Genomic DNA, 1100225 nt, shown 5'->3' with positions numbered 1-1100225 from the left:
TATAAATATATATACATATGTGTGTGTGTATGTGTATGGTATACTGTAGCATATAAGGCTGAAACGATCGATCAGTCCTTTTATTGTTACAGTTAAAGCACCGTTTTTCCACGAATACGCTTTCCAACAGTGCACACACCCAGTGAATCGAGTCCTTTTCCGTGTGCACCTAAGTACACAGCAATATACCCCCTAGGCGAATAAAATGTCTCAGGAAGCAGCCAAGAAAACCCGGAATCACAAGACCAATCTCAAATAAAACAATGAAATTATTTATTTATTTATTTTTTACTCTCAGTTTTATCAAAAGTTTACTGTAAAAACTATTTTTCAGAGTATTTACGAGATTAAGACAAATAAAATTTTTTTATGGATTTAAAACATAAGGGTTGTAAATATATAAGTTAATTTTGATGTTTTTTTAAAAATTTCTACCCATTTTCAGACAAAAACATTTTTTATATAAAAGCGCGGCGGGATATTTATTTTGAAATTTTTTTTCATGAAAAAATGTCTGCTATCCCGGATGACCTGATGCGGGTTCAATTTTTTTAATAGAAACTGATATTTTAAGGCTCGAAAAATGCGTCGGTTGAGGATTATCTGGTAAATATATGAAAATTAAATAATAATTTTTTCTGGATTGACAATAAAATTTTTTCTAGTGAAACTTAAATTTGAAGAATTAATGACATGATAAATAAAGTTTAGTAATGAAAGTAAATAACGAATTAATTTTATAGCAGATGGTATGACTCACAAAACAAAGTCATTAATGTGATAATCTGTGCGATAACAATGAACGCGTTGAGTTATAATAAAAGGAATAACATCAATAAAGGGATCATTACCAGAAAACTAGATGTCGTTTGTAATAGAGGATAATAATCATTATCTATCTCCATACTTTAGTCTACTATATGACTATGTGTTAATTCTCTATCACAAAAACACTCATTAAATTTTTTAAACACTTTGTACCTTTGATAAAAAATAATTTAACTGGCACAGTAATAAATTTTTTAAAACCCCGCGAAAATTTGAAACTTGAATAAATAAGCGCCAAAATTTTTAGATACCAATTATTTGAAATTCAAATTATAATTTTTTACAGGCCAACAATTTTTCACTTCTCATGAAGAAGAAATAAATTATTGAATCAATAAAAAAGTATGAACCCAAAGCCTCATACATAATGTAATAGTAGTAAATATCTGAAAATAGTTATAATTATAATTAATATTAAAAGTAAAATAATTCGAAAAAATCCCGGTTATGATCATTAAATACCATGAGAAGGGTATTTTAAAATGATCTCGATAAAAAAACGTCTCTAAATTAAAGGTCTCGTAGGCTTTCTCATCCGTACTGTATAATTACATATATGTTTTTATGGCATATTAAAATATAATTATCTAACCGATGGAAAAAAATAAAAATTAAGTAACGAGTATGTATGTATGTATATATATAAATAGATAGATGTATCAGGAATGGAAGCAAAGAAACTGGACGGGATGTAGGTTTTCTATCCTCTCTTTGGTAGATGATAGAAATAAAGTTGAATCGGGTGGCGGATGTAGACGGAGGAAAAACTCCCGGTTGGTTGACCAGCCGAAAGCTATTCTATCATCCATACGAGAGTATAGAATCCCCGTGCTCCGAGCATTTACTCTGTAGAAGATGAAGAAAGAGAGAAACTGGCAGGTGTCCACGAGGTTACTGGTCCGATGCTCGCTCACTAGACTGAGAATTGCTACAGACTTCTTGCTTCTTTTTCTTACCCTCTATTTCTTAACACGTTACATTCCGATAGATCACTATAGTATCATAATAAACCGAAATACTTAACTCGGGTTCCCTTGTTTTGGGATTAATCAAAATTTATTGAGGATCAAGTCTCTGAGCGGGATAAAAAAAATTAAATAGCGAAGTAAGGGATAAAAAAATAAAAAGTAAACCAGGAAAAAATGCAGTTGGTGGTGACGAGAGAGGAGAAAAAGAGAATGAGAAGAGTTGCACAGAGCGAAATATATAAAAAAGGAGTATAAGAAAAACACAAAGTTTCTTTTCTCTTTGCTCTCAACAGGACAAAGGACAGTAAATCCGGGTCGTACTTTTCCATCTGGAATTCCGGAGTAAGAGGGTTGCAGGGTAACGGAGGCGAGCTAGACGCGGGCACATAGAATGTACACTTGGAAAACCATTACAGGAAAAGTGTTTCGCACTGCTCAATCTCAACGTTTTCTCTTCCATTCCCATTCTATTTTACTTTTCTCTTTCAACTCTTTTATATATACCCATACCCATACCCATTGCCAGCACTTACAAATACATTTGAAATATTTGCAAACCCTAAACAATAAAATTTACTAATAAAAATATACTATTATTATTATGATTCCTGTGGTTATTATTGTATTATATTTTTATCGCTTACTAAACCAGCTCAGGGTTCATGCGGTTTTTATTTACGCGATTAGAATGAATATCTTTGACATCAATACGGGGTGAAAGGTGTGAAACCCAACACTTACTCTTTACCCGCAAAGTATCAGATTTCATACCTTTCATCCTGTACACGCACGTCATAAAGAATTTTTTACCCTTTTGAACACGATCATATTCGGCTTTTTAAATTTCCCGCGATGAAAATCGACAATTTAAATTTCGAAAAATTCTGTTTTTATTTTCAACCCGATTTTCAAAACTCCTTTTCATCAGATGTCGAGCTTCGAGCCTCTAATAAGCGATGACTATTGTCAGTGATGTCCGTGCGCGTAAATATATGTGCGCAAAAGTGAGGCTATAATTTAAACACACGAGGCAATTAATAAATATACGAAAAATATTCATATGAACGAGCAACTAAAACAGAGAAAATGAAGCGTGTAATGTAAAATTGAGTATATTTATTCAAATCTCACGTTTCAACACGAAAATATTGATGTATTATTCGGTTAAAAAAATTTCAATAGATACAATGCCGTGTTGTACCACAAATTTCCGATTCTCCATCACCCATCATTCCCCAAAAAATAACTACACTCACAGACACTTCCATACATCCATACGTGGATACGTCTATTATATCTTGCTTCAATTCTTTATTTACTCATATATTATATACATATATATATACATATACATATATGCATCCCGGACGCATGCCCGACTTTTTGTTCTCGCGTACTTACGCCCGAGATTTCAATGCATCTGAAAAGTGTGTACTGAATAGCTACACACGATTTTCTACATACCCAACACATATATAGATATATATAAATATATTTTTGTACATATATGTCCATAAAGACCATTATGCAGAGAGTATACGGCGCCATAGAAACCTGAATAAAATTGCCGCACGATCGACCACGGGTCTTCTTATTTACTCCTCCGTACAATTCTTTTTCTTTCTATTCCTTTACACACACACACACACATATATATGTGTATATATATATATATTTCTTTGCCTAACGCTAGTGGGAATACCGTGACACCTGGTATCACTCGGGGAAACAGCTTGCATGGGCGTACAAAAAAAATAAAATAAAATATAAAAAAAAAAAAAAAAGAAATCTCAAGTCAAACTTTAAAAACTTGGGAAGCTGCGCTATGAGAGTTTCTCGCTAGGGAGGAATACAAAGTCTTATATTGCCGTATATGTTATACAAAAGAAATGTAATTCACGATCACGATATTGATTGAAAAATACCCTTTCAATTCCATTACACATATATATGTGTTTATATTTTATATTTATATATATGAATGTTGCCGGACAGAAAATAAAATAAAGCGCGTGGTAAATTTAAAAAAAAGAAGGCTGTCAAAAATTTTCGGGTTCTTTTTATTTTAAAAAATCTAAAGGTGGAGTTAACTTTTTATGTTGTTTTCCACATGAAAAACGACTTGACCCTCGGCGGCAGCGACGGCGGCGGCGTTACACTGTAGGCGAGTTGTTTATTGATGAAAGAAAGTTACGGGGATATATTATGGGTGGAGATGGAGAAGAAGGACAAGGAGAGAAAGAATTAGAAGAGTGTGGAGTGAATAGAGTATAAAAGCAAAGTAAAAGCAAAGGTGGACGAGGAAAGCGAGGTTAGGGGGAGGCTCGCGAAGTGTGGACTTGCTATAGTGGAAGCTTGAAACACGCAAGGCGTGATGCTTGGTTGTATACAAGCGCCAGGTGCGTTTTAGCTTCGCTAAATACACCAACGTACCTGCTTCTACCGGTTTCCCAACTATTTAATACATATATATGTCTATTATATACATATATGTATATGTATATGAATATCAGACGCTTTATTCCTCATTGAAACGACAAGCCGAACTTCCTTTGCTTTCATTCACAGACTCAGTGTCATCGGTTGGAAAAAAACTTCTCACTAAAAGCGACTTGGAAAAATCGTTCTCACTATTTCGGATAAAATATGGAGGTGAAACTTCATTAGATTCCTTGGAGGAACAAAAAAAAATTTTTTTTTTTTTTAATGACGGTGGACGGGTTTCGATCGAGGGACCTTAGGGTTGAAGCTACCGCTGAGCGATTCAATCTAAATTGGGCTGTAGGCTATAATTCAAGTAAAAATTAAGTAAAAAAAATGTAAATAACTCTGTCAGGTATTTAACGGTAGTTTAAATAGAAGAGAGAGCTGTGAAAATAAATTTAAAAAAATAAATGAAGTAAACACGCGTGTAAGTATCCTCATAAGTCACGGATGAGCTAAAGACTGACCTTACATTACATGGCAAATATACACCCACGTACTAATTTAAAACCGTACTCACTAAATCCTCTAATTGCTCTTGGGCGCAATAGTTATAGTCCGTAAGAGAGATGGGAGAAAGCGAGCAAAGCTATTCGTACATTTCATTTGCCGGTGAGAATGTTCTCTGTTTTTTGTTTTTTGGGCATTTCGGTTAAGTACCGAAACATTTGCTGGCTGACTTTTTAAAGTTGGCGAGTAATTTGACCGCCGGAAACGAGGTTTCTTAAGATGTTTACACTGTAAAGTCTCGCGAGAATTATTTCCGATTTGCTATTTATTTTATTTTTCGTATATTGACTCGGAAAACAAATTTGGAGAATATTACTATCGTGAACAGAATATATAAATAATATATCTTTAAATAACTTTAGTATATAACATGCCTACATCCTGATGATTTATTTATCCCCGAAAACGGTGTTAAGCGGTGTTAAAAAAAAAATAGTTTTATTTTTCAAGTATCAGTTGAATTGTATTTCAAGTACCTACAAAAAAAAAAAATTTTATTGTTTCAAAAATTAATGATACGGCAGATTTACCAATTAATAGAGAAATCAAAAGAATATTTTTCCGCAATCACATGTCAATGTTATTGCAGAAAGTATGGAAAAAATTGTATAATTCAAGTCTCTTTGCAAACTAAATCAGCAAAAAAATTAAATAAAATCATCAATTTATCATTTTTAAAACAGTTGTTACCTCATGAAAAATATCAGAGTTAAAGTAAGAGACCCAGTATCCAATCAGGGAACTAGTACCCGATCACTCATGTATTTGTATATCTATTAGGGTGGGTTGAAAAAAGACTTTTTTTTTGTTTTTCTTAGCATGGGGGTAGAATTTATACCTTATAAAAAAAAAAATTTTTTTACTCAACATTTTGAGGTGGCCCACTCGTTTTTAAAATAAATAATTGATTAAACGGGGTAGTTCCAACGAAAAAAATTTTTTTTTGTCCAAAATCGTGGAAAACATCTAATAATTGTCGAATGTGATTTTTTTTACTTCACTTTCATTTTAATTCAAAAGAAAATGCTTTTCATTTTTGGATTTTTTACTTAAATTACAAAAATAATAGGAAAAAATTTTTTTCAACTTCTGATTTTCAATTAGCTTTCAAGGGGACACCCTACAGATTCTAGAGCACCATGTAATTTTTTTCGTTGGGACTACCCCGTTTGATCAATTATTTATTTTCAAAACGAGTGGGCCACCTCAAAATGTTGAGTAAAAAAACTTTTTTTTTCTTGAAAAATTTTTTTTTATGAAGTACAAATTCTACCCCCATGCTAAGAAAAACAAAAAAAAATTTTTTTTCAACCCACCCAAATATCTATATTTGCTAAATTTTACTAAATATATCTATACAAAGACATGGAGTGATCGAGTGGTCCCCTGATCGGGTACTAGGTCTTTTACCTTAAACTAAAAACAATAATAATATTTTTCCTACACGCAGATAATTCTTGAGTAAAAATTACCTCTAAAGTTTGGTGCTGTAAGGATATGTAGCCAGGAACTAAATTTTTACTGTTGTTAGTAGAAATTGCACTTCATTTACACACTATCGACTAGCATATTTTACGATATGCATAAGAAAAATTTATGTACTTGAAGATTAAAACGTTTTTCGCATAAGGAAAAAAAATTGGAAAGTAAAAAATTTACTGGATGACGAGATTTTTGAAATGTTTCGTATATAGATGTCGATATGTCAGCCATAAATCTTAGGCCACCCCCAGCCTCCGGAATTATACCCCTTAAGCAGTCAAATTACCTAAATTTTTTTAATTTTCGTTTCATGAAAAACTTTTCGATCTTCAAGTACATAAAAATTTTGATATTTTCCATGTCCTCACAGTATCATATTTTTTGGGTAATTTTCACTAAAAATTTCTCTGCGTGTACATATTTAATTTGATGATCAATCAAAAATTTCAGCAATTTATGAAAAGTCAGTTGAACAAAAGTGAAATTGCTTATTTGTAAATAATAAAATTGTTTTTCTCAATGAACGATACCTCAGTAATTTTACCAAAATATTATTTTTTTTTTTTCTGTTTTGTTGATCTTAAAACACTTATAGTCATGCCCTTATACTCCGATCGAGTTAATTTACTCCTTATGTAAACCGTTTTAACACCCGTTGGATAACACGGCTAAGTCGCACCGCTACACCGGTGCGTTAATTTTACCACCGCTTTTTTTAGTGTATACGGAAGAATTGATAAAGTTTCAATAGTTTATTATTTTTTTGTACAATTGTAAGATCAACAATAGCCTTGATTTTTTTAAAATAGATTTTAGTTTGTGGAAAATTTAATAGGCGCAGTAGAAAAAATACTTTTCAATGATGTCTCTTATTTTTTTTTTTTTTTTTTTTTATTATACTATTTTTAAAAATTGGCTTTTATTATATGTATTGTTATTATATTACATTGTGAAGATGAGACAACTTGCCAACCACTAAAATTTTAAATCATTTTATTTCCAATGACCTTTTGGTGAGTTCTAAGAAAAAATATAATTCTTGTTTGCCCGAAAAAGGAACGAAAATAGATATAATAATAATAATAATAAAAAGTCACAAGTCACTGGTGTATAGGTAAAAATGTTGTGTATCGTAGGGATCAGATGCCTTATGTACCTCTGAATGACAAAATGTCTGTTGGGTTTTCTTACGATGGCATGCGACAACAGTGCACATAATACTCAGACAATTTGTTTGGCATTGAAAACATTTGATATATTATTGTAGAGGGGCTTGTTACTTAAGCTAAATCGAATGGAACGGACATGCATCGATTTCAAATATTTAATTTTACTGATGATTCTTTAATTTTTATATTGATCTATTTGCCGAAATATATATATCCTCATTTTATAATTTATTACGCTTTTAGGAAGATCGAAAAATTTTTAACAAATAAATCTGATCCATAAAACTTGACATCCATTAAAAAGTATATTTATTAATGTCAAAAAATAGATCAATCAAATATTGATATATAAAAAAAATATTTGTGAACTTATCAGTCAAAATTATCGATCTTTAAATTTATTTATTAGTTTGGAATTCGATTTATCGATTAATTATTTTATTTATTGATCGATGATCCAAATTATCGATTAAAAATTACAGTAATCGATTTATATTGCAATTTATTGATTTGTGATTTAAAATATCGATTTATAATTTAAATTCTTCATTAAAAATTCAATTTATCGATTCAGAGTTCAAAATATCGATTTATTATTTAAATTTTTCATTCAAAATTCAATTGATCGATTCATACTTCAAAACATCGATTTGTGATTTAAAATATCGATGGATCGTTCGATTTATCGATTAATTAATTAATTTATTGATCCATGATCCAAATTATCAATTAAAAATTAAAGTAATCGATTTATGTTGCAATTTATTGATTTGTGATTCAAAATATCGATTTATAATTTAAAATCTTCATTCAAAATTCAATTTATCGATTCATACTTCAAAATATCGATTTATGATAAAAAATATCGATGGATAGTTTGATTTATCGATTAATTAATTAATTTATTGATCCATGATCCATATTATGAATTAAAAATTAATGTAATCGATTTATATTACAATTTATTGATTTGTGATTCAAATTGTGATTTGAAAAATTACTTTATCGATTCACGGTTAAAGATATCGATTTATGATTCAAATTCTTCATTCAAAATTCAATTTATCGATTCATAGATCATAGTATCGATTTATGTTTCTAAATCCCGATTTATGATTTAAAATATCGATTAATAAATTACTAAAATAAATAATTACAATAAATCAAATAAATTTTTAACAATAATTCAAATTAGAATCGATAAATCGATTCAATGTGGATCAGAAACCGATTTGGTTATCATTCAAAATATCTTCTCAACTTAAATTCCATTAATTAGCGAAATCGATTCCATTTTGATTTACGAGCTTCGATAATTCGATTGAAACTTCACTATCTATAATATATTTACAGCAGCTTTGATTCGCTACATCCAAATACGGAATTTATCAATCACAAGAAAATTACATTTCATACACACAAAAGAAACCTTTTTTTTAATCCTCTTAAGTTTATTATCACAAATCAAATGTAAAAATCGTTAATACGATTAATATTAAAACGTCATAATAAGATTATAAAAAAGTAATATAATAAGTATATAATCAACTGATAGCTTTTGAAAGAGATTGAAATCAGTAAGGCGCATCGTATAGAGCGTTTATTACACTTCTCAGGTATATATATTACAGAAGTAGATGCATTTGCACTTTTGCGCCTTTTTATACTCAACCCGGGATATAACAAAGCAAATGGGAGTTCCTTTGTGCAGTTCTAAGTACTGTACATATATACCTGTACCTATAAGTCTGCTATAAGCTCACTTATCTAACATGGTTCCTTGCACGTAATTCCAATTATCCACTCTACATCTTATCTCGTAAATAAGGTATGTACATATATATATTTACCCAAATAATAAAGGATAATAAAATAAAAAAATTCTCTCTGGCAGTCACATTGTGACAGAAGTCGTGTTTAAATGGACTTATTTTCACACCAGTGCGATGTTAAAAGGAACTCAGACTTTTCTGGCGATGTTACTTAGCGGTATTAAACCGGTGTACATAAGGAGTAAATTAACTGCAATCGAATACACGAAAAAAAAAAAATTGTTGCTGCAAAAGGAATAGGTCCTGTAGCATAAGTTTGCTGCTGCAACAGGAAAGTCCTGAAGCAGCCACAGGAATAATCCTGTTGTTATCTTCTGAATTCTGCGGGTGTTCCTGTTGCAGCTATACACAGAAAAAAAAGTTATCTTGACTCAAGAAAATATTTTTGAAGACAAACGTTTTCGGGAACCAAGTCAAGATTTTCTTGAGCCAAGAGAATTTGTCGGTTAAAAAAAATTCATCTTGATCGGAGAAGGTTTCTACTTTATCTGAGAAAATTTCGGTCTCCAAAAAAATTTTTTGAATCAAGAATATTTACCTTCAGTCGAGAATTTTTTTTTCTGTGCAGGTCCATGTCCTGTTGCAGCAACAGTTCTTTTTTTTCGTGTATGAGGGTGTAAATATAAGTGCTTTATAATCAACAAAATTTTTTGTTTGTATTTGAAATAGAATTCGACTTTTGATCCTTGAAAAATAAAACTACTTTTTTTAACACCACAAAAATTTTTAACACTGCTACCGGTGTTATTTTAACATCAGAATACCGTGGACTTACACCGGTTTGTTTTTAAAGTACAGAGCAATTTTGAAATTTTTGATTTTCATGACATCGCTTAAAATTTTTGTGGCAAAAAACTTTCAAGTCGTTTCATGAAAAAGTTATAAAGAAAAAATTTTTGAAATTCGGAATTTTAGTTTTAATTTTTGTAAACTGCGACCGGTTACGCTCATTGAACTTGATCATTATGGCAAAATTTTGTGAAAGTTGTGTCGTGAGCACAAATGCGATAGTTAAATTTGTATGAAATAAAAAAAAGTAACAATGATAATAATAATAATAGATTAAATAAGTTTATATTCCGGAAGACAACGTATGAAGCAGTAAAGTATACGTAATGATGAACGAAAATCCATTGGATTGTAACATAATATTATAAAAGGAGGATATCGGTTTTGGAGAGCAGTACTACAGTATAGAGTTGAATCTATACTTTATAGTAAACTTCAGCATCCTCCTGGCTATAACTCAGAGACAAAACTTTGATAGACACGAAATTGTGGGGTAAAGTTCTCCAGCTCGATCTCAATGGGAATCTCGAACGAACCCGAATAACACGAGGATGGGATGGGATAGAATAGTAGGAGTAAGAGTGGAATAGACTAGAGTAGAGAGGATAATCGAAGCAAGTTTGATTTATCCCTGCAGCATTAGTCATCCAGTTTATACGGCTTATCCGATCTCAACTTCTTGGAAATTAGACAACAACCGACGCTTAAATTCTAAGAGAAAATACTCATCGTATTTTAATTGGGATTTTATAATTAAAACGTCTTATCAAACTTGTTTTTTGTACTTTTATTCAAATTAATGTAATTTACATTCTGTGCAACACCAATAAAAAATGTCTATATATATTTATAAATATATCTTATATAAAATTTATCCACTAAATTGTTCCAACGACCGGATTATTCGGACGGATTAACAATCCGTTCCATTTTACTTTTTACCTCATTTTAATTTTATTCTTCTTTAAATTCATTATGCGATGAAAAGAATTCGAGTTACATCTTTCACTTGGTCTTCGCTATTCATTTCTTCTCCAACTTGCTCCTGATTTTTCATATAAATCTCTCTATATATATAAAGATTTTCCGATCCCCTCGTACTCTTCAACTTATTTCAATGTGGGTTGAAGCAATCTCTCAACGAGTGCAATTATCACGTTTACTGTATACATAGAACCGGGAAAAAAGTAATTTCCGAAGCATAATTACTTACCAATACACACCGCGAATAAAAAAAGTATATAAAAAATATAAAAATTCCATTAAATGTCAAATAATTTTAGCGTTCTTGGATTGTTAATTAAAAAATTATAAATTCAATCAGTAAAACAATGAGGTCGCAAGGGATCACACCTTTTTATGCACACCCGGCTGAGGTGTGATTGGATTTTTTTATTAACAAAACCCTTTTTCAACTCAACCAGAATTTATTTATTAAATATTTATGAGGTTATAATTATCTTAGCTGATGTATAGATTGTAGAAATAAAAGCGAGGTGTGCAAAGGTATGGGTGTGCATCGCGTGTGTGTGGTGTGCATCAATGTATATGTATATGAAGGTAAACGAGGGTGTGGCTGATGTGTTGAAGGGTTAGATGACCGTGGCAGACAGATCTTGTTGGCTCTTGTTAGCTCTTGTGGTCTGCCGCACAACGTAAAACTGCCACTCACCATGTCATTCAAAATCTTATGGCCCAATATTCTCATTATTCTGATACGTCGATTAATTATAAATTTATATTATTAATTATATGTTGATTTTTTCGATATTATTTTTAGCAGATTGTTAATTAAATGGTGGATTTGATGTTAAATATTGTGATAGGTTTATTCGAGTATTTATAGCCGGTGAGTGAAGTGTATTAGCCCAGAGTAATTCATTTAGTTATTGCGCGAGATGCGCAACTGAAGCTTTCCTCACGTCATACATATTCAAAATAATCGATGCCTGTATATGCTAAAAGCTGAGTTTATTCAAACGTGAATCTCAACGATACTGACAGTAAAGTTGATTTCCAGAGCCAATCGTTTGGTTATCTATCGATAACAAAAATTTAAAAAAAAAAAATAACATTTTCCGATATATAAACGACTCAAATTATTATTATTGTCATTATAATTATTATTATTGATGTTACTGTTGTTATTATTTACGACAACAGAGTAATTATTGCAAAACGCTGCTATATCAGTAAACGAATACGAACAAAAAAGTATGCAATAGTTAAATAAACTAGGTTAAATTAAAAATAATAAAAGTAAAATAGAAAACGAACATCCAATATGTGATAATAACATAAAAGAAAGTAAAATGACGATTTTTATATATAATATTTAATGTGTTGGTATAAAAATTTTAAATTTCATGTATTTTATCACAACAAATGTTACTTTATTTTAAAAACAATAATAAAAAGTTTATGATTAAATTTATTATTTTATATTTATAAACAAAGTATTGCTTTTATACTCAAATTTGTAAATAATCGATAAAATGGATGAATTTATATACTGTAAAAAATCACCGGGGTAAGTCCAAGCGGTGTAAGTGTTAAAATTATCGGTGTTAAATTTACCCCCGAAAGAGGTGTGAAAATAACGCCGTCACCGGTGTAAATATTTTGTACCGGTGTTAAAATAACGCCGCCACCGGTGTAAATATTTTAGACCGGTGTTAAAATAACGCCGCCGCCGGTGTAGATATTCTTTACCGGTGTTAAAATATTTTACTTAGTGAATATTTTTACTTAGTCGATCACTATACTTGTTAATAAATGATATTTTTTATTAATTTTCATAAAGAACTGACAATTTTTGTGTTTTATAATCTTTAAAGTTAATACTCCAAGCGGACGCAATTTACCCCGCTTTTACACCGCCCGATGAAAAAAAATTTTATACAATTGTATAAAATTATATACAAAAAATAGCCCAATCCAATTGTATACAACTGTATAAAAATTGTATACAATTCTATACAAAATGTATACAAGTCTATATAATTATATACAATTTTATACAAATTGTATACTTTTCTATGTAATTATATACAATTCTATATAATCGCAATATATAGAATTGTATATAATTATATAGAATTGGACACTGTAAAAAAAACGGTGTTAAAAATGGACTCGTTTTAACTCCGCCCAGTGTAAAAATGAAATTACACCAGCGTAGGAGGAGTAATACACCGGTGTTAAAAATACCGGTGTAAAAGCGGAGTAAAACCGGTGTAAAAGCCGGGTCACAGGTGTAAAAGCGGAGTAATGCCGGTGTAAAAGCGGGGTAAATTGCGTCCGCTTGGAGTATTAACTTTAAAGATTATAAAACACAAAAAATGTCAGTTCTTTAAGAAAATTAATAAAAATATCATTTATTAACAAGTATAGTGATCGAATAAGTGAAAATATTCACAAAGTATAATATTTTAACACCGGTAAAAAATATCTACACCGGTGGCGGCGTTATTTTAACACCGGTCTAGAATATTTACACCGGTGGCGGCGTTATTTTCACACCGCTTTCGGGGGTAAATTTAACACCGATAATTTTAACACCTACACCGCTTGGAATTACCCCGGTGATTTTTTACAGTGTATACAATTCCTATACAAATTGTATACAATCGGATCGGGCCATTTTTTCTATCCAATTTATACATAGTCGATATATAATTATATATAGTCTATATATAATTTTATGAAATCTTTTTTTATCGAGCGGTTACCCCGCTTTAACACCGGTATTTTTAACACCGGTGTATTACTCCTCCTACACCGGTGTTATTTTATTTTAACACCGGGCGGAGTTAAAACGAGTCTATTTTTAACACCGCTCTTTATACAGTGTATAATACGAGTGGTAAAAAGTGATTTTTGTTTGAAAAAATGTATAAGTGACTGACGGATTTTAAGAACTCTGAAGTACGTGGTTCGAATCCCGGTCGCGGTATTTTTAAAATCAAAGAAAAACTTTTTTTTTAATAAATTAATTTTATGTAAATTAAAGAAATAAAAATAAAAAATTTAATTTGCAAAAATAATTTTAAACTTTGTGATAAAATAAATTAAAGAAGCACCGATAAATTTTTTATTGAAGACGAATTTTAACGTAAAACTTTTATGTTTTTTTCCTCAATTTCCTGAGTGTATTAAAAAAACGTTTTCTCATTTACGTTTTATTTTTTTTAATCTAAAAACTGGATCAAAGGGCAGTATATTTAATTAAAGATTTTTTTAAAAAAACAATTCTTTTACAAGCAATATTTCCCATCGATAAAATTTAACGTACGTAATTTCAATTTTTCGTATAAATTTTTATTGGTTATCGCCAGTATCAATAACAGCCGCATAAATTACTTATATAATTTCTGTATTGGTTATCATGGAGTTTGAAGTAAAGTGGACATAGATTTTGGGTTCCGATCATCCTGACAACCTTTGGGTCGTTGATATCGCGATGATCCGCGTGCACATTCACAAACCGACATATAAATATTCATCTTGCGTTTAGTAGAGAAACGTGAGCCACGTAATACTAACGATGGAAACTTGCACTGGGACAATATAATGACAAGCAACATAATAAACATGGAGTATAGTCTGGGAATTTGGCAAACTTCCAAAAGCGTCGTCGTCCTCCTCATCCTCATCCTCATCCTCGTTCTCCAGCTTGTGCTCTGCTCTGCTACTTCAACTTCCACTTCCACTTCCACCACTACTTCAACTATTGCCGCTAGAAATGCTATTCTGGCTCTCATTCTATATATGTTTAGTGTCATTTGTACGTAGCATACGTCTCACAACTGTCACCTACAATAACGTATTATGTGCACAGCGATTATAAACTTTCTGATAACTCATTCATCTCTTCAATGTTGTTTTAATCTTTATAATACATATATAAATATAATTATCATTACAAATTTGTATACATAAGTTTATTAGCTTTCAATATGTACGATCTTCACGTATAAAATTTAAACTGATGCGTCACATATTGAGAAATAATGTATTGCGATGAAAAAACGTGAGGTGAGTTCGATATAATATTTCAAAGGTGGAATTATTATGCTGCTTTTTTTTCATTTTATAAGACGAAGTGGAGGGAAAGTCATTTTTTTTCTTCATTCTACGAGTGTCCCCATTCGTGTCAGTAACCCCTTTTTCCCTACGTGATCAATCCTATGAACGACTAGACCCCCGGAGGGTCATACGACCGAAATATTATACTCGGTAGTCGAACGTCAGCGAAATGGCAAACTTGGTCGAGTGTACGAATTGTCGGTGAACTTTGAACCGTCTATAACGCGCTTAAATCTCCACTTTTATACTACTGTTATATTCCGTCGATTATATATATGTATATATAAGCACGCTATTTTATATGACAAATAACTTTCGCAAATTGTTACGAATGTTAAAATACTGAGGTAATTTTAATTCAAGTGAATATTCTTCAGATTCAAGATTTTCAAGTGTGAGATAGTAATAGTAGTTTATATATAGAGTGCGAACGTCTCATACGGAATTAGTCTAGATATATAGATTAGTTTCTGTCCACAGGAAAAATTCTTGATTCAAAAAAGTTTTTTGGAAACCGCAATTTTTTGGATAAAGTAGAAATCTCCAGTGATCAAAACAAATTTTCTTGGCTCAAGACAACGTTTTCTTCCGTGTAAGAAATACTCGAGTAATTGATGCATCTGTTGGATGTTTGGAGGCCACGGGGGTGTGGTCACGTTTTTTGGAAAAACCCTAGCACTCAAAATTGAAGGGAAAAAATGTTTTATCTTAACATCGAGCCTTGGGTCTAGATTTTCTATCGAATTTCTCAGACGACGATCCTGACCAAAATTAAGATGCCTGTCAGATGAGTGAGGACCTCGGGGGTATCGACAAGTCTTTTGGAAGAACTCTAGCACAAAAGTGAAGGAAAAAAATTTTTTATCTCAAAAACGAGCCCTGGCTCTAGATTTTCTATAGATTTTCTATCGAATTTCTTAGACGACGATCCTGACCAAAATGAAGGTATCCGTTGAATGTTTGGAGACCCCGGGGCAATCGACAAGTATTTTGAATTTTTTTCGCGAGAAAGTTTCATAGAAAACAATGAATGTTCATATTGTTGACATTTTTTCCCAAAACAGACATAGTTATGGGTTACCTTCGATGTCAACAATCACACGGTGTCCATAATCCGAAACGTTCCGTATCTCCGAGATACGAACCTCAAGAAGAAAATTTTTTTGTTATACTTTTTAATTCTTGATAATAGAAATATGTACACGGAAAGAAAATTATGGCAGCGGTTCCCATAATTTTGTGAAATTTTTTCCTATACCATAATAGGAATTATGACCATAAATTATGGGAGCGGTTCCTATAATTATAGGAATGTTTCCCATAATTGTAGGAATAGTTCCAATAATTATGGGAATGATACCCATAACACTATAGGAATGGTTCCTATAATTTATAGGAATACTTTCTATAATATTATGGGAATCATTCCTATAATTTATAGGAACCATTCCCATAAATTATAGGAACCATTCCCATAATATTATGGGAATGGTTCCTATAATAGTATGGGAACTATTCCCATAATGCAATTGGAATGGTTCCTATACCATTATAGGAATCATTCCCATAATATTATGGGAATAGTTCCCATACTATTATAGGAACCATTCCCATAATATTATGGGAATGGTTCCCATATTATCATGAAAAAATTAATTTAAAAAAGTGCGGTAATCACTTCTACAATACACAGAAATATTATTAAACATAAAAACAAAAATTCAACATTGAAAAAAAAAATCGTATTTGGCAAAAAAACATTAAAATTTTTAACAAGAATTTTTTGTCAGCACAAAACATTCAAGAAAATTCAAATTTTGGGAAATTTCTACACTATTGTGCAAAAAAAAAAATTTAATGATATTATAGGGATGGTTCCCATAACATTATGGGAATAGTTCCCATAATATTATAGGAATAGTTCCTATACCAATATGGGAACCATTCCCATAATAGTATGGGAATGATTCCCATACCATTATGGGAATGGTTCCCATAATGATGTGGGAATCATTCCCATAATATTATGGGAGTGGTTCCCATAATGGTATAGGAACCATTCCCATATCATTATGGGAACCATTCCCATAATGGTATGGGAACTATTCTCATACTATTATGGGGATGGTTCCCGTAATATATGGGAACCATCCCTATAGTAGTATAGGTACTATTCCCATACCATTATGGGAACCATTCCCATAATGCATAGGAAAACTTCCCATAATTTTCTTTCCATGTAGTGACTTTTTTAGCCTGTTTTTATTTTTATTTTCAATTTTCTTAACGGAGAATTAAACGTTGAACACTTTTTCATTGAAAAATGTCAATAAAAATTTTTTTATCACCGAGTCAATATTTCCACATTACGATAAAAAATTGCAAACAAAATTTAATTGATATTACTACACATAAGCCAAACAAAAATCACTCTGCGTGCAGTAAAAAAGTAAAATTGAACTATCGTTAATAAATAAAATTTTTATTTAAGTCGAATAAAAAAAAAGTTCGTCGACTTTGAACAATAAAATAAAATACAAATATTTATTCCAATTCCAAGAGAAAAAAAGCTAATATTAAATTGCCGACACAAATATTTAATTTAAATATTTATATAATTTGAGCGGAGGATCTCGGGTGTATAATTGCCAAACTTGTCTGCTGGCAGGTGCATATTGAGTATAAAAAAAGGTAAAATAAAAAGGATGAAAACGTGAGGTGATAGTTTGGATTGGAATCGACTAGCAATTTTCTCAATACACGGGTAGTTATCAGTATGCAAGACCTAAAGTAAAAGCGATCCATCAGCCTCTGCTCGGTTTGCCAGAGAAGAGACATCGAATCTTTCTCAATCGTTTAACTTGCTCACTTTTAATTTTATTTTTATTATTTCACGTCTCTCAAACTTAACCACCAATTTCCGTATCCCATATAATTGGACGTGTTCAATCACTTTTTAAAATTTTCGATCTAAAGAACTGAGGGAACCCCGGAAAAAAAAACGATTCAACAAAATGAAGAGAATTTCCCGTTCAAAGTGAAAACAATTCTATAAAATATGGTGTTCGTAAAAAATATCGATAATAGAAAATAAGAGTCTGCAGCAGAGTAGAGCATAGTAGGAGTAACGAATAAAAAAAAAATTGAGTTGAGTTGAGTTGAGTTGAGTTGAGTTGAGGAAGGAAGGAAACTCTAGTAGAGAAGATCGAGTCTATTTCGCGGGACAATTTTCGTTTTATAGGCAACGTCGATTTGAAGTGAAAGAGATAAAAATATGTGAAAGAAAGAGAGAGAAAGTGGTGTCCGGGTCAATTTGAATCAATAGGCAAAAGGTCCGGTTGTGGCTCGGAAACTCCACTCTCTCGCTAGCCAGCTGTGCACGTTTTGGATAATGCATGCCGGCCGTGCGTTTTCCCGTAGTCGAGTCCAACGTCGGTGAATTGAATAAAAAGCCAACCAGAGCTATATACGTATATATAGTGTGTACTAGTGAGCTCCATCCACATTTACCCATCCTTTTTTTTTATTTCACCGTGGCCCGTTTAACCTCCCGAGAATCCCCGCGTGTAACCTAGCAAACGCCGTTTTGAACCCCTGCCTAAAAACCCCTTTAACCTCTACCCGTTCCCATTCACCCGACGTCAAACCCCCGTTCTATATACAGCTATCCGATCAACTAAAATTTCCAATTGCACCGTGAATGCACAAATCTAATGCTCAATCCCATTATTAATATCTCTCTCAAAATAGTAATTATTATTATTTCAAAGCTCATCATGCGTAAAGACAATTACTGTGAGTAAGTGGAACCGGAATCAATGGAAAATAAATACTATTGATTTATGTTTACTGTAAAAAAAAAAACTTTAATTGATAAATAAAGATGGAGTGTTAATTGTTTGATGAGATTTAAATTTTGACTTAATTTTATTATCTCAAGTAAAGAGACGAGATGCTGAAGGAAAAGTTTTGAGTGATGTACTAAAAGGCTGTCGACTGGAGACTGGAGAAACATGTAAGTGTAATGGAACTATGAAAGTTTAAGTGTAAGGATGAATGCTGAGAAAGAGTAGAGGGTGGAAAGATGGGGAGGAAAAGGGGGAAAATGAAAATAAAATGTGCCCACGTGATTGTTGAAGATGTTGGAGATGTTGGGTGTGATAGTATTGAGTCTACATAGAGTGTAAAGTGTAGGGTTACTGCAGTATATAATGGGGCGTGAGAGCTTCGACAGTAGAGGGAAATGTAGAGGCAAATGCCGATCTATTGGCGGCGATTAGGGACGGGAAAATCGGTAGGACGATTTCCATGCTCCCTAGCGAGTGAGCTCCAGAGCCGGCCCAATAGGCGCATCGCGGCGTCATTATCGCCGGTATTTGCCACGGATTCCTAGTCGACTCATGAATATTCGATTTTGAATTCGTATACGCGGCACTGATTCGCGGTGGACAATATGACGAGAAAATTCACGAGGGAATAAGACGAGGCAGTGTGTGCTAAAGTCACTATACTAGTTTGACAAACTCAATAAAATCATATATCCATTAATATTTAGTTTGGGTTGCAGACAAAGGGTTAATTTTTAAATTTGAAACTTTTCAATTTCAAAAATTTTATGACACTGGTTAGAAGACAATTAACAATTTTCGGATTTTTTTTTTCAACAAATCGATGACAAAAATAAAACTAAAAATCTGCGTGTAGAAAATTGAAAAAACTATTGGCGCGATTTTTGAAAATATTTTTTTTTATAATTTATCGTTTCTAAAAAAATAAAAAAATTATTAGACGTCACATAACTTCAGTATCGTAATTTTATTGAAAAATTTTTTGTCTGCGATCTATTGAAGACATTAAATATTCAACATTAATTAATTAATTAGTCTAGACTCGAACCTGGATTTTAATAATGTAATCAAGGTAAAATTTTACTGAACACAGAAAACATTTTTTCAGACTCAACTTGTTGAATTTAAACATTTATTGCATTTCTTATTAATCCATTAAATTATTAAATATTAATTAGCCGACTTATGGATTTTTTTTTATAAAAAATTTACCGCGGTCTGCATTCGGACCGTGACCTCTTTTCAAGAGACCCCAAGTTAATTGCTGTCCATCTTATAGCAATTATTAAATATATATAAGAATTCAAAGGAGATATTTTGGAACAGGTCAATTTAAATAATTCGCTTCGACAGATTCGCGTCTTACTAAAAACTGCACGCGGTTAAACTCGAGCGGGGAAGTCAGTGAGTCACTCGTTCAAATATTAAAGCTGACGTAATCCCAGCGTAATGTTGTTCAAATAAAAAAAATAATTATTATTACAGCCTGATTATTCTGCATATGAACAAAAGTATAAAACAATAAAACAAAACAAATAATTGTGATGATAAGTAAAATAACAAAAAAAAATTAGCAATGAGCACAATGTTAAAGGTATGATTACCCAGAAAATGTGCGCATAAATTAAACAATGGAGCAAGACAAAACAATTTCACCAGACGTGTTGATTGTTTCTATCAAAGACAGACAAAGGAATAGTATTTAATATTTTATTTTTAAATTTCAAAAACGGCAAAAGTGCTACTGCGCTGTAATGAACTACGCGGCAATGAATTTTTCTGCACTCGTTCGAAGTGCTGACGTCTTTAGACATCTGGCGCCCACGCACCCTGTTAAAAAAATTTTAACAATGCGTTGAAGAGTACTTTAATTTAAAACCGTAACCTGCTCAATTTTTTTTTTGTGGACCTCCCGAGTCGAAATGTTAGACGTAAGTTGAACGTTCTTAACGTTTTAAACGTAAAGTGAACGTTTTTAACGTTTTGAAAGTAAATTGAACGATTTTTTGGTATTTTGGTTCATCAAAAATTGTTAATTTCATGAGTTATGATTTTAGTTTAATGATAACATTTATTAATTTATTTCAATATTTGTAATCACAATTTTCATAACCTTGATATCATAATATATGAACAGGTATAAATATATAGTGCTAAAGATAGAAGTATGAAACTGAAAACAATTTTTTTTCAAAATACGAATTTTTTATTTAAGAGCCAGAAAGACGGACGACAAAATTTTACGGAATTGACGTAATTGTAAAGGAGTACAAAATCGATGAAAAAAATTTTTTGGAATGCTTATGTTTTCTTATTGTAAGTCTAAATAGGTTTTAGTTACGTTTTCGATTTATGATACTCCAATCTACGTTTTAAATAAGTTGAAAGCTGTCAAATTGAGTTTTTAATGTCCAAAACGTTCAATTTACGTTTAAAACGTTAAAAACTTTCAATTTACGTTTAAAACGTTAAGAACATTCAATTTACGTCTAATATTTTGACTTGGGTTATTGCCTTTAAATGAATTCCAAATTATCTATTGAAACTAAAGTAACTAATATAAATCCAATAAGCTGATAAAAAAAATTTTTACGTGACTTTAGATGAGTTAGTTTGCATCTCACACCACGAAATTGGGTATGTCGGGGTCCGACTCTACACAATTTTGATTTTTTGTAGATCTTTTGGTCTCAAAAAAATTCAATTATCCATTAAACCGGAAATAAGTGAAATAAATTAAATTACCAGATGAAAAAAAAATATTCACGTGACTTTAGACGAGCTACAGAATCTCACAAAATTACACCGTTTTTTTTTACACCATAGGCTTTCAGGCATTCGCGATCTTTATTTTTCGTAGCCGTCTTATGAATGTATGAAACCCAGCAGTTCGTGCGTGAGTACACTGTCACCTATATATACATATATTTATGTGTGAAAAAGCCGGAGTTTCCTAAGGGACAACGCTTTGTATGTTGCCTGCACAAAAGTAAACTTTGGGGCTGAACAACTCGGTATATATTCCATCCACTCTTTTCCTTTCGTGCCTCGTCTTCTATTCCTCCTATATTATATACTTTTCCTCGTAAAAGGGGAAGAGAAAAGAGTAAAGGGAAACGAGACTTACAGCCCCCGGCGCTCTCTAAAGCTCGTGTGTGGCGGTTGATCGCCTCCTTTGGCTCTGTATCTGACTCTACCTCTGAGACATTGAGACAGAAAATACCCCTGCAGACACTAGACTACCCTCTCGTTCGTATAGCTACATCTTCAAGACAGACGATGTTTTCGATACGTGAGGTAACTACTAAAATAACCTAAAGATCAAGTGAAACGAATGTTACTTTGCACCAAGTAGTGTGACGCGACTTGAGAAAATCAAGTAAAAATCGTCTACGGAGGAAAATGTTTATCGAGTTTTACTAAAAAATAAAACTTTAAAATAACAAATTTATGTTTTTTAGTTTAAACATTTTAAATTCAATCATTGATACATACTGAATTTCATTTAGTCTAGACTGGGGCAGAACGGACCCCCTCAAAAGTGATAAAATAATTTTCTTTTCGTCATTTTTACGAGTTTGACATATTTACGAAATTTCAAAACGGCAAGAGCTTCCCGGGGCATGACGGACCCCCTTAAAAATTAAAAAAAAATTTTTTTTTTTTCATTATCTAGATTTGATGTAATTTAGTTTTTAAAATTTTCTTTAATAAAAATATTTTGTGGTAAAAATTAAAATTACAAAAATGATATTTTAGAAAAAGTTCACCTGTCAGAGGGTAAAAATTTATTTTCTCATATAAATTGAGATAAATCATCAATAATTTATTCAATAAAGGTAAAATTACAAACTGCAGTAGGGGAGGGTGGGGCAAAGCGGCCCCCCTGAAATTTTGATCGAAAAAAAATTTTTTTTTTTTTCGACTAATTACTATACATCCGATATGTTTGCGCATTTTTACCCCTACGCATGACATTTGGGGCAAAATGGACAAGCCCAAAATTTTGAAAACGTGATTTTTTCATATTTTTATCGTCAAATTAAAAAAAAATGATTATAATTCCCCATTTCTAGCCGTACGCATAACACCTGGGGCATAATGGACCAGCCGAAACTTCCGAAAAAATTATTTTTTCATATTTTTCGGCCGTTTCTCTATGTAAGAGGCAAATTTGATCACTAAAAATATATAAAAATAAAATTTTTTTTTTTAGTCGATAAATTTTTGAAATAAAGTAAAACTATAAAATTGTTTTTTTTTTTTATTAAATAACAATTAGTAATTAAGGTAATCGAGAGTGAACGATTTATTACACCTTAAAAAATTTTTTTCGAGTAATATAAAACCGAAAATAGTTGTCAAGAGAAAGATATACATCCTTAATGATGAAAACAATTTAAAAACGAAAAAAAAATTTTTTATCATTTTTTGGAGGGGGGCCGCTCTGCCCCTCAAAAAAAAATTTTTTTTTTAGAATTTTGGCAAAATGTCCATTAATTTGTTCGAAGTAGGACAAAAATGATCTTATGGTTGAAAGCCACAAAAAGTAATAATTGGCTTAGGGGGGCCTCTGCCCCACCCTCCCCTATGTAAAATTTTTGTTTTTTTTTACCATTTTATAAATGATCCTGAAGTTAGCGGACAATTAGTTATTTTCGGATTTTTTTTCACCAAATCAATTACAAAAAAACAAAAACTAAAAATATGCACTTGTAGAAAATTTAAAAAACTACAGGTGTAATGTTTTCAAATATTTTTTTTGTTGCAATTTATTGTTTAAAAAAAAATCAAAAAATTATTAGACGTCGGCTAACATAAATATCATTTTTATAAAGGGAGTCCGTCGTGCCCCGAAAAAAATTGTTTTTTCTTAAATTATGGCAAAATTATGATGAACTGATTAGAGATTGATCAAAAAAACTTGTACTCGGTGCTCAAAAGCCACCAAAAATAAATATCAACTTAAAGGCCGTCGTGCCCTGATCTTCCCTATATATATTCTGTTAGTTACAAAGAAGTAATAAAAATTACGAATTTATTATCCAGCAGAATTATAAATTTATGATTAAAAGATATTTTCCAAATTCTTTGACTAAGAATATAAAATAAAATAATTGAATTGCTGTTTAAAAATGAATAGAACAAAGTGATTAAGAGGAAGTTGGTTATTAAAATAATAAAGTAAACTTTTAATAATTCAGCATTTATTAAATTAAAAGAAGCTACAGTGTAGATATACATTAATCAAGAACAAAAGTCAAGACCCGTGGCTATTTCACAAAACTTTCAAAGGTAAATTGATACTTTTGTTTTCTCTCCCAGTCTAGTTATCCCTCTTGCTCCCGATCTCACAAGCTTTTGCTCCTGTTCTTCTTCTTCTTCTTCTCTTATTATTATACTTAAACTTGTTCTTGTTCTTCGTTTGCGTTTCAACGAGTATAGTAAGACAATTTCCGATTCTATCCACGTGTACCCTAGTTGGTCTTTGGTCTCTTTGATGTTGAATTCGCAACAGTATCATCACTCATGAACAATTCCTGAATTCATTTAAAACTACCTTTGCTTCTCCTACTTATATAAAAAATTAAACATAATATAAAACATATATAGACATATATATGTATGCCAAATAAATTAGTTTTATATAGAGTTTGAAAGGTTGATTATTTTTATTTCATTTCATTTTATTTCGGTCTCGTTTGCCTACGACTAGTGGCAGTAACTCTCGCCGGGCAAACCCAGTCCTATATTCCGTCAAGTAGAGTAGGAGAAGCTTTCCTTTCACAGACGTTAATTCACTGGTATATTTACTCTTGAAATATGCCGCTGATTTTCAAAGTTCGAGTGGGTAAATTTTCTAGCCAAGTGTATTCCGTGGTTTCTCTTTTACTTTTAACCAAACCACTCACTCACTCACTCACTCATTTCCTCACTAACTCAACTATTTGTACCATCAATTCGAAATTTTATTTATTCATTTATTTTTTCCTTGCCTCTGATGCTTATAGAAAACGAAAAAAAAAAAAAGTAAAAATTACTCGGCAGTACATTTAACGAGACCTGATAAATTCACTAAAATAAAAAAGGAGCTACAAAATAAACCGTACAAAGTAATAGCGAAAGACTAAATGAAAAAACTTTTTTTCGACATAATTATTGGATTATTATTATTTTCACATCGTAATTTACAGTCTTAATTACTATCCCGGTAATTATGTTACACCTTATCCACCAGTTACAAAGTTATTTTCTCAACATTAAACAAATAATTAAACTTTTTAACACTTTACATCGCCGGCAGTAAGCGGGAGCGCAGTACTTTTACTTCGCTGGAATGAGGAATATCAAATATACATTTATAATAAAAATAATAATATATAAGTTAGTAGAATATTATTATTTAATATTCATAAGGTCGATTGGAGACAAACTTTTGGCTCTGTTAAATGCTCAGCACAAATACTTGATGAAGACTGAGCTTGGGATTGTTAATTACCGATAAGAAAAAGGTCCGTCTACTTGTTTAGGTTCTTGTTTCTGAGATAGAGTGTAGGGCGGAGGAAAGATAGCTGACCCCAAACTTAGTACTGATAACTTCACTAATGGGTAATGTTGTTCGACATACGGTAGTTTGAAGATACTTGAGAAACACTGTCAATCATGTGGATCTTGGTTAAAGTCTTCTTATCTTGTCAAGCGGATCGGTGGCAACTGGGGAAACTACAAAGTCCTGGCCGGCAATCATCCTGGAGCGAGCAGCTCAGCAACACGAGGGCGTGTTATACATCGTAGAGTTAAGTCCGTTTGGGGCGTTTTGGTGAAAGACCCGGCCGACATCAAACCTACGAGTTAGGTTATGATCTAGGATACCCAAGTTTCACCGGATATCACGTCATGCCAGTCCCCCGACCGACGGTATCCAGGAACCCGCGGTCTTGTGGTCAGGGTATAGCCGTCATCCTCACCCTCGACCCGCTGGCTTGTTCTAACTAGCCGGATGCTGCTTTTCCAACTACAACTCCAATCCTCTCTGTTCATCTTTGTGCTTCTAACACCTGCTTCTATCCTCGGTTCTGCTGGTGATTCTTGCCAGCACTTACACTAGGACTCTAGGGCTCTAGAGTGTTTAGAATCGGGACGAGGAAACACTAGTGTCGTAGTCACAGGATTTGATCTAGTTTACGGAAATCATTCTGCCTCACTTTCACTAATTCTCTTCTCTGTTCTTCTATGCGCTTCTATTTCCCTTTTTGGGGTAAATTCAAACCCCATCAGTACATATTACATATAGTAGTAGTTGTAGTAGCAGTAGTAGTAGTATGTGACGGGTGTATGTTCGATCGTTACTAACGTGACATACCTCCCCAACGTCACGAGAGAGTATTGAGGTAGTTGAGAGTTACAACGTACAATCGAATTCCGAACATCAGTTATCTCTCGTGAATTTCAGGCTACCGTTTTAACGTTCCATTTGTCCGTTCTCTACTTCTCTGATTCATTATACCGAAATTAGATTTCGCTCATTAATTAGCTTGTTATTTATAGTTATTGATGTTATTTAATGGATATTACCGGAAGTTTGTTCCAGTTGTTGCTGCATTATCATTCCTACTGGCTTTTTCATTAGCTATCTGTTTTGCTAAAATAAACTTAATCAAAATATTATAATGCGCAATTTAATTTTATCGGGCTCGAAACATTTTAGATAACGAAGCGTCCAAACAGGAAATTAATTAAAGACGCTTCAGATGAATTTTTCTTAGCCGAGTTGCGGTAATTAGATTATCAGGTTCTCGTTCAGACGTGATACTATTCATCTCTAATCTTTGATTTTAGCCATTGGATCGGAGATCGACGAACTTTTTTACTTTTTCGGGTCGGATTTTTTCGCACAGAGCTTAAAAATCAATCAGTCCTCCCGACGGATTTGAGATATATATGGCCCCGGCTGGTGCGGTCCGGTAAGCTTTTATCTCTCTCCATTTATCTAAACGGTTTTGTTTGCATCGCGTTACGGATAATTGCCGAACCGGAACTTTCTATAGGTATCTCCTTTCCGACATCGACGACGAGTTACGGTAATCTGGATTTTACAGTACGCGCACCCATCAAAAAGTCTATTTCAATTAATTTAAATGTTCTTAGAAATAACTAGATTGTTAGATAAATAGATTTATTCATTTCAATGTATTCACATCCACTCACACACTCATACATTTATATATATATTTTAGGATAGCATCCATTGCCCTCATTTAAAAAAATAAATGATTTTTTTTTGAAACTCTTTCAATAATAAAATGAATATTTTCCAGGTAAAAATGATGAATTTAAAAAATGAAAATAATTGTCACCGTATAAATATATATGCATATATATTATTAAATTCAATATCAGCCACAAAAGGAAAGTAGAATAAAGGAAATTTAATAAAAATTTGATATGAGAAAAAAATAATAATAATAATAATGAAAAATAAAAAATGACATAACAAACAGGATAAATTTATTTTGTCAGAGATATCTATTTGTCTTTCAGTTTCACAATGAATTTACAAGTGATGTTACAAAATGGAAAAACTTCAGCAAACTTTTTTTATTTTTTATTCCAGGCATAAAAGCTTTTTTCTGACAATAGTGATAAAATTGTAGAACAGATATACATTCTCATATATTTTCACGTGTACAAATATACATATATGTGTACAGAAGATAGGTACATATAGATTTATCTATATATATGTGTACACATAAAGAGAAATGGTTAGTACTGGTTTGGTCTCTGTCGCTAAGTGTATTTTCAACGCAACGACAGGACGACGGGGACCTGAAATGGATACCGAAATGAACTTGTTCCCAAAAGCTCTTTCTCTCTTGTTCATTCATTCATTCATTCATTCTAACGAACCAAGGTACACATCCCATCGGGATTTCCGACCGAATATTACACGTGTGATTTCTCTGTCCCCGAGCTATTCGTTACAAAAGTGCGTAATCGAAAACCATCAGCCGGGTTAATTGAAATATTTTTCATGTTAAACAAATCCCCCTAATACTTTCAGATTATTTATATTTTTAAATAATTTATAAACTATAAATCATAACAATAAATCATAAAATAATACTAAGCTCAATAATTTTAAAAATATAAACGCTAAAGAAAAATTTTAAAAAACTTTTGAATTTATTCGTGCATCATTCACTTGGACAACAATAGCTTGCCACCCCGCAGCAATTTCTCTTTTACTTTCTTTACTTATTCGCGACCTACTTCCTACTATCAAAGAACCATTTTCAAACCAACCCTCGAAAAAACCCCACTCATCAGCCTTGTAAGCCATCACACAGCTTCTCTATTTAACCAACTTACTAAATATAATAACAATAGTCATACTAAAGAACATGCCAGCCTTTTATTCACTTTTCGGTCACTTACATCCAGCCACTGAATTTATATAAATAAATTCCTGCTCCTTAAACTGAATTGTTCTGCAGGACTAACGATACCTCTATTTTTTCGGCTAGAACACAATCACCCAACAAATAAACTTGCCTGTAATAAAATTAGCCCAACTAGTTTACTAAGTTGTCCGAGGTTTATGGACACAGTTGATTAAGCACGTGATCATGGAATACATTTTTTTACGGACCAGAATTTAAATAGAAGCAAATTAATTAACGTCCTTAATTTTATGAATAATTAAAAGGCTTATAAACTTAAGTCTACTCTACAAAGTCACTACTCCGGTTCTTTCAAAACGGATTTTCGAGTCTTTTGATGGTGACCGACAGGTGGAGCCACGGATATAAACACTAATTGCTACGAAAAATAACCGGGCAGGGAAACTGACCAATAGAAGAAATGGATAAAAATTAAAGTCAAGTTGAATTCTTGAGTCAGTAAGCTGTTAAGAAGCTTTGGAAGTTGAAAGCCCAGTTTGGAGGCAACTAGTGCAGGAGAATTATCAACTCGTGTATCATTAGACCGAAACAGAATTTGAATTAAGTCCTTTCGGGCTTAGTAACAAATAGTTTTTCATCAAAATATTTGCAGCAAAGTTTCAAATTTCTGAGAAATGAACATGAAAGTAGAATTTGGCCATTATTTGATCAATTATTACTCTATTTCATTGAATTTCATCATCACCAGCCGGTATTTTGGCTGCCAAATAGTCGAACAAATCAAACTCGCCAGATATTTTCCGCAAAATCTCCCCCAATAGTTGATTATAATTAAATTTTATAAATAATTAAATTCTTTGTGAAACTATTACGGGAAAATGAGATCAATGATGAAAGAAAAAAAAACCAATACACGAAAATAGACGTCTAGACCACGGATACTCTGTTCCAATCTGACTCCATTGCCTAACGCAATTGTCTGAGACGTCTTACAGAGCAATCTCAGCAGCGCAACCTATTTTATTATTTTCTAGCTCGAGTCCCCAAAGTCGTCGACTTGCTCGTCTGATTCCTATTTTCTATTAATGTAACTGCACAATGTCTTTTTATAAAATTATTCCCACGACAACTCGAACGTCCAGCAACAATGGAACTTTTTTATATCCTTATCTATTGTAACGACAAAATACGGTAACCCCATTTGTCGATAAAATTAACGAGCACGTCAATCCACCTATATATCTTTATCTTTAATTCTCTATCTCTATTTATATTTCTATCTCTACCTCTACCAATGGAATACCAGTGGCAGAATCATTATCTAGCTTTGTATCTGGACAAACATTAAACAAGGACAAAGCGTAGTAAACTTGGCGCTGGTTTTGAATGCTAACAAATGCGCATAACTGCTAACGTGAATCCTCATGTTTATGCATACATATATATACATATATACAACACATACTCGTATCGGAGTTTATATGCGCACGAATGAATGCATTCGACACCAATTAACAACATTATTCAATCTTTATATTTTTAGTTAGAAGTGAAAAAAAAGAGAATTTAAAAATGCAGACAGAAGCGAGCGCGAAAATTCAGATGTACATAGCAGTCAGAGCGAAATATTTTAAGTAAACTCTTGTTGAAAGCAATTTTAGCATGTGTTACATCTGTATCCAGCTGAAAAGCAACCAAGTAAACCAGGGAGAGACAAACTAAAATACGGTAGACGAGACACCAAGGTATTGTGTCTTCTGGTGTGCGTTAAAAATTCATCAAGCTAGAAAACGAACGAGGTGACGCAATCGGAAACTTTACTAGTCTCGACTCGAATTCAATGCATATCCATGAGATACCTTTTATATATAACAAAATGGAAACACGGAAATGGCATTGTATATACGGAATACATCAAATAAATAATAATAATGATGATAAAAAAGGAATAAAGTAAAAATGGCAAGCCTGCCATTGATATGGACGTAAAAAATATAAAAAATATGAGAAATTGTAGAACAGCTCCAAGTCTCAGAGGTAGCACATTTCTTAACAGGTCAAACAACTTTTTCCTGGCGATTGAACCAACTGGACTATCTATCCAAAAGTTTTATTTATAAATCAAAAAAACCCGACGTGATTCTGTTGGCGCCCGACTTTTTTTTTCGAATCAAATATATACAACTCAACAAAATAAAATTATGAGTGTTTTGTTTTCTGATTTTCCTTAAAATTTTACGGTAGTAAACATATTTTTTTTTTTTATACTATAGGGGAGAGGAGGCAGGGCGGTCTTTTTAAACCCTTGATACTTATTTTCACTTCATTACGCTGCGTCCATTAAAATTGAAAAATCGAAAATTAGGGGCAAAGTGGGCCCTCCAAAAAATTTCGGATTTGATATTTTTTATTCTTTACACGTGTGATATTTGCAAATAACTAAAACAATTGTATTTTAATAATATAAAAGTCATTTTAATAGTCTGCTACGATATAACTTTAAAACGTAACTTTGTGTCCGCTATATTTTTAAAATATCGAAATATGAGCATGTTGCATCATATTATAATAATCTACGATGGCAAACTTTGAAATTAAGGCGGGAGTTTTTTCTTTGTTGTCTAGTTTATAAAATATTGTATTTGAATAAAAAACAACTGCTTTCAAACAATTTTTGTGTGCTAGAGCCTCGTTTCCGAAGAGGTGATGTCCGTCGTGATTATTTAATATTACCAAACTGTCACAGCATGAAGTATGATAAATCATTTTTAATGAGCGCAATTGGAATATGGAATGAGTTACCTAGTACTTGTACGCAAAAGTCCACATTCAATGAATTTAGGAAAGCGTGTTATGATTATTTCTTGAATAAGATGATTAATTAATTAATAACGAATGAAATGAAATGATTATATTAGAATAAAAAACAAAAAATTATTGTTATACATTTATAACATTCATATATTGTTGTACATGTATAATTTAAATATATTATTAAACTTTTGTATTAATATCGTTTGTTTAACCACTATATATACTATTATATAAAATTATGTATTTTGGATGGCCGCAAGGAGTTACGACTCCATGGCTAATTAAATAAATAAATAATAATAATAATAATAATAATAATAAACGTAATTTTATTGTCTTTAACTTTCTTAATAAATTATATTTAATGAACAGTTTGGGTGGTCTATTTTAGCCCTCATTATATAAGAAATTTCTGTAAGCTTATTTATCCGTCCAAATTTATTGGCGCATAAAAATTTTTGAGGGGTCCACTTTGCCCCCATATTTTTTAAAGTTTTGAAAATTTTGAAAGGGCCTACTTTGCCCCCAAACACCCACTTAGTCCCCTCCTCGCTTAATAAAAAAAAGTTGATTATTAGTGAAGAAAAAAAATTCAAATTTTGAAACAGAAAAAACCGCGAAAAATAAAAAATATTCTCCAGTGCTCGCAGTCAAACAAAAGATAAATAGAGTTTATTAAAACCCACATATTCCCATTATTTCCTAACCGTCTGGGTTATTTCCCAACGATATACATATAAATTGAGCGCAAATGTTGCGATTTTAAAATATTTGCATAGTATTGTTTAAGATATATTTCATCCACGATAGTGTAAACACACATAATATTTCTTCGACAATTTATTATGGATAAGAAAATAAGTATAGTACAAATATTTAACCACAAGGGAATTTTGTCAGAGAAAATAGTAAGAATAGAGAAAAATATCCCCCTTATATCTCCGTGGCAGAGCTAGCTAGTACTTAGACGCACCAGAGATAACGTAATTTCCGTACAATTCCCTAGAGTCTATTTCAGTTCGTACAAGGGGCCACAATATATCTACACACCCATACATTCATCCATTAATACGCACACATATACATATTCCTACAAAGTCTGCACTTGACTCGCGCATTGTACATCTCACATAATACGCGAACGTTCATTTGAACGTAACACAAAAATTATTTAATTAAAATCGCAAAATGCATAATAAGACGATTATGTAATTAAAAGAAAAAAACCCAACCGCTAATTGAAACAAAATATCCAGTTAATTAAACGTCTGCGTACGGAATAAAATTTACCATATTCTGTGAATTAACATCAAGTTACATATTCACCTTTACTGTTGCATTAACCGGACACAAAATGTCGTGATACATGTACCGTGTACATATATAAATGCATTGTCCAGCAGCTACACTAGGAGCGTTGATCTCTACTCGTTTCCACATGTCCCCGAGCTCATGCCCAGGATAATCGGATCTGTCGATGCGTTACTGGGCAAATGACTTTGGTACGTTCCCGAATCCACTTCACCAGCTAGCCACCCACTAGCGCACCCACTCACACATTCACATATCTACCCATATATCCATCGAACATATATGCCGACCCGGTGAATCATTATTCGACGCGTTATATACGCAGAAACTCGATTCGCGTGTCGGCTGTCGTCATTTCCAACCAGAAATCCAACTGAGTAAAACCCTTTTATCACACTATTCATCCATCTATCCCCTATATCCACCAATCCACCTCTCTGCCTTCCCAATCCACCCGCATATATATATTTAAATATATATATATATATGTACATTTACATATTTACATAGATAAATACGTATACACATTAAATTACATTTAGCATATCAGTACAAATGCTAGACTAGTTGAATTTGTAATTAAGGAAATGGCTATAAATTGAAAACAACCACAAATTATGGGTTAAATATATTTTAAAGCTAATTTATAATCTTTATATGTCGGCATTATGAACACGCATTTTTTAAATTTCGTTTATTATTATTCGTATTAATTACAAGTCCGTGGGGTAAAAACGAGAGAAATAATATGAGGGAGAGTTGTCACGCTACCTGTGTCTCTCTAATAAATAAAAATAATCATATATAATACTATTTTCAGAAAATATACATACATTAATAACTATATCTGTTTTGAAAATAAATAATAAAAAATTTCTTTTCTCCCTCAACTTTAAAGCCGCAAGATCCATTAATTTTTTCCATCTATAATTGAACTTACGGTAAAAAAAGCTGCCAATTCATCTAAAGAGCTGTTTAAATTTGATAAAAAAAAATAATAAATACAGTGACAGCTCTCCCTTTACCCTACTGCAAAATTTATATTATAAATACAGAGAGATAGCGGTGGCGTATGGATTGTGTGTATTATCAACGGACTATAGATTGATATTCCTTGCAGGATGATTCACCAGCTAAATCCCATATATGAAAATCCCCCGTATCCATACGGTAATGGTGTTGGCGATAGTGGTGTGTGGTGTATTTCACTTCAAAGTCGCCACTATTGGATTTAAACTCATTGGCCTGACACTCGGATGAAAACACAAGCTGCGGACAGAGTCGAGGTTTGCGTTTGACGAACAGACCGTGGCACGTTGGCCTAGAATGGATTTGCGTTCATTTTCGACGACTGACTATGGTCTTTTTGGTATATATATATATATATATCTACAAACATATATATATGTAGTTATAGATGTAAATGTCCACATATGCACGTACATAGTCAAATATACGAGGGGACTACGCTCTATGTAGCACTCACCCAGACTACCTCCCTTTTCCCCGACATTATATTTCATCGTAGCTCATCCACTACACGCTCACCAGTCACCGAGATAGGAATGAGAGTACACGGTAGCACAGGGATCGATACTTTATCTTGTTACACCGGGTAACATCAAAGAGGACAGCATCAACTTTTATTAGCTGATAATTATTAAAATGAAACTGATGGAAAATTTATATATATACATATATAGATATATATCTGGGCCGTTATAAGGAGCGCCCTTAAAGTCTGTAGTATGACTTCCAATAGGATTATCTGTACGCGCGGCTTTCATCCTGGCTTTTATTCACCTACTTTATTTTACAAAGCTATACCTTTGGGCATTCTCCTTTTTCTTTTATCCAATTTAAAATTTCTTTTTTTTTTTTATTACTATTATTACTTAACTTTATTTTTTTATAATAACCTCATCTCATTTTAAAACTAGAGCAACATTTTACTGAAGATAAAATATACTTTGAGATACAGCAGTTACCGAATCGCCGTCAGGACATTTTACACCTGGTGAATTCCCAAGTTTACGAATAAGAGAGCATGAAAATTTTACGGTGTACAACGTCAGTTAGAATTATCACTTGCCTAACACGAGTTGTAGTTAAAAGAGAACCAGAGACACTGAGAAATTCAGATAAAGAGACGGAGACGGAGACACCCGGAGTTGTCGTCTTTCTGCGCTAAACCAAATTATCTATTATTTATGCTACCCAGGATCCTATTAATTAATATTTTAATTACCATATCCCTCTGCTGGGGAAATTGGCACCTAATTCTAAATTTCATTAATTATATAACGTCACTCTATTTTATTTTCGCTGGTAAATTTGAAAAATTACCACTGTAAAAAATTTAAATAAAACAAGTGGGTAACTTGTTAATAAACTGAATTAATTATCTTTTCAAATTGAATTTAATGACGATAATCGATTAACTTGTCAATAAGTTATGTCTGCAGGTATAACCGGTGATTTACATTTTAATTAAAATCCATAAAAAATTTTACCGCTTTTACATTCTCAAGTGATGCTGCATTTTGAGGTTCATTCTCGATTGTTTCCTCTCTTATTACTCCGACTATTTATAAAACTTTTTCATGAATCATATCCATTATACAGATACTCCAAAATAATTGGATAATGTTAACCAATTAAATTCCATTTATTAAAACCCAATAAAACAATTAACTACTTCGCTCAAATGGAGATGCTTATTTTTAGATTTCATCTCATATATACATATATATCATGTACTATCAAGATAGGCATTGAAAAAAATTCTCAACAGAGGGAAAAAAAATTTTTTTATCTTCCATTGTTCTCTTGGACCAAATGTTCTCACAATTCATAAAATTTTACTAAGCATTCAATTGAATTTGTCTTGACAAGCACATAAAATATTAGCTAATCAATAAAATCCGTGAAGCGTAAAAAAAAATGTTTTTTTGTCAATTGTCAATTGTCAAGCAATCATCAAAGTGGAACTTCCCTCGACTCGATTCCTGCTCCCCTTTCTGACTAAATATCATAGCTGGCTGAGTTAATAATTTTATTAAATACAAAGCCATGTTCGTCATCAAGTTTCGTGATCCGACAGAAAAAGTGAGCAAATACATCAAGTATCAAAGTAATCTAAAAAAAAAAAAATTCACCCAGAAAAGGGTTTTAATTTTACGAGAATAATCCAACGGTATCAGAAAACCAGACGTCGAAAAGCTGTACGGGACGATAATCGCAGCAGGAACCTTTGCAGCGGCAGCAGCCACCGTTAGATAGGAAAGGGATTAGGAGGGTCTACTCTGGTGCTGAGAAAACCGGGTCGGTCAAGCCGGCATGAAATACGAAGCTTCGGAAGAGATCATTGGTGTGATAGAGTAGAGTTGCCGAGGCACATAATTACCAATTGCTTCTGATTGGCATGATCATCTTGCTTGTAATCCACCTACACGTCTACCCGCTAAATACATATATATCACCCGTCTACATCGACATCCTTATCCGCATCCATGCCCACATCTACATCCACACCCAAACGAAACTAAGAAACTAAAATTGGATAAGTCCTCGTGTATCAGCAGATCCAAGTCCAAGTCAGATGCAATTATTTGTGAGCTCTGTAATAAGTAACAAACCATAAAATCCAATCCTATATTTAGGACCGGACTACAATAACTGAAATGATATAGAACAACCATTGATTGGAAACAATAATATAGGCAGTGACCTGACGTGAGAAACAACAGATGTGTTGGGTAATTGAATAAATAGCAATAGTATATGTATATTCTATATATATATCGATGTAATATGTATATAGCGGTATAAGGGAAACTGCTAAACTTGAAAGCTATGTGTAGACATTAATTTAGGTCCAAAGGTGTTGCTACCAGCAACAGTTCAAGCGAGAGGTACAACCTGATATTATTGGGTGACAGCAATCGTGGTAATTACTGTCGTCCTCGATCGATCAAGACCTCTTTACCCTATTCCCGGTTTCACTTCTCTCCTCTCTCCCTCTCTCCCTCGCGCTACTTGTCCCTCGCTCTACATAAACTACTAGCCCCATTCCCTTACTACCTTACAACCACCCTGCCTTCATCACTACCACTATAATCTATATACAACTATATAACTATATAACTACATAACTATTCATCATCTCAAAAGGTACTAGTAACCAGCAAACACCCACTTCTCAACAAGTATTTCAATGTGCTTTGGACTTAAATTACAGTGCGCTTCATTTCATCGCTCGGAAACTTTTAGTTTGTTGGTTTGGTTAGTACATGTACTCGGTAAATTAAAAGGAAATTCAATATATTTGTTACAATACTATTTATACTGAACGAAATAATATATAACGCGGTATTAATTATATGTAAGGGGAAAAAATGGCAGCCGAGAGGGAACAGATTAATGAAAAAATGTTTTTAATATTCTGATCACATAAATCAGTTTGAATTTTTATTTACGGAAAATTTTTGAAATGTAATGAAGACTTTTTTCAATGTAATTTTTGTTTACGGAAATCATCAAAGTCATTTTCATTGAAAGTTATTGAGAAAAGAAGCAATTGAAGAAAAAATTTTGATTACTTAACTTCCATAAATTAGTAGAAATTTTTATTAATGGAAAATTTTGAAAATATAATCAAAACTTATTTCAATCTAATTTTTGTTTACGGAAATCATCAAAGTCATTTTCATTGAAAGTTATTGAGAAAAGAAGCAATTGAAGGAAAAATTTTGATTACTCAACTTTCATAAATAAGCAAAAATTTTTATTAATGGAAAAGTTTGAAAATGTAATCAAAACTTATTTAAATGTAATTTTTGTTTACGGAAATCATCAAAATCATTTTCATTAAAAGTTATTGAGAAAAGAAGCAATTGAAGGAAAAATTTTGATTACTCAACTTCCATAAATTAGTAGAAATTTTTATTAATAGAAAATTTTGAAAATGTAATCAAAACTTATTTAAATGTAATTTTTGTTTACGGAAATCATCAAAGTCATTATCATTAAAAGTTATTGAAAAAAGAAGCAATTGAAGTAAAATTTTGATTACTCAACTTCCATAAATAAGCAGAAATTTTTATTAATGAAGAATTTTGAAAATGTAATCAAAACTTATTTAAATGTAATTTTTGTTTACGGAAATCATCGAAGTCATTATCATTAAAAGTTATTGAGAAAAGAAGCAATTGAAGTAAAATTTTGATTACTCAACTTCCATAAATAAGCAGAAATTTTTATTAATGAAGAATTTTGAAAATGTAATCAAAACTTATTTCAAGGTAATTTTTATTTACAGAAACCATCCAAGGCATTTTCATTAAAAGTTATTGAAGAAAGAAGCAGTTGAAGTAAAAATTTTGAATCCTGGTAAAATCAGTAAAATTTATAAAACAAAAACTAAGAAATTGAAAAGTCCTAAAATTGAGAGATGGAAAAATTTTACGAAAATCGTCTTACGAAAACGAAAAATTGTTAAACTTCTAGGGATTAAGTCCGGAAATTAAAACGAAACAATTATTTTAGAGTAAAAATGGAAGTTTTTAAAAACTTTTTTCACTAGATAAATTTTCTAAACAAGACACTTTTGCATTATAAAGGCATTAATTCCATCGTTGGGTACTTTGGAGGTCGGAAAGCCTTTATTGTCCTAAGAGTACTCGCACGAGCTTGTCAAGGTGTTATTCCACCTTGTATGCATACACTATTTTGTCTAAATGGATGCCTGTTGACAAGAGGAAGCGCTGCTAAGTCTAGAGTCTTTGATGATGTAGTCAAGTTTCGAGTAGGAGATTTGTCTTTTTTTCTTCACAAAAAAACTTCAATATAATCTCGCTATTTTATATAATGAATTCCCGGCAACTCTTATGCGAATTCGCAACCACTAAAATAATTATGAATCTAAAGTTAGTCGAGGTCTAATAACTTTTTGATTTTCTTCAAACCGATAAATTAAAAAAAAAAAATATTTTGAAAAATTGCATCTATAGATTTTTTAATTTTCTACACGTGCATTTTTTTAGTTTTTTTTTTTTTTGCAATTGATCCTTGAAAAAAAAAATCCGAAAATTTTAAATTGTCTGCTAACTTCAGTTGAGAGTGAATGTAGCGGACAAAAAAAATTAAAATTATAAATAAATAGACTAAATAATTAAAAAAATAAAATTTTAAAAAATGCACTTATTAATTTCAAAATTTTCTAAATGCGCATTTTTTTTAAATTTAATTTTATTAATTATTTACTCTATTTATTAATAAGTTAAAATTTGTCTGTCTGCTACATTCACTCTCATAACTTCAGGATCACAAAATAATAGTGTAATTGAAAAAATAAAACTAATAACAAAACAAAACAAAAATAACATTTATAATAATAACAAAAATAAATAAAAGAAGTAGAAAAACGTCTGCAAGTCATCCACGTTATTCAAGTGCTCTCATGTCTACCATTCTCGCGTCTAAAGTGCATGAAAACTTTTTTTACTTGAGGATATAAGTTCTCGCTTGAGATGTTGAAGCGGACTTTTCAAAAGGACAAAGATAAAAATACATATATATATACATATATACATGAATGTATGAAGGTACAAGTAAAGCTTCTAAATAAAAAATAGAAGGGGAAAGTTCCCTATACTCTTTCTACCCTATCTTTTTCAAACTCTCCCCATTTAAACCCACCTCCAACAGCAAATTCATGCAAAGTTGAACTTGATATAAGTTATGTAGTAGCACGAGTGACGACATCCGGAATTGGGTATATCGAGATGTCTAGACGTTGGCGTTAAAAAAAATGTAAATATAAATACACTATTTTTACAACATTTTATAACTTATATATTTCTTACATCATCCTGATGGAGATGACTTTCCAGACAACCTGGAAAACATTTTTGACAGACGAAAACTTTCCTAACCAGATTCCCAGTCATTTTAAAAAAAAATAATCCGAAAAACTTTAAATAAAACTCATCCAAAATAATAAAAAATAAAATAACTCAGGCATTTATTAAATTTACTCACCAAACAGTTGATCTAGTTCGTCAATCCTCCGAGATTTAATCCAGTTCATGTTATTTTAACTTATTTACTTGTTTTTCGTATCCGACACTAAATAAAACTTTTATCACCACAAACTCACAACAACTTTTATAATTAACTGTTACTTCACAAAATAATAACTAAAAACTACGACCTACTTTTTATATATTTTAGTTCATCATCATAATTAATTATAAGCAAACACATAAATAAATAAATAACCGACTCGGGGATTTTAATGTTAAATTACCTGATATATATACGCGACTATTTGATAACAGTAAATCACTAATTAGTGTGTTTATTTGACGTTGATGATACAAGTCAACACTCGGGTGGCTTTGAATTACAAAGCTGGATATCAATCATCAGTAACTTTAGACTCAATAACATTTACCTCATTTTTCTTCGCTATATTATTCAATTAATATGACTGTTAATATTATTACGAGCAACCTGCGGTCATTACGTGACTACCCGAGTACTACTGCCAAATTTATTGAATATTTGAATTTTACTGTTTGTTAAAATCTAGACTAACATTTACTATGGAATTTTTTGTTTATTTTTATTATCTTTGACATTTGAGAAGAGAAAATTTCAATACTGTAAAAAATTTGGGGAGTGAATGGAGATCGAATCCGGAGTGAATGCAGAACGGGTGACTATTTATTTATTTAATTCTCTCGAAGTGAAATTTACTCCGGAGGGGAATTTATTCGTGATCCTAAAGTTAGAAGACAATTGAAAGTTTTTGGATTTTTTTTAACGAATAAATTACAGAAACTGGAAATGATACTGAAGTTAGCAGACATCTAATTATTTTTGGATTTTATTTTAGGCGGTAAATTTGAAAAGAAAAAAATTTGAAAAAATTGCACCTGTAGTTTTTTTTTAAATTTTCTACATGTGCATATTTTTGGTTTTTATTTTTTTTGTAATTGATTTGTTGAAAAAAAAATCCGAAAATTTTGAATTGTCTGCTAACTTCAGGATCATAAACTGGAAAAATAAAAAATATGCACACGTAAAAAATTTAAAAAACTACAGGTGCAATTTTTTGAAAAATTTTTTTTTTGTAATTTATCGTTTCCAAAATAATTGAAAAATTATTAGATGGCTAACTTCAGTATCATAGTTTATTTTTATATTGAAATTCAGGATCGGAGTGAATGCGGGTTGAGATAAAATTCAAATCACTCTAATGAAAAGACAAATTCCTTATTTACTCCGTACGTAGAGTGATTAGTAATAAAGACTCCGGAACTCCGAGAAACGGAGTGAATTCGGATTAAAATAATATCCGCATTATGATCCTGAAGTTAACAGACAATTGACAATTTTCGGATTTTTTTTCCAACAAATCAATGACATAAATATAAAATATAAAAATATGTACTTGCAGAAAGTTTAAAAAACTACAGGTGCAATTTTTTCAAATATTTTTTTTTTAATAATTTATCGTTTGAAAAAAAAATCAAAAAACTGTTAGACCTCGACTAATTTCAGTATCATATCCATGATCATCAAGTCAACAATTTTCGGATTTTTTTCCAACAAATCAATGACATAAATATAAAATATAAAAATATGTACTTGCAGAAAGTTTAAAAAACTACAGGTGCAATTTTTTCAAATATTTTTTTTTTAATAATTTATCGTTTGAAAAAAAAATCAAAAAACTATTAGACCTCGACTAATTTCAGTATCATATCCAAGATCATCAAGTCAACAATTTTCGGATTTTTTTCCAACAAATCAATGACATAAATATAAAATATAAAAATATGTACTTGCAGAAAATTAAAAAAACTACAGGCGCAATTTTTTCAAATATTTTTTTTTTATACTTTATCGTTTGAAAAAAAAATCAAAAAATTATTAGACTTCGGCTAACTTCAGTATCATATCCGCATTTACTCCCTATTTTTTACAGTGCATTGATTCGCAAATTGATTGATTTTGAATCACGGGATCTTTAAAAAAAAGTCTACACGTAGAAAATGTAAAAAAACTAAAGGTGCAATTTTTTCAAATATTTTTTTACGATTTTTTGTTTAAAAAAAAACTAAGAAATTACTGGACGTCGGTTAACTTCAGTATCATTTAATGATTTAATTTTTTTTTTAATCAATTAATAAAATTATACTACGATTATGACAAATAAAAGCCATTGCACATTTGTTAAAAATGGGGGGGGGGCTGTCTGAGGTTGCCCTTAATAATATAGATAATTAATACTACTGACCTTTTGAATTAATTATATAATAATATCGACAAAGATCTAAATCATAAAATAGTAGTAATATTTGACTAGCCTACTTTTTTATCACCAACGTCAACCCACTTGTTGCAACAAATACTAAACCTGAATTAATTGTTAATTAAATAATCAAAGTTTAATTAAAAGTACACTCTGACCAGAACATTACTAGAGTTCCGTAGTAATTTATATTAAAGCTTCTAGCACTTTTTAAAATGAATTTAAAACACGAGTAAATAAATAAATATAATTAGTTTTGTATTAATTAAGTAATTAAAACTTTATCACTCACTATTTTACATTAATTAATTAATTAAAATATTTTTAAACACTTTCGCGTCAGTACTGTTAGCGTCCATTTACTCATTTGTTTTTTTAATTATCGATTTATCGAATGACCGCTTTTTCAAAATTTTTATCGATTGTATTTTTATTTAAATATTTAATTGATACTTTTATTTAATTAGTTAATAATTTTATCAATCAATTAATTATTATTTTTAATTATTAATTTACTATTAATTTTAATGACCTAATGAGTTATTTTAATTGTAATTTTAATTATAAAATTATTTTTAAAAAGCTCCGGTCGTTTTAAGTTTGAGCGGGAGGTGGCGCGATCTGGCGGCTAAAATTTGAAATTCAAATCAGCTGACCCGGCGTTTATTGTTATTATTCTGTTAGTAAATAACCAAAATAAATGAAAGATGAACACAATAATAAGAAAATATATGCAATATATATTTATTATCATATATTTAAATCAAGTTAATTATATATATTGTGATTCAATTGTCGCAGTTGATTTCACCGTCGAGGGAAATGGATTTCATAGGTTTTGTATTTATATTTTATAATTAATATATTTATTATCTAATATAATATAACATAATATAAGCAAATAGTTGAGGTATTGATCTTCGGTTTCTATTGGATTATACTACTTAATTTTATTATTATTGCTTTGTCTTCATTTAATTTATTAGCTCAGTAGTTTTGCTTGGAATCTCAAAGTTATAATTAATGGAGGATAATAAATAAAATAACTTGACATATTAGTAAATCTTCTATATAGATAATAATAATAAATTATATATTTTTATAAATATCTCATATATTTAGCCAATAAATTTTTTTAAATCATTTATTTATTTATCATCTTATTTTTTAATAAAACTTTTAGTCCGACTAAAAATTTTCATCTCCATTAATATTAAATTTTATTTTTTTTTTTTTAAATAATTACCAGAATAATTTATGATGTCATCAGAAAAATTTATAAAAAATATCCACAAGAAAAATTTTGAAAATTCTCCACATGCATTTTTTAAAATTATTGCCGCCATTTATTTTAAATAAATAATTCTTTGACTGTCTGCTACTTCCAGCATAATAATTTACTATTTTTAAATTTAAATAAATTACAAAATCCTGATAAAATTATAAATTATTCAAAATTTAAATTTAATTGAATTATAAAAAAACTAAATAATTATTAATTATGTTCCAGGACAATAAATTATGAAGTATCAGCTGAAAAATACATAAATTATGACTGTCACGTCGCATTACACCTAGAACTGCCACCAGTTTTATACGTCAATATTAATGAACTCGCTGATCTTCAGCGATTTACCAGCGTAATTATTTAAATGTTTCTCTTTGTAATCAAATAATTACACATACACCAAAATTTATCCATATAAATAAATATTTACAGATGAGAGCATGTGCAGTTGGTGAAACAAACGTCGAGTTGTTTGCCGAAGAAGCTCAACCACAAGCAGTAACAATATGTACTCCTTTAAATTTTGATAAGACGACGTTGAATCTCACAATTCATCAGCGTTATCAACGTGCTAAGGAAAAAGAAGACTACGCAAGTGTTATTTTACCTCAACCAAAACTTTTACTCGGTTGTAAAAAACGTATTAAAGAATATCAAGTTTCTTTGATTGATTTATGCGACTCATGTGTTGGCTTCGCTACCAAATGGCGGGAAATTCCTTATCAAACTGTAAGCAATTAAATAAATATAGAAAATAAATAATATACTCAACAGTTTATTTATTTTTTACAGGAAACCAAAGACTACATGTGGATCATGCCAATAGGAGAATTAACTCACCGTTCATACGTAACTTACATAACTTTATTTACAAGCGTAGTCGGCACTCTGATTATATTCAAAGCACTCTGGTCATTAAATTCACCCGATCACTTAAAAGACGATTGAGGTAAATAATTTATTTATTTAAAATTAATTACACGTAACTAGTAAATATTTACAATAAAAACATTGAAAAAAAATAAAATTGGTGACGATGCAGAAGGAAATTGATGGAAAAATTTATTTGAGATCATTATGAGTATTTTCAGAGTACGGCGGCTTAGTAGTAATAATATCTTTGTCGTTGTCTTTCTTGATAGATTCATAAGGCATCGGTTCTTCTTGAATTTTATAACTTTCACGTGCTGTTGAGTTTTCGAGCTTGGGTTTTATTCCATCGTTCCACGGCTGTACTGAGGCTTTGCCAAAAAATACAAATGCTAAATTACCAACTATATAAATACCTGCTGATAGTATATATACTTTTCTCCATTGAGTTATGTCAGTCTGAAAAATAAATATTTTATAATTAAATTTATATAAAATATGACTAAATATTAGGGTGTTTTTAAAAAAAAAAATTTTCTCGGAAGCTTGAAGTCAAATTTACATTAAATTTTTAGAACTTTTTACTTTTCTGGCGAAACTATCAGACTTATCACAAAATGCCATAGAATATTTTTTGTAGATAATTTTATTCTCTACAAATTATCTCTGATAAAATTTTTCAAAATTCCGCATTGTTTTCTAGTTATTTCCATTTTAATATCAAGTTCTTTAAAAAACTAGTTTTCTGATCGATTTTTTAAGAGCTTGCCATTAAAATGGAAATAACTAGAAAACAATGGGGAATTTTGAAAAACTTTATCAGAGATAATTTGTAGGGAATAAAATTATCTACAAAAAAGATTCTATGTCATTTTGCGATAAGTCTGATAGTTTCGCTGGAAAAGTAAAAAGATCTTGAAATTTACTATAGATTTGACTTCCAGCTCCAATAACTTTTGAACAGAAAAATTTATCAAAAAATGATAAGAGACTTTTTTTGTAGAGAATTCAATTCCCTACAAAATACATTTGCAGATTTTTCCTACGACACATCGTTAGCTTGTAAAAATCAGAAGCCGCAAAAAAAATTTTTTTCTATGTTAATCTTACGGAAATATTTTTTTTTTTTTAAATACCCTTATAAATATAAAATATATACATACTGGGTCAGAAACAATGACACCGTAAATAAGTGGCGCCATAATACCGCAGATATTAGCAGCAGCATTAGTGATACCCATAAGAGTACCAGCAAAATTAGGGCTCAGATCCATGTGATTCATCTGATGTCCGCTGAATACCGCGACATTAAAAGCCACCGACATAATAAGAACACCAACGGCAACATTCCGATGCTCGCTGGTAATAAAACTCAGTCCGATGAGCGCGAGTGCCGGTATACATTCTCCAATAGTATTTGCTATTTTTCTTATTGATTCTAATGACGTGTAGCCGCCTTTAACCAACTTGTCAGCCGTAAAACTTATCGGAAATCCAAGCAACCAGGCCGCTAAATACGGCAGCGCTGATACTATTCCATTCTGTTGATAGAAGAAATAAATAAGTGATATTATTTAATTATCCAAACATATCACGTATATTTTTCCGGTTAATCTTGACCCTTATCTTTGAGACGTAAGGTCAATATTGTATTTTACCTAGAGAATATTAATTGTCATTTATTTAAAGCCTTACTGATCGATACTTGTCATGATGAACAAGACCTTGCGCGGACAATATACGATTAGGTTGTTTCTAATCAAGTGTCATCGATTATTCATTATCATTACCTTGGTACCGATTTCATTGACGAATAGTAAATCTGCTATCGATAAATAAAACTTACGAATACGAATTAATTTATTTTAAATTTGAATAAAAAATAAATTTTTCTATACGGTAGTGTAGAGTTTTATAGTAATTGAGTATTGGAATTTAAATTTATATATATGTATATATTAGACTGTGCCCATACGAAAATTACATTGACTGTGATATAAAAAAAATCGAGTGCCAAGTTGGGCCTTTCAACTCAATTACTAAACGCGCGCTCGCTTAAATAATTTCCCATTTAAATAACCCGGGAAAAATTTTCTTTTTAAACGAAATTTTATAACTCGACGGATCAAAAAATTGAAACGGCCATAACTTATTTTTGTAGAGAATTTAATGCTCGACAAAAAAGGTCTCTTATAATTTTTTGAAAAATCTAAGCGTTCAAAATTACTTTGTTCCAAAAATTTCAGTTTTTTCCCAAGTAACTAATTTGTAAAATCTGTAGTTTTTGAACTTTGAGATTAAAAAGTTATTAAATAAGAAATTTTGATTGCAAAAAAAATGATCCACAAGAAATTTCCTCTGAAATTTTGCGATAAAACTGACAGTTTTGCTGTACAAGTAAAAAAGCGCGAAATTTACTATAGCTATGAATTCCAGCTCAAATAACTTTTGAACTGTTAGATTTATCAAAAAATTATAAGACACCTTTTTTGTCGAGCATTTAATTCTCTACAAAAATATGTTATAGCCGTTTGAATTTATTGATCCGTTGGGTTATAAAATTTCAGTTAAAAAGAAAATTTTCCCTAATATTTAAATGGGAAACCATTTAAACGAGCCTGCGTTTTGTAACTGAGTTGAAAGTCCCAATTTGGAACCCAATTTTTTTATGTTACATTCACTGTAATTTTTATGTGGGACCGAAAAAAAATATCGATTTTCTTTGGCACAGTCTAATATATATATGATGTTTTATAGATTAGAACCTCTTGTATTTTGTAGCCCATTGCGCTGTTCATGTAAGCCGGTGTCTTGGTTAAGAGCATCCAGAAGCCCCATGCCTGGGAGCACTGCGCAATTAAAAGTGCCCAAACGGGTATCGATGTAAAAATGGCAGTCCAAGGTGTCTTTAGTGGCTGCAACAAGACAATTTATATCACAACTCAATAATAACTTCACTGTAAATAAATAAATTACTTATTTATTCAGTTAATTAGTCAGTTAATTAGTCGGTTGGTTACCTCAGTAGTCTCCGTAACTCCAAGACTGATTTCAATATACTCTTTTTCATCCAACGGTATGCCGCGATGATCCGCTGGCGACTCTTTGCCGAGGAAGTAATAAGTTATGGACCAGAGAGTCGCAATACCGCCCCAGATGTAAAAACTACCGGGCCAGCCGATTGATGAACCAGAGATGACGCCACAACTTAGTAATGCGATCACGTTACCCAGCCATCCACCCGAATACGTGCAGCTTCCTTTAATTTATTTCATTATCAATCAATGTCATCCTCGTCGTCTTCACTCATCAGTTAATTATTTATTCATTAATACATTAATTCATATGTCGGAGGTACATCAGAGTGGGGAAAAATACTGTAGGGAGAGTTGCGCTCGAGTATAAATTTATAAATAATTATTTAAATAGCCGATGATTCTGATCGCCGACGTCTAATAATTTTTGGATTCTCCTCAAACGGATGAATTATGAAAAAAAAAATATTTTAAAAAATTGCACCTGTAGATTTTTTAATTTTCTACACGTGCATTTTTTTAGTTTTTATTTTTTTGTAATTGATTTGTTGAAAAAAAAATCAGAAAATTTTAAATTGTCTGCTAACTTTAGGATCTGCCATTACGGCCTCGTGTTGGTTTTGCTGTCAAATCACCAAAGGAATTTTAAAATTCTGCGTTCAGGGAGGAATTGATACTTGAGAAATCTGGGATTTACATTTCGCTGGGAGAGAAAAGTCATTGATTCAAAAATCGGCCCCAGAAAGCCCGCGAACCGTAAAAAATTTTGAATTTTAAATGAAAGCGACGACTTTGTACTTACCAGCTCTTCCTCTTTCATCAACAGGCACCCATTTAGACAAAATAGTATGCATGCAAGGTGGAATTACACCTTGACACGCGCCGGTTAGTACCCTGAGAACAATAACGGCCTCCCAGCCTCCATAAGTTGCCGCCAAAGGAATTAACGCCGTGACGACGCCGCATATACCCACGGCGAAGCACAAAAATTTGTGCGCTCCAAACCTTTGGGCCAGTTCTCCTCCAGGTATGTGCGTTATCACATACCCCCAGAAGAAGGAGCTCAGTATCGTGTTCTGCACACTATCGCTCCAATCAAACTCCTCGAAATTAGGATTCGCCGAGTCCCGTTTGACCATCGCTACCAAAGAAATAGACAACGCGACTCTCACAGCGTAACAGCAAAAAAATCCCAGTGTCAGAAGCAGGACCTGGATGTGACGGCATCCTATCGATGCTGCAAATAATTTATTTTAAATAAAATAAAATTTAAATTTATAAATCCGCGGAATTCAAGGACAGATTCCTCTATTATTTATTTATTTATTTGATTGTTTACTTTATTTATTGATATAACTTAAAATATGTAAGAATGTAGACAGTTTACAATGTGCGCGAGTATTCGTCAATACGTGTCAAGAATAATTATCTTGTGTAATGTCTGCATTCTTAACATATCAATGCTGTAATATTTAAAAAACTTTTTTTATTTTAATTCAACATTTTATTTATCTAATAATTACATCAAATTTATGACACTTAGCAGCAGCTTATCACTTAATATATATACTATATATACAATCATAGATTAATTTTCAATCACCGATTACAAGATTATTTTTCTCAAGTGTTTTTTTTATACTTCAGCTCAATTATTAAATTAAACCCCAATTGCTTAAATAAATAAATAAATAAATAAAATCAATTACCTTTGGGTGGATTGGGAGGAACTCTCATATTTTCCGCCCTTGAAATCCTCCGGGTCGACAGCCGGGAAGACATTTTTACTTTTTATTTGTTTACTCAATAAACAAAAAAAAAAAATCACTGCGAGCATCCACTCGGTCTTTAAAAATATTATTTTGTCCTCTTTCTTCTTCTTCTTCTTTTTCTTCCTGTACGCCGTGATTTTCTTATACTTCAAATGTTAACGTTAAGATTAACGCATTTACTTTGAACAAAAATGATCGCATCAACGAGGTTTTATGGCGTTCTATATGTACGAAAAGTTCCCCACTACTTCGCGGATTGCGTGGATATTTTCAAGGTGCACTAACGTCGGTTTATATATATGCATTCATACGTGGAACATATATATATATGTTTTTAAACTCACAATCTCAACTATTCACATCAATCACCCGAGACATTCTGCTAAAGATTTCCTTACATCAAATCCTTATATATTATAAGGCAAATTTTTTTTATCACGTTACCTCTTTATTAATTTTTTATGATAAATTAATTACTTATCTTTTGGTACCGAGGACAATCACATGAGATACCACGTGCTCATTTGTATTGACATTTTTTAAATTATCGATCAATCGTATCAATTATTTTCCTTATATTTTAGTAGATAAACTCTTAAATATTTTAATAATATTTATATTTTATAAAATATTTTTTTTTACATAATAAATATATACTATATATATATATTTTAATCTTAAAAATAATTCTTCTTAAAACTTGGAGTATTTTTATCTAAAATTTAAAAAAAATCTGGTATTTTTAATTTAAATATTTTTCGAATAAAAAAATTTTATTTTTTAAAAAATTCTGATTAGGGGTGTGCGAATAATTCGAACTTACGAATTATTCGTTCCGAATCGAATATTAATATCGAAACTCGAATTGAATAATTCAAAAATTCGAATTTTTTCCGAATTATTCACGAATTATTATATTATTCGCAAATTTTCGAGTATTTTGAATTCAGAGTTTGTTATGTTCGATATTCAAATATGAAATTAACAATTAATATAAATTTTATTTAAACCATGAAATATAGTTACACGAATAGAAAAATTAGTATGAAAATTTACTAAAAATTTTTGTTCAAACGGTAATTAGTAATTATAAAAACCAAAATGAATTGAAAAGATCTCTTGCCAATATTAGTATCTAGATTTTTTATGTTACTGACAGGGCCTGCCCTGTTATGACAAAACAACGTATATCGAGATACGCTGTTTTGTCGTAACAAAGCTAAAAAGGTTTATTTAGTGTCACTTAATAATAGGGTATCATCAAAATTTTACTAATTTAATTAATTATAATTAAATTCGAAGTTTTCTCGAAATTTCGAGGGTGTAGGGGTCAAACTGACCTCGAATTCGGATTCAGCGGACCAAAATACGTACCCGTGGGTAGGTCCGGTCAAATGCACATTCTACTTAATTTTTTTTGTGTGCCGGTGTTATGCCAATAATATTCATCAAATGTGCGTACAAAAGAAATGAAAAAAAACGTATCTTTTTTGCATTGGAAATTTAATTCTTCGAGTGACTGCGGTTTGTCATAACAATTTCATCTATTTATCAAAATAAGCATTAGTTTCTTACGATACAAAAAACGTATCTCGAGTTACAACGTTTTGTCATAACAGGGTTTCGCACTTTTCTCTCTATTACACCCAAGTCTACGAACAGTACTATCTTTGTTGCACTTGTACAGTAAATGGAAACTTCGGCCGAGTTTTTCTCTTAAACAGACGAATATTATGAACCAATTAAAGCGCACTTCGCTAGATTAGACAGCAATGCATCAAAGTGCGGTCTGTGTTTTGTATTGAGAGATTTTGTTTCTGAAAAAAATCCAGCCGAAAATATCTGATAATCCCTGATAACACAAATTAATTTTTCTGTTAAATTGTACTCAAATTCTGTTAAAACTTTGAACGCTATTTTCTCGAAACTATAATTTTTGAGATACGTCGTTTTGTCATGACAGGGCCGAGGGATGAACATACATTGAAATTGAGCAATTGTTTTCTCCGGGTAATTGATTTTTAATCAAAAAGTATATTATTCATAAGTAGAATATTTTACTATACGATGTAATGGAATTCAAATTTGAAACAATAGAAAATCTAGAGATATTTCGATAATTTGCGTATTGTTCGAATTACTCGATTCGAATTTCGAATCGAATATTAATATTTGATTCGAACGATATTCGCACACCCCTAATTCTGATCTAACTCAGTAGTGTCATTAATAAAATAAAAACAATAATTATAAAGTAAATAAAAATATAAATAATAATTATTTTTATTAAAAATAAATAATCACAGTCACTTGAACTGAAAATCGTTAAAATAACTGCATATATTATTATATATATATATCCACTTATCTACTCAACGTTATTGGGAATAGATTTGTCCATTTTTATTTCCATAATTCGGATCATCCCATTCTTGTATTTCGCCTTTGCCAAATAGTACGAATATTAAATTACCAATAAAATATATCGCCGCTGATATATAAAATACTGTGTGCCACTGAAGTATGTCGCTCTGTAACAGAAAAAATTAAGCTATCAAATTATCAGTTTAATAACAAATTAGTATAAAAAAATTAATTACTTCGTTTGTAACAATCAGACCGACGATAATCGGAGCGAGAATCGCGACTACAGAAGCCAAGCAATTGGTAATCGACATGAGAACTCCAGCGAAATTAGGACTCAGGTCAATATGATTTATTTGGAACCCACAGAGTGTTCCGACATTGAGGCCTACTGCAAAAATAAGAATAGCCACTGATAGAGTTGTGTGACCTTCTGGAACAAATGCTAGTCCCAGTAGAGCCAGTCCAGGACCCCAGTGTCCAACACTGTTGCTTATTTTTCTAGCCAGCCCTCGTGAAAGTCCTTTCTTCTGGCTCCAGTCGCTCAGCCAACTTACAGGAATCGTCAGAAGTAACATCGCAATATACGGCAGCGCTGATATCAAACCGTTCTGAAAATTTATTCATTTTTTGATCACTTAATGAGTTCATTATCCTGGCACGTGGCCCACTTGGGACAACAGCCAACAAGGAAAAAAAAAATTGAGCTGATTGTCAAGCGAGTGATATTTTTTCTTACGTCTTTGAAGTTAAATTTTAGTACGCTCGCCATATAAGTTGGCAATTGTGTCAGCAGCATCCAGTAACCCCAGTTTTGTCCGCAATGAGCAACTGCCAGCGCCCAAAATGGGACAGAAGTTAATATACTTATCCAAGGTGTCTTAATACTTGTCTGTAAAATATAAATAATTATAAGCGACGTGATAACCTGAAGGTGATCAATTCTTTATCATTTTTGGACGCAAAATTTAAGTTAATGATATTAATTATTGTTTTATCACTGCACCTTTTCAGAGACATCTTCTTGAGACTGTCCTAGACCACCTTCAATGAAGTTTTTTTCTACGCTGCTTATTCTTAAACGACAGCACACTTTGCTGTCCGATTGTGTCAATAGAATCGGCGAATCGTAACCGAAGATGAAAAATACAGACGACCAAATAATTGCAGCTGCACCGAAGAAGTAGAAGACACTTCGCCACCCGACGTACTCGATCAAAACTCCGGATATCGGATAAGATATCGCAGTGCCAAATTGTGCGCCCGCGTATGTAATACTGCCTGATTAAAATTATTAATTAGTATCAATACATAAAATTAACTTATGGGCTTAGGCGTTTAGTTTTGATAACTAAAAAAAATTATTGTTTTAAACTTTTGAGAAATTACGAGACATCAATAATTAAGGGGGATAGCCACTGAAATTTCAAAAAAAAAAATTTTTTTTTTTTTATTAAATCAAAGTTTGGGTTCAAAAATATGTATCTAGAGTTTTATATGAAAATTCCGAATATTTTTAAAGTTATAGTCATTTTTTTGTCAGCACATCAACTGACCGTTGCATCGACTAAAAACTTTGAAGGCGTTTTTCTCGAAACTACTTTTTTTGAACTGGTGGCATCTGTAATTTTCATAAATATCAACCGATTCGCAACTTTTTTTTTTTCGTATTCGTCTATTCAGTAGCTAAAGTTGCACGTAGGGGATTTTGAAAATTTTGATTTTTAAGATTTTTTAGGGCTGTTTGAATCCAAAAAAATGAGAAAAAAAAACGAAAAAATTTTTAATATGTCGCCATTTTTTTTCAAATCCAAATTTTCAAAATCCCCTACGTGGAACGATAACCACATGCATACAGATTACAGCGCCGTTTGGTTTTTTTGTTTCTGATAACCCGTTTTTGAGTTAGAGATGACACCGTGGTGGGGGAAATTTTTTTGGTGCTCCACAAAAATGCTTATAACTTTGCAACAACATGATATTTTTAAATAAAAATTTGGGAGAATTATCTTCAATGTATACTTTATAAAACAAAAAAAAAACGATCCCCAAATTCCTTTATTATTCCAGTCAAAAAAATTCCCGAAAATCACCTATTTTGTCGATCCTCACAGTGGCTATCCCCCTTAATTAATTGGCAATAAGTGTGACCGTGGAAAGTCAATTTTTTTGGCGGGAGTTTACTCTAAATTGTGAGGTAAATTTTATAAAATAATGATCTCCATGTAGATAAATAAATTACCCAATCGGCTTCTTTCACTGGGTGGTACCCATTTAGATAAAAATGTATGTACACATGGAAGAAGGCAGGCTTGACTTAAACCCATAATAACTCTACAGGCACAAGTAGCGCCCCATCCACCTTGATCATTCGCTAATGGTACCAGCAAACTTAATAATCCATTTATCAACACACCCCATCCCAATACTTGCTTAGCACTCCATTCTCTTGCCAAATATCCTGATGGTATTTGCATTACTGTATACCCCCAAAAAAATGAACTCAACACAACTCCGGCGTGCTCTTGATCCACTCTGTTGTTCTAGAAAAAAAAAAATCCATCCGGCCATACCCGTAATGGAAAGGTAGTTCTTATTTGAATCAATTTAAAATGAAGTTCTGAAATCATTTATTTAACTTTGTCCGATTTATGGACAAAAGACCTACTAATTTCAAATTCGAAATTAATTGTTTTCAACGAATTGAATTTCATGGGACTAGCCAGGGTGTTAAAAATTGACTATACTTCGTTATTACTGCTTGCAACTTTTTTTTACATAAAAAGATGCAGGAGAAAAAAAAGAACGTCCCCTTTCTGGGTAAACCTCGTAACTACATTTTTTTCATAATTAAAATTATAAGTGAAAAACGTGATTTAGTACTGCTATTGCGTAAAAAAAGCTTCAAATTTTAATAATTATAACGGAATGTTCGAAAGACTTTTGAATTTTAATATTTCCATCAACGCACGTGTACGCGGAAAAAAATGATTGACAATAATTGTAGTTCAACTTCTAACTATTTATGTTATGTTCAATAACTAATCCCTGATTAAACAACTGAATTCGATCAAATTAAACAGAATTAAATCTTTAATTCTATTTAATTCAGATAAATTTTATTAATTCGGTACCTAACTTAAAAATAAATTCCGTCTAATTCGGCAGGAAAACCAGAATTTGTCCAAATTAAAACGAATTTAAATAATTCTATTCGGTTTAATTCTGATTAATTCGAAAATAATTCTCCAATTTCTGGTTCCGAATCCGAATTAAACTGAATCAAAACGAATTTGAAATTTTTAAATCGGTTTTATTCTGCTTAATTCAAATTCAAATTTTCAATTCAGTTGAATTCTGTTTTGCAGAATTCGACAGAATATAACAGAATTAAAATTTTTAATTCGGTCGAATTCAGGTGTTTAATTAGGGATGTCGTTTCAATCAGTAAAATTATGATTTTAATGTTTAAACTGCTTTAATTAACGGTTAATCGTTGAAATATACTGCTTGACTATTTAAAATTACTACTTAAACCTTAAAAAACTACAAGACACTTGTCAAAAAAATGCATCTGTTATTAATTTCTTACGTTCTACTCAGTAATATTTACTGAGATTCGGTCTAGGCGCGCTGTTGACGAGAATCTCAGTAACATTTACTAATATTTGTTTTCCGTGTGTCAGAATAGATGTTTTGACCGATTTCTGAAAAACTTATAATTCTGCAGTTACGAGATTTACCCAGAAAGGGGACGATATTCAAGATGTTTGAACGATTAATGCTACGATATTGATATCAACAATAAAAAATAAATGTACAGTCATTGAACATTACGAAATGCCCGGCAAAGTGAACTGCTAACAGCTATAAATTTGTATAAAAACTTTTGAACTTATGGCATTTTTCGGCAAAATAAAACATATTGCAGTAAAATTATAAAAGAAGTATACCTCGAAAATAATCATTTTTTTAAATGCAATCAAGCATTTGCACTTTGAAGAGAAACTTAATATTAAAAATCTTAGAGCATTTATCTGATTAATGTTATCATTAAAACTTTTCTGTTGATTATCAATTTTTTTCGTCTCGTTCCTCGTACTCATGCTCGTGTGTGACGAAAGAATAAATGATACGATTAATTTAATAAAACAATGTAATTATAATTATAAATATAAATACAAGTATCAATACTACTTATTAGTGATGATGATTAATGGAAAATTTATTGTCTCTTGACTTATTTTTAATTAAAATGATAAACTTACATTCCCTGAATCTTTCATAGCAACGATTGCTAATGACAGACACAGTCGATTGGTATAAGCGATTGTAATTCCAAAAAATAATAATAAACATTGCAAGTGTCTCGCTCCTAATCCTCCTTATTAAAAAAAAAAAATTAATTAATTAATTAATTATTTATAAACAAAAATTGAATTAATAAATTGATTATATTTTTATGAGTTATTATATAGATATAATAATCATATCGTAATGTAGTTAATGACATTGATTATCGACAATTGTTATTAAGTTTGACCTCAAGTGAGTGCAGTAATTACTGTGACAGTAACTCGCTGCATAAATATTTCTATTTATTTATTTTTTTTAATTTTATTTTAACTAATAAACGTTCGAAAGTAATTGACACTACAGGTGTAAATTATAACGATTGTCAGAAGTAGAGCACTTAAGATTTATACCTTTTTTATCAATATATATAAATTTTATGGAATATACGAATTTTTATTTAATAAATCAGTTATGGAAAAATAGATAATTTTTTTTTTAGTTTTCAAGAAACATAAGAACTGAGTAGTTATTAAATAAATACATATTTATATATATATAAAAATATTTATCATAAATATCATTTTTATACGAAATAATTGCGCAAGTCATATAAATGTCTATTAATAGTAATAAATAAATTATTTATGTTATTGGTTCATTTTTTAAATTTTTGAATAAAAAATATTTTACTCGTATATTTTTTTAAAATTGATAATAAATAATTATGAAATTTTTGACTAAAAAAATTCGAGAAACTCGCGAGAGAAATAGGGAAAGAACTAGTCAGCTTGAGACGCAGACCGAGGTCAGAAGTCAAGAGTAGGAGTAATCATTTAAAAATATTTAATATATACTCGAGTAGATTAGGGAATAGATTTACTTAATACTAGATTTAAGAAACAAAAAAATGATAGAGGGAATGTAAATTAATGTATGTACAAAATAGAAATGAGAATTAAACTGTAGACGAAAGTTGTACAGTAAATGGAAATGAAGAATTATTATTATTATAAAATTTATGGCTAATAATTAAATAATTAAGACGTTAATGAAAATCAAAAAAATATGAGAAAAAAAAATTACGCCGACTTTTGTATGTAAATTTAAATCATCAAAAATTTAAAAGAATTTTTAAAGCAAGCGAATTATATTGATTTGTAAATTAAATTAATTATACATGTATAATTTATGAAACAAGTTATTGACTTTCATTTAAACTGCGATTACAAATTTACAAATTACTTTCTATTTTTAATTTAATAAAAAAAAATATTTTTGTTTCCATTTAAATTTTTACTGCCGTTAAAAATTATTTAATAAACTTTTTTTTTAAATCAACTGTCATGTTTATTTTAATTCTCTTTCCTTAATACGAATATAAACAAATTTTGTATACAAATTTATTTTTAAATTAAAAGTTATCATATTTTCCCAATCTCAATTGCTTATTAATTTTTTTAAATAAATAATAATCAATGATACAAATTTTTAATTATTTATTTATTGCGTAACTCACATCAATATCTACTGATAAATAATCAATCTATTATCAATTATCATTTATTTTAAAAACATTTAAAAATTTTTGCGGGAAAATTTTCAAAATAATTTACCTGGTTTTTTTATTTTTTCTTCAATTCCCATATTTTTAATATTAGTACTCATTATTAATAATTACTAATTACTTAATCAACAATTACAATTACAATTAAAAACCGGTTTTCTTCTAATTGTATTAAAAATTTAAATAATTAACAAATTAATACTCAAATAATTTTACTTGCTGACATATTGTTTGGAAAAAAATTTTAATTAAACAAACACGCGAACCGGTTATTTGTAATAACAATAACAGTAAGCAAGTATTAAATTACATTATACATGGGTACATATATATGATTAACAATAAAAAATATGTTAAGTCCATAAGAGTACTTTATTAACTGCGATTTGAAACACTCGCAAGATTTTAAATGACGTTAAATTCTCCCTCCTCTGTCTTCTTAATCTCGATTGTTTATTAATTTTTTTTTTACGATTGACGCCGCAAAAAAAATCAATCGCGTTTACTTGAACGCACGGTAACAATTTATTTTCATTACAAAAATACTGTGTAAGTAAAGGAAAAAATGAACTTTATTATTTAACATTTTGTTAAATATTCAGGTAAATTTTACCGCCTTATCAACATTCCGCGCGTCTTTTTTAATTTATTTTTATTTTTTACATTCTGTGAATTTCCTACTCCTCACCTGGAATCTTTATCATTATTGCATATTGTTATATTTATGTATGAGGTATATGGATGTGTAATAAGGTAATTACAGGTGTATGAGTCTGTATAAAAATAGATGGCCAACCCAATATATGACTCCGTGGCGCAACGGTAGCGCGTCTGACTCCAGATCAGAAGGTTGCGTGTTCAAATCACGTCGGGGTCAATTAGTCTCAAATTTTTTTTTTTTTTTTTTTTTTTAATTACTTCCGTAACAATTATCTATAATTATGATCAATATGAATCTTATGCAATTACTTAATTTGAATAAAAATTATTTTTATATATTCAATGAAAATTTTAAAGAATTAATTCAAATTTTATCAATTTATTAATTTAATTTAAAATATATACACATATTCATATATTTATATATATTTTTAACCTATAGTATTATCAGATAACTATTTAAATAATTAAAAATATTTAAATTTTCAAAAAAATCAACGAGTGTGGATGTAGCAGACAGAGAAATATAAAATTACAAATAAATAGAGTAAATAATTTAAAAAATAATATTTTTAAAAAATGCACTTATTAATTTGAAAATTTTTTAAATGTGCATTTTTTTAAAATTTGATTTTATTAATTATTTACTCGATTTATTAATAATTTTAAATTTGTCTCATGCCTGCTACACTTACACCCATTAAAATAATATATTTTTTTTTAATAAAAATCTTATTTTGTATTTGAAATTTAAAAAATGTCTCAAAATCAATTGAAATTTCTAAAAATTTTTTTTTACTACAAAATTAAAAAAACTTATCAATTTATTTTATTTTTTTATTCTACAAAAAGTGATACTGAAGTCAGCAGACAATTGTCAATTTTCGAATTTTATTGTCAACCATTTAAAATTAAAAAAAAAAATAAACCAAAAAATGCACATGTAAAAAATTAAATAAACTATAAGTGCAATTTTTCAAATTTTTTTTTTTTTATAATCCAGTTTTTATAAAAATCCAAAAATTATTAGACGTCGGTTAACTTCAGTATCATCATACAAACTAGTCCTTATTTTTGCAGCGTTTGAATTTCGCGCGCTAACGCAAAACTTTCAAATATTTAATTTCTCAATTATTTCCCACAAAATACACAAATATTTTTATTCAAAAAAATTTCCTACTCAAAAATATTCCACCAGAAATTATTTTTTGTGTCAACAAGTAGAAATTTCATAAATTTACAAACTATAGTCATCTCGACAAAGACTTCGGTTCTTTCCGGCTCAAATTTTCCACCGCACAAAAATCCCAGTACTTAAACCGAATGTACACGAAGGAAGTGATTTATCGAACTCAGTATCACTCAGTATTTAAAGTGTTTGCCGGTTTTATTTCCTTAGTTGTTGAGTTAACTTTTGTTTAAAATATTTATTTATTTATTTTATTTAAATTCAAATAAAATGGCTAAAGAAAATGAAACCATTACTGTAAAAAAACGAAGAAAATCCATCAGTAGTAGTAACAATGGTAACAATACTACTACCAGTGCTGTTAAAGAAAATGATATGTACAAGGTTAGGTTTATTTATTTACATTCATTATTTATTTACTTATTCAATTATTTATTTACTCAAACAATTTCAGTATAAAAAAAAATTAACAATTAATATTCTAATTAATAGGCAATAATAACTTACGAAGAAGAGGAAGCGATTTCTCGATCTCCAGAGCAAGATTCGGAAAATTTTTTGTCAACTTGTGAGTCAATAAGAGATGCGATGAGTAAAATCTCAAAATTAAAAACTAGTAATGACTCTAGTGTAAGTAATTATTTATTTAATTTAAATTATTAAAGTATAAGTAAAATTTTCCAAGTCAGTTTATTATTTTTATTAATTATTTATTTATTTATTTAAATAAATACAGGCAAAGGAGGACATACATGAGCTGCAAGTACAGACCGCACTGTCATTCATCGAACTAAAAAAATTGAATCGTATGGAAAAATTCCGGACGAAATTCGCGCGGGATTCATTAGCAGAAGCCAAAAGTGGAGTCGACAGCCGGCACTTGCAGTTGCAAAATTTATTATATGAAGTGATGCATCTGAAGAAGGAAGTCATCAAGTGCTTCCAGTTCAAGTGAGTTTTTGAATAAAAAATTTTATTAATTGCCTATTAACTTTGTAAAATAATTACTAGGTCTAAGGACGAGCTGATAGAACTGGTCCCCGAAGAGGAATTTTATAAAGAAGCGCCAGAGAGTGTTTCCCAACCGGAGATAACGAAGGAGGATCCACACAAACTGCGTCTAGCTCGCCTGGAATGGGAGCTGACTCAACGGAAGCAGTTGGCGTCACTCTGCGACCAGTTGACGGAGAGCAAAAAGAGCGTCGCTGAAAGTATCGAGACCAAGCAGCAGCGACTGGACAACCTGGGCCCGCAATTGAGGTCAATACTCGAGGCAAGTAAACCTCTGCAAGACAGTTTGGGTCTTCCGCTGGACAAGATCCACAAAGAGCACCAGCGAGCTGGACTTTTGGCGTCTCCACTCTACGTCCTCTATGTAAAAGCGACAGCTTACCGCGATGCCTACGACTCGAGCTTATCTGTGAGCGTTGAAGGCGACGACGAGGACGCCAAGAGGATAAACAACAACGAGGGGACTCAAGAATCAGACTCTGATATCGAACAGCAGTCGGAGACCCCACCCGATGACATTCCAGTTCACAAAAAACGACACCACCGTCTCTCCCGCGAGGCCCGTGAGGAAGAAAAGAAGTCGAAAATCCTCCACAAGCATCCGCTTAATGTCAAAATCATCATCACCATCAACGGGGATACTAAAATGACTCTAGAGTTTTATTACCTGACGTTCCTAAAAGTTATTACCGTCGAGTCACGTCTGGACACCGTCGACAGCGACAGTCCGACAGCCCGCGACATGTTGAACTCGGAGTCGATTCTCCGCGAGCTCTATCCCCAAGACACCGGAGCCGAGAGTCCGAACCCTGCGAATACTTACCAGTTAAAACGCTACCATCTCGCGCCTTTTGGTTCCCTCGGTCTTGGGATCCCCTACAAGTGGGCCCAGAGAATGGCCGGGATAAATTTAATATCCGCTGACACGAACTCCGACCAACATATAACTCGCCAGCAGCTGGCGCAGAACAACGTCGAGAGTATTTTAAAAGAAATAAAACGCCGAGTGAAAGCACGTCTGGATCTTTGCACAGAAATCCGATTACTTGAAGCAGGGAACATTTCGCTGTCCGGTGACTCGACGGATTTGAATCCTCAGAAAATAGCGACTTGTCTGCACAAATTCGCGCCGATGTCCTGGAAAAATTACTCAGCTTGTCCAGATACTTTGAACATTTGTAAAAATAATTTAGTCTCCTCTTCCGATATTTATTACGAAGCCGTTCTGCGTCGCGGTAACCGTAAGTATTTAAATATAATTACTTACTAGTCAAGTACTCCAGCATTAATAATAATTATAATTATAATAATTGCAGATGAACTTATAGCGCACGTCGCAATAAAACCCGACTATCCAAAAGTATCAGCAGTTATAAGTATAAACATGAATCCGTCATTGGTAACGTCAGCAGACGTAATCCGCGACATCGAACGGGAGGTAAATGTGATGTGGGATCGCCCGCCAACGATTTCAAATCAACTGCAACGACTGAGGACCTGCTTTGACATTTACTTGGAGACAGAAAGTCTTGCGACGCGTGAAAAAATATTTTTCCATACCGTCAAAGGCAGAACACGTGCCCGTCCCTACAAATATTTGCATATTGGGGGTGGAATTTTCACCCAACGATAATTAAAACTTTAATTACTTTACGTATTTTATTTAAGTATCAAAATATATGTAAGATATTGAAGATTTTCATAATAAACTAATCATTCAATCAAGCAATTTAGCGGTTCCTCGTGTGACAGCACCAAAGTACGACCGTAAGTAACGTTTTAGTTTATTGTTTTCCGCCACTGCTTGGCTGTACTGCTTCTTGCGAATGAAGTTTTCGGCTTTCACGGTATTGAAGGCTCGCCAAAAGTTGTCCAGGAGCTGGTAGGGGCCGATCATCGAGTCGGTAACGATGCCAGAGTCTACAGAGACGTCGTCGGGTTCTTCAATCAAAGGCCCGTATTTGCTGGCCAAGGGCTCTAAGCTGGAGCACATGCTGACCAAAGTCGCCACGGAGTTGCTTTTCTCCTCCAGGGTTTTTAATTCCTCGATCACTTTCCCGCTGATGAGACTCAATCGCTTCAGCTGGATCTTGTCCACGGTCTGGTGGACTCCGATTTTGTCTCTGAGCTTCCAGACCCGGGCATTCAGCGTCTCCATCTTACCCTCCAAATCTTTGATGCTCTTGTTCCTGGTCTCGGTCAGTAAATTCTCTTGGTATTTTAAGTTATCGATTGTTGAAGTCAGAAAATTTTGGAGCTGCGGAAAACTGGCAGCTTCATTCTTGTGATTTTCGTCAAATTTTTTTAAATTTTCGTACTGCTTCCTACGATCTGCAGTTGCGTTTTGATAACTGGCGATAACTTTTTTGAATTTCGACCAGAGTTCGGTTATTTTGCTGCCGGTCGTACGTTTTATTTCTCCGATAGCTTCGGCTTTCTATAATTAATTAATTATCGATTATTATTCATTTTTTATCTTAATTAATCGGTCATTAGATTTAATTGATTATAAATTTTTGGTGATAAACAAAATTGACTTTTTTTAATTCTTATCAACAAAATTCCGAATTGATAAGACATTTTTTAGAATAAAGAATTTAAAAAAAACTTTAAAAAAAATGGGTTTTTACTAAACGACTCATTGTGATAAAATTAAGACAAGTGGATACTAATAATTTTTATCAATTGCCAAATATGCTGATAAGATTTTAATTAAAAAAAAAAAATCTCTGCCAAAATGGAAAATTTTTTAAAAACAATTTTTACCCTCCCAGAATTAATTTTTAAGTCAAATTTTCAGTGAAACCGTAGGTCCTAGAAAAAAATGTTTGAAACAAAAGTTGTAGGAAATTTAATTCCCTACAAAAAAGGTCCTGAGACTAATGACCGTATCTCTGATAATTAGAAAGTTATAGAGAAAATATACAATAGATCAATTAATTTAAGACTATGTTCAAATCTCTCTTCTTACTTCAACTCCCAATTACTCCCGAATAATTAGTCATACGTAAAAATGTCACGAGACCTTTTTTGTAGAGAATTTAATTATCTTCCAAATTGTTCCTATACATTTTAGTCATATCTTTAATAGTTGAGCTAGAATTTCAGCTTTTTCACATTAGCTTCCAAAATGAAATTTTTTTTATCACCAAATAGCTAAAAAAAAAAAAAAACTTACAGTAAATTCAACATTGTAAGTATTGATAGCATTTCTGGTTTTAGTTTCCATCAATCTCTCGTTGATAAAGCAATTTTCAGCGTAAATAATAGTCTCAAGATGTTTGCAGCTATCAATCAACTCCCCTTTGGCATCAGCCATTTCGTTGAGCTCCCCAACCTTAATCAGCATTACAGATTTTATATAATTTGCATGTAAGCCCTCGAGTCTCTTCCTATTACTATTAATCAATTTATCAATCATTTGCATATGTACTTCTTGCAGTCTGCGGTGATAAACATCAGCATTTTCCAACTCTTCGTAGAGTCTATTGATAACCGCGTTCTTGCTACGCAGCGTTTCATCGAAATTCTTCCAGAGGTACTCGACTTCGTCATACAACTCACGGCATTTGAACTGCCGTAACTTGAATCTCCATTGCTCGTTTATCTTTGCAGTGTTCAAACGAGAAAATGCTTCTTCACGCTTCAATTTGTTCTTCGTAAAACCCGCGATAAGTTGCTGCTTACGTCGCTTGGCTTCCAATTCAATTTCCGCGCGATGCTGCAGGTATCGGAGTCGCTCCTCTTCGCTCATCTTCGCCAGTTTTGATCCCTTACTTTTTTTCTTTGGTGGCATTTTTAGTTTTTATTATTTTATCTTATTTAATAAGAAGTTAAGTGTTCTCACTATTTAAAGCTCTACGTAAACTGATGGACTAAATGTTTGATCAATAATCTCAATAATTTTTTTTTTACCCCTAATACCAGATATTATGTATAATTTATTTTTATACAGAAAATTAAATCAACGATTTCAGATATTTAATAATAATAATAATAATAATAATAACAATAATGGTGGTAGTAGTAATAATAATAATAATAATAATAATGCAATGTAATGAGTTATTTATTTAGCATTTGCTACATAATTAATAACTTTATAGGACATAATTTAACTTTAATAATAATTAGTATATATTTTACATTAAAATTATTTTATTTAATGTAATTTTACTGAAATGACCAGGGTTTTTATTTTTTGTTAAGGAATCAAGGCTTTTCTGGTCCCGTTTATAGAATTTTTAGATTAAATTCATCGTATTAATAATTACATGTGGACTAACCCCTCTGTGTTAGTATGCACTGTAATAAATACATTTATCGAATAAATCAAATTTTGAATTTCCTATATTTTAAAACGGTTTCGCCCCGAATATACTTGCTGGGCTCATCAGTAAAGTTGATGCAAGTATATTGTACTTTAAACCGTATAAATCATGTTAAATTTGAAAATTTAAAACAAAAATTTTTATCTAAAAATTTAATTTAATCTAGAAAGTCTATAAACGGGACCAGAAAAGCCTTGATTCCTTAATAAAAAATTTAAATTATTGTTAATATGACATTTAAAATCTTTTAAAAGCTACAATTGTCTCTTGTCTTATTTGTATTGGTGGATCATTATACCACATGAATCCTATATATATAATAGACTTTTCAGCTGGTTTTGTTCATGTATGCTTAATTTCAATCATTTCATTGTTTCTTGTATAGTCGTTATGTTTGCTGTTTATACCCGATGAAAAAAGATTTTATACAATTATATATAGACTACATATAATTATATATAATTTTTTCGATCCAATTTTTATATATATATATATATAAATTGGGTAGAAAAAATGGCCCGATCCAATTGTATACAATTCTATATATTGCAATTATATAGAAGTGTATATAATTATATAGAATTGTATACAATTTTTATAAAATTGTATATAATTATATAGACTTGTATACATTTTGTATAGAATTGTATACAATTTTTATACAGTTGTATACAATTGGATCGGGCCATTTTTTGTATATAATTTTATACAATTGTATAAAATCTTTTATCATCGGGTAAGATCAATTTGATCTGATAGATATGACGGTGTTGAGTTATTAACCATTTTAGATACCATAATAATAATAATAATAACAACAATAATAACGATAGTAGTAGTAGTAGCAGTAATAATAATAATAATTATATTTATTTCATTAGCTTTCGCTATTTTATATCTTTTTACAATTTTTTCTATTATTTTACATAAACTTATGTTTATTTAACATTGTTTTTAATATATTGTTTTAGGAGTCTTTTATAAATATATAATTAAATATTTAGTAATATTAATTTTAATAATAACAATAATATTAATAATAGTAATATTAATAATAATAATAATAATAATAATAATAATAATAATTAATTCTTAATTGTAAATAATAAATATTATAAAGGATAAAAAAAAATATTTTAAAGACGAAATAGAATTAACAAATTTTTATTGCAAAAATCAAAATTATTATAAATATTTCAATCGCTTTCTTTAAAAAACTCGTATTAAATAATTATCATAAATAATACTTAACATGATGAACTGCCTAAACTGGCGGAATAAATAAAAAATTTCAGGTACATACCAATCGCTACTCAAAATTCTGCCTTTTTTATGTATTCATTTTAACACATCGTTATGTCAATTGAATATTTCTACCCTCTAATATCCAATAACGTTACAACTCCAGCTTTATGTACATTTTACTACGTATTATTAAAAGAGGAAATAATCAATTGAATATCATAAAAATTGGAACTAAAACTCAATTATTTATGAACATTCAGGTTCATAATTTAAAAAACGTTAATTATTAGGGTCATTTACTGAAATATAATTACCCAATTACTATTTGTGTACAAAATTTACACGAAGCAAGTACTTGGTTTTAATTTGAGCAGGATTATATACAACGTACTCATTGTGCGCTAGCGCTAACACGTTATAAAGATCTGCTCTTACGGGTTTTCCGTAAGGCACAAGAACATTATCTCGAGTAATAAAATAATCCTTGGGATCCGGAATATTTTTACCTCTTCCGAAGGTAGAGTGGAAGCCATAAGGCAGTTCGGTGATGTAATCAGCCTGGACTCTCTCGTACATGTTGCCTAGAGCGACTTCGCAAAGCAGCAGAAGTCCTGTTGGGTTGCTGTAAGTGGTGCTGCAGTAGTTAGCAGACTTCGAGACTACGTCAGCGAAGTAAATTCCCTTGCCGAACATGTAGCCCGAAGATGGGACTTCCGGTGGAGCGACACGGAGTCCATGAGCCAGGATACCAGCAAAATTAGTGGTACGGGAGCCGTGCCACAGGAGTCTTTTATTGTAGAACCCGGAAAATTGTCTGTATCTCTCGTCTTCGCCGCGACGACTGATAACGAAAATGTTCTCGATTTTTAATTCGAAGGAAGCGTGACAATGGGAGTGAGTATTCATTGCATAGCGTTGAATTATTTGGTATTCAAAGGAGTTAGGATCCAGAACATCGATATAAGTATTGAGCTTGAAGTAGCGATCGTCTATCGGATGCAGATTTATATTGACGTTGTCATACAATATCCGGTAAGAAATCGCCATCTCCATTAACGAGTTTAGCATCTCACATTTTTTCTGTACCGCTTCAATGGAGTCCAGAATCGGGGGACTGTTTAATCCAAATGAGTGAGGAACCAGAGTGTAAAATCGGTTTGATGCGTCGACCAGTAACGCCTGATCATTATTATTTCTGATTATGCTCATCACGTCACTGAGAACCTGATAGGCTTGCTGAATTTGGTTAGTAGACAATGCACCCAAAGGCATTCTGTCGATGTCTAGTTCGTACTCCAGCATCACCATCTTCATGTATTCAACATTAAAAATCAAAGCAACAAGATCTTTTACAGGAGGTTTCAATTGGCTTTGCACAGTCGACTGTATTCTGTTAATTTTAGTGTCATCAGTATCCTCAGTGTTTATCAAATAAAACATACCCGGACACTTGACAAATAAAGCAGAGTGATTACCCCAATCATTTCCCGTTTTTTTTAAATAATTTTTTTTAAAAAAATCAATACAGCTGTCTAGAGACATCGATCTCAGACTAGACCCTCCAATCGTCGTGCCAATTCTTCCCCAGCTAGTAAACAACCAAAATTTATTACCGTTGTCGTGCTCGAGTATCTGCATTTTATAGTAATCATTCTTGTTGTCCTCAATGTCCGTCAGGCCAAGCGTCACCGTGAACTTATCATTGTGCTGCTGATAAACATGGGCCACGTGGTCTAGCCCACTTTTGGGATCGACAGCTCCACCGCCTTTTATTTTCAGCGTTACTTTCCCCTTGCCATTTAGACTTGCCAAATAGCCAGCGCATCTAACACTTGGATCACTTCCCCATGGGCAAATGCTTCTCGCGACTATCAATTGAAACGGAGTGTCAGTGCAATGTTTCGCTTCATCAACAAAACCTTCGCCGACGACATTAACTCTCAGCCTCTGGGCGTCTCTTATCATCTGATTGGGCTTCGCAAGAGTCCAGACCGAGGTTACCACCGCAGCCACCTCCCTGGTTACTTTCGTAACAATTTTCCCGCCAAGTTTTACTATATTTCTTTTCAAAATGTCCTTATTGTTGAACGTTTTTCCACCAATCGCAAATAATAATCCTTTTAGCGGCTTGACTTGAGAATTCGCTTCAGCGCTGCCTTCTGCGTCGAGCGCCTCTGCTTCTTCCGTAACTGGGTCCGATGGAGCCGGTATGCGAATCATACGATCCTGGGTTCGGAACTCGTTGGAACAAAGGAATGGATACCGCTGCATCAGGTCATTGCTGATGATAAACTTTGTCCTCACGGGATAAACGCATACGTTCTTGCACTTGGTCCACGAGGTAAGATCTCCCATGCAGCGATACCCCACGCCTGATTCAAAGACGTAATTGAACCCCAAGCATTTGAAACAGATCGGCAGAGCTCCAAAAACCACTTGGTCGGCCACGGCTTCGATTATTTGTTGCCGAGATTTAGGAACGAGTTGGCCATTCGTACTCAACAGACGGACCAGGTCTTTTTTGCAGACATCTTGCAGCGCATCCATAACTTCAAACAATTCTTCATTCTGCCGCTTCATTGTTTCCTCGAGCTCATCAACTGAAGAGGTTTCTTCTTCCGCGGCATATTCTATCGGCGGCAGACATTCCAACATCAGGTCTCTGTGGTGGGACCAGAGCTTGTCAGAATAACCCGGCATGTCATCCCCTGCGGCAAAGAATCCAAGCTCAATGCGCTGTTTAAGGAAACAGTTAAAGTGATAGTGATGGGTACCGACAAACAGTCGATTTTCGTTTTGAAAAACATGCTTTGTTATACGTAAACTGTCTTTAAAAATTTGTATTCTACAATGCTTACATTTCACCCGATTCGATGGTGAATACTCTACTCTAAAATATTTTGGGGCACAGGGTCGACAATATTTAATTTTGCTACTGGTACCCGCCGCTTCTTCTTCAGGGTTTTCTTCTAAAAAAATTAATATTTGAAGAATGCGTCCAAAATTTTAAATAAAATTGAAGCTAAAGAATTTGACCGGATCAGTAATGGATTGAGGCTCGAAAAAATTTGACGAATTTCATTGAGTCAATGGTATAAACAAATTTAAGTATAGATTATCTAGCTAAAAATTCTGATTAGATATCGGCCAAAATTAGTAAAAGTCAAATAAATTCCCGGGAAAATATTCAAATATCATTTTTGGAGGAATAATTAAATTTTTAATGATTCAAATAAATTAATTATTTTTGATTGACTTGGAATATTTTTCTATTTAGTTATCGCGCTACTAATTCTAAAAGAGTGAATAATTTCTTTATTGCCAATCATTCTGTAGACTTATTTTGTATGTAAAATTTTTTTTCCAAATTTTCAACTTTAGAACAAGTCTACAATATGATTAGTAATTAAAAAAAAAAATATTCGCCCGCTTTCCAAATTTTCATGATCCTAAAGTCAGCAGTTAGCAATTTTTGAATTTTTTTTCAACTAAATAATGACAAAAAAAAAAATCTAAAAATATGCACATGTAGAAAAGTAAAAAAACTATAAGTGCAATTATTTGAAATATTTTTTTTTGTACTTTATCGTTTTGAAAAAAAATCAAAAAATTATTAAACGTCTGCTAAATTCAATATCATAAATTTTCAGCTTTAGAATAAGTCTACAATATAATTAGCAATTAAAAAAAAAATTATACGCGCTTTTGGTGTAAAAATTAGTGACTGAAATATAAATATGTCTTTTTGGAATTTTGCCGCGATATATATTTTATACATTAATTATATCTGATCGAATCGTAGTATTTTCCCGGGTTCAAATGAAATATTTTGAATGTTATATAAAAAATAATAAAAAAATTAATGGATGTGAATGTAGCAGACAGACAAATTCAAAATTATAAATAAAATTAGTCTGCAGTTGTGCGCGCATTACGGAAAAACTACTAGATAGATTTCAATTTAGTTTTCTAAGTTTTATTTCTTAGACATTTGGCCCTTATCTAAAAAAAAAATTATGGCGACACACGGAAAGAAAATTATGGCAGCGGTTCCCATAATTCTGTGAATTTTTTTCCTATACCATCATAGGAATTACGACCATAAATTATGGGAGCGGTTCCTATAATTATAGGAATGTTTCCCATAATTATAGGAATAGTTCCTATAATTATGGGAATGATACCCATAACACTATAGGAATGATTCCTATAATTATAGGAATGGTTCCTATAATTTATAGGAATACTTTCTATAATATTATGGGAATCATTCCTATAATAGTATGGGAACTATTCCCATAATATTATGGGAATGATTCCCATAATTCAATTGGAATGGTTCCTATACCATTATGGGAATCATTCCCATAATATTATGGGAATAGTTCCCATACTATTATAGGAACCATTCCCATAATATTATGGGAATGGTTCCTATATTATCATGAAAAAATTAATTTAAAGAAGTGTGGTAATCACTTCTACAATACACAGAAATATTATTAAACATAAAAACAAAAATTCAAACATTGAAAAAAAAAATCGTATTTGGCAAAAAAACATTAAAATTTTTAACAAGAATTTTTTGTCAGCACAAAACATTCAAGAAAATTCGAATTTTTGGAAATTTCTACACTATTGTGCAAAAAAAAAATTTTATGATATTATAGGGATGGTTCCCATAACATTATGGGAATAGTTCCCATAATATTATAGGAATAGTTCCTATACCAATATAGGAACCATTCCCATAATAGTATGGGAATGATTCCCATACCATTATGGGAATGGTTCCCATATCATTATGGGAACCATTCCCATAATGGTATGGGAACTATTCTTATACTATTATGGGGATGGTTCCCATAATATATGGGAACCATTCCTATAGTAGTATAGGTACTATTCCCATACCATTATGGGAACCATTCCCATAATGCATAGGAAAACTTCCCATAATTTTCTTTCCGTGCATCTTCATTTAATATAAAGTTATTACAAAACGCCCAGCGAAGCAAATGCGGGCGGGTAGCAGCTAGTTATTAATAAATAGAGTAAATAATTAAAAAAATTATATTTATAAAGAATGCACTTATTAATTTGATAATTTTTTAAATGCGCATTTTTTTAAAATTTAATTTTATTAATAATTTAAAATTTGTCTGATGTCTGATACATTCACTCATAATTTAAAAATAAATTTCTTACCAATTTTTTTCTTTAGATATTCTTGGTCTCTCCATCTGATATTCTCCGAGTTACTAATCTCTCCGATATTGTTTAATTTCGTATCAACAAAAAAACATTCTGGATGAAACCAACTCAAGGTAACTTTGTTAGTAAATGGCCGCTATCAAAAAAAATTTTAATCAATCAATAATCATAAAAACTGTTCGTATTTTTGAGCATCCACTGGCTCAAATTTAATAATCAGTGAAAACACGTGGCCATGATGCTTACCCAAACAAACAATAGCCTCAAAATAAAACAAAAAACAAAAACAATAATTACCTCAATATTTTTGACGAATCTCAAATCATTTTTTTTAATTTTCGATTGACACAGTCTGCAAACGGCGTTTCCAGATTTCGCGTACTCCACTCGGTACGTTTCTTTCTCAGCCATTTTTTTAATTTCTCGATGATAAATTCAAATTTATCATTAAAAAGTCAATATGATCATAAAGTATAAATTATTTTATACACAATCCAATAATAATAAGTTACACATAAAATAAATTCAACTTTAAATTAAAAACTCAAAAACTCGAGCCGCATTTTTGAATAATTTAGTCACAAAATAAAATAAAATAAAATAAATAAAACGTGAGCATGAAGCCCAAGTGTAATTATACTTAGAGTAACTATATTTTTGAAGAATATACCTGAGAAAATGAGTTGGGAATTTTGGACCAATCAAATTTAAGATTCCAAAAGTTTGTCACTTTTCTTTAGTTCCGGTTTTACTCACCAGTGGGTATTTTATTGGCAATTTAATTAATTTTGTTTAATTCTTAGAATAATTAAATTCAAAAATTAATTTAAATTACTTTTATACTTTTCTTTTATTTTTAGTAAATATTTTATTCTCTAAATTAATATTAAATGCAAGTTTAAGTTCGTAATGTACATTTCCGCTTGGAGAAAAAGTATCCAGTTTTAACTAGATTTTAATGACTTCAGGTACTTGGGTCAGTCTGAGGACATTTTTGAGGCCCAGGTGCAGTACAATTGAAAGGCAATTTGTTTTGCTTCAATATGAATAAATATATATATATTTATATACATTCATTTTCAAGATAAAGGAGGAAAGGTTAAGCCTCACTGTAAATTATAGTTGTAGAAGATAACTTAGCCAAGGATTTTATTTTTGGTAAAGAAAAGAGATATGCGATTCAAGTTTAAACTGAATATCATTATAATTCATTATACTGAAGTTAGCAGACGTCTAATAATTTGTGGATTTTTTTTAGACGATAAACTATAAAAAAAAATATTTGAAAAAATTGGACCTGTAGTTTTTTTAATTTTCTACATGTCTATATTTTTAGTTTTTTTTTTCTTCAAATTTAATTGTTCAAAAAAAAAATCCAAAAATTTTTGTCTGCTAGCTTCAGAATCATAAATTTTCATGATACTGAAGTTAGCCGACGTCTGATAATTTTTGAAATTTATCCAAAACGATAAATTATAAGAAAAAAAAATATGAAAAAATTGCACTTGTAGTTTTTTTAATTTTCTACATGTGCATATTTTTATTATTTCTTTTTTTTTTGTAATTTATGTAGAAAAAAAAACGATACTGAAGTTAGCAGACGTCTAATAATTTTTGGATTTTACTTTAGAGAGTAAATTACAAGAAAAAAAAAATTTGAAAAAATTGTACCTGTAGTTTTTTAAATTCTCTACATGTGCATATTTTTATTTTTGTTTTTTTTTTTTTTCTGATTGATTTGTTAAAAAAAAAAAATCCGAAAACTTTCAATGTCTCCTAACTTCATGGTCATAAATTCGGGAAGTTTCGAATTATTCTCAACTTTTCAAATTATTTGTCAATTCTAGAGTTATCCGAAAGTTTTTGAATTATTTGTAACTTTTAAAATCAAGAAAATTCTGATCAGCTTTGAAATCCTCTGACAAAAATTTGAATTATTGTAAAAAAATATTATAATTTTGAGTCGTTGAAAAAAAATTTTTGGAATCATTTGTAAATTTTCTAATAGTGATGTGGGGCAAGTGGGCGCAAACCCATTCATTTCGAACTGAAATGCACATTTATCCACTGCGCACACTTGTCCCACATGACCCCAATTAAAGAATTTATGAATCATTAAAAAATTTGAAGTTCGATAAAATCTAAATAAATAAATTTATTTTATAAAATGTTATAATTTATTGATCAAATATTTAAACAAAGACAATACATTGATATTTTGATTATTAAATTAATACTCAAGTACACAATTATATACTCAGTAAAATTATTAATACTACAGATTTAATAAGATAAATGTATTTAAGTTAGCAAACAGGGTCTAATGATTAAGAGGTAGATAAATAATCAATAGAAAAATAATTTCCAAACACTGAGTTGGTGTAAACATTGTAACGCGCATGATTTTTCTAATATTTGTACTTAAATTTCATACGAACGAGGTACTGAGCCTTGACTTGAGCAACATCATAGACAATATACTCGTTGTAGAGAAGTGAAGCAGCGCCAGGAACCTGTTGGTCGACAGGAGGACCGTAAGGAACTTCAACGCCATCAGGAGTCTTGTAGACTTGGTTGGGATCCGGACCAGTCTGACCTTTACCGAAGGTCGAGTGCTTTCCCTTCGGCAGTTTCTCGATGTAGTCGGCTTTGAGTCTCTCGTACATGTTACCCAGCGCGACTTCGCAGAGCAACAGGAGACCAGTGGAGTCCTGGCTGTTGGTGCAACAGTAGTTCGCAGACTTGGATACCATGTCAGCAAAGTAAATACCTTTACCGAACATGTAACCGGTGACGGGAGCTTCCGGTGGCGCGATACGAAGTCCTTGGGACAGGATACCTGCGTAGTTTGTGGTACGCGATCCGTGCCAGAGTAATTTTTTGTTCGGCAATTTCGCAAATGGTTTGTATCTTTTGTCCTCGCCCTTGCGCTTGACAACGAAGACATTCTCGATCTCCAACTCGTAGGAGGAGTGAGTCGCTGCGTGGGTGTTCTTGGTGTAAGTCTCGATCATCTTGTACTCATCGCTGTCCTTGTCCAGGACGTCGATATCGGTGTTGAGCTGGGCGTAGTGGGCATCCAGCGGGCTCTGGTTCTCATCAGTTTTAACACTCAGCAAGTTGTAGGCGATCTCCATATCGATCAGCGACTCCAGCATCTCGCACTTTGTCTTAATAATTTCCTCGGTATCCAGCAGCGGGGGGTCGCCGACTCCAAATGAATGAGGAACCAGAGTGTAGAATCTATTTGACGCGTCAATTATCAGCATGCGCTCAGCATTTCCTTTGGTAATCAATTGTTGCAGTTCCGTAAGAACTTGGTAAGCTTTCTCCAGCTGCTTCTTGGACAATTTACCCAGCGGCATTTTTTCAGTGTCGATTTCAAACTCCTTCATTACCTTCTTCATGATGTTGACGTCAAAAATGAGCCGTATCAGATCCTGGACGGGTTTCTTGAGCTTGCTCTCGATATTTGACTCCAGAGTTCCAACTTTAGAATCGTCGCTGTCCTCAGTGTCGATGGGATACATCAAGCGCGGATATTTAACAAACATGTCACGATTCTCCCAGTGATTACCAGACTTTTCATGATACAGTTCTTTGAACGTCGAGATGCAGTCTTCCAGAGCCATGGATTCGGTCTTGTGGCCTCCGATGGTGGTGCCAATGCGACCCCAGCTTCTGAACAACCAATACTTGTTTTGATGGTCATGTTTAAGTATCTGCAGTTTATAGTAACTGTTTTTCTTAGCCTGGATATCAGTGATACCCAAAGTCACAGTGAACTTTTCGTTCCCACGTTGAAAAACGTGGGCCACATCCTCGAGCTCACTGTCAGGATCGACAGCACCGCCGCCTTTGATCTTCAATTTGACTTTACCGCTGCCAGACTTCTCGTATATACTTTTAGCCCGCACAGAGGAGCTTGATTTAGCGAGAGAAGCAACGACACGAACACTGGGGTCGCCACCCCAACTGCAAATATTTTTTTTAATAATCAATGGGATCGGGGTGTCCTTGTAGTCTTTTGCCTCGTCAACAAAATCCTCAGAGACAACTTGAATGTCTAGTTTTTCGGCTTCCTCAATAACTTTACCGCCTTTTTCAATAGCAGCCTCGTTGGCAATCACCGCAGCAGTAGTGTCACTTACTTTGGTACCAACCGTACCACCAAGTGACATAATTTCTTTTTTCAAAGCCTCTTTGCTCTTCTCAGTTCTACCAGCAATCACGAACTGCATTCCCCTGAGCGGCATGGGACCGCGATTTACTTTGGGACCGTCAACTTGGTCTTCTTTCTTGACGGTTTCAACCGCAGCCGATGGTGCCGTTATCCGAACAATACGACGCTCAGGTTTACTTTTGTACGCCTTTAAAAAGTCATATTTTTCTTTAATGTCATCAGAAATAATAAATTTAGTGCGCTTTGGATCCACGACAATATTCTCGCACTTAGTCCACTCTGTTATGTTGCCCATGCATCGGTAGCCGATTCCAGACTTGAATCTGAACTGTCCCGAGCACTTGGTACAAGTCGGCAAGGCTCCAAAAACCAATTGATCGGCCAGCGAATCCCGGAGCCGAGACTCACCGTCCGGAACAAACTGATTGTTATGCTGGAGAATTTCAATCATATCTTTTTTCTTAACAACTTTCAGTTTGTCAATGGTGTCAAATAATTTTTTATTCTGCTTCTTCATGATCTTCTCCTCAGCGCTGTCGACCGGCTCTTCCTTAACTTTCTTAACCGCTGGAGCACCAGTTTCCTTTATGGCAGGCAGAGTCTTTTTCACCAGATCCTGGTCCTCTTTCTTCAGGGTCTTGAAGCCCGGCAAATTATTTCCCGCGACAAAGAACTCCAGCTCATTGCGAATTTGCGCGAAACATTCGAGGTGATGCCACCGATCAATCGACCCAAATTTGACAGCTTTCTCGCTGTCATAATCCTTCTTAGACACACGAATATTGTCTTTTATTATCGGGGTCTCACATCCAACACAAACTGATCGGTTGGATTTTGCGTATTCTATTTTAAAATCTTTAAGTGCTTCATTGTTCCCGCGCTTGCGACCTTTACCACTAGAACCAGCTGCTGGCTCAGATCCTCCTTCTAAATTAACCAGAAATAAAAATTAATTTTTAAATAAAATTTAACTGGAAATTGAAAATTTTTTTATCAATAAATTGATTATCTTACCAACTCTTTTTCTGACCATTTCCTGATCTTCCCATTTGATATTATCAAAATTAGCAATATCTCCAATTGTTTTGGGTTTCGTTTTAGCAAAAAAACAATCGGGATGAAACCAACTTGTCATGACACCATCGTGGAATGGACTCTGTGATAAATAAATTTAAATTTTACTCTCTATCAGACTAAAAAAAAATGATACTCAAGTTATGAGTGCGAATGTAGCAGACGAGACAATTTATAAATTTGAAATAAATATATAAATAAATATGACTGTGAATGGAGCAGAAATCAGACAAATTTAAAGTTATAAATAAGTTGAGTAAATAATTGATAAAAAAAATGCGAATTTAAAAAATTAAAAAATTAATAAGTGCATTTTTTAAAAATATTCTTTTTTTAATTCTTTACTCTATTTATTCATAATTTCGAATTCGTCCGACGTCTGCTACATTCACACTCATAAATAAATTAAAAAAATGCATACTTAGATAAATGCACGTATGGATATTGCATTTATCTAAGTATGCATTTTTTTATTTTTACTCTCCTTACATTTTATTCATTCATTTTAAAATTCAAACAATTACCGTCAGTTACTTTGACTCAATGAGTGAATATGTAGCAGATGTGAGACAAATTTTAAATTACAAATAAACGAATTAAAAAATTAAAAATATAAAAATAAAAAAAATGCACATACTGATTTTCAAATTCTACAAATGCGCTTTTTTTTCTTTTTTATATTTTTAATTTTTTAATTCATTTATTTGTAATTTAAAATTGTCAGCTACATTGACACTCATCTCAAGTTATCTGACGTTTCATAATTTTTGGATTTTTTTAGAAACGATAAATTATAAAAAAAAAAATATTTCAAAAAGTTGCACCTGTAGTTTTTTTAATTTTCTACACATCCATTTTTTTTTTTTTTTTTTTTTTTTTTTTTTTTTTTTGTAATTAATACTAGAAAAAAAAAACAGAAAATTTTTGAATGTCTTCTAACTTCAGGATCATAAAAAAAAAAATTTTTTTAAAATTTCATATGATCCTGAAATTAGCAGACCGTTAAAAATTTTTGAATTTTCGTTTTTCAATAAATCAACTGCAAAAAAATAATATAAAAATATGCACATGTAGAAAATTTAAAAAACTACAGGTGCAATTTTTTCAAATATTTTTAAAAAAATTTTTTTTCGTCTAAAAAAAAATCCAAAAATTATTAGACGTCTGCTAACTTCAGTATCATAAATTTCATTGCGTCCTTCAAAAATTCTCAGAACCAATAACCGGCTTCCGTGTTTGCAGCCGGCGTCAGATTGATAATCGGCAACAACACGTGACCGTTTGATAATAATAAATAAATTATTAAAAATAACCTAGAATAAAATACCTGGGAAATTTTGGCGAGTCTCAGATCATCTTTTCCAATATTTCCTTTGCAAGATTTACAACTGGCCCGTCCACTTTTTGCGTACTCGACTCTGAACGGCAATTGATCAGTCATTTTTCCAATTATTTATATAAATATATCAATTTAAATATAAACCGAACCAAAATATCAACAATATGTACCGCTCATTAATTGTTTAATTTTAATAAACACTTCTAGTAAAAAGTTTACTACGCTGGTAAATTATTTTGGCGTCTTCTGAAAATGTCGTTCTCTTTGTACTCGTATTCGTATTATGTTTTTCGTATTCACAAATTCCAAGACGTTATTTAACACAAAGGAATTCTCTCTCCCGAAATTACGCAGTTCATAATTTAGACCAATAAAATTCGAGTATTTCGATTATCAACTTTCTTTTATTTTTTCTTAACCTCAAATGACATTTGATAAAAAAAACTAAATAAATAGATAATTATTTTATTAATTACTCGTTTTTAATGATCAATTAATTATTTCAAAAATTTAAATTTTATTTATCTGTCAGTTAATTAAATATAATAATTAAATAAATCGTAAAAATGAAATTATTTAAATTCAAACCCGCGTCACTTCCCGCCAATTTCAATAATCAGCTGACTCGGCGTTTATGTTTTTTTTTTCATGTTTGTTTACATATTTATTGAAAAGTAAACAAGTATTTTATGAAAATCAAAAATAAAAATGTATAAAAATTGTTTTAGAGATGAAATAAGAGAAGAATTGTTTGAAGATTTCAAAAGAATAAGAAAAAAAAGTTTTGACGCAGAGGTAATTTATAAATTTATAAATTTATGATCTTAAAGTTAGCAGATAATTAACAATTTGCAAATTTTTTTTTTTTTCAAAAATTTAATTTAAAAAAAAAATTCAAATATTCACATGTAGAAAATTTTAAAAACTCGGTGCATTTTTTAAAAATTATCGTTTTTTAAAAAATTCAAAAATTATTAAACGCCCGCTAATTTTAGTATCATAATTATTTGAATATTTGAATTGTAGATTAAATTAAATGAATTGATAACTTGGTTGCGAACGACACCAAAAGTAACGACGATAAGAATAAACACACTGACAAGTAGCGCAGAAAAAATAATCAAAAATTTGATTAAAAAAAAAAATTTATCCATAACTCGGTACCCAAAATTACCAGAATTATTATCAGTAACCAAAGAATTGGACCTAGTGCAAACTGAAATTATTATTGGCCTAAAAGAAGCCGTCGTCGACGCAAGTTGCGGCGCTGCTGTGTTACGAGGAGCCCACGTTTTCGCTCCAGGAGTAATGGGACTTGTCTACGCGAATCTAGACGAGCAGATCAACGTCTTCGCAGACGTCACTGGCCAGTGCAAAAAAGGTCTGTCAAAAATTTACGATTGCCCTTCAAAAATATTCGTAGGCTGCGGACTGCTGAAGCAGACTCGCGGCGAAATTTTCCGTGACAACAGCAGCGGGGTTGCTATTTATTTAAAAAGAACAACATCCGGGTTACCGCAGCTCAGTAACGATGATCTAGAAGACGGTCTGCTGCAGAACCTGCCTTCAATCATTTGCTCCAGGATTCTAGACCCGCGTCCTGGAGACCTGGTGCTGGACATGTGCGCGGCACCCGGTAATAAAACGACTCATATTTCTGCTCTGATGAATAACGTCGCGGGATTGGTTGCTATCGACAAAATCCAATCGAAGGTCGATAAATTACGAGCTAATTGTCGCGCTGCTGGATCCAACGTAAAGATTTTTTGTTTCAATTCATTAAAAGCTGTCGATGACGCTGCTGATAAGACGAGAGGTTTTGATAAAATTCAGCCGCCGTTTGCTCGAGAAACTTTTGATAAAATTTTGCTGGACGGTCCTTGCAGTGCTCTGGGTCAACGACCTCAGCTATTCAATAAGATAACTGTCAAACAGTTGCGATCTTACGTTGCTTTACAACGTAAATTATTTAGCACAGTTTGTATTTATTTTTAATTTAATTACTCGTGATAATGACAATTATTCGCAATAATAAAATACTGGTCTTATTTCTTACACTAGGCTGTGGAGCTTTTGAAACCTGGTGGCACGTTGGTCTACTCCACATGCACGGTAACAGTCGCCGAGAACGAAGGAATAGTCGCTTGGGCGCTAAACAATTTTCCTTCTTTAAAATTATCTTCAGCGCGTAAGATTTATGAGTCATTTGACCTAGAAGATTTTCCTGGATCCGCTGGCTATGATGTAGACAATTTATCAAGTGAAGAAGCCAGTTATCTATTGCGATTCGGACCCGAGAGCGATACCATTGGATTTTTTATCGCGCTGTTCATAAAAAATCAAGAGGTTTCATAAAAAAAGTTTATGATTAAAAAATATAATTGCGGATGTTTTATCTTTATTCCTTTAAAAGATTGTCTACACGTAGCTTACTTATGAGTTATTATTTACGATTTATGATTACAAGAAAAGATAAAAATATTAATTATCTATAACATTCCATTGTTATAATTCAGATTTTGTAAGTATATATATTTTTTTTATTTTTTTAAATTTGATATCAAAGTCTGTCATTTAATTTCTTATTTACAATTTTAAAAATAAATTTTTTTTATTAAAGGAAGAGACCAAGTTCCCTGATCAGGTACCAGTTCCCTGATCAGGTACTGAGTCTTCCACTTTATCCACTAAATTGTACTAAATATAAATATACAAGTATATGGAGTGATCGGGTGCTAGTTCTCTGATTGGGTACTAGATCTTTTGACTTACAAGTATTTTTTTTTATCTAAGGTAGAGCTAGTACCTGATCAGGGAACTAGTACCCGATTACTTCAAGTACTTGTATATTTATATTTAGTAAAATTTAGTAGATAAAGTGACAGATCCAGTACCTGATCAGAGAATTAGTACCCGATCACTCAAATATATCTATGGAGTGATCGAGTACTAGTTCTTTGATCCGGTAGTGGTCTTTTACCATAAAATTTAAAATCCTAAAAATGAATGACAGACTTAAATTAAAACCAAACCCAATGTGGATTAATACTTGAAAATTTAAATTTATCAGGCTGACCGAGATGAGAGATACCAGGAAATGACTCAGACCATTGGAAAGGAGTTTTGTCATCATGGGACCAAGCTGGCCCAGATGTTGCTTGGAAATCAACAAACCCATTGCTATTAACCAGCGTTATTTTCGAGTCAATAACACCAATAGCAGTTGGTATCGTTTCAAGATCTCCGCGAAATGTCATGGTATCTATCGAAGTCGGTAAGTCTTTTTCGATAAATTTAAAATGTAAACTCGAATTAGATGATTGCAATAATAATTTCAAATATTCCTCGTGACTGACCCGCGAATAATTTTTACTGTTGTCTGAATTTGAATAATTACTTTCAATATCAATTAATTTTATTTCTTTTTCCAGATCATTTTTGATTGTTTTCACTGTAGATTCCATGTTCATCATGTGAATTTCTTTATTAATTAACAGCGAATTACCGTCGCTAAATAAATAACCCTTTTCTTTAATTATTTTAGTGAAATCAATAGCGTGAGTCATAAGTGGATGCTGCTCTACAACCCAAACTGATGAATCACCAGGACGTAAAATAACCCATTGCAATAACTGACGTGTGTTTTCTGATCCATCTCTGCGGGCGATCATTCGCGACCAAGATTGTACGTCCGTCGCTAACCAGTTTGCTGCCATTATTTTAGCCGCCGTCATAACGACGTTCTGAGAACAAAAAGAAAAAAAACAAATCAAGTACTGACTGATTAGAAATATTTACTACTAATTATAATTTTTCAATAATTAACTTACTGGTTTACTTGACTGAATGTTATTTTCAGATTTACTGTCTTCCAAATTATCATGAGATTCTGTTTTTATCGTCAGCGGAGTACCGGCAAGAATCATTAAATCTTTTGTGTCTTCTTTCAAAAGTCCGTAGTATTCATCTTGGGACGACAAAGCACCCGGATAAGATGACGTAACTATAGAACGTGTTGGTACGCGTTTTGAATTTTTTTCGCCGTTAATATGATAACCGAAAGTATATTTTTTCAACAGCCGTAACATTTTTCTGTACCTAGAAAAATTACTCCGTTAATAAATTATTCATTTATTTGCAGAATTAATTTTTAGTCCGGAAACGGTACCAGGGATCCACTGGTAGCATTGGCAGGAAGAAAATAAATGAGTATTTAATTTAATTTAATTAAGTGACTGAATCAATTTTTTTAAAACTTACGGTGCGGCGGTGTTGTGAACCAGCGCTAGAAGCGGTTCGACATCGGACTCTTGAGTTAAATTTTTGAAAAAAATTCCCCCTATGCCAGCGCGCTGCGAATCATGAAGCCCGAAGTTCGATAAATCTGAAACCATAGCCAGCCAAATAAAATCTTCGTCAGGTATTTCAACTTCCTGTTGATTCCTAGTGAGTTCGTAGTTCCAGCCCTCCTTCAACCCGTCCAGCTGAGCGTAAAAAAGTCGTACCATGTGCCAGAATGGGTCGTCAGCTCCCAGAAGCTTTGCGTGAGTCCTCGCGACTTGAGAATTTTCCCGAAGTTGCTGCCGGATCACGTCGCAAGTTTCTCTGCGGTCTCCAACGCAGACCGTGGCTATGGTATTGAACCAGTGGAGGTGAATTAGCAGCCAGGTCAGACTGCCTTCGAGTAACCCCGCAGCGAAAGCCTGGATCTCATCTGGATAATTCGGAGAGGTTTCGATTTCTAGGATCGACCAGCCGGTTTTGTGGGTCCGGTGTTTGAAATATGCCCGCGCTGTTCCCATGGGCAGTGATGTCAGATCGTTATTTTGACCCCAGAAATCCACACGGTATCCACTTTTACGATTGTAGACAACTCTTGCTGAATATATTCCATCATTCTCGACTCTGGACATACATTTTTAATAATTAATTATTTATCTATTGTAGGTGGGTTATTTAAACCAATTACCTTTTGCCAAATTCACTTAGAATTATGGCACCAACGCCGATTGTCGCAACGGTAGCGATAATGTAAGTGGAGATGCGGGTTTGAAGCCACGAGGCGCCGACAACTTTCAACATTTTCTCTGCTCATCTGTAAGCTACGTCGTTGATAATCTTCTTCCTTCTCTTCTTCCACCTATCCCGATATTTTTTTTCATCCGTATAAATTTGTGATTATTAATTGATCCTATTAAGGGACAATAATTAACTAAAAACGTTCTCAACCCATCGATTACAGATTTTTTTTAATTTGGGCGCGCCTGCTTTTTATTTTATTATGCGGGCCGTCTTCTTGATTTCTGTCTTACGAAAATTACCACTCAGTGTCTGAAAATATTTAAAAAAAAATTGAAGATTTAAATCTCGGTCTACGAAAACAGTTTATATTAAAGTGCGCATGACTTTCGTCTGTACCTTTGATTTAAAAAATTAGCATAATGTATTTTTAAAAATAATTAGATCTGCATAAAGAAAATTTAAAGTCAACAAGCTCAGGTCAATCATTTAAATAAAATTCCAGATGATTATATATCAGATATTCCATTTATACCCACGTTCGAACTTGTAAATTATTTTACATAAATTTTATTCCATAGAAAAAATTATTGAGTCTAATTCCCGCGGAAATTGTTTTTAAAAGTTTAAATTTTAAAATTAATTTTACCCGCCCGTTGAGTAAAACTAAAAACGTCTATATCTTTTTAAATATCGATCTCTCGATTATTTTACTAGAGACTTTTTTTGTAGAGAATTAAATTCTCTACAAATTACTTCCAATACTTTTTTTTGTAACTTCAATATTTGAAAAATTACAATCAGTGCTTTGAAAAAAAGCCATAGACTTTTTTTCTGCTATAAAAAAAATGTTGAAATAATTTTTTGAGCCTCGAAATTTATAAAATAAATTAAGAGCTCGACTTTAAATTCACTTTTGAGTAAAATAAAAAAACATTTTCCGCAACTAGAAAATTATCAAGCAAATTTCCAAGTTAGCCTTAAGCGAAATTAAAACCGCAATCAATCTTAATAAATTAATAGCAAGTTAGCAATCTTGTCTAGCAAGTAGTAGATGATAATATCTAAATAATTATCACTTAATTAATCATATTCTCAGGTAGGATCGAAGGCTCTTTACACATCGCATTAACTCGCGCCAATAATTTACGTAATAAAATGTAACAATATTCTTCAACGATTATATTTTCCATTACATTTAAAAAATTCCGTACCAGGAATGTTAAGATTCATTTGCATAAATAATATAAATAAAATAAATAATACCGCGTAATAGGTATCAATTTCAAAAATATATTTACACAAATGAATCTATTGTTTGCACTCATCATCATGACGTATCATCAAGTTAATCTATAAATATATTATTCTTGATTTTTTAAACTTTAATAATATTTATCATCTTGAAAGTCAAATTTTTTTTTTTTTAAATCGCGTAAAATATTTTATAAATAAATTTTTTTATTTCGTTAAAAATAGACTCAGAAAAACAAAAAAATTATTTACATTTTCATTGAAAAAAAATTGTCTATTTATAATTTAAATATATATATACATATATATGTATATATATAATATTAATTAATATATCAATGGCGTGTGTGAATGTAAAGAGCCACGCTATCAAAATGTGCCCAAAATAATTCAATAAAAAATTACCCGATTATAATTTTTTTCAAACGGTAAATTAATTAAATTTGTTTGTTTTTTTTTTTTAGAAATTACTGAGGGGTAAGAATGCAGAGGAAATGGAGCAATGAGTAATAAGTTATAAGTAATGAGTAATGAGTAATGAATAATGAGTACATATGTAAGTAAATATAAATAAATAAAATAAAAAATAATAAAATAACTTACAATAAAACGATAATATATTTTGCATCTGACAGGTAGCAACCAAGAGGATAGCATAGAGATTACATTACTTATTAAATTTATAAAATAGTACAAGTGCTGTGGACCAGTTGCTCCGACACTGAAGTCCACGCGATGGTTAAACGTTTTATTCTGTCTGATCTGGCTCGCTTGGGTGCCACGATAAACTAAACCCGCTCCGCTGCTAAAGCGATTCATCGCTGGTGGAAGTTTCTGGTGATGGAACAGTAACATAAAAACTTTACTTGTATTCGTATTTGTCGCGTATGTACACTAGAGAGAGACAGACGAGTAAAATATATGAATAGATATGTATATAGATAAATATATATATGTATATTATATGTTCATGAGTGAGTATTGAAGAGAGGGGATGTCAAATTTTAAGGAGGGGAACCCGAGTTTTAAACGCCAGCTCAGGTATTTAATTTTACCTGTTTCATATTCCAGTAAATACTCAAAATTTTTATGTTGAGTTTTATTTTAATTACAGGGATTCAGATGCAATTAATTCCCAAGTGATAATTTTTTTTGATCCCTTTAAATAATAAGAATTTTTTTTAATATTTTGTATATATTTAGTATTCTAATAATTTTACAGACGATATTTTAAAAATTTTATGGAGTAAAATAAAATTTATTTTGTACTCTAGTATTTACTATGATTATTTTACTTAAGTGGAAATCCCCTTAATATTTTCCTCGAAAATTAACAGATAAAGTTTTTAATTACAGAGAAAAATGACTAATTACGTAAGCGTTTATATTTTTTAAATAAATATCTGCAACAAAGTGACAGATAAATAATTATTTAAATAACTAAAATACAAAAGTTAAAAGCTTAAGGTCAAATTCTAAAACTGTCGATTAAATAATTTTGTAAAAAACATCCAGCTGTCTTAGAATTAATAAAACTCTTATCTCGTTATCTAAGTAATTAAAGACAATGATAAGAGTTATGTCGAAAAAATTTACCGCAGAGAAAGTTCGAGTTAATAAATTAAGTAATAAAAGAAGAAAAAAAAACTGAATAAAGCGATCAAAGTACTAGGAGTCAATTGGAATTAATCGAGGCTGATTCACTGTTGGACAACAAATTGATCGAATTGCTCGAAATTACTCCACACTTACAATGTATGAGAAACAAATAATTATTTTTTATGAAAGATCAATTATTTAGAAATATCCCAAGACGTAAAGGAATTTTTTTTTATTAATCCATTTTTTTTCATACAAATGACAGCATCCCCTTGATTATCTGGTGCGAGATCGACATTCTTCACGTCCCTCTTCTTTATACTAAATACCAAATGGAGTTGAGGAATTCAATATTATACGCCGTCATCTCGTGGTTCGCATACTTTTCTGTGCTCTACTTTCAGTCTATTGTCGAATGCTCACATTTTATTATTCTGTATAATAAATTTAATAAACAAATAAATTTATTAATGAAAAACAAATTTTTTATCAGCAATTTTATATACTTACTAAATATTTTCTAGCACTAATCATATTCTGACTTTATTAGTAAATTTTTTATAAATTTATCTATTGAATTTTATCACATGGCGCAACTTTTAAATGACGCGTTTATTGTCATAATAACGCTGGTATTTTTATTGGATTTTAAATTAATTTTGTCTGTAGTTTCTGTCAAATATTTTGTAGATTTTGGAAAATTGGTTTAGTAGTTTACAAATGGCGGCAATTTTAAATTTTTGAATAATTACTGATTATAAAGTTAAAGTTATGAATTTGAATTTCTTTTTGAGCAATTTAATTTAAAAAAAAAAAAAAACTAAAAATATGCACATGTAGGAAATTTAAAAAACTATAAGTTCAATTTTTTAAAATATTTTTTTTCTTAAATTATCGTTTTTAGAAAAATTCAACAATTATTAGACGTCAATTAATAATGATTCTGAAGTTAGCCGACAATTGAAAATTTTCGCATTTTTTTTTTCAACAAATAAATTACAAAAAAAAAAATCTAAAAATATGCACATGTAGAAAATTTAAAAAACTATAAGTACAATTTTTTCAAATATTTTTTTTTTTTTATTTATCGTTTCAAATAAATTTCAAAAATTATTAGACGTTGGCTAACTTGAGTATCGTAATTAATAGACAAAAATTTTTTGAAATTTTCTTGTGAAATTTTCCAATAATTTTTTTTTTCGTGTAATTTTTTAAATAAAAAAAATAAAATTTTATGACGTCTACTGTTTTTACTCTAATAATTTATTGCAGCTTAGATTTTATTTAAATCCCAAAATTAAATTCATAAATCGAAAGTAATTGCGAAAATTTTTGATTAAACGATAAATTGACACCATGAAATTAAATAATAAATAAATGTAATATTGATAAATGAAAGCGTAAGATTGCTTGTAAAAACAATAAGAAAGTTTTTAAAAACCAAAGGGAGAGTTTGCGCGTGCTCTCAAATTTCCGAGTGTGCGCTTTTCGTTTTGCGGCAATTTTATATCTTGGTCTGGGTCTAGAATCCCTCTGATGATTATGAAATAGTCCTGCCAAGTCTTTGGATCAGGATTAAGATCCTCAGTCTATAAAATATAAAAATTAAAAAATGAAACTAGTAATCGTGACATTAATTATTATCGGTCTGAATTCGGCTTACGGAAGTAAAGTCAATGAATTACCGATTCATTCAGTAGCTCTCGGGTCGCAAGCAACACTTTTCTGGAGGTATTTAAATACTTAATTACTTGAAGTAAATAAACTCATGTTCGTCTCAAGTAAGTGAAATTTTTTTTTTTTGAAATTAGAGTCGAGCCAACAAAGGAGGTCATACAATTTGAAATTCATTTTACTGCTGAAGAACGCGCGTGGTTTGCTGTAGGATTTTCAGACCGTGGAGAAATAACGCCTGCTGATTACTGCATTTTATGGAGTGATTGGCATCTTAAAGTTCACTTTCAAGTAATAAAAGTTCAAATAAATAATAAATCACATTGTTATCATATCTCTGTGATATTTATGTGAATAATATTTATAATAAACAATTTTACAATAACAAAAATTTTCCTTAATTTTAAAAGAAAACTTGCAGTTACAAATAAATTCAAATCAGTCATAACTATAATAAAATAACTTATTTATATACTTTTTATATATATCTTTAAATTTTCAAGTGATCAAAAGCCATAGAAATTAAAATTACAATCTATTTTATTTTTATTTTCCAAATGATTGATTTTTTTTTACCATAAGTCAATTAATTTTAAGGAAAATTAATTTTAAACCTGATAGTTATTTTGAAAATTCGAATTTTGTTTAAAAAATTTTTTTTTATACAATGAATTTTTAAATACTCGAAATTTCATAGCAAGACTTCAAATTATAAAAAATATCCCAGTGGTGGAAAATTTTTTTTTATCAGAATTAACCACAAATTGTCATGCAAAATTTTAATTGGTCGAGTTCCTCTGTGGAAAAATCCTTATTAATATAAAATTTATAAAATTTTCCTGACAATAATTTTTGAAAATCAGAAATGAAACCAAAAACTTTATGATACTGAAGTTAGCCGACGTCCAATAATTTTTGTATTTTTTTTTAAACAATAAATTATTAAAAAAAAATTATTTAAAAAATTACACCAATAGTTTATTCAATTTTCTACATGTGCATTTTTTTAGTTTTTTTTTTTTTTTTTTTTAATTTAACTTTGAAAAAAAAATCCGAAAATTGTCAACTGTCTGCTAACTTCAGGATCATAAATTATTTCTTAGGAATAAAAAAAGTTTCTTGGCGCATGAAAATTTTCCTTTTCAATCCATAGTGCAAAAAATTTCCAGACCAAGTAAAAATCTTTTTTTTGTGTATATATAATATTTATATTATGTTAGGATGCATGGTCAGACGATAAAGGAACAATCGAAGTCGATGACCACCAGGACTGCAAAGATTTTGTTTGGAAGCGATCGAATGTCGGGAACATGACGAAATTTTCATTTACTCGTAAATTTGACACATGCGACGATAGCGATTATATTATCGAGGCACGTACTATATATTTATATATTTATATCAAATTACTGATTAGTATTATACTTGCTGTTATATATTTATAGATATAGATGTAATATGTATATTGTTTGTAAAATACTGAACGTAACACCAAGACGGTCTGTTACAGAGAGGAACCACCCACATTGTTTGGTCTAAAGGTACCGGACCGCTTTCATCTCTTAACGGATTGAATGTCGTCAACAACGCAATCTCCTCGGGAATGTCACGGACTGAATTACTTCGTATGGTAGCTTATCAGCGGCCCAAATTCCCCCCAGACACTTGGAAGTACCAGTTGCTAGCCGACCATGTGAATGTCCCTGACGTAGAAACTACTTATTGGTGTCGGGTTGAGAAACTTCCCAAAGCTCTCAGGCAAAAGTTAGCGGTCAATTTTTTAAAAATAATTTTTTTTTAAATAAAAATATTGGTAATAATTATAAATAAATACGCAGGCATCATGTCCTGCAATTCGGACCAGTTATACAAAGTGGAAACGAACACTTAGTCCATCATATGGAAGTGTTTCATTGCGCTGGACCACCGAATTCTATTATCCCTTTCTACAATGGCCCTTGTGACGCTAAAGATCGTCCTCAGGCAACTCAGGTATTTTAAATAATGGACGCGGGAAGGGACAGTAGATTTTTAAATTGAATTATTTATTTATTTAGATCTGCAAAAAAGTACTGGCGGCATGGGCAATGGGCGCGGATGCGTTCATTTATCCAAAGGAAGCTGGTCTGTCAGTTGGCGGGGAACTTTTCAATCAGTACATAATGCTCGAGGTTCATTACAACAACCCGGAGCGCATTAAGGGGACAGTTGATTCCTCGGGAATTGAATTTTATCTCACGAAGACACTGAGGAAATATGACGCGGGTGTTATTGAACTTGGGCTTGAGTATACCGATAAAATGGCCATTCCCCCTCATCAAGTAATTTAATTATCAATTGAGCGCGTGGTTTTAAAATTGGATATGAAATTTTTTTGAACTGTCAGAAATTTCTTTGGCACATAAAATATTTTTAAATAGAGATTAATTTTAAAAAAATTGAAGATAAATAGAAATTTCTCTTCATACCCAGGTTTGAAATTTTGATTGGATTTTTTCAGTTTTCAAAGGAAATTAATTTGCGATAATTAAATCAGGAAAAAAAAATTTTTTTTAAATTACAATCATAAAAATTTATTTCTGATAAAATTCTCTGAAGTTTTTATTTTTTTCATGTCCGCTTTTAAAACTAAGCCTCAATAATTCTTCATAATTATCAATTGCCCTAAATAATTAATCAATTAGATCGTATTAATTAATAATTTAGGAATTATTTGAATTATCTGGACACTGTGTAACAGAATGTACTGGTATTGGATTACCACAAAACGGTATCTTTGTATTTGGATCACAGCTACATACTCATTTAACTGGGACAGCAGTACGTACACGTCATATACGTGACGGTAATGAATTATCACCGCTTAATTATGACAATCATTACTCAACACATTTTCAAGAGATAAGATTACTTCCTGAACCAGTACACATCTTACCGGTATGGTATCACCTAGAGATTAAAAAATTAATCTATTTATCATTCATCACATATATTCTATACATTTCATTACTCATATATTTGCACATATGTAAAATTATCCCAACAAGAGAGTGTACCTCGGGTAATTTCCATTTTTACTCCCACTCTGGGTCTGCTATGTACGAAATTTTCTCCCACCCTTCTTGCGCATGCGCAGATTTGAAATAATCTGTAGTGGGGGTGATCCGAAGTTCATTCTCTCTCCGGGACAAGTTCAGTCAGTTACTGAGCGATAAAAATAATAAAAAATTTATGATAATCCAGGGCGACTCGCTGATTACCACCTGCACTTACAATACCATGGAAAGAACCAACGTGACCCTCGGTGGATTTGCTATTTCTGATGAAATGTGCGTTAATTACATTCACTATTATCCTAACGCGAGATTAGAAGTTTGCAAAAGTGCAATTAGTGACGACGCTCTGCGCACATACTTCAGATATATGAGGGAATGGGAAAATCAGCAGACAGATTTTGATGCTGCTGTGTCTAGTAGCTATCAAAATATTGAGTGGACAAAAGTACGCGTTGCAGCTCTGCATGATCTCTATCAAGCCGCACCTCTGGGTAAATTAATTAATTGATTGATTTATTGGTAATTATTTATTCATTAAATGGAAAATTAATTGATTAATTAATTGATGCAGGAATGCAATGTAATGGCTCAGATGGATCACGTTTACCAGGACTTTGGAATAATGTTGCTGCTACTCAAGTTAAATTACCTCTTGCTCCGCCTGCTAGAGATTGTCAGTCTTTGGTTAATAATAATTACATTGATCTTGATGGTTTTATGTAAATTGATTTTCATTATTTTTAAAAATCGAGGCAGAGATTTTTAAAAGGACCCATAGCTTTTAGTTGATAATTTTTTTTCATTATTAATTTATTGGAATATTTGATTGCTGATGATGATAACGGTCAAGTAGATGCGCATTTTAAATTTTACTTGTTTTTTACTAAGTAATTATTCAGTATAATGTAGATATTGTTTTCTTAATTGCAAATTAATTATTTATATTAATTAAGAAGTATTAGTTTAGACTTTTATTAGACTTTAGGCGCAGCCTTCCATCTTACAGCAATAGATAATTTATATTATGATCTTTATATGAATTTGGAAGCCTTCAAAGTTAGTCCTTTAATTAGAGATGATATTTTGCCTACCATCTTACGGCAAAAAATGATTTAACGACTAGCTTTTAGTGGATTGTTAATTATTTAGATTAATTTGATGGCATACAGAATTAGTACTCCAGTTAAACCTTCAAGACCCCGTCCATCTTACGGCAAAAAATTCATCAAGTGGCTACTTTTCGATGAGTTGTTAATTATTCAGATTAATTCGATGGCATTCAAAATTAGTACTTCAGTTGGGCCTTCAAGATGCCGTCCATCTTACGGCAATGTATTAATTCTCTATCTCTCAGTAGATTATTAATTATTTAGATTAATTTGATGGCATACAAAATTAGTACTTCAGTTGACCTTCCAGATGCCGTCCATCTTACGGCAAGAAATTGAATTTAAAATAAAATATTTACATTAATTTGAAGGAATTTAAATCAGATGTTTAATTAGATCCTTAAAATTTCGTCCATCTTACGGCAATAAATTAATTCTCTATCTCTCAGTAGATTATTAATTATTTAGATTAATTTGATGGAATACGAAATTAGTACTTCAGTTGACCTTCCAGATGCCGCCCATCTTACGGCAAGAAATTGAATTTAAAATAAAATATTTCCATTAATTTGAAGGAATTTAAATCAGATGTTTAATTAGACCCTTAAAATTTCATCCATCTTACGGCAATAAATCAATTCTCTGACTATTTCTCAGTAGATTGTTAATTATTTAGGTTAATTTGATGGCATACAAAATTAGTACTTCAGTTGACCTTCCAGATGCCGTCCATTTTACGGCAATAAATAAATCACACTATTTTTTAATAAAAAAAATTATTTTTCAAAAGCTAGTGGTCCGTAGAAATTTGAAACATCAAACCCATTATTTATTTAACAATAAAAAAAATCTAATTAATAATAATAGTACTTTTATTGTGATGTTACGGATACAATAATAAATGACCGTGTACGTAAAAAAAAGTTACGATAATTAAAATATAAATTGAACAAAAATCAGTATATTTGATTACAGTAAATTTACAAAAGAAATATTATCATCCTGGCAGCTGGACTGTCATATTAATGTTAATAATATTAATATTAATAAGTAAAAGTATTATTTAGTTTTTTTTTTCTTCAGTATTCTCTTTATATTATTGTTCTTATCATCACTGATGACTCATAATTATCATTTATCATATCTGAAATACTATGTATAGTATATATAATACACATGTCCGTCGTGTGATGGACGGTTAACTTGCTCCACCAAAGCCTCTTATAATAATTTATAAATTTATAATTAACGTACATACATCCTGCTCATTAAATAAATAATTACCCCAAAAAGATTATCCTAAAATTAAACTCTCACAATTTTCTCTCTAATTTATTATGCTAATTACTTTAGTCATATAAGTCACAATGTGAATTTAATTTTTAAAAATTTTAATTTTAATTTGAAAAAAAAAATCTCAACATTTAATTTCAGGATAATCCGAAAAAATTTTCACAATTTGAATTTTAAATGTTTGGCACTACGTAATTTTTCGTCAAAATACTCATGAAACCCCGGTCTTTTAGTGTAAAAATATCAATTATATATATTTATATGTATAAATATATATCATAAAAAAATCCATACCATGGATTCTTATTTTTAAAAAAATCATTACAGTACTGGCTTATCAGTCTCTTATCATTAAATGAGTACGTTTATATTTATGCATTAAGCACTCGAGTAAACGCTGATATAATTTTTTATATATATTTATATTTATTTTTACATACAATAAATAATAAATATATATAAAAAACAAGCCTATGTTAAAGAAAAATATGTAGCATTCGCATGCTTGTCACTGGTCTCATTTTTTTCTTTTTTTTTTTCAAGTACACTTGACATTATTATTATTATTATTAGTTTTATTATTATATTATTGTTATTATATTATATATTTATAAAAAAAAAGATTATATTAAAATAGTGTATGAATGATTTAAAAATGATCGTGTTGATTTAAATATCGACTAGATTAAAGCGATTGATTGTTTTCCCGCGTAATAATATTATTTTGTTGTAGAAAATAATAGAGAATCCCAGCCTGTGCCATCACGTCAACGGTACCAGCAGCCAGTGGGTCACGACTCTTGGGATCATTCCGCGAGTTATTGGTACCGGGACGCAGTAATGTCGGTCCAAATACTGTCGCCAAATTGTGCAATGACATTTTGTTTTGTGTCTCATTTTTGTTTACCCGCTTCAAGTGCGCAAGCAGGAAATCAATCACCGCCTTGTTGACGGACGGCAAGTTTTCATAGACTCGGCGCAGCGCCGAGCCTCGGGCCAGGTCCCCGGTTTGAAAGGCCTCCAAAAATGACGGGTACAGTGCATCGGTAAATAAAGCTTCTGGCATTTCGCGCAGATAAAGTTTCAAGACTCCTGTTACTGAGTGGACATCAACCTGGAGATTTATAAAATATATAGATTATTATATTATTTTATTCATATATATATTTTTAAATTACTTGCCTCTTTTAAAAGTTGCTCAGCTTCATACGAATTACTTTCAAATGACTTCCGTAATTTAGTGACATCTGATGCTGAACCTGACACTCGATAAAGTCCGACTTCATTCATACCGCGACGTTCAACTTCTCTAACACAAGCTGTTATTATAAATGGAACATCACGTTTTTCTCGTCTGTAAAAATAATTGAATAATTAAATAAAAATAATTTACTTGAAAAAAAAAAAAAACTTACTTGCAAACTTGTTGAATTTTAGCACCAAAAAGCCCTTGAGGTTTTGCAGAAGGAACTCGTCTTAAAGTAACTTCAGAAGGGACGAATTTCAACCCGACGTCCAAACTAGTAGGTCCCAGATTGAGAGATCTTTCAATGGGATCTGATTGCAGCCAGGATCGACTTAAACGCTGGGTGCACTTGCCTCTGAGTACCGATCTGCCGGCGCACTCCTCGTACAGCAGAATCCTGAGATTCTGACTGCCCTCGAGTTCAACAACGAACGTCTCTCCCCAAGTTGGAGCCTGTCCACGCACGACGCGGCTCTTTGCGCGCTTGAAATAATGCCCGTAGCTGTCGACCTCCACGACGATGTACAAATCCCCAGGTCTGTCTAGTCCCGGAGGGGTGAGTCCTAGTAAAGTCAGATGTAAGTCACCCAGCAGGAGACTTTCATCGCGGCCGGAGCGCATCAAGTAACTTCCCATGTCGGTTTGCAGGTAAGTCCGACACGCGGTGACCCAGGCCTGGAGCTCGTACATAGACAGAGGCAAAGACCCCGGCGGTTGCCCTCCCTGCTGAAGCGCCTCCACTGCCTCGATCCACTGCGAGCGCTCGAACTCGCTGGATAAAAAGAAAGTGTAGCAGCTGCTTTGCGCGCGATGTTGATTTTTGTGCGAAACTCTTAGCAGTAAATTTGGTGACGCGAGGACTAATTGGGCTTCTAACTCAGCCAACTTTTTTCTATTCTTCTCCGAGCATCTGCCGAGACGATTTTTCTTCTCATCGTTACGCTCTTCCCACAGTATTTGATCTCTCACAGTACAAGCCTGCGATCTCAAGGCAACAACATTTGCTGGACTCGCTTCCCGCGGTTCCACACCATCTTCCATCACAATGGCCTCCGCTACAGGAACGTACCATTTTAATTCAAAGGTAAATTTATCTCTGCCCGAGGCCTTGTACTTGGCGCAAGCAATAACGTCATTGAATAAAAATAAGTGCCTTAATTTACGATGTCCATCAGCTAACTCGACAATGAACGAATTTTTAACCAGCCGTCTCTGCGCGCGATCATGACTCGGAAACATTGATTTTGTTTGAATAATATTAAATTCATCAAGAAAATGTCTCGTCATCGCCAGTGCTTCCGATAACGGAACATGATCCGCATGACTCGTGGGCGTATGCTTCAAGAGGTCATGCAGTACCAGCGCATTCTTTTGTACTCTAGCAACAGGTTTGTGCAGCAAATCTTCCAGCGACAATCCAGGACCTTTCGGGTTCCCGCGCAGTCTTATGTCACGCGTTATGTCGCCAAATTGTGCCGAATTTGTCGAGCATCTTCGTACCGTGTCAGTAGCGCGGGCATAATTGTGCAAAAATGCTCCATACAAATTAATATTACTCGCCATTGCTTTGAACTGTTCACCAATAGACGTTTTGGTGTCCCATTTATCGAGCTTGCCGCGCAACTCGTCCAGAAAATTCTGATGCAGAGCATGAAGTTCTGGTATTTTATAGAACATGGTACCGAACTCCTCCTCCGAAATAACCGGCTGGGAAGTTGTCAGAGTTGCTCGTATCGCTTTCATGTACTGCAGCATGACAGTGAGACACTCAACGTAAACAGTCTCGCTCTCGACAACTGAGTTAACGATACATTTAACCATAGAAACTCGGTCATCCTCATGGTCTTTGGGTTGCCTCCGCGGAGTCGTGGGTGTAGGAGACTCGAGGCTGCCTTCACTGAGGCTCAGAGGTTCTGCGTCGCTGCTTCCCGTCTCGTTATCGGTACTCAGAGCCCGCAGAAGTATCGCCGGCGCGGAATTTGCGGCTTCTTCGTCCTCGCTGTCAATCGCAACCCGGTGCTGTATGAAGTAATCGATGTTGACGTAATTACTGCGGTTACCCGGCGAGTCTGGCAATGAAGGAGGTCTTCTAGCACTGCGGTCATTGTTTATTATCGGAATCCGTGCGTCAATGTAAACATACTCTCCAGTTTGGTCCAGCGCCACCGAATCATAGTACGGCTCTTCCTCAGAAGCTTCTGCGTCACCGTCTTCAGCGTCGTCGCTGTTCTTGGTCACCTTATCATTTTCTTTAAACTCATCAGTGTTCTTGGTACTGCTGTCTTTCTTGCTGCTGCCAGTTACTTCAATCACAGTGACGTAATTACTCGGAATATCAGGATCGCTGTTTCTTCTTACAGCATCAGCTGTTTTTATCGGACTCTTTGGGATTTCGCTCTTGGGTCTGCGTGATGAATTCAGCGAGCAGCTCAACTCGGACACGCACTTGTCCTGGAGTTTACTGATGTCCTTGCGAACAGGCAGCGAAGGCGGTGTCTTAACAGGATTATCATCAGCAGATTCGCTTATTTTGTGACACCGTTTATTTTTTGTACCCGTGGGTGAAACATTTACAGATCCGGAGTTTGAATTGGCAGCTAACTTGCGGTGGTGCTCAACATCAGCAAGCAGCCTCTCTAAATACTCGACATAAAATTCTTCCTTCTCAAGTTCTTCTCTCAACGTCGCGACCTAATTGATCAATCATGTATTATTAATTATAAAACGATTAATAAATCAATACTTGACCCAGTATTTATAAAAATAATAATAATACCAGCAAATATTATAAAATATAAATACCTTTTGCTTGTGTTTTATTAAATTAGCACGAACGTCTTCTTCCCAGGCAGCGGGTAACGCACTGTCGGGAAATCTTTCGACCCAGACACGTTGAAAATCACCAAATACACTCATCTCTAATTGATAATCCTTAATTATGTTATTTAAAACAACAATCAGGTTGTGTACATCGCAACTTTCTACTTCTTTGTCTCTCAGTCCTCAATATCCTGGACCGAAACTTAAAACTGATGATTATTTATATTTTAAAAAATATATTTTAAAAAAACATTTCTCACTTTCCCTGTAAACACTCGTGCGTTATAAATATATATTTTAAAAATATTATTTCGTAATTTGAATTCTGAAAATTTGAATTAGTAATAAATATCGTAAGTATAAAAGTGATATATATTTTTTTATAGCAAAGGGCGGTTACACACTTGATTAGCTGGCTCTGCGGTACTTTAATTAAATTATCTTTAAACTTGCAAATGTCTTATCTTGTGGATGTCTCACTGTGTCCTATGTCCTGTGTCTGTCTGTGTCTGTGTTATAAAATAGTACGAGTACGAGCGCGGACATATACTGTAGGATGCAATAAACTGTCTAACCGCATGTATATGTATATGTAGATATATATGAATATATAAGTGGATATATCCAGGCGTTTAATGTAACACACAAAAGATAATATACAGGAAAAGAAAAGTTATTTTACTCTACTGACTTTACTCTACATGCTCTCTTTCTCTACATGAACACCACAGCACTAACAGATCAGAGATACACGAACGTACGTCGACTCCTAGCGCTGATGCGGCCATGGTTTCAATTAAATTTATTTTTATAAACGTAAATTTGGATTTTTTATGTGACAGTAAAGTTGGACAATTTTTTGAACTTTTGAAATCATAAATTTAAATGTTTGTAAAATTAAAACAAAAAAATGCATGTGTAGAAAATTTGAAATTCGGTAGATGCATTTTTTTAAATTTTATTATTTGAATTATTTGTTTTTTATGTGTAATTTGAAAATTGTGTCTGCTACTTTTACGTTCGTATTTTTTGTAATCATTATTATTTATTTTTTGAAAATATTTAAATACTTTATGAGTGTGAATGTAGAAGACGAGACAATTTATAAAATTTGAATAATGAAATTTTAAAAAACGCGCGTACTCATTTTCTTTATAAATACGATTTTTATTTTTGTTCCGCTTACATTTTGTTTATTTATTCAAAAATTTTTTAAATTCCCTTGTCAGTTGCATTTGCACTCATAATCACTTTAATTGCTATAGCCGTATTAAAGTTTTATTAATTAATTACAGTTGTTATTAATTAGAAGTTGAACGAAATTTTAGCCCACGAAATTTGAAAATTCGAATTATAAAATTGAGACGAAGATTTCTTTTTAAAAGTTGCTGTGAAAAAATGGATATTTTGGCTAAACTGTTACAGATATGACAAAAATGGTCATGATTAATTTTGTAGATAATTAAATTTTCTACAAAAAAGGTATGATTACATTTTTACGTACGACTAATTACTTCGGCGTAATTACAATTTAAAGTAAGAAACTAAATTTCAACATATTCTTAAATTAATTGATCTTTTGTTAATTTTTGCTGTAACTTTCAAATTATTAGAGATACGGACATAAGTCTCTGGACCTTTTTTGTAGGAAATTAAATTTCCTACAATTTTTGTTTCAAACATTTTTTTCTTAAACCCACAGTTTCACTAAAAACTAAATCAGAAAATAAATTCACTTTGTACTGACATTTAATTAATTAATTAAATTTAAATAATTAATCAACTAATATTAAATTTAATTATTTTAAAATAAAAAAGTGTCAGCTTTATACTCTGCTTATATTATAATTACTTATTACTCATTAAAATTGCTTACAATTAAATATTTTAATTAATTTTGCTGACTTGCTTTTTGTTTTTAATTCTATTGTTAATTTATTGTATGACAAATATATATAAATATATATAAATATTTTTATCACTCAATTTCTCTTCCAGCTGACGTATGATAAAAATAATTTAATATAATTATTATTACAAAGGTTTTAAAAACAATAAAAATCACGCGCATAACTTTGAATTATTGGCACGAGTTTTAAACTGACGTTTAAAAAATAAAACCAAAATTAAATTAAATTAATCGCATAATTTACAATTAAATAATTAAATTTATCTATCATTTGAAATTATAATATGAAAAATATATCAAATAAAATATATCGATAAATTTAAAAAAATAAAATCTACATTACCGACATAAAATATTTTTTGTTGCCGTAAAATGTATGATCGACTGATTCGATCAGCTGGTACTTGACTATAGTACATACAAATTTACAAGGACTAAAGGTATGTAAACTTATATATATTTATTAAACAACAAAATAACTTTAAAAAAATAAAATAACTCATAAATTATCAAGACCATCAATAATAATAACGAATTTATTCATAGGGGCCCGAGTTTCAATATTTCCAATACTTTAAATCAGTGGAAATAAAATAAAGGAGGGGGTAGACATTGCTGACCAAACTGTACACAATTTCGTAATTTAATATAATAATAATAGTAATTATATAGATAATAAAGAGCGTAAATACACAAAGAGCGATATGACATGACGATGAATTTGAAATGGATTAATGGCAGATTGTCAAGTTATCTTTACACACGATGACAACCTGCTGATGATGCTGATGATCGAGCTCCTTTAATGTCTTACTGCAAAGATGTCAAGAAAAAGCAATAATAAATTAGCAATTGTCTCAGAATTATCTGGACACATCGGCGCTGGTTCCAAGACTGGAATTCTCGCTTCACTCACAGCAATTAAAAATGATTCGAAAACATTCGAGTTATTTATTGCCGACGCTGGTCTAGACATCGTCATTAAATTACTCAAGTACCAAAGCTCAAAAGTACTTGACACTGCATTGAGTATTCTCGCAAATGCATTTCTTAAGGGCAGCGTCCGGGAACAGGTCAATATTTCATTTTATTTATTTTTTTATATATTTATTTATATATTTATTTACTTATAAATATGCACAGGTGCGGGAGTCGATGATTGCCAACAACGTGGTCTGGATAATAAAGAACCTGGGTCCTGGTCTGACTCTTCACTGCCGAGCATGCAGACTTATTGGCAATATGGCGGACTCTAAACGTCATACAAAAGCGCTTTGTAAAGCTGGAGTAATTCCAGCTCTCAATGGAATTATTTCTGACGCTAAAACAAATACTCCGACGTTGCTGATGGCCATACGAGCTATCAGGTAAGCAGGAGAGATCACCAGGATCAGTATTTGAACACCACATTTTTAAATAACTAACAAATTTACTGTTTTTTTCAGAAATATTTGGAGTATCAACGAGCAAAGTCATTCTGAAATTATAAATTTGAATATGATAAAGAGTATCACCGATATTTTGGTGACTTCAAAGTCTAAGCAGCAGGACACCAGTTCAAATAAATACAAAGATCTTATAGAAACGTGTCTGAAAGCTCTGAGGTCTTTTGCTGATACATCGAATCCAAAACCTGGTGAGCAAATGCGAGGAAAAGATTTACGCGGCTATCAATGCATCGTCGAGTTGTGTAAAACTAACAGCAGAATATCATTTCAATTGCTGTACAAACTCTGTCGCGTTGCCAATCACCGACCCGGGTTGGGCTCAGTCGGGGTCGTCGAATGTCTGATTGATTTTTTGAAGATTAAGAGAACGAATTCAACGGCCTCGTCATTTTCACGGGAAGTCATCGCGAGCTTCTGTTTACTCTCCCGGGAAGCAGTCAACAGACTGAGGATCCGCGATGAAGGTGGACTGGAATTGATGCTCAATTTACTAGCGGACATTGATAACGAAGCTTATCACCCGGCGTTGCTGCACGCGCTCACGCAGTTTGTTTTCGATGAGAACAGTATTTCTATAATGATTAAAAACGGGATCGTCCCGGTTCTGGTGGATCGTTTGAGACGCATGGCGCTGGACGTGCGGCTGGAAAGCAGCAGCAGCAGCTCTGCAGACAATACCAGTGACAGCGGGTCAACATCTAAGAAACGCAGCGCGCGATCGCCTCCACGTAAAAATAATTCAAGTGAAGTAAAGTACAATCGCATCAGCAGCGGAAGATTTAGTTTAGATTTTCCAAGTCAGTGGAGTCCTTGTAGTTCAACATCTTCGCCAACCAGCTCACCACCTCTACCTGATTATGAACACGACAATCCGACTGATGAAGACAACTACAGTCCAGTCTGCAGCGACACTGAAGACTGGAACGACGAAGACAATCAAACTAATCTGGAAGAAGCTGATTCTCTAAAGAGTTTCGCTTCCGTTGTCGGTAAAGACGAGATGGCCGACGTTGACGAAGACCAAGAAAATGATCTGGTGATGGAGACTCCTGAAGTGAATCTGTCCCACATGTGGACGCTGATCCTTCTGACCGAATTGACGCTATGGAATGATCCCATTGAAGGACTTGCCGACTCTGCAACGATCCAAGCGCTCACTGCCTACATGGAGACGTCGAAAAACTTCCGTGCGCCCTCGATACTAAACAGAATCATCAAGAATCATGTCTACTTTCTTCCATTACTCCTCCAGGGTTTCGTGTTCGAGGCGCAGCTGCTAGACAACTCCCAAGACTACTTGAAGATCCTCTGCAATATTGCCGAGTCCGGGGGAGCTTTTGGTGATGTCGCTGCTACTCTTCTCCGCGGTCGGGAAGCCGACAAGCATATCGTCGCAGTCTCGGTGCCGTTTCTTGTTAAATCCCGGGACAAACTTCGCCTGCTTCTCGATAACTACGGAGGACTGGAGCTGATATTCAAATTATTGACTGATCGCAAGCATCTGCTGAATGACAACGCCGTGCTGTCGATCTGTCAGCTGGCTAACGCACTTGGTATCGAACCCGAGACTATTGAGAAACGTTCATTTGCTGATAAGGACAACAGAGACAGCAGCGTACCCATGGATCAAGATGAAATCATTGTTAAAAATAACGTTACCTTTGAACTAGATGACGGCGGGACCGTTGACGCTTGTAGGCATTTACTGTGCATTAAATCCCAAGTTTTCTCGGCGATGCTTGACGGTAATTTTTATGAGGGCGGCAAGAAGAGAGTTAGATTACAAAATGTATCAAAAGATGGCTTTCTTATGTTATATTTAGCAGCAAGTGGTCACGTATTTAGCAATAATGATGATGATGATGATGAGAATAAATTTAAAATTGAAGCTCTACTGGACGCGGTCCTTCTCGCTGATCGTTTCCTGATGATAAATGAACTGGATAAATTGACAGAGACTTCATTGATGCGTATAAGTTACGGTAATTTAAATCGTGCTTGGAACTGGGCGCGTGATAATGACTGCGGTGAATTTAAAACCTACTGCGTAACAAATTTCTTAACTAAAAAATTATCACGGCAACACAGACTCAGTGCATTTAGTGATTTTATTGGGGATAAAAATTTTAATGAGTTTCTGGAAGACGTCAAAAAAATCGTTACATCACAATTATTGGATAGACATTAATATTGTTTTAATTGTAATTGTAATTTATATTACGATAATTAATCAACATTTATTTAATAAAATTGTAGAAAAAGTAATAAATTTATATCATTTGTTGATTGTATGTTAATTAACTGTAATTATTAATTATAATATTAAATTATGTTACTGAACTTTTTATATTGATCTAGTCTAGGTGTATACGGTATTAATTTTTTTTTTTTTGTATTTAACACAATGATAATTTCATTTTTATCAAATTGTATATTTTCTGTATTATAAATAATTATAATATTAAATACTTACAAATAAATATTTGAATTTTCATTTTAAATTTACAATTATTTAATTTATTAATTAATTAATAAGTTTTTTTTTACACTAATTACATATTTTATTATTTAAAAATTTGTAGGCTTCGTAACTTTGTCTTGATCCAGGAGCTCCGGGTTCTATTCCCGGTACCGGAAAATTTATTTGAATTTTTTTAATCCACAGTAATTACTTTTAAAATAAATCTGATATTAATATATGAAAAATATGATTTTTTGGCGCCAGAAAAATTTTTCAGAAATGAAAAAAAAAATTTTCTTAAGACTAAAAAAAATATAATTAATTTATGATCCTGAAGTTAGTAGACAATTAACAATTTTCAAATTTTTTTAAAACAATTGAATTTAAAAAAAATATGCACATGTAGAAAATTCAAAAAATTAGAGGTGCAATTTTTTAAAATATGTTTTTTCTTCAAATTTATCGTTTTTACAAAAATTCAAAAATTACTAAACTTCTGCTTTAGTATTAAATTAATTTTAAACCCTGATCCTCTGAGTTAATTGCAGTTTAATTGGTTCAGACGGCACCGATATCATGTGTAATTTTAGTTTTATATTTTCTTTGTTTAAACAATTTATTTTAAAATTTTTAACGAGCTAAAAACAATTAAAAATTTGAATTATTTTTAAAAATTAATTCTAATTATCAATAAATAAATAAATAAATTTATTACCTCACTCAGTGTCATGATCATTTGAGTTTCCGCGATTTTTCTACCGACACAACTTCTTACTCCCAACGCAAATGGAATAGTAGCAAATGGATTCAATAGATCATCATAACTTCCCTTCGTATTTCTGATCCACCTCTCCGGTAAAAATTCATTCGGTCTAGAAAAATTATTGGGATCCCTACCGCTCGAGTACAGAGACATGATTATCAATTCCTAGAATATAAAAACAATTGATTTAAATTATTTATTAATTACTAATTATCAATCTCAATAAATATTTACACCACGTGGGACCAAATGACCAGAAACCAAACAATCATCTGGTAGAATTCTCGTTAAAAATGGAGCAGTTGGATACAATCTCAGTGATTCTTTGATGATTCCTTTGATATAAGGATTTTTTATAGTTTCTTCTAACTCTAAATTACTAGAAATCTCAGCAAATTTATTCTGAACATCCTCATTACTTCCCAATAAAAATAATGCCCATTGAGTTGAAAACGCAGTCTGCAATTTTTTTAAATCAACAAACAAATTTCTCGATACTATTGATTTTAACATGACAATTAAAAATTTACAGTATCACCAGCAGCTAAAATAAGATCAGTGACTATTCTGGTAACATCTTGCTCAGACATTCCTTCATTGAGCATCAAGGAAAGCAGACCATCTCCCTGGTACTTGATCATCTTCGGCACCAAAGTGCCAACAAGTTCCAGTACTTCGTCGACAACTTGGACGAATCTTCTCCAAACAGGTAAATTAAATTTAACCACATACTTAACCGGCAGTAACGACAGTCTTGCAGTGAGTTCAAATATCTTGTGAAGATTCTCGGCTAGTTTATCAGACTCTCCATCAGCGATAGTATCTCTGTATTTATTCCAAGCAGATCCCAGCAAACTTGCCATCATAACTACAAGTTTTATTTTTAAAATTTAAAATAGTTGCTGTTTGTTATTTTTAAAACCAGAATACAATCAATACAAAGAAAACTCACCCTCAATAGACCATTTATATAAACGAGTTTCTAACTCAGGTATAACGCATCCGTTTTTTAATTTTTTACACTCTTCGGTCAACGTTACAGCAGCATCTTGACAGGAATTTATCACAATACTTTTAGCATCGTACGGTTGCAATAGTAATTTATTTATTATTCTTCGAAAATTCAGCCATTCTTCTCCATTCCTTATTGATTATATTAATAACTTTTATTAATTAATTCAAAATTTTAATATGATGATGAAAGTAAAAGACATCCGATAATTTTAGTGTTTTTTATTACCAAGTTAATTGTCATAAAACTTTTAAAAAATTATCCATAATTTTTATTCTACTATTTTATTTTTTTATTCAAAAATTTAAAAATTTGATAACTGTCAGCTCGCATTCACACTCATTATTATTCACTTGTACTCAAATTTTATTAAAACCCTTTTTCAAAAATAAAAATTATGGTGAAAGTAACAGATATGAGACAATTTATAAATTCAAAATAAATAAATAAATTAATGAAATTTAAAAAAATGTGCGTACTAATTTTCTAAATACGCATTTTTTAATTTTTACTCTACTGCTATTTGATTTTTTTATTCAAAAATTTAAAAATTTGACAATTGTCAGCTCGCATTTACACTCATTATTATTCACTTGTACTCAAATTTTATTAAAACCCTCTTTCAAAAATAAAAATGAGTGAAAGTAAAAGATAAGAGACAATTTATAAATTAAAAATAAATAAATTAATTAAAATAATGAAATTCAAAAAAATGCGCGTACTAATTTATCATTGATCTAAACACGCATTTTTAAATTTTTATTTTACTTCTACTTTGTTCGTCTATTCAAAAATTGAAAAATTGCCAATTGTCAGTCACACTCATATATTACACATACATTTTTTAAAATTATTCCCTGTCAGTATTTACTTTGTTTATTAAAAACAAATAAATTTTTTAATAACTACTGTCAGCATAATAATAAAATGATACTCCAATTAGCCACCCTCTAAAAATTTTTGAATTTTTTTTCAGTGATAAATTAAAAAAAAGAAAAATTGCACCTATAAGTTTTTAAATTTCATGTGCATATTTTGAGTTTCTTGAAATCGATGTTTTTTTTTTTAAATTCGAAATCTTTTGACTATCTGTCAGTTTTAGGATCATAAAAAAATTAATGAGTACTTACATAAAAAGTAAACCACGTGAACATTTTCTAAAATTATTATAAATAAGCCAGGCTTCAGGAAGGAAGTGCATGGGCATCGGTCCTTCATTTTTAAAAATTTTCCTGTAATCTTCTGGTGAATTTAAAAAAAATGCAGTTACCGGGCCAATGTGGTCTTTATAAATGGGACCTAGTTCTCGGTGTTTATTATCAACAATTTCATGTAATTTCATCGCTTTATCATAATTAACCAGTGATTTTATTGATTCAAATATTCCCGGTCTCGGACACTCGGGAATGGGTTTAGTATTTAAATATTTGTCACTTATGATATTGTTATTATTTGAATTTGAATTATTTTTTTTTTTTACAACCGCGTTATTAAATAGTTGCGCAAGTAGTTTGTTGTTATTATTTTTATTAAGAAACATTATTTGTTTAGTTTTAAATATTTTATTTAGTATATAATGTATCAGGAGAGTATGAGACGCAAGAAGATCAAGATTACGCTTTAAGGAGAACTCCGTTCTGTTGGAGTGAACGGTTTGAAGTTAACTTGTAGACTGACCGCGTTGATTCCCAGAGCTTTTAACAAAATCTACTCTCTTGATGGGTTTTAAAAAGATAAAAGAAAAAAATATAAAATGAGTGGTTGGAAAAAATATATATATAAAGTTACTTGTGAGATAAAGATGGAAGATATATCTTTTGTAGTTGAGAAGTGGTTTTAAATACTAAACTGGTCATGGCAATTTATACTTTATATTCATTTAATTAAATATACATATATATATAGATATATATTTTTTTTATTGGAAATAAATTTCTAGAAATATGAGCGCGAATGTAATATGAGTGTGACTGTAGCTGGCAATTATGAATTTTAAAAATTTTGAAAGAGTGAATTAAATAAAAATTGAATAAAATTTAAATAATGCGCATTTAGAGAATTTGAAAATGAGTTTGTGCATTTTTTTTATTTATATATTTTTAATTGTTTCATTTGATTATTTGTAATTTGAAATTTGTTTTATGTCTGCCACATTCATGAGTGTGAAAGTAGCAGACATCTGACAAATTTAAAATTATTAATAAATAAAGTAAATAATTAATAAAATTAAATTTTTGAAAAATGCGCATTTTAAAAAATTTTAAATCAATAAGTGCATTTTTTATAAATATTTTTTTTAAATTATTTACTCTATTTATTTGTAATTTTGAATTTGTCTGATGTCTGCTACATTCACACTCATGCCGCATTCACACTAATGTAATAGATATGAGACAGATTTTGAATTATAAATAAACGAATAAAAAAATTGCATGTACTGATTTTTAAATTTTACAAATGCGCATTTTTTTATTTTTATTCGAATTACGTTTTATTCGTTTATTTCAAAATAATAACTGACTAATGTCTGCTAGATTCGTAATCATGCTAGTAATTAATTTTAAAAAAAGTAATTGATGTAATTGCTTTTAATTTGATATTTTTTTTTAATTACGGCTATAAAAGTTTGTTTTTTATTGGTGGATTTTTTGTTTTTTATAAAAAAAAATTACGAAGAATTTTAATGGATTTTATAAAAAATTTAATTGAAAATTTTAAATTAATGACAGCGATAAGGAAGAAATTTAAAAATAATTTTTTAAAAATCTACTTTGCATTTTTGCTGTCAGATGGCAATTAAAAAAAAATTCTTTTTTAATTTTATAAAATTAAGTTTATTTACTTTTAATTGAAATTAAATTATCGCGGATGAGATTAAAAATTTAAAAATAAAGAAATTGATTTGTTTATTTTGCGGTAATTAAATAATTGGTCGAATCTGTAATTCAAAAAAAAATTTATTGAATAATAAAATGAGAGTGATTTAAATACATTGAAACAATTGTATATCAACTGCGTTGAATAATTTAGCATACATGTAATTTAATAAACTGTCTCGACAATTCTTTGTTACTTGTAAGTACAAACTCAAAATAAATTTATCATGTACATTGCGATTGTAAAAAACTTTTACGATTTTAAAATTCTATTTTAAAATTTTTATTATCTTTATTGTCGAGCCTTCATAATAATGACAGTTTGACCATCATTTGAATTACGTATGAAAATATATCAAAAAAATTCTATAACTAATTATACACATGAAGTATCGATAATTTAAACCCAAATTTAATTAACAATTTTAAAAATTTTTAAATGAATGCGTAGAAGTTCCATAGTCTGAGTCTATTAAAAGAAATTTTAATAGTTTTTCTTATCACTTATTCGATAAAAACTGATAAGAAACTAAAAAAAAAAAAGAGTATTTCAAAAATTACAAAAGTTTGACACGAAGAAATGAATCAAAAAGGGAAAGTAACTAATTTAAAAAAATGGCGGGACATTTAATTTTCAAACTTCTAAAATTACTATTTTAAAATATTCAAATTTCTTATTAAATCTACTTATTAAAATATGTCATCAATGAAAAAAAAAGTTTTCTGAAGCGATAAATAAATTTTTGCCAGCCAAAATATCACCCGGCCTGCATATTTGCCAAAATATGATCTGGCATCGATTAATTTAAAAATAAAAATTAATCTATTCAAAATTATAATAATAAAAACTTTTATACTTCACTGCTTATAGTTGCTGTGACTAATAGAGACATTATAGTAAACAAAAAATGTATTTCCAATTTATTATTGATAAAGAAACAATGGATGAAATATTAAATGACTAGTACACGTGACATCGTTATGATTGACAAATATATATATATATAACTGTATATAAATATATTACAACATACGAATACCTAAGTAACTAATGTATACATGTATTTCTATATATATACATGTATGTATATATTTATATACATATATATTTGCATATAAATTGTAGAATCATTCGAGTGTACAAACATCTTTTTTTTATTTGTTTTTTTCAAAACGCACATATATTTATAAATCTATATATAACATATATATGTATATTTAATTACACATATAAAAAAAATTTAATCAGTTATCAAAAAAAAAATTAATTTCAAATTTTTTTATCAGAAAAAAACTCGTAATCTAATAATTTATGAAATACTGGAGTGAATTAGTACTTTGTATGTATATATATGTGAGTATATGTGTATGTATGTGTATATATATAATATATATATCTATAATACATGTGTAGTGTGTATTTAGTTCCAGGTTTTCAATTTCGTTCATCAGTCCATCCGTTTTATCCTCTCCAGTTATTACTAGACAATATCCGCGATAAGTCAAATAAAAAAATCAATTACCTGTCAATTAATTAATAGAACATCTCCAATGAAACCTTTTATTATTTTTTAATTAACAATTTGTCATTATTAAATAATTGGTAAGTGAAAACATATTTTTTTGACAGTAAATAAATTTTTTTTACAGCAGCACAAATGTTGAGGTTATAAAAAATTTATAAAAGTATATGGAAGAAATTTAAAAAATTTATCAGCCGGTCAAGTTCGCCGGCATTGAAAGATATTTTGATGACTTGGTATCATTGTTATCACTATTATAATCATTATCACTAAATTATAAAATAGAGATAAAAGAAGTGGTTCATTTTTTGGTTAAAATTCAAACGTGATCTGGATCCAAAGGTGGTCTTGAGTAATTTAATTTTTTTCTAGAGCCTTCGGGAATTAGCCAGTGGATTTATGTCATAAATGAACAGTTCAAATATTTTATTTATTGTCAACAAGTGATTTTATTAAATAAACTGAGGATTCAAAATGATGGACACTGACTTGGACTCCTGTTTAGACGATTGGAAAGATCTTACCAAAGATTATAAAGAACTTGAGGTAATTAATTATTATTATTATTATTATTATTTTTAATTAGTTTATAGTTTTAAAATTTCCCCCGTCCCCAATTAAATTCTACTTATTAGTAGATTGTGATTATGATTGAAATCAAATTAAATTTTCAAAGAGCGGGAGAACCAGAAAAATTTTAAATTAATTATCATTAATTTTGAATCCAGTATTAACTTAATTAATAATTTAAATATTAATTTTTTTTTTTTTTTAATTAGTACCGTGACCTTAATTATTTTTCTCCCCAATTAAATTAAATTCTACATATGAGTAGATTGTGATAAAAATCCAATTAAATATTCAAAGAGCGGGAGACCAGAAAAATTTCAAATTTCATTAGAAATTAAAAATTAATTATCAGTAATTTTAAAATCGAGTACTGTCTTAATTAATTAATTAATTAATTAATTAATTAATTATTATTAATTGCAGGCATTAAATAGAGAATATATTGCAAAATTACAAGAAATATCAGATCTCCAGACGAAATGTCTAAATGGAATTTCTCATCAGAGGTATCGGATGGGTGTGATATCAAAATCTTTAAAACAATTGTACGTATTCTGTGTAAATTAATTTAATCTATCAATGAACTCGACTAATTATTTAATTTTTGTAGTTTAAAAGGCAGCGAAATTAGACAACGCGTTAAAAAAGAGATGCAGAAACGCGAAGAACAGTTACATGAAATGGAACAAACACTACCAAAGTCCAATGGTACTTACTTATCAATAATTCTTGGTAGTGTTAACGTTTCTATTTTGAATAAAAATGATAAGTAAGTTCGCTTTAGTAGATCATTTTAACTTTACTGATATTAATTATCACTATTTTATATATTTTTCTATTCCAGATTCAAATACAAAGACGAGTATGAAAAATTTAAACTTGTGCTGTCAGTTATTGGTTTTATTTTATCAGTCATTAATTTATTTACTAACATCAGGTAAATTTTATTTTATTTACTACTTTTTTATCTACTACAGTTCAATATCACTTCTATAATCTTATCTGATAATTCTTTGATTAAAAATCAAGATTAAGTTGGCATGCGACTGCTACTTTAGTCAAAATTAATCACAATTTGTTTTTTTTAATTAAACAGACGATTTATTTTACAAAATATTAATTTGCATCCATATTTGTATTCAAATAATTTTTTTAACTCCACTAAATTTTCAAAAAAAATTAATTTATGCTTCTGATAGATTCCTAACAAAGGCCACAAAAAATTTTTAATATCAAAGTCCATTTTTTAAAGTACAAACAATTATTTTTTGTCGCAAAAAAATTTGCACTACAATAGAATAATAATTTGAAGGCTGTCTTAAATATTTATACAGTAATTGCAGTAATAATTATTTATTTAAATTTACAGAACATTGGAACTGAGTTTTATGTTCCTGCTGGTCTGGTATTACTGCACATTAACGATACGTGAGAGCATTTTAAAAGTAAACGGATCGCGTATAAAAGGCTGGTGGCGTTTCCATCATTTTTTATCAACGGTAGTGTCAGGACTGTTGTTAGTTTGGCCAAACACCGGACCCTGGTACGCGTTCCGCGGGCAATTCATGTGGTTCAATGTTTACATAAGTAAGTACTTACCCATACAAACTTTCCGTAATTTATTACCGGTTTTATTTAATTTAAATACAATAAAAATAAAAAATAAACATTTGTTATTTATTCACAGGCTTCGTTCAATATTTACAATTCAGATATCAACACGGGGTACTCTATCGATTAAAAGCACTTGGAGAACGTCACAACATGGACATAACGATCGAGGGCTTCCACTCGTGGATGTGGCGCGGATTATCTTTTCTTCTTCCATTTTTATTCATAGGATATTTCTTTCAACTGTACAACGCCTACACACTTTACAGTCTCACGTCGCATCCCGAAGCTACATGGCACGTCTCCGTGCTGAGCTTCATGTTCTTCATTCTCTTTCTTGGCAACGCCATCACGACTATTCTTGTGATACCACAGAAATGGCAGGACCGTTTGACAAGTCGGTTGCCAAGTGTCTTTGCATTTAAATCCGACAGAAGAAAAAGTCTCGGTACCAAATCGCCAGCTGATGCAGTAACAGACAAAAGTCTCGGTACCAAATCACCAGATACGGAAGCGGAAAAACTAGAAAAATCTGAGGAAACTCAACTTACTGATAAAAAAATTGATTAATTAAATATGATCCTGAGTCAGTAGACGATTAATGATTTTTGAATTTTTTTTTCTACAAATTAATTAAAAAAAAATGCGCATATAAAAAAATTAAAAAACTATAAGTGCAATTTTAAAAAAAAATCCAAAAATTATTAAACGTCGGCTAATGTCAGTATCATTAATTAAGTAATTAAAGGAATCTAGTTTTTTTTTTTTTAATTAAATATACTCATTAAGGGCATTCTCAGACAGTGCCCCCCACTTTTTAAAAATATGCAATGACTTTCAACTGTCATAACCGTATTAAAATTTTATTAATTAATTAAAAAAAAATGAAAACCTTAATTGAAAAAAAAACAACGTAGTCGTAATTTCGTTGAGATATAGAATTTTAAAAAAATTACTTACATTTGATATCAATTGGGAACTAAACGAAATTTGTTTAATAAATTTTAGCCGCCAAAATTTAAAAATTCGAATTATAAAATTGACATGACGATTTTACTGAAATTTATTTAACGAATTTTGTTCAACTCCTAATTGATATCAAGTGTAAATATTTTTTTTTTTAAATCTATATATCGGCGAAATTACGACCACGTTGTCCTTTTTTCAATTAATGCTTTAAGTTTTTTTTAATTAATTGATGAAAATTTGATACGTTTATGACAGTTAAAAGTCATTAAAAATTTTTGACAAGTGGGGGGCACTGTCTGAGAATGGCCTTAATTAAAATAACTTTATTTAAAAAAGTTATTTTTATTTGTGACGGCACAAATTTAAATTTAAATCGTGACCACAAAGGGATTAATTTTAATAGCTAATTAATTTAATAATTTTTTCATTGATCATTAGTATAAATAATTATTTTCTAATACGTAAATAATTGCGTACCACTTTATAATACTGTAATTGTGATGTAATAGTTAATAATTAATTAGTAAACGGTGAATTTATTTATATAATACGAAGGATTATAAATCTCCTGTGGAGGTAATTCCGGATGGTGTCAAAAGTCAATAATTTTAATTAATTATTTAACTCAATAATACAGTCGCACATTTTCATTTATTTATTAATGATAAAACAACTTTTTTTTTTGTAATCGCACATTTGTGTAGTGTACGAATTTAAATAAATATAATAAATGAATTTAAATATTTACTTATTTATTTAAAAATAAAAAAACGCGGGCTTTTAATTACTTGCAACAGTTCAATAAATTTATTTATCATTACATTTATTTTTTATGAATAAATAGACGTTTAAACAAATACTGAAATAATAATTTTATCTATCAATATTTACATTAAATTAATAAACAATAAATAATTAATAATTAAGTTAAAAAATAAATTTATTATACAAATTATCTAGTAATCGGCAGCTAGTGATTTACTTTCATTAAGATAAAGCTTTTTTCGAGGTACTTTTAGTGCTCGTACTTTCAGTGCTTTTGTTATTTGTAGAATTTAAATTATTGGTACTAACTGGTGACGTAGAAATAACTTCAGGTTCTTTCATTAATACTTTTCCACTTTTTAACTGACTAGCTTCTAGTGATTTGACGTACGATAACAGAGATGTCCATCCTAAACTGCAAAAACTTACGTACACGACACGATTACGTTCGGGAATGAAGACGTAATTTATTGTCTGTAATATCGGCCATACAAATACTCCAATCTAAATACATATGTAATTTATTAACTACTTATTGATTAATTTAAATTTTTTAATTAAGAACTGGACCCTGATTAAAAACTCCGATTAGAAAATTCTAATCGGATTTAATACAAAAGTTCCGAATAAGTGTGAGTGTAGCAGACATCAGACAAATTGAAAATTATTAATAAATAAAGTAAATAATTAATGAAATTAAATTTTCAAAAAATGCTCATTTAAAAAATTTTGAAATTAATAAGTGCATTTTTTATAAACATTAATTTTTGAATTATTTACCCTATTTATTAATAATTTTAAATTCATCTGATGTCTGCTACATTCACACTCGTAAGTTTCAAATAAATCCGAGTGAAAGTTAATCAGAAATTAGAAAGTTCATCGGAAAAAAAAAATTATTATTTTCCGATTGAATCTGATTGATTTTCAATCAGATTTGATCGGAGTTTGTAATCAGGGATAAATAAAATAAAATTAAAATTCAAATTCAAATAAAATACTTTACCTTCCATGTAGGAAAAAATTTATTTTTGACTTCTTCGACACATTCAGAAATGGGTTTAAATTCTAATAAATTAATACCAAAAAAAAAACAGCAAATTGCTGCCGGACCATACGTCACTTGTTCAACCAGGGCCTGTAAAATAAACAAACAAAATAAATATAATTAAATAATTAAGTATCTTATCAAAGTGCAGCCTGTAGTCCCTACTACCCTGATACCGAAACTTGAGTAATTAAAATTATTAATCGAGTAATTTACCCAGTGGTTATTCGTAATTAATTACTAAGTACATATTAATGAGTAATAAATAATAAATAAAATACCTTAGTAATTGCAGACCTCAAGTTTGGTCTTGGCCATAAATAAGTGGCGATTTTAAGCCAAGCAAATAATGTAGGACCGACAAAAAATCCACCGTAAAGACTAAATCTCAGTGCATGTATGTAATCTAATTTTTCTTTACCCGATATTTTTTGTTGTAACAAACATGCCGTTGGCCAGATAACTGTATACGATGCCATACCTCGAACTATTGGATATCGGCGTGAAAATTCACCGATTCTTACAAATATTATCCTCATATTTATTTTTTTTATTTTTCCTCTGGCACTAGAATAAAAAAACATTCAATTCAAAATAAATTACTAATCGATAAAAATTAATAATCACGATTTTCATAACTCGCTGATAATTTTTCAGACATTTTAATTATTTATCACTAATTAAACAAAAGATAACTTTTTATTTATTGATAATTAAATTTTTGTTAAATAAATTTACAGATAAAATAATTATGATACTGAAAGTATCAGACATAAATATTTTTAAAAAATTTTTTTCTATGAGTATTTTATTTGTTAATTAAAAAAAAAATTCTAATGTCTGCTACTTTCAGTATAATAAATAATTAAAAATTTATGACAATAAAGTTAGCAGACATTTGACAAGATTTTGATTTTTTTAAACAAAAAAATAAATATTTTGAAAAATTGCACATATAGTTTATTAAATTTTCTACATGTGCATTTTTTTAGAAACATATTTTTTTTATTATTTATCTACTTTAAAAAATTTATTTAAATTTCAAATGTCTGCTAACTTTACTGACATTAAAAATATGATACTGAAGTTAGCAGGTCTAATAATTTTTGGATTTTTTTTTAGACGATAAAAAAATAAAAAAAAAATATTTGAAAAAATTGCACCTGTAGTTTTTTAAATTTTCTACATGTGCATATTTTTATATTATTTTTTTGCAGTTGATTTATTGAAAAACGAAAATTCAAAAATTTTTAAATGTCTGCTAACTTCAGGATCATTTAAAAATTTATATTTAGTCATATATTTTTTTTTTAAACAAAATCATTGATAGATAAATAGAAATATGACGTAATAATTTTGACATTTGACAATGAAAATTATACTTAGAATTTCATGAGTGCGAATGTAACTTACAAGTGGTAATTTTTTAAATTTTTGAATAAATAAATAAAATCAAAAATTTTAAAATGCGAATTTAGATCAATAAAAAATTGGTACGCGCATTTTTTAAATTAATTAATTAATTTATTTATTTAAAATTTATAAAATGTCTGATGCTCCGCTACATTCATACTCAGAATTTAAAACTTATAGACAAAATATTTAAATATTAATAATAATAAACATTTAAATAAATAACTTACAGTAATGTAATAATTAAATATTTAAGTACTAAATCTTGATCAGCTGATTGTCCCAGGTATTGTAAAGTACACGCGGTACTTTAATTGTTACATCAAACTGTCTTACGTTAATGACAACTGAATGTTTGAGTGACAACATTAAATTATAATAATTACACTCGTATTTAATTATCCAAAATTCATTATTTGAATTCAATTTATATATTTTTTCACTCACAATTATTTAACTGACATTGTACATTAGACATTTTGGCAACTTGGTTAATGCTTGACGTACTTTGAAGTACTCATTTCTTGATATATATGATTCACGAATAGAATTCAGTATATTGTCTATATCTATATAAATATATCATATACTTTTACCGTATTACGAAATTAAACTGTTTCACTCTCGTATTAAGTGGCCTTGAAAAATTAAATAAACTTTAAACTTCAATGATTTTTTCCTCCTCATATATTTATTTAATATATCTCTATATATATATTACGTAATTATCGCATGCGCATTTTAATAGATTCAAAAAAAACTAATTTTTCTAGTTGATAAAAATTCTTATTTTATTTGATATTCGCTTTTATTAAATATGACCCAATTATTGGCACGAAATTTAAAATTCTTTTTTTTTGTAATTGATAACGATAATTAGTAAATTATATATAAATTAATTTTGCTATTAATTAATGTGATAATTTTAAATAAAAGAAGTGAATAATTAATTTAAATTAAGTGTCATTGTGATCCTGAAGTTAATAGAGAATTAATAATTTCCGGATTTATTTTTCAACAAATTAATTAAAAAAAAAGAAATATGCACATTAGGGTGTTTCAGAAAAAACAAATTTTTTTTTGGTATTCAAAAGTTGAAAGTATACCTGAAAATAAAAATTTTGGTGCCAATCCGAGCTCTTAATAATAATATTAAGGTTTGCCTCAATCCATTTTTCTATTTTCCATTTAAATAACATAGGAAAAAAATTTTTTTTTTTTTAGAATTTTCTAGCTTATAGACCAACTCAAAGGATTTTTATGCGCAATGAAACTTTGTGTAGGAAATTGAACGCTCTACAAAAAAAGTCTCTTATCATTTTTTGATAAATCTTACTGTTCAAAAGTTATTTAAGTTTCAAATCAAATTTATAGTAAATTTTGAGATCTTTTCACTTTCTGGCGAAACTATCAGACTTATTACAAAATGTCATAGAAACTTTTTTGTAGGTAATTTTATTCCTTACAAATTATTACGAATAAAATTTTTCGAAAATCCGCATTGTCTTCAATTTACTTTCATTTCAATGTCAAGCTCTTAAAATTAATCTGAAATCTATTTTTTAAGAGCTTGACATTGAAATGAAAATAACTTGAAAACAACGCAGAATTTCGAAAAACTTTATTTTTAATAATTTGTAAGGAATAAAATTATCTACTAAAAAGTTCCTGTGATATTTTTTGATAAGACTGATAGTTTCGCCGGAAAAGTAAAAAAATCTCAAAATTTACTATAAATTTGACTTGAAGCTTAAATAACTTTTGAACAAATAGATTTATCAAAAAATTATAAGAGACTTTTTTTGTAGAGCGTTCAATTTCCTACAAAAACATTTGTTGTGCATGAAAATCCGTTGATTGGTTTATGAGCTGGAAAATTCTAAAAAAAAAAATTTTTTTTCCCGTGTTATTTAAATGGAAAATAGAAAAATGGATTGAGGTAAACCTTAATATCATTATTAAGAGCTCGGAATGGTACAAAAATTTTTATTTTTAGTTATACTTTCAATTTTTCGATACCATAAAAAAAAAAAATTGTTTTTTTTTAAACACCCTAATGCACATGTAGGAAATTCAAAAAATTACAGGTGCATTTTTTTCAAATATTTTTTTTTTTTATAATTTATCGTTTAAAAAAAAATCCTAAAATTATTAGACGTCGGCTAACTTCAGTATCATTCAATAATTGGGTCATTAAATTCATTATTTAAAATTTTAATTATTACATTTCTATATAAATATATATGTATATATTTGACACAATTATTATTATCACAATTTTAATAATTACGAGTTAATTTAAATAAAAAAAAATTATTTTTATAAACTTAAAAATTTAAATTCAAATTTAAAAATTAAAAATCAATTCTTTTATAAAATGGCTTTATTTATTCGTTATTAATATTAACGTATTTAAAAACATATACAGGTACATGTTTACAACAGAACAATCATTTACATTACAAAAAAAAATTTATATTCAACACTCTAATTAATAGAGTTCATTATAATTATAATTTTAGTTAAATTATTTTAAAGTACAAAACATTTATAATTTAGTTCTCGCTTCAAAAATAATTAATTATCAAATTCCAATAGAAATACAAAAAAATATTCAAACTTCCATTACTTTTTTTCGAAACAGTTTAAATTCAGTAACAATACAATAGATAACGAGCATTAAATTTAAATAATCAGGCCATTTACTAAAACTGATTGTTAATTTAATTAATAGATAATTAACTTTGTTGCTATAATCAAAAATAATAATAATAATAATAATTAATAATAACTAATAATTAATAATAATATTAATATTTAATAATAATGTTTTGGTGCGACCAAATATATTTGGACAGTGATTGAATATCAATCAGTGCACCCAAGTCGAGTTATTAATTATTACGATCTATAAATAATTATTTTACAATTATTTAGCAGCGATATCAAATAGATCAAGTATCCCTTCGTTTTCACTTAAATTAAAATGGTAATCTTTTTCACTTGGTGGCGGGCTTAAACTTAATAATGGTCCACAAACTATAAAAACAAACAATAATTATTAAAATATTTAAATGTATTTAGATGAATAATTATTATTTTTATTTATTTTACTTACAGTCTGAATAAAAGTCATCAAGTAAACTCGAGTCGGATGATTCTGATCGAAGCTCTGTAAAAAAAAAAAAAAAATTAATGAAAATTTTAAATATTTTAAAAGTGATACTGAAGTGAGCCGACGTCTAACTTTTGGATTTTTTTCAAAACGATAAATTATAAAAAAAAAAATATTTAAAAAAATTGCACGTATATTTTTTTCAATTTTCTACATGTGCATATTTTTAGTTTATTTTTCTTTGTAATTAATTTATAGAAAAAAAAGTTCATTGTCTGCTAACTTAAGGATGGGATTTAAAAATCATTAATTCAAAATAAAAATTTCGTATACTTGGAATGTATGTCAATGGGTAATTAAATGAATACATACTCGTACTGAGATCACTAAGTAATATTTTAGCTTCCAGTAATTCAGATTCTTCGCTCTCTTCATCTTCATCAGACGTTGGTTCTTTATCTCTGCTTTTGCTCAACCTAAGCCAAAAAATGAATAAGTTAACTACTGTTTAATAAAAATAATTGTTAATTAAAATGTACGGTAAAGACCAAACGAGTTGTCTAAACTTACGACAACCAGTCCCCAAAATAAAAACCATTTATTACTCTATGCTCATTTGCAGATTGTGAAAATATATTTCCAGTTCACAATGCGATAAGAGCAACAAAAAATTATATGATACTAAAGTTAGCCGTCTAAGAATTTTTCGATTTTTTTTTTCAAACAATTAATTATAAAAAAATAAATATTTGAAAAAATTGCACCTATAGTTTGTTAAATTTTCTATGTGTGCATATTTTTATTTTTTATTTTTTTGTAACTAATAAGAAATCCGAAAATTTTTAGTTGTCTGTTAACTTCAGAATTACAAAATAATGATCCTGAACTTAGCAGACAACAATTTGCGAATTATTTTTCAACGATTTAATATAAAAAAAAAAAAAAACTAAAAATATGCACATGTAGAAAATTGAAAAATCCACAGGTGCAATTTTTTTTTAATTTATCATTTTTAAAAAAATTCAAAAATTATTAGACGTCAGCTTCAGGATCATTCATAAAAAATAAATGAATAAAAAAAAAAAAATAATTTCAAGTACCTGGACAATCTTCTCTTTGGCTTGGGCTCATCTTTGTGATCACATTCAATTTTTTCTCTCTTCAGACCCTTGGACTCTTGTTGCAACCTCGCTTCCAGCATTTTGTTATCATAATTTTCCGCCAACATGGGCTGTATCATAAAAACTTTTATTTCACCAGCAGGACTTTTTAAAACCAACTCATAATTACTCTTATTACTATTTTTATCATCGTCTAATATTTTTTCCAAGTTCGGTACTTTTAGTACAGTCTCAGCTGGGGCTTTTATTATCAGTACACAGTCATCTGGATACTGTTCCTTAATGTCTTCATACGTCACGTAAGCATACTGACGGTTTTTAAAATCATTTTCAATATTTTTTATACTCTGTTGCATCCACTGCGTATGAGTATCCAGCAAATCCTCATGCTCTTCCAGTCTCCGCAACTCGTCTTTCAAATCGCCGAGTTTTTCTCCAGCTTCTTGAGTATTGCATCCAGGTCCTGCGCCCCTAGACCGCCCAAATAAATAATTTGAAAATTAATTACGTGCTAATTGATGTACTTATCAATTATAATCAGCAATAATTTATCATATTTGTTAACTTACTTCCACTGTATAGAATTTTTACTTTTTTTTTCTATCAGCCCGATACCTTCCAGGACATTTGTTATGTCATAGATCCTCCTTTTCTGTCGCACCTCCAGGATATCAGCGGCCTGAAAAATTTCATTATCAATTACAGTGATTTCGTTGTCATAAAAAATTAATTATTTTAATTATCGACTCGTGCAAATAATAAATAAACTGCGTATTAGAATTTAAATAACAAGATGATGACTAGGTTATGTAAAATATGAGTAAAAATAACAAAAAAACGGATAAAAAAAATTAATAAGATAATGAATTATGATAATTATTGTTGGTTATAAAGTGGGGGCAGGTGGAATTAAAAAATCAAAAACAAATGATGTTTATTTATTTTAAAATTCCCGCAAGGAAAAATAAATGGCGTGTAGAAGCCGCGGTGGGTTAACCTATCAAGCTTTGGTTTATAAACCAAGTGGTTTTGGGTAACCTAGATCAATAAAAATAAAAAAAGGTAAACTTACAACTTTGAGGTCCAGGACACCGTCCTTGGCTTTTTGAAGTAATGATACAAATCGTGTGGTTAATAAACCGAGAGATTTTTCAAATCTACTTTGCTGATTGTCTGCCATTATTTTATTATAATACACACGTATAACCGTTTGTCAAAATTTCAAAAGCACAATGATTATCTTCGAAATTGGCGCAACAGCTTGAACGCCATAGCGCGCCACATAAGCCACGTTTACAATTTTAATTGTTTTGTATTTTCAATGCTGGCGACTTTTTTCTTATAAATCCCGCCAATTTTTAAATTTTCTTAAAGTGCCATTTTAGTTTTTCATTTTTAGTAGAAGCAAAAAAAAAAAGTAAATCATAATTCAACTTTAAAAAATAACATGTAACACCACGTGGTGTTAAAATGAAATAACACTGGTGTAAGCGGTGTAATTTCGCGGTGTTAAACTGGTGTAAGAACCAAAATTCCACGGATAAAAAATAGAAAAAAAATGTATTACATATAAAAAAATATAAAAATTTATGACCCTGAAGTTAGCAGCCAATTAACAATTTTCGAATTTTGTTTTACAAAAAATTTGATTAAAAAAAAAAAAAAACTAAAAATATGCACATGTAGAAAATTAAAAAAACTACAAGTGCAATTTTTCAAAATATATTTTTTTTTTAAATTCATCATTTTTACAAAAATCCCAAAAATTATTAGATATCGATTAACATGATCCTGAAGATAGCAGACATTTAAAAATTTTTGAATTTTTGTTTATAACAAATCAATTGCAAAAAAAATAAACTGAAAATATGCACATGTAGAAAATGTAAAAAACTACAGGTGCAATTTTTACAAATATTTTTTTTTTATGGTTTATCGTGTAAAAGAAAAATCCAAAAATTATTAGACGTCTTCTAACTTCAGTAACATCGATTAACTTCAGTATCATAAAAATTTAATGAACATTATCTGGAGGAAATTTAAATTTTGAATACTTTTGAATCGCCCTTCTTATGGACATTTAACATTGCAAATCGTTTCGAATCGTTTCTTTTAATCAGGGCCCACTATTCCAATCACCAATAATTCAAGTAATTAATAAAACTACTGTTTAATTGTGATCAAGTAAGTAAAAACATTCTCAAAGTAAAATATTTTTAACACTGGGAAATTTTTTTGACATCAGTAAAGAATTTTTACGGCTACACCGCCACCTGGACTTACTCCTTATACGCCGTTAAGAATCGAAAATTTCCGATGATTCCCAACTGCGATTAAATCTCTAGTTTTGGAAAGACTTCATTTATAAGATATTTTACACATAAGACAACGAGTTAAACCCGAAGACAGGCTCGTGTTGACATAACGAAGGTAAGTAATTTTTTATAATATATATTTATATTAAAGTAACACAATTAACATTAATAAATCTTTTTTATGATTGTCCTGATAGATTTTTGAAAATATAATCACATACTGGCAACTTTGCATAAACTACGGCTAACCTAAATGTTATCTCTGTAATATTAATCATATATTAATTTTGTTCATTGGATGGCATTTCCAAATATTAAACCAAAATAATTAAAACGATAATCAGAATTTTATCAAAAGAAAGATAATTGTTTTTTTTTTTTACTGCATCAGCCAACGGCGAAATTCAATTCCCAGATCAAAACAGTATACAAAATTCATCAAAGAAGTAGGTAATTTTTTCAACAGAAAAAGATTTTTATCTGGGATAAAAGAATGAAATTTTTATGTCACAATTAACCTATATACGATTTTATCTCGGGAATTATAAAAATTATTGGAGTTCAAATATCTCATCACCTCATTAATTATTTTTTTTTACAGAAGTGTGCTATTCACGATGAGTGTTGATTCAATTAAGCCTGCAAATTATGTTAAATTTATTTGGCCAGTTAAATTTCTTACTGTTGCCAATGAACTTTATTCTGATCAATTTAAAATTGATAATCTTGAAAATGTTGTTTTTAGTATTGGTTTAAAATTTAATGTTCCATCAAACACCTCGATTTGTCTATGGGTAAAAAAATCCAATTCTGAAATAGCTCATGCTACTATTAATATATCATTTGGAAATACCAAATCAACAGTCGAAGTTCTTGATTGGAAAGACTATTGCCATTTTGAAAGTATAAAACTTACTGGTGAGACCGTTACACGAAGATTCACTGGGGACTGGCACGAAAATAATCATTTTCACGAAACCAACATTACGTGTGAAATATTCTGGAAAAGTATCATAAAAAATCCACCTCACAATAATTTATTCGACGAAATGAAAATTTTTTACAATTCTCAAGATTTCAGTGATGTAACGTTAGTTGTTGGTAAGGTCAAGATTCCATCCCACAAAGTTATATTATCTGCTCATAGTCCAGTTTTTTCAAGAATGCTGCAGTCGGAGATGCGAGAATCAAAAGAAAACATTATAAATATCAAGGATGTCGACGCTGAAATTATATTAGAAATGTTGCATTACTTTTATAAAGGAGAAACTAAAGCGAGTCACGATAGTGAAATAGCTTTAAAAATTCTTGAAGTCGCAGACATGTACCAAATTACAAAACTAAAAGATATTTGTGAAGGCACTTTGTTATCAAATATGACTGTTGATAATGTTTTATACATCTTAGGTGCTGCAGATGATCACAACGCTGTTGATTTACGTAGCAGTGCAATGAAATTTATCGTTTGTAACAGCAAGAAAGTTTTTGCAATCAGTAAATTTAAAGAATTTTTCTATGAAAATAAAAAGCCAGACTTAATGTTCGAGCTCATGCGTGCTGTTGGTGATAAATAATGTCTGGTCTTATCATTTTATTTTCTCTATTCTTATTATAAAAATTTAATATAACTATTGCTAAAAGTTGTTTCTTATTTCAAAAACTAATATATTATTGATAAAAATTAGTCATTTAAATATGCGAACATAAATTACTAAACAAAAATTATAAGAAAATATTTATAACTACATTACTTATGTAGTATTTAAATAATTAATATTTTTGTATGTTCCATAGAATAAAATTCTTTTATCTTAAAATTTACTAAGCTACCGTTAAATCAATTATTTAACAAAAAATATTTATTATACGGCAATAAGTACCCGATGAAAAAAGATTTTATACAATTATATATAGACTATATATAAATACCCTCGCGGAATTGCCATAACGGTATTTCGACGGTATTTGCCTAGTATTTTTTGGGTATAAGCATTATTACGGTATACCCACGGTATAAATGTGGTATATTTGTGAAATTTTATTACCGTATTAATACCGCAAATATATTGTGTTGATACCAAATTTATATAGGGACTATACCGTATTTATACTGTGTTCGAACCGTATTTACGCTCTCGCTATACTGTATTTATACGATGATTATGCTCCATTTATATGGTTTTTATGCTGTACTTAAACTTCGGTTGTACCGTATTTATACGGTTGCTATACCTCATTTAAACAGTGGTTACACGGTATTCATACAATGTTCGCACCGTATTTATACGATGTTTATGCCGCATAAATATGGTGGTTATGCCACTTTTATACGGTGATTATGCCGTCTTACTCTTAGAAGCTGAAAAATACTTTTCATATCTTTCAGTTTCATTAACAAGCAATCTTCAGATTCTATAACAGATACAATATGTTTTACTACTACTTGCATTCTTAAATGACTCATCTCTTCACTATGTTCTGCTTTCAATTGTTCAATAAAAAATTACAGTTCATTTTCACTTTAAAAAAAAAATGTCTTTCGTATTAAAAAATAAAAACTCTTGAAACTAGTAAAAATTTTTCAATTTAAACATAAAAATATGTTGACTTGAGGAAAAAAAATTTTGATTCAAGATCAAAATTTCAAGATAATTATTTACTTGGCGCAAGAAAATTTTGGTTTTCCGAATCGTTGAAACAAAATTTCTTGAATCAGGAGCTACCGTTAAATTAATTATTTGAAAATGCTCATAAATTATTTAAATTTAAAATCTACTTAAAGTATACTTTAGTCCTTTAGTACGCGCAGGCGGTGATCACTCCATGCTTTTACATGGAACCCAATTTTTGCAGCCAGCTCAGTTTTTCCATACCTAAATTCTTTCTCTAAATTTGACCAACTGAGACAAAATTGGGCCTAATGGTGGACTGACGTGATCACCGCCTGCCCCCACTCTGGATGTCCTATCTACTAAATATTCTCCCACTTTTCTTTGCACTTTACTGTGCAGTTTATAAATGTTTGGTATAGGGGGCAATTTCCAAGGTTCATTTTCATTCTCTTACTGGGACCTGAGACACGTGGGACCACAGTACATTAAGACATAGATCAAAAGGATCATTACTACAGAATCTGGCACGTGGCTTTATTGGTACGGTAGTAAATAAGGAAGAAAAAAGAAAACTAACGACATACTCGTGCTTACATAATAAAGGTAAGTAATTTTAAAAAATATATTTATATTTAAGTAACACAATTAACATCAATAAATCTTTTTCATTACTGTCCTTTTAACTTTTTGAAAATATATTTACATACTAGTAACTTTTCTCGAGTACACTACCGGCTAGCTTAAATAGTATCTCCATAATGTTTATCATACATATTATTTTTGTTAATTGAATATTCAACGAACTTGAACTGTTATAACATCTCAAAATTTTATCAATTATTTGAAAAAAATTAAACCACTAATTGAAAAAAGAAAAACGTGGTTGCAATTTCACTGAAATATAGATTTAAAAAAAAATTACAGTTAATATCAATCAGGAGTTAAACGAAATTTGTTAAATCAATTTCAGTAAAATCTTCATATCAATTTTATAATTCGAATTTAAAAATTTTTAACGCTGAAATTTTAGTCAACACGTTTTATTTAACTCCCCTAGTAACACGTGTTTGAGCAAGATTCTGGAGTAGGTATCTTGAGCAAGACCCCTAGCTGATGCTAGTGTCTTTTTCTACTTATGTGTCTTTCGCAAAATCTTGCATCAAGAAACCCATGTCAAGATTTGTCTATATCTTACTCATGGTATCGTATGCAATAATATTAAAGATATCTTGAACACGTGCAATGAAGCAGTGTCTGACGCATTTCTTGTACCAGTATTTTACAGCAGGTACTTACGCATGGCTTGCTCAATATCGGCAACATTGCAACTGCGTTGTCCTTTTTTAATTAAGGCTTTAATTATTTTTTAATTAATTATTAAAATTTTAGTAATAACAGTTAAAAGTCATTGAATATTTTATAAAAGTGGGGGGGGGGGCACTATTTAAATATACCCTTAAGTATTAAACTGAAATACAGTCGAAATCCATTAACTCAGACAATTAGTTACGGAGGAGTGGAAATTTCTTAGAATTTCCTAGTTAACGGATGGCCTTTCTCCTTTGTAAAGTTAAGTATGGCGCATGCGCTCTTACATATTCATAAATGATGAAAATATAAATATATAAGGAGGCATACAAATGTGTAGCATAGGGAAGAAGACAGCGTAACTCGTAGTGGGAGTCAAGATTGAGGGGAAGTTCTGAGTTAATGGAGTTCGACTGTAATTAAAACGCTGGTTTTTTTTTTATTGCATCAGCCAACAACCAAATTTAATTCCTAGATTAAGACAGTATAATATCCATCAAAGAAATAAGTTACTTTTTTAACAGATAAAGATTTTTATCTGGGATAAAAGAATAAGATTTCCTGTACTTCCATCACTAATTTAAATCCTCTATCTCGGGAATGACTAAAAATAATAATTAAAGTTTAAATATCTTAATAACAATTTTTTTTTTTTGTTACAGAAGTGGGATATTCACGATGAGTGTCAGCTCGATTCAATCTAAAAATTACGTTAAATTTAGTTGGCCAGTTTCATTTGTTGCTCAGTGTGATTTTGATCATTTTTCTGATCAATTTAAAATTCATAATCTTGAAAACGTTGCTTTTAATATTGGTTTCAAAGTTTATGGTGGACCTCGATCTTATTGTGCTAGTCTATGGGTAAGAAAAACTAATTCTGAAGAAGCTCATGCTGTTATTAATATGTCATTTGGGAAGATCCAATCAAAAATCGAAATTCATAATTGGAAAGAGATATGTTATGCAGGTGCGCTAGAAATTCCCAATAAGTCAATGAGACAAAAACTCTATTCAAAGTATGGCGAAAAGTATGATTTATACAAAACTACAATTACGTGTGAAATATTCTGGAAAAGCAACAAAGAAAATCCACCTCACAGTAATTTATTTGACAAAATGAAAAATTTTTACAATTCTCAAGATTTCAGTGACGTAACTCTAGTTGTTGGTGAAGTCAAGATTCCAGCACACAAAGTTATATTATCTGCTCATAGTCCAGTTTTTTCAAGAATGCTGCAGTCAGAGATGCGAGAATCAAAAGAAAACATTATAAATATCAAGGAAGTCGACGCTGAAATTATATTAGAAATGTTGCATTACTTTTATACAGGAGAAACTAAAGCGAGTCACGATAGTGAAACAGCTTTAAAGATGCTTGAAGTTGCAGACATGTATCAAACTACAGAACTAAGGGATATTTGTAAATTTACTTTGGTGTCAAAGATGTCTGTTGATAATGTCTTATACATTTTAGACGCTGCGGATGATCATAACGCTACTGATTTACGCAATAGTGCAATGAGCTTTATCGTTAGTAACAGCAAGAAAGTTTTTGCAACAAGTCAATTTAAAGAAATGTTCTATAAAAATAAAAAACCAGACTTAATGTTCGAACTCATGTGTGATGTTAGTGATAAAAAATGAATAATCATCATTTTATTTTAAATATTTTTAATATACACTTATCCAAAAAATTAAAGGAACAAAAAAATTTTATAAATTTTTTAGTGATTTTTGGAAGGCTGTATTTTCGTTAAAAATGATCGTATCAAAAAAAGCAAATTGAAGCTTGAAATCTCTAGTTTGAAGATCTTCCAGCAAAATATTTTTTCAAGCCATGGTTTTTGCGGAATCATAAGAAAAAGGTCGAGACAAAATTTTTCTAAATTTTTTGGTTTTGTTTCTAAGGTCTACGGGGCCGGGAAAAATTTAAGAAAAAAAGACAAATTTATGGCTCGCTTAGGAAATTTATTCAGCTACAATTTGCTTTTTTTTTGTTTCTCTGTACGTCAATTTGCTGCTGAGATATCAGCCTTCAAATAAAAAAGTATCCTTTTGTCTTTGATTATTGATATCTCAGCAAATAATGGCCGCATAGTAATTTGAAGGGCAGTTTGAGAAACTTGAATAAATTCCCTACAAGCTCCATTTTCGATTTTTTCAAAAAAAAAATTTTTTCATCCGTGATATCCATTTGAAAAACCCTTCAAAAATGGCCATTTTCTGGGTTTTTAGTCGACTCATCGCTACTCTGTAAATATTGAAAAAAAAAAATTAGTTGCCAGGTAATTTTACAGCTTAATGTACCCCCAAAAACCCTGGAAATTTTCAGATTGGTCCATTGAACCGTTTGTCCAGGCCGATTGCTCAAAGTTTTACAAAACAATTAAAGGAACAAGTTTTGCTCCTTAATTTGTGTAATCATTACCAAAATGAAAAAATCAATTTTTTTCGGATTTTCTTTCATTTTTGAGTTAGTTATTCAGTAAATGTAAGGTAAAGAGAAAAAATAAAAAAATTTCCGAAAAACGAAAAAAAAAAAAAAAAAAACTGAACAAAACGTGAAAAAAAAAAAAAAAGTAAAAAAATTCTTGATTTATCTCGTTTTTTAGATTTTTAAACTGCCTTTCAAATTACTATGCGGCCATTATTTGCTGAGATATCAATAATCAAAGACAAAATGATCCTTTTTTATTTGAAGGCTGATATCTCAGCAGCAAATTGACGTACAGAGAAACAAAAAAAAACAAATTGTAGCTGAATAAATTTTCTAAGCGAGCCATAAATTTGTTTTTTTTTCTTAAATTTTTCCCGGCCCTGTAGACCTTAAAAACAAAACCAAAAAATTTAGAAAAATTTTGTCTCGACCTTTTTCTTATGATTCCGCAAAAACCATGGCTTGAAAAAATATTTTGCTGGAAGATCTTCAAACTAGAGATTTCAAGCTTCAATTTGCTTTTTTTGATACGATCATTTTTAACGAAAATACAGCCTTCCAAAAATCACTAAAAAATTTATAAAATTTTTTTGTTCCTTTAATTTTTTGGATAAGTGTATTAAATATATTAAAATAAATTTTAATAAAAAAATTTCAATGGAGTTATCGCTAATAATTCAAATTTAATTTCAAAAACTAATATATTGTATAAATTATAAGAAAATATTTATAACTACACTACTTATGTAATATTTAAATAATTATTATTTTCTACTTTTGTATGCTCAATAAAATAAAATTATTGAATCATAAAATTATCTAATATTTATTGTGAGACCATATTAATATTATCTTCAATATAAAATCGTTAATAAAAAATAATATAAAGCATCTATATAGTAAATTTTTTATTCGACATCTGATAAAAAATATATTTTTTCTCTCTTTAAGACAATCTATAAGTCAGTTTGTCTTTTTCCGTTTTAGTTCCTTTTCTATATTCATTTATATAAAACGCGAAATATTTAATTATTTTATGATTTACAGTCGAATTCCATTAACACGGAACTTCCCTTCAATCTTGATCCCCATTACGAGTTTCGCTGTCTCCCACCCGATTCTATACGTTTTCTATGTGTCTGTATATATTTATATATGCATCATATATTCAGATGTAAGAGCACATGGGTATAGTTTACTTCCAAAGAGAAGTGGCATTCGATAAATCGAAATTTCCGCTTCTCCGTAGACTAACTTTTTATAGATTTCCTTAGACGGTGAGAAGTCCTGGTTTTCTACTGAATTTGTCGACAATTTTACAGCAAAATTTGGAAAGAAAAATTTGCGGTTAATTTTTCTTCAATTGAAAGATAACTTTTTTTACTAGAAAAAAAACCCTAATAAAAATTTTCTTGAATTTTTTGCCAAATGTCCGTCAACTTCAGGCTTTTCCGTTTTTGATAACAATTTTTCTACAACTTTTAAAGTGAATTTGCAGGATAGTTCTGGTAGTAAATTTACGTCAAATTGTATAGGAAGTTGTATTCAAATTGTCATCAAAAACGGAAATGGTCTTCACCACCATTTTTCTACAATCGGCATTTATGCGCATGCACTTCACAGCCAAGTAATGGGAGAAAAGATCATTCTTTTGCGGACTAAACCAGACTAAACTATATTTTTGAACGCAGCTATTGATTCTTGATCCTTTGCAATACAAGTGCATGTTAAAATTCTACAAACTAAAAAATTCACTGAGTGTCTCTTTCGAAGTATGTATTAAAAATTTTAATTCAAAACTTGATTATTATTATAGTCTTCTTGAGTAGCTTAAGTTTTCCAAAGTAACTTTATCCAGCATCAAAAGTAACATTTTTTGTAACTTAGGTTATTTGGATCACCCTCAGCCAATAACTTTTTTAAAAAAGAAATTTCATTCAAATATTATTTTTATATGAATAATTTTACTGTAATCGGTCGCAGTTTGGCTGTTTAATTATAACTGATTATAATATACTAATTTTAAAGATAAAAAAATGGATATCAAACCCGAAGAGTGGAATGTCAGCCATGAATGGAAAGCAGTTGTACCTTACGGAATTGACTGTTTGTATTCAAATCAATTTAAAATAAAACATATTGAAGACATTGTATTTACTATGGCTATGAAACTTAATGAGAAAAAGACTCATCTTGAAACCTGGGTAATAAAATCTACTGCGAAGACATTGAAAGCTACTGTTTGCTTGTCAGTGAAAGACAAATGTGAAAAGAAGAGCCAGATGGATGAGTGGAAAGAAAACTGCGTGTTCGAAGACTTCTTAGCATTTCCATCTCAACTTGTATCTCGACAAGTCCTCGATTCAAGTCGCGGAGCTAATTATTATGTCTATGACGTCACCATTAATTGCAAAATAATTCTGCACGACTATAAACCAGACTTTGTGCCTGATTTTTTCTATGAGAATCTTCTGCTATTTCGAAAGTCCAACGATCTCAGTGATGTGACTCTTATTGTTGGTGACGTCGAGATACCGGCTCACAAAGTCATTATCGCTGCTCACAGTCCTGTTTTCAAAGCAATGCTGTCATCTGATATGGAAGAGGCTAAAAAAGGAGTGATTGAAATAAAAGATCTAGAGGCGGATGTTGTAGTTGAGATGCTAAATTATTTTTACAAGGGAGAGACTAAAGCGAGTTTTGATACGGAGCTTGCACTGCAGATGATCGAAGTGGCAGATATTTATCAAATCATGAGGCTCAAGAACATCTGCGAGATGACTCTGTTGAAAAATATGTCCATTGATAATATCGTAGACATTATCGATGTGGCTGATGATCATAGTATTGAAAAATTACGTAAAGAGGCAATTAAATTTATGGTTAATGACAGTGAAAAAATTTTCGCGCTCAGTAAATTTGAAAAATTATTTTATCACAAACCTGAACTAATGTTTGAATTAATGAGTGCTGTTGGTAAAAAGATATAATTTTTTTCTACTTTCCATAAATATTTACTTCATCTTTTGTTAATTAAAGTTATTGTTGTATAAAAAATTGAACCTTCTCATTGTCTTAATTGAAATATCAAACAATTGTTAATTTCAAGTTAAACTCTGGTCTGATTGATTTTGTAAAAAAAAAAAAATACAACGAAACCTAAAACATAATTTCAAATAAATATATAATTTGGTCTTAAACTTTTTTGTTAATAGACACTTAGTGTCATGTATACTTACAATAAAATATTAACGTTCAAGCAGATAATTTTTTATAACAATTTTTTGTCTTAAAATAGAACCAATTATAAAATTTGTAGTTACTATTGGAATAGTTGCGTTTTTAGGCGAGTTTACTTTTTTTTTGTCGAGCTGCTCTCAAGTCATCATCGCAACTTACAATAAATGTATTTTTCTTCCAAATTTTTGGCGCGTTTATTAATGATGATCCACCAGCTGCTTCAATTAATTCTTAAATAATAAACAAATTGATAAATGATCTAATAAAATAAAATAAATTCTTAAGATTTAAATTCCTTACTTGTTAAATCAATTAATTTCGGCTTAACGTTGCGTGTAATGATAAAAGTGTAATCATTAAATATGGGCTCGGTCGCAGCTTTTATTAAGCTGTCATGTAAATTAAATTTATATTTTTCTTCAAAAGCTTGGTCTTTAATAATGTATGGCAATGGATTATCAATTTTTTTTTTTATTAATACTTCATTCTATCCACAGGATAGAAACGATGGGAATACCTCGTGCTATTCCACAGATGATGTTTATTTTTGTACAGATTTTATCTACAACTAAAATACTTGCAGTTGATGGATCAGATACTATTTTTCCTCCTGTATAAATAAAAATTAAATTATAAACATTCAAATTGATCTTAATCTAAAATATTTAAATTATTAGAAAAGCGCGTCGCCAAAAATTTGATGATTGAAACAAAATTAATAAAAGTTGTCAGTCAGTCATTTATAATTCGTCTTTTACTCTAATAGCGCAGTTTGCTTTAGCAATAGTTTACTTTACAAAAGTTTCCTTGAATTTTTCGTCAAGTGTTAGAACTTTTCCGTTTTTGACGACAATTTATATATCACTTGCTATACAATTTAACGTAAATTTACTACCCGAATTAGAATGCAAATTCACTTCAAATGTTGACTAGAAAAAATTTGTCGTCAATTTTCAGGCAAATTGCGGTCAATTTTCAGCTAAAGTGGCTATTAGGGTAGAGGATCAGATACTAGATTCTACCTTTCAATGCGCAATTATTTTTAAGTTTATGGTCTATTAAGTAAAAGTTTATAATTTTGAAATTCAAAATTGAACCGCCACATCAGTTATTAAAAAGAAAACAAAACTGTCTATTATCTGTGTGATGAAATTCAGATACACGTCAGTAGTTTGTACGTTCGATTCGATCGACTTTCAATATGTTGCAGATATGCAACAGAGCGAATTTAAGCTTTAAAAGAGACTCTTTTTCTATAAACAATAAAAAAATATAAATTACCGATGCTAGAAAGTGGTTTTTAATATTTTGCATAACTAATATCTATAAACATTATATTATAAACAGTACGACGTCTAGACCGAGAAGTACTCAGCTATTTTTAATATCATTAATAATCAATATATAAAATTTAACCTTTTCCAATGATACTAATTTCTTCGTCATCACTTAGTGTAATTACAGCCTACAAAATTATAAAATTAATAATTAATCGTACAGAAAACAAAGTAAAGAATTGACAGATTCTTCAGCATCATAAAAACAACTAGAAGTTATTAAAATTGAAATTCATCTCAATTCATATTTAAAACAAAAAAACATTTAGTGTTTACTTACTACATTTGAATCAGACTTTTTCTTTCTCGACTTTCTTGACATTTTAATTATTTTTATTTAAAACAAAAAACTTATTAACTGAGTTAATTATTTATGAAACAATATTCAATAATACCTTAGATAGAAAATCGTCTGAAATAATTATATTTTAATTTATTCCATAAAAAATAAAAAAATATTTTCATATGTCGATATATTAGGTATCAATAAATTTTTTATTCGACACAAAATAATACATATATGTTTTTTCTCTTTACAAGCAGCGAGTCAGTTCAAACTGTCTTTTGTTTTCTTCCACCATCTTCTATTCAGTTCTCCTCAATTCGTTTGTCGAACCACTAAAAAATAAGAAGATTTATTTATAACAAATACTTATATTTATATAAAAAAGGTAAAATAAAAAATAAAAACGATTGAATAAATTAAATTTGTCAAAGTAAAATAATTGATTCTTTGCTACAAACTAGTACGTGTTTCCATTGTCTACATTGTTATTCATCAAGCGTCTTTTGCTAAATCTCAGTAAGTTTTGTTTGTTTTTTCATTTAAATTCAAAACTTGATTGTTATAAGCCTAGAAACTTTCATGTTCTTTAAATTAGCAGACAATTAACAATTTTCGGATTTTTTTTCAACAATTTAATTTATAAAAAAATAGCAAATAAAAATATGCAATAAGTTTGAATGTAGCAGACATCAGACAAATTTAAAATTATTAATAAGTAGAGTAAATAATTAATAAAATTAAATTAAAAAAAAATGCGCAAAGTTTAAAAATTAGTAAGTGCATTTTTCATAAATATTATTTTTAAAATTATTTTCTCTATTTGTTCATAGTTTTCAATTTGTCTGATGTCTGCTACATTCACACTCATAAATATGCAGACGCAGAAAATTTTAGAAACTACAGATGCAATTTTCTGAAATATTTTTTTGTTTGAATTTATTGTTTTAAAAAAATCAAAAAATTATTAGACGTCGGTTAATTTCAGTATCATAAATTTTCATGATACTGAAATTAGCCGACGTCTAATAATTTTTTGATTTTTTCAAATTCGATAAATTATAAAATAAAAAAATTCAAAAAATTGCGCCCATAGTTCCTTTAATTTTCTATATGTGCATTTTTTTATTTTTAGTTTTTTTCTTCATTAAATTGATGAAAAAAATTCGAAAATTTTTAATTGCCTGCTAACTTTAGTGATATTATACTGCTTAAAATAATAAAATCTATACTTTTTACAATCTGGATTCAATTTTCAACAAACTCCAGTTGATTGTTCGCAAAAAAAATGTAAATATATTTTGATGACAATCAGCTCGGCAAATAATTCTTTAATTTTTTTAATTTGACTGTTCAATTATAATTATTTAGATTAAACCTTTTTTTAAAGATATAAAATGGATATTCAACCTGAAGAGTGTTGGAGTGTCAGCCATGAATGGAAAGCAGTTGTACTTTACGGAATTGACCGTTTGTATTCAAATCAATTTAAAATAAAAAATATTGAGGATATTGCATTTACTATTGGCATGAAGATGAATGAGCAAAAGACTCATTTTGAAGTATGGGTTCAGAAATCAAATGTGGAATTATTGAAAGCTTCTATTCATTTGTCGGTCAAAGATAAATGTGCAAAAACGAAAGTTGTTGATGAATGGAAAGACATTTGTTCGTTCAAAAACTTTTTATTATTTCCTTCCCAGGTCGTAGCTCGGCAAGCCTACGATTTTAATGGTCGAGCTCTTAGTCATAATGTTTACGATGTTACTATTAATTGTAAAATAGTTTTGCATGATTATATGCAAGCTCCGATGTTTGATAATTTGTATGAGGACCTTCAGCAGTTTCTTAAATCTCAAGAATTAAGCGACGTTACTCTAGTGGTTGGTGAAGTTGAAATACCAGCTCACAAAGTTGTCCTCGCTGCTCACAGCCCAGTTTTTAAAGCCATGTTATTGTCTGGTATGAAGGAAGCTAAACAAGGAGAGATAGAAATTAAAAATGTTGACGCTGACATTATCTCGGAAATGCTTGAATATTTTTACAAAGGAGAAACCAAAGCCAGCTTTGACACAGAAGTTGCATTGAAGATGATAGAACTAGCAGACATTTATCAAATTGAAAAGCTCAAGAATATCTGCCAGAATACTTTGCTGAACAATATGTCCATTGATAATATTTTCGACATCGTTGATGTTGCAGATGACCATAATATTGAAGAATTACGTGACCAAGCTATTAAATTTATGGTAAAATATAGCGACAGAGTTTTTGCATTGAAAAGATTTGAACAACTGTTTTATAAGAAATCAGAATTAATGTTCGAATTAATGACTGCTGTTGGTAAAAAAAAATAACTTTTTTAAATTTTGATATTCATAAATTTTCTTTTATTAATAAATAATTCAATTTCATTTTCTTATAAAAAATTATTCAAGAAATATAAAAAAAAATTTTTACTATGCATCAAAAATTTTATACTTTAAAAATTCAGTCGATAAATTATCGACGATCTCCATTTGCATTGACATATTTTTTTACAAAAAAAAAATACACTCTGTTTTTATTACAATCAACAATTTGTTTTTAAAAGTACAACATAAATAAATAAACAATCAAAAATTTAATTTATCTCCGTCTTTTACATTATTGTTATTTCACACTATCAATAATTAAGCGCCAATTAAATCTTATATATTTTAAAAAAATATATTTAACCAGCATCTGTCATTGTGAGGCTGAGTAAGTAAAATAATAAATAATTATAATTATAAATAAACAAATACATAAATTAATTATTTACAGATTCAACATCCAGTTTTTAATTATTATAATTATCAGTTCCTTCGAACTCTAAATAATATTTTTTTTTTTTTTCTACGTTTTACAAAAATGAGTATTGAATTCGAAGATGTAAATACAATACGTTACGAATGGAAAGCAACAGTATTCAAAGGAATCATCTGTTTATATTCAGATCAATTTACAATGAAAGGTATCAACAATAACATGTCATTCAATATATGTCTGATATTCGGAATATATAACCCAAATAAAATAGACGTGTCCATAAAAAAATCAAACATTGATCTTGTAAAAGCAACAGTACATCTATCGGTGCCAGATCAGTGCGAGCAGGTCCGGGAAATCGATGGTTGGAAGGACATTTGTTACTTCAAAGACTTCCTGACATTTCCTGGTCAATTAAATAAACGTCAAATGTACGATTCAGTTGCTGGTAATTCCTACGTCTACGACGTCAACATCGTCTGCAAAATAACTCTGCACAATTATATAAAAGATGTATCACCAAATAACTTTTACGACGAGCTTCAGCATTTTTACAAGTCAACAAACTTCAGTGACATCACTCTGATTGTCGGTGACACTGAAATTCCAGCTCATCGAGTTATTTTATCAGCAAATAGTCCAGTCTTTGCTACGATGCTTCTCTCGGATATGAAGCAGTCAAGACAAAATTTTATTAGTATAGACAAAATAGACATGGAAGTTACTCTGGAGATGTTGAATTTTTTTTACAAGGGTGTTACTAAAGCAAGTTTTGATACAGACTTTGCTCTTAAGATGTTGGAAGCTTCTGATATGTATCAGGCAAATAAATTAAAAAATATTTGCGAAATGACTTTATTAAGAAATATGACTGTTGAAAATATTTTAACAATTGTTGATATTGCTGATGATTATAACGCTTTGGAATTACGTAGAAATGCTATAAGATTTATTGTTAGTAACAGTGAAAAAGTATTTGGACTTAAAAAATTTGAAGAATTGTTTTACAGAAAGCCGCGATTGATGTTTGAGCTAATGTGTACTATTGGTAAAAAATAATTCATTATTATTTAATATATTTAATTAATTATATTAATTAATGTTGTATAAGAACAAATATAAATTTTTAATATCATTTTATTTAATAAAATATATAATTATATACTATTTAAAATAATCTATATTAAACAGGGGTTCGCACTTATCTCTCTGTTACACTCAAGTCCACGAACGATAGTATGTTTGCTGCACTTGTGCAGTAAATGGAAACTTTGGCCGAGTTTTTCGCTTAAACAAACAAATATTATCAAATTATTGAAGCGCACTTTGCTAGATTAGACAGTAGTGCATCGATGTACAGTCTGTATTTTGTATTTAGAGATTTTGTTTGTGAAAAAAACTCAGCCAAAAATATTTTAAATCCTTGTTAAGAGAATAAGAAAAATTTGGGTCCCGCCATATCTATATGATAGAATTAGTTAATGTTATTGAAATTAGTATCATTAGATAGGTCTTGACTTGAATTTGTGCCTATTTTTAATTGCCAAGTATTGAGATAAATAGATTTATCTATATCATTCGAATTACATTTAAATTACGCGGGAAAAAAGACGATCGTATTTATTTTCTTTAAATAACTTGATACTTTAATTATTCTGTCACTAAATATGACTGAATGTCACTGAATATGTAGATATATTATTTATATCACGTTATTTATTCCAAAATGATAGATTTTTATACTCCCTTTTGGTTTTAGGAAGCTGCTCAATGCAAAAAAGTGTGCGTAGAAAAAAAAAAGGATTAATTGACACAAAAAATCTTCACTCGCCTGAAGAAACTTTTTACTTACCCCAATAAATTTTTTGCATTGTGAATTGAAAACAAAAATTTATTTAGAATCAGAAAAAAATTACTTGGTACAAGGAATTATTTCTTGACCAAAAAAATATTTTCTCGCCCCAAGACAATTTTTGTATTTAATTTATAATGAGTGTGAATGTAGCAGACATCAGACAAATTTAAAATTATAAATAAATAGAGTAAATAATTAAGAAAATAATATTTACAAAAAACGCATGATCCTGAAGTTTTCAGAAAATTAAAAATTACCGGATTTTTTTTTTCAACAAATCGATTACAAAAAAAATAAAAAATAAAAATATGCACATGTAGGAAATTTCAAAAACTACAGGTGCAATTTTTTCAATTTTTTTTTTTTTTAATTTACCGCCTAAAAGAAAATCCAAAAATTATTAGACGTCGGCTGACTTCAGTATCATAAAAATGCACTTGTGAATTTTTAAATTTTTTAAACGCGCATTTTTTAAAAATTTTATTTTCTTAATTATTTACTCTATTTATTTATAATTTTAAATTTTTTTGATGTCTGCTACATTCACGCTCAAATTTATAATGCATAAAATTTTTTGGTGCAAATTAAAATTTTTTGCGGCAAGAAATGATTTTTTTCTGAGTATTTTATAAATTTAGTAGTGACTGCAGTTTGCGCGTTCATTATTGTTTAGATTTTATTGAATAATTTAAATTTACGCGCCAGTTTCTTCAAGGAGACATTTTTTTGAATGCGCTCGCGCAGTGTAACATACGCGGCAAACGTCAACATGACAGTTAATAATGTTTTAGCAGCAAGTAGTACATCTACTTTTAAACCAATGAATCGCTGGTAAATTACCGGGCCGCGGAACCTCTGTGAGAATGAGAATAAAAATTAATTGAGGAATCGGGTACTTGTTGGTCGTGTCCTTATTGGAATCGTACTGATAATAATTATAATTGTTTCTTATAATATTGCAGACATCAAGTTAAGAGTACACGTATATATGTTTGCTGATCATAGTATGTCATATTATATGTTGTGACGTGTATATTTTTTTAAAAATTACATCAAATAATAAGTTATAGAAGCATCCGTACGAAAAAATAGTTTGAATTATTAACTTAAATTTAGGTAATATTTGAATATATTATTTTTTAATAATAATAACCATCAAATGTCTTGTTAATTTTTAAAAAAATAAATTATCAATGAGGTTAGACAGATCTAACTGGATTTGTGAAGTAATTTCTTAAGCTTTATGATTATCATCAAAATTACTAATTATCATAATCATTTATATTTATTTAAACTTTGATAAGAACTATTTCATAATCATAAAATCATTTTTAAAAAATTTTCCATTCAAACTTGATAATTTTAAATACATGATTTCTACTACACTAATAATTTATAAAATAATTTATTTAAATATATTGTATTCATTTAATAAATAATTATTGTAATTAGGTATTATAAAATGATGCAAGATGAGGATCTTGGAGGTCCTGCTAAAAGGAATCCTGTTTTCCAAGCTGTCACGAGGATATCACAGGTTAATATTTTAATAATTTATATATTTATTAATTATTGTTATTAACTTAATGTTGCTTTGATAAATTAATGATTATTAATTTTTTTTTAAAGATTTATCAAGGTTACTTAGATCTTTGGACACCACATACAATATCCAGATGGATTTTTGCTGGATTTTTAGTTCTTGTATTTGTATTACGTATTCTTATAGTGCAGGTAATTAATATTAATAATAATAATAAGAATAAATGATATGAACCTGAAGATAGCAGATAATTAAAAATTTTTGGAGGTTTTTTTTCAACAAATCAATCAGAAAAAAAAACAAAAATAAAAATATGCACTTGTAGAGAATTCAAAAAACTACAGGTGCAATTTTTTCAAATTTTTTTTTTCTTATAATTTACCGTCTAAAATAAAATCCAAAAATTATTAGACGTCTGATAACTTCAGTATCATATAATGATCCTGAAGTTAGCAGACATTTAAAAATTTTTGAATTTTCGTATTTCAACAAATCAATTGCGAAAATATCAAATAAAAATATACACATGTAGAAAATTTGAACAACTACAGGTGCAATTTTTTCAAATATTTTTTTTTATAATTTACTGTCTAAAATAAAATCCAAAAATTACTAGACGTCGGCTAACTTCCGTATCATTATCATATAAATGATACTGGAATTAACCGACGTCTAATAATTTTTGGATTTTTTTTAGACAATAAATTATTTAAAAAAAAATATTTAAAAAAATTGCACCTGTAGTTTTTTGAATTCTCTACATGTGCATATTTTTATTTTTTATTTTTTTTGTAATTTATTTGTTGAAAAAAAAAATCCAAAAATTATTAGACGTCGGCTAACTTCATTATCATTAATAATAAATTTAATTAATCAATTAATGAATGTATTTGTTGGTGTCTAGGGATGGTATATTATCATCTATGCCTTGGGTATCTATCATCTTAATTTATTCATAGGATTCCTTACGCCGAAGAGTGATCCAGCGATGGATTACGACGGTAATTTATTTTATTTAAATTTAATTAAATTATTTTTAATGGAGACAGAATATATTTTATTTTATTTGTCTTTACTTCAGACGGAGAAGGTCCGGAATTGCCAACAAAAGCTAACGAAGAGTTCCGACCATTTATTAGACGACTACCGGAATTCAAATTCTGGCACTCAGTAACTAAATCGACTTTAGTAGCATTAAGTTGTACGATGTTTGAAGTCTTCAACATTCCCGTCTTCTGGCCAATATTAGTTATGTATTTCATTACGTTGTTCTGCATTACGATGAAACGACAAATCAAGGTATGGTTTTTATTTTTTAATTTATTAATTAAGACTATTCAAACAGTATCTACGTAAAGTTAATTAATTAGTCGTCAGTCTCTAGTTTTTACATGGATAAAAATGTTGGCTCGAAACCTACCAATTTTTATTATGCTGTCTACCAAACTTGAAACAGGAAGGGAAGCATCCAAAAAATTATTATGCTGTATCACAATCCTTGTTACGCGCGAGAAACTTATCGATAAGCTTCAATAACAATTACTTTCATACATTATAATAGTTGTGATCCTGCTATTTTGTGATACCTGTTTCAACTGGTAGACAGCATAATAAAAATTGCTAGTTTTCGAGCCAACATTTTCCTCCGTGTAGTCCCCTTTAAAAATTATTTTTCATATGTCACTAATTTCAAAAGAACTTGTATTTATATGCGTCCTTTTGACTTTAGTCACAAAGTTTAAAACAAAAAGGGCGTATGATTTTTTTATCGCTCATCATATTGTAGACTTATTCTAAAGCTGAAAATTTGAAAAAAAAAGTTGAAAGCCAAAAGGGCGTATAATTTAAGCTACGTACCCTTTTGGCTTTCAATTTTTAGCTATAAAATGAGTCTACAAAACGACTGGCAATAAAAAAAAGATACGCCCTTTTGGAATTTGTAACGCGATATATTTTTCTACGACCAGAAAATTGTAAACATGTGACAAAATTTTGTAACAATTAGGGCCAGTTTTTCAAACCGGGTTTATTTTTATCCAGATTTAAAATAATATTGCTAGTATATTTATATATTAATAATATATAGGTATATTAGCAATAATAACTTAAACCCGGATTAAAAATAAACTTAGTTTGAAAAACTGGAACTTAGTTTCATATTATGATTTTCTATAAATATAATTTTCAAGTTAATTTTGAATGTTTAAATTAAACATTTAGTAAAGTCCTCAGATTATTCGAAACTGATTTTCTCAGTATTATTTTTTCCGTCATTAAAATATCTGCATTTAATTTTATATAGAATCTTAAATAATTGAACTTTATTTTATTGCTCATAGACTCCCCAGTCCCCGATCTCAGCCCTAACTCCCAGTGCTTTTTAAAAAATTATTCAATATTAATTTTTATGCCACAGAAATTTGAAAAATTTTTATTATAAATTCTAAAGTAATTAAATTTTATTTTAATGCTCATAGGGTGAGAGCACCAGTACTCAGCCCCAAACCAGTAGCCAGCCACTTCATGTTAAATTATATCTATATATATTTTGAGTCAATGTTATAGTATATGACCGGCTGCCTACTGGTTAAGGGCTGAGTGCTGATGCTCTTACCCTAGTTATTGATAAAATATTTAAAAAAAAAATATAAAAACAAATTAATTTGTAGTAAAATAGCAGACGGCTCTCTTGGTTTTTTTTTTTTTTTATAAAAATAAAAAATTAATGTGTAAAAAAATTTGTGGGCGGGTTGGATACTAGTGGGTGAAAATTTTTTGATTAATTTGAAAAAATTATCAAGTTCTTTAGTAGTTTGTTTGTCGTTAAAGATTCGCAAATGTACACCGCATAAATCTGTCAAGCATTTCGTTTAAAGTTGACTAGAAGTTATTCAAAACTCATCTGTTAGACTCAATGGCTATTAATCATTTAGTAGTAAAGTTTTATGTAAAATTTACTTGGAAAGAACTCAGTCGTATGAATGATAAATCTTTTCTACGTACTTTTACTACTTAGTAAAGCTTTCATACTTAATGTAATGCCATTAATTCTTAATAAATTTGATTATTTTATAGATAATTATGGAAGTTTAAGTTTGAATAACTTGTTAATTTGAAAGATTACAAACTTTTTATACTTTAATCTTCAGTGATTCAATTTACGTGTTTTGATTCTATTTTTAAACTTGTTTTTAAAATTTACAAGATTTTTATTTTAGTTAAATATTTAATCAAGTAGAAGTCGTATTATTATTTATACTAATGATTAATTGTATAAACATTCATTTTATATTTATTTTGACGCCTTTAAAATCCTCTAATTAGTTTTATAACTATAATTATTAGCATTGTTTTAATTCATTGAAAACAACAAAATCGCAATTATTTCGTGACGTAAAGATTGTGTTTAAAATAGACAATTAGCAAGATAATTAGCAAGACCATCAGCAAGACAATTGTCTTGCTAATTATCTTGCTGATTGTCTTATTGACATATTTTTTTCACAACCTCAATCTCAACATTCATTTACGGCATTCGATATTTGAATATATCGCGTGCTTAAAGGTAAAAGGGCGGATATTTTTTTTTTATTGCCAATCGAGTAGTAGACACATTCTACGCTTAAAATTAAAAAAAAAATTGAAAGGTAAAAGGGCGTATGTCTTTAATTATACGCCCTTTTACTTTTAAGAATTCGAAATTTTGGTGATCTAAAGGTGAAAGGGCGTATCATTTTTTTTTCGGCCAGCTCACAAAAGAACATATTCGTGAATGGGTTCGATTCCCAGTTCGGGCTATCGATATTTTTCTCAATTTATCTATAAATTGTCTTATTGAGAAGGTTATTTGCATGTTGGCATGTTTAGGTTTCCACTACATTTAAATATAGTGGAAACCTAAACATGCAAACAAGCAAACTTGTCTTGTGAAGCTATTATTTAACATCTGGTATAAAAAATACAATTTTTTTTATGCGCCCTTTTACTTTTAAGTAATATTTTTCTTAAAGGTGAAAGGGCGTAAGTCTTCAGATACTCCCTTTCAGCTTTAGGATACCAACTTTTTTTTTTCACAGATTTTTACGTTTCAGACAATTTCAAACCGAATGGCAAAAAAAAATTTTTTATACGCCCTTTCACCACAAATCCCTATTAACCCTTAGCTATAAGCCCTTTTACCTTTAAGCACGCGATATCTTTTAATTTAATTCACGTGAATTTTCTCGCGATCGTAATTTTAATATAAAAAAATTTAGGGGAATTCTTTTCTTTTATTCTTATTGTTAAGCACAAACTTCCTTACCCTGCTAAAGATTTATAAATGTATATAAATAATAATAATTATAAATTTATTGCAGCATATGATAAAATATCGTTACTTGCCTTTTACTCATGGCAAACCAAAGTACCAAAATCACGATGGCAACACGAGGGTACCAGCTAAATGAATTTAGTTACTAGGCTTTTTTCAAATAATAATAATTAAAAAATTGTTAATTGAAGTGCGTAAGTGTGCGTATATAATAATAGAGTAAAAATTGATTTATAATTTAAATTAAATGATAAACTATATATAAAAAAAAAACAAGAAATTATTAATGGTAAAATCGCAGAATAAAGCTTGGGTTAAAAAATCTGAGCTGATAAATTTTAAATTAAATTATGATTTATATTTATGAGTATATATGAATATATTTAAGTGCGAGAGGTAATATTGATTTATTTAAAATAAAACAAACAGACGTATGATAATTAAATGAATAAATAAATAATAAATTAAAAATATATTTGTAATAATTAATACTTCAGATGCGCATGTATAAATGTCTTGTCTACGTTGGTAACATAAAACTTGTACAAAGAATCATAACAGTCTTGCACATCATCTTTTAAAAAATTATACATATTTATAACATATTATTAATAATTAACTAATTAAATATAATTATTATTAGACAACAAAATTTAAGTAAATAAAAAATTTCAAATAATTTAATTTTTTTTATTTCCTACTGCCGGGTTGTCCAATTAATTTATTTTTAATTTAAATATAATATCAGCTGCGATCGTTCGCTTGTTCATAAATACCGAGTACTGAGTGCCGAAATTGATTTAGTAATTAATTAAATTAAAATTTCAGGGGCAATAATTTAATTTATTAAACATTTTTTTTATTTTCGTTAAAAGATTTTTGTTTTTATATTTTATAATTTTTTTTTAATATCTCACAATAGTTATTAGTTGATAATAAATATTTCTTTAATATACATATACATTTACAATTATATATATTAGACTGATTCAAAAAAATCGACTATTTTTCTTTTAGAAAATTATACGGAAAATATTGTTCGAGATGATGAAAAAAAAATACTGTTCAAGTTTGAGCTCTTAGTATTGATATTAGCAACAGCCTCATCGCAGTTTTCGATTCCCCATTTAAATATGGGAAATTTTTTTTTTTAATTTGGAATTTTATCACTCAGCGAATCAGTGTATCAGAAAAATCAATAGACATTTTCGTTGGAAATTGAACGCTCTACAGAAAAGGTCTATTATTTTTTGATAAATTTAATTTTTCAAAAGTTGAATAACTTTTCAAGGTTAAAGTTCAATTTACAGTTAATTTAAGTATAATTTGACTTTTTCAGCGAAGCTATTAGACTTTTTTGTAGATAATTTAACTCTCTGTCCGTCGCGCTATGAGCGATTTTTATTAAAAGATTATTTAAAATGAAAATAAATGTCCTAGCCTTTTGAAATTCTACGAGTTCTTCTACTATACTTTTTAGTATCGAATAAATAAATGATAATTATTTTTCCGATATTTTAAATATTTAAAAAATAATTTTTTTTGTTAGAAAAACTGAGAAACGCGGCGATTTGCCGCTGACGCGAGTAAACTGAGGCGTTGAATTCGTTCGGATTTTCCGTGCAGTTTTTCTTTAATATTTTTATTTAATACAAAATTTTTATTTTAGAAAAAAAAATTTGCAATTGTCTAGTCGTATAAAGGTGTGGTTTTAGTTTTGAAAAATCATAGTTATGATACTTAGCAACATTGAAATATTAAATACATGACAGTGGAACACCGCGGCGCGACGAACGAAGGGTGACGAGACCGCGTGACGGACAGAGGATTTATTTCCTACAACTTATTTTTCATAAAATTTTCAAAATTCCTGAATGCTCTTTAAGTATTTGAATTTAAATTCCAATTTTTTCCAAGAAATCTTATTCTGGCCAATGTTAATTATTTTCTTTTAAATGCAAATAACTAAAGAACTTTCAAAAAGTCCTATAATATTTCACGAAAAGTCTCATTTTTTGCCGGAAAAGTTAAATGATACTAAAATTTGCTATGAATTGAACGTTGACTTGAATAACTTTTGAAAAATTAAATTTATCAAATAATAATAAGAGACTTTTTCTGTAGAGTGTTCAATTTCCAAAGAAAATGTCTATTGATTTTTCTGATACACTGATTCGCTGAGTGATAAAATTCCAAACTAAAAAAAAATGTTTCCCGTATTTAAATGGAGAATCAAAAATTACGATGAGGCGGTTGTTAATATCAATATTAAGAGCCCAAACTTTACCACTATTTTTTTCGTCGTCTCGAACGATATTTTCCGTATAATTAAAAAAAAAAAAAGAATAGTTAATTAATTTTTTCAGATGATCCTGAAGTTAGCAGACAATTAGTAATTTTTGGATTTTTTTTTCAACAAATTAATTACAAAAAAAAAAAAAATAAAAATATGCACTCCTAGCAAATTTAACAAACTACAGGTGCAATTTTTTCAAATATTTTTTTTTACAGTTTATCGTCTAAATAAAAATCAAAAATTTATTAGAAGTCGGCTAACTTCAGTATCATTTTTTTCAGTCATTTTATTTTTTTATACATGAAAATTTCAGGTACAATGATAGAGCCCATTGCCCTTATTTTATTTTAAACTTAAATCAAATACAATAGCTCGTATTTAAAATTTATAAATAATTTTAGTTATTTGTTTTTATATGATAGCGTGATTTATAATAATATTAAAAGACGGAAGACAATTTTCACATTGCGAGCGCGCGAATGAAAAAATATTTAAAATTTATATTTTTAAAAAATAATATTTTATAGATTATTTTTATTAGCGATGATGAAACTTAGTAATTCATAATAATGATATGAGTTATGAGTTATGAATTGTGATATATTTAACGACTTATCAAATAAAAGTTATGATTGAGTGTAATAACTGATCACTCATTAAGTTCTTCGGAGATAGTGGCTCGTGATCGATCGAGAAATGTTGTTGTCGAATTCATTCCAACGACAGTTGTGGTCGTTGTCTCACTCGCCGTTGATTCTCGTTTTTTGTATGGAACTGACGGCTGACAATAAAGCCTGAAATGGTACAAATAATAAAATTAAACTACAAGTTTAACTGAATTGCTCGATTGTGTGTTACTTAAACTCGACAGTTGGGTCACGATAATAAACGTTTATTTTTATTTTAATTGTTAGATATAAAAAAATTAAAAAAAAAAAAAAAACCTTATACTTTCGGTACGAGAACGTGGTGACCAATTATTATAATACTTTCTATCCATTCCTAAGTTCCTTGCAGCGCTCCATCGGGAAAAATGATGTCTCACTGTGTTTTGAACTTCTGTATTTAGAAAACAGTAAAAAAGTGCTACTGACAATCCCTAAAAGTTTATAAAAGATTTATTAATTTATATAAGTTGTCATTTTTATTAAATTAATTAAGAGTTTTAGTCTAGACACAACACAAAGTAATTACAAGTTTGTCAAAAATTTTTTACAATAAATCTGTTATTATAAAAGTCTACAAATTTTTATCTTCAAATGTCTTAACAATTTTTTATGAGTGACTTTCGATGATGACAATAATTTTTATTGAAAATAAAGTGTCAATTTGGCTTAGGGATAAAGGAAAGCCGAAGGCTATCGGTACTAATACATGCGCGCGCAGTTGTGTTATAACTTAATTTCTATGATAAAAAGTATTTATAATGTATAAAAAGATTTAATGTCAGACACCCGATGAACAAAGCATGAAAATGTATTCAATTTATACAATAATATACATTAAAATAAATATATCGAATACGAAACGCGTGAGTTTTCATGCAAAACATGAATTTTTGATTTAGAAATCCTGACGAATTACTTATTTTTAAATTATTAAGATAGAATCTCATCTAAAGGCTTGCATGACGGAGCAAAAATGAATTTAATCAAGTGACTTTGTAATTTTAGCTTTAAGTAATTTTGGCAAACGTAATAGAGAGATTTGCGTAAAAGTTCATGTAAGAGAATCCGAAAAAAAAAGGCTATTCGGCATCCGAAATGGAAGTAGATTTCTCACTTCAATCAAACCGATAATGATAGATGTGCCCATTGCAACGTTATTTAGAAAAAAATAATCCAGAAAACAGCATTTTTCATTCATTAGAAAATTTCAAATTGCCACCATTTTTAGAATGCTCAACCGATTCTTATAAATTTTTAAACTTGATCAAGATAATGAAAGAAAGTTGAAAAGGTGTTGACTATTCTAAACTTCAAAATATCACACAACATTACTTCTTCACATAAATCAACAGGTAACCACGAAGAGTTTTTTTTTGTTTTTCATTTTTTTTTATTTTTTAATAACAAATTAACCGCGATTTTTTGAGCTAAAATCGCGTTTTTCACTTCCAAGTGCTGCAAAAAATCGAAAAAAAAAAAAAAACTCTTCGTGGTTACCTCGAGAAATACATCAACTTTAAAATGCATATCAATTTTTTTTTTTCCGATGATCCGATAACGAGTTATGATGTTCACCGCAAAACGACTTTTTTTCGAGGCGCCTCCGGAGATTTAACGTCACCGGCTTATTAATCAATATTTTTCGTTAAAAATTGTTTCTGATATTCTTTAAAAGTTGTACAATAATATGTGATTAAGTTTATCGAAATTATATTATTCATCTCGCCGGGAAAAAATCACAAAAATATGCTTTTTTTTCGCCTTTCCTTCCCACTTTTTTTCTCGTTCGCACTCAATGGCCGGCGCAGCTGTCTTCGTTGCACTTGGACAATAAATGTAGGCTTTGTCAAAATTTATTCTCGCAATCGAACGAAAATTTTCGATTAATTAGACCGAAAATCGCTAGACTATGGAGTAATGCATCGAGCTTTGCTATGTGTCTGGTAATGAGTTATCATTTAGAAAAAAAACTGGGACAAAATAATTTGCGAACCCCTCTTAAGGCTTTTTAGATATTTTGGTCATGTGTTTTTTCCTCAGATAAAATAAAAGCTCTGAACGTAAAATAAAGAGCAAAGATCGATGCATTACACAATAATCTAGCAATCTCAGCTTTATTTTGCTTCGAAATTCCCAAATGGGAATTGTTTAGGGTAAGAACGTGGACAAAGTTTATATTCATTACATAAGCGCAATAAAGAAAGTACCATTTGTCCACTCAAGAGCGAACGAAAAAAAAGGAAAACTAACCTTCTTAAATGATATTTTCAAACTACAAAGCTTTTCTTTGCCCTTGAATTTGTGAAACAAATAAGAAGAAATGAATATGTAGATTATATTTTTTTTTTATCTTGCCAGTATCTATAAAAGTATGTTATGTTCTACTAGAGTTTTCTAATCTAGCCGTAAAAAAAAATTACAAATACTTTTACTGAAAATTAGAAAAGCTAAAGAAACCTAAAAGTGATCATAAGTCTGAGTTTTTAGAGTTTTATCGAGCTTTAAATTTTTAATACAAAATATGTCAAAATAATTGGATTATAAGCTTTGCAAAATTTTTTTTATTTTATCTTTCAATAAAACGGGAAAATCTTCAATAAAATTAAATAAGTTTTAAATAAAATTTATTGTATTGAGGCGTAAATTTTTTAAAAAATATTTATAGTAATAAAAATAGATTAAAAATAAGTTTTAAAAAAATGTTATTAGTTTTATAATCATGATTCTTTTAAAAGTCCATTTAAACTTTCAAACTGATTTTTTTTTCTCCGTGGGGTTATTTCTCATGAAGATATTAACGATTTTGTTTTTTTTTCTACAACAAAATGAGGTATATTATTTATACGTCGACTTATGACGATAAAAAAGAGTGTAAAGATAAAATTTTGTATAGAATATATATTACCGTACGATGAAAGGATTTTAAAAATAAAATATCATGTACGTTAGGGTGGTCCAAAAAAATCGACTATTTTTTTTTTTTGAGTCTCTTATGAAAATTTGTTGGTTCAAGATGTTTTAAGAAGCCTCTCCAAAAATCAGCTCGATAAAAAATTTTCAAGAGGTCGCTCACGAATTTTGAAAATATCAAAAATGATCGAAATTCGGATTTTTTCGTTGCAAATTTCTTCTTTCTCGTGGCAGCTATAGTTTAGATTTATGAAATCATGACTACGCTGAAAATTTGAGCCCAAAATTAAAATATTTAAACGGCGCTCAAGAATTTTGAATATTAACTGATAATATGTAACTAATACTTTGAAGTAGTTTTTGTATTTTTTTATAACTCAATTATTGTCATTTCACTCAAATATAACTTTTGTATAACCGAAAATATACAGGACAGTCTTAAACAATAAAATTAGGTAAGTTTTGAATAAGCAAAAAAACCTAAAAAATTGAATTAAAAAATAAAAAAGTATGTAAATAACTTATTATTTATATATCTCGGGTTGTATTTTTATTCATTATGATACAGATTGATGGTGAAAAAATTGAGAAGCTTTATTATTAATATTCAAGGGTCGCTCGAAAACATCCAAGAGACAGTACTCGAAAACATTAAAAATTCTTGAGCGACGTTTAAATATTTTAATTTTGGGCTGAAATTTTCAGCGTAGTCATGATTTCATAAATATAAACTATTGCTGCCACGAGAAAGAAGAAATTTGCAACAAAAAAATCCGAATTTCGATCATTTTTGATATTTTCAAAATTCGTGAGCGACCTCTTGAAAATTTTTTATCTAGCTGATTTTTGGAGAGGTTTCTTAAAACATGTTGAATCAACAAATTTTCATAAGAGACACTAAAAAAAAAATAGTCGGTTTTTTTGGGCCACCCTAATGTTCATTGAATTATCTTTGTCTGAGTGAAAATAAAACTGAATTGTTATCTCTAGACACAAACTTGATTATGAGTTTAAAAAAATTAAATCATTACCTGGGATGACAATAGAATAGCCCGAGCATAAGAAAAAATATTGGCAACTTCCCCTTCAGTTGGTCCAGCAATTACCAATACGTATGTCACTCCCAGAAGTGGAATGAGAACAAGCAGTGCTTTGCTTGCCTTTCTGTATTGCTGAGTCTCGACATTATTTGCCGAGCGTAGTTTTGTTATCAAAACCTGGTTTAAAATAAAATAAAGAGAATACAATGAAATAAAATAAAAACAAATAGCAAAGTCATTTGAAGAGAGAATGAAAGGAAAGTAAAGTATAAATAAAAAAAAATAGAAAGTAAATAAAATTATATAGTGGTATATTGAAAAAAAAACGAGTACCACAAAGTACTTTAATCTATAGTAAGTCTAGTATTGTAAAACTCAACTGACCCACATGATCATGAAAAGGAAGATAACATTTATTCCGAGGACCGTAATAGCCGGCGCCTGATAGAACCAGTCATAAGGATGATAAACCATCCAGGGACAATGCCGATACAGTGCTACGTTCTGTAAAGATTTAATCATAAGCTTTAAGCTTTTCATTTTCATCATTAGTACTTAATTAATTAATTAATGCTAGAATTTCATTGTTACACAGTAAAAAGTATTGGGCTTTTGTGTTACACAGAAAAAAAGGATTTCTCGGCGCAAATTATTTTTACTCGCCCAAGAAAATTTTTACTTGTCCCAATAAATTTTTTGCATTATAAATTAATAAACATATTCTTGGAACGATCGAGAGTTTTTTTGGGTACGAAAAGATTTATTGGGGCAAAATAGTATATTGCATATCTAGACCAGTAAAAAAGAAAGCCTCAGATCACATGTTTGTCAGCCTCGGCCAACAATTACATATGATCTGAGACTTTTCTTATTTTACTGGCCTAGGTGTAAAATATACTATTTTCGCTAAGGAAAAATGTGTATTTGTTTTTTTAGAAGAAATGAATGAATTCACTATTTGCAACTTCTATGAAATATTACGTGATTTTTAAAAAAAATCTTAACTAATAAAAAAATTGATAACTTTCAAAAATCAGTTTAATGTTAAATAATAATTGTTATCACTTTTGACAACTTCAAAATAATATAAAAATTTTATCCACCGTACAAAAATAAATTGTAAAAGTTAACATTATTTTTGGGTTGCTACTGAAATTTAAAAAGTGTTTAATTAACTTCTCCTATTACCCGACTTTCGTGTTGAAATTCGTGTGGACCGTTTCTAACACACAGATTATGTTTATTTTAACACAATATTTTTTACTCTGTACTATTGAGATACAGTCGACTACCCGTCAAAAGACTCTTTACCTGAATCAGCAGTTTCTGAGTCCGATAAGGACTTCCCCCATTCGACTTCTTTGAGTTACGTACCAGACAGCCCATTATAAACCTCCGTTAAATTGTCAAAATTATAAAACAAGACCCGGAAAAAATACACGAACTAATGATGAAGATTTACTATCTCTATTTCGCCCAGAATTTAGAACTACTGGAAAAACTGAGATAACGGCGGTGACAGAACGTAAATGTGACGTTTAAAATACATTAAAACTGGCTTATAACGGGTCCGAAGACAAAACTTAACGCATGATTAGAAGATTTAAATTAAAAAAAATTTCCCTACTTTCCTTAGACCAGATTTATGACGAGTATTCGACTGTTAATTATTTTATTTAAATTAACATACTTGATTACTACTTTCGACATTAACGACAGTTGATTTAGCAATACACCAGACAGCAATTACAAAGATTGGAGCACCTGGAAATATTGATTTAATCAGCTATAGGTGTAAAATTGTTATTATATCTCTAAGTAATTAACTTACCCCATCCTATGACAAGACAAAGACGGAGTTTAATATTATCACCAGTGAATGTTTTTACGACCAATAAATACAGATATAAACCTAGATAAATTAATTTTTTTTTTTTATTATATATTTGCATTTGAATCATTTTAATTAACTGTTTTATTAAAGTGTGTTGGGAAAGAAAAAAAAATAAAGTTTATCCGCGATAAAGTAGAGCGATGCTAATTTATTAGATTAAGATTAATGACATAAAAGTACTGTGTAGTTAATTTATTAGAATAGTATAGTAATTGTTAGGAGAGTGCGAATTAAATTCTTCATTTGAATAATTTGAAAAATTTACGCGAGTTAAAAACTTAAGTCTAAATTTAAACCGAATATTCGAATTCAAAAACTTACGAATAATTTGAATTTTAAAATTTTTAAATAATTTGAAAAATTTACGCGAGTTAAAAATTGAATAGTCTAAATTTAAACCGAATATTCAAATTAAAAAACTTAGGAATAATTTGAGTTAAAATTTTTAAATAATTCGAAAATTTACGCGAGTTAAAAATTTAACAGTTGAAATTTAAACCAAATATTCGAATTGAAAAACTTACGAATAATTTGAATTTTAAAAATTTTTGAATAATTCGAAAATTTACGCGAGTTAAAAATTTAATAGTCGAAATTTAAACCGAATATTCAAATTTAAAAACTTACGAATAATTTGAATTTTTAAATAATTCGAAAATTTACGCGAGTTAAAAGTTTAGGGTGTGTTCAGAAATACACTTTGGAGGTGAAAAATTACCTATCTAGGTGTGATTAGTACCTTTGTAATGTTAAATCGCACCTCTGGTTCGACCAGAGGATATTTCTAAACGCAGGAGTTAAATATTTTCTCTTCCAGAGTGTGTTTTTGAACACGCCCTTAATAGTCGAAATTTAAACCGAATATTCTAATTTAAAAACTTACGAATAATTTGAATTTTTAAATTTTTAAATAATTCGAAAATTTACGCGAGTTAAAAGTTAAAATTGTTCGATTCGAATATTAATTGATTTGTTACAATCGATTACCCGCACATTTCTTGTAATTATAAAAATTATCGTTGGTATTTTATTTTTTTTTTCTAAATTTACCTTCAACAAACATCCAGAAGAAATTTGTCAGATGAAAATAATTGAGCAGTGATATAAATATTATACAAGATGGAATATCTGACTGCATTGAAACCTGCATTACTGTGGTAAGGATCCATGTGAGGTCAGCAAGGATATACGTAAACATAAGATTCGTGTGAATATTATTCCTCAGACATCTGAGCTCTCTAAAATAAATAATAAAGTAAATAATAAATGTAAATAAAATGTATGTTGGTATGAATAAAATAAATAATAAAAATGAGACTTGAATTTATGAAATGAAATTTTTTACCGGCTTTTTTTATTTTATTTATAGAATTGAAGGCATTTGTAGAGGGTATCAATGTCAAAGGTGAGAGAATAAACGAATCGAAGAGTTTGCAGAAAATAACTTTTGATATATATATGTATATATATATGACGTAAATGGGAAAGAACAGGTGAAGTTACTCGCTGAGTATGAAACCGGAAAAGAAAATATTGTATATCAGCGGACAAACTTGTAGACACAACCTGGTTAGTGTTTACTTGGCTGGTTGCTTGCTAACTCTATCTCTTGTCACTCTAGAGCGAGAACTCAAGTCTATGTATGAATATATATATATATATATATATATATATATATATATATATATATACCGTATTCTATAGCATCAACCATACAGACGGAGAAAAATATATTAAGTGAGCTATCGAAGACCGTGTAATCATGATACTAAAAAAAGTAAATAATGATAATTACGTTAGGATTTATATCTCATGATTAAAAATCTTGTATTGAGAAAACGAAGAAGAAATTTTTGTAATAACCCGTTAATTACATTAATTAGTAGAAATAATTATTTGTAGAGGCGTTTGTTAATTGAGAAGACGAGGTATAGCCAATGGATCAATACTCAGATAAATATCAAAAAGCTTCGAGGTTGAATGTTAAATTTGAAATTATAATTATGTGGTCGAGTAGAAAGAGTATTTAATTAAAATTATCTTACTTGTAGTAAAGGAAAATGGCAACTGCGACAATGAGTGTTGATAGTGATAAAACATATCCTACAAAGTATAAAGTTGTTGTTATCTCAACGCTGGACTCAACGTCTGGTAATTTCAGCTCATGACAATGTGAGTAGTCGGTACGATTATCCCAAGTACCATTTGGCCAACACCATCGACTAGCATTTTCTGTAAGTATAAATAATAGATTATATACTCCAGATACTTGAATTTAAAAAAAAAAATTTTATTTTAAAGAAATTTTTAGCCAAGTAATTTTATTCTCAACATAAAACTTTTCAAGTGGATAATTTTATATAAACTTTTTATTGAAGAATTGAACGTACGATTACACACGAGAGTTGTAAATCAACTGTTGAATGCGACGTAATTGCGAGTAAAGATAATTTAAATTGTCAACTTGCTAATTGTTTTTAATAAATTTATTTTAAATTCCCGCCATAGTGAACAATTATTAAATTTATAATTACCCATGTTAATTATCTTGTGTATTTAATTATTTCTATGTCATTTATTTTTAGGAAAATATATTTTATAAAATAAAATATACGCCATTTTTTATTTTAGGGAGATTTTTAAAGCTGAAAATTCGTATGAAATTAAAAGTCCTTTGGAAACTAATACTCTGTAAACAATTTTCAGATTGAAGGCGAATTAAATCCAGAGTGAATTCGGAGTGAATACGAAGCAGATGACTGTGTATTGATTTCCTCTCTTCTTGGAGTAAAATTCACTCCGAAGGGGATTTTATTTTAATATTAAGACTCCGAATCAGAGTACATGCAGATTTAAATAAAATTCCGATCACTCCGAAATGACTCATCTGAAAAAATAAACTCCCTATTTACTCCGTATGTGGTGATTTTTTTTCAACCCCGGAACTCCGAGTGATGGAGTGAATTCGGATTTAAATAAAATCAAAATTCACTTCCGATTTCTTACAATGTAACGGGAAATATTTCCGATTCAAAATTTTTGAATTCAAATATTTAAATACACATGACACGTCTGTTTTCCATTTGATCGACAAGTAATATCGAATGTGTCGAAATGTCCTCTAAACGTCTAAACGGTACAGTAAATACGTATAATACAAAACACAATGCTGCTGAATAGAATATATATATATATATATATATATAGAGGTAAAGGGTGAGGGGGATAGTGATAAATAGGCTGGTGAGAATGACATCAGTAGTTGCATCTACTTCAATCAAACCAGGTAAACGCGTCGCCGTCGAAATGCATCGACAAATCGATAATCCAATCGTACATCCAATGCATTATGTTTCCGAATGTCTCGTTACAAATATTCAATATCACTTTTATATTAAATGTAAATAAACTGGCAGAACTTGTACTGTTTTATTTATGTAGTTCGCATTTAAAAGTACATTATTTTTATTTATTTATACTGAAAGATAAGTACCTTTTAGAAACATATATTTTCTCCACACAAAAAATTATGCTATTGAATATTTTAAACCTAATATATTTTTGGTGAAAAACTTTCAAGATTTCATTTAAAATCATCTTCTCAATCAAAGAAATCCGAGTTAATTTAAAAATATGCTGAGCTTTCTTAACTTCCCGCTAAGAAAATTGTAAATTTTCAAAAATTCGGGAAGTTATTGGTTTCGGTCCGATTTACGAAAATCGAATTTTCATCAGATGTCGACGTTTTGAGGTCCTAGGAAGCTATTCTGACTAATTTCAAGATGATGTCCGAGTGTATGTATGTATGTACGTAAGTACGTACGGTATGTAAATACCTGTATCTTTTGAACGGATGAACCGATTTTGAACTTTAAGGTGTCATTCGACGCGGCTTGTCAATATCTTGAAGCTGTGAGAAATTGAGCTTGATCGGTAGGGCTCGTTCAGAGATATTCCAAAAATACAATTTTTTCAAAAATGTTTTTTTTGGATAACTTTTAATGTGCTCGATGGATTGATTCCAAAATGGACTGGGCTCTAGAGCTTTATAAGCCGCGTCGAATGTAACCTCAACCATCAAAATCGGTTCATTCGTTCAAGAAAAACCGTTGTCGAAAGAATTAAAAAAAAAAATTATTTTTATTTTTTCTGAAATATCTTAAAAACGACTCGATAAATCAAATTTAAAATTTGATCAGCTTTAGAACTTGATGAAACGCGTCGATTGCCACCTCAACCGTCTCAATCGGTTTCTTCGTTTGAGAGATATCGTTGGAGAAAAAATGGTAAAAAACTATTTTTTTCGAAAAGAACGGCATACAAAAGTGTTTTCGAGCTCAAGGAGCTCGAAAAAAGCCGGAAGTTTTAGGGCTGGCCCGCAGGGTCAACCGATAGACAGATTTTTTTTTAAATGATGCAAATAAATTTCGATTTTCTCCTTCCAGAAAATAATTCTTCGTCTTCAAAATTAGTGCGTTAATTCAAATTACGAAATAATAAAAAAAAAAAATCAAAGTAACTGACCCAGCGGATCTGAGTTTAAAACTTTTTGCTGGCCGTCGGCACGTTCTGTTAATAATTTGTTGTCTCAAAACTTTTTTATTGTCAGAAAGTGTTATGAGTTAATGTAGTGGGTAAAAATTAATTTTATTTATTAACATGGGATACTTTAACTTTGCGGTTACCATCGGAATGGACGCGTTATTATTTTTTTTATTGATAAAAACTTTGTTATTTATTATTTTGAAATTATCATAAGAGAGTGAAATGAAAGAAAAAAAAAACAATTTATTTTTATAATAAATCATCGAGTTTTTTTTTGCTTTTTAGTTTCCGTTTTATTCGAGCGATAGCTGGGAAACTATTTGATAGATTGATTTTAAAAATTTCAAAATATTTAAATTTTTATAAACTTCTGCAATCGTAATGGGATTTATTCAAATCGTTTGATTTTTTGGGCAGATATTTGCAACTCGTATAGATTTTTTAAAAATAAACTGAAATAATTTAAAATTTAAAAAAGTTAACATCTGATAAAAGAAATTATTCATGAAAATAAAAGTTCATATATTTCCTCTGGTATAAAAATAAAATCTATCAAATAGAAAATATATAAAAATTTTTCAGTCAATGGAATATAATTTTTTAATGAAAAGTAAAAGTTGATTAACTTAAAAATTAAATTAAAATGAATCTTGAAAAAGAATATACTCTTTTAAAAATAATTTTATTAAATAATTGATTTATACTCGGACAAAAAATAATAAAATTAAACTACCACTCAAACAAAATTAAAAACATCAGTATCGTCTTCACTTGCTGTTACTCTTTAAAATTTTTAGTCTGTTAAATTTTTAAAAACAATACTAAAAAAAAACTTTTAAATGTCAGTTTTAATAGTGATACTGAAGAATAAATCGACTATTAGGTTTAATTAGAGAGAGAAAACTATCTGGGAGTAAAACTCTGTCGGGTAAAACGAAGTTAGCTTGTTTTACTGTCCTTTTAAACTTGTTAACGTCCATTCTCGTCTGGTACTAGTCTTGCCCCGACCTACTCGAAAAAATTTAATATTAAAAATACTAATTTATATTAAAAAAAAAATAATCATAATAAACTTACAAATTACTTACAGACAATAGTTATAAATTCGTCTCATTAAACTCATTAATTAAAAGTTATTACTTACTATCTAACACAAGTTAATTAAAAAAAAAAAAAACATAAAGATGTAAATACGATAAAAAAAATTACGTCACTGATAGCGAAGGCGAGGCTAATTAATGGTGATTACGATCATTATACATTTTGTAGAATCGATATGTCGGACTGTACGCACACTTGAATCACTCATATAATTTTAAACCCATAGTTTTAATTAAAAAAAAAAATCTATTTGAACTCTTTTTTACGCGGAATTGATAATTTTAATTTGAATAATTTATAATTGAATTTACTCGACCTTGTGATAGTTCCATAGCTGTGTAAACTTCAACAATTAAAGTGTCATACATTAAATTTATCACTTGTAGTATATATATTTATTAATGCACGGTCTTGTAATTATGGGAGATTACACAGTAGGTAAAATATATAAAGAGATAAACCTGAGCTTAGCTTTGCTTTCATACCTTTTTGTGGGCTATCAAAAGATGTGCATTCATGTAGTCTATGTATACACAGTTATATATTTGTATATATTTATATATACTATAAAACATATGCTTTATGGTATATATATATATATATATATATATATATATATATATATATATATATATATATATATATATATATATATATATATATATACTTACATGTATGCAGAGAGATCATATATATTATATTTTACTCGAGAGACCACTACAGCTGCGCTTATGAAATTGTGTGAATTATATATACATATATATATTCATTTTACAAATATATGGATGCCTGCAAATGGTGATAACGACATTCAATTAAATAATAAACGAAATATTTCACTTTTAATTATGATATTATTGTTTTTTTTTTAAATATTTAAATTGTAACTAGCAGCCGGTAGTCCGCACGTATGACTGCTCAAATATCGAAACTAAATATGTTAATTATCGAATAGATTACTCAGTTGTTGTATAAAAATTTTTTTTAAATTATTTTTACAATGTAAAAAATCGGGAGTGAATACGAATTTTATTTCAATCCATCATTCGGAGTTCCGGAGTTAAAAAAAAATCACTCCGCATGCGGGTGAATAAGGATTTTTTTATAGGCGGAGTGATTGTGGATTGGAATGTGTTCGTGTGTATTTTCGGGTGTGTGCGAGTGTGTTCGGGTGTGTGTGCGAATATGTGCGTGTGTGTGTGCGTATCGGTTGATCAGTACTGTAATACGCGAATTTTTATTTCGATTTTACTTAGAGGAGTTATATTTTATTAATAATATTTTTTAAACTCCCCTCCGGAGTGAAATTCACTCCGCAGGGATTAAATTAATAAAAAATTATTCACTCCGCGAAAACTCCCCTGCGGAGTGAATTTCACTCCGAGGGGGGTGAATAATTAAAAATTCATTCACTCTGCATTCACTCCGGATTTAATCCGCATTCACTCCGCGAATTTTTTACAGTGTATGTATTAGTAATTTTTTTTATAAAAAATATTTTCCGAAAATCCTCTTCAGAGTGAAATTCACTTCAAGGGAATTCAATAAATAAAAAATCATCCACTCCACGTTCACTCCGAAAATTTTTTACAGTGTATGGAGTGGGGGTCATATGAGTAATAAAAATTTTTGTTTTTGTTTTTATTATTATTATTTATTTTAATGGAAACGATAATTTAAATTTTCATTGTAATAAATTTTACTTGGGTTACAGATTTTTCTATTAAAGAATAAAATAGTTTATATAGTCCACATGCCGCGCGAGAAATTCAATCGAGTGTCTGTCATTCAAACTTTCAATTTAACACTTCAAAGCACGCAATATTATTTTTACATTTGATTCTCGTTCAATATTAAATTTTTTTTTTTTGTTTGCAGCTACAACTTGTATATTCCATTGGTTTTTTTTTGTTTGTTGAGGTTTCGCGACTAATCCGTTTAAAAAAGTTTGCTTTTATAATCTAATAGCGAGGAAAAATATTTATTTTAAAAACTTGTTCTGAATTATTGTTTTATATGTACATATATATTTGAATTTCATTTAAATGGTCAGCCGACAAATTAAGGTCAAAGGTAATTTCAATGAAAAAAATTCAAATATAATTTATCCGGGTATCTTTCAAAGAAATTGAATATTTTTTATATTCCATTAAAACTTTTCATACTTCGTAGTTTTAAAAAAATATAAAATATCTCTCGGGGCTTCTGTCCGTTTCATATTTTAATTCATACCTTTGTATAAAAAAATGTTTTTCAAAATATACATATTTTTTCTATCCGATCCATATATATAAATATATATTCATAAATATTTATATCGTATAAATTTTCTCCGAATCCGCTAGAATTCAAAATGTCATATCGCCGTAAAAATTCAATTAGTCAAAAAATTTAATAATTTCATAAAATAAAAAAAAATCCTTTGTAGGAGACCGTAAACAAAATTATTTGGTCATAAATTAATCCTTTGTCTTTGTGATAACTAATCTCTTTAAATTTTCATAAAAATAACAAAGAAAATTTACGAAAACTTAAAAACGATTCGGGGTGAATTTAAAAAACAAATAAGAAAAAAAACTCTTTATCGTTTATTGCATACTTTCAGCTACCGGTTATGTCGGCATAAAAAATAATAGGAGAGAAGAAAGAAAAAATTAGAAGAAAATAAAATAAGAAAAATATTTTAAAGGAAAAATTGCATAGCTCAAGAAGTTAAATTTAACCAAAGAAAAACCATTCTTTTTTGCATTACTAATTGAAAACGGATATTTTTTTGGGTTGAGTGAATATTTCTTGTGCCAAAAGGAATCCCTTTTTTTAGTGTATATACACGGAGAGAAATGGACAAAAAATCAACGAATGTTTATTATGCTGTCGACCAAAATTGAAACAGGAAATTGAGTTGCCAAAAACTTATTATTCTACACTACAAAAATTATTGTACACTTAACCCTGGTGGAAATTGTTCGGAGTTTCTCTGAAAAACTCTGATAAAGTCTTTAGAACTTTGAAAAAGTCATTAGAACTTTAGAACTGAGCTTTTCAGAGAAAATTCCAAAAAATTTCCACCAGGGAAAACTTATTAGAGTGATCTAGATTTCATTCAAATCTGCATTCGCTCATATTCGGAGTTTTAATATTAAAACAAACTCTTTTTAGGAGTGAATTTCACTTCGACCCGGAGTTTCAGTATTAATTTAAATTCCCCTTTGGAGTGAATTTCACTCCGAGGGAATTTAATAAATAAACAGTCATCCATTCCGCATTCACTCCGTTAATTTTTTAGTGTACACGGAGAACAATATATAGTAAATTTTACTAAAAAATATGAGAATAATTACTAAATTTGGATAGTAATCTTGAAACGCTTATGATTTATATGAAAAATCCATTAACAGATTGGCATATTTTACAAGTCGTTTAGTAAATTTTACTATCCCGTTTAGTAAATTTTACTACATTAGAATGGAAAAATATAAAATTAAATTTTTAATAGTTTTTCAACTTTTTATTATTATTGATTATTATTATTATTATTTCTGTCAACTGTATTGGTGTTGGTGTGGATTTTTTGTTGCTAAAAAATCATTTGATTCAACCGAGATTCGAACCTTGATCTCCCGCGCGCGAGACCTTTCATATGCCTGACAGTCCGATGTGTTCTTTGAACAAAAATTTCAGAAGTTGTAATACATCTTTATGTATGCTATCCCCAGCAACTTTTAATTTTATCATTACATAGTAGAATTTACTATACAGATAGTAAAAAATGTAATCGTCTTAGCAAAAAATACATTACGTATAGTAATTTTCAATATCTTATTATGTAATTATTACTAACTAGTAAATTTTACTAAACGTTTAGTAATAATTACAATATAGAATGTATTTTTTCATATCTGTTAGTAAATTTTACTATAGTATTGTAATTTTTACTATACTTTTTTCTCCGTGTAGTAATAGGGTATAAAAAATGTTTAGCGGCTCACAATAATATTTATAGTACAGCATAATAATTTTTTGGTGACTCAATTTCCTGTTCCAAGCTTAGCCGACAGCACAATAAAAATTCGTACATTTTTCAACTCTATTTTTCTCCATATGCATATATATTACATACTATTATCTTCGATAGTTATGGGACAGTGCATTTTAAAGCACGATAAGAAATCGTGTATTCGAGGATGATAAGGGTATATAAAAGATAAAAATAGTACATATATATGTATATAAAGTAAAGCATAGAGCTAGAGGTCGATTGAAGGTAAGGCGATACCAAAGAATTGCAATAATGCAATGTAAACTCTATATATAAAATTATACTAGAAAATAATGTTAAAATAAACTCATTAAAACTTGTGACGCGTGTACTTTTGTTCAATTTTAACTCGTTCACCCTCTCGATATTACATAAGTAATATAATTATATATATATATATATTTTAGAGGTGTAACTTTATCTGGGTCTTGGTAATATGCTGGAGATTGAATAGTAAATGAGATTATTTTTACTACGATAAACTGGGAGACGGTGTTTTTTAAGGTCACGAAGACAAAGCAAATGAGTGTTGTGGTATGGACTTATAAATTTTTAATTTATTTTATCATACTGCAACACTGTAATATTGACACTTTTTTTTTAAATGGAATTTAACTGAATTTAAATTTTGTTTATCTTGATATGCCGTGAATATAAATTTTATTTTTAAATATTTTGTCGATGCATTTAATTACGAGTTTCGATATATTTTTTTTTTTAATTAAAGTTCTATAAATAGTAAATTTAATTGGGTAAAAAAAATACACTAGTAATTTTTGTGGTAAAAAATAATAAGAGCTGAAGATTTTTAAAAATTATTTTATGGTTAGAAAAAAAATTAGAATATGTATGAATTTTTTTAAGTTAAAAATTAAAAGGGGAAAGATAAAATGTTTTTTCAAGCATAAAATAGTAAAACTAAAAAATAATAAGGGTAAAGTAGAGTATGACGAGTTCCGTAGAAGTATTGACTTTTTTAAAAAATTTTAACTTATATTCGTGTAGATTTTTTCCGGATAAAAAAAAACTAACGATGAAAATGATTTAATGAAATTGAAAAGTAGTAAAAAGTAACGATATCAAACTACCGTTAAATAATTTTTTATTTTATAATACTATTAATTAAAATGTTAATAAATATGACATTGAGGATTTTAAAAATAAATTATATTTTATATTAATCATTATCAGGAGAGTTATAGCTTACGAAAGAAATGATTAATGCTTTCAACTTCTTTATATTAATAAAAGTGATTAATGTCCTCTGTAGTTATTTTTTAAACCATGAGATAAGATAAGTAATTCGTTCGAAAATATTTCCTTATTAAATTTCGATGACGTGAATTTTTTTGCTATGAAAGTTAATTGACTTTGAAGATGATAAAAAAATTTTATCAATTTTGTCAATAACTTATAGAATGTTTTGACGCCTCAGATTTTTTCGATAAAAGAAGTACTTGGGAATACCCCGAATCTATTTGATTGAGAGATATCGTTTGATTAAATTTTTATCACGCTCTTTTGAGCATCACTTAATAAATAAAAAAAGTTTCAATGTTTTTCCGTAGAAATTTAAAAAGTTCAAGTTTTCAAGGCGATCGAAAATTTTTAATATTTTAAAACTTTTTGCTGCTCCATCTTACCCCTTTTAATATCTTATGATGAAATGGTATTTTAAAAATAGAATTTTAAAAACACACATGTCAGAACTTATGAAATAACTTTTAATTATTATTTTTAATTTTAAATAGATGTTTATTTTATTTTTTCTAATTTTGTCGCACTTAAGTTTTTTTTTTTTTTAATTACGGTTTATATTTTTAAATAATTTATTTATTAAATATTTAAGCGGAATTTTCGTCTGAAGAAATTATTTTTTTTATTATTCGTAAATTCTAATCAGATAAAAATTTTATAAGAAAATTTTTTTACCAATACATCGTAATGAAAAGTCCAGTATTGAATTTTCGGAATGTGTTAGGTCAGAAGATAACAAAATAATTCAATATAGTTGACAAAGTTTAGCTACAACATAAAAAAAATTCCAAGTTATTACTTTTCGAAAATAAAAATAAAGTTATCGATACTGAAATTCAAATAACAAAATAGTTACAATTGGATGGCATTGAAAGTATTGAATAAAAAATTATAGATTTTTTTTTGTACAAAAAATTTTTTTTAAAAAAACAATCAGCAATATGTAAATTAGGGTGGCCCAAAAAAACCGACTATATTTTTTTTTTGAGTCTCTTATGAAAATTTGTTGATTCAAGATGTTTTAAGAAGCCACTCCAAAAATCAGCTCGATAAAAAATTTTCAAGAGGTCGCTCACGAATTTTGAAAATATCAAAAATGATCGAGATTCGGATTTTTTCGTTGCAAATTTCTTCTTTCTCGTGGCAGCTATAGTTTATATTTATGAAATCATGACTACGCTGAAAATTTCAGCCCAAAATTCAAATATTTAAACGGCGCTTAAGAATTTTGAATATTAACTGATAATATGTATCTAATACTTTGAATTAGTTTTTGTATTTTTTTATAACTCAATTATTGTCATTTCACTCAAATATAACTTTTGCATAACCGAAAATATACAGGACAGTCTTAAACAATAAAATTAGGTAAGTTTGAATAAGCAAAAAACCTAAAAATTGAATTAAAAAATAAAAAAGTATGTAAATAACTTATTATTTATATATCTCGAGTTGTATTTTTATTCATTATGATACAAATTGATGGTGAAAAAACTGAGAAGCTTTATTATTAATATTCAAGGGTCGCTCGAAAACATTCAAGAGACAGTACTCGAAAACATTAAAAATTCTTGAGCGACGTTTAAATATTTTAATTTTGGGCTGAAATTTTCAGCGTAGTCATGATTTCATAAATATAAACTATAGCAGCCACGAGAAAGAAGAAATTTAGAACAAAAAAATCCGAATTTCGATCATTTTTGATATTTTCAAAATTCGTGAGCGACCTCTTGAAAATTTTTTATCGAGCTGGTTTTTGGAGAGGCTTCTTAAAACATCTTGAATCAACAAATTTTCATAAGAGGCACTAACAAAAATATAGTCGGTTTTTTTGGGCCACCCTAATGTAAATATTTACTATTGATTTAATAAGTTTTCAATAATAAAAAAGTTCAAATGTATTAAAAAATAATTGCGGAGTGAATAGAAAAAAAATTTGAATTTAAATCGTGAATAAAATTCCCCAAAGTAAACCATAAAAATCTATTTTACGATTTTCCGCGGTATAATAATACTCTATTGGATTTACTTTCTCTAAGTACCGACAAAGGATAAATTTAAAGGTGGATTATTGGAAATGAAAAATATAATAATATAATCCAAAAAGTTGTATGTATAGAAGAGACGTGTCATCTAACGAGGAGCTTCAATGATAAATGGATAGGATTTCATGGTAGCGAGAAAAAGTGACAATACCAGTAGTATCACCAGTACTTGAGAACAGGAAAAAAATGAATAAGAAAACGTATCATCTACAGCAGTCACAAATGGATCTCTGGGGATCTGCTGAAAGAACTTGTGTATTGCTACTAACAATCTCCTTTATTTTATGTCCCCTCTTTGCATTTTTACTTTCACATCTTTTCTACGGGTGTAAAATTAAATGCATTGGAAAAACTAGGTGAAGTAAAAAATATAAAAAATTTTTTTTTAACTTGAAATGACAATTCTAAACACGTCTAGTTGCCAATAAATCCTTGAGTGCTTAAGTATGATAAAAAAAAAATTTTAACTTCCTGATGATGAAAAACTTTTTTATACCAAAATCCTTCTCACGTGAAGCGTGAACTGGCATATACACTATACGGAATATGATAGGCCGCTCGAAAAGAAGGAAGTAACGCAAAAATGCCAACATATATATATATATATATATATATATATATATATATATATATTTATCTTTATTCACTATTTCTACTACTACATAAGGATTCAGGTCCCGTTTCACTAAGGGATTTCGAACCCCTTACTATCAAAACACTTCGCCAGTGATTTCTTACTTTTTTTTTTTTAACAAGATATTTTTCACATTTTTTTACCCAGATCGTTGATTTAATAAAGTTGTTCGATAACAATTCATAAAATAAGAGAATGGAAAATAAATAAAAATAAATCCCATGGCATCAAGAATAGGCGGTAAATTTACAAAAAATTTATCTGATATATATATTCAAATACTCGAGAAATCGGTGAAATTTATCACACTGTAAAAAATTTGCGAAGTGAAGCGGAGTGGATGATTTTTTATTTATTGAATTCCCTCGGAGTGAATTTCACTCGAAAGAGGAGTTTCGGAAAATATTAATGGTAAAAAAATACATAGTGAGCTTAGGACTTTGATATGTTGACATTTATATTGAGTGCGGAAATAATTACGAGCTCCCTTTCATACGGAGTAAGGAGAATTTTTTTTCAGGAGTGCTTTCGGAGTGATGTGGATTTTATTTCGATCCTCTGAAAATTTTTTACAAAATTAAAAAAATTCAATTGAAGCTCAATTCGTTTCAGTTCACTACCTATAGAATTTATAACTACGGCCCTTAATTAAAAAGTCGTCAAAGAAAGAATCCATAGAAATTTAATTTTTTTATCATTTCTGTAATAAATTTTCATTGTGATTCGTTAAAAATGTGGGCACTGTCGCGATAAATGCGAATTTTATTACATATACATACTTATATATATTTTTGAAATGATTTTTTATTTAGCTATTTGATTACTTAAGACATCGTATCAAAATTTTGAGCAAGTTTTACCATGAAGATAAATTCAATACACGGAAAAAAATAAACTTTAAAAATTAGTCTTTGAAATTATAACCCGAAACCCGGGTGTCAATATGGGGAATTTTAACATTCCAAATAATAGATTTTATAATACGTGTCGTCAATTTTTTAAGTATCAGTTGCGATTTTTAAAGTTCAAATAGTAATTTTTCTTGCATAGACAATAAATTTTTATACTTATCTTGTAATTATTCACGTTTTAATCATAAACAAAAAATTTCTATTTAGAGTGATAGTTTTTACTGATCACTTTATTATTATATTACTTGTCGTTCTCAATTTATGTTCATTTTTTTCCGTGGTTATTTTTTCATGAGCTCTACACAGAAAAAAAGAATTTCTTGGCACAAAAAAATTTTTACTTGACTTAAGAAATTTTTTGCATTATGAATTGAAAAAGAAAAAATTTTTGAGGCGAGAAAAAATTTCTTGGTGCAAAAAAATCATTTTTTCTGTGTAGTTAAAAAAAAATTTGTATGTATTTTTACACGAGCTGAAAGTTTTTAAATAATTGAATGCAGATGCATTCGATTGAGAAGTCTACAAGACTTTTATAAATAAACTCGTCTGATTCAATAGTTTTAATATATTCTTTAGTAAAAACTGAAAAAAGAGCAAGAAAATTAAATATGCATAAAAAAATTTATAAATTATTTATTTATATAAATATGGTAATTTTTACGCGTGTCTTGAGATGAATAATTTCTAGTGCAACTTTATTTGAATAATTTATTTATCAAAAAAGATCATTTTTCGCTTCTGAAAATTAAAAAATTTAATTTGTTTCGTCTCCGGCTCGTATTGATTTTAATTTAACTTTTATTGGCAGTAAATTTGTTAATATAAAATTGCAATCAAAAATTTAAAGCGCGTAATAAAAAGTACTTGAAAGAATTATAAAATCTGGTAGAGATATAAAAGTATATTTTATGTGTCTGCCAATTTTTTTTAGCTCAATCTTCTAAAGATAGAAATTACAGGTTGTTATTTGATACTCGGGGATTTTAAAATAAAAGGGAAATAAATAAAAAAATCAAAATATGAATAATAAAAAAAAAAAAATTGTTGAGAGAAAAATAAGTACTGACGATTGAAAAAGACTTTACGATCTAGTATCTTGAACCTTCAGAGGCATAAGAATCCAATTACGTTTTTCATTCTTCCATTTCTTCCGCGCGGCGGAAATAAATTACATAAAACGAATAAGAGAAAGTACATTAAAGCTCAAAGTCTTTTGTGAATATTTAAAAATCTCTATGACATTGTGACACAAGTAAAAATAAAAAAATATAAAACAACAAATTTAAAAAAAAGAACAAAGTTAATTAATTAAAAACTAATTGGATCGAATTCAATTTAAAAAAATAACTTACGTGAGCTGTCGTATCGGATGCCATACAGTTGATCAAAACACGGTAATTTAACATGTGTACCAGCAGGAGCTTTTGGCCAGCATAGCAATGAATCCCAGTCGACCGGACAAACATCTGTCGTTGGACTAGTACTGTCCTGGTGTTTAGCCTCTAAGCACTCGATCTCCTTACTGAATAACGAGTCATTGATCTCATTAATATGATTGAGGAGCTCGAGTACAACGTTCCCATCAAGTGGAGTCGTCGATGTCCCGTTTGTTATCAAAGCCTCTGCCATTCCCAATTCAAATTATTACCACTTGTGTATTCTACGTATCAATATTATCAAGTACAATAATAATTATTAATTAATTTTCTTATACAAATATAAATTATTTAAATAAAAGTAACCGTACATTGAATTGCTCGACTAAACGCGTGTTAATAGTCTGGTTGGCGCTTGCCAATAGACTGGCTCGCTTATGTTTCCGCTGGTGCTTTTATTTTCCTTTACTCCTAGAGCTCTTGCGCCGTCTCAATATCATCAAGTCCTTCATATAATAGCATATCCTGGTTATGGATATTTATTTTCATCAGAATCTAATCATCTTGACTAACTAAACAATCAAACTATTTTTTTTTTTTATCCATTAACAGACTGAGGTAATTGGTAATTGGGAATCAATAATCAGCAAAAGGTGATTGGTAGCTGAAAAATTTAAATTGACAGTTAGTAAATTTTTTTTTTTTTTTTTAGCAGCTGATAAAATGAAAGCAAATTTATCAGACGAGCCACGTGGTATCCAACGTGCTCGAAGCGGAAAAAAGGAAAATATTTAGGATCAAGTGATCAAGGGGTAAAGATACTTTTAAAAGTATGGGAAAGAAGGAATGAAAAGTGTGGGTGTGTGAGTAATAGTAGGGATTTTTATCGAGGATTTTAACAGCACGAGCGATGTAAAGGACGAGGAAAACGACGAGACTGTATCATTAATCTTACTCAGAATTGAGTATGTGAACACATGAGTCGTTAGTGGTTCTTTTAGGGTTTTTATGTATGAAGAGCAAGACCCTCTATTATTGTATAATCCATATTGATCCTTAACAAAAGCTTATGATCCTTATTCCCTTTATCCTATTGTACTTGGGTTAATTTGATCTATTGATCAATAATTGTGTTATATAATTTGCCATGGGAGATTTATTACCGGCACGTGATGGTATTAGATTATGGACAATTAAGTAAGAAGGTAAGTAAGTAACCTTGTAAGTAAAGGGTAAGATGATTGAGGTATATTTGGGATTACTGGTACAGTTTTTATTTTAGATACGGCGATTGTTCCTCAACTGACAACGGGGCATTGAGAGACTGACGTTTATGTAGAGTGATATGGATTTTCGTACATTACACCTGAAGCAATGTGTGCAAGAAATAACTAGGCATGCGCTTCTATCTCCTAACATTGTGTCAGAAAAACAACAGCTGTATTCTTGTGATCTGACACATTTATTCTTAGCTAATTGGACTTTTTACTTTTGCTTTGTGTTATAACGGAAACGCTGAGATCTCAAGCGTGATTGTCATTATGATAACGCTGACAGCTTTTTCTGTCTTTTTATCGTTAAATCTATGACCATGACCTCGCATATATGTTAAATATATAGATATTACAGGCAGCTTATGAGATTAGTTTATTTTTTATTATTTTAATTACAAGTGATGGTAACTAAAACAAAAGTTATCAGTCGTTCAAATCAAAATTTTTGTTTAATAACATAAACTAGGCATGTCTGATTTCAAATTGATTGGACGGAGGTCAAAAATCTCAGAATGATAATTATCAAAAAAATTGTTAGTTAACACGGAAAAAAGAGCAGTTGAAAAATTACACTGTAAAAAATTCGCGGAGTGAATGCGGATTAAATCCGGAGTGAATGCGGAGTGAATGAATTTTTAATTATTCACTCCCCTCGGAGTGAAATTCACTAAATTATTAATAAAATATAACTCTACATAATAAAATCGAAGTAAAAATTCGCTTATTACATTATTGATCACCTGATATGCACACACATACACACATACATATTTAGGCACACACGCGCACTCGCACACACACGCACGCACAGATTTGCACACACGCACACATTCGAACACACGTACACATTTGCACACACGCACACATTTGCACACACGAACACATTTTCACACACGCACACATTTGCACACACGCACAAATTTTCACACATGCACACATTTGCACACACGCACACAAACACCTGCACACACCCAAATACACACATACACACACACACACACACATTGTTTAGCAGTTTAATATAAATTTATTTAAGTATTAAAACTCCGGACCGGAGTGAATTGGGAGTGAAACAAAATCCGCGTCACTCCGCAATCACTCCGCTAAAAAAACTCCCAATTCACTCCGCATGCGGAGTGATTTTTTTTTAAACTCCGGAACTCCGAGTGGCGGAGTGAATCCGGAGTGAATTCGGATTTTATTTCACTCCCAATTCACTCCGGATTTTTTACAGTGTACAGTTTCTACAGTAAAAAAAGCTTTCGGGGCAAAAATCTTTAAATATTAAAGCTTAAACTGAAATTTTAGAAATTTTTCATAGTAATAAAATTAATACAATTTTAAGCAGCAAATTTTACAGTTTAAATCGACAATATCGAGTTTTAAACTGTAATATTTGTTATTTCTGTAAAATTTACTGATAAAAAATGTAATTTTTACAGTTTCAGACTCGGAGCGCTTTACTACTTTCCGAAACTGTAATTTTTCAACTGCTCTTTTTTCCGTGAAAACTATTTAAAAGTGTTAATCAACTCTTTACAGAATAGTATTAATGAAAAAAAATATAATTGTAAATGTAACATACGTTTTTACGGCTATTTACGTCTCTAAAGGTTCAATTTACGTTTTCAACGTTTACTATAAACGTTCAATCTACGACTTAAATTTCGACTTTAGTTACAATCCATCAAAAAATTATTTTTTGTTTTTATAGTAGGATTGAAACCTAACCCGGGCTCATCTAATGATAAATTGATTAGACAGAGGCCCGAACTTTTATAACGAAAAGTATCACTAATGGAAATTATTGAAACTAATTATTCCCGGATTTATATTAAGATTAAATACACAACCATATTACCAAAAAAATACTTTGGGCTTGAAAACAAAAAAATAACATAGTTCTAAGACCACCCCTATTTGAATAAGTCATAACAACACCGACAACATGGTGTCTATCGCATATAAGTATATGGTTCATGAACGCCAAATCAACAATAAAAGAAGGCAATTATTTTAAAATTCACGAATTTTTTCTAATTATTGAGTATTAATTTATAATACTACACTCAAAAGTGTTTATTAACTTTTACAAAATAGTATTGATAACGGAAAACTTTTTTTCTACCTTAGGTTTGAAATCCAAATTGTGCCCATTTAAAATATGAATTGATTGGACAGTGGCCCGAATTTACTAAATATAAAACCACGTGGTGAAAATTCTAACGGTTTCAAATTCTTGCCAACGTAGTACTGTTGACTAAAAATATTTTTCCGCCGTAGAAAAGCGGTGAGTCGCAGCCGACCCCCGTGTGGAAAATAGGTCATTACCTCAAAATCATGTAGAAGTAAAGCAATTGACTGATTTATTAATGTAACTTTATTATAAATTCAAGACATTACCAAACTTTTAATGAGACAATTATATGCACGCGCGAGTTAACCGCGTTATGGTCTGTGGTATAAATGATTTGCTCGATATTCTCGATAACGTGACTTGATTATAAATTCAAGACCAACCGAATACATCTCGACTATTTTGGAGTACATATTCAAAACTGAAACACTTAACGAAGTTAACCATCTGAATTAGAATTTATGAATTTTAAAATACGCGTGTGACAGCGGAAAGAATAAATGGGACCGGCCATCTAGTATCGCATGTCTGAACTATTAAAGTAAATTTTCATCATAACTCATGCGTCAAGATAATATTGCGATAAAAATATTCAAAAAATGATACGATAATTTTGAATTATTGAGAGTATCAATAAATTATTTAGCGGTATCAAATTTTAGGTATGCAATTAATAAAATATGACATATATTGAAATAAAAGATTTATTATGAGGAACAAAAGTTATGGAGTAGAAAAAATTGTTAAAGTATGGAGCAACGAGCGTGTGTTGATTTAGTGTCCCTATGAGATGATCAATTGATATATACCCACTGACGAGAAAAGATAAATTTTTATACCGATATAATATATATTTTATATTATATATAATAAATAATAAATATACGTTACAGCAACAAAAAGTCAATAGATGTTATTTCCTTCCAAATACAAAATCAATATTGGAAAATATAATTTTTTAATAAAATGCAGTTGGCTCGAATTCTTCATACAATATTCATAAATTTCATCTCTCTGTCCTTTTACTTAAACATTTTAAATAAATATATAAATTTTATTTTCTCTTCGCATATTGCGACGTCAATTTGTGTAAATTGCATTTAATATTTTTATTTATCACATTAAATATACATATTAGACTGATTCAAAAAAATCGACTAATTTTTTTTTTCTTCATTATATCGAAAATATTGTTGGAAATGACAAAAAAAAAATTCTGTGAAAGTTTGAGCTCTTAATATTAATATTAGCAGCTGCCGCATCGCAATTTTCTATTTCCCGTTTAAATAACATGGGAAAATTTATTTTTTAAGCTTTGGAATTTTGTAGCTCTCGGTGGAACCAATACTTTTAAATGTTCAAGACATATTCTTATGGGAAATTTGACGCTCTACAAAAAAGGTCTCTTATAATTTTTCGATATTTTTATTTCTTCAAAAGTTATTTGAAGCTGAAGTTAGATTGGCGATAAATTTTTACATTTTTTAAATTTTTTTTTGCAACCATCAACTTTATCCGAAAATTTCAGAGGACATTTTTTGTAGAGCATTTTATTTCCTACAACTTATCTCGGAGAAAATTTTCGATATTTCGCATAAGTCGTAAGTTATTCGCAATTAACTGAAAATTTAATATAATTAATTTTAAGCAACAAAATTGAGATTATTTAAGAAAATTTTCAGTTAATTGCAAATAACATACGATGTAAGTGAAATATCGAAAATTTTCTCTGAGATAAGTTGTAGGAAATAAAATGCTCTACAAAAAATGTCCTCTACAATTTTCCGATAAAGTTGATGGTTGCATCAAAAAATTTAAAAAGTGTAAAAATTTATCGTCAATCTAACTTCAGCTTCAAATAACTTTTGAAGAAATAAAAATATCGAAAAATTATAAGAGACCTTTTTTGTAGAGCGTCAAATTTCCCATAAGATCATGTCTTGAACATTCAAAAGTATTGATCCCACCGTGAGCTACAAAATTCCAAAGCTTAAAAAATAAATTTTCCCATGTTATTTAAATGGGAAATAGAAAATTGCGATGCGGCAGTTGTTTATATTAATATTAAGAGCTCAAACTTTCACAGTATTTTTTTTTTTCGTCATTTCTAACAATATTTTCGTTATAATGAAGGAAAAAAAAATTAGTCGATTTTTTTGAATCAGTCTAATACATATATGTATATTTATGTGTGATGATGTTATTTCCTCTTGTATCTTTATACTCATATGGTTTATAATGACAAGTAGTCAAATGACAAGTCATTAGCAGAGAAATACGAATACGCGAGATTATAATGGACACGAAATTATCAGTTGGACGTACGGACTAAACTAATGGAATACGAGAATCCTGTGCGGGCATTTTGCCAGAGATCACACTTTAGTACTCATGTTTTCACTCTACACTCGTTAGTATGTATTCCACCTACAAATATATTTAAAGAACAAAATAACGATGAAAAATAGCAGCACTTTGTTTTAGAGGCTTCGATCCATTTTCACATTTACTCGATGTAACAAACTCTTCAATAAAGAACTTTATGCCCTCGGGTTTTAAAAGCAAAAAAATTTACCATCATCTATTACATCAATACCCATATATATATGTCTATATATTTTATGGGAAAAAATAGCAATTATTTTCTCAAGAAAATCTTTAGTTAGAAAACTCCGAAGATTAACTTGAACTTTTTGCTTGGGTCCAAGTTAATTTTTTAAGAAAATAGAAAAATATTAATTTGTTATTTAAATACAAATATAATTTTAAAAATAACGACATTTAAATGCACGACAAGATATTAGAAGGAAAACTTGAATGAATTGAAAGAGGAATAGTTTGTTAATTTATTGGAGATCAGGGACCGATTGTTGAGGTTTAATTGGGTTCAGTTGAATATGAATTTATCAAGTTACAGATGAGATAGCAAATAGATCTGGCGAGGAGATAGTGAGCTATTAATCAAGAGTGTCTGACCAAAACAAAAGCCACTTCCCTTGGGCTAAACACTGAGCACTCGGATGTTATACTTAAATGGTACGTTTCCGTGACTGAACTGGCTGTTTAAATAAAAAGGATAAATACCTAAAGTTGTACCGTGCAATATCCAGTCTGATGTAGCAGCAAAAGATGCCTCGAGTGACTGAAACTTACTGAAGAATAAATCCGAATAATTTTTTTTTCTTTGTGGTAAATTACTACTACCGTTACTAAGAACGCTAATAAACTTTATCTTTACTAAATATTTACTTGACAACTTAGCATCGTAACAGTTATCTTATTATTTTCTTTTATTTTTATTACCTTGATTTTCATAATTACTTTATTTTATTTTTATCTTTGAACCAATTTTTTTTTTAATCTTTTTTTTATTTGATTTAAAATATTTGTTTGTTTATTTTCTAAGTTATTAATAACTCCCAATAAAAGCAGTAAATTTTTTTAAATTATTTAAAATCACATAAGAAATTTTTATTTATTTATTAACGCCCTCGGCAATTTTACAGTATAAATTATAAGTGTTAATGTTATGCTAAATTAAGAACAACATGATATCATAAGGATAAATATAAATTTTTGTACTCGGTAAAACTCAACCTGTCGGAGTCCAAATAGCAAAAATACTAAAAAAATAACAATAATATTGAAACGAATGTGAAGGAGTTCCTGTTCCCATCCTGAACCTGTTCCCATTCCCATTGAAGATCAATTTAATCAAGAGGAGGGTTACACTTATAATTTTATTTATTTTGATTCGCTAAATAGGAAAATGGAGTCATGTACATCAATTATTAGCTCAATTTGCGTTAGCCTACACGGAAAGAAAATTATGGGAAGTTTTGCTATGCATTATGGGAATGGTTCCCATAATGGTATGGGAATAGTACCTATACTACTATAGGGATGATTCCCATAATGGTATGGGAATCATTCCCATACTATTATGGGAATGGTTCCCATATTGGTATAGGAACTATTCCCATAATATTATGGGAACTATTCCCATAATTTTATGGGAACCATCCCTATAATATCATAAAATTTTTTTTTTGCACAATAGTGTAGAAATTTCCCAAAATTTAAATTTTCTTGAATGTTTTGTGCTGAAAAAAAATTCTTGTTAAAAATTTTAATTTTTTTTCTACGAAATACGATTTTTTTTTCAATGTTTGAATTTTTGTTTTTATGTTTAATAATATTTCTGTGTATTGTAGAAGTGATTACCACACTTCTTTAAATTAATTTTTTCATGATAATATAGGAACCATTCCCATAATATTATGGGAATGGTTCCTATAATATTATAGAAAGTATTCCTATAAATTATAGGAACCATTCCTATAGTGTTATGGGTATCATTCCCATAATTATAGGAACTATTCCTATAATTATGGGAAACATTCCTATAATTATAGGAACCGCTCCCATAATTTATGGTCGTAATTCCTATGATGGTATAGGAAAAAATTTCACAAAATTATGGGAACCGCTGCCATAATTTTCTTTCCGTGTACAGGGTTGTTTTTGAACTATGGTGTTTTTTTCCCTGTAGGGTGATAGATAGGGTGTGTTGGGACCATAGCGGAACGGAACCGAGATTGTAAATGATTTTAATTTCAATTAAGTCAGATTTTTCCAACACAACTTTTTATCGGGACGATAATTTTATTGAGAAGGGAGTAATGTAACGAATGTGAAACTGATCTTTTAAAATATTTGAATAACTATAAAACAAATGCCTTCTTCTCTTGTTTTATATAAGCGCAACTAGAGTCAGTCAGTCAGTCATAATTTGACAGCAGAACAGCATGCATCTGTATTCAATAAACTATATCTTTTACTATAATTCTTAGTGGGAAATAAGGACTCAGATTCTTATGGACTATTATTTATTTCATCGCCAACGTTTCGTTAATAATTCCTGACTCCTTCAGGGCTCAAAAATTTAAAATTACTCCACAATTGTCATCAATACAAATCTTAAAATGCCCCAACTGGCAGAACAATACATCCAGAATAAAATTTTGAAATGATCACTTTTGATCCTTTCCATTGTCACCCCATAGAGATCCAGCTCCTTAGCGTATTCATTTATAAATTTAAAAAAAATGAATGAAATAAATATAAACACGAACAATAATTAGATATACAACAATGATTTATTTATTTTAAATTGATTTGTTTTTCATGTCGAAAGAATAAAATATATATAATACACACAATTGCTTATAATTATTCACAAGAAATAAATTAGCCGCTAAATTTAAAAATAAAACATCAGGCAACGTCATATATATCAGTCTAAAACAATTATTGATTAATAATATACATATATATTATTATTTTTAATAATAAGTACATATCTTATAATAATAATAATTAAAATTACAATCAAATATTCAATCTAATCCACCATATATATATATACACAACATCAATATACATAAACAATAAAATATTTAACGTCGATTCGGTATCCTAACAAAAATATTATTACTCTTATCACATAAATACTTTATTACACTTAATAATTATTGATAATATATTTATTTATCGTTAATAATAAATATCCACATATATATTTGCTCATCAAAGTCTCAACAGAGGAGTCAGGTAACAATATTTTAACAATAATTCCCCCGTTTATACCGAAAAATAATTATCACTCTATTTAATATGTCATGTCAGATAAGATATTATATATTGTATATTATATTATATATGTATATATATTTATTTATTTAACATTAAGCTGATTCCGGAATACTTGTATGGCTGTATAAAAAATAAACTATGCACTGGGCAGACCGGAGACCGGAGAATGACAACATTGAGCTCGATTTAATTGTATAAATAATATATAATCATATATATAATATATATATATATAGATGTATATATATTTATCATTAAATATAATATTTATTATTTAATCACAATTACTTTCCGAAATGTTTGTTCCTTAAATTGTTCGTTACAACCTTGGACTAATCCGTTGATAAAATTAAATTTCTTGTTTTATCTTATTTATAATTATATTTTGTTCGTTTTTTTATTTTTTATTGTTTATGTAAGCAATAAAAATGATAATAAAGTCATAATCCGTAAGAAAATAATAAATTATCACTGCCGCGGCTCGAAAAAAGAGCGACAGCGAGCGAATCGTCAGAGTTTATCAGAAGCTGGTGGTCTGGTAAGAGGCGGCGATGATCTTCGAGATGCTGGACCGACACTTGTACTCCGTTCCAGTTGTTCTGATTTGTTTGGAATCATTGGTGATGATATGGTACGTTTCGCTGTCCTAAAAGAACTATTGAACGAGTATTATTGTTAATAAACTCACTGATAAATTAATCATTAATAAATAATTCGGTATGTCATTATTAATTATATATATTATAAAATAGTAGACCCAATACCCAATCAAAAATAGACATCTCGCTAATTAATTTTCGAGATAAAATACAGGAAATTAATTTCTGTCCAGTGTAAAAAAAAAATTTATCATTTAAGGGGGAAAGGTGTCTGATACAAAAAAAAAGAGGATATTGTGACTTTTTTTTTCAGAGTACCTTCGGTATTAAAATTTTGAAAATTTGTGGCATTATTAAGCAACATTCCAAGAATATTCTGCTAAATTTTCATAAAAAAATATTGAAAAATGAGCCAGTGGTAGAGGGGAGAGACGAGTCACTTTAAAAAAATAATCTCTATGCCGTAGGCAGGATAACTCATGACTGCCTCTTCTGAAATCAAAAAACCAAAAAGAGTTCTTTAGTACATAAGTTTATCTTGGATTTGAACGAAGGAATAAACAAAATATTCATTTTTTGATTTTTGGTGAAGAGGCAATCAAAAAATTCTGACTTTTACCAAAAATTGCTCCTTTTGTTTAATTAAAAAATGAGTAGTTATTGAAAAAAAAAAAAAATTCTTCGTTCAAATCCAAGATAAACTTATGTACTAAAGAAATCTTTTTGGTTTTTTTATTTCAGATGAGGCAGTCATGAGTTATCCTGCCGGCGGCATGAAGACTTATTTTTTTTAATGTGACTCGTCTCTCCCCTCTACCACTGGCTTATTTTTCAATATTTTTTTATGAAAATTTAGCAGAATATTCTTGGAATGATGCTTAATAATGTCACAAATTTTCAAAATTTTAATAAAAAAGGTACTCTGAAAAAAAATAATCACAGAAATATCCTCTTTTTTTTTGTTTCTCAGACCCCTATCCCCCTTAATAAATTGATTAAAATTTTTTATCTAGATTACAATATTTACAAAAAAATAAAATTACTCATTACTTTCATACAATTATGTATAAATAAATTTTTTTTTAAATGGACAAATTTTCGCTTCCGTGAAAAAAATTTCAATAGAATTTAAATATTCAAAATTTTGATGATTATGAGAAAAATAAAAATCCGACTTTTGATCATTTTTAAGCCGCAGATCTAATGAAATGATCGGGTATTGAGTCTTAATTTCTATTAATTAATCACTTTATACTTGAAAAAAAATAATTAAAGAATCATCATTGTGCAAAGAAGCAGCAGTGCAGCTTTCATAACTTTGTTAGACATAATTTATATATTAAATAATGTCAATAAAAGCTTCTTCGTCGTTAAAAGACTTTTTGTTGTTGTTGTTATTTTAAAAATGAATAATCATTGTTATTAAATAATTAAAAACACAAAGTAAAGCGGTAGACACTGAGATAATGATAAATGAAAGAGAAGTACGGAGTACGAATGATTTATAAGATAAATATTATATCTAGGACCATATAAAAAACAATTAAACTTTTGTTTTCAGTGTTTTATGTTTGGTGTATGGTGTGGCGGTGGTATTATATAAATATGAGTAGCTTATATTTGTCAACGGTGTTTTAAAAGCCAGGGAGATATCAAAATATTAAGCGCAAGCCAGAGTAAACGAAGAAGATACTGACAAAATATCCGAGGCGTCAAATACCCATCGGGCAATCGCATTCACATCTAGGAGTGTATGTATATTTTTTTTTATTTTTTTTTTATCATCGTGCAGGATCGTAACGATAATCGTGCAAGCAAGATTAACCGGCGGTAAATCATGATAAGCACTGTTAGCATGTCCATTACATTGTTTCTAACACACATATGGTACATTCAATCTAATTCCTAACACAATTTTTTTAAAATATATATTACAGAGGTCGTTAAAAATTAAATTTTCTCAGGCGCACCGTAAAAAGCTTCTTTTTGGTGAAAAAATACCTGGGTAATTTGGTTTTTTCTTTTTAAGTAAAAAGAACACGTGGCTCAGGACGATCAAAATTTATGATACTGAAGTTAGCAGACGTCCAATAATTTTTTGGATTTTTTTTTAGACGATAAAACATAAAAAAAAAATATTTGAAAAAATTGCACCTGTAGTTTTTTAAATTTTCTACATATGCATATTTTTATTTTATTTTTTTGCAATTGAATTGTCGAAAAACAAAAATTCAAAAATTTTTTAATGTCTGCTACCTCCCTCCAGGATCATCAAAATTTTTTGACACAATCGCGGTTTTTTTTAAATATCTCATGAAATATGCAGATTAAAGGAAAAAATCATAGGAACAGTTTTGTAGGAAATTGAATTCTTGACAAAAAAGGTCATATTCATTTTTTTTATAAAATGTGTATTTACGAAGATATTTACAAAAAACCTTTTTAGATCTTAGCAATTGAGCATTTAAAGAATTACGAATATTAAAAATAACATTTATTCTTAAATATAGACAACTTCGTAACTCGTAACATCTCAATCATTAATGCTCGTTATAGTTTCTATATACTTAGAAAAATGTTATTTTCAACATTTGTAATTCTCAAAACGCTCAATGCATATGATCTAAAAAAGTTTTTTGTAAATATCTTCGTAAATACACATTATATAAAAAAAATGAACATGACTTTTTTTGTCAAGAATTTAATTTCCTAAAAAATTGTCCCTATGATTTTTTCCTTTAATCTGCATATTTCATGAGATATTTAAAAAAAACCGCGATTGTATCGAAAAATTTTGATCATCCTGCGGCACGTGTTCTTTTTACTTAAAAAGAAAAAAACCAAATTCCCCCCGTATTTTTTCACTAAAAATAAACTTTTTATGGTGCGTCTAAAAAAATTTAATTTTTAACGACCCCCTAATATATATACATATATTTTTTTTTAGTCAATTTTGTTCAGCTTTTTTTTGGTAGACGCGCACGGGCATCTTTACCTTGCTCGCAAAATCATCGCGACCAATCGCCTCATTATTTGTTGGAACACATCATCATCTCATAAATATTGTCATCATCATCATCATCATCATCATCATCATCACCATCACCATCATGATCATCAGGAATCAAACGAATGGGAATTATTATTTCCGCACCAACGACTAGCTCTCAGTCGTATTCGTGCATAAATTCTGGATAATATCATTGCTGTCGATAAAATAATAATTCTGATTGTGGAATGTGATGTAGGTCGCTCTTGTCGTGAGCGATTATTAACATCGACTCGCGACATTGCAACAAATCTTCAGAGCAGGTACCTGTAACCCAATAATTTTTTAAACCTTATTCCTATCAATCAGCCGATATTTAATATAAAATATCTAAAGGGTAAGCTCGTGGTCGTAATCTTGCTAGAGCTAGTGAAGATGTGGTAGAAAAAGCCGCAGGAATTGGGCACAGGACACCTCAGGATTACTTTTACCGGTTTATTTAATTAAATAAATAAATATACATGTACATATATATTTATTATTTAAAATTTTAATTCTCGGTTTAAGTCTACCAGACTGCCAAGTGTGGGTGTCAGCTCTAGAAAGACATTTATCGGACAATTAGCGAGGGTTTAAGACTCATTGGTGTGTCGGAGTGATAAGTAGTTGACAGATGGTGATTAGGACGACGAGTGCTTGGGAAAACTTTAACTTTATTCATCAGATTATTATTATTAATTAAGATCAAGATCACTGGGTTTATAATTGAGCTAGAGAGAGACGGGGTACGAAAGAGAAAGATAAAAAGAAAAGAGAGAAATAGAGAAAGAGAAAGAGAGAGAGGTGAGAGATAATTACCAATGTAAGTGAGTAAATTGTAGGTAGATATAATTAGACGTGTGTTAGATGTGGGTAAGGTAGACTTTCCGCTTTAAGTACACGTTGTTGCGAGCTGGTGAGCTGACCGTTGTCTCCTTACTGGAAAAATAGAGCCGTGGCTCGTATTCGCACGCGTTTTACTGAAAAAATATTAACTACCTACGGCTACCGATATATTCTTTAAGTATCAAAATAATGTGAACCATTACTGATTAGCTGAAAGTAATCAATAAAATAAAAACAAGCGATAAATAACAACAGCACACCCGCGATTTATTAGTTCACATAATTTCGAAGTCGAATTTAAAATTACCAAGATTAACTCCCTATAAATTGTACGGTATAAATAATAAAAGGCTTACCTTCTTCGCCGCAAAGAGGAGTTTAAACCCGGGAGACCAAATTGCCCGCGTGGGATCACCATTCTCGCGTTACCCTGAGCAGGTCTTGATCCCCCGTAAGCCTGTAGTTGAGTTAAATGAGCGGCGTACCCTTCACTTAAGACAGTCGCCAGTGACTGATGTTTCTTGGACACTTTACCGACAATTACTATCTGACGCGGCTTAAGATTTACTGCCGTGTAAACGGCAATGTCTTTACTGCTACCGTACGCCTGGTGAATTATTACTCCGTGCTCTTGTATCAGATTGTTCAAGTACGCGGCTTTGTGACCCAGAGGATCTCGGGAGAGACCGTCCGCAAAGGAGACTAAACCGTGAGGAAAGTTGTGCTGCGATAACCAGGACACAACTTTCTGCTGCTGCATATCTGGTCGCGCTGTTATGTAGATTATGAGATACCCGAGCTCTTGCCAGTGTCTGTAAATAATTATACATATTAATATTTATTTAATTAATATAATTATTTTAAATATTTAATTACCTGACGACATCAACAGCACCAGCACGGACTTTGGGATCTCTTCCCGTGACGCTCATACTCGCGGTAAATGATCCGTCGATACTAAATACCACACACTCAGTATTCGGGGGTATTACAGCCATAAAAAAATCAACAGACGTATGATCGCCTCTGTAATTATTTTATTTAAATAATTATTTTAAAACTCACTACTCATTATTATTTTATTTAATTACCTCACAACCATTTTAATAGGATAGAGACCATAAGACAATGCTTTGTCATCAGGAATTCTGTAAGTGATTCGGCCATTTTTATCTGTTACTTCTGTTGATAGATATGTCCATTCTCCAGCGGGTGCATCTTTCATCACATGGATGTCAACTTTTTCACCTGACGACATAAATCATTAAATACGACACATAAATTATTTGCAGGCAGATTATTATTGATGATAAAAAACTAGAAGATTTGACTTCTGATCAATTGCTCACCAGTCAATGCGATAACGTCTATGGGACTGTACATAAATCGCGCGATCAATATTTGCGGAGCGCCTTCGCGAACAATTACGTCATTTGCTCGATGATTCGCGGCGACATTCTGAAAATATTATACAGGACATCGATTATTTTTCTTAGTACCTGTACTACTTATTCTGTATTTGTATTTCATTGCTAATTAATAAAGTTTACCTTAAGTTTAACAGAGGTTCGTTTTTTATTCCACTTTTCTCTCGGCTGACCTGGACGGAAACAAGCTAAATCTTTTTCTTCACCGCCGAGCATCGGCAAATCAAATCTACCGATTTGTCTTAATATGAAGGCAATAACGTCTGATGACTCCCAGTAACTTGCGTGGAATAAATGCGGTAATGCGTTTGTTGGAAAGTTTGCAAGACCTTCTGGGCAGTAGAGTGCGTAATCTATTCTTTTATTTCCCCACCACTTGTGTGTTACTGAAAGTTTATTAAGTATTAAATCCAAGGATCATTTATCATCTATCATCGGTATAAATCTCTGCGCACCATCGGTTAACTTTTTAAAAACTAATTACGAGTTTTATTTAAGACGGGATTTAAGTTATTTTTGTCAAAGCTTTTCTCGCAAACAAAAACTCTAGTAAAGTAAAATAGAGCTCGAGGCTTGATTCAATACTCAATAATTTTCCAATCTAGCTTTTTATTTATTTTTTTTTTTAATTTTTATTTGCTCAAGAGGATAAAGTTTTCATTTACTGTGAAAGTTCAACCTGAATAGTGAGTATTGTTCACTTGAGAGCGAAAGATAAAAAAGTGACAACTCGTCTTAATAAAATAAAAGCAAACCGCGCGAAAAATAATAATGAAAAAAATTACCGTCGTTTTAATAACTCGCGTTCTCAAACAATTAAAAAAATTTTAATTATTCAAAAGCTTTAAAATTAAATAATTACTAATTTATTACGTGAATTTTAAATTAAAATTGAATATCCGAAAATTTATAATTTAAAAAAAAGTCTAAGTATTCAAATTTTTTTTGTTCTCATGACTTTTAACATTTAAAGATTATTTTAAAAATTTAAATAAGTAGAAGCTTTAAAATGCACATATTTTTTTTTCTTTTTATCTTTTATTTGAGTACGTTGATAGCCAAAGTTATGGCCTTCGGGACAAGTAATTTTTTCAGATAAAAAATGATTGTAAAAGTTTTGTTGAAGGGTGCAGAAATGGTGAAATATAAATTTATTCAAAACTTACATGAAGAAACTGCTTGCAAAGGTACATTATCAATAAGACCTGACATAGTGCTTTGGATCGATATATCAGACATTCTTCTTAAATGGTGGAGTGGCGTGTTTGGAGCATTCAATCCATCAGTAAACAATTGTGGATTTGTTTGAATGGCTTCGACTGTTTAAATTGATGTATAAATATAAATATAATATATATTTATATTAGGGTAACCCAAAAAAACCGACTTTTTTTTGTTTTCGAGTCTCATATAGAAATTCGTTGATTCAATATACTTTTAGAACCCTCTTAAAAAATCAGCTCGATAAAAAATTTTTAAGAGGTCGCTCACAAATTTAAAAATTCAAAAAATGATTGAAATTCTGATTTTTTTTTCTTTCTTGTGGCAGCAGTAGTTTACATCAGTAAATTTTGGCCCAAAATTAAAATAATTAGTCGCTCAAGAATTTTGAATGTTTCCGAGTGCTGTCTTTTGGACATTTTCGAGCGATTTTTGAATATTAATATTAAGGGGGACCACTAGTGTGAAATTTTGAAAAATCAATTAATTTTTTTTGCATATTTCGATAATCTATACCTTCAAAAATAACATACTACAATTTCTAGTGCATACATTGTAAAAAATCACCGGGGTAAGTCCAATAACTCGCTGAATTTTTAATTTTTTGGTCCAAAAATTTAGTTTTGTATTCATTATATATCAACAAATATATCTTTAAAACATTAAAACATTCCATGCAGTAGTGGTCTCCCTTAAAGCATCTCAATTTTTTCACCTTCAATTTATATCATAATGAATAAAATTAGAACCCGAGACATAGAAAAAATTAGTCATTTACATACAAATTTTTTTTTTTTATTTATTCAATTTTTATGTTTTCTTTGTTATTCAAATTTTACTCAATTTTATTATTTATGACTGTCCAGTATACTTTCGGTTATGCAAAAGTTATATTTTAGTGAAATGATAATAATTGAGTTATAAAAAAATACAAAAATTAATTAAAAGTATTTGCTACCTATTATGAGTTGATATCAAAAATTTTTGAGCGACGTTAAAAAACCTATATTTTGAGCTAAAATTTTCAGTATCCCATCGATTTTACAGATAGAAAATATTTCTGCCACGAAAAAGAAAAAATTAAAAATAAAATCTGAATTTCAATCATTTTTGGAATTTTCGCTTTTCCCGAGCGACCCCTTGAAATTTTTTTATCGATCTGATTTTCAAAGAGGGTTCTTAAAGTATCTGAGACTAAAAAATTTTCATACGAGCGGTTTTTTTGAGTCACCCTAATATATATAGTAAAATACAATATATAAAACAATGATAGTAGATAAAAAAGTGTTATCTTTGAAACTTACGTAAATGATAAGGTTGTCCGTTGCCTAGTGGATATTTTTGATAGCGTGCGACGTTGACCGGAGGCAACTGTGAGAATCTCGCGGAAATAAGAGGCTCCAAGCGAGCGGCAACTGGATCAGTTGGATGAAATAGATTGTAGACTTGATTGACAAGTGGTCTTGATATCGCAGTACTTTTGTCATTGCTCGAAGATATTTTACGATAGGCAAGTACTAGCGCCAGCGGACTACCGAACATAAAGAATTCGCTTACTTCAAACTCAAGTTTACATTGTGACGAGTCGCTCGTTGATGAGGAACGTCTTCTTGGTAGAGGTGCGGTTAAATGTTTACCGTCTTCACAACTCCCGAGGCTATTATCACCGGTATTTTGATTGTCGTTTTCTAAAATACTATTTTCACTGTCATGACGGGATTGATACTGTACAGAGCGACATAGCGCGTCGTAAGTTAATATCGAACCAACAGAGTCACCTATGAAAGATATTTGACCCGCGAAACCGCGGCCTTCGTCAGACTTAATAAATTCGGCAAATACTTGGTTTGCGCCGGTTATTATTTTCGACACAGCGTCTTGATAGTCAGATGATGAGCAAGCTAACAGAGGAATTGATCCAATAGGAATAGTGTCATTGGTAACTTGGGGAGAGTCAACACAAGACGGCGATACATCAAAGCTGTAAGGACTTAAACTGGATAAAATACCAAGACCTTCAGTGCAAATTGACGGACATGAGACAAATCTTATGGCGATATGTCCAACGACACTGGGATAATGCTGACGCATGACAGATTCAAAGGCACCGCGGAATGTTGTGATGTCGGATTTTTTAGCGGACAAATCAACATTGGCGTCAAGGACACTGCCAGCGTGCATCACTATCAGCAAAACCGTTGTACGACAGGGCTGATGAGTTGGCGAGTGTTGCGGTGACGCTGGACATGACAGATCTATGCTTGCTGACGGCCGTATATGAATTCTTTTCCCGCTTCGTTCACTCGCGACACGCTGGAGATACGAGTGAGAAAATATACTGTCGTTTCGTTTGTTAGAAGACACTCCAGTTGAGGATGTTGGTGCCGTGGGTGACAGCGAGTCTTCTTTGTCATTTAAGAGGTCCAGCGAGCTCCACTTGGCCAGAGATGTATTGTCACCAAAGTCTTCTGTTAAAAATTTAAGTTGTCATTAGTCTTGTCTTATTTATAGTCCGCCCGCTTAAGAGTTTTAAGTAGAGTAGACTAACACATATTTTTTTTTATATGTCGTCGTAAAAAAAAACACATAAATTATTATCTGACCACTTAAGCGCATGCTCTCGTGCGATCTAATTGACCTACCTGTGCGTATCTCAGGTACAACAATCCCAGCGGCTGTGCAAGAGATAGAAGACATAAAAAAAATAAAAATAAACAAAGGAAACTATAGAGCAGGCAGCTAATAACAGAATCTTCTTGTGCTTTATCGATTAAAGAGGCTACTGAGAAGTTTAATAACAAAAAAAAATAATTGACGAGAAACGGCGGTTTATTTTTAAAGATCCGGTTTATTTTTTTTTTACCACGCAATTGTGCTGATAATTAATTCACTACATCAATCAATCATCGCTCATTAATCATGACATTGACGTAGACAGATATAGAGACATATAAATATACATTTATTTATTTGCCAGACAATGTCTGATGTCAGTTAAAGTAATAAAATTATATGATGTGGATGAAGAATAGACATATCGATCGGCACTACTCAACGCCCATGCTTTAGCTTTCACCAGTAACAATTAAATTTTAACTTAATTATAAATCACACGGTTGCTTACTTGCTTTTATTAAACTATAGAGCAAAGATAAAAAATATACGATACCTTGGCAATCAAAAAATTCATCCTCGCTTCCCGACTCAGATTCACGGACGATGCTCTCCATGCGCCAATTAGCAATTTGGATGTCGAAGCTTTTCGCGGAACTGGGTGAGTGCATTGAATGACTGCCGTGCTTCCAAACTTTTTTAGTTTCCGCTTTATCTTCGATCTTCAAGCTAAATTATTTCATTTAACAACAAACGAATTCATTAATTTAATTATATTTACACTGTAAAAAATTAGCGGAGTAAATCCGGAGTGAATTTAATCCCCTCCTCAAAAGAGTTGATTTTAACATTGAAACTGAACCGGAGTGAATGCGGATTTAAATGAAATCCACGTCACTCCGAAATCACTCATCTGAAAAAACCAACTCCTATTTACCCCGTATGCGGAGTGATTTTTTTTTAAACTCCGGAACTCCGAGTGAATTCGGATTGAATTAAAATTTGTAATCACTCCGAATCCACTCCTAATTTAAAAAAAAAATATTACCCGGGTGCTAAGACGGCAGTAGGAGAGTCTTCGGGACTTAAGTCGCCTTCAGAACTCCGAGCCGTATTGATGACAGGAATGTCCGAAGGTTTTCGAATGGACGGGGGACTTTGAGGGTCTTCATTTTTCTCAATGCTACCCAAAGTCGCAGCCAGTGTTTTAGCAACGTCTGTTGGATCCTGTGGAGTTGATACCGCTCCATTAGTATCATTGTGGTCATCCTCGTAGCCATCGACAGTCTCCCCACGTTCAGCGGCTTCAGCGGCAGCCATTTTTCGCTGTAATGCCAATTGTGTTTCTCTTTCTATTTCTCTTATGTCCTCCATTGTCAGTCCTATCCATTCATCCTGCCATGCCCACGCTTGACGATGCGCTCGTACCATAGTTTTCCGTAACGCTGTGATACAACAAAAAATTATCATTGTTATATAACAACACAACGACTGTCATTTATTTATATTGCTATTATCAAAAGCATTTATACTGACCCACATCGTGAATAAATTTCTCCAGCTTGGTCTGCATGCCCCAGTAACGGAACTCGACCTTACAAAGTTTGTAAGCGCACATCAGTGACTTCCCCGATGCCGTAGGTTGCGATTTTCCCTACAGATAAAATTATTTTGAATATAAATAATAATAAACAAAAGGTTCTTTGTGATAACAACAATAATTACTTTAACTTCTGCCCAATAATCTTCAAGCCACGACTCAGTGAGCGGTCCACGTCCGGTTTTCTCTGATACATACAGCGTCGGGTCTTCCTCTTTAACGTAATCCGCACCAATAAGCTGATCCTTAACCACATCAATAACATCGACAATTCGATTACGCAAATCACTACCAGACAATTTGAATACATTTTCTTGATGTCCGTTGTCAGGAAAATAATAAGTTTCTATTTCAACGGAAAATTTTTCAACAAATGGACACGTGTAACGAGTTTTTGTGTAGGGATAAGCATTCCAAGCTTCCTCCTGGGTCTGTAACGCTGTTTTAGGTAATAAACTCTTGAACCAACCAGGTAAATGACTTCCTACATGATAAATTTTATGAGTATACTGTCCGTTTCCTCCGGGTCCATCTTTGTACGGTTCATTAACTTTTATCTCGACTCCGCTACCAACGCCCTTGCTTTCTTCACGTGATTTTTTCTGAGTATTTACAATAAATAATTATTTTTTTTTCCTTAATATATTTATTTATAAATATTTATCACCACTTACTGCTATCATATAAAGCTGAGCGATTCGGTATTCCTCAACAGTAAGAGGAAGTGGTATCCTGTACTCCTTAATAAGCATGTTTCCTCGTTACTGTCGCTCCTTGTTATCAGTCTAGCATTTCTGCAACGAAAAATCCATTTAATATGAGAATAACAATAACAGATATATATATTCAGTGGTAATAAAAAATATAAAAGTAATAAAGAAGCGCATAAAGTGCATCAGCCGTGTCTGAACGAGTTTCCACAAGCGCTTCTTTATGCTAGATATTTTTTAAAACCTATTTACCTTGTCCTACAATTCAAGACTCAATTCAAAATTGACCTCGTAATAAAACTCACACAATTATTTTTTTATAAATTCATTGTTTGCTTATTTTTTAAATTTACTATCTTGTTTTAATTAAATAACTTTATAATTATTTTATTTTATGATTTTACTATTAGCACGCACTGGCGAATTTAAGCGGTTGACTAATTAGTGAACTGATGACTATCAGCGTGATAGTGGTTGTCGGTAATGATATTGATAGTGATAATGGTGATGATGATGATGATGATGAAGATTGATAGAAGGTAAATTAAATAAACCCGTTGTTGCCTGTCCGAGGACACCCTCGCGATTGCCGAGAAATCGCGCGCCCGATCATCCAGCTCGTGTCTCGTTATTTTTCGCTGCGCTTGCGCCTTTTTTTATTATTATTAATATTGTTGTTACTATTATTATTATAACCGTAAAAGCTCTTTGTCTGGTTCTTGTACTCTCACTCTATCACCCTGGGCGCTTATTCCAGTATGATGACAACGAGCAAATGCGCCGTAGACTGTGAAAAATATAAAAATAAATTGTTTTTTTTAAGGGTAAGTGGCAAATATGAATGGGGTGATAGTTTAGTATGCTGGTGAGAATTATAACGCGTTGAGATAAAAGTTGTTGACTTGGAATTTAATTTTTAAAATAATTATTTTCGACAATAATTACAATGTCACCGGTACGGGAAATTCTAGCTCTCCAGTTATGTTTCTTCTCTATTGATCGCAGGTTTCCAGACGCGCAGATGCACTATGTACTGTACACTTAAATGTGTACAGAGGAATACCAGAAAATATACGAGGATTTTTACTGGATACACCAAATTCCCAGGGGATACACTATTTATTATTTTCTTACATTTCTTAAATTATCTTTACGCTCTTTCTTCTCAACTTTACTCCGTAAATTTATTTCTATAAGATCCACCTCAAGACTCACTCCCAGATAAATTGTATACATATATTTTGAAAAGCCTGTAGAAGAAGAAAAAAAAAAGACCGAAGCTAAATAAATATTTCTATAATTAAATTTGAATATTTGATTATTGACACAGATTTTGATTTTAAATCTTCCGGTATTTTATTGACTAAAATTAATATGACAAAAATATATACATATATCCAATTAAAAATGTATGAATTTCCATGTAAATTAAAAATAATAAATTTTTTTACTCGCCAGTAATTTTTTTTTCTGATAAAAAAAAATAACGAGATGAATAAATTTGAAAAAATTTATTTCATGTCCAGTGAGATTTAAAAAATAAACTTTTTGCTTTTTTTAAAATACTGAAAAAAAAAAAAAAAATACGTTTAATAAATAAAAAAAAATGTTTTATAAATTATTGGAAAATTTTTTCGACGTTACGGTTTAATAAAAAAATTATTTATGAGCCATTTGAGCTTCTCTGCACCTTTTCTCTACGTCGTAATTAATTTTCGTCACTATCCCGACAATAATAACACCAGGTATACATATATATTTTAATAAAAAACAATAAAATTTTGCGCAGCGTTTGATAACTAAAAAAAAAAAGAAAATTCAATTTTCTGAAATTATTTATTTTTATAAACAATTAATAACCTGGAGTTTTCGCTGCATCATTATTTTTATCATCACAATTTAGTGGTTGAAAATATTTAGGAACAGAAAAACTTCCATCAGTACAAGGACTACGATTAATTTTTTTATCACAAGGTCTCTTTATATAATTTCTATCATAACATTTACTTCGATATTGTCCACAATAATTTGATGATAATTTTATTGCTCTCTGCATTATTTAAACGTCAGTTGTTTCCTACGTAATTCAATATTAAATTCTTGCCAATTTAATTTATTTGTTTTATTCAACAAAATAATTGAAATATTATTTTAATTGATTACGAGCAATTACGGCCATTCTCAGACAGTGTCCCCCCCCCCCTTTGTTTATTTAATTTCCAATGACTTTCAACTGTCATAAGCGTATCAAAATTTTATCAATTAATTAAAACAAAATTAAAGGTATTCTCAAGCGACCTCCCCCCCCCACTTCTTAGTAAATTCTGTGGAAATCTAATTATTGCATTTGTCTTCATGACGGAATTTTTGAAAAATTTTGCTACATCTGAAAATACATATGGTATTTTTTATTTTTTTTAAAATTTTTTTTTTTTATTTATTTATTTATTATTTTATAATACAAGAAATTTTTTGTATTATAAATTGAAAACAAAAATTTTCTTGAGACAAGAAAAAATTTCTCGGTTCAAAAAATTTTTTCTTGCTCTAAAAAAATTTATTCTCGCTCCAAGAAATTTGAAGTTTTCAATTTATAATTCAAAAGATTTCTTGAGGCAAGTAAAAATTTTTTTGGGACAAATAAAAATTTCTTGCACTAAGAAATTTTTTTTTCTGTGTACTAGTAATGTGAGCCGAAAATTGCGGCCACCCCAATTACCCCTTAAGTCATCTTCAAGCAGTCTAATTACATAAATTTTTTTCATTTTCGTTGCGCGAACAACGTTCCGATTTTCAGGTACATTATATATGTATATATTTATACGATAGAACGCGGCTTGTCTCGACGATGGCGTCCACAATTTTTAATTGATCTCGATGAAACTCAGTACACATTTTCTGTAGACTTCGAGATCAAGTTCGAAGATGAGCAAAATCGGTCAATTACTTTAGAAGTTACAGCATTTAAAAATTTTCAAAATGTCAAAAATTCATATTTTTACTGACTCTTTCTTCAATAACTTTTGAATGTGACAACTTATCGAATTTCTTGAAAATTCACCTCAAAGCTCTTTAAATAAGCTGTAATTTTCATGCCTATATATATGCCTAGACCAAAGAAATTACTTATCTTACTACTCATTAGATGAAAATTCGCTATTGCATTCGTTTTTGATGAACAAAAAAACTTTCTTGTGGCTTTCCCAATGCCTCCGACTCTGGCTATACACTTTTTACATATATATCTATTTGCACATATAGATATCATGAAATCTACTTCCACTTCGGCTGCCGAATGGCCTTTTTAAAACTTCGAAACGTCTTTCAACTGTCATAGCGGTATTTAAATTTTATTAATTAATGAAAAAAAATTAAAACCTTATTTTAAAAAAGGACAACTTTTTTTCAATTAAGTTTTTAATTTTTTTTTTTAATCAATTGATCAAATTTTGATACCCTATGACAATTGAGTCATTGAAAATTTTGAAAAAGTGGGGGCACTGTCTGAGTATGTCACTAATGATCTTGAAGCGTTAATTGAAAAAAGGACACCGTAGTTAAAATTTATCTGAGATAGGGAAGAGGTACCATTTGTGGCCACTCCTCCATTTTTGGACATTTAATCCTTTACTTTGATTAATGAAAAAGTGTAAAATAAAATTTTCATTTTAGTAGTGGGATAGAAGTATCTTTAAATATATTTTAAAAATTGATTATGTGATTGGGTCTTTTACAAATTATTTTATTTTAATTTTTCAAGTGTCCAAAACTGGCCCTAAAGTGACCAAAAACGGTACCTCTACCCTATAGATTTTAAAAAAAATTACTTACCGTTGACATCAATTGGGAGTTAAACGAAATTTGGAAAATAAATTTCAGTAAAATCATGTCAATTTTATAATTAGAAATTTCAAATTTTGTAGACTAAAATTTATTAGCAAATTTCGTTAAGCTCTTAATTGATAACAACCGTAAGTAATTTTTTTTTTCAAATCTACATCGACAAAATTTGAACTGCGTGTCCTTTTTTCAATTAAGATTCTAATTTTTTTAAATTAATTAATAACATTTTAATACGCTTATGAAAATTTAGTCATGGCATATTTTCAAAAAATGAGGGGCAGTCTAAGAATGCCCTTAAAAAATAAAAAAATTTTTTTTTTCAATTTTTATTTTGAATTTGCTTTTAAATCTCTCGATGTATGAATAGAAATAGTTTCAAATAAATATCCAATAGAGATACCTTCAAAGTGTTTCAAGGCTAGGATTACTTTGTATATATTTTTTATATATCTATAAAATTTATTGCAAAATGTAAATAGAAAAAAAAATGATAATTGAGTTCAGCTGATGGAGTTTTTATAAAAAAAAATATAAAAAATTCAGTATGAGATAAAAAGAGTGATGGGTTGCTGTATGTCAAAGTCTCGAAGATATCTTTCGTATAATGTGTGTGATAAAAAAGTAGTAAAGGGATGGGCTGGGATGGTATAGATAGAAAGTAAAGGGATAAAATTGTTGTAGAATAATAAGTGAAGGAAAGACGGATTCAAAGTATAAGTGGATGGATAGATGCGCGGCAACCTTTGACATTTCAAGTGGATGAGAGTGAGTAGATAGTTGATAGGTCGAACTTTTTTTTCTTTGGTATTTTGCATTAATACCTAAATGTTTATGAACCATTTCTCTCGGCAATATATATTATTATCCTGTATGACCTTTATGTTGTTTGATAAAAAAAATACCGACTGGCATTTAGCGGCTGTATTTTTTCTTTTCGATAAATAATTTTTAAAAAATTGTTTTGATGCTGAGTTTTAAATTTAAATATTAATTTTACTGGAACTTGAAGGTGGAGATAAATTTGTAGGTAAAAAAAAAAGTAGAAATAGAATAGAATTGAGTATTTTTTGATAAAAAAAATACCGACTGACATTTAGCGGCTGTATTATTTTTTTTCGATAAATAATTTTTAAAAAATTGTTTTGATGCTGAGTTTTAAATTTAAATATTAATTTTATTGGAACTCGAAGGTGGAGATAAATTTGTAGGTAAAAAAAAAAGTAGGAATAGAATAGAATTGAGTATTTTTTGATAAAAAAAAATACCGACTGACATTTAGCGGCTGTATTATTTTTTTTCGATAAATAATTTTTAAAAAATTGTTTTGATGCTGAGTTTTAAATTTAAATATTAATTTTACTGGAACTTGAAGGTGGAGATAAATTTGTAGGTAAAAAAAAAAGTAGAAATAGAATAGAATTGAGTATTTTTTGATAAAAAAAATACCGACTGACATTTAGCGGCTGTATGATTTTTTTGTCGATAAATAATTTTAAAAAAATTGTTTTGATGCTGAGTTTTAAATTGAAATATTAATTTTATTGGAACTCGAAGGTGGAGATAAATTTTTAGGTAAAAAAAAAAGTAGAAATAGAATAGAATTGAGTATTTTTTGATAAAAAAAATACCGACTGGCATTTAGCGGCTGTATGATTTTTTTGTCGATAAATAATTTTAAAAAAATTGTTTTGATGCTGAGTTTTAAATTGAAATATTAATTTTATTGGAACTCGAAGGTGGAGATAAATTTTTAGGTAAAAAAAAAAGTAGAAATAGAATAGAATTGAGTATTTTTTGATAAAAAAAATACCGACTGGCATTTAGCGGCTGTATGATTTTTTTGTCGATAAATAATTTTAAAAAAATTGTTTTGATGCTGAGTTTTAAATTAAAATATTAATTTTATTGGAACTTGAAGGTGGAGATAAATTTGTAGGTAACAAAAAAAAAGTAGAAATAGAATAGAATTGAGTAAAATAAAACGTGATGGAATGAGAGTTACAAATTTAATTTAAAATCAAGCGCTCGAACGAATCGATTTTGGCATTCGTCGCTTATATGACGTCACTTGGAGAGAGAGAGATGAAGGTTTTGACGTCAGAACTTTATTCTGAGGTAGGTATAGATCTATGGGAATTTTAAATGATTAAAAGGTGTCTTTATATCATTCACGTTTTTTTAAATTAATTAAAATGGCTTTTTTTTTGTAAACTTTTTCAATTTATTTAATTAGAGGAAACAATTATTTGTGATGATTTGAAATAATTAAAAATTTTTTGATGAGAAATAAATTTAAGATTTATAAATTTATCCAGTAGGATTATTAATTTTAAAAGTTTTATGATTATTTTATTTTAATTAAAAATTTTTAATCTCTTGAGTTAAAGGAAATAATTAGAAATTGATTTGAAAAATTTTTAATGAATTTTTTTTTAATAGGAGTAAAAATAATTTATTAAATTACACGAAGTAATAAATTAATTTTTGATGATTTTATAAAAAAATTTTAATTAAAAAAAAAAATAATTGGATTAGGAAAAAAAAAGTGCAAAGTCTGAAGAGGAAAAAAATGATTGTAAAATAATTTGCATAACAATTTAATATGTACTTGTCATATGATAAAATACTTAGCTTGTAATTTAAAACACGTGATACTAAATTTAAATATAGATCAGTAAAATAAACAATTCCATATATTTACAAACAAATAAAATAAAACCATTTAAAATTACACTGAAAATAACTCTAAGGTGAAAGGAAAATAAATAAAATTCTATCAAAAGTCACATACGGATGCGAGTGTCAAGGTCATTATTTTCGTTCAAATAAACCGGTCGGATGATAATTAAACAAGAGAGAAAAATGTATGATTACTAATTACTAATTAAAGTTTTATAATAATGAATTACCTGTCAAAACAAGTGTCTTACAAATATTGGCAAGCAAACGTGTGTTATTTGTCACCTGACAACCTCATGTTTGTATTTATTTATTTATCACAAGTTATAGATAAAAGTGTAAGTTTGTAATCAATTTATGTGTACGCACCCAATTAATAAATTTTAATTGACGTCTCATATATTTCCGCAAGTCTGCCTCGTTCGAATACGTAAGTAAGAGCGCGAATAATGTAATTTTTTAATTCAAAGTATTTAAAACTCATTAGATTTCAGAGAATCTCGAGGGGCGACGATGATTCTGCGACTGGAGACATGTGTGCACTGAGTTATATTCAAACGATACATTTATGACACTATGAATATATAGATATATATATTTTTTGGTATTTATCCTACTGTTGATATACAATCAGCTGCAGGTATTCATACCGTACCCGGTTACAAGCGTGTCTTGCAGATCTCTACCATTATCACTCTACCAACATACAACTCTCTCAAATAGATTTCTATGCGAAAATATCAATACTAAATATATTTATGTTGCAAAATAATTCTATGTAAAATTATCTCTATGTAAACTTATTCTATTAAGTATAAATATATGCGAAAATAATTCATGTCCAAAATATCTCTATATTATATATCTCTATGAAAATTAAGTCTCTACAAAATTTACTATAATATGACAGAATTATGTGTTAACATATTTATATTATGGAATTTCTCCATAACTATACAACTCTCCTTAATATTTCTCTATTCTGCATATCTCTATGACACAAAAATTCTATGAAAAAATTTTTCTATTTAAAAATTTTTCTATGTTGACAAAAGTCAGTTTCATAAGATCTCTCAGCAAAAAAAAAACTAAGTTTTACGAATGATTTTGTGTCTTACCACCAGCAATCGCGTGGCGCTACCATAAAAACAATAATAATGATAATGATTTAAGTAATTATAATTTTTTTTTTTAAATGTCATTAAATTTGAAATTATAATAAAATATTGACAAAGTCAGGATTAAAATGAAATTATAATAAAATACTGACAAAGTCAGGATTCAAATTTAATGACATTTAAAAAGAAAAAATTATAATTACTTAAATCATTATCATTATTATTGTTTTGTTGTTGGAATTTTATGGTAGCGCCACGCGATTGCTGGTGGTAAGACACAAAATCATTCGTAAAACTTAGTTTTTTTTTTGCTGAGAGATCTTATGAAACTGACTTTTGTCAACATAGAAAAATTTTTAAATAGAAAAATTTTTTCATAGAATTTTTGTGTCATAGAGATATGCAGAATAGAGAAATATTAAGGAGAGTTGTATAGTTATGGAGAAATTCCATAATATAAATATGTTAACACATAATTCTGTCATATTATAGTAAATTTTGTAGAGACTTAATTTTCATAGAGATATATAATATAGAGATATTTTGGACATGAATTATTTTCGCATATATTTATACTTAATAGAATAAGTTTACATAGAGATAATTTTACATAGAATTATTTTGCAACATAAATATATTTAGTATTGATATTTTCGCATAGAAATCTATTTAATAGAGTTGTATGTTGGTAGAGTGATAATGGTAGAGATCTGCAAGACACGCTTGTAACCGGGTACGGTATGAATACCTGCAGCTGATTGTAAATATATGCTATATGTGATGAATATATAGATATATTTAATATATTTGTTCGCGGCTCTCGTGTTTCAGAATTAACAGTAACGGGCATCTGTAGCAAGTTTTTGTGAATTTAAAAATTAGCGGGAATTTTAAATTGGTTAAATAGTTGTATTCTGTCTGTGTGAAAACAATATGTAAAAACGATATGTTAAGGGGGATAGCCACTGTGAGGATCGAAAAAATAGGTGATTTTCGGGAATTTTTTTGACTGGAATAATAAAAGAATATGGGGATCGGTTTTTTTTGTTTTATAAAGTATACATTGAAGATAATTCTCCTAAATTTTTATTAAAAAATATCATGTTGTTACAAAGTTATGAGCATTTTTGTGGAGCACCAAAAAAATTTCCCCCACCACGGTGTCATCTCTAACTCAAAAACGGATTATCAGAAACAAAAAAACCAAACGGCGTTGTAATCTGTATGCATGTGGTTATCGTTCCACGTAGGGGATTTTGAAAATTTGGATTTGAAAAAAAATGGCGACATATTAAAAATTTTTTCGTTTTTTTTTCTCATTTTTTTGGATTCAAACAGCCCTAAAAAATCTTAAAAATCAAAATTTTCAAAATCCCCTACGTGCAACTTTAGCTACTGAATAGACGAATACGAGAAAAAAAAGTTGCGAATCGGTTGATATTTATGAAAATTACAGATGCCACCAGTTCAAAAAAAGTTGTTTCGAGAAAAACGCGTTTAAAGTTTTTAGTCGATGCAACGGTCAGTTGATGCGCTGTCAAAAAAATGACTATAACTTGAAAAATATTCGGAATTTTCATATAAAACTCTAGATACATATTTTTGAACATATAAACTTTGATTTAATAAAAAAAAAAATTTTTGTTTTTTGAAATTTCACACTATCCCCCTTAATTAATTAATTTTAATTAAAGTAAAACAATAAAATATAAATTTTATGAAATAATTTTTATTAAATGACATTTAAATTTTTAAAATATTTATAATGAACAATATTTTGTGCATATTTTTGAGCCACATTGAGCAGTTCGATACATATGTGCAATAAACAATATATGAATGAATAATAAATATTTGCAGTTGAAAATAATTTAATAAAATTATAAAAATTAATTTAATTGACAAAATAATAAATATTAATCAGAAAATTATTTTTCAGTTGGTTTATAATTTAAATATTTACACGACAACTGCAATAAATATTAAATATAATTAGGCAAGCAGTAATTATTATTTACATAAATACATTTCTCTCATTTTTAAAAGTTTTTAAATTCGCAATTATTTAAATTTTAAATCGTAAGTAAAAATAGTCATTGGACTCTACACTTAAAGCGATCTACGCTTATAATTTTCATTATTTTATTTAATGGACAGTCTTCAAAGTGGAGAAATGAAATTAATAATTAAATATTTAAATAAATATATTAATTATTATAATGATTAATTATTTGAAACTAAATCAATAGAAGCTACTGAGGAAGACACTTGTATAGGAAGTTATTTTATAGTTTAAAATTCCTGTACAAAAATATACTCTAAAAAATTCAACAAATTTTTTTTCATATAACCGGCAAGCAGAAGTAATTATAATTATTATTAGTTTATTGAGTATTGTCTCTAGCTAAAATGTCTCAGCATCATCACACTGGGCAGTGTCATGTCCAAACACTGGAAATAAACAATAAATATTTATCAGATAAATTATCTAGTAATGAAGGGGGGAAAAGGGTCTGAGATACAAAAAAAAGTGGATATTTTTGTAATTTTTTTTCAGAGTACTTTCGTTATTAAAATTCTTAAAATTGATTCTCAAGAAATCTTTTTGGTTTTTTGATTTCAGATGAAGTAGTCATGAGTTATCCTGCCGGCGGCATGAAGACTTATTTTTTTTAAGGTGACTCGTCTCTCCCCACTACCACTGGCTTATTTTTCAATATTTTTTTATGAAAATTTATCAGAATATTCTTGGGATGATGCTTAATAATGTCACAAATTTTCAAAATTTTAATAAAGAAGGTACTCTGAAAAAAAATAATCACAGAAATATCCTCTTTTTTTTGTTTCTCAAAACCCCTTTCCCCCTTACGGGAATTTTCTGATAGTGCCCCCCCCCCCACTTTTTAAGAATATTTAAAAACTTTCAACTCTCATAATCATATTAAAATTTCATTAATTAATAAAAAAAAACTAAAACCTTAATCGAAAAAAAAGACAACGTAGTCGCAATTTCGCCGAGATATAAAATTTAAAAAAAATTACTTACAGCTGTTATTAATTAGGAGTTAAACAAAATTCGTTAAATAAATTTTAGCCTACAAAATTTGAAAATTCGAATTGTAAAATTGACATGAAGATTTTACTGAAATTTGAAATTGATAAAATTTCGATACGCTTATGACAGTTGAAAGTCATTGAAAACTAATCGTGGCTCGGTTTCTAATCGTGACATACAAGACAAATTTTTAAATCAATTTAAGTTCGAGATAAAATTTCTTTATAGAATGTCATGCGAAATTTTGAAAGGGTCAGAAACTGAGCCACAGCTTACTTATTTTTAAAAAATAAATAAAAACTTACTCTCGCAATTTTCACAGTAAGGCCTTTCGACGGAAACTTTCTTAGAGGATTTTTTGGCAGTTTGTTCAACTTCAAAGTCTTGCGATTGTTTAGGACAATCTTCAGTTTCATGAAGATCAAATTGGTCACAAATATCACAGAACATCCTGGGTGTGGCTGTTTTTTTATCAATAGTAAGTTTGCTGTAGTCATCGGCTTCATTTGCCGGTATGCCCATCTCGAGGACCTCTATTTTGCACAGCAATTTTTCATTTTTCTTCTGCATGTCCACAATTACAGAGTTCAAAAAATCGATCTGTCCTTTGTAAGTTTCATTGTCTTCGATCAGCTGCGTTAAATTAACGTCATTATCATTATTCCCATTATTTTTCTTAACGTCATTCGTAACGATAGTTTGACGTGATGAATTTATTTCCGTTAAATTTTTATTATTTTCCATCTTAGTCTTCAACTCTTCTAATGTGTGACTTAATTTAGCTGACAGCTGTTTATTTTCTTTGTCCAGTACGTTGTGATTTTCTCTCAACATTTCCGAGTCCTTTTTAACTTTTATCAACTCATCTGACAGACTCTGAGTACGTTTTACTATTTCGTTTTCATTATTTGCTACGAGATCAGTAAGCGTTTGAATTTTCATCCCCGCATCCTTAAGATCTTTTTCCAAAGATACTTTGGCAGTCTGAAGATTTTTATTTTCCACTTTTACGGCGTCAATTTCCAATCGTTTAACTTCTAATTCATGATCCTTAGTCTTATCTCCGTTAATTAATTGATCTTTGTCTTTTTTCATTCCATCAATCTGCTTCTGCAAACTAGCAACTAGATTATCACGATTATTAAGCTCGTCTTTGACACTCGCGACGACTGTTTCCAGCTCTTGATTCTTACTTTTCACCATATTTATTTCTTTACCCGATTCTCCGAGCTCCAGTTCCAACTGCTTCAGTTTCTGATCAAAAGAAGCCTTTGAGTCTCGTAAAGATTGCAGCTGCTCGTTCTTCAAACTCTCAACCAAACTGTCACGCTCTCCAAGATCTTTCAATTTAACTTCCAACTCTTTTTTAAAAACTTCGCGCTCACTCTCGATCACTTTAACTTTTTCCTCCAACGCCGCCTTGTCTTTCGCAGCATCTTCGATGCTCTTCAAGTACCGATTCTTCTCCTCCTGCCATTCAACTCCAGTGTCTTTAATTCCCATCAACTCAACCTTCAACTTTTCATACTCTGCGCCCTTATCGGCAGTCAAAGATTCCAGTTCTTTTATCTTACCTTCAAGTTCTTTAGCATAACTCTTAGACTCACTTAATTTATCTTTCCATTCCCCTGCCGATTGGTTCATCACCTCGATAGACTTTTTAAGATCTTTATTACTCGATTCCAAGTGCGCGATCTGTTCCTTCATTGTCGTAACCTCCAGCGAGGCTTCAGATTGAGCACTAGCATAATTCGAATTAGCTAAAGCCAATTGAGTAAGACTGTCATTGTACTTGGCATTAAGATCCTGGACTACCAAACTAGCTTCCTCTTTCTCCTTCTTCAGATCATTGATCTTGATCTCCAAACTCTTGACCAGACTCTCTTTTTCTCCAGCCAAAGTTTCCAAACGAGACTTAGACTCTTTCTCTGCCTCTAACTTCTGCTTAAGATCTTCGAAAGATCTCTCGCTCGCAGATTTTTCGCTCAATAATTTTTCTTTACTCTCTTGCAAATTTTTACTCTCTTCCAACAAACTTTTAAGCTTCAGTTCCAATTCATCCGCATGCTTTTGCGAATCTCGAAGCTTTTCTTCACTCGAAGACGACAATGACGAGTACTTGTCACTTAAACTAGATAAATTATCCTCAGTAATTTTCAATTTTTTATTCAAATCTTCAATTGTCTGCTGCTTTTCTTTACTTTCTTCCACCAAAGCTTCTCTAATCTTTTCAACTTCACCCAGTTCTACTTCTTTAACCTTCAGCGCACTAATTTCTGCATTCAATTCCTCTTTGGACTTTACCTGAGCATCCAACTGATCCTTGAGCTCACCAGATTCAGCTCTCAATTGTTCAACGACTTGATTGACAGCCTTAAGCTCTTCTTCAGCACGATTTAATTTAGCTTCCGATGAAGTTGACAAGTTCTCTAGTTCAAACACTCGCTCGCGCAGTTGGTCCAGTTCCTTTTCCTTCAGTCTCAGATCTTCATTGTACTTGATCAGCTGATCAGAAGAATCAGCAGACGTACTGATGACACTAGATATTTCAGCCTCGAGTTTGCCCTTCTGTTCAATTAATTGCGATATTTTTTCTTCAGAGTGCGATAGCTTTTGATTAAATTCCGCGATATTGACTTCATACATTCTGAGCTCACTTTCCAAATTTGTTTTAGTTTGCTCAGACAAAGTGATTGCATCCTTCAACTCCGAGGTTTTTTCCAACAGACTATTGATCTCTTCATCCTTGCTAGCCAACAAAGATTTCAATTCCTTGATTTCATGCTCCAGGTTACTAATTCTCGTAGACTTTTGGGACATATCAGCATTTATTTCCGTGATAAATCGTGTTTTTTCTTCCAGCTTACTTTCAAAACTCTCTACCAATTGTTTTATTTCCGCATCCTTTGATTTCTGGAGCTCCACTAGCTCAGCCTCCTTTACTTTCAAATCTTCATTGAGCTTTTCCAATTGAGCTGAATAGGCAGTAGAAGTTTTCTGAAGACTTGCCAGAGATTCTTCAAGTTTATGTTTTTCTTCAATAATTATTTTATTTTCATTTCCAGAATTCATTTGCAAATTTTCTATTTTTATTTTCAACTCATTATTCATCTCCTCCGCAATCTTGAGCTTCTTACTCATCTCTTCTAGCTGTTCGAGAGCTTTTTTCAACTCCGTATCCTTGTTTTGAGCAAGTGATTCCTGATCTTTAAGATCCTGAGCAAGTTTTTCGAGCTGCAATAAATTTTCTTGGTACTTGAGCTTCAACTCATCAATCTGCTGATCCTTAGTCACCAATTGTTCATTCAAATTTTTAGATAATTTATTTATCTGCTCTTGATTTTCCGCCCTAAGCTGACCCAGCGCAGTCTTCTGATCCTCTGCATGTCGAACAGTTTCATCCTCCAACTCTTTAGTCTTTAATTCAACAAGTCTATCCTTATCTTCAATAACTTTTTCATACTTTGCTATGATAGAATCCCGTTCCTGCTTGTCCTCTTCAATAATTTTATCAATTTGACATTTCAATTTTTCAATCTCCTGTTTCATTACTTCACTATCATGTTCCCTTTCCTTGGTAATTTTATCCAAAAGTTTTGTCTTCTCCTCCAAACTCTGCTTAATTTCTTGATAAATTTTCTGATCACCAATTTCTTGATCTTTCTTGCCAACATTTTCTTCCTCTTGCCTACTCAATTTAACTTCCAGGTCATTTATCTTTTCTTCATGTTCTTTTATCAAGTCGTTTCTCTCAAGTATCTGTTTCTCTAGAGTTATTTTAGCTTCCTCCAGACACCAATTACGGTTCTGCAATTCTATTAAACAAATTAACAATAAACGATAAGAATAAAAAAATTCAAAAGCTATTAATAAATAAGTAATTACCGATAAATTCCGTCGTTTCATTCCGTAACTTTACCAACTCTTGTTCAGCTTCAAGTAGACGTGCATGTTCTTTCTCAAGTTGTATCACTCGTTCTCGTTCTTTAGTTAATTGACTCTCCAACTCATTTATTTTACTCTCATTATAAGTGTTAATTACCTAAATTAATTTATATGAAGTTATTTTATGAAATATCAGCATCATACATTCATTGTTAATCCACATTAAAACAAACAAAAAATTAGACAAATAAAATAAATGTTAATAAATTTAAATTGTTAACAAAACATTTAAATTAATTATCACACATTTTTATATTAATATAATTAATAAAATAATTTTAAATTTAATTTTTAAGCCTCTAATTAAATGTCTTAAGAATATTACCGTCTACTTTTGTCAGAAAAATTAAGAAATTTAAATATTTAAAACTTGATCTAAAATAAACTTTTTGCAAAAACATTTAATTGAAATTGTTAGTAGATGTTAGTAATAAATTATTTAATTTTTTTTTAGCTTTATAAATAATTTTACAATTTTACGACCAATAATTTATTTAACAATAGACTGATCTGATTTTTTTTTATTTAAATTAAAATTATTTTTTGACAGCTGCTTAAAAATGTTTTACAGGGTAGGAGAGAGGGTAAAATGGGCTGCCAAAAAAAACAAATTTTCAGTGATAAATTTATGTACTAAAGAAATATTTTTGGTTTTTTGATTTCAGATGAGACAGTCAGGAGCCTACGGCATGGAGACTTTTTTTTTAAAGTGACTCGTCTCTCCCCTCTACCACTGGCTTATTTTTCAATATTTTTTTATGAAAATTTAGCAGAATATTCTTGAAATGATGCTTAATAATGTCACTAATTTTAAGGGGGATAGCTACTGTGAAATTTCAAAAAACAAAAATTTTTTTTTTTTATTAAATCAAAGTTTATATGTTCAAAAATATGTATCTAGAGTTTTAAATGAAAATTCCGAATATTTTTAAAGTTATAGTCATTTTTTTGACAGCACATCAACTGACCGTTGCATCGACTAAAAACTTTAAACGCGTTTTTCTCGAAACTACTTTTTTTGAACTGGTGGCATCTGTAATTTTCATAAATATCAACCGATTCGCAACTTTTTTTTTTTCGTATTCGTCTATTCAGTAGCTAAAGTTGCGCGTAGGGGATTTTGAAAATTTTGATTTTTAAGATTTTTTAGGGCTGTTTGAATCCAAAAAAATGAGAAAAAATTTTTAATATGTCGCCATTTTTTTTCAAATCGAAATTTTCAAAATCCCCTACGTGGAACGATAATCACATGCATACAGATTACAACGCCGTTTGGTTTTTTTGTTTCTGATAATCCGTTTTTGAGTTAGAGATGACACCGTGGTGGGGGAAATTTTTTTGGTGCTCCACAAAAATGCTCATAACTTTGTAACAACATGATATTTTTCAATAAAAATTTAGGAGAATTATCTTCAATGTATACTTTATAAAACAAAAAAAAACCGATCCCCATATTCTTTTATTATTCCAGTCAAAAAAATTCCCGAAAATCACCTATTTTTTCGATCCTCACAGTGGCTATCCCCCTTAAGAAGTTTAATTACGAAGGTACTCTGAAAAAAAAAATCACAAAAAAATCCTTTTTTTTTTTTTGTATCTCAGACCCTTTCCTCCTTTTACTGTAATTTGTATTACTGTGGAATAAATTATTGGTCGTACAAGACGAAATATTTGAACAAAATTATTAATAATAAATAAATATTGTTATCTAAAAAAGTGCAAGCGGTGCAAAACAGATCTTACTTGATAAGTAAAAAAAAAAACATCTACGTATGAAAAAATTACTTACTCCTTCTTCAGCTCTCTCTTTCTGAAAAGTTAACAAAAAAAAATGATAGAATGTGTGGTGTATCGTTAGCAAAAGCTTGGATCTGTTGATGATTCTTAACATGAAATTAAAAATTTTAAATTCATTCCATCACCAGAATATAAAGCTTTGTAATAAAATAATTACTAAGATAATAAAAGATAATAAAAATATTTCCATTTAAATTGAAAAAATAACCACCTGAATATCTTCTTTATTAACAGATTCTTCTTCAAAGCGAAACAATAAATCTTCACTTTTCTGTTTCTCTTCCTCCAGCTGCGCAAACAGTTGACTTTTTTCTTCCAATAATTTTTCTAGCGCCGACTGCGCCTCCAAAACCGCCTTCTCCATATCTTCCCGATACTAGCGATATAAAATATTTAAAAAAAAAATAACAATAATTCAAGGTTACTTTTATAAATAATTTAATCTCAATGAGTTATTAAAATAAACTAAAACTACCTTATCATATTCTTTTTGTAGCTTAACTATTTTTTGCTCAGCATCATCAGCTTGAGTAGCAGCTTTAGTAATACGTTCGCGTTCAAGATCTCTTTCTTTTCTCAACATATCTATTTCCTGCTGCTTCTCCTTCAACATCTCCTGTAAATTTATCATTTCTTTCAAGGCCATTCCCAATAAATCATTCATAATAAAAATATATAAATACTTAAATATAAATTAAACCTGTCTAAAGTCTACCATTCAAGCTTTTACTCATTTATTTATTTATTTATTTATTTATTTATTTACAAATAATAATAATTATTATTTATTGTAATTACACAAGGAAACAGGAGTAATATCTTTATTTAAATATACAGACTAATAAAATAAATTAATAACAAAAAAAATCAACAACTTTATTACAAGCAATTTGTACAAACAATTAATAACTAATTAAATCGCTTAGATCTACATGCCTACGGTACTTAAGTACTTAAAATAAAACAAATTAATAATAAAAATAAGTTACAAACAATAAATAAATAAAATTGTTAATTAGTTAATTAGTTATTCTCACCTGCAATGAGCTTCGGGCAGGTGCTGAAGTACGTAAGCCTGTTTTCTGTAATATCAAATGTTAGAAAAAAATACTTTGGCCATGCAAACTAAGTACATGCATATTAATACTAATATCACGGTTTTAAATTTTTAAAAATCAAAAACCATTTTTTAAAAAAATTTTCGATCGTAAAGCACTCCCTAATGCTTCGCATTATGAGTCGTGCAATATTAAATAACATTTACAAACGTCATACGTTGATGTAAATTTTCAAAATAAATTTTTAAAACAAGGATCACTCGGGAGTCGCGAATCTTACCCTCGTAGCTCCGCGGGTCGCGGTACTTGCTGTTGTACTCGCAAAGCTCGATAAAGAAGTCAATGATTCTCTGGAAGATGTTTTGCGTAACGAGGAATTAAGTGCAGCTCCAGTGGGTTTGTGGACCACGCAAATAGATGGTCGTTTACTTGACGGTGATCTTGATACTTTGTGTGCAGGCGCAAAGAGTCCATGCATTGGACGACATTCAAAGTACCTGATTTATTATTATTATTTATTTATTAAATTATTTATTTAAAGGGGCTAGGGGTGTGCGAATCGGGTTCGAATCGAATAATTCGAATTTCAAATTATTCGAAAAGTTATTTTCGAATTATTCGTAAATTTTAGAATTATCTAAAAGTTTTTTAATTATTTGTAGCATTTAAAATTACAAGATTCGAATCGAGAAAAATCTGGTCAACTTTCAAGTATTCAATTTTTATTTAATGGAGAGTTTAGTTTTTAAAATAAGCAAGTGTTATAATTCTACTCACAACATCTCTACTCAAGAGAAGTAGCTACAACTCTACTCACTCACAATTCTACTCACAGTTTTTTTTACTCAGGTTTAACTCTACTCAGTTATATCTTTACTCATTTATTTTAGCCTATCAATAAAATAGCAATTCTTTGTGAGTAGAGTTGTCATTGAGTTTAATTGAAGTTGAGTAAAGTTCGTAAAGATATAACTGAGTAGAGTTAAACCTGAGTAAAAAAAACTGTGAGTAGAGTTGAGGCTGAGTGAAGTTGTTTTCCCTTGAGTAGAGATGTGAGTAGAATTGTAACACTGCCAGCAAAAATAATTTATTCGTAGATTCGTGTCTAAGCTCTATTTACCCCTGACAAAAATTTGAATTATTCGAAACACTATTAGAATTTTAAGGCTCGGCACTTAATGAGATCTCGGATTTAAGATTTCTAATTGTATATTAATTAATTATAATTGTAGCAATTTTTGAAGCTTCCGACAAAAAGCAAAAGACGAACTTCCTCGTCGTTTGAGTCCCATAAATATTAAAAAAAAAATTTGTAATTATTCGTTAATTTTCTAATAGTTCAATTGGACTCGATACAAATAATTCGTAAGTTCCAACTATTCGCACACCTCTAAAAAGAAATTTATTTAAATAAAATCAGGTTATTATAGAAGACCTTTTATCAGCAACAGAACCATCATTTTTACCAACAGGATCATCCAATTCAACTCCACACCATTCGCCATTCGCGAATTCAGTCTCACCCATAAATCTCAGTACTCCTGTTTTACTTCCTTGGCTTGACGATACGATAACACGGTCTCCAATTTTTAAATCACGTGGTGATACGGATGACAAACTTGTCATTGAGGCATCTACATTAAATTTTATATTCTCATATATTATATATTTATTAATTACACATAATTATTTATTTTTTTCTTTAATGATTCATTCAAATAATTTTTATTAGTAACAAAAAAAAATAAAAAAAAAACAAAGCATTCTAATAAAGGCAGGATAAGTGATAGGGTAAACTAGATCTAGATCTACAAAAAAAATCTAAAAGCTGTGCAGAATGTAGTGGTCCTATGGACGACGGTAATAGTAGCGGTCCTTACTTAGTGACGGTGAAATAGATTTATTAAGACGGCTGTCAGGACTCGCAGGACTTTTAATTCTTGATGATGAGAATGATGTATCAGAAAGTGGAAAACGTGTAAGACGAGTCAAACGTGAAAATATTCCGTGCTTAGGTGCGCATTGAAAATAACGCGCTCCTGCTACTGACCCATCATTTTTTCCTAAAAGAATAATAAAACATTTTAAAATAAATAAATAAATTATTTATTTGTAATTTATTAAATTACCGATGGGATCATCCAGGACAACACCAGCCCATTCTCCAGGAGCAAACTGTGTCTCGCCAATGTAAGCAATTGATCCAGGTTTCGATCCTCCGACCCATACTCGGTCTCCAATAATAAAACTGTCAGTATCTTCAGTCAACACGACACTGGTATCTAAATAAAATTATTTTATTTTATTAAAATGTTATGATAATAATTATTTTAAATGATTAATGAAACTGCTTTTGGAGTTTACATAACAATAAAATAAAATCCATGCGGCCTACCTGATCCACGACGTAGTGCATCAGATCTACGGATTGGATTTTCATAGATCGGCTCCATTGAATCTATCATGCAAACAGGACAACAAAAGGTACTGAAAGCTCTTTTATTAAATATTAAGCAAACCAACAAAGTATTCAGATAAATTAACAGCAAAATTATTAAAGAATATTTTTTATTTTATTTAGAGGCGGGGGTTTAATTCAAAGTTTAAAATTAACTCTCTTTAGATCGTCGTAGTGTTAAATGAAGCGAAGTAACATATTATTTCCTTGATAATTATATTATCGATGATCGTACTACCGGAAGTTAATACAATCGGTTTTGGTCTTATGATCTTGCTCACATTGTTACATAAATATGACGTGTTTATATATTTGTTTATTTTTTTAGGAACAGTAGTCAAGACGCAGTTATTATTTTTTAAATTTAATTTTTATGAATGACTAATGTTTTATTTAATGAGGATTTCTGTGTGTGATATTTAATAATCTCAGTATCTGGTGTAATAATCTTAACATTTTTAGCGTGGGTGACAACATTTATGACATGAGTATTTATATATCATTATGAGATCGAGATCGGCTGGTTGATTCGTAATTATATTAATGAATATTCGTATGTGGGTGTGGTTTTAATCTCATGTTTATGTATTGTAAATACAAATGCTGTGTTATAATTTACGTGGGTAGAACCTTGTGTTGTGTGTGTCTACAACAAGATGGAAAGCTGATTAAATGGGTATTACTTTAACAAAGAATTCCTTGTTACTCGAGTTAACGGAAATTGTTTCACTTTATTTTATTTTATTTTACTTTAGTTTTTTACCGGTCGCTTTTACTTTAACTTGTCGTTTTATTTAATTATTTTTATTCATTACTTTTTTAAATGATTAATTATGACTGAGATTTAAACTAGATTATTTATTATGAGTGTAAATGTAGCAGACATCAGACAAATTTAAAATTATAAATAAATAAAGTAAATATTTTAAAAAATAACATTTCGAAAAAATGCACTTATTAATTTCAAAATTTTTCAAATGCGCATTTTTTGAACTTTATTTTATTTATTTTTTACCCTATTTATTTATAATTTTAAATTTCTCTGATGTCCGCTGCATTCACACTCATTTATTTTAATTTCTGTAATCAAATGAAAATTTTCATTTAAAAATTGCTGTTTATTTAATTCAATTTTTGTTGCGGACTTTTACTTGGCATTTAAATAAATTGTAGATTTATTATTTTTATTTAGAATTAATTATGATTAAGTAAATAGTGAGATAAGAACTAGACAATTTATGCAAATATATCACAGTATATAAATTTTATTGAAAAGTTATAATTCAATGAAATTAATTAAATGATTAATTTAAAAAATTTTAATTAAATTATTGAGCTCAAAGATAATTTAATTGAATGAAATAATTGATTTTATTTAATTAATAATTTAAAAATTCTTCAAAATAATTAATAATCAATAAACTTTTTGCAAAGTAAATAAAATAAAATTGAAGGAAAATTTATAACAAAAATTAAAAATTGCGGGTAAATTTAAAAAAAAAATCAATGAGTATTTTGTTAAAAATTTAAAAAAACACATATGTCCAAAAATAATTTAAAATGTCCTTGTAATTTATTTATTTGTCATGTTTTGTATATAATACAACTCGTTTCAATGGTGAATGCCATTTATGGGAGGCGCGGGTTCACCGAGAATTCTTATAATTTTTAAAATCTTGCGAAATAATGTATTACGTCAACCTAGAATAATCATTATCATTATCCACGTACAGTGTAAAGTAAACCACAAATTACTTAGTGTGTCTAATTGCTATAAATAACGCTTTAGTACACGAATTTACCCGTTTAGATATTTTTTACCGAGGATAATTAACAACCTCATTAACATAAATTAACCATTAATTACATAAATTAAACGTATTTGTAAACGCAATGATTATTCTTACACCTAAATTCTTACAATCATCTAATAAATTTAACATTATCGAACTTGTCATGTACTTGTCATCTGTCAGATATTTAAATACATATTTATTTCATAAACAAATAAATTTTATTTACTTTTACTATAGAGTATTTATTTAAAGGCAATAACAATTAATGACATCTCGCGTATAATTTATTTTATTTTTTTATAGTAAGTACGAAGGTTTCACGATTTCACTTAAATAAAAACTAATAAGGTATGATACGTTTTCTAAATGGTGATTTATATGTTTTGTTATATTAATTCATTATATTTATAATAATTTTTATTAACGATACTGTAGTTAGCGGACAATTAAAACTTTTGGATTTTTTTTTGAACAATTAAATTTTAAGAAAAAAAAAACTAAAAATATGCACATGTAGAAAATTTAAAAGACTACAAGTGCAATTTTTTTAAATATTTTTTTTTTTCATAATTTATCGTTTTTTAGAAAATATAAAAATTATTAGACGTCGGCTAATTTCAGTATCGACATCTAATAATTTTTTGATTGTTTTTTTCAAAACGGTAAATAATAAAAAAAAATATTTAAAAAAATTGCACCTATAGTTTTTTAAATTTTCTACATATGCATCTTTTTAGTTTTCTTTTTGCAATCGATTTTTTGAAAAAGAAAACTGAAAATTGCTTACTGTCTTGTAACTTCAAGATCATTATTATTATTTATATTAAATTTTTTTTTCGTAATAAGAATTAAAAAAATTTTTTTTTACACGTGATTTTGTATTTTGAATTTTGAATAAATTATTTTTAAAATAATCTATTATTAACACACAAAAATTTAGTAATTAAACTTTTTTAAATTATTTCTAATTGACGCGCAAAAATTTAAAAACAAATTTCTATTTGACACTAGTAAAATTTTGAACAAAAAAAAATTATTTTGTATATCGTATAAAAAATTATTGATAATAAAGTTAAAAAAAAAAAAGAAAATTTTACATCCCGTATCACGGAGTTAAAAAATATTTACCAGCAAATGTGATGACAGATAAATGAAATTTTTAAAGATTATAAACTTTAGTTAAACAATAAATATACCGGTAAGCAAAAACTTGTTTCTCACAGTAGGTAGGCGTGTTATCAGTAACTCAGACAAGATCCTAATGTTAAGTAAGACCAAGAAGCCTGGCTTCCGAACGAGAACAAGGGTCCAGCTTGATGGTGGCTAAGACACTCCAAAGACCAGAGTCTTCTCACAAACTCGTAGCAAAGTAGGGGTAATTCCTTATACAGAATATACGCGTAATCATTATTATATACTTACCCATATTGTGTCACAGTCTCTCTTAATGTCCTGACTTAAAGACACTTGGAGACTTGAGTCATCGGTTCTCATCATACTCCGACATGTCAACGTGTGGATTTATTTATAAAACACTTAAATTTTAGTGTCTATGCTAATTGATTTTGAGTTTTTAATCACGACCAGGCTTCATATCATAACATTTGCTGTTTTTTTCATACATTACATACATTCAGCACATACTGCTAATAATAATAATAATAATAATAAAAATAGTAAAAACGTCAGTAATAAAAGACTAGGACCAGGACTAGGACTAGGACTAAGACAAGTGATTAATTGTGCAGTGTACTCACTCATTGATGATCTTGGTGATGGAGATGGTGGTACTGCTGGTTTAGGTGGTACTGTACAACACGGCCGACCGATTTTAGACGGCTGTCTTAGACCAGATGCTTTTTCCGACATTATTCTATTTTTTTCTACAGATTATTTTATTTAATTAATACTTTTTACACTTTTTTTTGGACACTTTACACTGCTATGGACAACAAACACCACTGATCAAGGTTATGAGATAAAATATCATCTCATATTATTATTTTACTTATATATTATTAGATAGAATTACCTTGAAATTTAGTAAAATGAAATATGTTACGTGAAAATGCAAAAAAAAATTATAGTATTCAAGATGTTTTTTTTTTTTAACTCAATGTCAGCAAATGGAAAATTTGAAATGATAATTATATGTAATTTTAATTACATAAATTTTGAAATAAAGATTAATTTTTAAATTAAGGTTACGTCGTATTGTTGATTATTTAAATCGCTCACCGTTTTTTTTATTTATTATTTTTTTTTTTAAATTATAAATAATAAAAGTCTGGGAAAATTTGAATTTTTTTAACAAGCTGTCACTTTCAAATCAAGGCACAGGTTTGTGATAAAATATTATTTAATGTTAAATTAACATTTGAAATTTTTATAATTATAAATGAGATAATTATAATAACAATACATTGGGAAATATGTATATAATATATATGAGGAAAAAAAAAAAATATAAGCTGCTGTACCACGAAAGTTTTAGGAAAAATTTATTGTTGTTTGGAAACAGGTGGCGGTGGATTAAATTTTCAAATTTTCTGGTGATGGTAAAATAGATTTCTTAGTCATTGAATAAAAAAAAAACAACAATGGCCACAGTGAGCATGGAAAGTTGACACTGTGTAATAAAAACAAAAATTTATGCAAAATAAATTAAAAGTTTAAAATATTTTAATTTTTCTTCGAAACAGTAAATCAAAATTTTTTAAAAATATTTATACCGTACAAAAATTTAAGTAACTGGACGTAAGTGTTGATGTCTGTTGGATGTCATAAAAAATTACAAGACGTTAAACAATCAGGAAAATTAATAATTTTTTGTTTAAATTTATTTATCACCCTTAAAGTTTGAGGTGATGTCCAATAAATGATGGCAAGAGCGTCAATGTCAGCACAAGATCCAGTATCATCATACATGGATGGTGTTAATGTAAAAATAGCTGAAGCGTATAAACCACCTAGGAAAGTCACTCTTCCAGCAGCTTACAATAATAAATTTCCTGACATCGATCGTTATAATTACGATTTCAGCCTAGAGAAATCTATTTTGGAGAAGGTATCACTCATTTATCTACTTGTAGTTCTTTTAATAATAAATGTTGATGCAGCATTATGACAAACCGCTCCAGAACATCTCCATTGTATTTCTGTACCTAAAATATGTCTATCGTAAAACAAAACTATCCTTGAATTGGTTCCTCCAAAACATCTTTACCAAAAACAATTCCTCTCAAGCTCAAATTGACTTACCAGATATTTTCGACAGAGTTTTTTTCGGAAACAAAATCTCTAAATACAAAATACAGATCGGAAATTGATGCAGTACTGTCTAACCTAGCGAAATTCGCTTTAATTGTTTGATAATATTCGTGTGTTTAAGAGGAAAACTCGGCTAAAGTTTCCATTTACGGCACAAGTGCAACAAAGATGGTGGTAACACGACATTATCTCTCTGGACAAAATCTCTCTATGACAAAATTTCTAAAATTATTTTTATCAGTCCAATCCCTGATGGCCATACTATCACTTCAAAAATTTGACGTTCAGTGATTTTGATTAACTTCACAGTAAGTTTACGTCAAGTTCTATATACACATAAAATGTGAAAAAAATCCTGAGTACGATTCCAGTCATAAATGTGGAAATCATTATAATTACATAGATTATAAGATCTCGTTTATAGAGATCGTGTTCAACAGATTTTGTCCTGGGGAGATTTCGTCTGAGAGATCATGGTGGAACCAAGATGGTACCATTCGTGGACTTGAGTGTTATAGAGTGAAAAGTGCAAACCCCTTTTCTAATTAGAAAATCATCGGTAACCCAAAAAACTAGTTAACAAGGAAATTAACAGGTCTACCGTGCTTAGGAAAAGGGCAGTAACTTCACTTACTGCTTTTTTATTTAACTCGTGTTGAATTTAAATTGGTAAGACAGAAAGGCAGTAAGTGAACTTACTGCTCTTTTCCTAAGCCCGTCAGAGGTTCTCTCAGTAACCGATGAATTAGCTGACAATTATGGATAACAATGACATTATTTCGGATAGTCTTGTCATTGAATAGAAGTTATGGAGTAGAGTTTGAGCTTGAGAAGTGTTCTGGGTAAAGATGTTTTGAAGGAATTAATTCAAGGATAGTTTTGTTTACAATCGATATATTTTAGGTACAGACGTGGTCATTAATGCCTGGTACACTAAAGTATAGCAGTGCTACGTTTAGTGTACCAGGTATTAATGACCACACCTGTAGAGAAATACAATGGAGCTGCCTGTGCAAAGAGAGGTTCTGAAGCGACTTGTCACCATGCCGTTGATGCTAATTTATAATTACTGATAAATAGTTGGAGGAATGGCGGAAAGTAAGAAAAGAAAACAACGAAGCGCGTAAGCAGCGTATGGAGGAAAGGAAGAAACGCGAACAAGAAGAAGAAGATTTAAGTAAAAGCAATTCATCTTCATCACCAGATGCACTTCCACTGCCAGTTAAAGTTGCTCCTGCACCTAAAACGACAATACTTACACCCCAGCCGCTGTCACCACCGGGTGATCTCCATGATATTGATCTTAATGTCAAGTCAAATGGGCTAGATTACGCGGATTTTGATAATGACACGTCTAGTCCGTTTGATAACATGGAATTAAAAACAATAAATGATATGGAAGAGCTTGCACAAGTATTTCATTTTATTTAATTATTATTTATTAATTAATTTTATTTGTTATTTAATATTTATTATTTATTAAAAGGTTTTGCAACCATCGCAGTGGGCACCGCCAGCGAGGATTGAAAATATACTTAAAGAATTAACTTTAGAAAATAAAATAAATGAAAGTGATAATGATGATAAAGATACGGGTGTTGTAAATAAAATAGATGATCGGAATGATAATAATAATCATGTTGAATCTAAGCGCCGGAATATTTCAATAATTGTTGAAGAACTTCAGCGTGAACTAGAGCGCCCACATATGGAAGTAAGCATTTTATTTAAATTTAAAAAAAAAATCATTTAAAAAATTTTTAGCGTCAAAGTTTAAAATTTAAGACAACTCGGGGTTTTTATTTATGATACTGAAGTTAATCGACGTTTGTTAGTTTTTGGATTTTTTTATTTGAAAAATTGCACCTATAGTTTTTTTAATTTTCTACATGTGCATATTTTTATATTTTTGTTATTGATTTGTTGAAAAAAAAATTCGAAAAATTTTTAACTGTCTGTTAACTTGATCATTTTTATTTCAAATTAAAGACTATAAATCACTGGTCGATTTTTTTTACTTTTTCTAAATGAGTTAAAAAGGTTTAATTTTTTTAATTTAAAAATGTCAACTTTAAATTTACGTTCATCGCGAATTTTATTTCATAAAAGTTTTTAGTTAATTAAATATATAGAGAACTGGATGTAAAAGAAAGATTGATTAGAAGGTAGACAAATAAATAATTGATGGTTGAATGATAGTTTGAAAGCAAGAAGCATTTTTATTATTATTTATTTGTAATTAAAAATATAAATTGTAATTATTGCTTTATATTTAAAAATAAATTATCAGTAATTAAAAACAAAATTTTCAGAACTGGAAACCGTGGCCAGATCTAGAGAGCCCGGAGTGTATATCCAACACAAACACCAAAGATTTGTGCAGCAATACAGAAGAATCAATGAAAATAACGAACGTACTGGAGAGTTTGTCGTCGGAGGAGGATAAAAAATTAGCTAAACATTTAAGCGACATGGGATTTCCTCTGTCGCGTGCTGCTCGGGCGATTGGTGATCTAGGTGGTAAGGATAATAAGAAAGTTGTTGAATATTTATTAGCCGTCCAATGGTTAGAGGAATTAGGATTACCCGGTGATGATGCTGAGAAAGCGCTGGCGCTTAATGATTATGATCAAGAGAGAGCCAAAAAGTATCACGATAACTTGTGTACTCTCAAAGATCTTGGATTTTCTGAGGACGAGGCTTCTAAAGCTCTGCTCAAGTTTGATACTGACCGCGATAAAGCTCTAGACTATTTGTGTGCGTAGCTATTTATTATAATTATATTTTTATTCAAACAATTAAACGGTCTAAAGTCATTATATTTGTGCATTAGCACTGATTTTAAAATTAAACAGCTTTGATGCTACTCTAACTTGTCTACAGACATTAAACACGGTCATATTGTACGAGACCAATTAATGCTAATTGCGATATTTAGTATTTTTAATCATTTAATTAAATAATAAATTAATTAATAGACGTCTGTTTAATTATTAATTGAGTAGTTACTAAAGGCTGATTAATTGCTTTAAATTTGTACATTCACCGACAATCTTTATAAATAAATATATATATAATATATATATAAATATAAATAATTAATCGATCAATTAATAAATAAACTTATATAATATTTCATATTTATTTATAATTTTCTAAAAAATAATTTATCACGTTTTCTTTGGTTTCTTTTTTTTTTTTTTATATTGCGGAAAAATTTAACCGTCGTAATAATCCCAGGACAGTGTTTCTATTCCGTGTGATGGAAAATCAAAACTACTGGCACAGCTGTTGGAAAAAATATTGATAATTTTATTTTTTATTCAGTATTTTTTTTCTTTACTTAAGGGGGAAAGGTGTCTGATACAAAAAAAAAAGGATATTTTTGTGATTTTTTTTTCAGAGTACCTTCGTTATTAAAATTTTGAAAATTCGTGACATTATTAAGCATCATTCCAAGAATATTCTGTTAAATTTTTATAAAAAAATATTGAAAAATAAGCCAGTGGTAGAGGGGAGAGACGAGTCACTTTAAAAAAATAGTCTCTATGCCGTAGGCAGGATAACTCATGACTGTCTCATTTGAAATCAAAAAACCAAACAGATTTCTTTAGTACATAAGTTTATCTCGGATTTGAACGAAGGAATAAACAAAATATTCATTTTTTAATTTTTGGTAAAAGGGCAATCAAAAAATTCTGATTTTTACTAAAAATTGCTCTTTTTGTTTAATTAAAAAATAAGTAGTTATTGAAAAAAAAAATAATTCTTCGTTCAAATCCAAGATAAACTTATGTACTAAAGAAATCTTTTTGGTTTTTTAATTTCAGATGAGGCAGTCATGAGTTATCCTGCCTACGGCATGGAGAATTTTTTTAAAGGTGACTCGTCTCTCCCCTCTACCACTGGCTTATTTTTCAATATTTTTTTATGAAAATTTAGCAGAATATTCTTGCAATGATGCTTAATAATGTCACAAATTTTCAAAATTTTAAAAACGAAGGTACTCTGAAAAAAAAAATTGCTCTTTTTTTTTCTCAGATCTCTTTCCCTCCCTAATACTTACTTTTGGGAGCAGAATAGTGTGATGACTAGAAAAACACACTCTTCGCTTTTCCCGACGACAATCCAGGCCTCGGTGAAAATTGGCTCTCGACAATGGCTGTTTAAACAAATGCTTATGGGGCCATTTGATAGTAAATTATAAAAAATATCGTGTTTTAATGTGTAGTATTTGTCAAAGAAATCATCTTCTCTGAAACAATTTATATTTATTAATTAATGGCGGTAACTGCGGGTTTAAATTTAAAAATTCAAATAAAAAGACATTTATTTTCAAGCTTTGAAATTTATACTACCGTTTTATTATATTATTATTTTTTAGTCCCGTCAAAAAATAAAAATTTTCAAAGTAAAAATTCGCAAGACTAGAAAAAAAAATATTATAAATAAATTAAATTAATACATACTTATTTTTATATAAATTCCGTAACGACAATTCCCATAAAGACACCGGTATTTTAATATCTTCTCCAAACACCTGGAACAGTTGCCTTGGTAACTCAATAATATCTTTTTTGTCCTCTTTGATTCCACATAAATTAACTAACAGTTTTATATTTTTGCTAGCACTCATCACTAGTCTACACCTGCAACAAATATTTTATTAATCATCCAAACACAACACGTTTAATTAATTAATTAATTAATTAATTAATTAATTTATTTATTTAGTAAAATAAAACTCACTCATTTATCAGACAATTTTTTCCATCTTCCCAACCGAGTTCCAGTAGTTGGCACAAAATCGAATACGACAAATAATTAACGTTCGGATTACAGTCGAAATAAATGTTTACTGGTGATATAAATGAATTCAAAGGTAAATATCTCAATCTATAAATTAATTATTATTTCCATTAAAACTACACACATCACTGAATAATTAATTAACTAATTACCTGTTTGATTTAATGGAAATAGTTGTAAGTGAGCAAGCGAGTGTAAGACGATTTGGTATTTCTTCTAAATAATTATTATCAACAATTAATTTATCTAGTTTTTTTAATGACCCCAACCATTCTGGTAAAGTTATTAAATTATTTCGTGCTAATGACAAAATTTCCAAGCACTCAAGTTTTAATAATTCTAAAAAAAATAAAAAAAGTAAATAAAAAATTGATAAAAATTAATTAGTAAAGTTTATTAATATTTACCAATAGGTAATTGATTTAAATAATTATCATCTAATAATAATTGTCGTAAATTAGATAAATTTTGAATACTATTTGGTAGTAACTCGATATTATTATCACACAAATCGATAACTAATAATTGTTTCATCTGACATAACTCTTCAGGAAATATATTTAATTTATTACCAGATAAATATAAGTTTGTTATATTATTAAAATCACAAATCCATGGAGGTAAACACGTCAATTTATTTTCTTTTAAATATATCTCCCGTACATCGTGACCGTAATTTTTAAACACCTGAGGTAATTCATTAAACCCGCGGTAATTCCAGTGTAGGATTTTTTTATTTTTTATTTCTTCAATTAATTCCTCCATGCTTATACTTAAATTTATATTTATTTATTTATTTGTTAACTAATAATTTAAAGAAATAGTAAATACATTATGTGCAATTATTGAATTGCATGTAGACTACTGGCGTTTCTAGGGCTTACTTCAATCTATTCCTGCATCAAAATATAAAAACTAGGTCATTACCTACTTACCTATATATATTTACTTATATCAATACTTTGTTTTTGTCATTCTTAACCAAACAAATACATTTTATGATATTAAATATTTATAATTATTGATTATTATTTTTTTTATTTTACAATTTAATAAATAATTTCTTTAAAAATATATATACAGTTGTAAATATGAAAATTTTTTTTCACATAAATTTTAATTTCAAATTTAAATAATTAATATAAATTAATACTTACTTTGATATTTAATTATCATTGCAAACATAAATTTATTAATCGTAATTTTAATTATTAAACTTTTGAATTAATTTTTATTTTAAATCAAAGTCGGAGTAAAAAATTTACATATTTGAAAAATTTTAACTGTAGATTGTTAATATAAATTAATAATTACTTTGATATTTAATTATCATTGCAAACATAAATTTATTAATCGTAATTTTAATTATTAAACTTTTGAATTAATTTTTTTTTTAAATCAAAGTCGGGGTACAAAATTTACTTATTTGAAAAATTTTAACTGTAAATTATTAATATAAATTAATACTTACTTTGATATTTAATTATTATTGCAAACATAAATTTATTTATCAGAATTTTAACTATTAAATTTTCAAAATAATTTTTTTTTAAAATCAGCCAGCGAAATAATTTACTAGTTTAAAAAAAAATTGATTTAGAGTTTTTTAAAAAAAGTTATATAAATAAATAATGAACTCTGTTGAAAAAAATTAATTTTTTATTAATTTTTCAAGTTTATAATTTTTATTTACAATAAAATAAATTAATTAGTGCTAATTAAATAATAATAATTATAAATTTTATACGCTTTTCATTTAAATAATTATTTAAACATAAAAATGATGAAATTTAAAAAAAATGAATAATTTGAAATTCAAATAAATCAAAAGTAACTTAAAAATCCCGCCAATTTTTAAATTTACAAAAAATATTTAAATAAAAAATTTAAAAAATTTAAAATGAAATCATAGCATTAATTATTTATTTAAAAAAATTCAAAAATTCAAAAACAAGGAAAAAAAAAAATAATAAAAGTGATGTAAGATAAAAATATCAGATGGCAGCAGGATCGTTTGCTCGGACGAGGAAACGATGACGACGTATCAATGGTTAATGGCTGCTGCCCAGCACAGCACTGAAACCAGCAACTAAATTCATATGAAGAATAAAATCCATGATTAATGATGCAATCAATTGTATAAAACTTATGAAAACATGATTATCTAACAATAAAAGCACTAAAACAAGACTATACAACCGCGTATTAGTACGGTATTATTTAAAAACGTGTGTTTCTTGGACAACGTATAAGAAATCATCTACGAACGTATAACCGTTCACAATCATCAATCACCATTGGATACTGGCCCGATGCGAGTAATCATCAACCACGGGACCTTATCACTGGATAAATATTGCACGTAAGTCTCTTGTTCATTATTTTCATAAATTTACCTACAGTTTAATTACAGTTTTCAAATTTTTATATTTTTTATTTAAATACCATCGGGCTACTCCCTTTTTATGTCCTATACCTCCACCATTCAGCAATGGCGGCTCTCATTTCTCCCGAACCGTAAAAATCCATCCTATATATTTTTTTTTTAAACCTTATTTTCTTGACATCCTCAGCAATTGTTGGTTAGTTTTTTTTAAATTTACCAGTGTCCCAGTTTTTATTCAAATCCTTGATTTATTTATTTTATATCATTATTATTATTTAATATACCGCACTGTCGGTCTCTGTGTGCAATGTATGTGTATTAGCTACTGTAAGTAATTGTATACGTGTAAATATATATATATATATAAATACATACATGTGTATACGGGTACTGATAGCTGATATTAATTTAGTAGTCAGTCTTGATGTTTTATAAAATAATTTATTATTTTATTTAAAAAATAAAAAAGTGATTAAAATAATAATAATTTTTTTTTGAATGAATTTGTTACAGTAGGTGACATGCCTAGCAGTCGCGACATTGAACGCGCCGATCGTAATGGAAGATTTAAATCACGTCGACGTGACAGTGTTGGTAGTGATATAAATCGTCATAGTTTTGATAATAATGAAAAGAGACATCGTAGACACGGAAAAAGTGGCAGGAGTTCTGGTAAAAAAAAGAAAAAACGTTCGCGAGACAAATCTTTAGACGGCGGAGTTCCGCGAATCGCTTCATCGGTTGTTAAGCCGCTTGTTGAGTACTCGGATGTAAGTAGTGAAGATTTATCGGGCCCGGAAGCTGGTGAAATACAATCGGAAGAGAGTCGTGGTGGTAACAGTTACACGGACGGTGAATTGGGTGAACGTTTGTTGAGAGCCCGGTACTATGGTAACAGCCCAAAACGACCGGTTGGAGGCGGACCTGGAGCTGGAGCTGGTGATCTCAGGGCATCTCCGATCAGCATGTCCCCATCGCCCCCGATGCATCGCCATCAGAGACATTACTCGCCGGTTGAAGAACCTCAGCAGCAGGTTGTACACGAGTCCCCGGAATATCCGGAGGAAACGCGTCGGTACTCGAGGAGAAAAGAGAAGAAGCATAGACGGGAGAAGAAGAAAAAAATAAGTCTTAGTCCTAGTAGCTCGAGTACCTCGAAGAAGAGGAAGAGAAAGTCGAAACGTGCGTCAAGGAGTCTCAGTCCTGAGATTATTGACGAGAGGGATCATGTTATTATTGAGGAGAGTCCGGTACATGATAAAATAATGGAAAAGTGGCCGGAGTCACCGCCTTTGCCTTTGAAAGACGACACATCACCAATATCACCCGCGACACCTGTTAAATATTCACCTCATCAGCAGAGGTCGCCCAGTGATATGGATCTTGAGTCACCCCAACGTGATGAACACAACGTAACACCTCCGACGATGATCATGTCCAGACGAACTGAGTCTCCTCACACTCCGCTGCTGCCACCGCGGCCTATTTCCCCGGAGAAGGCTTACTCGAAGCACATGAGTCCTGAGATAATTAAAACAAGTCCTAATATACATCGTATTCATCACAGTGACAGTCCACCGGCGACGAGCAGCGTTCGTAGACGACACAGTCCCAGTCCTGCGTCGAGACGACGGGAGCACAGTCCGCCGAGAAGACGAGAATTCAGTCCAAGTCCTGTATTACACAGGATGCGACACTCTCCTAGTCCACGACGCCGTGAATTTAGTCCCAGTCCTACTGGACATCGTCGCGGTCGCGATCCCAGGTCCTCGGGGTCACCTGCAAGCAAACGGAGGAGGCGCGAAGACATGATGAGACATCGGCATCATGAGCGCGAGCGTAAGGAGAAGAGGAAGACGAGAGTAATGAGAAGTCCTATGAGTCGCGGGTTGCCTCAGACGATGTCACGTTCCCGATCACGCAGTCCCGGTAGGTGGAGAAAATTATCACGGTCACGGTCTAGGTCAAGGCGACGTAGTCGTACTCCGAAGAGGTCTCGCTCGCCGGGAAAATTGCAGCGTTCGGTGAGAAAACGGTCAAAGAGTCCTCGCAACAGAATACCCTCGCCTACGCAGCATCGCACACGCGCCAGAAGTCCCATGAGTCTGAAGGCCATAAATTTACGCAGTCAGGCAAAAATTAATGAAACGACTTTATTTGCTGAGATGGTAAAAGACAGAAATATCAAGGAATTGGCTTACAAGAAGTATCAGGCAGCTAAAGAGAAGGAGGTAAACAGCCAGGACGACGTCCAGATTATTGAAGGAACTGACGAGAAAGACGGCAGCAGCACGTCCTTCGACAGCAAAACTACAGACAAGTCCAACGGACGCCCGGATTCTAAATCTGTTGAAGTTGTTGATATTCCTGTGCCGATTCCCGGATCCGCTGAGGCCACCACCGAAGCTCTGACTCCTCCACTTCCTAATCCACCAGCTTCGGCACTTCAGGCTCCTCCGACTAGTGTACATAACTCACCCCTGCCACCCAATAATGGTCCTTTGTTACCAGTTAACAATGCCGTTAATCCTCCAGCTAAAACTCCACCTCCTCCTCCGCCTCCACCACAACCAGAGTCAACTCACCCTGGCCAAGCCCAAGTACCCACGACAGTACCTGTTATTACTGGAAATTCACTAGCAACTCCAGTAGCAAGTCACGCTGTTGGATCTCCAGCAGTCACGTCATTGTCATTGACTCCGACTCCGACTCTGACACCAACGATATCATCATCAGCATCAACATTACCACTGACACCAACAAATGCCATTTCAAAATTCAATACTCCCAATAATTTAGTTCCAATTAAATCAATAGATCCTCCAAAGACGCCGTTCATTCAATTTAAAACAGCAAAGTTATCAAAACTTCCTTTACCACCAGGTATAAATCAAAACGATTTAGAGAGCATCGATTCTCCGCCAAGTAGATCACCAAGTCCTCAAAGATCTTCTGTAAAAGTTGGCGCCACTCCGACAAAACCGGGGGTCAAGAAAAGTATAACGGAGCTGCCGATGCCGCCTGTTGTCCAGGGCACTGATGACTACAGCGGCGAGGACGATCCTAATGCGACGCCACCACGAGGTACACTGGACCGCGTTGCACCCAAGCCAAAGCTCAAGCGACCTAAAATACTGAAGAAGAGAAATTCTCGTAACTGTCATGTGCCAATGTCTGCTTCGGGCGGGAAAGACTGGGGCGAGCGGTGCGTTGACGTCTTCGAAGTTATTGCACAAATTGGTGAGGGTACTTATGGCCAGGTCTACAAGGCACAGGACAAACGCGCGGGGGTTCTTGTTGCGCTGAAAAAGGTCAGGCTGGAAAATGAAAAAGAAGGATTTCCAATAACTGCTGTCAGGGAAATTAAAATCCTGAGACAGCTTAATCATAAAAATATTGTCAACCTCAGGGAAATAGTCACGGACAAACAAGACGCTAAAGATTTTAGAAAAGACAAGGGATCATTTTATTTGGTCTTCGAGTACATGGACCACGACCTGATGGGTCTGCTGGAGTCGGGAATGGTTGATTTCAACGAAATGAACAACGCCAGTATAATGAAGCAGCTGCTAGATGGACTAAATTATTGCCATGGGAAAAATTTTCTGCACCGTGACATCAAGTGCTCCAACATCTTGATGAATAATCGGTATGTATTTTTTTTACGCGCTGAGCAGGTGATTTAAATCTTTCTAAATAAAATTTAAATTTTTAGCGGGGAAGTTAAATTAGCAGACTTCGGTCTAGCTCGACTTTACAACGCAGAAGATCGTCAGCGACCGTACACAAATAAAGTGATAACTCTGTGGTACAGACCACCCGAATTACTTCTTGGCGAAGAACGATATGGTCCCGCTATCGATGTCTGGAGTTGTGGTTGCATACTCGGTGAATTGTTCTGGAAGAAACCACTTTTCAAGGTAAAAATTTAACCCCAGTTTAAATTTTTCATTCAAAATTTTTCTGTTACCACCAAAAATAAAATTATCATTATAGGCAAACATGGAAGTGATGCAACTAGAAATGATTTCCCGTGTTTGCGGTACACCGACACCAGCAGTATGGCCTTCTGTGATAAAACTTCCACTGTGGCATACTCTTAAAGTAAAAAAGACCCACCGTCGGCGATTGAGAGAAGACTTTTCGTTTATGCCCTCGACGGCACTAGATCTCTTAGACAAAATGCTAGAGTTGGATCCAGAAAAACGTATCACTGCTGCTGATGCACTTAAAAGTGCCTGGTTAAAGAATGTTGAACCAGAGTGGTATGTTATTATTTTATATATATTTTATATTTAATATATATTATTATTATTATTATTATTAAATGATTTATTTTAAATAAATTAGTATGCCTATTCCTGAGCTGCCTAAATGGCAAGACTGTCATGAACTTTGGAGTAAAAGACGACGTCGGCAGCTACAAGAACAAGAGAATGCGGGGTAAGTTATCGTATCTGCCATTTATATATTTAATATAAATGGCTATTGTTAATTACATGTAAATTATAATGCCAAGATTTTTAATTATTATTATTATTATTATTATTATTTAATAAAGGGTGAGTATATTAAATATATCAATGACATATATTATTGTTTACAATAAATATACTCACCCATTAGCTTACTTGGGTTGTGTTGTTATTAAATTTTAATTTTACTTGGCATTTATTTTTTTTTTTAAATTACGATAAATTTTTTTTTGCGTTTAGATTTAATATAAATTTGATTTGATTTGATTTGATTAGTTAAGTAATTAACTTTAGTTAATTAAAATAAACAAAAAAAATAAAATTGATCTATGAAACAGGAACAAATAAAATAATGACAAAGTTCTATATTTAAAGTGTATATTTAAATAATGATATTATTTGTAATGTATATTTACATAGACAATAGTTAGGATTACTATTAATTGTAATAAATATATAAGTTGATATAAAAAAAGTATTTAAATAAAAGTGTAAATATTGGATGGAAAAAAAAGATGTTTATAACTTTTAAAATGTAAAAGTGTAATTGAGATTTACACTTAATATTTAAGGCCTCATAAATATGTAAATAAGGGACAATATTGTTTGATATATGTAGAATTTATAAATATTAAGTATATTAATAAGAGATTTAAAAGAACTTGTGTAATCAAGTTAATTAATAAACCAATATTTATGTTATTGTAATTAAAATTGTTAATTATTGTTTTAGAAAAATTTAACATAATTATTGGGACCTACGCTGATTATTTTGCTAATTTGTAATGTGAGATTTAAATAAAATTATTTGCTCTCATTATAACTTAACAATAAAAGCGTACGGATTAAAGTTACTGTAAAAAAAATTATATATATTTATTTATGTTTATTGTTTTTATTATTATAAGTTTTATTTATTTTGGTTGAGTTTAAGTTTGTTTTATATTTTTTGTTTCTTGTATAGCTTAAATTGAAGCCATTGAGACACAAGTGTGCAAGAGTTTGCTGGATAAATTCCATTATCACCTGGATATAATCTTCATCAGTCCAATTAGCGCCTCCATCAATATAAATTCATAAATATATATATACATAAATATGTGTATATATATAAATAAAATTGGATCGTGTAATTATTTTTAAGTACGTGATATACTTTTTTTTGTCTCCACAAATATAATAATTATATCTATTAATTAATTAGTCATATATATATTAGGGTGGTCGTTAAAAATTCAATTTTCTCAGACGCACGATCAAAAGCTTCTTTTCAGTTGAAAAATACCTGGGGAATTTCGTTTTTTCTTTTTAAGTCAAAAGAACACGTGGCTCAGGACGATCAAAATTTTTCGATGCAATCGCGGTTTTTTTTAAATATCTCATGAAATATGCAGATTAAAGGAAAAAATCATAGGAACAATTTTGTAGGGAATTAAATTCTTGACAAAAAAGGTCACATTCATTTTTTTTATAAAATGTGTATTTACGAAGATATTTACAAAAAACTTTTTTAGATCTTAGCAGTTGAGCATTTTAAGGATTACGAATGTTAAAAATAACATTTTTCTAATGTATATAGAAACTATAACGAGTATTAATGATTGATATGTTATGAGTTACGAAGTTGTCTCTATTTAAGAAAAAAAGTCATTTTTAACATTCGTAATTCTCTAAATGCTCAATTGCTAGGATCTAAAAAAGTTTTTTGTAAATATCTTCGTAAATACACATTTTATAAAAAAAATGATCATGACCTTTTTTGTCAAGAATTTAATTTCCTACAAAATTGTTCCTATGATTTTTTCCTTTAATCTGCATATTTCACGAGATATTTAAAAAAAACCGCGATTGTATCAAAAAATTTTGATGATCCTGAAGTTAGCAGACATTAAAAAATTTTTGAATTTTTGTTTTTCGACAATTCAATTGCAGAAAAATAAAATAAAAATATGCACATGTAGAAAATTTTAAAAACTACAGGTGCAATTTTTTCAAATATTTTTTTTTTATGTTTTATTGTCTAAAAAAAAATCCAAAAATTATTAGACGTCTGCTAACTTCAGTATCATAAATTTTGATCGTCCTGAGCCACGTGTTCTTTTTACTTAAAAAGAAAAAACCAAATCACCCACGTATTTTTTCACTGAAAAGAAGCTTTTTATGGTGCGTCCGAGAAAATTTAATTTTTAACAACCACCCTGATATACATACATATATATATATATATATATATATTTTTAAATTAAAAATTAATACATGCATTACCTTTTCCACTCCATTTTTTTCCTAATCGAAAGATTAAACGAAAAAGGAATGAGGAAATAATAAATTTTGAAAAAAGAAAAAATTGATAAGAAAAAAATGTAAATAAACATATAAATATATAAGTTAAATTTGTGCCGCTGAAGATTAAATGGATATGGGAAGTATAAATAATTAATTAAGCGTTTTTTATTGTTATTATGTATTATTATTATTATCAATAATAAATAAATCAATAATAAATGATAAAATAATACACGTATTTATTTTAATTGTGGACGATAAAAAAAAAGTAAATCATTGCTTAATTAATATAATTATGAAATATTAAATAAAGCTTTGGTGTTTTATTTATATATATGTAAAAGCAAACAATATGTTTCAGGAAATAAAATATGTATATATATTTTGGCTTTAATGGAACATATTTAATAAAATATGTAAATAGGTAATTAGTTTATTTTGTTTTATTATTTTTTTCTTTTTCTTTTTCTCTAAATTTTTTATAACAACAATAACATTAATTGTAAAGGATTGTAAAGAATTTAATTATAAGGAATAAAATAAATAAATAATTAAAGATATTAACGAAATTAGAGTTAATTAATTATTAATGGGTATTATAAATATTAATGGTTACAGATCATCAAAAAGACTTAAGTTAGAGGCGGGATACAATTCGCAGTCAAATTTAGAAGGTTTATTCGAGAGTTCTTTTGCTGTCTCGCCGTCTTATTACTACAGTCCAGCCAAGCGAACTGGTTCTGGTGCTGGACCAGGGGTCAAAGATAATTTAAATCATGACATGGAAGATAGTCTTGCCAGGAAATTGAATTCCCTAGCTGGTGCTCTAGGTCAAGGCAAACCCATTCGTGTTGATGACTTGATGTCTCTCCGCGTCGACAATCAGGTAAATTTAAAACAATTATATTTATATATTTTTTTTCCATGAATTTATCATGCCCTCAATTGATTCCAACTCAGCAACTCTTAAATTTATCACTAAATAAAAAATACTGATGATTTGCAGAGTGATCCGAAAGCTGTACAACTGGTATCAGAATTACATACAGAATTACGTCTGGTAGCAAATGCACGACCAACTGGTCAACTAGAAGCACACTTGCCACTACTGATTCCTCCTGCAGGTAAATTATTTATTTTATTTTACTATTCAGTATCTTACTAATATTTAAATTTAAATTTAAATTCAAATTCAAATAGAAATCCATTCAAATCAAAAAGGTAATTTTGATGCCCATGCAGTTTACGCTGGAGATGATGCTGTAAGTTTAGGGCGATGGTCACAGCTTGCAACTGCTGGTATTAAGACAGCATTGTCTGCTCTTATGTCACGCTACGCTATGGATAATTATAAATCCCCGGTGACGAGCATCCAGCATTCGGGTAAATTGACTGGAGCCTCACAGTCACAGGCTATTTTTCCGCCACCCTCTTCGTCTACGCAATCTGCATTTGGTTCTTAATATTATTTTTGACATATATATTTTTACGGTTATTACGTCACATATTAATTATTGTCTATGGAAAAAATATAAGACATTTATAACGCGAATTTTAATATTTTATTTATCTAGTACTTGAATTATTTAATTACAATCCAATAATTTTTAATAAACCAACTTTGTAATATAATATAAATACTTATATTAATAAATAAAATTGTAAATATATATCTATAAGTATGAGATATTTTTATTTCGACTAAGATTTATAATAAATAAATTATTTAAAATAATTATTGTTTGTTTTTAAATGTTTTTAATTACCTGGACTTGGAGTTGTGTTTATTTTACTCTTGTGTGCGCAAGAGGTTAAAAATGTTGGTACGAGTAATGAGTTTTTATAAATTTTTATGTTGGTAATTCATATATTTGTAAATTTATTCAAAATGGAGGCTCGTTGTTTAGTTTATTTTTTTTTTATTTACAAACAGGTGAAGAAATTGAGTTCAAGTAAATATTTATTTGATTAATGAAATTTAAAATAAATAATTTAAAATAAAGAGCTTGTTAGTGAATTTAATTAAATAAGAATGATAATTATTTATACTTATGGACGTATGGAAGATTTTTGGTTATAATTTTTTAACACAAGATCTGAAGGTTTTTAAACAATGAATAATAATTTAAATTATTTAAATAAACGTCAAGCGATTTTGAAAGCTGGTACTGATGTCGAAGAAGCTTTGAAAGTTATTTTGAATACATTTAAAGGTTAGTTTATATATTTTATTATGATCTGGCAAAATTAACTATACTAAAGATAATGATACTGAAATTATTTATGATACTGAAGTTAGCAGACGTCTAATAATTTTTGGATTTTTTTTCAGACGATAAACCATAAAAAAAAAATTGCACCTGTAGTTTTTAAAATTTTCTACATGTGCATATTTTTATTTTATTTTTTTACAATTGATTTGTTGAAATACGAAAATTCAAAAATTTTTAAATGTCTGCTAACTTCAGGATCATAATTATTTGACGTCTGATAATTTTTGGATTTATTTAAAAACGACAGATTTTTTAAAAAATTCTACTCAGTTTTTTCCATTTTCTACATGTGCATATTTTTAGTTTTTTTTATGAATGTAAATGTAGCAGACATGTGGGAATTTATAGATTTTGAATAAATAAATAAATTAAAATAGTGAAATTTAAAAAAATGCGCGCACTGATTTTGCAATTATCTGACTACGTATTTTGAAATTTTTATTTTACTTCCTTTTCTTTCATTTATTCAAAAATTTCCAATTACCTGCTAGATTCACTCTCATTTTTTTTGTCATTCATTTAGTGATTGTTCACTTCCGGTTCATCTAAAAATATTTTAAAAAATTCCACTCATAGTTTTTTCCATTTTCTACATGTGCATATTTTTAGTTTTTTTTTTTTTTTTAATTAAATCGTTGAAAAAAAAATCCAAAATTGTTAATTGTCTGCTAACTTTGATCATTAAAAATAGCTGATGATTTTTTAGTCCAAAAAAATACTCTAGTAAAACTTGATAATTATTTTCCCAACAGGTTTTCAAGATGATTATTTGTCACTACTAGAAGATCATCAACAAATGAAATTAACTCTACAAAAATTACAAGAAGATAAAAAAAATATATGTGGCCATGATAATAAAAAAGCTGATGCTCCAGTTAATTTATTAAGCAATAATAATAAATCATTTATAAATGATTTCACTATCGATTCCGATTCACCGGGAGTTGTTGAAAATACTCAATTAGAATCTCGCTCTAAAATAAAATTAAAACTTTTGGACAAAAAAAAATTAAATGGTAAAGTAAAAAGTCCAGTTAAAATTAAGAGTCCTGTTAAAAGTAATAGAAGTCCCAGTAAAAGTGGAGTCAAGGAAAATAGAATACCAGAGTTGACTATAAATCGTATTACTTCTGTACAACAAAAATTATCCGACTCTAAAGTTGGTAAACTAGGACTTAGTAAGACTGATGTACAAATAAGTTTGACACCTTCTGGGAAAATTTCACGTCAAAGTAAGTTGGTGTTGACGCAGCCTAAACGTAAATTGTTACTGACTAATCCAGATGAATCTCATAATAATAATAATAATGACAGTACTAATTATAGTAAATCAATAATAAATCCAGATGATTTGAATTTTGATACAACGTTGTTTGAAATTCCTTTCACGCAGGAAAAAACTCCTGAAAAAAAATCACTGGAGCATCGAGAGGAAGAAAAAATAGTAGCAAAAAATTACAATCCTTTTAAAAATCAATCGACTCCTAAAATAAATAATGCGAGTGACAGAAATAAAACCGCCCGAGTGGATGAGTCTCAGTCGCTCATCAGGTCGGTTAATAAAAAATCAGTGGAGAGAAAATCTCAGAGTGAAATCGCGACTTGCATCACTCAGGACTTAAACCAGACTGATAATATAAATGAATCGGATTTTTTTTCTCTTGATAATAACGTTGACTTTGAGTCCCAGGACTTGGACTCGATTAATTTGTCACCTGATGAAACTTATTGCGATGACGCAGAGTCTATTTTGAAAAGAAAAAAGGCTGTTAGTGATAATAGAGATGATGCGGGTACTAGTGGAATTAAAAGAAAGTTTGAGGCTATTGCTGGTCCGTCAAATGTTGATAATAAAATAAATAATAATAATATTAGTAATAAACTAACGCCAGATGAGTTGAAAGAATTGGAAGTCGTTAATATTAGCGACTGGGACACTGATACTTCGAGTGATAAATGGCCAAGTACTCCACTGAAAAAACGTGTTCCTGTTGATAGTTTTGATCGGTAAATTTATTATTATATATTTTATAATATATATTATTAAGAGAATAAGGAAAATTTTTTCCGGCCATATCTATATAATAGAATCAGTTAATGTTTTATTAAATGTGGTATCGTCAAAAAGGTATTTTGAATTTGTGCTTTTTCATGGTTTCAACTCTTTTTTATTGACAAGTATTGAGATAAATACATTTATCTATATCATTTGAATTACATTTAAATTACGCGGGAAAAAAGACGATCTTGTTTATTTTCTTTAAATAAATTAATAGTTTAATTATTCGGTCACTGAATATGACTAAATACACACAACTATTATATATATAATTAAGGGGATACGCTACCGGACCTCTTTCTCACATTCAGAAAAATAAACGGGACTATCTTTGTTGCACTCGTAGAGTAAATGAGAATTTTAAAACAATTTTTCTTGGAGACGAATTAGAATTTTTGAAAAAAATTTCCAAAAAGTTTCCAGTGTTTGCCCGTGAATTAAATTTAATTGAAAATCGGTTACCGTTACCCCTTAAGAGAAAATAAAAAAATTTAGTCTATGCCGTGTCTTCTATGATAATAAAAATTAAAAAAATTTAATTTGGTATCAGTGAAAAACAATATAGTAGACGACTAATAAAATAAATGTGACCGTGTAGATTTTTTTTAAAGAATCCCATGATTATACAATCATCGAAATCAATAAGTTTGCGAGTTAATGATAGGATTTTTCTCATTAAATTTAAATGATAAGAGAAATAAACAAAAGATTCTAGAGTTGATTTTCGAGTAAAGATTTTAGTAAACAGTTAAATTCAAATAAAATTTTATAAATTTGCTAGTAACACTCGGGCAGTCACGTAGTGGCTGACGTTGCTCGTTAAGTATTTTAAATAAACAAATCATTATTTTTATTTTTAGAATACCAGAGAAGAAAAAAACCAGCCCACAAAATGCTTACAAAGGTGACGTAGTTCGTAAGAAAGACGAGCGAGCTAAATTACGAGGCTGGGATTGTTCTGATTGCGAAAAGGTATCACTGATAATTTGATTAATTTAATTACTAATAAATTTATTCATTTATTTATTTATTTACTAAGTAATTAAATTTTTTTCAGTATTATAATACCATAGGATTGAGTGAAAAAGAAAAAAGAGAACGTAAAAATCAATGCTCACGTCACAGATCAAAATTTAATGAACGATATTATACACCACCTGGTTTTTGGGATCCAGTTTTCCCTGACACCATCGACTCGAGTCAAGAAAACAATTGATTATTATTTATTTTAATTATTTAAATTGTTGTAAATATGTAATTGTAAAGATATTAAAATTATTTTTTCATAAATAAATGGTTATATATAAAGAATAGACTGATTCAAAAAAATCGACTAATTTTTCTTTTCTTCATTATATCGAAAATATTGTTGGAAATGACGAAAAAAAAAATGCTGTGAAAGTTTGAGCTCTTAATATTAACAACTGCCGCATCGCAATTTTCTATTTCCCGTTTAAATAACATGGGAAAATTTATTTTTTAAGCTTTGGAATTTTGTAGCTCTCGGTGGGATCAATACTTTTGAATGTTCAAGACATATTCTTATGGGAAATTTGACGCTGTACAAAAAAGGTCTCTTATAATTTTTTGATATTTTTATTTCTTCAAAAGTTATTCAAAGTTAAAGTTAGATTGACGATAAATTTTTACATTTTTTAAATTTTTTGACGCAACCATCAACTTTATCCGAAAATTTCAGAGGACATTTTTTGTAGAGCTTTTTATTTCCTACAACTTATCTCCGAGAAAATTTTCGATATTTCTCATAAGTCGTAAGTTATTTGCAATTAACTGAAAATTTAATATAATTAATTTTAAGCAACAAAATTTAGATTATTTAAGAAAATTTTCAGTTAATTGCAAATAACTTACGACTTATGACAAATATCGAAAATTTTCTTGGAGATAAGTTGTAGGAAATAAAATGCTCTACAAAAAATGTCCTCTACAATTTTCCGACAAAGTTTATGGTTGCATCAAAAAATGAAAAAAATGTGAAAATTTATCGTCAATCTAATTTTAACTTCGAATTACTTTTGAAGAAATAAAAATATCGAAAAATTATAAGAGACCTTTTTTGTAGAGCGTCAAATTTCCCATAAGAATATGTCTTGAACATTCAAAAGTATTGGTCCCACCGTAAGCTACAAAATTCCAAAGCTTAAAAAATAAATTTTCCCATGTTATTTAAACGGGAAATAGAAAATCGTGATGCGGCAATTGTTAATATTAATAATAAGAGCTCAAACTTTCACAATATTTTTTTTCGTCATTTCCAACAATATTTTCAATATAATGAAGAAAAGAAAAATTAGTCGATTTTTTTGAATCAGTCTAATAAAAAATATACTAAATAAATGTATATTAATTTTTATCAGATAAAAATCGCGTACCTTAAATGAGGAAACGACGGTCTTTACACTTCTTGATTCCGAGAAAGCTTTAATTAAATTAAATTAAGTGTCAATAATTAGTATCCTCTCAATAATTAAGTCTGTTATTTTAATTATTCATCATTAAATAATTTAATTAGTAAATATAAAAGGGAGGGGATGACGATTAGATATTTTGCGCGCTGTATTAAATTTGAATGAAATTTAAATGATAGCAAGTAATATTTGAAAATTCAGTCGATAAAATAGATTTGAAGAGGATAAAAAAAGGTGACGTAAAAACGTGAGATTTAGTCGTTAAATAAAAATAATATAAATAAATATAAAGTATATAAATAATGGAATTAATAAAACATTCGTGGAAAAAATATTTATTTTTATATAATTCACAGTTGAATCCATTAATAAAACAGCGGTAAGTTTGTTGGAGTGAGTATATAACCTAGATAAACAAAATAATTCATTATTGATGATGAAATAAAATAATTTAATAATATTTATAGAGCAAACAATATAAATCTTCATAAAGCATTTATATCAAGGAATACAAGTTCATTAACAAATAAAAATGACAAGTCGATGGAAGATGATGTCATATTTAATGCGATAGGTGTAACTGATGAATTGTCTTCGTTCATTGGACTTGCACGTGAGTTTGCTTGCGAAACAACAGTTCAACATCCTTATGTTGATAAATTAAAGCGAGTGCAGATGATATTATTTGATATTAATAATGCAATTACCAAGATACAAAAATCAAATAAAATTAACTCTTTTAAAATAAAACATACCCAAGATCTGGAAGAATGGATCACTGAGTATGCTAATCAGTTACCGCCACCAGAAGATTATATTATACCGGTAATTATTTTATTGTTGTAATTCATTTATTTTAGCGCGCGAATTATGGGAAATTTTAATTGTTTACTTATAAACATGATACGGAAGTTATCAGACAATCAACAATTTTTAGATTTTGTTTTTCACTAAATGAAATACAAAAAAAAAACTAAAACCAAAAATATGCATGATCCTGAAGTTAGCAGACATTTAAAAATTTTTGAACTTTCGTATTTCAACAAATCAATTGTAAAAAATAAAATAAAAATATGCACATGTAGAAAAATGAAAAAACTACAGGCGCAATTTTTTAAAATATTTTTTTTTTATGTTTTATCATCTAAAAAAAGTCCAAAAGTTATTAGACGTCTGCTAACTTCAGTATCATAAAATATGCACATGTAGAAAATTGAGAAAAATCTAGGTGGAATTTTTTAGAATATTTTTTTCAAAATATTTATAGTTTTAAAAAAAATCTAAAAATTATTTTAAAAAAGATCTGGAAGTTAATAAACAATCAACAATTTTTTGATTTTTTTTTCATTAAATGAATTACAAAAAAAAAAGCTAGAAATAAGCACATGTAGAAAATTGAAAAAACTCGAGGTGGAATTTTTAAAAATATTTTTTTTTGAATAATTATGAGTGTGAATGAAACTGACAAGTGGTAATTTTTAACATTTTGAAATTAATAAATAAAATGCAAGAAGAATAAAATTTTAAAAATGCGGATTCAGACTAATAAAAAATTAGTACGTGAATTTTTTTTAATTTCATTATTTTAATTTATTTAAAATTTATAAATTGTCTCATGTCTACTACATTGACACTCATTAATAAGGCAGTGTTACAATTCTACTCACAACATCTCTACTCAAGGGAAGTAGTTACAGCTCTATTCACTCACAACTTTACTCAGCCTCAACTCTACTCACAGTTTTTTTTTACTCAGGTTTAAATCTACTCAGCGACAACTTCCCTCAGCTACAACTCTACTCACAAAGAATTGCTATCTTATCGATAGGCTAAAATACGTGAGTAGAGTCGTAGCTGAGTCCAGTTGAAGCTGAGTAGAGTTAAGCCTCAGTAAAAAAAACTGTGAGTAGAGTTGAAGCTGAGTAAAGTTGTGAGTGAGTAGAGCTGTAGCCCTTCCCTTGAGTAGAGATGTTGTGAGTGGAATTGAAACACTGCCATTAATAATTTATCGTTTAAAAAAATTCAAAAATCATCAGACGTTGGCTGACTTCAGTATCATTTATAAACTAGTATGTATATTTTAATAAAATAATATTTTAATTTATCGTTTTATTTATCTAGGGAGGTGGAAAAGCATCAGCGTCTCTTCACGTAGCGCGAACAATATGTAAACGTGCTGAAAGAAGTATAACGCCACTAGTTTATAAAGGATTTTTAGACAAAGAAGCTCAAAATTATTTAAATCGTCTCTCGGAATTTTTATTCACCGTATCACGTATCGCTGCTAAATGTGATCAACGCACCGAGAGTATTTATATACCTCCCGCCGAAGCTTAAAACAAATAAAAAATATAAAATTACCAATTAAGTCTTTATATTTATTTCTATTATTTTTTTTTATCCACTTTAATCTACACTAGTGTCAGACGCTCGAGATTAAAAGACTAGGTGTTTTATCAATCATACCGTCAATTATGAATCATAAACCAATTAAATGTATCATTAATTCTATTGATTAAGTTTATAAAATTAATTATAAATAAATGTATTTATTAATTAGTGTCAATAATTTATCATAATTATAAATGAGTAGTAAACTAATCAAGATTCTGTAGAAAATATTTATTATTTAAATCAAATACAAATCTCTTCGTCAGACATTCAGTACTCAATCCAACTTTTTATCCCCTTCAGTGACTTCTTTGAGATCCAGCAGCTCGACGGTACCCGCGCTCTTGGCCTCAGATCTCACCAGCTTGTCAATCTCTCGGTACTGACCAGGATCAATAAGACACGTCAAGTTCAAGCTCCCGCCTTCCCATCCCTCGTTCTCGACTTCGCTCATCAGCGGGCCCATTTTCTCCCTCAGTTTCTTTGCGTTCTTACTGTGAATTATAACGCGTACTCGCATTCGCGAGCGTTCCAAAGGCAAGACTTCCTTAAGCTTTGGAATTAACTCCAGCGCTTGCTGCTTTGAGTTATGGTTCGGATTTACTGAAAAATGAACATCTTTCATCGCCTTCTCAATCATCGAAACCGGGTACGGGCGTTTGGTATCAGGATTTACACACTTGTCGGTAATTATCGTAGCAATGTCTTTGAAACTTGAGTCCAATGCTGAATGACGTTCTTTATCAGACACTTGAAGTTCTCCTTTAGATAAAATTTCTTTGCAAATCTCTGTCTGATTGTCGTTACCAAATGCTGCAATCAAATCTTCTTTCTTTGCAACTTGACCTTTTGAGACATTTGAAAATACTGTATGTGTCTGTAAAACTTCATCAATATCTTTTTCTCTAGAATAAATAAAATAATTTTACCAATAATTACTGATAACAAGGTGTCAAGTATCTGCTACCATTTAATGATCATGAAAAAAAATAAAAAAAAAAATTATTTGCAGCAAATTACGTGATACTGATGTTAGCCGACGTTTAATAATTTTGAATTTTTTTTAAAACGATAAAGTACAAAAAAAAGTATTTTAAAAAATTGCACCTGTAGTTTTTTGAATTTTCTACATGTGCATATTTTTATTTTTTTTTTTTTTGCAATTGATTTGTTGAAAAAAAAAATCCAAAAATTATTAGACGTCAGCTAACTTCAGTTTCGTTAAATTACCAGACAATTAACAATTTTTAGATTTTTTTTAAACAAATCAATTACAAAAAAAAAAAAAACTAAATATATGTACATGTAGAAAATTTTAAAAATTACGTGCAATTTTTTTTTTATAATTTATCGTTTAAAAAAAAATCCAAAAATTATTATGATCCTGAAGTTAGCAGACATTTAAAAATTTTTGAATTTTCGTTTTTCAATAAATCAACTGCAAAAAAATAATATAAAAATATGCACATGTAGAAAATTTAGAAAACTACAGGTGCAATTTTTTCAAATATTTTTTTTTTAATTTTTCATCGTCTAAAAAAAAATCCAAAAATTATTAGACGTCTGCTAACTTCAGTATCATAAATTATTAGACGTCAGCTAACTTCAGTTTCGTTAAATTACCAGACAATAAACAATTTTTGAATTTTTTTTAAGCAAATCAATTGCAAAAAAAAAAAAACTAAAAATATGTACCTGTAGAAAATTTTAAAAATTACGTGCAATTTTTTCAAATAATTTTTTTTTTATAATTTATCGTTTAAAAAAAATCCACAAATTATTAAACGTCGGCTAACTTCAGTATCATAAAATTTATTTCTGTAAATTTTAATAATTTGGTGTAGTTGTGATTGAATTTAAATATTTGTTGACATAAAATGTGACGGTAGAATTGATCAGTAGTACTTATTTATGTCTCCGTCATAAATGCGTGGTTATTAAATAAAATAAATAAAACTTACAAATTATTACGCCATGAAATGACTTTATTTCTGTAACAAGCGATTTCAAAACGCTTGCCAGTTTTTTTCATTCTAACAACGGCGACATTTGTTAATCTTATTTGATTTGTCGGTGTGAAAATTTTCGACATGACGATGGAAAATACCGTGAATTAATTAATTAATTATTTCAAGTGCAGGCTGCAGTTTATTTGAATTAATTATTCAATAAATAAATTTTAATTAGTTTATATTTACTTTTGCTGGTACGTATTATTGGTTAGCACGTTTTAGTAAAAACAATTTATCAATTTACTACGTAATGCGCAGTTTGAATATCCTTTTAATTTTTCTGCGCATCTCTAGCGGGAGAATTTTAAAAATAGTTAGCGCGCATGCGCGCCATCTGTCAGCTGGCGGACTCTGACGAGAGAATTGAAAGCTACGGATCCAATGAAAGATGGACGTTGGAGACGTGATGCCGTTTGACGTCCGCGAAATATGATAGTTTTATTAGTCCTGACGTTTAAATTATCCTGACGTAAGTTAATTTTAGTGCGAGAAATAATCGCGCTTAAAATAAATCCTGATTACTGTCAAAGTGGATAATAAAGTTATGGCTTTGGTGACAGTGCAACGCTCGCCGAGTGTCTCCAGCTCGCCCCAGAGCTCTGTAAGTTTAAATATTTATTAAATAATAAATTTAACATCCCATTATTATTTAAAACCCAACTTCCGGTTCCTTGACAGACAATAGTCTCCTATTTAAATAATTAAATTTTTAAAAATAACCGGGAGCTTTAAATCTCACCAGTGTTTTGACAAAGGATGCCAACTTGTTTCGCGCTCAGGTTTTATTCGAAACAAAGGCCTATTCCTTTTCTGGTTTTATTGATTTTTTTAATCGACTTGTTGACAGTGACTTGCTATTAATTATAATTATTATTACTATAGATTTAATAACTCGTGATATTAATTTTAAATAATTATTAACAACCGGCCGGTCCAAAGGCGCCATCAGGAATGTCATGACTTTTTTTTTTTTATAAACCGACGCCCCAAACAAAAATCCTTTTATTTTTATTATTATTTTTACTTTTAAATTTAAATTCGCGGAAAAGGGAGATTCTAATATTGGAACTCTGCGAGTATATATTTATAAAATATATATATTTAAATCAGTTAAATAAATATATTTTATAAATAAAATATAATAAATATTGATAACTTGGCGAGCATAAATAATTATTAATGCCAAGTATCATTAAAATTAATTTTTAAAAAATGAAATAAAAATAAATATGTCTCATTATACAAATAATGAGAAATTTTATTTAAATTAATTTAAATAATAAAACTGTTCAATGTCTGTTATTTGAAAACGCATGTTGTTTTTTTTACAAATGACGTAATTATTGTTTGGCGTTGTCTCAAGTTAAATCTACAAGACAATTTCTAGTATGTAACACTCGTTTGTACACATTAAACATATGAGTACGTTAAAATTGCGCACGAGCATAGTAAACTTTTTTCTCTTTGTCTTTTTTTAATTCTTATTGTTCTTGTTCTTGTTTTTTAAATCAGTTTGCGCTCAACGCTATTGGATCTATCGAGGATACAAATTTATTATAATTACATCTGTGTTTAATTAATGAAAAATTCGCTACGTAAAAAATCGAGTGATGTTTTGTGATAATGAAAAAAAAAAAAAATTTTAGTGACAGAAATTTTTTTTTTTTATAAAAAATGTTTATTAGTTTTTATTTGAATTTAAATTGTCATGTGAAGACAATGATTTTATTGAGAAATAATTATGTGATGGTTTATCTTTTACCGAGTCCAGATGTTTCATGTTTACATTCTTGTCATCATCTAAATAATTATAATAATAATTATGATGTAGGGTGTCGACGGGCACGTCGGTCCCATACGATCCAACTGAGATACAGTTTGGAGATAAATGTAAAATAATTTTTTAATATTTATTATTTTTAGTGTTACTAATTAATGATTGAGAGCTGATTGAATCCAGGTTGATTTAAAATTGTCTTTGACCTAGTAGGATATTTATAATCCGTTCAATCGTCGTAACTTTTTGACCTACTTATATATATATATATATATATATATATATATATTTTATTAAATGTTTGGTTTTTTTTTGTTCTTAAAGGATTCTGGAGCTGGAGCGCCGACTGATGAAGAGGATGCTCGTGGTTGTAAAAGGTGAGATTTTTTTTTTTTATAGAAATTTAATGATTGTAAGAAGTAAATTTTAATTTTTTAAGGGGGATAGCCACTGTGAGGATCGAAAAAATAGGTGATTTTCGGGAATTTTTTTGACTGGAATAATAAAAGAATTTGGGGATCGGTTTTTTTTATGTTATAAAGTATACATTGAAGATAATTCTCCTAAATTTTCATTAAAAAATATCATGTTGTTACAAAGTTATAAGCATTTTTGTGGAGCACCAAAAAAATTTCCCCCACCACGGTGTCATCTTTAACTCAAAAACGGATTATTAGAAAGAAAAAAAACAAACGGCGTTGTAATCTGTATGCATGTGGTTATCGTTCCACGTAGGAGATTTTGAAAATTTGGATTTGAAAAAAAATGGCGACATATTAAAAATTTTTTCGTTTTTTTTTCTCATTTTTTTGGATTCAAACAGCCCTAAAAATCTTAAAAATCAAAATTTTTAAAATCTCCTACGTGCAACTTTAGCTACTGAATAGACGAATACGAAAAAAAAAAAAGTTGCGAATCGGTTGATATTTATGCAAATTACAGATGCCACCAGTTCAAAAAAAGTAGTTTCGAGAAAAACGCGTTTAAAGTTTTTAGTCGATGCAACGGTCAGTTGATGTGCTGTCAAAAAAATGACTATAACTTGAAAAATATTCGGAATTTTCATATAAAACTCTAGATACATATTTTTGAACATATACACTTTAATTTAATAAAAAAAAAAAATTTTTTTTTTTTGAAATTTCACAGTGGCTATCCCCCTTAAATGACTTTTTAAAATATTTAAAAATGGCGCGTTTTTTTTTTTAATTGCAATTTATAAAAAAATTGTAATTGTTTTAACCCTGATTAAACAACTGAATACGACTGAATTAAAAATTTTAATTCTGTTATATTCTGCCGAATTCTGCAAAACGGAATTCAACTGAATTTAAAATTTGAATTTGAATTTGAATTAAACAGAAAAAACCCGATTTAAAAATTTCAAATTCGTTTCAATTCAGTTTAATTCAGATTCAGAACCAGAAATTGGAGAATTATTTTCGAATTAATCAGAATTAAACCGAATAGAATTATTTAAATTCGTTTTAATTTTGACAAATTCTGGTTTTCCTGCCGAATTAGACAGAATTCATTTTTAAGTTAGGTACCGAATTAACAGAATTTATCTGAATTAAATAGAATTAAAAATTTAATTCTGTTTAATTCGATCGAATTCAGTTGTTTAATCAGGGAACTTATCATTCAAATAAAAAAGAAATTTAAACATTTACTTGGATATATATCTATCGCGAGTATGCCCAAAAGGGTGAGGAATTGGCCTCCGGTCGGCGGAGGTGGACTTAGGTCTCGTTACATTAATTATCTATATCTATAAAATGATGTCTTTTTTTGAACGCATCAATTAAAAACTACTGAATATTTTGACATGAAATTTACCCCACAAAATTATTCGTATTTCAAAAGTTTTTAGTGATATGTTATATGTCTGCTACATTCACTCGTAAAAAAATTATTAAGTGAATTGTAATTAATTTCCGCTTTGCAAATAATTGCTGTATAAATATTTATTCTTTTAAATTAAAAATATTTAACTCTAGAATTTACGAAAATAATTTTTTAAAAATAATATTAATTGTTATTTTAAACTTGAAATATTTTCTTCCATTTCTTTGTTAATTTCAATTTTTTTTTTTTTTCAAAAATACATTGAAACAACTAGTATAATAAAATAAATTGATCTGCAGATTCAAAGAGAAAGTATCTATTAATGTTGATAACTTAAAAAAGTAGCAGTTAAAATAAATAATTTTATCATTATTGTAATTTAAAATCAGTAAAGAAATAGTCATTATATTTGTCGATTTAAATCTTTTAAATAATCACTCGAATCAAAGATGCATGAATAAATTATTTTATTAAATAACCCAATGTAGCTTTCTATTCTCTATAATTTATAAAAAACTCTAAATATTTATAAATAATAATGAGTAATTACAAGGTAAGCAAACTAAAAAAAAAAAATCTTACTTGTAATGGATCATTATCTATCGACAAGGCTAAAATTATTAAAAATATCTGATAATGATAGTGCTATTTAATTAGCGTCGTGTCTTGATGATGATTCACTCACATCAATGTCTCCTTTTAATGCCTGATTATACTCTCAAACGTCAATCGTTTTGTACGTCACGGTATACCTTCTTAAACTACCGCATAATATCTTAAAAATTAACTCTTTAAACTCGCTAATAAGTGCTACGAGAAAACTCTAGTGCAAAAAGTATTAAAAGTAAGTTATGTCCACACCGGATTTTTTAAAACTCGACAAAAGCGAAAGTCCAATTACTCGGTTATTATAATAGTCATTACCGTACACTTCTTATCTCCTCACCATTTAATACTTTTTAACTTTACCTCTTATATACATCGGATTTTTAAATACCCGATTTATTTTATTTTTAAAAAGCCATTGAACTCCCGCTAAACATTTTATCCAAATTCGCGAAACCGTTATCTTTTTAATCTTTTACCCACTTCCTCATTCTTTTTCGGTCTTGTTATTATTATTTTTTTTTTTTGACTCATCGGTCATCAGTTTCCTTGTACTCAAATACCGGCTCACTGATTTAAAGGTCAATTACCCCAATAATAATAACAATAACAATTAGAATAACAGTGACCTGGTCAATAATTATCACTGGTATCTTATGTTTTACAAGCTCTCATATATAAATATATTTTTTAAGGGGGGTTGTACAGTTGTTTGTATTATAGTATTGTATATTCATATATATATTCATATATATATTTGTATGTAGTCTTACAGACCGACTGGCTGGTTGGTTAAAACTTCTCCCTCCATTTTATACAATACAACTTTAGATCTGGGTATACCAGTTCTTCGTCTTTAGCCTTTTCCCTTCGTCATCAGTCGCCTTGCAACGTTCGCCTTGTTCACATATATTGTTATTTATATTTATTTAATCTTAAAAAAAAAATATACAATAATTACTCCAATTATTTCAATTTCACTTTCAACTGCCAGTGATTTCATTAAAAATAAAAATAATTAGCACATTATGTGATTATTTGAAAATATTTTTAGTGAAGTTGTCAGATTTGAAAAAAATACGTGCTCCATTTAAAGTGTTTTGTATATTTATCAAATAAATATTCTTGGATGGATAAAAAGAGCTACTGGATCTTAAGTAATTACGCGTGTTGATGTTAAAATAGTTAAAAGTTATCTGTTGATAGTGATGCAACGTAAAAAAAATGCTTGCATTGAAATTAAATATTTTATGTTTATCGTTACTATGGATGTTATCAGTTAATTGAAATTGGATCAAATGGTTTTTCAAAACATCATGAGGAATCCCGGATTCCTCTTTGAACACGCAAGACATGGATACATTCAATATATTAGGTAATCGTTTTTTTTTATCAATAAACAAATATTTTTATTCATTATTTACTTTATGTAATTATGTTGCAATTTTATAAACGAGTTTCATAAAATTATTGCAGTGTTAATTTAAATTATACATTTTTTTTAAGCGAACAGGTTTAAAAATTTAATTATTTATTTTTAAAATCAAAGGTTGCTGATTTTAATTTTTGTGTCAGTGATAAATAAAATTTTTTTTTAAACGAGTGTGAGTGTAGCAGACAGCGAATTTGAAATTATAAATAAATAGAGTAAATAATTAAAAAAAAAATATTTACAAAAAATCCTCTTATTAATTTCAAAATTTTTTAAATGCGCGTTTTTTTTTAATTTTATTTTATTAATTTTTTACTCTATTAATAATTTTAAATTTGTCTGATGTCCGCTACTATAATACTGAAGTTAGCTGACGTCTTATAATTTTTGTTTTTTTTTTTTAAACAATAAATCATTTAAAAAAATTGCACTTGTAGTTTTTTTAGTTTTCTACATGTGCATTTTTTTAGATTTTTTTTTTGTAATTGATTTGTTGAAAAAAAAATCTGAAAATTTTTAATTGTATGCTAACTTCAAGATCATGCTCCATTCACACTCATTCTTATAAGTTACTGTGTTTAATTATAAAAAAAAATAAAAGAGTCAGGGTTACCAACATATTTACATTTTATTTGCATATTTAACATGAAAAAGGGGTTAGGAAAATATCTAATTGAGTTGGCTACCCTTTTTTATGGTAATATGGCGGCTTTTAGTAGAGAAATAGCTTAGGGATAGTTTTTTAAAATTTAATTTTGTTTGTGCATTTGAATTGAAAAGGGATTTGAGTTAAATTTTAATTATCTTGGTCTTTTTTTAATGCTAATGCGCTGATTTTTACTGAAGAAATGGATCAAGAAGAATTTTTAATAGAATTTATTTATGGATTTAGATTGCGAGAGAGCGTTTTATTGAAATGAGTTTATAAAAAATTGAAGTAATAAAATAAATTATAGAGAAAATAGATAAAAAAAAATTTGAATGAATAAAAAAAAGGAATTATTGTAAAAAAAAAGATATTGGTTATTCTGAAATCACAAACTACTTTCGCTATGACCTTCTACGGTTGGGTAAACCTCTAGTGTAATATAAAGCATATCCGTTTGAGGATCTTTGAATTTAACGATTCTGTCTATATATATGTATATATATAAATGTATACATTATTGTCCCAAAGTTAGGGATTCTGAATGTCAGGCAATAAGATTCCGAGTAGATTTCGCCTGGACCCTTGCGAAATTGTTGACTATCTCAGTCCGAAAGGCAGCCGCCGAAATTTCGGTCTATTTAATTTTTATTAAGAATATCAACTCCCAGACAATGGGAGTAAAAAAAAATATTTTGTTCTTTTGGCGGTGATTTAACCCTAATTTTTCTCAACTTTCTCTGGAGTCTGATCCCTTATTCATTGGAGCCACGTGCCTGTGACAGTATCTTAGTCTGGTTTTACGAGAGATCGACATTAAGGGAAGGTCGTAGCCTTGTTTCCTTTGTTCCTCCGCATAGGAACGCACAGTATAATATAACACGGGAGAAAGAGACGTGGGGCAAAAGCAAGATTAGAGAGATGAAGTGTAGACCTTGAGCTCAATTTTCCCTTGAGAATAGTCTGCTAATTTTCAAGAGAATGCCATCTATCCATTACACATTTTTTTATTTTTAAAATATATAATAATAACAACTGGCTTTTTATACTCATTCGTTAGTTTCTTTTTCCTCTCTTCATTAGTTACAAATTATGAATTTTTATAGCTCACTGAGTACTCAGCACTTGTCAGTGTAAATGCAGCTGGATTTTTAACCATTTAAATTTATTTAGCATTTGAAAATTATAAAAGAGGGACTAATATCTCCATGGTTAAGAATCCAGCTGTATATAATTTTAACAACCATACAGATTCCTACCATACGTTTTTTTAGCTTTTAAATTCACAGCTCGAGATATCTTTTAAACTTGTTTTGTACCTTCTTCTATATACACATATATATACCATATAGTATATATATATTAACCTGGACAATTTTTTTTTATTATATTTTTATAGGTACAAGTATAAGAAACGAGTCTCAATACACACGTGAGTGGTTGTGTTGGAGAAATAACCGGACATGGTTGCTTGGATACAGAAGCCATAACATCAGAACTATTATACTGAGTTTTATGATCTGCACTAGAGTCGAAAATTTATATACATGTGCATTTACATTTAATATTTATCGGTATTTTTCACTGCAGTCGAATTCACCCAAAAAAGCTTTCACTTTTTAGGATAAATCTGAAAAAAAAATAGAGAGTTGTTTCGCACATCGGAATTGCAAACCATTAATTTAACTCAGGGGTTTATTTATTCCCTGACAGAGATCTATTGGATCAAGAGACAACGTTTAGGGTGTAGAAAAGCGTTACAGAGTTGAGGGTGTTCGCTTGAGAAAGGGTAGTTTTAGTTGTACGATCGATATGTCTGGTTTGTTCTTTATCTCTTTATTTTTTATTATTTTCTTTTATACAAGTTATTCATGGCTGATGGTGATTGCAAGAGATTGTCTGGGTATCGGGTCCAAGAGATTGCACAATCGCATTAGCGATTGCTCGTCAAGGCGAAAGGATGCATAAACCATACGTAGAACATCGAGTTGCTTTAGAAATAATTTTATCATTTTTTTTTGTATACTAAATCCGTATGGTGGAACTTGAAACGTCAGGATTCCTATTTAATCCGTGCGAATGCATAATGAAGCGGCTTTAAAAGAGCAAGGGGATACTTCAAGATCGATAGTGCTTGTTGTCTTTTCCGTACTTGCACTCTTACTAGGGTGCTCGTTAAGAATTAAATTTCCCAGACGCGACATAAAAAGCTTCTTTTAGTGAGGAAATACGTGGGGAATTTGGTTTTTTATTTTTAAGTAAAAAAAACACGTGGCTCAGGATGATCAATTCATTTTTCGATACAATCGCGGTTTTTTTTAAATATCTCATGAAATATGCAGATTAAAGGAAAAAGTCATAGGAACAATTTTGTAGGGAATTGAATTCTTGACAAAAAAGGTCTTACTCATTTTTTTTATAAAATGTGTATTTACGAAGATATTTTAAAAAAACTTTTTTAGAAATGGAGAATTGAGCGTTTTGAGGATTTCAAATATTGAAAATAAAATTTTTCTAAGTATATAGAAACTATAAAAAGCACTAATGGTGTTACGAGCTACGAAGTTGTCTCTATTTAAGATAAAACGTTATTTTTAACATTCGTAATTCTTAAAATCCTCAATTGCTAAGATCTAAAAAAGTTTTTTATAAATATCTTCGTAAATACACATTTTATAAAAAAACTGAACATGACCTTTTTTGTCAAGAATTTAATTTCCTACAAAATTGTTCCTATGATTTTTTCCTTTAATCTGCATATTTCATGAGATATTTAAAAAAAACCGCGATTGTATCGGAAAATGAACTTTGATCGTCCTGAGGCACGTGTTTTTTTCACTTATAAAGAAAAAACTGAATTCCCCACGTCTACCCTAACTCTTCCTTACTCATTTATACGTCGATCTGCCTGTATATGTCTTTGTTCGTGACATTTTATTAATAAATATCTTGGTTTTACCATTTATAAACACTGCGATAACTTAACAATAGAAGCTTATCACTAAACACGTGCGTTTTAATGAAAACTTTTATTGTTTTGTTGATTTACTGATTGATAACATGCACAAGTTTGCGAAATCATAATTAAGTTTTAAAGTTTTTATAAACTTTTCTTCTGTTAATCTGCAGAAATCTGATAAAATCTAAAATATGCAATAAATTCTACTAAGATTTTTTCTTTTTGAGACGAGGCTTTGTGATAAATGTCATTTAAATATACAATTGGTTATTGTATTTTATAATTTATTTGTTATTTTATTTGACACTGTTGTAGTTTAAGCGAGTGTTATTTCGCGGGAAAAGGCGCAGCGTTGGTCCTGCCACCAAATGAACGAGCCAGACCATCACGGCGGGTATCCGCAGCAGGATGTGATATACAACAGCATCTGCAGTCCATGTTTTACCTGCTCAGACCCGAGGAGACCTTAAAAATGGTGAGTAAATCCAACAGCACAATATATATTTACTGAGATAACTATTTTTACAGTTACCTTTAAAAATACATACGGGTTTTGTTGTCCGTTCGAGTGTAACAATATAATATAATTGTTATTATTAATTTTAAATTTTAATTAGTTTTTATTATCTATTAGATGAGATAATCGTAGGTATTACATATTTAATTAGGTTTATACAATAACTAGTTAAACGTCATAATTGTTTCACACGAGTAGCGTAATAACAATGAATCATTTATCTAAGCGTGAACAAAAAGTTGTTATTATAAGTTTTCTCGGTTACTTTACAGTACCGAGTGCGCGATTTGTTATCAAAGAGTTTGGCTTACTTTCTTTGCTATCAGATAATGAATTTATTGGGAATCAGTTAGCAGTAACTGGTGTTTTTGGACCTCCGTGTGATTGGAAGGAGTTAACGACACTCCACAAATATCTGTACAATCAATTGAAAGAAAAACATGGAATACCGTGGAAACTTTGTACTTTTGATTTTAGTCGGCAGAAAGAAATTTTGAAAAATTATTTCAATGGAAAGTTAATTTATGTCGCCAGTCCGGTGGCTAAAACGAATTTATTACAAATAATTGGAGATTCTTATGCAGAACGCATTACTTGTTTGACTGATTTTGGGTTTCGTCAGAGTGAAATTTTGGGAACTGATTGCCCTTATCATGAAAACCCGGAAAATAATATTTGTGCTTATGATTATGCTAAAAAAATGTATCAATGGGTTATTGAACGTGATGTATTTCAAAATTTAGATATGCTATTACCGCATGAAAAAAATTATAAACTTCCGTTACCTAGAAACCAAAAAGAATGGTTAATTTCTGATGGCATAATTAACAAGTTTAATGCAGTTTAAAATTAGTACTTTGATACTTATGTCGATATATTAAATGTATAACCTGGTTGACAAATGATTTAATTACTGCTGTGTGATAATTGACACAGACAGACCGACAAAAGAAATTTTTTTTTTATGTATTAAAGGGTTTGCACTTTTCTCTTTATTATACTCAAGTCTATGAACGGTATTATCTTTGTTGCACTTGCGCAGTAAATGGAAACTTTGGCCGAGTTTTTCTCTTAAACAAACAAATATTATCAAACAATAAAAAGGCATATATTAGGGTGATCCAAAAAATAACAAACTTTTTTTTTTTCTCAGAAACAGGTTTAAAAGTTTCATTTAGATAAAAAAAGACGCCTGTGAAAATTAGAGCTCTTAATATTGACATTAAGAGGTTCCTCATCGCACTTTTCTATTTTCCATAAGAATAACATGGAAAAAATTTTTTTTACGTCTCCTGATTTTTATAAGTATCTAACGATGCGTCATAGGAATAATTGGCAGGCATATTTTTGTAGGGCATTGAATGCTCTACAAAAAAAGATTCTTATCATTTTTTGAGGAATCTATTTGTTCAAAAGTTATTCGAGGTTGAAGTCGAATTCATATTAAATTTCGAGATTTTCGTACCTTTCCGGCGAAACTATCAGACCTATTACAAAATATCATTGGACCTTTTTTGTAGACAATTTTATTCCTTAGAAGTTATTTCTAACAAAGTTTTTTCGAATTCCGCATTGTTTTCTAGTTATTTTTATTTTAATGTCATGCTCATAAAAAAATAGTCTTCTGATCGATTTTTATTATTATTATTATTATGAAATTTATTTTTGCGCCTCTCTATATATATTTATTATTTTGTATTTATTGTAAGGCCCTTAGAGAGCTAAGGCTTCAGGGCCTAAAAATTTTAATAAATAAAATAAAATAAATAATTTCTTTGGCCCAGGCATATATGTAGGGATGAAAATTAAAGCTTATTTAAAGAGCTTTCATAAACATTGGATAGAAAATCGATAAGTTGTTACATTCCAAAGTTATTGAAGAAAAAATCTGTAAAAATATGAATTTTTGACATTTTTTAAATTTTGAAATACTATAGCTTCTAAACTAATTGACCGATTTTGCTCATTTTCGAACTGAACCTATCTCTTTAGCTAAAGAATATGTATACGAACTTTCATTACGGTCGGTGTAGAATTATGGACCCTATCGTAGGAGAATGGCGCGTTAATTCATGTATATTTATATAAATTTTTTAACCAATGGCATTTTTGGAACCTTCTCGACTAAATTAGATAGAAAATGTTAAAATTTTTGTAAAGTTGCGTCATGAGGACAAATACAATAGTAGATTCTTATAAAATCTACTAATTACAGCGCACTTTGTTACACTACACAGTAGTGCATTAATTGTGCACTCTGTAGTTTGTATTTACAAATAGTGTTTCCGAAAAACTCAGCCGACAATATCTGATAACCTCCTGTTGAGAAAATTTTTTGAAATTACTGCAACGTTTATTAGAAGATAGAATAATAGCCAATAAAAATGGACGTAATAATAGATTTTAGTGGGTACTTTATTCCAGATAATAAATTTACAATAAAAGAATTCAGTGTAATGAGTTTACAGCGTGTTGGATTTAGTACACCATCTTACGTCAGCGGGGTCTTTAAATCACCATTTAACTGGAATGAATTACCGGAACAGTATAAAATAAGTTATTTTATCGAGTCACAGGATTTCGGAATCGCTTGGGATCAGGGCAATCTGGATTACGACATCCACCTTGCGCAGCTAAAAGAGCTGTTAGAAAATGCGACACACATATATGTAAAGGATCCGAAAATAAAGTATCTATTGGAAACACAGTTCAGGCACCTGTACTCCGCCGGTTGCGAAATTTCGCCTCTTTGCGACTTTGGTTACATCCACGAATTCGTATCAAAAACAGAGTGTGTTTATCACGCAAATCCTAGTCAGCATGTATGTGTGCTAGATAATGTTAAACAAATGACTAGTTGGTTTATCACAAATGAGACGGCAAATAAATTGCCTTGTTGTGCGAAAAGGAAATACAGTGAAAAAGACTTATTAAATTCAAATAAACATTTGAAAGTAGACAATTAATTATTTATGACCTTCACTGCTTATTTATACAGAATATTATAAAAAAAAGTTGCAATTATTTACGCATGTAAATGTATATAATATAACTAAACATTTATCTTTCACATAGACCGTAAAGTTTTGTCAAGAGAACAATTGAAAACTTATTCACTGTCAGATAATTATTTTGTTGTTACAATGACTAAAGGTGTTGCGTAATGATAAATGAATTGTTGGTATTCAACAGACTATTATTAATATTATATTTCATATTTTTCTTATATTATTATCATTTGATCAAATAAAAAATTTTAATTACAATTTTTTTTTTTTGATCCTTACAATGAACGATTTGTCTTTTATTTGATTTATTGATTAAATAGTTGAATATTAAGTGTAATGAAAAGTTGTTGGTAGTTGATAGTCGGCGGTTTATGTTTGCGCAAGATAACTGTTTACAGTTGTATGTTATATGTATCGAGGCTAAGAGTTTGATCAAAAAAGAAATAAAAATTATACGGCAAAACAAGTAAAGGTTGTTACAATAATTGCTAAATATAGTAACTGTAATAATAACTAAGGATTGTTATGAAATTTAATAAAAACAGAATAAGAATATAGAAGGACCATACGAGAATTCAAAAACACAATGTCGGCAGTTACGAGTTTATTGTGTAACTAGAGACTTGGTGGTTTGCGGGAAAAAATCTTATCCTATCAAATAACGATGGCCTGTTATTTTCTTATAACAAACAACTCGTTTTACTTATAAACAATAAATTATACAACAATTTTGAGGCCTTGATTAATGGAATTTTTAGTACCTCTTATTATCTGAAAATTTAAACCTTTCGAATTTCATTAAATTTTTTTTCAGTTTTCTTGGCAACGAATGTGGAAATTAGATACAAGTACACGGGTAAATTATTCTTGTTTGAAATGCTATGGTGTCATAGTAAAGCCGGATTATGTTGGCCACCTGACGAAAATTGAAATAAATATTGCAAAAATTATTATGGTCTAGTGATACAAAATGACTGTCATTTTTATGTAGTCAGATCGTGAGCAATTGACTGACAATTGACGTCAAAAGTAATTGGATCAACTTTTCGGTCAATTTTTTTATAAAATAATTTTCTGAGCAAAATCAAAGTGGCGCAAAAACTGCCATTAAATTAAAAAAATGATCGTTGGCCAATTTTTCGTGGGTCAATTGACGTCAGTTGTCATGAACCTGAAGATCGTAACGTTTTTCGTTCAACGAAAATGAAAACAATTTATGTAATTTCATTACACACAGAGAAATTTTAAGTAAAAATCACCCGAAAAGTTTGATACTGTCAGATCATGGGGTAAATATCTAAATTTCTTCCATGCATATTGTAAAATATATTGCTCGTAGCATGTAAATGAAGTGCAATTTCTAATAACAAGATGGTAAAAATTCAGTTACTAGCTAGATGTTCTTACAGTACTAAACTTTATGGGTAATTTTTACTCAAAAAGTTTGCGCGAGTACTTAAAGGTGACTTAAGGCAGTATTCTACTTTGAAGGTGCGAAAAAAAAGCTATTTTGTATGAATTTTTAATAAGATTATGAATAAAGATATACATGTAGGGTTTGTTAGGCTTAATAAATACGCTATTGAAATATATTAACAAAAATTTTATTCTATATTTTATAAATTTTAAACATACAAAAACATTCGATTACAACGTCTCGATTTGTAGGTGAGTCTGCGCTTGGTGTTGAAATTCAAAAAATGAACAATCTGAAACAGAAAATTTTTGAATTTTTAGATTCAATATATCTCCAACAACCGGCTGAAATAGGATTTTTGATGTGCATGCAAAAATAACAAAATGGCGACGAATAAAGACAAAAATAAATGAAACAGGCAATTTAAGTTCGGAAAATTGCTTGACTTGGGCATGTTGAGAGTAATGCACTACTTCAAACGCTTTGCGTTATGAGGCGTGCAATAAAGCAATTATTTATTTTTTTTTTGTTTTTCCTCGCCAGTTTGTTATTTTTGCATGTACATCAAAAATTCTTAAGGGGTAATGGGGATGGCTGAAATTTTTCGGCTGACAAACTAGCGTCTATGCGAAATATTTCCGAAACCTAGATGCAGTAGATTTTTTACTTTTCATTTTGTTTTTTTATTTTCGTTCGACGAAAAACGCTCCGATCTTCAGGTACATCAATTGTCCGACAATTTCTCTGCTTTACATCACTACACGGAGAGAAATTTATGGTAACCGTTCCTAGTACGTTTATGAAATATCATCCCATACCGTTATGGTAATGATTACTTGGAATTATGGGATATAGGCCCATACTTTCTGGGAAAAGTTCCCATAAGTATGGGAATAATTCCCATAATTATGGTAACAATTCCCATATCGCATGTGAAATAATTATAGTAATGATTACCATAATATTATGGTCATCGTTCCCATAATATTACAGTAATCGTTACTATAATATATGGTAATGGTTCCCATATGTTATGGTAACCATTACCATAACATATGGTAACCATTACCACAATATTATGGTAACCATTACCATATATTATGGGAACCATTAGCACAATATTATGGTAATGGTTACCATATATTATGGTAACCATCACCATAATATATGGTAACCATTACCATACTATCATGGTAACCATTACCATAATGGTATGGTAACGGTTACTATAACCGACATTTCAATAAAACCGGTTACCATACATTATGGGAACCATTCCCATAATTTATTGTAATCGGTACCATAAATTTCTCTCCGTGTACTATGGCCATAGTAATTTTCGCAATATTTATTCCAATTTCCATCAGGTGGCCACCATGGTCCAGCTTTTGCCATAGTACTATAGCATTTCAAAGAAGAATAATTTCTCCGTGTATATAAATGAATTTGAATAGAAATATGATTGAGAATTGGTTTCACTTGGCGACTTTTCTAGTGTAAGTCGACTCATGGTTTTACTTTCATGGCATTAGTTCGGTTTCTTATATTAGACGATGTGCATAGTTCTGTGACAGGATTATGCTGCGACGACACTTTCACAATAACGGCTAAGGATAACGGTTACAAATATTTAGTTTCTATCATTCAGTATTTAAAATGTGTCGTCTGTTTTTTATGACAGGTGTCAAAGAGAAAATAATTAGCGATGCGTACAGTTATGGTAAAACTAAATAAATATAATTTTCGTTATAAGTTACAATAATGGTAATGATATTCTGACAGATTCACTTTCATTTAAAATAACTGGGATTACATTTAAGTACTTTCACAAGTATCTATAAATAACGTGCTTCTAAATCTTCTCATACAAGTGAATATAATCCTGGATGCTGCTGCTGGTATAGAGTAACATTTGTCGTATCGTGATGTCTATTGCACGTGCAGATATCGGTTAGAGACTGTGGCCTCGTTTTTAAACTCTACAGGTACAACATTCTACTTAAACTTCAACTAAAACTCAAACTCTACCACAGATACCTTTATAAATCTTTACATACATCTATATATATACATATATAGATAGATATTAAACCACAAATTCCTCTTTGCCCTTCCATTCCAATCTCTCGTGTTGAGGATAGTCCTCGGTTCTCGCGATCGATACTCGATATTATTTCATGACATTTAGCTGTTTTATGTGCAACATCAACCCACTGGCACAACTACTATACCATCACAACAACAACAACAATAACAACAACACTACATATTATTATACCTATTGAGAGATATAATATCTCAAGTTGCCGTTTGCTCCAGGCTTAGCTGTAAACTAGCCTCAAATTAAATATGGAAATGGGGTCATACTATTCGCTAGTTTATTAGCCCGACATCAATAAGAGCACTAACAATAATTACAATAATTATTATAAAATAAAACCGGATAATTAGTTTCTCTGTAAAACGATAAATATATAAAAGCATAAATAAAAATAAATGTAAGATTATTTAAAAAGAGGCGTCGACTGGTTCAGGTTCAGGTACCATAAACTTTTTGTCTCAGGTTGATCTCGGATGTTTTCTTATTGGCGAACGCCCGGTTGGACCGGTTGGCCTCAGTCGAACGTTGGACTCATCCAGCAAACTCCTGGCTCCTAGATTGCGTACACGGGCGCTCCCTTCTATCTTTTCTCACATGTATAATGTAATATATATACCTATGTATATATGTCTACGTCCTTATTGCACTCATCGACTAGTCATGTCTTGAGTTAGTTCGTTCGCCATTTGACGCAACTCATCCGCGACTATAAAATGGCTCTTTAAACATGTGGCTTTCCGTGTTAATCAACCGAAGCGGAGTGTGCGTAACGCGGCTGCGCTACCACGCGGACTCCACTCATCCAGGTTGCATTAGTGTCTTAAGGGGACGTCCATATGGGTAGCAAACTCAAGGTATAACTTGTAACTGAGTTTATAAGTGTAAGTGTATTGGTACCGGTTATAACTTAAGAGGCATATCAGGCATGTTGCCTTTACTTTGCTGCATCTGCAAAAGCCCGGTGAGTCGATAGACCGTCAAGTGAGCGACCAGAGTACCAACCAACACAACTATCCAATCCAATACAATGTACATATACACACAAGTCGCGAATAACCAGCGAGCAAAAGAGCGAACGAGTCAAGAGGAACGACCGTCTGGAGATGTTATCATCCTCCAGACTAACCAACCAGTTGCAGAATGCATATACACACTGGTGGTGTTGTTGTTGTTGTTATTGTTGGTGGTGTTGGTGATGGTGGTGTTGTACTCCAGGTATAAGCGTAAAAGTTAACCACCAGTGGTGTAGACTGGCAAGTCATGATCGTGTTACCTCGAGATAAATATTTCTATCAAGAGAGATGTTACCTTAGCAAGCCTCTTGACATCAATTGTAACTGGCTGGTTGACTGGTCACTGATTTTTCAGCTCATTTTATTCAGAGAAAGACACGTGGGTGTGTTCGCGGAAACACTTCCGTGGTATATGTCTATAACCAATCTAACAGACGATACATACGTTTATGTTTATATTTATATGTATATATGTGTGATATTATTATGTAGGCGTAACCTCAATGATCTGACGGAAAATAGGTTTTAAGTTAAATACACACGGCTTTAACAAGTATAGCGTGTGTGGAAATTATTAAATGCATCACAGGTTCAAAAGAGATCATACGATGTACTTCAATGCACATCTATATTTATTCATAAGCTTTTATCACGTTTTGCTTTGTTACTTTTTTTATTTTAACAACGAGTTATGATGGGAAGTAGGTTCCTTTGTATTTATCTTTGTCTTTCATTACTTTTTCCCGTCTTTGTAGGATAGGATATAGTCCACTATTTTTATCTGAATAAATTTAAGTATATTAATATGATATTTTAATATTTTAGTCAAATTGTGGGCGATCACTTTCTTTACTGTGTAGGCGTTTTGATACATCATTTTATTATAATTTATCATGTATTAAATATTAAACTCTGTCTATTTTTTTAAAATTATTTATTGGTTCCAATAAATGAGAAAGTTTTAGTATTAAATATATTAATAATAATTACAATTATTATATATTTTTGTAGACCGAGTAAAATCCTAACGCATTATAATAATTATTTAGTAGGAGTATGTGTGTTAATTAGTTATTTAATAAGCTCAAGTGCTCAAAGGTTACGAGGACGTTAGAGAATCATTGCCACGTTCTGCTTTACTAATTACTATAACTTATTCATGATATTAATTATTGTAATAAGTTGATTCATTAATGGATTTTATTCCTGTTTCGAATAAGTCCCCAGAAATTGGGAACGCAAAGAATACAAGTCATCCAATAGATTGTCGGATTGGTTTGATAAGAAAATTGAATTTTATCTACTTTTTGTGCCATGCGAAATTTTGAGGACTAAAAATATTTTTAATTAAAAAAATAGTGTCTTATTTTGTCTCTCTCTACACAGTTAGAAATTTTGTGTTAAATTAGCTAAACTCATTGCGTTTGTGTTGATGTTTAACACAAATTTTATGTTAAATAATTGAACACAAAATTTTTTATTTTGACAGAAAATTTTTTTAAATTTAACAGACTTTTCGGATTAAAATTAACTAATAAATATAAGCACATAACTAAACCAACTCAAGTATATGGATGTAATGTTAGTACACCTCATGTCAATTTAGCGAACAATTAGTTCGATTTTCAGTGATTTTTCTAAAAAACGGAGCTACGAATTATCCTCCCGTAAAATGAGAATAAAAAAATCATTGAACCTGATCATGAAAATATTCAAGTTATCTACGATTATATTTAATTGTAAATCAATTAAAATCCAAGTTTCCTTGCAGTCAATGCTGCTGCAATGCTTTGCTTGGTTATAATAATGAAGAAACGCGCGGGAGTGTTTCGCTAAACAACACAAATTTTGTGTTCATTTTCGAATAACACAATAAATGTGTGTTCATTACAGTTTTTCTAATCATTTAACATAAAAAAATCACTCAAAGTAAAATAACACATGTACCTGAAGATCGGAACGTTATTCTCGAAACGAAAATCAAAAAACAAAATGACAAGTAAGAAGTCTACTGGATCTAGAGTTTTGAAATGTTTCGTACACGCGCTAGTATGTCAGCCGAAAATTGCAGGCCACCCCCAACTACCCCTTAAGCAGTCAAATTACATAAATTTTTCATTTTCGTTGCGCGAAAAACGTTCCGATCTTCAGGTACATAATAACACAAACGGTTTATGTTCAATTAATAGATTTCTGAGTTGAAAATCAACACAAGAAATTGAACCAAATCATTTTTTAACACAAGTACACAAAATTTCTAACTGTGGAGTTGAATTACATTTTAAGAGATTTTTTTTTCGAATACTGCGAGATTTTCTGAAGAACCATTTTTAGAAACGGATTGAAATTTTCGAACTAGTAAAATTTCATTAGATAAATGACAACATTCTATTTGATGATCTAGAGTTTGATTCGTGAAAACGGTTAATTCGATCGTCTCATTCTGTTAAAGATCTAAAATGTAAAGTAATTTTTTCATATCAACTGGTCATTAATTATGAGGCAGAAGTCGTTTGACCAGATATAGAATTTATGATTAACGGTCTGCTGACTGTAAATATTTAATGAAAAATAAATAAAAAACCTTTGGGGTCTCGTGAGATCTTATGATAAAATGTAAATAGTCAAAGAATACAATTATTATTTTATTATTTGCTGTAAGAAGGTTCAAGTAATTGTCGCGTCTGGGGCATTAATTCATTCATTGACATTGTGATGTTATTTAAGTCGGGTTATTATTATATATATGACATTAATAGTAATATATACATATGTTCATATTATGGATTGGGAAGCCAAACTGAGGGTCTTTTAACTCGTTGCATTAATTATCTCTATTAATACATCTTTGGATAATTATATCCGTTAAAGGAAACACGAGTAGCATACGCCTTTATTAATTATTTTATAAAAGGAGTTTACTCGTCTCCTTAACCCGCTGCCATTTATGGTATCAGATGTACACTCTCCCATACTTTATTACTTTAACACTGTAAGTTATGATGAGTAGTTGTTTTTGCGTAACTTTATTCATAATATTTGTTGAAATTGAAAGCATCTTACGGCATATATATTATATATATGTACTAAATGTACAATTATAGTTACAGTTATGAGTTATAATCCTTAACGTAACTTTCAATGCGGAACTAGGAAATTAAATACATGTGTACGTGCCTATAGATATAAATAATTCTCAAAAGATAGATTTATTTTATGGTCGATTAATGTATATGTTTAGTCATGATCATGAAATTTTTCTTGAGAAAATAAAATTAGATAAAAAAGTTAACAAATCAGGAAATCCTGTACGAGTCTAATGAAAGTGAAATATTAAATATAACGAGCAAATATATACATCCTGTCACTTTTTATAATGATGATTATATATTATTAAGTAATTTTTAAGTTGTTGTTGTTGTTGTTATTATGTTATTTTTTATTACACATGAAAATGTGATTAAATCGTAACTACTTTCTGTAAATTACCGAGCGTCTCATTATAAATTATAATTTAATTCGATGTTTTTATTTTATTTTTATATGAAATAAATATGAAAGACAGTTGACCCGGGACAAATCAAAAACTTCCTGTTGTTTTCAAGCTCAGGGAGCTCGAAAATTTTATTACTTGTGAATTTTCGAGCTCAAAAAACTGCTAGGCCGTCAAAACATACACGACACTGAAAAAAAATCATTTTTGTTCGACGATATTTTTGGAACGAATCAACCGATTTGAACTTTTTTGGCGGCAATCGAAAGAGCTCACCAAGACTTAGAACTTAATGAATTTTGAGATAAATTGGGCAAAGGACAATACAATGAACAAAAAATATTAATATTGTGTGGTTATCCCTAGCAGAAAAAAAGTTACGGGCTACTCTTCATAGAGAAAACTCTAAAATCAAGTGGGTTACAAACGTACCTGAGGATCGGAAAATGAAAAAAATTCACGTAATTTGACTGCTTGAGGTAACGAGAGATAATTGAGGGTGTCTGCAATTTTCGGCTGACATACAAGCATCTGTGCGAAGCATTTTGGAAATCTAGATCCAGTAGATATTTTACTTTTCACTTCGTTTTTTTATTTTCGTTCCGCAAAAAACGTTCCGATCTTCAGGTACTTGGTTACAAGTGTATTATTTTAACACATTAAATGTGTTCTATGTTTAAGGCCATAAACAAAACTATAGTTTTTTGTAGTCACTTAAAACACGTTTCACGGTGTGTTAAAAGTCTATAGATTGCTTATGGCGTTTCAATGTTATTCGGCAAGTGTGTTAATTTCGACTACACTTGATTTTAGAGTGTATCTTCATTTATCCTGATTTATCTTCATTTATCTTCATACGGGTCTGGACTCGAAAAATAAATTTTTCTCGGGACTTTGTAGGGTTTTTCCTACTAGAGGACATCATAATAAACAAAAATCGGTCTGTCAGTTGACCCTGCGGGCCAGCCCCAAAACTTCCCGCTGTTTTCGAGCTCAGCGAGCTCGAAAACATTATTGTGAATATATTTTCGAGCTCTTCGAGCTCGCAAATACTTTTGTATGCCATTGTTTTGTAAAAAACCATTTTTTAGCATTTCTTTCTTCCACGATATCTCGCGAACGAATTAACCGATTTTGATGGTTGAGGTGGAAAACGACGCGTTTTATCAAGTTCTAAAGCTGGTCGAATTTTGAAATTGATTTATTCAGCCGTTTTTGAGAAATTTCAAAAAAACCAAGGAAAAAATTTTTTTTGAATTCTTTCGTCAACGGTTTCTCTTGAACGAATGAACCGATTTTGATGGTTGAGGTGGCATTCGACGCGGCTTATAGAGTTTTAGAGCTGATTAGATTTTGGAATCAATCCATCGAGCAAATTGGAAGTTATCCAAATAAAACATTTTTGAAAAAATTTTATTTTTGAAATATCTCTGAACGCACCCTACCGATTAAGTTCAAATTTTTACGGCCTCAAGACATTAACAAGCCGCGTCGAATGACACCTCAACGATCAAAATCGGTTCATCCGTTCAAGAGTTATGAATATTTACATACATACATACGTACGTACGTACACACATACATACACTCGGACATCATCGTGAAATTAGTCAGGATAGCTTCCTAGAACCTCAAAACGTCCAAATTTGATAGAATTTCGGTTTTTGCAAATCGGACCGAAACCAATAACTTCCCGAATTTTTGAAAATTTTCAATTTTCTTAGCGGGAAGTTAAAAAACGTTCGTATTGTGATGGGTTATTTCCTACAGGGAAAAATTACGGGCTACTCTTCATAAAATTACATAGACAGCGGCATCTCCACCCATCTACACCATCTGCATATGGGTCTGAATTCAAAAAATTAATTTTTCTCAGGACTTTTTTGATTTCTTCCGATCTTCCCGTCGTTGATTACGAAAAAAATTAAATTCTTTCTAGAGTTTTCGTATATTTTTCTTCTAAAGAACATCATAAAGAACAAAAAAACTTTGATATTGTATGGAGTTATATCCAACAGGAGTAAATCTACATATATAAGAATTCCGATACCAATGAGAAGGTTGATAACCAGCGGCATTAAAATAAAAATTTAAAAAAAAATAAAGTTCACTATATTTAACAAAACAAAACTAGTTTTGAAAACACGATAGTTCCGTTTAATAGATGATAAATATTTCCATTAAAATGCAAGCTGTGTAGTCTTATTGAAACCCTATTTATCTATAATTATTGACATGTTCAAGGTATATTATTTAGATAATAATAAAATTACATGATAGATGTTGTATTTAAAATGATGTGTAAATTATTCATCGTTTTGCAGGCCGTGAAGCTGGAGTCCGTGCATCCGGGAAGAACACGTTACTTGGTAGTTGTGTCCTGCAATGGTCGACAGGATGCTGAAGAGAGTTGTCTGCTCGGTATCGACTGTCATGCTAGAGCAACTGTCGGTCTCGTTCTCCGGGTACTGGCTGACACCGCAATAACCCTCGATGGTGACGGGTTTGTATTTTTTACTATTTTAATCTTATACTTAATGCTTATTTTCTCCAGTTACACTATATTACACAACGCAACATCTTACTATCATTATCAAATAAAATTACCATAAATAAACAATTTAATAATCGGGCATCAAATACCAGAGTCCATTCAGTTTACATACTCACATTAAATAATAATAATTAATAATAATCATAGTAATTTTAGTGTAATAATTAAAGGCACATCCGATCCTCATCAAAACTTAATTTATTGGTAATATTTCGCTGGTTCCGAGTACCAGCCTTCACACCAATAAAAATTATACAGTAGTTAAAATTAAGTAAATTTTTTAAAAAACTCAAAATTAATTGTTCTGATAGTACCGTCACTTATAATCCGAAGACAAAATATCTGCGACAAAATATCCGAAGACATTTTATCCGATAGACAAAATATCTTATAATATAAATACTTTTCATATAAATAGTACGGTACCCTTTTATCAGAAATGTTTAATATATTTGCACATAAAATTTGAGTGTGTGATATTAAAAATAGATCAACAGATATGCTTGAAATCGTACTGTGCCCTTTTTTCACAGATTTTGGGTGGGTTTAATTTGGGAATAGGTCAACACATATGTTTGGAATGGTACAGTACCCGTTTATCGAAAACCATTAATTATTTTTTCACTTGAAATATATTTTTCTGAATAAGATTTATCGACAGGATATTTTGTCACGGATTTTTTGTCTCTTGAATATTTAGTCCGGGAATATTTTGTCGCGGAAATTTTATGCGCGGATTACAAGTCGTGCTACCGTTCTGATACGAACATCGAAACTTAAAGTTTTAGTGTCTACACCCAACCGAAACAAACTAATTTCAGTCCAATGCCGCGAATGAATATTAGCAAACAAGTAAATTGTGAATACCTTCAGTCAACGGGCAGAAACAAACGTTTCGTCCCTTGGGAAGAAATAAATAATGTTTCTGCCCACTGACTGAAGGCTTCCGCAATTTAAACTCTGATACTTGTCATTTGTTTGATAGTAATTTCAGACCGTTCGTTTTATGTACGTAAATGACAGTTCTGACTTTATAATTAAGTTTTATAAACATTACTGTCAATAATAAATTGCATTTATAGTTTCTGCTTAATTATAAATTGCAAATGACAATTTAATAGTTGATCACACCATTGGTCGAAAATTAACTTGTTTCTGACTGGCTGCTGACCTGAAACTTTAAGTTTCAGTGCAGGTAATCATGAAAAATTTTGTATGTTCCTGACTACGGGTAATGTCAGCCAACTTCACCCTGGTCTGAAATCGTTTTGTTTCATTCCTTGTCACACAATGTACTATTTAAGGCAATTCTGAGACAGTCCTCCCACTTTTTAAAAATATTCGATGACTTCAATTGTCATGACCGTATTAAAATTTTGATAGTTAATTCCAAAAAAGTTGAAGCATTAATTGAAAAAAAGGACAACGCAGTCACAATTTCACCGAGGCATAGATTTTTAAAAAAATTATTTATAGTTTTAATCAATTAGGAGTTAAACGAAATTTTGAAAATAAATTTCAGTAAAATCTTCACTTCAAAATTTTAATTTTGAAAGTCAAATTTGTGAAGCTAAAATTTATTTACCAAATTTCGTTTAACTCCCAATTGATAAAACAACTGTGAGTAATTTTTTAAAAAATCTATATTTCGGCGAAATTTACATTTTTTCAATTAATGCTTTAATTGTTTCGAATTTAATTAATAAAATTTGAATACTGTTACGACAGTTCAAGGTAATTGAATATTTTTGAAAAGTGGCGGGCACTGTCTGAGAATGCCCTTAAACATCATATTTTGTCTGTAAAGAATTTATATTAAATTAAGTTATGAAACTAAATAGTAAAGATATATCTTTACATATAGTTTATATTTAATTGTACAAAATTTTTTATTTTTTACTTTTGTCTTTTTAAAAATTAATTTATAATTTTTATATGCTACAAGTTTTGACAAGGATCGGATTTGTCTCTAATTGCACTATTATAAAATTATGAGTACCGATCAAAACGAACATAAAAGTTTAGCCGGCATATATATTTGTAAACTATTAATAATAATGAAAATAACATAAATAAATATAAAATATCAGAGAAAGAGATAGTAACAGATGTGCATACATAATAAATAATCCAGAGTCTTATAAGCAATGATGGCACATCGAGAGTAAAGAAAATGAATGCGCCGGTCACTTTGCGTTCCGCTCGATGTCAACGAACCCCAGGACGCTCCGTTTCTTTATTCCATTCTTCATCTACCCAACCGTCATGCAGTCATGCTCTCTACTATGTAATGCATCTCTTCTTACATTACACGCATCTATTAATGTGTAAATTACCTTTACATATGCCGTCCACATTTTAAATTATCACTTACTAAATAAAACAAAATTCATTTACTATTTTTTTAAAAATAACATCAACTCTACTAATTATTCAAATTAATTTTATCCGGCTGTGAAAGTTCAACTATCAAGTTTTCAATATAATTTTATTTAGCTCACATATATACATACACAGACATATAATAGACATATATCACAAGCAAAGCGTAATATTCATTGCAAGTTGCTGACTAGACTCATAACACACGTGACCCCCGCGGTGTACCGCGTAATACATACTCTGGTACTCTATACTCGGTCTCTATATCATATCAGTTTGTATGGAGATAGAGAGAGAAAAAAAGAGGAGTTTATGTAACTAGTATGTGTGTGTGTGTGTGTGTGTGCGAGTTTGTAATTAGCTGCATAGTATGTAAGTCGATGCAGCAGCAACGGATGCCGTCGTAACTCAATGCAGCCTAGAATATATGCGACTATACCTTCAATTCAAACTCAGCATAATGCATAATATATTACGTTATATATTATTATATATCCGTTATTTTAAATTCAGGTTCGTGTTATTCCATGGCCCGCATGAAAATACCAGATATGATAAATATATATGGAAAAATATATAATCAATATGGGACCATATAAGTGGCCAAGGATATATATTTTCTTATATATAATATAGTAATTTTTAATATAATTAATTATATACGTAAGTTTATGAGTTAATACATGTATTATATATATTTATAATCATATATGTAAACTTATAAGTTAGCACATATATGTATTACATATATTGATAATCATATATGTAAATTTGTAAGCTAGCACACACATATATATATATATATATATATATATATATATATATATATATATATATATATATTCTGAACACAATTTTTGAATCTTATAACAAAGAGAGAAAGACAGAAAAGAATATATTTTATTTATTCTTACATATATGGGAGACTTATATGGTTCTATATATACAAAAATTTATAAAGTTAAATACATGGTACATATATCGTGCCATATAATGATTAATTATATATGTATTCTTATTTGTTTCCATGTATAAATAACGTTTATTTTTGAATATATTAAAATTATAAGTTTTCAAATATATAAATAATATATTAAAGTTATACGGAAATATATGAAATCGTAAGAGAAAACATATATAGAAATATAATAAAATCGGCCAAAATCTATATATAGTTGTATATAAGATTTCATGTACTGTCATATATATTTATATCTGTAACATATTTTTTAATATATGATTTTTTTATCATGTATGATATTTTCATGCGGGTATTTAATATTGTCCTCAAATCAGGGAAAAATTGCGGTCTTAAATTAAAATACTCGGAGAGAAATCTCGATTTATTGATCGATGCAATCAGGAAACGTTACTTAATCGATAATAAAATGTCGGTTAATGGATTTTTATAATGTTAGACGGCTAACTAATGGTTAATTATCTTTATATGATGTTATTATTATTATTATTATTATTATTATACAATTACTGATGGATTGATCTGTCGATCGATCGATCGAATGAGTTGGGTATTTATCTGGCGGTTAATTTATGTAGAATTAGTTGTTACTGGAGATAAATAAAAATAAAACGCCTACATGGATCACTGGTTCTCATTTCCGGTTTTACTTTCTTACACTTCCAGGGGCTTCAGCGTAAGCGTATGTGGTTGTCAGCACATCTTTAAACCTGTGTCTGTTCAAGCGATGTGGTAAGTCACAATAAGTTTTACTTAAATTTCTTTTAAACTTTGATATATAAATAAACTTCCATCATCCTTCATCTCGTAATCACGAGAATCTCCCGGAAGTGTTATACACAACAACAACGTTCGTAGAATATGAGCGTGGGTTTACTTCCTTGAGAATTTACCATCGATAAAATACAACGAAATTGCCTGGAAAATATTTTATATTTCAAACATTTTCTAACTGAAAATTTTTTATTGATTTTATTTTTTTTTATAAACGGAAACTGGATTTTAAAAAAATTAAAATTATGTTATTATTTTTATGAGTCGTAAAAATGTCTCATATGAGCTCCTGCTTACTCTATTATTATTTAAAACAGTAATTTTAATTTTATTTTTTCTACGTATGCAATTTGTAGACTTAATTCATGTACAATTAGCTTTAGGACACTAATATCTGGTTTTATTGATGAATTTTTATTTAAATCCTTGGCCTTTTTATTTAAAGGCCAATGTAATTTAAACTCCATTTATTTTGATATTCAAATAAAAAATTAATTTTTAATGCTTTCGATTGGTCTCCGCGCAGTTCAACCTCAAATATATAATTGATCCATTTCATTTTTTTTTCTAACGATAATTATTTTCAATACGTCTCAATATAAAAAAATTATTGAAATTATTATTTTCATAATTAAAATGGATTTTTTTTTTATTGAAAAAAAATTGCCGCCCGCTGGGTTCGATCCGTGATCCTTTTGTATATGAGCCAGAGCTCAAGAATAAAACTCAATGAACTCAAGAATAAAACAAATAAAATAAAAGTTTGAAAAGTTTAAATTTATTGCAGTGAATTAAAATTTTTTTTATATATTTAAATGGGGGAGGGGGCAAAACGGGTTACTTAAGGAAATACTAAATTTTCGAAGACTCAATTACGCAAAATTTTTTTTTTTTTTTTTTTAATTTTAGATGTTGAAAAAAAAAATAATTTTAATTTTTGGGGGCAAAATGGGGTATCCCTTAAAAAAGATGAAAAAAAATTTCTGGATATTAAACAAATATGATCCAGAAGTTAGCAGACAATCAACAATTTTTGGATTTTTTTTTCACCAAATCAATTGCAAAAAAAAAAACTAAAAAAATGCATATGTAGAAAATAAAAAAATCTACAAGTGCAATTTTTCAAAATAATTTTTTTTTTATAATTTATCATTTTTTTTAAATTCCAAAAATTATTTGACGTTTGCTAACTTCAGTATCATAAATAAATTTGATTAAATTAAATTTTTTTGTAAATTATTTATACCAAAAAAAAATTACATTTTAAATATTGGATGCAAAGGAAAAAAAAACTTAATAGTTTTTATCATAAAACAAAAGTCATTTACATTTTTCCACTAATACTCGATATTTAAAAAAAAAAAAAAATTGTTTATTAATAAAATTTTGGGAGTACTCCGTTTTGCCCCCTCCCCCCATTCCCTATATATTTTTACTACAGTATAATTTTAGTAAATGTTAATAAATAATCGATGGCCGTTATATTAGTCGGTAGTATTTTTGGAGTAGTAGATAGGTAACGATAGGTCCGATGACGACCGCCACTAACTTGGCATCACCACGTGGCTTTCGAAGTCTAAGTATCGGGGAGGGGGGATGACAGCGTACACTAACCAACGCCCGCGCCATTTATGGGCGCGATAACGTTCGCGGGCCAATTCTACAATAAAACGTCCATCCCAAGGTACAAGCCAATTGTCCATTATTTTAAGTACACTGTTAAATTGCCGAGTGCAGAGGGTCAGACGAGGTCAAAGTTAATTACCACTTAATTGTTCCTACACTATAATTAAATTTCTGATTGCTATTTTTAAAGAGGCCATTTAATATTTAAAAATAATAACAATCTACCCAATCTAAATGAAAGCCAAGAGACAGTTGGAAAAAAATGTTTAAGTTTTAGTTTTATTTTTATACTTGAAGAGAATATAAATGATTACTTTGGTAGCCAAAGAAACTAGAGCGAGTGTGTAAAGGTGAAAGAAAGAAGCAGGGGAAAAGTTGAAAAGATAAAAAAAAAATAATAAATAAAAATGAGGAAAGAGGAAAGAGGAAAGAAAAGAATAAATATGGCAAAGATTTAGTACAAATGTATATACGGGCAGTGGGTCAGCCGGTTGTTGAGTATGTTCCATTCACCAGACAGTTGCCCTGAGACATTACGGCGACTACGACAACGTCCATAAGTACAAGGGAATGGAATATAAGAAGTAAATATATATAAAGAGAACCCACGCGAGTTGCGAGTAACGTTGATGCTCGATCGAAAGTCCCGTCCTGTAACTAAACGTCAAAGGAGGTTACGTGGGTATAGAAAAATATTTTAAAAAAACACCACAAGAAGCAACCGGGCGACTATACTATAAGACTACCAACGAGTTAACTCACTAACTATTTTGCGTTATTTTACTTTATCCGGGTCACTACTTAAAGAATCGAGGCCTGATTATTTTTTTATTTCGCTCGATTTGGGTTTTAGAACCGGTACTGAGTTGGGATTGGCCCTGAATACTCTCTAAATATGAATTAGTGATTTTTCACTAATTTTAAGTGAATATTCACTAATTGTCAATGCTACAATCGTACCACGCAGAATTAGTGAATATTCACTAAATGAATATGTGAATATCAGAATTCACTGATTTGATAAGTGAATATGAGAATCCACTAAATTGAAAAGTGAATATGAAAATCCACTGATTTCATCGGTGAAAAAAATATTATATTGCGAAAAAAAATATAAGACACTCGTAATTAGATCCGAAATGTGATTAATGTATTAGAATCATTACTTAGAGGAAGTATACATGATTTTGATTGATGAAAAAATCCCGGTGACTGCTGGGCTCGAACCTGCATCCTTCCGATTCAAAGTCTTTGATGCCATCCACTGCGCTGACCTACGCATGTGATTGCGTGAGTGTAAATAGTATATTCGTTATGATGCCAAACAATAACCGATGAAGAAATAAAAAATCCGTGATGTTATGATTGACGTACTCTTCATATAAATATATTATTGTTCTGTACTTTTATTTTTTTTTATTTTGAAAGTTTTTTATTAAAATTTTTAAAAATAGTATCATAGTCATTAATTATATTTATATCTAGTAAAATATTTAATTATTTGCTAGTTAAAGTTACTAGTGAAATTGTGAAATTCATAAATTAAGAAGTGAATAACAGTTTCACTTGTAGAAATTATGAAAATATCGCTAGTTCAGTAGTGAAAATCACTAATTTGCTAGTGAAAATTATAGTACTAAATTTATTGGTGAGAATTCACTAATTTGTTATTTAAATACACTGATTATGAAGTGAATACTGCTTCACTAACGTAATTAATGAAATTTCCACTAATTCATGTTTAGAGAGTAAGAAATAGAAAATAGGAGTCTCCATTTTTCTGTACAAATAATTATTAATTTCAAGCTGATTTGGGTTCGAATCTCACCGGTACTGACGATTTTCGCAGGCCTAGCAAGCAGGTTTCAGCTCTCGGAACAAAGTCGTTTTCTGTTCAGACCGTTATTTTGTGTACGTGAATATACTGAAGACTGTTATCTTGCTGGAGAACGAGAGAGTAATATTAAGTTTAAAAATATATAATCTCGATGAGTTTCACGGTGTCTTTGAAGTTGTTTAACTGCAGATGACATATTGTATTCGTAATAACAAACTTGATAAATCATAAGCTGTTGCAATTTATTTGCGAACAAATAAATATTAAGAGTTTATTACCCTTGTAAATTTGTATAAAATATGTGGCCGTCGTTCTTTCAAGTTCAATTTTATTTTTATATTTTATAATTCCAAACGAACCAGCGATTTATTTCGTACACAGAAAAAAAGTAACTGTTGTGAAAACAATATTTTTTTGAGTGATAAATCGATATAAATTATTACATTAATTTCATATATAACGAAAAATCATTTTTTTGACAGAAGGAAATCAAAATTTATTTACACTACTCCAAGAAAAAAATAAAAAATCTTGGGTTCCTTTGATTAAGAAAATAATTTTGAATGAAATCGTCAAATTTTTGCACCAAAAATATATTGGACTGAAAATTTTTAATAGCATAGTTTCTTTTGGTGACAATGATCCGAAAATATTTTTTTTCTCAGTGTATTTTACTCGAAACGCGTCCGTACATTTAATCTGTACAACTGAACATAAATATTAAAGTAAATCGAGCTTAAACTGTATCGGATTCGTTTAAATTTTTTAAACTTGAGCTGTGAATAGAATTAAAAGTGAGCGTGACGGTAAAATTTTTTTAGCTGTAGCACACCCGTGAGGTTTTGCGTTAATAGCAAGTAAACTTATAACTTGGATTATGTATTTATATTAAATGAAACATAGAAACAGGTGCAAAATAAAACGCCCGACACCTACATCATCCCACGAGTAAATTACCGAGTAGCCAATACTATATATGGATCCTCCGTCACTCTTGGTATTGAAGTTTATTAAATAAATTACAAGCTCAACTATTCACTATACCCGTTTCACAAATTTACCTGAAGAACGAAAATAAAAAACCAAAATGAAAAGTAAAAAATCTACTGGATCTAGAATTCTGAAATATTTTACATCGGTGCTAGGATGTCAGCCGAAAATTGTAGGCCACCAACTACCTCTGCAGTCACCTCTAAGCAGTCAAATAACACAAATTTTTCTCATTTTCGTTGCGCGAAAAATGTTACGATCTTCAAGTATATTTTCACGATCGTAATTTTGTAAACCTCGAGCGCGAAATAAAAGCGCTGAGGGTATTTTATGAACGGTTCTTTTTTTCGACTATTTTACTCAAAAAAATATTTCTACACTCTTTTAATTACGTCCATTAAATGTCCAAAAATGAAGCAGTGGCCATAAATGGAACCTCTACCCTATTTCCTGCGCCTGCGCGAATATATTTCTACAGATAAAATTTTGTTAATACGATTTGTAACTTCGATTTCTATAAATTCAATTTTTATAAAATTCCGTTGATGCGTTTTGATTTTATTATAAAAACTCATGAGTTAATCTCTATTTTCCATAAATTTAAAAATAGCAAAACTTTGAGATCGTTTTTCTCAAAACCGAGTGGTAAATTTTAATCGAAATAAAGTTATATTATTTGTGGGTAATGAGTTAAAAATAAACCAAGAGAAATCCCGTTAAACTTTTTCAACCCGTGTGGAAAAACCATATACTGTCGATAATATATAAAAAAATATATGGTAAATAACTGAACATATATGGCGGCAAAATTATTAATATTGATTAATATATGATTTAAAACTCCGGACCGGAGTGAATTGGGAGTGAAATAAAATCCGCGTCACTCCGAGATCACTCCGCTAAAAAAAACTCCCAATTCACTCCGCATGCGGAATGATTTTTTTCAAAACTCCGGAACTCCGAGTGGTGGTGTGAATGCGGAGTGAATTCGGATTTAATTTCAATCCGAATTCACTCCTGATTTTTTACAGTGTATGTTTTCTTATTTGAAGTATAAATAGGTTTTAGTTTTATGATAAATAAGTTTTCAATTTATGATACTCCAATCTCCGTTTTGAATAAGTTGAAAGCTGTCAAATTGAGTTTTTAATGTCCAAAACGTTTAATTTACGTTCAAAACGTTCAATTTACGTCTAATATTTCAACTCGGGTTCTGTTATAATTATTAAAATTTGAAGCTTTTTTTACGCATAGCAGTATTAAATAATTTTTTTCACTCATAACTTTAATTATGAAGATAAAGTAGTTGCGAAATTTACCCAGAAATGGTACTTTCAGTCTATATATATAATAAAATAATAAATGATAAATGTATTATTCAAATATGAAACGGTGGTGAAAATGAATAGTGCTTTAATAATAGAGTAAACTATATTAAATAAAGTTTGATGGGAAGGGAGAAATGGTCTTTTAGGCGAGGTCATAAAGACCTCGATGATCCGAGAATAGCTCGCAGTGTTTAGCTACCGGCAGCATCATACTCTACACATTTATCACTATTTATTTATTACTAAAATTTCCCTTTGAAAATAATTTAAAACTCTCCAAGTAAAGACTTCCAATTAAAAACTAAACCCCAAGTTATTTACTTTTAATGACCAAACTTTTTATGGAGTTAGAAATTGTCTATTTGTCGCGTCTGACTGGTTAATGCCAAGATCAGTTGATGAATCACGTGCATACTCTTGATGGGGATCAGGTGAAAGTTGCCTCTGGACTGGATCCTAGTTCTGCTGGACAGGTCATGTCACGGTTTATGTTCACGTAAAGACCTAGACTTGCGGAAGATGAACTGGTTCCTTTGTCTTTTACTTTATTGTCACTTCCAGCCGCTCCTTCTGTTCCTCGTTCTTTAATTACGGAATTAAATTTAAAAAAGAAACCACTCTCACTTGGTAATTTAATGACTATTTTGTAATATTCTAAATCAATGAGATCATTTAATCATTTGGTGTTTTTAATCGCGATATCAATCTCTAGTCTCGGATCTTGACATGAATTAGTGTTGCATCTTTACGTATATAGAGACAACTATCGAATCGCAATATCGTTTGCAGTTGAATATCTCTTATACTCAACTTATATTTAAATTCATTGCTCCTGTCTTGTTATTTGTTAATGTATATGCTCATTATACAACCAACAAATATCAACTTATCTAAAGATTTATCTGCTAAAAATAAAAAAAATTTTTTTTTAGTTTTTGTTTTTAAATTCCCGTGTATTCTATGATGTGGATCTTTTCCCAGAGTACTATGCTCTTTTATATATGTGTATATAAATATATATCCATGAGTTTTCACATTCTCCGTCATTCCTGGTGCACCAAGGTCGACTAGTCTCTGAAAGATTGAACCACTGAGTGCATAAGTATATATACAAGTGAACTAACAGCAGCAGCAGCAGCAAAAGCAACAACAAAACTAAAAGATTCCATCCTAGTGATTTATCGTTCCATCGAAAGATCGTTTTAACAATCGTCTTCACTTCAACATATAAATATATCATTATTTATTTTTAAAATATTTTACCTTGCATACCAGTTGACGCGAATTAATGACGACTTGACAGAATACATAGAATAGTCCTTGGAAATAATCAATTTTTCGTTTTTATTTACGTTCATTTTTATCAGACACTGATTTTTTTATTTCTTCAGGTGAATTTGCTAATTCTTTTGATTTAGCTCCAGCTAATTTTTATCACACAGAAAAAAAATGGGTGTAAATGTATGATACTGAAGTTAGCAGACGTCTAATAACTTTTGGATTTTTTTTTAGATGATAAAACAAAAAAAAAAAATATTTGAAAAAATTACGCCTGTAGTTTTTTCATTTTTCTACATGTGCATATTTTTGTTTTATTTTTTTACAATTGATTTGTTGAAATACGAAAATTCAAAAATTTTTAAATGTCTGCTAACTTCAAAATCATGTAAATGTAGCAGATATCAGACAAATTTAAAATTATAAATAAATAGAATAGATATTTAAGAAAAAAAAAATATTTATAAAAAATACACTTGTTAATTTTTAAATTTTTTAAATGTGCATTTTTAAAAAATTTTAATTCATTAATTAAAGAATTCATTCATTAAAAAAATTAAAGGAACAAGAAAATTTTATAAATTTTTTAGTGATTTTTGGAAGCCTGTATTTTCGTGAAAAATGATCGTATTGAAAAAAAAAAAGCAAATTAAAGCTAGAAATCTCTAGCTTAAAGATCTTCAAGCAAAATAATTTTTTGAGTCACGATTTTTGCGGAATCATAAGAAATAGCCTGAGTCAAAATTTTTCTAAATTTTTTGGTTTTGTTTTTTGGGTCTACGGGGCCGGGAAAATTTTTTTCATAAAAATCAATTTATGGCTCGTTTAGAAAATTTATTCAGCTACAATTTGCTTTTTTTTGTTTCTTTGTACGACAATTTGTTGCAGAGATATCAGCCTTCAAATGAAAAAGGATCTTTTTGTTTTTGATTATCGATATCTCGCAACTAATGGTCGCACAGTAATTTTAAGGGCAGCTTTAGAAACTTGAATAAATTCCCCACAAGCCTTATTTTCGATTTAAAAAAAAAATAAAATTTTTTCATCCGGATTTTTTCTGAGGGCGAAGAAAAAAAAATTGTAGGAAACATTAAAATTTTTCCACGTTTATGTGAATTTTTATGGCCATTTAAATTATCAGGATAAATATTTTTACGGTAAAAAAAAATCAATCGAACTGAACCGTACTTTCGAATCGTAAAAAAATTTTTTGAAAGCTAAAATATATAAATTTTATTGTTTCATTTTATTGTCAAACAATTTCGCGGAGAAACTTAAGTAAGATTGCGGCCTGAGCGAACAATGTTACGGCGTAGATTAGATTATAGCAAGGTTAGGTCAAAGTAATGCGGAATCTTGTGGTTTTTCCTGCCTTCTTACTCCCCTTTTTAAACTTACAGAAACCGGAAGCGATAATAAATATCTATGATACATAAACAAAGTGCTTCAAAACACATTTGCCTCACAATCGTTGAAAACCGACATTTGGTTTACAATCTACTTTAAATTATTTTATTACCACGATAATGATTATGATGATGATGATAATTAATTAACCGGGGAACAAAATGCTAGTGTTATTTAACTGTCATGATAATGCGATGACGAGAGTAGTCGAGGGCGTATTTGATTACGTGAATCAAATTACAAATGCGTCAGTTATATGGAATGTGAGATCTTCTTCTCGCTGCATTAACAATCCAAGTCTCGGCAGTTCGTTCAAATGTAAAGATGTCTTGCTCTGAAAAAAAATTTTAAATCCAGTCTATAAAAAAAAAAATTTTTATAAATGAATTTTGTTTTTACAGGTCGGCATTGCAGACTCTGCACAAAGTATCGAGCAAAGCACGAGAACAGAATTACTTTTTGGGAGGATTGTCTCATGACTGGGTCAGTTACTATGAGCAAAGAATCGAGAGTGATCGGTCGTGTCTCAACGAATGGCACGCGATGGACAATCTCGAGTCGCGAAGGCCGCCCTCGCCAGACAGCGTTCGGAGCAAGTGAGTTTCCATCTCAATCTTAATCTTCATCTCCATCTTCATCTTCATCTGTCCTTCCCATCTTGTAACTGATACTAAACCCAATAAAATAATAGATTAAAATTAACTATTTAGGAGAGGGGAGGGGGCAGAGTGGGCCCCTTAAGGAAAATAATTATATCGTTAATTTTTTTTACGCTTTTACTTCTTTTTAGACCCTTGATACTTATTGTCACTTCATTGTGCTGCGTCCATTAAAATTGAAAAATCAAAAATTAGGGGCAAGTGGGCTCTCGAAAAAATTTCGGATTTGATATTTTTTATTCTTTACACGTGTGATATTTGCAGATAACTAAAACAATTGTATTTTAATAATATGAAAGTCATTTTAATAGTCTGCTGCGATATAACTTTAAAACGTAATTTTATTATCTTTAATTTTCTTAATAAATTATATTTAATGAACACATGGTGGCCACATTTTTGGAAAACCTGGAAATGTCAGGGAATTTCATTACAAAGCTGGAAAAATTTTCACGTTCTTTTTTTTTGACTGAAAAAATCCGATAAATTTTTATTTCTGTCAAAATTGTTTAAAAATTGGCGCGGTGCTTATATTTTATGCTAGAGTAAGTTATATAGAAACATGGATTTAAAATAAAAAATAATTAATTATTTATTTAATAAATAAAAAAAAACAATGAACATTGACAAATATAAAATAAAGTTTCATTTAACGACAATGATTGATTATTTATTCAACGGACTTATACCATTTTATTTTTAATTAAATAAATATTTCCAATGATTTAATATTACTACACATAGTCAGGGAATTTTTTAATTGTTTGACTGGAAGGTTGCGTAACAGTTCAGCCAAAGACAAAATAACCACGACAAAATAACCGAATGATAAAATAACCGCCCTTTTATTATGGATTTTGTGTGTTTTGTCGTCGGTTATTTTGTCGTCGGTTAGTTTGTCATTCGGTTATTTTGTCGTCGGTTATTTTGTTATACGGTTATTTTGTCATTCGGTTATTTTGTCGTCGGTTATTTTGTTATACGGTTATTTTGCCATTCGGTTATTTTGTCGTCAGTTATTTTGTTATACGGTTATTTTGTCGTCGGTTATTTAGTTATACGGTTATTTTGTCGTCGGTTATTTTGTCGTCGGTTATTTTGTCGTGGTTATTTTGTCATTCGGTTATTTTGTCGCGGTTATTTAAACGTGACACCGACTGGAATACCTGGAAATGTCAGGGAATTTCAATCTCAAAAATCTGTGGCCACCATGGAATAGTTTTGGTGGTCTATTTTAGCCCTCATTATATAAAAAATTTCGATAAGCTTATTATACCTCCGGATTTATTGGCGTATAAAAAATTTTGAGGGGCCCACTTCGCCCCCATATTTTTTGAAGTTTTGAAAATTTTAAGGGGCCTACTTTGCCCCCTCCTCCCTTACTATCAGCACCTGGAGCAGCTCAAAAAAATATACACTCGACATAATTTAAATTTATTCATTACTTTTATCAATGTCAATTTGATATATTTATAAATCATTGTTTGCGTAACACTTTTAACACTTAAACTAATACACAGCACGTATTATTGTAGTAATTTAAACTATAATCGATTAATATAATAGTTGAACATGAGGCCATTGGACAAAAGTATTTACATTTATAAATTCAACTTTAGTATTCCCGCGGTGTTTTTTCTTTTTGGTCAAGAGCCAACAAACAGTTTGTTGACGTTTACATACACGAGACTTTTTTATCTTTACCTAAATATATATTTATAATAACTACATATATATTTATAGTGTATGTATATTTTTATTGTTATTTTCGGCGTATTTATTTTAAATTACAGTCTCTTATATTAAGAACTTTTTTTTTCTTCACACGCGTGTAATCTCGAGTATCTGTTGCGTTGATCTCAGCTCTTTATTATTTAAATATTTGATTGGTTGACAGGCCACGTGAGCGTGAAGAAACAGAACGTGTTATCCGTGATACCTTGAAAGGAATAATGATGTCCGTGGACTTGGATGAAGTGACCTCGAAATATATACGGGGCAGACTTGAAGAGGATCTTGATATGGATCTCGGTGAATTCAAGCCATTTATTGATCAAGAAATGCTCACTATTTTGGGACAAATGGATGCGCCTACGGAAATTTTTGATCATGTTTATCTTGGTAGCGAGTGGAATGCCAGCAACCTTGAGGAACTACAAAAGAATGGGTAACTCTACTTTTATTTTTTTATCTTTATCATAAAAAAAAATAATAAAATTAAAAGCGGTTATTTTTAATGTGAGATTTATTGTTGCAATCAAATCATCGACATTCAAAAAAGTCGCGCGGCAAAGAAAATAAAAAAATTCATTTAAATTCTCTAGTTTCCAAATCTCTTACAGCAAAACCCTTGAAAATTTTTTAAAATTCGTTTTTGACAAATAAATTATTTTATCTAAGGTAAAAGCCTCTCTACCCGCTTAATTTTCATTGGAGCGAGATTAAATCACTCAATACAAATTAATAAATAAAATGAAAAACGATATTTTTTTTTTATAGTTATTTTTTGAAGTTTCGAGTATTAGAATAAAATTTAAGTTTGAAGAATAATTAATTATTATTAATTTTTTGAATAAGGTCTTTGAGTGTACCCATAGTCGCTTATAGTCTACACGGAGAAAAATGTTGGTTTAAAACCTACTAATTTTTATTATGCTGTCGACGAAACTTGAAACAGTAAGGTAAGCATCCACAAAATTATTATGCTCATACGAAAAATTATTATGCTGTATCATAATACTTACTACGCGCGAGACACTTATCGATAAGATTTAATAAAAATTACTTCCATACATTATAATAATTGTGATGCGGCATAATAATTTTTCATAAGAGCATAATAATTTTGTGGATGCTTCCCTTACTGTTTCAAGTTTCGTCGACAGCATAATAAAAATTAGTAGGTTTTGAACCAACATTTTTCTCCGTGTACTTGCCCTACTACGAAACTTTGTGGCGAAAAATTGCCGTAGTCAAATAAAAAATTGAATAAAATAGAGAATAATCTCGGGAATCTCACGGTATAAAAACCCGGCAAAAAAAGGTGTAATTTTTTTTGTTATTAACAAAAACGTTTTGCAAGTAAAGCCTCAGTCTACTTTAACGGAATACTGGATAAAGATTTTTCTCATGCAGTTAATGAAATGTACAAAATAATATAATTCAATCTTTTATGAATCGTTTGGTCACAAAGTTTATACGAAAATGTTAATTATTAATTATTAATTATTATATTAATTATTATACCGACCACGTCGGTACAAACAGCAGCTGTTAGGCTAGTATTTTTTTGTGTTGATTAAATTAAATAATTATTTTCATAATTAATAATTAACATTTTCGTATAAACTTTGTGACCAAACGATTCATAAAAGATTGAATTATTTAATTTTGTACATTTCATTAACTGCATGAGAAAAATCTTTATCCAGTATTCCGTTAAAGTAGACTGAGGCTTTACTTGCAAAACGTTTTTGTTAATAACAAAAAAAATTACACCTTTTTTTGCCGGGTTTTTATACCGTGAGATTCCCGAGATTATTCTCTATTTTATTCAATTTTTTATTTGACTACGGCAATTTTTCGCCACAAAGTTTCGTAGTAGGGCAAGTAGACTATTACTAAAAGTTGTGATGTACCATTACTCGACCAACACATGGCCCTATAGTCGCTTCAAGACAATATCAATTAAACTATGATAAGTTTATTGATTTGGAAAATAATTTATAAATTATATGACTCTATTCTTTCATAATATAAAATTCCATGAATTTTAAAAATGTATTTGATAAGATATAGGGTAAGAGCACCAGTACCCAGCCCCTAACCAGTAGCCAGCCGGTCATATATATACTTTAACATTGGCTCAAAATATATATAGATATAATTTAACATGAGGTGGCTGGCTACTGGTTTGGGGCTGGGTACTGGTGCTCTTACCCTAGTTATATCAATTCTTAAAAAATTTGACGTAACTTAAATTTAATCTAACGAATGAACGTTAAAGTAAAAAATTCCCGGCTTTGGGCGATTTTGAAAACAGTCATTTAATTTAAATTTGTAATTTATTATAAAATAATTTGATATCTCATATTTTAATATATTTAGATTCACAAATAATTATTTATCAATAATAATATTTTTAGTTGTAATTTTTTTTATAAAAATTATAAAAAAACGCCTTAAACAGTTAAAGAGCGACTAATAATACTGAGCGGGTATAGGAGCTTTTACCTTAAAATTTAGTTTTTTTTTTTAATTTTCTACGACAATTTGTTCCATTTTATTTAATGACCCAGCAATAAAAACCACTTTCCCTTTCAATTATCATAATTCTAAAACTCAGAGCTTTCAAATGTCTCTAATTTTTTTTTGAGTTTTAGCCCCATCCCGAAATTCGAAAATTTAAAATTTTTTTTCTCGATCTGAGATTTTAAAATAAATATTTTTATAAAAATAACCAATGTCATCTTAAAATAGACTTAAAGCTTCGAAATGATTTTTTTTTCTATGTAACTCGACAATTTTAACTGAGTTAAAGTCACTTTAATTTTATTACTTTTTTTTATGATGATCCTGACGTTAACAGACAATTAGTAATTTTGGATTTTTTTTAAACAAGTCAATTATAAAAAAAAAATAAAATAAAAATATGCACATGTAGAAAATTTAAAAAACTACATGTACAAATTTTTCAAATATTTTTTTTTTATAATTTATTGTTAAAAAAAAAATCAAAAAATTACTAGATTTTTTTACGAGTACTCTACAATTTTTTTTAAAAAAAGTTTGAATATAATTGACTGTATTTTTTTTTTTTTTCAAGGGTAAAACATATTTTGAACGTGACCAGAGAGATTGACAATTTTTTCCCGGGTATGTTCAATTATTTAAATGTGCGAGTGTACGACGATGAGAAAACGGATTTGCTTAAGCACTGGGACGACACATTTAAGTACATAACAAAAGCGCGCAAAGAGGGTTCAAAAGTGCTGGTGCATTGCAAGATGGGCGTATCGCGTTCAGCTTCTGTGGTGATAGCGTACGCAATGAAAGCCTACAATTGGGATTTTTCTCAAGCATGGAAACACGTGAAAGACAAACGGAATTGTATAAAACCAAACAATAATTTTCTCCTGCAGTTGGAAACCTATCAAGGAATTTTAGACGCGATGAAAAACAAAGAAAAATTACAGCGTTCTAAGTCAGACACAAATTTAAAATCACCAACAACGTCAGCGGCGATGACAACCAGCAACGCGCGACCGGGCAGAACGAAGGGAAACAGCGTCGAGTGTGAGGAAGACAAACACGAGACGCGAAACGGAATAACTAATCAAGCATCAGGACTGGAGTTAAAAAAAACTGGCAAGAGGCCCAAGAGCTGGTCGCCATATGTCGAGATCGTTGATAATATTTTACCAGCTCCTTTGTCACAGTCGCTGGAGAGCATCGACAAGACTGCGACGGCAGTAACCGTCACGGAGATAACGCGGGAGGAGCTGCTGCGTGCGGCAAATGTTAAACAGCCGGCGGTAGAGCAGGAGGCGAGGAATGTCCTGATGCCTTGTGACAATGGCCAGTCCTACAGCGTCTCCCAGAACCAGATAGTCCATCTACCAGGTCCTGACACAACTCCCAGCAGCAAGTGTCTCAGCAAGCTCGAGATCCAGGGCCACAGACGACGGGGTCTTGTTCTTAATTTGACGAATCAATTTGAATCGGGCAGCAAACCTTCATCTCCAGAGTCCGATGATGGTGTCAAGCCTCTGAGTAGTCCTTCAGATAACGAACGTGTGGTTGAAAATGGCCTGGATCCATGTCGTCAAAAAGTTTATGATAAAGATACGCGAGTTAATGATTGTCTAGTCTGGACAGCTTCAACAGCTGACAATAAATTTAGTAATCTATTAAGTAGCAATAAAAATAGTCTCTCTGGAGGTACTAGTGATACAAGTGAAGCAATTGCTTCTGCTAGTGTTACTAATACCAATACTAATACAAGTGTAAGTACAAGTACAAGTATGACTATCAGTTTAAATACTGGAATGAGTACAAGTACAAGTACCAGTTCTAGTACCAACACCAACACAAGAAGAAGGACTAAAAAAGACGGTGATTTATTTAGCGCACAGTTAGACAAAGTATTTGATCGTGAAGAAAGACGGGAACCGCGCGAGCTACCGAGTCGTCAGAGCTCTTGGAGCAGCTACGACAGTGCTGTTGTACTTGACAATAATTCTGTTCACAGTTCTTGGGCGACTTTACCATCGAGGAACAGTTCCTGGGGATCGTATGACATGCGTCCGAATCCAGACCCTCTGGGTTCCAGCGGACTGTTTCCTTATGACAGAGAAGAAATACCCTGGCATCCGGGAACGGTAAAGCGCACGAAACAAAAACTGGAAGAAGGGACTGGAACTGGGACTGTAAAACGTGTCTGCACACAGAGTGATGAGGAAAAATTATTGATGGTAAATAATAGTAGTAGTAATATTAATGGTAACATTAATAATTCAAGACTGCCGACTGATGATGCCAATGCAGAGTCATATCCTGTATTGCTCGAGCAGTGCAACCCCTCGCCTACGCCACAAAGGCGAGACTCGTCGCCGACTGATGACAATCATAAAGAAACAGTCGACAGCCCTGTCAGGGGAATAGACATTTCACCGGCGGCAGTCACTAGACAAATTGGAAGACTATCGACTAGCGCACCAGCACCCTCAGCTCTCTTGACTGATACCGACCTGCCATCGGGCTCATTATTGAGAACTTGTAGATCTGAGAGCGAGACCTCGAGCCCCTGTGTTGTCAATACACCCCAGTGTCCGTCTGTCAAACACCACAAAATGATCCTAGAGAATTTAAATAATAAACCGAATTTTAGCAAACGTTGTCTCTCTGTCGACGACTCGCCACCCGAGCCACCCTGTTCTTCAGCTTCCTCTTCATCTTCGTCTTCATCTTCTTCTTCGTCATCCTCCGAAGGCTCGCGAAACAAAGCGGGAATCGTAAAGAATCTCAAGAAAGAGTTCGAAGCTAAAAGCAAATTTGAAAAAAGTCCCGACACAAATTCCGCAGCCGGTGAAAACATCACCGAAGGCTGGCCAAAACGAGACTCGAAAATAATACGGAGTCTTCCCTCTTCTCCGGTTATCGCTCACAGCGAGTCGAAAATACGGACGTCCTCTAGCATCACTGCCACCTGCCGTGACAGCAGTTCGATGATGGGCAAAGACGATGACCCGGACTCAAGACCAGACAGCTCTGAAGATTTATCAGTAAAAGTACTTGTAGGTAAATACGAAGTCGCTAAACCTCCCGGTGACTTACGAAGGACCGAGGCCATTCAATTACGTTCGCACAAGGACCGAGATTTTACTGCCGGACTGGAAGTCCATCCCCCGGCAAAGTCCAGAATCGCACCCCAAGAATTCGCACGTCGATCCGCGCCTATTATTATAAACTCCTCGGTGTTCATGGCGGAAGGGAGCGGCGCCGTGGGTGTCGAAGCACCCGGTAGGCCTCCAATGGTACCATCGCCGAGTGTTGTTGTCGCAAGTGTCGTAGCAAAAGCCGCTAAAAAACAACAGCAACAGCATGGCCGTACTCATCCACTCACCAGGCTGCAGGTCAGGCCTAGGCACAGCAGCCCCGTCTACAATACTATGTAAATTTATATTTATTTTTTTTTCTTTTTACTATCATATATTATATATACACTTTTAGTACCGACGAATAATATTTTGCTACATACTGACTTTTCTTTTCGTCTTGTGTGATCTCGTCAGCGCTAATTTTACAGTCATTAATACTCAAATCCACAGTCAAGTGGACAAATATATATATAAATAAATACTATTATTATTATTATTGTAAGTGTGTGTTTAGTAGTAATGATTGTTTGTAATTATAATAGATGTAGCTTTGCTTTTATTTTTAATATTTTTATTGGTAATAAATATATGAGCTCGATATTTATTTTAAACAAGCGGGAATTTAACGGAATGATAGCTTGTGTATCGCGTGATTACTTGAACAAGTTAAATAACCGGGGTAAAAAAGTGTCTCATGTTACCGGAAAAATAAAAGCAAAATTTTATTAAGGCCAGTCCCCCCCCCACTTTTTTAAAATTTTCGAATGACTTCCAACTGTCATCAGCGTATCGAAATTTTATCAATTAATTAAAAAATTAAAGCATTAATTGAAAAAATGTCAATTTCGCCGAGACATAGATTTTTGAAAAAATTATTTACAGTTGATATCAATTAGGAGTTAAACGAAATTTTGAAAATAAATTTCGGTTAAATCTTCATGTCAACATTTTAATTTTGAATTTCAAATTTGTGAAGCTAAAATTCATTTACCAAATTTCGTTTAACTCCCAATTGATAACAACTGTGAGTAATTTTTTAAAAAATCTATATCTCGGCGAAAGTGTCATTTTTTTAATTAATGCTTTAAATTTTTGAAAATTAATTAATAAAATTTTAAAATGATTATGACAATTGAAAGTTATTAAATAAATTTTTAAAAAAGGAAGGGGGGGGGGGGCACAGATAAACCTCTCGGGTCAATCAAAAAATGCCCTTAATAAATGGCGGGAAAAATTTAAATAATAAAAAATTTGTTTTTAAACTTTCGCGCCATTAATTAAATTTCAAGTGAAATGAATAAAAATTCAGTTTGATTTTTATTTTTTCATAAAATGAGGCAGCCCTAAAAATAACCGGTGGTAAAATCACCCGGAACCCCAACCGGAGTAAAAATAACCGGCGGTAAAAAATTGAATTTTTGAATTTAAAATAATACTAATTAAAAAAAAAAGTTATTTTTACTCTGGTAGTATAAAAAATAACGGATAAATAAACGTACAATTAAATAAATGATTTAAAATCGTTGATTGGTGAGCACTCGGTCAGGCTGTGAATGTAACGTCTGAGGCTCGCGTGTGTTCTAGCTTGTTCTATTATCAAAATATATTATTATTTTTCTTTTGATTAAATTAATTGATTAAATATAATTATCGGTGATAATTTTTCATCCAGCTATTAATTTCGTGTTCAGATAAAACTAAAAAGTAATAAAAATCTGTTGATTTTATTGAGCTCTCGATTGTAATTTAAAATCCAGTGATAAATAAAATAATATTTGGATAAGATGTCTAGCTTTTGTGTATTGTTAGTGTTTAAAACGACTATTAATGTGATTAGAAAGCACTCGGGAGTGCACTGGAGATAGATATTTTCAGCGGTTAATATTTTATAATAAATTTCATTGATTTATTATTAATGTAAGTGTACAAGTGTATGTATATATATAGAATGAATGTATTAATCCTACTCTTTATACTCCTATTAAATAATAATAACAATTATATTTATAATTGCCGGTAATTATGCAGCTTTTTTTATTTTTTTTCACAGCAAATATTTTTTAATTTTTTACGCGCCTTTTTTTTTTTCAAATTTGCTTTCACAAATTAAGAGTGAAAAATAAATAAAATTTAAGCTGATTAATTTACAGAAAAAATGAGTGTCAATGTAGCAGACATCAGACAAATTTAAAATTGTAAATAAATAGAGTAAATAATTAAAAAAAAATATTTGAAAAAAATGCACTTATTAATTTGGAAATTTTTTAAATGCGTATTTTTTTTTAATTTTATTTTATTAATTATTTACTCTATTTATTAATAATTTTAAATCTGTCTGATGTCTGGTAAATTCAAACTCATAAAAAAAAAATTTTGTCTAAAATATATTAAGTCTGCATAATTACCAATCGTCGTATAAAAAGTTATATAAGTTTTTATAATATAATTATAATTATAATTATTAAATTTCTGTGCCACTGTTATCATCGCCGGCTTCGCATTCGCGTTTACGTCGTCATTATCTGCTGAATGTACTAGTATCAATTGTTTTAAATTAATCGTGAATGCATGAAATTTTTTTTTATATATATTTATATATGTTATATATTATATAAACATTTTTTTTTAGTTTTAAATTGATCATGACAAAAGTAATAACAATTTAATTTATTATAATTATTTTTTTTTAGTAATTTTAAAATATCAGACGTACAATTCTATGCGACTCTCATGCAATGAGTACATATCAAGAAAAATAAAATGCTTGCTAGCTTTGAAGTTTTTTTAAAATTGTAAACGCGCATTGGAGGGTCAAAGTGGCTATTGTATTGAACAAATAAATAACTTAAATAATATGATAATATAAAAAATTAACTTAGATATTGACCAATTTTGTAAAACTCCAGCGATTTAAATTTTAAATTTAACACATATATATATATTTCGGTAAACTCCGTCTATTTTTATCTAAAATCATTTTTTTAAATGACCATCTGAAGATGATACTGAAGTTGGCCGACGTCTGATAATTTTTAAATTTTTTGAAATCGACAAATCATAAAAAAAAATATTCAAAAAAATTGCACTTATAGTTTTTTGAATTTTCTATATGTGTATATTTTTTTTTTTTTTTTTTGTAATCGACTTGTTGAAAATAAAAATCAAAAAATTGCTGACTGTCTGCTAACTTCAGGATAATTTCAAGTCAGCCGTCTAATAATTTTCGAATTTTTTTTCAAACGATATATTATAAAAAAAAAATATTTGTAAAAATTGCACCTATAGTTTATTAAATTTTCTTTATGTGCATATTTTTAGTTTAGTTTTTTTTTAATTAATTTGTTGAGAAAAAAATCGGAAAATTTTTAATTCTCTTCTACTTCAAGATCATTCTGAAGTTTTATAAAAAAATATACGCCGAGGTCGTGTAGTTTCTTGAAGTACCAACTAGAGGGAGCAATTTGAAGTTTCAAATTTGGTTTTTATTAATTTGACGAGTTAAAAATTTTTTAAAAAATATGACTTTAAAAAATGATACTGAAGTTAGCCGACGTCAAATAATTTATAGATTTTTTAAAAAACGAGTAAAAAAAATATTTCAAAAAATTGCACCTACAGTTTTATTAATTTCCTACATGTGCATATTTTTATTTTTTTTTTTTTTAAATTAAATCGTTGAAAAAAAAAAATCCGAAAATTATCAAGTGTCTGCTAACTACAGGATCGTCTTTGGAGACTTAAAAAAAATTGATTTGATAAAAATAGAAGGAGATAAATAACCGATTTATTGTGTCAAGTAAAAATCTAAAGTAATAAAATTTTTACAATTAAGCAAACACATCGACAATGACTATATTTTATTACATATTTCAACCAAAAAGTAAACGATGACATGATAGAGCGAGGATAAGAAAATAAATGTAAAATAATAAATAAATAAATGTATTTACTGTGTCTAAATATATATATATCCTCGTAAACTTGTCACTAGATATATTGTATTAGTACTATCTAGATAATTGTGTAAGACTGGAGAGTTAACATAAATAAAATACGAAATTGGTTTTAAATGTTGTCAGCAGTGCTCGTAGATCGAGCCATTCACGATTTAAATGTTTTATCTCTGAACAACCCAATTTTTAAAAATTTATATTTTTAATTTGGGGACTTTTTTTAAAACCTGTTGATTGTGGCTCCAACAGATACATGATGACAGTTATTATTAATATGAATAGACGATGATAATTTATGATAATAAAGGCCACGTTTCTCCACCGAGTCCGTTAATCGACTGATTAGTTTAATAAGTAGTGTCGAATATTTTTTTTTCAGCGATAATGAAAAAAAATAAAGAAAGGAAAATAAAAAGGATTATTTTTATGATTTTTTTTAACAAGTGTAATCTACTGTTAAGTTCTGGCCCTTTGTACCCACTATCTGAATGTCAAATAGTTTATTGAACTTGGTAGAGTGATGAGAAAGGATTTAATGAGGTTGAAAGATTTATTGAATCGAGTGATACTGATGACTAAATAATTGAGTAAATAGGAATAGAATTAATGATGAAGAACAAAACAAAACTGTGCGTTGTTGTGTATAAATTTTGTACCATATAGTTTGTATTGAATAAAGAAAAAACATTGTTTATTGCTTGAGAAATAATATCACGCTTTTTTACTTGAATATATTTAAATATAAGCCAACAAACCCATTATCCTGTCACTTTTTATTAAAGTGAAATTGAACCACTAGATATAAATTGACAAATGAAATAAAAAATCATGATTCTTCTACCCTACTTATTTTAATAATTGATATATTACAGTTTTTATTTTATTTGTCTGATGTTTGCTACATTCGCACTCATATTTATAGATGTATACGTACATTAGGGTGAGCAAAAAAAACCAACCTATCGAATTTACGTCTTAAAAAGGACCTATATATCAAGAAAAAAATTCTCCCATTGGGCAAAATTTTTAGCTCAATTTTAAAAGGTGTCGGTAGCCATTTTTAATTTCCCATTTAAATAACATGCAAAAAAAATTTTTTTGATTAAAAATATTATAACTTTTGAACCATGTGAGATAAAAATTCGGCTCTAGAATATTCTTGTATGGCATTAAATTTCTTAAAAGAAAGTCTTGGGAGTCGAATTTGTAAACTTGATATTTCGTATACTAACAGGCTATCAAAGTCTAGAGCAAACAGAATCATCAAAATTTAAGGCTTTATTTGGATTTTCCAAATACTTTTCTTTTATTGTGATCGATAACAAAATATTATTTGTAACAACGTGGATATTGTTGGTGATTTCATTGCACTACATGTAGATCAAATTTTCTCGTAGTATTGATATTTTTAATATCAAAGCCTTAAATTTGTATGATTCTGTTTACTCTAGACTTTGATGGCCTGTTAGTATACGAAATATCAAGTTTACAAATTCGACTCCCAGGACTTTCTTTTAAGAAATTTAATGCCATACAAGAATATTGCAGAGCCGAATTTTTATCTCACACGGTTCAAAAGTTATAATATTTTTAATCAAAGAAAATTTTTTTGCATGTTATTTAAATGGGAAATTTGAAATGGCTACCGACACCTTTTAAAATTGAGCTAAAAATTTTGCCCAATGGGAGAATTTTTTTCTCGATATATAGGTCCTTTTTAAGACGTAAATTCGATAGGTTGTTTTTTTTGGCTCACCCTAACGTACATACATACATTCGGACATCCGTCCATCCTTAGTTTCCCTTTTTTTTAACTTCCCGCTAAGAAAATTGTAAATTTTCAAAAATTCGGGAAGTTATTGGTTTCGGTCCGATTTACGAAAATCGAATTTCCATCAGATGTCGACGTTTCGAGGTCCGAGGGAGCTATTCTGACTAATTTCACGATGATGTCCGAGTGTATGTATGTATGTATGTACGTACGTACGTACGTATGTAAATACCTGTATCTTTTGAACGGATGAACCGATTTTGAACTTTAAGGTGTCATTCGACGCGGATTGACAATATCTTGAAGCCGAGAGAAAATTGAGCTTGATCGGTAGGGCTCGTTCAGAGATATTCCAAAAATAAAGTTTTTTGAAAAATGTTTTTTTTTGATAACTTTTAATGTGCTCGATAGATTGATTCCAAAATGGACTGGGCTCTAGAGCTTTATAAGCCGCGTCGAATGCCACCTCAACCATCAAAATCGCTTCATTCGTTCAAGAGAAACCGTTGTCGAAAGAATTAAAAAAAAAAAATTTTTTTATTTTTCCGGAAATATCACAAAAACGACTCGATAAATCGAATCCAAAATTTGATCAGCTTTAGAACTTGACAAAACGCGTCGATTGCCGCCTCAACCATCAAAATCGGTTAATTCGTTCGCGAGATATCGTGGGAGAAAGAAATGCTAAAAAATGGTTTTTTACAAAACAATGACATACACAAGTATTTGCGAGCTCGAAGAGCTTGAAAATGTATTCACAATAGTGTTTTCGAGCTCGTTGAGCTCGAAAATAGCGGGAAGTTTTAGGGCTGGCCCGCAGGGTCAACTTATAGACCGATTTTTTTTTAAGTTTTTATGATGCTGAAGTTAGCAGACGTCTAGAAATTTTTGAATTTTTTTTCGGACGATAAACCATAAAAAAAAATATTTTAAAAAATTGCACCTGTGGTTTTTAAAATTTTCTACATGTGCATAATTTCATTTGGTTCTTTTGCAATTGATTTTTTGAAAAACAAAAATTCTAAAATTTTCAAATGTCTGCTAACTTCAGGGTCATAAGTTTTTAATTTTCTTAGCGTTACACAAATAATTTTTATTAATTATGTGTATTAAATAATTTCTAATAAGCAGTTAGTGCAGGAATAACAAGAAAAATTTACGAGCGTCAATGTAGCAGACATCCGATAAATTTAAAATTATAAATAAATAATTAAAAAAAAAATATTTGTAAACAATGCACTTATAAATTTCAAAATTTTTTAAATTCGCGGTTTTTAAAAATTTTATTTTATTAATTATTTACTCGATTTATGATTAATTGTAAATTTGTCTGATGTCTGCTACATTGACAATCATGAAAAATTTTAGTTTAAAAAATTACTCTAGCCGACTGATAGTAAAAAGATTGTCCGGATGACGGGCTGTTGTAATAAAAGCTCTCAAAATCGATACGCATGCGCGAAATTTGAAAAACAAGGGGGCGGTAGAGTTCGGCGTCAGTCAGTTGCGCAGTAGGTTCACTTTGGTTCACAACGGTCAGAGCTACTCAGTCCGTAAACTAAAGTCTTGTGTTGTCAGAATGTCTGATTATTAATTCAATATTTTTGTAATAAGGAGTGAATTATTAAATTGTGATTAGTGATAATGACTGTGTTAATAAATGGTTGAGTGGGTGGACAATAAGTAATTTAAAAAAATTAAATTTCGAGTGTCAATTAAATTAAAATGGCCGGCACGAATGTTGGAGCTGATGCTCGACTTCTAGCAGCTTCTTGACGTTCTCGGTGATGTTGAATTTGATGTTTGCTTTTATTATAACTAAAGTTTTTTTTTTATTGAGTATAAATTTCAAATGTTAAAGCTTTCGGTTAATTAATTAGTGACATTTATAAATAATTACATAAATATTTTTTTTATTTAAAATGACTCAGTTTTTATTTTCAATTAAAAAATAATTAATTTTCATTACAATATTTTGAGTATTTTTTACGAGTTACTTTTTAAATCGTGGAATTTATTTTTAAAGTCTCGTCTGATTATAATTAAAATGATTTTGCTAAAGTACGAAAGTTCCAAATTTTTCCGCTAGTGCGCATGCGCGAGTTTCAAAAACTAAAATGGCCGCAAGCGGGAAGTAGTTTCCAAAACGACCGTGGCGCTGCAGTTTCAATTAAATCCGTAACGGCTAGAAGTCGGACAATGAATCAGCTACAGACAATATTCGAACATATATAATTCAATAAATATTTTAGTGACATTTATAATAGTCATTGTGGTGTTTAATTTACATTGGTGATTAAATTATGTGCAATTTAGTGACAGATGATGATACTGAAGTTAGCCGTCGTCTAATAATTTTTGAATTATTTTTTATAACCGTAAATTTAAACAAAAAAATATTTTTAAAAATTGCACTTAAAGTTTTTAAAATTTTCTACATGTGCATATTTCCAACTTTTTTTTTTTTTTTTTTTACTTAAATTCTTGAAATAAAAAATCGAAAATTGTTAATTGTTTGCTAATTTCAGAATCATGTTTGATGTGTAAAGTGAGTAGTGTGAAGTAGTGAGTGATAAAGTGAAGTGATAGTGATATTGTTGGAGCTGATGTTAAATCGCAGATTCCCTGGTAACGGAACTCGGAGACTGCAGTACTGGTGAGTCTGCCAACAAATTTATTATTTTCATTTATTTTATTGATTTCTATTTTTTTCATCAACTGATTTCCATACTGATAAATTATTTCGATAACCTGAAGGTTATTACTAATTTTTCATTATTCTTGTCTGATGAATTCTTATTTTTTTTGTCAACGTACAATAATTTTACTGCCGCTATTATTGGAACAGTTTTGAAAAATGCGGGAAATTTAAAAAAAAATTTCAAAGGCAGTTCTATTACCGACTGTAAGTTCGTGATCTTGTAATCTCATAGGATTAGTTCTCGACCCTGCGTTGATAACAAAGAATTTTTCTTATCAAATGAGAACCGAGTTAGTGTATCCTTTGTCTACTAGGTCTCGTTGCGATAATTTCATCAACGTTTGAAAGTCTGAAATTTATTTTTATTTTTTTTTAAATTTATTAACGAAATCATCAGCGAGAGATTTTCTCGTTTGGCGTTGGAACAATTCTGTATGAAATCTACTGAAGAATTATTAATTTCTAATCACTAGAGATTCTGATTCTGCTTTGATAAAAAATAATTTATTTTGATATTTTTAATAAATTTAATGCAACAAATAAATAAATTACTCAAGTCTAAGTGAAAACAGAATGAGATGACAGCATTTTGGTTAAATAATTAAAACTTTTTTATAAATATATTTTCAAAACGAATGAAAATTTGGATTTCATAATAAAAAATATTTTCGAGCTCATTTTTAGTTTTACGTTTATTCATTCCGTCGGAGTCACTCAAGTTGCCGTATCATGGTCCTGAAGAAATCAAGATACTGGTGGCTTGTCTGATCAAGGCCGAACCAGCGGTCGCGTTTTCATTAAAATCAATTTGAATTTTGAAAAATTAGGGTCAAAATAAGCTCAGTTAAGAAATTAAAGAGTAAATTTTGAAAATTAGTTCAGAGGTAAATAAGTGGTGGGGCCTTGCAGGGCCAGGAATTTCTGGTTGCTGTCGGGTCGCCACTGAATGCTCCTTCAGGACATTTATTAATCCGACGATAGACCTCACAGAGAGATCTGTCTGCTGTGGGCACATCCCCTTTGGGGGTTCTGCATTATTACTAAAAATAGCGAGCAGATAGAGCCGTGCAGTCTCGTACTGTTATGGGCGTGCGGAGGTGGTGGACAACGTGGTCATTGAACAGAGAAGTTGCATATTTTGTAATTTATCTTTTTTTTTTTTTGAGTTTAATGAATGTAACTGTTTTTTAAAAATGTAAATTAATCATTTTCAAATACAAATTAACGCAGCTTCTCTGTTCAAAATGATTCTCTATCTGCTACAGTCTCCGAATCGGTCGCTTTTCCGACAGAGTCACTGTGTCCACCAGTTTCTTCAGGACTCGTGGATGCACCTCTGTAGTAAGGGCGACTGGGCCGGAATCGGCTGTTGGGGGACTCTTCGAAATTTGAGATAGTGAAAATATTGAACACTTTTTACTAGTGAGAGAGTAGCAAAAGGGATATTTATTTCTCTGGTAATTAGTGTATTTTCACTAATTCTGTTTTAAGTGGGGAGAAGGGAAGCTAAATGTGCGCTGGTGCAGTTAAACGATGATGACCCAAGTGCGTCAGCGCAGGGGAGGATTCACCGGAGTTTTAAATGTGAGCACCTAGAGTCATTTTTGTCCGCCGTTTATTTTATTTATTATTATATGACATTACATGATTTTAACAAGATCTGGCACCCGATTTCTCAAAAAAATTTTTTAAAAATTAACAAATCGTTCGGAAAATCCTTTGATCGGTGAGAAAATTTATTGACTGTAATTTTAAAAGTTCAAATAATTTATAATTAGTATAGCAGAGGCCAGTTGCTCCTTTGGGCAATTTGAGTCTGCTGTAGACTGCTACGTTGATCGCTGTTGGTCCTGCCTATCATGTCCTTTGACTATGTCAAACCATATAGGTGTCAACACTTCTCGTCAGAGTCAAGCGGAAGTTCGATTGCCGTGAGCATTCAGGATTTTGTTTGCTGATAGAAAAAGTAAATTCTGCGTCGATGAATGAAAAATGCCTCTGCCCGCGTTTTAAATTTTCAAGTCACGGTTCGAATAATTATTGAGCCACCGGGCTCCGGTCGCGGTAGTCAATTTTAATTGTTTATATATTGTTTATTCCATTTAGCTTCTAATAGAACAGGAAAACAGTGGCTGAGTCTGCTCCTGTGGGCAATCCGAGCCCGCTGTAGACTACTGCGTTGATGGCTGTTGGTCAATCGTAAGCTCGGTTGCCGTGAGCAAGTTTAAGGTTTTGTGCGCCGATTTAATAAATAAAAAAATACACTTTTCTATTTATATGTAAATTCTTTTTGTGCATAAACAGCCTCTGTTCGCGTTGAAAAATAGCCAGGTCCGTGGTTCGATATAGGACGAATTATTGTACGGCGCGTACCGGGTTTTTAAACTACAAATATTTTTTATTGTAACGAAATTTATTTTTTTATAATAATTGCCCGTACAAAAATGGATTGATCACTGACTGATCACTGACTGATCACTGACTGATCACTGACTGATCAATCATCGATCACGGATTGATCAACAACTCATCGTTAATTGATCAATAATTGATCAGTCAGTAATCAACGACAGATCAATAAGAGATCACTTAAAGATCAATAACTGATCACTCTGAGGAGAATAATCTGACAGTGATCAATCAGAGATCAGTTAGAGATCACCCAGTGGTCAATCAGCGACAATCTATAGATCACTCGGAGATATCAGAGAAATTAAGATTTTTATTTAAACACTGGACGATTTTTATGCGATTTTCGAATGATCTATAGGTTGTTGCTGAATGATCACTGGGTGATCTCTAACTGATCTCTGATTGATCACTATCAGATTATTCTCCTCAGAGTGATCAGTTATTGATCTTTAAGTGATCTCTCATTGATCTATGGTTGATTACTGACTGATCAATTATTGATCAATTTACGATGAGTTGTTGATCAATCCGTGATCAATGATTGATCAGTCAATGATCAATGAGTGATCAATCCATTTTTGTACGGGTGTTTTGACTTTGAGTGAAGAGTCTCCATGTTTTCATCTCATTCGAAACTAATTGACTAAAATAATTTATTTATTTTCTCTATAAAAATTCTCCGATTTCTAATTTCCGAAATTTTATTCCCGATGAAAAAAGATTTTATACAATTCAATAAAATTATATATAAATTGGATAAAAGAAATGGCCCGATCCAATTGTGTACAATCTGTATAGAAATTGTATACAATTCTATACAAATTGTATACAGTTTCTATACACAGAAAAAAAAAATTCTCGACTGAAGGTAAATATTCTTGATTAAAGGATATTTTTTTGGAGACCTAAATTTTCTCAGATAAAGTAGAAATCTTCTCCGACCAAGACGAATTTTTTTTAACCAAGACAAATTCTGTTGGCTCAAGAAAATCTTGACTTGGTTCCCGAAAACGTTTGTCTTCAAAAATATTTTCTTGACTCGATAACTTTTTTTTCTGTGTACAGATTGTATACAACTGGATCGGGCCATTTTTTCTATCCACTTTATATATAATTTTCTACAATTGTATAAAATTTTTTTTTTACTTGAAAAATTACCAGGCATTTAATTACTTTAGTTACTACCGCGTAATTTAATATCATACGTAAACGGACGTTATCCATTAATACTGTCATTTATATTCTTCACCTCAAATATTCCTCCATAAATACTGAAATAATTACTCATGTCATAGTAATTAATTAATAATTAATTGTTTTGTGAAATTGTCTGTCGGGTCATTTATCGTGAGATCACTTGTCTGGGATCAGTTGTCGTGATTTTTTTCAAAACTCAGTAACTCCGAGTGACGAAATGAATCCGGATTGAATTAAAATTCGAAATCACTTTGAATCGACTCCCAATTTTCGACAGTGTATGAACATGGTCGATTAAATTCTAGGTATTTTAATTTGCAAATAAAAAAGTTAGTAAATAGATTTAGTGAATTTTGATAAATTCAAGTACGTCGTCTTTAAAAAATACATAACTCGTTTTCCCTTTAATACTTGATACTCTTCTGGTCTCTATCCCGGACAATTTGCCGTGCACAAAAGAAAATCCTCTAGATACGTGCAAAGGAGGATAACTGAGTGCATGACCGTTACGACAGCGAAAAACCACCGAGTTCAATTTAATAATTGTACGATTCTCAACAACAAAAAAAAGAGTAAACTAAACCTTTTTATTTATTTTTCATTATTTTCCCTCGACATTCGTGTCTACAGGAAAAAGATTGAGAGAACTATCAGAGTAATGGAGTGAATGCACATGGGTATGTACAGATTACCAGAGAAAAATGAGAAAATAATCGCTTAAGAAAGAGATGACTCAGCCACATTCTCAAAAGAAAAAGTAAAAACCTGCGAAAACTAAAATCCCAGCTTTCACGACACAAACCTCCACTTAAATCCCAGAGCTATTCATAAATAATTCCCGATAAATAAATTATAAATGAATAACAATTCAAATAAAAGTTCATTTCTTATCCCTCAACATCCGAGGGTTAAATATAAATGACAGCGTTATATTACAAAGTTTATGTCCACTCATCACACTCGTATTTTAATTATTACCTCGGGTTATTTAACAGAAACCATAAAGAGCCGAGGGTTTTTATAGTTAAGGGAGTAAGTGGAGGTTTAATCGGCTGCCAGCAGCAGAGCTCCAGTCGCAGTAGTACAAGTAAAGTACCAGAATATGTCCAGCGTTGGCGTACAACAGACTCCCGGTCATCCCCACGGAGTCGTAATATCGTTTTCATCGAGTTGATACTCGCAAATGAGAAAATCACCAGGGGTTTAGATACTACTCTATGCAATATAAGATTACATCAATTATTGTTATTATTATAAGCAATAATTTGTCGTAAACAGTCCGTCGAATATATAATCCAGTGGTTCGGTTGCTCTCCCTCAGTGACAAACGACATTTAATAGTATACTGGCGACAGATGTCGAGGGACTAATTTGAATCCGATAAGTCGTCAGTCTCTTAGGATGTTGGTGTTTCTTGATCGTTTTTGGTTTAAATGTAAGTCTAATCGAAAAGTAATGCTCAATTAGCGTCCATGTTTGAAGTTTATTCACCGGGCGACGATACTGTGCCGGATTGCATATTAATTATTCAGCTTAATCACTTGCTCACTCATTCCTGCTCCAGTGTCCTCACTTTGGATGCTACCTAGTACCTAGTGCCCGTTATTTATAAACATATGTATGTATGTATGTGTTGTGGATGTAATGAGAATAATGGTCTAGTGCATAATCAACTAGTTTAAAAGTAAGTCGGAATGGTTTTATAAGCGTTAAGTGCATCCTCTAGCCATAATCGGCAAAGCGTCTCTCTAATTTCGGTGGCACCAATCCAACGAATTTAGACAAGTCTATGTGGTTGGTAAACTCAAGTAACGTTCAAACTTGCAGGTAATATCCTGAAAATGCTTGTCCTCGGTGAAAACGCATTAGAGTTGAGTAGTGTGGAGTTGTGTGTAATAGTTGACTAGACTAGACTAGTCTAGACTACAGAAGAGGAGAGAAGAGAGCAGATCTCTAAAGCTGTAGAGCTGTTGAGAATACCGGGACGAATTTCATATCTCGGGTGTTATACTCAACGATTATTCATGTTTCTTATTACTTACAATATCGTACAACAGTGTGCTGTTGCTACAAAACCTCAATGATAAACTTTATAGGACTTTTTTTCGCCTGATGTTTTTATTATTTTATTTTATTCCCTTTTTTTTTATCAAACACGCAACTGCGGAAAATATATTCAGCGGTGGATTTTCATCCCAGTACTGGTAGTTGTTGGAGGAATTACGTTAAAGACGTTGAGAGTTACGGAAAAGGCGCCAAACTTTTGGCTGACTGTAAAAACAGTCAGAGATAAATGTGGACTGGATGTGTGCGTGGGATGAGAATGAATATGAGAGAGTGGAGTTTGAGATATAGATGGAGATGGAGATGGAGATGGAGATGGAGATGTAGAGAAAGCATATATCAAAGAGAATTAACACAAGTTGCATTTACGTAGCGTTGGATCATAGGAATTGCGCAGACATCGATGGGATAGAAGGGGTTAAGTATTGAGCAAATGAGTCGGTGAATTATCATGTGCTGGATGAAGATGTTTGCTCGCTTTTAGGTCGAACAACCGAACAACCAAGATATTCAGCTCCATGGTGCAGAAACTATAATCTCTGGGTATGGCTAATATTAACCGTATTTGCACTGCTGTCTGCAGACTTACTGGTGTATGGAGAGAGAATCTAAGGTGAATCCAGGCCACGTTCCATTCGCGCTGTCTCTGTCGAACTTAGAAGCGTATTTTAAGCTACCGCAGGCGCGTGGCAACCAACATGTTTGACTTACTTTGCCGAATTGTCCGTCCAAATGGTTCGCTCTTGATTTGTTGTCACAGTATTGATTTTACTTGTATAAACTGTTTACTTTTGTTTATTTACATTTTCGGATATGACGAAGACTAATTGAGCATTTGAGCTGCCTGGGGATCGATTTAAACAGAGTCATTTATTTCATTTTAATTACATTTTAATAATAATCAGTTTATTTATTTTTAAAATTATAAATCCATGTGGGGTAAAATTGGTCGAGTAAAAATTGAAATTAAACAAAAAAAATTATCACAAATGACCCAATTTACTCTGATTCTGATTTTCTTCCTGGTGTTGTTTCTAGTACACTGTAAAATGCGGATTTTATTTCAATCCGAATTCACTCCCTCACTCGGAGGTCCGGAGTTTTAAAAAAAAATCACTTAGCACGAGGACCCGTGTAAAAAAAATTCCAAAAAAGTTCCGCATGTGGAATTTCTAAACATGAGACGAATTAGAACTTCGCATGAAACTTTTTTGGAACGTTAGTAATTTTGATGGTAAAAAAAAGGTTTTATGAGCAAATTTAGAGTCGAAAAAGACGTTTTTGGAACTTTTTTGGAATTTTATATAGGCATTCAAGAAAAATTCCAAGATCACTTCTTTTGCATCTTTTGTAGACTAAAGACGTTCCAGAAACATGCCAAAATAGTTCAAAAATCACGACTCTTGAATTTTTTATAGAGCAAAAAAAACGTCCATAAAAAATTCCAAAAAAGCTCCAAGAACGTCTTTTTTTGACTCTAAATTTGCTCACAAAAACTTTTTTTTTACCATCGAAATCACTAACGTTACAAATAAGTTACATTCGAAGTTCTAATCTGTCTTATTTTTAGAAGTTCTAAATGCACTTCAAAAATTCACTTCGAGAGAATTAAAAATAAAATCATCCACTCCGTGATCACTGTAGATTCACGTCGCGTTTACTCTGCAATTTTTTTTACAGTGTAATAATAATCAGTTTATTTATTTATTTAAAAGAAAAAGAAATCCATGTGAGATAGAATGGGTCGAGTAAAGACTTAAATTAAATAAAAAAATTTTTTAAATTCAAAATTAAAAAAATTTATTAAAAATTGCCGAATTTACTCCGTTACTGTTTTGCTTCCTGTTGTTGTTTCTAGTAAAAATTATAAAATGCTCCTGTGGAAATTAAATTAAATTTGATAATTCAAAAAATTTCCGAAAATATATTTTATTAATTCAAATAAAAATGAATAGAAGCTATAAATAATTTTTTATCAGTTTGAACTTAAACTTAATACTTTTCGACTTTGCAGGTTCTCTCTGACTCTTGCATAAAATATTACCATAAATAATGTAAAAGATATGCAGAATTTAATTTCCAATAGGTAAAAAAAAAGTAAACTTTAATACTTTGCGAGGATTAATTGAAAATTTACAAAAATAATAATAAATAATTTATAATAAATTTAAAACTAAGCCCCAAAGTCTCGAAACTTTACACAATCTTGAGTCTTATATTTAATAATGATAATCTTGGTAGTATGAAAAGAACAATAAAAAGTATCGAAATCCCGGGAATGATGAGATTTGGTATGATTAATATTCATGGATCTTGCGGAAGCTGTTTCATCAGCTCGGTTGTGCATCATCATCGCAATGAAGTTGCAGTACTTGACGACAAATAAACCAACTATATATATTTTAAGCTCGGTTGTTTCAGCAGTAACCGTCGGTTGAGGAAAGAGAGCACGAGGGAGAGAGAGAGATAAAGCGTATATGAACTATGCAGGCAGAAACGATACGTTGGCAGCGGATTTTAATTGGGTCACCCGTTATAATCTGTCATAAAGCCAGACGGGTCTTCCAGCTGCTTCAACCCTTTCCCCTTTTCTCTTCCCGTGCCCGTTAACGTTCCCATTCTCTCTCTTTTACATCCACGCGTCATATATTTATGTGATTTTCTTCTCTCTCAACTCGGACGATTATCGCAAGCGTAATTGCTGCTGGTGATGTCCGTCACATTCTCTATTATATTTTTTTTCCTGCCTCGGCCCTTTCTCTTGCATCCCTTTAATTTTAATATTTTATTTAGAAGCATAATTCGAAAGCAACAGAAACGTTTTAGTTAACTATCGTCGGTGTCGTTACTGCGGATAAATCAGAGACCAGAGGATTTAAAATGTTTAACCGACAGTTTTTTACGTTTTAGAATTGAGGGTTTTAAAATCGACAGGGAGTTAATCGAGTGAAATAAAATAGACATTTAGTGTCAGGAGATGGTAAAAATGATAGTGTATAAAAATGGACAGAGTCGATGGGTCAATTCGACGAGACTTGACGTAGAAATAGAGACTAAATCTTGTGGGTGTCAATAATGGGGTAAATTTGTTGCGACACCGGCAAGATTCACTGTCTATACACTTTCTACTGCCTATAACGGTTTACTTTTGCTTCCCGGTGGTTCTTTGACTTGAGACTTGAGACTGATGACTATAACGAAATTCGCATTTTACTTGGGTGTTAAACTTATGGAAGGGGGGGAGGGGGACAAAGTGACACTTGGTGAAGTAATCGAGTTGTTATATCGACGTTCTTTTGCGCCTGGAGCACTATGTACCCAGCAGAGCCTGCTACTATCTTTGCCGACGCTGTCCCGTCATCATTGCTTTCCTCTGCCACCGCCCAGCTGCCAACGTTCACCGATTTGCTGATTACAAGGAGTAAAAAAGGACGAGCACCAGGACGAGGACGAAAATGAGGAGGATGGGGATGCGGGATAGGGAATGGGGGATAAGGAAAAAAAAAGCTGAGAGAGATCGCTGATGCTGACGGTGCATTCGAGCTTTCTCTGTTTCTTTCCCCGGTCGACTGTCGATCTAAGAGACAACCGACGGACGGCAGGGGTCCCGAAACACGAGTTGAGAAGATAAGTAGAAAGAGACTTTGTTGGACAGACGATAGTCTTGCCAAGTTTTTTTTTTTCGAGATATATTTAAAATAAAAAAAAATTTAACTGAGATTACGTATATGCTAAATATGGAGAGCAAGTAGGGAGAATGGGGTAAAATGAGATACAGTAGAATTTGGTTATAAGTTACATAGGATCCTCTACTCTCTTTTATGTCGATTTAATTTTTTCCTCTGAGTAAGAGCATAGACAGAAACATTGTACCGTTTTTGGCCACTTTAGGGCCAATTTGTACCTGAAGATCGGAACGTTTTTCGCGGAACGAAAATAAGAACAAAGAAATGACAAGTAAAAAAACTACTGGATCTAGATTTCGTAAATGTTTTGCACGTTACCCGAAAACAAGCCACCCCCAACTATCCCTTAAGTTGCCATTAGACACGAATTTCATGAATTATTTTCATTTCCGTTGCGTGAAAAACGTTCAGATCTTCAGGTACATGACGCAATGGCATAATTAATTTTTAAAAGGCGTTCGAAGATACTTTTATCCCACTATTAAAGTGGAAATTTTATTTTATACTTTTTCATTAATTAAAATAAAGTATTAAATATTCAAAAATGAAAAAGTGGCCACAAATGGTACTTTTACTCTACCCAGATTTTACTGTACCATTGTAAAGAAAATTATTTTTTTCAATTTCAAGCATTTGTCCGAGTCGAAATATTAGACGTAAGTTGAACGTTCTTAACGTTTTGAACGTAATTTGAACGTTCTTAACGTTTTAAACGTAAATTGTACGTTTTGAAAGTAAATTGAACGATTTTTTTGTATTTTGGTTCATAAAAAATTGATAATTTCATGAGTTATGATTTGAGTTTAATGATAACATTAATTAATTTATTTCAATATTTGTAATTACAATTTTCATCACCTTGATATCATAATATATGAACAGATATAGGGGAGGGTGGGGCAGAGCGGCCCCCCTAAGCCAATTATTATTTTTTGTGGCTTTCAACCATAAGATCACTTTACTTTTGTCCTATTTCGAAAAAATTTATGGACATTTTGCGAAAATTCTGAAAAAAAATTTTTTTTTTTGTGAGGCAGAGCGGCCCCCCTCCAAAAAGTGATAAAAAAAATTTTTTTTTTCGTTTTTTTTTTTTTTTAAATTGTTTTCATCATTAAGAATGTATTTCTTTCTCTTGACAACTATTTTTGGTCTTATATTACTCGAAAAAAATTTTTTAAAGCGTAAAAAATCGTTCACTCTCGATTACCTTAGTTACTAATTTTTATTTAATAAAAAAAAAACATCAATTCTATAATTTTACTTTATTTCAAAAATTTATCAACTAAAAAAAAAAATTTAATTTTTATAAATTTTTAGTGACCAAATTTGCCTCTTACATAGAGAAACGGCCGAAAAATATGAAAAAATAATTTTTTCGGAAGTTTCAGCTGGTCCATTTTGCCCCAGGTGTTATGCGTAGGGCTAGAAAAGTGGAATTATAATAATTTTTTTTTAATTTGACGATAAAAATATGAAAAAATCACTTTTTCAAAATTTTGGGCTTGTCCATTTTGCCCCAAATGTCATGCGTAGGGGTAAAAATGCGCAAACATATCGGATTACAGTAATTAGTCGAAAAAAAAAAAATTTTTTTTTTGATCAAAATTTCAGGAGGGCCGCTCTGCCCCATGGGGGCCGCTCTGCCCCACCCTCCCCTACATATATAGTGTTAAAGATAGAAGTATGAAACTGAAAAAAATTTTTTTCAAAATACGAATTCTTTATTTAAGAGCCAGAAAAGCGGACGACAAAATTTTAGGGAATTGACGTGATTATAATCCAGGAGTACAAAATCAATGAAAAAAATTTTTTGGTATGCTTATGTTTTCTTATTGGAAGTATAAATAGGTTTTAGTTTTATGATAAATATGTTTTCAATTTATGATACTCCAATCTACGTTAAAAACGTTCAATTTACGTTAAAAACATCCAAGTTACGTCTAATATTTCGACTCGGGTGAGTTTTTTTTTATCACCTGATATTTCGGGCCATTCGGGCATTTAAAATTTTTTTAAAATTACATTCAAATAAATAAAAAATTTACGATTGTCATTTTACCCCGTTATCTAAAATAATTTTAAAAATAATTAATCCTAAAAAGTTGGGTCAATTTAGTCTTCTCTCTATATGAATTTAAATGATAAAAAATAAAAGCGAAAGAAAAATGAAAATATGCTTATGCAACTAGAGAGCAGACTAGTTTTATCGATTAAAAAAAATGATGATAGTGTTGCAAAGAAGCAACTTGACTGTTGGCTACATGTATGTAATTAGTGAGTAAATTTGTACTAGGCCAAGATGTCGTCAGATGGGTAAGACTTTGTTAATTAACAGAGTGTCACTTTGGATGAAGATAAGACACACCTTGGAGTTTTGCTGACAACGTCGGATAGGGTTTTCTTCATTGAAATTAAAAATATAAAGAAACATGGAGAGAATAAAGGGGTGTGATAAAAAAACATATATATTTATTTATATTTATATAAATAAAATAAATGTATTCTAAAAAATATTTCTGCTAACGTACATAAACGATGAGATAAAAATAATATTTTTTCGCTCAAAGTAAATGCATTACTCGTCTTGCTTCAAGTGTCTTTTGATCTCGATGATAAATATACTCAGTGTTTTTTAAATTACAACCTTTACACCTTCAACGTAATAAAATATATGAATCTGTTTTTTATAAACAATTATTTTAAATTATTTTTCGGGAAACTCGGTAAATAATATAATATAAATTAAAATAAAATTAATTATAGATATTTCAATAATTGACTATTAATTTAAATGTAAAGCGTATTTTAATTTGACTGTGAATTAATTATTAGCTGAAACATAATAATTATCATATGAGATAAATGTGAATAAAATTTAAATGATTGAAGCTCTGGCGGGTGTTATTGCAAAACAATAAATAAATAAATCGAAAGTAGGATGAAGTTTAAACGAGTGAGTATTGACGTCCAGTAGCATAGTATACAGGTTGAGTATATTTCAACTGGCTAGACATATTTTCGAAAAGAATTGACGTCGGATATTTGTGGATTGGAAAAATATCATTTTGTCTAAGCTATTGGCTTCATTCCCGCCATTTCGTTGTTTGTCAAAACTTAACTTTTATTCATTTTTCTTCACTCAATAGATCCTATGATGAGATTCGTGTGATTTGACCTCAATTTATTTTTATTTTTAATTGAAAACATCAAATTTCACCTCTTCCGTTTGAATTCGGTCGTTAATTCGTAGGAGCGTAAACAAAATTTAATCCGAAATACGCAACCAATCGATTTAATTCCTCACGAATTATTTCCAGGACACGCTAGAGCATGACCCTAGAAAAATTCATTATTGAAATCCTTGTAATTTAATTACAATCAATAATTTAATAAGAGATTTGGCCGACTTATTCAGTTATTGGCCTTTGTCTTACTCTTTATCACGTACAAGCAACTTCGCCAGTTTAAATAATTTAATTTTTCGTAACAAGTATTTCTAATGTCAATAGAATATAAATTTTCATTCATATTTTTTTTCGTTTAAATGTAAAAAAAATTATTTGGTACTTACAGTACACTCTGGTCATAAGCAATGTTTCTGTCTATACTCTTACTTACAGGAAAAAATGGAATTGACGTGAGAGTAGAGCGTCCGATGTAATTTATAACCAGAGTCTACTGTATGTAGAAATGGGGATGTACCCATTTTTAAAAGTTCCAAGTGCTTACACCTTAAATATCCATAATTAAGTTTTTTCCACGTGTTTGCTACACGGCGGATTAAATTTTCTGTATGTATTTTTGTGGAAATCCAGTGTAGAAATTTGGTGAAAATGACACGAAATCTTACAAATTTTCAAATGTATAATCAAAATTTTTATGTATTACCGTAAGATGAATGGTTGAGTTCTACACTCAGAAAATTAAGTAATTGTGTTTATTATCCTAAATTTTTAATTCCAATCATCTAGAATGATTCGAAAGTTTTTGAATGCAAAGATAGTTAGTGTTATAATTTTTTTTAATAGAGATAATAATATCAGGATGATAACGGTTATTATCAGGATGGTAAAAATTACCATCAAGATGATGACAGTTACTATCAGGGATTGTAATTAATATTATTACGATCTAGATGATTTATACAATCATCTAGATAATATTCACTACTATCGGATTGATAGTAAAAATTTTACCATCACTAGATGATAATTCCTATCATTTAATTTTCTGAGAGTATGGGTTTATCTAAGATCTACATTGACATTAGAGCTTTTGCAATACTTGAAAATTGGTATGTTTCTGTTATTTCTATACTTTTTCGGTGTACAACAGTTCACCTAAAATTTGGATGTGAGTAGTTTGTACGGTATCCGCCTTCCTCTACTAGTGTAGTGTCGAACGAAGCCCGCTACACGGTTTCAGCTCAGTTAATTAAAAACACCTAATTAAACAAATGTATCTTCAATCCGCAGACAAATGCTAACTGATGAAGTTTGATTCAAAACTATTTGTCAAAAATTTGATTTTTGATTACCAAAAAGGTTAGCAGCCACACTTCTGCATGATTACTAAAAATTCTAAAAAATTGGGATTGCCGATTGGATAAAAATTAATTTTACTTATATGCCAAATTATATAAATTTCGATGTTAGTGTTCGACAAATTAAAATTTAAGTTGTAAAGATAATCATGACAAAGTTACTGATAAACATATTTGATATTTAACAATATATAAGGAGCTTTATTGTAATTAGGTATAAAGTTAATGTTGTCAAAGCTCAAGTAAACTTTAAAACTAATGTAACGAGCCGTTATACTCGACACGTGAGTGAGTTTGCGACGTAAATCGTCGAGCGTGATAAGACAGGAGAAAAAGACTGAAATACACTAAGTAAATATAAATCCCTAGGACGCGTCGATTTCAATCACCCGGTACGATGAACGTCGACAGAAAAACTATCGATCGATACTACAGATGGTTCATTGCTTTTTTTAAAAATATTTTTTACACTCATCAACACTACGCCCACTAAAATCCCAATCGCGAGCCAGGTAATTATCAGTTTGATCGAATTTCACCGCAATCGAAATTGATATTTTTATTTCTCCATATCCACACTCTGCTATTTCATCTGAATATTCAATACTGAAAACTCTATACTCTGTACAGACGTACAGACGTACACGTGTTCACATGACGAGCTATCGTTGAGTGGTTGCTGAATGGCATTAAACGACTACAGCCCGAATAAGGGAAAGGGCCAGCAGTCCGGAAACGTCGGCCGCTTCGAACCTCGACGGAAGTCGTCAACTTGGAAAAGGATCGCCTCGACAGCACGAAAACTAGTCTAATAGTCTAACAGTCAATACATAAGTATTAGAATTTCATATTCTGTGTATATATATATGCAGGAGCAGAAGAAGTAGAAGTAGAAGTAGACGTAGACATAGACATAGACATGTATTTTCATCAACATGCTGGTACACGAGAACGGGAATAGGAGCCGAAATGGGAGCAGGAATACGGAGCTAGGAAAGGTTATAAAATCTATAGCAGCATCTACAACACTAGTAGATGTTTCGGGTGCTTTCGAAGCAGCCAGGCGACGCTTGGAAACTTTTCCACTTTAACAATTATGAGCCGGAATTGAATACAGCTTGGGTCGGTTGCAAGTTCGCTCGATTTGCCATCCTTATCGCTATCGACTGTCTCGATAAATAACCTATACGATTCTTTAGCCCAGCTTCTTCGTCTACTTATACTTATTCTTAGTTCTATTCAAGTTGCTTCCATTACCATTTCTTATTCTTTTTAACAAATTCTATAGATGTTACACTTAACAAAAAATTATTCACGGATATAGATGACCGCGCATAAATTTTTTATTACTGTTCAGTATTAGATACAATCATATCTCTTGATCGTCATATATATGGGGATGTATAAATATTACGAGAATTATCATTTTTTTTATTATTTTTCTTTTTTTTTTTTAAGCTAATAAAATTGCGGGATTGAATGTTTAATTTATTGTATGGCCAAATGCGAGCATTTGATAATATCAGCGTTTTTCTTGGGCTATGTAAGGAATGACGTTTTTGATATATGAGGATCCCGTTTGGAAATTTTTTCTATTTGTCATTTTATTATTATTAATATTTATATTCATACACTGAAAAAAAAAAGAAATATTTGCCCGAAATAAATCAGTTTTATCCTTGCAAATTTTCAGAACTAAAATTTTTACAGGTTCAATAATTACTCTAGTTTTTTCTGTCCGTAACGTAATCGTTTTTTGTAACAAAATATCAAAAACAGATTAAAATTTTTATAAAAGATCGAAAACAGATCAACTATAGTTCAAACGCAGTCCAGTTATACTAAAATCAGATCAAAATTTTTAAATCCCGGGTTTTTTTACCGCAAATGAATACGATCCTGAAGTCAGCCGGCAATTAAAAATTTTTGGATTTTTTTAGGAAAATTAAATTTGAAGAAAAAAAAAACTAAAAATATGCACATGTAGAAAATTTAAAAGACTACAAATGCAATTTTTTAAAATATTTTTTTTTTTTTTATAATAATGAAAAAATTCTAATAAGTCGTGACGGAAGCTTGTCGGCTATAAGAGCCTGTGTATAAGATGATCCTAAAGTTAACTGACAATTAAAAATTTTTTAATTTATTTTTCAGCGAATCTATTACGAAAAAAAAAAATTTGAAAAAATGCACATATAGAAAATTAAAAAAACTACACGTGCAATTTTTTAAAATATTTTTTTTTTCATAATTTATCTTTTTGTACAAATTTCAAAAATTATTAGACGTCGGCTAACTTCAGTATCATGTGTATAAGAACTTTAAAAACGTCATTTTTTCTAATAAACTAGGCGGTGGATCATATTCAAATTTTGAGAATAGGGGAGGGTGGGGCAGAGCGGCCCCCCTAAGCCAATTATTATTTTTTGTGGCTTTCAACCATAAGATCATTTTACTTTTGTCCTATTTCGAACAAATTTATGGACATTTTGCCAAAATTCTGAAATTTTTTTTTTTTTTTTGTGGGGCAGAGCGGCCCCCCTTCAAAAAGTGATAAAAAAAATTTTTTTTTTCGTTTTTTTTTTTTTTTAATTGTTTTCATCATTAAGAATGTATTTCTTTCTCTTGACAACTATTTTTGGTCTTATATTATTCGAAAAAAATTTTTTAAAGCGTAAAAAATCGTTCACTCTCGATTACCTTAATTATTAATTTTTATTTAATAAAAAAAATATCAATTCTGTAATTTTACTTTATTTCAAAAATTTATCAACTAAAAAAAAAAAATTTTATTTTTATAAATTTTTAGTGACCAAATTTGCCTCTTACATAGAGAAAAGGCCGAAAAATATGAAAAAAAAATTTTTTCGGAAGTTTCGGCTGGTCCATTTTGCCCCAGGTGTCATGCGTAGGGTTAGAAATGTGTAATTATAATAATTTTTTTTTTAATTTGACGATAAAAATATGAAAAAATCACTTTTTCAAAATTTTGGGCTTGTCCATTTTGCCCCAAATGCCATGCGTAGGGGTAAAAATGCGCAATCATATCGTATTTATAGTAATTAGTCGAAAAAAAAAAAATTTTTTTTTTATCAAAATTTCAGGGGGGCTGCTCTGCCCCACCCTCCCCTATACTGAGTTTCGAATCTTAAAGTTGGAAAATCTTTTTTACATTAGATTCGGTCGAACCTCCTTAATTAGGATTTTTTTTCAAGCTCTCAAGCGTTTTTTGTTCATTGCCATACTTATTTATTTATTTACCATTGTAACTATGATTATCATTATTATTTAAAAACATGTATGGTTCCATAGGATGGACAATATCGAAATGGGTTTTTATGAAGGGAAAAGATCGAGCGTATATCGCGGAACGTCAGGAGTCAGGCGACTCACACAACTGGCAAAAGTTTTATTCTTGTCCAAGTGTTTTATGGATGTTAGCGAGACATGTCCAGTGGCATCTCTCTGCCTTGACCGGGAAATAAAAGGGATAGAAATAAAAATAATGCCTTGAACAAGCTAGAGCGAGGCCGGCACATACGTAAGACACAAAAGAGGACGCTGAGTTGTATTCTGTAAGACAGCAGTAGAGAACGGATGCTTCTTGCAGAGTTGACGATAAACTTTCGAATAAGTTAAATACAAACGGAATGAAGACACATTACTCACTACCTCTTGTCGCGTCTTACGTGAAACGGCGCCACTGGACGACAACCACTGAGACAGCTAAAGACGAGAAGGGAACTACCAAGACTTGGATAGGACACGCTCCAAATAATTCACAAACTTATTTTTTACTTCATACTTGATCATTTTTTCCATCACCTTCGCCCTCATCATCGTCATCATCATTATTAGCAATTAATAAATATATCGAGCTCGTGTACTAGTCTATGCGTGAAAAAATAATTTAATTTATAACGGCAGCCAGCAATTAATAAAAGATTGAAGGAGAGAAAAGAGAGTAGAACAAGTAGTAGTCGGAAGTGAATTAAAAGTTGCTTTACCGAGCGCCTAGTGTGGTAGTGGTTTTAGCCTGGGGTTTAGTGGAAGCTGTAGAACCAGCTAGCAGCTAGCAGCTAGTAGCTAGTAGCAATACCGAGTCTATCTAGCGAACCCGGCATCACCAAGCAACGACGAAGCTATAAGGACTGGCTGAAGGGTCTGAGTTGGCAATAGTTGAGTACCCACTCGTGGCGACACTCGTGAGCGGCCTCATTGTCTCTGGAGAGGCTCCGCGCCCATCCGCAGTAGCATCCAGCACCCCACCGCAACCTGTGCTGAGGAGACCGTGAGGATGAGTTGGTTGCCCTCCTTTTTTATTCTGTCGCAGATCTACAGTTGACGCACCACCACCAGTTCACAACTACATTTTCAGCTACAGCACTACGACCAATAACAACAGCCTCCCAGCCACCTCAGGCAGTCCCTTCTCTACTCTTCTCTACTCTTCTGACAGCATCCAGGTCCAAGTACCGGGTGATGATGATGCTGCTGCTGGTGTCGCAGATGCTTCGGGCCAACGGAGATGCTCGCAAAAGCTATCCATACCAAGAGTTGTTCCCTAAAACACGTACACGTCTCGAAACACCTATACAACTATCCTCGGTTTAATAAGCTTATGCAGCACTCTCGACTACTGCCGTGGTTCAGCTCAAGCTCAATACCAATGTGCATGACAAGAACCCTTCCTCTCTTCTCTCTTCTCGGTCTCTTTACACTTTCCATCATCGATCCAACCAACGACAATGAGGCGTTGCATTCACTTCCGGACACCTTTTTTGTTCTTATATCTATTTTAGTCATACCTTTTTTTTTATATAAATTTTTCGATGTCGAGTTGAGGCAGAGGCAGAGGTAAAGGCGGAGGTTCACTCCCAGCTGAGTAGATTGCTGATTATACGATAATAAAATAGAAATTAATTAAAGAAGCTCTATAATTCCAACACGGGTTACTGGACTCGTTGTTAATGGGCTTATTGATTTATTTATTGAGATTATTTGTTTTATTGTAAGTTTTTTGGTTCACTTGGCTGTTGGGTTGTGAGTAAAAATTACCCAAGGACGTGAGCAATTGTATTACACTCAAGGGACAGGCAAAACTACTGGCAATAGGCTGTTGTATACTTTTATTGAGGAAGAAGAACGGGGTGGGGTGGGGTGGAATGAGGAAAGGAAATAAGAGGACGCAATAAAATTCGTGTCACGGCCCGATAGTCAGCGTTTGGCAGCAGCTCGACGAGAACGTTCGGGCGTGATCGGGCGTTCCTCTGAGAGACAATAGCAACTAAATTTCCACAACTACCTTTACTAATATAACTATAGACTACTGCTGTATACTGAGTAAGAGTTAAAGAGAGGTTGCGAGGATGGTACCGGTGAGCAGAGTGGTGAGTTGATGAGCAAGACGGTTAGAGACCTCCCTGAAGTAGACAATGACAACGACGGGAATGATGAACAAGTTTAAGTGCCGAACAAGGTGGATGACTGAAGGGTGACAAGAGTAAGAAGAATAAGAAGAAGGAAAAGAAGAACAAGAACAAGATGAAGAAGAGAACGTAGATGTTCTCCCTTTGTGTAAATTCCTCAGCGCTATCTAGACACACTTGCTTTCATCCGCGACAGTGTGGACCACTACACCACTCTATGAACAAGCTTTTTAACAAGTGCACCATGTGCATGAAGAATAAAGAAAAATATCAAGAGTCACGGCTAAAAGAACTCTAAATAATTCACCTACTTTAGTTAATCACTATTTTTTAACTCTATTAATTAAATGAATAGACGCATGGGGATGTTTGATGTTCGTGTAATGCAAGTTTCGCTGGAATCCTGGGATCCTGAAATCCTAAAACCGGTGGATATCATATACGGCTTTATAACCAATCGTGCGGATCATCCAAATGGATTGCGCCCCCTATTGATATCGTTCACGTATATGGGGATTTATAGAGCCAGAGAGAAGGATATGTAGAGTAGAAATCATTGGATTATCGGGACATGTGAATTAACTCATTACAACAACAACTACTAATACTACACTCTCATGTTAGATCGAGTGGACGCAATTACTTGTCTACCAGTCTACCGTACTGATGTTTAGCTGCTTCAATTTACCAGTAACTCCGACTGAATGTATTTTTAAAATTTATATTAATTATTTATCTATTGCTTTCGAATAAAGTTTACGGAAATAAATTTATTATTTTTCTCGATAGTTTTATGTATTTTAGTGGGATGGTTTTAACAATTGATGTGGCTATCAAATGGCAGTAAAATGACACCGGGCATTGGATGTCTGCGAGAAGAAAAGAGACGACAAGGCGTAATCGGTCGTAACCCGTTGGCCCTAGGGAGCGAATCAGCAGCCACGCGTCCTGCTTCCTGCTGTCCCCTTATTCACTTCGGATCCAGCATCAACTGAGTTCTCTGGTCTATGGGCTCTGGGATCTGGATCCAGCCAACGTGCTTCTTTCATTCTCCTATTACGCATTTCCGACTCGCTGGACCGGAAACGACCAGATAAGACGATCATTCCACTCTCTCTACACTGTGAAATAACTCTGGCTCTAGCTCTGGATGTGCTTCTAGATCTGCCTATGCTCAGGCACAGACAGCACAATCATTTTTATGGCTAATATTATATATATATATTTTTTTTTATTATTTATCTTGATACATAAATTATTTAACGACGTTATTATTCTAAAGATAAAGTAAATAATTTGTTACAGTAATTTTTTTTTTGTCATAAATTGATTATTTAGAAAGATATCGAGTGTTAAAGTGAGCGTTTTGTAGAAGAGACTTAAAAATTTAAGCAAAAAATATAACGTCGTCAAGTGGCGCCACCTAGACCTTTTATCCGGTAAAACGGAGGGTAAAAAACCGGTAGTAAAAAAAGGCGCGATGTGACGACGACATGTTTGTTTCACTTGAGTAACTTCTGTGACCACCAAAAAAGTAAAACATCCCATCGCAGTGTCAGATCTATACGCCGCGAGCTCGTTCCAGTGGTTTATTTGCGATAAAATTTTCGTATATTAGGTTTTCTGCCATTCTTTACTCCTGTATTTATTTAATACCGAGTTCACCATTTAAACAAACAAAACTCCTGTTTAACCAGCAAATATCTTTTATTTTCGAAATTATATTTTTCTTTTCATTAATTGTTTTAATTAATTATTTATTGTGTTGAGGAGTTTGTTAGAAAAAAAAGAGCTAGAGAAAATGAAAAAATTTCACTTCGATTTTAAATCAGAAAATTGGCGGTAAAAATTTTTTTCAAATATAAAGAAAATTAAATAATTCTCAACATGTCCTGTGTGGAAAAAATTCGTTCCAAAAATGGTACGAAAACGTTCATGACAGTAAATTTCCGAAATTGAGACAATTCGGAACTTTAAGTTGAACGTTTTTGGAATTTTGAAAAAATTAGAAAGTGAACAATTTACAGCTAGTGTAGACTTTTCTTGCGCGGTTTTATTTTATTTTATTTTTTTGAGCAAAAATAATTTGATTTGACAATTTTTTGGGTTTAAAAAAAATTAAAAAAAAAGGAATTAAATAGGAATTATAAAGATTTTTTACTCTTACAAGAATTATTCAGGTATAAAGCAAAAATAAAATCAAAATGATATGAAAATATTTACGAACATTTTTTGAATTTTATTAGAACTTTTTGGGAGGGTCAGTCTTTTCATTTTTTTGACTTGTTCAAAAAAAGTCCAAAAAATGAGTGATTAGAACTACACAGAAAAAAAAGGATTTCTCGGCGCAAAAAATTTTTACTCGCCCCAAGAAAAGAATTTGTTTGCATTACGAATTGAAAACGAAATCTTGAGGCAAGAAAAATTTTTTATTCTCGAGAGATATTTCTAGTCCGAAAAAAATTTTTGGTTTCATTTCATAGTGAAAAATTTTGCTTGCGCCAAAAAGTCCTTTTTTTCTGTCTAATTATGAACTTATTATGAATTCACAAAATTGTGAATTCAAATCATTCAAATTTTGCCTAAAAAATTTCAAAAAAAAAAAACCCCGCAAGAAAATTCCGCGCTAGTTCAAAATTTTTTACACTTCTAATTATTTTAAAGTTCCAAAAATGTTCAACTCAAAGTTCAGAATTGTCTTAATTTCGAAAGTTCACAGTCAGGAACATTTTTGGAACGAATTTTTTTTTACATAGAGTTGTCTACATTTTTAACAAAAATTATTTAGCAAAAGCTTTTTTAAAAAGAATTTAATAATAATAGAAATAAAAAAATTAAAAAAAAACATAATAAGGATAATATTGAAGGGTATGATAATGTATTATATTATTTGTGATTCATGTGTGTCACCAGCAAGCTGCGAGACAGGATTACTGGCTTAAGCCTTTTCAATTGGATAAATCTCACAGAGTTAGAAAAGGATGACTGATGAAGAGCGCTTTCTTAATCTCGGATTTTCTTCAATTGAAAGTAACAATTTTTTGTCATATATAGATATATATGAATTTAATGCCTCAAAAGAGACAATAATAGATATCAATTGAATATTTTATTATTCATTTTCAAATACTTCTCGTGCGTTTCTTATTTTAATCGATTCTGATTCGGTAAAAAATGATGACAGAGATATCGAGTAGGTGTTAAATGCAGTATATATATATTTATATTTACAAATAATAAATAATTCAAAATTGATTTCGGTTGGTAAAAAAATGCCACGTTAACGCATCGAACTCTCAATGAAATTCCTGACGTGGCATCCACATCGAGATTCAACTTGGCGTAAAACGCTTCTCTTTCTCTGCTACTTTTCGTTTCACGATTCACGCTCCCAACCAAAGTCTTCGCACTCTAGTGGCTATGTGTACGTGACTTTCAATATCTTCTATTTTTACGACCACAACATCAGTATAACCACTGCATAAAGCAAGAACCAGAGAATAAAAGAATGAAATAGAGATAGAGATATATGAAATAAAAAAAAAAAAATAAATAAAGAAAGAAAGAGAGTTACATTTTCGACGGGAGTGTGAATATCGTCAGCACTTTTTCACCCTCGTCAAACATATTGTACTTGCAGTCTCTTGAAATATAAAATCACCTCACTTCAATAGCTTAAGAAAGACGAAACAAATTTTAACATTTCCATCAATCCATCTTTTAGATATTTTTATACATCTTTTTTTTATTTTTAGTAGATTTCATAGAAATCTATCTTTTGCATTTGTCTTCATGATGGAATTTTCAAAGAATTTTGCCATAATCTATCATAATTCATCGAGTAGGTTTCAAAAATACCATTGGTTCAGAAGTTTATAGGGGAAGGGGGTAGGGTAGGCAAAACGGGGTACCCCAAAAATTTTATATTTTAAATGATTTTTAAACATTCTAACATCACTTCTGTAAATATAATTAAGCGTTACTTTGAATTTTTTTTGGTAAACTTTTTCAAAAATCAATTGTCAGTTGAAAAATATTAATGACGTTTGTTTTATGATAAAAACTATTAAAAATTTTTTTTCTTCTTTTGTATCCAATAAACATGTAAAATATAATTTTTTTCCATGTAAATTACTTACAAAAAAAATTCAACTTAATCAAATTCGTTTAAAATCCAGAAATTTTTTTACTTACATTTTTTAGGGGGTACCCAACTTTGCCCGCAGAAATGAAAAATTTTTTTTTTCAACGGTAACTGAAAATTTCTTCTATTTACTTTGAATATCATTAAAAAAAAAAAAGATTTAGCGTATTTGAGTCCTCGAAAACTTGGTTTTTCCTTAAGTACCCCCTTTTGCCCCTCCCGCCCCTATATATGTAATATAACGCGCGTTGTTGCGACGATAGCGGCCACAATTTTCAACGAATCTTAATGAAACTTGGCATACTTATTCTATGAACGATTATCACGGTTAAGTTTGAAGATGAGCTAAATCGTTCAACTAGTTTAGAAATGGTGGACATTTGAAATTCAAAAAATAACGAAAAATCCTACTTTTTCGGCTTTTTTCGTAAATAACTTTCTAACGGGTGTATCTATCCTTATTATGTAAAAAGAACTTGATAACCGATAGAAAAAGCTATGTTTTCCTTTTTTATTTTTTGTTTTACGATAATTGTTCCACTTTTGATAAGGGTTCAAAGTCACATAATTGACTTATGTGTTATGGTGAGAATGTCATTGTTTATGTCTTTGAAAATTTTTGACAGGTGATTATTAAACTATATATTAGGTTGAGCCAAAAAAACCAACCTATCGAATTTATGTCTTAAAAAGGACCTATACATCGAGAACAAAATTCTCCCATTGGGCAAATCTTTCAGCTCAATTTTAGAAGGTGTCGGTAGCTATTTTTGAAATTTCCCATTTAAATAACATACAAAAAAATTTTTTTTTATTAAAAATATTATAACTTTTGAACCATGTGAGACAAAAATTCGGCTCTCGAATATTCTTGTATGATATTAAATTTCTTTGAAAAAAGTCCTACAAGTCGAATGTGTAAACTTGATATTTCGTATACTAACAGGCCATCAAAGTCTAGAGTAACCAGAATCATACAAATTTAAGGCTTTGATATTAAAAATATCAATACTATGAGAAAATTTGTTCTACATGTAGTGCAATGAAATCACCAACAATATCCACGTTGTAACAAATAATATTTTGTTATCGATCACAATAAAAGAAAAGTATTTGGAAAATCCAAATAAAGCCTTAAATTTGTATGATTCTGTTTACTCTAGACTTTGATAGCCTGTTAGTATACGAAATATCAAGTCTACAAATTCGGCTCCCAGGACTTTCTTTTAAGAAATTTAATGCCCTACAAGAATATTCTAGAGCCGAATTTTTGTCTCACATGGTTCAAAAGTTATAATATTTTTAATCAAAAAATATTTTTTTGCATGTTATTTAAATGGAAAATTTCAAATGGCTACCGACACCTTTTAAAATTGAGCTAAAAATTTTGTCCAATGGGAGAATTTTTTTCACGATATATAGGTCCTTTTTAAGACGTAAATTCGATAGGTTGGTTTTTTTGGCTCAACCTACTATATATATATAGAAATCTACTTCCATTTCGGATGCTGAATGGCCTTTTTACTTTAATGTTTACCAGCCATAACTCTAAAATAGCTGTCTATTAACAAATATTAATAGCTATTTGTAAACCCCGCAGACTTTCCAAAAAACACCAGACAGGAATCATTTACTTGATTAATTCCACTCTATACATTTGTATATATTTTAGTCTATTGGGCGTATGAATAAGAAGTAAGTGAATAAAGTAGTGTAAGTCAATGGTTCGGGCGACACTAGTACGTAGCGCAATAAAATATATTTTTGTAGGATGAAATATCCGCGAATATGATTTAAAGTTGTTTATCGTTGTCTCAGCGGCATTGTAAAAAGACAAGACATGGAAATATTATAACGTATGAAGAAATTTGTGCATTCACTCTAGTAGTCAGTACTCATTGCACACTCACTTGTAAGTTGCAAGCGCAATTCCGCATTCAAGTCTTTACTAGAACGACTGCTAGTCTTTCTCCATCTTAACTTCCTTCTTCTTCTTATTCTCCTTGTTCCTCTCTTTCTTCTCCTGCTTCTCCTTAGTCGACTACACCTTATCTGCATAGTTTCTCAAGCTTTAAATCATTGGTAAGACGGCACGAAAACTAGGACACGCGATCCCATCTCTAGAGCTTCCTTCCTCGTTTTACAAACCGGCCTGTTAGATTTCTAAGCTTCTTTTAAATCGACATTCCTCTCTTTTAAATACTGATCCTCTTTGATACCGAGCCATTGTTTTGTATTAGTAGACAAATAAATAATTAAATGCGATAATGGCGATTAATCTGTACGAAATCATAGAGGTAAAGAAGAACATGGAAGTAATGGGGCCTTATTTCACTTAGTATCCTTCGCATTAGGAAGCATATCCTCGGTGTGAGCCAGTGCTTATGTCTCCACGGCTCTGCTCTATAAATGTGCCTGCAGTGCAGGCTCAGTCCCACCCCCGGCTAAACTATATAGCCCCCAACCCCGACTGGAACCCCTCCCGTACGTCTTTTCGATCCGGTACTATCACCGCAGCCACTATCCACCCCCGAGCCCCGCACCAGACTTTGTCTTCTACCTCTGTCTCTCTTGATCAATCTATTTTCTCTTATATCTGTATACTCCATTGGCGTTTCTATACCTTCAATTGTTATTCTCTTGGTATCAATGCTTACAGAAAATACCATTTCAGGTAGTAATATACACTTGACTCTTGTGGGATCTATTCCCAATGAGATTCTTACACCGAGAAAACTTTTCGTTCGGGTTATCAAAGCTTGTTGTTTGTTCGAGTTATTGATTGTACTACAACTATTACTAATCATTATATTTATATATGTATATAAAGATAAAACAAATGTTGGAAAATCCAAAAGTACATACCTCAATCGCTCATTTCATTTTTAATCATTACTTTTTTTTTTAATTATGAATATTTATTATGATCTTAAAGTTAGCAGACAATTCAAAATTTTCGGATTTTTTTTTCAACAAATCAATTACAAAAAAAATGAAAACTGAAAAAATGCACTTATAGAAAATTTTTAAAACTATAGGTGCAACTTTTTCAAAATTTTTTTTTTTATAATTTACCGTCTAAAAGAAAATCCAAAAATTATTAGACGTCGGCTAACTTCAATATCATTTATTCATAATACTGAAGTTAGCCGACGTATAATAATTTTTGGATTTCAATTAAAACGGTAAATTATAAAAAAAAAAAAATTTGAAAAAATTGCATCTGTACCCTGGTGCACTGAAAAAAATAATCGCTAGCTGCTAGCGATTTTTTTCGTTAGCAGCTAGCGATTTTTAATCGTTAGCTGCAAGCGATTATTTCGCTAGCGGCTAGCGATTTTTTCTTTAGCAGCTAGCGATTAAAAATCGCTTGCTGCAAGCGATTATTTCGCTAGCTGCTAGCGATTTTTTCGCTAGCAGGTAGCGATTAAAAATCGCTTGCTGGAAGCGATTTTTTCGCTAGCTGGAAGCGATTTTTTCGCTAGCAGGGAGCAATTAAAAATCGCTTGCTGGAAGCGATTTTTTCGCTAGCTGGAAGCGATTTTTTCGCTAGCTGGAAGCGATTTTTTCTTCAGCAGGGAGCGATTAAAAATACTGTTTTTTTCATTAAAATATATATATATATATGAATATATATATATATATATATATATATATATATATATATATATATATATATATATATATATATATATATATATATATATATATATATATATATGAATATATAAATATATATTTATATATATGTATAAATATATATGAATATATAAATATATATTTATATATATGTATAAATATATATGAATATGTATATTTATAAATTTATTTAACTGATAAAAATAGTATTTTTAATCGCTCCCTGCTAAAGAAAAAATCGCTTCTAGCAAGCGATTTTTATTCGCTCCCTGCTAAAGAAAAAATCGCTTCCAGCAAGCGATTTTTAATCGCTACCTGCTAGCGAAAAAATCGCTTCCAGCTAGCGAAAAAATCGCTTCCAGCAAGCGATTTTTAATCGCTACCCGCTAGCGAAAAAATCGCTTCCAGCAAGCGATTTTTAATCGCTCCCTGCTAAAGAAAAAATCGCTTTCAGCTAGCGAAAAAATCGCTTCCAGCAAGCGATTTTTAATCGCTACCTGCTAGCGAAAAAATCGCTAGCAGCTAGCGAAATAATCGCTTGCAGCAAGCGATTTTTAATCGCTAGCTGCTAAAGAAAAAATCGCTAGCCGCTAGCGAAATAATCGCTTGCAGCTAACGATTAAAAATCGCTAGCTGCTAACGAAAAAAATCGCTAGCAGCTAGCGATTATTTTTTTCAGTGTGGAAATTTTTCGGAATTTTCTCTGAAAAACTCAGTTCTAAAATTTTAAAGACTTTTTCAGAGCTCTAAAGACTTTTTCAGAGTTTTTCAGAGAAAAGTCCGGAAAATTTCCACCAGGGTAGTTTTTAAAATTTTCTACACGTGCATATTTTTAATTTCTTTAATTTTTGTAATTAATTAGTTGAAAATAAAATCCAAAAATTTTTAATTGTCTGCTAAATTCAGGATCATTATTTATTCAACTTATAAATGATCAATTTGATTTTTTTATTTCTTATTTTCAGTTTAATATTTTTTTTAAATATCCCGCCTTTTTGTCTTAGATGCCGCTCTCTTTTTCAAACTTATACTGGTACGCTAGTGCTGCCAGTAGTCGATAGAGAGAAAAAATAAAAAATAATAACAACAGTAAAAATAAAAATGGCAGATTAATTATTCGTGAATAATTAGTCTTACGTTTTTAATTAATTACAATTAAATTAAACGGATTTAGACTGATTTTCATAAGGGTTCTTGGGATAAAAAATACTTTCAATTTTTGTACTAAATAACACATTTGAAGTGTTAACTAGTAGATCGATTTAAAATTTCAAAGTAACACAATAAAATGTGGTGATTTAACACAAAAAATTAAACACGGACTATTTTTAACACAGATACACAACGTTTTTTACTGAGTAATAATTAAAATTTTTATTTTGACATCGACTGAAAAAGACGAACGAGCAAAATTTTCGGAAAGACGAGTATAAATGGTAATGCATTACATTATGCTACTCAAACTATTTATTTAAATTAATTAACAAACACATTAATTTATCTATTTGCGATATTTGTATGCAAGACTAATGTTTAATTGGATAATTAATTAGTTCGGTGGGTTCTCTTCGAGTGTATGGAGAGAATAGCGACGTAACTTTTAGCGCGAGTCCCCCGTGTTTTACTAATTTATGTAATTACCTTCACTCTAGCTTACTTTTTGGTTTTAGTTTACTACATCATAAACACGCTTCTTGGTCTTGTACTTAAAAATGTTTTCTGAAGTGGCTTTAAACATCATAATTACTGTGCCGGTATACAAACCTTAAATTACCAAGTTAAGACACAAGTGTAACTTGTTCAAATTTATTTATTCATTCACCTTTTTTTACCACTTGTTCACAAGTTTTTTATTTTCCCCATCACCAAATACTTGACTTTTTACAAAAAATTTTAATCAATCCTTCTAATAATATATAGAAGTAACTAAATTATTATTTTTTAACTTCCCGCTGAGAAAATTGTTAATTTTCAAAAATTCGAGAAGTTATTGGTTTCATCCCGATTTTCTGAAATCGAGTTTTCATCAGATGTTGACGTTTTGAGGTCCTAGGAAACTATTCTGACTATTTTCAAAAGGATGTCCGAGTGTCTGTATGTATGTATGTGTGTGTGTGTGTGTGTGTGTGTGTGTGTGTGTGTGTGTGTGTGTGTGTGTGTGTGTGTGTGTGTGTGTGTGTGTGTGTGTGTGTGTGTGTGTGTGTGTGTGTGTGTGTGTGTGTGTGTGTGTGTGTGTGTGTGTGTGTGTGTGTGTGTGTGTGTGTGTGTGTGTGTGTGTGTGTGTGTGTGTGTGTGTGTGTGTGTGTGTGTGTGTGTGTGTGTGTGTGTGTGTGTGTGTGTGTGTGTGTGTGTGTGTGTGTGTGTGTGTGTGTGTGTGTGTGTGTGTGTGTGTGTGTGTGTGTGTGTGTGTGTGTGTGTGTGTGTGTGTGTGTGTGTGTGTGTGTGTGTGTGTGTGTGTGTGTGTGTGTGTGTGTGTGTGTGTGTGTGTGTGTGTGTGTGTGTGTGTGTGTGTGTGTGTGTGTGTGTGTGTGTGTGTGTGTGTGTGTGTGTGTGTGTGTGTGTGTGTGTGTGTGTGTGTGTGTGTGTGTGTGTGTGTGTGTGTGTGTGTGTGTGTGTGTGTGTGTGTGTGTGTGTGTGTGTGTGTGTGTGTGTGTGTGTGTGTGTGTGTGTGTGTGTGTGTGTGTGTGTGTGTGTGTGTGTGTGTGTGTGTGTGTGTGTGTGTGTGTGTGTGTGTGTGTGTGTGTGTGTGTGTGTGTGTGTGTGTGTGTGTGTGTGTGTGTGTGTGTGTGTGTGTGTGTGTGTGTGTGTGTGTGTGTGTGTGTGTGTGTGTGTGTGTGTGTGTGTGTGTGTGTGTGTGTGTGTGTGTGTGTGTGTGTGTGTGTGTGGATGTAAACTCTTGATATCTTTTTAATGAATTGACCGATTGAGATGGTTGAGGTGGCAATCGAAAGAGTTTTTTGCCGTCAACTTTTCTGAAAATTTTAAATCGATCAATCGAATGGACTCTAAGATATAGCAGAAATACAAAAAAAAAAAAATTTTTTTTAGTTTTTTTCAAATTTTTCAGAAATGGCTCAATCGATCAATTTCAAAATCTAATCAGCCCTAGAATTCAATAAAACGCGTCGATTGCCGCCTTAACCATCTCAATCGGTTTATTAGTTCGAGAGAAAGCGATCGAGAAAGAAATGGTGAAAAACGGTTTTCTTCGATTATCTTCGAAGGGACTGATCCGATCAATTCCGAAATTTAACCAACTCTAGAAATCCATAAAACGCGTCGAATCCCGCCTCAACCATCGAAATCGGTCAATGGCATACAAACATATTTTCGAGCTCGAAGTGCTCAAAAATTTATTCATGACAAAGTTTTCGAGCTTAAGAAGGGGAAAGTTTGAGGGCTGGCTCGCAGGGTCAACTGATAGACAGATTTTTTTTTTTAAAATCAATTTTGTATTTTAAAAATTTTTCTATGGAAGACATTTCGCTTCACAATTCAAATTTTTATTAACCTTTAGGTCATATTGCATTTTGTCTCTCCTTGATACGTTTACTAAAAAAATTTTATCTCTAAATTTTTTTTTTAACGACTCATTTTATCTCTCATGATTTTTTTTCGTCTTAATCACCAGGTCCATCCCCTAATTATATATCACACTCGAGTGTATTTACCCAAGATACTAACTAGCAATTCCTGATTTTATTATAAAAATTCTTTTATTTTTCCTCACATAAAAGTAATAGTATTAGTAACCTCGATATTAGTATTAGTACAAGTAACACATGCATTACCTCACATCGTTTAGACACCTGAGGCTTATTTACTTAGGACCCAGCGCTCGTTAATTGACTGGTTTTCGACTTATTAGTGCGTCTGCCTTGCATTTAAAAACAAGATTACTTCCACGCCTTGAAATTCCACCGTAGCTACCAACACTCCAGACTCTATTTATCCAGGTGCTTACGTCGAAAACTTTTATTCTCTAAAATTCTCAATTCCCTCGTCTGGTATCGTCTCGTTTAGAATCTCTATCTCTGAACTCTACCGTTGACATATCAGTTAAAACAACGACTACCTGATTTATGTAGTGATTTAAAAGTGTTGGTTTAAGGCTGGGTCCAGAATTAAACCAGTGGTTCTGGGATCGAGACCTGGAGGTGGCAAGGGCAATTAGTTAATTGAGTTGATCGATGGATTTCGTTGCCGCGTCGCGTCCCGACTCGACGTCTGATTGAGAGCTTCCACTTGATCCGTGTGGACGCGTTACTCGTGTACCAACACGCGGCATATGTGTTGCGTGACAAACGTATGTGTCCTAGTGTCATTGTATTTACAAAGCTCTATCTATTTCTATTTCATACCTTTACATACTTCTACACACACACACCCATATATATATATGTATATATATATTTTAGGTACTCGAACGACATTTATTGTCCTTCTCTTATTCATTTTACCCTTGAGTGTATACTCACTTGCCATCGCTTTAACTTCCACCCTCGTCATTAGCCGGATGCGATGCTATGAACACCGAGTGTCGCATACACACTGGTTTGTCGTTAAAATTATCAGACTATCTGAACTACTACTACTACTACTTCTACTACTATTGCAACATCTACTACTTGTACTAATACTAGTGGATGTTGATACTAAACGAGGTCTCACGGTTTGATACTCTTCCAACATCTGCTACTAGTTAGCCAATTGATTTTAGTTTATTTTATTACCGAGTTAATTCAACAAATAAATAATAATAATAATAACAAAGATATTTCTGAGTGTTAGTACTGAGTATTTATATTTATATTTAATAATATTGGATCCATGTGAATATAAATTGTTGAATGACGTGTGACAGTTATCAATGAAGATAATGCGATAGAGATTTGCTGGTAGATAAAATCTGAATACGTGTCTGGATAACCGATTGAGCGATTTCTTGCTCGGGCGAGAGCTTTAAAATGAAATTTACGTGATAGCGAGGAAGCTTTAAGCTCGCCCGAGTCGTTTGTTGTGCGATGTGATATGATAGTGATAGACGGACGTAAGAAGACGTATGTAACCCGGCTGTTATATGCAGATATATATGTATACATATATGTATATGTATATTGTGCAGACTAGGCTTCGATATGTTGGTATAAATCAAAGGCCAGGTAGAGGATGCCGAAGCGCACGCGGTTGCACGCAGCCGTTACGTGACCGGCATTATGATTATGCAAATGGCCGTTGCTTCTGAGCCATGCGTGATTTAGAGCAGAGACATGAGATAAGGAGGTTTACGAAAGCTCACTTACCATCAGTTACTCTTATAAATTTCCGACCAATATTTATTTTTATTATTATTATTATTTTTCGCTGCATCAGTTTCTTTCGGCGGTTTATTGAATTAGTTCTTGTTTTTTTTTTTAATTTCAATTTACACTAAAAAAATTTCGGTGTAAATGGACCCGGAGAATTTTACACTTTGTAGTGTGAAATAGTGGTGTAAAATTCTCTCCGTATAATTTTATGATCCTGAAGTTAGTAGACATTTAAAAATTTTTTAATTTTTGTTTCTCAACAAATCGATTGCAAGAAAATAAAATAAAAATATGCAGATGTAGAAAATTTAAAAAACTACAGGTGCAATTTTTTCAAATATTTTCTTTTATGGGTTTATCGTCTAAAAAAAAATCCCAAAATTAATAGACGTCTGCTAACTTCAGTATCATATAATTTTTCCACGGTGTAATCTACTTTTTTTACACCATTCCGTGTTACTCGTAATTTTGATTAATGAGCAACAAACGATCATAGAAAATTTTCAACTACTTAATTAATAACTACATTAATTTTAATTAGATATTAAATAGTATTTTGAACATTTAAAATTTTTATGATTAATTTTCTCCATGCAAAATTATCATGAATTATACATTTGGCGGTGTAAAAATTTTTAATTCACACCGCCTAAATTTAACACCGAATTTGGTGTAATTTTCACACCAAAATTTTTACACCTAGTCAAAAAAATTTTTACAGTGTAAAGACCTAATAATTGTCAAGATTTATCAAAATTTTTACCGCGACGTAGTCAAGAAAAAAAGTGATATTTTTTCTATTTGAAATAATTATTAAACTATACTGCAGCATGGATGCAGCATTGACACGACAGTAGCATAGGAGGTCTACTCTACTAGTTAAGTATGAAAGGGGGTTTGTTAGCAGCAAGTAGTGCAAGTAGTGCATGCTCGGACACAGTCAGACGTCCCGGCGTGGCGGCAAACCGAGAGAGCAGGCGAGCAGACAGCAAGAGGCGGGCCGGGTTGTGCCCCACTTGTGTCTTTCCACCACCTTATTTTTCCCCTTGGACCCTTGGCAAGCGCGGGCTCGAGTATCGGAACTTGTCGCTGTGTCCACGGTCTACATACACGAAAGTGGGTGGGTGTGTGTGGTGTCTGTCGGCTCTGCGTGTAGTGGATCTCGGTCGGGCGAGTTGCGCAGCCGCACAAACGCCTTCCTCTCACTCTCTCTTATCCGCGGTATTGAAGCAAGTTCGCGATATCCCCCACTGTAAGAATATCCCGCTTGTACCGCGTCTCACTCCACCCCCCGCCGCCCCTTGCGGAGAGCGCAGTGTCGCGTCGAACTTCTAGCAGAGCGCGTCGCACGTCCGAGTACCGGCCGCCGCCCGTCATCAGTCGCCGTACCGCGCAGCCACGTAACCTCTACCTTCTTAGTTTTTAGTAGTCAGTAGTAGGGCACCCGCCGGTTTCACTTGTCTAGCAATAACAATTGTCTGTGCTTGTGTCCACAAATAATAACATCCTGTGGAATTATAATAATAACATCAATATTCATCATCATCGTAATATTGTTTACTCCGATATACATATATCTATAGATATATATATACATACATACATATTACTCCGATTAGTCGTCGGTTGCTACTACTGGTGGTGCTACTTTGGAGTTTAAAAAAATAAAAAATCTCAATAATTTGTCAGGAGCCAATTGCACAGGATTAAGAGAACTGATCCTGGTACTGGTGCTGCTAACTAACTGGCGGGATTGTAATTGATATTTGTAAATTGTGGACGCACACGGCGCGGACACGCGGGCCCTCGTTAACTCCTGCAGCAGACGCGCGCGCGCCGTGCTGTCGTCTGTCTCAGAGACTTAAACGAACTGATTAACTAATTAATTGATTTATCGATTGATTGATTGATTGATTGATATATTAACTGATTAAATTGCTTATTAACTGAATAAATAAATAGACATTTATATTAAATAATAAAACGATAAGTGATTTGGTGGTGACTTAACGTCAAACCTCTTGGAGACTGACCTGGTGTCCAGGGAGTTGAGGGCGAATCTGACGACTACGAGGACGAGAGCGTAACTCGTCGCGGCGGCTGCACGAGAGCAGGACAGGCGCACGCGAATAGTCAGACTAGAGTCAGACATCAACAACAACAACAACAACAATAACCCAAGAGCATTAGCTTGAGTGCCGAGGGTTTACGGATTCGATAAGAAATACTGTTGATTAATAAATCGTAACGAGTGTTATTGTGGAGGATTTAATTATGGAGCAGCAGAGTCAAGAAATAGTTGCAAGCGGATCCATGGCCGAGGTGCCCAACGATCCAGGGTACGGTTAAACGTCAGCTAGCAATTCATTATAAGGATTGTTATTTGTGCCGGGAAATTTGTATTATGATAGAGCTGAGCCGAGTTGAGAGAATCAATGAGTAGATGAGCAACGTCGCCGGGTTGTATATATATCTATACATTCATATGTATATATGTATGTATATATATATGTAGACGGCGTGCAATGGACCTCCTGGCGGCCCCTCTTTCCGGCAACGCCACCGCCATCGCCCGTTTGCCACCCCCGCTTCACAACTACCCCTTTATCACCCGCGCATACCAACACCGACGTATGCGAGCCGCATCTGAGCCGCTAGAAAAGCCGCGGAATTTATCATTTCAAATGATAATAACAGTAATGATAATAATAATAAAACATGCTGTCATTATCGAGCGCTGTGTCCCCGACCTTGTGTGTGATCTCGTTTTTTTTAGTGATAATAATAATTATGATAAGACCCAAGAGATCTCTAATGGAGCTCTTTTCTTCAGTGATTTTATAAAAAAAAATAAACTGTCTATGCAATTTAAAATTTTATATATTATTTATTATTGAGGCATTAAAGTCCAGATTTATTTTATTTGAAATGTGCAAGGTATACTTGACTTATTTATTTACTCAGTGTCTATCTGTATCACCGCGTAGCACCTCGACCTAGAATTTCGTCAGCGCAGCCACGTGACGCAAATGCGGGGAGAGCAACCGCGATCACGTGGCCACGTTGTCTTGGACACAGGGGTGGGGGCTCATGGGGAAGCCGCGAATCAAATACCGGAGGGGAATTTTAATTTGTTTGTTTTTATGTTTACTATAATTAGCTTATCGATTAATTATTGGCTATCAATCATTCACTTTATTTAAAACCCGCGAAACTAAAATTTGAATTTCCCGCAAAAAAGTTTCCAACTAATTATGGGTTTTAATATTTTTGCATTTATTTTAAAAATATTTATTAGATTTTACGTAAAATTAAGTGAAGAAAAAAGCTCCAAAGTGGATATATATTCATATATATATTTGTTGTGAGAGGGGGCGGCACATGGGCAAAGACATTTGTTATTATAATTACGTTTTATTTAATAATTTGTTAATTATTTTTTTGTTAATGAGTTTTAAATGGTTGATATGTGGTGACACCTTGCGCCGATGCGCTGAGACTGGGGGGGTTGTGCTAACCGGAAGTTACCCTCCGCTGGCATTTTGTTTTAGTTTTAGTTTAAGTTTTATGTTTTATAATTAAGTTTTATTTATTTATTATAAATTATAATAATTTATGAGACCGCATCAATCATAAGAGTGAAGATTCGAGCTGATGGAATCTTTCTTTTACAGGAAAATGTTCATCGGTGGTCTCTCATGGCAGACCAGTCCAGGTGAGTCATTTATTATTTATTAATTATTTACATACATATATATATTATTTATTTGAAATATCTACAGGGAATTTAGTCCGCGATATCTAATCAATTATTTAATAGACTTAATCTCTTAATATACGCGAATACCTCGAGCTGATAAATAATTATTTGTAATTTTAATCTCAATCTGAATCCCAACATTTACACTGAAAACTACATATTTATTATAAATATGAGCGAATATGGTAGAGAAGTTTTTTTTTAAAAATAGTAACGAACGAGGTCGAGTCTTTTCTCGAGCTGAGAGTTTTGTGTGTAAACAGTTTTAAATAAAATGAGTAAGCCCATGCAGATAAGACCAAGTTGTGATTGTAATCAGTCGGATAGTGGAGACTAGAGTAGAGCCTGGAGTACACTATAGTATAGTAGTAAACTCAAGAGCTTGAGTATTGCGACAATGGAAGACGGTAGTTTATGTCAGAGGAGGAGAGGAAGAGAGCCGAGCTGTGAAGGCGGTGTAGGCTCATTAGCGTTATTTGTCATCGTTACATAAGTCATTCTCTTACTACTCTTGCATCTACATTTCTTTGCATAACTTGTACTGTGTGCGTCTCTGTTTAGCTGATGCTAACTACTAACTTTAACGGCTTACAAACCCTGCTACTATCAGTCTCTTTGGATTAATCCTTGTCGCAGTAGGTATACTCCCGGGTTAAATAATTTAAATTAATTACGCATATTTGCTATTTGGATTTTTAAATTACTGTTGATTAAATTGCTGCTCAGTTATTTTAATGTTTTTAGGACAAAGAGTATTGAGCTGAGATTTGGTAGAGATTTTAAATTTTTTCATTTCAATTGGAGGCGATCTGATAATTTTTTTCCTGAGATTTTTTTAGTAGGATTAGAATTTTGAATTTGAATTCAAATTCAAATTCTAGTAAATCTCCTTCTTCATTAAATAAACGGAAAGTAAGACTTTTAAAATTGATACAGAAAATTTTTTTTATTGTGCAAAATGGAGTAGTCTCAGAAAATGGAAAAAATTGTTTTCTTAGAGCTTTTAATTATAAGTAAGAAATTATACTTGATAAAATTGAAAAAAGCGAATTTTATTACAAAAAAAAAGATTTATTAGGCATAAAAAATCATCATGTCTAGAGTAATAAATTAAAACCCGCGTAATTTAAATTTTTAAAAGTAACAAAATGAAGACTGGGCGTTTGTTAATCGTATTGGGGTTCGTTAACTAAACGACGACTATCCTCACTGTTGACGACCTGCTTGACACATAACACACTCACACAGACAGTGCAGAGATCGTTTTTCGTATGATACACTGCGTAATTATCCGTACTCAGTCCTAGCTGCGGTATAATCGCGCGCGACTCGTCACGTTAGTTTACCCAATAGAAGGCGTAGCGGGATAGAGAGCAGATAGTCAAAAAAATAAAGAAATAAAGAAGAAACATATCACAGAGAGTCGGAGAGCAGCATCAAGCATCTGCAGGAGAATGAGCAATGGAACAGGATGCACCAGACAGACACTGTTACTCATCTGTGTGCATCACTCTTTATTTTATTTTTTATTTTCCCTCTCACTCACTCACTCACTCACTCTTCCTTTTATCTCTTTTTATTCACTATATCGCGGTCTCTTTTTCTCTCTCTGACGTTTTCCGACTTCATCGTGTGTCTGATGCAATCGCTCGCAACCAACGATCCTCTATACTCGGCTCTCTTTGCTATTTTTAAACGTAATTGCACCCGGCCGTTTTTAATGGGCGAGGCCGTATAACAGATCAACTGAGTTTGCGCTCATATATTCAATATCATCATCATCCTCATCATCATCATCATCAATATTATTATCAACTAGTCAAATAAAATAAATAACAAACGTCTACACTCGGCTAGAATATTCTCTGACCCACCCAATGATCAATTTTATTCAAACTTCCCGCTCCCATTTTTTTTAAATTTTCCCGCCCATAATTAAAAATTAACAGAACAGAAAACCTTCGCCTCTGGGGATTAATTAGCGTCGAGATGACTTAGCTCAGGTTTTTTTTCTCTAATTAATAAAATTAGGAGTCTCTTAAAATAATAAAGCCATGCCATAGATGATATTAGTCTGTTGGGGCCGTCTCGTGGACTCATTTATTGCGGCCTCGCAACCTCTTGTTGCGATATTCGTTAACACGTACACACGAGGTCAACGACTCAGTCTCTGTTAACATACTGTACTCACTGAGTCGCATAATTCGCGGTGATCTTTCTTCCGCGTGCGATCTCTTCTAATTTTGTACACTGGTGTATCTTTAGAATATTATGTTTGTTATAAACCAAACATTACATTCTTGCTTTATGTCACACTACTCAGTTGTTATAACTCTTCATTCAATAATTATTATCCAATCTACTGTACTTTGCCGCAAACATTCATTCTCAACTCGAATTTATGCGTTTATTTATATTTAAATATTCATTGTCCTTATTTTTCATTTTCATTCATTCCGATACGATTGACTTTAAATAGACGACCTTGAACGATTTATTCACTAGTTATTCTCTCACCCACACATTTAATTTATATAATATATAAATATATATATATATATTAGGTTTAAGTATGTATGTGTAGGAGAAAAGTGTGTATTTATGTTTAAAGTTGAGGCAGCCAGCACGTGTAGTGACACACTAGATATATACAAGTGCGAATAGAATCGAGGGTAAAAGCAAGAGGGGAATCATTCATTCATCGTATATATATGTATATATTGTGTGTGTGTGTTATGTAACCTATCGACACATTTGTAGTCATTAAAATTACAATTATTTGAATATAATCAAGACTGAAGCAAAAAAAATTTTAATGACTTTAAAAAAGGGTAAAATTGCCAGCCTGATAATTGCATAAGCAGAGAAAAATTACCATAATGAAGTATTGATATAGATAATAGAAAAAAAAAGGGCGAAGAGTAAAATGGGCGAGATGAAATTAAAAAATTCTGGAAACTGGCTGACCTTGCAGGCCAACTCTGAAACTTTTCGCTGTTGTAGAGCTCAAAAACCTCGAAAACTTGTCAAAAGATATATCCGAGCTCAAAGAGCTCTACATTATGTTTTAATACATTTGTATTTTTGAGCACTTCAAGCTCCAACAAGCGGTTTTTTATTTTTGTTCACGAATTTACTTAATAGAATAAATGAATTCGGATTAGAATCAATAAATACGATTAAAGTTGCAACATAAGTGAGTTTTTGAATCAGATCAGAGCGTTAATATATAAAATTTAAAGACAGATTTTGACGTTTGAGGTGGAATTCGACGCAGTTTTTAAGTCTCTAACACTGAACATTTTTTTAGAACAATCAATTAAACTTCTTTGATTTTACTTGAAAAAAACACTTTTTTCAAATTTTTTCATTAACGATATTTCTTGAACAAATGATTCAAATTTGATGGTTGAGGTGGCATTCGACGCGGATCATATACTTTTAGAGCTGATTAGATGTTGGAATCAATCCATGGAGTAAGTTAGATGTTATCCAAAAGAAACAATTTTTCAAAAATTTTTATTTTCAAATAACTCTGAACATACTGGATTGAATACCGTTTCAAATAACTTCTCTCAAGATCAAAATCGGTAATTCCGTTCAAAAGTTATAGAATATTTACTTACATATATCAGCTGCCCAATTTCAAAACACAGTAAGATACAAATTTTTAAAAATCGATTTTTCAGTATTTCTAGTTTTAGTGGAGTCTTGTGAGTTATTCAATTTATATTTCAAAAATTTTGCTTTTGTCATTTATTCAAAATTGGTCAGAATAGCTTCCTGGCAAACTCAAAAGATAGAGATCTATTGAAAACTTGGTTTTCGAAAATTGAACCGAAACCAATGACTTCTTTTTTTTTGAAAATTTTCAATTTTCTTAGCGGGAAGTCAAAAAAAATTAATTGAAATTATTGATGGTCATGGGAATGAAAAAAAGTCATAAAATTGAAATAAAAATTTCTCTTCAAAATTTTCGACCATTTTATCTCAATTGACAAACTTGCCCCCTTAATTAACCAAAAAAACTCCTGTCTTGTACAAAGTTATTAATTTTTCTTTATCGATATCAAACAATTGAATTTTATTTAGTAATTGATAATGTTATCAATGACCCATGAGCTCTTGAACTTGGATAATTCATTCATAAGAGCAAATTTAAAAATAAATAAACAAAGTTAAAAAAGAAAGCAGGAAATGATAAGTATTTATTAATTTACTGAGAAACCGTGACATATTTCCGTAGCATGCAATGGTTGTTTAGACACATAGCATTTATACACTTGTGCAATTGTAATTTTATTTTTCCGTTTGAAATAATGAGTAGAGAAAAAATACTATTGTAATTTACTATAAATATATAAATTAAATATTTATAATAAATTAATGTTATAATGATAAATTAATTTGTCAACTTTTTCCGGTTATTACATTGTTGCATTCATTGAATCGTTGCGTGACTAACTTGGTTCTTACTGTACATAAATAATGTATATGACGAACGCATCGTATCTGATACTTAGTAGTACATTGTTATGTTAATAGTTTAGCGATAAAAGTTACATGTAATGAGGATGAGAGTTGATGAAAAAATTTAAACTTTTAATCTGTGCACTTCAGTATGCTGATAATAAAATATAATACTTGTTTACTCAATAAGAAGGGACCTAAGTTAAATATGTGGATAGATATATCGATTTGTTGGCTTAGCGACAAGTCGCGATGCAAAGAAAGTTAGATTCTGTCTTTAGTGCACTTAAACTATTTAAACAGGTGGATATTCATATCATACAAATTTCATAAAATCTATATTTTACTTTTTATCAAGATTTTCAATTTTTTTTTCTCTCAAATCATAAGAAATTCTAATTCACACTAAGAATTTTAAATTTCGTTGAGAAATAAATTTATCATCAATTTTCTGTCCAAAAAAATCTTTGAAAATTTCTTCACCATTTTACCCCACGTGTTTGATCTCCAAATAATTTTTTTAAAGTTTACTGCAAAGAGTTTCTCAGTAATTTTAAAATTCAAATTCATTACTCCGTAAAAAATTTTCGGAGTAAACGCGGGTTAAATCCGGAGTAAATTTGGAGTGACTATTTATGTAATTTCCTCGGAGTTAATTTTACTCCAAAGGGGAGTTTATTTTAATATTGAAACTGAATGCGGGTTGAAGTAAAATCCATATTACTCGGCTGAAAAAAAACTCCCTATTTACTCCGTGTGCAAATTGATTTTTTCTTAAAACTCCGGAACCAAGTGACGGAAGAAATTCGGATTTAAATAAAATCCGTAACCACTCCCGATTTTTCGTAAAACTTAAAAAAAAAATCGACTTAAGCTCTTTTGAAAAAAATATTGTTTTTAATCTCAAAGAAAGTAGTTTGGTTTTAATAATTTGCATTAAAAAATAATTTATTATTATTACAGAAATCGTTAATAAAATACTGTCCTAAATAGGTACAATATTTATTATTTTTATCCTATATATACTTTATTCGTGCCAGTTATAACTTAAATTATTACCTTATCCTCTAGAATAAATGCCCTGGTTTTGCATACTTATATACTTTCATGTACGTACTCCATTTCGTGCTTCTAACTATCTCCCTATATTACATCAATTAAACTTTTTTTCTTCAATAGACATTTATCAATTTACTTTTTTTTTTACAAGTCATTTAATAAAAATATTCTCAAGCTCCAAACACTGGAGGATAAATAAATAAATAGAAAAATTCAAGGGGAGTTTAAAAAGTAACTTAAGAAATAAAATTACCAATAAGTTGGCGCGAGTTTTGAAAAGTATAAGATAGTGGGACAGGAATCGAAAACCGAATCGAGTAACGATACTCAACACTCAAGTCTTCTCACTCCGGTAAATCCCACAATTTATTTATATTTTTATTTTTTATTATCTTATACTTTTATTCTTTTATTCTTGAAGCCTCGCGGCGACTTGGAACAGTAGTCCTTTTTGTCGTTTATGTTGGTGTAACCCAACCCTTTCTCAGGAGTCCAAGGAAGCTATCGTCTTACACGTTGAGAAGCCAGGTTATATCAGTCTCTCGAGCGTCATGAGATAAACTACCTCTATAACTTTTAACGTCATAAAAAATTCATTTATACTGTACATTTTATAAATTTATATTCAAACACAAACATTTATAACCTTGATATATTCATTTTATATATTTACTCACAAGACTAAAGATTTATAATGTATAAATAGAAAAAAAAAATTTTTTTAAAAGTTCAAAATTACCGCGCGCGGGATTCGAACTGCGGTCCAAGGGTTTGTAGGGCAGTAGTTTGTGTTCGAGTGTTTGAACGGTTCTAATTGATTTTCATAAAGTTTAATCACTTAAAGAATTAAAACAAGTGGGTATTGTTGATATCATCAATAAATTATAATATCGACGGGAAAAATGAATAATTATAAGTAGATTTAGTCCTTTGAGATAGGAAATATGATAACTCTATCTGTAAACAGAATAATGGTGAGTCCAGGCAATTAATTGGAGGCCAAAGTCGTATTGAAGTGCGTTTGTGATTGGTATTTGGATCAATCTGGACTAATTACCGAAAATGTCGATGCTTTGGTGAATTGCCGGCACATGAAATGATAGTGGCATTAGCCTCCGTACACTCAAACTCTCAGTGTATTCTGTTCTCTATATAATACTCACAACAGGTTTAGTTACGTGTTTATTACTGTGATGTATATATATATATATATATATATATATATATATATATATATATATATATATATATAATTAGCTCCAGGCGTTTCATTTCGTTATATCAATGTAACACTGCACCAGCCTTATTGTTCTGTCGGTGGTCCACGTGATTCTAAGCTCAGAATAGGCAAACTATACCGTTAGTTTGACATAATACCATAGTAAAACCCACTTTGCTTGTATGCCAACAAATTGAGTTTGCTTCTAGGCTAACAACAAGAATATTATCATTCAATTATAATAATAATAACAATAATAATAATAATAATAATAATAATAATTATTATTATTATTAATATTATTATTGATTGAGAGGTTGTAGGATTAAAATAACAACTCAAGATTGTTTATTATTTCGCGACGTTTCGTGTCTTTATTGACACTTCTTCATATAATAATAATGATAATAATAATAATAATAATAATAATAATAATAACAATAATAATAATAATAATAATAATAATAATAATAATAATAATAATAATAATTGTTATTTATAAATTTTTTTTTCTTTATAAAACGCTACACTGTAATAAAAACCGGGGTAAGTCCAGGCGGTGTAGGTGTTAAATTTCAACAAAGTGGTGTTAAAATATTTTTCGGTGTTGAAAGTATTTTACTTTGAGAATATTTTTACTTACTCGATCACTACACTTATGATGTGATTTATTAATTAATTAATTATTGGTGATTGAAATGGTGGGCGTAAAATTGTGTAACTTTTAAATAAATTATGTATAACATAAATAATTATTTAAATAAGTACATAGCAAAATTGAAATTTCTTCCAGATAACATTCATTAAATTTTTATATGTAATCCATTTTTTTTCTAATTTCTATACGTGTAATTTTTTCTTACACTGATTTAACACCGGTATTTTAACACCGCCTACACCAGTGTTATTTCATTTTAACTTTGTGTAGTATTATATTGAGTCCGTTTTTAACACCGCTCTTTTTACAGTGTATTGTAGAGCACATACACGCAGAGAAATTTTTAGTAAAAATTACCCAAAAAGTTTGATACTGTGGACATGTGGTAATTATCTAAATTTCTCTAATGAACATTGTAAAATATACTACTCGATAGCATGTAAATCAAGTTCAATTTCCACTTACAACACAGTAAGAATTCAGTTACTGTCTAAAAATGTATTTGCAGTACTAAACTATGGGTAATTCTTACTCGAAAATTATCTGCGTCTACTAAAGGACTGTAGTCTTGGATTCAAATTTTTATAACTTGAAAAAAAAATTATTTTCCGCCAAATGAAAATATCTTTAAAAATTACATCCCAAAATACAACCAAGACGTTTTATACTGACACCAAGAAGTTGTCTTGTTTCTTCGGGCCTCGAAATTTGAGGTGAAGAAAAAAAGCAAAATCAATTTTAAAAAATGAGATTACCCGTTATAGATTCGAGTGTAGAGAAAAATAAATAATAGTGAAGAGAATGAAAATAATGAAAATATTTTTTCGACGCTGGTTCGAGGGTTTGAATAATTTTATTTTCATTTACCAAGAGGTTTTTGTGGAATTTTAAAACGTGAATGCTCGACGTTTGTTGGTTCGTTGGACGACCGGCCAGAATCCCAGCCACCACTTGTTGAGTAATCTACTTAGTTGAGCGTTGCTGTCGGGGTTGAGAAGAAATCGCAGAGAATGACAGTAAAAAAAAATAATGGATTTAAAGTATTAAACGGTAGACAGTAAATAATAAATAATAAATACCGAAAAAAACGAAAATGAATTATTTAAAAAATGGATATGTTTGAGGTGTCTAGTTTGTATTAACGGCGCAGCTGCATCTCTCAGCTCGCTAAGTTAATTATTTTTTAGTTTTATTCATTCACGTCATTTTCATCCACACAAATATTCTTCAGCATCGCCAGAGGAGCGTGTCTTAATAAATTAAATCTCTGCGGTCCGTAAAAGCGGCCGAAAATAACTGTCGAGCTCTCTCGTGCGGTGGTAACTTTACGGCACACGGTGGTTTAAGTCACCATGTTATGTTGTGTGTGCTGTTTTTACTATCCAGTGTATATAAACTAGCTGTACACACTTACGAATAATGCGTTGCAAAACTTTAACGGCCCGCGGAATCGCTTAAGATGAATTTTACGCTCCGTAGAAATTTTACCAGCAGTTTAAATCAACTCTCGTACATTCTCTACACTAGTTCATTCTCAAGACCATCTGCTCTTAAAGCACTTAACACTTTGTCTCTAAAATAATATTTACTCGCTTTTATTTTTATTTTCAAAATATTATTATTTTTATTTCATTTTATTATTAATTACTCACTTAAATTTTTATTTAGTGCCCGCGGAAATTTATCAAAAAAAAAATTATATTCACTGTAAAAAATTTTTTTGACCCGGTGTAGTGTGAATGTCTCGGTGTAAAAATTTTTGGGTGAAAATTACGTTGGATTCGATGTTAATTGATAATAATTTTGCATTAAGAAAATTAATCATTAGGGACAGGATTTTGGCTTTAATTTAAAAATAATAATCAATAATTAATGGTGTGGAATTTTTGATATTACGGCAAAAATATGGGTCGTAAAAAAAAATTTTTTGAACAAAAGTTGTAGAAAATTTAATTTTATAAAAAAAATGTCTCTTATAAATTTTTCTTAGGACTAATAAAAAAGCCGTAATTTCAAAATTAAGATTTTTTGTAAATATCAAAAATTTGAATCATTCATTATGAACCTTAATTTCGGAATTACGGTGACAATATTGGTCGTTTGAAAAAATCGTACGAGAGATTTATTTTAGAAAATTAAATTTCCCACAACTTTTGTTTAAAAACTTTTATGATAAAACAAATATTTTCGCGGCAATATCAAACATTTGAATAATTCATTTAAAAATCAAGGCAAAAATCTTGTCCCTATTACTCATAAAAATATTTAAATGTTCATAATACTATTAAATATCTAAATAAAATTAATGTAATAATTGATTAAGTAGTTAAAAATATTCAATGATCGTTCGTTGCTCATTAATTAAAATTACGAGTAACTCGTAACGGTGTAAAAAAAAGAAGATTACACTGTGTTAAAATTACACGAATGGAAAATTTACATCGAGAGAATTTTACACCGTTATTTCACACTACACAGCCGTGTAAAGTTCTCCGGGTCCATTTTTACACCGAAATTTTTTACTGTTTGATCTCAATAAATTTTTAAATGCGTACCCGTTAAATTGTCTTGTAAAAATTATTTTATCGAAAGTTAAAAAAATAGCGCAATTAAAATTTTATCAAACCATTAAGTTTTAACGAAGCGTTTGATGAAATTTAAGTTTCTGTCACGGTTAAATTTATTTCACACTTGTATTTTATCTCAGTGGTTAAAATTTCAAGATCTTCAATTATATAATATCCTGCCTATTAGATTTTGAGTTCAAATTTTTTTTCATTGCTCGCAGGGAATTTCCTGTCAGTAAAAAATTCAGTTACGACAGTAAATATCACTGAGGATTCTTAATTTTTTTTTAAATTCAGAGTAAAGACTTCCTGCATTCACTGTAATTATGCTAATATTTATCGAAATTAAAATTTTAATATCACCCTTTGCCCCGTGACAGAAATAAAATTTAAAGGTGTCATATAAAAGTTAATGGGTGAATAATTATCTAGTCAGTATAAAAAATACCCACTAAATATTTAATAGCCAAGAAATTAAAACGCGAGTTGCATTGCTCATAAAAAGCATTATCTCAGTCGTAACCGCGTGTCGTAATTTTGAGCACACATGCAGATCACGTGGTGCAGATGTAGCTTAAATGCATCATCATCTTGTGCATAGTCCTCATACTATACGATTATGCGCGGCTCTTGACACTTGGATCATATGTGCTGTGTTTCTATATTGCAGATATGTGGCTTATAGCATTCACATATGCATCTATGTATGTATGTGTGTATAGAGATGAATTTACAATACCGTAGAATGAGAGTATAGAAGCATGATGCATAGGAAATATAACGGCGGTAGGTCCAAGCGCATGTGTACACGATGCGTTAATGACATTACATAATACGTACCAGTACCAGTCAATCAATATCATTGCAATTAATCATTTCATGGGAAAATTTTATCTTTAGAATTTTATTTATTCATTTGTACGATTGTTCATTTATTTTTTTGTATGTTCATAATAGACCGTTTGTATAAAATCAATCAAATATTTATTTAAAATATTTAATTGACAATAAATTTTTGCGCAAAAATAAAATATAGGAATCTGGGGCAAAATGATGAGATATTGAGGTCAAATAAGACCCAATTTTTGATATAAAAAATTTTATTTACAAACTCTACACAGAAAAAAAGATTTTCTTGCATCGAGAAAATTTTTTTTCGTCCCAAGAAAATTTTTGTCTTCACTTCTTAATGCAAAACATTTTCTTGAGACGAGTAAAAATTTTCTGTGTAGGAAAAAATGGACAAGTTGGTCACTTAAACCAGTGCGACAAAATTTTTGGAGTATGTTTGATCTTTTTAAAAATTAGGAAAATCAAAATAAAACTACGGGTCAAATAATTGTAATTTTAGTCGAAATAATTTTTTTAAATTGTTTAATTATTTTGGAAATTTTGTTTGAATTTTTGGTGAACAAAAAAAAATAATAATTTAGATGTCAGACGCAAGTAGAGAAGGATTTAGTCTCTGATTTTTTTTGGGATTATATTAAGTGTAAAGTTGTAATGTTTGGGTAAATATTCGTCTGAGAGATATTATATCCGTGATGTGAAGAAGTAAAGAAGATGAACAGGAAAAAAAGCCAAAGGCTTGTTTGCCTGGTGAGATATTACTGGTACTGAAGTGGCCCGCCATTACATTACATACACGAATATCAACGTGGATGTTGTCAATGATGGGACGCCAGTCCGATTCCACCATAAATATATATACGCACATACATATGTTTGAGTTGGTGTCGAGTGTGGATGTATTACATGTATGGATGGATGGATGGATGTATAGGCATACACGCGCGAATTCGTCGACCCCAGGAATCAATATAAGCGTCGAGGATTCTCTGATGCGTGAATATATACGTTTGAGATTTCTCTTCGACTTTTTCTTTCAACCCCAGGATATCTTTACGTGTGAAAGATGAGATTTGTCTTTTGCTTCAGACACTGAAATTGAAAAGTCATATTTATTTTTATTTTTTATTATTTATTTTACGCTGTAAATATTACGAGAAAATTTATTATTATTATTATTTATTAAATGGTTAAATATTCATGTCGATAACAATGTGGTATAAAAATATATTCAGGCGACGTTATTTTTATCGGTAAAAAATAATATCGTGGACATTGAGAGAAGTTAAAAATAGTCGGGCACTATAAAGCTGTGTCATTGTGTAATCAAATGGATTTTTAATGCTTTATACTGACAGTTTTAAAATAAAAAATTTAACACATTTCTTATTTTTTTAACAATTTATTTATAAATGACAGCATGTGAAAAAATTTATAATTAACGATATGTTGGAAATTATTCAAGATAATTAGATATCATATGAGGTCATTAAAAAGGGAATTTCATTTTCTACAATTTTAATACTTACACGGTGAGAATTTTATGGTAAATACTATCATCCAATTGCAAACGCACTAACATATTCTAATGGTAGCGAATACTATTTTTTATTATTATAATTACGATATTAATAATAAAATTTACTACACTGTGAAAAATTCCCAATAAATTTTACTATGGGTGCATAGTAACACCGGACTATAAGAAAACTGGCACAAAATTTACAAGTGTCCCATAGTAAACGTATGCGCATAGGCCGCAATCGTGTAGTCTGCGCATACGATTACTATGGGACACTTGTAAATTTTGAATCAGTTTTCTTATAGTCCGGTGTTACTATGCACCCATAGTAAAATTTACTAGGAATTTTTCACAGTGCACCTGTATAGTCATTTTTACTATTTGTTATATTACACTGAAAGAAATTTTCTTTAAAAATTATCGTTATATTCACGGTAATCGTGGGACAAATGGCACGACCTAATCATTTGTCGGTACGTAAGATAATTTTTGAATATGAGATTACAAGATTAATTTTGAAATTACAAGATTACAAGATTGATTTTGAACTTTTTTTCAACAAATTAAATAAAAGGTAATAAATAAAAGCGCCGCATTATGTTCCACGATTACAGTGAATGTAACGGTAATTTTTAAAGAAAATTTCTTTCCGTGTACCATACGATTGTAACCTTTCCCGAGTCAAAAAAAAATTCGAATTTAAGTCTCAAAGTTTTCAATGAGGCTTTTGAGGATTAATTTAGAATTTTAAGATTTACAGCAGTATAGAAAGTTATCCTAATTTAGCCCTTACAATACTAGTTGCGACCAATTACTAGTATTTTTAAATATAGTGGAACCTAAAAAACATGCAAACCTTCTCAACGAGACAATTTATAGATAAATTGAGAAAAATATAGATAGCCCGAACTATTGCTCACACGTACGCATAGCAGGCATGGCGAAACAGTATGGCCGTCGAGCCCATACTACAATGCCGAGGGCACAATGCCACTAGTTTTTCCCGCTATAATTTCTGGCGTGTCAATCAATGTATACTATCGTATTACCACCAAAACTATATAGATGTCGTTAGACTAGGTTTATCTACCAAAAACATTGTGGATACGGCAACGCAGTATGGGCTCGACGGCCATACTGACATTGCGGCGTCTGCGACAACTATGGCCAATGTTACTATTCCTGCAATGGTCGAATCATCTATGCATACAATTTTATAACCTATAAAAATCATTGATACCATACAGTATGGCGTTGACGCCCATACTGGCATAGTGATATCCACAAAATATTTCTTACCGTGTAGAATCTCCAAAAACAGAATTGTAACCGCTAATATCAAATTCTCTCCGTGTATAAAAAAATTTCAAAAATATATTCATTAAAAAATTATTTAATTGCTTAAACGGCTGTAACTCCTAAACTATTGATTTGATAAAATTTTTTACAGACACAAAAATTGTAGGAAATTGAATTTCTTTTAAAAAAAGCTCCCATGATGTTGACTTGTTTCATTAATTTCATCAAAATTTCTAAAATGTCAGAAAACAATTTTTTTTTTTTATTAATTTTAATAGCAATGATAATAAAAATTAAACATCAATCATGGGAAATGATAATTGAATTTTCAGTATTATATAAATAGTACCAGAGTAAATGCAATTAATTATTCAGATAATAATTTATTTGAATTGTCAAGAATATATTCGTTGTAATTTTGCATACAGCCAATATTTGATTTAATTTATCGCTAATTAAATAGATCATTTTTTTCTAGACGTACAGTATATTTAGTACACATTCAATTAATTTAAAATAATTATTTAAATATTTAAAATTTTAAAAAATGTGTATATTATTTAGCAGGCGATTAATAATTAATACAAATTTAAATTGACAATAAATACAGTAATGTACTTATTTACTTGAATAATAATTTATAATTTATAATTTATAATTTACATCATTGCCATTTAAATCGATCGAGTGTACAGTGTGTTGTCCTCTGTGTGCGGCTTCCACAAGGATAATAGGGACACGTGAGAAAGGACGTGGGCAGGAGGCTGTGGAGGGTCAGGAGAGTGAATATTGTGGAGTATAGAATATATAGTATATATTATACAGTGTGTAGTATGTAGTATAGAGTATGGAGCATGGAGTTAAAGCACACGAGCAGGAGGAACAGGTATGAGATATACTGCCCGTGGGCAGCTCTCTGACAACAATAGTTTAAATGGCTCGGCTATCAATGCTAATCGATTTGCGGGATATATCTCTATCTGTGTAATTAGTAACATTCATCAACACTCAGACTACTCCACATATATTATATTATATATACATATACACGCATGTATGTATGTTGGTGTATTAGAAGGAAGTGATTCGATTCAACAATATTCTATACCTCAAATATCAAGTGTTTTAATTGTATATATTTATGCAATTAAATTTTTGAGTGATGGGGTAAAATGGGCCGTCAGAAAAAATTTTTTACTCAGATGAATAAGTAGGACATAACAAAATACAATAGCATTTTTGAACTAAAATTGATTATTTTACGGAAAAATTCAAATTTGGCGCGCTTGAGCAGGTCAACTCCCCCCGTTTTTTACCAAACAGTCACTGAGTATTTTGAAAAATAAAATAATTATTTTTTCTTTTAAATGGTGTCTCATTTTGCCCTGGGTCTACAAGGATAATTCACTAGGGTAAAATGGGCCGTTAAAAAAATACTTTTACTCAAATGATTATTTAGGGAGACGTGACAAAAAAAAACACAATTTTTTAATTAAAATTGATTGTTTTACTGAAAAATTCAAATTTCCCGCGCTTGAGCAGGTCAATTTACCCCGTTTTTTACCAAACAGTTACTGAGTATTTTTAAAAAAAAAAATAATTATTTTTTTTTTAAATGGTGGATCATTTTGCCCTGAGTCCACAAGGATCATTAATTCGGGGTAAAATGGACCACCTGAAAAAATTTTTTTTATCTTAAAAATTAAGAATTTTCAAATGAATGCCAAAATTTTTTTTCAGTTTTTAAATTTACATGCCCTGTTAAAAAAAAATTATTAAAATTCTCGTTAAATCAGTAACTAAATAAAGTGAAATTCTTATCGGAATTCGTCGTAAATTTAAAATTGACATGAAATAAAAAAAAAAATAAATTACCAGCTGGCAAGTATTTTTGAATAGAGGAGCATAAAAATCGATCAAACATTTATTAAAAGGGAAATAATAAAAAGAATAAAAAAATAGCAAGAGTATAAAAGGTGAAATAACGTTGACTTGTTTATCTTAGTCTGCAGGGCCTCTTGTGTGTCTTGTCGTAAGTCGTTATCGGTGTGCACGCGATTCCAGTAAATCTATCGCCGAAGGAAGACAAACTCGCGAGTGATGTTTGATGTTGAGGTAACGGAGATAAAGCTGAATAAGAGAATATGGACTATCAGCATTTTACACACAACCATAACGAGGATAACGAGTCCCAGTGTGGGTGTGAGTGTGTGAGGCCTCGAAATCGATTTAATGTATACATCTAAACACGAGGAGGAAAGTAAACAGAAGCAAACGAATTCAAGTGAGTAGAGTAGAGGGTCGTTAGTCCCGATCGAACGCCAGATCTATTAGTGTCGGTGTGCTGATGGTGTGCATATACGCGTGTGCATAAAGCGTAACTCGGTGTTATTTTGTTGCGAATCGGTGCTCTGGCGACGCTGATTGCGTCTTATCGCTTAAGCAACAACACATCCACATATTCACAATATATATGAGAGTAGTCTAGTATAGAGTGTGCTGTCTCGTACTGTGCACTCACAACAGGTGTATTATGTGCATGTGTGTTCACTCGTCCCCCTGTACCGCCTCCTCACCCTCACCCCCACTCTCATGTGCATAACCTGACGTAGACGAGGCATTAATGTAGGCAGGATGTTGTTTTGTGTTGTGTGTGTGTGTGCATGTGTGTTTATGTGCTTTAGCTATGTTTTCAGATGTAAGTCGTATTAGTTGGCGCAGGCGGTGATCACTCAATGCTTTTGTATGGGACTCAATTTTGTCAGCCGGCAAAGTCTTAGCATACCAACTTAAAAGCGCTGTCTTACAATTTCTCGACTTTTTATAGTTATTTTATATTTAACGTGGTTGCTAAGACAGCAGTGAGAAAATAGCAGCGCACTCTTTTACGCGACTGCTTCGTTAAGTAAAAAAGCGGCAATTTTTGAAAACTAAAAATTTGAAAATTTATTATTAATAAAATAGTTGTTTTTTTTTTTAATTTTTAAATGAAGACAGAAAGTAAATTTTTTTTTTTTCTGTCTATTAATTAATAAAAAATAACTTATTTAAATACCATTATATTTAAGTTTATTTCGATTAAAATAAAAGAAATGAATAATATTTTTAATGGAATATATTATCATAAAGTTATTAAAATTTTATAGGAAATAAAAAAATATTGAAATAAAATTTTTCCCGAGGTAATCCAAAAATAACAAGTTCAACTACTATCAAAAAATTCCTTCTAATTGGTATATCGATGAATTAATTTGGACTACGATATGAAATTGTCATTACCCTATGACTTAAAAAGTATGCAAGTAGATTGTTATTTTATTTTTATTGTTGGATTTGTGATCACAGAAAGCATTGCTTCACGATGAAATAAAGAAATTAAATGAACAAATTAGAAAATAGAGATGTCGTTATTATTATTAAAAAATCTGTTGTGGATGAAAGGATTTTGTAATGTGAAACGGTTCATTTCATAGAACAACAAATAATTCAATAAATAAATAAAAATAATTTTATTATTTAATATTGCGCATGAGAGTTAAGAACTATCAAATATTGCAATTTACAGTTATTTTATTATTTCCTTACATTAACATTATTTTTGATATTCTAGAATTTTTAAAAGTGCTAAATCTGTAAACAGATAAGTTAGCATTATCACATTTTGAAACATTTTAAAGCTCGTAATATAGTATATATCAATATAAAAATATAATTTATTATCACAAACAATTAGACTTTATACTTTCATTTTTACTTAAATAATTTTTGGCATTTAAATATATAATTATCACATTATTTAATAATATATTAATAAAATTATTTCAATTTCTTCTTTAGTCTTAAAGCTAAGGAAGTTGACTAGTTCATTTCGGTTCGTACTGATATAAGCTCTGAACAAAAATATTACAAAATTTTCAGTCTTTAAAACATTTTCATTATAACATAGATATATTATTGGAGCTTTCGTTTAAGCTTTAAACTCTGAGGACTGTGGCTGCGTAATTAATTGTGGCTGTTAATCAATTAATTCCCTTGAATTGCAAGTACTTAGCTTTTCCGCTCAACTCTGCAATTTTTCCTGCATTAGCAGCTCTCAACTGTTCTAATTCCACATTTCTATTAAAAAAATAACACTGTTGTCGGATTAGAAAGCTGAGAATTTTTTCGGAAACTTCGTGGTTCAATGCCTCAGCATGTTTAGAACAGTTAAACGAGGATTGAAAAAACTGACTTGCTATTAACCCTTTAGCAAAAGTACAAATGTTCCTTTCGTGTAATCGTGATTTTATATTTTCGTCGAAAAATTTCATGGCCTTTAAAATTTTTTCTTTGAAAGTAGATGAAATTGTAGAACCTCCTGATGTATTGTTTATTACAATGCACGATTTACACTCCAAACATGTTTTTGATGATGATAACTTGAAAATACTGGCTAATAACTTTTCCGGTATAAACTTCTCGTCATCAGCTAAATCATTATCGAGTCCTTCGTTTCCTCCGCCAAATATAAGGTTTAACTGTTCATCAAAATTATCATCGGTATCATCAAGCTGTAATCTTGGAACGTCGTCAGCTTCTGCAATTTCTTGTGCGATCTCTTCTATATTTTTGTCGTGCGATGAACTGTGTTTATTTGATTTTATAGTAAGAAGATCCTGAAGCTGAATTATTGTTGGGGAGGATTCAATTTCACTATTAGCCCCGCGAACATTGCAATTAGAAAAAATTGTCAATATGGAGGTTTTAAAGGCACTTATGAAATGAGTAGTGGTTAACTTATGGTTACAGCCTTGCAAATTTTTAATTAAGCCGAAAAAATTCTCCAATCCATCTTGGGTTAAATGCCGTAAATTAATGGATTTAAATCCAGCTTTGAATAAAAATTGGCATAAATCTGGGATTGCCGATAAGCTATTAAGTAATGCTGCGGGAGTCGGGGTGGATATAAATTTCCCATCTGATCGAAAAAATTTTAATGTGGAAATTGCTTTTTTAGCTTTTGGCCAGAATTCCCAATGTTGAGATGTTGGAGTCACGTTTCCTCTCGAAGATGATTCTTTTTTATCTCCACCAGTTAATTTGCTGCCATTTAAAGAATCAATAACCATGTCTAAAAACTTTATTATGATGCTTGTAGCTTTTGCAGCTACATTTTTAACAGGATCCGCTACTGCCCGTTGCATCAATCTTTCAGCTGTCGTTTGACTTAGAACTTGTGATGCAAAGCGGACACCCATTTTAACTTTATTAGTCGGGAAAACGTGTTCTTCTTTTAAATGACATTTATCATCTTGGAAAAAATAATTTACTATTTCTCTCCAATAGCCGCGGATACCATTAATCTCAATGATGTTGCCAGGATATTCTTGCTTATTCTTCTTCGGATTCTTTGAAAACCAGTTCTCAAAAGCACCGGCGAAATTATTTTTTAAGGTTTTTATTAAATGAGCGATGTCATATAATATATAAATCTTGTTAGCGTAATTATTAATTTTAAAGTGATTTTTCTCATAATTATTTGGAGTTTCATCCCTAAGCGAATTAAACGCACCTCTGTTTGTTGACCCTTGATCGGATACCGCGGCCACTGGTATCATTCCGGCGGCAACGATAAATGAAAGAATTTGCGTAAGCAAAGCTTTAAGAACAGAAGTGTTCATTGGCTTATGAGTGAAATGGAAAGAAAGTGGTTGTTTTCCTGGCTTGTTAATTTGTTGAAGCATAAAAACAGTTGCATGATCAGCAAGCTCTGCTTTCTGAACGCCGTTTCCATCGTCATGGAACCCACTGACTGAATCACTACCCACAGTATATGATAGTCGTGGTTTAATACTTGTTTCATCTACAACTACTGTGCAATACCGATCCAGAGGATCTGTCATACGCTCAGCAGCTTTTTTGAGTCCATCGACTATTGAATTATTAATCCCCGGTTTCAAATCAAGAGTAATGAAAGCACGTCTCAAAGTAATTTCACTTGGAAGCAAAATATAATTCATAAGAAAACGGTAACACTTGGGCGAACGTTTATAAATACCAATGGCAAACAAAATTTCTTCATTAGTGTACCGCTCTCCACCACTTTTTCTATTTATATTGCGTTGCTCTAAACCAGCCAGTAAACTGAGTCCTGGACGTTTCGTAGTATCCACATCACACCGGCAGTTCTTTAATTTTATTTCTTGAAGATCGTATTCTTTGTTTTTTTTTGAAATAGCAGCCTCTAAGTTTTTCGTCTTTGCACGTTCTTGACTCAGAAGATTTAGTACAGCGGATACTTCATGTGTAACTTCTGCGCCAAGTATTCCAGCATCTTCGATAAGTTTTTTCTTGGTTGTATACTTAACAGCGACTAGAAAAAATTAAGAACTGAAATTAATTCAAGTTTTTATTGTTTAAAAAAAAATTTATTTACATCAATCAAATTATAAATTCACAATAATTATTTAATTTGTATACTTAAACATGGTACAATTTTTGTTACTTAAACTTTTATTTTACTTTCAATCTTTAATACTAATATTTTCATTATTTACTGAAGTCAACTAAGACGATTACTTGGAATAAAAAAATTCCAATACACAAAATCGTGTGTAGAAAATTTATGTACTATATAACAACTTTTAAGTGTTGAATTAATTACAGTAAGAAAAGCAGTTGCATTACTTTTTAAAACTGCTGCGAATAGTATAAGTATTCAATATTTCGTAGCTTAGAAAACAAACAATTATCAAAGATTGTTGTCTTATAACTAATATGGTAACCAAACTGTTTTTTAAATAAAACCCCTTGTTTGTACCTGTTACACGCTACATGTAGATTATTTCGTTCTTTCATTAATAAATACAAGTTTTATTTTCGATGATCCTGGAAATCACGGTATCATATGATTCCTTTCATATTAAAAAATACTAATATTTCTGTCGTTTATATCGCAATAAATTTTTGAATATAGAGTTTGGGCTAATTATATTGATAAAAAAAAAAAAAATGTTACGTATTTTTCTACATATTCAAAAATATTGTGGATCTATGTTAAAAACAGTCCGTGTTCAATTTTTTGTGTTCATTATTTGGTGTCAAATCAACACAATTTTCTGTGTTACTTGACAATTTATAATTACTATTCAACACTGTAATAGTGTCAGCAATATTTCTTACATTTTATATAATAATACCAATCTCTTTCTTTAAAAAAGTATCCACAATTAATTTTATACACAATTAATTATATTTACAATTAATTTTATATACAATCTCTTTTCCAACACTCCTAAGAATATTTACAACGTATAGCCGTATAGATATATATATACATATTATTTTATACCACTCTTATTTTCCCACTTTTTACTGACATAACGCGTCTAAAGATTCGAACAATACTTCCTTGAAAAATCGTATCTAATTAAAATTTATTAATTTAGGCTTTACCTTAATTTGATTCTTATAATTATTTAATAACAATTCTATGTTTAAAATTAATTCTTGTGCGGATGAGAAATTCATGGCTTTCAAATTTTCGTCCAATATTTTAATTAGTGAACATGGCTTCAAAATCAGTGGCTGCTTACTTTTTAGGATCTGTACTGTATTAACGGATTTATATTCTGTCATACTATTTATTGCTGTACACCTCATGACCCTTTTTTTTGATTCTTCAGCAATTTCTGCTGAAACATGAAATTCTTTAGTTATGTCGAAAAGCACGACAATTTTATAACCAAGGAGTTAAGTGCAGTAACCAAAAATTATTGAAATTAATCAATTTTAAATTCTAGATATAAAAAAAACTCAACATAAAATTCAAAAGAAGAACTAAAAGCATAAAATTTTTCATTATTATTAGAGATAACAGATAGCTAGAGATATGGTAAAGCTGCAGGTTAGGCATTTAAAATGGCCTGAAGTGCAATTTACGGTTCATTAATAAACATATGAATAGTTTAAACTTTGTCGGAAGTAAACAATAATACAGAGTAATTAAATGATTGTAAAAATGACAATTAAATGGCATCTCCGTCTATCAATTAATAATAACGAATGAAGCAATCACGATTTTTCAGATTTAAAGAAAATTATAGCGTTTCACCAATTCTAATCGACTATAATAACACTTGACTCCCTAATGAGTAGTAAAATCGTCAAGATTTTATTATACTCATTGTTGTGCTTTTACATTTGCTACAAAAATATTTTTTTTTTGTATAAATAAATAAATAAAAACCATTTATATTTGTCATCACCAGTAAGACATTATTCATGAGTGTAAATATAGCAGACATCAAACAAATTTAAAATTACAAATAAATAGAGGAAATAATTTAAAACATAATATTTCGATAAAATTTACTTATAACATAATAACAATTATATTGGTTTTTATGCATACCTGATGGACGTGTTCTTTTTATTGGAGTTTCCTCAGTCGTATTTAAATCTGTCGATTTTCTTTTCCTAGTTTCAGGTTGATATTCCACGATGTGTAAATTTTCGATATTACTTAATGGCGTAACAACAGCTGTAAATGATTAGTTGTTAATTTACATTTATCATTGAATATTAATTGAAAATAATAAAGCAATTTTTTTTTTTATGTTTTAACACTTACAAATCGTTGGAACAATCATTTGCGGAGATAAGAATGTCTTCATACTCTCGTCACTAATAGAGACCGTCTTTTCATTGAAAATAGATGGAACAGCTGCAGACTTCAAATGCATTTTTAATGATGAACTATAATTTTCATCAACGAAATGGCAACTGCATACATACTTTTTCTGGTGCAATATTTCATTATTGAGATATAGGAAATCTTCTTCTCCTACTACTTGAACCCACGCGGTGCAACTAAAACAATTATTATCTATTAATTTTTATATAAAAAACATTATATTTTTTTTTTTTTATTAACTAAAAAAATTATTTCAATTTTTTGGTAATATATTTTGGTATAAAGACTTTTTATCATTTGCAATGACTTAACTTAACTTAACCTAATTTAAATCTTACTTACGTTTTTGGATCACTTGGGAATCGATGATAGCGGCACGAATATTTATTTTTATTGTGACCACAAGATTTAACACAACAATAAGACATATTAATGTTCTTTTATAATTCACAGCACAATAAATTCAAAACAGTTACAAGAATTTTCAGAAAGCACGATCAATTTTCACAGCACGAGGCGATCAGCACGAGGGCATCAATATAAATTGATATAAATCATAAAAATGGCGTCAAGTGTTAAGGAGGTTAGGTCAGTTGATAAGGTAGAAATTTTTACTAATTGTTGATATCCACAAGGTTACCAAATTAGCGGAATCAATTTTAGGAAAATTCGGTTTGTCAAGTTCACTATCTAAATTCGGCCAACTCTGACAAAATTGAGCATGGTGGGGGGCAGAAGTGATCACCGCCTGAGTTGGCGTATAGATGACGTCGTGCACTGACGACCACCGTCAGCAAGTTAACCGTCAACATATAAACTACCTTTACTTTGCATTATTATCAGAGCTATGCTCGGTACTGAGTTAGTTGTTGAGCCTTTCAGATCACTCTGATCAACTTTTTAATTATAGGGGAGGGTGGGGCAGAGCGGCCCCCCTAAGCGAATTATTATTTTTTGTGGCTTTCAACCATAAGATCACTTTACTTTTGTCCTATTTCGAACAAATTTATGGACATTTTGCCAAAATTCTGAAAAATTTTTTTTTTTTTTGTGGGGCAGAGCGGCCCCCTTTCAAAAAGTGATAAAAAAAATTTTTTTTTTCGTTTTTTTTTTTTTAAATTGTTTTCATCATTAAGAATGTATTTCTTTCTCTTGACAACTATTTTTGGTTTTATATTACTCGAAAAAAATTTTTTAAAGCGTAAAAAATCGTTCACTTTCGATTACCTTAATTACTAATTGTTATTTAATAAAAAAAAACGTCAATTCTATAATTTTACTTTATTTCAAAAATTTATCTACTAAAAAAAAAATTTTAATTTTTATAAATTTTTAGTGACCAAATTTGCCTCTTACATAAAGAAACGGCCGAAAAATATGAAAAAATAATTTTTTCGGAAGTTTTGGCTGGTCCATTTTGCCCCAGGTGTTATGCGTAGGGCTAGAAATGTGGAATTATAACAATTTTTTTTTTAATTTGACGATAAAAATATGAAAAAATCACTTTTTCAAAATTTTGGGTTTGTCCATTTTGCCCCAAATGTCATGCGTAGGGGTAAAAATGCGCAAAGATATCGGATTGATAGTAATTAGTCGAAAAAAAAAAAATTTTTTTTTTGGTCAAAATTTTAGGGGGGCCGCTCTGCCCCATGGGGGCCGCTCTGCCCCACCCTCCCCTACTCTTGTTTATTTTATTTTATCCTGTAATTATTATAATTATTTTTAAGAATTCAAGGCAGAATTTCCTGAGAAAAAATTATGGGTAATTTTTTTTTTTTTTATTGTTTCTACTTCCCATCAAACGAATATTTTTTTTGGTAATATCGCCTTTGGATTTAAATTTGTATGATCCTGAAGTTAGCAGACAATTAAAAATTTTTGGATTTTATTTTGAACATTTAAATTTCAAAACAAAAAAAAATCAAAAAACGCACATGTAGAAAATTCAAAAAACTACAGGTGCAATTTTTTCAAATTTTTTTTTTTTTATAATTTACTGTCTAAAATAAAATCCAAAAATTATTAGACGTCGGCTAACTTCAGGATCATAAATTTGTGGGGTAAAATGGGCAGTGGAAAAATTTTTTTAAATTTCTTATTTTTTGAAATTCGATATCTTTTAGCTCGTGAAAAAAATAACAAACGAGAAACTTTATCCCAGATGGTCGATTTTGCCCCGGTAGTTCTATTGACGAGGAAGCTAGAGGTTTTATTAATGTGGTTTAGAGGTCAGACATGAGTTCGATGGGTAGAATTCAAAGTTAATCGAACGCCTAAGTGTAGTATAGGTGAATTGTAAGTTAGGGCGGTCTCGATATATAGGATAGAAATTCTCGTTTCTATTCTCGAAAGCTCAAGTACACGTAAGGATGTAGAGCTGGAGAAAGAGAATCATCGATCGGATCGCGAGGCGCGTACGAGGACTCTCGAGGGCGCGCATTTCCGGCGGCGGCACTGTAAATTTTATCTTTCTGTCTTTTCTCTTCCTGCGGTCTTGCTCTTACGATCTCCCTCGCTCCCTTGCGCTGACTATCGGGGGTTCAACTTTACCGCTTCCCCTCGTTCACGACGCAGTTGAATCAAAAGTTGTATAATTAATTCCCCGGGTTTACTTGCGGTCTCTATAGCTGTGTATGCGTTACAACCCGATCGAGTCTGCTGCTATTTGCATTTTTATTTTTTCCCGGTTTTTAATTTCTCTTCACTATTTTTTATTTATTTTTTTTATTATTTTATTTTTCATGTTAATGGAAAAAATAATTATTTGGACATCGCGATCGAGTGAAAAATATTTTTATTTATTGTTCATTAAAAATGAATAAATAAAATTATTTTTTTTTGCGTGGGGAGGGAAAAGGGGAAGAGGTTAATTGAAAAAATGACGATACTGTGGGAAATAAAAAGGTAAAATATGTGATAATTCACACATTGATGGTGTTGTCGCTGCATTGCGGTACGACAGAGGATAGTGTGACTAACGTTTAATTGGCGCGGGAGAATTTGCATTTATGCCGCGGGCAAATGCTCTCTCTGCTATGGGTCTATACAACCCAGTTTGAAAACCCGAGTACACGAGTGCTGATACTAACAGAATCGACGATACTCAGCTTCTATATACGCTACGCAGTCTACACACAATCGTTGTTCAATAAAAATTTAAAACACCTCATTGTATTTAAATTATACTTTGTATTTATATCAGTTTTACTTGATAAACACTTGTAAGGACATTAACACTTTATTTTAATAACAATAATAAATATAAAAAAATCCATAGCTATAAAGTTCGCGCCAAGTAAAATTTCATCGCTTTTTTTTAACATAATTTATTTCTTCAACTTTGAATTACTATATCTTTCAAAATATTCACTTTTGGGCATTTTTTATGAGGACCAAAGTTGTAGGGAATTCAATTTTCTACACCTTTGTTCTCAACAAAAACTTTCTAAGGTCAATAATTTATGAGATATAATCATTCAAACAATTTGATAATTTTAAAAAAATATATACTGTATACTTTGGAATTCAAATCGTTGTATCTTTCAAAATATTGACTCTAGGATATTTTTTACAGAAACCAAAATTATAGAAAATTAAATTTCCCACAATTTTGGTCATAATAAAAATTGACCTAAGTCCAATATTTTAAAAGTTACAGCCGCCTAAACCGGTAATTAATACTTCTCAAAAATATATAGATGTTTTTTATTGATATAGGGTAGAAGTACCATTTGTGGCCACTGCTCCATTTTTGGACATTTAATTCTTTATTTTAATTAATGAAAAAGTATTTAACTTAAAAAATATATATTAGTAAACATATGCGTGATGGTAACACATGGAAATAAGTTTGGACCTAGAGAAATCGGGTAGATCGATCAAAATAATTTCTTTTGCATTTGCTGGGTCTCGAACCTGGTCTTTCATGGTTGCTAGACAAGTGTCTTATCCACTAGGCTGTTACGCTATACATAGAAGCTAGATATTTTCGGTACCATTTGTTACTTAGACTGGCAAGCCAGCGCTCGTCAATTGAATGTCGGCTGAATCTTGGCTCAATACTTTCAAACCGAGGCTTGTCACTTGAACGTTGGTCGAATCTTGGACCAATCTTTGGAAACCGAGCCTGGGTAGCCCAGTATTGAGCCAAGATTGGCCCCGTTGTCAATATTTTTTTCTACAAGGGGCAGAGGAGATTTTTACTTGATCCGAGAAAATGGGGGTTTCAAAAAAATCAACAATATTTATCTTCAGTCAAGAATTTTTTTTTCTGTGTACCCTAATATTTGTAGTAAACGAAATTTCCTTTCTATCAATGACTCTTCTAAGTATCAACTTTATTTTATAAGTAAAAAAAATTCCATCTTATCTAATCTCATATTACTAACTCATATATTTGTACATATAGTCTGACCTTGATATAAATTTTTTTACTCACTCCGAAAAATCGATTGAGTTGCAACATTCCGAAACAAGTTTATCAGTGCACACAGACATCCACCTCCCAATATAGCAATAGCAAAAGCAAAAAAAAAACTATAAATATAAATAGAAACGGAAATATAAATAGAAGAAAAGCCATAAGAGAAAAGTGAACAAGGTGCATCGTTATATATCGACGCGTGGGAGCTATAGCTCACGCATTCGTGATTCACTTGCAAGCTCATGTGCGCAAGCGAGACACCCTCTATATATAGGTATACCTAAAAAGAAAAAGTATAACGAGAAAGAGGAATTAAAAATTGATCGTACTCACGTCGTGATTCACGTTCATCCTACCTATCTACTACCTACCTGTGTTTATATTCCTCTTTCCTCAACTACCGTACCCTCAGCACAACTCAACTCAACTCTCTACATATATTTTTTTACATTCACTATATTTTTATTTAACATTTTCCATAAGCAGTAACATTAATTCTTATTAATAACCTTTACTTCAAGAGCTCTGTTTCAATTACTCATATATATAAATATATATATACATACCATTTAACTCAGATATCATAATATATATCATTACTTTGTTTAATCACTGATAATATTTGATAATGGGTATTACTGTTCGTAATCACACATTACTGAGTATAATTCATAATGTATCACATGCATATTTGTGCTTACATATATGCTTATTATTGTATATATATATATATATATATTAATATTTAATTAGAGGAAGGAAAATAATAATTAAAAAATGAAAGGGCGTTGCAGAGTTAGAATAGAATAAGGCCCCGATTTTAGCGACTGCGGTTTAGGTTTCCAGCTCGTGTGGGTGAGCCCGCTTAGAGAGGAGAGGCAAGGGGCTGGATGCGGAGGGCTGTGCGAGGGAGGGTTGGGAAGGTTAGGTTCGCCGGCTCACAGCTATTGATTTTTCCCGCCAGACTCGTTCCCTCCTCGTTCAACACTCTGGCTCTTTCTCGTTATGTTACCTCTCTTTCTTCCTCTCTCTCCGACCCACTGCCAGTAGACTCGGAAATAGCCATCTCGCTTCGATTCCGATCCATGGATATAGATTAATGGCCGTATTATAGTCTTCGCAAAATGTTACTGTGTCGATTAATGTTTGCTCTATTTTTTTTATTTTTTTTTTACTCATTACTGTGATACGTGTTTTTATTATTTTTTAACACTTGGCTAGCCGGGAGGCCGAAGAAGGGTATCCTGAATAATTATTTATTTTTGTTACTTTTTCAATTGCCATGAAAAATTTTTTTTTTTTCCTTTTCCTGAAAAATGCGATGGCTGGAAAAATTTATTTTAAAATTTTACATAACAAATATTTCATATTATTTTTAAATAATTATTTTTGAGTATTTTAAAAAAACAATTTTTTTTACCCGCCCTTTTATTTTACGCTCACTCATTTAAACCGGCTGTAAAAAAATTGTTAACATTTTTTTTTTCGCAAAGAATCTTTGGTATCTCAAGTTTAATGCGTGCAGATGTTTGTACACGTATATAAAACGTGCGTGCATGCAGTAGACTTTACTTAATGTATATATATATATATATATATATATATATATATGTAATATTTACCAAGGCTTTTGAAGCTGGTTGTCTTGCACCTCAGCAACAAACCTGCAGAGACTTTTAATCAAGTTCTTCCCACGATTTGAATATTTTACTAACGCGATAAAAAAGTAAATAAATAAAAAACAATATTTATCAACGCGTAGGACTGTAATTACAATTTGAGCCGTTTATTAAATACTTAAATATTTATAAAAAAAAAGTCCCAACTCAAATACAAGCTGACAATCCAAGATATTTGCTTATGGAGTTGAGAAGATGAAACTAAAAAAATCCAACATTAGGAATTTTTTAATTTTTTTTTCGAGCAAGTCCTCTTGTCTTGTCACCGAGAGTCTCGGACTGTTTCAACATTAACGTTTTTTTACGCCCTGAAGAAGCATCCCTCGAGTTCTTATATATTCTACGGGCATCTTTGTTTCTCAGCAGCTGTCGCCCTGTTTGTCTTTCCTTTCATGCGCGTGTTTACGCTAAGAACTCTATACGTCTGGCGTGTCTCTACACCTCTTTCTCATCTTTATCTTCTTTTCTCTTCTCTGCTTGTTCGTCTGATGCTGTGTTGTAGATATAATAATAATAATAATAATAATAATAATAATAATAATAATAATAATAATAATACTCGTACATAACAGTCTGACTAGTACTCGGTACTATTCGGATTGGAGTTAATGCGTATCACGTCGTGATTTTAATGTCTAGTATAACTATTACTCGTCAAGTATTTAGTGTCTTTATGGTGCGAATCACGTGCTTAGCTCTACACTACAAACTACTTGCCAGATGTTATCCTACTCATTACATTAACTTGCTTACAAATATTTAATAACTAAGTATTTGCTATTGTTATTTACTTTTTTATCTCCTCTTACTCTCGGCAAATAGTTTTACTCACTAAAGTTATTGTTTTACTGATCATAAAGCTGTAGATTTTATTTTATTTATCAGACTGGAATTCCCAGGTCTTATAACTCGGGAAAATGGGACAGAGTAAAATAAAATTTATTAATTTTAGGGTAGAAATTATGGATTAAAAATTATTTTTTATAATTCGGGGCCTGTAAAAAATTTTCATAGTTAATTGAATAAATGAAACATTTGCTAGTTAAAATTTTTTATTACCTCGAGTAAACTGATGGTTGACATGAGTTATAATTATAAAATTAATTTACTTAATAATCGTAACAGAGTTTAAATTTAGTATCCAATGTATCAAAACTCCCATTTCGCCTCGGCCTCCCCAGTAGAATATTCTGAAAATTAGTGCCGTTGAAATAAAATTGAAATAACCCGTCGTTATCACCCCAGGTTCTTAAATATATATGTAGAGGAAGGAGGGGCAAAACGGGATAGGCCGGCAAAATGGGATACCCTCAAAATTTCGTCAAAATTTTTTTTTCTCGAAAAACTTTCGAAAATGGTCAAAAATGACATCTAGTATCATTTTACACTATTAAAAGCTAAAAAAAAAACATTTTTGTATTTTTTGCGAAAAGTATAAATGAAAAAAATGTACAAATTTTATCGTACTACAAATTTATTTTCATGAAGTATCACAAATTAAGAAATTTATTTCTTTAATTAACTCAAGAACAATAACAACAATAATACTAATAATAACTCTAAAACTGTAACATTGGTAATCATCATAATTTTAACTGTTACATTGTTACTTTCATAATTTTTTAATATTTTATAACTTTAGTGCTATAATATCACATTATTAACAGTTATGTTAATTTTCTAATATTCAATATTTAATTATTTCTTTTATAAAAATAATTTCTTTGGAATGAAAACTAACTAACATTATTTTTAACATAAGTATTGAAATTTATAATAAATAACGATAACGATATATAACTGATTCATCGTTAATGAAAGATAAATCTCTAAAATTATTCACAATAATCACAGATAAATTGAGTATCGTCGTCCGAAACACGTAAATTTTATTACTTACATCAATTTAGAAAGACATTATTACATCAATTTTATTCACTTGAAAAAAAAAAAAAAAAATTTACTTTTTTTTGGGGTATCCCATTTTGCCCGCAGAAAATAAAAATTTTTTTTCTGATGGCAGTCTAAAATTCGTTATATTTATTTCAAATAGAATCAAAATGAAGCCAATTTACGATATTTATGTCCCTAAAAACTAAATTTTTCGTTAAGTATCCCGTTTTGCCCCCCCTTCCCCTATATATATATAATAACACAATAAAAAATAAATAATAACATTAAAGCAAAGTTAAAAGGATCTGAATGGTTGGCATCAAGAGTGCGGGAAAGCAAAAGCGCGAGAGTAGGTTTTAAACTGGTCATTGGATTGAGCGTGATAGTGATGTCGTACGACGTCGATATTGCCGTTGAATAGAATGGCACTCGTTGCAAGTCGAGCACATATCGGTATAGATGTCGGGGTTTATTTCTCTCTCCCTCTTACTCTATGCACAATATCGGCCTCCACTACACTTCGCTACTACTACTTGTGCTCCTTCTACTCCTACTACTAGTATCGTTTGTGCCGGCTTGCATTTGGATGGCATGGTTGGGTCAACGATCCCATGGGAAAATTTTCAGGGGCCTTCGAAATCCAATCTCTGCTGCAGATCGTTTGAAAAACCCACACTTGCTAACCTCTTCTATGTGCTCCCGTCTCGTCTCTGCTCTTCTCTCTTCTATCTTTTCTCTTCCCCTTGTCCTACTCGATATCTATATTATCCGTATACCTTTACATACATAGCCAATCATTTGCACCGGTTCCCAGCGACAATTTTAATCGAGTTCCCATTAAATGATATCCTTTTATTTGCGTCTCAAGTCTTCTTCACTCTACGCTAGACGAGCTATCGTTATATTATACTTATTATCTTCCTCTCTCTTTATATAAATCTAATATATATATATATATATATTTATATATATACATGTATATAGATATCCCAACTGGGATTTTGCCGCAATTAATCCCCCTCAGCCTCGCTTAATTTTGCTACCGCAATTAGCGCGTCGACCCCCTACTTCCACCGTCACTACTACTAACTACTACACCATTTTCTGTATAAACTAACGAGTACGATATTTAATTTAATGTTTATTAAATTCAAGTAGACTTGCTTATAAAATACTTTGTGATAAATCCACACATATATCAGGATGACAATTATTTACCTTATTTTATATATTTAGTTTCACTTGTAAATATCTTCTGTTACCAACATTTTTGAGCCCGACCAAGTTACCACTTAAGGACTAAATTGGAATAACATAATCTGGATTAAGGGCATTCTCAGACAGTGCCCCCCCACTTTTTAAAAATATGAAATGACTTTCAACTGTCATAACCGTATTAAAATTTTATTAATTAATTAAAAAAAATTAAAACCTTAATTGAAAAAAAGACAACGTAGTCGTAATTTCGTTGAGATACAGAATTTTAAAACAATTACTTACAATTGATATCAATTGGGAGTTAAACGAAATTTGTTGAATAAATTTTAGCCGCCAAAATTTAAAAATTCGAATTATAAAATTGACATGACAATTTTACTGAAATTTATTTAACGAATTTTGTTTAACTCCTAATTGATATCGACTGTAAATATATTTTTTTTAAATCTATATATCGGAGAAATTACGACTACGTTGTCCTTTTTTCAATTAATGCTTTAATTTTTTTTTAATTAATAAAAATTTGATACGCTTATGACAGTTGAAATTTGAACCTCAAAGTCTCATTTGACGTATTCTCTCCCCTCCCTTTTTCTATTCAAAATTTTTAAAAGTCCGAACTATAACTTTTGAATCGTTGAGGATTTTTAGGCCTAGTAGAATTTTTGCGGCTAAAAATATATAAATTTACTCAAAAACAAAAGTAATATCTATTTTTATAATTTTCAAAAAATTATGTCGAAAAATTATTCTGTCGCACTGAAATTTTATAAGACTTTTTTTAAAAATATTAATTTAAATACTTTGGAGTGAGACTGATAAACTTTTAAGATAAGGAAAATAATTGTCACTTAAAATATATATATATATATACATATATTTATGTATATGTATTAAAAGTTTAGATAAAAGATAATATGTAGTGTTTTCTTATTATAAAACTTAGATTAAGGAGTCGTAGCACTTGACTTTTCATCTGTTGGGTCTTTTATTTATTTTACAAAGTAGTTGAGAATGAATTTGGCGTCACGAGTTGCTGCAGCACGTGGCGAGAGCTGTTCCAAAGTGCTGTTAACGTATGTGTGTGTGAGTTTTGTTGAGAAATAACGAGAAGAATACCTGCTGTATATCAGTCGCTGGTCTAGGAAACTCGAGTTATAATTTTTCCGCCGTCCAGCCGCGTCGCCACCTTTATATACCTATATATATATATACATATACATATATATGTGGATCCAGTAATACACACAGCACACGTACACGTATACAATCTTCTTACCAGTATTTCTCCTCTTCAGTCCGCACACACTTTTCAACCAATAGAAAACTTAACTTTTTCCCCTCTACTCTTTCCATCCCCTGGTTTTTTCATTTATTTACTTTATTTTTACTCATTCTCACCAAATCTTCCTTGAATCGAGTCATTTTTCTGAGCCACTTGACAATTTATTGCTCGAAACTTTATTCCTTCTACTTGTGTTTTCATTTTTTCTTCTTCTCAATTCTTTTTATTGTCCATAAATTAATAAAATATCAGTTTCTCTCAACCTTCAGATGAGAATCCATGCTGATAATTTTACGCAAAACCCATCAAAATTTTTTCCAACTCTCTAAACATGAATTAGTGGAAATTTCATTAATTACGTTAGTGAAGCAGTATTCACTTCATAATCAGTGTATTTAAATAACAAATTAGTGAATTCTCACTAATAAATTTAGTACTATAATTTTCACTAGCAAATTAGTGATTTTCACTACTGAACTAGCGATATTTTCATAATTTCTACAAGTGAAACTGTTATTCACTTCTTAATTTATGAATTTCACAATTTCACTAGTAACTTTAACTAGCAAGTAATTAAATATTTTACTAGATATAAATATAATTAATAAGTATGGTGCTATTTTTAAAAATTTTAATAAAAAACTTTAAAAATAAAAAAAAATATAACTACAGAACAATAATATATTTATATGAAGAGTACGTCAATCATAACATCACGGATTTTTTATTTCTTCATCAGTTATTGTTTGGTATCATAACGAATATACTATTTACACTCACGAGATCACATGCGTAGGTCAGCGCAGTGGATAGCATCAAAGACTTTGAATCGGAAGGATGCAGGTTCGAGCCCAGCAGTCACCGGGATTTTTTCATCAATCAAAATCATGTATACTTCCTCTAAGTAATGATTCTAATACATTACTCACATTTCGGATCTAATTACAAGTGTCTTATATTTTTTTTCGCAATATAATATTTTTTTTCACCGATGAAATCAGTGGATTCCCATATTCACTTTTCAATTTAGTGGATTCTCATATTCACTTATCAAATCAGTGAATTCCAATATTCACATATTCATTTAGTGAATATTCACTAATTCTGCGTGGTACGATTGTAGCATTGACAACTAGTGAATATTCACTTGAAATTAGTGAAAAATCACTAATTCATATTTAGAGCGAACCCATGGCTTTGATGAGAACAGCTACAACTACAAAACTCGTTACACCATTGCAGTGTAGAGTTAAAAGGAATATAAAGGGGTCACGGGGATATAGAAATAAGTGGCCTGGGCACTGGGACAAAGAGGGCAAAGGGCTGATATGTTGGTTAGTAGCCGTAGCTGACCGTAGCTGTATAGTAGCTGTTAGTGTGTTGCGGAAGAGGGACAGTAGTCTTGAGTCTTTACCGCTGGTCACGTGCTCGCCCACACTCATTCATTTGTTGCCAGTGACTCTCCACTCAGTAACGGCATGTAATGCCACAACTTATCCACACACATAGTGGAAATACACGGTCGCCAGCAACCAGTAACTAGTCACCAGTCACTAGTCACCATCAGTGTGTGTTATGTATTGTACCTTAGGTTATATTACAAGAGTTGTCGCGATAGGAATACTATAGTATACCCACCCACGACGTATCTAGGTCAGACTCTTTAGTTTCGCATAAAGGAACACTTCTCTCGTTCGACCATCTCTACAACTACCAACAACCAACTCGCTCTATACCACTCACTACTTCTATATTCACCTATTCGTTATTCAACTATTCGTTTTACCTTTCTTTAGCTCTAGACACCTTCCGGGGTCACCTATACTTTGTTATTATTCTTTATATTACTTCGCATTTCCGTCACGAGAAGAACGAAACAAAGACTAAGACCGAGACCAACTCGCTCTTAACTCTTCATCCAGTTTTCTCAACGGGGTTTTAAATTCAATGGAGCACCTGGTGGCACGCCACGGTCTTTAGTTGCGTGCAAACAACCCTTTGATCATTTGTATTACTGTTTTACTATTACCTAAAACCTTGATCGTTATTAACGATCAGCTTACTTTCTTCAAAGGTGATCGTGGCTGGTTATTAAATATATCTTTAAAACCGTGAATTAAAATTTTTGGTACTGATTTTAAAATGGCAAGCGGGAAATTGCAATTAGAAATTTTGTGTATTTATGGTAAAAAATTATTTGGTTGAATTTTTGTGTTGATTTTCAACAGAAAGCTGTTAATTTAACTTGAACCGTTTGTGTTATTTTACTTTAACTGATTTTTTATGTTAAATGATTAGGAAATCTGTAATGTACGAATTTCTTGTGTTATTCGAAAATTAACACAAAATTTGTGTTGTTTAGCTGAACACTCCCGCGCGTTTCTTCACCATTATAACCAAGCAAAGCATTGTAGTAGCATTGACTGCAAGGAAACTTGAATTTTAATTGATTTACAATTAAATATAATCATAGATAACTTGAATATTTTTATGATCAGGTTCAATGATTTTTTTATTCTCATTTTACGGGAGGACAATTCGTAGCTCCGTTTTTTCGAAAAATCACTGAAAATCGAACTAATTGTTTGCTAAATTGACATAAGTTGTAGTAAGGTTAGAGTGTACTTGAGTTGGTCAGGTCATGTGTTTATATTTATTAGTTAATTTTAACGGGAAAAGTCTGTTAAATTTACAAAAATTTTCTATCAAAATAACAGATTTTGTGTTCAATTATTGAACATAAAATTTGTGCTAAAGATCAATACAAACGCAATGTGTTGAATTAACACAAAAATTTGTGTAGACCATTTGTAACACACGATTGGTGTTGAATTTAACACAAAATTTCTAACTGTGTGATTACTAAAGCCAGGATTTCTTCCTTAATCAAAAAATATGACAATTAATAACGTCTATTAATTAACGACAATTAATTAAGTCTCTTATAATTTTTCCTTAAGATTAACAAAGAAGCCGTAATTTTAAAATTAAGATTTTCATGATTAACAAAAATTTGAATCATTCATTATGAATCTTAATTTTAGAATTTCGGGAAAAATATTGGTCGTATTGAAAAATTTTTCAAGTAAAAGTTGTTCAAAATTCAATTTTCTAAAAACAATGTCTCTTACAATTTTTCCTTAGGATTAACAAAGAAGCCGTAATTTTAACATTAAGATTTTCATAATTAACAAAAATTTGAATCATTCATTATGAATCTTAATTTTGAAATTACGGTGAAAATGTTGGTCGCATTGAAAAATTTTTCAAATAAAAGTTGTTCAAAATTCAATTTTCTAAAAACAATGTCTCTTATAATTTTTTCTTAGGATTAAAAAAGAAGCCGTAATTTTAAAATTAAGATTTTCATAATTAACAAAAATTTGAATCATTCATTATGAATCTTAATTTTGGAATTACGGTTAAAATATTGGTCGTATAAGAAAGTCATAAGAGACATTTTCTCTAGAAAATTAAATTTTCTCCAACTTTTGTTTGAAAACTTTTTTTATAAGACCAATATTTTCGCCGGAATATCAAACATTTGAACCATTAATTTCAAAATTAAGGCAAAAATCTTGTCCCTAGTGATTACCAAAGAAATAAAATTACGAGTTTCATTATTTTAGTGGCCATTGGAATAAAAATTCTATCGCTGATTTTAGATTTAAAAATAAAAAAAAAAAAATTATGGTCCATATTGCCCCAGATATCCGTATAAACCCTTTGTAGAGGGATATTAAAAAAGATTTCTATATATATAGCTAATTTCGTATTTTTCTTCCCTACTGGGATTTATTCACTGTCGCGACCCGATTTAAAAATTTACTCGGAATTTTTCGCGAGTCGTTTGATCTTCGAGTCGGAAAGTTATTAAATTAAGTTAATAAAATATCAAATGTATTCCTTTTAATAAAATTTTCTACAAGACTATAAAATATAATTTTTAATAATTTAAAAAGGCCGCGGTCTCTTTGGCAAATTATATACTTTTTTCCAATCTACCGATAACAGCTGGCAATATTTGTCTTTGTATTCGTAGAAATTACGTAAAAATATGAAATCCTCAGCTGTTTAATTCGAAATTGATTTATTAGTCCTAATTTATATTATTTATATTTTATATTACAGGTGAGTGAAAAAATAAAATCGCGCTTAGTGACTCAAATTTATCTCCTTATATATATGTATATATATATACCTCGAAAATTCGAAATGCAATTTAAACGCCTGGAAATATATATCAAGATGTTTACCATTGGTAGTAAGCCAAAAGAATTTTAAAAAATTTTGAAATATTTCGTACGCCTGCTCTTTTGGCCCCCGTTTTTATACATCATATTTATATTTTCCTTCATTTCTACCCAACTTCATTCTACCTCCATTACTATTTTTCTTCCTTTATTTTATTCACGGTCTTCAATCCTCAAATCATCGACATGCCGGATAAAATAAAAATTCAATCCCTTCCTTTTCATAAACTCTGAGTAACTCGTGCCAAAAAGTTTCCTGTATTTATTTAAACTCTTTCAGCCGAAGTAAAAAAAAAATTTCAAAATCTCTATGCTGTAAAAAAAAAGTAACAATAATAAAAATAATAATATTTTATTTAAATGCCGGTTTTATGGAATGGAATAAATTAAATTAATAAGTCCGGGCGTCCAGATATTTGTTTTAATTGAAAAATTAAACCACTAGGTTGGAAGTTAATTTGCTTTGATTCACTGCTGGTATAACGGACGTACAGAAATTATCGGATGTAACTCTCAAGCTTTAGCACTGGCACTGTTACTCCTACTGTTGCTATACTGCATCCACCAGTGGCGGGTATACGTACGTCAATATTCTATTATTCAACGTCGTTACAGTATACGTCCAATGTGGACATTTACTATCCAGACTGACCGTAGTTTCTCTTTCTCTTTCTATCTACCAGCATTACCATTACTAGTACAACTATCATATATAATATATACATATATATATCCATAGTATATAAAGCTTTAGCATAATACCTCTCTAGCTCACTCATTTCCTCTTACTCTATTCTACGTTTCTCTCAATTCACTTTATATCTACATAATATCTCTCTCTCTCTCTCTACTCTCAGTCATGCAAGCTATGTCGTTGATATATACATATACATACATATATATATCTATGTATATATGTATATACATGGTTAGAACGGATAGGAAAACTCGGTAGGTAGGTGTAACCCGTTACCGCACACGTAACTATACCAAGTACTGGTCAGTGGTCATGGCCTCCACTCGCAACCGCATACCGTAACGAACGCCAATCGCGCCATACCAATTGCAAAGATGAGTTTTGTTGCGTTTTTAAAATAACTTGTTCTTTAGTACCATTGTATTATGATAAATAAGATTACTTTGAGTCAACATCATTATTATGGAGGACCTGTGTCCACATGACAGAGACAGAGATGGAGGTAGAGGTAGAGGTAAAGGTAGAGGTAGAGGTGGAATAGGAGCGAGGCCACGTTATTTAATCCTAGATGATTTATATTTATTTTTATTTAAATGCTTATTGCTATTGCACTTCAAATATTAATGTATTTGTTCACTAGTTTCGAGGGATGGAAGCTTGAGGATTTATTTTCTCGGCTCAGTATTTTACTTAAATATCAAAGTTATAAGAGAATTTTACCAAAGATTTGTTATATTTTTTGAAAATTTTGTGGTGATGATTTTAAATTTAATGGGGGTAAAATAAATATGGAAAATTTTTTAGATGAGTAGTTTACAAAATCATTTATGGATATCTTAAATTTATTCGAAATAATAAATTATGATTTTTGAATATTTTTTCAAATTTTTTAAGGGAGACCACTAGTGTGACCGCCTGAAAAAAAGATGATTTTTGGGAATTTTTTTAAAGGAAACTACTGCACTGAATGTTTTAATGTTTTAAGGATATATTTGTTGATATATCATGAATATACGATAAAATTTTTGGACCAAAAAATTCAAAATCCAGCGAGTTATTCACAATGTCCCAACGCTCCAAAAAAAAGTATCCGCACTGTTACAGTGATGACCTCCACAGTACCGGAAATCAAAAAAACCAAAAAGCTTATTAAACTAGAAGGTATTTCCCGTACACTGACCCTCGGGTTAAGGAAAAAATTGAAATTTAACAAAATGGCGGAGTTTTAAAAAAAAAATTTCAAATTTCGCGCGCAAATTTGATGATTTTTGACCTGCCAAAATTACATTTTTGATTCGATCGCAAAACTGGAGGTTCATGGTACGCAGAAACATTTAAAAGAAGCTGCAATTCGAGTCAAATCGATCGGATGACTTGTCTTCGAGTTATAACTGCAGCAATTTTGAAAATGTATTTTTGAGAACCGATAAGCGGCTGCTCTTCAGCTGTAATTCAAAAAAACTATTCCAGATATGCACTAGAAATTTTAGTATAGCATTTTTGATACTATAGACTATCGATACATACAAAAAAAAATTGAGTTTTTCAAAATTTCACACTAGTAATCCCCCTTATTACATTTCAAATTTTGCGTTACCAGAAAAAATTTTTTTTTTGATAAAATGGAAGTCTAAAAAAATAAATAAGACTTTTCAAATTATTCAAGTAATGTGAGAATAATTTGTGAACATTAAAAAAAAAAAAAATTTCATCAAATTATCGGGTAGCTCCTTTCGTTTCGTTTTACTGCATTGCGAAATATATATTTAAAAATAAAAACGCGGATGCTGGAGATAAACAAATTGAAAATTTAAATTCCTGTAAAAAATTCAGTATCTAATAACCCACTCACGTATAAATAGTTAATAATTTTTTCCAACTTGCATCTAACTAAGCATACTTTCATAAATACCTCAGCACATATCACATATATATTTACTAAACATAAAACGTTAAAAAGTTTATACTAAACGATTATTACAAATCGAAAATACTCAGCCATTAAAAATATATAAAAGAGTATTTATAATAATAAATTTCCCTTCTATTTAACGGCAGACATTTGACATTAATAAATATTAAAATAAAATATTAATGGATTTGTATAAGTGTGGGTTACCTGATGATTGTTTAGAGTTGCGTTATCAGTTAGCAATACTGGTTATATGTTTTTAATCGTAATCGCGGGTCATCGCGAGATAACCAAAGGCCATTTCGCGGTGGCTGAGACGTGAATAAAAATAAATGGGAGAGAAACAGAAAGGAGGAGAAAAAAGAGTGAGTTTGTTTTGGGCAGAAGATGAAGGAAAAAATAAATAAAATAAAATATAAAGGAAAAGGAAATAAAATAAAGGAAAGAGTGATGGCGAGGCTCGTATAATCGGTGAGCTGTCAAGCGTGAAGAGAGTCACGTGTTAACGTGTGTAATTCACTGTCGAGAGCCAGATAATCGACGTTGGTGCGTTAGATGTGTAGGTGAACACACATTGCTGTTATCTATTGAGATGGGGATTCAATGATATGTAAGACGATCTAGAAGTATGTTAGGTGTATATATATATACATATACTCAGCAGGTTATGTGTAAGATACCTTTGTTACTGAGAGCAAGGCGATCTAGTCACGTCAACTCACTTTGTTTTATTTTATTTTATTTGTTATAGTAATAAATATATATATATATGTACAATGTATGACGTAACGGTATAACTTATTCGCTGGCATTATATATATTCTTGATATTGTGTACAAGCTTGCTGAGATTATTTTATTTATGTAACTTTGGGATAGAAATTTTTTTTGAATTTTAATAATTTTTTTATGACTGCAGTTAGCCGACGTCAAATAACTTTTGGATTTTTTTTTAAACAATAAATTGTAAAAAAAAAAATATTTGAAAAAATTGCACTTATAGTTTATAAAATTTTGCACATGTGCATTTTTTTCTTATTTTTTTTTTTTTTGTAATTGATGTGGAAAAAAAAATCTTAAAATTTTTTAAATATTTTTTTATGATCCTGAAGTTAGCAGACAATTAGTAATTTTTGGATTTTTTTTCAACAAACAAATTACAAAAAAAAAAAAAAAAACTAAAAATATGCACATGTAGAAAATTTAAAAAACTACAGGTGAAAATTTTTCAAATATTTATTTTTTTATAATTTCTTGCTGAAAAAAAAAATCAAAAAATTATTAGACGTCGGCTAACTGCAGTATCATATTTTTTTTATGGTAGTAAATTTTGATAATTTTATTTGAAGCAATACAATGTAATGGCTTAAGAATTATTGAACTGATAGAAGACTAAATATTGTAGTAATCGGTGTAGTTGAGAAAAGTTTATTATGTAAATTTTCATGGTCAGCAATGATTTGTCGACTTTGGAGTTCTGCAGAACCAACCCACTCAACCTTTCCTACGTACATACATTTTATGTACTTTAACTATATACGGTCTGGTGTACGTATACATGCACTTAGTTAATGCACAACTTTGCCTACTTAACTAGAAAAATGTGACTGTAAACTTGGGTACAGTTGTAAAATTAAAGTTACTTTTATTTTCTTCTATACTTGGAGCTCAAGAGTCAAAGAGTCACCAGAAAATATTAAAAACTTTTCGGATCTACTCGTCGGGCTCCATAAAACTATCCCAAAGTTCAAAATATTAATACACATAAATTACTTTTCATATTATTAATATTTTAATTTTATATATAATAGTAATAACAATAAAATTACGAAAATTTTTTTTAAACTTTAGTTTAATTGAAAATATCAGCGAAGCTGTTAAATTTACGACAAAAATGACTCATACATTTTCTGTAGAGAATTTAATTTTCTTTGAAAAAGATTTACATAAATTTTTACAAAACTCAATATATTACAAGTTATTTGAATTTTAAAAATTAAAAATTTCAAATAAATTTATTGAGATAAAAATTTCTGGAATTTAAATTTAATTATCTTTTAAAATATTGGGTTTGTGAACAAAAATATTGATACCTTTTTTGTAGGAAATTTAATTCTGCATAAGAAAGAACTCAGTCAATTTTTATCTAGTATCGATAGTTTTAAAGTTATTTTAATTTAAAGTTTAAAAAATGATTCAAATCATGATAAATATTCGTAATTATAAATAAATATTAGGGTGTTTCAAAAAATAACAAATTTTTTTTTCTTCTTGGAAACAGGTTCAAAAAGTCCATTTAGGTATAAAAATACGCTTGTGAAAATTAGAGTTAACATCAAAAGGTTCCGCATCGCACTTTTATATTTTCCATAAGAATAGCACGGAAAATTTTTTTTTCTTCTGATTTTTATAACTAGCTAACAATGCGTCGTAGGAAAAATTTGCAGGCATACATCAGTAGGGAATTGAATGCTCTTCAAAAAATTTCTCTTATCATTTTTTGATAAATCCATTTGTTCAGAAGTTATTTGAGCTTCAAGTCGGATTTATATTAAATTTGGAGATCTTTTTACTTTTCCAGCGAAACTATCAGACTTATCACAAAATATCATTGAACCTTTTTTGTAGACAATTTTATTCCCTACAAATTATTTCAGATAAAAATTTTTCGAATTCCGCTTTGTTTTCTAGTTATTTTCATTTTAATGTCAAGCTCTCCAAATCGATCATAAGATTTTTTATATGAACTTGAACTCTTTACTTTCGTTATTTTTTTCTAAGAGGGTTAATCCCCCCCCCCCCTCGTTTGTAAATAAATTAATTAGGCCGAAGGTATGAATAACAAAACTAGTATATTCAATCGGCCTGAGGGTAATAGTGTATTTTATCATCAGCAAGTACAGAATCGGTTGTTGTGAGCTCAGCAAGTCGTCCCACGGTCTCTATCTCAGAGATGCCCAAGGACGGGTTTGCTCACGTTTGTAAATTATTCTGGTCCCTTGAACGAGTACTACTACTATGTACTGTCTGTCTATGTGGCTGTACCTACTTACTCCATGGTCCTGGATAGTAAGACCAGCCGTTGACGTTCTCGTAGTCGTTATAGTAGTCTCTGGTTGTCGAGTCGCTTGAAGCCGAGTCGGTTGGAGCCGAGTCGAGGAGCCCAGGAGCCTTTGATCCCAGACGGTACAGCTGCATTCAATTCTAAATTCTTGCACTTTGATCGTCCTATTCCATCTTACGTCTTCTATCCTCTGTTATTTAATATACATTATATATTATATATTATAGGCTACTAAAGTATAACTATACATACAGATAAGTCAGTTATGTACAGAGTATTTAAAATTATAATTTCCTCAAATCATTTATGACGTTTAAGAACTCATTAAAAAGTAACTCCTTCCTCCGAGGATTCACTTGCTGGTGTCGGGATAAACTGACGAGGGATTATAAAAGTTTGATAAGACGATAAATAATTATCCAGTCGAGCATCCTTAGAGTTATTATGTGTATAGACGACCGGAAGATGGAGAAGCGAGAGGAGAGGACCCAGCAGAGAGTTCCTAGATGAGATACCTGATGGAACTTTTCAGCTATCAAGACATACATTTTTCTTCACAGTATCGTGCTGTCTCTCATTACATCAGATTTTTTATTTACTTTTCCTGCTGTCATTTTTTTTTTTTTTGCTATTAATTTATTAAAAAATTACGAACTTACATAATTACTGGGGGTAATTAGACATCATAGTATATCAATCGAAAGGAAATTTGATTCCCCATAACTTTGGTCCTCATAAAAAATATTGTAGAACGAATATTTTCAAAAATATATGAGTTATAAGCATCGAAGTAAAGAAGGAATTCCACTTAACAAAGTGCCAAGTCATTTAAAAGGCAGTAACTTTTAAACTATTGATCTTGTGATTATTTTTACTGATACTAAAGTTGTAGGAAATTAAATTTGCTACAACTTTAGTTCGAGTAAAAAATATCATAGAATCAATATTTTAAAAGATATAGCTTATGGACATCTAAAGCTTTTAAATAAATGACATTTTTATTTTAAATTGTCGAGTTATTGTTCAAATGCTATATCTATAGAACTATTGACTTACGGTCATTTATACTCAAACAAAAGTTGTTGTTCTTAATAAAAAATATCCTACATAGTTTGAAATTTTGTGTTAATTAAACACATTGCGTTTGTGTTGATCTTTAATTAAACCAAATAATTTTTTAACACAAATGCACAAAATTTCAAACTGTGTACATCTACTTCGTCTTTAAATCAGGGTTGCCAGAAAATTTTCGCCCAATCATTTTCAACTTTAAAATAATAATATTGGTTCACAGTTTATTCTTTATTAGCCAATAAGAGTACACTATAATTTACCGCGTAAATTAAAATTAACTTTTTGAAAAGTATCATTGTAACCATTTTTTTTTTGTAGTAAGAAATCATAGGATATTTTTGATACAAATTTGATGAAAGAATAATGTAAGTGTCCATAATAGACACAATATTCATCTATGTACATCGGGGTGGGCCAAAAAAACCAACCTATCGAATTTATGTCTTAAAAAGAACCTATATATCGAGAAAAAAATTCTCCCATTGGGCAAAATTTTTAGCTCAATTTTAAAAGGTGTCGGTAAGCATTTGAAATTTCCCATTTAAATAACATGCAAAAAAATTTTTTTTGATGTCGATCACAATAAAAGAAAAGTATTTGGAAAATCCAAATAAACCCTTAAATTTGTATGATTCTGTATACTCTAGATTTTGATGGCCTGTTAGTATACGAAATATCAAGTTTACAAATTCGACTCCCAGGACTTTTTTTAAAGAATTTAATGCCATACAAGAATATTCTAGAGCCGAATTTTTATTTCACATGGTTCAAAAGTTATAATATTTTTAATCAAAAAAAATTTTTTTGCATGTTATTTAAATGGGAAATTTCAAATGGTTACCGACACCTTTTAAAATTGAGCAAAAAATTTTGCCCAATGGGAGAATTTTTTCTCGATATATAGGTCCTTTTTAAGACGTAAATTCGATAGGTTGGTTTTTTTGACTCACCCTAATGTACATACTGAATTTAAATTAAGTTTGATTCAAGTCATTGGCAAATGGAAATCAAAACAATATTCAAAAATACCCGAGTCGAAATATTAGACGTAAGTTGAACGTTCTTAACGTTTCAAACGTAAAGTGAATGTTTTTAACGTTTTGAAAGTAAATTGAACGATTGTTTTGTATTTTGGTTCATAAAAAATTGGTAATTTGATGAGTTATGATTTTAGTTTAATGATAACATTAATTAATTTATTTCAATATTTGTAATCACAATTTTCATAACCTTGATATCATAATATATGAACAGGTATAAATATATAGTGTTAAAGACAGAAGTATGAAACTGAAAAAAATTTTTTTTCAAAATACGAATTTTTTATTTAAGAGCCAGAAAGGCGGACGACAAAATTTTACGAAATTGACGTGATTATAATCCAGGAGTACAAAATCGATGAAAAAAATTTTTCGGTATGCTTACGTTTACTCCAATCTACGTTTTGAATAAGTTGAAAGCTGTCAAATTGAGTTTTTAATGTCCAAAACGTTCAATTTACGTCTAATATTTCGACTCGGGTAATGATTAAGATTGTTCCCAATGTTGAAACATTAAAAATCGTCTAAATTGCGACTTGTAGCCCAAACTTTAATTTAGTAGCAAATGCATAGAAAAAATCGCCCAATTCGCGACAAGTAGGCCAATCTGGCAACCCTGCTTTAAATAAATAACGTATGATAAAAATCTAAAATAACAATTTTAATTACAATTACTGTCTATATCGTGGCTTGATGAGACCGGTGTCTACTGAGAAAATAACATAAAGATTGGATGCATAGTCTTGAACCAGACGTCTGGAGTCTATCAAATTAACTTGGGATAATAAATTCTTTTGTATATCTAGTCATCGTCTCTTTATAAACCTCTAGAAAACTACAAAGTCGTTAAATAACGTTTCAGTGTCGTCTGATAACCCTCGACCTTTACCTCTTACTCCAGTGTCGTTCATCGACTCGCGGTAAGGCAGCGAGTCCTTGCGCTTGTCGACTGGGAATCGATAACTGAAATTGACACCCGGCGCTCTCACTATTTTCAACTTTAAATAGATAATATCTCAATAATATGCAAAACCTTTTATAAAATAAACAATTGTTTAGTTTTAAATTACACTCTCAATTATGCGGTCCCTTTAAATAAAAATAATAAATCTCTACTCTGAGATTATGCAGTAGCAGCAGCAGTTCACTATCAAAGTGGACTTGATGCAACAGCAGATACCAGATGCAGGACCAGGGTCAGGACCAGAACTAGAACCAGGGCTAGAGCTAACCCAGGACAATTTATATGCTAATTTATATATATGCGTTTAATAACGATGTCCGACGGTGCTTACTGACACGCCCGTTTCGTCAGTCTATATATGTACATATATACATATATATAATATATATAACCCGGTTTATTTATCTCTGGTCTACTTTTTTAATATCCCACCTATTCTTCAATCAATTACTAAAATATGATAATTAAATATTATTAAATTAAATCTCCATTAAATATATATATATAATATATATGGTTATGCTTTTACTTATGATTATTATTTATATTATAATTATTATAACGATAGAGACGCGATCGAAACGAAATTAATTTTGAGGATCAGCGGGCTGTGACTAATTGCTGGGTTGCGAACGAAATGAGTAAATAAATAAAAAGGCAAGAAGCTCGGCAGCAGGCGTGGCTCATTAGCGTGGATCATCGCCTATAATAAATATAAAAAATAATAATGGTAATAATAATAATAATTATAATGATAATAAGTAAAGAGCGAGAAGAGGAGAGTGAGAGGAGTAGAAGACAAGCGGGCGCGTGGCTTATTAGCCGATCGTTGGACGATAAATATAAACCCGGATTGGGAGATGAAGCCATGCGCATCGCACCCCGTAAATCAAACAGGATTACTCTGTTGCTGTGAATATAAAAGACCCAAGTATTTTATTATCTATATCGGTTTTTATTTATTTTAGACTCCCGATTACCCCTCGATTAAATCATGCTTTACCTTTTTTTTAAGAGGATTTACAAATCCTAGTTTATTGTTTGTTAAATTCTTTTTTTTTACCCTCATTAGTTTTTTGGGTAATTAATTTTTTAATTACTCGAGGTAATGTAAAATGTCTTGTCAAAGAAAACCAAAAATAATTGTGATTAAAAATTATGAAGATATTTGACATTAATTTTTAGAATAAAAAATTTTATTTCGAAAGTTTTGTAAAAAAATGAAAATCAAAATCTGATTTTATTTATTTATCACACGGAGAAAAAAATGTACGAATTTTTATAATCCTGTCGACCAAATTTGAATCAGGAAGTTGAGTCATGATCCTGAAGTTAGTCAACAATTCAAAATTTTCGGATTTTTTTTTGCAACAAATAAATTACAAGAAAAAAATCTAAAAATATGCACATGTAGAAAATTAAAAAAACTATAAGTGCAATTTTTTCAAATATTTTTTTTTTAATATTCATCGTTTCAAATAAATTTCAAAAATTATTAGACGTCGGCTAACTTCAGTATTATGTTGAGTCGTCAAAAAATTATTATGCTATACTATAATTATTATTGTGAGCCACTAGAAATTTTATTTATTCTATTGTAATTCCTAATTTAAACAAATGATATTCATCACAATTTATGAATTAATTTTGAGTGTATAATATTTTTTGTACATGTACAGTGCACTGTAAAAAATTTACGTAGTGAATGCAGATTAAATCCGGAGTAAATGCGAAGTGGATGACTATTTATTTATTTAATCTCCTCAGAGTGAAAGTTACTCCGAAAGGGAGCTTATTTTAATGTACACAAAAAAAAAAAAAGTTCTCGACTGAAGGTAAATATTCTTGATTCAAGAAAATTTTTTTGGAGACCTAAATTTTCTCAGATAAAGTAGAAATCTTCTCCAACCAAAACGAATTCTCTTGGCTCAAGAAAATCTTGACTTGGTTCCCGAAAACGTTTGTCTTCAAAAATATTTTCTTGACTCAAGATATCTGTTTTTTCTGTGTAAGAACTCCGAATCGGAGTGAATGCGGATTTAAATAATATCTATACTTCGCTGAAAAGACAAACTCACAATTTACTCCGTCTGCGAAGTGATTTTTTGTAAAATCTCCGAGTGACAGAGTGAATTCCGATTGAAATAAAATCCGTAATCGGTTCGATTTCACTCCCGATTTTTTACAGTGTAGGGTAGCATAAAATTTTTTGGTGACTTAACTTTCTGTTTAAACTTTGGTTGACAGCATAATAAAAATCCGTAAATTTTTTAAGCCCATTCCTCTCCGTATACGAAAATTAACAGTAGCCATCAGCGTCTGCGTCAAATGTACCTTAAGTGTCCGTACCTACTTATTAATCAACCGAGTAGTAAAGAATTTAGTAGTAAGACAGAATACTAGACCATTCGCAGACGTAATTTTCTCAGTATTTGAATTAATCAACGCTCTTATCTATAACTTACATCCCGGGTCGAAAAATTTGATCTGATTTTAGTCTAACTAGATTGTATATGGGCTAATTAGTCAGTCCTTGAGTTTTTACCGATCAAAAACAGATAAATAAAAATAATAGACAGTAAAAGTCTGATTTCGGTTTGGATAAAAACAAAAGAAAGCAATAGATTATGATGAGAAAAAAGCCTGATTTTGATCTAGAGGTGATCAAAACCAGACTAAGGATTATTGAAAACAAGTCTGGAAATAGTCCAAATAAGAAATAGTACACTGTAAAAAGAGCGGTGTTAAAAATAGACTCATTTTAACTCCGCCCGGTGTTAAAATCAAATTACACCGGTGTAGGAGGAGTAATTCACCGGTGTTAAAAATACCGGTATTAAATCAGGGTAACCGGTGTAAAAGCGGAGTAAAATCGGTGTACAAGCGGGGTAACCGGTGTAAAAACGGAGTAATATCGGTGTAAAAGCGAAGTTACCGGTGGAGAATATCTACACCGGCGGCGGCGTTATTTTAACACCGGTCTAGAATATTTACACCGGCAGCGGTGTTATTTAAACACCGGAGAATTTTTTTTAACACCAGTACAGAATATTTACACTGGCGGCGGCGCTATTTTAACACCGCTTTCGGTGTTGAAAATTAACACCGCCAATTTTAACACCTACACCGCTTGGACTTACCCCGGTGATTTTTTACAGTGTATAAGTAAAATTCGATTAAATTTCACATGTTAATACACTGTAAAAAATCACCGGGGCAAGTCCAAGCGGTGTAGGTGTTAAAATTATCGGTGTTAAATTTACCCCCGAAAGCGGTGTGAAAATAACGCCGCCACCGGTGTAAATATTCTAGACCGGTGTAAATATTCTAGACCGGTGTAAATATTCTAGATCAGTGTTAAAATAACGCCGCCACCGGTGTAAATATTCTAGACCGGTGTAAATATTCTGTACCGATGTGAATATTCTAGACCGGTGTTAAAATAACGCCGCTGCTGGTGTAGATATTCTTTACCGGTGTTAAAATATTTTATTTTGTGAATATTTTTATTTACTCGATCACTATACTTGTTAATAAATGATATTTTTTATTAATTTTCATAAAAAACTGACATTTTTTGTGTTTTAAAATCTTTAAAGTTAATACTCCAAGCGGACGCAATTGACCCCGCTTTTACACCGACATTACTCCGCTTTTACACCTGTTACCCCGCTTTTACACCGGCATTACTCCGCTTTTACACCTGTTATCCCGCTTTTACACCGGTATTACTCCGCTTTTACTCCGGTTACCCCGCTTTAACACCGGTGTATTACTCCTCCTACACCGGTGTAATTTCATTTTTACACCGAGCGGAGTTAAAACGAGTCCATTTTTAACACCGCTCTTTTTACAGTGTAAAAATACAAATAAAAAGTAAAATTGAATAGAAATAACTTAAAATTTAATTTGATTTAAAACAGATTAAATTTTACGACCCGGGATCCCATTAATATTTCTCACATTAGTCCTTCTTCCATTGGTATTTCCAACAAACGCTTCATCATCGACTCAAAAGAGTCTCCTATTTGACTAATGTCGCGCTCTAGATGCTTACTACGAACTATCATCCCATCAACACTCTTAATCTCCAAAAAAAAAAAACAAATCGTCTATTCCTTGAGCTAAAGAAGCAAACGCTTACATGAACGCGAGAATAAATCAGGGATTATTGTTGCTTCGTCCCACGATAATCCAAAGGAATAACCCACTGACACGAGCTGCTATCGTGGATTTAAATGTGCACGTCAGATGTATTTTACACTCTACACTTAAAACTTAGCACCCGACCAGGCTGTTTGTTCTCTGAGCCCTCACGAGCTCGATTAAACTCTGGATCAGGATCTACATGTGACTCTTGCAGTTTATTTCCTCCTTCAGAATCTTATAACTGGTTGCTGTCGGCCGTTGGCTGCTGGGACTGAGTAACACGAAGTTCTCCAGTTTATCCGAGAGTATTTATCCATATATTTATATTTATATACTTTTAATTGACAAATATCTTTATCCTGTAGAGGACAAAGTTTTATTGCTGAAGGAGCTTTAATGTGGGCTGCGTTAAGTTTTAATTTATCGTTAATACCCGTTCGATAAATTAAGTAATAACACAGGATGACGATAAGGTCTTAATTACAGGTGCCGGGAAGAGCTAAAGAGAGTTCGGTGTAAGCAAGAAGTTTAATTAAATTAGCAATTATAATTACGGTTATATTCAGCGTTTGTTTGTTGTCAATGCTGTTGATATTTTAAGTTCCGTGTTCTCTGTTCTCAGTAGTTCTTAGTTCTGAGGAGTTGTTAAACTTGACAGAGACAAGGAAAATTTTAAGGAGCATATAAGTTTAGATTTACCGGTTAAATTTTATGGGATGTGGAATCCATGCAAGTTGATTAAAGTCTGATGTGGATGACGGGAAGACAAACGGGTTAACTCTTTGTGTAGGACGAGGTTTGACTGAATCAGAGACTGAGACTGAGACTTTAACTGGACTGGGATTTAAGTTAAGAAAATAAATAAAAAGAGACAGAGAGAGGGATTGGATAAAAGCAAGAGTGGATTTTGTTTGGACGGTAATTGGTGTTCCAGCGTCCATTGTGTAACTGGGTATCGGCGTGTACTCTCAGCTATCGATACGAGCAATCTCCAGACGGTCTTGAACGCTTGTGAACCGTTTACTCCCTATGAGCCTCGGTCCCTATCCAGATAGCCCTCGGGTTTGTACTCAGGTTATTATTCTTTTGTTTGCTAGCACCATCAAAGTCCTAAACGATTGTGTCAAAGTACTTGTGTCTGTCCTCTGAAAGTTTTATGAGCTATGAGCTATGGGATACTCAAAGCTAAGATGTTTATCTGTCATTTATAAATAAATGAATTTTTAATGCCCCGAGATTATTGTTATTTAATGATAGACCGAGTATTGGGTGATGAGTGATTCCCACAAAACTGGTTTAAGTCCAAGTCTGAAGGTATTTTCTGGGTGGTAAGAGAGGAGTCGAGGCCGCGGCCTTAGCTTTGTGCATGCACTGTATTACTGGGAAGGTGCCGACATCAAGAGGGAGGAGATCCGTGTCCTCAGTCCGCTCTTTAATGCTAATAACCACGCTTCTTCTTCTTCTTCTTCTTCTTCTTCTTCTTCTTCTTCTTCTTCTTCTTCTTCTTCTTCTGCTTCTTCTTCTTCTACTTCTTCTTCTTCTTCTTCTTCTCATTCTTGGTCGTCCTCGAGTCTTAAGATAGAGGGAACGACAAGCAAAGGAACTTAGAGCCAGAGCCAGAGTCAGAGTCAGAGCAAGAAGTAGAGGTAGAGGTAGAGGCAAACGACCAAGACGTAAATAAAAATAAAAATATTATAGCAAGGACGATGGGCACTTTCCGCCAAAGGAAACTACTCCGCCCATTCATCAATCCCAAACAAAATCGAATCTCACCAGAGTTCAAGAACGCTCAACGCTAAAAAGCTCCAGCTTGCTCACTACTCAGTCTACTCTTTATTTCACTTTGCTAACGTCTACACAAACGCTCCAAGTTTTATTCTCACGGAAAAGGCCAATGATCATCCAGCATCCAGCATTCAGCGTCTTCCTCTATTCCGGCATCTCTTCACGGAATCGATTCGCTCTTGTTGTTGTTGTTGGTGTTGTTGTTGTTCGTAGTTCGAGATCTGGAACCGGTTCAGCCTGAGGCTTCCGAGGTCACAGGAGCAGTCACTTCTTCCTATCCAGGATATCCGGGTCACCGATTTCCCCTTCCCCCGAAATTCATTAATTTCACTAAATTTAAAACATCCTACACTTATTTAGCTAAAAATACTTTATTTCTTTTGTCCTCGTGACCTCATTCAAATTCAACAAATATAATTTAATTTGTATTCTTTTGTTAGCTCAGTTAATTTATTACATGGAGTTGTGTAACCCGCGACTATGCTTTTTAAATAAATTATAAATAATTGTCAAAAGCCAGGACAGGGGCAATAAAAAGTATCTTTTAATCAACAAGGAATTCACCACGTGTTGATGCATCAAAGTATCATCAGTGGAAGGAGGGTAGAAAGGGAAATCGTGTGTCGCAGTCGCATTAGTTTACGTGTAGTCGGCGAAGTGGGTGGCGCGCGGGCGGTTGCGCAACCAGCAATCTAATTGACGTGTGCGTCGTCTCGTATATTTACGGATGTAATGACCGACCGGTTTGCACGCGAGTCCCCTCTGTGTCGTTGTCGTTGTCGTTGGCGCTCCGCGATCCTATCTCACTCACTTATTTTTTTTTTTTTTTTACATGCCACTAACTGTCTTTTATATTGGACACAAACGCTGGTCGAGGGCAAATCACGTCAGATTAAATATTAATTGTGTCATTAAATTATTTTATTATATATTTTTATGATGACTATGATATGACGCTGATGATAATGATTAAGTTATTGATTTATCCGGTGGTAATATAGGCCTGTTAATTAATCATCAGTTTAGTTATTATTTTTTGACGGCGTGAAAGATTGCAGGTTGTCGACCGATAATTGGCAAATGAAAAACCGTCGAGGGATATGCGCACCGTAATACGCAATAATTGATACTTGCTGGCGGATAAACTCTCTGGCTATACTGTCGTGTTCCTTGTAATTAAAATAAATTTATAAATTAATAACTCTTGACAAAGTCCAATATTCTTAATGTTTTCAGCCAAAGTTCCCTGTCTGCTTCACAGATAATTTAATTCTTCAGCTCGGAAAATAAATAAATAATATAATTAATTAAGGGAGAGCTGAACAAAGTAAGTTTGCTCGGTGAAATGCAATCCTTAGAGATTTTTATTCACAAAGTAATAGAACATCTATGGGGTATGATGAGTTTGTAACGGGGTGGGAAATTCCAATTTTTAAATTTGAATCGTTTCGCGCCAAAAGATGATCTCCTTTTCAACGGATGTCAGTAAAGAAAATAGACCCAGTGGCCCAACACGGGGTTTATTCTCAATACCTTAATTTTCCACGTATGTGTGGGTCCTTAATTAGTTAAGGCCTTTTTAATTAATTAAAAATAAGGCAACCCCCCGAGTCGAAATTTAGAGCCTATATAGGTCCCTATAGCCCTAAATAGATCCGATTTAGAGCCCAGTAGTCCTGTAGCTCCGACTTTGAACCCGGAGGTCCTAACATTCACTGAGAGGTCCGATTTTGAGCCTTCAAGTCCGACAATATTAGTTCCGTAATAAATTTGGATTCGTTATAATTAAATAATTTATGATGATTATTATTAATATTATTATTATTATTACAATAAACCAGGGCTCACAGGCCCTAAATCGGACCTAATTTTAATTTTCATCAGGTCCTAGATTGAGCCCGCAAGTGCTGAAAACGGAAATTTGTAGCACCTCAGGGACCAAAATCGGCCCTAATTAAACATAGAAACAGACTATATTTAGAGCCTCCAAGTCCAAAATAGGTCCGACTTTAGAAGGCTCTAAATGGGCTCTAAATTTCGACTCGGGCCATCACTACAGGCTGGTTAACATTTTATAAAAAATAATTTTTTTTTAAATACTTGAATTTTTTAGTCGGCTCATATTGATCCGTGTTTACAAAAAACGATGAAAGTTTGAACTCCCGAGAGCGTTGAGCCTTTAGCTGTCAAACATCAGCTGTTGGGTTAGGTTCGGGTCAGACTGTAAAAAGATTTTAGGGCGCGATACAATTTCCAATTCCCAGTGTCGTGTGTAGTTTCTCGTCACTGGGGACCAGACTTAACTGGGAGTGTGTAGAGTTTACTAGGGTGAACGAAAGTAGTGTGGTGTAGTGTGTAAAGGTTCGTTGTCGTGTTCGTGTCGGTTGACGGAAGGAAATGCTGAGGAGTTGACGTGAATCAAGAGACTTAGACACGTGTCTCAGTCGCTCTGCTAAAACTATCTCACCATAGCAACCCATTTTAGCAACTGAGATTTGGGATTCCGCCTCCAGGTCGTTGCCCTTGACCTACACTCCTCAATACGCGACGTCGCAGGATCTCTGTTTAGTTCCCTTTCATTATTTACTTATTTATTTTTTTTTTTTATTCAACTTGGACGTTTATATTACGCATCATTTCTAGTGAAAAATTTCTCGTTAGCTGTAATTATTATTCGTTGTATAAGCTGCGTGGACAAAGGTTCACATTCATTGACGCGAGAGAATAATGTTTTAAGAGATATGCAAATGCCTGTGACAAATGACGTTGTTATTTCCGTGGTACTTTTGTAAGTATTGTATACGACGTGTGTAGATTTTTATGTGGTAATGCAGACATAAACATGTGAGTTGTGAATTGTGTAGAGTATACGCTATTCAGCTTCAAGATACACGGGGTAAAAAGGTCAAATTTACTTGGATTTAAAAAATAAAAAAAAATATGAGTTTCGGGTAGAGTTGGAATTTTACACTGAGAGAAAAAAAATCTTTTCGAGTCATGGTATATCGTCCCCTTTTGGGTAAACCTCGTAACTAATTTTTTTTCATAATTAAAATTATGAGAAAAAAATTCTCTAGTACTGCTATTGCGTTAAAAAAGGTTCAAATTTTAAAAATTATAACAGAATGTTCAAGAGACGAATGTTAATATTTACATTAACGCACGTGTAAGAGAATAGATGTTTTGACCGATTTTTGGAAAAATTATGATTTTGAAGATACGAGATTTGGCCAAAAAGAGAACGATATTCTTACCATAAGAAATTATGCTATTGAAATTTCGATACAATACTCAAAAAAATATTGTTTTTAGGAAACCTGGGTAGAAAATTTGACCTGATTTTAGTCCAACTAGATTGTATTTGGACTAATTGGTCAGTCTTCAAATTTTTATAAAAATTTTAAGCCGTTTTTTATCCAAAGATGATCAAAAACAGACTAATAAAATAATAGGCAATAAAAGTCGCCCGGGTTGAAAAATTTTGTCTGTTTTCAATCAAATAAAAATTTTAAGTTATTTATATTCAATTTGATTTTTTATTTGTATTCAATTAATATGAGAAATTTAATCGGGGTTTGCCTTCTTTTGTTTTTATTCAGACCAAAATTAGACCTTCTCTGCATATAAAGTATTTTTTAGTCTGTTTTTGATTGTTGTTGGATCAAAAACAACTTAGAATTTTTATACAAATTTAAAAACAGATCAACTAGTTCAAATACAGACAAATTAGTCCTAATACAGTCTAAGACTAAAATCAGATCTAATTTTTCGACCCCTCTTAATATTGATCTGGATAAAAACATAAGAAGACAATTTTGAGACAAAGTTTGATTTTGATCTAAAGGCGACCAAAATCAGACTAACAATTGTTGGAAATAAGGCGAAAAATATTCTAAATATGGAATAGTACGGGCAAGATTCGATTTAATTTCACATGTTAATTGAATACAAATCAAAAGTAAAATTGGATGAAAATATCTTAATTTTTATTTGATTTAAAACAGATCAAATTTTTCGACCCGAAGTTACTTTTTTTTTTTAGCGTACAAGGAATTAAAAATCATCAGTGATATTCATTTATATTTATTACTGCGATTTAATGGGCGCGATATTTCAAAATTTGAAATTCTTAGTATTTAAAAATAAAATTTAACCTTTTATATTTTTAATTTAACAAAAAATAAATACATATTTTGTGTTTAACAGCGTCGGAAAAAGTTCCACCGCGATAATTTAACCCGTCCACAATTTAAACACACTCGTTTTATAATTGCTCCAGATGGGTGTAGAGTAGGGACAGGGGTCGTAAGGACGGTGATCGGGACCAGTGGTTACTTTAAGAACAAAATTACAAAGAATTCGCCGAGTAGGGAGTAAAGTCGGCGCCTTGCAATTTTCGAGGACGTGACCCAACGACCTAACGTCTTTTTTTCTACATCGTGACTTGTATTCCCACTCAATAAAATTATTCCTTAAGGCTTTTAGTTCTGCTCAACTCTATTAACTGCTCTCACCAGAGTAATTATATTTAATCATCTCAAAAATTTTTTGCATCACTTTATATTAATTTAAAATGCTAAAAAATATTTTAAGTTTAAGTTTATTTCCACTAAATTTGAATAAACTAAAAAATAAAAAATTTACTCCGTTGATTTTAATCCAGGAATTAAAAATAAAAATAAATTCTGTATACATACATGAGTATAAATATATTTAATGTGCTTGAGTTTTAGTTATAAGTATTTCTATACGGTCTTTTATAAATATTTATCCTCATTTGAATCCGTAGAAAGAGAGAAAGTAAAGAGTAGGAAACTCTGTCGTAACAGGCCAGTGCTCTGGTATTTGTTCTTGCAAATCTTTTATACGTTTCCAACGTGGATTTGCATCCATAACGGGCTGTGGAGCCGAGCGTTGTGAATCTTTCTCTCTTACATCCCATATATCCACCCCCTCCCCCCCTATCTCACATTCGTATCTCACAAGTTGATAATACGGAATCCTCTATCACCAGAGGCTCCAGAATCTTGTCCAGATTTTATATTTACTCAAAGCTTTTTAGCTAAAACTCAACTTTTAACTTATTCGCATTTTAAACTCGACAATCGATTCCTAATCCCCGAAAAACTTTTCAAGAACTCGATCACTGAACTTGATCCTCAATTCGACGTTTAACAATGAATTTATTTTTATCACCAAATCCACGGAAAATTAAAAAATAATTACAAAATTTTTTTTTTTCATACTTTCATTAATTCTTCGGTTCTTTATGGGAATTTAAACCATTCGTTTTAGTGACAGTAATGAGATGCCCGGGGCTCATTCAAGTTGAAAAAAAAAACTGGGTTGATTTACCCACAAGATGAATAACTCTTTCATGTATATTTCAGTGATATTAATTTTTTTTTTACCTGGATATATATTGCCGAGATTTAAATATCTTTAAACATATAATAAAGAGTTTTTAAATTCAAATAAAATGTATAACTGTCAGCTGAATGGGCATTAACTACATTATTAAATAAATTAAATGCATCCACACAAATGAATATAATTTAACCGAGATTTCCATTGAGATTTTTACCAAGACTTTTAATAATTTTATAAGTATTAAATAGTCAAAGGATCTGCTCGCGGACGGCCCAAGTTGCTCGCGGTTTTAGTGTTGCGCTTTTGCTTGTGCGCTTGCTCTTGATATTACTTTGTACTCAACTCTATACTGCTATATATATATGTATGTGTGTGTGTATATATATTACTATACTGTAACAAGTATACTATATAGCACAGTTATTATTATGGCGATTCGCAGAATATTAATTAAAGGCGAGGACGGGAAAAGCCGCGGACTCTGACGCCTCTACTGTCGTCATTCTAAGAAAGCTCTCGAGGTCATAAAATTGTATGTAAGAGTTTAAATGACTAACATAGAGATAATTTAACACATGCACATATGTATATAGATGGTATATATGTATATAGATGATGAAAGATGAAGACTTGTTGGGAACTCGTCATTGATGAACGAACAGAAAAACACTGAAATAAAACATATATTTTTTGTTGGGTGTGGTAACGAGAAATTCCGTTCTATAATTTCTTAATTTATTTTTTATTTTACTGTTACATACATATATATGTACGAGTATATATGTATATATAGAGAGAGATTAATAATTTTTATTGAATTTAATTTCTCAATTAAGTATAAATTATTCGCGGAATGAGATTGGTTGAGAACCGCGGACCGCGATGTAATGTACTGAGAAATCTTTGAGTCTGAGTTTGAATCTGAGTCTGAGTTTACTCTGTATATATGTTGTATACAGGGTGATTCAGAATTACCTTCACAGCGGGAAAACTTGAATAGAGGAGACGATTCTAAGCATAAAGTTCCTTAGCCATTTTTCAAAATTCTCAATAGTTTTTGAGTTATTTAAAATCTAAATTGACCAATCAACGACATGCTTTGAGATTTAAAAAAAATTAAAAAGAATAATGAATAAGTTTGGCAACGCCGCAACAGTAAACTTCAAGTTATACACTATTTATTTAATTTAAAAAGTTCGATTTGTCACAGAAGAGAAACAAAACACACAATTACAACATAGAATATATTCGTATATTTTGTTTTATCTTTTCTCTTTTTATAGAAAGAATTATTAATGGAAAATAATGCTTATTATTGAAAATGAAGCTTTTGGAAATTCGAAAAAAAAAAAAAAATTACAGATTTTTAATTATATGATGAGCAACCCAGATTAAAAAAAGAAATTTGAAAACTAATTGAATTGTGTTTTACCAGAATGAAAGCAATTTCAAATAGACAAATATATAGATATACACATCATTTTAAAATCTTTTATTTCGCTTGCTCTGTCTCGCTCAAGACTTTGCTAAGTGCTCATTGCACGTCATACTAAACATATTTGTAAAGATCTCGCGGATTGTCTTGTGAAACATGTTCCAAGTGATCTTTCTCGGCGATTAGCTATCTGACTATCTCGCTAATGGTCTTGCTGGTGATCTTTCTTAGAATTTTGCTGGTGATCTTGCTGACCATCTGGCTGATGGTCTCCTGGTGGTCTTGCTGACCATCTTGCTGGTGGTCTTGCTGGTGATCTTGCTGGTGGTCTTGCTGGTGGTCTTGCTGAAGGTCTTGCTGGTGGTCTTGCTGAAGGTCTTGCTGATGGTCTTGCTGGTGGTCTTGCTGAAGGTCTTGCTGGTGGTCTTGCGGGTGGTCTCGCTGGTGATCTTGCTGATGGTCTTGCTGGTGGTCTTGCTGATGGTCTTGCTGGTGGTCTTGCTAGTGGTCTCGCTGGTGATCTTTCTTGTGGTCCTGCTGGTGATCTATCTGGTGGTCCTGCTGGTGTTCTTGCTAACCATCTAGCAAGACCATCAGCAAGACCATCAGCAAGACCTTCAGCAAGATCACCAGCGAAACCTTCAGCAAGACCTTCAGCAAGACCTTCAGCAAGGCCACCAGCAGGACCACCAGATAGATCACCAGCAGAACCACAAGACAGATCACCAGCGAGACCACCAGCAAGACCTTCAGCAAGACCATCAGCAAGATCACCAGCAAGACCACCAGCAAGACCACCAGCAAGACCTTCAGCAAGACCACCAGCAAGACCATCAGCAAGACCTTCAGCAAGACCACCAGCAAGACCTTCAGCAAGACCTTCAGCAAGACCACCAGCCAGATGGTCAGCAAGATCACCAGCAAAATTCTAAGAAAGATCACCAGCAAGACCATTAGCGAGATAGTCAGATAGCTAATCGCCGAGAAAGATCACTTGGAACATGTTTCACAAGACAATCCGCGAGATCTTTACAAATATGTTTAGTATGACGTGCAATGAGCACTTAGCAAAGTCTTGAGCGAGACAGAGCAAGCGAAATAAAAGATTTTAAAATGATGTGTATATCTATATATTTGTCTATTTGAAATTGCTTTCATTCTGGTAAAACACAATTCAATTAGTTTTCAAATTTCTTTTTTTAATCTGGGTTGCTCATCATATAATTAAAAATCTGTAATTTTTTTTTTTTTTTCGAATTTCCAAAAGCTTCATTTTCAATAAAAGCATTATTTTCCATTAATAATTCTTTCTATAAAAAGAGAAAAGATAAAACAAAATATACGAATATATTCTATGTTGTAATTGTGTGTTTTGTTTCTCTTCTGTGACAAATCGAACTTTTTAAATTAAATAAATAGTGTATAACTTGAAGTCTACTGTTGCGGCGTTGCCAAACTTATTCATTATTCTTTTTAATTTTTTTTAAATCTCAAAGCATGTCGTTGATTGGTCAATTTAGATTTTAAATAACTCAAAAACTATTGAGAATTTTGAAAAATGGCTAAGGAACTTTATGCTTAGAATCGTCTCCTCTATTCAAGTTTTCCCGCTGTGAAGGTAATTCTGAATCACCCTGTATATGTTTTGTATATGTTACCTCGGTGCACTCAGTCCAGACGCCCTTGAGTTTGATTATACTGTGGCATCTCCCTCGTGGTTTTTATTAATTTTTTTTGATTTCAGTACTTTCACTACGTGGCTGAAAGCTTTATTTTTTAAATTTCCTTAAACTTAATTCAAACTTTTTTCTACTAATATCGATGCACATTAAAGACTGCACAGAAAAAAAGGATTTCTTAGTGCAAGAAATTTTTATTTGTCCCAGAAAAATTTTTACTTGCCTCAAGAAATTTTTGAATTATAAATTGAGACTTAAAATTTCTTGGAGCGAGAATAAATTTTTTTAGAGCAAGAAAAAATTTTTTGAACCGAGAAAATTTTTCTTGTCTCAAGAAAATTTTTGTTTTCAATTTATAATACAAAAAATTTCTTGCGCCAAGATATTATTTTTTTCTGTGTGCGTTAATATTTTTTTAAAGTTCTTAGTTACTTTATTAAGAGTATTAAACCTGTGTAAACTGTAAATGACCAATGAAAAAATATTATAATTTTTTATGCTTCGAAGAGTTAATTTTAATTGGCGGTTTTATTTTAAAATTATAATTATTATTTTAAATGTAGATGTGGGAAGATGGTATAGTGTTTGATGGAGTATCAAAAAATAATTGCGATTATTGAATACAATAGAGTTAATAGTAATTATTCAGGACATAAATAGTGGGAGTAAGTGATGGATTGGGAAGTTTATCTTCGGGTATTATTTACAAGGCATTTGAAACATAAACTTTAGCTGAGTTGGTGTCGCTAAATAAAGTTTTAATCTTTCTGTCTAACCTTACAATCTACAATCATTACTTTTAAATAGTATATTACATACCTAGAGAGAAACGTAGGACATTTCAATCTGCGTGTTTGCCACCCGATTCGAAGGCTTCTTCCTACAAACGGGGCAAAATTCAAATTTTTATGTGCAGATCTTTCAAAAAATTGTATATACACACCCCATACAAAGTCGCCGAGCTTCGAAATTTTTCCGTAGATCGGCCGATGCCTGGTTTGCAATGATTGGCCAATAAATGGCTAACTATACTGGCCCGTGCATGGTAAATCATTGGCAGCCGTCTTTTTGCTTATAAAAACGGCGGACAATTAACCGCCATTGGTTGGCCAACGGTTTGATCGAGTGTTCTTGATACCAAGCTTTGGCCGATGGTTGATTGCCACGATTGGCCAATGCTTGGCATACCGTTATCATCCGATATTCAGCCGATGCTTGAAAATCGGCAGCCATTCACGATCCAGTAATGGGTCGATTCTTTTTTTTTCGTATGAGACGTGGGTTAGAATGTCCTACTTTCCTCCCTAGGTATGTAATGTACTATTTAATCAGATCTGCACCTAAAAGTTTAAATTTTTGCCTCTGTTTGTGGGAAGAATTGCGCATGCGCTACTTTATATCATAAAAAAAAGAACGACTTTCTTTCTTCTAATCAGTGCAGGAATTTAAACTTTCGGTGCAGGTATGGTGAAAAATAATATTACAAGTTCACCATTAAATTCTTATATTTTTCTGATTAATTTTTTAAATTTATCATAATATTATTCATTTATTCACTAAATATTCATAATTAGTGCTGAGATATGATAAATAACTAGTACAGCACCAAATCCAATAGCCAATTAGTGCGAAGTCACTTTTCAAAGCCTCTATAATTATAAATTTCAATAGAATCCGACTAATCAAAATAAAATAAAACAAAAAGAAACAACAATGAAATACGAAATAGAGTTAACTTTTTATAAAACCGCTGATATATCAAGTAGCTCTCATGTCATTTGATACATTTACTTTGTCAACAGGTTTAAACTCTAGTCTAACGATAAAATGTGAGGTACTAAATAAATAATCATTTTTTTATCAACTCGGTAGCAACGCATAATTATAAAATATTTTTAGTCAGCCATTTTGTCTCGGTGTATTTTCAACGTAACGATGTTATGACAATGAATTTACAAAATTTTAACACCTACTGTGTGGTGCAATCGTCGTTATCATCTCTCGTTTGCAATTGACGTGCTAATTCTATGACTAACTCATGAAAATTTTCCAACCAGTCAGTCTACTCAGCAACTTTCATAATTTACTATATCGCTCACTCGCTCATGATAAATTCCTTGTGAGTTTCTACGTAAATTCAACCTGCGAAATATATATGTATACATACATATGTGTGTGTGTGTACGTGTGTGTACCAATGGTACACTGAAAATATACTTTACTGAGAGTACCTCGTATGCTCTTCGTTTACGTGCACGCGAGGAAAATATAACTCAAACCAAATATTAACCAAGTGATAGGTCAACTTGTTTGAAAAATATGTGTACATAAAAAAAATTGTTTTTTAACTCATAAAAAAATATATATATTAAGTTTTCAAAAAATGATTATATAAATTAGGCAAAATCATTTTTTTTTTAATTTCAAAGGAGACCGCCAGTGTGAAATTTTGAAAAAATCAATTTTTTTTTGTATGTATTGATAGTCTATGCCTTCAAAAATAACATACTAAAATTTCTAGTGCATATCTGGAATAGTTTTTTTGAATTACAGCTGAAGAGCAGCCGCTTATCGGTTCTCAAAAATACATTTTCAAAATTGCTTCAGTTATAACTCGAAGGCAAGTCATCCGATCGATTTGACTCGAATTGCAGCGTCTTTTAAATGTTTCTACGTACCACGAACCTCCAGTTTTTTGATCGAATCAAAAATGTAATTTTGGCAGGTCAAAAATCATCAAATTTGCGCGCGAAATTTGAAATTTTTTCTTAAAACTCCGCCATTTTGTTAAATTTCAATTTTTTCCTTAACCTGAGGGTCAGGGTACGAAAAATACCTTCTAGTGTAATAAACTTTTTGGTTTTTTTGATTTCCGGTACTGTGGAGGTCGTTATCACTGCAGCAGTGGGGGGATTTTTTTTTTGGAGCGTAGGGAGATTGTGAATAACTCGCTGGATTTTGAATTTTTTGGTCCAAAAATTTTATCTTATATTCATCATATATCCACAAATATATCCTCAAAACATTAAAACATTCAATGTAGTAGTTTTCTTTAAAAAAATTCCCAAAAATAAACATTTTCAGGCGATCACACTAGTAGTCCCCCTTAATTGAAAGTAATTGATAAACTATTGATTTTACATAAAAATTTATAGATATCTTTTTTATAGGAAATTAAATTTCTTACAAAAAAGATAAGAATAATTTTTTCCGTAAGTCTAAGAGTTCCACAGATGTTTTTATTTAAAGAATACAGAAAATTCTATTAATTTAAAAAGTTGAAAAAAAAACTACTGATATGAGTTATTGATATAATTTTTTATGTACGGTTAATGTTTCCGGTAATAGAACACGTTAACTGATTTGTTTGGCACCCAGTACTCCAAGTATCGCACTTTTATTTTTTAGAAAAATTTTTATTATTATTTGGGATGTAAATTTTTCTGAGCTTTGAAAAACGTCCAAGTTGCCAAAATATAAATGAAATGAGGCAAACAGGCGTTGCAGTAGTTTTTAAATAAAAAAAAAAACAGTGATTACTAATAAAAAAAAAGGTAAAATATTAATGTCCAGAGTTGGGAGTTTGGCGGTTGGGAATTTACTCGTACGTTCTGTCTCGTATATGTCAGTGTGTGATACGGTCAAGTATAAACTAAAAAATCAATGGAAAGGGATAAACAAAAATATAAAAAATTAAAAAACAGTAACAAAAGTAATAGTAAAATTCGAAGACATAAACATGAACAGTTGCCAACTATGTAGCTAAAGTTATTCTGCCACGCGAACTAATGCCGGATGTGTGTATCTCTGTACCGTAACACTGTACACTGACAAGCTTTAAGATTTCCGTAATAAACATATCAGTCTGTGCTCAGATCATGCGGTTCGTTGATACACTTAACTTTTATATCGCGTTATATTATTCCGTCTAAATAAACGCCTACAAATTGGCAGACGCACCGACGCCAACGCGTTCAACCGTGAGAATAACTTGCTCATATTTTTACTCATCCGTTTAAATTTATAACTCTTTTTTTTAGATTTTTAAAATTACCAGAAAGGAAGAAAGGTTAAAATAGGCAACTTAAAGTTTTTTTTTTAATTACGATATAAATTAGAGCCTTAAAAAATTTTAATTATGTCCAATTAATGAATTTTATTTTCAGTTGTGTAGAAATAAATATTTTTTTTCGCGGCCCATTTTATCCCTTACGGATATTTTTCTAATGAAATCTAATTTTTTATACACGTAAAAAAATGCTGGAGTTGAATTTACCGTAAACTAGTAATAATTGAACTACTTTGTGGCCATCGTATCGACAAATGGAGTAGCATAAATGACGTTGTATAAGATTAATCTCTACTGCAGGAGTTCTATTTACTATTCGACTGGGGTAAAAAATTGTAGGCTCAGAAACTACTCACTGTAGTATGGAAAACTCATCCTGTGGTTTCTTTAACCGCACAATTTTATAAGAATTTGTTGGCATTACTATTTTTGGAGTACACAATATCACATAATTTTTACAATCTACTCCAATGTGGAGTAAAATGACTGACAAACGAAAACGACAGCGCCACCTTCAACTTTTTTACCCCACTGTGTGGTTGTACTAGCTCCACAATTGTAGTTATAATTACTACATCTTTAAATGTGTCAATTATAACCTTTAAAATTACGCGCTTGTATTTTATATCAACAAAAATTAAATATTCAATGAAACTGTGTTAGTAATACAAGAATTAATTTGCCATAAAGATAATTCAAAATGAAAAATAAATATCATGACGTATAGAAAAAAAATGTACTTTAAAAATTTAGTGCGTGTGACATTTCGGATTAATTATTTACAAATCCATTTTAATATATTTAAAAACTCTTTGTGCGAACAATATGATATAAATTTAAAAATTTTTAAAACTTTTTAAATACCATGATAAATAATAAATATCAATTAATATATATTTAATAAATAAATTAAGGATAAAAAATTATAAACTATGATGTGGGGTAGTAAGAACCACAGCTGTCATTTACCAAGGAGTTGTTTTAACCAACGACAGTAGTAGATGTTACTACAGTTTCTGTACCACAATAGGCTAGTAGTCATTACTAAATATGTAGTGATCCTATATATTACTAGTCAGTGTAGTATATGTATCCCCGACTGTGGTAAATTCAACTACACCTTTTTTTACATGTAGGGCCCATCTTATTCGTCCATTACAAAGTGTTAAACCATATGCCTAATTTCGATTTATTAATTAAAATATTAATAAAAAAAAATGTTATCTCAAAAGTTAAATTGATCTTAGATCCTAGATATGAAAATGAAAACTGCCAGTAAAATAAAGTATAAGCCTTATCCTTCTATTCTACGGGGAAACTCTGGAGACTGAAAACTCACCGCCTTAGCAGGAAACCCATCGTCCGAGTGCCGGCTAATATCGGAAATAGGATTCGTCTTTACTCTCTGTCTTTATTTTTTCCACCGACGTTTCCGCGAGCGACAGATGGCGAGCAAACTTTTCACTTGCAAAACGAGCTTACGATTAACATTGCCACTTTATTACCCCGCTTTTATCTTCTTATTCTTCAGCTTACTCTTTTTCTCCGTCTTCTTCTTCTTATTTTTATTTTTGTTTTTTTTTTCTTAGTTACTTGTGCATTGTTTTCTTTTACGATAATTAGTCCGCTTCGTTCATTATTCCGGTAGTTTAATTTTCGATTAGTTTTTTTTCGACCGAAAAATTAATTATATAGTTGATTTTTAGAAGATAATTGATGAATGCTTTTTAAAAATAAAAGTAAAGAATATACTAGAGCAAATTATATATAAAATTAAATTATCTAATTAATTTAAAATTTATTCTCTGGCTTCATGATATTAAATTTCTCCATAATAAATATAATTATAATAATAATAATAATTATTATTATTATTATTATTATTATAAATATATAAAAGTGATCAGTAGTTTATCGTATCGCAGGCATTGTTCTATGACCACAATAGAATGATATAGATTTAATAGGCTTTGTGCATTTGACAAGCTGACGGACTCTCAATACTCTCGCCGTCATCGGTCTGTCTTTTGTCTCATCCCATATCCATTCCTCCTACCAAGCTAATTATCTATTTAAATAACCAAAAAAACATAAATAAAAATAAATAAAAAGGTCAAAAATAAAAAAATGATTCCGCAATCTAAGGCGACACAAAACTAGACAGTAGAGTCGTATCGCGTTAATGGGCGACTTGCTAGCTAGCATTCGATTATAAAGCAATCAAGGTCTCTAGACCCAGAGGGTGTCGTTACTTAACACCAGGAAAACTTGCAGATCGTTATTCTTCTCGGACATTTCCTTTTTCCTTCTTACCTTTTATCCGAGGTCCACTTAAACTTTTACTTTTTATCATCCGGATCCACTTGCTGAAGAAAAACTTTCAAAGTTTGTTGTTGCTATTAATTTAAAATTTTTTTTTACTCAGTGTAATTACTTGGTAATATATGTATGTATATATATATATACGTCTATACCCGGGTCGAAAAATTAGATCTGTTTCAAAATAAATGATAAATCCAAATATTTTTTAATTTAGGTTTTTAAATCGTATTTATTTTATATGGAAATTTGATCGATTTTTTTTCGTAGTATTCCCTATCCAGGCCAATCTCAGGCTTGTTTTCGTTTTATATTTAGTCTGTTTTTACTCCCTTTCAGATTAAAAACAGACTTTTTTGTTATAATTATCAGTCTGTGTTCATTTGATTTTTGGACAAAAACAGACTTTTTTGTACTATAATTTTTAGTCTTCTTTTAATCGCCTCTAGATCTAAAGTAGGACTTTTTACAAATATAAATAATAATAATAATCTAGATTTATAAATTTATTTTAATTTTCTTGATATTTGAAACATGCAAATGCGCTTTCGTAATGAGATGTCACAATAATTTTGATGGTTTCTAATGCCAAAATATTTTTCGATTTCATCCAGTAACTAAGAAAAATTGCTTGACATTTTAAGAGTAATTTTACTACTTTTGTTCAGTATTATAAATATTCAGTCAAGGCAGCTAAAAAATAAAGTTGTCAAACTATCATTAACTGCCGGCATTTTTAAATAAAAGACACTAAGTAAATAGTAAACGAAACATAATCAATTCTGGAACTTTGAATATTTTTTATAAATATTATCCATAAATAAAAATATAACAAGTCCATGATTTAATCTAGTTTTGTCTTTGCTAATTTTCAGAACTAAAATTTTCCCAAGTTCAAAAATTAATCTAGTTTTGTCTGCTCGTAGCACAATCGTTTTTTAAAACAACAGATCAAAAACAGCTTAAAATTTTTATAAAAGATCAAAAACAGATCAACTAGTTCAAATACAGACCAATTAGTCCAAACGCAGTCCAGTTAGACTAAAATCATATCTAATTTTTCAACCCGGGCTGTCTGTCCGTAACCCAATTGTTTTTCATAACAACAGATCAAAAACATCTCAAAATTTTTATAAAAGATCAAAAACAGATCACCAATTTTTGAAATATGTAATGAATCATGTTCACAAGACTCCACTGGAACTGAAAATCCTAGAAAATCGATTTTGAAAATTTTTTCCCTTACTGTGTTTTGAAATTGGGCAGCCGAGTTCAAATACCGACCAACTAGTCCAAATGCAGTCCAGTTAGACTAAAATCAGATCAAATTTTTGGACTTGCGTGTATCCCCGCAAAAGAATTTTTCGATTTAATTTTTAGTAGAGACGGAGTCTGATTTGATGCAATGCAAGAGGTGACTTATGAGCAGGTAAATAAATGTAATGGGTGAGATGTAGATTTTCGCGTACACATTGAGTAGGTTGCTTCGTGTTACCGGTTATCCGGTGGCGTGTAAACAAATTGGCAGTAATGACGTTGCAATTTGTCAGATGGGCATCCATGTTCTGTGAAAGAGTAAGTGAGTAAGTGAGTGAGTGAGTGAATGGATGAATTTAAGAGAAGTGAATGTGCGTGTGAGAGGGTGGGAATAATTCCCCTGGTGGTTTCCAACAGAATGCCGAGCGACGTGTCGGACGCACGTGCATCGACCGATCGATTTGCATATGTGCTACCGCTTGTTCATTTTTTTTTACTGACTACGTTTACATTGTCAAACAAATTTATAAAATTACCGAGGGATGTATGTATAACTTTGCTGTTGCAATGACACTATTTTTTATTTATTACTATTACGAATTTTTTAAATTACATTAAAATCGTTTACATTCATGGAGTTTTTAATAACTTTATTTATATTCTTATTAATCTGTTTTTATGCATCAAAAAATTTTTTCCATCTGTAAATCAATCGCAGCTGAAATTGGATTATAAATATTTTTTTTTACCGATCACTCCGGCAGTAAGTGGCCGATTTCGATGAATTTTTTTACAATCGATACAGCAGCGGTCAAAAAATAAACTCACCTGTGTAAATTTATTCAAAATGTTCTCCAAAATGAGATATGACCGCAAATGTCACGTGCGATATTTGCCGATTTTATTTGAGATCAATAATAATTGCACACCTTAAGCGCGAAAGCTTATGATCGCTCTAAATTTTTTGACTCATTCACTCACATTAAATTATCTCTAGACTTTTTCGATTGAACTTAAATGGGTCAAATTTTATACCAACACAAAGGCAATTTATTGAAGAATAATTTCGACCTACTATTAAGTCGATTAATTATTCCATTAATGAAATATAAATTATTTTAATTCCAGTGACACGAGTTGTCAATTGTCGTGTATGAAATTTAGTAAACAAAATAACTCTCGATAGACTCAATTAATCGGCTTAACTTTTTTTTTATTATCTTCGTATTTTTGATCACAAGAACCCTATTGAAAATTACTGTCTAAATCTTTTGAGTTTAATTGTAATTAAATAAAATAATAAGACTGATTATTCACGAAAAGTTTAGCGGCCATTTTTATTTTTATTATTGTTATTATTACAAAAGTAAATTTTTTTTTCTTTTTTTCTCCCCAACTACTGGCAGCAGCACTAGCGTAAAACAGTAGGATTAAAAAAAAAGAGCGACATCTACAACAAAAATGCGGGAAATTTAGAAAAAATTTAAATAAAAAAAAAAAAATTAAACTGAAACTAAGAAATAAAAAAATCAAATTAATAATTTAAAATTTGAATAAAAAAATTCATAAAAAAAAAAATAAAAGTAATGATTAAAAATAAAATGAGCGATTGAGGTGTGCAATTTTGGATTTTCCAACATTTTTTTTTTTCTTTAGAGTGTCGGTGAAAAAGTAAAAGCAAATAGATAGTCTAGGTGGCTTTTCTAACCTTCTGAGTATCGATTCAAAAAAATGTTTGTTGAAATTGGCCAATTACAGTCTGAGTAACAGTAATAATAATTTATAAACCTGTAACAGTGATACTAACTCGCGATAGAGATTGCGATATTAATAATAATAAAAATAATCCGGTTGTCCACAGCTCATATGTTATATTAGTTCTCAAGGTGCATATTACAGTCGGTAGTGTGAGGTCGCTCGGACCGATAAAACCGGTCCCAAGTCGGACAAGCGTATTAGTCTTGCGTCCATGTCATACATTGGGACCACACTTGAGGTGTCTGATTTACTTATTCTACAGCAAAAGTGTATTGTAAGCTCATAAATTAAAACATTAACAAGCCGTTATATATTTTCTGACGGTCTTATTACATCATAATTACCATTACCATTAGCATTATTATCGTGACTCGATATTATGAATAACTAACGAGTAATTTATGCAAAGATATTTTAATGATGAGTTAAAAGTGAATGACCAGAGCCGATGAATAAAATATACTTGAGGATATGAAAGAGCTCGGAATAAGGAGCACATATGAATTTCATATGTAACGAGAGACAATTTATACATCGGTCTACTCTTCTCCGACGTCATCATCATATCCACTCTGGATTTACATCGGTCTTACTCTGGAAATATTTTCAATCATTATATTTTCCATTCACGTCGTATCGTCAGTAGTCTACCTCAGGTCCGACAAAATTCTTTACTCGCCGACGTGGCTATAACGAGCTCGTTATTTCCTCTTTTGGGAGAAAACGATATATATAAGATGGGATGCTGGGTTGAGTTACAATCGAATGGTTCGATAGTGAGATTCGTCATTCAGACTCCGGCTCTAGTCGAGGTGTGGATCAAAAAATTTAAAAAAAATTTTAAAGATCCCAAGCACTTTGAACTATTGAAGAAAAATTTATTTATTGCATCAATTATTTTTAAATTTAAGTTTTTAGATTTTTTTATGGAACCTTAAATAATTCACCCGCGTGTGAGTTGATCAGTAAAAACCCGCATGAAAATATAAAAAAATATATTTTACAGATATAAATATATCTTTGACAATACATGAAATCTTATATAGAACTATATATAGATTTTCGCCGATTTTATTATATTTCTATGTATGTTTTCTCTTACGATTTCATATATTTCCGTATAACTTCAATATATTATTTATATATTTGAAAACTCATAATTTTAATATATTCAAAAATAAATGTTATTTATATATGAAAACAAATAAGAATAAATATATAATCCATCATTATATGGCACGATATATGTACCATGTATTTAACTTTATAAATTTTTGTATATTTTTCGATATATAGAACCATATAAGTCTCCCTATATATATATTATAAGATTCAAAAATTGTGTTCAGAATATATATATATTTATATATGTGTGCTAGCTTACAAATTTACATATATAATTATCAATATATGTAATACATATATGTGCTAACTTATAAGTTTACATATATGATTATAAATATATATAATATAAGCATTAACTTATAAAGTTACGTATATAATTAATTATATTAAAACTTGCTATATTATATATAAGAAAATATATATCGTTTTTGGCCACTTATATGGTCCCATATTGATTATATATTTTTTCATATATATTTATCATATACGGTATTTTCATGCAGAAAATTTTAAATCGAAAATAATTGAAGAGTTTGATAAAGGGTGCGAATATTATAATTAAACTAACGAAATAAATTATTTTTTTGTTACAGGTGAGTAATTTGCAAGGATTATTATGCTTTAGAAAGAGAGCTTGGGTGAGTTTTCGAAATAACAATAAAATATTAATGATATAAGTTTAATTAATGATTTTTGTAGTGCGATAAAGACAATGAAAAATTTATAATTGCTAGCGGCGACTATTGTCGGGTTGTTTATAATTAATCTTGAGGGGTGAGAGTTGTATACCTGTAGCTGTCATCGACAGATATGACGGCCAATAAAGTACGTCGCGAGCAGCTGTACTAACGGATTTGGCTGCGGCGACGGTTTTCCCGGCTGAATGAAACCGATTAAAATTACTCGCGTATCTCCTACTTCTCTTTCTCACTGCGTACGTGATGCGTACCTCCTATTGCTAGTACAGTATACTCTACAACTACTATTGCTACCGTGACTAGACGTGGGGGCGACGAATTAGCCCAATTCAATTGGCTATTTGCGAGTCATTATCACTGGCAACGACCGCGCGGTTTGTCCTCAATTCTAAATCTTGTTTACTTCTCTCCAATAAATAAATTACCTCTGCTCAAAACCAACCTCCAAATTTAATTTTAGTCGCCATTGAAATTTTTTTGAATAATTTCAATCTATTTCAAATTTTCGTCATTTTCTTTTAATTAAATATAATTAAACTAGAACAATTTAAATGATAATTTTTTATAGAACCATCCCATCGAAATCTAAGGTATACTTTGAACCTAAACCCGGGTCGAAATATCTAGTCTCAATCTAGCCTCATCGAACCCGAGTGAGCCTCAATCTAGCCTCACTGAGTAAAAAAAGTATTTTGAGCCTCAAATGAACCTACTACTCGACTATGTAATTTAAATTCGATTACTTTTAATTGAGGCTCTTTAATCACCATTTGAGGCTCATTGATGCTTTTGGAATATCATTTGAGGCTTAAAATGCTTTTTTTACTTAGTAAAGCTATATTGAAGCTTACTTGCACAGAAAAAAAGGATTTCTTGGAACAAAAAACATTTACTCACGTCAAGAAAATTTTTACTTGTCCTAAGAAATTTTTCGCATTATGAATTGAAAACGAAAATTTTCTTGGGGCAAGAAATAATTTTCTTGAGTCAAGAAAAAAATTTTTGGGGCAAGAAAAAATTATTAGTCCTAAGAAAATTTTCGTTTTCATTCCATAATGCAAATTTTTTCTTGCCCCAAGAAATCTTTTTTTTGTGTGGGCTCGATCGATTAGGCTAGATTGAGGCCAGAAATTTCGACATTAGAATGAGCATTGAAAACCTACCTTAGACTTTTTAGAACAAAATAATTGTAAAAGCTCGAAATGGACCTACTTAGACTTACAAAGGCTTGAATTGAACCTTCTTGGACTTATGCAGGCATAAATTAGACCTACATAGACGTAAATCGTTAAACGAACGTAACTAGACTTAACAGAAGAGAGGACTTGCAAGAAATACTAAAAGTAAAATTGCTAAATTCGCGGACTACTGGGGAATTGATGCATGTGATCCAGTCATCTCTCGTGGGCTAATAACACCCAAGGGTGAATTGGGTCTCACAGGCAGCCTGGGGCTAACGGAGAGTCGATTTGAAAAATTCTAAGGATAGTAAGAAATTGCTGCAAGAGATCCGGCGATTTTATCAGTAGATTAATGATCCCTAGGAGTGGAATAGGACCTAGAAGCAGCCTGGGACCAACAGAGAGTCGATTTAAAAAAATTCTAAGGCTAGTAAAAAAATTAGGCAAGTGATCCAGCGATTCCATCAGTAGATTAATGACACCTAGGAGTGGAATAGGACCTAGAAGCAGCCGGAAACCAACAGAGAGTCGGTTCAAAAAATTCTGAGTTTGTTCGTTTCACGATATATGTCTTTGTAGGTCTGATTCATGCCTCCAAAAGTCTAAGTAAGTTCAATTTAAGCCTTTGTAAGTCTAATTTGGTTTATTTTAAGCTTCTACAATGATTATGAGTTAAAAAGTCTAGTGTAGATTTTTAATGCTCATTTAGGTTAAAGTATGCCTTAGATTTCGACTCATGCTTGATAGTGTAATTTTGATAAATTGTATTTCCCAATCAACAAACCGGCGCACCGATTTATCTAAAAAGTGAAATTTTTGTTCTTTCTATTTAAATATCAGAATAAATGGAGCTCGAATGGTATTAAAATTTGTGTGAAGATATTTTCCCACTTGTCGGGTACACATTTAATAAAAAAAAACTTGAATTTAATGAATGATTAAATAAATTCCATAACTTTTCGACTCGAAGATGAAACGACTCGTTAAAAATTCCGTTAAAATTTAAAAATCGACTGGGGGTTTGTTTAAATGTCCTAGGTAAAGGTGACCGTTGTTGTAGTAGAAGTAGTAAAAGAGTGCACGGGGATTGATTAATGCTGCGAAAGTTTTCATTAGTACCCAGTGTGGAGAGTCCGCACGTTCGGAATCGCGAGAAAAAGTTAAACTGCTTTATATTCTGGTCTCGAGTATTTTTCCGAGCGTTCGCTGGAGTCGGTGCCGCTGCTACACTAGTGCTAGTGCCGGTGTAAGCTTTTCTCTTGTATCGGGAATGGGTGGAAAGCAACACCGCGGTGATGGTTAACGAAAAGAACAGAGCTGAATAAAATAAAGTAAAATAGCATGGAATAGAGACAGAGACAGACACAAGTTGAGGGACTGGTGAAAACCAAAGTTGTAGGAGCGGTAGGAGTAGGAGAGAACATGAGACAAGAATAAAAGGTCCGAGGATTAAATAATACACCGACCATTCAAATGACCGTTGATTTTTACTCGTAACTTTTTTACAAAACTTTTTACCCGCAGCTTCATTTTAATTATTTTAATAATACTTTATTATTATTAAAAATTTAATTTCAAGTGTTTTCGCTTAAACGTTAAATTATATAAAAAAAAAATAAACGACGTAAAATATATTTAAATTAATAATAATAAAAATAAAAAAGAAAAACCATTAGAAAATGGAATAGCGGAAGTTTTATGAAACTAGAGCTAGACTTCCTTTGCACTAGTGTTTCCCAATGTAAATTGCTCTTCTCGCGTGTTTCATCCACGTACACTAGCTCTTTCTCTTCTATGCACATTTTTTGCTCTTCAACATTTTCCAAGCTGGGCGGGTCGATCACCGGAAGTAGCTCAAAAAATTATTCCTCCTAAAAAAAACCCTCGTCAAAGACATTTTTATGGTCTTTGAATTTAAAATGAACCTTCGATAGCTTATTGACGGTACACATTCAACAAATTGTTACAACGACCATTTTAACTCAATACCGAGTTTTATACTCTAATAAATATAGATATCGAGACTGAGGACTAAGGATAATGTGATGATATTTAATAATAAAAATACTTGTCAGTTTAAATTTATTAAATATTTATCAAGTTAACCCTTGTTATCACAATTACAAATTAGATTACCGTAAATTTGAATTTTAAATGTGCATCAAAATTATCGAACCAGTCAGACTACACGGAAAGAAAATTATGGGAAGTTTTGCTATGCATTATGGGAATAGTTCCCGTAATGGTATATAAATTTTACCCATACTATTGTAGGGATGGTTCCCATGATATATGGGAATAGTTCCGTAATAGTATGGGTACAATTTCTAAACCATTATGGGAACTATTCCCATAATAATATAGGAATAGATCTTATACAAATATGGAAATTATTTTTATAATATTGTGGGAACTATTCTTATATCACTATGGGAACCATTCTCATAATAGCATGGGAACCATTCCCATAATGGTATCGGAACTATTCCAATAGCATTATGAGAACCATTCTTATAATATTATGGAAATAGTTCCCGTAATGGTATAGAAATTGTACCCACACTATTATAGGAATGGTTCCCATAATATATCGGAATAGTTCCCATACCATTATGGGAATTATTCCCGTAATGGTATGAGAATAGATCCTATACAAATATAGAAATCATTTTTATAATATTATGGGAACTATTCCCATATCACTATGGGAACCATTCTCATAATGGCATGGGAACCATTCCCATAATGGTATAGGAACTATTCCAATAGCATTATGGGAACCATTCCTATAATATTATGGGAATAGTTCCCGTAATGGTATAGAAATTGTACCCACACTATTATAAGAATGGTTCCCATAATATATCGGAATAGTTCCCATACCATTATGGGAACCATTCCCATAATGGTATGGGAATAGATCCTATACCAATATGGAAATAATTCTTATAATATTATGGGAACTGTTCTCATATCATTATGGGAACCATTCTCATAATGATATGGGAATGATGCCCATAATGGCATAGGAACTATTCCAATAGCATTATGGGAACCATTCCTACAATATTGTGGGAATGATTCCTATAAAATATCGGGTTTATTCCTATATATTATAGGAATGATTCCCATAATATTATAGGAACAATCCCTATAAATTATAGGAACCATTCTTATAATTATGGAAAACATTCCTATAATTATAGGAACTTTTCCCATAATTTATGGTCATAATTCCTATGTTAGTATAGGAAAAAATTTTATAGAATTATGGGAACTGTATCCATAATTTTCTTTCCGTGTACACTATAAAAAAAAATAAATAAATAAAATGCGATCTCTATATATTTTTTTACATCATCACCTCCAGAGACGTCTCGCGTCTGAACCTCTACCTCACGCGTCTGATCTCAGCTCGGCATCTTTTTGTCCCGGTAGGGTTTTGCGGTCAGAATAACTATTACTATAACAACAACAACAGCGGCGGGCTCGATATATCCCATTCGGCAGGATATAATACGAGTATAGGGATAGCATAAAACGATGCGTATACCTGCGTGAAAACATGAGTGATAGTCTCGTCGGTGGACGACAAGTGCTATCAATCAATCGGACTCTCACTCGATCTTGTAAGCGAATACATTCCTCGTGTTCGCCATCAATTGATACATAAAAGGCTCTGCGATAAAAGTAAAAAACTAAAAATAATAAAATAAAACGCGCATACAACTAAAGACCTTTTTTTACTTTCGATCCCTAGCTCATATCAACTCACTCTCACTCTTACTCACTCCACATAAGATTTATAAGCCAACTTGTAGCCAAACCGAGTTAATCATCGTGTATACAAATCCGTCTTGTCTTTACTATTATTATTGTTGTTGTTTATTTGTGTGCTGTATGATTGATTAATTCATAAATAAAATATCGCAAATGATGTGTGTGGACGTGGCTCGGTTGTTTAACTTGCGCGGAAGAGCCTATGCTGTGTCATTATGTAATTGTCGAGGATGTAGGGTAAATGTGCATTTGACTCAATTGATGCATCGTATAATATAAAGCGCGGGCCCATTTCCCATGCGCATGCGCACTCGCGGATTATAATATACGATATATAATATAACGAGCTAAGCGTAGATCCAGTGTATGGAAAACAAAGTTGAGTAAACGAGCGCGTGGTCGACCTCTGACTTGGACTCTGCCGCTCGGAATCATCAAGGCCGATATTTTTTACTGACAAACAAAAAATATTATCTATCGTAAATAACTTTTGTGGAATACAATAAGAAACCATACAGAAAAAAAAATACGATTAATTATTTTTAAGTCTTTAGGCTGATAATTTTTAATTCTGGTCGGATTTTGAAAATTTTGAATTTTGAATTTTTTAGTTGGATTGTTTTTAATTAAAAAAAAATTATATTTAAAAGTTGCTTGAGTTTCCTTTAAAAAAAATATAATCCAAGTTCAAATCGCTTTTTTGTTCCAATGATACGCGTGTATGCCTAAAATAGGCGAGGCAACGGCCTTCCGTAAAACGGAGATGGACATTAATTTCTTGTTCAAATTATGCACGGAAATTATTCTCGTTTGAAATCCTATGGTGTCATAGCAAAGCTGGACCATGTTGGCCACCTGATGGAAATTGAAATAAACACATGCGAAAATTATTACACGGAAAGAAAATTATGGAAACAGTTCCCATAATTCTATAAAATTTTTTCCTATACCAACATGAGAATTATCACCATAAATTATGGGAGCAGTTCCTATAATTATGGGAGTGTTTCCCATAATTATAGGAACAGTTCCTATAATTATGGAAATGGTTCCCATAATGATATGGGAATAGTTCCCATAATATTATGAGAATGGTTCCCATATTGGTATAGGCATTGTACCCATACTATTATCGGAACCATTCCCATATATTATGGAAACCATCCCTATAATAGTATGGGTACAATTTCAATACCATTATGGGAACTATTTCTTTAATGCATAGCAAAAGTTGTCATAATTTCCTTTCCATGTATACCATAGTAAAATTTTAAATGTTTACAGTAATTTTGGATCTCATCGCTGTCAATTTTACTATGGGCTGGTAATTTTACCATGTGTTTATTTAAATTTCCATCTGGTGGCCAGTATGGTCCAATTTTACTATCAAACCATAGCATTTCAAACAAGAATAATTTCTTCGTGTAGGAGGGATAAAATGGGACACCCTAATTTAAAAAAAAATGCTTTTAATTCTTCATTCATTACTTCTACGAGTATTTCCAATTGTCGCACCCGATGAATAATTTTCAAAAAATTAGCTTTTACCAAAATTTTATAATTTTCAAAAAATAAGTCTTCTGATTCCAAACAATCTCTTTTCAACTAAAAGAAACTCCTACAAATAGTAACCTAAGTGTCTTTGGATCAAAAGACAGATCAAGATGGCACCAAGCATCTCCGGTTGGGTAAAAGTCACGTCATGATTCCGGTCACGGAGTCTCCCACAACGCATCGAGGTCGTCCCGGTGCGCCGGATGCAGTGCCACCGTACGTATCTGCTGTTGCCGTCGACGGTGGCACCGCACACCCTCACACCGACACCATCCCATCTCCCATCTCCCCTCTAAATCTCTATCCATCTCCACCCACAACCAACACACCGTTACACCGTCATACCGTCATACCGTCACCTCCACACATCTAGCGAACTCTTATATATATATTGTATAACACATATATAACAATTGGTCCTCTACTGGCATGACGATGTAGGTACACCTCTACACAACCGCAGCCTACAGAGTCGTCTTCCTGATTTATACACTGCCACCGGCAGTCGAGCGGAGCACAGAACCCAGAGAGTGCTTCCATTGTTTAACCGAATCGGACTCGTTGCTCCCTTTACTCTTCCCCATCTCCATCACCTCTTCCCTCTCCCCCGCCCACTTCTCCTGGCCTTCATCCCCCGTCTGCCGATCTGCACGCACCGATGAGCATGTATAGCAAAAATAACTCGATGAATTTATGCACTAAAAAAGCCTTATAACATCTCGACACAAAGATCGATAGTCCTTGAATTTAATATCGCTGCCAAGTATCACTTTTATAAATAAATCTTCGTTTAGTTTATAAATGTTTTTTTTTTTTTTTATGATCTTGGCTCGAAACTTAACGGTTACCACTTTCGTCTAATACTTTGTGGGGTAAATAAAAAAATCGATCGTGACAATAATCGATTGATCGAGAGTGTAGTGGATGGTAGCAGGCAAGAGCGCGGCGGTCGTCGATCGGGTCACGGTGTGGGAGGAAATTGACCGGCCGACGAGGACGAGGCGCGCCCGACAGGAAATTAAACGAGTCACGTGTTCATAATTATACGCATTCCATTGGGGCAATAGACAGCAAAAGTACTCGGTGTGTGCTGAAGAAGATGAAATGGGAATAAATGAAAAACTCGATTGCTACAAAAGGGACGGGAATTAAAAGATAAAACTAGAGTTGTAAATATAATAATAATAATAATAATAATAATAATAATAATAATAATAATTGTTACGTGAGAGGAATACTTTGTCTGTAGTAATGTTTTAGTGTAAGAGGTTTATATCTGCCGCTGAAACCGCAGAACTAATGCACGAATTCAAACTCTTATTCTCGTTTCTTCATCTCCGGCTCCCATAACTCGCACACAATCTTTGCTGTGAACTTGTGTGAGTTAATCTCTGGTCCAACCGACTCAATGCCCTCTCATTAGCGCCTCTATTAAGATTTGATTAGCTTGCCCAGTGGAAAAACGCGGGCCATCTGCTAAATAATATTCTTTAGACCGCAACCGAGTCTTGACCTCTCATTATTTTTATTTTTAATCTCAGACAGACTAAAATTTATTTTATCTTTCTGTTACTTTCTTTCCGTCAACGAAAATAAAAAATATCGGGCAAAATGGGTCGTGTAAAAAAATTTAAAAAATTCCGCGGATTTTGGAGTACAAAAGTTTAAAGGATCCTGAAGTCAACAATTTTCGGTTTTTTTTTTTAACCGGCTACAAAAAAATAAAAATATGCACATGTAGAAAACCTAAAAAACTACAGGTGCAATTTTTTTTTTATAATTTATCGTTTTCCCAAATTCCAAAAATTACTAAACGGCGGCTAATTTCAGTATCAAAATTTTGCGTGGCTCATTTGTGTCCCTCCTCTTCTTTTTTTTGAGTAAATCGTAAATTTTTATCTTTTTTACTACCGAAAATATTTGAATAAAAAAAAAAATTTGTAAGACTGCGGGTGGTATTGAATTTATTTTTCAGTTGACCTTTGACCTCAGAATCGGGGCATCAGTTGGCGTTCTCACGTAACCGTTACGACACTGCGTCACGACGTTAGCGTCACGAAAACCTGGTACCGTTTCATTTTTTTTTATTTTATTTTTTTATTTAACAAAATGTATTGTGTATTGAACACAAAGCAATTTGAGCATTAAAATATATTTTAAAAATAAATAAAAGTAAAGTAATGGGGTAAGAATAGTTGAGTGAGTTATTTAATAAATAAAGTTAATAATTAAAACTATTGGAGATAATAAAAGAAAAGGAAAAAAAAAGACATTGAAGTTAAAATGAATTTAAATTGGTATTGAAATGTCTGGTGAGGTAGGTCAGTAATTCACGAGTAGAGGACTCGGTAGCTTTTAAGAGTCGCAAGCTCACGCCAATACGCGAGGAAAAGAGATGGTAAATATTGAGAGTACAGAGCAGAAAAAGAGAGAAGGAAAGCTAAATAATCCATGGTGCTTTCACCCTAGGCTTGAGTAATGCGTCCGCGTGCACAAGTCGTGTCTGTCACGTGGACGCTGGCGTCTACTCTCCACTTTCCCTCTTTATGCTTTTACTCTTTTTCTCTCTCGCTTCCTCTTATTCGCGGTCTCGCGTTCTCTTCATCTTCCGTTTGCGCAGCTCTACGTACACGCCCAGTGATTAATTTCGCCTGAGGCATTACCAAAGGGTACTTAGTCGAGATCTACGAGAGACCCGCTAAAATATCCCTCGTTTTTGCTTTTACATTTTTTTTTTTTCTATTTTCTTTCATTTATTCCTCTGCGTTTAATTGTTTGTTTGCGTCGTCGTGACATGTTTTCGTAGAGTACCATCTCTAACGGATTTTCACAACGACGTTAATTTAACATTTACAATCGAGATAATTCTATTACAATTACTCACTCGATTCTATTTTATTTTATTATTATTTACTGATTTTAAATACTTTTAGGAAATTTAATTTCGGTTTACGATATTTTAGTAATTATTTAAGATAATTACACGACATGGGACATCAATAGAACGGAAATTTAATTTCCTATAATTTTAGTCGTCATAAAAAATGCATTAAAATGAATATTTTAATATATATACCCAGTATTAAAACAAATAACATATTTATTAAAAAATCAAGTGCTTCAAATTACTGTAACTTTTGATCTATTGATTTTTGGGAATTGATATATAAGCACAAAGTTGTAGAAAATTAAATTTCTGTTCCAAAGACTACCTATAACGTCTGCTTATCTTATTTATTTTTTATGAAATGTCACTGTAAAAAAAGCGGTGTTAAAAATTGACTTAATTTAACCACGCGGTGTTAAAATAAAATAACACAGGTGTAGGTGATGTAATTTTGCGGTGTTAGAATACCGGTGTTAAATCGGTGTTGAAATAAAAATTTTACCTATAAAAATTATATAAAAAAATGTAAAAATTTAATGAATATTTAAAAATTACAAAAATTTACGCCCACCATTTCAATCACCAATAATTTAATTAATTAATAAAAACACTAATTAACTCTAACGATCGAGTACGTCAAAATATTCACAGTAAAGAATTTTCAACTCCGAAAAATATTTTAACACCGGTAAAGAATATTTACACCGGCAGCTGTGTTATTTTAACACCGACTTCGGTCTTTAAATTAAGCACCGAAAATTTTAACACCTATACCACCTGGACGTACTCTCGTTTTTTTTTTACAGTGCCCGGGTCAAATATTTAATCTGTTTTAAATCAAATAAAAATCTTAAGTCATTTCTATCCAATTTAACTTTTGATTTGTATTCAATTAACATGTGAAATTTAATCGAGTTTTGCCTGTACTATTCATTATTTAGACTATTTCCAGACTTGTTTCCAATAGTTTTCAGTCTGACTTTGGTCGTCTCTAGATCGAAATCAGGCATTTTTCTCATACTCAATTGCCTTCTCTTGTTTTTATCCACCAAAATCAGACTTTTACTGTCTATTATTTTGATTAGTCTTCTTTTGATCGTTCTTAAATAAAAAATAGTTCAAAATTTTTATAAAAATTCAAAGACTGACCAATTAGTCCATATACAATCTAGTTAGAGTAAAACCAATCCAAATTTTTCGACGCGGGTTTACTAATTAAAGTAAAGAATAAAAATAATTAACTCCCATATTGGAATGATTTTTATCTATCACCATTCTACCCCCAGTTTTCTATAAATAAATGAATATTACAAAGTTTAAAAGACTGAAGCAGATTCGGTATGACCGTGTTCCATAAATAAAGACCGAGTGGATCACTCGAGAGATACATAACAGTGAAGAGCACTCGAGAGGGAGTGAGAGGTTTGAATCTGGCGGAAACGAAGCACCGAGGTGTGACCTGACCTCGTGGGCTCTTTGAACTCCGGCGACCATCATTTTTCCTAGACTCCATCGCCTACTGTACCAAGTACAGAGCTCAGAGCTGAGAAAGAGTTTCACTGTAGTATGAGTGTATCTTTTATTTTTACGCACTTTGCTTGGCCGTCACGCTCTCGCCCTCCTCTTCCTCCTTCTCTACTCGGTCTTTTCCCCTCGCCTCTTTAAACCCTCGCCCCTTCACTCCTCTTATCTTCCATACACTCTTTATACTTCCATACCATACACGACGCTCATTATGTCTGTTGACTGTCTCATTAATTATTTTACCGTCCCGTCGCTTGCCAGAGTCTACTCTTGTCACAAATCACGAGCTTCCGACTCTTTCGACAGCACACGTTCCCGTAACGCTAATTTTTTTTACATTTTATTCTTTTATTTAATACTCAACTGTCAAACAACCGCTTACTCTGTATATTTTTCTGTCTACATTTTATCGTTAATAAATTATTATTTTTTATTGTCTATATTTTTTAGTCGTCAAATTATTTTTTTTCATATCCTCTAGTTATTGAAAAAAATCTATGGAGTAAAAAAAATTGACCCAATTTACCTCATGCCCGTTTTCGAAAGCTCATACAATTTTTTCAAAAATTTCCAGTGACCCATTTTGCCCCAAGAGTTCTATTTCGTCTCTTTTTTCCTAAGCTCTGATATAAATAAAAAAATTAATCAGTCTTCAGTTTAAAATTTCAAAATTTTTTGGCGATGGGTAGAAGATATAAACGACAAAATCTAATTATCAGTAATGCGCTGGTCATAAAATTCGCTAGGAAGAAAACTACTATTTTAGTAAGAGAGAAAGAAAGATAATAAAATAAAAAGGAATGAAGTTGATGCAGATTGTTCTTAGTGAGGCTGGGAGCCGGTTATTTGTTTGTCGGAATGCAGCCATCCGATTGTTTCTCGACGGCTCTTTTAAGAAATTAATCCGAAAACTCTCTTCTGATGCTGAACACCCTCTAGCTCTGCTCACAACTCCAACTTTCAATTCTCAAGCAATTAAACCGACTCGTCGTCGTCATTGGGGTTGGGGTTGGGGGTGGGGTTGGGGTGGACACGACTTCGTCGACCGTCCGGACACTTTTGCTTCTGAGCTTTCTACACTGATGACAATCCTCAGACTTACTGGTTATTTTTTTCTTTACACTCCTCTTACAACCTACGTCTTTATCGCTCACGCTTGACAACAGAAAACGCGTTAATTTATGGCCCATAAACCCGCTTGTATTTTTTATGTCATAAGCCCGTGACAGCCTTTATGGCTTACAAACCCATCTTTGGTTTTTCTTACTCAGGCATTTAAAAGTTGTTTGTACAAATAACTTTATTGACATAAACCTTTTAAATTTTTAAGACATTTTTAAATTATTTTGTAAACTGTAAAAAATTTCGGTGTAAAAACCGACCCGAGAACTTTAAATTTTGTAGGGTTAAATAGCGGTGTAAATTTTCCATCCGTGTAATTCGTACACTATTCCGTGTTACGAATGGGTATATTTTTATTAACATATCAACAATTGATAAAAATTGGTATACAAGACAATCAGTCACGTAATTGACGATCGTGGAACTGTTTGAACTATTTAAATTCTAATATTTCATAGGCGGCAGCACTGAAGTTTAAATTGTTATTATTCAAGTACTGGCGCGATATTCAAATGATTGAATTTAATTTCTTAACGCAAAATTACAATAATTTATAAAAGTGTTTAATTCAAACCGCCAAACTTTAACACCGAATTTGGTGTAATTTTTACACTGAGATATTTACACTACACCGGGTCCAAAAAAATTTTTTTCTGCCCTCCGGCCGGAAAGTGGCAACTTTGGGGTCGCTGCCCTGAACAAAGTTGCAACTTTCCGGCTTCGCCTCGGCCAACAATTACATGTGATCTGAGACTTTTCTTATTTTACTGGCCTAGGTATGTAATATACTATTACAGTGTATCACCCATACAAAGTCGCCGAGCTTCAAAATTTTCTCATAGATTGGCCGATGCCTGGTTTACAATGATTGGCCAATCAATGGCTAACTATATTAGCAGCCGTCTTTTTGCTTATAAAAACGGCGCACAACTAACCGCCGTTCGTTGGCCAACGGTTTGATCGAGTGTTCTTGATACCAAGCTTTGGCCGATGATTGATTGCCACGATTGGCCAATGCTTGGCATACCATTATCATCCGATATTTAGCCGATCTTCGGCCGATGCTTCAAAACTGGCGGCCATTCGCGACCCAGTAATGGGCCGATTCTTTTTTTTTTTATGGGCAACCAAATAATTTTTCAACACAAATCCACAAAATTTCTGTGTATTTTTTAGTCTCATGAAAAATGATAAATAAAAAAAACACGTGTTAACATACAGTAGCTCTGTCTAACATTAATTATCAAGTATACCAATGAGTCATCTCGATAGTCGCGATCCATAACAAGAGAATGAGGATAAAGCGACGTGTGTGTGAATAAATAAGAGGGAGAAGAGTGACAGGCGAAGCGTAACGAGCTCTCTCAGTGCAGTAGCTTACAGCTGCATCCTATTGCGCCATCATTATCATCATAATAATAATAATCATCCGCCATCGATGTCATCATCTGTAATGTCTACATACACACGTATATATAATAGTATGATAATTATGGTAAATAATTGTCTATCAGCAAATAATTCCGATAAAACAACTGGCAAATAAGGCTGGGTAGTAAAAAATAAAATGAATTTAATAACGAACCTGTTAATTGTCGATGCAGCAGTCGATATATATATGTATATATTGATATATTTATTTAGACCAAGTGTTTTAATAGCGTAGAAGGTTTAATCAGGACGCATTGTCGAGGCATAATGAACACACTCATCAGTCTGCGGGTGCGGTGAAGTTGGTAGTGGGGGAGTGGGTTTCGCTGTGTAACCTCGAATGCGTAACGTGAGCGAACGGAAGCCGCGGGATTTTAAACGTGTCGTGTTCGATCACAACCAAAGTTTCTACGCTATTTAATTCTGTTTTACCCAACGTTATCTACCATCTATACTGTATATAATAGTAGTTTGGTTGTGAACGACGTGACTGCTCGTTCATTAACGCTGTTTTCGCGTAATTTAACGCCAAAAGATCCATTAGTTATTAATAACATTTATATCTCAGTTAATAAATATATTTATCCATCAAGGAAATTTTTTTATTTACTGACATTCAATAATTACGCAGTCTCGGATTTCGTTTTTTATTTTAGTCTTAATAAATATTTTCATAAATTGGAGCAGTCCTGCGCTGTGAAAAATTAACGAAGTGAACGCGGAGTAAATCTGGAGTGAAATTCATTCCAAGGGGAGTTTATTTGAATATTGAAAATTTTCCCGAATTCAGATTGAAATAAAATCTAGGTCACTCCAAATTTTCTGCAGTCTGCCACTTTGGAAAAATCCGAAAATTCTTATGGTAGACCTACTTGATGTAAAAAAAAAAAATATTTATATAGACGCTAAAGAATATGTAATTTTTTTAGCACATATGAGATATTAAAATGTTCCATACTGGAGCCACTGAAAAATGATTAAAAAATTTTTCTTGGGTCGGTATATTGTGAGGGCTCTGGGGTATAAAATAAAATGGATAAAAAAATATTTGATGTAGTGGAAGTAGTATAGGGTCACTTGGTAGTCGTGCGTGACAATTCGCTCGGTAGTTTTATACGAATCGTGACTCTGTTTCCCATTACTCCTCGGTAGAGAGATAGCGAAGCATATGCATATAAATCATTTGCGAGTTCGCGACGACGTGCACGAAAGTATCCAGGGAATTCGGAAGTTAACCGCTCCATATTCCTTTTCCCCTCAAAGTCCCACCAAACTCATATATGCCTTTGTATATAAATATATAAATACAATGCCATTTGCCAACCCCGTCTTCGTGGACATATATGTTTACTTATACCCACATACATTTGTATCTATTGGTGTGGCGGGGGTGGAGGGAAAAGGAAAACTAGCTACCTCAGAGTCTGCGTTTTCGAGGTGAACGCTTACGTGGAATGTCCGAAATATCCCGAGTACGTACAGACAAGTGGGCGTCGCTGGCCCAAGTCCAGATGTACTTTATATTGCTTACTATATCTATATATATGAACATGTACTACGTACATACCTCTATACACCATTTCAACTCAATGAAAAGTATTCCAATTCTCAGTGTGTAGCTGCCCTCATCGTAAATCCACCCTTAATTATACTTTGTCAGCTATTTTGTCTTTTTGAACCTCAACTATTTAATACTATTTATTATTTCATATATTTATTTATAAATAATACTAAAAATTTAACAAAAAAACCTGTTGTTTATTTTTTAAACTTCAAATGGCGGTAACTTCTAAAAAAATTATTCTAGGACATTTTTTATGGGAATCAAAGTTGGGGGAAATTTAATTTCCTACAACTTTGGTGACTATAAAAATTATCCTAAGATCAATTGTTTAAAAGTTACAGCTGTTTAAACGGTTTGATAATTTTTTTTTAAATTTATCACTTATCTATGAGACTTGAATCGGTCATCTGTCAAAATACTGAGCCTAGATTTTTTTTTATAAACACCAGAATTTAAAAAATTTCATTTCCGGTTTAAGAAGCTACTCACTAACGCACTTAGCTCGAATAATTGCAGAGATATAAGAAAATAATGTCAGGTGCCGTGAATTCAGAATAAAAAAATAATTAAATGATAATTAAAAAATAGTAAAATAACAATGGGATCAAGAGTTACAAGTCAAATGATAGACAAAGTTTCTACTTATATAGTCTAAGAAATAACAGGTGTTTGTATTACAAAATAAATAGCTTGAACATGACAGTGAATGTAAAAAAAAACTAAAAGAATTCTCTTGCTCTCCCAAGTGACACGTCGGACGGATTACCAATTTCGGCATTAAAACTACTTCCCGTGCCTTTAGCTGGTGCTGTTGCCTTGGTGGCTTGAGTTTGTCTTGGTACTCTTATCCGTCGACTTCAATTATTCATCCGACCCACTCCAGGATCTCCAGTCGAGCGGCGTCTAATCTTCTTTCTCCGTCTCCTGTCGACGTCAACCATACTATAAAACCGCGAGTAGATCCCCGTCTCTCTACTCTATACTCTATAGTCTATAGTCTCTGCTCTCTACACCCCCGAGGGAGGGCCAGCCCCTTGGGCTCGTACCGTCTCGACCAGAAACTTCGGGTTGCGCCCCGTCGCGATTTCCGCCTCAAGGATTTCTTTCAAACGCCATCCGCTTCACCCGTCTCTTCTCCAGTTACCCCCTTGTTCCCCACCCAACCCCCACCTTTTCTTTACTCCCAGGCAAATCATTCGGGCCCTTAATGAGAATCTTCTGGCTTGCTTCTTCATTTCGTACTTATACCCTTTCCCCCGACCCCTTTCTCCGCCAAAGAAACCGATCGATCACTTAAAATTCCTCTTAATGTCCGACTCAATAAACTCACCTTACAATTAATTATTATAATCACTATTTTTTTTTTCGTCCCAACAAAAAGTAGTTTAAAGATCAGTTATTTAGTTCATTAGCTTTTAAAGACTACACGTGTTGATTAAACACCGTTTCATGTGTGTTGGCTTTGCTCATTCATAAATTTCCCTCGACTGCATCAGCATCAGCATCGACGTAATTTTTCTAAGAGCAAAAAACAACGAAAGCTTAAACATAAAAAAAACGTCAATATGCCATTAGGATGTTCGATAAATTAAAGATCGTATGTTTGTTATGATAGGCGACATATAAACTGGAATAGGAGAAGAAGTAAAGCCGCATTGCGGGGCTATTGGAATTTATGAATCCGAGATATAGGCTGGCTCTTAAGTTGAATCGATTGGAATCGGGGATGGTTCGTTAACTGAGTTGCATCTTTACTTTGTCTATTTGTATCAATATTTTTTATTCTCAAACTCTTTATCTCATTTCTTATTTCCTCTGTCTCGAATATAAAATAAAATGGAGAAAGAAAAAAAAAAAAGGAAAAAGTGCCCATCGGTTTTCTTCCCATCGGTGTCCTCTGCCGGGTTCCGCAGAGCCTCAAGCGCGTCATCAGGATTCTGACTTTGGGTTGGGGTTGGGGTTGGGGTTGAAGTCGGGAGTGGGTAGACTCGATTCTATTCTGTGTAGTGTATATACACTATGGGAACTCGATGGTACAGGGCTGCACGGTTGGATCGGACGAAAAGAGGCTGTTGGAAGCTCGCCCAATCGCCGGCACATTTTGTCCGTCTCTTGGTCCCGTCAAATTTATGCCATTGGTTGAAAAACTAAAATACCTTTAACGTTATTACCTTTATTAAATTGAACGTCTACTCTATCTCCCCCCTGGTTCTTCTATTTCGGCTTTATCCGGGCCCGGCAACTTGTCTCTTCTTTTTTATCTACTGAATTACTAGGATGCAGGCGTAGTCGCGTATCGGTAAGCTTTTTATGCCGAGGAACCCAGGGCGTGTCTGGCCATCGCCCAAACTCGGGCACTTCTTTTTCGCGCACAAGCCAACGGTCCACGGGGTGTACTTGCATTTTCCGCGGTTTACCACTCTAACGCAATCCCACACTCCAAGGACTACGTCAATTGGGTTCTTTATCAAAAGCTAACTCTCAAAGTCAATAACTAAATTAAATTTTTACTTTGAAATAAATAAAGTTTTTATTGTTTGCTAAAAGCCAAAAGATATTTTAAATTAAAATAGCGGCTCAACAGCTGGGAATATCGCGAAAATGTACAGAAATTATTTTATAGGGAATTTGATTCTCTACAAAAAAGATCTTATTGAACTTTTACGTAGACTTGATAGTTTATGGGTAATTTCAATTTGAAACAAAATGTTAATGAGAGTCGTCAAAAATTAGGCGATATTAAATTTATAAATAATATTTTGTTAACAAGCCATTACTGCCGACCCTCATTAATCCGAGCAAAAGTCTCCCGTAATCACTAATTATTATTTTATAAATTAATATCCCTCATCCTCGTTACCAAAAGTAATTTAAATAAATCCAATTCGGGTTTTAGTCGTAAAATAAAAATTAAACAATTTAATTGACGGAAATAAGTTTGGGTCGGAAGTGACCAATAAAATTATAAAAATAACACAAATACGGGAAATTGGATTTTTAGCTCCCCAATAAATGTATCAATATTTATTTATATTTTTATTTTCATTTTTATTACTAGCGATCGTGTAAACAGAAGCATATCTCCGTAATTTTGAAACTAAACCCCGCGAGCGCAGTTATATCACTCAATAATACATACTTCGGTTCTCAAAACTGTTTTAACTCATTTTAAAATTCTATTATTTTATTTCACCCATCAATACCTACAACACACAAATATAAATACGCGGACGAAAATTTACTTTGAATCCAGTCCGATCGATTTATTGGAAACTATATATTGTTTTTGTTTATTTTATTTCATTCACTGCATCAAATATTGCGTCCAATGCAGGATAATAAAAAAAATATATACATATAAATATAGCGAAAAAAAAAATGTATAATAAATAGTTTGGCGCCCTTTATCAATCCGCGATCCCGCATGTGCCTTCGACAGTTCAATTGGCTTTTACGTTTCGTTATCCATCCTTTATTTTTCATTGTGTAACTATACCATTTTCCCTTCATATATATACGCAGAGAAATTTTTAGTAAAAATTACCCAAAAAGTTTGATACTGTGAGGACATGTGGTGAATATCTAAATTTTTCCCATGCACATTGTGAAATATACTACTGGATAACAGGTAAATGAAGTGTAACTTCTACTAACAACATAGTAAAAATTTAGTTACTGGATAGGTGTCTTTACAGTAGCAAACTTTATGGGTAATTTTTATACAAAAATTCTCTGCATGTACAAAAAATCTCTATATATACACGGTAAGAAATGCATGGGGTTCAACACCATGCTGGTATGGTCTCAAGACAGATACTAAAATAGTATGTGAAATATTCCAAGACAGTATTGTAACGAGGTTCAGAAGTATGGCGTTATTTACTATACTGTATAGTACTGGAGCTATTGTATTGCTCACACGTATGCATAGCAGGCATGGCGAAACAACATGGCCTGAGACCCATACCACAATGCTACTAGTTTTTCCCGCCATAATTTTTGGCGTGTCAATCAATGTATACTATCGTATTACCACAAAAACTATATAGATGTCGTTAGACTAGGTTTATCGGCCAGAAACATTGTGGATACGGCAACACAGTAAGGGCTCGACGGCCATACTGACATTGCGGCGTCCGCGACAACTATGGCCAATGTTACTATTCCCGCAATGATCGAATCATCTGTGCATACAATTTTATAGCCTATAAAAACCTTCGATACCATACAGTATGGCGCTCACGCCCATACTGGCATAGTGATATCCGCAAAATATTTCTTACCGTATATATTCAAAAAAATTAAAAAATCTGTAAATCGGTTGACCCTTCGGGCCCGCCCCAAAGCTTCTCGCTGTTTTTGAGCTCAAAGACCTCGAAAACATTTTTTTTAATATTTACAACTTGACAATACCTTTGACAATACCTCGAAAATTTTTTTTTTTTTAAAGTTTCGGCAAAATATCCATGAATTTGTTCGTGATAGACAAAAGTAAACTGATTCGATGGTTGAAAGCCACAAAAAATAGTAACCGGCTATGTACCTGAAGATCGGAACGTTTTTCACGCAACGAAAATGAAAATAATTCATGAAATTTGTGTCTAAAGGCGACTTAAGGGGTAGTTGGGGGTGATCTGTCATTTTCGGGTGACGTGTGAAACATTTCCGAAATCTAGATCCAGTAGATTTTTTACTTTTCATTTCTTTTTTCTTATTTTCCTTCCGCGAAAAACGTTCCGATCTTCAGGTGCATAACCGGCTGGGGGGCTGACTTGCCCCACCCTCCTCTATATACTCATTTAAATTTAAAACATTATGTCATCAGTTTGTATATACAACGATTTTTAATTTTTGTTTTTCTCTGTACTTTCAGTACACGTTGATAATTAAAAGTAACGGTAATTTGATAAAAGATGAAAACCTAAAAGTGTCTCTCATTTTGCTCAGTTCTCTCTACTCACATAAATCAAATTAAAAAAAAAGTTACCTAGTGTTTTGTATGCATGTGAATTTGCCAGATGATTACCATTGATACCGCGTAATGAGCTTAGTAAAAACTCTTTGTGGCTGGCAGTAGGCACTAAACTTTTGTTTTCCCTCAATACAACTTTGTGCTCATTCTCTTCATATATCTCTATATATGCATATTTATCATCTTGACTTTAATTCTATTGAATTACCTGGAGTTATTAAATTTATTATTTGATAACACTATAGTTGGACAATTAAATAAAAAAAATAATAGAATGAAATGATAAAAACAAACTGAAGTAGCATAATAAAATAATTTTATTTTATATAAAATTTGATAATCTCTTTATCCTTAATTTAATGAACGAGCATAAAAAGTAAAAAAGAGTGAATATCTGAGCGGCAAGTCTCGCAAAATATCCTTACCCTCTTTTAGCCGTCTTATCCAGTCTCGCGGGTACTTTAATTTAAAACCGCGAAGCCGTTGAGTCCCTTCCGGTCGATTGCGGCCGGCGAGGGAGATAGCGACGAGAGAGGGCTAAACTAAAAGAACTGATGTGAGCAAGGGTGGGGGTTGGGTGTAGAAAATAAATATAAAGGGAGGAAGAAAGTGAGTCGAGTCGAGTTGAGCCGAGGTGAGGTGAGGTGGAAGTTTAAAAAGTTTAAAAAGGACGAAGCGATGAGAAGTTGTCGGGATAACGTTTCCCTCGTAAGTCCTCGGAACACGGCGGCAGAGGTCGTGTGCCTTATCCTCGGTGGGTTTATTTAGTAGACTCGTGTTCTCGAGGTGGCCACAACGACGTACACATAAATCCCGGAGCTCTCCTCAAGTCCTCTGTCACCTCATTCTCCTTCCTCGCCGTTTATATCCTCAGTTGTATACCGACAAAACACCGTGCCCGATCTACTTGCGAGGGGTAACAGGGGAGAGAAGAGAAAAGAGGGAACCTGCCGGAGGAAAAAAAGGGTGAGATAGCCCGACTGGCGCTTACAGCCCGGAACAAACTGGACTTGAACCACTTCAAGTCCAATTCAGTTCCTCTACCTCTTTATCTTTAGTATCATCATCATTTCACTGTCTTCATTCGTTCTTACCGCTGTTAATTACCAAATAAACAATTTTATCACTAACCCCTTTTATATATCAATGTCATTTTTAATTTATCTACCCAAGATATAACGTCTGACTACTTTTTTTTTTATTCAACTGCACACTTTTACTTTTGTTTTTGTTTTACAATTTTTTTACTGACTCGCTTGCATTGCATCGTTAGTGTGTCCAATAAATTGCACACCTAAATAAGACTTTACCTCAGAAATAAAAAATTTCCGATGCATGCGTGTGTTCACAAATGCGCGTAATTACACTTGGCGGTCTCGCACGTGCACCGTCACCTTGAGCACGTGCGTGAGTGCGTGCAAATCCTCTAGTGTCCGTCTACAAGAGTGAGAGAGCGAACCTCGTGGGCACGCATTGCCGCACGTATTTGCGGACATAACGCAAATAAACCGCCCCCTCAATTGCCCGTCCCTCCGGCATTTTACTTGCCTATGTGCACACACACATACACACACACACACACACTTACTCCCTTACATACTGAACACTTAGCAGAGTAAGTATGCGTGCGTGAGCTTACAAATGTTCGAATTTTCCCGGGCATTGTCCCCGCATCGACCCGAGTTAAAATTCGAATAAAAATTTAAAAAAAACTTTGGTAATATTTTGGAAATATAAATTTTCACGTTAAATAAAAAGTGTTGACATCAATAAATAAAAAATAGCGAGCAAGTGACCTGAATAAAAATTTAGCATAAATAAATTTAAAATCTAAATCGAAGAGAGTATAAAAATAATATATTATATATTATTTTCATAGAGCGTCGAATAAGGTGTAATAAAAATCATGTGAGTTGTTTATACACGAGCTAGGAATATTCCAGTGAAACATGTAGAGTAAGATCGTTATAAATCGTATGCTCATCTTTAAAATATGTGAATGGAAATACCGGTACGAGAACGAGTAAAAGGACGAGGATGAGGATGAGGATGAGAGCGACTAAGAATACAGTGACTGCATCCCCCAGTCGACGACATATTTAGGGTGGTAGTGATAGCGTAGGAATGAGGGATAGAGAAAAGACGAGGGTTGTAAGGAAGATCTTGTACAAATGTAACATATAGTTCCTCGTATAGGAAAGCTCGGCAGCAGGGCAGATTTCTTGCGATTAAATTCACTGGCTGGTGCGGTGGAGTAAGAAGAAGACTAGTCGGGATGGTCTTTCATCTACTCTGCTAGTGTGCTAGTGTCTCTTCTCTTCTCTTCTTCTCTCCTGTATTATATATACCAGGGGTATAAATTGCGCGGGAAATAATTGATAGGCGAGGGAGCAATGTTTCTATTTTGTTGGCAGCACTTGTAAAGGATCTCTCGGCGATTTATTCCACCTCGCCGCCTCAGTGCGTCAACCCGACCCTAAATAAATGGTCTGCATGCCCAGTTAGATGGGAGCTCAGGAGGGGAGGGGCCGCGAACCCCGAACTTAAAAATAAAATAACCGTTAAAATAATTTTGTATTGGGAGTAACCAGAATTGGTGAGTTATTCGGTTTCGCTGTTAACTTTTGTTTAGTGAAATAAAATTAGCTGACCAGTGGATATATATAAGAGCATGGTTTCACTTCTTATCTGAGCACCTTGAGCCGGGGAAGGGTTTTTGCGACGATTTTAAAGGAAACGAGCGTTAAAGCTCTTCGAAAGCAAAACCGTGGAGCCCGAGTCGGTACTTTTTTTACGCGCTGGCTAAGTCGTATATCGGTGAACAAGCTGAACTGCAGATTAACTTTTTGCTGCCTTAATACTGTGGTAGTTAATCATTTTTTTTTAAACTTACCAAGCTTTTCCAGCTCTTGTGTCTATTTATTTGCCGCGCGCGCATCTGTATGTGTGTGTATGTGCGCGTGTGTGTTTAGATGTGGCAATCGAGACAAGTAGATTGTTATTTTTTTTAACGACCAAACTATTTACTCCGTCCATTATTATTATTATTTACTTTTCTCATCAATTATTTATAAATATAAATTTTTATACACTGTAAAAAGAGCGGTGTTAAAAATTGACTCATTTTAACTCCGCCCGGTGTTAAAATAAAATTACACTGGGGTAGGAGGAGTAATTCACCGGTGTTAAAAACACCGGAGTTAAATCAGTATAACCGGTGTAAAAACGGAGTAATATCTAGAATATTTACACCGGCAGCGGTGTTATTTTAACACCGGTCTAGAATATTTACACCGGCAGTGGTGTTATTTTAACACCGGAGAATTTTTGTTAACACCGGTCTAGAATATTTACACCGGCAGCGGTGTTATTTTAACACCGGTCTAGAATATTTACACCGTTAGCGCCGTTATTTTAACACCGGAGAATTTTTTTTAACACCGGTCTAGAATATTTACACCGGCAGCGGTGTTATTTTAACACCGGAGAATTTTTTTTAACACCGGTACAGAATATTTACACCGTCGGCTGCGTTATTTTAACACTGGTCTAGAATATTTACACCGGCAGCGGTGTTATTTTAACACCGGATAATTTTTTTTAACACCGGTACAGAATATTTACACCGGTGGCTGCGTTATTTTAACACCGGTCTAGAATATTTACACCGGCAGCGGTGTTATTTTAACACCGGATAATTTTTTTTAACACCGGTACAGAATATTTACACCGGTGGCGGCGTTATTTTCACACCGCTTTCGGGGGTAAATTTAACACCGATAATTTTAACACCTACACCGCTTGGACTTACCCCGGTAATTTTTTACAGTGTATTAAAAAAAATTATAAAATTGTTTGAACGGTTGTAGCCTCGAAAAAATTGATTTCCATCCAATTTATATTGAAATTGGAATTATAGAAAAATTTCTTTGCTAATGACAACTAACGACGTCTGCTTGTCTCATCAATCTTCTGAGCAATTACCACTTTAAATTCCAAAAAGTTTCATTTTAAAAAATATTTATTATTAAACTTTATTCCCCATCCCCACTTGGCCTGAGTTTCCCAATAATACATTTGTGTACTTGGACTTGTGTACAATATCTGGTGACATCTAATCGCGTCATATGAAACTCGTGCGTTGTTTTGAAATTGAATTTTCCGCTCAACTCAAAATATATACAGTATTACATCGTTGTTTATGGTGTGCTCACACATACAAACATATATATGTATATACGTACCAGTACACCCATCCCGAGCATAACATGACCGAAAGAGCAACAGAGTAAGGAATAATCGCGTCGTCATGTTGAGTTTGCGCAAAAACATGAATGCCACTCTTGACTCGAAGCAAACCAGGGTTTTACGAATAGAATATAAGCGGGTAGAGTTGTAGTCGGGTATAGCGAAACGGCCGCCATAAATCCAGAGGCCAACACATGTTTTGCATAATATAAGCTTCGCTTCCGTTGGCAACCCGGTTCAGGTCACAGTTTACTTTCCTTTCATTTCTTCCTCTCATATCACCTATTCTCCTCTCCAATTCTTCTCCTCCTCTTCTTTTTCTCTTGGTCTCATCCCATTTCTGACCCCATATCCAAACTCTCGACCCTCTCGACCAATTTTACCCTCTACTCTACTCTACTCTACTCTATTCTTTTCCTAGCCTACGTCCTTCCTTTTCCGAGTCGAAATATTAGACGTAAATTGAACGTTTTTAACGTTTTGAACGTAAACTGAACGTTTTGGACATTAAAAACTTAATTTGACAGCTTTCAACCTATTCAAAACGTAGATTGGAGTATCATAAATCGAAAACGTAACTATAACCTATTTAGACTCACAATAGCTCAACTGGTAGAGCACTCGGCGTGATACCGAATTGGTCTGGGTTCGATTCCCAGTTCGGGCTATCTATATTTTTCTCAAATTATCTATAAATTGTCTTATTGAGAAGGTTATTTGCATGTTTGCATGTTTAGGTTTCCACTATATTTAAATTATAATAAGAAATCATAAGCGTACAAAGCAATTTTTTCATCAATTTTGTATTCTTGGATTATAATTACGTCAATTCCGTAAAATTTTGTCGTCCGCCTTTCTGGCTCTTAAATAAAAAATTCGTATTTTGAAAAAAAAATTTTTTCAGTTTCATACTTCTATCTTTAACACTATATATTTATACCTGTTCATATATTATGATATCAAGGTTATGAAAATTTTGATTACAAATATATAAATAAATTAATTAATGTTATCATTAAACTAAAATCATAACTCATGAAATTACCAATTTTTTATGAACCAAAATACAAAACAATCGTTCAATTTACTTTCAAAACGTTAAAAACGTTCACTTTACGTTTAAAACGTTAAGAACGTTCAATTTACGTTTGAAACGTTAAAAACGTTCAACTTACGTCTAATATTTCGACCCGGGTTCTTCTAAAAAAAAAAAAAAACCTTAATAAATAAGAGTGCAAGTAGTATGCGTTTGCTTCTTACAAAGAACGAGGGGTAAAATGGTATGATTATTTTTTTTTTGTGTTAATGTAATCAGATATTTATGTAGTTGGGTGATATTTTAACTTTCGAAAACAATAGAGCCTTGAGGAGTATATTAAGTATTTAAGATATGTATATATATATATAGAGTGATGAGATGAGGATAAAGGAAGCAAAGTTTAACACCGTGAACGAATAATAAAGTGATTCTCGTTTGCAAAGACGACTTAACCTTAGGCACTTTATTCGCGGACCAGCAAGAAAGGAATCGCGAGTACGAGAACAACCACTACACTCTTCGAAAATATATGAGCTCGTAAATTTATACTTTGCATCGTAAAACTTTTCACTCAAAGTTATTTTATATAAATATATAAATATATATATATATAGACATCGTTTTGTATCAATTAAATTTTATTTTTACATACACTTTTTTTTTATTCTATTAGTTTCATTTTTTTATGTGTAATAGTTATATTATTTAGATAATATATCAATGGAAAAAAAGTATACATTTTTTTTTAGAAATTTAATAAAGCTTAATAAAAATAATCTTCGACGTAATAAATTATTGAGAGCATTAAGAGAAAAAATTTCTGACTTTATTTTTCATAAATTTTTTTAAATGAAGCCGGAATTTAAAATTTAAAATCATAAAATGAAATCTTCTTTACACGGAGAAAATAATAAGTGTTACTCCTATTTTTTTATAGGTATAATTTCTATGTCAACATAGGAATATTTACTATGACAATATAGGAATTATACTTATGCGAAAATGGGAGTAATACTTATTTTTATAGGGATTTTCCTATAAAAAATAGGGATTTTTGTTACTCTCTAAACATGAATCAGTGAAATAAGTTAATATTCACTAATTTAGAGTGACAATCGGACCGCTTTTTGAAGAAGTGGTTCGATTTGCACTCTGAGTTAGTGAACCCGTATGAAAAAACAATGTATGGTTAAAATATATAAAATCATATATGTTTGCAACAAAAAAATATATGATATATTATATTGTATATTATAAAAAATCATATAGAGATTTTAGCCGATTTTATATAAAATTATATACAGTAGTAAATATATGTATTCCATATATGTAACATATGATTTTTATATTAAGCTATATATACATTTACATTTACCTTATAATATATTGTATTGATATATTTCCTTTTATGTTCAAAAAATATAAAATTTTTATATGAAATGAAATATATGGTAGCATATAATTTATATTATATATGACACCATATATTTTCTTTGTTATATTTAAGCATATATTTTATTCAGTGTATGTATATGTATATGGGTATACATATATAATATATATATATATTCTCATCAAATTAACTAATTTTGAAAATTTTAACTGCAATTTAAAGAGTATATTAAAATTTATATCTAATTTAATTGGAGTTGGTCATACGAATAAGAAATTTTTTTTTTCCATACACAATATAAATATATGTTTTTATATATGATCAGAATATATTTCTCGTATATGATAAAAATATATTTTTTGTATATGATTGACATATATATTTTATATATGCTAAACATATACGGACTCGTATATGATGAATATTATATTTTTTAATATAAAAAAAATATATCAGAAAATATAGTTAAATTGGCCACATATATTTTCTGATATTTATCATATATTTTCACATGTATTTTGACCATATATGTTATTTTCATACGGGAATATTCACTTATCTTCACTAATTTATGTTTAGAGAGTACGCTAACATTGAAATAGTTCCTATGCTAACATAGGAGTTACAACTATTTGAGCATAGTAATAATTCCTCAAATAGGTAATGATTATTTTTATGCGAAACGAATCAAGAGAAGCATTTAAGGGGTTAGGGGTAGTCAGAATTTTCAAAAAATCGATTTTTTTTTTTTTGCATTTTCTTAAAGTATAATATTTTAAAAATATTGTGTGAAAATTTGAAGTGAATCCGACAAATTCTTTTCGAGTTATTTAACAATGACCAAAGGACGCTCGGGTGCTACGTGGCATTCGAGAGCAGGTAGCTAGAAACAGCTGCAAGCAACCGACCTTTCGGGTTTCATTGTCATGAATATCTCCCCATTTTAATGTATTTATTATTATATATATATATATATATATATATATATATATATATATATATATATATATAGGATATATAAATATATATATCCTTCTATATATATATATATCCTTCTACATATATTCACAATTTGTAGGTAGTACAAGAACTGAAAAATAATTTTTGGTTGCCAGTATACCTGTAGTCGTTGCACTGATCAGTCGATAGTTTTGTGATAAATTATTTCTCAAGTGAATTAAATTATTAACCATGGGACGTGATTCTAGAAAGGTTTCAAGAGAACTTCGGAGTTCTGAAAAAATTAATAAGTCGCGTTCAGTCAAAAGAAAGAATGTTTTTAATCCGAAAACAGCCGAACGTGATGAAAGTATTCAGAGTACATCTTCTAAAAAATTAAAACAAAACACTGAAGATGATGTACCTGAAGACAGCAGTACTGAATTTCGAATAATAAATTTTATTCAGGTATTCACTGCAATTTCTGCTCTTATAAAATGTAAAAAATGTGATGGAAATGTAGTGTTTCAAACAGCAAGTACACGTGGGCTGGGATTCAAAATTGTAGTTGCATGTAATAACTGTGGAAATGAATATATTCCTTCCTGTTGAAAATATGAAATCTGCTATAATGGCAACCTTTTATCACTACGGCTCGAGTGATGAAAAACCGAATCATGATATGTGTCCAAAAGGCGAAGAATCTTGGTGCTCTTACCAGCGCGCTGAAGCAAGAGGAGAGCTTGATACCTTTTCTCACGATTATTCTCCTTTACCTTCTGATGTTTTAAAAGCTATCAAGCCTATATACGAAGATCTTAGTAATGAAAATTTACTTTCAAGATGTGTAGGTGGATTCAATCAGAATAATAATGAAAGCTTTAACCAACTAGTATGGAAAATATGCCCAAAAACGGTAAATACTAGTTTTACTATCGTACAAATAGCTGCATACGTTGCTATGTGTATATTTAATGAGGGTATAAATTCATCATTAGTCTTGATGAATACACTAGGACTTAATTGTGGGCCTAATTCTCATCGGTATGCAGAAAGAATGGATGCTGCACGTATCAAAGTAGCAGATAAGCGCGCTAATGATAACACCCGAGAAGGTCGATTGCAACGTAGGCACCAGCAAATCGATATTTTGGAAGCTGCTATGTCGGCTGAAGAGCTATTATATGGTCCAGGAATAGATGACTCAGTGTAAGTTATTAAATAATTCTTATAATTCGACATAAATCCATAGCAAAACTTTAAATGCGTTTTTCTCAAAACTATGTTTTCTGAACTGGTGATCACTGTAACTTAAAAACTGCTCGGTAGATTTCAATAAAATTTATTGTACTTTTGAAATACATTAAAAACTCGTGCCTGATCGAAGGATTTTTTTTTTTTTCAAAAATTTCGATTTTTTTTTAACAATAAACTGTCGGTTTTTTTCTCGAAAATTTGAAAAAAATTTCCTGAGGCCGCCATTTTGTTAATTTCGAAAAAAAAAAAAAAAGCTTCGATCAGGCACAAGATTATCTATTAATAAAACTAATTTTTCTTGTCCGATTGATTTTAGATGAATCTCCAAGGACTTATGATGATCACCGCAAAGGACTTCGGGAGGAACGGGCTCTACAAAAACAGCGATAACTTTTTGAATTATTAATTTTTTTTTTTGAAATTTTCGTGAAGTCAAATCGAAACGTGTTCTAATAAAGCTATGTTTTTATTTTTGTCAAATAAAGTAATTAACTACAAAAAAAAAATTATTGAAAATCATCATTTTTTCATACCCCTGAGTACCCCTAACCCCTTAATATGTATACTTGTTGGATTGAAATGATATTTGATCAGTCGAAGAATTTGGAAGTTATCTGAAAAAAAATGTTTTTTGGTTTTTAACTTTTGAATATTTTTGAAACGACTCGAGCGAGTGATTTCAAAATCTTATCAGATCTAAGTCCCAATCAACACTTCCGAAGGCTGCGTCGCTTATCTCAATTGGTCGATACGCTCTGAAGATGTCGAACGACAAAATTTTATTTATACACATACATATATACATACACACATACGTACACACACACAGCTTGATCTCCAGTTGGGGATAGTCAGAACAGCTTCCTAAGACCTTGAAATGTGGAGATCTGATGAAATCTTGAACTTCTCAAAGTCGAACTAAGATCAAGATCTTCTGACATTTGAACATTATCAGTTTTTTGATGCAGAAAGTTAATTTTTACGTTTTTAATTACCTTGCTAAATAGTGACTCGATTTTAAAATCTGTTTCATGATTCTAAAACAAAATTATCACTGATTAATGTTTAACAACATAGTTTTTATCCCTGTGTCCACGTAACATTCATTCCTATAATAACATAAGAATGTCACCTATGTTTCACATAGGAATTATACCTATGTTGAACATGGTATAATTGCTATGTTCAAATCAGAAAAAATACCGATTAAAACATAGGTATTTGGTTTATATTACAATGGAAAAATCATTATGTGAAACATGGTAATAGTTACTATGTTCAGCAGGAATTTTTACTATGTTTTATAGGAACTGCTCCTATTTTAACCTAGTAAATTTTCCTATGCTAACATTGGAAAAATGGCGACCGTCTCTTTTTTCTCATGCAATAATTTCTTGCGACAAAATTTCTCAGCAATAATTTTTCAAGGCATAATTTCTCACCACAAATATGGTGAAAAAAGAAATTTTTTTGTTGTATCAATTTTTGTTTGAGTAATTATTGCTGAGAAATTTTTGCATGAGAATTTATTCCGGATTTATAAACGTAGGGAGCCTGGAAAAATACCTTTCCACATCCAGGATAAACACATATTTTTTTCTCTCCGTTTAATTTCCTGCATCAAATAATCCTCTTTTGTCATCATGCCTCATTTTACTTCTCCAATAAATAATCAGGCAACATTTAAAATTTTAACACTCACTTAAAATTAGCACACCAAGTCCCTACACAAATATAAATTTAAAATTTATGCCACTATCGATCGAAAAAAAAAAAAAAAAAGCAACCTTGTCACATAATCAACGATTTCCGGTTGAGAGATTCTTGTAGACAGACATTTGAGTCTCTTGTAGAGTCAGCGAGCGAGACTTCCTTTGCCTAATCCACGTTCAGGCGAGTAGAAACTCGCCGGAGCGCTTCTAATCAGCGGTAAGACCCGTCAAGTTCCTTCTCTGCATCGTGTTACTCTTCCTCTCACCCTCACTTTCCTCTTACCCTCTTTCATTCTCCTTCTTCTTTGGCCCTCACCCTTAAGACTAAGCAACTTTGATCCCCGATTTTGGTTTTACCGGCTATGAACTTCAGACTACTCCTTCCTTCTTCCTTGTTCTCCATCCAAAATCCTTTCCACTACCACTAACACCATGACATTTAGCTTAACCCGATCATCCCTCTCGAAATCACGTACTTACAATACTCTTGGCGCACGTTTACGAGATATATCCGACACCAAGACGTGTGGATCCGCTTGCTTACCTTCAGGAGTTTGCTCTATATATGCCACCAGTAGCTCTGGGTACAGTACAGATATCTCAGAGAGGGGAGAAGGAGGTTAATTTCACAGTGGCTTTGAATAATTGACGTGACAGCTGATAGATCTTGTTAATGCTGGTGAGCTGCTACTGAAATTAACAAGACTAATATCCTATTTATAATAATTCCGAGTATTATTTATTATTTTTGTCTTGTTGGTTTAATTTAAGTGGAAATATTTTAATTTACGACCAGCCACGGAGCTCATAGTGGACTTGATGGGTTTCATTGTGTGATTTTTACATGTAATGGATGAAAGCACTTTTACGACAGGACGTAAATCACCGGTAATCTCTGCTGGATGTCAATAAACCGCGAAAGCTCTTTGAGCACACGGTTGTTATTATACTGCAGTCGGTGTGAAACTAATTGTTGCAGTTAGTCGACGAGACGGGATGAAAAAGAAAATAATGAGTTATGTGTGACGGCTAATGTGTCACTTGTTTTTATTTTTAACGAGTTCCTCGCGTAACGGGATGTGTTGATTTAAAGTTACTTAAAGTCTGAGTGATTTGTCTTATCTGTTAGAATACTAATTTTAGAGTCAAGTAATTGGTTTTTAAATTTAATCTTACAATCAATAGAATATTTTACTTGTTATTACTTTCGCCAATTAATATGGTCATTTAAAAAGAAAAATCAAAGCGAATCAGATAAAAATTTTTATTTATCCGAAAATGATCAAACAAGTCATTTTTTGTAAATTCACTTGCATTCGGAAATTTCGTTTCTTTTTTGTTTACTACACAGAATGAACTAAATAGCCCTGGTTACTTGTTCTGCACAGTAATTGATAGCTTAACACGTATTATTACTTTTTAAACAGTAACCAGTTCTGTGCTATACAATACAATAAACATGACTGGTTACTGTTAAAATAGTCGTGGTTCATAGTTCAAAAGTATACAAACCTCTCAGCACAGCTCTTGTTACTGTATAGAATGCGAGAGTTTACCCGGGTCAAAAATAAAACTTGATTCAGGCTCGCTTCGCCTTATTTTCTTTTGAAGTTAGCGACTTGCCGACGATTTTTCGATAAAATCTCGACTTTTTTGACTTAAATTTAATTTTTTTCAACTTTTTGAACTTTTTTTATCTTAGTTTCAACTTATTTCAACTTATTCGTATTTTTTTATCTTAGTTTCAACTTATTCGTCTTTACTTCGACTACGATAGCTATTCACCTTACTTTTGACTTGCTGAACCAAGTCGAAAAAAAGTTATTCATTCGCCTTACTTTCGCCTTAATATATAAAAATTATTTCACCTTAGTTTTGACTTTTTTGTCTTATAATTTAAGTCGAATAAGTCTAAACCCAGTCAATTTCGACTTGATTTCAACTTTTTCGTCTTAAATCGTGACTAAGTAAGCTAGTTAAGTCTAAACTAAGGCAAAAACTCAATGTACTTCATATCTCCGTAAAAAAATGTCGAGTTTGCCTTGTGAGAAACGGCTCCAACTTTCGACTTGATAAACCAAGTCTAAATCAAGTTTTATTTTTGACCCGGGTACTATTTAGTGACAGAAATGGTTCCTTGGATCTCGTAGTTCTCATTAACCACCAGAACAGTACTCGGTCCTGTTCTGACACGAACTATTACTAAATTCATGTGTCTTTACTATTCTTGATACTACAGTTACATATGAAATTAGTAACCGTTCATGTCAGAACAGGACTGAGTACTGTTCTGGGGGTTAATGAGAGCTACGAGATTTAAGTAACCATTTCTGTCACTAAATAGTAAGCTCGCGCATTCTATACAGCAAAAAAAGCTGTGTTGAGAGGTTTGTATACTCTTGAACTATGAACGACGACTATTTTAACAGTAACCAGTCATATGTTTCATGTACTGTGTAGCACAGAACTGGTTACTGTTTAAAAAGTAATAGTACGTGTTAAGCTATGACTTACTCCTGTTCTAATATGAATCAGTCATTAAAATGTATTTTTCGTCGATTACTGCGCAGAACAGTAACCAGTACTATTTATTTCATTCTGTGTAAAAGTAAAATTACCAAGTAAGAAATTTAAAGACCTGGTATACAGTAGAACTAGGACTTTAACTACCGGCTGTAGCTCAAAACAGAGGACAAGTTGTTGAAGGATCTCAAAATACGTTGAGTATAAATCGTGCTGGAGTTTAAGACGTACTCAGTTTGCCATCACATACTAACCCATGGCACCTACCAAAAGTTTCACGGAACCGTCAGCCAAGTACAGGTGTCGCTTAATATCTTCGAACTAAACAGGTTTTCGTTATCCAGTACAGGAACTACTTAAGCCTTCGCTGTCATGACCGATCCCAAGCCCGCGAAAAAAATTTCCGATAGTATCTCCCATCTCTGACGTGCATTTGCACAACAAATCGTTAATTCCCGATTAAAATCTTAGCTTGCACTCGGAGCTGAGATAAACAAACATTAAATAGCTCATATTTCTGTTATTTTATTTATAAATTTTTTAGTACTCGATTCGCTGATAGATTCTATCGGGTATTTTATTCGCGTAATGTGTTATCTTTAGTGTCTTATTACTTTTTTATTATGGTACTTATTTATGGTTTCTTAATAAATACAAGTGCAGAGACTACGACTATAGACAAGTATGAAGGATTTTGTTGTAGAGCGACGATATCGCTTGCAGTCTTTGCGATATTTTCAGACTGGCGCAATGTAAGCTAATAAAATACGGCAGAGCTGGTGAACGTGTAACGTGTCGGATGTGCTCGATGGATAATATGCATTTCTACGGTACGTTGTAAAGGAAACCTTATAGTTGTAGTATATAGAGTGGAGCCCGTACCCGCGCCTGAGTCCGCGACTCGTCTGACCGTCAGTGCTAGTAGTTGTTCTTGTAGTAGTAGGGGGTTGCTGCACTCTAATGCGGATTATTAATGGCTTACATTTTGTATACCGAGACACAAGATGTTTTTTTTTATTTTTCATTTATTATGTCTACAGTGACGTTTTTTTCGTGATATAGAAAATTTTTTTTTATTTTAACTTGGGCGGGTTACTTTGGATTTGAATGGAGGGTTAGGAGCTCAGAAAATTTTTATTGTGTGTACTCTCGAGGGATGGGAGAGTTTTATTTAAATTTGGGCTCCAGTGGAAATGAAGAAGAAAATCAGCCGTTCGAAATTGGGCGAAGTTTTGGCATTGAAAAAAATAGGCCTAAGAAGGGGATAAATTGCACATCTTAAGCGATCTATTATTTTCGGGTCATTCTCTCATTAAATTATCTCTACACTCTTCTGATTTCACTAAAATGGGTAAAATTGTATACTAATACAAAGACAATTTATTAGAGAATAATTCCGACCCAATATTAAGTCGATTGATTATTCCATTAATTAAGTATAAATTATTTCAATCCCAGAGACATGAGTTGTCAATTGTCGTGTATGAAACTTAGTAAACACGAAAACTCTCGATAGACATAATTAGTCGGGCTAATTTTTTTTTTATTATCTTTGTATTTTCGATCATAAGAACCCTATTGAAAATCTCTATTGAAATCTTTTTAGTTTAATTGTAATTAATTGAGGTGTGCACTTTTGGATTTTCCAAAATGTTTTTTTTTAATTATCAAAGTTTACTTATTTGTCTTCATACTTATTAATACGTATTCAAAATACTCTCTAAACATGAATTAGTGGAAATAAGTGAATATTCACTAATTCCAAGTGCAAACCGAACCACTAATTTCAAAAAGTGGTTCGATTGGCAATCAGAATTAGTGAATATGCACTGATTTCACTTATTCATGTTTAGAGAGTAATTTTTTTAAGGCTGTCTATTGTGTCCGACAAAAAAATTTTTTTTTTATGGCAATTGAAATTTTTTTTCATTTTTCATAAATATCAATAAGAAGTAATCAGCATAAATTACATGTATTTTTTTTCTTACTGTCCCTATTTACTCTCTAAACTTGATATAGTTAAATTTTCACTGTTTTTCCCTATGATCAACTAATTCACTGGAAAAAAGTGAATTTTATGTATAAATAGTGAAAATTTTACTTTTTACACAGTAGATTTAAAACATTACTTTTTAAAATCACTGGGTAAATGAGTGTATATGCACTGATTCCAAGTGGTCGACTTTAAGCTGTGGCAAATAGTGAATATACACTGTAAATTAGTGATAATTCACTAATTCAGGTGTAGAGAGTAGATTTTTATTTTAAAAAAATAAACGCCTACACGGAAAAAAAATAGGCGCTGCAACAGGGCGCAGTTCTGTGGGAGCAACAGGATTTTGTCCTGTTGCTCTCTCAAGACTGCGTTCTGTTGCAGCAAATATTTTTTTTCCCGTGTGAAAAATTTTTTTATTGGATTTAAAATTTATGAAATTTTAAAAAATATATCCGAGTATATTTATTCGTGAAATGTTTGCTAGTATGTATTATATATATTTATAGTTTATTTACACATTGAAATAAAAGTACCCTGTAAGTGTATTTTTATCGATTCACCGAGTCATCAAGGGTCGATACACCGAACAAATCAGCAATGCTGTAAGAAAGTATGTTGTATAGGATCTTTATAACCCAGCTGACGTTGGAAAAAATTTTCCAGTGTACACCTATCAGAAGGGCTTGCATTTATCTCGAGGGCATAAACTCGATGGCGCGAATGCAACTGTCGTACCACCAGCTCATATACTATTTTATAACTTTACGACAACATAATTCTATTTTTATTATTATTATATCCCTTTTCCTCCTATAGCAGATGACCACCACATTTTATGTCTCGTTTTTCCGATCATCGTTTTATTTTTTATCTCCCATTATACATTTTAAAGATCTCAACAATTAAATCGTCTTACCAGCGACCCATTTTATTTTACTAGCCAATTATAAGTCGCTTAATTATTTTTCCTACATTCTGAAGAATTATTTTTTTTTCTTATCGATAGTATATATTTTCCATTAGTATATTAGCTAATTAAATGTTTTATTACTTTTCTTTTTTTATTAAAAATAAAATAATTTATTAGTATTTCAAATTATACTTAATTATACATCCGTAAAGAAGACATAGAGAAAATTACTGGTTACTTTATATGCTCGGTAGCTTCGAATGTAAAAGGTCAAATACTTAAATTTATTATAAACAATTATTTTTTTACAATCTGTTATATATATTTATTTAATTTTTTAAAATTATTACTGTCTAAAGACTCGTGGGCCCGCACAAAAAAATATATAAATAACATAATATATGTCCCATATAGCCGATACATTAATGCATATATGTCACATATATATTTTTTCGTGTGAAGGGAATTATTAGTGGTCAAAAATGTTGACTTACCAAAGTGTACATATATGTATACACACTCTCTTAACATGAATCAGTGAAAATTTCATTAATTACGGTAGTGAAGCTATATTCACTTCATAATCAGTGTATTTAAATAACAAATTAGTGAATTCTCCCTAATAAATTTAGTACTATAATTTTCACTAGCAAATTAGTGATTTTCACTACTGAACTAGCGATATTTTCATAATTTCTACAAGTGAAACTGTTATTCACTTCTTAATTTATGAATTTCACAATTTCACTAGTAACTTTAACTAGCAAATAATTAAATATTTTACTGAATATAAATATAATTAATAATTATGGTACTATTTTTAAAAATTTTAATAAAAAACTTTCAAAATAAAAAAAAATAGAAGTACAGAACAATAATATATTTATATGAAGAGTACGTCAATCATAACATCGCGGATTTTTTATTTCTTCATCAGTTATTGTTTGGTATCATAACGAATATACTATTTACACTCACGTGATCATATGCGTAGGCCAGCGCAGTGGATAGCGTCAAAGACTTTGAATCGGAAGGATGCAGGTTCGAGCCCAGCAGTCACCGGGATTTTTTCATCAATCAAAATCATGTATACTTCCTCTAAGTAATGATTCTAATACATTGATCACATTTCGGATCTAATTACAAGTGTCTAATTTTTTTTTTCGCAATATAATCTTTTTTTCACCGATGAAATCAGTGGATTCCCATATTCACTTTTCAATTTAGTGGATTCTCATATTCACTTATCAAATCAGTGAATTCCAATATTCACATATTCATTTAGTGAATATTCACTATTTCTGCGTGGTACGATTGCAGCATCGACAATTAGTGAATATTCACTTGAAATTAGTGAAAAATCACTAATTCATATTTAGAGACTATAATAACTATTTATGATATAAGTCGGAAAAGTAACAGATTATTGCATGGGTCGGTTCCAGAATAAGCCGACAGGTTGCGCTCTGTCACAAGAAAACGAGTAAGGAACTTAACCAGAAGCGAATTCTGATATCCTGGTAAACTCCAACATCTCATTTCTTTCGACGTCTTGCATGACTGTAAAGAATTCGTATATACAATGAACGAATTTATAATTTATTTTATTCATGCGCTCCGTACTTCTATATTATTAACACAAAACTTTTAAAGAAATCGATTGAAATTAAATCCAATGAAAAGTTATCGAATTCGTTTGTAAGCAATATCCAGAATTCGAAAATTTTTATTTTCATTTTTTAAAAAATATGTCAACGTTCTGACAGTTATTGAATTTTTTTTTTTTTTTCTGAAAGCTGCCGGCTACGAAAAATTGCCGATTTCATTTTTACAAAAATAAAATTATTTATATACCAGTGAAAAATCATTCGTAGCTTTGAGTCAAATCTAAACTCGCCGTCCTCACTAATTTTTTTATTTTTATCAAATTCTTTTACTCTAATAAAATTTTATTAAAAACTTCAAATATTAACAAAAATGCCATCAAAAATCCCAAGTCGCTTTGACTCGTACATATATATATACATTCATATATTTGTAAATACACGAGAAGTTTGTATCGAAAAATTTAGTTCCATGCTGCCTCGTCATTCATCTCCCGTTTTCAGTCTGGCTCTCATATTAATTCGGGTAAATTCGACGGATTGAATCTCTCAGCTTTGGAAGCGTGCGCTCAGCACCTCTAGCACAGCCTTACTTTTTTATTTCCGCCGCGGGGAATTTTTGAGAGCGCGACTGCCAGCTCGAGGCTTTGCCCATAAGAGCGGAAATAAAATATTTGAAACGCGGGTGTAGTGCCGATGCCTCTCCCGCCTCAGCCCAGCCCCAACCTTCAATCTCCCAGCAGAGTGGCGTCAGCCAAAGAAGACCGGGCTTAAAGGGGATATCTGCAGTAGGTTATATCACCGAACCCGATCCTCGATGCTACATTGAATGGCATGTGTGTAGAGTGTAGAGAATTCGGGTTGTCGGTTTTTTTTATACCGCGCCCGCTAATCCGTCGATATCCGGGGGTATAAACGCGGGATAGAGTAGTCAAAAGAGAATTGAGCTGCTCCTGCGGTTGAGCCGTCGTCCTCCTCGTTGTGCTCCTACACTACCCGGCATTGCTCACCAGAGTGAGTACACCATAGAGCTCCCGACATAGACAGGAGACGCATTACATTTGGCAGCGATTTCACTCAGCGAGATTAAGCTTATTTTCGCTTTAAAACTCTGCCAGAGTTACCTCCATACCTTTTATTCTTTTTTTTTTAACTTCCCGCTAAGAAAATTGTAAATTTTCAAAAATTCGGGAAGTTATTGGTTTCGGTCCGATTTACGAAAATCGAATTTCCATCAGATGTCGACGTTTCGAGGTCCTAGGAAGCTATCCTGACTAATTTCACGATGATGTCCGAGTGTATGTATGTGTGTACGTACGTACGTACGTACGTACGTATGTACGTACGTACGTACGTACGTATGTATGTATGTAAATATTCATAACTCTTGAACGGATGAACCGATTTTGATCGTTGAGGTGTCATTCGACGCGGCTTGTTAATGTCTTGAGGCCGTAGAAATTTGAACTTAATCGGTAGGGTGCGTTCAGAGATATTTCAAAAATAAAATTTTTTCAAAAATGTTTTATTTGGATAACTTCCAATTTGCTCGATGGATTGATTCCAAAATCTAATCAGCTCTAAAACTCTATAAGCCGCGTCGAATGCCACCTCAACCATCAAAATCGGTTCATTCGTTCAAGAGAAACCGTTGACGAAAGAATTCAAAAAAAATTTTTTCCTTGGTTTTTTTGAAATTTCTCAAAAACGGCTGAGTAAATCAATTTCAAAATTCGACCAGCTTTAGAACTTGATAAAACGCGTCGATTGCCACCTCAACCATCAAAATCGGTTGATTCGTTCGCGAGATATCGTGGAAGAAAGAAATGCTAAAAAATGGTTTTTTACAAAACAATGGCATACAAAAGTATTTGCGAGCTCGAAGAGCTCGAAAATATATTCACAATAATGTTTTCGAGCTCAGCGAGCTCGAAAACAGCGGGAAGTTTTGGGGCTGGCCCGCAGGGTCAACTGACAGACCGATTTTTTTATTTATTATTACTATCATTATTACCCTTATTGTTATTATTATTATTATTATTATTATTATTATTATTATTATATTCAACACTACAGTCTAGTCCCTGCGGATTTCTAACGCTCTGATGCTGTTCGCGGTCGCTAATCATAAATATCTTTTGCTCGCGATCGACCACCAACTGGATACACTTTTTTTTTTTTTTTTTTTTTTTTTTTACAGATACACGTTGCATTGGTGCATCCGGTGGTGAAAATACTTTCCCTCCTCTCTTTACCGACTCTTTCGGGTTTTCACGTGAAAATAATTCGCTCGGGAGCACTGAGATTAATCGAACCGAACATAAATCTATAAAATATATATAAAAAAAAAAAATAAGTATTAAAAATAACGGAAAACTTTTATTATAATAATAATAATATTAATAATTATAATAATTAAAAGAAAAATTGAATTGAATAAGAAATTTTTCGATATATCGGACAGGGTAAAGAAAAAATTTAGTGAAATCGGACGGACAGAGTAATGAGTAAAAGAGGGTGGGTGAGAGGAATTTGTAGAGCAATGATTTAGATGATAAAATAAATATCCATTGTATTATAAATTGTAAGCGACAGTATTATTCTATAAAGTGAAAACTATTGCTCAGCATTCCGCAGTACAAACGGGGGTAGGGTAGTTATGGGCCGAGTTGAAGCGGTCGGTCATTGTAAGAGAACAATAGTACAAACGCCAGCGATCGCATAAATTACAATGGGGGAGGGGGAGGTGATATGCTGATGGTAGCGCCGCGTTAAACTCTGCATATTAAATGCACGCCTTGTCTTTACACTCACCCTCAATACACCAGACTACCGCTCTAGGGTATTTCGAAATCTCCTTTATCAACTTACTTGTACTATTGTCACTTAACCCACCTTCAAAATTTTTTTTTTTCATGCAATCTACAGATTCGTAATTTTTTGTTCGGAATTTTGTGGCCTGGATACTGAACACAAGCAAGAAAATTTTTTTCGTTTTACGATAATGATTATAGGGGAAGGGGGTAGGGTAGGCAAAACGGGGTACCCCCAAAATTTTATATAAGAAAATTTTGTTTTTTAAATGTTTTTTAAACATTCCAAAATCACTTTTGTAAATATAATTGAGCATTATTTTGAATTTTTTTTTTAAACTTTTTCAAAAATCGAGTGTCAGTCGAAAAATGTTAATGGCTTTTGTTTTATGATAAAAACCAATAAAAATTTTTTTTTCTTCTTTAGCATCCAATAGTTGTATAAAATGTAATTTTTCTTTATGTAAATTACTTACAAAAAAATTTAATTTAATCAATTTTATTTAATGTGCAGAATTTTTTTTTTTGCCCGCAAAAATTAAAAATTTTTTTGTTTCAACAGCAACTGAAATTTTTGTTTATTTACTTTGAATATCATTAAAAACGAAAAGATTTTGCGTATTTGAGTCCTCGAAACCGTAGTATTTTTTTAAGTATCCCGCTTTGCCCCGCCCCCTTTCTACTAAAAAAAAATTGACAATTGTTATATTTTTTTAAGAGTGAGGTAAAAATGGGCAGCTCGGAATAAATAAAATTTTTCTAGTTTTTGTCCCGTCGTTAAATTATTAAAAATAAAAATTTTTTTTCGATATTTTTTGGCTTCAGAAAAAAAAAGTAAATATATTTTCTATGTACTTCGAAATTGTTAAACTTTGCGTACAAAAAGAGTATGAAAACTCTGTTTTATTTTTTTTTTATACCCGTACTCGGTCTTCACCTGAACGGTACTTAGGGAGCTCTAATTACCGACCAAAACTCACTTTCCAGTACTTAGCCGGTCGTTTTCACAAGACCAGCTTTACTTGTTTGCCCGCGTGTTTAACGCGTTTTCGACTCCCTCACCCCTTCTTCTTACTCACTTGCATTTATGCCAGCCATCAAAACTTAAACCGTTAAATCTGCAGGTATCTCTCGCCTCGCCCTCACTTGATATTTCAGCCACAATCTGAGTAAATATGAAAACAAATAATATTTTTTACCGATTTAATTATAAAGTTATGATATATATTTTAAGTATCTTTGATGTACTAAGTACGTTAGCGAGAATAAAACGAATTAATAATGACGTTAAGTAAAAATAACAGGACTGAAAACTAAAAAGTTAAATTTTATTTCCTTGAAATAAAGTTTTATACGAAATTATTGGTACAAAAAGTATTTGTTTCACTCTATATATATATTTGTATGAGGTTCGGTTGTGAAATTTAAAAGCATTCTGAAAAGAAAGCTTTTTACAAGCCAGAAAGCAAGCAAATTTATATTCGGGCCTGATCGAAAGACCCGAGAAACGCGAATCAATTCTTCGTGCAGCCGCGAATACTTAGAGGCTTGTGGAGTTCAAAGATTGAGGAAAAATAAAAATATAAATAAGAAACAGAATAATATGAGAAAGAAGAGACAACGTGATGCGCGTAAAATATAAAAAAAAATACCAAGTGAGGTCTTGAGGCTCCGCCGGCTACGATAAACTTTTCTGAGTCTAACTAAAGTACCGACGATGAGGGAAACTGATCGTAAAGAATAGTCCGAGGGGATCGTACACAACTCGGCGGTGTCTTCGTGTGCCCTCAACTTTTATCGATAATTGATTGTTTTGCAAAGAGTAACCTAGTCCACGATCCTTAGCTCTGTTGCTGATATCGCTTTTTTTTAAACACAACTTTTGTAAACTTTTTTCGTTTTTTTCATTCTTCTACAAGCTCAGATTAATATTATCAATTATCCCACTTTATTTTTAAAGTATATTTCAATAAAATACTCAAATTTATTATTTTCAATTTTTTTATTTATTTACAAAATTATTTAATTAGTATTTTAAATATTACTTAATTGATTTTATTTTACACACACGGAAAAAAATTAATCGTGAATGCAACATGATGCAGTCTTGGTAAATAAACATGATGAAATCATGTTGCATTCACATGATTTGTCATGTTTCGGTTACATGATAGTCATGTTGCGGTAACATGAGAAAATCATGTGGCATTCACATGATAATCATGTTTCGGCTACATGATAATCATGTTTCGGCTACATGATAATCATGTTTCGGCTACATGATAATCATGTTGCGGTAACATGAGAAAATCATGTGAATGCAACATGATTTGTCATGTTTCGGCTACATGACAATATGTGGCAGCAACATGATTATCATGTAGCCGAAACATGACAAATCATGTGAATGCAACATGATTTCATCATGTTTATTTACCAAGACTGCATCATGTTGCATTCACGATTAATTTTTTTCCGTGCAGAAAAAAATGATTTCTTGACGCAAAAAATTTTTACTTGCCTCTACAAAATTTTACTTGCCACACATACACACGGACATCCATCCGGAAATGGTCAGAATAGTTTCTTAGGACCTCAAAACGTCGACATCTGATGAAAACTCGATTTTCGAAAATCAGACTGAAACCAATAACTTCCTTTTTTTTGAAAATTTTCAATTTTCTTAGCGGGAAGTTAAAAAAAAAATAGCTATAAGTTTTAAAATGACCTTGCGGATTAACTTGCCCCAATTTTTTCTATTGTCCCTTCATTGTTACGGTATTTTATATCAGAATCCAGGTTAATTTGACCCTATTATCTCCATGATGGAAATAAATTTTAATACTATTAGAATTATAAAAGTTAAATTGAAAGGGAGACTAGTTAATTTAGACTTTGTTAACGAGTATCCACACATTCGTATCAATTTTAATGAAAATCTCTTTAACTCATGGTTCATTCTGAGCGGCGAGCTCAATATTAATCAGAAATGGAAATTTTACAAAATCATTAAACGATGAATCCTCGCTCGTCTAATTTCCAGTTCGAATTTTCGAGCTCTCACTTTAAATCAGCGTTCTGATACACGTATTCCTTATTCAACCCTGACAACTCAGCGCTTTTTTTCCGTATTTTATATTTTTTATACACTACTATATAATATGTTTCTTGTCTCTTCATGTCGACGAAGACGTCTCTCCACTTTGCTTAAAAGGCTGTGCTTTCTCAAGACGTCTACATGTCTTAAAATATCCCTATCATTCTACCGAAAATTACTATTGTACAGAATAAAAAAGAAACAGCTGTAGACTCGAGCTTTTATCATAGATTGTCAATTAAAATTTTTTTTTTTTAATTCCCTTAAGCAAAAAAATTTTAACAATTATTTATCTTAATTATTTTCTTAGATCATTAACTAAACTTGAATAAAAAAAAAAAAAATACTAAAAATCGTATTTCTTAATTCTCAAACTGTCTTGTCAATTTTTTACTCAATTACTGCCAATAGAATTGAACAATATAAAATAATTTATTTATTTGAGTATCGATTTTTAAAAGAAATAAATTTTTCGGTCCAGCATCGGTCCCGTAACTACGTCGAGTTTAATCAATTGGAAACAGTTGCTCTGTAATCTTTAAAATTGTCCAGTGTGTTATTTTCAACTTGAGCATGATTGTACTGGACCTGCATTATTCAGTTCATCAGTTCATCAATTATTTTTTCCACTAACGTTTGTTCTATTTTTAGTTTTTTTCATACTCTAAATTTTAATCTCACCCATTAGTTCCGACATCTATAACACAATATCACATAAAATAATATATTAAAGTATTTTTTACTTTTTGTCTATTAATTTTTTTTCACTTAACCGGAAGAATTTAATGCGATATCTCGATTGCATCGAGATGTCGTTATTTAATATTTGCTCCACTGGTTTTATAAAAATAATATTCTGATTTCTTTTACTTATTTCTTCAGTGAATTCATTTAAATTTTTTTAATTTATTATAATTTTATTTTTATTCCTTCTGATCATTTGTAAGGTTTTATATTTCTTCGGTATAAAAATCACATAAGCAAAATAAAAATTTACTATCATCGAGCTTTACTTTATATAAAAAAGAAAAAAAATTTACAATGTTCAGTCAACCATAAATAGTAAAGTCTTGTAATAATTGTGAAAAATAATTTACTCTCGCTAACGAAATTATGACTTTCTGGTAAAATTTCGTCTAAGATTAAATAAAAAAAAAATATGCACGGAAAAAAATAAACTTTAAAAATTAGTACTTGAAATTATAATAACCTGGAACCCGGTTGTCTATATGGGAAATTTTAACATTCAAATAGTAAATTTTATAATACGCGTTGTCTATTTTCTAAGTATCAGTTACGTTTTTTAAAGTTGAAATAGCAATTTTTCTTACATACACGGAAACAAATTTTCTTTAAAAATTACCGTTAAATTCACTGTAATCGTGGGACGAATGACACGACCTAATTATCGGTAGACGAGATAATTTTAAATTTTTTTCAACAAATTTTACCGGTCTACTGTAAATTTTATTCGGTTTTCGGTAAATTTTATGAAGTCTACCACAAAATAAATAAATTTTTTCATAATTTTTATTTCAAAAATGGTAATAAATAAAAGCGCCGCATTATGTACCACGATTACAGTGAATTTAACGGTAATTTTTAAAGAAAATTTCTTTGAGTGTAGATAATAAATTTTCATACTTATTCTGTAATTATTCACGTTTTAATCATAAATGAAAAAATTACTATTTAGAATGATGGTATTTACTGATCACTTTAACATTATATTACTTGTCATTCTCAATTTATATAGTTCATTTCTTTCCGTGTGGAAAATTCAAAAGTGCACACCTCAATCGCTCATTTTATTTTTAATCATTACTTTTCTTTATAATATTAATTATTTTTTTTTTTTTTTTCAAGGTTTTTTATTTATTATTATCACTAAAACTTTTTCTTATTAAAATTGATTTTTAAATATCCCGCGTTTTGTCTCAGATGTCGCTCTTTTTTTCGATACTACTGTTACTCTGGTGCTGCCAGTAATTGATGGCGGGAAAAAAGTAAAAAAATAACAATAATGGTAAAAATAAAAATGGCGGATAAATTTTTCATGAATGACAAGTTTTTAAGCTTTTATTAATTACAGTTAAACCAAAAACAAAAGGGGTCTTGTAGTCGCCAAACTACCGCTAGTAAAAAAAATTAGGTCTGTGAGTCGTTTTATTCGCAAGTTATCGTGATCACATAAAATCAGTTAATTAATTGACATCAGGGCTCCCCTCAACTAAATTATTTAATTTTAATATTTGTGGCCACTGCTTCATTTTCGGACATTTATTCCTTTATTTTAATTAATGAAAAAGTATAAAATAAAATTTCGTAATAGTGGGATAAAAGCATCTTTGAACACCTTTAAAAAATTAATTATGTCCCTGTGTCTTTTACAAATTATTTTATTAAAATTTTTCAAGTGTCCAAAACTGGCCCTAAGTGGCCAAAAACGATACCTCTACCCTACTTTAAAAAGTGTAGAGATGATTGAAAGTGAATGAGATACCCGAAAGAATCGAGTGCTCATAAATTGCACTCAGCGCTTTCGCACTTGAGGTGTGCAAAATATTAAAATTTAAATTCAAAAATTAAAACTGTAATAAATGAATTTCCACATCTTTTAGAGTCTGCTAAATATTCCAAAGCCCAAAATAAAAAAATAATATGAAGGATATTACATTTGAATCTGTGCAATGATTCTGTCCAACATACGTTGGAATAAGAGATATCCCCTGGGGCTGCTGTCACGCAAGCTTTTGCCTTACCGGTGTGTAAAATCTCAGGAGGGTGACGAGCTGTCGCAGTTTTTAGTCAGCTTAGATAAGACCGTTGGTTAATGGCGTGTGGATTTTTCGGTCGCTCCATCGTATCGTGATTTTGAGTCCCTCACTTAATCCCTTTCACACCCCACTAAATATACAACATCCCACATAACATTTAACAACGACATAATATATATTACCTAGTAAATTCGCCTCCGTAATTATAATCCAGTTAACAAACTCGATTACTATTTTATTTATTTTTTACTCAAAATTAATCCCCAGTTCCACTGAGAGGATATTAGCCCTCATAACTGCTAGATGACTACCTGGCAAGTTGTAACACAAGAGGGTCGTGGGAACATAATTTCCTTATTACTTAACCACTTAATAAGCTTGTTAACCTCTCTCATCTTTTCACTCTTAATTATAAATATCTATATATATTTTTGTTTCATAAAACCGTATAATCAATTTCATTAGTCCATTACCATTCTCCCAACTGGTTTTTAGTTACGAGTGGTATTTATTCAATATTTATCACTTATCCGTAGGGTATCATATCAGTAAGTTGAATAAACTTTAAAATGAAATTTTACCTCGTTACAAAACTACTACGTATTTATAACACAAGTTTAGCTCTTACAAAGTTAAATTAACGGCTTATTAATTTTAACTGTCATTCAAGAGCTCGGTTGTTCGGTTAATTAATTATTTGGTGATAAACCTAACCAATTTCATTGAGATGAGTGATTATGGGTGTATGCGTGTGTAAGTGAGTTGGTGAATATGGAGTAGAATTCTGGTAGCTTGATAATATCCAGTAATTGATATAGATGAAGATTATATCTATGAGTCAAACTACTTGTTGTGTAATAAACTTTATATATATGAATAGACGTTCTCAGTAGAAAACCGACTACACATTTTTGAAACAGTAATTTTCCTGCTTAATTTTTCAGCTTGAAATTTAACAATATTTTGTATCAGGAAAAAATAATTTAGATTTAACTAGTATCCGGTCGAAATATTAGATCTGTTTTAAAATGAATGATAAATTTGAATATTTTTTATTTAATTTGGGTTTTTAAAGTGTATTTATTTTATGTGGATTTAATCGGATTTTGTCGGAACTATTTTCTATTCAGGCCAATATCAGACTTGATTTAATATTATATTTAGTCTGTTTTTAATCGCTTTTAGATTAAAAACAGACTTTTTTGTTATAATTATTAGTCTGTGTTCATTTGATTTTTGGACAAAAACAGATATTTTTGTACTATAATTTTTAGTCTTCTTTTAATCGCCTCTAGCTCTAAAGTAGGACTTTTTACAAATATAATTAATTAATAATAATAATCTAGACTTATAAATTTATTTTAATTTTTTTGATATTTGAAACATGCAAATGTGCTTTCGTAATAAGATGCCACAATAATTTTGATGGTTTCTAATGCCAAAATATTTTCCGATTTTATCCAGTAACTAAGAAAAATTTCTTGACATTTTAAGAGTAATTTTACTACTTTTATTCAGTATTATAAATATTCAGCCAGGACAACTAAAAAATAAAGTTGTCAAACTATCATTAACTGCCGGCATTTTTAAATAAAAAGACACTAAGTAAATAGTAAACGAAACATAATCAATTCTGGAGCTTTGAATATTTTTTATAAATATTGTCCATAAATAAAAACATAACAAGTCCATGATTTAATCTAGTTTTGTCTTTGCAAATTTTCAGAACTAAAATTTTCCCAAGTTCAAGAATTAATCTAGTTTTGTCTGCCCGTAGCGCAATCGTTTTTTAAAACAACAGATCAAAAACAGCTTAAAATTTTTATAAAAGATCAAAAACAGATCAACTAGTTCAAAAACAGACCAATTAGTCCAAATGCAGTCCAGTTACACTAAAATCATATCCAATTTTTCAACCCGGGCTGTCTGTCCGTAACCCAATTGTTTTTCATAACAACAGATCAAAAACATCTTAGAATTTTTATAAAAGATCAAAAACAGATCACCAATTTTTGAAATATGTAATGAATCATGTTCACAAGACTCCACTGGAACTGAAAATCCTAGAAACTCGATTTTGAATATTTTTCCCTTACTGTGTTTTGAAATTGGGCAGCCGAGTTCAAATACAGACCAACTAGTCCAAATGCAGTCCAATTAGACCAATCATATCTAATTTTCGACCCGGGTGACAAACTGCAAAAGAATGTTACATTATAATAAAAGAAGCACAACAATTTTTGAAAAAAAATTTAGATAAACTTATTAATTAAAGTTTTAATCGGTCAACGCAAGTCATGTATCTATAAACGTATATGGATAATTATTACCAACTTCAAACTATAAAGTATGAAGTTATAACTATAGTTTAGTTAATCGATAGTTTCAGACCTATTTTCTATTTTCGTATCACTCATATCATACTCAATCGGCTATTTATATATATTTTCCTACCTACATATTATTCAGACGTTTCATAAGTTTATTTAAATATTGAATTCCAATTAACAATTTAATTGTCAGAAAAGCCCAGAAATACTACATATCAGCTGGTTCCGTATTTACTCGATTTTCCGATGTTCAGTTTTATATGCGACAATTGACGTTACAGATTGGACGTTTATATATATATATACATACATACGAATATATAAGAGAATGGAAGAGTGAGAAAGTGATGATAGAGGAATTTACGTCGCATATGCTCGTGGCATTTATGTCGGTCGTGAAAGATACTTTGTTGTTCTTATTTATTTTAAGGAGATATACAGTATATATAATCCAAATTTATGTGCATATATATACATACATCCAGACTTATTTAATATAAAGTATATCGAGTCATAAACTCAAAAAAATAGACATCAAATTTTTGATTTAAAAAATTTATTGTTCCGGAAAATTAGTCTTCAATTACACAACTATCAAAGTCCCTTTTAAAATAACAGACATAAATTACAACAACAAGTCACCAGTGATATGAATGTCACGTGTCCAACAATAACTAAAACTCAAAAGCAATAAATAGTTGGGATCTTAACTTGTCCTCGTTGTTTCTCGTCCCATTATTCTCACCTCCAGTAATACTCTTCGAAAGTACATCGAAACAATCCTGGATCCTTGCTACAGCACTCGAGTATACCCAGGGATAAATTCCTCGTTTCGTCCAGTCCTGGCTACCCTGCCCTTGCGACCCTTCTTCTTAAGGTCATCTTCTATTCTACTGTTTCTCCGGCTACAGATACAGTCCGGAAGCGGTTCGTTGGCTCGTTTCCCGTTGCCAGTTCACTTCAACTTAAACTTAAACTTAAACTTCAATGGCCGCCGTTACCGCTGCTGGTACTGTTGTTGTTGGAACGTTGTCGGAAACTATGGAACTGAGCCCTGGGAAATACAACGCCCAGTTTCACTGCGTTTATAGTTTATACTCCACATTCCCCACTACCATAAATACATATATATATATCTATAAATTTACTAAAACATAATAGAGAATCAAGACGCGAGAAATCGTGTTTATAACATTTGCAATATTATCTTTAGAATTAATGGTCCAAATAAATTATTATTATTTCAAAGTCCATTCAATTTTGAATTAAACTATTATTCAATAAATTAATAGTCGAATGGATGTATAATGTATGAATTAATAGTCAATAAGTGGACACTTGACAACTATTTATTTTTTTATATGAATAATTATAATAATAATGAAAACTTTTTTTTTTATTCAAGACGACAATTGACTGTGACGTAAAGTGAAGACATATAATGCCGATGTATATTAATTTATAATGAAGCATAATAAAATTGTAGAGTAGAGACAAGAACTTTTATTGAGTCTATTTGATGGTTAATATAAAAGAATTGAACATATGTTTGTGTATATGTATATATATTTGTCGATGTAGTGGTAGTTTAAATTGTCAGTTTGCGTTTTATTTAAGACGTGCATAAGCTCAGGTTTAGTTGACTTGTCGTTTTTAAAAATTCATAACTGACCTACACTCTGCGGGCTTCTTGTCACTGTGGGTGTATGATGTAGAGGTGGACGTACAGTACCGAGTTATGATTCAATTGGATCAACGTCACTGCCCTTTAGATATTCTTATTGTCATGGCTATTTTTATTGCTTATTAATTATTGTTGATTTTTTTATTTTTCATTTCATTAAACTGCTAAAGTTGGGATTGATTTTTCAAAGCGGGTTTGACTTTAAATTTTTAAACGATTTGAAATATAAAACAAGCTCAATTACATTAGGTTTCTTATTCCCGCCAAAAATGCTCAAGTCGATTGATTCGTCCCAAAAATACCGTCAGACGAAAAAAGTCTACACACACACACACACACACATGGTTGGACGTCCATCCAAAAATAGTCAGAATAACTTCCTAGGATCTCAAAATATCAAAATCTGATGAAAACTCGATTTTCGAAAATCGGACCGAAATTAGTAACTTCCCTTCACTGTAAAAAATTACCGAGGTAAGTCCAAGCGGTGTAGGTGTTAAAATAATCGGTGTTAGATTTACCCCCGAATACACCGCCACCGGTGTAGATATTCTTTACCGGTGTTAAGATATTTAACTTTGTGAATATTTTTACTTACTCGATCACTATACTTGTTAATAAATTATATTTTTTATTAATGTTCATAAAGAACTGACATTTTTTGTGTTTTATAATCTTCAAAGGTAATACTCCAAGCGAACACAATTTACCCCGCTTTTACACCGGCATTACTCCACTTTTACACCTGTTACCCCGCTTTCACACCGGTATTACTCCGATTTTACTCCGGTTACCCCGCTTTAACACCGGTATTTTTAACACCGGTGTATGACTCCTACTACACCGGTGTAATTTCATTTTTACACCGGCGGAGTTAAAACGAGTCCATTTTTAACACCGCTCTTTTTACAGTGTTTGTTTTAAATTCTTACACGGTAAAAAATCACCGGGGTAAGTCCAAACGGTGTAGGTGTTAAAATTATCGGTGTTAAATTTACCCCCGAAAGCGGTGTGAAAATAACGCCGCCACCGGTGTAAATATTCTGTACCGATATTAAAATAACGCTGCCACCGGTGTAAATATTCTAGACTGGTATTAAAATAATGACGCCACCGGTGTAAATATTCTAGACCGGTGTTAAAATATTTTACTTTGTGAATATTTTTACTTAGTCGATCACTATACTTGTTAATAAATGATGTTTTTTATTAATTTTCATAAAGAACTGACATTTTTTGTGTTTTATAATCTTTAGAGTTAATACTCCAAGCAAACGCAATTTACCCCGCTTTTACACCGGCATTACTCCACTTTTACACCTGTTACCCCGCTTTAACACCGGTATTTTTAACACCGATGTATTACTCCTCCTACACCGGTGTAATTTCATTTTTACACCGGACGGAGTTAAAACGAGTCCATTTTTAACACCGCTCTTTTTACAGTGTTTGTTTTAAATTCTCACGTTTCATAGCGGGAAGTTCAAATACATTTTACTTATCTAAATTTTCTAATGTACGTGAAAAACTACCTGTCGATTTTCGGAGCGCTAATTAGCTCAGAAATTTGAATTCTCTGTGGTAAATATACTGGTTGGCAGTCAGCTCAAGCGAGAAAGAAACTAGTGTCGATAATTTCCTCATTCGGGTTGGTTAATAATTAGTTATGCACACCGCTGATGAATCCATTTATTTTTAATAACCACTAAAATATTCGTTCAATAACTTGATTACTCTAATTAACGACTCATTAATATTAAAATAACCTCTTACTCTTCATATACTCAACGTAACACAAACTCACTCCATGCTAAATTAACATCGCGAAAAAAAAAAAAAACATTTTCCGAAACTCGAAAATAAAAAGTATATATTATAATTTGAAATATTACTTTTTTAACTTTGACTCGTGCACCCCATCCACTTCTGGACTTTTTAAATTTTTATAATCTTTTTTTTTCTCCCTGTATTACATGTAGGTCGAGGCGAAATTCGTTCTTCGCAACTGCAATGCGTACAACACATTTGAATATAAAAAAATAAAAGTAAAAATAAAAAAAAATGCTTTTCATCGTCATGTTTACGTTCATTTACGATTAAAAGCTGCAAAGCTTACAGCATCAGTTGAATGGATGAAAGTGGATAGCGGATAGCTCCGGAGCGGGATGAAAATTTTTTTTACCGACTAGAGGGAAAATAAAAATAACAACCAAAGTAACATAAATAATAATGTGATGCGATGCGATGCGATATAATAAAATGAGAATAAAAAAATAAAAGTTTTAAAGGAAATAATTAAATAGGATTGAAAGTGTAATTTTAAAAAGTGCTGCAGATGATTGCTCAAACATTTTAAAGTCACCCCTGTTTAGCTTTATGGTCTCCGGGCTTGTGAGCAGTCGGTATTTGGACCGGAAGCTTGCTTAAGAGTGGTGATTACTGGAGGCGTCTAGGTTTTATATGACTTGCTTCTTACTACACCAACTTGCGCATCCTGAAGGTTGTAAATGACGGGAAGGAGCCCGAGATTGCTCTCTACCTAAACGTTTACTGTATACGTACATGGTTTTACTGTTGAATTAAAAAAAACCAGACAAACGATACGAGATACAAAATTTTCTCGACGTTAAAACTGAGAGAGGAAAAGAGTGAGGTGATTTTGTAGATGTGAGTTTTGATGCTATATCCATTCGCGACTAGTTCACGGTTTTCCGCGAGATGGCAGTAGCTTTTGTTTTCAAATTTATTTTTCTTATAAAAAATGTTTATTTTTAATTTAATAGAATACTGATTGATACGGAGAAAGAAAGAGGTAGAGGTGTTAAATTTCAACACTGAAAGTGGTGTTAAAATAACACCGCCGCCGGTATAAATATTCTTTACCGGTGTTAAAAAAATTTCCCGGTGTCAAAATATTTTTCGGTGTTGAAAATATTTTACTTTTTTAATACTTTTACTTACTCGATCATTACAGTTAATTAGTGTTTGCATTAATTAATTAAATTATTAGCAAAATTAAAATTTCCTCTAGACAATATTCATTTAATTTTTATATTTTTTTAATCGTAATAAATTTTTTTTTCTAATTTCTATATGTGGAATTTTTTTAACACCGATTTAACACCAGTATTTTAACACCGCCAAATTACACCGCTTAGATCGGTGTTATTTTACTTTAACACCACGTGGTGTTAAATTGAGTCCATTTTTAACACCGCTCTTTTTATAATGTAAAGATAGAACCCTGATTAAACAACTGAATTCGATCGAATTAAACAGAATTAAATTTTTAATTCTATTTAATTCAGATAAATTCTGTTAATTCGGTACCTAACTTAAAAATTAATTCTGTCTAATTCGGCAGGAAAACCCGAATTTGTCCAAATTAACACGAATTTACATAATTCTATTCGGTTTAATTCTGATTAATTCTCCAATTTCTGGTTCTGAATCCGAATTAAACTGAATTAAAACGAATTTGGAATTTTTAAATCGGTTTTATTCTGATTAATTCAAATTCAAATTTTCAATTCAGTTGAATTCCGTTCTGCAAAATTCGACAGAATATAACAGAATTAAAATTTTTAATTCGGTCGAATTCAGTTGTTTAATCAGGGAAACTTAAAAAATTAATTAATATGATAAGAATTCGTAAAAATAATTTATTTGAAAAATTTTTGAAGACGAAATTTTTTTTATGACAAAATATAAATACGTTTAATAAATGTGTAACAGATTGTATTGAAATAACAATAATTATTTAAATTAATAGTAATAAATAGAATAATTAATATTAATAGAGTGACAATTGAGTATTAAGAACACGCGATGTCAAGCAATTAGCAGCTGATAATCAAAGAATGTCGACATAATTTTTTTCTAAAGTTGTTACTATTATTATTATTATTATTATTATTATTATCATTATTATTATTATTATTGCTTTTTTAATAGTAGCGTAATAACTTTTAGGTAAATCGCGAGGGGTTAGGCGGCCGAAGAGTGGACGGTATAAAATATATGTAAGCGAGGGTGAGTGCGAGACACGCACACGTTGTGTGATAATGGACGAACTCAATTGTTTCGTTCTCGTACATGGGCATTGTCGTGAGGGAAATAACGCGTTCTACGAAACTCAATGTACTGTACATGCATACATCAGTTTAACTAAAGCTATTACTGTATAGCGCATAGCGTATACCGTATATCCCAGTAATCGAGGCACACTGGTATAAGTTGTAACAGTAGGAACGAGGGTTCAACACACGACGGTCACACAAGAGCTAACTAAAGTACTCACGACACATCATCTGACACATTATACCTCTATGTAATTATTATTACTTTCACGTGTTGTTATAGAGTTATTATTGTATTCATTAGTCTTCATTTTGTTAATAGTTGACATTGTCACCTCTTCTCCTATCTTTAGTTATTGATTTATAAAATTACTTTTACTTTTTTCATATTTATTATTCAACCTCATGATAATTACAATTTAACATGCGACATACATTTAGTGATATTTAATTATTAATTTTAGATTTTGTCTAAATAAATTTTATAAAAAACGCGTGGAAGTAATTTTCATTTATATATATGTATATTAGGGTGATTCAAAAACCAACAAATTTTTTTTTTCTTCCAAACAGGTTCAAAAGTTTCGTTAAGATAAAAAAAAACGCCTGTGAAAATTAGAGCTCTTAATATTAATATTAACATTGTCCGCATTGCACTTTTCTACTTCCCATAAGAATAACATGGGAAAAATTTTTTTTTTGTCTTCTGATTTTTATAAGTAGCTAACGATGCGTTATAAGAATAATTGGCAGGCATATTTTTGTAGGGAATTGAATGCTCTACAGAAAAAGATTCCTATCATTTTTTGCGGAATCTATTTGTTCAAAAGTTATTTGAGGTTGAAGTCGAATTCATATTAAATTTTGAGTTTTTCTTACTTTTCCGGCGAAACTATCAGACCTATTACAAAATATTGTAGGACCTTTTTTGTAGACAATTTTATTCCCTAGAAGTTATTTTCAATAAAGTTTTTCCGGATTCCGCATTGTTTTCTAGTTATTTTTATTTTAATGTCATGCTCATAAAAAAAATAGTCTTCTGGTCGATTTTAAGAGCTTGACATTAAAATGAAAATAATTTCACAAGTATATATATTTGTGATTTTCAGTAAATTGGTTATTATCAAAGTCCGCTAATTAATTGCTTCCGGTCTATTTATTTAGTTTGCACAAACTCATGACCGTTTTATACCCTAATTAAACAGCAAGAAAACAAATCCGGGTAATGCGAATGCATAGCTTGCATTTTAAATTACTATTTATAAATATTTCATCAGAGTAGCCATTTAAAATTCCATTTACTGTCTATTTAACTCGGCTCAAAAACACCTATATCATGAATATAAAATATACTTTTCATCAAATTTACTTTAATTCACTCTTCAGAAATCACATGATTTGGTAATATTGAGTGTAATTGATCGGTATTTTTTTTTTATCCGCCTGTTTAGTCGGCAAGTAGTAAATAGTGTGTGCGAGTGACGGCTGATTTGGCCGTTACTATAGCATACATGCTCAGCTCGTTTCACCGGTGATTTAATACCCTGTAGCGAGTGTTATGGAGAGCTCTAGTCATCACAAGCTGAAGAACTAAAAAACAAAATGACTTCCGGAAAAGACATGAAAAACTTCTGTAATCCCCCCACTCTCTATGTTTTGGTCAAATTTGACAAATTTTTCGTAAATTGATGCTCGGAGGTTAAAAAATTAGATAGTTTAGTCAAAATTATGAAATTTTATCGTCAAAATGAGTAATAACCTAAAATGTGGCTGTGTGATATTTGCCGAATTCTTTTTTTTAATGGACATTTTTTTTAGTAACAAGAATTTTCAAAAAATTTTGCCATAATCTATCATAATTAATCGAGTTGGTTCCAAAAATATCATTGGTTGTAAGCTTATATATGTATGTATATACCCGTACTAAAAATGATAGATCTGCGATAGATTGGTGGTAGATCTATCTGAGATCAATAAGAAGCCTACCATCGATCTGTGATAGATCTATAAGAGGACTATGATCAGCTTCTCTAGGGAAACAACTGTATTTTTTTTTATTTTTAATAAACTGAAAGGATGATGATAGTATCAATTAATTTGAATGAAATATTCCGGTGAATTTTCATAAAAAAATAGGTAAATTTCAAATAACGATCCCATAATTGAACTGTTTTATATAAAGACATAGGGTAAGAGCACCAGTACCCACACAGAAAAAAATGATTGACAATAATTTTAGTTCAACTTCTAATTATTTATGTTATGTTCAAAAATTAATGTCGTTTCGATCAGTAAAATTATGATTTTAATGTTTAAACTGCTATAATTAACAGTTAATCGTTGAAATATACTGCTTGACTATTTAAAATTACTACTTAAACCTTAAAAAACAACAAGACACTTGTCAAAAAAATCCATCTGTCATTAATTTCTTACGTACTCCATAATTTTTACTGAGATTCAGTCTAGGCGCGCTGTTGACGAGAATCTCAGTAATATGTACTAATATTTTTTTTCCGTGCAGCCCCTAACCAGTAGTCAGCCGGTCATATACTTAAACATTGGCTCAAAATATATATAGATATAATTTAACATGAGGTGGCTGGCTACTGATTTGGGGCTGGGTACTGGTGCTCTTACCCTATATGAACGCAAAATGCTACTTTTTTGGCCTTTTTCATAAATAACTTTTTATCGGAAATATCTATCCTTATTATGTAAAAAGAAATTTATAACTGATAGAATAAGCTATATTTTCCATTTTTTATGTTTTGTTTTACGGTCATTTTTTTGGTTTTAATAAGGATTGAAAGACATGATTGACTCCTGTGTTATATGATCAAAAAATCATTATTTTATCTTTGAAAGTTTTCGACGAATGGTCATTGTTAAGGCAGTTATCTTAATTAAGTTCAAAAATTTGAAAAAACTTTTGAGTCGTTAGAAAATGGGGGCAATTTAAAATTTTCGCGTTAAAGAAAAATGTTGCTCCTGTCGTTTTTTTCTTTAATAACGGAAACTTATATCTTCATTGCGTATCAAGAACGTCAAAGCTAAAAAAGCTAAGTTTTCCTTTTTTCACTTTGTGTTTCAAGATAATTTTTTGAATTTTATAGGCTTAGAGTTACATGATTGATTTCTGTCATATGGATAAAATTCCATTGTTCTTTCGGCGGTTCTCGACCTCAAAATTCATCAAAAATATAAAAAACAATTAATTTTAAATTTGATTTAATTTCAAAACTTCAAAATAAAGAAATAATGAGAAGTCAACTTCCATTTCGGAGTCCAAATGACCTTTTGTTAATGAAAAATTTCGGGTTCCGATTAAAAAAATTTATTTAAATCAGTCAACTACAGCCTGAGTGATTAATGAAACACGCAGTGGACTTTGACGCCTCTAAGCTCACTGTCAGCTATTATTATTATTATAATTATCATTATTATTATTATTATTAATTTGTTTTAATTAAGGAATTTATAATGTCAATTATTCTGTGGATTGAGGATTATAAATAGAAAAAGACAATAACGAGAATAAAATATGTATAGTGCGTGAGTGTGTTAGAGAAAACGCGAGTGGGCAATGAATGGACTAGAGTGAAACAAAAATCAACGAGAGAAATGGGAAGTGGCTTTATCTCGCATGTGTCGCGCATTAACGGTATTACCATACAGAATCCTAAACGGGTCTCTGGGAGATTTTGTCGCGGATCGTGGTAATTTGCATGATTGATTGCGCAATCGATTTTCGACGGTTATCTTGCTCCTGCTGTCTCTCGACATCCAACTAAACCGCATCACTCTTTACCTTTTAAATTTCATTCACTAAAAAATAAATACGCCGACCAAACTTTTTATCTTTTTTTAAACTCCCTCGCTTTCGTCGTCATATTTTCCTGGATGAATAATAAATTTACGAAATAAATCCCGAGCTACGTTTATATTTCAAAGTACACTAAACTTTATTTCATTCATTTAATATTTTTATTCACTTTTTACCTGGATTTTAAATTTACAATCTTGTTATTATTAATCGCTCTTAATAGCTAAATAAATATTATTACACTAGATCAAATTTTCATCACTCATTTTTTTATTATTTTTTATGTTGCAGGTGAGAAAAAGTTTATTGCTCTAACGAATGCTTAATTATATTTCAATGCGGTGAGTTACGAAAATTTTTTATTACCGACCATCTGATACTTGAATTAATAATTTTATTGATGTTGAATGCTTGGAAATTCAAAGGCTCAATTTATAAAATTATTTTACTATGGATTGAATTATAATTTTTTTTTTATTTGAAACCGGGCAAAATGGGAAAATAAAAAATTATATTTTTAAATTTCTTACTAAATTTTGTAATGAAATTTCACAGAAAGAAATTTACAGATAAATTTAAGTGAAATATTTAAATTGCAACCAAATTTAAGTTTGACCCGAGTCGAAATATTGAACTTACATTTAACTTAAATAACTTATTGGGCTTGATTATAACTTGAATCGACTTAAATAAAAATACTGACAAAATTATAACTTACCTGGGATAAAATAAACCCAAAGTGAACTTGAATGTACTCTCAAGTCAAAATTTGAATCGTAAGTTGGAAGTATTGGACGTTGAAATCGTCATTTAGATATTCAATGTTAAAAAAGATGGACAAAATCAATTTCCTTCGGCTTTCCCGTGGGGGATTTTAGTGGGGTGAACGATAAAAATACTTCTGTTTTTGCATTATCCGGCTTACAGACTTGAATTTTAGCACAAATATTCCCAACAATCTTACCAATCACCCACCATCGGTATTTTTTCCGGAAACTAACTCCGAGGGGGGTTTTAACGGAGTGAAAGATTAAAGTACTTGCGCGTTTTGACATTATTTGACTTACAGACTTGAACTTTGGCACAAATATTCCCAATAATCTCACAAATCATCCACCATCGAAGTTTTCAAAAAAAATACCGATCACTTTGGGTCAATTTTATTCCAGGTAAGTTATAATTAAGTCAGTATTTCTATTGAAGTCGATTCAAGTTATAATCAAGCCCAATAAGTTATTTAAGTTAAATGTAAGTTCAACATTTCGACTCGGGGAGTCAAAAATGATTTTCTAATAAAAGAATAAGTATCGCCCATTATCTACATCGCCCCGTTTTGCCTGAGCATTTAATGGTTTATTGGTGGAAGAGAATTAAAGTATAAAGTCTCAGTTAAACTACGGGCATTAAAATCCATCAAACTATGCATCGAAATTTAATATCCTAGGCCAAAATATTTTTTTCACTGCTCACATGATTTGAAAATATAAATTCCGGAATCGTTTACTTTTTAAACGTGATACATAAAAAAATTTAACGATCAATGTAGATAGAGAGTATATGGGGATGAGAGCAGTGACAATGACTGTAGCTCAGGATCGTAAACTGACAAAAGAGAAGGAACGCCGGTGGATGCAATCTGCAGTTTCTGCGCGTTATGTTCTATAACGTATTCTATGCCCTTGACAACACACCAGTATTCCGAGTCCAGTCGAGTCGAATCGAGCGCAAACACCATGCATATATTCCACGAAATCCTCACAAAAGCTACCTACAGCTAGTTTACTCCCGAAATCACACCGCGTTTCTCCGGTTCTCTGCTCGTCGAATCTCTGTCGATTTTCACTAAATCCAGAATACCAAATTATGCGCTTGCCAGGATATCTGTCGCTCCAAAAAGCTCATGATTGTTCTCGAATAATATTGATAAGAATATATAACGAGTTCTCTCATCGTTTTGCAGAATCAAAATTTCTTTCTTCTCCAACGATTTTATTTTTTCATTTAAAATTCAATCTTCATTAGAATTTTAGTTTTTTTTTTTTTCATTCATTTTATAAACAATAGTCAGTTTTACGATTGCACACCTTAATCGCGAAAGTGTTGAGTATGCTCTACACACCCTGATTAAACAACTGAATTCGATCGAATTAAACAGAATTAAATTTTTAATTCTATTTAATTCAGATAAATTCTGTTTATTCGGTACCTAACGTAAAAATGAATTCTGTCTAATTCGGCAGGAAAACCAAAATTTGTCCAAATTAAAACGAATTTAAATAATTCTATTCGGTTTAATTCTGATTAATTTGGAAATAATTCTCCAATTTCTGGTTCTGAATCCGAATTAAACTGAATTAAAACGAATTTGAAATTTTTAAATCGGTTTAATTCTGTTTAATTCAAATTCAAATTTTTAATTCAGTTGAATTTTGATTTGCAAAATTCGACAGAATATAACAGAATTAAAATTTTTAATTCTATTTAATTCAGATAAATTCTGTTAATTCGTTACCTAACTTAAAAATGAATCCTGTCTAATTCGGCAGGAAAACCAGAATTTGTTCAAAGTGAAACGAATTTACATAATTCTATTCGGTTTAATTCTGATTAATTTGAAAATAATTCTCCAATTTCTGGTTCTGAATCCGAATTAAACTGAATTAAAACGAATTTGAAATTTTTAAATCGGTTTAATTCTGTTTAATTCAAATTCAAATTTTTAATTCAGTTGAATTTTGTTTTGCAGAATTCGACAGAATATAACAGAATTAAAATTTTTAATTCTATTTAATTCAGATAAATTCTGTTAATTCGGTACCTAACTTAAAAATGAATTCTGTCTAATTCGGCTGGAAAACCAGAATTTGTCAAAATTAAAACGAATTTACCTAATTCTATTCGTTTTAATTCTGATTAATTCGAAAATAATTCTCCAATTTCTGGTTCTGAATCCGAATTAAACTGAATTAAAACAAATTTGAAATTTTTAAATCGGTTTAATTCTGTTTAATTAAAATTCAAATTTTTAATTTAGTTGAATTTTGTTTGGCAAAATTCGACAGAATATAACAGAATTAAAATTTTTAATTCTATTTAATTCAGATAAATTCTGTTAATTCGATACCTAACTTAAAAATGAATTCTGTCTAATTCGGCAGGAAAACCAGAATTTGTCCAAATTAAAACGAATTTACATAATTCTATTCGGTTTAATTCTGATTAATTCGAAAATAATTCTCCAATTTCTGGTTCTGAATCCGAATTAAACTGAATTAAAACGAATTTGAAATTTTTAAATCGGTTTAATTCTGTTTAATTCAAATTCAAATTTTTAATTCAGTTGAATTTTGTTTCGCAAAATTCGACAGAATATAACAGAATTAAAATTTTTGATTCTATTTAATTCAGATAAATTCTGTTAATTTGGTACCTAACTTAAAAATTAATTCTGTCTAATTCGGCAGGAAAACCAAAATTTTTCCAAATTAAAACGAATTTACATAATTCTATTCGGTTTAATTCTGATTAATTCGAAAATAATTCTCCAATTTCTGGTTCTGAATCCGAATTAAACTGAATTAAAACGAATTTGAAATTTTTAAATCGGTTTAATTCTGTTTAATTCAAATTCAAATTTTTAATTCAGTTGAATTTTGTTTCGCAAAATTCGACAGAATATAACAGAATTAAAATTTTTGATTCTATTTAATTCAGATAAATTCTGTTAATTTGGTACCTAACTTAAAAATGAATTCTGTCTAATTCGGCAGGAAAACCAAAATTTGTCCAAATTAAAACGAATTCAAATAATTCTATTCCGTTTAATTGTGATTAATTCGAAAATAATTCTCCAATTTCTGGTTCTGAATCCGAATTAAACTGAATTAAAACGAATTTGAAATTTTTAAATCGGTTTTATTCTGATTAATTCAAATTCAAATTTTCAATTCAGTTGAATTCTGTTTTGCAGAATATAACAGAATTAAAATTTTTAATTCGGTCGAATTCAGTTGTTTAATCAGGGCAGATAGAAATTTCGTGTATTTGAGTTAAAAAATTATTCGGTCAAAGAAACGTAAAAACTTATTATTCACGAAAAATTTAGCTGCCATTTTTATTTTTACTGTTGTTATTATTCTTTATTTTTTATTTTCATTAACTCTTTGCAGCAGCACTAGCGTGGCAGTAGGATTGAAAAAAAAGAGCGACATCTGAGACAAAAAGGCGGGATATTTAAAAAAAAATTAAACTGAAAATGAGAATTAAAAAAACGAACGTAATGATTAAAAATAAAATGAGTGATTGAGGTGTGCACTTTTGGATTTTCCAAAATTTTTATTAAATTTCGAGCTCCAAAAATTATTTTATTGCCTTCAAATTTAAATATTTTTATTAAAATATTATTCAGTGAAATAAATTTTTAAAATGAAGACTATAATTGTCACCCTAATATATATAGTTACTACTTATTTTAGTAAAGTAAATCCATAATATGAACAGCATGTTATATTTTTTTTCGTTCTTACACTAAAACAGACCATGCGTAACGATGCCACAGTAATTAAAACTAAACCCCCACCGACTTGTACTCAATTCTCATTTTTCTCCGTCGTTCCCCGCTTTTTCTCTCTCATTTCCCATCTCCTCGCCCTCCCCTGCTCAGGTTTTAATTGAAAAAATTTTCTAACCAACTTTCGAAATAAAATAAAAAAAAAGACTAAAAACAATAACAATAAAAAAATATTTAAAATCATGTACCCATACGAGTCTTGATTCAAAAGACAATGGCGTCAAGAGCGTGGATTCATCGGATCGTTTGTGAAAATAATATAGAGCATTATTCAAACATAAAACACTTTTGCACAGTGAGCAATAAATAATAAATAACAATAACACAAAGTTCATGTGGATGAATCAATTTATTTTGTTGATTTATTCATCTACATAAACCGCAAATGTTAAGTAAATTCGTTTTTACTAAAATAAATTTACCGGATAAATAAATTTCTTTTATTAAAAATATTATTTATTATTTCTATGCTTGATAAATAAACGTGTTTATATACGATTATCAGTTTATATTTTCGATTATTTAACAATCGCTCAGTTTTCAAATTTATTTTAAAAATTAATTCAAAATTTTTTCCGCAAAATTTGAATTTTTTTTTTATTTTTCAACAGAAATCAAAATACGGCGGGAAAAATTTGCGCGTAATAAATTCTTAAAATTTTTAAATACCACCCGCATGAAAAAACTTTAAAAGTGAAAAAATATATGAATATTATAATGTGATATATTGCACGATATATCAAATAATATTTATATTTTTGCCGTATTAATATGTGATAATATATTGAAAAAAAATATATTGCCACAATTTATTAATTATATATTTATCAATATAACTTTTTTTATGTATGTTTAGCATATATATCTTGGTATATTTTATTATATATTGATATATTGTATTGAAAGTAGTATGTTTATGAATATACAGTATGATGTATATTTTTTATATATTTTCCAGTATATTGCAAAATATATGGTACTCCATATTTTTTGCAATATATAACGTCTAATATATTGCAAAATATATAGTAGTATACATATTTTTCGTACTATGGTATGTTACATAATAAAAACCATGCATTTTAGTTTGTAATTTTCATTTCTATTCTATCGGGCAGCTTCTCAAAAAATATAGATATATAAAGACTGATATATCGAGAAAAATATAACTTTTAATATATTGGAAAAATATAACTTGAATATACCGCAAACCATAGATTTAAACATATAAATTCTTTCATGTATGATCAATTATATACAGACAATATATCACTAATTATATGAGTCAAAATATACATAAATTTTATTATAATATACTTTATAAATTACATATATACCATCCATATATGTCAAAATATATTGAGCATTATATGAGATAATATACATAGAGAAATATAAAAAGAAATACATTATTAAAAATATATAATCCAATATATGCAACAAACATATATTTATAAATATATATATTTATCACATATTCATCATATATATTTTTATATATTTTTAACAATATATAGCTTTTCCATGCGGGCAAATACAAGTAATTTGATTATTTTCAAAAAATCTGTCATTTTACAAAAACTTTAGTAACTTTTTTTTTTTCAAAATTTATTTGAGTGACTCGATATACCCCGGCTCTATGTAAAAACCTGGAATTTGAAGTGAGCGTAAATTTTATGAAATTTTGAGGATCAAAAAAAATTTTTTGATGTAATTACAAAAACTACTGGCCCGATTGATTTAACAGTAGAATGAAAGCACTGTCGGGTTTTATTTAAAGTTATTTCAGCAAGTCAGAAAACAAATACAAAATCCTATCGTGTTTCCAGAAGATAAGACACCGGGATCCTAATCCCCAATGGACGTTAGTAAGACAGAGCAGGAATACTGAAATGAATGAGGTCGACGTCCCGTCGTTTCGATAATCTCAAGCGTTACTTGTGACGATTATAGCGCCTGGATTAGCGGTCTTGTGTCCCAAAACCCGGGCAAAGATAGGGGAGATGAGTGGAGAATAGACTGGAATTCGCGAGAGAATAAAATGCCATTTATTTATTTTTATTTTTTACTCTTTTTTACGCTCGCTTTTGTGAAGATTCTTGAAATAGAGGGTTCGCCGAACTCAAAAGAATCCTTCACAAAACAATCAACTGATTTTTAAATTATAATTACCGTCCAATCGATTAATTTATAACTTTTCCGAGATCTTACTCGCAATCGTAATTTAATTAATCCCTGACATTTTTATCGCCAGCTATTTTAATTTGTCGCCGATAGCGAGTCGATTGAAATTTATGATTGTTTACATGCAACTGAGTGCCAGTAAAGAGGGAATTTAACAATTAACGTCACGATCTACTTTAAATTTTTTATCTCTACTTTAAATTTTCCAAATGATATTTTTTTTTGAATTTTATTTTTCGGTAGTAAATACGTCATTGGTTTGTTAATGCACTGAAAAGTAACGATCGATGAGACAGCAAAAGCGGATCATCTCGCGTCAACTCGCGAGCTTCAGCCCACAAATTTTTACTGTCACGGATAATTTTCCGGTTGTCGTTCTATTGGTCCGCCGGTGGATGCCCTCTGCCGCAGATTAAAAGCGCAATTTTGTATCGAAGCAGCTTTCTATGCGTCAACTAGACAAATCTCGAGCCAAAAATTTAACTCCTGGGCATATTTTAAATCCTCTTTTGGTTCCCGCAACCTAAATTACGCTAACACGGATCATTATTCAATAATTTACCCAAATATCCTTCAAAAGTCAATGCCGATAATCTGGGGGATAATTAATAATTAATTACCATTAACTGATGTCTATCAATGTCAATACCGCGTTTGATATTTCTAGCGTATATTTAACCATCGAAATTTATATTCGTATGATTAATGATACATTTAATTTGCTGGCCTGTCCTCGAATTTAAACAATATTAATATCATTCACTAATACCCTCATTTATTTTATATTTTAAATAAATTTTGTCTATTCAATCATTTATTATACATTAATCAACTCAATCATTAACCTCAAATGGATTATATTTAGTTAATTTAATTTATTGCATCAAAGTCACAATTTATGCTCACTATTAATTATAATCTCTCATTGTCTATTGAAGGATTCGTTCATATTTAGGGAGGACGGGGTGACATGCAAAATCTGTAAATTTTATTTTTTTAACTTCCCGCTACACGGAAAGAAAATTATGGGAAGTTTTGCTATGCATTATGAGAATAGTTCCCATAATTATATGGCAATAGTTCCTATACCAATATGGGAACCATTCCCATAATATCATAAAAATTTTTTTTGGAAAATAGTGTAGAAATTTCCCTCATGATAAGGAGAGATTCAAATTGAGCTTCTTCGACGTTAAATTTGTTTAAAAAAAAAAAATTTTGTTAAAAATTTTAATATTTATGTCGAATACAAATTTTTTTTTCAATGTTGGAATTTTTGTTCTTATATTTGATAATATTTCTGTGTATTGTTAAAGTGATTACCACACTTTTCTTTAAATTAATTTTTTCATGATAGTATGGGAACCATTCCCATAATATTATATGAATGGTTCCTATAATAGTATGGGAACTATTCCCATAATATTATCGGAATGATTCCCATAATGGTATAGGAACTGCTCCCATAATTTATGGTCGTAATTTCTATGATGATATAGGGAAAAATTTCACAAAATTATGGTAACGGTTTCCATAATTTTCTTTCCGTGTAAGAAAATTGCAAATTTTCAAAAAAGGGAAGTTATTGGTTTCGGTCCGATTTTCCAAAATCGAGTTTTTATCAGATGTCAACGTTTTGAGGTCCTAGGAAGCTATTCTGACTATTCCCGGATGGACGTCCGTGTGCGTGTGTGTGTGTGTGTGTGTGTGTGTGTGTGTGTGTGTGTGTAAACTTTTTTTGTCCTACGATATCCTCGGAACGAATCAACCAATATGAACGTCCTTGGTGGCAATCAAAAGGGCTCACCCAAACTTAGCATTAATTAGATTTTGGGGTAGATCGGTCATGTAGTTTACGAGTTATACGAAGAATAAAAATTAAAAATTTTTTTGTTTTTTGTGTATAACTTATAAACCACTTGTCCGATGCACCTCAAAATGTAATCAGTTTTAAGACTTGTTGAGCCCTTTCGATTGCCACCAAGAACGTTCAAATCGGTTCATTCGATTAATAAAACCTTTCATTTCCTTTCGCATACCTCACACATTTCCTGATATTCCAACGAATACCTTTCGTATAAACACATTGAATATTGATGCTAGCTGATCACCTAATTAAGCAAATACATCACCAATCTGCTGATAATTGTTAAAGGATAAAATTGGATTCAATGCAGGATTTTTGCTATTTGAAACATATGTGAACCCCATTTCTAAATAAATATATAAGTTTTTGTGTACAAAAAAACACAATTTGAAACATAGTAATTTTTTTTCAAGTCAAACTTTACTTCCAATGTACGAAAAATAAAAAAATCACTAAATGTTTTTGAAGACGAGAAAAAAAATACGACTGACTAAAAAATCAGCTCCTTGAGTGTTGAATCCGAGAGAGATAAAAATGCAGTAGAAATAAGTGGATATAGAGTTGGAATAAAATGAATCTGGATGAGTATTCCAGCATTATCTGAACTACAACTTGAAGATAATTGATAGTAGATAGTGTAACTGTAGATAAGAGCGAGGAGGTGTAACAAGAACAAGAACACCCAAGTACCCAAGTCTGGGTTGTATCGTTTGACTTGGGTATTCTCTGCTACTCCACCTATACCTGCCGCCTTACTTCTGGGGTACGTAAGTGTAGAAATTAATCTAGGGTTAAGCCGGGGAAAATAAAGCCCAGAGAGCGGTGGTCTCAGCAGCCAGGTTCGGCCCCACAACCCAGCGGAACCCCCATACCCCCGTTGCAAACTGGGTGGTGTGTAAGCGTGCACGTGTCTCTCTACATAAACCCCAAGCTAGTCTAACTCCACTTAAATTAAAGCAATCTATCCTCATAGTTGAACTCTTGAGTTAAGCTATCGCCATCTTCACAACTTAATTATTTATCCAAGTGTTCAAGTTTACGATTACTATCTATAGGTATTTATATATATATACATACAAACTGTAGTCAGAAATTATTTTGATTAAAGTGATTAAATCGCAGTGTATGCGAATGCCAATATTAAATTACAGACTACAAGTGTCACTGCATTACCGGATCGCCTCGTCTCTGGTTACCGGCATTTAATTTTTTTTTTTATTTCTATTTCAACTTACTTGTCTTACCTTAGGGATCGCGAATATAATACCGCTAAGAACTGGATACTATCTTTATTTCCTTCTTAAACTTTTACTTTTATTTCTCTTTAAATTGTCAGTGGCCCCTAATAATTTATCCCAATAAGGAAATTTCGCAGTTAAAATTTTTGATATTTTTGGACTTTATTTCAGACAAGATTTTACCGGAAATATTTGAAGTACCCGCGGGTAATAAGGCCTAAGTGACAGAAATGATATTTAAAATAACCGCCCCCGCTAAAGGCTACTCTAGTAGAAGGGTCTTGCATATAGATGTTACGACAAGTTTATAGAGTCCCGATACCACGTTCCCTGTCTTCTATATTTCATAATCCGTCATATGATGTCTTAGCGTAGAAGAAATTATAAAAAACAATCTAGTCGTCTGATTCTTAAAAAGGATACTGATAGTTTTAAGTGGTTGAGCAAAGCAATCAAGTCTTCTGTCTTTAAAAAAGTATTGTTGCTAAATTTAAGTGATGATTCATCTCTAATACCAATTTTATCAAGTATAATTAAACGATTCCAGTTTGTTTAACCCGTAGGCCTTATTACCCTACCGTAGTAAATTAAGGCCTATTCGTATGGTTTTTGTAAAAGTTTGATTTTTTGTTTGTTTATAGTATAAATTACCATTACTTCATTAGGGGAAGGGGGGCAAAAGGGGGTAGGGTAGGCAAAACGGGGTACCCCCAAAATTTGATAAAAAACAATTTTATATTTTAAATGGTTTTTAAACATTCCAAAATCACTTCTGTCAATATAATTAAGCGTTATTTTGAATTTTTTTGGTAAACTTTTTCAAAAATGGATTGTCAGTTGAAAAATATTAATGACGTTCATTTTATGATAAAAACTATTAAAAATTATTTTTCTTCTTTTGTATCCAATAAACATGTAAAATATAATTTTTCTTCATGTAAATTACTTACAAAAAAATTCAACTTAATCAAATTCGTTTAAAATCCAGAAATTTTTTTTTTTACCTTTTTAGGGGGTTCCCCACTTTGCCCGCAGAAATGAAAAATTTTTTTTTTCAACGGTAACTGAAAATTTCTTCTAATTATTTTGAATATCATTAAAAAAAAAAAGATTTAGCGTATTTGAGTCATCGAAAACTTGGTATTTCCTTGAGTACCCCCTTTTGCCCCTCCCTCCCCTAAATTACCGTTACTCCATTATATTTTATGGCTAATGTATTGAAATAAAGATTTATGATACATTTCGATAATTGAATGCAACATTTTCGATTCTATTCGAAATCTCCCTTAGCTAGGCCGTATTACCCGCCGGTTATATCAAATTTTCTTCACTGAATAACAAAATTTTTATAACGACGTCCGTTGAATTCTATCGGGTAATTTAATATTTATCAATATGTGTTGTGCATAAAACAGCGTCAAGGGCAACGAAAAAATAATAAATAAAAGTAAGAGACCGAGTTGATGCGTGCAGATGAGTATAGAGTAAAGTGAAGAGAAGACGGAATGCAGAGTGTGTAAGATTGACATGACTCGGAGGCCGGATAGAGTGCGTGGAAGTGAGTAAGACGGTAAGAGAGACAGAGGATATGCAGGCATATCAGTCAGACGTAGGTTACAGAGTGGTATGCTAGCAGTGATGGCAGGCAAATAGAACGAGCGATTCGTGGTTTCCTGAATAATTCGTCTGGGAGTGGTTTGCGCTAAGCGATTTGCGTCACTGCCATTGGCGGGTGTGCGTAGATGCTGCCCGAAACCGAATGTAAGAGAGATATTGCCGGCAGCGTCCTACCGGGAACTATAATACACATAACAGCTCTATACAACGATCTACATAACATATAGTATATATACCAACACCGCGACAGACTGATGCCGGATAGAAGTCGAGTGAAGTGGAGTAGAGTAGAGACGAGTGGAGAGACAGACTAGATACGCAATAAGAACTAGACGAGTACAAGAGAACGACAAGCCAAGATACAAGTTAAGGGAATAAGCAAGATATTTATACCTTAGCTAAGTTAGCACGAGTGCGCTTGTCACGTGGGGAAATAGACGCTCCGTCCATTGACGCGATAAATGTCCCCGTCGGCCATTAACAACCTTCTTCTATTCTATCTCCCAGCTTCATAATCAATGGAAGCGATCCATTCCTTCTCTTCTCTTTTCCCTTCTTCACCCTCTACAGCCGTCTCTCTTCCTCTGGCTGCTGCTGCTGCTGCTAGTGCTTCCACTCGAGAATCTTCCCACGACAAATTAATTTCGTCTTTACTCCATTTAAAATAAATCCTGCCTTTATTGTCACTTTCTCTTATTTTTATTCCAATACTAAAGTCAACTTCTTAACGATTTGTTTGATTTCAACATCAGCTGTCACAATTATCGAGACACACTTGAATATGTAATAATTGCGCTGGGATAAAAGATAGATAAGTCATTGATTTGTCGACTGATTATTTAATCAGAGGCATTATTTAGGTTCGTCTATTTAATTGTTGGCTATTATTTGTTTATTTTGTAAGATGAGATCTAAGTGTGCCATGGAACTTTGTTTGTTTGACGCGCGAATTGATGACTTCGGTGTTTGCATATTTGAGAATTATATTTATTATCATCGAAATAGAGAGGACTCAATTAAACCGCGGTTTTCAGAAGTCAAACTAAACAATCTAAAAATCACCTGACCCTGCGGTCCAGCCCTAAAACGCCGCTATTTTCGAGCTCAAGAGAAAATACTTGTGTTAATACATTTTTGAGCTCTTAAAGCTCAAAAATAGTAATATCGCACCTCTCATTTCTAAAATTCAAGTAGGAAACAATAACAAAAAAAGTATTGAAGTATATCATTGTTTTTTTTTTATTCAATATCAGCGATTTTTTGCAGAATATTTACATGCATGCATCCGTATCTACACACGTACGTACACTCGGACATCGTCGTGAAATTAGTCATAGCTTCCTAGGACCTCAAAATGTCGAGATCTATTCAAAACAATTTTCGAAAATCGGACCGAAACCAATAACTTCCTTTTTGTTTGAAAATTTTAAATTTTTTTAGTGGGAAGTAAAAAAAGTCACCATACACAGGTGAAAATTTTTTGTTCTTGTGTATAAAAATTCAATGGTTAAATATTTTATGTCAATTATTTGACACCATCCTCTCTTATAATGAATCAGTGAAAAGTAGTCCAATCAGTGAATATTAATTGCACGAATAGTCTCAAGTATATCACTAATTCAATCAGTAATATACTTGGGACTGATTCGCAGTGAATATTCACTGATTTGCAGAACTTTTTACTGATTCATTTTAAGAGAGTCAAGTGTAAATTTAACTAAAATTGAACGTGTTATCTGATCTCCCCATACGGAAAAAGTATATATCCGTATATATTCGGGCAAATCTGAATATATGCGCATATATGAGACATATATTCAATTTTGCCCGTATACATCCCGGATATATACTTTTTTCGTACGGGTCAACAAGTTTTAAACCTGTATTATTGTTTGACAAAAGTATAATGTGTTAAATTAACCCAAAAAATTGAGTGAACCGTTTGCGACATGTGATTTCTGTTTAATTTAATACAAATTTTTCAACTGTGAAAAGAAAGAACTCTTAGATTATCATTGAAAAAGTTAAATTTTCATTAACGAAAGCCAATGTAATTTTTAAAATTCCAAGTGTCCTCGAAAAATTATTTTGCTTTCAATATAGAGGCTTTTCATTTTTAAAAATATTATCAGTAAAACAGATTTTTATAACGAGAAATATAATCGTGACCCTAGTGTCTGTGTATGTATATATTAAAGGGTAGCAACACTTGACAAACTTGTTGATGAGATAATAACCGTGTGATTACACGTTTAATTCAGTGTACTTAAGATGCGTGCTCGAGATAAGACGTGACAAATATTCCTCATAATCGTAAGCTGTAACCACGTGCATGGAAGTTAAGTAGACAAATGGTGATTTTATTCCAGCATTTTAATGAGTAGAGAAGGTCAGAGTTATAAATGCTCAGAATTATGTCACTGAACTTTTTTATCATTAAAAAAATTAGTAAAATATCTTGATTACTCGATCGAGTATTTATTAATTAAGAATTTAATGAAATATTTAGCGAAGAGTAAAAAAATCCTCGACAAAAGAATGTCATCGGGCAAAGTTATACTCTTCCTTTCTCGTTAACTTATTTTTTAACATAAAGTATGCACGTGCAGCGCTTACGCGAGTTTACTGCTGCACGGGGATTCTTTCGTTAAAGATTACATCGTAAGGAAATAACGACGTGGCCCGCGTTGTAAAGACCGTAAGGAGAAGAGGAGAGAGTAAAGAGGAAAGATGAGGAAGATGAGGACTACGAGGACGTCGAGGACGGAGAATATAATAGCTTAAGTTTTGCGTCTTCCCAGATGAATTTCCAGGTTAAACGATGTCATACATTGTGTGCCTTCTCTTTATCTTCATCTCATATTCTTTAACTCAAGCGTTTCATCATCATCATAATCAGCATCTTAAACTCGTCCATAACTTTTAAATTATTTTTTTCCTGATACTTTTAGTTACACTCAGTCGGCAACTTTTAAATATTTTCATTAACAAATAATCTGAGGAATCGGTTTTTAATACGTACACGGTAAAAAAAAGCGGTGATAAAATGGACTCAGGCGGGTTTAATAGTGTTGCTTAGTGGTGTTACACATCCGGTGTTAAAACTGTGTACATAAGTCAATGAACTCTGATCAGAGTATGAAGTGTGAGTATAAGTGTTTGGAGATCTATCAGACAGAAAAACCTGGGTCAAGAATAAAATTTGATTTACTTCTTTTGAAGTTATCGATTTGCCGACGATTTTTTATTAAAAGCTCCCTGAGCTCGAGAACAGCGGGAAGTTTTGGGGCTGGCACGCAGGATCAGGCGGTTTTCAGATTTTTAACTTTCCGCTGAGAAAATTGAAAATTTTCAAAAATTCGAAGTTATTGGTTTCGGTCCGATTTACGAAAATCGAATTTTCATCAGATGTCGACGTTTTGAGGTCCTAGGAAGCTATTCTGAATAATTTCAAGATGATGTACGAGTGTATGTATGTATGTACGTACGTACGTATGTAAATACCTGTACACAGAAAAAAAAAATTTCTTGGCGCAAGAAATATTTTGTATTATGAATTGAAGACAAAAATTTTTCTTGGCTCAAGAATTTTTTTCTCGCCTAAAAAATTTTTTTCTTGTTCCAAGAAAATTTTATCTTACCCCAAGAAAAGTTTTGTTTTCACTTTATAATACAAAAAATTTCTTGAGTCAAGTAAAAATTTTCTTAGAACAAGAAAAAATTTTTTGCGCCAAGAAATCCTTTTTTTCTGTGTATCTTTTAAACGGATAAACCGATTTTGAACTCTAAGGTGTCATTCGACGCGGCTTGTCAATATCTTGAAGCTGTGAAAAATTGAGCTTGATCGGTAGGGCTCGTTCAGAGATATTCCAAAAATAAAATTTTTTCAAAAATGTTTTTTCTGGATAACTTTTAATGTGCTCGATGGATTGATTCCAAAATCGATCGGGCTCTGAAGCTTTATAAACCGCGTCGAATGCCACCTCAACCATCAAAATCGCTTCATTCGTTCAAGAAAAACCGTTGTCGAAAGAATTAAAAAAAAAAATTTTGTATTTTTTTTGAAATATCTCAAAAACGACTCAATAAATCGAATTCAAAATTTGATCAGCTTTAGAACTTGATAAATCGCGTCGATTGCCACCTCAACCGTCTCAATTGGTCAATTCGTTTGAGAGATATCATTGGAGAAAAAATGGTGAAAAACGTTTTTTTTCGAAAACACCAGCATACAAAAGTATTTTTGAGCTCGAAAATGTATTCACAATAATGTTTTCGAGGTTCTTGAGCTCGAAAACAGCGGTAAGTTTTAGGGCTGGCCCGCAGGGTCAACTGATATACTGTTTTTTTAGTAATAAAAATACAATTCGACTTCTGAAACGTGAAGAATAAAACCACTTTCTTTTTAACACCGGGAAAAATTTCACCATAATTTTCGAGGTTAAATTTAACACCAGGATAGCGTTGATTTACACAGTTTTTTTTTCCTTATACAAAATGAATTTAAAATTTTTAGTTCGGTATGAATGTTTGACTTGATAACTCAGCAAACGAGTGAGTCAATAATTAATGTAAATGTAAAAGTTTGTTATTGTGGACTGAGTAAAAAATTATTAGATTTAATAGGAAAAGCTGGGAGTTAATTACGAGGGTCTTTTGTCAAGGCTTAGGTGTATATAGCAAATGAATACAGCGGCGTACTGCGGGAGCCCGAGCAGGAATTCCTGACATTGTTTGATCGGCGTACAAGGTCAACACTCGCGGGTTCGTCAAGCTCGAAACAGGCTGACTATAGTCGCAGTTTACCAATCGCTTGTTCGATTGCCATCGCCTCGGGTGCCTTATGCTTCACTCCTCTATCGGCATTATTTTCCTTTCTCTCTTCCTCCTCTTCCTCATTCTTCTTTTATATAATACACAGAGCAGTATTAGTGGAGGTGGTTAACGCTCCGGCGTCTCAAGACCGCTCGATAATTTGCTCGTTTTTCTCCGGTAACCTCGCTCAGCATACCTGCTAAATTCCAGAGCAGAGAATACATTTCTCTTACTAAAAGATGAACCGTTAAATATCACACTGAGTAGTAGGTACTGCTTCTACTAAAACTAGTTTAACTACTGGCTTAGCCTCGCGTCTCTATATTAATGCTGGAAGAAAATCCAAGAAAATTACTGTCTCAAGTTGATGAAGAAAATAATTAATAGCCATAAATTAACGTTGATGGGTTTAATTCCAATTACTTAATATTTTGTTAATTGCTTTTTTTTAAATTATTCATCATCATCATACTCAAGTCCGAGTAGTTCTCTTAGTATCTAAAAAGATTTGTCTTTAGTTTTAAATAAAATATCATGAGCTTGTGATTAATTATTTAATTTCATTTTACGTCTCAACTCTCGGCTGACTATTTTTCACTTCTTTGCATTAAATCGTACCTACCAAGTCACATAAATATAAATAAATGTATTGTTAGTATCAAAGTGGACTAGCATTACAAGTTATAAGTGTATGTGTGTCGTAGAGCGAATTTAAATAGCCCAGTATTCCAGTGATAATTAAACAGCATCGCGGTATAACAACGCGGAAGACAATTGGTGCTCTATATATATAAATATATATCTATAATCCCGAAAAATTTTCGCGAATGTGAATTGCCATTGAGCGACACAGCTGTCAAGTTATCTCAATGAGTGTAAAGAGTGGCATACGCAGGTGTTGTCATCATAGTTGCCACAAGCCATTCGCGAGTTGCGTCGAGTAGTTTGCCAGTTTCTTGGCTTCCTCTTCAAGACACTAGAGCAGTTTGGTAAGAGACGCGGTGGAAGAACAAAAACAAGAACAAGAACACGAGCAAGAAGGAGAGCAAGAAGAAGACCAAGACCAAGAACACAACCAACGACTGAGCAAGAGGAACAAGAGACCAGTCTATATATATCTATACACATTTATAAACTTAAGAATGGTCTAACGAGAATTAGTCGATGTTTCTTTAACAACTACCATCATTAAATAGTTTTAAGTAATACTTTCCAAGTGTACATGCCTCGACGGACTTATTACCACGTCGAGTGCTAATCCGAGCCAGGTGCTTTATTTGTTTTATTTTATTTTATTTTTAAAAATTATTTTTCAGTCACTCGCCGCTACGGGTTTCTTGTTCCTTAAGTACTGGAGCAACACGAGTAACTTGAGAACCGAATTAATCGATTTGTCCGCTTGTGGCCGGGGAATTTATGAGGGAGTAAGAGAGCAAGCTTGTAGAGGGTAAAAACGAGCTCGCTGTTCACGAATCTCTAGCACTAGGCGTTTTGTCCCGCGTTTTACCAGAGAGTGAGCAGACAGACTGGGAGAGCGACAGAGAAACCCAGATGGGATTGGAGCTTTTTACACGAGGGTGTTGGTGCTCAGTAACCGTTGCCTCTGGCAGCAATGTAATTCTGTCCGGTAATAAAACTCAGACTCGCGGGTAATACCCAGCTAAATTATCGCGACCACTGTTCTGCACACTCAAGTACCTAAGCACTTGTACTTCTCTCTCTCTTTTTCACTCTCTTTTTCTCTCTCGCCTGCTCTATTTACTTTTTTACTCCGCAACACACATATAAATATAAATATAATTATTTACATACCCAATGGTTATTTCAGTGCGCTCACTTCATTTTATTGATACATTGCGCGGAACATTTTTACCCGTGGAACCAGAGTCTGTTCCAACGCGTGGTTAAATAAGAATTATTTCAGCCGCGCAACTTTGTTGCTGATTAATCGCGCTGCTATTTATGTTTATCCCACTTAAACTGAGTCGAGTCAGTTTTGATGATTTGGATCGCTGAGAATCTGACGCATGTAATTTATGCAAAATATCATTTATGATTTATAATTTTCACTAAATATTTATAGAGTCTGCATAAACATTGGCATTAAAGAGGCTCCAGATATTCCATTGAAAACTGATTGTCTCGGCTAATCCCGTCGAAATTGACTGATTTCCCTCAGTTCTCAATTTCACGTGCGAGTATCGAAGATCTGGCTCTCAATGGTGATCAAGTCTGAGTATATATTAGAATTTGTACGGGTATACGGGTGTATATTAAATGTTAGGTGGCTGGTAGATGGATGAATGTGTGAGGAAGATATAAATTGGATTGAACTTTATGATTATTCGGATGGGAATATTGAAGAAAGACAATTACATTTCGGATTATCGGGGGAATTATTTTTCTCATATGGAATTTAATTAAGTTTCCTTTTTGTTTAAGGGTTAACACTTTCACTTTTTTCTTTCATTCTATTATTTTCAGCGGTAATGAAACCTTCAAAATCCTTCGTCTGCTAATTTTCAATTAAAATTTTATATTTAACTAGATATCGCAAAATTTTTCATTTTAAATTTCTTTGATTAAATTTAAAAAGATTTCGACTGGCTCTACTTCCTATGGTCGCGTCGCAACTACGGTGCCCATTTCCCCTGACAGGGGTTGTTGGGAAGGTTTATATTCCTGACATTTTACGCAGTGGTGCACATGATCAGTACACGGAAAGAAATTTTCTTTAAAAATTACCGTTAAATTCACGGTAATCGTGGGACGAATGACACGACCTAATCATTCGTCGGTAAGTGAGATAATTTTTAAATTTTTTTCAACAAATTTTACCCTAGTCTACTGTAAATTTTATTCCGTTTTCGGTAAATTTTATGAAGTTTACCACAAAATAAATTAATTTTTTCGTAATTTTTATTTCAAAAATGGTAATAAATAAAAGCGCCGCATTATGTCCCATGATTACAGTGAATTTACACAGTAAAAAATATTGTGTAAAATCAACACAATTTGTGTGTTAAAAACGGTTGACACAAAATTTGTGTTGAATTTTCGACACAAACTTTGTGTAACCCCTTTTTAACACAAAGATTATGTTGAAATATCGCCACAAGAGGGCGCAAAAAATCCACAGTAACACACAAAATGTGTTAATAAAGAGTGTATAACACATTTTTTATGTTACAAAATAAAGTGACACAAACTTTGTGTTAGTTTAACACACTACAATTTTTAACACAAACCGTTTTCGACACAAATACACAATATTTTTTACTGTGTAACGGTAATTTTTAAAGAAAATTTCTTTCCGTGTACACTGTAAAAAATCACCGGGGTAAGTCCAAGCGGTGTAGATGTTAAAATCGGCGGTGTTAAATTTTAACACCGAAAGCGGTGTGAAAATAACGCTGCCGCCGGTGTAAATATTCTGTACCGATCTTAAAAAAAAATTCCCCGGTGTTAAAATAACGCCATCGCCGGTGTAGATATTCTTTACCGGTGTTAAAATATTTAACTTTGTGAATATTTTTACTTACTCGATCACTATACTTGTTAATAAATGATATTTTTTATTAATTTTCATAAATAATATATATTTTGTGTTTTATAATCTTTAAAGTTAATACTCCAAGCGGACGCAGTTTACCCCGCTTTTACACCGGTATTTTAACAGCACCAAATTACGCCTACACCGGTGTAATTTCATTTTAACACCAGGGAAGTTAAAATGAGTCCATTTTTAACACCGCTCTTTTTACAGTGTACGAAAAAAAAAAAAAAACGAGATCGAAAAATCGAGTCGAGTATTTATAAAACCCAATATATATGAAGTCCTTCAAGTGTCATTTATTTACTGATAAATTAAACCGGCATACTATAAGAGAACGCGTCGACTTTTTATGCTCAAACACAAATTAGTCGTAATGACACGTGTATTTGTCAGTAGCAAATAAAAAAAAAACTATAAAAATATCCTGAAAGATTTTAAATGGAAAGACGACAACGGGACCGCCTCGACGACAAAGTGAATAAGTATAACACGCGGTTTCCGGGTGTAGTGTGACAGGTGCGGGTTCGGTTCTTCTCTCCCATCCCGGAAGTGATGGGTGACGTTAGAAAACAGGCCTCAGGACGAGTTTAATGTACAAAGTAATATAAGTGACACTTGGATGTTCGAAAATGGTAGTGATATAGATTGGTCCCAAGCCAACTCTTCACTCTCGATTCCTAAAATCCGCTGTGTGGATTATTTATTCTCTTTTCCTCCTCTGGTATCTTAGACTCTGGTACCCAGCGACGGTCTCTCTCGAAACGAATTTAATGTATGGTACTGAGAAAATATATCTCAATCGACACGTCTCTTAAGAATCGAGATAAAAATTCAATCCGACTGGCAGAGTATCAACTCAGGCAGTCACATTTACTCTTATTTCAATTCACCATTACTTTTAGACTGACTCATTTCAATGTGTCGTGTGTCGCATTAAATTGTCCCATTATTTTACTCCTATTCTTTTTTCTTAAACTCCAATCCCAAGTTTGTTAAGATTATAACCGAGCTAACGTGCTGTAACCCAACACGAGCAAAAGGATCTTAAATCGTGTTGTGTGATTAATAACGAGTCTAGCTACGCGGCCAGTAGACTGCCGAGTAAGACCTGGACAAAAATAATAAAATATCTGCCACGAGTGTTAGTTTAACAGAGAAACTCGACATTATAAGTATATGTGTGGAGTTTAAGAACCAGTAGGAGAAGACGGAGAATGAAAATAACAAAAAAAATATATAAAATGAAGAACAAGAAGAAGAAGGAAACTAGTCGCTTTAAAGTCAAGTTGTAAGAAAAGACAATACGTAATTCCAGTCACGTAATTCTCTGGGATTAGGTTCTGTTTTTCGCCTGTCGTTTTAGACTTTACCTCCTTTTATCGTCGGTTTTCCCACTACGTGGCGCCAAATGCCACGCTTACGTTTTATTTATACACTTGTTTCTTATACTCTTTTTATATATACACATACATATATATATGTACATGTTTGTTGTAGACAATAAGAGCAATGCATTGATGTATTTTACAACGTAACACAATTGGTTTGATTGCAGTAACGAGTGAAAATAAAAAAATTGTAAAATTTTTCGCTCTATTTTTCAAGTGCTGACGTGATTGTAAATATTTCAATGTATTTATTTACGTACCTTTTTGTTGTGCATCAATGAAACTAGTAATATTGTTTTTTTTTAATTTTAAATCTGAGAAAATTGAAAAAAAAAATGTTTAGAAAATCGATGTGTCTCGAATTGTGTACCTGAAAATAGAAACGTTTTCGTGGAACGAAAATGAAAAGTGAAAAATTTTCTAATATGTCAGCCGAAAATCGCAGCTGATCCCAATTACCCCTTAAGTCACCTTTAAGCAGTCAAATTACAAAAATTTTTCATTTTCGTTGCGAAAAACGTTCCGATCTTCAGGAATATCTCGAACCATAAAATTTGTCAATTTCAAAACTTAATTTTTCTTTTACTTTACCTCAGACATTAGTCTCACGATAATTTTTGATAGATTCTGAAGAAAGTGGAAAGCGAGAGTAGAAGTATAGTGTAAAAAAAAAATAGGATTTAGAAACCGATCGCTCTTCTGTGAGTTGAAGGTCACAGTGCCGAGAGTAGATCTGAAGTATGTACACCTTAAACTGCCATGATGGTTTCTGAATAAGATATATATCAGTGGGTACTCAGTGAGATACAGCTTTTGTGTCTTTTATACCTCATAATTAAGTCATTCCGGCATGGCACCTCCACCAAGAACGCGAACAAGAACCAGAACAGAAGAATAAGAACAAGAAGGAAAATAAGAAGCCAAGCATCAGACTCCTTAGACTGCCTCCAATGCAATTTATGCGCGGCTTGTAAAAGCACAGTCGTATTTTATTCCTCGCGATCATAAGGAGGATAACGACCTTACTGGAGAAAAAAACAAAAGTATGGGTAAAAAAAGGGAAAAAGTTTTGCTGAAATATGTCTTTTGTTCTCTATAAAAAAAGCTATAATTTGTCAGCCTAAGCGATCGCCCCGAGAAACTTTTTAATATTTTTTATTTACAAATAATCATTACGCAATTATCGTGCTCGCGGCGGGCAGATTTAAAACTTTTTTGGTGTTTACATTTTTCGAGGTTGTGGGAAAAGTTAAACAAAAAGTTGAATTAATTTAGGCACTTTGAAAGCGTTTAAACGGCTACCGGTTAAATTTATTATTAAAAACAAGACCCACCAGCATCCTTTATAACTATCTTAATTCTCGTTAACTACTTTATATCTTTCTCAAAGTGCTCAAAGTCTTGTACTTCACCCTTTTCCATCTTCATTCTCTTCATCTTCTCAACTTGTTGGACTTAATATAAGAGACTGAGGGAAAACGAATATAAAGAAATTACCAAGTCGAGTAATAAATAATAAAAAAAAAAATTTCTTAAAATCGGTAAACCCTGTGTGTCAACCCCGAAACTTCCCGCCTATTGTCGATACATGTTCGATGACAATACTTTTAAATACATTAGTATTTTCAAGCCCTTCGAGCTGAAAAAATTGCGTTTCATATTAATCTCCGAAATTCAAGAAATTGAAAATAATCAATAAGGATCGTGTTTTTAGGGTTAGCTCATTATTATGCTTGATAAATTCAATGTTTTTCGAACAGACAGTAATAGAAATGATCAAGATGAAGAGTTACACGAACTTTGAATTAAACCAGCAAGTTAATGTATGAAACAATGCCCGAAAAAGTGTTAAAAACAGCGATTTTTCAAAATTGTTGATGATGTTACACGGTAAGAAATGCATGGCATTCAACACTATGCTGGTATGGTCTCGAGACAGATACACGGAAAGAAATTTTCTTTAAAAATTACCGTTAAATTCACTGTAATCGTGGGACATAATGTGGCGCTTTTATTTATTACGATTTTTAAAATAAAAATTACGAAAAAATTTATTTATTTTGTGGTAGACTTCATAAAATTTACCAGAGCGAATAAAATTTACAGTAGACTACAATAAAATTTGTTGAAAAAAAGTTAAAAATTATCTCACTTACCGACAAATGATTAGGTCGTCCCATACGAAAAAAATATATATCCGGATATATCCGGGCCAATCTGCATATAAACGACATATATAAAAATGTATGTCTCATATATGCAGATTGGCCCGGATATATCCGGATATATATTTTTTTCGTATGGGGTGCCATTCGTCCCACGATTACCGTGAATATAACGGTAATTTTTAAAGAAAATTTCTTTCTGTGTACTAAAATAGTATATGAAATATTCCAAGACAGTATTGTAACGAGTCTCAGAAGTATGGCGTTATTTACTATACTCTATAGTACTAGAGCTATTGCATTGCTCACACGTATGCATAGCAGGCACGGCGAAACATCATGGCCTGAGACCCATACTACAATGCCGACGGCACAATGCTACTAGGTTTTCCCGCCATAATTTCTGGCGTGTCAATCAATGTATACTATCGTATTACCACCAAAACTATATAGATGTCGTTAGAATAGGTTTATCTACCAGAAACATTGTGGATACGGCAACGCAGTAAGGGCTCGACGGCCATACTGACATTGCGCAATCCGCGAAACCTATGGCCAATGTTACTATTCCCGCAATGGCTGAATCATGTATGCATACAATTTTATAACCTATAAAAATTTTCGATACCATACAGTATGGCGTTTACGCCCATACTGGCTTAGTGATATCCGCAAAATATTTCTTACCGTGTATTTTAACTAATGAACCGATTGTAATAATTTATCTAACGATCATCAAATGCTTCTCAACGAAATAATTCAGATAACAGACACTTGTCAAAAAAGTTTTCTTTTGTCATTTAATTGTCTCATTTTGCGCCGGATACTGACTAACAGTTGACATGAGTTATAATTATCAAATTAATTATTAACAGTATATAAAAGTAGCCATAGAAAACTACAATGAAAATGTTTTATCTAGACAATAATATCCCATAATTCTAAAAATATAAATATAAAAACATTTATAATGCCGCGAGTAATTAATCATTTAAATTTCCTCTTATCAGCTCCAGTTAATCTGGGTAAAAATTACCGCCTTTACCTCAAACAAAAGATCATGTTACCCAGATTTATTATTATTTTAACTCAGCAATTTCGTACCCAAAAGAAAAAAAAATAAAATAAAAATAAATAAACTCAACACTTTGTTTCCGCGTTATGAACGCGCAGGGAACTTATTAAATTTAACACAAGTTTTATTCAGCCCCGACTTATTTTTACCTTTAATTTTTTTTCCCTCACTCTCTTTTACTCTCTCTCTTCTTCTCTGTTTTAACATACATTCTTACCCCGAACATCCCACACAAGTGAAGTTCAGCCGATCTGAAGGCCGAGATAGCGCCGGCAAAGCGATCTAGAGTTTTTAAGTGGACTCAAGATTAAAACGTCCTACCAGTTTCTCGGCACATATTTCCGCGACGTCGCGGCGGTTGCGTCGGCACTAAAAATAAATAAATTACTTGAGATATTACGGGAATAAAAAGTTAAACTTTGAATATAAAGATGAAAGCAAAATTTATCCCAGAGGATGGTTACAGTTTACGCCACCTGATTGAATTTCAGGTGATGCGATCGCAGATCCGCGAATTGAATAAAAATTTTTTTTAGATTTTTATTTAAAACACTTGAGCACGGCGGCTGCATCTAATTTTTTAAAATAACAATACTAAGTACGCAGGGTATGATGACCCGAGTCGTAATCTCAGGTATACTTTGAATCTGAATGCGCATAGAAAACTTATATTAGACTTTTTAGGTCACAATTATTGTAAATACCTGAAATGAACCGACTTACAAAGGCATGAATTAGACCTACAAAGACCGATGTCGTGAAATGAACGAGCTCAGAATTTCTGAATCAACTCTCTGTTGGTCCCAGGCTGCTTCTAGGTCCTATTCCATTCGTAGGGATCATTATTCTACTGATAAAATCGCCAGATCACTTGCAGCAATTTTTTACTATCCTTAGAATTTTTTAAATCGACCCTCTGTTAGTCCCAGGCTGCCTGTGGGACTCAATCCACCCTTGGGTGTCATTAGCCCACTGGAGAAATGACCAGATCACACATCAATTCTCCAGTAGTCCGCGAATTTAACAATTTTACCTGTAGTATTCCTTGCAAGTTCTCTCTTCTGTCAAGTCTAGTTACGTTCGTTTAACGATTAACGTCTATGTAGGTCTAATTCATGCCTCCATAAGTCCAAGGAGGTTCAATTCAAGCCTTTGTAAGTCTAAGTAGGGCCATTTCGAGCTTTTACAATGATTGTGTCCTAAAAAGACTAATGTAGGTTTGTAATGCTCATTTAGGTTCAAAGTATGCCTTAGATTTTGACTCGGGCCGGGTCACTTAAAATATCTCTTTTGCAGATGAGTGTTAAAATATTTTTCCTCAACTGCTGATGAGTCAATTGGTTCAATTTAATTTTTAAATTATTTTATTTTAAACGAGATAACTCTGAGAATTTTAAATGCGTACTTAAGATCCAATGGCATATACAACGAAATTTTATTTAAACGAATTAAATCTTGTATGAGTTCTGCATCGCGTTCTGCATAAGAGAATACTTGGGATCTTAGAAAATTAGCAAGGGAAATAATCAATTCAAGCAACCTCAGCGAAGTTTGTTGAGAGAAATCGCTGTCGTAGTATCGTACTGCCATAATAGCACTAGGATAGAGATGAGAGAAAGAGAGAGAAGCTGAGTGTGTAGGCACGGCTAATTAAATATTATAATGACGCTGAATCGTGATTGAATCTAGCTCCCCCTTGGCGTTTGGAGGAAAATCACTTGCGCTCACTCTGCAACGCTTTGAATAATAATTGAGCGTCTTACCAAGTTTCTAACTTGAATTACATACACATCTTTGCATTTAATTTTATTCCCATTATTCTATTCAATAATGTTATACATACATTATCAATTATTTTGTATATAGAGTTTACAGAGCTCAGATAGGTGATGACTAAAGAAATTATTAGTCGTTAAAACATATTTACTTAGTAGGGGAACCTGGGGCAGAAAGGCCCCCCTCAAAAATTAGGTAAAATTTTTTTTTTTTATTTTCCGTCAAGTTATGACCTCCATAATTTTTTTTATCATATCTTAGCCCAATATTTGATATGTGGGGTAAAATGGACCACTCGAAAAAAAGATTGTAACGAAAAAATTTTTTTTTTTTCGATTTTTTGCAAAATTTCGACTGATTCTTCCGAAACAGACGAAAAATAAATGAATTTGATGGTTAAAAGCCACAAAAAGAAAAAAGTGGCTTAAGGGGGCCGTCGTGCCCCAGGTCCTAATAATTTATAATTATTAAAATTATTTTCCAATTTATAAAGAGCTGAAAAATGGACTATTCAGTCCCCAGACCGAGTAGTCGACTGTATATTTTATATAAGTAGAAGACTTTAAAAATTAAAGTAAAGACAGTATGGTACACGGAAAAAAAGACGATCTCTGTATCTCTCTATAACTTAATATTTATTTTAAAATTAAAAAAAAATTTGTATCTTTTCTTTTTCAACACAATTAAAGTAATTTTTTCTTTATTCTTTTCCACAATATTTATTTTAAGTCATATTCTAAGGCAATTAGATGGTTTTTAGAGTTTTTATGGAAATTTCAGCCTATTAAGGGAGGGGGTAGGGTAGACAAAACGGGGTACCCCCAAAATTTTATAAAAAAAAAATTTTATATTTTAAATGGTTTTTAAACATTCCAAAATCACTTCTGTAAATATAATTAAGCGTTACTTTGAATTTTTTTTGGTAAACTTTTTCAAAAATCAATTGTCAGTTGAAAAATATTAATGACGTTTGTTTTATGATAAAAACTATTAAAAATTTTTTTTCTTCTTTTGTATCCAATAAACATATAAAATATAATTTTTCTTCATGTAAATTACTCACAAAAAAATCCAACTTAATCAAATTCGTTTAAAATCAAAAAATTTTTCTTTTTTACCTTTTTTAGGGGGTATCCCACTTTGCCCGCAGAAATGAAAAATTTTTTTTTCAACGGTAACTGAAAATTTCTTCTATTTACTTTGAATATCATTAAAAAAAAAAAGATTTAGCGTATTTGAGTCCTCGAAAACTTGGTATTTCCTTCAGTACCCCCTTTCGCCCCTCCCTCCCCTAATTGTAACTTTTATGTTAATTCAATTTAAATTTTATAAATTGAATCATCAACTTTTTATTATAACCTACGAGTAAAAATTGAATTAGAAAGAATTTATTTAGTCAGCCGCTAGGTGTAACTCTTACTCGTAATTCTGAGTAAAAATTAATCTGATTGATTTTTACTCACTGAAATAGTAAAATTTCGTAATTCGAAAGTAAAAAGTCGTAATGGCCCAAGATTACTCGATTTAGAGTAATTTTTAGAATAAATTACACGGCAATATTCATACGAAAATTCTTCCCGTGTAGCGTTGAAAATTTCATATAAATCAAATACAAAATCAATTTGAAATTTATGTGTATAAGTATTATCATAAATACACAATTTAATACGTGACATTATTTTAAATAAAATAAGTAATCGACTAAGCGTCAATTTTAAAAAACTAAGCTGTATGCAAAGTGAAGTAAAGTAAAAAAAATCCTTTGATAAGACTTTATTAAATGTTTCATCAAGAGATTGAAGCTCGTGAGTGAAATACTGTATGAATGTGAGATAGGACTTATGGAGGAGCGAGAGAGATAATGATAGAGAAACAGAAGTCACAGAGAGTATAGAAGCGAAGGTTGAATACATTGGAAACGGCTGTCAGACGCCAGCAGGGAAAGATAGATTGATGAGAGCTGCGCTCGCGTGCCGAGCGTTTCGGTTTACTCGGTTGTTTGTTGCGCTTTCTCCACCCATTCCTCCCCATCGCCATCGCCACCACTACTTCCATCCTTGCCTTTCCTACACAATCGACTGTAATATATATATATTATATATATATACATGGACAACACTGCAGCCCTTCAAAAGCCGCCCTTTAATGCGAGACGATCACAGTTGGGATTAAACTGTCAATTTGACAAACTAACCGAATCGACGAATCGATTGCCTCTTCTTTACAACCACCCCCTCAGTATCCTTTTTTTATTTTTTCCCCATTAAATATAAATTGTGACATTAATTCATCAACAAAATAATTACACACACGGAAAAAAATTGCGGAGTGAACGCGGGGTGGATTTTTTATTCATTTAATTCCTTTAAAGGAAATTTCCTTCTGAAGGGGAGTTTGGGAAATTATTAATTATAAAAAAAATTTCCAATGCATAGTGAGCTTAGGCTTTTGATATTTTGACATTTATATTGAGTACGGAAATAATTACGAGCTCCCTTTTCATATATTCACTGACCAACCATACCACGAGATAACATTTCATATTGAACCGAAATATAAAATATTCCCATAACCCATACAAAGTCACCGAGCTTCGAAATTTTCCCATAGATTGGCCGATGCCTGGTTTACAATGATTGGCCAATCAATGGCTAACTATATTGACAGCCGTCTTTTTGCTTATAAAAACGGCACACAATTAACCGCCGTTCGTTGGCCAACGGTTTGATCGAGTGCTTTTGATACCAAGCTTTGGCCGATGATTTATTGCCACCATTGGCCAATGCTTGGCATACCGTTATCATCCGATATTTAGCCGATCTTCGGCCGATGCTTGAAAATCGGCAGCCATTCACGACCCAGTAATGGGCCGATTTTTTTTTTTTTGAATAGATAAAAACTATGTCACTATAACTAGTCAATAATTTGATATTTTCACTATATATTGTATATATGAAATTATAATTTAGTGAGTTAATTATTAATATCTCAATCAATTATTTGTTGAAATAATTATGTTTCTAATTAACAGCTATTTCTATTAAATATTAATTTATGAAAACTCCGGACCTGAGTGAATGCGGATTGAAATAAAATCCGCGTCACTCCGAAATCACTCCGTCTATGAAAAACTCCTTATTCACTCTGCATGCGGGGAGATTTTTTTTTAACTCTGGAACTCCGAGTGACGGAGTGAATTCGGATTTAAATTAAATTCGGGTTCACAGTTGATATAAGACAATAAAACTTAAATTTAAAGTAAAATATTGTCTGGGATAAAAGTAAAAAATTTCAAAATTAAATTATAAAAATTCTCATGGCAATAAATAAAATTTTTCTTATATAGTTTGAGGTGGAACGAATTTTAAAAAGTTTTTCATTTAATTCCGGGACAGGGCGGCTAGAGACAAGGAAATAAATCTAAGCATAAACAAGAAAGAATTGTCCGGGCATTGGGCCAGGTTGAGGGAAAATAATAATCTAAAAGAATCAGATGCAAATCAATGCTAGCGAAATATAGGCGTGTTAGTGATCGAGCTGAGAAGAAATAAGGAGCCATGGAAAATCGTACCCGAGAGAGATAGAAGAGTTTTAGTATATAGGACTCGTAGTGTAAGGTGCGACTGCATTATACCCTCTATCGCCGGTTTATGCAGCCATAAATAGCTTTTATACGCTCAGTAAAGTATTCCCGAAGCACGCTCTTCGGCCTCCTCTTCCTCCTCCTTATTCTTATTCTTCTACAACTCATCCTACCCTTCTTATTCTTATTCTCCCTGGCTTCCCGCCTATACGCTATCTATTTTACTACGACTTACTACTCGCCCTCTCTCTCGCTCTCGCACTTTGGTCTCGCGGAACGAGAACGGGACTCCAACTTATTCACTATCACCCTCTCGACGTCACTCTTACTCAACTACTTCAACACCAGCACTACCATAAGCTCCTACTCACTCCTGCCAGAGATTTTTCAATACGATCACCGCCACGACTTCTTTATCATTCCACAAAAACATCTTTATTTTTTATTTATATATTTATCGCCATACGGATTTATTATTTCATCACCTCAAAGTTCTCTATACTATTTTTTTTACCAGCTCCGAAATTATTTATCAAAACGGCCCACCAAAAATTTAAAAACAATTTTTTTTTAATGACCCATACTACTCTACATGTACATTTTTTTTTTCAAACTACAGTTGGGTTGGGTCGAAAAATTAGATCTGATTTAAGTCTAACTGGGTTACATTTGGACTAGTTGGTCTGTATTTGAACTCGGCTGCCCAATTTCAAAACACAGTAAGGGACAAATTTTTCAAAATCGATTTTCTAGTATTTTCAGTTCCAGTGGAGTCTTGTGAACATGATTCATTACGTATTTCAAAAATTGGTGATCTGTTTTTGATCTTTTATAAAAATTTTAAGATGTTTTTGATCTGTTGTTATAAAAAACAATTGCGTTACGGACAGACAGACCGGGTTGAAAAATTAGATATGATTTTAGTGTAACTGGACTGCATTTGGACTAATTGGTCTGTTTTTGAACTATTTGATCTGTTTTTGATCTTTTATAAAAATTTTAAGCTGTTTTTGATCTGTTGTTTTAAAAAACGATTGCGCTACGGGCAGACAAAACTAGATTAATTCTTGAACTTGGGAAAATTTTAGTTCTGAAAATTTGCAAAGACAAAACTAGATTAAATCATGGACTTGTTATATTTTTATTTATGGAAAATATTTATAAAAAATATTCATAGCTCCAGAATTGATTATGTTTCGTTTACTATTTACTTAGTGTCTTTTATTTAAAAATGCCGGCAGTTAATGATAGTTTGACAACTTTATTTTTTAGTTGCCTTGACTGAATATTTATAATACTGAATAAAAGTAGTAAAATTACTCTTAAAATGTCAAGAAATCTTTCTTAATTACTGGATAAAATCGAAAAATATTTTGGCATTAGAAACCATCAAAATTATTGTGACATCTTATTACGAAAGCGCATTTGCATGTTTCAAATATCAAGAAAATTAAAATAAATTTATAAATCTAGATTATTATCATTATTTAGATTTGTAAAAAGTCCTACTTTAGATCTAGAGGCGATTAAAAGAAGACTAAAAATTATAGTACAAAAAAGTCTGTTTTTGTCCAAAAATCACATGAACACAGACTAATAATTATCACAAAAAAGTCTGTTTTTAATCTAAAAGGGACTAAAAACAGACTAAATATAATATGAAATCAAGTCTGATATTGCCCTGAATAGGGAATAGTACCGACAAAAACCAATTAAATTCCCACATAAAATGAATACGATTTAAAAACCTAAATGAAATAAAAAATATTTGAATTTATCATATTCATTTTGAAACAGATCTAATTTTCCGACTCAGATTACATCGATATGAAATAATTAATTGACAAGCAAGAAGTAAAAATTCCTTTCTCAGACGACCGTATTCGCTTCCATTCCCTACAATTAGAGATGAAGAATAAGATAAATTAAAATGATGAACAAGTTAAATGTCACATGTGTAAATCCAGACAAGCGTAACAGTCGTAAAATAAAGTGTAGAGTATCCAGAAGCAGTAGTATGAGCAGAGGAAAGTGTATGGAAGTGGAAATACGTTGTTGAGAAGTGACTTTTAAATGTGTGTACGAAGTGGATGTATAAAAGCTCTCATGGCTCTGGCATTGCCGTGAGTGGTGAGCTCATATTGCATCCGTATCCTCGGGTTTACTGAATTTACGAGCCAACAAGGGTAGATGATAGATCTAGCCTTGACGTACGCAACCAAGTAACACAGCAATAAACTTTATCACAAGAATGCATTAGATCGAACACGAGTATACACGAGGAGGACGAGAAAGAGGAAAGAGGAAGCCAAGAAAAGAGAGGCGAGAGATAGAAAGCACTCTGCCTTATTCTCTCTGGCATACTGTCTTTCTCTGCTTACCTCACTTCTCATTTCCTCAGTACACTGAAATGCTTGCAGTGTATTAGAATGTACTGAGAGTTAAAGAGTAACTGAGTAGCTCAGTGAGTGAGCTAGCCAGTGAGTGAGTGAGTGAGTGAATGAGTGAGATCTCGAGCAGCTACTCAGGATAGTGGTCGAGCCATGTAATAAGCCTGGACTCCAATAAAGTCCCTTGAATATCGTCGGAAGCTAATGTAACCTCACTTGCATCCAAGTCGACACGCCAATCCTCGTGACTCATGCTAATCTCGACTCTACTCAACTTGTTATTTTTTTTTTATTTTTATTATTTTATTTTACTTTATTTATTTATTGCCCATATGAAACACTGGCTTTATTGAGCCTTGTACTGAAACTACGTAATAAAAATCCGAAATACCACCGATCGATTTTATTCCCGGTTCAGGTTCAATACTTTCAAGTCTAGAAAATTCCTTGAAAATTATTATTTAAACTCAACCCCTGCTGTTTAATTATTTTTAGTAAAAAAATTTTGTAATTAATTATATCGATATATTATTAGTAGCAATAAAATTTAATACACGCAGAAAAAAAGATTTATTCGCGCAAGAAATATTCCCTATAATGTAAAAGACATGAAAAATATGTGAAGTCAAACTATTCCTAACGTGATTGGTAGAAAGCGAAAAAATATATGGAACGACTCGAAAATATACATTGAAATAAATATATGGAAAACGACACACGTGCGCGAAATATGTACGCTAGTTTGTATTATGAATTGAAGACAAAAATTTTTTAGAACTGGAAAAAAATTTCTTGATGTAAGAAATTTCTTCATGTCCTGAAACAATTCTTGTTTTCAATTTATACGTGGAAAGAAATAGATAGTACTGGTTGCTGTTCTGCGCAGTAATCGGCGAAAAGATCATTTTGATATGACTGATTCATATTAGAACAGGAGTAAGTCATAGCTTAACACGCTCTCTTAAAATGAATCAGTGAAAAAACCCGAAAATCAGTGAATATTCACTGCGAATCAGTCCCAAGTATATCACTGATTCAATTAATGATATACTTGGGACTATTTGTGTAGTGAATATTCACTGATTTTCAGGTTTTTCCACTGATTCATTTTAAGAGAGCGTACTATTAGTTTTTAAACAGTAACCCAGGCAGTGATCACTCAATGCTTTTGTATGGGACTCAATTTTGTCAGCCGACTCAGTTTTTCCATACCAACTTAAAAGCACTGTCTTACAATTTTTAGAGTTTTTATAGTTATTTATACTAATTGTTGATATCCACAAGGTTACCAAATTAGCGGAATCAATTTTGGGAAAATTCGTTTTTTCAAATTCACTATTTAAACTCGACCAACTCTGACAAAATTGGGCATGGTGGGGGGCAGAAGTGATCACCGCCTGCAGTAAACAGTGCTATGTTACAGAGTAAATGAATCATATAACAGGTTACTGTTAAAATAGCCCTCGTTCATAGTTCAAAGTATACAAACCTCCCAGGACAGCTTTCGTTGCTGTATAGAATGCGCAAGCTTACTATTTAGTGACAGAAATGGTTCCTTGGATCTCGTAGTTCTCATTAACCCCCAGAACATTACTCAGTCCTGTTCTGAGATGAACGGTTACTAATTTCATATGTGTGAAGTATCAAAAATAGTAAAGACACATATGAATTTAGTAATAGTTCGTGTCAGAACAGGACTGAGTACTGTTCTGGAGGTTAATGAGAACTACGAGATTTAAGGAACCATTTCTGTCACTAAATAGTAAGCTCGCGCATTCTATACAGCAACGAAAGCTGTACTGGGAGGTTTGCATACTCTTGAACTATAAACGACTACTATTTTAACAGTAACCAGTCATGTTTATTGTATTGTATAGCACAGAACTGGTTACTGTTTAAAAAGTAATAGTACGTGTTAAGCTATGACTTACTCCTGTTCTAATATGAATCAGTCATATTAAAATGTAATTTTCGTCGATTACTGCGCAGAACATGTACCTGAAAGTCAGAACGTTTTTCGCGGAACTAAAATAAAAAAAAACGAAATGAAAAGTAAAAAATCTACTGCATCTAAATTTCGGAAATGTTTCGCACGTCAGCCGATAATTGCAGGCTACCCTGAACTACCCTTTAAGCCACCGTTAGAGTCAATTTACATAAATTATTATCATTTTCGTTGTGTGAAAAACGTTCTGACCTTCAGGTATACGCGCAGAACAGTAACCGGTACTATCTATTTCTTTCCGTGTAATGCAAAAAATTTCTTTGGGCAAGTAAAAATTTTTCGCGCCAAGAGATCCTTTTTTTCTGCGCACAGTTTTACTTTTTGGGTTAATCTGTGTGTCGGTTTGTTCATTGGGAGATGTAATTTGGCGAAACATACATTACTAATCGGCTTAATTCCTTTCATACCAACTTGAGAACACTGTAAAGTATGACTCCATATAAAGCAATAATTGAAATCCTCGTCAATTAATTATTGCCACTCAACTAATAACAGATTCCATCAATTTATTAAATCACTGAATTACTGGAAATAAAATTTAATCAAAATTTTAATTAATTTTCACATAAAAATACTGTTTCACTTTTTAAGCCAATCGCCACATCAATTTGTTTATCGAAAAAAACAATTTTTCAAACAAAAAATATATTACTAATCGGCTTAATTCCTTTGATACCAGATTTGGAATACTATAAAGTATGGCTCCAGATAAAATAATTTAAATATATGTAATGAATCTACAATTAATTAAATTTGAAAAATCTCATATTTACAAATCGTAATTGATATTTTTCATTACGAACTTCAAATTTTATATTTAATTATTTTTCATTGTTTACTGCAAAAAAAAAAAATTAATTAAAATTTGTAACCGGTCATTTCTGCAATAACTTAAAACATATTTTAATATCTGCATTTTAAATATGTAAATATTACACACAGGAAATATCCTCAGGTATTATATCAACATCAACATTTACTTATATATTTTTTTTATATTTTATATGAGTTTGGTTAGAGGCGACACGGCGATTTGAAGCATTACAAATAGGGACAAAAAAATGGGGAATTTAAATTTATCGTTCTCGTCTTAGTCTCGGTCTCGGTCTTGATGTCACTTCAGGAATCGGCCACGTCGTCATGGTCAACATAACAAAATAATATCCCATCTAAAGCCCAAGACGAGTGTGTGCCAGAACTCTACATAAAAGTTCGGTAAAGTAAACTTGCAATGACGTAGAACAACACCAGCAGACTAGCCCAGCCGCTTCTGGCAGTGTAGAGTGAGACTCTAGTCTGGCCCGTGCTCTGGCTGGTTCGCTGGTCGCGTCGGTGGTCTTGTTGTTTCAATTCTGCCTCCAAGGCCCTCTCGTTCCTTTTAACTTTTTCTCTCTTTCTATCTCTCCTTTTCTCTTGATAGCATTCAGCCCCAGCCTCTGGTGACTCTCGTTTCCACCGCGAAGCGACTTGCATCCTCGCCACTATTGTACCTCGTTGAAAATAAAGCTTTAAATAAAAAAAATTTACCCATGTAAATTACTAAGCCCCCTAGCCCTCCCTGTCTTCACAAGAACAATGCTCTGCCCCCTCCCCCCTTCCTTCCTCTCTTTCAAGCCAGATGATAATATTTCTCTCGTTTTTTTTCACTCTGTCCTCTCGATTATTTAATATTCAATAGGATTATCCACTTTTTTTACATTCCCGTTGATGTGAATTTTTTAAAAGGGTCAGAGTGACAATGCCGATTAATTTAAAAGTAATAAATTTATAGTAATTTATTATTCCTGTTATATATTGTGTGGCAATTTTATTTATCTTCATTTAAATTTAATTATTCACTTGGAAATTATTTTTTTTTTTTTATTTCGAATTTTCGAGTGACGGGGGAGTGGGTTATTGAGACACTACTTGCTCTCAAGTCAACTGGACTCTCGGTGTAGATGTGAGTGGATGCGAAATAGCTCCTTACTGCTGTCGCTGGTCAGGTTGACCAGGTTCCGAGCCGGTGGTGAATTATCGCCTCGGTCGTTTACTATCTCGATGGCTAATCTCGGAAATTTATTGCCCGTAGCCGCGAATGAAACGTAATTATGGACTTCTCTTGTTCATACTCATTCATTTGGCTGTGAAAAAAGTATAAAACGTCAGTGTTTGTGGAATGGGATCTTAAAATAGTAAGAAAGAGTTACCAAGTTTATGAGCTATTTTTATAATGTAGTTACAGTTTAAATTTTTTTTTAAGGAAATTAGAACCGAGTAAATTGCGAAATTTTTTTTAAACGGTTGTGATGATTTGAGTGTAAGCTCGAGAGAAATATGATTTGCCATTGATTTTTAGAATGAAATATGAAACAATGAATTCAATGATAAATCCTGCACTGTAAAATTTTTTTTTGATCCGATGTAGTGTAAATGACTCGGTGTTAAAATTTCGGTGTAAAAATCACACCAAATATCGTGTTAAATTTAGGCGGTGTGAATTAAAAATTTGTACACCGTCAAGCGTACGTGTAAATGTGTAGTTTATGATAATTTTCCGTTAAGGAAAAACAATCATACAAATATTTAAATGTTAAAATGTTATTAATTTATTAATTGATTAAGTAGTTAAAGATGTTCAATAATTATTTGTTGCTCGTTAATCAAAATTATAATGAGTAACACGGAATGGTGTAAAAAAAAGTATGTTACACCATGTTAAAATTACACGGATGGAAAATTTCCACTCAGAGAATTTTACGCCGTTATTTCACACTACACGGCCGTGTAAAATTCTCCGGGTCCATTTTAACACCGAAATTTTTTACAGGGTGAGTTTGAGAAAAATACAAATAAATTTTTTGTGTTGATTTTTAAAACAAAAATCTCTTGATTCAATACAAATATTTTATACAATGATCTAGATAATATTCATTACTATCAGATTGATGGTAGAAATTTTACCATAACTAGATAATATCCGCATGAAAATATCATATATGAAAAATATATGTTACAGATATAAATATATATATGACAATACATGAAATCTTATATAGAACTATATATAGATTTTGGCCGATTTTATTATATTTCTATATATGTTTTCTCTTACGATTTCATATATTTCCGTATAACTTCAATATATTATTTATATATTTGAAAACTTGTAATTTTAATATTTTCAAAATAAATGTTATTTATCTATGGAAACAAATAAGAATACATATATAATTCATCATTAAATGGCACGATATATGTACCATGTATTCAACTTTATAAATTTTTGTATATTTTTCGATATATAGAACCATATAAGTCTCCCTATATATGTAAGAATAAATAAAATCTATTCTTTTCTGTCTTCCTCTCTCTGTTATAAGATTCAAACATTGTATTCAGAGTATATATATATATATATGTGCTATCTTATAAGTTTATTATATATGATTATAAATATATATATAATACATGTATTAACTTATAAACTTACGTATATAATTAATTATATTAAAACTTACTATACTATATAAAAGAAAATATATATCGTTTTTGGCCATATATGGTCCCATATTCATTATATATTTTTCCATATATATTTATCATCTATGGTATTTTTCCGCGGGTAGTTTCTATTATTTAATTATCTGAGTGCACACTTTTAATTAATTTAAAAAAAAATTAATTTTCACAATTATTTAACAGCTCAAATACTCCGAAATATAATAAAAAATGAATGTAATTAAAATAAAAAAAAATTAATTGACTTGTATAGGATTTAAAATATTTTTTTATATTCAAGAAGAATAAAAATATTTCCTGAAATGAATATAACAGAGTGATAGCTATAAAACGTATATAGAGGGTATAAAAAGTAACGATTGGATAAAAATAATAAAAAAGTAAAACGAAGCGGATGATAAGTGATGCACGTAGTTGGATAAATGTGCCATATGAATATTGATAAATTTCTCATCGCGTTTTCCCAACTGTTAAATTATAAAGTCTGAGTTTAATTACCATTTCTTCCGTGTCTCTCATCTCGTGCTGGCACCGGGTTGTCATTACACTAGTACACTAGTATACATATATATATATATGTATAAATATATATATATAGTGGCATGGGTGGAAGGAGTAGAATGAGTAGAAGTAGTAAAAGGATAGACGAGACCGTCACGATAATGACTTACGTATTCGTAACGCGTTGCCTCGATCGACTGGCAGAGCCTCGAACGATGGGAACTTTTAAATTGATTTGGATTCTCGCCAGAGCACCCACCGCGATTTTCTCATTCTCATGTGTGTTTGTGTTTCTACACTTTTATATTCTCTTATATCCTTTACTCAAAAAAAAAAAAAAGAAAAGAAAAAAATTTTTAAAAGAGGAAAATAACGTGAAGGGGGAGGAGTAGAATGAGGGAAACTCGATATAGATTAAATTTCGTTGTTGTACACGGCACTAAAAGTAAAACAAGTTAATTGTCCATTTGTTGATTATTTATTTGGTCCTTTATACACGCGGCAGTGCGCCTAATTGTCATTATTATTAAGTCTGGAGAAAATTTTAAATTGCCTGTCGCGGCATTAAGCCAAATTATTTTTCGCTTTTCTTGTTTCCACTAGATTTAAACTTCTATGTCGACTCTACTATTTTGGGTATGTTTATGCAAGGGTACAATGGACTAGGGTCATTGACAAAAGTTTTTTCAGACCTGTATAGTTAGAAACTTTGTGTTAAATTCAACACATGCGTTTGTGTTGATCTTTAACACAAATTTTATGTTAAATAATTCGACACAAAATCTGTTATTTTGACAGAAAATTTGTGTTAATTTAACAGAATTTTCGTATTAAAATTAACTAATAAATATGAGCACACAACCAAACCACCCCAAGTATACTAATCTACCCTTAGTACGACTTATGTCAATTTAGGAAAAAAATTAGTTCGATTTTCAGTGATTTTTCTAAAAAATGGAGCTACGAATTATCCTCCCGTAAAATGAGATAAAAAAATCATTGAACCTGATCATAAAAATATTCAAGTTATCTATGATTATATTTAATTGTCAATCAATTAAAATCCAAGTTTCCCCGCAAACAATGCTGTTACAATACTTTGCTATGACAATAAAGTTAGCAGACATTTAACAACATTTTGATTTTTTTTTAACAAAAAAATAAATATTAAAAAAAAATTTTTTAAAATTGCATGTATAGTTTATTAAATTTTTTAATTGTGCATTTTTTTATAAATATATTTTTTTTATTATTCATCTATTTAAAAAAATTTATTTCAATTCCAAATGTCTGCTAACTTTACTGTCATTACTTTGCTTGGTTTCAGTAATGAAGAAATGCGCGGACGTGTGCAGCTAAACAACATAAATTTTGTGTTAATTTTTGAATAACACAAGAAATCCCGAGTCAAAAAACAAATTCGAATTTAAGTCTCAAAGTTCTCAATGAGGTTTTTGAGGATCAATTTGGAATTTGAAAATTGACAACAGTACAGAAAGTTATCCTAGTTTAGTCCTCAAAGTAGTTACGACCCATTTGACCACTTTGAGGACTAAACTGGAATAACATAATCTGGATTAAAGCCTCAAAATACTCAAAACATACAGGATTAGTTTTATCCACATTTGAACCTCAAAAGTCTCATTCGACGTATTTTCTCCCCTCCCTTTTCTATCTAAAATTTTCAAAAGTCCGAAGTATAACTTTTCATTCGTTGAGGATTTTGAGGTCTTAATTATAATTAACAATCGATAAATTATTCGCATTTAGACCTCATAGTTCTCATTGAGGATTTTGAGTACTAAAGTAGAGTTACTTTTTGGGCGGTAAATAAAATATCGAAGGAATTGAGGCTTTTGAAGACTAAACTAAAATTCGTGTTTTGACTCGGGATGTGTTACATTCCAAATTTTCTAGCCATTTAACATAAAAAATCAGTTAAAGTAAAATAACACAAATAGTTTGTCTTGCATTAACAGATTTCTGTTGAAAATCAACACAAAAAATTTAAGCAAATAATTTTTTAACAAAAATCCACAAAATTTCTAACTCCGTAAGCTGGTCAAGTCTCAAAATCTTGATCGCGTCTTGAAGTTTGTAATTTATATATTTTAATTTGTTATTTACTGCAGTGAAGAGACAGAAAGAGCAAGGACTCGTACAGCTTTAACAGGTAGCAGAAATTCTCAAGGTTTCTTTTTCACTTACTGCAGAAAATAAGTGAGAACGAAACTCATTGGATTCCCTTATTCTCTGTCTCAATTTAAACAACTGGTATAGACACAAACGCAATCTCATCCCTGTTGATTATGACCAGAGGCAAGTCCTCGAGAGCGAAACTTCTTGCTTGGGTTCGCAACAAGTAAGACAAAGAGACAGAGATAATAAAGCGCCGGGAATGAGGGAGATAAAGGGAGAAACGCGAGATGATACTGTCATAGAAAAGGATGAGAATGAGGATGAGGAAGAGGAAGAAGCGAGGATAGAATTACGAGACGTCGTGGATCACTGCCGGACGAAATCCAGAGTGAAAATTATCTCCTTATTTCTCTTGCTGCTTTCTCATCTATTAGGAACCGTTTTATCTTTTCGCATTAACTTTTATTTATTTATATCCTTGTCTCTGGTGCGCTAACTCTTAAATAACACTCGGGTGACTGGCACTCCAGGACGCCATCAAACAGGATGAATTTCACGGCCATGGGCTGGGCTACACTCAGATTGTGGAAGTTTATATGAAAAAAATTCGATTGCCTGACTGTTAAATTACTTGAATCCGGAGTTACTTCAAGGCTCTTTGTTCCTTACTCTACCAACCGTGACATACCTTCCGTTCGCTGTACTTTTCATTCATTTTATTCATTTATTTACTTCAATACAATACTTCAATGCCCTTTTTTAAATTTCATTATAAAACAATACAAATTTTATTGTGTAAACGCTCAAATTAATATCGGACTTTAATGCCAATAACAAATTTTATTTTTCTTCTTTTTACTCAAGTAGAATTTTTAACTTCCCGCTAAGAAAATTGAAAATTTTCAAAAATTCGGAAAGTTATTGGTTTTGGTCCGATTTTCAAAAAACGAATTTCTATTAGATTTTGACGTTTTGACGTTCTAGGAAACTATTCCGACTAATTTCACGATGATGTCCGAGTGTATGTATGTGTGTGCGTACGTACGTACGTATGTAAATATTCATAACTCTTGAACGGATGAACCGATTTTGATCTTTGAGGTGTCATTCGAAGCGGATTGTTAATATCTTGAAGCCGTAAAAATTTGAGCTTAATCGGTAGGCCGCGTTCGGAGATATTTCAAAAATAAAATTTTTTCAAAAATGTTTTTTTTGGATAACTTTTATTTTGCTCGATGGATTGATTCCAAAATCTAATCAGCTCTAAAACTTTATAAGCCGCGTCGAATGCCACCTCAACCATCAAAATCGGTTCATTCTTTCAAGAGAAACCGTTGACGAAAGAATTCAAAAAAATGTTTTTTTTTTTGGTTTTTTTTAAATTTCTCAAAAACGACTTGATAAATCAATTTCAAAATTCGATCAGCTTTAGAACTTAATAAAACACGTCGATTGCCGCTTCAACCATCAAAATCGGTTAATTCGTTCGCGAGATATCGTGGGAGAAAGAAATGCTAAAAAATGGTTTTTTACAAAACAATGGCATACAAAAGTATTATCGAGCTCAACGAGCTCGAAAACAGCAGGAAGTTTTGGGGCTGGCCCGCAGGGTTAACTGATAGACCGATTTTCTTGTATGGGTATGGGGCACGTTGGTCATCTGGAGTAAAATAGATAAAAATGAAAAAGTAGCCAACCTCATTTATTCTTCTGAGCATTACGTAGAAATTAACAGTAAAAAAAAAACTAGTTTATGGTCCAACTTGGTCCTTTTTCCGTTTATTTGATGAATGAAAATTGAAAAACAAATTTGATGTAGAGCAAATTAAATATTTATCAAAAATGAATCATGATAGTTTACAAAACAAATATTTACACGAGAAAGACCCGAGATATATAACTCAGCTTAAAGCTTATCCAGGAAGCCAACGCAACCCACTAAATATTCCAGTTGACCGTGATGCCCACATAAACCCTTTTCATCTCACGCAGCCTTTCACCTGCATCCTCTTCCACTTATGCTTCTCTCCCTTCAGCCAACGAGAAATATAATGCAGAGACTCTAAAAATTCGTCCTCTCATCACCCACATGCTCAATTCGGCGTCAATATGGTCAATACAAATGTATTCTATCAACTCCTATCCCTTTCCTTACTTAATCTTTTTGTCAAAGGACCAGGTCGGCGACAATTGTCACTCAAGAGCCGCCCAAAGACCCACGCAAAGGACCTGCGATGAATTCGGCCCCTTTTATTGTCACAGCATTGTCTCAGCCCTTCGTCATTGTCAGCTTCATAGATCACTCGGAGATTAAAGCGGCAGTCACATGGAGTGGATTCTCTTCTCTTACACCGGCTCCAGATACTTCAGGTTATTTTCAAGTAGACATCACAGCCAAGACTGAGGGGTTCTGGTTTCACGCGTGTGCGTTACCGGGAGGGGTTAGATCGAGACAATGATACCAGGGGAAACGCTTTGCTGTATAGAGTTTCCGAGATAAATGAGACGGATATGATTAGATTGGCAACAGTGACACCACTAAGGATACTTTTATTCAATCTCATTCTCTCTTACCCTCATTAATTGGCTTCACTCTTCAGTAAACCTTTATTTAGCTCCCTATTAATCAGCTTTATTTGTTGTGATAAAATTAACTTTTAATAAACGGCCACCCCCACACGGAAAATAATTAATTAAAAATAATTTTATTCATCATTAAAAGGATTCTGCGGAGTTTATTCATTTGAATTAATGTAGAGCCAGACTAAGTAACCGATGTTGTTTAATTTACATCCTATTAGCAGAATGCGAAGGTGTCGGGCATGTATACCAAGAGTTTCGGATAGCAGCTAATTGGTCACTGGGGAACGTATCAAAGCGTCGAAGGCAAGATACTAAAACAACTGAGATTACTCGGCAAATAGTAAGAGTAAGAGAGCAAAACCCAGACCTAGACCCACACCCAGACCAAGAGCAAGAGCCATTGATCCAATTCTGCGAGCCGCGAGATTGGTTCAGTTATTAAATTCAATTTGCGCGGAAGCTCCCGCGAAACTACGGCTCTCAATGAATTTGAATCCATTGACCGATTCAGATGATAATCGGTCTAGCCCCGAATCCGCTAAATCTCATCATTCGCCAATAATTCGCCGTTTCCACGCCCCAATTACTATTGCAATGTAATCAATTTTTTTTTGTCATTTGATACGTTTTTTTTTACAATTTAGTAAAAGAATTAAATCGTTTGAAAAAATTTTTTCCGACGACCCATTTTATCGACACTACACGGAAAGAAAATTATGGCAGCGGTTCCCATAATTTTGTGAAATTTTTTCCTATACCATCATAGGAATTACGACCATAAATTATGGGAGCGGTTCCTATAATTATAGGAATGGTTCCTATAATTTATAGGAATACTTTCTATAATATTATGGGAATCATTCCTATAATTTATGGGAATGGTTCCTATAATTTATGGGAATGGTTCCTATAATAGTATGGGAACTATTCCCATAATATTATGGGAATGATTCCCATAATGCAATTGGAATGGTTCCTATACCATTATGGGAATCATTCCCATAATATTATGGGAATAGTTTCCATACTATTATAGGAACCATTCCCATAAATTATAGGAATGATTCCCATAATGCAATTGGAATGGTTCCTATACCATTATGGGAATCATTCCCATAATATTATGGGAATAGTTCCCATACTATTATAGGAACCATTCCTATAATATTATGGGAATGGTTCCCATATTATCATGAAAAAATTAATTTAAAGAAGTGCGGTAATCACTTCTACAATACACAGGAATATTATTAAACATAAATACAAAAATTCAAACATTGAAAAAAAAAATCGTATTTGGCAAAAAAACATTAAAATTTTTAACAAGAATTTTTTGTCAGCACAAAACATTCAAGAAAATTCAAATTTTGGGAAATTTCTACACTATTGTGCAAAAAAAAAAATTTAATGATATTATAGGGATGGTTCCCATAACATTATGTGAATAGTTCCCATAATATTATAGGAATAGTTCCTATACCAATATGGGAACCATTCCCACAATAGTATGGGAATGGTTCCCATAATATTATAGGAACCATTCCCATATCATTATGGGAACCATTCCCATAATGGTATGGGAACTATTCTCATACTATTATGGGGATGGTTCCCATAATATATGGGAACCATCCCTATAGTAGTATAGGTACTATTCCCATACCATTATGGGAACCATTCCCATAATGCATAGCAAAACTTCCCATAATTTTCTTTCCGTGTAAATAATCATTTATCGACAGATTAAAAATATTTAAAAAATCACAAGATATTTTCCCGCGAAAATTTAAAAACCCGAAATGACAATCGGCAATAAATAGACCAGATTAGTAATACTTGTCTATCGTCACTCTAATCAGAGTCCCTTGTCCTTGTTGCAGCCCGTAAAATCGTCTTAACGATCTGAATAGTCGAGTCCTCTAGCTAGCTATTAGCTCGCATTAGTGGAAACTACCAGTCACGGTTGCTCACGACATTTCCCTGCCCGAAAATTTACAGCCCTACCGCACTTAGTGTTTCTCACACTATCACTTGCACCCTCAGCTTCCCTTTGCAAAGTCTCTTCAGAGCTTTCCTCTCTATCGACTGCTTTCTCGTGTATTTTCTTCACTTGAGTGCCTTAATTTATACCCACAATGCTTTAATAATCTGCACACACACCCATACATACATATATACATATATGTATTTATTTATATAGACGAGTCTTTAGCAATAATGTTCAATTAAATTGTTCACATTCGGCAGAGTATCGATAACCGAAATTCAAGCAGACGCAATTAATTCTCACACACATGCCAATATTTTCTGCGGTAGCCAGTTCGAAACAAGAGAGAATCAAGTTATATATATATATATATAGATACATATATATGGAGGATATTCTGTCCATGTATATGTATATATATATATATATATATATGAGAGAGAGGATAAAGGGAGTAAACGTAACCGCCGGCACGGCAACCCCCGACGGCCTCGTTGTCGCTTAAACGGCATCCCGACGTGCTGGCTATCGTTGTACCGATATCGGACACACAGTCTACCGGACAATGTACTACACAAACGAGCTTTATGTCCCACCCGTCTATACTCTATACTCACTCCCATCCCTCGATATATATCTCCATGTGCACATATACATAACCCATCAAAAAAACAATAATAATAATGATAATAAAAATATTTATACGCGAACGAAACATGTCAAAATTGAAATATTGCCCATTCAAACGTTCAGTAGTATTTTTTTTTTGTTTATTCGACACACTTTGTCGTGTTAAAAAAATTATTGCACGTTAAATTATTTTATTTACTCGATGGGTATAAAATAATAAAAATAGTTATGGCTGATAACGAAATAGTGCAACGGAGCTTGAATGGGAGATATAAATATAAATTTTGCCCGCATGATTGGGCGCCAGCCGGCAGCCGGCAGGTTAGACCAGTAGAGCTAAAGCTTTAGTCTTTCGGTTTAGTTATCTTACCAATTATGTAGGATCAGACTAAATTTTCCAGCTGGTCATCGATACCGGAAACTGCAAGGCGTTTTATCGGTGAAATCACACTTGAGGCTTTCGCCCGAGTTCCGAGGGAGCTAGTGTATTCAGCGGCGAGCTATCTGGGTATCGGCATCACCATCTCACCTGCAGTGAGTCCGTTTCGTTATCGCGGCCCGGATAATCGCGACGTCGAGCAGGATTGGGGTTAAGGGATGACCCGACGAATGGCCGAGCTGGAGAAAGAGAAAGACAGAGAGAGAGAGAGGGGAAGAAAGGGAGAGACTCATGTGGTAGACGAGTGTAGGTTGCTGGGATAAGGGATGATTCAAAGCTACTTTCAGCATGGTTACATCGAGTGTGTTCAAGCACATCCTACGCTTTCTTCCTCTACTCTGTGCATACGAAACTCCTACTTGCTCTTGTCCTTTCCTCTACACTCAGTTGAGCTCGTATCGCTCACACACTAACAGAGTACGTGAGAGCTGCGGAGGATCTTTTGGATACAAACGTGGGATCACGAGGTCTGCAAACAAGATTGTTGCATTATTCCTCCGCCGCAGCTTTCGAACTTGCGGTTAAATGTATACCGTCTATATATTTATCTTGTGTATATTCTAAATAATAAATTTAAATAGTAATTTGAGAAGGGTTTTATTATTTCTAACTTTAATCAGAGATATCTTATAGAATAAATATTATTACTGGACGTCACAGGTGCTCTCCAGAAAGGAAATTTAATTTCCTAAAACTTTCGTCTCTATAAAAAATTTTATAAAATTGATATTTTAAGAGATATAGCAATTTTTAAAAATTTATATTCTTTTTTTATGGAAAGCTATCTATTTCATATATTTCATATGAAGATAATTCCTAAAATATTGAGTTTAGGAAATTTTTCATGTGATCCAAAGTTGTGTAAAATTAAATTTCCTTTCTAATGACCTCCTATGATGTTTAATTATTTTGAACGGTTCTTAAAATATGACAAAATATTGTGTATCAAAAAAATAATTAATAAAAATAAAAAAATTTGTCAGCTAATTTAGTGTCACTTAAAATAAACTCAGTACAGTAAAGCAGTGTGTAAAAACACTTTAAAACGGTCGTATAGAGTAGGCATGATACTTTGTTCAACCCCGACCATGTCAGCCGCACTTGTGCAATGTGAGTCGAGGTCCACATCTATCTATAACACAAAACACACATACACATATGCACACACATGCCTGCCCACTCTGCGGTTCTCAACCATATGCATTTTTAATTCAAGGCCAAAGACCCTTTGGTCTTTCATCAAGCCGACGTGGAACACGATTAACTGACAGAATAATTCCATATTTTTAATTCTTGCCACATTTTATCAGTCTGTCTCAATAATCTGGCAATATATTTATTTGGCAGCACAGCAACGGTCCTCAGCAGTATTAAACTCAGTCCTATCCAACAGAGTTTTGGCACTTATAAATAGAGAATGAGGATTTGTTGATTAAGAATCGTGATTAGAAATTTATTTCGGTCGTGTTTGGGACGCATTTCGCGTTATAAACTTGGCACGTCTTCGGTTTGGTGCAATCTGGTCCATTAGCCCCGATATTCTACTCACCGTTTGAACATTTTCATCATATCACATGAACAACTCATCTGTGTGACAACAGAGTAAAATGTCTTACCAAAAATATCAGCTCTTTGACTCTTAATACCGCTTCGGTGAAATGTAACTAGGTCCGCTATTTTACAGCCGAGGTCACCGGCAAAATACTGACAGGTTTCATTTCTTTACCGTTTAATCATCGGCTGTTTTATTAATTATCAATGCAGAATCAAGCGAATCGAGTTGAGTATTTATTTGCTTCCATCCTCTGACGTTAACAATTAATTTAACAAATCTGCTATTAATTACCTTCTATGTACAAGCCAGCATGGACGTAAAAGGTACATACATACCTTTCACCCATGATTTATTATTTCAAACAACTCAGACTATTTGTTTATTTTAAACTGTTAAAATAAACGGGCGATTTTTTTGAATTCAGTCTATTCTGAAATATGTGAAAATTTAGAATATTTTTTTACTCACCCCAGTCAAAATATTGAACGTTTTGAACATTGAAAAAGAGCCATCCGGCCTTACCCGGAATGAAAAGGTAGATTTTTTATGTAAATACAATAAAGCTACAATAGTGTAATTAATACTTATTTTGTAAGCTTAAACATGAATTTCAAGGAAATAGGTTATGTCTTATCAATTAGAAGTTATTAGAAGACTAAGCTGCAAAAATAAGCTTTTTTTATTTTTTGTGAAATTTTCGATATCATCAAATTGTTAGAAAAGATGTTTGAAAAAATCAAGTATTGCAGTGAAAATTAAAGCTAATCGTCCAAATTTTGAGATATTTTTTACAGAATTGAGTTATCATTTTCGGTTCAAAAGTTATTTAAGGATAAAGCCAGAAAATTCATTTTTATGAAAATCAAAAAAAATTTTAAACACCCACAACTTCCAAACTAATCGACCGATTGGGCTCATCTTCGAACTTGATCAAGGTAATCGTCCAATAAATAAATGTATAAAATTTCATTAAGATATGTATATACATACATACATACATATATATATAAACTTTTGAGTGGATGGTATTTTTTGATTCTACTAGGCAAATTAAGATATATGGTGGCAAAATTCTTTGATAATTCGAACATGAGACCCATTGCAATAGTCCGATTTCTAAAGAAATCTACCTAAAAATTAAAATTGACCGTTTTTAATAACTTATTCAAAACGTAGATTGGAGTATCACGAATTCAGAACGTCATTAAAACCTATTTAGTCTTACAGTAAGGAAATGCAAGCATATCAAAAAATTTTTTCATCAATTTTGAACTCCTGGATTATAATGACGTCAATTCCCAAAAATTTTTAATACGCCCTTTTGGCTCTTACGCGTTTTTATCTCGGGTCAAAAATATAACTTGATTTAGATTTAGTCGTCTTAGATCGTAACTAAGTAAGACCGGATAAATTACGATTTAAGACGACCAAGTCTCAATCAAGTTTTATTTTTGATCAGGGATTCGTTTCTCTATTCTCAATCAAGTGAATGAATGGTACTATTTTTGTTGCGCTTGTACATCTGAACTCAAAAAATAAATTTTTCTTAGGGCTTTTTTGGGTTTTTCCTACTAGAGGACATCATAATGAACAAAAAAACGTTTATATTGTGATGGGTTATTCCATTTGAGTAAATGGGAACTTTGTCCAAATTTTTCTCGTAAACAAATGGAAGTTATCACTAAATTGAAGTGTACTTCGCTAGGTCATAAAGAAAGCATCGGGTCTGTGTCTTTATTTTGCGTTTAGGGCTTTTATTTCAGAGAAAAGCTTGAACAAAATTATCTCATAATCGTTTTAAGGTAGATACCGAGAGCCACAAAGGCGTAGTAAAAAAATTATAAAGTAACATTTTGAGTACTACAAAAACGTTGCACCTTCACTTTGAATGTTCAATACGTTGAAAATGTTAGAAACGTTCAATACCGTACGATTATACGTAAGCAAATGAAAATTTGTTAGATGATAGGGAGGTGTGCATTGAAATAAATATAAAAATTCTCGCTAACCTATTGATTTTATTTATTTCTACTGAAAAAAAACCTCAAATGAGGTATTAAAAAAAAAAAAGAAAAAAAATAGTGGATACTCTGATAACTAGACAGATATGACTCAATAATCCGGGGTTTTTATTCTTTATCCTGGGACATAAAGGACGGAAATTGAAAGAGACCAGGAATAGAATGGAAGAAATAAAGTCTGAGACTTTAACTGTGGGGACAGTAAATAGTGGATCCTTTTATTTTTATTCTGAAATTATTTTTTTTAAAGCACCAAATGACTCAAAGTTATTACGGGCTAGACTAACACAAGTCGAGAAAAGTTTTCTGCCGTGGAAAATAACTACTGCCAGTAGACTCAGCCTTAATTTTCAGTGCATATTTAAACTCCTTAAGCGGGCAGCTTCCTTTTATTTTTTATTTATTCTTTTCCGTTGTAGAGCACGAAATATATTCTGCCAGGGGAACTCAAACCGATGAAAACTTTCAGTCTCCCAGCGGCGACCAACCCTAACTTTTTTATTTTTACTCAAACATTTCGTTCCTATATATAATATACATATATAAATTTATATATATACTGGCATGACAATTGACCCATCAGTCTATTGCATTTCGGGATATAAATAAATATTAATGTCAATAAAATTATTTTGTTAAATGTGTTGAGGTTTATGTGAGGATTTTTAAAAATAGTAGACAGCAACGTTCCGCGGAGTTTATTTCTGTATTATAGATGTATCGGGACATTTATTTGAAAGAATTTTCCGTCGGTGCTGGAGGAATCCTCGAGGGCTTAAGTGTCTTTATCCACTCGGAAAAAATGTCTGCATTGACAGGCACACTTGAGTGCTCGTACTTGAGCTTGAGCTTCTGCTGCTGTTGCATTATATTCTATTCTTCTCTTATAATGTATTCGATATTATATATATGTATATATCTGTGTAATAGTTATCCAAGTGTATATCAGCTGTTGATGGGATTAAATAAAGCAATGGCTGACGTCACCGATACACATCAAATTCATCTGTTAGTAGGTTAATGGAGGTCAAGTAACCACAAGTATCAATATATAAGACGTTACTAACTTGTAAAATATAAATGTCATGTTATATATTTTAATATAATAATTTTAATAGCAATAAAAATTTCAGTCAACTTAACTTTGAACTGATATATCTTTGAAACTATGAAATTTATGAAAAAAGTCATTGATACCTTTTTTGTAGAAAATTTAATTTACTTTAAAAAAGGTCCTCATAAATTTTCATGTAAACTTAATTGGTCATGAGTTTTTAAGTGAAAACCAATAGCGTACCAGTTATTTTGGTTTGAAATTAAATTGAGATAAAATGGAGCTCAGATATAAATATGTAAAAATTTTCTAAATCCTCATATTGCTTTTCACATACTCCGAGTCTGCTTTCCCAGTTGGAAAAGAACCGAAAAGTTTTTAATGTAAACCAATTAAAGGAGTTAAAATGTTTTTTTTCTGGAAAGTGAGTGAAACTTTTCAGAAAAACGATCCTAAGAAATATCAGAGAAGTTGCGTTGACGTTACTGGTTAGCCTAGAGCACATAGACGGCTCAGTTGAGTATGAAAGCGTAGCTCGGGCTCGGGGGAGTGGATCCGAGAATCGGATTAAGAAATCGAGCCGGCTGGATATTGCATTTTTGATCGTTCTGGCGCCACTGTGCCACCAAAACCAAGAGCAAACTAGAAAAATAATAAGAACAAGAAGCGCGAATAGTGAAACTACTTTTTTTTCCATTAAATTTTTTTTTCGCTGTAATCGTCCGGGCTTTCCTATTGGATTGAATTATTAAATTCAATTTTTCGAGTAGCGAGAGATTTGAATTATTAAGCCACCAAGGTTGCTTTCGCTACCCACACTATCAAGAGACTCGTTCGGTCTTTTTCTGTGAGTGCAGCTTCTACTTCCACCTCCACTTGTTCATTTATCATATTATATCTCATACACACACACACACACACACATACCCCACATACTCGTTCCCTTGTTAAAGTAATTTGCCGCTCGCCATTCGAAAACGGCCCGCCACTAGCAAATAACTTAAGATAACGAAGAAATTGTTTGAATGAGATTTTTACTGAATTTACGCTACCGATTCACCTTATCGGAAACTCGTGTAACAAAAAACTAAATCGACTTCTCTTGCAGGCCGGCATGACTTTATTTTTCTTTTATCTCTCATACAAAAATATAAATTTTCCAAACTAATAACAATAATTACTAGTGAAACCGCCTCAGGGCGTTTGACAAATTTGCTTTTGAATTCAGCTCGATTTGCCATTTATTGAATGAGCTTCTCATTCTGTCTCAAGTAATATGTGTAAGGAAACCCAAAACTTGTAGCAAGTTGAGCCAGTGACCGGAAATTGGTTTGATACGGCGAATGGACATCCTGTAAGATGTGTATCAAGTCCTCGGGGCTTCATATTTGCCGTCTGATGGCTGTCATATGAGCAATAATCAACGATTTTAAGTAAACCCCTTTGGAATATGAGTGCCGGCCGGAAAAATGAGACATGGCTAAGACTGGAGGCCAAAGTTATTTTCAATTGCAAGATCAAGATGTCCAGTGTAACATTCTAGGCTGTGTAATAAATTTATTGGTCTCGTTTTTGGTCTTGGTATTGGTCTTAGTCTTTCCAAGTCCCTCGAGTCATTTGGCTGTCGTCTTGAAATTATCCAAGGACGTAATTCCCGAACCGTCGATTCGTGAAACGAGAGGAAGCCGATCACGTATCTATCGGATCGTTGAGACCGTTGTCGTGTGTCCCTGGACTGTGGACAGCCGGTCTACCTGCAAGACACTGCATGCCAGTATTTTTAAATCTTGTTCGTTTTCTTAGCGACCAATAGAATAGAAACTAGTCCAGTACACATCCAAGCCCGAGTGATCTTTACCGGGTTGTTTTACGCTCGATTACGTGCCAACAGAAAGGGTTCGCGAGATTGCTTGCCGTCGGGAATCGGTCAGATTCCTTTAGGTTTTCAACGGAATAGCGGACAAAGACTTAGTAGGAGTTTAAGTTTTAGCTGAAGAAAAAGGAGAACGAGTGCAAGTAGAACAAAGGGAAAAAAGTTGTTAAGAATAGAATAAAATAAGGGAGGAATATATAAAAGTAAAGAAGAAAACGAAAATCTAAAAAAGCTTTTGGTGAGAGTTTCTCGAGTACGCGACGTTACGGCGGACGGAAAAAGTGTGTGAGGACGGACAGAGACACTGAGGGAAAAGATAAAAGGTATAAGAGAAGAGACCGAACCAGAGAGCAGAGTTGAGACTGGTGGGGTCGGGGGGTGCAGGGAAGACACATCGAAGCGGTTGGCTTAGCTGTCGGTATTATCGTATGAGAATCTCTCATCGGATCCAATAGTTCGAGCGCGCGGATGTGGAATAAAGCTCATCAAGGATTCAACCCGCAATCCGCATTCGATGAATTAAAGATGTCGCTTGGAGTAACAAGAATGGATCCCGCTGCACCGAGTACGCTCCTCTCGCTCAGTCAAGCCCTCACACCATTTATATTTTTTCCTCGTCTACGCTCCCGCATCGTCATCGATGACTCTGATCGCCGCTCGCGCCCTCAATAGGTCACCAGACTCGTCACATTTTTTTTATTCTTAAAATTGCTATTGTAGTGATATTTTTTTTGTTCCGCCCGACCTTTTATTGACTTTTATAATGAATAGCTGAAGCATGAGGGCTTTTATTTTTCATTTCCTACTCCCATTCCGAATAAATTACTATGAATTTTTTTGCGACATGATTTTTTTTATTTAATCAATCAGTTGTATCAACCCGGTTTATATATTTTATTTAAAAAAAATATTATTAGGGGAAGGGGGGGGGGGCAAAACGGGATACTTAACGAAAAATTTAGTTTTTAGGGACATAAATATCGTAAATTGGCTTCATTTTGATTCTATTTGAAATAAATATAACGAATTTTAGATTGCCATCAGAAAAAAAATTTTTATTTTCTGCGGGCAAAATGGGATACCCCAAAAAAAAGTAAATTTTTTTTTTTTTTTCAAGTGAATAAAATTGATGTAATAATGTCTTTCTAAATTGATGTAAGTAATAAAATTTACGTGTTTCGGACGACGATACTCAATTCATCTGTGGTTATTGTGAATAATTTTAGAGATTTATCTTTCATTAACGATGAATCAGTTATATATCGTTATCGTTATTTATTATAAATTTTAATACTTATGTTAAAAATAATGTTAGTTAGTTTTCATTCCAAAGAAATTATTTTTATAAGAGAAATAATTAAATATTGAATATTAGAAAATTAACATAACTGTTAATAATGTGATATTGTCGCACTAAAGTTATAAAATATTACAAAATTATGAAAGTTACAATGTAACAGTTAAAATTATGATGATTACCAATGTTACAGTTTTAGAGTTTTTATTAATATTATTGTTGTTATTGTTCTTGAGTTAATTAACGAAATAAATTTCTTAATTTGTGATACTTCATGAAAATAAATTTGTAGTACGATAAAATTTGTACATTTTTTTCATTTATACTTTTCGCAAAAAATATAAAAATGTTTTTTTTTAGCTTTTAATAGTGTAAAATGATACTAGATGTCATTTTTGACCATTTTCGAAAGTTTTTCGAGAAAAAAAAATTTTGACGAAATTTTGAGGGTATCCCATTTTGCCGGCCTATCCCGTTTTGCCCCCACCCCCCTTCCCTTATATATCTGGGAAATTATAGGCCGAGTAGAATTTAAGATCGAAGTGAGGTGAAGAGTAAGAGGTACGTGCGCCCGAGTTTATAGACGACACGAGCAGTTTGCCGCCGCACTACTATACCGGTGGTTGTAGTTAGTACTGTTGTAGTAGTACCAGTGGATTCGTACCTGCGTGGTTGCCATCATTAGGATGGTGGGCCATAGCTGCAATGCGGGCACCCATATAGATGGTGGAGGGGCTGCCGTTTGGGGTTCGTACCCACTATGCATCGACTATGCACTATCGCGGATCCCTCCTAACTTCTCATCCTTTCACTCTTTCTCTCTCTTACTCTCTTACATTCTCTCCCTTTCTCCCTTTCTCTCTTTCTCCCTTTCTCCCTTTCCGACGCTATACATAATAGTTGTAACGGTTGACGGGGGTGTCTGGCGTGTGTCCAGGTAGGCTTCGACTAGACATCGTCATTTACTTGCTGTACAGGTGGACTGCTTACGTGACATTCAAGTTCCTTAGTCAGCTTTTTGGATAAAAAAATAAACAACTGAGCTGATTTATTAAATTATTTATTATTTATTTTAAAATGAAATAAAATTCCCGGGCTACTTTTGAAATAATTTATTTATAGAACAAAATTAATCATTGGGAGCGTAAAATTTTCCATGGTTATTTAAGCGGTTTCGTTTCTATTTACGTATACGCGTGGTGAGAAAGACGGATACGTTGGAAAGACAGAGAGGGAATTGGAGTGGATGAGACTCTAGTTAAAGAAAATGCTGCTGTCTGATTTATTTTACTCCTTTTTGAATGCTGGAGGTTTTGTGCATCGAAATAGACTGTGGCACGCAAAAGGGGAAATTTCAGTCTCGCGGCTTGCCAGTGTTGCTCTTTTTTACGCGGAATCACGCAGTGGATAAAAAATACCTTGGATAAAAAAATTTATATAAAGATAAATAAATCGTGATTATTAGCGCAGTGCAGTCGGTGCATAGATTTTTTGCGGATTTTAAATTAAACTTGGGCTTTATATTCATCACGAAGGAGAAAGAAAATTCAATTCGCATTAAGAGAAATTACTGGAATTAATTTGTCTGCTAAAAATCAGCTTTTAAATTTTTTAAATTAATTTACATGGAGCTATTGAACTTACGTTAAAAATGACTTGCACTCTTTTACAGGAAATTTAATTCTCTACAAAAAATAATTCTATCAGTTTTTATGTAAACTCGATACTTTGCGAGTTATTTTAATTTTACTAATTAAAAATTCTAATTAAATTTATCGTCATGAAAGTTTTTTTACTTTGAATCGAAATATCTTTTGAACTATCGACTTTACGGAAAAAATTATTCAATACTTTTTTGTAGGCGATAATATTCTCTATAAAAAATGTCTGTGTCAATTTTTATGTAAAACAAATATTTTACGAGTTATTTTGGTTGTAAGTTAAAAGCGATGTTTTATTCAAAAATAATAGTTTTAAAAACGATTCATACAATTGAATTTAAAAGATTGATATTTAACTTAAAGAATCACGTGTAGCGAACTATTTATTTGAGCCCTAAGGCAAAGAGCTATTAATATTACGATAGAGAAGAGAAAACGTTATTGCAAGAACCAAGAGCGGTAACTCAACGTTTATTCAAATAATACTTTAGGTTGAGCTGCGTTCTGAGCACGAGGTATAAGTAATCTTGCCAGATCTGTAAGAGATAAAGCAAGGGCTCTGTAGGGGGGGGGGGGGGGGAGGAGGTACCAAGGTACTGGCTCGAGAAAGGGGAGAATGTAGAGTAGGGTGAAAAAAGGCAGAAGGTAAGAAGACGTGCTCGAGGGCTCGGGTGCCAAGAAGAGGACAGACTGGGCCATTCGTTTCAATGAACGCTCGTATGGAGTGAGCCCTCCTTCTTGCCGCACGTTCTATTCTCTTCGCCAGATCCACGGAGTAAGGAAATGTATATATAACTTTATGCGAGCCCTCGTCTGAATAGAAAAACACTCGAGCTCACTCCATCCCAAGCAACTTTTTGCCTCCTTTCATCCATTTTTTTGCTATATCTGCCGAGAGATCTCATTTGAATGAAACTCAGCAGTCTCTTCTTCACTCTCTCCGTTCTCTTCTCCCTCTACTCCCTCCTACTCGGTGGGTGCATCATCGCCAATATGTTTCGATGACAACCCTCGCCCTAAACGGGGCGGAAGCAACCAAGGAACAAGGAAGGAACTTCACCAACTAGGAAATCAGGTCTGAAGTAACCTCGAATTTGCTTGGCTGGGCAATCTTCCGACCCCTTATAGGTTTTGTCGCTCGAGCGTGATACCTAACAGGCTTTCAAATATTTTCATATCGCGTCGAAAAATTTTATAAAAATATAAAAGTAAGCCAGAATTAATATTTAAATGTAAATAAAATAGAATAGCTAAGCTGGTTTTATTATCGTGTACTTTTTATCTAGGATCGAGTTTTATTAGAACTGACATTATTAACCGACCGGCAGAGTTCTTTTTCGATGCGTGGACACGAGTCAGGACACCGTGTAACGCGATCGACCTTATCGCGTCAATCGCACGAGACCTCGAGCCCAGTATTCCACCTCCTCGGCTAATATATATACATATACATATATTTATGCGCTGAATGTGTTTATGTAGCTAACCCGGTACATAGATGTCGGAGTATCTCGCGTGTCGCGTCACTCGTCCACGCTAATAAAATAATTACTCTCGGTGGTAATTTATAAAGCGTCGAGGGTGGCCGAGCTTGAATAACCTCGTACATGCGTCCCTACAACCATATATATATATGCATATATATTTATACGGACTAGCAGTGTAGGGCTGGTAATTTTAGCTCGGTTCAATTCCCACGCTGAAGCGCGTCGGGTGTCGAAAAAAATTCGCCGGACTATCAGTTCGGTGATCCAGCCAGGGCACCGGTCCAACAAAACCATCCCCCGAGGACTCTTTAAGGCCCGCGACAAACAGACCCATGGAGGCGTCTGTGCGCGACACGGAAATGATTACACTTAAAATAAGTCGTGACCGTGTCGCACAATTAAGGAAATGACAATCGTAAATTTCGCTTCTTTTTTTTTACGTTTTTTTAAAGTCTTCCTCGGGATCTACGCGCAATAAGGGCTCCAACTACACGCCGATCCCAGTCTACATTGTTTAAATTACTTCCATCAATCGTCCTCGACGATTGGCACCGAGACAAATTAGAGACGGTAAAATATAATAAGTTCTTTTATTGTCCCGGCTATTTCATTCCCTTTTTTTTTTTTATCTCTAATGAAATATTTTTATAAATTTATTTATCTTTTATTTTAGTTAAAAAAGTTAATTCCCGAGTTTAGTTTGCAAGTTGTGCCGGGTAGAATACCAATAAAATTCAAATTTTTCGGGTCGCGCCAAAAAAGATATCGTTAAGGACTTAATTTTTTCCCGAGACAATCTACTTGACTAACTATTAAGTAGATGTAGAGCTTGGAGATATGTGTAGTTTATTGAAGCCGAAGAATATTGTAGAGCCGCATGGTGGATGGGCAAGTAACTGCCGAGTATTACGAGCTCCTCACGGCAGCCTGGATAAAGCGGCATATAATTAGATAGGGTGCAAGATATATTTGGAGCCAAGCCATATTGGCTGAAGGCCAGAGTGTGCACCCGTACCCGTACCCGTACCCTTACCCTCATCCTCTACCCTTACTCGTACCCTCAACTCAATGTTAAGAGGGCTGATACCCCTGCCCTCACAACACTGTTATATATGACGTCCGTGTATGCTGGTGTCGGGGCACTGAGGGCCAATGCTTTTGGCTGCTAGATCCTTGTTGCAAGGGGTTAAGCTAGATTGGTAACACTATGTTATGTGTCACCTTGCCATGCTCTCCATTATTTTATAAATCATCGTAAGAAGGAAGAGCTAGCAAGGAGGACTTTGCTGGAATATTAATAAGAAATTACCCCGGCCTCGAGCGGCTCGGGCTTCCGGTGCCAGAAAATGTCTAAACTGACAAGGAGATATGTTTTAAAAGTTTACACCAATTTTATTATTTTTTACTCGATCATAAACTTATTTTTAGTCATGTAACGATCGCGTGTTAGAGCCTCGATTGCTCAAGGATTCGGAGTATCAGAAATGAAGGCTTGATCTCGGAAAAATAAAACTTTTAATTTGGTTTTAAACTCAGGAGGGGAGTGGGGTGGCAATTATTCGAGGAACTTCTGGTAATTGGAGTTTTTACTGGACAGACAACATATGGAGGGAATTTTAGTATGAAAATATTTTTGATTTTATGGGATAGGTGGGAGGGTGTTGGAGCACTAGAGTGTAAGTGGGTAATTATTGAGTTTTATTTTTAAAAAATTGGCACGTCAGAAATGTTAAATGAATTAAGGTTGAGTAAGAAAAATGAATGGAGGAAAATAGTGGACGGGAATTAAGAAAATTGGTGAAGATTGAAGGGCTTGGAACGTCATCAGAAGCTCCTCGAACACGTTTCTTCCCCGTCGGACGTTCAGCGAACAAATTAATAGACGACTTAGCTAACGACTTTCGAGTTTGATTTCGTAATAAATCTGAATCTCGTTCCTCCGACGGTTTTATGCTCTCGCATTCCTGCTAAGGCAGCTTTATATTTTAATTTAAGACTGTGTTGATGCTGAGATTCAAATACTCGTAATCAATCATTGGATTGTTTATTTTTACTGATACATTGGGAACTAATTATTGGATTTAAATCTTTACAAAAATAAAATTGAATCTGAGTCCTAACCTAGTCGAAATTTAAGGCATACTTTGAACTTAAATGAGTATTGAAACCTTACATTAGACTTTTTAGGACAGAATAATTGTAAAAGCTTAAAATGGATCTACTTAGACTTACAAAGGCTTGAATTGAACCTGAGTCCCAGCCTGAGTCAAAATCTAAGGCATGAGTATTGGAAACCTACCTTAGACTTTTTAGAACAAAATAATTGTAAAAGCTTGAAATGGACCTACTAAGACTTACAAAGGCTTGAATTGAACCTCCTTGGACTTATGGAGGCATGAATTAGACCTGCATAGACGTTAATCGTTAAACGAACGTAACTAGACTTGACAGAAGAGAGAACTTGCAAGGAATACTACAGGTAAAATTGAAAATTCGCAGACTACTGGAGAACTGATGCGTGATCTGGTCATCTCTCCAGCGGGCTAATGAAACCCAAGGGTAAGTTGGGTCCCACAGGCAGCCTGGGACTAACAGAGAGTCGATTTAAAAAATTCTAAGGATAGTAAAAAATTGCTGCAAGTGATCTGGTGATTTTATCAGTAGAATAATGATCCCTAGAAGTGGAATGGGGCCTGGAAGCAGCCTGGGACCAACAGAGAGTTGATTCAGAAATTCTGAGCTCGTTCATTTCACGATATAGGTCTTTGTAGGTCTAATTCATGCCTTTGTAAGTCTCAGTAGGTTCAATTCAAGCTTTTGTAAGTAAGATGGTTCATTTCCAGTTCTTACAATGATCATGTCCCATACGAAAAAAATAAACATCCGGATATATCCGGGCAAATCTGCATATATGAGACGTATATTTATACATATGATGCATATATGCGACATATTCCAGATTTGCCCGGATATATCCGGATATATATTTTTTTCGTATGGGGTCTTAAGAAGTCTAATGTAAGTTTTCAGTGCTCCGTTAGGTTCAAAGTATGCCTTAGATTTTTTGAGAGGTTTTATTTATTTGTTTATTTATTATAACAAACGCCAATCGACAATACACTTTAAATTTGTTTAACATGTTCGTATTAATATTACGACCTTATATTTAATTTATTATATTTATATTTATTTCCCAGTATATTATGAAAATTTATATGTTTATGGGTTTATACATTTATGCTGGCTGGTAGTATTGTTTCTTTGACCCTAGAGGTGAAGCTTGATAAGGGCTCTGCGTTGAAATCGAGTACTGAGCTATATTCATTGACTAGGTTAGCAATCTTGTTTCTCGGACTGTTATAAACATAGTTCTTAGATGTTTTTATAGTGTCTAGCAGTCTATATGACCTCAGACCTGGTCTGGGTTCAATAAATTTGAACTGGTTCTTTATTTCCGGGGACTGTATCAAATTTTTTAAAAAATTTTTACTCTCTAAAAACAAATCAGTGAAAATCACGTGACAATCACTATTTGGCAGTGAAGAGTCACTTATTGCTAGTCAAAAATATATCACTAATTGAATTAGTGACATACTTTTCGGTAGTAAACAGTGAAGAGTCACTATTTTCACTGTTTCAAATTTAAGCGAATAGGTTTTTGAACCTTAAAGAAAAAAAGTAAATAATAATTAAATAAATTTAATAATGTGATAAAAAAAATTATGATATTGACATGCGAACACTCTTGACATCCACTAAAATTCACTTCTTTTATCCACGAGTCCTCTATTGTCAAAAAATTCCATATATAAAATTATATAAAACCGGCATTATAAATTTTTTATGAATAGTGATACGAGAATAAATTTAAAAAATACATAAAGCATTATATAGAGTAACGATGAGTACAAAGTCTCCATAAATTTAATATTCATACCCCACATATACGCGTTACGAAAATAGAGTTAGCCGCAGTGAAAAAGATCAATTGTGTCCGCATATCTGTTGTCGTAAAGTGCATAAACGATGTCATATTATATTTCATTTTTATGGTTTTCAGAGAGCCTGAGGGAGTATTTCACCAAGTATGGAGACATCACAGAGGTTATGGTGATGAAGGATCCAACCACACGCCGATCAAGGTAACTTTTAATCTCTTGATCCATCATTTTTATTCAAACTCTTTCAACTAAAATATATAATATAAATAAAAATAAATATATAAATGAATAAATCACGTCCCGATAATTTTTAATAAATTCCGCGATCTGTTATTTTGATTACTGATTGATAATAATAATTATAAATTCAATCGAATAATTAATTACCATAAGTATTACACGCCCAAAGATTATTACATTACACTGACTGTAAATAATTGACAAGTCATTTTTAAATAAACCAATCCATTAGCTGTTGAATAAATTATTTTTAATTACCGCCAGTTATCCGCATATTCAAGTCGTCAAATAATTCATTCAATTGAATTTATTAATTTTTTTTTTTAAACCATAAACGTAGAACGGGTCAGTAATTTTTTTTCTCTGTAATTTAAAAATAAAACGGGGGGTTAATTGGGTCATTAAAAATTTTGAATTTCAAATCAGCTTAAATTTTTAACTTCCCGCTAAAAATTGTAAATTTTCAAAAATTCGAAGTTATTGGTTTCGGTCCGATTTGCAAAAACCAAATTTCTATCAGATTTTGACGTTTTGAGGTCCTGGGCAGCTATTTTGACTAATTTCAAGATGATGTCCGAGTGTATGTATGTATGTATGTACGTACTTACGTATGTAAATACCTGTATCTTTTGAACGGATGAACCGATTTTGAACTTTAAGGTGTCATTCGACACGGCTTGTCAATATCTTGAAGCTGTGAAAAATTGAGCTTGATCGGTAGGGCTCGTTACGAGATATTCCAAAAATAAAATTTTTTCAAAAATGTTTTTTTTTGATAACTTTTAATGTGCTCGATGGATTGATTTCAAAATGGACTGGGCTCTAGAGCTTTATAAGCCGTGTCGAATGCCACCTCAACCATCAAAATCGGTTTATTCGTTCAAGAGAAACCGTTGTCGAAAAAATTAAAAAAAAACATTTTTTTATTTTTTCTGAAATATCTCAAAAACGACTCGATAAATCGAATTCAAAATTAGATCAGCATTAGAACTTGATAAAATGCGTCGATTGTCACCTTAACCGTCTCAATCGATCAATTAGTTTGAGAGATATCGTTGGAGAAAAAATTGTGGAAAACGTTTTTTTCGAAAACAACAGCATACAAAAGTATTTTTGAGCTCAAAGAGCTCGAAAATGTATTCACAATAATGTTTTCGGTTCTTGAGCTCGAAAACAGCGGGAAGTTTTAGGGCTGGCCCGCAGGGTCAACTGATAGACCGATTTTTTTTCTGGTAAATGGTGAAAACTTTTTCAGAGAACAAGAGTCTTTTTGAAAAACAAATTAAAAATAAATTCTTGAGTAAAGAGACATTTGATAACGTGCGTTAAATGTTTTTATTGGTGTTGGATAAAACGTGGCGGTGTATTCTCGATTAAACGAATTCAACGGCTCGTAAAAGCGACATTCGGCGGACTCAACTGTAACAGACCATCATATTAACGAGGGGAATGGGAAATAAGCAAAGAGAACAAGGATTACGATACAGCAAATGTACGCGATTGTAAAAAGAGACGGAGATATGAAAGAGCAATGAGATCGAAAAAATGCGCGGGTCTGCGAATTTTTAAAACGTTAAACAAAACTTTAGCGGGTGGGAGCTGCGTAACTGATGCTACGCGGGATTGTTTGGGTGAGTCCTACCGGACTCTGGTCGATCCCCGAATGGTGAGGTGGCAAAAGTTTCCACTCCGGTTGACTGCTGCAGGATATGTTAGTCTATATGATTTGTGCCTCTCTTCCTGTCTCTCTTTACCACGTCCCCACATACATTCAGCTGACGAGCAAATAAATAAACACAAAAAATAATCCGCGAGTTATACACGCGAGTTTGTGGACCGCTTATACTAATATTTGTTATTTTTTCTTTTTTTTTTGTCTCGCTGCATTTTTCATCTGTTTTTAAAGTCGCATCTCCCGACCAACTTACATCTCTCTAAATATGAATTGGTGATTTTTCACTAATTTCAAGTGAATATTCACTAATTGTCAATGCTACAATCGTACCACGCAGAATTAGTGAATATTCACTAAATGAATATGTGAATATTGGAATTCACTGATTTGATAAGTGAATATGAGAATCCACTAAATTGAAAAGTGAATATGGGAATCCACTGATTTCATCGGTGAAAAAAAATATTATATTGCGAAAAAAAATATAAGACACTTGTAATTAGATCCGAAATGTGATTAATGTATTAGAATCATTACTTAGAGGAAGTATACATGATTTTGATTGATGAAAAAATCCCGGTGACTGCTGGGCTCGAACCTGCATCCTTCCGATTCAAAGTCTTTGATGCCATCCACTGCGCTGACCTACGCATGTAATCGCGCGAGTGTAAATAGTATATTCGTTATGATACCAAACAATAACTGATGAAGAAATAAAAAATCCGTGATGTTATGATTGACGTACTCTTCATGTAAATATATTATTGTTCTGAACTTCTATTTTTTTTTATTTTGAAAGTTTTTTATTAAAATTTTTAAAAATAGCACCATAATTATTAATTATATTTATATCTAGTAAAATGTTTAATTATTTGCTAGTTAAAGTTACTAGTGAAATTGTGAAATTCATAAATTAAGAAGTGAATAACAGTTTCACTTGTAGAAATTATGAAAATATCGCTAGTTCAGTAGTGAAAATCACTAATTTGCTAGTGAAAATTATAGTACTAAATTTATTAGTGAGAATTCACTATATTGTTATTTAAATACACTGATCATGAAGTGAATACTGCTTCACTAACGTAATTAATGAAATTTCCACTAATTCATGTTTAGAGAGATTAATATGCTCTAAAGAAAAATAATTATTATTTTACAAATGATTTTATTAAAAAAAATAATTATCAAACCTCCATCTATTTAATTATTAATTAATTACTGGATACCGCATTGAATATATCAAAAAATGTCAAGTCAAGCTTCAATGTAGCAGCAGTTAGTAAATTAAACTCGTGTAAAATTAGTGGTGGCCAGTCCGGTTAAACATTTTAATTACTCGGGCTGGGAGTCAGCATGAGGGGCAAAGAGAGACAGAGAAATAGAGGGTCAAGCTCGAGAAAAAGGGAAGGAGTTGTTTCCGTTGTTTCACTGGTGCATGCTAACACTGTCCAGAACTATCTGCATCCTGGGATTTAGCAAACTAGCTCACAGCTCAGCTCACTACTGAATATACACTTTAAACCATAGCCGAGTTCGTGACGGTAACGTTGGATAGATTGCTGACCCGCGTATTAAGTTGCCGCTACTAAAACTCTTTAACTTCAATTCGTTCCGTCTCACGAGCATCAGCATTGTTCTCCCTTCACCTCCACTTTATACCCTACACTAGTTTTACTAATTAAACGTCTGTTCGATTCGCGATTCTCGCTCCCTGCTCCACATAACCTACAATTCTATCCATAGCAACCCAGTCGATTAGTTGCCGTTAAATTTCCATTTCTCGTTTTGCCGATTTTCAGAACAACCTTGACACATACACACACACACACACTCACACACGTTCCCCCACCCACATCGTCTCCTTCTATTTCCACTCTTCTAGCAAATGCTTCTACTCTAATTAAGCTGCACTAATTTGTTCCGCGTGTCAATCAAGACAAATTGCATCAGTGCATTTGGGATTATCTCTCGCAACAAGAGTTAAGCAACTAAAAACAACAGCAACTCATGTTTGTTAGTCGTTAAATTTTTCCATCGCTTAATTGACATTTTTAATTATCAAAACACTCAATTATTTTTAATAACAACTTTGCTTACAAAGGACTGAGTTATTGTATTACACTGTAAGAAGGTTCAAAAGCAAGATCTTTGACCCCGTGGCCTTACTTTGACACGCGATATTACTGTTTGTGGGTAAACCTGTCGCCAAAATATTACTATCAAAGACACTTTAACTATTTATTTAAAAGAGTCTTTGACATTATTTATCCTCGCTTTCATTTAAATTTAGCTAATCTCGAGTGTGCGTGAGTTAACTCACTGTGATTTAATTAATCACTGCCGCACAAGTAACACCCGATATATAAATACGAACTGCTGAATATATCAGCGGATTTTAGCCACAGGTCTACACTGAAAAAAATAATCGATAGCTGCTAGCGATTTTTTTCGCTAGTTGCTCGGACGGTGTACTTTTAACTCGGTGTGAGTGTTATCTTATACACCGTTCGGTGTTATTAGCTATATATGTATATATATAGTGTGGGGCAATATGGGTTACTTAAGAAAACAAAGCTTATATGTAATAAATGCTTATATGTATATATATAGGGGAAGGAGGGCAAAAGGGGGTAGGGTAGGCAAAACGGGGTACCCCCAAAATTTGATAAAAAAAAATTTTATATTTTAAATGGTTTTTGAAAATTCCAAAATCGCTTCTGTAAATATAATTAAGCGTTACTTTGAATTTTTTTTGGTAAACTTTTTCAAAAATCAATTGTCAGTTGAAAAATATTAATGACGTTTGTTTTATGATAAAAACTATTAAAAATTTTTTTTCTTCTTTTGTATCCAATAAACATGTAAAATATAATTTTTCTTCATGTAAATTACTTACAAAAAAATTCAACTTAATCAAATTCATTTAAAATCCAGAAATTTTTTTTTTTTAACTTTTTTAGGGGGTACCCCCCTTTGCCCGCAGAAATGAAAATTTTTTTTTTTCAACGGTAACTGAAAATTTCTTCTATTTACTTTGAATATCATTAAAAAAAAAAGATTTAGCGTATTTGAGTCCTCGAAAACTTGATATTTTCTTAAGTACCCCCCTTTTGCCCCTCCCTCCCCTACATATAAGAGAAAAAAATCGTTAGCAGCTAGCGAAAAAATGGCTTCCAGCTAACGATTTTTAATCACTACCTGCTAACGAAAAAATCGCTAACTGCTAGCGAAATAATCGCTTGCAGCTAACGATTAAAAAACGCTAGCTGCTGAAGAAAAAAATCGCTAGCAGCTAGCGATTATTTTTTTCGGAGTAAAATTCCAAGACACATATTTTTAAAAATAATTATAAGCTAATTACTATCTAATAGCGTCAAAGAGTGTGGGTCAGAAAAGTAAAGGGCTGATAGGAGAGTAAGAACGGAAATAACGGCACCGACACCCAACGTCGTTTCTTCACGTTGCCCCGTTACACCTCTCTCACTCATACCGTTAGCGTTCGGGTCACGCGATTCCCGCGTTAATTCCTGCAGGGCACAGCAGGTGTCCTCACATTAATCCACGGTCTCACGAATACAAGTGTGCCAACTCAGTACTCAGTAAGCCAGCGCAATATAGTTTATAAGGAAAAACCGAGTATGGAAACGCTATCTCCGGAGGTAGAGCTATAAGAGTACCGGGTAAATGTTACAACCCCTTATTTATTCTTCGATTAACCAACCTCGCCACGCGTCCGCGAGTTAAACCGTTTAAGCCGTGAATCGTATCGCACTTTCTGCTCCCCTTCCTCTTTTGTCCTGAACCCTTTTAACCTCCACCCACCCCCGGTAGAACAGCAACAGTACATCGTACGTGCTACGCTTTATAATACAAACACGCACTCGAATTATATCTCATTTAATGTACGGTTATTTTTATTTATTTCTTCCCTTTAAATTATTTTTTTTTCCTTTAATTACTTACCTATTTATTTATTTAATAGTATTCGTTGGACGTGAGAATGCAAAGAGTAAAAAAACTCGGCTAAAAGTTTGAATGAATAGACGCTGGCTACCCGACCGTTCACCCAACGGACATCCTGATAAATTACTTACCCCTTTTACTCCCTCACACATGACCAGCCACTGTCTGATTTTCTCACTCTCTTTCCCTCTTTTTCTGGTGCCCTCATGTAAGCCGCTATCGGACGGAGTACATTCTATATACACGTCAGCGTAAGCCGACCAGAGACTTTGCAACCTACCCCAAAGGCCAGTCCGGAAATAAGCCACCCTCTATCCTCACTTATCATCTCTATGCATACAAAATCCTAGTGAATATCCACCTTATTTTATTATTATTGTTATTGTTATTATGAAAATTTAATATTAAAAAACCATAGTAAATATTCAGGATGAATATAATAAATTAATATTATTTTTTAATACGAGAACTGGTAGGAAAGTCTCTAATTATTGCTGACAGGTCAAAGCTAATGACGATTTACGATCATATTAACAAATTGCCCCTGAAGTCTTGAAAGTACCGTCGGAAAGTATATTACTTTTTTTAATTGATTTTAAAAATTTTTTTTTAAGGAACTGCACAGAAAAAAAAGATTTTGTGACGCAAAATAATTTTACTCGCCCCTAGAACAATTTTTCTAGTTCTAAGAAAATTTTTGTTTTCAATTTATGATTCAAAAAATTTCCCGCGTCAAGAAATATTTTTTTTTGTGTGAAGCAAAATGAGACATTGCTTTAAAAATAGTATATTACACTACAAGGGAAGAAAGTTGAAATTCCTGCCCTGTGTGATATGATGCCCGAGGCGAAGCCGAGGGCATCATGACACACAGGGCAGGGCTTTTAACTATCTTCCCGTGTGGTGTATACGATTTTTCTTTATACCTGGTCGAAAGTACGTTTATTAATTACATTTTTGAATACTATAAACAACAAAACCACGTTCTGCCTTCAGCTGACAGGTCGGCCATGTTTTTTTTATTTGCTCCCTATTGACGCGCCTCTTTCGGACATACATAAAACTTTAATTTTTTTCCGTCTCCCTTTTTTTTTTTGTTGCGTTTTTGATGCCTGCCCCGCGACATTTGAAAGCACGAGCGAAGCGAGTGCGTCTGGTCGGCGGGGGCAGGCATCAAAAACAAAACAAAAAAAAAGACATAATTATACTTATAAAAAATAAAAATAAAAAATAATTATTTTTTTTCGAAAGAAATAAATTTATGCCTATGAACAAGATTTTTTTCCTGCCAATAAATAATATATAAATGAATACATAAACTTTCAATAATTAACCTCGCCTCTGCATCAAAATCTTTTATCACCTCATCCTCGTCCATAGAGTCATCAGATGATACTTTTTCAGTCATTTTATTATTGCAAGTACACTGTTTACTTAAAATATCACAAACAACGAGACACAAAAACACTGACGTACATATAAATAAAGCAACGATCTATGATGTTATCGTCAAAAATTTTATTGATAAAGTGGTAGACGTTCAGTAGATGGCAGCAGCCGGCTGTTTCCGTAGGCACGAAAAAATTTTTTGCTCCCGGCGATGTAAGTGGGGCGCGTGTAACTCCACTAGGAGAGGGAAATGAGACTTTAGGCCTTAAAATTAGGGAGGGAAGTGCGTACTTTCGACTAAGGGATAAAGAAAAAAAAATTTGTACAGAAGAGTCAAAATTTAAGGCATACTTTGAACCTAAAGGAGCATTGAAAACCTACATTAGACTTCTTAGGACATAATTACGGTAAAAACTTGGAATGAACCGACTTACAAAGGCTTGAATGGAACCTACTGAGGCTTACAAAGGCATGAATTAGACCTACAAAGACATATGTCGTGAAATAAACGAGCTCAGAATTTTTGAATCAACTCTCTGTTGGTCCCAGGCTGCTTCTAGGTCCTATTCCACTCCTAGGGATCATAATTCTACTAATAAAATCGCTAGACCACTTGCAGCAATTTTTTACTATCTTTAGAATTTTTTAAATCGATCCTCTGTTAGTCCCAGGTTGCATGTGGGACCCAACCTACCCTTGGGCTTTATTAGCCCACTGGAAAGATGACTGGATCACTTGCATCAATTCTCCAGTAGTCCGCGAATTTAACAATTTTACCTGCAGTATTTCTTGCAAGTTCTCTCTTCTGGTAAGTCTAGTTACGTTCGTTTAACGATTTACGTCTATGCAGGTCTAATTCATGCCTCCATAAGTCCAAGAAGGTTCAATTCAAGCCTTTGTAAGTCTTAGTAGGTCCATTTCAAGCTTTTACATTTAGATTCAAAGTATGCCTTAGATTTCGACTCGGTAAAATTTCAGGCTGATCATCTCGCCTCGTATTAAATGAACATTTAAAAAAGTTTATCCTCTTTTACTATTAAATGAAGTTCTTAAAATAATTATGACCACAAGTTTTAAATTAAAATAAAATAGTTTGAAGATGCAGTTTGTTGAATTTTACTATTTCCGTACGAATTAAGTTAATTAGATCTTTAATTTCTATATTAGTAGACATAAAGAAAAATATTAAAATCTGAGCTTCAGAAACGGAGCTTCAGAAAGTTAAGATAGGGAAAAGAGTAATGACAGTGGGAAAATTAAAACGTGGAGGGCTTCTGCCAGAAATTAGGATAGTTTGTTCATTAGAGTTATTTTCCGATTGGAGCCACAATTGAAGCACCGAAGGAACCATCAGCCCGTACAGAACTAATGCCAGTGGAAAAAGAGTCATAGTGCTCTGCAAAGTCTCGCGGAAGAGTGTGAGAGCAGAATAGTAAGAAAGTACGGGTTTTCGGGATATTTGTCTTGATAAGTTCGGGCAGGAAATGAGACGTCGATGAGGAGGAGGTGGGTCGATGGGTTGATGGGTGGCTCTTGCCATCGTCTATTCCTTTCTTTTCTCACCCGGCAGCCCACGAAACGAGGATTCGGCCGCCTTTAATGAGGAATCATGAGATAGCAATCTAGTCGTGACCTAAATAAAGCTCCTTTTAAATGAGAAAAATTCCAATTTCGCGGTGAAAATAAAAATAGTAATAATAATAATAAATAACTGATGATAACTATTGTTATTTACTTTTTCTCTTGTTTTGTTTCCTCGGAAAACTCATGCATATCGGACCCGTATCCGAGCCAGCACACGACGCCCATAGATCAAGCTGCGCCCTCTTAGAGCATCGGAGCTCATGCCACGGGTTAACCATTAATTTACAACCCACAGAGTAACGAACCTTCTTCTATTGCCGCCCATGGAAGCTCGCCGCAAACCTTGTCTCCACATACACCCACACCCTCACACTATTCTCGGATACTTTCGCGCGAATATCAACTACGACATGTTGCTCGAGTACCAACACAAGTGCTCGGACTTTGGGTACACATTTAACTTTTATGGGATCTGAGGGTTTTAAGTCATGCAGAGTTGGAGTCTTTCATTTTTTATTTTTATAAATTAGTTTTACAAAGAAAAAAATCAAAATTTACGCATGACTTATTTTTAATTTAAATATCTATGAAACTATTGAGCTTAAGTAAAAAATTATTCGCGCCATTTTTGCAGGAAATTAAATTTTCGTAAAAAAATTCCGTCAAGTTTATGTGAAATTAATAGGGAAATGGGGGGGGGGGGGGGGGGCAAAACGGGATAGGCCGGCAAAATGGGATACCCTCAAAATTTCGTCAAAATTTTTTTTTCTCGAAAAACTTTCGAAAATGGTCAAAAATGACATCTAGTATCATTTTACACTATTAAAAGCTAAAAAAAAAATTTTTATATTTTTTGCGAAAAGTATAAATGAAAAAAATGTACAAATTTTATCGTACTACAAATTTATTTTCATGAAGTATCACAAATTAAGAAATTTATTTCTTTAATTAACTCAAGAACAATAACAACAATAATACTAATAAAAACTCTAAAACTGTAACATTGGTAATCATCATAATTTTAACTGTTACATTGTAACTTTCATAATTTTGTAATATTTTATAACTTTAGTGCTGTAATATCACATCATTAACAGTTATGTTAATTTTTTAATATTCAATATTTAATTATTTCTCTTATAAAAATAATTTCTTTGGAATGAAAACTAACTAACATTATTTTTAACATAAGTATTAAAATTTATAATAAATAACGATAACGATATATAACTGATTCATCGTTAATGAAAAATGAATCTTTAAAATTATTCACAATAATCACAGATAAATTGAGTATCGTCGTCCGAAACACGTAAATTTTATTACTTACATCAATTTAGAAAGACATTATTACATCAATTTTATTCACTTGAAAAAAAAAAAAAAAAATTTACTTTTTTTTGGGGTATCCCATTTTGCCCGCAGAAAATAAAAATTTTTTTTCTGATAGCAGTCTAAAATTCGTTATATTTATTTCAAATAGAATCAAAATGAAGTCAATTTACGATATTTATGTCCCTAAAAACTAAATTTTTCGTTAAGTATCCCGTTTTGCCCCTCCTTACCCTATTTTATTACATAAATTTTTATTTAAATAAAAAAAAAAAAAAATAATTTGATAGAACGTAAATACGAGGAAATAATTAACGGGCAAGCAAACAAAATAAATTTAAAAAACATACCAACACGCTATTGATCGAAAGCGGTTTAGAATCATGCGTGCGAATGGCACGGTCATTAACTTTATATTACTAACTACTATACATAAAGAAACGGTAGGTCAGGGGCGAAAACCAGCTTTATAACCCGTCATTTCAGTTCTCCATTGTGACGGGCACTTTTATTTAAAATTCAGTTAAATCGCTCTTCCCTAATTCACTGATCGCGTGCTAAAGCCTTTATTATTATATTAATAATAAAAATTTTTTTTTCACTTCACAGTAAACAGATTTCGAAAAATGATTCCCGAGACCCAAACTCAATTCAATAACAACAGGAATTCACTGCGACCTTTAGTCGGTGGTAGGGGAAGTCATTCAGCGAATAAAGTTTAAGTCGGATTAATTAAGCCTGTTTTATAAATGTAAGATGTACTAGAACTTTATACACCGTGAAGATGAATCGCCGAGGAATCAAAGATCTGCCCGAAGAATAGACAGCGATTTTAGTTTTTAAATCCAAAGTTAAACTTGTATTTAAATACCTAAAACGCTTTCTTACTAAAGTCTATACTTAAATTTTCCAATTTGGCTAGAATTAAATACCCGAGATATTAGAGTTTAATTAAAATCCGTGAATTAACAGAGAATTGCAACGGAAATTTATTTAAAACTTTATGAATTTACAAATTACTCGAAAAAAAAATTACATTTATTATTAAATTCTTGTTTAAATACCGAAATTCAACGGAAACTGAGCCCCTAATTTAATGACTTTTTATGTTTCTAATAAATTGAACTAAAAAATTTCAATAATTTTCACAATTGCAATTATAGTTTTTTTGCGATTTCGTCCAAATTTATTCTCTTTTTACATGAACAGAAATTCAAGTAACTACGCAGTCGAGGGCATAATGTTACTAGTTTTTCCCACCATAATTTCTGGCGTGTCAATCAATGTATACTATCGTATTACCACCAAAAATATATAGATGTCGTTAGGCTAGGTTTATCGGCCAAAAGCGTTGTGGCTCGACGGCCATACTGACATTGCGGCGTCCGCACCAACTATGGCCAATGTTACTATTCCCGCAATGGTCGAATCATCTATGCATGCAATTTTACAACCTATAAGAATCTTCGACACCATACTGTATGGCGTTCACGCCCATACTGGCATAGTGATATCCGAAAAATATTTCTTACCGTGTAGCTGCGTTTTTTTATAAAAATCACTGAAAATCGAATATATTGTTTGCTAAACTGACATAAGTCGCACTAAGGTTAGATCAGCATACTTGTGTTGGTTAGGTTATGTGCTTATACACTGTAAAGAGAGCGGTGTTAAAAATGGACTCATTTTAACTCCGCGTGGTGTTACAGTCGACTCTGTCTAAAGGTTCCCGCTGTCTATAGGTTCCAGGATACATTGCTTAAAGGTTCCGGGATACTCCCCCACCCGCTTTCTCGAGTGACAAATCACAATTCAGTTTTCGAGCGCTAACTTTAAATGCACGTTTTTTTGAGGTTATGTTTACTGCGCAATGCGTTCGTTTTAACGTGCGCCTCGGCGCTTGAGGGAAATATATTGTAGGGGAAGTGCTGATGGTGGGGAGGGAACCTTTAGGCAATGGTCCTGTCCTGACGTGGAACCTTTAGACAGAGTCGACTGTACACCGGTGTAGGCGTAATTCGGCGGTGTTAAAATACCGGTGTAAAATCAGGGTAAACTGCGTCCACTCAGAGTATTAACTTTGGAAAGCTTATAAAACGCAAAAAATATCTTCACACACACACACATACGCGAGCGCACACGCACACACCCATGACACACACGCGCACTTACTTAAAAACACATGAACATACATTCGCGCACCCTAAGTAAAATATTTTAACACCGGTAAAAGATATTTACACCGGCGGCAGCGCTATTTTAACACCGCTTTCGGTGTTGAAATTTAACACCGCAAATTTTAACACCTACACCGCTTGGACTTACCCCGGTTATTTTTTACAGTGCATTTGCTAGTTAATTTTAAAACGAAAAATCTATTAAATTTACAAAAATTTTCTGTCAAAATAACAGATTTTGTGTCCAATTATTTAACATAAAATTTGTGTTAAAGATCAACACAACCGCAATGTGTTGAATTAACATAACAATTTGTGTAGACCGTTTGTCCCACACAATTTGCGTTGAATTTAATATAAAATTTCTAACTGTAGTAAGTGAAAAAGAATTGTTTCTTAGTAAAAATACCATGTATCCTTAAAATAACCAATTTACCCCCGTCTTTTCAAAAATGACGTCCCAACTAGCCTTAGTATATCATTTTACCCTGGTCTCAAATATTCGAGCTTTTAAAAGTATTAAAAAAAATTATACGAATCTCCGTGGAAAAAGTGAAAAAAATGTGTATGTATATATTTATAAAATTAAAAAAAAAAATAAAGGCAGCTACATAAATCCATGAGCAGAAAAAAGGTAAAATAAAATGAAAAGATAACTTTGAAGCAACACGTGCCAGATCTTTCTTTCTCTCAATACACTCGTGGAATATATTTTTAGCATGTCACTGTCCTTGCCTCGTCAATCATTTCTCGTCCCACTGAACGTTACTCTGTACATATTTCCGCAATTTTAAAAAGATAAATAATGAACAATAAATCAAAAATTAAAATAAATTTTTTTATTTCTCGTGTATCTAAAGTTTCCATATTATTTCGCGGTTTAATTTTATTAGATAAGCTCCCTAAGATGTTTTATTTATACGCGCATCAATTAGTCACGTTATTTCGTAAAAATAAATAAAAAAAAATCCCGCAAGAAATTAGAAGGAACAAAGAGCCGGTTTTATGACAATTGCGAGAACGCAATTGAGCGTTGCGTGTAAAATGCGGGGTTAGAGCTAACAGTTGCCAACAATAATTATAAACACGCAACTCCGTAATATTCTGATCTGGTAGTTGTGTTGTATACAATCTGTGGCAGAGTGGGATTGTTGTAGGATCAGTAATTATCGCTTGGAAATACCGTAGGATCATGAGTCAGTCGTTCATGTTTGATATTTCATTATCACAACACATGTCACGGGGTTTCGCACAATTAATCGATTTACCCCCTATCTATTTAGTTGTCAGCAATATTTAATTATCTAATCATAATTATGTTATTAAACTCTATTAGATATTAATTATTAATAATAATACTAGTTATAACGATGGTAATTTCGGTGGGAAATGAGCTGGAGGTAGAATATAACGGAGATGAATTTACGGTAACAATGACAATATACTGAGGGAATGATTCCCATGTCGTGTGGTAACAGGGTTTTTTGAAGTATCTATTATAGAAATGGCCCCCATACAAATTATGGTAACCATTCCTATTTATATGGGTTTCATTTCTATACCACTCTAAAACCAACACTCTAAGTGTGTTACAAGTGTATTTTAACACATATTAAATGATTGATTTTTTAACACAAAAATGTTATTTTATACGAAAGTAACGCTTTTTATATTTTACTATCAGATCAACACACAAAATATGTTAAAAGTAATGTCGACCATCACAAAAAAATTCTTGGAAAATTTTTTACTTTTAACATACGCGTGTAACTTTTTCAACATTCACGGCATGTTAAAATAACATATACATAAGTGTAAAACGTTCGTTTTACACACGATGAGTGGTGATTTCGACGAATCCTTTTTTACTCCTCATAATTTTGGTAATCGTTACCAAAATTCAATTACCATACGGTATTGGAAATTTTACCATAATTATAGGCATTGTTTCCATGCACTGTAAAAAGAGCGGTGTTAAAAATGGAATCATTTTAACTCCGCCTGGTGTTAAAATAATATTACACCGGTGTAGGAAGAGTAATCACCGGTGTCAAAAATACCGGTGTTAAATCGGGATAACCGGTGTAAAAGCGGAGTAAAATCGGTGTAAAAGCGAGGTAACAGGTGTAAAAACGGAGTAATACCGGTGTAAAAGCAGGGTAAACTGCGTCTGCTTGGAGTATTAACTTTAAGAATTATAAAACACAAAAAATGTCAGTTCTTTATGAAAATTAATCAAAAATATCATTTATTAACAAGTATAGTGATCGAGTAAGTAAAAATATTCACAAGAATATCTACACCGGCGGTGGCGTTATTTTAACACCGGTCTAGAATACTTACACCGGTGGCGGCGTTATTTTAACACCGGTACAGAATATTTACACGGGCGGCGGCGTTATTTTAACACCGGTATAGAATATTTACACCGGCAGCGGTGTTATTTTAACACCGGAGAATTTTTTTTAACCCCGGTACAGAATATCTCCACCGGCAGCGGCGTTATTTTCACACCGCTTTCGGTATTGAAATTTAACACCGTCGATTTTAACACCTACACCGCTTGGACTTATCCCGGTAATTTTTGACAGTGTGGTTATAGAAACTTTTCCAAAAATGATGTGTGTGTATCCTATAATTCAAAGTAATTATTACCATAACTTTATGGGTTGATATTTCATAAGCGTCTTAAAAACGGTTACTATAATTTTCTCTCCATCGTGTAATAAATTTTCTTTCCCCCCGATCGATTTTATAAATTATTCATTAATTATATCGACAGTAATAAATATTAATTTTTAATTAATGTTAAGCCCATAATAACTTTTTTTAAAAATAATTTGTCTTTGTCGATTAAAATTTTTTTCCGGTATTAAAATACATCGTTGTCCATTTTGCCTCTGCTAATAATTAATGAGCAATTTAGTAATTATTTTTAACTTAATTAATATTTATAAAGACAAGTGATGAGAGTGAATTCATTATCGATGTATCCAAGTGCTTAGTTAAGTACTCGTTAATTAGTCATAAATATAATTACCTTAATTTACATGACTAATAATTAAAAAAAAATTTTTTTATTGATTATTAATTAGAACGAATTGATTTAAATAAAATAAGCTGAGTAGTTATGTCGGTAATTATTGACTTTAACGGTTATTTTATCACCGCGTCAAATTTCGTGGCAAAAGAATTCGGTGTTATGTCAGTAACTGAGGATTCTAGTGGTACTGTTATCGATGAAAAAGGAGTATTTAAACCATTTTGTAATTGGAATGATTTACCAGATGAGTTGCAATCGTTTTATTCATTAGTAATAAATAAACTCAATGGAATACCATGGGAGAGTGGAAATATTTCGTCGTTCGACCAGGAAAGTATTTTTAGAAATTATTTGAAAAATGCAAAGGTAATTATTGTCCCGAATGAATTGAAAAAAAAATTATTGATACAAATAATTGGGAATTTTAAAAAAATTTTGTGCATGACTGACGTTCATTATGATGACATTGAAAAATTGGGGACTAATTGTTCGAACCACAATAATCCCAGTGAAAATAATTGCGCTTATGACAATGTCGCGAGAATAAAACATTTTCTTGAAAAAACGGGTATGGCGCATATGCTGAATTTTGAACTGCGTGGGGATGTTAGAGAAGAACATCGATCGTTTGTTAATTTTCTGGTAGAGGAAACTTTTAAAAATAATTGAAATTATTATTTTTACTAAGCAAAGAAATGATTTCGAAATTCCCTGATATTTCCCAGTTTTCTAGTAAAGTTTTTCAAATTTTTCCCTGATTCGAAACTTGGATTCGAATCATTAAGATATTCAAAGTTTTGATTACATTCTTATTGTTAATAATTAAATCTGATGTCAGTAAAACAAATTAATATGGCCTACTTTTGATTATTTGATGTTAAAAATATGTAAGTTAAAATATTTAATAAGAAATTTTATGATTAAAATAATTTCAAAATACACTAGTCACAAAAATTAAAGGATATCAAAAAAATTCCAAATTTTTAAGTGATTTTCCTCAGGTTGTAACTCAAAGGAAAATGGTCGTACACAAAAAACAGAAAAGACAAATTGTAGCTTCAAGTGTCTAGTTTTCTGATCTGGTCTTACTTTTTTTTGCATGGATCAGGAGTAATCCAAAATCAATCATAATTATCGGAAAAATTTATTGAAGCTCGTAGACCGTTTTTGAGGCGGACGAAAATTTGGAAAATGTTTTTTTCGATGGTTTTTTTATGATTACTTTGGGACCGTGCATAATAAAAAAATTTCAAGACCAGATTTGAAAACTAGACACTCAAAGCTACAATTTGCCTTTTTTGTTTTCATTGTACGGCCATTTTCCTTCAAGTTACAGCCCGTTTTTGTGACTACTGCATTATTGAAAATTTTCTAAATTTTTAACCGTTGCAATTAAATTTCCGGATACTTTTCGAAATTCCCTGACATTTCCATAACATGTCCCGGTTGTATTAAATTCCCTAATAATTCCCAATTTGTGGCCATCCTGTTAAACTTTTTACTGTGCCAAAAAATAAAAATTTCAAAAAATATGTCCTGACATCTAAAATTACTTAAAAATAACCGCATAGCTATAAAATAAAAATATTTTTCTAAAATTAAAAGTTAAAAAGGAAAAAGCGAAATGGCCAAGTGACTCCTGCACAGAAAAAAAGGATTACTTGGCACAAGAATTTTTTACTCGCCCCAGGAAAATTTTTTCCCAGCTCAAGAAATTTTTTGTATTATGAATTGAAAACTGAAATTTTCTTACAGCGAGAATTAATTTTCTCAGAGCAAGAAAAAACTTTTTGAGTCAATAAATTTTTTCTCGTCCCAAAAAAATTTTGGTGTCCAATTTATAATACCAAAAAATTATTGCGCCAAGAAATTTTTTTTCTCTGTGTGGGATAGCCTAAAAGATAAGAAATATATCAATGTTTTAAAAAATTTGTTAAACGATTTAAAATTAATTGTAAAAATTAAAAGAGATTTGTATATATGTAAAAGTATATTGTGAAAAAAAAAAAAAAAACGAATAATCTGTGTGTATGTACAGAATGTGATAAAGTCTTGTTAGTGTATGTGTGATAGATATTATAAGTTCAATGATTTAAATATGTAAAACCAAATTGTCTTGTTCTCAGTAGTCGCTAAGGACCCTGGAGGCTGATGCGACTTTAAATAAATAAATTAAAAAAAAAAAAAAATTTTTTCACCCTCTTCAAGTATCTCATTTCGTCCAGCTCCCCTGCTTCTATCAAATAGTACATATCCAAGTTGTATATTGCATCGGAATCAGATATTTGAATGTACGTGCCTTTAATACACTTGTAGCATCTTGACCCCATCAAAACTTGAACATAACTACCCTCAACGAGTCCTCAAATGTAGACCGCAGATCGTTAGCATCTCCAGTTGGCTATATTTCGTATCGGAAATGTTTTTTTTTTTTATTTTCCATTGGTGGTCCGATTTTTCTCAGCTTCACTTGGCAGCTTGTAAAAAAAGCACCTGGGAAAAATCCATAAAAAACGTTGCCCAAGAAGTATAAAAGAAACATCTGGAACATCAAGCAGTAAAAAAATATTCGAACGAGTTCGTTATTTTTTAAAGGCTCTTAACCAATGTAAATCAGCGGAGCTCAAAAATAAGACTTATCTATCGACAAAGGACCTATTGATTTCCCTTAACGTAATACGCTGATGGTTTTTGTGGCTGGGAATGTAATTGTAAGATCAATTGAAGATAATGAAGGCGATGGGAGCCGGGTTGTGTTAATAACGACCAGCTTGGATTGCTACGGGATCTGGACTAAAGTAATTGTATTATAGTATTGCGGATCGGTTGAATGACGTTATTGAACAGCTCGCTCAATCAACGAACCAAGTCGTCGGAATATATATATGTATATATATATATATTGAGTTTTAGCTGGCTCACAGTCCGTGCAATGAGTAATCTCATTAGCTTATAGCCGATTCTGATAATTACCTACTAATCAGAGAATTGCGATAATGCGTTCGTTGCGCCAACTCTCTCACCAGCTTGCTAACTCGAAAGCTTTAGCTCTGATGTTTGCTACCCATTTTCATTCTCCTATTGCCTTCCCCCTCTCACCTAGTTTCTGTTTGCGCGGAACTTGATTATCTCTCATTGATCCGCCAGCTATTTCATACATAATACCTAACTCTATTAACGTTAATAAAATTTCAACCCATTTCAACTCCCCCTCAGACCCCAGCCCCACTTATGACCTCACCTATTACTATTACTATTTATTAAGTTGTAAATCCGTGAAACGCGAGGACAATAATTTTAAAAATTCATTTCAATACTTGGCTACTTTATCACTATTATTTATTAAACTTCTTATTATAATTATTATTTTCTTATATTTTATCTCGAATCTTGACATTAATATTTTCCCGAGCGTTTTCAAAATATCTGTAGACAATTCTTATCCTAGAGAGACTTTTCTTGGTAAGCTTTTTCGCGCTTGAAGAAGCCAGAAGTCTTTCTCGCTTGGTGGTAAGAAATAATTGAAACGTCGCTCGGGCTTTGATTCATTTCCCGCGGCTTCGCTTCTCATTTTATGCAGAGAGCCTGCTACAGTCTAGAGTCTACAGTCTACAATCTACACCCACAACCACTGATGGCATCTTACCTCCATAGACACAACTCGCGCATATAATATATGTCTGTGTATGTGTTTGTGTCGTCTTTTTAACCTTAGGATGTATAAGCTCGCGTCAGTCTGCTGAATGCTTGTGGCCATGGTCTGTGATGGTGCTGGTGCCGGTAAGGGTGCTGTGGGCAGATATCGCGCGATATGCCATCAGAGAAATGTCAAGCCACTATCTGATTGGATGGGACATCCTTCGACTCAATAGGAATCCACTTATCCGATTGGCTTTCTGGCTCGCGATTCCGCCGCGTCAGCTCTCCTGTCCCGCAAAGTCCATCGGCGATTCCTCCTACCCAGATTCCGACCCCCAGCAAGGACTTTATGTACTCCAATGACTTTCGGGGACAAACTTTCGTAAATATCTCATAAAATCTTCAATACATCAGTTTCTTTCCCAGCAAATCCGATCCAAACATCTACAGATTAAATTCGAAACAATTTTTCCTCATTGCCACGTATCATTTTTTCCAAGACTGGGCTTGACACCAGATACTTCCTACTCATACTTTTTTTTTAATAAACTATATTAATACATCTTTAGTATTATAGATACTCAAGTGTCATATCAACGTCTCCACATAATTTAAAGCTGTACATTAATATTTCCTTCGACATACACATTAAATTGGTTGTTCATCATCCAGCTGCAGAATATAACGTAGCAGTATTAGTACGTAGGGCGCTTGGTGTCCTAGATGTTCCGCTACGCGTCAGTTTTCCCAGTATGACATTATTTATGGTAACATCCGGTGGTGCTTGGCTCCGTAGCCATTTCATCACTGATCATCATCACAACGCCTCTCTCACGTTCCTGACACTTGACGTCACTCTCTCTGTATCTCACAGCTTTCTGCCTTGTACAATTTACACTACTCACAATATACACACACACACACACACACACGCACGCTCATACACTCCCTCGACAAAACTTAACTCGCAACCCACTTCGTCACCGCGTTTGTGTTGTTAACCCTTTGACGCTCGGACTTGTCTAAGAATTTTAAAGTGGACTGAAGAGTAGAAAGCTCAGCGAGAATAAAGCAGAAGAACAGGAATAAAAAAAGAAGTAATTTTTCCCTTCAAAGGCCATCCAGAATTTTCATTTTTTTTATAGCAAAAAAACCGCCATAAAACCGGAACTCGCTGCACACTTCTCTCTTTCTTTGTGAAAAAACCGTGAGGTCCTCGCTTTACTCCCTCTTGTACACACTACAAGAAGCAATTGTTTTCAGCTAGTCGTTTTTTTCTCTTCTCAAATTTATTTTTCCTCAATATTTATATTTTTCTGCTCATGAGTCAGCGCAGTTTATCCCGCATGGAAAAGCTATATATTGTTGAAAATATATAAAAATATATATGGTGAATATGTGATAAATATATGGCGGCAGAAATATATATATTTATGAATATATGTTTTTTACATATATTGGATTATATATTTTTAATAATATATTTCTTCTTATATTTCTCTATGTATATTATCTCATATAATGCTCAATATATTTTGTCATATATAGATGGTATATATGTAATTTATAAAGTATATTATAATAAAATTTATATATATTTTGACTTATATAATTAGTGAAATATTGTCTGAATATCATTGATCATATATGGAAGAATTTATAAGTTTAAATCTATGGTTTGCGATATATTGAAGGTATGTTTTTCCAATATATTAAAAATTATATTTTTCTAGATATATAAGTCTTTATATATCTATATTTTTTGAGAAGCTGCCCGATAGCACAGAAATGAAAATTACAAACTAAAATGCATGGTTTTTATTATGGAACATACCATAGTACGAAAAATATGTATACTACCATATATTTTGCAATATATTAGACGCTATATATTGCAAAATATATGGAGTACCATATATTTTGAAATATACTGGAAAACTTATATAAAAAATATACATTATACTGTATATTAAAAAATATACTACTTTCAATACAATATATCAATATATAATAAAATATACAAATATATATATGCTAAACATACACAAAAAAAGTTATATTGATAAATATATAATTAATATATTGTAGCAGTATATTTTTTTCCAATATATTATCATATATTTATACGGCAAAAATATAAATATTGTTTTATATATTGTGCAATATATCACAATATAAGATTCATATATTCATATATTTTAAAGTATATTTTTTCACATATAAAGTTTTTTCATGCGGGATATTTTTCACCGGATCTTAGTTTTCTGTCACAAATAGATAGTAAATAAATAAATAAAAGCATACAATAAAACAAACAAGCTCATGGATGTGTTGAATTTAATGGACAAAACAAAGCAATAATCCCACTCGAGTGACTATTACGATTCATGATGTTTTAATCGTGAGTTTTAGTGCTCACTGAAAATTACCGATCGGTGTTTAAAATGAAACGTGAATTATTTTGTCTGATTATCAATATCCGGTTTTATTTATGGTGTTTTCCAGTATTATATTATATTCCATCGCTATTAACTTTTTCAGCTGCAGCTAAAGCTGTTCTGTTGAGTCGGTTATTCATAATTTATAATTCATAATAATAGTGAGCACTAAAACGACCGCATTGTTTCGGTACAAGTGACGACGCTTTTCATCGAAATCACCTCATGAGGAAATTACGCTTCATGTCATTAATAATTATGCAGGCATCGGACAACAAAAAAAATCATCAGATCGGTTTCTATTGTTTACAATTATAAATTATAATTTACTAGATTGTTTTTTAATTTTAGCGAACGAAAAAAATTCAGTTTGAGTTAATTTTTGCACTGTAAAAAAAACGGAGTAAGTCCAGGCGGTGTAGGTGTTAAAATTATCAGTGTTAAATTTCAACACCGAAAGCGGGGTTAAAATAACACCGCTGCGGGTGTAAATATTTTTTACCGGTGTTAAAATATTTTTCGGTGTGAATATTTTTACTCATCCACTACACAGTAAAAAAAAAATTCTGTAAAAATTAACACAAAACTGTGTGTTAATACAACATTTTACACTAATTTTTATGTTGTTTTACAATTATTCATTTGTGTAAAAAAAATATTAACATTCTCTGTTACTGGTTCGAAAATTGTTACACATTAAAATGTTATCTGCAACACACGTAGTGTTAATTTAACATTTTTCTTTCTGTTATTTTGATGCCTAATAAAATATACATATATATAATCTTACACTGTAAAAAATCACCGGGGTAAGTCCAAGCGGTGTAAGTGTTAAAATCGGCGGTGTTAAATTTCAAAACCGAAAGCGGTGTGAAAATAACTTCGCCACCGGTGTAAATATTCTAGACTGGTGTTAAAATAACGACGCCGCCGGTGTAAATATTCTTTACCGGTGTTAAAATATTTAACTTGTTAATAAATGATATTTTTTATTAATTTTCATAAAGAACTGACATTTTTTGTCTTGTATAATCTTTAAAGTTAATACTCTAAGCAGACGCAGTTTACCCCGCTTTTACACCGGTTACTCCGCTTTTACACTGGTTTAACACCGGTATTTTAACACCGCCGAATTAGGCCTCCTACACCGGTGTAATTTCATTTTAACACCGGGCGGAGATAAAATTAGTCCATTTTTAACACCGCTCTTTTCACAGCGTAACAAATGATATCGGTAAATTTAACACATTCTTTGTATTACTTTAATAAATTAACACACGTTCTATGTTAAAGTTATATTTTAAAAGTGTTAATGCTTGTTTGGATATTAACACTGAGTAAATGATACTTTGGTTTCAATTAACATTTTTTGTGTTAAGAATGAACTGATCAAACAACATAAAAGCAGTGTGTTAAATTAACACACAAAAATCTTACATATTTAACATCAAATTTTTTTACATGTAATACATTTTTTTTTCTAATTTCTGCACATAGAATTTATTCTTTACACAGATTTAACACCGGTATTTTAACACCGCCGAATTAGGCCTCCTACACCGGTGTAATTTCATTTTAACACCGGGCGGAGATAAAATTAGTCCATTTTTAACACCGCTCTTTTCACAGCGTAACAAATGATATCGGTAAATTTAACACATTCTTTGTATTACTTTAATATATTAACACACGTTCTATGTTAAAGTTATATTTTAAAAGTGTTAATGCTTGTCTGGATATTAACACTGAGTAAATGATACTTTGGTTTCAATTAACATTTTTTGTGTTAAGAATGAACTGATCAAACAACATAAAAGCAGTGTGTTAAATTAACACACAAAAATCTTACATATTTAACATCAAATTTTTTTACATGTAATACATTTTTTTTTCTAATTTCTGCACATAGAATTTATTCTTTACACAGATTTAACACCGGTGTTTTAACACCGCCGAATTAGGCCTCCTACACCGGTGTAATTTCATTTTAACACCGGGCGGAGATAAAATTAGTCCATTTTTAACACCGCTCTTTTCACAGCGTAACAAATGATATCGGTAAATTTAACACATTCTTTGTATTACTTTAATATATTAACACACGTTCTATGTTAAAGTTATATTTTAAAAGTGTTAATGCTTGTCTGGATATTAACACTGAGTAAATGATACTTTGGTTTCAATTAACATTTTTTGTGTTAAGAATGAACTGATCAAACAACATAAAAGCAGTGTGTTAAATTAACACACAAAAATCTTACATATTTAACATCAAATTTTTTTACATGTAATACATTTTTTTTTCTAATTTCTGCACATAGAATTTATTCTTTACACAGATTTAACACCGGTATTTTAACACCGCCGAATTAGGCCTCCTACACCGGTGTAATTTCATTTTAACACCGGGCGGAGATAAAATTAGTCCATTTTTAACACCGCTCTTTTCACAGCGTAACAAATGATATCGGTAAATTTAACACATTCTTTGTATTACTTTAATAAATTAACACACGTTCTATGTTAAAGTTATATTTTAAAAGTGTTAATGCTTGTTTGGATATTAACACTGAGTAAATGATACTTTGGTTTCAATTAACATTTTTTGTGTTAAGAATGAACTGATCAAACAACATAAAAGCAGTGTGTTAAATTAACACACAAAAATCTTACATATTTAACATCAAATTTTTTTACATGTAATACATTTTTTTTTCTAATTTCTGCACATAGAATTTATTCTTTACACAGATTTAACACCGGTATTTTAACCCCGCCAAACTACCCTGCCTACACCGGTGTTATTTAATTTTAACACCGCGTGGTGATAAATCGAGTCGATTGTTAACACCGCTCTTTTTACAGTGTAGTGTCCCACCGAATTAAATTTTCGAATGATACACAAACTGAAAATTGAAGGCTGTAAGTAAGTATAGTCTGAAAAAAGGTGACACCATTTCCTGGGAACCAAATCGGCTTAAGTACTTTTTCGCTACCCCGAAGTGCACAATCCTCTTGCATTTTTTCTCTATCTCTCTCTCATAATCGTAGACTGTAAAAATAAAGTTAACTTGAAGAAAACAAACTAAAAAGGGGACTTATAAAGGATAAAAAAAAAGGATACACAAGTGGGCAGAGTACCGATACCACAATTTGAGTCATCGAAATCTCGAGGAGTTTTAAGCGAAAAGCGGAAAAACGAAAACTAAAGCATTAGAATTGCAGCAGCGAGGGAAAATCGTAAATCTTTTGGTAAAGGGAGCTCGGAATAATCTTGAGAGAATCGAATCACGTATGATTTAACAAGAAAATAAAAATAGCAAGTGGTGTGTCGGTGGCGAGAAGGGAAAAGGGTCAAGGAGGTTGAGATGTAAGAGATGTAAAAGATGTAAGAAAGCCAAGGTTGCGAATAAACGGTCACATGGATCAGAATATATGCAGACTCCACATTGCCGTTGCATACTGCACGGTTTTGGATATGAAATTATTGATCTACGAGCACCACCGAGGATTTATTGCTGAGTATAATGCATTCGGAATGCGTTTAACGGGCGAAACCAACGGCCCGTTCCGCCCGACTGCACGCCGACTTTGTTTAGATTCCCGTCCGTACATTCGTACGCCCGTTGTACCCCGGTCTATCTCGGCTGCAGGATAAATAAGCGATAAAGAAATAAACAAACGCAAGAAAGCTCCGCGTCTGGACTCGAAAAAAAAAAAAAAAAAAAAATATGTCGCTAGAAAAATAAAATCCCGCGTTGTAAACCGCGATATGTTTTGTTGGTAAACTTTATCAGTCGGCTGGTTCACACCTTGTGTATTTTTATCAAACAATCTTAATCTGTGGGTAAACAGCGTAAAATAAATGAATACGGTTAAAATAACCCAGCTCGTTGAGTTTGTTTATTTTTTATCGTATCGCGTCATCAAGTCAATAAGTCGGGATTTGAATAAACACAACAGAATAAGTCAACTGAGAAAGCTAAATACTCGTGGATGGAAAGGAATAAATAAGAATATTTAACAAGGAGATTGTTTTTCCAGACATTTAAATTGTGAATTTTAGCAGCTTGTGAACTGAACACGTCGCAATACTGCCACGGAATGAAAGATGAGTTAGAACTCAGACAAGTGCTGCCATCGGGCGGGATAGTGGCTCAGCTACCCAGATCCGAGAGCTCCTTTTAAAAGCCTCCCTCGGGGGTTGTAAAATAAAAATTGTCCGACTACTTCCGAATCTCACTCAAGTGTTGAATGATAACGTCCAATCACGGCTGACTTTCATTTTATTTATGTTCTATTTACTATTATTTTCTCATTTCTTTTTTTTTTCTTATACATTTTTACAATCTCAGTTGTAAATTTTCTCTTGATTTTTATGACCTTAAACTACCCTCGGTTATAAAACTTCTATATATATATCGTACATCGGTTTTGTTGTTTAATCTGCAATTACTTTGACTTTACGATTTTTTTTACTTCATTATTTTATGAAAAAAAATTTATGAGATAATTATTTAAATATTTGAAAATTATTTGAAAAAGGGACAAAAAATGCCGCCAAATTTTTATTTGAACCGTAGAACGGAGCACTATAGATATTATGGGGTAATATGGGCCATTCAAAATTTGAATCAATTGGCGCGAAATTTGAATTTGGGTATGAAAAAAAATATTGAACAAAAAATTTTATACTTAAAATTTTCTCAGCCCCTCCCCTCCCCCCTTCTACTCTTTTTTTTTCTTTGTTACAAAATGATGGTAAAAAAAAGTTTAATAAATATTGTGAGTACAATAATTATTGAAAATCGATAATTACCGTCACACTAATGGCTGATGAAAATTAAATAATGATAATAATAAAAAAAAAAAAATTTATCTATAGAAGAGTATCTTTTATCTAAGTATTAAAACTAAGTACATTTTCTCCTTGACTTGTCTTGCGACGTTAACTAATGTAAACTGACTAACGATCAGATATACGCGAGAGGGTTGGCAGGGAGAGAGGGGAGGCTAGGACGCGAGTGAGATATAATAATGAAAAAAAATGTAAAGAAAGTAAATTGTGAGACTGCTGTGAGACATACAATAGCGATGTTGAAGAAAAGAAAAAGACGAGTCGGCAATAGGAGGGGCAAAGTGATGGCAAATGGATCTTCTCTATCCGCGAGACCGGAAATGAACGAAATGGCTGCTAAGCGAAAAGGGTTCCTTTCTTTGATCGAGCTTTAAGCCGATGGGGGTTGATGCTGGTAGCCTAACAACTCAACCACTACCACTGCAGACAAGAATTAAACGTTTGATTTCCCTTTGTCATTTTTATTCTCATCTTTTTAAGACTGCAAGCTTTTTTTTATGCGAGCTAAAGACTCAGTATGACCTAAAAACACGTACACTTTTATTTAGAATATGAGAGACGAGATGAAATGCCCGCTAATATTAATACTGATGAAATTTTTTTTTCATATAAGAAAGACCGAAGTAAAGTAGGACACTGCTTATAAAACAAAAATTTTTAATTTTTAATTCGTAGGAAAAGGAGGCAAAAAAAAATTTCAATATTATGATTTTGCTTTAATGTAACTTTTTTTTAATCTTCAAAAACGTATCCGGTGTCAACGTGACCTAGCGAAAAATAAAAACAAAATGTGGGGCAAAATGACCCGGTCTAAAAAAAATTTTTGAGTTACGAAATTTAATTTTTTTTAAATAAAATAGTGTCAATAATTTGGGCTGTTATCCATACAAAGTCGCCGAGCTTCGAAATTTTTCCATAGATCGGCCGATGCCTGGTTTGCAATGATGGCTAATAAATGGCTAGCTATACTGGCCCGTGCATGGTGAATCATTGGCAGCCGTCTTTTTGCTTATCATCCGACATTTAGCCGATCTTCGGCCGATGCTTGAAAATTTGCAGCCATTCACGACCCAGTAATGGGCCGATCCTGTTTTTTGTATGGGATATCTTAAATATTCTTTCTATCGCCGATATAATAAATTTTTTTTTAATTTTCTTGTTTACAAGGCACTGAAAGTATTAAAATAGATAATAGTAGTAAATAATAAATTTGAGCAGACGAAAATCTCTTCCCCTTTAAAATAGTATCTCATTTTGTCCCGGCTTCCCCTGATTCTTGTTAGGACTATTCTATATTTTTCTCACTTTACTTTCTTTATCTCGAGTGAAGCAATGACATAGACAGAGAATAGATACATCCAATACTCTCGACCCGTAATCTTGTGAAATAACTCAACTGACTACTTTCCCGATTTATTCACCCGGAATGGTCGCTCTACAACTGGTCAATGATTTTTCATTCGTCTTATCGCCGCACTATAAGCCATTTCAATAAAAAAAAAAATATATATATACATATATATATAAAGTACTTGGAGCTATTTCAGTACTAAAATACTTTCCACATTGAATATAAATTCGTAAGAATTTATAGGGAACTAACTGAGACGAAAAGTAATCACAAGATAATGCTGATTTAACATTTATTTAAATAAAAACAACCGCGAGCTTAGTTTCTATTTGATTTTAACGACCGCAAGACTACGCAATATTCAAGACTTGTCAATCTCTAGTCTGTAGTCCTCGTCTAGTGGTGGCATATCATCCGAGCGACGCTCGGCGACTGATCCATATGTAACACGAATGAATATTCAACCCTCTAGTCTCCAGTAAGGACTACTATCACCGCCATAGTTTTCCTCTATCACCATCAGTTCTATCCCCATCTTCGTCTCTGCTTCACTCGTTTGATCTCTTCGTACCCTCGCACTCTACAGTCTCACAGCTCACCCTTGGTAACGATCCACGTGATCTTGACTGCAGACATTTCATCCGACATTTTTACTCTTCACTCTCTTCTATTAAAATTTAAAATAGAAAACTATATTATTTCATTAATTTTAATATTTAGAAGAAATCTTTTTGATGCTAAATATCAATTCCGACAGCTCGGAAAGGTTTCACGAATCTCGAAAATAAACAAGTAAAATAATCTTTGTTTTGGTTAATAAATCATTAATTTTCAGTTTAATATCGTCTGAAGTTGAGTAAAAAAATATTTAATAAATAAATTAAAAATATATTTTTGTGACAGACACTTGAAATGTACGTCATTTAGCGCCTATAGCCGGCAGCTAAAAATATTAGATAAGATACAGCTAGTAAAAAAGATACCTAATCATTCTAATAGTGACGTCATCGTCGGATCAAAAAATATTTTTTGGTTACATGTGCGATAGCAAACGACCAAAAAATATCGAAGAAACTCAACGAGCCATCTTGTGACAAAATTTATCATCATTTTAATTCGTACACTTACCCTGCCCTGTCATGACAAAACGACGTATTTAAAAAATTATATTTTCGAGAAAATAGCGTTTAAAGTTTTAACAGAATTCTGCCCTGTTATGACAAAACGACGTATCTCGAGATACGCTGTTTTGTCGTAATAAAGCTAAAAAGGTTTATTTAGTGTCACTTAATAATAGGGTATCATCAAAAATTTACTAATTTAATTAATTATGCCGATAATATTGATCAAATGTGCGTATAAAAGAAATAAAAAAAAACGTATCTTTTTTGCATTGGAAATTTAATTCTTCGAGTTATAGCGTTTTGTCATAACAATTTCATCTATTTATCAAAATAAGCATTAGTTTGTTACGATACAAAAAACGTATCTCGAGTTACAACGTTTTGTCATAACAGAAATTAATTTTTCTGTTAAATTGTACTCAAATTCTGCCCTGTCATGACAAAACGACGTATCTCAAAAATCAAAAATCATAAATCATTAGAAAATAGCGTTTAAAATTTTAACAGAATTTGAGTACAATTTAACAGAAAAATTAATTTCTGTTATGACAAAACGTTGTAACTCGAGATACATTTTTTGTATCGTAAGAAACTAATGCTTATTTTGATAAATAGATGAAATTGTTATGACAAAACGCTGTAACTCGAAGAATTAAATTTCCAATGCGAAAAAGTTACGTTTTTTTTCATTTCTTTTATACGCACACTTGATCAATATTATTGGCATAATTAATTAAATTAGTAAAATTTTGATGATACCCTATTATTAAGTGACACTAAATAAACCTTTTTAGCTTTGTTACGACAAAACAGCGTATCTCGATATACGTCGTTTTGTCATAACAGGGCAGTACCGACTTCTCTCTAATTTTCAACAAAAACTCAAAACAATCTTACCAAATAAATAAACGCGGGTTATAACCTGCCATTTATAGACACTAAATGTAGTACATTTCAAATATCTGTCACAAAAACTAATGTATTCCCGAGTCGAAATTTAGAGCCTATATAGGTCCCTCTAGCCCTAAATAGATCCGAGTTAGAGCCCTGTAGTTCTGTAGCTCCGACTTTGAACCCGGAGGTCCTAAAATTCACTGAGAGGTGCGATTTTGAGCTTTCAAGTCCGACAATATTAGTCCCGTAATAAACTTGGATTCATTATAATTGAATAATTTATGATGATTATTATTAATATTATTATTATTACAATAAACCAGGGCTTACAGGCCCTAGATCGGACCTAATTTTAATTTTCATCAGGTCCTAGATTAAACCCGCAAGTGCTGAAAACGGAAATTTGTAGCACCTCAGGGACCAAAATGGGACCTAATTTAACATAGAAACAGACTCTATTTAGAGCCTCCAAGTCCGAAATAGGTCTGACTTTAGAAGGCTCTAAATGGGCTCTAAATTTCGACTCGGGTTTATCTAGTACAATCGGGTCTGAGACTTTCGTATGTTGGTACCCCCGCCTTCGGCTTGAACACGATCGCACTCGATAGATAAACTACTATTTTAATTTCTATACGTTTTTTTTTACACCGACTTAACACTAGTATTTTAACACCGCATACATCGGTGTTATTTTATTTTACTATCGCGCAGTGTTAAATTGAGTCCATTTTTAACTATTATACTATAAAAACTTTTTTTCTCACATACGATTTATTATAAAAAAGTAAATTGAATATTTTTCAAGCTCTCGAATTAGCAACGCTCACATCGGATTTATTTTTTACTACCAACTGCAAATAGCTTTCTGATGGCTGGGCGGGAGAAAATGGAGAGCTGAATAGAATAGAATAGAATAGATGGAGATAGAGGGTAGATACTTAGATTGCTAAGTGGTAGCAGTACGAATGTGTTTACTATGAAAGTTTCATGTGAGTTTTCACAGTGCAGTCCTCGTTTTCCGAGCGGACACAACGTGCTTTAACTAAGGGCGAACTAAACTCGGAAATTTTAAATTTATGAGCCATTTTAGACTTACATATTGCTTACAACTTTAACTATTTTATAAATAAGTCACCACACTTTTTGTTCACTCTAATGAATTTTTACTCTTAAGATCTTTATTTTTATTATCGAACGGGTTTAATTTTTGAACAGCGTCTTTTGGAACTCGTGACTTCAATGAGAATGTGTAATGATACAGAGGCTTAGACTTCATAAAAGAGTTTTTGTGTCAAGTGTATAATAACCTTGAGGCTAATTCAACGGGGTCTAAAACCCCTAGGACCCTCGGCAAAATATTTCTTATCCGCGGCACTCTCCAAAGGGATAATGATATCTTTTCGAAAGTTGAATGGGTAAAAAAAACTGAAGAAAAGAAAATAAAGAAAGAGAATAAAAAAAATCCGAGTAATTTAAAGTATCCTCGAGGGAACTCGACGGATCATTTATCGACTTCAGAGGCAACGGGTTTCGGAGCAGTACCAGTAGTTCGGTAGTTGCTTTTTCTGAGGGTGGAAAATAGTGGTAGTGTAGACATAAAAGAATAAAAATACATGAGGAGTATAGAGGAAAACGAGAAATGGTTTTCGTAGGTATTTCAAATATGCGAACGCGACGAGCTTTGTCCGAATTTTCGTGTCCATTTATCTGCGTTCCAACTTCTCTGGAGATCCTTTATCTCTTGTGTCACCTTTGTAGGTTCTTGTTTTTTTTTTCCTTCTTTATTCCTTTTTTTCTCGGCTATACGCAACCATTGAAGACGGGCAAGTCAACCAGTATCCAAGTGATCTCTTTCTTACTTATTTTACTTTTTTGCGGTTTCTTATTTTCAGCAAATCGAGGATACGATTTTATCCACATTCTTTGGGATTTTTTTTTTATACTCCTACTCCAGTTTGTTCGTCGCTTTAACGCGAAAATTTTCCAATGAATTTTATTTTTATTTTTTATTTATATATATATATATTTTTTTTTTTTTCAACAAATCCCCTTCACGAGGACGCGAAATTTTCGTCAGAAAATACCGTGGACAGCAGAAAGAATGTGAAATAAATGAAATTTTTTAACGCTAATAAAAAAGTAGAATTTACAGAACAGAAACAATTTAAAACTTTTTCCACCATATTTTATTTATTTATTTTTTTTAATGCCATTGAATTTTTGCAATTGACAAATCTTCATAGTTGCTAACAAAAACACAAAAGGCGAAACAAAAACGAGGGAAAAAAAATTTCGAATAAAAAAAACCAAATGGTGGTTTATGTAATCCATTTTGTCGGAAAAAAACACTTAATCCTCCCTTTGTTAGAAGCCCTTATCAAAGTCACCCTTCTCGCATGTCAAGAAGACGAACGAAACCAAGATCCAAAGTTTTTTGTGTACACACGAGATATTATAGTCACACACAAGAACGCACCTGAAACACCGCTATTCGTTCGCCGAAACCCTGCGTTTAAACAAAACCCCCATTGTTCAAACATTACCATATCCCCGACAGGTTCACACTTCTTATCATCCTGTATAGACTCGTTCCATCAATCCTCGCTGACGAGATATTTTAATTCCCAGCCTACAGCACTCGAATTCTCCGAAGAACTGAAACCGACCGTTTAAAAATGGCCAACAAATCAGTTCAATTGAGTGCTTTTTCCATTCCATCTAGAAGAATTTTTAAAATTCTTCCGGTTACTTTGTAGTGAGATCAGTGGCTCTTCCGGAATCCATCAATCGACGTCGGACAGGGAATCAGCTGTCTAAGAAGGGTTAAAGATGACCTATCGATCATGTCCGACATGTTAACGACGTTAAACTTTTCGCACATCCCTGGCACTAACGTATATTCCAGAAAGTGAATGAGTGAGTGAGTGAGTTGGTTTAATGGATGGAAATTCTGAAAACCCGAAATATCTGAATGTATTCATAACTCGGCAAACACAGATTTAAACAGACTGAGTTTGCATACGACATGCCACTGGATTTTTGACTACCGTCAACGGAAGTTACGGAGTGTAGTCAAAAGGAGACGGAGGTGTCGAACCTGCTGCCACCAGTGTCCCAGGGTGCTTTTACACATTCATGAAGGGTATCAAAAGCAACCAAACCCAAGATCACTCCAGCTCTCGGGAGAATCCACCCATCGTGTCCCATGTGTTTGCGGTAACCCTTAAACAATCGATCACCCATTTTGGGATATGCTTCCGTGGGTTATTTCTCTACAATGTATAACCTCAATGAGCTGCCGCAATTCTACTCATCGATTAGCGGACTCTTGACACGGAAAAGCTTTTGAAAATAAAGTTTTTAAAATGTGTTGCAATTAATTAGTAACAAAATTTAAACAAAACCAAGTTACGTATCTGAAGCTCGATTGAGGGTTATACGAGAGTTTCATTTTTTTATTTCGGTGCTTTGAAACGTGAACGAAGTTCGTTAACAATTCACAGCAAATAGAACGAAAATTTCTTTTTTTTTTATATTTTAGTTATTTTTTGACGAGCGCGAAATTTTGTGAAAACGGTCAACAAATTTGATGACCGAATGCCAGAGGAATAACTTTTTTAAAAACTCCCGTGATTCGTTAACAGGCACGAAAGTTTCATCAAGTTCGTGAAATCGCGTAAGAAGCGAGTGAAATCAATCTGTACTAATTTTGGGACACGAACGGAAGAATAAGTAAATAAATAGAGTAAAATAAATTTTGTTAGTTTAACTAGATGAAAAATAGCTCGAAGCTTATTCTCACTCTCTTGGGTCCTCAGTAAGTAACGAGACACGCTCGTTACTTCTCCATGCTTAGCCAAGTCCTATTCGACTTTTAAAGTTTTCCCCCAACAAAAGTTTTTTATACAATCAGTCTTGATTTCACTCGTCGCTCAGCATTATCTGAGCTTTAAATTCACGGCAACTAAAACTCTAACCCTCTAATGCTAAAAATTAAACAACCCGAGTTGATAAAGATAAAATAAATAACTATCAGCATTAACGAATTTGCCGCGTTTATTTACCGTAATCCGGAAACAACTGGGTCGCTCGGAAATGTAACCTAAGCCGCTATGAACTCGTTACAATTTGCCTCGAGTTTCGCTATAAAAGGGTACCTGCATATTCCTCTGGAGTTTTCCCATCGTCTCAACCCACGAGTCTGTAGTCGGGTGAGCTAATGAAAATCCTACTATAGATACTCATGGGAAACTCTCTATCCTCTCACTTGTACTGAGTAATTTATTAATGCGTCATATAGTGTAGTGTAATGTGTATTGTGTGGATCCACATCTACATCAACATATCTTCATACATATACATCTACACGAGTCTGGACCGAAAAGTTTATCCAGAAACTCTCTCGACTTCCTGCGTGAACCGGAACTGCTGTCGTTGCGTCAGAAGGGACTCGCTACGGTCTAACTACGAGTCTAACTGCTTTTGCATCGCTTGGTTAATGTTTTGAACACCACATAAAATGTTATCAAAAGCGCTAAAATAACTTTTAAATTACCAAAATGTCATTTCGTACTATTTAAACTATTTATTTTTATTTTAATAATAAAAATAATAATACCAGCAGCAGCACTAGCACTTAAGATAATTTTGTGACGTTTTTATTCCTCGAGGATAATAAAATAAATTCATTGCGAATGAGAAGCTTTAAGCTCTTTATTTTTTTGTGCTTCACTCCATTCGAATGAGTTAAGTCAAAAGGGCGTTCAACATTGTGGTTTTTTGTTTCCGTGCTTATAATCTCTTTCTCCTAGCATATATATATACGTATAGTATAACCCAGGGATAGTATAAGAGTTACAAAAAAAAAATTTATTTATTTCCCTCGTGATTGATGAACCGGCCCCCGATAAACGGTTTCGCGCTCGAGGGCTTTACTGTCTCTCTTTGCTATCGCGTTGGCTCCAAAGCCCTCCGCCTCTCCTCTCGCACTTGATATCCCGGTCCCATGACTATATACACTCGATAACGTTATGAAATCCGATGAAAAAAGACACATTTGCGGGTTAAAACAAATATAGTGCTAAATATTTCAGCGTTTTAAAGGTGATCCGATAGTGGGACTCCAGTTGTTTCTACGAAATAAAAGGAAAATTTTAAATTAATATATTTAAAATGTAGACTCGGAAGTACCAGAAGATAATAAAAAAATCTCAATAGTAATAAAAGGAAAAATAATAAGATAAAAACAAAATAAAACAAAGTATAGAGATGATGAAAAGCATTGGATATGAAGAGGGAATGGGAGGAAGCAGATGGAAGGATTATCTCCAAGTTGGAATCGTCGAGTGCGGTAGATGGATCTAGGGTTGCTTTTAAGATATTGCCCTCTCTAAGGACTTGACTGGTAAGACGTTCGAGGCTGTGGTGGAGGCAGCGTACACTGGCTCTGCCGTATATACTCACTAGAACTTACAGTGAGATATTATACACGCCGGGATGAACGATCGAGCACTTGAACGTCTTGAAAAACCCAGCAGCAGCAGCAGCTTCACTACCACCTCTTGACTCGACCCCATCATCGACGCCTCTGCTTCCGTTTCAATTCTATATACTCATATATAGACAGAGATATAGATATAGACTGGGTTAGAGAGTGGGTTAGGTAGCTGGGCGAGGCGAGAGAAAGAAAACGAGCGAGAAGAAATGGGCGATAAAAATTTTCTTGGGAAACCACCCCCGATTCACCATCAGCCATCACAGATGGCACGGCCAGACGATCGGATATCGAGTTTTATTACACTAGACTTTTTGGTGCTGGCATTTTCACCCCGTTTGTCCTCATCCTCGTCGTCAGAGATATCTCAACTGTTTTTTTTATTTTTATTCCTTTAAAAACCTATACCCGCTGGCTACACCAGAGAATCTTAACTCCCTCGGATACTCGAAATGATTCCAGTGGATTCACGACTAAAGCCACCCGGGTTTTCAGCTTCTGGACTTTGATCCCTCGTCCGTGTCCGGCGTCCACCAGAAGGTACAGGAATTTTCTAAGACAATCGTTTGGCCAACGAATTGTTGAGCTGTCGGATCGTTTGTCAGAGAATTCTGTTCGGGCAACGCATTGTCCAATTGAACAAAGTCTCAGTGTGAGTGTAAGTATGTGTTTTCTGACAGAGTCTCACTCACGGGAGTGACAACATCCTCAGAAACAATTTAGACCTTTGGGAACCGCTATTCAAGTACAACCGTCTCTGTTGGTCCTTGGAGCGTCTACTGGCACGTCATACTTTAGCCCTAGAGTCCAGTGTCATCTCTTTGGGATGACAAAATAGAACGAGGATCAAGATGAGAATAAGGGTGAGGGTGAGTTAAAACGCTGTCCCATCGAGGTGGTAGTTGGTTATTCTCGGACCGCGTTAATATTCCAATGCCACTCGGCCTCGAGTGCCGGCTCCAGGGTGTCTGGAGAATCCGGAATATTACATCGTCATCTTGACTGGCCCGACAACCTGAGGCCAGAGGGTGGTTATGTTAGTAGTAAAATTTTCTATAAATCCTTGATATACATTGCTGAGTAAAGAGATGTGTTGTTGGATTTGTCAACCCAGCAAAAGCAGAAGCAGAAGCAGAAGCGAAAGCAGAAGCTGAAGCTGAATCTGCGGTAGTACCGCCAGTAGTCTCATCCACTCGAGACACAAATTTGACTACGCTGCACAAAGTGTGTATACGAGAAATACGAAGAGTGGGTTTACCGAGGGTGGAATCAATTATTGTCATTCCACTCTCTACTCGCGATCCTGACGGCTGCTTTCGTGATGTATGCCGCTCCAGGAACAACAATCCGTTACCCACCCTCATTGCGTTGGTTGCGTTCGCACCACCATCAGCTAACGGCAAGCATCAGCCCTCTCCTTCTCTATCCTCATCAGTCCTTCCCCGTTACTCCGGAGCCATCTATTTCTCTGTCTCTCTGCCACTGCGAGGCTTACTCGACACTCTGTTTACGTTCTCCCTCCTTCCAATACCGTCGCATCACGGCCGGGCAATTTGTCACCAGCGGTGCTTATTAGGCAATTCCGCTGTTGTATATAACCTTCGGTCATTTATCGACGCGCCTACGATGCGGTGAATTTCATTAGCTACCAAGATTGCCGGCGTCGTCGCGTATGCCAGCTCCTATCGCGCTGTCATCTCTTCGTTACACTTTGTCACACCGTTAATCGAGTCCGCTGATAATTTAATGCCCCGTGATTTAAGGAGACAAGTTAAGTTGCTCTAAATTGCTGCCTCCTCATTTTTTTTTTTATATCCGACCCTAAATTCATAAAAAATTCTATCCTTTTTCAACGCGACTAATTAAATTGCCGAGCGGTCTTGGCTTATATGGCTGCCGCTGAACCGTGAGTACCGAGTGATTTATAATAATAATTGTGGGTATCGGCGGACTATCAATTCACGCACATGAACACGCGCTTATTACAACAGCATTCGCTCTATATATATAGGTATCTCTATATATGTATATATTGAACGTCCATGTGTATATTTAATAGAAGAGGATGACCTGGACTATAACCGTGGCGGCACAGGAGTAACCCGGGATCGTATATCATCGAGCAGTTTTGTGCAAGCTGTTACGAGCATAGCAAAATAAAAATTCATCCACGGTCGTCTCGCTCGCTCGTTGGGTTTTTCAAAAATTTCCGGTCCCATCCTCTGATGGCAGTCGGTAGTCAACGACCGACTATTTCAACGCTCATTTTTCGATTCGCCGGTTTCTGTGCCTTCTCTACACTACTGCCAACACAACACCACGCTCTTTTTCGCTTGTCGTGCACTGTTCGCTAGATTTTATTGCTATTTTTTTTCAACATGTAGGTTCCGCTTGTCGATATACCGGCGATTGTCGAAAATTTGTTCACAATGTCTATTCATTTTTAGTCTACAACTCGATGATTATTTTATTTTTCATTTAAATTTATCTGTCCCTCTGCATATATACTCACGTTTTATAATTTATTGATTAAAAACCGGAAATTTAAATTTATTTAACATTCACGCTGGTTGATTTAGTGATTTATGCTGGTAAAATAAATTTAACACAATTATGTTAACACTTGTATAAATTTATTCGTGTGTATGGGTAATCAACGTAAAAATGAATCCCGATAATTAAACTTGCCATTGTATAGATATAAATACAGCACACGGACATAAAGTTAAATTTGTTAATTATGTCCATAGATAATTATTATACAATGTTCAATGTTATAATTAGATTGAGCGTTTGTAATTAACAATACGTCGGTGATACGACACGCCTACTCGCATTTCTCTACTCTCACCCCCTCAGAGCGGTCTCTGGCCCTCTCCGTGGCCTCCTCTCCCAGTCTGGTGTAACCGGGATTCGGAACATATACCGAATGTTACAGACCGAGGATGATTACTGGGAGTTTCGCGCACACGCCGCTAACATTCGTCCAGAACGATGCTAATGATGATTGCCGTGATTAATAATCACTATAGTCTCTCATTTCCAATTCAATCGTATTATGCAATGTCTGGACCGACATCTTGCTACCCCTCGAAAAATCTATAAAATCAGTTTTTAAATTTAAAACCCCACATAAATAAAATCCACTCAACTACTAATTTGACACTTTCGATAAACTTAACAAGCTCGTCACGAACCTCGTCTCTCTCATGCTGGCAACTTGCCAGACGTGTTCACGCCACACAAGGCAACGGCACACCATTACGCTCTGGTATTCCGTCCAAGCTTCTCCAGGGACCTTACCAAGGACGCAACAGACTCCTCAACGTCCACTTGGCAATACAAGCCCTTCCTCAGCTTCTTCCGTCACTTATTTACACGACGCATCGTTAGGACATCCTTTCTCTGACAGCATCAGGCCTTGCCCTCTCACGACCGGACAAAAACCTCATGGACACATGGACGACTCGAAAAATTATCAATATTTACATACGCATACAAAAAAAAAGAATCGGCCCATTACTGGGTCGTAAATGGCTGCCAATTTTTAAGCATCGGCCAAAGATCGGCTAAATATCGGCAGTCGCAGTACTCTCTAAAACTAAATAAGTGAAAATTTCACTAATTGAAATAGTGATCTTAGAATTCACTACAAAATTAGTGATTTTGAATTAGATTCACTAATTCATTAGTGATTCCTGGGATTCTACAATGATTACTAATGGCGCCTCGCTTAAGGACTTTTTATTCTATCACTGAATTATCAAATTCAGGGCAAAATTAATTACGATAATTTTTAAATACAACTGAACAGTATTAATTAAAGTAAGTTAATTAAATAAAACCTAATTTAGTTGCTAAATAATACATCTTGTTATTTTTTAATAGCTTTATGTTTTTACTCCAACTTTTTTTACCGAACCTGAATCAAAACGATCATTGACAATAGATTCAGGTTATGAGTTATAATTATGATATAAATATTTACCATATGAAAGTAATTTTAATTGTTAATTTAGTCGATCAAGTTGCTAAAAAAATTTTATAATCAATTACAAATAATAATCATAATAATAATAATATTTTGATACAATATTATTAGCAACGATACAATATTTTTCCAAATAAATCCTCGTCAACAAGTGAATTAGTACATTTTTGACTAATTCAATCAGTGAAATTTTCACTAATTCTATATGTTGTTTTTTTTACTAATTCAAAAAGTGAACAGTCACTAATTCATAGTCGTATACTTTGGACAATTTAGATTAGTGAATATTCACAAGTAATTATTGGTTTTTCACTAATTTTGTTTTAGAGAGTAAAGTTAGCCATTTATTGGCCAATCATTGCAAACCAGGCATCGGCCGATCCAGAAAAAATTTCGAAGCTCGGTGACTTTGTATAGGTACCCAGCCCTCACTGTCATCCGACCATCAACTCTATTCCTTAGCGATAAAAAAAAGTATTAAACTTTTTAAGCCCAGAAATATTACAGAGTTACATTCTGATGTATCGCATAATATTTTATGATTTAAACAGGTTTATATATCTTTTCTCTTACGACTCCTTTTAAAGTACTCTAACGCCAGCGTATTCAGACGCCATCTGGTCGCTCATCTACCATATAGTTATGCATGTATGTATATATACAGAGTACACACGTGTAGTATAGTGTCAGGTTAATGGCGGCGTGAATATTCAGAGCCAAGTCAAAGCCTAGTCTTCAGTGTATACTGTGCTGGAGTATAATACAGCATCCCGTAAGATAGGAGAACATATAGAAGCCCAAAGACCCTAAAGGCCAAGTGTATATCCTTAAGCCATCGTTGATATCAAGGACCAACAACAATCCGCGGCGCGTGACGTGCGATATGGCGCATAAATGCACCCTGCGTTACGATCGGCTCAACTGCGCGTAACTGTTTAACGCCCACGTTAACGCTAGCACACAAGACTCCACATAGTGGCATCACCGTTTCCTTTTACTGTCCGCCATATATATGAGATATTCGAATTACATTATATATATTACACACATATTTTTTATGGTGTAAAGGAAATTTTTCGGGATAATATGACAAACATTTTGTTTTATGTTACCGAATATTTAATGACTGACTAAAACAGTCGTTAAATATTTTTAAAGGCAATAGTTACGCGTACTTGCTAATGGCAACACTGAGGTAATTTCACGCGTATTTCCCTAGTGTCGGAGTAATTGTGCGTGACTCTCGGCACGCGGTCGACGGTAAATATACGCTCGGTTTATGTCCAAAGCATATTTCCGTTTTGAGAAACTGAAGAGTATTTGAATATTTAAGTTTTTAAATGTTTGTGATTAAAAAATTTTACTTTGTACACGGAAAAAACGAATTTCGTTCTGATAACAAAAGACGGGATAACGAAAGATTTTGTTATAATGACAAACATAATTAGCTTACGGTAACAAATCAATTTGTTATAGTAGCCCGAGTCGAAATTTAAAACGTATCTCAAGCGTCTCAGGCGTTTAAAACATAATTCTTTAATTCTGATAAGAATTAAAGAGGTCATGTACTGAGTATTAGGTGAAAATTTTTTTTTCCATTTTCCGTCATGACCTCTATGATGTTATTATGATATTTCGGGCCAATATGTGATATATAAGGCATACTGGACCACTTGAAAAAAAAATTAGGAAAACGGTTGACCCTAAAGGCCATCCCTGCAACTTCCCGCTTATTCTATACTTAGGCAAAAAATTGCACTTATTACGTTTTTGAGCTGAAACGTTTTAATCACGTTTACAACGTCTGAGACGCCTGAGATACGTTTTAAACGGTTCCATGCGTTTTGAGCACCTGACAAAATATCCCCGACAAAATATCTCTGGACATAATATCCCCAGTTTTGTGTCAGTTTTTTTGGCTTTTTTCACTATTTTTGCTTTCTTTTCATGGGGATATTTTGTCCGGAGATATTTTGTTGGGGATATTTTGTCAGGTGCTCAAAACGCCTGATACCGTTTAAAAAAACGTCTGAGACGCTTAAGATACGTTTTAAATTTCGACTCGGGAACAAATGAATTTGTGTCGTAATTAAGAAGTAGATTTGTCATGAAAACACATGATGTTTATTATAATAATTCCGTCGTATTTTAAAGCCGGCATTTGCTACTGTAAGTAGTCTTAGCTTATGATTACAAAAATTTTAGTTAATGCTACAAATTTATTCTATTACTTTAACAAATCAGTTTTTTTATTGGAACACAACAGTTTTGTTACAGTTACAAACCATTGCTTGACCCAACGAAAAATTTGCTAGCATTGTATACTTAAAATTTGTGACAAATTAATCTAGGTAATGCATTACAGAGTTATGATGGCAAAAATAAAGTACAGAATAATATGAAATAATTGAATAAAGTGATAAATCAATTTGATGGCTATAAATATCTGGTTTTCTGTCAGTTTAGTTAATCAGCACCGGAATCGTGATAAACAGAAGCCAAATGTCAATGGAATGTAGGCCATTAGTCCATTAAAGGTTAATCCAATAGCGATCGATTGGCTAATTTAATCTGCGGAGTATCTCCGCGAGGTGGTTGAGCACGACTGCAAGCTCCGAGTGTTTACTGCATCAAATATGGCGTTGAGTGAAGTGGACGGTTTAGTTTTTGCTCACAAAAAGAGCAACAAAAGAAAGGTAATAAGCCGTTGAGTTTTTAGTTTCGTCAATCGCGGGGACAATCAGACTCCAAGAGCCGGTAAATTTCCAGCAAGTGCTAAGGGTGGCTATGGCAGAAAACAAAGCGAGTGTTGTATGAGCAGGGAAGGCGTAAAAATATAAAGGAAATAGAGTGTGAGGAATATAACTTGAGAGACGTGAAAATTGCTTGGGTTCTCTGGGTACTAGATGCAAGCTAGTTGAGCTGGAATGTGGGATTGACCTTACGTTCCATGTGACCTCGTATATTCCGTTCTACGAGCCCGTAGCACGTGCATTTTCTTTACAGTCTCCTTTCCCATCCTCGTTCTCGTCCTCACCCCTGCGACGACTCCACACTTGCTCAACAGACGTCATGACACGTCGCGGTGCGCACATAAATAGCAAAAATTACCCTCGCATGAATGTTGAGAATGTGTTAGAGATAAAAGTCATGGCTTCAATGTTGTAAGACTGTTATAAATTCCACCATTTACTTCTCTACATAGTAAAAAAGATATGGAAACGGTTCCCATAATTCTATAAAATTTTTTCCTATACTACCATAGGAATTACGACCATGAATGTTGGGAGCAGTTCCTATAATTATAGGAATGTTTCTCATAATTGAAGGAACAGTTCCTATAATTATGGGAATGCTACCCATGACATTATAGGAATGGTTCCTATAATTTATAGTTATTGTTCCTATAATATTATGGAAATCATTCCTATAATATATAGGAATGAACACTATATTTTATAGGAATCATTCTCATAAATTATAGGAACCATTCCCAGAACATTATAGGAATGATTCCTATAATAGTATGGGAATCATTCTCATAATATTATGGGAACGGTTCCCATAATTCTATAATATTTTTTCCTATACCACCATAGGAATTACGACCATAAATGATCAGAGCAGTTCCTATAATTATAGGAATGTTTCTCATAATTATAGGAACAGTTCCTATAATTATGGGAATGCTACCCATAACATTATAGGAATGGTTCCTATAATTTATAGGTATTGTTCCTACAATATTATGGAAATCATTGCCATAATATATAGGAATAAACACTATATTTTAGAGGAATCATTCCCATAAATTATAGGAACCATTCCCAGAACATTATAGGAATAGTTCCTATAATAGTATGGGAATCATTCTCATAATATTATGGGAACACTTCTCATAATTCTATAAAATTTTTTCCTATACCACCATAGGAATTACGACCATAAATGATCAGAGCAGTTCCTATAATTATAGGAATGTTTCTCATAATTATAGGAACAGTTCCTATAATTATGGGAATGCTACCCATAACATTATAGGAATGGTTCCTATAATTTATAGTTATTGTTCCTATAATATTATGGAAATCATTCCTATAATATATAGGAATGAACACTATATTTTATAGGAATCATTCCCATAAATTATAGGAACCATTCCCAGAACATTATAGGAATGGTTCCTATAATAGTATGGCAACTATTCTCATAATATTATAGGAATGGTTCCATAATGCTATTGGAACAATTCCTATACCATTATGGGAATCATTCTCATAATATTATTGGACCGGTTCCCATACTGGTACAGGATCTATTCCCATACCATTACAGGAATGGTTCCCATATCGGTACAGGATCTATTTCCATACCACTATAGGAGCCATTCCCACATTGGTACAGGATCTATTCCCATACCATTATAGGAATGGTTCCCATAGTGCTATTGGAATAGTTCCTATACCATTATGGGAATCATTCTCATAATATTATTGGAACGGTTCCCATGCTGGAACAGGATCTATTCCCATACCATTACAGGAATGGTTCCCATATCGGTACAGGATCTATTTCCATACCACTATAGGAACCATTCCCATATTGGTACAGGATCTATTCCCATACCAGTATGGGAATGGTTCCCATATTGGTACAGGATCTATTCCCATAATGCATAGCAAAAGTTCCCATAATTTTCTTTCCGTGTACTGTTAATGTTATTATTATTGTACTTTAATTTTTATTTTTGCAATGGCGAGTTGATCTATTGAAATGAGCTTTTTGGTGAAAAATGCTTTTGATACGGTTTAATATTTATTTATTTTTGTTGTTGTTTGCCTGTGGATCGATTGTAGTGATTGGTTCTCGAAAAGCGTACTGTAAGAGTATAACTGAGTCGTAGAAAAAAGGGAGTAAAAAGTGTATAAAGGAAAAGAAAGAAATATAAAAGGTATAGAAGTGATCAGACAGCTACCGACTGTCACACGTATCCCTCGATGGTTTAATCTGGCTTTTTCTCAGCAACGCGAATCACATGAGATTCCTAGTGGAATGAAATTCAAAGAAAAAAGTAAAAAGAGTAAGTTGTGTAAGGGAAAAAAGAAGGGAATGAGCGAGTGAGTGAGTGAGTGAGTGAGAATCGGGATATGGATGGGGATAGAAATAGAAAGTGAGAAAAAAGGACGGAAGTAAAAAGACTTGTGAAGTTCGTACTGAATGATCCTGGAATTTCATGTATCCAGATGAATAAAGAACGGCGCTCGAGACATTTTGAGTGTGTACAAGAGCTTACGGAAAAGAGAGATAGTTAAAATTCGAAAAAGGGAATTCGTTAGTGGTTAATGCTGTCAGAAGGATTAGGATCTCTTTGACTCGGTTGGGTGGAGCTGCAACTTTGTCAAATTCTATTTACTTTACAGCATTACGATTTAAGAATCTCTTGAACAAAAATCTAATGAAATATATTTTTAAAATTAATAACTAAAAATTTTGTGTTAAATTCAACACAATTCATTTGTGTTGATCGTTAACACAAATTTTATGCTAATAATTGAACACAAAATCTGTTATTTTGACAAAAAATTTGTGTAAATTTAATAGACTTTTCATGGTAAAATTAACTAATAAATATAAGCACATAACATAACCAACCCAAGTATACTAATGTAACCTTAGTACAACTTGTGTCAATTTCCCACACGGAAAAATTATATATCTGTATATATTCGGGCAAATCTGAATATGTACGGATATATAATTTTTCCGTGTGAGTTAGCAAACAATTAGTTTAATTTTTTTTTTTAACTTTTAAAATTCTCTTCATTTATCATTTGAGGTATGACATGTTTGTTATTACATGATTTATGTTTCTTAAGTTATATTATTTTGTACCCGTTTGCTCGCAAACTTTACCAAATTTGTTGATGTTTTTATTTTGTGTTTTTATATTTAATTAGTGTTCGTGTTTCATTTTGGGTAAAAAAATTTAGTTAAAAAAAAAAATCCCTTTTGTTTTTTTTGCTTAAAATCTAAAATGTTCGATTTTCAGTGATTTTACTAATAAATAGAGCTACGAATTATCCTCCCGTAAAATGAGATAAAAAAATCATTGAACCTGATCAAAAAAATATGAGTTATCTATGATTATAAGGTACCAGGGGGTAATAAGGCCTAGCTAAGGGAGAATTCGAATAGAATTGAAAATATTGCATTTAATTATCGAAATGTATCATAAATCTTTATTTCAATACATTAGCCATAAAATATAATGAAATAATGGTAATTTATACCACAAACAAACAAAAAATTAAACTTTTACAAAAACCATACGAATAGGCCTTATTTTACTACGGCAGGGTAATAAGGCCTATGGGTTAAACAAACTGGAGTAGTTTAATTATACTTAATAAAATTGGTATTAGAGATGAATCATCACTTAAATTTAGCAACAATACTTTTTTAAAGACAGAAGACTAGATTGCTTTGCTCAACCACTTAAAACTATCAGTATCCTTTTTAAGAGTCAGAAGACTAGATTGTTTTTTATAATTTCTTCTGCGCTACGACATCATATGACGGATGATGAAATATAGAAGACAGGGAACGTGGTATCGGGACTCTATAAACTCGTCGTAACATTTATATGCAAGACCCTTCTACTAGAGTACCCTTTAGCGGAGGCGGTTATTTTAAATATCATTTCTGTTACTTAGGTCTTATTACCCGCGGTACTTCATTTATTTGTAGATCAATTATAATCCAAGTTTCCTTGCAGACAATTCTGCTACAGTGCTTTGCTAGGTTATAGTAATGAAGAAACGCGCGGGAGTGTTCAGCTAAACAACACAAATTTTGTGTTAAATTTCGAATAACACAAAAAATGTGTTCCATTCTTGATTTTCTAATCATTTAACATAAAACATCTGCTAAAGTAAAATAACACAAATAGTTTATCTTGAAAATTAACACAAAAAATTCAACTAAATTTTTTAACACCAAATTTCTGTGTAGAAAAGACCAAAGAATAATTAACCCGAGCATCAAATAATAATACTCTTTGGTTCACAAATTGCGGACTTTACTCGTGAGACTTTAAATGAGAAAAAGTGTCCAAGTATAGACAGAGTCAAACGGTAGGTAAAAATCAAACTCTCGAGGCGAATCGGCGGGGAAAGCACCGGACAATAAGCGACTAAGTCTGTCAGACTCGCGTAATGCATATTAATGAGACCATTCAACGGTCTTTTTAACCGGTAACCTCTTGGTTTGATAAAGGTGATTAATTTATTCCGATAGATTTTTCATGTCCCACTTAATCAGTTCTGCAGAAAGTTTATAAAAAAACGCAATTAATCATAAAACGAAAAGTTATGCCAAAAAAAATGAAAATAAAGAAATCCATTACGGTAACGTCTAAATAAACAGAGCGTACAAAAGTAACTAATTCCCTGGAGTCGCAATAAACCCTATCAGTAGCATGTACGAAAAGATGAATAGGGTGCGAAAAAAAGGCATCCCAGCGAATACATCATCCGAAACAATTCGCAATAGTTATAAATAATTTCCTAACGACTTGCATTGTCTCCCGCGATTGTCTGGTCTTTTTATTTTTTGTGTTGCGGTTTTTGTTTTGTTTATCCGTGTCCCAGAAATTTTTTAACCGAGTGCTATCATCCCGCAGTCTCGGGGAATTGGACGTGTCTCAGGGAGAATTGTGTCGTGTATACACATAGCAGCTAGTTTTCTAACAACCACGTCGCCGAACCCGCTCGGGGAACGAGGACGGATGGTAATCTATACCTTGGTATATTTATGTGATGTGTATGTGCGCGTGTGTGTGTGTGTATGTGTTACGGTTCGAGTTTGAGCGAGTGTTGAGTCAGGAAAATAAAAACGTATGGGTATGATAGCGTATACGCAGTATAGTTTCATCCCGGTGTAGCAAACCAACCAGCCGGGATTACGAAAGACGGAATTTTACGAGCCGCGAAGGACATCGGCACTCGTTACACCACCCCTTCATTCTCTCTCCTCTTTCTCCTTCTTTATCTCTATCCCCATCCTGCCCTGTACCTCAGCTTCTATTCTGTTATATATATATATATATATATATATATATATATATATAGCTTATACTATATGTGGCGCAGAGTGTACAGTGGAACGGTTCAACATAATCCGGCCGATTACGTTCTGCTTAAATATTTATCGGACCGCATTAGGGAAACATGAGCCCTCTCTATGCATGGGAGCGGAGCACGTGGGATCGTAATCCCTACGCAAGTGCAACTAGAGCTGTGATGATGGTCTAGCGTTAGAAGTATATGCATGTTGCATTATTTCTCTCCACCTCCTCTGCCTTCTCCTCCTCTTTCAATTGGGGACTTTTTAGTTCCCTTCGCTCTCTGGCTCGTTGGGCGCCACAACTTGCCCATCTAGTTTAGTGGTGATCATGGAAATAGAGGTAGAGGTAGAGGTAGAGGTAGAAGCAAAAAGGGTGGAGGCAGTCCACCACTCGAGTGTGGCCGCGAACCAGAAACTAAATTCTCGGAAACGAGTCCGCTGAGCATGGTCACAATTACGCGGTACTCGCGGTACGAAAATTGAACGACTCGCGCTTTTTATCCTCGCCACAACCGTCCACATACTATATATACGTAATGAATTCATATATATTTAGCTCACGTGAGAAAAATTGAAAATTATATATTTATGAATAAAACCCTCAATATTATATATTTATATTTATTTTCTATTTATATTTCTATCAAACATTTCCTCCGAGTTCACCAAAATAAATGAATAAATTTCCGGAAGGTAATTTAGTTTAGACATTATCATTTAAAAAAAAAATAAAATAAAAGAGAAAAACCGACAAAACCCAACTTTTTCGAAATAAAAAAGGTAAAAATGTAGGAATGCGGAATAGAGTTAACTTTAATACTATGATAATTCGTGACTTATCACCCAAACCCAGGTTGGGAATAGTCTTAGGGGGTACTGCTGCAGCGTTGTAAAGACACAAAGCAACGGTATTTCTCTTATATGCCCGAAGCAGTGAGCGAGACGGTCTCATGAGAACTCGTCTCGCGTTGTATCTCGGGGTGGTAGGAAAAAAGCCAAGCGATGAAAGGCGAGAGTATACGATTCGAAAGTAGGGTCGAAGGAAAAGAAGAAAGAGCGGATGGCAAGGAGACTGTGGGGAAAGGGATCGAGCTTTTCTTCCACTCCTACTTCTTTTTTATTTCTTTCTGAGTCATAAGCAAGCAAAGCGGAAGAACCAAGAGCTTGCTTTGACCGTAGGTATTCATGAATGTAGCTTGGCTCATGGATTAGCATGTGAAAGAACGCTTTCTGTCTTTTCCCATTCCTCGCCATCCCCTCTTTCTCTCCCCATCCCAGTCTCTATATATTTTTCCGAACGACTTGAAGGGGCACTCGTTTGAGGATCCAGTCCCGGGTAAACTCGAATATATGTTAATTAAATGACCTCACTATTTATTCCCGCTCGTTTTTTGAATTTTTTAATCTGCAAACTGGCGATATCTGCCCATACGTCACCCGGTTACGTAACCTTCTAAGCTTGACAATAGCCGATGTAACCTGGATCAGTTTCTGTTAACTCGAGGTTGAGAAAAAGAGCCAGCCGTATGATTACGCATTTTCGCGAGTAAGTGAATTTTGATTAGCGCACTTTGAATAAATTTTATTTTATCGCGACGTAAGCTTTATCTGTGCACTGTGCAGTTAGATACACAGCCAAGAATATACACAAGAGCGTCTTTGGAGCCTGTCTCAGATCCGGACCAAGTCGGTGGAATCTTTGCCAGGTTTCCGCGTAGATTTTTAATGAAATTACGAGATCGGAGGACGTTTGAGTAACGGGCTCACTTGCTGACTTGGCATTTTGCGACGCGTGAATTTCCGCGCGTCCACGATTTACGAGAGGATGCACACGCTTACAAACATAACGCACACACACACTTACTCATACACAAGAATATAAATATATATAGGTATATATATTTACAAAGACGGTAAGATCCACGTTGCTGGAGATATTCATGAGGTAAATTACCATGTGAAACGCCTAGCTAACCCAGCAACTCTCCTCTTGTCTTCAGCGTCTTCTTTTTCTTAAACTTCTTGGTTGTCACTATATATTTTAAAGACTCTCGGGGAATCCGACTCTCTCGGTTACTCAGACAATTTACAGCTACCCTACATATCCAACCGTTCCACGATATCCAACGTCGGATGGAAAAACACGAATCGGATGCTTTTCTTATCGATTTGGCAATAAATTTAAAGTTAATGAAAAAAGTATAATTTCTGTCTAATAAAAATTCATGGCGTACACGCCGCAGTAGAAAAGAGACCCGAGTAGTCAGACGCAGAGATGTAATCTTTAATGAAATGCTGGATAAAACGATAGTTGGCAATAATTTTATATAGTTGTGGTTTAAATTCGAGCTTATACAACTGAAATAAAAGTTATTTCCGTATAATCTGCCGGCGTTTAGTGATAAATTGAAATAAAATCAAAGGAATTGGCAGCGGGTAGGGAGCTAGCAGTATCTTCAATATCCATTCAATGAATAGGAATGACCCGCAATCTTTGTGATGCTGCTTTAGCTTCTTGGGTCTTAGTGATGTGGCCAAGCGCTTGATCCAATCGACTGGATATCAAATGCATCCGAATAACCCACCCTCGGTTTCTCATCGTCGAGAGATTCCATTTCCTTTACGATTCCACGGATTTCAGTTGACACTAGCGACTGCCATCTATTGTCACGTTTTAGCAGAAAGTTTGTGGGGTTTCAAAAATAGTTGTAGGATTGTTTTTAAGTAATTTTAAGGGTAAAAAAAAATTGTCAAGATTGAACGTAGCGTGGCCTGTATGAAAATAACATATATGGTCAAAATATATGTAAAAATATACGATAAATATCAGGAAATATATGTGGCTAATTTAACTAAATTTTCTGATATATTTTTTTTTATATCAAAAAATATAATATTCATCATATACGAGTCCGTATATGTTTAGCATATATAAAATATATATGTCAATCATATACAAAAAATATATTTTTATCATATATGAAAATATATATTCTTGTCATATACGAAAACTATATTTTTATCATACATAAAAATATATATTTCTATCATATACGAAAAATATATTCTGATCATATATAAAAACATATATTTATATTGTGTATGGAAAAAAAAAGTTTCTTATTCGTATGACCAACTCCAATTAAATTAGATCTAAATTTTAATATACTCTTTAAATTGCAGTTAAAATTTTCAAAATTAGTTAATTTGATGCGAATATATATACCCATATACATATACCTACACCGAATAAAATATATGCTTAAATATAACAAAGAAAATATATGGTGCCATATATAATATAAATTATATGCTACCATATATTTCATTTTATATAAAAAATTTATATTTTTTGAATATAAAAGGAAATATATCAATACAATATATTATAAGGTAAATGTAAATGTATATATAGCTTAATATAAGAAACATATAAGTTACATATATGGAATACATATATTTACTACTGTATATAATTTTATATTAAATCGGTCAAAATCTCTATATGATTTTTTTTATAATATACAATATAATATATCATATATTTTTTTGTTGCAAACATATATGATTTTATATACTTTAACCATATATTGTTTTTTTCATACGGGCGGGAATAGAAAATTGTAAGATGGTCGTGTGCTATTGTTTTGGGAATGGAATGACGGTAGTGTTAAGTAGTACGTGTAAGTATGGCGAAGCGGGGGTGTGAGGCCCAGGTAGAAAGAAATATACCGAGTTATAGGGGAGGGAGGGGCAAAAAGGGGTACTTAAGGAAATACCAAGTTTTCGAGGACTCAAGTCCACTAAATCTTTTTTTTTTTTAATGATATTCAAAGTAAATAGAAGAAATTTTCAGTTATCGTTGAAAAAAAAAATTTTTCATTTCTGCGGGCAAAGTGGGGTACCCCCTAAGAAAGGTAAAAAAAAAAATTTCTGGATTTTAAACGAATTTGATTAAGTTGAATTTTTTTGTAAGTAATTTACATGAAGAAAAATTATATTTTACATGTTTATTGGATACAAAAGAAGAAAAAAAATTTTTAATAGTTTTTATCATAAAACAAACGTCATTAATATTTTTCAACTGACAATTGATTTTTGAAAAAGTTTACCAAAAAAAAATTCAAAGTAACGCTTAATTATATTTACAGAAGTGATTTTGGAATGTTTAAAAACCATTTAAAATATAAAATTTTTTTTATAAAATTTTGGGGGTACCCCATTTTGCCTACCTTACCCTCTTTTGCCCCCCGTTCCCCTAAGCGCCGAAGGGGAGAGTTCAAGAGCAGCCTTGATGTAAGAAGGACCCTTGTCGAGACGCCGTTTCAAATAATTACTTATAATTATCTTCGATCTGTGATTCCTTAAGTAAAGATATAAACATCTAAAATCCTTACCTAGTATACACACCATTCAATCCGATGCTACATTTATGTGTATGTTTTTAACCCGCGCTTGCTGTAAAAACTTAAACTGAAATAATAAACAAAGCGGGCGAATTAAAATTTTTCGAGTCAATATAAATTTCAAAAACAATTTCAAGCGAGACCGTTAATTGAGTTGGGGAGCCGTTCGATTCGCGTTTAAATTAATTACCAAAAATGTAAAGGGTGAAAAGTGACTTTTAATCCTTTGAATTTATTCCCTAACTCAACTCCTGGCACCTGTTGATAAGTTTGTGGAAATAATTATGTACATATATACAAATCTGTTAAATAAATTCTTAAATTTAAGTGAAAATTAATAAACTCACCGGCGCGTAATAAAAATAAACAAACAAAAAAAAAATTGTATGGTTATTTTTATTTGTCCTTTCGTTTCTTGGTAAGTTAAATTAAAAATAGAATCTGTTTATTTTCTGGGGAATAAAAATGCGGTAAAGGCTACGGATTTGTTACCTATTTATTTAGCCTCTGCCCCGAGGGGCTTGAAGTTAAAAATAATTTTTTTTTATTACCCAGTACGAGTCTTTTTAAGTTTTCGGCCAGAGCCAGACTCCCTTGGCATTTAGTTGATCGGGAGCGCGACAACTGCCAGCATTGCGAGCGGTTGGTGACCACGCGCTTTTACGAGCTACAAAATACGGGGCAATCTGTCCCACGGTCGACCGCAACGGCGAATAGCTCGGTAGAAATCGGTGACCAGATACCAGGGGGATGCTAGAGTCCTTCTATAACCTCGCTTTCAATATAAATATATCTATATCTATATATATGTATCTCTACATATATCTGTCTCATTCACTCTTTTACTCTTGTTTCCCCTCAGCATGGGAATGAATTCACGTGGAGGAACAACGCGCGGGCCGCTTTGGTTAGGCAATTTTACGCTCTCCCAGTTACAAAAACCATTTACGCTTAAATGCATCCCGTGGTTCCCAAAGTTCTCTCTTTACTACTCTACCACTATCACACCCGTTGCCGCTCTGTCCCTGCGCCACCATTTTATCCTTAAATTTTTTTACCAGTCTAAAATATTCATATGAAATCACTCGCTCTCATTCACATTTTTTCATTTTTCATTGGGCTTTTTTTAATCGGTTTATAATATTCACAAGTCATGCGGAAATTCTACTGTGAAATTAAACTAATTTAATAAATGAAATATAATTCAATGGAAAAAAGACGGAAAATTTAATGTTACTAAAAAAACGCAGGATAATAATAATTATTTCCCATTTCTTTATGATAGCATTTAAAATTCTCAGCTACTGGGTTTTTTACTCCAATATAAATTATGCCGATCTCATTATTCTCAAGTACTAATTATTGGTCCGAGCACCTTCCCACCTCCCTATTTATATTTGTACGTACATATTAAAGTTAAATTTTTTGGTTCTTTTGCAAAATTACCCGAGTGGTAATTCGCTCGTCGAGAAAACTGCCCGGGGGATTAGCATAATCAAAACACCCGGAGTACAGGAAATTGGTAAGCGAACGAGCAGCTCGAGCACATGAGTCCACAAAATTTTCATTCATTTTCTATCCATTTTTTAAAATTATTGTTTAACTACAAGGAAATTCATCGCAGGCTACATTGAGGTCAAAACCTGAAAAGTTTATCGTCGAAATTTTTACCAAGCCTACTTACTATGAATTTATTCATTTATATATTTATATATATGTATATTAAGGTGTTAAAAAAATTTTTTTTCTTATAGTCTCAAAAGCTGGGCTTAAATATCAATGGAATTCTGCTAAACGACCAGTTCAAAATTTTAATCCTACTAAAAGCTCAACGAACACTCATTTTCTCATTTGAATTGCATGTAAAAAATTTTTTCTTGTTTTTTAGAAATAAAAGTATTGAAAAAATATTTTTTCGAAAATGAAAGTGCATACTTTCGAAGGAAATTACATTCTCTTCAAACAAATCCTTACAAGGAAAGAAAATTATGGAAACGGTTCCCATATTTATAGGAATGTTTCCCATAATTATAGGAACAGTTCCTATAATCATGGAAATGCTACTCATAATGTTATAGGAATGGTTCCGATAATAATAAGAATGGTTCCGATAATTATAGGAATGGTTCCTATAATTATTGGAATGGTACCTATAATTATAGGAATGGTTCCTGTAATCATAGAAATGCTTCCTATAATTATAGGAATGGTTCCTGTAATTATTGGAATGGCTCCTGTAATCATAGGAATGGTTCCTATAATTATTGGAATGGTTCCTATAATTATAGGAATGGTTCCTATAATTATAGGAATGGTTCCTGTAATCATAGAAATGCTTCCTATAATTATAGGAATGGTTCCTGTAATTATTGGAATGGTTCCTATAATTATAGGAATGGTTCCTGTAATTATTGGAATGGTTCCTATAATTATTGGAATGGCTCCTGTAATCATAGGAATGGTTCCTATAATTATTGGAATGGTTCCTATAATTATAGGAATGGTTCCTATAATTATAGGAATGGTTTCTGTAATCATAGGAATGGTTCCTATAATTATAGGAATGGTTCCTATTATTATAGGAATGGTTTCTCTAATTATAGGAATGGTTTCTATAATTATAGGAATGGTTCCTATAATTTATAGAAATTGTTTCTGTAGTATTATGGGAATCATTCCCATAATATATAGGAATGAACCCTATATTTTATAGAACTCATTCCCATAAATTGTAGGAACCATTCCCATACTATTATAGGAATGGTTCCCATAATGCTATGGGAATGGCTCCCATGATAGTATGGGAACCATCCCCATAATAGTATAAGTATAACTTCTATACCATTATAGGAACTATTCCCATAATGCATAGCAAAAGTTACCATAATTTTCTTTTCGTGTAGTGTTTTCTTCGTACGACTAACAGAAAAAAAGTTCTGAGGCTTTAAATTATAAATAGTATACACTGTAAAAAATCGGAAGTGAATTATACATAATATATAGATTTACCGTTCAAATATGTACATTCAAAAAAAACCCGAAAATTAGTTTTAAAACTGTGTAAACGTTAAGTTTTTAAATTCACTATTGTTCCAAACTTCATAACTTTTTTTCTATCAATTACTCGACAATAACACTCAGAGACTTTTTTGTAGAGATTTAAATTTTCTGCAAGACTCTGCATTTCAATTTTCGAAAAAAAATTTTTTAAATGCTTTTATTTCTTAAAAACAAAAAAAATTTTTATTTCACTTGTAATTCACAGGATCGAATATTCGTTGAGCTCTAAGCAGGATTCAGATTTCCTGTTGCTTTTTTCGGAAGATATTTTTAATATCTGAGCCCAACTTTCACGACCATAAGACTTAAGAAAAAAAATTTTTTTTTTGAAACACGTAGATATATAGTTAAAGAAAAAGTATCTTGCATAGTTTGGTTGCAAGTGCAATGATGACAGGTTTTTGCTCGTGGGACACGCACAACAACGTGATTAACATGCCTCTTCTCTTGTTTTTCAGGTACGTACGAAAGTGTTGCCCGAGGCTTATGTACTCAGCTACGTGTATACATTCACCGTCTCGTCTCAAGTCGGTAAGAGTAGTTGTATTTGCACCGTTCCCTAACGATGTTCTATTGTTTTTGCATTCTCTCATCTCTGTGTCTCTGACTGTCTCTCTCAGTTATTAAATTTTTTCGTCATCGCCTCGTCGAAATTTACTAAGAGACTGAACAGTGCAAAAGAAATGATGCAAAATATAAGTATGTAGAGTTATTAATTTTTATTTCAATACATCAGTGTTCACTGTACCGAGTTTCGATCCGCAGTCATATCATTTTTGCACAAAATTATTGAAAGACGAATTAATTTTGAAATTTCCACTGATATTTTATTGTACGTCATATCTGTATTTTACGATGGAATCAATTTATTCTGAAGCTCATGTTGGGGCTCATGTATGTTATGTAGTAGATATTCAAACGAACATCTAGTGTGAGCCTCGGATGCTTGCAGAGTATGAGAACCCAAGCAAATAATATTTTGAAAATTCAATTGATCCGTTAGACTTGAAAATGAGGGTGAATAAATATTAAATTAGGTCGTGACGTAACGGTTTAATATTTTACCATCTTTATCATACATTAAATAATCCGTTAAATAAGCGTACATAGATAGCGAAATTGTTGAAAGTACGTTATTGAATCTGAGAATCGGGTATAATCGGAATATAAATAAAAGCACAAAGCGTTTACGGAAATAAATAAAATAAATAATAAAAACAAATAGGAATCAAAACGTCTGAAAGTAAAGAAAAGAATTTTAAAATAAAGACGTGTATTTCAGCAGTAGGTTTGTACAAAGGGAACAAGATTTAACAGTCGAGACCCAAAGCTTTTCTGGCAGCTTCACTTTTTCCGCTCGATCGGCGCTAGACGTGAACAAACGTACGCGTTTTTTCCTCGTGGGCAAATGCCAGACAATCGATAGGTCGCGCGGGTGCTTTCGTTGTATCTCTCAATTTCGGGTTAGCTTCATGAATACCGAATGGCTCTAGTCTCCCGAATGGTCTGAGAGAGAGAGAGAGAGAGAGAAGCACAGTGCGGAACGGTTCCAGGAACACCGCCTGGTACCGACCGGAACTTAAACCTCCTTCTACCGATTTTATACATCGTCCTCTGCCGTTATCGTATGTCTAGTACAACTAGCATACGACATGGTATGCTGCCCGAATTTTACGCGCACTCTACCTATATATAGATATATATATATATATATATACGATCAAGCTTCACGCGAGCCCACGATAAAACGATTCTGGAGACCGAAGGGAGTTTAAGGGGAACTTGAATAGACCGGGTACAATATTGGATAGCTCGCATTCACTATTTCGATTACTCGCGTTTCTTAACTTTTGTCCACATCAATAATCCCAACAAAATGCAACTCTGGGTTGTTGATTCAAATCATATGACTCGATTGCACGATTCTAATTTCTGAACCCAGTACATCCTACTGGGGTTAATAATAATACTTTTTAAATTAGGGCTTAAATAAAAGGACAATTGTCTGCAGGCTGTGTTTACTTACCCAAGACAGAAATTAATAAGGTTATTATGATAAATGGCTTATGATTTCCCGGACAATTTGAATAATTCACGGGGCATGTCTGGGTATATTCGGGTGAATTCTAATAAATAATATCCCAGTGCGGAAATCGTCCGTCCTAATCCCCATGTCGGTTGGTGGAAACGCTCGAATAGGATTCCCCGTGGATGGACGGTTAGGTTGCCGCGGATTAGGACAACTTGAGCTGAGCGAGCAGAGCATCAGTGTTAGCCAGAGTTGTGAGGGCAACTGCTGGGGGATAGATGGTCCGGGGAATCCCATGAATTTCCAATTATCAAGTTACACCGTCCACTGTCTGTGTCGTATCGGTAGGTTGCTATCTGCTAGAACGTTACGTTAAAGGGATAGGGACAGGAATAGGAATAGGAATAGGAGTAGTAGTAGAGATAGGATGAGTATATAGAGAAAGGCTCAGTTCAGTTAGCAGTGTACTCTCTACATCAGTGTACTCGTTGGTACATGCCACTGGGTTGTAGCGGATCGATTTCTACTACCCAGTCGTCGGAGACATTTACACGGTGTATCGCACTTGTACCCAGTTCATGTCCAATATTTTTCTTGATTGACGAGCCAGTAGCTACGGCTATTCGTACACCAACTGTCGACTAGACCTCTGTTGTATAACTCCTCTTCCCGGCCGTGTCTCTGGCACTTTCATCCCTCTCTCTACTTTCAATCGAGTCAATTGTTTTTATTCGCCCCCGACAAATTGTTTCAATTTACGGGCTGATATATATATATATAAATGAAATATCGAGAGTGACATTCAAGTGGAAACACACACGTTGATTAGGAAGTGGTCAGCCGCACTAGATATTCCCCAGGACGATCCTTTCCAATTTTGTCAAATGGCCTAGTGTACGAGTGGGAATAGGACCAAGGGATGTATGAGAATGAGAACAAAAAAAACACCCAAAGTATCTCTTTCTCCTGCTCTATCCACTGTACGTATGTGTGTGTACACAGATATAAAAGTTGACGCTTCAAGGAAATAACGTAATTGCCCGGTAGTACCGGGTTGCAGTAGCTAGCTCTGCTCGTTTAGTTTTATTAATCTCGATACTACTGGTCTATAGAAGAGTTGAAACCAGCCCGGGCTCGAGGGAAAGTTGACCCTTGTCACTTGCTAATTAAATGTAATTCAAAAGGTCAGCCAACTTCGATTTTTCATCGCTGCTGGGCGAACAAGTTAACTTGTTCATTTTTTATTTTTCTTGTCTTACTTCTTTTTCCCTCCGACTTGGACGTAGTAGAAATTTTTTTTATTTGTATCTTTGCTTCCTTCTGCTTGCATCAGTTGAGCTTTCGATCTTCTGGTGAGATGCCCTCTCGACCGTGAGTTCGAAAGGTCGTGGAAAGTTTTTCAATCGGCGATATGGTCTAGATAAATTTTAAACTGATCGACATATCGATGTGTTACGTTCGTAGTTTTAACTTCGGAACCTGCCAGCGAAGTAACTTCAACTGAGTAACTGATTAAACGTTAAATAAAAATTTATTAACCTAAATATTTTAAAAGAAGTTGCTTCTATCGGAAGATAAAAAAGATCTTAAATTTCTATCAGGATGAGATTAGAAGCGAGAAAAAAAAAAAATGCAACTTTCGGCGTCCAAAGAGCAAAGCAAACACTCATGAGTGTGATGGACTGAGAGAAGAGCAAAAAAAGATAAATGGCGGTTAAAACCAATCTATCACAGCTAGAGTGTTATTGACAGAGTAGCCTTTTGCTTTAACGTTCCAGCAACAAACCCGCGGCTCTGCCCACTGGCATCGTCATGATCTACTTATCACTGAGATACCGTGACCCTGCTTTTCACTTGCAAAACAACAACAGCAGTAACAACAACAACAACAACAACAGCTACAGCAGCAACAACAACAACCAGCGGAATCCTAAAGCCTAAACTCGATCGAGTCCAGTGATCCGGACTAGATCCACAACAGTTATCTCTTCTCTCTGCAACAGTACTGTTTACGAATTAAACGTCGAATTAGCATAACCAAAGCAGCTTTGATCAATCGTCACGGGCTCAGTTGGCCTGTTGGTACGCACCATTGGCCACGCGATCGCCACCGCGTAATTAGCATAATATAGTAATATCATAGCCATAGCATTTGTATTGGTACACGGATGTGCCCATCCTGTTGGTGGTGTGCCTGTTGTAACCAGCAGTCCCTTTGGGGAATGAGCGTCGTTAAAACACATCCGAAAGCCACCACCAGTAACAACATCCCCCATTTGACGTAACTCCGATCTCCATCTCCAGGTCTAACCCCGGCACCAACTCCTGGCAGTTGTTACGTTTCTGGTGTAATTAACCTCGAGTAGTAGCAGTAGCATCGTTAACGGTTCAAACGAACCGGGTCAAGCCGTTTCTCGCTTCAGGATATTGTACCCTAAAGACACGAGATCTCCCCCACAATCGAGAATAATCCACGTGATTACAATCACTGTACTAATTTTTTTCTTTTTGCTTTCTTATGTTCTCGCTTCTTTCTGCCCTCGTACACCCAATAGAGAACGCACTGGCACAGAGGTAGTGTTTGCAGAGTCATTAAATGGCCGGTGCGATTCCCAGCAAAGGTGTATCGATCGAACACGAGGTTCGTCTGATGAGCTATAGCCTACCCTCGCTAATATCATGCAAAGCTAGTTTTCCATAATGTTATGTAATCGACAGTGTAAATAATTCTTTATCTTCCATAAAATATAAATGTACTTTTTGTTTTCCAACATGATAATGCTTATGAATTATGAATGTATGTATGTAGAGGGACAGTGTTGAGCCCTGAGATTCCCATGTACAATTGTCTAACGGGTAAGTGGGTTATTATGGAGAAAACGTCTGTGTTGATGCTACTGGTTGTGCTACTGTAGCAGTCTACAGTTACTGTTACTATTGGTATAACTGTAGACAGAAGCTACGCAGTCTCCGCTACGTGGAAATTGCTTATGCATTAAGCAAATGCCAGACGGACGTGAATGCCGGGTGCCGTGGCACCTGCGAAAGCGAGATAGATTGAGGGAGGGTGAATTCCCGGAGGATCTAGTGTGGCTTCCTGACATCCCCTGCGAAATACGCTACCCCAACACGCCAAAGGGGTCTGCACAATTTTTCACTTGCTGCATAACATTCACTGAATGTTCAGGGGCTTTATCTATATGTTATGTAAGTATGTGTGCCTGTGTCCATTTATGTGCATCTATACACTACATATGTGGATGGGTAATGCGAGTGACCGTTGATGCTACTTCATTTCCCTCGTTGGTCTTTGCTGTAATATTTTTCCTCTTTCATTTTATTCCAAGCTCCGTTTTTATTTTTTTTTTTAATTAAAATATAGTTTAATTAATTTTGAATTATTTAGAAAGTTACAAAAGTCCGAGGATAAATAGTTCTGATGTAGTTTATCGTGAATTATTGCTGGCAAATTAATATTTGTGTAACTGAATACCCCGAGTTTTAGGACTGAGAATGTAAAACGGAAAGCCAAGGGGTTATGGATGCAATAAAGTTGGACGAAAATTGGTACTTGGTGATTCGGTGGTTATAAATCTAACGGCTTATATGCTAGGGTTTCTTAAGTGTTTCCTCGTGCCCATAAGTCATTTATTCAGCTACAGTTAGATTTACGTTTTAGTTCATCAATCTATAGAATATGATTTAACCAAAAAACGCAACAAGATTAACAATTGAAGGCGTCACTATTACTATTGATTTTTCGAAACAGCAAATGAATGAAATCCTATAAATTGTTAAAACTTCTTTGTCTTTGTAATGGTATCACAGTGGGCTGGTTGATGCGTCCAAGTAAGACAGCTGATGAAAAAATAAAAGTTAACTGAACAATAAAACAGAGAGAGAAAGAAATCAATTCAGCGCGAAGAGAGATTAAAGTCGCAGTAAATACTGCGTCAGCCGTTTTTTTCGTTTACTTTCCTTTCATTCGTTCGTCTTGAAGTACGAACGCAATCGAAAGGTGCCCCGATAGGGTCTTAATTGAATCCTCAAGATAAGACGTTTTTCAAAGTCTTTAGAACTAAAATTCATCAAATAAAATATATATATATAACATCTTATTGCTGTAACTTTTGATCATTAGTTCAAAGATATTAACATTTGCTGGGTCAGTAATTAACGTAATTATTTAAGTCACAAAAGGGATGGAACGAATTAGAGGTGGGTAGTTCCGGACCTGTATAGTTCCATGAACTATGTATTTGTCAGATACGTATCCGGTCGTTCCTCAAAATTCACTTTAGTATACTCACTAGTTCTTTTTTGTCCGCTACTGCCGTCATTACCAACAAGCAGTAAAGCAACAGAATAATTTTTGATTGGTGATTTCTTATGGAACTTTGAGCTGAATACCAATCATAATTCATTCTCTATTTAGTATAAAATGATATAGTTCGCCGTGAATGCGTCTTCAACACATAGGTCGCATAGCATAATGTTGTGTATACTAGAATATTTTGTATGTCTACGTTCTAAATACCCAACCTTCATGAGAATTAAAAATATTAAATAGTTCCACGGATATGATTCCAGGAACTAGTTCCTTTTCGCTCCGGAAACGTTCCAGGTTCAATCCGAAATTTTCCCGGAACTACCCACCTCTAATAATATTATGGGTAGCATTCCCATAATTATAGGAACTGTTCCTATAATTATGGAAACCATTCCTGTAATTATAGGAACTGCTCCTATAATTTACGATCATAATTCTTATGTTGGTATAGAAAAAATTTTCTTTCCGTGAAACTTAATTACAGATGAAAGTAAACAAATGTTCAAGCGGAATTGAAATATTTTGATTCCAGGAACTAGTTCCTTTTCGCTCCGGAAACGTTCCAGGTTCAATCCGGAATTTTCCCGGAACTACCCACCTCTAATAATATTATGGGTAGCATTCCCATAATTATAGGAACTGTTCCTATAATTATAGAAACCATTCCTGTAATTATAGGAACTGCTCCTATAATTCATGTTATAATTCTTATGTTGGTATAGAAAAAATATTCTTTCCATGAAACTTAATTACAGATGAAAGTAAACAAATGTTTGAGTGGAATTGAAATATTTTGATTCCAGAAACTAGTTCCTTTTCGCTCCGGAAACGTTCCAGGTTCAATCCGGAATTTTTCCGGAACTACCCACCTCTAATAATATTATGGGTAGCATTCCCATAATTATAGGAACTGTTCCTATAATTATAGAAACCATTCCTGTAATTATAGGAACTGCTCCTATAATTCATGATCATAATTCTTATGTTGGTATAGAAAAAATATTCTTTCCATGAAACTTAATTACAGATGAAAGTAAACAAATGTTTGAGTGGAATTGAAATATTTTGATTCCAGGAACTAGTTCCTTTTCGCTCCAGAAACGTTCCAGGTTCAATCCGGAATTTTCCCGGAACTACCCACCTCTAATAATATTACGGGTAGCATTCCCATAATTATAGGAACTGTTCCTATAATTATGGAAACCATTCCTGTAATTATAGGAACTGGTCCTATAATTTATGATCATAATTCTTATGTTGGTATAGAAAAAATTTTCTTTCCGTGAAACTTAATTACAGATGAAAGTAAACAAATGTTTAAGCGGAATTGAAATATTTTGATTCCAGGAACTAGTTCCTTTTCGCTCCGGAAACGTTCCAGGTTCAGTTCGGAATGTTCCCGGAACTACCCACCTCTAGAACAAATTGAATGATCGGAAAAAATCAGCGAGACAAATAATCAAGTCATCTAGTGTTTCGTATTAGTATCCAGCAAAATATGCACTGCGGCTCTGGATGAGCAGTAAAAACCAGAGTGATAAGCGATATCCTCTCTGTCTAGTGTAGGGACACGTCAGGCATGAAAGACTGAAACCGAGAATGACGAACGTATGAAGGAGGGTAAGGCCAAGGCTGTGGAAGGCTTTTAGTGGATATTACATACCTTCTCGAAGGATATTAAATTCTGAGATTTATCTCACCCCCTTGACCTCCCAACCCCGCGGCGTCGTCTTCTTCTTCGTTTCTGCGTTGGTTGGCTGTCTGACTGGCGGGGCTAGACCGACACAGCACCATTACGAGGCTTCTTCATCGTCTCTATGCACACACTCGCACTCTGAAGCCTTCACCCTTGTGTGGAGACCCTGGGGGCACATGTCGATTGAACGCAGTCACTGCGAGTAGTTGAGCACGCATGAGGGTTGCAACCCAAGAAAATTAACTTCCCCGTTTCCTATTTCCTTATCCTCTTCATTACTACTAAATTCAATTCTAATATCATTTAAATAAATATTTTACTCATATTTGTGTTTCATATTTTTTTTTACATCAAGAGGGGTCGGAACGCAATTTACAAATAGTTGAATTTAATTAGTGGAAATAAGTAATCTGATAAAAAGTCTTTGATATTTTTAATGCAGGTAAAAAAAGCACGAGGAATTTGTGGATGCTCTTAGTATATTACTCAGTTTATATTTATAATTTAAGTTTTAAATTCTTATGTCCATAAAGCACATGATTTTAAATAGTGTAGTGGTGAGTTTAATAGGTTTAAAAAGAAACTCTTGCAATTTTTCAAATGATCCTCCGGGTAGATGAAACGTGTTCGGAATTGCCCTTGGAATGGTTTAGAGAAGGTGTGGTTTTCAGTCTTTTTTTTTATGTACCCGGAACTACAACCCCCGGTGTATTTCCATGATCCCTCGCGTCATAAAAAGTCTTCAATCCCCACGGGAGTTTATTTTTTTTTTCTTTTTTTTTATCGTTTATAGCACGTTTGCACGTCGAGAAGGAGATTAAACGTTGCCAGTGATAGAGAAGTTTTTTCTTATTTGATATTCTAAGAAATGCTTGTATATAAAGACGCTTAAGGGTAAATATTTTTATTCAACTTTTTTTATTATTCATCCCGCTTATGAGCGCTTGTGTGTCCCGATAGGTGTAAAGACTGAATAATAAAATACACGTATTTTTTATCAGCTTTAGTTGATAATAGCTACAGCCAATTAGTTTTTTTTTTTTTTTTATTTCGCGACATTCATAAATTCTGAAGAAGATCCGCTAAATAGGATTATTATCATTATAATTTAAAAAAAAAATAAAAAAATGTCATTCCGTAAAGTGTTGATTCAGATCTTTGGTTGTAAAAAATTTTTTGTGTGTCGACTAATTAATAGTGACTTGCGTTATTCGGAGTGTACCTCCTCGATGTCGACTCATCATCTATCCAGCCCTCGTATTCATACCACGTCACCCCTTGACGCACTCACTCGACGTTCCATTGTTATTACGTAATAAGAGATCCAATTACCGATATTATTCGTAGCGCATACACACTGAAAATGTAATAAATACCTTGTTACAATAACGTGTATCCCATTCTACCGTCATTCTCCTGCTTACTCGGTCTCGTTTCTCTTCCACCCACTCCCGTTCTCCGATTTTCTTTGTTTTCTCGGTAAATTCAATCTCCAAGACAATAAAATACCATGTAAATGCGGCTCCACTTTATGCCAAATCGATCAACCGGTGAATAGACGGCCAATAAAAATTTTGTGATAAAAATATAAACTTTATTCCTAATTTTAAAATTTACTTGTTTTTTAGTAATTTCGAATCCTCTAAAAGTCTCTTCAACCAGATTTTATTTTTTATTTATGTCGAACAATATTTTTATGTCACTAACTTTTATCTACACGGAAAAAACTAGATAGTACTGGTTCTGCACAGTAATCGACGAACAATATAGGGACAAATACATTTTAATATGACTGATTTATATTAGAACAGGAATAAGTAATAGCTTAACACGTACACGGAGAGAAAAAAATATGTATCTAAAGATCGGAACGTTTTTTGCAGAACAAAAATGAGAAAAAAGAAATGAATAGTAAAAAATCTACTGGATCTAGATTTCGGAAATGATTCGCACGTCATCCGAAAATGGCAGGCCACCTCCAACTACCCTTAAATTCGCCTTTAGACACAAATTTCATGAATTATTTTCAGTTTCGTTGCGTGAAAAACGTTCCGATCTTCAGGTACATAAAAAAATGAGAATTTTTCCAATTTTACTTGGGGAAAATTTCTTTGTTGGCATTGTAAAGTGTACTATGTCAACATGTGAATTGTAACTATGTCACATGGTAAATTTTGCTTTGTGACATAAGAATTATTCCTATATTGACAATGTAAATTTTCCTATATCATCATTGGAAAAATAACTATGTAATAAAGGAACAATTCCAATGTTAACATGGGAAAAATTCCCATGTTGACATTGAAAAAATTCCTACATTAACATTGTTGGAATTCCTTTAATGCCATGGAAAATTCTCCGATTTCAACATGCGAAAATTTCCCATGCTAACAAAGAAGAAATTCCCATGTAAGGTACCAGCGGGTAATAAGGCCTAGCTAAGGGAGATTTTGAATAGAATCGAAAATATTGCATTTAATTATCGAAATGTATCATAAATCTTTATTTCAATACACTAGCCATAAAATATAATGAAATAATGGTAATTTATACCACAAACAAACAAAAAATTAAACTTTTACAAAAACCATACGAATAGGCCTTATTTTACTACGGTAGGGTAATAAAGCCTACGGGTTAAACAAACTGGAATAGTTTAATTATACTTAATAAAATTGGTATTAGAGATGAGTCATCACTTAAATTTAGCAACAATACTTTTTTAAAGACAGAAGACTAGATTGTTTTGTTCAACCACTTAAAACTATCAGTATCCTTTTTAAGAGTCAGAAGACTAGATTGTTTTTTATAATTTCTCCTGCGCTACGACATCATATGACGGATGATGAAATATAGAAGACAGGGGACGTGGTATCGGGACTCTATAAACTTGTCGTAACATCTATATGCAAGACCCTTTTACTAGAGTAGCCTTAAGCGGAGGCGGTTATTTTAAATATCATTTCTGTCACTTAGGCCTTATTACCTGTGGGTAACAGACTTCCATTGTCAAGAATAGTAAAGACACACATGAATTTAGTAACCGTTCATGTCAGAACAGGACTGAGTACTGTTTTGGATGTTAATAGCGACTATTTTGACAGTAACCAGTCATCTATTTCATGTAATATGTAGCAAAATACTGGTTACTGTTTAAAAAGTAATGCTACGTGTTAAGCTATGACTCACTATTCTAATATGAATCAGTCATGTTAAAATGTATTTTTCCCTATATTGTTCGTCGATTACCATGCAGAACAGTAATCAATTCCATCTAGTCTTCTCCGTGCATAAGAAGTAACTTTTGTAAAAATAAAATGTCATTAATGTCAATGTTTTATCGAATTATAAAGATAAAAAATTTTCATCAAGATTTCTAGTGTTAGACTAATTTTTTATGATTTTTTATTTTTTTTGCGTGTAATCTAAATTTTTTTACTATTTTTCGTAACAAGGTATAACCCATCCAGTACACTTAGCTCTCATCGTCTCGACGTTTACGTAATACGTAACGTCTACTGCGCTAACTTATATTGCGTCGAGGATTACCACGTCGCTTCTTATCTACTCTCACCAGGTCTCGTCCACGCTTCTTCTCTCACCCAGAATGCTACAGCCTCCCAGCTTACACTCACCCCGTTCATTTCCTTTTTTAATTTTAATTCCGCAAGTAACACCCACTATTTAATTTATTATACAAATAAAAAGTAAATAAATAAACTCAACTAATAAGTTATGGAACACGTGTCCAATGGTATTAGGAAAAACGATTAGGTGAAAATATATTGGAAAATCCGTGCAAATTGGATAACGAACTTAACGGAGGGAGTGACAATTCCGGTGCAGAATCATGCCGTTAGTCGGTATCTACCGAAGCCCTTGACGAAAGTTAATCGAGTAGGAATGAGAATCGGAGTGAAAGAAGAGAGAGAGAGAGTGAGAGTGAGAAAGTGAGTGAGGGGTGTCAGTTTAGAATGAGTAGTCCTGGGTCCCGGGTCTCTTGATTCTAAACGAAAATGCCAAGGGATAGGTCGATAACGAAGATGATTGCACTCGCGCCAGTCGTCAATTTCTGGGGTTTGGGTAACTGCGTTAACTCGCTAATAATAACCAATCTCGAGACGATTTCCTCTCGGCTCGGCCAATCAGAAGACGCGGCACCATTTCCGGTTCTGGAACTCACTGTGTCCTCACACTTCAGGCTTTCTCTCCAGTCGTTGTCTCACTTGTGTAGCACAAATGTAACTGGCATAACAGAGTGTACTGCCTAGTACTGAGTGTACTGCGAGCCCTATCAGTCCAACCAGTCGTCACTCGATTCAAGTAACTCTCTAATTGAATTTTCGGTGGGCGCCATTTTCAATTTCTCGCCAGCAACTTCTAGCTGTAAGAGTGTGTGGGTTGTCAAGGGGATCGGCCACCAATAGTCGTCGTTGGGCTTAATACCGATCGGTTTTTCGACAAACAGACACACTGGCACGTTTATCTGACACATCGGAGATGACTTCTGCTTGGGTAAATCATCTTAAAGGAGAGAACTGAGTCTCGATTGTGGAAATGAGGACAAGGACAGCAGCAGTACCAGTAACAGCATCACCGGCAGGGACATGTAGGGGATGAGTTCCTGTTGGTTAAGAGAGCCTGCCGTTCAAGAGCCAAACTACTCGGGCCGCGAAGGCGTGACTTGGCAGTGAGACAGTGCCTCCAACTCAATGTGTCTCTGACGCTCGATACGAGTGTGTTTAACGGTAATCCTCATTTTCAAGACTGTGTACTTGACTGCTGTTCGGAAGTTATTCCCGTATTGCTGGATAAAGTACACCGTATCTGATTATTATCAAACTACACACTAGACAATTTAACAACAGCGCGTCTAAATTAACTTGTATATGGCGTTAACCGATACGCCATGTCAAAAAGTTTGGCTCTGCAAATTTAATTACTGTAATAGGGAAAGGGGGGGGGGGGCAAAACGGGATAGGCCGGCAAAATGGGATACCCTCAAAATTTCGTCAAAATTTTTTTTTCTCGAAAAACTTTCGAAAATGTCAAAAATGACATCTAGTATCATTTTACACTATTAAAAGCTAAAAAAAAACATTTTTATATTTTTTGCGAAAAGTATAAATAAAAAAAATGTACAAATTTTATCGTACTACAAATTTATTTTTATGAAGTATCACAAATTAAGAAATTTATTTCTTTAATTAACTCAAGAACAATAACAACAATAATACTAATAAAAACTCTAAAACTGTAACATTGGTAATCATCATAATTTTAACTGTTACATTGTAACTTTCATAATTTTGTAATATTTTATAACTTTAGTGCTATAATATCACATTATTAACAGTTATGTTAATTTTCCAATATTCAATATTTAATTATTTCTCTTATAAAAATAATTTCTTTGGAATGAAAACTAACTAACATTATTTTTAACATAAGTATTAAAATTTATAATAAATAACGATAACGATATATAACTGATTCATCGTTAATGAAAGATAAATCTCTAAAATTATTCACAATAATCACAGATAAATTGAGTATCATCGTCCGAAACACGTAAATTTTATTACTTACATCAATTTAGAAAGACATTTTTACATCAATTTTATTCACTTGAAAAAAAAAAAAAAAATTTACTTTTTTTTGGGGTATCCTATTTTGCCCGCAGAAAATAAAAATTTTTTTTCTGATGGCAGTCTAAAATTCGTTATATTTATTTCAAATAGAATCAAAATGAAGCCAATTTACGATATTTATGTCCCTAAAAACTAAATTTTTCGTTAAGTATCCCGTTTTGCCCCCCCCCCCCCCTTCCCCTAATTATCATAATTATGGGTCAGATTTAACGTCAGTAAATAATTGAAGGGACGTTGGATTAATAAATTTTATTTTTTAAGTATTACAGTCTCCATAACGAGCTAAATAAATACGTTGGTCTTTTTAATTGAATTTAAATCCGACGTAGGAATAAAGATATCTCATCATGAAATTAGTTTTACGAGATCTGTGGCCGTAGTTGTCGTTATACGTATCTTTGAAAGGACATCTCGTGGCCTTACTTGAGAGCGGTTGACGACTCCGGCAGCGGCGGTTGGATCGAGCGAAGCGGAAGTGCCCCAAGATCTTCAGAGAAGCGAAAAGACTCCTATCGCATTTAATTCGTCAGCTCCCGCGCCTTTTACTTTAGCAACTACTGCTATATCCTCGAGCTCTCCGTAGACTCTCCTTTGCCCGCAGACTCTCTTTACAGCTCGGAAAATCGCTGAAACTTTTAGGATAACTTCTAGGATATAAGTTGCTGCGCTTCTACGTCCTATTTTGCTCCATTTCCCGCCTCTTAATTACTTTGCTAATTCTTAACCGGCATCTTGGTGCCCGCGTTTGAAATAACAACTCGTAGCATCCTTGGACTGGGCGCGTCTTCTCGTTTTCTCATCTCAGGCAATCTTGATTCCGTCTCTTCCCAGCCTTTTATTTTCCACTCTCCTTTTTTATTTATTTTTTTTGACTCATGGGTAAGGAGAATAGATTGCACTGTCGTCCTCGATAGCTCTCTATCCATGTTTGAAATGCAGGTACGTACATACGTCATAAATTCCCCTATCGAGAGAAGCTTCGTGCTTCCTACTCCTTTCTCTCTCCTGTTACCGTTACCGTTGCCGTTGCGTCGAGGGCCGTGATGCCGTTGTTGAACTTGCGGCCAATAAATCAAAGGAACTCGTATAAATTTGTTACTCGAGGTAAATCGGACGTTGGGCGCCAACCTTATTCCTCTTCCTTCTTTTCTTTCCTACTTCCCAACTCTCTTTCCTCTAGTTCTTATTTTTCTCAAACACCGATACTCATTCTCTCACTTTTTGTTCTACTTCCACATACACGAGGCTCCATCACACGACTTAACGTTTCCACAGTCAACTTTTTCTTCCACAGTTTTTTAAATAAGAAATAACTAAACTCCAAACTGATATACGTATATATATATATATAGATATACAGACACACAGATACATCAATATTTTTCCACTAGCTTGTACACATATCGTCTCGTAAAAAATGTACGCCCGTGAATTCAAAATTTATGTATTACCTACACGATAACTTCTCTTTTAGAGCTTTTTATTATTATTATTCTATTCTATTCGTTTAAATTTATTTTTCAGTTATTTTCTTGCTGTGAAACGCCTTAAAAATTTATTAATTCAATATTTTATTCGACGAGTTCTGTGATAAAAGTAGCAACTTGATAAACTCTGCTGGCCGTACAAAGATTTATTCAATAATTATGACGGAATCATAACCTAATTAATTAACACGACTATTCGCAGAAGAGTTCAAGATTTAGATACGTGTCGGGCGATTGAAATAGCAAGATAATTAAGTGCTTAAATATTTACTCGAATTTATTTTATCGGGCATAGGTGCTATCGATTTATCTAAAAGTAGACATGCTTACGATCGGAGAGAAGGGGCCGCATAGAGACAGTTATTTTTTTTTTTTTCTTTAAATTAATTTCTCTGAAATAAACTTCTGCGTCGGTGATGACTATTACGTCTTTGTTGCTGAGTCACTAGTCCACTGGTAATCCTCCGTAACTACCTGGGACTATTCTTGACCCCTAGATTATGTCGTAACCTATTCATTAAATTAAGTAGGGGAGGGTTGGGGCAGAGCGGCCCCCCTGAAATTTTGATCCAAAAAAAATTTTTTTTTTGACTAATTACTATAAATCCGATATGTTTGCGCATTTTTACCCCTACGCATGACATTTGGGGCAAAATGGACCAGCCGAAAATTTTGAAAAAGTGATTTTTTCATATTTTTATCGTCAAATTAAAAAAAAATTATTATAATTACACATTTCTAGCCCTACGCATAACACCTGGGGCAAAATGGAACAGCTGAAACTTCCGAAAAAATTATTTTTTTCATATTTTTCGGCCGTTTCTTTATGTAAGAGGCAAATTTGGTCGCTAAAAATTTATAAAAATTAAATTTTTTTTTTAGTTGATAAATTTTTGAAATAAAGTAAAACTATAGAATTGATTTTTTTTTTTATTAAATAACAATTAGTAATTAAGGTAATCGAGAGTGAACGATTTATTACACTTTAAAAAATTTTTTTCGAGTAATATAAAACCAAAAATAGTTGTCAAGAGAAAGAAATATATTCTTAATGATGAAAACAATTTAAAAAAAAAAAAAAAACGAAAAAAAAAAATTTTTTATCACTTTTTGAAGGGGGCCGCTTTGCCCCACAAAAAAAATTTTTTTTTTTTCAGAATTTTGGCAAAATGTCCATAAATTTGTTCGAAATAGGACAAAAGCAAAGTGATCTTATGGTTGAAAGCCACAAAAAATAATAATTGGCTTAGGGGGGCCGCTCTGCCCCACCCTCCCCTACTCATAATAATCATAGCGATATAATTGATTGAAATCGTCGAAGAAGAGTGAATGTAAATAAAGTAATTGGTGATGGAAATGAGATATAAAGTATAGGGTAAAACTGGAAACAGAGATCGTGTGGTTTGGCTGGTGCACGAGTACACCAGTAGTACGAGTGGGCAATGGTCATCCGCAAGCTCTTGAGTATCCATTAAGGTATAGGTCAGAGTCTCGGTATACGACGTAACAAGTATTGAATCTGTGCGGTGACAAGTTACCCAAGTTTCCTCGAGGATGCCATCAGAGAAATGAGTTTAAGCAACCAAGACAAGTATATCGCATGAGTATTTCTCTGGGCCAATAACGACGGATTAGAACCAGGGGAAAGAGAAAAGGAACCTTCGATGTGCAGCTGAGGTATGGAGTAGCTCGTTGTTGAATTGGTGGAAACAGAATATAGCGAACTGAATGCCGCTGGCTATTGTCCAATCAATGCACATTGAGGCGAAGGTTACAGACAACCGAAAGCGGGTGAGTGGAGCGAAGGGATGACACTGACTCTCTGCTGTTGTCTCCGTCACTCTGCAACGATCCAACGTACATAAGGGTACCTATACATACTTAAGCATACACACACACACATAGGAACACTGTCTACAACGCTATCTGCCAACCGCCAATGCTAGTCCGGTGATTTAGGCGGATCACTAATTACCTTGAATGACCGGCCTGGATTCACTTAGGTGGACCAACGTGATCTTGGGTTTGAGTATGTATTGTATAGCAGCCACTATATAGTTAGGACAGTATATAGTCTGAGTGGTTGTAGGTCCTCGAGTTAGGTCGATATACTGATCGATATTACGCCAAGACAACCAGTCGAGGCCTAAAGGGTTCGGATAATGTCGCTATTGTTGACAATGATGAATCTTTCATTCGCGTACCGAGACAAAGGGGTTTAACAGTGTGTCTCGTGCGTGAGAAAACTTTTAGCTGGTGAAGTAAGTAGCAACAAAGGGAATCCCCCGTTGAGACGCTGGCGATAACTTTATAATTAGAATACTGCGCCTGTGTTAATTATACCAGCCGAGGATGATTAATGGTGACGGATCGGAAGGGGATAGTCTCTTGGCGAGAGTCTTGGCGAGGTCTCTAATCAGTGGCAATTGTGTCTGTGCTGATGTAAAAAACCGGAAAAACAAAAAGCAATTAAATTAACGGAGTTTTACGAAGCGTTTGAAAGCACGATTATGGCTTAAGGAAGACGAATAATCTTAAAGTGTCGGGCTACCAATCAACGTGTGGCTGCTAAATGCGTTTGGTTTCATTTAATAGCCTGGAAAATGACTAGGTGAATAGAGAGGATCGTTTATGACGCTCGGAAATGTCGATTCTGTGGGTATAGTTTCGATCAAGACAACAGGAACTCGATGAGAATGATGATGATGATAGTGAGGATGCTGGAAGCCGCAAGCTTTGTGGCTGCTTCCGATGCTAACGTCTATCGACGCTACTCGCCCAGAGACCTAACGTTTGCGTCACTTTATATTATGCCAGGAAACTGAAGCACGTTATTGCTGTCTTACGAAACACGACATGAATTTGTATTATTCCAAAGTTTAAATACCGTCTTTAATACTCCTTGCAGAATACGGATACACTGGTTCATATATTTGAAATAAGACCAAGGAAAGTTTAGTTTAATGCGAATAATAAGAGCTGATGAAATCTTAATAAACTTTAGCTTGCTCATTAAGTTCCAGATCTTAATATGAATTAAATCCATTGTCTTGATGCTGAATTCCGTGAGGTTTCCACGAGCAGTTGGATCGTAAAAACACATGCTGGCTGTGTGGGTAACCGTCTTTTACTCGGCACTGACGTTAACTTGTTGATCATTTGTATTCCGAGCATAAAACACCCTTGATAACCTTTAAAAGCTATAATTGCTTAGGTTTACGGGGGCATTTAATCCGGTCTATAAACCAACGGCAGTTCAATAAACGCTTCTCGCTCGCTCATCTTCGCGCTTTTCTTCCAGCTAAATTCCGCCGTCTTATTGTTGAATTCGGCTTAAAACCTGCATCCAGGTTTATTCTAATCACAGTCGCGATTAAACGTTGGCATTGTCAGATATTTTTGAGATAGTGAGAAAATTGTAAACCGCGGAACAGCGAAAATTAAATTTTTCTACATTGTAAAAAGAGCGGTGTTAAAAATGGACTCATTTTAATTTCTCCCGGTGTTAAAATGAAATTACACTGGTGTAGGAGGCGTAATTCGGCGGTGTTAAAATACCGGTGTAAAAGCGGGGTAAACTGCGTCCGCTTGGAGTATTACACTGTAAAAAATCACCGGGGTAAGTCCAAGCGGTGTAGGTGTTAAAATTATCGGTGTTAAATTTACCCCCGAAAGCGGTGTGAAAATAACGCCGCCACCGGTGTAAATATTCTAGACCGGTGTTAAAATAACGCCGCCACCGGTGTAAATATTCTAGACCGGTGTTAAAATAACGCCGCCGCCGGTGTAGATATTCTTCACCGGTAACCCAACTTTTACACCGACATTACTCCACTTCTACACCTGTTACCCCGCTTTTACACCGGTTTTACTCCGATTTTACACCGGTTACCCCGCTTTAACACCGGTATTTTTAACACCGGTGTAATTTCATTTTTACACCGGGCGGAGTTAAAACGAGTCCATTTTTAACACCGCTCTTTTTACAGTGTAACTTTAAAGATAATAAAACACAGAAAAAAATTAATAAAAAATATTTACAAAGTAAAATATTTTAACACCGGTCCAGAATATTTACACCGGCGGTGGCACTATTTTAACAACGGGGATTTTTTTTAACACCGGTACAGAAGATTTACACCGGCTCCAGCGTTATTTTTACACCACTTTCGGTGTTGAAATTTAACACCGCCGACTTTAACACCTACACCGCTTAGACTTACCCCGGTGATTTTTTGCAGTGTAAGCTTACGTTTATTTTTTATTTTATTTTTACGCGTAGTCTTAAAAAAAAATAAAAAAAACTACATTGAATTATGGTTTATTGTCGGGGTTTGTAATTGTTCGCTTATTGGTGTATTTACCACCATTACCATCCCTAATGTTTCCGAGGTCAAAGAGTCGGTAAAAGGTATCCTTTTATCTTCAGCTGATTAAATTTTCTCCGACCCAGCAATTTAAAACCATCACCACAATTTACCAAAAATAAATAACACAAAGTTTAAAATAAAAATAATAATTCATTGCAACAATAGAGAATGATTTTAAACACGATAGAAATGTCGGAAAAATTGGCCAAAATTTTTTTTTATTTTTCAATCATCCAAGTACTTTCTATCACGACAAAAGCACTCGTGGCTTTTGATTCTCATTGCCGCAAAAACGCTAGAATCGACGTTAAGATTTTTGTTTTTTTTTTTTCTCTTTCTCTTTCGTTATTATTTTTTTTTTGTTCATATTCCTTCTTACTCTTTTTTTTTTTTTTTCATCCTATTGTCGTTCCACTTACTAGCACCAATGGAATTCAACGAACTATGAATTTTCTTTCTCACGCCATTAACCGTGAAACGTCCCTCGCGTTACTCGAATGCAGCCAATGAGATTTAGCAGATAGGCCGGGGGTAAGAGAAAGTCTCGAGAGTCCTTTCGAAAGAAAGGAAACTACAGAAGATGAACAAGTGGGAGAAGTAGGAGACTAGCGATAAGACCAAGCATTTACATTCTTACCAGGCGCAATTCTCGTTCGCCTTAACAAGGCTTTTCCTCGTGCCCTCGGCAATGTTGTGTGTTATGAGCATTTAGAGTATTCGGGCGATGGGGACATGCTACAGCAGCAAGTCTGCCTTATATATTCCCTTACCAACACATTAGCCCAAATAGACACACCAACACACACAGGTTCCTTTAAAATCTCACCGAAAAGCTGTGATCATTAAGCCGTGACTGCCACCCGCTCAACTAATCCAATGTGGAGCTGGCATCCTTTTCCTCTCACATCCGATAGAGATTCTCCTTACCGAATATTCAAAATGCCCTTGACAGCAGCCTCGAGAGCCCTCTTTTCGGGATAGCTGCGGAAAAAAATGATAAAAAAATTCCCAGAAGCTATTTGTCAAGAGAATGAGTTTTATCCACTGAAAACTCTACGATCCTTTAGACGATTTTCCCGGTCTCAAACGGCGTTATGCCTCGTCGTTTCAAGGCTTTCAGCTCCATTGTGCCTATAACGCCCACTTAAAGTGTTGCATAAGTGGCCCGTACGACCGCCAACCCATAAGGACCACCAGCAACCGGCATATACCGACCCTTAGTGTGCTCGCTATTTTTATTCTTACTCTTTGTCGTTTAATTCACCGTAAAGAGAATTGTCATCCACTTGCCCATTCACCCGATCTTGTCCTCCTCCTTCTGTTCCTTGTTCATGTTCTTGTTCTTCTCTTCCTGCTCCTTGTTGGCTAACTAAACTCACGTGTTCGCACATCGCAATAACCCGCGAAAACTTCCCTTTACGGTTATCGTCACAACGCATTTTCCTTGCGATTTTGTTAACGATACTGCTTGCTTTCCTCTTATTTTTTTTATTTCATTGTCGTAACCCTCACTACAAATGCCAGATAAAATAAAGTAGAGTATTATTCTTTTAAATTTTCTAACCACTTTATTTTATTTATACGGAATAAAAAAGGACGGAGTTTACCGAAAATATTAAAATCTCTACACTGTAAAAAGAGCGGTGTTAAAAATGGACTCGTTTTAATTCCGCCCGGTGTAAAAATGAAATTACACCGGTGTAGAAGGAGTAATAAACCGGTGTTAAAAATACTGGTGTTAAAGCGGGGTAACCGGTGTAAAATCGGAGTAAAACCGGTGTTAAAGCGAGGTAACTGGTGTAAAAGCGGAGTAAAACCGGTGTAAAAGTAGAGTAATGCCGGTGTAAAAGCGGGGTAAAGTACGTCCGCTTGGAGTATTAACTTTAAAGATTATAAAACATAAAAAATGTCAGTTCTTTATGAAAATTAATAAAAAATATCATTTATTAACAAGTATAGTGATCGAGTAAGTAAAAATATTCACAAAATAAAATATTTTAACACCGGTAAAAAATATCTACACCGGCGGTGGCGTTATTTTAACACCGGTCTAGAATATTTACACCGGCAGCGGTGTTATTTTAACACCGGCACAGAATATTTACACCGGCGTCGGCGTTATTTTCACACCGCTTTCGGGGGTAAATTTAACACCGATAATGTTAACACCTACACCGCTTGGACTTACCCCGGTGATTTTTTACAGTGTAGATTAATTTTATTTTTTGTCTATCGGAGAACGGAAAATTGAATTCTTCTAAAGAACTAATTGGCAAGGCGATAAATTGCCGGAAGTAATAGTTAAACTTGTGTATATGCGGTTTATAAAATCCGTGGGGTATTGGCCTCGAGTCGTAATTAAAGAACAATCCCGATGCTCTGATAAGAGTCAGCTCGGAAACGAGCGTGCCGCTTTCACCCGAGCCAATCTCGATCGTGCGACTCTATTTCTTTCGTTCTACGGTATCCCTCTGCTATACACTCTCACATATATATATATATGTATGTATATAAAAGTGTAGCCGAGTATAAGAGTGCCGGAGTAAAAATAAACCCGGACTACTGACCACTTGGTTCGTTCCGACGCTGACTGATTGATGCTGTTCTTGGCTAGCCTTTCTTCTCAATCAACCCACTTCCCCATTACTTAGCTCAACTTTAAACCCTCTCTTCTTTTTTCTCTTTGTCCCTACACTAACACGAATAAACGACTTTATTCGTTTGTCGTTGGACTTTTTAAAGAAACTATATTTCGCATCGTGAGTTTCGCCGATGTAACGCCGATGTAAGTCCGCCAGCCAACGATTAGGTCAAAGTTTCTTTTTGCCGTTGAATGAATAACGGAAAGAGAGACTTGATACATAAAAAAGAGCGGGTAGTAAAAATAAATTAAAATAAAAAGGTGAATTGTGAAGCCGCGTTGAAGACGTTGAAGAAGAATAAGAAGGCTGAGTCGATGGCGTTACTCGCGATAAATAAAATGTAAATTGTTTCAGTGGCGAATAAATTTAAGTTCGCGAGAGTCTCGGGCCTTTTAAAACCAGCCGACGAGGATCGAGTGTTGGTTTATGTGCCTCAAAGTAGGAGAAGGATGGGATCGAGGGATAGAATGTAAGGCAGTTTTACGGCAAGTGGGTGATGTGGGTGGTGATCGAGGTTAGAAAAAGAGAGACAGGTAAGGAGCTCGAATGGTGGGTAGAAGCACGTCGTTATTAATGCGTTCCGTGCACGCGATCTGCTCGAACGGTCTTAAACAGCCTGGCCAAAGTCCCTCGACTGCGGGGTGGTCAAGGGTTCGAACCCAGCCGAATCCTAGGACCACTCCCGCCACTGCCAAATCGCTCGAAACCAAAAGCACAATGGGTAGTGTGGTCACGTTATCGTCATGCACCGTCGCAGACATTTCTTCCATTTATTTTCCGATGATCATCTCATAAATATTTTCTAGACGTCTCAACAAAGAGCTCAGACAACTGTACCGAAATTTATATTATTGAGGTCGGGCGCCCGACGAGGTGACGGTGACGAAGACTCAGTGGTCAGATAAAACAGCGAAAATTACAGAAGCGAATGATGGAACCCATCCCCGGTTTCGGGGAATGGGGCTGGAACTGGATAGAGAATACAAGGACGAGAATGCGAAGAAGCTTGCCGCGAGGAGCCAAGTTATGCGCTAATGTCCGCTCGTACCTTTAAAGTAGAATGGGCTTAGCGAGACAGAGGGTGGGAGGGTGGGAGTTGAGAATAGAACATTTGCCTCGTATTCTCTTTGGACGACAGGGTGTCTGACACATAGAATGTTAGCGAGCCTCCCTTATGCGAATCTATGCGAGCGTTTACGAGCACGGGCTCGTATTCGAGAATCCGAAAATTGCATTCCACCTGCAGCTGCGTCGCGACGCTTCTGTCGTTATTTCTTCTCTACTTTTAAATTTATTTTCTTGTTTATTACCTCAAATTTACGTGTGCCTACAAAACCCGCTCGCATGTTTATAAAAAGGACACTCTAATTTTAATCCGAAGATCTTGTTGTCGAATGTCAGCATTCGTTATTTTTTAAAATGCGACGTAAATATTAAGTTACATACAAGTATTTGTATCCCATTTCGATGATATACATGTAGACTCACTTTCTCGCGTCAAGTGATTCCGTGTTTATCTCTCCCTTCTTCAAAGCGCCTTCTCACTCGAGTGCTTTTTATCTCTCTTTTTTATTCACCCCCTCGTGATAGTCCCACCCTCGAAAATGCCACGTCAGTACAGAGTATGGATCCACAGGTTTTGCCGCGTGCCGAGCCACTTTAAATTTCTTTCCACGTCGGCCCCAGCTGAGTTTCCGTTGCGCAGCAGGTGCATCCTCTCACTGGAATTTCTTTCATCTCCAGAGATAATCCCCGTGAATTTATAAATACGTTAACATACCTAAATTCATTATACCCTGATAAATTTAATTAAAACCCCAAGATTCTTATTAAAAAATTAATTTCATTAATTTACCAAATGGCTAACCATTTTCCTGAGCGAACAATTTTACTCATATATTTTTGTTTATCTTCAGAGCTTTTCAATATAATCTTGTACGGCTATATCAGTTTATTTTTATTCGAGTATTAGAGATGTTTTTTTTTTATGAATAGTTCTACTACTGGGTCTCCCAGGAATTCGATTGCGACTTGCGGAATCTCAAAAAGTCAAGTTCTCTTATTTTTTCCCTTTATTTTCTATCAACAGTTACTTGTAGATATAGAAGAATTCGAGGGATTGTTCGGCTTCAAAAATTCAAAGCCAATGTTTGTCTCCCTCGAGTCGGAAATTCTCCTGCATCAACAGGTGGCAACCATCTTTATTATTAATTCCATTATTATTTTTATAAATTATTCGAAAAATTTAACTCTAACACTTATCGGTACACTGTAAAAAGGGCGGTGTTAAAAATCGACTCGTTTTAACTCCGCCTGGTGTAAAAATGAAATCACACCGGTGTAGGAGGAGTAATACACCGGTGTTAAATCGGGGTAACCGGAGTAAAATCGGTGTAAAAGCGGGGTAACAGGTGTAAAAGTGGAGTAATGTCGGTGTAAAAGCGGGGTAAATTGCGTCCGCTTGGTGTATTAACTTTGAAGATTATAAAACACAAAAAATGTCAGTTCTTTATGAAAATTAATAAAAAATATCATTTATTAACAAATATAGTGATCGAGTAAGTAAAAATATTCACAAAGTAAAATATTTTAACACCAGTAAAGAATATTTACACCGGTGGCGGCGTTATTTTAACACCGTTACAGAATATTTACACCAGTGGCGGCGTTATTTTAACACCGGTACAGAATATTTACACCGGTGGCGGCGTTATTTTAACACCGGTCTAGAATATTTACACCGCTCTAGAATATTTACACCGGTCTAGAATATTTACACCGGTGGCGGCGTAATTTTAACACCGGTACAGAATATTTACACCGGTGGCGGCGTTATTTTAACACCGGTCTAGAATATTTACACCGGTGGCGGCGTTATTTTAACACCGGTCTAGAATATTTACACCGGTGGCGGCGTTATTTTAACACCGGTACATAATATTTACACCGGTGGCGGCGTTATTTTAACACCGGTACAGAATATTTACACCGGTGGCGGCGTTATTTTAACACCGGTCTAGAATATTTACACCGGTGGCGGCGTTATTTTAACACCGGTACATAATATTTACACCGGTGGCGGCGTTATTTTAACACCGGTACAGAATATTTACACCGGTCGCGGCGTTATTTTAACACCGGTACATAATATTTGCACCGGTGGCGGCGTTATTTTAACACCGGTACAGAATATTTACACCGTTGGCGGCGTTATTTTCACACCGCTTTCGGGAGTAAATTTAACACCGATAATTTTAACACCTACACCACTTGGACTTACCCCAGTGATTTTTTACAGTGTATCCATAAAACCCAATTTGTTCTTGATACGAAAATCATCACGTCCGTAAAATTTCTCGGTACGAAAAAACTAATTTACAGCCGACGTATATTTGTCTGGATATAAATCTGAACAGCGAATATAATACCGCAAAACGTTCATTAAATCGTCATTAAACTTTATAAATGCCAACAGTAATTTCCGTGAGAATACTGTATATATACCGGGTACTCTACAACCACCTCTGCTGCTACAATCACCCTAATGATTCCGCAATGCCGTAGAATACCAATCGGCTTTCAGAGCGCACTGAAAAACGTTATCATTAAAATTAGCCCCCAATATATATATACATATATATATGCATAGACTTGCATTCACTAATACGCACAAGTGTTGGCGCACTGTTTACACCAGTGTTCGGTCCGGTCCAAGTTTATATGAATAAATTATCACGATATCCGATCGAAATGATGAGATCACGAGGGTAAATATTATCATGGGAATTTAGTTTTTTGTTTACTTATCAATCTAATAGAATCTATTTATGAAGATATGTAATTATGTGTGCATGTGCATACGGATGTGTGTGTGTTTAGAGGATGAATTTAAATAGTTATTCAAGTTTGTTCTTTCTCTGTCGTTCTTGGACTCTTTTTATCTCACTACGTCTCTCTAACGACCCAGCTGAATATTTATAAAGCCATGACGCAAAAGCGCCGGGCGGTCGGACGGGGGAGGGACCCCCGGTTGGTCGACCTCAGGCCGCGAACGAAAGCCGCAAGCACGCTCCATAGAGTTTCATTGTAATTGTCTTGTTCTTCTCTTGACTTTCCTTGAAACGGGATCCCGTTGAATTGCATTATGCAAATCGCAATCTCGCTAAGTCACCGGATGGACGCGCGCGTTTTCGCATCCGGCCCGACACGAACCAGACGTTAAGTCCAAAGTGTCGGTTACAAAAAATATATAATTTTTTATAAAAACAATAATAAATTTTAACGTTAAAATTCAGTCTGCTCCGAGCGTTCGCAAAATTTTTTGGCAAATAAATTTTTACCAACCGGCTGACGGATTCCTCAATTTAATTTTTTCTCATTCATCAATTTATTTGCTTTTTGTACGGGATTTGGTCAGAGGTTCGAGGTCGGAGGGTCGGGGCCTTTTATGAATATTCAACCAAGCATTTAGTCGTCGACCTAACTCGATTAACAATAGAATAATGGTCCTGACCGAGGACCTAAGGACTCGCCCGGCGATCTACTGCAGTTTAGAATTAACAGAAAAAAAATAACAAAATTCTGTTGTCACTTAAACCGAAGGAAGATAAAAAATGACAGAAGACAAGTTCGTCTCGTTCTCGTAAATTTTTTATTCACAGCCCCGAGATACGAATAAATAAAAATAAAAAATAGATAAGTAGCTTGACTACTTTTACGCCGAGAAGCTGAAAGAGAGCTCGCGTCTCGGTAGTCGCTGTACTACGGTAGCTGTGTCTGAGTAGAAAGAGGAAAGCGGATTATAAAGCGGTTGGTTAAAGAGCAGTTATATTACACAATGTATATATATATGTATGTATGTATATATGGGATATGGTAAGAGACAGAACGAAAATGAGTATTCCGTAGGAAACCGCGTAAAGCTTCCCGGTACCCGCACGTAACTAGCTCCAATAGGGGGAGACAAGGGCGTATAAGGTAGTATACGACTTGTGCAATGGTAGAAACTGTCGAGTTAAGTAACTGCGAGTACTTACTGTAAGTTCGCGCGCAATGAGACCGCTTACATAAATACACCTAATGCTGAAACGCGGCAGCAAGAGGGCGCTCACGTATCGTCTGGAAAATTTTCAACCCTACGTTGTCTCTCTCTCTCTCTTTACTCTTTTCCACTTGATTACATACACTGTCTATTCAGACAATCTTTTTACCCAGAAAATAAAGTGACGCGAAAGTTGTTATTTTTCCTGGTAGCCATTTCTTAAAATTTATTTTCTCTATATTTGCAGCTCGCAATTCTAACTCGGGTGTTTCTTATAAAATTAAAACGTGTGAATTTTTTTTTTTTTCTGAGTTACTTTTAAATATTATTTATTTAATTTAACTCGTAAATTCTGTCGACGGCAATTTTTTTGTTATCTTTTTTAGCAAATAACGTTTGCAAAAAAGATTATTTGATGATAAATAAAAAAAAAGTAAACGGAAAATATTGCAACACATTTATTTATCTAGCGAGTTATCAAAAGCGTGACAAAAGTAAATTTATAATAAAAAAAAAAAAAAAATTCTGTCGACGCCTCGATTTATCGAACTCAGTTCTTTTCTTTTTTTTGTATATTCAGGTAAGGTGAACAAGTTGCGAGATTTGAGTTTCGTTTTATACTTGGACGAAATTTAAGTAAGAAGGAGGAGGGGAAGGGAAACGAGATGCTGGATACTCGAGTATGAGAAGAAATGAAGAGACAAAATGAAGCAAACAAATACACGCGTCAGCCCGACGTGACACCCTTTCGTGACTAGAACAACGATGGAGCCTGGGTAGAAGCGAACGGGATAAGAGTGGGGGCAGGGGAAGGAGGGTAGTTATGTGAAGGTGCAAGTCGTGAGTCTGGCCAAAGGGATGACAACTAAGGGGTTGACAAAGTAGTAGGGGAACGTGCTCAAGTAGACAAGGGACACGTCAGCCGCCATCCTTCGCCACTCAGCCTTTTATAGATTATTCACGTACAATGCCGGGTGACAAGAGGGTCTGATAGAGAAAAAAAAAAAGAAAAAGCCAGACACGACCGGAAACATTTCTACTAACCATTCACCCAGTAAATGTTGCTGCGTTTCCTATTAAGCCACGTTCTATTGAGTCCACTTGTGCGATACATCGATATAGGAAATAGGAAATAACGGTGCTTGCCTATTCTACAATCAACATCCACCGGCGCTATATTACGCCATTAAAACTTGATAGGAGAGTGCACATGACCAGATTCAGAGTCGGCGTTTGGTTATCTGCGGGATGACCGAGAAAGGTAGTTAGCGCAATCGACAGAATTGTTAGCAATGCACGTGGGATATAAACCGGTTGCCATAGTTAAAGTGTATGGATCCAAGTACAGAGTTCGGAGTCCGAAGTTCACAGTCCAGAGTTCAGAATGTAACAATTTAACTGGTGGCTGGTAAAGCCCAGTCTCTGCTGGCTTTGGAACAGGATTGCGGACTGTGATGACGATTTACTCACTCAGTCACTCAATCAATCACTCCCACACTTTCTCTATCATCTCTTTCGCTCGGTCTTTCTCGCTCTCTCGGGTTATTTACATCTTGAATTCTATTTTGCGAGCTATGAAATCCACGCCAGATTGATAGGTAGTGAAAAAAAAATATAACAAAAAAATATCGAAACTTGTCATCATAGTTGTCTGTATTTTTTTAGCTCTAGTGTTGCTAGCTCGTCATGTTTGGTGTTTTTAATGTTGATTGGACGACTGTCGATTCAGCGGACGTTCGTTTACTGCGATTCTGTTGTTGCATCGTAAAAAAAAAAACCTCCCAAACTACACGCGATGAATTTTTTAAAATAAAATAAAAAATTTCAAAAGAAAACTAAATAAATGGAGGGTAAAAAAAAATCATATATATATAGTAGAAGGTTTCGCGCGTGGTCACGCGCTATTTTGTGATATCTCCACATTGTAAAAATATCGAAAACGTGCTACTAACGAGACGTGACTTGCCTACTAGCGGATTTGTCCAACTAAAACCACAGAATTTAAAAAAAGTATTAAAAATCCGTTGAAGCGAAAAATATATAAATAAAATTATTTTAATTCCGCTTAAACATTTATTTACTTTCATCTGTAATTAAGTTTCACGGAAAGAAAATTATGGAAACGGTTCCTGTAGTTCTATAAAATTTTTTCCTATACCAACATAGGAATTATGATCATAAATTATGGGAGTAGTTCCTATAGTTATAGGAATGGTTCCCATAATTATAGGAACAGTTCCTATAATTATGGGAATGCTACCCATAATATTATTAGAGGGGTAGTTCCGGGAACATTCCGGATTGAACCTGGAACGTTTCCGGAGCGAAAAGGAACTGGTTCCTGGAATCATATCCGTGGAACTATTTAATGTTTTTAATTCTCATGAAGGTTAGGTATTTAGAACATAGACATACGTAATATTCTAGTATACACAACATTATGCTATGCGACCTATGTGTTTAAGACGCATTCACGGCGAACTATATCATTTTATACTAAATAGAGAGTGAATTATGATTGGTATTCAGCTCAAAGTTCCATAAGAAATCACCAATCAAAAATTATTCTGTTGCTTTACTGCTTGTTGGTAATGACGGCAGTGGCGGACAAAAAAAAACTAGAGAGGATACTAAAGGGAATTTTGAGGAACGATCGGATACGTATCTGACAAAAGATATAGTTCATGGAACTATACAGGTCCGGAACTACCCACCTTTGAATATTATAGAAATGGTTCCTACAATTGATAGGAATTGTTCCTATAATATTATAGAAACGATTCCCATAATATTATAGGAATGGTTCCTATAATTGTATGCGAACTATTCTCATCATAGTATGGGAACGATTCCCATACCATTATGGAAATGGTTCCCATACCATTATGGGAATGGTTCCCATACCATTATGGGAATGGTTCCCATACCATTAAGGGAATGGTTCCCATAATGATATGGGAATAGTTCCCAGAATATCATAGGAAATGGTTCCTATAATTGTATGCGAACTATTCTCATAATAGTATAAGAATGATTCCTATACCATTATGGGAATGGTTCCCATAATGATATGGGAATAGTTCCCATAATGTCATAGGAATAGTTCCTATAATTGTATGCGAACTATTCTCAGAATAGTATGGGAACGATTCCCATACCATTATGGAAATGGTTCCCATACCATTATGGGAATGGTTCCCATAATGATATGGGAATAGTTCCTAGAATATCATAGGAATGGTTCCCAGAATATCAAAGGAATGGTTCCTATAATTGTATGCGAACTATTTTCGTAATAGTATAAGAATGATTCCCATACCATTATGAGAATGGTTCCCATAATGATATGGGAATAGTTCCCATAATATTATAGGAATAATTCCTCTAATTGTATGCGAACTGTTCTCAGAATAGTATAGGAACGATTCCCATACCATTATGGGAATGGTTCCCATAATGATATGGGAATAGTTCCCAGAATATTATGATAATGGTTCCCATAATGGTATGGAAACTATTCCCATAATATATGGGAACTATCCCCATATATTATGGGAACCATCCCTATAATAGTATGGGTACAATTCCTATACCATTATTGGAACTATTCCCATAATGCATAGCAAAAGTTTCCATAATTTTCTTTCCGTGTTGTTAATTTTTTAACCTAAAAAAATATTTATTTGCTGTTAAAAACGAGCATGTAACACGCGGGGTCTATGGGCTGTAGTGGATGTACAGTAAATGTTTTAGTGGGGCATATGAATGTAATTTTGTTAAATTAGTTAGCTTGTAGTTTAATATGAGAACATGCGGAATGGATAGAGAGGTGTGTACAATATCTATTTATGAACATTGAATGCCAGAATAATAGTGACAGGGTGTGATGCTGATGGTTGTGGCGGAGACGAAGGGAAGGATGGGCTGGGACATTTGGGTTGCAGTTGTGTTGAAAGTGAACATTGTCGTGTGTTAATTTCACCAGCACCAATGGCTGCTTTGACAATATATATATACATTCATATATAGTTATACAGATGTAGGTGTGTATAGAGGACATTTGAAGGCTTCACACCCAAGGCTCGGTACGTGGACGTGAACGACTTGCGCGCGTAAACTAACATCCACGTATATGCAACAAACATGTTAATGAATTAAACGGATACGTTCGAGTAGCTTGTGACATCACACAGAGGATAACTACAATTGCTATTGTTACCGAACATTCGTCCGATCGACAGCTATTAATTTATTGCTCTTGAGTTACTGTACGGCCGAGCCATTAAAATTAATATCGTTAATATTTATTGTGTTTTGATAAAGTAATTTAAAATTTCTGTGCTGAGTTAATAAAACCTGAGATAAAAATATAAATTTATAAACTCGACGTCTGTGATCTCAAGTAGTTTTAAAAAAATCGGATGAGTTTAGCAAAGCGGATCCGTTTTCTTTGCTCTCATCCCGTTATCCGCGAGCTTGTAATCCAGACAGAATGAAGTGAAGAGAATGAGTCAGTAACTTTCTTGGCCGTCCGGTGGTTTGAAATATATGAGACGCGCTTACAATCAACTACCGATGGAGTAGATCGAGAAAAATCCTCACGCTTTTTTACAGCTAAAAGTTGTTTTGCTTCTTTATCACTCAGCTCTTCTTTCTTCCTCGATTTTTTCATGGCTATTTTTTTTTTTGCCACGAGATCCATCAAAAATTCAATCCGCCCGCTCTGGGAGAAATGGAAACGAGAGTTGGACTCAAAAAATAAAATGAATCAACAGAGAGGTTTTGTAGATTCTTTAAGCTGCCAGAGGATAATTTAGTCGTGAATGAAAGTGAAGGAAAGCCCCGAGTTAGAACCGGATATAAAAAATATAAATGTTATACAAAAGGGAATGTAAATAAAAATAAATAAAAATAAAAACACAAGAAAGTAGTACAAGTAGGAGGGTAGTAGATATTGCCGCGTTTGGATCTTGTAGCATGTGTGGCCCATAAATAACATGTAAATATTTTCAATAACTGCCTCAGCAGCCTCGGCATGAAAAATGCAAACCGCTTTGCGTCCGGTCTCGACCGACAGCTTCTCCTCACCCCCTCACCCCCTCACTCAAACTCTTCCACTCACTCGCTCTCCCACTGAAATGTATCATGGTCTCGTTTTACTCCATCCTTCGTTCGCTCAAACTCTTGGCCAAAAACTTCACCTTTCCCACACTTTACTACACATACACATACATGTATATATATATATATGTAGACACTATGTCCCGTTAAATTTATGACCAGCTCAATATTTGTCTTGACACGCGACCAGCTGGATAATCTCGGTAGCATTTACCGTAAGCTGACGTATTTAATTGTCTTATTTAAATTACAAATTTTTAATAATTCACAATTATTTAATTTGTTACAGAGGTTTCGGATTCATCACGTTCGCAGATCCATCGAGCGTAGACAAAGTATTAGCCCAGGGGAACCACGAGTTGGACGGCAAAAAGGTGAGCAATAATGAATACATTACTAGTCATTCTATAGCTTATGGTATGATAATTAATGACCGTAAGTGGTAAAATAACTTGGAATATTTCCTTCGGGATAATTAATGATATCGGGGTGAAAAACGAGGCGAGAGATACGATAGCCAATGTGGTGGCTGTAAAAGACTAAAAAACAAACTAAGAAGTATCTGGATCGAGAGAATTTAGTGGTGAGATGAAGCTCCTGAGAGCTTCCAAGCGAACTTGACTGCTTTTGCTTCTGGTTCTGGTTCTAGTTCTGCTTTTACGTCTACAACTACGAAGGCTGTAACTGCAACTACTGGAACTACAGTGGATATATATATAAGAGAAATGAAAACGAAGAGACATGGGGAAGTAGATACGGACGTAGTTGGACTGCCACAAGTTTGTGTAGGTGGCGCCCAAAGTACCCGCGGGAAAGTAGTGTAACGACTTGGCTTTGGTATCCAGGACCGATAAATTCAGCTTAATTCGCCCCGCCTAATGCAAACGGCCGGCATTGTACCCCCGGTCTCTTGTCTTTTCTTACCGGTATACTTTACTCCCTAGTGGCTGTTGTAATAAAAGCTATGAGACGTGCATTACGTACGATAAATGTGCGCGAGCCTGTTTACGCATTAATTAGGAGAGGATCAAGGACAAGTCGCCGCTAAATGAACCCGGCAGAAAAACAAGAATGAGAAAAAGTAAAAATAAGATGAGACACAGCGTAAAATTTTCGCTGTCGATGCTCGGTAAAATTGTCAAAGTCCTTTTGCAATGTCTCAAGCCCGCATTTACAGATATTCTCAAGGGCGAAAAGCTCCGTTTCCATGCTGCCGCTCGGCTCGGGTGGATCCCGGTTAGCGGTAGGCGTCGCACGGTATGAAAAGAATGAGGGTTTAACCCCTTTGACGGGTTCCTTTTCTTCCACGAGCTTTCAAGGGGCTAAGGAAGAAGAAAATAAGACCAAAGTCTCGGAAACGGAAGTAGAAATATACACTGGCGCCCGTAGGGATGGCTAGAAAAATCCTCCGCGAATCAGCGCAAAGCGATATTTTATTGGATCGATCCCACCTCTATTTCTCTTCCTTATTTTTTTTATCTTTTTTTATATGGGGTGGCATCGATTATTGAACCCATCGACTCGATTTATTTTCTTTCGACTGACAATGCCTTGAAAGGAAGGTGACAGAAAATTAGAAACGGATTCTAGCATAAAGACGTATACTTTTTTTTCATTCTAATAATTCGTCGCATTGAAAATCTCGATAAACTTGTCGTTTTATTTTCCGTCAGCGAGTGCTGTTGAAAAGGAAAAAAAAACAAAGAAAAATCGGCGTCCGTCGACGGACAGTCCGCGAGCTAAAGTTGGTGACACCCCATTTTTCTTTAAGCCCCATTGACATTAAATAAACGCTAAAAGGACTCGGAAACATTTTGGCAGCCCTAACCGGACCTACTAGAATTGCCACCGAGGCCGTATAGCCTTTCGCGTATACCCAAAACCCTAATGTCTTGTTGTCCTCCTCAGGTTCGCCCGCTTCCGGACTCAGTAACATGATCCTCTTAATGGCGTATAAAATAAACACCCAAATAACCTTCTTCTTCCTTCCGACAACAATTTTTCTCTCCCAATTCCCTCAAAGTGTAAGCTTTACTTTTTTTACGTTAAATCTGAGCTTCCATGTCAGCCTAACAGGCAGCAGTAAAATACACGAAAAAATTATAAATATTTTTTTGCCCATTCTTCTAACAACGTTATCATCAATGCTTTTTTTCGCGGACTGTCAAGATTATTTTGCGGCTCAACATGGCGATGATGAAAAATGACCTCCCCTTTATTTCCCTTCTCTAATCCTCGGAAAAAATTCCAAGCAAATTTAAATTTCATCGAAATCTCGGGTCGGAGTCTCCGGAGCTTCGTAACCCGGAAATCGGCAAGAATGTCAATAAACTGAATCTATCAGATGTTTTTCCGGGGACTCAGCAAATTCTATGGCTAAGAAATTTATGGCATGGATTTTTGCCCAGGTACCAAGACAATGTAATGGTGTTACGCGAAGCATGCCCAGTAAATATCCTAAATTTATGGGTTATTTTATGAACTTGGGATATGATGGATCGACAATGAAGCGTGGCGCTCAAGTAGTAACGGCTGAATAGCGTCAGACCGGGCCAGTACGATGTTGCCCACATGAGGTACATAAATAATTAGCATGATGTATAAGCGGTCGGAGCCAGCAAGCGAGCCAGCGAACCAGCCATTCTCTATCCTTGGTTACTTTCTGCACAGCGAACTGTTATATGTATACATATATACATATATATTGATGTAAATGTTGGCTCAACGGGTTTATTTCGTGTCCCACCACATTTTACTACCTCCTGAACCCGCTCGGCCCCGAAAAATTAGCTTTTCCGAGGAAGGATTTATGTTGGCTCGCTTTCACCACTCGCCCAAATAGATAATCCGATGTCGTTTGCTCCTTTCTTCCCTGTTAACTTGCACCAGAAAAAGTATTTCTCGGCGAGCATTAATATCAGCTCATAATCATTCACTACTTTTAATAGCCAATGATATTAACCGAGCCAGATAAATTTATAAGATATATATGTTTGATATTTTTGGCCGTACTTAACATTACTCTGGCGTAAGAAATAACCGTGATTATTTATTTTATCCAGGATAAAAAATTAAACCGCACATCAATCCTCGTGAATAATGTTTTTTAACTTAAGGTCATTTACTTTATTTCGTTACATTTTTATTTATTTATTTTTATTATTTTTTTTTTGTTGTCTCTTTTATTTGTCGACAGAGTATCTGTTATTTTATTTTTCTCGGTTACTTTTTTTAGTTTTTTCAGAGGGGTCTTTTATTCTTGAAAATAATAGAGGGACGAAATATACGAGTCATGTTGTATCATTTCATTCAGTCGATAAAGAACTTAAGAAAAGGGAGGAGTTATTCATTGTTTATTTTTTAGTATTTAGTTTTTTTTTATTTTAATGATATTTCTAAATGTTATTTATTTTCAGAAAAGTTTTTTTTATGAATTTAATTATTTTCTGTCGTCAAATCAAATCATACATATATATTAGGGTGGTCCGTTTGGAACGACTGTTTTTTCTCCCTCTTCAAATTTCCAATTCAAAAAATTCCCTGAAAAGTTCAGCGGTGTGCCGTCAACTGATCCCAACAATTTTATACCATGACAAGTGATCCCTACAAATCGATCTCATCGACATTCAGTTGAAAATTATGACGCTGAAGGTTTTGAAGATGATAAAGATAAAGGTTTTGAAGATGATGATAATAAAAGTTATGAAACTGATGAATTAAAAGATCAGTTGTTAGTTGGACCAGTTGTCAGTTGGATCTAGTTTGTGGGATCAATTTCCGTGTGATCACTTGTCGGGGATCAGTTGTCATGGAACCAGTTTCACTTGACATTTGATTTTGAATTTTCCCCATTCAAAATACAAGGGAAAGTTAGGATTTGTTTTTCAATTTTCTATAGATAAGTCACATTTTAAGTTATCGAGTCACCATTTACGGCATTTTGCAGGTAATCTATTACTCTTCAAAAGACTCCTTAGTGATTTTGCTGATATTCTAATTGTTTTCTCTGTATTGGTTCTGAAAATAATATTTTTTAATAGTACTTTGGGTTTTCAGTCGCTCCCATACAAAGGCGCCGAGCTTCGGAATTTTCCCATAGATCGGCCGATGCCTGGTTTGCAATGATTGGCCAATAAATGGCTAACTATACTGGCCCGTGCATGGTGAATCATTGGCAGCTGTCTTTTCGTCATAAAAACGGCGCACAATTAACCGCCGTTGGTTGGCCAACGGTTTGATCGAGTGCTCTTGATACCAAGCTTTGGCCGATGATTGGCCAATGCTTGGCATACCGTTATCATCCGATATTTAGCCGATACTTGAAAATTGGCAGCCATTCACGACCCATTAATGGGCCGATTCTTTTTTTTTGTATGAAATATTGACTAAATAACGAAATTTACAGTAAAAATGCAGATAACGATTTTTTATGAAATTTGATTCTCTACAAAAAAGGTTCTCTTACTTAAGTGGCTCAAGTTCATCCTTCACATGATATAGAGAATATCAACTAATTAGTGACATTTTGATCAAACGCACGCAATAAATAAAAGATTCATCGTCTTAAAGGATAGATTGTACGGATAGTATAATTTCCCCCTCCCCTATATTCAAATATTCCTATAAGCGTATCTAAGCATATGCATTCTGGCAACTCAAAGCCCTTAGTGAATATTAAGCGTACCAGTTGCATCTTAAACAGGATTGACGTAACTCTCTGAAGCGTTAAAACAATAAAAATATACTTAAATATAACGATAGAATAAAATAAAAAATGATCCACTATAAAAATACAGGCTTTAGATTCCGTAGAATAGGATAAAATTAAAGGAATAATTGAAACAGAGTAATGAGCATGGAATCCAATTTAATGCAAGCACCAGCTTTATTCGGAGCTTTTAGAGTGATCCTCTGAAACTTGGATCTTAACGTTACGTTGGAGACTTGGCGGCAAGTTCTCGTGGATACTTCTTAAGTAGCGAGGATTACGATAGAACTTTCGTTTCCTCCGACGTATACTCAACGCCAGAAAACTACTATATATATATATTTATATATATATATAACAAAGAGACCAAAGACAAAACCAAGTACTCGCTTAAATCTTCAAACTATATATATATTTAGTTTTTTTAATTTTCATTCTTAAGCTTTTTTTTTACACTCTACCCGATTTTTATCGAGAATCGAATTTATTGGTCAAGGACTTTTTTGAAAATACCTATAGCTCAATTATCGTTAACGTAACTGTTCTAAATAACTATAGTGAAGTTAGCTGACGTCTAGTAACTTTTGAATTTTTTTTGAAGCAATAAATTATAAAAAAAAAAATTATTCGAAAAATTACACCGATAGCTTTTTCAATTTTCTACATGTGCATTTTTTTAGTTTTTTTTTTTTTTTGTATTTCATTTGTTGGAAAAAAATCCAAAAATTGTCAATTGTCTTCTAACTTCATCATAAATAAATGATCCTGAAGTTGGCAGACAGTTAAAAATTTTCGGGTTTTTTTTTTAAACAAATTAATTACAAAAAAAAAAAAACTGAAAAAATGCACATGTAGAAAATTTAAAAAGCGATAGGTGCAATTTTTTAAATATTTTTTTTTTACAATTTATTGTTTTTAAAAAAATTCAAAAATTATTAAACGTCGGCTAACTTCAGTATCATATAAATAACTACACAGAAAAAAAGGATTTCTTGTCGCAAAAAAATTTTACTCGCTCCATCAAAATTTTTACTTGACTCAAGAAATTTATCACTTCATAAATTGAAAGCAAAATATTCTTAAGACCAGAAAATATTTTTGTTGGGGCGATCAAAAAATTTTCGTTTTCAATTCATATCACAAAATTTTTCTCGTCCCAATAAATTTTTTTTTTCTAGTATTTAAAGCTCAAATAATATGTCAATATATATAAATAGGTCAAGGTTAGATTTGATAATTTACGAAGCGTTCGGTAGCGTAATTGCAAGCTGGCATGAGGAGAGGGGAGAGAGGGTAGAAGTTGGATGTAAAATGTAAAATGTAGTGTAGAGTTTATGTAGAATAGAGTTGAGGATGGTATGAAATGTCGAGATGCGAGGAAAGTACAAAGCTCGGGAACGGAAGACTAGGTCGGGAATGAGAACAGGATCGGATAGAGACTGGAGGCTGGTTGGCTCAGTGGAAGGGGCGCTTTTGGTTTTCGTTGGGTAGATAAAGAGGACGAGATTTACAGAGGATCTATTCAACAGACACATGGGACTGCGCAACCGGAAATGTATATCAACGTGTCATAATTGCGAACGTAATCATAGTCATGTTTTCACAATTGTCTGTAAGGCTGTCCCATGGATTTAGAACAGACGAGTCTTGATTGTTTTCAATGCCACTGCCAGTGAAAATTATATTTATAAATATTATCATGTTCAATTTATTTAATTTGTTTAAATATTTTGTTTATCCTAGAGATGATGACGAACAATTTGTAGGGAAATGAAAAAAAAAAAAAAAAAAAAAAAAAAATGATGAATAGCGAAAGTTTTTTTAGCGACGGCAATTCATAAGCTTGAAACAAAAAAGGTAGTGGATGAAAAAAAATGTTAAGAGAAATGACGAAAAGGGAGTAGTGCAAGAGCATGAGCGAGAGACGGTAGTTTGGGTAAAAAAATCTAAAAATAGTAAAGTAAAGTAAAGTAAAATGAAATAAAATGAAATAAAGGAAAATAAAAAAAATAAAAAGGAGAGTTTATACTCGCGCATTGGTTTAATAATTCATAAGCAATAATCCAAGTCCGTCTGTCAGATAGTCACGTTCAGTCTTGAGCGCGTGATTGGCTTGAATTTACCGTCCATTGTCACCTGATTGCCCGCACTTGTCTTTCAAACACAACCGCATTTATTAAGAACTATAAATCATTATATATATTATTATTTCCTAAACATTAGTCAACTTTATTTATTTATCGGACAAAAATTTTAAATTATAAAATATAATCTGTAGTCATCCGTAAGCCCGTTAGGAATATGCCGAGTGCACGCTTCCTAGTCGGATACAATTTCGCCTCGGTCTGGTGGATCTCGTTGTCTGTGACACTTTGACGCGGCTCCTACTCTACTGGAGACACAGGACGTAGTACAGTCACCAGTGCCCATAGTCCAGAGGCCAGAGACCAGAGTCCGGGTCCAGAGAGGAAGCAGATAGAGAAGTTGTACTGGAGAATGCCTGTGTCAGGCAGTTATGAGTTACCTAATTGTTTTGTCGTTGTTCCTATGTTTATTTTGCTTTATTACACCCTCTATATATTGTTGTTTATTTCATTAACATACTTTATTACTCTAGATTCATTTCGCTCCAATGCTCACTTGTAATATTAATCATTCGTTTAGGCCATTCTCAGACATTGTCCCCTCCCCCGTTTTTTAAAATTTTCAATAACAGAACCGATGTAAGCGTATCAAAATTTTATTAGTTGATTAAAAAGATTGAAATAAAATCCGCGTCACTCCAGAATCACTCGATCCATGAAAAATTCTCTATTCACTCCATATGTCGAGTGATTTTTTTAACCCTTTCCCGGTCGACCTTGAACCCCTACACTGTTAAAAAAATTGTTTGAATTTTCAAAATATTGCATATAACGCAATAAACATATACATTTGTGCTTGAAATTTCATTACTAATTTCATATAGAATTTAAAATATATGTTTTTGAATTTTTAAATTAACACTTTGGATTTTCAAATACTTCTTTTTGAATTTTCAAATACAAGTTTTCTAATATTCAAATACTTTTTTTTTAATTTTTAAATACTTTCTTTTCATTTTTAAATAAATGTAGGGGAGGGTGGGGCAGAGCGGCCCCCCTAAGCCAATTATTACTTTTTGTGTCTTTCAACCATCAGATCACTTTACTTTTGTCCTATTTCGAAACAAATTTGTGGACATTTTATGTACCTGAAGATCGGAATTTTTTTCACGCAACAAAAATGAAAATAATTCATGAAATCTGTGTCTAAAGGCGAATTTAGGGGTAGTTAGGGCTAGCTTGTCATTTTCAGGTGACGTGCGAAACATTTCCGAAATCTAAATCTAGTAAATTTTTACTTTTCATTTCTTTTTTTTTATTTCGTTCTGCGAAAAACGTTCCGATCTTCAGGTACATGACATTTTGCCGAAATTCTGATAAAAAAATTTTTTTTTTTGTGGGGCAGAGAGGCCCCTCTCCATTCATATGTTTTATCTTAATTTTAAATACCAGCTTGATTCTTAAATTACGTATATTAAATTTGAAGCTTTTTTTATTGAAAATACAATTCAAATATCTACACGGAAAAAACAGTTCTGTAAAAGTTACAGAAAAGTCTGTAAAATTTACAGATGTTTGTCTGTCAATTAAATTATGTAATTTTTACAGAACCAAAAATGTAATTTTTACATTGTGAGTTCTGTAAACCTAAATCTGTAATTTTTACATTTTGAGGCTGTAAAAATTACATAGTGAAGTTGTGAAATTCACAGAAGTATTTATGTAAAAAATACAGAGCAAGTTATGCAAATACACTGTAAAAAATCCGGAGTTTTGTGTGCGAGTGTGTGTTTGCGTGCATGTGTGTGTTGAGGTGTGTGCAGGTGTTTGTGTGGGTGAGTGCAAATGTGTGGGTGTGTGCGTGTGTGCAAATGTGTGCGTGTGTGCAAATGTGTGCGCGTGTGCAAATGTGTGCGTGTGGGTGTACATTTGCACGCATTTGCACACACACGCACACATTTGCACAAATTCGCACACACGCACACATTTTCACAAATTTGCACACACGCACACATTTGCACACAAAACTCCGGAACTCCGAGTGGCGGAGTGAATGCGGAGTGAATTCGGATTTAATTTCAATCCGAATTCACTCCAGATTCACTCCGGATTTTTTACAGTGTACTCATGTAGATTTTACACAAACTATAAGTAAATATTACATAAAGTAATATTGTATAATCTACAGAAAAAATATGTAATTTTTGCAGAATATTATCTGCTAATATTACATTATGTTATTTATAAAAATAACATTTATGAATTTATCAAAATAACATATTTTATCTGCAAATTTTACAAATAATGTCATCAGTAAATTTTACAGATTTTTTTCTGTAACTTTTACAGAAATGTTTTTTCCGTGTAGTTATGAAAATTCAATTTCTTTTGTATTGTAATTTTCAAATTATTTTTAACAGTGTACTCTTAATTTGAATCGTACGTCTTATTCTTAAAATGAGAGAGCTATAGTCTGTTTTCTAGAGAGAGGGCCGGAAAAATGATAGAAGCTTCTACCCTAGGGGGCGCTTGTCTACACTACCACAACTAAACTTTCTATCACTCATACAGCCTTACAACGGACTTCAATTGACTCTATCCCTACATGACTCACACCTAGACTCACCGATACTCCGAACCGGGAAAGGGTCAAACTCCGAACTCCGAGTGAATTCGGATTGAAATAAAATCCGGATTCACTCCCGATTTTTTTACAGATTTAATTAAAAAGGTGGGAAAGGAATTGCCGACAGTAACCTTTTCGAAGTTTATATTTTTCACATGCATCCTGTTACCTCAGCTGCATTTCAGTGTCCTCTTACCCCTCCAAGCTTGCAAGCTCTGTGGTTTTTTTAATTTTAAAAAACGAAGTTTCTGATAAAAGATTTTAATATAAAATTTGCTTAGAGACTTTTGGCTTTGGCGAGTTGTTTAAAAACTTTTCTTTCTTATTAGTCTATATTTTCATAGAGGACAGAGAGCAAGTTTATAAAGAGTTGATCGGTGTCAGCAGATGCCAGATGCTCTGAAACGTTATACTCAGAGGATGTGTGTTGTATCGAATGATATTGGGAGGGCGCCGAATGCCATTGACGTTGTCGAAAGATTTTTGACAGCCGGAATTATTAAAAAATCGTCGGGTAAAAATCTATCGACATTTATCTGTACGTTTGTTTTGTTTTATTTACTATAAATATACCTGACATCTCGTATATACGATAATCGTTAATACTCGTGCATCTTCGATACTTTTTAAAAGTACAGAAAAGGACGGCGATAAAAAAAAATGCATTTAATCTCTTGTCAAATGTGGATATTTTTTCGAAATAATTTTATTTTTAGCTGGGAATACTCTTGATGGATGTGACATTAGTTAACCTCGGTGTTTTAGAAACAAATAACAATAATAATAATGAATGAAAAATAAAATAAAAGAGGACTTTAGTAAGAGAGAAATGGTCACACATGATAACGATTGCCGTCTACCGGGAATGCAAGAAAAATAATGTACATAAAAATCGAAGCACGAGTCCATTTTTATCGGGATCATACATCTTGCCAGTCGTGCGCTAGATGTCGTGGGTTGGTGCAACAAGGAAGCCAGAACGTGTGAGAAAAAGAATTAGAGGAAAATAATAAAAAAAAATGTACAATCCTAGTGGCATATACAGTGGGAGATCTGTATTACGCAGCTGGCGCGAATATTAAAAGCAATCGCTCAGTCTTGTGTAATAACTGACCGTCCGATTCCTCGAGTACGGTAACAGGCCAATGGATGCAATAAATTCTCACTGGGAGGTATTTAATGTCTTATATCTTACCGATCTGCTCGATACTCGATACGATTGCATTTAAACTTTTTTTTTACTGTAACATTCTTGTACTGTCACCTCTAATGTCGCTGATTCAATCACGTGACCAATCAGAGTAGGAATGCGCGATATTTCGACTATCGATATTTTTTTAAGTAAACATCGATATTTTTTCAAGTCGAACATCGATAGTTGATGGAAAATAAGACTATCGATATCGGCAAGCCAGAAGAAAACTAGGTTAGTCATACAGCTCATTTGGCGGCAAATTTGAAAATTAATAAAATGTAACAAAGTCTTGTAATTGATTTATTTTTATTTGAATTTTTTTTTATTATTGAAGAATTAAATGCATTGAAATATTAATTTATTGGGATAAAATCAACCCCGTAAAGACTTCGATTCAGACCTTCCAGGGGAAAAAATCATCCAGGGGAAAAAAATTAAAAAAAAAAAATCGTTTTTGAACATTACTGATTCAAATTATCAGACTAAAATCGGCGGACATCTACTTATTTTTTTATTTTATTTTAAAAATAAATTTTTACTAAAATATATTTTTCAAAAATTGCATTTATATTATTTAAAAATTTCCCCATATGTAATTTTTTTCCTAGTTTTCTTTATAATAATTTTTTTTTTTTATATCTGCTACCCTCAATATCATCAATTTTTAACAATAATTCCAAATTTAAAATAATAGTTTCGATTTTTCTCTTTACATCGGTTGTAGCTATAATTTTTCAAATTTTCGCGCTCATTCTTACCATCGATATTAACAATGTTCCGATATTTTTTTACAGAAACATCAATGGTCCGATAGTAAGAAAGTGAAACAATCGATAGTCCGATGTCGATATTTTTTACGAATATCGCCAATCCCTCAATCAGAAAAATGGCCGTGGATTTTTTGATCACTTGGAATTTTAGCTGCTCGATTACTTGAAAAATATTCATAGTTTTTTTTTCGCGCAATTTTTTTTGGCTTCAGTGCAAATGAACTTAGAAAAGTCTCCACTGATATTTTATTATTTTCATTAGTTTTTTTTAAAAAGACGTTTGAGTGTTTCATTAAATTTTGAGGTTAGAATTTTTTTCAAAATTAATTATGAGATTGTGGTAAAGAATGTAGTTATAGTTGATGTCGTATACTTAAAACACCACGAGACACTTTGTATACTTTAGAGTATAGTTGAGAAGCAGACGAGAAAGCTGTAGATGAGGTAGATGCGTGATGAGGGTGAGCTGGTCCGCGACAGGGCGACAAAATGAAAGCGCGAGAGTGAAATATTGTCGCTGTGAAAAACGCACCTACGACAAAGGCTGGCTGAGTGAGAAAGAAAGAGCCCAAGCACAAAGCAAGCTGAGAGCTGGGACCGAGAGTGCAGAGAACAACAAAAAATTTATCTTTTATTTTTTTTTTTTTACACTATAATAGTAGAGAAAGGGTGCAACAATAAAGAGTTGAGAAAAATCTTTTGCGATATCAACAAAAACAGAGAACTTTATGAAAAATTTATGTACCATAGACTGGGGCAAAATGGGCTGCTTGAAGATTAATTTAATAAAATAAATATTTTCAGCTGTCCAGCCCCAATTTTCTCAGCATACTCGTATGTATAAATGTACAGATATTAAAATTAAAAAAAGGAAAAATCAATTTCCGGTTACTGCGACATTAATTTTACCAAATATATAAACGGTGAATAGTGAATCAATTTCAGTCTGTATTTGTCTTCAATTTATATCGAATTAACCCTATTTGCGGTAGACAAAGCTCCCGAGGGTAGTAACTAGAAACCGTCCAAAATTTAATAACAATAACAATAAACCCAGTGGTCTATGTTGAAATCAAACAGTTAATGTTTTACTATCTGAGACACGTGCAAATGCGAAATTATCAACCCTTAGGAGCTCTCTCACCCTCACCCTACGCCAACAAGTTTCATCCCCCTGGCAGGCCAACTACTTGCTCGGTGTCTCCTTGTCCTGCTTTCCATTCCGTGAATGCGGCTGCAGTGATACGTCTCAGTGCTACACAACTACAACAGTACCGGTAGTACACGACACGAGCTCAGCAGATACCTCAGCTTTGAATCCTCAGTTGCACCCTAGGGGATGACTGTCACCCCACGAGTCGTAAACATAAAATTTTTACAGCTCACACCGTAGGTCACATTTTATACATCACGAATGCGCTGACAGTCTTGTACTATTTATTTTTTATTCCTCCCGACTGTTAGTTATTATTTCTTACGCGTCGCCTCCCTTTTTTCTTTTTTTCCGAGCCCGCTCTTCCGGGGGAGAATCTCTCAGTGGGAAAGCTCATTACTGGAGCATTTTCTTTGCGAAAACTACCGATGCCTGGCATTTAAATTCAACTCGCGCCAGCTGCTAAGAGTGTTAGCGTTTAAAAAATAAATATTACGTTTGTCGTTCGGTTTTTAAATTTACGCGCAATTATTTTTATTGGAGGCTCATAGGAATTACTATCGATTGTTTTTCGTTTGGGAAACAACTTGCGGATGGAGTTTAGTTGCAGTCATAAAAAAACTAAATAGGAAACTAAGAAAAAAGGGGTGAAAAAAAAAGTAAATAAATAAGAGGAAAAGATGACAGCAAAATGCCGAGGGAGAAGGTGAAAAAGGGTAGTAGAAGCGGAGATACGTCAGTCAAAAGTTTCCTCACTACCGGAAACCTTTCAGCTTCCATTGAGCGCTCGGCAAAGCTATTCGATACTTCTCGAACTAGCAAACTCTGTGGGATAGGGAGCCAAAGAGCGAGGGGTTCTTGCCGCGTTAGGGGCGCCGACGAAGACAGATATAGTGAGACAGGATGACGAGGACGTAAGGGAATACGAGTGTTGGAGTACGTGGATAAGGAGCGCGTTGGTGGTGGTGATGATGATGGTGGTAGATGAGAAGAGAAGCTACAGGGTGAGGAAAGCCGTTGAGAGTAGAGTGTAGAGTGCATGTGTGTGGAATTGGGAGTGAGAAAATCTCCCACTTGTAGCTCACAGATATTTACTCCGATCTTCCCGAGACCGGAGTTAAATCTTGAGTGATGCTCAACGTTTCTTTCGTCTCTTTTTTGCTTCTCGGAATCTTCGACATGTCGATGAGGGGTAGAAAATTCAAAGAGACCTGGGATGGAATCTAGGCCCTCATGAAATTCCCACCAAGTCTAATTTATCACTCGGTATTTTCGTTTTCTCTGCTTCACTTTTTTTAACCACTTGAGAAATTTTTTATTTTTTATCCTGAATGTTGTTGCCTAGTGAGAGGGCAGATCGATGATCGAATTAGCTTGAACCAGGAGTGGCAAGAGTTTCTAAAGCGGATGGAGAGTATAAGAAAGCGATATCATCTTGAAAGTGCCAGAAAAGTGTAATCGATAAGAGCGGAGGGAAAAAACCACGAATCGGTGAGCGAATTGCCTCGTCAAGAGAGCAAGAAAGTGAGTAGCTAGTGTCTCAGTCTTTTTCTCTGCTGCAGATCATCAGAAGCAATATACAGAGTAGTTTTTCCAATTTTCAGGCGTGCCAACCAGATTGAATTTCTATCGTCTAGATGAAGGCGGTGGCCGATCATTTCTCGAGATATCCCAGTAACTGGTTATGCTACCTCCCTATTTTCCTCTTTTATTTTTATGTCCCCACCCCATTCTCTTATCCGTCATAATTTATTTTTTCTTGCCATCTTTTTTCTCTGTCGTCTTTTCGTCTTAGATTTTTCTCGGGCTAATATTCCCGAGCACTAAAGACACTCTAGCTATTTTTATCATGGCTCTCAAACTTGAATCGAGTCTTTGAAAACAATTTCACTGGTATATTACCTGAAATATTACCCCCAGGGCTTTAAACATCGCCGTCATTTGCCCTCAATAACTTTTCGATCTTTAAATATCGATTCACTCAACTTTATTTCGCTCATCGCTCAAAGGACTCGGGCCATGGAATTTCCTCCGGTTGAATTTTTACTCAAACAAAAAAAAAACCTGCATTCAATATCATCAAAAGTTATCATTTCTTTTTCCCGAGTTATTTTATAGTTTGATAATTTGCCAGAAAGCTAAAAAAAAATGGCTCGCTGTCGTAGTATAAGTAGTTGAGGTATGGATAAAATTATCGAAACAAAGATGGAAAACGAGATCTTGTGTATTGTTCGTTGCCGAGCCGACGTTTGACGTTCACGATGAAGAGTCAGGGGTGTAAAGTGAGACAGAGGAGCGTCAAGTTCGCCGTGGGGGATTATGCAAACGTTTAAAGAGGCTTCAAACCAGAGCAGAGAGAGAAAGCACTGCAGAATAACAAGTTCCCTGGTTGGCATTTCCACCACGATGATAAAATCCTCCGGGAAACGTTAACAACTTGAGCAGCATTTCTTTCCCCATTTTCTCAAGGTAATCAATACGTGCGTTTACACCCATCACTACAAATTAACAGAAGCATCAACAACCAGAAAAATATAACTCGAAAAAATAAAATTTTAGGATCGTCTGTAAAATCGATTTGATGGGTGTGGCGAGCATGGGAATAGCCGTCGTGTAGGTAGTTGATCGAAGTAAACACGAGATTTTACCTTGGGGATGAGTGTGTAAGTATCAGAGCCGTGGGTGGGCGGCCAGGATGAACGACCGGCACGGAAGCAGAAAGATTACCATAAATCATCCCTCTGAGATCGGGGTAAATGGAAAGGGATTGAGGGAAAGAGAAGCTATGAGGTTAGAATGTGACGTGGATACTCGTATTGGCAATAGCGATGCAAGGGGTCAGGAGGGGCTGAGGGATGTGAGGTTATACGTTGCCGACAGGTACGAACTGCCGTGGTGAACTGGCGTATTTGGCCAACTCTCTATTGATGAGCTGAAGAGCAAGTTTCGATGCAGGCGAAACCTATACCGTTGGAAGGCTGCACTCCACCCTACACCCTACACCGGGTATATTAGATCAGATGAGGCTGTTATCGGGCCCGCTCCACAATAAACAAATGGCTTGTTTATCAGCATTGCGCATCAATCAGCTCTTTAAATATCAACCGGCAATCGATGCCCTGGCCAGTGGTCTGTCAGATCCAGGGTTCAAAAGAATTTTACAGTATTTTTTTTTTAATCCGAATCCGGTCTGTGTCTGTGTCTGGGTCTGTGTCTGATAAACCAGAGCCATTATTTAAATTATTTTACAGTTTTACATAATTTTTTTACAAGCGTACGTTCCACGTGCTCCAATTGCTCAATGAACCAAATTAGCGAGACTTTGTGCTGGCATTGGATAGGGGCGAGGAAGGGAGAAGAGAGAAGGGATTTATTTAATTGCTCAATGGGCCATATTTCATATCGCATATTTAGTGTCTCTTGAGGTTTCTGTTGCCGATTCAACGTAAAGTAAAAACTTATATGCGCTGTATAAATGCATTAGAGTGAGAGAAGACTAGTCGCAAGGGGATTCTTCCTTCTCTACTTCGAGAATGAGAAGAATTTATGTTTTTTATTTTTTATTACTACTTTTTTTGCTTTTCCAACCGAGAAAGAGGGCGGTTACATTAAGACCGCAAATGTATAAAGAAAAAAAACGTCATAGTGGGAAAACCAAGAGTTCTAGTTAGCTGAGCCCTGTTGCATTGCACTCTGGAGTATATATTTTTTTTATTTTTATTCAAACTCTCACTCCATTATAGGAATATTTAAATTCTTATTCTATAGTATAGAAATTATACTCGACTATTTTTACGTTAAAGTCGTCGCTGTAACGATTTTATCGCCATCTGTTTAATTTAATGAACTTTAATTAAATATAAATTATTTTTTTTGTTTCAGATCGACCCGAAAGTCGCGTTTCCGAGGAGGACACATCCGAAGGTGAGTTTTTATCGATTTTCTAGCCGGCATGAAAATATCATATATGGTAAACATATATTAAAAAATATATGTTACAGATATAAATATATATGTGACAATACATGAAATCTCATATAGAACTATATCTAGATTTCAGCCGATTTTATTATATTTCTATATATGATTTCTCTTATATGATTTCATATATTTCCGTATAACTTCAATATATTATTTATATATTTGAAAACTTATAATTTTAATATATTCAATAATAAATGTTATTTATATATGGAAAAAAATGAGAATACATATAGAATTATCAATATATGTAATACATATATGTGCTTACTTATAAGTATGTATATATGATTATAAATATATATAATACATGTATTAACTTATAAACTTACGTATATAATTAATTATATTAAAACTTCCCGTTTGAAAAAACAATATATGGTTAAAATATATAAAATCATATATGTTTGCAACAAAAAAATATATGATATATTATATTGTATATTATAAAAATTCATATAGAGATTTTGCCGATTTACTATGAAATTATATACAGTAGTAAATATATGTATTCCATATATGTAACTTATATGTTTTTTAAATTAAGCTATATATACATTTACATTTACCTTATAATATATTGTATTGATATATTTCCTTTTATATTCAAAAAATATAAAATTTTTATATGAAATGAAATATATGGTAGCATATAATTTATATTATATATGGCACCATATATTTTCTTTGTTATATTTAAGCATATATTTTATTCAGTGTATGTATATATAAATGTATATATGTATTCGCATCAAATTAACTAATTTTGAAAATTTTAACTGCAATTTAAAGAGTATATTAAAATTTATATCTAATTTAATTGGAGTTGGTCATACTAATAAGAAAATTTTTTTTTCCATACACAATATAAATATATGTTTTTATATATGATCAGAATATATTTTTCGTATATGATAAAAATATATATTTTTATGTATGATAAAAATATAGTTTTCGTATATGACAAGAATATATATTTTCATATATGATAAAAATATATTTTTTGTATATGATTGACATATATATTTTATATATGCTAAACATATGAAGACTCGCAGATAATGGATATTATATTTTTTAATGTAAAAAAAAATATCAGAAAATATAGTTAAATTGGCCACATATATTTTCTGATATTTATCATATATTTTTACATATATTTTGGCCATATATGTTATTTTTATACGGGTATGAAAATATAGTTTCCATATATATGACAAGAATATATATTTTCATATATGATAAAAATATATTTTTCGTATATGATTGACATATATATTTTATATGTGCTTAACATATACGGACTCGTAAATGATGAATATTACATTTTTTAATATAAAAAAAAATATATCATAAAATATAGTTAAATTGGCCACATATATTTTGACCATATATGTTATTTTCATACGGGCTTACCATAATATATATATCGTTTTTGGCCACTTATATGGTCCCATATTGATTATATATTTTTCCATATATATTTATCATATATAGTATTTTCATGCTGGAGAGCCAAAAAGTACTTTGATAAGCTATTATTAATTATAATTATAATAACTACGTCAAGTATTGTATCAAAATGAATAGATGAATGTGATTTGATTTTTGGCACAAAAGAATTATGCACAAGTAAGCCTCGTTAACTGAATTTGGTATTCGGTACGCGTGTTATCCGGTTCGCCGTCAGTGCCGCCGCGTCAAAATTCATAGTCTGTTTGTAGCAATAGCGATATACAGCAGCAGGAGCATAAAGCAACCCGAGCAAGTCTGTTGGTGTATTGCAACACTAGTACGTGAGATTTGATATTGTAAAGCATTAGTATCCCCAGCGAGTTGACATTCAGGTTAAAAATTACAGTCGTTCATTGGCGGTGATGGCAGCAGCAGCAGTAGCAGTAGTAGCTGCTAAAGCTCTCGTACATTTTGGTCAGGACGTTGCCAGGAATTTATAAATGAAGGGTAGTAGAACTGGGTGTTAAAGAGATTGAAGTAGAGAGGGAAAATAGAAAATAATGAAGCCCTCTCGTACAAAGTAATAAGCCCAATTAACTGTAATTTACTGTCAAAATTATTTTCTCGCTTCCTACCGAGCTCTCACCCGCCCTGACGCCCGGTACCTTAATTTCAGCAAATATTTCATCGGACGGACGTAGGGAATACGTTCAATTTAATGGCATTTAATAATTTCAAATGCTGGACACGCGAATATTGTGTAATATATTATGTATTAAATTATTGAATTGCGGCGGGTTTAAATTATAAATTATCAATAATTTTGTTCTGTTGTTGAACAATTCGGTGGCATACTCGAGTCTGGGATAAAACGAATCCAGGTGGGTGTGATGGGATCAAGTGAAATGAAAACAAATCATCAGGGAGTTAAATAGCAGTGGGGAGAGAAGGGAAGAGAAGAGAAGAGGAGATGAGAGATGGGTGGATATGTGTATCGAATGGACCTTGGAGATATATCCCTGGAGTAAGGAAAAACAAAACTGGAATACAGCTAGGTCATGAGGGCTGAGGAGGGCGTATGAGGGAATTGTAAAGATGAAGAAGTATAGTGAACACCCTCGGGAAGCGGCAGCTCGTTACGCGACGCCCAACTTTAGCGACCCTTTTCTCTCTTGAACAGTTACAATCTTTCTTTCTTTCTTTCTTTTTTCCTTCCTCTATTTCCCTCCTTCTTGCTCGCCCTTGTTCCTCTTTTTTTTACGTGAGCTACTCGTTCTCACTCAACTCCATCTCTATTCACCGCATGTACTCACACTACGCCACGGCAGCTCACATGCTCTGAATAATGTCGAGCGTGCTACCATGTCGCGCTGCTGTATCACTGAATGTGTCTGTGTGCGAGTGTGTGTTTGTGTGTGAAGACGTATCAAGCTGCTCAGTAACAAGTGGGTATATGAGGCTATACACAAACCCCTCTGGCTCTTTTTTCTTCATTCTTCTGGGTTAAGGACTTGCCAATGATTATTCGATGTCCTTTAGAAATTTTATGGAATAAAATAAGAGAAAAAAAATTCGTTTTAAATTTATTTTTTAAATTTATTGTTTTATTTTAATGCTGACCCAAATTTTTTGACAACGAATTGGAGTAGTGAAAAATGGTTAAAAAAATCTAGGAAATCATGAGTTCTTATTTTTAAAATGGATAAATAAATAAAAAAAGTTGGCTTCTCTCACTTTGCTGATTTCATTGGATATCAGAGAAATTTTATGACTTATAGTTACATACATATATATACATAAATATAAATTGTAAACGCAAATATCCCTATGGACGATGCATGAAAGCAAGAACTGACTACGTCTCGAGTTTATCGTTGCGTGCAAATCGCGAAGGGGCTGTAGAGAGACGAAAATGTCTAGTAGAGGCGAATAGTAGTACACATCCACCGGGCCAGAAAAAGTTTCTGGCGTAGCTTCGAAAGCGCGAGAAAGCACCTCAACTCGTACTCCGACTAGCTTACTCTCACTCACTCACTCACTCACTCGCTCACTCACTCTCTAGCAGTTTCGTATGCACTCGTATTACTTTTTAAAACACGACTCTCAGGGGTTGCGAGCGCCCGCGCAAAACTCTCGACTCACTTCTTGCGCCCACCGGCTCCACCATTTCGTTCTATTTAAACATTTTTTTTTATCTCTATATAGTCGCACACCCCTTGTAAGCCATTTTATGAAAATTGCATGCCCGTTCCAACTGCCCCCGGACGAAATATGTTGCCTTTATTTTTTAACTTTTCCATCTCCTTTCTCATTTTTCCATACTCTTGAATTAAATTATTTTCGTGCTCTTCGCGCTATTAATGTCTGTTATTTTCCTCAAAGAACTCACACGCACTAATAACTCTTAACCTCCAGATCACGAGTCATTAAAAAATTTTATTTCCTCAATAGCGTGTCGGTAATTTTAATTATTCAATAAACAATAAATAAAAAATAGTACGGATGTATTATTTAAGCGTAAGACATTAAATAGAGCAAAACGTCAGAAGCAATTTGCGATGTTTGGAATTTTCCGTCGGCTATAAATACGAGCTGGAGTGCAAACTCTCCCTGGGCTGTCCACAACATCAGAACGAAATCCCATGCATTTTATATACGACCTAGGTCAGTCTAGTGTAGCTCTCCGGCTCATGTGTACCTACGTGTTAGTTTCCTCATCGTCTTCGAGGCAGGTTCTCTTTTTCTCATGATGGCTTTCAGCATTTCCAACCGCAACTTGTTCGCAATAGAAAGAGAATGATGAAAAATATAGAGGTTAAATAAAATAGAAAAAGAGCCAACTGTCGAGGGAGCCGAGTGAGAGAAGCACGTGCGCGGTGGTTGTTTGCACGGGGTAAGTGGCATCCAGTGTCCAGCGAGCAGCGTTCTGTGTAGATGTTGAAAGGGATGGCTATCGGGTAAAAAGCAGGCCCGGATGCGCGCCCTCGAGGATACTACCCGAGTCTCTTCACGCTCTCTCTCTTTTTTATTTTTTTCTGGCTGGCTATAGAGCTTGAGAAAGATTTCATGAGAAAAAGAATTGGATGCGAGTATGTTCCAGAGTAACCAGTCACACAGTAACGTTATATTCTCTGGAAAAATACTCTCGTCACTTGGAGTTTCGTCTGCAGCTCTTTACCTCTTGGTCCAACTCGTCGCATCAAGTTTCTGTGTATATCTATATATATATAGTAACGAGAGCATCAGTGTGTCCGCGTCCCGAGAGACCGTTCGTGACCAGAAGTCACTCGAGCGTGAAACAGATCATTGACTCTTTTCCCTCGAGAGTTTCCATGAGCATCAGCATCAGGTGCCTCCTTTCCTTAACTTTTTATAAAATAACGAAATCAATGAGCTCATCAGTTTCCCGCATCCCCAATAAGAAACACCATTCAGTCCATCAGTAATCAATAAACTGGCGAAACGTAAATGAATAAGCTGTTGGTTAAAAATCAGATGAGCATTCCGGTTACTAATGAGCTGTCTCGTGGTCTTGTAATTTATGCTTTCACGCATAAATGTTACCCCAAAATGTTATCACTGGCGCACTCGATTAAACCTCGTCCAGTCGTGCCTTGGTTACAACAAAGCAGCCTCAATAACCCGGTTAATATCCAGCAGCTCGAGGGAGACCTGAAAGAGGGTTGTTCCCGAGCAGTGCGCTGTCAGTTGAACGAGCACTGTCACAGGAAATCTATTGGCGCACTGGGTTACTAATCGCGAGTTAATCTCCCAAAACTTTGGAATTCTCTTATGGAAGGATTTAAGCTACACCCTGACCACAAACTAATTTTAAACAGCCGGCACGATACAAGCAGGAACGCGTGTGCTTTTTATCTGTGTGAGTGTGGGTTGTAGATGTAAGAAGATCCGCGTGATAGAATGACGTGCGAGGTTGAAGCGGTAATAGCGTGTCTCGGAGACAGTAGTTTAGCTTGGAGGATGGAGGAAGAGCCTCAACGTAGAGACGGAAGCCTCAGATATGTTGTTGCATTGAGATAAGCTAAGCTGCTCTCTCACGTGATGGAGCAGCCCGTAAACTCACCCGGTGGGTTCCGCGTCGCCCGCCGCCATCATGCCACCCAAATGGCTCCTAGATAATGTATAGCTATACGTGATATGCCGCACTGTGGCCTGCTGTCATCCGTGTGTATATATAACTCTCACCACGACAACCCCTCAGCGTCACTTCCTGGATATATATATGTATGTACATATATATATGCTCTATACCCACGCCAAGATTCAATACTAATTTTAACCCTGTTTGCTCTAAATCCACTGTATTGATCGACACTTTTTTCCCATTCCACAGTACATACATATGCACTTTGGAATATTTCATTTTAAATATTTAACTCGACATTTGTTCAAACAGCTCAGCTCAGATTAAATGGAACAAAATAAAAAACCAACTAATTTTCATTTGCCGAAAAAAACTAAAAAAAAACAATGAAATATGATTTTGTTTTGCTTCATTTCCGTCTCGAGTTTTTATTTTCTCGTCGAGACGTATCTCAAAAGCTTTTCATCTTTGGCATACGAGCTTTTTATCATGGCATTGAGTCCGGTGAACAGTACTCTGAGGGGCTCGAGGGATGGGAGAGCAAAGAACCCGAGTGGATGGATGAAAAGAGAGTAAGAGAGTAAGAGAGTGGAATGGAACAGAGGGTTAGGTATTAGTAGAGTGATGGTGGATTTATAGAGTGCAGTACACAGGGTTAGTGATGATGCGTGTCACGTGCGTGTGTGAAACACCCGGTTGTATTTTAAAACCCTACGGTATCAGTGTGTGTGCTTGATACGCCTGTATTTCGGCTTATAGTGCTGGCACTGGCATTGCATAGCTATGAATGGACATGGTAATTGCGCGTTTAATATTTCAGCGCTTTCGCCCGTGTAAGCACGTAGGAAAAAAGAAATGCCCTCGCGATTTAGTCCTATAGGATTTTTCGAGACTATAAGAGTGAGTGAGTGAATAAAGATAAAGATAAAGATGAAGAAAAAAAGTGAGATGAAAGTGTAAAGTGGGATGAGACGAGACGACGCTTTTCTTCTTTTCACTTGTGCGACTCGATGGCTGTCGTTTTTCTGACGCGAGTAAAGCAACAACGACTTAGATGACTTGGATGTCATTGGCGATCTTCCGGGGAATATTTCACTGGAGGCTTCCCCTTGGCCGTCGTTCCTCCAGGGGCAGAATCCTACATCCAAGTTGTTGTTGGGAAAAGTATTTGGTATTTGTTATTTTTTTTGTTACTTTGACCATTCACGGGCTTTTGTGTAAAGATTGGACGAATCGTTCTCTCCAACACTTGGAAAATGATCTCGAGTCCTTATACATCCGTAGGTTTAGAGAGAAGATAATAAAAATAGTTGATGCTTGGAGATAGATTAACGTAGTGTATCAAGCAAAGATATCCACCCCAGTATCGTAACACCCTTATCAGCTATTTTATTTCGGATAGTACTTGCGGCACCGGTTATTTTATCCTTTGCAAAAAAGCTTCCGAAGAAGCTGCTGCAGCGCTGAATGATAAGGGGACGTAAAAAAAATAAATAGACTAAAATAAAACGCGAAGAAAAAAGGAAAACCCTAATGCCACAAAGCACCATTTTACCTTCAGTCTATCATGCCACCAACCTTACGCTACCTCTATTCTTCTTCGGCACTTTTCGTTGAGAAAAAATAAAAAAAGGAGAGCTTAACTAACGACAAAAGCTGGGTGCGATCTCAATCCCAAATTGACAATAAAAAATGTCCAATTAACTCCCGAGAGCTTCTACGGGAATAGTCCTTGGATTCCACCCTCGAGAAAGAAACCCGTCTTTTCACGGTTACATAAGGACAACAGAGAAAGAAAGACAGAAAATCTAAGGACCCGCGTGAAGTTGGTAGCAATCGAGAAGGTTTAATCCCACTCGATTGCGTTCCTTCCTAGCTACGGCAACTTTAGCTTCCACCTTTTATTTTACTTTTCTTCTTTTTATTTTCTTCATTCCCTTTATTCTTTTTTCTTCACTATTTCCTCCCAGTCTTCTTGTTTCTTTCATTCGCTTTCCATTCTCGACAAGCCACTTTTCACCGACCCAAGAGAAAGACTTTTTTTATTCCTACATTCACACCTTCGACAAGTCGCGCTACTGCTATTCCTACTGCTTCAACCGAGTCTCTTATACTTTCAGCATCGACGTGTAGGATTTCTAACGTGCGATCCGGTCACAAAAGCCACTTCTACCACCCAAGTGTCTAGAGGATCGTAAATATTCTACAGCCAATTCTCTCTCTTCTTCATTTTCTGGTTGTTTTTCTTGAGGCAATACTGAGAACGCTACGTGACATCCAACGTTTAAACCCATTTATCACGTCACCAGACCAGAAATCATGACATTCTCGTCCATGATATCTTCAGACCTCTTCAATATTTTTTTAGCTTACGATGTTAAAGCAATGGTCTTTGATAAGCTTTATTGTTTTATTTCCTAAGTGGGCTTTTGTGAATTGGTGCATGGAATTTGTCGAAAATTTCCATTTGAAGCTTTCGGGCTTAATCTATCTGTCTATGCGGCAAGTCTAAACGGCCCAGATATTATATGTATAATACGGTATAAAGGGTAAGCTTGTTAGAGGCTTCCGGGCATCGGTAGTATCACGAATTCCGCGTACAGCAGCTTGCGGTTTAGTAACCACAGTCTCTGTTATGCGTACATCTATTCTAGCCATCGTACAGGCTTTTGTTGCTTTATTTTCACACACACACACATACACATACACACACATACACACATTACATATAGATTTGATATAAACCTCTCCTTTTTGCTGCCCGTAAATCCTCAAAACCTCAGTTGTTGTAACTCGGATTTCATCGCTCAAGTAATATTAGCGCTAAAAATTTATCCTAGATGTATCTAAATCCGGAAACTTGCTCATTAAGCGAAACATAACTCAATTGTTATAATAATAACAATGATAATTAGCTAGGAATATTAAAACTTTGTAGAGTTAATTTTAAAAAATGTATTTTATTAATCGTCAATTTAATAACGTGAGATTTAAAAAAGTAAAAAATAATTCAGGAACAAAAAAATGGAAGCGAATATCCAATATCGAGAACGTGACTCGATACCATAAATTAAAGTGCACGTGAACAGTAACTCCTCGATTAAATCGTACGGTTATATACTCACCCCCGAAGGATAATCGAGGGCACCCTCTGCCAGTGTGCCACTGCTGTAAGCCAAAGAAGGAGCTCAAGCATTGATGGGAGAGAGAGTGAGATAGGCTAGGGAAATAGAGATGAGAATCGAGTACTACCCTATCGTATCCCTATCGAGACAGTATCCACGGCTCGTTCTCCCTTCATTCCCTCTAATCAGTAATTAGGATCGCTCCGTCCTGAGACGCACTAAAGTCTACAATCTATAGATATATGTACATAGAAATACAAAGTGTGTATATAGATGTATACCAGTGGGGTTGTTTAATGAATTCGGTGATTTGGTGGCGATTAAAAACACTCGATACGCTTTAGACTACCCCAAAAGTTTCATTTTCCCTGAATGGACTATTTCTAATCGTCTATTGCCTCGTTTACAGAAACTCCAAAGCACGTGTCCTGGATACACGATATCTTCAATTCTGACTCTGGTTTTGATGTTTCTGTGATTCCGAGGGACATCAAACGCAGTTACATACGCGTTTGGAATTCTCAATAGACACGTCTGATGCAATGACTTGATTCCAAATATCCACTAGCATTATCCTCTAACTGGATTCGCTCTTTTTCTCTTTTCTCTCTCTACCGTACCTTATTTAATTTTTTTTTCATTTATTTTCAGCAGCCATTTGATTTGTTCCGTATGCTCGTAAAGATTTCGCTTTAAATTCTCCGAGTTTTTCACATACACGAGTTTATAACAACGATCCTTGGGTACAGCATACGTAGTCCCTGACCTACGAGCAGCTGAAACACGTGTTCTGGCTCACGAGGCCAAGCACAAGCACAAGCACGGGAGAGAAAAGACTGGCGGGCATATAATGCCAGTAATAATTTAACGCTGGGAATAAATTCTCAAATAATAATTTTCTCTGGGTCTGCTACCGTATGTAGCTAACGTACCTAACTGGCCACGATTTATCATTCTCACATTCGCGCTTCGTTCTCTCCGCTGTTACACGCCCAGCAGATGTACTTTTCCTACAGCTCTTTTGTACCACTATCGTCCCTTAGAAACCTTACGAGTTTACTTTCTTCCTTTTTTTCTTATGTTTTTTCATTCGTTTCGTTACGTGCCGTTCCATTTGGCGCTCGACATGTTCCACGAATATCCACCTCATCCACTTGGATCTTTGCGCAAGGAGTTTTCTCATTCTCGGTTTATCAGCTGGCAAATTAAGCCGGTTTATAAAAATGTAAACGAATTCACAGCGAGCGATTTCCTACGGCAGACTGAAAACTCACGGTCTTGGTGAAATACAAGAGAGCCGTTCAATATAAACCAGTGCAGGAAGAAAGGAATTGAAAATGTGATTGGTAGTTTTTATTGTTTTCAAACAAAATGGAGGATAAGAGGGTTGAAATAGAATATAAAAAATATATAATAAAAAATAATAAAAGTTTAAGAGAAGCGAGATATAAAAATGCTTTGAAACAGTTTTAGATACAACCTACTCCTACAAAAGTAAGAAAGTTATGCTTTACTTATGTACGAACACGTATCGGAACTTTGAGAATAGGTTACAAGTTGTGCTATTGATACTTTTATTTCGGAAGCACACATTTGTAAATCCGAACCCGGTAAACTTTAAAATCCTTTATTATGCTTAAATCAGTTCGATTATAGCGATAGCTTGAGCGCGCTATAAAAATTTTTAGATACACATACATATCTATTTATACACTGTAAAAAGAGCGGTGTTAAAAATGGACTCGTTTTAACTCCGCCCGGTGTAAAAATTAAATTACACCGGTGTAAGAGGAGTAATACACCGGTGTAAAAGCGGAGTAACCGGTGTAAAATCGGAGTAATGCCGGTGTAAAAGCGGGGTAAATAGCGTCCGCTTGGAGTATTAACTTTAAAGATTATAAAACATAAAAAATGTCGGTTCTTTACACTGACCGAAAGGTTATCTTGGTTCAAAGAGAATTATCTTGAGTCAAGAGAATATTTAGGAAAATGGAATAAATCTTGGTTGAAGAAAATTTTTTCTTAATTTTGATTATTTTGATTCAAAAAGTTATTTTTTCGACTCAAATGGGTTAAAGTTTTAAGTTAAAAATATATGATTTTAGTTCAAAAAGAAAAAATATTTTAAGAAAGTAAATTGTTTTTTGAATTAATATTTTGAATTTCTTCATTCATGTATATTGAATATTTTATTCTATGAAATTTAACTTCTCTACGTAAGGAGTCAGATTTCTTAAACCAACTAGTGGCTATTGCTTGAAACAAAAATAAAAAAAATTCAAGTCAAGAAAATCAAGCTCTTGGTTTTTTTCCATAGCAGCATTCGGATAACAGGAGCACTCGGGTCTATGCAGCTTCTCTACTTCGGACACTACTTTGTGTATACACGTAGACGCCCGAAGATCCCAAAAAAATGAAACGAGTCTGTTCAGCGCTGGCGCCGTATATGTGCAATTATATATTACACACCAATATTCTAATAGTATTAGTTTATTAATTATACAATTAACTAATTCATATACATAAATTGTTTTGAATTGAAGTGTTCGGTAAAAATGTGAGTTATTGTAGTTATTAGTCATTATATCTGGTGTTATTTCCTGATTTAAGTTAAGTTAAAGGGTGTCGTTTCAATCGCGAAAAAAGTAAGTTAATTTTTATTTATGCTGTTTTTAATCATATATCAGATAATCAAGTTTGTTTTCATTTCTAATCCTAAGTTCATATAAAATTGTTTCCTTTTTAGTGTGGTATCATGCAGTTCATAGTGTCAATGAAGCCAGGATAAATAACATAACCTTTAATTTATTTTCATAAACAAAAAAAATTTCTTATTGTAATAAAGAATCAAAATTTATTTTGATAATTAATTGTATATATTCTGAGAATTGAATTTTTAATAAAAACAATTAATTTGAAATTGAACTTATTTATTATATTTTAAAATAAAAGTATTTTTTATTTACATTGATGTATAATTTAGTTTTAAAATGAGTTTTTTATTTTTTAAATCTAAAATTAATCGTTCTAAGATGAAGTCTACATTTATTTTGAACTAAATGTTATCAAATCTTTAAATAAATTAATTTTTACTTGGAGTAAGTTAAATGTGCCTCCGTTTAAAAACTCGATGTATCGAAATGAATCGATATCGACTACATTCGAGAGAACGATGTTTTTAGAATGAGTTGGTATCTTCTAAAACCAAGAGCTAAATTTTCTTGAGCCAACCAAGTTGTTTTCTTGTTCGGAGAAACTAAAAACATTTAAAGCAAAAATTTATATTTTTAAATCAAAATTGAATTTCTTTATTGAAGAGCTTTATATACTCTAATTAAAAAAAAAAAAATTTTTTACCAAGAGAAAATTTTTTCAAACAAGAAAAGAGGATATTTTAATTTAAGAATTTATTTTTGGAAACGATTTTCTTCTTGACCCAAGAATTCCTTTTTTTGTGTGTATGAAAATTAATAAAAAATATCATTTATTAACAAATATAGTGATCGAGTAAGTAAAAATATTCACAAAGTTAAATATTTTAACACTGGTCTAAAATATCTACACCGGTTGCGGCGTTATTTTAACACCGGTCTAGAATATTTACACCGGCAGCGGTGTTATTTTAACACCGGATAATTTTTTTTAACACCGGTACAGAATATTTACACCGGCGGCGGCGTTATTTTAACACCGGTCTAGAATATTTACACCAGTGGCGGCGTTATTTTAACACCGCCTTCGGGGGTAAATTTAACACCGATAATTTTAACACCTACACCGCTTGGACTTACCCCGGTGATTTTTTACAGTGTATATGTAGAAATTGGAGGAGGATGTTGTGGAATTGGCGTAAGGTACCCGCGGGTGATGATATTTAAAATAACCGCATCCGCTAAAGGCTATTCTAGTAGAAGGGTCTTGCATAGAGATGTTACGACAAGTTTATAGAGTCCCGATACCACGTTCCCTGTCTTCTATATTTCATAATCCGTCATATGATGTCGTAGCGCAGAAGAAATCATAAAAAACAATCTAGTCTTCTGACTCTTAAAAAGGATACTGATATTTTTGAGTGGTTGAGCAAAGCAATCTAGTCTTCTGTCTTTAAAAAAGTATTGTTGCTAAATTTAAGTGATGATTCATCTCTAATACCAATTTTATTAAGTATAATTAAACTATTCCAGTTTGTTTAACCCGTAGGCCTTATTACCCTACCGTAGTAAAATGAGGCCTATTCGTGTGGTTATTGTAAAAGTTTAATTTTTTGTTTGTTTATGGTATAAATTACCATTACTTCACTATATTTTATGGCTAATGTATTGAAATAAAGATTTATGATACATTTCGATAATTAAATGCAATATTTTCGATTCTATTCAAAATCTCCCTTAGCTAGGCCTTATTACCCGTCGGTACCTTACATAGAGAATGTACAGTATACTGGAATCCCTGATTAAAAGAAACGATTCAAAACGATTTGCAATTTTAAATGCCCATAAGAAGGGCGATTCAAAAGTATTCAACGTATTCAAAAGCATTAAAAAGTATTCAAAATTTTTTCTTTCTAATTGTTTTAAATCGTTTCTTTCAATAAGGAATTGTTCAATAAGGTTGATAATAAATACAATACTGATACTTTATTGATACAGAAACTAATAATACAGAATACACTTTTATAGCACAATGAACTCGAATAATAACAAAACTTAATGTCTCTATGAATGTCTACATGTATACGGTTTACTGTAAGTATGACCCGAACTGACCGATACGAGGCTTAAATAGACACTGACTCTGTTCACAAAAGAGGTACAGAGGTACAGAGAGTACCCAAGGGCTGTAAAGTTTCCCTTTTTTAGATACACACTTTTTGGAAACAGTATATATGTAACTGTGTGGGTGTATGTATATACTGTAAGTGTACAATGTAGAAGTATCGTTGTAGTACACCAACAATATAAAATGAAAATTTCATCACCATATTCTCTTTTGTCATCAGTATTTTTTCCAGAGGATTAAAGAATGTACTTAAATGGTCAGAAAAATGAAGAGTTTATCCATTATGAAACACAAAGTGTCTATAAATCTTTAAAAAAGAGTTGTCTGAAAAATATTGCTATTATAAGGAGCGAAAGAAAAGAAAGAAAGGAAAGGGAGAGGAAAGTCAAAGGGAAGTTGATCGCTTTTCATTATTAAATTGCACTCTTATCCGTTTGTCCTTTCGCCTAGTCTGAACGCTCGAACGCACCCTCGTACTTTTTATCCTTGCGTCTTCAGATTCCGGGTTTTCGTGGTGGGATTTTGAAAACAAAAAAATGAAAATAAAAAAAGAAGAGTAACTTCAAAGGACAACAGCTTCCTCTCGAGGGAGTCGCGCTGGCTTCGTCGAGGCTTTACCCTTTTCACCCGGTTCACGAGCCGCTTTAGCCTTCTTCGTGTTGAGCCAACTTGTGCTTCTTGCGAGCCAGTCCCTTTTCATCTCTTCTGTGGTCCTTTTCCCAGGTATTACGTATTCATTTGCCTTTTCCTATGCTATGCTCATGTACAGTGGGCAGAGTATATGAGAAGATGAAGCGTCCCACGGGCGCACGAGTGCACGAAATAAGATTCCGATTTTACCGGAATTAATTGGGATAGAATTTCCCGTGGGGTGAAAAGTGCATATCCGTTGGGATTGTTACTCCGAATTTGCTTATCAGACTCAGTTTGGTGAAGGAAATAAGTGTATAAAAGAAAAAAGTAAAGCCATTGTTGTGGCGGAAGAGGAAAAAAATAAATAAATACAAGGGCTACGAGTTAAATTGGGAAATTAAATAAAGAAGAGCTTTAAAAGTTGCATGATCTGTGTAATACGCTCAAGAACGTGAGGATATGGCGGCGTAATAGAATGTGTATGTAATAACCGAAGCTTCGGGCATAACCGCCGGATAAAAATAAATAAAAAACAAGCAAAAAACCAAAGTGTAGGAGAATTGTTGAGAAGAGTGCATAAGAGTGGAAATGCGTTGGAGAACGTTGAAACGAGAACTTCCGGGGTTGGCATACGAAATTTCCATTCCGACGCCGTTTCAACGGCTTATAACGCAATTCCCAAGTCGACTTCGATCTTACTTCTTACTTTTTCTTTTATTTCTTCTCTACCTACTTCACTTTCTTCTTCTTCTCTACCTACTTCACTTCCTTCTTCTTCTTCTTCTTCTTCTTCTTCTTCAGCTTTTTCTGCGGATAAGTGGTTTCGGGTTGAAACTCTGCTGTTTTTCCCCTGTATTCTTACAGTAAAAATGAGCTTTTCGAGAAACAGCGAAAACAAGTCAAAAAAAAGTAATGTATAAAAAATAAAAGTTTAACCTCAAGCCGGAAACACTAAACCATATTTTTTTGTTTTATTTCACTCTCAGGATGTAAACCCTGGGTTCCCTTTGCTCAGCGAATTCCTCGTGAGAATTAGCCCGCAGCGTCCGCTTGCTTTCACAACAGTTTGTTTATCTTGACGGTATTAGTGGCCGAGGATAGTAGTAGTTGTAAAGAAAGTGGAAGAAAAATAAAAATATAAGTTAGGAGTGTCTAAAAGTTGCCGGATGATCCTAACGTTAGGTTGTGTACATTCGTCTACTCAAAACTCTTCTTATCCTGGGAAGGAGGAACTCGTTTGCCATACTAGCAGATTCATGGGTTTGTCCATAGCATCGTGGTGAATTTTGTCTGTGGTGAACCGCAATTACCCAGCGTATGGTTCTCCGGGTCCAGTGAAACTACTCACGACAAGAACATTCGCTGTGTGAAACGTCAGGTGTCTATCCGAGAAGGACATGGACACGTGGTCTGACCTCTATTCGGTTTACAATGTTCCATTTCATTTGTCTCTCGTACAGATCTATCCTCTTTCAGTCGCTCACTTCCTCATTCCTCGGTCTCTCACCCCCTCGGCCTTAAAGATTCATCCTCAACCTTGCACGTAGATCATAATTTATACCCCGCCCAGTTGCTGCTTATCACACTTTCGGCCACGATGTTTCTCGCACTTTTGTTTCCAATAATATCCTGACATTTCCACTCGTCAGGGTTCTCAAATACACCTGCTCTTTACCACAAATGATTTTAATTCTATCCATCGGAGCACTTGACCCGGCGAAGTCAACGAGGCGTTCCCAATCAGCACCGGATTATCGTTGCTCGATGAAAATCCCCGCTTCGTCGAGCTCTCTTTTTTTATCGCCCATTGACTTCCGGTCGAAGGAACCGCTTCTCACGGTTGACTGCCTTTCAGAAATCGCGATCTGTCAGCCCCAGTAGGGGAGGATAAAGACCATAGTTTGTGGTAGTGAGTTTCGTTACGTTCGTGTCGATTGTGGTGCGTTGCATCGATGAACTCGGCCAGAAACACATGTTCATCAGATTGCGATGTTTATAAAAAAAAAACAAACAAAATAGACAAAAAAGTAGCAACAAATAACAGGAGAAAAAGTAAAATATAAAAACAAGGTATTGCCGATCATCCTGGCGTGAAGATAGCAAATTAAGCCTTGTAGATTAATTGTGTTGAAGATGATTGGTAGAGTGTGATGATGATAAGATTGGTGGTTAGTGAAGAGAATTCGCTTGATATATACCTTACTGTAAGAGTGGTAGTCTGATACTCTGTAGGTATATGGTGACGGTGATGGGGATGTAGTTGTGTACATGCTGTTGATGATTTGCCGAATAACATGAGCTAAAGTAGAATTTACCAAGTGGATTCAAGTCAGATGCGTACATATAATATGTATAGATATGTATATATTTGGCGCGCCGGCGTTATGGCAATCTAAGTTGGCATGTTTAGTCAGACAGGATAGGGCGGACCGCGCTGACTCTGATAGCTGGCTGAGTCAACACCGTTGTGTTTGCCACGAAGCTGTTCGAGCCGCAGAGCTTGCAGAAGAGGAAACCCTGGGATATGCCAACTGAATAAGGATACGAGTTTGTATGAGAGTGAGTGAGAGCGAGTTTGAGAGAGCGAAACAGATTTAAACGCAAGCGAAACGGAAGTGGCTTGTGTGCCTCGTGCCGTGCGCAATTTGGTGCAAGATATTGCTTGGAAATGCGGACTCTCCTTACCCTCGTGCCACTCTGTCGACAGTTACCGGCATTTACTTTGCATGCCAGACGATACTATCTCCTTCTTGCTACAGCAGTTGATCCTGCAGGGTGGCGGAGGTGGTGCTGGTGCTGGTGATGGTGGTCCTTTTCTCTCTGCTGTGAGAGTAAATCATGCCGGAAGCGAGTTGATCCCAAACGAAGTCTCACCCCTTTTAAGAATCCGCACTAGCTCAAGATGTTAAACAGTTGTCAAGTCCATCCCTACGAATTTCGGAATGTCTGTAAAGATGAACCGGCTGAGGGTCGACGAAGGAGGAATGAGAATGCCAGACAACCCTTCCTTTAACTCCATAAAATTGAATTACAATGAGCAAAGTAAAGTTGGATGATCCAAGCATTGTATTCTCCTGATGCTACTCAGCTGTCATCTTTCTCTTTATCTTTATCTCACTCTCTTCTTTCAGCCTCAGCCTCAGCCTCAACCCCATCTCCATCTCCATTTCTATTTCCTCAACAGGCGTCCTTTATTCTCAGCCGGTATTTGACTCCAGCAAGTTTCCTCTCTTCCACAGTCGTCCGACTTGCTGTGTAAGAACTTCCGAACTACCGCGCGGGGACTGTCGGCGGTTGGTGTGTAGGTATTCTTACCGCTTTTGTTAATCCCACGGGGGCTGAATTAATTGCCGCGTTTTTGACATTCATTCACTAAGACTGAGGAGTGTAGTAGTTGATGCTGACGGCAGACTTAAACGATTAAAGCTAGAACTACCTGACGGATTTCACTTGCACAATACTTTGCTTTTGCTTAAAAGCATGCATTCAACTAAAATGAAAATAAACTTAATAAATAAATGAATAAGAATGTGCAATAGTTCATGTTATTGCAGAATGTTGTAAAGCTCACTCACATGTAAAGATGACCGCAAGTTTACCAACAGATTGCCAATGCATAATCGCCCGGAAAAGCTTGCAACTTTGTCCGAGTAGTTGAGTAGCGAGAGAAAGCTGAGACAAAGCTTTTGTTCCTTTGGAATCGCAAACCGCTTTTCTTCGTGCCGGCGCAACCATCTGCTTTTCCCATTCCGTGTTACACTGCCTGGAGAAACTATTGAATATGCATAGGTTATATTAAATTGGGCCACCGGCTGCTCTAGACCGAGTTTGCGGCGGACCAATTACACGGACGAGGATATAGTAGTAGAATATAGACTCAAGTTTCGAAATACCATTGTGAAAGACACCGTCAACGATTTTATAAGGCAATTTACTGGTGCTGCGAGTCATCTCGTGACTAGCTCAAAGAACACACCTGAGTTACGTTACCACTGTGTTAGTAAATCCAAAGTGCGTTTGGAGAATCTCCTATTCATCATGTCATTCTCATTTCAGCTGACGTAAGAGACGTATCTCTTGTGTACCTTATGACGTTAAGGATCTTGATAAATTTAATCTGCAACCGATCGAGTTACAGGAAGTACTGAGTTTGCCTCGCCATGCAAAGTAGCGCGGGGTGTAGGGTAAATGAAAACGGGAGAAAGTAATAGTAGCAGTATTAGAAGGAGAGATGAAGAATAAGGATGAGTGAAAATTGTAGAATTGGAGATGGAGATTGAGTGTGGGTCTGCATCGAGATCTTCCAGGTGACCTTCTCTCAGTGTTATCACCACGAGTCGTGGCACCTAACGCCTCGGTGCTGATTACATGGCGCAAAGAGCCATTAGGAGTCCGTCTGACTCTTTTCTTCCTCGTCCGCGTCCTCGGCAGTCAGTAGCGACTGCAGAGATCACGAGTGGCTGATATCGAGGAGGAATATAGCAATGGAATCAACGACGAGACGAAGATAAAAAAGTATCAAAAAAATAAAAAGCTAAGTAACGTAGTCGCGATGAGAAGAAATGCCGGTGCTGGGCGGCAACATATACTACTACTACTACTACTACTATTATGTCCTCGTCTTGGTCTTTGTAGTTGTAGACGTGGATTTTTCTCGCGTCGCTTGAGAAGTCTGTCGTTGCCGAATCTCATTAAGAAACGCTCGGAGAAATGTTTTTCCTCCGATTATTCACTCGCTTGGATTGCGGAATTAAAAAGTGTACGACAGTAAGAGCAAAATAAATGGAATAAAGAAGAGGAAGAATAAAAAAATTTATAAATTTTTCAACTGAATTATGATAAAGAAATAGATGATTGATTGCAATTCCATCTACGAAAAAACAGCCTTTGACTGTATACGTACTTTTACAAATACTGTCGTCAGTTTGCCAAAGTTATACACTTTTCAGCCCTCCAGCAAGCTATATAGACTTTCTCTACCCTCTACCCTCAACTCTCTCCTTACTTTCAGCTCAACAATTCGAACACGACCCAACAGATGCGCGTCTCGTCACAGCGACGTTTACATAATCTTGGCATTACTCGACTCGACTCAACTCAACTCAACTCAATTCACCAGTCCCCAGCCTCCAAAAAGCTTTCGTCGGCTAAGGGGGCTCTCTTTCCTCCTCCAGTCTTTTCCTCAGTACATACTACAATGATTTTGGCTCACGAATCTCTTACAATGCACCAAAAAGTATAAAACTACTAGGAAACTGCGGAACCGAGAGAGGATTTTAGGGATTAGTGTATCTCTATCAGTCGTGGACTTCGCCATTTTGAAGCCTCTAAAATATATACCGACAAAATGAAATTTAACATGAGTCCCGAGTTCAATTTACGAAGCCACAAAGATGCTGACTAGTGAAAACTTTCAATTAAATAAAATAGCTGTTGATCACTTTTATGTTTATCTCCAGGAACCTCATGATTTTTACTACAAGCAGAAAAAAAAATTTTCCTACCGTGTAGATTTATAAATAGACCCGCAGAAGTATCTTTTTTATTTTAATAATCTATTAGCTGGAGGCTGGAAGTGAATCGAAGCTCAGTGGGTGAAATCCTCACCGGGATTCCAATCCGACAATCAATTAAATGACGTTTCAGTCAACCATCTTCCCAGGAGCGCGTCAGGATCCGCTCCCGGATGATCTCAGCTGCATTACGTTGATGAGCTTCAGCCCGCCCCGACCTCAGCTACCACTACCTCTCCAACACTCACCATCATCCGATCCTCGGGTCTCCTTTACCGTTCTCTTGCTCGGCTTCTAAGCTCTCTGGAGACTAGCCTAACGTTTCTCATTGCACGTCGCCGTCACACAGACACCGATACACACCGAGTACTTACAGGTGTAACGAATCCTCTCCGAGGATTTGAGACAACCAACGCCAAGGATTTGTGACGCATCGGGACCTCAGATCGGTTTGAATAACTAAGGTACCGGTGGGTAATAAGGCCTAGCTAAGGGAGATTTTGAATAGAATCAAAAATATTGCATTTAATTATCGAAATGTATCATAAATCTTTATTTCAATACATTAGCCATAAAATATAATGAAGTAATGGTAATTTATACCACAAACAAACAAAAAATTAAACTTTTACAAAAAACATACGAATAGGCCTTATTTTACTACGGTAGGGTAATAAGGCCTACGGGTTAAACAAACTGGAATAGTTTAATTATACTTAATAAAATTGGTATTAGAGATGAATCATCACTTAAATTTAGCAACAATACTTTTTTAAAGACAGAAGACTAGATTGCTTTGCTCAACCACTTAAAACTATCAGTATCCTTTTTAAGAGTCAGAAGACTAGATTGTTTTTTATAATTTCTTCTGCGCTACGACATCATATGACGGATGATGAAATATAGAAGACAGGGAACGTGGTATCGGGACTCTATAAACTTGTCGTAACATCTCTATGCAAGACCCTTCTACTAGAGTAGCCTTTAGCGGAGGCGGTTATTTTAAATATCATTTCTGTTACTTAGGCCTTATTACCTGTGGGTAACTTAGACTTCCATTGTCAAGAATAGTAAAGACACATGAATTTAGTAACTGTTCATGTCAAAACAGGACTGAGTACTGTTTTGGATGTTAATAGCGACTATTTTGACAGTAACCAGTCATCTATTTCATGTAATATGTAGCAAAACACTGGTTACTGTTTAAAAAGTAATGCTACGTGTTAAGCTATGACTCACTATTCTAGTATGAATCAGTCATGTTAAAATGTATTTTGCCCTATATTGTCCGTCGATTACTGTGCAGAACAGTAATCAATACTATCTATTTTATCCGCGTAAACAAAGTAACTTTTAAAAAATAAAATGTCCTTTTCAAGAATCAGAAGACTAGATTGTTTTTTATAATTTCTTCTGTGCTACGACATCATATGACGGATGATGAAATATAGAAGATAGGGAACGTGGTATCGGGACTCTATAAACTTGTCGTAACATCTCTATGCAAGACCCTTCTACTAGAGTAGCCTTTAGCGGGCGCGGTTATTTTAAATATCATTTCTGTCACTTAGGCCTTATTACCCGCGAGTTTCTCAATCCTATTCCCTTAGCTCCGAGTTTTCTCAAAAAATCCGAACCCACTCGTCCCACTTTTAAAAACAATGTACACATAAACAAATTTATTTGCGGAAAGTTGTCACGTAAGAGTTTTGCAAACAGGTTAAAATGACTTTTCGGTTGTTGAAAGTACAGAGACAATTTGTCAAGCAGAATGGTCACATTAATTTTGAGGTTTACCGGCAATGGGAGCTTTAAGTACCGTAGTAACATCATCGCAGTAGTCCCAAACAAATATATCTGTCTCATACTAAACTCTTTCTCTCTCCCTCGCATTTACTTTTGGTTATAACTCCAAGTAACGCCCAGTAGTATTCAACTACTTCTACCTTTACAGTTTCGTCCGACTCCTGCCCCACCGTCTCGACTGGTTGTACCGGTTGAGAGCAAGCAATTCGTAGCAACTATTAGCGAACCGACATTCATCCCGTTTAACTCGAGTTAGCGCTTGGTCAGGTTTAACCGAGTAAACGAGAGACGTTAACAAAATGATCTGCTTACTCAATCTGTCTTAAGTTAAACTCCTCCAGCCATTCACAAGCTAACGTAGATTTAATTTTCACTTATTATTAAAAACATTTTGCGCTGCGAAAATTAATCAGCTAAGTGACATGCTATGTACTCAGGTTGTGTTGCAACGTATGCGGTAACGTTTTGCCCGCTATCTAGGTTGCTAAAAAAAAATATATATATATATATATATACATACAGAGATGTGTATGTATATTAGACTGATTCAAAAAAATCGACTAATTTTTTTTTTCTTCATTATATCGAAAATATTGTTGGAAATGACGAAAAAAAAATACTGTGAAAGTTTGAGCTCTTAATATTAATATTAACAACTGCCGCATCGCAATTTTCTATTTCCCGTTTAAATAACATGGGAAAATTTATTTTTTAAGGTTTGGAATTTTGTAACTCACAGTGGGGCCAATCCTTTTGAATGTTCAAGACATATTCTTATGGGAAATTTGACGCTCTACAAAAAAGGTCTCTTATAATTTTTCGATATTTTTATTTCTTCAAAAGTTATTCGAAGTTAAAGTTAAATTGACGATAAATTTTTACATTTTTTAAATTTTTTGACGCAACCATCAACTTTATCCGAAAATTTTAGAGGACATTTTTTGTAGAGCATTTTATTTCCTACAACTTATCTCAGAGAAAATTTTCGATATTTCTCATAGGTCGTAAGTTATACGCAATTAACTGAAAATTTAATATAATTAATTTTAATCAACAAAATTTAGATTATTTAAGAAAATTTCCAGTTAATTGCAAATAACATACGACTTATGAGAAATATCGAAAATTGTCTCTGAGATAAGTTGTAGGAAATAAAATGCTTTACAAAAAATGTCCTCTAAAATTTTCGGATAAAGTTGATGGTTGCGTCAAAAAATTTAAAAAATGTAAAAATTTATCGTCAATCTAATTTTAACTTCGAATTACTTTTGAAGAAATAAAAATATCGAAAAATTATAGGAGACCTTTTTTGTAGAGCGTCAAATTTCCCATAAGAATATGTCTTGAACATTCAAAAGTATTGGCCCCACTGTGAGTTACAAAATTCCAAACCTTAAAAAATAAATTTTCCCATGTTATTTAAACGGGAAATAGAAAATTGCGATGCGGCAGTTGTTAATATTAATATTAAGAGCTCAAACTTTCACAGTATTTTTTTTTCGTCATTTCCAACAATATTTTCGATATAATGAAGAAAAAAAAAATTAGTCGATTTTTTTGAATCTGTCTAATGTATATAAATATATACAGCAGATGTACATTTATGTGGGTGAAACACAATGTATGTACATAAGGATGAACTTTATAAGCAAGAGAATTTAAAAATAAGGCAAAACCACGTGGACTAGGAGAGCTGGATTTAATAGAAGCGTAATCCGGTACTTGGTCCTCCGCAAACCGTTTTATTACCAACCAGCACAAACATATTAACTTTAATACTGCTTTGTTGTTTGTTAATAAAAATCACAAAGTCATTTTTCATTTCGAAAAAACATGTACATACATTAATAGTCAATAAATATGTTGACTATTTATAGCCGCACGATAAATTTTATTAATGTCTTGTAGAATAAAATATTAAAATTGAATGTCAGTTTAAATATTTTATGAAACATTTTATTTTTATCTGAATAATAATGAAATTAAAAATCATAATGATAAAGTAAATGAAATTTTTTGTTGCAGGTAAGACTGTTGGCAAGGAGATTCAATTTAAATTTGTTATCATTAAATAGCAAGCAGTCGTGAGTAAGTATCTAGTCATTTAAATGAAAAACTGTTAAGTTTACTGATACCCAGGAGACTTTAATTATATCATCGGGCGGGAATTGAAAGACAGATGTCAGTTTGATTAGGGGTGATCGAGACCGGGCGAGTGCGCGACCAAAAAAGAAGAAATTTTTTTCTATCGCCGAGGAAAATATCGCGAGAGGTATCTCATGGCAAACTGATACTGTCCGACAGCCGAGATTGAAAGTTGGGGGCGCGGAATTTTCCACCCGGAAGTCCTCTTCCTCTGGACGCCCTCGAGCAGCAGAAACAGCCGTTACTTGATTGCCTATCGTTTTTATCGTTAGCCACTTTGCCCCACGGCACTTGTCGTAAATTCTCACCAACAGCATCAATTCCCAGACGAACTCGATCCGTATCTCCGAAATGTCACTCGGCCAGGCGTCTCTATATTTAAATACAAGTTTCGCGAATCTCATAGCATAGGATCGCAACTCTTGTGACCCCTCGTTCTCTCACTCCCCATCTATCTACTGTCTTTTTCCCTCTTATCTAAAACTTTCAGCCCTTGGTATCGATTATCAAATGACGTGCGAGTTTATTAAGTTATTTTAGAAAGTTCACTGTAACTCCAATTACCCGAAATTGGAGCATCATTTTTAAAATCCATTTTACCATTTTTAAAATTAATCTCACATTATTTAGCAAACGACAGCAAGTTAACAGATATGACCGTTAAAATTTATTCAAATATTTTTAACATCATTTCCATCACTGAACACGAGGCTAAATGTCACGTTCTAATAATTTATTTAAGTTGGTAAAGTACCTTGGACGAGTTTCTGGTGCAGTACTCGGGAGGAACCGGTTACCGAGTATACACCAGAAATGTGTACCTAGATATATATATATATATATATATACATATATGTGTGAAGGGAAGCAAGGCAAGCAGGTAGAGAACGAGTAGAGGGAGTCTAAGTAATATCAGAAACGATAACTCGCGCGTGTCGTCTCACGTTTTCAAACCCACGGGCTTACACCTCTGGATAATACGGACTACGTTGTCGACGTTGTCTTCCTTAGTCTCCTTCTTTAGCTCCTCAAGTTGTTCATCGTCTCACAGTTTTAGTCCAAGTCCTTGGTCTCAGTGCTCGTGCACCGCAACAGCTTCTGAGACCAACGATATACATTTCAGGCATTTAAACCCCGCTATAGTCCGAGACATGTACGGCTAAGATTACTACGCAGTCCCATTATTGTAGTAACCAGACTATTTTTTTACCTCAAGTCTTTGTATTTTTGTCTCGACCTTATTCTTACACGCGCACGCTTTTGTAATTTCAAGAGACTGCTTCTTTTTTTCCATTTGTTTTTTTTTTTTCTACATTATTTTCTTCAGAAGATGCAACGAGAAGCGACGGCTCAGGATGGAAATGGAACCGAGGCAGAACGGGGAGCTGAAGAAGAACCCGCACGTAATCGAGAGACTACTTCCGGGTGTTCTGATGCTTTCTCTTCACGTGTCGTCCGGTTTTAAAAACAGCGCCTGTTTCATGATAACTCTTTACATTTATTTTACCCTCTCTTATAACAATAATAATAATGGAAATTATTATTATTATTACTTTTAATACTCTCGTCTTTATTTTCAATCTCTTTTACTACTAGCGCTCGGTAGTGGATGCAAATTATAAGTGGGATTGAATGTAAGTAGAACAGATGGAGATTTAACAAAATAATAAAAACACCTTGCGGATATTTCTATCAGCAAAATAAACAATAATGAAAATCCAACCGTGACGTATTGTTTTTATTTTCCGGCTTTTCACTCGTTCAATACGTCGGAAAGTTGAATTGTATATAAATAAACGCGTTAAAAACAAACAATCAAATATATAGAACGGGTTGATGCTGAAAAGTCGAACGCCGTTTTCTTCGATAAAGAATTCATTTTCCGCTTTTGATTTACTCAGAATGCTTGGCCAATGACTTACCACATTTTCTGGCCTCTCACCCTTCATGTAAAAAAATGCTGGAGTTGAATTTACCGTAAACTAGTAATTGAACTACTTTGTGGCCATCGTATCGACAAATGGAGTAGCATAAATGACACTGTATAAGATTAATCTCTACTGCAGTAGTTCTGTTTACTATTCGACTGGGGTAAAAATTTGTAGGCTCAGTAACTACTCACTGTAGTATGGAAAACTCGTCCTGTGGTTTCTTTAACCGCACATTTTTATAAGAATTTGTTGGTATTATTATTTTTGGAGTACACAATATCACATAATTTTTACAATCTACTCCAATGTGGGGTAAAATGACTGACAAACGAAAACGACAGCGCCACCTTCAACTTTTTTACCCCACTGTGTGGTTGTACTAGCTCCACAATTGTAGTTATAATTACTACATCTTTAAATGTGTCAATTATAACCTTTAAAATTACGCGCTTGTATTTTATATCAACAAAAATTAAATATTCAATGAAACTGTGTTAGTAATACAAGAATTAATTTGCCATAAAGATAATTCAAAATGAAAAATAAATATCATGACGTATAGAAAAAAAAATGTACTTTAAAAATTTAGTGCGTGTGACATTTCGAATTAATTATTTACAAATCCATTTTAATATATTTAAAAACTCTTTGTGCGAACAATATGATATAAATTTAAAAATTTTTAAAACTTTTTAAATACCATGACAAATAATAAATATCAATTAATATATATTTAATAAATAAATTAAGGATAAAAAATTATAAACTATGATGTGGGGTGGTAAGAACCACAGCTGTCATTTACCAAGGAGTTGTTTTAACCAACGACAGTAGTAGATGTTACTACAGTTTGTGTACCACAATAGGCTAGGAGTCATTACTAATGAGTAGTGATTCTACATATTATGAGTCAGTGTAGTATGTATCCCCGCTTGTAGTAAATTCAACTACACCTTTTGTCATGTGTTCTTATTTTCCCCCAGCCCATCGATTCCGTCGCAACTTAAACATGTTTGGCTTTTTTATACGAAATCGATCGTTAAATCCTGAGTCGCGGTGACTTTTTCCCCTCAGGGACAACAACCGGAAATGGATTCGTGTCGATACTGTCATGACGACAGACTGACGTCTCTTGACGCTCCCAAGTCTTAGAGGAGCTGACAGTGAACGCGATTCCTCGATTAATCGACCGAGTCCTCAGATATAATTGCCCTTCAAAATCGTTTAATTTAAGCTCACTAGGATTTAACTTGCTCGTCACCAGCTTAACATGAGGCCGTTGTCGGAGACGGTCCCTCACTCGCGACGGCATCGACGTCTCAGAAAATCCTTAAATGACCTAGTTACCCACGTCCCCTTGACACATCTCCAGCTCGGCTCCATCTCCGAAAAAATTCACAACGAGTACTGAGCATTTTTCACTCATGTTCTCACCACACTAGCCTCATTATCACCACTGGCAAGTAAGGCTTCTAACGACTTTTCTACCCCAGCATCCTCTTCACCTTCGACCTTTCCATCTACTCAATCTCCAACTCGGTCAAGTTAATCTAACAGAACACTGTCTTTACTCGTTTCGCTCATAAACTTGGTCTGCATATTTTATGAATTTTTAAATTATTTTAAAATACCACAATATCACCCTACAAATTAACTTATTAATAAATATATATAAAAAAATATAATATACTTTTCACAAAAAAATATTTTTGATTGATTTGGTAATAAATAAAACACGTTTCACGTGACTTGAATTAATTAAATAAACTTCGCGTGATTAAAGTTATTTGTCCAAGTGTCATTATTCGACTTCCCTAGAATTTAATTCCCCGAGATTGAAAATACGGCTTCTATATATAATTCTCCATGTCGATTAGGGTGCTCCAAAAAAATCGATGTTTTTTTTCTCTTGGCTATTGTAAAAAAAGTTTGTATACATAGAAAAAAAAATCCTGTCAATAGAATTATTTTTTACTTCAATTTTAAAAAGTGGTCCCGCTATTTAAATTTACCCATGCACAGAAAAAATATTTCTTAGTGTAAGAAATTTTTATTTGTCCCAAAAAAATTTTTTACATCATGAACTGAAGATGAAAAATTTATTGGAGCAAAAATTGAATTTCTTGGATCAAGAAAAAATTTTTTGAGCCCAGGAATTTTTTTTTTCTGCGCTAATGCATAGAAATTTGATTCTTTTTTCTATAAAAAATTCTGTAACTTCATTTGACGTTAAGGAAAAAATTTGAACTATGAAAATTTTTGTGGGAAATTTTATGCTCTACAAAATTGCTCAGGAGCTCAAAAGCTCTAAAGCAAACGGTTCAAAAGTTACAAGTGTTTGAAGTTGATCGCTTTTTAAAAATCGGTTAAATTGTTTTTACACCAAAATGTATACTCTTCCGAAAAGTATCGAATAAAGGTTTTGTCATAAATTTCATTTATTACAAAAAGGCTTCAAAAACATCAAAGTAAATTCCTTACGTCATGATTAATCAATATGTTTGAAAAATACTTTTTCATTAAAATTATTATTTTCTGCTTGAATAACATCTGCGATAAATTTTTCTCACTACATTTACTTTGAATAAAACCAACTACGACCAAAATTATTATTGTAACAAATTTATGAGAGCAGTTTTGGTGTAAGAACACTTTTGACGTTTATTTTCAAAAAGTTCTCAACTTTAAATACTTGTAACTTTTGAACCGTTCGTTTTAGAGCTTTTGAGCTTATGAGCAATTTTGTAGAGCACAAAATTTCCTGTGAAAAATGTTCATGGCTCAAATTTTTTTCTCAACGTCAAACGAAGTTATAGGATTTTTTTACAAGGAAACTATCATGGGAAAATTCAAATAGCGCGCGCCAATTTTTAAAATTCAAATAAAAAATTGTCCTTCTAACAGGATTTTTTTTCGATGCATAGAAGCTTTTTTGAGTACCCCAATGTTGATAGATTATTATTATTGTTATTATTTTTTTAACAATAATAATAAAATAAAAAAACATTTTTTATTTTTCGGTCGAAAAAATTACAAAAGAATGTCATCAATTATTCGTGTGGAATAATCTAAATAAGCATTCTGAATATTTGTATTTTAAAGTGGTATTCATACTCTAATATCCATGATATTGAAAAGTCTGTATAAAATGTCCAACTAGGTCAGTATGGACTCGCAAGTACTGTCAACAAAGCGCTTGAAAGAAAGCCTGAATTCTTGTTCTCATATACATATATCTCTATAGAGAGAAAAAGAGAAAGAGACGAAGATGGAGATGGAAAACGAGTGGGAGTGAATGAGCAAGTAGTGAAGTTTCCATTTGCTGTACTACTAAAACTGGTCTCTGACACTCTTGCAAACTAACTCACAAAATGTTTTGCTCCTTTGGCGAAAACACGAGGTTCTTGCAGCTTTTGAGGGACGTTGTTGCACTCTCAGTGAGGTAAATACGTCAACGGAAGTCCGTCTAAAGAGAATCTGCAGCTACCGTACCAGCAAAACTTTTCTTTGGAAGCCGTCTTCGTCAGCTTGTACTTAGAGTCTGACGAAGATAAATAGTCTTGTAAAAAAAAATATTTTACATCATTAAAATATTAAATTTATCCCAGCAGTTAATTATTTTATTTTAAATTCAAACTTTAAATTTTAAATCGAATTATTGTCTTCGAGTACGCAGCAACCAATGTAAATTTTTAAGATGAATATAGAGCGAAAATAGGAATTTTACGCAATTGTTATGTGAAAATGAAATGGGTATTATGTAAAACCCTCGGTGAAGTTGATAAACGAGATCACACCCACGGAAAGTAGAACAAAGGAACTTTGAACGTTACTTCATCTGAAATTTTCGTAGAAGTAAATACAAAAAATAGTCAGCGCAGAATCCTTTTGCGATTAGTATCGAATTGCAACTAAATATTTTTGTTTCTTTTTTTGCTGAACTGGAAATTCTGTCATAGGGTGGTCGTTAAAAATTAAACTTTCTCAGGCGCCCCATAAAAAGCTTCTTTTTAAGTAAAAAGAACACGTGCCGCAAGACGATCAAAGTTCATTTTTCGATGCAATCGCGGTTTTTTTTAAATATCTCATAAAATATGCAGATTGAAGGAAAAAATTACAGGAACAATTTTGTAGGAAATTAAATTCCTGACAAAAAAGGTCATATTTATTTTTTTTATAAAATGTGTATTTATGAAGATATTTTAAAAATACTTTTTTAGATCTTATGAATTGAGCGTTTTAAGGATTTCAAATTTTGAAATTAACATATCTTCATGAATACACATTTTATAGAAAAAATGAAGATGACCTTTTTTGTCAGGAATTTAATTTCCTACAAAATTGTTCCTATGACTTTTTCCTTTAATTTGTATATTTCATGAGATATTTAAAAAAAACCGCGATTGTATCGAAAAATGAATGATCGTCCTGCGGCACGTGTTCTTTTTACTAAAAAAAAAAAACCAAATTCGTCACGTATTTTTTTACTAAAAAGAAGCTTTTTATGGTGCGCTTGAGAAAATTTAATTTTTAACGACCACCCTATTCCGTCAGAATGTCACAGAAAACCTAAATTTTTTCCCAGCGCAACGCATGAAAATTTATATTTTGTGGTTAATTTAAAAAATATTGAATATAATTTTATCGCATCTTAGCGACGTAGCGCCACCTGTTGGCACGTACGGAACGGAATTATCCCCGAGCGAATCCGCGAGTTTGAATTACCCAGTAAGTTTTCCTGGAGTCGTAGATAGAGGAACAAGTTGGCGGAATTAAAGCAAGATAAATATACACACATATATAATAATAAGAAATTCGACGTGAAACTTGATTTTCACCGTGCGATTATAACAGCCATTTATCCAAAAGTTGCGAGTAGAGGTTCGGCGGTATTTTATAACCACAGACGCTGGTAAAACATTAGTAGCTTGCGTATATAATTTTAGTTGATCCCAAGTATTTCCTAATTATTCGCACTACGCATGACTAACTCAAAAGTTTATATTCCCCATGGCGGACGAATGTCGTCGTCGGGTCGCGGCTCGACTCGAAAGTTTCTCTTCGGCTTTGGCTTGGGTTCGACTTGGGTTCCAAAGCCGGATATTTCTCTCTCAGTCGGTAGTTGTCCTGGCGCCCATGAGAAACATCAATTTAACGTTAATTACGTGCCCTCGAAATGTAACATATCGACTACTGCCGGTAGTTTCCTAAAGTCCTTTCCTACAAGACTATGAATTACTCTTGCCACGGACTTTACAAGATGCTTTCTCATTTTCTCCCGAGTACTATTAATTTCTCAAGTTGGGGTGTCTTTTCATTATCGGTAATATTCGACCCGAATGAGACAGACCTACGGCATACTTGGATACAAATCGATGATTAGTCCTTGAGAAGTATAGCACAGGAACTAATTTCCTAGCTACCCACATATATTTTAAAAATCCATCGATGATTAGTTGGGTGTTGAGTGACTGACATCAATCGGACTGAATAGGCCACTCCTACTAAAAATCTAATAGTCATCACCGCCATTTAACATTTAATTTTCCATCCCCATCCTTGCTACTGTATCCATTCCTCTTTGATAAACTCCGCATCGATTGCCTGACTAAGCACCTTTGAGACTCATCGTAATCCTTAATTTAAACCACCCACGCTCTAAATACTTACCCGATAAATAATTGCTGGCAATTAAAAGACCGGATGTAAAAATATCACGGGAGGAAAATTAAAAACTGAATAATTAATTTCATTCAATATAAAATAAAAAAATAGGGGATTTAATTTCCTTGTGAAATAAAATTTAAAACTAAACGCAGGAACTTGATAACCAATTTTCGAGATAGAAAAAAAAATGTCGAAGAAACAACCCCTGAAAAATATGACATGCGTGTACAAGTGCAGGGGGATAAAAGTCGACATGGTTGTCGCGACTATCCCTTGAGCGATGTGATAGAGAATGGGCATAAAAACATACTCTTTTTCAACTTGTCTCGAGTTCTCAACATTTTGCGTCCCCTTTCATGTGACTGGGGTGGTTGCTGGGGGAGACTACTCCATACAACTCAATGCTGTTCGAAGGATATAAGAATGTGAGAATGTAGTCCGTGGGCGATGTAGAACTGGAGTTTTAGCTCGAGACGAAACTACTGGAACTGCTGGAAGAGTATAAGCAGGATGGGGTAAATGGGGAGGAAAAGTCTGTCTTTCGTGCGCGTAAACAGAAAACACGACGTTATGGAAGAAGTTGGAGCGTGTCGGACAAACTGGCCAGTCGTTCTCAATCCAGCTGTCCTTTATGTCTTTTTTTGTCTCCTTTCTACGGTTCACCCTCTTAGAGTCTGGTTATAGGGTTGTATAGCTCTATAGCTATGTATACAATAAAATGGAATTTTCGTCGTGTATACACAATTCGAAGTCACAAAGGGTGTAATACCGGAATCCCAACAGTTTCCTTGGATAATTCTTGTGCCGCAATACCCAGGCATTTTAACGTGTTGGCTTCTGGGAAGGGATGGGATAGATAAAGAGAAGAAGAGAATGTAATGACATACTCGTTAGAATGTTGTTACAAATGATTATTATTCTTAGTGGCTTTTAACAAAGGATGAATACTGAGACAAAGACATCGTTAGTACAAATAGGACAATAAGTCCCTTGTAAATCCAGTCGCTTAGTACGAGAGTATATGTATATTTATATATATATATACATATTATCGTGGGTCTTGATGCTCGCCAACAAGAAACGACGACAGCGTCATTCCCTCAGTGGAAATACAGCGTGAACATTGAAGTAGAGAAGCCAGAGAGAGTGATAGAGTGAAATAAGTCATGGTAGTGTGAGTGAGTGAGTGAGTGAGTGAGTGAGGTAAGAGACTCGTGCGGTTTTCCCGCCAAGTTCATTCAACGTCTTGTGTCTGGATGTAAGCCAAACATTGAACACCAGCGGCATCTTGACTTTGCCCAAGAACAACAGAGACAGCTTGCCATTACAGCGGCTGCTAAGCAAGACAAAAGATTGTGGATTTTTTTCTCGCATCAAACCACACGCCAATTCTCATCATTCTTTAACTGCAAATTCTTACACCTTCTTAATTTTATTAGCGAGTAATTTCTAAGAGACTCTTTTCCCTGGCACACACTCCCGCAGACAGCGACGCACACTAGGGCTTAATAAGAGTACCGGGTCACGGCCTTATTTTGCAATATTTCTCAGCCAATTGCTCCCAGCGTTGGCGAGAATAAATGTGACTTGGTAAATCCTCAACGAGTTATTGGCTACATTATTTCTTTACAATTTTTCCTTCACTCGACTTTCCATGCACTACACGATAATTACACATTTATTTATAAAGTTATACCTCCAGTATATCTATAAAATTCCTGCTCTTGTAGATAAACGTACGTAAATAAATATATTTTTATTAAATTACTATTTGAAAAATACATTCGAGTGATAGATGAACAAAAATGAATAACGCGGTTGAACTTTTGAGCTTCTGACAATTTTTATCCTATCGATCTTGTACTGATAGACATGTTCACCCTCTTGCTCACACGTACGTCATATATGTACACATGTACCTATATCTATATCTATACATATATATGTTGATGTGAAAATACATCAGAGTATGGTACGGTCGAGGTACGAGAGATGCACTTCCTCTCAGTCGTTTCGTGCTCGACTGGTCAGCCTCTTTACTCTCGCTGGTCGTGTCTGGCAGTTTCACAGAGAAAGAGAGCAACTGAAAACGCGACGGGATCCATAGTATTGGCAGCATGCCAGATCATACCGTCTCGTTGCTCAATGAAATCTTTTCTACGTTGAGTTAGACCTTTTGCCTCGCTACTGTACTCTATTCTGCTGTATATACATACACTGCTTGCTTTCTTTCGCGTTAAACGTAGGATGCCTTCACGCCTGGCGTACAGCCAGAGAAGAGCTATACCAGTACAACAAGAAGTTAAGACTGTCATCTCTCAGCAGACATTCTCATACGGAGCTGGCCCAGAGCTAACAAGTAGTAGTAACCCGTATCGGTCAGCCGGCCTGGGCACGGCTATTTGGTCGACTCTTACATTAGTCGGCCGAGTGGTTTGACAGCTGGCGAATCAACCTGCCAGATAACTATACTCTCTAAAACTAAATTAGTGAAAAACCACTAATTACTTGTGAATATTCACTAATCTAAATTGTCCAAAGTATACGACTATGAATTAGTGACTGTTCACTTTTTGAATTAGTAAAAAAAACAACATATAGAATTAGTGAAAATTTCACTGATTGAATTAGTCAAAAATGTACTAATTCACTTGTTGACGAGGATTTATTTGGAAAAATATTGTATCGTTGCTAATAATATTGTATCAAAATATTATTATTATTATGATTATTATTTGTAATTGATTATAAAATTTTTTTAGCAACTTGATCGACTAAATTAACAATTAAAATTACTTTCATACGGTAAATATTTATATCATAATTATAACTCATAACCTGAATCTATTGTCAATGATCGTTTTGATTCAGGTTCGGTAAAAAAAGTTGGAGTAAAAATATAAAGCTATTAAAAAATAACAAGATGTATTATTTAGCAACTAAATTAGGTTTTATTTAATTAACTTACTTTAATTAATACTGTTCAGTTGTATTTAAAAATTATCGTAATTAATTTTGCCCTGAATTTGATAATTCAACGATAGAATAAAAAGTCCTTAAGCGAGGCGCCACTAGTAATCATTGTAGAATCCGGGGAATCACTAATGAATTAGTGAATCTAATTCAAAATCACTAATTTTGTAGTGAATTTTAAGATCACTATTTCAATTAGTGAAATTTTCACTTATTTAGTTTTAGAGAGTACAGCATCCAGCACGTGACTGCCTCTAACAGAAATCAAACTGCCCAAACCAAAACTCAAATCCAAATCTATTTACTCAATACTCAATACTATTATTTTTTATTTGTTTTTATTTACCCAACCACCCTCATTTTATTTTATTTCTTTATAAATATCCTTAAGCTCGGCAATAAAAAAAAAATAATAATTTTTTTATGTCATTATTATTATTATTACTTTAGTTAAATTTACAAACGAACCAGCTTACCACGTTGAGGCGTAACAAGTAGGCACCCTCAAAAGCTCATCTGGTAACTCTTTCTCTGTTAGTAATTCTCTCTTTCCATCCCTCTTGGCTCTTGGTATGACCATCCTTGTTTATTAGTATCCCTCTTTATTCTATCGTCAAGCGAGTACAGCGCTGGGTACGCGACAGCGGCATTAAGTATTCCCGTTGGGTCGGTCTGCCTGGCGCGGCGCGTTGCCGGTCGATTCTGCCTGGAGCGGCTTGCCGAGTGACTCCCACCCACACGTCCTTCATTCCCACTCTCGTGCTCATTCACCCCCACGCACCGGGTTTTGGAGTACCGGTGGTACAGTGGGGGGACCGCGACAGCGCAGTAGTAGCTGAGCTGAGTCAAAGGGGGTACACGCGCCCACAAACAACAACGTAACTCTCCCCCACCCGACGGGAACTTTACCCTCTCTTCGTGGGTAGAGTGCTCCCACCACGCAGACGCTTGTCTCATCGTCTTGCTCCCCTCGCTAGGACCAACTGCCCGGGCAGCCACGGCCGCCCCATTCCGTTCTCGGCGCCACAGCGTGTAGCATTACCACCCGAACGTAGTACGACCACCTGCCTCTTCTGGCATTTTACGTTTACGTTCTGTCTCTCTCACACTTTTTACCCTCTCTCTCTCGTATACACGCGACGGTCAGCATTCGCGTTATATATCATCTGTATATATATTTATATATACATATACATACACACAAAACACGTATATAAATCGCACACGAGTACATTGTATAACAGTTGGCACAAATAAATAAATAAAGTTTAAGTTTACGCGTGTTGTTGGAGTATTCGGTGATTAAACCCCTGAAGCTATTGATATACATATATTGAGTGACGCGTGAATTTGCTGGCAAGGAAGTAAATTATTTACTAATCCAATCAGCAATAAAGTGAGTGGTTTTAAAAAGTGATTAACAGTTTGATTGATAAGCACGCGGTTTAAATTTTTCGTAGGACGCGTGACGCTATAAACAAACTTCGCCGGGCAAGTTGTTGAGAACCGCAAGCTGTTTCACTCACCCGGTAACTAACGAACCGGCTGATTCGCGTCAGCAATCAGGACATAAATAACTGAACAAACATCAAACAACAAAGCTCCGGAATCAGCAATTATTTATTTGGATTAATTTCCCGTGGGCTCAGTGAATACGAGTCCTTCGGCTATTGAGTGATATAACGCGGGTCAGCTGATCAGGATCCGTCATCCTACGAGCAGACGTTGTTCCAGCAAGTGGAACCTACTTGACCCATAGTACCAGCAAAGTGTACACGACGGCGGTCACTACGTACATCACGCCGCTTATCACCTCTGAAAAGGTACGCGTGTGTGTTGTGTTCCTGTTGATCTTGTCATTGTCAATGTTTACCTTATAATACTTTTTTATATTTTTTACACTATTGTTTATCGTCAAGGGATTTTTAATGTTTATTTTTTCACGTATTTCGAAATAAAAAAATATAAAACACAGCAAATCAGAGTAAAAAATAAACCAAGAGTTAGTATTCTGCATTTGGGTTTTGACAAAAGACCCCTCTGGTGGCTTTGTTGTCGCCGTCTCGTTAAGCCGAGACTCATTTCATCTCGCGACGTCGTCGCGCGTCTACGCCCCGTGAGTGGGCTCGAGCACCAACAGAGGAAAAAAAAAATAAAAGAAGTAAAAAAAAGAGTGGATCGCTCGTTAAGCATCACGGCGACGAGAGTTGCAACGAGGGTATTTTTTTTTACTCCCCATCGCCTTCTCTTCTATTTTTCACGTCGCTCGATTATCATTATTTCTTTCGTTTCATTTTTTTATTCTTCCATTATTATTATTATCATTATCATTACTTTTTACTTCAACTATTTTTACTTCTCCTTCCACTTGATCAACTCGCGAGGGCAGTATTGGGGTAAGATAGTTTTTACGAGTTTCCCGAGTCCTTAAAGTTATGAAAACAGTCTCGTAAAAAGAGCTCCCGTCGAACTACTGGCGAGCGACGTTCCGGCCTCTTATCAACCCTGGACCTCATCCTACTCGGCTCATCTTACTCTGCAACTACCATCAGAGCCACCCACAGCACTAGCACTCCTTCATCTCGTCTATCCGCTTTTCAAAGGCTATTGTTTCCTATCCACTCTGGTCCGCTATTTGTCCAGAGTCCGGCAGCTCTTTTAGAACCCAGTTCTATATGTCTTAGCTGATGTCTACTAGCTCACAGCTTCCTCATCCCTTGCACTAGGAGCCTTTTAGCCGAACAAAAATCTGAATACTTGCATTCATTACCAGCCCTGAGAAAAGCATCTCCATATTTTTTGATATTCAGCGAGGGAAAAGCTCTCCGCTTTCTGTCATAGTAGGAAACGCTGTCATAAAGACTTGCAATTGTCTTGCACGTGCCAATATCGTTCAATATCTAGGTCGTGGTCGATTCCGAGCAACACTACTCACCACTCGGTATTCGGTATTCAACTTACGGTGTGTTAGTCTATAAGCACGGGAATCCAAAGTCTTGATTCTAAAACTGGGTCGAGAGTCACATCAGTGATATATATGGACAGATATATATGTATATATATGTGTAGATGTATTTGCTAAGTATTCAAGTAACCTCTTGAGGAATAAAAAAAATACATCCATGCACACGAGTATCCACGCGTATCTAGGCAGCTGTATAGAACGACCTTATGTCAGAGTTTTTGAAAAGCACCCGAGGCTCCTCAGGGCTGCTAGACACTACGAGAAATCAATAGACTCTACAGAGTATTCGAGTGTAAGAAAATCAGTCTTATCGTACCAAGTGGCTCTTATCTATTTTCATACCTAGATTTATAGAGTTGAATATGTAAATAAAAACCCTGTGACTCAGCATCATTCTGTTCCGCCCATTTTTTTTACAAACTATATAAAATTTATCTCCATATAGAATACAGATATATATATTGGATGTGTGTATATATATTTTAGTGTAGTCGGTGTAGTGAATTGTTCAATTTAACGTCATGCAGACTGACGTGGATAATGGACGAAGTAATAAACCACAGAATGTGAAGCAGGGCGATGAGTAAAAGCCAGGGAAGAATGAACAAAAGAATGGATGAGTTTAGAATAAAAATAAAAAAAATAAAAAAGTTTAGTGGTAGACCGCGGAATCCTCGATTCCTGAAAGTAATCAAGCCAGAATAAAGTGCGAGTCGTTGTTAAAAAAAACCTAACGAAAGTCGAGGTGAGAACTTATCGTGGATAAAAAGCTGGTGGGTTAAAAATAAAATCCGATAGACGGTTTAAGTAAAAAGAAGAAACGAGAATAAAGTTGACGTAATTCTAGGATCGGGAACACACTCTAGTATCGTGAGGAATTAGAATTTTCCGATCCCCTGTTAAATTCCGATGCTGTTTACATCGAAACGCTTTTAAATCCGCTGGTTGTCTCGGACGCGAGTAGTCCAACCAGGGTATAGAAGCACTTGATTCCGGGGAATGGGAATTCGGTGATACACGCGACTTGAATCCTCCCTCGGTACTCTGCCGTCCTCTTCGCGTCTCTCCCCGCCGTGACAAACGACCGAAATGTGGAAGTAGGTTAACTCCCTTTAGTGTGCGCGTGTCACTCGCTCCTCATACTTAGTCTTCCTCTGCTTTTCCTCAGCACCCACACTTTTAATGCACTCTAAGGTCTCCGCTAAATCTTTTCGGCAAAAAAACAACCTTCTCATAGCATCTTAATATGAAATTATTTATTAACGATAATTACGACAAGTGTTCTTATCTCAGTTTAGAACTAATAAAACCGAGGCACAAAATCTGAAAAGGAGTTGTACCTTTCGTTAATTTTTAAGCACTTGAGAAGGCTGCCAGTCGGTTGAATGGTCCATCCGCTATGACCTGATTATATTATTCAGAAGAGAGGAGTAGATACGACGAGGCTTCTGCTATCGGAATTAGTTCACTAGTTACCGCGTATACCTGTTGAGTATACTATGTACTACGTCTTCGGCATTACGCCCCCTCGAATTCCCACCCAGTGCATCTGCGAAGAATCGATGCTAATCGACCTTCATTAACGCCTTCTGAGTTATCTACTGTCTCTATGCGATATGTATTGCATATTAATATTGTTATATAACTACACACATAAATATGTATATATATATATAGAAGCATTGTGTATTCAGCTATTTATAGATGGTCATTTCAGTCCCAGGGGAATGGGCTAATTATGCGCATTGTTATTTGAAAGCGATCGGTGGACCTCCAACTCCTGGCGATTTTATCGCACCTGGTATTATAATCATTGGATTTGATCTGTGCTAACCGATCTACTATAAAGCTAGCCACATAAATACATATTCATTGCTAATGTTGTTATTATTATTTGTATATATATATATATGTATATATTGAATAATAAGCCTACAGATGTGAATATGTGTTGTGGATATTTTTATCAGGGTTTAATTCTCATCCCTCCCTTGAGGGTTTACGTCCGACCTAAACCCATCACCCTCTCAAATTCATCCAATCCAAAGCCTATTCACTGACAATATCACACGACTTTTGTTCTCACGAAATTTAGCATTACGCGTAGTTTACTATTACACGAGACTAAAGTGCATAATTAATGCAGCTATTGAAAATTTAAATCTACCATTGATTTCATTTCATCCGAGAGCCTCTTCTGCTATTATATTTTATAATATACTATTCAATATTTTATTTACAATAATACGAATTCCGATAAATTCGATATTTTTTAACCAAAAACGGAATATTTAACATTTTTGCCTCCAGACACAGACGGATAATAATTGTCATATATTTATAGAATTAAAATTTTACGGTCTCATGAGTTGTAGGGGAAGGGGGGGGGGGGGGCAAAACGGGATGGGCCGGCAAAATGGGATACCCTCAAAATTTCGTCAAAATTTTTTTTTCTCGAAAAACTTTCGAAAATGGTCAAAAATGACATCTAGTATCATTTTACACTATTAAAAGCTAAAAAAAAACATTTTTATATTTTTTGCGAAATGTATAAATGAAAAACATGTACAAATTTTATCGTACTACAAATTTATTTTCATGAAGTATCACAAATTAAGAAATTTATTTCTTTAATTAACTCAAGAACAATAACAACAATAATACTAATAAAAACTCTAAAACTGTAACATTGGTAATCATCATAATTTTAACTGTTACATTGTAACTTTCATAATTTTTTAATATTTTATAACTTTAGTGCTATAATATCACATTATTAACAGTTATGTTAATTTTCTGATATTCAATATTTAATTATTTCTCTTATAAAAATAATTTCTTTGGAATGAAAACTAACTAACATTATTTTTAACATAAGTATTAAAATTTATAATAAATAACGATAACGATATATAACTGATTCATCGTTAATGAAAGATAAATCTCTAAAATTATTCACAATAATCACAGATAAATTGAGTATCGTCGTCCGAAACACGTAAATTTTATTACTTACATCAATTTAGAAAGACATTATTACATCAATTTTATTCACTTGAAAAAAAAAAAAAATTTACTTTTTTTTGGGGTATCCCATTTTGCCCGCAGAAAATAAAAAGTTTTTTTCTGATGGCAGTCTAAAATTCGTTATATTTATTTCAAATAGAATCAAAATGAAGCCAATTTACGATATTTATGTCCCTAAAAACTAAATTTTTCGTTAAGTATCCCGTTTTGCCCCCCCCCCCTTCCTCTAAATATTAATAATATCATTTTTTAGTTGACAAAAAAAATACATAAAATCTCCAATTACTTTGAATGCTTAGCGAATTTAAAAACTCGCGCTTTTAGTATTTTCTGGGCGGATAAAAAAAAGGTAATTTAAAAAACACTCCGCACTCGTATAGTCGCCATTCATTGAAGTGATGCGGAGAGAGGAAAAAAATTTCAATTCATCTTCATAACGCTTTTCATCGATTCGTATGTATCTTTTTGCTATTAATTTGCGGATGAAATAACTAGAGTAATGGGGAGAGAGCTGGATGTTGAAAGTGGATGCTGATAGCTGTAGCATCAACAGTAGGCGTAATATACGCAGAGAGATTTCTGCATGGCCGAGCGTTTGCCGTTTGTGATCCATTAATTAATCCCTCGTTACTCAATGCGTAATTCTGGGCTGTTTCTTGATTCTCTCGTAACGGTACTGCTCTGGTCGCTGTTTGACCGCCGGACAACTCGAGCGTAATGCGTGAATTACTGTTTATGGTGTTTTCTCTGATCCCTCAGCCTCTGGGAGAATCATAACCCCTTCATGCTTCTCAACAAGTCTACACACGTCACTCTACTTCCTCATATCCCCAAGTTTAGCTCCCGCTCGGTTCCCATCTCTAAAACAGGATCTCGAGAGTTCGAACCCTCCCTTCAGCTCTCTGGTGTGTCATGAAGTAAACACCTGCGTCGAGACGCTTGGGGCGGTTTCTGATTTTCTCTCAACTCCCTCTATGACGGGGTAATCTTTGTTGACGGGGTGCGACTGTTGCGTCTGAGTGACATTCACTCGACTTTTTTATTTTTATGCCTTTCTCTCAACTTTTATATATATTTTTGTATGCACTCGCGTCCCTCAGTATTTTTTTTTTTATTTATTTTCTTTTTTTTTTTGTTCGTATAAATTTTTTAATCTCAAATGTCGCTGTAAAATGATTGTTTTAAAGCTGCGGATTATGAATGCCGGCGAGCGGGAGACCGAGGGGACTTGCAATGCAGTTGGTAGTTGAAAGTGTAGGTTTTTTAAGTAATTAAAGTGACACCGATGTTTCAAATTAAAAACTCTTCTATATGAATTTTTAATCCTCACTTTTACATTATGGATAAATTTTGTGGCATCATAAATAGTTTTTTTTTCATGCACTAAAAATTCATTCTCTCATTAATCACATTTTTGAATATACTTAATTTTTTTTTTTACGCGACCTTTATTAAAACTCTACACTGTAAAAAATCACCGGGGTAAGTCCAAGAGGTGTAGGTGTTAAAATTATTGGTGTTAAATTTACCCCCGAAAGCGGTGTGAACATAACGCCGGTGTAAATAATCAGTAAATATTCAGTACTGGTGTTAAAATAACGCCGCCAGAGGTGTAAATATTCTAGACTGGTGTAAATATTCTAGACCGGTGTTAAAATAACGCCACCAGTGGTGTAAATTTCTAGACCGGTGTAAATATTCTAGACTGGTGTTAAAATAACGCCGCACGTGGTGTAAATATTCTAGAGCGGTGTTAAAATAACGCCGCACGCGGTGTAAATATTCTAGGCCGGTGTTAAAATAACGCCACCAGCGGTGTAAATATTCTAGACTGGTGTAAATATTCTAGACCGGTGTAAATATTCTAGACCGGTGTTAAAATAACGCCACCAGTGGTGTAAATATTCTAGACTGGTGTTAAAATAACGTCGCCAGCGGTGTAAATATTCTTTACCGGTGTTAAAATATTTAACTTTGTGAATATTTTTACTTACTCGATCACTATACTTGTTAATAAATGATATTTTTTCTTAATTTTCATAAAGAACTGACATTTTTTGTCTTTTATAATCTTTAAAGTTAATATTTCAAGCGGACGCAATTTACCCCACTTTTACACCAGCATTACTCCACTTTTACACCTGTTACCCCGCTTTTACTCCGATTTTACACCGGTTACTCCGCTTTAACACCGGTATTTTTAACACCGGTAATACACTCCTCCTACACCAGTGTAATTTCATTTTTACACCGGGTGGAGTTAAAACGAGCTCATTTTTAACACCGCTCTTTTTACAGTGTAGAAAAATGGGCTCTTTCTTTTCATTTCGATTTTAATAAGCGGATTCTTTTGAATAAATAATAGTAAAGTTTTTTTATTCGTAAGTGGATCGTAATCTCAAGGGAGGAAAAAGACAAGGATCAGCGTACATAAATTTAAAATGTAACAATCGAGCAATAGTGAGTGCCTTAGTCGAACCAGGGGTTGAGGCTCGGGGTTCCGGGGTCAAAGAGTGTAGATTCTCGGGGGTAATCCGATAAAGTCGCAACTCAAACAGATTAAGCCGTAACACGCCGGTCGGGAGGTGCGACATCGCCGACTGTGTAATAGAGTGGCTTTGAGGACACACGAGATCTCAAAGACCCGAGGCGTGGAATTCATCATTAAATCAAGTGCTATTTATATAACTCGACATGTCAACATTTCAAAGTACGACAAACTGCAAAGTTGATATTAAATAAATAAAAAAAGGTTCTAATTGATCCGTATATCGAAGCGACTTAATTACGGGCAAATTAGTACGCGGTCTCGTTAAACTTTAATCAGTATTCTGTAGTGCTTTTGAGATCATTTGGTATTATATTCCAAACAGCAGATGTATACGTTGAATGCAACGCGAGAAGATTTGGGGTGATGTGAGTACTGGCAGATTAATAAGAGAGCGAGAGAGTGGGAGACATCTATAGCTACTAAAGCAACCGGTTTCGCTATTCACACTGTGAATATATTCCATTGTCTTTATTCAACCGTACATCTCGAGGGGTCTTTTTCCTTAATGTATTAAGAACAACTAAATATTTTTCACAATGACAAATTAGCTGTTATTCATTATTGTACTGAGTAATGCGATCTTTAACGAGACGTTTCATTTTTTTCAACACCATTTAATTTTTAATTTAATTAGGGGAGACGAGATGGAAACTGTTTTCAAGCGAATGGAAAAAAATTATTACTTTTTTTTTTTAATTTTTTGTTTGTGGAAAAAAAAATATTAATGCTTTTATCTAGATTTGATTTGTGTTTTTATTATTAGTAAAAAGTGTGTGGGAAGTGAATAGCAGAAAGTAATTAAAATCACGAGTGAATTTTTATTAATAAAAAATTAATTTTCAATTTTTAATTTCGAAGTAACGGTCTTTGTAAAATTTATCATTTTTTCGAAAAAGGAGTAGAATTTATCATAATGGGGATACATATACTACACTGACTAGTAATATATAGAATCACTACTCAGTAATGACTACTAGCCTATTGTGGTACAGAAACTGTAGTAACATCTACTGCTGTCGTTGGTTGAAACAACTCCTTGGTAAATGACAGCTGTGGTTCTTATTACCCCACATCATAGTTTATAATTTTTTATCCTTAATTTGTTTATTAAATATATATTAATTGATATTTATTATTTTTCATGGTATTTAAAAAGTTTTAAAAATTTTTAAATTTATATCATATTGTTCGCACAAAGAGTTTTTAAATATATTAAAATGGATTTGTAAATAATTAATTCGAAATGTCACACGCACTAAATTTTTAAAGTACATTTTTTTTCTATACGTCATGATATTTATTTTTCATTTTGAATTATCTTTATGGCAAATTAATTCTTGTATTACTAACACAGTTTCATTGAATATTTAATTTTTGTTGATATAAAATACAAGCGCGTAATTTTAAAGGTTATAATTGACACATTTAAAGATGTAGTAATTATAACTACAATTGTGGAGCTAGTACAACCACACAGTGGGGTAAAAAAATTGAAGGTGGCGCTGTCGTTTTCGTTTGTCAGTCATTTTACTCCACATTGGAGTAGATTGTAAAAATTATGTGATATTGTGTACTCCAAAAATAGTAATACCAACAAATTCTTATAAAATTGTGCGGTTAAAGAAACCACAGGACGAGTTTCCCATACTACAGTGAGTAGTTTCTGAGCCTACAAATTTTTACCCCAGTCGAATAGTAAACAGAACTACTGCAGTAGAGATTAATCTTATACAGTGTCATTTATGCTACTCCATTCGTCGATACGATGACCACAAAGTAGTTCAATTACTAGGTTACGGTAAATTCAACTCCAGCATTTTTTTACGCGTTCATTAAGTTAGTTCCAATTATCAAAATTAGTCAATTTTCATATAAATGAAGAAAATAGTAAAAGTGGATTAGTAAAAATATTTTTTTCTTAAAGTAGTGTCTCGGTCTCTACTTCTTATGCTTTGATTTATTGATTTCAGCCGTAACACACTTTAAATTCAAAACCAATAGCACTCCGTTTTAATATATATAGATGCGCTAGCTCTACCTGTAACTTACCATTAGCTAAAGATATCGATAAACGTCTCTATATTTAATATCCCACTCGATATTCCATTTAAAAGTCATACGTTATTATGCTTACTTATTCAAACTTAATATAAAAATTACTCATTTCATAGACTGTAAACTCCAGTGGTCGGATATTTCCTTGGCATAAATAAAAAAAAAAAAAAAAAGTCCATTAAATTTATTTTTCCAATCTCGATGATTATTTTTCATAAAATATTTCCAGACCTTGTCCTCTTTAATCAAGTTTATAAAATCGAATAAATATTAACCGAATGATTTATTAAAAATGCATCGAAAAATTTTAGTATGGTAATGTCTATATAAAAATATTCGTAATATTTATAAAATTGGTGGAAAATGCGTACGGGAGCTGTAATAAAAAATAATAAAACCAGGAATCTCTTGAGAGTTGGGCGTCTCTGGTGCTCTCGGGGGGTAGTTTCCGGTGTTGGGTACGGGGTGTGAGTTGTTCTACAGTCGGTGTAGCCACGGCAGCCAGATTCCATAAATAATGGGTTTTTGGGTATGGTTGCGTTGGCTGTAGTCTTCTCTTCTCTTCTCTGTATAATGCAGACCGAGTTGGGTATTGCCGCTGTCTCACTCCAGGCTCTGCTGCGGATTTCCACGGCATTGCACGTACTTGCTAGTTGCGATCCCTGTTGCTCGGTGTTGTACTTTAACCTCGTGTGTGTATGTGCGGGCATCGGTGTAGTCTAGTCTAGTGTAGTCTAGTGTAGTCTAGTGTGCGAATAAGGGAGAGAGCAAATGCTCACATGTTGCGATTCGAAGGGGCTGGGGAGCAAGGGTGAGTCCGACTGGACAGTGCGATAGCAAAGCCCCAGGCTGCTCTGACCACTTGCCTTGGCTCTCGCGCAATGCCAGTCTGATAAACCTTTCCAGTCCCTCGCTTCCTGTTCAGCTACTACTACTACTACTACTACTACTACTATTCTCTTTCTCTTTCTCTCTTACACTGACCACCGACATCTCTTTGCTGTTTCCACAAGCACCCTCGGCCCCAACCCCACCTTCCCCTGTCTTCATGTACAACCAACTATTCCATTTGCTATTTATTACCCGACAACTTAACTTGTAAAATGTCCTGCTGGTGGGAAATCGGCTTAGATTTATTTTTATTTATTTATTTTATAATAATAACTATAATGATAATAGTATTACGGTTTTAATTGAAAATTATCTTGATGATTTATTTCTTTTGTCCTATATCTGGAAATGGAATTCAATTGCGCAATTTAAATAGTGTAAATTAGGGGAAGGGGGGCAAAACGGGATAGGCAGGCAAAATGGGATACCCTCAAAATTTTGTCAAAATTTTTTTTTCTCGAAAAACTTTCGAAAATGGTAAAAAATGACATCTAGTATCATTTTACACTATTAAAAGCTAAAAAAAAACATTTTTATATTTTTTGCGAAAAGTATAAATAAAAAAAATGTACAAATTTTATCGTACTACAAATTTATTTTCATGAAGTATCACAAATTAAGAAATTTATTTCTTTAATTAACTCAAGAACAATAACAACAATAATACTAATAAAAACTCTAAAACTGTAACATTGGTAATCATCATAATTTTAACTGTTACATTGTAACTTTCATAATTTTTTAATATTTTATAACTTTAGTGCTATAATATCACATTATTAACAGTTATATTAATTTTCTAATATTCAATATTTAATTATTTCTCTTATAAAAATAATTTCTTTGGAATGAAAACTAACTAACATTATTTTTAACATAAGTATTAAAATTTATAATAAATAACGATAACGATATATAACTGATTCATCGTTAATGAAAGATAAATCTCTAAAATTATTCACAATAATCACAGATAAATTGAGTATCGTCGTTCGAAACACGTAAATTTTATTACTTACATCAATTTAGAAAGACATTATTACATCAATTTTATTCACTTGAAAAAAAAAAAAAAAAATTTACTTTTTTTTGGGGTATCCCATTTTGCCCGCAGAAAATAAAAATTTTTTTTCTGATGGCAGTCTAAAATTCGTTATATTTATTTCAAGTAGAATCAAAATGAAGCTAATTTACGATATTTATGTCCCTAAAAACTAAATTTTTCGTTAAGTATCCCGTTTTGCCCCCCCTTCCCCTACGTTTAAAGTATGTAATACCGAAGCATTTAATAATTCTTGTCGTATTTCGAGAATTCTTAATAATTGAAATTTTATCACTTTATTATACGACGGAGATAATAAAAATGCGGAGGACAGAATTAAAAAATGTTATTCTTCTGCGGGAAACCGGGGATGCAAAATGCCTGTCCGATATTAACCAACAGTGAGCTGAGTCGCGGTAGAGCAGGCAGGGGTACGAGGTCGTTGAAGTTGGGAGTGGGTGGGCAAAGAATGAAATCTCGAAAATATGTGTCTCGCGACAGTAGCGTAGACGTGTAGTGTAGCTCGGGGTTTTGAAAATTAAAATAGTTTCGTCCGGGCAGAGTAAAAAGAAGCCGTAGGGTTTCGGGTTCCGACAGGGGGTGGACGAGTACGTAAGCGCGGGGACGAGGATGAGAATGAAGATGAGGATGAGGACGCTGTGAAAAAAAGACTAGAGAATAAGAATTTTATATAGTAGGGGAAAAGTAGCATGAAGCCTCTGGCGATGAAACTATAAAGCTACTCCTAGTAAGTTGTAAAATTGTAATAGCCTTCCGGTATTTACATAATGCCGAGGTATAATAAGTGGAACTCTCGCCCTGAGTTTCCATTACCATTCCATGGGGGCTATACTCACTCTCACCAGTCTTATCTCTGTTAACGACCCCGGACCATACCCTCACTTATTTTTTCTTTCCCACGGTTTGTTTCTTTTCTCCGAGATATTTTACTTTTTTTATGTTTATTTCTTGTTTTCTTTTTATTTTATTTTTTATCCCGCTTCCTTTCACTCCTTCTTTACCCCAAGCAATTCAACCAGAAAGACTTTGTGGAACTCTAGAAAATTATCCGGTTCCTGCAACTGGTGGGCTTGCAACAAGTTCGTACCCAGCTCCTTTTTATACCTCGGTCACATCAGACTTTAAATTTGGAAATTCAAATTATCAGCTTAATGAAATCCTGAAGATGACCTAAACTGTCTTAACTCGAATAGTCTAAGATCAGTCGTCATCTTCTGGAAGTGAGCGATCCAGTGACAATTGGAAGGAACAAGAGAAATGTTTCTGCAACTGGTGGACTTTCAACAAGTTCGTACCCAGCTTCTTTTTATATCTCGCTCTCTAAACATGAATTAGTGATTTTTCACTAATTTTAAGTGAATATTCACTAATTGTCAATGCTACAATCGTACCACGCAGAATTAGTGAATATTCACTAAATGAATATGTGAATATTGGAATTCACTGATTTGATAAGTGAATATGAGAATCCACTAAATTGAAAAGTGAATATGGGAATCCACTGATTTCATCGGTGAAAAAAAATATTATATTGCGAAAAAAAATATAAGACACTTGTAATTAGATCCGAAATGTGATTTATGTATTAGAATCATTACTTAGAAGAAGTAAACATGATTTTGATTGATGAAAAAATCCCGGTGACTGCTGGGCTCGAACCTGCATCCTTCCGATTCAAAGTCTTTGATGCTATCCACTGCGCTGACCTACGCATGTGATCCCGTGAGTGTAAATAGTATATTCGTTATGATACCAAACAATAACTGATGAAGAAATAAAAAATCCGTGATGTTATGATTGACGTACTCTTCATATAAATATATTATTGTTCTGTACTTAAATTTTTTTTTATTTTGACAGTTTTTTATTAAAATTTTTAAAAATAGCACCATAATTATTAATTATATTTATATCTAGTAAAATATATAATTATTTGCTAGTTAAAGTTACTAGTAAAATTGTGAAATTCATAAATTAAGAAGTGAATTACAGTTTCACTTGTAGAAATTATGAAAATATCCCTAGCTCAGTAGTGAAAATCACTAATTTGCTGGTGAAAATTATAGTACTAAATTTATTAGTGAGAATTCACTAATTTGTTATTTAAATACACTGATTATGAAGTGAATACTGCTTCACTAACGTAATTAATGAAATTTCCACTAATTCATGTTTAGAGAGCGGTCACATCAGACTTTAAATTTGAAAATTCAAATTGTCAACTCAATGAAATCCTGAAGATGACCTAAACTGTCTTAAGACTCGAATTGTCTAAGATCAGCCGTCATCTTCTGGAAGTGAGCAATCCAGTGACAATTGAAAGGAACAAGAGAAATGTTTCTGCAACTGGTGGACTTTGAATAAGTTCGTACGTAGCTCCTTTTTATACCTCGGTCACATTAGATTTTAAATTTGGAAATTCAAATTATCAGCTCAATGAAATCCTGAAGATGATCTAAACTGTGTTAAGACTCGAATTGTCTAAGATCAGTCGTCATCTTCTGGAAGTGAGCAATCCAGTGACAATTGAAAGGAACAAGAGAAATGTTTCTGCAACTGGTGGACTTTGAATAAGTTCGTACGTAGCTCCTTTTTATACCTCGGTCACATTAGATTTTAAATTTGGAAATTCAAATTATCAGCTCAATGAAATCCTGAAGATGATCTAAACTGTCTTAAGACTCGAATAGTCTAAGATCAGTCGTCATCTTCTGGAAGTGAGCAATCCAGTGACAATTGAAAGGAACAAGAGAAATGTTTCTGCAACTGGTGGACTTTCAACAAGTTAACGGCACTTGTACCTTGATCACCAAAATACGTAATTCGAGTCTTAAACCACTACTCACCATTGAATCCTTTGTTGAGGACACGAGGAGATGGCAGACTGTTGAAGACGCTCGTTTCTGACAATACGTTCATTAGAGTTGACCCCTTTTGTAAAGCAGTATCCCCAAGTGCCGTGGAAACTCGACTAGTCTATAAACCTCTTGTGCTCAACCGAGCACACAGATCGTCTTCTATTTTATTTAAACCTCTTTTTCATCGAGGCGACTCCAAGAGTTTCCCAACCACTAAATTTATTTTATTTACAAACAAAACATTTATATTTTCATCCTCATCTTGATCTACTCGACTCACTTGGCTGATTAGTCGAATGCCATTTGACGTAGATATTTTATAAAGTGCACAGCAGACCTCCCCGCCAGTGTAACTAGGGTAGATCCACTCGGTTCTGTTGCCCGGCCAAAGAGCCATGATAGAGTATAACTCTAAGCCATCACTGAAATTGCCCAGAGTTTATCCCCTGGCCTTTCAAAACCTCCATATTTAGCGTCCCCACCCCTGCCACCCCAAGCTTTTTATTTCTCTTTCTTCTCGGCTGTTCAATGTCTTTTTTCATATGACTCGGTCTTTACAGAGCCAACAATTGGGAATTTTTTTTTTTGAGCTTTTATTTATTATTGCTATTGCTTTTACTATTATTATTATTATTATTATTATTATTATTATTATTATTATTATTATTATTATTATTATTATTATTATTATTAGCTAACCTTTTTAATCACATAAAGTGTAGTAGTTTTACAAGTAATTATTTTTAATAAATGTCAGCAAGAGATTTTCCTTTCAAATTTACTAGGGCAAAAGGTCAAACGAGTCCTTTTTACATAAAATGAGAAATGGCTTAAAAAAAAAAAATATATATATACATATTCTTAGATTTTTCCACCTTTCCTACTCGTCAACTTACTTATAACTCTTATGTATACTTTCTTCTTCGTTATAATATTTTTTAAACCCATTTTATTTTTTAACGTAGCCAACCTACGGCATTTATTCAGCGTCAGTATCTCGGGCTTCCCAGCTATCGAGAAGTGGGTAAGTTATGTGTGACGCTTTTCAAACCCAAGTGGGTTTGCAACGTCGTCATCACAGCCGATGTAGTTGCTCGTGCGTCCTGAGACTTTTCTTCTTACACACTACTACTCAAATTTTTGCTCGCAGCTTTTTTTTCGCTCCCTTATACCAGACTCGCGCTGTCCTCCATGAGCTTTTCACCCTCGAGTACACGGCGTTGACGATGGAGGATAAAAAAGTAAAATAAATAAAGGAAAACAAACGGGAATTATACCTCAAGTTGCGTTGAATTTAAAAAAATAAAGAGTGGGTAAAAAAAATCGAATGAAACGTTTAAGTGTCGGGCATTAATGAGAACTATTTTTATAATTTGCGACCCGGTGAAAGTAAATAAAAATAAATAAAATAGTTTAAGGGTAGAAGAGATAAGTCTCGAAGATTTTCCTGGGGGCGCGGCCGGCATCCATTCATATTTTATCCGACGCTCCTTATCAATTTCTTTAGTCGCTGTGCTGCCATTTCTCAAACGGCTCGTTTTCTACCCCTCGGCAGCGACTCTGGCGCTTTCCGTTTAATAAAAAAAAGTAATAATAATAATAATAACAATAACAAAAAAATTGACGAAGGGCAGGATTTTTTCTTCACGCCGTATCAAAACCCCTTTCCATTTTTATTTTCACCTCATCGAACACCCTCTCGTGAAAGGAAGATCGGTTATTTCTCCGGTTATTAATCGCGCGTATCGCCTTTCATGGATGAAAAAACATAACTATTGTTTATCTGCCTTCGAGTTGTTTTATATCTTAAATTAATCCGTTATTCACAATTATTATAACTAAAGACAAGATTTTTGAGTTCACTTCGAAATTAATTGTTCAAATGTTTGATATTACGGCGAAAATATTGGTCTGATAAAAAAAGTTTTCCAACAAAAGTTGTAGGAAATTTAATTTTCTAAAAAAAATGTATCCTATGATTTTCTTGTACGACCAATATTTTCACCGTAATTCCAAAATTGAGTTTCATAATGAATGATTCAAATTTTTGTTGATCATGAAAATCTTAATTTTGAAATTACAGATTTCTTATCAGTCCTAAAAAAAAATTATAAGAGACATTTTTTTTTATAAAATTGAATTTCAAACAACTTTTATTTAAAAAATTTTTTCATACGATCAATATTTTCACCTTAGTATCAAAATTAAGATTCATAATGAATGATTCAAATTTTTGTTGATTATGAAAATCTTAATTTTGAAATTATGGCTTTCTATTAGTCCTAAAAAAAACTTATAAGAGACATTTTTTTTATAAAATTGAATTTCGAACAACTTTTATTTGAAAAATTTTTTAATACGATCAATATTTTCACCGCAATTTCAAAATTAAGATTCATAATGAATGATTCAAATTTTTGTTGATTATGAAAATCTTAATTTTCAAATTACGGCTTTCTTATCAGTCCTAAAAAAAAATTATAAGATACATTTATTTCATAAAATTGAATTTTGAACAACTTTTATTTCAAAAATTTTTTAATACGACCAATATTTTCGCCGCAATGTCCACAAATTGACATCATCAACTATTAATTGTTATTTTAAAAAAAATTAAGGCAAAAATCTTGGCCCTTATTGTAACACAAATAATTGTTCGTTTGCAGATGGTGACAAGGACAAAGAAGATATTCGTCGGCGGACTGTCAGCGCCAACGACGCTGGAGGACGTCAAAAACTACTTCGAACAGTTTGGTCCGGTGAGTAATGTGATATATATCGTAGCAATTAATAATTCATCTTGTTTTTACTGAAATTATCTTTATGTATGCATTTATGACGTCTAGATATCGCGGTATGAATGTATAATATATACACAAATATATATATGGGCATAATATATGGAGAGAGATAAAGCGTGGATGGATGATGATAATGATCGTCAATCAGACACTGTCGATAAAACGAAATTCATTGGTCCGATACGGGTGGCAAAGGGGGAGGGAAAGAGGATGATATCTATCGGCGGGCAGTGGTTTTATGTGTGCACGCATCACAGCGGACGTTTTGCCTAGCACTATGATCGTCATGATCACGCTTGGTCGTGTCACCATAGTCATTAAATTCACCCCTCTCATCCACGCGTTACCGTTCACTCAGTAAATTCGAATCAGTAATTTCGCCACGTGCACCAGTAATCAGCAACGTCAATCCCCACCATCTATTGTCATTGGCACATATAGCTTTAAGCAATAGATAGTTAGATATACATACACACGTCATATATACAAATGAAGAGAGAGAAAGAGAGGAATATTCCAATTACACAGATTTATATCACTCGTTAATCAATTCGGGATTCACGATATTCCAATTATTTGCATCAAAGCACAAGGTATCCGCCCGCACCACCCAAAACTTTCAAGGCCGTCTTTCTGTAGCCAGCGGGAGACGTAACTTTGGGCATTGAATATTCTAGGGATGAAATATCTCGGCTAGTTTAGAGTTTCTAATCCATGGCTCGTTATCGATTGTTCAAACTTCTCACTCTCCTTGCCTTACTTTCAGGGGCCTCCTATATATCGACAGTAACTCGAGCTAACCGTCTTCCGAGCTTTGAAACATTCAATTTTTAGCATAAACTTTTTCATGAAAACCAGCTCAATTAGTGTACAAGTAAAATCTCATTAATATCCCGACAAAGGATCTTCTGAAACGCGTCCGAATTCACAAAAGATTTAAAAAAGTGAATAGGAAATGCAATCGAACGTATCTCTGAATTCCTTACGGATACATGTAGAACAACTTTGAATGCCGAGCTTTCGCTTTAGTTTCCCTCTTAGGCTAAAAGGGAGTTGGAAGCCTTGGGATGGGGATGACCCACATTGAGAGATAGGATCAGCGTTTCGTATTGTGCTGCCCACACAACATTGCTTTTAGATTTTATACCGGCTACTATCACAGTATACACACACACACACACACACTCATATGTTGTGCACAGACGCCTACACACTGAATGGATATAAATACGCGCGAATGAAGATAACAGAGACGCGTATTGTGGAGGATTAATTTATTTGGCCGAGAAAAACGCGCTCAGGTGATTTCCGTGCTCATATCTATATATATCTATATATATACATATATACATAGAAGAACAAAGGGAAATGATAAATGTTGAGGCGCATAGATGGAAGTTGATGTAGATGTTGTAGAAGCTCTACACCATTGATTCATATCTCGAGTGTTCTTGAATACAGGACATGAAATGGAGATTAAATTACTTCAGCTATTGTATTCTATTGTATTTAATACCCAGCCGAGTGACACAATAAGCACTGCAATAACAAATCGATTAACCACTTTGTATATTTTTATTTTCGTCATTACTGCAGTTTCATTTACCGTTTTATTTATTATTTATAAATAATTCATTAAACACAGAAAGAAAATTATGGGAAGTTTTGCTATGCATCATGGGAATGGTTCCCATAATGGTATGGGAATAGTACCTATACTACTATAGGAATGGTTCCCATATATTATGGGAACAATCCCCATAATAGTATGAGAATAGTTCCCATACCATTTTGGGAATGGTTCCCATAATGATATGAGAACCATTTCCATATCATTATGGGAACCATTCCCATAATGGTATGGGAATCATTTCCATACTATTATGGGAATGGTTCCCATATTGGTATAGGAACTATTCCTATAATATTATGGGAACTATTCCCATAATAGTATGAGAATAGTTCCCATACCATTATGGGAATGGTTCCTATAATGATATGAGAACCATTCCCATATCATTATGGGAACCATTCCCATAATGGTATGGGAATCATTTCCATACTATTATGGGAATGGTTCCCATATTGGTATAGGAACTATTCCTATAATCTTATGGGAACTATTCCCATAATAGTATGAGAATAGTTCCCATACCATTATGGGAATGGTTCCCATAATGATATGAGACCCATTTCCATATCATTATGGGAACCATTCCCATAATGGTATGGGAATCATTTCCATACTATTATGGGAATGGTTCCCATATTGGTATAGGAACTATTCCTATAATATTATGGGAACTATTCCCATAATGGTATGGGAATCATCCCTATAATATCATAAAATTTTTTTTTTGCACAATAGTGTAGAAATTTCCCAAAATTTGAATTTTCTTGAATGTTTTGTGCTGACAAAAAATTCTTGTTAAAAATTTTAATGTTTTTTTGCCAAATACGATTTTTTTTTTAATGTTTGAATTTTTGTTTTTATGTTTAATAATATTTCTGTGTATTGTAGAAGTGATTACCACACTTCTTTAAATTAATTTTTTCATGATAATATGGGAACCATTCCCATAATATTATAGGAATGGTTCCTATAATAGTATGGGAACTATTCCCATAATATTATGGGAATGATTCCCATAATGGTATACGAACCATTCCAATTTCATTATGGGAATCATTCCCATAATATTATGGGAATAGTTCCCATACTATTGTAGGAACCATTCCCATAAATTATAGGAACCCTTCCTATATTTATAGGAACCATTCCTATAATTATAGGAACCACTCCCATAATTTATGGTCGTAATTCCTATGATGGTATAGGAAAAAATTTCACAAAATTATGGGAACCGCTGCCATAATTTTCTTTCCGTGAACGGTATTTTATCTCGCGGATTTATCACCAGGGGAAGAAAGGACCAGAGCTTAATTATTATACGCTTTCATCTCGCGAACGTCACGAAAGGTAAAGGTATGAAAAACCGCGCGGAGAAATGAAAAGGATTTAAAATATGAGGGATCAAGAAAACTAGTCAGCTGAATGGTAGACCTGTCTCTAGTAGCTGGAGACTGACTGAGGCTTCTAGTCGGTAGATTACAGTAGTGGTACTTGAAGCCGACCGAGCTACGAAATTAAGAAATTAAGAATTAATGTGACCCGGAAGCTGATGATTTTCTTCTACAGTTTGTTTGATCTCGGGAGGAATAAAAGGGTTGAGAGCTAGACTTTACTCGGTTTTAAATGTAGTCAAGTATTTTATTTTATGAGGATAAGGGTATTAAGGAGAAGACCAAGAAGGAAAAAGAGTCCGCAGTTGAAGAAAATATTTTATGTAGTTTATATTAATTAACTCTTTTACATTCGATAATATCTATATATATATATAAGACGTACTTACATATATATTAAAGCGTCTGACGTCAGTGAAATAGGATAAATTTAAAAGTCTTCTGACAGCCATTTAAAACAATGTCGTCGCAAATACATGCCATTTGTAACCTTGTACTGGCGCTTTTGTTTCCGCTGGCTCTTTATTTTTCCCTTGTAAGTATAGTTATATTTCTTTTGAGTCGTAATGCCTTTCATCTACTTGTACACACGGTTTTTGCGACGTTGCCACTAGGAGAAATAAAAAAAAAAAATAATCCTCATAGAGAAATAATGAGAAAATAGTTTGACGAAAGAATTCGAGCTAAGAGATAATTTTAGCCGAGTGGTTCTGAATGTGGTGTTGAATCTGGGATTGATTATTGATACTCGCTCTGATATAAAAAACGTACTGTGTAAATGTCGAATAAATGGTTGGTAGAGAGCGACGCTGATGGTGTAGTTATGGCGGTGATGAACGCTCCCAGGGTTCGTAAATCGAAATGATCATTGGTACGGTGGGGAAGGATGAAAGCTGGGTAGATATAGTGAGGGTGGGAGATGTCAAGTTAGAGGGTGAGATAGTCCACCCTTGATGCCAGCGGTTATATCCAGGGTGTGCTGGTACAATGTTATTTATGGGTGCTCTTTATTCCACACAAAGTCGACTTGAATTCCCGGCGATTTATTAATTTATCCCTGCTACTAGTACTGCTACTCCCTCGTTTGCTTAATCCTTAACCGATCCTTGTTACTGCATACGACTTATATACTTAACAGTCGCTTGATATCAATATTAATTTTGATGGCTATTTTTAATAATAAAATATAGCGGGATTGCACACCAAATACTTGATTATGACTAAAAGTATTATTTATACTTCGACGTATGCGAAATTAGGTTTTTTTCTCTGTAATAATCGAATCTAACTTTCAAAATGCGTTCAAGGAATAAAATTGCACACCAAATATTTGTATTGCAATGAAAAGCATCGATTATCCTTCGGGGTGTGCAAAATTAAGTTTTTTTTATCTAAAAGTTATACAAATATGACTTTGATAATCCGTTTTGAAAATAAAATTGCACACCAAGTATTCGTTTTATGATAAAAAGTACCAATTATACTTCGAGGTGTGCGAAATTATTTTTTGGTCTTCTGTGATCTATATAAATATGACTTTCAAAAATCATTCAAGAAATAAAATTCAACAGAATTGCACACCAAATATTTGTATTGCGATAAAAAGTATCAATTATCCTTCGAGGTGTGCAAAATTAAGTTTGTAGTATTTAAAAGTTGTATAAATATGACTTATAATCTATTTTAAAGATAAAATTGCACACCAAGTATTCGTTTTACAATAGACAGTATCAATTATACTTCGAGGTGTGAAAAATTAATTTTTGTTTATTTATGATTCGTATAAATATGGCTTTCGAGGAATAAAATTGCACACCAAATGTTTGTATTGCAATGAAAAGCATCTATTATACTTCGGGGTGTGCAAAATTAAGTTTGTTGTATTTAAAAGTTGTATAAATATGACTTATAATTTATTTTAAAGATAAAATTGCACACCAAGTATTCGTTTTACAATAGACAGTATCAATTATACTTCGAGGTGTGAAAAATTAATTTTTGTTTATCTATGATTCGTATGAATATGCCTTTCAAAATGCGTTCGCGATTGAAAGTGCACACCAAATATTTGTATTGCAATCAAAAGGATCTATTATACGTCGGGGTGTGCAAAAATCAGTTCGTTTTATCTAAAAGTTATATAAATATGACTCATAATCCATTTTAAAAGTAAAATTGCACACCAAGCATTCATATTACAATAAAAAGTACCAATTATACTTCAAGGTGTGCAAAATAAATTTCGTGTATCTATGATTTATATAAATATGACTTTCAAAAATCATTCAAGGTATCAAATTTCATAAAATTGCACACCAAATATTTATATTACAATAAAAAGTACCAATTATACTTCGAGGTGTGAAAAATTAATTTTTTTTTACCTATGATTCGTATGAATATGCCTTTCAAAATTATACCTCGGGGTGTGCAAAATAATTTTCGTTATATATATTATTCATAAAAATATGACTAATTATTTATTTTTACTAAAAAAATGAGAAAAAATTTACGAAATGCTTGAAATGAACCGAAAATAAATCGTGCTCTAAGGTGTGCAAAAAATATTCATGTAAATATTAATTAAAGTCCGCCAGTTAATTTAAAATCTTTTCATAAATCTGTTATTTTACAAGTCGACACACGTAGTGGCTTTTGTCTTGTGGCAAGCGTCATTAGTGTCCCTCGTAATGAGGACACTAATCACCAACAGAACGAAGTAAACCTGACGTTAAAAAAAAATCAGCGGCGGAAAAAAAATACTCGATTTGTTTTTAAAATTTACAATAACGTCATAAATAAAACTAATGTTGATACAGATAAAAAAATAATAAAAAGTGGTACCGTACGTGGCTGAGTGTGGCAGTGAGTCGACAAAGGGATTGATAAAAAAAATTTTAAAAATCTAGTGGATAATATGGCAAGAGATGACGCCGCAAAAAATTTTAAATCCAACATTGGATCCATGAATGTTTATCCGGCAAATATTTGCCGCTCAAACGCACTCGAGAGTATGTGGATATCTATATATACATCTATATATATGTGGGTGTGTAAAGCGAACATTTTAAGCCCATATAACACTATTATTATTTTTATCCGTTTAACCATGCTAAATTTCTGTCTTTCAATTTGTCTCATATATTTTAAAAAGCCCTCTATCTATATTATTTTCCACATAATAACAATAATAACAGTCATAATATCTATTTATACATACATACATAAACGTATTAGGTCGGTATTGCAAATCGATAAATTAATTCAAAGCTAATTTTCCATTCATACTTCCGCTGAATGATTTTAATCCTATTAAAGTTTCACGATCTGCAATACTAACAGACTTTTCAACCTATATATTGCTATATATTATTTTAAAAATCCTCTATTTAATATTTTAATTTACATAAATATTTAACGGTAAATACAGCAGCCATTTCATCAGCCTGCCCCTTTATTTTATTTTATTTCATTATATAATATTTTACTTTTGCGAATTTATTGCCGGATAAATTAATAAAGTGAAACCGGTGATGGTAAAAAGGACTCGCATTAGGTGGGGGGGGGGTTTAAAAAAGGCCTGCATTTAATAATCTAGTCTGCAGTTTAACTCATAACTCTGGTGGGTTAACTTTGATTGCAGCTCAGGACCCTCGGGGATATAGTTTTCTCGGTTAAAGTGAATGTCGAGTTTAGTAGTCGTAGAATGGGCAGATATAAGGGTCGGTTGATGATCTTAAGCGTAAGAACTACCACTGCGACTACAACTATACAGACTTAAACCAAGACTAAGACAACCCGAGACTAAGACCGCGACCGAGACTAAAACAGACTAAGACTAAGACTGAGACTAAGACTAAGACCACTAGGAAGAGAGTAATAGTCCAGGTTAATGGCGTACTGAGCGATTTCAAGTGCTACGGCTCTCTTTTATCCCTTTTTATAATTACTGGCACTTAAAATATTTTAAATACTGACTTAATATTTTATAAGATTATTAACTCACGTGATAATTAAAATTTTTTATTTTACTTATTTAATTACTCTGTAATAAGAGCGGTTTTAAAAATCGATGCAATTTAACCCCGCGTGGTGTTTAAATGGAATAACACCGGTGTAGGTGGTGTTAAAATACTGGTGTAGAGAAAAATACCCACGGTAAAAAATTTTGAGTTTGCGGTGTGGTGTTAATGTGCGGTGTTAAATTTTCGACACTGCCGGTGTAAAAGTAACAAGGCGCACGGTGTTCAATTTTGGACCGTTTAAATTGGAACGTTCACACCACCAATGGTGCAAATGTATAAGTTCTCCAGCCATAAGTACTCCAGCTAATAACACCAAACGGTGTGAACGAAAATACTCATACCGTGTTAAAATTACACCGCTTGATATTTCACACCGTCAATTTACACCGAGCAGACTGTTTAGAGTCCTTGGGGACCATTTTTACACCAAAATTTTTTTACAGTGCTTATTTATACACTGTAAAAAGGGCGGTGTTAAAAATGGACTCATTTTAACTCCGCCCAGTGTTAAAATGGAATTACACCGGTGTAGGTGGTGTTAAAATACCGGTGTAGAGAAAAATACCCACGGTAAAAAATTTTGAGTTTGCGGTGTGGTGTGAATGTGCGGTGTTAAAATTGTCGACACCGCGGGTGTAAAAGTAACAAGGCGCACGGTGTTCAATTTTGGACCGTTTAAATTGGAACGTTCACACCACCAATGGTGCAAATGCATAAGTTCTCCCGGCGGAAAATTTTAACACTTACACCGCCTGGGTATACCCTATTTTTTTCTACAGCGTATTCATTAATTAGTATGATTAAAATTTTATAAATTTTATTGAGCTTACATAATTTTGGGTGAGATATAAAAGGCAGGGGTTGGAAAGGGACTACTCTGCATAGATGGCCACTCCAAATGGGCTCTAGATTCCGCCCATGTTAAATTTGTTTATGCAAATAATGCGCTGTGGCAATAAGTGGCTGAGGGTTATATATATGTTGCTCTACGCTATTCCCTTCATATCCTATTCCCTTATTCCCTGGCTAGCCTGATACGATTCTACATTCTGTCAGGCTTTTTAAAGACCTACGAAACTTATTTTGAATAAATAACAATAATGATAATAATAAAATAAATTTAAGTTATTATTTTTGTTTAAGAGAGTCCAAGAAGCTTGAAAAAAACATTTAGCAAAAAAGTTTTAAGCGATAAAGCTAAAAAGTTTAAAAAAATTTTTCATCTGATCATCTTGAGGTTTTAATAAATCCCGAGGATGATTAAGTGTGCTTGAACAAAAAGTTTTATGATTTTCTTGGACACGGGGGTTCGGGTCTCTGGCTGGGTTGCTTTTCTGTGTGGGTAAAGGGAAGCGTGGAGGTCGAGACCCCAGGGGAATATTTCACCGTAGGAAATGTCGTCTAGATTACGAGTTTATCTAAATGGGCGCTAGAAAACCGAGTTTCGCAACCAAGAGTAGTGTTATATGTAGTTTATGGACAATGACACGAGGTACGAGAAAAGGAATAACGTAAAAGGAGTTTAGAATTGTGTTAACGCAAACGCAACTTGCTATTTATCATTCAGCAAGACTACACTGTAAAAAATCACTGGGGTAAGTCCAAGCGGTGTAGGTGTTAACATTGGCGGTGTTAAATTTCAACACCGAAAGCGATGTGAAAATAACGCCGCCGCCGGTGTAAATATTCTGTACCGGGGTTAAAAAAAATTATACGGTGTTAAAATAACACCACTGCCGGTGTAAATATTCTAGACCGGTGTTAAAATAACACCGCTGCCGGTGTAAATATTCTAGACCGGTGTTAAAATAACACCGCTGCCGGTGTAAATATTCTAGACTGGTCTTAAAATAACGCCGCCGCCGATGTAGACATTCTGTACCGGGGTTAAAAAAAATTCTCCAGTGTTAAAATAACACCACTGCCGGTGTAAATATTCTAGATCGGTGTTAAAATAACGCCGCCGTTTTTACACCGGTCACCCTGATTTAACACCGGTGTAATTTTCTTTTAACACCGGGCGGAGTTAAAATAAGTCCATTTTTAACACCGCTCTTTTTACAATGTATTTTACATCACGATTGTGAAAAAGTATTTTACTAAATTAATATTTTTTTGATTTAACTGAATGAGCTTCAGTATTGTGAGGCTTTACGGTAGCGTCGATTGCGTGACGATCCTCAGAAGGGTGCGTTTAACCTCGTGTCCCCTCACCGGGAAATCAGCGCGGCGTTTGGTGTGGGGGGTAGCTCTCGTTTTCTAACTCCCAGGAGGAAATAGCGCTCGGAATGTCCCGTGGTTCGAGGAGAAGCAACTACAACTACAGAGTACTACAACTAGTAGTACTGCTGTCACGAATGAGGTTAAAATCCAATAGTCTGCCCCAACGAAGCCCCAAGGGTTGATTTTACACAAGGGTTGTCACCCTTGGAGTTACGACCGGATGGCTAAATTTTGAATCTCTCGCGTCAATTTCTATTCGTAACAACCCATCCACATTGACAATAACACATTCATTTGTATAAACACACACATGCACACATCCACACACAGTCATTTAGATTTTTTTTTTCGTATTTTCCAGAAGATAAATATCAGTGAATATAAACAATGGGAAAAAAATGTTTTAAAATTGAGTTGATACAAATAAAAAAAAAAAAAAAAACAATTGATTATCACACGGGATCAGTGTTTATCCATGGACATATAGACGGGCAGCAAGCAAAAGTATTTTATACGCGATTTCCAGCGGCCATTTCTTCTCTGTTTATCCACGGTTCATGGTCCCGTGATTTTTCCGCAGCGTCGCTTTGTCGCGGCACATCCGGCCGCTTCCGGTGCGCCCGGGACCGGAAGCAAGATGGCCGACGTGTCGGCGACGGGGGGATGAAAATAAAAAGAGAAAGAGCGAGAGAGTTAACTTGGTAGTGGAGCAGGCGACTATGGCGCCGCGATGAAATATTAGCGGAAAGGCGAAAACGTACGCGCGGACGCACCAACTTTCATACTCCCTTTTATTTTCAACGGCTTCTCTCACTTTTTCCTCTTTCACTTTTACATTCTCTTTCACTTTTTCCTGCCCTCGGGAAATTCACGCGGAATCTTTCGGCCGACCAAATTCACACTCACATCGACTTACTTTTGCTTCCGGACTCACACTGGACATCCCACTTGTCGCTCTTTTTATTTCGACTTTTTTTACTCGCGATACATTAAATTATCTCTGCTGACCTTTTCACTGGAACGTCTCTTTTTAATATATCGCTGGTATGAGTTCAAATTAAAACCGAGTCCCGTATGAAAAAACAATATATGGTTAAAGTATATAAAATCATATATGTTTGCAACAAAAAAATATATGATATTATATTGTATATTATAAAAAATCATATAGAGATTTTGCCGATTTAATATAAAATTATATACAGTAGTAAATATATGTATTCCATATATGTAACTTATATGTTTTTTATATTAAGCTATATATACATTTACATTTACCTTATAATATATTGTATTGATACATTTCCGTTAATATTTAAAAAATATAAAATTTTTATATGAAATTAAATATATGGTAGCATATAATTTATATTATATATGGCACCATATATTTTCTTTGTTATATTTAAGCATATATTTTATTCGGTGTATGAATATGTATATGTATATATATTTGCATCAAATTAACTAATTTTGAAAATTTTAACTGCAATTTAAAGAGTATATTGAAATGTAGATCTAACCTGTATGAAAAAACAATATATGATTAAAATATATAAAATCATGTATGTTCGCAACAAAACAATATATGATATATTAAATTGTATATTATAAAAAATCATATAGAGATTTTGGCCGATTTAATATAAAATTATATACAGTAGTAAATATCTGTATTCCATATATGTAACTTATATGTTTTTTATATTAAGCTATATGTACATTTACATTTACCTTATAATATATTGTATTGATATATTTCCATTTATATTTAAAAAATATAAAATTTTTATATGAAATGAAATATATGGTAGCATATAATTTATATTATATATTTTCACCATATATTTTCTTTGTTATATTTAAGCATATATATTATTCGGTGTATGTATATGTATATGGGTATATATATTCGCATCAAATTAACTAATTTTGAAAATTTTAACTGCAATTTAAAGAGTATATTAAAATTATATCTAATTTAATTGGAGTTGGTCATACGAATAAGAAATTTTTTTTTTCCATACACAATATAAATATATGTTTTTAAATATGATCAGAATATATTTATCGTATATGATAGAAATATATATTTTTATGTATGATAAAAATGTAGTTTTCGTATATGACAAGAATATATATTTTCATATATGATAAAAATATATTTTTTGTATATGATTGACATATATATTTTATATATGCTAAATATATACGGACTCGTATATGATGAATATTATATTTTTTAATCTAAAAAAAAATATATTAGAAAATATAGTTAAATTAGCCACATATATTTTCTGATATTTATCATATATTTTTACATATATTTTGTCCATATATGTTATTTTCATCCCTGATTAAACAACTGAATTCGACCGAATTAAAAATTTTAATTCTGTTATATTCTGTCAGATTCCGCAAAACAGAATTCAATTGAATTGAAAATTTGAATTTGAATTAAACAGAATAAAACCGATTTAAAAATTCCAAATTCGTTTTAATTCAGTTTAATTCGGATTCAGAACCAGAAATTGGATAATTATTTTCGAATTAATCAGAATTAAACCGAATAGAATTATTTAAATTCGTTTTAATTTGTACAAATTCTGGTTTTCCTGCCGAATTAGACAGAATTAATTTTTAGTTAGGTACCGAATTAACAGAATTTATCTAAATCAAATAGAATTAAAAAATTAATTCTGTTTAATTCGATCGATTTCAGTTGTTTAATCAGGGATGCGGAAGTTGTAAGTTTGCATGAATAGTTATAAATATATTTATACCCATAAAATAGTTTGACAATTCCATGATGGATGAAGTATTTTAACATTTAATATCCCAAGAAAGACTAAGCTTGAGGTGGAAGATTAAAAGGTCGTAGTTAAAACTAGGGCATACAAGTGAATGCCGAGAATAAAACTGTCAGACGTGTATCATGGTCTGACGTGAATGAATCCATGAATATTTTATTACCACTAGTTTGCGCAATTAGAAAAGCTTTTCCGTATATTCAGTCTTCATTATTATTTTTATAATGGCTATAGTTGTAGCTATAGGTATTATTAAATTTTCAAAACTCGTAACTATTCATGAACTAGTAAATTTAATTAACTAACTGTTTAGCATTAAATCTACTGGACGATTTAAAAATGAAATTCGAATAAGAACGGGATCCAGGGACGTTGGCTCGAAGACGAAAAGCAACCATCAAACCACACCCTTTAGCTCTTCTCAATACTGAGGCATATCCCGGTCCCTTATAGCAACCGACTGCTGATTCAATATTCGTTTTTCTGCAGCATAACTTCCATTTGCATGGCCTCCATCTCTACCAGCCCCCACCTCTTGCAGTACTTTATTTTTTTATTTTTTACCCGTACTTTTTTCCTCTCTCTCGCTCGTTCCCAGATCCAGCCAGCGGGATACCGGTCCCCGGCTCACTCGTGCTTGACGACGACGGCTTTCTGAGCCCCCTTACCGTTCGACATGTGTTGCATAATATCGAAATATCTACGGTACTCGCAGCAGAAAACGCGAGATATTAAATCGAATGTACGTGAGTAGACCAGTTGACTTTATTCCGGCAGAAAACACCGGGGAGAAATAGAGCTGGGAATCTAAGCTGCCTTTAAATTTATCCCGCGTCCATATTTACATGACATTTACTTAATTTTACAATGTAAACTAGCCATTTTTATTCTGCGACCCTAGACGGAATTATTTATACTGGAAAAGCTAAATTTTCTTTACTGCGATTGTATTTTTTATTCCGAGAGGAGATAACGGGTGTAAATTGATGCAGTTTTTTTTGTCCGACTTTTTTTTTTTTTTTTTTACTGCAGGGAGGCACTCTGACGAGACACTCGTGTGTGTCACGCCGTGGCCCAGAGGGCTGAAGGGAAAAGTCGAGAGCGAGCGGGACACCGATCGATTGAATCACTTAGAGAGGAGCCACCCCTCGGCCAATCTTTGATATTGCTTGAGTATATGTCATTGTCCGTTTTCTTTATTTTTTTCCTCCTTCTCTCATTCTCCATCTCCTAGTCTCCCTTTATTCCGACGTTTTTTCAATGAGATTGCTGGGATTTTATAGAAATATTTACTTGAAGATCCTAAGTATCATCTTCAATCTAACTCTATTTCTCAAGTGAAATTTTATTTCCGTAAATAGAAAAAAAATTGACATTTTCTTTGAACGAAATTTCGATAAATTTATTTCATTTTATTGAACACCCAATAAAAGGTTTAATGACGGCGTCACAATTCTTAAACCTGCAATGAAAATTTTAAACTTAAGAGTGAAGAGACCGAAAATAAAAGTTTAAGATTGAAGATCAACTGCAAAGTCATCAGCATCCTACTCGGAATTAAAGTGTCCCAAAGTTTCTCGTCACCCTAGCGCTTGTCTTCAACAACAATTCCCTCGACTAACCCACAAATTATTTCCATCAATCGTCGCGGGTGGTACCGACGCCCCAGTATTTGAATCTCGACTACTCATTCCATTCAGTTTACTCGCGACTAGTAGAAATATATACATATATATATGTATATGTATATATCAGCTGCGCAGTTAATTCGAAAACTTTGGACGAGCCGCCCGTCCACCCGGTTGGGTGACTCGAACAAGTCCAATTTGCGATTTTGCAATTCCAATGGCCGCAACGCGACCCTTAGCTAAATATGCAGATCCAAGTCAGCTCTCTTTCTCTCATACTTGGTTGTATATTCTACCGCAAGCTTAACTGACATCCTCTTATCCTCATCCTCTTCTTACGAGCTGTTCTTCACTCACTAACAGTCTCCTCTTTCTACAGTTCCTAAAACCCACCACTCTGTTTCAACAACGACCGTGCTCGAATTCTGCTTACGTTCACTCACGAAACACCATTTTCGCGACCCCCTAATGCACAACCGTGACATCGCCGGAAGCACATTATGGGCTTGAAATCCACCCCACACTTCACTCTAAAACTACGACTATTCTACCTTTTATTCACCAGACTGTGTCCGGACTCATGTCCAATTGAAAACTCAAATGGAGAATGAAAAGGGAGAGACAAGGCGCCTCAGTCCAATTTCTGTGTACGTCGAACAAAGGTAATTACCATGCGTACTGTTGGCGCAAAGAGATGATAACATTTTCATGTTGCTTCTCTTCCATTCGCTTCCTTTCTCGTATACATACACATCTATAGACAGCGCACCCTACACTCCTTGACCCATTTACAACGCTCAATTATTTGCATGCCACTTACTCTATCTCCAAGCAGCATGACAATTCCATGGAAATCCACCCTAAACTTTAAATCCATTGTTTTTACTACTCTTAAGTATTTTTTAATCACTCATCCAAGAGCCCATCCACTTTTAATGGAGATAGAGAAATAGTTGGTCGCATTGCCAGCCCGAAAAAACCCAGGCCGGCTTAAGCCCAGTTTCCATGTAGCGACAGAACTTAAATTTTTTACACCCAAGTGATTAAACAAACTCAATTACTCGTTGATTATCAATTAGTCGAGATTAAAATACAAGATCCGAAAGCTTCTGTGAGGATAATGCCATGAAAACACGACCAAATGTTGAGTCTCGTTAGAGACCATTTATAGTGCACGGCACAGCCATCGTTCGTACGTGACCGATATAACCACCGAGTAACTGCACTACTCAGTTCTTATACGTGTACAATTCTGGGTTCCTACAAAGAGAAATATAAACAATTAAAACGTAACTCGGTATCTCTAGCGAATTCTTTGGCTCTAATCTGTAACTACAGTAACCACGCTAATCAAAGTGCGTACCAAGCATTCGTTAATCTCGAATTGGGTTATGTTGGTTTCTGCACAGAATGCTTATTGAACCTTCACAACGGATCAATAGTTGTTCGAATGCTCTGATTTACCTTCAAGAGAAATAAAATAAACCAGCAGAACTCACACTGTAAAAAGGGCGGTGTTAAAAATGGACTCATTTTAACTCCGTCCGGTGTACACGGAAAGAAAATTATGGGAAGTTTTGCTATGCATTATGGGAATAGTTTCCATAATGGTATAGGAACTGTACCCATACTATTATAGGGGTGCTTCCCATATATTATGGGATCCATCCCCATAATAGTATGGGTAAAATTCCTATAACATTATGGAAACCATTCCCATAATGGTATAGGAGTAGTTCCTATACCAATATGGGAACCATTCCAATAATATTATGGGAACTATTCCCATATCATTATTGGAACCATTCCCATAATGGTATGGGAACTATTCCTATAATGTTATGGAGACCATTCCCATAATTTCATAAAAATTTTTCTTTGCAAGATAGTGTAGAAATTTCCATCATGATATGGAGAGATTCAAATAAAGTGTCTTCGACGCTACATTTATTAAAAAAAAAAGTTTTTGTCAAATGCAAATTTTTTTTTTCAATGGTTGAATTTTTGTTTTTATATTTAATAATATTTCTGTGTATTATAAAAGTGATTTCCACACTTTTGTTTAAATTAATTTTTTTATGATAGTATGGGAACCATTCCTATAATGGTATGGGAAATATTCCCATAATATTATGGGAATGATTCCCATAATGGTATAGGAACTATTCCTATACTATTATGGGAACCATTCCATAATATTATGGGAATAGTTCCCATAATGGTATAGAAATAGTTCCTAGAATGTTATGGGAATGGTCCCTATAATTTATGGGAATGGTTTCTATAATTTATAGGAATATTTCCCATATATTATGGAAATGATTCCCATAATATTATAGAAAGTATTCCTATAAATTATAGGAACCATTCCTATAATTAGAGGAACCATTCCCATTACGTTATGGGTGTCATTCCCATAATTATAGGAACTATTCCGATAATTATGGGAAACATTCCTATAATTCTAGGAACTGCTCCCATAATTTATGGTCGTAATTCCTATGTTAGTATAGGAAAAAATTTCACAAAATTATGGGAACAGTTTCCATAATTTTCTTTCCGTGTAGGAGGCGTAATTCAGCGGTGTTAAACCGGTGTAAAAGCGGAGTAATATCGGTATAAACTGCGTCCGCTTGGAGTATTAACGGTCTAGAATATTTACACCTGCGGCGGCGTTATTTTCACACCGCTTTCGGTGTTGAAATTTAACACCGCCGATCTTAACACCTCCACCGCTTGGATATACCCGGTGATTTTTTACAGTGCAGTTATTCAGAAGTATTTTGTGCTTCTGTGAATTGACAAAAAAAATTAAATCCCATTGGTGGAAAATTAAACTCAATACATTAATTGGAAATAAAATATTCATTAGCAGCTGTCGAATCTGCTGACAGATTACCATGAATTTTTCATAATTACAATTTTATATAGAGCTCGTGTAATTCAAATCCTCTCATCAAATCTCACTTACATTATTAAATTTCAATAATTCAGGATAATTAATTGACTGACAAAATGGAATCAGGGTTTGAGAACTTCGAAATTAGATTTATCAGTGTAGTGAATCATTAGTAAAAAAAATTGAATTTTGTTTGTTCCAAAGTCAAAAGTGTCAAATAAAGATCTGGCAATGGTGTAAGATCGAATGGAGTTGGGTAATAAATAGCCCAGAGCCTTGCTCATGGATAAAAACTAGTAGGAAGTAGCGAAGACAAGGACATCCGAGCAGAGTTAACTGTTTACGGAGAAAGATGGAGCAAGGAGAGCCAAAGTCCCTCAGGAATTTCCGGGTAAAAGTTTTCTGCTGGCTCGCGTAACTCGAAACTCCAGTCCGCGTATCTAACAGCTCTCGTACATCACCCTTTTCGGAGATATCTAGGAAACCTAGGATTTTAGGAAGGAACTAGCTAGCTAGTTGGATATAGGTTACTTCTCATCCGAGGATCCAATACATCAAGAGTTTGCTTGTTGGTAACCTCACAAGTTTGATTACCCAGGACGTAACATCTCCCGTGGCCCTTGTCAATCACTCGGCTACCTGGCTCGTACTTGGGCTCCAAGTCATCAATCGCAATTTCCACCTGTCGATTCTCTCAGTCTAAGTATCAGAGTTTTGTAGAAAATAAAGTAAGAAATGAAACATCTTCTTAATGCTGTTAGTTTTTAAACGAGAGCTTTTTCTCTAGGAGAGAATAAAGTAGTTACGAATGGTCTTAACTTTTCATCGCACGCTTTCGGCCACAATAAATCGCCGGCACTTGGGGTAGCTCACGGGCGTCTCTCCTTACGTTTGCACTTTTTACGTGTAGCGTGTGCCGTAATCGCGCAGTTACGGAGATAAATATGATGTCAGCGGCAGGAGCCAACGACGTAGCAAGCGTTAGGAAAATGTATATCCCTCGAGTAGTTGAACAGGAAGCCTCCGTTCTCTCATGGGAGCTTTAACATACACATCATATCAAGGGTAAATCCAACTAAAAAATATATAAAATAAAATAACGACTAAAATAAAAAATTACTATAAAATATAAAAAGTATAAAACAGTGGCATAAAAAAACAGATGACGGATTTGTAAAAAATATTAAATTTTTCACGATAAAATTTTTCATAAAAGTCTTCTTCAAGCTCTTTCCGTCCTGTCTCCTTCTACTTATTCATTTTCTCCTTCTTCTTCTTTTTCTTCCTTCTTCCTTCTTCTTTTTTTTTATTTATTCTTCGTCTCGAGTTGGGCGCGTTATTCTGGATAAAATGCATCCGTGGGTAGTCGCCGTGAAATTACCGAGAAGAGGACGCATTATCCGCGATGTCTCAGCCGAAGGATCTTGCGATAAAAGTAATAATAAGTGAGAGGAAAATGTTAAAGTGGAAGTAAGTGACAAGGAAAAGTGCAAGTTGGATGAAAATAAGAACAAGCAGATAAAGGATCAATTGAATTGACAGATTATCTGGATAGAATATCCCAATAAGATCAAATTATCCAAGAGCCCAATTACGGGGAGAGCTTTTGTACGATTATCAATGACGTATCCATTTTCACATACTGACACACTGTAAAAAGAGCGGTGTAAAAAATGGACTCATTTTAACTCCGCCCGGTGTTAAAATAAAATTACACCGGTGTAGGAAGAGTAATTCACCGGTGTTAAAAATACCGGTGTTAAATCAGGGTAACCGGTGTAAAAGCGGAGTAAAATCGGTGTAAAAACAGGGTAACTGGTGTAAAAATGGAGTAAAATCGGTGTAAAAGCGGAGTAAAATCGGTGTAAAAGCAGGGTAACCGGTGTAAAAACGGAGTAATATCGGTGTAAAAGCGGAGTAAAATCGGTGTAAAAGCAGGGTAACCGGTGTAAAAACGGAGTAAAATCGGCGTAAAAGCAGGGTAACCGGTGTAAAAACGGAGTAATATCGGTGTAAAAGCGGAGTAAAATCGGTGTAAAAGCAGGGTAACCGGTGTAAAAACGGAGTAAAATCGGCGTAAAAGCAGGGTAACCGGTGTAAAAACGGAGTAATATCGGTGTAAAAGCGGAGTAAAATCGGTGTAAAAGCAGGGTAACCGGTGTAAAAACGGAGTAAAATCGGTGTAAAAGTAGGGTAACCGGTGTAAAAACGGAGTAATATCGGTGTAAAAGCGGGGTTACCGGTGAAGATAGTCTACACCGGCAGCGGTGTTATTTTAACACCGGATAATTTTTTTTAACACCGGTACAGAATTTTTACACCGGCGGCGGCGTTATTTTCACACCGCTTTCGGGGGTAAATTTAACACCGATAATTTTAACACCTACACCGATTGGACTTACCCCGGTGATTTTTTACAGTGCAGGACAACAAAAACAGCATCTAAATGCAGACTTTTTGTTAAAAATTTAAAATAGAATCCATTAATTGGATCCTTACTTAGTTTTTCAATTTTTCCCACTGATCTGATATCCATAAAAGTCCGCAGGATCGGCTTTCGTTTTATCTCGCCAGGACACGCGGTCGCAGTCTCCGCGTCTCTCATTCTCTATCCCAGTTTCTGGTTTCGCGAGGCATCTTTGCTCATCATCTCTTCCCACACCACGAGCACTGGGTTCACGAGATGCTCGTAGTAGGTATCTAACTCATAACTGCGTCGCATCCTGCAGGTAATTGAAAACGTTATCTCGCGACCGGGTGGCTCCATGCCTTGATGCCTCGGTACCTTTCATACCGTTGGCGCATCTACCGAGTCTAGTCTCCAGTAGATCGGGAACTGTAATTAACACCCCTTAGCAGCGCTCAGCCTCACACAAACACACACACGCATTCACAAACCCAGGAGCAGCTGATGCAGGATAACTAGTATAAAACTCTGGATAAAACTCTATGATAGTACTTGAGCAAACTCCTTTAACTCTTACTCTATACCGCTTGCTTTTATTTACTTGATTTCATCGTGCCTGTGCACACTAACTGGCTGACTAACTCAACACATTCACTCACTTTACTTGATCAGTTGCAGCTTATCCTCTTGCTCCCTAGCCAACAGCCAGTAGCCGGTAGTGGGCTTAACATGAGCTTGTATTTGTGGGAAAATGAACTCGGTACTTGGTTTACTCGTTCGTTGGTTGCTTCGTCCGTCCGTTCATTAGTTCACTTAGTGGTACTGATGAAAAAGAGAAAGAGCCAACCTTCATCTGTTTACCAAGGGGATACTAGCCTGTGGGCAATGAAATCGCCACCCGAACTCTCAGCTCACAAGAGTTCACCCAAGTAACTGTGAGAATGAGAGTTGATTGTATGCGCTCGGATTACTCTAGTACAACAGCAATCTGGTAGGTAAACTGGCAAACTGTCTCGTAGTCAAAGGCACCAGCTTTCCGCTTTTCCTCAGCATTGATGTTCCAAGGACTATATAAGATGTCGGGTCTATGACTATACCCGACTGGTGGCTGCTGGCTGACAAGTCTATGCTGAGTTACTCGACCAAGTTTCCTTGTTCATTAATCTCTTCTATTTCACAAACAATCTCTTGTTTAATGTTTGGACAATCACTCTGGACCCTGGACTCACTTTGGTCTCTGGATCCTTAATTTCAGAGCGGGTTATTTTATCCTAATTGCTGATGAACCATTTGTTGATCAAACTCGGCCGGTTTTTATTATCGGTAATCGGTTTATTTGAGTCCACTGTTGTTAGTTCAGTAGTGATAGACGTTAATATGAAATCTAAATGTGTGGGTAATCGGATAAACAGCAAGTAGTGCGTCAGTAGATCAGTGGATTAACGTCACATCGAGCTGATGTAAGCATTAAGAAAAATAGTTGAATAAATGTATTTTATGTGTTCTTGGAGCTTGCGAGTTTTCCAGTTGGAAAATCATATTATTTATGTATTATATATTATCGAAAGGTCTGCTGAGCAGACATGTGGGTTAAACATTTATGAAGTAGAACTATTTTTACTTGATATAATTTTATAAGCTGGGTTATATTTATCCGGAATACGTTTATGGATTTTAATCTGCCGTTAATTGATGACGGGATATTAAAGAGAGGGCGGAGGGTTGCTTTGAAGTGAGTAGCTCTGTAAGAAGTGTTCGAGGAGCGAGGAAGCTGATGGTGAAGTGCTGAAAGCCGCCCAATCATTTGTCACTGTCCGAGACAGGAGACTTGTGCGAAAAATCGATTGCTTTTTATGTCCGCTTTTTTTCCCCTTTCTCATCAACTTTTTTTCGAGATTTCACTATTACTAATTTTATCCCTATTATCATAAAATCAATTATTTTATCTGATAAAAAATTTTAATTGATCTAACCTCGAATTTTTATCCATCGATTTTATTTTTTTTTCGGGTAGTAATTTAAATAATTAAATTTATGGGGTTTTTGTCTTGGTTCAGTTTCACTGTAGCCAAAAAAAATTTTACACAATTTTTTTGATGATTAGTTTAGTTGTTATCAGTCATCAAAAATCCCAAGTGACAGGGGACGGCCATTTTGGGTGACTCGGCCATTTTTGATAACTCAGCCATCTTGTAGACGAATTCAAATGTTTTTCTTCGTTTTTATTCGTCGAAAAGTTATTAAATTGACGCGCAAAGTAAGAAATGAGAAGTAAATTGAATTTTTTAGGAGAAAATATATTTTTTAAATTATTTCTCATCCGTAATATTAAAAATCGTAGTAAAATATGAAGACCGTTGTACCTGACACTGCAAAAGTGTCAGATTTTTTTACGATCTGGTGAAGTCTGTCCTGCTTATCCGAGATATATATTATTTGGATTTCCATGAACGTGATATCAGTGTATACAGTAGGGTAATAGTGTTTCGCGTGTTTCATCACGCAAGTAATAAAAGTTGGTTGTAAGTCTACTAGTTCCACTCAGCGTCACTTTTAATGAGACAATAAAGTCACGTTGCAAGCTATTTCACATTTAAAGAGTAAAAGAGTAAGCGCGATACTGCTTTCGCCGGAGAAAACACCCGGTGACAAAGCAAAGGAATAGACTACTCTGAATAGAACCGGAGAATTAAAACACCCGTTAATGCAGCGCCGTTAGCTGGGATAAAGTGCTGACTTATGCCGACGATGTGCCTACTCAACTCCTTTTCTTTAGCGCTCTATATATTTCATCTCAAGTAATTAAATTTTTATCTTATAAGAATAAAAAAAACGTAATAACTACTTGGCGTAGTATCAGAAATTAATTGTGAGTTAAAAATAGTTGTGTAATTTATTTAAACAAGTATTTTAAAGGTTGACTGGTAGACTTGCTGGTTAGAATAGATGGTTAAAAAATGGCAGGCGGACGTTCGTCGACCGCTGCCGCGAAACGGCATCCCCCCATTGATTAATCGAGGCCGAGCATGTCGAGACTCGGCAACAACCCTCCATTTCCTCCATTTCTAGCTGCTGGCATCGCTATTTTGCCGCCACGGGAATCGGTAGCAGCTCATTCTAGCCCCCACGTACCAGTTCGATATCGATACTGGAATATCGGCTGTCTCGAGGGGAAACAACATCAGCTATCCAACTAGTTGTTCGCCTTGGTTGTCCACAAACTCGCAATTCCCATTTATTATTCATCGATTTCAAATAATTATTGATATTGTTCATAAAAAAAAAAGTAATGATTCGTAATGAGATAAAAAGTTGATTAAAATAAATTGAATGAATAGTGTTGCGATAAAAAAAATATATGAGGGTTTTATTTGAAAAAAAAAATAAATAAATAAAATAGAATATTCGAACAAAGTGGAAATGCAAATTGACGTGGATTGCAAAGAGTAATTTACACTTTGAAAATTACTTAGCGCAAGATCATCCGGTGGTAGTGCACTCTCTCATCGTGATGGTCTTTTAGACCACCCCTGTATATCCGCGAGTCAACAAAAGCACGAGAAAATTTTGCAATTAATTAAAGTAGTGGCTTAGAGAAGTTTGTTGCGTTAGAGCTTATCTCCCTCGTTTACTCTCCGAGTTTGGTCTCGAGTTATTTTTTATAAATAAAAACTAAGCAACGCTCAGCTTTTAGTCTAGTCTTTACGCGTATGCACCAGTTGGTATTGAGTTTTCGCAGCTCATCACTTTACGGAATTAGATCGTGTCGATAGTTGAGATGAATATAGTTTTTTTCATAACTGGTGAATCCATCTGCGAGTTCCCCAGACGATCCCTTTGTCGGATGAATACTTGACGTGATGTAGTTTCGCGGAGCGTGTGAAGAAAACGTTTTATAACTCGCTGGAAATGTAATAGCTGTAGTTTAAGGTACGAGTGAATCGAGGTTCCTCCAAGAAACCCTTGGTCTTTTTATCTTACAGAGAACTACATTACGTGATTTTATTTATATTGAACACGTTTGTTCCCAGATGCTATTGCGTACCGTCTTTTATTCGTTTTTATACAAGATTTTTGAATCAAAATAAAATCTCTGACGCGAAAAATATCGAGAAAATGTGAGTACAAGAAAAAAGTGGGGGAAGACGAAACGCTTTTAGATAAAAAATTTATAGATTATTTTTAAAGTAAAGTTACGAATTTTCCAGAGGCTGCAATTCGGGTAAAAAATTCATGATCTGAAGTTAGAAGACAATTAAAAATTTTTGGATTTTTTTTTACAAATCATTTAAAAAAAAAAAAAAGAAACTAAAAATATGCACATGTAGAAAATCAAAAAAACTATAAGTGCAATTATTTGAATTTTTTTTTTTTTATAATTTATCGATTTGAAAAAAATTCAAAAATTATGAGATGTCGGCTGAATTCAGTATAATAAAAATTTTGTAAAAATAAATTTTTTACTGGAACTCTGATATTTTTTCTAGGAAATGTCAAAATTTTACTCTGCAAAGTGACAGATCAGGAAGCGGGAAAGGAAATGATTTATTTACGTTTTTCGCAAATTTAAATTTAAAAAAATAACAGATCAGTTTATTTTTACAAAATATATAATTCTGTTATTTTATGACACTCATCCAGAAATTCTCATGTAGTAATTCTATCTACTAAAAGTGTAAAAATAATGTTAATAATGTAGATAACTTGGGCTCTAACCGTACGTTCCCTCTACTCTAAAATATCCATCCACCAGAGTAAAAGTCTCCGAGCAAGCGTTTGCAAGATCCGGAGATATACAAGGGACAAGACGAGTTTACGACGTCGACGTTAATTCGATCTGCCTTGAGCGCGAAAACATCACGATAAAGTCTGATGGGAGCGACCTCTTACTTCCTCTTAAGAGACCGTCTGTCCCATTATTTTCCTCAAGTCCGTGTAAAACAATTATTCATTAAGTGTCAAGTGACATTCCAAAGATTACTATTAAACGTAATCATTCGAACAAGATGAGATTTTATAGTCACTTAAATTTTTATTTAAATCTTTAAATCATCGCTATTTTTTTTCTCTTAATTGAAAAATAACAATTATACACAGTTAGAAATTTTGTGTTAATTCAACAGATTGCGATTGTGCTGATCTGTAGCACAAATTTTATGTTAAATAATTGAACACAAAATCTGTTATTTTGACAGAAAATTTGTGCACAGAAAAAACAGATATCTTGAGTCAAGAAAATATTTTTCAAGACAAACGTTTTCGGGAACCAAGTCAAGATTTTCTTGAGCCAAGAGAATTCGTCTTGGTTGGAGAAGATTTCTACTTTATCTGAGAAAATTTAGGTCTCCAAAAAAATTATCTTGAATCAAGAATATTTACCTTCAGTCGGGAATTTTTTTTTTGTGTGTTAATTTAACAGACTTTTCGTGTTAAAATTAACTAATAAATATAAGCACATAACTTAACCACCCTAAGTATACTGATCTAACCTCAGTACAACGGTGACACGGCCGATGATCCGAAGACAATGGATCCGCGACAATTAATCCTTGCGACGATTGATCCGCCGACAAAATATACTCACACACATATAAATGTGAAAAATTTATGTGTGAGTATATTTTTTATTTTACACGCACTCAAAATTAGTGAAAAAAGGGCGTAATTTTTCACATTTATATGTGTGTAAGTATATTTTGTCGGCGGATCAATCGTCGCAAGGATCAATTGTCGCGGATCCATTGTCTTCGGATTTCCGGTCACCTAACCAGTACAACTCATGTCAATTTAGCAAACAAGTAGTTCGATTTTCTGTGACTTCTAAAAAACGGAGCTACGAATGATTCTCTCGTAAAATGAGATAAAAAAAATCTGTCTATCGGTTGACCCTGCGGCCCAGACCTAAAACTTTCCGCTGTTTTCGAGCTCCTCGAGCTCGAAAATACTTTTGTATGCAATTGTTTCCGGAAAAAACCGTTCTCTAGCATTTCTTTGTACCACGATATCTCGCGAACGAATTAACCGATTTTGATGGTTGAGGCGGCAATCGACGCGTTTCACGAAGTTCTAGATCTGAATATATTTTGGATTCGATTGTTTAAGTCGTTTCTGAGAGATCAGTAAAAAACAAAAAAAACAAAAATTTTTGTTTTTTGTAATTCGCCAAAATTTTCGAGTCTACTTGATCAAATGATCTGAAATTTTCAGGAAAGTTGATGGCCAACTAGCTCTTTCGATTGCCGCCTTAACGATCTAAATCGGTTTATTAGTTAAAAAGTTACAAAGAGTTTACATACATACACACACATACCTACAGACACTCGGACATCAATCGAAAAATAGTCAGAATCTGATGAAAACTCGATATTCAAAAATCGGGGTGAAAACAATCTCCCCGAATTTTTAAAAAATCATCGATTTTCTTAGCGGGAAGTTAAAAATCATTGAACCTGTTCTTAAAATAATTTTTATGCAAAATTTCGTTCTGACGCAGCCTTAAAGTGAACTCAGTCGTACCTATAATAAGTTTATCTCAATCCCGATATATTTTATAAAAAAAAATTGTTGAGTTTACAAATTGAAAAATTCAAAAATCCAGGATTTGAAATAAACTCAATATCAAATTTCACGGGGATTTTATTCTCAAGAGATTGAAATAGAGATATCATAAATAGATTAACGTCTTATCATAATAAAAAAAAACAACATTATTATTATCATTATTATAATAAAAATGAGATGACGGATGTAAAAAAATATTTTTATAAAGAGGCAAGATAACGTCGTGAAATTAATAGTCTAGGACACAAATTACTCGGCGTATTTTCCAGTATGTACGATGTGCTATATCTGATGTATCTATGTGTAGACTCAGGACTCAACGTGATTACAGGTTAATCAGAATTAATTAAGTGTCGCGGGCTCGGTGCATGCACGTCGGTACTTCGTTACGTGTGACGTGTCAAGTGTCTAACCCCTTCCGGTTCTCAGCGTTCTCTGACGACATGTGTTTCTTACTCCTTTTTTATTTATAAAAAACCCTCTTTATAAAGTGCCGATCTTAATTAATGATATGCATGTGCATGTACTCAAGTGATTCTTGTCATAAAATTTACCTCTGGTTAAATAAATTATTCATTTAAAACTTTTATTTATTAACCAACCGTAATAGCCAGTGAAAAAAAAAATAATTATATTTATACCGACTTAGATATTTTCTGGCTCGTTAGTAATTTTGACAGCAATTATTTTTATTTTATTCACTTGTTATCATCACTATTATTATTATTATTGTTATTGTTGTTGTAATTATCGTGCCAAGTTGGTTCGAGGAATTAACAGAACAGGTCGAGGCTAAGGGTTAGTATCCAATTGTTAGTTGAAAGAGGGTCGAGTTTTAAAAAAACCAGAGAGGAGTTAAAAAGAAGAAGCAGCCACTAGTGGCACTACAATTACGGAGCGCGAGTTTGTCTCCCCTGAGGTGGCGGATGAGGTTTAGAGCTCAAGATCTGCGGGATGAAGCTGCTGGTAAGAGGAGAAGAGAAATAGAAGGATAGAAGGCCTCTTAAGGTACTCGGGGTTGACCCGACGTCAGTAGTTGTCGTCTGTGTTGACACACCCTGGACTGTCACCCTTGTTAGCGGCTCTATATTTCCGTATGTCTTATTTAATTAGGCATCTCTGGAGTACAACGACGGCACAACAACATTGTTAACTCGGAGACATCGAGCTCTTTACTTGACAAAGTTTGTTATTCTTTTTTGCTTTGTCCGATACGTGCTCAAGTCCAGTGTTGACGAAAGAGACTCCAGTCCGGCTTTTCAAACAGCTAAGGCTCGACTCTCCGTTTGTCCATCCCATTATAGTCGATAATGCAAAGCTACTTTGTCGTACTTCGTCTGCATTTTTATCGTCATCTTCATCTGCATCTTCAGCTTCGTCTTCGTCTTCGTTTTTATCGTCGTCTACAAATGTATCTGCATTTGTATGTCACTGAATGGCCTTTCATTACTGCCAGTCAATGCCGAAGACGTCTCTGGAATATCTAGTGAATAGAGTCCTCAGAAATTTATTTTTCCCTTTGTGTGTTTGGACATAAGATTGGAGAAAGAGATTTTGTAATTAATTTTAATTTGCTTATGTTTGTAATTAAGGTTTAAATTAAGGGTGTAATTATTGGGATTGGGATTTATTTAATGGACGGCACATTAGTGGTTAATATGAGAGGGTAGGCTAGATTGTGAAATAAAATTTAATTGATTTGTCTTTAAATAATTTGCCGACGAAAAGTCGGTGGTCAGTTAAGTTGGATGCATGTTGAAGTTTATTAAATAACTTTTTATTTTATTTATTAAATTTATTCAAATGATTATTTTTAAAAAGTTTATGCCAAAGAAAATAATTTTAAAATAAAGTTTGATTTTTTTTTTTTAATGAAAAATAAGTTTTATGAGAGTGCTCTAGCTCTGTGCCCGTTAAATTTCTGTTGAAGCTCAGTAAATAAGCATAAATAATATTTAAAAAAAAGTTAGTTGGGGGATGTTTCTTTGGATTTATTTAATGGGGTTTGAAAGCCACCTGTACGATTATTCTGAGACACCAGCACATGTTATTGTTACAACTCCAATTACTCTTTATGGGTCGCGATTAAATAAAGCACCCGGTTCTCAGAGCCAGTATCTCGATAAATTTATAATCTACGGACAGTCGGTCGGCTCGTTTCAACAAAACTCACTATTTTTATTTATAGTAAGCATAAAAACGCACTCTCTAAACATTAATAAGTGAAATAAGTAAATATTCACTAATTCTGAGTACCGGTCAAACCAATTTTTGAAATTAGTGGTTCGGTTTGCACTTGGAAGTAGTGAATATTCACTTATTTTCACTCATTCATGTTTAGAGAGCAAATTTTTACTTCTTTACACAGTTAGAAATTTTGTGTATTTGCGTTAAAAAATTATTTGATTAAATTTTTCGTGTTGATTTTCATCATAGAAATCTGTTTGTGTTTTTTAACTTCAACAGATTTTTTATGTTAAATGATTAGAAAATCTGTAATGTAAGACATTTCTCGTGTTATTCAAAAATTAACACAAAATTTGTGTTGTTTCGCTAAACCTGCGCGTTCCTTCATTACTATAATCAAGCAAAGCATCGTAGTTTCATTGTCTGCAGGAAACTTGAATTTTAATTGATCTACAATTAAGTATAATCATAGATAACTTGAATATTTTTATGATCAGGTTCAATGATTTTTTTATTCTCATTTTACGGGAGGATAATTCGTAGCACCGTTTTTTAGAAAAATCACTGAAAATCGAACTAATTGTTTGGTAAATTGACATCCCATACAAAGTCGCCGAGCTTCAAAATTTTCCCATAGATCGGCCGATGCCTGGTTTGCAATGATTGGCTAATAAATGGCTAACTATACTGGCCCGTGCATGGTGAATAATTGGCAGCCGTCTTTTTGCTTATAAAAACGGCGCACAATTAACCGCCGTTCGTTGGCCAACGGTTTGATCGAGTGCTCTTGATACCAAGTTTTGGCCGATGATTGATTGCCATGATTGGCTAATGCTTGGCATACCGTTATCATCCGATATTTAGCCAATCTTCGGCCAATACTTGAAAATTGACAGCCATTCACTACCCAGTAATGAGCCTTATATTTATTAGTTAATTTTAACACGAAAAGTCTGTTAAATTTACACAAATTTTCTGTCAAAATAACAGATTTTGTGTTCAATTATTTAACATAAAATTCGTGTTAAAGATCAACATAACCACAGGATGTTAAATTAACACAAAAATTTGTGTGGACCGTTTGCAACACACAATTTGTGTTGAATTTAACACAAAATTTCCAACTGTGTATCTTTAAATAACCTATTAATTAAAAGCCACAGCTTTATTCCGTTGAATATTTACACTCGAGCTCATTAAACAAGCTTTCAGTTTATTTCGCAAAATTATGAAACCTCAATTATTCGACTACAGATACAGTAGAAAAATAATATTTATTAAAAAAAAAAAAGAAAGTCAGCTAAAAGGTAGTGATGAAGGACATAGTGAGTGAGGAGAAAAAAGGGTTAATGAAATATGAAAATTGGACAGTGTCAGGTTTTTTACAGCTTGCGGTAAAAATGATAAAGTGTCGATGCCGTGACAGAGTAGACGGACTTGAGTTGCTCGCGGGGTATGATACTGTCGCTGGTGTTGGGTCGGGTTAACTTGAGGGTGAAATAAAAAATAAAAAAAGTTTATGTTCCGTTCGAGTGAGCGGCGGATCGTGATCCCGTCGGGAGAACAAGGACTCATTGGTGCTGGCCCCGCAGCGGTTGTTACCGAAATTAGTTTAGCTCGCATGCCAATATAAATTGGCGGTAACGCGCATACACGCCCCTACACTTTTTTCTCACCCCTTCAGTCACTGCATTGGACCTTTTTTTATTATCATCATTATTATTATATATATATATATTATTATTATTATTATCATTGTTCTAGTCGCTTCACTTTCTCCGCGAACAGAGTTCGCGTAATTTTTTTCTATCCGTAAAATTATCGTTCGCGCAGCTCGTTCGGTTGAATTGTCAGGGGAAAAAAAGCAACAAGAAAAAAAAAAACTAAATAAAATTCTGTGAAAATTTCGCGAAACGAGTTACCAGACTTTCTCGCCTAGTCTACCCCCCGGGAGTTTTGTTTTTGACACCACGCACTCGACTGACTACTGACTACTGGAACGTTGGAAAAGAAACGAGTTGATCCAACTCAGAGATGGAAATAAAAATGGATATAAATAAAAATACCCACAAAATTGCTTAACCAGAATCAAAATATATTCTAGCAGAATATTTTCTGATAGCTTTTGTTTATTTTTTACCCTGTTTTTCTGCTCAAGATAATTCAACTTTCTTCCCTATCCAAAGGTGAGTGCCCATGGGAATTGTTGTTTAATAAACAGTTTGGATTTAAAGAAAAGTTTAATGAAAAAAACTTTTTTCGCAAACTTTAAAATCACAAATTTCACTTTGTAATTTTAAAAATACGAATTTTCAAATTTTTACCGCTAAATTTTTATTTAATTTTTATATATTTTTTTTAAAAGTAATTTTCATTTAATATTCTATCGGCTTCGATTGAACTTTTATATTTTTTTTTACTTGTATAACTTTAACTGAAACACCAAACTCTTGAAATTTAAGACTCGATTGAATTTCCAGACGAAGTAACCGCGAAACAACCCTTGCATTTCACCCCCTACTTTATGAGATTGCACAACTTTCCCGTAACGAAGTCTCGCCGTAGAATACTAGACTATTTTTTTTTACTCCCCTGTTGAAAACGAGCTGAAAAAATTTGTATACATATTGCCTTACATATTTTCGTCTGTTACCGTGATATCGATACGCAAAAAAAAATATAAAAATATTTGACGTAACTTTTAGTTTGTCATTGTAAAGCTTTAAAATATTTTTAACGCGTGATCGATGGGTAAAAAAAAATATTAATTAAAAAAATTTCAAAAGCCGATGCATCAACGAAAGCCCACTATCCGACGTCTCTTTGATTTCACTAAAAAACTAAATAAACAAAAAGCTTTATCCGTTAATTTTTTAATCAACATTGCACTTTTATCTTTTTGTCTACAATTCACACAAACAAACTCCGAAAATTTTCGTACTATTTTTTTTTATTAAAAAACACATTTTAACTTTCGATGTTACTCAGCCTACAATTATTTTATTCGAACAAATTTTTTTAATCAATACCCTCAAGGTTTGAAATTATGATCCCGCCGTATGAAAAAACACTATAGGGTTAAAATATACAAAATCATATATGTTTGCTACAAAAAAATATATGATGTATTATATTGTATATTTTAAAAAATCATATAGAGATTTTGCTGATTTAATATAAAATTATATACAGTAGTAAATATATGCATTCCATATATGTAACTTGTATGTTTTTTATATTAAGCTATATATACATTTACATTTACCTTATAATATATTGTATTGATATATTTCCTTTTATATTCAAAAAATATAAAATTTTTATATGAAATGAAATATATGGTAGCATATAATTTATATTATATATGGCACCATATGTTTTCTTTGTTATATTTAAGCATATATTTTATTCAGTGTATGTATATGTATATGGGTATATATATTCGCATCAAATTGACTAATTTTGAAAATTTTAACTGCAATTTAAAGAGTACATTAAAATTTATATCTAATTTAATTGGAGTTGGTCATATGAATAAGAAAGTTGTTTTTTTCATACACAATATAAATATATGTTTTTATATATGATCAGAATATATTTTTCGTATATGATAGAAATATATATTTTTATGCATGATAAAAATATATTTTTCGTATATGATAGAAATATATATTTTTATGCATGATAAAAATATAGTTTTCGTATATGACAAGGATATATATTTTCATATATGATAAAAATATATTTTTTGTATATGATTGACATATATATTTTATATATGCTAAACATATACGGACTCGTATATGATGAATATTATATTTTTTAATATAAAAAAAAATATGTCAGAAAATATAGTTAAATTCGCCACATATATTTTCTGATATTTATCATATATTTTTACATATATTTTGACCTTATATGTTATTTTCATACGGGTATGAAAATATAGTTTTCATATATATGACAAGAATATATATTTTCATATATGATAAAAATATATTTTTTGTATATGATTGACATATATATTTTATATATGCTAAACATATACGGACTCGCAGATAATCAATATTATATTTTTTAATCTAAAAAAAAATATATCAAAAAATATAGTTAAATTGGCCACATATATTTTCTGATATTTATCATATATTTTTACATATATGATCGAAAATTATTATCTGTGATATTTGTCATTATTATTATTGATAAATTTCTGCCCAATTAATTAATTCTCAGATTTTGTTATTAATTCTAATGAAATTTTTTTCATCGAATTGCTCATATTTTTTTTTTTTCATGATGATATTTAATATTTTTTGCTACGAGATTTTATTTTCTGACCTCGGAAATATCGACAGAAAAAAAATTTAGTGAAAATAAATTAATTATAGCCGCGGTAATAAATCGCTGAAAAAAGTTTTTTAGACATAAATTGGACTTTTATCTGATTGGCCGTTTGATCATAAATCAACAGTTGAATGTAACGATCTATGGAATAAAAAAGCTCGTCATAAATATCATTACAAATAATAACAACCTCTGAAGCGTAATCCGAAAATTGTTAACGTTAATTAAAGTCCAATCTGTACGTCGGTAATAATCTCGTAGATAATAACCCGCGAACTTAATTGACGTATTCAAAATTCAGGAAAAATATAAAAATCAAACAATATTTATATTTAATTAAATTCCTTTCAATCTATTTAATCAATTTTCCATCGGCTTTAATATAAAATAAAACAATGTTATTATTCAATTTAAAAACTATGTATATTTATCACAATAAAAATTATTAATAGCCAATGATTTCACGTGTGAGTGAGTTTAACCACAGCGCTTTGAAATTAATTAAAAAATAAAATTTCCTGATAAATTGCCTCCGTTAATAAAAATATAAAATTTCTCCCAGCGATTTTTGTTTTCATTTTTTTTGTTAATATTATGATTATTATTAATTGAAATAGAGTTCAGATTCATATTAAAAATATTAAATAAAGAACTTCATATATTTATATATATATATATATATTTTCGATTCAATGTCAAAGCTCCTGAAATCGATCAGAACACTACTGTTTTTAAGAACTTGACATTAAAATGGAAATAACTAATAAACAATACAGAATTTGAAAAAACTTTACGAGGAATAATTTGTAGGGAATGAAATTGTTTACAAAAAAAATCTTCAGACATTTTGTAAAAAGTTGGATAGTTTCGCTGTAAAAGTAAAAAGATCTCAAAATTTACTATAAATTTTACTTCAAGCTCCAATAACTTTTGAAAAAATAGATTTATTGAACAATGATAGGGTTTTTTGTAGAGCGTTAAATTCCCTACAAAAATATATCCTGAACTCATCTGTTCAATGAGCCATTGCCGAAGTTAAAAACTTTTTTTCTCGTGTTATTTTAATGGGAAATCAAAAATCACGACCCTTGCAGGAGCTGTCAGAGTTGAATGACGAGGCCCTAGTTGGCCCAGCACTGGGGAATCTAGCTTTGGCACACCTATATTGGCCCATGCTTGGCTCAAAATTGGGTACTCAGTTCTGGCCATTCAATGGCAACTCAGGCTTGGATCAGGTCTGGCAACCAGGACTGGCCCCGTGTTATCATTTCAGACCTACCAAGACTGGGCCTTATAGAGGGTAAAAATTTCGAGCAACGGAGGTTTTGGGGCTTGAAGGGAAGGGGATGAAACATTTCTTCAAGTTTAGGAGGTTTTCGACTTATCGAGGTTCGACTGACAGTCATATATTTTCCAAATGTCCAAAGCTGGCACTAAGGTGACCAAAAACGGTACCTCTACCCTATTTAATAGTTGTAAAACACACCGAAACGTTGCAGAATTGACATCAATAAAAACATTTGCAGTAAGATCTGAATAATCTGAAGTTCTTCACTCAATTATTGTTATTATTAAAAATTGATTTTGAATTTTCTCAATTCCTTCAAAGTTTGCCGCCAAAACACAAACAACGCAGCTTTTAACATCCAATCACTTGATAATCTTTTTTTTATGTCACAATGGAATTTATATATCTTTGTTTTTTTTTATCTTTTTTTATACATTTTTTTGTCGGTTCTATTCATTTGAATCCACGGAACCGTGTATCGCGAATGGAAGTAAAATATTTAAAAAATGATAAATAAAATTAAATGACAGGGATGAATGTAAACAAATAGAAGGTGATAGCCAAGAGGGTCAACTTGATAGTGTGATAGTAGAATAAAAAAAAAACAATAATAATAAACACACCAAAGGCCAGCATTTTTCATTTATTTATTTTTATTTTATTTTATATATTTTTTTTTCTTTTCCATTTTCCGACAACAATTGAACTCAAAAGTGTTGGTCATGCTTATAGATGTGAGTGTGTGTGATGGGTTTGTTTTGTTGGTTTTAATTCCTTCTCACCGCACAAGCGATCGAAAGCTAAATGTGGATACGTCCCTCGATAACCGATTCACAATCGCGGTTATTTTGAATGTTTGAGGAATAAATGTATACATATAAAAGCGCCTGGAGGTTGTGGCGAATTTAACCGATACTTTTTCAATTCAAAATACTTTGTCTCTTTTAAATCGTCAATTTAATTTTATTGCTTAAATTTTTTTTTACTTTTTATTTTACATTTAAATTTTACGGATGGGAGTGACGGTTTGCTGGTAGAGAAGAGAAGGAAAAAGAGAGAGAGTGTGTCTGGGGGTTTTAGTTGGGAGAGAAGTGTCGCGGTGGAAGCATGGACCGAAACACTGCCGCTAATTAAACGATTAATCATCTAACGAATGACGCGGGACTAACGGCTTGCTGGGAACTGGCTTACGGCTATTCCCATTGGCCAGCACACCCAAAGGGATTTTGGGATTAATATATATTATTTAATATTGTATAATTATTATTGAAGGAAATATAATTATTTTATTAAATAAATTAATGGTTGATTAAGAAAGAATTCATAAATTTGTTATTTTATCGACTAGGAATTAGTGGAAAAGTTATTTTGCTTAATAAATTTAAAACTTATTCATGACCCCGTCCTGAGAAGAAAATTTTAATGCCCTAGTAGAAATAATCTAGACTTTACTCGATTTTAAACCAGTATCTGGCCAGAGATCCTGACTAAAAACTAGAAATCCCGCCACCTACAATTAAGACGTAAAAATTGGTCACACTAATATGTTTTTTGTACTAATGTGTATGTGTGTGTGTTTTGTCCTGTTTAACCTATATTAAAAATTGCTATTTTTTTATTTTAATTATTTATGCTATTTATAATATGCTATATATAAAAATATTATTTTAATTATAGTTAATTTTTAAGTATGATTTATTAATTACATTTATAGTTGAAATACAATGATGTTACCGTCTTTATAGTTTAATATTCATAAATTAAAGTTTGATTATTAATATCAATGAAAGACTAAATAAATAAATTTTATAGTAATTTTGTTTGTCAATCATTATTTTTATTTTAAGTTATTATTTATTTATTTCAATTAATTAATTTTTAATGTCTGTCAATGCGGATCAATATTGATTTATTTATTGATCTATATATCCATGCTTCAGGTTAGATTTATCTATCTATTGCATATAAATTTTTGGAGTAATTCGGAGAAAGATACATTAATTTGAATTAATTTTTAATTTGTCTGGGTATTTTTTAAAAAATCGTTTTATTTTTCCGAGGAACTGATAATTTTAATAACCTCAAAACCTAAAATTTTAAAGTGACAGTTTTTTGAAAGCCGCCATGTTTCTCTTGGATCTCTAGTAAAACTGGCCAGTTACTTGACAATAACTAGAGATTCCACTAGCCAGTTTCTGGTTTAAGTCTAGTAAAACTGGCCAGTTACTAGACAAAAACTCGATTTCATTTCTACTAGGGTGGTCTATTTTTTTTAGGGTCCAAATACTCGGGGTCGATATGACCGGGCTATCAAAAAAATTTATGTAGGGCAAAATATTTAAATGATAAGAATTTAAATAAAAATTAATATGACCGGTTTTGGACTTTTAAATTTTTACAAAAAATTTTGGGTGGTTCACTTTGCCCCGGATGTTGATTTTGGCTCGGAATTAAAATTTTAAAAAAATTTGTATGTCCATTTTTAAATATTAAATTTTTTTAATTTTTTATGATCCTAAAGTTAGCAGACAATTAAGAAATTTTGAATTTTTTTTTCTACTAATTAATTACGAAAAAAAAAAAATCTAAAAAAATGCACATGTAGAAAATTAAAAAAACTAACAGTGCAATTTTTAAAAATATTTTTTTTTTAATAATTCATCGTTTTGAAAAATTTCAAAAAATTATTAGACGTCTAAAATTACCATCGATGGACGAATTAATTTTTAAAAAATAATAAATTTATGTCCACTAGTACTGAGTATGAAATTTTTAACTCCATTAGCAGTATGGCTGGACTGCCACTAAAAAATAGTAATCCAATAAAATTTTTTCTCTGACCATTTTCCCACGTCATTTATTTTTCACTGAATTTTTCAATAAAAAAAAAAAATATATAGGACGAACGTTAAATTTTTAGTACACTGATGTGGAATTTTTGGCTTGGACTAACAAAAAAAAAAAGTCGATAACGAAATGGAATAAAATAAATAATAGGAAAAGAGAATAATTTAGATGTTTTGTGTGGATGAAGCGCAGATGCGCATGAAAGTAGGAAACTAAATTGTTGGCGTACAAGAGTGTCATACATTGAAAACAAGGTAACAAATCACAGCCGGTCTACTGTCTGTGTGAATGAAAGCCAGTGTAGGACAGAATGTGAGTGTAAAGAGCAGAGTAGAGTGAGCCAGAGGATCGAGTTCTATGAGAAGTGACCACGACCGCAGCAAATAATAGAGGGTTTGCAATGTCGAGTATCGATACGAGTGTCCGACAATCGAGAACGCGTGGCACAATCTGAATCAGTCACGAATATTTTATCGTGAAAACCTAAAAATTCACAATTTCCGTTTACTTTTTTTTTTTTTATTTTTCCTGGAGCTCGGAAATTTTTAGGGTAAAATTATTATTATTTTTATATTTATTTGGTTATCGAGAAAAATAGTGCCGCAGATCAGTTACGAGCAACAGGAGAGAGCAAATAAAATGTAAATGTTATATTGGGGCAATAAAATACGAAATATAAAATACGGAAAGATAAAAACCGCTGGAGGGGGTGGGGTGAAGTGGGTGAAGGGACGAAAAAGGACGGATCTACGCACACTTAAAATCATCGGATTCTCCCATTATCCAGTTGTTTTTCTTAGCGGTCGCCATTTATTATATTTCGTTTCATTGTTTTTTTTATCGAGACTCTCGGGAGCGCTGGCACTCACTGGCTGACTCACCCCTAGACCCGTGGTACTCTTCGACCCTGGTACGGGGCCACGGGGCTGATATTCTTTGGCTGGGTTGGAAGCCCGATGCTACAGGTGTCGAATGAGATACAGGTGTCGTGATGCCTTACTTGTTTTAACCCTCTTATACTTGCACATACTTTTTACCCTTCTGTTATATATTTCAACAAATCAGCGATTTTTTATTTTTTAAATTTAAATTTTGTTTTTGCTACTCGTCAATTCGTAATATGCCATTTGCTGGGGGTCCATCTGACCCAGAACTCATGAAAAAGTTTAAATGGGAATTTCATTTGATCAAAATTTTGTCTAATTACAAATCTTCCAGTTTGTTAACAAAAATAGTCAGTAAAAAAATTGTTATCAAAAAAAATTTTCAACTGCGGAAGTGGCTGTAACTTTTAAATGGTTGGTTCTACGGTATTTTTTGTTGAAACAGAAATTGTAGGAAATTTAATTTCCTATAAATTTGGTCCTTACAAAATATGCCGACCGATCAATATTTTGGGAGCTACAGTAATTTGAATTCTTTAAAAAAATTGAAAATTCCCACAAAAAAAATTCTGACTAGAAACCGCCATAACTTTTAAACTAAAGGTTTAAAAAAAATTTTTAATCAGACAAAAAATGTGGGAAATCAAAAGTTCTTTCCAACGACCTCATTAAATGTATGATTATTTTATATATTTTCTGAGAAACGACTAATTTAAAAAGTACAATTTTTTTTTTAGTCTTTTTTTGATTTCCGTAACTATCTTTCATCACCCCCGCATTATTTTTGAGGTAAAAACGTTGATATCTTTTCTTAGACCAGTAGTCTCGCGGGCCTCGTAAAACAGAAGATCCTCGCGATTTGTCAAAATCTTGAGGTCTACATTCTGACTGCCATTTATCAAACTTAATACTTGGGTGATTCCGTTCTAACTGTGATTTTTTTTATTAAAAATTTTAAGATTTTGAAATTGAACTTTTTCAATATTTTTATGCATATTATTAATCTATTTTACTGTAAAAATAAAAATCTTAGAGGATTTTACTACAACTTCAAAGCGTCAAGAACGAGAAAAAAATTTGAAATTTTGCCTCATTTATCCACGGTACTGAGATAAAATAAATTCGGTAGAAATTGTTTGAGAAAATTATTAAATTTATTCATAAATTCTGTTATAACACTTTTAAACTTTTTTTTAATAATTATTTAACACATTAATAATGATAAATATCAAGGTAGACGGCGCTCGGGTCGGACAAATTCAAATTTAAAAATTCGTTAAAATTTAAAGACAAAAGTTATTGAACCGGAATTCAATCTTAACTTAATGCATTAAACAAAAAGTGTGTCAATTTTTTTAAGTTTAATCCACTGAAAAAAATAATCGGTAGCAGCTACCGATTGGCGATCGGTAGCTGCTACCAATTAATTTTCGGTAGCAGCTACTGATTTTTTTTCGGTAGCTGGTACTGATTTCAATCGGTAATGGCTATCGACATAATTGGTAGCTGATACTGATTAATTTTCAGTAGCTGTTACCGATTGTTTCGGTAGCTATTACCGAAATAATCGGTAGCGTCTACCGAAAAATAATCAGTAGTAGCTACCGCTCGCCAATCGGTAGCTGCTCTCGATTATTTTTTTCAGTGTCAAAAACATTCGAATTTATGAGGTAATAAGTTTAAATCATTTACTGCGACAAAAAAATTAACAATTTATAGGGAAATTCTAGAAATGGACATGACACGGTACTGACATTTAAGTGATATATTGTAAGTTTTCTCTAAGTGTCAAGTTATATAATAGAAAAATAATGTTGAAATATATTTATAATTATCCAATTAACACGAAAATTTCATTAATTGATTATTAATTAATGACCTGTGAGAACAAACAATACAGGACATTGAATACTACTTTATTTTTTAAATCTTTTTTTAACTACACATTTACAGCAATAAAAAAAATATTTATAAAAGACTTAATATAAATGTGTAATTAAAGTTTCGTACATAATTAGCTAAGTAAATTACAAGGATGTTTCCACAAAATGTTTGTTGTTTTTATTTTTATTCATATTGCTATTTTGTTTAGCAACTTAAGGTTTTTTAAAAGCAAGTAAAATAAAATGAGTTGAAAAAAAGTGACTAGGGAAATAAAGAGAAGATGTTGGGAAACAGAGAGGGTCTGAGTGCTGACGGGAAGAACTACTGGTAAAGAACTTTTCTATCACCCAGCACTGACCGAGCAATACAATTAAAAAGATTGCTAAAGTTTGTGAGAAACGCAGTAGCTAAGTGTACACTATATATGTATATATATATACAACTCCCTTATTTCTTTTGAGTCTATTCCTTTTATACTTTTTACTTTATTTATTTATTTTATCTACTATTTTACTCCCAATCACTACAATAATGCACTCGTCTTTCTACTTTCGAAAACTTTTTTAAAACAATTTACACAATATATTACTACAGAAAGATTATTTATTTTATTTACCTAATCAAAATTACACTGAAAAATTGGGGGTGAATCCGGATTTAATTTTAAATTCACCCGGGTCGAAAAATTTGATCGGTTTTAAATAAAATCAAAATTTAAGTTATTATAATTGTCAAAATATCAGATTTAAGCTCACTGTGTATTAGTAATTTTTTTTTTTTAATTCTTCTACAAGGTAATCAACGGGTACATTGACTCTCTAGTAATACTTGAACGCTTTGAATTTATCTGCCCCAAAACGGGCCTACGACATAGTCGGTTGCTAAATACTACAAAATCCTCCAAAAACTATGTCCGTAGGGCCTATCAACAATATCTAATTCGGTCAATGCTATCTGCTCGGATGTGAACTTCTTTGGTTGTCCCTACCGATCCTTTCGGACGTCTGTCAAAAAGCTGGTACTGGAATACAACGACTAACAACGAATCCCTTCACGTGCAATCTTTTTGTCTTCATTATCCTTGTATATCTATATTACAATTCATCGCTTAAAGCGTTGTTTCGTCTGTTACTCTCCTTTCATATTGTATACAATATATATATAAATTGTTATTGTACATTGCCGATTGGCGTTAAATAAATAAATAAAATTAATTTTTCCAATTCCTCTTCGAAGTAAATTTCACTCCGAAGGGAAGTAAGTACACCCTGGTTAAAAATAATGATTAAAAAGAATTGAGAAGCGGCCACTCCATGCAAACTGTATATCTATATATACAAACAAAAGAATTGAAATTATTGAAAAAAAAAATTATTTTATTATTAATTGAAATTTTTTATTATGTGAAATTAGTGTTTTTAGCGAGTTTTTGACAGGTATCTGATCGAAATGTGTCCGAAAGACATTTCCCAGACATTTCCCAAACATTTCCCAGACACTTCCCAGACACTTTCCAAACACTTCCCAGACATTTCCCACACTTCCCAGACACTTTCTAGACATTTCCCAGACACTTTCCAGACATTTCCCAGACATTTCCCAGACACTTCCCAGACATTTCCCAGACATTTCCCAGACACTTTCCAGACACTTCCCAGACACTTTCCAGACACTTCCCAGACATTTCCCAGACACTTTCCAGACATTTCCCAGACATTTCCCAGACACTTCCCAGACATTTCCCAGACATTTCCCAGACACTTTCCAGACACTTCCCAGACACTTTCCAGACACTTTCCAGACATTTCCCAGACACTTTCCAGACATTTCCCAGACATTTCCCAGACACTTCCCAGACATGCCCCAGACATTTCCCAGACACTTTCCAGACACTTCCCAAACACTTTCCAGACACTTTCCAGACACTTCCCAGACATTTCCCAGACATTTCCCAGACATTTCCCAGACATTTCCCAGACATTTCCCAGACATTTCCCAGACATTTCCCAGACATTTCCCAGACACTTTCCAGACACTTCCCAGACACTTGCCATCTGATTCGAATTTCATCATTTTTAATTCTTTTCAATCAGTATTTTTAACCAGGGCATAAAAAGTCATCCATTCCGCATTTACTCCGGATTCACTTTGCCTTCACTTCGCAAATTTTTTACAGTGTATAGTTTGGGTTATTAAAATATTTATAATTTTTCTTACCTATTCATTTTTAGTTCATAAAATTATTTAATCGGAAACAGAAAAGAAAGAAAATTTTGTAGCCATGAAAAAAATTATTTTTCTCTGAGATCTGGTTAAAAACGTAATTTTTTTTTAAAACCCAAAGTCACAGATCTCGACCTTGAGACCGATAGCAAACACTCATATATCTGAATGAAGCCGCTCTGAAAGCCCGAGCTCCTAAATTTTAAACGTTAACATTTTTCATATTTAAACCCGCGCGTCTTAGACCTCTACGTGTATTTCCATAGCTCTATATCTCCAGCAAAAATGCATTGTCGTATAAAGAATATCCCGTCTCTTTAAATATTTTAGACAGTCACGCACACATGTCGCTTTAAATTTAAAAGCATCGTGGAGCTTCGTCTCACCCATAAATCATCAGCTTTATTTATTTCCTCCCCCTCGCCCCTTTTTCCTTAAATATAATTTTTTTCCTATGAATAAAAATTAAACGCGGTAATTAACAAATTTAGCATCAATTTCTAAACAAATTACTCGGCTTTAAGCAAAACTTTTTTATACAGAAAATTATTTTTCACTTTCCCTTGAGTTTATCCTCTGAAAGTTTGACTTTGGGTTTAAACAGATCGCGTGACGTCGGGTAATAAATTTTGAACTCTTTGGAGTCGTAATTTCCGTTACGCGGACACAAGTTAACCATAAAAGGTTTACATACATATATACATTATTTTTTGAGGTTACTTGACAATACTAAAAGTATAATGGAAGTGGAAAGTATCGATGAATATTTTATAGCCCGAAAACAACTGAAACATGCGTTTGTCTATTATAATCTATAGAACTATGTCATTATCCTATTACTTATGTAAACATAACGAGCATGGAGTCACGAATATCAAGACTTTAAGTGGATCCCCAAACATTTGCTCGGTAATATATTTATCTTTTATTCCTGGATCAATATCGTTGCTTTAAAATTTATTATACGGTAAAAAAATAAAAATCTAAGGGAATTAAAAATAATATACACGGTTTACTGTGTACAGAGACGTTGATCTCTTGTTCATGTGAAACCAGAAGTAATAGTATTACGAAGACCCTGAAGAACCGTAGACTGCAACCTACCAAGTGTCGGTTATGCTTTTTTCCCTTCACTTATACTCCGTCAAGCTTCGCTGAGTTGCTACGAAACTGGCTGACTCGTCTGTTACTACCCTTCTTTGCTTGTCTGTCGTTGAATTTTAAAACTAAATCCTTGTACTTTTTGTCTTACTTGCCTGTCATAAATTAATGTCAGTAAAAATTTTATTTACTTGTTAACTTTTTTTTTCCGATATTTGAAACTCGAAATATTTTTTTTTCTAAATGATTTTTCGGTGATTATTTTAGATAAATAGACTCTATAGGTGAACATTGGAAAGGAAATTTACGCAGTTAGATATTTCGTTAAATTTTTTGAGTTGATTTTCAACACAGAAATCTGTTAATTCAACACAAACTACTTGTGTTATTTTAATTTAACAAATTTTTTATGTTATAGATCAAATTGAATGGAATATACTATAGTGCCGGATAGCTCAACTGGTAGAGCACTCGGCGTGATACTGAATTGGTCTGGGTTCGATTCCCAGTTCGGGCTATCTATATTTTTCTCAATTTATCTATAAATTGTCTTATTGAGAAGGTTTGCATGTTTAGGTTTCCACTATATTTAAATGGCGTGAACGTCATACTGTATGGTATCGAAGATTTTTATAGATTATAAAATTGTATGCATAGATGATTCAGCCATTGCGGGAATAGTAACATTGGCCATAGGTTTCGCGGACGGCGCAATGTCAGTATGGCCGTCGAGCCCTTACTGCGTTGCCGTATCCACAATGTTTCTGGTAGATAAACCTAGTCTAATGACATCTATATAGTTTTGGTGGTGATACGATAGAATACATTGATTGACACGCCAGAAATTATGGCGGTAAAAACTAGTAGCATTGTGCCGTCGGGCCATGCTGTTTCGCCGCGCCTGTTATGCATACGTGTAAGCAATACAATAGCTCCAGTGCTATACAGTATAGTAAATAACGCCATACTTCTGAGACTCGTTACAATACTGTGTTGGAATATTTCACATACTGTTTTGAGACCATACCAGCAAGGTGTTGAATGCCATGCATTTCTTACCGTGTAGTGAAGTAATTAAATTCTTCAAATGGCGGTAACTTTTGAAAGATTAGTTTTTTTGTATTGTTTATTCAAAACAAAGTTGTAGGAAATTTAATTGTTAACAATTTTTATACAAAAAAAAATTATAAAAAACCTACAGATTTAGACGTTACGGCTGTTTAAAGATTTAGAAATTTTTTTTCATTATTTCAAGTTCAAAAATATTTTTTCAAAACTTCAAACAACTAAATCTTGAAAACTATGACCTCTACGGTATATTTTATTGAGATCAAAGTTGTAAAAAATTTAATTTCTTACACCTTTTGATTTATTAAAAATTACCCTAAGACGATTAGTTCACAAATTACAGCTAGTTGAATATTTAAATAATTTTTTTCCAGAACTTAGATTAGATTTTTGCAACTCTTTAACCCGCGGTATTTAAAAAATAAAAAAAAAGTTGTAGACAATTAAAATTCTTTTCCAACCGCTATATCAACCGTCCAACTATATCATTTATTTCACAAACATCGCTAATCAAAGTGAAAAAAATTACCTCGCTCAAGTTATTTCACTAAAAAAAAAACGATTCACTGAATTAAAAAAATGTCTGTTAAAATACAGCGATAGTAAAACAAAATAATTTTTTGTCAGTACTTTATGGGTCGTTAAATGGTTGTACAAACTGAACATAAAAGTGCCCTCTCGAGTTCCAATGGAATGATCAAGCATGTAGAGACAAATAGCGTCAACAACCGTGGTAATAAAATATTACATTGAGATAGAGTTCAGTTAAATGCTTTTCATCTATTTTGGTTTCCATTTAATTTTCTGCAGTATTAAAACCACAGCTGCGAGTCTCGTCACTCAACAAATAAATTACTTTTATTACTATTATTTAAAAACATTTTTTTTATTTATTTAATAAACTGAAATCTCTTTCAATATTTAATTTTAAAAAAAATAATAAAATTTGCAGTCATAATAACAAATAAATAAAAAATACAATATCGTGCAAATAAATGTTTCAAATCGAACAAAATCATGAGCGACATTTTTGGTTCGGGGTGAAATTGATGACAAGGGTAAAAAAAACTAAATGTCTATATATATATAGAGAGACTCAGTTACATGCAATGAAAATATATGAAAATACTTCGATACTCGCATTATTTTATACTTATATATAATAGCAAAGACATCTGTCCTATTCTATTGCATTTTCAGAAAATATATAACGTCGAGTTATAGTTGAAGGTGAAAAGAAATATAAGCGTGATGGAATCTAAGCTGGATGGGCGATACCTTGTCGTGTGCAGAAGGTACCTGGCACACGATGGCTCGCAATACACGACCTACTCGTACTCTCTTGTGCTCAACTTGCATTTTTTATCTCTACTCTTTTTAAAAATGTCGGTAGTCTACAGTATCACAGTTTACTCGATTCAACAGACTGTCATCAGCTATTTTTTTACCATCGCATTCTTTTTACTCCTCAAAATTTTAAGACGATTCTAATTTTTTTTCACAACACCAAGTCCTGAGTATGGATTTTTTTTTGGAATTTGGATGGGATGACAAAAAGAAATTACCGGCTTAAGAGGGCCTTCGTGCCCCAGGTCCCTCTATTAAAATAAACTCCTTCAGCAAAAGGTACCGCCGTATTGTCATGGCGTATAAAAAATTTGTTTTTGCCAAACGATGTATTTTATATCCAAAAGTATAAAAATATAAATTGAACTAATTTTGAATTTTTTTTAATTCGCTTTCATGGTTCCCAGTATAAGTACCGGGAGCCATAAGACCGTATAAAATTTTTTACTCCAATCCCGGGTCAAAAATAAAACTTGATTTAGACCTGGTTTACCAAGTCGAAATTTGGAGCCGTTTTTCACAAGACAAACTCGACTTTTTTTACGGAGGTATGAAATATATTAAGTTTTCGCTTTGGTTTAGACTTAACTGGCTTACTTAGTCACGATTTAAGACGAAAAAGTTGAAATCAAGTCGAAATTGACTTGATGTAGACTTATTCGACTTAAATTATAAGTCGAAAAAGTCAGAACTAAAGTGAAATAATTTTTATATATTAAGGCGAAAGTAAGGCGAATAAATGACTTTTTTTCGACTTGGTTTAGCAAGTCAAAAGTAATGTGAATGACTATCGTGCTCAAAGTAAAGACGAATAAGTTGAAACTAAGATGAAAAAAGTACAAAAAGTTGAAGAAAATTAAATTTCCGTCGAAAAAGTCGAGATCTTATCAAAAAATCGTCGGCAAATCGATAACTTCAAAAGAAAATAAGGCGAAGCGAGCCTGAATCAAGTTTTACTTTTGACCCGAGAAGACGTCAAAACATTAATAAGTACAAATTTTAATATATAAGGGCGCGTAAAAAAAATTCAAATTCAAAATTTGTATTTTTATACTTTCAGATTAAAAATGCATTTGGAAAAAAAAATTTTTATGTCTGTAATTTATTTATTCACTAAATATTAATAATTAATACTGAGGTATATTAAATAACTGGTACGGCATCAAATTCACTAGCCAATTAGTGCGCGGCAACTTTTCAAAGCCTTTATAATTATAAATTTCAATAAAATCTGTTTTTTTAAAAAAAAAAAACAGATGTAGAAAAAGTTATGTCAGTTGGTACATTCAAGTAATTATTTTATTGTATTACATAAATATATTTTTCATCTTGTCACATTTGCTATTGACATATATATAAAGCAATACATTTCATGTGATGCCTGATGTCGCAAAACTCATAAAGCCGTCACGTGTACTAAAAAATCCTTGACTTTTTATTTTATTTTTTTTATTACACAACATTTTATACCCTTACTCATCTTCAGTTTCATGTCATAAAACTTTCATCATGCCAATAATAAAGTATACTATTTAAATTTACTTTATTTTATAAAACAAAATTGAATAACTCGAAAAAACCTTAAACTGACAATTTCAAAATTGCTGTAATAAATTTATAAACTTTTTAAACTCTAAAGTCCACAGCTCACCTTCATGTATTGAAAAATTTTTTAATTACACTGGAAATTCAAATATTTTTTACTTAACTCTCAGAAAATATTTTACCGAAAATTTTTTAATTTTTTAACCAAAAAAAATGGTTTTAAATAAATATAAAAGTTTGTAACTTTATATATATATGAGTATAGTAACTGAAAATAAATATGTAATGAAGCTTTTTGAGGTGAATTTGAAAGTTACTCGACTTGAAACTGCATCAAATTTGTCTATTAGAGTGTCCTATTTTGAATAGTCTTATCATATCATTCTAGTTCATATTTTGATCGGTAGGTACGATTTAATGTCAATAGATTAGTAAAAACATTTTAAAACGAGAGTAGAGATTCACCCAAGCTAGGCAATAACGAGCATAATTGAATAATTTACACAGAAAAAATGTATTTCTTGGTGCAGAAAATTTTTTGAATTATTTCGCGCGACTCAATGTGACAGTTGATTCAAATAATTTTATAATTTGACGGAAATATATCATTTATTTGTGTAAAGTTACTGTTCTGCACCCGACTCAGTACGGTGTTGAAAAAAAGCTCGATTTTAGTCTCTTGTAGTTTGCGAATTTAACAATTTTACACAGAAAAAAAAATATAACTCCTCGAACGATCTAAAGTATAGCGACTCGTAGATCGTCACCACAACAATACGTATACTTATGGTTATTTTTATTTATTTATTTATTAATAATTTTCCGACCCTGGAATCGAGATTCCCTAAGGGCCGCAATATACAAAAGTATTACAAAGTATAGTATAATAATGATATTTAAATATAAACATACAAAAATTAAAATAAATTTAGTAAATTAAATGAATTGAATTAATCAATTTTGTAAGATAGATAGTTAGGTAGGTAAGTCGGTAGACTCCAATTATATAATAGTATATAAGTACATATTTAACCATTAATCAACAATCCTTCTTTCTGTAGAAAATAATTATAAAACTGATCTAAATTCTTTATAAGTTGTAATTGACACAATAGATGAAGGCAGATCAGTCCATACTCGGATAGCAGACAGTAAAAATGAATGTTCATAAGTATATGTACGACAGGTTGGTTAGTACAGGACATCAATTTGACGATGTGCACGTGTACGCACCGTATTCAAGATATAGAAATTCTTTCGCAATATTTTGTCAGAATTCAATCGTAAGATTTTATATGTAATACATGCTAAAAAGAACTCACTTCTATTACAAAGTTTTAACCAACCTAGTCTTATTCTGTACGGAGTAATATGCTCGTGTCTGCAAACATGGAAAATATACACTGTTAGAAGTATTTATTTGAGCCAAATAAATATTTGTTAATAGTTAATAAATGATTTATTAAATGAGATTTATTTGGGCCAAATAAGCCATTTCTTAATAGTTAATAAATGGCTTATTTGAATAGAAAGAAATGACACGTGATGTTAATTAAGTAAGGTTATGACAAATATTTTATAGGACTGTTTAATTTTATTTTTTTAAATAAAATAATACACACAATTAATGTTACTTGAAGATAAAAATTATTATCCAAAAGATATAAAAAAAATGAAATATTATAATAAATTTTTACTAACAATCACACTTATTCCATTCAAAGTTATAACCTGAACTTCATGTGTCATTTCTTTCTATTCAAATAAGCCATTTATTGACTATTAAGAAATGGCTTATTTGGCTCAAATAAATCTCATTTAATAAATCATTTATTAACTATTAATAAATCTTATTTGGCTCAAATATATACTTCTAACAGTGTATCTAACACAGGTATGGTTATACGTACAACAATACCTTATCGTTCCTGTAACTATCTAATAGATAGCTGTGAGCCCTATACGACTTTTCGTGATCGTCACCTCACACACCACCGTCTAACATATTCAAACATCCATTTTCGCGCCTATTTTGTGTGTCGGGTATAATTGTTGCTAGCAGACGGTTAATAAATAAATTATTTTATTTAATCAAAACTATTTATTTATAATTTATTTATTAATGATAAAGATTTTTACTTCTCATATCATTTGCAACGCGCGTGACGTCAGATAGGGATCAGAACGATACGGTATAGGTCTTAGAGCTATCTACCGTATTGTTGTCAGATACTGTAGATCGTTGCAGTAACAATCTAGTAAACTATTGCGTATTGTTACTGTAACTGTACAGTATACATCTGAGAAAAATATTTTTTTCTCCGTGTATTTTTTTGTAGTATTCATTGCAAGTCCTTCGTTCTGTTAAATCTAGGTACGTTCGTTTCACGATTTATGTCTACGCAGGTCTAATTCACGCCTTCGTAAGTCCAAGTAGGTCCATTTCAAGCCTTTACAATAATTATGTCCTAGAAAGTCTGATGTAGGTTTTCAATGCTCACCCGTATGAAAAAAATTTTTGTTCATAATAAATTTAGATGAATTTCATGATGAAACTCAGATCGTGACACAAATATGACTTTCATCATGAATTTACTCAAATTTTTCGTCTAGTAAATCAGCATCAATTATAAAATTAATTTATTACATCTTCGAATTGGACTTAGGATGACTTCGATAGAAACTTGCTTGAGTTTTTACTGAATTGAACCTTTTGTCAAATTTATCGATTCGGAAATTACTAATAAACTTTTTATATCAAATACTTGATTTACGTAAATCAGAGTTTCGATTGTAAAATTAATTTAGTGAATGAACTTCGGATCACTTGGATTTAAATTTGACTATCATAATTTCGTCGTGATTAAAGTTGTTGAAACAAATTCATTATGAAAGTCATATTTGAGTCACGATCTGAGTTACGAGATGAAATTTAGATCTAACTTCATTAGGAATAAGAATTTTTTTACCCGGACATTTTGGTTCAAAGTATGCCTCAGATTTCGACTCGGGGAGTGACGGAGTGAATTCGGATTAAAATAAAATCCGAATTCTCTCCTGATTTTTTACAGTGTAAGAGTAAACATTGACAATAAATGATTAAATATAGAATGAGCAGAGTATAAAATTACATAATTATACTATACTTTTTCTGCTTTTAAAAAATTACTCACTCACAGAGTAAAATATAATCAAGAGATAGTAATTTTTCAGTAAAAAAGTTTTGAAATCAAATTAAAATATGAAAATTTCTTATGCGAATTGTGAACGGCCCGGGATTACTCGAGATTACAGAGTAATATTTTATCCAAAAAAATATCCCCATGTACGGGTGAAAATAATTCCGATTATCTTTAGAACAAACGAAACGAAAGTGTAAAAATAAAAATTACACAAAGTTATTTTAAGTCTGACTATAATAAAAACTAACTACTGACGCAAGTTGTTTATCGACTTTCCAAGCGGGTGTATGTACTAACGTACATACGATAAATATATATATAGATCTAAGTGCTTGTAGGTAGGTATTGATAGGTGGGAAACCTAGTTTGTAAAGAATTTCAGATGTAACTTGTTTCTCTCACCTTTTCCAGCGGAGCTTGAATTGAAGCCCTCGGAGACTCACTAGTAATCCAAGTAAAAACGAAAATCTTGTAATTTTTATTCTCTTTTTATATTTTCTCTCGTACCTCAAGCGTTTTTTTGCTCGGCGTTACTGCAAATCCATGAATATTCAGGTCAGAATTATTTTACAAAGCGTAGGCGATGAATTTCCGAGGCAGAATTCACGTCATCGATTTTAAGAATTCTCTAGTATCGAGATAAATCGATGTATATTGTTGCATACATTTATATATAGATTTATGTAAAGATGTAAGGGTGAATGCAAGTGTGTAGCCGTAGTTGGGTTTGTTGTAGAGGCGATAAAGATGCGCGAACACGCAGTAGTGCAAAGTAACTCGTCGATTCTCAATGGATTATTCTGAAAGAGGGAAGAAATAGCATAGGGGATGAACCACCCTCGCGGGATTCACTCGACCTTTCTCCACTATTCTGTACAGATGTACGGCGGTATATGTGTGGATTATCTTTATCTTTTTCTTGGGCACACAATCGAGCTTGGTGTCTTTATTCAACGTCTATTCCACCCTTCAAGTCAGAAGTTATATCGAGTAGCAGCCTCGAGACTGGGACGTAGATTGATAGTCACACTGCGAACCGCTTGTTTGCTCGTAACATCGCAATCCTCGTCATGTTAACTACTTGACCTTTTTTCTCATCCCTGCTCAGAAGCTAAAACACTTGGCTTCAAGCACAAGTGATAGTGAATACTAAACCATTTTAATGGATCCAGTTACACTCGTTCGTTAAAAATAATAATTATTTACAAGTTTATTCTATCAGACGCGACTCTAATGGAGAATTCGTTAGCGAAATTTTTAAATTATTTTTTACAACTTGAGGATAAGCTTAAGCTTATTATGTACTTTACATTAAAGCTCATTACGAGCTTTATTATTACACATTTTCTCTTGAGGTATTAAGTTTATTTACTTTATAAGTTATTAAATAATTTTTTTTTTATTTTTAGTTTATTCATTTTTTTTTATTTGAAAAAAAACTTTTTAAAGTCACACTGGATACATTTTTTTTATAAAAAGAGCGGTGCACGGAAAGAAAATTATGGGAACTTTTCCGATGCACTATGGGAATAGTTCCCGTAATAGTATAGGAACTGTTTCCATAGTATTATAGGGATGGTTTTCATAATAGTATAGGAACTGTTCCCATGTTATCATGGGAACTATTCCCATAATGCATAGGAAAAGTTCCTATAGTATTATAAGAACTGTTCCCATATTATTATGGGAACCATTCCCATAATATTATAGGAACTGTTCCCATATCATCATGGGAACCATTCCCATAATGCATAGGAACTGTTCCTATAGTATCGTAAGGATGGTTTTCATAATATATGGGAATAGTTCCTATACCGTTATGGGAACCATTCCCATACTATCATATGAACTGTTCCCATGTCATTATGGGAACTATTTTCATAATGCATAGGAAAAGTTCCCATAGTATTACAAGAACTGTTTCCATATCATTATGGGAACCATTTCCATAATATTATAGGAACCATTCCCATAATATTATAGGAACTGTTCCCATAATGAATAGGAACTGTTCCCATAGTATTATAGGGATGGTTTCCATAATATATGCGAATAGTTCCTATACCGTTATGGAAATTATTCCCATAATATTATATGGACTGTTCCCATGTCATTGTAGGAACTATTTCCATAATGAATAGGAAAAGTTCCCATAGTATTATAAGAACGGTTCCCATATCATTATGGGAACCATTCCCATAAAGCATAGGAACTGTTCCTATAGTATTATAGAGATTGTTTCCATAATATATGGGAATAGTTCCTATACCGTTATGAGAACCATTTCCATAATATTGTAGGAACTGTTCCCATGTCATTATGGAAACTATTCCCATAATCCATAGGAAAAGTTCTCATAGTACTATAAGAACTGTTCCCATATCGTTATGGGAACCATTCCCATAATATTATAGGAACTGTTCCATTATCATCATGGGAACAATTCCCATAATGCATAAGAACTGTTCCTGTAGTATTATAGGGATGGTTTACATAATATATGGGAATAGTTCCTTTATCGTTATGGGAACCATTCCCATAATATTGTAGGAACTGTTCCCATATTATTATGGGCATCATTTCCATAATGGTATGGAAACAGTTCCTGTACCATTATGGGAACTATTCCCATAATGTTATGGGAACCATTCCGATAATGCATAGGAACTGGTCCCATAACTTATGTTCGTAGTTCCTATGATGGTATAGGAAAAATTTCGTAGAGTTATGGGAACCGTTTTCACAATTTTAACACCGGGAAATTTAACACCTACACCGCCAGGAATCACCCCGGTTTTTTTTTCCGTGTATACAAAACTTTGATCGATTGTTAACAATCGATAAATAAAATTATGATGATATATATTACTATTTGTAAAACAAAATTTATTTAGAAATATAAGTTTTATATTTATTTATCAACTCGAAAACAGAACAATAAAATTGCATTAAGAGGAAGAAAAAAAAAAAAAAAAAAAGGAATGAACTTTGTAAAATAAGTATTTTTAAAAGTTGCGTTGTATCATCACATACGTACGTACGTACTGAAATACGTAACTACTGAAAGAAGAAGAAAACAAAAGGAAGTAAAAAAAGACGAAAAAAAAAAATAATATAAGAGGATAAAAAAGATAGAATAGAATGGAAGTGAGTGTGAGAGAAGTTGCTGCCGCTAGTAGATGCCGGAGTTTTCCAGTTGCGATTTCATAAGAGTGCTATAGAAGGGATCTGGCTCTCTATCTCCCTCGTCCTTACATGCGCCATCTCATTTCTCTTTAAGCTCTCTCTCTATCTCTCTCGCTCTCTCCGTCTTTCTCGTTTCGTTTTATTTTTTTTTCCTGCTCGAGAGAAAAGTACGTTGGCATAATTTTTCCACGAGAAAGTTTCCACGAGTAGGTTCTTTTTTCGTCCTGGCCTGAGGAACGTACACCGCTAAATTCGTTTCCGAGCATCACGAGTACCGCGTGCAGCTTTTCTCCGGACCTTTTTCCGAACGCTCTTTTTCTTTCCCTTATCTTACACTCCTACATTTTTTTTCTTACTCTCTTCTTTCCCTTTTTTTTACTAACACTCATTTTATTTGTACCCAACAGAAAATGAATGAACCAACTTCGCGGTATATTTTTCCAAGCGTGATTTGAAACAGTCCTCAGAGTTAAAACTCGTTTACTTTCTACAAATTTTCTTAGATTTCAAAAATAAAACCAAATTATTGAGTTATCGAGACAAATCATCGATAAAATTCGTCCATAGAGACCAAAATTTTGCATAAAAAATTTTTTTATTCAAAACATCGCGGGACAAGTTGATCATCTTCACCTCAGTCACTTCAAAATTTTGACCAAAAATATTTTTCTTTGCTCAAAATTTCGACGAAATTATCTTATGGTCAACTTATCCCAGTTTCTTGTTGATGTCGTGAATAAAAAATTTTTTTTTGAAAATAAAATCTCATCTTATTTCGGCTTTTTTATACTCAGTAAAAAAAAAAAAAGTAAATGGAATATTTAATCGATTCGTCATAATTTCAATTATTTAGTCAGCATAAAAAAAAGTATCGACTATTAATTTTTGTATTGTCCATCGTCTATTATTTACGCACAATAGTACCCGAGTTTATTGTCTCACTATAGAATGAATCATCGACAAAACATTACGCGTTTTTCTCATCATTTATCTCGTCAGCTTTCACCCCTTTTTAATAAAATCATTACCTTTCATAAAATAACACAACACAATCCTGCATTATCTTCATTCATTTATACAGTAATTAATTAATTAACTAATAAATTCATTGATGTACAATTATTTTGAAGGGGAATTGGAGGAATATAACAAAAATTAGATAGATAATTATTAGCAGCGAAAACGATAATTCGTGAGAGTTCCAGTGCAAACAAGTAGCGCAATTTAAAGCGTGAATAAATGTTAAGCCAGAAATTTAACTAAATTTTACTGTGTATACATTGCGAGAGTAAAAATCGTTTGAACGGCCATGTTGGATGGGATAGATAGAAGACTAAAATAAAATAGACAGAGATTGAACGCAGCATGAATACTGAATTTACTTGTTTTACGACTAAAATAAAGGTCCCTCGTAAAACTAGTGCTGCTTTTTCTTGTTTTTTATAACGCAATACATAAATACTTGTAATGTATAATTGAATTAATTTTTGAGCAACAAGAAAATTGAGATTTTTTATTTTATTGAAAAGAAAATTTCCATTCCTTTTTTAGTTGATTTGTTTTTTTTTTTCTACTGACATTTGAAATACAAATTTTATTTAAATTAATAAATTACAATGTAAAAAATTTTTTGGACCGGTCGTAGTGTAAATGTCTCGGTGTGAAAATTCAGTGTCAGTCGAAAAATGTTAATGGCTTTTGTTTTATGATAAAAACCAATAATAAAATTTTTTTTCTTCCTTTGCATCCAATAATTTTGTAAAATGTAAATTTTCTTTATGTAAATTACTCACAAAAAAAATAAATTTATTTCATATCCAGAAATTTTTTTGTTTCTCACCTTTTTGGGGGGTACCCCATTTTGCGCGCAGAAGTGAAAATTTTTTCGTTTTAATGGCAACTAAATGTTTTTTTATTTACTTTGAATATCATTAAGAACAAGAAGATTTAACGTTTTTGAGTCCTCGAAAATTTAGTATTTCCTTACGTACCCCCCCCCCTTCCCCTAAAAATATTCAATGATCGTTTGTTGTTCCCCATACGAAAAAAATATATATCCGGATATATCCGGGCAAATCCGCATATATGAGACATATATTTATATATATGTTGCATGTATGCGACATATTCCAAATTTGCCCGGATATATATTTTTTTCGTATGGGTCAGTAATCAAAATTATGAGTAACACGAAATGGTGTAGAAAAAGTAGATCACACCGTGTTAAAATTACACGAATGGAAAATTTACACCGCTATTTCACACTACACGGCCGTGTAAAGTTCCCCGGGTCCATTTTTACACCGAAATTTTTTACAGTTTAGTTTTTTATCACGAGAAAATATTTCATGTATCTGGTAATTATAAAAAAAATTTTTTTTTGAATTTATATTAATGAAAAATTAAAATATCCGATTTTGAAAATGTGGAAAATTCAAATTTAATAAAAAAAATTATTTTTTATCGCAAAGTAGAAGCAGGAAATAGATAAAATAAAAATCTCGAGGTTAATAATTGAAAAATAAAATAAAAAGGGCTATAGAACTAAAGCTCTGGAATTAAATAAATAATAAAAACCGTGAAATGCGATTGGAAGAAATATAAAAAAAATAAGATTTCAAAAGCACGATGTATTTTATTTATTTTTTAAAAGTAAACTATATTTTTTTTCACTTGGGTTAAATCTCCGGGGTGCAATCGTGGTCTGGCGAATGGTTAGAAGGTGTACCTTATTACAAGTTCGATTTCAAGCGTGTTACGAGGTTCTTCTTCCCTCGTGCTGTGAGATGTAGATAGTAAATGGTTAGCTTGCCAATCGAGAAACATCTACAACCCTCCCTGTCTCATTTATTTTTTCTTTTTTTATTTTTATACACTAGTACATTTTTCTACCCTTGGTATTTTTCTCGTCCCTTCTGCCCTTGATGCCTCGACTAATTTGAAAAAGGGCGCGTTGGAATGTGGGTCAAGAGAGAATAATAATAAACAACTCCAACATACTCATTTTTATTATTTTCTTTAGCATTCGCAAATTAAATACGTAACGTTTATAATTTAAATTACGTGAATTAAAATTTTTAATAAAAAATATACATACACTGTAAATAAAACCCGTGTAAATCCACGCTATCCCGGTGTTGAAGTTATTGCTGTTAAATTTAACCTCGGAAACGGTGCTAAAATAACATTAGTATAGCGGTGTTATTTTTTTTGCCCGGTGTTAAGCGGTGTTGAAAAAAAAGTAGTTTTATTTTTTAAACATCAGAAGTCAAATTGTATTTGAAACACAAGATAAAAACTTTCATTGATTCAAAAATTAATGATAGGACTTTCATTGGTTCAGAAGTGTAAATATGTACATATATAGGGGAGGGAGGGGCAAAATGGGGTACTTAAGGAAATACCAAGTTTTCGAGGACTCAAATACGCTAAATCTTTTTTTTTTTTAATGATATTCAAAGTAAATAGAAGAAATTTTCAGTTACCGTTGAAAAAAAAATTTTTCATTTCTGCGGGCAAAGTGGGTACCCCTAAAAAAGGTAAAAAAAAAAAATTTCTGGATTTTAAACGAATTTGATTAAGTTGAATTTTTTTGTAAGTAATTTACATGAAGAAAAATTATATTTTACATATTTATTGGATACAAAAGAAGAAAAAAAATTTTTAATAGTTTTTATCATAAAACAAACGTCATTAATATTTTTCAACTGACAATTGATTTTTGAAAAAGTTTACCAAAAAAAAATTCAAAGTAACGCTTAATTATATTTACAGAAGTGATTTTGGAATGTTTAAAAACCATTTAAAATAGAAAATTTTTTTTTATAAAATTTTGGGGGTACCCCCTTTTGCCTCCCTTCCCCTATAGACGTTTTTGACAGAACTTTTTAATAAAGCATTTTTGGAGAATTGATGCAAAATTTACGGTCACATTAAAAACCGTTATGAATTTGGTCATTTGCATCTATATACGCGTTTGTGACGAAAGTTTTCAATAATTTCATAATTTATTCTCAAGTAAAAACTATAAAAGAAATCGATCATTGTATTACCGAAATTTACCGAGATATTTCAGTTTTAGCTTGTACAAGTAGTCATTTTAAAGTCAAATAAAAACAATTTGTTCATGTACCATTTTAAAATTGTCTTTTAAAATAACTTTCAACCATTAAATGATGCAATAAATGTGAAATGACATAAATCATATTATTATCATTAAAGTTTTTTTATTTATTAGTTATTAATGCATCTTTATCTTTAAGATTTCATATAGCTTCATATTTAAGGTTAATAACGATATCTTTTTTTTAAATAAATAATATTTTGTATCTTTCAGAGAACATTCGTATTAATTTTAATTATTTAAACCGTTGCATAGAATATATATTAATTTATAGCTTTTAAACATTAAATATTAGTATTTACATGCTAAGATAAGTTGTTAGAAATTCACTAGATGGCAGCAGTGTCGCTTGCTTGGTCCGTCATTTAACAAACAGTCATGTGTCGGTCCTGTGACCGTCCGGTGATCCAAAAAAATGTCAATGACGGGACCGCTCGCATCTCTAAATATAAAGCGCCTTGTTGCGATGATGGCGCCTACAATTCTAAAAACTTGAGTGCTTATTCTATGAATGATTATCTAGATTAAGTTCAAAAACAAAAAAACTCGGTCAATTGCTTTACAAATGATATAGCGACCTGAAATATTCAAATCAGCGAAAAACGCTACTTCCGTTGCTTATTTATAAAATAATTGTTTAACTGAAACTTGTAACCTTATTGGGTGTAATGAATATCATAGCAGATAAAATAAGCAATATTTTCCGTTTTTTATTTTTCGTTCCGCGATAACTTTTCCAATTTTAATGAAGGTTTAAAGTTACACGATTGATTTCTTTGTTCTGGTTAAAATTTCACTATTCTCTCTTTGGCGGGTTTTAAGCTCGAAATTCATCCATTAAAAATGTAAAAAAAAATTAATATTCAATTAAACTTTATCTTAAAATTTCAAAATAAAGAAATAATGAGAAGTCTACTTCTATTTTCGATGTCGAATGAACTTTTGCTTGCTTCAAGTGTGAACCATTTAATAGACTTTACTATCAAATAGCTACCGTTTCGCAAAATCCTCGCATAAACTCATTTCAATAACTCGAAAAATTAGTTGATTGTGTTCTCATTGATGATTTTTGGAAGCTTTAGTCCTTTCCCGGTTTGAAGTCTCGGTGTGAGCTGTATGGGGATGAAACCAATCACAGTTCTTAGTAAAGCTGTGTGAGTACACTGAAAAAAAGAAATATTTGTCCCAAATAAATCAATTTATTTGTGGCTTTTTTTTAAATATTTCTTAATGACAAATAAATATATTTGGTACAACAAAATATGACAGTTGATTTAAATAATTTTATAATTTGACGGAAATATATAATTTATTTGTGGTAAGTAATTGATATATTTGTGGTAAAGAAATTAAATTTGTGACAAATAACCTAAAATTTGGCGGTACTATACATATATTTGAAGCCCTTATTTATTTGTAGCAATTGGATCATTTCTTTACCACAAATAAATCACTTATTTCACACAATTAAACTACTCAAATATATTATATCTTTCTCCCAATTAAATATTTATTTGGCCATATCCAAATATACGATATCTTTGGCTCAAATAAATCTTTTTTTGAGTGTATCAGTTCAATCGTATTAGTGCATACATGCGCCCCCTTCTACTTTTTTTTCTGCCCCTTCTCTACTAAATAGGCTAGTGCTCTCACTTAAAAACGAAGACGTACGATTCAAATTAAGACTAGGGATTCAAGGTCAACCGAAAGGGTTAAGGTCTCATTAATGCGGTCAATTTTTTCGGTACCTATAATCACTTATAATTAAAGAAACAATTAAAAACTGTATTATAGTTAAGTTCTTTCGAATGTGTCTTTGATTCGCCTGGATTAAAGCCGTTACGAACAATGAATCAATCTAATTCTTGTTGTAGAAGTTATCATTCATCCTTAGGATGAACCTTTTTGGTTATCAACAACCAACTCTTTCTCATTTAAAAGATATCAGTAAAAGTCGATGAATTTTCTGAGATGTTTTCTTAAAATTTATCGCTCATATGTTTTTCTGTCTTTTTTCCACATTTACATTCGTATACATCTCGCTCTGTTTTCTATACGTGTACTATCTATCTATTTTACTCATGTGTATACTACTAGCGCCCTCTATAATAAACTGAACCAGCTGCCGAATTATTTATTTTTTTTAAAGGTTAGCTTTTATATTTTTTCTACTTTTCTTTATTTTTTGATCTACAATTATTGTTTATATGTATATATTCGTTATAAAAAATATGAGGACGAGAATTTAGTGTAACGTCTAAACACGTCGATTATTTAAGCTGTAATCCGGTGTCTTAGTAGTGAAGATAATCTCAGTTGGTTTTTCTTTCAGCTCGACGAGTGTTTTTACAAGGCGTCCATCTAACGGTGGCGTGTTGTCTAGTTTACTCTCGACGGGATCAAACAAAACGTATACTTTAATTTAACTGAGAAACGTCCCGACAAAGAGCTATAATGCAAAAAATAATGCAAGGGCATATATTTTAGCGGAACAAAACAATACTAAGAGACCGTACAAACGTATATTTTTCTTCTTGTTCCTTTTTGTTTACGTTTGTTTATAAAAAGAGGTTTTATCTCACGGCTTGACGCTCACGCTGTCATTAAAAGCTTCTTCCCGTTTTTATTTTATACCTCCTGTTTTGTTTATAGACAAAAATCTAGTCATTCTTTTGATTAAAAGGTCTTTTGTATTTAATTGGGACAGAAGGCTCTTGTGATTAGTTTGAGATGATTACTTCGACAATCGAGTTTTATATTAAAAATCATTCATATATTTATTCTCTCCATCGAAATATTACATTTTTTTCAATAAACTTTTTCTAAAAGTATGATTTCCTTTTACTTATTTTTAGTTTAGAGAAAATTTATATATTTTAGTTACTAAGTTTTAGTCTGCACAAAAAAAAAGAATTTTTTTACGCAAAAAGTTTTTACTCGACCCAAGAAAATTTTCTTAGGGCAAGAAAATTTTTGTCTTCAATTTATAATGCAAAATCTTTCTTGCCAAAAAATCCGATTTTTTGTGTCTGAAATTATGATCCTGAAGTTAGCAGACAATTCAAAATTTTCGGATTTTTTTTCAACAAATCAATTACAAAAAAAAAAAACTAAAAATATGCACATGTAGAAAATTTAAAAAACTACAGGTGCAATTTTTTCAAATTTTTATTTTTTATAATTTACCGTCTAAAATAAAATCCAAAAATTATTAGACGTCGGCTAACTTCTGTATTCTGTGAAATTAATTTTAAAAAAACCTAATTTCGAATTTTGAATTTTTATTTACATAAAAATCGTGGATTTAAAGATAAAAATAAAAAGTTGACGTAAAAAAAAATAGTGGCATAGATAACATTTAGTGATCGAGGTATGATTGAATCTTATCCCAAAAAAACATAAACAAGGCGCAAAGTATTTGAATGAAAACATATCTGAGCAGAAGGAATAACATCTCAGTCTAACTCTGAATTCGAGGTAGAGCAGAGGTAATTCCTATTGTTTCTACTGTCCCATAAATCCTGACTGCCCCACCAGTTCCATTTCCTGGGTTCCCCTACTGTCCATCCCTTCAGGCACTCGAACAACTTCCCCTCGGCTCTCCATCCTCTTGATCCTCATCTCGTTCCCTCTCTTCTCACCTCCTCGCCCACAATCACTTCAACTCCCCTACAACCTCCAGCTCGGTTTTCTACGGACACCCATCGACTTTCTCAGGCATCGTGCTCCGTAAATCTCGAGCCAGCTGTGCTTTACGACACACACGCAGTACAGTAGCATTGAGCAGTTCCGCCCGATACTATTCTCCTCTTCTGATATGTCTGCCGCGCCCTTTTTACCTTACACTCAACTCACATCTACTCTACTTCACTTCACTCCACCCCTCTCATTCTCTCCTTCTCTTTCTCTTTGCTCAACTCAATCTGCAAGAGAACAAGTAAAGAGACTTCTCTATGCGTGCTGATGTGCCGAGAAATAAAACTCAAAGAACCAAAGAAATAAAATATAAAAAAAAAAGAAAATGAACATGAAAGAGGAGAGAACGGAACATGGAATGAACTAGACTTTGATGAAAATGTACAATGAAAAATTTTGTCTTTTCATCATGTGTTGGATCCAGGCACTGGCACTTATATCATGAGCTTCCATGACTTTACTCATCGTCATACTTTTTTTGTTACAGATTGAGGACGCCATGCTGATGTTCGACAAGCAAACCAGCAGGCACAGAGGTAAGGTTTTTTTAATTACTATTTTTTTTTTATGGAAACAATTCTTGGGTATCATAGTCTTAAGAACGGTTATCAGATAATTTTGTCCAAGCTTTTCTCTGAAATAAAAGCTCTAAATACAAAGTGAAGACACAGACCCGATGCTTTACTCTATGAACTAGCGAAGTGCACTTAAATTTTTTGATAACTTCCATTTGCTTACGAGAAAAACTTGAATAAAGTTCCCATTTACTGTACAAGTGCGACAAAGATAGTACCGTTCATCCAAGAGTGCGAATAGAGAAACAAAAGAAAACATGTACCTGAAGATCGGAACGTTCGTCGTGGAACGTAAATAAGAAAAAGAAATGAAAAGTAAAAAATCTAATGGTTCTAGATTTCGGAAATGTTTCGCACGTCACTCGACGATGACAGGCCACCTACAATTACCTGTAAATTTGCCTTTAGACACAAATTTCATGAATTATTTTCATTTTCGTTGCGTGAAAAACGTTTCGATCTTCAGGTACATAAGAAAACGCGTCTTAGGACATTGATTGACACTACACAGTTAGAAATTTTGCGTTAAATTTTGTGTTGAAAAATTATTTGGTTAAATTTTTCGTGTTGATTTTCAACAGAAAGTGGTTAATTCAACACAAATCGCTTATGTTTTTTTACTTTAGCAGATTTTTTATGTTAAAGTTCTTGTGATATTTCAAAATTAACACAAAATTTGTGTTGTTTAGCAAGTTCAAGCAGCATTGGCTGCAAAGAAGCTTGGATTATAATTGATTTACAATAAAATATAAGGTACCGTGGGTAATAAGGCCTAGCTAAGGGAGATTTTGAATAGAATCAAAAATAAAAAAAATTTGGAAAATCCAAAAGTGCACGCCTCGAACGCTCATGTTATGTTTTTTTTTAAAAGTTAAATTTCGAATAAAATTGAATATCCCGCTCTTTTCCCATAGAAATTTCCATGGTAAATATACGGTAATAAAAGTGAAAAAAAAAATAAATAAGGAGAACATTCCTAATGAAAAATGGCGGCAGTGTGTGTTTGTTTACATGTAAGATTGCCGGTTTTAACCGTAATGATTTATTTTTAAAAAAACGAGAAGGCCTACAGTAGTGATTTTCGAAAGGAACCTTCTTTGCTTATTTCTGAAAATTTTGAAAAAAAAATTAAGTAGTTTCGTCAAGTCGTTCTCGAGATATCCGTACCACGCCGTTTTTTTGAACCACAGACTAATGGACGTCCACGATAAATTTTTTTTAATGAACTTTTTTTTATATTAATACATATTAGACAAATTAAAAAAAGTATCAGGATTATTTATTAGTGTTTCAGCTTTATATTGATGTGTTTTTCATAATGTGTAAGAGTAATAGAAAAAAAATATATGCACTTTAATGAGTGGAAATCGTGTGACCTTGACAGGTCGGTTATAAAGCACAACCTCTCCGCTTCGCTTCCGAGGCGTGCAATATTGGATTTAATTATCGAAATGTATCATAAATCTTTATTTCAATACATTAGCCATAAAATATAATGAAGTAATGGTAATTTATACTACAAACAAACAAAAAATTAAACTTTTACAAAAACCATACGAATAGGCCTTATTTTACTACGGTAGGGTAATAAGGCCTACGGGTTAAACAAACTGGAATAGTTTAATTATACTTAATAAAATTGGTATTAGAGATGAATCATCAGTTAAATTTAGCAACAATACTTTTTTAAAGACAGAAGACTAGATTGCTTTGCTCAACCACTTAAAACTATCAGTATCCTTTTTAAGAATCAGAAGACTAGATTGTTTTTTATAATTTCTTCTGCGCTACGACATCATATGACGGATGATGAAATATAGAAGACAGGGAACGTGGTATGGGAACTCTATAAACTTGTCGTAACATCTCTATGCAAGACCCTTCTACTAGAGTAGCCTTTAGCGGAGGCGGTTATTTTAAATATCATTTCTGTCACTTAGGCCTCATTACCCGACAGGCCTTATTACCCGCGGGTACCTTAGTCATAGATAACTTTCATATTTTTATGATCAGGTTCAATGATTTTTTTATCTCATTTTACGGAAGGTTAATTCGTAGCTCTGTTTTTTAGAAGTCACAGAAAATCGAGCTAATTGTTTGCTAAATTGACCCAAGTTGTACTAAGGTTAGATCAGTATACTTGAGTTAATTAGGTTGTGTGCTTGTATTTTATAAGTTAATTTTAACACGAAAAGTCTGTTAAATTAACACAAATTTTCTTTCAAAATAACAGATTTTGTGTTCAATTATTTGACATAAAATTTGTGTTAAACATCAACGCAATGCGTCGAATTAACACAAAAATTTGTGTAGACCGTTTGCAACTCAAATTTGTGTTGAATTGACCACAAAATTTCTAACTGTAGATTCTGTCGTGATAAAAATAATCAAAAAATTCCACAAAAATTCGCAGATTTATTTCTACGTATTTGTTCAATATTTAGAAAAAATTGAGTTTACTTTTTATTGTTAACTGAGTCATAAAGTCAATTAAATTGGAAGCTTTTGATAAAAATTTACATGGAAAATTTTATCAAATTCATATCATGAGAGCAATAAAAAAAATATATTTTTATCAAAAATCAGGAATTGACGATTACTAAAATTTAGAGGACAAAAAATTGACTAAAAAATAGTAAACATCGAAACATTTTTTGCAAATTGTAACAAACTGTGTTAGTGAAAGCGTATCAGTAAAAAACCTAGCAAATTTAATGGGATAATTTCACCGCGTGAATGTTACATGTGAAATAACTGTCACATAATTTTTTTAACGTGAGTAATTTAAAAATTGCTGACAATTTAAATTGCAACCAATTTCTAAAATAATAATTTTTTTACGGTATCATTAAAATATTTAACAAAAGCTTAAATTTATAGACCACTACAAAAAATAAATGTAAGCGGAAATTACTTGGTTGCAACATAAATAAAAATCTGTTATACAATACAAGAGTATAAATAATTTTTTTTGTAACATAAAAATTCGAGCTTAAATTTATAATGGACATTAGTTACAAACAAATTTTCGTTAAAAAAAAAAGTATTGAAAATAGTTTGCTGCCGATTGAATAGATGGCGGCTGAATATATTCCAATAATCGCGGGCGATCAGGAGTCTGGTTAAATTTTTATTCCGAGCTTTTGTTGTCATTGGTACTTTAGGTTCAGCTCGATATTCATTTTAACCTCGTCCATGGCGAAGTCCGTAGCCCGGGACTTGATAATTTTCAATATCGTTGCAAGTCGGGAGCCGGTAAAATGTATAGAGCAGATCACCAATAAGAGAAGAGGCTCATTGAGAATGTAAAGTAATAAAGCGAGGGTTGTTTGCTGTTTAACCTGGGTGGGTTACAAGCACATATGCCTATTATTATGCAATGTTTAGCGAAATATTAAACGTGGAGATGAATCGATAGCCAATAGAGTCCTGTTTTACCAGCTACCGAAGCACAGACGATAGAAGACAATCTAGAATGACTATGAATGTAAATGGTAAATGAAAGAGCAGAGTGAATTTCCTTGACGGAAAATTCATTTAAATCGATTGGATTCAGGAGAAGCCCAACAAGTCATGGAAAATCGCGATAAGAGAAGTGAAAGAGCCAGAAAGTGAGTGGAGTCTGAGTCTGAGTCTCAGGCTGGTTGAGCGAGACGTCGTCGAGTTTGTATATCGGCGAATATCTCTATAAATGTATAAGAACGCAAAAGAGAGCCTGAATAGTAAAGTGAGTTTCTTATTCAGCCAATGCCACTGGCACAACCTTCCAACATACCTTCCTAGATGAAAATGCTATTGAATGTCACTGTGAGAGATTACGCGTTCTTTTTTCAAAGAAACCACCGTCTATTCAATTTCATTTTTACTCTCCACACACCCTATTTTTATTTATACTCCCCCACATCAATATATATTCATTTATATATCGGGCTCCGTTGTTAGCTGATGCGATTTTTATAATATTTATGTACATATTTTAGTCACCAAATATTAGCTTACTCTATAACGAGAAGCATCGTCGTAGTGTTCGCGTGAACGAGTTGATTGTGGCAATGAGTGTTGATGTTAAGAGGCTCTATGTAGTCTGTATATACGTACGAGAGCACTAGAAAGTCCTGTGAAAGGAAAGGAAGAGACACAGAACGTAAAAAACGAGCTTGAGTTACAGAGACGATTATATTCGGACGACTGGTCAAAGGACTAGTGTGTATCCAGTTTGAGACGAGTAGTTTCTAGTCTCCCTATCTCTGATCCCCTAGACTAGACCATACTCTGGCTTGTATGCATGTTATCCATAAGCATCAATTCTGTGTCAGATGTCCATGCATTTGGTTAACAACTGGTACGAATAACGAGATTGCCTCGGACTTTGAATTGATGATATATTTTTATCTCATGAAATATATATGAGAAGGAATGACGTCGATCAGTTATTGGATCGTATGAAAGATCCTTTGACGGTGAGCACTTGACTGCATTTTCCCTTTTGTCCTGTATCGCTTACGAGACCGATTATTCACAGTCGTTTGGTTGTTCGGTCAATTGTTAAGGCGTCTCTTCCGCATCACATCTTCCGGTAAAAAGTTTAACCTATTTGTTACAATAAATGTCTATATATTAATATGACTATTGATTTAGTATAATTTTAAAGTTTACAAAGACAACTGCTGGGAATACTTGAACACGTTTTCAACAAGTTCCATTCTGTTGTGAGTTTTCAAGAGAGCTTGATCTCTGAGCTCTTGGCCACGTCTTGACAGTGCAATTATTCGCTGGAGAACCTGGGAGCTAGAATCTAGAAGCTACAAGCTCGTAAAGTCTCACGAAAACTTCTCAATGCAGGATGTTACGTGAGAGGTTTGACGTAATCTAGCGTACATCTTGGGCCAAGTGGTATTTTGTAAGCTTGCGAGCTGTTGCACGTATAATACGACCGCACAGTAGTTCTGTGTCACTGCTGACCTGAAACAACTGATGAAACCTGTAGCAAACCATGCCAACTTAATGACGTGACGTTTCTGGAAATGGTCGACTTGGTTTATCAAAAGACTTTAACTCTAGCTCACGAAACTAATGAGCAAGTTTCATAAAATGACATAGCAAGATTTTTCGAAACTGTTGACACTTTTTGTAATACTCGCATCTAAATCCGCTAGGATTTTCGAGCTCTTTGCCTGCATATATTTTCTATCAAACACCTTCGGTAGAATTCTGACAATTGGAGCATGTCGATGCTTTTCTATATTCCCATAATGGAATACAACGAGAATATTTCTCACTCGGATTTTCCTTTATTTTTTCTCGGCTGACTGCTGTACATAAAATATTTCCCAGCTAAAATCACACTGGAAACTGGATGTCGTAAACATTCGCGCCGATGAATCGAAGTAAAATCTCGGTAAATAAAATGTTGCTTGAGAAAACATCAATGACTGTGATATGTCTGAATGAACAACATCTTTTGTGCAGATTCTTAAGCACAAAGACTTCCGTATACACATAAATAAACACAGATGTACATATACATACAAATATGTAAATAAACATTCATCTGTACCAAGGGTTAAGCAAAAAATATAAAAGCAGGATCACATCTGAGCTAGGATGTTGCATGCAGCAGATGAAACATTTCCGTAATTGCACGCACCTGGCGCCCAACTAATGGAGCTCTCTTTAGTAAGACACGAAGCATCCTAGCTTCCTTCTGATAGGTTCAAGTGCATAACCCTGCTGCATGGTGATAAAGTGTAAAGGGAAGAGAAAGACTACCACAAAACAGGAGTATCGATAACGGTAATGGCGATCGTTTGAACCGCGTGCACGCGATTCGACAGCTAGTCCATAAAGCTTTAAGTGTTACCTAAAATTTAACGCTACTTGTAGCCTTTCATGACACAATCCATTTAAAGACAAGCTATTGTTCAATATTTATCATGTTGGTTAATCGGATTGCTCAGTTAGCGAACTCCTTTACAAATAAGACCCAGGTATTTCGGTGAGAAAAGTTATCTTTGTTGATATTACCCGAATATTGAACTCCTAGTCACTCGATAGTCGATACAGAGATAGAGGTGTGTGGTATCTAGGTGTGGTATCGGGATCGGAATCCGTTTTCTCCGATCAACCGATCATCATTATTATCATCATCACAGAACAGACGGTATCTAGCACGTGTCTCTGCTAAATTCTCCAGATAGCTCTCTAGTCCCCGGGGTGCATTAGTCCGTCATATAGCCCATATGCTACTGAGCAGCTTTGATATCCCGCGGGCACACAAGCTCCTTTGTGTGTCTCTGAGCCTATTACCACCTAAAGCGGCCACGCAATGTCTGACTATTAACTGTCGGTACTCTCGAGTCATCATTACCTGTCACACTCCTACTGCGAAAGCGTCAGAATTGAATTAATTCGCACTTGAAACGCATCAACCGTTAATTGGACACTGAGTACTTGCAAGTACTACTGATTATAGATCTACCCGTGACACTCTGTATGAAAAAACAATATATGGTTCAAATATACAAAATCGTATATGTTTGCAATAAAAAAATATATGATATATTATATTGTATACTATAATAAATCATATAGAGATTTTGGCCGATTTAATATAAAATTATGTACAGTGGTAAATATATGTATTCCATATATGTAACTTATATGTTTTTTATATTAAGCTATATATACATTTACATTTATCTTATAATATATTGTATTGATATATTCCCTTTTATATTCAAAAAATATAAAATTTTTATATGAAATGAAATATATGGTAGCATATAATTTATATTATATATGACACCATATATTCTCTTTGTTATATTTAAGCATGTATTTTATTCGGTGTATGTATATGTATATGGGTATATATATTCGCATCAAATTAACTAATTTTGAAAATTTTAACTGTAATTTGAAGAGTATATTAAAATTGAGATCTAATTTAATTGGAGTTGGTCATACGAATAAGAAAGTTTTTTTTTCCATGCATAATATAAATATATGTTTTTATATATGATCAGAATATATTTTTCGTATATGATAGACATATATATTTTTATGTACGATAAAAATATAGTTTTCGTATATGACAAGCATATATATTTTCATATATGATAAAATTATATTTTTTGTATATGATTGACATATATATTTTATATATGCTAAACATATACGGACTCGTATATCATGAATATTATATTTTTTAATATAAAAAAAAATATATCAGAAAATATAGTTAAATTGGCCACATATATTTTCTGATATTTATCATATATTTTTACATATATTTTGACCATATATGTTATTTTCATACGGGATAATTTTGAAAATTTGAACTGCAATTTAAAGAGTATATTAAAATTTATATCTAATTTAATTGGAGTTGGTCATACGAATAAGAAATTTTTTTTTCCATACACAATATAAATATATGTTTTTATATATGATCAGAATATATTTTTCGTATATGATCAGAATATATTTTTCGTATATGATCAGAATATATTTTTCGTATATGATAAAAATATATATTTTTCGTATATGATAAAAATATATATTTTTATGTACGATAAAAATATAGTTTTCGTATATGACAAGAATATATATTTTCATATATGATAAAAATATATTTTTTGTATATGATTGACATATATATTTTATATATGCTAAACATATACGTTCTCGTATATGATGAATATTATATTTTTTAATACAAACAAAAATATATCAGAAAATATAGTTAAATTCGCCACATACATTTTCTGATATTCATCATATATTTTTACATATATTTTGACCATATATGTTATTTTTATACGGGACTGTGAAGCAAATCCATTGGCAAAATTAAAATATTAATTAGCGCATTTAGACCACAAAACTACTCCTTTTCTGACGGAACTGAAGACTTTTATTATCCAGCTCATAAGAGCCGCTAAATTTTCTAGCTCGACGCTACAGACAGAATATGTTTGCGGGCCAGATTGTGGATAAAAAGCTTTACAAAGTACAATCTGCCGCACGTGTTGCACAGAATCTCATTGCCCTGTTTTTCTTGTTACTATTACTGTTGTTGTTGTTGTTATTGTTATTGTTGTGGCTGTTGTTGTTTGGGTTTTTGCTGTTGTTATTTGAGGAGTTTTCGGTTAAATATACAGAGATTCACCTTCCCCGGGAACATTCGCGTTGGCAACTCAATCCCGATGCCAAGGAAATTGAATGCTCGCGGATTATTATCAGTAAAAAAAAATTTTCCCAGCTCCTGTGGTGTTATTTATATTTATTTATTTATTATCATTGTTTTGGTTTGTTTAATATATTTATAGATGCATTGAAAAATGGTAAGTTAAATCTTTAGCATTGAGTAAGCGGACTAACGCGTAAAAAAAGTATAAACCTACGGGATAAAATAGATGACTCTATTACTAAATATATATACGGTGGAGCCCAGGACTCTGGAAACGTTCCATTATTTACGTCGGCGGACGTACGTGTAGTATAGGGGGATATGTATGAGTATGAGGACGAGGACGAGGACGAGGATGAGTGTGGGTGTGAGTTGAAACGGATGAGACGATAGTGGACGAATCAGTATTGCAGAAGGGAAAGATAGAGAGAAGAAGCTTGGGAAAATAACTGAGAGCTGGAGTAGTCATATGTGCACACAACAGACTAAACTAAATATATATATATATATATATATATATATATATATATATTGGAACACGAATGAATGGAGATAGCGAAAATGTGGAGTAGCAATAACTCGGAGATTAAAACGGAATTAAAAAGGTGTGCGGAATGCATATCTGTGTCAAGGGGAGACTTCTCCCTTCTATTGTCGTGTACGTCAACTGTTGTGCTTACCCCGAGGGATGGAAACTAAAAAAAAAATATGAGTAAACACCTCGATTGCCCGCGAGTTTTTTTTCTCTGAACCTTCACTTGCTCATATTTTTTTATTTTTTTACTTAAGCTTTTTATGCTAGAGATTGATATTTAAATTTTAATTACGTCCTGCTTTATTAGCCTGAGTTTTATCTTTTAAAAATTTTTATAAGTCGAGTACGATTTTTAGAAATTTTTCATAAATATTTAAGAGTTTGACGTTTGTGAAAAAAATTTTTTTACTCATGTACTCGGCACTGTTTTTAACCCAGGTAGAAAAATTTGATCTGATTTTAGTGTAACTGGACTGCATTTGGACTAATTGCCCTGTATTTGAACTAGTTGATCTATTTTCAAATTTTAATGGAAATTCTAAGCGGGTTTTTGATCTAAAGACAATTAAAAACAGACTAAAAAAAACAATATGCAGAAAAAGTCTAATTTCGGTCTGAATGAAATCAAAAGAAGGCAAAATATTTTGAGAAAAAAGTAATTTTGATCTACAGGCGACCAAAACTAGACTAAAAATTATTGAAAATAAGTCTGGAAAAAGTCTAAATAAGAAATAGTTCAGGCAAAACTTTGATAGTTCATTTACGAACTAGTTAGACTGAAATCAGATCAAATTTTCCGACGCGGGAATTTTAAAAGACATTTTGAAAAAAAATGAGTCATAATTTTTAGATACCAAAATAAGTGATTTGTTTTCGCACTTTGCCATTGAATTATTGTATAAATTTTGAACTGCCAGCAATAAAATTATCAACTGAGTAAATTTAAAAATATTTAAATATGAGTGAAAATATAAGGAGGGAAAAAAATTTTCCTGTAATGAATTAACTAAAAATTTCTTTTGACTGACGGAGCTCTAAATGACATTGGAATTTATTAATCCACACGAGAAGTTCGGGATGACGAAAGACAGAGAGTGAGTGAGGGTTGTTATGGAGTGCGCCGGGAGTGATGTTGGAACGAGTGTTAGCTAATGAGGACAAACACGACCCACGTCACCTTTTCTCGTTCTGCCCGCCTTTGCAAATCCTCTTCAGCTTTCGCAGCCTACCCAAGTATTTTATGACGTCGAAAATAATAACAAAAATAAAAAATAATAATAAATAAAGTCACTTGTTTTTAGTAAAAACTAAAAAACTTCCCCGCCTCTTTTTATTTAAATTATATTTGTTTATACATTTTCTTAGTCTATTTATTTAGATTTATTTGCATTTCATTTTTATTATCCAAGTGCTCGGAAAAACATTTTTTCACATTTCCCACCATCACCAAACACTTTATTTTCCCTTAGTTCCATTATTATTTTTTCGACTTGAAGAAAAATAATAAATTTATCATTAAGAATAAATAAAGAAATAAATAACGTTTTTATACAGCAATAAATTCTTTATGATTTTCTTAGAGCTTGTAATATATCATATTTGCTCAATCATTTTTCGATTACATAACCTTCTCATGTATGAGTAGCTTTTCCAATACTCTGCTATAGTCACTATGCAATATATATATATTTATACAAGAGTTTTTCACATTTCACTTTTACTTATATTTATACTTCTACTTCTATTCGCCTGACATTATTCGTACACACACACACTCACACATACACACACACACATATATATATATATATATATATATATATATATATATATTTTTTATATCAAGCATTACTTGGCTATCTATCTCACCCGTCGAACTTTAAAAAAACAATTTATATATATATATATAATGTAATAATAATAATAATAATAATAATAATAATAATAATAATAATAATAATAATAATACATACTGTAAAAAAACAGGGTAGGTCCAGGCGGTGTAGGTGTTAAAATTTTTGGTGTAAAATTTCAACACTGAATGCGGTGTTAAAAATAACCTCTGCCGGTGTAAATATTCTTTAAGGGGGTTAAAAAAATACCCTGGTGTTAAAATATGTTTTTGTGACAGACACTTGAAATGTACGTCATTTAGCGACTATAGCCGGCAGCTAAAAATATTAGATCAGATACAGCTGGTAAAAAAGATAACTAATCGTTCACTGTAAAAAATCACCGGAGTAAGTCCAAGCGGTGTAGGTGTTAAAATTGGCGGTGTTAAATTTCAACACCGAAAGCGGTGTGAAAATAACGCCGCCGTCGGTGTAAATATTTTGTACCGGTGTTGAAATAACGCCGCTGCCGGTGTAAATATTCTAGACCGGTGTTAAAATAACGCCGCCGCCGGTGTAGATATTCTTTACTGGTGTTAAAATATTTAACTTTGTGAATATTTTTACTTACTCGATCACTATACTTGTTAATAAATGATATTTTTTATTAATTTTCATAAAGAACTGACATTTTTTGTGTTTTATAATCTTTTAAAGTTAATACTCCAAGCGGACGCAATTTACTCAACTTTTACACCGGTAACCCCGCTTTTACACCGATATTACTGCGTTTTTACACCGGTTACCCCGCTTTTACACCGATTTTACTCCGCTTTTACACCGGTTACCCTGATTTAACACCGATATTTTTAACACCGGTGAATTACTTCTCTTACACCGGTGTAATTTTATTTTAACACCGGGCGGAGTTAAAATAAGTCCATTTTTAACACCGCTCTTTTTACAGTGTACTAATAGTGACGTCATTAACGGATCAAAAAATATTTTTTGGTTACATGTGCGATAGCAAACGACCAAAAAATATCGAAGTAACTCAACGAGCCATCTTGTGACAAAATTTATCATCATTTTAATTCGTCCACTTACCGACTTCTCTCTCATTTTTAACAAATACTCAAAACAATCTTACCAAATAAATAAATGCGGATTATAACCTGCTATTTATAGGCACTAAATGTAGTAAATTTCAAATATCTGTCACAAAAACTAATGTATTTATCTAGTACAATCGAGTCTAAGACGCTCGCGATCGATAGATAAACTACTAATATTATTTTATGTGCGATACATTTTTTTTTCTAATTTCTATCCGTGGATTTTTTTTACACCAATTTAACACCGATATCTTAACACCGCCTACACCAGTTTTATTTTATTTTAACACCGCGTGGTGTTAAATTGAGTCAATTTTTAACACCGCTCTTTTTACAGTAAAAAAATAAGGATATTTTGGCGCGAAAAATTTTTATTTGCACCAAGGAATTTTTTCTAACCCTAAGAAAATTTTTTTCTTCAATTCATAGTTTAAAATTTCAGTTTCCTCAAGAAATCGTTATTTTCTATGTAATAATATAGTTTTGTAAATATAGCGGATATGAATTTGAAGATATTGCATTTGTCCGATATAAAAGATTGTGTAGATATATAAATAAAGAGGATTTGAGATGCGCAAACTCAGCGTTGTTGAGATGAGCTGAGAGGGTGGTTAGACCATTGGCTCGAGGTTTGTCAGTGACAGTTGGCTGTTCATTATTCCTGGATTACCGAGGATTCACCCAGCGAGGGTGCGTGTGTAAACAAAGAAAATACTGCTCTCTTTTAAAATTTATATATCTATATATTTAGCTTTGAATATCTCATGACATTTTGACGTTTTTATTAAAAAAATGTTTTTTTTTTTATTTCAATAAAAATTCTTGAAATGTTTTATTATTTTTTTTTACATTTAAACAAGTGGGTGAATAATATTTTTTTTCTTTCTCATAAAAATTTGAAAATCAATGCTCATATTTTTCGCGGTTCATTTTCAAATATATAGAGGCTAAAATCGGGACTTGTATAGATACAGATTTTCGCGTAAAAGTATTTTTTACCCGTATGAAAATATCATATATGGTAAACATATATCAAAAAATATATGTTACAGATATAAATATATATATGACAATACATGAAATCTTATATAGAACTATATATAGATTTTGGCCGATTTCACTATATTTCTATATATGTTTTCTCTTATATGATTTGATATATTTCCGTATAACTTCAATATATTATTTATATATTTGAAAACTTATAATTTTAATATATTCACAAATAAATGTTATTTAAATATGGAAACAAATAAAAATAGATATATAATTCATCATTACATGGCACGATATATGTACCATATATTTAACTTTATATATTTTTCGATATATAGAACCATATAAGTCTCTATATATGTAAGAATAAATCAAATCTATTCTTTTCTGTCTTCCTTTCTCTGTTATAAGATTCAAACATTGTGTTCAAAATATATATATATATATATATATATATATATATATATATATATATATATATATATATATATATATATATATATGCTAGCTTACAAATTTACATATATAATTATCAATATATGTAATACATATATGTGCTAACTTATAAGTCTACATATATGATTATAAATATATATAATACACTTATGAACTTATAAACTTACGTATATAATTAATTATATTAAAACTTACTATATTATATATAAGAAAATGTATATCGTTTATGTCTACTTATATGATCCCATATTGAGTATATATTTTTCTATATATATTTATCATATACGGTATTTACATGCGGGATTTTTTTACGCGTATTAATAAAAAAAATAAAGATTTATAAAAATTCAAGATAATTATTTTTATTTAAGTAATTATTGACTCAAGTATTTAATATTTAATCCACATTATTAAAGACAATTGCGTAATTACAATAAGATGATAATTAACCTCTGACATTGTTCTAAGACTTGAATGCATAAAATCAAGTAAAGAATTAAGTCTTCAAGATAAATACACCCATTTACTACATTTATTATAATTATAAATAATTATAATATTTTAAAAACTATTGAAATTTAAAAATCCTAATTGCAGTAATTAAATAATAATGAGTAGAGAAATATGGTGCAGACCGTTTAGTTAAATGTTTAGTATTTAATATTTAATAGCTAAAACGATAATGATTAGCTGTGAGGAGAATAATAGTAATTAATTATTAATTACTAATTAATATGGCAAAAGGGGCGGGGTAGAAATTATTTTGAATAAATGATATCGTGACGGTGGATTATTATTTATGAATTACGAAGAATTTAGTTGATAAAGTATACTTTTGCTGCTAAACAGCCACCAGCAGTCACTGGCTCCACTGAAAGCTCTACCGAATATAAATTTAGGATGCTAATTAGATGAAATTGATTATCGCTGTATCACGTTATAAATATATACATATATATTTATTGTATATCACCTATTCGCTTTTCATTATCATACACATACATATGATTATACAAAGGGGAGCTGAGCACAACAGACCCCCCCTTCGGATACGACGAAGCTTCTCAAAAATTTGCCAAATGAAAATTATTTTTTGATGTCAAATTTTTATGAGTTTCATATGAGGTAAAAGACCGAGAACCTGATCAGGGAACTAGTAGTCGATCACTTCTGGAATTTGTATAGACATATTTAATAAATTTTAGTACCCTGATTAAACAACTGAATTCGATCGAATTAAACAGAATTAAATTTTTAATTCTATTTAATTCAGATAAATTCTGTTAATTCGGTACCTAACTTAAAAATGAATTCTGTCTACTTCGGCAGGAAAACCAGAATTTGTCCAATTTAAAACGAATTTAAATAATTCTATTCGGTTTAATTCTAATTAATTCAAAAATAATTCTCCAATTTCTGGTTCGGAATCCGAATTAAACTGAATTAAAACGAATTTGAAATTTTTAAATCGGTTTTTATTGTTTAATTCAAATTCAAATTTTCAATTCAGTTGAATTCTGTTTTGCAGAATTCGACAGAATATAACAGAATTAAAATTTTTAATTCGGTCGAATTCAGTTGTTTAATCAGGGTAAATATAGATACACAAATACGTGAGTGACCGGGTACTAGTTCCCTGATTGAGTACAGGGTCGCTTACCTTACAAAGTTTGAGAGCGATACGAGATATCTAGAGCACGACTGACTCTTTACAGAAATTTTAAAATCTGATATCATTTAATAAACAATATTACGGCAACTTCGCGTTTTTTGAGAAAGTCCCGCGGCTCCGATTTTGTCTTTATTTCTCTCTAAACATGAATTAGTGAAATAAGTGAATATTCACTGATTCAGAGTGTAAATCGAACCACTAATTTCAAAAAGTGGTTCGATTGACATTCTGCATTTGTGAATATTCACTCATTTTCACTAATTCATGTTTAGAAAGTAACATATCTCCCCACAAAAACGCGAATTTCAGTTATTTTTGGAATTTTTTAAATTTTTGAGCGACCCCTTAGAAATTTTTATCGAGCTGATTTTTTAAAAGGGTTCTTAAAACATGTTTAACTAACAAATTTTCATATGAGACTCAACGAAAACAAATAATCGGTTATTTTTGGGTCAACCCAATAAATATGTGTACGCATTTATCTACTCTGTCAAAAATTGGGAGTAAATTCCGAGTAATTACAGATTTTATTTGAATCCAAATTTCCTCCGTCACTCGGAATTTCGGAGCTTTAAAAAAAATCACTTTTTATACGGAGTAAATCAGGAGTTTGTTTTCTCAACTGTGATTTCGGAGTGATCCGGATTTGATTTCAATTCGCATTTACTCCGATTTGAAGTTTCAATATTTAAATAAACTCCCCTTCGGTGCGAATTTCACTCCGAGGAGATCAAATAAATAAACAGTCATCCGCTTCACATTCACTTCGCTTTCACTCCGAAAACTTTTTACATTGAAGGTGAAAATTAATACCGTAACAAAAATTACTTTGCTTCATAAATTAAAAACAAATATAAATTAACTTTTTATATAAAATTTCCTTACTTAGTTTTTAACTAACCGTCAAAATATCTACTTTCGTAATTTTATGGGCAACAAATTTTTAGTAGAAAAGTAAAGGAATAAGCAGCCGGGAAATAAAATTTTCTAAGTTGTCAATCAATTATTTAACTCTTAGTGTATTTAAAACATGAGTGTAAAGGCACATAAAGTCCGGTTAGGTTTAAAAAAAAGAGTAATCATCTGATGCACTAGAGAAAGAGAGATGTTAATAAAAGAAAATAAATTTAGCGGGAGTGAGAGCAAGAGAGACTGACGTGATAAAATTACAAAAGCCTATGGGGCTTTAATTCCCACGAGTAACTCATAATTCCAGTTTACGATCTAAATCTCTCGTACTGTACTTCCACATGCGGTGTATAATGGACACATTAAAGCGTTAAAAATTTATTATATACTCAAATTTACTTTTGTCTCAGAGTAGCTTTAAAAAATTATTTATTTTCATTCTTTAAATTTTCCCGCCGTTTGATTAATAATTTTAATTGTTATAAGCAAATTTATTCATAAGCTTTTAACCGAGAACTAACAAAAAAGAAAAAAAAAAAGGAGAGGAAAAGAAAGAAAAGAGAAATAAATCGGCATTGAGTCTAATTCACCGAGAAATTTATGACGGAATTTAATGCAGACGCATGAAGAAACGTGAAAAGAGGTAGTGGGAGCAGCACTTCTTTTCCCTTTAATTTCAAAAGATTCCATCCGCTTGCTATATGTATAGTAATATAAGAATTCATCCGTAACCAACCAGGAGCATTTTCAACTGGCATTAATTACCCGGACTAATTACCTGAATTAACTCGAATTAACTTCTTACTTCTCTTTTGTACAGGCTTTCCCAACCTTTACAACCTGGCTAGCTACCTAACTAAAGCTTTTTGGGGTTCATTTTGTCCGGTATAATTATTGCGACGGCTGGGCGCAAGCTCTGTTATTCATCGAATCCTTTATTTACCTTCTCGCTTTATAGTTTATTATATTTTTATTTTCCTCTCGTATGTAATCCAGTAAATTATGACTTACATTATTTCATACTGTATTGTTTATTTCGTATTGTTGACCACTTAAATAATGATAATAATAATATTCAAAATTTTATTTTAGATATTTTCGTATTAGTAGATTTCGTTAATGATATTTCATTGAACTAATTAATTAAATAGATGATTGAAGATACTAGTGGGATGGAAATTTGATTCCCTACAATTTTTTACTCGGGAAAAATTTTCGTAAAACTGTTAGTTCACGAGTTATTGCGTTTTGAAACTTTGACCATTTTTTTGGTAATCAAAATTTTTGTTATGACTTTGAAGAGGTGTATCTTTGAAACTATTGATTTTATGTTATTTTTATAAGAGACCGAAGTTGTAGGAAATTCAATTTCCTACAACTTTTATCTAAGTAAAAATAACTGTAAGATTGATAGTTTAAGAGTTATGGCTCTATAAAGATTTTAATTATAATTATCGATAATGGTGAGTATTTTTTCAAAAACTTGAAATGGCTGTATCTAATAAAATATCAATTTCTAAGTATTCTTTATTGGAACAAAAGTTGTTGGAAATAAAATTTTCTACAACTTTTATCCAAGTAAAAATCACTGTAAGATTGATAGTTTAAGAGTTATGGCTCTTTAAAGATTTTGATTATAATTATTGAAAATAGTGATTATTTTTTCAAAAACTTAAAATGGCTGTATCTAATGAACTATCAACTTTTAAGTATTTTTTATTGGAACAAAAGTTGTTGAAAATAAAATTTTCTACAACTTTTATCAGAGTAAAAATAACTGCAAGATTGATAGTTTAAGAGTTATGGCTCTCTAAAGATTTTGATTATAATTATTGAACATAGTGATTATTTTTTTCAAAAATTAAAAATGGCTGTATCTAATGAACTATCAACTTTTAAGTATTCTTTGTTGGAACAAAAGTTGTTGGAAATGAAATTTTCTACAACTTTTATAAGAGTAAAAATCACTGTACGATTGATAGTTTGAGAGTTATGGCTCTTTAAAGATTTTGATTATAATTATATAAAATAGTGATTATTTTTTTCAAAAATTAAAAATGGCTGTATCTAATGAACTATCAACTTTTAAGTATTCTTTGTTGGAACAAAAGTTGTTGGAAATGAAATTTTCTATAATTTTTGTTATAATAAAAATTATCGTAAGACCATTGGTTTCAAAGTTATAGCTATTTAAAGATTTGAATATTGATTATAACTTTTATTAAAACCAATATTGTAGGAAATTAAATTTCCTGTCCAATGGCCTCGTTCAATGTCGACTTTTCATAAATTTTTAATGAGATTGTAAAAATAATAGGACGTGAACTCAGCAAAAAATTTTCCATTGAATTTATTTTAAGCTTTTGTTAATAAATTATCGTGAAATCGGAATTTAATATTTAAATAAATAAATTGATATAATAAAATTTAATTAATAATAACAGTAATAAAGATTGATGATTAATCACTAAAAAACTAAAAGTGGGCATGAAAATAGCGAATTCCACTAGGCCGACAATTTAGCCGTGATGAAAATCGAAAAGGGATTAAATTTGACCTCACTGCTCTATTCGCGGGCAATTAATTTTGTAATTCGTCGCACGTTAAAATGTGTCCGCGATACTATAAAGGGAGATAAAGATAGAAAGAGATAGCGAAAGGTAAAATTTTATTCGATAGAATATGCATTTTCGTACATGGTTTACTATCTGGTGGATATCCGTGAACCGCGAATTTTCCATTTCCCATTTCATTTCCCTTCGCTCACAATAGCCAAACCGCGAACAATATCCATTCCGATTGCCAAATCATTTGGATTCTAATATTTATAGCCCTCTGTTAAATTTAATTTAATCTAATAATTTTTATCCTACATCTTTTCATCTGTCACTGATCAGCTAATTGTACTATTTTTTATCGCGGCTCCAAAAATCTATTAACGGATTCCAGGTCATCTCACATAAGGTCAAAGGGCACTTTATAATTGTCACACTTAATTATTTAATTCATTTTAAGTGACGGTGATAATTCGCTTCTTAAGAATTAATTAGTAATGCAGTAATTGCTTTTAATGTCTGCAATAAATCTCTCATAGATTTCTTACATAAATTTTGAAGAATATTTTATTCAAAGTAATTATAATTAAATTTATTTTTAAATAATTTTCAGTAGAATCTTGAGCTGTAGTAAAATCGGGAGTGATCTAGATTTTATTCAAATCCACATTCACCGTGAATTGAATCTGTACTCACTCCGAAAATTTTTTACGGTACTCTATGGGTTCTCGCATTAAATTGACAAACAAACAGTGAAAAGAGGGTAAAGAAATAAGTATTTAATATAACTAAGGACCTGGCAATGCCGGGGTTTAATTAATGCCAACGATTTGTCTTTGTGTTGAGGACAAAAGTCAATGACTCGAGCAGGTACTTTAAGTAACCTGGTTTTTTCTCGAGTGCTCGATGTGCAAGTCAGAGTTGAAGATTTAACCTGCGATGTCCAATGACATTTCATAAATAATTATTCAAGATGCAACTGGGTGGGTATAGAAAAGTAGGATTCAAATAGAGGTTCCATAAGCATTGGGATTGGGATTTATTTAATGGACGGCACATTAGTGGTTAATATGAGAGGGTAGGCTAGATTGTGAAATAAAATTTAATTGATTTGTCTTTAAATAATTTGCCGACGAAAAGTCGGTGGTCAGTTGAGTTGGATGCATGTTGAAGTTTATTAAATAACTTTTTATTTTATTTATTAAATTTATTCAAATGATTATTTTTAAAAAGTTTATGCCAAAGAAAATAATTTTAAAATAAAGTTTGATTTTTTTTTTTTTTAATGAAAAATAAGTTTTATAAGAGTGCTCTAGCTCTGTGCCCGTTAAATTTCTGTTGAAGCTCAGTAAATAAGCATAAATAATATTTAAAAAAAGGTTAGTTGGGGGATGTTTCTTTGGATTTATTTAATGGGGTTTGAAAGCCACCTGTACGATTATTCTGAGACACCAGCACATGTTATTGTTACAACTCCAATTACTCTTTATGGGTCGCGATTAAATAAAGCGCCCGGTTCTCAGAGTCAGTATCTCGATAAATTTATAATCTACAGACAGTCGGTCGGCTCGTTTCAACAAAACTCACTATTTTCATTTAAGGTAATGATAAAAACGCAAATTTTTATATATTTATCTTTGAATAACGTATCAATTAAAAACCGCAGCTTTATTCCATTGGATATTTACACTCGAGCTCATTAAACAAGCTTTGAATTTATTTTACAAAGTTACTTTTTCTCTTCATATATTTCCACCAAATAAAATATCAAAACCGAATAGTAATATCCGTTAATTAATTCTCACATCAAATTAATAGACCGTAAATTCATTTCTAAAAATATAAATATTAATATATAAACGTGAAAAAAGGTGTAACTGAATTTACTAAAATCGGGGATACATATACTACACTGACTAGTAAAATATAGGATCACTACATATTTAGTAATGACTACTAGCCTATTGTGGTACAAAAACTGTAGTAACATCTACTACTGTCGTTGGTTAAAACAACTCCTTGGTAAATGACAGCTGTGGTTCTTACTACCCCACATCATAGTTTATAATTTTTTATCCTTAATTTATTTATTAAATATATATTAATTGATATTTATTATTTGTCATGGTATTTAAAAAGTTTTAAAAATTTTTAAATTTATATCATATTGTTCGCACAAAGAGTTTTTAAATATATTAAAATGGATTTGTAAATAATTAATTCGAAATGTCACACGCACTAAATTTTTAAAGTACATTTTTTTTTCTATACGTCATGATATTTATTTTTCATTTTGAATTATCTTTATGGCAAATTAATTCTTGTATTACTAACACAGTTTCATTGAATATTTAATTTTTGTTGATATAAAATACAAGCGCGTAATTTTAAAGGTTATAATTGACACATTTAAAGATGTAGTAATTATAACTACAATTGTGGAGCTAGTACAACCACACAGTGGGGTAAAAAAGTTGAAGGTGGCGCTGTCGTTTTCGTTTGTCAGTCATTTTACTCCACATTAGAGTAGATTGTAAAAATTATGTGATATTGTGTACTCCAAAAATAGTGATACCAACAAATTCTTATAAAATTGTGCGGTTAAAGAAACCACAGGATGAGTTTCCCATACTACAGTGAGTAGTTACTGAGCCTACAAATTTTACCCCAGTCGAATAGTAAACAGAACTACTGCAGTAGAGATTAATCTTATACAGTGTCATTTACACTACTCCATTTGTCGATACGATAACTACAGAGTGTAGTTTAATTGTTACTAGTTTAGGAAGATAAATTTAACTCCATCATTTTTTTACGTGTATATCCATGAAGAAATGAATTTTTTTTATGATCAAAGATATTTTAAGATTTTGTTTGTTTGATATTTTATTCAAAAAACGTGACTACGGGAATCGATTAACAAAGAAATAAATTATATATAAATATACAGTGAATATAAAAGTCTGCACGCGACGAATTTCCTGGTGATGTAATGTCGTGAGCATTGTATCGTATTACGTATTAATATTTCAATAGTACAGGAAATAGCCCGATGGATCCACCGGTTTATAGAATAGAAGGAGTTTAACTTATACAGTTGGCTTTTACTACCCCAACTGACGTTCCCAGGCGCAACACCCTCTCCCGACCCTACTGCACCCGCACAACACTTCCACCCCACGCTGAAAGCTCGGCCCCTCTCCCCCGGGCTACTGTCTTTCTCATTCTATCTTTACAGTAGAATACACATTATACGTTAATCGCCTCATTGAATATGAAACGTTACTCTATCGATTTGCATGATGTCGATTGAAAATTAGATGTATTAAGCCCGCCAACGGCGGTACTCATTCAATTGACCTCTGTAAATAAATTCGGGTATTCTAAAAAAATTCTTATTCATTAAATAATTCATTTTTTTATTCTAGTCGTCATTTAAATAATTAATCAAATTTTCACGATTATTAATTTATTCAAATTTTTTTTTTATTTGTTCACTTTTAGTAATAATTAAAAAAATTAATTTGTATTTATTCAGACATTATTTTATGAACGATAAATATTTCAAAATTCCAAGTGATGAAAATTCGACAAAATCTAACCTCACTTTCTTAAAAAATTTGTTTTTGGTCTCAAATAATTATTAGTAAATTTAATTAATCAATTATATGAATTTTTTATGCTTGTTCACTCTTGTTAATTGTTAAAAAAATTAATTTGTGTTATTTTATTTATTAACTCACGAGTAATAAGCATTCAAAATTTCCAAGTGATGAAAATTTCACAAAATCTAACCTCACTTTTTTGAAAATTCGTTTTTGGTCTTAAATAATTATTAATCAATTGAATTAATCAATTATTAGAATTTTTCATGCTTGTTCACTCTTGTTAATTATTAAAAAAATTAATTTGTGTTAATTTAGTTATTAACTCACGAGTTATAAGTTTTCAAAATTTCCAAGTGATGAAAATTCGACAAAATCTAACCTCACTTTTTTTAAAAATATTTATTCGGTCTTTAATAATTTTTAATAAATTAAATTAATTAATTACATGACTTTTTCATACTTGTTCAGTTTTGTTAATTGTTAAAAAAATTAATTTGCGTTAATTAATCTATTATTTTACAAGTTATGAATATTCAAAACTCCCAAGTGATGGAATTTCGAAAAAATGAGTCGTAAAATTTTTTAAAATCTATTACTGCTTTCAAATAATTATTGGTGTACAAAATTTATTAAACATATGATTTTTATTTATTTACGAAAAACATATAAACTTGTAGCGGTAAATTTTCTAAAATAATAATTGGAGGTAAAAATAAAAAATAATTTACGGGAATAATTATAATGTAATAAAGTGTTATAAAAAATGAAATTAATTCGTGAATAAATTTTATTCAAGAAATTAAAATAAATTTTTTACTTTATACAATTATAAAGTAAAAATGCTAAAATAATTCTCTCGACTTTTCTCGCTCGGTGATATAACATGCCCAGGAAACGAGAGTGAGTAGTGTTCTCTAGTAAAAATAAAACAAAACGAAAGGGTAAAAAAAAAGAAAAGCCGAGACACGATTCGTTAGCACTGGCTGCAAAGGGAGTTAAAAAGGAAGGATGACTCGTTGTCCCACGTGTATATGGTGCTTTAGCCGAATCAGCAACCGAACTGAAATAACGTTCTCTCGGATGCTCAACCCCCGAGTACAGTGAGAGTAAGAGTGAGCCGACAAAGACAGACAAATAAAATAAAAACTTATAAAATAGAAAGAAATAAAGTTAAAATACAATGACGAGCGTATCTCTGGACACAATTAATGCGAATGTTCACTTTTTTTCTCGTTACGCCATTTTGTGCATATATACAAAACTGCAATAAAAACTCGCCTTTTTTTTACCGTCCACTCTGTCTTTCATTTTTAACTCACGATTATTTTTATTTATTTACTCCCGGTGTTTTTCTTTATCGTATAAACAATTTAAATATATAAATACGTTAATATAACTGTTTACTTTATTCGCTTGCTTTAAAACTACACTGGAGAAAGTTAATTAAAAATAATCGCGACAATCGCGGTTCTAGTGGATTTTTTTTTCACCAAACGACTGAAGATAAAATAACATTTTCTTTAACAAAAAAAAATTAATAGTTTTAAGTTCTATAAATTTTCAAATGCACTACAGTTTAAACGTCGTGCAAAATTTATTTCATCTTAGGTTAGAAAAAAATACTCAATTGCAAAAATTTAGTTGCCATTTTTTATTATTTTTTATCTACTAAATACTGACGCAGCAGCGCTAGTGTGAGTAGAATTCAAAAAAAGCGACATCTGAATAAAAAAGGCGGGATTTAAAAAAAAATCTAACCGTGATAATAAATATCTATGCAAAAAATAAAGCTATAAGTAAACTATAAAATTTATAAGTATTAATAAGTAGCGCAATCTTATAGTCGCTTACGTTCCTCAATCTCTAATAAGTAAACGTATACATGGTTTCTAAATTCATCTAATGTTTCTGAAGATGTAATTTCAAACGGTAATGAATTCCACAAATTGCATCCCGTCCCCCATGAAAAAAATTTATAAAAAAATATATTAATATATGTAAAATATGTATACAAAATAAATTTTAAATAGCTAACTTTTGGCCGATTTTCGTATATATTTTAAATATATTAAAAATATATCTTCGAACATATAATTATGGAAATATAAAAAACATATAAAAAAAATATATTTTTTATCTAAATTTTATATATTTTTTTTTAGGTTGTTAGTTGAAATAAAAATATATTTTTTATATATTTGAAATATATTGTTAAGATATTTTTTTTATGTTTTTATACATGTATTTTTTATATGTTCGAAGATATATTTTTAATATATTTAAAATATATAAAATATATACGAAAATCGGCCAAAAGTTAGCTATTTAAAATTTATTTTGTATACATATTTTACATATATTTATATATTTCTTTATAAATTTTTTTCATGGCGGACGGGATGCAATTTTCGGAATTCATTACCGTTTGAAATTAAAAGTTAGCTATTGAAAATATATTATTTTATATATTTATATATTTTTTATGTATTTTTTTTAATATGAAAAATATATTTTTTTTATTAATTTTTTTCATGGGGGGTTACTATAAACGATTTTTGATACGTCATTATGTACGCAAATGGCACTTGCAGTGTATCAGTCCGATCATAGTTACGACGCGATTTATTAAATTTTGTGTCACCTTACGTTTATTGTCCCCGCAATTTTTATCGAAATTAAATTAAACCCAAGAATATTTTTAGTTAGAAAATGAAAATGAACTATAATTATTAAATCCTGGTAAAGTGGTAAAACTCCAGGTAAATTTTAACAGTAATCGAGTAATTATGAGGTTTATTTCGAAATAGTGAGGATTCCTCTTATTGGATTAACTGAAAAGTACCGGGAGCATAATAATGAAAAAGATTAAGAGAAAGAGATGTAGAATAGTATAAAGTGTGAAATTTAAACGATAGAAGGATTAGCTGGCTGTGAACGTGGTCTCTTAGCTTTCTGTCCGACAGATGATGAAATTACGGGCATATACTCGACAACGTGCTACCACTTTCCTCCTACGTGTCTAATTAGTGTCAACCGATACTAACCCGCGATTCTATAAATTAATTATACATATCCTTGCTCACCCACTATCAAAGCACGTGAGCTTCCAATGGTTGTAGAAAAAATTAATTACGAAATTAATAAAATTAGGGCGGGCGCCGAGATCCAGGTAACGGGAATTCCCTCACAGTTAGTTGGCTAACGCGTATAAGACTAGACGAAATTTAAATTGGATAATCTTGTGGCCTTGGCTAGGTAGTTTGCATCTCGGCTTATATTATCGTGTCGCGTCTCATGACCTTATAAGCGTGTTCGCCTTCTCGGTGATGCCTGACAGCAAACTCTCCTCGTCGAGCTTCAACATACACACTATAACTCGGTACTAATCGCGTCGAGCTTCAGGATGCGCATTATCAGGTGCTATTCGATTATATTAAGTCTCGGTGCACCCAAGTCGAATGGAATCTCCTTAATAATTAATTTCAAACCTCTTAAAATACCACAAACTTTATCAATTTCATTAGACACAACTATTCCTACACATTTTCGAGCTTAACCTCACACCAGTTAGACCTGCTAATGCTTTTTCAAAAACACTATTGGTCTTTTTTATTTTTTTTTAATGGTACAAATCGTAAGGAGACAAATGTCATGACGCGATGAGAATGTAAAAGTAAAGTTAGTTTAATAGGGAGAAACCCTCGAGTATCACTGATTTAATTACCGCATATCCCTCAACATTTTAGCTCCGGCAATGCGTATGTCTCTCTGTCTGTCGTAATTGTCGTAAACCTCGTTTATTGCCACCCGCCTTAACTATTTGATCGGATGACGACGTTAAGGACGAGGATAAGCAAGAGGATGAGCTTGCCAACCGACACACAAGTTTACTACGAAACTCGTTAACACCAAAAGTGCATGATAAATCTCGAAATTTAATTCACTTTATTACATATTTGCTATCTAAGCTATTACTTTCGGCACTTAAAAAATTATAAATTAATTAGATTTTGAAAATTTATTGGTTTTTAACTCACTTTCGTTAATTGCAAAAAAAATTAGTATTAATCATTAATTTATTATTTTACGATTTATGAATATTTAATAGGGTGGTCGTTAAAAATTAAATTGTCTCAGGCGCTTTATAAAAAGCTTCTTTTTAGTGAAAAAATATGTGGGGAATTTGGTTTTTTCGTTTTAAGTAGAAAGAACACGTGCCGCAGAACGATCAAAGTTCATTTTTCGATGCAATCGCGGTTTTTTTTTTAATACCTCATGAAATATGCAGATTAAAGAAAAAACCATAAGAACGATTTTGTAGGAAATTAAATTTTTGACAAAAAAGGTCATTGTCATTTTTTAAAAAAATGTGTATTTATGAAGATATTTTATACAAAACTTTTTTAGATCTTATGAATTGAGCGTTTTGAGGATGAAAAATTTTAATTTTTAACGTCCATCCTAATATTGAAATATTTTAAGTGATAAAGTTTTACAAATTCTAACCTCATAATTTTAAAAAATCTAAAAAAACGGTTGATCCTGAGGGGCAACCCCAAATCTTTTCGGTTTTTGAGCTCAGAAAGCTAGAAAACGTTAGTATTTGCAAATTTTTGGGCCTTTCGAAGTCACAAAATGTTTATTTTGTTGTTCAACCATAAAAAACACATTTAGCTAAAAAAAAGTCGATTTTCGTCTTACGGTATCTTTGGAACGAATCAACCGATTTAGACCTACCTGGTGGCGATCGAAAGGGCTCATAAAGGCTCAGAACTGGATACAGTTTGAGGCAAATCGGGCGAGTAGTTTATGCGTTATACGAAAAAAACCTAAAAAAAAAAAAATGTTTAATTTTTATTCTTCGTATTACTCGTAAACTACTTGACCGATCGACTTAAAAATTTATCAAAATCTAAGTCTTGATGAGCCCTTTCGATTGCCGCCACGTACGTCTTAATCGGTTGATTCGTTCCAAAGATATCGTACGACAAAAATTAGTTTGCACACTTCCATACATGCACACATATGGACGCCCATCCGGAAGTAGTCAGAATAGTTTCCTAGGATTTCAAAACGTCGAGGTCTGATGAAAACTCGATTTTTGAAAATCGGACCGAAACCAATAGCTTCGTTTTTTTCGAAAATTTTCAATTTTCATAGCGAAAGTTAAAAAAATATTTTAAGAATTAATAAAATTTGTAATTAATAGGTAAACTATTGTAGATAAATTTATTACATAAATGTTAAATAACGTTATTAGATAATGTATAGAACTGTGAACAATAATAATTCAGCGTCGTCATACGAGTGGAAGTAAATAGTAGCCTGTAACATATAATAGAATGGAGGATTGCAATTACATGTGACCACGATGTGGAGATAATTGAGCGTGACCGCCTTGGGCCGAGTGAGCAATTAATTCAGCATCATTCGCGTGTCGGTATCGGTCGTTATTGCTTGCCTGCTAGCTGGTGAATTTCCCTCAATAGTCACAACACTAGAACCACCCTACACCCACCATATAACAACACACGAGAAAGAGTAATACATTGGCAAGGCTAGAAGCTGGGTAATGGTTTTGTCAGAGTAACGCCAAAAACACTACCACTGGTATCGTATTGTAGTAGTAGCAGAAACAGTGGTAGGGTAGCTAAGCGGTAAAATTACTGCGTCAAGTGCTCGAGAAGCATCACTGCGCATTACTCGCAAGGGTGTACAGTCAGAGTATAATGAAAGCAGCAACCCCTCTATTACCTACGAGGAGAGTAGTGTCAGGTGATCGATGGACAACATCGTCACACGCTGACCGACGCTCTCTCTGGTTAGCTTTCCAACCACTCTACAACCCTCAACACACATCTCTTGACCACTTATTTCTCAGAAGCATCCTTCCTATTATTGTTGCAACTACATACGATATTTCAATGGCCAACACGTTATATTGTCCTTAATTAATACCTATTCATTATTTTTAATGGGTTGATCTGTTACGTCAGTAACTTGTAGAAACGCGCATCGAGTCCAGTACGAGGTATCTTAATTTTTTTTCTGTTAATAAAAAATTCTATTTAGGGGGGAAAGGCAAACCGGGTACTTAAGGAAATACTAAATTTTTGGGGACTCAAATAAGTTAAGAGACCCATTATCCGATCAGGGAACTAGTAACCGACCACTCATGTATTTCTATATTTACTAAATTTTACTAAATATAAATATACTAATACATGGAGTGATCGAGTACTAGTTCCCTGATCAGGTAGTAGGTTTTTGAAAAAATTGAACAATAAAGATTCAAAATAATGCTCAATTATATTTACTGTAAGAAGGTCACTTCAATATATATCACTTGCTAGTAGATAGAACCATATACATTTTTTTTTAAAAAATGATGACAGGGTCTTGTAGGGAATTTATTCAAGTTTTCAACGCCGCCCTTCAACTTTCTGTGCGATCATTGGTACCTGAAATATCGAAGATCAAAGCCAAAAGGATCATTTTCTGTTTGAAGGCTGATATCTCTGCGACAAATCGTCCTACGAGGTTAAGAAAAAAACCAAATTGAAGCTGAATAAATTTGCTAAACGATGTATCCATTCGTTTAGTTGAAAGAATTTTTCCGCGGTCCGTAGGCTCTTCGGAAAAAAAAAAAAATTTAGAAATTTTTTGGCTCGCGGTATTTCTCATGTTTGCGCAATAATCGGAGCTTTTAAAAAATTTTGAAAAAAATACACCTAAACTAGAGATTTCAAGCTATAAAATGCTTTTTTTACATTTTCGATACGATTTTTTTTCACCAAGTTACAGCCTTCCAAAAATCACTAAAAAATTTATAAAATTTTTCTGCTCCTTTAATTTTTTGCATTAGTGTATTTATTAATCAATCAAACATTTTTAAACCCGACAACTAATCGTATAATACGGACAGTTAATAATAAGTGATATAATAAGGGTAAGGGTGAGAATAGTTAGATGACGTCACGTTGGGTCCTCTCGGAGGGCCCCGTTGGAATGTCTCTTCTTCGTCCGCCTAAATGTCCATCTCGCCCTTCTCTAGTGGGGCTGAACGTCACAGGCTGGGGTTAGTTTAGGTTTCACTATATTTAAAAATTGGTGTATTACCGTACGATGGATGGTGTGGCTCAATAAGTTATAGATCAAATTGAACGGAATGTAGTATAGTACCGGATAGCTCAACTAGTAGGGCACTCGGCGCGATACTGACATGGTCTGGGTTCGATTCCCAGTTCGGGCGATATCGCTTAGCGAAGGCTATATAATATGGAAGAACACCATAGAAGATTGCGAAATTCTGACCAGGCAGGCAATTTCCCATGATAGATGAACCCTTTCACTCCTCTGTCCATCTTACGGTTTTAAATAAATTAATATTTATTATCATTGAAATCTAATCTTTATTCATCATAGAATATGACTCAACATCGCTATCGCTTAGCGAAGACCATATAATATGGAAAAACACCATAAAAGATTGCCAAATCCTAACCAGGCAGGCAATTTCCCATGATAGATGAACCCTTTCACTCCTCCGTCCATCTTACGGTTTTAAATAAATTAATATTTATTATCATTGAAATCTAATCTAATTTATAGATGAATCTTCTATGGTGTTTTTTCACATTATATGGCCTTCGCTAAGCGATATCGATGTTGAGTCATATTCTATGATAAATTTATAGATATTCATCTATAAATTGTCTTATTGAGAAGGTTAATTGTAAGTTTAGGTTTCACTATATTTAAAAATTGATAGCTCCTGACATCAGAGGCTACAGGCCTCAAGATGCCTAGTGAGCAAAAGTCTCAGTATTCAGGAAAGAGTAGCTTACATTACAAAAGTAATTTTGGAACGTTTAAAAAAAAAACTGTTTTTTTAGAATTTTGGGTGTAGCCCATTGTTCCCCCTACCCGTTTTCCCCTCCCTCCCTTATTTCAAGGACACTGTAATTACATTTATGGCAGAAGAAAATAATATTGAAGGGGTTGGAAAAACGGAAGTATAAAACAGAGTAACAACGTCGCAAAAATGTTGAATGAATCCGAGGTATTTTGAATCAGTCATTGTCATTTGCCGTCTTTTAACGTGATATTTAATGTTTCCGAGTACACATCGCAATCCGTCGCTCTTTCCTTTGTGGAGTAGAGAGCATAGAGTAGGATAAGAATGGTCGAGGAATGTCGGTAGTGTCACCACAGTAGGCGGTGTTGAACAAGTCCAAAGCTCATACACTATACTTTGGTCCTCTTTCCTCGGCAGGTGAGGCAGAGAGGGTGAGCATTATTATAGATAGCACGAGTGTGTTGTAATCCTATTCACATGCATATTGGTCGGGCGTTTGCCGTCTCAGCTATTTACGAACATATTCAGCAACCCCTCGGTTTTAAAACCCTCTCTAGCATTTCTGCTGTCTCACTTCTCGGCTCCCTTTTCACCTATCCATGTCATCAACGGCACGTTTTGTCCACTCGTAAAAGGGATGACGCTGCGTGTTGTTACTCCGACACAATTTCCCCTTGTTTTTAATTTAAAACTCAAAATATCATTTTAATTACAAAATTTTTCGACGAAATTTAAATTTACATTAATAAAGAAACGCATTAATTAATAAACTTGTAACGAAAGCTCGAGAAAGTGGAATTTAAAATAATATTTCTGGAAGCATAAATCAGTAGTTTGTTGTCGTGGTACTGGAGGTTGAAAAGATTCAAGCGTAATTTTATAACCAAAAACGTCCAAAGTAATTCGTAAAGGGAAATCCCTGAAGGATAAGTCCTGAGCATACGTCCCATCGGATTTACCATTCCACCGTTAAACTCACTTTTATTTACACACGGGAGTCCACAGTCTGCGTTATTAAATTACAGGGCATAATGCCCGCGACTACACAATTAACTGTACAGTAGACTCGCCTAGTTCTTTCTCACTCACTTGTTCTACGGTAAATATATATAGGAAATTTTGCCGCAGACTCGCGGAATTTTTGCTGTCTCACTTGTTAGTTGCGGAGGTGAAGCATGTCGGAAGGGACGGTTCTCGGGTGGCTGGTGCTTCTGCTTCAGCTTCTGCTGCTACTACTACTACTGGTACTGGTACTGCTACTAGTACTGCTACTGCTACTGCTGCTGGTGCTGCAAATACTAAAGTTTTCCCGTCGGGAATAGAAACACGGGAATGAGAAAGACAGATAGAACTTATAGCATACTACTGTATAACCTCCATTCTCATCCCCAGCTCGGTAACTCCTTTCAGATTATAATGCAGATGGCACCGAGAGTTTTAGTTTGACTTTATACCCAGCTAAACTTTCTGCTGGCAACCTTTAACACTCCCACGTATATTTTATTAGCTATCTCCTTTTACGTCATCGACGTCATTGAGCCGAGTTTAATCCACCCTTACACTTGCTATTAAATTTAACCGTATCACTTAAAAACTATTTTTAAGAACCGTAATTCCGCTAATCCAATAATAATAATCTTGGACTATAATAATAACAACCGTGGACTGTACGCCGTGATCATTCATACAAAGCGTTTTAATTCAAAGTGTCGGAAAAGAATTTGATGATGATTTGTAGCTTTTCAGCGGGGCTATAAATTACACATAACGTAATTTATCCAGGCTGAAATTCTTGAAGCAGTTGAGCTTGCGAGACAAAGCAAGAAGGGGCCGATGCGAATAAGGCAGGCGAGCTGGGGCGAGGGAAAACCGGAGTGTAGAAGAGTGTGAAAGGTACGACGGCGGATCCATAAAGCTTGGGTGGATAGTATCAGATGAACCTCATCCCCGGTCCCTTTCTCCACGCAGAGGGTAATAATTACAACCACGCGAGAGCCATCCATCAGCCGAGTGGCAAAAGTCATTTCTACCCTCGAGCCATTGTCGTCGCGATAGCGTTGCTGGCTGTCGATCATTCTGGGACACCGACACCACCCAGAAATGAACCAACCTCTGGCTTTTAAAATAAAACCAAATACTAAAAACACTGAAAATCGATAAAGGGATACCTACTGGGCTATCAGTATCCTGTATCCGTCTATTCGACCCGGCAATGGCGTTTTTTTGTTATTATTTTCAGCCAGTTTTGTATATCGTTCCACGTCAAATGCCCGGGTGTTATTTTAACGGAGCTCCAGTGACGAGAGACGGATGTATGGAAACTGGCGTAAAACATCCCTAACCGAAAACTGCTAAGCGATAGGCTGCTATCTGCTAGCTATTTCGTGGACTGGTTATATCATCCGACGTATGTGTCGGGGACAATCATCAGTTGATATCACGCCGACACATTCTGATATCGTGTTGGTTTAACCGCTAACTTGGCTAAGTACTCATTGCACCAAGGCTGCTTCCGTATTTAAAACTCACGTCGATTTACATAAAATCCTATGCTAAGCTATAATTTTTAACAACGACAATGATAATAGTAATAACAGTGACAGTAACAGTAACACTAATAGTAAATTGAATGTGTCAACTAGCAACAGTATGATACGAGCGTTTCAAGGAATATCAAATTTCGGAATGCTGGACAATTGGAAATGCCAAATTAGAGGTCTCGGTGTAGCAAACGGTCAAGAAGCCGTCGGCAAATAGGCATCGGGCACACTAGTGTCAGTTTCTGACGCTATTCGAGTACGACCCTCGGCGTGTCACCTCAGAGGTGAGAATCGATTCCCGATGGCTTGTAGATTGCCTTGCTGAAGTGCGACACACTGGTTAAGTGGTGTCTAGTGCATTTGGAGATACTGATCAACTATTTCACTCTCTGTGTTAAAGACACCTACTCACACCGACGTGCTAATCTCAATTGGATTCAGTTACTAATCCAAGATTTTCAATTATCAAACTGATGAAGACTGTCTTTGACGAAATTAATCATTTAAGTAATAGATACAGCCAAACTATAATGCTTTCAAGGATCAAGATATAACCTAGATTAAATGCCTCTAAAGCCCTAAACTGAAGCATCAATCAGCCCTAATAGCTAATGTCTTTCCGTAGATAAATATAAATTAATATAAGCTTTTACGGGAAAAAAAGATAAAGTTTTGTCATGTGTCACCAATTAAGTGTTTTCAGCGTCGCAATTTAGATGCCTCTAATGGAAAACTAAAGTTATTTCGGTATGTGTGGTAAATCTTGTCTTATTTTCGTAAAGTGATTTAGGAAGTTTCCAAAAGACGTCGCAGACTGTTAAATTGGATTAGATTAAAGGCGCACAAGTAATTACCAATGTTGTATATATGTATATATGTATATATATATGAGCTTAACCTATCACTTGGGTAATTATGCTGGGTGTACTGGTTGCCTGGTTGCTTACTCGACAGCCAGTTGCCGGCTGGTAAAAGGGGTGAAAGAGGCAGCGGGCGAGGGTGGAGACCGAAGGGTAACGGATGACGGCTTGAGATATCTCTCAAGGTGCTGGGGCCAATGCACATCGTTAGGAAGGGTCGAGTTCCCGGAACGATGAGCATCGCATCTATCACCTGACGTCACTTGCGCCGATTAAGATGGAATACGTTCGCTCGTAAATTATCGGTTGGAATCCTATCTGGCCGGCTGGCAGCATCATCATCAGTTCGTTGTCATCGATACACGCGTTCTACTCATGAAATTAATATCCCGTTCCCGGATATTATTCCCTCACTAAATCACCCGATGCATTTAAAGTATCGCTTATGTAAAGACACCAGGGATAACCTGGGGCGTAATTTACATCAGTGGATTTACAATTTGGCAAGAGCCGTACTGGCAAATGAGGATTCTGATCCAATCGATGCAGGTACCTGGAAATCAAACTACGATATTCACCAATCGCTTTGCTTGGATTTATGTGAGGAGATATATGGGCAAATTTACTGTTGATACCAACATTCCATGAGTAAAATCACTAGCCAATCTGGAGTTGGAGTTGGAGTTTGAGTTTGAGTCGGAACTAGAACCACCCACTGTGCGGAACATTCCCTTGGAAACGCGAGCCCATTATTGCTGATATACCGAGAGATTAGGAGCACATGTTACTTGTATATGTGCAGTACTACCAGCACTCGACTCTATACAATACAAGCATCATGCGTTTCGTTTAACAAAAGTGTGTTACTACCGCAACCAGTTAGTGCTTTGCCCATGGGTTAATTTCCTAGCGATACCCAAGTGGGTTCAAGTGTATATTTTCAGACAACAGGTGCGGCTTGTATTTATCGCTCGGAAGTTTATATAAAAATAATCGTATATTTTCTTGGATTATTTACAAGCCGTAACAATTGTTTTTTTGCTTTTTCGGACTGGGTGCGCTCAAGTTATTGTTTTCCGACAGCTTACAGCGGAGGGATATTTTGTAAATTAAACGTAGTATTTAGTGGATGTTGATAGAGAGAAGTGAATAGAATAAATGGAATAAATTTGTCGTTTGCATGATTTTGAATTGCTGGGGATAACAACCGGATCTCCCTTTAGTAATCAAACGAGCTTATATTTAAATAGCAAAGTTGATCATCCACTTGATTGTTACGCGAATCAGAGTCCTCGAAATGTGTTATACAAATATACAGAGTCCTGCAATTTCATACGAGCCATCGCGTCCAGATGGAATGAATACAAGACTATATATATATATAGATATTATTCTAGATTCATCCCTCTTCTCTGACTCCCTGGCATCATATCCGTAAAGCAAATCTTTAAGCATATAATTATTCAAGTGTGAAATCACGGCAATTTCCCGAGATATTTGATAATGCTAAAGAATTCTACAGCAAACTTGAATTTATTCATGCCAATATTAACATTTTAAACAGAAAAATAAATTCCTTTATATATTTTATCTTTTGAGTTTTAAATATTTTTATTGTTGGCAAATATAATAAATAACTTTTTGAAAAGGGCTTCATCTGCAAATTTAGTTTACAACTGCATATATGCTCTGGATTTAAAAATCAGTCTGTTTTAAATCAAATTAAAATTTTGAAGAATTTCTACCCAATTTTACTTCTTATTGGTATTTAGAGGGGGGGGGGGGTTAGAGGGAAGGGAAAGTCTCAAAATTAGTGACATTATTAAGCATCATTTTAAGAATATTCTGCTAAATTTTCAAAGAAAAATATTGAAAAATAAGCCAGTGGTAGTGGGGAGAGACGAGTCACTGGTATTTAGAGGGGGAGGGATTAAGAGGGAAGGGAAAGTCTCAAAATTAGTGACATTATTAAGCATCATTTTAAGAATATTCTACTGAATTTTCAAAAAAAAATATTGAAAAACAAGCCAGTGGTAGTGGGGAGAGACGAGTCACCTAAAATAAGCCTCCATGCGGTAGTTAGGATAACTCATGACTGCTTCATCTGAAATCAAAAAACCAAAAAAATTTTACATGTTTATCTTGGATTTGAACGAACACAGTTGAAAATTTTGTGTTCTTCTGTATAAAAATTTGATGGTTAAATATTTTGTGTCAATAATTTAAAATAATCAAGTGTAAATTTAACTAAAGTTTAATGTGTTATCTGATCTCAACAAGTTTTAAACCTGTGTTATCGTTTGACACAAGTATAATGTGCTAAATTAACACAAGAAATTGAATGGATCATTTGGGGCATGTGATTTGTGTTGAATTTAACACAAATTTTTCAACTGTAAAGGAATAAACAGAATGTTCATTTTTGAATTTTTGATAAAGATGCAATTTTGAGTTTAAGTGAAATTCACTCCGGAGGAGAGTTTTGAAAATAGTATTAAAAAAAAATAACTCCACTAAATAAAATCGAAGTAAAAACTGCTGTCTTACTGATCAGCTGATCCGCGCACACACACACGCACACCCACTCGCACACACACTGTTTAATAGTTTAATATAAATTCAGTTCAATGGTAAAACTCCGGACCAGAGTGAATTGAGAGTAAAATAAAATCCGCGTTACTCCGCAAAAAAAAAATCCCAATTCACTCCACATGCGGAGTGATTTTTTTTCAAACTCTTGAACTCCGAGTGGTGGAGTGAATTCGGATCGAAATTAAATCCGGATTCACTCCCGATTTTTTACAGTGTATTTAGACTATTTTCAGGCTTGTTTTCCATATTTTTAAGTCTGGTTTTGGTGGCCTATAGATCAAAATCATACTTTTTTTCTCAAAATACTTTGCCTTCTTTTTTTTGTACCGACCAAAATTAGACTTTTTCTACTGAAACATCTTAAAATTTTTATAAAAATCAAAAAGCAGGTCAATTAGTCCAAATGCAGTCTAGTTAAACTAAAATCAGATCAAATTTTTTTACCCGGACACCACTTTCCCTTCCTAGAAAATCAAAATAATGATTTCGTAATCGTTTAGCATGAATATAAAATGAAGCAAAAATTTTTCGGTTTAAAGAAAATTAAGTTTTATTTATCACAGCATTTTTCATCTCATTTGTGGTTTATTTTGTCCCGTAATCAATTATGTACCGGTTGGTATTAAACCTGAAAATTCCGCTCGACTATGCACAGATTGGTGAAAATTATTGATAACATGAATTTTTTCCATAGCGCGGGTGATTTTAATTACAAATGATGTTTTAAATATTGAGTTTATAATAAAATTCGCTCGGAGCTGTATTTAATTAACAATGATTTTAATATAATTAATTACGAAGCAGGAAAAAAAATTAATAGTGAGTCATTACAGTGAGTTTAAATGTAAAACACTCGTTATCCTTTTACGTTGGGTTAATGGATAGGAAATTTCGAAATGTAATCGAGACACACAAGAGGGCGGTCGGGGAAGGGGAGAGCCGTTGAAAGCTTAGGTAGGGGCAGAGGAGCCCTATTTACCGGAGGGTTATTGGCATTGCCGTGTCTGAGTTGGGAATCGATTTCGATAATTGAATAATCAATCGAATCGTAGTGCCTTCAGCCAACTACTCGAGTTGTCTATAGTGAAGAGCACGGGACGAGTTGTCGAGAGCCAAATGTCGAGTTATTTCTTTTCGACCCGACCTTCCGATCTACTGAAACTTTAATTAAAAATTAATTATCTCTATTCAAATTATCGCTACTATTTTTTTTTGTCTCCTTACTTTAAAAAATTATTTTGAAGTTTTTTGGGTTTTTGCTTTTTAACCCAAATATTTAAAGATGAAAAATTATTTAAGCTGATTACCAGAAAAATAGTAAAAAAAACCAGATAAAATAAAATCGTCGAGGACAGAGGAGTAAAAATAAAAAATATAAAACAAAACAAGCCAATCTGTCGAGTTTAATCATAGTAAGTGCCAGAGTTAGGCCCTTAGGCCTATCGGATTACAACTAAATCTCTTGGGGGGTTGACGCTATTATCTTTTTTTTTTTTTTTTTTTTTTATTTATCTCTCAAACCTTCTCGACACTTTTAAACTAAATCTTTTTTCTTTGCATCACTTAAAATAAATCCGGCTGAAAAACTTTTTTCCCAAAGCCCGTTGAGTGGAATTTTTTAGAATTTAAAAATTTTGTTTTTTTTTCTTGTAAGTAAATTTGATTTTTTTTTGTTGCAGGTAAATATCGCAGCTGCGTGATAAATTTATTTGCTGACGTATTTGTAAGTTGTAAAAATTTATTCGCATGAACTTTTTTAATTTTCTAAAAGATATTTTTCTGAAACTCGTAAAGGAGACAAAAGCCGAAGCTGTAAAGAAATAGAATATAGATCAGTTGAATTATCTTGCGAGGGCGTTGATGCATCGGTAAAAAATTAACGAGCGTCTTTATAACCGATGGGATGACTTTGAGTTTCTTAAAAGTAACGCAAAAGTTTTCTCTGTTAACTCAATATTTTTACGAGGGTAAAAATAATTTATAATAAAATTAGGACACGTAAAAAAAAGTGTAGTTGAATTTACTACAATCGGGGACATATACTACACTGACTAATATATAGGATTACTACACATTTAGTAATGACTACAGCCTATTGTGGTACACAAACTGTAGTAACATCTACTACTGTCGTTGGTTAAAACAACTCCTTGGTAAATGACAGCTGTGGTTCTTACTACCCCACATCATAGTTTATAATTTTTTATCCTTAATTTATTTATTAAATATATATTAATTGATATTTATTATTTTTCATGGTATTTAAAAAGTTTTAAAAATTTTTAAATTTATATCATTTTGTTCGCACAAAGAGTTTTTAAATATATTAAAATGGATTTGTAAATAATTAATTCGAAATGTCACACGCACTAAATTTTTAAAGTACATTTTTTTTTCTATACGTCATGATATTTATTTTTCATTTTGAATTATCTTTATGGCAAATTAATTCTTGTATTACTAACACAGTTTCATTGAATATTTAATTTTTGTTGATATAAAATACAAGCGCGTAATTTTAAAGGTTATAATTGACACATTTAAAGATGTAGTAATTATAACTACAATTGTGGAGCTAGTACAACCACACAGTGGGGTAAAAAAGTTGAAGGTGGCGCTGTCGTTTTCGTTTGTCAGTCATTTTACTCCACATTGGAGTAGATTGTAAAAATTATGTGATATTGTGAACTCCAAAAATAGTAATACCAACAAATTCTTATAAAATTGTGCGGTTAAAGAAACCACAGGATGAGTTTTCCATACTACAGTGAGTAGTTACTGAGCCTACAAATTTTTACCCCAGTCGAATAGTAAACAGAACTACTGCAGTAGAGATTAATCTTATACAGTGTGATTTATGCTACTCCATTTGTCGATACGATGACCACAAAGTGATTTAATTATTACTAGTTTACTGCACTGTAAAAAATCACCGAGGTAAGTCCAAGCGGTGTAGGTGTTAAAATTATCGGTGTTAAATTTACCCCGAAAGCGGTGTTAAAATAACGCCGCCACCGGTGTAAATATTCTGTACCGGTGTTAAAATAACGCCGCCATCGGTGTTAATATTCTAGACCAGTGTTAAAATATTTTACTTTGTGAATATTTTCACTTACTCGATCACTATACTTGTTAATAAATGATATTTTTTATTAATTTTCATAAAGAAGTGACATTTTTTGTGTTTTATAATCTTTAAAGTTAATACTCCAAGCGGACGAAATTTACCCCGCTTTTACACCGACATTACTCCACTTTTACACCTGTTACCCCACTTTTACACCGGTTTCACTCCTCTTGTACACCGGTTACCCCGATTTAACACCGGTATTTTTAACACCGGTGTATTACTCCTCCTACGCCGGTGTAATTTTATTTTAACACCGGGCGGAGTTAATATGAGTCCATTTTTAACACCGCTCTTTTTACAGTGTGTGATAAATTTAATTACAGCATTTTTTTACGTGCAGTCATTGATATATTTTATCGAAAGTTGCGAAGCTTTAGTTTTCATTCGCATCGCAAATACATTTTAAAAACAAATAATTCCAGGATCGCGGAATTTAGCGAGTTTATTTTTAAAAAGCACGTATCCCGCGAGAGAAGTGCCAACTGTTGCAATAGCTAGTGACAATAGTGTGTCTGGCGTCTCCTTGTATAGAAAAAGACACCAAGCCACTAAGATATTCCATGAATGTGGGAGTGAGTGTAGAACCAGAAGAGACGAGAGATGAGACAACTGGCAGTCTTTTGCCTCAGACTCTCTTCTCCATGGTCCCGAGGGAGCCATGAACAAGTAAAACACCACAGCAACACCTTTTCTGCCCGCAACAACTTTCAGACTACCAGACCTGCACTGAAACTCGTCGCCGCATTCCCGATGCAGATGACACATCAAGTGTCGACGCTGTAAATTATTAGCACCGAGCGAAATTGCTGGATTTAATTGATGGAGGACTTCCTCGCAAGTGGATTTACCAAAATAGACTCGTCATTCATATATGTATATATAAATAAACACGTACATGCATATGTGTATGTATATATATTTTAATTCGAGTAGGGAGTTGCGGGTTATATTGTTATATTGTTATGTGAAATATAGACTAAAGCTGAATATATCAAGTAAAATGACGGGTGTATCGTCCACAAGGGGACGGTAATCGTCTCAGAGGTATCACTGGGGAAATTCAACATCATTTAATATGTTTGTTGTTGTGTGTAAGGGGCCGCTAAAAGAGAAAGGATAACTGTTATAGCTTGCTTCGTTTACCGTTCAACAATAAACGACCCAAGGGGTAATATCGTATGAGTTGTTGTGATTTTACATTGCTTTATTACCTTGTTATCATAGCTATTTTATTATTAATTATGGAGGTGATAAGTGTAGAATTAATTCGTTTAAAATTCATTTGAGGACAATGGGTTTTAAAAAGAAAATGTTCAAAGGGTCGGAGTCTTAAATACTCAATTTCGAGTTGTGAGCTGCTGTGAGTTGCTGTAACTCTACTCGGATTGCAAATTAATTTTTTTTTACCCACATGAAGAAAAAAATATTTTTCTGAGAAGTATACTGTATAGTTACACACAGTAAAAAGAGCGGTGTTAAAAATGGACTCGTTTCAACTCCGCCCGGTGTAAAAATGAAATTACACTGGTGTAGGAGGAGTAATACACCGGTGTTAAAAATACCGGTGTTAAATCAGGGTAACCGGTGTAAAAGCGGCGTAACAGGTGTAAAACTGGAGTAATGCCGGTGTAAAAGCGGGGTAAATTGCATCCGCATGGAGTATTAACTTTAATTAAAGATTATAAAACACAAAAAATAGCTCTTTAAGAAAATTAATAAAAAATGTCATTTATTAACAAGTATAGTGATCGAGTAAGTTAAAATATTCACAAAGTTAAATATTTTAACACCGGTCTAGAATATTTACACCGGTGGCGGCGTTATTTTAACACCGATCTAGAATATTTACACCGGTCTAGAATATTTACACCAGTGGCGGTGTTATTTTAACACCGGTCTAGAATATTTACACCGGTGGCGGCGTTATTTTAACACCGGAGATTTTTTTTAACACCGGTGCAGAATATTTACACCGGCGGCGGCGTTATTTTCACACCGGTCTAGAATATTTACACCAGTGGCGGCGTTATTTTCACACCGCTTTCGGGGGTAAATTTAACACCGATAATTTTAACACCTACACCGCTTGGACTTACCCCGGTGATTTTTTACAGTGCAGTAACAATACGAAAAAGTTATTTACTAGATTGTTACTGCAACGATCTACTGTATCGTTCTGACAACATTACGGTAGATAGCTCTGAGACCTATACCGTATTGTTCTGAGCCCCATCTGACGTCACGTGCGATGCAAATGATATGAGAAGTTTAAAAATCTTTATCATTAATAAATAAATGATAAATAAATTATTTTGATAAGTTTTGAACTCCGGTTTCAAGTGATATTAAGTCCTAAAAAGAGTTTATTTCAATATTAAAACTTCGAATCGGAGTGAATGCAAACTGAAATAAAATCTAGATTCCGAAATCACTCAGCTGAAAAAAAACTCTACTTACTCCGCAGGTGTCCAGATCATTAAGAACCGAAATAAAGGAAATTGCGCCCCAAAACAAAAAATTTGTGGACGGTCCGAGGTTCACATGTCCAATTTGCATTGTGAGCTGTAAAAATATGCTGTTTCTGTAAAAATAGTAAACTAACTTTTGAATAAAGGCTTGAAAACTTGTAAGACTAATAAAGAGACTACTTAGTAGATTTAAATAATTTAAAGAGAAATAGATATTTAGCATGAGATTAAATATATTAGAGTAGCGGTTTCATCTTGAAATTCTCATCTATTTCGATAAGACGTCGAGTATAGTGAGTACAAAATTTGCAAGGAGTTTGAGAGAGATTTTGTGGAGACGGTGGGCTTCAGAACTACGTCAATTAGATGTTGCGAGCTCGTTGTAAGTGTATGAGTAGTTTTCACTATTACTATATCTGAACGAGAAATATATATACATACATCTATAGATACATAGATACATAAATGTGTATAGATGTGTAAGAGAAATCGTTCTGGTGATATTCATCATTCTCAATTGTCAAAAGGTATATTGCCACGTCGAGTTTCGGTATCTTAGAATCCCAATCTCAACGTCTGAAACGTAAATTCCCCTTGGGCGAGAATCTAGAGTAGGAAAAGGCAGTAGGACACGATGACGACGACGACTACGACTACGACTACGACGACAGCTCGGTAAGCTGACATTTAATCGTCGACATTTCACCGGAAGGCAAATGAGTACCACAACCATATCGTCACTCGTCTTTGAAATACTCGCTGTTGGCATTTACAACACAGTTAATATGTTTTCATAAAATATTACAATTACAATTACGAAAGCTACCCCACGCTTAGAGAAAAATATCTGTGTAGAAATATTTAATTTTCTTCTTATAAGAAATTATCTATTGGAAATTTTAAATCTCATATATTTTTAATGCAAAAATTCGATGACTTCTTCAAGATCATTTTCTTAATCGAAGAAATCTTTCAGCTCGAAATATGCTGGTTTTTTAACTTCCCGCTAAGAAAATTGTAAATTTTCTAAAATTCGGGAAGTTATTGGTTTCGGTCCGATTTACGAAAATCGAATTTCCATCAGATGTCGACGTTTTGAGGTCCTAGGAAGCTATTCTGACTAATTTCAAGATGATGTCCGAGTGTATGTATGTATGTATGTACGTACGTACGTACGTATGTAAATACCTGTATCTTTTGAACGGATGAACCGATTTTGAACTTTAAGGTGCCATTCGACGCGGATTGTCAATATCTTGAAGCCGAGAGAAAATTGAGCTTGATCGGTAGGGCTCGTTCAGAGATATTCCAAAAATAAAGTTTTTTCAAAAATGTTTTTTTTTGATAACTTTTAATGTGCTCGATGGATTAATTCCAAAATGGACTGGGCTCTAGAGCTTTATAAGCCGCGTCGAATGCCACCTCAACCATCAAAATCGGTTCATTCGTTCAAGAGAAACCGTTGTCGAAAGAATTAAAAAAAAAAATTTTTTTTATTTTTCCTGAAATATCTCAAAAAACGACTCGATAAATCGAATCCAAAATTTTATCAGCTTTAGAACTTGACAAAACGCGTCGATTGCCGCCTCAACCATCAAAATCGGTTGATTCGTTCGCGAGATATCGTGGGAGAAAGAAATGCTAAAAAATGGTTTTTTACAAAACAATGGCATACAAAAGTGTTTGCGAGCTCGTTGAGCTCGAAAACAGCGGGAAGTTTTGGGGCTGGCCCGCAGTGTCAACTGACAGACCGATTTTTTTTTTTAGGACTAGTGTAGATAAATTTTGATTTTCTACCCGAGTCGAAATCTAAGACATACTTTGGACCTAAGTAACCATTGAAAACCTACATTAGATTTTTTAGGACATAATCATTGTAAAAGCTTGAATTGAGCCTTCTTAGACTTACAAAGGCAAGAATTAGACCCATGTAGACGTAAACCGTAAAACGAACGTATCTAGACTTAACAGAAGAAAGGACTTGCAAGGAATACTGCAGGTAAAATTGTTAAATTCGCGGACTACTGGAGAATTGATGTAAAGATCCGGTCATCTCTCGAGTGGACTAATGACACCCAAGGATGGATTGGGTCTCACAGACAAACTGGGACTAACAGAGGGTCGATTTAAAAAAATTCTAAGACTAGTAAAAAATCGCTGCGATCCAGCGATTTCATCACCCGTGTAAAAAAAATTTTCGTTCATAATGAATTAAGATCTGAATTTCATGACGAACTTCAAAGCGTGACACAAATATGACTTTCATCATGAATTTACTCCAACTTTTCGTCTAATAGATCAGTACCACTTATAAAATGAATTTATTACGTCTTTGAATTGGACTTGGGATGACTTCGATAGAAACTTGACTGATTTTTTACTTTAAAAAACATTTTGTCAAATTTATCAATTCAGAAATTACCAATAAATTTGTTCTATCAAGTACTTGATTTACGTAAATCAGTTTCGATTGTAAAATTAATTTAGTGATTGAACTTCGGATCACTTGGATTAAAATTTTACTGTCATAATTTTGACGTGATTCAAGTTCTTGATACAAATTCATGATGAAAGTCATATTTGTATCACGATCTGAGTTTCGAGATGAAATTTATATCTAAATTCATTATGAACAATAATTTTTTTACATGGGCAGTAGATTAATGACACCTAGGAGTGGAATAGAACCTAGAACCAGCCCGGAACCAACACAGAGTCCCCGAATCAAAAAACAAATTCGGATTTAAGTCTCGAAGTTCTCAATGGGGTTTTTGAGAATTAATTTAGAATTTTAAGATTGACAACAGTAGAAAGTTATCCTAGTTTAGTCCTCAAAGTAGTAGTTACGACCAATTTACCACTTTGAGGACTAAACTGGAATAACATGATCTGGATTAGAGCCTCAAAATACTCAAAACATACAGGATTGATTTTATCTACATTTGAACCTCAAAAGTCTCATTCGACGTTTTCTCCCCTCCCTTTTCTATCGAAAATTTTTCAAAGTCCGAAATATAAATTTTTATTCGTTGAGGATTTTGAGATCTTACTTACAATTGAAAATCGATAAATTATTCGCATTTAGACCTCATAGTTCTCATTGAGGATTTTGAGTACTAAAGTAGAGTTACTTTCTGGGCGGCAAATAAAACATCAAAGGAATTGAGGCTTTTGAGGACTAAACTAGAATTTGTTTTTTTACTCGGATCGATTTAAAAAATTCAGAGCTCGTTCATTTCACTAAATATGTCTTTGTAGGTTTAATTAATGCCTTCGCAAGTCTAAGTAAGATCAATTCAAGCCTTTGTAAGTCTAAGTTGGTACATTTCAAGCTTTTACAATGATTATGTCCTAAAAAGTCTAATGTAGATTTTGAATGCTTATTTAGGTTCAAAGGATGCCTTAAATTTCGACTCGGGATCCTTACAAAAGTTAATTTTTTTTCCATGCATTCAATTTCTTTCAAATACATTTCTTATTTAATTATTTTAAGAACTTTATCAACAAATTCCAAAAAACGTTTGACAGAAATCGGAACTGGAAGTGTCGAAATTTTTATTTTTGCGAACGTAAATTCACATATACGGGTTCGGATAAATATATGATAACACTAACAATAAATTGTTAGCCAAGTCAGTTAATTAACCAACGGCTTAATAACAACATGACGTGGTCGGTGGTCAAGTTAGTGATGTTGCTTGGAGGTTGCGCTAACGCAAACTTCCAAAAGTTTATCTCCTCTCGTACAGGTGGACACATACAAGCTATAACTACGTTGCGGGCAGAAGAGCATGACGTTAAATCCCTCTACTCTCAAGGACAAGGTAAATTGAACGACGTTCAGTGGGAATTGACCGCGGACTTTTGAGCTAAAAAGTTTTAAACATAAACCGAGAGCAACATTAACCGAAAATATATTTTTTTTAATTAAAGGAAAATCCAAACGGGAGAATTTAGCTCCCAGATATTACAGCCCGAGTAAATTAATTAATAATCATTTGACTAAAATTGGAAAAATATAAAATAGAAGTTAATTAAAATATTTTATTTATTTATTTATTGTAAAAGTTTTATTTAAAATATTTAATTTAGCCGATAGGAATTTGAGTCGGTGATTAAAAAAAATTTAATTAAACTTTTTTTTCGTTTTTAAAATTTATACGTTTTAATGAAATTTATTTAATTCAATTGCCCTGTTTTTTATTTATTTTTATTTATATATTTATTTATTATTTGGGGAGAAGGGACTCCCAGGGGGTTGGAGACAGGTGCGTAATCAGCTGGCATGTCATCGTGACGAACGACTATCGCTAATTATCGAGCTGCTAGGGTGAGAATGTGTAGAGTGTAGATGATGGTTTATATCCGTGAGTGAGAGAGTGAGTGGGTGGGGATGGGGGTGGGATTGAGTTGTGTTGGTACGTCTAGTGAGGGGCTCGGAAAGGGCAATAGAACAACCACAGGGTCGGCAATTGGTATCGACACACTGGGGGGTTGCAAGCACCATCGACGACGCAATCCGCGCAACTGTTAATTTACTGGGCTTTCCTGGGATAACGGTTAATGAGAAAAATCAGAGATTTCATTTATTTTATATATATATTCACTGAGTCCGTTCGAAATACATCAGTTTAATTAACTTTTTTATACAAATATATATAGGGGAGGATGGGGCAAAATGGAGTACTTATTTATTTATTAATAAGACCCCAGCAAGATGGCCAATAATAGGGTCACAGTAAGATACATAAGTATGCACTGTAAAAAATTTCGGTGTAAAAATGGACCCGAAGAACTTTACACGGCCAAATGTGAAATAACCCGGGAAAGAAAATTTAGATTTGTTCTGATCAAATTTGATCATAATTTATACTGAACCCAGATCAGAGTAGATCTGTTCAGATCAAACTAGATCTGATCAGATATGACATTTTTCTATGGGGAAAAATAGTCCAGATCTACCCTGATCAAATCTAATCAAGTCAGATCAAGTTAGATCAACCTAGATCTAGACAGATCAAAATAAATCAAAATTGATTAAACGATCAATTTATGAAGTAAATATAAATAGATCTGATCGGATCTGATCGGATCTGTACGGATCAAACCAGATCTGAGCTGATATAACTCATACTCGGGAAAAAAAGTGCAGATCTGCTCTGATCAGATTAGATCTGTACAGATTGTAAAGAAATATTTCTTCACATTATATTATAATTATAAGATTAACTAACTGAATTTTGACACATTGACCTAAATTTTGATAATTCTAAAAAGTCTATCGTAATTAAAATAAATACATTTTTTTGTTTATTCAGCTATGTATTTAAATTGGTATCTTCTTAATTACATGTTAATTTATATTGTTTGGAGAAGAGTGATCTTGAATATGAATCTTTATTAAGTTAAATTTCAATTGTGTCATTCAAAGGAGAAGATACAGCTGATCTGATATAGAACATGAAAAGTTTACTTTAAATTTTAATGGCTTCAATCCTATATATTTTATATTATTGTGATATATTTAATATATATTATTCATTAGACATATCAATTTTTATTAAGATAGAGATAAAAAAACAGATCTATTTAGATTTAGTGAATAAAATAAAATTTGATCTGAGCAGATCTAAATTTTTTTTCCCTGGAACGGTGTAAAATTCTCTCGGTGTAAATATTCCATCCGTGTAATTTTTCCACGGTGTACTCTACTTTTTTTGCACCAGTTCGTGTCACTCAAAATTATCATAAATTGAACATTTATACGTTTTGCGGAGCAAAATTTTTACATTGAGACATTTACACTACATCGGGTCCAAAGAATTTTTTACAGTGTGTACAATAAAATTAGGGGGGGGGGGGGATCTCATCAAAAAGTTGTAAAAAAAATTATTTTACGGTAAAATCATAATATTTGTTCAAAATATATATCAAAAAAATTTTTAATCGATGCTCAAAACCTACAAAAAATAATTAACGGCTTAGAAAGTCGTCGTGCAGTGAAGAAATTTTTTTATGTCAAAATATGAAGTAGAAAATTTTCCAAACTTTTTTGTAATAAAATCAGTAGTAGGTCTTGTAAAAAATCCATGACTTTTCTAAGCGATTTTAGATTTCGTACGATGATTGGGTCATAAGTTATCGATTATAAAAATGAAATGTGTGACGTTAACGTTGACAGCTCATAACCTGACAAGAAATAGTCCCGCAGAGCTCGATAACCTTTCTAACCAGACGAGAAAAGGTTGATTCAACAGCAAGTGACACAAAAACTGATAAAAAAAATTTCCTGAGCCTTCAGAGCTTTGTAATATATAAAAAAAAACTTTAAGAATTTTTTAGAAAACTGTTATTGATCGCAACATTATTTTGTGCAAAATGAATGTACATCAGAAATCACCAGTTTGAAATTCAGTTCGCTCCTGTCCGGTGATTAATTTTTTAGCGAGTTACGGACTTCGGATAATTAATGAAGAGAAAATTTTGTAGTTACAGACAATTGAAAATTAATTATTTGAAACTGTCAGCGATGCGATGACGTAATGATGAAAATTAAATGTATATGGACTCGTGTGTCTTTCAGAGATGTGTAATTGTGGATTCGGGAGGGGGTAGTATTAAACAAGGACATACATTGGACGGAGTAATCTCAACTATGTGTATCAATTTAGGCCCGCAGGCACATAAAGCGATCTATCTCGTGTAATCCGAGCTTAATTGTCCACCAAATCAATGCCGAGCTCTCGATCGAACGATCTCATTCGAGTATTCCATTGTGCATTTCGAGCTTCAATCATTCAAATCACAAGTGCCGTCTTGTTAAAATCAATTCTTTTATTACTATTATTATTTTTTTTTTAATTATGTTCCATGTTTGTTCTCTTCTTTTTACCCAGTTTTCGCGTTTCCAGTTTGCATGGACGAAAAATTGGGTCGAGATCTGCACGCAATATTGACAATAAAAATGTAAAATAACAAACCAATTTATTGTATATGAGTCATATATCGACCATTTATAATCATAATTCATCTTATTTTTATTTTCAATTATTGATTTATTTGACAATCAACTTTTATTTTTTATTGACAAAAATTCCCATTATTGAAATTACGCGGCAGAGTTTTTTTGTGACTGAAAAGTATCGACAATTATTCGGCAAAACCAGTTGGCAAGTCCAGGTGGTGTGGGTGTTAAAATTTTCGGTGTTAAATTTCAACACCGAAAGCGGTGTTAAAATAACACTGCCGCCGGTGTAAATATTCTTTACCGGTGTTAAAATATTTAACTTTCTAAATATTTTTACTTACTCGATCACGAATTTAAACAGTACTTCTATTAATTAATTAAATTATTGTTGATTGAAATGGTGCACGTAAAAAAATGCTGGAGATAAATTTACCACAGTAAACTAGTAATAATTGAACTACTTTGTGGTCATCGTATCGACAAATGGAGTAGCATAGATGACACTGTATAAGATTAATCTCTACTGCAGTAGTTCTGTTTACTATTCGACGGGTAAAAATTTGTAGGCTCAGTAACTACTCGCTGTAGTATGGAAAACTCGTCCTGTGGTTTCTTTAACCGCACAATTTTATAAGAATTTGTTGGTATTACTATTTTTGGAGTACACAATATCACATAATTTTTACAATCTACTCCAATGTGGAGTAAAATGACTGACAAACGAAAACAACAGCGCCACCTTCAACTTTTTTACCCCACTGTGAGGTTGTACTAGCTACACAATTGTAGTTATAATTACTACATCTTTAAATGTGTCAATTATAACCTTTAAAATTACGCGCTTGTATTTTATATCAACAAAAATGAAATATTCAATGAAACTGTGTTAGTAATACAAGAATTAATTTGCCATAAAGATAATTCAAAATGAAAAATAAATATCATGACGTATAGAAAAAAAAATGTACTTTAAAAATTTAGTGCGTGTGACATTTCGAATTAATTATTTACAAATCCATTTTAATATATTTAAAAACTCTTTGTGCGAACAATATTATATAAATTTAAAAATTTTTAAAACTTTTTAAATACCATGAAAAATAATAAATATCAATTAATATATATTTAATAAATAAATTAAGGATAAAAAATTATAAACTATGATGTGGGGTAGTAAGAACCGCAGCTGTCATTTATCAAGGAGTTGTTTTAACCAACGACAGTAGTAGATGTTACTACAGTTTGTGTACCACAATAGGCTGTAGTCATTACTAAATTTGTAGTGATCCTATATATTACTAGTCAGTGTAGTATATGTCCCCGATTGTGGTAAATTCAACTACACCTTTTTTACGCGTGGGCGTAAAATCATGTAATTTTCAAATAAATTACGTATAGCATAAATAATTATCTAGAGAAGTGCTACACAAAATTGAAATAGGTAATACATTTTTTTTCTAATTTCTATACGAGGAATTTTCTTTACACCGATTTAACACCGCCTACACCAGTGTTATTTAACTTCAACACTACTTGGTGATAAATTGAGTCCGTTTTTAACACTGCTCTTTTTACGGTGCGCGAACACGAAAATTGAAAATTTTGTTGTATGAAATCAAAATTCGATCGACGTTTTTCGAAATAGTCCCAGCAGTACCGCAAGTGTTATGATAATTTCTGAGTGAAAACTCTCCTGCCATAGAAGTAAAAATGAGCATTGGTATAGTTTTTAAGCTCGACATTGAAAGCATAATAAAATTTGAATAACAATTTTCATAAAGTTCCCTATTATGAGGAGATGAAAAAATATTTACAGATTCTCGGTGGGTTCTGTAGACATTGCAGATTATAATAAAACCGAGTTGCAAAGTAGGTAAGTAGCCTTAACAAAGACAGGAACTTGAGTTGAACAAAAAATAGATAAAAGTTTTGTAAAAGGGGTAAGAAAGTGTGGATTTTCCGTGGCAATCGGCATAAAATTTATAAAGAATAGCTCATACAGATTTATATTTTTCCACTTATAAGTTGTCGAGTTGTTGAAGATGTTAAAGTTATACTTTGGCCCATAAATATCGATTTTACCTCGAATTATTTAGAATTTATACCGTTGCAGTGAGTGCAGATAATGCGAGTTGCTTTTATCGCTTTGGAAGTCAATAATCGTTGCATTGAATTTAAAGTTTAAGACTAAAAAAAAAGGGTATAAAAATAAACTGAGGAAGATTTTCGTAAAAACGTCTTACGGAAAATAAAATTCTAATGTATTGGAGGTTAGAAAAGGAGTTTTAAGTTTTTCTTAATGTAATTGCGGAAAATGCAATATCCATAGCTGCAAGATCCAATAGAAAAGTATATATATATATATAGATATACATATATATATGGGCGGTTTTTGCCCGGGGAATCGCGATCTAAAACTTTAACTCTAAATCAAAGTACATCCGATCGTTCGCGTCGAATACACATATTTTATTGTTTCATAATAAAAGTTCTTGTTGGATAGTTTAGACACGAATATTTTTTTTTCTTCTTTTCCTCAATTTTATCATTATTTTTTTTCCAACGCGAGGGATTGTACGTGTGTGGGGGACAGCTTCCCAGATAATGCAGCCAGAGATGAGAGTAACTAAAGAAAAAAGATGAGAATGATCGAGAAAAGGGACAGATACCTAAGAAAAAAAAAAAAAGGTATCTTCCGGTGGCTGTAGCCGACGGAAAGCGGAACTTTACGGTCTTACAAATCTGACGGGTAGTCAACTTTCTCGGTATTATTTTTTATTTTTTTTATTATATGTCTCTTTTCTTACCTTTTCTTACTTTCTGTACTCGGGTTTTTGTTCCGCAGAAAGTTTCCGCGGAACGACTTATTCTCAATCGACTCATCCCAATAAGACCGAGACTAAAAAATACGAAAGACAAAGAAAGGAGAAAAAAAAAAGGTATTTTACAGAGACGGAAAATAAAGTTATGGAGAGAGAATCGTCTGGGGAATTAAAGCCGATCCGATGATGAAAAATCTAAATCCCATCAATATACTCTTTACTTTTTTTACCGAGCTTTTATACATGAAATATTGAAATTGACACGGAGCCTGGATTCAGCTAGGAATGATATCTTAAATGAAATCGCGCTCTGACGTTGATATGTCCCTTCTCCGTTACTAGGATGTTATTCCCAGCGTTGCTGCAGAACGAAACCCGGTGATGAGAAGACAGATATTACTAAAAATGAGCTTGCGCAGCAAACAATAATAATCTTAAAATGTCATAACGTCATTTTATCTAAATCTTAATGTCACTTTTTACCATCCCGTTGAGAGAGAAACGTAAGCTCAACACAAACTGCGGTAATTGCACCGTAAATATTTAAACCGAGGTCGCATGCACTGATTGCGAGACTCATTATTACGAGAACCCGACGAATCGAAAATCCTCAAAGTTCATTATTATTATTTGACAAGCTTCCTTTCCTGGAATTAAAATTGGGAAACCCAAGGGCTGTTTCCGCTTCTGCTTCTGCTTCTGCTTCTGGTATAATACACAAAGACGAGGAGAAACTCCTTGACGTCGATTAAGAAATCCTCGGTTCATTATTGCGTCGGAGAAATGTGCTACAGTTTACAATTTAACTTGTCGTTTATTCGGACAGAGCGGATGTAGTACCAGTGGACGTATATAACTTACACGGAAAAAACGGAATATTAAACATTAATAAATGCTCTTCTAAAAGCTTGAGGACCGGATGTCGTATCGTTTCACGTCACTGCTGTGACTATTTTGTTCGGTTGTCGGTTGGTCGACTGGGATAGTGGCGGGATTTTTGAAAGAATGAAGGCGAGCAAAGCGAGTATGTTATGTCTAGTAACAGTAAAAAGTGGAATCTGTTATCAATAATTAGTACTATTATGTACTTAATGCAAAGTAGTTTACTAATTTTTGTAGATTCCTAAAAACTACCCAGGTAGAAAGACATCAATGGAATTAGCTTGTATTAAGCTAATTTTATCAGTTTTAGCCTAAAATTAGCTAACAAACTATGGTTAACACAAGGTTAGTTGGTAACGCTTTGGATCGCTAACATAAAGCTTGCAGTTTTAGCTTGCATAAACAGTGACAATTTAGCTTACTATAAGGTTAAAAGTATATCTTATTCTTAGCTAGAATAGATTTGGTAATTTAAGTTTGAAAACATGTTTACAGAGAAAAATTTTTTATTATTTTTTTTTTTTGTACACAAACATCAGATATTGGGCATTAAATGTGTAGTGTTATATATATTTTCCCTAGCGGTTTTGACGTCACCGTATAAACATTTATCTGAAAATAATAATAATATTTATTCAAAATCATAAAATAATTAATAAGATGATTTGAGGTTATGCATTACCTCAGATGTAAATCAACTACAAATACATTTCAGAATTATTCTAGTCACATTCAATAGAGAAAAATATATAAGTTTTATTAGTATATAAATTATAAATTAACTTTTGTTTGTTGAAATATTTTAAACTTACCCTAATAATAGTGCAATATAAATAATAAACTTTGATTATAACTTGCAATCAACCTCTGTCTAACAAACAAGCTTCCAAGTAGATGGCACTCTTTACTGCCGTGAAGCTAAATTCATTATTAGTCAGTAAATTACTTATTAGTCAGTAAATTTATTCAAAGCTACTGATCTTTCAGTAAATTTTGTAACCACTGAACAAATCAGTAACATTTTTACTGATTTAACTTAAGAGAGTAAGGACGTTCTAAAAAATTCAAATTTTTTTATTATGAGCATTAAAAACTTGTGATTCAATAAATTAAAAAAAATCAAAACTTACTTGCTTAGTATATATTTTTCTTTCTATATGTTGCAAATAAAATTGAACTTATTCATTACTTATAATCAATAACACAAAATCCTAATTAACCTCAAACTTCAGTTTTCAATGTACGCTTGGAGTAATGTTAGCAGATAAGGTAGTTTTAAGTTTAGAATCCAAGCTTAGAACAAATCTTATCATACGCGTGGAAAAAGAGCTAACAGCAAGGTATATTTGAAGGTTAGTTACACTCTAAAGACTTGTCATAGAATTCATCCTAATAACAACCTAGAATAAAGCCTACAAAACAAGACTTAGATGTTAAGCTAAAATAAAGCTATTTGTAAGTTTCAAACTTGTCCGACTAAGACAATTTTCTACCTGGGTACTCAATTATTTCAAAAAGTAAGTAAATATTATTACTTTTAGGTATAATACGTGACTTATTAGTGAAAGTTAATTAATTTATGGCAAAATCTATTAAAAAGTAATGATTGGTCAAATTAGGAACTGGTATCTTAGATACTGATTTTTCCAGCCGAAAATTGCAAAAGTTACTAACTTTTATTTTATAAATTCGATATCACTGATCAATTATTAGCTTAAAATATCATTTATTCATCATTATAAATTAATTTACAATATACATAAATCGAATAAGTGGTAAATAATAAAATGAAAAATTAGTATACTAGATACTGAATTTTTTGCTCATAAAAATACCGAAAATTTGTAACTCTTATTTTATAAATTCTATCCCATTAACTAATAATTAGAGGAAGGGGGGACAAAAGGGGGTAGGGTAGGCAAAACATGGTACCCCCAAAATTTGATAAAAAAAAAATTTTATATTTTAAATGGTTTTTAAACATTCAAAAATCACTTCTGTAAATATAATTAAGCGTTACTTTGAATTTTTTTTGGTAAACTTTTTCAAAAATCAATTGTCAGTTTAAAAATATTAATGACGTTTGTTTTTTGATAAAAACTATTAAAAATTTTTTTTCTTCTGTTGTATCCAATAAACATGTAAAATATAATTTTTCTTCATGTAAATTACTTCAAAAAAAATTCAACTTAATCAAATTCGTTTAAAATCCAGAAATTTTTTTTTTACCTTTTTGGGGGTACCCCACTTTGCCCGCAGAAATGAAAAATTTTTTTTTTCAACGGTAACTGAAAATTTCTTCTATTTACTTTGAATATCATTAAAAACAAAAAGATTTAGCGTATTTGAGTCCTCGAAAACTTGGTATTTGCTTAAGTACCCCCTTTTGCCCCTCCCTCCCCTAATATAAAATGTTATTTATGCGTTATTATAAATTAATTTATTATATACATATATCGAATAAGTGGTAAATAATAAAATTAAAAATTAGTATACTAGATCTTTATATATTAATATGTACGTTTACTAATTTTTCGGTTCCTAATTTTTTAAATTTTTCTATGTTTATTTGAATAGTGTAAATACCAATTTATCGATTCTTTTTCATATTAATTTTAATATACGAAATTACAAATTTTGCTCTTCTATGTGTATCAAATTTTAATATAAATAATAGCCATTTTGTAATATATATAATGATCCTGGTTTGATATTAGTGCCGAATATTCTAATTTTGAGTCAAAAATAAACTACAAACTATCAAAATTTTGAGTATCATTTTTTTCCGTGTATTGGGGCGATTTTTCTGAATTAGCAGATTAATTTGGACATGGGTAAATTGATTGATATGGCGGGGAATTGGATAACTGTGGGGCAGATGTAGAATGAAAAAGATGTTATCATTTAGATCGTTTGTATTGATTTAGTTTTAAGCCTTAGTTAGCTCTGAGCAGAAAGAGGCTGTTACTTTTGAGAATGGCGCTATAAGATATAATTGAACGGAATCCCTGAAAGGGCGGCTGCTCTGGTAAGGGCAAGGGTGGTAAGTAGAGAGATAGCCATAATTTCAGGGGATAGAGCGAGTCCGAGCGGGGCTCATTTAGGGGATGAAGCAGCTCCATTCCGTCGAGGATCCATATCGTGTGTAGCCCAATTCTCGATTCCTCTTTGTCTGGCATTCGTCTCTGCGTCTCGACTGTTATTTCGTCTCATCCATGCATGAGGCACATGAACCATTTTCTCCTAGCATACCCAGAAAGTGGCTGCTACATGTATCGTATTTGTCAGCCGGGGACGCTATTCCGTATGTACAGCGTGCGGTTGCCTGTCCGTGGCCGCGAATTGCCACGATTTATTATTGCTCCCACAAACAACTGTCAGCCCTGTACTACATAACTTTGCTCTGCTACTCGTGTTATACTTTGTTTCACCGCAGTTTTACGCTCAAGGCTGTAGCTCGAGGGAAAATGGAAAAAGCTTGAGAAAAATTTGAGCGTATTTTTTAAACCGGAATCACGCTAGATAAGCCAGATAACAATTCCACAGATCACCCCAAGCTTCTAACAAACACTTTCCGTGTTTTCGTGAAAAAAAATAACCGAATAACTGTAGTAAGAAAAATAAAACGGGCGCTCTGGTTGATTAATTATTAAATTAATTTGTGACGTGAGAAAATAAAAAAAAAAGGCGAGATCGTCTTTTCGGTGACCTTGTCTCGAGCGACATGCCAGCAGAGTTCCCCTGAGCACTCGATAATGGTAGTGATCAATTAATTACTCTAGACTTGGCGAACGAACGAGTGACTAATTAGACTGGATGGAGAATCCCGTGGGGTGACAAATGCGTCCCTTCGACTTTGCCCCGTGCATTTCCCAGCCCCCTTTGCACACACTAACGGGGTTGAGTGCAGACAGAGAGTACACGGTGGGAGGATGGGAGAGTAAAGTAGAGCATCCGAGCTTTCTCTTCCCCATTCGCTAAGTGCCACGATGCATACAAATACCCGATCAATTAGGATTCTGTTAATTACAACGTCCAGGGTCGGATGTCCTTGCCGGGACTGCTACATCTGGATCCAAATGAGGCACGTGCTTTTTCCGCCAAGCTCTTCATCACATCAGAGCTGCTGGCTGCTTATCTACCGTCGAAATTAACCGTACGAAATTTAACTACTGGATCGCAGGTGGAGACTGAAGCTTACTATGAAGATTACCCAAAGCTAAGCGCAAGCTGCCGCTACTAAAACGCTGCATCTGGTTTATGAATGTATCTTGCAGATGCTCCTCAAAAATAATGACCCCAATGACGCTTAACTCCCTCGTTACTCTCCGAGCAATCTTTTGATTGCCGGTACTTCTAGTAACTTTGATACTCGGGTATCTGCCGATCCATTTCCTTATGCCGATTACTTATTTACCGATGATAAATATCAGAAGATAAACAATATATCGAACTGATCGTGAATAATCCAAGAGATTATTTCAGGTAGTTCGACGGGAAAATATAAACTTGTTCAGTTGATTTCTCCAAGACGTCTTACGAGTCTCAAAGGCGTAGTTACCAAGCCCGAAGCCCAAAGTATATCCACCAGCACCAGCCTGGAACTATTTCTACAAGCACTAATACTACCTCTACTACTACTTTAACGTCTGGGCCATCATATAGAGTAGAGGCTGATCGTTATAAAGTACAAACATTATTATTATTATTATTATTATTATAGGTTATATCCAGCGGTGTAGAAGTAGGTTTTGCCAAGAACAGCATAACAGTTGTGAGGACATGGTTATTAAACAATGATAGCGATATATAAACAGGAGGTTAAACCGCAACAGTGTCCATTGGCCGTAGTAAATCAACAAGTTGATGCCAGCAACTCCGTTGACCATATTTTATTGCCCAGTGAGCAGATACTGGTTGGTGGGGTTGCTGTAGATTTTGGCGAATCAATAATATATTAAAATTTTCACAGTGGCAGACTGGCCAGCCAACCGGCAAGCACTTAAGTAGATTGTTTTTGGTTATGGTCAGTCTCTCGCGAGGAATGATACACAAGGCTGATGTTACAATGGCCACTAAAACACTGGATTACTTATGAAGCTCGGTTAAAGCCCCAGCATCAGCGACAGAAACCGTCGGAAAGAGATGGCTCTACATCAATTGATTATGCAGAAACGCATGTCAGTGTATGTGAGGGTGTGGAATAGTGGTGGTCTATTCTAAAGCAGGAACCGTAGCATCAGGACGGTAACTCGAGTCTACGAGCGGTTGTAACGCGGTCAAGCCTTTATTGGCCACTAACTTCCTGTCGTACGGTAGACTGACCAGTAATAACCATTACCAGTGGCCAGCTTTACGAGCCGACTTAAAACTTAACTCCTCGGCTACTCTAGTCTCCAATCACCATTTCCCGGGCTCTTGCTGCTTTCCTATCGACGTTCAAGTAATACGATCCTCTTCTTCGAAAGCTCTTTGACTACTTAAGCCCTTATAAGAGAGTAATGGAGAAAATATACTTTAAATATCACTCTTTAGCTTACAAAACCTATTTTTTGAGCTTTACTCTACACGGAAAGAAAATTATGGCAGCGGTTCCCATAATTTTGTGAAATTTTTTCCTATACCATAATAGGAATTACGACCATAAATTATGGGAGCGGTTCCTATAATTATAGGAATGTTTCCCATAATTATAGGAATAGTTCCTATAATTATGGGAATGATACCCATAACACTATAGGAATGGCTCCTATAATTATAGGAATGGTTCCTATAATTTATAGGAATACTTTCTATAATATTATGGGAATCATTCCTATAATTTATGGGAATGGTTCCTATAAATTATAGGAACCATTCCCATAAATTATAGGAACCATTCCCATAATATTATGGGAATGGTTCCTATAATAGTATGGGAACTATTCCCATAATATTATGGGAATGATTCCCATAATGCAATTGGAATGGTTCCTATACCATTATAGGAATCATTCCCATAATATTATGGGAATAGTTCCTATACTATTATAGGAACCATTCCTATAATATTATGGGAATGGTTCCCATATTATCATGAAAAAATTAATTTAAAGAAGTGCGGTAATTACTTCTACAATACACAGAAATTTTATTAAACATAAAAACAAAAATTCGAACATTGAAAAAAAAATCGTATTTGGCAAAAAAACATTAAAATTTTTAACAAGAATTTTTTGTCAGCACAAAACATTCAAGAAAATTCAAATTTTGGGAAATTTCTACACTATTGTGCAAAAAAAAAAATTAATGATATTATAGGGATGGTTCCCATAACATTATGGGAATAGTTCCCACAATATTATAGGAATAGTTCCTATATCAATATGGGAACCATTCCCATAATGGTATAGGAATCATTCCCATACCATTATGGGAATGGTTCCCATATTGATATGGGAATCATTCCCATAATATTATGGGAACTATTCTCATACTATTATGGGGATGGTTCCCATAATATATGGGAACCATCCCTATAGTAGTATAGGTACTATTCCCATACCATTATAGGAACCATTCCCATAATGCATAGCAAAACTTCCTATAATTTTCTTTCCGTGTAGATGTTCGATTTAAGATCCATTCATCACTTGATAAAACTTGTCAACTATTTTTATTTCCCACAATTTTCATCAGTTCTTGAATCTCAAGACCAGACAGAAATGTCTGAGCCCGGAAAAAAATTTTAATCACCACTTTAGACCTTAGAAATTGCCATGTAACATAGTCATCTACCACTGGTACATGAATTATGCAATACCACATTTTCTTCATTATTTATGATCTTCCAAGGGGTCTTTTTATTGAATCTGATTACTGCGGATACGGAGAAGGTGAAAAACACTCTAGACACTGGTTGGTTGATTTTTTATCGGACAGAATCCACATTGGTAAGTGTACCCAGGACATTAACGACAGAGGAAAAGGTCCGTTTGGTGGCGATATTTAACGAGGAATTATCTCACCATTCTGGTGAAGTAGTGGGAGGTAAGCCGAGATTTTCCCGCATTATCTCTTGGGCACTCGTGAAATGTACTGCTTGGCAATGCTACACCGTCAACGCTGACTCAGTTTTCCCGGTAATCCGTAGCAATTCTACGGGCCCGAAACCGGAACTTGAACTATCGCGATTGGGCGATTAGTGCATTAACGACCGTCCCATTTCTCGGCAGATATCTCTCTTGCTGTGTCAAATACACACCCACACATGTGGATATGTAATCAAGGTTTCCGGTGAGTATAGCAGGAATGACGTGAAAAGTAATACACTGAAATAGTTCAATCAGGCTTCTAATAAGCGCCCGATCTTGATTGGTCTACTTTTCGCAACACGACAACTGGGTATTTCTTCAGAACGAGCGTGATCTCGATAACGACAACAATTCGTTACCCGCCGAGTGCTCTTGCGGAAAAAAGAGACAGAAAATATTTTCTAGCATCCTCGACATGCAGAATTTATTGCTGGACCACTTGGCCGCAGACGCACTTACTCTAACAAATGTACGACTGAAAATTAAAAAAAAATATAACACTTTTCTGGAAACAAATAACTATTCAAATAGGGTGCACAGACTCTGTCATGCAGGAGTTTTATAGCCGTTTCAAAGCTTGCACACACTTTGCCACCTTTATCTAAATGACGAAAAAATTTCCCAACTCCATTAGAGATTTTCAGGTCTACGATTTTTTGCTTCTCGTAGTTTTTATTACTCTAACTTTTGAAACGATGGCTTTTAAATGGTGGTAACGCTGCGAAAGCACAATACCCGGAGGGCTACATTACACTCGAGCTTAAAATCCATTGTAAATATATATCCAAGTACAAAGGGAAAGGGCGAGCTCACTAGTTTTAATGTGTTGCGATTCATTTCCCCCTTCACTTTTCGGTGAAGGCAAAACTGTTGAACTTTTTCCGCGTATAAATAAAGTAAAATGAATCATCTATATATATATACACATATATATACATATTTATATTTATAAGGTATTCAAAATAAAATATTTTAGTTCAAAGTTTTGGTGTAACGTTAACTCGACTAATCCCGTATGAAAATAACATATATGGTCAAAATATATGTAAAAATATATGATAAATATCAGAAAATATATGTGGCCAATTAAACTATATTTTCTGATATATATTTTTTTATATTAAAAAATATAATATTCAACATATACGAGTCCGTATATGTTTAGCATATAACATATATATGACAATCATATACAAAAAATATATTTTAATCATATATGAAAATATATATTCTTGTCATATATATGGAAACTATATTTTCATAACCGTAAGAAAATAACATATATGGTCAAAATATATGTAAAAATATATGATAAATATCAGAAAATATATGTGGCCAATTTAACTATATTTTCTGATATATTTTTTTTTATATTAAAAAATATGATATTCATTATATACGAGTCCGTATATGTTTAGCATATATAACATATATATGTCAATCATATACAAAAAATATATTTTTATCATATATGAAAATATATATTCTTGTCATATACGAAAACTATACTTTTATCGTACATAAAAATATATACTTCTATCATATACGAAAAATATATTCATATATAAAAACATATATTTATATTGTGTATGGAAAAAAAACTTTCTTATTCGTATGACCAACTCCAATTAAATTAGATCTAAATTTCAATATACTCTTTAAATTGCAGTTAAAATTTTCAAAATTAGTTAATTTGATGCGAATATATATACCCATATACATATACATACAACGAATAAAATATATGCTTAAATATAACAAAGAAAATATATGGTCCCATATATAATATAAATTATATGCTACCATATATTTCATTTCATATAAAAATTTTATATTTTTTGAATATAAAAGGAAATATATCAATACAATATATTATAAGGTAAATGTAAATGTATATATAGCTTAATATAAAAAACATATAAGATACATATATGTAATACATATATTTACTACTGTATATAATTTTATATTAAATCGGCAAAATCTCTATATGATTTTATTATCATATATTTTATTGTTGCAAACATATATGATTTGATATATTTAAACCATATATTGTTTTTTCATGATACCTGCATGTATGAAAATAACAATAAAGCCACTTTACACTCGGAAGACAATGAATGAAGATAATAAAATAAATTTATAGGTACAGAAGGGAAGCGAAGGAGTTGTAATTATAAAATTATGTGGGAAGTAACGCAATCACGTTACGTCAGTTGATGTATGAACAATAAACCTGTTTGTTTTTTTTTTTCCGTAACATCTTCTATTTTCTGAAAGGAATACTTTGGATGTAAAAAAGTTTTAAATCTGAGAAAGCTTAATACCGAACAACTCTCTGTCCTAGATTAATTTTTCTAACGAACCCGGCGCCTTGCCTGCAAGTTTTGCATAATTTGCATTTTTACCACGAATTAAAACAATAAAGTCCTCGCGAAGGAGCGAGAATGCCGGAGTTTTAAAATAATAAACGATTTAAAATAAAAACAAACAGTTGTTGAACATGGGATTATTTTAAGAAAAAAAAAACGTAATAGAATTTTTTCGGTCGAGAAATAAATAAAATTTTTTTAAATTAGGGTAAAAAAAAGGTGAAAGATAAAACCGAGTTGTCTAAGTTTTTTTTATTTTTTATTTTTTTTCTTATTGAAATGAGAGCATCTGGCAGACGTTTGTGAGGGTTGAGTCAGCATTTTTTTCTGTCAGCACGAGAATCCAGGGGTTACTTGTTAAAGGATCAGGATAAGTAAAACGAAAGGAAAAGGACAAGTGTCTGAAGAGAGAGGATCTGACGTAAAGAGGGAGAATATTTTAGTGGCTGTTGGACCAGCAAACAAAAAACCCGCCCGATTGCCGAAAATAAATTTCCTTATGAAAATTACGAATTTAAGGTGTATTTTTATCATATTTTTTTATGCGGATACAATTTATGGGCATCCCTTGAGGCCACCGGCGGTCGCACTTCGTAACAGAAATTCAGCGTAACAGACCCCGCTCGGACGGAGTGGATCCAATAGTCGAAACGTCGATAACGTCCTAAGGTTTTTTTTTTTGTTGCTCGGGTGATTAAATATTCTTAATGGAAATTTTTCGCTCCATTTACTTTTCATTTAGTTCGTGAAAATAATACCAAAGAAATCGGATATGAGAATATTTAAATTCCTGCGATGTTACTTACTTTAATTGAATTTTTAAACCGTACATTTATTAAAAATACTGTTATTATTCCTTTTCCTTTGGAGAATATTTACCTAGATCGAAAAAGTAGATCTGATTTTAGTCCAACTGGACTGCATTTGGACTAATTGATCTGTATTTGAACTAGTTGATCTGTTTTTGATCTTTTATCAAAATTTTAAGCTGCTTTTGATCTGTTGTTTCAAAAAACTACTGCGTTACGGGCAGACAAAATTAGTTTGATTCTTCAAGGGTCGAAAAATTTGATCTGATTTTAGTCTAATTGGACTATTTGATCTGTTTTTGATCTTGTATAAAAATTTTAAGCTGTTTTTGATCTGTTGTTTTAAAAAACTACTGCGTTACGAGCAGACAAAATTAGGTTGATCCTTCAAGGGTCGAAAAATTTGATCTGATTTTAGTCTAATTGGACTATTCGATCTTTTTCTGATCTTTTTTAAAAATTTTAAGCTGTTTTTTATCTGTTGTTCCAAAAAACTACTGCGTTACGGGCAGACAAAATTAGATTGATCCTTCAAGGGTCGAAAAATTTGATCTGATTTTAGTCGAACTGGACGGTATTTGGACTACTTGGTCTGTGATTGAACTTCTATTAAATTTTTAATCTGTTTTTGATCTATCCAGGCCAAAAAATTTGATATGATTTTAGTCTAATTGGACTATTCGATCTTTTTCTGATCTTTTATAAAAATTTTAAGCTGTTTTTGATCTGGTGTTTCAAAAAACTACCGCGTTACGGTCAGACAAAATTAGTTTGATTCTTCTCGGATCGAAAAATTTGATATGATTTTAGTCTAATTGGACTATTTGATCTGTTTTTGATCTTGTATAAAAATCTTAAGCTGTTTTTGATCTGTTGTTTTAAAAAACAATTGCGTTACGAGCAGACAAAATTAGATTAATTCTTGAACTTGGGAATATTTTAGTTCTAAAGATTTGCAAGGACAACACTAGATTAAATTATGAACCTGTCATATTTTTATTTATGATTCCCATATAAAATAAATATGATTTAAAAACCTAACCCGGGTTGAAAAATTTGATCTGATTTTATTCAAACTAATTGGTCAGCCATTAAATTTTTATCAAAATTTTGAGCTATTTTTGATTTAAAGACGATTAAAAACAAACTAATAGAAATAATAGGCAGTAAAAATCTGACTTTGATCAAAATGTGCCAAAATCAGACCAAAAATTATTGAAAACAAGTCTGAAAATAGTCTAAGTAAGAAATAGTACGGGCAAAATTGAATCAAATTCCACACGTTAATGAATCACAAATAAAAAGTAAAATTGCATAGAAATAACTTAAAATTTTGATTCGATTTTAAACAGAGCTAATTTTTTGACCCGGGTAAATTACAATGTCTGATCTTATGTTTCGAATAAATTAACAATTACAAATAGTAAATAAGCATTGAAACAAGAGAAGCTGGCGTAACACGTGGGAGAAAGGGGTACAGAGATGATTGTAAGAAAGTGAGTGGAGTCAGTGCTTAATGGAGTTCGGTTGAAACTAGTTAAATGTAACCAGCGACTCGACACGGTCATATCCCTCTTTTAAGGGGTAGTAAGGTCTCCGAAAGGGACGAGGGAGGGACGAGTTTCTGTTGGTTGAGTAGCGGAGTACTATAAATTACATAAATGAAGTAAGCTTCTCTTCTCTGTTGAACGGATGTCTTGCCCAAGTTTATAACTTAATCATTCGTCGAGTCGTGACGAAGGTCGTTGGGTGGGGGTCTTCTTGGGGTTGAAAGAGGAAAACCGAGAAAACGATTGACGGCAGGGATAAAATTAAGAAGAAGAAGAAGAAGAAGAAGAAGAAGGAGGCGAAGCAGAGAAATGGAAAACAGAAGAATGGAAAATGACATTGAATCGTATCTGAATAATTGAAATAATTACAAATCTTTTGTTTTCGCGAAACTACTTCCTGCGTACTATTATGATGAATAAAAGGATTACGTCATCCTGAATTAATTGGATCAATGTTCCATCGAAAATCTACGGCATTGTCTTGGATCTAGTGTAAAATAATTTATCTCGAGCTCCCGTTTGTCCGATGAGGAAATTTTCTAGCTGGATTTTAACGACGGAAATCGACTTCTGTCTATGTGCATGTGTCGGTAACAAGTGATATAGATTAACGCTAACACACTTTTCCAGGAAGTTCATTTTTTTAACAATTAATTATAAATTTTTTTTTAACTTTTTGCTTTTTAACGCGACATCTTGTGAATTCATAAAAACTCTTGTAGGAAAATAAATAACTGAAAAAAAGAATAAAATAATAATAATAATAATGAGTGAGATGGAGGTAAAAAAATAATTCCGAGAAAAAAGTTGAATTATCCCGCGAGCGATTAAAAGTTTTTAATAGCCCTTGATTCTTGATGAAGTTTGAAATCTCATGCCCAGACATTAATTTACCACGCGAATAAAATTACCGAGTCTCAATATAGTCTGATTGATATTCTGCAATTAATTTTAAAAAAATAATAAAATAACTAAAGCACATTTTTTTTTAAATTTCAGGTTTTGGCTTCGTCACATTTCAAAGCGAGGATGTAGTCGACAAAGTATGTGAAATTCACTTCCACGAGATCAACAACAAAATGGTGAGTTTGTTTATTTATTATCCCTGAATAGAGACACTAAGACTGATCATGAGAGCACTGAAGCTGTTTGCCGATCCACCATCGAGTGAAGACGAAAATTAATTTACCGAATAATCGAGGACGCTCGCGGTGGTTATTTGTATTTGTCATACATGCATACATACCAGAGAAACTATTCCAGTGGGAGTGAAATAGGACAAGGGACCAGTAGCTGGAAGCCAGTGTAGTAAACCAGTTGCATCTAGATGAACAGAACCCACTACAGAATCATACCACCGCAGAATCTCCTATTTCTCTATACCCGTCTAGCCCCAAGGAATTTTGTTTACACAATAACCTGTAACATTTGTTATTATCCAGCTCGACAAATATCGGACCAGAGTCAATCAACAAGTCACAGAATAGTCATCATCATTAATAATAACAATAATAACAATAATGACAATAATAATAATAATAATAAAAAGGGTGATTTGAATTATTTAATTGCAGGTCGAGTGCAAGAAAGCACAGCCAAAAGAAGTGATGCTCCCGGCAAATTTGGCGAAGACGCGAGCGGCCGGCCGAGGTGCGTACGGTGAGTTGGTGATGGTCGCGACACCCCCCACCACCTATCGTTATGCGCCGTATCCCTTGCCATCTGCGGCTGCAGCCGCACACGCTGCTGCAGTGGCATCAGCAGCCACTCCGCATCATCTGCTCGCGCCAATAGTTGCCGCAAGTGCCGCAGCTCCTGGCAATGCCGCGGCCACGTACCAATACGCGTCTAACCAAGCAACCGCCGCGGCTGTTTACGATGTAAAGCGCGCATTGGCCGCAGCTGCGGCTGCCTACCGACCCCACCCGGCAGCCGCAGCTGCAGCAGCTGCGTCCCGTGCGGCTACCTTGACCTACTCTATGAGTGACCTTCTTGGTGTCCAGGGACTCGACATGGGCACCGCCGTTTATCATCCCATCCCGACTATTGGACTATGACCTACAATTCTGACGCCTCATTTACGACCGCAGTAAAGACATTGTTTTTAATTATTTTACTTACGTTTGTTCGCTAATTTAGACTAGCTTCCCGAGTCGAAATATTAGACGTAAGTTGAACGTTCTCAACGTTTTAAACGTAAACTGGACGTTTTCAACGTTTTGAAAGTAAATTGAACGATTTTTTTGTGTTTTGGTTCGTAAAAAATTGGTAATTTCATGAGTTATGATTTTAGTTTAATGATAACATCAATCAATTTATTTCTATATTTGTAATCACAATTTTCATAACCTTGATATCATAATATATGAACAGGTATAAATATATAGTGTTAAAGATAAAAGTATGAAACTAAAAAAATTTTTTTTCAAAATACGAATTTTTTTATTTAAGAGCCAGAAAAACGGACGACAAAATTTTAGAGAATTGACGTGATTATAATCCAGGAGTACAAAATCGATGAAAAAAAATTTTCGGTATGCTTATGTTTTCTTATTGTAAGTCTAAATAGATTTTAGTTACGTTTTCGATTTATGATACGTTTTGAATAAGTTGAAAGCTGTCAAATTGAGTTTTTAATGTCCGAAACGTTCAATTTACGTTCAAAACGTTCAATTTACGTTCGAAACGTTCAATTTACGTTCGAAACGTTCAATTTACGTTCAAAACGTTATTTTACGTTCGAAACGTTTAAAACGTTGAAAACATTTAATTTACGTTCAATTTACGTTCAAAACGTTCAATTTACGGTTAAAACGTTGAAAACATTCAATTTACGTTCGAAACGTTCAATTTACGTTTGAAACGTTCAATTTACGTTCAAAACGTTCATTTTACGTTCGAAACGTTTAAAACGTTGAAAACATTTAATTTACGTTCAATTTACGTTCAAAACGTTCAATTTACGGTTAAAACGTTGAAAACATTCAATTTACGTTCGAAACGTTCAATTTACGTTCGAAACGTTCAATTTACGTTCAAAACGTTCAATTTACGTTCAAAACGTTCAATTTACGTTTAAAACGTTGAAAACGTTCAATTTACGTTTAAAATGTTAAGAACGTTCAATTTACGTCTAATATTTCGACTCGGGTTATGATGACTGACTATAACTTTATGTATGATGACAAAACGCAAGCAAGCATTCCACAGAAAATCGAAAAAAAAGTACGGATTTAACGCAATGTTCAAGAAAACACTGTGATCGTAGTTGATTAATAATCAGTAATTAAATCAGTAGGGGCAGTTTTAAATGAAGAAATAGTTTGTAGATAATAACCGACCGCGGCCTCGGATTTTCGTCAATTAGATAGTAGATTATGACGACTATAAATCAGTAACAAAAAGACTGGTAGTAAATTTAGTAGGTTTAGACACACTAGACAATAAACAAAGTGTTCAGAAAACAAATGGAGTTAAAAAGATAAAAAAAATGACTGTAGATCTTTAAAAAATAGTAAGTAGAAAAGGGGAATTACATTTGGAAGTTGTTGAATGCCTTACGATCGAGGACTCGCTCGAACATTGCGATCCAATTCCAATGGATATAAATTTAAACGGTAGGACAATGTGTAAGAGCGAGGAGGGACACCTGGCGATTTATTATAGAACCGCGATGTGAATCGGTAACGACGAGATACACCCGAGCATCAGTACACCTCCTTTTCCACCCCATCACCTATAACACTCAACATAGACAGTACACTCTGTAGATTCAGTTACTTGATACTCGGTACAGGTTCTGTATGTGAGTGTGTACTCGAAGGAAAGAAGGATAATAACTATGCCAGCTGCGAAGTACCTAATTCAGTTTCGCCGTAAGCCCACCGGCTATATCGAATAATTAAGTTTCGGCGTCTATCACAATTACCGCTAAAAGCACTTCAATTAAAATCCTATGGAACTTAATGCCTTCAGCTGCCGGAGCATGTCCGGGTATTGCACCAACTGCTTCTCTCGCTCTATTTCTCTCCTCCCCAATTTACAACTACCCCCTGCCCTGTAGCTTGCACCCTACCCCCACCCTCAACCCGCGACCACTAATAACTCTCGTGCCAACAAATGTGACGGTAATTATTAATAATGTCGATGACAAGGCGATCAAAACATTCCTCGGTGTTCTTTAAGGGACGCTAACTTCTACGGCTGCCCAACTTCAAAACACAGCAACTGACAAAAATAGAATTTTTGAAATCAGGCGTTTTTCTCATGATCTATTGCCTTCTTTTGTTTTTATCCAAACCAAAATCAGACTTTTACTATCTATTGTTTTTATTAGTCTGCTTTTGATCGTTTTTAGATCAAACCCGAGTCAAAAATCAAATTCGGATTTGAGTCGCAAAGTTCGCAATGAGGTTTTTGAGGATCAAATTAGAATTTTAAGATTGACAACTTAATCTGGATTAGAGCCTCAAAATACTCAAAACATCAAGAAATAATTTCATCGGTATTTGAACCTCAAAAGTCGCATTCCCTCCCCTCCCTTTTTCTATTTAAAATTTTCAAAATTCGAAATATAACTCTTCGTTCGTTGAGGATTTTGAGGTCTTACTTATGATTCAAAATCGATAAATTATTCGCATTTAGACCTCAAAGTTCTCATTGAGGATTTTGAGTCCTAAGTAGAACTACTTTTTGGGCGGCAAATAAAACATCAAAGAAATTGAGGCTTTTGAGGACTGAACTAGAATTTGTTTTTTTACTCGGGTAAATACCTTGAAGTTTTTATAAAAATTTAGACCGACCAATTAGTCCATATACAATCTAGTCAGACTAAAATCAGATCAAATTTTTCAACCCAATTGAATCATGATCCCAAGTCTTCGCTAGAACTAAAAATCCTAAAAAATTGGTTCCCAAAAATTTGTCCCTTACTGTGTTTTGAAACTAGGCGGTCGTCTATTTCGGAATTTCATTCCAAACTCCATATCATTATTATCAAAACTTGTCGGTTAGCGATCCCCTTAAAGAAATAGATAAAAAAAAAAAAAAAACTAAAACTTCGACCTGATAAATTGTCAATTTTTTAAATTTTACGCATAATTTATTATTCAAAATAAATAAATTTATATTATATCGCATTATTGAGTAAGACTTTTTTTGAACGTATCAGTATTGATAGCATTCCAGTACGTGGCGCTGCAAGTAGTTTCTAAATTATATAAAATTTATTAACGCGAGCGGATTGGTTAACGGAGTGGCTGAAAATATATAACACTAAAATGTTGCGTTTCAGATAATTAACGCAACTTCATGAAATTTCATAATATACCAAAAAGTAATTAATCAAAAATATTTAAATTAAATTAAGAATAAAGTATTTAATTAAAAAAAACGTATTTAAAATAATAAATTTACAATTTACAAAATTCAAGTATTCAAATAAATAAATATATATATTATATATACATACATTGAATATATATTACAAATACATTTAAATCACATATATTTGTGTATATAAGTGTTCAAATATATATAAATATATATATATGCTTTTACCTATACGTACCTAATAATGAAAATAATTTTTTTTTTTTTTTTTTTTTAATGACGGCTAAATATTTACAGAAAAAATTATTAAAAAATCTATATATACACACATATATAAATTAATATATATATTATATGATAAAAAAAGATATATTGTTTTTTACCTACAATAGAATTTGATATAATTATATTGATATTGGATATATTTTATGAGTACCTCATACCAAATTAGACTTTTTTTACTGTAATATTTTTTTTATTATTATTATTATTTATTTATTTTTTTTTTTGTTAATTATAGACTTATATACATATCAAGTATAATCTAGGCATAAAAATGTCATAGTTTTAATTGATAATAAATAATAATTACTATTGTTTTATTTTTTTATTGATTAATTAATTAATTGATTAATTATGAAAAATTACTTTAGGTTATCCTAATAGGAATTAATTAATTAAACTAGTTAGATTATAAATTGATTAATTACATTAATTATTTAGTGGACATTATGTTCACGTATTTTATTATTATTATTATTATTGTTATTATTATTATTATTATTAATATTGTTATATTAGCGGTTTTAGTATTTGAATAATGATAATTAAAAAAAGCCGTTATAATATGCCGTTAGATTAGTTAATTTGTCATAGGTCGTTCTTTGTGGAAGACTTTAGCCATTAAATATCTGTCTCAAAAATATGCACACCTCAAATGTAAAACGTCACTACTATTCTACTGTTATAATTTACAAATTTTCACAGTTTTTTTCACAAAAGTTGAGTCATTAACGCGATTTTCAAGATGGATTCCATATCTTGCGTCAAACTAAATAATCACACGGAGAATAAAAAAGAACTATAAGAAATCTTGTATTTTCTTTCTACAAGAATTTATGCTATTGAAATATTCGGTCTAATATATGTTCGGTGGAAAATTTAACGATTTCATTCAATAGTACACTGAGAAAAAAAAAACAGTAATTTTTACCATGTTGGCATAGTAACTATTACTATGTGGATATAGGGATTTTTCCGGTGTAAACATAGGGAAATTTCCTATGAAAATATAGGAAACAATACTATGCTACATAGTAAAAGTTACTGTATCAACATAGGAAACATTCCTACGTCAGCATAGGAATTATTCCTATGTTACCGGAGTAATTTTTCCTATGTAGCATAGGAATTTTTCCTATGTCTTATTTTATTCATTAGTACACTGAGAAAAAAAACAGTAATTTTTCGAATGTTGGCATAGTAACTATTACTATGTGGACATAAGAATTTTTCCAATGTAAACATAGGGAAATTCCCTATGAAAACATAGGAAACAATATTATGTAGAATAGGAAAATTTTCTATGCAACATCGGAAAATTTCCTGTGTTAACATAGAAATTACTCCTATGTTACTAGATTAATTTTTCCTATGTAGCATAGGAATTTTTCCTATGTCAAACATAGAAGCTATTACTATGTTAACACAGGAAATTTTCCGATGTTGCATAGAAAATTTTCCTATTCTACATAGTAAATTTTCCTATGTTACATGGTATATTTTTCTATGTTCACGTAGGGAAATTTACTATGTCAATATAGGAAAAATTCCTACATAACATAGGAATTATTCCTATGTTAGCATGGTGAAAATTTCTATGCGAAAATTGCCTGTTTTTTTTCTCTGTGTTTATTATACACCTAGGGAGTAAAGTAGGACATTTCAAGTCACGGGTGTAATTGTCTACTGTTGCGCCTGTATACTATTTTTCACCAGATCTGCAACTGAAAATTTAAATTTTTGCCTCCAATTTCGGAAGAATGGCACGTGCGCTAGTTTTTATCATTTGTTTTCTCGTGAAGGAAAATAACGACTTTCTTCTCACTATACAGGGCAGGAATGTAAACTTTTGATGCAGGTATAATGAAAAATCGTATACAGGCCACGAAGGAAAGTAAGATGTCTCAATCCGTGTGATTGCCACTCTCGTCTTCGGCTCGGGTGGGCAATTATACACGCGGGTTGAAATGTCCTACTTTTCACCCTACGTGTGTAATATACTATTTTTCTCCCTAGGTCTGTAATATACTATTTTTAAATTTTGAACAAAGGATCCATAAATCTCATTACTATTTTTTTTTGTTTGATAAATTAACAAATAGACATCAAAATTATAGTTGAATTCATGTAAAAAATGAACAGAAAGTTCAAAAACGTCCAAATTTTGAGGTGTGTAAAACAAAATCAAAACTAAATGCAACGAAATAAAAAAAGCTTCCACTGAGAACGAACATAGGCTGTAATAAAATAACAATTATAATAAAAAAAAAAAAAAAAAAAATCATATACTAAAAATAAGACGAAAATAGTTGACTATAAATAAACGTATTTAATTATACCTTGTAGTGGGTATACGCTAATTATACTTAAACCTGTATTTTTTCTCTACTACCACAACTTCTACCACCACTACTACTACTACTACTTATCAAAAATAATCTATTGTCGTACACATATTTAAGCTATCGCTAAACCTCTATATACTTAATTAATTGCGTGAGACACGTGTGTTTTAGATATATTATTTCAAATTTACATATAAACAAAGTATTGTATTGCCCAAAGGCGCAACACTGTCTCGTAAGTAGAACCAGTAATTCATCAGGTTTTTGTTTAAAAAAAAAAAAAAATTATTAGATGTCCAGTACATAAATAAATCTGATAATTTTTTTTTTTATTTTTTTTTTGCTTGGGGTTTTGGTACAAAATGTCAAATTTAATTTCTAAATTAAAAATAAAAAATATAAATAATGAATTATTTAAAATGTAATTAAATTGTCTTATGACGTTTTTTATAACAGTTGTTTAAAATTAAAAATATAAATCTTAAATTAAATAATAATAAAAATAAAATATAAAAGTATATTGAAATGATTTATTTTTGAAATAATTTATTTAATAAATAAAATATATTTAAAATAACAAATTGACGCTTCACGTCGGTTTTGACGTCACAATACCAGCCCAGTAGTGATTTAGGTACGACTAATTAAAACTATTAATTAATATAAAATACTATACTTAATATCTTATGAGTGTATTTTTAAATAACTATAGTTAGATATCAGAGCTAATTGTCATCTACGTACATTGTGAGAACAAATATCTATATATATTTATATAAATAATAATGGAGAGTTATTAGATAAACTAGCGAGTCAGTAGTGTAGTAATTGTGATCAGTGTTTTCTTTGATTAATTGATTAATATTATTGTATATCGTCGATATTATAAGTGTCTGTAGTGATTAAATAATTTGCCACTTGTATAAATTTTAGCTTTCGTTTTTGAGACTGGTAGCTTATTATTTTAAATACCGGCAATTTTAGATTTATCTTAGAATATTGGATGCTAAGCATTTTTGAAAATCGTTTTTTTGCGAACAAATTTATTGGATTTGATATTTTTTTTTTTGTACTAATTTGAATATTTGGTTTTTTTTTTTTTTTAAATATTTTTTGGTGGGATTAAAAAAAGTATAGACTAAATTTATAGAGGGAGGGGCAAAATGGGTCGTAAAGAAAAAAATTTCGTTTTTTTTACTGAGTACTAATTTTGAGGTTTGGTTTCTTTGTTTTAAATATTTTATGGTGGGGTTAAAAATTTATAGAACAAGGGGGTAAAATGGGTCGTAAAGAACAAATTTATTTTTTCACGGGGTACTAATTTTGCTGTTTGGTTTTTTTGTTTATAATTTTTTTTGGCGGGATTCAAAATAAATAGACTATATTGATAGAAAGGGGGGGGGGGGTTAATTTTTTTGGTGGGATTAAAAAAAATTACAGATTAAATTTATAGAGGATGGGGCAAAATGGGTCGTAAGAAAAAAATTAATTTTTTTTTGTTAAGTACTAATTTTGACGTTTGATTTTTTTATTGTCAAAATTTTTTAGTGGAATTAAAAACACATAAGCTAAATTTACAGAAAAAGGGGGAAAATAGGTCGGGATTATAAATATATAGAAAAGGGGGTAAAATGGGTCGTAAGGAAAAAAATTTCGGTTTTTTTACCAAGTGCTAATTTTGAAATTTGGTTTTTTTGTTTTCAATATTTTTCGGTGGCATTAAAAAAATATAGGGACAATAAATTTATATTAAATGGGGGTAAAATGAGTCGTAAGAAAAAAATTAATGTTGTTTTTGCTGAGTACTAATTTTGACGTTTGATTTTTTTATTTTCAATATCTTTTGTGGGATTAAAAACATACATACTAAATTTATAGAAAAAGGGGCAAAATAAGTCGTAAGAAAAAAAATAATCTTTTTTTTACTAAGTACTAATTTCGATTTTTTTTTGTTTTAAATATTTTTTGGTAGGATTAAAAATAAATCGGCCATAAATTCTTATGAAAAGGGGCAAAATGAGCCGTGAGAAAATAATAGAAACTTTCTTTTCAAAATTTTAATTCTGAAAAAAAAAATAAAACAGATTTTTAAAAATATTACATTTTTATACTGAAATTTCCTAGTAAAATTTACAATAAAAAAAATTCATCTCAAAGCTATCAGTCGTTAAAAAAATAATTTGAAATAAAGAAAAAAATATTTGTGAATCAATAAAATAATATATATACATGTGGCAATTATTTATAATTAGTCAATATTGAAATAAGCTGTATTAGAAAAAGCCTAGAATTATTAATACAATTGAACTAACAATATTTTGTCCAATTAACCAAATACTGTAAACGCTACATAAATTAACCATAGAAGTTTAGGAAAAAGGTTTTATTGTTATTACATATATAAATATGTATATTTATATATATTTTTTTTTATTTTATTTTTTTGGTTTAATTTATTAATTATTTGTCGTAGACATTGGACTTATAAGGACGCGTTGTAGAATAATTATTATTTATTATTATTATTATTATTAATTATTAATATTAGTAACCTATTTAAAAGCAATTTAGTCAGAGCCTAGTCTAAATACGATAGTCAGAGAGTCTTAGTTGTGTGGTCTTATTTGAATTTTAGTATATCCAAATTATGAAATTTCATGGATGCAAATTTTTATTCATTATTATTATCATTATTATTATTATTATATTTTTGTTTTTAACCTAGAGAGCTTTTGAAACCTTTTTTTTTATTCATTTTCGTCCTTCCAATTTGCCTTTTATTTTTTTATTTTTACATACATTTGGAAAAGTTATATATCTAGTAACAAAAATAAGGGCTTATGTTAAAAAAAATTTTTTAGTTGCCACTTGAAGAGCTTGTAGTTAAAAAAAATATTTCGCGATTTTTAGATCTTGAATTTCTTTTATTTCTTTTCCACTGTAACTAAAAAATTATTTTCCTAAATTGTGGCGATTTTTTTTTTAGAAAAAAATACTCAGTAAAAAAATGATCAATTTTAAAAAAAAATTCCGTTTGTACTAAAATTCAAAAATTTTTTTGATTCCCATAAACTCTTATTTTAATCGATATGAAACTTTTCCAAAAATTCAAATTCAAATTTTTATCTCTCATCTCAAAATGAATTTCTGTGAAAAAAAAACAGCTTTAGCTTTTTTAATAACTCCATGTAAATAAAAATCCACTGGCTATATTTTTTTTTAAAATAAAATTTTTTACAGCAGAAATTCATATGTTGTAATTTTAAAACTTGGAGTAATTGCAAAAAAAAAAAAAAAAAGTTTAAATTGAGAGTGATAAATGTTTTTTAATAATTGAAAACAGCGAGTAGAAAAAAAAAGAAAACATAGAAAGAGAAAGAGAGAGAGAGACTAAATATAAAAAGACGAAAATTCCGGAAATTAAAATCCAATCACATTTTCATGAGTGTTATTAATTATTTTTATTTTTCCTTGTAGATTTTATGTGGTCCCTGGGAGCTCTACCTGATGGTAAGTTAAATATTAACGAGCAGTTTGCTTGGCAAATTTTTGCCGGTAAGATGTCAGATAAATTCATATATTTGTTTACTTGTCATACTCAATTATTCTATTGACATTTTATTTTGAAACTTTTACCGACACAATAATATTTTATCCCTCTGATATTCCGTCACTGGTGTACAACTTTTAAACAATAACTAAAGTACATAAATATTTTTAGAACTTTTACGATCAATTTAAATTTTACTAAAAAAAAAAAATTATTTTTATTTGATTAAAATATTGATACAAAAATTTTTTACTTATTTTCTATTTAATTTATGAAATTTTAATTAATATTTTATTTTAATAAAATCTATTACGAGATGAATAATTGAAAAAAAAATTAATTTATTAAATTAAATTTCCAACGATGAATAATCAAATTAAATTTAATTGATATTAAAATTCGGAATAAAACGATTATGTAAAAAAAATTAAATTTTTCAATTGAACCCTGGCCAAAAAATGAATAAATTAAAATAAATTGATACTTCAATACACCGTAAAAAAAAAACCAAAGTCAAACCTGGTGGTGTAGGTGTTAAATTCGTACACCAGAAACGGTGTGAAAAAAATTTCCCGGTGTTAGAATATTTTTCGGTGTAGGAAATATTTTTACTTGCTCGATCACTAGTTAAACAGTATTTTTATTAATCAATTAAATCAGTGGTGATTAAAATTGTGGGCGTGAAATTGCGTAATTTTTAAATAAATTACGTATAATATAAATAATTATTTGAATAAGTACATAGCAAAATTGATATTTCCTCCCGTTTATATTTATGAAATTTTTATATTTTTTTATATGTACACGGAAAGAAAATTATGGGAACGGTTCCAATGATTTTATGAAAATTTTTCCTATATCACTATAGGAACTACGGCCATAATTATGGGAGCAGTTCCTATAATTATAGGAATGGTTCCCATAATTGTAGGAACAGTTCCTATAACTATGGGACTGCTACCCATAACATTATAGGAATAGTTTCTATACCATAATGGGAACCATTCCCATAATGATATGGGAACTATTCCTGTCATGTTATGGGAAATATTCTTGTATATTATAGAAACCATCCCTGTGCACGGAGATAAACTTATGGTAACTGTTCCTAGTACAATGATGAAATATCATCCCATACCGTTCTGGTAATGATTATTTGGAACTATGGGATATAGGCCCATACTTTCTGGAAAAAGTTCTCATAAATATGGAAAAAATTCCCATCGATATGGTAACAGTTCCCATATCGCATGTGAAAGAATTATAGCAATGGCTACCATATATTATGGTAATTGTTCCCATTATCCTCTGGTAGACGTTACCATAATATATGGTAACCATTACTATAATATCATAGTAACCATTGCCATAATGTTTTGGTAACGATTACTATAATTTTATAGTAATGATTACTATAATATATATGGATGCCGTTCCTATAATTGACGTTTTTAAAAAACCGGTTACCATACATTATGGGAACCATTCCCATAATATATTGTAATTGTTACCATAAATTTTTCTCCGTGTACCATTATAGGAACTACGACCATAAATTATGGGAGTAGTTCCTATAATTATAGGAATACTTCCCATAATTATAGGAACAGATCCTATAATTATAGGAATACTTCCCATAATTATAGGAACAGATCCTATAATTATGGAAATGCTACCCATAACATTATAGGAACTTTTCCTATTCATCATGGGAATGGTTCCCATAATTTATAAGAATGGTTTTTACACCATTATGGGAACCATTTCCATAATGATATGGGAACTACTCCTATCATGTTATGGGAACTATTCTCTACATTATGGGAACCATCCCTGTAATAGTACGGAAACATTTCCTATACCATTATGGGAACCATTTCCATAATGAATAGGAAAAGTTCCCATAATTATCTTTCCGTATACTCCATTTTGTTTTCTAATGTCTATTCCCAGAATTTTTTTCACACCGATATAACACCGCCAAATTACACCTTCTACACCAGTGTTATTTAATTTAAACACCTCTCTTTTTACAGTATAAAAATATAATATACTAAATAATAAAAAAATGTTTTTTTGTTATCAGGTTTCCCAGCAGCATATGCAGCATACGCAGCAGGCCGTACCTACTCTGGGTATCCTAGTTTCGGACTACCCTACGCGACGGCAGGTAACCATCTTAGCTTTAACCACCTTAACCATCAGCATAATACAGCGGGCCACATCGGCCCCTTGAACCACCTCAACTTGAATCACCACCACCACCACCACCATATACAGCCGGCCCCCGCAACTGCACCCCACAACCCTCAATCCAACCCGACCGCCACACTCTTTTACCATCCCAATCTGGACCACCTCTACAACGCCATGCCTCTGTGAACTAATTTTTTAACCAAGCGCACTCTCTCTCGCTCTGCTGCTACCTATACTTTACTTATTACATCCACAATATTAACAACAAATACTGATAGCAATATATTAATAGCAATAATTATTATTAATAATAATACTGTTAATTATAATAATAATAAGAAATTAATAATAATTACCCGAGCGCTATTGGCTGCTGGTAATTTTTCCCCGACACTCTCAACATTTTTATGACAATGCTACGAGTGTTTAAATAAATATAATTATAATATATAACAATTGTGTAAATAATTAATAATTAATATTAATTATAATTATTATTAATTTTTTTTTTAAATATTTTAAGCCCCCGCTCTTTTTTTCGAGCTTGTAAATAAAACCCATAATTGATATTTTTTTTTTATGTCGGAAAAAAAAAATTAACGGGAAAATAAATTAAAAATTGGCTTTAATACAGTTTGAGAATAAATGTCTATCGAGAAGCTCGATATTAACCGCGTACGGAATCTATACGATATGAGTTTTTATCAGATTGATAGGAAACTCCGGCTTCAGGGGTGAATTATTGGTGTATGTATGATATAAAAAAATGCTCGAGAGCTTTAGAAAAAAGTAATTACGGTGTATGATTGTGGGTCAAGTACCGACGCCTTATTGCATATATCGGAATTTAAATAAATGTCAAGATTATAAATTTATAGATTTCATCATTATGGTTATCGTTATTTTGATATTCAAATTTTTTTTTATTTATTTTTGTTTAATTGCTTATGTTTTTTATTGTAGAGTAATAAAGTTTAATAATTGTAATTTAATATTGTGAAATATATATTTAGATGGGAATGCAAACTAACTAAGTTAACAGTTATAATATTTCCGGCATGTATATTATGTAATATGAGAAATTAACAAACTGCGACACAAAATCCTCTTTCTCTTCTTGTTCTCTCGTTAATTCCGGTTTTTCGCGTGTAATAAAATTATTGTTATTTATTTTGTTATCGCGTTTCAAAATTAAAAATTTTAATAATTCAATCATTTTTTTATTGATAAACGTACGGGAAGATCGGGTGAAATAGGTTATAAAAATGGGTTTGAACCGAAATTTAATACTTTTATAATTATTTTCAAATAATTTGAAATACTAGAGATTTGTTAATTATTTATATTTTGTTATAATCAATTATTAAAAATTTTTTTTTGAAATATGGACGTGATAATTTTTTTCTTTAGTTATTACACGGAGAAAAATTTATGGTAACAATTACAATATCTTATGGGAATGGTTCCCATAATGTATGGTAACCGGTTTTTTTTTAAATGTCGATTATACATGGAGAAAAATTTATGGTAACTGTTCCTAGTACGTTTTTGAAATATCATCCCATAGCGTTATGGTAATGATTACTCGGAATTATGGGATATAGGCCGATACTTTCTGGGAAAAGTTCTCATAAATATGGGAACAATTCCCATCATTATGGTAACAGTTCCCATATTACATGTGAAATAATTATGGCAGTAATTACCATAACGTTATGGTAATGTTTACCATATATTATGGCAATCGTTACCATACATTATGGTAACCGTTACCATACATTATGGTAACCGTTACCATAATATTATAGTAATCGTTACTATAATATTATGGTAACGGTTACCATAATGTATGGTAACCATTACCATATATTATGGTAGTGGTTACCATAATATTGTAGTAATGATAACTATAATATATATGGGTGCCGTTCCTATAATCAACATTTCAAAAAAATTGGTTACCATGCATTATGGGAACCATTCCCATAATATATTGTAATTTTTACCATGAATTTCTCTCCGTTTGGGAACGGCATCCATATATATTATAGTTATCATTACTATAATATTATAGTAATCGTTGCCATAATATTATGGTAACCGTTACCATAATATTATGGTGATGGTTACACTGTGAAAAATTTCCAATAAATTTTCCTATGGCTGCATACACGGAGAGAATTTTATGGTAACAATTACAATATATTATGGTAATGGTTCCCATAATGCATGGTAACCGGTTTTTTTGAAATATTGATTACAGGAACGGCACCCATATATATTATGGTAATCATTCCCATAATTATGGGTATAATTCCTAAATGGTATTGGAATAGTTCCTATGGAATTATGGTAATCGTTACTATGTAAATATGGAAATGGTTACCATAACATTATGGCAATGGTTACCATAATATATAGGATTTATTCCCATATGCACTGAGGAATCGTTACAATGTGGTTATAGGATTGGTTCCTATTTGTTTATGGGAACTATTTCTATGAGTATGGTATTCATTACCACAGTTCTATTTCCATGCGATATGGGAACTGTTACCATTATAATGGAAATTGTTCCCATACTTATGGGAACTTTTCCCAGAAAGTATGGGCCTATATCCCATAATTCCAAGTAATCATTACCATAACGGTATGGGATGATATTTCATAAACGCACTAGGAACGGTTACCATAAATTTCTCTCCTTATAATAACACCGGACTATAAAAAAACTGGTACAAAATTTACAAGTGTCCTACAGTAAACGCATGCGCAAACTACTCGACTGTGGCCTATGTGCAGACGTTTACTATGGGACACTTGTTACTATGCACCCATCGTAAAATTTGTTGGGAATTTTTCAGTGTATGCGCATAGAGCACAATCGTGTAGTCTGCGCATACGTTTACTATGGGACACTTGTAAATTTTGTACGTTTTCTTATAGTCCAGTTCCTATGCACCCATAGTAAAATTTATTGGGAAATTTCACAGTGTATATATGGCCCATCAATTAAAATTTCTTAATTAATCAACGAACAACTAGTACGATAATTACTTTGAAGCTTCAGTTTTTACGGTTCATTCATTTTTTTTAAATTTTATTTTCTTGTTTAATTACGAGGCAGCATCTTAGCGATCTCGAAATAAATCAAAACATAGCAATACAAGTTAGAACCATTAATTTCAAAGTAACTAACGAGCTAGTGCATTAAATAATCGATTATTTATAAATTAATACCGAGTTTTTTTTCGGACATTGGCTTACTCCTATTCCTTACAAAAAAATTTTTTTTTTTGAAAAGCAATTAATGATTATGATTTATCATTAATAAATATCCTTACGCAAACATCCTTTGTCAAAATATCGGGCCCCAAAAGCAAATAGTTCACGAGGCATGGTGGTAAAAAATATAAATAAAAAGGCGAATAACCTTTGGTAAATTGTCGCGTATGATAGATGGCGACGAGGGAGATATGTCCAGAATTATGTCCCTGTCCCCTCCTACGGGCATCGAACTCTATTACGCCAATGTCCGAAAAACATTCGTGACGTGTCCGATAATTTCTCGTGGGATGTGAGAGACCGGAACGTGTATCCAGATATAAAAATAATCGAATCAACGTGTCCGATCGTACACATGGGAATACAACAAGATTGCACGGGCAAGTATTTAAAGAGAAAGAGAAAGGGAAAGAGGAAAGTTGTGCTTGCAGTTTACAAGCTCCTCGCTTGTCAATTTTAGTTTATCATCGTTATTTTATACTTTTTTTCCCAACAAATGCTGCTTCATCAAGCTGTTTATGAACTACTCGAGTATCATTTTGTCTAATATTATTAACAGAGTATAATTTATTAATACTATAACTACACTGTAAAAAAAAGGGACAAGTCCAGGCGGTGTAGGTGTTAAATTACAACACCCTGGTGTTAAAATAACACTGCTGCCAGTGTAAATATTCTTTACCGGTGTTAAAAAATTTCCCGATGTTAAAATATTTTCCCGAGTCAAAAACCAAATTCGGATTTAAGTCTCAAAGTTCTCAATGAAGTTTTTGAGGATCAATTTAAAATTTTGAGATTGACCAATTTTATAACTTTGAGGACTAAACTGGAGTAGCATAATCTGGATTAGAGACTCAAAATACTCAAAACATACAGGAATAATTTAATCCACATTTGAACGTCAAAAGTCTCATTTGATGTTTTCTCTCCCCTCCCTTTTCTATCTAAAATTTTTAAAAGTCCGAAGTATAAATTTTCATTCGTCGAGGATTTTGAGTACTAAAGTAGTTACGTTCTGGCGGCAAATAAAATATCAAAGGAATCGAGGCTTTTGAGGACTAAACTAAAATTTGTGCTTTGACTCGGGTTACTTACTCGATCACTTCAGTATTAAATAGTATTTTTATTGAAATTTCCTTCAGATAACATTTTTTCTTTCTAATTTCTATACGTGGAATCAAGAATCGCGGTAGTGTCTCGCGCCAAGTACACGTTCAAATCAAACACATGTATATGTGTGGTGTCATAGCGCGAAACACTACCGTGCCTCTATACCGTAGACCAATTTAACACCGGTATTTAAACATCGCCTACACCGGTGTTACTTCATTTTAACACCACGAGGTGTTAAATTGAATCAATTTTTAACACCGCTCTTTTTTCAGTGTATTAATATTATTATTAATTATTATTATTTATATATAATTATTGTTTTATTATTTTGAATAAAAATAGAGAGGGTTAATGGTACTTTCAGGTGCCTTGGGACTCGCTACTCTCAATTCTGGTGACACGTCTCTACGAACCTACTCAACTCAGTACAGAATTATTTCTGAACAATAAATCAATAAATAAATAAATAAATAAAAATCTATTCTAAATCTTATAATATATTAAATATTATTTCTTCACGGAAATAAATTTTTAAAAAATAATCATGAAGTGTTATAATTTAAATAATTTATCAAAATTAATTTTGTATACTAAAGTATTAAAAAATAATAATTTTAAATTTTAAAATTTTTAAATATTTAATTTAAATAAAAAATTTTATTATGAAATATTTTTTTATTTTATTTAACAAATTTTTTTTTTTTTAATACGGAAGTCGACATCCATATATTTTGGTATATTGACATTTGACGATATATCGATTTGTTCATTAAATAAGTTATCAATTTTTTTTTTAAATGATTTTAATTGAAATATTAAATCAAAAAAACCCAATAGTCAAAATTTGAACAATAATCGATAGCAAAAATCACGATAGTCAAAATTTGAGCAATAATCGATATAAAAAAATCTAATAGTCCAAATGTGAACAATAATCGATAGCAAAAAACACGATAGTCAAAATTTGAACAATAATCGATATCAAAACAATACAATAGTCAAAATTTGAACACTAATCGATAGCAAAAAAACACAATAGTCCAAATTTGAACAATAATTGATATCAAAAAAATCCAATAGTAAAAATTTGAACAATAATTGATATACAAAAAACACAATAGTCAAAATTTGAGCAATAATCGATATCAAAAATTCTAATAGTTCAAATTTGAACAATAATCGATATAAAAAAACACAATAATCCAAATTTGAACAATAATTGATATCAAAAAAATCCAATGGTAAAAATTTGGACAATAATCGATATCAAAAAATCTAATAGTCCAAATTTGAACAGTAATCGATATACAAAAAAACACAATAGTCAAAATTTAAGCAATAATCGATATAAAAAAATCTAATAGTCCAAATTTGAACAATAATCGATATACAAAAAAATCTAATATTCCAAATTTGAACAATAATCGATATAAAAAAACACAATATTAAGGATTTGAACAGTAATCGATATCATAAGCTTATAATAGTGATAAAGATATAAACCGAGTATAGTATGAGAGTAGTATATACTAAATACATATAGGCAGATTGAAGTAACGAACAAACGAACGAACATATAGAGGATAGTAGTACTGCTGTAGAGTATAGTAGTTAGAGTGCTGTCGTATTTCACAGTCATTACCGTAACGCGTTAGTGTACGCGCTCGTTGTGCCACGCAATAAATCGTTGGTTACCGTTACCCTGACAGGACGGGGGTTTATTGTGGCGCCTGGATCCCCCGTGCACCCACTGCTACCCCGTTAACGTTAAAATCCGCGATCGTGAGCGAGAGTAAACCCGTTACACCCCTGAAGCAACGTACGTATTTTATTTTTTTTATCCAAATTCGACGCTTGCGCGGACAAAATAAAAATAAAAATAAAAAAAAAGTTTAACTAAAACTGCAAGACAAAGCGAAATCGTTCGATTCGTTGGAACGCACACGACCCGTTTAATTTTCTTTCGTTTGTATCATATTGATTCGTTTGTTTTTTTATTTCATGGGTGCACTCTCATCGTTTTCGTGTTTTTTGTCCTCACAACGTTTTCATTTGCCCGTACTCTCGTTTTTCTTTATTTCAATCTACTCATTTTTTTTTTACTGTGTTAACATATCAACACAACTGGCCCTTATTTCGACTAGTCTATTACACCGGCAAAGCTGTCACATGTAAACATTGTACATATTGTTACCCGTAATATTATGACGTAATGGAGCCCGCGAGTTAAGCGGCGATAACATTACTTTTAAGTGCAACGCTGTCTGTTGCTCTCGTGTTTATTTTTTTCCATCCCCACATCCCCTTCACTCTACTCCAATCCTCGCAGTCATACACTTTCATTCCCCCCCTCTATGCCCTTCCTCTAACCCTGTCGACAATTGTCGGGGACATTTATAGGGGATGAACGAGAGCAAATCGTCGCGGTTTTATTACTCGGATACGATATCCACTGCATCCGCGATACGCGAGTTTTAATTTTGCCGATGGATATATATATTTATATATATGTATATTCTCGGAATTATAGGTACGATAATTGTAAAATATTTATTAAAATAATTATTTATTGAAATATTTAAACTGAGGGCTGTAATTTTGGCGGGAATTCTCGTTAGAATGAAAAAAATAATTTTAAAGCTCCGAGTGAAAATTTTGAGCGCGTTTTTAAATTTTTATGTCAGATGAGACTCCAGAGCCGCAGCTTGGGAGGAAAAGATATCGAAATCAAAACTTTTGGTTGGTCAACTGAGGGCCGAGAAAAAATAGTTGATTAAATCAGACGGACTCGGAAGCTCAAAGTTTGAGCTTCTAAACTACCGGGCGCTCGCAATTTTTTTTTTACTCTTATGATTATTTAAAGCTAAAGTCATTTTTTTTTTATTAATAATCAAATAAAATTTGAGCAACTAGACTTTGATAAATTTTATTTAAAAAATTTATTGAAGCTCAACGAATAAGCTTTTAAGTTTATTTACTTAATCCGAGTTAAAAAAATACGCAATACACTTAGAGCTTTTGAGATCCGTTAAATTTATCCCTTAATCCCTCTCAAGTTTATTTATCAAAAATAATTTTTTTTTAATTTTTAGCTGTTTTATCACAGCGGCTCTTAAAAGTGCGCACTCCAAGCTTTAAAATTTTTTTTCCATCTCGGTACCTTGATTCCGGCCATGTTGCAGCTCGTCAATAGAAAAAATTAAAAAACTAAAAAAATCCCACGGAATAATTTTTAAAAATAATAAATGAAAATTATCTTATCCCTTAATGTAAAAACAAAATATTATTAATTACCTGTATATTTAATAATTAAACAAACAAATAAAATAATTGGTCAATCGTACAAACATACGAACGATAGAATACAAACGCTGATAAATCAATATGTTGTTAATATTTGTTAACTAAAGGGGATAAAATCACAACTCGACTATATATTTAATTAACAATAATAATAATAATAACAATAATAATAATAATAATAACGTTACTCCCACATTTAAAGTTATTACACTGTCATTAATATAATTATGATGATCAATATATTGATCATAACGTTAAACAAATATTTATAATTGTATATTGATAATTAAAGGATACGTAATATTTGATGTGCAGCGTTCTCTACATGTGTATTTTGATTGTTTATTAATTTGTTGGAATAATAATGAAAAATAATAATAAATGTACGCGCTGAGATCGCACTATCCGCATTGTACTGAAATATTTGAAAGAAAAAAAAAAAACTAAATAAGATTTTAAAATGGAAACGACAAAAAAAAATGTTCACAGACGCATGGCTGGCTAACTCGATGGTCCTACGTCAAGCAAAACGTCGACTGCCTCTACCCCCATTCCATTAGGTATCGTCATACACTAAACAATATTATGTTTTAACAACAACTTCCGCCATCAGAACAACAACAAGAACAATAATAATGATAAAAGTAAAATAATAATTAAATAATGATGATGATAAAAAAATATATTTGTTTTAAAGTTACTGACAATACAAGTGAATTTGTCGTTGGCTCGAGAGAAAACTCTTGAGAGATGAGTCCAAAAGAAATTTAATTATCTATCGATATCTTTTATTGTATTTATTTTTATCGTTAATATGAGAGAATGAAAAGAGAGGATTTTATTGGAAATGTTTTTATTAAATGAAATATAAAATAAAGTTTTAACTTTTCGGTTAATACTTTGTGCTCTGTATTACTTTATTTTTGGACTTTTCTCAATTTCTCTTGTGGTTGATAAATAACAAAGGGTATATGCTATAAATAAATGTTATTTTTCGTAACACTAGTTTATAAGTATACAAGATCTCACTGAGTTTAAGTAAAAGGTGCTGATTAATCTTTCATGGAAAATTAAGTATCGGGTCTGATTATTTGGACGCGGAAAATGTCTGATGTGCGCGTGATTTTTAATACTTATTTATTCATAAATTAAAAGTTGTTGGTTTATAAATTATCTTTATTGAAAAGGTTGTGGCTCTGGTTTTAAATATCATTGAGGCACAAAGAAGACGCGGGAAAGTTTAAAATCTCTACTTGAAGATGTTTTTGGAAATTTAAATGTTGGGTAGTTTGCTGAAGAGTTGAGGCTCGGAAAGAAAAGATTTAACACAATTTATTTTATTTTTTTTCTATTTTCGTTTTCCAACTGTCAGTCATGAGGAAAAAATGTCGGCTTGAATCGATCGAAAGCTTAAAGTTTAAGCTTTTAAATGAGAGTGCGTGAGCTATGTACGATTTTTTGTTACCGAGTTGTGATAATTTTTAGCAACAGTCGTCTTTTTCGCTTAGTAATTCAATAAGACGGAAGCAGATTGACGCAGGGTAATTTTAGAAAAAAAAATTTAAGCTTAAACAATAAGTTTTCGAGTTTATTTATTCCACTAAATTAAAATTAATTTCTGCAAGACAGAGCTACGAGAATCAGTTGAAGTTATCCTTAAATTGGTTTTGAGTTTATCTGTCAATCTTAAAAAAATTTTTAGTTATTTAATTACCATGGGTTTAGAAAGTTGACATTTTGAGCCTTCGAATGACATTTTTATTTCTGTATCCTTACAACCTTCTTTTGAATAGTAAAAAAAATGATACTTGAAATTGACCCGAGTTAGCCACAAAAATTCCAAATAATTTCTACCCCCAGACCCGATACTATTTTTTCCCTAGATTAACTTTCCAAAAAGTATAAAAAAAAATTTGTAAACTAGTGTTATCGAATCATATCAATTACAATAAGCAATAAAAAAACACCAAGAACAAAAATAGGAAGGTCCGAATCTAGGATGCCCAACGACTGCGTGCCGTGAATTAGAACTAAGGACTCGAGAGAAAAAATTTTTTTTAAATGATAAAATTTTTATTGCACAAAAAAAAGTGCTCAATACTTTCTCCTATGAACTATCAGCCTCAACAAATCAATAAAAAAATAATTTAAAACAAAATTTTCTCTCTCAAAAAAAATGTTAAAAAATGTTTCCGTCTAAAAAAAAATGAATAAAATAAAAAATAAATAAAAAAAAAAACTATCGTGTTTCTCTTGTAGTCGTTAAAAAAAGTAGTTGGTAGTGAGTTTTAATGTAATATGTACTAAGTAAAACTAATTACGATACATGAATACAAACGTTTAATAAAAGACAATTTAGAGATGTAGTAGATAATAGGAAATATCGATAGGCTTTTACGTTAACGTTGCATTGGGATAATATAGATGATGATGAGGTAAATAATGGGCAACTGGGTACTAGTGGTACGTAAGAGCTACATGATCAGACAAGAGAGTTTAAGTACATTGTTTTCGAGATGCTTCTGATGCTATCGTATATCGTTTATAGATATATATATATATATAGATATATACAATTACGAACAAAGCAACCCCACAATAAAGGTGGCCACATTCACGTTTAGTAGTTTAACTCTACAGTTACTGGTTACTCGTGATTATTCGGCAATACTGAGTAAAACATTATTAACTGCTGGCAATACTCTTTAGTCTGCATTGTTTACTTTATTGTCTGATGTCGATCAACAATCCCAATATCGCAACGTTTCCGTTTCCTAACAAAATTAATACCACTAATTGTAGTCTAAGACCTTCGTAGGGAATTTTTAATATAATATACTATAAGACAGTTTGAATAAAAATGTTCTTAGAAGGGTACGATTTCATGAAATATTTTTGTTTAGTTTATTATTTCATTGGTGCGGAGAATTTACCGCAAAATGGGGTAAGTTAAAAAAATATATTTCCGGATTTCAATAAATATTTGAAGGTTAAATTTCAAAAATTTCTGAGGTGTTTCAAACTTTGAAAATTTGAAGAATTTTGGATACATTTTTTTACCCCACTTTGCTTGGGCTTACGGTAATTATTTATTTTAGAGATAATTTTTTTTTATGGTTGGGAAATTGTTGAATATTTGAATGGTCGATTCGAATCTCGCGGGTTCAAATAAAATATCATATATGGAAAATATGAATTGAAGAAAGATGGAAGGCTGAGTGAGGTTTTGTCAAATTGAAGTACATGGAGAAATATTTACGGTAATAATTACAATATATTATGGAATTGTTTCCATATCGTACGGTAATGGGTTTTATTATAATATCTATCATATGAAGGACAACCATACAAATTATGGTAACTATTCCTATACGATATCGGAATAGTTCCTATGAAATTATGGTAATAATTCCTATGCCATTACGGTCATAGTTACCATACTATAGTAATCATTACCAGGTATAATTCCCGTAATTTGTAGTAAAAGCTACTATAATATTATGGGAATGGTTACCATAATATATGGTGACGTTTACCATAGTAGTATAGTAATAATTACCGTAATATCGTGGGAATATTTCACATATATTACGGGAGTGGTTACTACTAGTGTAAACGTTTCTATGCATTATGGAAATTATTCCTGTAAATTATGGTAAAAATTACCATGATGATATAGTATTATGGTAATACTTACCATAGTATTATGGTAATAACTACCATAATAGTATGGTAATAACTACCATAATAGTATGGTAATAACTACCATAATAGTATGGTAATGGTTACCATAATGCATGGTAAAGTTTACCATAATAGTGTGGTAATAATTACCATAATATCACGGGAATATTTCACATATATTACGGGAGTGGTTACTACTAGTGTAAACGTTTCTATGCATTATGGCAATTATTCCTGTAAATTATGGTAAAAGTTACCATGATGATATAGTATTATGGTAATACTTACCATAGTATTATGGTAATAACTACCATATTAGTATGGTAATGGTTACCATAATACATGGTAAAGTTTACCATAATAGGGTGGTAATAATTACCATAATATCACGGGAATATTTCAAGTATATTACGGGAGTAATTATTACCATGGTAAACGTTACTGTGTACTATGGTAATTATTCCTATAAGTTATGATAATGGTCACCATAGTATTGTAGTAATAAATACAATAGTATTACGGTTATACTTACCATAGTATTATGGTAATAACTACCAATAATAGTATGGTAATGGTTACCATAATTCATGGTAAAGTTTACCATAGTAGTGTGGTAGTAATTTACATAATATCACGGGAATATTTCAAGTATATTACGGGAGTAATTATTACCATGGTAAACGTCACTATATACTATGGTAATTATTCCTGTATGTTATGGTAATGGTCACCATAGTATTGTGGTAATAAATACCATAGTATTATGGTTATACTTACCATAGTATTATGGTAATAACTACCATAGTAGTATGGTAATAATTACCATAGTAGTATGGTAATAATTACCATAGTAGTATGGTAATAATTACCATAGTAGTATGGTAATCATTTCCATAGCGGTATGGTAATAATTATTATAACATTTAGAAATTCCTCATATTATGGAACGTATTATTATAAGTTTATGGTAATGGTTACTATACTGTCACAGTAATAGTTCCCATACTATTATAGTAATCATTATCATGATTCAATTACTATACGATATAGAAGCTTTTACCATAATTGTAGGAATCGTTCCCAGTTATGGAAACGTTTCCCAAACAATTTGGGCGAATGTCCCATAACTCAAAGTAATTATTACCATATTTTTGTGGGTTGATATTTCATAAATACCCTAATAACGGTTACCGTAATATTCTCTCCGTGTATTGAACTGATTTTTAAAAATACTAAATTTTGTCATAAATCTCACTCGGATTCCGTGTAATTATTTAATTATCGCACCAATTTTACACCAATAAAATTTATTCAAACAAAAGTAACATTTTCAAATTCATTAGTCTCACGATTTGAGGAACTGAAATAAAAATCTAAAATATTTAAGTGGAACCGTACCCTTAAAAATTTAATTAGAAGAGAAACTACTAATTGTTTAAAATACTTCTAAATAAATAAATAAATAAATATTCCGATCCGCCCATCAAAATTAATTTTTCTTGTAAAATAAAAAAAAAAATTACAAATTTACATTTATTTAAAATTATCAAACTAAAAATGTTTATTTTCACTTAAATAAATTACCAAAAAACGCTTAACTAATTTTATCATTTCCAATTAATTCACTTAGTTAACTAATTAATTAATTATTAAATTACATTTAAAAAAAAAATATTTATACAAATATATATTTTTGTTGCATACCCACGTCCAATCAATAAATCGGGTTTTATTCGAGTGACCCAAAGTAAAGAAAAAAAAAAAAAAATCAAAAACTAAGTAAATAAATAAGCCAATTGCGTTTAGTGCGAAGGACGATGCGCGTCCGTCCCTTTTCTCGTTGCTGTCATCAAATCAAGTGGATTTTTTATTTCAAATCAACAAACAAACCAAAAAAAAATTATATTTAAGAAACAAACATTAAGTTTAATTTAATTGAACAAAAATAAATAATAATGGGAAAAACGTTCAAAGTCGAGTTTCCAAAATATTCAAAAAAAAAAATACATCCATCTGTCCTGAGCTTATATTTGACGATCCTGAAGTTAGCAGACAGTTACAAATTTTCGGATTTTTTTCTAACAAATAAATTACAAAAAAAAAAAAACTAAAAATATACACATGTAGAAAATTTGATAAACTGTAGGTGCAATTTTTCAAAATATTTTTTTTTTATTGTTCATCGTTTTTAAAAAAATTCAAAAACTGTCAGACGTCTGCTAACTTCAGTGTCATTATATTTGTTATTACGAATGCTTATATGATAATTATAATATTTTTATGCGCGTTTACGTTTGCGTTAATTTTATTAATTTCCGTCATTTTAGTATTTAATTAATTAAATTAATTAAAATTAATAACGATAATTATTTAAAAGAAAAAAAAAGGGAAGTAAAATAGGATTTAAATGACATGGATATAAAGTTAACGCACTCGTACTACGATAAATTGTTGCTATTCGTAAGATTGTTGTTATATTAATGGAATCGCGCAATTGTTGGTAATATGTGTGTTAATATATAGAGGGTATTGTCGAAACTCTGTGAGAGTATTTGCTATTTACCAATCGTCGTTGTACTAAATTAAATAAAATACATCCGTGTCTTCGGGGATAGATTTAATAGTTTTGAAATACCGATTCCATCTGGGCCGCACTGTCGACAACGAAAAACGGCTCTTGTAGTTGAATTGCTCTGTACTACTGTTATGTAGTTGACGGTATCGACAAATTTTTCTTTTAGGTACCAAGTAAGCTTCGGGCTAAACTTTTGTACAATGACGTCGAGAGTAAATTGGATTAGTCGTGATTGTGAATTGCTGGATTGAGAACTAGAGTTCTGTCATTCTTGAGTCTATATATAGATATATATGAATACTCACGGCGTTCTTAACTTTTTTTTGGATTTTATTCATTGTTGAGTATTAAATTACTTTTATTTAATGGCAATCTTCAATAGAGTATAAAAAAAAATACTTTGAATGGGATTCGATCCATGAACCTTAGGTTCAAAATCATATGATTGGAAAATTAATAGTTTTGGAAAATTAATTTCAGGGGACCACTAGTGTGACCGCCTGAAAAAAAATGATTTTTGGGAATTTTTTTGAAGAAAAATACTGCATAGAAAGTTTTAATGTTCTAAGGATATATTTTTGGATTTATAATGAACGCATGATAAAATTTTTGGACAAAAAAATTAAAAAGTCACCGAGTTGTTCACAATCTCTCAGACTCAAAAAAAAATGTCTCCCCACTGCTGCGGTGACTGAAATCAAAAAATCAAAAAGTTCATTACAGTAGAAGGTATTGTCCGTAACATGACCCTCGATCAAAAAGAAAAATTAAAATTCAACAAAATGACGTCTTTGAAAAAAAAGTGTCATTATGCGTGAAAATTTGATTAGAGGCCTACCAAAATTAAATTTTTGATTCGATTGGAAAACTGGAGGTTCATGGTATGGAGAAATATATAAAAGAAGCTGCGATAAGAATCAAATCGATTGGATAATTTGTCTTTGAGTCATAACTGCAGCAATTTTTGAAAATGTATTTTTGAAAACCGATAAGCGGTAGTGATGCGGAATGACCGTCATTTTGAACTTCGGTCACAAGACGGTTTGTGACCGACGATTCTAAATAATGAGCCTGTTCATATGCGTAATTTTGGAGCGTCAAAACACTTTTTGTCCAAAATTTGGTCAGTAACATCTAGGTCATTTGTGACCATCATTAAATTTTTGGTCACAAATTAACGTTTAATCAAGAATTTCATCAGTCATTCTGTTCGATTGGACGCAATTTTTTTTTTAAATGATTGAAAAATTTATTATTCCCTCCGTATTCTTAAGAAAATGGCGGATTCAAAATTTTCATTGATGTAAAAGTTATAAATACGTTTCCAAGATGTCGCCATAGTTGTGACGGTTCGTCATTTTATTAACGGTCTGCTGACGGTCTTGTGACCATAATGGGTCAGACTCGCATCACTAATAAGTGGCTGCTCTTCAGGTGGCTGTAACTCAAAAAAATTATTTGAAATCTAGTACATTATTTTTGAAAATAAGTTTTTTCAAAATTTCACACTAGTGGTCTCCTTAAGAATTAACTGTAAATGAATAGTAAATTAAAAAAAAAAAAATTGTAACGAGAAGTAATTTTTGTACTTGAGACTCAAAATCACTCGATTGATATCAGAAAATATTTTTTTTTCTCTTAAAAATTAACCACTAATGGGATTTTATCCTCCAGCTTGAGAATTTAAAGTCCCGCGTTCTGAATTATTTAAGTTTTGCTAATAAATTAAAAAAATAATTAAATTTTCTTACAAAGACGATTGGTAAATAAATTTAACGATTAACAAGAGAGAACAAAAAAATTTTTCAGGCGCGATTGTTTTGTAAACGATAAGAGCTAAAGACAAAACAAAAATAAATTAAGCTATTAATAACTTAACAAATAATAATTATAATAAATAACGAATATAAAATGTCCGTCGGAGGTCGCTCTGAATTATTAAGTGATATAAGTTACAACGCACCGCAAAAAAAAGTCACTGTAATACGATTCGCTATTAAAAGCTCTATTATTATAACGATTATTAATTATAATAAATAAAAATAAAATGTAATAAATATATGACGTCATATCGATTAAAAAAATAATTAATCTTCACACATCTAGCTGGAAAAAAGTTTCATTTAAATTAATAAAATCTTTTCATTATGAAAAGTAAGTCAAGTTTTAAGAATTTTTTAATCATGTAAAAATTTTTTTCCGGCATGATTTTTTTTTTATCTCGAGTGATAACTGTGAGCTAGGTATCATCTAACGCATTACTGGATCGTGAATAAAAAATAATAAATTTTTTTCTTTTATATTAAAGCGCGCTCTTGAGAGTACTGGTAGTAAAAAAAGAAAAGTAGAAGAGGGTGAAGGGAAAAGGGAAAAGGACCAGAAAGAGGAAAAAGAACTAGCGAATTTAATTTCGTCCGTTAATATAATATCTTTTCTATATATCATCTCGACGACCAACGTTTCCAAGCTTATTCTATTTTCAACTCGTGAATTTTCACCGCGATATAATTATATCGTTACTTTGCTGGAAGCTTTCGCTCCAAGAACAAATCATTTATTACTAAAGACATAAACTTCCGGTTGTATACTATAAATAATAATAATAATAAATGTTATTTATATCTTTATTTAATATACCAGAGAATAGCATTAATTTTTTAATTCCTCGGTTCAATAAATTTGTCATTTTGGAAAATTTTAATTCATTTGAAAAATGACAAAATTTTGAATCTTCAAAAAGTTACGCAGTTTAAAATGAAAAAAAAAAACAATATTTTGAAAAAATTTTTCTTGGACATTAGAAATTTCTAAATAAAATAATTACACAGAAAAAAATTTTTTTTTGTATTATAAACTGAAAACAAAAATTTTATTAGGATGAGAAAAAATTTCTTGGTTCAAAAAATTATTTGTCGCTCCAAAAAATTTTTTTTTTTTAATTCATACTGCGAAAAATTTATTGCACCAAGAAATCATTTTTTTTTGTGTATGTAAAAGTACGATTTGAAATTAAAAAAATTATGAATCTGAAACTTATGTAAAAATTTGACGTCAACTCAAAAAATTTTAAATTGTCAGAAAAAAAAATTTATTGGCTCAAAAAAATTATACTCGCACCCAGAAAATTTTCACTTTTCTCAATAAATTTTTTCCATTATAAATTGAAAACAAAAATTTCCTTAGGGTGCGAAAAATTTTTCTTCGACTCAAAAAAAAAGTTTTCAAAGCGAAAAGAAATTTCTCACAAGAATTTTTTTCTAGTCCAATAAATAATTTTTTTCAGTGTAAGTAAAATTATTAGTATTAAAATAATAATAAATTCTTGAGAGTAACCTAAAATTGAATAAAGCAATAACTTGAATAAAATTAACAATCTAAATAAATTGCGAAAACGACAAATTTGTTGACCGAACTAATAAGTTAATAAATAGAATAAGTATAAAGACAATAATAGAGATTAAGAGAAAAAACATAACAATGATAATAATAATGATAACAAATGTTGTTAAGAAGGGTTTGATGTCTGTTGTGTGTTGGGTAGGAGCGTTCGTGTACCGCGCAGTGGGGCCAAGAGTCGGTCGAGTGTCCGTGAGCCCCAGCGGGGGTTGCACCGGTAAGCTTCAACCCCAAAGTGCTACGTTGTTCGACCAAGTTCTCGTGTTCTCGCTCGTGTTGACGGTAACCGTAATCCTTAGCCTGTAGTATACATTTGCAGTCTCTCACGTATTCTACACACAATACTATTACGTTATATTATAGTATATAGTATATTATATTATATCTACAACGTGCACATACACATACACTATTGTATGTCTACAATATATATAAACTAAACTCAATATACACTCTACTACACACAATGGTTAACGCATAAGCAACAACTTGGGTTAACAAAAAGTTATCTGGTAATCCAGGATGCATCTCAGATACTACTAAATACTAGATAAAGACACGTAACTCGTGAATTGAATTGTTTTACAAGTTATCACACAGACTATTATTATTATTATTATTTGTTACGGGGTTTACTTTAATACTTTATTTGTTTTTACGGTCTTTTACTTGGGGTACTTGAGTATTTATTGCACTCGAAAAGATTCAATGATTTTGGGGGTGGAGAAATATTTGAACTGAGGGCTGTAATTTTGGCGGGAATTCTCGTTAGAATGAAAAAAATAATTTTAAAGCTCCGAGTAAAAATTTTGAGCGGCGTTTTTAAATTTTTATGTCAGATGAGACTCCAGAGCCGCAGCTTGGGAGAAAAGATATCGAAATAAAAACTTTTGGTTGGTCTACTGAGGCCGAGAAAAAATAGTTGATTAAATCAGACGGACTCGGAAGCTCAAAGTTTGAGCTTCTAAACTACCGGGCGCTCGCAATTTTTTTTTTTACTCTTATGATTATTTAAAGCTAAAGTCATTTTTTTTTATTAATAATCAAATAAAATTTGAGCAACTAGACTTTGATAAATTTTATTTAAAAAATTTATTGAAGCTCAACGAATAAGCTTTTAAGTTTATTTACTTAATCCGAGTTAAAAAAATACGCAATACACTTAGAGCTTTTGAGATCCGTTAAATTTATCTCTTAATCCCTCTCAAGTTTATTTATCAAAAATAATTTTTTTTTAATTTTTAGCTGTTTTATCACAGCGGCTCTTAAAAGTGCGCACTCCAAGCTTTAAAATTTTTTTCCACCTCGGTACCTTGTTTCCGGCCATGTTGCAGCTCGTCAATAGAAAAAATTAAAAAACTAAAAAATCCCACGGAATAATTTTTAAAAATAATAAATGAAAATTATCTTATCCCTTAATGTAAAAACAAAATATTATTAATTACCTGTCTATTTAATAATTAAACGAATTAATCCCAACCAAAAGAACAGTCCTCAAAAATAAATAAAAAAAATAACGAATTGTAAAATCTCTATATAAACTCATACTTAATTACAACTACATCAGTTAGAAATCGCATAGCTAACTGCTCGAGTATTTGTACTAAAAATAATTAGATTGCTCTATTTATTTTAATTTACATTAACTAAATAAATTTATTTAAGAATATCGCGTTACTAATTCCGAAAGGACATATTTTCCTACGCACTTTTGCTTTAGAGAGCTTCCCAACGCCAGAAGGGCTTAGAATTTAAATTACTAATTGTTTTAAAAACGTATTTTAGAGCTGAAAATTTAAAAAAACTAAAAGGGCATATAATTTAGGTTGCACAGTTAGAAATTTCGTATGAACTTCAACACAAATCATAAGTTGCTAACGGTCCACACAAATTTTTGTGTTAATTCAACACATTGCGTTTGTGTTGATCTTTAACACAAATTTATGTTAAATAGTTGAACACAAAATCTGTTATTTTGACAGGAAATTCGTGTGAATTTAACAGACTTTTCGTGTTAATATTAACTAATAAATATAAGCACATGACCTAACCAACCCAAGTATACTGACCTAACCTTAGTACAACTCATGTCAATTTAGCAAACAATTAGTTCGATTTTCAGTATTTCCGATTTATCTAAAAAACGGAGCTACGAATTATCCTCCAGGAATGAAAATAAAAAATTCATAGAACCTGATCATAAAAATATGAAAGTTATCTATGATTATAATTGATTGTAGATCACTTAGAATTAGTGAATATTCACTTATTTTCACTGATTCATGTGTAGAGAGTATGCGTGCATTATAAGTGCACCTATGAAATTCTAAACTTAGTACTTTCTAAACATGAATCAGTGAAAATTCGTGAATATTCACTAATTCCATCACTGGAAAAAAAAATACTGTTTTCAAGTATCTGCGTGTTTGAATCCTTCCGAGAAAATTATTTGTTGAATCTTAGTAATAATGTACTCCAACCAAGAATATTTTCTTAAAATAAGTATAAAAATTCTTAAATCAAGAAAATATCACTTGGTTGGAGTATATTTTTACTATGATTAGATAAATATTTACTCGGGAGGATTCAAACACGCAGATACTTGAAAACAGTATTTTTTTCTTTCAGTGCAAGTGCAATCCGAACCACTAATTTCAAAAAGTGGTTCGGTTGACACTCAGAATTAGTGAATATTCACTTATTCATGTTTAGAGAGTGGGTTTCAAATTTTTTGTTTTATTTTTTTATTTTTAACTTCAAAATTGGTATACAAACTGATTGGTAAAAAAACATATACGGTCTTTCGATTTTAAGAAGCTCTCTAAAGCCGACAAGGTGTAGAAAAATATGCGCCTTTGGAATTAGTAACGCAATAATATTTTTAAAAAATTTTTGGACATTGTGGAATGCTTTACCTCGAATGTTTAGTGCATTTGTTTATAATTTTATATAAGAACCGGTAAGTTTTATTTATTTTATTTCATTTATAATTTCACTCAGTACCAATACAAACTCAGGGAATCGGTCGGCCTAATATTCATTCAATAAAAAAATAAAAAAACAAAAATAAATACATCAATCGTAAACTCGAATTCGGTAGCTCCTAAGGTTGTCTCAGGTCTTAACCAATTAGCAATTAGTTAATTAATTGATTAATAGTCATTAAAAGTAACGTAACGACTTATTAACTAAATATTAATAATTGAATATCTATTACTACTATCTTACTATTTACTTAATTAAACTATTAAATAATAAATTATCTTCTAATTATATACATATATATATCCTTGTAATTTGTTAAGTCGAGTTTGATGATTTGCCTAGCTCACTAGTTAGAAACTATTGTTATTACTATTTTCCAATCCATCTATTATATATCTTTATATATTCTATAACCACCGTATCATAGTTTTCACTAAAACTTAGACCGTAAAAGCATGAAAAAAATATATATCCGGGTCGAAAAATAACACATTTGACTTTTTTGACAAATGGATACTCTCTAAAAATGAACTAGTAAAATACACTGCGTATTAGTGAATATGAACTGAGAACCAGCTGTAAGTATACACGGAGAAAAATGGGCTTAAGAAATATACGAATTTTTATTATGCTGTCGACCAAACTTTAAACAGAAAATTGAGTTGCCAAAAAGTTTTTATGCTACACTGTTAAAAATAATTTGAAAATTACAATACAAAAGGAATTGAATTTTCATAACTAGATATTTGAATTGTATTTTCAATGAAAAAAGATTTAAATTTAATATACGTAATTTAATAATCAAGCTGGTATTCAAAATTAAGAAAAAAAATATGAATTTTAATAAACGTACTTAAAATTTATACTTGATTTTTAAATTTTCAAAGCAAGTATTGAAAATTCTAAAACAGATATTGAAATTTAAAAATTCTATGTGAAATTTCATAATACTTATTTGAAAATTCAAAAAAAAGTATTTGAAAATCCAAAATGTTAATTTGAAAATTCAAAAACGTGTATTTTAAATTCTATATGAAATTAGTAATGAAATTTCAAGCACAAATGTATGTGTTTATTGCTTTATATACAATCTTTGAAAATTCAAACAATTTTTTTTACAGTGTACACTATAAAAAATATTATACACTTAAAACTTATTGATAAATTGTGATGAATATCATTTGTCTAAATTAGGAATTATATTTGAATACATGAAATTTTTCTAGGCTCACAATAATAATTACAGTAAAGCATAATATTTTTTTTTGACTCAACTTTCTGTTTCAAATTTGGTCGACAGCATAATCAAAATTCGGACATTTTTGGTCTCCATTTTTCTCCGTATTCCACTGATTAAATCAGTGGTATACTTGCACGGAAAAAAAGGTATTGTAGCAGGATTCAGTCCTGTGGGTGCAACAGAACAAAATCTTGTTGTAGCAACAGAATTTTTCCTGCACTGTGATAAATTCCCAAATTTTACTATGGGTGCATAGTAACACCGAACTACAAGAAAACTGATTCAAAATTTACAAGTGTCCCATAGTAAAATTTTTGGGAATTTTTCACAGTGTGTGGAATCAACAAAATTAGGAACGAGTTTCATGTACCAATTTTTTGGTCAGTATAATAAAATTTCAAAATTTTGATTTTTTTCTAAATTTTGAAAGAAGATTTCGGGTTTGAAAAACAATCGAAATCTTCAAATTAGAATTTTTTTTCAAACTGATTTTTTTTCAAATTTTGGAATTATACTGACCAAAAAATTAGTACATGAAACTTGTTCTTTATCTTATTGATTCCACAAGAAAAATCTTGTTGCTGCAACGGAATTTGGTCCTGTTGCTCCTACAGGGCTGCGTCTTTTTGCAGCACCATTTTTTTCCATGTAAAGCTGGGGAAATAGTGACTATCACTCATTATCCCTTAGTCAAAAAAGTCAATGTTGACTTAGTTTTGGCCTAGTTGACTCGAAATTCAGTAAAAAAACGTAAAATTTAAGTTATTTTTTTAACCCGGGTAATTATAATTATTTATAAAATAAATAAAGTTCGCATGTTTATGCTTTGTGTTGTAGTTCTAGTGAAAACTAAAGTATAAAATTAATTCGCAGTTTAGTTATTTAATAAATAAGTAAATGAAGTAATTTAATAAAATAAAAATATTTTTGAAACAAACTGCGAATTTATTTTTAGTAAAAACAGATTTTTAAGTAATAAATATAAATAAGAAGACACGAAGACAAAATGGAAGACATGAAGAAACGAAGAGAAGATGGCGCCATCTAGCGGCGAGTAATTTACCATACCTAACCTCTGTATTTGTTGTTATTAGTGTAAAAGATAAAATAACGAGTGTTGTTGAGAGTTTATTTAGTTAACAGTTTTAGTAAAAAAAATAATTAAATAAATATAAAAAAAGTAATAAAATTATTGTTTTATAAAAAAAACACGTCTCTGTGGATTACATCGTCGTTGGTGTGTCTTCCTGAAGGATTTGGCGAAGCTCCGTTGGCTCACAGTACAGCAGTGGGTTTAGTTTGAATTACTCTTAAGAATCAAACGCAAGTAATTGAGATAAAGAGTAAATGAGGGCAACAATTGAGGGGGAAGGAGAGGGTGGAGACAAAGACGACGATGGGAAGCTGCAGTGACGTGAGAGTGTAGTCGACCTAGAAAGTTAAAGCTAAATGAAGCTAAATAGCCGCTGGTTAGACACAGTCAGTAGCAAGAGTCTTGTTATCCGACTAACCTCTGTAAAGTTTACTCAAGTACTTAACTCTCTAGATCTCTAGTTCATAGGATGGTGTGTTTAGTAACGAATTCGAGTGACAATTAAATGGCGAATCGACAAAATACATATATATATTTATATATTTTTTTTTTAGACTAATTGGTGTATTTAAATTCATGACTATTCATGTTATTTTATGGAAAGCTTGTGAAATAAATTTTTTTAGCGAACATGGTATTTATTTTACTGCGCTGTATTTTTTTTATTTTGGAATTTAAATTCTCTTTGACTTTATGTTCTATAAAAAAAAAATACAAAAAATACATGACGTTTTCTTGGAGTATGTTAAATTTTATAAGTAGAATTTTTGGTAAAAAAAATTTGAACCTCAAAATTGGAAAAAAATTGATTTGAGAATTTAAATTATTCATAATTTTTACACGGAAAGAAATTTACGGTAACAATTACAATATATTATGGGATGATTCGAATATCGTATGGTAACTGGTTTTTTCTTAATATCGACTATAGCAAAAAATTATGGTAATAATTCCTATGCCATTATGGTCATGGTCATTATACTACTATAGTAATCGTTACCATATGTGATTGTAATGATTCCAGTAGTTTATAGTGAAAGTTACTATAATATTATAGTAATGTTCACCATAGTATTATGGTAATAATTATCATGATGTGATTGTATTGGTAACTATAAAATTTGGGACCATATACCATAGTAGCATGGTAGTTATTAACATAATATCATGGAAATATTTCACATATATTCCGAAAGTGGTTACTACTATGGTAAACGTTATTATATATTATGGTAATTATTCTGATAAATTATTGCAATGGTCACCACAATATTATGGTATGCATTACCATAGAAGTCTGGTAATAATTACCACAGTAGTATGGTAATAATTACCACAATAGTATGGTAATAATTGTGATAGTATAATGGTAATAATAACGACAGTATTCTGGTAGTAATTATCATAGTAATATTGTAATAATTACCATAGCAGTATGGTAATAATTACCACAGTATTATAATAATAATTGTGATAGTATAATGGGAATAATAACGACAGTATTCTGGTAATAATTTTCATAGTAATATTGTAATAATTACCATAGTAGTATGGTAACAATTACCACAGTAGTATGGTAATAATTGCCAAAGTATTATGGTAATAATAATGACAGTATCTTGGTAATAATTATCATAGTAGTATTGTAATAATTACTATAGTGGTATTTTAATAATTACCATAATAGTATTGTAATAATTACCATATTAGTATGGTCATTATTACCACAGTAGTATGGTAATAATTGCCAAAGTATTATGCTAATAATAATGACAGTACTTTGGTAATAATTATCATAGTAATAATTACCATAGTACTATGGTAATAATTACCACGGTAGTATGGTAATTATTGCCATAGTATCATGGTAATAATAACGAAAATATTGTGGTAATAACTATCATAGTAGTATTGTAATAATTACCATATTAGTATGGTAATAATTACCATAGGAGTATGGTAATAATTACCATAGGAGTATGGTAATAATTACCATAGTAGTATGGTAATAATTATCGTAACATTTAGAAATGTCTCATAGTATTAGACTCATAATGACAATATTACGGTAATGATTACTACACTATCATAGTATCGTTACCATAATATTACGGTAACTATTACCATAATATTTTACAAATATGATGGAAAGGGTTATCAAAATAAATAGGGTTTTTTACCATACTCACTTAGGAACCGTTCCCATATGGATATAAGATTTACTACTATGGGAATTGTTCTAATGAGTATTGTAATCATTACCGTGTTTCAATTACCATACGATTTAGAAACTTTCACCATATTTATAGGAATCGGTTCCATAGTTCTGTTAACTCCCAGACATTATGGGCGTATATCCCATAATTTCAAGTAATTATTACCGTAATGTAATGTATTGAGATTTCTCAAACGTACTAGGGACGGTTACCATAATTTTCTTTCCGTGTATGTAACAAATTTAATTTTCCATAAAAATGTCATTACCGCCAGTTTAGCAAAATAATTTTTTTAGTTACAGTTGAAAAGTAATTAAAAAAAAAACATTTAAATTAAAAAAATTAAGATCCATTCGCTAGTAAAATTTTTTCAAAAATTTTCTTATGCTCAAAAAATAGATTATAAATTTACATTCACTGAAATAAATATATTAAACTATTATTTATTTTTCATATATTTTTTTTACATGTTACATTAATTATTTATAGAATATAATCGTAGAAAGTCAATTTTTAATTGACTTCAATAATTAGAAATAAAATATTTTTATGTATTTACATAACAAATAGAGTAGCTTAGTCCGTAGAGTGTGAGAAAAAAAAATTTTTGTTTACGAGTGTGTATTTTATCCATAAAAATTACTATTATTATTATTAATAAAGTGTTTAAAAACTAGAGTAATTAGAATAGAATAATTTTTAAAAATTAGTTTAAAAAAAAATTCGCGTAGACTAGAGTTTAATTTAAAATTTTAAGAAAAAATAAAACAACTTATTGGTATTATTACTATTAATATAATTACTGTTTGTAGATTAGGACGCATCCATAATGAATCTAAAAATTTTTTTCAGTCATTAACAAAATAACTCATTGAATACTTGACTTGCAATAACAACTAACAGTGGTAACAATGTGTTGCTTCGCATCCAAAAGTTATCTCAGCATAAATTTATTGTGTCAGATAAACCCTGGCCCTTATGAACGTCCTAAAATATCTGGAGTCAGTGCTATCGCTCGGTCAAGTGTAATAGTTTAGAATAGAAGAGGACCAAGTAAGAGAGGGAGAGAGAGAGTGAAGATTGAACTTGGCCAATAGCAGTCCAAGTTTTCCCATCGGATTTCAACCAACCTTATCCTCGATCGCTTTTACGTCAGCTGGAAATTTACTCGAAATAGATGAACTCTTGGCCTACATCCCTATGCGTTCTGTCTTTGTACCTAGTCCTTTTTACGTGCAAAATTTTTTAGCTCAAAAATTTAATTTCATTTATTCAGCATTTTTTTTTCTTTTATAATTTTTTATTCGTCGAAATTAGGAGTAGTAATTTTTGGAAATGTCTAAATGCATCGTGACGTCAGTGACTATATTATTAATGAAATTAATGCAATCAATTACAAGTGTTTATTTCAGTCATACAACAGTTTCTATTTTTGAAATCTTGTCTGGCCGAAGCTGTCTGCATTTACTCTCATGGCTGATTAATAACGACTATTTCTACTCTGTCTGAGTTTATATATGTCTACTAAAGGTTATCTAGACAACACCCGTATGAAAATAACATATATGGTCAAAATACATGTGAAAATATATGATAAATATAGAAATTGTATATGGCCAATTTAACTATATTTTCTGATATATTTTTTTTTGTACTAGAAAATATAATATTCATCATATACGAGTCCGTATATATTTAGCATATATAAAATATATATGTCAATCATATACAAAAAATATATTTTTATCATATATGAAAATATGTATCCTTGTCATATACGAAAACTATATTTTTATCATACATAAAAATATATATTTCTATCATATACGAAAAATATATTCTGATCATATATAAAAACATATATTTATATTGTGTATGGAAAAAAAAACTTTCTTATTCGTATGACCAACTCCAGTTAAATTAGATATAAATTTGAATATACTCTTTAAATTGCAGTTAAAATTTTCAAAATTGTCCCGTATGAAAATAACATATATGGTCAAAATATATGTAAAAATATATGATAAATATCAGAAAATACATGTGGCCAATTTAACTATAATTTCTGATATATTTTTTTTTTATACTAAAAAATATAATATTCATCATATACGAGTCCGCATATATTTAGCATATATAAAATATATATGTCAATCATATACAAAAAATATATTTTTATCATATATGAAAATATATATCCTTGTCATATACGAAAACTATATTTTTATCATACATAAAAATATATATTTCTATCATATAAGAAAAATATATTTTGATCATATATAAAAACATATATTCATGTTGTGTATGGAAAAAAAAACTTTCTTATTCGTATGACCAACTCCAATTAAATTAGATCTAAATTTTAATATACTCTTTAAATTGCAGTTAAAATTTTCAAAATTAGTTAATTTGATGCGAATATATATATACCCATATTCATATACATACACTGAATAAAATATATGCTTAAATATAACAAAGAAAATATATGGTGCCATATATAATATAAATTATATGCTACCATATATTTCATTTCATATAAAAATTTTATATTTTTTGAATATAAAAGGAAATATATCAATACAATATACTATAAGGTAAATGTAAATGTATATATAGCTTAATATAAAAAACATATAAGTTACATATATGGAATACATATATTTACTACTATATATATTTTATATTAAATCGGCCAAAATCTCTATATGATTTTTTATAATATACAATATAATATATCATATATTTTTTTGTCGCAAATATATATGATTTTATATATTTTAACCATATATTGTTTTTTCATACGGGCACTCATGAGTCCAGAAAAAAAACGGTAGCATCAAAACTTGCAAAATAAATTTTTCAGATGGAAAATAATAATTAAATTGTCTGTTTATACTTCTCCGGTGCATTTACTGATAAGGAGATTGATGACAAAAAAAAATTATAAAATTGGCATTACCTAGTTTCGTTTTTTTGTCACGTTGTCCCTTTACAGGCTTATCCAAAACCTTAAAAGACTTACGGTGAGAAAAGTTACTGTCGTAATCCCCTTTTATTCGAGTAGTTGGTAGTTGGTGCGAGCCTGTATATAGTGTCCTTATCCCGAAACGATTCTTGTACGACGGCCACGTGGTTCGTTCCGACAAGACCGTTCACCCTCGAGAGATTTTATTCCTTGATAACCGACTAGATTTTTATTATCATTATTATTGTTATTATTTTTTACTTTATTTCCTTATCAATCCTAACCTGGACTTGCTGAAAAATCGCTGTAATAATATATATATATATTTTTTTTTTGTTTTATTTATTGACTTATTTTCTGATATGATATTTTTATTTTAAATTTATGATTTTTATTTATTTTATTTGTTGTTGTTTGTGACTGTCAGGAGTGCCGGCGATTTACTACCACGGGACAGGGGGTGAGAACGCGGGCCGCGTATACTCAGAGACAATGCAACATGTACAACGGAGTGCACTGAGCAAGAAATGTATGAAGTTCGCTGCAATTATTATTTAAACGATTACTAGTTTTATTTATTTTTTTTTTTTTAATTTACTAAAAAAAATTATTGAAACTAAACTGAGGGTACGATCCTATTTGAATGCTTTCATATATATATGCACTGTAAAAAAAATCGGTGTATGCCCCGCTATCCTGTTAAAGTAACATCAGTAGTATTAAAGTTTTTCTGGTGTTAAAAAAGTGGTTTTATTTTTGAAGTATCAGAATTTGAATTGTATTTTAGAAAGATAAAAAAAATTTGTTTTTGTTTCAAAAATTAATGATACGACAGATTTACCAATTTATGGAGAAATCTAAAGAATATTTTTCCACAATGAAATGATATTGTATAGAATATCGGAAACAGATTTTTATGATTCGATCTCTTCACTGTAAAAAAAGAATCGTATGAGTCCACGCTATCCCAGTGTTAAGGTGATCGGTGCTAAATTTAATCTCGAAAACGGTGTTAAAATAACGGTAACGGTATTAGAATTTATCCCAGTGTTAAAAAAAGTGTTTTTTCCCGTATTAGAAGTCGAATTGTATTTCGAATGCAAAAAAAAATTTTTATTGGAGAAATCCAAAGACTATTTGTCCACAATTACATCTCAGAGTTAGTGTACAAAATATGGAAACAGATTTTTATGATTCGCAGTCTCTTTGCAAACTAAATCAGCGAGAAATATAACATGAAATTTTTATAAAATGATCGATGATTAATTTATCATTTTTAAATCAATTATTACTTTATGGAAAACTTCAGAGTTATCATACAAATAATTATAATATTTTTTCTAAATATTTAATTCGATAAGTGATGAAAAATTAATGCGATTTTCAGTTTAGTAAAAATGATATTTTTTTTTTTATATATAATAAAACTTTTATTATCTCAATTAACGATAATTTCGTAATTTTAACGAGTGCTATTATTTTCCGTTTTGTAGATCTTGATACCCTTATACTCTTACCCATACCCATAAGAAAAAACATGTATCCAGAAATATTTGCCGGCAATATAGCATTCATACTACAATACTGAAGATATAAGCCACATATATACTATTTTTCCAGGATATATATTTTTTCGTACGGGTAACTCCTTATGTACACCATTTTAACACCAGTTAAATAATACCACTACATCGATCTTAGTTGATTTTAACACCACACAGGTGTTAAAGTAAGTCAATTTTACGACCGATTTTTTACAGTGTATTCATTACGAAAAAAATTTACTATTTTTATTTTCAAAAAAATAGTTCAGTTGTATTTTTTGCCATCTCTGTCACTGCATATGCTCATTAAAGTGGGTTGAAAAAAAACTTTTTTTTTGTTTTTTTTAGCATGGGGGTAGAATTTGTACCTTATAAAAAAAAAAAATTTTTCAAGAAAAAAAAAAAATTTTTACTCAACATTTTGAAGTGGCCCACTCGTTTTTTAAATAAATAATTGATTAAACGGGGTAGTTCCAACGAAAAAATTTTTTTTTTACCCAAAATCTGGAAAACATCTAATAATTGTCAAATGTGATTTTTTTTTACTTCACTTTCATTTTAATTCAAAAGAAAATGCTTTTCATTTTTTGAATTTTTTACTTAAATTACAAAAATAATAGGAAAAAAATTTTTTCAACTCCTGACTTTCAATTAGCTTTCAATGGGACACCCTACATATTCTAGAACACCATGTAATTTTTTTCGTTGGGACTACCCCGTTTGATCAATTATTTATTTTAAAAACGATTGGGCCACTTCAAAATGTTGAGTAAAAAATTTTTTTTTTCTATAAGGTACAAATTCTACCCCCATGCTAAGAAAAACAAAAAAAAGTTTTTTTTCAACCCACCCTAATGCTCATATAAACAAATTATTTATTCAATTATAAATGATACGGTTCAAAATTAAAAATTCACAAATTTAAATGGGAGAGTACCCCGAAAATCCGCCCTCACTTTTATTAATTTAAATACTAAGATCTAATAACAATAAATAAAAAAAAATGGAATCATAGCTTATCAGCGACGTTAAATCGCGTCGCATTTCATACATTTCTGGCACGTCGGTTCTCATATCTGACTCGTACCGTCACGTCCAAATAATTAAAAGTCAATATAACTCTATACACTACCACGAAGCAACACATTGGACTTGTTAAATTATAAATGGAACTCTCTCTTCCAATAATATTTAACAAATATATTTAATTTAGAGTATTGTTATCACAGCAATTTGTCTGTTAAAAAGTCAAATATTCAGCGTGACGACACGAATAAGAGAGTCGATAAAACATAAAATAATAAATAAAATAAACATGAAAATAATGAAAGCCGCGATAATTATCGATCAGTTGTCAATAAAAATTTTGTGTTTCAGTGGATCTTACCAACGGACAACTCACACCAAACAACAACACGCCTTTGCTAACGCAAGCTCTTTCTGGTACGTTATTAAAAATAAAATCTCACGCGTTCCTGTTGAAAATAATATATTTATATAAAACATCCAACCACGATACGAAAATATATATGTACACGGAAAGAAAATTATGGGAAGTTTTCCTATGCATTATGGGAATGGTTCCAATAATGGTATGGGAATAGTAACTATACTACTATAGGAATGGTTCCCATATATTATGGGAACCATCCCCATAATAGTATGAGAATAGTTCCCATACCATTATGGGAATAGTTCCCATAATGATATGGGAATGGTTCCGATATTGGTATAGGAACTATTCCTATAATATTATGGGAACTATTCCCATAATGGTATACGAACCATTCCAATTGCATTATGGGAATCATTCCCATAATATTATGAGAATAGTTCCTATACTATTATAGGAACCATTCCCATAATATTATGGGAATGGTTCCTATAATATTATAGAAAGTATTCCTATAAATTATAGGAACCATTCCTATAATTATAGGAACCATTCCTATAGTGTTATGGGTATCATTCCCATAATTATAGGAACTATTCCTATAATTATGGGAAACATTCCTATAATTATAGGAACCGCTCCCATAATTTATGGTCGTAATTCCTATGATGGTATAGGAAAAAATTTCACAAAATTATGGGAACCGCTGCCATAATTTTCTTTCCGTGTATACATTTTATAAACAATTTTATTTATTTAAACGTATGTGGAACAAAGCCTTGAGCAAACTTTCTTTATTTTTATTTTATATAAAAAAAATAATCTCTTTCACTTTTCCACGGTCTTTGTTCTGTTTCCCCGCAGAGGAGAGCGCGATATATATCCGAGCACCCTGCCGCTCGCAATCTCCTCTCAAATAAATCAAACTTTTGAATCGCGTCCACCCACGCGCCCTACGGCCATCCCAACCCACTAGACCAAACTTTGTAACCGTTTGCTATTGTCGAGAGTTTAAAAGCTGAATGGGTTTTTAGATTGTACGCTGCACGTTCGGTTTGTCATCATACCAAATCTCTCTCTCTCTCTTCTTCTTCTGCTTCTTCTTCTACTGCCGCTTCATCTTTTTTATCGCTACTTTTCCTAGAACTTTTAAATTCTTCTCCACTCCAATCCGCGTTATAAATCCTCATCTTGAAAGAATCGAAAAAACTTTTCCTCGCTAAAATAAATTCATTGCGGCTACTGGCCATTAAAAATCCTCTATTAGCTATTATTTTGAATCTCATTTACGCACTCGCGGGCTTATAGCTATTGGTTTCTTAGATTTTTTTTATAAATTCCCAAGTGTCTTAGATTAAATTTATATGAATTAAATGAGATAAAATATTTAAAAGAAATTTATTTGAAAAAAAATTCCGAGATCAATGCATGGATTTTTATTTTCTCGTAACTGAACTAATCAAGTTGATTTAATTAAATTTTTCTAAGGGGCCGTTCATAAAATACGTTCGCACTTATGGGGGTGTAAATTTACCACAGTAAACTAGTAATTGAACTACTTTGTGGACATCGTATCGACAAATGGAGTAGCATAAATGACACTGTATAAGATTAATCTCTACTGCAGTAGTTCTGTTTACTATTCGACTGGGGTAAAAATTTGTAGGCTCAGTAACTACTCAATGTAGTATGGAAAGCTCGTCCTGTGGTTTCTTTAACCGCACAATTTTATAAGAATTTGTTGGTATCACTATTTTTGGAGTACACAATATCACATAATTTTTACAATCTACTCCAATGTGGAGTAAAATGACTGACAAACGAAAACGACAGCGCCACCTTCAACTTTTTTACCCCACTGTGTGGTTGTACTAGCTCCACAATTGTACTTATAATTATTACATCTTTAAATGTATCAATTATAACCTTTAAAATTACGCGCTTGTATTTTATATCAACAAAAATTAAATATTCAATGAAACTGTGTTAGTAATACAAGAATTAATTTGCCATAAAGATAATTCAAAATGAAAAATAAATATCATGACGTATAGAAAAAAAAATGTACTTTAAAAATTTAGTGCGTGTGACATTTCGAATTAATTATTTACAAATCCATTTTAATATATTTAAAAACTCTTTGTGCGAACAATATGATATAAATTTAAAAATTTTTAAAACTTTTTAAATACCATGATAAATAATAAATATCAATTAATATATATTTAATAAATAAATTAAGGATAAAAAATTATAAACTATGATGTGGGGTAGTAAGAACCACAGCTGTCATTTACCAAGGAGTTGTTTTAACCAACGACAGTAGTAGATGTTACTACAGTTTGTGTACCACAGTAGGCTAGTAGTCATTACTAAATGTGTAGTGATCCTATATATTACTAGTCAGTGTAGTATATGTCCCCGATTGTGGTAAATTCAACTACACCTTTTTTTACGTATGACATTCGCAGATCAAACAATTTTTCAAATTTTTCTATCGGTTTCTTTTAAATTTTATTTTTCTTGTTATATAAATATTTCTATGTCTATATTTCTGTCATAGTGGGTGGGGGGAGGGATCTATAATTTGTGACAAAATATTGACAGGAGTATCGCATAAAATTTGACATAGCGTGGCGAAAGGGGGGGGGGGGGGGATTATAGAAGTCAAATTTTGCGTGACATATTTCATGAATGGCCCCTAAGACAAACATTTAATTTTTTTTCTGTTAATGGAAACAATAAAAAAAAAATGAAATAGAAGTAAGAGAAAATTGTAAAGGAAGAATTATTTACAGTGATGAACAACTACCAAGCAGCACAAGCCGGGTTTCAGCCAGCCTCACCACACGGGGCCGGAGGTCACGGTGGGCCCCAGGGCCGATCATTTCCTGCGGCCAACTCACCCGGGCCAATAGACATGTACAGTTCGAGCGCAGCAGCCGCAGTGGCAGCCGCAGCCGCGGACTCAGCAGTCGCCAGCTACGTACAGGCCGCAGCTAGTCCACAGCCCCCTACAACCGCGTTTCCCGCGATCGCAGTATCTCGCGCCCCGCTCAACTACAGTCCCGTAAGTTTGAAACCTAAGACCCCACAAATAAAAAATAAAACAAAAAAATGACAAATAAATTCCATGCTGCTGATTACTGGTAAAACAATAAATTTATTGACTAACATTACTAACTGTACTAGTCTGTGTTGTGTGACGAATTATTTGACAGACATTTTGTAAATGTATTGGTTTTTATTTTTTGTGGCTTCATCTCGTAAAATCCATCGAGACGGTTCTGATTTATTTGTCGTGTTTCAGGGTCCTCTGATACCGGCGGCGTTCACTAATGGCTACCATTGAGCCTTGTTAAGACAACAAGTACGTAATCATAATCACCCTGTGGGAATTATTTTTAAGCCTTCTATTGTCAGAGAGACAAAATTCTGTCTCAACATACTTACATCACGAGTACTTGTGCCGTATTAATTATTACTGACAAAATAATCCGCTTTTTTTTTTTTTTTTTTTTTTTTTACCAACTATATAACATTTAATATTTTAGTTAACAAATTTTGTTTTAATTTTTGAAAATATTCAATGACTTTTAATTTTCATAACGATATTAAAATTTTATTAATTAATTTAAAAAAAAAATTCAAACCTTAATTGAAAAAAAGGAAAATTTCGCTGAGATGTAGAATTTAAAAAAAATTTATTATCAACTGTAAGTAATTTTTTTTTTTAAATTTATATCTCAGCAAAATTGCCATTTTTGAAATTAATGCTGTCATTTTTTTTTAATTAATCGATAAAATTTTGATACGCTGACAGTTGAAAATTATTTCAAATTTTTAAAAAATGGCGGGCAATGTCTGAGAATGGCCTTAAATTATTACGGCAAAAAATACTTGATAATTCTAACCTCACAATTTGTCAAAATTATTTTCCAAATTTTTATTTACTTTTTTTAAATAAAATTAATAAAATTATGAATTATTTAACTTAATTCACTTTTATTTTATACAAAAAAAATTAATTAATATTATTTTAGTTGATTGTTTTTTTATAAGAGTAAAGTAAAACTTTGAAGTGGCTAAAAAAAAATCCTAACCTCAGAAATTACCATTAATTATGATAGCAATCCGATAAAAAATGACTAAAATGAATCTTAAATTTCAGGATGGACGAGAGGGCAACGCGCTATTCCATCATTAACGGCACGAGAAATGTGAACGCCTTGTAAATTTGTGAGCTGGCTTCTGGACGACTGGAATAAATTTTTATTTAATTATACCATATAATTATAATTATCTATCACTATTATTATTATTATTATTATTATTATTATTATTATTAATTAATATAATTACAATAACAATTAAAATGATAATTAAAATACAATTATTATTTATACATTATATATAAAAAAAATATATATATGTATATATAAATATATACATAAATGTATATTAATATCGATACTAACAATTAATATTAATATTGGGATGACTAAAAAAAAATTTTTCGGATCCGCGCTCACAATCAAGCACGAGGCGAATCCGCGGACGAGTTATCGACCCGCAATAATAATATACCTAAGAAAAAATATGAAAAAAAAATGCTCGGTTCGTCCAGAAGCAAATTGATCCAATTTACAAAAAATAAACTAATTAAAATAATTAAAAAAAAGTACAGGCACTATACACTACACACAGGCGACACGGGGACACAGATTGACACAGATTGACCGAGACTGCATTAAAATTAATTATTTATTAATAAACATCAACAATAACAATAATAATAATAATAATTAATAATAAATAAATAATTAAAAGGTTGGATAAACAACGCGCACGCCCATTCTCGACATTTATTATTATTATAATGAATTTAAATAATTAATTAATAAATGCTAATTAACGTAAGTCTATACAGTATATGAATATATAAATATATATATAAATAAATAAATATATGATAATTAATTGATGATTAATAGCGTAATCTTTAAGATTCACTTATCATTACTATTATTATTATTATTATTATTATTATTATTATTATTATTATTATTATTATTATTTTATTTTTTCCATTATTTTTGATTAATTTATATTAATAATAAATTAACTAATTAATGATAATAATTAAACTATTAATTGAAAAAATTTTTAAAAAAGCGCGCGTTGTATAAATTTGAATTTCGCGCGCAAATGAAACGATTTAGAAGTAATAAAAATATTAATAGTAATAATAATAATAATAATAATAAATGTGTGTTGCAATATTTGTTTCTTCCACGTGCGATTTATTGAGACGGTAATGATAATTAATTTTAAACGATAACGCAAAAGCTTTAGGGCCGTTGGTTTTTTAATTCCCATTGCGGTCTAAAAAATACGATTGTTTACTATAATAAAAGAATATAATAACTAATGAGGATATTAAATAATTATTAATTGAAAAATATACATATATATATATATGCCCGTGGGCAAGTAAGATACAAGATTAATTAATGGTAATTGGTTTCAAAAAATAGCTCGAGCGGCCACGGGTTGAGGCCTCGTCTTCCTGTTTTATGGACTTTATTTATGGAGAGTATTTTCTTAATTTCATTATTTTCTACAGAAATTGGTTATAAAAGATTTCTAATTAATAAAATTTTTATTAATGGGTTGATATTCGATAATTAATGAGTTTTTTTAGTAAAGAGAATATTTACTTCACTTAATTATGGAATTTCCAACAGGAAATTTTTTTTTTTAAATTATGATCCGTTTTGAAGGATGGATTCTAACTGAGATTAAACAGCGATTTAATAAATATGAGATAAACAATTTGTTTATATAAATATATGTGCAGTAGCCAATGACGGAAAAGGCCAATTAATAAGAAATTTACTGTAAAAAAAAAAAACAAAGATTTCATTCTCCTAAAAAATCTCAGTCTCATAATTTTGTAAATTAATTTGAAATTTATTTGTAATCAAAACTCTACACTGTAAAAATCAGGAGTGAATACGAAGAGAATTAAATAAATGAACATCTCCGCATTTACTCCAGACTTAATCCGCGTTCACTCCGAAAAATTTTTACAATGTAAAAAATTATATGATTTTAATATGATCCTGAAGTTTGCAGACAATTAACAATTTTCGGATTTTTTTATCAAGTTTAATAAAAAAAAAAAAAAAATACATATGTCGAAAATTAAAAAAACTACAGGTGCAATTTTTCGAAATATTTTTTTTTTTCTAATTTATCTCTTTTAAAGAAATTCCAAAATTATTAGACGGCTAATTTCATGATCTCGAAGTTAGCAAACAATGAATAATTTTTGGAATTTTTTTTTCTACTAATTAATTACAAAAAAAAAAAAAAAAAAATAAAAAAATGCACATGTAGAAAATTAAAAAAACTACAGGTGCAATGTTTCAAAATATTTTTTTTTTAATAATTTATCTTTTTTAAAAAAATTCCAAAATTATTAGACGGCTAATTTCATGATCCCGAAGTTAACAGACAATGAATAATTTTTGGAATTTTTTTTTATACTAATTAATTACAAAAAAAAAAAAAATTCAAAAATGCACATGTAGAAAATTAAAAAAACTACAGGTGCAATTTTTCAAAATATTTTTTTTTTAATAATTTATCTCTTTAAAAAAAATTCAAAAGTTATTAGACGGCTAATTTCATGATCTCGAAGTTAACAGACAATGAATAATTTTTGGATTTTTATTTTTAACAAATCAATTAAAAAAAAAAAAATGCACATGTAGAAAATTAAAAAAACTACAGGTGAAAATTTTCAAAATATTTTTTTTTAATAATTTATCTCTTTAAAAAAAATTCAAAACTTATTAGACGTCGGATAAATTATGATTTTAAATTTGGCCGACGACTACTAATTTTTAAATTCTTAAAAAACAATAAATAAAAAAAAAAAAATATTCCAAATAATTGCACTCATAGATGATTCAATTTTCTCCACATGCATATTTTTATTTATTTTTTTTTTTTTTGTAATTAAGTAGTAGAAAAAAAAATTCAAAAAATTCTTAATTATCTGCTATCTTCAGAATCATGATAAATTCAGTATCATATTTTAATAAGATCATACTCTCATAATAAGCCCACAATATTTATTTCATTTATATGATTTATTAAAATATTCTATTAAAATATAAATTAAAAAAAAACATCTTATAAAATAACTTCTACTGAAATAGAATATAAAATAATTACTAAGCAGTGGGTCGAGTGAACGAAATAAATTTATTGATTTAAAAAAGACGGCACGTAAATAAATAAGAGGTTGCTTTGAACCAAAGTATAAAAATATAAATTGATTCGATTTAAATTTATATATATAAATATATGTATTAAAATTACCAAGTCTTATTTTAAAAATGTAATCCAAATTACACGTTAATAATTTATAAAAATTATAAATAATAAATTAATCCGTTAAATTATATTCAATTAAACAGGGTAAAATTTTTGATTAGTTTATTTATTTTTAAAAAATTGATGAATAAATTAAAAATATATAAAATTAATCCGAACACTTGTTTTGTGATAACAACGAGAAAACTATCAGTTTGTATGAATTTTGTATGATGTATTTTTCGTGGCGTGTGTGCCTGACCTACGCAATTGGTGTCAATTCATATGAATCTAGCAATACTCGATTAATGTCTCATGAATATGCGATTTATTTATGATGAAGAGTTTTTGGATAAAATAAAATAAAAAATTTTTAAAAATAATAAAATATAATGCTTATGTATAATTATTATTACTTATAATAAATAATAAATAATAAATAATAATATTAATATTAATAATAATATAATTAATTAATTAATTAAAATACTATTAACGTCTTTATATATAAATAATAATTATAAAGCACTCGAGGTCGTAATAAGCCCATGAAAAATCCACTTGACAAATTTATTAACAATACAAATTGATAGTACGCTCGAAAGCGTTTATTATATTAATTAATTAATTGATTGATTAATTAATGAACCTCAGCTTACGTGTCTTTTTTAAATAAAATGGAAAATTCTTTTGAAAATTTAGTAATTAATTTTTATTTTTTGTTTGTAATAAATTTTTTTTTTTTTATTCATTGTAATATTTTATAAATTTTCGACAGTAAAAATGAATCACCACTACAAGGGTATAACACCAGCTCAAAGAATGTAATTTTTAAAAAAACTAATTAAATTATTAATTAAATATTAGATTAACGAATATTAAAAAAAATTAATTAAAAACTAATTATTAAATTTATGATAAATAAGAAATATTATTGAGCAGAATTTTTCGCGCGGCAGCTGGAGATAAATTCAAATTATTTAAAATATTTAATTTCAATAAATTTATCCATTTTTATGATTTTCATTCAATAAAAATGGTAACTTTTCGGTTAATACTTTGTGCTCTGTATTAATTTTATTTTTGGACTTTTCTCAATTTCTCTTGTGGTTGATAAATAACAAAGGGTATATGCTATAAATAAATGTTATTTTTCGTAACACTAGTTTATAAGTATACAAGATCTCATTGGGTTTAAGTAAAAGGTGCTGATTAATCTTTCATGGAAAATTAAGTATCGGGTCTGATTATTTGGACGCGGAAAATGTCTGATGTGCGCGTGATTTTTAATACTTATTTATTCATAAATTAAAAGTTGTTGGTTTATAAATTATCTTTATTGAAAAGATTGTGGCTCTGGTTTTAAATATCATTGAGGCACAAAGAAGACGCGGGAAAGTTTAAAATCTCTACTTGAAGATGTTTTTGGAAATTTAAATGTTGGGTAGTTTGCTGAAGAGTTGAGGCTCGGAAAGAAAAGATTTAACACAATTTATTTTATTTTTTTTCTATTTTCGTTTTCCAACTGTCAGTCATGAGGAAAAAATGTCGGCTTGAATCGATCGAAAGCTTAAAGTTTAAGCTTTTAAATGAGAGTGCGTGAGCTATGTACGATTTTTTGTTACCGAGTTGTGATAATTTTTAGCAACAGTCGTCTTTTTCGCTTAGTCATTCAATAAGACGGAAGCAGATTGACGCAGGGTAATTTTAGAAAAAAAAATTTAAGCTTAAACAATAAGTTTTCGAGTTTATTTATTCCACTAAATTAAAATTAATTTCTGCAAGACAGAGCTACGAGAATCAGTTGAAGTTATCCTTAAATTGGTTTTGAGTTTATCCGTCAATCTTAAAAAAATTTTTAGTTATTTAATTACCATGGGTTTAGAAAGTTGACATTTTGAGCCTTCGAATGACATTTTTATTTCTGTATACTTACAACCTTCTTTTGAATAGTAAAAAAAAATTATACTGGAAATCGACCCGAGTTAGCCACAAAAAATCCAAATAATTTCTACCCCCAGACCCGATACTATTTTTTCCCTAGATTAAATTTCCATGAGCTTCAAAAGAATGATTTATTCCTTAACAAAAGCGTAAATTCGTAAACAAACGTCGTCAGCAAATAAAATATTCCGCTTAATAAATTTGAAAAACATAAAAAAATATCTGAATACGTTAACAAGTTGACAAACTCATCCGCAAAATAATTAAAGTCCAAATCAGTAAATCCTTTGTTTCTCCGAACGACAGCTGCCGCGGCTTTAAAAAACTCACCGACAGTTACCAGTAAAAATAATAAAAATAATAAACGCAATAATAAAAATATTGCCGTCGTATGTCGCTAAAACATCCACTTTCATAATAAATACATTTATTTAATAACAAAAGTAATTATAAATATAAATAAAACTACATGCTTTAATTTATACAGAAAATAATAATAATAATAATAATAATAATAATAATAATAATAATAATAATAATAATAATAATAATAATAATAATAATAATAATAATAATAATAATAATAATAATAATGATAATAATAAGAATAATAAAGAAAACTATAAATAAATAAATAAACATTTGTATATTTATTATTAATGTTCACGTAAATGTTTATAAAAACAAATGTCACTTATGTGTGCTATATATACATAACTATTCCCGAAGCAATATCGTAATTATTGAAACAATAAATTTGATATGACATGTGTTTTTGAATACACTCGGGATTAGATAAAACAATTAAATAAAATAAATAACAAATACTTTGTGCTCATTAGAAAATGGTGAATGTTATATATTAATGTATCATTAAATGTCATTGTTTCAACTACACATCACTTAATGTATTTATTAATTAATTGTCATCAAAATAATTAATTAGGAAAAAAAAAATTTTTTTTATTTTTTTCAGAATTTATGACAATTAGTTAATAATTAAAATAAAATCACCAATTGCTTATTAAAAAAAAAATTAAATTAAATTTACAAAATCGAATCTCACTTATTGTTCACGTGTTTAATTATCAATGTAATTGCTTAATTAAAAAAAATTAAAAAAGCGTCAATTTAGATTAAAAAGAGAAAAAAATTATAGTTTGTCGACGATTGAAAATGAACAACAAATAATAATAAATAATAAATAATACTAATAATAATAATAATAATAATAATAATAAATAATATTAATACTAATGATAAATAATAATAATAATAATAATAATAAATAATTATAATAATAAATAATAATAATAATAATAATAATAATAATAATAATAATAATAATAATAAATATTTAATTAAAATGTAAATTAAGTAATTTCTCCTCGGACAATTTGGGACTCCGTGGTTTGCTCCCAATCTAAGAAATCATCCCCAAAAAAAATTGAAAAAAAAAAAAAAAAAATAATAAAAATTCAAAAAAACTAAAAAAATATATAAACAAAAGTAAAAAAAAATAATAATAATAATAACGATAATAAATAAGCAAAGCAACAAAAAAATGTACGAACGAGTAATCGAGTCTTTGAAAGCTATAATTAAAAAAAAAAAAAAATGCGGAGAGTGAGTGCGTGTGTGTTGACAGAAATAAATTAGCGCGTAATGTGGAATGGATTGTAGCTAGATAGGCAATTTTTGACCATTATTATTGATTAAATAAAAATTAATTAAGGCCATGATGGCAGAAAAAAATTAAAACGATCAGTATACGATCGCACGATTATTTTATTTCACTTGTTTTATTTTTTGTTAATTATTGTTTTTTAAAAAATCTATATAAATATATATAAATAATAAATAATAATTATTGTCAAAACTTGGTTATTATTTTATAATGATTATATAATTAATAAAATTAAATAATTAATTAATTTATATATTAATTGATTATTAATATTAATAATAATAATAAATAATAACGATAATTAATCCTATATTAAACTTTTATTGTAAATCTATTTAAGCAATTCTTTCACGTCCCTCATTCTCGTGTGTACGAGACGTGAAATATGTATATAAAAATATATATTATTATTATTATTATATTTGCGCCCGCGCACATACACACTCAAAATATAAGACACGGGATTATTTAAATAAATAAATAAATTTATTCAATTAATTTATAAAATACATTCAAATTTGGCGCGATTTTAAAGCCAACACTTTTTCTTATAAAAAGAAACAAATTTTATTGTTTATTAATTAATTAATCAATTAATCAAAGACAGTGTACGCAGTCTTTTTGAAACGATGAGTTTTTTTTATTATTAAATACCAGCGATAATTAAAATTTCCATACTTTTATATGTCGACAAAATGGCGGCAGCTACAAAATGGTGACGCGCCAAAATGGCGGTCACAGAACCTTAAAATTTTTTTTTCTTCTTAATAATTTAACAAAACTTAACCTATTGCAGTAATTAAATTTCAAAAAAATAATTTATATATTTAATTAAATACTATAATTAATTTTATCAATAATTAATTAATTAATTAAACTCAAAGTTTCCGAAAGACGGCACTACTTTTTAAAAAATATAATTATTTTATACACATAATTATTTACTCTTTAGCGTTACACAAACGGCGTAATTATTGATATATTAATATATATAAATATATATATAAATATAAAAAAAAAATAATAATATTAATAAAATGTCTAAAATTGAATAAAAATTTTTTGGATATGATTAAAAAATAAGAATAATTGTTTAAAAATGAGTAAAAAAAAAATAATAAGTTTATTTATACATAAACCAAAGCAATATAACGTAATAATTGTATATAAGCTTAAGTGTCACACGTATTTGCGAATGTTTTTGATGATTTACGTTGAAACATACACACAGACACACAATTATATAAATTTATTATTGTAATTATAAATTATAATTATAATTAAAAAAAAACATTTATTGACTAACAATAATAAATAAAATTATGAATTAATTAATAATAAATAATTAATTAAATAAAGTGTGTAGTATGTATATTTTGAATTAAAATACACGCGCTTTCAATTCAATGTAATAAACAAATGAGCAATAATTAGCTCATTTAATATTATTAATAATAATAATAATAATAACAAAATATGTACTTTCACTTCTATTCGTATTTAAAATTGTTAACAATGGAATACAAAATGTTTTAAAAAATACTTAACCATTTTTTTATTTACACATCTTCTTTATCTTTATCATTAATTATTAATTATTAATTAATAATCATTATTATTATTTTACTATTAATTAAAAAAAAAAAATTACCCACAGTTTTTATTTTATTTCTTAAGCTCTAAGATCAACGCGGACTAGTTCGAATCCCGTATTTTTTTTTTTGCTAAAAAAAAACCTGAGTCGATAAAGAAATTGCGGGAAGAAAAATAGTCAAGAGTCAATTTGTCGTGACTTGGGATAAAAAGTAAATATAAAAAGTATGAATGAGTGTACGAGTGTAAAAGAGTTTTAAAAAAACTAAAAAATAAATAATAAATAAAATAAATGAGTTTTAAAAATTGATAGACGGTTTAAGACGGCGAGGGAAAACCTGCAATATAACAAGCAATAAATAATCCACTCTTAATCTTTTTCCATGTATAAATAAACAATTATGTGGATGCTTAATTAACGAGATTTATTTATTAAAGCAAAATAATAATAATTAAAAAAAAAAAATAAATAACAATTTTACATATTCTTACTAATCGCAAAGAAACAATACAAATAAATATAATTAATAACGTCTAGTGACATATTTAATTATACGATTATGTATTTGAATATATAAATAATAATATTATTATTATTATTAAAATACAGAAGCAACAAAAGCTAACAGAAGTTACTCTATCTAAGTACGTACAGTTTCAATTTTAATACATACACTAAACGATAATAATGACATTTAATTTTTAAGGTATATAAGATATATATGATGATGATTTATAATTATAATGTACAGAATATTTATGAAAAAAAAAACTTAGGCCTAATTTTGACAGGAGAGTCTTTTTAAATTTTCTTATTATTTTATTTATTAAATTTTTAATTTTCAAAATCATTAATTTTTATTTTTTTTTTTTTTACTAATTAATTTGATAATTAAATTAAATGTTATCACTTATTGTTATGATGGCTCTCTAATCAAAACGGCTGATGGATGTTTTGTGATAAAAAAAAACAAAACTATTGGTCCAGAAAGAGGAAAATAATCTGACATTAAATAGAGATAAAATGTCTGTAAGATCGAGCAAGCGAGTTTTTGGAAAAACCCGCGATTTAAAACGGATATGAAGGGCCGATAAATTTTATTAATTGTGTATGTATACAGATAAATATTGCGATTATAAATAAACCATAAAAAAAGGTAAAAAAAAATAAATAAATAAATGACATTTAAAATATTGTACCCCTGTACATATAAATATATATTGAATAATGCAATTACGATATGAATTATTATTATATATATATATATACATATATACATACATATATGTGTATGAATATAATGAATTCATATAACGTTTTATTAATACATTGTTTTAAATAATTAACTGAATAATTATGATTGCGATGACGATTATTATTAATTAATTATTATCATCATTATAATATATTATTAATATTTAAGAAAAGGTTCACAACGTGCCGTGTGTATGTGGGAATAAAATATATAATATAATGGACATTGTTCAATTCAAATTTTTGTCTTATTTATTATTTTCTTCAGTACCCGCATGCTCCTTTAATTTTTCAATTTTTTTTTAATTATTTAATTATATGTGTATAGTATATATATTTTTTTAAATATATATGAGCTTATTAAGATGCCAGGTTGCAAGGAAAAACTCTACAGAGTTGATAAATTTCGGTTTGTTTGTCAGAAAATATAATCTGATAGACAATAGACAAATTGACGTCAATTTGATGACAACTAATTGACACCAATTTGCTGATCAGGCTGGCTATGGAGGTAAGTAAGTAATAATATATTACAGCAAACTTTTTTACCGATGTATGATATATGTATGAGTGTACTCCCTGATAGCGAAGCTGACGGCAAATTAGCGACAATCTACGGCTGCAACTTGTCACCAAATTGACTGCGAAAATTTGCAGTTCTATAAGTTGACGACAGCTGCCCTGATAACTAGACTTTTTGGTTAGAAAGTTGGTGTCAATTAAATGCGATCAAGTTGACGACAACTTGCAGCTTTTGTAAGTGTTGACAAGTTGTTGCCAACTTTCCCAGAAAGTAAGATACAATCTACTGCTGCAACCTGTCGTTATCTTTCTGAAAAACTTTAAGGAAGCTTTCCGTCAACGGATGAAAATGCCAATTTTGGCGGTCAACGGCTGCAGCAGGTTGCTGTCAATTTGGCTATCAGGTTGAACGCCAACTTTGTGAGAAAGTTTGTGGCAAAAGTTAACATTCCTTTAATTGATGAAAAGTTGGTAACAGTTTTTAGTCAACAGTTACAAAGGCTGAAGTTGTTGTCAACTTGATCGTAACGAATTGACATCAGCTTTCTGACCAGTAAGTCTTTCTATCAACGATTACTATCAAGGGCTCTTATGATACACCAAAACTCTGTCACAAAAATAAATTACATACCATCCCTGATAACCACACTTCCTGTCCAAAGTTGACGTCAATTGACAGCCGCAATCAGAATGCAAGTTAACCCAAAAATTTGCGGGAAAAAAATTCGAAAAGCAAAAGTTACTTTCAATTCGACAGAAAGTTAAGAGGAAAAACTTGAAGAGCAAAATTTTTTTTTCAAATTGACCACAAGTTACTGTCAACTATTTTTCACCATGCACCGGAAGTTTAAACTCTTGCCCGGCTTAGAGGGAAGAAAGTCAAAGCCGTTATTTTCTTTTATGAGGAAACAAATGATAAAAATTAGCGCGTCCGCCATTTTTTTCCCATACGGAGACTAAAATTCAAGTTTGCAGGTACGAATTTGGTGAAAAATAGTACACGCACCAGGGAAGAAGGTAGGCAATAACACACGTGGCTTAGGATGTCCTACTTTCCTCCCAGGGTGTGTAATATTCTATATGAGCACACCATGCCAAGAACATGCTGAGTATAATTTATAGGACGTCGCTGCATATAAAGACAATTTTTCATCTAAATGAAAATGTTTAATTTAAAAATTCAATTACATCAGCGTGTTTTTTGAACGAATAATCCCAGCGGTTTTTAAAAAAGATTTTAAATTGCCGCGACCTTGCTACATTAAAAAAAATCTGTCTATCGGTTGACCCTGCGGGCCAGCCCCAAAACTTCCCGCTGTTTTCGAGCTCCTTGAGCTCGAAAACATTGTTGTGAGTACATTTTCGAGCTCTTCGAGCTCGAAAATACTATTGTATCCCATTCTTTTCGAAAAAAACGGTTTTTAGCATTTCTTTCTCCCACGATATCTCACGAACGAATCGACCGATTTCAATGGTTGAGGCGGCAATCGACGTGTTTTATTGAGTTCTAGAGCTGATCAAATTTTGAAATTGTTTGGTTAAGTCGTTTCAACGATATTTGCAAAAAACCGTTTTTTGGCATTTCTTTTGCCCACGATATCTCACGAACGAATGAACCGATTTTGATGGTTGAGGCGGCAATCGACGCGTTTTATTGAGTTCTAGAGCTGATTAGATTTTGAAGTCGATCGTTCGAGTCGTTTCTGAGAAATCAATAAAAAACTAAAAAAAAAAAAAAATTTTTTTTCCGTAATTCGCCAATATTTTCGAATCTACTTGATCAAATGATCTGAAATTTTCAGAAAAGTTGATGGCCAACAAGCTCTTTCGATTGCCGCCTTAACTATCCAAATCGGTTTATTTGTTAAAAAGTTATAAGCCGGTCACACACACACACACACACACACACACACACACACACACTCCTAGAACCTCAAAACGTCGACATCTGATGAAATTTCGATTTTCGCAAATCGGGATGAAAACAATAACTTCCCAATTTTTCGAAAATCGTCGATTTTCTTAGCGGGAAGTTAAAAATATAAATAGAATATATATAGAATATACAACTTTTGGCCAATTTTCGTATATATAAAATATATGTTCAATATAATGAAGTTATATGTATAATATATTTTGTATGGATAATTATAAAGGCAGTAAAAGTTCAAAGAAATATATACAAAATGTATTGGCTTTATATTTAAAATATAATTGATAGAATATATTGTGAATATATGTTAAATATATTTAGTTAATAAGGAAAATATAATAATTAAATATAACCAAAATACATTTGACGTATATTTAAATTATATTAAAAATATAAGTAGGTACTTCTAAAAAAATATATGCAGATTATAGTAGGTCTATATATAAAATGTAAAAAATTATATATAAACTAAGTATATTGAAAATATATACAAAATATAAGCCGAACATATGATTGAAATGTATGAAGAATATATTTCGAGAAAAATGATTCCAAAATGACTAGGGGGACCTATGATGGAGTTTTCTTTGGAAAATTTGGGCCGGAAAAGTTAGGGGAGGTAACCTGCAGGGGTGCCTAGAAAAACCGGTCAAAATTTGTCACACGGGTTTTTGTAGGAGTTTTTTTTTAGGAGAAATTTAACCTGAAAGAAATAAGCGAGGTCAGCAGCAGAAGTTTCTGAGAGGAAAACTCCAAAATGACCGAGAAGACCGTCATTAAAGTCTTCGTAACAAAAATCTTCTTATCGCCCGGGTAAAAAACTTTATATATAATTATATATAATTATATATCATTTATATATAATTATATATGATTTATATATAATTATATATAATGACTTTTGTGATTTCGTATAATTATATATAATTATACATAATTATATATAATGACTTTTGTGATTTCGTAGGGTTATATATAATTTTGTAAAGTTTTATTTTACATAATTTTACATAAAAATTTACAGCAATTTTATTTTAAATTCAAATAATTACATAATTACCAAACTCTCTTTGCTTTATCTGGCCTTTTACATATATAGTCTCCTACTCTTACAAGCTGAAAAATACTTTTCAAATCTTTTAGTTTTATCAACAAGCAATTTTCAGATTCTATAACAGACACAATATGTTTTACTGCTACTTGCATATTTAAATGACACATTATATTACTATTATCTGGTTTTAGTTGTTTAAATGTTTAGGTTTTTATTTAAATTTATTAAAAAAGTGCCGGATAGCTCAACTGGTAGAGTACTCGGCGCGATACCGAATTGGTCTGGGTTCGATTCCCAGTTCGGGCTATCTATATTTTTCTCAATTTATCTATAAATTGTCTTATTGAGAGGTTTGAATGTTAAGGTTTCCACTTTATAAAAATGGTTATATAAGGCCAATTTCTATATATAATTATATATAATTATATATAACTATATATAATTATATATAACTATATATAATTATATATAACTATATATAATTATATATAATTATATAAGGCCAATTTCCATATATAATTATATATAATATTATATATAATTATATATAAACTTTTTTACCCGGGCGATAAGTAACAAAATACCAAATTGAAACAAATCATGGCAAAATAAGTATTTATTTCGGATGAAATGACTAAATAATAAGCTTTCATTATATCTTATATTTTCATAAAACAATAACTATATAATTATTTGTGTTACTACAACAAAATTTAATCAACCCTACACTCAGCTGAACTTTTCTGTATAGTGAAGAATGTAAAAGTTTGTTACTGCATCGATAAAAGCATCGTGAGGTACGATGCACATGTTTTCAACATCTGTATGAAAAATAGAAACACAACTTAAAAAGTATAATGATAATTAATAATGATTAAAAATAAAAATTTTATCCTTACCGCTGCGAAATTTTCAATGGACAAATCCATTATTTTAGCAGCAGTCAATTTACAAGGTGTCTGACTTCTCAATGTCATTAATATTAGCAATTTTTGTGACTTTACGGAGATGTCGTACCAACCTACATCAGCTCTGTAGATAAAAGTTGCTAAAATGTGTTACAAGGATCATTGTCTCAATCACACAAAAATTATTAATTAACATGTATTACTCTAAGCCTTCTACGATCATTAATTTTCCCAATTACCTGGACCATAATCACTACGGTCGACTAAAAAAATTCATAAAAAATTAAACTTAGATTTTTTAAACCACTCAAGTTTATTCAAAATCTGATAAATTTGTACATTTCCAATGCCTCTATGTCTAGCTTAGACTCCTCCCACTTACAGACCAATCAAAATACCAGAAGAACTAGAGTCTTCTGGGGACAACGAATTGATCGAGGGAGGGTCAAATTCGAGACTGCGAGCTCATCAGTAACTTCGATTGTTAATATATTCATTTTAAAAATTTTGTTATTTATTTGAGTGTCCTGATTTTACCCGATGAAAAAAGATTTTATACAATTGTATAAAATTATATACAAAAAATGGCCCGATCCAATTGTATATAACTGTATAGAAATTGTATACGATTCTACACAAATTGTATACAAGTCTATATAATTATATACAATTTTATACAAATTATATACAATTCTATATAATTATATACATTTCTATATAATTGCAATATATAGAATTGTATATAATTATATAGAATTGGATACAATTTGTATAGAATTGTATACAATTTTCTATACAAATTGTATACAATTGGATCGGGCCATTTTTTCTATCCAATTATATATAGTCTATATATAATTATATATAGTCCATATATAATTGATATATAATTCTATACAATTGTATAAAATCTTTTTTCATCGGGTAGTTTATTTTTATCAATCAATCGAAAATCGTACAAGGCTATGATTATACTTAGTAACCGATAATAGTAAAGATTTCATTGTTACATGCTTTCGTGCATTTCTAAACTCATGTCCGTTAACTGTTGTGACATAAAACATTCAAAAAAGAGATGTGCCGTCTGAGAAATGGCGTATGTTGAATATTTCAATGTCTTGTCTATTGTATTGGATTGTGTTACTACCTAGAAAATGAATACATCTATTTTTAACATGAAACTATTTTTATTGTAAAGTCCCTAACGGACCCAAATTACGGTAAATTACGCTAAACCCACCGTAAACTACGGTAATCCACCGTAAAATACCGATTTACCGTAATTTACGATGGTTTTACCGTAATTTACGGTGGATTTACCGTAAAATACGGAAATACGGTAATCCACCGTAAATTACGGTAATTCGGTAATCCACCCGAATTTTTTACGGTAGATTTGTCGTATTCGACGGTAAATTTTTGGTATACCCGCCGTAATTTACGGTAATCCACCGTAAAGTACCGATTTACCGTAAATTACGGTGGATTTACCGTAATTTACGGTGGGTTTACCGTATTTTACGGTGGTTTTACTGTAATTTACGGTGGGTTTACCGTAATTTACGGTAAATCTACTCGAATTTTACGGTATTCTACTGTAGATTCACGGCAAAATTACCGTAAATTTACGGTAAATCAGGTCTGCTAGGGGTAAACTTGTAAATTACATTAAATTCAGGAATCTAGACTATAAAGAATAATTTTTATTTTTTTCAAAATTTTTCGTGGGTTCTGTTGTGCCCGGGATGCTTGTATTGCTTTTAAACTTAGTAAAAATATGCTGAACCCATAAAAATCTGAGGATTGTAAGAAAAAAAAAAAATCTTTTACCCAACATTGTGCAAAAACGGTGATAAAAGTCATAAATGACGATAAAACCCAAATTTTGAAAAAAAAAAAAAAAATTTTTTGCACAAATTTTTGGAATAGTCCGTTTTGCCCATCGAGTCCCGGTTTGCTCAGCCGTCTCCTATTTACCCGTATGAAAAAACAATATATGGATAAAATATATAAAATCATATATGTTTGCAACAAAAAAATATATGATATATTATATTGTATATTATAAAAAGTCATATAGAGATTTTGGCTGATTTAATATAAAATTATATACAGTAGTAAATATATGTATTCATGTATGTTACTTATATGTTTTGTATATTAAGCTATATGTACATTTACATTTACCTTATAATATATTGTATTGATATATTTCCTTTTATATTCAAAAAATATAAAATTTTTATATGAAATGAAATATATGGTAGCATATAATTTATATTATATATGGCACCATATATTTTCTTTGTTATATTTAAGCATATATTTTATTCGGTGGATGTATATGTATACGGGTATATATATTCGCATCAAATGAACTAATATTGAAAATTTTAACTGGAATTTAAAGAGTATATTAAAATTTATATCTTATTTAATTTGAGTTGGTCATACGAATGAGAAAGTTTTTTTTTCCATACACAATATAAATATATATTTTTATATATGATCAGAATATATTTTTCGTATAGGATAGAAATATATATTTTTATGTATGATAAAAATATAGTTTTCGTATATGACAAGATATATATTTTCATGTATGATAAAAATATATTTTTTGTATATGATTGATATATATATTATATGTATGCTAAACATATACGGACTCGTATATGATGAGTATTATATTTTTTAATATAAAAAAAAATATATCAGATAATATAGTTCTATTCGCCACATATATTTTCTGATATTTATCATATATTTTGACCATATTAGTTATTTTCATACGGGTATGTATGTTTATTGAGTGTATTTGTAATGTTACCTGAACTCCGGTGATAGTTATGAGTGGCAGATTGGATCCTACAATCAATGCTAAACTTACAGAATAAGCACTTTCGAGAAGATCAGCAAACCTGTCATAACATAAAAATAGTTATCATTTAAAGCAACAAATTCATCATTACAAATATTGAAAATTATTCTACATACTCTAGAGCTTGCCTGTGGCCCCTGATGCAAGACACCAAATGTTTGTAAGGAATATTTTTCGTGTTTGACAAATTATTTCTCCTTTTATGGTCTTCCGGAAGATCTTCATCGGCCGGTGTATTTTTTAGTCGACATCTACTCAAACATATTTAACATCAGTCAAAAATAAATATCCGCAAAAATAAAAAAAAATTTGGAAAATCCAAAAGTGCACGCCTCGAACGCTCATGTTATGTTTTTTTTTAAAAGTTAAATTTCGAATAAAATTGAATATCCCGCTCTTTTCCCATAGAAATTTCCATGGTAAATATACGGTAATAAAAGTAAAAAAAAATAAATAAGGAGAACATTCCTAATGAAAAATGGCGGCAGTGTGTGTTTGTTTACATGTAAGATTGCCGGTTTTAACCGTAATGATTTATTTTTAAAAAAACGAGAAGGCCTACAGTAGTGATTTTCGAAAGGAACCTTCTTTGCTTATTTCTGAAAATTTTGAAAAAAAAATTAAGTAGTTTCGTCAAGTCGTTCTCGAGATATCCGTACCACGCCGTTTTTTTGAACCACAGACTAATGGACGTCCACGATAAATTTTTTTTAATGAACTTTTTTTTATATTAATACATATTAGACAAATTAAAAAAAGTATCAGGATTATTTATTAGTGTTTCAGCTTTATATTGATGTGTTTTTCATAATTTGTAAGAGTAATAGAAAAAAAATATATGCACTTTAATGAGTGGAAATCGTGTGACCTTGACAGGTTGGTTATAAAGCACAACCTCTCCGCTTCGCTTCCGAGGCGTGCAATATGTTCAACATTAAATGCTTGAATGTTACCCTATAACTGCAAATAATCCACAAATGTGTTGCACATAGGTAATTAACGTGATGTCACATGAAATGATGACAACTATAATGTTAATACAAAATAGATTTGATATAAATAAAATTGTCCAGTAATGCTTCTCTCGGTCAATTATTATGTACTCCAACGGAAGAGCGAATTTCCGTGGAGCAGTTCCGTTCATTCTTAAGAGTATATTTAAAAATCTTGGAATAATCGGTTCCGTTATAAAAATCATCAATGTCGTACCGACAATACCTTCATAGGGGTGATAAATTATGGTTAGATAAAAAATTTTAATCGAAATTTATAATTTTTAATCTCCATTACCTACATATGCAGCTGAAAATAAATAACCGAGGGTTGTTCGATATTGTAGTGAATCTTTTTCTTCTTCGTTCAATAGTGATCTCCAATCACGTCTCATACGTTCGAATAATTCTTTCATCTAAATTTAATAACTTATTGTTAGTTCAATATATTTCATGTTATAAAATTATAAAGTTTTTAACATAAATATAAATAAATTCATGAGTTGATACTTTGTGCGCACTCAGGGAACTAAAAACCTGATTGTTATTGAATTTTACCGGTTTTACGTTTTTATTTTAACGGAATTATTTACAGAAAGATCTGATAATAAGTTTGATAATTAAATTGATGACTTCTTCAGAACATGTTCACAGGTTAATAAATATTTCAGAGTAATAGTCGATTAAGATCGTTTAACCCCAGTAAACACATTGACGTAAATTTGACGTCAGAGTGACGTTACGCTATGTCATCATTTACGTAAGATATGAGTCACAAATGAGTCAGGTGTGACTCATTATTTCACACTTTTTTACGTAAGATTATGATGTAAAACTAATGACGTATGCATGATGTAAATGTGATGTCTGTGTGACCTTCTATGACGTCAATATGACATATGGGTGATGTCAAAATTATCAATTCGGAAAAAATATTTTGAAAAAGAAAAAAAGAAAATGAAATACCGAATTTTTTAAATGATTATTACCGCACGAACGCATTGTGAATTCTGAAACAAGATTAGATAATGTTAAATGATGAAAAAATCCTGGGCGTCTGCTGGGTTCGAACACGGCTCCTCTTGGCTGGTAGTCCTGAACGTTGCTCACTGGTCCACATCACTAGAGTTCAAATCTCGTGCTTAATTGATGTATTTAGAGTGAAATGGCGGAAAAGACAGACTTAATAAGTTTTCGTGATGGATTTTTACAAAATTTAAAAAACTCCATGAACTTATATGAAATTTTATAGAAGCAATATTTGTCGGCCTCGATGATAATTGTATGAAATTTCATTAAGTTTCATCAAATTTTTTAATTTTTTGTTGTGATGTGAAATTTAAAAAATCTTAAATAAAATTTTGCGAAACATTAAATAATTTAACAAAATCGTATGAAATTTAATCGATTGAAAAATTGTGATACTAAACTTTAAAATCATAATAGCAAAAGAGTTCAAACTGTCGTTACATTTTCTTTGTCATCCTAAATGAAATTTTCGATATATCATTTAAAAAAATAAAGTTAATTTTATTATGCTCACGCTAATGTTTTAATCTAAAACCTCTGAATGATCTATTATCGAGTTTATCGATTATTTTGACCCCAAAAATGTTCGACGTTTAGTTGTTATTTTTACACATTTGCACATATTTGAAAATTCATTCTATGATTGTTTTATTTCAATAAATAGATGATAAAAAACTATGACTCGGAAATTACATCAGCATTGCGTAAAATACTGACTTGTCACTGATGTAAAGATATGATTTAAGAGTGACATCGATATTACATATAACCGTGATTTTGCTACTGACATAAATGTATGATTTTAAAATTACGTCATTATGATATACGGATAATGACTTTATTACTACATAACAATATGATGTAGATTCTATGTCAAACGTACGTAATACATGAGTCATAACTGTGACGTCGTACAAGAGTCATGCTTACATCAATATGATGTCACAAGCTTTACATCATATTAAAATCATGTAGAACGTCAGATTGACATCAAATTTACATCAGATGTCGTGACATTGCTATGACCTACGTATGACGTCAAAATAAGGTCATGTGTTCACTGGGACTCTCTTGTGCACTAGCAAAATTTAATATGTAGGTACTCGAAGAGTAGTTAAAAATAAATATATCGGTAAATTACATACCTGAGCTGTTTTGTAGATTGCATTGAAGTATTTGATTGCAAAACCCAAATCTATAATTATCCCCGAAAAAGCTTCAAATAGAACATCCCTTTCTTCTAAATGTACCAGAATAGCTATAAGCTGTTAAGTAAATAATGAAATAAAAGTGGTTAAAACAAATGCTATTAATTAAGTATACTTGTGGAATAAATTGCATAAAGAAAGCAATCCATATGATAGTGATTATAATAATCTTTTTCTGCCGAGACTGATACGGCCATTGACCGGTCAAACAAGAACTGTGCTTTACTATTCTGTAGTTGGGTTCGTCAAAAATATCCATTGTTATAATCTCTCTTGATTCTGAGGTCTTCGAGTTAGCAAGTGAATTAAATTCCCTATTTTACTTCATTCTTTGCCGCATTGTAAATTATTAAATGACATTGATAGACATTTCATTTTCTTCCTTCTCATATGTCAAGCTGTCAATCATATGTGAAGCTGTCAATCATATGTCAAGCTGTCAATCATTGTAGGTGTAGAGCTGTTGTGGTAAATTCGATCTTTTCATTATTGCAACTTCCCTCGAGGAAAACTAACAATATTAATATTTAATTATTCCAAGAATAGGGTTATTCTCATAGTTAAAATATAGAGGAGGGTGCATGAGTGGAACAGTAAATTTACTTCAGTCGACATTTATTTTGCGAAGTGTGAGTATCAGCAACAAGTCAGTACGTTTTGTGCCTTTTCAAGAAAATTACAAAATTACGAATTTCTTTATTCTTTTATACAACACTGTAAAAAATTTTGAATCCGCCGATAAAAATTCAATCAAGCGGTAGGTTTTTAAGTAGTGCGTTTGCTTACCCCTTTTGGGTGCGACCCGTGAATCTTCTAGTCACTTGCAATGAACAAGTCTATTCGCGACTCGAATCAAATTCGGAACGTACTCACAAGTTGAGCGTTGTGTTCGGAAATACTACTCACACGGAGCGTTAATTCGCCACAGAGTCCAAATGGGGTACAGATCAGTGTTTTGATCACCGAAGAACGTACTCACAAGTTGAGCGTAATTCTTTTATTAGCGAATCAATTGCAGGGTACTCACAAGTTGAGCGTTGCTGCTGCCACCATGGGGCTCAATTCGCTTGGTGAATCAACTTCTCTGTGCCAATTAGACCTAGATGATGGCATTATTCGAGCGTAGAACAGACTTGCTTGCACTACTGAGTTCGGTCTTTACTTGGTTACAACTGAGAGCGACTGACTGTCTTTGGAAGATTCTCGGAGGCTTATATACAGATTTTAGGGGTCTACTGCGCACCCTGAGTCTCTGGAAGGGATGTTTTAGAAGGTAAAGTGAATGTATGGTACCAAATGGGGTAGGTTACCCTTGAACATTCACTTCGTGACGCCACCAGATCTCTCCAATGCTTTCACCATAAGTGGGACATCCGAGAGATCTGGGTCCCGGGGTTGTTTTTCGTTAGAGATCTCAGTGTTGCGACATCAAACACCAAATGATTTTAATATTTACGTAGCAAACGTCACAATACATATAAATCTTTGCTATTGATATTTGACGCTGCTGTTCCTAACCCTCGAATTCGTTCATTCTATATAATGAATAATGCGAAAGTTTGTCACTGCATCGATAAAAGCATCGTGAAGTATGACCCAGATGTTTTCACCATCTATACAAAAAACATAAATATATCTTAAAAGTATGAATGATTATAAACAAAATGTAAAAACAATTTATAGTTACTAATTATTAATGTTTAATCGAATAATTTGGATGCCGAAAGAATTTCAAAAATCTGGATTCTTCGGGAATCAAACGAATTGCAATTTTTAAATTTATAAAATATGAGTTAAAATTTCAATAACGAAAATTTGGACTAAATATTTGAATTTGAATCGATTCGAGCACTATATCGGCATCGTGAGATGTTAATTAGTAATAATAAAAAAAGATTTTAATTGTTACCATTCCGAAATTTTCAATAGATAAATCCATTATTTTAGCAGCAGTCAATTTGCAGGGCACTTGACTTCTCAATGTCATTAATATTAACAATTTCCGTGTCTTCATCGAGTGACTCAGCCAATTCACATTAGCTCTGTATAACACAAATATTGAAATGTGTGATCAGAAACATTAAATGAATTACATAGAAAATATTAAATAACATATATTAATTTAAGCCTTCTACGATAATTAATTTATTTATTGTTTTAGACCATAATCTATTTGTTGACTTGAAAGAATTCATATATCGTTAAGCTTAAGTTTTTAAAATCTCTTGAGTTGATTTTAAACCTGATTTATCTGTCCATTCTTAAAGTCTCCATGACTTGCTGGGATTCCTCCCCTTTACAAACCAATAACGCGCCAGAAGAACTACAGATGTGCTCTAGTTTTAATTAATGTTTATTAATCAACTCAACGTCGTTGAAGGCTTAAATTATGCTTAATAATCGGTCAATGAATTATAAAATATATGAAAATTGATAAATCCATAATTACATGCTCTTTTGCATTTGTAAGCTCTTGTCTGTTAACTGTTGTGCCATTAAACATTCAAAATAGAGATGTAATATATCGGTGAATGTAAACGATACGAATTTCAACAATTGCTGGATCGTATGAGATTGTGTAATAATCTAAAAAATTATATATATATATATATATATATATATATATATATATATATATATATATATATATATATATGTTTAACTCGGTCTTTGGGGGCCATATAACATATATATATACGGCTTTGAGGACTTTCTCTGTCTTTGGGGATGGTCCCCGAAGTCCCCGAGCTCCTTGAGCTCGAAAACTTTGTCGTGAATACATTTTCGAGCTCTTCGAGCTCGAAAATACTTTTGGATGCCGTTCGTTTCGAAAAAAATAGTTTTTTACCATTTTTTCCCCAACGATATCTCTCAAACGAATCAACCGATTGAGACGGTTGAGGTGGCAATCGACGCGTTTTATCAAGTTCTAAAGCTGATCGAATTTTGAATTCGATTTATCTAGTCGTTTTTGAGATATTTCGAAAAAAATTAAAAAAAAATTTTTTTTTAATTCTTTCGACACACGGAGAAAAATAAATGATTGGAGTTATCATACTAAATTTGTAGCTGCAATCATCTAGGATGATTAAAAAATTTTTCAGTGTAAAGATGGTTAGTGCTACAATTTGTTATAATTGCAGTTACCATTTTTTATAGTAACAGTTACCATCAGGATGATAACAGTAACCATTAAGATGATTACAGCTACTATCAGGATGGTAATATTTACCATCAGGATAATAATGTTTCCTATCAAGGATAGTGATAATTTATCACTGATAAAAACACTGATAAAGAAAAAAAAAAAATTATTAAATGCTATAAAAAAAAATTGATCAAAAATTCAATAATTTTCAAGTACTGGTGCAAAATTATAAATTTTTGATTACAAATATGATGACAAACATACTTAAATTTTATTTATAAAATTTTTACAAAAAAATGACAATTATTTATTTTTTACAATTATTTAAATCCATAATTTGATGTTTAAAGTCTACTTGTCTTAGATGGTAACTTTAATCATCTTTAATGGTAACTACTACAATTTCTGATGGTAACTGTAACCATCTAGATCGTAAATACAACTATTTAAAATGATAACTGTAACTATCTCTAATTAACATACATGATTGTAACAGTTACCATAAATATGATTTATACAATCATCCAGATAGTTGTCACTACCATCGGGTTGATGGTAAAAAATTTTAACATAAATAGATAGTAACTGCAATCATTTAATTTTCTGAGTGCAGTGGATTCTCTTGAACGAATGAACGGATTTTGATGGTTGAGGTGGCATTCGACGCGGCTTATAAAGCTTTAGAGCCCAGTCCATTTTGGAATCAATCCATCGAGCACATTAAAAGTTATCCGAAAAAAAACACTTTTGGAAAAATTTTATTTTTGGAATATCTCTGAAGGAGCCCTACCGATAAAGCTCAATTTTCTTTCAGCTTTAAGATATTGACAAGCCGCGTCGAATGACACCTTAAAGTTCAAAATCGGTTCATCCGTTCAAAAGATACAGGTATTTACATACGTACGTACGTACATACATACATACATACATACACTCGGACATCATCGTGAAATTAGTCAGAATAGCTTCCTAGGACCTCAAAACGTCAACATCTGATGAAAATTTGATTTTCGTAAATCGGACCGAAACCAATAACTTCCCGAATTTTTTAAAATTTACAATTTTCTTAGCGGGAAGTTAAAAAAAACAGAAACAATTCGAAATCATACGATATTTTAGGACTCAGGTGCAGCGATAAGTTTGTTTGTGTGTGTGGATGTGTATATATGTATAGATCATACGTCAAAATATAACAAAATATGAGATAGTAGTTATCGACTGTAATTAATATGTAATTATCATTAAAAGTGACACATTTTATAAAAACACGAAACGATCAGTTTTTTGTGTCTTACGTAGTTTTTTATTAATAAATTTTATTAAGTTAACTGGCACTCAGTAATGAACACTTCAACTTATAAGTGAATAAAAATTGTAAGTATATCTTGAAAATGGTGAATCTTTCTAACATATTAATTTTATAAACAATTTACTGCAGTAAAATTTGTTGATACACTTAGAGAAAGAAGTAACTTATAGAATTATTTTATTTTTTTCTTATATAAAAAATTATGCAATTGGAAATTTTCCATCTAATATATTTTTAGTGGAAAAATTTTGACGATTTCATTCGGAATAATTTTCTTAATCGAACATGGAAAAAAGTAGATGCTGCAACAGTGCGCAGTTCTATGGAAACAATAGGACAAACTTCTGTTGCTTCAACAGAAAAATTCTGGTTGCCTTATGGAGAATGTTCAGCAGTTTTCAAAACCCTACTTCCATTCTCTGTACGACCAATATGTCCGGAGTTATTGATTATCAAAGCCAAAAATGGACTTTTTTGCTTTGATCAATAATAACCCGGCGCCAAATCGTCCTAGAGACTTTTTGAGGCCGGAAAATGAAAGGGCATAAAATTTCTTTAAATAGTCATCAGGTCATATTATCAAAAAAATTTATTGAAGCCCGCAGACTTGTTCGAACACGAGCAAAAATTTGGAAAATTTTTTTTCTTCCGTTTTCTTAGGATTACTCCGGAAATTTGCATGATACAAAAATTTGAAGTCCAGATCTGAAAACTAGAAACTTGAAGCTACAATTTGATTTTTTATTTCTACTCTACGACCGTTCTTCACCGAGTTACAGCATCTTGAAACCCGGGTCAAAAATAAAACTTGATTTAGACTTGGTTTACCAAGTCGAAATTTGGAGCCGTTTTTCACAAGACAAACTCGACTTTTTTTACGGAGGTATGAAATATATTAAGTTTTCGCATTGGTTTAGACTTAACTGGCTTACTTAGTCACGATTTAAGACGAAAAAGTTGAAATCAAGTCGAAATTTACTTGGTTTAGACTTATTCGACTTAAAATGTAAGGCGAAAAAGTCTAAATCAAGTCGAAACTGACTTGATGTAGACTTATTCGACTTAAATTATAAGTCGAAAAAGTCAGAACTAAGGTGAAATAATCTTTATATATTAAGGCGAAAGTAAGGCGAATAAATGACTTTTTTTCGACATGGTTTAGCAAGTCAAAAGTAATGTGAATGACTATCGTGCTCAAAGTAAAGACGAATAAGTCGAAACTAAGATGAAAAAAGTTCGAAAAGTTGAAAAAAATTAAATTTAAGTCGAAAAAGTTGAGATCTTATTGAAAAATCGTCGGCAAATCGATAACTTCAAAAGAAAATAAGGTGAAGCGTGTCTGAATCAAGTTTTATTTTTGACCCGGGAAATCACCAAAAAATTTAGAATTTTCTTTATATCCCTTAATTTTTGTGACCAATGTATGAGTAGTGTGTAGGTAAACTTCCCACGGGTACAGTATCAAACAAAAGCAATGTCTCGTTTTAACTACTTTTACCGCGTATATATGGCTCATATATAACTTTTTGACAATATTGTAGCAGGACAACTAGCTTAATTCTATTGAATATTTTTCTAAAAACTATGATTCTCACATTCAATCTAACAATTTTTTATATTTCAGATAATTGATTTGTTTTCAGTTACTGCCACCTAAAAAATATCTTTAAATATACGTCGTTAACCAAATGATATTTTAACGACTTGTGATACAGAACGATAATTATGAAGTTAAGTATTTTTTACAGACTTAAAAAATTTTAGGCACTATCTAGCGAATCATTAAATTTTGATGTAGAAATTTTTATTTTTTTTACTTCGACCAATACACAAAGTTGAAAATTTTGTGTTTTTGTGTATAAAAATTAAATGGTTAAATATTTTGTGTCAATTATTTGACACCATCAAGTGTAAATTTAACTAAAGTTTAATGTGTTATCTTGATCTCAACAAGTTTTGAACCTGTGTTATTTTTTGACACGAGTATAATGTGTTGAATTAACACAAAAAATTGAGTGGACCGTTTGGGACATGCAGTTTGTGTTAAATTTAACACAAATTTTTCAATTGTGTAATACACAATATTTGTAATTTACACAATACGCAAAATTTTTCTTGCGCCAATATATTCTTTTTTTCTGTGTAGTTATTTAAGACTTGCCATTTTTTTATAGATCGCAAGTTTTCCTTACATCATTAGTATCCTAGCTGTGAGTCTATTTGTATTTCAAACTAAATTTATTGAAGGATGTCTCTGTCTCAGTTCAACCCGCGATGAACTATTTATGATTTCACAGTTTGGTATTTAAATTAATTATTTTTCACACTTCGAACCTAAATCATTATCAATTTTCTTATCGCACGAATCTTATCAATAAATATGACCTTTTTTGTTAAAAATTTAATTTCCTACAAAATTTTTCCTATGATGTTTTTCTTTAATCTGCATATTTCATGAGTTATTAAAAAAAAACCGCGATTGTATCGAAACATGAACTTTGATCGTGCTGAGGCACGTGTTCTTTTTACTTAAAAAGAAGCTTTTTGTGGAGCGTCTGAAAATTTAATTTTTAACGACCACCCTAATAAATATATATACATATTTTGGTTTTTATAGATATAGGTTTTTTTAAATTTTTTGCAACATCCCATACGAAAAAAATACATATCCGGATATATCCGGGCAAATCTGGAATATGTCGCATATATGAAACATATAGATAAATATGTGTCTCATATATGCAGATTTGCCCGGATATATCCGGATATATATATTTTTCGTATGAGATGAAATTTTTATAATTATCTAATTTACTATTGTTTTTTTTTTTTGATAACAGTAATAAAAATACAAGCAAAAGGGTATCAGGATTACAATCACCCTTATTACAATCGCTCGTACAATTTTTCGTTACTGAAAACTTATAAGGTGAGTTACAACTATTTTTGACTTTTATGAACAACGATTCATTATGTACACAGAAAAAAAAAAATTCTTGACTGAAGGTAAATATTCTTGATTCAAGAAATCTTTTTTGGAGACCTAAATTTTCTCAGATAAAGTAGAAACCTTCTTAGACCAAGATGAATTTTTTTTAACCAAGACAAATTCTCTTGGCTCAAGAAAATCTTGATTTGGTTCCCGAAAACGTTTGTCTTCAAAAATATTTTCTTGACTCAAGATAACTTTTTTTTCTGTGTAAGTGATATTTATTGATAATCTAAATTTTATTTAAAGGTAACCCCAAAAGCTTATCAATACGTGCATCAAAATAACGTAATCACTCCACGATATGAATGGTATGATTGTGGAGTTGAAATGGCATACAATGAAACTCTTATAATTAGTGGAGTATTACAAAATAATGTACCTGCCACTGACTACTGTTTTATAATTATAAAAGGAGAAGATAATATTAGAAGATTTGATGGTTTTTAAATTCGTTGAAATAGTAACGCATTTTTGTTTTTTTTTGTTTTCATAATAATTTTACATCTTTTATTAAACCCACATGAAGTCAAAATATTGTATAGTCATCCCGGCGAAAGCTTGGGATTTTTCTCCCACCACGGTTTCTTCCCCCACTCTTTAAATGTTGGTTTTGGTGGCTTTGCACATGCGCACCTTCAAATGGCGCATGCGCTGATTCTAATATCATGGTGGTAGGGGAAAGAATTGGTGGGAAAAAAATCCCAAGCTTTCATCGGGACGACTATAACAGGTATTCAAACATTACACAGTTAAAAATTTTGTGTTAAAATCCAAAACATTGCGTTTGTGTTAATCTTTAACACAAATTTTGTGTCAATCAATCCGGAGTTTGAATGTTAAAATAAACTCTCTTTCAGTGTAAATTTAACTCCGAGTCCATACCCGATGAAAAAATATTTTATACAGTTGTATAAAATTATATATAAATTGGATAGAAAAAATGGCCTGATCCAATTGTATACACTAAAAAAAATAATCGCTACCTGCTAACGAAATAATCGCTTCCAGCTAACGATTAAAAATCGCTAGCTGCTAAAGAAAAAAATCGCTAGCAGCTAGCGATTATTTTTTTCAGTGTACAATCGTACATAATTATATCTAATTGTATACAAATATATACATTTGTATATAATCACATAATGTTTTCGTATAGATTATATATAATTATATACAATTCTATATAATTATATAAAAATATATACATTTGTATATAATTTTATTATTCATTTTTGCATTTTCATATAGAATTATATGCGATTGTATATAAATCTATATAATTATATAAAAATTTTATATAATTATGCATCACCTTTATCCAATTGTATATAATTCATATATAACTGTATACAGTTATATTAAATCTTTTTTCATCGGGTACGAAAAAATATATGCCCGGATATATATTTTTCTCGTATGGGAGGAAATTAAATGAATAAAAAACCGTCCGCTTCGTATTCAACTCAAAATTTACTCTGGACTCAATCCACGTTTACTCTGAAAATTTGTGACATCGTGATGAAAAAAGATTTTATACAATTGTATAAAATTATATACAATTTTATACAAATTATATACAATTTGTATATAATTGTATACAATTTCTATACAAATTGTATACAATTGGATCGGGTCATTTTTTCTATCCAATTATATATAGTCTACATATAATTATATATAGTCTACATATAATTATATATAGTCTATATATAATTATATATAGTCTATATATAATTATATATAGTCTATATATAATTATATATAGTCTATATATAATTATATATAGTCTATATATAATTGTATAAAATCTTTTTTCATCGGGATTGTAATTTTTTATGCCATCAATATAAAAAAAATAAATTTGTTTATTTAAAAACATTAAAATCTTTGAAAAAACTATCATCATTAATTTATAGTCTCCAGTTAATCACAATACTTATGGCTTTATAACTTGAAAAACCGTCGCTAGGATAATGATTGTCGTATAAAAATAAAAAAATGTTGCTTGAAGAAGATTAATGGTGACATTACAGATTTCACGATAAAAAAACTACGGTAAAATAAAGAGCAAAAAATGTAAAAAAAAAATAAATACCTTCTTTGAATTATTTCTATGAAAATTCTTTTAAAAATATTATAATATTTGATATACATAAAGATATGAAATTTAATAACTGTCCTAAAAAAAATAATTATGATTAAGAAAGTTATTAATTTTTAAATCCATCCAAAAATCAGTACATTATCATTACTACTAAAAGAACCTTTTTGAAAATCACTTTCCAATTCCTTTTAATTTAATTGTGATTCATAAAAACTCAAAACTGAGAATTCATGAAAAATTTTGAGCTGCCATTTTTATTATTATTTTTATTTATAGTATATAGGAGCGCCATATATTCATCACTTTTTTTTTTACTTAATTTGAATATTTATTATAACATTGTAACAAAAAATTATTATGATACCCTAGTAGTTGTTATTAAACTTAAGAATATTTACGTAATTGGACGACAAAACTATACTCTCATATTTCTATAACATAAGAATATAATCATAGTAAACTAGTAATTATAAGTAATTAAATTTTGCAATAAATAGGTAGCAATTAATTGCCGTAGTTAGTCTATCTAATTAATTGTCTGTCTATAAAAAATTGTAATATTAATAATTTATTAATAAAATATGTAGTCAATAAATTTATTCTTATCATTTTTGTCCCAATTTAAAGTCGCCAGGGAGCATTTTTTACCGTTTCCGTGGTTCAAATACTATTTCTAAAAATTGCATGGTCCAGAGCTTGGGAGTGGGAAAATCAATCAACAGAATGGGTCATTTTCTTCTGTTATACTAGCGGTTTGTTTTTTATTTTCGTTTCCTTCAATTAAAGTGCAAAACAAATTGACTATTAGAAGAATAAACGCTTGCAGATTTTGGTTAAAAAGGACATTTTTTGTGTACGCGTAATGTACAATTAATTAATTTTGGAATAATGAACCAAATAAAATGCCATCTGGTAGCGAGAAGGGAAAATAGATTTTTCTACAGACGTTCTCAAAATTTTGTAAATTCATAATTAATAAAATGTATATTTTCAATTAATGATGTAGCAGTGAGATTAAAAAATTATTTAATAAGCTACTAAATAAAGTCAGCAGAAGCTCGCTTTTGTTCAAATTTTAAAGGTTATATCAAGTTATTAGAAAAAATAGTCAAAATATTTAGCTTATGGTCGGAAATGAAAGCCTTTAAAAAAAACTTTTAACAGAAATCGTCCATAAGTTTTAGTTTCAAAGTTGTATAACGAGTCAATATATTTGGATTAGATTAAACTTAAGTTAACTTAAACAGCTTAGATATAACTTACCTGATATTGACGGACTTGAAATAGTATTACCTTGACTTAAAAAGCTTAAATAAGACTTAGGTGGGCGTAGGCATCAAGTTGAACTTATTTATGCTTTAACTTTGTCTTTTTATGCTTGGAAACGCCAAAAGACGACCTGGTGCCTGATATGTACCGGTGCTGCTTGTTTTCCAGGCATTCGATGCTCTTTGCTAACCTAGTTTGGATTCATATCTTCTTTTCATGTTTATTCTTCGATAGGTTAGTTTTATCAAGAATAAGTTATGAATAAGTTCAACTTGATGCCTAAGTCCTTCTACACTCATTGTTTTATGGTTAAAAAAATTTTTTTTTTGAATTGCCAGCATCTGTCCAAAAATGAACTAAACGAAAACTTTTTTTTTTCATTTTCTTCGTTTTTAAATGTAGTTTTCAGAAAAAAATACAAAAAAATTATTCAGAAGGTCATTCTATTTTTGAACTTGATTTTTCGAACAAAATTCAAATTATTTCGAGGATTACCATTTAAATTTATTGTTTTTATTTTTTTTTCCAAATTTGAAAGTTTTCTGAACACTCTCAAAAATTTTAAGCATAGTGTTATGAGAAATAAGGCTAGTTGTAAAAAAATTTTTTTTTCAATTGGAAAAAAAAAATATAAATCGAAAACACATCACTCTGAAAAAATTTGAGGATCTGCAGAAAATGTCAAAGTTTCATATAAAAAAAAAAAATTGAAAATCAAAAATGGTAAACGTCGAAAAATTGTTGATTTCTTCTAAAAATCTACAAAAATACAATGAAGTTAGGTTGCAATAATTTTTTTCTATTTTTTTTCAAAAAGTACATTTAAAAACAAACATTTTGAAAAAAAAAAACGTCCCAATCAGTTGAATTTTGAAAAAGTTATAGCTATTTAAAATAAAAAAAGCCATTTTTTTCAAAAATTTATAACTTTTTTTCGGTTGGGTGAAAAAATTTAAAAAAATTATGAAAAACGTTTTTGATGGGGTAGAAAAAGAGAAAAAATTTTCAGCCAAATTGAAGGGGTCGAGTTCAAAAGTGGTCGATTTGGCGTGGAATGCCCCCTATATTTTTCTCAATTTATCTATAAATTGTCTTATCGAGTAGGTTAATTGTAAGTTTAGGTTTCACTATATGTAAAAATTGGTGAAAAATGACAACAAATAAATTATCTTATGAGTAAAGAGATTTTTTAAGTATCAGATATTTTTTTTCGTTATTTTTTATCATGATTACAAATTAGTCAAAGTATCAACAATTAAGTAAAAGAAAAAAAAACCTTATAATTGAATTACGATGGTAATAGTTGTCTTGAAGTAGATAATACCAGAGCTGACCATATATATACGAGTAGGGAGTCTGAAATCTAAAGTATACTTATACCCCAACTGTGGTGCGTACAAACCCGTAGATACTTATTTTCTACTAGCAATATTCCTTTCGTTGAGGCAACTCACGTGCTCAAGCCTTCTTATACACTCTTGCGTAATGTCTCAGCAAGCAAAAAAAAAAAGTAAATAAATAAAAAGAAAGAGTAAAAAAAAAAGTTAAATAAAGAAAGCCGCATTATTTTGAACAAGGATGAATGTATCCCATAAACTGTAATTTTATTCCCGTTTTTTACCCTTTAGCGATCGTTGTCTGAAAGTTTTCCGCCAAAGCCTTGTGCTCCAACACCGACTACCGACATCTCATCAGGTATGGACTCTGTCATGCTTGCACGAGTTTTCTTTACAGTAAAACTTGAAACGAAATAACTCAGTGGCATACTTTCGCGACGATAAATCGTTCCCAATGGATTCTTGTTCATGTACATACCTACATACATATAGATATTACTTACATGTATATTACTTAACGCGCATATATATATACATATACATATGCACTTAGAAACGGAAGCGGAAGCAATGTCTCTCCGGATATTCGACCACGCTCTAGGGAAAAATTTTAAAAACTTTTTAATCTTATTTATTCATTATTTTTAAATACCAACTATATATTTTTTATTTGCCCACTATATATTATACATATATATATATGTTTCTTAATTATCACATTTTAATTATATATTTTTTTTTCGACTTAAATATTCACCCATTTTTTGATTTTTCTCCTAAAAAAAATTTTTTAAAAATGAGCGCGAAATTTAAAATTTAAAAGTTCAAAAAAGACTTTTCTTTATATTTTAAAAATTACTCGATAAAAAACAGGAAAAGATATTTTGGTCATGGTACTTATGGTTTATTGTTACGATTTTCTTTTTATATATATTTTTTTAAGAAAAAAGTAAAATGCAAACGTGGATAGAGTATAAAGGTATATAAGAAAAAAAATAGTTTGATCATGTTCTCAAGGGAAGTGATCCTGTGGGTGGTCATGCGCCACAAATGTAGTGCGATTACCCCCCTGAGGATACGATTGCGACTGCTGTACTCTCTAGCTTTACTTTACTATATAGTATATTCTGGCTGTTGGTGAATGAACGACCAGAGTCAGTCTGGCCGCGCGCGCCTTCGACTACTGTCGTCGCCCTTACAATAGTGCACTATTTTTACATCGCTAATAATTTTTTTAATTTTTATTATTGTCTATATAAATGCTAAAGTAAAAATAAAATTTTTAAAAATCATTTTTTTGTGCAATAAAATTTCTAAGGATTTTTTTTACATACAACAGGTAATTTTTTATTTTGTAATTAAACTAAAATTTTATTACTTTAACAAAAAAATTTTTTAAATTAATTTATTGTTCATAATTTAAATTTAAAAAAAAAAAAAAAATTTTCATATGACAGCTAAATTCACATGCTGATATGTATTGAAATATTTCACACATTTATCGTACACTTTATATTAAATACTTCCTGTAGGTATTAAAAACTCCAGTCTATTTGTCGCTTTTTTTTTTTTATTCGAATGTGAAAAAACAAAATATATTAAATAAGTGATGATTCTGAAGTTAATAGACCATCAGCAATTTTCGGATTTTTTTTAACAAGTGAATTACAGAAAATAAAAAAAAGGCACATGTAGAAAATTTAAAAAACTATAGGTGCAATTTTTATGATACTGAAGTTAGCAGACGTCTAATAATTTTTGGATTTTTTTTTAGACGGTAAATTTGAAAAAAAAAAAATTGAAGAAATTGCACCTGTATTTTTTAAATTTTCTACAAGTGCATATTTTTAGATTTTTTTTTTTTGTGATTAATGTGCTAAAAAAAAGTCCAAAAATTTTTAATTGTCTGCTAACTTCAGGATCATCAATTTTTTTGAATATTTTTTTTTTATGATTTGTCATTTTTAAAAAATTTAAAAATTGTTAGACGTCGGTTAACTTCAGTATCATAAAAATATGACGATACTGAAGATAGCCGATGTTTTCTAATTTTTTTTTGGTTTATTTTTATAATGACAAATGATGAAAAAAAAAATATTTGAAAAAATTGCACCTATAGTTTATTAAATTTTCTACATGTGCATTTTTTTAGATTTTTGTTTTTTTTATAATTAATTGGTTGAAAAAAAATTTGAAAACTTTTAATTGTCTACTAATTTCTGGATCATAAAATGAGAGCCTCAAGTAAACAATCAGCAACTTTCGGATTTTTTTTTCGACAGGTAAATTCCAAAAAAAAAAAAAAAAAAAAAATGCACATGTAGGAAATTTAAAAAACTACAGGTGCAATTTTTTCGAATATTTTTTTTCTTACGATTTGTCATTTTTAAAAAAATCTAAAGATTATTAGACGCCTGCTAACTCCAGTATCATAAATGATTTTGTATTTAATAATTAAAAAATAATTTTTTTTAATGACATATAATAATATTGCAAAAATAAAAAGTAACAATGAGTGTCATATGGCAGTAGAAATTGATTCGATCAACTTTAAAACACTATACGGGCTAGCGAAAACGTGATCGTAATAAAAGTGTAACTAAATTGTGTTTCCTTCTCTTTTTATTTAATGTCTCTTTTAATATATATATAGATATTGCTCTTTTATATAGCACACATTTCATTCAACAGCACATCAATTTAACGATTTGTTCATCTTCAATATTTCAAGATAGAGAAAGTTACGTCTAATTTTTCTAGGATTCAATTCACACTAAATACTTTCACTAAATCAATTTATTTTATTAAATAACAATAATAATAGTAGAGTTAAAAATAAAAAAAAATCAAGTTAATGGAATTGAAACGTTAAATCAACTTAAAAAAAAATGTTGATTAATTTAGGATATAAAATATAAGAAAGAGCAATTGAAATAGTTAGGTCGATTGCTCGTGTACTTTATGATCGTGACAGTTGTAAGATAACTCCTGAGATTGGGTACTGACTCGTTATCGTTCTCGTGCATCTGACATTTACCGATTCGTGATTTTATTTATTTTATTTTATTTTTATTTTTATTTATTTTAACGCTTTTGTGGGTTTTAATTTTTTATTCGGCATTTCAAAAGATTTAAATTACAAAAAAAAAAAAAAACATTAATAATAATGTGAGCGTTAAAACCGTCAACGATATATTTTTGTGTAGGTAATTTTTTTAACGGGGCATAAAAGAAGTGTATAAATACACGAGTTTTTTTATCGCGTTTACTTGCGTGATATATATTTTTATTTTTAATTTTTTAGGTATAAATTGCAAGACAATTCCTGATCTCAATTCGATCAACTTGAACTGTCATGAAATTATAGTATCATATAAATCTTGAGCAAAGTATGTATCAAAATAATTAAAAAGTCATTTTTTATATATATATATATATAGGGGAAGGGGCAAAATGGGCCCCTTGAAAAAAAAATTTTCAAATCCTCAGTTTTTTTTACTTTTTTTTACTTCATTGCCAAGTATTTGACCTTAATTTGTTCTGTTCATTAAAAAAAAAAAATGTGAGGCAAAATGGACCCCTCAAAAAATTTTTAGAATGTGAGTTTTTCAGCTTGTTTCACTTTTTTTGTTCTGCTGAGTTTCTGGTGTTAATTTGTTGTCAAAATTAAGAAATCCTAAAAAGTTGGGTAAAACGGGCCCACAACAAAAGTCAATGTATGTTTCTCGCTTGTTTTATGTTTTGAAACTTTTCGCTATGTATTTAGTATAAATAAGCTTGATAGTGAAGATTTGGACCTTAAAATAACTTAATTCAAAGTTTTATGACTATAAAGTTAGCAGACATTTAACAAAATTTTGTTTTTTTTAACAAAAAAACAAAAATTAAAAAAAATATTTTGAAAAAATGCATGTATAATTTACTAAATTTTCTACATGTGCATTTTTTTACAAATATAATTTTTTTATTATTTATCTATTTAAAAAAATTTACTTAAATTTCAAATGTCCGCTAACTTTACTGTCATCAAAGTTTTCTGTAGAGTTACTACTCGATTAATTCGAAAAAATTGAATTTTATTTAGTAATGCTGTTGAAATCGTGACCTAGTTTGCCTCTTATCATAATTCTTTTATCATTTTTGTTAAAAAAATTTTAGGAACCCGTTTGGCCAAAAAATATTCGCAGGTTTTCAAAGTCTAGGCAGCCCATTCCCCCCCCCCCACACTTTTCATGTTAAAAATTTTGCAGAGCTCATTTTGCCCCTCCCCTGCCCCAAAAACTTTTCATGTTAAAAATTTTTGGTGGCCCATTTTGCCCCCCCCCCCCCCCCCCTACTCCTACTTTTATAATTTTTATTGTCAAGTTTTATACGCGCGTACAAAAATTGAGATTTTTTTTTAAATTTATTATTTTGAATTAATAATAATTACAAAAAGTCAATTGAGATTAATTGCGCAGTTGAATTTTATTTTAAAGAAATGTATACTTCTTAAAGAGAACACGTATTTTTTTTTAAATTTGACAAGCAATTTACAGTGAAGACTTGGCCGACATCAAGTTTCTGAATAAACTTTAATATTTCTTACACTGAATCGAGACCCACAGGCGTGGTTATAATAATGTAATTTAACAACCGAATAACTGGGATCATTTACAATCTTGTCAATTTGTTATCGCGCATTATTGCCTACCGAAAAAAAAATAAAAAATCCATATTTTATAAATTAACTATTTGTTTTATCACAACTGAAAGCCGATAAACTGTAAACCTGTAATATAATTTATTGTTTTATCATTTTTATTTTCACGTACTCACTAAAAAAAAGTTAACTGATTGTGAAATCACCGTGTGCACGACTTACTGTAATTTATGCGTAAAACTTGTATATTTTAAAATAATTAGACCTCACTAATTTCATTCTATCTATTTTTCGTGACCAGTTAACAAAAGTGTTAATTGCAAAAAAAAAATATTAAGATGTTTTTTTTTTTGCCAATAAAATGTTGGAATAAATTATTTTTAAAATTTTATTATTACGCAACAATATTTCACGTGAATTTTTATATTTTATTCATTATTATGATGCTATAATTATTATAATTAGCCATTTAACTTTCATTTTTTGAAATATGATTAAAAATATTTTTTTTTGTTTTTAAATAAAAAAAAAAAATTATTATTCTAGTTTTGAAAGAAGAAAATCTTTTTTCGTCTAAAAAAAACAGTTTAAAATTAGAACAAGTATATAATAGTTTAGAATACGTATATATTTATAAATATATATGTATATAGACTAATAAATCACACTTGTCTATAGTTCAAAGGCATTTAAAACGTTGTGTTCTTGTTATTTAATAATTTCGCAATCGGCATGAGCTAGAAAGACACCATAGTAAACGTGTACGTAAATCACTCACGATCTTCATAAGATTTGCCTCAAGCTCTCCCGCATAAATATATACATATATATGTAATCTCCCTTTTTTTCTCGACACGAGTTAAGTGTCGTGACTTGTTCACACCGTTCGTTTTAAATTATATTGTTACGTAATTCTTATAATTCAATAACGCAGACCAAATTCAGTAAAAAAAAAAATCTTTCGATTTATTATTCTATTGATTTTAAAAAAAATATATGTGTGCTCATGTACTTTTTTTGGGTAATATTAATTCTACTAGAAATATTTGTATTTATTATTTAATAGAAATTAGAAATTTTTATTTATTTTATAATTTTGTGTATTTTTTTTTTTTTTTTCAGTTAAATAAGCGGTACTTTTAAATATGAGGAAATGTTTTTATCAAAAATCAACGGGATATCAATGAACGTCTTTGTATTAAGAACCCCCAATGATTTTTATTTGCTACAGAGTTTTGTCCATTATCACAACCAGACCTCCTAATGTGACTTAAATAAAACTCGATATTACCATTAGTAATTCTGTAAGTCTAAAATCATATTACGATTTTTTAACAATAATAATAATAATAATAATAATAATAATAATAATGATAATAATAATAATAACAATAATAATAATAATAATAATGATAATATTGATAATAATAATAATAACACTAATAATAATAATAATGATAATATTGATAATAATAATAATAACACTAATGATAAAAATAATGATAATAATAAAAATAATGATAATAATAACAATAATAATAAAAATAATAATAATGATAATAATAACAATAATAATAAAAATAATAATAATTATAATAATAACAATAATAATAATGATGATAATAATAATAATAATAATAATAATAATAATAATAATAATAATAATAACGAGCAACCTGCAGTCACTTCTCTCTAAATCTGAAACAGTGACTATTAACTGTTTCATAGCTATAAGTATACTAAGTGGTATACTTATAGATGTGAAATAATGTACAGCCAAACTCTATTAACTCGGACGGTCAGTTTACGAAGGAGTGGAAATTTCTTGGAATTTCCGAGTTAACGGATGCCCCTTCTTCCTTAAAAAGAAACTATCACGCATGCGCTCTTACATCTACATGAATGATATATAGATAAATATAGACAGAGACATACAAATTTATAGTATCGGGTAAGAGACAGCGTAGCTCGTAGTGGGGGTCAATATTGAGGGGAAGTTCTGTGATAATATAGTTCGACTGTAATTACACTGATTTTCAGTGTTCCAGATTTAGAGAGTACGTAACTGCACGAGTATTCCTACCGAATTTATTGAATATGATTTGAATTTAACTGTTTTATTTGACCGAAGACGGTAATTTCCGTAAATTTGTGGCAAGACAAGCCTGCGGTATTTTACCGTAAAGTGAAATATAGCACTGGAAAATAAAACATTCCGTGGTTGCGGTAAAATGACGGTAAATTGCCGTATTTCACTGTAAAATTCTTACATTTCCGTATATTAATGTACATAGCCGTAAAATGCCGTAAATGATCATAAATTGCGGCAAATTTGCCGTAGAAATACCGCATGCTACGTTAAATTACGGCTAAATGTCATTAAATTCCCGTATTTCACTGTAAGATACCATATATTATTGTACATTGTCTTAAAATGCCAAAAATTGCGGCAAATTTGCCGTAAAAATACCGTATTTTACGGTAATTTTCGGTAAATTACCGCAATTCGGATCTGTCAGAAATATAGTAATAATAATAATTACAATAATAATAATAATAATAATAATAATAATAATAATAATAATAATAATAATAATAATAATAATAATAATAACAATAATACTAATAATAATATTATTATTATTATTTATGAATAATTAATTAAAATTTATTATGATAATAAAAAACAAAAGATTAATTATAAAAACAATATTACTCAATTATGACAACAGTAGACGGTGAAACTATTATTCAAATATAAATGATTTAAAATACTAAAGACTACACGGAATAAATGATTAGATCATCATTGCATCTAGGACAACAGAATTTAATAATAATAATAAAAAAAAAAAAATAATATATGTATAAATATATAAGCTTTTAGAATTAGTCAGTCAGAACTTCCGTGTCTATTCACCAACATGACTAATTCATTTTTATACTGACGATCGGTTCACTTCTTACGTCTGTAGTTGAGATCTTCAGATCTACTCGTTAGGCCACTCAATCTCAATCTTTCATTGTCAATTCGATCAAGATTATTTTTATGTATCGATAATAATCACAATAATGATGTCGAAATAAATGTTTATTTTTTTTTTTTAAATTTCAAACCGAGTATCCAAGTGAATAAGTAAATTAGGTTTGCAGATCAGAGTGGCATGCGACTAGTAAACGTGGAACGGGCGTGTCTCTTGCTGACAACGATTCACGTTTTGGTCAACGAGATTGTCGATGCAAAGACCTTCACCCTTGGCTACATCACCGGTTCCAAGAGACGGCCAAACGAACTTGAGTATCAGAGACCTGGTACTCGTATCTCTGGTGCTATCACTCTTGCTGTTGAAGAGGTAGAAATTTATAATTTATTTATAAACATTTTTTTTTTCATAACTTTTAACTTACAAGTCATCAATTCCATAACAATTAAAACCACAAATTTTTCTTTTATTTCATTTGAATAATTATTTCTTATTGTCTGTAACTAAATTAATTTTAAAGGTGTCAATTATTTTCAAAACCATAACTTTAATTGAAAGTTCTATATAATTAATTATTAAATATTTGAAATTTTGTAGCGAGACTCTAATAAACTAGCAATTAGGGTAAACTGCCTAATGAATGACCGGTTTGATGTAGTGACAGATATTTCGACTAATAAATACAATAATTAACTCTGTAACAGTCAAATGACATCATTTGTCTTTTGATATTTATCATGATTTTTTATTCATTTCATTATAGTTTTTAAAAAATATTTCTTAAGACTTTAGAGGGTGTTTTTTACTAGAGGACATCATAATGAATGAAAATCATTTATATTGTGATGAGTTATTCCCAACAGCAGCAAAGTTACGGGCCACTCTTCATATAGAATCATCTCCACCCATCTCCACCCATGTCCGGCCAGCCTCTTATGGGTCTAAACTCAGAAAATGAATTTTTCTTAGGACTTTTTCGGGTTGTTCGTACTGGAGGACATCGTAATGAACAAAAATCGTTTATATTGTGATGGGTTATTCCCAACAGCGGCAAAGTTACAGGCCACTCTTCATAGAGAATCATCTCCACCCATCTCCACCCATGTCCACCCAGCCTCTTATGGGTCTGAACTCAGAAAATAAATTTTTCTTAGGACTTTTTCGGGTTGTTCGTACTGGAGGACATCGTAATGAACAAAAATCGTTTATATTGTGATGGGTTATTCCCAACAGCAGAAAGTTACGGGCCACTTTTCATATAGAATCATCTCCACTCATCTCCACCCATCTCCACCCATATCCACCCAGCCTCTTATGGGTCTGAACTCAGAAAATAAATTTTTCTGAGGACTTTTTCGGGTTGTTCGTACTGGAGGACATCGTAATGAACAAAAATCGTTTATATTGTGATAAGTTATTCCCAACAGCGGCAAAGTTACGGGCCACTCTTCATAGAGATTCATCTCCACCCATCTCCACCCATCTCCACCCATGTCCACCCAGCCTCTTATGGGTCTGAACTCAGAAAATAAATTTTTCTTAGGACTTTTTCGGGTTGTTTGTACTGGAGGACATCGTAATGAACAAAAATCGTTTATATTGTGATAAGTTATTCCCAACAGCGGCAAAGTTACGGGCCACTCTTCATAGAGATTCATCTCCACCCATCTCCACCCATCTCCACCCATCTCCACCCATGTCCACCCAGCCTCTTATGGGTCTGAACTCAGAAAATAAATTTTTCTTAGGACTTTTTCGGGTTGTTCGTACTGGAGGACATCGTAATGAACAAAAATCGTTTATATTGTGATGGGTTATTCCCAACAGCAGCAAAGTTACGGACCACTTTTCATATAGAATCATCTCCACTCATCTCCACCCATCTCCACCCATGTCCACCCAGCCTCTTATGGGTCTAAACTCAGAAAATGAATTTTTCTTAGGACTTTTTCGGGTTGTTCGTACTGGAGGACATCGTAATGAACAAAAATCGTTTATATTGTGATGGGTTATTCCCAACAGCAGAAAGTTACGGGCCACTTTTCATATAGAATCATCTCCACTCATCTCCACCCATCTCCACCCATATCCACCCAGCCTCTTATGGGTCTGAACTCAGAAAATAAATTTTTCTTAGGACTTTTTCGGGTTGTTCGTACTGGAGGACATCGTAATGAACAAAAATCGTTTATATTGTGATGGGTTATTCCCAACAGCAGCAAAGTTACGGACCACTTTTCATATAGAATCATCTCCACTCATCTCCACCCATCTCCACCCATGTCCACCCAGCCTCTTATGGGTCTAAACTCAGAAAATGAATTTTTCTTAGGACTTTTTCGGGTTGTTCGTACTGGAGGACATCGTAATGAACAAAAATCGTTTATATTGTGATGGGTTATTCCCAACAGCGGCAAAGTTACAGGCCACTCTTCATAGAGAATCATCTCCACCCATCTCCACCCATGTCCACCCAGCCTCTTATGGGTCTGAACTCAGAAAATAAATTTTTCTTAGGACTTTTTCGGGTTGTTCGTACTGGAGGACATCGTAATGAACAAAAATCGTTTATATTGTGATGGGTTATTCCCAACAGCAGAAAGTTACGGGCCACTTTTCATATAGAATCATCTCCACTCATCTCCACCCATCTCCACCCATATCCACCCAGCCTCTTATGGGTCTGAACTCAGAAAATAAATTTTTCTGAGGACTTTTTCGGGTTGTTCGTACTGGAGGACATCGTAATGAACAAAAATCGTTTATATTGTGATAAGTTATTCCCAACAGCGGCAAAGTTACGGGCCACTCTTCATAGAGATTCATCTCCACCCATCTCCACCCATCTCCACCCATGTCCACCCAGCCTCTTATGGGTCTGAACTCAGAAAATAAATTTTTCTTAGGACTTTTTCGGGTTGTTTGTACTGGAGGACATCGTAATGAACAAAAATCGTTTATATTGTGATAAGTTATTCCCAACAGCGGCAAAGTTACGGGCCACTCTTCATAGAGATTCATCTCCACCCATCTCCACCCATCTCCACCCATCTCCACCCATGTCCACCCAGCCTCTTATGGGTCTGAACTCAGAAAATAAATTTTTCTTAGGACTTTTTCGGGTTGTTCGTACTGGAGGACATCGTAATGAACAAAAATCGTTTATATTGTGATGGGTTATTCCCAACAGCAGCAAAGTTACGGACCACTTTTCATATAGAATCATCTCCACTCATCTCCACCCATCTCCACCCATGTCCACCCAGCCTCTTATGGGTCTGAACTCAGAAAATAAATTTTTCTTAGGACTTTTTCGGGTTGTTCGTACTGGAGGACATCGTAATGAACAAAAATCGTTTATATTGTGATGAGTTATTCCCAACACCAGCAAAGTTACGGGCCACTCTTCATAGAGAATCATCTCCACTCATCTCCACCCATCTCCACCCAGCCTCTTATGGGTCTGAACTCAGAAAATAAATTTTTCTTAGGACTTTTTCGGGTTGTTCGTACTGGAGGACATCGTAATGAACAAAAATCGTTTATATTGTGATGGGTTATTCCCAACAGCAGCAAAGTTACGGGCCACTTTTCATATAGAATCATCTCCACCCATCTCCACCCATCTCCACCCATGTCCACCCAGCCTCTTATGGGTCTGAACTCAGAAAATAAATTTTTCTTAGGACTTTTTCGGGTTGTTCGTACTGGAGGACATCGTAATGAACAAAAATCGTTTATATTGTGATGGGTTATTCCCAACAGCAGCAAAGTTACGGACCACTTTTCATATAGAATCATCTCCACTCATCTCCACCCATCTCCACCCATGTCCACCCAGCCTCTTATGGGTCTGAACTCAGAAAATAAATTTTTCTTAGGACTTTTTCGGGTTGTTCGTACTGGAGGACATCGTAATGAACAAAAATCGTTTATATTGTGATGGGTTATTCCCAACAGCAGCAAAGTTACGGGCCACTCTTCATAGAGAATCATCTCCACTCATCTCCACCCATCTCCACCCAGCCTCTTATGGGTCTGAACTCAGAAAATAAATTTTTCTTAGGACTTTTTCGGGTTGTTCGTACTGGAGGACATCGTAATGAACAAAAATCGTTTATATTGTGATGGGTTATTCCCAACAGCAGCAAAGTTACGGGCCACTTTTCATATAGAATCATCTCCACCCATCTCCACCCATCTCCACCCATGTCCACCCAGCCTCTTATGGGTCTGAACTCAGAAAATAAATTTTTCTTAGGACTTTTTCGGGTTGTTCGTACTGGAGGACATCATAATGAACAAAAATCGTTTATATTGTGATGAGTTATTCCCAACAGCAGCAAAGTTACGGGCCACTCTTCATAGAGAATCATCTCCACCCATCTCCACCCATCTCCACCCATGTCCACCCATGTCCACCCAGCCTCTTATGGGTCTGAACTCAGAAAATAAATTTTCTTAGGACTTTTTCGGGTTGTTCGTACTGGAGGACATCGTAATGAACAAAAATCGTTTATATTGTGATGGGTTATTCCCAACAGCAGCAAAGTTACGGGCCACTTTTCATATAGAATCATCTCCACCCATCTCCACCCATCTCCACCCATGTCCACCCAGCCTCTTATGGGTCTGAACTCAGAAAATAAATTTTTCTTAGGACTTTTTCGGGTTGTTCGTACTGGAGGACATCGTAATGAACAAAAATCGTTTATATTGTGATGGGTTATTCCCAACAGCAGCAAAGTTACGGGCCACTTTTCATATAGAATCATCTCCACCCATCTCCACCCATCTCCACCCATGTCCACCCAGCCTCTTATGGGTCTGAACTCAGAAAATAAATTTTTCTTAGGACTTTTTCGGGTTGTTCGTACTGGAGGACATCATAATGAACAAAAATCGTTTATATTGTGATGAGTTATTCCCAACAGCAGCAAAGTTACGGGCCACTCTTCATAGAGAATCATCTCCACCCATCTCCACCCATCTCCACCCATGTCCACCCATGTCCACCCAGCCTCTTATGGGTCTGAACTCAGAAAATAAATTTTCTTAGGACTTTTTCGGGTTGTTCGTACTGGAGGACATCGTAATGAACAAAAATCGTTTATATTGTGATGGGTTATTCCCAACAGCAGCAAAGTTACGGGCCACTTTTCATATAGAATCATCTCCACCCATCTCCACCCATCTCCACCCATGTCCACCCAGCCTCTTATGGGTCTGAACTCAGAAAATAAATTTTCTTAGGACTTTTTCGGGTTGTTCGTACTGGAGGACATCGTAATGAACAAAAATCGTTTATATTGTGATGAGTTATTCCCAACACCAGCAAAGTTACGGGCCACTCTTCCTAGAGATTCATCTCCACCCATCTCCACCCATCTCCACCCAGCCTCTTATGGGTCTGAACTCAGAAAATAAATTTTTCTTAGGACTTTTTCGGGTTGTTCGTACTGGAGGACATCGTAATGAACAAAAATCGTTTATATTGTGATGGGTTATTCCCAACAGCAGCAAAGTTACGGGCCACTCTTCATAGAGAATCATCTCCACTCATCTCCACCCATCTCCACCCAGCCTCTTATGGGTCTGAACTCAGAAAATAAATTTTTCTTAGGACTTTTTCGGGTTGTTCGTACTGGAGGACATCGTAATGAACAAAAATCGTTTATATTGTGATGGGTTATTCCCAACAGCAGCAAAGTTACGGGCCACTCTTCATAGAGAATCATCTCCACTCATCTCCACCCATCTCCACCCAGCCTCTTATGGGTCTGAACTCAGAAAATAAATTTTTCTTAGGACTTTTTCGGGTTGTTCGTACTGGAGGACATCGTAATGAACAAAAATCGTTTATATTGTGATGAGTTATTCCCAACAGCGGCAAAGTTACGGGCCACTTTTCATATAGAATCATCTCCACCCATCTCCACCCATCTCCACCCATGTCCACCCAGCCTCTTATGGGTCTGAACTCAGAAAATAAATTTTTCTGAGGACTTTTTCGGGTTGTTCGTACTGGAGGACATCGTAATGAACAAAAATCGTTTATATTGTGATGAGTTATTCCCAACAGCGGCAAAGTTACAGGCCACTGTTCATAGAGAATCATCTCCGTCCATCTCCACCCATGTCCACCCAGCCTCTTATGGGTCTGAACTCAGAAAATAAATTTTTCTGAGGACTTTTTCGGGTTGTTCGTACTGGAGGACATCGTAATGAACAAAAATCGTTTATATTGTGATGAGTTATTCCCAACAGCAGCAAAGTTACGGGCCACTTTTCATATAGAATCATCTCCACCCATCTCCACCCATCTCCACCCATGTCCGACCAGCCTCTTATGGGTCTGAACTCAGAAAATAAATTTTTCTTAGGACTTTTTCGGGTTGTTCGTACTGGAGGACATCGTAATAAACGAAAATCGTTTATATTGTGATGAGTTATTCCCAACAGCAGCAAAGTTACGGGCCACTCTTCCTAGATAATCATCTCCACCCATCTCCACCCATCTCCACCCATGACCACCCAGCCTCTTATGGGTCTGAACTCAGAAAATAAATTTTTCTTAGGACTTTTTTGGGTTGTTCGTACTAGAAGACATCATAATGAATAAAAATCGTTTATATTGTGATGAGTTATTCCCAACAGCAGCAAAGTTACGGGCCACTCTTCCTAGATAATCATCTCCACCCATCTCCACCCATCTCCACCCATGACCACCCAGCCTCTTATGGGTCTGAACTCAGAAAATAAATTTTTCTTAGGACTTTTTTGGGTTGTTCGTACTAGAAGACATCATAATGAACAAAAATCGTTTATATTGTGATGAGTTATTCCCAACAGCAGCAAAGTTACGGGCCACTCTTCCTAGAGAATCATCTCCACCCATCTCCACCTATCTCCACCCATGTCTACCCATGTCCACCCAGCCTCTTATGGGTTTAAACTCAAAAAATCAATTTTTCTTAGGCTTTTTTCGGGTTCTTCGTACTGGAGGACATCATAATGAACAAAAATCGTTTATATTGTGATGAGTTATTCCCAACAGCAGCAAAGTTACGGGCCACTCTTCCTAGAGAATCATCTCCACCCATCTCCAGCCATCTCCACCCATGTCCGACCAGCCTCTTATGGGTCTAAACTCAAAAAATAAATTTTTCTTAGGACTTTTTCGGGTTCTTCGTACTAGAAGACATCGTAATGAACAAAAATCGTTTATATTGTGATGAGTTATTCCCAACAGCAGCAAAGTTACGGGCCACTTTTCATATAGAATCATCTCCACCCATCTCCAACCATCTCCACCCATGTCTACGCATGTCCACCCAGCCTCTTATGGGTCTAAACTCAAAAAATTAATTTTTCTTAGGCTTTTTTCGGGTTTTTCGTACTGGAGGACATCATAATGAACAAAAATCGTTTTTATTGTGATGGGTTATTCCCAACAGCAGCAAAGTTACGGGCCACTCTTCATAGAGAATCATCTCCACCCATCTCCACCCATGTCCGACCAGCCTCTTATGGGTCTAAACTCAAAAAATAAATTTTTCTTAGGACTTTTTCGGGTTCTTCGTACTAGAAGACATCATAATGAACAAAAATCGTTTATATTGTGATGGGTTATTCCCAACAGCAGCAAAGTTACGGGCCACTTTTCATATAGAATCATCTCCACCCATCTCCACCCATCTCTACCCAGCCTCTTATGGGTCTTAACTCAAAAAATAAATTTTTCTTAGGACTTTTTCGGGTTCTTCGTACTAGAAGACATCATAATGAACAAAAATCGTTTATATTGTGATGGGTTATTCCCAACAGCAGCAAAGTTACGGGCCACTTTTCATATAGAATCATCTCCACCCATCTCTACCCAGCCTCTTATGGGTCTTAACTCAAAAAATAAATTTTTCTTAGGACTTTTTCGGGTTCTTCGTACTAGAAGACATCATAATGAACAAAAATCGTTTATATTGTGATGGGTTATTCCCAACAGCAGCAAAGTTACGGGCCACTTTTCATATAGAATCATCTCCACCCATCTCCACCCATCTCTACCCAGCCTCTTATGGGTCTTAACTCAAAAAATAAATTTTTCTTAGGACTTTTTCGGGTTCTTCGTACTAGAAGACATCATAATGAACAAAAATCGTTTATATTGTGATGGGTTATTCCCAACAGCAGCAAAGTTACGGGCCACTCTTCATAGGAAGGCATGGAAACTGTCGAATTCAGTTCTGACTTTAAAGTAATTTTCATAGAAACTTTCATTTTATCCAACCAATAAATTAACAATTTTATGTAGGAAAAAAACCCATTTCAGTATTTTGTAAAAATTTTATTACTTTATTCAACGAATCCTTATGATCGCAATGCCAATGCATTGAAGTAGCTATTAAATTTTTATAAAAATAGTTATTTTGAATGCGTAAAAATACTCTCGATACATCAATATCACATTAACAATTTTGACTGTATAAAATCAAATCATATTCATTAAACTACACTTGTTTAATTATCATATTTAAATAGCCAACAAATTTCTACTAACGTAAATCAAAAAGCTACTTTTCAAAAAAAAGTTAGTGCTGTATTTTGAAAGTTTTTTAAATTTAAATCCGACTCAATTTTTTGATCAATCACAAACGATCTATATATATATATATTGCCGAATAATCATGTCTTCTCATTAAATATCATGCTTTAATTTTTTAAGTGTACCAACAAATCGATACTTATTAAAAATTAATAAATTTTATCCTCGAAGATCGAACGCTGCTAATTACATTTTTTTAATAATTAGTATTGAGTAATAACAAGTTGTATTGACGTATAAAATGTGATTAAAATTTTTTGACGAACGTTTTATGGCAGCTCTGAATATTTCCCATAGCTTTCACCACCTAAAGTTGGTCTTCAAAGAGAGAAAAAAAACGTACTGTCGCTCGTTAAAACTTAAAATTTCTTCGAACACAAGTTTTTTTATCTCCCCCAGTGACTCTTTTATGTCTTTCTTCTTTATTAGTCTTATTTTTATGCTGTAATATATTTATATTTTAATATATTATATATATAATATAAATTTTTTAAGGTTAACGCTGGTGAACTGGGTAAACGCGGACATAAACTTGAGTTCTTGGTTGCTGAAACTTATGGAGAAGAAGAGACGAGCATTTTGATGACCGCTGAACTTTGGAAGAAAAATATTAGTGCTTATATTGGTCCACAAGAAACTTGTATTCATGAAGGCAGAATGGCGGCTGCTTTTAATCTTCCAATGATTTCATATGTTAGTACATTTTTTTATTAAATATGTTAATATTTTACACTTATAAATATATATATTGCACAACTATATTGCGAAGCAATGAAATGTGTTCTGCTAACGCTTACTCGGTCCCAGCTGATTCACTCACGTAAAAATCATATTTACTCTTCACTTATTAAAATATTCTCAACTAGAATAAAATTCGTACCATTTGAGAGATAATTCATTAATAAATAAGACGAACACAATTTTAAGTCGATTTTTTGATAATCATGCCCAGGTAAAAAAAAATAAATTCAAAAAAGATTTCAAAAAAGATTGACATGTAGAACTTCCAAATTGGAAACGGAATGGAACTTCGAGTTGTACTTTTTTCAAACTTTTGCAAGTTTAATAGTAAATAATATGGTGATTTAGAATTTTACGTGAATAGATTTTAAGCCAGATGATAACTTTTTTGAAACATCACTTTCAAAATGTATTTTCCGACATCTGTCCCTCGTGCAGAATAAAGGTCAAGAATCTCTAATTTAAAAGCTTTATACACTGTAATAAATCACCGGGTAAGTCCAATCGGTGTAGGTGTTAAAATTTTCGGTGTTAAATTTACCCCCGAAAGCGGTGTGAAAATAACGCCGCTGCCGGTGTAAATATTCTGTAGCGGTGTTAAAAAAAATTCTCCGGTGTTAAAATAACACCGCTGCCGGTGTAAATATTCTGTACCGGTGTTAAAATAACGCCGCCACCGGTGTAGATATTCTTTACCGATGTTAAAATATTTTACTTTGTGAATATTTTTACTTACTCGATCACTATACTTGTTAATAAATGATATTTTTTATTAATTTTCATAAAGAACTCACATTTTTTGTGTTTTATGATCTTTAAAGTTAATACTCCAAGCGGACGCAATTTACCCCGCTTTTACACCTGTTACTCCGCTTTTACACCGGCATTACTCCAATTTTACACCAGTTACCCCGCTTTTACACCGGTGAATTACTCCTCCTACACCGGTGTAATTTTATTTTAACACCGGGCGGAGGTAAATGAGTCCATTTTTAACACCACTCTTTTTACAGTGTAGACTGTAAGTAATTGGGAGCGACTACGGATTTTATTTGAATCCGAATTCACTCAGAGTTCCGGAGTTTTTAAAAAATTCACTCCATAGAAGTAAATTCGGAGTTTCTCTTTTCAGCTGAGTGATTTCGAAGTGATCTGGATTTTATTTAAATCAGCATTCACTTCGATTCAGAGTTTTAATATTAAAATAATCTCCTTTCAGGAGTGAATTTCACTCTGAACCGGAGTATCAATATTGAAATAAACGGTTATCCGCTTCACATTCACTCCGGGTTTAATCCTTTAGTCCGCGTTCACTCCGTAAATTTTTTACACTGTACACAGAAAAAACAATATAGTAGTGGCAGCTCTCTGGGATAGTACTGAGTACTATCCCGGACAGTAGTGGATATAGTCTAGATAGCATACAGTACTGCCTGAAATTTTTTTACAGAAAGTACTCAGTACTATCCCAGAGATTTGCCACTACTATATTGTTTTTTTCCGTGTAGTGGAAGGGGTAAATGTATTAATATATCATGTAAGAGACCCAGTACCACATCACTCCTGTATTTGTATATCGATATTTATTAAATTTGACCATATCCAGATATACAAATACATGGACGATCGAGTACTAGTTCCCTGATCAGGTACGAGGTCTCTTACCTTATAGGTTTTCAGAATTATGATATAAAAATGTTCTTATCTGGCTGAGAATTCATGCACTGAAGATTTAAATCAACTAAATGTTTTGCTGATAAAATTCAAAGAAGTTCGACAAATGTTTTCTAGAATTAATTTTTTCTACACGGGTGATTAAAAAAAAAAAAAAAACTGTGGAGAAAACCTGTAATGTCCGTTAGCATGTACGAATGTTAGTAAACAAAATAACTATAAAAATATACAACTGATTAAAGTTTTTTTTTACACTTCAATTTTTGAATTGAAAACCACTACCCAAATCCTTTTTGTTCAATTTTAGTTAGTAAAAATTTAAATCTGGCAATTCATGAAAAAAATTTAGCTGCCATTTTTTGTTATTATTATTTTTTTTTTGAATGAGCAAATAAGTTGTGCACATGTGGATTCTCCAACTTTATAATAAATTATTACACATAAAATTAAATTTCTATAAACTCTGATTTATTTCACATGGATGAAAAAGTTGTATAAAATAATCTAATTTACCACTGAAGCTATATTTTAAAATTTTCAATACTACAAATGCACTGAGACAATTCAAGTGAAAATCGCTAAGTTACTTGGATAAAATATTGCATTTTTATATTCTTTTGTAAACTTTTACATATATCTTGAATAAAAATGTACGTTTGATCGGATATTATTGATCGTAAGTAAAACAAAAAAGTATAAAATATAAATTTAAACGAATGGAAATTTTTTAGAGCGGTCTATTATTTAAACTGCTGAGATCGGTGGTTTATATTTTTTTATTTTATTTTTTTCTCTTTTCCGTCTCGTCGGGAAACGAGACGCAATAAGTCGCATTAATTAGTTGCGATAAAGTATAAGTTACATGTTAACTTGGTCAAAAGGAAGGAAGAAGCTAGAGATTGCACTATTTTTATTTAAATGTTTTTTTTTTTTTATAATGATTTAAAATTTTTTAAATTTATTTCATAAAAAAAAATTACAATTTATATTACTGTTATACTGTAAAAAGAGCGGTGTTAAAAATGGACTCAATTTAACACCACGTGGTGTTAAAATGAAATAACACCGGTGTAGGCGGTGTAATTTGGCAGTGTTAAAATACCGGTGTTAAATCGGTGCAAAAAAAAATTCCACGTACAGAAATTAGAGAAAAAAATGTATATATAAAAAAAATGTTGAAAAATCCAAAAGTGCACACCTCAATCACTCATTTTATTTTTAATCATTACTTTTATTATATAATATTAATGTATTTTTTTTTATTATGAACTTTTATTCAACTTACAAATTATCAATTTGATTTTTTATTTCTAATTTTCAGTTTAAAATTTTTCTAATAACATTTTGCACATCTCAAACGCAAAAGCGCTAGAGGTGCTTTACTGACGGTTCTTCCTTGTTGACAATTTCTCTCATACAAAAACATTTCTACACCCTTTTCATAGCACAAAAAATTATTAAATTGTGTACTCGCATGGATTTTTTCTCAGGATTGGCTTGACCGATTGGTCTAAAAAATTAGTATGTTTTGGGAGCTCATAATAGCTTCCAAAAAAAATAATTATCAGTTTTGTAGCTTCATAAGATCCTTGAAAAACAAATTGTTTTTTTCTAAATTGTTTTTTCTAACTATGATACAATTTTGGCACAATTATGAAACTATTTTTTTTCAAAGCCTTATGTACTCCCCTATAACACATAATTTTTTCAGATTTTTAAAAAAGGTACGCCATCATTAAAAAAAATAAAAACCATTTTTCAGCTCAATTAATGCATCTATTCAAAAAGTTTAGGCTATACTTTTTGAATTTAATGCATATTCAGATAGTTTGTAGCTATCAGAAATAATATTTTGTATTTAAAACAATGACAAAAATTTTTTCATTAATGTAAAAAGTTTAAATAGTTAAAAATAATTAATTACTTATTAATTTTAATAAACATTTTTAAAAAAAACTTTTTGTTTCACAGCTTGATGATCAGAGCATTTTTAAATTATTTTTTCGTTGGCACTATGAATTTTTCCAAAAACGATTCAATTTTTTTTAGTCCAATAATCAGGAAATTAAATTTAAAAAATATTTTTTTTTACAGTTTTGTACTCATCAAGAAACGTCAAATAAAATCGAATTTCCAACATTTGCTCGAACTCGACCACCAGACACCCAAATATCAAAATCCGTTGTTTCAGTTTTGTTGGCATTCAATTGGACGAAAGTAAACAAATATATAAAAAAAAAAAAAACTTTAATGATTACTAATTTAACATGTTTTTAGATGAAAAATATAAAAGTAAAAATATTTTTTACTACCAGGTTACGTTTATGTACATGAACTCAAGTTTATTTGAGTTCAACAATAAAATGTCAAGCGTCGCAATGACGATTCTCAATTCATTTGAGTCGTCTGGAATTTCAGTAAATTATCTCCGTTGCTGGAAGGAACCCTACCACGTCACTCACATGAACAATCCATTTCACGAGCTCGTTGCCTCAACTTACCGCGAAACGCGAAGTGAGTATGGCTTTAATGCTGACATGCATATTTCTTCTATTCAATTCACTCTCGATTTATTTATTATACCATACAAATAATAAATTGTTTTTTTTTACTCAGAAAATTACGTAATTTACAATTAAAATAAATGTCTTATGCAAATTTTAAATTTACGAAGATTTATTATTAAATTCAAAAAAAATTACAGTTAGTAATTTTTTATTCCTGAATAAAAATGTTAATTATTAACGGAGATACATTTAACAATTTATATATATTTCTATATGTATATGTATATATATGACATACAATTCACAAGAATGTAAGATTGTCGGACTTGACATATTTATTAGACAGAGACTCTCACTTGTATTGTAGTGGATAAACCCGCATGACAGTCGCGCACGTAGCGCCGTGCTTGGAATAAGTTGGATTTGTTATTCGCGAATAAGTCAACTACATGCCGACTAATGTGGCAACCACGTGCTCTTTATTTACTTGATACTCCCTTCACAACTAAACTGTAATGTGCTGTGTTCAATGTACGTTATATGGCCGGCAGGTTATCAAAACGCACGTGCGTTATTTTATTTTAAGCCTCGTTATCCCAAAGAGGGACTAACGATGTCTTCTTTTTTTTTTTTTTTTTTTATCATATTACTCTTTGTTGTATAAAAATAGATCGTTACATAAATATTCAACACATACTTTTTCCACATATTAATTAATTGCGCTCGTGGCTTTACTACAGTCGGACCTCGTTATAAGACTAGTTCGGAATTGTAGGGGAACAATTTTGAAAATTAAATTTCCCCCCATTACTGTACTTAATAGTGTTTGCGCTCAAGCCTCGCTATAAGACTGCCGCCGTTTTGCGTCTTATTTACCCTGATTAAGAACTCCGATTGAAACCAATGAATTCCGATTGGAAGTCTATCGGATTTGAATCGAAACCAATCGGAATCAATCAGAATTCAGCGGTTTCAATCGGAGTTTTTAATCAGGGTTAAGTATTCGGTTCAACTCTACTTTATTATATAGTGAATCTATTTTATGTATAATTTAAATACACAGAATTTGTGGTTCTTTTCTTTTAATTAAGGGGGAGCACTAGGGTGAAATTTTGAAAAAATCAATTTTTTTGCATACTTCGATAGCCTACGGCTTCAAAAATAACATGCTGAAATTTAAAGTCTATATCTCGAATGGTTTTTTTGAATTACAGCTGAAGAGCAGCCGCTTATCGGTTCTCAAAAACACATTTTTCAAAATTACTGCAGTTATAACTCGAAGACAAATCATCCGATTGATTTGACTCGAATAGCAGCTTCTTTTATAAATGTTTCTACGGACTATAAACCTCCAGTTTTCCGACCGAATCAAAAGTGTAATTTTGCCAGGCCAAAAATCATCAAATTTGCGCGCGAAATTTGAAATTTTTTTTAAAAACCCCGCCATTTTGTTCAATTTCAATTTGTTCTTAGCTCGAGGGTCATGCTATGAAAAATACCTTCTGGTTTAATAAAATTTTTGGTTTTTTGATTTCCGGTACTGTAAAGGCTATCACTGCAGCAGTGGGGACCTTTTTTTGGAGCCTTGAGAAATTGTGAATAACTCGCTGAATTTTGAATTTTTTGGTCCAAAAATTTTATCTTGTATTCATTATATATTCACAAATATATCCTCAAAACATTAAAATATTCCGTGCAGTAGTTTTCTTTAAAAAAATTCCCAAAAATCATCTTTTTTCCGGCGATTACGCTAGTGGTCCCCCTTCATTACGTAAAACCACGAAATTTTAAGACACGTAGTCTTATAATGAGATCCGATTGTATTTTTGTTTATTTATTTATTTATTTATATAGAGACCCAACAGCCATATGCCCAATAACAGGGTCACAATAAGATACAAAAGTATAAAAAAAGATGATGTGGCATCGAGTATTAGCATTCAAAAAAAAATTATAGGATAGATCACTATATTTGTCTTCCAAAAAATAAAAATATAAACAATAAAATTGTCATATAATAAAAAAAAGGTAACAAAGAATCAAAATTTAAATTACATTTTTGAAGACAAGCTACTAGTGTAAATAGTTACCAGTATTTAAATAAACTGTATATATAGCTCGAGTTAAAAAAAAAAACCAATTAGATTTAAGTAAACAAAATACTTAGTTAATAAATCACTATTTAAATAAAATAAAACATTATATATATAAAAAGTAAAAGAGTTTTTGTTTTTTACTGTTTGCATAATATTTTCTTTAGACTCGCACTACCGTCGCGACGACGTTTTATTAGATCATTGGTCTTTCAGTACCGTCGACCTGATCGAGGGTTTGGAAACGTTGTCTTTACGAGTTTTTCAATTTTTTTCTTATTTTTCTTTGTCATTTTTAGTTTTTTTTACGACGCGCTTATATTTTTCAGTTAAATATTTATGTATCATTTCCTTGCATACCTTCTCTATACATAGATTGTTATTATTATCATTATATCTTTTTTAATAAATTTTAGTTTAAAACTCCGTATTCACACATATTTTTATAAACTCTCGGTCGTAGAGCTAAAAATGATTTTCACGGTCCGTTTTAACTTCTCGTACTACTAAACTCTGAAAATATATATACATATATTCTTATATATTTTCCGTCTATGTACTCGCTATTGAATATTCAAAGTTTTAAAAGATAGAAGTGGCTGGAACATTTGGATATTGTCCAAGAAACGGATGCCGTAACTAACGAGCTATAATTTACTATTTATTTTTTTTTTCAGTCCATTCGTTTCATAAATATATAGACCCATACATTTAAAATATATATATTTATTTGTTTTAGTATACGTTATACTTGGCAACTATTATGAACACATGGGTCTCTTGATGGCATTAAACGACAAGAAATTACTTGAAAATGGTAACTAAATTATTATTATTTACTATTATTATTATTATTATTATACAACAAATAATTTCATTCAAATTTTTGTACTCTCGTATTCTGTAAAAATAATCGGTGCAAGTCCACACTATCCCGGTGTTAAATTTAAGCCCGAAGACGATATTAAAATGATACCGGTAGGCGTTAAAATTTTTCTCGGGATTAAAACGAAATTAGTTTTATTTTCGAGTATGAAGTCGACTTGTGGATTTGAAATACAAAAAAAAAATTTTTCATTGCTTCAAAAATTAATGATACGTCAGATTTACTAATTTATGGAGAAATCCAAACGAATTTTTGTCCTCCACTAAATGTTAATGTTAGTGTACACAGGGAAAAAACAGAATATTAAAAATTAATAAATGATAGTAGAAAGTGGAATCTGTTATCAATAATTAGTACTATTATGTACTTAATGCAAAGTAGTTTACTAATTTTTGTAGATTCCTAAAAACTAGTCAATTATTTCAAAAAGTAAGTAAATATTATTACTTTTAGGTATAATACGTGACTTATTAGTGAAAGTTAATTCATTTATGGCATAATCTATTAAAAAGTAATGATTGGTTAAATTAAGAATTGCTATCTTAGATACTGATTTTTCCAGCCGAAAATTGCAAAAGTTACTAACTTTTATTTTATAAATTCGATATCACTGGTCAATTATTAACTTAAAATATCATTTATTCATCATTATAAATTAATTTACAATATATATAAATCGAATAAGTGGTAAATAATAAAATGAAAAATTGGTATACTAGGTACTGATTTTTTGCTCATAAAAATACCGAAAATTTTCAACTCTTATTTTATAAATTCTATCCCATTAACTAATAATTAATATAAAATATTATTTATGCGTTATTATAAATTAATTTATTATATGCATATATCGAATAAATGGTAAATAATAAAATGAGAAATTAGTATACTAGATCTTTATATATTAATATGTACGTTTACTAATTTTTCGGTTCCTAATTTTTTAAATTTTTCTGTTTATTTGAATAGTAATAACTGTAGATACCAATTTATCGATTATTTTTCATATTAATTTTAATATACGAAATTAAAAATTTTGCTCTTCTATGTGTATCAAATTTTAATATAAATAATAGCCATTTTGTAATATATATAATGATCTTGGTTTGATATTAGTATCGAATATACTAATTTTAAGTCAAAAATAAACTACAAACTATTAAAATTTTGAGCATCATTTTTTTCCGTGCACAGTAAAAAATATTGTGTTAAAATCAACACAATCTGTAAGTTAAAAACGGTCCACACAATATTTGTGTTAAAATTTCAACACACAATTCGAGTAATATGAGAAGTAACTTGAACACTTTTTAAATGTTACTGGCGACATAAAAATGTTTATAAAAAATAATTTAAATACTTTCCAAATTAATTTATTATGATTATGAATATTTAAATACAATAAAAAAATTTATAGCCCATGTCCATGTAAATATACGATATACTGTTATATAAATTTTATTGTTTTACTTAGGCGACTATTGGGTAGTTGGTGTCGACCCAGAGCAGTACGATGAGAAACAACCTGACAAATATCTTCGTGGTTTATGGCAAAAGCAGACAGATCTTTCACTTCTTCGTGCTTACAAAAGTTACTTTAGTATCGTAGCTTCGGCTCCAGTTAACTTTGACAACTTTACTAGATTAATTCATCAGTACCGACAAAAGCCACCATTCAAGTTTAGTAATCCTCTAGCAAATGTCGGCGGAATAGTTCAGGTGACTTGAAAAATTATACACTGAGAAAATTAAATATTAGGAATTACTATCTAGTTATGGTTAAATTTTTTACCATCAATCTGATAGCAGTGAATACTATTTAGATGATTATATAAATTATCTAGATTGTAACATTCACCATATGTATAATAATTGTTACAATCTAGATGATTATACAATCATCTAGATAATACACTGTAAAAAATCCGGAGTGAATCCGGATTGGAATTAAATCCGAATTCACTCCGGATTCACTCCACCACTCGGAGTTCCGGAGTTTTAAAAAAAATTACTCCGCATGCGGAGTGAATTGGGAGTTTTTTTTAGCGGAGCGATCTCGGAGTGATGCGGATTTTATTTCACTCCGAATTCACTCCGGTCCGGAGTATTAACATTTAAATTAATTTATATTACATTCTTAAACAGCGTGTGTGTGCGAGTGCGAGTGTCTGTGTGTGCGCGTGTCGGTGGATGTGTGTGCGTGCGAGTGTGCGAATGTGTTCGTGTGTGTTTTCGGTTGTGTGCGTGTGTCTGATCGGGTGTGTACGGTTGGGCGAATGTGTGCGGATGTGTGCGTATGCGTGCGAATATTTGCGTATGTGTGTTCGGGTGTGTGCAAATATTTGCATGTGTGTGCACGTGTGTGCGTGCGTGTGTGTGTGCGTATTGGGTGATCAGTAATGTAATACGCGAATTTTTATTTCGATTTTACTTAGTGGAGTTATATTTCATTAATAATATTTTTAAAACTCCCCTCCGGAGTGAGATTTACTCAGAGGGGAGTGAATAATTAAAAATTCATTCACTCCGCGAACTTTTTACAGTGTATTCACTACTAGCGGATTGATGGTAAAAAATCTTACCATAACTAGATAGTAATTCCTCTTATTTAATTTTCTCAGTATATGATATGTAAGTAACCATAGAAAAAAAAAAAAACAATGTACTTGATAGTAATGTAACCAATTGCTTTTGGATTTTTTTTTTTCTTACAAAGTAGATAGTACCAGAGACAGCTTATCTATACGACGCAGTTCATCTGTATGAAAGATCTCTTTTAGCTGCCTTGAATGAGGGTCGTGATCCTCGAGACGGTCGAAAGATGGTTGAAACTCTCCACGGAGTTCATTATCACAGTGCTATGGGGTTTGTTTTCATTATTTGAATTTTAAGTATATGTTATTTTAAATTTCAAATTATTACTTATCAAATATTTAACAGCTATATGGTTTATATGGATAAAAATGGCGATGCTGAAGGAAATTACACACTAATTTCTTTAGACAATCGTTCAGATACTGGGCATGGTCTTTATCCAATAGGATATTTCATTGGCAAAGAAGAAATAACAAGTTTACCTGTAAGTATTTTTGCATAACTGTTTTTATGAACATTTACGTGAACATTAATAATAAATATACAAATGTTTATTTATAGTTTTTTATTATTATTACACTGTAAAAAATCCGGAGTGAATCCGGAGTGAATTGGGAGTGAAATAAAATCCTAATTCACTCCGCTTTCACTCCGCCCCTCGGAGTTCCGGAAATTAAAAAAAAATCACTCCGCATGCGGAGTGAATTGGGAGTTTTTTTTAGCGGAGTGATTGCGGAGTGACGCGGATTTTATTTCACTCCAGTCCGGAGTTTTATTACTTAAATAAATTTATATTAATTGTAATTTATATTGTGTGCGAGTGTGTGTTTGCGTGCATGTGTGTGTTTGGGTGTGTGCAGGTGTTTGTGTGCGTGTGTGCGAATGTGTGCTTGTGTGTGTTCGGATGTGTGCAAATATCTGCATGTGTGTCCGCGTGTATGCAAATGTGTGTGTGTGCAAACGTGTTTATGTATGCATGTGTGCGTGTGTGCATGTGTGCAAATGTGTGTGTGTGCAAACGTGTTCATGTATGCATGTGTGCGTGTGTGCATGTGTGCAAATGTGTGTGTGTGTGTGCAAATATGTGTGTGTGTATGTGTGTGCGTATCAGCTGATCAATAATGTAATACGCGAGTTTTTACTTCGATTTTATTGAGTGGAGTTATTTTTTATTAATAATATTTACAAAACTTCGCTCTGGAGTAAATTTCACTCCGGAGGGATTGAATTAATAAAAAATTATCTACTCCGCGAAAACTCCCCTGCAGAGTGAATTTCACTCCGAGGGGAGTGAATAATTAAAAATTCATTCACTCCGCATTCACTCCGCATTCACTCCGGATTTAATCCGCATTCACTCCGCGAATTTTTCACAGTGTATTTTTAATTTTTTGAATGAACAAATAAAAATTTTCACTCCAATTATTTTATCAAAAAAATTAAACTAAATAAAATATTTATTTTATTCAAATCTATGACTTTTATGATAAAGTTCTTACTTATAGTTATTGAATTATCTTACATCTGAATAAAAAAAAAAATATCATAATAATATTTTGTGAAATCGATAAACGAGTGGAGAAAATAGCTTTTCTCATTCTTTGACTTTCTTTGATAGCTATTTCAACTTCACGAGCTTCAGTTATTCGTTCGTAAGCCAACTGCCGCGGAATTTTTTGTTTTTATGCCAAAACGTTTGTGATAAATCGAATTCTTAAGATCAAAAATTTACGCGCCATTTTTTTTTTATAGAAATTGAGACTGACAAGAGAAATTATGTGGCAGAGTAATGGACCGCCTTTGGCTGAACCTTTCTGTGGTTATCACGATGAAAAGTGTAATGGTAAGAGATAAAAAATATTTTTGAAATCGTCAGTTAAATTTTGAATAGGAAAAAAAAATTTCTTTCTTTTCCAGCCCATACTGGAGAAATAATTGGTGGCATTGCTGGAGGATTACTTCTTATTTTTATTTCTATTTCATTGATACTCTATCGTAATTGGAGATATGAACAAGAATTAGATTCACTTTTGTGGAAAGTTAATTATAAAGATATTCAAATTCGCGAAACAAAAGATGAAAGCATTAATTGTGAATCAAAATCTAATACTAAAGTTATTATCATTTAATTTTTTATTTATCAAGGGGGGAACGGGCTCTGAGATACAAAAAAAAAGAAGATATTTTTGTAATTTTTTTTTTCAGAGTAGCTTCTATATTAAAATTCTCAAAATTTGTGGCATTATTAAGCATCATTCCAAGAATATTCTGCTAAATTTTCATAAAAAAATATTGAAAAATAAGCCAGTGGTAGTGGGGAGAGACGAGTCACCTAAAAAAAAGTCTCCATGCTGTAGGCAGGATAACTCGTGACTATTTCATCTGAAATCAAAAAACCAAAAATATTTTTTTAGTACATAATAGGGTGGTCGTGAAAAATCAAATTTTCTCAGGCGCTCCATAAAAAGCTTCTTTTTAGTGACAAAATAATTGGGGAATTTTGTTTTTTTCTTTTTAAGTAAAAAGAACACGTGCCGCAGGACGATCAAAGTTCATTTTCATACAATCGCGGTTTTTTTTAAATATCTCATGAAATATGCAGATTAAAGAAAAAAGTCATAGAAACAATTTTGTAGGAAATTAAATTTTTAACAAAAACGGTCATATAATTTTTTCCTTTAATCTGCATATTTCATGAGATATTTAAAAGAAAACGCGGTTGTATCGAAAAATGAACTTTGATCGTCCTGAGGCACGTGTTCTTTTTACTTAAAAAGAAAAAACCAAATTCCTCACGTATTTTTTTACTATAAATAAGCTTTTTATGGGGCACCTGAGAAAATTTAATTTTTAACGACCACCCTAGTACATAAGTATATCTTGGATTTGAACGAAGGATTTTTTATTTTTTCAATTACTTATTTTTTAATTAAACAAAAGGAAAAATTTTCGCCAAAAATCTGAGTTTTTTGATTGCAACTTTACCAAAAATTCACAAATGAATATTTTGTTTATTCCTTCGTTCAAATCCAAGATCAATTTATCTACTAAAAAAATCTTTTTGATTTTTTTATTTTAGATGAGGCAGTCACGAGTTATCCTGCCTACGGCATGGAGACTTCGTTTAGTGACTCGTCTCTCCCCACTACCACTGGCTTATTTTTCAATATTTTTTAATGAAAATTTAGCAGAATATTCTTGAACTGATGCTTAACAAAGTCACTAATTTTAAGAATTTTAATATAGAAGGTACTCTGGAAAAAAAATCACAAAAATTTTCTCTTTTTCTGTATCTCCCACTCCTATTCCCCCTTAATTTATTATTATTATTATTACTATTAATAATAATTATTTGTAAATATTTCTAGCCTGTAGTGAGAACTAGTCAAGTATCTCTCAGTTCAAATCCTGACGCTGACTTTCGTTACTCGATGATTTATACCCAAATTGGATATTACAAGGGTAGAATGTTTGCAATTAAAAAAGTTCGTAAAAAATCAATTGAGATTACGAGAGAGATGAAAAAAGAATTAAAAATAATGCGTGATTTAAGGCACGATAATTTAAATGCTTTCATTGGAGCTTGTACCGACCCACCGAACATTTGTATTGTAGTGGAATATTGCGCGAGAGGAAGTTTAAAAGATATATTGGAAAATGAAGATATGAAATTGGATAATATGTTCATGGCTTCTTTGGTCGCAGATATAATTCAAGTAAATTATTTATTATTTTTTTTTTTCCTAATATTTGATTCAAATTATTTTTTTATTTTAATTTTACTATAAATAAAAATATTATTTATTGAATCGATAAATATTCTTTTGTAAAATATGTTTTTCTCGCTCAGTGTAATAGCACTTGAGAAAAATAATGAATATTTTTTGTATGCTCTACAAATGCATATTTTTCCTTTATCTATCTTCAATTTTTTCTTATCGTCCCCATTTTTCCCAGCCCTCCTTTGCATTCAAAAGCTTGTTACTTTTATTATTAAAATCGTTATATTCCCCACTGTATAAAAAACCTCATCGTAATTTAAAATTGTGGTGATAAAGAATTAAGTTTTCGTAATTAACTATCATTTATCATTTTTCCGGAGGTTTTACGGTTTTATGAACTTATTATTAATTGCATCTTCTGTAACATTTAGCCCGCGGAAAAAATAACCGAGTGACAAAGCTGCAAGCGCAGTATTAAATATATACACACTGGTTACATAACAAATGATCCGCGACAATTGATCCTTGCGACGATTGATCCGTCGATAAAATGCGTGTAACATGAAAAATTACGCCCTTTTTTCACTAATTTTGTGTGCGTGTAACATAAAAAATATACTCTCACACAAATTAGTGAAAAAAGGGCGTAATTTTTCATGTTACACGCATTTTATCGACGGATCAATCGTCGCAAGGATCAATTGTCGCGGATCAATGGTCCTCGGATCATCGGTCGTGTCACCATACACACTAGGGTGTCCCAAAAAAAAAATACTTTTTTTTTTTTAACGTCTTATGGGCTCAAAAGTTACTTCATATTATAAAAAGAATCTTCACAAAATTTCAGCCAGATATCTTTAAAATTGACCTATCACAAAGGGGGTTCCCCTTTCCCATTTAAAATACATGCGAAAATTTTTCATTTAAGTTTTTCGTTATTAAGACGACGAAAAAAATTTTTTTTAAATTGCGCCTAGTATAATTTTGTAGAAAATTAAATTCTCTACAAAAAAGAGCTGATGCATTATGTACGCCAAACGAACTGGGAAAAAGTTACGGGGCTTCAAAAATCAACAAAAGTTTAGGAATTTTTTATGGACGTTTTTTTTAGTTCTGTAAAAAATTCAAAAGTAGTGATTTTTGAACTATTTTGGCATGTTTCTAGAACGTCTTTTTTCTACACAAGATGCAAATGTAGTGATTTTGGAAAGTTTTTGGAACGCCTTTTTTAGTCCATAAAAAAGTCAAAAAAGTGATTCTGGAACTTTTCTTAAATGTCCATATAAAATTCCAAAAAATTTCCACGAACATCCTTTTCTGACTCTAAATTTGCTTATAAGAACTTTTTTTTTTTACCATCAAAATTACGAACGTTCCAAAAAAGTTCTAATCTGTCTCATGTTTAAAACTTCCACATGCGGAACTTTTTTGGAGTCTTTTTGGAACGATTTTTTTTTTACACAGGGCGTATGCAGAGTGATTTTTTCAAAAACTCCGCATTCACTCCCGATTTTTCACAGTGCAGTCGATATATTAAAAATTAAAATTGTAAAATTCGACGGCTTAATTTTGAAAATTTTTATATATTGCAAATTTGTTTATTTTCCAGGGCATGGTGTATCTTCATGAATCTGTTCTTAAATATCATGGTAATTTAAGTACTTCAAATTGTCTTGTTGACTCACGTTGGGTAGTCAAACTCGCCGACTTTGGTCTAAGAGAATTTAAAAAAGATGCCGAGTGTGATCCCGAAGATGTTATGAAAAAATATCAAGGTAATAATTTCTGCTGTCAATTAAATAGTAAACATTAATAACAATAAATTAATCTGAAATATTTACAATAGGATTATTGTATAGAGCACCAGAGTTATTAAGATCAACAGTAATAGAAGAGCCTACAGTTCGTGACTATCAAAAAGCAGATGTATATTCATTTGCAATTGTCCTCTATGAACTTCACGGGCGTCATGGTCCCTTTGGTATCACAGAATTGACGGCGCCCGAAATTTTAAAACGAATTATTGTAAGAGAAGTCAGTTTGCCCCCTTTTCGGCCCTCAGTCGATCAACTAGAGAATTGTTTTGACTTCGTACGCGACTGCTTGATCGAGTGCTGGGCAGAAGATCCCGAGAGTCGTCCTGATTTTAAAATAATACGTAACAAATTACGGCCATTGAGAAAAGGAATGAAGCCAAATATTTTTGACAACATGATGGCAATGATGGAAAAATATGCGAATAATTTAGAAGCTCTTGTTGATGAGCGGACAGATCAATTAACTGAAGAAAAGAAAAAAACTGATGCGCTATTGTATGAAATGTTACCGCGTTATGTTGCTGAACAATTAAAACGCGGCCATAAAGTTGAAGCTGAAGGATTTGATTGTGTAACTATTTATTTTAGTGATATCGTGGGTTTTACAGCCATGTCTGCTGAAAGTACTCCATTACAAGTTGTTGATTTTCTTAATGATCTTTATACATGTTTTGATTCCACGATTGAAAATTATGATGTTTATAAAGTTGAGACTATCGGCGATGCTTACATGGTGGTCTGTATTTATTTTTGTTTATTTATTTGTAGATTTTAATCATTGTTTATTTAAAAATCCTGACTGATATTCAAAATTAAGGGGAAGATTTTTTATTAGTCTTCAAAAATAAAAATTCCTCTTACTAAATAATTATCTACTCATGTAGATAAAGGCCATTTAAAATTTCGCACGGTAAATTGCTTTTATAAATTTCGTAAATTTTTTGTAGGGGGGTGCGATATAGAACTATTCGGTTCAAATTTTCAAATCGAATAATTCAAAAATTTCATTTTGAACGACAATAAGATTGTAATATTTTTTTCAATAATTCAAATTTTTATCAGAAATATATATATATTAGACTGATTCAAAAAAATCGACTAATTTTTTTTTTCTTCATTATATCGAAAATATTGTTGGAAATGACGAAAAAAAATACTGTGAAAGTTTGAGCTCTTAATATTAATGTAAACAACTGCCGCATCGCGATTTTCTATTTCCCGTGTAAATAACATGGGAAAATTTATTTTTTAAGCTTTGGAATTTTGTAGCTCTCGGTGGGACCAATACTTTTGAATGTTCAAGACGTATTCTTATGGGGAATTTGACGCTCTACAAAAAAGGTCTCTTATAATTTTTCGATATTTTTATTTCTTCAAAAGTAAGTCGAAGTTAAAGTTTGATTGAAGATAAATTTTTACATTTTTTAAATTTTTTGACGCAACCATCAACTTTATCCGAAAATTTTAGAGGACATTTTTTGTAGAGCATTTTATTTCCTACAACTTATCTCAGAGAAAATTTTCGATATTTCTCATAAGTCGTATGTTATTTTCAATTAACTGAAAATTTTCTTAAATAATCTAAATTTTGTTGCTCAAAATTAATTATATTAAATTTTCAGTTAATTGCGAATAACTTACGACTTATGAGAAATATCGAAAATTTTCTCTGAGATAAGTTGGAGGAAATAAAATGCTCTACAAAAAATGTCCTCTAAAATTTTCGGATAAAGTTGATGGTTGCGTCAAAAAATTTAAAAAATGTAAAAATTTGTCGTCAATCTAATTTTAACTTCGAATTACTTTTGAAGAAATAAAAATATCGAAAAATTATAAGAGACTTTTTTTGTAGAGCGTCAAATTTCCCATAAGAATACGTTTTGAACATTTAAAAGTATTGGTCCCACCGAGAGCTACAAAATTCCAAAGCTTAAAAAATAAATTTTCCCATGTTATTTAAACGGGAAATAGAAAATCGCGATGCGGCAGTTGTTTACATTAATATTAAGAGCTCAAACTTTCACAGTATTTTTTTTCGTCATTTCCAACAATATTTTCGATATAATGAAGAAAAAAAAAATTAGTCGATTTTTTTGAATCAGTCTAATATATATACTATAGCTCAAATATGCAATTTGCCCGGATATGTTTTTTTCGTATGGGTATAAGCTCATAAAATTATTTAGTAATTTATCTTGGCTCAGATATTTCTAAAAATATAAAATAATTAGATAAATGACAACAAACGACTACATAAATATATAATTTAATAAGTAAATTATAAAATATATTGTTTATAGGTCAGCGGACTACCCATTAGAAATGGTATCCAGCACGCTGGAGAAATAGCCAGTATGTCATTATGTCTTTTAGATGCAATAAAACAATTCAGTATTCGTCATCGACCATTAGAAAAACTTCAACTGCGAATAGGGATCCATTCTGGACCAGTTTGTGCCGGCGTTGTGGGTTTAAAAATGCCTCGTTATTGTCTTTTTGGTGATACCGTTAATACTGCCAGTCGTATGGAATCAACTGGTACTGGTAAGTTACAGTCAACTCTTCAATTATTTTACACGGAGAGAAATTTACGGTAACAATTACGACTAATGGCGAGAATACAAATTATGGTAACCATTCATATCTATATGGGTTTCTCTCTTATACGACATTGGAATAGTTCGTATAAGACTATGGTAATAATTCCCATGCTATTGTGGTAATCGATCTCATACTGATATGGTAACGATTATCATACTACTATGGTAACCATTAGCATATATTATGGTAATGATTCCAATTATTTATGGTAAAAGTTACTATACTATAATAGTAACCATTACTATAACATTATAGTAATGGTTACTATCATATTATGGTAATAATTACCATGGCATTATGGTAACTATAACTATGCCATGTTGAAATTCTTCATGTTACGGGTTACTATACTGACATAGTAATTGTTACCATACTTCTATGGTAATGACTCCCGTAACTTATGGTAGAATCAACTGTAATATTACGATAATGGTTAAAATAATATTATGGTTATAATTACCATACATTATGGTAACAATTACCATTCATTATGGTAATAATTACCATATATTATAGTAATGATTCCCGTAATTTGTAGTAAAAGCAATTATAATATTACATTGATGGTTAAAATAGTATTATGATAATAATTACTATGACATTATGATAATGGTTACTATAATATTGTGGTAACTATAACTATACCATTTATAAATTCGTTATATTATAGGAATCATGACGATAGTATTACGGCAATGGTCACTATATTAGCATAGTACTTTTTACCATGCTGCTATGATAATGGTTAACGCAATATTATGGTAATAATTACCATATATTACAGTAATGATTCCCGTAACTTATGGTAGAAGCAACTGTAATACTATGATATTGGTTAAAATAATATCATGGTAATAATTACCGTAACATTATGGTTATAGTTACCATAATATTCCAGTAACTATTACTATTGCATTTAGAAGTTCCTCATATTATGGGAATCACTATGACGATATTACAGTAATAGTTACTATACTATCATAGTAATCGTTACTATACTATTTTAATAACCATTACCATAATATTATGGGAATAGTTTACGTATATTATGAAAACAGTCATAATGCACAGGATTTATTACTATTCGACTATACACAGAAAAAAAAAATTCTCGACTGAAGGTAAATATTCTTGATTCAAGAAACTTTTTTTGGAAACCTAAATTTTCTAAGATAAACTAGAAATCTTTTCCGACCAAGACGATTTTTTTCTAACCAAGAAAATTCTCTTGGCTCAAGAAAATCTTGACTTGGTTCCCGAAAACGTTTGTCTTCCAGAATATTTTCTTGACTCAAGATAACTTTTTTTCTGTGTAGGAATTATTCCCTTGAGTACAGTAATCATTACCATAATTCACTTACCATACGATATAGAAATTTTTACCATAATTCAAATAATTATTTCCCTGATTATAGCAACTTTTTCCAGAAATTATGTCCATATGTCCCATAATTCCAAGTAATTATTACCGTAACCATATGAATTGATATTTCATACACGTACTAAGAATCGTTACCGTAATATCTTTCCGTGTACGTCTACAAAATGAATAAAAAGTAAAAAAAAAATTATTATTCCCATAGCTCTAAAAATTCACTGCAGTCAAGAGACTAAAAAATTACTAGATAAATTAGGAGGCTTTAATTTAATTGAACGCGGCGTAGTTTCAATGAAAGGAAAAGGAGACCGTTTGACCTACTGGTTAATAGGTGAAGATCCAATCCAACGTGCAGAACGTACAAGTGACAGATTGGAACGTAAAAATGGCATTGGAGGAAAAAATAATATGATTCATGATCTTTTGGTACCAAAAAGTTCATTGAAAAATAAATCATTAACCCGAACAACTTTCTTAAGATGTTCAAGTGAATCACCAAAGCGTCTTAGATTTGCAAGCTCTGATCAATTGAACAATAAATTACCAATCAATACCAATGAATTGGAGTGTATTGTTGACAGTAGTCCTTGCAAAGGCAAAGGACTTTGTTCAATTCGATCAAATTGCATGGAAAGTTCTAGATCCTCAAGTAATTCTTGTCCGTGTGTTGAAAAATTATGTGACTCGGAGGATCAAAAGAAAAATAATAAAATTTCTATTAGTAATAATGATGAACAGTATTTCAAAAGGGCATTGTATTTTGGTAATAATCGTATTTTATTAGAGAGTAATTGTCACTCGGCTCCCAGTAGCCCGAAACACAGTTCGATGATTTTAAATTCACAAAAAAGAAGTGCGCAATCTAATGAAGAAATGGATGGATGTGACGCTACGCCACTAATTAGATCTGCGACATTTGTCGAATGACATTCGATTGTTGTTTGTTTGAATTTAAAAAAAAAACCGCCGGAATTTTTTTTATAGAAATTTTTATTTGGAAATTTTTTGTAGAGACAGTTAGTTGTCTAAAATTAATTTTTTGTTTAAAAAATTCATTATTGAAAACAAACAAATGAAATTTATAAAATTATTAAGGTCTTGTGGGCAGTAATAACCGAATTTTCGGATTGTACTTAATTCCGAAGCAATGAGTTGTGTTCTGCTAACGCTTACTTGGTCCCATTTGCCCATACAAAGTCGCCGTTAATGGAAAAAATGCCGTAAATCGGCCGATGTCTGACTGCCGTCACTCGGCCAAGCATTGGCAATTAGTAATGGCCCAAACCTGGTTAATTACCAGCAGCCGTTTAATTTTTTAAACGACGCTGCCGATGGCTGGCCAATGAATGGCTGCTTACGACTGGCCGATTATCGGTTCGCAACGTTGGGCTACTGTTGGTGAATCAGTGTTCCATGATTAATTGTTGTTGAAGTAGACTGAATAAGTAAATCATATTAAAGTATCAGCTCAACATTAGTAGGTTCGTCCAGTAGCCAGTGTTCAGACCCAGCAATCAGAAGGACGGCAGTTCGCGCCCAGGGCCCAGCAGAATTTTCACCGTTTTTTTCACATCATTTACCCCACTTAAATAGTTTAAACGTTAATGATCATGAATTCTACTAGGATAATAAAAATAAAATTTTTTATTAATTAAATCTATTTGCTTGCTTGGCTGATTGCTGGCTACCATTGATCGGCCGATAGTCGAGCGCCATTAATGGGCCGAGGTTATCATCCCGACTATAAGCCGTTTATCGGCCAATGAAAATTTCCATTGCTGAGCCATTAATCGACATTCTTGGCCTAGTAATGGCCCAATCTAGGGCCGATTTCCAAACTTTGTATGGGTAATTCATTCACGTAAAATTACTTTGGCTTTCACTAGGATTCGAACCCACGCCTGTCCAGTGATTTTTTTTTTAAATACCTTTTCGCATATAACAGCGCCATCTATTGATCACTTTTTGAATAAGTAAGCGAGTTGTGCACGTTTGAATTTTCCAACTTCTTTATTTTTCAATTACGTTCTGCATGGAAAGATTGGAACCCGACTGTTACTGTTCTGCACCCAACTCAGAACGGCGCTGGAAGAAAATGTTCGATTGGTGCAGAACTACACTGATTACGGTGCGGAACCTGACTGAGTTGTGTGCGCATATCACTCAGTCAGGTTCCGCACAGTAATCAGTGATGTGCTGCATCACAATCGAGCATTTTTTTCCAGCACCGTACTGAGTCGGGTGCAGAACAGTAACAGTCGGGTTCCAATCTTTCCGTGTGAATATGTCACTCAAATGATGAAAATCTTACGAAAATGTCTTATCAATCGATTGTTGTTACAGCAATTTTTATTTTTCGAAAAAAGGTATAAGACAAGTTAAAAGTAAAATGAAATTCAAAAATTCAGTTAATGCGGCCCGACCTTAAATAGAAGTAAAGTCACTGCCAAAACTTTGTTGTGTGAGCCAAGTTTATAAGTATTAAGAGGTGATTTTAAAACACTTTAATTGTTAGCTTAGACAATCAAGAAGGCTCGTGCTTTTTATTCTTTACCCCTGGTGGAAATTTTTCGGAATTTTCTCTGAAAAACTCAGTTCTAAAGTTCTAAAGACTTTTTCAGAGTTTTTCAGAGAAAAGTCCGAAAAATTTTCACCAGAGACTCTTTTTTTATATCCTATATATACAGTCTAAACTCGTTATAAGCAAGCCCGTTATAAGCAACTTCTCCTGTCCCGCTTCTCGTTACATTTTTGAAGCTCCCCGTTTTTGAAGTCTTTCAGTCGCTCAAATTTCATATTTTGGCGCTCGTTATAGCCATCGCTCATATTTTGTTACTCAAAATTTTTTAAAATAACAAATTTTTGTTCAGAATTTATCACTTATTACTTGATTTTTTGACGCAATTTCAATCGTTGCTTATAATGAACGATTTACACACGTTACGAACACATGTAGAACCCGCGCCGAGAACTAAGATGGGGGGAAGCCCAAATCTCAGACTTTTCTAAGAATTTTTCCCCACGACCCCTGATGATTGGGAATAACGAGCGTGGGCTGTATATACAGTCATATATTTAATCGAGTAAATTAAATATTCCCAGAAAAAAAATGATTTAGATCAATCTAGATCTAAAGGATTTTTTTCCGGGTTTATTAATCAAGTGTTGTCTAGTCAATAAACACTTAAGTTAAATAATAAAATAACTAAGATTATAAAATATGAAATAAATAAATACTTAATAATAATTATAAAAAAAAGTACTTACAGTGATCAATAATTATTAATAATAAAATTTTTTGGTAAAGAAGATATTTTAAGAATTTATTATTTTTAAAATTATTTACTTAATAAAATTTGATTTTATTATTAAGGGGAACCACTAGTGTGATCGCCTGAAAAAAAGATGATTTTTGGAAATTTTTTTAAAGGAAACTACTGCATGGAATGTTTTAATGTTTTAAGAATATATTTGTGGATATATAGTTATTCACAATCTCTCAAGACTTCAAAAAAAAGGTCCCACTGCTGCAGTGATAGCCTTTACAGAACCGGAAATCAAAAAACCAAAAAGTTTATTAAACTAGAAGGTATTTTCTGTAGTATAACCCTCGGGCTAAGAAAAAAATTGAAATTTAACAAAATGGCGGAGTTTTTAAAAAAAATTTCAAATCTCGCGCAAAAATTTGATGATTTTTGGCCTGACAAAATTACATTTTTGATTCGGTCGAAAAACTGGAGGTTCATGGTACGTAGAAACATTTATAAAAGAAGCCGCAATTCGAGTCAAATCGATCGGATGATTTGTCTTCGAGTTATAACTGCATCAATTGAGTGAGCTAGAAGAATCTATCGCATTTTTTAAGCAGGGTAGGGGAGGGAGGGGCAAAAGTGGGTACTTAAGGAAATACCAAGTTTTCGAGGACTCAAATACGCTAAATCTTTTTTTTTTAATGATATTCAAAGTAAATAGAAGAAATTTTCAGTTACCGTTGAAAAAAAAAATTTTTTCATTTCTGCGGGCAAAGTGGGGTACCCCCTAAAAAAGGTAAAAAAAAAATTTCTGGATTTTAAACGAATGTGATTAAGTTGAATTTTTTTTCAAGTAATTTACATAAAGATAAATTATATTTTACATATTTATCGTATACAAAAGAAGAAAAAAAATTTTTAATAGTTTTTATCATAAAACAAACGTCATTAATATTTTTCAACTGACAATTGATTTTTGAAAAAGTTTACCAAAAAAAATTCAAAGTAACGCTTTATTATATTTACAGAAGTGATTTTGGAATGTTTAAAAACCATTTAAAATATAAAATTTTTTTTTATCAAATTTTGGGGGTACCCCGTTTTGCCTCCCCTACCCCCTTTTGCCTCCCTTCCCCTATATAGGCTCTAAATTTCGACTCGGGTAGACTTTAAATTTTAGTATATAGGGGAAGGGGGGGGGGGCAAAACGGGATAGGCCGGCAAAATGGGATACCCTAAAAATTTCGTCAAAATTTTTTTTTCTCGAAAAACTTTCGAAATGGTCAAAAATGACATCTAGTATCATTTTACACTATTAAAAGCTAAAAAAAAACATGTTTATATTTTTTGCGAAAAGTATAATATTGGCGCCAATTTCAAATTTTGAAAAGAAAGAACAAGGAAAAACTTCTTTAAAAATATGTTGAGAGTAAATTTTATTACTTACATCAATTTAGAAAGACATTATTACATCAATTTTATTCACTTGAAAAAAAAAAAAAAAAAATTGCTTTTTTTTGGGGTATCCCATTTTGCCCGCAGAAAAAAAAAATTTTTTTTCTGATGGCAGTCTAAAATTCGTTATATTTATTTCAAATAAAATCAAAATGAAGCCAATTTACGATATTTATGTCCCTAAAAACTAAATTTTTCGTTAAGTATCCCTTTTTGCCCCCCCTTCCCCTAATTTTTGAAGCTATAGACTTTCGAAGTAGCAAAAAAATTGATTTTTTCAAAATTTCACCTAGTGGTCCTCCTTAAAATTTATTAACAATTTTTTTTAACGCTTAAATGCAACGAAAGAATTTATTGTTACCATTTAATTACATTCCTAAGAAATATAAAATAAATATAATTAAAAAAAAATCATGTAATTAATTACTGTGTCTTATTTATAAACATAAAAAATCTAGTTATAAGTCTATTACAATGTTATTTTTACAGCGAGAATATGTCAAGTTGTAATTCTGCAAGTAAGATCAATGATTCGTCGTAATTGTTACCGGCACAAGAGAGCAATTACGCGCCTATTAAGAATCGTTTGTAATTCTGTACTTTGTATAGTCGCCCGATGGGAGTGACACATGGACAGATAAAATTTTATGTCTTGTCTCTTTTCTCGTCTATATATATAAATATATAGAGTAATAAAATTATATTGAGCAATACACATTTTATGAAGACTTCGGACTCTGGTTACCAGCTGACGTTAATGAAATTGTCTTCCAGTACTTAGCATTTATCCAATACATAAAACACTGATATCATATCATTTGCCGTTTAATTTTTTTTCTCAAAATTTTTTCTCTCCTCCAATTAGTTGATCGAAAAAAAACAGACAAGTATTAAATTGATAATATAACTAGCGGGTAACTAGGATACATAACTCCGGATGGAATCTCGTTGATGATTAGTCTTGTAGTTAAATTATCACCCGGAAGTAATTTTTATATATTTATTTATTTTGATTTTAAATTAAATTTACAAGGGGACAAAACGCGAATTAAAATTAATCAATATAAAAATAAGCAATTAATTGTTAATAATAAAAATAATAAGTAATAAAAAAGGAAGAAATCAATTTTGTATACTTCTTTAATCTTTACAAGTCTATTCCCCCTTGAAGTTAATGTACATGGTGTAGCAAATGATGATAGCAATGTCTCTGACTTCTCTCCATATCCAATGTGACGGTGGTTTATGATTTGTTGGTAGTGATGTTGAGCTGTGGCTCATATATATATATATCTATATAAATATATATTACAGTGTGGTGATGTCTGACAACGAGGAGAAAAAAGGACCGCTCACGAGTGAGTGCCGTCTTATTTATGTTGAAGTGGTTGTCGGCCAACTTAGCTTCACTCCCATCATTCAATCTAGCTCGGGGATAATTCACGGGGCAGCCCGATTCACGCTGCGAAATCATTTGATATTTGACGTCAGCCGCGATTATCGTATAAACCACTACAGCGTATGGATAAACGCCTAGTCAGTACTGGCTTTTCTTGTGTGAGGCTAAAAGACAACTACACATTTAAATACATACACACTTATGTATAGATATATATATTTATATGAGAAGATATATAGATATGTTTTAAAGTGTTGAGACGCTGTATGTACATCAGGTTTATTTGTTGTCAGGTTGCGGCGCCGCAACCGGATGTTCAAATACACACATACTAAAGTCTTGTTTATTATTATTATTATTAAGTTTTTTTTTATTATAATTATTAATTAATCTTATCGGAATTGTAATTGATCGATTCATGTCTAGGTCAATGTACCTTTATTTTATTTTCTTATATATATTAATCACGTGTAATTATTATTTTTATTTAATTATCGATTTTCATAATCGAAATTTTCCAATTTATTATTTATATTTAAATAGTTTTTGAACTTCCCGCTGAGAAATTTGAAAATTTTCAAAAAAAGGCGGTCATTGGTTTCGGTCTGATTTTCAAAAACCGAATTTTGAACTGATATCGATGTTTTGAGGTCATAGGAAACTATTCAAACTATTTTGAGATGATGTCCGTGTGTATGTATGTGTGTACGTACGTACGATTAATTTTATTTTCTTATATATATTAATCACGTGTAATTATTATTTTTATTTAATTATCGATTTTCATAATCGAAATTTTCCAATTATTGTATTTTTGAAATGTAAATTAAATGAAAATCGATTATTTAAATAGTTTTTGAACTTCCCGCTGAGAAATTCGAAAATTTTCAAAAAAAGGCGGTTATAAGTTTTGGTCTGATTTTCAAAAATTGAGTTTTTGGCAGATCTCGATGTTTTGAGGTCCTAGGAAACTACTCAGACTATTTTGAGATGATGTTCGAGTGTATGTACGTGTGTACGTACGTACGTAAGTATGTGAACATACTGTAACTTTTGAACGAATGAACCGATTTAGATCTTTGAGGTGGCATTAGACGCGGATTATTAATTCGAAGATACTGAGAAAAATTGAGCTTCATAGATATGGTGCATTTTAAGTTATTCCAAAAATAAAATTTTTTCAAAAATGGTTTTTTCGGATAACTTGTAATGGACTCGATGGATTGATTCCAAAATCTATCCAGCTCTAAAACTTTATAAGCTGCGTCGAATGCCACCTGAACCAACAAAATCGGTTCATTTGTTCAAGAGAAACCGTTGGCGAAAGAATTTCGAAAAAGTGTTTTCTTCTAATAAAATCCAAATCGTTGAACTAATTGATGATAGTTTTTATTTTCTTAAGTCAGTAGATAAAAAACTGCGTCCAATGTCACCCTGAACGTCAAAATCGGTTATTGTTTCAGAAGAGTTTGGTGATTAAAAATGAAAAAAATAACAATTTACTTCATTTTCTCCCGAATAACTCACTCTCTAAATTTGAAACAGTAAAAACCACTGAAAAATAGTGTATTTACACTGTTCAACAGCTATAAGTATACCACTTGGTATACTTATAGCTGTGAAACAGTGAATAGTCACTGTTTCAGATTTAGAGAGCATAATATTACTTATTAAATGTTTCAAAAACTTTTTTTTAAGTTAAAGGTCAAAAAACTGCATCAAATGCCTTTTTCGAACCTCGAAAACGGTTTATTATTTAAAAAACAATGATTTATTTCATTATTTTTTGTTGTTGTTTATTACTTGAATTTTTACAATGGAAGCTGCGAAATCACTATTTTGAGCTTGAGGAGCTCAAAAATGTCTTAACGTAAGTATTTCCGAGCTCAAAAGCGGAAAATAGCGGCAAGTTTTAGGGCTGGCGGTTTTCAGATTTTTTGAACTTCCCGCTAAGAAAATTGGAAATTTTCAAAACTTCGGGAAGTAATTGGTTTCGGTCTGATTTTCAAAAATCGAATTTCTATCAGATCTTGAGGTTTTGAGGTTCTAGGAAACTATTCCGACTAATTTCAAGATGATGTCCGACTATATATATATATGTACGTACGTACGTACGTATATAAATATCTGTATCTTTCGAACGGATGAACCGATTTTGATCGTCAAGGCGGCATTCGACGCGGCTTGTCAATATCTAAAAGCTGAAAAAAATTTAAATTGATCAGTAGGGTGCGTTCGGAGATATTCCAAAAATGAAATTTATTCAAAAATGTTTTTTTTGGATAACTTGTAATGCGCTCGATAGATTGATTCCAAAATCTAATCAGCTCTAAAACTTTATAAGCCGCGTCGAATGCCACCTCAGCCATCAAAATCGTTGAATTTAAAAAAGAAAAAAAGTTCTAATAAAAATTGAAGACAATAATAAATAAAATAAATATTGTGAAATAATTAAAAATATAAAAGAAATATTTATTCGATATAGAGAACTGTAGAGCTTTGTCTCAGATTAAATATCTCTTGCTTTACACCTGTGACATAAATGCTCGTTTATATTTTCTTTGCTTAGTACTCATGTATACGATTAATTGCTTTTATATAAAGAAATCTTTGGATTTGTGAGTTCTCTTATGAACTACTGACTATAATTAGATATATTACGTTTTATATAAATTTGAATATTTCAAAAAGTCAAATATTTATTATTAAAATTAATATTAATTTTATTAAAATTAATATATATTGAAATACCTTATTTTGGTGTTTTCTATTCGTCTATTGCATATGACGAGACTCGTTTATTTACACTGGTCGAATAGATAAGATAAAAAGTAAAGCCTGATATTTAACGTTAAGTATTTACATTTTTTTATATTCAATTGTATTTCAATTTTTTTTTTTTTTTTTTTTAATTTTTATCTCAATAGACAAAGATATGATTTTTAATCTAACTCTATAATCAGTGAAAGTATTTCTATAGTAATCAAAAACAGTAATTTAGTTAATAACTAAAAAAAAAAAAAAATCTATTTTTAGACTAACACGTAATGGAAATTTTTAAATACATTAATTATATTTTTAACTTATCACCTTACGAAATTTAAAGATATTTCTGTAACTTTTGTTTACCAAAAGATTCAAATCTATTACGAAAATTTAAAAAAATGATAATTATAATTTTTCAAAATTTTTTTCAGGAAATTTATTAAGTAAATTTTGAATAAATTTTTATTTTATTTTAATTTTCAAAATTTCGAATCAATTTTTTTGTAATAAATGAGAAAAAAAATTTTTGAGGAAAATTTAAATTAAATGACAGTTGAGTGGAAGAATAAAATGGAGTGCGGGGATAAAAATATGCAACAGGTCTTATCAGTATATATATATATATATATATAAATGTATATATTTATATATATACCAAACAAGTCATAAGAGTATACCATACAGTGTTCACTCTACTGTGCATGTGCAGCAACGATATCTGTTTCGGGTAAACAGGAGAAAAATTTACCATCTCTATTTTTTTTTTTTTTTTTTTATATTTATTTATATAATTTATCTTTCACAGAAAAATTATATTGCCTATTATCTACATGCATTTATAATCTAATGTTATAAATTATATTATTAACATTGAATTTATGATTATTATTTTCTTTATCAAATAAATTTTATTAATATTTCAAATAATAAAAGAAAAAAAATATTAATATTTAATTATTCGATAATTGCATTTAAATTTTTTATTGCACTTAATTTTGTAATTGCAATAAAAATTCAAAATTTAAATATTACGCGCCAAAAAAAAAATTCTGAAACTGAGACACTTGATAGTTTTCGGATTTTTCCAACAAATCAAAAAAAAAAAAAAAAAAAAAAAAAAAAAAAAAAAAAATGCACATGTAGAAAATTTGAAAAACTACAAGTGCAATTTTTTCAAATAATTTTTTTTTGTAATCTATCGTTTAAAAAAAAAAACCAAAAATTATTAGAAATCGGCTAAAAAAATCATGATACTGAAGTTAGCCGACGTCTTATAATTTTTGGTTTTTTTTTATAACGATAAATAATAATAAAAAAAATTTTTGAAAAAATTGCACCTATAGTTTATTAAATTTTCTATACATGTGCATTTTTTTAGATTTTTGTTTTTTTTTATAATTTATCAGTTGGAAAAAAATTTGAAAATTTTTAATTGTCTGCTAGTTTCTGGATCATACTGAATTTGGCCGTCTACTAATTTTTAAATTCTTAAAAAACGATAAATTATAAAAAAAAAACATTCCGTATAATCGCATTTATATTTTTTCCAATTTTCTACATGTGCATTTTTTTAGATTATTTTTTTTGTAATTTATTAGTAGAAAAAAAAATTCAAAAATTGTTAATTGTCCGCCAACTTCATCACAAAAAATCAGAACCGCGAACTATTTTCCGTCTGATTAAAAACATTTTTTTTTTTTTTAAATTAACGTACGTTAATTTAAACTCACATTACATCCTTATAATTAAATTATTTTTTTTTAAACAAACACTAAATTACCCTCAGATTTTTTTTACGACTTATTTAAAATTTATTCAGACAATAGTAATAATTTTTGTTGACCTTAATCTCTTGTTCGCGATAAAAAAATGTAATACATACATTTGAACAATACCGCGTCGAGTACTTCAGTCATTCGATCTCTGATCTATTGCGCCGATTACCGCCGATTTAAACCGAAGATGCACGATCATAGCCGAGTATTTAAAACTTGCAGCGAATTTTCCCGAGTAGAATAAATCGAAGTGTACCGAGTTCCCACGATTGTTACCGAACACACCACGTATCAGTGTGTGTCGTCGCACAGTAGTGCTGCGCCCTAAACGAGGATCTATTGCACTAAAGATCCTAAAAATCATGTGCTGTCTCAGTATCGTCGCGGTCCCCGCAATCGCACAGTCAGTAAAACGTAAATACAAATTTTTTCGTGTCTAAAAATCCGGATACATTTTTTAAAAATACATATATATTTAAACATTACCACACATTAAATTTATATATATATATATATTATAAATATATATAAATATTTATTTTAATTACCAAGTAAATTTTTTTTTTTAAATTTAAATTAAAATTTTTTTACTGATAGCGTAATTTAAAAAATATAGTAATAGTAAAGAAAGGGAAGTTGTTTTGACGAATTGGCGCGGAAGTGGCTACAAGTTTAGTGCTGGGGAAAGGCAAAAAAAAAGAGAGAGATAAAAATAAAGAAAGATATATAGGATAATAAAAAATAAATAAGGAGTAAAGTGCGTCGTCGATCGCGCGATTTCAAGCGTTTCTCTGCGCTATATATATATATGTATGTATATGTATATGTATATATATTTTTTTTATTAATTGAGTGATACGAAAAATAATATATGAAGTTTAGTGCATGGGTTTGTAATATGCGGTGATATTTAAAAATAAAAATAAAACTTAGATCAGTTATGCGGAAGAAATCTTATCGGTTCTATTGACAGTTGACAGTTTTTTGAGTGCGGGATAAAAGTGTTGAGGTCAAAGGAACAAAAGTGTAGTAAAGTTTAAAAAAAAGTTTTTAGTTTATATATATTTATATTTATGTTAATTTTTAATAATATATATAATGATGTGCTAAACATCATTCCGATTTGTGGATTGGATTACCATGCTGGACGCGGCCACATGTCACAGGTAAATTTATTTTATTTGTTGAGTAGTTGTCATTTATTAAGTAGGTGGTGATAACTGTCATGAAGTTGGCAGGCAATTAACAATTTTCGGTTTTTTTTTTTTAACAAATCGATTAAAATAAAATATGGACATGAAAAAATTTAAAAAACTGTTGGCGCAATTTTTTAAAATAGTTTTTTTTTTTAATGGGTGTAAATGAAGCAGAGGACAAATTTTAAATTATTAATGAATGGAGTAAATGAGTAATAAAATAAAATTTTAAAAAATGCGCATTTAAAAAATTTTGAAATTAATAAGTGCATTTTTTTTAAATAATTTTTTTTTATTATTTACTCCATTTTTTTATAATTTTAAATTTGCCTCATTTTTTTATAATTTATTATTTTGATAGAAATCAAAAAATTATTAGACGTCGGCTAACTTCAGTATTTTACGAATGTCCTGAAGTAGACATTTATAATTTTTGGATTTTTTTTCAACAAATGAATTACAAGAAAAAAATATGCGTTTGTAGAAAATTACAAAAGCAGTAGATGGAATTTTTAAAATACTTTTTTTATGAATGCGAATGTATCAGACAATTTAGAAATTCGGAATAAATAAATTAATTAATTTAAATACTGAAATTTAAAAAAAAGCGCGCGCTAATTTTTCAAATATTTAAATACGCATTTTTAAATTTTTATTCCAATTACATTTCACAGTTATTTAAATTCCCAATTTTGAGAACATTTATATAAATTTTCATTTTTTATAATTTCGCGGTTTTTAAAAATTCAAAAATTATTAGACGCCGGCTAACTGCAGTATTATTATGATTTCTTTTAATAAAATACGATCCTAAAGTCAGCGGACCATTAACAATTTTCAAATTTTTCAGTATAATTTAAAAAAACTAAAAATATGCACATGTAGAAAATTAAAAAAACTCTAAGCGCATTTTAAAAAAAAAATTTTTTTTTCAAATTTACTTAATAATTCTGTAGGTTAAAATTTTATTTGCTTATAGTTTTAAGTAAAAAATATTAATTGCGTAGTTTGAACATATATATATATATATATATATGTATAGCACATATGTATATATACAACATGTATATATATAACATATATATATCAATGACTCATAAATATTATTAGTTATGATTTGATAATTATAACAATAAAATAAATATGTTAATAATATATATTGTTTATTTATATGCATGTATATATATGCGTATATGTATATGTATATTATGAAAATATTATTTTACTTGGTTATACTAATGTAGTTAAAGTATATCTTTGATAAATTAATCTATGCGCAGCTGAATTTATTTATCGGGGGCAAAAGCAAGAAAGATGTGTATATATTTTCTGTTGCAATGTTTTATAAAGAGGCTGCACGTGGTCATTGAGTGAGATGGAGAGAGAGTAAGAAATAATATTGAGAGAAAGAAGAAAGAGTGAAAGAGAGGATGAGACTGAGCAAAGGGCTATTTGCATGTTCATTAAACGAATGAGTTGCGGTCAGTATAAACACGTGACACGGATTTACTTTAAAAAAAAAAAATTATATATATTTATATATAAACGTACACGGAGATTATTTATATGCATTAAGATAGATTATAATTATATGCTTGTTAATTATTTTTTTTTATAGAAATACATTTTTAAAATTACTTGAATTTTTATTTACTTTTTAATTACAAAATTGCTTACTAATTAGAAAATTTTTTGGATTACTCTGATACTTTGGGTTGCTTTAAAAATTTGAAAAATTTACGCGGCATTTTTTTTGGTCATTAAAAAATTTTCATCATTTTTTTTTATGATCCAAAAGTTGACAGACAATCGGAAATTTTCGGATTTTTTTTTTACCAGAAAATTACAAAAAAAAAAAAAAACTAAAAAAATGCACGTGTAGAAAATTTAAAAAACTGTAGGTGCATTTTTTTCAAATATTTTTTTTAAATGATTTATTTTTAAAAAAAAATCCAAAAATTATCAGATGTCAGCAGACTTCCGTTTCATTTTTTTTTTTTCAGGCATTTAAATTTATTTTAAAATAAAAAAAAAACTTGACTTTGTTACTAATGAAGAGTAATTACTAAAAAATGTCACTTAAGTATTTTATCACATCACTTTATTTTTTAAAAGTTAAAATAATGAAAATTATGAGTAATAAAAATAAATGATTTGTAATAATGAAATAGCCTTCAATATTTATTATCGATAAATGTTCTATATTAATAACTCCAGCCTGTAATTTAGATGCTCAAAAATCAATTAACTTTAGAAGTATTACTACTTTATAAAAATTAATAATAATGATAATTAATTAGGGGTAATTAAGAACTCGCCGCAATTATTAATTGAAAATACATATATATTTTTGATTATAAAATTACGTAATAGATATTTTTAATTTAATGCGACAGAAAATATTTGGATTTAAGAAATAGTATCTTTTGTGTAGATTTTAGGGCTTCGTCTTTTCCGCTGACCGGGTAAATTTGATATCGTAATTTGATAAAATCCACTTTTACTCAAATTACAGATTCGATTTTTCGGTTTAAAAGTTTTATTGTTTTGATTGCACAGTAAATAAAATTTTTTAACAGTTAACACAAAACTGTGTTAAATCAACATTTTACACAAATTTTTTGTGCAATTTTACCATTACTCATTTGTGTTAAAAAATTAACACAAGCTAATGTTAATATTCTATGAGTGTGGATGTAGCAGACATCAGACAATTTATTAATTTTAATTAAATAAATAAATTAATTAAAATAGTGAAATTTAAAAAAATGCGCGCGCTGATTTTTAAATTATCTAAATACGCATTTACTTATTTTTTTTCTACTTACATACACACTCATGATATTCCCCGTTACCGGTTCTAAAACTTTAAAACATTTAAATTTTATTTGCAACATACGTAAAGTGTTAATTTAAAATTTTTAATTTGTGTTATTTTATGATACTGAAGTTAGCCGACGTCTAAAAATTTTTGGATTTTTTTAAAAACGATAGATTACAAAATAAAAATATTTTTAAAAATTGCACTTACAGTTTATTAAATTTTCTACACGTGCATATTTTTTTTTTTTTTTTTTTTTATTAAATGGTTAAAAACCAAATTCAAAAATTGTTAATCGTCTGCTAACTTCAGGATTATGTTATTTTTATACTTATAAAAAGTTATGTAGAGTAGAAGTACCATTTGTGGACACTGCTCCATTTTTGGACATTTAATACTTAACTTTAGTTCTTTATTTATTTATTAATTTTTATGCCAAGGCACAGGCCAAATGGCAATTTTATACATTTATATAGTTTTTTACAAGAGTAATTTTATTATCTAAAGTCACAATTTGTAAAGGAATATCGATATTAATTGACGATTTAACTCTTACTGTATAATCCAATTTCTAAGCTGATTTATGATTTGCTATTTTATAAAACTTGTTGTTTACTTTCATTCAAAGTCTAAACTTAATAGGTAGTCATACATTCTATTCTTAAAAACCTCAAGACTACTCATTTTTAATATCTCAGGAGGCAGATCTTTCCAGAGACGAATTATTGAGACGACAAATGAATGCTCGTAAAATACTGTAGCAAAGTTCGGAATTTTAAACAATATATTATTATTTTTTACTACCAATCTTTCCGATCGTCTGATATCTACCTCCTTGACAAACAGATCACGCAGATATTGAGGTTTTCCTAGTTCAAGTAGTTTGTAGAAATAACGGGCCATGTAGTAAACTCTTCTAGAATTAACAGATAGCTATCCAAGTGTACGCCTAATTAATGGAAAAGTATTAAATAAAATTTCCATTGTAACAGTCTGATAAAAGTATCTTTGAACACATGGTAAAAATTAATTGTGCCCAAGTAGAAATAATCTAGACTTTACTCGATTTTAAACCAGTAACTGGCCAGAGATCCCGGCTAAAAACTAGAAATCCCGCCACCTACAATTAAGACGTACAAATTGGTCACACTAATATGTTTTTTGTACTAGTGTGTATGTGTGTGTTAGTTTTGTCCTGTTTAACCTATATTAAAAATTGCTATTTTTTTATTTTAATTATTTATGCTATTTATAATATGCTATATATAAAAATATTATTTTAATTATAGTTAATTTTTAAGTATGATTTATTAATTACATTTATATTTGAAATACAATGATGTTACCGTCTTTATAGTTTAATATTCATAAATTAAAGTTTGATTATTAAAATCAATGAAAGACTAAATAAATAAATTTTATAGTAATTTTGTTTGTCAATCATTATTTTTATTTTAAGTTATTATTTATTTATTTCAATTAATTAATTTTTAATGTCTGTCAATGCGGATCAATATTTATTTATTTATTGATCTATATATATCCATGCTTCAGGTTAGATTTATCTATCTATTGCATATAAATTTTTGGAATAATTCGGAGAAAGATACATTAATTTGAATTAATTTTTAATTTGTCTGGGTATTTTTTAAAAAATCGTTTTATTTTTCCGAGGAACTGATAATTTTAATAACCTCAAAACCTAAAATTTTAAAGTGACAGTTTTTTGAAAGCCGCCATGTTTCTCTTGGATCTCTAGTAAAACTGGCCAGTTTCTTGACAATAACTAGAGATTCCACTGGCCAGTTTCTGGTTTAAGTCTAGTAAAACTGGCCAGTTACTAGACAAAAACTCGATTTCATTTCTACTAGGGTGACATTGCGTCTTTTACAAATTATTTTATTTAAATTTTCCAAAAGTGGCCAAAAACGATAGCTTTACCCTACATAAACTTAACAAATGACTACAATTAATTGAAAACATTTTTTGTGATGTACCTGAAGATCGTAATGTTTTTCGCGCAACGAAAATGAAAAAAATTTACGTAAATTGACTGAAGGTGACTTGAGGGGTAATTGGGTTTACTTTTCATTTCCTTTTTTTATTTTCATTCCGCTAAAAACGTTCAAATTTTCAGGTACATCCTTTGTGTTACTTTAAAGAATTAACATGCCCTCTGTGTTAAAGTTACATTTTAAAAGTGTTAACATTTGTTTGAACAGTACACAGAAAAAAATTTCTCGACGCAAGAAATGTTTTGCATTATGAACTGAAATCAAAAATTTTTTTAAGACTAGAAAAAAATTATTGGTGCAAGAAAATTTTTTTTCGCTCCCAAAAAATTTTCCTTTTAAATTCATACTGCAAAAAATTTCTGAGGGCAACTAAAAATTTTCTTGGGGCAAAGAAATTTTTTTGAGCCAAGAAATTTTCTTTTTCTTTGTAACACTGAGTAAATGTTACTTCTGTTTCAACCAACACTTTTTTGTGTTAAAAATCAGCTGATCAAACAACACAGAAGCAGTGTGTTAAATTAACACACAAAAATGTTAAATATTTAACACAAAATTTTTAACAAAAATTTTTTTCTCCACACAAATATTATAAATTTTTTATTGTTATAATTTCGATGATGATGATAATGATGAAGATAATGACGATCATCATCGTCACATGATATCTAGTCTTTTAAAGTGCAATCTTGTGCTTATTGAGTCAAGAGAAATCATTAGTGGCACGAAGCTGTAGTAACGGTGGTTGAGTAATAAGTAACAAGCGGTACGCCTTCCTAAGTACGCAGTAAATAGCTGTGGGTGCTGCTGTTGATCACGCCCAAACTTAAATTATCCCTATTACAAAGTTGAGACTAAAAAAAATATAAATAACAAATATACATATACATATATTTACTTAATAATATTTTTTATAATATAACTATAATTATATAATTTATATAAACCTATGAAATTTAAAATTAAATACCAGCATTATTTAATAATAATAAAATTTTTAAAAATACCATTTGACCTAAAAACCTATAAAAAATATAATTATGTTTTTAATTATTTAATAAGGGAATGCTAGTTTTTTTTTCTAATGCTATAATTATCAAATTAATTTAACGATAAAAAATAATAAAATGAAAAAAAAAAAAAATACTATCACCATGGCTCCAAGGAGAACTTGACTGTTGTCCTTGATTAAGGATCAATGTGTCGATAAATTGTTCTCTCGAGGTAAACTCTCTAAACAAACTACAAGTGAATGTTAAATATTTTTTTACTGTCAATTTCCCTTTTTCAAATTATTTTTTAAGACTAAGATTTTATTGATATAAAAAAAAAAGTTTGTAAAAATAATCAGTAAATATATCAATAAAAATTAAAGATTTTTTAAAATTAATTGTAAACATTATTTTTTTGACATGCAACGAAATTTATTAATAACAATAGTTAGATAAAAAAGGTTTACAATTTAATAAACCACCTGCTTATTAAATTTTAAACCTTTTTAATGGGGAAAATTTTAGTTTAATTTATTCACCTGATAAGAAAAAATAGTTTATTTTTCAATTGTTGCCGTATTTTTATTGTTTTATATACCCGCATGGAAAAGCTATATATTGCTAAAAGTATATAAAAAAATATATGGTAAATATGTGATAAATATATAGCGGCAAAAATATCTATATTGAAAAATATATGTTTTTTACATATATTGGATTATATATTTATCATAATATATTTACTTGTATATAATGTTTTGTATTTTTCTATATATATTATCTCATATAATGCTCAATATATTCTTATCATATATGGATAGTATATATATAATTTATAAGTATAATATAATAAACTTGATATATATATCCATATATTTCGACTCATATAATTAGTGGTATATGGTCTCTATATAATTGATTATATATGAAAGAATTTATATGATTAAATATATGGTTCGCGGTATATTGGAATTATATTTTTCCAGTATATCAAAACTTATATTTTTCGCAATATATTGAAAATTTTATTTTTTAATATACTTTTTCAATTTCTACACAATTCCACAAAAAAAAGTCAAATTTATTATTTTTTCTCCTTCTTTTCATTGACCTGATATTTACTGGCAATAACCTAAGAAAAGTAAAAAAAGTGCCATATATTTTACAATCTATTGGAAACCATATATTTTGCAATATATTGGAAAACATATATAAAAAATATAAAAAATACTATATATTAACTTATATACTACTTTCAATATAATATATCAATATAAAAAAGATATATTAAAATATATATGTAAAAAATACATAAAAAGTCATATATTGATAAATATATTGATAATATATTCTAGCAATATATTTTTTTTCAATATATTATCATATATTAATACGGCAAAAATATAAATATTATTTTATATATTGTACAATATATCACATTATAATATTCATATATTCTATCATATATGTTTTCACATATAAAGTTTTTTCATGCGGGTACTTATTACCCGTTATTTTTTCAAATTCTAAATTTTGACCGATAATTTTCATCAGAGATATATAAATTTTTATATTATGTCACCGTCGGTTTAATTCGCATTTATGATGATTAGGGGACTTTCAATTGGAATTTCATGTGTTAACACATTCAACTTTAGTTAAATTTACACTTTATAGTGTCAAATAATTGACACTAAATATTTAACCATTTAATTTTTATATACATGAACACAAAATTTTTAACTCTGTAGGAAGTACTTTTTTTTTACTGGCTAATGTCCAGTACCAAATTATATGGGTAGTTTTAACTCAAAAATTATCTGCGTGTAGTAACGTAATTTTGTAGTGATTTGAATTGTATTTCATTCTAAAGGGGAATTAAAATTTTAAAATAAATTTTCTTTGAAGAGAATTTAACTCCAAGGGGATTAAATATATAAACTATCATCTGCGTTCACTCAAAAATTTTTTACAGTGCATAAGTATACAAAAAAATAATTCAGTAGAGCTGTAGAATGAGTAAAGAAAAGTTTTAAAGAAAAAAACTGTGTCATCTGGAACTATTGAATATTCCAGTACACTGCAACTAAGGGGAGGGGACCAAGACTAATATTATGGTAAAGAACCTGAACAATGTGATGGTTGGGTCCCTAATAAAGTATAAGAGACATATAGAATCAGTTGAACGGTACCATAGACATAAAGAAGTGAATCTCTGAAAAAAAATCTTAGGTCTCGATTCTTGATCTTGGTCATCTTGTATTGGTTATAAGAAACAGACGGTCATAGACTTTAGATTCACTCCTTAGTCTCTCGGTTGGTAATTTTACTTCTATTCGTTCCATTCTCGATACGATACGATACCAGAAGTTTATTTCGCTTGGAGAAACAGAACAGAACGTCAAAGAGGAGAGAATAAGAGTATCCATACTCCGGATGAAAATACCATATATGATAAATATATATGGAAAAATATATAAATATGAGACCATATAAGTGGCCAAAAACGATATATATTTTCTTGTATATGATATAGTAAGTCTTAATATAATTAATTATATACATAAGTTAATACATGTATGATATATATTTATAATCATATATGTAGACTTAGTTAGCACATATATGTATTACATATATTGATGATTATATATGTAAATTTGTAAGCTAGCACACATATAGATATATATTCTGAACACAATGTTTGAATCTTATAACAATCCCGTATGAAAATAACATATATAGTCAAAATATATGTAAAAATATATGATAAATATCAGAAAATATATGGGGCCAATTTAACTATATTTTCTGATATATTTTTTTTTATATTAAAAAATATGACATTCATCATATACGGGTCCGTATATGTTTAGCATATGTAAAATATATATATGTCAATCATATACAAAAAATATATTTTCATCATATATGAATATATATATTTTTGTCATATACGAAAACTATATTTTTATCATACATAAAAATATATATTTCTATCATATTCGAAAAATATATTCTGATCATATATAAAAACATATATTTATATTGTGTATCGAAAAAAAAACTTTTTTATTCGTATGACCAACTCCAATTAAATTAGATATAAATTTTAATATACTCTTTAAATTGCAGTTAAAATTTTCAAAATTAGTTAATTTTATGCGAATATATATATACCCATATACATATACACACACAGAATAAAATATATGCTTAAATATAACAAAGAAAATATATGGTGCCATATATAATATAAATTATATGCTACCATATATTTCATTTCATATGAAAATTTTATATTTTTTGAATATAAAAGGAAATATATCAATACAATATATTATAAGGTAAATGTAAATGTATATATAGCTTAATATAAAATACATATAAGTTACTTATATGGAATACATATATTTACTACTGTATATAATTTTATATTAAATCGGCCAAAATGTCTATATGATTTTTTATAATATACAATATAATATATCATATATTTTTTTGTTGCAAACATATATGATTTCATATATTTTAACCATATATTATTTTTTCATACGGGAAAGAGACGAAAACAAAAAAGAATAAATTTTATTTATTCTTACATATGTGGGGAGACTTATATGGTTCTATATATCGAAAAATATACAAAAATTTATAAAGTTAAATACATGGTACATATATCATGCCATATAATGATTAATTATACATATATTCTTATTTGTTTCCATATATAAATAACATTTATTTTTGAATATATTAAAATTTCAAGTTTTCAAATATATGAATAATATATTGAAGTTATACGGAAATATATGAAATCTTATAAGAGAAAACATATATAGAAATATAAAAAAATCGGCCAAAATCTATATATAGTTCTATATAAGATTTCGTGTATTGTCACATATATATTTATATCCGTAGCATATATTTTTTAATATATGTTTACCATATATGATATTTTCATGCGGGACAGTATACAATGTGTACACTAGTCTCTTCTCTTCTCTTCTTTACTCTACTTTACTCTTCTTTTACTCTGAGACAAAAATAGCCACAGCAAGAGAATATTACGGCACTTTGCAACAACGAGTGAGAACAGTAAAACGAGTTACAAACAGAGCAATGAGTATGCCACCATCTAGTGCTCTGTTTATGTCGTTTTGCTCTTACACTCAAATGTCTTTAATATTTTTTTAATTTTTTTCATTTATAATAAATCTATTTATAGTTTTTTTTGTACTCAAATTTATTTAAAGATCAGGTCATTAAAAAAGAAAAAATTTTTTTCAACTAAATCTATTTTTAAACCACATATTTATTTATTACTTTTGTAAATACTTTTTATTTACCGAAAATTTCAAAATAAAAAAAATTTTTTTTGTAAAGATAAAAATACTTTAAATGACGAAATAAATACGTGTAACACATACTGTTAAGACGGTTAAAAAAAAAAAAAAAACTATATGGAAACATTTTGTGGTAAAAATTTGTGATAAGAAAGTTAAATTTAGACTTTTTTCAAGTGAATTAAGTAAGAATTAAACACTAGAGATAAGTCTTAAAGTCTTTTTTACTTATCTTGAGTTGTAAATCGACAACTCTTGACACAGCGATCGATATCTAAACACTGATGTGTAGATAAAAAATTCTTCTACTGACTTAATTATCATTTAAAGTTAAAAAAATATATATTCATATATAAAAAAGAATATTAAATTATTAAAATAAAATTCAAATTTTAAGAATATAAATATAAATATAGTTTTTTATATCTTTAGTATTTGTCGTGTATGATATTTTGCCGGCATATATTTTTGGGTATATACTTTTTTCGTATGGGTTTAACGATAAATCTGTAAGCGTTAATGAACCTTTCAGTATACAAAATCTCGTTGAAATAAGACATTAAAAAATATATATAGATATATATGTAAATATATACAGAAAAAAAAATTTTGACTGAAAGTAAATATTCTTGACTCAAGAATATTTTTTGGAGAACTTCAATTTTTTGAGATAAAGTACATGGTATGAAATATTTTGCGTATATCACTATGCCAGTACACTGTAAAAAATTCCCAACAAATTTTACTATGGGTGCATAGTAACACTGGTCTATAAGAAAACTGGTACAAAATTTATAATTGTCCCATAGTAAACGTTTGCGCAGACTACACGATTGTGGCCTATGCGCAAACAGTGTGAAAAATTCCCAACATATTTTACTATGGGTGCATAGTAACACTGGACTATAAGAAAACTGGTGCAAAATTTATAATTGTCCCATAGTAAACGTATGCGCAGACTACACGATTGTGCCTTATGCGCATACACTGTGAAAAGTTCCCAATGAATTTTACTATGGGTGCATAGTAACACTGGACTATAAGAAAACTGGTACAAAATTTATAATTGTCCCATAGTAAACGTATGCGCAGACTACACGATTGTGACCTATGCGCATACACTGTGAAAAGTTCCCAATAAATTTTACTATGGGTGCATAGTAACACCGGATTATAAGAAAACTGGTACAAAATTTACATAGTAAGCGTATGCGCAGACTACACGATTGTGGCCTATGCGCATACTTTTACTATGGGACACTTTTAAATTTTGTACCAGTTTTCTAATAGTCCGGTGTTACTATGCATCCATAGTAAAATTTATTGAGAATTTTTCACAGTGTATGGGCGTGAACGCCATACTGTATGGTATCGAAGATTTTTATAGGTTATAAAATTGTATGCATAGATGATTCGACCATTGCGGAAATAGTAACATTGGCGATAATTGTCGCGGACTGCGCAATGTCAGTGTGGCCGTCGAGCCCTTACTGCGTTGCCGTATCCACAATGTTTCTGGTAGATAAACCTAGTCTAACGACATCTATATATTTTTGGCGGTAATACGATAGTATACATTGATTGACACGCCATAAATTATGGCAGGAAATACTAGTAGCATTGTAGTATGGGTCTCAGGACCATGCTGTTTCGCCATGCCTGCTATGCATACTTGTGAGCGAAACCATAGCTCCGGTACTATACAGTATAGTAAATAACGCCATACTTATGAAGTGATTTTTTTTTAAATAACTCAAATTTGGCTTTTTCAACTTAAATGGATACTAAGTAGGCCGTTAGCCAAAAATAAGTCAAAATTGGATGAAAAATGCATTTGGTTTTGGCTCAGCTTCGAATTACGGAGCAAATTCGTATTGAAATAAAATCTGTATTTACTCCCGACTTTTTTGCAGTGCATATATATATAAATATAAAGATAGCAGATACAAGGTGGATGAAAGGGCTGCTATGTGCCCTTTGGGGCCGGCATGAGTATAAAGATCATACGAGGATAAATAAAACACACGTTAATTTTTTTTTCGCTCTCACTCACATACATGATGCCTTAGACGCTTTTGTCTAGTGATTATAACGATATACTTATTTATTTTAATAGTAGCCTGTCTAAAATACCTCAAACACGCCCACTACTCATTATTTTTATTTATTATTATTATTTTCAATCGTTTCTCTTTGATTTTCACAAGAGAAACTTTATTTGGCCCGGCATTAAATTTATATTACTCTTTTTGCATCTTATTATATCGGCTCTCAACGAGTCGCTCGGAGATTTCAGAGCCTTTATAAGCTCGAAAATTTTTTTTATTTATTTTTATTATATCATAAGCCATGAATAGTGTGTAAGTATGTATACTGTTGTATGTATACAGTAGTCGTATAGAGAGTATAGACATTTACTCCCTGGATCGGCTTTCTCGATCATGCAGAACCCGAGGGAACTCCGGATTCTTATTAATAATTCAACGCGTAACGTTGGGGTCTACGATCTTACAAACTGAGATTCGATTCAATGATAAAATACTCCGCTTCAACAAAACACTAAGAAATCACGAGATTTTGGTTTTAAATTTTGGATTTACTGATACTTGTGTTTAATTTTTTTTTATTGTTCAATTGTATTTTTTTTTTTTTTTTTTTTCGTGACTTAGATCCCAAATCAATTTTTATTGTTATTCTAATATTTTTATTTATTTATTTTATTCAATGCTATTCTATATTTATATTTCCTTGGTTATTTTTTTTTTTTTTTTTTACAATAAATATTTTATTTTTAAAATATACTTGGGTTTAAAAAAAAAAAATTCTCTAATTTTAATTTACACAGTTGAAAATTTTGTGTTAAATTCAACACACATCGAGTGTTGCATAGGCCTACACAAATTTGTGTCAAAGTGTAAAACGAATGGTCAAAGTGTAAAAAAGAGCGTGTGTTAAAATTCTAAGTGTAAAATTTTTAACACTTTTGGGTGTCGATTTAACAGAAAGTATTTATCGTCTGAATTGTCGCAATCAATTAATTTTTTAACACTCAAAAATAAGTGTAAAACTTCCGTTTTACACACGATATGTGTTGATTTTGACGAATCCTTTTTTACTGCATGCGTTTGTGTTGATCTTTAACACAAATTTTATGTTAAATAATTGGACTCATAAAATCTGTTATTTTGACAGAAAATTTGTGAAAATTTAACAGACTTTTTGTGTTAAAATGAACTACTAAATATAAGCACATAAGACCTAATTAACTCAAGTATACCGATCTACCCTTAGTACAACTTATGTCAATTTTCCAAACAATTAGTTCGATTTTCGGTGATTTTTCTAAAAAACGGAGCTACGAATTATCCTCCCGTAAAATGAGAATTAAAAAATCATTGAACCTGATCATAAAAATATTCAAGTTATCTATGATTATATTTAATTGTAGATCAATTAAAATCCAAATTTCCTTGCAGACAATGCTGCTACAATTCTTTGCTAGGTTATAGTAATAAAGAAAAGCGCGGGAGTGTTTAGCTAAACAACACAAGTTTTGTGTTAATTTTCGAATAACACAAGAAATATGTTACATTTCCGAGTAAAAAATCCTCATATATGATCATGTATAAATACTCAGATCTGAGCAGATCCGAAAAATGGCCCTGCATGATTATGTATGATTATACATGATCATATATGATAATCTATGATCATACGTGAAATCAAATATGAGCTCATACATAATCATACATGAATAGATTTGATCATGTCTGATTGTTCCCCTATTCGACTGCAGACATGACCATGCATGACATCATGCATGATCTTAATGCGCTTATATATGACCATATCTGAATATTTTTCTTCGTAAACAACTACCGATATGGTCATGTATGATCATGTATGAATACTCAGATCTGATCAGATCCGAAAAATGGTCCTGCATGATAATGAATGATCATACATGAAATCAAATATGAGCTCATACATGAACAGATCTGATCATATTTGAACATTTTTCCCCTATTCGGCTGCAGATATGACCAAACATGATCATACATGACATCATGCATGTCATATGTGCGCTCATATATGAACGGACATGATCATACATGAACAGATATCATCATATCTGAGTATTTTTTCTCGGATTCCAGATTTTTTAATCATTTAGGATCATCAGATTTCTGTGCTGAAAATTTAACTAAATAATTTTTTAACACAAATACACAAAATTTCTAACTGTGTAAAAAAAATTTATAAATAATTTTACTGATCTAGTTTAAACAGTAGACTTGTAAAAAAATACCGTATAGAATTAATAATAAAATGAAAAAACAAAAAAAAAATTGTGATAAATTTAAAAATAATAAAAAAGAGGACTCGATCGAAACCGGTATGGATCATCGATCGAGGACGGAAGAGAACCGGCGAGAGCCGACGGGATCGCGCGTTCGCACGCTCCGGTGGCCGCGCGAAAATGAATGTAACACTCAAACCTCGTGTGCAATTGAAGAAAGAAAGAAAGAGCGAGTGAGAGTAAGCAATGAGAAAGAAAAAAAAATGAAAGGAACACAAATGTACCTGAAAATAAGAACGAGAAAGATATTCGTCTCGTTTTACTTGAGAATGGTTCAGCATGTATATATATATAAATATATATATTTAAAAGTATATACATAAGAGAATGGAATGGAAGAGAGCCGGTTAGTCCTACATGCATCCACAGCTTCTTCCTTTCTTCCACTCTTCTTTCATCCTCATCTTCTTTTTCCTGCCGATGTTCTCATGCTCCCGGAATAGCCTTTAATCTCCTTTTTATTTTTAAAACTTTTTTTTTATTTATTATTATTTATTTATTTATTTATTTTTTTATTTCTCATCGTTTGCTTCCACCTCCGATCCTTTTTCTTATCCCCCATATTCACGACGAGCTTACATTAGCCCGACTTATTTTTCTTGCTCGTTTCGTTTCAGACAAGACTAAAGAAAGAATAAACGGCAATAAGAAATAAAAAAGATGCCCATTGACGGCTGAGATTCTCTCTTTTCTCCTCCATTTAGTAACTGAGAATATGTATATATCTATATATATATATATGACCCTTCCGAGTTATCCTTTTAGATCATTGACGCGTGAATTCAACACGCGAAATACTGTTTCTTCCTTCCTTCTTTAGTTTTTTATTGTTTTTTTCTCACCACGAGTAGTTTCTTTTTTATTCCTCCATAAAAATTATTAAATCATCGTGGATGATGTAAACGTGACGCTTTAATTTCATTTTTAAATCACTATTTATTTAGAAATTTTTTTTTTTAACTCTCAATAGTACATTTTTTTTTTTCAACAAATCAATCACAAAAAAAAAAAAAAAAAAATATGCACATGTAGAAAATTTAAAGAAACTATAAATTCAATTTTTCAAAATATTTTTTTTTTTGTAAATTATTGGGTTGAAAAAAATCCAAAATTTATTAGACGCCTAATTTCAGTATCATTGAAATACCTGTTGTTTAAAATTTTGAAATTTACACGGAAAGTAAATTATGGAAACAGTTCATATAACTATAAAATTTTTTCCTATACCAACATAGGAATTATGACCATAAATTATAGGAACAGTTCCTATAATTATGAGAATGCTACCCATAACATTATAGGAATGGTTCCTATAATTATAGCAATGGTTCCAATAATTTATAGGAATTGTTCCTATAATATATAGGAATGAACACTATATTTTATAGGAATCAAGACCGTAAATTATAGGAACCATTTCCATCACATTATAGAAATGGTTCCTATAATTATAGGAATGGTTCGTATAATTATAGGAATGGTTCCGATAATTTATAGGAATTGTTCCTATAATATATAGAAATGAACGCTCTATTTTATAGGAATCAAGACCATAAATTATAGGAACCATTTCCATCACATTATAGAAGTGGTTCCTATAATTATAGGAATGGTTCCTATAATTATAGAAATGGTTCCAATAATTTATAGGAATTGTTCCTATAATATATAGGAATGAACACTATATTTTATAGAAATCGAGACCATAAATTATAAGAACCATTTCCATAACATTAGAGGCGTGGTTCCCATAATAGTATGGGAACTATTCCCATAATATTATAGAAATGGTTCCCATAATGCTATTGGAATAGTTCCTATACCATTATGAGAATCATTCTCATATTATGGGAATAGTTCCTATAATATTATGGGAATGGTTCCTATATTGGTATAGGATCTTTTCTCATACCATTATGGGAACCATTCCCATAATGGTATGGGAACTATTCTTATACTATTATGGAAACTATTCCCATAAATATTTCAGGAACCATCCCTATAATAGTATGGGTACAATTATATTCCCAATTTTATATAGTGGATCCTAACCATGCAAACCTTCTCAATAAGACAATTTATAAATAAATTGAGAAAAACATAGATAGCCCGAACTGGGAATCGAACCCAGACCAATTCGGTATCGCGCTGAGTGCTCTACCAGTTGATCTATGCGGCACTATACTATACTCTGTTCAATTTGATCTATAACTTATTGAGCCACACCGTCCATCATACGGTAGTACACCAATTTTACATAGTGGAACCTAACCATGCAAACCTTCTCAATAAGACAATTTATAGATAAATTGAGAAAAATATAGATAGCTCGAACTGGGGATCTAATAAAAAATTATAATCCCAACTATTCCCATAATGCTTAGCAAAATTTCCCATAATTTTCTTTCCGTGTACTTTTTTTTGACTAAACAGTTTTTTTCTTTTTCTTTATTAATTATTATTACTATAATTTAAATAAAAATTTAATATCACATAAAATAATAATTTATTAAATTCCCCATTTAATTAAATAAAAATTTATTATAAAATAAATGAAGTTTTATTTAACGACATTATATATGCAAACACAATTGAATTTTCTCAAGTTGATTTAAATCAATTGACTAGTTATAACTATAACTATATTGAGTTATTATCCCAAGTCAAAGATCGGCAGTCAATTGATTAATTCAAATCAAAAAGCCGTTCTCTATTTAATTATTGCCGTAGTTGTATTCAATATCAATCATAAGCTGCCATAAAATAAAATAATTAATTAATTAATTAATTAATTAACAATAAATTAAATTATTTTTAAGGTGGCTGCAGTTAGACGTTAAGTCTATTCCCGAGCCAGAAAACAATTGGCCAAGATATGTACTCGAAATAGCTAAAAGAATAAAATCATCTTCTTGTAGAAGACAACCTGTCATGTTGTTCAGGTAATTATTATTTATACTAATATAAAAATATATATTTAAACGAGTTGTAATAAATAAATTACTGGTTATTAAATAAAATTACAAGTACGCAAGAGAATTATAAATACATTCTTATCGCGACATACTATTTTAACGACGTTATCTCATTTTACGTCCATCGTACGGAACCGCATAACATTAAGAGAAACTCTTAGCAATAATTTACGTACATATTAATTTATTAAACAATTCATTCGTGCATAAATATATACTGGTATATTTTGAAAAATAAATATGTTTATTTGTTTATATTGAATATAATAATTTACAAAACAAATAAAAATATTTAAAAACTACCGCCAAAAATATTTATTTATACTACGAAAACAAACTACTGGAAATATAATTAAATATATGTATAGATATATAGATATATAGTAAAAATGACTCACTAAAGTCTGGAGTTTCATAACAAGCCACCTGTTGCATCGGCCTCATTTTATTTTTATTTTTTTGTTACTCTTCTACGGTATTTTATTTTCTTTTCTCTTGACACGTGATGCCAACCACTTAATATCCTTAGTAAATAAATAAACTACTATTCTAATAAGACAATAAGAAATATGTATACAGAAAAAACGATTTTTTTTAACAAAAAAAATTTTACACGCCTCAAGAAAATTTTTGTTTCGAGAAATTTCATGATCATAAAGTTAGCAGACAATCAACAATTTTCGGATTTTTTATTCAACGATTCAATTTAAAAAAAAAAAAAACTAAAAAAATGCACATGTAGAAAATTTAAAAAACTATAGGTGCAATTTTTTGAAATATTTTTTTTTTATGATTGATCGTTTTAAAAAAAATTCAAATATTATTAGACGTCGTATTGAAATTTCGTAATGACACTGAAGTTAACTGACGTCTACTAATATTTGAATTTTTTTTAAAACGAAGCATTGAAAAAAAAAAATATTTGAAAAAATTGCACCTATAGTATTTTAAATTTTCTACATGTGCATATTTTAATTTTAATTTTTTTTTTTTATTTGAATTTTTCACTAAAAAAATTTGAAAATTGTTAATTGTCTGCTAACTTCAATATCATAATTTTGTGGATGAAAGCAAAAGTTTTCTTGGCTCAAGAAAAAATTTATTGGCACAAAAATTTGCTTATGTACCTGAAGCTCGGAGCGTTTTTCGCGCAATGAAAATGAAAAAAATTTATGTTTTAAATGATCCTAGAGTTGGTAGACAATTGTAAGTTTTCAGACTTTTTTTTTAACAAATTGACTACAAAAAAAGAAAAACTAAAAATATGCACATATAGAAAATTTAAAAAGCTATAAGTGCAATTTTTTGAAAAAATTTTTTTTTTATAATTTATCATTTCTGAAAAAATTCAAAAATTATTAGACGTCGGCTGACTTTAGTATCATTAATTTAACTGCTTAAGGGGTAGTTCCGGATTGGGGGTGGCCTAAGATTTTTGGCTGACATACCAGCATTCATATGCGAAACATTTCAAAAATCTAGTCATCCAGGAATTTTTTTATTTCGTTGCGCGAAGAACGATTCGATCTTCAGGTTCGTACTTTTTTTTTAGTCCTAAGAAAATTTTTGTTTCAATTTCACTATAAAAAATATTTCGTGCTCCAAGAAATCCTTTTTTTCTGCGTACATATAATCATAATTTCCTCGAAACTTAAGCAAAAATAAGTATATAAAATTAATTGCCATTAATCTTCAAAAAAATAAAATATTTAAATGTTATATTTAAGGAAATAAATTGTGTTATAAATATATGAGTGCGTGTAAACATATCTATCGATGTTCTTGACAAGGAGAAATAAAGAGAGATAAGGCATGCATATATATATATATTTATATGTTTTATAAAAAACAAAAAAAACAAAACTGAAGATAAAGTTTCACGCTTATGAGTTTTTCCACGTCGTTCACGACCTTAATGAATGACGTCGGACGCGGTTGGATGACGATCGCAGGTGTGAAACCACAGTTACAGTTTGATATATTTGCTTAAATTCAATATAACTCCGATAAATATATGTACATATATGTTTCATTTTATACCTGATTATTTTTTATTAATAACTTATTATATAAAATATAATTCATTTAATTAATATATATTATATTGTGTTCGGATACAATGTATGTAGAGTTAATTTTAAAATGGAGGCTTATAACGGGCTGGTACAAAATTTCCCGTGTAAAAAATTTTGTATTCATAATTAATTTTGATCTAAATTTCATAATGAAACTCAGTTCGTGACACAAATATGACTTTCATCATTAATTTGTATCAACAATTTAAATCTCGACAAAATCATTACTCAAATTTTGATCCAAATGATCCGAAGTTCATTCGCTAAATTAGTTTTACAATCAAAACTGATTTACGTAGACCAAGCAGAAATTTTTTGGTAATATAGTATAGTACCGGAGCTATGGTTTCGCTCACACGTATGCAAAGCGGGCTCGGCGAAACAACATGGCCCTGAGACCCATACTACAATGCTACTAGTATTTCCCGCCATAATTTCTGGCGTGTCAATCAATGTGTACTATCGTATTACTGCCAATACTATATAGATGTCGTTAGACTAGGTTTATCTGTGGGGGTTTACACACACACAATCAAACTCATGCATTCACACATTTACACCTAACTCACATACATAACACATGCTATATGTCTATACTTACTACACTACACTTACTATCATACTATACATATCATACAATAATACCAACTTGATGCTCCCGTACGGCAGATCAAGTTGGTAGTTTACACATGATCACTAGAGTTCTAAGACGATACGTAAGCACGACGCTTAATTAATAAAAAGTAAAATTTTATAAGACTGTTATAATAATAATTGATATTGATTAAATAAACAGAATTAGTACTTGTGTTGAATATATATATATATGTGTTGAATCTTTATTTAAGTAGTGGTAATTATCCCCACATATCGGCCAAAAGCAATGTGGATACGGCAATGCAGTAAGGGCTCGACGGCCATACTGACATTGCGGCGATTTCATGACGAAACTCAGATAGTGACACAAATATGACCTTCATCATTAATTTGCTCCAACAACTTTTTGTCCAGTAAATCTATCAGTTCTAAAATTAATCATTCTTTGAATTGGACTTGGGATGAATTTGATAAAAACTTAACTGAATTTTCAAAAGTTTCGACTCGGGTTCAGATCTAAATTCATTATGAACAAAATTTTTTTTTACACGGAAAGATTGGAACCCGACTGGTTACTGTTCTGCACCCGACTCAGTACGGTTCTGGAAAAAAATGCTCGATTGTGGTGCAGCACATTACTGATTACTGTGCGGAACCTGACTGAGTCATGTGCGCATATCACTCAGTCAGGTTCCGCACAGTAATCAGTGATGTGCTACACCACAATCGAGCATTTTTTTCCAGAACCGTACTGAGTCGGGTGCAGAACAGTAACCAGCCGGGTTCCAATCTTTCCGTGTACAGTCGACTCTGTCTAAAGGTTCTCTGCCTAAAGGTTCCCGCTGTCTATAGGTTCCAGGATACATTGCTTAAAGGTTCCCGGATATTCCCCCACCCACTTTCTCGAGTGACGAATCACAATTCAGTTTTCGAGCGCTAACTTTAAATGCACGTTTTTTTGAGGTTATGTTTACTGCGCAATGTGTTCGTTTTAGCGTGCGCCTTGGCGCTGGAGGGGAATATATTGTAAGGGAAGTGCTGATGGTGGGGAGGGAACCTTTAGACAGAGTCGACTGTACACGGGTCAAAAAAGTGATCGAGGGGGACGTTGTTTTGGATCCAGTAACTGCTAATTGAGGGGAAGAGGCTTATGACGAGTAGGCGACTGTAAAAATATGATCGTATTTTATTCAGGTCGTAAAATTTTGAGCTTTTATCCATTTGTTTATTTCACGTCTGTCTTATATACAAAATGGTTTCAGAACACATGAAATACATGAATAAGCCAAAGAGACAGAGATAAACTAACGTCGAAGATTACGACCCGAATGTTTGTATGGATTTCCGCGAAAACGTTTGGCATTATACCAAAATTTATCCTCAGTTGCTTCTCTCTCTTTCTTTCTCTTTACATTATAAAATGCTTTGATTTGTTTTTTAAACACTGAAGAAGTAGAAGAAGACGGATAAGAAGTTAAAAGTTAAGAGAAGATGGAAAACGAGAAGAATGCTTGAGTTTTCCTTTACTTGCATTCTTGGCAATTCACCAAATATAAACAAGACACCACTATAATTTTATTACTTTACAATTTACCTCAGATAATTTCACTTTATTTTATTTTACGCGAAAATATAAAATCTTTTTAATTATGAATTTTACTTTTGATAAAAAACAAAAAAAATATTTAAAAAAACTTGGTAATGAACTACATATCACAGTGTGTGACTTAACTTAAAATAACAACATTCATATATACAAGTCACGGAAAATTCTTATGCAAATGTTTGTTTGTGACGTATGGCATGTTTTCACGTCAAACTCTCTTATATCAACGTATTATTTATATACTTCATTATCGAAATTAAAATGAAGGATAAATGCCTCAGAATATAACATGCATACTTCTATTAAAAATATATATACATGTTTTTTTATTTTTAATAGACTCATTTTCTTATGATTCTGAAGTTAGCAGACAATTAATTTTTGAATTTTGTTTCAACAATTTGATTAAAAAAAAAAAAGTAAAATAAAAAAATGCACATGTAGAAAATCAAAAAAACTATAGGTGCAATTTTTTCAAATATTTTTTTTTTATAATCTGTCCTTTTTAAAAATATCCAAAAATTATTAGACGTCGGTTTATTATGATTTTGTAGTTAACAGACAATCAGCAATTTTTTGATTTTTTTTTTTCAACAAATCAATTAAAAAAAAAAAAAATAAAAAAATGCACGTGTAGAAAATTCAAAAAACTATAGGTGCAATTTTTTAAAATATTTTTTTTTTTATAATTTATCGTTTTCGAACAAATCCAAAAATTATTAGACGTCGGTTAATTATGATCCTGAAGTTAATAGACAATCAGCAATTTTCGGATTTTTTATTTCAACAAACCAATTAAAAAAAAAATATGCACATGTAGAAAATTCAAAAAACTATAGGTGCAATTTTTCGAAATATTTTTTTTTTTTGTAATTTTTCATTAAAAAAAAAAATCCAAAAATTATTAGACATTGGTTAATTATGATCCTGATGTTAACAGACAATCAGCAATTTTTGGATTTTATTTCAACAAATCAATAAAAAAAAAATAAAATAAAAATATGCACGTGTAGAAAATCAAAAAAAACTATGGGTGCAATATTTCCAAATATTTTTTTTTTCATTTTTTATTATCACAAAAATAAACCAAAAATTAGAAGACGTCGGTTTATTAATAATCCAGAAATTAGCAGACAATTAAAAGTTTTCAAATTTTTTTTCAACCAATTAATTATAAAAAAAACAAAAATCTAAAAAAATGCACATGTAGAAAATTTAATAAACTATAGGCGCAATTTTTTCAAATATTTTTTTTTCATTATTTATCATTACAAAAATAAACCAAAAATTAGAAGACGTCGGCTGACTTCAGTATCGTGGTTTATTATGACCCTGTAGTTAACAGACATTCAGCAATTTTCAGATTTTTTTTTTTCACCAAATCAATTAAAAAAAAAAAAAAAATAAAAATATGCACATGTAGAAAATTAAAAAAACTACAGGTGCAATTTTTCGAAAAATTTTTTTTTTGTAATTTATCATTTCTAAAAAAATTCAAAAATTATTAAACGTCTGCTACTTTAGTACCAATGCTAATTTCAGTCATTTTTTTTTTTCAGTAAAAATAAAAATTTTTTACAAATTAATTTACTAATTAATAATTAACTACATGTCCCTCATAAATATGGCCAATAATAAAAAATCATGTGATCAGATAAAAAAAAAACTAGATGTCAAAAAATTAATTGGACAGAATAGATTTGTCAGAGTGTATCCACCTACACATTAGCCACGTGTCTGAGATAAGAAGTATTATATATAGTTAAAAAAAAGTGGGGGAACTAAAAAATAAAGAAAGGAAATAATCGTGAGTGTGAAAGAGTGAAATGGCCATAAAAATAAATAAAATAAAAATGAGATGAGCGGTGCTCGAGGTCGCAAATTGGTCACGGCACGTCGGCCGATCCGAGAAATAGGATCGCTTTAGTCGTTTGGCAAATAAGGGCGTGACCACGAGGCCTGCTTACACGCCCGTCGTCTTAATTACGGATCTAATTGCAACACACAAGTGATCGCAGTGTGTGTTCAAACGTCTTTCCTAATATAACTCTAACAGTCAAAGAAACACACACTCACACACACACATACACAACTATTATTACAATCTACAAACATTTGTACATCCTACTTGTTTTTTTTTACTTATGTTATGTACACTTGACTCTCAAACTTCTTATCACCGTTAAATCGTCACATGTTTACGTATATTAACAAATAAATTACTTATATCTGGTGTGTTAAATATTATAAATTATTTTGCAATTATACAAGTTATTTTTAAGCTAATTAATACTAATATTTACAATTAGACGCTTGAATAGAGCTAATTATGTTCCAAATAAAAAAAATAATTAAGTAAGTAAGTAAGTGGAAATTTTTTTAAATTTGAAAGAGTGTAATAACAATTATTGAGGTGGTAGTTAACCTAGTAGGCCATTAACTTGTCACCTGTAATATGTTCAAATTAAAAAGTCTGTAATTACATAACATTTGAATCTATTTAAAAGACTAGGGTCCACTTGGGTGTGAAATGTAGCGTAGGCAAAAGGGGCTGGTTCAAGGCTAACAATTTATCTTATATCAAAAATTAAATAGTGATCACGTCTTATGGTCTGTAAATATCAACATTAGGGCGTTTTATTCACTAATAATTTAATTAATTTCAGTAGCGTTTACAAAACTTTGTTGCATGTAAAGACTTATATATGTATGGATTTTATCAGACAAATCGTGGAATATTTTTTGGACTCCGTGTAATATGTATTGTGTATATATTAGATATAGTGGTGTAGTGTATATATATTTTATAAATACGATCATCAATCATATCACTTTTAATTTCATTTCACACTTGGACTCTCCGTTAGTGTGGTATATTGAACTAGTGCGTGACTTGAGATTTATTATTACTATTTATATACATGTATATACGTATATTTATATTTAAATGTATAGTTGTGTATACAGCACATACAAATGTGATAAAATAAACTGTTGATTTTTTTGAGGCTTTTTATGGCAGCGAGCCAAGAAAAAATTACTAAACATATGTCATTATATCAATAATAAAAGTCGTCTTTATAACCGCTGTTATGTTATAGAATTAAATACAGACAATGAGAATATTCATTTTACCAGCATTCATTTATATTTATTAGGCTGATGACTTTTTGACGAATATTTTTTTTCCACTCCCACAACAAAGTATTGATGCACGAGATAATAAGTCTTTTGAAAGACCTAGTACCCGATCAGGGAACTACTGTAGTACCCGATCACTTCATGTATTTATATGTCTATATTCAGTAAATGTACCTGTGTAAAAAAAATTCGTTCCAAAAATGTTCCAAAAACGTTCCTGACAGTGAACTTCAAAAATTGAGACAATTCCCGGGTTAAAAATAAAACTTGATTCAGGCTCACTTCGCCTTATTTTCTTTTGAAGTAATCAATTTGCCGACGATTTTTCGATAAAATCTCGACTTTTTCGACTTAAATTAAATTTTGTTCAACTTTTTTCAACTTATTCGTATTTTTCTTCGAACACGATGGTCATTCACTTTACTTTTGACTTGCTGAATCAAGTTGAAAAAAAGTTATTTACTTGTCTTATAATACATAAAAATTATTTCACCTTAGTTTTGACTTTTTCGCCTTGTATTTTAAGTCGGATGAGTCTAAACCAAGTCAATTTCGACTTGATCTTGACTTTTTCGTCTTAAATCGTGACTAAGTAAGCCAGTTAAGTCTAAATCAAGGCGAAAACTTAATATATTTCATATCTCCGTACTGCCCTGTTATGACAAAACGACGTATGTCGAGATACGCTGTTTTGTCGTAACGAAGCTAAAAAGGTTTATTTAGTGTCACTTAATAATAGGGTATCATCAAAATTTTACTAATTTAATTAATTATGCCAATAATATTGATCAAATGTGCGTATAAAAGAAAAGAAAAAAAAACGTATCTTTTTTGCATTGGAAATTTAATTCTTCGAGTGACTGCGGTTTGTCATAACAATTTCATCTATTTATCAAAACGAGCATTAGTTTCTTACGATACAAAAAACGTATCTCGAGATACGTCGTTTTACGTCGTCATAACAGAAATTAATTTTTCTGTTAAATTGTACTCAAATTCTGTTAAAACTTTAAACGCTATTTTCTCGAAACTATAATTTTTGAGATACGTCGTTTTGTCATGACAGCTGCCCTAGGGCAGCGTAAAAAGATGTCAAATTTGTCTTGTGAAAAACGGCTCCAAATTTCCAAGTCGAAATAGAGTTTTATTTTTGACCCGGGAATTCTGAACTCTGAATTGAACATTTTTGAAACTTTATGATAACCCGAGTCAAAAAACAAATTCGGATTTAAGTCCCAAAGTTCTTAACGAGGTTTTTGAGGATCAATTTAGAATTTTGAGATTGGCAACAGTATAGAAAGTTATCCTAGTCTAGTCCTCAAAGTAGTAGTTACGACCAATTTTATCACTTTGAGGACTAAACTAGAATAACATAATCTGGATTAGAGCCTCAAAATACTCAAAACATTCAGGAATAATTTAATCCCCAGTTGAAGCTCAAAAGTCTCATTTGACGTATTCTCTCCCCTCCCTTTTCTATCTAAAATTTTTCAAAATTCGAACTATAACTTTTCATTAGTTACAAATAAAAAATTAAGTCCCAAAACGTTTTAATAAAAATCAAAAAAGGTTCATGAATATTTTCAAATCATTTTTATTCTTTTTTTTTGCCTCATATTTAAGTAATTCTGGTAGGAGACGTAAATGTTCATAATTCCTAATTAATTATTTGTAAATTAGGACCTCTTATTTAAATGGCTCAAGTTTTTGGTTCGCATGATAGAGAAATTTTAATTTCATAAATAAAATATTTGTCAAAAATTTTTCACTTATCAAATTTAATTCCTCTTATTTTCACAAAATTTGAATATTCAAACGTCGCTCAAAAAGTTTCCATGTCTCTTTTTCAATTTAATACTAAAAACCATAATAATTTTATAAAAAAAAAAAAAAAAAAACAGATCAGAAGAACGTCAACTCGATAGTTATATCTACATATATTTAATTAACTCGTAGCTTATTGTATGAATAAGTTGAGTACACAGACTAAAAGCAAATAAATAGAATACAATAGAGATTAATGAAGGGAAAACTCTTAATATAATTTGTACTTATTGTATTATCCATACGTAAATATAAAATAAGTAGACAAAACAGTCATTATTGTTAACTAAATACAAAGGACAAATCAGTTAAATAAATACACATACGCAGTTCAAGGTCTGTAGATAATAATAACAATAATTACATTGTTTCAAAATAATACAATAAATTTAAGTTAATTTAATAAGAACGTAAAATTTTAATGACACTTTAATTACATTGTTTTCTTTCACAGAACAAATTTTAAATTCTTCATAAGATTTATTTTTTCAGTCAACAAACCATTTAAAATTTTTATCTATGGCCGTTTATCTTAAAATAAATGACCGCAAGGAAAAAATAAATTTTTTTGAATTTTTCAAATAAAACAATCGTGGCGCCAAAAAAAAATCTTTAATTTTTTAAACGAATAATTAAAAGACTATACCCTGATTAAAAAACTGAATTCGAGCGAATTAAAAATTTTAATTCTGTTATATTCTGTCGAATTTTGCAGGACAAAATTCAACTGAATTGAAAATTTGAATTTGAATCAAACAGAATAAAACCGATTTAAAAATTTTAAATTCGTTTGAATTCAGTTTAATTCGGATTCAGAACCAGAAATTGGAGAATTATTTTCGAATTAATCAGAATTAAACCGAATAGAATTATTTAAATTCGTTTTAATTTGGACAAATTCTGGTTTTCCTGCCGAATTAGACAGAATTCATTTTTAAGTTAGGTATACATCTAGTAGAAATGAAATCGAGTTTTTGTCTAGTAACTGGCCAGTTTTACTAGACTTAAACCAGAAACTGACCAGTGGATCTCTAGTTATTGTCAAGTAACTGGCCAGTTTTACTAGAGATCCAAGAGAAACATGGCGGCTTTCATAAAACTGTCACTTTATAATTTTAGGTTTTGAGGTTATTAAAATTATCAGTTCCTCGGAAAAATAAAACGATTTTTTAAAAAATACCCAGACAAATTAAAAATTAATTCAAATTAATGTATCTTTCTCCGAATTACTCCAAAAATTTATATGCAATAGATAGATAAATCTAACCTGAAGCATGGATATATAGATCAATAAATAAATAAATATTGATCCGCATTGACAGACATTAAAAATTAATTAATTGAAATAAATAAATAATAATTTAAAATAAAAATAATGATTGACAAACAAAATTACTATAAAATTTATTTATTTAGTCTTTCATTGATATTAATAATCAAACTTTAATTTATGAATATTAAACTATAAAGACGGTAACATTATTGTATTTCAAATATAAATGTAATTAATAAATCATACTTAAAAATTAACTATAATTAAAATAATATTTTTATATATAGCATATTATAAATAGCATAAATAATTAAAATAAAAAAATAGCAATTTTTAATATAGGTTAAACCCCTGATTAAACAAAATGATTAAAAATGATTTAAAATGATTTGTTTTTTAATCATTTTAAATACTTTTTAATCCTTCAAATCATTTCTAATCCTGTCTCTTATGGACATTTAACGTGTGAAATCATTTTTAATCATTTTGTTTAATCAGGGACAGGACAAAACACACACACATACACATTAGTACAAAAAACATATTAGTGTGACCAATTTGTACGTCTTAATTGTAGGTGGCGGGATTTCTAGTTTTTAGCCAGGATCTCTGGCCAGTTACTGGTTTAAAATCGAGTAAAGTCTAGATTATTTCTACTAGGGTACCGAATCAACAGAATTTATCTGAATTAAAAATTTAATTCTGTTTAATTCGATCGAATTCAGTTGTTTAATCAGAGTAGAGCTCTAGTTTTAATAATTAATAACAAAAAAAATATAATAATTTTAAAAATGTTTCAGGTGAGCAGAAGGGAGGCGCTGACCGGTGGCGGCGGCGGCCATGCGCCCCGGCCCGCCATCACCGAGCCGCCGCAGGCCTCCCCGTCGCCAGAAGCATTTGCCTGACTACTCAAGGATCCATCATCATCATCACCATCATTATCATCATCGTCATCACCACCCGTACCATCATCATCACCATCATCAACACCGTCTTCAGTACCGTAATCAAGTATCAGGTGGTCGACAAAGCGCAAAAGCTATTTTGCTTCTGTTGCTACTGGTGTTTGATTCCTGTGTTGCTCTAGTGGATACAGATGGCTTTGGAGAATATTCGAAAAATCGTACACTGCCGCCCACACCGATCTCCACCATGTCAACCGGCCTGTCTTTGCAATCAGATGCTGCAGTTTATCCGAAACCGATTGCCAGTCGGAAGCCGCAGAACCTCACCGTTGGGTATCTGACTGCTATCAAGGGTGGACTCAAAGAAAGACAGGGGTTAGCAATATCTGGGGCTATGTCTATGGCTATTGATGAGGTAACGTTTATTTATTATTATATATTATTCACCTGACCAGCTATAAATTCCATTACCATTTCGTGGAACGTAATCCTTATAAGATACTTACATACGGTAATAATTTTAAATTCGAGATAAGGAGGTCCAAGTGTATGTTTCCGAGTTATGGAGGGTAAAAATGTACAGAAATAGCTTGTAGGGACTCACTAATTATTTCGACTTATAGAGGGTAAAAATTTCGAGCAATGGAGGTTTTGGGGTTCGAGGGGATGAAACATTTCTTCAGGTTAGGAGGTTTTCGACTTATGGAGGCTCGACTTACAGAGTTTCTATTGTACTACTAAATTTTTTATTCTTAACTACCCCATGAAATCCAGAAGACTTCCGGTGATGATCAATTTCAAATTTCTAGAGTTCGCCAAACTTTCAAATCCAAATATCTCAATACCTATTGAGTTTCTGAAAAAAGTACCTGAGACATTTTTTGTAGAGAATTTAAAGCCCTACAAAAAAGGGCTCTTGTAATTTTTCGAATAACCCGATATTTACAGAGATATTTGCAAAAAACATAAATAATCACACTTTGATAGATTCGTACCGGAAGTATCGTCACAGAGTTAATTTCCACTAAAATAATTATTCAAAAATCGTGAAAATTGTCAATCAATAGACTTTAAGTAGCCAACGGCAACGGACTGTAGTGGGTTGGTCGGATCGACAATCGGGAAGCGGCAAAAACCAAAGAGACCTGTACTTGAGCTACCTTTTATTTTTATTCCTGCTCCTGCAACTCTTCCTTACGTGATTCCTTTTTTTCTTCCCTTTACTCTTTTACTTAAACTTATTTTTCTTCTTCTTCTTCTTCTTCATCTTCATCTTAGTCTTGGTTTTATTATTTTTATTCTTATGCTGGTCCGCCCACGCCCGAAACCCCAAGACCGTGAGAAGAAATCGGTCGGTGAGTCCACAGTCCAGGAACCCTACCTAACCCATACTTCTATCAGACTTGATACTATATACTTTTTACTCACTTCATGATTCGCCAAGTTGCACGCATGCCCCCTGGCTCGTTCCCACTCTTCACTGACACGTTCTTTATCTTATTTCTTTTCGTTTAATGCGTAGTGTGTACCCACTAACAAAATAAAACCATAAAAATATATATAACCAAGATATAAATAGAATTGATACACTTGATATTTTTTTTATATATTTATTATACATATATATATATATATATATATATAGATATAAATTTTTTTTTTTTTTGTGTATAATATTGTTCATTTTTTATATCTTTGTGACTGATAGAGTTGTATGATAGCTAGAAAAAAATATTTTAAAAAATGAAGAAAAATCATTGAACCTTGGCTTACCTCTTAGTATCTGTCTAACCAGCTGTCTTAACTCTATTACTCGCAATTCAGCCTTGGCACTGACAGACAACACTCGTGACGATCAACTTTTATTTATACCTCATTATACAATCGACTCGTTTATCTGTTTTTTTAAATCAAAATAATCCTGAATTCAAAAACCACTACCCGGGTCAAAAAATTTGATTGGTTTTAAGGGGTAACGGTAACCGATTTTCAATCAAATTTAATTCACGGGCAAGCATCGGAAATCTAAAATCGAGAGTCTTAAGCGTTTTTTGAAACCTTAATAGAAGGGTAGAAATTTATGATCCTGAAGTTAGCAGACAATTGAAATTTTTAGGTTTTTTTTTTAACAATTAAAATTGAAGAAAAACAAAAATTAAAAATATGCACATGTAAAAAATTTCAAAGACTACAAGTGGAATTTTTTTAAATATTTTTTTTTTTTATAATTTACCGTCTAAAAAGAAGTCCAAAAATTATTAGACGTCGGCTAACTTAAGTATCATAGAAATTTCGTATTTTCAAAAATTCTAATTCGTCTTCAAGAAAAATTCTCATTTACTCTACGAGTGCAACAAAGATAGTCCCGTTTATTTTTCTGAGTGTGAGAAAGGAGTCCGGTAGCGTATCCCCTTAAATAAAATAATAATTCTAAGTCATTTCTATTCAGTTTTACTTCTTATTTTTATTTAATTAACCTGGGAAATTTAGTCGAGTTTTTCCTGAACTATTCCTTATTTAGACTATTTTCGGGCTTGTTTTCAATCATTTTTAGTCTAGTTTTGGTCACCTGTAGATCAAAATTACTTTTTTCTCAAAATATTTTGCCTTGTTTTGTTTTCATTCAGACCGAAATTAGGCTTTTTTGCATATTAATTTTTTCAGTCTATTTTTGATTGTCTATAGATCAAAAAGAGTTTCAAATTTTCATAAAAATTCAAAAATAGATCTAGTTCAAATACAGACTATTTAGTCCAAATGCAGTCCAATTACACTAAAATCAGATCAAATTTTTCGACCCGGGTAATATACATTTTTGATTTGATAATTAGTAAAAATATTTTGAATACTTCATTTAGTGATGTAAGACAGAGAAATTGCCAAACAATTGACATCAATTAAAAAGTGATAACCGGTTTTCAATTCAATTCAATTCAAAAACAAACAATGGAAACTAGGGGTGTGCGAATCTTGTTCGAATCGAATCAAATCGAACATCGAATATTTCGAAAGGTTTGAATAGTTCGGAAGATTCGAATAATTCGAAATTTTTCCGAATCTTCGGTAAATAATATTGTTGCATCTGAAAAATTTAGTATTTACGGCTCTGTTAATTTGAAAAACTATTATATTATGTATACTTGTACATGAAAATGGTCCATAGGAGCATAAACTCAATGAACGTGTGATTCAAAAAAGTTCGAACCATTCGAATCTTTCGAACTCTTCAGATCTTTCGAATCTTCGAAGCAAATCTCGATATGAATAATTGTTCGATTCAATTCGCCTCGAATAGTTCGAAGTTTGACCCCAATTTCTCGAGATCTGATTGAACATAAAAATGACTGTCACTTTCCATCACTAAATTAATTAAATTTTCTCGGTTTTAAACATCAATGCGGTCATTAGCAAACTGAACTCAAAATTTTTTTTTTTTACATTTTCTATTAACAATCATCCTAATAAATGTTGCCTTTGCCTAGTACGACTTCATTCCAAATTTGAGAGTACTAAAAATTATACAAAAATTTCGTCATTTTGTCTCTGACTCCAAAATTTTAAAGAAACTGATACCTCAAAAAATTGATAATTTTCTGCACATTAATGAAAAAAGCGAATTTGAAATAATATTTTTTACACTGTAAGGTAACAGTACCAAATATTGACCAAGCTCCAATTTATGACCGGATACTTAAATATCGATAACAATTCAAAAATTGTTGAATTTAATTCATGAAAAATTTATAACTTTACATATTTTTAATGGATTAATTTAAAAATTTTTTAAGAGAATTTAAGTACCCGGTCATTAAATGGTACTCGGTTAATATTTGGTACTACAACCCTACTAGTTTGTTGTTTCTGTGAGTACTGGAAGAATGTTTTTTATAAATGAAATTAAAATTTAAAAAAATATGTTTTTTAAAAAAATATATTCTCTCATTCTTATTTGGCTTTATCTTCAAGAGTAATTTCCTGTTGGAGGTAAGGCACGAGAGTATAGTATAGAGTTAAGTCAGAAAGCCGCGAAATGTAAATTGCATCGGTCGTGTGAGAACGTAACAAGCGAGTCTTGTATATACCGCCAAAGCGCGATGTATGCGCACAAAGATAAAAGAGAGAGGGTGGAAAGGAGAAGGGAGATAAGAAAAAATAAAAAAAATATGTATATAGATATACTGTATATACAAAATTTAAGAGAGAGGGTAGAAAAAAGGGCTTACCGCCAAAGCGTGTATAAGAATATGAGTAACAGAGAAAAATAAACGAGTTAAGTAAAAAAAAGAAATATAAAAAAATATTGTTTGTTGGAATTCGGATTTGCATAATAACCGACCGGTAGTGATATCTGTGCACGAGCCGGACGTAACGGGTGAGCCCAAGGGAAAGTACACTCGGCATTTGTGTCGACATGATTTTAAACTCTATTCATGTAGACAGATCGTTCTATACAAACTTACATTGCACTAGATATACATTATATATATTTTTAATATTAGAAAAATATAAACAATTATGTGATACTAAAATTAGCCGACTTCTAATAATTTTTGGATTTTTTTAAAAACAATGAATTTAAAAAAAAAACAATATTTCAAAAAATTGCATTTACAGTTTTTTTAATTTTTTCCATGTGAAAATTTTTCTTTACTTCTTTTTTGTTTTAATTAAATTGTTAAAAAAAAATCCGAAAATTGTCCATGTCTGCTTACTTCAGAATCATACAATTATTTATATTTTATGTACACAGAAAAAATGAATTTTTTCGCGCAACAATTTTTTTGAAATTATGAAGTAAAAAAAAAAAATTTCTTGGCGTAAGAAATTTTTTCTTACCTTAAAAAACTTTTTGTAAAATTTTTTCTCGTTTCAAGAAAATTTTTGGTTTCTATTTATAATTAAAAAAATTTCTTAGGGAAAGTAAAAATTTTTTGTGCCAAGATATGCTTTTTTTGTATACAGAAAAAAAGAAGATTTCTTGGCGCAAAAAATTTTTACTCACCCCAAGAAAATTTTTACTTGCGCCAAGAAATTCGTTGCATTATAAATTGAAAACAAAAATTTACTTGGGGCGAGAAAAAATTTTCTTGGAGCAAAAAATTTTTTTTTCACTTTACAATAAAAAAAAATTTCTTAGAAAAAAAGTAAAAATTTTTTGTGCCAAGAAATATTTTTTTTTTACTTGGGACGAGAAAAAATTTTTGAAGTGAGAAAAAATTTCTTGAATCAAAAAAATTTTTCTCGTCCCAAGAAAATTTTTTTCTTCGATTCATGATACAAAATATTTCTTGCGCCAAGAAATCTTTTTTTCTGTGTATATATATGTATATATTTATTTAATTTAAAAAAATATGTAATATGTATATAAGTAGTGTTGAAAATAATTATGCAGATAAGGTATAAAGATAAAAGGGATATAAAAAATTAAAAAAACTTTGAAAATAATAAAAATAAGATGGACGGAATGTTGATGACACTTTGCCACAAAAGGAATGTCGTCGATTGCGATGTTATATACATGACGATCCTTTTAACAACAGATGTTTTATTAAACTCAATGTGGTAATTATTATTATACACAAGTATTACACGTGGTCCTTATACATACATATTTTTTTAATTTAAATAATTACATATTTTGTTTAACATAAATAATTATAACCATTAATAAAATAAATAACCGGGAGATTTTAATTTTTTTTACGATACTGAATTTAGATGATCCTGAAGTTGGCAGACATTTAAAAATTTTTGAATTTTCGTATTTCAAAAAATCAATTGTAAAAAAATAAAATAAAAAAATGCACATGTAGAAAATTTCAAAAACTACAGGTGCAATTTTTTCAAATATTTTTTTTTTATCTTCTATCGTCTAAAAAAAAAATCCAAAAATTATTAAACGTCTGCTAACTTCAGTATCATGAATTTAGTCGTCTAATAATTTTTGAATTTTACTCAAAACCATAAATTATAAAAAAAAAATATTTTAAAAAATTGCACCTATAGTTTTTTGAATTTTCTACATGTGCATTTTTTTAGATTTTTTTTTTTTTTAATTTAATCGCCGAAAAAAAATTCAATTGTCTACTTCAGGATCAATTTTTTTTTTTATTGCAACAATTATTAAATATTAATTTATATATTTTTAGATGTAAGCCGGAAAAAAATAAAACCACATTCTATTTTAAAATATTCGCGGTCCGTCCCTCTGTCTAACATTATACGACACGAACTGCGTTCACTCAGTCGCATATTATGTAATTTAATGGGAATAAAATGTGTTAAACCTGAGCATACGCGAGTGGCATGCAAATGGTCCGCGTGCCATACGTGCCCCACGCTATATACTTAGACATCTTTCTTTAGTATAAAAATATATATGTATATAAGCATAAACATATGACTAAAAGCCTCTTTTATCTTTAATAGCCATTGGAAAAATATAAATAATAAATAAAAATGACTAATCGTTTTCTAATACGTAAATAAATCCATATCTTAATTACATTTTTTGTTATTAATATGAAGTATGTATTCAAATTTTTTTTTTTTTTTTTTTTTCAGATTAATAATGATCCAAATATTTTACCAAATGTAAGGCTGGTGATGCGATGGAACGACACAAAGGGAGAAACAGTCGAGGCAACCAAGGCGATGATCGACATGATTTGCGAAGGAGTCGCGGCTTTTTTTGGACCAGAAGGAAATTGTTTCGTTGAGGCAACTGTTGCTCAGTCAAGGAACATTCCTATGATTAGTTATGTAAGTTTCAATATTTATTACAACTATAAAATTAAATAATATAGGTGAGGGTGGGGCAGAGCGGCCCCCCTGAAATTTTGACCAAAAAAAAAATTTTTTGTTTTTCGACTAATTACTATAAATCCGATATGTTTGCGCATTTTTACCCCTACGCATGACATTTGGGGCAAAATGGACAAGCCCAAAATTTTGAAAAAGTGATTTTTTCATACTTTTATCGTCAAATTAAAAAAAAAATTATTATAATTCCACATTTCTAACCCTACGCATAACACCTGGGGCAAAATGGACCAGCCGAAACTTCCGAAAAAATTATTTTTTCATATTTATCGACCGTTTCTCTATGTAAGAGGCAAATTTGGTCACTAAAAATTTATAAAAATTAAATTTTTTTTTTTACTTGATAAATTTTTGAAATAAAGTAAAATTATAGAATTTATTTTGTTTTTTATTAAATAACAATTAGTAATTAAGATAATCGAGAGTGAACGATTTTTTACGCTTTAAAAAATTTTTTTCGAGTAATATAAAACCAAAAATAGTTGTCAAGAGAAAGAAATACATTCTTAATGATGAAAACAATTTAAAAAAAATAAAAACGAAAAAAAAAAAAATTTTTTATCACTTTTTGAAGGGGGGCCGCTCTGCCCCACAAAAAAAAAAAAATTTTTCAGAATTTTGGCAAAATGTCCATAAATTTGTTCGAAATAGGACAAAAGTAAAATGATCTTATGGTTGAAAGCCACAAAAAATAATAATTGGCTTAGGGAGGCCGCTCTACCCCACCCTCCCCTATATGTTAATTTATATAGACTGTAAAAAATCGGGAGTGAATACGGATTTATTTCAATCCGCATTCACTTTGGTCCGGAGTTTTAAAACTTAAATACATTTATAGGAATCTAGTCCCAAGTCCTATTCTAGTCCTAAGAATTTTTTATTTTTTATTTCATAATGCAAAATATTTCTTGCACCAAAAAATCATTTTTTTCTGTGTATTAGTAATTTGCTTCGCGAGTTTTTACTACGATATCATTCTGCGGAGTTTTTTCATAATAAATATTTTCCAAAATTCACTTCGAAGGGAAGAAAATAAATAAAAAATCATCCACTTCTCGTTCACTTCGTAAATTTTTCACAGTATCTATATTCACACTCTAAGAAATTTACGGAGTAAACGTGAATTAAATCCGGGGTAGGGGGAGTAATCCTCCGAAGGGGAGTTTATTATAATAATAGAATTCCGAATCGAGTGAATGCAGATTTAAATAAAATCCGTAATCACTCCTGATATTTTGCAGTGTATACATTAGTAAAAAATTAAATATAATAAGTACATATTATTACAAAGACATTAAAAATAATAACAATAATGATAAGAAAAATAGTAGTAAGATAAAATAAGTTTAAAAAAAAAACCTCCCACGGTATTATATATAAATATAATATCGCCCTTGTGGATGCGAATGAAATCCTTCGGTTGGGTGAAAACCAGTTTCCCTCAAGTTTGTATAAAGCGGCCAGAATTAATGACACGGGCAATATAACGCCATTAATCGCAAAGCCGATGAAAGAAAATAAAAAAATAGTTATCATGTTTTAAAGGGAGTAAAAAAATTTTGTGTACCGACCAAAGGCGGAAGGGAAGTTATTTAAAGTTTAACACGATAAAAGAAAGACAAAAATTTGTCCTTATGATAAATAATTTTTTTAAAACAACGGATTTATTCTTTTTTAAAAATCTATTGCTTTTGTCTTCATGACGGAATTTTCGAAAAATTTTTCTACATCTGGACTCAGCTTAACGAGCTCAGGAAATACATATGGTTCAAAATTTATATATATATATATATATATATATATATATATATATATATATTTATGCGATAGAACGCGACTTGTCCACAATTCTCAACTGATCTCAATGAAACTCGGCACACATTTTCTGTAGACGATTTTCGAGATCAAGTTCGAAGATGAGCAAAATCGGTCGATTAGTTTAGAAGTTATAACATTTCAAAATTTTCAAAATGTCAAAAATTTATATTTTTACTGAATTTTTCTTGTATAACTTTTATTATTTATTTATTTATTTAATTTATATGCCAAGGCCTTAAGTCTAATGGCAAGTACAAAATATGTAACAGTTTTATTCAATCACGTAAGTATTATAATATATATTTAGAATATAAAGAAAATAATTCTATGTTTGGTAAAAAGAAAGAAAAATAACGTAATACATGAAGGTACATAATCTAAACGATATTTTGCAAAGTTAATATAAATTTATACAAATTTATACAGAGAAACAGTAGTTTATACAATGTTCAAATAGTAAGAGGTTGCAAACATAATAATTGTCAAAAATTTGATTCTTTATTCATAAAAAATTCATATGCTTTATTTTTGAAGATTTGAAGTGACGACTTATCGAATTTTTTAAAAATGCATCTAAAAGCTTTTTAGATAAGCTTTAATTTCCATGCCTATCTAGGAGAAGGGGGAAAAACGGGGTATCCCAAAAATTTAATAAAACAGAAATTTAATTTCTTAAATGTTTTTTAAAAATTCCAAAATCACTTTTGTAAATGTAATTGAGCATTATTTTGAATATTTTGACATATTCCATATCGAAATCACTCCCCGGGTCAAAAATAAAACTTGATTTAGACTTGGTTTACCAAGTCGAAATTTGGAGCCGTTTTTCATAAGACAAACTCGACTTTTTTTACGGAGGTATGAAATATATTAAGTTTTCGCCTTGGTTTAGACTTAACTGGCTTACTTAGTCACGATTTAAGACGAAAAAGTTGAAATCAAGTCGAAATTGACTTGGTTTAGACTTATTCGACTTAAATTTTAAGACGAAAAAGTCAAGATCAAGTCGAAATTGACTTGGTTTAGACTTATTCGAGTTAAAATGTAAAGCGAAAAAGTCTAAATCAAGTCGAAACTGACTTGATGTAGACTTATTCGACTTAAATTATAAGTCGAAAAAGTCAGAACTAAGGTGAAATAATTTTTATATATTAAGGCGAAAGTAAGGCGAATAAATGACTTTTTTTCAACTTGGTTTAGCAAGTCGAAAGTAATGTGAATGACTATCGTGCTTAAAGTAAGACGAATAAGTTGAAACTAAGATGAAAAAAGTTCAAAAAGTTGAAAAAAATTAAATTCAAGTCGAAAAAGTCGAGATCTTATCAAAAAATCGTCGGCTAATCGATAACTTCAAAAGAAAATAAGGCGAAGCGAGCCTGAATCAAGTTTTATTTTTGGCCCGGGTCCATTGAAAAAACAAACTCTCTATTTACTTCGTTTGTCGAGTGATTTTTTTACTCCGAAACTCCGAGTAACAGAATGAATCCGGATTTAAATAAAATCCGCAATCACTCCGAATTCACTCCCGGTTTTTTCCAGTATATAAATTTATCACATTTTTTTAGCTCATTCTTAATTAATAAGCCTCCAATTGATAAAATTCCCAATGAAAAAAATTTTTATCCTTTATTTGAAAAATCAAAAAATCATAAATCGGATACCGGACTCAGTACTGGGTAATTTGCCCTAATATGTAATAATATTAATAAAAAATAATTATTGTAAAGATAAGATAGACTATAGTTTAGTGTTTAGTTTTACAATCAGCTTAATTTTCTTCAAGAGATTAGAGATGAGGATGTTTGCAACACACGGATGCTGGATTGTTGAGGTATATAAGTAAAGGGATTGTTAGTGTGTATGGTTAAGAGGCTATGAACACTTCCAACAGACCGCATGGGGCATCGACAGCCACAGCAAACTATAAATAGATCGCGAAGGTCAGGGGAATCAGCAGTTTTCATGCAAATGCCTTGTCGATAGAATAATATCGCGTATCGTGTTCTTTAAGTATCAGCTTCATGTAAAAAAATTAGCTAGCCAATTATATGGAAAACAACCAGTTAACGTCTTTTACAATCATTTTTTTTATTACATATCGTTGGGTCTATTAGAACATCTGACATTTTAAATCCTCAGCATTAATTATTTTATTAAAAAACAAATTTATTATTTTTTGGTACAACGTAATTGTGATAATGAGAATCATCATATGATTAAAATCATGGAGAAACTAAATAAATTTATATAAATAAGACCTTTTCTATAATTTATATCTTAATAATTTAATATAGTTTTGCTGCTGTAAGATAAATTATAAATCATCATGATTTCCGTTAAGAGAATGGTGAAACTGAGTGAAAGTATTTGTGTCGTCGCAGGTGTAGGTACAGGTAATTTATAATTAAATGAAAACAAAATTCAAAAAAAGGCCATGCGCCGGCCGAAATGGAAGTAGATTTCGTGATATCTATGTGTATAAATAGATATATATGTGGAAATTGTACAGCCAGAATTAGAGGCATTAGGAAACAAGCCACAAAAAAATTTTTGAACATCGTCACTAATGAATGCAGGAGCAAAATTTCATTTAATTAGTAAGATAAGTAATTTCTAAGGTCTCAGCATATCCGGAATATTTTAATGTTGTAAGGATATATTTTTGAATATATAATGAATATGAGATAAAATTTTTGGACCGAAAAATTCAAAATTCAGGGAATTATTCACAATCTCTCAGGCTCCAAAAAAAGGTCCCACTGCTGCAGTGACCTTTACAGTACCGGAAATCAAAAAACCAAAAAGTTTATTAAACTAGAAGGTATTTTTCGTAGCATGACCCTCGGACTAAGAAAAAAAAATGAAATTTAACAAAATGGCGGAGTTTTTAAAAGAAATTTCAAATTTCGCGCGAAAATTTGATGATTTTTGGCCTGCAAAATTACACTTTTGATTCGGTCGGAAAACTGGGGGTTCATGGTACGTAGAAACATAAAAGAAGCTACAATTCGAATCAAATCGATCGGATGATTTGTCCTCGAGTTATAACTGCAGCAATTTTGAAAAATGGATTATAGAGAACCGATAAGCGGCTGCTCTTCAGTTGGCTGCGACTCAATAAACTATTCGAAATATAGACTTTAAAATTTAGTATGTTATTTTTGAAGCTATAGACTATCGAAATACGCGAAAAAAAATTGATCTTTTCAAAATTTCACACTAGTGCTCTGAAGAATGAAATCCCTTTCGGAGTGACTTTACCTTTGAACCGGAGTTCAAATATTGAAATGAACACCCCTTCAGAATGAATCTGACTTCGAGATGAATAAATCAAGTCATCCAATCCGCATATACTCCGCAAATTTTTTACAGCATAATTCTGATGATATAAACCCGAGTCAAAAAACAAATTCGGATTTAAGTCTCAAAGTTCTCAATGAGGTTTTTGAAGATCAATTTAAAATTTGAAGATTGTCAAAAGTATAGAAAATTATCCTAGTTTAGCCCTCAAAGTAGTAGTTGCGATCAATTTTACCACTTTGAGGACCAAACTGGGATAGCATAATCTGGATTAGAGCCTTAATATAATCAAAACATACAGGAATAATTTTATCCACATTTGAACCTCAAAAGTCTCGTTCGTCGTATTCTCTCCCCTCTTTTTTCTATTCAAAATTTTTCAAGTCCGAAGTATAATTTGCCATTCGTTGAGGATTTTGAGGTCTTGGTTATGATTTAAAATCGACAAATTATTTATATTTAGACCTCATAGTTCTCATTGAGGCTTTTGAGGTCTAAACTAGAATTTGTGTTTTGACTCAAGGATAAAAAAAGAAATATTACACTTTAATTTTTATCCGTAAAAAAAAAAAATAATTGTCAACGTGGAAGAACCGTCAGTAAAACACCCCTAGCGCTTTCGCGCTGGAGGTGTGCAAAAAATTATCTGTCATAAAATCATTGGGATAAAGATTGTTAGAGGTCCAATGATTGGGAACTTACGCCAATAAAAATTTTCCCGTGAAAAATTTAATATATAATTTTCAATTATTTCCATACGTCTGTTAAATTGATTCAACCCTTTGACAAAACTTTAAATTGACTCCAATTCAGTAAATTTATTTGTTGTTGTTTATTATCGCTTTCACTTAAATTCAAATAATTGAATGTTAAAAATTTAAAAAACATTTTTTTTTTTAATCTTAATCGTCACAAATGATAATTTTAGTATTTAAATAATTAAATCAGCAAAATTTTAAATAAAATTACTTTATCTCATAATATTACACAATTTTCACAAGAGCGCCAGATAAATCATGCGTTTTTGACACACGGTTCAAATATATAATCATATTAAAAGAAAGCAAAAAATTTTAATTCATATATACATATATAGATTTATTAAAATATTTAACTATTACGTAATTAACTACTATATGAATTTCTATATTATTTTTAAAAATTTAATTTATTTTAAACCCAAGATCAGTAAAAAATAATTTAAATTTAAAATTGAACGCAATAAATTTTCTGTTATAACTTTTATTGATTTATTAAATGAAATAAAATATTGAATATCAATATACAGATATATTATTTATATATATTTTTATAAGTGTATATTCATCCGGACTAGAAGAATGACGAGTTCGCGCTTAAAATATATACGGTCTATATAGTTGACAACGAAATAAATGCTTTAGGTCCGATTACTGGTCGTTTACGATCATTACAATTATTTAAGTGTGACTGTTACTGGGTATAGTGTCCCTGGGACGTTGATATCGTTTCCTCTGTTGAGTAACAAAGATAAAAGTATACATGTATGTATTTATATACATCTGTATATTTTTAATATTTGAAACTAATGTATCCGAAGTCCAACTTTGCGATACTTTTCAAATGTACATCAATTAAAATTTATTAATTTTTTAATTATATTGGAGTTTAACAGTTCAATTATAGCTTGGAAAAAATATTATGAAGTTTACAGAAAATTAGCTATTTTCGGATTTTGTTTTCAAAAAATCAATGCAAAAAAAAAAAAAACTACAAAAATGCACATGTAGAAAATTTAATAAACTATAGGTGCAATTTTTTTTATTATTTTTTTTTTTAAATTTATCGTTTCTAAAATAATTCAAAAATTATTAGACGTCGGGTAATTTAGTAACATGAAGTTACCAGACAATTAGCAATTTTTGAATTTTATTTTCAACAGATCAATTGCAAAAAAAAGAAAACTAAAAAAATGCACATGTAGGAAATGAAAAAAAACTATAAGTGCAATTTTTTTGAATTCTTTTTTTTTATAATTCATCGTTTTAAAAAATTTCAAAAATTATTAGACGTCGGCTAATTTGAGTATTATGAAGTTACCAGACAATTAGCAATTTTCGGATTTTATTTTCAACAAATCAATTGCAAAAAAAAAAAAAACTGAAAAAATGCACATGTAGGAAATTTGAAAAACTATAAGTGCAATTTTTTTAAATATTTTTTTTTTTATAATTTATAGTTTGTAAAAAAATTCAAAACTAATGAAACGTCGGGTAATTTGAGTATCACGAAGTTAACAGACAATCAGCAATTTTCGAATTTTGTTTTCAACAGATCAATTGCAAAAAAAAAAAACTAAAAAAATGCACATGTAGGAAATTAAAAAAGCTATAAGTGCTATTTTTTTGAATATTTTTTTTTTATAATTTATCGTTTGTAAAATAATTCAAAAATTATTAGACGTCGGGTAATTCTAGTAACATGAAGTTACCAGACAATTCATAATTTTCGGATTTTATTTTCAACAAATCAATTGCAAAAATGAGGGAAACTAAAAAAATGCACATGTAGAAAATTTAATAAACTATAGGTGCAATTTTTTTTTTATAATTTATCGTTTGTAAAATAATTTAAAAATTATTAGACGTCGGGTAATTTTAGTAACATGAAGTTAACAGACAATCAGCAATTTGTGGATTTTGTTTTCAACATATTAATTGCAAAAAAAAAAAAAAACTAAAAAAATGCACATGTAGAAAATTAAAAAAGCTATAAGTGCAATTTTTTTGAATATTTTTTTTTTATGATTTGTCGTTTATAAAAAAATTCAAAAATTATTAATTGCCGACTAATTTTAGTATCATGAAGTTACCAGACAATTAACAATTTTCGGATATTTTTTTCAACATATTATTTGCAAAAAAAAAAAAACTAAAAAAATGTACAAGTAGGAAATTAAAAAAACTATAAGTGAATTTTTTTTTATCCTTTTTTTTATGATTTGTCATTTTGAAAAAAATCTAAAAATTATTAGACGTCGGCTAACTTCAGTATCATAGAAAAATGTATATTTAATTCCAAAAAAAAAATAGTTTACAATATCATATACTTGTATATATAGATAAGTAAAGTGTCTCGCGTGTGCAGTCAGTTTCAGCTAAAATACGTTCAATTAACCCTCAATTGGAGCAACTGTTGGCTCGCCAACTCGCAAAGTAACGCGCATTCATTCGTACTAATAAGAAAGCGAGAGATGAGGAAAGAATCTTGTTCGCTAACGTTCAAGACAAACTATCTTTTATTTCCCTGGGAAAAATATAACATATAACTTTATATATTTAATATACACAGTCCATATAAATTAAAGCTTTACTTTATTTTTAAAAAAATATTATCGTATATTTGAGGCCAATGATCTTCATTAACTTTCAATTTATTTATATATACAAACAGTCAAAAATAAAATAACATTTTTAATTTAAATTTATTAACACGATAATTTATAAATATATATAAAGACCGTGTAAAAATAGTATAGCTGGTCTTCTTTATAGTTTTATAATATATCTATATATATTTTTTTATTGTCCGACGTGTATCGAAATAAAATGAAGATAAGAGAGTGGACTTGTAGAACGAAATGAAAATAAATAAAAAAAACACAAGAAATTATTAAGTATTTTTAATGAAAATATTAAGAGAACTATATTTAGAACATGACATTAAGTTTAACACCACACTAGTCTATGGTAGCGACGACAAATTAAGGCGATTAGCTTTGGAGCCAAGGTTCGTTAATGCAACACGCATTCACGTAGTGATCAAACACTCATATATGTCTTATTTTATTTTTGTTTATTTAGTTTTTTGTGTCACTTTGAACACTGAGTTACCTTTGCAAGTTTCAAATATTAATCAGCCTCATTGACAATTTTTCCAGTTACAGAAAACTTTATTACGAACGTAAAACACTCATACGCTATTGAGGAAACGAGTCTTTATTATACGGAGAGAAAAGAATTGTAATGATTACCATCCCGGGTCAAAAATAAAACTTGATTTAGACTTGGTTTACCTAGTCGAAATTTGGAGCCGTTTTTCACAAGACAAACTCGTCTTTTTTTACGGAGGCATGAAATATATTAAGTTTTCGCATTGGTTTAGACTTAACTGGCTTACTTAGTCACGATTTAAGACGAAAAAGTTGAAATCAAGTCGAAATTGACTTGGTTTAGACTTATTCGACTTAAAATGTAAGGCGAAAAAGTCTAAATCAAGTCAAAACTGACTTAATGTAGACTTATTCGACTTAAATTATAAGTCGAAAAAGTCAGAACTAAGGTGAAATAATTTTTATATATTAAGGCGAAAGTAAGGCGAATAAATGACTTTTTTTCGACTTGGTTTAGCAAGTCAAAAGTAATGTGAATGACTATCGTGCTCAAAGTAAAGACGAATAAGTTGAAACTAAGATGAAAAAAGTTCAAAAAGTTGAAAAAAATTAAATTTAAGTCGAAAAAGTCGAGATCTTATCAAAAAATCGTCGGCAAATCGATAACTTCAAAAGAAAATAAGGCGAAGCGAGCCTGAATCAAGTTTTATTTTTGACCCGGGATCGTACATAGTAATTAACCAGACTAGTTTTTTGAAAATGGTAAATAATGTTGTGTAGAATAGGATTCCCGAGTCAAAAACCAAAATTGGATTTAAGTCTCAAAGTTCTCAAAGAGGTTTCTGGGGATCGGTTTAGAATTTTAAGATTGACAAGAGTATAAAAAATTTTTCTTTCCAACTTTTGCTGTCAAATTGTCTGCACATTTGGGCAGCAAATTTCAGGCGATTTCAATGTCAAATTACTGTCAATTTCAATGCAAAATGACTATTAGAGATGGTAGGATGGTTAAAAATTAAATTTACTCAGACGCCCCATAAAAAGCTTCTTTTTAGTGAAAAAATACCTGGGGAATTTGGTTTTTTCTTTTTAAATAAAAAAAACACGAACCGCAGGACGATCGAAGTTCAATTTTCGATGCAATCGCGGTTTTTTTTAAATATCTCATGAAATATGCAGATTGAAGAAAAAAATCAGAGGAACAATTTTGTAGGAAATTGAATTCTTGACAAAAAAGGTTATATTCATTTTTTTTATAACATGTGTATTTATGAAGATATTTTGAAAAAACTTTTTTTAGATCTGATGAATTGAGCGTTTTAAGAATTACGAATTTTGAAAATAACATTTTTCTAAGTATATAGAAACATAACAAGTATTAATGATGTTACGAGTTACGAAGTTGTCTATAGTTAAGAAAAAACGATATTTCTAACATTCGCTATCCTTAAAATGCTCAATTGATAGAATCTAAAAAAGTTTTTTAAAAATATCTTCATAAATACACATTTTATAGAAAAAATGAAAAAGATCTTTTTTGTCAAAAATTCAATTTCCTACAAAATTGTCCCTATGATTTTTTCCTTTAATCTGCATATTTCATGAGTAGGGCCATGATTTTTGCGTTAATTTAAAAATAATCAATAATTAGTGTGAAATTTTCTATATTACCGAGAAAATATTAGTCGTATTAAAAAAGTTTTCAAATAAAAGTTGTAGGAACTTTAATTTTCTAAAAAAAATATCTCTTATAATTTTTTCTTAGGACTAATAAGAAAGCCGTAATTTCAAAATTAAGATTTTCATAATTCCCCAAATTTTGAATCGTTCATTATGAATCTCAATTTTTGAATTACGGTGAAAATATTGATCGTATAAGAAAATCATAAGAGACATTTTTTTAATAAAATTAAATTTCCTACAACTTTTGTCCGAAAACTTTTTTACTAAGACCGATATTTTCCCCGTAATATCAAAAATTTGAACTGTTCATTTCAAAAATAAGGCAAAAATCTTGTCCCTATTCTTGAGATATTTAAAAGAAACCGCGATTGCATCGAAAAATGAACTTTGATCGTCCTGCGGCACGTGTTCTTTTTACTCAAAAGAAAAAACCAAATTCCCCAGGTATATTTTCACTAAAAAGAAGCTTTTTACGGGGCGTCTGAGAAAATTTAATTTTTAACAACCACCCTAAGGGATAGTAATGGTTACCATTCTACATAGGAATCATAACTATTCTTTTCTCTCCGCGTGTCATTATCACTATAAAAATAAAAAAAAAAAATTAAATCGTTAAATAAAATATAGACTTAATTACAAAGTCTATAAATAACTAAAACTTATAATATACCCATCTATATAAAGACATTTAAATTAAATTCTCGAGACAAGAAATGACTTGGAAATATTAATTCGACTTATCGATGATACGTGATTGAGAAAGCAAGTACACACAAATAAATATATTTATATCGCGGATATATATAGAGGTAACACATATACCAGAGTAATAATAAAAGAGACAAAGTCATTTGGTAAATCTGTTTGGCTTCTTCTTGAGGGTCCACCCGACCACCATGGGGGTTCGACCACGGAATTAATCTGCGTCGTCGATGCCGCCTGCTTTATCCGACCACCATGGAAGATTGGCCACTCGTTATTAATCGCTTTCTATCTCACTCTCTCACTCACTCACTCGTTCATTCACTCTGCTTGTTTTTTCATTTATTTTTCCCCATTGCCGATGGCCGAATCAACCCGGTGGTCGCTAAAAAGAGAAAGATATATATATATATATATATATATATATATATATATATATATATATATATATATATATATATATATATATATATATATATATATATATATATATATATATATATATATATATATAGATATTTTAAAGAAATAAAAAAATTGAATGGCGAATCCCTGAAGAAATCCCACGGTGCCCGTGAAGATATACCTCGCGACCACCCCGACTTACTCTTTCTCTTTTCCCCATCATCTTCCTCTTTATTTTTCATCTTAACTCTCTTTACTACTACTACTACTTTTACTACTACTACTAGTAGTACTACTCCAACAATATAATAAACTATATTACAATATATACTCTTCCTCTTAACTTTTCCTTCTGATCCATCTCCTCTTGCGTCTTCTCTTCCCGGAGGATATACAAGAGCTCTTGTGTGTAATGTTGAAGACTATATATATATATATAAATATATATATATATAGTATGGAGTAGGATAACGGCGTCGAACTGGCTCGCTAACTGGCGGTCTTTATCTCAGATATATTTAGCCCAAGCGATCGCTCGCAGCGACGACCGGTCGAGAAGGATCTGAGAGATCCCACGGTGTCCGGTATGGTCCACCATGGGGGCTACCACCATGCTTGTCCCTCTTTCTCTTTTTCTTTTATATATTATCTCTTTACTTTAATCCTTTCTCTTTTCATCGGGCATTATATTTACTATCAGACTCTCTTTCTCTATGTCTTCATGTACACATGCCTCCGTAACACGGTCCCCCTTCCCCCCTCCCCCTTTTATGTACCTCTACTGGACATTTTATAACCACATACATATTAAATAATGTCTCATCGAGTTTTTAAATTAACAAGCTACTTATATAATTGTACGTTACTACGGAAAAATTTTATGACATTTTTATGATTCTGAAGTTAGCAGACAATTAATAAATTTTTGATTTTTTTTTCGACAATTCAATTTTTAAAAAAAGAAAACTAAAAAAATTCACATGTAGAAAATTTTAAAAACTATAGGTGCAATTTTTTCAAATATTTTTTTTTAGTATTTATCGTTTAAAAAAAAATTCAAAAATTATTAGACATCGGCTAACTTCAGTCTCATGACATTTTTATATTTTTTTAAAAGTTTTAAAATATTTATTTGTAATTAACAAAACTATGATGGTAATTAAAAATTATATTTTATCATTTATTTAAATGAATTTATCTTATCTATAATTAATAATTATTTTTTATCATAAAAAAAATAAACTATCAATCATTTTTAAAATTACATTTTTTTTTTGTACTAGAAATAATTATTATTATTATTAGACATAATTCTTGCATATGACATACTGACTGTTCGTATTTATCACGGCTATATTTAGCCTTTAGCTTGTCGACGAGCTGAAACGTAAAGTGAAAAGCAAATACTTACAGTCATCATCACTATTGTATTGTCATTTACGTCTGTCTACCGAATTATTAATTATTTACTAAAAATTTAAAAAAAAAACGGGACCAAATAATTTAATGATCCTGAAGTTAGCAGGCAATTAAAAATGTTTGGATTTTTTTTTTTCAACGAATTAATTACAAAAAAAAAAAAATAAAAAAATGCACATGTAGGAAATTTAAAAAACTATCAGTGCAATTTTTTAAATATTTTATATTTTTAAAATTTATCGTTTTAAAAGAAATTCAAAAATTATTAGCCGGCTAACATGATACTGAAATTAGCTGACGTCAAATAATTTTCGGATTTTTTTTTTTCAACGAATTAATTACAAAAAAAAAAAATAAAAAAATGCACATGTAGGAAATTTAAAAAACTATCAGTGCAATTTTTTTAATATTTTTTTTTTTTATAATTTATCGTTTTAACGAAAATTCAAAAATTATTGGTCGGCTAACATGATCCTGAAGTTGGCAGACAATAAAAAATTTTCGAATTTTTTTTTTCAGCAAATCAATTACAAAAAAAAAAACTAAAAAAATACACATGTAGGAAATTAAAAAAACTATAAGTGCAATTTCTTAAATATTTTATTTTTTTATAATTTATCGTTTTAAAAAAAATTCAAAAACTATTAGTCGGCTAACATGATACTGAAATTAGCTGACGTCAAATAATTTTAGAATCTTATTAAAAGTGTCAAATCAAAAAAAAAAATATTTCAGAAAATTGCACCTATAGTTTATTAAATTTTCTACATGTGCATTTTTTACTTTTTTTTTTAAATTAAATTAAATTGTTGAAAACAAAATCCAAAAATTACTAATTGTCTGCTCACTCCAGTGACTTAATAATGGAAATAAATTTAAAAAAATACTTGGCCATAAATTTACTGATCAATTAATAAATGATACTAATAAATTAGCAACAAAAATAATTATTATATATTTTAATAAACATTTAGTTCCCACAAGGTTGGAACCACGTCATTTTCACGGCAACTCCCACGGTCCCACGTCACGCCATATCCTGAGATCATTATCTCTGGGAATCTCCTGGTTTCGGACCACCCTCTGAGAATCTTATGATCGAAAACTCTTCCTTATTTTTATCTCAATACTTATTTATTTATTTAAAATCCATAAACGTAAATGAAGTAAAATAGTAAAAAAAAACGTCAGTCATTAATTCTACACAATTATCTTATTTATTCTTAACAAAGTTATATTTAACACATCAAGGATAATGCAGTATAATGTTGAGGATAAATTAATTATGTTATAGAACAGTTAGCTCGGTAAATATGAGGATATCAGTCTTCTATAATTGGCAAAGCACACGACGCCTTCTGACCACCTGGCATCTGTCCCACCTACGTGAAAGTTTACATCGGCATGTATTGCCGCATTTTCTATCCTTTTCTTGATAACTGCGCGAAAATTACTTCTCCTACATTAATAAATAAATATACAAATATCAGGTGACTGAGCTAGTGAGCGAACTCTTATCCAGTGAATGAACACTCGTATTTTTGAGTCTTTTTGGATAAAAGAATTCCGGAAAATTACACGGAGAAAAATAATTCATAAGTTAACAGACAATCGGAAATTTTCAGATGATCCTGAAGTGAGCAGACATTTAAAAATTTTTGAATTTTCGGATTTCAACAAATCAATTGCAAAAAAATAAAATAAAAATATGCACACGTAGAAAATTTTTAAAACTACAGGTGCAATTTTTTCAAAAAATTTTTTTTTGTATTTTATCATCTAAAAAAAAAATCCAAAAATTATTAGACGTCTGCTAACTTCAGTATCATAATTTTTAGATGTTTTTTTTTACCGGATAATTAGAAAAAAAAAAAAAAATGAAAAAATGCACATGTAGAGAATTTAAAAAACTACATGTACAATTTTTTCAAATTTTTTTTTTTGTAATTTTACGGTATAAAAAAAATCAAAAAATTATTAGAAGTCTGCTAACTTCAGTATCATGAAAAATATGATCCTGAAATTAACAGACAATCAGCAATTTTCGGATTTTTTTTTCTCAACAATTTCATTAAAAAAAAAAAAGTAAAAATATGCACGTGTAGAAAACTTGAAAAACTATAAGTGCAATTTTTTTTTATGATTTGTCGTTTGTAAAAAAATTCAAAACTAATTAGACGTCGGGTAATTTTAGTATCATGAAGTTAACAATCAGCAATTTTCGGATTTTATTTTCAACAAGACAAATACAAAAAAATGTACATGTAGGAAATTCAAAAAACTATAGGTGCAATTTTTCAAAATATTTTTTTTTTTATAATTTATTATTTTTAAAAAAATCTAAAAATTATTAGACGTCAGCTAACTTCAGTGTCATAGAAAAATGGGCTTAAGAAATTTCCAAAATTTTATTATGCTGTCGTCCCAACTTGAAACAAGAAATGGAGTTGCCAAAAAATTATGATGCTACACTACAAAAAATATTATGATACTGAAATTAACCATCTAATAATTTTTGAATTTTCTATATGTGCATATTTTTTTTTTTTTTTTTTTTAATTAAACTTGAAAAAAAAATTCGAAAATTTTTTATTGTCTGCTATTTTCAGGCTCGTAAACAATCATACACTTAAAACTTATTGATAAATTTTAATGACTATTTGTCGAAATTAGGAATGATAGTAGAAAATCAAAAACTTTTAGAGGCTCACAATAATAATTTAGTGTAGCAAAATAATTTTTTTACGATTCAATTTTCTGTTTCAGGTTTAGTCAATAGCATAATAAAAATTCGTAGATTTCTTAATCCCCTTTTTCTCCGTGACGAGTTAAAGTGACAGCAATTAAGTATTTCCTAAAATTTAAATAATGTCGGCAAAAATTGACTAATGTTCATTCATTGGAACTGTCACTTTTTAATCTCTTTAATTATTTAAAAAATTACAGTACACATATAAACAAAAGTTAAAAATCCAAACCGCTCGTTCATTTAAAAACCATCTTATCTATTACTTTTTTCACCCTCGTGTCAATGATTAAATATTTTTACCACTCAATTTATTATTATTCCAATAATTACATTATAAATAACACAATCTATTAAAATTTTTCCAATTCATAAATTTTTAAATTATTCAAATTTATTAATCAGGATAAAAAAAAACAAATCAATTGTCACTATCAAGAAAAACGTATAATATTTTAATAAGTAAATAATGAATGTCAATAATAAAAATGATTATTTGACACATTAATTACCTGTAAATAAATAAATAAATAATTAGCAGTCAATCATTTATTTATATAAAGAAAAACAAAATATATAATAATTTTTCTTTATTTTTCCGGTTTTAAATACATCGACATTATTCCAATAACCATCGCATTATTCTATTCGGACGTTTTGCCATTCAAGGATATATACAGCATACATACATATATATTTATATATATATCCACACAAATTACATATAGCGCGTCGACTACTATCGCTATTTGTCCGCTGTCTATAAATAGCATCTTGCTGTTGATTTACGAATAAATGAAAGCCGTTGTGAGTGTGCGTGGTTATATTACGTTATCTTATTCACTTTACTTGTTGTTTTTCTCTCTCTTTCTCTCTTTCTTTCTCTCTTTTTCCACACTTGGCTACTAAAGTTAACCAGCCGGTCACAGCTGCTATCTCACTTCGCGAGACACGCGCGTGTGTCCAGGATATCGCTAAGTATGTTGGCGTAAGTCCCCTGAGAGTTGTGCACGCGCGACTCCAACGCTTTACATTAACTTTAGCTCTACTCGTTCACCAACTAACCAACCGAATGGTAGCTCAACAGTACACCTTATATTATTTTCCTCTATTACATATATTTATACGAGACAAATATATGTATACATATATCACGATACTTATCTGTCATGTCCCCTACCCAACAGATTCAATTCTGTTACAATTAGAACGTCCAGCACTTGTAATAACCGCGTAAGATCAACGTTACTCCAGTTATATGTTTAGTATATACACTGTAAAAAATAACCGGGGTAAGTCCAAGCGGTGTAGGTGTTAAAATTGGCGGTGTTGAATTTCAACACCGAAAGCGGTGTGAAAATAACGCCGCCGCCGGTGTAGATATTCTGTACCGGGGTTAAAAAAAATTCTCCGGTGTTAAAATAACACCGCTGCTGGTGTAAATATTCTAGACCGGTGTTAAAATAACGCCGCCGCCGGTGTAAATATTCTAGACCGGTGTTAAAAAAAATTATACGGTGTTAAAATAACACCGCTGCCGGGGTAAATATTCTAGACTGGTGTTAAAATAACGCCGTCACCGGTGTAAATATTCTGTACCGGTGTTAAAATAACACCGCTGCCGGTGTAAATATTCTAGACCGGTGTTAAAATAACACCACTGCCGGTGTAAATATTCTTTACCGGTGTTAAAAAAAATTCTCCGGTGTTAAAATAACACCGCTGCTGGTGTAAATATTCTAGACCGGTGTTAAAATAACACCGCCGCTGGTGTAAATATTCTGTACCGGTGTTAAAAAAAATTATCCGGTGTTAAAATAACACCGCTGCCGGTGTAAATATTCTAGACCGGTGTTAAAATAATGCCGCCGCCGGTGTAGATATTCTTTACCGGTGCTAAAATATTTGTACTTACTCGATTACTATACTTGTTAATAAATAAAATTGTTTATTAATTTTCATAAAGGTTACCCCGCTTTTACACCGATTTTACTCCGCTTTTACACCGGTTACCCTGATTTAACACCGGTGAATTACTCCTCCTACACCGGTGTAATTTTATTTTAACACCGGGCGGAGTTAAAATGAGTCCATTTTCAACACCGCTCTTTTTACAGTATATATATTTTTATCTTAACATATATACCCAAGTAGTGCAGAGACAACTTTAAGATGTCAGAGATGACTTAAAAAGGACAAGACAAATTTTGTGTTTCTCAAAGCAGAGTGAGCCTCATCTCAGACTTAGTGAAATTTACTGACCCTCATTTTAGACTTAGAAACGTGACGACTATACTGGACCTCTTCATACTCAATGAACCTCATAGTGACCCTCATTTCATATCCAAAAATCTAACGACTAAAGTCAACTTCATTTCCCGGGACGAAAAATTTAATCTGATGGACAAGACAGGGTAACCCAGTCTTGGCCCAAGCCCGGGTAATTATTGTAACGGCCAAAGCTAGATTACCCAGTCTTGGCCCAAGCCTGGATTGCCATAGAATGGCCAAGACTCGGTTACCCAGTCTTGGCCCAAGCCCGAGTAATTATTGTAACGGCCAAAGCTAGGTTACCCAGTCTTGGCCCAAGCCTGGATTGCCATAGAATGGCCAAGACTCGGTTACCCAGTCTTGGCCCAAGCCCGAGTAATTATTGTAACGGCCAAAGCTAGGTTACCCAGTCTTGGCCCAAGCCTGGATTGCCATAGAATGGCCAAGACTCGGTTACCCAGTCTTGGCCCAAGCCCGGGTAATCATTGTAACGGCCAGGACTGAGTACCCAATCTTGAGCCAAGCATGGGCCAATATAGATGTGTCAAAGCTAGGTTCCCCAGTGCTGGGCCAAGTAGGGCCCCGTCATTCAACTCCGGCAGCTCCTGCACTTATTTTACCAAATTGCAAAGTCATTTTCAAATACTTTATTTACTATTGTGTCAAGTCTTATAACTCTTGAACCAGATGATGATGATGATGATGTTGATGATGATGATAATAAAATCTTCGAGTCTGGTTACACGTATAAATATTTATCAATTTGTTAGTAGGTAATAAACGAATGTGGAATAAACCTCGTCAACTGTTATATCTATTCCTTGTCCCTTGTCTTAATTATCGTGGGTTTTAAGCACTTGGTAGTCATATACCCGTTGATAGTTGTCGTTGTTGCACAACCGCTCTCTGCCAACTCTTTCTCGGACTCTCTCAAGGTGGTCTCGTCTAAATATAGCCGACCGCCGCCAGGAATAACACCAACCAGCTAGCCGGCAATGACCAAAGCATCTTACACACCACGCCTTCTTTTTCTTCTTCTTCTTCTTCTTCTTCTTCTTCTTAGTTTTCTTCTCCAACATCATCATGATCATCATCTCAAATCTTAAATCTTAAATCTTTATTTTACAGTCAATTTTTACTCTATCGCAAAGTAATATCGCGAACTAATTTTTAAGTTAACTATATATTAAAATACTTCAATAAATTATTATCGTGTACAACCTTTTTTAATTTTAAAATTAATAATTTTTTATTATTTATTATTTTAACTTCACGGTCAACTTGTTTCTGCTCCACTTGCTTAACAAATTTGTCATTACCAGGGTTATAAAATTATTTATAATTATTATTTATATTTTATTTTAAATGCTTTTACTGGTGCTGTTATTATTCATGATAAAGAAATTACTGTACGTTAAAAAGATCATGATTATGCATATATATAGACACGTTTAAGTAGTTTATTTAATTGTAATCAATGTCTGTTCAGATATTATCACAATGTGCTTATTATATTACATTCAATTTAAATTTCCCGGTTACACTGTAAAAAGTGGGGAGTGAATATGGATTTTATTTAAATCCAAATCCACTCAGTCACTAGTTCCGGAGTTTTAGAAAACATCACTCCGTATATGGAGCAAATAGAGAGTTTGTTTTTTCAGCAGAGTCATTTCGGAGTGATCTGGATTTTATTTAAATTCGCATTCACTCAATTCAGAGGTTTAATATTAACCCGAGTCAAAACCAAATTCGGATTTAAGGCTCAAAGTTCTCAATGAGGTTTTTGAAGATCAATTTAGAATTTTAAGATTGACAACAGTATAGAAAGTTATATTAGTTTAGCCCTCAAACTAGTAGTTACGAACAATTTTACAACTTTGAGGACTAAACTGGAATAACTTAATCTGGATTAGAGCCTCAAAATACTCAAAACATACAGGAATAATTTTATCCCCATTTGAATCTCAAAAGTATCATTTCACGTATTCTCTCCTCTCCCTTTTCTATCTAAAATTTTTCAAAATCCGAACTACAGTCTAACCTCAATATAACGAATTCCTCGATTTAACGAATTTTTCAAAATCCCCCAGAACTGCCCATAAGGGTCTATGTAAAATATATCTTTACATTACGAATATTTTTTTCAAACAACCTCACTATAACGAAAGTTAAATCATTGCACAATATAGATAGAAACTATTATTGACCTTTATATTACGAATTTTCCAGCCTATAACCTCAAACTATAACTTTTCATTCGTTGAGGATTTTGAGGTACTACTTCCCTAACGGACCCAAATTACGGTAAACCCACCGTAAATTACGGTAATCCACCGTAAAATACCGATTTACCGTAAATTACGGTGGATTTACCGTAATTTACGGTGGTTTTACCGTAAAATACGGAAATACGGTAATCCACCGTAAATTACGGTAATTCGGTAATCCACCCGAATTTTTTCACGGTAGATTTATCGTATTCGACGGTAAATTTACGGTATACCCGCCGTAATTTACAGTAATCCACTGTAAAGTACCGATTCACCGTAAATTACGGTGGATTTACCGCAATTTACGGTGGGTTTACCGTAATTTACGGTGGATTTACCGTAATTTACGGTAAATCTACTCGAATTTTACGGTATTCTATGGTAGATTTACGGTAAAAATACCGTGAATTTACGGTAACTCAGGTCTGCTAGGGTTATAATTCAAAATCGATAAATTATTAGGATTATGAGTACTAAAGTAGAGTTACTTTCTGAGCGGCAAATAAAACATCAAAGGAATTGAGGCTTTTGAGAACCAAACTAGGATTTATTTTTTGACTCGGGGAAAATAAACATCTTTTAGGAGTTAATTTCACTTCGAAATGAAGTTTCAAAATTATACTGAATTCCCTTCCGAAGTGAATTTTACTCTAAGGGCATTAAGTGAATACATATGTGACTGCAGTCAATCCGCTCCGTGTTTACTCCGGATTTACTCTGCTAATTTTTTTAGTATGTCTCAGAAATATGACAAAATAAAAACCGCGGCATTTTCGTAGCAAAGACTGAGATGCCGCGTTATCAATTACAGTGATTTATTTTTTCAAAATTTTTCGGGGGTTCCGTCATGCCTTAGGTATTCCGTATCGCTCTGAAATTTTTTCAGTATATCAAACTCATGACAATGACAAAAAAAAATTGATTATCAGGAAAATTTTTGAGAGGTTCCCTTGTGCCCCGGTCTCCCTTCCCTATACAAGCTTTTGAACCGAAGGTATTTTTTGGCCTTTCTCAACAAAATAAAACATATTTCTATAAAATTTTTTGAAAATTCTCACACGAGACACTGTACAATATCTATATTACTAAAGAAAATATATGTACCTAAAAATAAATATACTTATTTATATTTTAACAGAAATGTTCCGACTACAAAGCTTCATCGGTGCCAACTTTTGCAAGAACAGAACCACCAGACATACAGGCGTCTAAATCAGTGATTGCACTTTTACTACACTATGGATGGACAAAATTTTCAATCATAACTGAGAAAGATTGGTCGACAGTAGCGGAATCATTGCAGAAACAGGCAATTTCTAATAATTTGACAATAAATCATTACAAAATGGTTGAAGACCGACATAAGTGTTGTGAAGAAAAACTTGTTTGCTGTCAGAATGTCTGGTTTCAATTGATTCAAGAAACAAAAAATATGACAAGAAGTTTGTTTTTATTGCTCGATATTTTTTTTATTTTTTTTTCATGCAACAGCTTATTAAATCATCGTATTTTCTTTGTTGCAGTTTATGTATTTATGGGTACGTCACCATCACTCATTGAATTAATGTATGCGATGCAGAATCAACGATTATTGGACAATGGCGAGTACATGGTGATCCATGTTGACATGATGACGTATTCACAGAAAGAAGCAAGCAAGTACTTATGGAGTATGTATTATATTTTATTTTATTATAAAATTTATAAAGTAAATTACCCATTATTCAAATTAATTCCATAAATTGCTATAAAAGTATATAGATTTTTAGTAACCATTTAAGAAGCTCTCTTATAGGTTTATAAATTACATATATCCCATACATATATGACAAAAATATATTGAGCATTATATGAGATAATTTATATAGAGAAATATAAAACATTATATAAAAAGAAATATATTATTAAAAATATATAATCCAATGTATGTAAAAAAACATATATTCATAAATACTCTCTAAACATGAATTAGTGGAAATTTCATTAATTACGTTAGTGAAGCAGTATTCACTTCATAATAAGTGTATTTAAATAACAAATTAGTGAATTCTCACTAATAAATTTAGTACTATAATTTTCACTAGCAAATTAGTGATTTTCACTACTGAACTAGCGATATTTTCATAATTTCTACAAGTGTGTAAAATGAGAGGATAACTAAAATGGATCTGGTTATGGCGTGAAGGTTGAAAACAATTAAAATTACTCAAGATTTATCAAATATAAGTTATAGATTTATTTACACTTATTTACACTTAAACTGTAAGAAAATACTTTATAGCGAATGCGACAAGATAGATAAGCGATAGCGAATGCGACAAGTCAAGCGGTTAAAAACGCGTGGTGGTTAGTAAGACTGCACGATGTAGATTAGAATTAGAGACGTCGTCTTCTTCCTTCGTGGCTGCTCGGTGGTGACGTGGCAGTATGGCTGCAGTAACGAATTTTCCCATTGGCTTAAAAGCGCGCCAACAGGAAATAGTTAGCCGCCAATTTCTCTGATTGGCCGGCTGGTAGCGGGTTCTCATGCCGACGTGGCACGGTCATGAGCAAGAAATTGCAAGTGTCGGGCCCAGATAGCGAGTGACCCGGCACTATTTTGACATTCAAGTCAGTAGCGAGTTCGGCTGCTCCCGTGCGTAGCGAAAGTACACGAAGCTTTTCAAAATGATTAAGCTCGTGACTGAACATTCTCCCCAGCGCTGGCGACGGTGTCGACAGGATTGTCTTCTGGAGAGTGAACTGGTAGCACACACAATTCAGAAGTTAGCGGCTAAATCTGCAGGATCTTCGAGTAGCGGAGCGATCGGTCTTTAATTTAACACAGCCTCAATCTGTGTTAACTGTAGCGAGTTGGTCGTAAGTCAATAGCGATTCACCAATAGTTCGTATAAAATGGAACTTGATTGACTTTACGGCTGCTTCCCATTTGTCACCAAAATGGGGAGCGCTTGACGGGTTGAACTTGCAGTCTGTGCCATCTGTAGCGAGTAAATACTGAAGTTCCTTTAGCTGTCTCGATCCTGCTGCGAATTCTTTTCTTAGCGTGGCGTCTGCTCCTATAAAATTTGTACCACAGTCCGAGTGTAGGGTACTGCAGGCGCCTCTCCGATTAGTAAATCTTCTAAATGCTGCGGCGTAAGCGTCAGTAGAATAATTGATGATAATTTCAATATATATAGCGGACGCAGCGAAGAATGTGAGACCTGGCTGGAACTTGCCCACCTTCTATCCAGTCAGATCTCCGTAAATCAGCGATAGTCAATTGAGCTCCCCTATGAGATGTTCTTGGCAGTATTACTGGATTATTTCGTTCATCACCCAGTAGCGAATTCTTCAAGCGACCGCCGACTCTGAGTACTTCATTGTAGTCGACGTAGGGAATCAATTTAGCGAGACGATGATTTCGTTGTAGAGAATCACCATTTTTCAGTAGTTTCAGCTCTTGCGAATAGTACTGACTTTGCGTATACTTGATCAGCAAAGTCTTTGCGAGTTCCAGGTCAACTGTAGCGAGTGGTGTGGCCAGTGTGGACTGTGGCACTTTTTTTATTTAATTTAGCGATGGCACGTAGACAGATTCCAAGCGTGTGAAGTAATGGTGACAACTTAGAGAATTTATCTAGTAGCGTGTATAGCGGGTGTGAATCTGCCTTGTAGATGGTAAAAACCAGACCTGGACGTTCTTCAAGATGTGATACCGTCTGCGAAGGGATGTCAAAAGATGGCCAGTTTTCTTTTGATTGACTGAGCCACTTAGGTCCCGTCCACCATAGCGAATGCTGTTCTAGTTTGGCTGCTGTTAAACCTCTTGAAGCGCAGTCAGCTGGGTTGATTCGTATCCCCGTAAAAGATACAGCGGAGTCTGTCCACAAGAAAATTGATATATTTTCAAGTTTCAAGATTTTCTTGACGTAAAGTACCAGTTGAGCGAGTAACACAGCGGCATTGAGCTCCATTCTTGGTATTGTAGTGGGTTTCAGTGGAGCAACTTATTTAAGTTCACACACTAGCGAGATATTGGAGCTTCCAGTAGCGTCAGTAACTTTTAAATATACGACAGCAGCCATAGCGAGTTGAGAAGCGTCAGAGAATCCATGTAGTTCAATTGATACATCATTTTGTACATGATTCTAGCGAGGTATCTGAATCTTCGAGATCTGATGTAGTTCATCTCGAAATAAATTCCATTCTTGAAGAAGCAACAATGATAGCGTAGCATCCCAGTTGAGTGTAAATTCACTGGAGCGGCTTGAGCGTGTAATTCCGTTGAATTACTTGCCCACTTAGCAAGCGGGAAACATCCTGCGGCACACATTTTTTTTATGTCGAGAGCAACTTGAATTGCCTCAGCGAGTTCATCTGCGCCTCCATAGATGTTGTCAACATAGCGGGTCTTTGTTAGCGGGTAGCCATGTTGCGCATCGTGTCGATGCGAGTCATTTGCAAAGCGAATGTGTTTCAGCGGCCATCTTAGATATACGTAGCATACAAAATGGACGCGATACACGTGGAACCGACGCTAAGTTTTCGATCAAAAAAGCTGAAGAGTCTTTTTACACCGGTGTGTAAATTTGATCACCACGGGCAGCACTCTAACAGTGCTCAGCAATGCCCACGGCACTTAGCGATTTTCACTTCAAGATCAATTACACCACACACTTTTTCTCACAATTTTTTTACGATTTTAAATTTTAATAATTTTTAATTGTTAAACCCACACCAGATCCGGCTCGAAGGACCAAAATGTAAAATGAGAGGATAACTAAAATGGATCTGGTTATGGCGTGAAGGTTGAAAACAATTAAAATTACTCAAGATTTATCAAATATAAGTTATAGATTTATTTACACTTATTTACACTTAAACTGTAAGAAAATACTTTATAGCGAATGCGACAAGATAGATAAGCGATAGCGAATGCGACAAGTCAAGCGGTTAAAAACGCGTGGTGGTTAGTAAGACTGCACGATGTAGATTAGAATTAGAGACGTCGTCTTCTTCCTTCGTGGCTGCTCGGTGGTGACGTGGCAGTATGGCTGCAGTAACGAATTTTCCCATTGGCTTAAAAGCGCGCCAACAGGAAATAGTTAGCCGCCAATTTCTCTGATTGGCCGGCTGGTAGCGGGTTCTCATGCCGACGTGGCACGGTCATGAGCAAGAAATTGCAAGTGTCGGGCCCAGATAGCGAGTGACCCGGCACTATTTTGACATTCAAGTCAGTAGCGAGTTCGGCTGCTCCCGTGCGTAGCGAAAGTACACGAAGCTTTTCAAAATGATTAAGCTCGTGACTGAACAAAGTGAAACTGTTATTCACTTCTTAATTTATGAATTTCACAATTTCACTAGTAACTTTAACGAGCAAATAATTTAATATTTTACTAGATATAAATATAATTAATAATTATGGTGCTATTTTTTAAAATTTTAATAAAAAACTTTCAAAATAAAAAAAAATAGAAGTACAGAACAATAATATATTTATATGAAGACTACGTCAATCATAACATCACGGATTTTTTATTTCTTCATCAGTTATTGTTTGGTATCATAACGAATATACTATTTACACTCACGCGATCACATGCGTAGGTCAGCGCAGTGGATAGCATCAAAGACTTTGAATCGGAAGGATGCAGGTTCGAGCCCAGCAGTCACCGGGATTTTTTCATCAATCAAAATCATGTATACTTCCTCAAAGTAATGATTCTAATACATTAATCACATTTCGGATCTAATTACAAGTGTCATATATTTTTTTTCGCAATTTAATTTTTTTTTTTACCGATGAAATCAGTGGATTCCCATATTCACTTTTCAATTTAGTGGATTCTCATATTCACTTATCAAATCAGTGAATTCCAATATTCACATATTCATTTAGTGAATATTCACTAATTCTGCGTGGTACGATTGTCGCATTGACAATTAGTGAATATTCACTAAAAATTAGTGAAAAATCACTAATTCATATTTAGAGAGTATATATATTTTTGCCGCCATATATTTATCACATATTCACCACATATATTTTTAACAATATATAGCTTTTCCATGCGAGTAATTATTTTATTATTTAAATTATTTAAATTACCCGCGCAAATTTAAATTGAAATTTTCCCTGTTCTAAATAAAAAAATGACTTGATCTTTTATTGAAATAAAATAAAATAATAATATGTTTTCTTTTTAAGAACCAAACGACTTGAATACTCTGAAAAATTGTCTGGACATAAAAGATTTTCTGAAGCGCGCACGGTCACTTCTAGTGGTAGCTCTGACTCCGCCAATTCAAAGTTATGAAAATTTTACCGAAAAAGTTCGCGAGTACACAAGCAAAGAGCCATTTAATTTTTTCATACCCGACTTATTTAACTATTCAAATTTTGAAAAATATGTGTCTATTTACGCGGCATATTTGTATGACTCTGTAAAACTATATGCGACTGCACTTGACCAATTGTTGCGCGAACAGCCAGATCGTACGCTCGAAGAAATAGCCAGCAATGGCACCCAAATTATCGAAACGATAATACGGAGGCATACTTATCAAAGTAAGTTATATATATTTATATATATATTTATTAAGTAATAATATATATTTTTATTATTATAAAACTGGTAAATAATATCAGGTAAAAAAAATGATGTATCTGTTTGCAATTGAAGGCGTCAGTGGACAGACAATAAAACTTGACAAACATGGCGACTCGGAAGGTAATTTTTCAGTCCTTGCGCTCAAAAAAGAACATTTTCATTTTGTTGCCAGTCTGAATTCATTACCTGTCAATTTTTCCTGTGAATATCAAATGAAACCTGTGGGATTATTTCAACAGGGTGAAGCTCTAGTGAGTGAGTTGTCTAAATATTATCGTGCGCGTGCATTTATTTATTTAGTTATTTATTTATTACCTTAATTATTATTTATATTTTTATTTCATTGCTTAGTAATTATGTAGTATAAGAAATTTTAAATTTATATTCGTTTTATTGACACAATACAAATAATTATTCACAATCTAATAATTTGAATTTATTCTAGACGAATTTTGTCATTTTTATTTAAAAAATTACAAATTTAATTACGAAGTATAAAAAAATTTTGAAAAACGGTTAACCCTATAAGCCAACCCGTTTTTTTGAGCTCGGAAAGCTCGAAATTGTAGTTATTGATAAACTTTTGAGCTCTTTGAAGTCAAAAAACAGTTGGACCAAAAATATATATATCGCGCTAAAAAAAGCAATTTTTGTCGGTAACGTCACTTATTATCCGCAGACATTTTATCCGATAGACAAAATATCCCCGGACTAAATACTCGATAGATAAAATATCCCCGAGAAAATATCTTATAATATAAATACTTGTCACATAAATAGTACGGTACCCTTTTATCAGAAATGTTTAATATATTTGCACATAAAATTTGAGTGTGTGATATTAAAAATAGATCAACACATATGCTTAAAATCGTACTGTGCCCTTTTTTCACAGATTTTGAGTGGGTATTATTTTGGAAATAGGTCAACACATATGCTTGGAATGGTACAGTACCCGTTTATCGAAAACCATTAATTATTTTTTCACTTGAAATATATTTTTCTGAATAAGATTTATCGACAGGATATTTTGTCACGGTTTTTTTGTCTCTTGAATATTTAGTCCGGGGATATTTTGTCTATCGGATAAAATGTCTCCGGATATTTTGTCGCGGATTACAAGTCGTGCTACCATTTTTGTCTGACGATATTTTGCTTGTTGAGACTTAGATTTGATCAAACTTAGAAACAAATTGGTCGAGCAGTTTACGAATTATGCAACAGAACCTTGAAAAAACATTTTCTTTTCAATTTTCATTTTTCGTATCCCTGGTGAAAATTTTTCGGACTTGCCTCTGAAAAACTCTGAAAAAGACTTTGAAACTTTGAAAAAGTCTTTAGAACTTTAGAACTGAGTTTTGCAGAGAAAATTCCGAAAAATTTCCACCAGCGATAACTTGTAAACTACTCGACTGATTGGCTCCAAAATCTAATCAGATCTAAGTCTTAATGATCCCTTCGATTGCCGCCAAAAATATTCAAATCTGTTGATTCGTTCCAAAGATATCGTTGAACAAACAAAGTTTACACACACGCACGCACACATACACACACGACCGGAAGTCCATTCGGCAATAATCAGAGTCATTTCCTAGGACCTCAAAACGTCAAGATCTGATGAAAATTCGATTTTCGAAAATCGAACCGAAACCAATAACTTCCCTTATTTTTGAAAATTTTAAATTTTAATGGCGGGAAAATAAAAACGTGTAGAAATAATGAAAAACGTTAACGTTAATTTGTAAAATTAACAACTCAATATCCAGGTGTTTTAAAATTAGCGATATATTCTGATAACGACGTAATTAACGTCAGAATGTTGCCGTTAAAATAATTAGTTGTATTACGTGTCACTGAAATTTACACAAATTAGGACTTCTTATACTCGACAATTACAAATCTTATTATTATTAATTAATTAATACTTGCATTAACTCGTAATTAATAAGCTAATATATAGTAAAATTTGAATAATAAATATACTGCAAAAGAAAAGTATCTAAATATTTATAAATATAACTCTTAGGTATACAGGCCATCGGAGTCGATGGAATGGCCTGGGAAAAATAAGCCAGAAGCTGAACCCGGTTGTGGTTTTCTTAATGAACATTGTCCTAAAGATGATACTCATGGGCACAGTATTATTGCAGCTGCAATACTCGCTATTATTTTATTCTGCGTTGCTGTAATAACAATGAGTATATACAGACGGTGGAAAATTGAACAGGAAATAGAAGGTCTTTTGTGGAAAATAGATCCTAGTGATATACACGGTTATCCTCATCTTGATAATCTCATGTCTTCACCTAGTAAAGTAAATATTCATTTATTTATTACTACTCAATATTATTACTATTATGTTTTCCATTGCGCATGCTCATATTGTTGTTTATATTTCGGGGATAGATGACCTTTTATTCATTAAATTTTGGTGTCTTTTTTTTATTATACTGGAAGGTGACCGGTCAGGATATCCATCATAAAAATATTCAATGCAATAATATCCATTGAAAAAATTATCCATAAATAAACATATCCAAATGAAAATAATCAATTCTCAAAAATATCCAAAATAGCAATTCTTGGAACTGTTTTTGCCATATTGTTAATGATTATGGATCAAGGTTAAGGAACCCGGGAAAAAATGATCAGAACTGACCATGCCTGTTCATATCTGTTCATGTCTGAAGCGTTAAATACGCTCAGGACTGATCATACAAAAATTTTAATTATTTGATATTTAGGCCATTCGGTTGCGAATAATAATTCTTTGCAAAAGTGGTTCATTGATATGAAAACAACAATTTATACATGGATATTTTTAATACCATGATTGTAAAAATATAGATTTTTTAATGAATATTTATATATGCAATAATGATAAAACAAATGTGTTGTAACTGTTAGAAAATAGGGTATTTTTTATTAATGGCCCATGAAATAAATATAGAACATGTTAATAATATGATATTTTTGATGGATTCTTATAATTTGAATGTATTTAATGTATAATTACTGATAATAAATCTTATAGTTAGTGGATACCGATCGGCAAAGCGATTATGGATATTTTTGAACATGGATTTATTGCAAGTGGTAATTATTACTTGTGGATATTTTTTCTACTGGATCTTTTTACATTGGATATTCTGGCCTAGAACCATACTGGAAAATCACCCAGGACTTTTCCGAATACAGCATCAGGGAGGGAGGATCCCATGGCAACTGATCCCCGACAATTGATCCCACAGACAACTGATCCCATAGACTAGATTTAACTGACAACTGATCTTCTAATTCATCATTTTCATAACTTTCATTATAATAATTTTCAAAACTTTTATCTTTATCATTTTCAACCGAATGATGGGATCAGATATTAGTGGGATCAATTTGTAGGGATCACTTGTCGTGGTATAAAATTTTGGGATCAATTGACGGCATACAGGGAGGGGGGGGGGTTGTAAATTGATAAGAAAAAAAAATCAAATTCATGTCATATTTTTTTATAAAATCAAAATTTGGGGGTACTTCATTTAGCTCCCCCCCCCCTACGTCACTTTGATTTCCTCCCTCCTATATATATACATATATATATATTTTATAATACAATTTAATAATAATTATATTAATTAATAAATTTTTCTGAGTAAATTGAATATTATAAGATAATATTTTAATTAAAAATTTTGTTATTTATAGTTAAGTTTAGTTAGCGCGATGTCTTATGAATCAAGATGTGGTGGTCAAGTATTTGCACAAACGGGGCATTATCATGGAGTTGTTGTAAGAATAAAAGAACTTAAATTTACCAAGAAAAAAGATGTATCACGTGATGTAATGAAAGAAATGCGTGTATTACGTGAAATAAGACACGGTAATCTTAATTCATTTATCGGTGCTTGTGTTGAACCGACAAGAATATTATTAATTACCGACTATTGTGCCAAAGGAAGTCTTTACGTACGTTAATAATTATCACTCATTAATTTTCCTAATTAATAATTAATACTTTCATTAACAAATGATTTTTTTTTAGGATATAATTGAAAATGAAGATATTAAGTTAGATGATATGTTCATTGCATCATTAGTTCATGATCTCATTAAGGTAAATTATATTATATTTTATATTTTATTGATTTATTAATTCGATTAATTAATTAATTATTGTTATTAGGGTATGCTGTATATTCACGAATCGTCCGTGCTAGTCTGTCATGGTAATTTAAAGTCTTCAAATTGTGTTGTTACTTCCCGATGGGTACTTCAAGTTTCGGATTTTGGTCTTCATGATATGCGGCATTGTGCCGAATCTGAAAGTATTGGCGAACATCAGTATAATCGAAGTAAGATTATAATTTTTTTTTTTAATTTACAGTCGACTATTCGTCATAAGCCCGGTCTAGGGGAAGCAGGGGAAATTTTTCTAGAAATTTCAGTCTCTGAACTACCGTGCGTTTAATTTTGATCTCGAATACTCGTTAGAAGCCTGTGTTTATTTTATATTCCATTATCTCGGAACTTCCCCTCAATCTTGACCCCCACTACGAGCTACGCTGTCTCCTACCCGATGCTAATATTTGTATGTGATTGCGTATATTTATATATTCATCATACATGTGATGTAAGAGCGCATGCGCTGTAGTTTACTTTTTAAGGGAGAAATGGCATTCGATAAGTCGGAATTTCCAATAAATTTCCGCTCCGTAGATTAACTGTCCGAGTTAATGGAGTTCGGCTGTACAACCAGTTGCTCAGTAAGTATTTTGGTAACTGATTTCCCGTATGAAAAAACAATATATGGTTAAAATATATAAAATCATATATGTTTGCAACAAAAAAATATATGATATATCATATTGTATATTATAAGAAATCATATAGAGATTTTGGCCGATTTAATATAAAATTATATACAGTAGTAAATATATGTATTCCATATATGTAACTTATATGTTTTTTATATTAAGCTATATATACATTTACATTTACCTTATAATATATTGTATTGATATATTTCCTTTTATATTTAAAAAATATAAAATTTTTATATGAAATGAAATATATGGTAGCATATAATTTATATTATACATGGCACCATATATTTTCTTTGATATATTTAAGCATATATTTTATTCGGTGTATGTATATGTATATGGGTATAGATATTCGCATCAAATTAACTAATTTTGAAAATTTTAACTGCAATTTAAAGAGTATATTAAAATTTACATCTAATTTAATTGGAGTTGGTCATACGAATAAGAAACTTTTTTTTCCATACGCAATATAAATATATGTTTTTATATATGATCAGAATATATTTTTCGTATATGATAGAAATATATATTTTTATGTATGATAAAAATATAGTTTTCGTATATGACAAGAATATATATTTTCATATATGATAAAAATATATTTTTTATATATGATTGACATATATATTTTATATATGCTAAACATATACGGACTCGTATATGATGAATATTATATTTTTTAATATAAAAAAAAATATATCAGAAAATATAGTTAAATTAGCCACATATGTTTTCTGATATTCATATATTTTTACATATATTTTGACCATATATGTTATTTTCATACGGGTTAAATCACGCCGGAGTCCCCATAATATTTTGACAGGTTGGCCACAAACCGGAAATATCGGAAATAAAAAAAAAAAAAAAAATTATTATTTTACTAAAAAATATAAAATTTTACACTGGAATATTTGTGTTTTTGTGCAACAACATTCACATGTTTTGTTTTTCAATTCGCTGTCAAATTTATTTATTTTTGGATCACACTTAATCAAACATTTGGCAACATCTATTTTTTAAAATATTAATCAATACAAAGCAATAGTTTTATTTTAGACTATTTGTGAGTTACACGTGCGCGAATAAGTAAACAAGATAATACGAGTATACAGAGACGATTTTCTCTCTCTTTCTGTCTGACGGTCGCTCCCTATTTTGTATCTATAATTCCTATAGCAAATTAATTTACAGCACAGTAAAATCATGCTGAAAAATTAAACAACTTGTTTTTCAACATCGTTCCATAGTTTCGTCGGGTTATCAGGAGAAAGACCTATTTTACTCGCGCCAACCGTCGCTCGAACTTTAAACGCAGGAGTTCTAAAAAAGATTTTCAAAATTCATGCTCGTCTTAAAAGCGGCCTACAGGCTTCAATAAATTTTTTTCGAAAATTATTACGCCGGGACCGTGCAAAAAAAAGTTCAAGACCAGATCAGAAAACTATACGATCATTTTCCTTCGAGTTACAACCTGGGTAAAATCACTTAAAAATTTATAATTTTTTAAATATCCCTTAATTTTTGTGACTTGTGTATTTTTAATTTATTTTAACCATAAAATTTCTTATTAAATATTTTAACATCGAATACATTAGACTTTTTAGGACATAATCATTGTAAGGGCTTGAAATGTACCAACTTAGACTCACAAAGACTTGAATTGAACCTTCTTAGACTTTTGAAGGCATAAATTAGACCTGCATAGACATAAATGGTAAAACGAACGTAACTAGACTTAACAGAAGAGTGGACTTGCAAGGAATACTGCAGGTAAAATTGTTAAATTCGGACTACTGGAGAATTGATGCAAGTAATCCAGTCTTTCTCCAGTGGGCTAATGACACCCAAGGGTGGATTTTGGGTCCCACAGGAAGCCTGCACTGTAAAAAGAACGGTGTTAAAAATTGACTCATTTCGGTGTTAAAATAAAATTACACTGGTGTAGGAGGCGTAATGCGGCGGTGTTAAAAATACCGGTGTTAAATCGGGGTAACCGGTGTAAAATCGGAGTAAAAACGAGGTAACCGGTGTAAAAACGGAGTAACATCGGTGTAAAAATGGGGTAAACTGCGCCCGCTTGGAGTATTAACTTTAAAGATTATAAAACACAAAAAAATATCTTATTTATGAAAATTGATAAAAAATATCATTTATTAACAAGTATGGTGATGGAGTAAGTAAAAATATTCACAAAGTAAAATATTTTAACACCGGTAAAGAATATCTACACCGGCGGCGGCGTTATTTTAACACCGGTCTAGAATATTTACACCGGTGGCGGCGTTATTTTAACACCGGTCTAGAATATTTACACCGGCGGCGGTGTTATTTTAACACCGGAGAATTTTTTTTAACCCCGGTACAGAATATCTACACCGGCGGCGGAGTTACTTTAACACCGGTCTAGAATATTTACACCGGCAGCGGTGTTATTTTAACACCGGAGAATTTTTTTTAACCCCGGTACAGAATATTTACACCGGCGGTGGCGTTATTTTCACACCGCTTTCGGTGTTGAAATTTAACACCGCCGATTTTAACACCTACACCGCTTGGACTTACCCACGGTAAAAAATATTGTGTAAAATCAACACAGTTTGTGTGTTAAAAACGGTTGACACGAAATTTGTGTTTAAATTTCGACACAATCTTTGTGTAACCCCTTTTTAACACAAAGATTATGTTGAAATATTGCCACAAGAGGGCGCAAAGAATTCCACAGTAACACACAAAATGTGTTAATAAAGAGAGTATAACACATTTTTTATGTTACAAAATAAAGTGACACAAACTTTATGTTAGTTTAACACAAACCGTTTTCGACACAAATACACAATATTTTTTACTGTGGCCCCGGTGATTTTTTACAGTGTGGGACTAACACAGGGTCGATTTAAAACAATTCAGAGTTCGCTCATTTCACGATATATGTTTTTGTAGGTCTAATTAATGCCCTCGCAAGTAAGTATGTTCAATTCGAGCCTTTGTAAGTCGGTTTAATTCAAACTTTTACAATGATTATGTCCCGAAAAGTCTAATGTAGGTTTTCAATACTCACTTAGGTTCAAAGTATGCCTCAGATTTCGACTGGGTGCGTTTTAATAAATAATTATTCGTTAAATTTTAATTGTTTATTAATTTATTTTAGATTTATTTTGGAAAGCACCAGAATTGCTAAGAGATCCCAATGCACCTATCAGAGGTACACAGGAAGGTGATATTTACTCTTTTGCCATAATACTTTTTGAAATAGTCGGTAGAAAAGGACCATTCGGAGGAGTTAGTTTGGAACCCAAAGGTATTTAAAATACCAGTAACATATTTATTAAATTATCTTGTTTTTATTGAAGCAAATAACGATTATATTTTTTTTCAACAGAAATAATAGACAGAGTAAAAAAATACCCAGAAGATGGCGAGCTGCCATTTAGACCCAACACCGAAATCCTATCGGAATCCGACGCCGATTGTCCGGACTACGTTGTAAACACGATAACAGACTGCTGGGCAGAGTGTCCAGAATTGCGACCAGATTTCAAGACAATCAGAACGCGTTTAAAGAAAATGAAAGCGGGTAGACACCGTAATATTATGGATCAAATGATGGACATGATGGAGAAGTATGCCAACAACCTCGAGGATCTAGTCAGTGAGCGTACGCGCCTTCTCTTCGAGGAGAAACAAAAAACCGAGGATCTACTTCATAGAATGTTACCTGAGTTAGTTTTTCGAGTGATTCTTTTTTTGTTCTTTTGTTTACAATTATTAAATTTCTTTTTTGAATTTTTACAGACCTGTTGCTAATTGTTTGACCAATGGAATTGGTGTTGAACCAGAAGCTTTTGATTCAGTAACTATTTATTTCAGTGATATTGTTGGATTTACAGCCATGTCTGCTGAAAGTACTCCGTTCCAGGTAAATTTATTTATCTATTTATTTATTTATTTATTTATTCATTAACAAACCCGTACGAAAAAAGTATATATCCGTATATATTGGGGAAATTTGAATATATGCCGCATATATGATTTTAAAATTCTGTAAATTTTATTTACATTGAGGGCCAGTTTTTTTAAACCGGCTTATTTTTAATCTAGGTTTTAATTACTATTCCTGGTATATTTATATATTATTAATGTATATATTAGGGTGTGCCATTTTGAGGCGACTTTGTTTTTTCAACAAAAAAAATAGCATGAAAACTCGCAGGAAGATGAGAAAAGAAGCCTGTTCAAAGCGGAGCTCTTAATATTAATATTTAGAGGTGCCTATTTCTAATTTTCCAGTTTCCATTTAAATAACATGGGAAAAAAAATTTTTTATTTTTTTATTTTTCTAGCTCGGCATTCGCACATATACATAAGTCCATAGTATATTTTTGTAGAGAATCTAACGCTCTACAAAAAAGGTCTCTTATTATTTTTTGATAAATCAATCGATTCGAAAGTTATTAGAGCTGGAAGTCGAATCTATAATAAATTTCCAGATCTTTTTACTTTTCCAGAAAAACTATCAGACTTATCAGAAAATGTCATAGAACCTTTTTTATAGACAATTTTATTCCCTACAAATTATTCTGAATGAAATTTTTTGAAATTCTGCATCGTTTTCTAGTTATTTTCATTTTAATGTTAAGTTCTCAGAATAGATTAGAAGACTATTATTTCTACGAGCTTGGTATTAAAATGAAAATAACTAGAAAACGATGCAGAATTTCAAAAAATTTCATTCAGAATAATTTGTAGGGAATAAAATTGTCTATAAAAAAGGTTCTATGACATTTTCTGATAAGTCTGATAGTTTTGCTGGAAAAGTAAAAAGATCTGGAAATTTATTATAGATTTGACTTTAAGCTCCAATAACTTTCGAATCGATTGATTTATCAAAAAATGATAAGAGACCTTTTTTGTAGAGCGTTAGATTCTCTACAAAAATATGCTATGGACTTATTTATATGAGGTGCGAATGCCGAGCTAGAAAAATAAAAAAATAAAAAATTTTTTTTCCCATGTTATTTAAATGGAAACTGGAAAATTCGAAATAGGCACCTCTAAATATTAATATTAAGAGCTCCGCTTTGAACAGGCTTCTTTTCTCACCTTTCTGCGAGTTTTCATGCTGTTTTTTTGTTGAAAAATAAAAGTCGCCTCAAAATGACACACCCTTAAAAAACTGGCTCTTAATTCACTCATTTTTAAATTCAAAAAATTGACAATTGTCAGTACAATCACACTCATAATAATTATATATATATTTATGTTTTAGGTTGTCAATTTTCTTAATGATTTATATACATTATTTGATCGCATAATTAAAGGATATGACGTTTATAAAGTTGAAACTATTGGTGACGCATATATGGTGGTAAGTAAATAATATAATTATTCTTATACAATTGAATTTTTTTACTTGACCGCCGGGTTATGGTGTCGTTGCTACACACCCGAATGATTTGATCGTTTGATTAAAATTTTTACTGCGGAGTTTTTCATACAAATTATTAAATTAATGATTTAATTATTAATAACTAATTTACAACGAAATTTTGTCTTTAGGTATCGGGATTGCCATTAAAAAACGGGAACAAACATGCAGGTGAAATAGCGTCAATGTCACTAGAACTTCTCAACGCAGTAAAACATCATACGATTGCTCATCGGCCAAGTGATACATTAAAATTACGAATAGGAATTCATACTGGTATGGAAAATTTTTATTTACTTTATTTATTTATTTATTCTTAAAAAATTTAAAATCTTCTTTAATCTCTATTGACTTTTAAGTACACGTGTATATTTACTTTTTTTTTTGCACGCAATGTCAAGTATAATTCTTGATTTGAAAATTTTTTTTTAACTCTAAGTTATGACGAAATTTAAAGCTTATAATTTTAGTCACAAAATATAAATTAAATTATTGTATTATAATTAATTATATTTTTTCATAGGCCCCGTAGTCGCGGGAGTTGTAGGTCTGACGATGCCACGTTATTGTCTTTTTGGAGATACAGTGAATACAGCATCTCGTATGGAATCAACAGGTGAACCTTTACGGATACACATAAGTGCGCAATGTAAAGACGTCTTAGACAAAATTGGTGGCTATAATATCGAAGAACGAGGTCTTGTGCACATGAAAGGAAAAGGTGACGTTAAAACCTACTGGTTAGTTGGTGCCAATGAGAAGGCTATACAAAAGCGTGAGGTAAAATAATTAATATTATTATTATTATTATTTTTAATAATTAATAGCCAATAATTTTTTTTTGCACAACACAATTGCGAAGCAATGAGATATTTTCTACTAACATTTACGGTCTCAGTTAATTCACTCACAGAAAATTTTATTTTATACCAGAGCTTGTACTTTTAAATCAACCTTTTATAATTAAGGTCTGATCATTTTTTTTTTAGTGACGAAAAATGTCATTACTTATATATTTTTAAGAAATTTAAGTGTCAAAATTTTATATTTTAAAAAAATAAATGATAAAACTTAGAGCTTATATTTCAAAGATATTCAAAAAAATTTTAATTTAAATCTTAGGGATTAAATTTTTTATTTCAAAATAACATCAGTTCTGTATAAATTTTTTTAATCAAATTACGATTGTTAAAAATTATTTTGCTTGATTATGCTATTTAAAAAATAATTAATTGACATAAATAAATTTATTTTAATCATTTGTAACTTTTTTATTTATTCGTTAATTTTTAAATACAAGGAATAAATAAAACTGAGATATTTACTTATGAGTCCCGGGGTAATTAAGAATTATTAGTAATATCCCGAGTCGAAATATTAGACGTAAATTGAACGTAAATTGAACGTTTTGGACATTAAAAACTCAATTTGACAGCTTTCAAGTTATTCAAAACGTAGATTGGAGTATCATAAATCGAAAATGTAACTAAAACCTATTTAGACTTACAATAAGAAAACATAAGCATACCGAAAAATTTTTTTCATTGATTTTGTACTCCTGGATTATAATTACGTCAATTCCGTAAAATTTTGTCGTCCACCTCTCTGGCTCTTAAATAAAAAATTCGTATTTTGAAAAAAAATTTTTTTAGTTTCATACTTCTATCTTTAACACTATTATATCTTTTCATATATTATGATATCAAGGTTATGAAAATTGTGATTACAAATATTGAAATAAATTAATTAATGTTATCATTAAACTAAAATCATAACTCATGAAATTACCAATTTTTTATGAACCAAAATACAAAACAATCGTTCAATTTACTTTCAAAACGTTAAAAACGTTCACTTTACGTTTAAAACGTTCAATTTACGGCTAATATTTCGACTCGGGATAAAACATGTACTTTATATTAAAGGGAAAATGTTTTTAAAATAATTGAATAATTTGTTTATAATTTTCTTAAAAAACTCCATTTAAAACGACAATTTTGGAAAAAAACCCGATAAGTCAATTTTTGAAAAAGTTATAGCTTATTGAAAAAAAGCCTTTTTGTAAATTCATAACTTTTTTTTGATTGAGTAAAAAAATTTTACAAAATTCTGATAAATATTTTTGATGGAGTAAAAAAAGAGAAGAAATTTTCAGCCAAATCGAGGGGGGTCGGGTTCCAAAGTGGTCGATTTGGCGGGAGAAGCAGAAATTTATGGTTCAAATTTCGTGTAAAAATATTCAGTAGTTTTTGCGTGATGGCCGTTCGAAAAAAACACAATCATTTTATAGATACAGATATAAATAAATAATTACATGATTTTTGTTGTATAGGTGGACATAAATGATTTGCCTCCACTATTCTGTCGTCCAAGACGAAGTCCAAAATTGAATCCCGACTCACGTCAGCCATCACTCCTCGGAGGACTCGGTGCCGGCAGCAGAAGACAGTCCAGTGTCCCCCGTCCTACCGAAGACTCAGTCTCCCAATGCGGTAACTCAAGCCCCGTACCTCGTGCAGTCCGCCTCGGAAAATTCATCCTCGACAATATTTCAAAAAGCACCCACGTCAACACGAGCGTCACAGAACAAGCCGACTTACGCGCCGCTAACATAAAACTTGCCCTCGATGATTTATTTCTAGACACTAAAGACCATAAAAATCCACGTGTGTTGTCAACAATAGCCTCGTCATCAACAACAAGCGACTATCCATCTCAACTAATACGAGAAACCCGTTCGCTAGATCCATTCCCACTTGCACTAGTGAGGAACGAGTCGTTACGTTTAAGTTGTAAAGATTTTAAAAAATTATGTCGGTCACTAGAAAATTGTGACAAGTGCACCAGTGGTACGCAAGATGATATCACCGATAAAGTTATCAATAATAATTATCCCAATGGTGATTTGCTAATGGTATCATCCCGCAATGATCACCATCATCATCATCATCATCATCATTCATCAAACGAAGAAGCAGACACGCCATTACTCGGTGATACAACGACTTGTACTGGTGAAATAGTGACTGCTAAACCCTGGAGATCATTAGATCAAGTGACCCAGGCTTCAACGAACGATAACGTTACTGATAAAAAAACATCTGCTAGAAATTCATTAAGAAGTTGGTTCGTTAATTTTTTTAATGGTAATGGACTTAGAAGTAGTGACGTTTCATTGAGACGTGGAGTCATTGCTGGTTATGATATACAATCTGAGCGTGAGAGTATCGTGTAAATTTATTTTATATTATATATTATTATTATTAGGTCATATATATATATATATATAAGTAAGTAATTATTATAAATTTTTTTTTCAGTAAAATTTCTAAGCGTTAATTCGACGCTGGTTTAATTGTTGCCATTTATATTTTTGTTCATTTTATTAAATTTAATTAAATATTAATTAATTAATTAATTAATTAATTATTAAAATAGATATAGATTTTAAGTACGTGCAATTTATATATATGAAAGTTACCGACAAGTGTATATTTTTTAGATATTTTCTAATTTGTACCGTAAAAAAAAATAAAAAAAAAAAAATATATATATATATATATAGTAATAAAATAACAGTAATAACAAAATGTTTATTTAGATATTTAGATTTTTAATTAATTAATTTATCAATTGATTAATAATTTTTTTTTCGCGGCCTAATGAGAGCGAAATTAAATATTTTTTGACGAAGTTCGTCGCAACCAAAGTTTAAAAATTGACAAATGAGATAATTATTTGTTGTTTATTACTTTGACAGATTAATTATAATTAATTGATTGTTGTGTAATCTATTAGTTGCATAATTATGTAATTGTATGAGTATATAAATTTTTTTTTGTTCACTGAAGGAAAGCAAATTATCTGTATGGCTGTGAAAAGTGAACTGGATTGTACCTAAGGTGCTAGCATAAGAAAAAATATATATCAGCAATGTCAAATGTATATAACTGAATAATAATAATTATAATATAATAATATTGATAATAATAATAATTAATCGTTATAAATAAATAAATAAATAAATAAATATTAATAATTATGCCAATAACTGATAATATATGTAAAAAAAAATGATAAATGTATAAATTAAAAATAAATAAAAATATTAAATATGCAGACGCTACGGTTATATATTGTAATTAATATGTAATGTGTATTATAAATGTACACTACGATTTATTGACATATTCTTCTTGTAATAAAAACCAGTTTACCCCATGATTTAATGATGTTATTATAGAATTATTAATTAAAAATTATAATAATAATAATGGATTTCATGACAACTGATCTCCGACAATTGATCCCACGGAGAATTTCATAAAATAATATATATTATTAAGAGAATAAGGAAAATTTTGTTCCAGACATATCTATATTAGGATGGCCTAAAAAAACCGACTATTTTTTTTTTTCGAGTCTCTAATGAAAATTTGTTGGTTTAAGATGTTTTAAGAAGACTCTCCAGAAATCAGCTCGATAAGAAATTTTCAAGAGGTCGCTCACGAATTTTGAAAATATCAAAAATGATTGAAATTCGGATGTTTTGGTTCTAAAGTTCTTCTTTCTCGTGGCAGCTATAGTTTATATTTATGAAATCATGACTACGCTGAAAATTTCAGCCCAAAATTCAAATATTTAAACGGCGCTCAATAATTTTGAATATTAACTGATAATATGTAACTAATACTTTGAATTAGTTTTTGTATTTTTTTATAACTCAATTATTGTCGTTTCACTTAAATATAACTTTTGCATAACCGAAAATATACAGGACAGTCTTAAACAATAAAATTGGGTAAGTTTTGAATAAGCAAAAAAACCTAAAAATTGAATTAAAAAAAAAAGTATGTAAATAATTTATTATTTATATTCCGCGGGTTGTATTTTTATTCATTATGATACAAATTGATAGTGAAAAAATTGAGAAGCATTATTATTAATATTCAAGGGTCGCTCGAAAACATCCAAGAGACAGTACTCGAAAACATTCAAAATTCTTGAGCGCCGTTTAAATATTTGAATTTTGGGCTGAAATTTTCAGCGTAGTCATGATTTCATAAATATAAACTATAGCTGCCACGAGAAAGAAGAAATTTAAAACAAAAAAATCCGAATTTCGATCATTTTTGATATTTTCAAAATTCGTGAGCGATCTCTTGAAAATTTTTTATCGAGCTGATTTTTGGAGAGGCTTCTTAAAACATTTTGAATCAACAAATTTTCATAAGAGGCTTGAAAAAAAAAAGTAGCCGGTTTTTTTGGGCCACCCTAATCTATATGATAGAATTAGTTAATGTTATTGAAATAGATAGATAGATAATAAATTTTATTCGATCATGAGATCTAGATTTGTGGCCGTTCAAGAAACCAAAATATTTACATTAGTTTTTACATTGAAAATAAAAGTATAATATAAGAAATATAATAATAATAATAAAAATAAAAATAAGTTCCTTCGTCAAGTGATCTTAATTGGAGCTTTCTAGTTCCAGAAAATAATTGTATGCAGCACTACAAAATTCCATGAATGTAGGGAGAGATGTAAGGCTCGGAGGTAGTGTATTCCAGACACGAATTGCGGATACAATGAATGATTTATCATAAAAAGCAAGATGACAGGTAGGTAGGCGTAAATAGTCCTGTCTTACATCCCGTCTACGCAGCATAGGCTGCAGAAAGACTAATTCATTGAAATAGGTATCATTAGATAAGTCTTAACTTGAATTTGTGCCTTTTCATAATTTAAACTCTTTTTAATTACCAAGTATTGAGATAATCATCAGGATAAATAGTCTGCAGAGTCGTAGACAGTGTGCTGACTTGACCCATTTTTACAAAACAATCAATGGATATATCGATTCCCCTGAAATCTTGGAACAGTTCAATTTCATCTGCTCAAGACAAGATCTAAGATCCCAAAGGCTGCTGTATTCAATAAAGACAACAAAAAACATGCATAAAAATGATGCTATCTAATCATTTAGTCATTCACTCTTGTAAAAAATTTTGTATGTATCTAGCCGATCGGCATTTATTCTATTCGAAATGAATAAATAAATAAATAATAGTATATTACACACCTAGGGAAGTAAAGTAAGAAATGTCTCAGATGACATGTAATTGTTGGCCGAGGCGAAGCCAAGTACCTCATTAGGTATTATCATTCAATCAATCATGAAAAAGAAAAAAGAAATCCACACAAATAACGCCAGATAATTAGTTATTATAACTCCAAAAATATTCGTAACTCGATTTACGGAATTGCAAAAAAGTTAGCTGTTGTTTACAATTAACTGGTAACTTATTCCAAACTCTGATAGCACTAACCAGAAATGACTTATCATATTTAGCACTGACTATTTGGGAGCACAAGATAATCTTAACGAATGTCACCTCTGCGAAAATGAGACTGACATTTAAAATAAAATTGACTAATTTATTTAATCTCTTATATACATTTTATTATTTTCATTAAATAATTTTTATCTCATACAATAATTGAAGATTAATTTATTACATTTACCTTTAATTTACTTAAAATTTTTATTTATTTCCAAACTACTTATTTGTATTGATAAATTAATCATGACCACTCAAAAATTTCGACATAAAATCAGAAGGTTTCTTTTCTACGGTCTCGGAGAAATAGTTCATAAAAGTTCCCTTATTTTTCCATTTCTCTGCTGTTTCCTTCAGCTCCATTTGACCCTTTAATTTAAATTATTTATTGAAATAAAAATAATTGTATGAATAGTTAATTATAGTTACCTTTATAACAAGTAAATCAATTACACGTATATCCCTAACATCTTTATGTTCATAAAATTTTTCACGGATTTTAGCTTTTAGATCTTCTTCAGTCTTAGGAATATGATAGTCCATTACTGAAAAAAGTAATTAATTTAAAATAACAGTATATATATTATTAATTATTAATTTATCTGCAATCCAAAAATTAATGGTCTTGTTAATAGTTTTTAGAATGATCTTGAAGTTAGCAGACAATTTAAAATTTTTAGGTTTTTTTTTTAACAATTAAATTTGAAGAAAAAAAAAAATTAAAAATATGCACAAGTAGAAAATTTAAAAAACTATCGGGCAATTTTTTCAAATATTTTTTCTTTATAATTTATTATTTTTAAAACAAAACCAAAAATTATTAGACGTCGGCTGACTTCAGTATCATAATTTTATGATCCCAAAATTAGCAGACAATTATAAATTTTCGGATTTTTTTTTAGTGTGAATGTAACTGATAGTTGGAAATTTTTTCATTTTTGAATAGTAAAGTAAAACGTAAGTAAAATCAAAATTTCAAAATTCTTATTTAGATAATTAAAAAATCAATACACGCATTTTTTATGAGTATGAATGTAGCAGACATGAGACAAATTTAAAATTCTAAATAAATAGAGTAAATTACTATAAATTACCACTAAAAATTTGTGCTACAGATTTGTTAAACTTGTACTTAATTTTTAAGCCATTTAAATTTTGAGCATTTAAACTTATCTTCTTAAACCCTAGTATGTTTATTCCTAAATGATTAGACTTCGTTCTCTTTCTATCATTAGTTTATTACAGAATTTATATTGTTATTTTTTAAATCATTTCAAATTATAATGGTTATTAAACTTGATACACGTGCACTTTATTATAAATAATTATGTATATCTTTGCCATTTGGCTTTTGCTTTGGCATTAAAATAAAATAAATAATTGATAAATGAAAATTAAAAAAAAATGCGCATTTAAAAAATTTTGAAATTAATAAGCGCATTTTTTATAAATGTAATTTTTTTAATTATTTACTCTATTTATTTAGAATTTTGAATTCGTCTGACGTCTGCTACATTCACAATCGTGCATTTTTTTAAATTTCATTATTTAAAAACTTTTAAATTGTCTCATGTCTGCTATATTCACACTCATATTTTTTTAAAAAATTTAATTTAAAAAAAATAAAAATATGCACATATAGAAAACTAAAGAAACCAAAGGCGCAATTCTTCAAAATGATCCTGAAGTTAGCCGACGTCTAATAATTTTTGAATTTAAAAAAAATGATTTAAAAAAAAAAAAAAAATATTTAAAAAATTCCACCTGTAGCTTTTTTAATTTTCTACATGTGCATATTTTTATTTTATTTTTTTGCAATTTATTTGTGGAAAAAAAAAAATTCAAAAATTGTTAATTGTCTGCTAACTTCAGGATCATTTCTTCAAAATATTTCTTTTTTTTAAATTAATGGTTTTAAAAACAATCCAAAAATTATTAGACGTCGGCTAACTTGAGTATCATTAGCCAATTTAAATCTCATAATAATTGTTATTGAATGACATGTTTACATAATCAAAAAAAAATAAATATCTTACTAATAATAACTGCGAAAGAGGTTATCAATTTTCGATGGTTTATAAAAATATGAAAAATAAATACAAAAAATAATATTTATAAATAATTACCAATATAAGGTATTTGTCTATACCATGCTCTATATAAATTTAAAACTCTTCTATGTGCTTCAGCTTTATTTAAAGACAAAACTGGCTTTACTTGACGAACAGCCCTCACGGGTGTCGACATTTTACTTTTTTATTCATACAAAATAATAATAAATTAAACTTTAACTTTACTGAGCCCGATAAAAAAAAGTTCTATATTACCCACCATCTAGGAACATTTTGACAGTTCTGTTGCTGGGGAATTTGAACGAGTGTGAATGTAGCAGACGTCAGAAAAATTTAAAATTATTAATAAATAGACTAAATAATTAATAAAATTAAATTTAAAAAGACCGCGAATTAAAAAAATTTTGAAATTAATAAGCGCATTTTTTGTAAATATTATTTTTTAAATTCTTTACTCTACTCATTTGAAATTTTAAATTTGAAATTTCTTTGTCTGCTACATTCACACTCATGTTTGAATGACGTTCTTTGTTTGTTATCATTATTATTATTATAGAGTTTATTTTGAATTATTTAACGGTCGAAACTCAACAGGTTACGACAAGTGTCTCTTTGTTTACGTACAGTAAATATTAATTCTAAAAAGTTTATATAATTATTTGTAATAATGGATGAATTTAAAACACCAATTAAAAAAAATCGCAGTCGTTTAGAAAACCCTGAGTATTTAACTCCACTAAAAATACCCGCGACGCCTTTTTTGAAACAAATAGGTTACGGTTGTGGTAAGTAATTAGTAAATGAATATTTGAATATATTAATTTTAATGAATGAGAATGTAGCAAATGTGAGGAAAATTTTAAATTACAATTAAATTAATTTATAGATTAAAAACATGAAAATAAAAAAAATGCACATACTGATTTTCAAATTTAATAAATGCGCATATTTTTAACTTTATTCGTTTTACATTTAATTTAATATTTCAAAATATTTTAAATTGATAATTAATTGATAATTTAAATCGATAAACCATAAAAAAAAAATGTTTAAAAAAAATGATGATTCTGAAATCAGCAGACAATTAAAAATTTTTAGATTTTATTTTGAATATTTAAATTTGAAGAAAAAAATAAACTGAAAAAATGCACATGTAGAAAATTAAAAAGACTATAAGTGCAATTTTTTTAAATATTTTTTGTTTACAATTTATCGTCTTTTTAAAAATCCAAAAATTATTTGACGTCGGCTAACTTCAGTATCATTTAAAAAATTGCACCTGTAGTTTTTAAAATTTTCTACATGTGCATAATTTCATTTTATTTTTTTGCAATTGATTTTTTGAAAAACAAAAATTAAAATATTTTCAAATGTCTGCTAACTTCAGGATCATATTTAATTTTATGATACTGAATGTCGCAGAGGTCTAATGATTTTTAGATTTTTTTTTAAATGATAGATTATTTTGAAAATTTTTCAAAAATTCTACCAACAGCCTTCTTAATTTCCTTATGTATATTTGTCAAAAAATTTTCTGACAATTAACTTGGTAATTAAAAACAGTAAAGTTGTCAGATGTCGACTACTTTCAGCATCTTAATATTGTACATAATTATTTTAATTTGAAATATTTTTTTTTTTTAGGTATCAATGTATTCACACTTGAAAGATCACCAAGAGTTGGATTCGCACGATCCCCATGGGCAATAAAAAAAAGAAACGCAAAATTATCAACAGATATTAAGTACGATATGAGAATCAAATTTGAAGCTGATATTCTCAAGCATTTAAAGCATCCGAATATTGTTGGGTTTCGCGCTTTGACGTTGTCTCAAACAGGAATTCCATGTCTTGCTATGGAAAAATTAGATAAATCTTTAGGTAACCCGAGAAATTTATTATTTTTCAACGGACACTTGATTAGAGATCGTACATAAATTTAATAGCGATGGTTAGTTTAATAAATAGTTATTTTTTTTAGGGGATTTGATTGAAGAAAGAGTTGATATGGAGGCAGATCCATTTAAAGCTCGTGATATTGAGTTTGTTGGGTTTGAAATAGCGAAAGGGTTGGAATATTTGCATCATACTGTTAATATATTGCATGGTGATCTCAAGAGCTACAATATTTTGGTCAGTAATGATATGAAGACCATTAAAATTTGCGATTTCGGTGTGTCTGTACCCATGTCTAAAGACATGGTTATGGTCGATGACTTTGTTTATACTGGGACTGAATGTTGGAATGCTCCAGAAGTGATAAATGGTAATTATTCATGTATAAATAATGTTGAAAAACATGTAGCTCCATATTGATTTTTGAATTTCGCCCTTCGGGCGGTAGCGTGGCCGAGCGGTCTAAGGCGCTGGTTTAAGGCACCAGTCTCTTCGGAGGCGTGGGTTCGAATCCCACCGCTGCCAAATCTATTTTTTTTTTATCGATTCTATTTTAAAATCGAAAAAAATCCATTTGACAGCTGGAATGAACGTCTTATATTTTTAAAATCAGTCATACTTATAAAAAAAATTAAATTTTTACCCGAGAAAAAATGAAATTATAATTTTTTGACAAAAAAAATAATTTTAAGTCGATCAACGAACGATCGCTGTACGGTGTCCGCACCATATCGCTGCACCACCGCCATTTTATGAGCAATGGTTTTTTTAATTTAAATTAATTTCATTTTTTCCATAGCATAAGTTCAATAATGTATGTATTTAATTAACATTTAAATTTTTATTGTTAAATGTTCATAAAGTCTAGTGGAGAGAAGCTTCATAGAGAAGACCACCACTAAATATTCTCACGTCAAAAAATAAGTTGTAAGAAAATTTATTACTTACTTATGTATAAACTTTCTTTTTAAAACGAAAAAAAAAAAAAAACCACCGCTATTTGGCGGATAATTCCGCGGCACGCTTCGAAAAAAATCTCCCATCACCGCTGCACCACAGCCGAAGCATAGCCGAACGTTTCGAATTTTATAGTTTTACACCGCCGCACCTAACGATGCATATAAGATTACATTAGTAAAATTTTTTGTAGTTTTAATTATAAAGCCGAGTGTTATGAGGGCAGAGTTTGTGATACTCTTACTTTTACACAGAAAAAAAGGATTTTTTGTCGCTAAAAATTTTAAATCACCCCAAGAAAATTTTGGAGTGCATTCGGAAATGCTCTAGCTCTAGCTCTACACGCAGATAAATTTTTAGTAAAAATTATTATTTTTATGGGTAATTTTTACTCAAAAATTATCAGCTTGTAGCTAAGCGTTGCCATACAATGAGAGCATTTCCGAATCCACCCTTTGAAACATGAATTGAAAACGTAAATTTTCTTGGGACGAGAAAATATTTTTTAAAGTCAATATTTTCTTTGAACTTAATCATAATAATTTTTATATTACTGTAGAGCAAGGGCCAATCACAAACAAAACAGACATGTGGGCATACGGACTAGTACTTTGGGAAATGATCGCTCTATCGCCGCCACACGTTGACGCAGATGAAGAATTGAGCGGTTCCATATTAAACAACACAATGGATGACTCTGTAATCATTGACGAAAATACAGATCCCAAAACCATTGATCTAGATGACAGCAATTTAATTCCAGATATTAAAGTTAATAAAAACTTAGGCAAGTATTTGTAATAAATAAAATACTTATTTTTATTTATAAATTATTTTAAGTAAAATTTATTTTATAACTTTTTAGGAACACGACCAGCACTACCAGCAATACCGATAGGCCCAGAGTATGATAAAATACTTGAAATATTTATTTTATGTACTGATCAAGATTACAAAACACGTCCAAGTGCCAAAGGAGTTGTTATGTATTTTAAAAACTCCATTTTTAAGTCTTCAAGTGGCGATAATTTGTAGTTTAACACTTAATATTATTAATACTTAACTACAGTATATTTTATAAAGTTTTTTTTTTTTTTATCATTTACCATGACAGTAATTTTACATGACAACATTTACAAAAAAATAGCTATTAATAATAGTATTACAATTATAATCCCAAGTACTATAAATATTTTAGTTTTTCTCTGAAAATATTAAAAAAAAATAATTATTAGTATTTTTTATTAATTATTAAGGGCATTCTCAGACAGTGCCCACTTTTTAAAAATATGCAATGACTCAACTGTCAACTGTATTAAAATTTTATTAATTAATAAAAAAAAAATTAACACCTTAATTGAAAAAATGACAACGTAGAAGTAATTTCGCCGATATAGAATTTAAAAAAAAATTAATTGCAGTTGTTATCAATTAGGAGTCAAACGAAATTTTTTGACAACGGACTCTCCTGCGTCTCTTTCACCTCCGCTGCACTTCACCTCCCTGTTTGTCCCTCAATTATATTTCCATCGCTGTTGACTAGCGGCTCAAATTTTCTAATGTACGAACAGATTTCATTAATTGGCTCGCCAGTGTCTGTGTCAACATATATTCAAAGTCCACCTCCACCCTGATACCTCTCCACTCTTTAATGAACTCTTTCATCTCGTCTTTTACTTTCGCCATACCTTCTCTGCATTTAAAGATATGCTCGAGATTCTCTTGTTCGTTTCCTCATACCCTGCACATCAAATAACCTTTTTTTCCTGCCCTTACCATGTTGCCGCACCTTAATCTGCACCACGTCTCTTTTATCCACGACCGTGTTTTTCTGTCCCTCTGATATGTCCCCTCACCCAGACACTTTTTTAGGAATTTAAAATTTTTTGAAAAATTTTAGCTTACAAAATTTGAAAATTCAAATTATAAAATTGACATAAAAATTCTAGTGAAATTTACTGACAAATTTCGTTCAACTCCTAACTGATATCAACTGCAAGTAATTTTTTTTAAATCAATACCTCAGCAAAATTGTTCTTTTTTCAATTAATGGTTTAAATTTTGATGCGCTGACAGTTGAGTCATTGAAATTTTTAAAAAAGTGAGGGCACTGTTTGAAAATGGCCTTAAGTCAGTAATTATCAAAACTTACTTTACGATTTCTGTGACGTTTTTTTTCTGCTTTCGTAAGATCGGAACGTCCGCCTTCTACATCATCTGTTGCTTTACCAGCAAAATATTCAACGCAGTTTAATTGCTCGCCCTATTTAAAGTATTAATTATTTTTAATTAATAAAAAGTATTTTAGTTTAAATTATAAAAAAATTTTACCTGTTTTTCAACGGAAAATGCTATTTCTAAAAACATATCTCTTATTTCTTTTATTGACTTTTCTAATTTTAATATTTCATTATGTCTAAATGTTATTTCTGTAAGTTGTAATTTTGCTAATCTACTTTCTTCTAATATCTAATTATCGGGTGAAAAATAAATTTATTAATTATTATTTAATAAATAAAATTTTGATATATATTTTATAACATAAATAAATAACTACTGACATTATCAACAAAGAGATTTGTTTTTTCATCATTATCGTCCAGGTCAAATACTTGACTTGCTGTTTCTTTTCTAACTGCAATAATTAAATTTTCATTCATTATTTATAAATAAATATACAACAGAAAATTTTTAAATATTACATATAAAATGTGAAGTAAAAAAACTTAATAATTTAAATGATAAAAAAAAGGAGCCAGAGCCATTGTCCAAAATAAATTCATTCGAAAAGTAATTTTGATTTATAATTTTTACTATTCAATAAATAAAATAAAATATTCAAGGCCCAAAAATAGAGCACAGGCTACAAATGGTACTTCTACCCTAGTAGTCAAATAAGTCATCTAAATGACTTGTCAATTGAATTGACTTTTTTGAGGAGGACAAACCCTGGTTAAGAATTCAAACGAAAAAAGTGCATAAAAATATAAATATTATTTTCCGATTGAATCCCATTCAAAATTTTTAATCGGAATGAGTCGGTTCCAATCGGAAAATAATATTTTTATTTCGTTATTATTTTCCGAAGTGAATCGGATTTCTCAACCAGGGAAAGAACACAAATTTTCTATGGCTCCTAGGACCAACATCTGTATGTCTTATTTATATAAAAAAAACTTGACTTTGAGATAAAAAAAATTTGACTTGTACTTTTAAAAGATGATCCTGAAGCTAACAGACAATTAACGATTTTAGGATTTTTTTTTAATGAATCGATTCCAAAAAATTGTCAAACTAAAAATTTGCATATGTAGAAAATTTAAAAAACTGTAGGAGTAATTAAAAAAAAAAAAAGACATCTTTTACACCAGTCATTTTACTCCTAGACTACCTAAAACTCGATGATATGTGCCCTGATTAAGAAATCTAATTTGAAATGATTTAGAAAATCTAAATTAGGGTAAGAGCACCAGTGCCCAGCCTCTAACCAGTAGCCAGTCGGTCATATACTTTAACATTGATTCAAAAAATATATGGATATAATTCAACATGAAGGGGCTGGCTACTGGTTTGGGGCTGGGTACTGGTGCTCTTACCCTTATTTCATATTGAATCATATCATGGAATAATAATTTGAAATAATTTAAAATTATTTTCTAATTCACAATTTAATTAAAAACGATTTGAAAGTTCAAATAATTTCAAATAATTTAGAATCACCCGAGAAACTAAAAATTGCGAATGAGTGTGAATTTAGCAGACATAAAACAATTCAAAAATTATAAATAAATAAATAAATTAATTACAATAATGAAATTTAAAAAAATGCGCGTACTTATGGTTCAGTGATCATAATACCGCATTTTTATTTTGCTAATCCTCTTACATTTTATTTATTTACTCAAAAGTTCCTACTTGTCAGTCACATTCACACTCATAAATCGCAATTTTATTTCCTCATTCAAATTAATTAAAAATGATTCAAAAGTTTAAATCGTTTCAAATGATTTTAAATTGACCAACGAACCAAAAATTCAAATAGTATTTTTTTATTTAATTCCCTTCAAAATAATTCGACAATTCAAATAATTTCAAATCATAAAATATCATTTCATTATTTTTTAATTCAATACAATTTCAAATTATTCGTTACAAAATTTATACTCCATAGCAAAATAGTTCAGACAATTTGAAATTATTCAAAATCATCAAGAGTTACGTAATCTCAAATCATTCCCATTCAGATTTTGAATTAAATATTTTAAAAAATTAATTCAAACTCAAAAGAAATAAAAAAGTTCCACAAGTCATGATCCAGAAGTTAGCAGACAATCAACAATTTTTGGATTTTTTCACCAAATCAATTGCAAAAAAAAAAAACTAAAAAAATGCACATGTAGAAAATAAAAAAATCTACAAGTGCAATTTTTCAAAATATTTTTTTTTTTATAATTTATCATTTTTTTTTAATTCAAAAAATTATTTGACGTTTGCTAACTTCAGTATCATCATGAGATGATCCAGAAGTTAGCAGACAATCAACAATTTTTGGATTTTTTCACCAAATCAATTGCAAAAAAAAAAAAAAAACTAAAAAAATGCACATGTAGAAAATAAAAAAATCTACAAGTGCAATTTTTCAAAATATTTTTTTTTTTCATAATTTATCATTTTTTTTAAATTCCAAAAATTATTTGACGTTTGCTAACTTCAGTATCATCATGAGATGATCCAGAAGTTAGCAGACAATCAACAATTTTGGGATTTTTTTTCACCAAATCAATTGCGAAAAAAAAAAAACTAAAAAAATGCACATGTAGAAAATAAAAAAATCTACAAGTGCAATTTTTCAAAATATTTTTTTTTTATAATTTATCATTTTTTTTAAATTCCAAAAATTATTTGACGTTTGCTAACTTCAGTATCATTCCAAAAATCAGTGAATTAAAAATTTTGTTAACAAAAAACTAAAAAAATTTATTAATAACATCTTAAAGTTGTCTTTTCATTACTTGGGTCTGGTCTCCAACAAAAAACTCAAACCAACGAATTCAAATTTTCCGCGGGAACCCGCCATATTCAATAATTAAAACCAACAAAAAAAAATTTGTTTGCTTTATTACATACGTAATATCCTCTGCTGGTGTAATAATGACGAACACTTATCATGATATCTCAACAATGATTCGTTATAAGCATGCATTATATCCGAAAACATTCTCAGTATAGTTGTGTATTGTAAGAATTTAATTCGCACATAAACGGGTCCATCTCTCGCGCTTTCCAACGTCAGTTCATCAACACGCGCCACATCTTTACCCAAATCTGTAAGTAATTAAAAATTTTTCAAATTAATTAAAACCACAAAATAATTCTTAATTACATTCATAATTTCTATATTCATATATTTATATATTTTCTCTTGACATCAGATTCCCAGCAACCAGAAGTCAGGTTATGTTGACATCAACAAACATTTAAAAATTTAAAAAAAAAAAATGGAGCCGCTGAGAATATTTGAAAAATTTAAACTAGACAACCTAGACAAGTCTTGGATAGACTCAGTTTGGAACAACGAGTTTATCATCATAAATAAAATACCAGGTGATTATATTTTATTTGCAGAAAGCGAAGACATGGAGATATTGCTAAAAGAAACCTGTAACGTCGTTAAAAACTGGATTGACGTGAACAAGAACGATGATGCTGACAGGTCAGAGGTGTCTTGGCAAACCCTCTGCGCACTGAACGTCGACCAACGCGCACTTTTAGCTCTCCTCGGCTATTTAATTAAAACAGGACAGGGTATGGATGCTGACGAAGACTCACGTCAAGCTTGTCTCCATGCTACAAGTCTCTACCTGACACTTCTAGCTATTCCCGGTAGCAGCGCGTACCAAATATTCCACGAAAACTTATACTACAGTGTCATAAAATCACTGGAATTATCCCAGCACCTGATGCCGGTGATTAAGAAGTCTGTTAAAAATTTAGACCTCGAGAGCTTGTACATAAAATACGAGGAGCCGTCGAGTCTTCTGCAAACTGAGAAGATAACTCTCACTAAAAGCCTCAACGTCATCATGTACAACATGATCCTGATGCTGAATTCCTGGCATATGCGCGAGTACGTCCGGTCACTTGAGCAGACAGTTTATTCTTTGATCGAAGTAACGAAGCTCGGCACCGACGTCCATGACTTCAAGTCACCCAAGAAATTATCTGAAGGCTCATTGGCTTCTCTTGTCCACAACGCCTACGCCGCACTGGGACAGCTGTGTGACGTAAGACATGGACCAGTTGAACTGACCATCAAGCTGATAGCGAAAAATATACTGCCCCATATGCTGTATAATTATACAAGTATTCCATTGAAGTCACTGACTGTAGTCCGCGACACGACGATACATTTTTTGAAAACGCTGCTGCTGAGCCATGAAAAAAATTCCGAGACCGGCATCATGATCCTGATTCAACATCTCATGGTTAATTGTCCGGAGAGACTCGAGGCGAGACAGAAGCAAGCGAGTGTTATTGTAAAATTGATAAACATTTGCCAGGACAATCTCTACGGTAAGATAATAAAAGACCTGGTTTCATTTTCCCACAACAATAAAATACCCTGCAGAATTTTCGCGCAGGAAATAATCGGAAAATTTTTGTTGGAGAGCACGAGAGATGAAGACCGCGCTGCTCTGACAATTAAATATAAATGTATTTTATTTGCTGGTGTTCTAAGTCGGTGCACTGACGTGTCGAGTATGGTAAGAGGGAGAGCCATGGCGACACTCGTCGAGTACACGGACACCAGCGACAATCCATTTGTCATGGAGATCTTCAGTTACTCTGAGTCCGAACGTCCGTTGCCGACACTACAAACTCTCATTAACGCGTTTTCTGATGACGTCACTGATAGTATTTTACCAGACGCAAATACTTTGATATCGATGCTAAAAAGTCGAGCTGAAGATGAACGCGCGCTGGTGCGCCGCAGCTCGATGCAAATTTTCCAAAACGCGGTTCTAAATGTCCCCGAATTACTGGACGAGGTCGTCCCGGTTATCAGCAATCACTGTCGCGACCCTGCGATGATCGTCCGTAAGTTCGCGATCCAGGTCCTGACGACTCTATTGGAATCTTATCCAAACCATCCGAGTTTGTATAAAACTTGGGTCAAGTCAGTGGTACCTCAGATATTTGACATCGAAATAAAAGTACAGGAGAAAGTACTCGAGACAATGGAAGGTTTGATCATCGACCGGATTGACAAGTCGTTCAAAAAAAATGACACGCTGCCTTGGAAAATTTTGAATGAACTGACGTTTATGAAAATGCGTAAGCATCTGACGCGCGCTTGCGACGCCTGGATCCACAGCGACATCATCACCAATTCTACAGTAATTAAAATTCAGTCTTACATTAATACCGAGCACAATATTCCTGCTTGGATTATTTTATCAGCAATTGCTGAGAACAAAACAGTACCAAATATGAAACAGTACTTCAATAATTACAATGACATAATAAAAGGCGACAGTTTTTTAGAATTTTTATCACTCGAAGTCTTGCGTTGCTGCTGGTCGACATTCGACGACGACTTTTTATACAAACTATCAACCGACATTTATAAATCACTCATAGAATTGACAGTCAATCCCGTGCTGATAAGTCTCTCCCTCGATATACTCAGTGGTATCGCAAAACATTTGAATTTAAACTTCGAATCCCAGATGATTGACCTGATGCGCGGGTCAGAAAAAATAATCGAGCAGATAATCGACAGCGACATTGATCATAAAATAAATATCGATAATTATACAAAAGCCATTTGTACACTAGGTCATGCCTCGTTATTCAGTACAAGTAAAATACGTCTGTCAGTGCTGCGTATTTTGCAGGGAATGCTGATTGACTGGGAGACGATGCCACTGACAATTAAAGACTCGCGTGAATTACAGGCCACGGCAATTGTTGCCTTGGGACAGCAGGCAATGAGAGAAGAGAAAATAGCCCACGAGATGATGCCGATATTCGGACAATTACTGAGCTCCGGTGTCGATATTTCAATTGATTCCCAATACAACTGCGATGTTGATGCCGCTGTGCGTGTCAATGCCGCCAAAGCACTTGCTGATGTGTGCACACGTTTTACAGCACTTGTAGAACCATATTTACCTGACATGTGCGTCAGCATGAAAGGCAACAATGCAACAGTCCGCGAGGCCATCGTCGTTATTTTTATCCAGTTACTCGTCGAGGACTACATCAAAGTAAAGGGGACATTTTTCTTCCACATCCTCACGATGTTGTCTGACCCAGATGACACGATCCGTGAAATGACCATTTTTCTTATCAAAGAAAGATTGCTGGTAAAAAACAAAACGCTGATATCCCAACAATTTTTAGAGAGTATTTTTCATTACAATGACTACGAATTAGATGACAAATATTTTGACAGAAAGATGGGGGCTGGGGAAAAAAAAGCGCTGACGTTACCTGGTGATAGGAATTTTGCAAAACGATTTATTATTTATGATTTCATGCTAGAGCATCTTGACCCGCCTGGTAAATTAAAACTGTTGGTTAGATTGACAACGCAGGTTCTTCATCGTGGACTGAGTGATAAAATAAATTTGAATAATGAAAAAGGATGCTGTGTTTTGAAAGATACCTTTTATATTATTGCTAATGATAATTTGCAGGCATCATCTTGTACTAGTAAACATACTGATGATGATGCTGATGATGCTGGGGTAAATAGTACTGGTACTGGTACTGGTACTGGGACTGGGACTGGGACAGGATCTGGTACTGGTACGAGTAGTAACGCAGGTCATGTTATTGCTGAAGGAATTAAAAAACATGGACTGAATCATTTACTGCCGACATTGATGAAGTTGAAGAAGAAATTGATTGGTTGTGGGTCTAAATTAACTGAAGATATTTCGAAAGCTATTGCGCGAATTGGTGTGGAGTTTAGTAAAGAACAATTGACTACTTTGTACAATGAGTGCCCGGAAATAGAAAAAGAAATGGAGTTTGACATACGGTAAATTTGTTGATGAAGAGAAAAAGAAAGTTTATAAAAAATAGATTGAATTTCAGGAAATATGGTAAGAAAGGAACGGATGAGACTTCGCAGGATTCAAATTCCCCGCCAGGAATTATTCACCCGTTGTTGAATAACAATAGAATTCCACGGGTTGTTATTGAAAAGTTAACGACTTTGAGTTGCAATGATGAAGAGACGGAAAATATTATTGTGGAAAAAATAAATTCCTCGAATATTGCGGACGGTAAAAGGACAGGCGGTTTAGTTAACGAGTCACTTAATTCACTTGTGGATGAACCTGAGTCTAGTAAAGTGAGTAGTTCGATTAAACGTGAAAGTAAATATCGACGCATTTGATTTATGAATTTTATAAATATACTTTCTGGTAATTGGATATACTTTTATTTTTTTGTAAAAAATAAAACCCAGACAGAGTATTTTAAAATTCTACTCATTGAAAAATGAGAAACTAACAAATATATTAATTTTTCGTGCTGTTACTTATTGTTATAAATATTTAAAATATTTATTTAAAAAAATATATATATTGATCACTTCGTCCCCTTTCTGGGTAAATCTCGTAACTGGAAAATTATAATTTTTTCAGAAGTCGGTCAAAACTAGGGCCAGGATTTTTGAGTTAATTTAAAAATAATTAGTAATTAGTGGTGTGAAATTTTTTATATTACGGTGAAAATATTGATCGTATTAAAAAATTTTTCAAACAAAAGTTGTAGGGAATTTAATTTTCGAAAAAAAATGTCTCTTATAATTTTTTCTTAGGACTAATAAGAAAGCCGTAATTTCAAAATAAAGATTTTCATAATTAACAAAATTTTGAATCATTCATTATGAATCTTAATTTTTGAATTACGGTGAAAATATTGATCGTATTAAAAAATTTTTCAAACAAAAGTTGTAGGAAATTTAATTTTCGAAAAAAAATGTCTCTTATAATTGTTTCTTAGGACTAATCAGAAAGCCGTAATTTCAAAATTAAGATTTTCATAATTAACAAAATTTTGAATCATTCATTATGAACCTTAATTTTGAAATTACGGTGAAAATATTGATCGTATTAAAAAATTTTTCAAACAAAAGTTGTAGAAAATTTAATTTTATGAAAAAAATGTCTCTTATAATTTTTTCTTAGGACTAATCAGAAAGCCGTAATTTCAAAATTAAGATGTTCATAATTCCCCAAATTTTGAATCGTTCATTATGAATCTTAATTTTTGAATCACGGTGAAAATATTGATCGTATAAGAAAATCATAAGAGACATTTTTTTAGTAAAATTAAATTTCCTACAACTTTTGTTCGAATACTTTTTTACAAAGACTGATATTTTCCCCGTAATATCAAAAATTTGAACTACTCATTTCAAAGATAAGGCAAAAATCTTGTCCTTAATCAAAACATATATTCTGTTACACGTGCGTTAATGGAAATATAAAAATTCATAAGTCTCTCGAACATTCTGTGATAGTTATTAAAATTTGAAGCTTTTTTTACGCAACAGCAGTACTAAAAAATGTTTTTCACTCATAGTTTTAATTATGAAAAAAAAGCAGTTACGAAATTTACCCAGAAAGGGGACGACTTACCTTTTAAACTTGTACGAATTCTAAAAGCTGTTTGTGATATAACAAATGTTCTACTTTCCAATTCATTTTGAATTCCTAAAATAATAAAATAAATATTTTTTTAAATACTAACAATACTATCAATAATTAATAAAAAAAAATGTAAAGTTTACAAACCTAAATCTGTGTGTGATAAAACATTGTTATGTAAATCTTTAACAATACTAATATTATCTTGTAAAATATTTATCATTTCACGTATTTTTTCAGCCTAAGTTTTAAATTAATAATAATTTAATTAACAGCTTATTAATAATTAAAGGTATAAGTAGATGAGTGTGAATGTAACTGAAAACTGTAAATTTTTTAAATTTGAAATAAGTGTCTCTCAAGTAGCACCAATATGATGACAAAATAATCAGAAATTTATGTCACCGAAAAAATTTCTGCTTAAAAGACTTGACACAAGTGACGGCAAAAAGTAAATTACAAATAATTGATGTACCTGAGGGTCGTAACGTTTTTCGCGCAATGAAAAAAAAAATTTGAAAGTAAAAAATCTCCTGGATGACTTGATTTCCGAAATGTTTCGAAATGTAGATGCTGGTATGTCAGTCGAAAATCTTAGGCCATCTTCAACCTCTGGAAATGATCCTGTAGTTAACAGACAATCATCAATTTTCGGATTTTTTTTTTCAACGAATCAATTGAAAAAAAAAATAAAACAAAAATATGCACATGTAGAAAATTCAAAAAATTATGAGTGCAATTTTTGGAAATATTTTTTTTTTGTGATTTATCGTTTCTAAAAAAATTCAAAAATTATTAAACGTCTGCTAACTCTAGTATCATCCGGATGATACTGAAGTTAGCAGACGTCAAATAATTTTTGGAATTTATTTAAAACGATAAATTATAAAAAAAAATCATTTGGAAAAATTGCACTTATAGTCTTTTTAATTTTCTACATGTGCATTTTTTTTTTTTTTTTTTTTTCTTGTAAACAATTCGGTAAAAAAAAAATTTGAAAATTTTTAATTGTCTGCTAACTTCAGGATCGTATCATCCGGAACCATCTCTTAAGCAGTAAAATTACATAAATATTTTTCATTTTCATTACGTGAAAAACGTTCTGATCTTCAAGTACATAATAATTGCCGAATAAGTAATCTAAGCGATTTTTTAATTTAAACGACTTCTGTACATCATATTTATATAAAATAACTTGACTTTGAGACAAAAAAAAAATTTGTCTTGTCCTTTTAAAAGACATCATTGACATCTTGAAGTTGTCTCTGTGCTACCCGTGTAAAAAAATTATTGTTCATCATGAATTTAGATATAAATTTCATCTCGAAACTCAGATCGTGACACAAATATGACTTTCATCATGAATTCATATCATCAACTTTAATCACGTCAAAATTATGACTCAGTAAAATTTAAATCCAAGTGATCCGAAGTTCATTCACTAAATTAATTTTACAATCGAAACTGATTTACGTAAATTAAATTTTGATAGAAGAAGTTTATTGGTAATTTCTGAATCGATAAATTTGACAGCAGGTTTAATTCAGTAAAAATTCAGTCAAGTTTTTATTGAATTAATACTGATTTACTTGCCGAAAAATTGGAGTAAATTCATGATGAAAGTCATATTTGTGTCACGATCTGAATTTCATGACCAAACTCACATCTAAATTCATTATGAACGAAAATTTTTTTTACACGGGTACTTGGGGAGTTAAATGAAACTTGAATAAAATTAAAAAAATGCGCATTCATAGAATTTGAAAATCAGTATGTGCATTTTTTTTATTTTTATATTTTTAATTGTTTAATTCGTTTATTTGTAATTTAAAGTTTGTTTTATATCTGTTACCTTCACACTCATATTTTAGACAGTTTTTCCCCTTCGATTTTTTTGTATATCCAATGACGCTGACTGTCATAATCGTGTTACTAAATTCTGTTAATCAATAAATTTTAAAAAATTAATTATCCTGAAGTTTACAGACAGTTAAAAATTTTCGAATTTTTTTCAAACAGTTTTCTTAAGAAAAAAAAAACTAAAAAAATGCACATGTAGAAAATTAAAAAATCTAAGAATCCAATTTTTTATAATTTATCGTTTCGAAAAAATAATCAAAAAATTATTAGTCGTTAGCTAACGTCGTATGTCAAATTTCATTAAATTCTGAGCGGTAATTTTAAAACCGTCAGTAATTTCTTAACTTTCCCACTACACGTTACTTTAAGTAGCAGACATTAAAAAAAATTTTTTTCTTTTAAATAAACAAACAAAAAATTTCGTTACTAGATACCATTTAATTCCTCATTCATTAAAAATGTAATCAATTTTTTTTTACTTCTTATAAAATTTACATTCTTCAGAAATTTTGATTGCGTCTTATTTTTTATGAATCACTGCTTTAAATAACATGAGTGTAAATGTAGCAGACATCAGACAAATTTAAAATTATAAATAAAGAGAGTAAACAATAAAAAAAATAATATTTACAAAAAAATGAACTTATTAATTTTCAAATTTTTTCAAATTTTATTTTATTAATTATTTACTCTATTTATTAATAATTTTAAATTTGTCTGATGCCTGCTACATTTCAATAACTTATAAAATTCTAATACGATCATTGGATATATTTAAAAAATTGAGGGGGAAGGGGGTGGGTGTACAATCACAATGCTCTTAACAACCACTTTAATTTACCAACTTACTTCATCTAATACATCTTTAACTTTTTTGCTTGATGATCTTTGATTAATGTCTTGTAAAAAATTTTTACCTGAGTCATTTCTTTTATTCTAAACAAAAAAAAAATATATATATATTTAATAATATTAATAAAATATGTAATAATAATAAATAATTGTCACTAACAGCACATAGTTCAGCTAAACGATCTCGAACCATCGTAGTGTCCAAAAAGCCGCATTAAACTGACAAAAGAATAATATATTTATATTTTTTTCTTTGTATTATTATAAGTTACTTTCTTATCAAGACACGCCTGGCTATCAATGATAATGATAATGATAATACGCCGAGTTTAAAACGAACCAAACATTATCTTACTATCATATTTTTCACTGACGATCTTTATAATATCTATACATATATTTATCTATATATATATATGTGTTACTAAAGCGTCGTGTAGAAGATACTTCTTATTACTTAATGTTCTATACACTTTTAAATGTCAACTAGTTCGCTTTGAGAAACGAGAACACTTTGCATACATAATACAAAAGGAAATAAGTACTTGTCAGTTTGTTTCTGCAAGGCCGAATTTAATTTTTTAACATTTAAAATTCATGCATCATCAGATTTTTATATTTATTTATACATATTTTTTTATTCTTATTCATCATCTTGATAATTGTATAACTGTTAAGTAATTTTTATTTTCTATCGTAGTTTTCTCTGATTGAACAACTGAATTCGACCGAATTAATAATTTTAATTCTGCTCAATTCTGTAAAATTCTGCAAAACAGAATTGAACAATTAAAAATTTCAATTCTGTTAAATTCGGCGAGACAAAATTTAAAAGAATTCAAGGATTATCTTCGAATTAAACAGAATAAAACCGATCAATTCTGGTTTTCCTGCCGAATTAAACAGAATTCCTTTTTTATTTAGGTACCGAATTAACAGAATTTATCTGAATTATATAGAATTAAAAATTCAATTCTGCTCAATTCTGTCAAATTCTGCAAAACAGAATTGAACAATTAAAAATTTCAATTCTGTCAAATTCTGCAAAACAGAATTAAACAATTGAAAATTTCAATTCTGTCAAATTCTGCAAGACAGAATTGAACAATTGAAAATTTCAATTCTGCTCAATTCTGTCAAATTCTACAAAACAGAATTGAACAATTGAAAATTTCGATTCTGTCAAATTCTGCAAAACAGAATTGAACAATTGAAAATTTCAATTCTGTCAAATTCTGCAAGACAGAATTGAACAATTGAAAATTTCAATTCTGCTCAATTCTGTCAAATTCTGCAAAACAGAATTGAACAATTGAAAATTTCAATTCTGTCAAATTCTGCAAAACAGAATTGAACAATTGAAAATTTCAATTCTGTTATATTCTGTTAAATTCGGCGAGACAAAATTTAAAAGAATTCAAGGATTATCTTCGAATTAAACAGAATAAAACCGATTTAAAAATTTGGAATTTGTTTTAATTCAGTTTAATTCGGAGTCAGGACCAGAAATTCGAGGATTATTTTCGAATTAAACCGAATAGAATTATTTAAATTCATTTCAATTTGGATCAATTCTGGTTTTCCTGCCGAATTAAACAGAATCCTTTTTTTAGTTAGGTACCGAATTAACAGAATTTATCTGAATTGTATAGAATTAAAAATTTAATTCTGTTTAATTCGATCGAATTCAGTTGTTTAATCAGGGATTTTTTTTTGTTATATAGTAGCTGAGAAAGCTGTGATAAGATTTAAAAAAATGAAAGGTAAAGGTACAAATAAAATTAACAAAAATATATGTAAGAAGTTATCTCGTAAGAATTGAAATTTTAAATAAATTATAATTGATATTGAATTAAATAAAAAAAATTATTAAAAAATTTCAAGTTTTCTAAAAATTTATTTAAAATAATTATGGTAATAAGAATTAAATATATGAGGGAATGATTCAAAATGTATGTTATTTTTAAATACATTAATATATTTATTAGGGGTATGCGAATAGTGCTCGAATCGAATCGAATAATGGTATTCGATTTGAATATCGAATCAAATATTCGAACTATTGGAATGTTTTTTAAATATAGAAAAAATATTAAATTAAAAATTAAAATTTTTCTTTAAAATTCGAAAAATCTCAATAACAAATTTGCGTTTTTTTCTGTTTACTTTCCCAGTGAAACTATCAGACTTATCACAAAAGGTCATTAGATTTTTTTTATAGATAATTTTATTTCTAAGAAATTATCTTTTATGACGAATTTTAAATTTTAAGTTTCCGCATTCTAGTTTTTACATTTTCTATTTCAAGTCTAAAAAATTATCCTTCTTATGATGATCTTTAGTTATTTTGTACAACGCAATCACATTAATAACACGAGTATACATAAATAAATATAGTGGGGACAATTAATATAAATTGCCAATTAAATTATTACTAATCCATAAAGTAATTGGTCAAAGTATCGATAGCTTCTGAATAAATGTAAGTAAAAAAATTTATTTAAAATCCAAATTATATACTATTTTGTACTTGAAATGCAATTCGACTTCTGATACTTTAAAAATAAATCTACTTTTTTTTCAACACCGGGAAAAATTTTGACACCACTACCGCACTGAGAGAAAAACAATTTAAATTCGAGTAAATATTTTAATTGTAATGAATACTTCAAATGAGTAAATTTTAGATCTGATGAAAATCCGACTGTCCAAAATCAGACCAAAACTAACAACTTTCCTCTTCTTGAAAACTTCCAATTTTTTCAACGGGGAGCTAAAAAAGTCATCAAAATCGGATTAATTGTTCAAGAGATGTAAATAATTGTCAAAAGAATTTCAAAAATAACAATTTACCCCGTTTTTTTCGGATAACGCATATTGTAATTCCTCATATATTCCGAAACTCACACCAGCTCTTTGTCTGACAAATAACTATTTCTGACGTTTTTTTCCGGATGTTTCATATTTTAACTCGCTGATTTAATTCAAATATTGACGTCAAAAATGTTGTCGAGCTCCTTGAGCTCAAAAACCGCGGGAAGTTTTGAGACTGGCCCGCAGGGTCAAACTACGATCTACATCTAAGATACAAACGCGGGAAATTTGAAAAAAAAAAGGATACATTTCTTCTCTCTCATTGCGGTATTGTTTTAACATTTTCGGAGTTAAATTTAACATCGATAACCTTAAGGGAATACGCTATCGGACCTCTTTCTCACACTCAGAAAAATAAACGGGACTATCTTTATTGCACTCGTAGAGTAAATGAGAATTTTAAAACAATTTTTCTCGGAGACGAATTAGAATTTTTGAAAATACGAAATTTCTAGCTCTCTGTTAAGTTTTAAAAAACGCTAAAGACTCTATTTTAGGTTTCTAGTGTTTGTCTGTAAATTAAATTGAATTGAAAATCGGTTACCGTTACCCCTTAACACCGAGATAGTGTGGACTTATACCGATATTTTTTTTTACAATGTAGCTGAAGATTTACTCAACTACTATAAGAAATGTTCAACATGAAGATATTTTTGTTGGCAGTTTTGCTAGTGGCTTTGTTTGCTGCCGAAACTTATGCATGCCGTCCACCCGGCACTTCGGTATAAATAAAATCTTATTATTGTTTTACTTATAAATTAAAAAAAAAAATATAGTCGATTTTTTTGAATCAGTCTAATATATATTTATATATTTTATATTGTATTACATACTGAATTGACTAAAATTATTAAATATATTTATTTTTTTCCCAGTGTTCGTCAAAAGGTGAGAAGTGTTGTGACGGTTGGTGTTTCTTTAGGATGACGGGATGGGGGGTGTGTATGAGATACCGTTGAATTACTTTTAAAAACATGAGTGATCAGTTAATGATCTCCTAACTTACAATGAAAATTTAATATTATACTTTTTCATTAATTAAAATAAAGTATTAAATATCCAAAAATAAAAAGTGACCATAAATGCTACTTCTACCCTATTTCTTTTTCCCTGATTAAACAATTGAATTCGACCGAATTAAAAATTTTAATTCTGTTATATTCTGTCGAATTCTGCAAAACAGAATTCAACTGAATTGAAAATTTGAATTTGAATTAAACAGAATAAAACCGATTTAAAAATTTCAAATTCGTTTTAATTCAGTTTAATTCGGATTCAGAACCAGAAATTGGAGAATTATTTTTGAATTAATCAGAATTAAACCGAATAGAATTATTTAAATTCGTTTTAATTTGGACAAATTCTGGTTTTCCTGCCGAATTAGACAGGTTCATTTTCAAGTTAGCTCTTCGAGCTCAAAAATTTGTTATGCCGGTAAAACATAGCTTCACTGAAAAATTATAATTTTTGTCCGACGATATCTTTGGATGGAATAAACCGATTTGGACGTTCATGGTGGCAATCGACAGGGCTCAACAAGACTTGAAACTGATTACATTTTGAGGTGAATCGGGCAAGTGGTTTATAAGTTATACGCAAAAAACCAAAAACAAAAAAAAATTTTAACTTTTATATTAATTTTTTTTTTTACATTAATTAAAATTTTTTTTTTTAATTATTTTTACATAAATAAATAACATTTGTACTTTAAATTTTATTTATTTTATTTTGCCGGCGATATTACCCTTACGGAATATTTTAATGTTTACGATCAAATAAGTATTAATAATATTTTTAATTCCATTTGTTTATCATTTTTTTTTATTAATTCAAATTATTACACGGTTAAGGGTAGATTTTCTGGCTTTTATTGTCACATTTATACTCACACACACAACAAATTATTACATGTAGATATTTTTAGTCAGGAAATCTACACTTGCCAGCTGTCAAGTATACATTTCTTTCGTTATATTTTATACCTGGACCGGTTTTGTGCATTACCGTTTCACTAATGCTGTCCGTTTGTCATTTAGTTCTGAAGTTTATAAAAATTGAACCATAATAGATATCGAGCATAAAAAAAATTTGTTATATAAATCAATAAATTGTCTGACAGATCGTCTTGAATGTCAAAGACCGTATCATCAATAGATTAGAAGTTATAACAATTTATAAGTTGATAAAATAGTTGACCGCTTCAACTTTGATGGGGTAAAGTATTTTAAAATTAAATAAAAAATAGAGAAAATTTTTCTTTACAACTTTCATGCACATGGCTGTATTTTTAATTTTTTAAAGCTACGGAAAAAAAATGTAAGGAAAATAGAAATTCGTTTATAACAAATTGTTTATAAAATAAACAATGAAAATTTAAATAAAAATAAGAAATTCTTTCCTAATTGTATTGAGAATTGTAAATGATGATTTAAAAAAAAAAAATGATTTCTTAATAAATAATTTAAATGGTGGATAAATGAAAAAAACAATTATAAACAATACAAAAATTTGCGATCGATTGTTATATATATTGTCAGGCCGTTTTTAAAAAAAATTTGTTACCCTATTGTTTATAAAATTAAATTTTCATTGTTGGCTCGCACAGCTCACCGTTCAATTCTAGTTCCGCTCACGTGATTATTATTATCATCACTTTCCCTCGTATCACTGCTATGTCACACTGTCAAAATATTCGTATCAACGGCGCATGTGCTGTACGAAGAGGAGTACCAACGTATACCATCCTCCTTCGGAACTTTTTTCCGAATTTGTCGAATGTGCATATTCAAGTTATGGAAAAAACCATGATCTTTCATTTTCTGTTAGTGTTCTTTATGGAAACATTTCGTGTTGTGGGGCTTGCACTAATGTTCTTTGCGGTTTTACCAGAGATAGATGCGATAAAAGCTGCAATGATTACTAATTATGTTTGCTTTGTACCTGGATTACTTGGATTATTATCAAGGAGTAGTAAGAAAGATGAACCTAGGAGATTTGTACTTATTCTTGTTGATCTCACAGCTTTAGCTGCTCAAGCAAGTGGCTTTATTGTTTGGCCATTACTTGATAGTTCGAAACGTAGTCTCTGACTAATTCCACCAACATTAATACTTGTGTCCTGTGGTTGATGGGAAAATTATGTATCAATGTATGCAAAGTTCGATTGGTATGTATGAGAAATTATTATAATTATTTAATCATTATAAGAAATAATAATCATTTTTGTTCAGGTTTTATTTGCACCTTGGGTCGAGTCGAAAAAGAATTACGATTGACACGATATTTTACATACCTATTTATCTCAGTTTGGAAAATAATATCATTTTTCATAAGTTCATTGGTTATTTTTCACTTAAAAGGTGAAAATGTTGGCACTTTTTTTTCAACGTTTGGATCTGCATTTAGAGAGCACAAAATAACTGTCACTGGTGTACGTCAATCGGTCGTAGGAACTGTACCTGATCTTTCAGAAATACTACCTACAGGAGATACTGAAACTATTTCCGCTGACTTAAACTCTATCGTTTATGTCTTATTAATTCAAATAGTTGGATCGTATTTTACATATATCGTTGGTGAGTTTCTCAAAAAAAAAAAAAAATAAAGAAAAGAAATCAATGCCTGCATTTTTAATAAGAGTTATAATTAAAAAATATTTTCAGGTATATTTGGTTGCAAAATCTTAATACAACCATTCAATTACGCATTTCCCGTGAGTCTGACTGTTCCTGTTCTTATTTCACTTCTAATCACTGCATGTGGGTTATGCGATGGTGACCCCAATTTTTTCCATGGTAAAATTCGAGATACCTTTTTTATGAATCACCACCATCTTATTTTCTTAATGATTTTATATCTAAACAATATGCCTGGGTATGGCTTCTCTGGTTACTTTCACAAACTCGGATTACTCTTCACATATGGACTTCAAAATGCGAAAGACTGGCAGCAACAGAAAAACTGTTTGTTGTGTCTATGTATGATTCTTTATTGATTGAACAATCTCTTGGTTTAAACCGAAAGAGAGATCATACATATATTATTTACACCACATTCCTTGATGATTGCTTGTGAGTATCTGCAGTATATGAAGTTCACTTTCCGTTGAAATTTTAGTTCAAAAAATTAATATGTTTTAAACTTCACTTTTCGTTGACATTTAAAGCCCTGTAACTTTTTTCTCATTCATTTGACGTATATATGATATCCGATATTTTTTGTAGGAAATTGAATTTCCTACAAGAGCATGGTCGTCAAAATTTAAAAAAAAAAATTTTTTGATGCAATAAAAATGAAAAATAATAAATAAAAATTTAACACTGAGTAAACTAAATTTTTGTTGATTTTCGAAGCCCCGTAACTTTTTCCCAGTTTGTTTGACGTACATAATGTATCAGCACTTTTTTGTAGAGAATTAAATTTTCTACAAAATCAACTAGGTGAAATTTAAAAAAAAAATTTTTTTATAGTCTTAATATCGAAAAACTAGAATGAAAAATTTTCGCGTGTGTTTTAAATGGGAAAGGGGACCCCCCTCTGTGATAGCTCAATTTTAAAGATATCTGGCTGAAATTTTGTGAGGATCCTTTTTATAATATGAAGTAACTTTTGAGCCCATAAGACTTTAAAAAAAAAAATATTTTTTTATTTTGGGACACCCTAATGTACATATATTATTATTATTATTTTATCGACGAATTTCTTAATTATTGATATGATAATGATAATTATGATAATAATTAATTGTTGATTATTAATTTATGTTTACAGTAATAAAATATGCAGACGATAAAGTGCGGGGTGGTTGGAGATGGTGCTGTTGGTAAAACATGTCTTTTGATATCTTATACGACAAATAAATTTCCATCGGAATACGTACCCACGGTTTTTGATAATTATGCTGTCACGGTAATGATTGGTGGGGAACCATACACCTTAGGATTATTTGACACAGCTGGTAATTTAATTTTTTTTTTATTGTTTATAAACTTTAATTGTTGTTTGTAAACTGGTACGAGTGTTTATTGTTTTTTTTTTAATTATTAGTTTGTCATGATACTGAAGTATGGGCGTGAATTTGACTGACGTCAATTTTTTTAAACGATCAGCCAGAGGTTAAAGTAGAAGATTTAGCTGAAATTGAGCGAGAAAAAGGTGAAAGTGATTATGAGACGATATATGAACAAACTGATGGTTCAACAACTCCTCCGTCTGCAGTGAAAAGCAGCGACCATGTTATTAAAATTTATGCATGTGCAGTTGCAACTATGTGGCATGAAAATGAAGAGGAGATGATAGAATTTCTGAAAAGTATTCTTCGCTTAGATGAAGATCAATGTGCTCGCCGTGTTACCCAAAAATATTTGAAAGTGGTTGACTCAAATTATTATGAATTTGAAACTCATATCTTTTTTGATGATGCTTTTGAACATGCAGATCCTGATGAAAATGAAACTCAAGTAAATCGCTTTGTCAAACTCTTGGTAGAAACGTTGGATGAAGCTGCTACCGATGTACATCAGACTCGAATGCATGTACGAGCACCTAAAAAATATCAAACTCTATATGGTGGTAGACTTGTTTGGACTTTACCGGGAAAAACGAAAATGATAGCACATCTAAAAGATAAAAATAAAATTCGCCATAGAAAACATTGGAGCCAAGTTATGTACATATATTATTTACTTTGTCACCGTCTGATGGAGCTGCCTATCAGCGTTGATCGTAAAGAACTGATTGCAGAAAATACGTATCTTTTAACTCTTGATGGGGATATCGATTTTCAACCAGCTGCTATTAAGTTTTTAGTTGATTTAATGAAGAAAAATAAAAATCTTGATGCTGCTTGCGGTCGAATTCATCCTGTGGGGTCTGGTCCCATGGTTTGGTATCAAATGTTTAAATACGCTATTAGTCATTGGTTTACAAAAAGCTACTGAACATATGACAGGTTGCGATCTTTGTAGTCCTGGATGTTTTTCACTTTTTCGAGGAAAAGCACTTATGGATGACAATGTTATGAAAAAATATACAACAAAATCTGAAGTTGCAAGACAATACGTGCAATATGATCAAGGCGAAGATCGGCGGCTTTGTACTCTTTTACTTCAAAGGGGATATCGAGTAGAATATTCGGCTGCCAGCGATGCGTACACTCACGCTCCTGAAGGTTTCAATGAATTTTATAATCAACGTCGTTGTTGGGTCCCATCAACTATCGCAAATATTATGGATTTACTTATGGATGCAAAACGGGCAATCAAAATTAACGATAATATTTCACTACCATATATTTCCGATCAAATTTTATTCGTGCCCCGGGAAAAAATGATTTTGCCTAATTATATATAATTATATATAAGACCTTATATATAATTAGATCTAAAAATTGGCCAGGTCTAATTATATATAATTTATATATAATTATATATAGGTTATATATGATAATATATAATACGTTATATATAATTAGATCTGAAAATTGGCCAGGTCTAATTATAAATAATCATATATAAGTTATATATACTCATATATAATTAGATATGATTATGTATAATACATATATATCATATCGCATCAAAACCAAATCTCTTATTGAGCATGTAATTCCTATAAAAGAAAGTGATAGGAGAATGCTGATTAATTATTCCAATGTTAAAATATTAACACAACTCATAAGAGTTGAAAATTATGTATGCAAAAAACCAAACACTTTAAAAACTGTTTGGTAACTGGGTATTATTAACTATACATAAGTTTATTACTTTTTTAACAGACTGAAAAATATAATGTAACTCTTCGTAAATATTTTAAAATTATAATTTATAGTAAAATTGTAATCATTATTTCTGTAAATATACACCTAAAACTATAATGCATTTAACGAGTATTGATTATTAAATATCAATAAAGACCATAGAGCATCTAATATATTAAATAAGAAAAACTAAATATTAAATATATTCTATAAATAAAATATTAACTTATATATATAAATAATTAATTTATATTTGATTATATATAGATCTAAAGATCTAAAATATAATAAAAATTACTATATATGGGTCTATATAGGTCAGGTCTAATCAGATCTAATCATATATATAGACCCATGTATAACTATATATGGGTATATACTATTATATATACTATTATATATATTTCATATACAATCATATATAATTAGGCAAAATCATTTTATCCCGGGATATAATTAGATCTAATTATATATAAGGCTATATATACTTATATATAGGTCTATATCTAACCATATATATTCTATATATAATCATATATAATTAGGCAAAATCATTTTTTTCCCGGTATAATTAGGTCTAATTATATATAAGGATATATATACTTATATATAGGTCTATATCTAACCATATATATTCTATATATAATCATATATAATTAGGCAAAATCATTTTTTTCCCGGTATAATTAGGTCTAATTATATATAAGGCTATATATACTTATATATAGGTCTATATATAACCATATATAATTATATATATATAATCATATATAATTATATATATTCCATATATAATCATATATAATTATATATAATTAGGCAAAATCATTTTTTCCCGGGTGGGTATGGTCAATGATTATATTATTACAATATTTTTGTTAGAATTACTAAAACCATTCGTAATTTAGGTTAAAGGTTTTTAAATAATTAAAAAATTTCAAGTTTTATAAAAATTTATTTAAAATGATTATGGTAAATAAAATAAGTAACCAATGGCATTTTAATTATTTATTAAAACTTTGTATATTTTAACAATAACAATTTTTTTATTAATTAGTTATTAATTAATTAACACATTAACAGTGTAGGAAGACTAAGAAAATAGTTATTATTTTTTAGATAGTTAAATATACGAGGGAATGATTCAAAATGTATGTTATTTTTAATACATCAATATATTTATATAAATAATAATAATAATAATTAAATAATATTATTTTAAATTACGCTATCCTTTTTTTAAATTTTAATTTAAACTCTACATTAATTTAAATTATTTTTAATTACATTGCACTGTTATTATTTTTAATTCATATCAAGGCAAATCCGTCAGTCTTTTAATTTACATTAATTATTAATTAAGACTGACAAAATATTTATTTAACTTTGGACGGTAATAAAATAATAAACAAACTAATTAATTAATAATTTTAGGTTCCATGACAACCGATCCCCGACAAGTGATCACACGACAATTGATCCCATAGACAATTTCATTAAATAATTAGTTATTAATTAATTACTATGACATAAATAATTAAAATTCACTGTTGTAAATGTAAGAAGTTAAATTATGTAAACTGGTTCCCGGGTCAAAAAAGTAACTTGATTTTGGCGTAATTTTGAAAATTGATAATAAAGCAAGTCTAGGAAGACAAAAGCAAGCCAAGTTTAAGTTCATATTTTAATTAATGAAAAACATATTTTAAGATATGGAAACTCATGATTTTGATATGCTTTTGACTGTTGTCTTACTTACCGATTTACGCCAACTAAGTCAAATTAAAGTCAAGTTGTCTTGGATTTAACTTAGTTGACTTGAATTCAAGTCAATTAAGTCTAATTCAAGTCAACGTGATTTTAATTTGACTCAGTTGACTTAAATTCAAGTTATTCAAGTTAAATTAAAGTTATGCTGACTTTAATTTGACGGTTAACTTAAATTTTTTAATCAAATAAGTCAAATTCAAGTCAAATTTGACTTAGTTGACTTGAATTCAAGTCAATGACTCGAATTTGATTCAGTTGACTTGAATTTTTGAGTCAAATCCAAGCCAAGCTTGACTTGAATTTGACAGTTGACTCAAATTTTTAAATCAAGTAAGTCAAATCCAAGTCAAATTTGACTTAGTTGACTTGAATTCAAGTCAATGACTCGAATTTGATTCAGTTGACTTGAATTTGATTCAGTTGACTTGAATTTTTGAGTCAAATCCAAGCCAAGCTTGACTTGAATTTGACTTAGTTGACTTAAATTCAAGTCATCTAAGTTAAATTCAAGTTCACGTGATTTGAATTTGACTAAGTTGACTTAAATTCAAGTCATTTAAATTAAATTCAAGTCAACGTGATTTTAATTTGACTCAATTGACTTAAATTTAAGTTATTAAAGTTAAATTAAAGTCACGTTGACTTGAATTTGACAGTTGACTTAAATTGTTAAATCAAGTAAGTCAAATTCAAGTCAAACTTGACTTAGTTGACTTAAATTCAAGTCATAGAAGTTAAATTTAAGTCAATGTGACTCAAATTTGTCTCAGTTGACCTAAAGTTTTAGTCAAATCCAAGTCAAACTTAACTTAGTTGACTTAAATTCAAGTCATAGACGTTAAATTCAAGTCAATGACTCGAATTTGACTCAGATGACTTAAATTTTTGAGTCAAATCTAAGCGAAACTTGACTTGAATTTGACTTTGCTGACTTAAATCCAAGCCATTTAAGTTACATTTAAGTCAACGTAACTTTAATTTGACTCAGTTGACTTAAATTTAAATCATTTAAGTTAAACTTGACTTGAATTTCATTTAATTGACTTAAATATTTAAGTTAAAAAACTGATATTGAAGTCAAAAAAAGTAAGTGTAGCTAAAATTAAGTTAACTGAGTCAAATGCAAGTCAAAAAAAACCATAGTCAAAATCAAGTTATTTTTCTGACTCAAGTTATTGACAAAAATCAATCGAAGATCAGATCAATGAAATCAGATGTTGGTAAGATCAATTTGTAGAGATCACTTGTGGTATAAAATTGTTGGGATCAGTTGACGATACACCATAATTTTAAATTAATTATCAGATTAATTAATAACAATAAATTAGATTTATTTGGATTACTGCCGAATTAGTTATTTAAAATAACTATTTTATTTATAAATAAACTCGTCTAATTACTTAAATGATAATTAATATTAAATATATATAACATATATTCATATACAATAATAATGCAACACCCGGCCATTAATTTACCTTTAAATTAAAGGTAATTATTTATTTTAGTGTAAAAATATTTTATATATTTTTTTTATATATTTATTTAATATTATATTTTACTAAAATAAAAAATAATTTTAAAAAATACTGATCCGTTTCCTAAACTCAAAAAAACATTTCCATTTTATAATTAAGGCTCAAAAATTAAATAATTAAAAATTTTCGAGATAAATTTAATGTGAAAATAAGTCAGCGTTTTTAAAATAAAGACTAATGTTAGATAATAATTAAAATAATTAACGTGATGCAGTGCGCGTTCTAATTTTATCTTTGAGATAATTAACAACTTGGGTTTGCGAGTGTCTAATGGCAAGTTGAAGTGGGGTAATACCCTCCTGGTTAACAAGCAGAGGATCAGCACCGGCTCCAACTAATTGTCTCGTGACGGTCATATGTCCAGCCAAGGCTGCTGCGTGCAATGCACTTTCCCCGTTCTAAAAGTAAAGCTCATTTACAAACAATAATTAATTATAATGCGCCAATGGATTCTCTTCCGGTCTACTGGCTTTTGAAACTTCAATAAATGCATATTTATTTAAAACTCTTCCTTTGTATATTTAAATACACTGTAAAAAATCACCGGGGTAAGTCCAAGCGGTGTAGGTGTTAAAATCGGCGGTGTTAAATTTCAACACCGACAGCGGTGTTAAAATAACGCCGCCGCCGGTGTAAATATTCTGTACCGGTGTTAAAAAAAATTATCCGGTGTTAAAATAACGCCGCTGCCGGTGTAAATATTCTAGACCGGTGTTAAAAAAAAATCTCCGGTGTTAAAATAACGCCGCTGCCGGTGTAAATATTCTGTACCGGTGTTAAAAAAAAATCTCCGGTGTTAAAATAACGCCGCTGCCGGTGTAAATATTCTAGCCCGGTGTGAAAATAACGCCGCCGCCGGTGTAAATATTCTCCACCGGTGTTAAAAAAAAAATCTCCGGTGTTAAAATAACGCCGCTGCCGGTGTAAATATTCTGTACCGGTGTTAAAAAAAATTATCCGGTGTTAAAATAACACCGCTGCCGGTGTAAATATTCTAGACCGGTGTTAAAATAACGCCGCTGCCGGTGTAAATATTCTAGTCCGGTGTGAAAATAACGCCACCGCTGGTGTAAATATTCTCCACCGGTGTTAAAAAAAATCTCCGGTGTTAAAATAACGCCTCTGCCGGTGTAAATATTCTAGACCGGTGTTAAAATAACGCCGCTGCCGGTGTAAATATTCTAGTCCGGTGTGAAAATAACGCCGCCGCCGGTGTAAATATTCTCCACCGGTGTTAAAAAAAAATCTCCGGTGTTAAAATAACGCCGCTGCCGGTGTAAATATTCTGTACCGGTGTTAAAAAAAATTATCCGGTGTTAAAATAACACCGCTGCCGGTGTAAATATTCTAGACCGGTGTTAAAATAACGCCGCTGCCGGTGTAAATATTCTAGTCCGGTGTGAAAATAACGCCACCGCCGGTGTAAATATTCTCCACCGGTGTTAAAAAAAATCTCCGGTGTTAAAATAACGCCGCTGCCGATGTAAATATTCTAGACCGGTGTGAAAATAACGCCGCCGCCGGTGTAAATATTCTAGTCCGGTGTGAAAATAACGCCGCCGCCGGTGTAGATATTCTTTACCGGTGTTAAAATATTTTACTTTGTAAATGTTTTTACTTACTCGATCACTATACTTGTTAAAAAATGATATTCTTTATTAATTTTCATAAAGAACTGACATGTTTTGTGTTATATAATCTTTAAAGTTAATACTCCAAGCGGGCGCAGTTTATCCTGCTTTTACACCGGTTACCTCACTTTTACACCGATTTTACCCCGATTTTTCACCGGTTACCCCGATTTAACACCGGTATTTTTAACACCTCCTACACCGGTGTAATTTTCTTTTAACACCAGGCGGAGTTAAAATGAGTCCATTTTTAACACCGCTATTTTTACAGTGTATAGATATTTATGGTAAATAAATATTAAGTAAAGTAGGGGTTCTATGGAAACTTACTGGAAGAATATCAAGAGATGGTCGATATTTTAGTAATTCACCAATCACTGCAGTGTGGCCTTTGTGAGCGGCTTTGAAGAGCGGAGTAGCACCGTCCTGAGTAAATATAAATAAAAATGAGGTGTCATTGACTTGATAAATTACGAACGAATAATAATAATGATAGAATAAGTGGTAATGGCTTACATGTCTGGTAGCATCGACCTTGGCTCCGGCCTTCAAGAGTCTCCTGACCACATGATCATGCCCCATTTGAGCGGCTATCCAGAGTGGAGTTGCGCCATCAGTTCTTGCTGCATCTGTTTTAGCTCCTTGTGATAATAAAATTTCTAGTATTCGAATATGACCATTTTGTGCGGCTATAAATAATGCTGTGGCACCATCCTTAGTAAAATAATAATTACTACTATTAGTTATTTATTTATTAGGGATGTGCGAATAGTTCGAGCTTACGAATCGAACTATTCAATTCAAACTTCAAATTAAAAAATTCAAAATTTCGAATTATTCGTAAATTCTTAAATAATTCCAAAATTTTATTTTGAACGACTTAAAATTGTAATAGTTTTTTGAATAATTCAAATTTTTGTCAGAAACTTTTTGAATAATTCGGAAATTTGAATTATTCGATTTGAAACCCCACACAGAAAAATATATATGTGACATATATGCATCAATGTATCGGCTATATGGGACATATATGTTATTTATATATTTTTTTGTGCGGGACTTGAATCAAATAGATGTATTTGATTCAAATTTCAATTCGAACCCGATTCGGTGACCCTTATTAATTATTTATAATTTGATAATTAAATTACCTTCATATGAGCATTTACATTAGCACCCTTTTCAATTAATTCTACGACGACTTCCAAATGACCACATTGACAAGCAACAAAAAGTGGTGTTCCACCATCCTGAATAATTAAAAAATAATTATTTTAATTAAATGAAGATAGTACTTTAGGAAAAAATTTTTAATTTACGTGGATCTAGTTATGACTTAAAAAGTTAATACACGTAAATCTGCATGACTTACGACTAAAAAAAAATATCAACTTGAAAAAAAATAATTTAGATCTACGGAACTTTTAGAACAAAATTATAATTAGATTTTTCATTGGTTTATAAATTTTGAAAATTTTTAGTTTTTATTATAAATTAGAATTCGGGGCCTTGTATTAAAAGAAATTTTTGATCTATAAATTTATTGAGATAAATATAGATCTATGAGGATCTAAATAGATCTTGTTAAATTTGAATTATTTTTTCTCAGGAATTCATTGAAAATTTTGTTTTAAAAAAAATTTTATATCTAAACTTATTATTTTTTTCTGATAATAACGAGTAACCTGCAGTAACTACGTGACTGCCCGAGTATTACTAAAAAAATTATTAAAAATTATTTGAATTCAACTGTTTATTGAAATCTACACTCTAGAATCTTTTGTTTATTTCTGTTATCATTAAAACTTAATGGGAAAAATCTCAACATTGACTCGCAAACTGATTGATTTCAATGATTGTGTAATCATGGGATTCTTAAAAAAAAATCTGCACATGGTCAAATTTTTTTTTATTAGTCGTCTAAGATATTTTTTTTCACTGATACTAAATTATATCTGTTTAATTTTTATTATCATAGAAGACATGTGGCAGAATAATTAAAATATTAATTTATTTCGAGAAAATGAATACGATTCTTTTTTTCCCGCGTAATTTAAATGTAATTCGAATGATATCCGTAAATTGAGCTATCCCGAAATTCAGCAATAAAAAAGAGTTTAAACTATGAAAAGGCACAAATTCAAGTCAAGACCTTCCTAATGATACAAATTTCAATAACATTAACTAATTCTATCTTATAGATATGACGGGAAGAAAATTTTTCTTATTCTCTTAATAATATAAATTATAATAATAAATTAATTTTTACAGCTGATTTTAAACTACAAGTATTTTTTTCTAAGATCTTTGTAATTTTATTTATTGAAAACTGATAATTTTACTGCACACACATAAATTTCTCAAAACGTAGGCCCATATAATTTAAATTCAAATTTTCAAATTTTAAAATTAAAAATACAGAAACCAAATACTTAAGTTCTGATATAAAATACTTTATAACAAAAAAAATTAACAACAGTATCGTAAATTTAATCGTAATTCCTATCGAAATTTGTCATAAATCATGAGTAAGATTTTATGGCATATTCTTGATAAAATAAAAATAGTTTTTTGTCATTATCTTTCAAAGTAAAAATTGAAAACAAAAAATATAATAGATAACAATAAATAATAATAAATCTTACAATACTGCAAGAGTCTATGATGGCACCATGCTCAATGAGAAGTGTAACAATGTCTACAAAACCGCCTTGAGCTGCGAAAAATAGAGAAGTTGTTCCAGTCTGTAAAATAACGATGATTAATTACCTACATGAAATATATATGTATGTATGAATAATCGAGTTCTGGTGTCTGTTATTTTAGTTGAGTGCTGAAGTGTTAAATTGAGGCGTTAATATTTTCACGTGCTTGTATTGATATGAAAAAAACACGAGAGCTATTCATTCATTTTTGGCCTATAATTATATCTGTCTGTTTTTTATGGCATTTAATTACAAATATGCATTAACAAAATTGTTGGCATGTTAAAAAAAAATTAAATTACAAATTACCTAACGGTAAATCAAAATAAAAATTTATTTTTGCAAGATATGTAATAAAATTTTAATTATTTATTTAATGAGGGAAGTTATTAATTTTTTTTATTAATGAGTTGAAAAATAAAATTTAATTTATCAAACAATTAACTTGGTAATTTTTTTTATTGTATGGAATATATGAGATGTTTTTACAGAAAAAAAGATTGAGTGTAAATAGTAAATATAAAATTTATCTAATACATGTATGACATATATTTGACAAGTTGAAATAATATTTGTACAGCTAAAAAGAGTTATAGTTAGAGAGGTTTTTTGTTACATTGTATGAAAACGTCTGGGTTTTTTTAACTTGACCTCGGAGTCTTGAAATATCTATAGTAGTTTATTTTAAAAAAACATGACAATTATGACGAGGAAAAAGATTAAGTACTGTAATTATTTATTTATTTTTTTTATTCTTAGGGAAATTTCATTTATTTATTTAATAATTGTGGTTTTTAAACCTGTTATGAGTATTGGAATTAGAGATTTATATTAACCACATATATTTTACTCGTATTTCAAACCACTGAAATTCTAGAACAGTTGATTTTAAATCGAATTATAAAAACTGTACTTTCTATTATTGCAAAAAAATTTAAAAGAATTTTGAAATCGCACTTTTGGTTTTTCGATTTTTTTTTCTACTTAAAATTTTTATTTATTATTGAGAATCCCGTATGAAAATAACATATATGGTCAAAATATATGATAAATATCAGAAAATATATGTGGCCAATTTAACTATATTTTCTGATATATTTTTTTTTATATTAAAAAATATAATATTCATCATATACGAGTCCGTATATGTTTAGCATATATAGAATATATATGTCAATCATATACAAAAACTATATTTTTATCATATATGAAAATATATATCTTTGTCATATACGAAAACTATATTTTTATCATATTTGTAAATATATATTTCTATCATATACGAAAAATATATTCTGATCATATATAAAAACATATATTTATATTGTGTATGGAAAAAAAACTTTCTTATTCGTATGACCGATTCCAATTAAATTAGATCTAAATTTTAATATACTCTTTAAATTGCAGTTAAAATTTTCAAAATTAGTTAATTTGATGCGAAGATATACCCATATACATATACATACACCGAATGAAATATATGCTTAAATATAACAAAGAAAATATATGGTGCCATATATAATATAAATTATATGCTACCATATATTTCATTTCATATAAAAATTTTATATTTTTTGAATATAAAAGGAAATATATCAATACAATATATTATAAGGTAAATGTAAATGTATATAGCTTAATATAAAAAACATATAAGTTACATGGAATACATATATTTACTACTGTATATAAATTTGTATTAAATCGGCCAAAACCTCTATATGATTTTTTATAATAATCAATATAATATATCATATATTTTTTTGTTGCAAACATATATGATTTTATATATTTTAACCATATATTGTTTTTTCATACGGGAAATAACCCCAAGTGATTTTTATTCCATAAAATTTACCGAAAAAAAATTTTTATAATTTTCTTGCGTTTCCCAAAATTTTAAAAGGTTTAAAATTTCGTATATTGAAAATTCAGATTCGTCTCAAAAACGATTTTAAATTTTCATCAATTATATAAGTGCAGGATAAATAGTTCGATTCATTTTTTTTTCTGTGTACGAAAGAAAATGTATAACATTCCAGTTTAATATATATGTAATTTTATAAAAAGTTTTGACTTTGAATAAATAAATAAATACAATAAAGAAAATCCAGGTAAAAAATATTTGCATGATAAATTCAGAGATAATTTATATAAATGAATAGAAATAAGTTCATGTTCATGATTAATCAATTAAATAGGTGATGCCAAGCAAGAATAATTTAATCATAATCAAGAATAGTTGCGCCACTCATTATTAACTAAGTGAGCAGCTTTGCGTGTAACGTGTAATGCGTTAACAATTTATTTATCACGCAAATACTTTATTATGTTTCATATTTTATGCTTTATGTAATATATATTACTAAGTAGTTCATATTTATCTATTTATATATACATATACATTTACAAAATATATCAATTTATTTATAACGATGACAAACAACTGCGTAATAACTAATGGATTTACTATTTATCATTTTACATAAACAATATAACGTAAGTGATAGTAGGGGAGACCGGGGCACAGAAAGAAGACAAGTTATTGGTTTCGGTCCGATTTTCGAAAATCGAATTTCTAATAGATCTTGACGTTTTGAGGTTCTAGAAAACTATTCTGACTAATTTCAAGATTATGTCCGAATGTATGTATGTAAATGTTCTGTAACTTTTGAACGGATGAACTGATTTGGCTTTTTGAGGTGGTGTTTAAAGCGGCGAATTAATTTGAAGATATTTCAAAACTTAAATTTTTCCAAAAATAATTTTTTTGGATAACTTCTAATGTACTCGAATCCATATGTTCAAAAATTATTTGAGCTTGAAGTCAAATTGAGGGTAACTTTTGAGGTCTTTTTACTTTTCCAGTGAAACTATCAGACTTATCACAAAAGGTCATTAGAATTTTTTGTAGATAATTTTATTTCTAAGAAATTATCTTTTATAACGAATTTCAAAATTCCGCATTCTAGTTTTTTCATTTTCTATTTCAAGTCTGAAAAGTATCAATTTTGTATTTCAAAATGAAATTATTAATTTTCATTTTTTTTTGCTAGATTCAATTGGCGTTTTTATTATGATAACTTTAACTTATCATAGGGTTTTGGAAAGCTTGAGGAATCAGCGTTAAAGACCTAAGCATAAATTTAAAAAATATTAAAATTAAAATAGCGACCTCACTTAGAGTTGAATTAGAGAGCTCGTTTTTTGGGAAGATTTTATTTCTCGGCAACCACTGACGCCTGAGGGTAAGAGCAAAAAGAAATATAAAAATTTTTTTTGAAACCCTAATATATATTATATATACTCATAGACGCCATATGTATATTTGAATACATGTCACATATATCCAGATATATATTTTTTTCATATTGGTGCTTTATCAATACTAATGTGATGTAATATGACCATGTTACTAGTCACAAGGTTGTTGGGTCATTTCATGAAAAACAAATAAATGTTCAAAAAAAACTTAACCTTTCTATGATGATCTTTAGTTATTTTGTACAACGCAATGACATAAATAACACGAGCTTACATAAATAAATATAGTGGGGACAGTTAATATAAATTGCCATTTAAATTATTACTAATCCATAAAGTAATTGGTCAAAGTATCGATAGCTTCTGAATAAACGTAAGTAAAAAAATATATTTTAAATCCAAATTATATACTATTTTGTATTTGAAATACAATTTGACTTCTGATACTTTAAAAATAAATCTACTTTTTTTTTCAACACCGGTAAAAATTTTGACACCACTACCGCACTGAGAGAAAAACAATTTAAATTCGAGTAAATATTTTTATTGTAATGAATACTTCAAATGAGTAAATTTTAGATCTGATGAAAATCCGACTTTCGAAAATCAGACCGAAACTAACAACTTTCCTCTTCTTGAAAACTTCCAATTTTTTCAACGGGGAGTTAAAAAAGTCATCAAAATCGGATTAATTGTTCAAGAGATGTAAATAATTGTCAAAAGAATTTAAAAAATAACAATTTACTTCGTTTTTTCGGATAACGCATATTGTAATTCCTCATATATTCTGAAACTCATACCGGCCCTTTGAAAAAGCTCGACCGTGTATTGACGTCAAAAATGTTGTCGAGCTCCTTAAGCTCGAAAACAGCGGGAAGTTTAAGACTGGCCCGCAGGGTCAAACCGTTTTTCAGTTTTTTGTTTATTTTTGTATTTTTTAATCACCAGAACTCTTATGAAAATCACTATCTAAATTCTTTTAGATTAATTGTAATGAATTAAAAACGTAATACTGATTATTCACGAAAAATTTAGCTGCCATTTTTATTTTTACTATTGTCATTTTTTTTTTTTACTATTTTCTGTCCATTAACTACTGACAGCAGCACTTGTGTAACAGAAAGATTGAAAAAAAGAGCGACATCTAAGACACAAATGCGGGATATTTAAAAAAAAAGTATACATTTTTTTCTCTCATTGCGGTGTTGTTTTACCGTCATTTTCGGAGTTAAATTTAACATCTATTATACTGATATTTTTTTTTACAGTATAGCAGAAGATTTACTCAACTACTGCTATAAGAAATGTTCAACATGAAGATATTTTTGTTGGCAGTTTTGCTAGTGGCTTTGTTTGCTGCCGAAACTTCTGCATGCCTTCCAAACGGCAGCGCGGTACGAATAAAATATTATTATTATATATATTAGGGAGTTTCAAAAATAACATTTTTTTTTTTCGAGTCTTATTGACTTTAAAGTGAAAATTTTGTTTTCTTGTTTTTTATACATACAAGTATTGAAAATTTTTTTTTTCAAAAGATATTTAAGGTCAACATTCAATTCATAGTAAATTTTAGTATTATTTGACTTTTTCGGCGAAACTTTCAGACTTATCTTAAAATGATATAAGGCATATTTTGTCGATCATTAAATTTTCTACAACTTATTTTCTACAAAATTTTCTAAATTCCTGAAAGCCCTTTAGTTATTTTAAATATTAATTCGTTCCGAGAAATCGAATTTTGGTAAATTTTATTTACTTACTTTTAAATGCGAATAACTTAAGAACTTCAAAAATTTCGGAAACTTGATGAGAGACAATTTGTAGGAAATAAAATGATCTACAAAAAAGATCCTATAACATTTTAAGATGAATCTGATAGTTTCGCCAAAAAATTTAAATAATAGGGGAGGGTGGGGCAGAGCGGCCCCCCTGAGCCAATTATTATTTATTGTGGCTTTCAACCATAAGATCACTTTACTTTTGTCCTATTTCGAACAAATTTATGGACATTTTGCCAAAATTCTGAAAAAAATTTTTTTTTTCGTTTTTTTTTTTTTTAAATTGTTTTCATCATTAAGAATGTATTTCTTTCTCTTGACAACTTTTTTTGGTTTTATATTACTCGAAAAAAATTTTTTAAAGCGTAAAAAATCGTTCACTCTCGATTACCTTAATTACTAATTATTATTTAATAAAAAAAAAATCAATTCTATAATTTTACTTTATTTCAAAAATTTATCAACTAAAAAAAAAATTTAATTTTTATAAATTTTTAGTGACCAAATTTGCCTCTTACATAGAGAAACGGCCGAAAAATATGAAAAAATAATTTTTTCGGAAGTTTCGGCTGGTCTATTTTGCCCCAGGTGTTATGCGTAGGGCTAGAAATGTGGAATTATAATAATTTTTTTTTAATTTGACGATAAAAATATGAAAAAACCACTTTTTCAAAATTTTGGGCTTGTCCATTTTGCCCCAAATGTCATGTGTAGGGGTAAAAATGCGCAAACATATCGGATTTATAGTAAATAGTCGAAAAAAAAAAAATTTTTTTTTTGGTCAAAATTTCAGGGGGGCCGCTCTGCCCCATCGGGGCCGCTCTGCTCCACCCTCCCCTACTGAAATTCACTGAATCCAACTTTGACCTTAAATAGCTTTTGAAAAATTAAATTTATCGAAAAATGATAAGAGAACATTTTTGTAGAGCGTTTAATTTTCAAAAAAAATACTCATTTATTGCTTTTTTTTATACATTGATTCCCTCTTGAGTGATAAAATTCCAAACTTTCAAAAAATTTTTCCTATGTTATTTAAATGGGAAATTGAAAACTGCGATGATGCGGGTGTTAATATTAATATTAAGAGCTCAAACTTCAACAGTATTTATGTTTTGTCATCGCAATTAATATTTTACGTATAAAAAAAAAAAAAAAAAAAATAGTCGATATTTTTGAATCAGTTTAATAAATATATATAATTTATGTTGTATTATATACTGAACTAAGTAAAATTATTAAATATTTTTATTTTTTTCGCAGTGCATGTCATATGGTGTGGCATGTTGTCAAGGTTGGTGTAATACTCTGGGGAGTAGCTTTGGGGCATGTATGTAATAAATTACCTTGAATTAACTTTGGATTTCAAAATTTGATTTGAAAATAAACAATAAAAAAATTCTACGGCATAACAAATTTGTATTACAAGCTTCTGAATATTTTTTATCCTAAAAATTTATTGAACCTGTATTTTTGAAGATGTTCTGTATTTTATTTTAAATATTAGAAAATAAATTTGATTTAAACAAAATATTTATAAATTTTATTTTTAATATAATTATTTGAACCCAAACTCCTACTGCGGTAATAATTATTGTTGATAATTATAAGTAATACATATTAAATTAAATATTTCTTGGTAATAAATTACGACATTGTAGAGTGATTCCTTACTTGTGTGAGTTCATGCGTCCAAAGGTACGTAACAAAAAAAAAAAAAAAAAAAAAAACGAAGAAAATTCAGCGGCATCGAAATATTGATAAGAATAAAATTGGTATTTGGATAGCGTTTTTACTTATATTTATTATACTCATGTTACATTTGTAGATTAATTTACTCCGTAAAATATTAAAAAATCTTAAAGCCGGTAAATATTATGAATGTATAATATATGTGTGTGTACCATTGGAATGTATGTGTATATATACATATATATCTCAACTGTCGGTTCAAAATCCACCATTAATTTTTTTTTACTACTGTTGGATTCGAACCCACGCCACGCCACGAGCCCTAATATATATTATATATGATCATAGACGCCATATGTATATTTGAATACATGCCACATATATGCAGTTTGGCCTGGATATATCCGGATATATATTTTTTTTCATATTGATGCTTTGTCAATAGCGGAAGGGGGGGGACAAAAGGGGGTAGGGTAGGCAAAACGGGGTACCCCCAAAATTTTATAAAGAAAAATTTTATATTTTAAATGGTTTTTAAACATTCCAAAATCACTTCTGTAAATATAATTAAGCGTTACTTTGAATTTTTTTTGGTAAACTTTTTCAAAAATCAATTGTCAGTTGAAAAATATTAATGACGTTTGTTTTATGATAAAAACTATTAAAAATTTTTTTTCTTCTTTTGTATCCAATAAACATGTAAAATATAATTTTTCTTCATGTAAATTATTTTTAAAAAAATTAAACTTAATCAAATTCGTTCAAAATCCAGAAATTTTTTTTTTTTACTTTTTTTAGGGGGTACCCCACTTTGCCTGCAGAAATAAAAAATTTTTTTTTTCAACGGTAACTGAAAATTTCGTCTATTTACTTTGAATATCATTAAAAAAAAAAATTTAGCGTATTTGAGTCCTCGAAAACTTGGTATTTCCTTAAGTACTCCCTTTTGCCCCTCCCTCCCCTACTAATGTGACTTAATGTGACCCTGTTACTAGTCGCAAGATTGTTGGGTCATTTCATAAAAAAACAAATAAATGTTGATAGAAAAATTGAATTTTTTATGATAATGTTCAGCCATTTGAACTAAATGCATCGTACAACATAGTTGAAGGTTATCATAAAAACATTAACCTTTTTATGATGATCTGTAGTTATTTTGTACAACGCAATTACATTAATAACACGAGTTTACATAAATAAATATAGTGGGGACAATTAATATAAATTGCCATTTAAATTATTACTAATCCATAAAGTAATTGGTCAAAGTATCGATAGCTTCTGAATAAATGTAAGTAAAAAAATATATTTTAAATCCAAATTATATACTATTTTGTATTTGAAATACAATTTGACTTCTGATACTTTAAAAATAAATCTACTTTTGTTTCGACACCGGGAAAAATTTTAACACCTCTATCGCACTGAGAGAAAAACAATTTAAATTCGAGTAGATATTTTTATTGTCATAAATACTCCAAATGAGTAAATTTTAGATCTGATGAAAATCCGAATTTCGAAAATCAGACCGAAACTAACAACTTTCCTCTTCTTGAAAACTTCCAATTTTTTCAGCGGGAAGTTAAAAAAGTCACCAAAATCGGATTAATTGTTAATGTTGTAATTCCTCATATATACTCCGAAACTTATACCAGCCTTTTGTCTGACAAATAAGTATTTCTGACGTTTTTTTCCGGATGTTTCATATATTAACTTGCTGATTTAATTCAAACATTGAAGTCAAAAATGTTGTCGAGCTTCTTAAGCTCGACAACAGCGGGAAGTTTGAGACTGGTACGCAGGGTCAAACCGTTTTTCAGTTTTTTGTTTATTTTTGTATTTTTTAATCACCAGAATTCTTATGAAAATCACCATCTAAATCCGTTTAGATTAATTGTAATGAATTAAAAACATAAAACTGATTATTCACGAAAAATTTAGCTGACATTTTTGTTTTTACTATTGTCATTTTTTTTTTTTACTTTTTTCTGTCCATTAACTACTGGCAGCGGCATTTGTGTAACAGTAAGATTGAAAAAAAGAGCGACATCTAAGACACCGTCGCAGGATATTTAAAAAAAAAAAGTATACATTTTTTTCTCTCATTGCGGTGTTGTTTTAAAGTTTTCGGAGTTAAATTATTATCTATGATACCGATATTTTTTTTTTACAGTGTAGCAGAAGATTTACTCAACTACTATAAGAAATGTTCAACATGAAGATATTTTTATTGGCAGTTTTGGTAGTGGCTTTGTTTGCTGCCGAAACTTCTGCTGTATGCGTTGGTCGAGGCAGTCCGGTACGAATAAAATATTATTATTGTATATATTAGGGAGTTTCAAAAATAACACTATTTTTTTAATTTATTTATTTTTTTTTTTTTTCCAAATCTTATAGTCTTTAAAGTGAAATTTTTTTGTTTTTTATAAATAAAAGTATTGAAAAATTCTTTTTCAAAAGTTATTCACGGTCAAAATTCAATTCATAGTAAATTTTAGTTTTATTTTACTTTTTCGGCGAAACTTTCAGACTTATCTTAAATTTAATGAAAAAAAAAATAGTCATCTCAAACGAAACACCTTAATATATATATATATTTTATATTATATTACATACTGAAGTGAGTAAAATTATTAAATATATTTATTTTTTTCCCAGTGCTTGACAACTAGTGGAAATTGTTGTGAAGGTTGGTGTGATCCTATAATAGGTACAATGGGGACATGTATGAAATAAATTACCTTGAATTAACGTTGAATTCACTTTTGACAAAGTTTATATCTATCCATTTTTTTCATATGTATAAGAAAACAAGTACGACTATTTTTCTGTGGAATTTCTGCGGTTTTATTTATAAATATTTGTAAACTTTGTCCAACGAAATTTAAAAATATGTTCTATGTATATTAATACCATTTGCTGACTAAAAATTTCAAAATTTTATTTGAAAATAAAAAATTAAAAAAATCTACGGCATAACAAATTTGTATTACAAGCGTCTGAATGTTTTTCATTCTAAAAATTTATTAAACTTATGTCTTTGAAGATGTTCTGTATTTTATTTTAAATATTAGAAAATAAATTTGATTTAAACAAAATATTTATAAATTTTATTTTTAATATAATTATTTGAACCCAAACTCCTACTGCGGTAATAACTATTATTGATAATTAACGTATATATCAACAAAATATATGAATCTTGTATATAAGTAATTATTGATAAATATGACATGTTTGTACTCTTTTTAAAGAGCATCAAATCCTCATTCCTGTCATGTAAAAACAAATATATATATATACATATATATTTATATATACACTAGAGTGTCTCAAAAAATCGATTTTTTTTTTTTTTTCTTAAAGAACATTGAAAAATCGACAGAGTATCTCTAGACAAAGACCCTGTTAAAATATGAGACCTTAATATTAATATTTAAAGGTGACGATTCACGATTTTCTATTTTCCATTTAAATAACATGGGAAAAAAAAATTTTAATTTTGGAATTTTATACCTCGGCGATGGCTTATTGAACAGATAAGTTCAGGATATATTTTTGTAGGGAATTGAACGCTCTACAAAAAAAGTCTCTTATCATTTTTTGATAAATCCATCTGTTCAAAAGTTATTGGAGCTCGAAGTCAAGTTAGAGTAAATTTCGAGATCTTTTTACTTTTCCGGCGAAACTATCGGACTTATCATAAAATGTCGTGAGATCTTTTTTGTAGACAATTTTATTTCCTACAAATTATCATTGATAAATTTTTTTCAAATTTTGCATTTTTTTCTAGTTATTTCCATTTTAATGCCAAGCTCCTAAAAAAGTAGTGTTCTGATCGATTTTAAGAGCTTGGCATTAAAATGGAAACAACTAGAAAACAATGCAGAATTTGAAAAAAATTTATCAATGATAATTTGTAGGAAATAAAATTGTCTACAAAAAAGATCTCACGACATTTTATGATAAGTCCGATAGTTTCGCCGGAAAAGTAAAAAGATCTCGAAATTTACTCTAACTTGACTTCGAGCTCCAATAACTTTTGAACAGATGGATTTATCAAAAAATGATAAGAGACTTTTTTTGTAGAGCGTTCAATTCCCTACAAAAATATATCCTGAACTTATCTGTTCAATAAGCCATCGCCGAGGTATAAAATTCCAAAATTAAAATTTTTTTTTCCCATGTTATTTAAATGGAAAATAGAAAATCGTGAATCGTCACCTTTAAATATTAATATTAAGGTCTCATATTTTAACAGGGTCTTTGTCTAGAGATACTCTGTCGATTTTTCAATGTTCTTCAAGAAAAAAAAAAAAAGTCGATTTTTTGAGACACTCTAATATACACACTTATTCAAAAAATGAAAGGAACAAAAAGATTTCAGAAATTTTTTAGTGACTTTTGGAAGGCTGTATTTTTATCAAAAATGGTCGTATCGAAAAATTCACCATCAATTTTTTTTTGAACATCATTGAAACGGTCTAAAGTAGAATAAACTTGCATCAATTTTACTGGTGAGCCCAGCGAGTAGATTCGGGCGAAACCGTTTTTATAATAATAACATCTTTGATAATGAGATTCTATTCTATTGTTGTATGGTATTGCAGTGTACGTTAGCATTATTAATCCGCATGTGTAATTACTCATATGAGAGAATGGAACCTAGAATATTCTTTGTCAATTAAGCAGATTAGAAAAGCCGTAATTCCTCTAATAACAAATATAATAAATCCTGATCAGTAATTAAATTCCCCTTAATTATTATTAATATTATTACAATTATGGAAATGGTTAACATAATATGGAAAATTTATAAGTAATATGGAAATGGTTACCATACCCGAGTCAAAATTTAAATCGTAGATTGAACGTACTAGACATTGAAAACGTAAATTCAACCTTTAAAGACGTAATTAGTCGTAAAACGTATATTGGACGTAGTTGACGTACGAAAACGTAAATAAGACTTGCGTAATCGTAAATCGTAGACAACCTTTCAAAACTTGCAATAAAACAATTAAACTATATTGGAAACATTTCATTGCCAAAAGACATGTCTAGCAACTAGAAGACAGGAAATAAAAATTCTTAGCTGCTGTAGAAAAATATTTTGGGCCTGGCAGGAGACAACTCTACTGATGCCCAGTTTCTCTAGCTTCTTTGGGTCTTACGGACTACCTAGAAGCTTGTAGACAAAAATGTTTCCGATATAGTTTAATTGTTTTATTGCCAGTCTTGAAAGGTTGTATCTACGATTTACGATTACGCAAGACTTATTTACGTTTTCAACGTCTTATACGTTCAATCTACGATTTAAATTTCGACTCGGGTAACATTATGGTAACCATCACTATACTTATGGTAATGATTTCCATACATTAATAAAAAATAGACAAATGTTGATACAAAAATTAATTTTTTTATGATAATATGTTTAGTTATTTTATCTAATTGCATCGTATACTATGTTATATGTAACAGAATTAACCGTTATCATAAAAAAATTAACCTACGTATGATAATCTTTAGATATTTGTTGCAATGTAATTGCATAAAGGAGATGAGTTTACATAAATAAATATAGTGGGGGCAATTAATCTAAATTGCGATTTAAATTATGACTAATCCATAAAATAATCGGTCGAAGTATCGATAGTTTCTAAATAAATGTAAGTAAATTAATAGATTTTAAATCTAAATTGTATACTTTGAGCTTGAAATACAATTCGCTTTCTTATACTTTAAAAATAAAACGCCGCGAAAAATTTTAACACGGCACTGAGATAAAAATAAAATAAAATTAAAGTTATTATTTTTCTGGTTTCTATAAAAACTCAAAATAAGTACACTGTAAAAAGAGCGGTGTTAAAAATGGACTCATTTTAACTCTGCCCGGTGTTAAAATAAAATTACACCAGTGTAGGAGGAGTAATTCACCGGTGTTAAAAATACCGGTATTAAATCGGGGTAACCGGTGTAAAATCGGAGTAAAATTGGTGTAAAAGTGAGGTAACCGGTGTAAAAGCAGGATAAACTGCGTCCGCTTGGAGTATTAACTTTAAAGATTATAAAACACAAAAAATGTCAGTTCTTTATGAAAATTAATAAAAAATATCATTTATTAACAAGTATAGTGATCGAGTAAGTAAAAATATTTACAAAGTAAAATATTTCAACACCGGTAAAGAATATCTACACCGGCGGCGGTGTTATTTTAACACCGGTCTAAAATATTTACACCGGCAAGGGTGTTATTGCAACACCGGAGATTTTTTTTTAACACCGGTACAGAATGTTTACACCGGCGGCGGCGTTATTTTCACACCACTTTCGGTGTTAAAATTTAACACCACCGATTTTAACACCTACACCGCTTGGACTTACCCCGGTGATTTTTTACAGTGTATCTTTTATTAAAAAAAAAAAATAAAATGGATAGTTGTTACTTTAAAAAAACTATGGCTTCAATTCAGTAATAAATTTCTAAAAACATGTATTAATTCAAGCAAGCAAATATTTATTTAATTTACCTCCATGAAAAAAATTTATAAAAAAAATATACTAAATATATACGAAAATCGGCCAAAAGTTAGTTATTGAAAATACATATTTTGTGTATATTTATATATTTTTTTAATGATTTTTTTTCATGGAGGCAGTTGATACGTTAGTAGATTTATTACAATTAACAACTTCTGTACCCTCGCAGATTTGAATCACGGTGGAAACACCGTGGAAGTGTAAACACCGTGGATCCATCGTGGTTACATGGTGGGTTTGTTCCATTTCACCACCGGGTATACACAGTGTATCCACTATGATTACGCGGTGTATCCACCGTGATTCCATGGTGGCTTTGTGCTATTTCACTACCGTGGTTCCACGCTGTATCCACGCTGTATCCACCGCGTAATCACAATGAAAACACCGTGTATACACGGTGGTAAAGCCGGCGTGGAATCATGGTGGGTACACCACGTAATCACAGTGGTAAAATGGAACAAACCCACCGTGTTTCCACCGTGATTCAAATCTGCGAGGGATATATAGTACTGAATTTAACACCGATAACTTTAACACCAAGACAATTTCGACTAATACCGTTTTTTTTTTACAGTGTAGTGAAAGATTTACTCAACTGCTATACGAAATGTTTAACATGAAGATATTTTTGTTGGCAGTTTTGGTAGTGGCTTTGTTTGCTGCCGAAACTTATGCATGCATTGAACACGGCAATTATGTAGGTACAAAAAAATATCATCATATAAATGCATATATTTATATTATATTATATTATATACTGAGTGGAGTATAATTATCAAATGTATTTATTATTGTTTTTCAGTGCAGGCTTAACACGGATTGTTGCTCCCGTCACTGTCAATTTATGCTTGAAATAGGGCTATGTATAGGTTAAGTTGCCTTAAATTAACCTCAAATTCACTTTCAACTCTGGTTATAAATATTAGACTGGACCAAAAAAATTGACTATTTTTTTTTTCATAGCTATATCGAAAATATTATTCAGAATGACACAAAAAAAATTTCATGAAAGTTTGAGCCCTTAATATTAATTTTAAGAGGTCTATCATCGCAATTTTTAATTTTAATTCATAATTTGATGTTTTACGTCAGAACTGCTCAAACATTCGAGTAAAAAAAATTCATTTCCACTTATTCTTATGTAAAATTAAATTCCCTACAAAAAAGGTCTGATTGAAAATTTTCGTCAGACAAGCCGTTTCCGATTAATTAAGCTTAATAAATTGATATATTTTTTCGATTTAACATTTTTACTTTTGAATTTTGTAACTGACGAATCAATAAATATCTAGAAAAGATCATGACAGAATTTTGAAGGAAATTTAATGCTCTAAAAAAAGGCCGCTTAACATTTTTTGGTAAATTCACTCCTTCGAAAGTTATTCACGTTATTGAAATCGTTTTGACTCAAATTCAACCTTGAATAACTTTCGAAGGAGTGAATTTACCAAAAAATGTTAAGAGGCCTTTTTTTTAGAGCATTAAATTTCCTTCAAAAATCTGTCGTGATCTTTTCTAGATATTTATTGATTCGTCAGTTACAAAATTCAAAGGTAAAAATGTTAAATCGAAAAAATATATCAATTTATTAAGCTTAATTAATCGGAAACGGCTTGTCTGACGAAAATTTTCAATCAGACCTTTTTTGTAGGGAATTTAATTTTACATAAGAATAAGTGGAAATGAATTTTTTTTACTCGAATGTTTGAGCAGTTCTGACGTAAAACATCAAATTATGAATTAAAATTAAAAATTGCGATGATAGACCTCTTAAAATCAATATTAAGGGCTCAAACTTTCATTTAATTTTTTTTTCGTCATTCTGAATAATATTTTCGATATAGCTATGAAAAAAAAAAATAGCCAATTTTTTTGGCCCAGTCTAATAAATATATTTTTTTTTAATTTGTAAGAAAACAATCACGTCTATTTTCTTGTAGAATATCTGGTTTTATTTATAAATATATGTAAACTTTGTCCATAAAAATTCAGTGGGCCATGATTGATTCTTGTTAAATGAAAAAATCCACTAATCAATTGTTAATTATACAAATAACTTATTATTATAGTTATTTTTAATTAATAATTTTTTATTTTTGATTTAAACTAATTTTTAATTAATAATATATTTTAATTTTCCGATTAAAGTTTTTTACAACTAATAATTTAAATATTTTTTTGTTCGTTATTATTTGCAATCAACAACCGCAATTTTATAACTTATTTATAAAAATTAATTTAATTAAAAATAAGTCATAAATTTTCATAATAAATGTCATTTTTGATAATAGTAGTAGAGCAAAATAATTCAACTAGGTCCTTGATAACTAATCAATTAAATTTAATAAGTATTATTTTTTAAAATTATGTGATTATAATAAGAATAGTACGAAATAATTTTTTTTTTCTTTCTAAATAATCGAAAATATTTAACAAATTTCTTTTTATATTTCATAAAACCGAATGGTTGAAGTAGACTGAATAAGTAGTTCATATAAAAGAATCAGCTCGACATTAGTAGGTTCGTCCAGTAGCCAGTGTTCAGACCCAGCAATCAGAAGGACGGCAGTTCGCGCCCAGAGCCCAGCAGAATTTTCACCGAGTTTTTTCACATCATATACCCCACTTGAATATTGTAAACGTTAATAATCATGAATTCTACTAGGATAATTAAATTAAAGATTTTTTTACATTAAATTTATTTGCTTGCTTGGCCGATTGCTGGCTGCCATTAATCGGCCGATAGTCGATCGCCATTAATGGGCCGACGTTATCATTTGTATATTCAGCCGGCGTTCATGGGCCATTAACCCGTCAGCACTCCCGTCAGCTTTTCGGTATATACTTTACGCCCGTGATGAGAGTTTTGCTCACGCTTGACGTCTAGGCACAAAACAAATTTTTTCAAATTTTAAGCAAGAAAATATTTTTCATAAATTCATTACTTTATGTATCATAAGAATAATAAAATATAAAAAAGTGATAATTGTAATTTATTTACAATTAATAAACGTAATTTAAACTTTAACGAATTCAACCGAATAACTTCGCAGACTGCCGAAGGTATACGAGTAGTCACGAGAGTAACCGAACGTAGAATTTTTTTATTTACGCCTTTACGCCCGTGATGAGGAAAATGCTCACATTTTTTGAGGAGCATAAAAAAAAATTTTTTTTATAATTTCCATAACAACTAAACAAATTTTTTTCAAGCGGAATTTGAAAATAGATAAAACTATTCAAAGATAGAAAAAATTTCAACTATTCGTTCCACTTGAAAAAAAAATGTTATTCATGTTTAAAATCGAGCGTGAGCAAAATGCTCATAACGGGAGTGCTGACGGGTTAAAAGTTCCTATTGACTGGCCGTTAATCATCATACTTCGCCCGGCGATGGGCCATCCAAGGGCCGGTTTCCAAACTTTGTATGGGTTGATGCTTTGTCAATACCAATGTGACTTAATATGACCCTGTTACTAGTCGCAAGATTGTTGGGCCATTTCATAAAAAAACAAATAAATGTTGATAAAAAAATTAAATTTTTTATAATAATATTCAGTCATTTTAACTAAAATGCATCGTATGACATAGTTGAACGTTATCATAAAAAAATTAACCTTTCTATGATGATCTCTAGTTATTTTGTACAACGCAATTACATTAATAACACGAGCTTACATAAATAAATATAGTGGGGACAATTAATATAAATTGCCATTTAAATTATTACTAATCCATAAAGTAATTGGTCAAAGTATCGATAGCTTCTGAATAAATGTAAGTGAAAAAATATATTTTAAATCCAAATTATATACTATTTTGTGCTTGAGCATATGAAGGTATTGTTGAGCTCAAAAACAGCGGCAAGTTTTGAGTCTGGCCCGCAGGGTCAAACCGTTTTTCAGATTTTTTTTCATCTTTGTATTTTTTAATCACCAGAATTCTTATGAAAATCACTGTCTGAATCCTTTTAGTTTAATTGTAATTAATTAAAAACGGAAAACTGATTATTCACGAAAATTTTAGCTGCCATTTTGATTTTTACTATTGTCATTATTTTTTTTTTCTTTTTTCTGTCCATTCGCTACTGGCAGCGGCACTTGTATTGTGTAACAGTAAGATTGAAAAAAAGAGCGACATCTAAGACACCGTCGCAGGATATTTAAAAAAAAGTATACATTTTTTTCTCTCATTGAGGTGTTGTTTTAACGTCGTTTTCGGAGTTAAATTTAACATCGACAACCTTAACACCAAGAAAGTGTGGACTTATACCAATATTTTTTTTTTTTTACAATATAGCAAAAGATACACTCAACTACTGTAAGAAATGTTCATCATGAAGATATTTTTGTTGGCAGTTTTGCTAGTGGCTTTGTTTGCTGCCGAAACTTCTGCATGTATTCCAAACGGCGCTATGGTACGAATAAAATATTATTATTGTATATATGATGGAGTTTCAAAAATAACATTTTTTTTTAAGTCTAATAGCCTATAAGTGAAAATTTTTTTTTGTTTTTTATAAATGAAAATATTGGAATATTCTTTTTCAAACGTTATTCAAAGTCAAAATTCAATTCATAGTAAATTTTAGAATTATTTGACTTTTTCGGCGAAACTTTCAGACTTATCTTAAAGTGTGATGCTACCTTTTTTGTCGATCATTTAATTTCCTACAACTTATTTTCTACAAAGTTTTCTAAATTTCTGAAAGCCCTTTAGTTATTTTAAATGTTTATTCGTTCCAAGAAATCGAATTTTGGTCGATTTTATTTACTTACTTATAAATGCGAATAACTAAAGAACTTTGAAAAATTTCGAAAACTTGATGGGAGATAATTTGTAGAAAATGAAATGATCTACAAAAAAGATCTTATAACATTTAAAGATAAGTCTGATAGTTTCGCCGAAAAAGTCAAATGACACTAAAATTTACTATGAATTGAACTTTGACCTTGAATAACTTTTGAAAAAAAAAATTTCTCGACAAATGATAAGGAAACTTTCCTGTAGAGCGTTCAATTTCCAACAAAAATACTTACTTATCGATTTTTTCGATACACCGATTTTTTAGTGAGTGATGAAATTGCAAACTTTAGAAAAATTTTTTCCCATTATGTTATTTAAATAGGAAATTGAAAGCTGCGATTAAGCGGTTGTTAATATTAATATTACACGAAAAACAGAACTGTCGCTGCAACAAGACATGGCCCTGTAGCTGCACCAGGAAAGTCTTGTAGTATTCACAAATGATTGGAATTCGGATTTTTTGTTTCTAAATTTTTTCTTCCTCGTGGCAGCAATATTTTATATCTATAAAATGATGACTATGCTGAAAATTTCAGCCCAATATTTAAATATTTAAACGGCGCTCAAGAATTGTGAATATTAATTGGTAATATGTAACCAATACTTTGAATTAGTTTTTGTATTTTTTTATAACTCAATTATTGTCATTTCACTTAAATATAACTTTTGCATAACCGAAAATATACAGGACAGTCTTGAACAATAAAATTGGGTAAGTTTTGAATAAGCAAAAAAACCTAAAAATTGAATTAAAAAAAAAAAGTATGTAAATAATTTATTATTTATATTCCGCGGGTTGTATTTTTATTCATTATGATACAAATTGATGGCGAAAAAATTGAGTAGCTTTATTATTAATATCCAAGGGTCGCTAGAAAACATCCAAGAGACAGTACTCGGAAACATTAAAAATTCTTGAGCGACGTTTAAATATTTCAATTTTGGGCTGAAATTTTCTGCGTAGTCATGATTTCATAAATATAAACTATAGCTGCCACGAGAAAGAAGAATTTTAGAACAAAAAAATCCGAATTTTGATCATTTTTGATATTTTCGAAATTCGTGAGCGACCTCTTGAAAATTTTTTATCGAGCTGATTTTTGGAGAGGCTTCTTAAAACATCGTGAACTAACAAATTTTCATAAGAGACTCGAAAAAAAAAAAATCGTCGGTTTTTTTGGGCCACCCTAATATAAATATATATATATATATATATATATATATATATATATATATATATATATATATATATATATATTTGCATGTTTAGGTTTCCACTATATAAAAAAAAATGGTGTATTACCGTACGAAGGACGGTGTGGCTCAATAAGTTATAGATCAAATTGAACGGAATATAATATAGTACCGGATAGCTCACCTGGTAGAGCACTCGGCGCGATACCGAATTGGTCTGGGTTCGATTCCCAGTTCGGGCTATCTATATTTTTCTCAATTTATCTATAAATTGTCTTATTGAGAAGGTTATTTGCATGTTTGCATGTTTAAGTTTCCACTATATAAAAATGGGCAAAAAAACATAAAAATATACATATATACATATTTTATGTTATATTATATACTGAATTGAGTAAAATCATTAAATATATTTATTTTTTTCCCAGTGCTCGTCATTTCATGTGAATTGTTGTGAAGGTTGGTGTCAAGCTATGGGTACAGTAGGGATGTGTACGAAATAAATCAGCTTGAATTAACTTTGAATTCTCTTTTAACAAAGTTTATATATATATTTTTTCCATATTTATAAGAAAACAAGTACGACTATTTTTCTGTGGAATTCCTGCGGTTTTATCTATTAAAATTTGTAAATTTTGTCCAACGAAATTTAAAAATATGTTCTATGTATATAAATACCATTTATTGCTGACTAAAAATTTCAAAAGTTTATTTGAAAATAAAAAATAAAAAAATTCTGCGGCCTAACGCATTTGCATTACAAACATCTAAATATTTTTGGTCCTAAAAATTTATTATACCTGTATCTTTGATGATGTTCTGTATTTTATTTTAAATATGAGAAAATAAATTTGATTTAACCAAAATATTTATAAATTTTATTTTTAATATAATTATTTGAACCTAAACTTCTACTGCGGTAATAATTATTGTCGATAATTAAAAGTAATACATATTAAATTAAATATTTCTTGGTAATAAATTACGACATTGTAGAGTGATTCCTTAATTGTATCAGTTCTGTGCGTCCAAAGGTACGTAACAAAAAAAAAAAAAAACGAGAAAAATTCAGCGGCATCGAAATATTGATGAGAATAAAATTGGTAAGTATTTGAATAGCGTTTTTACTTATATTTATTATACTCATGTTACATTTGTAAATTAATTTATTCTGCAAAATATTAAAAAAATTTTTAAGCCGGTAAATATTATGGATGTATATACTAGGATGTCCGTTATTTCCCAAATCGATTTTTATTTACCGATCGCCCCCTGAATCTTTAGTTTATGATCTAAAAAAAAATATCCAACACAAACAGGCTCTTAATTTTCACATTAAACCGTGCCGAAATCATTTTATATTTCCCATTTAAATAACATGGGATTTTTAGACTTTTGACTTTTAATTTTTTTTCTCAGAAACAAATGAGAGTGAAAATTTGATCGAAGCATAATCTGATAGGAAATTGAACGCTCTACAAAAAAATTCTCTTATAAATTTTCGATAAAATAACTCCTTCAAAAGATATTTAACGTTGAACTTGTGTTTGTTATCAATTCTATAATATTTTAAATTCCATATTCATTTTTACTTTTTTTGGATATAAAATCATTGGAATAAAAGACAATTTTTATTATCACTAGAGTACCAATGATCATTTATGTAGATTTCATGGCCTAAACAGAAAATCAAGGGGGAAAAAAACATTGTTACATGAGAAATAAAAAAAATAACATACCTTTCCTCATACAGATGAACTTTAAAATGAATTAATGGAAAGTGGTGAAATAAAAATGTAAAAATTTCTTTGTCTATATATAGTGTTAACATTATAATGTTATAAGTAGATTTATTATTATTTTTGCTTCTTTTATAATTTTTTTGTTAAGCAAGCTTTGGTCACATTAGGTATTTTGTTTTGTACGTAAGTAAATTCAGATTCTTCACAATTTTTTGAAAGATTTAACATTGATAAAATTTTTTCGAAATTAGATGTTGAAACGTGGCCGGGCAATAACGACTATTTAGAAGGCTTACGAATAGTTAAAAATTTACAAGTAATTAATGATGGCGCCGAAAAAGCAATTAAATTAACTCAAGAGTAAATCAACATTTTAACAACACGAGAAGACCAAAAACAATATTTGATACAAGTTGTAAGTGAGCACAAAACAAAATATCCTAATGCGACCAAAGCTTGCTTAACAAAAAAATTATAAAGGAAGCAAAAATAATAATAAATCTGCTTATAACATTATAATGTTAACACTATATATAGACAAAGAAATTTTTACATTTTTATTTCACCACTTTCCATTAATTCATTTTAAAGTTCGTCTGTATGAGGAAAGGTATGTTATTTTTTTTATTTCTCATGTAACAATGTTTTTTTCCCCTTGATTTTCTGTTTAGGCCATGAAATCTACATAAATGATCATTGGTACTCTAGTGATAATAAAAATTGTCTTTTATTCCAACGATTTTATATCCAAAAAAAGTAAAAATGAATATGGAATTTAAAATATTATAGAATTGATAACAAACACAAGTTTAACGTTAAATATCTTTTGAAGGAGTTATTTTATCGAAAATTTATAAGAGAATTTTTTTGTAGAGCGTTCAATTTCCTATCAGATTATGCTTCGATCAAATTTTCACTCTCATTTGTTTCTGAGAAAAAACATTAAAAGTCAAAAGTCTAAAAACCCCATGTTATTTAAAAGGGAAATATAAAATGATTTCGGCACGGTTTAATGTGAAAATTAAGAGCCTGTTTGTGTTAGATATTTTTTTTTAGGTCATAAACTAAAGATTCAGGGGGCGATCGGTAAATAAAAATCGATTTGGGAAATAACGGACATCCTAGTATATATATTATATATAGGAAATCGAATAAGCTTTGAAATGAATACCAACACGCTACATTCATATTTTAATTTTTTTGTTTAAGATTCGATTCGTCGTATATATTAACAAAATATATGAATCTTGTATATTAGTAATTATTGATAAATATGACATGATGTATACTTTTTTTAAAGAGCATCAAATTCTCATTTCTTTCATATAAAAAAAATATATATATATATACATATACATATACTAGATACTATATATTATTTATATATGTACTTATTCAAAAAATGAAAGGAACAAAAAGATTTTAGAAATTATTTTGTGATTTTCGGGAGGCTGTATTTGCATAAAAAATAGTTGTATTGAAAAATTAACCATCAATTTTTTTTTTAACATCATTTAAAGGGTTTAAAGTAGAATAAACTTGCATCAATTTTACTGATGAGCCCAGCGGGTATATTCGAGGCGAAATCGTTTTTATAATAATAACATCTTTGATAATTAGATTCTATTCCATTGTTGTACACGGCAAGATTGGAACCCGACTGGTTACTGTTCTGCACCGTACTAAGAAGGGTGCAGAACAGTAACCAGTCGGGTTCCAATCTTTCCGTGTATGGTATTGCAGTGCACATTAGCATTATTAATCCACATATGTAACTACTCATATGAGAGAATAGAATCTAGAATATTCTTCATCAATTAAGCAGATCAGAAAAGCCGTAATTCCTCTAATAACAAATATAAAAAATCCTGGTCAGTAATTAAATTCCCTTTAATTATTATCAATATTATTACAATTATGGGAACGGTTAACATAATATGGAAAATTTATAAGTAATATGGAAATGGATACCATAACATTATGGTGACCATCACTATACACTGATAGAAAATTTATATTGACTCAAGAAATATTTTCTTGAGCCAAGAATTTATTTCTGAAGAAAACCAATTGTCTTGCTTCAAGAAATTCTTGTCTTGATTTAGATTTTCTTGGCTCTATAGATTTTGTATCTTCGATGGATAACTCTCGTGTCTTGATCCGAAACTATATTATCTTCAATTGATACTATCGAATTCTTCAAGCAAGACCACTTGTCTTCAACTAAAAATGTCGTATTATTATTTTAAAAACTTTAAATTTTTGGTTCAAGTAATAATTCCTTGATAGAAGATGTTTTTAAAGTAATGAAAAAAAAAATTTTTTTTAAAATAAATTTCTACTTTAACATATCTGAAGTAAATGAATGTAGTCCTAAAAAATCACTTAAAAACTTTTTATTTTTAAAATAAAAAAAAAAGTTTTTTTTCAAGCTGAGTAAATTGATATCTTGATTTAAAAACCGCGCCATTCTCGAAACGAGTCGGTAATGTCTTAAACCTAGATTTTGCCTATCTTAATCCAAGAGCAAGAAATTCTTGAACGAAATATGTCAGAATTTTGTTTCAAAACAAAAAAGGCTTCATCGAAAAATCAAATTCTCAAACAAAGAATTTTTTTTCTCTATCCGAGAATTTCAATTTTTTGGTTCAAGGACTTATTTCTTGAATTAAAACAATTAAAAATTTTGAAACAAGAACCACATTTCGAAGAAAAAATTTTCTTGAATCAAGATAGTTTTTCTATCAGTGTACTTATGGTAATGATTTCCATATATTAATAAAAAATAGATAAATGTTAATACAAAAATTAATTTTTTTATGATAATATGTTTAGTTATTTTAACTAATTGCATCATGTACTATGTTATATGTAACACAGTTGAACGCTATCATAAAAAATTAACCTATGTGTGATAATCTTTAGCTATTTTATACAACGCAATCACATAAAGGACACGAGTTGTCTCATCTTCTATTTTGAGTCCGAAAAGTATCGATATTGTATTTCACAATGAAATTATTAATTTTCATGTTTTTTGCTAGCTTCAATTGGCGTTTTGATTATGAGAATTTTAACTTGTCATAGGGTTTTGGAAAGCTTGAGGAATCAGATTTAAAAACCTAAGCATAAATTTAAAAAATATTAAAATTAAAATAGCGACCTTGCTTAGAGTAGAGTTAGAGAGCTCGTTTTTTGGGCAGACTTCATTTCTCGGCAACCACTGACGCTTGAGGGTAAGAGCAACAAAAAATATACACATTTTTTTTGAATCACCCTAATATGTATTATATATGCTCATAGACGCCACATGTATATTTGAATACATGTCTCATATATGCAGTTTGGCCTGGATATATCTGAATATATATTTTTTTTCGTATTGATGCTTTGTCAATACTAATGTAACTTAATATGACCCTGTTACTAGTCGCAAGATTGTTTGGTCATTAGATAAAAAAACAAATAAATTTTGATAAAAAAATTAAATTTTTTATGATAATATTCAGCCATTTTAACTAAAATGCACCGTATGACATAGTTGAACGTTATCATAAAAAAATTAACCTTTTTCTATGATGATCTTTAGTTATTTTGTACAACGCAATTACTTTGATAACACGAGTTTACATAAATAAATATAGTGGGGACAATTAATATAAATTGCGATTTAAATTATTACTAATCCATAAAGTAATTGGTCAAAGTATCGATAGCTTCTGAATAAATGTAAGTGAAAAAATATATTTTAAATCCAAATTATATACTATTTTGTGCTTGAGCATATGAAGGTATTGTTGAGCTCAAAAACAGCGGCAAGTTTTGAGTCTGGCCCGCAGGGTCAAACCGTTTTTCAGATTTTTTTTTCATCATTGTATTTTTTAATCACCAGAATTCTTATGAAAATCACTATCTAAATCCTTTTAGTTTAATTGTAATGAATTAAAAACGGAAAACTGATTATTCACGAAAATTTTAGCTGCCATTTTGATTTTTACTATTGTCATTATTTTTTTTTTCTTTTTTCTGTCCATTAGCTACTGGCAGCGGCACTTGTATTGTGTAACAGTAAGATTTAAAATAAGAGCGACATCTAAGACACCGTCGCAGGATATTAAAAAAAAAAAGTATACATTTTTTTCTCTCATTGCGGTGTTGCTTTAAAGTTTTCGGAGTTAAATTTAACATCGATAACCTTAACACCAAGAAAGTGTGGACTTATACCAATATTTTTTTTTTTTTACAATATAGCAAAAGATACACTCAACTACTGTAAGAAATGTTCATCATGAAGATATTTTTGTTGGCAGTTTTGCTAGTGGCTTTGTTTGCTGCCGAAACTTCTGCATGTCTTCCAAACGGCGCTACGGTACGAATAAAACATTATTATTGTATGTATTAGGGAGTTTTAAAAATAACCTTTTTTTTTTAAGTCTTAAAGCCCATAAGTGAAATTTTTTTTTTGTTTTTTTATAAATGAAAATATTGAAATATTTTTTTTCAAACGTTATTCAAAGTCAAAATTCAATTCATGGTAAATTTTAGAATTATTTGACTTTTTTGGCGAAACTTTCAGACTTATCTTAAAGTGTGATGCTGCCTTTTTTGTCGATCATTTAATTTCCTACAACTTATTTTCTACAAAGTTTTCTAAATTCCTGAAAGCCTTTTAGTTATTTTAAATGTTTATTCGTTCCAAGTACTCGGAAACATTAAAAATTCTTGAACGACGTTTAAATATTTTAATTTTGGGCTGAAATTTCCAGCGTAGTCATGACTTCATAAATATAAACTATAGCTGCCACGAGAAAAAAGAACTTTAGAACCAAAAAATCCGAATTTTGATCATTTTTGATATTTTCGAAATTCGTGAGCGACCTCTTGAAAATTTTTTATCGAGCTGATTTTTGGAGAGGCTTCTTAAAACATCTTGAACTAACAAATTTTCATAAGAGACTCGAAAAATAAAAAAATAGTCGGTTTTTTTGGGCCACCCTAATATATATATTTATATATATATATTTTTTATGTTATATTATATACTGAATTGAGTAAAATTATTAAATATATTTATTTTTTTCCCAGTGTACGTCAGATAATGTGAATTGTTGTGAAGGTTGGTGTCAACCTATGGGTACAGTAGGGATGTGTACGAAATAAATCAGCTTGAATTAACTTTGAATTCACTTTTAACAAAGTTTATATATATATTTTTTTCATATTTATAAGAAAACAAGTACGACTATTTTTCTGTGGAATTCCTGCGGTTTTATCTATTAAAATTTGTAAACTTTGTCCAACGAAATTTAAAAATATGTTCTATGTATATAAATACCATTTGCTGACTAAAAATTTCAACAGTGTATTTGAAAATAAAAAATTAAAAAATTCTGCCGCCTAACGCATTTGCATTACAAACATCTAAATATTTTTGGTCCTAAAAATTTATTATACCTGTATCTTTAATGATGTTCTGTATTTTATTTTAAACATGAGAAAATAAATTTGATTTAAAAATAGTATATTACACCAGTGTAATACATTATTGTATATACACACCCTTGTATAGAAGGGCAGAAAAGATTTTCAACTAAATTTTCGGTTGGGATCGAAAAAAAAAAATTGCCGAAAAAAAAGACACTAATATACATACATACATTTCTACAAATTAATATATTATTCTCGTTCCTATCATACTTAACTTGTTTTATATTTTGCAAACGTATATAAATATGTACGACATGAGTTGCATTTATACAAATTAACTGTATTATTTTTTTGAGCAAACAAAAGTCCCTAAACTAACTTGTTATTCAAGTCTGTACGTAGTGTTACAATAGTTTGATATACATTTAAATATTTTAAACCGGCATGAAAAATAAATTTTGAAAATGAAACGTGTTCAAGAAAGTCATTAAAAGTTAATTAAAAATAAAATTTTTTTGATGATTTACATGTCCAATGGATGATAATTATTCATGAAAATCTATGATAGTAGCTTTCAAGTGATTAAATAATTAATTTAACGCTGTACGATCAAGTAAATTTTACGTAATTCCCGCTCGCTGGGGTCAATGACATTATGAGAGATTCAATCTGGAGAAATGAAACGACTAAGACGTTATATATATGTTTGGCGTCAACTGCGGTGTCTTTAACTATAGTATCATATCACACGACGTCTTAAAAATTAAATATATACATCTCAAATTACTTCCAGTCTTATAAATTATAAAGCAAGCTTTTTTTGATACTTTTTCTTCAGTTCATTCTAATTTCATTAATAATATGTTAATTTATCTTCAAAATTAATAATGAGTCTTATGCTACATTGTAATTAATTTGCGGAATAAACGCTGATTTAATTCGCACAGAAAAAAAGGATTTCATGACGTAAAAAATTTTTACTTGTCCCAAGAAATTTATGGCTCTATAAATCGAAAAACATTTTCTAGGAGCAAGAAAAAATTTTTTGAGGCAAGAAAAAAATTCTTGCGGCAAGAAAGTTTTTCTAGTCCTACTCTCTTAAAATGAAAGTGAAAAGTGCTGGAAATCAGTGAATATTCACTGCATAAACAGTCCCAAGTATATCACTTATTCAATCAGTGGTATATACTTGGGACTGTTTATGCAGTGAATATTCACTGATTTGCAGCACTTTTCACTGATTCATTGTAAGAGAGTAAGAAAATTGTTGTCTTCAATATAATAACGCAAAATATTTCTTGCGCCAAGAAATCTTTTTATTTTCTGTGCGGCGGCAATAATTTCCTCGAAGTTAAAATCACTCCAAAGGGGAGTTTATTTCAAAATTTAAACTCCGGAGTTGAATAAAATCTTCATGTTTTTTTAAATTGCGGAACTCTGAGTGACGGAGTGAATTCGAATTGAAATAAATACCCCTAAATGTGAAATCACGTCGGTAAGTAAATCAGCTGTTAAGCTAGTATTTTTTGGTATAAATTTCGTGACCAAACGATTCAGAAAAGATTGAATTATTTTATTTTGTACATTAAATTAACGGCATGAAAAAAATCTTTTTCCAGTATTCCATTAAAGTTGACTGAGGCTTTACTTGCAAAACGTTTTTGTTAATAACAAAAAAAATTACAACTTCTTGTCTAAGGTTTTTGTACTGGAAGATTCGTCAGACTTTTCTCTATTCAATGCAATTTTTTTATTTGACTTCGGCAATTTTTGGCCACAAAACTTGGTATAGTAAGGGAAGTAGACTAAAACTCCATATTCACTCCCGATTTTTAAATGTAATAATAATTTTTCAACTAAAATTAATGTTTGTATTTGAATTTAACCCGTAACAGTAAACTTAATAATAATTATTTAAATATTCCAAACATAATAAAAGTTTATAAAAAAAAAAAAAAAAAAAATACGGACATCCGACATCTGAGTGATCTCCTACAAGTGTTTCATTACTATACGGATAGACTAAAAGTACATATGTTACTTTTCATAGCAAAGCCTTTTCATTATGTAATCCACCCACACGGTAACAAAAGAAAATTTTTTAACCAATGAAAAAAAAATCGGTACAATAGATAAAAAGTATTGTCCTTCCGTATACAAAAGGTACTCACTTGTGTGTATACAATGTATAAATATATAGATATAGACATAGCGTGTAACGTTTTCATTCATTCTACGTCCATTCATGAGGACCCTAATATAAACCCACTCCAATACAAGTGTATAAGTAGCTAGCCCTGGGTCAAAACTTACCAGTCTTTTGGCATTTGGATCCGCCCCTTGTTGTAATAGCTCAGTAACAGACTCAATATGGCCCCCAGCAGCCGCTAATATAAGTGGGGTTGTCCCGTCCTAAATCAAACAGACTCATTTAATATCCGTGTAGACACTAAATATATAGACATAGATCTACATAAATATATATGTGTACATAGTGATCCTGGAGTTAACAAACAATCAACAATTTTTGGATTTTTTTTTTTAAGTTAATTACAAAAAAATCAAAACTCAAAATATGCACTTGTAGAAAATTTTAAAAACTATAGGCGCGAATTTTAAATATTTTTTTTTTTTTATAATTTGTTTTAAAAAAAATACAAAAATTATTAGACGTCGGCTAACTTCAGTATCATATGTATATATGGGGGACGGGGGGCAAAACAGGGAAACCCCAAAATTTTTTTTAAATATAATTGAGCATTATTTTGAATTATTTTTGTTAAACTTTTTCAAAAATCGAGTGTCAGTCAAAAAAAGTTAATGACTTTTGATTTATGATAAAAACTATTAAAAATTTTTTTTTTGTATCCAATAATTATGTAAAATGTAATTTTTTTTTATGTAAAATACTAGAGCTATTCATAGATAATAATGATACAAGACATTCTGAAAGACTAGCTATTAAAAAGAATAATGTAAATTTTAAAATGCTATACTTTTCTACTGTGCTATACGAGCAATCATTTGTTGTGTCAATTATCCGTCTTTGGCAAGAGTTACCCTTAGATCTGATTAAATCAGGCAATATTAAGATCTTTAAAAATAAGTTGTATGATTATCTACTAAATCTAGATTTTAATTGACGAAATTTGTAACAGTATATCGTTGAATTTTTCATTTCTTATTATTGATTTTGGCTTTGTCTATATATAATTGATTCAAATTTAAATTAATAGTATTGTTGTTGTTTGATCATTTTCAAATTTGTTCTACTGCTGTAAGATCATGTACCAGAAGATCGGAACGTTTTTCGCGCAACGAAAATTAAAAATTTATATAATTTGACTTCTTGAGAGGCAGTTGGGGTGACCTGCAGTTTTCGGCTGACATACTAGCGCATGTACGAAACTCTAGATCCAGTAGATTTTTTACTTTTCATGTTGTTTTTTGTTTTTCGTCTCACGAAAAACATTCCGAACTTCAGGTACATGTAAGATCATCTGTATGATTTCACTTTGCCATTTGGCCTGTGCCTTGGCATGAAAATTTAATAAATAAAAAAAAATAAAAAAATTCAATTTAATTTAATCAAACTCATTAAATATCCAGAAAATTTTTTTTCACCTTTTTCCCGCAAAAATGAAAATTGTTTTTTTTAACGGCCAACAAAATTTCTATTAACTTTGAATATCATTAAAAAAAAAAAATGTAGCGTATTTGAGTCCTCGAAAACTTTTATTAGTATTTCCTTAAGTGCCCCGTTTTGCCCCGCTTTCCCTCTATATTGAACAGATTTATCTAATAAAGCTTCAGCAAACATATTAATTCAAAACAATCAATCAACTGGCACGAGCTATAGCGATAAAAGTTTACATTTAGTAATAAATTTAAATAGAAACGTTAATTAAATAGATTAGATAGACGATTAATGTTAAGTTTTAATTACATTTTGTGTTCTTTTTCACAGTACTAAATTAACTTGCAAGTTTTGTTAATTACGTCATGCACACTTTATATATAATTCATTGATTGTACTAACGATGAATGATGATATGTTATATAATTTCTTTATATTTATGTTTGCATTTATTCATTATTATTATTCTGGTTTTTTATTTTTTTTCAATTATAAAAAATTCAACGAGTTAAATACTGACCTTGTCTTTGCAGTCGACATGAACACGTCCCGAGTCTAAAAGAACTTGCAGACGTTTTGCATCACCACGAGCCGCTGAAAGATGCAGTTCTACATCCCATGGAGATTCTTTCTAAATAAATTAAAAACAAGTTTTTTGTTGTCTGATAATTTTATTTATCAATATCCGGATAAGTAATTAAATTTTTTATAATTGAAATTATATTTTTTAATCAATTTTATTTCATCCAATCAACGAAATTCATTAAAGTCTAATAAGAATAAATAGATTGCTTATTTAATCTCTATTTAGATTAGTTTGTTACTAAATAATTTTTATTTAATCAATAAATCGAATTATAGATTTTAAAATCTAATCTATTTTATTTAAAACTTAAATTTTATTTCATCGATAATTTTTTTTATGAATAATTAAAATATTCGAGATTATAATTTTGAATTTTAAATTTTGTAAATATTGACATTTAGTAATTAATATTTTTTAATAATAAGTGAACCAAAAAAATTAAAATAAGCCGTTATTCATGATAATTTTTAAATTACTGCTATTAATGACGTCAATCGATTTCGCGCCATTTAAATAAATAATTTAAATGTTTAATTTTATAATTTATTATGATACTGAAGTTAGCTGGCGTCTAATAATTTTTGAATTTAAAAAAAAATAATAAATTATAAATAAAAAAATATTCCAAAAAATTGCACCCATAGTTTTTTTAATTTTCTACACGCGCATATTTTTAGTTTTTTTCTTTTTTTCGTAATTGATGTTGAAAAAAAAACCGAAAATTGTTAATTGTCTGCTAACTTCAGGATCATAATTTATTCATAACTAAAACCGGGGTAAATACAGGCGGTATAGGTGTTAAAATTTTCGGTGTTAAATTTCAAAACCGAAAGCAGTGTTACAAAAATTTCCCGATATTTAAATATTTTTCAGTGTTGAAAATATTTAACTTTTTGAATATTTTAACTTACGCGATCCTACAGTTAGACAGTATTTTTATTAATTGATTGAATTATTGGTGATTTAAATTTCGGGTGTAAAATTGTGTAATTTTTAAATAAATTTCGAATAACATAGATAATTATTTAAATAAGTCCATAGCAAAATTGAAATTTCCTCATGAGTGATGACACTGAAGTTAGCAGGCAATTAAAAATTTTTGGATTTTTTTTTGAATAATTAACTTTGAAGAAAAAAAAAACTGAAAATATGTACATGTAGAAAATTTAAAAGACTACAAGTGCATTTTTTTTAAATATTTTTTTTTTATAATTTATCGTTTTTTTTTAAATCCAAAAATTATTAGACGTTGGCTCATTTCAGTATCATCATGAGTATAATGTAGCAGACATCAGACAAATTTAAAATTATAAATAAATAGAGTAAATAATTAAAAAAAAATATTTACAAAAAATGCACTTATTAATTTTTTAATTTTTTAAATGCGCATTTTTTAAAAATTTAATTTTATTAATTATTTATTCTATTTATTAATAATTTTAAATTTGTCATGTCTGCTACATTCACACTCATACTTTCCTCCAGATATTCATTAAATTGTTATGTTTTTTTATATGTAATACATTTTTTATTCTAAATTCTATACGTGGAATTTTCTTACACCGATTTAACACCGGTATTATTTCTATTTCATTTAAACACCGCGTAATGTTAAATTGAGTGAATTTTAAACACCGCTCTTTTTACAGTATATAGAAAATAATGATGTCATAAAAAACAAAAATTAGTATTGGTAATTTGAATTTAAATAAAATTTAAAACATGCAAAGCTTGTATTGTAAAATACATGAATGCTTTTCATATGTTAACACGTGTTTTGTAATGTTATTTACGAGTTGTCAATGACATGACCTCGCTATTTTTTCGACTTATTATATGCTAATAAAAATTGTTATTGCAAAATTTCAATGACGTTTAATTTATAAAGCAAATGAATCAAGTTGACACAACTGTTTTTTAAAATTATTAATTAAAATTAATTACCTTCATAGACATTTTTGAAAATTTAATTTATTGAGGCTGATACTATTTTTAAAAATTTACTTATTTATTTTTAAATTATGAGAATGCAATTTTTTTAACACATTGTTATGCACTGACACGTTCAATCGTCCGTAAAAAAATAAAAGAAAATCACAAATGCATTATTGCAATTAATCTATTAATTATTTAATTTTGTTATAAATAATTAAAAAGAAATATTATTTTATGTTTAATGATGAGAATCATTTCAAAATCACTCAGGTATTATTACATGCTTGTATTTTTAGTTTTTCAACTGACATAAGATAGAAACGTCAGACACTTTGCCGTCGAATGACTTCGTGTCACTGAATTATGCTCGATACGTTCTAATGCTCAAGAGTCTATTTTTTTTTTCTTTTTTTTTTTTGTGTGATCACACGTTAATAAGTTATACGTGAGCTTTATTTATTTTCCTGAAGCTGGCACTGCTGTCTTATAAATATTCTGCTTTACCTGGCAGCGCTTTACTGATTTAAAATTCCCGCGCAATTTTGAAAATCGGAGGATTCAATGATTTCCGTCGCGCTGTCAAATGACCGCGAATTCTTATAGAATTCGACGAAATAAGACTTTTTTAAAGAATTGAATTGTTCGATATCTCGGTCAGTTTTCGAGAAAAATTCGATTTTCTCAAAAAAGTAAAAAATTTCAGAAATTTTAATGTGTTCTTTTTTGGAAAGAACATTTGAAGACAATAATGTAAAAAAAAACTTCTACAATAGTCCATTTTTGAAAAAGTTACAGCTATTTGAAAAAAAAATCATATTTCGTCGAGTTCTACAAGAATTCGCGGTCATTTGACAGCGCTACAGAAAGTAGATTTCCCAAAAAAATCTAAAATTTAATAGACGTCAGCTAATTTCATTATCATTGACTTAATTAAAAAAAAATTGTAAATTTAAAAATACTTTGTCTCTGCTATCATTTATTTTTCTAATTTTAAAAGTATAACTGCAATGATAAGATATAAAAATATGAAATAGGTTTCCATGAGCCTCAGATTTTAAATAAATTTTTTTCAATACTTTATAAATAATTATATGCATAATAATAATAAATAGCGGATTTATTTTCACAAATATTGTATTTTCTAGATAAGTTTTATTTTTATATCGACGGTATTGATGAACTGTAGATTACCACTATTATATACTTAGCTCAATTCATATCTATTTTTTTTTCTTTTTGTTATATATTAATTAATAATGTATATAAATATGGAATATTAAATTGATTTCATTTATATTGCTGTACCTGTTCAATGTATAATATATCAATTTACATCAATAAATAAGTATCGTTTCTTAAATTATTTATTTAACAAGGAATGAAATAAGAGAGGAGTAAGAAAGTATTTTTTTGTTGATGTTTATTTTTTCATTTATGAAAAGTTATCGAACGTATGAAATAAATTAATAATTCTTGGCAATAATTCCATCTTTTTTGGCCAATCGCACAATGCAGTCATCAGATTCACCCTGTAAGCAAACGAAATTTATTTAATTAGTAATCTAATAAATTAATAAAATATCATACTGAAGTTAGCCGACATCTAATAAATTTTGGTTTTTCTTAAAAACGATAAATTAAAAAAAAAATATTTTTAAAAATTGCATCTGCAGTTTTTAAAATTTTCCACATGTGCATACTTTTTTTTAATAGATTTGTTGAAAGAAAAGTCAAAAATTATGAATTCTGTCAACTTCAGGATCATAATAAAATTAATTATATTTCAAATTTGTGATCCTGAAGTTAGAACACAAATAAGAATTTTTGCATTTTTTTTCAACAAATCAATTACAAAAAAAAAAATAACTAAAAGTATGCACATGTAGAAAATTAAAACAGCTGTAGATGAAATTTTTTGAAATATTTTTTTTATAATTTATCATTTCTAAAATATCCAAAAATTATTGGACGTCGGCTAACTTCAAGATCATTTAAATTTTTGAAATATAATTCAAATGCTGGAGTTTTAAAAGTTTAAATAAACAATTTAATTACCATACGACGAATAGCTCCACAAATTGCATAAATTTTGTGGGTGTCTGTCATACGTCCAGTTGTAGGATCGATATCAGCAAGAGTCAGTTGAATAGATGCATGATCTTTAGCATGAATAATTTGGTTGCTTGCAGAACTGTGAAAAAATAAAATTATTAATATTTAATTTCAAGTAATTGTTGTGATAAATTATCATACTAGCATAATTGCGCAATTAAAATAAAAAAATATAAATTTTATTCTGCAGCGCCAACCAAAAATCCTAACCTCTATTTTTTTAAATAATTAAAAATAAATATTCTTTAAAATATGAACTAAGATTTGAAAATAATGTGTCATTAAAAAATAAAATAGTAAATATTTATAAAAAAAATTATTAATTGTTGATAGATATTATTATTTAAAAACTTATTGACAAAAACACGTGTGACTTACCATTTCCTCGGCCAGTAAAGGTCAACGAATTCTTTTTGGTCGTTTTCCATTTTAATAAACTGTAAAATAATAAAATAATGACATTAATACCATTAATATAAATATTTGTTATGATTTATATTATTAAATTGTTATATTTATTGATAGTAAACTTACGATCTACACAATGGACATGTGTCAAGAAAAAAGAAAGAGCGCGTTGATCAACGCAGGGTTGCCACAAAAATTTTTTTTCTAAGTCGCCTCATCATTTTCATTTTTTTCAAGTTTAAAATAATTCTATTGGCTCACAGTTTATTTTTTATTAGCCAATAAGAGTACACTATAATTTACCGCGTAAATTCAAATTAACTCTAAATAAGTATTATTGTAATTTAATTTTTTTTTGTAGTGAGAAATTATAGGATATTTTCATCCTTTAAAATTATTATAATAAGTATATAAAAGAAAACCCTAGGTCTAATCTCATGAGTAATAACAATAACAGAATTAAATAATTTGTTCGTTATGACTTCTTGTAATATAATTATACAGTTCAACTAATTTATCTTAATCATTTCCTATCAACAGGTAATAAATGAAATTCCAAGATTTATAATATTCAACAAATTGAAAGAAAATTAAAATTTAACAAAATTCTAAGTATAGATAACTCCGCATTTGGAAAATTTATAATTAACTGCATGGAGATTCACATCGATGATCTCTCAAAACCCTATCCAAAAATTCCCATAGAATCCACTCAAATGCGACAAAAACCGCATAGAATCCTATAGACTGTACTGGTTTTTGCGGTTTCTATGCGGTTTTTGTCGCATTTGAGTGAATTCTATGGGAATTTTTTAATAGGGAATACGCAGGACATCCTGTCCGTGGATTGCAAAATACTTGATTGACCCTTTGACCCTTTGACAAGACTATTGGCGACGAGTCGACATTATCCCTATCCAAAAATTCCCATAGAATCCACTCAACTGCGACAAAAACCGCATAGAAACCAATACAGTCTATAGGATATGCGGTTTTTGTCGCAGTTGAGTGGATTCATGGGAATTTTTGAATTTGGATGGCACTGATTTTTATTACACACACGGAAAAATTAGAACCCGACTGGTTATTGTTCTACATATTTTAAGATAACTCCATTATTTTATTTATTTCAAAATGAGCCACTGGTAAAATTCGTTGTAAATTTATTTTTTTATTTTACATGTTTTAAGTGGACAGATTGCCATGTCCACTCAGAACCTAACTACCTTGTACCAATTTTATTCAAAAATCGTTAGTCCTAATAGCTCAGCTAAAAAATTTCTTGATTCCAAGATTTCTTTATTCCATTACATCATTATTCTAAGACATCTCTAACTTAACTTTTGAAAAAAAGTAAACAATTCAGTAAGCAGGAAAATACTTTCTTCTTCTTCTCAGAAATTTGGGTAGAGTTGTCTTGGAATAATGTTGTAATGGAGTAAAGAAATCTTAGAATCAAGAAATTTTTGAGCTGAGCCATTAGGGCTAACGATTTTTGACAATCTGCTTTAAGTGCGCCTTAGTTGATAATTTTTTAATTCCTTTTTATAATAAGCTGAATTCCATCCCATATGGATATTTTTGATAGCGTAATAAGGAATTATGAATATACGTAATTAATTATAAATAAATAATTCAACGAATAAATAAAATTACAAATTTTATTATCGTGTCATCAAAAAAGTTACAAAAAAAATAATTGAGTAAATTAAAAAGTTATATATAATTTTCTGAAATTAAGTTTTGAGAAATTGAATTTAAATTAAACGTCATTATTCACTAGAATAAACATAAGAATAAAATAAAATTATATAAGAAATTACAATTTTATGAAAAATTAATAATAAAATAATGAATTAATTTTTACTTTAATAGTAACAGTCTCACAAGCAGTATATATTTTTACATATATCCAACAGATATATTTCAAATGTTAATTAATCAGCCTTCTTCATTTGGGGGTGTATACCAACCTCGATCTCTGTGCATTTTCTCAACATCTCCAAATGATCTCACCGCACCGTAAAGAGTATATCGAAAATTAGGGTTATTTCTATTACTAGGGGGCTTTGTATTATCAAATCGACGTACACGTGCGTTACCTTTGACCATAGTCGCTAATATCTGCATTATCAAGGCTTCCATTGCATACGCAGAACTCCAACCCTGTTTTGTTAATAGTTCCATACAAATTGCACCTCCTGGTGTCACAAAACCGCCAGTCATAAGTGGTTCAACTACTCGGACAAACGGCGGTACAAATGGATACATGCTGTCAAATAATATTTCAAGAAGAATACGATCTCCGCCTCCGCTTTCTTTGAGACGTTCTAAATCTTTGGTCAATGGTGAATCAGGATCAGTTGACTTTATTCCGACATTCCACTTGTATAGACTGTCATTAACTAATTCGACGGTGTAAAGTTTTTTTTTAAAACTATCACTCCGGTAAATGTCACGCAATTCTTTCATCAAACGATCAGTAGCTTGTGAGTTAGCTAACGAAGCCTTATTTGAAATATTTTTCCTTCGATTTTCTTGCAATTTTTTCCACGCTGCTAATCCTTCTGCATCCATGTCTTCAGTCTTCATTTTTTTAGTTTTACTTTCTTCATCAAGATCTTCATCAAGATCATCATCATGCTCACTCGCTTCGTCTTCAGTATCTACATCACTTCCATCTTCAGCTGGAACTTCATCGGCTACTACTTCTTCTGCTACAGTCTTACTAGTACTGGGCTCTGATGACAAAGAATTTGGATCAATTTTCAATTTCTCAAGATCCACTGGCTCAGGTATAGAATTTAGGCGACACAATTCTCTCAATAAAATTTCTACTTGTCTTATTACACGATTGTCATCACCAGACGTGTCGCTTAAAATTTTAACAGCATTTAATACACTAGGTTCATCAGATTCTGCGAACCATATTGGTGGAGTCGAAGGATATGTTTCAGTAATACTAGCATTAATTTCATACTTTTTTCCGTCTTTGTCAACAAATTTACAATTAAGTTCGTCCACGCTTGCAGAAATTATTTGAAATCTTTCATGATCTTTTGGAAATACAGACTGAATAGTTTTTATCTCTTGCTTCAGAATTTTTAAACAAGCCATTTGTATTAGAGAACTACCAAATAATTAATAAATATCGAAAGTTAATTCACTTGAGAGAATAATTGAACACCAAATAATTTATCAATTCACTTTGCAACCGTTGATGAATATATTTATTCTTAAATATGTGGTATACTGGTAAATTATACTCTGTACTTGTGACACTTGCGACTTTGAGGTGAGAGTGAAAAATTTTCAGTCTACGATCTACAATAGTAATTAATAAAACAGCCCCCACTCTTTTGAATTCTTAGCGACTCTTGTTTGAACTAATCCGATAAATAGGCGGCAAAAGTAGTTGATGACTTCACTCGTTGTCATTAATGTCTCGCCTGTCAGATTAAGATTCTATAGTCCGGGGGATGACATTAATGACAACGAGTGTTCATATGGGTCAAAAATAAGTCCAAAATCGCGGAATATTTCAATGGCTGGTATAAGATTCAAATTGACAGTAAAAGGGACAGTAGTAAACGAACAACGATTTGAAATATTTTTAAATTAATAGAATGACGATGAAAGTAAACTAAGAACGCATTGTATATGAAGATGTTTTAAGTCTTTATGTACATAGTCATTTTTTTTTGTCCCACCTGGGATGTTATTTGTTTACAAAATCAAACAATGGTCTACTATTTTCTATAGGATATATGCTATATACTTATAAGTATAATTAGGATTTCTTTAATATAGCTAATTGATATGATTGTTATTGAACTATCTGATGAAATGTCTCAAAATATCAGTTGATATTTTAAGTGTTTTTTTTTCATGCTTTGCAGTATATATTTTATATCAACAAATTAACAAAACGAGCTACCCTGATTAAACAAAACGATTTACTCAATTATGAATGTACTGATAGAAGAATTTCTTAGTGTTTAAAAATGTTTGTTGGTATATTTAAGAAATAATTTCTTAAATACTAAGAAATATTTTTAAATACTATTAAATCCTCCTATCAGTGTGTATATCTATTAGGGTGTTTCAAAAAAAAGAAACAATTTTTTTTTTATGGTATTCAAAAATTGAAAGTATAACTAAAAATACAAATTTTGGTACCATTCCGAGCTCTTAATAATGATATTAAGGTTAGCCTCAATCCATTTTTTGATAAATCCATCTGTTCAAAAGTTATTTAAGCTTCAAGTCAAATTTATAGTAAATTTTGAGATTTTTTTACTTTTCCGGCGAAACTATCAGTCTTATCAAAAAATATCACAGATACTTCTTTGTAGATAATTTTATTCCTTACAAATTATTACGAATAAAGTTTTTCGAAATTCTACGTTGTTTTAAAGTTATTTTCATTTCAATGTCGAGCTCTTGAAAAAATAGATTTCTAATTGATTTTAAGAGCTTGACATTAAAGTGAAAATAAATTGAAAACAATACGGAATTTCGACAAACTTTAGCGGTGATAATTTGTAAGGAATAAAATTACCTACAAAAAAGTTTCTATGACATTTTGTAATAAGACTGATAGTTTCGCCGGAAAAGTACAAAAATCTCAAAATTTACTATAAATTTGACTTTAAACTTAAATAACTTTAAGCCAGTATAATATCGAGTTTCTGTCAAGTAACTGTCTAGTCCCTAGTTAAAAACACTGATTGAAAAAAATTTAGAAACGGCCACTCCATGCAAACTGTTTATCAATATATACGAACAAAAGAATTGAAATTATTAAAAACAATTCGAATTTCATCATTTTTAATTCTTTTTAATCAGTATTTTTAACCAGGGGTTTGACTGCTGTAAATAATATTTATTCAAATCTATATCTCGGTGAAATTGTAACTGTGTTGTCTTTTTTTTAATTAATTCTTTAATTTTCTTCAAATTATTTTAATAAATTTTAAAACTTTTATGACGGTTCAAAGTCATTGAATATTTTTGAAAAAAGGAGAGCACTGACTGATAATGTCCTTAAAATAAAAATTCAAATTTCTGTAATAACTTGTGCTGCCACCATTACTATTTTAAAAATTAAAATGGCGCCGGTCTTTCTTTCCGCTTTAGACGTCACGTCCATAGTGTAGATCGTAAGTTTACTATCAATAAATATAACAATTTAATAATATAAATCATAACAAATATTTATATTAATGGTATTAATGTCATTATTTTATTATTTTACAGTTTATTAAAATGGAGAACGACCAAAAAGAATTCGTTGACCTTTACTGGCCGAGGAAATGGTAAGTCACACGTGTTTTTGTCAATAAGTTTTTAAATAATAATATCTATCAACAATTAATAATTTTTTTTATAAATATTTATTATTTTATTTTTTAATTACACATTATTTTCAAATCTTAGTTCATATTTTAAAGAATATTTATTTTTAATTATTTAAAAAAATAGAGGTTAGGATTTTTGGTTGGCGCTGCAGAATAAAATTTATATTTTTTTATTTTAATTGCGCAATTATGCTAGTATGATAATTTATCACAACAATTACTTGATATTAAATATTAATAATTTTATTTTTTCACAGTTCCGCAAGCAACCAAATTATTCATGCTAAAGATCATGCATCTATTCAACTGACTCTTGCTGATATCGATCCTACAACTGGACGTATGACAGACACCCACAAAATTTATGCAATTTGTGGAGCTATTCGTCGTATGGTAATTAAATTGTTTATTTAAACTTTTAAAACTCCAGCATTTGAATTATATTTCAAAAATTTAAATGATCTTGAAGTTAGCCGACGTCCAATAATTTTTGGATATTTTAGAAACGATAAATTATAAAAAAAATATTTCAAAAAATTTCATCTACAGCTGTTTTAATTTTCTACATATGCATACTTTTAGTTATTATTTTTTTTTGTAATTGATTTGTTGAAAAAAAATCAAAAAATTGCTAATTGTCTTCTAACTTCAGGATCACAAATTTGAAATATTATTAATTTTATTATGATCCTGAAGTTGACAGAATTAATAATATTTTACTTTTTTTTCAACAAATCTACTAAAAAAAAATATGCACATGTGGAAAATTTAAAAAACTGTAGATGCAATTTTTAAAAATATTTTTTTTTATAATTTATCGTTTTTAAGAAAAACCAAAATTTATTAGACGTCGGCTAACTTCAGTATGATATTTTATTAATTTATTAGATTACTAATTAAATAAATTTCGTTTGCTTACAGGGTGAATCTGATGACTGCATTGTGCGATTGGCCAAAAAAGATGGAATTATTGCCAAGAATTATTAATTTATTTCATACGTTCGATAACTTTTCATAAATGAAAAAATAAACATCAACAAAAAAATACTTTCTTACTCCTCTCTTATTTAATTCCTTGTTAAATAAATAATTTAAGAAACGATACTTATTTATTGATGTAAATTAATATATATTATACATTGAACAGGTACAACAATATAAATGAAATCAATTTAATATTCCATATTTATATACATTATTAATTAATATATAACAAAAAGAAAAAAAAATAGATATGAATTGAGCTAAGTATATAATAGTGGTAATCTACAGTTCATCAATACCGTCGATATAAAAATAAAACTTATCTAGAAAATACAATATTTGTGAAAATAAATCCGCTATTTATTATTATTATGCATATAATTATTTATAAAGGATTGAAAAAAATTTATTTAAAATCTGAGGCTCATGGAAACCTATTTCATATTTTTATATCTTATCATTGCAGTTATACTTTTAAAATTAGAAAAATAAATGATAGCAGAGACAAAGTATTTTTAAATTTACAATTTTTTTTAATCAAGTCAATGATAATGAAATTAGCTGACGTCTAATAATCTTTGGATTTTTTAAATTTTCTACACGTGCATATTTTTTTTTTTAATTAAATCATCGAAAAAAAATCCAGAAATTTTTAATTGTTTGCTAACTTCAGAATCATTCAAGTCAATGATAAATTTTCTTCATGATTTATACCCTGAGTATTATCTCGCAAATTCATAATTAAAAATAATAAATATTAACAATTGATTTTTCTTGATTACACTGACCCATTGACACACGGAATCGATACTTCATAATACTAAATATTAAAATATAAAAAAAATCTAAATAACTTAATTATTTAAACTAGATAATAATCCTATTTTTGATTATGATAGGACTAATTATTTATCATTGCATGCATTACAATAATCAATGCATTAAACATCATACAAATTTATATATCAAATGGATAACCAAAATTCCAGTACGAAAAATTTCTATCAAAAATGATTATTGACAATTATTTCGTATAATCACATTAGACGTGGAGTACAGGAGTGTCTGATAGTGAGTGCACTCTGTTGAATCTTCGGTTACGAAGTGTTGCGATAGCTTCGATTAAATTTGCGCGTTTGCTAAAAAATTCTGTTATCGGCGCACCATTTAAAGCTGAAGCTAAAAATTGTTCGACGGTTATTGACCAATCTGGATCCGCCGATGATGAACTACTCGTCGACGGATTTCCATTACGATCTGGCGACTGAAAAAATGATAATTTTTTATAACTAGTTCAGTGTTGTACTGAGCAATTAACTTACTCTCTCAATCCGTTGGGTTTTTATCTGACTATTAGTAGCTATTAGTAAATTGTCTTCAGATTCTTCACGATCAACGTAAAATTTTTTTCCAACATCTCCAAGTTGCAATAATAGTGTACCTAATAAAATAAATAATTAAGTATCGATAGTATTTGTTAGGGTATTTAAGAAAAAAAAATTTTCATTTAGATATAAAAATACGCCTGTGAAAATTAGAGTTAATATTAAAATTAAGAGGTTCCGCAACGCACTTTTCTATTTTCCATAAGAATATCATGAAAATTTTTGTTTTATTTTTATAACTAGCCAACGATGGGTCGTAAGAAAAATCTGTAGACACAATTTTGTAGGGAATTGTGTGCTCTACAAAAAAAGTCTCTTATCATTTTTTGATAAATCCAATTGTTCAAAAGTTATTTGAGTTTGAAGTCAAATTTATAGTAAATTTTGAGATCTTTTTACTTTTCCGGCGAAACTATCAGACTTATCGCAAAATGTCATAAGACCTTTTTTGTAGATAATTTTATTTCTGACAAATTACCTCTGATAAAATTTTTCGAAATTCCGCATTGTTTCCTAATTATTTTCATTTTAATGTCAAGCTCTAAAATCGATCCGGACATAATTTTTTTTAAGAGCCTGACATTAAAATTAAAATAACTTGGAAACAATGCGGAATTTCAAAAAATTTTATCAGAGGTAATTTGTCAGAAATAAAATTATCTACAAAAAAGATCTTATGACATTTTGCGATAAGTCTGATAGTTTCGCCGGAAAAGTAAAAAGATCTCAAAATTTGCTATAAATTTGACTTCAAGCTCACATAACTTTTGAACAATTGGATTTATCAAAAAATGATAAGAGACTTTTTTTTGTAGAGCATACAATTCCCTACCAAACCGTGTCTGCAGATTTTTCCTACAACGCATCATTAGCTAATTATTAAATTCAACAGTCGCAAAAAAAATTTTTTCCATGTTATTTTTATGGAAAATTGAAAAGTGCGATGCGGAACCTCTTAATATAAATATTAAATCTAGTTGTCACAGGCGTATTTTTACATCTAAATGAAATCTTTGAACCCGTTCCCGAGAAAGAAATTTTTTTTTATCTTTTTTAAACACCCTAGTATTTATTTAAAAATAAATTTACCAATTGATGCAATTGAATGATAAATGTCCTGGTCTTCAGGTTGTGAAGGGAACATATCATAAAGAGTTTTCCAAAGCGCAATGAAATGTCTTTGTGACATTTTAGGAACATGTTTCAAATCTAAAGGACTTTCCTTGGAATCAAGCATCGATCTCAGACTGCCCATACTTTGGCTCTCCCAAGATTGGTCGCCTTGCTGACTATTCAAACTAACAGAGCGTGATAATCCACTCGGGGACGGTTCTTCGGCCAGACTAATTGACAAGTCTAATGAAGCAACACTCTGCTCCATGGTGTCAAAAAAATCCGTAGCCTCAGCAGCTATTTCAGCGCCGTCTGAATGAGTAGGCGAGTCAATGTCAACAGGCGTTAATAGCGGGGGTAAATGTAACGTGTAGAGTAATTTTAATCGCTGAGCAGCATCAGCAGTTGCCGTGATACCAATAGCCTGCACAACTTCCCGGAAATTAAGATAACCATCATGGTTGCGATCCATCAGACGGAATAATCGTGCCGCCAATGACTCGGCCTGTGTGCATTTTCCCCACGGGGACAATCCGCCAAAGAGAATGCGAAACAGTTCAAAGTCAACTTTGTATGCCTCGTAAGGCGGCTGCGTAGGGTCGTATCTTTCGGGCTCGGATTTACGTTGACTCATCAATTCTTCGCGGACTAAACTAAGTAACTCTTGTAACTCATCGCTGGTCATAAATTTATCAACGACGATGCTCCTTATCACATTTTTTTCTATACCTTCCTCTAGATGCTGAACAACGCGCAGCCTATGCTTCAATCTCAGTCGCTCTATTCTGCCAATTGATAATGTCCCGTAGCGTGAATACGATTCATATATCAAAGTTTGTACTGATATACTTCTTGGTGGCACTGCGCTGTCAACAGGCCGGGGTAAAACAGGGCCTTCGTCATTGTAAACACCGCCAAGGTAGTCCGTTAATAATTGCATGGCTTCACCGTCATCACGACACTCCAGTAATTTGTCTTGATTCCACTCCAGTACCATAAGCGCTATCTGGAATATAACTTTAGCACCGTCGTAAAAAAAACAATCCATTATATTGACTGCGCTACTTGTTGGCATTACGCTTAAAAATATTGTGAGAAACCATGACAATGATATCACGCGGATCAAACCAAGCTCTTGAAGTTTCGCGTGAAGTGTCGGTAATTGTTCCTCTGCTAATTCTTCTAAAAGTCCTTGATCCACAAGAGCACCTACGACACGTCTGTCATAGTAATCGGGAAGTAAAGATTCGCAGACGTTACACAGTTGCCAAAAGGCTGACTCTTCTGAACAGTAAATTAAAAGAACGGACGCTACGATATTCATTGCTTGACAATATCCTGTTGATAAATTTCAAATATTAATTACCATCATTATTTTTAACCCTTTAACGCTTCTCGGAGTTTCCTCCACTTTGCAGACTGTCAAGCGGGAGCGCGGATCGGCGTTAGTGTGTATTGTGAGCTCTGACATGTACCATACGTAGGGAAGAGAATTTACCGGTGAAATAAATATTTTACTTATTTTACCAATTTTCAGCAGGTTATTTACCGGATAAATAACCAAGGTAGTTAATTTTGTTCCGTGGGTGGCGTTGATGTGCGATTGAAGATGTGTACAATGTAGACTAAAAATTATTAGCAATTATCTATTATCTTTCAATATTATTGAGTTAATAAATAAAAAGTTAAAAATGATAAAAGTGAAACATTGATCAAGGTTATTCGCGGATCTTGTCAAATGCAGCTTTAGTATTGAAATACGATCTTCTGTAGAGTTCTGTTATAACAAAGTAGGTTGAACAGAAGAATTTGAGATTCATCGACCCAGGTTCGAATCTGCGGCATGCAATTTATTATTTTTTTTATTTTTATTGAAGTTAGCTGACGTTTTTAATTTTTTTTATTTGTTTTCAATAATTAAATTAGAACAAAAAACATTTTTTTTAAATTGCACTTAAAATTTATCAAGTTTTTTAAAAATAAAATTTATTTTTTATTTTTTTGTAATAATTTTTTCAATAAAAAAAAGTTCAGTATGCCATATTGCTTTTAAAACTTAGTATACTGAACTATGTACACATTAGATGCAAGTAGATATTTATCATTTAAATGAATATTTTACCGGTTAAATAGCCAAATAACTTACCGGTTAATAACCGGATATTTGTCCACTCGAATCACTAACCATACGTATGAGGTCCTCAGAATTAAAGATAAGAATTGGAAAAAAAAAAAATTATGGGAAATTCGTAATTTAAAAAAAAACGTTGAATTTAATTTTCTTTTAGAATTTCAAATAATTTACTTATGTACTCAGGCAGATCCCCGGAGATTTACGGTATTTTACAGTAAATGCACGGCTTTTTTAAAAGCAGAGTACGGTATTTTTACCGCAAACTTGCAGTAAGAGAACGATAATTTACCGTAAAATTGTGACAAACGCGGTATTTTACCGTAAAGTAAAGTATTGCACTGTTGGTTAACTCTAAGAAGTAGGAGGAGTTTTTTCATGTCGTGTTTAATTTATAAAGCGCTTTATTTACAGCAAAAGCGACTTATTGGCGATAATTTGCAAATATGTGAGTATAGGCCGCGCAGGGGAGATGAACGGAATGATTTGCTTGTTGTACCAGGTTGCCACAGCACGAAGTATGACAAATCTTTTTTAGTAAGTGCGATTAGAATATGGAATCGATTATCTTCATACTGCACTTCACAACCGTCTTTTCCTACTTTCCGTAAATCATGTTTTGAGTTCTTGTTGAGCGAAGAGAATGCGTGATTTGGTCAAAACCTCTAATGAAATTTTTTATTTGATGATGGAGTGATGTATTGATGTATGTATTATGTATCATATGTATAATGTTTTACTAATATCTGTATTATACTACTTTTGTTAATTAACATTCATTGTAATGTATTTTGGAGGGCCGCAAGGAGCTATGACTCTATGGCCTTAAAACAGTAAATAATAATAATAAAAACTGTAGAAATAAACATACAGCGCTTACGGTAAAAATGCCGCAAATTTCGGTAAATTCCCGGAATTCGGATCCGCCGGAGATAGTCAACATTATGAAAAAAAATATATAAAATCCCCTGATAGCCACACTTTGCTCAGCAAGTTCTGCAGTGAAACATTTTCCGCTAACTTAATAAGTTTCTGGCAAGCCTCGGCTGGATAATACTTGCGTGCAAGTTGATGCAAATCAACTGCCATCTGAATGTAATTTTACAGAAAAACATGCCGTCAATTTGAAGTGAAACTTTCAACCAACTTAACGTCATTGTCTGACAGTAACACTTGTAGTCAAATTGAATTCAAGTTACAGACAATTTACTGTCAACTTAACCGTAACTGTTTGCTCTCCACTTTCTTTTAAATTGGCTTCAGAATACGGCAGTAACTTTAAGTTAACTTGCGGTTAGGGTGGCTGTCAGGGTCATTGAAACATTAGAATAACAAATGAAGGGACACTAAAGAAACCCACCAGATGAGTGAATTCGGTGATGACAAAACCTGAGTCTAGTAAACTGAGGTAGTGGGGACTTCACCGTTAAAGGGTTAATTTCTCTTTTTTTTTTTACAAAACATTTTAGTAATAAATTAAAATTTACCTATTTGAGGATTTCTACAAGCATATGCAGACAATACTCGTCTTAAAGCGCTAATTCCTGTGTCAGATTGAAATGCCGGATGCTCTGGTAATGATCGATGCAAATCGCGTTCTATTTCTTCATTAGCTTGACACAATTTACCCAGTGACTGATCAACTAATGATTGATATAAGCCAGGATTCATGGCCATTTCATTGATAGCGCCGGAGAAAGTCAACCAGACTTCCCCGCGAAGTGTTTGCGGTACTCCTTGTATCACCAATTTAGATGTTTCTGTGGTCCGGTAAATAGTTATCCCTCGTCCGTACTCAGCAAAATGTAATTCCCATTGTTTTTCTTTGGACTCTTGTTTGACAGCAGCTTCAGTACTCAATGGCGCTTTGAAAAGAGTCATCAGTGGCGGCTGCGGTGACCAAATTTTTCTTTTCCCCTCATCACTGTCGTCTTTTGATTGATAATTTGATCCATGATTCGTAGTTCTATAAAAACTGTTTCTTATTTTCTAATTAAGTTATTGCGGTAAATATTAATAATAATATTATTTATTTATCTTAATAATTTTTACTTACAATTGATTTGATTTTGTTTTGGCCAAAAGTTCCGATATTTTCTGTACGACAAAGTCACGGTCGTGAATTTGAGCGAACAAAAATGATGAGCGAGGTGTTGTTACGAGAATTGATTTGTCTGTTGAAGTTGATGAGCTTGGTGATTGATCTGCTGGTTCAACTAGTCTTACTTCACGTAATGGAATTACTAAGCTGACTAATTGTCTTACCTGTAAATAAATATTATTATTTATTTGAGAATTAAATTTTTTAAAATTGTTTTTAACTCTAAGATATTCTCAGATAATAACAGAACAAGCAAGAGAGAATGAGGGAACTAGAGATAGGAAAGCCAAGCAGAGAAGTCATAGAGTACACAAGAAAATTTTAAAGCCTAGCCAGGAAAAAGACAAACGAAGCAAAAGAAGTGTAAATAGATAAAAAGTGATAAAAAAAAAGGAAAAAAAATTTGGAAAATCCAAAAGTGCACGCCTCGAACGCTCATGTTATGTTTTTTTTTAAAAGTTAAATTTCGAATAAAATTGAATATCCCGCTCTTTTCCCATAGAAATTTCCATGGTAAATATACGGTAATAAAAGTAAAAAAAAAAATAAATAAGGAGAACATTCCTAATGAAAAATGGCGGCAGTGTATGTTTGTTTGCATGTAAGATTGCCGGTTTTAACCGTAATGATTTATTTTTAAAAAAACGAGAAGGCCTACAGTAGTGATTTTCGAAAGGAACCTTCTTTGCTTATTTCTGAAAATTTTGAAAAAAAAATTAAGTAGTTTCGTCAAGTCGTTCTCGAGATATCCGTACCACGCCGTTTTTTTGAACCACAGACTAATGGACGTCCACGATAAATTTTTTTTAATGAACTTTTTTTTATATTAATACATATTAGACAAATTAAAAAAAGTATCAGGATTATTTATTAGTGTTTCAGCTTTATATTGATGTGCTTTTCATAATGTGTAAGAGTAATAGAAAAAACATATATGCACTTTAATGAGTGGAAATCGTGTGACCTTGACAGGTCGGTTATAAAGCACAACCTCTCCGCTTCGCTTCCGAGGCGTGCAAAAGCTAGTCAGTACTAAGTCAAAAGTAGAGTAATTACAAGTATAGTACTATACACTTAGGGTGGGCCGAAAATCCGCTTTTTTAAAATTTTCATTATTAATACCAAAAATATGTATCCTCGTACGAAAAAAAAATTTTTCGGAAATCAAAAAAAATTTTAGGTTGATATCTTAGGCTCGCCAAATCCCGCTAAAGTTAGAAGTTGTTTAAAATTTTTTTTCCAACACATTTTAATCGGAAATTTAATTCTCTACAAAAAAGATCCTATAATAAAATTACATCAAGTTGATAGTTACTCAGATAATTGCAATTTTGCTCTAAAAAATGAAATTTTTCAAGATATTATCACTTTTCAGGGTAAAAAATAAATTTTGTCATAAAAATTTCGTAGGAAATTCAATTTTCTACAAAACAGACCTAATAAAAATTTATTCAAAGTTGATAGTTACAAAGATAATAGCAATTCTCGGTGAAAACCACCAAATAACGAGAAATGTGACTATCTAAACATAAAACTGCCAGTTTCTGAATATCTATAAATCTCAAGTTTTTACCAGAAGACCAATTTTGTAAGAAATTTGATTTTCCATGAAATTTATATGATAAAATTCATATTTTACTCTGAAAAAGTGATAATATCTTGAAAAATTATATTTTTTAGAACAAAATTTCAATTATCTGAGTAACTATCAACTTTACGTAATTTTATTATAAGAACTTTAATGTAGAGAATTAAATTTCCGATCAAAATAAGATGGAAAAAAATTTTTAAACAACTTCTAACTTTAACGGGATTTAGCGAGCCTAAGATATCGACCTAAAATTTTTTTTGTTTTCCGAAAAATTTTTTTTTTGTACAAAGAAAAATATTTTTGGTATTAATAATGAAAATTCAAAAAAAGCGTATTTTCGGCCCACCCTACTATACACCGGGGAAAATTAAGGAACAAATTACATTAATAAGGTATGATTGATTGTAAGAGTGCTAAGTCAGGTATGAATGACATCAATCAATGTAAATAAGTAAATAAACTAAGAATAAGGAAAAAAACTGTAAAAAAACGGAAGTTGTTCAGTACAAACGCAAATAAAGATTATTATTAAGAAAAAAATCTGAAGACGGTTGACCCTGAGGGAAAACCCCAAAACTTCCCGCAGGGTCAAATTTCCTAGTAGGATTTCTACTAATTTCTTAGACGATCCTGATCAAAATTAAGGCGTCCGTTGGATGCTTGAAGGTCTCAGGGGTACTAGGCAAGTTTTATTTTTGACCCGGGAAATAATTTTTTTACAGTTTTCCTTATTTTAGTAGAAAAATTATAATAATATTATGTAATATTTTAATAAACAATAAACTTACCCGGCTTTCAAAACAAAGATAATTTTGTGATAAAAAAATTTTTCCCCAGATATGACGTTTATTATAAGGTGTCCAAAGTGTTGCGTCAATGCTACCATCTAATTTTTCGTTTCCGGGTAATCTAAACTGTAATCTATATGATTCAGAGTGTGCTCTTGCGTCAAGATCACGTTTTAAAAATGAAGGCTTCTTCGGTACATTTTTACTGTTAAAAATTAAATTAAACATTACTATTATTATTATTATTAATAATTAATAATAATAATAATGCATAGTAATAATTTATTTACGTACCTTAATTTACTTAATAACTCTCTGTCTTCATTGAAACCACTTTTTTCATCAATTAATCTATAATTAATGGCATTAATTTATTTAATAATAATTAATTAACAGTGTAATTAATTTATTAATTAATTTAAAGAAAACTAAATATTTATACCGCTTCATTGCAATATTCGTAAGCTGTTCCATTAGCGAATAGGTCTCTGATTTATGTAAAAACATTGAAAAATAATGTTCTTTATTGTCTCGCGTTACAACACGAATACTGTCGGGAAATACTAAAGAATTAGTTTTATCCAAAGCAATAATGTCAGCCCATCTTATTAACAATTTTGTTTCTTTAGCTAATATGTACGCGTAAAAACACATATGATTTACTGATAAATATAACCATCCTTGTCGCGGTAATTTAGCTTTCCAATAACTACATGAATAATAATTGACAAGTTTATCGTCGCTTGGTAAATTAAACAGTTGATGAAATTTATATGATGCTGTTTTAAATGACTGTGGATCTTCTTCTGTGAATGATAAATATGTAAATTTAATAATAAATCATATTAATGACAATTAATTTATTTTAAAGGAATTTTGCTATTCAAATTCTCAGAAAATAATTTTTTAAAATTTTACATGATTAAAAGAAACGATTAAAAACGATTCGAATAATGAAAATTCTAATAAGCGATCACAAAGTATTTGAAACGATTCAAAATTGAGAAATCTAATACTCGTAAATCTACTTTAACAGTTAGATTGCATTTAAAACGATTAGGAAAATCTAATTGAATAGAATCGTTTTGAATCGACAAATAATAATTATCAATTGTCGATTCAAATCTATTTAAAACAATTTAAAAAATTGAATTTTTTCGAATTGTTTTAAGGGGGATAGCCACTGTGAGGATCGAAAAAATAGGTGATTTTCGGGAATTTTTTCGACTGGAATAATAAAGAAATTTGGGGATCGGGTTTTTTTTGTTTTCTAAAGTATACATTGAAGATGATTCTCCTAAATTTTCATTAAAAAATATCATGTTGTTACAAAGTTATAAGCATTTTTGTGGAGCAACAAAAAAATTTCCCCCACCACGGTGTCATCTCTAACTCAAAAACGGATTATCAGAAAGAAAAAAACCAAACGGCGTTATAATCTGTATGCATGTGGTTATCGTTGCACATAGGGGACTTTGAAAATTTGAATTTGAAAAAAAATGGCGACATATTAAAAATTTTTTCGTTATTTTTTCTCATTTATTTGGATTCAAACAGCCCTAAAAAATCTTAAAAATCAAAATTTTCAAAATCCCCTATGTGCAACTATAGCTACTGAATAGACGAATACGGCAAAAAAAAAAGTTGCGAATCGGTTGATATTTATGCAAATTACAGATGCCACCAGTTCAAAAAAAGTAGTTTCGAGAAAAATGCGTTTAAAGTTTTTAGTCGATGGAACGGTCAGTTGACGCGCTGTCACAAAAATGACTATAACTTCAAAAATATTCGGAATTTTCATATAAAACTTTAGATACATATTTTTGAAACATATACACTTTGATTTAATAAAAAAAAAAAAAATTTTTTTTCTTTGAAATTTCACAGTGGCTATCCCCCTTAAATCGCCGTGGCGAGCCAGAAATTTAACTATTGCAATTATCTCAGTAACTATCAACTTCCCGTAATTTTATTATAGGATCTTTTTTGTAGAAAGTTAAATTTCCGATCAAAATAAGTTGGAAAAAAATTTTAAACAACTTCTAGCTTTAGCGGGATTTGGCGAGCCTAAGATATTGACCTAAAATTTTTTTTGTTTTCCGAAAAATTTTTTTTTTGTACAAAGAAAAATATTTTTGGTATTAATAATGAAAATTCAAAAAAAGCGGATTTTCGGCTCACCCTAATAGACATGAACCGACGTAATTTATTTTTTAAATTAAAAAAAAAATTTTAGCGGCAGATTTTGAACTATAATTAAAACGAAATATACCTTCTGCAAATTGACAATCTGGAACATTGTTAGCAATAATAGACTGTATTTTACAACAAACAAATTCAGTTATTTCGTCTTCGCTGTCAAATGATTTCAAAGTGTCCATAAGATTTGCATGTAACCATTCCCAGTTCTGTGATATTTCATCACGTGTCAAGGAACATGCAACAGCTAAAAAAAATTTATGTATTTTTTTTATTAAACTCCCAACAATATGAAGATTAAATTTATTATTACTTCAAAGTGACAGCTGTTGTATGAAAAATGTTATTGATAGAGTATCTATTTGTTATCAATTGATAAAAAAAAAAAAAAGTTAAATAATGGAGTGTATTAATGTGAATATGAATATGTTTGATGATCACAATAAATACCCCAGTAAACTTCCGAAGATGGTGTTTGATGTAATATTCTAAAAGGTGGTGGTTTAGTATCGAATACACTGTCGAGTGTACCCACCAATATTGATGACAATCCTTTACTTTTCCCATGTCCTTTACGTCTTTGTAATACAAAATATACTGATGCTTGCTCTGTAACCCTGAATTTAGTATTTTATTATTATTTTCAAAACTTTAAATAAATTTATTTTGAAAATCTAAAGTAAATTAAATTAAATGAACTTCATTTTCCTCTGTACAACTTTTCAGTCTTTTACAGTTTTTATGGAAAAAATTTATGAGTGTGAATGTAGCAGACATCAGACAAATTTAAAATTATAAATGAATAGAGTAAATAATTCAAAAAAATAATATTTTAAAAAATGCACTTATTTATTTTAAAATTTTTTAAATGCGCATTTTTTTAAATTTAATTTTATTAATTATTTGCTCTATTTATTAATAATTTTAAATTTGTCTGAAGTCTGCTACATTCACACTCATAAAAATTCATGTAATTTGACTGCTTAAAGATGACTTAAGGGGTAATTGGGGGTAGCCGCAATTTTCGGCTTGCATACTAGTATCTTTGCGAAACATTTCAGAATTCTAGATCCAATAGATTTTTTTCTGTTCATTTCGTTTCGTGAAAAACGTTCCAATCTTCAGATACATATAAATATTATATGAGTGTGAATCTAGCAGACATCAGACAAATTTGAAATTATAAATAAGTAAAGTAAATAATTAAAAAAAAAATATTTATAAAAAATTCACTTATTAATTTTTCAATTTTTTAAATGCGCATTTTTTAAAATTTTATTTTATTAATTATTTACTCTATTTATTTATAATAATAAACTTCTCTGATGTCTGCTACATTCACATTCTTTCTTTGGATTTATGTCTAAAGTACCTTCTATAATTTTTTTTTTAAATAAAATTTTTACAGTAAATGTTATAAATTTGAATGATAAAATAAATTGTTTTTCAACTAATACGATTGTTATTTGTAGTACTAAATAATTCTGTACATGATTCACATGACTAACGCATACTGAACTACCTTTTTTTTTCTCTACGCATAAAAAATATATATCAGGAATTGTAACAGTTTTTTTACATTCCAAAAATATTTTTGTATTTACAAATTTTATTTTATGTACAATTAATGACAATTACTAAATTTTGTTTATTTATAATTTTAAATTTGTCTAATGTTTGCTACATTCACGCTCATGCTAACCAGTATAATTTGAAAATTACTTAACAATTTTCAATTTTTTAAATGTCCCTCAATTTTTGTGACTAGTGTATCGTTGAAAAGTTTTAAAATGTTTAACTTTCACAATCAAATTTCCGGATACTTTTCAAAGTTCAAAGACAGACGATCAAAAATTTTTTGATTTTTATTAAAACAAATTAATGACATAAAAAAAAAAAACTAAAAATATGCACATTTAGAAAATTCAAAAAAATATAGGTGCAATTTTTTCAAATATTTTTTTTTTCATAATTTATCTTGAGAAAACAAAACGAAAAATTATCAGACGTCGGCTTACTTCAGTATCATAAGTTAACAGACAATTAACAATTTTTTGATTTTTTTTTCAACAGATCGATTGCAAAAAAAAAAACTAAAAATATACACATGTAGAAAATTAAAAAAACTACACAGAAAAAAAGAATTTCTGGGCGCAATAATTTTTTTGTATTTTAAATTGAACACAAAAATTTTTTTGGGACGAGAAAAAATTTATTGATTCAAAAAGTTTTTTCTTGCTCTGAGAAAATTCGTTCTCGCCGTAAGAAAATTTTTGTTTTCAATTCATAATGCAAAAAATTTCTTGGGCTGGGAAAAAATTTTCTTGGGGTGAGTAAAAATTTTTTGTGTCAAGAAATTTTTTTTTTCTGTGTATCCGTGCAATTTTTTCAAATATTTTATTTTTTAAATTCATCATTTATCATTTTTAAAAGAATCCGAAAATTATTAGTCGGCTAATTTCAGTATCGTCCATTTATTTATAAGAATAGAATTATCAGTTTCTACAATTTAATTAACTGTAATTTAAAATTACATTAATAGTTTAGTTTTTTTTCATTACATCAAGTTTTTTTAATGAAAAAAAAAATTTTTAATGTCATTTAATAATTAATAATTCCATTACACATAATTAAAACTAAAAAAAAAAAAACAATACAGTCCTTGAACTTGAACAATAAATAATTAACAAAAATTGATTTTTAAAAAATGCATCAACTTACCGCTGGAAAAATAGTTCATATATTTACAAATATAAAAAAAAATTTTCTATTTATTTTGTTGAAAAAAAAAATAATAAACAATTGCATAGATAACTCCTTCCGTGATTCGAAGTTAAAATACGTATTTTATTTCGCAATAGAAAAATTATCAGCAGTAGAGCCAATAAAAAAAGTGACAAGTGATTTAAAAAATAATAAAAATTAAGCAGTTTGTCAACAAAAATAAATATAAGTAAAATATGAACTTTAAAAATTGCTAAGAAATTTTTAAAGGACTAAAATAATAGTCAGCTGTATTTGACAGCTGACATAAATAGATTATTAAATTATGATAGTTGTATATTATGATATGATAAATAATAATATGATATATATATTGTGTTATTATTTAAATTTAATATTTTTACCAAAATGCATTTGCGAGTAGAACTTCTTGTGGTTTTATCCACATATTGTCCGGGGTTAATCCAGCACATATGGAACTAACACATACTGCTCACTTTATTTGTTTTATTTTTAATTATTTATTGAAAATAAACTGACTTAATATTATATTAAATGTAGTATTAAAAAAAAATATATGTATTTTTTTAATACTACATTGGAGTATAATAAGCCAGCGCGAGCTGTACGACAACTTCTTTCGATGTAAGGATTATTTTGACAGCTTAGCCAACTGAATAAATTTACAGCCTTTAGAAATATGTTTTGTTTTTTTGTTACCAGATTTAATGGCGGGAAAAATTCAAAAACACAAAGTTTGATAGAATTAAAACAAAATTTTGATGATTTAAATTTTCTTTGTTTGAAATTCCCGCGGTAAAAATTTAAAATTAAATAAAAAAAAGTGACTACTGGGGTCAGTCATTTTGGAGAAGGTATAAGTCATTCATTATCTTTGTCATAATCAAAAATAAATAAATGTAATTATTTTTGTTGCTTTCATGAGTGTGGATGTAACAGACGTGAGACAATTTGTAAATTTTAAATAACAATAAAGATATGACACTGAAGTTAGCCGACGTCTAATAATTTTTGGTTTTTTTTTTAATCAATAAATTATAAAAAAAAAAAATATTTTAAATAATTGCACTTGTAGGTTTTTAAATTTTCTACATGTGCATATTTTTATTTTTTTATTTTTTATAATTGATTTGATCAAAAAAAAAATCCAAAAATTACTAAGGGTCTGTTAACTTCAGGATTATATTAAAATAATGAAATAAAAAAAAAAGCGAGTAAAGACTTTTTGTCAATGAACCTTTTTTTTTCTATGCACTTTTTTGGCTTTGAGAAGCTTCCTAAAACCAAAAGGAAGTATAAAAATCTGTCATTTTGTAATAAGTAACGCGATATCAATAATATAGCTATAAATTCGGTGACATTCAGTCATATTTAGTGACAGAATAATTAAAATATTAATTTATTTAAAGAAAATAAATACGATCGTCTTTTTTCCCGCGTAATTTAAATGTAATTCGAATGATATATAGATAAATCTATTTATCTCGATACTTGGCAATTAAAAAGAGTTT

At 31.4% G+C, this 1100225-nt stretch overlaps 49 protein-coding genes, 9 long non-coding RNA genes, 2 other non-coding genes and 1 pseudogene across 110 annotated transcripts; 36 read left to right on the top strand and 25 right to left on the bottom strand.

Annotated features, from left to right (window-relative positions):
• The first annotated feature begins 42524 nt into the window (after positions 1 to 42524).
• LOC130664504 (uncharacterized) lies at positions 42525 to 52332 on the top strand. 3 transcript variants are annotated; one of them, XM_057464447.1, is made up of 5 exons: positions 42525 to 42684; positions 43360 to 43489; positions 43570 to 43866; positions 43930 to 44086; positions 52193 to 52332. In XM_057464447.1, the coding sequence occupies exons 1-4, from the start codon at positions 42557 to 42559 to the stop codon at positions 44083 to 44085; spliced, it is 711 nt and encodes a 236-aa protein (XP_057320430.1). In that variant the 5' UTR covers positions 42525 to 42556; the 3' UTR covers position 44086; positions 52193 to 52332. The 3 variants fall into 3 exon arrangements, with proteins under 3 accessions (XP_057320430.1, XP_057320428.1, XP_057320429.1); XM_057464445.1 differs by lacking the exon at positions 52193 to 52332 and adding an exon at positions 46789 to 46927; XM_057464446.1 differs by lacking the exon at positions 52193 to 52332 and adding an exon at positions 44280 to 44412.
• LOC130664502 (putative inorganic phosphate cotransporter) lies at positions 44081 to 49339 on the bottom strand. Its single transcript, XM_057464443.1, has 6 exons — positions 48752 to 49339; positions 47845 to 48279; positions 47028 to 47266; positions 46773 to 46922; positions 45171 to 45548; positions 44081 to 44466 (listed from the first exon to the last, which is right to left on the bottom strand). The coding sequence occupies exons 1-6, from the start codon at positions 48822 to 48824 to the stop codon at positions 44200 to 44202; spliced, it is 1542 nt and encodes a 513-aa protein (XP_057320426.1). The 5' UTR covers positions 48825 to 49339; the 3' UTR covers positions 44081 to 44199.
• On the bottom strand, positions 49540 to 57490 carry LOC130664503 (putative inorganic phosphate cotransporter). The gene is made up of 7 exons (XM_057464444.1): positions 57088 to 57490; positions 55447 to 55562; positions 53421 to 53721; positions 52185 to 52459; positions 51918 to 52070; positions 51415 to 51789; positions 49540 to 51345 (listed from the first exon to the last, which is right to left on the bottom strand). Exons 1-7 carry the CDS (start codon positions 57137 to 57139, stop codon positions 51193 to 51195), a joined length of 1425 nt encoding a protein of 474 aa, XP_057320427.1. The 5' UTR covers positions 57140 to 57490; the 3' UTR covers positions 49540 to 51192.
• A 353-nt stretch (positions 57491 to 57843) lies between these two features.
• Trnaw-cca (transfer RNA tryptophan (anticodon CCA)) lies at positions 57844 to 57915 on the top strand. Its single transcript has one exon. It is a non-coding gene; the product is annotated as a tRNA-Trp (tRNA).
• A 1139-nt stretch (positions 57916 to 59054) lies between these two features.
• Positions 59055 to 61623, top strand: LOC130665196 (THO complex subunit 5 homolog). The gene is made up of 5 exons (XM_057465500.1): positions 59055 to 59271; positions 59380 to 59517; positions 59624 to 59838; positions 59899 to 61139; positions 61215 to 61623. The coding sequence occupies exons 1-5, from the start codon at positions 59158 to 59160 to the stop codon at positions 61529 to 61531; spliced, it is 2025 nt and encodes a 674-aa protein (XP_057321483.1). The 5' UTR covers positions 59055 to 59157; the 3' UTR covers positions 61532 to 61623.
• On the bottom strand, positions 61616 to 63798 carry LOC130665197 (dynein regulatory complex subunit 2). Its single transcript, XM_057465502.1, has 2 exons — positions 63077 to 63798; positions 61616 to 62335 (listed from the first exon to the last, which is right to left on the bottom strand). Exons 1-2 carry the CDS (start codon positions 63692 to 63694, stop codon positions 61616 to 61618), a joined length of 1338 nt encoding a protein of 445 aa, XP_057321485.1. The 5' UTR covers positions 63695 to 63798.
• Positions 63799 to 65393: 1595 nt separating this feature from the next.
• LOC130665641 (poly [ADP-ribose] polymerase-like) lies at positions 65394 to 71343 on the bottom strand. 2 transcript variants are annotated; one of them, XM_057466109.1, is made up of 4 exons: positions 70986 to 71343; positions 70683 to 70824; positions 68333 to 68443; positions 65394 to 68182 (listed from the first exon to the last, which is right to left on the bottom strand). In XM_057466109.1, the coding sequence occupies exons 1-4, from the start codon at positions 71097 to 71099 to the stop codon at positions 65796 to 65798; spliced, it is 2754 nt and encodes a 917-aa protein (XP_057322092.1). In that variant the 5' UTR covers positions 71100 to 71343; the 3' UTR covers positions 65394 to 65795. The 2 variants fall into 2 exon arrangements, with proteins under 2 accessions (XP_057322092.1, XP_057322093.1); XM_057466110.1 differs by lacking the exon at positions 68333 to 68443 and having other exon boundaries at positions 65396 to 68182; positions 70986 to 71341.
• A 1499-nt stretch (positions 71344 to 72842) lies between these two features.
• On the bottom strand, positions 72843 to 77686 carry LOC130665043 (poly [ADP-ribose] polymerase-like). The gene is made up of 3 exons (XM_057465290.1): positions 77273 to 77686; positions 75886 to 76027; positions 72843 to 75798 (listed from the first exon to the last, which is right to left on the bottom strand). The coding sequence occupies exons 1-3, from the start codon at positions 77384 to 77386 to the stop codon at positions 73097 to 73099; spliced, it is 2958 nt and encodes a 985-aa protein (XP_057321273.1). The 5' UTR covers positions 77387 to 77686; the 3' UTR covers positions 72843 to 73096.
• Positions 77687 to 77903: 217 nt separating this feature from the next.
• LOC130665045 (tRNA (cytosine(72)-C(5))-methyltransferase NSUN6) lies at positions 77904 to 79821 on the top strand. The gene is made up of 3 exons (XM_057465292.1): positions 77904 to 78079; positions 78311 to 79261; positions 79346 to 79821. The coding sequence occupies exons 1-3, from the start codon at positions 77993 to 77995 to the stop codon at positions 79637 to 79639; spliced, it is 1332 nt and encodes a 443-aa protein (XP_057321275.1). The 5' UTR covers positions 77904 to 77992; the 3' UTR covers positions 79640 to 79821.
• On the bottom strand, positions 79663 to 84331 carry LOC130665044 (putative phospholipase B-like lamina ancestor). Its single transcript, XM_057465291.1, has 5 exons — positions 84161 to 84331; positions 82254 to 82615; positions 81545 to 82189; positions 81115 to 81382; positions 79663 to 81027 (listed from the first exon to the last, which is right to left on the bottom strand). The coding sequence occupies exons 2-5, from the start codon at positions 82364 to 82366 to the stop codon at positions 80305 to 80307; spliced, it is 1749 nt and encodes a 582-aa protein (XP_057321274.1). The 5' UTR covers positions 82367 to 82615; positions 84161 to 84331; the 3' UTR covers positions 79663 to 80304.
• A 2155-nt stretch (positions 84332 to 86486) lies between these two features.
• LOC130665037 (tyramine beta-hydroxylase) lies at positions 86487 to 92396 on the top strand. Its single transcript, XM_057465282.1, has 9 exons — positions 86487 to 86887; positions 86968 to 87121; positions 88051 to 88203; positions 88341 to 88594; positions 88669 to 88822; positions 88888 to 89151; positions 89537 to 89767; positions 90074 to 90377; positions 90458 to 92396. The coding sequence occupies exons 1-9, from the start codon at positions 86769 to 86771 to the stop codon at positions 90607 to 90609; spliced, it is 1785 nt and encodes a 594-aa protein (XP_057321265.1). The 5' UTR covers positions 86487 to 86768; the 3' UTR covers positions 90610 to 92396.
• Positions 92390 to 97111, bottom strand: LOC130665035 (active breakpoint cluster region-related protein). Its single transcript, XM_057465280.1, has 6 exons — positions 96759 to 97111; positions 96615 to 96679; positions 96337 to 96556; positions 93704 to 96225; positions 93471 to 93642; positions 92390 to 93402 (listed from the first exon to the last, which is right to left on the bottom strand). Exons 3-6 carry the CDS (start codon positions 96448 to 96450, stop codon positions 92974 to 92976), a joined length of 3237 nt encoding a protein of 1078 aa, XP_057321263.1. The 5' UTR covers positions 96451 to 96556; positions 96615 to 96679; positions 96759 to 97111; the 3' UTR covers positions 92390 to 92973.
• A 1435-nt stretch (positions 97112 to 98546) lies between these two features.
• Positions 98547 to 102020, top strand: LOC130665036 (armadillo repeat-containing protein 5). Its single transcript, XM_057465281.1, has 4 exons — positions 98547 to 98703; positions 98810 to 99336; positions 99407 to 99630; positions 99709 to 102020. Exons 2-4 carry the CDS (start codon positions 99085 to 99087, stop codon positions 101897 to 101899), a joined length of 2667 nt encoding a protein of 888 aa, XP_057321264.1. The 5' UTR covers positions 98547 to 98703; positions 98810 to 99084; the 3' UTR covers positions 101900 to 102020.
• A 112-nt stretch (positions 102021 to 102132) lies between these two features.
• LOC130665039 (cytochrome P450 315a1, mitochondrial) lies at positions 102133 to 106016 on the bottom strand. Its single transcript, XM_057465283.1, has 6 exons — positions 105078 to 106016; positions 103888 to 104078; positions 103466 to 103803; positions 103170 to 103394; positions 102888 to 103100; positions 102133 to 102810 (listed from the first exon to the last, which is right to left on the bottom strand). Exons 1-6 carry the CDS (start codon positions 105485 to 105487, stop codon positions 102691 to 102693), a joined length of 1497 nt encoding a protein of 498 aa, XP_057321266.1. The 5' UTR covers positions 105488 to 106016; the 3' UTR covers positions 102133 to 102690.
• A 2008-nt stretch (positions 106017 to 108024) lies between these two features.
• LOC130665040 (transmembrane protein 120 homolog) lies at positions 108025 to 111322 on the top strand. Of its 2 annotated transcripts, none has more exons than XM_057465285.1 (8): positions 108025 to 108177; positions 108249 to 108426; positions 108721 to 108892; positions 109340 to 109461; positions 109527 to 109685; positions 109761 to 109853; positions 110286 to 110503; positions 110604 to 111322. In XM_057465285.1, the coding sequence occupies exons 3-8, from the start codon at positions 108821 to 108823 to the stop codon at positions 111095 to 111097; spliced, it is 1158 nt and encodes a 385-aa protein (XP_057321268.1). In that variant the 5' UTR covers positions 108025 to 108177; positions 108249 to 108426; positions 108721 to 108820; the 3' UTR covers positions 111098 to 111322. The 2 variants fall into 2 exon arrangements, with proteins under 2 accessions (XP_057321268.1, XP_057321267.1); XM_057465284.1 differs by having other exon boundaries at positions 108041 to 108177; positions 108238 to 108426; positions 108719 to 108892.
• A 1031-nt stretch (positions 111323 to 112353) lies between these two features.
• On the bottom strand, positions 112354 to 115412 carry LOC130665042 (uncharacterized). Its single transcript, XM_057465289.1, has 4 exons — positions 114953 to 115412; positions 113591 to 113876; positions 113268 to 113399; positions 112354 to 112765 (listed from the first exon to the last, which is right to left on the bottom strand). The coding sequence occupies exons 2-4, from the start codon at positions 113846 to 113848 to the stop codon at positions 112484 to 112486; spliced, it is 672 nt and encodes a 223-aa protein (XP_057321272.1). The 5' UTR covers positions 113849 to 113876; positions 114953 to 115412; the 3' UTR covers positions 112354 to 112483.
• A 2078-nt stretch (positions 115413 to 117490) lies between these two features.
• On the bottom strand, positions 117491 to 120242 carry LOC130665041 (transcription factor E2F5-like). Of its 2 annotated transcripts, none has more exons than XM_057465286.1 (6): positions 120031 to 120242; positions 119528 to 119637; positions 118938 to 119438; positions 118210 to 118313; positions 117841 to 117894; positions 117491 to 117761 (listed from the first exon to the last, which is right to left on the bottom strand). In XM_057465286.1, exons 1-6 carry the CDS (start codon positions 120136 to 120138, stop codon positions 117652 to 117654), a joined length of 987 nt encoding a protein of 328 aa, XP_057321269.1. In that variant the 5' UTR covers positions 120139 to 120242; the 3' UTR covers positions 117491 to 117651. The 2 variants fall into 2 exon arrangements, with proteins under 2 accessions (XP_057321269.1, XP_057321271.1); XM_057465288.1 differs by having other exon boundaries at positions 118938 to 119429; positions 120031 to 120240.
• Positions 120243 to 120988: 746 nt separating this feature from the next.
• Positions 120989 to 123098, top strand: LOC130664753 (uncharacterized). 3 transcript variants are annotated; one of them, XM_057464835.1, is made up of 4 exons: positions 120989 to 121108; positions 121204 to 121388; positions 121471 to 121719; positions 121875 to 123098. In XM_057464835.1, exon 4 carries the CDS (start codon positions 121891 to 121893, stop codon positions 122845 to 122847), a length of 957 nt encoding a protein of 318 aa, XP_057320818.1. In that variant the 5' UTR covers positions 120989 to 121108; positions 121204 to 121388; positions 121471 to 121719; positions 121875 to 121890; the 3' UTR covers positions 122848 to 123098. The 3 variants fall into 3 exon arrangements, with proteins under 3 accessions (XP_057320818.1, XP_057320819.1, XP_057320817.1); XM_057464836.1 differs by lacking the exon at positions 120989 to 121108 and having other exon boundaries at positions 121144 to 121388; positions 121471 to 121723; XM_057464834.1 differs by lacking the exon at positions 120989 to 121108 and having other exon boundaries at positions 121145 to 121388.
• Positions 123099 to 125871: 2773 nt separating this feature from the next.
• On the top strand, positions 125872 to 126837 carry LOC130665208 (speckle-type POZ protein B-like). The gene has a single exon (XM_057465513.1). The coding sequence runs from the start codon at positions 125872 to 125874 to the stop codon at positions 126835 to 126837; it is 966 nt and encodes a 321-aa protein (XP_057321496.1).
• A 1691-nt stretch (positions 126838 to 128528) lies between these two features.
• On the bottom strand, positions 128529 to 132709 carry LOC130664612 (uncharacterized). 2 transcript variants are annotated; one of them, XR_008989431.1, is made up of 5 exons: positions 132488 to 132709; positions 132152 to 132335; positions 131171 to 131480; positions 130870 to 131100; positions 128529 to 130789 (listed from the first exon to the last, which is right to left on the bottom strand). It is a non-coding gene; the product is annotated as an uncharacterized LOC130664612 (long non-coding RNA). The 2 variants fall into 2 exon arrangements; XR_008989432.1 differs by having other exon boundaries at positions 132287 to 132335; positions 132488 to 132696.
• Positions 132710 to 132773: 64 nt separating this feature from the next.
• On the top strand, positions 132774 to 138219 carry LOC130664609 (TD and POZ domain-containing protein 2-like). Of its 2 annotated transcripts, XM_057464602.1 has the most exons (5): positions 132794 to 132878; positions 132955 to 133009; positions 133881 to 135232; positions 135296 to 136328; positions 138098 to 138219. In XM_057464602.1, exons 4-5 carry the CDS (start codon positions 135383 to 135385, stop codon positions 138160 to 138162), a joined length of 1011 nt encoding a protein of 336 aa, XP_057320585.1. In that variant the 5' UTR covers positions 132794 to 132878; positions 132955 to 133009; positions 133881 to 135232; positions 135296 to 135382; the 3' UTR covers positions 138163 to 138219. The 2 variants fall into 2 exon arrangements, with proteins under 2 accessions (XP_057320586.1, XP_057320585.1); XM_057464603.1 differs by having other exon boundaries at positions 132774 to 133009; positions 133862 to 135232.
• On the top strand, positions 133888 to 134847 carry LOC130665206 (speckle-type POZ protein B-like). Its single transcript, XM_057465510.1, has one exon. The coding sequence runs from the start codon at positions 133888 to 133890 to the stop codon at positions 134845 to 134847; it is 960 nt and encodes a 319-aa protein (XP_057321493.1).
• On the top strand, positions 138109 to 143548 carry LOC130664611 (protein RER1). The gene is made up of 6 exons (XM_057464604.1): positions 138109 to 138251; positions 138588 to 138672; positions 138765 to 138869; positions 139583 to 139679; positions 139760 to 139977; positions 143037 to 143548. The coding sequence occupies exons 2-6, from the start codon at positions 138598 to 138600 to the stop codon at positions 143124 to 143126; spliced, it is 585 nt and encodes a 194-aa protein (XP_057320587.1). The 5' UTR covers positions 138109 to 138251; positions 138588 to 138597; the 3' UTR covers positions 143127 to 143548.
• Positions 143549 to 143700: 152 nt separating this feature from the next.
• LOC130664608 (diuretic hormone receptor-like) lies at positions 143701 to 174311 on the bottom strand. 6 transcript variants are annotated; one of them, XM_057464600.1, is made up of 11 exons: positions 174202 to 174311; positions 168078 to 168370; positions 167683 to 167990; positions 153844 to 154030; positions 152849 to 153036; positions 151736 to 151816; positions 151595 to 151668; positions 150289 to 150408; positions 149896 to 150081; positions 146238 to 146385; positions 143701 to 146080 (listed from the first exon to the last, which is right to left on the bottom strand). In XM_057464600.1, the coding sequence occupies exons 3-11, from the start codon at positions 167957 to 167959 to the stop codon at positions 145998 to 146000; spliced, it is 1344 nt and encodes a 447-aa protein (XP_057320583.1). In that variant the 5' UTR covers positions 167960 to 167990; positions 168078 to 168370; positions 174202 to 174311; the 3' UTR covers positions 143701 to 145997. The 6 variants fall into 6 exon arrangements, with proteins under 6 accessions (XP_057320583.1, XP_057320582.1, XP_057320584.1 ...); XM_057464599.1 differs by having other exon boundaries at positions 146276 to 146385; XM_057464601.1 differs by having other exon boundaries at positions 146280 to 146385.
• Positions 174312 to 177282: 2971 nt separating this feature from the next.
• LOC130664410 (protein retinal degeneration B) lies at positions 177283 to 195868 on the bottom strand. 11 transcript variants are annotated; one of them, XR_008989401.1, is made up of 17 exons: positions 189069 to 189417; positions 188781 to 188900; positions 188232 to 188708; positions 188043 to 188160; positions 187555 to 187951; positions 187063 to 187235; positions 186536 to 186568; positions 185198 to 186361; positions 183839 to 183991; positions 182796 to 183058; positions 182595 to 182703; positions 182337 to 182493; positions 182122 to 182271; positions 181602 to 182057; positions 181219 to 181379; positions 180367 to 180687; positions 177286 to 177427 (listed from the first exon to the last, which is right to left on the bottom strand). XR_008989401.1 is itself a non-coding variant. In XM_057464261.1 (16 exons), exons 2-15 carry the CDS (start codon positions 188856 to 188858, stop codon positions 181263 to 181265), a joined length of 3804 nt encoding a protein of 1267 aa, XP_057320244.1. In that variant the 5' UTR covers positions 188859 to 188900; positions 189069 to 189417; the 3' UTR covers positions 177288 to 177427; positions 181219 to 181262. The 11 variants fall into 11 exon arrangements, 7 of the variants coding, with proteins under 7 accessions (XP_057320239.1, XP_057320240.1, XP_057320238.1 ...); XR_008989403.1 differs by having other exon boundaries at positions 181219 to 181338; XR_008989404.1 differs by lacking the exon at positions 181219 to 181379 and having other exon boundaries at positions 189069 to 189416.
• Positions 177350 to 205110, top strand: LOC130664413 (uncharacterized). Of its 2 annotated transcripts, none has more exons than XR_008989406.1 (3): positions 177350 to 177489; positions 178933 to 179122; positions 204122 to 205110. It is a non-coding gene; the product is annotated as an uncharacterized LOC130664413 (long non-coding RNA). The 2 variants fall into 2 exon arrangements; XR_008989405.1 differs by lacking the exon at positions 204122 to 205110 and adding an exon at positions 199080 to 199249.
• LOC130664408 (CAP-Gly domain-containing linker protein 1) lies at positions 198170 to 212690 on the bottom strand. Of its 8 annotated transcripts, none has more exons than XM_057464246.1 (13): positions 212323 to 212689; positions 208707 to 208769; positions 208441 to 208593; positions 208192 to 208374; positions 207747 to 207945; positions 206592 to 206808; positions 206291 to 206335; positions 205729 to 205869; positions 205465 to 205629; positions 205246 to 205266; positions 203397 to 203553; positions 199817 to 203326; positions 198170 to 198907 (listed from the first exon to the last, which is right to left on the bottom strand). In XM_057464246.1, exons 1-13 carry the CDS (start codon positions 212432 to 212434, stop codon positions 198861 to 198863), a joined length of 5013 nt encoding a protein of 1670 aa, XP_057320229.1. In that variant the 5' UTR covers positions 212435 to 212689; the 3' UTR covers positions 198170 to 198860. The 8 variants fall into 8 exon arrangements, with proteins under 8 accessions (XP_057320229.1, XP_057320237.1, XP_057320236.1 ...); XM_057464254.1 differs by lacking the exon at positions 212323 to 212689 and adding an exon at positions 211787 to 211920; XM_057464253.1 differs by lacking the exon at positions 212323 to 212689 and adding an exon at positions 211762 to 211914.
• A 468-nt stretch (positions 212691 to 213158) lies between these two features.
• Positions 213159 to 216968, top strand: LOC130664411 (uncharacterized). Its single transcript, XM_057464263.1, has 5 exons — positions 213159 to 213322; positions 213424 to 213632; positions 214916 to 215248; positions 215322 to 215549; positions 216148 to 216968. The coding sequence occupies exons 2-5, from the start codon at positions 213444 to 213446 to the stop codon at positions 216598 to 216600; spliced, it is 1203 nt and encodes a 400-aa protein (XP_057320246.1). The 5' UTR covers positions 213159 to 213322; positions 213424 to 213443; the 3' UTR covers positions 216601 to 216968.
• LOC130664412 (leucine-rich repeat and IQ domain-containing protein 4-like) lies at positions 216107 to 219605 on the bottom strand. Its single transcript, XM_057464264.1, has 6 exons — positions 219052 to 219605; positions 218797 to 218983; positions 218585 to 218731; positions 218305 to 218484; positions 217902 to 218090; positions 216107 to 217123 (listed from the first exon to the last, which is right to left on the bottom strand). Exons 1-6 carry the CDS (start codon positions 219407 to 219409, stop codon positions 217054 to 217056), a joined length of 1131 nt encoding a protein of 376 aa, XP_057320247.1. The 5' UTR covers positions 219410 to 219605; the 3' UTR covers positions 216107 to 217053.
• A 988-nt stretch (positions 219606 to 220593) lies between these two features.
• On the top strand, positions 220594 to 229446 carry LOC130664402 (cyclin-dependent kinase 12). 3 transcript variants are annotated; one of them, XM_057464238.1, is made up of 8 exons: positions 220594 to 221006; positions 221544 to 224679; positions 224746 to 224950; positions 225027 to 225295; positions 225381 to 225473; positions 228410 to 228677; positions 228798 to 228915; positions 228992 to 229446. In XM_057464238.1, the coding sequence occupies exons 2-8, from the start codon at positions 221552 to 221554 to the stop codon at positions 229252 to 229254; spliced, it is 4344 nt and encodes a 1447-aa protein (XP_057320221.1). In that variant the 5' UTR covers positions 220594 to 221006; positions 221544 to 221551; the 3' UTR covers positions 229255 to 229446. The 3 variants fall into 3 exon arrangements, with proteins under 3 accessions (XP_057320221.1, XP_057320220.1, XP_057320223.1); XM_057464237.1 differs by lacking the exon at positions 220594 to 221006 and adding an exon at positions 221210 to 221357; XM_057464240.1 differs by lacking the exons at positions 220594 to 221006; positions 228410 to 228677; positions 228798 to 228915; positions 228992 to 229446 and adding exons at positions 221213 to 221357; positions 226470 to 227852.
• A 260-nt stretch (positions 229447 to 229706) lies between these two features.
• LOC130664404 (DNA endonuclease RBBP8) lies at positions 229707 to 233862 on the top strand. The gene is made up of 4 exons (XM_057464243.1): positions 229707 to 230004; positions 230817 to 232071; positions 232984 to 233095; positions 233181 to 233862. Exons 1-4 carry the CDS (start codon positions 229905 to 229907, stop codon positions 233337 to 233339), a joined length of 1626 nt encoding a protein of 541 aa, XP_057320226.1. The 5' UTR covers positions 229707 to 229904; the 3' UTR covers positions 233340 to 233862.
• An 882-nt stretch (positions 233863 to 234744) lies between these two features.
• Positions 234745 to 236916, top strand: LOC130664406 (corrinoid adenosyltransferase MMAB-like). Its single transcript, XM_057464245.1, has 3 exons — positions 234745 to 234931; positions 235020 to 235377; positions 236674 to 236916. Exons 1-3 carry the CDS (start codon positions 234855 to 234857, stop codon positions 236887 to 236889), a joined length of 651 nt encoding a protein of 216 aa, XP_057320228.1. The 5' UTR covers positions 234745 to 234854; the 3' UTR covers positions 236890 to 236916.
• Positions 236917 to 237159: 243 nt separating this feature from the next.
• On the bottom strand, positions 237160 to 239191 carry LOC130664405 (ribosome maturation protein SBDS). The gene is made up of 2 exons (XM_057464244.1): positions 238905 to 239191; positions 237160 to 237848 (listed from the first exon to the last, which is right to left on the bottom strand). Exons 1-2 carry the CDS (start codon positions 239033 to 239035, stop codon positions 237221 to 237223), a joined length of 759 nt encoding a protein of 252 aa, XP_057320227.1. The 5' UTR covers positions 239036 to 239191; the 3' UTR covers positions 237160 to 237220.
• Positions 239192 to 239319: 128 nt separating this feature from the next.
• Positions 239320 to 286907, top strand: LOC130664403 (protein phosphatase Slingshot). Of its 2 annotated transcripts, XM_057464241.1 has the most exons (8): positions 239320 to 239556; positions 241057 to 241109; positions 248539 to 248698; positions 262097 to 262275; positions 266354 to 266419; positions 275329 to 275523; positions 277484 to 277753; positions 280412 to 286907. In XM_057464241.1, the coding sequence occupies exons 1-8, from the start codon at positions 239500 to 239502 to the stop codon at positions 283260 to 283262; spliced, it is 3831 nt and encodes a 1276-aa protein (XP_057320224.1). In that variant the 5' UTR covers positions 239320 to 239499; the 3' UTR covers positions 283263 to 286907. The 2 variants fall into 2 exon arrangements, with proteins under 2 accessions (XP_057320224.1, XP_057320225.1); XM_057464242.1 differs by lacking the exons at positions 239320 to 239556; positions 241057 to 241109 and adding an exon at positions 244103 to 244561.
• On the bottom strand, positions 253405 to 262764 carry LOC130664407 (uncharacterized). The gene is made up of 3 exons (XR_008989400.1): positions 262443 to 262764; positions 262046 to 262331; positions 253405 to 253457 (listed from the first exon to the last, which is right to left on the bottom strand). It is a non-coding gene; the product is annotated as an uncharacterized LOC130664407 (long non-coding RNA).
• Positions 286908 to 325119: 38212 nt separating the features above from the next.
• On the top strand, positions 325120 to 857028 carry LOC130665690 (RNA-binding protein Musashi homolog Rbp6). Of its 6 annotated transcripts, none has more exons than XM_057466188.1 (16): positions 325120 to 326152; positions 327488 to 327528; positions 518295 to 518376; positions 605614 to 605698; positions 621743 to 621784; positions 674050 to 674142; positions 735160 to 735208; positions 800042 to 800124; positions 800617 to 800692; positions 810478 to 810510; positions 812637 to 812720; positions 841035 to 841136; positions 843529 to 843594; positions 846343 to 846614; positions 846855 to 846914; positions 847716 to 857028. In XM_057466188.1, exons 1-15 carry the CDS (start codon positions 326088 to 326090, stop codon positions 846894 to 846896), a joined length of 1215 nt encoding a protein of 404 aa, XP_057322171.1. In that variant the 5' UTR covers positions 325120 to 326087; the 3' UTR covers positions 846897 to 846914; positions 847716 to 857028. The 6 variants fall into 6 exon arrangements, with proteins under 6 accessions (XP_057322171.1, XP_057322170.1, XP_057322173.1 ...); XM_057466187.1 differs by having other exon boundaries at positions 800617 to 800701; XM_057466190.1 differs by lacking the exon at positions 841035 to 841136.
• On the bottom strand, positions 344754 to 350545 carry LOC130665689 (uncharacterized). Of its 4 annotated transcripts, XM_057466184.1 has the most exons (6): positions 350233 to 350545; positions 349992 to 350066; positions 349828 to 349927; positions 349609 to 349737; positions 348651 to 348886; positions 344754 to 347568 (listed from the first exon to the last, which is right to left on the bottom strand). In XM_057466184.1, exon 6 carries the CDS (start codon positions 347213 to 347215, stop codon positions 345236 to 345238), a length of 1980 nt encoding a protein of 659 aa, XP_057322167.1. In that variant the 5' UTR covers positions 347216 to 347568; positions 348651 to 348886; positions 349609 to 349737; positions 349828 to 349927; positions 349992 to 350066; positions 350233 to 350545; the 3' UTR covers positions 344754 to 345235. The 4 variants fall into 4 exon arrangements, with proteins under 4 accessions (XP_057322167.1, XP_057322166.1, XP_057322168.1 ...); XM_057466183.1 differs by having other exon boundaries at positions 348651 to 348889; positions 349828 to 350066; positions 350233 to 350544; XM_057466185.1 differs by having other exon boundaries at positions 347218 to 347568; positions 348651 to 348889; positions 349828 to 350066; positions 350233 to 350533.
• LOC130665692 (uncharacterized) lies at positions 426727 to 428377 on the top strand. Its single transcript, XM_057466194.1, has 2 exons — positions 426727 to 427878; positions 428243 to 428377. Exons 1-2 carry the CDS (start codon positions 427259 to 427261, stop codon positions 428244 to 428246), a joined length of 624 nt encoding a protein of 207 aa, XP_057322177.1. The 5' UTR covers positions 426727 to 427258; the 3' UTR covers positions 428247 to 428377.
• Positions 533617 to 534665, top strand: LOC130665693 (uncharacterized). Its single transcript, XM_057466195.1, has one exon. It carries the CDS (start codon positions 533666 to 533668, stop codon positions 534245 to 534247), a length of 582 nt encoding a protein of 193 aa, XP_057322178.1. The 5' UTR covers positions 533617 to 533665; the 3' UTR covers positions 534248 to 534665.
• On the top strand, positions 800708 to 801139 carry LOC130665694 (antifreeze protein Maxi-like). Its single transcript, XM_057466196.1, has one exon. The coding sequence runs from the start codon at positions 800713 to 800715 to the stop codon at positions 801097 to 801099; it is 387 nt and encodes a 128-aa protein (XP_057322179.1). The 5' UTR covers positions 800708 to 800712; the 3' UTR covers positions 801100 to 801139.
• A 4497-nt stretch (positions 857029 to 861525) lies between the features above and the next one.
• On the bottom strand, positions 861526 to 868487 carry LOC130664895 (odorant receptor 22c-like). The gene is made up of 9 exons (XM_057465074.1): positions 868052 to 868487; positions 867874 to 867993; positions 865998 to 866115; positions 865661 to 865925; positions 864824 to 864958; positions 864657 to 864747; positions 862837 to 862973; positions 861818 to 861950; positions 861526 to 861739 (listed from the first exon to the last, which is right to left on the bottom strand). Exons 1-9 carry the CDS (start codon positions 868193 to 868195, stop codon positions 861689 to 861691), a joined length of 1194 nt encoding a protein of 397 aa, XP_057321057.1. The 5' UTR covers positions 868196 to 868487; the 3' UTR covers positions 861526 to 861688.
• A 72-nt stretch (positions 868488 to 868559) lies between these two features.
• LOC130664896 (uncharacterized) lies at positions 868560 to 874111 on the top strand. Its single transcript, XR_008989479.1, has 3 exons — positions 868560 to 868876; positions 868955 to 869209; positions 874018 to 874111. It is a non-coding gene; the product is annotated as an uncharacterized LOC130664896 (long non-coding RNA).
• Positions 874112 to 874571: 460 nt separating this feature from the next.
• On the top strand, positions 874572 to 876363 carry LOC130665538 (uncharacterized). The gene is made up of 3 exons (XM_057465981.1): positions 874572 to 874694; positions 875234 to 875322; positions 875632 to 876363. Exons 1-3 carry the CDS (start codon positions 874679 to 874681, stop codon positions 875830 to 875832), a joined length of 306 nt encoding a protein of 101 aa, XP_057321964.1. The 5' UTR covers positions 874572 to 874678; the 3' UTR covers positions 875833 to 876363.
• Positions 876364 to 881348: 4985 nt separating this feature from the next.
• On the top strand, positions 881349 to 918470 carry LOC130665367 (guanylate cyclase 32E). The gene is made up of 17 exons (XM_057465702.1): positions 881349 to 881431; positions 885857 to 886038; positions 887880 to 888087; positions 896816 to 897013; positions 900830 to 900952; positions 901051 to 901249; positions 904075 to 904152; positions 905696 to 905940; positions 906941 to 907086; positions 907162 to 907300; positions 908569 to 908659; positions 908734 to 908930; positions 910185 to 910532; positions 912148 to 912313; positions 912385 to 913091; positions 914656 to 914899; positions 916540 to 918470. The coding sequence occupies exons 3-17, from the start codon at positions 887899 to 887901 to the stop codon at positions 917259 to 917261; spliced, it is 3792 nt and encodes a 1263-aa protein (XP_057321685.1). The 5' UTR covers positions 881349 to 881431; positions 885857 to 886038; positions 887880 to 887898; the 3' UTR covers positions 917262 to 918470.
• Positions 918471 to 927356: 8886 nt separating this feature from the next.
• Positions 927357 to 1005484, top strand: LOC130664446 (receptor-type guanylate cyclase Gyc76C-like). 2 transcript variants are annotated; one of them, XM_057464342.1, is made up of 19 exons: positions 927357 to 928146; positions 945530 to 945652; positions 957002 to 957521; positions 963671 to 963868; positions 985555 to 985858; positions 985940 to 986086; positions 990610 to 990969; positions 991085 to 991263; positions 993039 to 993326; positions 994715 to 994975; positions 995052 to 995123; positions 995193 to 995361; positions 998987 to 999136; positions 999218 to 999557; positions 999631 to 999754; positions 1001105 to 1001203; positions 1001395 to 1001539; positions 1001787 to 1002043; positions 1003596 to 1005484. In XM_057464342.1, the coding sequence occupies exons 3-19, from the start codon at positions 957042 to 957044 to the stop codon at positions 1004496 to 1004498; spliced, it is 4476 nt and encodes a 1491-aa protein (XP_057320325.1). In that variant the 5' UTR covers positions 927357 to 928146; positions 945530 to 945652; positions 957002 to 957041; the 3' UTR covers positions 1004499 to 1005484. The 2 variants fall into 2 exon arrangements, with proteins under 2 accessions (XP_057320325.1, XP_057320327.1); XM_057464344.1 differs by lacking the exon at positions 945530 to 945652.
• A 2207-nt stretch (positions 1005485 to 1007691) lies between these two features.
• On the bottom strand, positions 1007692 to 1009892 carry LOC130664731 (NADH dehydrogenase [ubiquinone] 1 alpha subcomplex subunit 6). The gene is made up of 3 exons (XM_057464808.1): positions 1009735 to 1009892; positions 1008038 to 1008153; positions 1007692 to 1007977 (listed from the first exon to the last, which is right to left on the bottom strand). The coding sequence occupies exons 1-3, from the start codon at positions 1009853 to 1009855 to the stop codon at positions 1007849 to 1007851; spliced, it is 366 nt and encodes a 121-aa protein (XP_057320791.1). The 5' UTR covers positions 1009856 to 1009892; the 3' UTR covers positions 1007692 to 1007848.
• Positions 1009893 to 1010243: 351 nt separating this feature from the next.
• Positions 1010244 to 1015007, top strand: LOC130664705 (lymphokine-activated killer T-cell-originated protein kinase). The gene is made up of 5 exons (XM_057464764.1): positions 1010244 to 1010465; positions 1011325 to 1011561; positions 1011662 to 1011946; positions 1013093 to 1013320; positions 1013399 to 1015007. The coding sequence occupies exons 1-5, from the start codon at positions 1010348 to 1010350 to the stop codon at positions 1013566 to 1013568; spliced, it is 1038 nt and encodes a 345-aa protein (XP_057320747.1). The 5' UTR covers positions 1010244 to 1010347; the 3' UTR covers positions 1013569 to 1015007.
• Positions 1012020 to 1012101, top strand: Trnal-aag (transfer RNA leucine (anticodon AAG)). Its single transcript has one exon. It is a non-coding gene; the product is annotated as a tRNA-Leu (tRNA).
• Positions 1013599 to 1026212, bottom strand: LOC130664707 (syntaxin-like). Of its 2 annotated transcripts, none has more exons than XM_057464765.1 (9): positions 1026073 to 1026212; positions 1025910 to 1025996; positions 1023348 to 1023441; positions 1023192 to 1023266; positions 1017661 to 1017858; positions 1015095 to 1015168; positions 1014865 to 1015002; positions 1014686 to 1014796; positions 1013599 to 1013738 (listed from the first exon to the last, which is right to left on the bottom strand). In XM_057464765.1, exons 1-9 carry the CDS (start codon positions 1026103 to 1026105, stop codon positions 1013667 to 1013669), a joined length of 882 nt encoding a protein of 293 aa, XP_057320748.1. In that variant the 5' UTR covers positions 1026106 to 1026212; the 3' UTR covers positions 1013599 to 1013666. The 2 variants fall into 2 exon arrangements, with proteins under 2 accessions (XP_057320748.1, XP_057320749.1); XM_057464766.1 differs by having other exon boundaries at positions 1025978 to 1025996; positions 1026073 to 1026171.
• LOC130664704 (condensin-2 complex subunit D3-like) lies at positions 1017719 to 1029856 on the top strand. 2 transcript variants are annotated; one of them, XR_008989449.1, is made up of 6 exons: positions 1017719 to 1017860; positions 1017966 to 1021582; positions 1021639 to 1021897; positions 1027637 to 1028394; positions 1029391 to 1029508; positions 1029662 to 1029682. XR_008989449.1 is itself a non-coding variant. In XM_057464763.1 (5 exons), exons 2-5 carry the CDS (start codon positions 1018032 to 1018034, stop codon positions 1029676 to 1029678), a joined length of 3945 nt encoding a protein of 1314 aa, XP_057320746.1. In that variant the 5' UTR covers positions 1017719 to 1017860; positions 1017966 to 1018031; the 3' UTR covers positions 1029679 to 1029856. The 2 variants fall into 2 exon arrangements, 1 of the variants encoding a protein (XP_057320746.1); XM_057464763.1 differs by lacking the exon at positions 1027637 to 1028394 and having other exon boundaries at positions 1029662 to 1029856.
• Positions 1029857 to 1031253: 1397 nt separating this feature from the next.
• Positions 1031254 to 1035987, top strand: LOC130664520 (chitin synthase chs-2-like; annotated as a pseudogene).
• Positions 1035988 to 1036584: 597 nt separating this feature from the next.
• Positions 1036585 to 1076165, bottom strand: LOC130664518 (ankyrin repeat domain-containing protein 29-like). Of its 2 annotated transcripts, XM_057464464.1 has the most exons (8): positions 1075807 to 1076165; positions 1073797 to 1073907; positions 1071953 to 1072051; positions 1043128 to 1043226; positions 1041634 to 1041732; positions 1040999 to 1041196; positions 1040813 to 1040908; positions 1036596 to 1039249 (listed from the first exon to the last, which is right to left on the bottom strand). In XM_057464464.1, the coding sequence occupies exons 1-8, from the start codon at positions 1075816 to 1075818 to the stop codon at positions 1039052 to 1039054; spliced, it is 912 nt and encodes a 303-aa protein (XP_057320447.1). In that variant the 5' UTR covers positions 1075819 to 1076165; the 3' UTR covers positions 1036596 to 1039051. The 2 variants fall into 2 exon arrangements, with proteins under 2 accessions (XP_057320448.1, XP_057320447.1); XM_057464465.1 differs by lacking the exon at positions 1073797 to 1073907 and having other exon boundaries at positions 1036585 to 1039249.
• On the top strand, positions 1046014 to 1049763 carry LOC130664521 (uncharacterized). Of its 2 annotated transcripts, none has more exons than XR_008989417.1 (5): positions 1046014 to 1046028; positions 1046247 to 1046438; positions 1046610 to 1046827; positions 1047723 to 1047848; positions 1049496 to 1049763. It is a non-coding gene; the product is annotated as an uncharacterized LOC130664521 (long non-coding RNA). The 2 variants fall into 2 exon arrangements; XR_008989416.1 differs by having other exon boundaries at positions 1046504 to 1046827.
• On the top strand, positions 1051072 to 1052971 carry LOC130664522 (uncharacterized). The gene is made up of 3 exons (XR_008989418.1): positions 1051072 to 1051215; positions 1052098 to 1052223; positions 1052583 to 1052971. It is a non-coding gene; the product is annotated as an uncharacterized LOC130664522 (long non-coding RNA).
• LOC130664525 (uncharacterized) lies at positions 1055481 to 1058660 on the top strand. The gene is made up of 3 exons (XR_008989421.1): positions 1055481 to 1055596; positions 1057045 to 1057167; positions 1057273 to 1058660. It is a non-coding gene; the product is annotated as an uncharacterized LOC130664525 (long non-coding RNA).
• LOC130664524 (uncharacterized) lies at positions 1060181 to 1063296 on the top strand. Its single transcript, XR_008989420.1, has 4 exons — positions 1060181 to 1060247; positions 1060565 to 1060642; positions 1060770 to 1060887; positions 1062899 to 1063296. It is a non-coding gene; the product is annotated as an uncharacterized LOC130664524 (long non-coding RNA).
• LOC130664523 (uncharacterized) lies at positions 1067874 to 1069613 on the top strand. The gene is made up of 4 exons (XR_008989419.1): positions 1067874 to 1067941; positions 1068250 to 1068339; positions 1068464 to 1068581; positions 1069298 to 1069613. It is a non-coding gene; the product is annotated as an uncharacterized LOC130664523 (long non-coding RNA).
• A 1035-nt stretch (positions 1076166 to 1077200) lies between the features above and the next one.
• LOC130664519 (40S ribosomal protein S21-like) lies at positions 1077201 to 1078543 on the bottom strand. The gene is made up of 4 exons (XM_057464466.1): positions 1078444 to 1078543; positions 1078288 to 1078346; positions 1077853 to 1077988; positions 1077201 to 1077326 (listed from the first exon to the last, which is right to left on the bottom strand). Exons 2-4 carry the CDS (start codon positions 1078335 to 1078337, stop codon positions 1077261 to 1077263), a joined length of 252 nt encoding a protein of 83 aa, XP_057320449.1. The 5' UTR covers positions 1078338 to 1078346; positions 1078444 to 1078543; the 3' UTR covers positions 1077201 to 1077260.
• Positions 1078544 to 1079990: 1447 nt separating this feature from the next.
• LOC130664802 (ubiquitin-conjugating enzyme E2 Q2-like) lies at positions 1079991 to 1081824 on the bottom strand. Its single transcript, XM_057464903.1, has one exon. It carries the CDS (start codon positions 1081432 to 1081434, stop codon positions 1080259 to 1080261), a length of 1176 nt encoding a protein of 391 aa, XP_057320886.1. The 5' UTR covers positions 1081435 to 1081824; the 3' UTR covers positions 1079991 to 1080258.
• Positions 1081825 to 1083378: 1554 nt separating this feature from the next.
• LOC130664800 (40S ribosomal protein S21-like) lies at positions 1083379 to 1084724 on the top strand. The gene is made up of 4 exons (XM_057464901.1): positions 1083379 to 1083479; positions 1083577 to 1083635; positions 1083935 to 1084070; positions 1084599 to 1084724. Exons 2-4 carry the CDS (start codon positions 1083586 to 1083588, stop codon positions 1084662 to 1084664), a joined length of 252 nt encoding a protein of 83 aa, XP_057320884.1. The 5' UTR covers positions 1083379 to 1083479; positions 1083577 to 1083585; the 3' UTR covers positions 1084665 to 1084724.
• Positions 1084674 to 1099348, bottom strand: LOC130664799 (TBC1 domain family member 9). 3 transcript variants are annotated; one of them, XM_057464898.1, is made up of 11 exons: positions 1099098 to 1099348; positions 1096420 to 1096586; positions 1096043 to 1096216; positions 1094213 to 1094576; positions 1094065 to 1094121; positions 1093771 to 1093975; positions 1091347 to 1091555; positions 1090778 to 1091271; positions 1087136 to 1088497; positions 1085984 to 1086102; positions 1084674 to 1085925 (listed from the first exon to the last, which is right to left on the bottom strand). In XM_057464898.1, exons 1-11 carry the CDS (start codon positions 1099139 to 1099141, stop codon positions 1085704 to 1085706), a joined length of 3417 nt encoding a protein of 1138 aa, XP_057320881.1. In that variant the 5' UTR covers positions 1099142 to 1099348; the 3' UTR covers positions 1084674 to 1085703. The 3 variants fall into 3 exon arrangements, with proteins under 3 accessions (XP_057320881.1, XP_057320882.1, XP_057320883.1); XM_057464899.1 differs by having other exon boundaries at positions 1090778 to 1091265; XM_057464900.1 differs by having other exon boundaries at positions 1090778 to 1091256.
• Positions 1099349 to 1100225: the final 877 nt, after the last annotated feature.

This window comes from Microplitis mediator, chromosome 3 (assembly GCF_029852145.1).
Source record: "Microplitis mediator isolate UGA2020A chromosome 3, iyMicMedi2.1, whole genome shotgun sequence".
Lineage (NCBI taxonomy): Eukaryota > Metazoa > Arthropoda > Insecta > Hymenoptera > Braconidae > Microplitis > Microplitis mediator.
This window is presented reverse-complemented; position numbering and strand designations above follow the sequence as displayed.

Excerpts from the sequence above, each read along its gene's own strand:
- LOC130664518 (XM_057464464.1), bottom strand. Across the intron at positions 1,072,052-1,073,796 it reads ATGTCGACTGCAAAGACAAG|GACGGGACAACCCCACTTAT; the intron begins GTCAGTATTTAA and ends TGTTTGATTTAG. Across the intron at positions 1,041,733-1,043,127 it reads TCATAGACTCTTGCAGTATT|GATGGTGGAACACCACTTTT; the intron begins GTAAGATTTATT and ends TTAATTATTCAG.
- LOC130665035 (XM_057465280.1), bottom strand. The coding sequence starts at position 96,450 with ATGAGTGTATTTGGTGATTTTCAACGTGTCTGGGTCGAAAGATTTCCC. Across the intron at positions 96,226-96,336 it reads TAATAAAACACAAGCAAAAG|GTCGCGACGTTGAGAGAAGA; the intron begins GTATTTATATTT and ends TTGATCAATTAG. Across the intron at positions 93,403-93,470 it reads CTGAGCAACTTTTAAAAGAG|GTTGATGTCCACTCAGTAAC; the intron begins GCAAGTAATTTA and ends ATAAATCTCCAG.
- LOC130664504 (XM_057464447.1), top strand. The coding sequence starts at position 42,557 with ATGAACACAATAATAAGAAAATATATGCAATATATATTTATTATCATA. Across the intron at positions 43,490-43,569 it reads ATCTTCAGCGATTTACCAGC|ATGAGAGCATGTGCAGTTGG; the intron begins GTAATTATTTAA and ends AAATATTTACAG. Across the intron at positions 43,867-43,929 it reads GGGAAATTCCTTATCAAACT|GAAACCAAAGACTACATGTG; the intron begins GTAAGCAATTAA and ends TATTTTTTACAG.
- LOC130664707 (XM_057464765.1), bottom strand. The coding sequence starts at position 1,026,105 with ATGGTTCGAGATCGTTTAGCTGAACTATGTGCT. Across the intron at positions 1,015,003-1,015,094 it reads CAAATCTCTTTGTTGATAAT|ATATTAGAAGAAAGTAGATT; the intron begins GTCAGTAGTTAT and ends CCCGATAATTAG. Across the intron at positions 1,013,739-1,014,685 it reads AACGTCACAGAAATCGTAAA|AGAAAAACTAAAATATTTAT; the intron begins GTAAGTTTTGAT and ends TAATATTTTCAG.
- LOC130664705 (XM_057464764.1), top strand. The coding sequence starts at position 1,010,348 with ATGGATGAATTTAAAACACCAATTAAAAAAAATCGCAGTCGTTTAGAA. Across the intron at positions 1,010,466-1,011,324 it reads ACAAATAGGTTACGGTTGTG|GTATCAATGTATTCACACTT; the intron begins GTAAGTAATTAG and ends TTTTTTTTTTAG. Across the intron at positions 1,011,562-1,011,661 it reads AAAATTAGATAAATCTTTAG|GGGATTTGATTGAAGAAAGA; the intron begins GTAACCCGAGAA and ends TATTTTTTTTAG.
- LOC130664502 (XM_057464443.1), bottom strand. The coding sequence starts at position 48,824 with ATGTCTTCCCGGCTGTCGACCCGGAGGATTTCAAGGGCGGAAAATATG. Across the intron at positions 47,267-47,844 it reads TGATGAAAGAGGAAGAGCTG|GAAGCTGCACGTATTCGGGT; the intron begins GTAAGTACAAAG and ends AATAAATTAAAG. Across the intron at positions 46,923-47,027 it reads GAGTTACGGAGACTACTGAG|CCACTAAAGACACCTTGGAC; the intron begins GTAACCAACCGA and ends GTCTTGTTGCAG.
- LOC130665197 (XM_057465502.1), bottom strand. The coding sequence starts at position 63,694 with ATGCCACCAAAGAAAAAAAGTAAGGGATCAAAACTGGCGAAGATGAGC. Across the intron at positions 62,336-63,076 it reads CTTACAATGTTGAATTTACT|AAAGCCGAAGCTATCGGAGA; the intron begins GTAAGTTTTTTT and ends AATTAATTATAG.
- LOC130664403 (XM_057464241.1), top strand. The coding sequence starts at position 239,500 with ATGGCTTTGGTGACAGTGCAACGCTCGCCGAGTGTCTCCAGCTCGCCC. Across the intron at positions 262,276-266,353 it reads ATAACCCTCGATGGTGACGG|GGGCTTCAGCGTAAGCGTAT; the intron begins GTTTGTATTTTT and ends TTACACTTCCAG. Across the intron at positions 266,420-275,328 it reads GTGTCTGTTCAAGCGATGTG|GTCGGCATTGCAGACTCTGC; the intron begins GTAAGTCACAAT and ends TTGTTTTTACAG.
- LOC130664411 (XM_057464263.1), top strand. The coding sequence starts at position 213,444 with ATGATGGCAAGAGCGTCAATGTCAGCACAAGATCCAGTATCATCATAC. Across the intron at positions 213,633-214,915 it reads AGAAATCTATTTTGGAGAAG|TTGGAGGAATGGCGGAAAGT; the intron begins GTATCACTCATT and ends ACTGATAAATAG. Across the intron at positions 215,249-215,321 it reads ATATGGAAGAGCTTGCACAA|GTTTTGCAACCATCGCAGTG; the intron begins GTATTTCATTTT and ends ATTTATTAAAAG.
- LOC130664895 (XM_057465074.1), bottom strand. The coding sequence starts at position 868,195 with ATGGATATTTTTGACGAACCCAACTACAGAATAGTAAAGCACAGTTCT. Across the intron at positions 866,116-867,873 it reads CAATCTACAAAACAGCTCAG|ATGAAAGAATTATTCGAACG; the intron begins GTATGTAATTTA and ends TATTAAATTTAG. Across the intron at positions 861,740-861,817 it reads CCATTGAAAATTTCGCAGCG|ATGTTGAAAACATGTGCATC; the intron begins GTAAGGATAAAA and ends TTTTTCATACAG.
- LOC130665690 (XM_057466187.1), top strand. The coding sequence starts at position 326,088 with ATGGAGCAGCAGAGTCAAGAAATAGTTGCAAGCGGATCCATGGCCGAG. Across the intron at positions 621,785-674,049 it reads CGAGGAGGACACATCCGAAG|ATGGTGACAAGGACAAAGAA; the intron begins GTGAGTTTTTAT and ends GTTCGTTTGCAG. Across the intron at positions 735,209-800,041 it reads GCAAACCAGCAGGCACAGAG|GTTTTGGCTTCGTCACATTT; the intron begins GTAAGGTTTTTT and ends TTTAAATTTCAG.
- LOC130664402 (XM_057464237.1), top strand. Across the intron at positions 224,680-224,745 it reads AACATCTTGATGAATAATCG|CGGGGAAGTTAAATTAGCAG; the intron begins GTATGTATTTTT and ends TTAAATTTTTAG. Across the intron at positions 228,916-228,991 it reads ACTACTGATTCCTCCTGCAG|AAATCCATTCAAATCAAAAA; the intron begins GTAAATTATTTA and ends AAATTCAAATAG.
- LOC130664446 (XM_057464344.1), top strand. The coding sequence starts at position 957,042 with ATGCGCCCCGGCCCGCCATCACCGAGCCGCCGCAGGCCTCCCCGTCGC. Across the intron at positions 990,970-991,084 it reads ACGGAGGCATACTTATCAAA|GCGTCAGTGGACAGACAATA; the intron begins GTAAGTTATATA and ends TTGCAATTGAAG. Across the intron at positions 995,362-998,986 it reads CGAACATCAGTATAATCGAA|ATTTATTTTGGAAAGCACCA; the intron begins GTAAGATTATAA and ends AATTTATTTTAG.
- LOC130664799 (XM_057464898.1), bottom strand. The coding sequence starts at position 1,099,141 with ATGTGGATAAAACCACAAGAAGTTCTACTCGCAAATGCATTTTG. Across the intron at positions 1,093,976-1,094,064 it reads GAGTTATTAAGTAAATTAAG|TAAAAATGTACCGAAGAAGC; the intron begins GTACGTAAATAA and ends AATTTTTAACAG. Across the intron at positions 1,088,498-1,090,777 it reads TTGTAGAAATCCTCAAATAG|GATATTGTCAAGCAATGAAT; the intron begins GTAAATTTTAAT and ends ATTTATCAACAG.
- LOC130664405 (XM_057464244.1), bottom strand. The coding sequence starts at position 239,035 with ATGTCGAAAATTTTCACACCGACAAATCAAATAAGATTAACAAATGTC. Across the intron at positions 237,849-238,904 it reads ATTTCATGGCGTAATAATTT|AGAAAAAGATATTGATGAAG; the intron begins GTAAGTTTTATT and ends TATTTATTCTAG.
- LOC130664753 (XM_057464835.1), top strand. The coding sequence starts at position 121,891 with ATGAGTGTTGATTCAATTAAGCCTGCAAATTATGTTAAATTTATTTGG.
- LOC130665692 (XM_057466194.1), top strand. The coding sequence starts at position 427,259 with ATGAATATATTCCTTCCTGTTGAAAATATGAAATCTGCTATAATGGCA.
- LOC130665641 (XM_057466109.1), bottom strand. The coding sequence starts at position 71,099 with ATGGCTGAGAAAGAAACGTACCGAGTGGAGTACGCGAAATCTGGAAAC. Across the intron at positions 70,825-70,985 it reads GATTCGTCAAAAATATTGAG|CGGCCATTTACTAACAAAGT; the intron begins GTAATTATTGTT and ends TTTTTTTGATAG. Across the intron at positions 68,183-68,332 it reads ACCATCGAATCGGGTGAAAT|GGGATGACATGCCGGGTTAT; the intron begins GTAAGCATTGTA and ends TCTTTGCCGCAG.
- LOC130664408 (XM_057464246.1), bottom strand. The coding sequence starts at position 212,434 with ATGTCGGAAAAAGCATCTGGTCTAAGACAGCCGTCTAAAATCGGTCGG. Across the intron at positions 206,336-206,591 it reads CGACCCGCGGAGCTACGAGG|AAAACAGGCTTACGTACTTC; the intron begins GTAAGATTCGCG and ends TTGATATTACAG. Across the intron at positions 203,554-205,245 it reads AAGAGAGAGCTGAAGAAGGA|GTAATTAACACTTATAATGA; the intron begins GTAAGTAATTTT and ends AAATTAATTTAG.
- LOC130665040 (XM_057465285.1), top strand. The coding sequence starts at position 108,821 with ATGATGGACACTGACTTGGACTCCTGTTTAGACGATTGGAAAGATCTT. Across the intron at positions 109,462-109,526 it reads TCAAAATCTTTAAAACAATT|TTTAAAAGGCAGCGAAATTA; the intron begins GTACGTATTCTG and ends TAATTTTTGTAG. Across the intron at positions 110,504-110,603 it reads GTGGTTCAATGTTTACATAA|GCTTCGTTCAATATTTACAA; the intron begins GTAAGTACTTAC and ends ATTTATTCACAG.
- LOC130665693 (XM_057466195.1), top strand. The coding sequence starts at position 533,666 with ATGTCGGTAATTATTGACTTTAACGGTTATTTTATCACCGCGTCAAAT.
- LOC130665689 (XM_057466184.1), bottom strand. The coding sequence starts at position 347,215 with ATGAATTATATTTTGCTTCCAAGTGAAATTACTTTGAGACGTGCTTTC.
- LOC130664410 (XM_057464256.1), bottom strand. The coding sequence starts at position 188,858 with ATGCTTATTAAGGAGTACAGGATACCACTTCCTCTTACTGTTGAGGAA. Across the intron at positions 183,992-185,197 it reads CGGACAACCTTATCATTTAC|TCGAAGCCATTCAAACAAAT; the intron begins GTAAGTTTCAAA and ends CAATTTAAACAG. Across the intron at positions 183,059-183,838 it reads TTTGCAAGCAGTTTCTTCAT|TAACACACAAGTGGTGGGGA; the intron begins GTAAGTTTTGAA and ends ATAAACTTTCAG.
- LOC130664704 (XM_057464763.1), top strand. The coding sequence starts at position 1,018,032 with ATGGAGCCGCTGAGAATATTTGAAAAATTTAAACTAGACAACCTAGAC. Across the intron at positions 1,021,583-1,021,638 it reads GAAATGGAGTTTGACATACG|GAAATATGGTAAGAAAGGAA; the intron begins GTAAATTTGTTG and ends ATTGAATTTCAG. Across the intron at positions 1,021,898-1,029,390 it reads ATGAACCTGAGTCTAGTAAA|CTGAAGATTTACTCAACTAC; the intron begins GTGAGTAGTTCG and ends TTTACAATGTAG.
- LOC130665043 (XM_057465290.1), bottom strand. The coding sequence starts at position 77,386 with ATGACTGATCAATTGCCGTTCAGAGTCGAGTACGCAAAAAGTGGACGG. Across the intron at positions 76,028-77,272 it reads GACTCGCCAAAATTTCCCAG|AGTCCATTCCACGATGGTGT; the intron begins GTATTTTATTCT and ends TATTTATCACAG. Across the intron at positions 75,799-75,885 it reads AATGGTCAGAAAAAGAGTTG|AAGGAGGATCTGAGCCAGCA; the intron begins GTAAGATAATCA and ends TGGTTAATTTAG.
- LOC130664731 (XM_057464808.1), bottom strand. The coding sequence starts at position 1,009,855 with ATGTCGACACCCGTGAGGGCTGTTCGTCAAGTAAAGCCAGTTTTGTCT. Across the intron at positions 1,008,154-1,009,734 it reads TAGACAAATACCTTATATTG|TAATGGACTATCATATTCCT; the intron begins GTAATTATTTAT and ends TACTTTTTTCAG. Across the intron at positions 1,007,978-1,008,037 it reads TTGATTTACTTGTTATAAAG|GGTCAAATGGAGCTGAAGGA; the intron begins GTAACTATAATT and ends TTTAAATTAAAG.
- LOC130665208 (XM_057465513.1), top strand. The coding sequence starts at position 125,872 with ATGAGTGTCAGCTCGATTCAATCTAAAAATTACGTTAAATTTAGTTGG.
- LOC130664412 (XM_057464264.1), bottom strand. The coding sequence starts at position 219,409 with ATGGAGGAATTAATTGAAGAAATAAAAAATAAAAAAATCCTACACTGG. Across the intron at positions 218,485-218,584 it reads AAAAATTGTCTGATAAATGA|GTGTAGACTAGTGATGAGTG; the intron begins GTGAGTTTTATT and ends TATTTGTTGCAG. Across the intron at positions 218,091-218,304 it reads CGGAATTTATATAAAAATAA|AGAAGATGATTTCTTTGACA; the intron begins GTATGTATTAAT and ends AAATTGTTTCAG.
- LOC130665036 (XM_057465281.1), top strand. The coding sequence starts at position 99,085 with ATGTCAAGAAAAAGCAATAATAAATTAGCAATTGTCTCAGAATTATCT. Across the intron at positions 99,337-99,406 it reads AGGGCAGCGTCCGGGAACAG|GTGCGGGAGTCGATGATTGC; the intron begins GTCAATATTTCA and ends AAATATGCACAG. Across the intron at positions 99,631-99,708 it reads ATGGCCATACGAGCTATCAG|AAATATTTGGAGTATCAACG; the intron begins GTAAGCAGGAGA and ends TGTTTTTTTCAG.
- LOC130665196 (XM_057465500.1), top strand. The coding sequence starts at position 59,158 with ATGGCTAAAGAAAATGAAACCATTACTGTAAAAAAACGAAGAAAATCC. Across the intron at positions 59,272-59,379 it reads AAGAAAATGATATGTACAAG|GCAATAATAACTTACGAAGA; the intron begins GTTAGGTTTATT and ends TCTAATTAATAG. Across the intron at positions 59,839-59,898 it reads ATCAAGTGCTTCCAGTTCAA|GTCTAAGGACGAGCTGATAG; the intron begins GTGAGTTTTTGA and ends AATAATTACTAG.
- LOC130664800 (XM_057464901.1), top strand. The coding sequence starts at position 1,083,586 with ATGGAGAACGACCAAAAAGAATTCGTTGACCTTTACTGGCCGAGGAAA. Across the intron at positions 1,083,636-1,083,934 it reads CTTTACTGGCCGAGGAAATG|TTCCGCAAGCAACCAAATTA; the intron begins GTAAGTCACACG and ends ATTTTTTCACAG. Across the intron at positions 1,084,071-1,084,598 it reads GTGGAGCTATTCGTCGTATG|GGTGAATCTGATGACTGCAT; the intron begins GTAATTAAATTG and ends GTTTGCTTACAG.
- LOC130665044 (XM_057465291.1), bottom strand. The coding sequence starts at position 82,366 with ATGTTGAAAGTTGTCGGCGCCTCGTGGCTTCAAACCCGCATCTCCACT. Across the intron at positions 82,190-82,253 it reads CTAAGTGAATTTGGCAAAAG|AGTCGAGAATGATGGAATAT; the intron begins GTAATTGGTTTA and ends ATGTATGTCCAG. Across the intron at positions 81,028-81,114 it reads ACATTCAGTCAAGTAAACCA|AACGTCGTTATGACGGCGGC; the intron begins GTAAGTTAATTA and ends TTTTGTTCTCAG.
- LOC130664802 (XM_057464903.1), bottom strand. The coding sequence starts at position 1,081,434 with ATGGCTTGTTTAAAAATTCTGAAGCAAGAGATAAAAACTATTCAGTCT.
- LOC130665367 (XM_057465702.1), top strand. The coding sequence starts at position 887,899 with ATGCGACTAGTAAACGTGGAACGGGCGTGTCTCTTGCTGACAACGATT. Across the intron at positions 912,314-912,384 it reads TGTTATGAAAAAATATCAAG|GATTATTGTATAGAGCACCA; the intron begins GTAATAATTTCT and ends TATTTACAATAG. Across the intron at positions 913,092-914,655 it reads TCGGCGATGCTTACATGGTG|GTCAGCGGACTACCCATTAG; the intron begins GTCTGTATTTAT and ends TATTGTTTATAG.
- LOC130664519 (XM_057464466.1), bottom strand. The coding sequence starts at position 1,078,337 with ATGGAAAACGACCAAAAAGAATTCGTTGACCTTTACTGGCCGAGGAAA. Across the intron at positions 1,077,989-1,078,287 it reads CTTTACTGGCCGAGGAAATG|TTCTGCAAGCAACCAAATTA; the intron begins GTAAGTCACACG and ends ATTTTTTCACAG. Across the intron at positions 1,077,327-1,077,852 it reads GTGGAGCTATTCGTCGTATG|GGTGAATCTGATGACTGCAT; the intron begins GTAATTAAATTG and ends GTTTGCTTACAG.
- LOC130664404 (XM_057464243.1), top strand. The coding sequence starts at position 229,905 with ATGAATAATAATTTAAATTATTTAAATAAACGTCAAGCGATTTTGAAA. Across the intron at positions 230,005-230,816 it reads TATTTTGAATACATTTAAAG|GTTTTCAAGATGATTATTTG; the intron begins GTTAGTTTATAT and ends TTTTCCCAACAG. Across the intron at positions 232,072-232,983 it reads CCTGTTGATAGTTTTGATCG|AATACCAGAGAAGAAAAAAA; the intron begins GTAAATTTATTA and ends TTTTATTTTTAG.
- LOC130664609 (XM_057464603.1), top strand. The coding sequence starts at position 135,383 with ATGAGTATTGAATTCGAAGATGTAAATACAATACGTTACGAATGGAAA. Across the intron at positions 136,329-138,097 it reads TGAGCTAATGTGTACTATTG|ACATCAAGTTAAGAGTACAC; the intron begins GTAAAAAATAAT and ends ATAATATTGCAG.
- LOC130665538 (XM_057465981.1), top strand. Across the intron at positions 875,323-875,631 it reads CGTTACTGAAAACTTATAAG|GTAACCCCAAAAGCTTATCA; the intron begins GTGAGTTACAAC and ends TTTTATTTAAAG.
- LOC130665694 (XM_057466196.1), top strand. The coding sequence starts at position 800,713 with ATGGTCGCGACACCCCCCACCACCTATCGTTATGCGCCGTATCCCTTG.
- LOC130665041 (XM_057465286.1), bottom strand. The coding sequence starts at position 120,138 with ATGGCAGACAATCAGCAAAGTAGATTTGAAAAATCTCTCGGTTTATTA. Across the intron at positions 119,638-120,030 it reads GTGTCCTGGACCTCAAAGTT|GCCGCTGATATCCTGGAGGT; the intron begins GTAAGTTTACCT and ends GAAATTTTTCAG. Across the intron at positions 118,314-118,937 it reads CCAAAGAGAAGATTGTCCAG|GTTGAGCAAAAGCAGAGATA; the intron begins GTACTTGAAATT and ends TTTTTGGCTTAG.
- LOC130665206 (XM_057465510.1), top strand. The coding sequence starts at position 133,888 with ATGGATATTCAACCTGAAGAGTGTTGGAGTGTCAGCCATGAATGGAAA.
- LOC130664406 (XM_057464245.1), top strand. The coding sequence starts at position 234,855 with ATGGAATTAATAAAACATTCGTGGAAAAAATATTTATTTTTATATAAT. Across the intron at positions 234,932-235,019 it reads AATCCATTAATAAAACAGCG|AGCAAACAATATAAATCTTC; the intron begins GTAAGTTTGTTG and ends TAATATTTATAG. Across the intron at positions 235,378-236,673 it reads CAGAAGATTATATTATACCG|GGAGGTGGAAAAGCATCAGC; the intron begins GTAATTATTTTA and ends TTATTTATCTAG.
- LOC130665037 (XM_057465282.1), top strand. The coding sequence starts at position 86,769 with ATGAAACTAGTAATCGTGACATTAATTATTATCGGTCTGAATTCGGCT. Across the intron at positions 88,595-88,668 it reads CCCAAAGCTCTCAGGCAAAA|GCATCATGTCCTGCAATTCG; the intron begins GTTAGCGGTCAA and ends ATAAATACGCAG. Across the intron at positions 89,152-89,536 it reads TGGCCATTCCCCCTCATCAA|GAATTATTTGAATTATCTGG; the intron begins GTAATTTAATTA and ends TTAATAATTTAG.
- LOC130665039 (XM_057465283.1), bottom strand. The coding sequence starts at position 105,487 with ATGTTTCTTAATAAAAATAATAACAACAAACTACTTGCGCAACTATTT. Across the intron at positions 104,079-105,077 it reads TCACGTGGTTTACTTTTTAT|GAATGGAGAAGAATGGCTGA; the intron begins GTAAGTACTCAT and ends ATAATCAATAAG. Across the intron at positions 103,101-103,169 it reads GTCATTTGGTCCCACGTGGT|GAATTGATAATCATGTCTCT; the intron begins GTAAATATTTAT and ends TTTATATTCTAG.
- LOC130664503 (XM_057464444.1), bottom strand. The coding sequence starts at position 57,139 with ATGAGTACTAATATTAAAAATATGGGAATTGAAGAAAAAATAAAAAAA. Across the intron at positions 53,722-55,446 it reads CTATGAAAGATTCAGGGAAT|AACAACAGAGTGGATCAAGA; the intron begins GTAAGTTTATCA and ends TTTTTTTTCTAG. Across the intron at positions 52,460-53,420 it reads CAGTGAAAGAAGCCGATTGG|GCAGTATTACATACGCGGGC; the intron begins GTAATTTATTTA and ends AATTTTAATCAG.
- LOC130665042 (XM_057465289.1), bottom strand. The coding sequence starts at position 113,848 with ATGAGGATAATATTTGTAAGAATCGGTGAATTTTCACGCCGATATCCA. Across the intron at positions 113,400-113,590 it reads TGAGGTCTGCAATTACTAAG|GCCCTGGTTGAACAAGTGAC; the intron begins GTATTTTATTTA and ends TTTATTTTACAG. Across the intron at positions 112,766-113,267 it reads AATTTTTTCCTACATGGAAG|ATTGGAGTATTTGTATGGCC; the intron begins GTAAAGTATTTT and ends ATATGTATTTAG.
- LOC130664611 (XM_057464604.1), top strand. The coding sequence starts at position 138,598 with ATGATGCAAGATGAGGATCTTGGAGGTCCTGCTAAAAGGAATCCTGTT. Across the intron at positions 138,870-139,582 it reads TACGTATTCTTATAGTGCAG|GGATGGTATATTATCATCTA; the intron begins GTAATTAATATT and ends GTTGGTGTCTAG. Across the intron at positions 139,978-143,036 it reads CGATGAAACGACAAATCAAG|CATATGATAAAATATCGTTA; the intron begins GTATGGTTTTTA and ends AATTTATTGCAG.
- LOC130665045 (XM_057465292.1), top strand. The coding sequence starts at position 77,993 with ATGTATAAAAATTGTTTTAGAGATGAAATAAGAGAAGAATTGTTTGAA. Across the intron at positions 78,080-78,310 it reads AAAAAAGTTTTGACGCAGAG|ATTAAATTAAATGAATTGAT; the intron begins GTAATTTATAAA and ends TTTGAATTGTAG. Across the intron at positions 79,262-79,345 it reads AACGTAAATTATTTAGCACA|GCTGTGGAGCTTTTGAAACC; the intron begins GTTTGTATTTAT and ends TTCTTACACTAG.
- LOC130664608 (XM_057464596.1), bottom strand. The coding sequence starts at position 167,959 with ATGGCAGAGGCTTTGATAACAAACGGGACATCGACGACTCCACTTGAT. Across the intron at positions 154,031-167,682 it reads CATCCGATACGACAGCTCAC|AAAATGCTAGTCGATGGTGT; the intron begins GTAAGTTATTTT and ends TTATACTTACAG. Across the intron at positions 151,817-152,848 it reads CTTCTGGATGTTTGTTGAAG|GTTTATATCTGTATTTATTG; the intron begins GTAAATTTAGAA and ends TAATTTATCTAG.